This window comes from Thalassophryne amazonica, chromosome 6 (genome assembly GCF_902500255.1).
Source record: "Thalassophryne amazonica chromosome 6, fThaAma1.1, whole genome shotgun sequence".
Lineage (NCBI taxonomy): Eukaryota > Metazoa > Chordata > Actinopteri > Batrachoidiformes > Batrachoididae > Thalassophryne > Thalassophryne amazonica.
Genome location: NC_047108.1, coordinates 78,534,279 through 79,670,685, shown reverse-complemented (window position 1 = coordinate 79,670,685; position 1,136,407 = coordinate 78,534,279). Strand labels below are relative to the sequence as shown.

The 1,136,407-nt window shown below is 42.4% G+C and overlaps 8 protein-coding genes and 3 long non-coding RNA genes across 14 annotated transcripts; 5 read left to right on the top strand and 6 right to left on the bottom strand.

Moving 5' to 3' along the window:
- Positions 1-25,297: 25,297 nt before the first annotated feature.
- On the top strand, positions 25,298-74,659 carry si:ch211-117c9.2 (solute carrier family 26 member 6). Its single transcript, XM_034172573.1, has 19 exons — positions 25,298-25,527; positions 59,447-59,586; positions 59,851-59,961; positions 60,099-60,271; positions 60,377-60,541; positions 63,057-63,209; positions 63,398-63,480; positions 64,467-64,614; positions 69,285-69,398; positions 69,502-69,579; positions 69,684-69,779; positions 70,909-71,015; positions 71,091-71,160; positions 71,340-71,432; positions 71,529-71,639; positions 71,727-72,086; positions 72,218-72,272; positions 74,130-74,260; positions 74,352-74,659. Exons 1-19 carry the CDS (start codon positions 25,385-25,387, stop codon positions 74,376-74,378), a joined length of 2,358 nt encoding a protein of 785 aa, XP_034028464.1. The 5' UTR covers positions 25,298-25,384; the 3' UTR covers positions 74,379-74,659.
- A 9,625-nt stretch (positions 74,660-84,284) lies between these two features.
- On the bottom strand, positions 84,285-161,355 carry si:ch211-117c9.5 (sodium- and chloride-dependent creatine transporter 1). Its single transcript, XM_034172574.1, has 14 exons — positions 160,819-161,355; positions 159,178-159,474; positions 137,124-137,255; positions 136,686-137,022; positions 127,489-127,621; positions 121,860-121,994; positions 121,606-121,709; positions 97,367-97,491; positions 97,127-97,239; positions 88,045-88,185; positions 87,549-87,651; positions 87,357-87,457; positions 87,105-87,275; positions 84,285-85,001 (listed from the first exon to the last, which is right to left on the bottom strand). Exons 1-14 carry the CDS (start codon positions 160,847-160,849, stop codon positions 84,873-84,875), a joined length of 2,052 nt encoding a protein of 683 aa, XP_034028465.1. The 5' UTR covers positions 160,850-161,355; the 3' UTR covers positions 84,285-84,872.
- LOC117512485 lies at positions 139,217-149,887 on the bottom strand. Its single transcript, XR_004561304.1, has 3 exons — positions 149,814-149,887; positions 148,314-148,315; positions 139,217-139,229 (listed from the first exon to the last, which is right to left on the bottom strand). It is a non-coding gene; the product is annotated as an uncharacterized LOC117512485 (long non-coding RNA).
- Positions 161,356-211,076: 49,721 nt separating the features above from the next.
- On the bottom strand, positions 211,077-236,929 carry LOC117512481 (transmembrane prolyl 4-hydroxylase-like). Of its 2 annotated transcripts, XM_034172571.1 has the most exons (10): positions 236,489-236,929; positions 236,240-236,330; positions 235,183-235,264; positions 218,121-218,317; positions 217,881-217,971; positions 216,606-216,768; positions 215,889-216,074; positions 214,968-215,058; positions 214,637-214,760; positions 211,077-211,624 (listed from the first exon to the last, which is right to left on the bottom strand). In XM_034172571.1, the coding sequence occupies exons 1-10, from the start codon at positions 236,572-236,574 to the stop codon at positions 211,410-211,412; spliced, it is 1,326 nt and encodes a 441-aa protein (XP_034028462.1). In that variant the 5' UTR covers positions 236,575-236,929; the 3' UTR covers positions 211,077-211,409. The 2 variants fall into 2 exon arrangements, with proteins under 2 accessions (XP_034028462.1, XP_034028461.1); XM_034172570.1 differs by having other exon boundaries at positions 211,078-211,624; positions 236,240-236,929.
- LOC117512482 (secreted frizzled-related protein 2) lies at positions 223,790-235,146 on the top strand. Its single transcript, XM_034172572.1, has 4 exons — positions 223,790-224,373; positions 228,935-229,110; positions 229,187-229,273; positions 234,515-235,146. The coding sequence occupies exons 1-4, from the start codon at positions 223,883-223,885 to the stop codon at positions 234,832-234,834; spliced, it is 1,074 nt and encodes a 357-aa protein (XP_034028463.1). The 5' UTR covers positions 223,790-223,882; the 3' UTR covers positions 234,835-235,146.
- Positions 236,930-243,951: 7,022 nt separating the features above from the next.
- Positions 243,952-379,800, top strand: LOC117511477 (cyclin-dependent kinase 17-like). The gene is made up of 18 exons (XM_034171498.1): positions 243,952-244,273; positions 278,321-278,480; positions 286,603-286,767; positions 320,598-320,731; positions 333,640-333,765; positions 356,675-356,722; positions 356,828-356,936; positions 357,136-357,230; positions 357,348-357,410; positions 359,047-359,170; positions 362,441-362,561; positions 363,780-363,877; positions 363,960-364,065; positions 364,199-364,241; positions 366,729-366,819; positions 366,894-366,971; positions 373,117-373,238; positions 379,009-379,800. The coding sequence occupies exons 2-17, from the start codon at positions 278,351-278,353 to the stop codon at positions 373,218-373,220; spliced, it is 1,635 nt and encodes a 544-aa protein (XP_034027389.1). The 5' UTR covers positions 243,952-244,273; positions 278,321-278,350; the 3' UTR covers positions 373,221-373,238; positions 379,009-379,800.
- Positions 379,801-388,263: 8,463 nt separating this feature from the next.
- ddx20 (DEAD (Asp-Glu-Ala-Asp) box polypeptide 20) lies at positions 388,264-404,736 on the top strand. Of its 2 annotated transcripts, none has more exons than XM_034172568.1 (11): positions 388,264-388,546; positions 393,141-393,235; positions 393,416-393,584; positions 396,955-397,069; positions 397,210-397,352; positions 399,535-399,673; positions 399,832-399,890; positions 402,131-402,213; positions 402,330-402,435; positions 402,994-403,095; positions 403,528-404,736. In XM_034172568.1, exons 1-11 carry the CDS (start codon positions 388,264-388,266, stop codon positions 404,640-404,642), a joined length of 2,409 nt encoding a protein of 802 aa, XP_034028459.1. In that variant the 3' UTR covers positions 404,643-404,736. The 2 variants fall into 2 exon arrangements, with proteins under 2 accessions (XP_034028459.1, XP_034028458.1); XM_034172567.1 differs by having other exon boundaries at positions 403,525-404,736.
- Positions 404,737-407,391: 2,655 nt separating this feature from the next.
- LOC117512476 (neuropeptide FF receptor 1-like) lies at positions 407,392-411,484 on the top strand. Its single transcript, XM_034172566.1, has 2 exons — positions 407,392-408,702; positions 411,307-411,484. The coding sequence occupies exons 1-2, from the start codon at positions 407,761-407,763 to the stop codon at positions 411,463-411,465; spliced, it is 1,101 nt and encodes a 366-aa protein (XP_034028457.1). The 5' UTR covers positions 407,392-407,760; the 3' UTR covers positions 411,466-411,484.
- A 108-nt stretch (positions 411,485-411,592) lies between these two features.
- On the bottom strand, positions 411,593-897,931 carry kcnd3 (potassium voltage-gated channel, Shal-related subfamily, member 3). Of its 2 annotated transcripts, none has more exons than XM_034172565.1 (8): positions 897,622-897,931; positions 895,763-896,940; positions 532,596-532,764; positions 474,646-474,747; positions 423,652-423,684; positions 423,456-423,545; positions 418,830-419,089; positions 411,593-415,273 (listed from the first exon to the last, which is right to left on the bottom strand). In XM_034172565.1, the coding sequence occupies exons 2-8, from the start codon at positions 896,863-896,865 to the stop codon at positions 415,099-415,101; spliced, it is 1,932 nt and encodes a 643-aa protein (XP_034028456.1). In that variant the 5' UTR covers positions 896,866-896,940; positions 897,622-897,931; the 3' UTR covers positions 411,593-415,098. The 2 variants fall into 2 exon arrangements, with proteins under 2 accessions (XP_034028456.1, XP_034028455.1); XM_034172564.1 differs by having other exon boundaries at positions 895,763-896,942; positions 897,627-897,931.
- Positions 739,847-766,351, bottom strand: LOC117512478. The gene is made up of 5 exons (XR_004561302.1): positions 766,339-766,351; positions 765,555-765,557; positions 750,281-750,289; positions 740,117-740,125; positions 739,847-740,005 (listed from the first exon to the last, which is right to left on the bottom strand). It is a non-coding gene; the product is annotated as an uncharacterized LOC117512478 (long non-coding RNA).
- Positions 857,596-861,540, bottom strand: LOC117512479. The gene is made up of 3 exons (XR_004561303.1): positions 861,529-861,540; positions 858,438-858,442; positions 857,596-857,711 (listed from the first exon to the last, which is right to left on the bottom strand). It is a non-coding gene; the product is annotated as an uncharacterized LOC117512479 (long non-coding RNA).
- Positions 897,932-1,136,407: the final 238,476 nt, after the last annotated feature.

The following is a 1,136,407-nucleotide window of genomic DNA, read 5'->3' as shown; positions in this document are numbered from 1 at the left end:
TTTGTGTATGTTCTTTGTTAGTATTTTTAGTGTTTTTTATTGTTGTTGTTGTGTTGACTAACATGGACGCCTTTTTTCTGTTTTCTGTTTGCTGCAAGCCAAATCTACCTACGGATACAAATAAAGTTACCTGAACCTGAGGATATGTCATTCAAAGCGCATATTAAACAAATATGTAGGACTGCTTTTTTTGCATTTACGCAATATCTCTAAAATTAGAAAGGTCTTGTCTCAGAGTGATGCTGAAAAACTAATTCATGCATTTATTTCCTCTAGGCTGGACTATTGTAATTCATTATTATCAGGTTGTCCTAAACGTTCCCTGAAAAGCCTTCAGTTAATTCAAATGCTGCAGCTAGAGTACTAATGGGGACTAGAAGGAGAGAGCATATCTCACCCATATTGGCCTCTCTTCATTGGCTTCCTGTTAATTCTAGAATAGAATTTAAAATTCTTCTTCTTTCTTATAAGGTTTGAATAATCAGGTCCCATCTTATCTTAGGGACCTCATAGTACCATATCACCTCAATAGAGCGCTTCAGCTCTCAGACTGCAGGCTTACTTGTAGTTCCTAGGGTTTGTAAGAGTAGAATGGGAGGCAGAGCCTTCAGCTTTCAGGCTCCTCTCCTGTGGAACCAGCTCCCAATTCAGATCAGGGAGACAGACACCCTCTCTACTTTTAAGATTAGGCTTAAAACTTTCCTTTTTGCTAAAGCTTATAGTTAGGGCTGGATCAGGTGACCCTGAACCATCCCTTAGTTATGCTGCTATAGACTTAGACTGCTGGGGGGATTCCCATGATGCACTGAGTGTTTCTTTCTCTTTTTGCTCTGTATGCACCACTCTGCATTTATCATTAGTGATCGATCTCTGCTCTCTCCACAGCATGTCTTTTTCCTGGTTCTCTCCCTCAGCCCCAACCAGTCCCAGCAGAAGACTGCCCCTCCCTGAGCCTGGTTCTGCTGGAGGTTTCTTCCTGTTAAAAGGGAGTTTTTCCTTCCCACTGTCGCCAAGTGCTTGCTCACAGGGGGTCGTTTGACCGTTGGGGTTTTTACGTAATTATTGTATGGCCTTGCCTTACAATATAAAGCGCCTTGGGGCAACTGTTTGTTGTGATTTGGCGCTATATAAATAAAATTGATTGATTGATTGATTGATTGATTGATTGATCTTCATATTTCCCGGCCTCTTATCTTGTATCACATATTTTCTGGTCTAACATTCTTTGCATTTCCCAGCTTTTGTCTGTCATGTTCTGTCTGTCTCAGTTTTTGTCATTTCCTTCTCAGTCATTTCCTGCTGTATCACTCCTTGTCAATTTCACCCTTTTTTCTTGTCTTGTATTCTCTGCATTGACCCTTTACCTCTCAGTGTTTAGCACTCTCTGCTTCCCTCTAGTGACCCTTTATGTCCTCACAGTTCTTAGTCTGTCTTTACTTTACCTCCATCTAGTGCTCATTTTTGTCCCTACACATAATTATGCATTATCATTTACACCTTGGTTGGTCTGCACCTGTATCTGATGAGACATGCTAAAGTGACTCTGGCTTTTCTTCAGTGCAGGTCCATTGTCTCTGTTTGACTGTCTGTATATGCATGAAAGGTTTGCCCTTTGCAGCCTGAGTACTTCCTGTCCTGTCTTTTGGAATCCTGTTTTGAATCGTAAGAAAGACTTGTGTTGGAATCCTGTTTGAATCAGAAGAAAGATTTTTTGTTGAAATCCTGTTTTGAATCACAAGAAATACTTTTTGTTGGAATCCTGTTTTGATTGAGAAGACTGATATCTGTTTGAATATTATTCTGTATACCTGAAATACTATTGGATGAATTTGGTGGTTCATTTTTGAAATACACTCCAAGCAGCAAAGACATTCATTGGCTCTGCTTACTGTGTTTGGTACTCACTCTTTTATGTAAAGACTGTCTAGTGCACTCTCCTTTACAGGAAGGAGTCCCCAGTTCTGGTGAGCACTCGCCTGGAGCTTCTACCGGCAGTGCAGTGGCATTCCTCTGCGGCCCTCACCAGGATTTAGAAGAGGACTCCCGACTCCAAGTTTTGTTACCACATGACGTTCTTGACTGGTTTCTTTATCACTAATAAAACTGTGCTTTAACGCCACTCTCATTGCCTCGGGTGTCCTGCATAGGGGTTCCCCTCGTCCCTTGGTTCACCTCTTCCCGACCCTAACAAATATATTCCAAAATCCTAGAAGAAAAGTGAAACTTTCTACATCACACAGCAATACCACTAATTTATTTCATACATTAGTTGCTAAAAATGTTGAGAAAAAAGTCTGTAGTGGTTATGAACATCAAGTTTTCATAGGAAAATTGAAACAGGTCCACTGTTTTTGGACAATGTCACCAGCTAATATTGTCTCTGTACAACATTACAATGGAGTTTAAATTCAAAGTAAGTCCCTTCGGCTGTTCCCTTGTTTTCACTCGGGGTCGCCACAGCAGAGCCGAGGTGGATCTGCATGTTGGTTTGGCACAAGTTTTCACACCATATGCCCTTGCTGACTCAACTCCACCTTACATGGAGAAATGTTGCAGGGGTAGGTCTTTGAAGTTTAAATTAAAAAATAGAAATGTTCTTTTGCACATAATGATTAGAAATATTTCACATTAACATCTGAGGAATAACGGCCATTTAAAGCACTATGCACTCTTTTTCCAGTCACATAAGTGTCTTGATGGCTTCCCTCAATAGTCTCCTTCACGTACATTCCTCCTGTAAAGACTTTAGTGAACACCAGTGTAAATATTGTTGTTCATTCGGCTGCTCCCAGTTGTTGTTCGGGGTCGCCACAGCGGAAACAGCCCAATCCGCATTGGGAATTGGCACAAGTTTTACGTTGGATACCCTTCCTGACACAACTCCAGTTTTACCTGGAGAAACACACACAGCCGCTGGTGTTCCAAAGAGGTCTTCCATCCAAGTACTAACCAGATCCTGCCCTGCTTAGCTTCTGAGATCTGAAATTATACTGAAATTCAAGCATTATAATGTCGGTTTATTTTTGTAAAATGTTGCAAAATTACAGTATGTAAGTAAAGTGTATTTGTACAGCATCTTTCAAGATAAAATCACAAAGTGCTGAACAGGAATTTAAGAACACAGAAAAAAAATACAGAAAATAAAAACAGCAATAACATTAAACTAGTTAAAAGCAGGTCTGTACAAATACCTAGATCTTGAGCAGTGGTGGGCAAGGCTAACCACAAAGTTAGCTTCAATAACCATTAATCCACTAACTAATTAATCCACCACTAAAGTTAACTTTTATAAAGCTAAACTGATAAATCCCTAAAAGATTTCACAGAAGTTACAGATAAAAGCTAAACTGATAACTTTCACTATTGACTTCAGTACACTGGCAGCTACTGACACAACAACAAGTCAGCGCTTCTGTCTCAGATCAGCCTTCTCGCAGCAAAAGAGACCTGGTTACCAGAGAAAAAGGAGAGAAGAAAAAATGATCATTTATCTTTACAACATACAGGCCTGGAGTCATGCACAGGCAGACAGTTTTGACTTATGGTTATAATTTTAAACAAACTAGTTCCAGACAAGTTATTCAATTAACGTCAGGTCTGTCATTTTACAAAGTCAAAATATCAGCTATATGTTTTAGTTTTAAAGCAATGCACTAATTTAGAAGGTTTTAGCATTTAGACACACATGCCCCAATGCATCATGGGAACATTAGTTTCCTGACATCAGCAGTGGCTGGCTGGTCGGTATAACCATATGCTGAAATGTGTGGTGGGTTTTACATATAAATCTGTAATTGTAAATATGTCAATTTTTCAATTGGAAAAAAAATGCAAGTTGAAAACTGAAAATTCTGTTTGCTAAGTGATTCATCACTTTTAGCGAATGTGTGGCAGATGCTCTTGTTTATTTTGCCATGAACATTGGCACAGATTCCAGTGATATGACTTACTGAGGCCAGTGATATGGCAGCAGGGCTGTATGGTGTGAAGATAAATTATCTTTTTTTCCCTCCCTCCTCCGTTCTCTCTGGTTGTCAGCTCTCTTCTACCTGCAGAGAATAGAGCTCTATACCATTCATGGCTGTCTGTCTGCTACAAAACATTTAACAGGTAGGCAATAAAACCTTTGATTTCAGACGTTGCAAATGTTTTTAACTGTTAAGCTTTATTCACTATGCCCGCAAAAATATGTTAGCAGTCTAAAAGTTATCAGAACTAAATTTATCAGAAGCTAATTGGTCCGCTGATGGTTTTCAAAGTTATCTGGAAAGCTAATCTGCTAATGAAAACATTAGCTTTGATAATTAGTGGTTAGCAGAACTGTGCCCACCACTGGTCTTGAGCTTCTCTTTTAAAGTTACAACAGAGTCCACGGAATGTTGGTGTAGTGGCAGTGCATTCCACAGTTTGGGTGCCACAACCTGAAATGTACAGTCTCCTTAGGTCTTCAGCCTTGACCTTGGTACAACCAACAGGTTCTGGCCCGAGGACCTCAGAGACGTGCTTGTCACATACGGGTGCAAGAGTTCACTGGTATTTGACCGTGCAGAGTTCTAAAAGTCATCACCAATATTTTAAATTGCAGTCTGAACTGAACTGGGAGCCAATGCAAAGAGGACAGAATGGGTGTTACATGAGACCACTTAGAAGACCTTGTAAGGAGCCTTGCAGCCCCATTCTGGACTATTTGTAGGCGGTCCAGCGACGACTTACTGAGGCTAGGGAACAGCGAATTACAGTAATCAAAACCTGAAGAAATAAAAGCATCAATACTCTGTTCCAGCTCAGCTTGAGACACAATGTTTCTAAGGCGGGCAATGTTCCGATAATGAAAGAAACATGATTACAGCTCATTTTAATGAAGAGAACATATTTATCTGGGGCGAAACTCCATAGTGAATATTGTCTTTCCTAACTACAGGAGGAAACGCGTTTGCACATGCATGTGGTTTTGAGATTACCTGTGACCTATCTTATGTTAATATCCATAAGATTTCTTGTAAATCATTTCCAAATTTAACAAATGTTGGTCATAGCTCACCACAAGGGTGTGATCTTTTTCCCATCCTTTTTATTATGTATACAGACATGCAGGAGTTCTCAAGACAGCAGCTATCTGGTCAAAATTTCAGTGACACCGTACTGTTGTCCCTTCTCCACAGAGCTGAACAACTTTTTGGATTTAAATGTGTCCAAAGAAATGATCATTGACTTCAGATGTAACAGGGATGTGGCCAAGGAGTGTATTATACACAATGAAAAAGTAGAACTTGTCACATCATATAAGTATTTGGGTACTATTTTTGATGACAAGCAGAAGTTTGATGTAAACACAGACGCCATTGTGAAGCAGGGACAGCGGAGAATTTATTATTCTTTTTCTGTAAGGCCTGTCATCCTTTGTTGTTTCTTATCAGTCTTTTATTGAGTCTTCTGTGCTTTTCATTTATACTGGTTTCACAGCCTCTTAGTGAAAGACAGAAACAACCTGAACAATATTGTTAAAATCTGGTCAAAGATTATCAGAGTGAAACAAAGATATTTAAATACTTTCTGTAATCAACAGATCCTCCGGAAGGCTGAAAGTATCTTGTCTTTGTCAGGACATGTTCTGTCAGGGGAGTTTTCTCTGTTGCCTTCAGGACACTGCTATGCTTCACCAACTTGTAGAAGCAACCGTTTTTTAAAGTTGTTTAACGCTTCAGCGATTCAACTTTTAAATGCTCCGTAGGTCTGGTGTATTTTTAATTCTGGCTACCCGTTTTAATTTCTTCTTAAAGTTTATTTTTATTGTTCTTATATGCTGTTAAATGTTATTGTGGTGTTTACGGACTGCTCGAATGTAATTGCCCCTTGTGGGATTAATAAAGTTGTTTGATTGATAGCATCTGATCCCTTGAATTTCTTCCCCTCAGGTGTTGAAATTCTAAATTGTTTCCAGACAGCATGAATTTTGATCATACTGGCAATGTCATATTTGCCATATCTAAATGCTAAGGAATAAAATTATAGTGGTGCCAAAGAAAATTATTTTTAAATCTTAAAAATCCCAGTATACCTTACCTTTAACTCAGTGCCAACAATATCCCCATCAAAGTCAAAGACAATAGTGGTGCTGAATTTAGCTTTAATTGGTTAATATTTTATTTATTGTTAACAAAACAAAACAAATGTTTTATAATCCCAGCCTCATGTGCTTTTGGTACCTGCCCTCTTTAGTAAATTCTGCACTCAGAAGTACCTTTTAATTCTTGCTTTTACCCTGCCCCTATTAAAAGCTGGATGGAGGACTGAAATGTTTACTACTGTTCGGCTAGTTAGTTGGTACTTGACTTTATCAACACAAGTATATATTAGCAAAGTTTTGGAATATTTTAAGCTTAATTTGTCTTTTTTTTCTTATGGAAAAACACAAAACAAATTAAAGTGTAAATGACTTTAATTGGAAACTGCTCTTTCCACATTGTTTGCACTCTTTGTTTTAGTTATAGTTTTAGGTCTGCTTGGCCATCAAAGTGTTGATAAGTGAGACCAACACACAGGCATAGTTAATATGTGCTTAAATGTTTCCTGTTGTGTTCGTTGATCCATTGCTGTTAGTCATTTAAGTCACAAATAGCTTGTCCTCTAATCCATTCGTTTCTTTAAACCACATCATCACTATGACATTATTTTTCCAATCCTCAAAAGAAACCCTGTAAATAAGTATTGGTTAAGCATGTTCAGCAAGAGCACAATAATGTTCTTAAAAATAAAAGATTTTAAGGCCACAAAGAACAGTACTGAAAGACAGGATAGAGCTTCACTCTAAGAAATGAAATGCTGTAATTATTTAATCTAGTTATGTCACATTAAGGGGAAATTTAATGTATCATTAACATAATTTTTTTTTTTTTACAATTCTTTTAAACAATATGTTTAAATTTTCCCATTTAAACAACCACATTTTGTAGGACCAGTTTACATAACTCAATCAAGTAAATATAGGAACACCTGCTTTTGTGTGCTAATTAACAATTTTTAAAAATTACAAATAGGTTTTGAAAATGTTTAAAACAGCTTATCCCCATCTCCATGAAAATATAGGAAAAGATATGTACAATAAGTCCATGCATTCAGGTCCACCATGGTATAAAATAGATATTTACTTTCAAAGATGTTAAATGTAAAATTTGGACACGATCAGCATTTGTAGAATATCAACTGTATGTGTAACATGAAATATGTTAGTTGATTGACAGTGTAAAGGTACACTGTAGATGAACAGCACAAGAAGGGAAAGCCAGAAATGTCAGTCAGTTTAAGATCCCTGTTCCTATAGCAGGTAACATTTGGCCAATAATTTTGTTTGTTAAAGCTCTTAAAAAGAGCCTCAAGGGTGTGCACACTGTCCTTTAAAAGGCATCCGGCTTTGTTTTCAGTTGTAAATGTGTACTAACTCACTCTCATTCTGAAAATTCACAATTTCTTGACTGCTTGTGTTAAAAGCATTGAATGTATAAAGTTATCTTGGGTTTTTTGGGGTTAAAGACAAAGACATACAAATCTTTAAACTGTTCAGGTAGAAATCACATCATAGTGGATGTTGAATTCCTGGAATTCATTAATTATCATGCTCCACAAATACCAGACAGTGAGATAAATCATAATCAATAAAGGAAGCATTTTGACAAAGGCCCCATTAACCAATAACCAGTTCCATCAATATTAAATAAGTAATCTGATGGGCGCCCGTCAAAAGTGAGTGATGAATTTGTATTATTTGGTCACCTAGTTCAAGGGTAGGAGTCACAAAGTTTAAATGATTTGAAGTTGGAGTGATATACGAGGTCTGTTAGAAAAGTATCCGACCTTTTTATTTTTTTCAAAAACCATATGGATTTGAATCATGTGTGATTGCATCAGCCAAGCTTGAACCTTCATGCGCATGCGTGAGTTTTTTCACGCCTGTCGGTTGCATCATTCGTGAGCACTGGTCCTCCCCCCTTGTCGGATTTTCATTGTGAGGAAAACGTCTGAACGGCTGGAGAAGCGCTGCATCAAATTTTTCCAGGAACTGTGAGAGACAGCCAGGTGGACACCATTCGGAAAATTCAGATGGCTTTCAGGGACGATTTTATGGGCATCACACAGATTAAGGAGTGTTACAGCCGGTTTAAAGACGGCGCACAATGGCAGAGGACACACCGCGCTCCGAGCGGCGATCGACAGGCTGAAACGACCAGATCATTTCCAAACTGAATGCTGTGTTGATCCGGGACGTCGTCTGACTACCAGAGAAATGGCAGAAAAGGTGGACATCAGCACTTTTCCGGCACATTCCACTGTTAAAGGAGATTTTGTCATGAAAACAGGAGCGGAGGAATTCGCCACGGAGCCGCTAATGGCGCGGAACGAAAGCACCTCCGTGTTGGTCTCACAGGACATGTGACATGCCCAGATCTTCGACAATTTCTCGGATAATCACTCGACTGAAAAGCCACCCAAAGCCGTCTGAATCTTCCGAATGGTGGAAGAGCTGGGCATGTCCCATGAGACTTCCAACACGGAGGTGCTTTTTGTTCTGCGCCATTACGCGGCTCCGTCCTGACGCGCAAATTCTGCCGCACGTCTTTCATTACAAAATCTCCTGTAACAGTGTAATGTGCTGAAAAAGTGCTATGTCCACCTCTCTTGCCATTTCTCTGGTAGTCAGACGACATCCCGGATCAACACAGCCTTCACTTCGTTTCAGCCTGTCGATGGCCGCTCGAAGCGCGGCGCACCCTCAGCCGCTGTGGGCCGTCTTTAATCCAGTTGTAATGCTCCTTAATCTGTGTGATGCCCATAAGATCTTCACCGAAAGCCATATGAATTTTCCGAATGGTTTCCACCTGCCTGTCTCTCACACTTTCTGAAAAAATTTTGATGCAGCAAAGCGGCAGTCGCTCAGCCATTTTCCTGACAATAAAAATTCGCCGAGGGGGCTGGACCACTCCTCCCGCAAAGCGTGCTCACAGGCGAATGACGCAACCAACAGGCGTGAAAAAACTCACGCATGCGCACGAAGGTTCAAGCTTGGCTGATGCAATCACACGTGATTCAAATCCATATGGTTTTTGAAAAAAATAAAAAGGTCGGATACTTTTCTAATAGACCTCGTATTTATCACTTTTGCAAATGTGGAAAGTCTGTCAGGGGTGTTGCAAGAAACCCACAGTAACACTCTTGGTTCAGTGCTGAGATAAAATATTAGATATTTGAACATTTAATTATGTCAAGAAATGAACTAAAAAGAACACATATTTGCTTAGATTTTATATAAATATAACAAACTGGTGCTTTCTTTTTTAAAAAAATATGCAGCCCTTGGATAGGTGCATTATTCAGATGTACGCTGTTAAAACAAGCCTATACATGCCGTAAAACATAAATGGGGGATGGCAGTAACATGTCATTTGATTATGTATGTATGTTTGTTTGAAATTTATTCTATCTAAAGCCATGGTCACAACCTGCCATACTTGCACATGCGTGCAGTCTACTTGCAAAAACGTGGACTAAATTTGGAGATCCGTACGTCGTAAGTACTGCCTCAGTATGAATTTAGGAGCACGTAGACACGCCGTAGAGGTTTTAGTGCATGTAGAACTTTCGCTGTGGTCAGGCTGCGGATTCACCAGTAGTACAGATGACGCACGTTGTGAGTCTGCCTCAGTACGGATTCAAAGCAGCACATTTTCGTTCAGTTACTATTGAATTAACCAAATCTGTACGTAGGCAGTACGGATTACGGCACTCACCACATACTATGGAGGCCGACAGACTTGCATGCATGACGCAGCTTCTCACTTGAACTTGGACTTTATTTCCAAACGTCAGCAACACACACTCCACAGCTTCAGTCTGATAACTAGCTGTAACTTTTCGAGGCAAGTAAACACTTGTACAACTGACCAGTGCAGGCTGGACATGCTCATGCATCGCCCACGCCGAAAAACACCTGCCGCTCCAGTCCTGCTCATAAAAAAGAAAAGTGACCCCCCCCACACACACACTGCTTTATTGTCAGCTCTCTTTATCGTTACACTCCTAGAGACGTCCATTGAACGTACTCCCTCCCTCCTCTTGCTACTGCTTCCGTACGTTTTCACAAAAACGTAGTGGCCGTGGCATCCGCAGAAAACGTACGGTGAAAAAAAAACGCACGGTGGGTTGTGACCGGGGCTTTAGCAGGAGGTGGTAATGGTAGAAAATATTTTTTTTCAAATATGCTTACATCCACTTCAGAGATTGTGCATTGTGTAATTTGGGAGATATTCCATATAGGAAGTGGGTGTCTACCATGACAAAAAACCCACCCCATGCAAAAACGAAAACTGCAATATATACTGTAATTTTAACATCTTTCAAAATATTAGAATGTCATTGTTTTGACTTCATGGTTAGTTTTGATGAACCCTGCACTGAACACAACATTCAAGTTTATGATATATAATGCTCCTGACTTGGTAGTACTTGTTTTAGAGAAGTCACAAAAGTTACATAAGTACTGATATTATTACAGTGATCACGCAATTACACATGTAATTTCAAGTCACAGCATGGCAAGTTGTAGTAAATCAAGTGTCATGGCCAAGCCAAAAACAAGATCTCAGGCTAAAGAATTTGATAAAGCCTTTGACAATGGTTTATGTTTTTAAAGTTTTTGAAGAGCATGACCTCCTCCTACATTCTGTTATTCACACAGTGTTACTAAAATAAAACCTTTGTGAAATAATTGTGTTTATAAAGTTTTTGAACAGCATGGACAAACTTTACACATAGCAGAATAGCCAGATAATTGAAAATAGACCATACTTTGTTGCATTCAAGGGGTGGGGGGTTATTTTCAAGATATAGGATTAAGTTTGATGCCAAAATGCTGGTATTAATATTGTGAATCATTTCCCAAGTGGATGTATTGAAATTCTGACTTGTGATTTTACCACCTCCTGCTATCTTTCTTCTTTTTTCATGTGCATCAATGTGTTCATAGGGGCAGCAGGGTGGCTTCGTGGTTTGCACCACTGCCTCACATGTCATGGGTTCACTTTCCACCTGGTGGTTTCAGTGTGGCATTTGCATGTTCTTCCCATGTTCGCGTGGGTCAACCTGGGTGCTCCGGCTTCCTTTCACTTCCAAAAACATGCAGGTTAGGTGAACTGGAATCTTTAAATTGTCCGTTGGTGTGCGTGCAGGTGTGACTATGTTTGTGTGTTTATGTGGCCCTGTGATAGACTGGCATCCTGTCCAGGATGTATCCTGCCTTTTGCCCTCTGTCTGCAGGAATAGGCTGCAGTCCCCCATTGACCCTTAATTTACCTCAAGCAGGTATAGAAAAAAGAATGGATTTCTTGATTTCCACAGCAACATTTTGATCATCCATTGCCAAGAATCAAGCACCATATATCTGTCTCTGCAGTTTGCAGATGTGCTTGTGTGTACTTACGCTTTGAAAAAGGCAATCCTGTAAAATGCATTGAGTGAATAAAGAAAAACAAATTAGTTGATCCCATCCAGTTTGTTTCCTGACAACTCAAAAACAACAGCCGATCTCCAACTTATCCGTAAAAGGGAATACAACCCCTGGCAAAAATTATGGAATCACCGGCCTCGGAGGATGTTCATTCAGTTGTTTAATTTTGTAGAAAAAAAGCAGCTCACAGACATGACACAAAACTAAAGTCATTTCAAATGGCAACTTTCTGGCTTTAAGAAACACTATAAGAAATCAAGAGAAAAAGATTGTGGCAGTCAGTAACGGTTACTTTTTTAGACCAAGCAGAGGAAAAAAAAAATATGGAATCACTCAATTCTGAGGAAAAAATTATGGAATCACCCTGTAAATTTTCATCCCCCAAATTAACACCTGCATCAAATCAGATCTGCTCGTTGACATTGACCCTATGCCATGACATTGACCCTATGTGTCTTTTTGCAAGGAATGTTTTTGTAGTTTTTGCTCTATGGCAAGATGCATTATCATCTTGAAAAATGATTTCATCATCCCCAAACATCCTTTCAATTGTCCAAAATATCAACATAAACTTGTGCATTTATTGATGATGTAATGACAGCCATCTCCCCAGTGCCTTTACCTGACATGCAGCCCCATATCATCAATGACTGTGGAAATTTACATGTTCTCTTCAGGCAGTCATCTTTATAAATCTCATTGGAAAGGCACCAAACAAAAGTTCCAGCATCATCACCTTGCCCAATGAAGATTCGAGATTCATCACTGAATATGACTTTCATCCAGTGCTTTTCCTTAGCCCATTGTAACCTTGTTTTTTTCTGTTTAGGTGTTAATGATGCCTTTCATTTAGCTTTTCTGTATGTAAATCCCATTTCCTTTAGGCGGTTTCTTACAGTTCGGTCACAGACGTTGACTCCAGTTTCCTCCCATTCGTTCCTCATTTGTTTTGTTGTACATTTTTTGATTTTTGAGACATATTGCTTTAAGTTTTCTGTCTTGACGCTTTGTCTTCCTTGGTCTACCAGTATGTTTGCCTTTAACAACCTTCCCATGTTGTTTGTATTTGGTCCAGAGTTTAGACACAGCTGACTGTCAACAACCAACATCTTTTGCAACATTGCGTGATGATTTACTCTCTTTTAAGAGTTTGATAATCCTCTCCTTTGTTTCAGTTGACATATCTCATGTTGGAGCCATGATTCACGTCAGTCCACTTGGTGCAACAGCTCTCCAAGGTGTGTTCACTCCTTTTTAGATGCAGACTAACGAGCAGATCTGATATGATGCAGGTGTTAGTTTTGGGGATGAAAATTTACAGGGTGATTCCATAATTCTTTCCTCAGAATTGAGTGATTCTATATTTTTTTCCTCTGCTTGGTCTAAAAAAAGTAACCGTTACTGACTGCCACAATCTTTTTTTCTTGATTTCTTATAGTGTTTCTTAAAGCCAGAAAATTGCCATTTGAAATGACTTTAGTTTTGTGTCATGTCTGTGATCTGCTTTTTTCTACAAAATTAAACAACTGAATGAACATCCTCCGAGGCTGGTGATTCCATAATTTTTGCCAGGGGTTGTATAACAAGGACAAGCTGATTAAAAGCTGGTCAAATTTGATGAACCAGATCAATCGAAAAAGTGGATTTTGAATTCCTTGTGTCATATCCTATGGACCTGCCTGGCACCTGCTGAACACTGCCACCTACTGCGTTGTTAGTGGATGCTGGATGCCATGACATTCATACAAAATCCTTTTCATTGGGTTGTGTGGAGTTATAACATGGATTATTTGAGTTTTAGAACATAATCACTGTGAAACAATTCGAAAATTGAGAAAAACATGTTGTTGTGTGGGCCGCTGAAGAGGAGGTACTGCTGGCCCACCACCACCAGAGGGCGCCCTGCCTGGAGTGCGGGCTCCAGGCACCAGAGGGCGCTGCCACCGACGAAGGCTGCCAGGGTGACAGCTGTCACCCATTACTGGACACAGCTGACTGCACTCAGGACGGAGGTATATCAGCAGGACAGCGTCTCCACCTCAGTGCCGAGATATCGCCTTGAGCCTAAGGTAATCTTCTCTGCAGCTTCTTTAAGTATAATCCTATAATACTTGTTAAACCTTTCAGGACAGCTGACTACCGAAAGCCGAGTGATCGGATAAGTACTCACCTTCCTGCTTATTGTGACAAGAGGTGGAGGCGGCTTGCCCCTCTCATCTACTGGGTGCGGTCGCATCCCAACCTGTGTGTTTGTGTTCTTTCCCGCCAGCAGTACCGGATCCGACGAGCGAAGGCAGTGGCCACCTGGGAATTCGGGACTTGGCGGTTCCAGTACTTCTGGGTTTCGGTGGCAGAGGAAATCTGGGTGGTTCCGGTTCGACTAGGACGGACGTCTCCTACCTTCGGGCCTGCCCACAAGACACCAGCAGATTTCGGCTTACACCTCCAAATTGTGAATTATTGTATCAGTTGTGCTAATTTCACAACAGTAAAACTTGTTCTTACCTTTTTCCATTGTCCGTGGGGTCACAGCTCCCCCTACTGACGAAGCTAGGAATGCGTATCATTTGGTTCGGATTCGGAAGGGAGACGAATGGAAGACGGCATTTAACACCCCCTTAGGTCATTTTGAGTACCTGGTCATGCCGTTCGGTCTCACTAATGCTCCCGCGACCTTCCAAGCGTTGGTAAACGATGTCTTGCGGGACTTCCTGCACCGGTTCGTCTTCGTATATCTAGACGATATACTCATCTTTTCCCCGGATCCTGAGACTCATGTCCGGCATGTCCGTCAGGTCCTGCAGCGGTTGTTGGAGAACCGTCTGTTTGTGAAGGGCGAGAAGTGTGAGTTCCACCGCACTTCTTTGTCCTTCCTGGGGTTTATCATCTCCTCTAACTCCGTCGCCCCGGATCCGGCCAAGGTTGCGGCGGTGAGAGATTGGCCCCAACCCACTAGCCGTAGGAAGCTGCAACAGTTCCTCGGCTTCGCTAATTTCTACAGGAGGTTCATTAAGGGCTACAGTCAGGTAGTTAGCCCCCTGACAGCCCTGACCTCTCCAAAAGTTCCCTTCACCTGGTCGGACCGGTGCGAGGCCGCGTTCAAGGAGTTGAAACGGCGCTTCTCGTCTGCACCAGTTCTGGTGCAGCCCGATCCTAGCCGCCAGTTAGTGGTTGAAGTGGATGCCTCGGACTCAGGGATAGGAGCGGTGCTCTCCCAGAGCGGGAAGACCGATAAGGTCCTTCACCCGTGTGCCTATTTTTCTCGCAGGTTGACCCCCGCTGAACGGAATTATGACGTCGGCAATCGGGAACTCCTTGCTGTGAAAGAGGCCCTCGAAGAGTGGAGACATCTGTTGGAGGGAACAGCCGTGCCATTCACGGTTTTCACTGACCATCGGAACCTGGAGTACATCAGGACCGCTAAGCGTCTGAACCCCAGGCAAGCCCGCTGGTCATTGTTCTTTGGCCGTTTTGACTTCCGGATTACCTACCGCCCCGGGACCAAGAACCAGCGATCGGATGCATTGTCCCGGGTGCACGAAGAGGAGGTCAGAACGGAACCGTCGGATCCCCCGGATCCCATCATCCCGGAGTCCGCTATCGTGGCCGCCCTCACCTGGGACGTGGAGAAGACCGTCCGGGAGGCCCTGACCCGTGTCCCGGACCCCGGAAACGGACCAAAGAACAAACTATACATCCCACCAGAGGCCAGGGCCGCAGTCCTAGACTTCTGTCACGGTTCTAAGCTCTCCTGTCACCCAGGGGTGCGAAGGACCGTGGCAGTCGTCCGGCAACGCTTCTGGTGGGCATCCCTGGAGACCGACGTCCGGGACTACGTCCAGGCTTGTACCACCTGCGCCAGGGGCAAGGCCAATCACCAGAAGACCTCAGGGCAGCTACAGCCACTGCCCGTGCCTCATCGCCCCTGGTCCCACATCGGCCTGGACTTCGTCACGGGTCTCCCGCCGTCCCAGGGAAACACCGTCGTCTTCACGATAGTGGACCGTTTCTCCAAGGCGGCCCACTTCGTGGCCCTCCCGAAGCTCCCTACGGCCCAGGAGACAGCGGACCTCCTGGTCCACCACGTCGTCCGTCTGCATGGCATACCATCAGACATCGTCTCCGATCGCGGTCCCCAGTTCACCTCACATGTCTGGAGGAGCTTCTGCCGGGAACTGGGGGCCTCGGTCAGCCTTTCGTCCGGGTACCACCCCCAGACCAACGGGCAAGCAGAGCGGGCCAACCAAGAATTGGAGCAGACACTACGCTGTGTGACAGCCGCGCACCCGACGGCCTGGAGTACCCACCTGGCCTGGATCGAGTACGCCCACAACAGCCAAGTGTCATCAGCCACCGGCCTCTCCCCGTTTGAGGTGTGCTTGGGGTATCAGCCCCCCTTGTTTCCGGTGGTCGAGGGAGAGGTCGGTGTGCCCTCGGTCCAGGCCCACCTACGGAAGTGCCGTCGGGTGTGGCGTGCTGCCCGCTCTGCTTTGTTGAAGGCCCGGACGAGGGCGAAGAAACATGCAGACCGGCGACGGGCCCCGGCTCCCACGTATCGTCCTGGGCAGGAAGTGTGGTTGTCCACCAAGGACATTCCCCTTCAAGTGGACTCCCCCAAGCTCCAAGAACGATACATCGGTCCCTTCAAGGTCCTCAAAGTCATCAATCCCGCCGCAGTGAGGCTTCAGCTTCCGGCCTCACTGCGGATTCACCCAGTGTTTCACGTCTCCCGGATAAACCCCATCACACCTCACCCCTCTGCACCCCGGGTCCGGCACCACCTCCTGCCCGGATCATCGACGGGGAACCGGCTTGGACCGTGCGCCGGCTCCTCGATGTCCGTCGAATGGGCCGGGGTTTTCAGTACCTGGTGGACTGGGAGGGTACGGCCCCGAGGAGCGCTCCTGGGTGAAGAAGGGCTTCATCCTGGACCCGGCCCTCCTGGCCGACTTCTACCGACGCCATCCGGACAAGCCCGGTCGTGCGCCAGGAGGCGCCCGTTGAGGGGGGGGTCCTGTTGTGTGGGCCGCTGAAGAGGAGGTACTGCTGGCCCACCACCACCAGAGGGCGCCCTGCCTGGAGTGCGGGCTCCAGGCACCAGAGGGCGCTGCCACCGACGAAGGCTGCCAGGGTGACAGCTGTCACCCATTACTGGACACAGCTGACTGCACTCAGGACGGAGGTATATCAGCAGGACAGCGTCTCCACCTCAGTGCCGAGATATCGCCTTGAGCCTAAGGTAATCTTCTCTGCAGCTTCTTTAAGTATAATCCTATAATACTTGTTAAACCTTTCAGGACAGCTGACTACCGAAAGCCGAGTGATCGGATAAGTACTCACCTTCCTGCTTATTGTGACAAGAGGTGGAGGCGGCTTGCCCCTCTCATCTACTGGGTGCGGTCGCATCCCAACCTGTGTGTTTGTGTTCTTTCCCGCCAGCAGTACCGGATCCGACGAGCGAAGGCAGTGGCCACCTGGGAATTCGGGACTTGGCGGTTCCAGTACTTCTGGGTTTCGGTGGCAGAGGAAATCTGGGTGGTTCCGGTTCGACTAGGACGGACGTCTCCTACCTTCGGGCCTGCCCACAAGACACCAGCAGATTTCGGCTTACACCTCCAAATTGTGAATTATTGTATCAGTTGTGCTAATTTCACAACAGTAAAACTTGTTCTTACCTTTTTCCATTGTCCGTTCATTGCGCCCCCTGTTGTGGGTCCGTGTACCTACACTTTCACAACACATGTTTCAGCACAGATCAGAGAAGGTAATGTTATTTTCTGGTTATTTCACAATGATTATGTATTAAAACCCAAATAACATGGTCATATCTCCACAAAACCCTGTGGAAAGGATTTTGTATGAATATTGCTTTCTGTTTCTCTCAACATATGTGGTTGAAGTTACATGAAGCTTAAAAACAGGGTGTCAATTTCTTCCATTTCCAAAGCTGAGGTCTGGTGACCACCATGGTTATCACTGCTTGCACTTTACAAAAATGGTAAGCTTCAATAAAAAAGCAAAGATGCCAGAAAACAATGAACTAATTAAATTACCTAATTGAAATAGTGTGAAAGAATAAACAACTAAATTTATTATGTGACTACCCTCTGCTACTTAAAGTGAGTTACTTTCAGTGAACCATTGTTGCTCTGGGGGTTGATAAGGTTAGACCTTACTTGTGTGAAGTGTCAAGGGAACTCTGTTATGATTTGGCGCTATAAAAATGAAAATAAATTGAAATTGAATTGAACTTGGACAAGAACATCATCAATTCATCATTCATTTATTATTTTTGTGTTTGCTAGCTTTATGGAATTTGCCCTATTGACATATCCCATAATTCCTTGCGCGCCAAAGAGGTGCTGCAGTTAAAACAAGATGGAGAAACCACATGACGACAAATGCAAATGAACATTATACTACCAAAATGTAATTTTTTTCTGACTTTCATAAGAGCCCATTCACACAGTGCGAATTTGGTCAAAGTGCGTGTGAAGCAGGAATCGTATGCAAAATGTGGAAATTCGTAGCTTCCTTGAATGCCTCGAACACCTGTTGCTACAACTATTTGCACGCACTAGCGGTGTGGTGAGCCCAACGAACCCTCTCGCGGCAGGTGTCGGCCAAATTCCAGCTGACTGTCAAGGCGGAGCACAAACAGGGTGGACACAAATGCAAACTCACAGCAGGTGCGGTTTGAATTAGGTTTAATCACTGAAACAGGCAGGGGTTCAGTTTACAGAAGGTCCAGCAGCAGAGCAAAGGTACAGACGGACGCGAGGCTGAGGCTTGGTCGAAAAAACAGGCTGAGGTCACAATACACAGCGTGGTGGCAATCAAAGGCTGAGACAAAATCGTGGTCACGGACAAAGCAAAGTCAAATACCGGCAGGCTGAATTCAGGGCAAAACAAGGCAAGGTCGTGAGTGCTGGAAAGTGAAATCATTCAACAATTGAGCAAGAGACTGTGAGACTGTGAGGGCTTAAATAACTGGTGAAGTAATTAGTGCAACAAGACACAGGTCTTGGTGAAGGTTCTGGAAGGGGGCGTGACCAGGGAAGACAAAGGTAAGTGCAAGAGAGTGAAGGCCAGAAAACACAGTGGAGTGATGAAAGTAACAAAGACACGTGAGCAAGTGCAAGAGCGGGAGTGAGTGAAAATACAAAGCAGACAGAAACAAAGTGTGAGACAAAAACACAATACCTGGTGCAGTGATATGGAGTGTGAACATACTTGGAGAGGCATGAAGGAAACATTAAACTATGAACAAAGCTAAAACAGAATAATATATTAACCCAACCTGACAAAAGTATGTAAGTGGCAGAAAATAAGGAAATCAATGATCTAAAACAAAACTATAACCGGAGTGAGATGGATAAAAATATAAAAGTGAATGCAATAAACAATGGTGCGATGACAGCATCAACTAAGACTAAATAATGAACAAAATGACAACAAGTGACTACAAAATAGTGCAATAAATAAAAGGACTAAACTGATAAATAATAAATGGAACATAATCAGAGAAGATACTTGAAGATAAATAATGACCAATACCTGAAACAAAAGCAAAAATACAAAATACCAAAAATGTGATAAACCGAACTGTAGACCAAAGTGTAATACAAGAAATGAATTGAACAGAAACAAAGTAGGACTGGAGTGACTAAGTGAACATGAATGGCAAATACATGGATAACAGGAGCAAGACTGATGATGACATGAACCTGACGAGACAAGGATAAACACACCAAAGGCAGAAAATACAGACGTGGACACAAAGGCAGACTAATGGCAAATGGCCCTAAAGAGCCAGATTCTGACAGTACCCTCCCCCAAGGGACCGACACCGGCTGGCCCCAGAAGACCATGGACCCAGGCCGACAATGGGGGAGGGATGACAGAAAGGCTGGAGGGAACCAAAAACTGGCAACACAGGCCAGTAACCACAGAAATCGCTAACATGAGGACGACCAAGCACCAGGTGGTGGCCGAATGGGAAACCCGGCAGACAAGGAACTGTGAAGTCCGGGGGGTGAACACGAAGCAGACAAAAAGAAAAAGGCAAGGCCGGAGGCCGGCCACAGACCTCACCAGCAACAACCGGTGAGTCGGGGGGTCGGACCTGATGAGAATCCCGGCCCAAAGCCGTAGTAGAGGGGCAGTCAGGGGACTGGCCATGACAGGCTGTAGGATAAGGTGGTAAACCTGGGTCCACCGCAGGGCACAAAATGGCAGACTGACTAGCACTCCCGTGGAAAATAGACTTACAGAATGGCAGCAGGAACCAGGAAGAGAGCAACTTAGCAATAACGCAGAGGGAGCGAAAAATTTTCTCAAGAGCAGAATATGTGCAGTGCAAGGCTTGGTGTAACCATAAGGTAGCCAATGAAACCCCACAGACCCCTAAAAGCAGCTGGGGAATGAATAAACTGATAATGAATATGATCAACTGTACTTCTGAACATACAAAACACAAAACCTGAAATAACGAATAACCCCAAAAATAACCAATAAAGCAACCAACCAATGAACAAAACGAAAAACAAATGGTGAAACGAGCCAAGGACAAAACGAGTTTCATAAATGAACGGCAACAGGAAAGAAACCAACAAAATGGTAGACTATAATGGACAAGAGAAACCAATAACTTAACCTTATGACAACTAGGAGAGCAGAACCGTGTAACAAGGGAGTGGTGCACAGAAGAATAAAATGAAAGAAAACATTGACAAATCCTTAGAAAAGAAGTTTAGTAACAAACCAAAAAGAGACTGATAAAAACAGATAATGTCTTTCTGGCGAGTACAACAGGTAGATGGATACTTCAAAAGCCAGCATTAAACCAAAAGTCAAACAGTCAGTCCTACCCAAAGTGTTGTCTTCATTCCTCTTCTGGAAAGGTACTGACATTTCGGTGGAAGGTGGAAGAGCTGATGTGCACTATTTGTGAAGGGGCCCTAACATTTACGAGGTCTGTCCAAAAAGTATCGGACCATTGGCTGGGAAAAAAACTGGCTTACCTGGAGGGTTGGAAACCTAATCACCCTCGAAGTACTCTCCTTGGGACTCTACACACTTCTCCCAGCGTTTTCGCCACTGTTGGAAGCATTCCAAAAATGCCTTTTTCGGGATGGCGCGCAGCTCTGCCGTCGTCGCAGCCATAATGTCCTCTCTTGTCTCAAATCGGGTTCCTTTTAATGGTATTTTAAGTTTTGGGAAGAGCCAAAAGTCACAAGGGGCCATGTCAGGGGAGTAAGGTGCCTGTTGAACCACCGGAGTCTGGTTTTTGGTCAAATAAGTCTGAATTAAATGAGAGGAATGAGCTGGCGCGTTGTCATGGTGGAGGCGCCAATTTCCTCCGGCCCACAACTCCGGTCTCTTGCGCCGCACACTATCACGTAGACGACGGAGGACATCCCAGTAATACTCCTTTGTTACTGTTTGACCCTGTGGTGCGTACTCCTGGTGTACCACACCACGGGAGTGAAAGAAAAACAGTCAGCATTACCTTGATGTTGCTGCGCACTTGGCGCGCCTTCTTCGGTCTTGGCGACGTGGAATGCTTCCACTGTGACGACTGAAATTTGGTTTCCGGGTCGTACCCGTACACCCAGGACTCATCTCCGGTGATTATGGTGTCCATAAAGCTGGGATCAATGTCAATGGAGTCCAGCATGTCCTGTGAGACTTCCACATGGAGGTGCTTTTGCTCCGCCGTCAGCAACCCCGGCACGAACTTCGCCACCACTCGTTTCATGCCCAAATCGTCCGTTATAATGGAATGTGCCGAAGTCTTGCTAATGTCCACTTCCTCAGCAATTTCTCAGACAGTCAAGCGACGATCCCACATAACCACAGCGTGCACTTTGGAAACGATCTCGTCATTTCGGCTCATTGATGGCCGACCGGAGCGCGGCTCGCTCTCCACCATTACGCGCCCGTCTTTAAACCGGTTGTACCACTCCTTAATCCGTGTGCTGCTCATGGCTTCATCTCCGAAAGCCGTTTGGATTTTTCGAATCGTTTCTGCCTGGCTGTCGCCAAGTTTCTGGCAGAATTTAATGCAGTAACGCTGCTCCAAGCGTTCGGCCATTTTCTCACAAGAAAAAATCCGAAGAGGGGGGTGGAGCGCTCCTCCCACAAGCCATGCCCACAGGCGAATGACGTCACCGACAGACGTGGGGAAACTCACACATGCGCACGAGGGTTCAACTTTGGCTGATGCAGTCACACGTGATTCAAATCCATATGGTTTTTGCAAAAAATAAAAAGGACCTATAGTTTACGGACAGACCTCGTATAAGAGATTGCATGCATGAGACCCTGAACACTTGCTAAAACAAATACTCCAGATATTCTGTGTCTGCTACCTTCAACCTGTGTGGAACTTCACGAATGCAAACAGAATTTCAGATATCTTATATAAAGTGATGCCGGTAACGCGTTACTCTGACCACTTTTTTTAGTAACGAGTAATCTAACGCGTTAATCTTTCCAAATCAGTAATCAGATTAAAGTTACTTCTCCAAGTCACTGTGCGTTACTATTATTTTTCATTGTGGGTTGATAGCAGCATTAAACTTGGTCTGTGGGCAGGAGGTCGGGGTTCGACTCAACTGCCCGCTTTCAGCGAGCTGTGAGCTTTTCATCCACGGTTTTTTGCAGCTGCTCGACTCGTCCTCACCTCTTAAAACGCGGTGATCAGCACACCTGCACTGAGCTTTACAAAGACATTTTTATACTTTTTTCCCTCCTTTATTTAGAATTCTGAGCTGAGCCACTCTGTATCTGGTCGTTAAAAACAGCTGATCCTCCGCGACGTGTCAACAACTAACACTATTTTCCACTCAAATGCACCTAAACTCTCTTTCTGAGGACCACATGATGTGAAAACGCAATAAAACTTTCTTACATGTAAATCTGGTCCTGTTTTCTGCATAAATAAATGTTATCCATTCTTTGTGCTCAAACACCAAAGCAGGGGAGAATCCAGATGGAATGGGGGCGTGGGGCAAGGATGTGCCCCCCTCACAACACCCCTAGATTAAAGGTCCAGTTTTGAAGACGTTTTTTACTACAACTACTAATATTGCTTAAAATAATAATAATTCCGACAAGTAAAATGTTTAGAGAGAATTTAAATGTTAAAAAATGTTAGAATTTAATAGTTACATTTATAAACAATGTAGGTTTGAAATTGCAAGTTTTACTGTTACAGTGCTGTCAACAGTTAAATATGAGGTCAAGAAAGAGGTCTTTATTTTACTTTTTATAAAACAAGTATTTATTTTCATTGAAGTCAAGAAAGGGTGACTATAAAGTGAGTTTTGGCAAAACAGGTATCACTGTCATGTTGACGTGGGTTGTTGTCGGCAGCTGGGGAAAGTAACTAAAAAAGTAACTAGTAATCTAACTTAGTTACTTTTACAATTGAGTAATCAGTAAAGTAACTAAGTTACTTTTTCAAGGAGTAATCACTAATCAGTAATTGGATTACTTTTTCAAAGTAACTGTGGCAACACTGCTTATATATTATTCTGGAACAAACAGTGTTGTAAAGGACATGAAGGGGGGAGTTAAGAGAGCAAACTTCACTTTCCCATAGAATGACAAGAACAGGATGAGACTGTGGCTCAAGGCAATTCCCATTGTAAATAACAGTGAAGTCACTTGAGATTCCCACGTGTTTACATAATACAAACACAATAACAATGTCTAAAAACCTAGATAATATATTCACCAGAGTTTTAGGCACAATATACAAAGAGTTTTACCTTACGATGTTGATGTCAAACAGCTTGGGACTCCGGCAAGGGCAGTCACATCTCCTCCTCTCTCCTCTATCTCTGCTTCAACCTTCAAAGTCCCTACTTCACCAGACTGTGAATTCTTCAAACTATATTGGATTAACCATGGAATTGATCAGCTGGTCTCTGAACGCTATTGACACCATTTTTTCTACAAGAAGATCAGGACCGGGGGATCCTATCTGCCCAGATGGAACTTACCCTGCGGGCTATGTTCTTGACGCCTGGGAGTCGTGGCGTGTCACATGCTTTGTACCATTCTCTGTGGAGGACGTCGAGGATTTATTCATATTTGAATTCATAGTAGGAGGGCTGGTACTTATTAGCTTATGTGCTGCCCTGACCTACCTGAAGATTGGCAAGACAGCTGCCGCCAAAACCATGACCCCCCACTTGTCCGTCATGATTAATGAGTTGGGCAAGGCGATGCATTCTCAGACTGTGTTAACCCTTGAACTTAGACGCAAATTGGATAACATTTCAGAGCAAATGCGCACCTTGCAGGAGAAGGTGAAAATTTCAGAGACCAGAGAATATTCATAATTTGGGATCTGGTTTGTTCATGTGAAGCTGGAAAAGTGTTTTTCACTGGTCAACCACAAACACGGCATGCTTATCAGCCTTTCAAGGATAAAATGCCCCATTGTTTTCCTCCAGAAGAATCTCTACGGCCTTGGGGAACACTGACTGCCTCCTTATCTCTCTAACTCCAGTACAAGGACAGAAACTGACTCACACATGGACAAAAGCATGCTCCACTCCCCCCCCCAACCCACCTCCCCCTCATGCCCCATCACACACCCCATCCCGGCTACTACTCATGCCACCCCTTCTCCCCTCCGGGAGCTGAGCAGTTTTAACTGCGGCATGTCCCCGTTCCCCCCAAGATGACGGCGGCGCGACTCCTGTTGCAGCGGCTCCCCCCACACTCACAGCCTCAATTCGGAAAACGGACTACTTCAAGTTTAGTGCACATAAACAATGTCAAATGTATATGTGTTGTCTTAATTCTGATGTGTGCCATTATTACGGTAAACAAGTAATAATTGTGGATTAATTGCTGCATCTTTGTCTGTGGACATAATCTCGTTGTTGTTGCACTTGTAAGGACAATGACAATAAAGCTCATCCATCCAATGTCCTTGTGCAGCTGTTAAATTGCAGCGTTATCTGATCGTCTTGTTGTTGACTTCTTGTGGCGCTGATCACCTCTCTGAGATTTTGCACGATTTGCACAAGAATTGAAACCTCAATAAAAAATTATGTGGGATCCTGTTTGATTTAACGATGCATTTACCAGATGAATAAATCAGCCATAAGAGGTATTTTAAAGGGCTCAGACAGAGAGAGAAGAAAAATAATTGCAGGTCCCAACCAGCCACATTGATGCATGCAAGCCTACCTAGCATTCAGTTCCTTTCAGATTTGAAAAATGTATGTTTTCTTTTTGGGGGAAATCACACAAATATGGATTGGCATGAATCAGCCAGTTTGTGATTTTCCATAGGTGTTTTGTTACACACTGAAACTGTGTCTAAGTTGCAGTGTCACAAAGCATCAAGTTTTACCACTTGTCAGATTACAGTGTTTGCCAAAGCCTTTTGAGTGCAGTTTTCCCGAGGTTATCACTCCAGTTTAACATTCACAAACATCCATCCAACAACAGTCACGTACAAGCCCCCACCGCCACCCTCCAACACCTTCACACACCCTCACACACACACATTGGAAACACACACACTGGCTTGTACATGTTGCGTGAGACGTGTGAAGTGTTGTCTTATAAGGGCAGGGGAGAGTCACTCCCGCAGTCCAAAAATCAATCAGTACCAAAGACACAAGGAGCTGCCACTCATAAACATCACGATACAGTGTCTATGAGAGAGAGAGCGAGAGAGAGAGAAAGAAAGAAAGAGAGAGAGAGAGAGAGAGAGAGAGAGAGAGAGAGAGAGAGAGAGAGAGCGAGAGAGAGAGAGAGAGAGAGGAGAGAGAGAGTGGAATTGACTGTTTTCTTTCCAGAAAGCAGCATACAGGGACAGTGTTTCTACAGAGGGCTTGTGAGCGTGATCACTCAGACATGGAGAAGAGGGACAGTTCAGATCTTGCATATTTTGTGCAACGAGAAGTTCTGGATGAATTACGTCTGGATGAAGTGGCACAAAAAAGACCCACAAGCTGCACAGAGCCGACCATTTGTGAACAAGTGAAAGATTCTCTGAGGTAAAAAGCAGAAGCCAGGACACAGGAGTGACTCTGGTAAACACTCAGGTGCACAAACGCTTAACCAGATGAGGACTATTGTTATTATACATTTAGTTATAGTCTGAGGAGTACCTAAATGTGCAGCCAGCTTGAATGGATCCCAAAGCATAAGTATCAGACTTTTCATTAGACAGGAAGAGCAAAGTTCATATTTTATTCAGCCATAAACATAAACGCTGAGTGAATGCAGGTTGTATTTAAGAAATGCCTAACTGATGAGAAGAATGAATATTGGTATCAAACATGCAGATTATCAGCAGGGTTCTCATGTGTCCTTCAAAAGTCTTGAAAGGCATTGAATTTGTTCATCTAAAAATAAGGCTTTAATTGGTATTAAAATGTCTGGAGTCAGTCTTTCAAAAGTCATAAAAATGGCAAGACGCACGGTTGCCTCACAGTAAGAAGGTCGTGGGATCACGTCCCACCTGATCATTGCTGTGTGCTGGTTGCATCTTGTCCCTGTGTTTTAAGTGGGTTTGCTCTGGCTTCCTCCCACTTCCACAGATATGCAGGTTAGGTGAACTGGTGACTCTAGCTTGACCGTAGGTGGGAATGTTTTTGTCTGTCCATATGTGGACCTGAGACAATCTGGCGACCTGTCAAAGGTGTACCTCACCTCTTGTCCAATGACCGCTGGGATAAGCTCCATCTCCCTTGTGACTTGGAATAAGCGGGTGTAGAAAATGAATGAATATCTATTATTTTATTATTCAGTGATATACTATGCAAAGTGAGATAGCGGAACCAATGCCTCGCTTGTGTTTGTTGCTAGAATGTTCAGAGCAGAGACACATTCAACAAGCTAGATGCAACTTACATGATCACATGTGGAAGTGTAAATGTAATGAAAATGGACTTTTCAGAGATGATCTTGCATTGTGGCTTAAACCAAGAACCATGTTCTATGTTATGATTGTTGTGTGGGCCGCCAGAAGAGGAGGTACTGCTGGCCCACCACCAGAGGGCGCCCTGCCTGAAGTGCGGGCTTCAGGCACGAGAGGGCGCTGCCGCCTACAGGAACAGCCGAGGTGACAGCTGTCACTCAACTATGACAGCTGTCACCGATCAACTGCATCTCACCCTGGATAAAAGCAGGATGACACCTCCACCACATCGCCGAGATATCGACTTGAGACTTGACTGTGAGAGGTAATTTTCTCTGCCAGCAGTAAGTGATTCCAAGAGCTATTGTGTTTCAGCTGTCAACCAGAGGACCGGCGTGGGTCGCGACTGTTTCGTCCTACTTCCCGTCAGATAAGTGGTTAAACAGACGCTGCACGAGTGTGTGTTAAAGGTGGAGGTGGAATTCCCACCGTTATTGTTACGGGGTGTACACACACCCACACTTGACTGTCTTTGTTCTCCGCCAGCAGTACCAGATCCGACACGCTGAGACGGTGGCCACCTGGGGACTTCGGGACTTGGCGGCTCCAGTATCCTTCGGGTTCGGTGGCGGTGGAAATTGTGTGGTTCCGGTTCATCTCCAGACGGGCGTCTCCTATCGTCGAGCCTGCCCACACGACACCTTCATTAATTGACTTGTATTTATTCTGTAATCTGCTGTGTGTGGTTGTGACATTCACAACAGTAAAGTGTTCTAATTTAACTCCCTCAATTGTCCGTTCATTTACGCCCCCTGTTGTGGGTCCGTGTCACTACACTTTCCCAACAGGATATCTCGGCCAGCGTCATGGACTCTGAGGGGCATCACCCAGCTGTTGAACGACCAATGGGAGAGCAGGGAGCGCAGGCGTCTGCAGGAGGCGTGATTGGTGAGCTGCAGCACATCCTCACTGCCTTTACGGCTCGGTTGGATCAGATGACCGAGCAAAACATCCTCCTGAACCGCAGGGTGGAGGCTCTCTCCGCGCAGGTGGCGGCGAGCGCTCAGGGCGCTGCTGCAGCTCCTCCTCCTGCCGACCCTGTGCAGGATATGAATGTTCCAGTGGTTGTTCAACAACCCCTCCCACCATCCCCTGAAGCATACATAAGCCCTCCTGAGCCGTACGGAGGTTGTGTGGAGACGTGCGCGGACTTTCTCATGCAGTGTTCGCTCGTCTTTGCACAACGTCCCGTCATGTACGCGTCAGATGCTAGTAAAGTAGCTTATGTGATTAATCTGCTTCGGGGAGAGGCACGCGCTTGGGCTATGGTGCTTTGGGAGCAAAATTCACGGCTCCTTCACATGTACACTGGGTTTGTGAGGGAGTTCAAGACTGTGTTTGATCACCCTAACAGGGGAGAGACCGCTTCGACTGTGCTGCTGTCAATGACACAGGGACGCCGGAGCGCAGCCGCTTATGCAGTCGACTTCCACATCGCGGCTGCGAGGTCCGGCTGGAATAACGCTGCGCTCCGCGCCGCCTTCGTAAACGGACTGTCATCGGTCCTGAAGGAGCACCTGGTGGCCAAGGATGAACCGCGGGAATTAGATGGGCTTATCGATCTTGTTATACGATTAGACAATCGGTTGGAAGAACGCCGTCGGGAACGAGACGAAGGGCATGGCCGGGCACGCGCCGTCCCTCTTCCTTCCGGGTCTGAAAAAGGTCCGCCCTTCCCACGCTCCGTGGCCTCTACGCCCCGTGTGGCGACAGCTCCCCTTGCTGACGAAGCTATGGACACGAGCAGGGCCACATTCAGACCACCGAATAGACAGAGGAGGCTTCCCCGCGGGGCGTGTTTTGTTTGCGGCTCAATTGAGCACCAATTGAGTAATTGCCCGAACGGTTAAACACCAACGCCCGACCCTAGAAACTGGGCTTAGGGTGGGCCAAGAAATTCACGTGGGACACACACATTTCCACACGGCTCCCAGTTACAATCCTTAGCGGGGATTTAACCCTTCAGGCCCCAGCACTGGTAGACACAGGGTCAGAAGGGAATCTGCTAGACAGCAGATGGGCCAGGGAGGTAGGGCTCCCTCTGGTGGCGTTTCCTTCACCATTGCAGGTGCGAGCACTAGATGGCACCCTACTCCCTTTAATCACACACAGGACGCTACCAGTAACTCTGGTGGTGTCAGGGAATCATCGGGAGGAGATTGAGTTTTTTGTGACTCCCTCTACCTCCCGTGTGATTCTGGGGTTCCCCTGGATGTTAAAACACAATCCACGGATTGATTGGCCGTCCGGGGTGGTGGTACAGTGGAGCGAGACCTGCCATCGGGTGTGTTTGGGATCCTCGGTCCCTCCGGGTTCCCAGGCTAAGGAGCAGGTTAAAGTTCCCCCCAATCTATCGGTGGTGCCGGTTGAGTACCACGATCTTGCTGACGTTTTTAGCAAGGATCGGGCACTCACCCTTCTCCCGCACCGTCCGTACAATTGTGCCATCGATTTGATGCCAGGCGTGGAGTTCCCGTCCAGCAGGCTGTACAACCTCTCCCGACCTGAGCGCGAATCGATGGAGACCTACATCAGGGACTCCTTAGCTGCTGGGCTGATCCATAACTCCACCTCCCCGATGGGAGCAGGTTTCTTTTTTGTGGGCAAGAAAGATGGCAGTCTTCGTCCATGCATTGATTAGCGGGGGCTGAACGAGATCACAGTTCGCAACCGATACCCGTTGCCTTTGTTGGATTCGGTGTTCACCCCCTGCATGGAGCCAAAATATTCACAAAGCTGGATCTTAGGAACGCATATCACCTAGTTCGGGTCCGGAAGGGAGACGAATGGAAGACGGCATTCAACACCCCGTTAGGTCATTTTGAGTACCTGGTCATGCCGTTCGGCCTCACTAACGCCCCCGCGACGTTCCAAGCTTTGGTTAATGACGTCTTGCGGGACTTCCTGCACCGATTCGTCTTCGTATATCTGGACGATATACTCATTTTTTCTCCGGACCCTGAGACCCATGTACGGCATGTACGTCAGGTCCTGCAGCGGTTGTTGGAGAACCGGCTGTTTGTGAAGGGCGAGAAGTGTGAGTTTCACCGCACCTCTTTGTCCTTCCTGGGGTTTATCATCTCCTCCAACTCCGTCGCCCCGGATCCGGCCAAGGTCGCAGCGGTGAGAGACTGGCCCCAACCTACGAGCCGTAGGAAGCTGCAACAGTTCCTCGGCTTCGCAAATTTTTACAGGAGGTTCATCAAGGGGTATAGTCAGGTAGTTAGCCCCCTGACAGCCCTGACCTCACCAAAAGTTCCCTTCACCTGGTCGGATCGGTGCGATGCCGCGTTTAGGGAGTTGAAACAGCGCTTCTCGACTGCACCCGTCTTGGTGCAGCCCGATCCTAGTCACCAGTTTGTGGTCGAAGTGGACGCCTCTGACTCAGGGATAGGAGCCGTGCTATCCCAGAGCGGAGAGACCGATAAGGTTCTTCACCCGTGTGCCTATTTCTCCCGCAGGTTGACCCCAGCAGAGCAGAACTATGACGTGGGCAATCGAGAGCTCCTTGCGGTGAAAGAGGCTCTTGAGGAGTGGAGACACCTGCTGGAGGGAGCGTCAGTGCCTTTCACGGTTTTTACTGACCACCGGAACCTGGAGTATATCAGGACTGCCAAGCGACTGAACCCCAGGCAAGCCCGCTGCTCACTGTTTTTCGGCCGTTTTGACTTCCGGATCACTTACCGCCCCGGGACCAAAAACCAGAGGTCGGATGCCCTGTCCCGGGTGCACGAACATGAAGTCAAGACCGAGCTGTCGGATCCACCGGAACCCATCGTACCGGAGTCCACTATCGTGGCTACCCTTACCTGGGACGTGGAGAAGACCGTCCGGGAGGCCCTGGCACAGAGCCCGGATCCCGGAACAGGGCCGAGAAATAGACTATACGTCCCACCAGAAGCCAGGGCTGCCGTCCTGGACTTCTGTCATGGGTCCAAGCTCTCCTGCCACCCAGGGGTGTGTAGGACCGTGGCAGTGGTCCGGCAGCGCTTCTGGTGGGTGTCTCTGGAGGCTGACGTCCGGGCTTATATCCAGGCCTGCACCACCTGCGCCAGGGGCAAGGCGGACTACCAGAAGGCACAGGGACTCCTTCAGCTGCTTCCTGTGCCTCATCGCCCCTGGTCCCACATCGGTCTGGATTTCGTCACGGGCCTCCCGCCGTCCCGGGGGCACACCACCATCCTCACGATAGTGGACCGGTTCTCCAAGGCGGCCCACTTCGTGGCCCTCCCGAAGCTCCCATTGGCCCAGGAGACAGCGGATCTCCTGGTCCACCATGTCGTCCATCTGCATGGGATACCAACAGACATCGTTTCGGATCGCGGTCCCCAGTTCTCCTCGCAGGTGTGGAGAAGTTTCTGCCGGGAACTGGGGGCCACTGTGAGCCTCTCGTCTGGGTATCACCCTCAGACTAACGGACAGGCTGAACGGGCCAATCAAGAGTTGGAGCAGGCCCTGCGTTGTACAACATCCGCACACCCGACGGCTTGGAGTGAACACCTGGCCTGGATCGAGTACGCGCATAACAGCCAAGTGTCCTCTGCCACCGGCCTCTCCCCGTTTGAGGTGTGTCTGGGGTACCAACCCCCTTTGTTTCCTGTGGTGGAGGGAGAGGTCGGTGTGCCCTCGGTCCAGGCCCACCTGCGGAGATGCCGTCGGGTGTGGCGCACCACCGTTCGGCCTTGTTGAGGGCCCGGACGAGGGCAAAGGCCCATGCAGACCGTCGACGGTTCCCGGCCCCCGCATACCAGCCCGGGCAGGAGGTATGGCTATCTACGAGGGACATACCTCTCCAGGTGGCTTCCCTGAAATTGAAAGACCGCTATATAGGGCCGTTCCGTATCCTCAAGGTCCTCAGTCCCACCGCAGTGAGGCTCCAACTCCCGGCCTCACTGCGGATCCATCCAGTCTTTCATGTCTCCAGGTTGAAACCACATCACACCTCACCCCTCTGTGCACCCGGTCCGGCGCCGCCTCCTGCCCGTATCATCGACGGGGAGCCGGCTTGGACAGTACGCCGGCTCTTGGATGTCCGTCGAATGGGCCGGGGCTTTCAATATTTGGTGGACTGGGAAGGGTATGGACCCGAAGAACGCTCCTGGGTGAAGAGAAGCTTCATCCTGGACCCGGCCCTCCTGGTCGATTTTTACCGACGCCACCCGGACAAGCCTGGTCGGGCGCCAGGAGGCGCCCATTGAGGGGGGGGTCCTGTTGTGTGGGCCGCCAGAAGAGGAGGTACTGCTGGCCCACCACCAGAGGGCGCCCTGCCTGAAGTGCGGGCTTCAGGCACGAGAGGGCGCTGCCGCCTACAGGAACAGCCGAGGTGACAGCTGTCATAGTTGATGAGTGACAGCTGTCACCGATCATCTGCATCTCACCCTGGATAAAAGCAGGATGACACCTCCACCACATCGCCGAGATATCGACTTCTGTGAGAGGTAATTTTCTCTGCCAGCATTAAGTGATTCCAAGAGCTATTGTGTTGCAGCTGTCAACCAGAGGACCGGCGTGGGTCGCGACTGTTTCGTCCTACTTCCCGTCAGATAAGTGGTTAAACAGACGCTGCACGAGTGTGTGTTAAAGGTGGAGGTGGAATTCCCACCATTATTGTTACGGGGTGTACACACACCCACACTTGTTTGTCTTTGTTCTCCGCCAGCAGTACCAGATCCGACACGCTGAGACGGTGGCCACCTGGGGACTTCGGGACTTGGCGGCTCCAGTATCCTTCGGGTTCGGTGGCGGTGGAAATCGTGTGGTTCCGGTTCATCTCCAGACGGGCGTCTCCTATCGTCGAGCCTGCCCACACGACACCTTCATTAATTGACTTGTATTTATTCTGTAATCTGCTGTGTGTGGTTGTGACATTCACAACAGTAAAGTGTTCTAATTTAACTCCCTCAATTGTCCGTTCATTTACGCCCCCTGTTGTGGGTCCGTGTCACTACACTTTCCCAACAATGATAACCATTTGGGTGAATTTGTCCCTAATACTTGGCCATGCTGTGTTTTATTTTGTTCCCCTGTTTTTAGTTATTTTAATATTGGTCTTAAATTTCATTCCCACTGGCATTTTAAAAAGTCTAGCTGTAGGAACCCTGATCATGACAGAAGAACATAACTTGTAAAGGTCCTTTTAGAAATGAAGGCTATTCTAATATTTATTTGACGTGAGATTCTCAGTGAAATGCTGCATCGAAGAGAACAGAGACACATGGACTGTTAGCACAGGGGTGTACTGGATAACAGCATGTCTCTGTATGTAACCATTTTACAAGGCCAGCAGATAAAAATACAGCAGCTGTTAACAACACATGCATACACACACATGCCAAAGCGTTGGCTTTTTCAGATTCTTTTCTCCATTTAAAATGCTGACTTTTCATTTTTAAGTAAGTATTGGGTTACATTTTCTTTTCTTCAAACTATTTTTTTTTTTTTTTTTTTTACAATTTGTAATTTTTTATAATAAACAGCTACTGTGAGTGTTGTGTGATGTGGGGGCATAATTTTTTTTTTTTTGCTGGGAATACTGGCATTTATCTGGGATGTTGTTTAGCACTTATACTGTTCAGCGCTTGCATGGTTGTTGGGAAGGGTTGTGGAAACTAGAGGCTTCGTGGCCTTTGCTGGCAAAGGAAGGTTTATGTATAGAGATGCACACATACATATATATTTAAACATAATGAATAGTCTTAAAATAAATAAATAAAACACATTAGCACAGTGCAACAGTACCATGGTGAGTAATATATGTTAAGATAGTCACTAGCATGTTGCCCTTGGGGATCCACGGGCTCCAGATTGGATAGCGTTGATAAAATAGGTAGCTAACATTTTTTTAAAGGGTGGTAATAAATTAAGCAATGCTTGTATAATGACATGTGGGTCCAGAATTTTTTAGAACATTAGACCTCAACAATTTTTAGAAGAGGAACTCAGCCCTTTTATTTCTTGTTAATTAATTATGTAATTTTTAAATGTTGATTTACTGTCTTAATATATTTAGAAATTGTTTAGATCCTTGATATCATATACACACTATTATTATTATTACTGCTTCTATTTTGTCATTTGATTTTTAAATGGACCACAATTAAGTGTTTTTACTTTCTTGAGTTATCCATGTATTTTTAACGTATTTACAATTATGTTATGTACTTACATTGAACTTACTAAATAAAATCACGCACACACGCATTCATGCTTTTAATATGAAGATGATTTCCTGCCCCTTGCTGGAATGCCGTGAGTCCAGAATGTAATAAGTTCAGTGTTGTTAGCTGATATATCCATCTCCAAAAATACTAGTACTATAAGCATTACGTTTTGGCATTATTCATCCTTGATCCAAAATACATAAGCATACCAGATGGCAAATGTCAGCTCTCCACAGTTTCTCTGTGATTAAAGTTAAATGCACGCATGGAGAGCTTTTTGCCTTTGAGCTTTTTCTCTCTGTGCATGCACAGAGAGGCCACTTGGCTATTATAATATAGACTGCAAGAATTTATTTATAACGTGAAATGTACTTTAAACATGAGAAGAGTACTTTATATTGTTATATAACCTCAATTAAGGTTCCCTGCATATTCAGCATTTCTGGCTGAATTTCCATTTTCAGCTTTTTGCATATATACAACATAGCATATATTAATCATTCGAATGTAAAATTTTGTTTGTCGTCTTATATAAATCTACAATATCACTTTCTTGAAGCTCATTTCACATTTATAAATTCTATAATATGAAAAAAATGTATGTTTTTAAAAAACATGTATGCATATCAAAATGAATGAAAATATGAAGCCATGAGTGTTAGATAATTTAATTTGGGTGGTATCTTATCTGAGGCTGCATTGGGAAAAAATCTGAAGATCCTAAACCCCTAGCAACATGATCAAATTAGGGGAGAAAATGACCTTTTTTAGAGCCAGTGAAGAAAGGGCTTATGTTAAAACATTTATAATACATCACCTAACTGTGTTATCCTTCCAAAAATGTGCCTGTGAATAGGTGATAACCTTATAATTACTGTGTTAAGATGAATAATGTCTAACTTGCATATTTTCTGTAAGGCTCCAACAGTTTCACCAAGATGGTGCCTCTGCAACAGACGGGCTGCCAATCTGCTGCTTTTTAAGTTGTGGAGTGCGAGAGGAGGGACTCTGACCCTCATAAAATTGTGTTTTTAAGATCTGAACTCCTAGCTCTGAAAGAAAGGAAGGCTAGAGTAAGACACAACATTCCCAAGGAGTTGAGAAGAAGTTACAGAGGGACTCGTGCCGGTGCGAAGCGTAAGGTGAGAGCTATCGCTAAAAAAGAACAGAAGCGGCGCTATAAACCATCAGTCCGTCTGTGATTATGGGAAATGTAAATGCCTTAACAAACAAGGCAGATGAACTTTCTGTGCTGGTCAGATGCCAAAGGATTTACCGGGAGTGCTGTCTGATTATGCTGACAGAGACATGGCTAACCAACAGCATACCTGATGCTAATGTGGAGCTAACCGGCTTCTCCTTGGTGCACGCTGACAGAGACACTGTGGCGTGTGGGAAAAGTAAAGGGGGAGGCCTCATATTGTATATCAACAATAGGTGGTGTAACCCTGGACACTTTACTGTAAAAAAGATATTATGCTGCAGAGACTATGAGCTGTTAGCCATTAGCATCCGGCCATACTACTTACCTCGGAAGTTTACGCACATCCTGGCTGTCTGTGTTTACATTCCACCGAGAGCGCACATGGAAACAGCGGTGGAGGCAGTGGTCAGTGCAGTTGCAGAGCTCCAATCGCGGCATCCAGAGGCACTGGTGGTCATCTCAGGGGACTTTAATCATGTCACCCTGGATTCCTCGCTGCCAGTAATGCATCAGTATGTGGACTGTCCCACACGCGGCGACAATATTATTGATCTGTTGTATGTTAACGTTAAAGACACCTATCAGTCCACGCCCCTCCCTCCTCTTGGCAAATCGGATCACATCTTGATTTCCCTACAGCCTACGTATACAACTCTTGTGAAGAGGCAACCCGTAACAACACGGACTGTGAGGAGGTGGACACAGGAGGCGGAGGAAAAGCTCAGAGACTGTTTTGACAGCACTGACTGGTACATGCTGTTTGAACAGTATGGAGAGGACATTGAAGGAGTTACTCAGTGTCTGTCGGATTATGTGAGTTTCTGTATGGACATTGTTGTGCCCAACACAACAGTGAACTCTTTTGCAAATAATAAACCCTGGATCATAGGGGAGGTGAAGGAGGTTTTGAACAAAAAAAGAGAGCGTTCAAAACAAAGGATAAGAAGGAGATGAAAAGGGTGCAGAAGGAAGTGAAAGCCTGTTTAAAGACAGCTAAAATGAGTTACAAGGAGAAGGCTGAGGGGAAACTGAGAGAAAAAAAACATCAGAGAAGTGTGGGAAGGAATGAAAACAATAATGGTGCAAAAAGGTGGCTGGGTTGGTTGGGGAGAGTGTAGAGAGAGCTGCTGTGTTAAGTGTCGGACGCAGCTCGGAGAACCGACCAGCGTTTGAAGGACCCAGTATGAAATAAGCAGAGCACGGTACAAAGGCTAACTGAATTTAATACATAACAGTGATAATACAAAAAGATGCGGCCTGGCGTGGTGCGCTCCCAGCAGCGCTAACGGTCCAGAGCCAGAAGCTGTTTCGGACCCAAGGACCCCGCCGACACCCCCCAGGTGGCCGCAACAACCGAGTCTGTGAAAGAAGGAACCATTATGTGAGTCCACACTCTACACACAGAACACTTAAAGGTGTACAAACAGCAAACACTTCCTGGCTTGATTACTGATCAGCTTCCAACCTGCAGGCATGGAACATCCCGTTCACAAAACTCCACCGCAGTGGAAGCTGATACATGACTAACAAACAGCTCAATACAATAAGGTGTGAGGGACACCACATTTACTGACTGTATAACTGTTAGTCACAAAATCCAACGTACCTCAGGAAGTGTGCTGACGAGCGTGAGACCTCACCCCCTCCTCTTTCACAGACCGTGCATCAAACCTGGACATTCTCAGCGTCCGCTGCTGATGAGATGGCTCCCAAGACGACGATCTCACCCGTCTGGTCACAAGGTCGAGTCTCTGGCAAATACACACTGTGCACTCCAGTCTTAAATGCCAACATGCTCCAATCCATCCAGATGCACCTCAGCTGTGAGTCCTGACGAGTCGCAGGTGATCAGGGTGAGGTCCTGACAGCCTCAGCAACACAGCCACTCAGTCCCAAATGCACGCCACCTGGGAGGAAAACAAACAGACAAACAAACCGGCAGCCAGGCCCCCCCCAGCCATATAACAGTACCCCACCCTCACGGGAAGCCTCCCGGCGACCACACACACCTGGCCCAGGAGAAACACCCCCCTCCAGGGACCATGGCTGGAAACCGCGTCTGCGTTCGTCCTCCAACAGACTGGTTGAACTGGCTGCATCTTTGCCCTTGTTTGACAGTCTCAGCACAGGTGTGGCCAGGAGTTCCTACACCTGTGCGGTCAGCCTTTAACCAAACATGTGTGATTAGTCATAACACAAAACAACCAAAACACCCCCCCCCCGCCCCAGGGGACCGTCCCATCAAACCCCAGGGAAGGGGAGAAAAGAAAAACAACCCACATGTAAACTCACAAACAAAAATGCCAAAATACCCCCCCTCCTCCCCCCCAAACGACACGCAGGGACCAACACCCCCCAGAGGGCCACCCGCCAGCTCCAGGAGTAATAACCACGGCCGAGGTCCCTCTGGGATCCACCGTCACCCACGGGGGCTACCAGCGCCCCCCAGAGGACCACTCGTCAACCCCAGGAGACGCCTCCCCTCACGACCAATGGACCCAGCCCCGGCCGTCCACGGCTAGATGGACCCAACGCCTTTTCCCCCCCAGAGGACACCACAGTCAAACCCTGAGGGCGGAAACTGGGGGAGGGAAAACAAAAAAAAAACCCCAAACCCCCCCCCCCCTCCCCTCCCGGGTGCAGAGGCCACCTGGGAAACGCCCAGCACAACCTAACTGCACCCCTCCAGCAATGCCGACACTACGGCACACCCGGCTGGAGTCAGAGGAGAAGAGAGGGCACAACAAAAAACAAAGAGAAAAAACAACCCAAATACCACCCCATCACCCCCCAGGGGACCGCTCCATCTAACCCTGGGGATGTGAAACAAAAAGAAACAAAAGAAAAAAAAAAAACAGACCAACACACAGTTGTTTGGGTCCCCGTTTTTCTTCTTTTTTTTTTTTTTTGTTTTTGTTCTTGGTTAGCAAAGGCTACAGGGTCACACCCCCAGACAAATAGTGGACAACAAAAAAGAAAAACCCACACAAAAACCAACTCAAAAAACACCCACACAAAATGAACTAACACAAAACAAATCAGTGAGTTATACCGTCAAGCTCAACCAAATGGAACACACCTGTTCCTACTCCAGAGCTTGACGGTACCGTGATTCAGTCACCACAAGGGGGAACCAGAGTGCTAAAAATGAAAAAAACCCCTTGGGCGACAGAAAAAACAAACGAGCTGCTTTTGTGTGCGCAGCTGAGTGCAACACACAACCAAAATGTGCTCAACTAAATAACGCCGGAGCTGATACAACAGACGCAGTAGTTACCTTTCTCCGGGGAAACGGGGCTATGACTGTAACACAGGAAGCCCAGCGACCCGTGCTAACAGAGCTCCGCCGTGCGCGTGAACCCATTACAAACGCACTCTTGCAGCTCCCATTGACACCTCCCATCCGGTCGGAGTGTGACGCGAAGCCGTCGCCAGTCACACTCCACCACGATCCACGGATGAGGCACAACACAGGAACACGGCTGCAAGAGAGCACAAATTAGTATCCAGTAATGGGTCTCAAACACGCACCTTCCGGGCGGAGAGCCCCGCAACTGATCCGGATAACCACTGAACGTCTGCTGCCGCCTTCCCGGCGCGTTACCGTCTCTGCTAACGCTGGGTCCGTGATGTTTGGCCAGAGACTACTGTTAAGTGTCGGACGCAGCTCGGAGAACCGACCAGCGTTTGAAGGACCCAGTATGAAATAAGCAGAGCACGGTACAAAGGCTAACTGAATTTAATACATAACAGTGATAATACAAAAAGATGCGGCCTGGCGTGGTGCGCTCCCAGCAGCGCTAACGGTCCGGAGCCAGAAGCTGTTTCGGACCCAAGGACCCCGCCGACACCCCCCAGGTGGCCGCAACAACCGAGTCTGTGAAAGAAGGAACCATTATGTGAGTCCACACTCTACACACAGAACACTTAAAGGTGTACAAACAGCAAACACTTCCTGGCTTGATTACTGATCAGCTTCCAACCTGCAGGCATGGAACATCCCGTTCACAAAACTCCACCGCAGTGGAAGCTGATACATGACTAACAAACAGCTCAATACAATAAGGTGTGAGGGACACCACATTTACTGACTGTATAACTGTTAGTCACAAAATCCAACGTACCTCAGGAAGTGTGCTGACGAGCGTGAGACCTCACCCCCTCCTCTTTCACAGACCGTGCATCAAACCTGGACATTCTCAGCGTCCGCTGCTGATGAGATGGCTCCCAAGACGACGATCTCACCCGTCTGGTCACAAGGTCGAGTCTCTGGCAAATACACACTGTGCACTCCAGTCTTAAATGCCAACATGCTCCAATCCATCCAGATGCACCTCAGCTGTGAGTCCTGACGAGTCGCAGGTGATCAGGGTGAGGTCCTGACAGCCTCAGCAACACAGCCACTCAGTCCCAAATGCACGCCACCTGGAGGAAAACAAACAGACAAACAAACCGGCAGCCAGGCCCCCCCCAGCCATATAACATGCTGAACTGAACGCATTTTTCAACAGGTTCAGTGATGCCCCTGTTCTCCCTGTTTCCAATGCTAGCACTGTGTCCTCCCCACGACCAGTTCTCACATCCCTTCCTATGGGGGGTCCAGAGGCTGCTGGAGTCCCTCCATTGAGTTATCGTGAGGGACAAACATCTCCCACTACTCCTTCCCTCATGGGAGATAATTGCCCTCCACCTACTTCACACGCCCCCTCCCGTTCAGCTCTCCTTCACATCACAGAACATCAGGTGAGGAGGGAGCTGCAGAGGTTAAACATCAGGAAAGCAGCCGGTCCAGATAATGTGTGTCCCAGGCTGCTGAGAACTTGTGCAAACGAGCTTGGGAATCCTCTCCAGTATCTCTTCAACCTGAGCCTGCAGCTGGGACATGTCTTCTCCCTCTGGAAAACATCTTGTATTGTCCCACTACCTAAGGTCAGGCATCCCAGGGACAATAATGACTATTGCCCTGTAGCACTGACCTCTCATATAATGAAGACTTTGGAGAGGTTAGTGCTGCAGTTGCTAAAGCCACAGGTACAGCATGTCCAGGATCATCTCCAGTTTGCATACAGAGAGAGAGTGGGGGTGGAGGACGCTGTCCTCTACCTTCTCCATCGCACCCTCTCACACCTGGACAAAGGAGGCTGCACTGTGAGGGTGCTATTTTTTTATTTCTCCTGCGCTTTCAATACCATTCAGCCTCACTTGCTGCAGGAGAAGCTCATTGGAATGGCTGTGGAGCCACTCCTTGTGTCCTGGATCATGGACTATTTAAACAATAGGCCGCAGTAGTCCGCATGGGACAAAACATCTCCAGCACCCTGAGCTGCAGTGTGGGAGCTCCCCAGGGGACGGTACTCTCTCCTGTTCTATTCACACTGTATACATCTGACTTCCGCCATAACACCGCAATCTGCCACATGCAGAAGTTTTCAGATGATACAGCTATTGTGGCCTGCATCAGAGAGGGAGAGGAGAGAGAGTACAGGCAGTTGGTGGAGGATTTTGTGGCTTGATGCCAAAAGAACCAGCTCCAGCTGAATGTCCAGAAAATTAAGGAAATTATTCTGGACTTCAGAAAGAAATCTCCAATGCCTCAGCCGGTAAGCATAGAGGGAAGTGATGTGTAGATGGTACCATCTTATAAGTACCTGGGAGTGGTGTTGGACAAGAAGCTGGACTGGACAGCCAACACAGACCTTCTTTACAAGAAGAGTCAGTCTAGGCTGTACTTTCTCTGAAAGCTGGGCTTGCCTCTACTGGTGGTTGGCTCTCACTGCGGTATTGTATCACTTCCTGTTCCGGAGCACAGCGGTGTTTTGCTGTATCTGTTAGCTGTTTAATCTGCGCAGTTAGATTGATCTAGTTACCTAGATAACGATTTGTTTCACCGTGTAATCTTCACGTGCCTTAACTAAAGCACTCCCTCTGCTGAATCACCTCTAAATTATTTACACATTATTCACTTTGTGTGTTTTTAGGAATCCGCTAGCTTAGCGCAGCTACTAGCTCTTAGCCGGTTTAGCATGGCGGCTTCTCCTGTCTCTCCTGCACTTTTCTGCTCTGGGTGTGAAATGTTTAGTTATTCCTCGGCCTCCTTTAGCAGTAATGGTACTTGTAATAAGTGTAGCTTATTCGTAGCTTTGGAGGCCAGGCTGGGCAAATTGGAGACTCGGCTCCACACCGTGGAAAATTCTACAGCTAGCCGGACCAAGGTAGCTTAGCCGCCATTACTTTCCCTCTGGCAGATCCCGAGCAGCCGGGAAAGCAGGCCGACTGGGTGACTGTGAGGAGGAAGCGTAGTCCTAAACAGAAGCCCCATGTACACCGCCAACCCGTTCACATTTCTAACCATTTTTCCCCACTCAATGACACACCCGCCGAGGATCAAACTCTGGTTATTGGCGACTCTGTTTTGAGAAATGTGAAGTTAGCGACACCAGCAACAATAGTCAATTGTCTTCCGGGGGCCAGAGCAGGCGACATTGAAGGAAATTTGAAACTGCTGGCTAAGGCTAAGCGTAAATTTGGTAAGACTGTAATTCACGCTGGCAGTAATGACACCCGGTTACGCCAATCGGAGGTCACTAAAATTAACATTGAATCGGTGTGTAACTTTGCAAAAACAATGTCGGACTCTGTAGTTTTCTCTGGGCCCCTCCCCAATCGGACCGGGAGTGACATGTTTAGCCGCATGTTCTCCTTGAATTGCTGGCTGTCTGAGTGGTGTCCAAAAAATGAGGTGGGCTTCATAGATAATTGGCAAAGCTTCTGGGGAAAACCTGGTCTTGTTAGGAGAGACGGCATCCATCCCACTTTGGATGGAGCAGCTCTCATTTCTAGAAATCTGGCCAATTTTCTTAAATCCTCCAAACCGTGACTATCCAGGGTTGGGACCAGGAAGCAGAGTTGTAGTCTTACACACCTCTCTGCAGCTTCTCTCCCCCTGCCATCCCCTCATTACCCCATCCCCGTAGAGACGGTGCCTACTCCCAGACCACCAATAACCAGCAAAAATCTATTTAAGCATAAAAATTCAAAAAGAAAAAATAATATAGCACCTTCAACTGCACCACAGACTAAAACAGTTAAATGTGGTCTATTAAACATTAGGTCTCTCTCTTCTAAGTCCCTGTTAGTAAATGATATAATAATTGATCAACATATTGATTTATTCTGCCTTACAGAAACCTGGTTACAGCAGGATGAATATGTTAGTTTAAATGAGTCAACACCCCCGAGTCACACTAACTGCCAGAATGCTTGTAGCACGGGCCGAGGCGGAGGATTTGCAGCAATCTTCCATTCCAGCTTATTAATTAATCAAAAACCAAGACAGAGCTTTAATTCATTTGAAAGCCTGACTCTTAGTCTTGTCCATCCAAATTGGAAGTCCCAAAAACCAGTTTTATTTGTTATTATCTATCGTCCACCTGGTCGTTACTGTGAGTTTCTCTGTGAATTTTCAGACCTTTTGTCTGACTTAGTGCTTAGCTCAGATAAGATAATTATAGGGGGCGATTTTAACATCCACACAGATGCTGAGAATGACAGCCTCAACACTGCATTTAATCTATTATTAGACGCAGTTGGCTTTGCTCAAAATGTAGATGAGTCCACCCACCACTTTAATCATATCTTAGATCTTGTTCTGACTTATGGTATGGAAATTGAAGACTTAACAGTATTCCCTGAAAACTCCCTTCTGTCTGATCATTTCTTAATAACATTTACATTTACTCTGATGGACTACCCAGCAGTGGGGAATAAGTTTCATTACACTAGAAGTCTTTCAGAAAGCGCTGTAACTAGGTTTAAGGATATGATTCCTTCTTTATGTTCTCTAATGCCATATACCAACACAGTGCAGAGTAGCTACCTAAACTCTGTAAGTGAGATAGAGTATCTCGTCAATAGTTTTACATCCTCATTGAAGACAACTTTGGATGCTGTAGCTCCTCTGAAAAAGAGAGCTTTAAATCAGAAGTACCTGACTCCGTGGTATAACTCACAAACTCGCAGCTTAAAGCAGATAACCCGTAAGTTGGAGAGGCAATGGCGTCTCACTAATTTAGAAGATCTTCACTTAGCCTGGAAAAAGAGTCTGTTGCTCTATAAAAAAGCCCTCAATAAAGCTAGGACATCTTACTACTCATCACTAATTGAAGAAAATAAGAACAACCCCAGGTTTCTTTTCAGCACTGTAGCCAGGCTGACAAAGAGTCAGAGCTCTATTGAGCCGAGTATTCCTTTAACTTTAACTAGTAATGACTTCATGACTTTTTTTGCTAATAAAATTTTAACTATTAGAGAAAAAATTACTCATAACCATCCCAAAGACGTATCGTTATCTTTGGCTGCTTTCAGTGATGCCGGTATTTGGTTAGACTCTTTCTCTCAGATTGTTCTGTCTGAGTTATTTTCATTAGTTATGTCATCCAAACCATCAACATGTCTATTAGACCCCATTCCTACCAGGCTGCTCAAGGAAGCCCTGCCATTATTTAATGCTTCAATCTTAAATATGATCAATCTATCTTTATTAATTGGCTATGTACAACAGGCTTTTAAGGTGGCAGTAATTAAACCATTATTTAAAAAGCCATCACTTGACCCAGCTATCTTAGCTAATTATAGGCCAATCTCCAACCTTCCTTTTCTCTCAAAAATTCTTGAAAGGGTAGTTGTAAAACAGCTAACTGATCATCTGCAGAGGAATGGTCTATTTGAAGAGTTTCAGTCAGGTTTTAGACTTCATCATAGTACAGAAACAGCATTAGTGAATGTTACAAATGATCTTCTTATGGCCTCAGACAGTGGACTCATCTCTGTGCTTGTTCTGTTAGACCTCAGTGCTGCTTTTGATACTGTTGACCATAAAATTTTATTACAGAGATTAGAGCATGCCATAGGTATTAAAGGTACTGCGTTGCAGTGGTTTGAATCATATTTATCTAATAGATTACAATTTGTTCATGTAAATGGGGAATCTTCTTCACAGACTAAGTTTAATTATGGAGTTCCACGAGGTTCTGTGCTAGGACCAATTTTATTCACTTTATACATGCTTCCCTTAGGCAGTATTATTAGACGGCATTGCTTAAATTTTCATTGTTACGCAGATGATACCCAGCTTTATCTATCCATGAAGCCAGAGGACACACACCAATTAGCTAAACTGCAGGATTGTCTTACAGACATAAAGACATGGATGACCTCTAATTTCCTGCTTTTAAACTCAGATAAAACTGAAGTTATTGTACTTGGCCCCACAAATCTTAGAAACATGGTGTCTAACCAGATCCTTACTCTGGATGGCATTACCCTGACCTCTAGTAATACTGTGACAAATCTTGGAGTCATTTTTGATCAGGATATGTCATTCAAAGCGCATATTAAACAAATATGTAGGACTGCTTTTTTTGCATTTACGCAATATCTCTAAAATTAGAAAGGTCTTGTCTCAGAGTGATGCTGAAAAACTAATTCATGCATTTATTTCCTCTAGGCTGGACTATTGTAATTCATTATTATCAGGTTGTCCTAAAAGTTCCCTGAAAAGCCTTCAGTTAATTCAAAATGCTGCAGCTAGAGTACTAACGGGGACTAGAAGGAGAGAGCATATCTCACCTATATTGGCCTCTCTTCATTGGCTTCCTGTTAATTCTAGAATAGAATTTAAAATTCTTCTTCTTACTTATGTTTTGAATAATCAGGTCCCATCTTATCTTAGGGACCTCATAGTACCATATCACCCCAATAGAGCGCTTCGCTCTCAGACTGCAGGCTTACTTGTAGTTCCTAGGGTTTGTAAGAGTAGAATGGGAGGCAGAGCCTTCAGCTTTCAGGCTCCTCTCCTGTGGAACCAGCTCCCAATTCAGATCAGGGAGACAGACACCCTCTCTACTTTTAAGATTAGGCTTAAAACTTTCCTTTTTGCTAAAGCTTATAGTTAGGGCTGGATCAAGTGACCCTGAACCATCCCTTAGTTATGCTGCTATAGACTTAGACTGCTGGGGGGTTCCCATGATGCACTGAGTGTTTCTTTCTCTTTTTGCTCTGTATGCACCACTCTGCATTTAATCATTAGTGATTGATCTCTGCTCCCCTCCACAGCATGTCTTTTTCCTGGTTCTCTCCCTCAGCCCCAACCAGTCCCAGCAGAAGACTGCCCCTCCCTGAGCCTGGTTCTGCTGGAGGTTTCTTCCTGTTAAAAGGGAGTTTTTCCTTCCCACTGTCGCCAAGTGCTTGCTCACAGGGGGTCGTTTTGACCGTTGGGGTTTTTACGTAATTATTGTATGGCCTTGCCTTACAATATAAAGCGCCTTGGGGCAGCTGTTTGTTGTGATTTGGCGCTATATAAATAAAATTGATTGAATTGATTGATTGATTTAACATCTGCTCTAAACTGCTGTACGTTTTATCAGTCAGTGGTGGCGAGCGCTCTCCTCTATGCTGTGGTCTGTTGGTGCAGCACCAGTAAAAAGAACATCTCCCGCCTGAATAAGATCATTAAAAAGGCTAGGTCAGTGGTGGGACTGAAGCTGACTACAGTGGAAGATGTGGTTGAGCAGAGGACTCTGTCCCGGTTCAAGGCAATTATGAACAATGCCTCACACCCTCTACACGAGGCCTTCAGAGAGAGGAGGAGTATGTTCAGCAGCAGACTGCTGTCCCAGCGCTGCACCACAGACAGATTGAGGAAGTCCTTTGTGCCTTGTGCCATTAGATTGCACAATACTTATAGTCTGTTAGTTTTACAACTGATAGACTGTTTTTAATGTAATGTCATTGTATTTTAGTAATTTATTTGTTGTGTGACTGATGTTTTGTGAGCAGCAGGCCAAATGTAATTTCCTTCGGGATTAATAAAGTTTTTATCTATCTATTTTGGCTCATTTTGGACAAAAAGACTTTTTGTTTTTGTTTTTTACAAAGTGAAATATACTATGCATCCCAGAACTTAACTCATGCCATAATTACAAAAATTTGGATGTACAGTAGTGTTCAGAATAATAGTAGTGCTATGTGACTAAAAAGATTAATCCAGGTTTTGAGTATATTTCTTATTGTTACATGGGAAACAAGGTACCAGTAGATTCAGTAGATTTTCACAAATCCAACAAGACCAAGCATTCATGATATGCACACTCTTAAGGCTATGAAATTGGGCTATTAGTAAAAAAAAAAAGTAGAAAAAGGGGGTGTTCACAATAATAGTAGTGTGGCATTCAGTCAGTGAGTTCGTCAATTTTGTGGAACAAACAGGTGTGAATCAGGTGTCCCCTATTTAAGGATGAAGCCAGCACCTGTTGAACATGCTTTTCTCTTTGAAAGCCTGAGGAAAATGGGACGTTCAAGACATTGTTCAGAAGAACAGCGTAGTTTGATTAAAAAGTTGATTGGAGAGGGGAAAACTTATACGCAGGTGCAAAAAATTATAGGCTGTTCATCTACAATGATCTCCAATGCTTTAAAATGGAAAAAAAAAAAAAAATAGACACGTGGAAGAAAATGGAAAACAATCATCAAAATGGATAGAAGAATAACCAGAATGGCAAAGGCTCACCCATTGATCAGCTCCAGGATGATCAAAGACAGTCTGGAGTTACCTGTAAGTGCTGTGACAGTTACAAGACGCCTGTGTGAAGCTAATTTATTTGCAAGAATCCCCCGCAAAGTCCCTCTGTTAAATAAAAGACGTGCAGAAGAGGTTACAATTTGCCAAAGAACACATCAACTGGCCTAAAGAGAAATGGAGGAATATTTTGTGGACTGATGAGAGTAAAATTGTTCTTTTTGGGTCCAAGGGCCGCAGACAGTTTGTGAGACGACCCCCAAACTCTGACTTCAAGCCACAGTTCACAGTGAAGACAGTGAAGCATGGTGGTGCAAGCATCATGATATGGGCATGTTTCTTCTACTATGGTGTTGGGCCTATATATCGCATACCAGGTATCATGGATCAGTTTGGATATGTCAAAATACTTGAACAGGTCATGTTGCCTTATACTGAAGAGGACATGCCCTTGAAATGGGTGTTTCAACAAGGCAATGACCCCAAGCACACTCGTAAACAAGCAAAATCTTGGTTCCAAACCAACAAAATTAATGCTTCACAGATGTGAAGAAATCATGACAAACTGTGGTTATACAACTAAATACTAGTTTAGTGATTCACAGGATTGCTGAAAAAAGCAGTTTGAACATAATAGTTTTGAGTTTGTAGCGTCAACAGCAGATGCTACTATTATTGTGAACACCTCCTTTTCTACTTTTATTTACTAACAGCCCAATTTCATAGCCTTAAGAGTGTGCATATCATGAATGCTTGGTCTTGTTGGACTTGTGAGAATCTACTGAATCTACTGGTATCTTGTTTCCCATGTAACAATAAGAAATATACTCAAAACCTGGATTAATCTTTTCATTTACATAGCACTACTATTATTCTGAACACTATTGTAATTTAGCAAATGTTATAAAATTAAAGCCCCCTGAAAGTGGTAAAAATGTTAATTGTCACATAGATTTTTTAAGGGCAAAACTGTCAAGATCTATATTTCCTAAACTGTGAGGAATACTATGATTCCCATGGTAGGTAGAAACATATAGATCTGCAATTCAGAATTTTTGCAGCAAAATCAGGAGAGGTGACCTGATGTGGTTCCTGAAATTGAGGTAAATTGCATAGAATGACCCAAATAATCAGCTCTTCTTTCAAAGACGATCATCCCGGCCCTGCTGCAGGACAAGCTGTCTCAGCCTGGCGTGCCTGACTCCATCTGCAGGTGGATCACTGACTTCCTGTCCAACAGGAGGCAGCATGTGAAGCTGGGAGGGCAAGTCTTTGACAAGCGGTCCATCAGCACCAGATCCCCCCAAGGCTGCGTTCTTTGTCCTCTACTCTTCTCCCTGTACACCAACAGCTACACCTCCAGTCACCAGTCTATGAAGCTCCTGAATTTCGTGGACGACACAACCCTCATCTGACTCATCTCTGATGGGGACAAATCTGCCTACAGACATGAGATCGACCACCTGGTGTCCTGGTGCAGACAGAACAACCTGAAGCTCAACGCCCTCAAGACAGTGGAGATGGTTGTTGACTTCCAAAAGAACCCAACCCTGGCTGACCTCATCAGTCTCTCCAGTCACTATTGTGGAGTCCTTCCATTACCTGGGGATCACCATCACCCAGAACCTCAAGTGGGAGCTGAACGTCAGCTCTCTCATCAAGAGAGGACAATAGAGGATGTACTTTCTGCAGCAGTTTTAACCTGCTGAAAACAATGAACAATGAACTACACTGCCATCATTGAGTCCATCATCTCCTCCTCCATTACCGCCTGGTATGCTGCTGCCACTTCTAAGGACAGGAGCAGATTGCAACGTATCATCCATCATCCACACAGCAGAGAAAGTGATCAACTGCAATCTGCCATCCCTACAGGACCTGTACACCTCCAGGGTCCTGAGGCGGGCAAGGAGGATAGTGGCCGATCCCTCTCACCCAAGACACAAACTTTTGTCTCCCTCTCCCTTGGCAGACGGCTGAGGTCCATCAGGACCAAAACCTCAAGACAGAAAAACAGCTTCTTTCCATCCATAGCTAGACTAATAAATAATGCCAGAGACCCCCCCCCCCCCCCCCCCACTACCACACAGTACAGATTGGACATCCTTGCACTGAAAGGTCCTATACATCTGTACTAAAATCACCTGTTTTTGCACAGTCCCATTCCACTACATTATATTTAACAATTAATATATTATTGCCTATCTGACTCTTTTACTTATTACAGAAGTGTTTTTCTTTTCTTGTTCTTACTGTTTATGCACCAATAACACCAGATCAAATTCCTTGTATGTGAAAACGTACTTGCTGATAAATAAGATTCTGATTCTAATAATAAGTAACACCAAGACTATATACAAGATATACTTTCTCCCTGCTAAACTGAATTTACTTTAACAAAGAGAGTATGCCATATTTAGTTGTGTTGATCACACAGACACAGGGAGAGCGAGAATCACATTTAAGCACCAGCATTATAAGCACTGCAGCGCTTACCCACAAAATCAATATAACACAAACTGAATCTAAAGCTAACAGAATATTAAAGTAATAGAATATTCAGCTGTACTGCTGACTGCAGGCATGTGTCTGTTATGGATTTAAAAAAGTATGTCTTAACCATTTGCTAGCACCCACATAGTATGTATGTGGACTGGAAATGCATTTACTTTTATAGTGGTGGTCAGTTTGGTCACACTGTGTCCCTCACCATTTCCAAATGTGGTTTAGTCTAATGAATCACTACCGGACATATTAATTAATGCATTTTGGGTACATATACACCTGTATTTTTACGTATTTAAAAATGGTGTACTGTGTTTTGGGCTGGGGAGAGAATGGGCATTGTGGCTGCACAGAGTTAGTTGTTGGCACTTGTGGCGGTGGACAACTGTCTACTTTAAGGCTCTGGTGTCCTGAAGGTCTGGGACACCAAGGGGCTGTGCTGGTGGTATCTCTGGGACAGGAAGGATGTGGCGGCAGTTTCTCCTGTAGGTTTTCCCATCCGCTTGGACTATGTAGGAGCGTGGCTCCCTGCTCATCTCCTTCACAGTTCCAAGTTTGTCATAGCCTTTCAGCTGTCTGCATCCAGATCACTTGTCCCTCCATCAGTGGCTGTAGTGGGTAACTCGATTTGTCGTAGTGGCACTTTACAGTGAGACGTTTGTTGAGGAGTTGGGCGGTGACTTGCTTGACATTCTTAGTCATGGCCTTCAGCAGTTTAGTGCTCACTGGAATGGCTGCACAAGTTTGTCGAGACATAAGGCATTTGGCAGGAGAGTGTAATGTTGGGTTATGGGGAGTGTTTGTGAGGTTCAGGAGATTGAGGAAAATATCACATCCATCCCTGTGCAACTTCTCCATGAGCTGTTTGGCACTGCAGACTGCTCTTTCCATGAGTCTGTTTGAGTCCATTAGAGTGGGGAAATTCAGGGCTGCTTGTGGTATGAGTAAAATCCCATTGCTTAGCAAAGTCCTTGAAATGCTGACTGGTGTATTGCCTGGCATTTTCAGTGATGAGCATGTGCCGTGTGCCATGCACTGGAAAGTTTTTTTTTTAATTTGGAGATGGCCGCTGTTCAAACCAGCCAGAGTACAAATCCACAAGAACCTGATAATGGTTGCCATGTCACTCGTGAATGTCTACAGCCAGTGTGGACCAAGGCAGGGCTTGAACAGGGTGGAGCTGCAGGAGCTCTTTCCTCTGATGTGGCTTCATGCCAATGCACACTGCACATAAGAGCAACTTCTCCATGATGTTCTTTGACATTATAGGCCAGAAGATTACACTTCTAGCTCTACACTTGGTTGCCTCAATACCTGCATGGCCTTCATGCGTGATGTTGATGTACTCTTTGTGCAGGGATTGAGGGATGACTGCTTTGTGGCCTTTCAGGTTGATACCGTCCTCTGTTCTCAGTTCATCTCTGTAGGGAAAAACTGGCTGATAACCGTGTAGAGCTGGCTTTCTCTGGTGGGTCATCTGCATTGAATGACTGTCGTGAGGGTTTGTAGCACCTCATCTTTAGCTGTGTGTGTCCGGAGTTCCACCTTCCTGTAGACCAGGCTGAATTCATAGCTTTGCAGGCGAAGCAGCACTCTTTGGAGATGGGCAGGAGCGACATGGATGGGCATTTTCATGATGGTCACTAATGGCTGTTGGTCATTTTCCACAATTGTGGGTTTTCCGTACATCAGTCTTTGAACTTTGTGCAGGCAAACACAACAGCTGGAAGATCGTTTTCTATTTGAGCGTATTGTGTCTCAGTGTCCATGAGGACCTGCAATGCAAAGGCTACTGGTTTGCCATCTTGTAGGCATGCTGCTCCTAATCCATAACATGACACGTCACAGGTCAGTCTTACTGGTTTTTTACTATGCCAGCATGGGTGGGCTAGACAGGCACGACACTTCACTTTTTCCACATTTTGCTATGTTACAGCCTTATTCCAAAATGAAGTAAATTCATTTTTTTCCTCAAAATTCTACTCACAACACCCCATAATGACAACATGAAAAATGTTTTTGAAATTTTTGCAAATTTATTAAAAATAAAAACCTAAGAAATTACCTGTAAAAATGTATTCACACCCTTTGCTCAGTACTTCTTTGATGCATCTTTTGTTAGGCTTATTGGTTAGCAGAAGAGAGGACCAAAGGGAAACGCTCATCACCAAGCAGAAGACAGCATACAAGAAAAGTCCCTCTACCAAAACCTCCAGCAAACATAACAGTGACAGAAAATTGGCAGAAACGATAAAGAAAACAAAAGACACTCCATACAGACCCCATTCATGACACCTTTGGCAGCAATTACAGCCTCAAGACTTCTTGAATATGATGCCACAAGCTTGCACCTATCTTTGGGCAGTTTTGGCCATTCCTCTTTGCAGCACCTCTCAAGCTCCATCAGGTTGGATGGGGAGCATCGGTGGACATCCATTTTCACATCTGTCCATAGATGTTCAATCAGATTCAGGTCTGGGCTCTGGCTGGGCCACTCATGAACATTCATAGAGTTGTTGTGAAGCCACTCCTTTGATATCTTGGCTGTGTGCTTATTGTCATTGTCCTGCTGAAAGATGAACTGTCACCCCAGTCTGAGGTCTAGAGCGCTCTGGAGCAGGTTTTCATCCAGGATGTCTCTGAACATTGCTGCATTCATCTTTCCCTCATCCCTGACTAGTCTCCCAGTTCCTGAAAAACATCCTCACACCATGATGCTACCACCACCATGCTTGACTGTAGGGATGGTGCCTGGTTTCCTCCAAACATGATGCCTGGCATTCACACGAAAGAGTTCAATTTTTGTTTCATCAGACCTGAGAATTTTGGTTCTCATGGTTTGAGAGTCCACCGTGAAAAGCAGTTGAAGATGAGTGAGTGAGTTGTCTGAGAGTCCTTCAGTTGCCTTTTGGCAACCTCCAGGTGGGCTGCCATTACCTTTTATTAAGGAGTGGCTTCTGTCTGGCCACTCTACCATACAGGCCTCATTGACAGATTGCTGCAGAGATGGTTGTTCTTATGGAAGGTTCTCCTCCCTCCACAGAGAAATGCTGGAGCTCTGACAGAGTGACCATCAGGTTCCTTGTCACCTCCCTAAGGCCCATCTCCCCCGATCACTCAGTTTAGATGGGCAGCCAGCTCTAGGAAGAGTCTTGGTGGATCTGAACCTCTTCCATTTATGGATGATGGAGGCCACTGTGCTCACTGAGACCTTCAAAGTAGCAGAAATATTTCTGTACCCTTACACAGATTTGTGCCTCGAAACAACCCTGTCTTGGAAGTCTACAGAAAATTCCTTCATGCTTGGTTTGTGCTATGACATGCACTATCAACTGTTGGACATTATATGTAGACAGGTGTGTGCCTTTCCAAATCATGTCCAATCAACTGAATTTACCCCAGGTGGACTCCAATTAAGCTGTAGAAACATCTCAAGGATGATCAGTGGAAACAGGATGCACCTGAGCTCAATTTTGAGCTTCATGGCAAAGGCTGTGAATACTTATATACATGCAATTTCTCTCTTTTTTTTTTTTTTTTTTAGTAAACTTGCAAAAATCTCAAAAAACGTTTTTCACATTGTCATTATGGGGTATTGTGTGTAGAATTTTGAAGAAAGAAATGTATTTCATCCATTTTTGAATAAGGCTGTAACATAACAAAATGTGGAAAAAGTGAAGCGCTGTAAATACTTTCTGAATGCACTGTAATTGACGATGCCCCAGAAACACTGTAGTGAGGGTACTTCAGTGGGACTGGTGTGCCTTTTAATCACTACAGTTTTGGACGGATCTGCTTTCAGGCCTTCACTAGTGAAGATGTGGCCTACATTTTATAGCAGGATGAAGGTCCTGGGTCCTGATTGAAAAGACGTTCCCGCTAGCTTGGCTAATGGGGAATTCCCCTTTGGCTGACCTGGTAGAGGAATGGTTTTTAGTGGGAGCCGTCTGGGGTTCGATCCCACTGCTGTCCCAGCCACAAAGGTCCTACAGTCACAATTGGCATTGTCGGCAGGATGTGGGTAGTCACAGAACATGCTTAAATGCACTTGTGACTTCGGGACGAAGTCAAAAATGGTGGGGAGATATGTAGCAGGATGAAGGTCCTGGGTCCTGATTGAAAAGACGTTCCCGCTTGCTTGACTAACAGGGAATTCCCCTTTCGCTGACCTGGTAGAGGAATGGTCTTTAGTGCGAGCCGTCCGGGGCTCGATCCCACCGCCATCCCAGCCACAAAGGTCCTACAGTCACAATTGGCATTGTCGGCAGGATGTGGGTAGTCACAGAACATGCTTAAATGCACTTGTGACTTTGGGACGAAGTCAAAAATGGTGGGGAGATATGTAGCAGGATGAAGGTCCTGGGTCCTGTTTGAAAAGACATTCTGGCTAGCTTGGCTAACAGGGAATTCCCCTTTGGCTGACCTGGTAGAGGAATGGTCTTTAGTGCAAGCCGTCCGGGGCTCGATCCCACCGCTGTCCCGGCCACAAAGGTCCTATGGTCACAATTTGTTACCCAGTCGGTTGGTTCTGATAATACTTCCATCTGCTCCAGATGCACGCACTTCTGCAACATAGACAAAGGAAGGCTCTCTCAATGGCTTCTGGGCCAGCAATGTTGAGAAGGATATAAGCTTTAGTCTTTGCTGTTTTGTTGGACTGTGCAGCGGTAATAAAAATATCGTAATCCCTCTCAAAAACACACCAATGCTCAATGATATTTCCATAAAAAAACAAGGGGGTTGAGCCTGTGAAATCCCTCCGCCATTTCATTAGAAAATTTGTTTGTTTGTTGTTTGTTTGTTCTCTTGCTGGGCTTTTCTGCTTGGGTTGGTCTGTCTCTGTCTCTCTTGTCTCTCTCTTGGTTCTTGGTGATGGGTGTTTCTCTTTCTCTTTGGCCACACCCTGGTTCTGGTAATTTTCATGCCCACCTGTTCCTGATTTGCTGATTACCACCTGGGGTTATTTAAGCTCACTGGGTGTGTTTGCCCCTCGCCAGTTTGTTGTGCCTTGTGCCTTCATTCCAGCTCTGTACCTGCGTTCCATAGTCCTGCCTGCCTGTTTACGTGTACCTGACCTCCAGCCTGTTGGTTCAACCATGCCTGATTGCCTGATGTTTTCTGTACTGCTGCTTTTTCTGGACTGCTTACTTGTGTACCGACCTCTGCTACCAACCACAGTAAAACCTTTAAAAAAACCATAGATGTTTGTTTGAGCCGTGTATTTGTGCCCTGCATTTCCTGACCATCCAGCTTGACAGTGAGCATCTGCAACAGAGTAAAGCTGGAAGGAAAAAGTAAACTCCATCATTGAGCATTTTGACTGGCTAACATCACACAGTAAGGCAGCTCATGAATACTACATAATCATTTAACCAAATGATCTACAATAAAGCTAACTGAAACACAATTTAAAAGAGAACAGCAAGCTAACTGAACACATGAAGTCATCAACCAGCAAATTCCCTTAAATTCTGCACTGAATGATCTCACTGTAAACTTCCTGGTCTATCTGGACAGATCTAGCGGGTGCCATGAAGTCATTTGTAGGTTATGTAAATTTTTCATGTGCTTCGCTTAAGTAATATGCTCTCTACTGGCCAAAATGTGCAGCCAGCCTGCTCTGTGTAAGCCTGATCTGGTCAGATCTTAAAAGCTACGCTGTGTGGGACCTGGTTAGTACTTGAATGGAAGGTCTCTTTGGAACACCAGGGGCTGTTTGTGTTTCTCCAGGTAAAACTAGAGTTGTGTAAAACTTGTACCAAATACCAACGTAGAGCTGATTGTATCTGCTGTGGTGACCCCAAACAAATAGGAGCAGCCGAAGGGACAACAACATTGGTCAACATATCATTTTGCACTCACTGATCTATCAGAATTATATGTAAATCAGGTTACTGTTGCTATGGTGATCGTTTCCCTCACTGGGATTACACATGTGCCAACTTTGGTTAGTTTGAGTCCAACAACCTTGGAGAGACTGGCAAAAGTTTTGATGCACTAAAAGGCAATGCTCTTGATTGGCTGTACTATTGCAATGCACTTTATGTTGGAGTTTCCCAGTCTTCCCTTAGTCATCTTCAACTGGTTCAAAATGCTACAGCATGTCTATTAACTGACACGCGTAGACGTAACATATCACCCCAGATCTCTACACTCTGCATTGGCTTCCAGTTTGGGCTAGAATTGATTTTAAAATTCTTATGTTTGTTTTTAAAGCTCTGAATGGTTTGGCCCACCCTACTTAGCCGAGCTGCTGACACGTTGAGACCAAAACAGAGTTTTAAGATAGTCTAACCAGTGTGCACTAGAGGTTCAGAGGTCCAGACATTGCCACTGGGGAGACCGGGCGTTCTCTGTGGCCGCACCCACACTTTGGAACAAGACCCCCCCCCCCCCCCACCGGGATCCACACCATCACTGACCTGAATCTTTTAAAATCTAAATTAAAAAGCTTCCTTTTTAGAATGGCTTTTACACAACCAGCAACACTCTGACATTTTATTTGGTTCTTATCTGTAAATATTTTTGGACATATATTTTTATTGATGTCTGTTTTTAAATTTGCTTATTGTGTTATGGTTTTAAGTAATTCTCTATGTTCTTTTGACTGTGAAGGACTTTGGCCACCCTTTGGGCTGTGGAAAGGGGTATATAAATAAACTTTGATTGATTGATTGATTGTATCCCCTGCCAATACTTTGTTCGAGCGGATGTGGGATAATAAGTCTGTCTGGCCATAGCTGATAGTAAGACATTGTATTAATAACTGTAACAACCTGAAACCTAACTTTTAATGGTTTGCACTCCAGTACTTTAAAAATCTGTATTAGCAAAATATTTTATTTTGATTTGCATTTTGAAAATAAAGTCAACGTGCAAGAATAAAGTCAAAATGTCAAGAATAAAGTAAAAGCTTTCAGTCTAAGTGAAAAGCGTAAAGCAAAAGTATCAGGTTTGACGGGCTGGACACAAATGCAGGACACAGGTACACAGCTCAGTGGAGATAAGATGTTTACTCTGTAAACAGGCTGGGGTCGGTACACAGATAGGCAGTCCAAAAAGAGCAACAGTAACAAATACATCAGGCTAGGCGTGGTCGAGGTACACAGGCAGGTAGTCAAAAAACACGATTAGGCAAACGAAGCAAGGCAAGGAAATACACGAACAGAGCTGGAAAGAGGCCCACGGTGCTACAATCTGGCGAGGGAGTAAGGCACAATGGAGAGCTTAAATACACCCAGGTGATGAGGTGCAGGTAGAGAACAGGTGTGTGTGGAACACACCAGAAGGAGGGCGTGGCCAGACAGCGGGAAACACCCACCACCAAGAGCCAGCAGAGACAGACAGGAAAGACAGACCCAAACAGAACAAAAACCCCACAACAGAAAAAAACAAAAGTAACTGAAGAACACAGAGCCAAGAAATAAAAGCTGGCAAGACCCAAATCCTGACAAAAAGGATTTTTTTTTTTTTTTTAAACCTGTCTCGGACACCACATCTGCTATCTGATACAACACATCATTGCCATAAATTAACTCATCACCAGTAATTTTAATTTACACAACTGTATTTTCCAAATTTGTGTGGTTTCTCCTTCTGAACAGACACAGCTTTATTTGAAGCCGTAATACTAACACATTGTATTTATGTGCTAAAAATGAAATAATTTTTGTTTTTTGAGCTGATTCTGTAGTACAATTTCATCAATTCATCTACACAAAGCATTTTGTAGAGGCATCCCTATGTCCTTAAGGGCCCCTTCACACATGGTGCGAATTAGGTCGAATTGCACATGAAGTGCACATGAAGCAGGAATCGTGCGCAAAATGTGTAAAATCGTAGCGGCCTCCAACATCTCGAACACCTGTTGCTACAAATATTTGCACACACAGGGGCTGAAAGAAAGAGTGTGTGCTGTGAGAGCCCGTTGAACCCTCTCGCGGAAAGTGTCGGCCAAAATCCAGCTGACACACACGAACATCTAACACCACCCACATGGCATTTAGGAAATGTGTGGCTATTCGCACTGTTAACACGACAACAGTCAGCAGATGATCACGGTTGAGCTGCATGTGAAATTTGTCTAAGTGTCCCCATGAGTGTGGCTTTGCAAACAAACACAGTGACACGGTGTGTGCGCTGAACTGACAGGGGGTGTGTCTGCCCACAGGAGCAGCTGTGGAGATCTCTGGTTCTGGACGTCACAGCTGGAGAACACGTACTGTGTTTGGACGGACATGAAATAACAACTGTCCACTGTGACGCGCGTGTGTCTGCTTGCTGTCCTGACATGGATATGCATAAAAACATATATCACTGTTGCAATGGGCTGCAGCGAGCATGCATGGAGCACACATTGACAGGCTACCCCAGGTGAAATGGATCGTCAGATCATAACATGCAGCAGGTGATCTGAATGTCACGTCACCCACGTGAGCTCTGTTCCACATGATGCAGTGTCTGTCCTGCGGTGTGCTGTCCACAAGACATGTACGTTGGGCAGGACACGCGTGTAGGGCCGGCTGGATACGCCGCCAGCAGATGTGGACATGATGACTGCCCTGCTTCTCATTCATGTCATTTCACTACTGTACATCTGCAACCATGGGTCATCTACAGAGGATCAGATGGATCATACTTGTCCTGCTCGCTTGATAAGAGGGATTCGAGAAAATGCGGTGCTTTTATATGGTGTTTGGTTTTAATTTTTTTTTAAATACATCCATGTCCTTCTTGATATCAGGCATTTTCCCACACCATTCACAGGACAGCGATGTTAGCTCAGTGGTAAAGTTTCTGTCTGGTAATCAGAGCTTTTGGAAAGTGCAGGTTTGAATCCTGTGGGTGACATGTATTTTTTACATTTTTTTTTCAGCTGCTTGCACTGTGTGCCTGCCCGTCGGCTCCATGTTTGAGTGGTTCACTCATACGAGCTGTTCCGCCATGATATGCCCTGATTTGTACTTATTCTCACTATGTGTGAAGGGGACCTAAGATAAGATAAGATCAACTTTATTCTGAAGGAAATTATTTTGCCAAAGTACCGAAACAGTGAACAATGTTTGTTTGTTTGTTTTTTAACAATAAGTACAACAAATTTATGCGAAATGACTGGAAAACATTTGCACAAGATGACTGATTTATTCTCACAAGTTTTAAATGCCATTTATTCTTGAAATGGTATTGTAGTTTTATTTTCAACATTTCTATTTTATTCTCAGATTTGGAAATTTAAAGAAAAAAAATCTTGTTTTCATTTTTCTCCTCATTTTGGCCTTCATAGTCCTCCATAATATTTATAGCTTCCTGGTCTGTGATTTATATTTTAAGCCAAACCCGACCTTTCCATTAGGGGTCACTGATCCCATTAGGCTGTGTTTACATGGTGAATCTTTCACACAACTTTAGTCACTGGAAATATAGGTGAAACTACATTTCTGCAGAGTTGCATGGTGTAAAGTCCTCTGCATTGTACCTACTTGAAACTTATCTTAAATGAAAGTGCATCAGTTGCAAAATTCTCAATGTGATGAAACTATGTTCATGTTACAGCCAACCTGAGAATCAGAGCCATTTCTAAAACAACCATATATCAATCCGTGTTTCATACAAATGCCACAAAGTGCAAAAAAAAAAAGGAAAAAAAAGTGCTATTTATTGATTTCCCTTGAGTTAGAAGTAAACTGCACTCCCTGGAGGCTCATTTTATCAAGATCCTTGAACAGACTAGAAAGCATCCATTAGTCTCTCTTTTGAACAGTCTGTCCTTCACAGATGGACACTTAGCCATTACTCCAGATTACCATTACCAGAAAAAACAATGATACTCATCACAATTTACATGTATTGATATTATCCACTGAGAAAACAATACAAAATAAGATACAAAGTTAGTTAAAATGTCTTTTCTGATTTGCTATAAAACTATCAAGAAAATACAACAGATGAAAAATTACCTACCTAGTTAGCAAACTGAAATGTCTTGCATAGAGACTTTGATTATTTTTAATTGCTTTGTGTTACTGCCTAAGCACCTACAGCATGGTGGCTTAGTGGTTAGCAATCATGCCTCATAGCAAGACAGTCTTTGGTTCGCTGGTCCTTTCTGCATGGAGTTTGCATGTCCTTCTCATGTTTGCAATCATTCCCTCCGGGTGCTGCAACGTCCTACCACTGCCAAAGACATGCAGGTTAGTTGAATTGTTGAGTCTAAATTGACCAGTCCAGGGTGTAGCCCGCCTCTTGGCCAATGACTGCTTGGATAGGCTCCAGCCCCCACCCCCTATCCCCCGCCACTACACTTAAATGGAATAAGCGGGTATGGAAAATGGATGAACTGTCAAGGTACATGGAAATTATGTTCCCTACATCTTGTTGTATGAAAGTTTCAGAGTGTCAAGCCAGCCTTAGTAAACCAACATATCAATGTGGACAAAAACTAAAACCTCATCAGCAAAGGGCAATTGTGATGTGAAATTCTATTCTCTGTGATGTAAGTGTTGAACAATGAATACATTGTACCTCTGAAGTGCCTTTGGTTTGTTTGCAGGTGTTCAGTGCCGAGGCTGAAGCAGATGGTGCTGAGTATCATCCCCATTCTCTCCTGGCTACCTCACTACCCCATCAAGGAAAACGCCATTGGGGATCTGATCTCTGGCTGCAGTGTGGGCATCATGCACCTGCCACAAGGTTTGTTAGTGTGAATGTTTGCAACAGAGCGACCACATGGTTTATCAAAAAAAAAAAAAAAAATATATATATATATATATATATATATATATATATATATATATATATATATATATATATATATATATATATATATATATATATATATACACACACATCAAAAACATATCACAATAAACAAAGCTTCTCTTTCTTCCTGTTTTTTACATTAAAGTTTTGTTATGCATTTGAACAAGTATACTAATGGCTGTAACGTTTTTCCAGGCATGGCATATGCTCTTCTTGCTTCCTTACGCCCAGTGTTTGGCTTGTACACCTCCCTATACCCAGTGCTTGTCTACTTCATCTTCGGTACGTCCAGGCACATCTCTGTAGGTGAGAGACAAAGCATATGCACTACATGGGGAAATAATTACCAAAGGTGTTGTCAGCACTCACTACACGGTCTCTTTGTGCCTGAAAATGTGTGCACACATACTTTGTATAAGATGTAAATTTCTATCTGTGCACAGGTACATTTGCTGTTGTCAGCATCATGATCGGCAGTGTTACGGAGAGGCTTGCACCAGACGATGACTTCAGGAAAAATAGCACCAATGGAACAGGAATGGTGGACTTCGATGCACGGGATGCATTCAGAGTACAAATAGCATGCTCGCTTACGGTCCTAGCAGGAATTTTTCAGGTATGAGCTGCCTTTAGGAATTCAACAACCATAGCCAGCCTGTATCAAGGCATTGTCTGACTAATTTTTCTTTATGTACCGGTTCCTTTCTCTCCCATCCTGTAGATCCTGTTGGGTTTGGTGAGGTTTGGCTTTGTGGTAACCTACCTGTCAGAGCCCCTGGTCCGTGGCTACACCACAGGGTCAGCATGCCATGTAGCGACATCCCAACTCAAGTACCTGTTTGGGGTCACACCGGCTCGTTTCAGTGGGCCTCTCTCACTTATTTATGTGAGCTTGTCATTTAATAGATGGCACACATTTATACACAAGAAAATGGCTCAGAAGTTTGTATCGGTTCTGCAAAATTGCAGAGTAAAAGAACAGTAGGCCTACACTGTTAAATACGAGCTCAGAGAAAGTCATGCTGTGAAAGATCAGTAAAAATGAATTGAACTGACTGTAACGCTGCCTGAGCTAAATGTTATTATTGTTGAAAAAAAATATGATTATTGTGATTTACGTGGTCTTCTAACATTGTGGAGGTCTCAGGGCCATCAGCGACACTTTGCTGTTACTTAAGGTCTTCAGGATGGACATATTTTAAATAAGGGGTGTGTAAATGAAATTTTCCCTTTCATATGGCTAGCATACTGGTACGGTTTTGTTTTACGCTTTTTACTCTTTTAATTCATTTATTAGTAATTGGAGCAGGCCGCGGCCTCAACTTTACCTAAATTCTGGGTCTTTTAGTGAAGTTTAGGGCTAGTGGACGGCGATCACCTTAGTATTTCTCTGTTTTTCTTGTTGTTTAATGCTGGCAAATTATACAGTATTTTTTGTCTTTCTGATGCCTGATTCTGTTTTTCTCTCTGTTTAAGGTGCAGCTCCATCCAGAGATGGGAGTTGTATTTGTGTTGGCGATCCTCCTGTCCTGTGCGCCAATAGCATTTCTTGTATATTCGTCCGTGAATTGTTCTGTGAATTGTTCTGTAATTTATGTTTGTAGCATGGCCCAAGCAGAGGGTCACCCCTTTGAGTCTGGTCTGCTTGAGGTTTCTTCCTCAGAGTGAGTTTTTCCTTACCACTGTTGCTCTGGGGGTTGGTAAGGTTAGACCTTACCTGTGTGAAGCACTTTGAGGCAACTCTGTTGTGATTTGGCACTATATAAATGAAAATAAATTACTTAAACTTAAATGTGCCATCAGGAACCAAGAATCTGCAAGTTTTTATTTAAACTGGGTGTTTTCATTGGTACTGATCAGCAATACTTGCAATGTTCAAGCCTAAACTAAACTCTGCAGACTACTGGCCTTTCCTGGTGCACAGTTACCCTCATTCAAAAGTGTCTCTTTGGATGAACTCAATTCAATTATGTGCAGGATTTCCATCTAATAAATATATGTAGCCCTAACTCAAATAAAACACATCCATATAAGATAATGTAATTTAAATGAGTTGGGACTACATATATTTATTAAATAGAATCCAATCCAATGAGTCAGTTTTTTGAATGAAATGACTAATTGGATGAACTCAATTCAATTATGGGCAGGATTTCCACATAATAAATATATGTAGTCCCAACTAAATTAAATTAAATTATCTTGCATGGATGTGCTTTATTTGAGTTGCGGCTACATATACGAGGTCTATTAGAAACCGACCGTTTTATTTTTTTTAAAAACTATATGGATTTGATTCATATGTTTTTACGTCAGCCAAGCTTGAACCTTCGTGCTCATGCATGAGTTTTTCCACGCCTGTCGGTGACGTCATTCGCCTGTGAGCACGCCTTGTGGGAGGAGTGGTCCAGCCCCCTCGTCGGAATTCTTTTGTCTGAGAAGTTGCTAAGAGACTGGCGCTGTGCTTCATCAAAATTTTTTCCAAAACTGTGAGGCACATCCGAGTGGACACCATTCGACAAATTCAGCTGTTTTTCGGTGAAAATTTTAACGGCTGATGAGAGATTTTGAATGGTTTCTATCGTTGTAAGGACTTCCCACGGAGCGGGACGTCGCGCAGCGCTCCGAGGCGACGTCGTCCTCCTGTTTCAATCTGAAATTCTCCAAATTTAAGCCTCTGTTGACCCAGGACGTCGTGAGAGAACAGAGAACTTTCAGAAGAGGTCGGAATCAGCAGTTTATCCGGACATTCCACTGTTAAAGGAGATTTTTTTAATGAAAGACGTGCGGACGGATTGGCGCGCCCGCCACAGGAAAAACACCTCCGTGTTGATAACCATTTGTAAAATCCAGGCGGCTTTTGGTGGCTTTCAGTTGAGTGAGTATCTGAGAAATTGTTTAACAGCAGGGCGTGTTCCAACTTGTCCTTAAGGCTTCCAATGGTGTCGAATGGTGTCCACTCGGATGTGCCTCACAGTTTTGGAAAAAATTTTGATGAAGCACAGTGCCAGTCTCTCAGACAAAGGAATTCCGACGAGGGGGCTGGACCACTCCTCCCACAAGGCGTGCTCACAGGCGAATGACGTCACCGACAGGCGTGAAAAAACTCTCGCATGCCCACGAGGGTTCAAGCTTGGCTGATGTAATCACACGTGATTCAAATCCATATGGTTTTTTTAAAAAAATAATGTCGGATACGTTTCTAATAGACCTCGTATTTATTAAATAGAAATCCTGCACATAATTGAACTGAGTTCATCCAATGCATCAGTTTTTTGAGTGCAGCCCTGTTTTGCGCACTTTGTTGTTTTCTAACAATATGATGACTGATTTGGTCTCCATGCTTCCCCCTTTCCTTGTTCTCTGTTTGTCTCTTTTTCTCCTTGATTGTCTCTTCACAGACTGTGGTGAATATTTGCTCATTGCTACCTCAGACGCTGATACCAGAGCTGGTGGTCAGCCTGGTGGCACTCGCAGTTCTTATTGTGGTCAAAGAGTTAAATGCTTGTTACAGACATAAGCTGCCTCTGCCCATCCCTATAGAGCTTGTAGTTGTAAGTCATTTCTTTGTTGTTATGTTTAACTATCTTATGTAATAAGTGCTGCATGGTTAAACACATGCAATCTAATCTACAGTCCGGCAGGAGGCAAAGAAGTGATGGATGTGACATTGTTGACTGTTTTTGGCTTTTAAAAGGTTGTAATCTGGAGAAGGTACAAATTTGTAATTTGTCTTCAACAGGTCATAGCAGCAACCATCATCACTCATTTTTGTGAGCTTCCTTCTAAATACAACATAGACGTGGTTGGAGAGATACCCAGTGGGTAAGTTTATATTTGCCCTGCTCTTGAAGTATGTGATTGTGCACATTATGTTTAATCTGCTAAGAAGATTAAATATAATATTGTGTTCATCATTTTTTTATAATTTAGAACAGTGATTCCCAACCTTTTTTTTCCTGAGAGAACCCACCTATTTTACTCGAAGAAAGGCTGAGCCCCCAGTATGTTCAATTGTCTGCACACACACCGCAAAAGAATAATGTGATTCAATCCAATATTTTTTCTTTATTTCTATGGCACATATATAACTTCAATTATAGTATTTTCTCTGTGGCACATTGAAACGAAAATAATCTTTTTAATCACGATGGATTGTCCAATACTGATTCATTTTGACTTTATATATAACATGAGCACTTCTAATTTTTTTCTTTTTTTTTTTCTTTTTCTTTTTTCCTTTTTTCTTTTTCTCTTTTTTCCCTTTTTTTCTTTTTTCCTTTCTGTTATTTTTCTTTTTTCATTTTTTTTTTCATTTTTTTCCTTTTTTCCTTTTTTACCTTATTTTCTTTTTTCCCTTTTTTTTTCCTTTTTTTTTCTTTTTTTTCTGCTGAGCACTTCTAATTTTGACCAGCCTGTGAGCAGCCCTTTGACAACCCCCTAGTTGGGTCTTGAATCCCAGGTGTATACCACATTGGCATTTAGTTTTGGCTCGTAGCCCTCCATCCAGATCAATTCATGGCCCTTCAAAGTAAAATGTTTGGACTCCTCATATGTCTTGTTTTGAAGTTACATGTAGAAATTAGTTTGACCGTTTCTTTCAAGCCCACCAAGGCCATTGCTGCTTGACTCAACATTTCTGTCAAGCAAGACAAACCTTTACCCAGAAGCCTATTTTTTTAATTCCTGCATTTTCAAGATGTCTTATTACTTGTATCTTTAAGAAATATGTACACCACCCTAATTCACAGGTTGTACACAATAATGAAAATCTGAACCATTTATCTCTCCCTCTGTCATAATTACTGCAGGCTGAAGGCGCCTGTCGCTCCAGATGCAAGCATGTTTTCAAATGTGATAGGCGACGCGTTTGCCGTGGCTATTGTGGGCTACGCCGTCAACATTTCCCTGGGCAAAACGTTTGCCCTCAAACACGGCTACAAAGTTGACAGCAATCAGGTGAGGAACACACACACACACGTCCACATAGAGCTATGAGAACTATATTTGGAGTGGCAGCCCGATTAAATGTCACAATGTTGTATGTCTGAGTCACTATAACAAGTCAGACTTTGATCTAATATTAGACTTTACTCTGTGCTTAATTACAGTTGGTCAGCACTGTCACGCTGTTGAGGAAATGATATAAAAGGTTTTACATCTGTTCCTGGATCAACCTTTACTCCCCCCTTTGATCGAATCAATTCAGCTGTTCTACGGATGCAAATAACTGGACTGAACTGGGTCAGATTCAGAATGAAGCTGCTTACATTTGACAGACACACAAAACCCAGTTTACCGTACAAACCTTTGCATCTTGTATGACAGCAGGGTCACATTAATGGGGGGAAATAGAGGAATTTCTTTTTTAAATTTTGCATTACAAAAAAAGTCAAAATGTGGGGAATAAAGTCAGATTTTCTGTAGTAGAGTGCCAGGCACAAAAAGAAAGAAAGAAAGAAACAAAGAAAGAAAGAAAAACCAATCAGATCAGGTAGTGATGTGATGTCAGGCATCACCCCCAACTGTAACTTGATTATTGTCGCCACAGCGGATGAAAGCCCTGACACAACTCCAGTGTAACCTAGAGAAACACACACAGCCGCTGGTGTTCCAAAGAGGTCTCCCATCCAAGTACTAAGCAGGCCCTGCACTGCTTAGCTTCTGAGATCTGATGGGATCAGGCTGACACAGAGCAGATCAGCTGCATCATTTTAAGCCATGTGATACAACTTAATTTTTTTCTGAATGTGGCCCAAGGCCTCCATCATATTATTTGAACTGTCTTGTTGTTGTAGTTGTTGTTTTGCTTTGTTTGTGCTTTCTTTGTTTGTTTGTGTGTTGTTGTGTTTGTGTGTGTGTTTGGTAGTAAATACTCACAAAATAATGTTAAATTTGGTGACAAGTATGTGTTTCTAATAGAAAAGACACCATTTTTGTTTGTTTTTTTGTTTTTTTGTTTGTTTGTTTGTTTGTTTGTTTGTTTGTTTTTTGGAGAACCAGATAAAATGTTGGACCCAAGATATTTTAAACCTTTTTTCTAAACATTAAAAGCTTTTATCTTGTCAGAGATATGTGCTTGAATGAGTGCCCTTATTGTGCATACACAGTAAAATCACCAGTGTTAAACTAACACTGACAGTGTTAGTTTTACACTGGTGATTTTACTGTGTAATAGACATAATGAGGGTCAATGCAAGTCACAATTTATTCTGAGCTTTTTAGACACTCGGTATGTTTTCTCATTAAGAGCATAACAGCAGGAACAGAAATGACTGCTGCTATAATAGTTGTTGAAATAAATGTCTTCTCATATTGCACCAGAGCTATTATTCCAAGTGTTATGGGGCACCACTCAAATCATTTTTGTTTACTGGATCTTGTAAATCTGGATGATTTCCAAATCTACAGAAGAGGCTGAAATGTGATCATCTCAGCCTCTTGTGGAGGTTGACAGGGACGTGTGTCCAACCAGTCAATACACAGTGCAGCAACTGGATTTCAGTTTGGGAAAACCTGAGAGCGAAATGAGTTTTAGTGTATTGTATGTTAATTTTGCTCATACACAGTGCAGAACTGTGTCATTCTGTTCTGGTTGTCCACTATGCAAACTCATCACATGCAGATCTGCAACCTTCTACATTGACAATATTGTATTTTAAATGCACTTTGTTATCCATATTTGTGTTCTATCTGTCAACTAATTCAAAAAGTGCATCCCATCATAATCGTCCATATGGAATCAATAGTTATCAAAAAATAATGCTGATGATTTGAGAAATGTTACTGTATACTCCTGTAGTTACCTTAAGTTTACACATACTCAGGTCCATATATATTTGGACAGCAACAGCAGTTTTTTGTAATTTTGCCTCTGTACAACAACACAGTGGAGTCGAAGTGAAACAAATCAAAATGTGTTACACTGTAGACTTTCATCTTTAACTCAAGGTCAGGTCAGGAGAATGCACTGGTACCACACGAGTCAACAATGCATTCACCACGCTACAGAACCACCAAACAACAGATCCATCCTCACGTCTCAAAAGTAATTGTCTGTGTCCCACAGCCATGTGAAACGTGGGCTTGCCCTTGGCCGTCTCCGGCCACAGGGGTCTTCAACACTGAGCCACCTGCATGGTGGATCATGTCAACAGAGATGTGCCACATGGACAAAATGCTAAATGTTGTTGCTGATGTTCCCTCTTCATCTGAGTCATTCCAGCAGTACCCAAGTATCCAATGAAAAGATGGCGTAACAATTTAAGTCAAGGTGGTTAACAAAATTATTGAAAAATTATGACAAAATTACCACGAACGAAACACTATGTCTTGTCAATGCTGTTGGCTTCTGTGTAGCTATGACATTTGTGTCCACTAAAGATGTAATAAAATCATCAACATTTATTTATTTATTTGTCTGTCTTTTAGCAGGATTACGTTAAAACTACTGCATGGATTTCGACAAAATTTTCAGCACAGATAGATATTAGGCCATGGAAGACTACATTACACTTTGGGGGTGATCTGGATCTGGATCCGGAGTCTGGATCAAGATTTCACTTTATATAGGCTTTGAAGGATTATGTCAAAACTACTTCATGGATTCTCACCAAATTTGCACCACAGATAGATATTAGGGCATGGAAGACTCCACTGAATTTTGGAGGTGATCCGGATTAGGAGACGTCAGAAATCTCAGATTGCTGTTGTTTTCCCTGCAATTCGCAGAATAAGCATAGCCTTAATGGAGAAAGTAAGTGCGTCAATGAGACAGCGCAGATTTTCCATCAGTGGCATCACATAAACAACTGCACATTCAGTTTTGAAATTTGGGGTTCTGATAGATACATGTGAGGAAGCAAGCTTCACATTTTGGGCCAAAAGGATTTCTTTTAACATACATAAAGATCATAACACAAAATAAAAACAGACCAGCCTGTGAAGTTGCTAATGAAGGCTTGTTGCTCAGGGTTCTGGTGGCAACTAAGGCTGTTGTTCTTTAAATATATTCATAATTATTGCAATTTTTCTGAAGATAGCACATTGACATTGGTGGACAGTCAGGCTGCAAGAATACAACAGTAACCTTGAATGAAAATTAGTTTGACTTTTGGCCCAAATGCTTTCCACTACACATATACTCAACAAAAATATAAACGCAACACTTTTGGTTTTGCTCCCATTTTGTATGAGATTAACTCAACAATCTAAAACTTTTTCCACATACACAATATCACCATTTCCCTCAAATACTGTGCACAAACCAGTCTAAATCTGTGATAGTGAGCACTTCTCCTTTGTTGAGATAATCCATCCCACCTCACAGGTGTGCCATATCAAGATGCTGATTAGACACCATGATTAGTGCACAGGTGTGCCTTAGACTGTCCACAATAAAAGGCCACTCTGAAAGGTGCAGTTTTGTTTTATTGGGGGGGGATACCAGTCAGTATCTGGTGTGACCACCATTTGCCTCATGCAGTGCAACACATCTCCTTCGCATCATCTGTGAAGAGAACACCTCTCCAACGTGCCAAACGGCAGCGAATGTGAGCATTTGCCCACTCAAATCGGTTACGACGACAAACTGGAGTCAGGTCGAGACCCCGATGAGGACGACGAGCATGCAGATGAGCTTCCCTGAGACAGTTTATGACAGTTTGTGCAGAAATTCTTTGGTTATGCAAACCGATTGTTCCAGCAGCTGTCCGAGTGGCTGGTCTCAGATGATCTTGGAGGTGAACATGCTGGATGTGGAGGTCCTGGGCTGGTGTGGTTACACGTGGTCTGCGGTTGTGAGGCTGGTTGGATGTACTGCCAAATTCTCTGAAACGCCTTTGGAGACGGCTTATGGTAGAGAAATGAACATTCAATACACGAGCAACAGTTCTGGTTGACATTCCTGCTATCAGCATGCCAATTGCACGCTCCCTCAAATCTTGCGACATCTGTGGCATTGTGCTGTGTGATAAAACTGCACCTTTCAGAGTGGCCTTTTATTGTGGGCAGTCTAAGGCACACCTGTGCACTAATCATGGTGTCTAATCAGCATCTTGATATGGCACACCTGTGAGGTGGGATGGATTATCTCAGCAAAGGAGAAGTGCTCACTATCACAGATTTAGACTGGTTTCTGAACAATATTTGAGGGAAATGGTGATATTGTATATGTGGAAAAAGTTTTAGATCTTTGAGTTCATCTCATACAAAATGGGAGCAAAACCAAAAGTGTTGCGTTTATATTTTTGTTGAGTGTATTAAAACAAGCAGAAGTACCTTATTCAGTGCTACTACAGTCTTTGTGTGTCAAGTGACTGGGATCCTTCTACTGTGCACAGAGCTGGAAGCACTCAGCCTCTAAGTGCTGGCCTGCTACATCTTTAATGCCCAACAAGCGTTATGTAATCAAGTGTGACTTAAATACGCTTTGAACCGCATCCCACACAGTGGTGATATGTTGACACACCCATCAGTGAGTCACGCACTGTTATTGACCTGTAGGTTAAAGATGCCAGACATACAAAGATAAATTTTAACAACCCCATTAAATGCTATGTTATTCTGGCTCATATGTTGTTTCCTCATGTTAAGATGAGATTTATTTCCTTCTGTCTCTGTCTCCGCAGGAGCTGGTTGCTCTGGGGCTCAGTAACACAGTCGGTGGCTGCTTTCAGTGTTACGCAGTCACTTCCTCCTTGTCCCGCAGTCTTGTGCAGGAGAGCACAGGCGGGAAGACACAAGTAAACCCACAAACGTGCATCTGTGCACAAAGAATATATTTTTCTGCCTTTCTATGTTCAAGTTATGACCGTTTGCAGCTCATGTTTGTGTGCAATTGGGCAGGTTGCTGGCGTCATTTCATCCGTCATTGTGCTGATCACTGTTTTAAAAATTGGTGCATTCTTTGAAGATCTCCCAAAGGTAACATGGTTCCTTTATCTTGAGCATTTTCTTTGTGTGTGTCTCTCCTGGTCGGCGATTTAGTAAAGACTGTATTTTTTTAATCCATCTGCACTTCTTTTTAGGCTGTCCTATGCACAATTGTGTTTGTGAATTTGAAGGGAATGTTTCAGCAGTTCATGGATGTGCCGATGTTATGGAAAACCAACAAGGTTGATTTGGTATGACAAAATCCTATTTAAGAGTTTTCTAGTCATTTACTGTGCAAATATTAAAAGGGGGCATATTTTCCCCATTTTCAACAAGTTAATACATGTCACCAGGTGACTTAAAAGAAAATATTCATGTTTATAACATGTGCTCTGTTGATACTGAGGTGTTGCAACCTGAATTAGAATGGGTAAACAGAGAGTGCAACAACCAGGCCTTAAATATTTAATATTGCATCTTGCAAAATAATTATTCAGTGTTATCATAATATATGATTGTAAAATGCCTTGGGGCAAATTATGTTGTGATTTGGCGTCATATGAATAAATTGAATGGAATCGATGGCTCTGTGTGCTTTTGACATTTGGTCAAGTCTGTCTATGGACTGCATTTATATAGCGCTTTTCCATCTGCATCATACGCTCAAAGCACTTTACAATAACGCCTCATATTCACCCCGATGTGAGGCTGCTGCCGTGCAAGGCCCTCACTACACACCGGGAGCAACTAAGGGATTAAGGACCTTGCCCAAGGGCCCTTAGTGATTTTCCAGTCAGGCTGGGATTTGAACTGAGGATCCTCTGGTCTCAAGCCCAACACTTAACCACGAGACCGTCACCTCCTCTCCACAATCGCATCCAAAGAAATGGGACAACTTTATCCTGAACTTGCACACAATCCTTCCATCGTGCCACCATGTTTATTCCATACTGGGTCCAAACTGTTTTGAATTAAACCTAAGGGCAAAGGTCATATGACCTACAGAAAGGTGACACAGGACCTCATATTAGTGTGTAATAGTAACTATATGTGGGTATACCTGTAAGGGCCAAAACCCCCACATGCACTGTCCCTGTGTGCAAGTGTAATAAAGTGTGTCTTTAAGAAACAACACTTTTATGGGCCTGTTGTTTCAGTTGGAAAGGAGCTGCTCGGTGTGTATCAGAACAAGCAGACTCCGTGACATATATGATACAAGCCTCAAATGAGGAGTTTCTGGTCCAAACTGTGGTTATAGCGGGGTATTTTACATATCCAGACATACACTGGCAAGACTTTGAGGATGTTTAATGTAAAACTTGATTTAGCCACTTTAAACACTTGTTACCACACTGAGTCTGTGTTTGCACTGCCCTCTAGCTGGTGTGGCTGGTAACGTTCATGTCTACCATCCTGCTGAACCTGGACATGGGTCTGGCTGTCTCTGTTGGCTTTTCCATGCTCGCTGTCATCCTCAGAACACAACGGTAAGTGCAAAATGAAACACAATCATTTGGGTACGAATGTTGTTGCTTTAATTGTGTCTTTTAAACGCCTTCCAGGCCACACTACTCCATCCTTGGCCAAGTGGCCGGCACCGACCTGTATCTGGATAAAGAGACCTACAAGGAGGTAAGAGTGCATCATCCTCATTCTGTTCTCTGTGGATATATTTTGAGCATCTTTTGGCCATTAGGCAGTAGGAGAGCTCCATTTAGAGGAACAGCACCTCTGGGAAGTGAAAACTGCAAATGAGAGCAGAAAAGAGGTGTGTGTTTCTGAAGTCTGCAACTTGATATGTGTCCCTGCAGGCCAAAGAGATTCCAGGCATTAAAATCTTTCGATCATCAACGACTATCTACTATACCAATGCTGAGATGTTCCTGGAGGCTCTGCAGGAGAAAGTAAGCACGCACGCAAAGGCGGATGTGCGTCTGTGTGCAGGCTTGGTTTGCCTCATTTTCACTTTCCTCCTGTTTCACACGTCGTTCTTCGTGCAGAGTGGGATTGAAATGAGCAAACTGCTGACAGCAAAGAAGAAAGAAGATGCGAAGCTGAAGCATAAAGAGGAGAAAGAGAAAAAGAAAGCGAAAAAGGAGGCAAAGAAACAAGTGCGAACACAGTTTCTTCTAAAATCAAATCAGTCAGTCAGCAGGTTTCACGTGTTGTCACAAGTACTTGTTTTGTTTACCCCACAGATAAAAGAAAAGGACAGCCACCTGCCTGGACAGTTCTCTCAGAATGACTTGCAGATGAATGACTGGAACATGTCTGATGAGGTGGAGGAGGCGCACAGTCAGAAGAACAGCGTGATATTAAGTCTGACGGAAACACACAAAAACAGCTTCAGTCAAGGCCACGTCAACTGGGCTTATATGCACAATACAGCCGCCTCAGACTCAGACTCAGATACAGGTTACCATGGTGATAGCAGCATCAACCGGGTCACATATGATGAGGAGGTGGGAAAGGACACCGGACCAGATATACACAGCATCATCTTGGACATCTCGACAACCAGCTTTGTTGACACTGCCACTGTGAAAATCCTAACAAATGTATGTTTTGGTGGGATGGTGATACTGAAACGTCATCATCAGATGTTAAAATACTGAATGCTTGCTTTGGTAGCACAGAAATCTGCAAAGAAAACACAACACTCTAAATGTCTTTTTGAAATGTCTCGTAGATCTTCAGAGACTTTGGAGAGATTGATTTGGACATCTACCTGGCAGGCTGCCAAGGTGAGGAGACCATAAGAGATAACCGATGTGAACTTACTGTCCTCAATATGGGTTGAGGTCCCTGAAGATGAAGAGATTATACTAGTAGAGCTTCAAGGGATCATCATAATTTCCTCAACTAACGTCAACTAGTGCCTCAAAAACAATCGTGAAAGTTTATAGCCAACTGTAGGCAATGAGAGACTTCTGTGACATATGTACAGATATTTAAAACAAACTTTTCAAACCTAAATGCTGTTTATCACATTGGAATATTGTCTTTTCCCTCATCCATGTCATGCAGACTAATTACAGGAGGAAGTGTGTGTGCACGTGTGAGGTTTTGAGATCACCTGTGACCCATCTTATGTTAACATCAACAAGATTTCTTGTAACTCACTTCCAAATCCACCAAATGTTGGTCATAGCATCTGATCCCTTGAATTTCTCCCCCTCAGGGGTTGAAATTCTAAATTGTTTACAGACAGCATGAATTTTGATCATATTGGCAATATCATATTATGAATCCCTTATCTAAGTGCTGAGGATAAAATTATAGTGGTGCTAAACAAAATCATTTTTATGACTTAAATCTAAAAAAAAAAAAAAAAAATAGTGGCAGTATACCTTTAAGAAGTTGCTGAGAGACTGGCGCTTTGTTTGATCAAAATTTTTTCTAAACCTGAGGCACATCGAAGTGGACACGGTTCGAAAAATTAAGCTGGTTTTCGGTGAAAATTTTAACGGCTGATGAGAGATTTTGAGGTGATACTGTCGCTTTAAGGACTTCCCACGGAGCAGGATGTCGCGCAGCGCTCCCAGGCGCCGTCCTCAGCCTGTTTCAAGCTGAAAACCTCCACATTTCAGGCTCTATTGATCCAGGATGTCGTGAGAGAACAGAGAAGTTTCAGAAGAAGTCGGTTTCAGCATTTTATCTGGATATTCCACTGTGAAAGGAGATTTTTTTAATGAAAGACGTGCGGACGGGTCCACGCGTCGGGACGCAGCCGACAGGAAAAACACCTCCGTGTTGATAACCATTTGTAAAATCCAGGCGGCTTTTGATGGCTTTCAGTGGAGTATCTGAGAAATTGTTTAACAGCTGGACATGTTCCAACTTGTCCTTAAGGCTTCCAACAGAGGTGTTTTTCCTGTGGCGGAGCGTCGCGGTGGCTGCGAGCCGACGCTGCAATCCGTCCACACGTCTTTCATTAAAAAAATCTCCTTTAACAGTGGAATATCCGGATAAAATGCTGAAACCGACTTCTTCTGAAACTTCTCTGTTCTCTCACGACGTCCTGGATCAATAGAGCCTGAAATGTGGAGGTTTTCAGCTTGAAACAGGATGACGACGGCGCCTGGGAGCGCTGAGCGACGTCTCGCTCCGTGGGAAGTCCTTAAAGCGACAGTATCACCTCAAAATCTCTCATCAGCCGTTAAAATTTTCACTGAAAACCAGCTTAATTTTTCGAACCGTGTCCACTTCGATGTGTCTCACAGGTTTAGAAAAAATTTTGATGAAACAAAGCTCCAGTCTCTCAGCAACTTCTCAGACAAAGGAATTCCGACGAGGGGCTGGACGACTCCTCCCACAAGGAGTGCTCACAGGCAAATGACGTCACCGACAGGCGTGGAAAAACTCACGCATGTGCACGAGGGTTCAAGCATGTCTGACGTAAAAACATATGAATGAAATCCATATAGTTTTTGAAAAAAATAAAAAGGACCTATACTTTATTGACAGCCCTCGTATACTGACAAACAATGTATACTCCAGACACAAGTTTTTTTTCAAAAGAACTGAAGCTTGACTGTGTTAGTGTCATTGCTTTGTGACATTTCTCACTATCGATGTGTGTTTGTGCACTCAAATTTTAGGTTGTGTCATGGAACAGCTGGGAACAGCGGGTTTCTTCTCAGAGTCCATCCCAAAAAGTCGGGTGTTTGTCAGCATCCACGACGCAGTACTTCACATTCTGAAGACCATGAGGCAGAGGGACTGTGCACTGGTGAGCACATCACACAAGCCATTACTCATTTTTACTGTTACATACCCTGATACGTCATGTCGTCACCCATGAATGTCCCTCCTTCCTTTAGGACGTTCCCTGCATCACCCAGATGTGACCAGCAGGTGTCAGACTGATGCAGCACTCGCTAGAGTCCCTTTACACAGAGAGTAGCGACATGATGAACCAAAAAAAAAAAATGGTTACCCGACTCGTGCCATCTTGGGACCAAATTCGTGTTTGCTGTTAAGCTATCTACGTGTATATCCAGTTTTTAAATTTGATTTATTTATTCACTGAAAATGCCGGGTTGTTGTGAATTTGGATGCACAAGTAGACATAACAAGGGGTTCAATATGTATAGATTCCCTCCAGATCCTAACAGATGAAAAATTTGGGAAAATACAATCAGCCATGGAATCAACTTCATCTTCAAAGCTTTGTGAAGCAGGAAAATATAACAAAAATGTTGAAAACAGAAAAGGTTAGTTTACTGTGTGCATCGGCCAATAATAGTCTGTGTGTGGGTGTGTGTGAATGTGTGTGTGTCTTAATGTGTTATGTTTGTATGTATGAGTTTATTGCCTCGGAAACCTGTTAAATGTACTGTTTAAAGGATAAACAAAGGTGCATTTTTAAATCTCCTCCTATTCAGTTAATCAAAGTAGTTACATCATTTTAAGTTATAAGCCCTGCTTTGTTACATGTAATATGTTCAACTTCTATCCAGCCATCATGAGATAATCCAAATTATCATTGTTGCTTACAATATAATTACATTTATTCACAATCATCAACCTTCTCACTTTTTATTTACTGTTCAATTTTTCAAACAAACCAATATCCTTTTACAAGAAATCTATTGTGGCTTATACTCATATACCTACCTCTCCATACAATCTCAATAAACAAAAACAAAAATCAAATAATCCTAGTCAAGCCAGGAAAAAAATTACGTTCAAAGTAGTCCCTAACCTGTCCCAAGTTTGTGCAGTGGCATTGCGTTATGCATGCATAGTTAGAGTGCACTGTGTGAGCGTCACATCAGTAGTTCGGCACAGTTGGCCCCAAAATGGTGGCATATTCTCAGTTGCTGCTACTTTTTGTATAAAGGGACTCTAGCACTCCCATCGTCCTCCTCTTTCAAAGCCCTGCTGGCTGTTCTCTTGCTCGTGATTGGTCGTCCATCCCTCCTCCTTTTCCCTTTCAGTAGGGAAGAATGCACCACCTTGACATGGCTGCTGGTTGCTATAGCAACACAGGGAGCTGTTGCTGTGGCAACAGGCTTTTTATGATTTCGTTTAACAAAGTAGCCAGAGATACGTCACTGCAGTGCTTTGACTTGGCGTGACAGAAACAGAGGGGGTGGGGGCTGAGTGGGAGAATGTAACAGTGGACTAATAGGAGTCTGTATTTTTAGCCTGCGTAAGAACAAACTCGTGTGCATGTCTGCACGTGTTCTTGTCAGTCTGCATTGTGCTCTGTTTAGCCAGTCCACCTCTGCCGTCCTGATTATTTAAGCGGGGACAGACCCACAAGAAATCAATACGATGTAAATATTTGCCCCTGATGTGGCTGGGCCACAGTCCCCCTGGGAGGGGTTGATAATCCTGACATAGCAGCTCACTGGAGTCACTCGCACCTCTGTGGTGCGTTGTATTTACTTTCCGCATTCCCATGTGATGGTCTTCTCTAACATCGTGCTGAGCGCCCTTCTATTTCAGGCATCCAGCATCACAGCAACACTGTGGTTTGCACCTGCTACCACAAACCAAACACTGTATTGTAGTGTAGCGGGATAGATGACATGGTTACCGTAAATAGAATTTAGTGAGGAGTGTGATCATAGTGAGAAGAATTGATCTCTGCACTGACGTTCATGTCTCGGGGAACTCAGGCTGTTAAATTGAGAGACAGCTGGGTGGACCTTATGGAGCTGTGAGGTTGCTGGACAGAGAGGTGTTTGGGGATGCAGATACCTTTGCCCTAGAACAAAGTTCGCTTGTTCGCGTGCTTCTTGTCTTACTGCCGGTGACCACTTGATCAGTGATGTGCGGTGAGGTTGATGGTTGGTGAGGTACTGATTTCATCACAATCAGATTTACAAACATATGAACCCCACAGAGTATCTTATTCACCATTTGATTGGCAGCAGTTAACTGGTTATGTTTCAAATTTCATATCAACATTCTTTACACATACAAACTGTAGCACACAAAAAAGCACATTTAAAACGTTATTATGGATTTCCCTTTACTTATAAATGAAGTCCATGTGCCGCTCCTTCTGAACAAAAGCATTGATGGCTTGTTTGTAGAAGTCTTCCTTATCTTCCTTTAAAGTCTCTGTCTCAGTGGAGATCACTGCCAGGGAAGAAATCATCCTTCATCAGTCCTGTTCCGAATGTATGTTTTGAGCCTTTTCTGGCTTTGAATGTGAGCGGTCGACCACTCGTCTGTGATGACACTTCTTTGTAAATTCTTCAGGTCACAATACCCCATCTAAGACCAGACATTGTCACAAGTGGAGAAAAGAAGGCAGGAAAAGCAGAAAAGGGCAGTTTCTTGCTGGACATCCACACAGCCAAACTTTACATGTGTACTGCTCCATTTGAAAAAAGCAGGTCTTCTGTCACGTGTCTGAAGCAAACCTTTTAGCTCCGGCGTTGGTCGTCCTTTAGTTATTATCTCCTCCTTTGATTGAAATTGCAGTTTTGAAAATTGTTTCAGTTTGGATGTTTTTCTCCATTCTAAAACTAAAAGCCAGAGGAAAAAATAAATTGTAGCTGTCAGGGTTTGAGTTTTTGTTTGCTTGTCTGTCTTGTGTCTGCTCTGTTTTATTATTTTCATTGTTTTTCTGTGTGTTTATATTCTTGCTGGGTTTTTCTGCTTTGGTCTGTCTGTCTGTATCTCTCTTGTCTGTCCCTGGGTTCTTGGTGGTGGGTGTTTTTCTCTCTCTCTGGCCACGCTTTTGTTCTGGTGCTTTCCACGCACACCTGTTCCTCATTTGCAACTCATCACCTGGGATTATATAAACTCACTGGGTGTGTTTGTTCCTCACCAGATTGATGTGTCTTGTGCCTTCTCTCCAGCTGTTGTTCTCGTGTTCCATAGTCCTGCCTGCCACAGTGTGTTTTTCGAGCTCCTGCCCATTTTTCCGACCTCGCCAAAGCCTGATGATTTTTGTACTTCTTATGTGTATTTTGGATTGCCTTCCTGTGTACTGACCATTGCTTTCCACCTCACTAATGTTTTTGCCAACCAGAACTGTTTGTGTGAACCTCACATTTGTGTCCAAACATCCTTGACCAACCCACCTGTCAGTAGCTTGCTGTCACTTACTCTGCAGCTGAGGAGTTGCTGCAAGAAGAATCCCAGGGATCACTAGTGCCCCCTAACATGAGGCAGGAGAACTGCGTGTCTCACCTAGTGCCTTTTTGCAGCCGTTTTATGATCGCTCAGCACACGAAACATGTTACACACACATACAGCTGTTGATAAAAAACACTGTACATTATGCACATCAGCTAAACTATGGAATTGAAGTTGAGGATAAAATTTTAATAGCGACATACAGAGACACAGTAATACAGTCTCACTGCACAGCATGCCAACAGTTAGCCCAGTGACTGTGCAATCCACGGTGAGGCACAGCTGGCTGCTGCCTCACCACATGTCTCCTCTCAGTATTTGAACGGTACATGTGAAAAATCAGCAATTTTGAATAAAAAAAATCTAAAACTGGTGAAGTTAAATGGAAAATAACTTTATAGTACAAATCACTGGATAAATATAACCATTTAATTATTTTTTTCATTTTACATTCCTCACCTGCCTCCCCTGATCGCACGTCACGTCACTTGATGTATTTGGTACTAGGTGTTTTCAGAAGACCCTTAGGTACCACTGAAAAGAATTTGTGTCAAATGAGAGGTTACGTATGGAGACAATACTGAGGAGTATCACTTGCATTGTGAGGGAACATCAGCATCAGGAGGGCCATCAAGAGAGCACCCGTGTTTCACCTGGCTATGGAAGATAGATGGTTACTTTTGAGATGTGTGGATGGACCTGTTGTCTGCCTGAATAGTTGCTGTTCAGAGCCCGAGGCGTTCTGTACTGTGGTGGATACAGCAACGCACAGCACTATACCTCCACAGCGCTGACCTCTCTGGTAAGATAGAAGAAGTCCTACATGTAGAGGCCGTTTGACACCCATGACACCATTGCTTATTCCCAAATTCCATAGCGTGCTGCAAATGGAGAGTCTATGACTCCCCTTGGATGGGACACTAGTCCATTGTAGGTTACTTCTCCAGCTAAATCTGGTTTACAACTGGGTGTACTGGCTGAATGCAGATTGTCTTGTGTAAAGACACAGACAGGTAGTGTGAAGTGCAGAATTACAGTGAATCCCCAGTCTCTATATTCCAACTAGTAGTATAGTCCAACTCCTATCCCACAGAGCCACCTGCTCTGCATGGTAAGCTGAGCAATGAACAATAAAGGTGGATGATTTTTTTAAAATAAATATATCTTTGGAGGGCATTTCAGCTTTTATGATAAAGACAGTGGACAAAGACAGGAAGCACAGACAGATTCATGTGGCACACACCAAACCCCTCAGCCACAAGTGGCTCTGCATGGTGAATTTTCTGCAGGGGATTACAGCAGTGGTTAAATCGTTCTAGTACAAATTCAGTGATATCACCAGGCACATGTGTAACTCTTTGGTTGGTTCCGTTTTGCTCAGGGTTCTCACTATGGATCTGCATGTTGATTTTGCACAAGTTCCACTCTGCACTTCTAGCTACAACTCCAGATGTACAAGTAGATGGGCTGATGGGTGGATTTTGAACTTCGGACTGTCTTGCTGGGCGGAAATAGCACTGCCACTGTTCAACTGTGCCTCAAACCCATCAGCAATGTATGTTCCAAGTAATCAATCAATCAATCAACTTTTTTCTTGTATAGCGCCAAATCACAACAAACAGTTGCCCCAAGGCGCTCCACATTGCAAGGCAAGGCCATACAATAATTATGAAACACAGTCTACGTCTAAAGCAACATAACCAAGGGATGGTCCAGGGTCACCCGATCCAGCCCTAACTATAAGCCTTAGCGAAAAGGAAAGTTTTAAGCCTAATCTTAAAAGTAGAGAGGGTATCTGTCTCCCTGATCTGAATTGGGAGCTGGTTCCACAGGAGAGGAGCCTGAAAGCTGAAGGCTCTGCCTCCCATTCTACTCTTACAAACCCTAGGAACTACAAGTAAGCCCGCAGTCTGAGAGCGAAGCGCTCTAATGGGGTAATATGGTACTATGAGGTCCCTAAGATAAGATGGGACCTGATTATTCAAAACCTTATAAGTAAGAAGAAGAATTTTAAATTCTATTCTAGCATTAACAGGAAGCCAATGAAGGGAGGCCAACACGGGTGAGATATGCTCTCTCCTGCTAGTCCCCGTCAGTACTCTAGCTGCAGCATTCTGAACCAACTGAAGGCTTTTTAGGGAACTTTTAGGACAACCTGATAATAATGAATTACAATAGTCCAGCCTAGAGGAAACAAATGCATGAATTAGTTTTTCAGCATCACTCTGAGACAAGACCTTTCTGATTTTAGAGATATTGCGTAAATGCAAAAAGGCAGTCCTACATATTTGTTTAATATGCGCTTTGAATGACATATCCTGATCAAAAATAACTCCAAGATTTCTCACAGTATTACTAGATATGAAGTGCTGTTATCAAAGATGAATCAAGAATTAAGAGCCTTGATTGGTAATAATATTTTATTATGATTCACTGTTCTCAAATAAGACATTAACTTATAACTGAGATGCTAGAATTAATTTTAAATTCTTTTCTTCAGCATATGTGCAAGATTTTGAATGTAGTCTTATTTCATGCTGCAAAATGTGAGTTACAAAGAGAGAACTAAAAGAAATTTCCTTTAGTGCCTGGTTGTCAATTGTTTTTTTTGTTGTTGTTGTTCTTTTTTAAAGAATCCTCTAATTTCTAAAGTTTAGAATTATGTCAAATTCAGCGAAGTTGATTCTTTTAAAATGTCTAGGTTTTCTTTTTTTTATATCCCATCAAAAAAAGTTTGTCAGTTGGTCTATCCATTCACCAATCATGAAAACGCAGCTCATCCTAAACTGTTCGGTGGATTTCAGTGAAAGTTCACACTGTGAGCACACCATGTGGAGATGTGCATGAATGAGATTAAGTCTGGTCGTGTCTTCAATGTGAGATCAGTGGACTTTTGTTGTTGTTGTTGTTTTTGGGTTTTTTTGTCAATTACATTTACAGGGTCTGACCACTTTAATTAAACTGTTTCATCACAAAGTATTTACTATCATTTATATATAACACATGCAAGCAGCTAGTTAATATGATTATCATTTTGAGAGCTTGAGAGTTTTTTGATTTGTGTGTCTCTGTGTGTGAAAGACAGAGAGAGAGAGGATTGGATCAGAAATCTTTTTGTAAGTGCCTTTTTCAACGAGTTCATGTAAATAAAGAGACGTTAAAGAAAAACACAGCAGCCGCCATTATCGGGTCATTTATTGCTGATGTGGATTCAATCTCTTTTCCCTCCCCACAACTTTCCTTTACAATTCAACAATAAAGCTCCTTTCACTCAAGGTGTAAATACTGAACGCCATCCCTTCCCTGTGTTTTTTTTTAAACACTGATTCACAGACCCTACAATACACTGACTATTTAATTTACAACACGCAGCTGGAAGTGGGAACCCAGTGGACCTCATTCATGAAACAGATTTTTTTGGGGCGGGGGTCAACATTTTTTCTTTTAAAAATATTCGTTGTCAGAACACGTTGAGTTTGCTGGCTGCAGTGTCTTCTGGGTCACAAAACAAACAAAAGACTAACAATGAAAACTACCAGACATAATATTTTCAAGTGTAGGAAGTTTTTTTTATCATATTTTCCAAACAGTTTTTTATAAAGTAATACAGAAAAGATCACAACTTGTTTGACGTACAAAGCTCCAGTAAAATACTGTTTCTGGCACAACTGAAGAACATAAACTCCAGCTCACATTGATCTTTTTAAATAGATGGCACGTGCACACTTCAGAGTGGATCGTCCCTATTTCTGTCTCCTCTGTGCAAATCCACTGACACGTTTTTGTGAGGTTGTCACAAAATGTTAGATGCATCTGGATTTCTAATTTGAAATCACAGCGTGTGTGAGATACAGGAATTGTTTTCTACAGTACATGTAGAAATGTAGGTTTGTGTGCAATCCCTCCGCGTGTTAATCAAACCTGCCACTAATCTTTGTCAGGATTGTGGCGGTGATGGCAGAATGGAGGAGTAACCGTTCTCTGATAACTTTCTGTTATTTATTTGCTATGTTATTGCGATAATACGATGAGTACGATCAGTACTAGTCGTACTTATGCAGTGGTGGGCACAGATAACCAAAAAATTAACTTCGATAACAGATAATTAGATAACTGAAAAGTTATCTTCGATAAAGACAAAACAATAAACCACCCAAAAATGTATCGGAAGTTACAGATAACCGATAACAGATAAATTCCAATATTATCTCTGGCACATTTACAACTACTAGTAAAACAAATTTAATAGCTTCTAATAATATTAAAAATAACAACAGACCCAAACAATAAGACCACACTTTTTCCTTTCAAGTCTGCCCCAGCTGGAAGCTCGTTTACTACAGCACTCCAAGCACAGAAACACCCCGAGACCCAAACAACGAGACCACACTTTTTTCTTTCAACATTTGGCCCCTGCTGGAAGCTCTTGTTACGCCTTCCCAACACAGAGGCACCCTGAGAACAGCCGTAAAGCCAGCTCGCTATCAATGACAAAGCTCAGGTCATGTGCAGGTCTTGAAAAATAAAGTCATATTGAGTTATGGTGTTGATTTATAAATAACATTAATACCGATAGAATAACTCCATTAATGTCAATTCTGTCATTTGTACAAAGTTAAAATATAACATATATCTTTTAATGTTGAATAATGCAGTAATTCTGACGTTTTGTAACAAAGAGACAGATCGCAAAGGATTCTGGGTAAACGTGCCTCTGCTAAACACTGATTGGTTCAGTCATTCATTATGTAAACCAACACGTTAATGTGACGTCTGTCGTGTGTTGGTGTTTAAATGTGCTTTTGTAAAATATTCCATTTTTTTATTTGTATAAACAGGCATTTTTACGGAGCCCTGGAAGTGTCATCGCTTTTTTTTTTTTTTGCATGTGGAGAGAATGTGCGCAAACATGCGCACATTCTCTCCACATTCTCTCTTTACAACATTCATTTGATGTTGTAAAACGTGCTTTACAGTGTGCAAGATGATTTTTCATGCAGGAATTTTTTGAACCAAGTTTCAGGTTAATCGTGCGTCCTGCATCGTGTAGTGTTCATGGAGTATCAAGTTGCGGTCAACATCTGACGACCACCTCCTGATCGTCGATCGTATGGTCGAATGAGAATCAAACCTGTTTATACATATATATATATATATATATATATATATATATTATTGTGGTCGGCCGTCGTGAGGTTATCCTGCTGCTGAAAGCTACAAGCAGCATCCAACCGTTCGTACTGTGCCTGTGCAAACACTGCAGAGCTGTCTTGTAATAATGTTATTATTATTATTATTATTTTGCAGTTGTTTTGTTTTTAAACTTCATTTGTTAAAAAAAAAAGCCATTTGCAAAGCAAAAAAGTTGATTTGACAATCATCTGACATAACGGGGTCAAAATAAATAGAACACTGCCATCTACTGGTTCCCAGACACTGCCATGAACACTACTGGCCAGTAGATGCTAGATGGCAGTAGAGGCTTTCAAAACAAATTCTAGATAATCCCTGTCTGCTCACATTTAAAATGCGTGGAATTTAACAAACGCAATTAAAAAAAATCAACGTCTATAAACGCAGAGAATATATTCAAGAGAGTTTTAGGCACTAGAGTTTAATGCTGTTGTCCGTGGAGCCTAAACAGAGTGTCTGAAATGCATTTGTCCTGTTGTGATGTACTGAGATTACATCATCCTACCCAAAATGCACTGCGGGGCACAGCATGTGCTCACAAAACCTTAAAAATTAGCACATTACTTTAAAACTAAAACATATATCTGATATTTTTACTTTATGAAACTTCAGATATGACAGTAATTTTAAATAACTTATTAGTTTGGTTAAAATTTGAACCATAAGTTAAAAATGTATGCCTCTGGATGACTTAGGTCATATTGCCAGCATATCGGTATGATGTTAAAAGAATTTTTTTTTTTTTTTTTTTTTTCCTTTTGGGGCTGTTTGTCCTTTGTTTGCAGAGAATTGAGATGCTTTTTATACAAGCAGTTCTCTTCTGTTTGCAAAGGTTATAACTATGCGTCTGTTACAAAACTTTTAACAGGTGGGTGCTGAACTAATTTTAAAAATGCTTGTCGAGGACAAACGTTAATTGGAAGATATTTGGTCCGATAATGGTTTTTTAAGTTATCTAAAAAGATAATCCGATACTGAAAACATTATCTTCGATAATTATCTGTTATCGGATTATCGGAAGTGTGCCCACCACTGTACTTATGCCACCGATTCCAGCATTTACAAATGTACACTACTGATTCCTGCAGGCAGGGGTGCCACAAGGGATTCTGGGCGCTATGAAAAGACATCTTACTGGGCCACCCCACCCCCATATTATTTTGTCAGTATTATAATTGTATTAGGAGCCTCTTTGGGCCCCTATCAATCATGGGCCCCTAGAATCCTTCTCCTTATTCTCCCCTTTTCGGCACCTCTGCCTGTAGGTTCATTTGCATGTTACATTAGGTTAATTACAGGTTGTCTGGAATGTGCAAGCACTTAGTTCTGGTTTACTGAAGATTTGCATTCAAGTAAAAACCAATGCAAGAGTCCATTTCTTGAATCTGATGTTTGAGAGAAAAGCAAGAAAACATTCATGAATGAGGCCCACTGTCGTCTTTTTTTGTAACAAATGTAAGGTATTTTTTTACACATTTAATTAAGAGAATACAGTTGTCGGAGACACAATCTCCAAAAGTAATGTTGAGAAACACAGGAACACTAAGACCCATACCGTACAACGCATCCTCCAAAACTCAGCAGCAGCAGCAGAATCTCGTATCAGCAGCAGACATTAGGCCTTTCATTTAGAAAGTTTCATTAGAATCTTTCAGAGAATACTCATTTAGTAGATGACATGTATGACAGATTTGCATGAGGCTTATGGAACCCTGACAGAGAGGTGGGAACAGGGAAGATACCACAGCGACACAGGACCAGACAGGACAAGACAGCACAAAGACGGGAGCAGAACGAGAGGGCAGAGTCAGCGAGGTAGTTAGAAAAGCAGAGCGGAGGGAATATGAGCTTACTGTCACTGCGTGTGTGTGTGTGTGTATGTGTGTGTGTTTTAGATCCTCCGATTTAATCTTTGGTCCATTCATCTAGGGTGTTTCCTTAGGTTTGATAGTGTTGGATGTGTATCTATTCTGGGTTGTGTATCTTATTGGGCTAGTGTGATCTGCATGCACTTTCTAATTTGTTTGTAAATTTTTGACATTGGCCCATTAGATGACACTCTCAAAAAGCAGTGTAGTCTTGGTTCCTGCGGGGGGCAGCAGTTTGGCCTCGCTCTCTGGGGCCAGGTACTCCAGGTGGTGTCTGCCCAGTACCGGGGTGGTTAGGTACTGCCACCGCTACACAAAGAGACAGATAAAGAGATTGTAGGATGACAAGCAGTTTTATTAGAGAGGTACTTTAGGTTTAATTAATCATAACATCCTGACTGCCTTGAAAGCTAATGTGTCTTTCTGGACATGTTCTGAATTAGTTTTCCCATTATTGAAAGGAAGCACTTTGCTAGCCCTGTATCAGAGCATTATATTTTCTGGTGTTCCACAGGGATGTTGCTTTGACTCACTGCTGTTTTGTCTGGATTAGCTCCATGACAGCACAATGCTACTTTCCACAGTTGTGATGCTGACACACAGTTGTATGCTACTGCATCTAGTAAATAGGCCACCAACAACCAAACAGTATTCATCTATTTTATTTATAAGATAATTGTTAATAGGCCTGGAACAGAACACTATCTCTTGATCTCCAGCACCTTGACCTGGCCATCCCATTGGCAACAAAGATCTCAGTTTATGCGTATCAGCTATCTGATGCAGACTGCCAAAAGTTTCAAAGCTTTATTATTCACATTAATTAAATAAATAGATAAATAAATTACCATATTTTTGTAGCACGTCATGGGGTTTTTTTTTTACATGTTTTGGAGGCCCTGCAACTTATACTCCATTGTGACTTATATACCAAAAAATCACAAGTTTGTAATTAATAATAGCAATTTTATTAACTATTATATGGGACTTTACCAGGAATCAAATAATTAAACAAAATAAATGGCAATAATGAAAGTATACTACAAAAATGAACAAAAATCCCCAAATTAAAGAGCCAGTAATCCCGAAAAGACATACAGTGCAATTTATACTCCGTTATGACTTATATATGGGGTTTTCCTCTTCAAGAGGCATTTCTTGACAGGTGTGACTTATACTTTGGTGTAACCTATGGGCCTGAAAATATGGTACAATACTAAAATACCATTGCTTGACACCTAAAACAAAGAGTGAATTCATATTTAGGAAATTAGGGAGTTTGACATTATAGATAATACATAAAGCAACAGGCCGGGAAATGGCGCTACCCTAGAATCTGAACTAAGATTTACATCCAACATAAACAAGATAACAAAGCAATTATGCAAGAAATTAATTTGTTGTTTGAACAAATTGATGCTCTACAAATATTTGAGATATTTTATTATATACAACTTCTAAAGTACAAGATACTATATTTTGATGATCTATAGCACATGATCTGTGCACTGGGACATGTCCAACTCAATTTTGCTATTTACACACCCCATAATTTGAGTGAATTTGAGAGAACCGGGATGTGCTGGAAATTGACACTGTTATTTAGATATCAGAATCAAGTGAGTGGTTTACGGGTGCATTTATGGATTTGCAAGGGGACAGCAGCCACCAAAGATCCCTGAGGTGAAGCACTGAGGCAATAAGGTGATTTTTTTTTTCCTTTAATGCTGTGTGTAGTTTAACTATGTGTACAAGCATAATGCACTTGCATTATGAACCCACCTACTGTATGTAATGCATAAGTAAATATTACACAGTGTACTAAGTCCCTTTGGCTTCTCCCTTTTTTCATTCAGGGTCCCTACAGCAGATTCCAGATGGATCTGCATGTTGATTTGGCAGATGTTTTACGATGGATGGCCTTCCTGGCGCAATTCCACATTACATGGGGAACTGGAAGTAGTAGCCTTGAACCGGGCACCTTCTGCTCAAGAAACAAGCGCACTAACCACTTGGTCACCACCCTCACAACTAGATATCACACAATATAACTATATAACCAGAAATAGATTACACTCAACTTTAGAGCGGGTTTTTGAGGGGCTATGGTACACTTTCTTTCTGCTTCCACACAACAGCAATGCACCATCACTGTGCCTGACTACACCTTATTTTAAGACCAACATGCACATGGGTGCACAGATGAGCACAAGTCCAAAAATTATTTAAATTACATAAGCACTGGGCATAAAAATTGACTTGTGCATCTGTTGAGAACAAACAAAGACACCTGTGCTGAGTAATGTGATGCTTGATGAACATATCCAAGGAGATGTTCTCATACTGATTTAACAACAATTTCAACCAGAAACACACAAACTCAAAAGAATGTAATACATGCAATTAACCCACCTCACGCAGAGATCCTTTGCAGCGCAGTAGTTTATAAAGTACAGTTAGCGGGATACAGAGCATGGAGGAGAGGGCCAGCCCCCAGCCAAGCGCTTCACCCCACATGGGGTACGTGTAGACTGTGTTGTAGGTCAGGGGCTTGTAGTTCACCACATGAAACAGGAAGACGCCCTGTAGGCACACATTACTGTACATCAGCTGACTGAACTCCGGGAAGATACAACATCTTATAGTAATAGAAAAATCCCATACCGCACAGACTAAAGGTGTGATGTAGGACCAGCACCACTTCATGTAGGGGAGGGGCTGATAACCAATCATACGAGCCACATCATCCATGAACCGATCTGCACCTGGAAGATGTGATGTGAAGATATATTGAGATAATAGTGCTGATGGTGCAGCGGGAAAATAAGACACTTTGAACACAGAGTTGTATCTCACCATAAACCCATGCGATCACGACACACTCCCAGAAGGCCTGCCACAGCAAAGTGATGCCACTGGCTGAGTAGTTATCAAAGAGCTGGAAGACATACATCCCTCCCTAAGAGAAACAGAGAAAAAACAGTCATCATAATAACCAGTCTTTTAATGCATTATGTACAACCTATTCCTTGCCTTGTCTTGTTTGTTTATGTTTTCCTCCCAGTTTCATCCTTGTTCATTCTTGGTTTCTTGTGCTCATTAAAGCACAAGGTACCCCATCCATGTATTTTGTTCTGAAGACATAAAATGACATTAAAGTAATGCCCATTTTACTAAACGATCCTAAATAAACTTGGCTAAGTGATGCTGGCTGGCCGCCTATGTTCTGTTTGGCCTAATTTTTCACCCAGACCACTGTTAAAATGACAATTTGTTGGCCTCCAAATGACTGTGTATCCCACCTAACACTTAAACCTCCCACCAAACAAGGCCTAAAAGCACCACACTTTACCTCAGTGACCATGGACATGTCGATAAGAAAGCAGATGATGCAGCAGATGGCTGCCACCACCTCTCGCCGCAGGGAGCTCAGGGCAGATTTAGGCGGTAGCATGTCCATGATTCCTGTTATCAAACCCTCCACACCTACAAACTGTGGAAGCCAAACACAAGAAGGAATATTTCATCTCCTGTTGGACTGAGGTAAAGTAAGTAAGTGAAATACAAAACAGGAAATCCCAAATGCAAAATCCTGTCAAAAATAGGGAAACAGCAGATATAAAGTTAAAATACCAATCCAATGTTTCAACAGGGTCAGCAGCAACAGAAATATTGTGACTTTTCCCATGAGTGGGACATCAGACTTTGATAAAAGAAAACCACTGTGGAAATTACCAGATGAAGATGCATCGATGTAGGCATTTTGGTGTTTACAGGATGAGTAACATTAGAAGTATGGTGGATATGGATGCAGTGACCTTGACCAAAAAATATTAAGACCCCAGTGGTAATTCCCCCCAGTGGTAATTCTAGGTATAAGATAAATTGTGTACCAACCTCGTTGATTATGGTGTGTAAAACTTGCAAATGAAAGTGGTGTCACTGATAACGTTTTGGTATTTAGGTTAGATCTCCATGTTATTCTCGTCTTACTATTTATTTTCCACATATAACTATTATTCATCATGTTCTCTGGTTTTCTTTGCCACATTACATCATCTCTGCTGCTTTTACTTTGATGTCTCTTCTCTCCATGCATTGTTACTTTTTGTTTCTGGCCTTCTGGGTTCACGTGTCTCTCTAATCCCACATGTAATTGTTTGGTTGCCTTGATAACTGCTATCAGAATCTTCCCCTGTTGCCAGATTATCTAGGTTCATTCCCGCTCTCTCGCACTGTTTCTCCAGTGTTTTCTAGTGTTTCCCCATATGTTACAGACCCACACTGCGTTTCCTTAAGTTGCCTTTTGTTTCTGGATTTGGTCACCTAATAGGATGAAATTCTGTGCATTGACCTTCTGCTTGTGTTTTGGATAACCCGTCTGCTGTTCCCTCAGAAAGACTGTTGCCTGTGGGACTGATCACCAGTGTGCCTGATCTCAGCTTGTATAATGACCAAGTCTGTTGCCTGCTGATTTCCACCTATTGTAAATATTGCTTGTGTGGACAATAAACCTGTTTTTACCAGTTCTCTGTGTTGGGGCCTCTGCCTAGGCCATGATCAGTCAGCTATGTCTGAACCCACACCGCTATTTAAGTGGTGCAAAACATGAGTGCAAACTTTTGCACAGGGCACAAAGGGGTGGGATTTTAGTCATCTATTTAGTCATTGGCTTGTCATAAAACTACACTTACTCAAAATTATATTTCCTCTCTTTGAGAGAAAAACAAGGGCAGTTTTTACACCAATACCCTCCCTGACACATCTCATGGAGAATGGGCGTAAGTGGTCTTGAACCAGGAACTTTCTGCTTTAAAGGCAAGCTCACTAACTGCTAAGCCACCACACTTTGATTTAGAAATAAATTTTAAAAATATGTGCATGCGCTGTGGGGAGCTCAAGATATAAGTGAGGGAGCTCCAAGGAACACTGATATACATACAGTGCATCCAGAAAATACTTTTTCCACATTTTTTTTTAGGTTACAGCCTTATTCCAAAATGGATGAAATACTTTTTTTTCCTTCAAAATTCTACACACAGTACCCCATAATGACAATGTGAAAAAAGGGTTTTGTGGGGGTTTTTTTTTTAGATTTTTGCAAATTTATTAAAAATAAAAATTAAGAAATCACATGTACATAAGTATTCATAGCTGTTGTGCAATACTTTGTTGATGCACCTTTAGCAGAAATTCCAGTTTCAAGTCTTCTTGATTTATGAGACAGCAATGCCTCAAGGCACAAATCTGGGGAAGGGTACAGAAACATTTCTGCTGCTTTGAAGGTCCCACAGTGGCCTCCATCATCCGTAAATGGAAGATCAGATCCACCAGGACACTTCCTAGAGCTGGCCACCCTATCTAAACTGAGCAATCGGGGGAGAAGGGCCTTAGTCAGGGTGGTGACCAAGACCCTAATGGTCACTGTGTCAGAGCGCCAGCATTCCTCTGTGGAGAAAGGAGAACCTTCCAGAAGGACAACCATCTCTGCAGCAATCCAGAGTGACCAGACGGAAGCCACTCCTTAGTAAAAGGCACATGGCAGCCCACCTGGAGTGTGCCAAAAGGCACCTGAAGGACTCTTAGATCATGAGAAACAAAATTCTCTGGTATGATGAGACAAAGATTGAACTCTTTGGTGTGAATGTCAGATGTCATGTTTGGAGGAAATCAGGGTCTGGTTTGATAAAGCAGTCTAATCTTGTTTAGTCTAATAAACTCACTTTGTTGACTAATGTTTGGCATTAGCCATTGCTTAAAATGCTTAGTCATCTAAAGTTTCACGTTACCTGACTAAAGTTTTTAGCCTGGTACAGAGGAGGTTAATCTTATTTTAGTCAACAAAACTTTGGTGTCCTATCAAAAATGGCGACAATAATGTACTACCACTTGATGGAACACTCAAGAGCACCCCTACATCGCTCGTATTCCTGCAAAAGGAGAGATTCCTCCGCTTTTAGCCAGGGTTGCAGCAGACGATTGTCATGAGATGTGTTTGTGACAGTTTTCACATTAGCCACCAAGCGTCACTGATACTCTTAGCAGTGTTGTGTGCACAAAAAGGCACAAAAAGAACTGCTAGGCTAAGAGCTAAGCACGTTGTTCTGCAGTTTGCATGTGTCCGTAAATGTTAATAAAACCAGTTAATGAAACAAAGGCTGGATAGATCTTGACAAAGACCAATTCGGAAGTAAACAAAACTGTTGCACACTGGAGGCGTTTCTTGGCAACGGCACTTGCAAGGCCGTTTGGCCCATGAAAATCATTGACTAACATAAGACAACTAATGTACAACTTTAGCCATCAATGTGAAACAGTGATTAGATGGATAGTGTTGAGTAACTAACCGTAATCAATCATCAATCAATCAACTTTTTTCTTATATAGCGCCAAATCACAACAAACAGTTGCCCCAAGGCGCTCTATATTGTAAGGCAAGGCCATACAATAATTATGAAAAACCCCAACGGTCAAAACGACCCCCTATGAGCAAGCACTTGGCTACAGTGGGAAGGAAAAACTCCCTTTTAACAGGAAGAAACCTCCAGCAGAACCAGGCTCAGGGAGGGGCAGTCTTCTGCTGAGACTGGTTGGGGCTGAGGGAAAGAACCAGGAAAAAGACATGCTGTGAAGGGGGGCAGAGATCGATCACTAATGATTAAATGCAGAGTGATGCATACGGAGCAAAAAGAGAAAGAAACAGTGCATCATGGGAACCCCCCCACAGTCTACGTCTAAAGCAGCATAACCAAGGGATGGTCCAGGGTCACCTAATCCAGCCCTAACTATAAGCCTTAGCGAAAAGGAAAGTTTTAAGCCTAATCTTAAAAGTAGAGAGGGTATCTGTCTCCCTGATCTGAATTGGGAGCTGGTTCCACAGGAGAGGAGCCTGAAAGCTGAAGGCTCTGCCTCCCATTCTACTCTTACAAACCCTAGGAACTACAAGTAAGCCTGCAGTCTGAGAGCGAAGCGCTCTAATGGGGTAATATGGTACTACGAGGTCCCTAAGATAAGATGGGACCTGATTATTCAAAACCTTATAAGTAAGAAGAAGAATTTTAAATTCTATTCTAGAATTAACAGGAAGCCAATGAAGAGAGGCCAACACGGGTGAGATATGCTCTCTCCTGCTAGTCCCCGTCAGTACTCTAGCTGCAGCATTCTGAACCAACTGAAGGCTTTTTAGGGAACTTTTAGGACAACCTGATAATAATGAATTACAATAGTCCAGCCTAGAGGAAATAAATGCATGAATTAATTTTTCAGCATCACTCTGAGACAAGACCTTTCTGATTTTAGAGATATTGCGTAAATGCAAAAAGGCAGTCCTACATATTTGTTTAATATGCGCTTTGAATGACATATCCTCATCAAAAATGACTCCAAGATTTCTCACAGTATTACTAGAGATCAGGGAAATGCCATCCAGAGTAAGGATCTGGTTAGACACCATGCTTCTAAGATTTGTGGGGCCAAGTACAATAACTTCAGTTTTATCTGAGTTTAAAAGCAGGAAATTAGAGGTCATCCATGTCTTTATGTCTGTAAGACAATCCTGCAGTTTAGCTAATTGGTGTGTATCCTCTGGCTTCATGGATAGATAAAGCTGGGTATCATCTGCGTAACAATGAAAATTTAAGCAATACCGTCTAATAATACTGCCTAAGGGAAGCGTGTATAAAGTGAATAAAACTGGTCCTAGCACAGAACCTTGTGGAACTCCATAATTAACTTTAGTCTGTGAAGAAGATTCCCCATTTACATGAACAAACTGTAATCTATTAGACAAATATGATTCAAACCACCGCAGCGCAGTGCCTTTAATACCTATGACATGCTCTAATCTCTGTAATAAAATTTTATGGTCAACAGTATCAAAAGCAGCACTGAGGTCCAACAAAACAAGCACAGAGATAAGTCCACTGTCCGAAGCCATAAGAAGATCATTTGTAACCTTCACTAATGCTGTTTCTGTACTATGATGAATTCTAAAACCTGACTGAAACTCTTCAAATAGACCATTCCTCTGCAGGTGATCAGTTAGCTGTTTTACAACTACCCTCTCAAGAATCTTTGAGAGAAAAGGAAGGTTGGAGATTGGCCTATAATTAGCTAAGATAGCTGGGTGAAGTGATGGCTTTTTAAGTAATGGTTTAATTACTGCCACCTTAAAGGCCTGTGGTACATAACCAACTAACAAAGATAGATTGATCATATTTAAGATTGAAGCATTGAATAATGGTAGGACTTCCTTGAGCAGCCTGGCAGGAATGGGGTCTAATAAACATGTTGATGGTTTGGATGAAGTAACTAATGAAAATAACTCAGACAGAACAATCGGAGAGAAAGAGTCTAACCAAATACCGGCATCACTGAAAGCAGCCAAAGATAACGATACATCTTTGGGATGGTTATGAGTAATTTTTTCTCTAATAGTCAAAATTTTGTTAGCAAAGAAAGTCATGAAGTCATTACTAGTTAAAGTTAATGGAATACTCAGCTCAATAGAGCTCTGACTCTTTGTCAGCCTGGCTACAGTGCTGAAAAGAAACCTGGGGTTGTTCTTATTTTCTTCAATTAGTGATGAGTAGAAAGATGTCCTAGCTTTACGGAGGGCTTTTTTATAGAGCAACAAACTCTTTTTCCAGGCTAAGTGAAGATCTTCTAAATTAGTGAGACGCCATTTCCTCTCCAACTTACGGGTTATCTGCTTTAAGCTACGAGTTTGTGAGTTATACCACGGAGTCAGACACTTCTGATTTAAAGCTCTCTTTTTCAGAGGAGCTACAGCATCCAAGGTTGTCTTCAATGAGGATGTAAAACTATTGACGAGATACTCTAACTCCCTTACAGAGTTTAGGTAGCTACTCTGCTCTGTGTTGGTATATGACATTAGAGAACATAAAGAAGGAATCATATCCTTAAACCTAGTTGCAGCGCTTCTGAAAGACTTCTAGTGTATGAAACTTATTCCCCACTGCAGGGTAGTCCATCAGGGTAAATGTAAATGTTATTAAAAATGATCAGACAGAAGGGAGTTTTCAGGGAATACTGTTAAGTCTTCTATTTCCATACCATAAGTCAGAACAAGATCTAAGATATGATTAAAGTGGTGGGTGGACTCATTTACTTTTTGAGCAAAGCCAATAGAGTCTAATAATAGATTAAATGCAGTGTTGAGGCTGTCATTCTCAGCATCTGTGTGGATGTTAAAATCGCCCACTATAATTATCTTATCTGAGCTAAGCACTAAGTCAGACAAAAGGTCTGAAAATTCACAGAGAAACTCACAGTAACGACCAGGTGGACGATAGATAATAACACATAAAACTGGTTTTTGAGACTTCCAATTTGGATGGACAAGACTAAGAGACAAGCTTTCAAATGAATTAAAGCTCTGTCTGGGTTTTTGATTAATTAATAAGCTGAAATGAAAGATTGCTGCTAATCCTCCGCCCCGGCCCGTGCTACGAGCATTCTGACAGTTAGTGTGACTCGGGGGTGTTGACTCATTTAAACTAACATATTCATCCTGCTGTAACCAGGTTTCTGTTAGGCAGAATAAATCAATACGTTGATCAATTATTATATCATTTACCAACAGGGACTTAGAAGAGAGAGACCTAATGTTTAATAGACCACATTTAACTGTTTTAGTCTGTGGTGCAGTTGAAGGTGCTATATTATTTTTTCTTTTTGAATTTTTATGCTTAAATAGATTTTTGCTGGTTATTGGTGGTCTGGGAGCAGGCACCGTCTCCACAGGGATGGGGCAATGAGGGGACGGCAGGGGGAGAGAAGCTGCAGAGAGGTGTATAAGACCACAGCTCTGCCTCCTGGTCCCAACGCTAGACAGTCACAGTTTGGAGGATCCAAGAAAATTGGCCAGATTTCTAGAAATGAGAGCTGCTCCATCCAAAGTGGGATGGATGCCGTCTCTCCTAACAAGACCAGGTTTTCCCCAGAAGCTTTGCCAATTATCAATGAAGCCCACCTCATTTTTTGGACACCACTCAGACAGCCAGCAATTCAAGGAGAACATGTGGCTAAACATGTCACTCCCGGTCTGATTGGGGAGGGGACCAGAGAAAACAACAGAGTCCGACATTGTTTTTGCAAAGTTACACACCGATTTAATGTTAATTTTAGTGACCTCCGATTGGCGTAACCGAGTGTCATTACTGCCGACGTGAATTACAATCTTACCAAATTTACGCTTAGCCTTAGCCAGCAATTTCAAATGTCCTTCGATGTCACCTGCTCTGGCCCCCGGAAGACAACTGACAATGGTTGCTGGTGTCGCTAACTTCACATTTCTCAAAACAGAGTCGCCAATAACCAGAGTTTGATCCTCGGCGAGTGTATCATCGAGTGGGGAAAAACGGTTAGAGATGTGAACGGGTTGACGGTGTACACGGGGCTTCTGTTTAGGGCTACGCTTCCTCCTCACAGTCACCCAGTCAGCCTGCTTTCCCGACTGCCCGGGATCTGCCAGGGGGGAACTAACGGCGGCTAAGCTACGTTGGTCCGCACCGACTACAGGGGCCTGGCTAGCTGTAGAATTTTCCACGGTGCGGAGCCGAGTCTCCAATTCGCCCAGCCTGGCCTCCAAAGCTACGAATAAGCTGCACTTATTACAAGTACCGTTACTGCTAAAGGAGGCCGAGGAATAACTAAACATTTCACACCCAGAGCAGAAAAGTACGGGAGAGACAGGAGAAGCCGCCATGCTAAATCGGCTAAGAGCTAGTAGCTACGCAACCTAGCGGATTCCTAAAAACACACAAAGTGAATAATGTGTAAATAATCCAGAGGTGATTCAGCAGAAGGAGTGCCTTAATTAAGGCACCAAACAGGCCATGAAGCAGCACAGGCAACGCACGACAACAGCGAACGCACAACAACGGTGCCAAAACAAAACAAAAATCGACCAAACACGCTGTGGAGCAGCACAGGTAACGCACAACAACAGTGCTAAAAAAAAAAATAAAAAAAATAAAATAAAATAAAAACGAAAGCGTTAGCAAGCTAGTTAGCTTGCCAACGCTGATGAAAGTTAGCTGATAAAAGTGCTCCGTCGCGATGTTTTGACCGTTAGAGGTCTTCCTTAGGCGTTGGAGCACAGTAAAAAAGTTAAAAAAAAGTAAAAAGGTAAAAAAGTAAAAAAGTAAAAAAGTCTTGAAAAAGACTGTTAATTCAAGTCCAAAGCAGCAGGTAGCAGTCTCTGTGTAAACAGTCCCAACAAAGAGCCAAAATTCTGATGCAATCTCACTCCGAAGACCGACTAAGTAAGCTTAGTAGACTAAATGATTAGACTGCTTTATGAAATCGGGCCCAAGCACCACTTATCACGTAGCCAACACCATCCCTACAGTGAAGCATGGTGGTGGCAGCATCATGCTGTGGGGATGTTTTTCAGTGGCAGGAAATGGGAGACTAGTCAGGATTGAGGGAAAGATGAATGCAGCAATGTACAGAGACATCTTGGATGAAAACCTGCTCCAGAGCGCTCTTGACGTCAGACTGGTGTGATGGTTCATCTTTCAGCAGGACAATGACCCTAAGCACACAGCCAAGATATCAAAGGAGTGGCTTCAGGACAACTCTGTGAATGTCTTCGAGTGGCCCAGCCAGAGCCCAGACCTGAATTAAATTGAACATCTCTGGAGAGATCTGAAAATGGCTGCGCATCGATGCTCTCCATCCAACCTGATGGAGCTTGAAAGGTGCTGCAAAGAGGAATGGCCAAAACTGCCCAAAGATAGGTGCACCAAGCTTGTGGCATCATATTCAAGAAGACTTAAGGCTGTAATTGCTGCCAAAGGTGCTTCAAAGATTTCCACTAACATGCCACAGATGCGTCTTAATATTCTGTAAGCTCCCCTCCCTCCGCCTTATAGGTAAGGATCCCCCCCCTCCCCAATTTGCATTCTATAATGTGGGATACGTATAGGATAAGCACTCTTCTGACATGTTTCATTTTAGTGCAACATTTTCCAACCAATTCTCTTCAAATCAATTCTTATCACCAACATAAGTAAAGAACAAGTTTTTCCATCACATGCAGGAGAACATGAGAGATGTAGGGAGAAGAAATGATTAGAACACAGAGAAGGAGAAAGCCTGAATGGACTGGAGAACAAACAGATGTTCTCTGTGTGAATCAGACAGAAGCTCATTGAAAAATCATCGGGCTGCAAAACAATAGACGTAGGCACCGACTCAGACACACAGCAAGCAGGCTGCCGAGAAATACAACAATAAAGGGGATGCAAAGTGTGCAGACTGTGCAACACGTGTTAAAATATTAGGAAATCAAAGTGACAGCAAATACGGCATCATACTCGCACAGACTCTGCAAACTGCATTCAAATGTACTTTTCAAAATGGATATTAACACACACAGCAATGTGAAATGTGACTGGCACCATTACCTGGCTGTCGAGCCCGAGTATGAGCAACATAAAGAAGAAAAGCGCTGCCCACAGTGGCGCCAGAGGCATCAGCGTCACAGCCTTGGGGTAAGCTATAAAGGCCAGACCTGGACCTGCACATTAAGAGAAAGACTCAGAAGCACATCCAATCAGGTTCACACAACACTTCCTGTCAGTGCACGGGTCATTGATCCGGGTTTGACCTTCGCCAAGTCCGGGGGTGTCGCACTATGTTCTTACCACTCTCCGCTACCTTACTGATGTTCACGCCTTGCTCTGCAGCCATGAAGCCCAACACAGAGAAAACCACAAAACCAGCAAAGAAACTGGTTCCACTGTTAATGAGGGCCAGTACAAAGGCATCCCTGCAGAGAAACAGAGGAACCAGAAGAGACATGATGACAGTCTGAGCGTGATCAAAAGAGAGCACAGCGGCTGTGCCACATCATCTCAAAGTATCAGTCACAAAGAGAAAATGATACATTCACTAACAACAAAATACCTTAAGTCACTTCCATAACAATAGTTACTTTCTTATATATTAGCACAGGGCTAAAGAAATTTAACCTTAACTTTGATTATTGCTGGATCCTAACCAAAATCAAATCACTTCTTTCCATCCATAGTTCTTATGTACCTGGTTTGTTTGATCAGAATGAGATTACACTTTCATAAGAAATCCCAAAAACATATACAAACATATACTCAACAAAAACAGAAATGCAACACTTTTGTTTTTGCTCCCATTTTTTCATGCATTGAATTAAAAGATCTAAGACTGTTTTTCTATGCACACAAAAGGTTTATTTCTCTCAAACTTTGTTCACAAATGGGTTAAAATTTGTGTTAATGAGGATTTAACCTTTGTTAAGATATTGTTTTCAGTCTCTGGGGATGTGTATATGTCTTAAATCTTTTAGTTTTAAAATATAAGTGTTGCATTTTTTTGTTGTGTATAGCGAAATAGTGACTCTGGGAGCATCGTTAATTCAAAACATTTGATATGAGGGGTCTCAAAGAGCCAGACCAATATGAACATTTTGGGGGCTGATACTGTTACCTATATTTGACAGTAAAAAATACTGATATATCTGCCAGTGTATATACAAAAGTATTTCTTCCTAACATTTACAAAAATATTAGAACAAATATCCAAACATTAGCGTTATATCTAAATACAGCAGTCTAAAAAAGTGTTGGATTATTTTGTTCGAATATCAAACTGTTGTATGTCGTGCTGCTATCCTGTTGCCTTCACAAGACTGGCAGTCACCATGTTATATCGCTCAACATTTGCATAGACTTGTTGTCTATTTTGGCCCCACCTAGCTGATGGCATAGTGACCAATTTTTTTTCGTCACTGTAAAACATGCACTCTGATTGAAAATGAGTGGCAGGTGACTGCTTTGCCTATGCCTCTTGCAGCTTATGTGACCAAGGGGTGATGGGTATTCCAGCCATGCTTGACATCACTGTAAGTAATGCCACTGGACCACCCTCTGCTGGAAAACCTACGTAATAATACCATTTCCAACAGCCAAAGTGTTTTTCTGCTTAATTTATTCAGTGAAGTCACCATAAATCATGAGTTGTTATTATCAAAATGATATAAGTATGGGATTAGGGGCACAGCACACCAGTGGCTTCAAAGTTATATTGCAAACCATCAGCAATATGTACATATTAATGGGTTAAATTATGATTGTAGAGCGGTCATATGTGGAATCCTGCAAGGGTCCATTTTAGGGCCTTTGCTTTTTCTTTTATTAATGGCATTTGTGAATCATCGAAAATGTAAAAAAAATGTTGTTGGTTGCCGATGATACCAGTATATATCACTCAGGAAGTAATTTGTTGGAAATAACACGAAGAATAGGAGAAGAAATGATAAAAGTTAGAAATTGGTTTAATGAAAATAAGTTTTCTTTAAATTGGGATGAAACAAACTATATGATTTTTGGTCATCAGTGATGATGTGATAATGACCATTGATGGAGTTATTATTGAAAGAGTTAATGAATTTAAATTTCTTGGTGTTGGTTTATGAAAAATTTAATTGGAAAGCCCACACAGATTATATAAACAGGAAAGTTTGTAAAAGTATTGACATTTTATTTAAAGTAAAAGATTTGTTTGATTGTAATTCATTGCCTAAGCTGTGTTGCTCAATGATTCTCCCATACTTCAGTTATTGTACTGAAGTCTGCAGTAACACATATAGTAGTACCACTAAGTCCTTGTATTTGTTATACCCCCGTCACACATAGCCAGAATCACACAGAATGGAGTCAGAATGACAAATCGGCACACATCTGAAAAGTGTCCAGTTGCAGTTTGAAAACGTTCTGACAGCCACACAGTTGGTCAAAATCGGCTCGCGGCCCCGAGTGTGATGCATATGTTCAAAACCCTCCGGCCGCGTCGAGATGGGACACCTATTCGATGGAAGTCCATGTGTAATCTGAGCACCATCTGACCACAATTTACATATTCTGATGGCATCAAAACAGCATTTGAAACGATCTGGTCATGGATGATTGAGCTCTGAGATCGATCGGTCTCACAGCAAAGCCTGCCAACATGTTGTGCCATGTTTGTCCACCTCCACTGGACCCCGGCCAGATAGAGCAAAGGAAATGTTGTTATGTAATAACATGTATGTGACACTGTGCATGTGTCAGAGGCTCGGTGCAGCGCCCCGCAACACAGCTGAACGGGATGTCACCGTTGTAATGCACATATTATTACACGTACACCTCCTAACTCTGTAGCAAGTATGATGTGAAAATGTTTCCTCAGCCCATCACAACATAAATAAACATGCAACTTACCTCTGATACCCCACGTTCCACAGTGCAGCGTGAACAGCTGGTGAAGTCCCTTTCACCCGGCTGCACTGTGTGCTGGCAACGTCAATCATCTGAAAAATGCATAATCCACCGCTGGCATAAATAAATCCCATGTGAAGTGCCGTCCCGCACCGATAATCCAACTGCAGTTGTGTTAAGATGCGTATCAAATAAAAGGACAAAAAAAAAGAATTTTAAAAAAGAGAGAAGAAAAAGTCCACTGGCTGCATCTGAAGAATGTTGTGCACACGTGGGAAGTTGGCGCACTGCCAGCACAGTTCAGCAGCAGTTATGGAATCCAGCTGGACAAATAAAATCTAGCAATGCAAGTATATACTGATCACACACTTAAAGGGATTTTTCATGGACTGTACACAAGCAGGTGATCACTGACAGTTGTCAACCTTTTTGTGCGCACTCTCTGGATGGACAGCTCCTGTGCACGAGTGCACACGTGCACCCCATGTGTGCACGGACCGGCTGGCATAGCGTTTATGGACACACATACATGCAGCTGAGCGAACATTTCAGCCACACACTCGCACACTGCTTTGATCACCTGTTTTACGCACGCATGCATGAGCGGCTTGTTCAGCCATTGTGAACACACGCGTGCAACTGAGTGGACACTTCATCTGGCGGCTTGCCACACACTTTCATGCTGTTTGGATCACCTGTTCTACGCACGTACACAGGTGCACTCCGTCATGTGAGACACACACGCTCCTGCCAGCGCACCCTCCTCCTGATGAGAGGTCAGTTTAGCGATGGAAATGTGAGGACAATCGGAGATTTGATTGCATGGTTGAGTGAGTGGGTGAGTGACAGCTCCAATGTTGGTGCCATCTGACAGCAGTCTGTGTCATCTGACTGTTGTCTGTTGTTTGGGCTACATCCTGCGGTGTGCACGAAGCAGTCCGGATGCATTCTGACACGGCTGACCACGCCTCTTTTCCTCCCGACTGCGTCTGGATTATGACCGTATTTGCCGTGTCGGCCTGCTTCATGTGCATTCTTGCTATGTGTGACAGGGGCTTAAGCAAGGAATTTTGCCAGATGATGTCCAAAATTTATTTAGTCTTGTTCCACATGCTGTTTGCCCAAACCAGTCTCAAGGCAAGTCGTGATTCAGCAGCACGAAATATACATTAATCTATTGGTTTGTGATATTGTGATGAAAGGTGCCTCATTTTTGTCACGGCAGCACAAATTCATTCTAATTCATTCCGTGATGGCTGTACGAAATTAAAAGTGAAGTGGGAGTTAGGGGTGGTTATGGTTATGGTTAGGGTTGGGGGTAGGAGTAGGGTTAGTAATAGTGAGTTAAAAAAAAAGTCACGAAAATTTGACTCATTTCATCACAGGAGCACGAAAAAAAACAAACAAACATGAGACTGGGCTGTGTTTGCCATAGAAAAAAATATAATTTTTGGACTATGTTGACTATGTTTTGGACTATAAAACAGAAGTGTCCCTCTGTTTATGGAGTTAAACTTTGGAATGCATTGAATGAAGAAATAAATATTTTACAAATGTTTATGGATTCAAAATTATGTATAAAGATAAATTTATGAGAAAATACAGTAAGTTAGAAGAAAAGTGAATGTAACTGCTGAAATGTAAGACAATCATATTAATGTTAATGATATTTATTTGATGTTTGGTGACTTGACCAGGAAACGGTGTTGGGGTGGGAATCGAAGTAACAAATGAATTTCTTTTTTATTTTTATTTATTTATTGTTACAAGGAACAGAGAATACATATGAAAGCGTTTTAGGGCCATATTGATTTTTTTTTTATACTTCGAGAATAAAGTCGTAATATTATTATGATAAAGTCATAATTTTACGAGAAAAAACTCTAATCGTGAAGGAGGAACAAAAGCTTGATTCTGGAAATGAAACACTGACAGCGCACAAAACAGCCTCTGTCACTACTCTCTGTTTGCGCCGCATCAACATCAAACTTTTGCTTGTTCATAAACCCAAGTCTGAGGCACTGTTAACTACTTCTAAGGCTCTTTCCAAAAGAAAAACCTTCTAGAGCTGCTTCCACATGATAGTGTTAGCCTACGTTAGCTGTGTGTTGACCGGGAAACTTGTTTTTTCTCATAAAAATACGACTTTATTCTCGTAATATTATGACTTTATTCTTGAAGTCTTAAAATTATGACTTTCTTCTCATAATATTACGACTTTATTCTCGAAGTCTATTCTTGTAATATTATGACATTATTCTCAAAGTCTTAAAATTAAGACTTTCTTCTCATAATATTACTTTATTCTTGAAGTCTAAAAAAAAAATAATTCAGTGTGGCCCTAAAACGCCATTGTAAATACAAGACTGATCTTTCTTCTGTTCCTTTTTGTTCATGATAAATGTTAATGACATGAATATGAACAGTTGCTCTAAGCTCGTGAAGCAAAAGGTTTTATTTTGGCAGAAATGAAACCTTTTACTTCACCAGTAAGACTCTATTCGCAAACCTTCAGCCCGGGTGGCCAGATGTGACCTATTTTCTTACACTTTATTATTTCAGAGTAATCCTTCATTTTTGAGCAAAGCTGCAGAAACAGAGGATTTCATAATTAACATCTGTGCAGCTACATCACACTACAAGTAGCAGCATAAACACATTTTGTCCAGGCCCAGGAGAGAACTCTGGCACCTGATCCTAAATATCTCAGTTTCTAAAAAAGGAAGGCTGAGCTGGAATACAAGCAGAAATTTTGGAGTGGAGCAGCTTCCCTTATATACTGTAACACAACACAGTCAACACTGACAAGAGTAAAGACAGACTGAGATGGTAAATGGGAAATCAATAGTAATTTGTCTGGAAGCTGCTGTTGTCTCTGTGAATGGCAGGTAGAGAGCAGAGGGAGAGGAAATCATGTCAAGCTAAATGTCTGAGGGGTGGAAGGCTGTGACAGGAAAAGACCAGCTGACTGTTTCACAATGTTCACTCCTACTTGTATCTGTGGGGGAGAATGAACTCTCCATCCAGGCTGAAGGAAAACAACATTCCTGTTATCCTGCTCATGCTTCTGTTTAATCGTACAAGTCAACTATCCCTTCTGATGTCAAGAATGTTGAGATAAAGTCTACACTTCGGTTAACGAGTGCTGTACAATACTGTTACACCCACGCTCAGCAGAAAGCTCCACGCAGTCAACACCATCTATCAATCTGAAACTGGACTTTGACAAATTATTAGTGATTTAGATGATCAGGAGTGAGCAAGCGTTTGGTATGCAAAGAAAAAAAACCCAAGATGACAACATCACCACCCACAGAGTCCTACAAACTCATTTGGATGCAAGTTACCCTCAATTTAAAGCTGACAGTTTGCACAACGAGGTCAGGTCAGGGTGAGAAGGATGCTCCAGTGCTGCATGTGGCCCTTATACTACCTCAGAAAATTGTTTTCAACTACCAAAAGTATTACTCCATGAGCTCATACTCATATGCATTGCATGTTCATACTCACTGTTTAATTGATTAAATAAATAAATAAAAAAAAAAAAATAAAAAAAAAAAAACATTTTGTAGTGTGGACAATTACAGTTTTGATACACCTCAACAAATATTAAAGGAGTTCCTGTTCACTGTGAAACATTAACATGCCAGTGTTTATTTAGTTTGTTAGATCTGTGTTATTCCACTTTGAAGGGAGAGACCTTTGATATTTACTTGGGTCTATCAAACTGACCAAATTCAATGTCATCCAACCTCATCTTGTCAGCACAAATGGTTTTAATTTAATGGCAAATGCTTCACTTCCGCTGCCAGTCTTAAAATAATAACAATGATAATAATGATGATTGGTGATGAACAATATTATTATTCATGCAAAACAGAACTACGTATGATACACATGCACACACACACACATATACGAGGTCTGTTAGAAAACTATCAGACTTTTTTATTTTTTGCAAAAACTATATGGATTTGAATCACGTGTGATTGCATCAGCCAAGCTTGAACCTTCGTGCGCATGCGTTGAGTTTTTTCACGCCTGTCGGTTGCGTCATTCGCCTGTGAGCACGCCTTGTGGGAGGAGTGGTCCAGCCCCCTCGTCGGATTTTCATTATCAGGAAACGGGCTGATCGACTGCCGCTTTGCTTCATCAAAATTTTTTCAGAAAGTGTGAGAGACAGCCAAGTGGAAATCACACATATTAAGGACAATTACAACTGGATTAAAGACGGCCCACAGCGGCAGATGGCCACTGTGGGCCGTATGCGGGATCAATGCGGGATCCGCCATCAGCTTCGTGCCGAAGCCATCGGCATGAATTTCGCTGCAACTCTTTTCATGGCCAAATCTTCTGTCACAGTGGAATGTGCCGAAAAAGTGCTGATGTCCACCTCTTCCGCAATTTCTTGGATAGTCACACGACGGTCCCACATCACCACAGAGTTCACTTTGGAATGATCTGGTCATTTCAGCATGTTGATGGCCGCCCGGAGCGCGGCGCGCTCTCCACCGTTGTGCAGCCGTCTTTAAACCGGTTGTACCGCTCCTTAATCTGTGTGATGCCTATAGCATCGTCACCGAAAGCCGTCTGAATAATCCGAATGGTTTCCACCTGGCTATTGCCCAGTTTCTGGCAAAATTTGATGCAGTCGTGCTGCTCCAGTCGTTCCGCCATTTCCTTGCAAAGGAAAAATGAGAGACTCCACCCATCCTCACACAAAGGCTGCTTACAAGCAAATGACGCAATCGACAGGCGTGAAAAAATTCACGCATGCGCACGAAGGTTCAAGGTTGGCTCATGCAAGCACATGTGATTCAAATCCATCAGGTTTTTGAAAAATATAAAAAGGTCGGATACTTTTCTAACAGACCTCGTATATATATATATATATATATATATATATATATATATATATATATATATATATATATATACACCAGTAGAGATTGCATGATCACAATCTCCATGAGCAGAAAAATTCCGATCCAAATGTTGTCACCTAACTGAAGTTACATTATTGAGTTTGAAAACCAAAATTTTTGAAAATGCTCCATTTCACATGGTTGAAATACACAATGTTTGATGATGCAGAACCACAACACTATTTTAATTGCTGAATATAGCAAAATATGAGTATGACTTCCCAAATGATATTTTATTACATTTCTGATCAATGATGACTTTTTTTTCGAAGTATCAGTCTCTATTGTTGCAGTCTCTACTGGTAGAAGCTCTGATCCACATGGTGTCAAAGTATACTCAGAGTAAGTAAAGGCAAAAACACAGGAAATGTAATTGATCAATATCATGCATGCTTCAGATTGTGACTGTAATCTCTACTGGTAGCAACTCCGATCACAATCTCTACTGGTAGAATCCAGTTTCTACCATATCACCCTGTGACCCATTTGGTGCTGGAGCCTATCCCTGAATTCTTGAATTCTGTAGAGTGAAACGGATAAGAGTCGATGACTCCCCCTAGATGGGATGCCAATCCATCGCAGGTTACTTCCCCAGCAAAGGCCAATACCCATTTACAGCTGGGATAAGACAGAGTATGTGTCTTTTGTAAGGACACAGACAGGTAGCCAAGAACTGAAGCCAAGTCTACATATTAGTAGTCCAGACAACGGAACAGGCTCATAATTAATGTTGTTCTTTCTTAATAAGATCAGTCCAAATGGCTGCTTTGGAAAAGGTCTTGGCCCCTCCTCTTCTGTTCCAAACTCATAATGAAGACTACAAAACAAAATTCTGAGAGTACATGATATCGGCATCTGACTGTGAACAGTTAATCTGCACACTGTTCCATCTATTTCTGGATGAGTGTGTGTGTGTGTGCGTCACAGCCGAGGAAAATATTGACGGCAAGCTACTAATGAGGCTCCCCTAATTTTAGTATTACCTGCATGTATCATTACAGCAGTGGTGGAGATCTAGGACAAAATAATCTATCTGCATTGCCATTATGGAGCCAACTACCATATAAGGTTCTGAAAATATTTACATGTATCTGTCTGGCGGGAATAAACACATGAAGCAGTCAAAAACAGCAAAGCCCACTGCAGTTATCATCAGATTTGTACCGTTCCTCACTCAATGAGCACACTTATACTTTCATTTCTCAGATAAAGCTCCTGTATAATCACAATGGAAAAACTTCATGAAGATAGAATAGAGTTATTTGCATATCAGGGACTTAATGACTCTGCTGTGAATCTTTGCAACCAATGTGCTTCTATTCTGAGCAGGGCCTTACACTGTGAATGTTTGCACTGTGGTTGGGAAATTCTTGTGACTTCATGTGGTACTCTTCTTTAGAGAGTAATATATTAACAAATATATTCTGATGAAAATAATAGAGTATGAGAAGTCATTTAATTTCAGATGGAATGTATCCATACAATGTTTTGAAAAATAAGCCTTCCTACACCTTCAACACCTGATGTACTCATATGTTCTAATTTTCCCTGCAGGAGAGACTTTGGGTCCCTTCTTCCAGAGCAAGTGGATTTCCTAGTTTCCACATTCTTTAAATCACAAGTGCACTTGCACTCATTTGTGCACCAATGGGCATGTTGGTTTTAAAACAAGGTATTCTCATAAAGCATATGATATACCATTGTATGCAAAAGTTTGGGCACCCCTGATCATTTTCATGATGTTGGGAAAGTGTAGTGACACGGACCCACAGCAGGGGGCGCAAATGATCGGACAATGAAAGAGTCGAATATGAACACTTTACTGTTATGAAAGAGCACAACAAAAACACAGAGGATTACAGAATTTGAGCAAACAGTCAATCCACAAAGGTGACGTGTGGGCAGGCTCGACGATAGAAGACGACTGTCCTGAGAAGAACCGGAACCACCCGATTTCCTCCGCCACCGAACCTGGAGAATACTGGAGCCGCCAAGTTCCAAGTCCCCAGGTGGCCACCGTCTCCGAGTGTCGGATCTGGTACTGCTGGCGAGGAGCAAAAACAGTCATATGTGGGTGTGTGCACACCCAGTAACAACAATGGTGGGAATTCCACCTCCACCTCTAACACACACTTGTGCAGCTCCTGTCTAACCACTTATCTGGTTGGGGTGTGAAGCGAAGCCGTCGCTGATCAGACCAAACGCCAATCTCTCATATAGGGAACACCACAGGAAAGCGGCTGCAAAAAGAGTTCAGACTAAGACACAATTTAGTGTTAAGGCTGAGAATATTACCTTCACAGGTAGATGATATCTCAGCAACGAGGTGGAGATGACGTCCGGTTCTTATGGAGTGGAATGATGAAGTGTAGATGGATGACAGCTGTCATGAGATAATGAGTGACAGCTGTCACCCCCGGCTGTGTCCGTGGTGGCAGCGCCCTCTCATACCTCAAGCCCGCACTTCAGGCAGGGCGCCCTCTGGTGGTGGGCCAGCAGTACCTCCTCTTCTGGTGGCCCACACAACAGGACCCCCCCCCCCCCTCAACGGGCGCCTCCTGGCACCCGACCAGGCTTGTCCGGGTGACGGCGGTAGAAATCGGCCAGGAAGGCCGGGTCCAGGATGAAGCTCCTCTTTACCCAGGAGCGTTCTTGGGTCCATACCCATCCCAGTCCACCAAATACTGGAACCCCCGGCCCATTCGACGGACGTCCAGGAGCCGGCGCACTGTCCAAGCCGGTTCCCGTCGATGATCCGGGCAGGAGGCGGTGCCGGACCGGGACCACAGAGGGGTGAGGTGAGGTGTGGTTTAATCCGGGAGATATGAAAAACAGGGTGGATCCGCAGTGAAGCCGGGAGTTGGAGCTTCACTGCAGCAGGACTGAGGATTTTGATGATCTTGAAGGGTCCAATGTATCTGTCCATCAGTTTGGGGGAGTTCACCTGCAGGGGAATGTCCTTAGTTGATAACCACACCTCCTGCCTGGGCTGGTATGCAGGGGCCGGGGACTGCCGGCAGTCTGCATGGGTCTTAGCCCTCGTCCGGGCCTTCAACAAGGCAGAACGGGCGGTGCGCCACACCCGACGGCACCTCCGCAGGTGGGCCTGGACCGAGGGCACACCGACCTCCACCACGGGAAACAATGGGGGCTGGTACCCCAGGCACACCTCAAACGGGGAGAGGCCGGTGGCAGAAGACACTTGACTGTTGTGTGCATACTCGATCCAGGCCAGATGGTTACTCCAGGCCGTCGGGTGCGCGGATGTCACACAGCGGAGGGTCTGTTCCAACTCTTGGTTGGCCCGTTCTGCCTGTCTGTTCGTCTGTGGGTGGTACCCGGATGAGAGGCTCACTGTGGCCCCCAGTTCTCTGCAGAAACTCCTCCAGACCTGTGAGGAGAACTGAGGACCACGATCCGAGACAATGTCAGTTGGTATCCCATGCAGACGAACGACGTGGTGGACCAGGAGGTCAGCAGTCTCCTGGGCCGTTGGAAGCTTCGGGAGGGCCATGAAGTGGGCCGCCTTGGAGAATCGGTCCACTATCGTGAGGATGGTCGTCAGGCCCTGGAACGGCGGCAGGCCCCATGATGAAATCCAGGCAGATATGGGACCAGGGGCGATGAGGCACCGGGAGCGGCTGGAGAAGTCCTTGGGTCCTCTTATGGTCTGCCTTGCCCCTGACACAGGTGGTGCAGGCCTGGATATACTCCCGGATGTCGGCAACCATAGACGCCCACCAGAAGCGCTGCCGGACAACTGCCACGGTCCTTCGCACCCCTGGATGACAGGAGAGCTTGGAACCGTGACAGAAATCTAAGACAGCAGATCTGGCCTCTGGTGGTATGTACAGACGATTATTTGGTCCCGTTCCGGGGTCCGGGTTCTGTGCCAGGGCCTCCCGGACGGTCTTCTCCACGTCCCAGGTGAGGGTAGCCACGATAGCGGACTCCGGAATGATGGGCTCCGGTGGATCCGACAGCTCAGTTTTGACTTTGTCTTCGTGTACCCGGGACAAGGCATCTGATCTTTGGTTCTTGGTCCCGGGGCGATAGGTGATCCGGAAGTCAAAACGCCCGAAGAACAGTGACCAGCGGGCTTGCCTGGGGTTCAGCCGCTTGGCGGTCCTGATATACTCCAGGTTCCGATGGTCAGTGAAAACCGTGAACGGCACAGACGCTCCCTCCAACAGGTGTCTCCACTCCTCAAGAGCCTCTTTCACCGCAAGGAGTTCTCAGTTGCCGACGTCATAGTTCCGTTCAGCCGGGGTCAACCTGCGAGAAAAGTAGGCACACGGGTGAAGAACCTTATCGGTCTCTCCGCTCTGGGATAGCACGGCTCCTATCCCTGAGTCAGAGGCATCCACTTCAACCACAAACTGGTGGCCAGGGTCGGGCTGCACCAGAACTGGTGCAGTCGAGAACCGTCGTTTCAACTCCCTGAACGCGGCTTCGCACCGATCCGACCAGGTGAAGGGGACTTTTGGAGAGGTCAGGGCTGTCAGGGGGCTAACTACCTGACTGTAGCCCTTAATGAACCTCCTGTAGAAATTTGCAAAGCCGAGGAACTGTTGCAGCTTCCTACGGCTTGTTGGTTGGGGCCAATCTCTCACCGCCGCAACCTTGGCCGGATCAGGGGCGACGGAGTTGGAGGAAATGATAAACCCCAGGAAGGACAAAGAAGTACGGTGGAACTCGCACTTCTCGCCCTTCACAAACAAACGGTTCTCCAACAACCGCTGCAGGACCTGACGTACATGCTGGACATGAGTCTCAGGATCCGGAGAAAAGATGAGTATATCGTCCAGATATACGAAGACGAATCGGTGCAGGAAGTCCCGCAAGACGTCATTAACCAAAGCTTGGAATGTCCCGGGGGCGTTAGTGAGGCCGAACGGCATGACCAGGTACTCAAAATGACCTAACGGGGTGTTAAATGCCGTCTTCCACTCGTCTCCCTTCCGGATCCGAACCAGGTGGTATGCATTTCTAAGATCCAACTTGGTGAAGATTTTGGCTCCATGCAGGGGCGTGAACACTGAATCTAACAGGGGCAATGGGTATCGATTGCGAACCGTAATCTCATTCAGCCCCCTGTAATCAATGCATGGACGGAGTCCGCCGTCTTTCTTGCCCACAAAAAATAAACCTGCACCCATCGGGGAGGTGGAATTCCGGATCAGCCCGGCAGCTAATGAGTACCGGATGTAGGTCTCCATTGATTCGTGCTCAGATCGTGATAGATTGTACAGCCTGCTGGACGGAAACTCAACGCCTGGAATCAAATCAATGGCACAATCATACGGACGGTGCGGGGGAAGGGTGAGCGCCAGATCCTTGCTGAAGACGTCAGCAAGATCGTGGTACTCAACCGGCACTGCCGTCAGATTGGGAGAGACTTTGACCTCCTCCTTAGCCTGTAAACCGGGAGGAACCGAGGATCCTAAACACACCCGATGGCAGGTTTCCCTCCACTGAACCACCACCCCAGACGGCCAATCAATCCGGGGATTGTGTTTCAACATCCAAGGGAAGCCCAAAATCACGCGGGAGGTAGAAGGAGTCACAAAAACTCGATCTCCTCCCGATGATTTCCAGACACCACCAGAGTTACAGGTTGTGTCTTGTGCGTGATTAAAGGGAGAAGGGTGCCATCTAGTGCCCGCACCTGCAATGAAGAAGGGAGCGCCACCAGAGGGAGCCCTACCTCCCTAGCCCATCTGCTGTCTAACAGATTCCCTTCTGACCCTGTGTCCACCAGTGCTGGGGCTTGAAGGGTTAAATCCCCGCTCAGGATTGTAACTGGGAGTCGTGTGGAAATATGTGTATGCCCCAAGTGAATGTCTTGGCCCACCCTAAGCCCAGTTTCTAGGGGGCGGGCGTTGGTGTTTAACCGCTTGGGGCAGTCTCTCTGCAGATGCTCACTCGAGCCGCAGACAAAGCACTCCCCGCGGGCCAGCCTCCTCTGTCTGTTAGGTGGTCTAAATGTGGCCCTGCTCGTGTCCATAGCTTCGTCAGCAGGGGGAGCTGTAGCCACACGGAGCGGTGAGGCTGTGGAGCGTGGGGAGGGCGGAACCTTTTCGGACCCGGAAGGGAGAGGGATGGCGCGTGCCCGGCCACGTCCTTCATCTCGCTCCCGACGGCGTTCCTCTACCCGATTGTCTAACTGTATAACGAGATCAATAAGCCCATCTAGATCCCGCGGTTCTTCCTTGGCTACCAGGTGCTCCTTCAGGACCGACGACAGTCCGTTTATGAAGGCGGCGCGGAGCGCAACGTTATTCCAGCCGGACCTCGCAGTCGCGATGCGGAAGTCGACTGCATATTCGGCTGCGCTCCAGCGCCCCTGTCTCATAGACAGCAGCACAGTTGAAGCAGTCTCTCCTCTATTAGGGTGATCAAAAACCGTTTTGAACTCCCTCACAAACCCAGTATAAGTGGTAAGGCGCCGTGAATTTTGCTCCCAAAGCGCTGTAGCCCAAGCGCGTGCCTCACCACGAAGCAAGTTAATTACATAAGCCACCTTACTGGCGTCAGACGCGTACATGACGGGACGTTGTGCAAAGACGAGCGAACACTGCATAAGAAAGTCCGCGCACGTCTCCACACAACCTCTGTACAGCTCTGGGGGACTTATGTATGCTTCAGGGGATGGTGGGGGGGGTCGTTGAACGACCAGTGGAACATCTATATTCTGCACCGGGTCGGCAGGAGGAGGAGCTGCAGCAGCGCCCTGAGCGCGCGCTTCCACCTGCGCGGTGAGAGCCTCCATCCTGCGGTTAAGGATGACGTTTTGCTCGGTCATCAAATCCAACCGAGCGGTAAAGGCGGTGAGGATTTGCTGCAACTCACCAATCACGCCTCCTGCAGATGCCTGTGCACCCTGCTCTTCCCTTGGTTGTCCAACAGATGGTTGACGCCCCTCGGGATCCATGACGCTGGCCGAGATATCCTGTTGGGAAAGTGTAGTGACACGGACCCACAACGGGGCGCAAATGATCGGACAATGAAAGAGTCGAATATGAACACTTTACTGTTGTGAAAGAGCACAACAAAAACACAGAGGATTACAGAATTTGAGCAAACAGTCAATCCACAAAGGTGACGTGTGGGCAGGCTCGAGGATAGAAGACGTCTGTCCTGAGAAGAACTGGAACCACTCGATTTCCTCCGCCACCGAACCTGGAGAATACTGGAGCCGCCAAGTTCCGAGTCCCCAGGTGGCCACCGTCTCCGAGTGTCGGATCTGGTACTGCTGGCGAGGAGCAAAAACAGTCATATGTGGGTGGGTGCACACCCAGTAACAACAATGGTGGGAATTCCACCTCCACCTCTAACACACACTCGTGCAGCTCCTGTCTAACCACTTATCTGGTTGGGGTGTGAAGTGAAGCCGTCGCTGATCACACCAAACGCCAATCTCTCAGATAGGGAACACCCAGGAAAGCGGCTGCAAAAATAGTTCAGACTAAGACACAGTTTAGTGTTAAGGCTGAGAATATTACCTTCACAGGTAGATGATATCTCGGCAACGAGGTGGAGATGACGTCCGGTTTTTATGGAGTGGAATGATGAAGTGTAGATGGATGACAGCTGTCATGAGATAATGAGTGACAGCTGTCACCCTGGGCTGTGTCCGTGGCGGCAGCGCCCTCTTGTGCCTGAAGCCCGCACTTCAGGCAGGGCGCCCTCTGGTGGTGGGCCAGCAGTACCTCCTCTTCTGGCGGCCCACACAACAGGACCCCCCCCTCAACGGGCGCCTCCTGGCGCCCGACCAGGCTTGTCCGGGTGACGGCGGTAGAAATCGGCCAGGAGGGCCGGGTCCAGGATGAAGCTCCTCTTTACCCAGGAGCGTTCTTCGGGTCCATACCCCTCCCAGTCCACCAAATACTGGAACCCCTGGCCCATTCGACGGACGTCCAGGAGCCGGCGCACTGTCCAAGCCGGCTCCCCGTCGATGATCCGGGAAGGAAGCGGTGCCGGACCGGGAGCACAGAGGGGTGAGGTGAGGTGTGGTTTAATCCGTGAGACATGAAAAACAGGGTGGATCCGCAGTGAAGCCGGGAGTTGGAGCTTCACTGCAGCAGGACTGAGGATTTTGATAATCTTGAAGGGTCCAATGTATCTGTCCATCAGTTTGGGGGAGTCCACCTGCAGGGGAATGTCCTTAGTTGATAACCACACCTCCTGCCCAGGCTGGTATGCAGGGGCCAGGGACCGCCGGCGGTCTGCATGGGTCTTAGCCCTCGTCTGGGCCTTCAACAAGGCAGAACGGGCGGTGCGCCACACCCGACGGCACCTCCGCAGGTGGGCCTGGACCGAGGGCACACCGACCTCTCCCTCCACCACGGGAAACAACGGGGGCTGGTACCCCAGGCACACCTCAAACGGGGAGAGGCCGGTGGCAGAAGACACCTGACTGTTGTGTGCATACTCGATCCAGGCCAGATGGTTACTCCATCCATGGTCCATGGTATCTCCAACAACCGCTGCAGGACCTGACGTACATGCTGGACATGAGTCTCAGGATCCAGAGAAAAGATGAGTATATCGTCCAGATATACGAAGACGAATCGGTGCAGGAAGTCCCGCAAGACGTCATTAACTAAAGCTTGGAATGTCGCGGGGGCGTTAGTGAGGCCGAATGGCATGACCAGGTACTCAAAATGACCTAACGGGATGTTAAATGCCGTCTTCCACTCGTCTCCCTTCCGGATCCGAACCAGGTGGTATGCATTTCTAAGATCCAACTTGGTGAAGATTTTGGCTCCATGCAGGGGCGTGAACACTGAATCTAACAGGGGCAACGGTTATCGATTGCGAACCGTAATCTCATTCAGCCCCCTGTAATCAATGCATGGACGGAGTCCGCCGTCTTTCTTGCCCACAAAAAATAAACCTGCACCCATCGGGGAGGTGGAATTCCGGATCAGCCCGGCAGCTAATGAGTCCCGGATGTAGGTCTCCATTGATTCGCGCTCAGGTCGTGAGAGATTGTACAGCCTGCTGGACGGAAACTCAACGCCTGGAATCAAATCAATGGCACAATCATACGGACGGTGCGGGGGAAGGGTGAGCGCCAGATCCTTGCTGAAGACGTCAGCAAGATCGTGGTACTCAACCGGCACTGCCGTCAGATTGGGAGAGACTTTGACCTCCTCCTTAGCCTGTAAACCGGGAGGAACCGAGGATCCTAAACACACCCGATGGCAGGTTTCGCTCCACTGAACCACCACCCCAGACAGCCAATCAATCCGGGGATTGTGTTTCAACATCCAAGGGAAGCCCAAAATCACGCGGGAGGTAGAAGGAGTCACAAAAACTCGATCTCCTCCCGATGATTTCCAGACGCCACCAGAGTTACAGGTTGTGTCTTGTGCGTGATTAAAGGGAGAAGGGTGCCATCTAGTGCCCGCACCTGCAATGACGAAGGGAGCACCACCAGAGGGAGCCCTACCTCCCTAGCCCATCTGCTGTCTAGCAGATTCCCTTCTGACCCCGTGTCCACCAGTGCTGGGGCTTGAAGGGTTAAATCCCCGCTCAGGATTGTAACTGGGAGTCGTGTGGAAATATGTGTATGCCCCAAGTGAATGTCTTGGCCCACCCTAAGCCCAGTTTCTAGGGGTCGGGCGTTGGTGTTTAACCACTTGGGGCAGTCTCTCTGCAGATGCTCACTCGAGCCGCAGACAAAGCACTCCCCGTGGGCCAGCCTCCTCTGTCTGTTAGGTGGTCTAAATGTGGCCCTGCTTGTGTCCATAGCTTCGTCAGCAGGGGGAGCTGTAGCCACACGGAGCGTTGAGGCTGTGGAGTGTGGGGAGGGCAGAACCTTTTCGGACCCGGAAGGGAGAGGGACGGCGCGTGCCCGGCCACGTCCTTTGTCTCGCTCCCGACGGCGTTCCTCTAACCGATTGTCTAACCATATAATGAGATCAATAAGCCCATCTAGATCCCGCGGTTCTTCCTTGGCTACCAGGTGCTCCTTCAGGACCGACGACAGTCCGTTTATGAAGGCGGCGCGGAGCGGAACATTATTCCAGCCGGACCTCGCAGCCGCGATGCGGAAGTAGACTGCATATTCGGCTGTGCTCCGGCGCCCCTGTCTCATAGACAGCAGCACAGTTGAAGCAGTCTCTCCTCTATTAGGGTGATCAAAAAACGTTTTGAACTCCCTCACAAACCCAGTATAAGTGGTAAGGAGCCGTGAATTTTGCTCCCAAAGCGCTGTAGCCCAAGCGCGTGCCTCACCACGAAGCAAGTTAATTACATAAGCCACCTTACTGGCGTCAGACGCATACATGACGGGACGTTGTGCAAAGACGAGCGAACACTGCATAAGAAAGTCCGCGCACGTCTCCACACAACCTCCGTACGGCTCTGGGGGACTTATGTATGGTTCAGGGGATGGTGGGGGGGGGGTCGTTGAACGACCAGTGGAACGTCTATATTCTGCACCGGGTCGGCAGGAGGAGGAGCTGCAGCAGCGCCCTGAGCGCGCGTTTCCACCTGCGTGGTGAGAGCCTCCATCCTGCGGTTAAGGATGACGTTTTGCTCGGTCATCAAATCCAACCGAGCGGTAAAGGCGGTGAGGATTTGCTGCAACTCACCAATCACGCCTCCTGCAGATGCCTGTGCACCCTGCTCTTCCATTGGTTGTCCAACAGATGGTTGACGCCCCTCGGGATCCATGACGCTGGCCGAGATATCCTGTTGGGAAAGTGTAGTGACACGGACCCACAACGGGGCGCAAATGATCGGACAATGAAAGAGTCGAATATGAACACTTTACTGTTGTGAAAGAGCACAACAAAAACACAGAGGATTACAGAATTTGAGCAAACAGTCAATCCACAAAGGTGACGTGTGGGCAGGCTCGAGGATAGAAGACGTCTGTCCTGAGAAGAACCGGAACCACCCGATTTCCTCCGCCACCGAACCTGGAGAATACTGGAGCCGCCAAGTTCCGAGTCCCCAGGTGGCCACTGTCTCCGAGTGTCGGATCTGGTACTGCTGGCGAGGAGCAAAAACAGTCATATGTGGGTGCGTGCACACCCAGTAACAACAATGGTGGGAATTCCACCTCCACCTCTAACACACACTCGTGCAGCTCCTGTCTAACCACTTATCTGGTTGGGGTGTGAAGTGAAGCCGTCGCTGATCACACCAAACGCCAATCTCTCAGATAGGGAACACCACAGGAAAGCGGCTGCAAAAAGAGTTCAGACTAAGACACAGTTTAGTGTTAAGGCTGAGAATATTACCTTCACAGGTAGATGATATCTCGGCAACGAGGTGGAGATGACGTCCGGTTTTTATGGAGTGGAATGATGAAGTGTAGATGGATGACAGCTGTCATGAGATAATGAGTGACAGCTGTCACCCCCGGCTGTGTCCGTGGCGGCAGCGCCCTCTCGAAGCCCGCACTTCAGGCAGGGCGCCCTCTGGTGGTGGGCCAGCAGTACCTCCTCTTCTGGCGGCCCACACAACACATGATTTTCCTTTATAAATCACTGATTGTCTGGATCAGAAATTTCAGTTAAATATATCATATAGCAGATGAATACACTGATATTTGAGAAGTGAAATGAAGTTTATAGGATTTACAGAAAGTATGCAATAATTCTTGCCTATAATTGCAATAATAGGCAAGTGCATAAATTTGGGCATCGGAACAGAAAAAAAACATCAATATTTAGTAGATCCTCCTTTTGCAGAAATAACAGCCTCGAAATGCTTCCTATAGCTTCCAATGAGAGTCTGGATTCTGGTTGAAGGCATTTTGGATGATTCCTCTTTACAAAACATCTCAGGTTTGTTGGTTTCCGAGCATGGACAGCCTGCTTAAAATCACACCACAGATTTTCAATAATATTCAGGTCTGGGGACTGAAATGGCCATTCCAGAACATTGTATTTTGTTCTGCTGCATGAATGTCTTAGTAGATTTTGAGCAGTGTTTAAGGTCATTGTCTTGTTGAAAGATCCAGCCCCAGCGCAAATTCAGCTTTGTCACTGATTCATGAATTCTCAAGAATCTGCTGATACTGACTGTAATCCATGTGACCCTCAACTTTAACAAGATTCCCAGTACCTGCACTGGCCACACAGCCCCACAGCATGATGGAACCACCTCCAAATTTTACTGTAGGTAGCAAGTGTTTTTCTTGGAATGCTGTGTTCTTTATCAGCCATGCATACCACCCCTGGCTATGTCCAAATAATTCAGTTTTAGTTTCCGCAGTCCACACTTACTCTGTTTGTGGTGTGTACGCAGAAAAGGCTTCCTCTGCATTACAGCATCATACGGCATCTCTTTGTGCAAAGTGTGCTGTATAGTTGAACAATGCAGAGACACTATCTGCAGCAAGACCATGTTGTAGGTCTTTGGAACAGGTCTGTGGGTTGACTATGACTGTTCTCACCATCCATCGTTTCAGCTTATCTGAGATTTTTCTTGGCCTGCCACTTCAGGCCTTAACTAGTACTGTGCCTGCGGTTTTCCATTTCCTCACTATGTTGCTCACAGTGGAAACTGACAGCTGTAATGATTTATGATTTAATGATTAATGATTTTACCAATGATTTATAAAGGAAAGTAATGAAAATTATCAGGTGTGCCCAAACCTTTGCATACAACTGTAATGCAAGAAGTTAAGGATAATGTTTTGTGCATAATCCTATGAAATTCCATGCGCATACCGATGCTGTGCCCATATTGGTGGCATTTCATCAGACCTGACCAAAAGAAGATCAAGAATACAAGCAACAGAAATGAGGTGCCTCAGTAGGGCATCTGGGCTTACACTCAGGGACTAAAAGGGACTTGGAGTAGAGGTGTTGCTTGTTTGCATGGAAAGGAGCCAGTTGAGGTGGTGTGGGTATCTAGTGAGGATGCCCGCTGGTCATCTCCCTAGAGAGGTCTTCCAGGCACATCCAGCTAGGAGGAGGCCCTGAAAAAGACCCACGGCATGCTGGAGGGATCATATCTCCCTGCTGGCTTGGGAACACCTCAGGATCCCCCAGGAAGGGTTCGAGGACTTGGCTGAGGATAGGAAAGTGTGGGTTAAGATTGCATAGGTTGTGAACACTGCAATCCATACCCAGACCTGGATAACCAGTAGAAAATGGATGAAATTAAATGAAAATTAATGCCTATTCAGACACCCCTAACACAAGTGGGTTAATGATGCGATGTGTACTGTGCTTGTACACACAACAAAACTGATCTGACAACAAAAGTATGCCTTACTAAACTGCTTCAACTCAGGGAGGGTTTGTGACTGCTCTCTCTGCTCAAGTGTTTTAATGCTGCGTGCAGATCCGTGAACTCGCCAGCTGAGTCAGCTTTCTAAAATGCGGTGCGCCAGATTTCATCGCACTCTGGCTTTTACAGAGAATGAGAGATGATAATCTGATCGGTTTATTTCACATTACGCCCAAAACATGGTAATGATAGATTGACTAAATACAACCTTTTTGTGTCCTGCACCTTACTTTGGCCTCAGTTAATAATTAATTATTAACTTAATAATAACTAACTTGTTAATAATTTAATCTGGCTGCTGTACAAGTTTCTGTTAATCCTGATTAAACATGTTTCTTGGTCTTCTCACCTGGCAGTTACTCACACTTTATATCATTTCAAAAGGTACACGTCATGATGTGTCTCGTTCCCAATCGTTCTTCGACCATCAGTGGCGGTCCTAGAGTGATTTACTCCCCGGGCGAAACCCCCTGCGTGCGCCCCCCCCGCGCACACTAACGTGGCCACCACCTCCGCCCCACCACCCATGAAAACACTAATTTCGTCCAGAACACCCACAATCCCACAAATGAACTCACAACAGCTATTTTCAAGAACAAATTTCCGGTTTTAATGACTACTGCAATAACAAACACAAAGAAATTGGTACAGTCTAATGTGTCAACATCCATGGACTTATCTGCAATGATCATCTCAGAAGTTTGCAGGAGGCATCATAATTGTTTGCCACAGTGCTCACTATCCATGATGTGAAATTCCATCGAGTAGGAGCATTTCTGGGCAACCTTGAGCAGCCTGCAGACTCAAGAAAAGACATCCTCTTTGTGGATTTTGAGAAAAATGTGGCAAACCCAGAGAGTGATGCAAAAAAATATTCTGCACTCAGATAAGCTTCTAGCCCCCTGAGACAGAACCAGATTCAGTCTGTGTACAAAGCAATGCACAAACATTGCACTGGGGGCTATTGCTTTAACTCTGGCCTGCAAACCATTGAGAGCTGAAGCCATACAGCAGCCATGGCTTCATCGTTAAGGAAGACTATCAAATGGCTTCGCCAAAATCCGGTCCACAACATTCAAATTGTCTGCCATTATGTGCAGCTTGCTACCTAGCTAGCTCGCTAGCTGGGACTGGCGCGAGGCTAGTGTGAAGTTGTCCGCCTGTGAGTGCTTAGTGACGGTGGAGGAGCTCAGCAGCACCCGCTTCTCAGTAGGGACAGAAACTGTGATAGAAGTCAGAAAGAGTGATAGAAATCAGTCTCCAAACACAAGCAGCTACAAAAAACAAAACAAAAAAAAAACCACCAGAAATAGAAGCTCGATTTGTCACTAGTCGTTTTTAACAAAGAAAATGCCGCTAAGAAGATTAGGAAAGTCTCCGGTTCAACTCAGAACAGAATGAAAATTAAAAAAATACTCCCACGGATGTTTACACCAAAAGATCGCTGATTCGCTCATTTCGCTGTCAATCAAAAAGGGATTCAGCCTCAGACAGATCATCCAATCATTATGCAGAAGCTGAGGCCAGCCCACTGCCCCATAGACCCCCAGAGACGGTGAGCGTCCGATGGGCGGGACAAAGCCTAGCATTTATCCAATGACTCGTCTTGTTTCGCTGCAGTCTTTGCTTCGCTATTGAACTCTGTGGACGCTCAGCGTCCACACTGTTTAAAGCACTGTGAAGCTGCGGGAATGAGTGAGAGAGGAAAGCTACCATGGGACAGGGGGAAGGTGGGGGCGCCGCTCTGCCGTGACGTGACCACAACCCCCCCCCCCTTTTTCTTTTTTTTTCACCGTTTTTTTTTTCCACACGGTCCTGCCACCCCCCCCCCCGCGATGCCGCCCCGAGCAGCTGCCCGGTCGGACCGCCTCCAGGACCGCCCCTGTCGACCATCAACCTCCAGTCACCAGAATGTCTTTGCACTACTTACCTTGTCTCAAACCAATCCCATTACCTGTCATGTATCTATTTACATGTTAACATGGCATGACCAAATTTTGATTTTTTTTTTACCTTATTTTGGACTGATGTACCAATCCTGCTTTGTCTCCTTAATGCCGCGTTCACACCGGGCGCGACGCGAGTGACTGCAGCCACAGGTTGCCATGTAATCTCTATGTAAGGACGTGTTTTGGCGCCAAACCGTGCAGCGCGACGCGATGGAGGCGAGTGAAGCGACGAGAGTGAAGCAATTTAGAGCGTTTTGCGCATTTGCGGCGCGATATTGTGTCGCCTCACGTCGCGCTGCCCTCCTCCCCAAATTCAAAAATCTGAACTTTTTCGTCTCGTTGCGCCGCGATGACCAATCAGGGACTGAATATGTAGTGACGTGGAGATGTCTGGAGTTTGACTGAAGATGTGAACATGTCCTGTATCTGGTAGCAGCCTGTGAGCAGGACTTATGTCTCTTTTGTCCTTTATTTCACAATCATGACAGAGTTTTTGGAGCGAGCAGCAGCACCACAGCAGCGGGGAGCGGAGTTTCTTTTTATCTTTATTTTACGTGCGCGCGCGAATCGTTCTGGAGATTATTTTACTTATTAACTACACACCTGTATAAAGCAAATGGTGACTGGTTTCTAAACACAATTATGACAGAGTTTTTGGAGCGAGCAGCAGCCCTACTTGCAGCAGCGGGGAGCGGAGCTTTTTCCTTTTCTTTTTTTTTTGTACATGCGCGCGCAAGCGAATCGTCTGTAGAGAATATTTTATTAATTAACTACACAGATGTATAATAAAACAAATGGTGACTGGTTTCTAAACACAATTATGACAGAGTTTTTTGGGGGAAGAGCCAGCTGCAGCAAGCAGCGGAGTTTTTTTTTTTTTTTTTAATTGTTTACATGTGTGCGCGTGAATGGGACAGTTGATCCTCAAACTGGGTCGCGCAGAGGTGGAAGGACCGCTGAAAGCGGCCGTCACCCAGACACAGCTCCTGCAGCAAATAATGATACTCTCTGTATTGGGAGCTTTTCACAACAACTCGCTCCGTGTGATCAAGGTCCGTCATGTTAGCTTGACTGACAACCGGAGTCGGCGAGCGGAATGGAAGCTCCTCCTATTTGATGACGCACCGGGGCGAATTTTCACAGCGAACGTCCATCCAAGCAGAGCGACACACCGGGCAAAGGAGGCGCGTCCGTCGCCTGGCGACCCACGCGAATTTGTAGCGTCTGATCGCGCCCAGTGTGAATGCGGCATAATGATAACGTTCAGGAACTCCACTCTTTGTTACCTTAATTCCTGATTCTGCTTTGATGTCCACATCTATGGCTGGATGCCTGTATCTCTAAAGTCCACTTTAATGAAAAGCCTACTTCCACTGGAAATGCATTAGTCCTCTCACAGTATTCCAGTCTATGAATTCATGGAGTAATAAGCAGAGTCTCCTTGATGGTGTTTGTGCTGATGTTGGCCTCACTCCACACAGTGTGGTGTCTGATTTTATGTTGTGTTTAAACTCACTGGTAACAGTTGTTATGGAAGCGGTTGTAGCTGCCCAGTGCAGTCAGGGCACCCAGTCCGATGGCATACGAGAAGAAAATCTGAGTGCCAGCATCAATCCACACCTACCACAAAGGGAATTGCCTCAGTAATGTTTCACAGTCTCTTTAGTTTTTCCTGTAATTTCTCAATGTGTTAGTGAGCACCTCACTCACTACATTGCCACAGAGAAACGTGCACAGATAAGCATTTTCAGCCATATGCAGACGTTATACCTGTGCTTCTCCAAGTTTGGACCAGTCCGGCTTCAGATAGTACACAATCCCATCTAAAGCCCCCGGCAGAGTGACTCCATGGGCCAAAAGAACAACCAGAACCACGTAGGGGAACAGAGCTGTAAAGTAGACAACCTAAAGAAAGATGGGAAACAAAACAATTATAAGTAGACAATGATACAATATAGGGTTAAGTTGCAGCATAGCTGTCAAGATGAGGAGGTGACGTTTGCATGACATTGAGCAAAATTACACAGCAATGCTAATGCACATTTAAAACTCTTCACATCACTTAAAATATATTTAAAAAGATTCATTAAAAAGCTGATCTGCAAATTTAACTGTGGTTTGCCAGATATGGAAAAATGCGTCTGCCTAACTGCACGGACCTGGCGCCACGAGGGGACGTTTGGGGGCGACACCACCTCACATCATCAACCTAGCCCCTCGGATATGAGAGTTATCAAAAAATAAAAATAAAAAAGAAAGAAAAAGAAATACTGGAAACTATAGCAAAATATTAGTTATTCAATAATATCACGTATTTAACAAATAACTCAAATTAATTAACTAAAGTAATTCATTTTAAAACAAACGGATATGGCGTGTGTCTGTGTTCAAGCAATTTGATAGGTTGATGGTTGCGCTTGTCAGTGCGGCAGAGGGCAAGGATCCTGAGTCCAGTGATTATGGCAAGGTGGTCGAACTAAAGCATGCTCGATTTATTCAAGCAGTGTCAGAGCTGGAGTTCCTGGGATTCGTCAAGTCCACCAAGCAAAAGGCAGATCATGTAGCACGATTCACTTGGGAAGGGTGTTAAGATTTTGCACACGAGTGGAAAAAGCCTAGTGATCACAGACGCAGCATGCTGCATGAACGAAAGGCGAACTTAATAAGGCTGGCATTTGAGAATGACCTAACCAGGAAATTCAACAGAGAGTGGCGAGATGTCCTTCTCAGAAGATTCAACGCGGCATCCAACCTAAGGCTTCAACTCTTCTGAGGTAGGCTAGCATCCAGTTTCCACACAGAATTTTATGTTAAGATATGGACTGGGTAAGATAGAAGTTATGTATTGTTGTAAATACAGTGGTCCCTCCCTATAGCGCGGTTCACCTTTTGTGGCCTCGCAGTTTCACAGATTTTTTTAGTACAATTTTGCATGCTTTTTTTTTTTTTTTTTACAGCACATTGTGTTCTTAGTGTCTGTTTATAAGAATTTTCTCGCCCAGAAGAAAAAAGAGCGCCAACAACTACCCATAACTGTGTTCTTCACTCGGAAAAAGACACCTGCAGCGAGGCCTTCAGCGGAGCGGCGCCACGACGAAGAGGCGCGATCAAAGGACCTATGAAATACTGGTCAGTCACTATTAATAATTTCTTATGTGTCCAACCTCGTAGGTTGATCGTTAAAATTAAATTTGTTAGTTCTAAAAGCCATCATAATTATTTATAGGAAAACGTTCTATTTTTATTTCTCAAACAAATGTTTGGGCCTGAAAACAGGTTGGTCTTATTTTTCTACTAAGGTTTGAACTTTGAGAGTGTTTACACATGAGAGAAAAGTGAGAAAATGTTAATGCCTGTTTGAGAAAAGTGTATAAAGTGTGTAGTGAGGGGTTTTACAGCCTTAAAACGTCTATAATAATTGTAAGAAATAACGCTGTCTGCTTCGCGGATTTCGCCTATTGCGGGCTATTTTTAGAACGTAACTCCCGCGATAAACGAGGGACCACTGTATATCTACATGAAAGGTTTATCTTTGACCCATTGTGTGACTGTCATGCCCAATTACGCTGTGTTTGCGCTTGTGATGGAGGGCTGTATGTGGGGTTAATCTACTGTCTCGTGTCGTTTCTCAGATCAGTTGTTGGTTTGGTTTTGTGGTATGCAGGAGATCACTTGATCGAGGGTCTATACGTTCAAATAATAATTAAAAAAATACTGTCATCACTCTTTACTCTTACTCAGTCTCTTACAATGGTGTAGCCTAAATACACAAGCTTTCTAGGAGCGCACCCAATTCATTACGCACGCTCAGAGACATGTCACCTCCGGTGCGCACTGCACCTACTTGAGATGATGACTCAAGAAGGTGCAGCACAGAAAAGAGCTTTGGGAATGAGTTTTATTTGCTCATCTGGGCTCATCAGATTTGACAGAACAAGCCATGCAAAAGCTTCACCTCAGGGAGCTGTGGTGCATGACTGCAACTCCCGTAAATGTTCCACTTGTGGGCTTAGACCCTATGTGCAGATGTTGACTCACTTGTGTCTTAAAGGGAATTTTCAATTCAATTTATCTCATTTATATAGTGCCAAATCACAACAAAGTTGCCTCAAGGTGCTTCACACTAGTAAGGGCTAACTTTATCAACCCAAGAGCAAGCACACAGGCGACAGTGGTAAGGAAAGACTCTCTCTCGTGATTTGAGGAAGAAACCTCAAGCAGACCAGACATAAAGGGGTGACCCTCTGCTTGGCAGACAACTCTGCCCAAAAGACACCCATGACTAATTCCATGAAAAAGTACAACCCCTTTGTGCCCTGCGCCTTGCGTTACACTCACACCATGCATTGTGTAAAGATCAATATGGACTTTGACATGCCAAAATGCCAACTTTTCAACTGCATATGAGTCCCCTATGAGTTCAAATGAGAACTGTATGTCCCTGTTCATGAGAACATCATAATGCTCCACATTGTCCAGTTTTTGCTTGTTGCAGAAATCAACTCCAGCTGTCATGGGTCAGGTGTGGGAGCATGCGCTGGTGCTGTGTATCGCTACATCCACCATAATACATAACTGCCTTGGGTCCTGGATGGAAACCACCCAGGCAGACAAATGGTCCATTCCCACCTCTCAGAAGTAACAATCTATCTGCCACAACCATGGGATATATCACGTCTTTGGGTCCACAACCTTTGGGATCAAGAAATACCTGGTGAGAGCTCATGGAGCCATGAGGTCACTGGACAGAGGTCTCTGGTGATGCTAATATCTTTGCAGAAGTACAAAGGTGCCAGTCTTTAGGGTTTTGGTGCTTCTTATCTTGCTGAGTGGTTGTAACACTTATATGCTAACCAGTAGCATAAAGCAGTGAGTAGATTAGGATCCTTGGGTAACACTGGAATGACTTTGTGTTAAATGAATGGCTACTTAGACAGGCTAAGATGAGGAGTATCACTTCCATTGCAAGGGAACGTCAGCTATGACAACACTCACAACTGAATGAAATTTGATTAAATCTCCATCTGAAATGTAATGTACCGGTAATTAAGATGTTGCACCATGCTTCACTTTCAATGATTTTTAATTCAGAGGAAAACAATCCCACAGCAAGGAATAGTGGCAAAAATGTTGTTTTATTATCCCTTTGATTAAATAATTCCTTGCTTTGCAAATACTCAACCTTTAAGTAGTCACCTAATAGGATTGTCCTTTCATAGCCTACTTTGAAGAAAAGCTAGTTTGCCTCCAAATGAAGTTGGAGACTGAAAATATCTTGCAACAGCAGGAATTTTATGGCTAAGAAGGTATTCTTTGTTAGGTTATGCTGGGATAGTTTTCCCATGTTACCTTCGAGAACCACTGACTTGCATTTGCCTTAATCTAGATTCTAGATAACTTTGGACATAAAAGCCCCCTTCCAATTCTCAAATTTTACAGGGGGGAAGTTACTAATCGGCTTAGAGCTGGCGGACCGGCCCAATCGGCTTTATTATTTTTCTCCTTACTGTATGAGCTTTGCTCTGGAGTCACAAGTATGCAAACAAGCATCTTTCCACATTTTACAAAACAAGTACTCTTGTATTACACCAATTTATTAGAGCACACAATAATTTGGTGTATGCACCCTTTTCTTTGGTACCAGTGAATGGAAGATACCCCAAACACAGTACCACAATCAAGAACTGAGATTATAGTTGAACTGTTTTGCTGCACAAACATAAACAGAAAAAAATGAAAGAGCAACAACACATATTAACTGTGTTTGTATCAGACTAAGCACACATCCTCTCAAAGTAACAAAGCTCATTTTGGACTCCAAGTGAGGACAAAACATGCTGCAAACAGGGCTAAACCTTTGTGTGAAGCATGCAAATATTAGTGTGCATTCTGTGAACTCTTACTGTAACAAGTCTTGTCTGACATACAGTGATGTGAAAATGTTTATGTACCCTTGAGTGTAAAATGATGCCCTTTAAACGCACAGTGAAAAGTAATCTCTACATCATGAATTAAAACAAATAAAAATATAGAAGCCAAACTGATGGTGTGAATAAATAAGTACACCCTTCAGTATAACACATGTAAACCATCACTTTTACATTCAGTCTTCTTCAGAAAAGTCAGGGGATGGATACATGAACATTTCCAAGACATTGAAACCTGTGTGGAACAGACAGTTGTCAAGAACTAAAGGACTGTGCAAGAAGGAGATGAGTGAGGAAAGCCACCAAGACACCCAGACAACTCTGAGGTTGTTATGCGGTTCTGTGACTGTGACTGGAGAAATTGTGCACAGTGCAAGTTTTGCATTTTACTTCACCACTCATAGCGTCATAGTGGAGTCGAGCACAGATTATCCAATTGCAGGCAGAGAAGCTGATAACATCTTCAGAGTTGCCATGGGTGTTTGGTGGCTTCCCTCAATAGTCACCTTCTTGCACATTCACTCAACTATTGGGAACTGCCGCCTCTGGACAGATTTACCATACAGTACCATACTTACTGTTTGTAATTCTTAATAACTGAAGTAAATAAAGTCCAAGTGATTTGTAATTTTGTGACCCATCCGCACGTCTTTCATTAAAAAAATCTCCTTTAACAGTGGAATATCCGGATAAAATGCTGAAACCGACTTCTTCTGAAACTTCTCTGTTCTCTCACGACGTCCTGGATCAATAGAGCCTGAAATGTGGAGGTTTTCAGCTTGAAACAGGCTGACGACGGCGCCTGAGAGCGCTGAGCGACGTCTCGCTCCGTGGGAAGTCCTTAAAGCGACAGTATCACCTCAAAATCTCTCATCAGCCGTTAAAATTTTCACCGAAAACCAGCTTAATTTTTCGAACCGTGTCCACTTCGATGTGTCTTACAGGTTTAGAAAACATTTTGATCAAACAAAGTGCCAGTCTCTCAGCAACTTCTCAGACAAAGGAATTCCGACGAGGGGCTGGACGACTCCTCCCACGAGGAGTGCTCACAGGTGAATGACGTCACCGACAGGCGTGGAAAAACTCATGCATGCGCACGAGGGTTCAAGCATGTCTGACATAAAAACATATGAATGAAATCCATATAGTTTTTGAAAAAAATAAAAAGGACCTATACTTTATTGACAGCCCTCGTATGCACACCATCATTTTGGCTTTTAAATTTTTATTTGTGTTCATTCGTGATGTAGAGATTACTTTTCACTGTGAGTTTAAAAGGCATAATTTCAAAAATTTTTAATATGAAAAGCCATATTTTTTTGTTCTGTTTGTTGATGTCATAAAAAATTCTAACCCGTAACAGCTCAAGGGCACACAAACTGTTTCATATCACTATACACTACAAGCATAAAAAAAACAGACATTGGCATGCAACAGCTATAAGTTGTGGAGACAGAAAATAGATTAACTACCTTGCCAGTTGATTTAACGCCTTTCCACATGCAGAAGTAAACAATGACCCACGTGGCTATAAGACACAGCACCATCTCATAGCTGATGTCACCAGGCTCGTGGAGCCCACCAGACAGACGGAGCACTTTACGTCTAGAAAGAAGAACACAGCAGTGTAGCCATAAGCAAACAAAATGTACCTGCAGCCTAAACTAAGGTAGAAGGTCATTCATTAGCATGCACAGATGTTAAAGTCCAACAAGCTCCATCTTGGCAATGGAAATGCTACAGTGTGTAGGATTTATGGGAATTTATAAGCAGAAATGGTATAGCCTTTATAACCAGCTCCTCATTGGTGTATAATTAACTCCAACAGTGAATCAGTGTGTTGTCATAAGCTCGGAATGAGCCCTTCATACCTGCATGTGAACTTGCCCCTTCACGGAGACTGCCATGTTGCACTACCATGTAGGTACAGTAGCTCAAAAGTGATATACTTAGCCTGCGTTTTGCATTTGTGGCCAGAAGACTGGAAAAAAAGAAGAGGAGTCAGTGGTTGCTCCCCTGTACACCGTCTACTAGCTGCTACTGCAGCTAACAAGTTTGAGAACTCTTGTATTTCTGAAATGGAGGATCATACATATTGCTTATCACCAGAAAAAGGCAAGGGAGCATAACACATCGCAAAAAACATGAAGAGAAACAAAATCATGACCAGTGGCAGCATAATGCAATCTGGTATCTCACCACTCGATGACACTAAATCCTACACACTGTAGCTTTAAAAAATGTAAAGATACCCCTTTTTGCACAGCCACAAATGTGATGGTTTCTATTCCAGTTCAGATCAACCCTTGTTCCCAAATTTAGTAAAGATCAATTCATCTCACAATGAGTCATTAAATTAGATGAGTCATTTAGATGTTCTAAGTCTGCCCCATTATCTGACTACTCCAACTCTTCCAGACCAGACCCAACAAGCAAAGGTACTAATATTGGTAATATTAGCACAATTCCCATGGATAAAGCTACTGTAATCCAGTCAAAATAAAATACTTCAAATCTATATTTTAGTAAATGTATTAAATAAAAATATACTAAAATGTACTAAATTAAATAAGTAGACATCCAAATAACAGTAGCTAAGGATTTTAATTGGTTTTAGTGATACTATTTATGAAATATGTGTTGATAAATAAAATGTACTATACTATAATCACAGCCAATAAATTTGGCTATAATCTGTTGAATCATTAGTTTTTCATTAGAGCAGTAATTGGTAAAATACTGAGAAACATGTTTCAAGGTACTTCAAAATCTATATTATAATAGCCAAGTGGTGTGTGTGTGTGTGTGTGTGTGTGTGTGTGTGTGTGTGTGTGTGTGTGTGTGTGTGAGTAGGGGGAAGGCTTCGATCATGCAAAAACCGGGGAGAGCTGACATTTGCCATTTGGCATGCTTATGTATTTTGGGTCAAGGATGAACGCTGTGAAAGTGCAAAGTTGATAGGACAAATATTTTTGGAGAAATTACCAGTTTTAGCTAACTAACAAACAATGGGTGCTGTGTTGCAATGTGCCATGGGAGTTCAGGGTTTTGAGGTTGAAAATGTTGTTATTGTGGTTTATCTTCATTTAACAGTGTTGTTAGTGCTATTGTGTTTTTGTTGCTCTTACCATGAATGACTTAAGTTTCATGTTGGTATCATGAGTGAAGTGTGTAGTGGTTTTAATGTCTTCAGCCACTGTCTTTGTTTGTCAAATTCAAAGCGTGTGTGTGCGCGCGAGAGCGAGATTTTGATTAGGGACAAACAGAGCACAGCTGACATTGTATTTTGGGTCAAGAATGAACAGCAAAAAAGAAAGAGACCCGCACAGCCAGTCAGCTCCCAAGCAAACCTTTAATGCAGCACCAAAAGAAAGTGTGATGTTTCGGGCCTCACCCTTCCTCAGACATAATTATCATGTCAGGATGCACCTGTATATAAACGCACAATGATTAGAGTGATTAGAGTTCAAGAATGAACAGCGCCAAAATGGAACACTGATCAGACTAATAGTTTTGGAGAAGCTATGAAAATTGGCTAACCTTTCCAGCACAGGGCAGTAAATCAACTTTATATTAAAAGTGTGAGTGTAAGTGCATATAAGTGTAATGGATGACCCAAGAAAGTGAAAACACTTATTTCCATTGTGATCGATTTAAAAATCAAATGACAAAACAGAAGTAATAATAATAATAATAATAATAGTGTTTATATGATAACAACAAGCTAAATTTATAAATACATTAAGACAGTAAATTAACATACAAAATTACATAATTAACAGGAAATAAAAAGGTTGAGTTCCTCTTCTAAAAAGTGTTGAGGTCTAAGGTTCCAAAAACATTCTGGATTCACGCGCCATTCCTACTCATTGGTTAATTTATTACCACCCTTGAAAAAGGTCAGCTACCTATTTTATAAACAGTACCCAATCTAGAGGCTGTGGATCTTCACACACTAATTAAATATTTAATTCAGCTGCAGTTCATAATTGGTAAATGTTGCCATTGTATTGCAACACTGTGTCCTTATTTTAGTACATTTACAGTCTTTATATAATATGTATAATATGGGAGAAGACAAAAATTAAAAGGGTGGAAATGAGAGTAGTGACTCTAAATGTTGGTAGTATGACTGGTAAATGGAGAGAGCTGCCTGATATGATGGAGAGGAGAAAGGTAGACATACGAGACACACTCGTATTGTGTGTGCAGTAGACGAAGTGGAAGGGAAGTAAGAGTTGGAGCATCGGTGGTGGGTTCAAGTTGTTGTATCATGGTGAAGATAGGAAGAGAAATGGTGTTGGGGTAATTTTAAAGGAGTATGTCAAGTGTGTCCTGGAGGTTAAGCGAGTGTCTGACAAGGTGATGATTGTGAAGTTGGTAACTGAAGGGATGATGATGAATATTATCAATGCATATGCCCCACAGGTAGGCTGTGATATGAAGGAGAAATAAGAATTATGGAGTGAGTTAGATGAGGTGGTGGACAGTGTGCCCAAGCATGAAAGAGTGGTGATAGGAGCAGACTTCAATGGGCATGGAGGCAAAGGGAACAGAGGTGATGAGGAAGTAATGGGTAGATATGGTACCAAGGATAGGAATGTGGAAGGGCAGACAGTAGTTGATTTTGCAAAAAGGATGGAAATGGCTGTGGTGAACACCTGTTTTAGGAAAGGGGAAGAGCACAGGATGACGTACAGTAGTGTTCAGAATAATAGTAGTGTTATGTGACTAAAAAGATTAATCCAGGTTTTGAGTATATTTCTTATTGTTACATGGGAAACAAGGTACCAGTAGATTCAGTAGATTCTCACAAATCCAACAAGACCAAGCATTCATGATATGCACACTCTTAAGGCTATGAAATTGGGCTATTAGTAAAAAAAAAGGTAGAAAAGGGGGTGTTCTGACAATACTTCTGGAGAAGTATAGAGAAGGCCACAAAGAGTTACATTGTGTGTTTGGGGGCTTAGAAAAAGCTTATGACAGGGTGCCACGAGAAGAGTTGTGGTATTGTATGAGGAAGTCTGGAGTGGCAGAGAAGTATGTTAGGGTAGTACAGGACATGTACAAGAATAGTGTGACAACGGTGAGATGCACAGCAGGAATGACAGACTCAGTCAAGGTGGAGGTGGGATTACACCAAGGATCAGCTCTGAGTCCTTTCTTGTTCACAGTGGTGTTGGACAGGTTGACTGATGAGATCAAACAGGATTCTCCATGGACTATGATGTTTGCAGATGACATTGTGATCTGTAGTGAGAGTAGACAGCAAGTTGAGTCAAGCCTGGACAGGAGGAGACACAGGGGAATGAAAGTCAGTAGGAGCAAGACTGTGTACCAGAGGTGGGATGAAGTCATCATCAAGTCACTCTCAAGTCATGAATCAGCAAGTCCCAAGTCAAGTCTCAAGTCATAATGACCACCGATTGTTTGAAAGCTGACTTGAGACTTGACTTGGGACTTGCAGATTCATGACTTGAGAATGACTTGACAATGACTGTGTCCCACCTCTGCTGCGTACAGTTGTATGCAAAAGCTTGGGCACCCCTGGTGATTTCCATGATTTTCCTTGGTTATTTGGATCAGCAATTTCAGTTAAATATATCATATAGCAGACAAACACAGTGACATCTGAGAAGTGAAATGAAGTTTATAGGATTTAGAGAAAGTGTGCAATAATTCTTTAAACAAAATTAGGCAGGTGCATAAATTTGGGCACCCCAACAGAAAAAATACATCAATATTTAGTAGATTTTCCTTTTGCAGAAATAACAGCCTCTAAACGCTTCCTATATCTTCCAATGAGAGTGTGGATTCTGGTTGAAGGTATTTTGGACATTCTTCTTTGCAAAACATCTTAGGTTTGTTGGTTTCCGAGCATGGACAGCCCGCTTAAAATCACACCACAGATTTTCAATAATATTCAGGTCTGGGGACTGAGATGGCCATTCCAGAACATTGTACTTGTTCCTCTGCATGAATCCCTTAGTAGATTTTGACCAATGTTTAGGGTCGTTGTCTTGCTGAAACATCCAGCCCCAGCACAACTTCAACTTTGTCACGGATTCATGAACATTGTTCTCAAGAATCTGCGGATATTGACTGGAATCCATGTGACCCTCAACTTTAACAAGATTCCCAGTACCTGCACTGGCCACACAGCCACACAGCATGATGGAAGCAAGTGTTTTTCTTGGAATGCTGTGTTCTTTTTCAGCCATGCATACCACCCCTTGTTATGTCCAGATACCTTAAATTTAGTTTCATCATCAGTCCACAGCACCTTATTCCAAGCTGGCTTGACCAAATGTGCTTTAGCATACTTCAAGTGACTCTGTTTGTGGTGTGTACGCAGAAAAGGCTTCCTCTGCATTACAGCATCATACAGCATCTCTTTGTGCAAAGTGCACTGTATAGTTGAACGATGCACAGAGACACTATCTGCAGCAAGATCATGTTGTAGGTCTTTGGAGCAGGTCTGTGGGTTGACTATGACTGTTCTCACTATCCTTCCCTTCAGCTTATCTGAGATTTTTCTTGGCCTGCCACATTGGCCTTAACTAGTACTGTGCCTGTGGTCTTCCATTTCCTCACTATGTTCCTCACAGTGGAAACTGACAGATGAAATCTCTGAGATAGCTTTTTGTATCCTTTCCCTAAACCATGATATTGAACAATCTTTGTTTTCAGGTCATTTGAGAGTTGTTTAGAGGCTCACATGTTGCCACTCAGACACTTAGAAGATATGCAAAGAGGTGAAACATTTGCAAATGTCTGCCTTAAATACCCTTTCTCATGATTGGATTCACCTTTGTAAGGAGGTAAAGGGTCAATGAGCTTACCAAACCAATTTTGTGTTCCAATAATTAGTGTATTCAAATCAATAAAACGACAAGGATGTCCAAATTTATGCACCTGCCCAATTTTGTTTAAATAATTATTGCACACTTTTTCTAAATACTAGAAACTTCATTTCACTTCTCAAATAATCAGTGTGTTCATCTGCTATATGATATATTTAACTGAAATTTCTGATCCAGTCAGTGAATGATTTATAAATGAAAATCATGAAAATTATCAGGGGTGCCCAAACTTTTGCATACAACTGTATATGTGTGTGAACGAGAGGGAGCCCAGTGGAATGGTGCAGTTACAAGGAGTAGACGTGGTGAAAGTAGATGAGTTTAAATACTTGGGGTCAACTGTCCAAAGTAATGGAGAGTGTGGTAGAGAGGTGAAGAAGAGAATGCAGGCAGTGTGGAGTGGGGGGAGAAAGGTGGCAGGAGTGATTTGTGATCAAAGTATATCGGCAAGAGTGAAGGGGAAAGTTTACAAGACAGTAGTGAGACCAGCTATAATGTATGGCTTAGAGGCGGTGATATTAACAAAAAGACAGGACGCAGAGCTGGAGGTGGCAGAGCTGAAGATGTTGAGATTGTCTTTAAAACTTGTGGAGACCGATCCTTCAAAGCCACTGAGCCCCACCTTTGGAACGCACTTCCTTTAGACCTGCACTCTCTGGCCTCAGTGGATGCATTCGATAAGCACCTTAAAACTTCTTTGTTTCAGCAAGCATTCTAGTCCAAACTGACCCCGCGCTGTGTTGCTGCATTTTATATTATGTACTTGACTGTATGATCTTTTATATGTGTTCACCACTGTGAAGCACTTTGTGACTACTGTCTGTGAAAAGCGCTATACAAATAAAGTTTACTTACTTACATATCACAGGGACAGCACAGGTGGGACCGTTTGGAGACAAAGTCAGAGAGGTGAGAATGAGATGGTTTGGACATGTGCAGAGGAGGGACCTTGAGTATATAGGGAGAAGGATGCTGAGGATGCAGCCACCAGTCGGGAGGCGAAGAGGGAGGCCAAAGAGGAGGATTATGGATGTATTGAGGGAGGACATGCAGGTCGTTGGTGTGAGAGAGGAAGATACGGAGGACAGGGTGAGATGGAAATGACTGATCTGCTGTGGCGACCCCTAACGGGAGCAGCGGAAAGAAAAAGAATATAATGTGTCTGCTGTATAACTGACTTGGTGCAAGCTTGGTGTGAGGTGCAACGTTGAGGCATTGACATCACACCTAACGTTAGCATGAGATGAATGCATCCACTGTGAGGTGCGTGAGTTATAATGTGCTTAAAAGTACGTTTGTGGCAGCTGAGTGAGGGGAGCGCCTTAAAGCAGGGTTTCCACAATGGATTTAATTGTTCACCTCTTGAAAACTCACTGGTGTCACATAACACATTACAAAAGTGTGTCACATAGGGCAGTGTTATCAGGATAACATTAGCATGATAACTAGCTGAAGTCACATAACACGATGACATCACATACTGCAATGCTAATGGGCTAACATCAGCATGAGTGACACAACACAGCAACTGCCAATCAGAGTGAACAGGCAGCGTAACGTCATCTGGCTGTTCTCTCGAACAAATTGATTCAACATAGCAGAAAGCGAAATAGCTGTGTTTTTCACTCACTCATCTTCAGCCGCTGATCTGGGATCGGGTCACCCAGGCTTCCCTTTCCCGTGCCACATTGACCACCTCCAACTGGGGAATCCCAAGGCGTTCCCAGGCCAGTGTGGAGATATAATCTCTCCACCTATTCCTGTGCCTTCCTCCCAAATGGATGTGCTTGGAATACCTCCCTAGGGAGACACCCAGGGGGCATCCTTACCAGATGCTCAAACCATCTCAGCTGGCTCCTTTCAACGCGAAGGAGCAGCGGCTCTACTCCGAGCTCCCCACAGATGACCGAGTTTCTCACCTTATCTCTAAAGCCCAGGTTACACATAGACGGTTTTGTCGGCGAGTAGTACATAGACCGAAGTTCGTGGTAGTTCCGGCTGTTTTCGCGGTGGAAAGGGGTGGCGCGCACGTAAAAAAAAAAGAAAGAAAAAAGAAACTCCGCTCCCTGCTGCTGTTTGCTGCGGAGCTGCTCCTCGCTCTTTCCCCCAAAAAACTCTGCCATGATTGTGTTTAGAAGCCAGTCACCATTTGCTTTATTATACAGCTGTGTAGCTAATAAGCAAAATAATCTCCAGGACAATTCTCGCGCGCACGCACGTAAAATAAAAATAGAAAGAAACTCCGCTCCACGCTGCTGTGGTGCTGCTGCTCGCTCCAAAAACTCTGTCATGATTGTAAAATAAAGGACAAAAGAGACATAAGTCCTGCTCACAGGCTGCTACCAGATACAGGACATGTTCACATCTTCAAACTCCAGACATCTCCACGTCACTACATATTCAGTCCCTGATTGGTCATCGCGGCACGACGAGAACTGCGGCACTACAGGAAGCGGCAGGATGAAACGGCGATTAAAAAGTATCAAACGCCGTTGTTTGCATTGTCGCTGTCGTCACGGGAGGTCTCCGGGAGCGCTCCCGGAATTATTCGACATGTTGAATAATTTTTTCGACGATTCCCGGTAAAGCCGGAACTAAGCCACGCCCCCTAGTGCCGGCGTTAACAACGGCGTGTGATCCTTAAGACGGCCTAAAACTCTTCCGGGACGCTTCCGGGAGCTCTTACCGTCTGTGTGTAAACGGGGCTTAAGAGAGACACCAGCCACCCTCCTAAGGAAGCCTATTTTGGCTGGTTGTACCTGCAGTCTAGTCCTTTCGGTCATGACCCAACCTTTATGAGCATAGATAAGAACGAAGAATGACAGGTAGATCGAGAGCTTCACCTTTTAGCTTAGCTCTCTTTTTGTCACAACAGCACAGGAGATCAAATGCAATACCAAATGCTTCGGTGTCCCCTCACTCGTGAACAAGACACAAAGGTACCTGTTTCTCTTGTTTGTTCTCTTGTTTGGGCTACATATATTGATTAGATGGAAATCCTGCACATAATTTAATTGGGTTCATCCATTGAACCCTTTTTTTTTTGCGTGTTCCAGATTTGCTATTATTTCATCGCAGATGGCTAATTACATATTGATTTAGGAGGACTTTCTATTTGATTACAGCCCATCTTCTCAGGGTTCCTCATGTTGTTTTTGGAAAATGCACGTGTTGCTTGATTGCTCGACTAAGCGGCGCTTTAATTCGCTGTGAGAAGGGCACACCCTCGAAAAAGTTCTAATCAGGACTCTTGTCTCTTGTGACATACATGGGATTCTTTACCAAAATAAACAAAGCACATGGTTTGAGTGGAACTGAAGCTGGCCCCCAAGATCAACCTACCACCCCAACCCCCAGAATTTTACACCAAATTTACAGAGATCTCACAAAATGTTTCCTGGCGAGAGAAAAAAACACGGGAAACTGCGGACTTACTGCACATTTTCAGGGAATTTTACATGCCGCCTGAAAAACATAACACTGTAACTAAGTGTGGTTTTAGAGTTTTTTGTCAGACTAACTACCTAACTAACAAGTTAATTTTAAAGTTAAAATGAGTTCATTTTTTTCTCAGCCTTGTGAATATCAAATCCTGGAAAATGCTGCAGCAATTTTGCAAATGACAAAAGATCACCTGCAGATTGGTCACAGTAAGCCAGCATGACTGGAAACTCCCCGTGTGCCTGTCACGTTAACAAGTTCCAAAGTACAACATATTTATGATCTGTACTACTCCATAACATACGTGGAGTACGTGTATAATAAACTGCTCTGTGAGGATATTTTGACAAGGAGTGACCTACTCCCAAAACTCGATGACTGGGGAGCGCATGCCCTCGGCTTCCATGCAGCTGCCATTGAGAGAAAGCTGGGCCAAGGAGAGGTTAAAGGGTGAAGTGGAAGAGAGGAGACTGGTGGACGTGTCAGCAGATAATGGCACAGCTGGCTGGACAGCGCTGCGGTTTGGGCAGGTGCGGCGAAAGTCCTGTGTACAGTTAGCTGTGTTCCACGGATGTCCACAGGTGGCCCAGGGCAGCGGGTTAGCGAAGGAGTGGAAGAGGAAGTAGAGTCCCCACACCAGAATCATGATGTAGTAGGTGTTACAGAAAAACACAATAACCATAGAGGCCAGCCCCAAACCTGGTACAGAGGCAGAAGACAAGTTACGTTTGGACGCTATAAAAATGATCACATCAGAGGGAATTCAATCATATTATTTGGTCTGTGTGTAACGCAATTACCTTTGAAAAGAGGTGCAATGTTCCATGCTGAAACTCCTCCTTGCTTCATGAATTGTCCCAAAGCAACCTCCAGGAAGAAGACCGGGATGCCCCCAATGAAAACAAACAGCAAGTAAGGGATCAGGAAGACCCCTGGGAAAAATACAAAACATGTCATTCCCAGATGGGTCACTCAAATCATCTTATACTCTATACAAAAATCTAATCATCCAGTTGGTGACATAACAAGAAGCTGAGAACCAGTCTGCCACTCAGCTCTGGGTAAAATTTGGCACTGGATGACCTCATGAGCTTGGTACAGAACACCCAGTACTGAGTAGAAGCCTTGAAGCCAATAGTTGTGTCAACATTTTCATGTGCCTCACTTAAATATTGAAGTCTCAATGAGCCAAAATATTATTTTGCACTCACTGATCCCACGACCCAGTTTATATGGAAACCAGGTCAGTGTTGCTATGGTGACCGTTCCCCCCACTGGGACTATCTATGTGACAAGCTTGATTAGTTTTTGCCAAGAGGGTCTTGGAGATACGGTGTATCCAGAAAGTATTCACAGCACTTCACTTTTCCACATTTTATGTTACAGCCTTATTCCAAAATGGAGTAAATTCATTTTTTCCTCAAAATTCTACTCACAACAGCCCATAATGACAACATGACAAAAGTTTTTTTTTTTTTTTTTTTCTTTTTGCAAATTTGCAAAAAAGAAAAAAAAAATCACAGGCACTAAGTATTCAAACCCTTTGCTCAATACTTTGTTGATGCACCTTTGGCAGCAGTTACAGCCTTGAGGCTTCTTGAATATGATGTCACAAGCATGGTGCACCTATCTTTGGGCAGTTTTGCCCATTCCACTTTGCAGCATCTCTCAAGCTCCATCAAGTTGGATGGGGAGCGTCGGTGCACAGCTATTTCCAGATCTCTCCAGAGCTGTTCAATTGGATTCCAGTCGTCCTTCTGGAAGGTTTCCCTCCCTCCACAGAGGAATACTGGAGCTCTGACAGAGTGACCATCGGGTTCTTGGTCACCTCCCTGACTAAGCCCCTTCTCCCACAATTGCTCAGTTTAGATGGGCAGCCAGCTCTAGGAAGAGTCCTGTGGATCCAAACGTCTTCCATTTACAGATGATAGAGCCCACTGTACTCATAGGGACCTCCAAAGCAGCAGAAATGTTTCTGTACTCTTCCCCAGATTTGTTCCTTGATACAATCCTGTGTCTGAGGTCTACAGACAATTCCTTTGACTTCATGCTTGGTTTGTCCTCTGACATGCACTGTCAACTTTGGGACCTTATACGAGGTCTATTAGAAAAGTATCCGACCTTATTATTTTTTTCAAAAACCATATGGATTTGAATCACGTGTGATTACATCAGACATGCTTGAACCCTCGTGGGCATGCGAGAGTTTTTTCACGCCTGTCGGTTACGTCATTCGCCTGTGGGCAGTCTTTGAATGAGGAGTCGTCCACCCGCTCGTCGATTTTTTTCATTGTTTAGGAATGGCTCAGAGACTGTTGCTTTGTTTGATAAAAAATTTTTCAAAACTGTAAGGCACAACTGAGTGGACACCATTCAATAAATTCAGCTGGTTTTCGGTAAAAATTTTAACGGCTGATGAGAGATTTTGGTCTGGTAGTGTCGCTTTAAGGACGGTCCACGGCGCCTGACGGCGATCTGCGCTTCGAGGCGGCAGCGTCTCGCCGTTTCAAGTTGAAAACTTCCACATTTCAGGCTCTGTTGACCCAGGAAGTCGTCAGAGAACAGAGAACTTTCAGAAGAAGTCGGCATGAGGAGTTTATTCGGACATTCCATTGTTAACGGTCATTTTGTAATGAAAGAACGTGCGGGCAGAGTCGCATGTCGGGCTGGACCCGACCGCGGGGGGTCGCGGCAGGAAAAACACCTCCGTTGGAAATCTTAACGGGCAAGTTGGAACATGCCCAAGCTGTTAAACAATTTCTCAGTTACTCACTTGTTGAAAGCCATTAAAAGCCGCCTGAATTCTACAAATGGTTTTCAACACGGAGGTGTTTTTCCTGTCGCGGCGCACACAGATTTGCCGAGTCGTCACGGAAACGACTCGGCGAATTTGCACGTACGTCTTTCTTTAAAAAAATGTCCTTAAACAGTGGAATGTCCGCATAAATTCCTCATGCCGGCCTCTTCTGAATCTTCTCTGTTCTCTCACGATGTCCTGGGTGAATTAAGCCTTAAATTAGGATGTTTTCAGGTCGAAACAGGCCGACGACAGCGCCTGGAAGCGCTGCAGGACGTCCCGCTCCGTGGGAAGTCCTTACACCGACAGAAACACCCCATAATCTCGCATCAGCCGTTAAACTGATGAGCCGGAGCTCCCCCAGACCCCCCGCCTTTTTAAGCATTTTTCTTTATTTGCCTCTCACATACTTGGAAAATCTCCTCGCCATCTAACCATGTCCTTTAGGTCCTTCAGACTTTTTTCAGTAAAATTGTTCTTGGGAGAATGAGCATGACTAAAACCTTTTAGCTTCTGGGGGGGGGGGGGGGGGGGAGCTCCGCTCCCCCAGACTCCCCGCCTTTTTAAGCATTTTCCTTATTTTGCCTTTCAGCTTCTAGAGGGGCTCTGCCCCCCATACTCTACACCTTTCTAACCTTTTTTCTTTTTTTGCTTTTCAGCTGACCCCCCTAATGACAGCCCTCTTACCCCCTGCCACTTTAAGCCTTTTTTTTTAATGTGGATAGTGAGTCCCTTCAGCTGCTCCCTTGTTTTGCACTTGGGGTCACCACAGCAAATCCAAGGTGGATCTGCATGTTGAATTGGCACAGGTTTTACGCTGGATGCCCTTACTGACGCAACTCCACATTACATGGAGAAATGTGGCAGGGGTGCGATTTGAACCCGGAGCCTTCTGAACTGTAACCAAGCGCATTAACCACTCGGCCAAAATTAATATTCAAAATTTTCAGCTAGTTGACAATAGGGCTGTACAATATGGTTAAATTATCGTATCTCAATACTGTCAAATAAATTGTGATGTAAATGTCATATACATGCTGTCCATATTCTTGAGCCGCTTAGGTGGGTAGGGAGAGTTCCCATGGGATAAAAAAGATTTTCAACCTACCATCCCTGGTTCTCAAGACCAGGCACCTAAGTGGCTCTACTCTCTCTCTCTCTCTCTCTCTCTCTCTCTTTTTTTTAAAGATTTTTTTGGTGTACCTTATTAAACACTAGTAGAGTTCCACCTTAGATCTGAAATGTGTAATAGAAGATATACCTTACTGAATTTTCATATCAGTATGATATACGATATGACTATGATTTGACACAAAGTGCAGCAACAGTGAAAATTAAGCATTCTTAAACAAAACAGTTATAATACCACACTCATTTTGCATTCATCATAAGGTTGGGATACTGTGCCCTTCAAAAGTATTTGAACACTTGGAATTGCACACATTTTAATTTGTTTAACTGATTCCATCTGCTCAAAGTGATATTAATCAGTGAAATCACAGGGTGGAATCAGTGGCTCCAAAGAAAACCTACACCCTCTTGGCCCTTTCTGGAACAAGTTGCCCACCCCTGGTCTACATTAAAAGATGCTCCAATCATATAGAAAACTACACCACATTATTTGCCTGATCATAAAGATTCCAAAAAAGGTATAGTTTGGACAATCTGTGACTGAATGTTATAGCGTTATGAGGTAAAAGCAGCAAGAATGGTGACAAAGGTCAGTTTCAGTTTGTACAGGGGTCAAAAGTTAAAATTGCTCCATTAATTTTGCTCCAGCTGTATTTGTGCTGAATTTGATGCTTGTATCACCATTTGAAGGATTGTTTCAGTTATCTGCTGCACTTAAAAGACAACAGAACCAACTGCTGTCTGTTAAACATGTCTACATAAGCCAACCTGAATTAAAGGAGAAATGCTGCTTTTAACAACCTGGACCTCATTTCTGACATAAAATAAGGTTGTTTACTCATCAATATATGTTTGGTGTGACAAGACGTCCATAGTTCAAACGACATGTTCAGTTCAGATCTGGAGCAAACATTTTTCTTCTTCTACTAAGGTGGATTAGAACTTTTTGTGGTACACAGCACAAACTACTGGACAGGAGGAACCTAGCAGTCAATGTGACTCACTGATTTGAAAATGCAGCGCTTTCAACCAGACGTGTGGTGCCATGACATGTCAATCATCTGTATCCAGTCAGAATTCAGGGGAGTCCAGTGAAACCCCGGCCTCCGCTCTAGCTCCACCCATGCCAGGAAGTGTTTGACATTTGAATATTTCCTGTTTCACTGTGACTGCTAAACTGGCACTTCCTGTTTGAGTGTGAGCTTGTCACTGAGTTCCCACGAGATGGATAAGGTTACACTGGATAAGGTTGCGCCTCCTCTTTTAAGGCCATGCCTTCCCAAGGTGCAGTCGCCTTGGTTCAATGGTTACTTGCGTGACCTTAGGCAGAAGGCTCGAGGTTTGGAACGGAAATGGCGTAGTTCTAAATTAGAGGTGTTCCACCTTGCATGGCGTGATGCTGTCTTAGATTTTAAGCATGCACTACTGGCTACAAAGCATGCCTATTATTCTGATTTTATCAATAAAAACAAGCATAACTCAAAGTTTTTGTTTGAAACTGTAGCATTTCTCATTCATGGACAGCCACCTGTTATTCACTCTCCCTTTTCAGCACAGGACTTCTTGGACTATTTCAAGAAGAAAATTGAGGATATTAGGTTGAGCATATCTCAGCAGGCTTTGGTCCAACCACCGCATACTGCTATGAAGGTGGATGCACCCACTCAGGCATTACCCAGATTTACAGATTTTGATGGTATCTTGCTAGGTGCGCTGACGAAGCTTGTAACATCTACTAAAAGCACAACCTGTTTATTTGATCCTATACCAACAAAACTGTTTAAGGACCTGTGGCCCATTCTTGGGCCGACTGTGCTGGAAATTATAAATCTCTCATTAACTTCTGGATCTGTTCCTAAATGTTTCAAGTCTGCAGTGATTAAACCATTACTTAAGAAATCCAATCTCGACCCTAGTGTATTTAAAAATTACAGACCGATAGCAAATCTATCATTTTGTCCTAAAATCCTGGAAAAAGTGGTTTCGCGACAGCTCATGGACTAACTCACTGAGAATAATCTTTTTGAGCCACTGCAGTCTGCTTTTAGAAAATATCACTCCACAGAGACAGCACTTACTAAAGTAGTGAATGACCTTTTGCGAGCAATGGACTCAGATACCACTACAGTCTTGGTGCTGCTGGATCTTAGTGCTGCGTTTGATAATGTGGATCATCATATTTTACTCAATAGGCTGGAGAATCACTTTGGGATTACTGGAACTGCTCTTGCATGGTTGACGTCATACCTGTCCAGTTGTTCTTACTGTGTATTGTGTAATGGAACCTCCTCTGATCGTAGGGACATGATGTTTGGGGTTCTGCAGGGATCCGTTTTAGGCCCCCTGCTTTTTTCCCTTTATGTAGCACCCCTTGGGTATATACTGCGGTGCTTTGGGATTCCCTTTCATTGCTATGCTGATGACACTCAATTGTACATGCCAGTAACTGCTGGTAATCTCATTCACATAAAATCTTTGGAAGATTGCCTTGCATCAGTAAGAAGTTGGATGTTTAGTAACTTCCTACTTTTAAATTCTGATAAGACTGAAGTTATGGTTCTTGGTTCAGCAAGGTATCGGCATCAATTTGATCAGCTAGCACTTAGCTTAGGTTTGTATGTTATACATCATATGGATAAAGTGAGGAACCTTGGAGTAATTTTTGATCCTACGTTGTCCTTTGATCTCCATATCAGTGACATTACGAGGACTGCTTTCTTCCATTTGTGAAATATAGCGAAGATTCATCCCATCCTGTCTATGGCTGATGCAGAGACTTTGATTCATGCATTTGCCTCTTCTAGATTGGACTATTGTAATGCTCTATTTTCTGGCTTACCGCAGTCCAGGATTAGGGGTCTTCAACTGGTTTAAAATGCTGCTGCCAGACTTTTGACACAAAGCAGAACGTTTGACCACATTACGCCCGTTTTGGCGTCCCTGCACTGGCTTCAAGTTGCTGCAAGATCGGATTTTAAAGTACTGCTATTAGTTTATAAAATTGTTCATGGACTTGCACCTTCCTATCTGGCTGACCTGGTAAGCCCCTATATACCAGCTCGGGCCCTGTGTTCTCAGGGTGCAGGACTTCTATGTGTTCCCAGGGTGAATAAAAAGTCTGCCGGTCACAGCCGTGCCCCGGCTCTGTGGAACGATCTCCCGGCACACATTCGGCAGTCAGATACTGTGGAGACTTTTAAGTCACATTTAAAGACTCATTTGTTTTCCCTGTTTTATCATTAGTGTTATGATGTGTTCTTATTTTTGTATTCTTTTATGGTCGTCTTTTTATTGTGTTTTAAATTTTAAATTTTTTTAATTCAGTTTTTTTTTTATGTTGTGTGAAGGGCCTTGAGGCGATTTCATTGTGAATTGGCGCTATATAAATTAATAAATTTGGGAAATAATGGGATCTCGTCTCCTCCTGTGGGTTCACCACCTGCAGAGGGGGCCATGGGGGTCGGGTGCAGAGAGGATTGGGTGGCAGTAGAGGGTGGGTGGCCCGGCGGCCCGGTCCATGCTCACAGCCCCTGGCTGTTGGGACGTGGAATGTCACCTCGCTGGGGGGGAAGGAGCCTGAGCTTGTGCGGGAGGTTGAGACATACCGACTAGAGATAGTCGGGCTCACCTCCACTCACAGCTTGGGCTCTGGTACCCAACTCCTGGAGAGGGGCTGGACGCTTCATTTTTCTGGCATTGCCCACAGGGAGAGGCAGAGAGCTGGAGTCGCATTGCTTATTGCTCCCCAGCTCAGTCACCATGTGTTGGAGTTCATCCCTCTACTGAACGAGAGGGTCGCGTCCCTACGCCTTCAGGTCGGGGACAGGTCTCTCACCGTTGTCTCAGCCTATGGGTCGAGCGGCAGTGCAGAGTACCCGACCTTCTTGGAGTCCCTGGGAGGGGTACTAGATAGCGCTCCGACTGGGGACTCCATTGTTCTCCTGGGGGATTTCAACACCCACGTGAGCGGCGACAGTGAGACCTGGAGGGGGGTGATCGGGAAGCGCGGCCTTCCCGATCTGAACCTGAGTGGTGTTCAGTTGTTGGACTTCTGTGCTAGTCACAGTTTGTCCATCACGAACACCATGTTCGAGCACAAGGGTGTCCATAAGTGCACGTGGCACCAGGACACCCTGAGCCGGAAGTCGATGATCGACTTTGTAGTCGTATCATCTGATCTTCGGCCACGTGTCTCGGACACTCGAGTGAAGAGAGGGGCAGAGCTATCGACCGATCACCACCTGGTGGTGAGTTGGATCAGCTGGGAGGGGAGGAAGCCAGTCAGACTGGTGGAACGACTGGTGGAACCCTCTGTCAGCGAGGTCTTCAACTCCCACCTCCGAGAGAGCTTCTCCCAGATCCCGGGGGAGTTTGGAGACATGGAGTCCGAGTGGACCATGTTCTCCACCTCCATTGTTGATGCGGCCGCTCGTAGCTGTGGTCACAAGGTCTGTGGTGCCTGTCGCGGCGGCAATCCCCGAACCCGGTGGTGGACGCCGGAAGTAAGGGATGCCGTCAAGCTGAAGAAGGAGTCTGACTTATCTTTGTTGGTAGGTGGGACCCTGGAGGCAGCTGACAGGTACTGGCAGGCCAAGCGTGCCGCAGCCCGTGCAGTCGCAGAGGCAAAAACTCGGGTCTGGGAGGAGTTCGGGGAGGCCATGGAGGAGGACTATCGGTCGGCCTCAAAGAGATTCTGGCAAACCGTCCGATGCCTCAGGAGGCAGAAGCAGCTCTCCACCAGCACTGTTTACGGTGCGGGTGGGGAGCTGTTGACCCTGACTGGGGATGTTGTCGGGCGGTGAAAGGAATACTTCGAGGATCTCCTCAATCCCATCGTCACGTCTTCCGAAGAGGAAGCAGAGACTGGGAACTCAGAGGTGGACTCATCCATTACCCAGGCCGAAGTCACCGAGGTGGTTAGAAAGCTCCTCGGTGGCAAGGCTCTTGGGGTGGATGAAATCCGTCCTGAGTACTTTAAGTCTCTGGATGTTGTGGGACTGTCTTGGCTGACACGCCTCTGCAACATCGCGTGGCGATCGGGGACAGTGCCTCTGGATTGGCAGACCGGGGTGGTGGTCCCTCTGTTTAAGAAGGGGGACCGGAGGGTGTGTTCCAACTATAGGGGGATCACACTCCTCAGCCTCCCCGGTAAGGTCTATTCCAGAGTACTGGAGAGGAGAATTCAACCGATGGTCGAACCTCGGATTCAGGAGGAGCAGTGTGGTTTTCGTCTTGGTCGCGGCACACTGGACCAGCTCTACACGCTCCATCAGATGATCGAGGGTTCATGGGAGTTTGCCCAACAGGTCCACATGTGTTTTGTGGATCTGGAGAAGGCGTTCGACCGTGTTCCTCGGGGCACCCTGTGGAGGGTGCTCCGGGAGTACGGGGTCCGGGGTCCTTTGCTAAGGGCTATCCGGTCCCTGTACGACCGCAGCAGGAGCTTGGTTCGCATTGCCGGTAGTAAGTCAAACCTGTTTCCAGTGCACGTTGGCCTCCACCAGGGCTGCCCTTTGTCACCAGTTCTGTTCATTATTTTTATGGACAGAATTTCTAGGCGCAGCCAGGGTGTAGAGGGGGTCTGGTTTGGGAAGCACAGAATATCGTCTCTGCTGTTTGCGGACGATGTGGTTCTGTTGGCTTCGTCAAATCAGGACCTTCAGCGTGCACTGGGGCGGTTTGCAGCCAAGTGTGAAGCGTCCGGGATGAAAATCAGCACCTCCAAATCTGAGGCCATGGTTCTCGACCGGAAAAAGGTGCTTTGCCCTCTTCAGGTCGGTGGAGTGTCCTTGCCTCAAGTGGAGGAGTTTAAGTATCTCGGGGTCTTGTTCACGAGTGAGGGACGGATGGAGCATAACATCGATAGACGGATCGGTGCAGCATCTGCAGTGATGCGGTCGCTGTATCGGACCGTCGTGGTGAAGAGAGAGCTGAGTAGGGGGGCAAAACTCTCGATTTAACGATCGATCTACGTTCCGATCCTCACCTATGGTCATGAGATTTGGCTCATGACCGAAAGAACGAGATCACGAGTACAAGCGGCCAAGATGAGTTTCCTCCGCAGGGTGGCTGGGCGCTCCCTTAGAGATAGGGTGAGGAGCTCGGTCACTCGGGAGGAGCTTGGAGTCGAGCCGCTGCTCCTCCATGTGGAAAGGAGTCAGTTGAGGTGGCTCGGGCATCTTTTCCAGATGCCCCCTGGACGCCTCGCTGGAGAGGTGTTCCAGGCACGTCCCATTGGGAGGAGGACCCGGGGAAGACCCAGGACATGCAGGAGGGACTACATCTCTCGGTTGGCTTGGGAACGCCTTGGGGTTCCCCCGGAGGAGCTGGGCGAGGTGTGTGTGGATCGGGAGGTCTGGGCGGCTTTGCTTGAGCTGCTGCCCCCGCGACGCAACTCCGGATAAAGCGGAAGAAAATGGATGGATGGATGGATGGATGGATGGGATCTCGTCTGTCAATCCAGGAAGTGTTTGACATTTGAACATTTCCTGTTTTACTGTGGATTTGAAAATTGGCACTTCCTGTTTAGGACGCCCTGTACCATGAGTGAGCTTCGCACCACTGCATGCCACTGCGCGCCGCTGTGCGCCGCCTGCGATGCTTCGCTCATATTATTTTTAATAAATTTGTAAAAATCTTAAAAAAAAACTTTATGGGGTATTGTGTGAAGAATTTTGAGGAAAAATTATTTCATCCATTTTGGAATAAGGCTGTAACATAAAAAATGTGGAAAAAGTGAAGCATTTGTGAATACTTTCTGGATGCACTGTAAAACATGCACCCAAACTGTGTGCGCGTGTGTGTGTGTGTGCGCACGTGTGCACACATGCCACATTGTTTTCTTGTCCTTGAAAGTGAAACTTGCACAGAAAATAGCGAGATAAAACTTTGATAAATTAATATGCATTCTAACTATTTCATTGATCCTGCACCTGTACTCTGCACAATGTCAATAAATTTGAAAAGAATCTAATCTGATAGAAAAAAAAACATATTAGAGGAGTAAAACAATAGGTTGTGTTTAATAACTTAATCAAAAAGGGCACTCAAAGAACATGTATGTCAGCCAACCAACAGCAGAATTCAGGTTCTCATCTAGTGTGTCAACTGTAGTTATGTAAGACTGTGAAGAAAATTTAGGCATTTTTGATAAAAAAAAAAATGTAGTGTTTATTATACATGACAGAGCAGGCCACCTAAAGTAAATGATCACAAATCACATACAGTAAATGATGTTATTTTCCCCCTTTGGGCCTACTGCACTCTTTCATTCGACATCAACACAGCGGATCATCTTTCTCCATCTCAGATCTGATGTGCAGCTGCCATGGAACTGTGATTTTTATAAACCTTATGTTGATTTGGCACAAGGTTTATGTCGGATGCCTTTTCCTGACACAACAAGGAGAAACATCCTAATGTGCATGTTTTTTGACAGTGAAACCTCGCCTAATGCACCATTATAGTCAGAGCCAGTTGTGATCATAGGGTTTTGGACATGAGTGAGTGGGAGAGCGAGTTCATTAATCACTTGTGTCAACAATAACTCATAAACAATAAATGCTATCATCTTACAAGTCACCAAATTAAAAGATCATATAATGAGGATCAATCATTTTGTGTCTGGCGAGTTCTGATGCATTATATCAATCTAAAAAAGCAACTTTGCATTTTGCTTCTGTAATATTCCATAGATGTGTCTCCCACCTGCTGAATGGTTTGTAGATGCTGGATGAATGATGGAAAAATACAAACAGCTGTGGTTGAACTAACGTAATTTGACACCTGCTGAACCAGCCAGTTCTCACGTTTTTTCTCATGCCCCTGTCACAAAAAGTGCAGATTTTCATGACATGGCTTTTTATTTTGCTATTTATAATCATCCCCTTCTCCTAACTCTAACCATGCTGCAGTCAAGTGAAAGGTGGGCATCCCCTTGGCCTTTTCCAAATATACTTGCACCCTCAACATGGAGACACATGCATGCTGGATCATGCCCCAAGAAGTGTGGCGCGTGGGCAGAATTTTGTAGGTTGTGTTTTTGTCACTATGCAAGTGACACGCCTCACCTGAGTCTCCCAAAGAAACCACACATGTACCCAAGGATTCTCCAAAAGACCAAGTACAACATCCAGTCATCACATTAGGTCACTGGCAAGTGCCCATGTAAAACAACTATAAGACAGGAAGCACCAAGACCCTAAATACTTTGTACTCTTGCAAAAGGTATGAGTTGGCCAAACTCCTTTGTCCAGTGACCTTATTACTCCATGAGCTCTTCTCAGGCGTCTCAAAACCTCAAAGACAGAAAATCCAGAGACGTGAACGTCACTACTAAGACAAGTGAATCTGTCTACAAGTCCGACACTTTCACTGCAATTAGATACACTTCTAATGGCTAAGTCTAGAAGATCACTGAAACCTTGAATCTTCGTCTTGATGCAGAACAATCACAACCCAGAGAGGTTGATTCCTCACTGTGTCATGATTTGCCTTGGATCTGGGCTCATGTCCTGTTTTTGTGAGACTTTTGTCCTTGCTTTTCTGTCTATCATGATTTCAGTCACTGGTTATATGTATCTGGTCATTGTATTTTAGTCACTTGTTAAGTCTTGTTTTAGTTTTGTTCTAATTAGCTCTTTTCTGTGCATATTACTTTGTCATTGGTATTATGCTCTGTTTATTTTCTCATTTATTTTTTGGGTAGTCATTAGCTGTATTTTCTATTACACTGTTGCCACTTGTTTAGTCCCGTTCTAGTTTGGTCTCTGCTTTTATTTTCTTGTTGATCACTGTCTTATGTTGGTACTCTTTTCTTGTCTTTGATATTTACTTCTTCTCTGTGAAGTAGCAGGACCTTCGTGGCCGGGACGACGGTGGGGAATCGAACTCGGCTCGCACCAAAAGACCGTTCCTCTACCAGGTCAGCCAAAGGGGAACACCCCGTTAGCCAAGCTAGCGGGAACGTCTTTTCAATTGGGACCTGGGACTTTCATCCCGCTACATCTGCTTTAGGCATTTCAGTTTTTATCACAGTTGGTTGGGGGTTGATTTTCAGTCACTTTGAGTCAGCTTCTGTTAGTCACGCCCACCTGTCACTCCACTCCTGCCTCACCTCTGTCTTGTCTGACCACGCCCCTTCCAGCACATTCCCTGACACCTGTGTCTTGTTTTCCTAATTACTGCACCTGTTATTTAAGCCCCTCATTTTCTCTACTCCCTGCCAGTTTGTTGTGCTTCCTAGTTCACGTTCCAGACAGAAAATGTAGAAAATGAATGAATATATTCCTCCGGTTCACTGGCACTGTACTATTCATAGACTTTCTGCATGGGATCCCACAACATATTTGTACTCTTTTCTTTAAAATTCTTCTACCCTGTCATCAACTAAATGTAGCATAGTCCAAGAGTTACATAACAGCCAGCAACACATTTTCATATCAATTAGGTTCAGGGGTTAAACAAGTTGAATTGAAAATGTGGGTCAGAGAAGTTCATCATAAACACACTGTATGTCTGGATATATCAAAATACATTTTAACATCCTGAAAAAATGTCTTACCTCTGGACTGTCTAGCTTCTGGATAAATTCTGGTCCAGGTACTCCAGTTACTTTCATGATCTGAGTCAGCTGGTTCCAGCTCGTGTCCGTCATCCAGTTGGCCGAGACGATCAGTTTGTGCATCAGTGCGTCAGTTTTGTTGGTATTGGCACTTATTTTGTTACTTTGTCAAACACTTTATTTCCCATTATTGGTCTTCTGTTAATTTATTCATGCCTCATGGCTCTCAGTGTTTCTTTGTGGTGGGTTTGTTCCTTTTTGGCTTGCCTCTACTGGTGGTTGGCTCTCACTTGTATCACTTCCTGTTCCGGAGCACAGCGGTGTTTAGCTGTATCTGTTAGCTGTTTAATCTGCCTAGTTAGATTGATCTAGATAACTAGATAACGATTTGTTTCACAGTGTAATCTTCACGTGCCTTAACTAAAGCACTCCCTCTGCTGAATCACCTCTAAATTATTTACACATTATTCACTTTGTGTGTTTTAAGGAATCCGCTAGCTTAGCGCAGCTACTAGCTCTTAGCCGGTTTAGCATGGAGGCTTCTCCTGTCTCTCCCGCACTTTTCTGCTCTGGGTGTGAAATGTTTAGTTATTCCTCGGCCTCCTTTAGCAGTAATGGTACTTGTAATAAGTGTAGCTTATTAGTAGCTTTGGAGGCCAGGTTGGGCAAATTGGAGACTCGGCTCCGCACCTTGGAAATCCTACAGCTAGCCAGGCCCCTGTAGTTGGTGCGGACCAAGGTAGCTTAGCTGCCGTTAGCTGTCCCCCAGCAGATCCCGAGCAGCCGGGAAAGCAGGCCGGCTGGGTGACTGTGAGAAGGAAGTGTAGTCCTAAACAGAAGCCCCCTGTACACTACCAACCCGTTCACATTTCTAACCGTTTTTCCCCACTCGGCGACACACCCGCCGAGGATCAAACTCTGGGTATTGGCGACTCTGTTTTGAGAAATGTGAAGTTAGCGACACCAGCAACCATAGTCAATTGTCTTCCGGGGGCCAGAGTAGGCGACATTGAAGGAAATTTGAAACTGCTGGCTAAGGCTAAGCGTAAATTTGGTAAGATTGTAATTCACGTCGGCAGTAATGACACCCGGTTACGCCAATCGGAGGTCACTAAAATTAACATTGAATCGGTGTGTAACTTTGCAAAAACAATGTCGGACTCTGTAGTTTTCTCTGGGCCCCTCCCCAATCGGACCGGGAGTGACATGTTTAGCCGCATGTTCTCCTTAAATTGCTGGCTGTCTAAATGTTTTTTGTTGTTGTTACCTCATTATTTCTGATTACTGTTAAAAAACAGTTTAGAACCCTTGTAATTAAAATAGCTAAATAAATCAATAAATGGTTCTTTAGAAACCTTTCGTCTGTAAATTAAAACCACCTGTTATTTCAGATTATTTCATTTCTTGTTTAACACAAGGAACCTCAGACATTTATTTTTAGACAAAATAACATGGAATTTTGTACATCTTTTTTTAATTCTGGTAGATTATTTATATCTCATTTTAAACAGAAAAACAGACACTGTAAATAAATACTAATGTTTATTATAAATGCAACAGGAAATAATATAACAATGACTGCAGTGTGATTGTAAAGTAGGATTTCTCACCTGATGATGACTATATATATATATATATATATATATATATATATATATATATATATATATATATATATATATATATGTAATTTATACTGTACTGTAATTTATACAACTTGTAATTTTGCCAAAATATGTAATTGCCTTTAATGTTGCTATCAGGAAGGAGTCATTTCTAAAATATGAATTTGAGCACAATAAGTGGAGAGCTTCTACCTGTGCAAATGTCTTTTGACTTTGATTTTGTGGACATTTTTAATGATCCGTTCATTTATTGTTAAAATATAAAATGAAACAGCTTTTTAAAAAATAATAAAATAGTTGCTGTTCAAAGAGCTTTTATTTAGAAGCAGGTGATGTTCTGCTGGATTCTCTGGACCAGATGAAGGTCTCTTCTGCAGCTTTGAACTCTGGTGGTGTTACTAAAAAGCAGATATGTTTTCTTTCGACTGGACTTCGTGGTGTTCAGCTCATCAATGGAAGTTTGGTTGTCTGCACAGCAAATGTTCCTGATTGGGACAAATAAAAATATTTCTTTAAATATAAAGAAACACTAAACAGTTTATATATAAACAAGGGGGAAAACGGGGAAAAAAAAACGATGGAAAAAACGCCCGAAAAAATAAGTTATTTAAAGTTGAGCTTTTGTGGTGTCTGAAAAAAGCTGTAGCTTTATTTGGTAAAAATAAAAAGACTGAACCATTTAGAAATTAAAAGTGTTCAATCAGATGAACTGTGCTAAAAGGCTACGCTAACATTAGCCAATCATTAAACCTTCAAAGCAGTTCAGTAAACATCACGTTTTATTTTTACGTTATTCTCACCTCGATAAAGCTGCAGAACTAAACTCCGTTGGGCAAACTGGGACTTCGCATATATACAAAAAGTGGAAGATTTCGGACTGAGTGGGTCTGCTCCATCACCCCGGCTGCCTGCCTCGGTCTGCCCAGTGATGATGCCTGAAGGCCGGCTTCTCCGTGCGGTTTGGTCCGCTGTCTCGGTTCGATCGTCGGTCCTCCTCGTCCATCCTCCTCCTCGGTCGGCGTCACTCCGAAAAGTAGCTGAAAAAAAAAAAGCTTCTCCCAGCAGGGTGATGGGAGAATCGTTCTGCTGTTTTTTAAAGCTTTTTTTGTGGTTCAGGCCACCCAAATTCAAGATGGCGATCGCTGAACTTTTTCAGATTGTGGAAACAGCCAGAGTGTGATGTGGCAATCTCCGCCCCCCACTTTTTTTTTTTTTTGCCGCTTCCAAAGTGACGCGTCTGACGGATCCGACGGATCCCGATCCGTTGACGCATTGGTCTGACGGATTCAGTGTGAAAGGCCCTTTAGTCAAGCAAGTCAACACCTCACACTGTGACTCTGTTAGCACATTGTGCTATTCTGTGGTAGGTCTATCTGGTTTTACTACCCCCGAGAATTGTTTTGTAAGCTTCTTCATTTTTGCATCCATCAGTTAAATAATGTTCTGCCTCAGGCAATGCTTTTGCTTCTTCATTTCTTTTCCAGGGCCCTCGTAATATTTTGTTTTGTTGGTTTTCCCTTCCTGTATGTTCATTAGTTAAGCTAGTTTGTTCTTTGGGCCACTTCCTTACTTGTTTCCCACAAAGTGTGCGTCTTTTCATGAAACAGGTCAATCTCACACATCGTTATTTGGTTAGGAGACAGTGCAGGGACGCCAAAACGGGTGTAATGTGGTCAAACTTTCTACTTTGTGTCAAAAGTCTGGCAGCAGCATTTTGAACCAGTTGAAAACCCCTAATCCTGGACTGCAGTAAAGCAGAAAATACAGCATTACAATAGTCCAATTTAGAAGAGAGAAATGCATGAATCAAAGTCTTAGCATCAGCCAAAGACAGGATGGAATGAATCTTCGCTATATTTTGCAAATGGAAGAAAGCAGTCCTCGTAATGTCTCTAATGTGGAGGTCAAAAGACAACATAGGATCAAAAATTACCCCAAGATTCCTCACTTTATCCATATGATGTATAATACACAAACCTAAGCTAAGCGCTAGCTGATCAAATTGATGCCAATACCTCACTTGACCAAGAACCATCACTTCAGTCTTATCAGAATTTAAAAGTAGGAAGTTACTAGACATCCAACTTCTCAGTGATGCAAGGCAATCTTCCAAAGATTTTACATGAATGAGATTACCAGCAGTTATCGGCATGTACAATTGAGTGTCATCAGCATAGCAATGAAAGGCAATACCAAAATGCCGCAGTATATTCCCAAGGGGTGCTACATAAAGGGAAAAAAGCAGGGGGCCTAAAACGGATCCCTGCGGAACCTCAAACTTCATATCCCTAAGATCACAAGAAGTGCCACTGCACAACACACAGTAAGAACGACTAGACAGGTATGACGTCAACCATGCAAGGGCAGTTCCCATAATCCCAAACTAATTCTCCAGTCTGTCGAGTAAGATATGATGATCCACAGTATCAAACGCAGCACTAAAATCCAACAGCACCAAGACTGTAGTGATATCCAAGTCCACTGACCCCAAAATAACCCCACACTCTGGGGTTATTATGTTGGTTTTTGTTGTTTTTGCACACCTTTATTAAACGGATTCTTCCTTCATGCAGATCTTTTTCTAATCTTGCGATCTTCAATGGCCCTCATAAGGTTTTATTTTGTTGGTTTCTTTATTTTTTCTGTTCTGGTGTTATTTGGGTTTTGTACTCAGGGTTCTATGTCTGTTCGTGCTTTTCTCAGTTGCTCTGTTGGGTTCACTGTTGTTTACTGGTTGCTTTTTTGTTTCGCCAGTTGCCCCGATCTCAGTGCCCCGGTCTACGGCATGCTCCCTCTGCTCTCAGCTCTACATATAAGTTGTCTTGCCCCACCTGCCACTACTGTCTTGGTGAGGCTGGTAGCTGTAGTATGGCAGTTATGCCCAGTAATGACACAGATCCTTATCCTCCCTTAGGTCCTACCATGGTCCCCGTCCATTCACTCGGTTGGCCCCATGGTATACCCATGCACTCAGTTGGGCCTACTGGCTGTCCTCCTGACTTTGCCATGGACCTCTATGGTTGTACCGTTGTTGTACCGTTGGGTTGCTCAGCGGACCACATGACCGCTGCATGGTCTGGCCATCATCACAGCCACCCCATGCTCTCTGCTTTTCGCCATTCTCACATTCCCTTTGTCCTTTGCCTGTCACCTGGTTGCTCTCCTTACGTTTTTTTTTCCATTTTCTGTCTGCCATACGGCTACTTGCCCTGTGTGCCCTTCGGTGGGAGCAGCCCTCTGGGATTCCTGCCTGGCTCTTGGGGGGGCTCTTTTTTGAGATAAAGCCTTTTTACTCTCATGCCAGTCTCTGTGAGTTTTGCAATTGCATCCATCCACCTTCTGTGCCACGCCTATTCGGATCCTGACACACTGAGCTTCTCATGTGCTGCAATCAGGGCATCCATTAATTCCACAAAGATCACATGAAGTCAGTAAACATTTCGTCACTGAGAAAATGCATCTAAGTCACTGTTCTGCACAACCCAATAGTACAACGTCCTGTCCATGCAAGTGCTGAACAGTTGTTTTATGAAATGTTTCATGAAATATCAGCTTACATTTTTTAGTAATCCTGTTGACAAGTATACTACATATGCTGGTGAAAACACCTCAGTGGTTGTGATTCTAACTGGATGGATTCCAGCAATGTTCATCAGTAAAACAGGTGCCCATTATTACCTGCTGTCTTGACGTCCTGATGTACGAGTATTTAAATACAACACGACTCTTATTCATGTTTGTGGTTATACAGTACATGTGCTTCTCTTGGGGTCAAAACATCTGTTGATCATTAGATGCTCCTGTTAGAAATCAGCATCTCCAAAAGATCTTTTTGCTTTTCGATTTCTCGTGATCGTTGGGAGACGGACTACACAGCGACCGTTCATGTATTTTTATTTTTTTTTTATATGGTTGCCTGGGAGATTTAACTCTGTTAAATCTAATTGCAGCGATTTGGTCTGAATGATTTGAATGATAATGGAACGGGTAATGCCACCACAGTGCACAGATGGGAGAGAGTCACATGACGAGCTGTGTGACGCAGAGCGGAGAGAGCCGAGGAAGAAAGCAGTGAAAGATGGATAAATGACAAGACAATGCTTTGGTACTGAAAAGGCACGAGAAATTAAAAAAAAAGACAGAGCCGTTTTGATGAAGCAGCGCTATAAAAACACTATTAATTGACAGTCAGTGCCTCGTTCAGACCATCATTCTTTCTGTCATTCTCTCAGAGAGGCGGGCTGTAGCCTTATAAGGAAACATTCATGTGTCGATGAGAGAAAGGCGGAGGGGAGGAGAGGTCATGGAGAGAGAAAGAGGGAGACAGAGAGATGCAATAGGAGGTGTGAACGGAATGAACGGAGAAAGTGCTTGTGCTGACATAGCCCAAAATCTGGAGTGACTGTGTCCTTAACAGGCTTAAATAAATCCGCTTTAATTGTAACTGCAGCAGACACATCAAGTGTAACAGCTGACTTACAAAAAATAAATAAATAAACAAACAAGATTTGGAGAGCATTAATGCCATGCATGCACAGCTTTCCTTTGCGTGCAGGCCGCAGAGCTGGTGTTTGAAGCTCTTATCTGATACCACTGCTTTGTATCAAGGTGTTCCCAGGGATGGTCAAGGACGTGGAATTAGGCGCTGGAAGTAACCGACACGGACGGGCACAGTTGCAAACACAGATATCCGCATGAGTCCTGATCATAACCGGGGGAGTGAATGAGTAAGTGAGAGAGAGCGAGAGAGAGAGAGAGAGAGAGAGAGAGAGAGAGCACCTTTATGTGCCAGTGGCGAGCCGGGCAGGAGCATGGCGGGGTGGGGGGTGGCCAGTGTGAAGCAGGCCATTGTTATTCGAAACCAGAAGGTGGGTATCGCAGCCACAGGTCACAAGACACACAGAGGGAGGGCACCAGTGGAAGACACACACACACACACGCAGGCACATTTAGTTGAGTTTATGCACACACCATAAAGCATTACAAAGATAAGTGGAGGCCAAAGGTCAGTAATGGTGTTTATCACTGCACAAAGTCGACTTGAAGGATGCGAGGAAGGAAAGAAACAAAGTCATAACCTGACAGCAGGAAAACTGCGCAACAACTTGTATTATGTCTTCCTGTTAAGGTGCAGACAGTGACAATAAATAAACTACACAGTGGGAGGGGCATAGCTCTTCAGCTACGTGTTCACAACCACACACCCGCTGCTTTGTCTCCTTATTGCGTCCTTGTACAGTAAGTTCTCCAACCAACTGTGCCACACTGGTTTCACCCTGTTTGAATCAGACAAGACCTCAACACTCCCAATTTCAAGGCAAACAAGGTGTGGCTATAGCAGCACCACCAATTGTCCATTTAAAGCAAAAGAAAAAAAAAATTGTTTCTTCGCGATCTCAAGCCGCATTTTGTATTTGTTTGTATGGAATACATTTTGGAATATTTTTGACTGCAATCTTTAATATGCCACCTGATATTCTTTGGCTGAAAATGTGCCTCCTTTAATATGCCTCTTTTCACTTTTCAGGTGATGCCTCAATCTTCTGCTGGATTGCAAACAATGATTTGACACTGTGCAATATCCTTCCACTGCTGTGCTCAACATGAATAGTTGTGTGGTGGAATTCACTTTTGTACAGAAGAACTGTAAAACAGGATTATTGTAAAATTCAACAGTCAATGGGGCTTTTTAAAACATGAATAAAGTTAGTGTGTCAAAGTAAGCAAGGTATGCACCCTACGGAGCCCCAATTTGCCCTCAGCTGCTTGTGCTATTCTCTGGGTTGTCATGGCATCATGAGAGTCAGCCATTTTGAATTTGACATCTAAAAATAGTAACTGTCCATAATGGTGATTTAGTTCTGAATCCTATTTTTTTTTTAGTTTGATTGCTTTAAGCTTGTGGCTATATAGGCAATGTTGTTTGTGGCCAGGATGCCATAAGACTCCTATGAAAAGCTGTCTTTGCTAGCTTTACTAGCATTGTCTTTGTTAGCAGACTTCCTGTAGTAACAAAGGAGAAAAGGTGTTGGGAAAAGTGTCTATCACAGGTCAGTTACAATATTTTTGGCTATTAATAATGGTTTTACAACTTCACTCTTTTAGCATTTTACTGATATGACAGAAAGACCAAGCCAATGTGTTAGCAAGAAAAAATGCCTTTACAAAGGTAAACACCCACCACAGCCCAAATTAATCTTTGAAATTAGAAGAAATTTTAAAGAATTAAATGAAAAATTTACATACTTGCTTACTCTTTGGTGGGCTGTACTGTGATCCATCTTTGTTTTCTCTTTGGCTCACACTTTGCTACTTAACCCTTCTTTTTCTGCACAAACAACATTCTGGCAACTCAGAGAAGTACATTTTCCTTTGCTGTTATAAACTGTGATTGTGATAACTGATGATGATATCATTTTTTGGTCCCTGAACAGTGGCGGTGGTGGCTGTCGTTAGTTTGATTGCTAGGCCAACCTTAACAGATCCCGTAGATCAGCTCTAACTTCCTGGAGTAACAGAAAGCAGGACTTCAACGTGAAGTCCTGTTGTGCTTTGGAATGTATGAGCATCCCAGTCTTATACCATTTTGTGACGGTATCACAAAAAGTCAATGAATCTGCATGGTTAAAACTGCTAAGAATCAAGTTTTTTTTAAAGGTAAAGTAACTGATTTCACATCATTTGAAAGCTCTGGGCTTTAGTGTATAATTACACCAGCGTGAGCTAATGAATTCAAGGCTGTTGTCTTGGGTCTCTAAGACTTTATAAATGATTTGGATCAAACCTGGTAGTTGGGTGTCAGTGAAGGAAAGAGTGAATTTATGTCAAGAAAAATCATTTAAAAGTCAAGGTCACAGGCCAACGTCAAAATTTTGGTTGAATTCTTATATAAGGGGAATATTTAGAATAGCTATTTCAAAGTTAAAGGTACACCTACTATTAAAATACTAATACAAAGCCATATGTCATGCTTTTATTGAGCACATGGTTTTGACCTTGGGTGACCTTGAAAGGTGAAACTAAAGGTCATAACTGTTTAGCTCAAAGACTTTAGAGCTGATATGGATTAAACATTGTGGATGTGTGTTCGTCAAGGATAAAGTGGTTCAGCTTTGGACATAATTGATTAAAAGGTATACAGAACCAAATATTATGGTACCACTGAATAATAAAGAATGAATTTGCATGAATCTGAGCCAAACATATAAGGTTTCATGTAAATCACTTATGCTGCTAATGCAGTCACTCTGCTTTGTGTGCACCTGATCCTGTCAAATTTCAGAAGTGAACCCTAATTGGCTGGGAGACTGTTTGAGAAAACCCGGGACTGTGTGTGTTTCACCATGTACACAGAAAATCACCAGTGTTAAATTAACACTGACAGTGAACATATGGTCCCACTCTGGCCAGAGTGGAACAGTCTTAGTTTTACACTGGTGATTTTACAGTGTAGGAGTGCAGCTGTGTCAGGAAATGCAACTGGAGTAAAACCTGTGCTAAATTCCAATGTGGATCTGCACTGAACCCACTGCCGATCCTGAATGGTCAAGGACAGCCGAAAGCCAAGCAACGTTTCTATGGTGCTATGTTGCACTGCCTTGGATCTCTTTCTAGCCCTATAGGTAGAAAGAGATCTAGGCTTCTCAGCCACTTCAGAACACCTCACAAATCATCTAGTTTTAATGTCTGTGCATGATGGAGCCACTCAGACATCTAAAGTAACTCCATCTCCAGCTCACCTCCTCCATTTTTGTAGCACAGGTAAGGGAACCGCCACACGTTGCCCAAGCCCACAGCAAAACCCACACAGGACATGATGAAGTCCATCTGTCTGGTCCACGTTTCTCGCTCTACTGCTGGTAGTGCAACAGTCCCATTTCCAACCACAGTCCCATCCTGGGTTTGTGGTGGGCCTGCTCCTCTGCTGTCACCACAACCTGCACCGCCTCTGTGCAAAGAAACCAGAGGGCGAGCAGAACCTCCTCCCTCCTCCTCAGAGAGGGTCCCTGCCTCCATCTGGGGGAGATGGATGTCACCTGGGTGAGAAAAGGTCAGATGAGGAACTGTTATAGTCAAAGCATCGCTGGACTTTGTGCACAGTAGAGAGGACTAAATGAAACATAAGAGAGGACAGAAATCAGAATGTCCAAAACTCATTAAATATTAATAAGCATTTATAAAGCAGCAAGAGCTCCAATAAATTATTTGAAACCATTCAGCTCCAAAAATAACCATGTACAGTCAGCACTGGAGACAGATATGCCATAGTCTCATGGTATGACTTGGACTCAATGGAAAAGAGAGTCTGTGCATGTTCCATTCACTGAACCATCGCATCAGCAGTGCCACGTTTCACCAACAATCCACAAAAAGACTGACATATGTCGATGACTAGCATATTGCCGAATCAAACCTCCCTAGACTCATGGCTTCTGGGCTAAAGCCATGATGCCTCATACGCTCATTCTTCCCTCGTGTGTCTCAGACAGAATGATGAGTGCGCTGCGGCACAATATATCACAGCTACTTAATCTTTTACTGTCTCGAGTGTCAGTGTACAAAGAACTTTTTAAAAAATTATTATTACATGTCACGACCTGATGATTGCCATAGATGTGTGTTGGTGCGTGCTCCTCTGTTGTGCCAAAGCAGTTTCATCCAGATCAGAGCAGTTTGGGGGGGTGGGGGGGGTTGACATGTGATCACAGAGGACAGTGGGGACAGTGAGACCTGTCAGTGGAACAACTTAACAGTGCTGTGATGGATAACTATACACACACACACACACACACACACAGGATTAGAGAAGTGTCATCGCAGTAATGGGTTCAAAACATAAAAATAAATAATGGACTTAAATCTGGATGTGTGTCAGCTGTGTGAGCAGGCTGATGAGGATGAGTCATCCTTCCTGAGCCAAATGACTGATAACTGACTGCACCTAAAGACATTTTTTTCTTCAATTAGCTGTCTTTGATATGTCAGAATTTTATTATTTATTATTTTATTTTATTTACTTTTTATGCCCAAACTCCATTCAAAGCCAATTTGAAGTTAGGTAAAAGACACAAAAGAGCTACTTATGGCTTAAAGATAAGTGTCATGTATGTGTTATGTTCATTGGAGCACCACTCTCTTGCTTTTTGGAGAGGAAAAGCATTTCTTATTTTGACTATAAGTCATTATTTTATAGCTGCAAAAATGCCTTGTGTCCTGTTGGCTCAGCTGAAAATACAGCTATCTTTAGGTGCATGTCCGCTGGGGGTTACTGATGACAAATGGAGCCTGCAGAAGGTTATAGGAGCAGATCCCCAGCATGATGCCAAAGCACAAAGCAGTGTGTGTGTGTGTGTGGTACAGGGAGCTGATCTCACACTTACCTTGACTGTTCTCTTCCGACTCTGGTGACATGGTGTTGGGCAGCTGTTCAACAATAATTCAGATATTTGATTATTATTATTTTGTCAGGGCAGGTCTCTGTTAATTTTGGCTGGTGGACCCAGCAGGCTCAGAGGCGCAGACACAGAGATGCAGCCGGTGCGCAGCGCTGTTCTTATTTTTTTTTTTTTTTTTCCTTTTAAATTCCGCCTTTCTGAAATCTAAAAAAAAAATAAATAAATAAATCGCAGTTTTGTGATGATGATCAAGCCAAAGAGATTGATTTTGTTGTTGTTGTTTTATTTTCACAAAGCGCCGCGGTCAGTTCAGCAGTCCAGGGGGAGGAGGGGTTAGAAATTCAAAAGCAGTCGACGAAGCACTTGAAGGTAAGCCTGAAGAATCTCATGGATGACAGTTAGATGAAAAAGATGCTGCGCCTTACGGTGACGATGTTCAGATTTTCAACAGCCAAGTCAGAAGCCCATCAGCGCGACACGATTCCGTGGAACGAGCACGGAGAATTTGACCGTCCGCTGCGGCGTCCGTTAGCTATAAGTGTCGCTTCTCTCCCGCCCCCTCCCGCCACCCGGCACGCTGATTGGCTGCGGAAAGGCGAGCGCCGCGCGCACAGCATCAGCAGCAGCGGCAGCAGCGGCGCGCGCACAGCCGTCAGCCGGAGCCGCGGTCGCAAGGATGGAGTTATTGGTGCACTATGTACGTCCTTAACCTGAAAAATCACCAACACAACTGCAGACAAATGAGTGGTTTGTTTCTGCTTCATTGCTTGTTTTACTTATTTATTTTTAAGGTAGCATCACATGAAGCTAACCGTTTGGGCTAAACGTATGGGTTACAAAAGTGGTCTCAAAGAGGAGCCCTGTGGGCCGGTCATAACCGCAACATGTTTGTTTCACTATGGCGGAGTCACAGGAACAATTTTCTAAAGGTGTATGGGCTACAAAGTCAAAGTAATTTTTATTTATTTATTTTATTTAACCTTTATTTAGCCAGGTTAGTCCTATTGAGATTGAGACCTCTTTTGCAAGGGAGACCTGGACAATTCTTTTAAATGTGGGAGGAAACCGGTGCACCTGGAGGAAACCCACACAAACATGGTAGGAGGGAACATTCAAGCTCAACACAGAAAGGCCACAGTCAATCAATCAATCAATCAATTTTTTTATATAGCGCCAAATCACAACAAACAGTTGCCCCAAGGCGCTTTATATTGTAAGGCAAGGCCATACAATAATTATGTAAAACCCCAATGGTCAAAACGACCCCCTGTGAGCAAGCACTTGGCTACAGTGGGAAGGAAAAACTCCCTTTTAACAGGAAGAAACCTCCAGCAGAACCAGGCTCAGGGAGGGGCAGTCTTCTGCTGGGACTGGTTGGGGCTGAGGGAGAGAACCAGGAAAAAGACATGCTGTGGATGGGAGCAGAGATCGATCACTAATGATTAAATGCAGAGTGGTGCATACAGAGCAAAAAGAGAAAGAAACAGTGCATCATGGGAACCCCCCAGCAGTCTACGTCTATAGCAGCATAACTAAGGGATGGTTCAGGGTCACCTGATCCAGCCCTAACTATAAGCTTTAGCAAAAAAAGGAAAGTTTTAAGCCTAATCTTAAAAGTAGAGAGGGTGTCTGTCTCCCTGATCTGAATTGGGAGCTGGTTCCACAGGAGAGGAGCCTGAAAGCTGAAGGCTCTGCCTCCCATTCTACTCTTACAAACCCTAGGAACTACAAGTAAGCCTGCAGTCTGAGAGCGAAGCCCTCTATTGGGGTGATATGGTACTACGAGGTCCCTAAGATAAGATGGGACCTGATTATTCAAAACCTTATAAGTAAGAAGAAGAATTTTAAATTCTATTCTAGAATTAACAGGAAGCCAATGAAGAGAGGCCAATATGGGTGAGATATGCTCTCTCCTTCTAGTCCCCGTCAGTACGCTAGCTGCAGCATTTTGAATTAACTGAAGGCTTTTTAGGGAACTTTTAGGACAACCTGATAATAATGAATTACAATAGTCCAGCCTAGAGGAAATAAATGCATGAATTAGTTTTTCAGCATCACTCTGAGACAAGACCTTTCTGATTTTAGAGATATTGCGTAAATGCAAAAAAGCAGTCCTACATATTTGTTTAATATGCGCTTTGAATGACATATCCTGATCAAAAATGACTCCAAGATTTCTCACAGTATTACTAGAGGTCAGGGTAATGCCATCCAGAGTAAGGATCTGGTTAGACACCATGTTTCTAAGATTTGTGGGGCCAAGTACAATAACTTCAGTTTTATCTGAGTTTAAAAGCAGGAAATTAGAGGTCATCCATGTCTTTATGTCTGTAAGACAATCCTGCAGTTTAGCTAATTGGTGTGTGTCCTCTGGCTTCATGGATAGATAAAGCTGGGTATCATCTGCGTAACAATGAAAATTTAAGCAATACCGTCTAATAATACTGCCTAAGGGAAGCATGTATAAAGTGAATAAAATTGGTCCTAGCACAGAACCTTGTGAAACTCCATAATTAACTTTAGTCTGTGAAGAAGATTCCCCATTTACATGAACAAATTGTAATCTATTAGACAAATATGATTCAAACCACCGCAGCACAGTGCCTTTAATACCTATGGCATGCTCTAATCTCTGTAATAAAATTTTATGGTCAACAGTATCAAAAGCAGCACTGGGGTCTAACAGAACAAGCACAGAGATGAGTCCACTGTCCGAGGCCATAAGAAGATCATTTGTAACCTTCACTAATGCTGTTTCTGTACTATGATGAATTCTAAAACCTGACTGAAACTCTTCAAATAGACCATTCCTCTGCAGATGATCAGTTAGCTGTTTTACAACTACCCTTTCAAGAATTTTTGAGAGAAAAGGAAGGTTGGAGATTGGCCTATAATTAGCTAAGATAGCTGGGTCAAGTGATGGCTTTTTAAGTAATGGTTTAATTACTGCCACCTTAAAAGCCTGTGGTACATAGCCAACTAACAAAGATAGATTGATCATATTTAAGATCGAAGCATTAAATAATGGTAGGGCTTCCTTGAGCAGCCTGGTAGGAATGGGGTCTAATAAACATGTTGATGGTTTGGATGTGTAGAAGAATTTTTAGGTCCTTATTTGAACTATGATGAACTATCAAGTGTCCTGATCCGAACTGTATGTCCTCTGGTTGAACTAGCAGGTGTTCAACCCAAAAAAAAAGGGCTCTATTAGTCATTCAGTCTGTCAGGGGCTTTCCAAGGCCTTTAGGTGCTTTCCCGCAGGCCACGTGCAGGGGCCTCAGGCCAGCTGCACCTGTGGCTGAGGCCACGTGCGGGGGGGGCCTCAGGCCAGCTGCACCTGTGGCTGAAGGTCTTTTAAAAAAATCAGTTGTAAATCCTTCACGTTTTAATGGGAGCGTTTGTCACATTGAAATAATGGCCTAACACCTGCTTAGGGTTCACTAGAGGACGCTTCCAATAGAAAACCATGTCTTGGGAATGAAATAAATAAAAAAGTCGAAGGAGGAGCGATGCCCGCGGGTCTCCAATAAATAGATGAGCGCGGTTGTCACTTATTCAGTCTCTCTAGAGGACTCAGTTTGTCTAAGCTCTGTGTCGAAGGCTTAAATAAACTTAAAAACTCTGTGCATTTTATCTTGCTTAAGGCTGAATTATTCTAAAGTGTTGTGTCCTTTTCTAGCATATCACTTGCAATTAGTTTGTGTTATCTAAAAGACGACATCCCGAGAAGACTAAAGACGAGCCACGACAGAACTTGGCGAGCCAGCTTCAGGAGGGTCCAGGGGCATTCCGGCAGCCTGGGGCGGTCCAGCTCATCCCTCCAGACCGTAAATAACAGTGATCACGACTAAAAGGTAAGCAGAAACCTTTTATAACTTCTGCACGATCTGGAGGAGTGAGTCGGGATTTCCGCCCAAGTTGACAGGTGATATTTTTAATTGCCTCTTACCCAAAAGAACCTGGACTAAGAAAATTGATAAGAGACCAAAAAAAGATAAGATTGAAAATTATCAGGCCTTGTAGATAAAATGCTCAGAAGGTGTGTGTGTTCCCGGGAAAAAGAATGTCTGTGTGAGTGAAAGGTCAGGAATGTTCATGAACTCTGGTGCGGAAAAGAGTGCGTGGAGAATTAACCTGGATGCTTGGGGAATAATTGGTGTTGAAATTCGTTACTAACGTGCCGGCTGATAGCATGCGCTGTAGGGGTTAATTTAGGGGAGTATACTGACAAATAGATACAAGGTAATACATGGTTATTTAAAGAGTTTAACAGAGACTGAAGTGAAATAAGTGAGAAAAAGAGTTTAACAGAGAATACGCGCAGAGGAAGCACAAGATAAGCGCCTGAGGGGGCGCAGTAGAAATACCGTACGTGATAAAGAGATTTAAAGAGAAAAGTGCAAAGTAGCACAGCTGACAGTAAGTAAAAGAGCTCAATAAAGGACGTCATTTTTTAAGAAAAGAGAAAAACTATAAAAAAAATAAAAAAAATTAATGAAGAGTTAGTGCAGAATACATGAGAATTAATGAAGCAGAAAATAGTGCAGTAAGGCACCAAATACACGCTTGTGGGGCGTGGGAGAAGAATAAGTAATTAAGTACACAGTAATATGAGTTTTTTATAAGAAAAGAAAAAGAGAGTATTTTCAGTGCAAAGGCACATTAAGCTCACGACGAGCTCAGTAAGTGAAGAAAAAAGTAGAAGAAAGTGCAGAAAGGCACAGGATACGCACGCGAGGCGCGGTAAGGCGTAGAAATAAATGAAATATTGTATGCTCAGAGAGGAGCTGGTGAAAATAATATATTAAGCACAGGATACGCACGCGAGGCGCGGTAAGGCGTAGAAGTAAATGAAATATTGTACGCTCAAAGAGGGCTTGTAAAAAAAATAATATATGAAGTTGCTGGCAGCGCCGGAGAAGCTGTCTAACGTGAAGAAGAGATACATATTTAAACAGAACACATTGGTGTTAAGTGATTAAAAAGGTTTTTTAAAGCCGCGGAGTGAAAAGTGGCAGAAGTCTAGATAGAGATATATAGAAAGTTGTTTTTAATAATTTTTGTGTATAAAGCTTTTGAAGATTGGTGTGTGGGAGAGTGGAGAGTAATCGGGGAGTTGCAGGCAAAGCTGTGAGGGCTTGCAGGCTGGCTGACATACAAGATTAATGTGAAGAGTAGGTACGAGGAGATGGCGTTTAGACCCAACAGAAGGACTTGGGAGGTGCATGACAGGCAGAGAGGAAAGTGTGAAACAGAGACAGTGAAGAAAAAGACAGGAAAAGAGACTGCTATGTAAATACAGAGAAGGTAGATATTATTTCAAAGAAAGAAAACTAATAAACAAACATAGCAGAAAAAGACAAGAAGCAGAAAGGTAAAAAATTAGAAGGAAAATAGAAAGTCGGGAGCAAAGACATTAGGAAGTGTTAGGGTTGTAAGAGGAGTAAAGAAATAAAATTGGTTATAAATGAAAAGAGTTAAAGCTTAGATTAGAGTGAAAAAGCTGACAGACTGATCAATGCTTGGGACAGTCTTTGATGGGAGACTTAAGTGATGATGAAACAATACTCCCAGAACATTACTTGACTGACGGAGACATCGAAACCCAGGGAATCAGGACACATTTTTGGCTGGAAAGGACCTATTTTGACAGGGTAGGAGCAGAACATTGGCAGGACGAACAAGAGATCAATCAGAAATTATGGCAGATTACTAAGGTAATCAATCTGAAGCAAAAGAAAGAACAATTCCCTCTAATTAATTGGGAGCTGCTGATAAGACGTCTGTGGCATCAGGGTTTAACCCCGTGGCTGGAGCTGCTTTGTGCTGATCCTAATAAAGAACTTAGCATACCATACACTGCCAACCGATCCAGGTGAAGAACTGTTTCCTAGGTTGACTCTGACTGTCGTCCCAAGGAAGGTTCGGTGGGAAACAGGTAAATTTTCGTATTTAGTTAAAGAAAAAGAAGACGGGCATAACAGTTGGAAATTTAATCCTTTTAAGGGTTTAAAATACAAAACAGGTGTTACAGCCAGCAAGTTATTGGTCTGGATCAGGACAGCCCCTGAGGGACTACCAGAACACCATAGAAACACCTCACATAGCGTTTGTCAGGGTTACATGAGTAACTCTCAAGGTCAAGGTCGGGAAAGTACCCCGCTAGACTTAGTACTAAGAAAATATCCAGGAAAACGCACTAAGGCCAACCAATGTATGAGAAAGTGGCACAAAAGGTCACATGGGGGCAGACAATGGCCTTTGGAGGGATCATTTGATCCGGTGATGTGTGAAGCAGTTGCGGTAGAAATACAGAAAAAAGAAATTAAAGATCAGCAGAAGAACGTAAATAACAACAAAAAACGCACTGAAGAAAAAGAAGTTTTGGCCTTGTTCAAGCAGGAAGCACAGAGGCTACAGCAGAAGAGAGAAAAAATGACAGAGGAAAGATCCAAAGAGACTAAAGCCAGTGCACCGAGCTGGGAAGCAGAGCCACCCCCATATAAACGTCATGATATGGGAAAGACAGCTGGACAATTTGTATTAGGAACTCGTGAAGAGGACCAAGGCATGGATGTGGAGGGCAAATTCACACTGACACTAAAAGCTCGAGAGCCACAAGGAGACAGGTCCTCAGTCTGTCAAATGGATCATACAAGGTCTCCAAGTCCGAAAGTAAGTGGTCGCTCACCACGACCAGCAGGGGGGGCCACAAATAACAGTGACACGGAGGCAGACGAGGATAAAGAGAGAGACCTGAAGGCTCCGCCTGTACATCGAGGTCCACTGAAAACCGTCCCCTCCCACCATAAGTCAGCCGACTGGACCTTCACAGGCTATAGAGGCTCCTAAGAGTGGCACAAGAGCTTCTGTGACACACTGGATCTGGCCAGAAGAGATAATGAAGAACTAGCTGAGCAACTTCGGCTAGCGAAGGAAAGAATACAAAGACATAGGGACGCCGAGGAAAAAAGAATATTACAACAATCGACGCCCAATCAAGGGAATCACATTATAGAGCCACCCACCCGAAAAATTTCTGGTGAGATCATCATTGAGAGTGCAAAAGAGGCCCGACTCAGGCAAAGACAACAATGTGTAGCCAAAGACATAGCGGCTTTAGAACAGAATATAACCAACTGGATGGACTGCCTGGAACCAGTCAGTCGCACTCGATCTGGAAGACAGTATGGAGCCCGCACAGAAGAAGAGGAGGACAAAGACCTCATATGCCCACTGGTGGTCAGGAATGGTCATCATGTGTATACCCCATGGAGCTGGACAGACATGGTGGGGCTGGCCAACAGGCTGCCAGACATCACCCAAGGAGCTGGGAGATGGATAACTGACTTAGAAGAGGGCACTGCAGGGGTAACCTTGTCTTTAGGTGACATAAAAGCCTTGCTAATGCATGTCATGGGAAAACATGACACTGAAGAATTAGCAGGAAAGGTTGGACTAACACAGATGATGGGCACTAATCAACATGATGAAGTCCCCTTTAATCGCTATAGAAACTCCATGTGGGAAGGACTGAGAAGAAAGTACCCTGAGGTCTTGGATCCCTCTAAATTGGATGATGAGGAGTGGACACCTGAAGAGTGCCCAAAGAAGTTCCTGCACTGATTCCAGAAGAGATGGGCGGAGGAAACAGGAAATGCATGGAACCATTCTCCAGCAACTGAAATCCTGTTTAAAATAACTGTAAAAAAGGCTCTACCAGATGAGGTTCAGAAAGCCCTAGATGGAGTTGTGGGACTATCAAAAATGAATTGGGCTTTATACTCTGAGCATATTTGTCACCATCTTGAAATCTACAAGAAAGAAAAACAAAAAGAAGAAGATGCAGCAAAATCCCTGACGAAAAAATTGGTGCAGATGCAGTTGGGAGAGCTAACCAAAGTCAAGAAAGAAAAAACAAAGACCCAGGCACCAATGATGACCCCTGTTCCTTCTGAGCCGGCAAGCCTAGGCCCTACGGCAAACACTGCTGCCACCATACAGGCACCTGTGGTAACAGCCACACAGAGCCCCCAGGGAGCAGCAGGGAGCACTGCTGCAGGAGAAGTCTCAGCACCAGTGGAGCATCACTATCACTACCATAGCACTGGCACACCCGGAAATGGACCCACCTACAGTCATGGGTGGAGAGGAGAGTCACGGAACTTTCAAGGTCAAAGAGGAGGGTGGCGAAGAGGATCTCGCCAACCTTCATTTGGAAGCAGATTCCAGAACTCAGCTCCCAGGAACAGTCAAGCGGGACCGCCTATGGGACCAACACCCCCAATAGGGGATCAACCCTCTAATGAGTGCTGGAGCTGTGGACAACCTGGACATCGAATGAGAAATTGTCCGGCCCGGCCTTGGGTTGGACCCTCTGCCTATTGGCAATAGGGGGGCCTAGAGAAGACAGAGGGGGAAACAGTGGCATTGGCTATTTCGATGATACCTAAGGAAGAGCCAACCGTCACCGTTAATATACAAAACAGAGATTTCCCTTTCATGGTGGATACAGGGGCAACATACTCTTGCATAGGGAAAATGGGCGCTCATCTCCCCCTCTCTGGGTCTGTAATTAAGACCATCGGCTTCTCTGGGAAAACTCAAATAATACCTTTTACACTCCCACTTCCTGTAACGATTGCAGGAAAAACAATTGAAGCACCCCTGTTATACTCACAAAATACGCCTGTGAATTTGCTGGGAAGAGACATTTTATGTAAGCTACAAACCCAGATAGTGTGTACCCAACAAGGACTGCAAATACACTTTCCTGACGAAGCACTTGCCAACATTATGGTGCTTATGGACATGGAAAACAAGGTCCGACCGGTGCAACCCATGGTATACTGGCTGAAGTTACAACCAGAAAATTCAAATCTTCAACTGGAATGGGAAAAATGGAAGCTCTGGGCAGAACAACACTATGAAGCAGTATGTACACCTAGTTTACCTTTACATGTCACCCTGATGTTCGATGCCAAACAAGAACAAACTGACTATGCATGCTGCTGGGATGAATTGATGAATCAACGGCTGTTTCACATAACCACCACAGAAATTTATTTAGGCCCCCAAGGGGCCGCAGCTTCTGTCAAGCTAACTTCAGCTGAACAACAATGGTATCAAGTGCCGAATGCCACGCCTCATGTGACCCTTTTAGTCTCAGAAAAGTACGAATCCCATGACCTAGGTCCAATGGTAAAGACAGCCTCAGAAGTTGAAGAATTGCAAAACATGGAAAGTCAATCAATCAATCAATCAATCAATTTTTTTTATATAGCGCCAAATCACAACAAACAGTTGCCCCAAGGCGCTTTATATTGTAAGGCAAGGCCATACAATAATTATGTAAAACCCCAACGGTCAAAACGACCCCCTGTGAGCAAGCACTTGGCTACAGTGGGAAGGAAAAACTCCCTTTTAACAGGAAGAAACCTCCAGCAGAACCAGGCTCAGGGAGGGGCAGTCTTCTGCTGGGACTGGTTGGGGCTGAGGGAGAGAACCAGGAAAAAGACATGCTGTGGAGGGGAGCAGAGATCGATCACTAATGATTAAATGCAGAGTGGTGCATACAGAGCAAAAAGAGAAAGAAACAGTGCATCATGGGAACCCCCCAGCAGTCTACGTCTATAGCAGCATAACTAAGGGATGGTTCAGGGTCACCTGATCCAGCCCTAACTATAAGCTTTAGCAAAAAGGAAAGTTTTAAGCCTAATCTTAAAAGTAGAGAGGGTGTCTGTCTCCCTGATCTGAATTGGGAGCTGGTTCCACAGGAGAGGAGCCTGAAAGCTGAAGGCTCTGCCTCCCATTCTACTCTTACAAACCCTAGGAACTACAAGTAAGCCTGCAGTCTGAGAGCGAAGCGCTCTATTGGGGTGATATGGTACTACGAGGTCCCTAAGATAAGATGGGACCTGATTATTCAAAACCTTATAAGTAAGAAGAAGAATTTTAAATTCTATTCTAGAATTAACAGGAAGCCAATGAAGAGAGGCCAATATAGGTGAGATATGCTCTCTCCTTCTAGTCCCCGTCAGTACTCTAGCTGCAGCATTTTGAATTAACTGAAGGCTTTTTAGGGAACTTTTAGGACAACCTGATAATAATGAATTACAATAGTCCAGCCTAGAGGAAAGAGGAAGAGGAAAGTCCACAAGTACATCTGTCAAAAGACCAGCAGTTTGTACGAATTAACTTAAAAGTAAATGATGAGGCTATAGCTCAAAAAGTGGAGCTCAATCCTAGACCAGAGGGACAGATGGTGTTATCGGCCCAACAAGAGAAATTGTTAGAGCAAATACCACCAGTGGTGTGGTCCAAAAGCAAAACGGATGTAGGACTAGTAAAAACAGCCTTACCAGTAAAAATAAAAGTAAAACCGGGAGCAAAACTGCCTCACCAAAGGCAGTATCCATTAAAACCTCAGGCTATTGAAGGCATAAAACCAGTAATTAAGGGACTAATGGCAGCTGGAGTTTTAATAAAAACTGCAAGCCCATGCAATACTCCTATCTACCCTATCCCTAAAAACAATACCAAAGAGTATCGGCTGGTACATGATCTGCGTCCTATCAATGCAATAATAGAAATGGATGCACCTATAGTACCTGCTCCGCATACTATACTATCAAGCATCCCTGCTGGAGCAAAATGGTACACAGTAATCGATCTGTGTTCAGCCTATTTCAGTGTGCCTGTGCACCCAGACTCACAACATTTGTTTGCATTCACATTTCTGGGACAACAGCTAACGTATACACGGCTACCTCAGGGACTGAACCTGTCCCCAGCCATCTTTAACAAAGTCCTGGCTGAAGATTTACAACACCTTGACATACCCAGTACATTGGTGCAATATATGGATGATCTCCTTATTGCATCAGAGACTCAAGATCAGTGTGAAAAAGATTCATTAATTGTATTGCATGCATTGGCAGATGGAGGTCATAAAGTAAGTAAGGACAAATTGCAGTTCTGCAAACAACAAGTAGAATACTTGGGAAGACAGTTGTGTGGGACCACGCGATGTATAGCCCCAAGCCAAGTGGAGGCTATAATCAAGGCTCCCAAACCCCAAACAGTGGGACAGATGCTTTCATTCCTTGGGATGGCAGGGTACAGTCGGCCGTGGATTTGTGATTATGCTATAAAAACTGCACCTTTGCGTGCCATGATTAGAGCAGTGGGGCAAACAAGCAATGCAGCTCTCCTCGTCTGGACAGATGAGGCAACGGGAGCTTTTGAGGCCCTAAAAACAGACATGCAATCTGCTCCCGCGTTAGGTAACCCAGATTATGGGAAACCTTTCCATTTGTATGTTACTGAAAAAGCTGGTTATGCTTGTGTTGTACTAATGCAGGAAACAAATGAAGGAAAAGAACCATTGGCCTATTATAGTACAAAGCTTGACAACATTGAAACAGGATTGCCACCATGCTATCAGGGTCTAGCAGCAGCTGCCTTTGCATTTCAAAAAGCATCATCCATAATCATGGGACATGCAGTAACGTTGTACACGTCGCATCAGTTACATGCCCTGCTAACCAGTCAACGTTTTGTCTTAGCACAAGCTAGACGCACTGGATATGAAGTTGTGTTGTCCGCTCCAGAAATAACAATACAACATTGTCACACGGTGAATCCCGCCACCAAATTGACCACACCGTTAGATGGTACTCCACATAACTGTGTGGCAGAGACAGAGAAATTTTTGAGAGCCAGAGAACATTTGTATAATCACGCTATAGATGCAGATCTAACCCTGTTCGTGGACGGCTCATGCTTTCGGGATGCCGCGGGATTGCATGCAGGTATGGGGATTGTTAAACTAAACACGGATGGCGAGACCTTTGAATTACTGGAGTCCCAAGGAATTGATCAGCCTTGTTCAGCCCAACTGGCAGAAATCAAAGCCTTAACTATGGCTTGCCAGATAGCTAAAGATCAACGTGTTAATATCTACACAGACTCAGCCTACGCTTATGGCGTATGTCATGTACATGCAAACATTTGGAAACAAAGGGGATTCCTGAGAGCAGATGGCACCCCTGTCACTCATGGAGAAGCGATTTCCCAACTGTTACAAGCTCTCCAATTACCGTCTGAGGTAGCCATCATTAAATGTGCAGGTCATCAAAAGAATAATAACATCATAGCTCAAGGTAACAATCTAGCAGATGACGCAGCTCGCAAAGGAGCACAAGGGGAAAATATGTTTCCCCTGCTAACCATCCAAGATTGTGCCCCACTGGTTTCACTTGACGCACTGATAGTGGCTCAAAGTAGGGCCAGTGGAGAAGAAAAACGAATGTGGGTTAAACGAGGCGCTATTGAGACACGCAGTCAGGGGCCAGCGGACAAGCTGTGGCGCAGTAGTCATGGACATTTTGTGTTACCCACCAATTTATTACGACATGCAATCATTTGGGCCCACGGACCCGATCATTGTTCGCGAGTCCAAATTATGAACAAACTAAAAGCTGTCTGGTGGTCACCATATATGGCAGCTACAGTGGACCGTTTGTTGAATGAGTGTGAGGTATGTGCACAGTACAATGTCCGGAAATCATTCACAGCCCCTTTAGCCCACATTCCGGTCCCTGATGGGCCATTCAGACATCTTATGATGGATTTCATAGACATGGGAGCTGAAAACCGAGTTAAACGAATGAGATATGTTTTGGTAGTGATATGCAGATTCAGCCGATGGATTGAGGCAGTAGCCTCTGCAAATCAAGACCATAAAACGGTAGCCAAATTCTTGTGCCGAGATGTCTTTCCAAGATTTGGCATTCCAGATACTATCTCATCTGACAACGGTAGGGCTTTTGTAGCCAAGGTTACACAAGAAACATTCAAACAATTGGGTATCAAACAGAAGTTTGGGTGTGTTTATCACCCTCAATCAAATGGGGCGGTGGAACGGGCTAATGGCATTTTAAAGAACAAACTAGCAAAAATCATAGCAGACAGCAATGGCAAACTAACCTGGCTGGATGCGTTGCCGCTTGCTTTATTGTCAATGCGCTCACAAACTAACCGACTAACCCATTTGACACCATTTGAAGCTCTTACAGGTCGGCCGATGCCTATTCCATACCTGAGAGGACCCTACAAAGGACCATCGCTGGAGCAGCTACAAGACGAATGGCATAATTATCTGAGACAGTTAACCCAAATACACAAAACTATCTTTTTGCAGGTCAAAGGTGCTACAGAAGACAGAGAAGCAGAGATTCCACTCGAAAATCAGAGCATCCAGCCTGGTGATCTGGTTTACGTCAAGGTGTTCAAAAAGAAGTGGGACAGGCCCCGCCGAGAAGGTCCTTTTAAAGTTATTCTTGCCTCACGTACAGCAGTCAAAGTAGACGGTAAGGACACTTGGTTTCATTTAAACCACTGCTGTAGGGTTGGTGGCCCAGCGCCCCTGCGGCCTCGGCAAGCTCGTCTTGGCAGAGCCGCCGGGCCAAGGGGGGAAGCAAGAGAAGCCAGAGACCCTACAGCAGCACCAAGGGACGGCCACGCCTCCCTGCAGCCAGAAGAAGCACAGAGGGAAGGCCACGCCTCCCTGCAGCCAGGCGAACACCGGCCAAGGCGCTCACAGAGACTGACTGAACAAAGACGACGCACAGCTTCAGAGAGTAGTGGATCCCTGCCAGATAGAGCAGCGACAGACTCAGATGCAGACTCAGAAACAACTGGAGACGCAGGCCAACAGACAGACAGAAATACAGACCGACAGATAGACAGGCCACAGGAGACATCAGACTCGGACAGCAACTCAGTAGATTTACCGACAGAAGAACCGCAGGAAGTACAACCCAGACAAAGCACAGATACACCACACATCCCTAGTGACAGCTCATCTAGTGACGGCTCACTCAGTAGCACATCTAGTAGCACATCTCAACAGTCATCAGAGCAATGATTAAGGAATTATTCAAGGGATTGACAATACTACTGGTGGTCAGTATGGGAGAAAATAGACATCCAAAACATACAACGGACTGTGCCGTGGCCATGGCCGCAATAGCAGCTAAACAAGGCATTCTAAACACAGGAAAAACATATAATTTGGTATACATTAAATCAAAAGCCTACAAGAACATAGGAATACAGGGAAAGCTGGGGGATTACATATTAGGCGAAGCCATTAGCATCAAATGTGAAGAGGAGGGAACACTCAACATAGAGGTAATTTGTGATAAAGGAGGATGCAGGGAAACCAAGCAAGACGTAACTGTTACAGTACATGAAGCCACAAAATGGGTAAAAATCAAACCAAGGAAAAAGAGGACAATTAGAAGCCTAGAAACAAGCAGTCACTTAGGGAGATGGGATCCCAGTACAGACCTAGCCCGCACACAAGGGTTGAAGACCAATTTATTTTACCAATGGTTGAAATTTTCGGCTAGGCAGATCAGTGAAAAGCCTTGCATAGCCTGTCACCGGAAGGGTGTGATACCTCAGGCTAAACCCCTACCTGATATCAACAACTGTTATAGGAGCCCCCAACATAACTCAGACCAAGCAGAATGCTATACACAATGTGTTATGAAAATGGCAGTAGGTGATGAAAAATATGCTGCCGACAGTAAACTTTGTCCAGTGCCTCTAAGTACAGAAGGAACCGTTCCACCTATGATTAAAATAGAGAAAGGGATGATACACCCATTCTGTATAGCTAAAGGCTTAGTAGCACAATACATAAGCGATTGGCAGGTAGGGACGACCCAGCCAAAACACCACATACAGTGTATGCAAAAGCAGCAAGAATACAAACCGGCCAAAACAGCATGGAACATTACCGTCTGTCACACCCTGCCAGCAGCAGGCATACAGTGTGAACAAATACTTACTTATTTTTCTGCCTACTTCTGACTTCTACTTATTACATTTTCACACAAGTATCTGTACTTTCTATTCCTTACATTTTTAAAACAAAGCCTCGTTACTCTTGGCTTCAGCGCCGGTGGATGTGCGCTGACGCCTCAGCGCACATCCACCGGAAGCTCGAGGTACCAGCGCACATCCACCGGCGCGGCTTTACCGAGGTGCCAGCGCGGAGTTATCTGACCATGGGTCCGAAGAAGGCACTGACGGCGGAGGAGGGAGACGATATCAAGAAGTCCCTGGACTTTTTGTCTGAGGAAATCTCTGTTGTTAAAATGCAGCAGAAATCCATTATGGAGCTGGTGGAAGAAGTGAAGGCTCTCCGGATCCAGAATGCCGAGAAAGACCGGCATCTGGTGTACCTGGAGAACCGTGTTGCGGAGTTGGAACAGTACACAAGGATGAACGACGTTATTATTACAGGAATTCATATTAAACCTCGATCCTACGCACGGGCGGTGTCAGAAGACAGCGGAGGGGAGGCCAGCGAGCAGGAGGCCAGCTCAGTGGAACAACAGGTGGCTGACTTCCTGCAATCTAAAGGTATTCAAATGGACTGTAATAACATTGAAGCGTGCCATCCCCTGCCCAGGAGAGAGGATGGAGACAAGCGAGCTGTTATAATGAGGTTTGTCAACAGAAAACATAAAATGGCATTGTTAAAACAGGGACAGAAACTCAAAGGAACAAACGTATTCATCAATGAACATCTGACCAAAAGAAACGCAGACATCGTCAGGAAAGCTCGTCTCTTAAAAAAGCAGGGAAAAATTCAACAGACATGGACATCCAAATGCAAAACATTCATCAAACTGAACGGAACACCAGAACAAGCGAAGGTTATGGTAATCAGGAACATCGAGGAACTGGACAAATACGACCAATAAGGTATGAGGACACAAACACATCACAACACCATGACACAGACCAGAGGAACCTATTCATCTACTACATCATCTACATCTGGAGACAAGAAGGATATAACTCACAGGATTGCTGATCATGGAAAACTAGAACTGAGAACACTTAAATACACAGACCACAATGTACTGGACTTGGAGCACGATATAGACCCGGACAATAATTTCTTCTCAAATATTAATGACAGTTGTTGCTATTATACAGATGAACAGTTTAATCGGATCATTAAAACAGATAACAAATTATCAATAATCCATTTCAACAGCAGAAGTCTGTATGCAAACTTTGACAACATTAAAGAATATTTAAGTCAATTTAAAAAAATATTTAACATAATTGCTATATCAGAAACATGGATCAATGAAGATAAAGGAATGGATTTTGAACCAATCGAAGCAGTGGTTCACAGATTGAAGCAATGCTTCGACCTATTGTTTCGTTTATTCTTTCTTTCTTTTGCTTAATTTTCCCCCGCTAAAGAGCATACTTCTGTGAGTATTATTTACCTTTTCTATGTTAAACCGACCTGTTATGGTCTTCTGAAACAGTTGATAGATGTATTTTATAACTTAAAAACGGGAGCGACGCTAACGCGTTAGCATGTCTATGGCATTTTCAATGTTAAAAGTTAGCATGAAGCAGTTCCAGCTGTCTTCACGTTCGGGTGCATTTGTTTTCAAATTGTAATATTTCTTAAATTTATTTTTGTTTATATATTAATAATCTAATGATAATTATTATATACAATTTCAGAGAAAGAGACAAAAAGAACCTGAATAGAAACACAGAAAATAAAATATAAAAGCAACTAACAATGAACATACATACATACAGAAATAAGTGTTTCCTGTGAACACCTAGTGACTCTTACACCTCCATTTCATCCCTGTTTTATTTAAGTTTAATGACAGTTTGTTTCGGTCAAACCGTATTGTCAATGTGTTAATTTCTTCAGTGATTTACTCCAGAACTTTCTGCCAAACTAGAAAACTGCTGCATCCTAGTAAGAGGAGAATACTACTGGAATGAATCTGAATAAGGAAAGTTTTTTTTTTCTCACTAAATGGATGCTGCACTCACTACAGTTTATTGTCTGGAATAGTCCCAGATTGCATTTCAGAGCTTCTAGAATCGAAATATTTTCATGCAGGTGGTGTTGGGGGGTAATTTAGGGTTTTGGGTCTTGGGCCACATGTAGAACGAATCAGTTTTTAAATGAAGCTTTCAATTCATATAGTGGCATCTACCTTTTTTTTTTCTTTTTTTTTTTTTTAAGGTTACTTTATACTTTTATACTTTAAGTAGGTTTTGGAGCACATACTTTTTCACTTTTACTTGAGTAAAGAGGTCAAGTTGATACTTCAACTTTTACCAGAGTGTTTTTAAACTGCAGTATCTATACTTCTACTTAAGTAACAAATGTGTGTACTTTTGACACCACTGGACATGGGGCAGGAGAAGGAAGAAAGGGGTTGATGTTAGCCCTGATATCATGGATTTTATTGATAAAAAAGGACAAAAAGTTATCACAGTCTTCCTTAGACTGAATGACAGCAGCAGGAGATGCAGGTGGGACAATATCTCTGATTGTGTAAAATAAAACTTTGGATTCCGTCGGCTGTTAAAAATTAATTTAGAAAAATAGGCAGCCCTCACATCTTTCACCATGTTACAAAATTTAAAGCTCCTTTAAATGATGGAGGTGTCCTTGGACCTGGCACTGATGATTAAATGAATTAGCAGAGGTGGGACAAAGTCACTGTCAAGTCATTCTCAAGTCATGAATCGGTCAAGTCTCAAGTCAAGTCTCAAGTCAGCTTGGAAACAATTGGTGGTCATTATGACTTGAGAGTTGACTTGATAATTGAGACTTGCCGATTCATAACTTGAGAATGACTTGCTGGTGACTTCGTCCCACCTCTGCCAATTAGCTAAAATATTTACATCATCTGAAATTAAGATCTCATCAAGGTTAAAAGCAGCAAAAATTGCTGTTTTTAAGGGGAGATGATGGTCTAGTGGTTAAAGTGTTGGTCTTGAGACCAGAGGATCCTCAGTTCAAATCCCAGCCTGACTAGAAAATCACTAAGGGCCCTTGGCCAAGGTCCTTAATCCCTAGTTGCTCCCGGTGTGTAGTGAGTACCTTGTATGGCAGCACCCTCACATGTGAATGTGAGGCTTTGTTCACTGCTTTGAGCGTCTGATGCTATATAAATGCAGTCCATTTATTTAAATGCAGCTGCAGAAAGAGGATTAAAAAAAAGAGAACAAATCACATGTGGAGCAGATGGACAATCCAGATTAAGAGACAAATTAAAACGAACACACATGATCAGAAATAAAAATGTCCTCAGAATAAATAGTCAGTTTTTAGGCCAAGAATAAAAACAAGATCTAAGACATGCCTACCTTTATGTGTGTGGGGCCAGACACATGCTGGATCAGAAGATTCAAAGATTCCTGTTGTGAAGATGTAGGAACACGGACCCACAACAGGGGGCGTTAAATGAACGGGCAATGGATAAGCCAAACAGTAACAATTTAATGTTGTGAAGTGCACAATGGAATACAGACAAATACAGTTTTGGTACTACAAACAATTATATGTTGAGTGACGTGTGGGCAGGCTTGAGGATAGGAGACGTCCGTCCAGAATCGAGCCGGATCCCACACGGCCCTCACTGCCAACGGATCTGAAGAACACCGGAGCCGCCAAGTCCTGGATCCCCAGGTGGCCACCGTCTCCAGCTGTCAGACCTGGTACTGCTGGCAGAGAACAGAAACAGTATAGATGAGTGTGAGTTTGCACACTCAGTAATCCCACAGTCTGTGTTCTTTTGGGAGGGAGCACCTCCACCTCCAATCACACACTTCAAGCAGGGCGCCATCTGGTGGTGGTGGGCCAGCAGTACCTCCTCTTCAGCGGCCCACACAACAGGACCCCCCCCCCCCCCCCCAAGAAGTCGGCCAGGAGGGCCGGGTCCAGGATGAAGCTCCTCTTCACCCAGGAGCATTCTTTGGGTCCATACCCCTCCCAGTTCACCAAATACTGGAACCCCCGGCCCTTCCAATGGACGTCCAGGAGCCGGCGCACAGTCTAAGTCGGCTCCCCGTCAATGATCCGGGCAGGTGGCGGCGCCGATCCAGGGGCACAGAGGGGACAGGTGTGGCAGGGTTTGAGTCGTGACACGTGAAAAACCGGGTGTATCCGCAGTGAAGCTAAAGCTGCCAGCTTCACTGTGGCAGGACTGAGGACTTTTAGGATGGTGAAGGGTCCTATGAATCTGTCCTTACGTTTTTGGGATTCCACCTGCAGGGGGATGTCCTTTGTAGATAGCCAGACCGCCTGCCCGGGCTGATACGTAGGGGCCGGTGCACGCTGGCGGTCTGCATGGGCCTTAGCCCTCGTCCGGGCTTTGAGCAGGGCAGAGCGGGCAGTACGCCACACCCGACAGTACCTCCTCAGATGGGCCTGGACTGAGGGCACCCCGACCTCTCCCTCCACTAGCGGAAATAATGGGGGCTGGTACCCCAAACATACCTCGAATGGGGAGAGGCCAGTGGCAGAGGACACTTGGCTATTATGAGCATACTCGATCCAGGCCAGATGGTCACTCCAGGCCGTCGGGTGCGCGGAGGTCACGCAGCGGAGGGCCTGCTCCAATTCCTGATTCGTCCGCTCTGCCTGCCCGTTCGTCTGGGGGTGGTACCCGGACAAGAGACTTACGGTGGCCCCCAGTTCCCTGCAGAAACTCCTCCAGACCTGGGAGGAGAACTGAGGACCACGATCTGAGACAATGTCTGATGGAATCCCATGCAGACGCACGACATGGTGGACCAGGAGGTCTGCAGTCTCCTGGGCCGTCGGGAGCTTCGGGAGGGCCACGAAGTGGGCCGCCTTGGAGAACCGGTCCACTATAGTGAGGATGGTAGTCTTGCCCTGGGACGGCGGGAGGCCCGTGATGAAGTCCAGGCCGATGTGAGACCAGGGGCGATGAGGCACTGGCAGAGGCTGGAGGAGGCCTTGGGTCTTTTGGTGGTCCACTTTGCCCCTGGCGCAGGTGGTGCAGGCCTGGACGTACTCCCGGACGTCGGCTTCCAGAGACGGCCACCAGAAGCGCTACCTGACAACTGCCACGGTTCTTCACAACCCTGGGTGGCAGGAGAACTTGGAACTGTGACAGAAGTCCAGGACTGCAGCCCTGGCCTCTGGTGGGACGTACATTTTGCTCTTCGGTCCAGTCCCCGGGTCCGGGTTCCGTGTCAGGGCCTCCCGGACGGTCTTCTCCACGTCCCAGGTGAGGGTGGCCACGATAGTGGACTCGGGGATGATGGTTTCTGTTGGATCTGACAGCTCGGTCCTGACTTCCTCCTCGTGCACCCAGGACAGGGCGTCAGACCGTTGGTTCTTCGTCCCGGGGCGGTATGTGATCCGAAAGTCAAAACGCCCAAAGAACAGTGACCAGCGGGCTTGCCTGGGGTTCAGACGCTTGGCGGTCCAGATGTACTCCAGGTTCCGATGGTCTGTAAAACCGTGAATGGTACCGAAGCTCCTTCCAACAGGTGTCTCCACTCCTCCAGAGCCTCCTTCACCGCAAGAAGTTCCCGATTGCCGACGTCATAATTCCTTTCAGCCAGGGTCAACCTGCGGGAAAAATAGGCACATGGGTGGAGAACCTTGTCGGACTCCCCACTCTGGGATAGCACGGCTCCTATCCCTGAGTCAGAGGCGTCCACTTCAACTATAAACTGGCGATTTAGATCGGGCTGCACCAGAACTGGTGCAGTCAAGAACCGGTGTTTCAACTCCCTAAACGCGGCTTTGCACCGATCCGACCAGGTGAAGGGGACTTTAGTGGAGGACAGGGCTGTCAGGGGGCTAACTACCTGACTATAGCCCTTGATGAACCTCCGGTAAAAATGAGCAAAACCGAGGAACTGTTGTAGTTTCCTACGGTTTGTTGGTTGGGACCAATCTCTCACCGCCACCTTGGCCGGATCGGGTGCGACGGAGTTCGAGGAGATGATGAACCCCAGGAAGGACAAAGAAGTGCGGTGGAACTCGCACAACAGCCGGTTCTCCAACAACCGCTGCAGGATCTGATGTACATGCGTAACATGAGTCTCAGGATCCGGGGAAAAGATGAATATATCGTCTAGATATACGAAGACAAACCGATACAGGAAGTCCCGCAAGATATCATTAACCAAAGCTTGGAACGTCGCGGGAGCATTAGTGAGGCCGAACGGCATGACCAGGTACTCAAAGTGACCTAACGGGGTGTTAAATGCCGTCTTCCAGGTGGTACGCATTCCTAAGATCCAGTTTTGTGAAAATTTGGGCTCCATGCAGGGGCGTGAACACTGAATCTAACAGGGGCAGAGGGTATCGGTTGCGAACCGTGATCTCGTTCAGCCCCCTGTAATCAATGCATGGACGGAATCCACCGTCCTTTTTGCCCACAAAAAAGAAACCTGCACCCATCGGGGAGGTGGAGTTCTGGATCAGCCCAGCAGCTAATGAGTCCCGGATGTAGGTCTCCATTGATTCTCGCTCAGGACGTGAGAGGTTGTACAGCCTGCTGGACGGGTACTCAACGCCCGGGATCAAATCAATGGCACAATCGTACGGACGGTGTGGGGGAAGGGTGAGCGCCAGATCTTTGCTGAAAACATCAGCAAGATTGTGGTACTCACCTGGCACCGCCGTCAGATTGGGGGAGACTTTAACCTCCTCACTAGCTGTCACACCAGGCGGAACCGAGGAGCCGAGACATTCCCGGTGGCAGGTTTTGCTCCACTGAGCCACAACCTCAGACGGCCAATCAATCCAGGGATTGTGTTTTATCATCCAAGGATACCCCAATATCACACAGGAGGTAGAAGGTGTTACATAAAACACAATCTCCTCCCTGTGATTACCAGACACCACCAATGTCACTGGCTGTGTCTGGTGTGTGATTAATGGAAGAAGGGTGCCATCTAGTGCCCGTACCTTCAAAGGTGAAGGTAGAGCCACTAGAGGGAGTCCAACTTCCCTTGCCCATCTGCTGTCCAGCAAATTCCCCTCCGACCCCGTGTCCACCAGTGCTGGGGCGTGAAGGGTTAGATCCCCACTCAGGATCGTGACTGGGATGCGTGCAGATTTTCGGGGTCTCCCCGCGTGGGTATTGTGACCCACCCTTAGCCCAGTCTCTAAGGACGAGTGCTGCTGTATTGACCGTTTGGGGCATTTTTTCTGTGTGTGCTCGGTTGAGCTGCAGAGAAAACACTCCCCACAGACCAGCCTCCTTTGTCTCTGATCTGATCGCCTTTTGGCCCTGCTCGTTTCCATAGCAACGTCAGCAGGGGGAGCTGTCGTCACGTGGAGTACCCTGGCTGTGGAGCGTGGGGAAGACGGCTCCTTTTCGGACCCGGGAGGAAGAGGGACGGCTTGTGCCTGACCACGCCCTTCGTCTCGCTCCCGTCGGTGTTCTGTTAATCGGTTGTCTAAGGAGGAGGAGGTGCTGCAGCAGCGCCCTGAGCATGCGCTTCCACCTGGGCGGTGAGAGCCTCCATCCTCCGATTGAGAATAACGCTCTGCTCGGTGACTAAGTCCAACCGAGCAGTGAAAGCGGTTAAGATTTGCTGCAGCTCACCTAACATGCCTCCTGCTGACGCCTGTGCACCTCGCTCTTCCATTGGCTGTTCAAGCGATGGTTGACGCCCCTCGGGATCCATGACGCTGGCCGAGAAATCCTGTTGTGAAGATGTAGGAACACGGACCCACAACAGGGGGCGTTAAATGAATGGGCAATGGATAAGCCAAACAGTAACAATTTAATGTTGGGAAGTGCACAACGGAATACAGACAAATACAGTTTTGGTACTACAAACAATTATATGTTGAGTGACGTGTGGGCAGGCTTGAGGATAGGAGACGTCCGTCCAGAACCGAGACGGATCCCACACGGCCCTCACCGCCAACGGAATTGAAGAACACCGGAGCCGCCAAGTCCTGGATCCCCAGGTGGCCACCGTCTCCAGCTGTCAGACCTGGTACTGCTGGCAGAGAACAGAAACAGTATAGATGAGTGTGAGGTTGCACACTCAGTAATCCCACAGTCTGTGTTCTTTTGGGAGGGAGCACCTCCACCTCCAATCACACACTCGTGCAGCTCCTGTCTAACCACTTATCTGATTGGGGTGTGAAGCGAAGCCGTCGCTGATCACACCAAACGCCAATCCCACAGATAAGGCACCACTACAGGAAAACGGCTGCAAAAAGGTATCAGACTATAAGTCAGAGTTAAGTTTAGCAGAGAAATGACCTCTTCTGGTAGCTGATTTCTTGGCGGGGAGGTGGAGTTGCAGTCCGGTCTTTATGGTGGTGGTGATGTGATGTGGATGAGTGACAGCTGGTGCTGATGACGAGTGACAGCTGTCACTCCCGGTTGCTATGACGCCCTCTCATGCTTGAAGCCTGCACTTCAAGCAGGGTGCCATCTGGTGGTGGTGGGCCAGCAGTACCTCCTCTTCAGCGGCCCACACAACAATTCCATCAGAGTGATAAATTTAGCGGCAGATTTATCTGAAGCAGGACCGGTGGAGACGATCCACCACACCCCAGGTTCCGCGCGCCAGCAGCGGGCCGGCCATCGCAGACATGGGAGAGTCAGAAAACACCTGACGGAGACAGCACGTCCTCCCGTGATGATCCAGCGAGGAACAGCAGGTTGATCAAGAAGGAATGATGACATCTTCCCAAGACTCCACGTTTCCAGAACAGCCTCAGCCTCACTTGGACACCAGCTCTTCTCCCCCTCCTCCGTCTGCATCGACGGGAGCTGCTATAGCGCTGACTGGCACTAGCATCGCCGGCTAACATCACAAATGGAGGCCGCCGAAAGGGCACATCACCAAAAGATGAAAATGGAGCACCCTGACTCTCCATAGAAGCGTGGCTATTTAGCAGAGCCTGGTGGTCATACACCCAGCGAGCAGCAAGACCATTGTAGACCAGCAACAATGGTAACAACAGAAAAAACACAGCGGGTACACAAACAGCAATGACGGCAAAGCCAAACACAGGTGCCATCTTCTAATGTTTACATTCTTTCTAAACATTTTAGTTGCTGAAATTATTATTAGTATTACTATTATAAGTAGTATTAGTAATAGTATGAAAAAATGTTTTCAAAAATGAACCTTTAAAAAGTGCCTGTTGTGGCACACACACACACACACTCCTTTCCAGCTTGGATTCACCCCTGGCATGCTGTTTGAACAGAAGAATGGACAACATTATTTATGCAGAAAACATGACCAGACTGACAGGTAAGAAAGTTTTTATCAGCGTTTCTATGTCATGTCATCCTCAGAACTTGACCTGGGTGCATTTGGGTGGAAAAAAAAAACAATAGTATTTGCGCATCACGGATCAGCTGTTTTTAAGGAGGACACGCACAGAGACTTTTAAAGAAAAAAAAAAACGTAAAAATGTCTTTGTAAAACCATAGCTGTGAGCATCACCGCGCTTTGAGAGGCAACTCTTTTTCACCTCAGAGCTGAGCTGCACAGTGGATGCGGCTCTGTGCTCACAGCTCACTGAAAGTGGGCACATCAGACCTCCCCCTGCATATCATCAGGACACCTGTTTTTAAGCTGCGATCGACCCACAATACAAAAATAATAGTAACGCACAGTGACTCGGAAGTAACTTTAATCTGATTACTGTTTTGGAAAGATTAACGCGTTAGATTACTCGTTACTGAAAAAGAGGTCACAGAGTAACGAGTTACTTAGTAATCTAAGTAACTCGTTACCAGCATCACTGGTTATATTGTAGTCACTGGTTTTATTTTCTGTTCATTATTTTCTGTTTATCATACTTAGTCATGTGTTTAGTGCTGTTGTAGTTTCTTTCCAGCCTTTGTTTTTCTCAATTTTGTAATCATTAGTTGTATTATCTATTATTCTTTTGCCACATGTGAGTTCCATTCTAGTTTTGTCTTAGCCTTTATTTTCTTTTTGATCGCTTTTCAGTTCTTACATTTGTTCCTGGTTTAACTCCTCATTCCTTGGTGTTCGGTCTTCTTTATTTTATTCCTTATTTATTAGGTGTTGGGAAACCAGGTAATCTGTGACCTCGTTAGAGGACCCTGTCCTCTCTTCTGGTCCCTGCGTGTCCATTGATGCGAAAGAAGGTTACAAGAGTCCCACTTACGATTTAAATTGTCCTGGGAGATAGACCTCTTAAGAGGGAATTACTTGATCAATTTCTGTAATAAAGTAACAGAGTGAGTAAAATGAAATATACTGTGTACAGAATTCTGTAGGTCCGTCCTGAAGTCTTTCCCTAGTGTAGCCTTAGCAGGATCAGCAGCAGGAGAGATTACATCAGAAGAGACTGAAACTATCTTTCCCTGGACCTCTTTTATAGTCAAAAGAACACATCTGACTCCTCCTATACTAAACAATAAATCACACTAACTTAGGCGTTGTCCTGGTCTTCTTCCCATCTGCTTCGGGGCACGGTCCGCCCACATGCGCTGCGCAGTCTTTCTGCTTGACACGCACTGTCTCTATCTAACTCCAGGGTTTTTAACCTAATAAGGAGTTGTTTGACTCGATTCTAGCTGTTAGTGCAACACCTTTTCTGTAACAGAGCTACAGTGTGACATTTACTTGAACTTTTGCAATTGTCAGTAAACCCGCAGTTAACCAACAGTTTCACACCTTTCAAAATGGCATGACACCCTAACAACCGAAACTAGACATCCTGACAACAGTTTCTAACTACCCGCACATATGTCTGTTGCTTCATAATCTGCACAGCAACAAGCTCTATTAATAAATGAGTAAATGATCACTTCTAAGCAATAAAACACACTCATAAATGTGACAGTAATTATCCTTAGCTCAATAAAAGGTAATGCATGATAAAATGAGATAAATGGGAAAGAGCACAAATGGTTAATGCAACAATAAGTACATTAGGATATTTTGTTCCATAGGCATTGGGTTTTGTCTTTTGCTTTTGTCTTACTGCACACTCTTGTCTGGTGTTCAGGGTTTGGTATGGGTATGTCTTTTCCCTTTTGTTTGCCACATCCCCTTCTTGATTGTTCCCTTACACCTGTGTCTCGTTTCCTAATCACCTATTTATATTTAAGCTCTTTGTATTTTCCTCCTCGCTGCCAGTTTGTTGAATTTTCATTCGTGTTCTAGCCTTTTTCCACAGTCCTGTTTTGCCTTGTTCTACTGCTTGCCTGTATTTTATCCCTGCCTTGTTGTTGACCTTGATTTTTCTCTGCCACTGAGCTCCACCACGCCGTTTATTTTTGACTCCTGTTTGCTTCTTGGACCACGCCTCAGCCTCTCAACTGTCTGCTACCTCCACCTCGCTGCTTGAACACCTGTGTACCGATTCTCTGCTTGTCTTCTACATTAAACCTTTTTTCTTACTCTAGCTGCGTGTGAGTTTGCATTTGTGTCATACCCTGTTTGAGCCACGCCTCCACTGACAATTTTAACAACTTATGAATCCAAAAATGGTTGAAATCACTGCCAAAATATATAAAAATATAATGCAATGCTAAAATACCCTCAGCCATATATGAGCATTCTCTTCTTTATAATTTGCTGTTGTTTAATTGGTATCCCAGTACAAATATATACTGTATGTGGAGAGTGGAGAGAGGCTCAAGACCCGAACATTGCACCGTAATCTGTTATTGCTAGTGAAGAACTTACCTGTTAATATCTCATCCTGAAAAAGAAAAAACTGATAAGAAAAAGACCGTCACAAGATATAGAAGCATAAGATGAGCTAAACCGTAGTGACAATTCTGATAATGATTCCGAAGACTGTAATGCTGGAGGGTATATTGGTTAAGGGAAACTGTTGAACTAACAGAGAAAAGACCTTTTAATCTCAATGAGCAATCTGCTATTCAAGCTAGTCCGAATTGGAAAAAAGTTTCCTGCGATGAATTTGTCAATCTACGTATTTGTCCTGCGTTTGTTCATAGAATTTTGCAATGGTCAGCCAAACCGTGTGGCAAGTATAACCCAAACTTGTGCAACAGATGGTATTGTAATTTGCCAACTCTAATCATTATTACGTCTGCCAAGGCCATAATCAAATCATCATCATTTATTTATTTACTGTTTTATTTATTTGTCTGTCTGTATGTTACCTCAAAACTACTGCATGGATTTTGACAAAATTTTCACCACAGATCGATATTACGAGTGAAGTGACACGCAGCGACGTGAAGCTCACTCATGGTACACTGAGTCCCAAACAGGAAGTGCCAAATTTTGAGTCCACAGTGAAACAGGAAATGTCAAATGCCAAAGTAAGTAAGTAAGTAAGTAAGCTTTATTTATAAAGCGCCTTTCACAGACCAGGGTCACAAAGCGCTGCACATGGCATACAAAAATAATCTAAAAATAACATACGAAAACAATAAAATACAATATTAGGCTAAAAAGCTAACTTAAAGAAATGCGTCTTTAGTTGCCTTCTAAAAGTATCTATACAATCCAGAGAACGAAGGGCACAGGGAAGCTCATTCCAGAGGCTAGGCGCCACCACTTTAAAAGATCTGTCCCCGCGAGTTTTAAAACGGGTCCGAGGAACCATCAACAGGTTCTGATTGGACGACCTGAGGCTCCTGGAGGAAGCATAAGGCTGGATCAGGTCCCTGATGTACTCCGGTGCCTGTCCATGCAGAGCTCTAAAAGTCAATACCAGGATTTTGTAATGAATCCTGTAGGAGACAGGCAGCCAATGCAAAGTATTAAGAATAGGAGTAATATGGTCCCTCCTGCGGGTGCGGGTAAGCAGGCGCACAGCAGAATTTTGCACAACCTGCAGGCGGGCCAACTCCTTCTTATTCAGACAGGTGAAGAGACTGTTAATCCAAATGCGATGAGACGAACGCATGAACAATCATCTCAAGCTCTTTTAAAGTCACCATCTTACGGAGCTTAGAGATGTTCCGAATTTGGAAAAAAAACAGTTCTTAACCAGGTAATTTGTGTGCTGCTCCAAAGACATCCCTCCATCCAAAATGACACCCAGGTTATGCAAGCTGCTTTTGACCATGCAGCTTAGGCTACCGAGATGCTGCTTAATTCCAGGTACAGCACTATCTGGTGCTACAATCAGAGTCTCAGTCTTATTGGAATTTAACTGCAGACTGTTCTCAGTGAGCCATTCCTTAATTTTGGCCAAACAATTTGTGAGAGAGCAGAGTTTCTGTGGCTCAGTTGTCTTGAAAGAGCAGTACAGCTGCAGATCATTCGCATACAAATAATAGGACACATCACTGAACTGCTGGATCAGCTTGCTGAGAGGAAGGAGATACAACGAGAACAAAACAGGTCCCAAGACCAATCCCTGTGGCACACCCCACAGAAGATCTGCAGATTCCGACACTGCATTGCCCACCGTCACACTAAAAGTTCTACCAGTCAGGTAAGAGGTAAACCACTCTAAAACACAACCTGACATTCCAACCAAATCCCGCAATCTGTTTATCAGAATGCCATGGTCAACGGTATCAAACGCCGAAGACAGATCAAACAGAATCAGCACAGAACATTTGCCAGTGTCAGCTGACATCATCATGTCACTAGACACCTTCAACAGGGCTGTTTCAGTAGAATGAAACTCACGGTACCCAGATTGAAAAGTGTCATGGATGTTGTTAGCCTGCAAAAACGATCTCAATTGAGCACAGACTACCTTTTCCAAGACTTTGGCCAAGAAAGGGGTTTTAGATATTGGCCTAAAGTTCTTGAGCTCTGTAGAATCCAATCCAGCTTTCTTTAACTGTGGTTCCACAATGGCATGTTTAAAATAACAGGGAAACACACCACTCGACAAAGATATATTAAACATTTTAGCATTGTAGGGCCCGATGGAATCAAATACATTCACAAACAGTTTAAACGGAAGAACATCCAAAATACCAGAGGATGGCTTCACTTTATTCATGATGGTTGAGAAGTCCTCTACAGTAACAGGCTCAAATGAGGCCCAGCACTGAGTGGGAGGTTCCCAGTGCTGGGGACCATGGCATGGAGGCAGGTTGTCCTTTATAACTCTAACCTTATCAATAAAGAAATCCAGGAACTCCTCACAACTAGTTTTAGAGATAACAGGAGTGACGGCAGCAGGTGACACAAGAGAGCTGATTGTGTCAAAAAGCACTTTAGGATTTCTTTTATTGGAGGCAATCAGGCGATTAAAATAACTCATCCTGGCCTCCTCTATCATCTTATTTAAGGAAGATATTAAGTCTCTTAAATGTAGCCTGTGAACCTCCAGTTTTGTTGACTTCCATAGGCATTCAATATAGCGACATGTTCTCCTTAGAGTCATAATCCCATCATTTATCCAAGGGAAGAAACTTTCACGAGGAGCTTTATCAGCCTTGAGTGGTGCCACTTGATCCAAGATAGTGGCACAGTGGCTATTAAAGCTATTCATAAAACAATCAGTTTCAGTAAGATTATTAAAAAGTAAAGGGTTGAATTTATCACAGAAAAGCGTAGCTGTTGTCTCTGTGATAATTCTCCTTTCTGCCTTAGTAGAAACAGGTTGAGGCTCAGATGGCACCATCAAATCAAAGAAAATACAACAATGGTCACTCAGAAGAACATCCTCCACACATACATTGGTAATTTCCAGGCCCAGTGCAAAAACCAGATCCAACGTGTGACCCTTGTGAGTGGGACCTGACACATACTGTTTAAAATTAAAAGCCTCTGTCATAGTTATAAGCTCTCTTGCTGAAGTAGAAGAATCAACATCAATCTGGAAATTAAAATCACCCAAAATTAAGACCTTTTCCAATCTAATTATAGACGATAAAAAGTCAGTAAAAGCCTTAAGAAAAGCCCCAGCAGGGCCAGGAGGTCGATAGATCAAAATACTATAAAATTTATGTGAGGAACCAACTTCCATCATGAGCGCCTCAAAAGAGGGGGCGTGGCTCGTATCCGACAGTCTGCATGTGTACCGGTCCCGGTACACAGCAGCCAGTCCTCCCCCCGCACGACAGGGGCGGGACTTACCCACCGCTAAGCAACCCGCAGGACAGAGCTCATTTAAATGGATGCATTCATTTTCCCTCTGCCACGTTTCTGTGAGGAAAAGAAAGTCCAAGTTTTTCCTGACAAAAAGCTCATTAATGGAGAACGCTTTATTTGAAATAGAGCGCGCATTCAATAATCCAATCTGACTCAACAATGAGGCGGTAGTCGAGTCCGCTGAACACAGCGGGATAGGCTGCAGACATCTCCCACGGTCACGTGAGGCACCACTGTACCGGCGAAACCCACGCTGCTCCCGAGATGTAAACACGGAAAACAGGGACGGACCCAGGACCCAAGCGACTCGTCCATCGTGGACCCAGTGATGTCCAGGCTGAGTCCTGCAACACAGAGAAGTGTTGGGATGCATGAACAGGGCCGCACCGCCAGCCGTATGGCCCTGCAAGAGTGGAACTGGACAAAGCCACCTGTAGCTTCGGTATCCACGAGCCGCACACCACACTCCTCATCTGATCCGAACCTGGACACCCACTCTGCAGCCTCTTCTCCTCTTTTTCGGACTACCTGGACGTCGCCACATCAGGTATTCCCGGGAGGAGGGGGAACACACAAACGGAGGTGGGAAAGTTTGCTTGTAGCTATCCCAGTCCTGAAAGAGGCATTCCATTGTCTCTTTAATTTTAAAAAGAGAGTCGCGATCATAAATCTGTATTGCACTCACGCAATCGCTATACGTCAAAGCTGATATGACAGCACACACAATCAGGAAAATAACAGAAACACTTCCGGGATCAACACTTCCTGGATTGACAGATGAGATCTCATGGAATCTCAGGGGACTCCAGTGGCAAGCTCACACTGAAACAGCCACATTTTAAGTCCACAGTGAAACAGTACATGTCAAATGTTGAACATTTCCTGGCATGGGTGAAGCTGGGTTGCACTGGACTTCTCTGAAATCTGATTGGACACCCCAGGTGCCACCTGGTGTCACGACATGTCACAGCACCACACATCTGGTTGAAAAGAGCCATTTTCAAATTGGCGACACATATTGACTGCCAGGTTCCTCCTGTACAGTAGTTGGTGCTGTGTTTCATAAAAATGCTGTAATCCACCTTAGTAGAAGAAGAAAAATGTTTGAGCCAGTTTTGAATTTGAACATTTTGTCTGAACCACAGACTCCTAGTTATATTGGTGAGTAAACAGTTGTTTTCTAATGTGTAAAATGATCTTCCTTTAACTCAAACTGGTACCAAATCTCTACAACCTGGTATAAATTTAATTAAAAATATAAAATACAGCTTCCTGATGGAGTGGTGTAGAGGAGGTTTTTCTTAAAACAAAAACCTGAAAGTTAAGCTAATTTGGCCATATTGTGCAGCCCTACTAGTAGAGTAGCTGAGAAGTTAGAATCTGTATTTACATCAACATAAAAAAAAATGCTTACAGTGGCAGGGGGTTAAGTAAGAGGGCCATAGTTGGGGGGGTTAGGGTTAGATTTTTAGCCATGCTCCTCAGAAGCACTGACTGAAAAAAGTTTGAAGAACCTAATTTAGATGGTGGGGACTGTTTTCCAGGCATGTAAGATGCAAATAAAGGAAATGCTTAAAATGGCGGTGATTAAGATGGCAGTAGTTGGGGGGCTTAGCCCCCAGAAGCAGAAGATCTTTGCCATGATTATGCTCTCCAGAAGCATTTACTGAAAAAAAAAAGTCTGAAGGACCTAAATGACATGGTGAGATGCTGAAGAGCTTCGCTCGTTCATGTAGGGCATGGAAGACTCCACAGAATTTTGGAGGTGATCTGGATCCGGATTCTGGATCAAGCTTTCACTTTATATAGGCTTTGAAGGATTATGTCAAAACTACTTAACTGACTCTCACCAAATTTGCACCACAGATATTATGGCATGAAAGACCACTGAATTTTGGAGGTGATCCAGATGTGGATTCTGGATCAAAATTCTTTTCCTTGGCTGGCACCTGGGTTTGTGGCATCTTTGTTTGTTTTTTTCACAATGCCAGATAAGTTGAAGCAGAAAGTCACGTCTGCGGTCTTGTGTACATGATACAAAACAATCTTTGTTTTCAAATAGTGTTTGGTAAACACGGCAACGTTTCAAGTTTTATCTTTGTCCACACTAAAATTTTCAAATTGACCAAAAAAGCTGTAGTACATATGTCAGCCGTGTAGGTGAGTGAGTGAGTGAATGAGTGAGTGAGTCAATGTAAACATATAGAGGTGAGTATATCGATGATATACAGATAACACAATAAGTATAAACACTTATTTCCATTTTGGTCCTTGTGACAAGATAAAGGGGCTTGATTGATAGGTGGCACTGTATTTTGTGTGAGCGCAGGCACGTACGTTTTTACATCATTATTTGGACTTTCTATCGCTTAAAAACAACAGAGAGAGAAACAGAGAAAGAAGCTACACGCTAAAAACAAGAAAATATTAAATGATTCATTTTCCACATTCATTTTTGTTTGGCTGGTTGACCACCAAGGCTCTCACTGCGGTATTGTATCACTTCCTGTTCCGGAGCACAGCGGTGTTTTGCTGTATCTGTTAGCTGTTTAATCTGCGCAGTTAGATTGATCTAGTTACCTAGATAACGATTTGCTTCACAGTATAATCTTCACGTGCCGTAACTAAAGCACTCCGTCTGCTGAATCACCTCTAAATTATTTACACATTATTCACTTTGTGTGTTTTTTAGGAATCCGCTAGCTTAGCGCAGCTACTAGCTCTTAGCCGGTTTAGCATGGTGGCTTCTCTTGTCTCTCCCGCACTTTTCTGCTCTGGGTGTGAAATGTTTAGTTATTCCTCGGCCTCCTTTAGCAGTAATGGTACTTGTAATAAGTGTAGCTTATTCGTAGCTTTGGAGGCCAGGCTGGGCGAATTGGAGACTCGGCTCCGCACCGTGGAAAATTCTACAGCTAGCCAGGCCCCTGTAGTCGGTGCGGACCAAGGTAGCTTAGCCGCCGTTAGTTCCCTTCCAGCAGATCTCGAGCAGCCGGGAAAGCAGGCCGACTGGGTGACTGTGAGGAGGAAGCGTAGCCCTAAACAGAAGCCCCGTGTACACTGCCAACCCGTTCACATTTCTAACCATTTTTCCCCACTCGGCGACACACCCGCTGAGGATCAAACTCTGGTTATTGGCAACTCTGTTTTGAGAAATGTGAAGTTAGCGACACCAGCAACCATAGTCAATTGTCTTCCGAGGGCCAGAGCAGGCGACACTGAAGGAAATTTGAAACTGCTGGCTAAGGCTAAGCGTAAATTTGGTAAGACTGTAATTCACTTCGGCAGTAATGACACCCGGTTACGCCAATCGGAGGTCACTAAAATTAACATTGAATCGGTGTGTAACTTTGCAAAAACAATGTCGGACTCTGTAGTTTTCTCTGGGCCCCTCCCCAATCGGACCGGGAGTGACATGTTTAGCCGCATGTTCTCCCTGAATTGCTGGCTGTCTGAGTGGTGTCCAAAAAATGAGGTGGGCTTCATAGATAATTGGCAAAGCTTCTGGGGAAAACCTGGTCTTGTTAGGAGAGACGGCATCCATCCCACTTTGGATGGAGCAGCTCTCATTTCTAGAAATCTGGCCAATTTTCTTAAATCCTCCAAACCGTGACTATCCAGGGTTGGGACCAGGAAGCAGAGTTGTAGTCTTACACACCTCTCTGCAGCTTCTCGCCCCCTGCCATCCCCTCATTACCCCATCCCCGTAGAGACGGTGCCTGCTCCCAGACCACCAATAACCAGCAAAAATCTATTTAAGCATAAAAATTCAAAAAGAAAAAATAATATAGCACCTTCAACTGCACCACAGACTAAAACAGTTAAATGTGGTCTATTAAACATTAGGTCTCTCTCTTCTAAGTCCCTGTTAGTAAATGATATAATAATTGATCAACATATTGATTTATTCTGCCTTACAGAAACCTGGTTACAGCAGGATGAATATGTTAGTTTAAATGAGTCAACACCCCCGAGTCACACTAACTGCCAGAACGCTCGTAGCACAGGCTGAGGCGGAGGATTAGCAGCAATCTTCCATTCCAGCTTATTAATTAATCAAAAACCCAGACAGAGCTTTATTTCATTTGAAAGCTTGACTCTTAGTCTTGTCCATCCAAATTGGAAGTCCCAAAAACCAGTTTTATTTGTTATTATCTATCGTCCACCTGGTCATTACTGTGAGTTTCTCTGTGAATTTTCAGACCTTTTGTCTGACTTAGTGCTTAGCTCAGATAAGATAATTATAGTGGGCGATTTTAACATCCACACATATGCTGAGAATGACAGCCTCAACACTGCATTTAATCTATTATTAGACTCAATTGGCTTTGCTCAAAATGTAAATGAGTCCACCCACCACTTTAATCATATCTTAGATCTTGTTCTGACTTATGGTATGGAAATTGAAGACTTAACAGTATTCCCTGAAAACTCCCTTCTGTCTGATCATTTCTTAATAACATTTACTCTGATGGACTACCCAGCAGTGGGGAATAAGTTTCATTACACTAGAAGTCTTTCAGAAAGCGCTGTAACTAGGTTTAAGGATATGATTCCTTCTTTATGTTCTCCAATGTCATATACCAACACAGGGCAGAGTAGCTACCTAAACTCTGTGAGTGAGATAGATTATCTCATCAATAGTTTTATATCCTCATTGAGGACAACTTTGGATGCTGTAGCTCCTCTGAAAAAGAGAGCCTTAAATCAGAAGTGCCTGACTCCGTGGTATAACTCACAAACTCGCAGCTTAAAGCAGATAACCCGTAAGTTGGAGAGGAAATGGCGTCTCACTAATTTAGAAGATCTTCACTTAGCCTGGAAAAAGAGTCTGTTGCTCTATAAAAAAGCCCTCCGTAAAGCTAGGACATCTTACTACTCATCACTAATTGAAGAAAAGAAGAACAACCCCAGGTTTCTTTTCAGCACTGTAGCCAGGCTGACAAAGAGTCAGAGCTCTATTGAGCCGAGTATTCCTTTAACTTTAACTAGTAATGACTTCATGACTTTCTTTGCTAATAAAATTTTAACTATTAGAGAAAAAATTACTCATAACCATCCCAAAGACATATCGTTCTCTTTGGCTGCTTTCAGTGATGCCGGTATTTGGTTAGACTCTTTCTCTCCGATTGTTCTGTCTGAGTTATTTTCATTAGTTACTTCCTCCAAACCATCAACATGTCTATTAGACCCCATTCCTACCAGGCTGCTCAAGGAAGCCCTACCATTAATTAATGCTTCGATCTTAAATATGATCAGTCTGTCTTCATTAGTTGGCTATGTACCACAGACTTTTAAGGTGGCAGTAATTAAACCATTACTTAAAAAGCCATCACTTGACCCAGCTATCTTAGCTAATTATAGGCCAATCTCCAACCTTCCTTTTCTCTCAAAAATTCTTGAAAGGGTAGTTGTAAAACAGCTAACTGATCATCTGCAGAGGAATGGTCTATTTGAAGAGTTTCAGTCAGGGTTTAGAATTCATGATAGTACAGAAACAGCATTAGTGAAGGTTACAAATGATCTTCTTATGGCCTCAGACAGTGGACTCATCTCTGTGCTTGTTCTGTTAGACCTCAGTGCTGCTTTTGATACTGTTGACCATAAAATTTTATTACAGAGATTAGAGCATGCCATAGGTATTAAAGGCACTGCGCTGCGGTGGTTTGAATCATATTTATCTAATAGATTACAATTTGTTCATGTAAATGGGGAATCTTCTTCACAGACTAAGGTTAATTATGGAGTTCCACAAGGTTCTGTGCTAGGACCAATTTTATTCACTTTATACATGCTTCCCTTAGGCAGTATTATTAGACAGCATTGCTTAAATTTTCATTGTTACGCAGATGATACTCAGCTTTATCTATCCATGAAGCCAGAGGACACACACCAATTAGCTAAACTGCAGGATTGTCTTACAGACATAAAGACATGGATGACCTCTAATTTCCTGCTTTTAAACTCAGATAAAACTGAAGTTATTGTACTTGGCCCCACAAATCTTAGAAACATGGTGTCTAACCACATCCTTACTCTGGATGGCATTACCCTGACCTCTAGTAATACTGTGAGAAATCTTGAAGTCATTTTTGATCAGGATATGTCATTCAATGCGCATATTAAACAAATATGTAGGACTGCTTTTTTGCATTTGCGCAATATCTCTGAAATTAGAAAGGTCTTGTCTCAGAGTGATGCTGAAAAACTAATTCATGCATTTATTTCCTCTAGGCTGGACTATTGTAATTCATTATTATCAGGTTGTCCTAAAAGTTCCCTGAAAAGCCTTCAGTTAATTCAAAATGCTGCAGCTAGAGTACTGAAGGGGACTAGAAGAAGAGAGCATATCTCACCCATATTGGCCTCTCTTCATTGGCTTCCTGTTAATTCTAGAATAGAATTTAAAATTCTTCTTCTTACTTATAAGGTTTTGAATAATCAGGTCCCATCTTATCTTAGGGACCTCATAGTACCATATCACCCCAATAGAGCGCTTTGCTGTCAGACTGCAGGCTTACTTGTAGTTCCTAGGGTTTTCCTTCAGTTTTCAGGCTCCTCTCCTGTGGAACCAGCTCCCAATTCAGATCAGGGAGACAGACACCCTATCTACTTTTAAGATTAGGCTTAAAACTTTCCTTTTTGCTAAAGCTTATAGTTAGGGCTGGATCAGGTGACCCTGAACCATCCCTTCGTTATGCTGCTATAGACTTAGACTGCTGGGGGGTTCCCATGATGCACTGTTTCTTTCTCTTTTTGCTCTGTATGCACCACTCTGCATTTAATCATTAGTGATTGATCTCTGCTCTCTTCCACAGCATGTCTTTTTCCTGGTTCTCTCCCTCAGCCCCAACCAGTCCCAGCAGAAGACCGCCCCTCCCTGAGCCTGGTTCTGCTGGAGGTTTCTTCCTGTTAAAAGGGAGTTTTTCCTTCCCACTGTCGCCAAGTGCTTGCTCACAGGGGGTCGTTTTGACCGTTGGGGTTTTTCCATAATTATTGTATGGCCTTGCCTTACAATATAAAGCGCCTTGGGGCAGCTGTTTGTTGTGATTTGGCGCTATATAAATAAAATTGATTTGATTTTGATTTGATTTGACCCGTCACCTAGGACATGTTTGCCTTAAGAGACCCTACCAGGGGCACAAAGCCCCAGACAACATAGCTCGTAGGATCATCCGTGTACGCAAACTCCCCCACCACGATAAGGTGGCACTTTGAGGGCGAGCATATGAGCACTGTCTTCTTTATAATTTGCAGTTATCCCAGTGCAAAGTATAGATAGATAGATAGATAGATAGATAGATAGATAGATAGATAGATAGATAGATAGATAGATAGATAGATAGATAGATAGATAGATAGATAGATAGATAGATAGATAGATAGATAGATAGATAGATAGATAGATAGATAGATAGATAGATAGATAGATAGATAGATAGATAGATAGATAGATAGATAGATAGATAGATAATATATGTATTGTTATTTACATTATTGAGCTCCTGTTGTCTTACAGTTTGTACAGGTTCAATAAAGCCCCTCTGTCAATCAATCATAAACAATATTTACGTTTAATAGCCTTTGACAAGAGCAGAAGTTAGCTTTGAGCAGAGGTGGGATTAAGTCACCTTCAAGTCACTCTCAAGTCATGAATCAGCAAGTCCTAAGTCAAGTCTCAAGTCACAATGACCACCAATTGTTTGCAAGCTGACTTGAGATTTGACTTGGGACTTGCTGATTGATAACATGAGAATCAATTGACAGTGACTTCGCCCCACCTCTGTCTTTTAAATCAGTCTAGAGGCGTTATCAAGTTCCAAAAACAGCATTTTCAGTTTTCAAAGTGTTTATTTCTTGCATGACAAAGAAGTTATATTTACACACAAATGTGAAACGGAGTTTGCAGTTAGCTACCAGCCTGTGATGTCACCACGCTAACGTCTGCTAAATATCTTGTAAATCACTTCAGAGGTGCTATTAGGTTTCAAAAACACTGTTACTTCAGCTCTGCTCCCTCTTTTCCTACTTTCGCTATTTTTAATACTTTTTAATGTGCTTATTTGTTTTTATTTGCAGTGGGTGGTACCCTGTGCAAGTATGCACATGGGAAACCCACTTTTGGTACTTTTGTGATCATCCTTATGCTGCTTTCTGCACTTTTTGAGGCAGCGCGGGGAAATCCCTTTGTTTCCAGCTCTGGACGTCCCATTATTTATAGCCGGGATCAGCTGCTTGGACTAAGAGACTCGATCCACAGTAGGCCGGGTCCCCGCTATGCTGAGCACCCGGACATACCTTCAAACATTCAGAAGAAACGTAGGGGCTGCAGGGGTGGCCGAACAAAGCGGAGAAGGACTTATATTCCGTCTGTGGTCATGAGGAATGTAAGATCTCTCCGCAACAAGACCGAGGATCTATCAGCGCTAACCCGTTTCCAGAGGCTGTATAAAGACTGCAGTCTCATGTGCTTCACAGAGACGTGGTTGGATGAACATGTACCGGACTCTTTAATCAACATGGACGGCTTCACACTTATCCGCGCGGACAGGACGCTGGCGGAGAGCGGAAAAAAGAGAGGAGGGGGGCTCGCTGTTTATGTGAGTGAGAGATGGTGCAGCAGGACTCATATTCACATGAAGGAGCAGATCTGCTCCTCGGATGTGGAACTACTCGCGGTGAGCATGAGGCCATACTATCTCCCACGGGAGTTTGGAAGTGTGATCACGCTCTGCGCGTATATTCCTCCCTCTGTGGATGCTGCTGCTGCCTGTGAGCGGATCCACAGCACAGTCACACGGCTGCAGACACAACACCCACGCGCGCTCTTCCTCATCACCGGAGACTTTAATCACGCCTCCCTCTCTGCCACCCTCCCCACATTCACCCAGTACGTCACGTGTTAAACCAGGGACAGTAGACTACTGGACCCTTTTTATGCTAATGTGGAGGACGCTTACACCTCCACCCCCCTCCCCCCGCTGAGATGCTCTGATCACAACCTCGTCTATCTGCTCCCCCAATACACACCCAGGGTGAGAAGAGAGCCAGTGCAGAAAAGGTCAGTGAAACTCTGGACTGAAGAGGCCACTGAGAGGCTGAAGGACTGCTTCAGACACAGACAGACTGGAGCATGTTTCAAAACTCTTATGGTGACGACATCAACGGCCTGACCCAGTGTGTCACTGACTACATGAACTTCTGTGTGGAGAGCACTGTGCCTACCCGGAGGGTACGGTGCTTCCCCAACAACCACCCCTGGGTGACCCCAAGCTGAAGGCCCTGATGAACCAGAAGAAGAGGGCTTTCAACTTGGGAGACAGAGAGGAGCAGCATAGAGTCCAACAGGAGCTCCAGTAGAAGATCCGTGCAGCCAAGAAGGTGTATGGGGGGAAGATGGAGGAGCAGCTGGCCCGGAACAATGTCAGGGATGTGTGAAGAGGCCTCAAGACCGCCTCCGGATTTGGGCAGGGTGCCAGAAGGACTGCAGATGGGGATTCTCAGTTCGCAGAGGAGCTAAACGGTTACTTTAACCATTTTGGCTCCTCCACGCCTGCCCCTGGCCCTCCACATGTCTCCAGCAGCCAGCCCTCCAGTCCCTCTGACCCCCCACCTTCTACCCCCTGGTCACCTCCACTGCACCCCGGACCTCGTCCCTCCCCCCCATGACTGTATTCAGCACCAGCCCACCTCAACTCACACCCCAGCTCCCCCTCCCCCCCTCACTGTAACTCCGACTGAGGTGAGAAGCCAGCTCCTGCAGCTGAAGCAGAGGAAAGCAGCAGGACCTGATGGGATCTCCCCGAGGCTGTTGAGGACCTGTGCAGATGAGCTCTGTGAGGTCCTCAGCCACATTTTCAACATGAGCCTCAGCCTGGGGGTGGTCCCCACCCTGTGGAAGACCTCCTGTGTGGTCCTGGTTCCTAAAACGCCGCACACCAAGGAACCGGCCCATTACAGACCAGTTGCCCTGACCTCTCACCTCATGAAGACCATGGAACAGCTCGTCCTGTCTCACCTCTGCACCGTGGTGAGCGACACCCAGGACCCACTGCAGTTCGCCTACAGGCCCAACATCAGGGTAGATGACGCTGTCATCTACCTACTGCAATGAGTGCTCACCCACCTAGAGACAGGTGGGAGCGCTGTGAGAGTCATGTTCTTTGATCTCTCCAGCGCTTTTAACACTATCAGACCGGCACTGCTGCGGGGGAAGCTGGAAGAGGCAGGTGTGGCTGGACACCTCGCTGCCTGGACCATCAACTACCTCACTGACCGCCCGCAGTACATGCGGCTGCGCGGCTGTCAGTCTGAGGTGGTAAGGTGCAGCACCGGGGCTCCCCAGGGCACTGTCCTCTCGCCTTTCCTCATCACCCTCTACACCTCGGACTTTACCTACAACACAGACAGCTGCCAGCTCCAGAAGTTCTCTGATGACTCCATCATTGTGGGTCGCGTGTCTGAGGGGAATGAGCTGGAGTACCGGTCAGTCATCACATACTTCATGGACTGGTGTGAGCGCAATCACTTGTGTCTCAATACCAGTAAGACGAAGGAGATGGTGATCGACTTCAGGAGGAAACCACCACCTTACGCACCGGTGAACATCCAGGGGGAGGACATAAAGACTGTGGACAGTCTCAAATACCTGGATGTTCACCTCAACAGCAAACTGGACTGGACTCACAACATCGATGCCCTGTACAAAAAAGGTCAGCATCGCCTCCACCTCCTGAGGAGACTGAGATCCTTTGGAGTGAGCAGGCATCTGCTTAAGACCTTCTACGACTCTGTTGTAGCCTCTGCTCTCCTCTATGCTGTCGTCTGTTGGGCCCCGGGCATCACAGAGCGGGAGAGAAAGAGACTGAACAAGCTGGTCAGGAAGTCCAGCTCTGTCCTGGGCTGTCCTCTGGACTCTCTGGAGGAGGTGGCTGAGAGGAGAGTGTTAACCAAGCTCAAATCCATCATGAACAACTCCTCTCACCCTCTGCACCGGACTGTAGTGGAGCTGTCCAGCTCGTTCAGTGACAGTCTGAGGCACCCTCAGTGCAAGAAGGAACGATACAGCAGGTCGTTCCTCCCTGCCGCTGTCAGACTGTACAATAACACTGTGAAATAACCACAGGCAATAATATGTCCACAAATCACGTGCAATATTAATATGTCCACATATCATGTGCAATAACTCGTTTACAAATCCCAGCACTAATGTCACCTTACCACACCTAAACTCCATTTCACATATTGTAAATAAGATGCTCCTATCTCCTTTTGAATCCCAGTCATGTTTATATATGCATATGTATTATGTGTATATGTATAGGTATGTGTGTGCATATGGGTATGCGTGTATGGGTGTATATGTATGTGTGTATATATATATATATATATATATATATATATATATATATATATATATATATATACACGCACGTGTGTGTGCGTTTACATACATATTCTATTTCTACCTCATTTCTTATGTCTTGTACTGTTACAAGTATTATTATTATTGCTTATCTTGCACATGCTGTTTGATGAACATTTTCCTCTACTTGCACACACCTTGTGTTTTCCTAAGAGCTGACATAACATGTGAATTTCTCCTCTGTGAGATCAATAAAGTTTATCTTATCTTAAGCATTGAACATTTTTAGTCCTCTTAAGCAATACCGATTAGGCCAAAATTGGCTTAGGACTCATGGTCTATTAGCCACCTTGATTTTGATGATGCAGCTGTATTCTGCACCAAGTCTTTACAAGTCTACCATCAATAAGGGCTCATTCCTGTTGTCAGCAGACGAACAAGTCATTTCCAATGATAATTTGCCCTGTTTAGTGGCAGCAAGAACTGGCTTACCTTGAGATGTATATCTTGCTCCATTGCCTTTGATATAACACCTAAATAGATCCTTGTCTTTTGATTGGTGGTTTGTATGTCACATGATATTGTACCATTTGCAATTTTGGTTCCATATGTTTTGCACCATTGCACGCTGCGACCACCTTAATGTAAAAACACAACGGATTGCGTTTGGTTGGATGCACCAATCAAGCACTGATGAGCCACGCGCTTACACTAGCACTTTCGCTAGGGGTTTGTTTTGGTGACAGACGATGATTTGAATGAGCTTATTGATGGTGCTCATTCATCTAACACAAAAAAAAAAACAAATCCAGTACACCGTAAGCCCTCTGGAGGCATTTGCAGTATTCGCTGGGATGTCTCTAGCTGAAGTAGAACCGCTGTCAGATGAAGAACTCGAGAAATTTCTGTTGTGATTTTTCACTGGACTGAGGAAAGCAGATCGCAGTCTGTACACAAAAAAGTCAGCACATGGCAGCACGTACAGACTACATCGTCATTTTAAGACCATGAGAGATGTTGATATTACCAAAACTGACAAGTTTCATTTTAGACTGGTTTGCTATGTAAAGTTTGTGTTGGACTGTTTGGAACCTCTTGACCAGTGACGCACACCAAAATATAAGTCCCTTTTCTATTGTTTATAAATTAATAAAATATCAAATGACAAAGATTTATTTTAGTTGTTACATAAAACAAATTATGAAATAATATTAATTTGGTGAAAGATGAAATGTATAAATATACAAATAATGAATGTTTATGAGTTCAATGGTACGAATATTTCATGAGGTGAAAGCTGGAACATACCATTCAACGAGGCAAAGCCGAGTCAGTTAACTCAATCAAATCGTCATGTTGCTGTCCCGTGCGCGCGCCTACGCAACCGGCTCGGTCCAGCTGTACCTCTTCAGTACAGCAAAAAAAAAGTCACGTCAGAAATGGGTCCAGGTTTTCTTTCTCTTCCTGCTAATAGGCAGCACAGTGGATTTGTTTTGTGTGTGTGTGTGTGTGTGTTTGTATCTTACAAGAATTAGCAGTGTCAGTTAGCTCAATTATGTCTCAGGAGAGTTGTGTCCCGCGCGTGCACACACGCAACCTGGTCGGCGCTTGTGCGTGCGTGAACAACTAAAATAAGACTGTATACGTCCTCAGTGCAGCAAAAATAAATAAATAAATCACGTCAGAAATGAGTCCAGCTTTTGTTCTCTCTTCCTGCTAACATCCTCCAGCCAGCACAGTGGATTGGTTTTGTGTGTGCGTGTGCACGAGCATGCGTGTGCGTGCACGAGCGTGTACGCGTGCACGCGCTTGCGTGCGTGTGCACAAGGACGTGCACACGTGTGTATCACATTTGCGCATTTGCACGAGGTTGTGCACGTGAGAGTGCAATGGTACCAAACGTATGGAACCAAATTTGCACTCTAAATGGAACCAAGCCGCACTCTGAATGCAATGCAACACTAATGGGATGAATTAATCCATGTCATGTGACATACAAGCACCAATCAAATGACAAGAATCCACTCAGCTGTTATATAACATTTCATCATTCACCTCATGAAATACCATCATGATTTGTATAACATTATGTAGCTGTTCATGGTGTTTGTGTTCTTTTGTTTTTGTCCTGAGTGAAAGTTTAAACAAAAAGACGTCCATATCTCGTATAGTGTCCAGGTTGACAAGTCCCAGAGTACGCCATCAATACTATGTTTTTTCTTTCTTTATAATATAGATGAAAACAATGGACTGTCAATGACCATATACAACCCCTGGCAAAAATTATGGAATCACCGGCCTCGGAGGATGTTCATTCAGTTGTTTAATTTTGTAGAAAAAAAGCAGATCACAGACATGACACAAAACTAAAGTCATTTCAAATGGCAACTTTCTGGCTTTAAGAAACACTATAAGAAATCAAGAAAAAAAGATTGTGGCAGTCAGTAACGGTTACTTTTTTAGACCAAGCAGAGGAAAAAAATATGGAATCACTCAATTCTGAGGAAAAAATTATGGAATCACCCTGTAAATTTTCATCCCCCAAACTAACACCTGCATCATATCAGATCTGCTCGTTAGTCTGCATCTAAAAAGGAGTGATCACACCTTGGAGAGCTGTTGCACCAAGTGGACTGACATGAATCATGGCTCCAACACGAGAGATGTCAATTGAAACAAAGGAGAGGATTATCAAACTCTTAAAAGAGGGTAAATCATCACGCAATGTTGCAAAAGATGTTGGTTGTTCAGTCAGCTGTGTCTAAACTCTGGACCAAATACAAACAACATGGGAAGGTTGTTAAAGGCAAACATACTGGTAGACCAAGGAAGACATCAAAGCGTCAAGACAGAAAACTTAAAGCAATATGTCTCAAAAATCGAAAAATGCACAACAAAACAAATGAGGAACGAATGGGAGGAAACTGGAGTCAACGTCTGTGACCGAACTGTAAGAAACCGCCTAAAGGAAATGGGATTTACATACAGAAAAGCTAAACAAAAGCCATTATTAACACCTAAACAGAAAAAAACAAGGTTACAATGGGCTAAGGAAAAGCAATCATGGACTGTGGATGACTGGATGAAAGTCATATTCAGTGATGAATCTCGAATCTGCATTGGGCAAGGTGATGATGCTGGAACTTTTGTTTGGTGCCGTTCCAATGAGATTTATAAAGATGACTGCCTGAAGAGAACATGTAAATTTCCACAGTCATTGATGATATGGGGCTGCATGTCAGGTAAAGGCACTGGGGAGATGGCTGTCATGATTACATCATCAATAAATGCACAAGTTTACGTTGATATTTTGGACAATTGAAAGGATGTTTGGGGATGATGAAATCATTTTTCAAGATGATAATGCATCTTGCCATAGAGCAAAAACTGTGAAAACATTCCTCGCAAAAAGACACATAGGGTCAATGTCATGGCATAGGGTCAATGTCAATGAGCAGATCTGATTTGATGCAGGTGTTAGTTTGGGGGATGAAAATTTACAGGATGATTCCATAATTTATTCCTCAGAATTGAGTGATTCCATATTTTTTTCCTCTGCTTGGTCTAAAAACGTAACCGTTACTGACTGCCACAATCTTTTTTTCTTGATTTCTTATAGTGTTTCTTAAAGCCAGAAAGTTGCCATTTGAAATGACTTTAGTTTTGTGTCATGTCTGTGATCTGCTTTTTTTCTACAAAATTGAAACAACTGAATGAACATCATCCGAGGCCGGTGATTCCATAATTTTTGCCAGGGATTGTAGGTATTAATTTAAATCAAGGCACACTTATGCATCACTTAATAACAGCACAATGTGGTTGCATCAATTGGGAGGGAGGGGGAAGAAGACAAGAGGAGTACAAAAGCAGAAACGAGGACAGATCACAGCAAGGCGATGACTTTTATGGGAAACAGACCATAACTATGGTAATCTGCAGACTGCAACAAAAGGAGAGTCAGTGCTGTACCAGGTCTCATTGTTGTCCTTGATAAGGCCTCGATAAGGCTCATCACATCTGGGTCTGATTACATGTACTTTCTTTTCCAACATCTTTTTTTATTTTTTAAACTACTTACCACTCATCTTGATAAGGCCTTATCAGGAACAAGACCTGGTACAGGAAGGAGGTAAAACACCTACCTGACAGAGTGGTGTGCAGACAATGTCCTGATCCTCAATACCACCAAAACCAAGGAGGTCATCATAGACTTCAGGAGGACCAGAAGTCTCACAGCCCCCCACTACACATCAGCGGAGAAGAAGTGGAGAGGGTGGACTCAATCAGGTTCCTTGGCACCCACATCAACAAGGATCTGATGTGGACATTACACACCCACAACCTGGTGAAAAAAGCCCAGCAGAGGATGTTCTTTCCGAGGAAGCTAAAGCAGGCTGGTGTGGTTCCACAACTAATCAGGAACTTCGATAGATGCACCATTGAGAACATTCTCTGCAAGGGCTGCACAGTGTGGTACAGCAGCTTCATGACAGAGGACAGAAAAGATCTGTCTCAGGTGGTGAGGACAGCACAGAGGATTGTAGGAGCTGAGCTCTTGGACTTAGACTCTTGTGTGTTGAGCACTTGCAGAGGAAAGCACAGGCCATCTGCAAGTCAGCCACCCTGAACAGTCTGGTTGCTCTTCTGCCATCGGGGAAGTGGTACCGCACTATAAGGACCAAGACAAATAGGCTAAGGAACAGCTTTTTTCCCCAGAGCTGTAGCCTCCATCAGCCCACCCCGCCCCCCTCCTACAAACACAAACATTCAGTAATGGATATCAACATGTGCAATAAATAATATAGTCTGTTTACATATCTAAAACTATCCTATCTCACTAAGCATTAAGCACCTTAAAAAATTTATTAAGCACTTTTTTGTTGTTGGTATTTTGAGGTCTTGCCATCCTGCGGAGCTGTTCGTTTTTTTTTTTGTTGTTTTTTTTTTTAAAGCTGCTGCTGTGTTGGTTTTGTATATAGCTGTTTGGAAAGTGCCACCAGAATTTCATTGAAGAAACACAATGACAACAAACATCTATTGTGTTCTATTCTATTAAATATGAGGTCTGTTAGAAAAGTAACGGACCTTTTTATTTTTTTGCAAAAACCATATGAATTTGAATCATGTGTGACTGCATCAGCCAAGCTTGAACCTTTGTGCACATGCATGAGTTTTTTCACGCCTGTCGGTTGCGTCATTCGCCTGTGAGCATGGTTTGTGGGAGGAGTGGTCCAGCCCCCTCGGCAGATTTTCATTGTCAGGAAAATGGCTGAGCGACTGCCGCTTTGCTGCATCAAAATTTTTTCAGAAACTGTGAGAGACAGCCAGGTGGAAACCATTCGGAAAATTCAGATGGCTTTCGGTGAAGATTCAATGGGCATCACAGAGATTAAGGAGCATTACAACTGGATTAAAGGCGGCCCACAGCGGCTGAGGGCGCGCCGCGCTCCAAGCGGCCATCGACAGGCTGAAACGACCAGATCATTTCCAAAGTGAAGGCTGTGTTGATCCGGGACATCGTGTGACTACCAGAGAAATAGCAAGAGAGGTGGACATAGCACTTTTTCGGTACATTACACTGTTACAGGAGATTTTGTAATGAAAGACGTGCAGCGGAATTCATGCGTCAGGACGGAGCCGCGTAATGGTGCAGAACAAAAAGCACCTCCGTGTTGGCCATTAGCGGCTCTGTGGCAAATTCCTCCTCTCCTGTTTTCATGACAAAATCTCCTTTAACAGTGGAATGTGCCGGAAAAGTGCTGATGTCCACCTTTTCTGACATTTCTCTGGTAGTCAGACGACGTCCCGGATCAACACAGCATTCAGTTTGGAAATGATCTGGTCGTTTCAGCCTGTCGATTGCCGCTCGGAGCGCGGCGCACCCTCCGCCATTGTGCGCCGTCTTTAAACCGGCTGTAACATTCCTTAATCTGTGTGATGCCCATAAAATCGTCCCTGAAAGCCGTCTGAATTTTCCGAATGGTGTCCACCTGGCTGTCTCTCAGTTTCTGGAAAAATTTGATGAAGCGCTGCTCCAGCCGTTCAGACATTATCCTCACAATGAAAATCCGACGAGGGGGGAGGACCAGTGCTCAAAGCCTGCTCACAGGCGAATGACGCAACCGACAGGCGTGAAAAAACTCACACATGCGCACGAAGGTTCAAGATTGGCTGATGCAATCACACGTGATTCAAATCCATATGGTTTTTGCAAAAAATAAAAAGGTTGGATACTTTTCTAACAGACCTCGTAGAAAAATCATGTCTGTGTCATTGAGTGGTCAGAGAGCCAGGATGTACAGGATCCAGGGATTTTTGGCCCCATACAAATTACTGGGATACACCCAAATGATTTTGTCAGTATTAAAATTGTATTAGGGGCCTCTCTGGGCCGCTGTCAATCATGGGCCCCTAGAATCCTTCTCCTTATTTTCCCCTTTTCGGCACCCCTGACAGGATCCGCATTTTTTTTTTTTTTTGACTAGGCAAACATGTTAGATTTTAGACATCTCACAATACAAGACAATCTCAGTAATAACCAAACACCATGGTGCAAATATAATGGTAGTGGAGTTTTGAATTCTACAGAATTCACACCATAATGGACAAGCTCAGGTTTCAATGTTTACAGAAACTGCCATCAAATTTTTTAACATTGAGTGACATCTAGTGGTCAATATCAATATGAATAGAGTCTTCAGAATCAGACTTATAAGCCCAATAAAACTCCTCTTTATTTTGTAACACATATAGTAAAATACAGTACCATAAATAAAATGATAAAATAATAAAATACCTAGAATCAGTGCAACATCAAACTGTAATAAATATACATTCCACCAACTTAAATTACAATCATAAATAACACACAAAAAATAAATAATGACAGAGTGGTGAGGACAACAAACACAAATGTTCCAGTCTTACATACTTAGAAGTGAATTCTCACATCCACAAGTTAAGAATAGTGCTGTATTTGTTTTTGGTGGTGCAAGTTATAAAATTGCATTGATCATGATGAAAGTTATTAAAACTACAGTGTGTAGGATTTAGTGCCATCTCGTGGTGATGTTGCATTTTGTATTGTTCAGTCACCAGGCAAGATTTCCCTTCAAATTTCCATTTCTTGGGTGAAGGAGGCTCATGCTCCCTTTTCCTTTCTTGTGACAAGAAATACGTATGATTCTCCATTTTATAAAATGAGGGTTCACAAAGTTGTTACCCTGTACAAGCGTCAAGCAGACAGTTTAGGGGGGGGGGGGGGGGGTGTAACCACTGGTTAGTCTTCCTTTTCTTCAATCATCTGGCCATGCTACAAATTGTGGAAGGCAGAGTAAGTGTGTCCCTTCTAGGCTACTGTATTAATATGGCAGTGCAACATGGCCTCCATGAGGGGGCTCTGCTCCCATGTAGATTGTACATTGTAGGTAATTATACACCAATGAACAGATGGTTATGAATTTCTGCTAATAAAAACCTCTAAATCTCACACACCGCAGCTTTACATTATGGAAACTAAAGTGCAGAACATGACAGATGTGAATAATTTCTTTCAGGAATACACTGACATCACTCATAAACATGTTGCTGCGATTCCCAGTGGGGGCTGGTACCTTATATCACCCCCCCCCCACCCACACCCACACACACAGCAGTTAAAAGCAGTTGAAATGGGCTTCCTGACTGATCGGTTTGGGGGTGTAAGGCGGCAAGGAAAGAGACTGGCTACCCTTCCAAATCACACTGTGATCCAGGGCTGATCTTCGTACATTAATATATATATATATATATACACTCAACAAAAATATAAACGCAACACTTTTGGTTTTGCTCCCATTTTGTATGAGATGAACTCAAAGATCTAAATCTTTTTCCACATACACAATATCACCATTTCCCTCAAATATTGTTCACAAACCAGTCTAAATCTGTGATAGTGAGCACTTCTATTTTGCTGAGATAATCCATCCCACCTCACAGGTGTGCCATATCAAGATGCTGATTAGACACCATGATTAGTGCACAGGTGTGCCTTAGACTGCCCACAATAAAAGGCCACTCTGAAAGGTGCAGTTTTATCACACAGCACAATGCCACAGATGTCGCAAGATTTGAGGGAGCATGCAATTGGCGTGCTGACAGCAGGAATGTCAACCAGAGCTGTTGCTCGTGTATTGAATGTTCATTTCTCTACCATAAGCCGTCTCCAAAGGTGTTTCAGAGAATTTGGCAGTACATCCAACCAGCCTCACAACCGCAGACCATGTGTAACCACACCAATCCAGGACCTCCACATCCAGCACGTTCACCTCCAAGATCGTCTGAGACCAGCCACTCGGACAGCTGCTGAAACAATCGGTTTGCATAACCAAAGAATTTCTGCACAAATTGTCAGAAACCGTCTCAGGGAAGCTCATTTGCATGCTCGGCGTCCTCATCGGGGTCTCGAACTGACTCCAGTTCGTAGTCGCAACTTTGCACAGCCATTGAAGAGGAGTGGACCAACATTCCACAGGCCACAATTGACAACCTGATCAACTCTATGCGAAGGAGATGTGTTGCACTGCATGAGGCAAATGGTGGTCACACCAGATACTGACTGGTATCCCCCCCCAATAAAACAAAACTGCACCTTTCAGAGTGGCCTTTTATTGTGGACAGTCTAAGGCACACCTGTGCACTAATCATGGTGTCTAATCAGCATCTTGATATGGCACACCTGTGAGGTGGGTTGGATTATCTCAGCAAAGGAGAAGTGCTCACTATCACAGATTTAGCCTGGTTTGTGAACAATATTTGAGGGAAATGGTGATATTGTGTATGTGGAAAAAGTTTTAGATCTTTGAGTTCATCTCATACAAAATGGGAGCAAAACCAAAAGTGTTGCATTTATATTTTTGTTGAGTATATATATATATATATATATATATATATATAAACACCAGCCTATAATATAGGCTAATGAATAAACAGATATGGAAGGATTTTTCTATAAAGCATGATCTGACAGAGGAGTGTTCAATCATTTTTAAAAATTTAAAGTTATGTGAAGAATAAAGACAAACTGTGAGGTAGCCAAATGCATTTGCCTATCAAAATTCTGTAGTCAATTTCATAAACTTCTGATATTTCAAGTAAACGTGGCTAGTGAAACAGTGGTTTAAAAGACGTGACGTAAAAGACTGCAAATAAGCAAAATCTCTTTTTGAAGTAGCATTAGGTATTTTGAAAGTTGAGCCACACAGCTCACAAGCTTCGAACAGGCCAAGTCAAAAGTACGGTATCGTGATGTTAGTAAGACCTGGAGGCCTGGCTATAGGTCTTGATGGAGGTCACTGTGAGACAGAGGTTGGTAATGGTCCTCAACACCCGAGTTTACTTGATGCCTTTGTGAAACCAGTCGTTGGTACCGGGCTTGCTGCTGGTGGTCTGGGTCAACATTTACCCAGCTGTTGGCCACCCACTTAACCCCACGCCTCACTGGACAGTCTCCATGAAGAGAATACTCATCAAGCTCACCCATCCAACCTGAAGAAGCCAAAAACAATTACACTACAATGTTATCCCTCATGAGGTAAACCAGGAGGGTACAATGTGTTCACATGGGAGTGTGTTATGATGCATCTGAACATTTCATAATGTGCAAGAAGGAACACAGGGAGAGTGCATGACCTGCACCTGTGTGACTGACAGACTGCAGCAAATTACACTTGTGTGCTCAACTTTTAGATAAGTATTTTGATCTTATCATATCTTATCATTTCATCATTTTTCCAACTCCAAGCTACATACAGTATATAAAGTTGAATGCTTGCTGGAATTAAGCATTCTCAGGTGACATGTATTTGTGGAATATGGGAGGGTGTGGCCTAAAGTGATTAACACCATATTTTAAGGTGTGCATAATTATTAAGCAGCTGTTTTCCCCAGGTAAAATGGACCAAAAGAGATGAAACAGAAACTAAAACGTAAAATGCCTTTCAGAGGGATGCCAGATTCCTGAAATACAGTAGCTAAGCTACTGAGGCATGATCAATGAACAATCAAACGCTTTGATGCAAATGGTCAACAGGATCACAGGAAACGTGTGGAGAAGAAAATATGCAAATTAACTGCAAAGGATTTGAGAAGTATTAAACTCACTATCAGGAACCTATTATCCTCCACTGCCACCATCTTTCCTGAACTGCAACCTACCTGGAGTGTCTAGAAGTACAAGGTATTCAGTGCTCAGAGACAGGTAAGGAAGGCTGACAATGACCACCACTGAACAAGACTCTGATAGTGAAACAAACAATGGGCCAAGAAATATCTGAAGACAGATTTTGATGAAAAGATGAAATGAGAGTGAGTCTTGAAGGACCCAATGGATGGGCCCGTGGCTGGATTGCTAAAGGATGCACAGCACCACTTCAAGTCAGACAGCAGCAAGGTGGAGGAGAGATACTGGTATAGCCTGCAAATACTAAGGATGGGCTACTTGGACCCTTTCAGGCTGAAGAGGAGTTAAAATCAGATCCCAAACGTACTGACAATTTTTAGAAGATACTCTCAAGAGGTGGTACAGGAAAAAGTCTGCATCATTCAAGAAGGATGTGATTTTTATGCAGGACAGTGTTCCATCATCACTGCATAAAACTGTCTGGCTAGTCAGCAAAGGCATCAAAGATGGCAGAATAACATCATGGCCCCCTTCCTCACCTGACTTAAACCCCATTTGGAACTTGTGGGATCTTTTTAAATGTGAGCGTTATAGTTAGTGAAAAAGATACACCTCTTTGAACATTGTTTCTTATGGGAAAATTGGTTTTGGTTTAAGAACAACATTTAGGAACCAATTAAGTTGTAAAACCGAGGTTCCACTGTATTCTCAATATTATTATTAATATTATTCTCATCATCACTGTTTGTGAAACAATGTCTTTAAAATGTCTTCAAAAGTGAGCCTTTGCTTTAACAAGGGGGGGCTAGAGTACTTTCAACACCTCGTTCTGGCTCAGCCCGTGTACTGTCTGTGTAAACAGGAGTTACTTGCATGACTTTGATCTGCGCACTTGCACGCACTTCACCATGACAATCTCACCTACTGTGTCCCCAGTGTTCCCAGCTGGACACCGTGCTTTGTTCCGCTGGATGCTGTGCTTTGTGCGCTGGATGCTGTGTATGTAAAATAATTATTTCGTAGCGGATTAATCATTTTCTCTCAGAGTTTATTGTTGAAAACACCTCTAATTGCTAACAGAATCACAGAGGACCGTTTCATCTGCAGCTTTTTTCTTTCTCTCTTTCCTGCACTTCATGAGGTGGAGAACATATCTGAAACAGTCTAAATGGTATCTGTAATGTTTATATTGTAATAACTTGGGAAAACAGTTGCATGTTCATTCCTTCTTATAAGTAGCTGTAAAATTATGTTTATGATAGATTTAACATCTCGTTATAATCAATCAGATGAGCTGCACTCTGATGCGGTGCACTGACGCAATCACTCGCAGTGTTTTTAATGGTTTGCGCAATGTTCACATGAAGTTCACGTAATTAATGCATGATAGAGATTTTGAACATTTCAAAATTTTCTTTGCGCACTTGCACAAAGCCGCGCACAGTTTACAATGGTAAGCGACGCGTTTACTCTCCTACATTCCAACCACTTGTGTGTCTAACTGTACCCTTAACCAATTCCTCAAATGTTCACAATTAATCAGCTGACCCTGTCACAGAAGGTCAAAGCTGACGTGCACAATAGCAAGATGATATGTGACTTTCTTTCTCCTATTAATGTTTCATAGTACTGCAAAAATTTTAAATTACTAACTTATTTATTGTCAGACATGAACAAAATAAACAGGCTTTTCTTAATTTGAAAAGAATAATATTCTGGTCTATTTTTACTAAACCTTGGTTTGGGTGTTTTATTAACTTTTGTTAAATTTCTTGAGGACCGGACAGTGGTTTTCATGATACTTGTTTGCAGTTATTAAATATTATAACCAGCATACTGCCTCAGTAACCATGGCATAATAGTGGAACTAAGCCACTGATACATGCTGATGGTGCTCATGTACAAATTAAATACCTCAAAAATTTCACTCAATGGAATGACTGGAGCACAGACTTCTTAGATGGCCCATTAGCACACCTAACTGCACAGAAAGCTGTATTATTTCAGGTATTTATAATAAAATCTTTAGAAAGGACAAACACGGTCAGTTCACAAAAGCTAGCAGCCACTGCTAGTGGTCTCTGCCAATGGGGGTCTGAACACAGCAGGCAAGGGGATATACAACTCTGAAGGATCAGGCTCTGTGATTGGTTGAAATCTTCTTTTGCTTCCTGGCAGACATAGATTTACTTAGAGCTTCTTGGTACAGTTTTGAGTGACAAATTGTACCAGCGTACTTTAATATAACAATGAGTGCCTGGCACAAAAAATGCATTCGGGTGGCAGGTCTCCATCTGCCACTGGTAGCAGGGAGTAAATATTAGTATTATTTAATATTCTGTACAAAAATGAATATTGGAGATGTCTTCTGCATTTACCTCTGCCATCAGAGAGGTGGTTGTACCAGAACAGAGCTTTCCCTGGAGTAGGAGTCACTCTCAGGTTACCTCTGACACATGTTTCCCGAGTGTCCGTCAAATCAACTCCATCCTGGACCAGTGCCTAGACAATGACAAAATAAACAGCTGGCGTCTAATCATCTGTTTGGGCACTCTGTGCTCACTCAATAATTACAATAATTAAATTCTTTGTCATGGGTAAGGTCTGTCTGCAACCTATCAACAAGCAGGTGTCTGACATCATGTCAAAATTGGAACACAGAAAGAGGCTATCCTGGTTTATGATCAAATGCTGTGACATCACACTGACCTCCTCATCATAGGTACGATTGTCTGCCACAGGGAAGGTCATCTCCCCACCTTCCTCTACAGAGCTGAGGTAGAACATCACTGTAAGATACCTGGGATGGAAAATAGAAGAAAACAGCTCATTTCATGTACACGTGTGACTAACCGGATGACAGCAAATTTCAGTGCCCTTTTGTTGGTTGTCTTGGTTTTGTTTGTTTTCCTCTTGAACACAAAATCTACTGAGACATCCAAACATTTCTACAAAAAATAAATAAATAAATCAAATATGATACACATACTTTTCATTTCCTTTAATAAAATAACAATTTATCAAGTTTTAAAGGTCAGTTACAAATAAATAAAAGAAGGAAATTATAAAGCAGTGTTAGAGTGTGTTGGCATTAAGGCTCTTTGAGGCCCATTTAATCTCCGGCCTTGGTCTTAAGAAAAGTCAAGGCATTTTCATAATAATAATGACAAAAATAATGAATGTTGTTGATCATCACTTAACTATAAAATAACTGTTAAAAGCAGATTATTTTTTTCTTAGAAAAAAATACCACAGGACTTTTAAATCTTAACACTGGGAACAACTTTCCTTTTTGTTTACCTCAGGAGAATTACACTCACTGAGAGGAATGCTCTTTATTTGGTGAATGGCCTTCTCACTCTCACTCGCTCGCTTGCTCTCTCTATCTGACTGACAAACACACACACACTGGGGCTGTTGGGGATAAGTGACATAGATGGTAAAAATAAACAAACTTCAAATATACTAATGAATCTGTGTTTTACAAGAGGCATTAAAAGCAATGTAGAATTTACATAGACTGGTCAAATAAAGAGTCAGACTCAAACTTTTGAAGAAAATTAAAATGAGCTGTGTCAAAATTAATGATAGAATCAATTAAACCAAACAGAAAACACTGATCATACACACCTGCAGGGGACTTCTGTTAGGGCAGAAGTGTTTCCTGCCAGGCGGGTGTGTGCGCAGCACGTGTCTGGATGCTCAGAACTACTATCGTAGTGTGCGTTACTGAAGTCTCCGTGCTCATAGCGGATCACCTGAAGCTGCTCACTCAGCTCAACCAACGCAGTAGGCACCCGGGTCAGACTTTTTACTCTGGGGGAGAAGCATATTACCAACCAGACCGGCACTCAGAGGGAATTCCTCGGACAACACTTGAAGTGCTCTGATAGGTTAGGAACCCCCCCCCCTTTTTTTTTTAATTTTAAAAACATCCTGGATTCACCCCTATTTAGATCTGCTTCAAAATTGAACTTTAGATGTCTATTTAAATATTAATGAATTTTGCTGTACGTACTTTAACATTGCGAGATAAAGGTTTTCAACACTTTTAAGAATTTCTCAAGAGACAAGCCACAGATTTTTAAAAAAATAAAAATAAAATAAAATAAAAATCAGGCATTTGTAGATTGCTAATGTTTCAGAACAGGTGATATGTGGTGCAGATCATGATAACAGTACAGATTCTATGGATCAAATGAGCCACAAAATGAGAATGAGAATTCACTAAAGAAAAATGACCAAAGTCTCCAATTTAATCATAATTCTAGGAGGCCAAAAAAGATTCTGGCAAAACCATGTACATGCATCATGGAGCACATGCTGTAGCACGTGTATTAAATGTACCTGTTTCTGAGTGTTTGCAGGACATGGTGAGATCCTGGGCCCTGGTAAAGCCACGTGTGTCTGCTTCTCTGTTTGACCTGCTTCTGCAGCTTCTCACTGCGCTGCTTTCCGGGTTGTTGAGATACATCATACAGGCCCTGAAACTCCTCCAAAGTCAGCATGCCTGTCAGATATACAGGTAAACAAAACCTAAAACAACAATGTGCCTACCTCCCAAAAGCTTAGAAATCTCCTCCAGACTTTCAGTTTGGCACCATGATGCAGAAAAGACTATTTTACTCATGTCTTTAGCAATAACTGGCCACTCTTCTTTTTTCTTCATTCGTCCTATCTATGATGTTCCCCTCAAAATGACTGGATGGAATGTGGAAAATGGAATGTCTGGTTCTTGATTATTCTCCCTCTGGGACTGCGCCGCAGCTGTAACAATAGCTCTGGGGTGCCGAAGCAGGATCGGCTGGGAATGGTGGTGGGGAATAGCTAAAGAGGGAGGATAAGGGCTGGCGTGATAGAGCGGATCCAGGGGGAATGAAGGAAAGTGCTGCAGCATAATCAGTTTTTAATGAGATAGGATGACAGCACACCCAGACTAAGACCTGTACGTATATTGCCTGGCACAATGGTAGCAAACTAGTGTCAGCCCCCTTCTGGTTGTAGCATACAAAGGCTCGCACGCAACCACATCCACCAGTCATTCATTTACTCCAAGCAGTGAAAGACCTCATTAGGCAAAGGTGAAAAAGAAATCAAATCAAATTCTGCATCAAGATATCTGTACCAACACACAAGTCAAACAGATGTTAATGCCAATAAAAAAAATAAGCTACTATTCTGATTGAATCTCATTTTTTGTTTTCTGTCTTCTCTAATAAATGTTTTTTATTATGATCTAAATAACATTTAACTTTAATATGCCAGTTGAACGCCTTGTTGAATGGTATGTTCCAGCTTTCGCCTCATGAAATATTTGTACCATTGAACTCATAAACATTCATTATTTGTATACTAATGTAGTCATGTTGCAGCAATTTGTTTTCACTGTGACTTTAAAGTCCATCATTTTGAGATGTTTTAACATAAAGAAGCTGGAATACCTCTTTTTTAACATGGTGTCATAAAAAAATTTTAAGTGTAAAAGCTCAAGGGGTACAAACATTTTCTTAGCTCTGCACAGCACAACATACACTGACAGATGTTAGAATAGTAAAATAGTTCACAGCAGTTGCAGATGCTCTGACACCTATACAGAAACCAGAGGAAAACATGAACACAAACCTTTTGGGCAGGACTCTAGACCGGACAGAATGTGCCGTAAATTATCTGGATTCAACCAAGTCCCGTCTCGAGAACGCGAGTGACTCACAATCTAGAGGACAGAATATACAGAATTTTTTTCAACAAAATATCTGGCACATTCCAGCAATTACTCTTACAATAACATATGATTTTGTTTTTAATTGAAATTTTTATCCATAGTGCTGTCCTTCTGTATGATTACAAGGTTTTCACTGTCACCTCCTGTTTCTGCAGCAGCCCATCCTGATTTAAGTCCAGCAGACTGAAGATCTCCTCTGTGCTGAGTGAAAGTAGAGGCTGATTTGAGTCCTGTTGTTCTTGGCTTGCTGGTGTTATCTGGTGCTCTGTCAGGCCTTTGAGCTGAGCAAGCTGCACCACCACACGACACTCCTCCTCTGACAGAAAGCCAGGGATCTCTGAGAGAACACAAGAGAAAAGTGCTAAATGCTGAGATAGTAGAGAAGCTTGAATCTTCGACTGGACTGGGTTGCTTGACGCGAGGACGTTTCGCTTCAAATCGCAGAAGCTTCCTCGGCTAAAATTCTTGCTCTGGTGGTCTGACTTCTGTCTTGACTCTTGTAGAGAAGAATAATCAAGAAGTCACAAAAGCTGGAGTTTTTAAACCTAACCAGACCCCTCCTACCGAGAGGCAGACTGCTATAGGCTAGTGACTAAACAGTGAACAGCTGAACAGTGCTAAGCCTCCTCCTTCCAACATCACAGGAGTAGAACGGAAAGCTTTGTCAGCACTGCAAAAGGACCAAAGCATCCTTATCCTGCCAGCGGATAAAGGCAGATGCATGGTAGTCCTGAACACATCAGACTACGAAGCCAAGATCAACAACTTGCTCAGTGACTCCAATACATACGAACGTCTGAAGAGAGACCCTACGAGCGGCTATAAGAAGAAAATCATTAGCTACCTCCAAAACCTGGAGAAAGAGGGACTCATCGACAGGCAGACATACTACAGACTGTACCCTGGGGACGCCACTCCGTGCATCTAGGACTGCCCAAAATCCACAAACAGGACGTGCCACTCTGGCCTATTGTATGTAGCACAGATTCCATCATGTACAATTTGGCAAAGCACCTTAAGTGGATTTTGGCCCCTCTAGTGGGTAACTCAGACCACCATGTGGAGAACACACAAGATTTTGTGAACAAGATCAAGGACCTGCAGCTGGAGGCAGATGAAACAATCGTGTCATTTGATCTGACTTCGTTGTTCACCTGCATCCCCACCGCTGAGGCCGTCTCAGCTGTGAGGCAGAGACTGCTGGAGGATGTGTCTCTACTTGAAAGGACCAAACTCACACCAGACCACATCTGCCAACTCTTGGAGATCTGTCTTAACACCACGTATTTCCTGTTTAGGGGGAATTACTACAGGCAGATTCATGGTTGTGCGATGGGGTCTCCGGTATCCCCCATTGTGGCCAATCTGTACATGGCGAGTGGAGAAGACAGCCTTGACATCTTTCACGGGCATCTCTTCCAGTCACTGGTTCAGATATGTTGATGACACATGGGTTAAAATCAAGCAACAGGAAGTTGAGGACTTTACAGAACACATCAACTCGGTGGACGCCAATATCAAGTTCACACATGAGGATGCCAGAAACAACCATTTAGCCTTCTTGGACTGTGATGTTACGATTGGAGAGAACAGGCAGCTCCAGACAGGGGTTTACAGAAAACCAACTCACACTGACCAATATCTGCTCTTTGGCTCAAACCACCCCCTTGAACACAAGCTCGGGGTGATCAGGACGCTTCAACACAGAGCCCTACAGGTGCCCACAACTGCAGAGGGAAGGGCTAAAGAACAACAACTTGTCCGGAAATCCCTCACAGTATGTGGGTACCCACGATGGTCCCTGGACAAAGTGCAGAAGTCCCAGAGAACAAAGAGACCAGACAGACAGGAGACGGAGACAAGAAGAAGAGTGTCTCTCCCTTATTTAGCAGGAGTAGGGGAAAAACTACAGAGGATCTTCAGACAGCACAAAATCCCAGTTTACTTTAAACCGGTTAACACCTTGAGACAGAAATTAATTCACCCTAAGGACAGGATCCCTAGTTACAAACAGAGCAATGTAGTGTATTCTATCAGATGTCAGGAAAACTGTAACGAACACTACATAGGTGAGACTAAGCAACCTTTACACAAAAGGCTATACCAGCACCGCAGAGAGGGCACCAGTGGGCCTCAGTCTGCAGTTCATCTCCACCTTAAAGACACTAACCACACGTTTGAGGACAAGGAAGTTAAAATATTAGCCAGAGAGAAGAAATGGTTTGAGAGAGGGGTCAAGGAGGCATTCTTTGTGAAACGTTTGAAACCCAGCCTTAACCGGGGAGGGGGTCTGAGACACGCTTTATCCCCTGTTTACAATGGGGTACTCAAGTTAAAGCAGTTTCAGTCTTTTGTTCATGGTAATGAGTTATTCACGTCATCAGCAGAGTCGTCAAGGGAGCCATCAGGAGAGAGTCCGTCCCATCATTAGGAGGGACAGCTACCCTGTCATTAGGAGGGTGCTAACTAGAGCACAATAGGTGCTAATTAGAGCTATTGTTTAGTCACTAGCCTATAGCAGTCTGCCTCTCGGTAGGAGGGGTCTGGTTAGGTTGATTATTCTTCTCTACAAGAGTCAAGACAGAAGTCAGACAACCAGAGCAAGAATTTTAGCTGAGGAAGCTTCTGCGATTTGAAGCGAAACGTCCTCGCGTCAAGCAACCCAGTCCAGTCAAAGATTCAGGCTTCTCTACTATGGAAACCACCTGGACAACTGAGAGCCTACACAGAAACTAAATGCTGAGACACACAGCAGTCTAAATAAAGAACAGTATATATTCAGTGAAATGAAACGTTCATGTATCCATCCCTCAACTTGTCTAAAGAAAACCAGCAATAAAAGTGATGATTTGAATGAACAATAATCCTTATCTTTAGTCTGTCCTATTACTTATGGGCCCTTAAATGGGATGACTATACATACAAATGGCTGTGATTCCTCAATGGCAAATGCATTTTGGTTGAACCCCTTGTATTAAAGCTAAAAGTCTACACAACAAGCAGAGCTTGATTGTTTCATTTCAAATACACTGCAGCTGTGTACAGAGCCAAACTTACAAAAAGAAAAAAAAAAATGTGTTGCTGTCCAACTACTTATGGGTCTGAGTATATTTCACACAAGAAGCAGTGAGTGAGTAACAAACCTAAACAGATTAGAAAATCTCAGTCAACAGTGCCGTCTTGATCTGATGACCAAGTGGATTACTTTAGATTACAAACCCATTCTCTGTAAGGGTCAAATTCTGAAGACAGAGTGACATCAGCATGATGAGGATAAATTGACTCTGAAAGGGTCTAAAACGGTGATCACAAAATTCCTGCAATCTTACTTACTTTACATGTTATAAGAACATGGGAACGTGTCAAGTACTATATTTGTGAAAACTGTCAACAGTTAATTCAGCTGACATCAAAGATATAACATTAACTGAACTCATACCCTGTGTGCTGCTGCATGATCAGGTATTGTAATTGCTTGTGTGTGATAACAAAATAACTAAAAACAACAAAAAAGCTGGACAGATTTTCACCAAATTTGGTGGGAATATTACTTGGGTAAGTGTCTTCAAATTATCAACTTTTAGAACAGATTGGTTAAAGCAAAGGTCAAGCAAAACACAGCCCCCCCTCCCCCACAAAAAACATGTCTACTATACTACCTCTGCTACCAATGTGGCTAGAAATTTGGTCAAACACTCACTTTAATCAGTAAAATATTTGTGAATGTTTGGTATAAGTGACTTCATACCATTGGCTCAATGACTCCCCACCCCCTCAGACGGTGGAGTGGACACCTGCATGGACTCTCGTCAATTGTTGTTGTGTTGTGTTCTGTATTGTAAACCTTTTTGGTAGAATGGCCTAAGCAGTGGGACACCCCTCTGAGTCTGGTCTGCTTGAGGTTTCTTCCTGAATATCATCAGAGGGGGTTTTTCCTTACCACTGTCGCCTGTGTGCTTGCTCTAGGGGTTGGTAAGGTTAGACCTTAAGGCCCCCTGACACTTGCACGACTTGGATGCATGCACCTGCATGCACATCGTCATGACGATCCCACCCGCTGTGTTCCCAGCCGGATGCCGTGCTCTATTCCACTGGCTGCCACACATTGTGCGCTGGACACTGCATATATAAAATAATTATTTTGTAGCGGATTGTTTTCTCTGCAAGCTAGAAGCAGACACACAAGGTACGAGGTCTGTCAATAAAGTATAGGTCCTTTTTATTTTTTTCAAAAACTATATGGATTTCATTCATATGTTTTTACGTCAGACATGCTTGAACCCTCGTGCGCATGCGTGAGTTTTTCCACGCCTGTCGGTGACGTCATTCACCTTTGAGCACTCCTTGTGGGAGGAGTCGTCCAGCCCCTCGTCGGAATTCCTTTGTCTGAGAAGTTGCTGAGAGACTGGTGCTTTGTTTGATCAAAATTTTTTCTAAACCTGTGAGACACATCGAAGTGGACACGGTTCAAAAAATTAAGCTGGTTTTCGGTGAAAATTTTAACGGCTGATGAGAGATTTTGAGGTGATACTGTCGCTTTAAGGACTTCCCACGGAGCGAGACGTCGTGCAGCGCTCCCAGGCGCCGTCGTCAGCCTGTTTCAAGCTGAAAACCTCCACATTTCAGGCTCTATTGAGCCTGAAACAGAGAATTTGGTGTGAGAATTTAGAAACAATGAGGCTGAGACATGTTCCATTGTTATTAATATAATTTAAAAGTAGCGGAAACATAATTTGACATGCTAGCTATACAAGGAGAACAGATGAGTCTTTAGTCTGGGCTTGAATGAATCTACAGAATCAGACTGGTTTATCTCTGCAGGGAGATTCTTCCACAGGACAGATGCACAATCAGAGAAGGCTCTGTGGCCTGCTGACTTTTTTTGTTTCTACCAGAGCAAGTGCAACAAGAGTTGTAAAAGCTTAAATTAGTTAGCATGGTAGTGCAACAAATTTAGTATTTGATGTGGTCTCTCCTTTCTGCTTATTTGTCAACAATGTTCCAAGTCAGCAATCATCGTGATATTGTTTTATGCTTATTATCTGACTGGACTTTTGAGATGTGTCCCCAACAATTTTCTGGGTTAGCTGGAAATTGGCTGGCATCAGCATTATGAGATTATTTTATAATACTGGAAGCTTCACTGTGAAGCCTGAAATTTTTGTTTCACCGTTGCCTCAGGCTCTTTCCCAGCATGCCATTTCCCCTCTTAATAAAATGTTTCCGGCAGATTGGATGCCTGTACAGTAGATGCCTTGTTTGTCACCCGTGTCTTTCACACTGTACTCACTCAGTTAATCCCCATTGTCTAGTCCGGCCTCATTACTCTTGATAAAAGATATGAATGAAGAAGACTGAGGTTTGCTCTTCTCCCTCCCGCTGCTGCTCTCACTTTCTCCACCGGAAAGGAAGTGACCTGCTTGTCTGAACAGGAATCAGGTCACAGCTACACAGCAGGACAACACAAATTCTGTTTGTGCCCAGTGCACATGTGCTGACACAGTCACATGCAGTCCATCCGGAAGTTCTGAATATACAATTGGGCTATAATTTAGGGCAACCTGGGGTTAGTTGTGACTACACGAGTCTTCTGGTCATTACAAACAGTAAAGTGTTGAAAACCCAAATTTTTCACCTTAATTTTGTTATGTGTGATCAACCTCCATGCAGAAGTCTGATAATATTTCAAATGGACCTCCATGTCAGACACTTCAGTGTGTGCCCCACCCTGTATTGCTACTGCTCTCTACACCTCCCCTTAGCCATTCCTATGCAAATGTTTTCACCACCCACTATAAATACACCTATCCTGCTGTTTCCTCACACACCGTCACACAGTGGTCTTCATTACTCAACTCGCATTTCAGGTTTTCTCTCTCTTTTTTACAACTTCTGTCCCAGTATGACCACATGGCTTTGTCCTCATTTTACTTCTAGAAAATCCTACTATGCTGCTACCCTCTCATTTCTCCTGCTGCTTATTGGACCTAGCAGCACACAAGGGCTTCGTTCTGCTGCTTTAAGAGCTGAGCAGGAAGAGCGATTGAGGATTAGATCTGGGGCAATTGCTGACACCAAAACTGAAACTGGATATGACAATCGACATTCTTCTAGACTGGAAGTTGCCGTTCAAGAGGATGCTATTGCTCCAAGGTTTGGGACAAGTGTGAGAGAGCTGCACAGTTCCTCTCGTTGTGTCCCTATCCCGTTGGGCATGGCTTTATGCCAGCACATTGGATATGACACCATGAGGATGCCCAACCTGCTGGGCCATGATTCTTCTGCAGAGGCAATACAGCAGAGCAGCAGTTGGCTGCCGCTACTTGCCCGAGAATGCCATCCTGACGCCCGCATCTTCCTCTGTTCTCTCTTTGCACCTATCTGCCTTGACAGGTAAGAAATTTAAACAAAACTGTTTTGTTTTGTTTTTTCCTCTGAGGATAAACATAGCATGAATGCAGAGCTAGAGTTTCAGTGTGAAGTCATCTTTAGAATCAGAATCAAATTTATTGCCAAGTAAGTTTTCACATACAAGAAATTTGATCTGGTGTTGTAGGTGCATAAACAACAATTAAAAAAAAAAGAAGAGGAAAAAACACATCTGTAAGAGTCTTCTTAAAGAGTCAAATAGTCAAAACTATGTTGTAAAATAACAGATTGGAATGAAATCACTAACTATATTATAAGACATAACGCTAAAGTGAAATACTTCTTGGGTTCTTGTTTACAAAAGAAAACAAACATAGGTGGTAGATTTAAAATGGAACTTTTAATATGTTTGTCATCAAATAGGTTAAAAGAGCAGTCTGTGAAGATTCCTGACCAACAGATTACTGACACATCTAACAGCTACTAGGAACAGGAAGAACAAGATTAGCGCCCTTTCTAAAACTATGTTAATTGTTGCTAATCTCTTGGGACAAGGCCTAGCTTCTCACAGAAATAAAACCACTAAAACACAATACCCTGGTTTTTGTCATGTTGTAAATATAACACCTCTCACCTGGGACCACAAAATAAATAAAAAAATGAATGTCACCTATTAGGGTATGAGTGATTTCTAGCCATATCATGACACTATATGTATGTATGTATGTGTGTGTGTGTGTGTGTGTGTGTGTAAACCCAATTTATTTAATGATTTGAATGTAATTAGCTACCTGATTTACAAAGGTAAGGAGTGACGTCAGCTGGCTGCTCCAAAACAGCTTATTTCTGTATACAGTGAGATAATTAAGTATTTGATCCACTGTCGATTCCCACCTACAAAGAATGGAGAGGTCTGTAATTTTTATCGTAGGTACACTTCAACTGTGAGAGACAGAATCTTAAAAAAAAAATAAAAAATCAGAAAATCACATTGTATGATTTTTAAATAATTAATTTGCATTTTATTGCATGAAATAAGTATTTGATACAATACAAAAACAGACATTAATATTTGGTACAGAAACATTTCTCTGCAGTTACAGAGCTCAGATGTTTCCTGTAGTTCTTGTCCAAGATTGCACACTGCATCAGGGATTTTGGCCCACTCCTCCCCACAGATCTTCACCAGATCTTTCAGGTTTCGAGTTTCAGCTCCCTGCAAAGATTTTGAGTTCAGGTCTGGAGACTGTCTAGGCCACTCCAGGACCTTAAAATGCTTCTTACGGAGTCCCTCCTTAGTTGGCCTGGCTGTGTGATTCGGGTCACTGTCATGCTGGAAGACCCAGCCATGACCCATCGTCAATGCTCTCACTGAGGGATGGAGGCTGTTTGTCAAAATCTCACGATACATGACCCCATCCATCCTCCCTTCAATACAATGCAGTCCTCCTATCCCCTTTTCAGAAAAGCACACCCAAAAATGATTTTTCCACCCCCATGCTTCACGGTTGGGATGGTGTTCTTGGGGTTACTCTCATCCTCCAAACACGGCGAGTGGAGTTGATACCAAAACGTTTGATTTTGGTCTCATCTGACCACATGACCTTCTCCCATGCCTCCTATGGATCATCCATCTAGTCATTGGTGAACTTCAATCAGACCTGGACATGTGCTGGCTTGAGCAGGGGGACCTTGTATGTCCTGCAGGATTTTAAACCATGACAGCGTGGTGTGCTACTAATGTAATCATTGTGACTGTGGTTCCAGCTCTCTTCAGGTCATTCACCAGGTTCTCCTGTGTAGTTCTTTCATGTAGTCCACAAGGCAAGAACTTGCATGGAGCCCCAGACCGAGGAAGACTGACAGTCATCTTGTGTTTCTTCCATTTTCTAATAATTGCGCCTACGGTTGTTGTCTTCTCACCAAGCTGCTTGCCTGCTGTCCTGTAGCCCATCCCAGCCTTGTGCAGGTCTACAATTTTGTCCCTGGTGTCCTTAGACAGCTCTTTGGTCTTGGCCATGGTGGATAGGTTGGAGTGTGATTGATTGAGTGTGTGGACAGGTGTCTTTTATACAGGTAACAAGTTCAAACAGGTGTAATTAATACAGGTAAAGAGTGCAGCATAGGGGGGGCTTCTTAAAGAAAAACTAACAGGTCTGTGAGAGCCAGAATTCTTCCTGGTTGGTAGGTGATCAAATACTTATTTCATGCAATAAAAGGCATATTAATTATTTAAAAACCATACAATGTGATTTTTAGATTCTGTGTCACAGTTGAAGTGTTCCTATGATAAAAATTAAAGACCTCTACATTCTTTGTATGAGGGAAAACTTGCAAAATCAAGAGTGGATCAAATACATATTTGCCTCACGGTAAATATGTCTCTCAAATATTTTTAAAAAGTCAGTGAGAAATAATCATTCCTAAATATAAAAATGCTGTTTTTGAAACCACATAACACCTCTGAAGTGATTTACAAGACATCTTACTGATGTTAGCATGCACACTCTGCAAACACGCATGACGCAAAGTCAAAAGACAATTTCTGGTAAATTCAAAACTTTAAAAAGAAAAGAAAATGTTCATCATTCCACCCCCCGCCCCCCACGTAAACATTAAAACATTAAAATGCTCTGTAATTTTCTAATACAAAAACAAAAACCTACATTATAATGCTTGGATTTCGATAGAAGCTACATTTTGTCAGTTTTGTGAAATTTGAAAGGCCATACAGCTTTAAGTTAAATTAATGGATGCAAATGCAAAGCACCTCTTTATCCAGATACTCAGCACTCAAATAGCTGTATATTTTATTGATTTATCATTCATGCGCATCATTTTGCATCTTAGTAATGTGCACACAGCAGAATGCACATGCATTCAGACCATGTATGCCATCCCACATACAGCTTTGAGTCTGTGAGGGATGAGGCACATCTGTCTCATGCACGCAGGTGCCGGACTGTGGCTGCCCACTGCTCCTGGTGGTTGGACTGTGTCTCACTGTAATTAGAATGAGTTAAATGCAGAGATCAAATTTCATTGTATGTATTCATCAATGTACAATAACAATAAATGCCCTCAATTGAATGGGAAAGTCAATCAATCAATTCAATCAATTTTATTTATATAGCGCCAAATCACAACAAACAGTTGCCCCAAGGCGCTTTATATTGTAAGGCAAGGCCATAACAATAATTATGTAAAAACCCCAACGGTCAAAATGACCCCCTGTGAGCAAGCACTTGGCGACAGTGGGAAGGAAAAACTCCCTTTTAACAGGAAGAAACCTCCAGAACCAGGCTCAGGGAGGGGCAGTCTTCTGCTGGGACTGGTTGGGGCTGACGGAGAGAACCAGGAAAAAGACATGCTGTGGAGGGGAGCAGAGATCAATCACTAATGATTAAATGCAGAGTGGTGCATACAGAGCAAAAAGAGAAAGAAACACTCAGTGCATCATGGGAACCCCCCAGCAGTCTAAGTCTATAGCAGCATAACTAAGGGATGGTTCAGGGTCACCTGATCGAGCCCTAACTATAAGCTTTAGCAAAAAGGAAAGTTTTAAGCCTAATCTTTAAAGTAGAGAGGGTGTCTGTCTCCCTGATCTGAATTGGGAGCTGGTTCCACAGGAGAGGAGCCTGAAAGCTGAAGGCTCTGCCTCCCATTCTACTCTTACAAACCCTAGGAACTACAAGTAAGCCTGCAGTCTGAGAGCGAAGCGCTCTATTGGGGTGATATGGTACTATGAGGTCCCTAAGATAAGATGGGACCTGATTATTCAAAACCTTATAAGTAAGAAGAAGAATTTTAAATTCTATTCTAGAATTAACAGGAAGCCAATGAAGAGAGGCCAATATGGGTGAGATATGCTCTCTCCTTCTAGTCCCCATTAGTACTCTAGCTGCAGCATTTTTAATTAACTGAAGGCTTTTCAGGGAACTTTTAGGACAACCTGATAATAATGAATTACAATAGTCCAGCCTAGAGGAAATAAATGCATGAATTAGTTTTTCAGCATCACTCTGAGACAAGACCTTTTTAATTTTAGATATTGCTCAAATGCAAAAAAGCAGTCCTACATATTTGCTTAATATGCGCATTGAAGGACATATCCTGATCAAAAATGACTCCAAGATTTCTCACAGTATTACTAGAGGTCAGGGTAATGCCATCCAGAGTAAGGATGTGGTTAGACACCATGTTTCTAAGATTTGTGGGGCCAAGTACAATAACTTCAGTTTTATCTGAGTTTAAAAGTAGGAAATTAGAGGTCATCCATGTCTTTATGTCTGTAAGACAATCCTGCAGTTTAGCTAATTGGTGTGTGTCCTCTGGCTTCATGGTGAGTGTGTTGGAAAGTGTGTCCAAACTTTTAACTAGGTAGTGTATATACATATATTATATATTGCTTTTATGTATAGGTATATACACACACACACACACACACACACATATTGCTTTTGTTTATTTATTTATTTTGTAGCCTGAATGCACCGTTAGGACTGCCAAACAGTTTTGTTGTACTCTGCAATGGTAATAAAGGAATTTTGATTCTGATCCAATTCCCCCATCCTCCCTTTAACAGGTTCATATCACCCTGCAGGAGTTTATGTGAATCTGTTCGGGACAGCTGCGCACCAATCATGGGTTGCTATGGCTACCCCTGGCCAGATATCCTGCGTTGTGACCAGTATCCTGCAGACCATTTCATGTGTATCTCTTCCATCACCAATGTCACTGTTCACACAGTAGGACATAGAGGTAAGAATATCACTGTCGATGTACATGTCAGATTTTAATGCACTCAGCAAGCCAGTTTATGACTTCTCTGTTCCAGTGCCTCAGGCAAGCTGCCAGGATTGTGAGCTGGAAAGGACATCATCTTTAAAAGATATGCTGGAAACATTTTGTAGGAGTGATTTTGGTAGGTATCAATATTCTTACCCCCTGAATGGTCTAATCCTTGAATATATACTTATTAAACAAGGAACAGTGGCCTTAGTGGCCAACAGGACCCTGCCATTAGCATCAAAGCTGCTAGCTTAACTACTGCACACTTTCTCTGAGGTAAGACTAGCATGCAGCTAGTGTGAGACAGTCCCTACAGGACATGCACAGGCATAACAGAGTCAGCCAGTGAATTGGTGAATGAGTGATGGGGCTGCAAAAGTTCTGTCAATTAATGTCATTGAAGTGAAATTTTGTGTTCTGATAGATACAGGTGAAGACCAGTGAACCTCCTATTTTGTACCATATTGGCATCTTTTCACATCATAATTAGCCATTATTCTTTTGTATGCAAGTCCCTTCAGTTTCTTCCTTGTTTCACTCGGGGTTGCCACAGCAAATCCGAGGTGGATCTTCGTGGTGATTTTGACAAGTTTTATGCCAGCTACCGTTCCTGATGCACCTCCACATTACACGGAGTATGGACAGGGGTGGTCTTTAACCAAGAACCTTCCACACTAAAAACAAGCACATTTAACCGATTAGCCATCACCCCTACCTGCAGCAATTATTATTTTGTATTCCCATTTAAATATCAATGTTGGCACAGTGGGACATGCCTGGGCTGGTTCAGGCAGGCATCTTTAAAGAATAGATTGTACATAAACTGGACAAACCCTCAATAACTTCACCCATAGGTTTTCTGAAAAGTGGTTTTGAAGCTCAAATGGGCCGACTCTGGGAGTCTTCATCCTGGTGCTGCTTAACTCCACGTAACTCTCGGCAAGAAAAGAGGTGGAGCACGGGCAAGACCAGCATGACCTAGGTGGGACCAATGAAGCCTGAATGCAGGCCCATCTTGGAGTTTCCAAACAATCCAAAGCTGACAGGCTAACTTTTGTTGTGGCATTTGAGTACCTCATATTTTTGCAAACTAGGTGGTGGGTTTCATAATGAAGGGATTAGGTAGTTTATAACATAGTATGACCAACATACACCAGCAGCTCATGCTGCAGCTGCGCTCTGATCGCTTCCTCTGTCTTTTCTGATGAAATAATGCTGAATTCATGTGGAAATGATTGTTGTTCAAAAGCTTCAGATATCTGTCGCTGAGATAGATGATGATTGGAGTGGAGTTTTAAGCAGAAACAAGGTGATAATCGGTGAACCACGGCTGACGCTATGAAATGATGCATGCACAGTGAAGACAGGGCGGACCAATTTTTAGGGGGGACCGTTCGGTTGGTGACACCGGTTTTTCTACAGAGCTGTAATCATGTTTAATTCTTCTCTAAAGATCGGGATTTTAAAACAAGGGTCTGTAGGGAATTACTCACTTTCAGTGACCCATATTTCAATGCAGCCCTACGTCATTTTTAAAAGAACACATCACAAAGTTCCCAAACCCATCCTTAAACACAATACTAGATTTCTCGGGTCCCCATCATGATGCTTACATTTTTCTTCCAAAATATTAAGAGCAGCTGACTGAGAAAATCAACCATAGGGGCCCAAAACATGGAAAGTGGCATCTCACGGATTTTAATGAAACTGGCTGTGTGAACAGTACTTGGCTAGTGTAAAACTTACCCAAAATATTTGGCCATAATATTAAGTGGTTGTCATGGTAACCAATTGTGGTTTTTTTTTAAGGCAAATGCGCCTCCAAGTCAGCAAGATGATATGACCAAAAATGACATTTTTGAGTACATAGAAAACACTTTTTAAACAATGTTTTAACACTTGTTTGTGAAGTAGCATAACTCTCCTTGGTGTTTTAAACATACTGTGTCTTTTGAACAGAAATTTGGGAAATTATGAATTGAAAAAAACAAAACAAAAACAAGTCCTATGTGGAGCTATTGAATTAGTTAAAAACATGCTTCACTAAAAATTAAATTGTCGGCGATCGGACCTAATCTGTGACCTCATATTTGGTAGATATTGAGAAAAATAGTGTATCTTCCCATGCCTGTTAAAAAATTCAATTGCATCTGATGGAAAATGCACCAATAGGGGGTCCGAAACTTGTGAATTTACTGCCATTTTCAGTGTGATATTTGTCGTTCAAACGGTTCAAGCAAACTTTAACCGCCGTGTGTTTTGATGATCTTTCCTGGTGGTTGAACAACAACAGCATGTGCACAACTGTCAGATCAGCTCGAAGTGAAAATAGGACAGAGTAAGTATTTTTTGTGGTTTTTTAATTGTTTTGATCAGTACTGTATTGGCAAGTTTCATAATTTTTTTTCATTTATATTTTTATTTTATTTTCATGACATATACATCAGATATAAATTACCAAACACAAAACAGAACAAAAAAAAAAGAAAGAAAAAGAAAGGGGAAAAAACCCATCATTTATAAAAATACATGTCTTATTGGCTCCCATTTACAATTATTTGACACAGAATCTTGTTTGTAATGTTCTTGGATAAATAGTAATAGGCTCTGCATACTGATTACCCGTTGACAACATTTTGTGTTGTAAATCTATTTTTTTATGATAATAAATAAAAGATTGATTAGTTCCAAGTGTTCTCCACTAATTATTCCTAGCATTACATTGCATTTATTCATATATGGTCTTATATATGGTAAAACCTTTGTACAAAATCTTTCCATAGGTCATTTACATGTATACACTCATAGAATAGATGTTACATAGTTTCAATGTGGCTTCCACAGAAGTAGCATGTGTCTAACTGTTTTTTGCCATATTTCACTAGTATTTCATTAGTCACGATAGCTCTGTGCAAAAATTTATATTGGAAGGATCTCAGTTGGCTATTTTCAGTACAGGATCTCAACTTTGTAAAACAGTTTCCAGTGATCTTCACTTACTACAATTTTTAGTTCCCTGGACCATTTATCAACTCTAGAATGGCTTGCATTTCTGGCATTAATTATATTCCAATATACAATTCATAATTTATACACCAGGAGGAGATCAGTGCAAACAATGCTGCCCCCTCTGCTGTATACTGTTTGATGTAATCAACACTGGACCCTGTCCAGGCTGCTGACTGTATGGCTGCAGGAGCAGAAGGTGGACTGCCGTCACTTGTGGAGAGTGTTACCAACGCTCTACAGTAATGTTCACCCTGCCAGAGTCTACACGTTGCGCTCTGTTTTGATTGTACATTGTGTCATGGACCCTGTGTCCAGTTGTCACTCTGTGTGTATGATATATATTGTTGCAGCACCAGCTTCTTTTCCTTACCAAGTCTGTGTCACCTGGTGGTGGTGACTTGTCCTTGACTGTGTGTTATTGTGACCTACATTTGGTTGTAGTGACTTGCAAGTGTCCATTTGTCAATAGTTTGTAGTTACATGTGAGTTATCAGTTATGACTTGGTATTATTGACTAGTGTATGTTAATTTAAAGCTTGTGGTTCTCACATTTTGGGAGATTGTTTCAAGAATTTCACTACTTCAGTTTCTTCAAAATTGGCTGTTGGGCAAAATATGGTTACATCTATAGGACACGTATCAGCATTGAAGTAAAACTGCAATAACTTTTTAGTGTGTTTTTATACTCTCCAGGGATTACTATTTACATCAGATATGATGGCAGGATGATTGGATTGTCCTCACATTCTATGAGATTATGTGAAGTTAACCATTTTCACCGTTTTTTGTCAAATTTCTGTTCCATGGTAATAAAATGAAATTTATATGACACACATGGGCATTGGAAGACAATTGCTATAACTTTTTTAAAAATGTGTTATCATGGTCTACAGGGGTCACTCTATAAATGACATGATAAGATGATAGGTTGATCCTCACATTCTGAAAGATCACATTTGCTCAAATTTCCATTTTAGCCAAATATGGTGAGATGTATATGACACATATTGGGATTGAAACAAAATTGCAATAACTTTTTAATATGCTATCATGGTCTACAGGGGTCACTCTATAAATGACATATGATGATAAAATGATAGGTTGATCCTCACGTTCTGGAAGATCATATCAAAATAGCCATTTACACTGTTTCTTCAAAATTTACCAATACTTGAATCTGGGCGAAGACTGAATTGTTCACAAATTTTCCCTTGGTCCGATGAAATTGGATTTATTCCCATAAATGTGTAGCTCACGAATCTATCTTTCATATTTATGTTAGCGAAATGGCCTACCATGGTCCGAACACTGGCAGTCGCGCAAGGAAAGTTGACAATATTTTGAATTTTTCAAACTTGTAAAATTTGAATAGAGGTCACAAATATTTTCTTTTCACTTTACGGGCATGTATGTATGTTGCACCTCATTTGAAAATATACAGCATGCACATTTCAGGGATGTGTACCATTCATGTATAGGTCTAGGAAATCTTTTTCTAATTTGCACATGAAAAGTGCTGAAAATGCGACCATCTGAGTGGCCACAATGGCTAATTAAGCCCCTTTTTCAGCATAGCTCATTTCCATGGCAACCAAATTAAATTTTTCAAAAATACTTTGGAAAATGCTATTTTTCACCTAAATAAGCATGTGTGAAGAGCTTTGTCAAGATCCGCCAAGCCCGACTTTCCACCCCATTGCTGATTTTCTCAGTCAGCTGCTCTTAACATGAAAAGTATACTGATACACATTTGTACAGAACCACTGTCCCCGTATGATCAGTCCTGTGTGATTTGTACATACGAGACACTACACGACCAAGCTAATTACAAAACTTGATGTTTTATATGAATTAGTAAGATTTCATGGATGGGATGTTCACTGAATTGCAAATGATAGTGCACAGACATAATACTCGTAATATGTGGCACCATATTCCACCTCAGTTAGGCAGGCTACACGCTCACCACAATGCAATGAAACCACTGCAGTGGAATTCCTTCAAGATGTCCTTTTTTTTTTTTTTTTCAACAGAAAGGTGGTATGTGAAAGACTGTAGTGGCTATTCAGATTTTTGGGGCATTACTGATTTATCTATGCAGGTTCCTGGCCACAGATAACTCAGTCAGGACAGACTGCATGTTAAAAAAAAATGCCAGGTGGCAAAAAATGGCAGGTTCACCAGTCCTCACTTTTTTCTATCAGAACCCCAAGTTTCAGAGCTGAATATCTGGCGCTTTGTAGAACATTAATGATGCAAATTTTGCTCACAGACCCCCTTTTAAAAAATTGTAAAAAAGAAAAGTAAAAAGCAGAGAAGACTTATGACATCAAGCATGCCTCATGGTTATCTGTTGCCTTTTCAGTTGTGAAACTACGTCTAACACGGCTCAAGTACAGTCCAGTAAGTCTGTCCCAGTTCTCCCTGGCTGCCAAACTGACTGTTCTGAAGCATGGACCACTGCTCGGTGGGGAGATCCGCTCTCGTGTAGAGCTGTGGCTGGAGAGGGATGCCACCTGTGTTAAGAACATTACACGGCACCACCAACAAGGGGGCACCTTTCTGGTGACAGGAACAGTGCAGGGTGAGCGCCTGGTGGTTAACAAAGCTTACATCTGGCAAAGAAGTGACAAGAACCTAATGGCTGCAGCACGAAGATGGAAACACCACCGATGCAGGCGCTAGGATTATGTCTGACAATACAAATATTAAGACTGAGACTTGAGAAAAATGTTCAATGGCTGTGATTAGCAAAGCATGAAAATAACATTTAAATTTTGATAACATAGGCTTGGTAAAATCTTTTAATTTCCTGTTATGACACTATGAGAAAAAGCAATCACAGAAACCATCAACTACCATCGTGGCTCTTGGGCAATGGATGGCAAAGAAAAGGTAAATGCTTCTGGAAAATGTATATATCTGTGAATTGTAAGTAAATACTACTGAACTATATTTGTATGGTTATGACAAAAAATAAAATTTATGTTTGAAACCCTAGTTATTCCAGAAAAGTGCATACTTATTACTTACCAAACAGAAGAGGTTTCAGGCTGAGCGTCTTCATCTCGTGTGTTCTGTCGGTCATGAGTGACACCAGCTGAACATGTCCTACCTACAGATTAGAGAAAATACAACTCTTGCTCTAGGGTCCAAATGTACGGACAGTCAAGCAACAACGCCAAGACACATTAAATGCAGGTGCAATTAAAGTGCTTATTAAGAAATAAGTAAGATTTTGTTTCTTTGTTCACAGACATTCCAATGACTGACATGTTTTCAACTTAGGTTATTCATTATTACTACTATTATTATTATTATGGGTGGTTCACATTAATGATTCTTTCTAAATGTCTTGTATCCAGTCTGATCAGCCTCACAATCACCTAATACAATAACAAATGGCATTTTCACACTACTTAAGATCACATCTGGGTTATTCCATGCCAACTCAACTGTGGGTTCCCAGGTCACCCCTTCAGATTTTGCTAGACAAATTCTCAAATGTAGATCCATATGATATTACTCACCATGCAAAAGATTAGCTTTCAATTCCAAAATTTCACTTTTTTCATATTCAGGAGCTTATCAATTGGAAACCAAACCATATAGGAAGGTGATACTACAGATTTTTTTTTATAAAAGACTCCAGAGAATCAGACTGTTTTATCTAAGCAGGCAGACTGTTCCACAGAACAGGCATATGGTAAGAGGAAGCTCTGATGCTTGCTGACTTCTTTTTAACCTTTGGAACACAGAAATCCTGCCTCCTGAGAATGCAGAGCACGGGCTGCTACACAAGATTTAATTAGATCAGCCAGATAGGGAAGCCCTAGTCCATGGAAGATTTTGTGAGTTAATAACAAAACCATAAAATCTGACCTTGCACAGACAGGAAGTCAGTGAAGGGAGACCAAAATTGGGATATTATCAAACTTGTATCAAAATGTAACGAAGGTGACAGAAAGCATTCTGAGTGATTTATCTAACGTGTAGATCGAAGGACAGATCAACCCAAGGTTTGAAGTTCAAGGTTGGCATTAGGCGAAAAACTACTGATCATCACACTAAAAGTATGCAGTTTTCTCACCCGTATCCCCTCAATTCGAGGGAGATTGAAGCTGTGAATGTAATCGTCTGATGAGGGTGAGGCGGGGTGAGGCAGAGGACTCACACCCTCACTGACAGGTGCAGAAGAGACGTCAACACTAACCAGATCCCCGGGGCCGTTGTTGTAATGCACGTAGAGCAACAGGGCGATCACATTTAGGATGTAAACATGGAAAAAGACCATAACCACGACGAAATACGCCCTGGAGCACACATTCGTCCTCTCTACGTGTAGTCTGCTCGACCGATACGGGGAAACGTAGGGTAATGAGGATGACTTGTCGGTGAAGCTGGATTCTTCCTGCTCCATGACATTTTCGTGCTCGTCTTCCATATTCAAATCCATAGGCAGACAAGTAAGTAACCACAGATTATATGGCAATTTGTTGTGTTTATCTGCTCGGCGCACTTTGCGTTGCTGACGTTTCGCTAGCTAGCTAGCTTCGGGCTAACGCCATCACAAACCTGATGTTTTTTCGGCAAAAAGCAGCGCTGACATCATTCTTGCGTTCGCCCAAATAAACTGGGTATCTCCACACAAAAAATGAGGTGTGTCGGCAGTCTATTTCTAAGTAAATATCTCATCATTAATACAAACGACACCGGGTTAGCGGAATGATTTATGCGCTGCCCCTGACAACCTGCTTCACAACGAGCCAACGACGATACAGGAGCAGCAGCTTCACCTCCCACAGTAAACCGTTAGCGCCCTCTGCCGGTCCACCAGGGACTGCTTTTCTGCCTATGAGCAAAGCAATGTGGACGTCATTATGAACATGCAATGTATTTATGGTTATAACAACATATAACTATTATAATTATTATCAATATTATCATTAGGCACGCAGTCATGCACCAAGTACTGCTGTTTCGTTAATGCGTTGCAAACCTACGGACATTTAATGAAGCTTCAATTTAGTTGGTTAATCCAAAACATCAAAATGCGTAATAAAATCATTTAAAATAAAGCACTGTTATCTCTGTACAGGATGAGCATGTTACACGTTTAATTGATAATTTTTCCCTTTTTAAAATTGATTTATGTATTTACACCTTCCATACATACACAACAGTGTAGAGATTATTATGCCACATATTTAAGTTTACTTTAAAAACTTTATAAGAAGTTACATGCACATGCAGTTGTAATATAATGCAGCACTTTCAGTTGAATTAATACATCCAGAAATTTAAACAAATAAATAATACGAAACATCCAGAAAGATTTCCACATCGGAGTCAGGATTTTGTGTTTATATTAAATATTGAGTGGATTTTTTTCACATGGTTAAATATTTTATAGTTAAAGTTTATAGTTAAAGTTTATTCCACTTTTTTAGCCATAATGCAACAAATATATTCTAAATTTTAGAACATAATCAATCGTTCCCAGTAATAAAGCACATCATCCCACAAAGTTGAAAAAAAATCTATTTTTTATTCATCCAGTTAAATAAATTAATAAACACACCGAGAGACAACACGGACTAAAAAATATACAATCACTTTCTCTTGATATTATTTTAAACTTCAGCGCCTGCTTTGGTTAACCACACGGTGGCGGTACAGACCATTACACCTGTCCTTCAACTTTTTTCCCGTCCATCAACGCTGGGATCCAGATGGTTCTAAAGAAACAATTATTTTGTGTTAACTGTCCTCTTTCAAGTGGCTATCAAATATGAATGCACTTTGTATTCTATTAAAGCAAAGGCTATGTAAAGTTCCCCCCTTTTTTTTAAGAAAACACAGTTAATAATTAATAGGTTACTAAAGGTTATAGGTTACTAAAAGTAATTAAATTAACCACATCAGCTAAGCACCTAACTCTAACCTTGGAATTTCAAGTTAAGTCAGACATTTCTGTCTGTGCATGTAGAAACTACCAAGTTATAAAGCTGATTTTTGCTGCATGTTGCATTCCTCCAAGCAATAATGTAAATACCTTGAAAACAGGACGTCATGGCTGAATTTTGACCATGAGCAACATAAAACAGGCAAAGTACAGAGTACCCTACAAAGTACCCTGCACTGACTGTAGTCATTCCATAAGTTATGCAACTTTCAGTTACTTTTTTCATTGTTACTGAAATATTTCTTATGAATCAAAACACTGAGATCATAGTTCATTCAATTACAATTTTCTATTATTATTATTATTATTATTATTATTATTATTATTATTATTATTATTATTTTGACACATGTCCTTTTGATATGGATGTGGTAGCAACATTCCAATGTAAGAGTGCTGCAAAAGTTTGGAAATGCTCCAGACAGTGTCAGAATGTGTTCTATTCTCTGCCACGTTGAAAGGTTGAACGTCACACCAACAGCTGGAACAAGGCTCTGAACCTGATGTCTCAGCTGCCTAGCAACCTTTATCTTATATGGGTTTAATCAAATGTTTGGAAATTTGACATCTGTTCCACACAATATATAATCCCAGACAAACTCTGACCCTCCTCCCCACCGCTCCTGCATCTGACTGCCATTTCTGGAAGGTCGCTGCATGCTTCTGGTGTCAGAGCGAGGCTCAAAACCTGATGCCTTGGAAGCCAAGCAACCATGCAATTATATCTTAAATGGTTTAGGGTTAGGGTTTAATTTTTGTGGAAATACATTTTAAAAAATGTTTGGAAATTTGAACAGTAGTTCCACTTCTGGACCATGGGGAAGGAGTAGGGTTAGGTTATGGTTAAGGTTAGTAATAGTGAGTTTAAAAAAAACCATCACAAAAATTTGAATCATTTCATGACAGGAGGACGAAAAATAATTGTGAGACTGGGCTGGGCAAAGCGCATGCTCCCGAACTTGACTTGCACGCTATATCATCATCATCATCAATTTTATTTATATAGCGCCAAATCACAACAAACAGTTGCCCCAAGGCGCTTCATATTGTAAGGCAAAGCCATACAATAATTACGGAAAAACCCCAACGGTCAAAACGACCCCCTGTGAGCAAGCACTTGGCGACAGTGGGAAGGAAAAACTCCCTTTTAACAGGAAGAAACCTCCAGCAGAACCAGGCTCAGGGAGGGGCAGTCTTCTGCTGGGACTGGTTGGGGCTGAGGGAGAGAACCAGGAAAAAGACATGCTGTGGAGGGGAGCAGAGATCGATCACTAATGATTAAATGCAGAGTGGTGCATACAGAGCAAAAAGAGAAAGAAACACTCAGTGCATCATGGGAACCCCCCAGCAGTCTAAGTCTATAGCAGCATAACTAAGGGATGGCTCAGGGTCACCTGATCCAGCCCTAACTATAAGCTTTAGCAAAAAGGAAAGTTTTAAGCCTAATCTTAAAAGTAGAGAGGGTGTCTGTCTCCCTGATCCGAACTGGGAGCTGGTTCCAGAGGAGAGGAGCCTGAAAGCTGTAGGCTCTGCCTCCCATTCTACTCTTACAAACCCTAGGAACTACAAGTAAGCCTGCAGTCTGACAGCGAAGCGCTCTATTGGGGTGATATGTCACCCTGTCAGTACTCTAGCTGCAGCATTTTGAATTAACTGAAGGCTTTTCAGGGAACTTTTAGGACAACCTGATAATAATGAATTACAATAGTCCAGCCTAGAGGAAATAAATGCATGAATTAGTTTTTCAGCATCACTCTGAGACAAGACCTTTCTAATTTTAGAGATATTGCGCAAATGCAAAAAAGCAGTCCTACATATTTGTTTAATATGCGCTTTGAATGACATATCCTGATCAAAAATGACTCCAAGATTTCTCACAGTATTACTAGAGGTCAGGGTAATGCCATCCAGAGTAAGGATCTGCTTAGACACCATGTTTCTAAGATTTGTGGGGCCAAGTACAATAACTTCAGTTTTATCTGAGTTTAAAAGCAGGAAATTAGAGGTCATCCATGTCTTTATGTCTGTAAGACAATCCTGCAGTTTAGCTAATTGGTGTGTGTCCTCTGGCTTCATGGATAGATAAAGCTGAGTATCATCTGCGTAACAATGAAAATTTAAGCAATGCTGTCTAATAATACTGCCTAAGGGAAGCATGTGTAAAGTGAATAAAATTGGTCCTAGCACAGAACCTTGTGGAACTCCATAATTAACCTTAGTCTGTGAAGAAGATTCCCCATTTACATGAACAAATTGTAATCTATTAGATAAATATGATTCAAACCACCGCAGCACAGTGCCTTTAATACCTATGGCATGCTCTAATCTCTGTAATAAAATTTTATGGTCAACAGTATCAAAAGCAGCACTGAGGTCTAACAGAACAAGCACAGAGATGAGTCCACTGTCTGAGGCCATAAGAAGATCATTTGTAACCTTCACTAATGCTGTTTCTGTACTATGATGAATTCTAAACCCTGACGGAAACTCTTCAAATAGACCATTCCTCTGCAGATGACCAGTTAGTTCTTTTACAACTACCCTTTCAAGAATTTTTGAGAGAAAAGGAAGGTTGGAGATTGGCCTATAATTAGCTAAGATAGCTGGGTCAAGTGATGGCTTTGATGATGATGATGATGATGAATACTTTATTGAGCAAGTTAAAAACATTTATACATTGCACACATTCATCTTTGAAAATCCCTACATTACTCAAAGGGAGTAGAATGAAGTAAAACTTATATTTTCTACCCCCTTTCACATGTTTTATTTTCGACTACACAAACAAGAATAAATAAAAAAAGTTTGAGATCATATATACCTATATAAATACACACCTTGCATTATACATAAACATGTATTTACATAAATACACTACCTCTATACACAAATACCCTTGCATACACCAATACACACACTAGATTCAGTGAGATTTGACAATATAACAGTTTTAACCCACATACATGCACCCATGGGCACCCAAGCCCATGCATGCATGCACGCACATTTACCTATATTCCATTTAAGTAATGGTTTAATTACTGCCACCTTAAAAGCCTGTGGTACATAGCCAACTAATAAAGACAGATTGATCATATTTAAGATCGAAGCATTAATTAATGGTAGGGCTTCCTTGAGCAGCCTGGTAGGAATGGGGTCTAATAGACATGTTGATGGTTTGGAGGAAGTAACTAATGAAAATAACTCAGACAGAACAATCGGAGAGAAAGAGTCTAACCAAATACCGGCATCACTGAAAGCAGCCAAAGAGAACGATATGTCTTTGGGATGGTTATGAGTCATTTTTTCTCTAATAGTTAAAATTTTATTAGCAAAGAAAGTCATGAAGTCATTACTAGTTAAAGTTAAAGGAATACTCGGCTCAATAGAGCTCTGACTCTTTGTCAGCCTGGCTACAGTGCTGAAAAGAAACCTGGGGTTGTTCTTATTTTCTTCAATTAGTGATGAGTAGTAAGATGTCCTAGCTTTACGGAGGGCTTTTTTATAGAGCAACAGACTCTTTTTCCAGGCTAAGTGAAGATCTTCTAAATTAGTGAGACGCCATTTCCTCTCCAACTTACGGGTTATCTGCTTTAAGCTGCGAGTTTGTGAGTTATACCACGGAGTCAGGCACTTCTGATTTAAGGCTCTCTTTTTCAGAGGAGCTACAGCATCCAAAGTTGTCCTCAATGAGGATATAAAACTATTGACGAGATAATCTATCTCACTCACAGAGTTTAGGTAGCTACTCTGCCCTGTGTTGGTATATGACATTGGAGAACATAAAGAAGGAATCATATCCTTAAACCTAGTTACAGCGCTTTCTGAAAGACTTCTACTGTAATGAAACTTATTCCCCACTGCTGGGTAGTCCATCAGAGTAAATGTAAATGTTATTAAGAAATGATCAGACAGAAGGGGGTTTTCAGGGAATACTGTTAAGTCTTCAATTTCCATACCATAAGTCAGAACAAGATCTAAGGTATGATTAATGATTAAAGTGGTGGGTGGACTCATTTACATTTTGAGCAAAGCCAATCGAGTCTAACAATAGTTTAAATGCAGTGTTGAGGCTGTCATTCTCAGCATCTGTGTGGATGTTAAAATCGCCCACTATAATTATCTTATCTGAGCTAAGCACTAAGTCAGACAAAAGGTCCGAAAATTCACAGAGAAACTCACAGTAACGACCAGGTGGACGATAGATAACAACAAATAAAACTGTTTTTTGGAACTTCCAATTTGGATGGACAAGACTAAGAGACAAGCTTTCAAATTAATTAAAGCTCTGTCTGGGTTTTTGATTAATTAATAAGCTGGAGTGGAATATTGCTGCTAATCCTCCGCCTCGGCCCGTGCTACGAGCGTTCTGGCAGTTAGTGTGACTCGGGGGTGTTGACTCATTTAAACTAACATATTCATCCTGCTGTAACCAGGTTTCTGTAAGGCAGAATAAATCAATATTTGATCAATTATTATATAATTTACTAACAGGGACTTAGAAGAGAGAGATCTAATGTTTAATAGACCACATTTAACTGTTTTAGTCTGTGGTGCAGTTGAGGGTGCTATATTATTTTTCTTTTTGAATTTTTATGCTTAAATAGATTTTTGCTGGTTATTGGTGGTCTGGGAGCAGGCACCGTCTCTATGGGGATGGGGTAATGAGGGGATGGCAGGGGGAGAGAAGCTGCAGAGAGGTGTGTAAGACTACAACTCTGCTTCCTGGTCCCAACCCTGGATAGTCACGGTTTGGAGGATTTAAGAATATTGGCCAGATTTCTAGAAATGAGAGCTGCTCCATCCAAAGTGGGATGGATGCCGTCTCTCCTAACAAGACCAGGTTTTCCCCAGAAGCTTTGCCAATTACCTATGAAGCCCACCTCATTTTTTGGACACCACTCAGACAGCCAGCAATTCAAGGAGAACATGCGGCTAAACATGTCACTCCTGGTCCGATTGGGGAGGGGCCCAGAGAAAACTACAGAGTCCGACATTGTTTTTGCAAAGTTACACACCGATTCAATGTTAATTTTAGCGACCTCCGATTGGCGTAACCGGGTGTCATTACTGCCGACGTGAATTACAATCTTACCAAATTTACGCTTCGCCTTAGCCAGCAGTTTCAAATTTCCTTCGATGTCGCCTGCTCTGGCCCCCGGAAGACAATTGACTATGGTTGCTGGTGTCGCTAACTTCACATTTCTCAAAACAGAGTCGCCAATAACCAGAGTTTGATCCTCGGCGGGTGTGTCGCTGAGTGGGGAAAAATGGTTAGAGTTGTGAACGGGTTGGCGGTGTACAGGGGGCTTCTGTTTAGGACTACGCTTCCTCCTCACAGTCACCCAGTCGGCCTGCTTTCCCGGCTGCTCGGGATCTGCCGGGGGGGAACTAATGGTGGCTAAGCTACCTTGGTCCGCACCGACTACAGGGGCCTGGCTAGCTGTAGGATTTTCCAAGGTGCAGAGCCGAGTCTCCAATTCGCCCAGCCTGGCCTCCAAAGCTACGAATAAGCTATATCTACATTTGTGCCAACCAAGTCCGACAGTATTACCAGCGCAGCGAATTATGAGACTCAGAAAATAACAAGAAATGGCAACCATATTCAGCTTTAAAAAATAAAGATGCATTTTACACAATATGACCCCTTTAATCAACCCCTTTATTTAACAGGGATGCATTTCTTGGCTGTGTGCTGGCGGAGGCATGCGCACAGAGTGCTCATCTGGTTAAAATAGACCAATAATAAATTGTGCTGAGTGAGATGTGTTTGTGCGGGTGCAGCCGGGGCCCCTGTCAAGCATTGATGCGGCTCTGCGCACACACACACGCGCGCACACACACACCCCTTGCGATATTTTCCGGGATCACGCCACACTGCTTCTACTTGAGATACACACACACACACACACACACACACACACGGCGGCAGCGACATGGATGATCATCACCGGACGGGACGATGCTGTTTCTATATGTAGAACGAACAAAGCGCCACCGATGCCTGTAGTCAGCCTGCAGGACGCCGCGCACGCGCCGTGGGACCCCGACAGAAGTGTGATCTGCGGATTTTAAGGCCAAGGAGTTGAAGAACTTGTCGCAGTGGATCCGTCCCGGTGGGAAGTGGAACAATAGTCCCGCAACAGAAAACGCGAGCAGGTCAGTCGTGCCGCGATTGTGTTTGTGCGTGTGATCAGGCTTTCAACAAAACAACCACACAACAAGCGTGTCCGATCACCTGACTTCACCGCCGCTCGCATTGATTATTCATTTATTTGTTTGTGGAGCCGGTTAAATGACTGTGGGGCTTTGATCAAACTGTCCCATCAAGAATGTCACCGTGAACCGAAGCAATAATATCAGAGTTATACATTTAAACCGGTAAAAACGGCGAGAATGGCGAGTTTTGCGGTGTTCGAGAAGTTAAAGTGACGGTATTAAAGAAGAGGCATCCTGGTTCGGACGTCATAAACTACGTAAAGCCGCTGTTATGACTGTCTGAGAGTTTGTTTATTTTTTGAAATTCTTCTACTTTTTCCGAAGTCCGCCAGGTTATTGAAACTTTTCTTTCCCTCGTCTCTCTCTCCTCCCCCCGGATACTTGAGTCAGGAAAACACGGGGAGAAGAACTGAGCGGAAAAAACGTGAAAGGCCTGGAAGGTAAAGGAATCCGAGCCAAACAGACTGATCCACCGTCTGTTTCCCAACAAGGTGTCTGTGGGCTGTTTCTCTGCAGCAGGTCCAGGACAGGTTTAAAAATAAAAACATCAAAATATTACAAACAAGAAAGCTTTACATTTGCATAGTTACATACGCTAGATATATAAATAAGTTTATCCCATCAGGTGTGTGAACACATAACTCCAAAACAATGCTGTCATCTTGTAAATTATCAGATTAAGAGCACACATAATGAGGACAGAGTCTTTCAAAAACAACTTTATTTTACTATTTTTGTTTTTTTAATAATCCATAAATGGGAGTAGTTAGGAACTGAGGGATTGATGATGGATTAGGAGCAGGTGCAGTTGTCAGTGAGACAGACCTTTTCCTGTTCCTTCTTGATGTCACCACAGCAGATCCAGTGTAGAAGAGCATGTCGATTTAACACACGTTTTATGCCAGATGTCCTTCCTGATATATCTGCAGATGAACAAGGAGAAATGTGCATTGTTGGCCTTGAATTTGTAACCTTCTTATCGGAAGGCAAGCCTGCTTGCACAGTGCACTCTAAAAAAGGAACTGCTGTCTCAACAAGAAAAATTGATGTAACAATTTGCATAGATTTTTTTTTTTTACAGTTATTTCAACTTTGAACTGAATTAATGTCACAAGATGTCTCTAGTTAACTTAAAAAAAACTATGCAGATTGTTACATCACTTTTTCTCATTGAGACAGCAGTTCATTTTTTAGAGTGTGGTTATATTCTAAAACCCAAATAACTTGGTCACATGTCCACATTATATGAATTTAGCTGCAAAAGAAAAAAGTACACAGTGAATGGGGTTTGTAAGAGAGAGTGTTTCTGTCAAGAAAAGCAGAGAAATAATTTAATTTCTGGTTTAGTTACTTTGTAAAACTCAATCAACATTGTCAAAAGCACACTTCCTTTTCTCTTTCTTTCTTCACATATGTGTGGTTTTAAAGTTGTCATTTGAAATGGGCTTCTTTGTCAGTTTCTTTCATTGTCAAAGCCTATAGTAGATCTGGTGGACATCAAGGCTGTTTAAATATATTAGTTACAGTTACTTATTTTAATATGTAACTGTAACTAATATATTAATATTAATTAATATGTTGTTGGGTGATTTGCACTCTTATCTGATGGACAGAAGGTCCTGGGTTCAAGCCCACCTGTGCCCATTCACCTTATACATCTGGTGTTGCATCAGAAAGGATTAGAAATGGTCCCAATTCCAAATCAAGATGCAGATTCACATCAGATTTGCTGTGGTCATCTCGAGAGAATGGGAACAGCCAAATAAAGTGTATCACATATTTTCTGTACTTCCATCCCTCTTGCTTGTGCATGTGTCATGGGTCAACACAGGTCAGAGCTGTACTACATAAGGGTTGTTGTTTCAGTATTGTATGTTACATATCTGACACCATCGTAAGAAGCCACTCCACCACACCAATTGCCACTCCTTTGGTACACTGACCATTAGAGCAATCAAGGAGAGCAAAAACAGACATATCCACCAACAACTTCTGGCCTCTTCTGCGTTTGCAGACCTAAGAAAGCACAGTCACTACAATACCAAGTTTTCATAGCTCCCTTGACAGCAGTGAAACTGGTTCTTCTTGCTGAGAGAAAGGATGTTCCAGGTGCCCATATGCATGAGTTATCTTAGGTTTGTACCTGGGCGCCACTGTGCAATGGATGACTCCATTCGCTATTTTGAGGCTTCAATTCTCACGCAAGTCTTGCAAAATCTCGGAGAGGTGGCTGCACTGCAAGATGTCAACAACATGGTGAACTACTACAGGACGCTCTGATAATGCTTCAGTTTAACCGCTGCACACTGACAATGGCATCAACATTGCAAAGTAAAACTCTTTGTATATTGTGCCTAAAATTCTCATGAATATATTATCTAGGTTTTTAGATGATGTTATTGTGTTTGTATCAGGTAAACACGCAAGAATCTCAAGTTGTTTCTCCGTTATTTACAATGGGAATTGCCTTGAGCCACAATCTCATCCTGTTCTTGTCATTGTGGTGGAAAGGGAAGTTTGCTCTGTTAACTCCCCACTTTTGGTGGTATTTCTTTGGGCATGACCAAGCTCTCAGGTTCTAAGGTATTATAAGATCTCATGTATTAAAGACCCCAGCAACTGGACAAGACAGTAAACCTGTCAACTGCTTGCTGCAGATAGATCATTATTTTCAGGAGATTGGGTTGCATTAGACTCAGGACAGATCTGTAAGTGGTGTGAATGCACCAACATGATGCACCAACGCTTCCTTGGATAGCTGGCCTGACCGTATTATATGTGGCATTGACTGACAGAACTGCTGGTGAGGCAGTATCAGCTGTGAATAGAACCAGGACAACTCCAATCCTACCCTATCCCATAAAAGAGAAGTTCATTGAAAAAGACATTCCTAGTCATATTAAAACATCTACATTATAATAGCCAAGTGGCCTTTGTGTGCATGCGTCTGTATGGCTTCCATCATGGAGAAACTGGGGAGAAGTGACATTTGCTGTTTGGTATACTTATGTATTTTGTGTCAAGGATGAATGCTGCAAAAATGGAAAGTTGATAGGACTAATATTTTTGGAGAAATTAGTTATGTTAACTAACAACAGTGAATAATGGATGTTGTCCTGCAATGCTCCATGGGAGTGTGGGGTTTTGGGATTTCAAATGTTGTGATGGTGGTTTATGTTAGTTTAACAGTGTTATTCATTTATTGTGTTTTTTTGTAGTTCAGTTGGTTTAGTCAGGTTAGATAAGTGTCATGTTGCCGTTACCATGAGTGAATTAAGTGTCATGTTGCCATTACCATGAGCGAAAAGTGTACTTCTTCCACCTCTCTTTGTGAGTATATAAAAATAAAAGTGCCTGCTTGTGGCAGAATGCAGGCAGGTGTGCTTATAACTTTGTTTATGGACAAACTGCGAGAGCTGATGTTTAGCATTTGATATGATTATGTATTCTGAGTAAAGGATGAACATTGATAAGATGGATATTTTTGGAGAAACTGGATATTAGCTAACAACACTGAGCAATGGATGTTGATAATTACATTCTGGACTTGTACGCCATTCCAGCAGCGGGTGGTAAATATAGTAAAAGCGTACGTGATTCTATTTGGTAAGTTCAGTGTAAGTACATAATGTAATTGTAAATACGTTAAAAATACATGGATGACACAAGAAAGTGAAAACACGTATTTCCATTGCGGTCCATTTAAAAATCAAATGACTCTGAATGAATCTATGTCTGTGGCTTATGCTGAGACCCTGATTCATGTGTTTGTCTTTTCTAGATTGGACTACTGCAATGTTCTGTTTTCTGGTTTACCGCAGTCCAGCATTAGGGGTCTGCAATTGGTTCAAAATGCTGCTGCCAGACGTTTGACACGAAGCAGAAAGTTTGACCACATTACACCCATTTTGGCATCTCTTAACTGGCTTCCTGTCCCTGTGAGATCAGATTTCAAGGTTCTGCTACTAACCTAGAAAATTGTTCATAGACTTGCACCTCCCTACTTAGTTGAATTAGTTGAATTAACTAATTAAACCCTATGTACCAGCCCGGGCTGTGCGTTCTCAGGGTGCAGGACAACTTTGTGTCCCTAGGGTGAATAAGAAGTCTGCGGGTCACAGAGCTTTCTCTTATCGTGCCCCTGTTCTGTGGAATGATCTCCCTGCATCAGTAAAACAGTCAGGTTCTGTAGAGACTTTCAAGTCCAGACTTAAGACACCACTTATTTTCCCTTTCATATGGCTAGCATACTGGCATAGTATGTTACTATGCTTTTTACCCTTTTAAATCAATTTTATTAGCAAACAGAGCGTGCCGCGGCCTCAACTTTATCTAAAGTCTGGGTCTTTTTTTTTAAGCTTAGGGCTACATCACGTTAGTGTTTCTTCTGTTTACCTTGTTGCTTAATGCTGACAAATAATACTGTATTTGTTGTCTTTCTGATGGCTGATTTTGTTGGTGGCGTCTACTTCTGTAACCCTCCCGTCCTGTGCACCATAAAATTTCCTGTATATTCATTTTGTAAATTGTTTTGTCAATTGTGTCGGTAGCATGGCCCAAGCAGAGAGTCACCCACTTGAGTCTGGTCTGCTTGAAGTTTCTTCCTCCAGTCATCAGAAGGAGTTTTTCCTTATCACTGTCACCTGTGTGCTTGCCTTGGGGGAAATTTTTTATGTTAATTTACTGTCATTAAGACAGTAAATTAACATAAAAAAATGATGTAATTAGCAGGGAAAAAAAGGTTGATTTTTTTCCTCTAAAAACTGTTGAGGTCTAAGATTCTAAAAACATTCTGGACTCGCACACCATTCCAACTCATTATAGAAACTTTGCATAATTTATTACCACCCTTGAAAAATGTCAGCTACCTATATTATAAATACTACCCAATCTAGACCCCATGGATCCCCACGGGCAACACGGTAGTTAAACCACCTTGACACTTGCACGAATTTGTTCCTTGCACTGCTGAGCAATTTGTCGTGCCATTGCAACCCCCTTTGTCCCGCTGGACACCGCACTTTGTCCCGTTTGATGCCACATTATATAAAATAATCATTTCATAGCCGATGATGCATTTGCTGTCAGAACTTGGCTGATGAAACCATCTCTCATTGCTCCCAGAATCACAGAGAAATTATCTGCAACTGCAGCTTCTCTCGTGTGCATCATACGATGGAGAATGCATTTGGAATCATTTCAAAGGTCATTATTTATAATATTTATATTGTAATGGACTGGTAAAACAGTTGCATTGTCATTCCTTCTTATATGTTAGATAATGTATCTGTAAAATTATGTTTATTATAGATGTAACATCTTTTTAGATGTGCTGCAGCAATGAGACGCATTGACTCGCAGTGACACACAGTGTTTTCTAATGCGTTGCACAATGTTTATGTCTAGTTCCCAAAATTAATGCGTATCAGAAGTTTTAAACATTTCAAAATTTTCTTTGCGTACCGGCACGCAGTCGTGCACAGCTCACATACAGTTTACAATGAGTTTGCTCACTGGCACTTCAGATTGTGTGCCACTGCAGGAATCAGATTCATGCAAGTGTCAAGGCACCTTTAGCAATAAACCCTCTGAGTGTTATATATTTTTTTTAAGATTACATATAGTTATATATCTTAATTAGTCTACGTTTCCTGACCTGAACAAGAGCTAGAAGTCTCTGTTGCACATGTAATAGTTGGTTCTTAATGTTGGTTTGGTAAGCTTTTGTATTTAAAAACAACATCCACAATAACAATGCAGAAAGCATTATTACAATGTAACTACATTATATAACCACAATCATGCTGAGTTACATGGTTTGGATAACGTACATTCATCCTCATTTGTGACAGAAACCTGTGTATGATGTTCACTGATGGCAAACTTTAAGCCACAAACACAAAACAATTAAAGCCTGAAGCAGAAACACACCTGCCATTGCGGTAAATGACGCACAACTCTCTGATTGTGGTATGTGCAGGTTATTAATAATGCACACCTGGTAAAGTCCCTCCCACACACTGACTGCAGTGTCACAGTAACAGTGCAATTCTGCAGGAAATCTGCAATGTAAAAGGTCATATCATCATGAATCCTGAAATTGTTTGTTTGATTGTTTCTTTTAAACAAAGGATTCCTATGAATGTTCTTTGTGTCATGGTATTTGTTCATTTTGGTCATTATTCATTGTTACTAACTTGCATTTTAGTTCTTACATTTTAAAATAGCAGTAACAAAACTGGCGGTTAAATGGGTCTATGCCATGCCAAACAGTGATAAAACAAATCAAAATGGTCACATTTAGGACTCTGAAGAAAATTCTTTCTTGATATAAATTTTTTTTGTTGTGTAAAGAAATTAATATATCTCATCATTTTGTCATGATTCAAATTTCTGAAAGTAAACTTCAGTCATTTTGCCATAAGTCTTTAGATATACTGGAGCCTTGGGTGTATGGTATTATGTTAAACACTGGTGTCCTTGGTAGCAGTTTTCATTCACAGTACCTTCCTTCTGCCATTAATGGCTGGGGCCATATGTATAAAAGGTGTGCATGCAAAAAAGGTGCATTATGCCTTTTCAACACATAAAATGGTATTTACATATAAAACAACCATGTGTGATGAAAATATGTTGAAGATCTTTTGTATACTTTTGTTGATTGTGGGTGCTAAAAACACAGCAACCACAGAGGAATTGCCCTCGTGTTCATCCTTGGGAAACTCTTCATGAGAGTACCGATAGAGCGAGCTGCCCCAACTTTCAGAGCTCAACAACATCCCCAACAAGCAGGATTCATGCCCAACAGATTGATGATAGACTACATCACTGATGCTTCTCTTCTGTTTGAGAAGGATAGAGAGTTCCAGAAGGACAGAATTATTTTGAGATTTTAAGGCAGCCTTTTACTACATTGACTGACCAAGTCTCTGGAAAGCACTGCGAGCCTTTGGTGTCCTCCAAAAGCTCATACATCTCTTCACTGGCTTGAATGACAATGCTGAGAGATGTGTGTGGCTAACTGTCGACCAAGATCTGGACTTGTTCTCCATCAACAGCAGAGTTTGCTATCAGGTCTGGTTGACAGGTTACGCTGGATGTAAATGCAGAACTCTGACAACAAGCTCTGTAAGTAAAATCAGTTTACTGAAGCAGTAAGCGGAGTCAGGTACACAATGAGGCAGTCCAACAAGAGTAACAAAACCAAAAACATCAGACAAAAAGCGTGGTCGAGAATACAGGCAGGTAATCATAACACGTGAGGCAAGCAGGTCGAGAATACAAAAACAGAGCTGGAGAGAAGGCACTAGGTGCATCAATCTGGCGAAGGAGCAATGCAAAAGGAGGAGTTTATATACACCCAGGTGATGAGGTGCAGATTGAAAGCAGGTGTGCGTGGAACGCTCCAGAAAGAGGTGTGGTCAGAGAGGGAAACACCCACCACCAAGAGCCAGCAGAGACAGACAAGAGAGAAAGGGACAGACAGACCAAAACAGGAAAAACCCCAGCAAGAGACTAAACAAAACAGAAAGTAACTGAACAAGTGAATCAAAGCAAAGAAATAAAAGCAGACAGAACCCAAATCCTGACATTTGCCAAGGCTGTGTCGCTGCTCCTGAATTATTCAGTGTCATCATAGGCCACCTTATGAACTCTGTGTCTTCTATGATTTCTGGGATCACCGTGACTGCTTTCTGTCTGACCTCAAGTACACATGACACACCCTTGTTTATCACATAGGGCCAGCACATCATCAGCTCCTTCATTGCTTTCTCAGAAGAGGCCAGAAAGCTTGGGCTTCATGTCAGTTTTACAAAAATGAGGCTTCTTTACATTGGTGAAGGCCACATGCCCCAGTCCATGTCAAGGGTCAAGAGGTTGAGTTTGTTGAGTCTTTTGTCTATCTTATTTCAGCATTGATTTCAACCAAAGAAATGTTGACTGAGGTAATCCATCGCCCACCCTGGCCACAGTGGTCTTGAGATCTCTCTGGAAGCCAGTGTGGCATCATCACAGTATGAGTTTCCAGGTGAAGCTCCGAGCCTACAATGCCTCTGTTCTGTCTGTGCTGTTGTACAGAGCAGAGACTTGGCCTCTGCCAAAGTCTTGTGGCTCGGCGGCTTTGTGTAAGGCTCTTTGTTCCATTGAAAACATTCAATGAACTGAACACATACATATACACACACTCAAACACAGTAACACATACTTCAGCCTCTTGCCCAGCGTTGGCTCCGGCGATTTGTGCAGCTTTGTTGCCTCTGACCCAGTCATCCCACTGCCAAAATATTTAACTTCAGTCTAAACGCTGCAGGTTGGCAAAGACCTGGAGGGGCTCTAAGTACCTACTGGCTTGGCGTTGTCAAAAAGCAGAGGTAGAAAATTCAGATTTTAAAAGTCTTAACACATATTTATCCCATTCACACAGTAAATCATCTGATTCTAATTAGTTTAGCTCTTTTGGCAGGTAGATCAGCGTGAATTCCTCCGCACATCTTTCATTACAAAATCTCCTGTAACAGTGGAATGTGCCACCAAAGTGTTGATGTCAACCTCTTCTGCAATTTCTGTGGTAGTCAGACGATGTCCCGGATCAACACAGCCTTCACTTTGGAAATGATCTGGTCGTTTCAGCCTGTCGATGGCTGCTCGGAGCGCGGCGCGCCCTCCACCGCTGTGGGCCGTCTTAAATCCGGTTGTAATGCTCCTTAATCTGTGTGACGCCCAGAGTATCCTCACCGAAAGCCGTCTGAATCTTCCGAATGGTTTCCACCTGGCTGTCTCTTACAGTTTCTGGAAAAATTTGATTCAGCGCTGCTGCAGTCGCTTAGCCATTTCCCTAACAATGAAAATCCGACGAGGGGGTTGGACCAGTGCTCACTCAAAGCCTGCCCACAGGCGAACGACGCAACCGACAGGCGTGAAAAAACTCACGCATGTGCACGAAGGTTCAAGCTTGGCTGATGCAATCACACATGATTCAAATCCATATAGTTTTTAAAAAAAAATAAAGGTTGGATAGTTTTCTAACAGACCTCGTATGAGGAAGGGTACAGAAACATTTCTGTTGCTTGAAGATCCCAATGAGCACAGTTGCCTCCATCATCTTTGAATGGAAGAAGTTTGGATCCACCAGGACTCTTCCTAGAGCTGGCTGTTGCCTAAACTGAGTGATCGGGGGGGAAGGGCCTTAAGCCCAGGTCACACGGCACTAACGAAGGACACCGAAGACAAAACGAAACAAGAAATTTGGACTTATGTTGACTTTCAGAGACATCATTTAACCGTCGTCCAGCTTCATTCCTGCAGCTGGCGCTTCGTCAGAATTTTCAAACTGTTGAAAAATGTGAACGAATTCTGACGACAACCTCAATTCGTCTGTATTCTGTTTTGCTTTCTGTCTTGATGGTTCCTCATCATTTGTGTAGTTCCCATACCGTCAGCATTCCATTTGATTGTCGTCCAATTTCGTCCACCTCCCAAGTCACATGTTTTAAATGCATGCATGTTTTAAAACATTGACGATATCTGAACGGATCAATAACTAAAGCTCAGATGAGCTGGACGTGACTCATCCATGTGTGGGACGAAAAGCAACATTGTCATACAGAAACAATAGAGGCAAGAATGTTTTATCAACTACTTTAACTACGTTGTATTCATGCACATTCCAGCCAGAGACGGCTGGAACATCCATGACGTTCCAGCTGTTGTTGCTATGAGTCAAGACAATCAGATCTCGCACCTGCAGGTGCTGTGGACAGCAATGGAGTGGAGCACCCTGTTCATCAGACCACAGGCTGGTGCTCGGTCTGGTACCCGCTGTCAAGTCACGTCATCATGTATGTTTCATTTTGATTTTGTTTAAAGCACCAAGGTCACCGTTCACTTCGCTTTTCCTTTTGTTAGTTTTGGTTTTGTTTCTTTCTTTTATGCGCTTTGGACTCGCAGGCTTTTCGGTGATGGGAGAAGTGCCGGCTCATTCATCCACTTTTTCTCAACGATTTGTGACTTTTTCCTTCGTTCAGCTATCGTTGTGTGCCGTGTGACCGGGGCCTTAGACAGGGACGCGACTAAGAACCCGATGGTCACACTGTCAGAGCTCCAGCATTCCTCTGTGGAGAGAAGAGAACCTTCCTGAAGGACAACCATCTCTACAGAAATAGACCAATCAGGCCTGTATGGTAGAGTGGCCAGACAGAAGCCACTCCTTAGTAAAAGGCACATGGCATGGCACAAGATATTCCATTTTGGAATAAGGCTGTAACAAAATATGGACAAAGAGAAGTGTTGTGAATACTTTCCGGATGCACTGTATTTTCAGAGTAGTCCCTGTTGTGTGACAGCACAGTGGCACAAACAGCAAGAATGCTTATCTCCCAAATGAAAATAATCCCATGCTCAAGGCTGTGTAAGACCTATTCACCTTATCCAGCTGGATTTGTGTCAGAGAAACCAGATCATGTGGATCCAATGCCAGACCCCCTGTGGTGGTCCAGAACAAATGGGATTCAATATAGAATAAGTAACAACTGCATTTAAATCCTACAGAAATAATGCATTTGATCAGAAAATGCTGTTGGATTTACTAGTTTAAAATGTCATTTTTTTTAAATAAATTACAACAGCTTTATACCATAACATTTACAGGTTGTTCTATGGAGGTATTTATGTATTTTACTGTCCTTTTTATAGAATTATTATGGCAAATACAGGTGCCATGTTTTTACTATAAAAACAACAGATTTTTTTATTTTAAAGTGTGTGAGCAGAGCGATGCTGAGGATGAGATGAGCCACTGGCTTAAAACGAGAATGGGGCTCTTTTATTTGTCTGTATGCATTTTGGATCTGTAGTTGGGTAGATTTGTGCATTACTCATTCATCCTCGGGCCGCTGTGCCAAGTGATGTTCCGAGTGCCACTGACCACCTCTTTCACTCTGTCACACTGTGTATGTGTGCAGGCATGCGTGTGATTCGTATGCCACTGATGTGCAGGGAACGCTAGTTTGCAACAGAAAGGACAAAAAGTAAGACAATAGCTGCCTGAAGCAAATTTGATATTTTCAGCAACTGCTTTTGCGTTCCCATCTGTTGTGATTAATTTGATCTGCAGCCTGTGCTTTGTGTGTACTGCATGTGGTTGCAGTCGGGTCTGGACTAATGCATTATATTGCTGCCTCAAGTGGTGTAATTGGCAGAACAGTCCCAAAGGCATGCTGGGAAGGATGACACGCTGCAGTCCTGCGTAGCATCTCAAACACGGGAAGTCTGAGGATGGCAGAAGTTTTGATGTCATCATCTGTGTGTGACTGTGTGGACACAGAGGGAGTAGTACAGTGTCAGGGGGAGCTAAAGAAAGAGATGCGAGTTGTGAATTCTCAGCTCCTGTCTTTATGTCTTTTTTCTTCAACACCCGAAACTGCAGTTCCAGCCTAGGACTGTAACCTAGCAACCCAAATGGTGTGTGTTTTCAATAAATCAGACTGTCTTTCCACTCAGGGGTGTGTCATAGCTCGGCTCTTCACCTCACCTCCATGGTAGCACCTCTGAGCCCCAACCACACACACACACACACACACACACACACACACACACACACACACACACACACACACACACACACACACACACACACACACACACACAGAAAGGGAAAATGATGTGGGATGTTTTATGGCTTTCACTTCTCACCATTTTTTAACCTTTGTTCTGTGTTTGTTTTTATTGCACAGTGTAATAAAACATTAATAAAACAAGTTATTGATCCATGAAGCTGCTTTATCAATAGTGACCTGCGTAACTTTCGAAAACAACAGCAACTGGAAGAGTACACATTAGAGTGTGTAGCTCTCCCAAGGCCCAAAGCAACCCATCTTGTAACGGTAATGTCAAGTCTGGGAGCATGAGCTGGTGTTCTGCTTCATCGAATGAACAATATCACAGAATCACCTTGGCTCCCAGGCAGATAACCAGTATATCCCCACCCTCTACTGGTGGTTGGCTCTCACTGCGGTATTGTATCACTTCCTGTTCCGGAGCACAGCGGTGTTTTGCTGTATCTGTTAGCTGTTTAATCTGCGCAGTTAGATTGATCTAGTTACCTAGATAACGATTTGCTTCACAGTATAATCTTCACGTGCCTTAACTAAAGCACTCCCTCTGCTGAATCACCTCTAAATTATTTACACATTATTCACTTTGTGTGTTTTTAGGAATCCGCTAGCTTAGCGCAGCTACTAGCTCTTAGCCGGTTTAGCATGGCGGCTTCTCCTGTCTCTCCCGCACTTTTCTGCTCTGGGTGTGAAATGTTTAGTTATTCCTCTGCCTCCTTTAGCAGTAATGGTACTTGTAATAAGTGTAGCTTATTCGTAGCTTTGAAGGCCAGGCTGGGCGAATTGGAGACTCGGCTCTGCACCGTGGAAAATTCTACAGCTAGTCAGGCCCCTGTAGTCGGTGCGGACCAAGGTAGCTTAGCCGCCGTTAGTTTCCCTCTGGCAGATCCCGAGCAGCCGGGAAAGCAGGCCGACTGGGTGACTGTGAGGAGGAAGCGTAGCCCTAAACAGAAGCCCCGTGTACACCGCCAACCCGTTCACATTTCTAACCATTTTTCCCCACACGGCGACACACCCGCCGAGGATCAAACTCTGGTTATTGGCGACTCTATTTTGAGAAATGTGAAGTTAGTGACACCAGCAACCATAGTCAATTGTCTTCCGGGGCCAGAGCAGGCGACATTGAAGGAAATTTGAAACTGCTGGCTAAGGCTAAGCGTAAATTTGGTAAGATTGTAATTCGCGTCGGACTCTGTAGTTTTCTCTGGGCCCCTCCCCAATCGGACCGGGAGTGACATGTTTAGCCGCATGTTCTACTTGAATTGCTGGCTGTCTGAGTGGTGTCCAAAAAATGAGGTGGGCTTCATAGATAATTGGCAAAGCTTCTGGGGAAAACCTGGTCTTGTTAGGAGAGACGGCATCCATCCCACTTTGGATGGAGCAGCTCTCATTTCTAGAAATCTGGCCAATTTTCTTAAACCCTCCAAACCGTGACTATCCAGGGTTGGGACCAGGAAGCAGAGTTGTAGTCTTACACACCTCTCTGCAGCTTCTCTCCCCCTGCCATCCTCTCATTACCCCATCTCCGTAGAGACGGTGCCTGCTCCCAGACCACCAATAACCAGCAAAAATCTATTTAAGCATAAAAATTCAAAAAGAAAAAATAATATAGCACCTTCAACTGCACCACAGACTAAAACAGTTAAATGTGGTCTATTAAACATTAGGTCTCTCTCTTCTAAGTCCCTGTCAGTAAATGATATAATAATTGATCAACATATTGATTTATTCTGCCTTACAGAAACCTGGTTACAGCAGGATGAATATGTTAGTTTAAATGAGTCAACACCCCCGAGTCACACTAACTGCCAGAACGCTCGTAGCACGGGCCGAGGCGGAGGATTAGCAGCAATCTTCCATTCCAGCTTATTAATTAATCAAAAACCCAGACAGAGCTTTAATTCATTTGAAAGCTTGACTCTTAGTCTTGTCCATCCAAATTGGAAGTCCCAAAAACCAGTTTTATTTGTTGTTATCTATCGTCCTCCTGGTCGTTACTGTGAGTTTCTCTGTGAATTTTCAGACCTTTTGTCTGACTTAGTGCTTAGCTCAGATAAGATAATTATAGTGGGCGATTTTAACATCCACACAGATGCTGAGAATGACAGCCTCAACACTGCATTTAATCTATTATTAGACTCAATTGGCTTTGCTCAAAATGTGAATGAGTCCACCCACCACTTTAATCATATCTTAGATCTTGTTCTGACTTATGGTATGGAAATTGAAGACTTAACAGTATTCCCTGAAAACTCCCTTTTGTCTGATCATTTCTTAATAACATTTACATTTACTCTGATGGACTACCCAGCAGTGGGGAATAAGTTTCATTACACTAGAAGTCTTTCAGAAAGCGCTGTAACTAGGTTTAACGATATGATTCCTTCTTTATGTTCTCTAATGCCATATACCAACACAGTGCAGAGTAGCTACCTAAACTCTGTGAGTGAGATAGATTATCTCATCAGCAGCTTTACATCCTCATTGAAGACAACTTTGGATGCTGTAGCTCCTCTGAAAAAGAGAGCTTTAAATCAGAAGTGCCTGACTCTGTGGTATAACTCACAAACTCGCAGCTTAAAGCAGATAACCCGTAAGTTGGAGAGGAAATGGCGTCTCACTAATTTAGAAGATCTTCACTTAGCCTGGAAAAAGAGTCTGTTGCTCTATAAAAAAGCCCTCCATAAAGCTAGGACATCTTTCTACTCATCACTAATTGAAGAAAATAAGAACAACCCCAGGTTTCTTTTCAGCACTGTAGCCAGGCTGACAAAGAGTCAGAGCTCTATTGAGCCGAGTATTCCTTTAACTAGTAATGACTTCATGACTTTCTTTGCTAATAAAATTTTAACTATTAGAGAAAAAATTACTCATAACCATCCCAAAGACATATCGTTATCTTTGGCTGCTTTCAGTGATGCTGGTATTTGGTTAGACTCTTTCTCTCAGATTGTTCTGTCTGAGTTATTTTCATTAGTTACTTCATCCAAACCATCAACATGTCTATTAGACCCCATTCCTACCAGGCTGCTCAAGGAAGTCCTACCATTATTTAATGCTTCAATCTTAAATATGATCAATCTATCTTTATTAGTTGGCTATGTACCACAGGCTTTTAAGGTGGCAGTAATTAAACCATTACTTAAAAAGCCATCACTTGACCCAGCTATCTTAGCTAATTATAGGCCAATCTCCAACCTTCCTTTTCTCTCAAAAATTCTTGAAAGGGTAGTTGTAAAACAGCTAACTGATCATCTGCAGAGGAATGGTCTATTTGAAGAGTTTCAGTCAGGTTTTAGAATTCATCATAGTACAGAAACAGCATTAGTGAAGGTGACAAATGATCTTCTTATGGCCTCAGACAGTGGACTCATCTCTGTGCTTGTTCTGTTAGACCTCAGTGCTGCTTTTGATACTGTTGACCATAAAATTTTATTACAGAGATTAGAGCATGCCATAGGTATTAAAGGCACTGCGCTGCGGTGGTTTGAATCATATTTATCTAATAGATTACAATTTGTTCATGTAAATGGGGAATCTTCTTCACAGACTAAGGTTAATTATGGATTTCCACAAGGTTCTGTGCTAGGACCAATTTTATTCACTTTATACATGCTTCCCTTAGGCAGTATTATTAGACGGCATTGCTTAAATTTTCATTGTTACGCAGATGATACCCAGCTTTATCTATCCATGAAGCCAGAGGACACACACCAATTAGCTAAACTGCAGGATTGTCTTACAGACATAAAGACATGGATGACCTCTAATTTCCTGCTTTTAAACTCAGATAAAACTGAAGTTATTGTACTTGGCCCCACAAATCTTAGAAACATGGTGTCTAACCAGATCCTTACTCTGGATGGCATTACCCTGACCTCTAGTAATACTGTGAGAAATCTTGGAGTCATTTTTGATCAGGATATGTCATTCAAAGCGCATATTAAACAAATATGTAGGACTGCTTTTTTGCATTTACGCAATATCTCTAAAATCAGAAAGGTCTTGTCTCAGAGTGATGCTGAAAAACTAATTCATGCATTTATTTTCTCTAGGCTGGTCTATTGTAATTCATTATTATCAGGTTGTCCTAAAAGTTCCCTGAAAAGCCTTCAGTTAATTCAAAATGCTGCAGCTAGAGTACTAACGGCGAATAGAAGGAGAGAGCATATCTCACCCATATTGGCCTCTCTTCATTGGCTTCCTGTTAATTCTAGAATAGAATTTAAAATTCTTCTTCTTACTTATAAGGTTTTGAATAATCAGGTCCCATCTCATAGTACCATATCACCCCAATAGAGCGCTTCGCTCTCAGACTGCAGGCTTACTTGTAGTTCCTAGGGTTTGTAAGAGTAGAATGGGAGGCAGAGCCTTCAGCTTTCAGGCTCCTCTCCTGTGGAACCAGCTCCCAATTCAGATCAGGAAGACAGACACCCTCTCTACTTTAAGATTAGGCTTAAAACTTTTCTTTTTGCTAAAGCTTATAGTTAGGGCTGGATCAGGTGACCCTGAACCATCCCTTAGTTATGCTGCTATAGACTTAGACTGCTGGGGGGTTCCCATGATGAACTGAGTGTTTCTTTCTCTTTTTGCTCTGTATGCACCACTCTGCATTTAATCATTAGTGATTGATCTCTGCTCCCCTCCACAGCATGTCTTTTTCCTGGTTCTCTCCCTCAGCCCCAACCAGTCCCAGCAGAAGACTGCCCCTCCCTGAGCCTGGTTCTGCTGGAGGTTTCTTCCTGTTAAAAGGGAGTTTTTCCTTCCCACTGTCGCCAAGTGCTTGCTCACAGGGGGTCGTTTTGACCGTTGGGGTTTTTACGTAATTATTGTATGGCCTTGCCTTACAATATAAAGCGCCTTGGGGCAACTATTGTGATTTGGCACTATATAAATAAAATTGATTGATTGATTGACCTCTCGTACCCAAGAATCCTCTGAAGACACCAAGTAACAAAGACGTCTTAAGCCTCCTTAGATCACTGGTTAGCATCCAAGTCTCACAACCACGCGGTAAGACAAGAAACACCAGGACCCTAAAGACCTGGACCTTCGTTCTCCTATGGAGATATCAGCATCACAAAACACCTCTGTCCAGTAACTTCATGACTCCATAAGCTCTTTCCAGGCATCTTTGGATCTCAAAGAGCGAGGACCCAGAGACATGATTGTCACTGCTGAGATAAGTGAATGTCTCTGTAAGTTCAATACATTCACTGCACGCTGATGCACTACCAGTCAAAAGTTTGGACACACTTTCCCAGTTGAATAGGAAAGTGTGTCCAAATGTTTGACTGGTATGCTACACTTCTGATAGCTGAATCCATAAAGTAAATGAAAGCTTTGATTTTGGCGTTAGTCCTGGACAATCGCAAACCCAGATACTCCGATTCCTCACTCAACTTTTCAAGTCTGGCAGTCTAATCAGTGGGTTTATTGATTCCGCAAAGGTCACAACATTATCCACAAAGTCAAGGTCGGTAAACATTTTGTCACAGGAAAAAAGCCTAATTGCTGTTAGTCAATACTATTTAAGTGGGGGCAGAACACCTAGGGCATCAGCAGGGGGTGGCAGGTGAAGACACCTGCCATTGCTCCACCACCAAGAGATGTACTGGGGTTAAAGGAGCGAAACATCGGTGACTGGTGGTCCCCAGCTGATGACCCGTTCCTGCCCATAGGTGTATGGGGGAGCACACTTGCATAGAGTGCACTGGTGGAGGTGCGTCAGGCAGTAATGCCCAGCAGGTATTCCAACAGCCTGTATCTTCAAATGTTCAGTTCAACCCGACATTTCAGTTACTTTTGTGAAAATTGTTTTACTTGTAAACAGTCCTACCCCACAATGTTTAAAAAGTTATTTTTAAATTTCCTGTCTGTACCTTTTAACTGGATCTTCCAAACTAAATCAATACAATTTTAAAAATGTACGGTTTAACGCAGCGAAGAGGCTTACTGTTCTGCAAATTACTGAACTAATTTTTTTTTTAAGTAAGTTTTTACTTAAGTAAGTTGAAGTAAGTAAGGTTTAAGTAAGTTTGGCTAAAATTTCCTTAACAATTTTGTCATAAAAGCACCAAATTTGGCACACAAATTCCAAATTAACTAATGGTTATTTTCAGATGTCGAGGCATCCTGGAGCTGTCCTCTAATGACCTACAGGGGTCAATGAAGAATTACACAGAGGTCAAAATTTAAAAATGTTCCAATCATATTGAAAGGTATACAGTATTATTTGTCTGATCATAAAGATTCCAAAAAGATAGTTGTATGAGTTAAGAGGGTTTTAAAAAGCGATACTTTGCACCATGTGCCATAGGTATCGTGTTACGGGTAACATAGAATCATAGAATCCAATGGACGTTGACCTTGTTTGACCTTTACTTTGGAGACCAATCATTCAACATGGTCAGAACTATTGCATTTATTTTTCACATTAGCTCAGCTAATAATTTGCATCACCTTTTACCAAAATTGGAGCAACTTTAGCATTTGGCCCCAGTACAAACTGAAATTGACCTTTTGTCACCATTTTTGCTGTTTTTACCCCATAACTCCATAACATTCAGTCATAGATAGCCCAAACTATACCTTTTTGGAATTTTTATGATCAGACAAATAATATGGTACACCTTCCAATATGATTGGAACATTTTTAAATTTTAACCCCTGTGTAATTCTTAATTGACTCCTGTAGGTCATTAGAGGTCAGCTCCTGAAGGCCTCAACATCTGAAAATAAACGTTAGTTAATTTGAAATATATGTGCCAAATCTGGTGCTTTTATGGCAAAATGAACAATGGGTTACCATGCCGCCCTACTAATGGAGATATCCATTGGAAAACAATGCCTCTTTAGCAGAGGTATGAACAAAAAAAAGTTTAAGGAGTAAGAGCAGTCTGTGACATTTACGGTGCTTTCATTGGCTGTTGTATGATTTGTGTATCAGGTTTGTGGTCAGCTGTCTGGAGTGTGACCTGGGCATGCTGCAGTCCAGAGCCACATCTCTCATCCCACTCACTGGTGTGTGTCTGCCAAGTTCTTCACACTGCCACGTCCATGTGCACCAGACAAGATCCAACATCCAGTGCACATTTATAGCCCTTCATCCATCCTGAATCTCCTTTTCATGAGCTCACTAACACAGCCATGCTGGACACATATTACTTTGAATGAGAAATTTTGTGTTGAATTTACTGAGCACTGTCACTGTCGAATCAGATTAGAATCAGCCTGATCAAAGCATTTTTTGATTGATCTATAATATATATAGTAAGTCCTTTTGGCTGCTCCCTTGTTTTTGCACTTGTTTGTCACCACAGCAGATCCAAGGTGGATTTGCATGTTGATTTGGCACAACAAGTTTGAACCGGGAACCTTCTGCACTGAAACCAAGTGCGCTAACCACTTGGCCACCACCCCTGCTATACAGTAGTATCATATAAATTAAATCTATCACCATATAAGTGCACGTTCTTTCTGCTTTGCTGTATAATCACAGTGCCGCAGGCCCGAATGAGTCATGGCTGCTGCTTCAATATACACAGAGCCACAGTGCATGATTTAAAAGCAATTTAAGCAAAAAATAAAGCAATTTTTCTTTTGCTTTAAATATGCAACAAGTCTGTGTCACTCACACAGATCATCAACAGTGTGCATAAGTCTTGCTCTGTTTTATGAGTGCAAAACAATAACAGGCAGCTCTCAGTGCTGCCACAGTGAAAGTCTTAAATGCATAGGCAGTGATTTAAACAAAAATAAACAAGCTTTTCTTGTTGTGGCCGATTTGCTCCCATTTACAGCGACAGCCAGAGGGGTGGGTGCTGGCTGAAAGCCCCCAACCCTATTAAAGTAAAGGCAGAGTCAAGGTAAAGATATTTTTACACAATAACAGCAGTTGTTGCCACTACTACTACTGTAACAACAATAAGATTGAATGTATTTTAACACCGAACATGTTGTTCATTCCCGATTATTGAGTGCCCTAGTTTTACCATTATAATTCTGCAGTACGAGTAAGATAATAAATGAAAAATCTGACATAATTTTTAAAAAATTAATAAATGAAGGGGGGTTGCTAGGTGGCAGGTGCTGCCTGCAGGGGAGCACTGGCTCCTGGTCCCGGTATGAGTCTGGACTACTCTGCTGGATGTGGGCTGGGGCACCGTGCCCGGGCAGTGGAGTGTAGACTGTGTGCATGCATGGCTTTCCCTGCCTCTGGCTCTCCTTCCGAGTCTGGGGGGCTGTCTTTCTTCCTCTGATTCCTTGGTTGCCCCGGCCACCCTCAGGCCTCGTCTCACGCCTTCCTTGGGTTGGGGGATTGCCCTGCATGGTGGTTCATCTCTGACTGCCTGGCTGCCTAATCCCCCTGTTTTGGTTTCTCTCCTTGAAGCTTCTGATGCTCCTCCAGGACTGTCTGCTGCATTCCCACGTCATGGTTGCCCTGGTACCTGCCTTGGGTCTGGCAGTGGGTCGCGGGTTCCACTGGGATCGGGGCATGGGACCTGCCTCCTGGACCATGCTTCCGCCTTCCGCCAGCCGTGTGGGGTTTGGCCTCATATGTCATGCCCTCTTAATGCACTTCACTAGCTTAGTACTTGCACACACATAATAATACAATAACATGCTTTTGGAGGGCGGTATGCATTTTCAGAGGCCCGAGGCTTTCAGAGGCTATTAGTTGCCATTGCGGGCGACTGGCAGTGAACGGAGGGACGCAGAAAATGCATGCCGCACGACAACAGCATGTTATTTGCATTATTATCACCTTTTACTGAGATACACAACACGTAACGCGTACATAAAAAGCTGTCTCACTTAACTTCTGCCGCCTGGCGCACGCTGCTGTTGAAATTCAGCAGTGTGTCCTCATCAAGCTGGTTGCTTTAGCTGCTGTTCATTGTTGACCTATCCATGAGAAAATCATCCAGAATATCCATATTGGGACCAAAACACACTTCTCCCCTTTTAATCTTTTCCTCTGCGGACAGTTCTTGGGCTGCTCGCGCGCGCTATATCATTTGTTTACGCACAGCGGGCGGGTATAGCCAGATACCGTCGACGTAAATCTACGATACCGGCCTAGGAACGCCCCGGTAAAGTGATAATAATATTGAGTATTAAGTAGCACATTATAGGGTTCATTTAGGTTTGGGGTCAGGTGTTGGTTTTGCAGGGCAGATTGGCGCAAATTGGATTGTCAGGCTTACTTATGCACTGGAGCACCAAGAGCATTCTGCTTGTAGACTTAAAAAGGGAATGCACAAATGTACAAGTACATGGTCAGTATCACATTTGATGGAGCAGCTATCGTGTCCTGACTGACACATAAACATTGGAGATGCACTACATCACATTTGAAGGTATACCACATTTCTTCAGCTCTATGAAGCCAACATAGGCATATTGTAGCAGTCCCCTTTGTTTCTCAAATGGCATGCATGGCATGAAACCTGATTTTTCTAGTGTGTCATAGCATCTTGTTGCAGTTATAATTATTGTTAGTTGTATTTATTAATTTATTTATAGCAGAAAATGCTAACTTTTTTATCATATTGTTTATATACATTTGTGAAGACTTTATTTGAATATTGTGGAACAGAATTATAGCAGTGCCAACAAAGTGTACTTTCTCTTACTTTACTATATATATATATATATATATATATATATATATATATATATATATATATATATATACACACACATACAGTGAGGAAAATAAGTATTTGAACACCCTGCGATTTTGTTTCCCACTTAGAAATCATGGAGGGGTCTGAAATTTTCATCGTAGGTGCATGTCCACTGTGAGAGACATAATCTAAAAAAAAAAAAATCCGGAAATCACAATGTATGATTTTTTTTTTTTTTGTATAATTTATTTGCATGTTACTGCTGCAAATAAGTATTTCAACACATGCCAATCAGCAAAAATTCTGACCCTCAAAGACCTGTTAGTCCGCCTCTAAAAAGTCTACCTCCACTTATTATTCCAAATTAGAAGCACCTATTTGAGGTCGTTAGCTGCATAAAGACACCTGTCCACCCCACACAATCAGTAAGACTCCAACTACTAACATTGCTAAGTCAAAAAGCTGTCCAAAGACACCAGAGACAAAACTGTAGACCTCCACAAGGCTGGAAAGGGCTACGGGGCAACTGCCAAGCAGCTTGGTGAAAAAAGATCAACTGTTGGAGCAATTATTAGAAAATGGAAGAAGCTAAACATGACTGTCAATCTTCCTCGGACTGGGGCTCCATGCCGGATCCCACTTGGTGGCGTATCAATGATCCAAAGAAAGGTGAGGAATCAGCCCAGAACTGCACGGGAGGAGCTGGTCAATGACCTGAAGAGAGCTGGCACCACTGTTTCCAAGGTTACTGAGGGTAATACACTAAGACGTCATAGTTTAAAATCATGCATGGCACGGAAGGTTCCCCTGCTTAAATCAACACACGTCCAGGCCCGTCTTAAGTTTGCACATGACCATTTGGATGATCCAGAGGAGTCATGGGAGAAAGTTATGTGGTCAGATGAGACCAAAATAGAACTTTTTGGTCTTAATTCCACTCGCCGTGTTTGGAGGAAGAAGAATGCTGAGTACCATCCCAAAAACACCGTCCCTACTGTGAAGCATGGGGGTTGAAGGATCATGCTTTGGGGGTGTTTTTCTGCACATGGGACAGGACGACTGCACTGTATTAAGGAGAGGATGACCGGGGCCATGTATTGCGAGATTTTGGGGAACAACCTCCTTCCCTCAGTTAGAGCATTGAAGATGGGTCTTGGATGGGTCTTCCAACATGACAATGACCCGAAGCACACAGCCAGGATAACCAAGGAGTGGCTCTGTAAGAAGCATATCAAGGTTCTGGAGTGGCCTAGCTGGTCTCCAGACCTAAACCCAATAGAAAATCTTTGGAGGGAGCTGAAACTCTGTGTTTCTCAGCGACAGCCCAGTAACCTGGCTGATCTAGAGAAGATCTGTGTGGAGGAATGGACCAAAGTCCCTGCTGCAGTGTGTGCAAACCTGGTGAAAAACTACAGGAAATGTTTGACCTCTGTAATTGCAAACAGAGGCTACTGTACCAAATATTAACATTGATTTTCACAGGTGTTCAAATACTTATTTGCAGCAGTAACATACAAATAAATTATTAAAAATCATACATTGTGATTTCCGGATTTTTTTTTTTTTTTTGATTATGTCTCTCACAGTGGACATGCACCTAAGATGAAAATGTCAGACCCCTCCATGATTTCTAAGTGGGAGAACTTGCAAAATCACAGGGTGTTCAAATACTTATTTTCCTCACTGTGTATATATATATATATATATATATATATATATATATATATATATATATATAAAATATGCAATGGTGACTATCAATCACATTTACATTGTGTATGAGTACATACAGTGAAATATTAAACTTGAAAATCTTGGAAATGCATGATAAATCTAAAAGTACAGGTACCTTAAAAAACTCTTAAAAGCCGCGGGGCCGGGGGGGCAAACTTACTTGGAATAAGTTGGAAGTAACTCCTGCAAATGCATTTTAACTTTTCTGTAAAACAGCTGCTTATCTTGTGAGGTTCCAAGAGACAGACTCAATCATAATTTATCAAAACATTAATTAAATTGTGGACTTCAACAATGCAATATAGAGTGATACCCTGAAGTGTTTCTTTCTAAGAGCTACTTTGTAATGAGATTCCCACTGCATTAATGTTTATGCTAATTCAAGGGAGATTAGGTGCATGCTGTGAAATTAGTCATTATTGCGTGTCCTCGTGTGTATGTGCATTCGTGCATGTGTGGAAGAGTATGTGTTACTGGTTATGTGGGTATGTATTTGTCTGGCTAACAAGAATTGTGTTTTATTATCTTCTTGTTCCACATAATGTAAGGAGCTCATTCCTTAAAAGTCATACAGCAGGGTTGCAGGAAGAAAACCCGTTCACCTTGTCCGACAAGGCTTGGTGAAGTCTGGAAAGCACATGCAAATGAGGGGGGAGGAAGAATCCCACTTAAATGACAATCCGTGGGATGTAGATGATATGAAATGAATAAGATGTAGCTCTTTGTTCCCTTTATTATTATATTGTGTCTTATAGAAACATCTTGGGCTGAGGTGCAAATCACATCCAGCCAGTCTCATGGAAATGTCAGTGGAAACGTTGTTAGCAATGAATACTGGCCTAAGCACATCTTGCAGTGAAAAAAGCCAGTTGTCCTGAGTGAGGATTGCTTAGTTTGAGTCCCCCTTGTGCATTGTGTGTCTCAAAATGGCCTGAAAGACCAAGAGCCTGAAAGGATGAATGGCTTTTGTTGAACCCTGCAAGGTTGGACACAAAGACACTGGGTGCCATGTGTGTTTGTGTGCATGTTTTTGTCCTGGTGCGCGTCAGCTCTCGAATTCCTATGTGAAGATTTTTTTGTTTGTTTTAATCTTTTAGTTCATTCTATTTTGGTTTTTGAATTGTTTTGTGTGAAGCAGCTTGAGGTGATTCTGTTGTGATTTGGCACTATATAAAACGCATAAATTGAAAATTTAAATTGATAGACAGAGGAGCACAAATGTAAAATGGAGACAGAAATATTCTTTCATAGCTGCCTTCTCTAGACCCGTGAAATGTTGACGCACACATGCTGTACTTACACTTGACATGCGTCGAGCATTAGTGGTTTATTGGTACGCGGTTTCAAAGTTCCACACTTCCAAAACTGCCAAGATTTCCTGCTTCAAGGTACAGCAGCAATAAATAACCTGATGTCATCTACTGATCCTTCTTTGAGGTTTTTGTAAATAAAACGTGCGTCATGGCTGAAAGTGTGTGGGAATATGACTTTTAAAATAAAATGCTGGGGGGGGGGGAATTGGGAGCCGGTTCAAGATGTTTAAATCCATCAGAATTGTATGCGTCAAACATTGTCAATTCATCTTACACTGGTATACAAATATTTAGAAGTTGCCTCTTTAGAAATAAGATGTGCTATTTATTATGGATTTTGTCATGTTGAATATGACAATAACAATGGCTAATTGGCTACTCTTTCCGAGATACAGTAGTGTTCAGAATAATAGTAGTGCTATGTGACTAAAAAGATTAATCCAGGTTTTGAGTATATTTCTTATTGTTACATGGGAAACAAGGTACCAGTAGATTCAGTAGAGTCTGACAAATCCAACAAGACCAAGCATTCATGATATGCACACTCTTAAGGCTATGAAATTAGTCTATTAGTAAAAAAAAAAAGTAGAAAAGTGGGTGTTCACAATAATAGTAGTGTGGCATTCAGTCAGTGAGTTTGTCAATTTTGTGGAACAAACAGGTGTGAATGAGGTGTCCCCTATTTAAGGATGAAGCCAGCACCTGTTGAACATGCTTTTCTCTTTGAAAGCCTGAGGAAAATGGGACGTTCAAGACATTGTTCAGAAGAACAGCGTAGTTTGATTAAAAAGTTGATTGGAGAGGGGAAAACTTATACGCAGGTGCAAAAAAGTATAGGCTGTTCATCTACAATGATCTCCAATGTTTTCAAATGGACAAAAAAACCAGAGATGCATGGAAGAAAATGGAAAACAACCATCAAAATGGATAGAAGAATAACCAGAATGGCAAAGGTTTACCCATTGATCAGCTCCAGGATGATCAAAAACAGTCTGGAGTTACCTGTAAGTGCTGTGACAGTTAGAAGACGCCTGTGTGAAGCTAATTTATGTGCAAGAATCCCCCGCAAAGTCCCTCTGTTAAATAAAAGACATGTGCAGAAGAGGTTACAATTTGCCAAAGAACATATGATTCTCTTCATTGGCTTCCTGTTAATTCTAGAATAGAATTTAAAATTCTTCTTCTTACTTATAAGGTTTTGAATAATCAGGTCCCATCTTATCTTAGGGACCTCGTAGTACCATATTACCCCAATAGAGCGCTTCGCTCTCAGACTGCAGGCTTACTTGTAGTTCCTAGGGTTTGTAAGAGTAGAATGGGAGGCAGAGCCTTCAGCTTTCAGGCTCCTCTCCTGTGGAACCAGCTCCCAATTCAGATCAGGGAGACAGACACCCTCTCTACTTTTAAGATTAGGCTTAAAACTTTCCTTTTTGCTAAAGCTTATAGTTAGGGCTGGATCAGGTGACCCTGAACCATCCCTTAGTTATGCTGCTATAGACGTAGACTGCTGGGGGGTTCCCATGATGCACTGTTTCTTTTTCTTTTTGCTCTGTATGCACCACTCTGCATTTAATCATTAGTGATCGATCTCTGCTCCCCTCCACAGCATGTCTTTTTCCTGGTTCTCTCCCTCAGCCCCAACCAGTCCCAGCAGAAGACTGCCCCTCCCTGAGCCTGGTTCTGCTGGAGGTTTCTTCCTGTTAAAAGGGAGTTTTTCCTTCCCACTGTAGCCAAGTGCTTGCTCACAGGGGGTCGTTTTGACCGTTGGGGTTTTACATAATTATTGTATGGCCTTGCCTTACAATATAAAGCGCCTTGGGGCAACTGTTTGTTGTGATTTGGCGCTATATAAAAAAAATTGATTGATTGATTGATTGATATGGGCATGTTTCTCCTACTATGGTGTTGGGCCTGTATATCGCATACCAGGTATCATGGATCAGTTTGGATATGTCACAATACTTGAAGAGGTCATGTTGCCTTTTGCTGAAGAGGACATGCCCTTGAAATGGGTGTTTCAACAAGACAGTGACCCCAAGCACACTAGTAAACGAGCAAAATCTTGGTTCCAAACCAACAAAATTAATGTTTTGGAGTGGCCTGCCCAACCCCCGGACCTAAATCCAATTGAGAACTTGTGGGGTGACATCAAAACAGCTGTTTCTGAAGCAAAACCAAGAAATGTGAATGAATTGTGGAATGTTGTTAAAGAATCTTGGAGTGGAATAACAGCTGAAAGGTGTCACAAGTTGAATGTGAAGAAATCATGAAAAACTGTGGTTATACAACTAAATACTAATTTAGTGATTCACAGGATTGCTAAAAAAAGCAGTTTGAACATAATAGTTTTGAGTTTGTAGCGTCAACAGCAGATGCTACTATTATTGTGAACACCCCTTTTTCTACTTTTTTTTACTAATAGCCCAATTTCATAGCCTTAAGAGTGTGCATATCATGAATGCTTGGTCTTGTTGGATTTGTGAGAATCTACTGAATCTACTGGTACCTTGTTTCCCATGTAACAATAAGAAATATACTCAAAACCTGGATTAAACGTTTTAGTCACATAGCACTACTATTATTCTGAACACTACTGTATATAAGGTTTTAAATTTTGCATCTACGTAATTATATTGTGTTGGAGTTTTCATGAAAAATCATAAACATAGGTCTTTTTTATGTTTCTCTGACTGTTTATATAATTTTTTTACCTGTTCTCTTTTTGTCACACTTTAAAAATCAGCAAAAAGGTTATATATTAATCCCTTCATAGCACCGTAGTAGCATTTCTTAAAACTACAGCCAATCAACAATTTCAAACAACATTTTCATTCTCAGTGGCCCACAATTAGTAAAGTTTGAGTATCTTTATTTCAGAAGCATGTGTTGGGCTTGAGTCCAGAAGATCATGGGTTCAAATCCCTGCCTGACTGGAAAATCACTAAGGGCCCTTGGGCATGGCCTTTAATCCCCTATTGCTCCCGGTGTGTAGTGAGCGCCTTGTATGGCAGCACCCTGACATCGGGGTGAATGTGAGGCATAATTGTAAAGCGCTTTGAGCGTCTGATGCAGATGGAAAAGCGCTATATAAATGCAGTCCATTTACCATTTACCATTCGGAAGTTAAAGTCTTAACAGGAAATTATGTCACATCTGAGTTAAATGTGTCCCAGTTTCCACATAACACCACAAGTCTCCAAGAAAGCTTAAAGTATATAGAGCTACAAAACAAATATGCAGTCCACCAGACACCACATGGAAGAGGACAGATGGTGTTTAAGGTTTGTTAGCTTTTCAGTTTACTCTTCAGTTTGTTCATAGCGGTGTAGCCAGACATTGTTGTGAGCAGCATATAGTAGATTGGCCAGTTAGCATTATACGGTGTTTCAGGCTTTAAAACACTGGAGCAACACATCCAAAGACAGCAGTAGGAGAGTACTGTATGTGTGACATATTAAATCGGACATCAAAAAGAGAGCACTAAAAAAACAACATAAAATCAAACAAATAACAAACAAAAGTTTTGAGAAAAAAACTGTAGCTTCCCGACTGTCAGTGTCGCAAGCAGCCATGTTGGATTGTGAATTCAGGTTATGTGATATTTGAAACAAGTTGATGAGATGGAATTATGATGTTGGGGCATGCCAATTTAACCTTCCTTCTCATAACTGGGGAATTATGATCTCAGATTGCAGCTGGAATGCACCACTGGTCACCTTGCATGGTAATTTTTTTCAGAACTGGCTACTTCAGACAGATTTACCATACAGCAAGGTGTCATTAATGGCCCTGTCACACCTTGACGATTTAGCCAGTGTATGCTGGTGTATTAAAATGCACAGAATATGCTGGCGCACATCTAATAAGTTATGGGTAACTTTTGTATAAGATAAGAGCATGTTGAAGCATGCTAATACTTCGTACTACAGCAAGTTTGTCCAAACTTTTTTGGCATGCACAATGCTCATAGTCCTGTATACATGGGCCATAAGTTGTAGGTAAGTTATTCGATAGCTGACACATGTTTAATGTAAGTTACTCATAACATGAAATACAGTGGTCCCTCGCTATAACGCGGTTCACCTTTCGTGGCCTCGCAGTTTCGCAGATTTTTTTAGTCCAACTTTGCATCTTTTTTTTTTTTTTTACAGTGCATTGTGTTCTGCGTCCTCATCAAGCAGGCCAGTCGCGGCACCGCGAAGGGAGAGCACACACATTGTGTTCTGCGTGTCTGTTTATAAGAATCTTCTCGCCCAGAAGAAAAAAGAGCGCCAACAACTACCCATAACTGTGTTCTTCACTCGGAAAGACACCTGCACAGAGGTGTCACTAAGTGGAAAAACACGCGACAGCGGAGCGGCGCCAGGAAGAAGAGGCGCGATCAAAGGAACTGTGAAATACTGGTCAGTCACTATTAATAATTTCTTATGTGTCCAGCCTCGTAGGTTGATCGTTAAAATTAAATTCGTTAGTTCTAAAAGCCATCATAATTATTTATAGGAAAATGTTCTATTTTTATTTCTCAAACAAATGTTTGGGCCTGAAAACAGGTTGGTCTTATTTTTCTACTAAGGTTTGAACTTTGAGAGTGTTTACACAGGAGAGAAAAGTGAGAAAATGTTAATGCCTGTTTGAGAAAAGTGTATAAAGTGTGTAGTGAGAGGGGTTTTACAGCCTTAAAACGTCTATAATAATTTTAAAAAATAACGCTGACTACTTCGCGGATTTCGCCTATTGCGGGTTTAGAACGTAACTTCCGCGATAAACAAGGGACCACTGTATGTCCATTGATGCTGTCCATTGATTAGCTCAAAGCTGCAGTCCTCATGCAAACACGGTTTCAAATATTAAAACCATTCACACACAGAGTAAATATAAAGTCTTAATCTTACCTGCTCATTTCAGTTGGATTCATCATCACAGCCTGACGAAAACTGGAAAACTACATCTGAAAATACGTATTTAGTTCCTTGTTGTGGCTAAAGAAGCATAGCGTTTTAAAAGCAGTCCTTCTGTGTTTTGCTTCTCAGCCTGAACCAGAGAATGCTGGTGTTTGGGGTTTTTTTTCCCACAACAAGAAAATTAACTTATTTTAAAATTTGAAAGAGTCAAAGCACCTCATTCAGCCAGCTCTTCAGCATTCTGTGCGCAATGAAAATAAATTTCATGACCCGCCAAGAGAAACATAAAATTTAATTTGATTAAAAAAAAAGTTGAAATTACTCTGTTTGGCCTCCATGTGAAGAGAGCGAGGCCATGCAAAAGCATACGTGTGCCCGATGACGTGCATGTCAACATCCACATGCTCCGCCTACCAGACAACAGGGTTCTGCCGGCGGTGGAAATGCAAGCCAAGCCAGACATAACTATTCTGACCCGTAACATACTGTGCAGTATTGACCCGGACCACCAGTGGAAATGGGCTGATATGCTGACTAAATCATCATGGCGTGACAGCTGCATGACTTATTCAACGTAGCCAGCATGTTTGCCAAATTTTTCATAAGTCAGCATATGCTGGCTAAATCATTGAGATCTGACAGGCCTATAAGTAGAATTGTGAATGAAAAAAGTAATAGTTGCACACGTTTTCTTATGATTGCAGCAGACACGTGAACGCACAGCTCCTCTATTTCTCCACTCACAACTGCTGGAATGTAACTCTGACTCTGCGTCAAGATTTATACAGTTATTACTTCACAAACAATTCGCCATGACATTGAATCTGTAAATTATGTAAACTTTAATTTGCAATTAATCTGAGGTAACTGTGATCCGTGACGCCACTAAAACTTAGTCACATTTTTGTAAGGTAGCATGACAGATGGGACATCTGTGGTCGCTACTGAAACCCCCGATACAGTGTAACGCTTCACGATAATTCATTTCAGCATCATCATCATCAAGATGGATGCATGCACAATACTCGCATTATGAGATGTACAATATCAAGCAAAGCAGATTAAATCAAACATGTCACACAACAACTTTTTTGTTGCTTCATTTAAAACAACAACAATGCATGGTTCTCATCTTCCATGACTAATCTACAAGACAGGTCTGAGTGATATAACACAGAGGTTTTTCAGGGATTTTTTTTTTTTTCTGGATCTTTTTCTTCTTTCCGCTAGTAAGCAACATGCAGGTGCTGCTTGTCGACACAACTGCAGGCTCTCACAAATTTGTGGTGCCTGTCTTTGCCTGTTTGTATTAAAATGTATTGAAGGAGGTTACTGCTAAACTGACCTAATATGACCTGGGCCTGTTACTAGGTATGATGGCGTTTTAGGACCACATTGAGTTTTTTCTTCTTTTTTTAGACTTTGAGAATAAAGTCATAATATTACGAGAATAAAGTCATAATTTTATTAGAAAACGCTTGTAATATTATGAGAATAAAGTCAGAATTTTATGAAAATAAAGTTGTAATTTTATGAGAAAAACTCATAATATTACAAGAATAAAGTCATAATATTACGAGAATAAACTTGTGATATTATGAGCATAAACTTGTAATTTTACGAGAATGAAGACGTAATTTTATGAGGAAAAACTCTGCATAATATGCAGGGCTTTTATTGTGAAATATCAGAACGGAAGAACCACTTTTCCTTTGTCTTGCATTTGACGACCAAAGCACTTCTCCCATGCAGCACAGCTTCATTTACACTTTCATCAGAAATGGTGTTGAAAAATAGAATAAGAAGAAGATAAGAATAAGAATCCCGAAGGAAATTATTTAAAATGAGCTAAATTGAAGAAAAACACAGAAATGGCTGCAAAGAAAAAACTACTTCCAACTGTATGGAATTAGTTAAGTTATAGGAAGGTTGATGAATTAATTTGGTGAGCATTCCTTGCAAAATCTTTGCAAAAATAAAACAAAAAACAATTCCATTTTGTATTTTGTGCAATGTAATCCCCAACAAAAATCACCCTAGTCATTCAAGAATGAATCATTCTTTCCAAATAAAGCTGCTGACATTAGATATGTTAAAATGACTTTTTTCACATATATCATAGGAAAGAAAATAAATATCAGTTTTTTTCCAGTATCATACAGCACTAATACAGTACCATACTATATTTCTTAATGATTTGTGTAAATAAAGTGTAAGCCATTCAGTGACTTGGAAATGCCTGTATACCCATCCTCTGACTTACATTAAAAAATAAAGATCACTGTCCAAACACTGATGGACCTGACTAACAAAAAAAATTCACACAGTGAGTCATTAAGTGCTGGAGTGGATCCAGATAGATGAGTAGAGCAACAAAAAAATTGTAAGATTGGGCCTTAAGCCCCTTTCAGACTGAGCCTGCATAGAGTTCCATTGTGCTGTGTATCTACTATGCAGGAATTACGCAACTCTACGTTGGCCCAGTGTGAAAGGGGCTTTAGTGGTGCAGTCGACTCTTGTGAGTACGCTTCTAGTTTTAGCATAGATTACCTTATAATTCTGTAACCATATATATTTGATGGCAGTCTGTCCTCAGTTGTGTCACCGGCTTACCTCGGACAACGTGTTATCAGACATGCTGGAGATGTTGAATCACCTACAGCTCTGTGTATGAAGAGTTTTATGCTTGAGCCACTTGTACAACCCCAATTCCAATGAAGTTGGGACATTGTGTAAAATGTAAATAAAAACAGGATACAATGATTTGCAAATCCTCTTAAACCTATATTCAATTGAATACACCACAAAGACAAGATATTTAATGTTCAAACTGATAAACTTTATTGGTTGGGCAAATATTTACTCATTTTGAAATGGATGCCTGCAACACGTTTCAAAAAAGCTGGGATAGTGGTATGTTTACCTCTGTGTTACATCACCTTTCCTTCTAACAACACTCAATAAGCGTTTGGGAACTAAGGACACTAATTGTTGAAGCTTTGTAGGTGGAATTCTTTCCCATTCTTGCTTGATGTACGACTTCAGATATTTAACAGTCCGGGGTCTCTGTTGTCGTATTTTGCGCTTCATAATGCACCACACATTTTCAATGGGTGACATGTCTGGACTGCAGGCAGGCCAGTCTAGTACCCGCACTCTTTTACTACGAAGCCACGCTGTTGTAACACGTGCAGAATCTGGCTTGGCACTGTCTTGCTGAAATAAGCAGGGACATCCCTGAAAAAAGACGTTGCTTGGATGGCAGCATGTGTTGCTCCAAAACCTGGATGTACCTTTCAGCATTGATGGTGCCATCAAAGATATGTAAGTTGCTCATGCCATGGGCACAAACACACCCCCAGACCATCACGGATGCTGACTTTTGAACTTTGCGCTGGTAAAAATCTGGATAGACTTTTTCCTTTTTTGTCCGGAGGACACAACATCCATGATTTCCAAAAACAATTTGAAATGTGTACTCATCAGACCACAGCACACTTTTCCACTTTGCGTCTGTCCATTTCAAATGAGTTCGGGCCCAGAGAAGGCGGCAGCGTTTCTGGATATTGTTGATGTATGACTTTCGCTTTGCATGGTTGAGTTTTAACTTGCACTTGTAGATTTATCGACGAACTGTGTTAACTGACAATGGTTTTCTGAAGTGTTCCTGAGCCCACGCAATAAGATCCTTTACACAATGATGTTGGTTTTTAATGCAGTGCCACCTGAGGGATCAAAGGTCACGGCCATTCAATGTTGGTTTTTCAGCCTTGCCGCTTATGTGTAGAACGTTTTCCAGATTCTCTGAATCTTCTGATTATATCTGATTATATTTTGGACTGTAGATGATAGAATCCCTAAATTTCTTGCAGTTGAATGAGAAACATTGTTCTTAAACTGTTGGACTATTTTTTCACGCAGTTCTTCACAAAGTGGTGATACTTGCCCAATCTTTGCTTGTGAACGGCTGAGCCTTTTGGGGATGCTCCTTTTATACCCAATCATGACACTCACCTGTTTCTAATTAACCTGTTCACCTGTGGAATGTTCCAGATAGGTGTTCTTTGAGCATTCATCCATTTTCCCAGTCTTTTGTTGCCCCTGTCCCAGCTTTTTTGAAATGTGTTGTAGGCATCCATTTCAAAATGAGAAGATATTTGCACAAAAACAAAAAAAAAAGCTATCAGTTTGAACATTAAATATCTTGTCTTTGTGGTGTATTCAGTTGAATATAGGTTGAAGAGGATTATCATTATATTGTTTTTATTTACATTTCACACAACATCCCAACTTCAATGGAATTGGGGTTGTACACACTGAGACGTTTTAGGATATTTGAGTACGATAGACACTGAAATTGATCTACCAGTTGTTTTTTTTGTTTGTTTTTTTTGCTTGATGGAACAGTTAGCCAGTGGAATACATGCCAGTCACAGATCATCTGGGAGAGCTTCTCCTGGAGCTGCATATTCATCAGTTTACTTTTTTGTTTTTAACTTTGTTGCAGGCTTCTTTCTGTCTCTCTGGGGTTTGTCTCTCTCCCTCGTCTGTCTTTCATTTTGTTATGTTTGTGCACGGGATACATAACAATGAGAGCACACACTGCGTAGGCAAACACAATCACCGAGAGCCAAAAGAACTGTAGAAAATAATGCTCCAAGACCAACACGGCTGGTGCCAGTGATGCTGATAAGAGCAGCAGAGACATTGATGGTGATGATGGATTTGAAAGTGGTTCTGATGATGACTCTAATACTCATGATGATGATGATGGAGGTGGTTGTTTCTCCCTCAGGCCTGGGGGCCCTGGTGGTGTGTTGAGGAGATGGACAGGATGAAGATTATCAAGCGGCGGCTGTCCATGTCTCTACGCAGTGCCCGCCCTGTCGACGACTCTCTGTCTGAACTGGCAGAACAGATGGCCTTGGATGAGTCATCCACAGCCAGGGACAATGGTGAGACACGTGGATAAAGTGCACTTACACCGGATGTAAAGGCCGCCAACATAGTGCCATACAGGGCTGACAGTCTGCAGGCTTTTATTCCTGACATCCTTTGCAGGCGAGATTCAGCATTAAATTGAATTCCTCCACTCTGCTGTCGGGTGAGTGGATGGAATGCAAACATGTAGACTGTCGGCTTGTGATTAGTCATCTTGGATTGGTAGACCATAACACAGGCACCTCAGCAGGTATCATCACACACGTACAGAAGAAAGATCCTAATTCAGACATTACGAGATGATGAAGGAGCGTCCTGAAATTCATGTGCACACATGTGTAACACTCATACTGTACTGTGACTATTGAGCTAAAAAGAAAACAGTAAAGAGGAAGTAAGAAGGCAGCAAAAGCCACTATGATGAAGACTAATTATGGCACCTCCTTAACCTTATTGAGTATGAAACTGATTCATCTGACAACAACATCTGTTATGACAGAGGTTTACCACACAGCAGCAGGAAAACTCATCTAAAGAAGCAGTTTGTCATATGCTCCATTAGTTTAAGATCTCAGCAGTGTATCTGGAGGTTTTTCAAAATATGAAGCAGCATTAAGTGTTGCAGTGTTTACGTAGGAAATGATGTGTGGGTGGAGGCAGTTCAGCAGAGAATGGGCTTTATATTTCCCTGAAATGCATAAATTGATGTTACATCATTCCTTGTGGCTTCTGTTTTAACATTATGAATATCTACCTATCTGTTTGTCTGTCTGCTTGTCTAACATCCATCTATGGTAGGTGCAGTACACTGTAGGCATACGGTGGATGTCCTTCCTGTCACATCTCCATTTGTACATGGAGAAATGCGTGCGCAGCTCCTGGTGTTTCTCAGTTGTCTCCTTGCACAATACTACTGTATTGTCCAGATTTTGACTGGATCAGGTGTGCACAGAGCAGCATGACTATGAAGTTGAGTGACAATAAGGAAAAACTTTTGACCTGGGCCTGTTACTAGGTACGACGGCGTTTTAGGACCACATTAAGTTTTTTCTTCTTTTGTTTTTAGACTTCGAGAATAAAGTCATAATATTACGAGAATAAAGTCGTAATTTTATTAGAAAAACACTTGTAATATTTTGAGAATAAAGTCATAATTTTATGAAAATAAAGTTGTAATTTTATGAGAAAACTCATAATATTACAAGAATAAAGTCATAATATTACAAGAATAAACTTGTAATATTATGAGCATAAACTTGTAATTTTACGAGAATGAAGACGTAATTTTATGAGAGAAAAAATCTGCATTTCAGAATGAGATCTGTGGAGTGCTTTAAGTTGTACTTCAGTATAGGTTTTACAAATAAGGAAATACCATCTGCACCACATTATCATTAGTATCAGAACTTTGAAAAGAATATGCAAGAAAATTTGTCTGTTTCGGAAGAGGAACCAAACGGACTTCGCCAGTACTTCCGGCAATTAGTAGCTCCCAAAATCGCCTCTTTCGTGAAGGAGGAGATGGCTGGAATGCTGGAACTGGCAGTCTGTAAGATTATTGCTTCTCATATAAATATGTCTTTATTCTTTTAATATTATGACTTTATTCTCATAATATTAGGAGTTATTTTGCCATAAAATTACAACTTTATTCTTGTAATATTTTGACTTTATTCTCGTATATTATGAGTTTTTTTTCTCATAAAATTACAACTTTATTTTTGTAATATTTTGACTTTATTCTCGTATATTATGAGTTTTTTTTTTTCTCATAAAATTGTGACTTTATTCTCGTAATATTATGACTTTATTCTCCAATTCTAAAAAAAAAAACTCAATGTGGCCCTAAAACGCTGTTGTAACTAGCGATGGGAATTTATAAGATTTTTATCAATGTCACTGTCAACTCTACAGATGTTTTCAGCATCAATGCAGCTGTTTCCATGGATGTTTGAGACATAGTTTGATGTCATGATATTATATCTGAAATTATGACACATGAGCTTGCAACACGGAACTTTTGGAAAAACACTGACATTACTAATGTCTGGTGCATACAATTCCAATGGATTAAAAAAATTTGGAATTACTTCTCAAGTGGAACATTGTCTCAGTTCCCATCCCTCCCTGTGACTATAACTTTTAATATATTATTTCTCAAAACAAAAACAAAAAAATCACTTTGTCTTTGACTGACCCTCAGTCACTTCAGCAAGCTTGTTCCAAATCGGATTAAAAAGTCTTTAAGTAATTTTGTTCACACACACGCACGGACAGACAGACAAACACACAGGACTGTACCCCTGCATGCGCGACCATACGCTGGTGTTTCTGGCTCGTGTGAGGTCTCCGTTTCAGTCACAAAAACATGCAAGGATTATCACCCCACTGCAGCCTACTGTAAGTTTGTAATGACGTACATTACCTGCAGGGAGCACACTTAGTATTTGCACATAAGCTTTTGGATGAAATTACATTTGTAGAGGCCTGTATTAATGTGCAATATCTCACCTGTGACAGAATTTCACAAATTTATGAATGCACCAAACACAGAAAGGCTGCAAACATACACACGTAGCTCAGTCACAAGAGCTGTGCTAAACTTAAACATCTCCTCCTCATCCTCACCAGTGTGAACACCAGTAACTGTGAATGTTCCAGTCATATTCGTGCAGGTGGTTGTTGATATTAATATACACCAGAACTGAATGGGAATGTACACAGTGGTGTTGTTCCATGCATATTTACTGGAACGAAATGTACAAATGGAAAAAAACAAAACAGAAAAAGCTGTCATTCAAAGAAACTGTGTGTGCCATCTGCTGGGCATTCAGCAGGACTGCACGTCCCACTGTGGACAAACCAAGAGACCCCACCTGAGTCATTGTATCTCTGTGTGTGTGTTTGTTTTGTGTGCTATTTTTGTGCCACACAGAAACCAGGTCAGAACAGACCAAAAGCAGGTTACCTCTGTTTTAACTGTCTCTGAGATAAAGAAAGAGAGGAAACAACCGAGCTTTCTGTTTTTCTTTTTATGCTGTCTGCGTTACAGCTTCAAGGGAGTATCATGTTTGTTCTTCACTGTTGCTGCTTGCCGTTATCCCACAAGGCCACAACATCCATCCAGCACTCTGATTAATTTCACCCTCCTGTATCGCTCTTCTCTCTTCTATTTCGGTCTCCTCCTTTAGTCTTCTCTAATGGCTCTGACCATGTCGGTTCATTTCCAGAGAGTGCAGTGAGTATGGAAGTGATGCAGAGGATGAGGACAGAGACACATTAAAGTTTAACCACTACGCCACATCTTGTAATTACCATCTTTTGTCCTTTCCTCCTTGTTGTCATACTTATAAATGTGCTAAGTAGTAGCAGCGTGGGTGACTGCGCTGACCTCGGGTCTGTCCTGCCGCTGCAGAGATTTGCGGAGTCATATGAACATTTCAAGTAAAGTCCTCATGGAAATGCTCAGCCTCGCTGATTGGAGATCACAGGGGAATTTAGGAGGCACATCCGAGGAATCAGTGGGTTTCTGTGGAAGAAAGAAGGGATTCGCTAATGCTAAAGAAAGTGGAAATAAAATGCGGCAAGTGTGATAAGAATGACAAAGAAGAGCAACAACTATAACAATTTGGTTTGTTCGTGCCTTTAGTTTCCTGAGCAGCGGTTCATCAATAACGTGTCCGTCCCCTCCAACATTACTTTTTTCATTCGGTTCTTCCCTTCTCTGTTTTGTGGTGTGTGTTTACTTGGAGTGTAAAAAAAATCACCAATACGAGGTCTGTTAGAAAACTATCCGACCTTTTTATTTTTTGCAAAAGCTATATGGATTTGAATCATGTGCGCTTGCATCAGCCAAGCTTGAACCTTCGTGCGCATGCGTGAGTTTTTTCACGCCTGTCGGTTGCGTCATTCGCCTGTGAGCATGCTTTGAGTGAGCAGTGGTCCACCCCTCTCATCGGATTTTCATTGTGACGAAAATGTCTGAACGATTTGGAGCTTTGCAAATTTTTCCAGAAACTGAGAGACAGCCAGGTGGAAACCATTCGGAAGATTCAGACGGCTTTCAGGGACGATTCTATGGGGATCATACAGATTAAGGAGTGTTACAACCGGTTTAAAGACGGCGCACAATGGCGGAGGGCGTGCCGCGCTCCGAGCGGCGATCAACAGGCTGAAATGACCAGATCATTTCCAAAGTGAACGCTGTGTTGATCCGGGACGTCGTCTGACTACCAGAGAAATGGCAGAAGATGTGGACATAGCACTTTTTTGGCACATTCTACTGTTACAGGAGTTTTTGTCATGAAAAGACATGCAGAGGAATTTGCGTGTTGGGACGGAGCCGCTAATGGCGGAGAACAAAAAGCAACGCCGTGATGAAGCCTCACAGGACATGTTGTGGCATGTCCAGCTCGTCCACAATTTCTCGGATAGTCACACGACTGAAAAGCCACCGAAAGCCGTCTGAATCTTCTGAATGGTGCAAGAGCTGGGCATGTTACAAGATGTCCTGTGAGACCAACATGGAGGTGCTTTTGTCCCGCGCTATTAGCGGCTTCGTGGCGAATTCCTCCGCTCCTCTTTCCATGACAAAAACTCCTGTAACAGTGGAATGTGCCGAAAAAGTGCTATGTCCACCTCTTCTGCCATTTCTCTGGTAGTCATACGATGTCCCAGATCAACACAGCGTTCACTTTGGAAATGATCTGGTCGTTTCAGCCTGTCGATCACCGCTCAGAGCGCGGCGCGCCCTCCGCCATTGTGCGCCGTCTTTAAACCGGTTGTAACACTCCTTAATCTGTGTGATCCCCATAGAATCGTCCCTGAAAGCCGTCTGAATCTTCCGAATGGTTTCCACCTGGCTGTCTCTCACAGTTTCTGGAAAAATTCGATGCAGCAAAGCTCCAAATTGTTCAGACATTTTCCTCGCAATGAAAATCCGACGAGGGGGGTGGACCACTGCTTACTCAAAGCGTGCTCACAGGCGAATGACGCAACCGACAGGCGTGAAAAAACCCACGCATGTGCACGAAGGTTCAACCTTGGCTGATGCAAGCACACATGATTCAAATCCATATAGTTTTTGCAAAAAATAAAAAGGTCGGATAGTTTTCTAACAGACCTCATATAATCGGGTATCGACTGTAAATTAAAAGATACAACTACATCGATACATGGACCCCTGAACCTGTTGAATGTTGCCATGAGCCGGTTCAATGGCTCCATTTTAACTTTATGAATCAGTTGAATTAAACTGTTACACTGATACATCTCCGTCTTCACACTCTCATAAAAGATCAGATGTTGGCGTGAGGCTCTTGTGAGACTGGTCACAGGAACACTAACTTTGCCTGCAAGGTAAAACCAAAATCAGCATGTACAATTATGGCAGTATAGCAGGTTTGTACCAGTTTGAACTTTACGCCCAGTTCATACTTTATTAATGCTGTCATGTTTGTTCAGAACAGGGAAGTTATGCTTTGCTAATTATGCTATGCTAACAACAGCTGGCTTCCTCTACGCTTTCTGCTACTGTGTGTGGTGCAGCACCAATGTGCTGCAGTACAGTAGTACAAACCTGAAGAAGGTCCCTGGTTCTTCAAGAAATATGTTACTTGAAGATACAGTGCTTCCCCAAAGTATTCACAGCACTTCACTTTTTTACAGCCTTATATCAAAATAGATGAAAATACTTTCTCTTTTTTTCTAAATTTTTGCAAATTTCAGCTCTCTCCAGAGATGTTCAATCGGATTCAGGTTTGGGCTCTGGCTGGACCACTCAAGGACATTCACAGAGTTGTCCTGAAGCCACTCCTTTGATATCTTGGTTGTGTCTTAGGGTCACCGTCCTCCTGAAAGATCAACCGTCACCCCAGTTTAGGTCAAGCGAGCTCTGAACAGGTTTTCATCCAGGTTGTCTCTGTACATTGCTGTATTTATCTTTCCCTCAATCCTGACTGGTCTTCCAGTTCCTGCCACTGAAAAAATCTCCACAGCATGATGCTGCCACCACCATGCTTCACTGTAGGGATTGGTGCCTAGTTTCCTCCAAACATGACGCCTAGCATTCACGTCAAAGAGTTCAATCTTTGTCTCATCAGACCAGAGAATTTTGTTTCTTATGGTCTGAGAGTCCATCAGGTGCCTTTTGGCAAACTCCAGGACATTTTTACTAAGGAGTGGTGTCTGTCTGGCCACTCTATCATACAGACATGATTTCTAGATTGCTGCAGACATTGTTGTCCTTCTGGAAGGTTCTCCTCTCTCCACAGAGGAATGCTGGAGCTCTGACAGAGTGACCATCAGGTTCTTGCTCACTAAGGCCCTTCTCCACCGATCGCTCATTTTAGATGGGCGGCCAGCTCTAGGAAAAGTCCTGGTGGATCTGAACTTCTTCCATTTACAGATGATGGAGTGCTCATTGGGACCTTCAAAGCAGCAGAAATGTTTCTGTACCCTGCCCCAGATTTGTGCCTCTAGACCAGGGGTGGCCAAGTTCGGTCCTCAAGAGCCACATTCCTGACACTCTTAGTTGTCTCCCTGCTCCAACACACCTGAATCCAATGAAAGGCTCATTAAAAGTCTGCTAACGAGTCTTTCATTGGATTCAGGTGTGTTGGAGCAGGGAGACAACTAAGAGTGTCAGGAATGTGGCTCTCGAGGACCGAACTTGGCCACCCCTGCTCTAGACAATCCTGTCTTGGAGGTCTACAGACAATTCCTTTGACTTCATGCTTGGTTTGTGCTCTGACATGCATTGTCAACTGTGGGACCTTATATGTAGGCAGGTGCCAAATCATGTCCAATCAATTTTATTTTCATTCATATAGTGCTAAATCACAACAGAGTTGCCTCAAGGCGCTTCACACAAGTAAGGTCTAACCTTACCCACCCCTAGAGCAAGCACACAGGTGATAGCACTAAGGAAAAACTCTGTCTAATGATTTCAGGAAGAAACCTCAAGCAGACCAGACTTGTAATTCTTGGGCAATGCTACCGACACAATTCACAAAATGAATATACAGGAAAGTTTGGGCACCCCGTGCCAGTGCACAGGGCAGGATGCTTGCAGAAGAAGACACCACCGCCCATCTCTGGATGGAGCCGCACCTCAAACAGAGAGAAAAAACAGAATGAGGCATCAGAAAAACAACAAATACAGTATCATTTTTCAGCATTAAACAACAAGAAAAACAGAAGAAATACCCAAGTGATCCCTGGCCACTATCCCTAAGCTTCACTAAAAAACCCAGACTTTAGATAAAGTTGAGTAATCAACTGAATTTACCCCAGGTGGACTCCAGCTAAGCTGTAGAAACATTTCAAGGATGATCAGTAAAAACAGAATGCACCTGAACATGTGATTTCTTAGTCGTTATTTTTTTTTTATAAAGTTTCAACAATAATTAATAAAAAAAAAAAAACATCCATTTTGGAATAAAGCTGTAACATAACAAACTGTGGAAAAAGTGAAGCGCTGTGAATACTTTCCAGGTGCACTGTAAACAGTGTCACTTTTGGCTTATTATAATTTATCATGGAAAATGAATGTTTACAGTAAGGAAAGAATGGTGTTGGACTGCATCATATTCCACTGAATCAAAACATTTCAACAATAAAAAATGATATTGGATGGTTTTATAAGGCAGTATTAGTATTAGTATTTACTGATTTTCCTGTGCATGCCTCCTTTTTAGATTTTCTGTTTTTCCTGGTCACTCTACATTTTCCCACTGTGCACGTTTTCCTCCTGGTGTAGCTCTTCCTGGATGTATTTACAGCTGTGTCCTAGGACATAACTATAGCAGCTGGATACATTCCCACTCTTTTATCTGTCACAACTGCATATATTACTGCTACAGCATTTTCTGCTGCCTTTCTGTCTTTTCTGAGTGTGACCTTGTGTGTCATCTCTTTGCCTTTCCCTGCTTCCCTTCTTTCTCTTCTTGCTTTTTCCTCTTTGTGACCTCTTCCTCTCTCTTCTGCCACTTTTACACCAACCTTATCTCATTCTGAGGTTGCTTTCATTTCTTTTATTTTCCCCCTTTCCCCTCTTTCTTGCCTTCTTTGGCACTTGTCTTTTCTCTTTTGATTCCCCTCCCCTTCCTGGCTGTCTGTCTGCATCATATGTCTCAGAGCCCATGGTGGTGTGCGCTGCGCACCCTCCCGCCTCCCACAGTGCTCCCTCCTTCCTGCGTCAGTATGCTGGTCATTTGGGTCGCACCGCGCTGCGCAGAGAACTAGGTGGGGGGCTGGACAGAGACAGAGCCTACCTGAGTCTGCATAGGACTGGATCCCTGGGTATACACACACACACTGATGCATGCACAGATATGTTTACTGACCATGTACCTGTGCACACTAAGTGAAGGATTTTATTACAAAATGTTGCATATCATAATCAAAGCACATTTGAGTCATGTGACCTTCTTTGCCAATGATCTAAGTAGTGTCTCTAGGTCTGGATTCAATACCTATGCATGGGACTGTGGCTTTCCACTGCCCCTAGTGGCTGGATTGTGTCTGTCATTAGGATGGGTTAAATGTCGATGGTTATTATAAATACAGACTATCTTTAAAAAGTCACTCTGCTTTTAAAGGATGCATAGTAGGTCGCTCAGTGGTAAGAGTTCGACTGTCACCTGACAGTTATGGTCCAGTTGTGTGTCCTTGGACTAGACACTTCATCGACATTGTCCCCTCCGATGAGTACCACTTTTGGCTGAGGAAGTAACCTGCGATGGACTAGTGTCTTGTTCAGGGTTAGTGATAGACTTCACTTTATTCAGAAAAGCACTGGACCATGGGCCTCAGGACCTGCATTTATTTCTTCTGAAAAGATGCTTTGGTGTATATGGTAACTGCACTGCTGTGCTAATGCTGTTCATTTATTTGGTCAGTAGTCCAACATTTATTCATTCATTCATTCATTTTCTGAGGCAGGGCATGCCCTGGACAGGAACTAGTCTGTCACAAGACCACATATAGACAGACAAACACATTCACATAAGTATGCTCAATTTAGAGTCACCTGTTCACTAATTCACATCTTTGGATGTGGGAGGAAACCAGCACACCTGGAGGCAACCCATGCAAACACGGGGAGAACATGCAAAATCCACACAGAAAGGCCACAAGTGGGAATCAATCCCTTCTTGCTGTGAGGCAACAGTGCTAACCACTAACCCACTGTGCCGCCCCAGTGGTCTAACAATGATAGGTAATAATTTTTCCGGGCAAAGTTGGAATTTTTTTTTCTAAAAGCTGAAAATTGCTCGATGGTATCCTTTTATCATCATCGACCTTATAGTAAAGGTCCCCATTAGGAGATTAACTAATATTAACTGAAAATTGGTTTTAAAGTAATACATACATCTTATACATGGACCCTTAAATCGATCTAAATGTACAGTGACTCGGTTGATGAATCGATTTTAATGTTATGAATTGACTGAATTAATCTTATTTTGCTTCTGCAAACTTGTAAATGATCAAAGGTCAGTGTGACGCCTCATGACACTGTTCACCCACAGTGTTTAACTTTGCAAGGTAAAATCAAAATCAACATACGAGGGCTGTCAATAAAGTAATGGTCCTTTTTATTTTTTTCAAAAACTATATGGATTTCATTCATATGTTTTTACGTCAGACATGCTTGAACCCTCGTGCGCATGCGTGAGTTTTTCCACGCCTGTCGGTGACGTCATTCGCCTGTGAGCACTCCTTGTGGGAGGAGTCGTCCAGCCCCTCGTCGGAATTCCTTTGTCTGAGAAGTTGCTGAGAGACTGGCGCGTTGTTTGATCAAAATTTTTTCTAAACCTGTGAGACACATCGAAGTGGACACGGTTCGAAAAATTAAGCTGGTTTTCAGTGAAAATTTTAACGGCTGATGAGAGATTTTGAGGTGATACTGTCGCTTTAAGGACTTTCACGGTGCGAGACGTCGCGCAGCGCTCTCAGGCGGCGTCATCAGCCTGTTCAAGCTGAAAACCTCCACATTTCAGGCTCTATTGATCCAGGACGTCGTGAGAGAACAGAGAAGTTTCAGAAGAAGTCGGTTTCAGCATTTTATCCGGATATTCCACTGTTAAAGGAGATTTTTTTAATGAAAGACGTGCGGACGGATCCGCGCGTCAGGACGCAGCCGACGCGGTGCGGCGGCACAGGAAAAACACCTCTGTTGAAAGCCTTAAGGACGAGTTGGAACATGTCCTGCCTGTTAAACAATTTCTCATATACTCACTCCACTGAAAGCCATCAAAAGCCGCCTGGATTTTACACATGGTTATCAACACGGAGGTGTTTTTCCTGTGCCGCCGCACCGTGTCGGCTGCGTCCCGACGCGCGGATCCGTCCGCACGTCTTTCATTAAAAGGTTTTCAGCTTGAACAGGCTGATGACGCCGCCTGAGAGCGCTGCGCGACGTCTCGCACCGTGAAAAGTCCTTAAAGCGACAGTATCACCTCAAAATCTCTCATCAGCCGTTAAAATTTTCACTGAAAACCAGCTTAATTTTTCGAACCGTGTCCACTTCGATGTGTCTCACAGGTTTAGAAAAAATTTTGATCAAACAACGCGCCAGTCTCTCAGCAACTTCTCAGACAAAGGAATTCCGACGAGGGGCTGGACGACTCCTCCCACAAGGAGTGCTCACAGGCGAATGACGTCACCGACAGGCGTGGAAAAACTCACGCATGCGCACGAGGGTTCAAGCATGTCTGACGTAAAAACATATGAATGAAATCCATATAGTTTTAGAAAAAAATTAAAAGGACCGTTACTTTATTGACAGCCCTCGTAGTGGTAGTGTTAGGCGGTATCACGGACAAATGTACCTGTATGAACTTTACATTTGGTTTGCAATTTGTTAATACAGTCATCCTGGTTTGGAATGGGAAAGTTGTATGCTATGCTAACAACAGATGGCTTCTTTCTTCTGGGCTTCTTCTATGTTGCACTTTATGCTACTGTATGTGGTGCTGCCCTCAGTGGTGAATAAAAGGCGAGCAGGGACAGCGGCATTGTGTTCTGACATAGTAGAAAAAACCCGAAGAAGGTGTAGTTTTCATAAAACATGTTTTTGAATGTAAGCAATGCCACTTTTGACTTACTGTAATTTATCATGGAAAATGAACATCTACATTAAGCAAAGAATTGTATCGGATTTCATCGTACCACATCAAATAAAATCATTTCACAATAAAAAATATCACTGAATTATATCATAGTCCATGCATCTACATGTTATTGTTTTATAGGTGCACACTCCTAGTCCACATGTATCCTCATTGAGCTTTTCATGTCTTTAATGGCAAAGAGAGTCAAGGTTAACTGAATTGTGATTTGGTGGTACTCTGATATGAGGTGTTGGTTGGATTTGCAGATTTCCAGATTGGCTCAGGATTTTGCCTTTCTGATGAATCTGACTTGTCATCATCAACTGAAAATCAACAAAACTGAAAATGCAAATAATAAACCGGCATGTAAGAGCAGAACCTAATACTTTATAAAAGGGGTCACCAACCCTGTTTGTGTGGACATATTTTTTTTAAGTCTGCCTGCTGCAACTACAAATGATATGTTGAGGTTGGTATCTCCTTTCTCTTGATTGGCTTTACACACCTGAATTGGTTAATTAGCAGTGGGTGAAGCAGGAAGAGTTGGAAACAATGAAGAAACAATGATCTCCAGGAAAAGGGTTATTGAGCCTTGCTTTATACTTGCAACCCCCCAAGTTTGAAAGGTTGGGTAGAATTTCCAGTCTGGATTGTAAAGCATCATGTTTTAAGATTGTTCTGTTTTTCATAGTTCAGTAAAAATCACAGTAATTAAAGGCTGTGAGATAATTCAGCATTATGTCAACCTATTGTGATGTCATAAATTAGCTTCTGACATCTTGATTTCACGGTATTGTGTTTATTTATTTTCAAGACAATGTTCCAAAGCATCATGTGACTGTTTCCTCAAAAATAATAAATAATGCAATTGTAAATTAAATAATACAACTGGAGAACATACCCCATAAATATCTAAACAGCATCAGAAAAAACACACAGATTGAAAGCTTAACAGCTAACGACTGGACCATCTGTTAGCAAGTTCTTCATGGAAATGGAAATGAAGCAGCTTTCCTATTCAGGCAATACATATATACAACCCCTGGCAAAAATTATGGAATCACCGGCCTCAGAGGATGTTCATTCAGTTGTTTAATTTTGTAGAAAAAAAGCAGATCACAGACATGACACAAAACTAAAGTCATTTCAAATGGCAACTTTCTGGCTTTAAGAAACACTATAAGAAATCAAGAAAAAAAGATTGTGGCAGTCAGTAATGGTTACTTTTTTAGACCAAGCGGAGGAAAAAAATATGGAATCACTCCATTCTGAGGAAAAAATTATGGAATCACTCTGTAAATTTTCTGTGATTCCATAATTTTTGCCAGGGGTTGTGTATATATATAATTAACCTCGCTTGCTCGGTCTGAATGGAATTATCAGGCCGAGGTGTAAGTATGGGCCAAGTGTTAGCGAGGTCCATGTGTAAAACACAGAGGTCTGGATCTGTTTGTACGTAGGGACGTGTTTGTATATTTTCACTGAGTTTAAAAATCATTTTTACAGCCATTATTGGCTGTCCTTTTTGCATTTATTCCAAATCTGTGGCGATAAACCTCTAATGACCTCAATTCTATGCACATGCTCAAACACCCACATGCACACACATTCACTTTTAACTCCTATCTGTCTGCCTCATGGAATGAAACATGTGGGCCGTCCATGGCTAGAGTCCAGTAATCCCATTTTGCGCTGTGGCAAGGCTTATGTCATGAGCAATGGGATGGAGTAAGAAAGAGAAAGTCAGAGAGGTAGAGAGGGAGTAGATCTGGAATCCTGGATATTAGACATTGGCTTAGGAAGAAATGGAGTTCAGACGATGAGAGGGAAGTGTAAAGAGTGTTTGTTCCACAATGAGTCCTTCAGAAGTAATTTTAGCTTTATGCTGTAGATCCCCATGTTTCCCCTGAATCCTTGGCTGAATGACCCACATAGACCATGACCAGTCTCTTTGTATTTATTGAACTCTGATTGTGAAGTGCGCTCGTGGATCACCTTAAACATCGCTGCCATCCTACACATCTGGCATAGAACCGATGGATAAAACTTGACTGTCCCTTTTCAGGGAAATAGAGTGGCACTCAGAAAGCATTAACCTCTACCAGGGTAATCCTGGTTACCACCATTGTTACTGTTAACCATTGACAGAGGAGAGCAGACACAATTCTCTTTTCTGGTTAGAGATTATAATAATGGAAGAACATTTAAAAATGTACAGTAAGTCCCTTCGGCTGCTCCCTTGTTTTCACTCTGCGTTGGTGGATCTACATGTTGATTTTGGCACACCTTTTTTTGCCAGATTCCTTTCCAGATGCAACTCCACATTCCATGTAATGTTAAATAAAGAAGAAGATACAAAGAGATGATTTTGAGGCAAACCCAGATTGTCACCAGAATTTTATAAATTTGTTGGCTGTTTCCACTGTTTCTCAAAAATTTTGGTAAATTTTTGTCGATCTTGTGTACAAAAGCAGACAGACAGTGGGTGGAACACATAACCTCTGTGGCCTCCATTGGCTGGCTGCAGTAGTAACAGCATCATTAGGACACTGATGAAAATACAGCAAACATAATCAAATCTACAGTAAATCTACGGTAATATACGGTGCATCCAGAAAGAATTCACAGCGCTTCACTTTTTCCTGGATGAATTGTATTATTTAGTGCTGGGGTGATATAATTTATGGTAGATGTCTGAATATGCATTTTAAAGAAAATTTCATGTGCCTACAACATACATGTTAATTTCCACATACAGTAGTGTTCAGAATAATAGTAGTGCTATGTGACTAAAAAGATTAATCCAAAATTGAGTATATTTCTTATTGTTACATGGGAAACAAAGTACCAGTAGATTCAGTAGATTCTCACAAATTCAATAAGACCACGCATTCATGATATGCACACTCTTAAGGCTATGAAATTTGGCTATTAGTAAAAAAAGTAGAAAAGGGGGTGTCTTGTTGAAACACCCACTTCAAGGGCATGTCCTCTTCAGCATAAGGCAACATGACCTCTTCAAGTATTTTGACATATCCAAACTGATCCATGATACCTGGTATGCAATATATAGGCCCAACACCATAGTAGGAGAAACATGCCCATATCATGATGCTTGCACCACCATGCTTCACTGTCTTCACTGTGAACTGTGGCTTGAATTCAGAGTTTGGGGGTCATCTCACAAACTGTCTGCGGCCCTTGGACCTAAAAAGAACAATTTTACTCTCATCAGTCCACAAAATATTCATATTTTTGTCCATTTTAAAGCATTGGAGATCATTGTAGATGAACAGCCTATAATTTTTTGCGCCTGCGTATACGTTTTCCCCTCTCCAATCAACATTTTAATCAAACTACGCTGTTCTTCGGAACAATGTCTTGAACGTCCCATTTTCCTCAGGCTTTCAAAGAGAAAAGCATGTTCAACAGGTGCTGGCTTCATCCTTACATAGGGGACACCTGATTCACACCTGTTTGTTCCACAAAATTGACGAACTCACTGACTGAATGCCACACTACTATTATTGTGAACACCCCCTTTTCTACTTTTTTTTACTAATAGCCCAATTTCATAGCCTTAAGAGTGTGCATATCATGAATGCTTGGTCTTGTTGGATTTGTGAGAATCTACTGAATCTACTGGTACCTTGTTTCCCATGTAACAATAAGAAATATACTCAAAACCTGGATTAATCTTTTTAGTCACATAGCATTACTATTATTCTGCACACTACTGTACATGATTTGTTTATGTCGCATGGTGGATTAGTGGTTAGCACTGTTGCCTCACAGAAAGAAAGTTGTGGGATCACTTCCCACCCTTTCTGTGTGGAGTTTGCATATCCTCCCTGTGCCTGCATGGGTTCCCACCGGGTGCTTTGGCTTCTTCCCAAAGACATGCAGGCTAGGTGAATTTGAAACTTTAAATTGGCCGTAGGTGTGTGATTGTGTTTGTTTGTCTATATGTGGCCCTGTGACAGACTGGCCTCCTGTCCAGGGTGTACCCCCCCTTGTGGGGCCGGCTGATAAGAGGGATTCAGTAAAATGCGGTGTTTTTATAAGGTGTGTGGTTTTATTTTTTTTTTTTTTTAAATACGTCCATGTCCTTCTTCAGAGCTTTTGTAAATTGTTCTTCTTCAATCAGAGCTTTTGTAAATTGCAGGTTCGAATCCCGTGGGTGGCATGTATTTTTCTTTTTTTTTTTTTTTTTTCATAGCAGCTGCACGATATGGTTACACATGCTCCAGCTGCTCGCAGTGTGTCTCCGCTGCAACAGTGTCGTGTACGAAACCATCACAGTGGCATCGTTCACGCCTGCCCTTCAGCTCGATGTTTTCATGGTTTGCTCATACGAGCTGTTCCGCCGTGATTCGCACTGATTTGTACTTATTCATACTATGTGTGAAGGGGGCCCTTAATGAAGACTTTGTGATGTAACCATGACATCACTCATACCATTTCATTACAGTTAATTTGCTGATTTGTATGAGCTTTGCATAATCTCTCTGGTCCTGCAGGGTGCTGAGATAAGAATCAGAATCAGAAGAAGTTTATTGCCATTGCCAGTGAACAGGATTCACAGACTAGGAATTTGCTTTGGTACAATGGTGCAACATTAAGAAGAGATAAAATGCTAAGATAAAATATAACATATAACATAACATACGGAGTTCATGAGTCTAACGGCAGAGGGGAAGAAACTGTTCTTATGGCGGCAGGTTCTGGTCCGGATGGACCGTAGCCTCCTGCCCGAGGGGAGTGGTTTGAACAGACCGTGTGCAGGGTGAGAAGGGTCAGCTGTGATCCGACCTGCTCGGCCCAGAGTCCTGGAGACATGTAGGTCGTGGAGACATGGAAGGCTACAGCCGATCACCTTCTCAGCAGAGGCCACAATGCGCTGCAGTCTGTGTCTGTCCCTGGCTGTAGCCCCGGCGTACCACACCGTGATGGAGGAGCAGAGGATGGACTCGATGATGGCCGTGTAGAACTGCACCATCAGCTGGACAGGCAGCTTGGCCTTCTTCAGCTGCCGCAGGAAGTACATCCTCTGCTGGGCCTTCTTGATGAGGGAGCTGATGGTTGACTCCCACTTGAGGTCCTGGGTGATGGTGGTGCAGAGGAAGCGGTGACAGACCACAGTGGTGATGGGGCTGTTGGTGAGTTCGAGGGAGGGCGGGGGGGCTGTGGCTTTCCTGAAGTCCACGATCATCTCCACTGTTTTCTGGGCGTTGAGCTCCAAGTTGTTGCTGCTGCACCAGGTCACCAGCCGGTCCACCTCCCTCCTGTAGGCAGACTCATCCCCATCCGAAATGAGTCTGATGAGGGTGGTGTCGTCCGCAAACTTGATGAGCTTTACAGAGTCGTGGCTGGAGGTGCAGCAGTTAGTGTACAGGGAGAAGAGCAGAGGGGAAAGGACACCGCCCTGTGGAGATCCTGTGCTGAGAACCCGAGTGTTCGAGACATTTTTTCCCAGCCTCACACGCTGACTCCGGTCCATCAGGAAGTCTGTGATCCACCTGCAGGTGGAGTTGGGCACGTGGAGCAGAGAAAGCTTGTCCTGGAGCAAAGCTGGAAGGATGGTGTTGAATGCAGAGCTGAAGTCCACAAACAGGATCCTAGCGTAGGTTCCTGGGGAGTCCAGGTGCTGCAGGATGGAGTGCAGGGCCAGGTTTATGGCGTCATCTACAGACCTGTTGGCTCTGTAGGCAAACTGCAGGGGGTCCAGGAGGGGGTCGGTGATGGACTTCAGGTGGGATAAAACCAGGCGTTCGAAGGTCTTCATGACTACAGACGTGAGAGCCACAGGCCTGTAGTCATTAAGTCCAGTGATGCGTGGTTTCTTGGGGACTGGAACTATGATTGAGGACTTGAAACAGACTGGAACATGGCATGACTCCAGGGAGGTGTTGAAGATCCCCGTGAAAACTGGGGCCAGCTCATCAGCGCAGTGTCTCAGGGTGGCAGGAGAGACACAGTCTGGGCCCGGGGCCTTACGTGGATTCAGCCTTTTGAAATGTCTCCTCACGTCCTCCTCTTGGACCGAGAGAGCAACGGGGGGGTGGGGAGGGCAGCAGTGAGAGGGGGGAGGTCCAGAGTGTTTGAATATCCAGTTGTGTGGGGGGTGGGGAAGTGTGAGTCCTTGTCTTCAAACCATGAATAGAAGACGTTCAGGTCGTTGGCCAGCTTGAGGTCATCAACAGAAGGAGGTGCTTTGGGCTTGTAGTTGGTGATCTCTTTCAACCCCCTCCACACAGAGGCCGAGTCGTTGGCGGAGAACCTTTGCTGCAGACGTGAACTGTACATGGATTTAGCCTTTGCCACCTCCTTGCTAAATCTGTACTTTAAGCATGAAAATGTGGTTTTATGCCACGCTTAGGAGTAACTAGACATTGATTTCATTATGTGAACTTGAGTAAAACACTAACGTATGTGTGGTGGAGTTTGAATCAGGATCTGGAATCCTTGTGATTGTGTTATTAAAACACAGAGAAGGCATTTGAAGTGCTCAGAGGCACGCTGCAGGTGTCTTTTCTGGTTGTCTTGCTGACTCACTGTCTGCCACTCAGCACTCAGAACACGTCGCACCCTTTAATAGCGCGACATGATGATGCAATCTCACTCTCCTACTGCACTAAAGAGATTACCTCCCCTTTCACATGTGTATCTGGTTATTTGCAGGATGTGTACGTTAGGCGGGAGTGGCAAATGGTCAGAGTGATCTGTTGCTTACTGGGCCTCTTATTATTTTTCCTCACATCTGCCTCTGTATGTTTCCTGTGTGAATATAAAACATGTCTGCACAGACGATCTACAGTCCTGCCACCTCGAAATCTTATGTGTAGGATTTAAAATATGTTCAGAAATAAATGCAGATGACAACATTTTGTATAATTAGAATATCTATCTATAAAGCAAGAAGTGTGTGTGTGTGTGTGTGTGTGTGTGTGTGTGTGTGTGTGTGTGTGTGTGTGTGTGTGTGTGTGTGTGTGTGTGTGTGTGTGTGTGTGTGTGTGTGTGTGTGTGTGTGTGTGTGTCGCATATCTGTCTGACTGTCAGATTGACCTTAGCTTTCAGATATGGCTTGTGCATCCTTTATTATGAAATTTTTTGAGATTAATTTTCAAAACCTTTATTTTGAAACCTTTATTTTGATTAGTATTGTAACATTCGTACTTCCAAGATGGTGTGGCTCGCTGATGTTACTGGTAGCAAAGTTAAACAACATCAGATAGTTCGTGTTGCTCGCACCGTTTCACAATAAACTATTATTTAACACCAGGATCCCAGCAAATACTTTTACTGTGAAAGGCATTCTGTCAGTGTTCCTTGCGAAAGAATTTAACTTGACAAGACTGAGACAAAATTTCCCATTATTTGTACAACTTTTCAGTGAGTACACAAGCTGAATAGAATATTATATTTTCCTATAATTTTACAGCATTTCATTAAGTAGCTGAATAAAATCTTATATTTGCTGTGAGTTAAAGTTTAACTAAACTGTATTCAGGAGGTGGGGTACTGATTTGCTGTTTCAGATATTCGAAATGTTCTATTTAATTTTGTCTGACTCTCTTCCAATAACCTGTTTAATAGGAATGCTTTTATTTTCATATAATTGATAATAAAATTGATTTTTAAAAAACAATATGAAATACTGTATTCAAATAATAATATAACATAAGTACACCTCTTTGTACATCCCACCTTTAAACACAGCCTCTTACGACCATCCATGAAAAATCTACTTAAGCTCCCAATTTTTGACAGGAATACAAACTTCCTACGGGCACTGCAGTAGTTTAATAAAATGTCCAAAACTATTGAATGTGGGTTGCTCAGAGTAGATGTGCACTGATCAGGTCACTAATCACTTGGTTATGACACCCACATCGGTCGCACTGAGAGCTGTGTTCAGAACATTCATAAACGTTTGCAAAACCCACGACTGCTGTGATTGGTCAGAATCACAAAAATTTGGTGCTTACTTGAACGCACCATCAGACTGAGATCTACACGTCACACCAGCGCGTTACACTTCATGTTGCTCCACACATGCACACAGTTGCACCTCCATGTTTTCAGTATTATAGACGTGCTAACACTTAGCAGCTAATGTGGATTATTACAGTGATGAAAAAATAACCCGGCCGCAAATGGGATGAGAGACGGAATGCGGCGCATCAATCAGGATGTGTTTGTTCTTGTGTCCTGGACGCCTTGGTTAAATAAAAGGCATGTTTTGCACACACGGCACGCTGGGTATTGCATCACTTGAATTTCTTATTTAAACATTTCAGTCTCTCTTCTTCTTTCTTTCACAGTTAAATGGAATTTATACAAGTTTTCCCGCGAAATTGCAAGCTGTTTTCCTGGATATTCCTGGATATTCCCAAATATCTGGTTTTTCATCTGAATTTGATAGAATTTTTCAGGAATGTGAGCCCTCCTGGCCAGATCGCTCTTAGAAAAGAGATTTTTAATCTCAACGATGCCTTTCTGGTAAAATAAAGGATTTGATTGATTGATTGAGGAGATAGAAACCAGTCCTCCATGTATGAATGATTTTTCACTTGGAAAATTTTCAAAATACGAGGTATCTTATAAAACTAACTGGCAGTTTTATAAAAAAAACTATATGGATTTGATTGACATGCGATTACACCAATCATGCTTGAACCCTCGTGCGCATGCGTGAGTTTTTTCACCCGTGTCGGTGACGTCATTTCCCTGTGGGCAGGCCTTGAGTGAGATGTGGTCCCGCCCTCTCGGCTGAATTCCTTTGTTTCACACACTGCTCGAGACGGCGCGCATTGCTTTATCAAACTTTTTTCTGGACCTGTGAGGAATATCTGAGTGGACACTATTCAAGAAATTCAGCTGGTTTTCGGTGAAAAGGTTAACGGCTGATGAGAGATTATGGGGTGTTTCTGTCAGTGTAAGGACTTCCCACGGAGCGGGACATCCTGCAGCGCTTCCAGGCGCCGTTGTCGGCCTGTTTCGACCTGAAAACATCCTAATTTAAGGCTTAATTCACCCAGGACGTCGTGAGAGAACAGAGAAGATTCAGAAGAGGCTGGCATGAGGACTTTATTCCGACATTCCACTGTTTAAGGACATTTTGTAATGAAAGACGTGAGCGCAAATTCGCTGAGTCGTTTCCGTGATGACTCGGCGAATCTGTGTGGTCCACGACAGGAAAAACACCTCCGTGTTGAAAACTGTTTGTAAAATTCAGGCGGCTTTTGATGGCTTTCAACAAGTGAGTAACTGAGAAATTGTTTAACAGCTTGGGCATGTTCCAACTTGCCCGTTAAGGTTTCCAACGGAGGTGTTTTTCCTGTCGCGACCCCCCGCGGTCGGGTCCGGCCCGACATGCGACTCTGCCCGCACATTCTTTCATTACAAAATGTCCGTTAACAATGGAATGTCCGAATAAACTCCTCATGCCGACTTCTTCTGAAAGTTCTCTGTTCTCTGACGACTTACTGGGTCAACAGAGCCTGAAATGTGGAAGTTTTCAACTTGAAACGGCGAGACGCTGCCGCCTCGAAGCGCAGATCACCGTCAGGCACCATGGGCCGTCCTTACGGCGACACTACCAGACCAAAATCTCTCATCAGCTGTTAAAATTTTTGCAGAAAACCAGCTGAATTTATAGAATGGTGTCCACTCAGTTGTGCCTTACAGTTTTGAAAAAAGTTTGATCAAACAAAGCAGCAGTCTCTGAGCCATTCCTAAACAATGAAAAAATCGACGAGAGGGTGGGCCACTCCTCACTCAAAGACTGCCCACAGGCGAATGACGTAACCGACAGGCGTGAAAAATCTCTCGCATGCCCACGAGGGTTCAAGCATGTCTGATGTAATCACACGTGATTCAAATCCATATGGTTTTTGAAAAAAATAATAAGGTCGGATACTTTTCTAATAGACCTCGTACAGCAAGATTTCATTTTATTGGCAATAGATTCTCTTGTTGCATTCCAGTTATAATTGGAAGTTGGGATTTATCAGTTATCCCCCTTTCCCCAAGTAGGCTTTCCATGTCCTCAACTCAGTCGAACACCACATTCCTCAAGTTAATAATTCAACATAGCTGCTGTCATCATCAACTGTAGTGAAGTTGGGACGTTGTGTAAAATGTAAATAAAAACAGAATACAATGATTTGCAAATCCTCTTCAACCTATATTCAATTGAATACACCACATAGACAAGATATTTAATGTTCAAACTGATAAATTCTATTGTTTTTGTGCAAATATCCACTCATTTTGAAATGGATGCCTGCAACACATTTCAAAAAAGCTGGGACAGTGGTATATTTACCACTGTGTTACATCACCTTTCCTAACAACACTCAATAAGCGTTTGAGAACTGAGGACACTAATTGTTTAAGCTTTGTAGGTGGAATACTTTCTCATTCTTGCTTGATGTACAACTTCAGACTTCAACAGTCCGGGGTCTCCATTGTTGTATTTTGCGCTTCATAATGTGCCACACATTTTCAGTGGGCCAGTCTAGTACCCGCACTCTTTTACTATGAAATCACGCTGTTGTGACATGTGCAGAATGTGGCTTGCCATTGCTGAAATAAGCAGGGACGTCCCTGAAAAAGACGTTGCTTGGATGGCAGCATGTGTTGCTCCAAAACCTGGATGTACCTTTCAGAATTGATGGTGCCATCACAGATGTATAAGTTGCCCATGCCATGGGCACTAACACACCCCCATACCATCACAGATGCAGGCTTTTGAACTTTGCGCTCGTAACAATCTGAATGGTCTTTTTCCTCTTTTGTCCGGAGGACACGACGTCCATGATTTCCAAAAACAATTTGAAATGTGGACTCATCAGACCACAGCACACTTTTCCACTTTGCGTCTGTCCATTTCAAAAGAGCTTGGGCCCAGTGAAGGCAGCGGCGTTTCTGGATGTTGTTGATGTATGGCTTTCACTTTGCATGGTGGAGTTTTAACTTGCACTTGTAGATCAATCAATCAATCAATCAATTTTTTTATATAGCGCCAAATCACAACAAACAGTTGCCCCAAGGCGCTTTATATTGTAAGGCAAGGCCATACAATAATTATGTAAAACCCCAACGGTCAAAATGACCCCCTGTGAGCAAGCACTTGGCTACAGTGGGAAGGAAAAACTCCCTCCCAGGAAGAAACCTCCAGCAGAACCAGGCTCAGGGAGGGGCAGTCTTCTGCTGGGACTGGTTGGGGCTGAGGGAGAGAACCAGGAAAAAGACATGCTGTGGAGGGGAGCAGAGATCGATCACTAATGATTAAATGCAGAGTGGTGCATACAGAGAAAAAAGAGAAAGAAACAGTGCATCATGGGAACCCCCCAGCAGTCTACGTCTATAGCAGCATAACTAAGGGATGGTTCAGGGTCACCTGATCCAGTCCTAACTATAAGCTTTAGCAAAAAGGAAAGTTTTAAGCCTAATCTTAAAAGTAGAGAGGGTGTCTGTCTCCCTGATCTGAATTGGGAGCTGGTTCCACAGGAGAGGAGCCTGAAAGCTGAAGGCTCTGCCTCCCATTCTACTCTTACAAACCCTAGGAACTACAAGTAAGCCTGCAGTCTGAGAGCGAAGCACTCTATTGGGGTGATATGGTGCTACGAGGTCCCTAAGATAAGATGGGACCTGATTATTCAAAACCTTATAAGTAAGAAGAAGAATTTTAAATTCTATTCTAGAATTAACAGGAAGCCAATGAAGAGAGGCCAATATGGGTGAGATATGCTCTCTCCTTCTAGTCCCCGTCAGTACTCTAGCTGCAGCATTTTGAATTAACTGAAGGCTTTTAATGCAGTGCCACCTGAGGGATCGAAGGTCATGGGCATTCAGTGTTGGTCTCTGGCCTTCCCGCTTACGTGTAGAAAGTTCTCCAGATTCTCTGAATCTTCTGATTATATTATTTTCTGTAGATGATGGAATCCCTAAATTCCTTGCAGTTAAACATTGAGAAACATTGTTCTTAAACTGTTGGACTATTTTTTTCACACAGTTGTTCACAAAGTGGTGATCCTCACCCCCTTTGCTTGGGGATGTTCCTTTATACCCAATCATGACACTCCCCTGTTTCCAATTTGGTGTTCTTTGAGCATTCCTTTCCCAGTGTTTTGTTACCCCGTCCCAACGTTTTTGAAATGTGTTGCAGACATCCATTTCAACATGAGCAAATATTTGCACAAAAACAAAAAAATCAGTTTGAACATTAAATATCTTGTCTCTGTGGTGTATTCAGTTGAATATAGGTTGAAGAGGATTTGCAAATCATTCTGTTCTGTTTTTATTTACATTTTACACAACGTCCCAACTTCATTGGAATTGGGGTTGTAGATGTTACTAACAACTAATCAATAAGGAATTGGATCGATAAGCGGAATCGATAATGCTGTCGTTATCGATAAAATCTTATCAATACTCATCCCTAGGTGTTATTCCCAGTTGCAGTTTATGACTTCCATGCTAAATGGAACACAGTATTTCTGTTTACTTTGGATATATCTGTGACGATGTTTGTAGTTTTGTTTGGCTTGATTGACTGACTGACTGATAACCCGCCATGAAATTCAGCCAATTTGATAGAAAATCTGCCCGGGGACAGTACTGTTGATGTATTTGACTCGACTCAACTTTCATGACATAGATTTTACTGTTAAAAAATATTAAGTCATGTGACCCACACTATTAAACAACAACAAAATAAAGTACTTTGGTATAGTAAAATTTGAATGCAAATAAAATGTGTACTCAACACAGCTATTGGCACACTGCTGTGAATTCACAGTAAAGCATGACTTTCACAGTTTTTGTTAAGTGACAGGATGGATACATGGACATAGGGAGTGGGTTGTGATAGAATATCTTCACACTGCATTAATTGCTGTGTGCATCCAGCGCAACCTTCCAACACCATCATCTGTCTGATTTACTCCGGAGAACATGTAGTCCTTTTATAATATGTAGTCCTTTTATGTAGTTTCTAAAAGTGCTGCAGTGAACAGATACGAATCAAAAATCAATTTGAAATTGATATGACTACATCGACACACAGACCCTAAATCAGTCTGTGAACCGGTCGGTGGCTCAATTTTTAACATTATAAATCAGTTGAATTAATCTCATTTCACTGCTGCTTCTGCGTCTTCAAACTCTTGAAAAAGTTCAAAAGTCAGTGCAAAGCTCTCGCGAGACTGTTCATAGGATTCTTTAACTTTGAGAAGTAAAAACCAAATTAATGTCTGATAACATTTGAATACACCTGTTTGAACATTATGTTCAGTTCACAATTTGCAAACACCGTCATACCAGTTCACAACGGGAAAATCGTGCTGTGCTAACAACTGCTGGCTTATTTTTGCACTTTTTGCTACCCTATGTGATGCTGCCCCCAGTGGTGAACAATACATGATCAGAGGCAGCCCCAGTGTGCTGCAGCACAGTAGCAAAATCCTGGAAAAGATCCATGATTTCTCACAGAATATGCTATTTGAAGGAAATCAATGTCACTTTTGGCTTATTCTAATTTATCATGGAAAATAATAATTGTGTAGGATTGCGTTGTATCACATCCAATCCAATAATAAAAAGCGTTGTTGCTGAATTGTATCATAGCTCAGCTACCCAGATGCATATCATATTGTTTCATAAGGGAGTGGTGCACACCCATATTAGTTCATCGTGTGTGTGTGTGTGTGTGTGTGTGTGTGTGTGTGTGTGTGTGTGTGTGTGTGTGTGTGTGTGTGTGTGTGTGTGTGTGTGTGTGTGTGTGTGTGTGTGTGTGTGTGTGTGTCTTCACGGCTTGCTGTTCTACAGCTTGAGGGTGAAGGCAGATGCTAAGTTGTAAGAATGCTGAAGATTTTCATGCCTATAGAAAGGCAGGCGGGAGGGAGTGATCCATTTGGGACTGGTACATATGGGGGCTGCTGTTTGAAGAAGGCACTCTAGTCCCAGTAATTGAATAATACGATTCCTTAGATGGAGATAAAAGGTTTAGAGGTAATTACTGCAGTCTATATTATCCCTCTCTGCCTCTCAGCCATGTGAGTGTGTTCCACGAGGGTGTTGTTTCTGCTTGATTTTCATTTTTTCTGCAGGCAGACAACAGCATTTCTGTTAAAGTATTTGATGAAAGCTAAATATTTTCACCTGGAGCTCAAATGTGAAGGCATTAAACAAGTTGTCGTGTGTAAGAGACCCTGAAGCAAGTGAAAAGCTCTGTGGTGGTGGCAGAGGAATAGGACAGAAATCTTTGATGTATACAGTCACAGTTATGAATATAGAGGGACAGGAAGACAGTGATGGGTGGAGAGTGGAGTGGAAGAGCTTTTGTCCTTGACTTTTTTTGCATAACCGTGAAGCTCAAGGATGCAGCTCTCTCTGCCAATATGTGTCTGACAAAGGACTGTCACTGGCCATTGTGCTGTCCGTGAGCACAATGAAAGAATCATGGATAATGTGCATGACATTGGTAATACTGATTGAAATTCACCTCTCATATCCATGTAGACCTGGCTTTAAAAAATGTCTCTCATCCAGATTGTATCTGATATTATTTTGTCCTGTTTACATTTACATCTGGTATTAACCCTCTGAAATCCATGGCCGCAGTGGCGTGTCTAAGTGTTCTTTTTGTTATGTTTCTATCAGTAGATCAGTGATGGAATGTCACAGAGACTTCATTTGACCACTTCCTGAAACTACAAATTCTCATCTGTAAAATAGACCTCTGGATGCCGGAGAAGGTCACTTGGACTGTCTCTTCTCTCTGCCCGCTGAGAGAGTCTGCACTCAGCCACAGTGTCTATTAGTGGAATATCCTCACTTAAACTCACCAGTAAAGGCTCATGAACTCTAAAAGAATGGTTCTGTTGTTTAGTTTTACAGACAAAGGAGAAACATGTGGAGGGAATTCTTCTCTTATGTGCAGCAATTTTTTTTTAATTTCAAGGAGGCAATGGAGATGTTTTTTTTTTTTTTTGGCATCAGTTTTCATCACAAGTTGATGTTATTTATCCCAAAAACAAATCTATCACACGAGCAGCAGACAAACAAGCGACAAAATTTTACAATTATACTGTTTTTGGAATGTTCCAGATCTCTCCACAGATGCTTCTCCACACAAAGATATGAATCCGTCATTCCAGATTTATGCACTCTGGGACCCGTTTTCAAAAAGTTCCGTTTGGTCGAAACACCAATACGACACAAAACGTTTGGGGACCTTCTCATACCTATGTAAGAGACACCAATTTTGGGGGATTTTATTTGTGGAACACTGCACTCAGCCACACATTTTGGGAAGAGGGACATGTTACAATCAAGTCAAGTCTTAGAACACTCCTCTTGTGTTGCATATCGCTGCATCCACCACACCACAGTATTGTCCTGGGTCTTGAATGGCAACTTCCCAGGCAGGCAACTGAATCATTGTCACCTCTCACATGTCACCACCCACTTGTCACAGCCAAGTTAAACATGGGCATCTCTTTGACCTTGTCCGACCACTGGAGTCTCCTCAACACTGAGGCACCTATAAGTTGGATCGTGTGCAGAGAAAGGAGCCAAATGGCCAAAATGTCACATTTGATGCTTTATCATAGTGCATTTGATTTTTGTATGTGGACTGCAAATTTCCACTGACAATGATGTTTACTGATAACAGTGCACCTCTGGAGGAGGTTTGGCTGATAAGATCACACTCAAAGCATTTTGAGCACATTCATGTTGTTGTGTTTTAATGCTTGGCTTTGTCCTTAAGTAGGCCCATTTTTTTCCAGGCCCTGGCCTTGGTTTTGTTTCATTTTTTTAACATGTCTTGGCCTTCATTTTGATGTTTGATGTTTTTGTTCCTTGGTCGTGCTGTTGGATGCTTTGACTGTGTCCTTGAGGGTTCAAAGTTGCAGTCATCTCAAGAAAATTCTCGGCATTTTCAAGGCATATGGAATTGTACTGTTGTTAATACAGTTTGGTTGCCCAAACAACCTTCTGCATTATACGGTGCTACATTTTGCTAGAAACAAGTAATGCTCTTGAAATCAGTGAAGCCGGTAACACGTTACTCTAATTTGACAGTTTTTTCAGTAATGAGTAATCTAACGTGTTAATCTTTCTAAATCAGTAATCAGATTAAAGTTACTTCTTTGAGTCCCTGTGCGTTACTATTATATTTGTATTGTGGGTCGACTGCAGCTTGAAAACAGGTGTCCTGACATGATGCAGGGAAGGTCTGAATTTCCCACTTTCTATGAGCTGCGAACACAGAGCCGCATCCACTGTGCAGCACAGCTCTGAGTTGAAAAACAGATGTCTCTCAAAAAGCAGTGACGCTCAGAGCTTTTTTCTTTAAAACTCTGTGCCACTCCATGTGTGTCCTCTTTAAAAACAGCTGATCTGCGACGCACAAATATTAACACTTACTTTTCCACCCAAATGCACCCAAGTCTCTTTCTGAGGACGACATGATGTAAAAACACTGATACAAACTTTCTTACCTGTCAATCTGGTTACGTTTTCTGCATAAATAAACATTATGAATTCTTCCTGCTCAAACAGCAAGCCAGGGGTGAATCCATGCGGGAAGAGAGTGGGGGGGGGTATGCTCCCCACTACGGCCCTAGATTAAAGGTCCACTTTTGAAGGCACTTTTTTCATACTATTACTAATACTACTTAATAATAATAATAATTTCAACAACTAAAAGGTTTAGAAAGAATTTAAATGTTAGAAAAAATATGAGAAAGAATTTAATAGTTACATTTATAAACAATGTAGGTTAGAAACTGTAAGTTTTACAGTAACAGTGCTGTTTAAATATGAGGTCAAGAAAGGTTTCTTTATTTTATTTTTCTTAAACAAGCATTTATGTTCATTGAAGTCAAGAAAGGGTGACTATAAAGTGGGTATTGGCAAAACGGGTTATTATTTTCATGTTGAGGTGGCGGCGGGGGTGGGGGGAGGTGGCGGCAGCTGCTGAAAGTAAGTAAAAAGTAACTAGTAATTTAAATTTGTTACTTTTAAAACTGAGTAATCGGTAAAGTAACTAAGTTACTTTTTCAAAGCATAATCAGTAATTGGATTACTTTTTCAAAGTAACTGGCAACACTGCTTGAAATTAACTTCATAATATACATTTTGCCTAGAAGTCCATGTTTTTTCTTTCTTTCATGTATGACCTCCCATCATTATCTCTCCCCCCCCCACCACCACCACCACCACGACCACAATGGGCACATTTGCACCTATACTTTCAGATGATTAAGCACGATCCAATTGCACTCCAGTTGTGCACTCCAAAAGCAAATGTTGTGCAGGTGAAGTCAAAAAGGGATGTAATTTAAGAAAATTTTGAGCACATTGGTGTTCAGATTTACAGTAAATGCTTATCAATTATTCAAATTTTTTATTGTATAATTCAGCTATTGGTGTATATGGCCGCATGCTTAAGTTAGTAGTGCTGTATTTCAGTGTGTTATTGACATAGGGTGTGTGAAACTCTCTGCATGTGTGTGTTTCATTAGTTAATGCTTATGACAACTTGATTATTGACATGAAGGGAGAGGTGAGGTTTTATCTCACAGCTGTCAAAAACATTTGAGGAACAGTGCTTGGAAGTGTTAGTGCTAATAATATGTATAAAGTTAATGTGATCCTATGTCTTATTAACATTTTCTTGGCAGATGTCCGCCGCGTTCTGTCCAGTGTTCAATAATGAATTAATTTACATTTTGAAGAACAGAGAAAGTAAACACATTGTTGGCAGTAAATGTAATAAACTCATCCTGAAATCTTGTGAAAGTGACCTATCTCGTATTCATGTGTGATATACAGCGATACATAATGCTCAAGCCTGTCTGCGGGCAATAAACGAATAGGAAAATATATGTCTTGATTATAGCAATAATTGTCTCATTCCTTGTATTGGGGTAGCATTTATTTCTTGTGCATAATGCATACCTGTAGGATTTATAGAACTGGGGTGGGAGGGGCATGTATTACACACCAATAATTATAGTAAGCATGGACTGAAATCTCATTGTCGCAGGAAGCCAACAGTTTGCCTGTGCAACTTTTAGTCACTATATTCAAATAAATGTGGACAGCCATCAGATTCATTATGGTCCATTTCACAGTGACTTTGCTCTTCACCTCTTGGCTGTCTTTTGAGCTATTGGTCATTGTGATTATTGGACTGTATGGTTGCTTAACTGAAATAATTCTGTCAATGCATATTTGTCAGTTCTTTGTTGTGCTTTTATTTAGTTATTGACCAAAACAGATGGTCACCCCACTGATTCGAGTCTGCTTGACTCGAATTATGATCAATTACAATAGAATTATAATCGTATAATTGGGAAAGGCCTGAAGGAATTTCTCCTTATCACTGTTGCCAGTGTGATTGTTCAGGGTGTAGGTAAGGCTTGATCTTCTTCTTGTTGCACCTGGAGTGTCTTATGTTGATTTAGCGCCTTAATCAATCATTTAACCTTCAACTGCTTGAGTGGGGTCATTTATGGCCCCAGCCAAATACTTGTATGTACCATTGTGATATTTTTAATCAGAAAAAATATGTCCTACCATGAGTGTGTCAGTCTGCATCTCATACAGGATTTTTCTTTATCCTTTTTTATTTTTTAAATAAAAATATATTTTTATTCATTTACTTTTACAGGAATTGTGAATGAGGGAAGAATATTGAAAGTTATGTGGGATCACCCCGAAAAGATATGCATGTATTTGTTTGCTTGTTTGTTTGTTTGTTGCTGTTGTTGTTTTTGTTTATTACATATATAACATATACTCTACTCTACTCTAGTCTACTCTTCTATTGTACTCTCTTTTTTTTGGATATTTAGATATACCTTAGTATACACTAGTAGATTTCTACTTTAGAATTGGAATATATTATAGAAGACATACCTTACTGAATTTTCATATAACATTTTAGAAAATCTGTCATAGATAAAGTAGTCTGGATAGATCTGATATACACAAATACGGCCATTAAAAAATTCTAAACTATAATGGTGTCATAAATGACCCCACTCTTGTCGTTTGAGTTGCTAAAATAGCATGGTCGCATGAGGGTTCAAAAAACATATTTCCATTGACTGAGGTAAGTATGTACATCTGTAACTCGAGGTTTTAAATGTTGGCATTCACCTTTAATTTGCAATATAGTCCTGCAAATATTAAACTTTATGGGCCTGCCGGTCACCCCTACTGTGCCATATCCACCAAAGCAGACGGTCTTCATGATTAATGTTCATTCTACAGGTTACACATGCCTCGTGTGAACATTCTAAAAGAGATGTTTGGTGTGTTAGAAATTGTTGTGCATACGTGCTGGTTTTGCAGGTTAGCACAGTTGGTGTGTGTGTGTGTGTACGGATGCATATATAGAGGAGAGTGTCTGCGTGCATGACCAGAGAATGAATAATGGCCTGGAGTTGTTCCTGTGGAGAAATGGCGAATGTTAGAGAGGAAGCCAGGACGCCTGAAGTGCCACTCAAAATCTTTAGAGGGTGATAAGGATGTAGAACCAGAAAGCTGAAGTCCATGCAGCAGTAAAGTGCAAGAAAGACACCGATCAGGCAAAAAAAAAAAAAAAATGTTGTCATTTTACTGAAAACAATGAAAGCAAGAGTCAGCATGTCTCTGGATCCAGACAGCGATCAGAAGAGAGGGGGACAGAAAGATGGAGACAGGAGGGGTGGGAGAGGAACTGCTATCACATGTGAGGGAGGAAAGCAAGGTGGAAGGAGGGAGCAAGATGACTAACAATATTCAAAGCACTGATAGGGGCGCCAGAGGCAAGGAGGGACTAATCTAGAGAGGGGAGTGGAAAGAGGGAGAGTGAGACGGAGAGAGAGAAGCCAGCACAACAGTGTGTACAGAGTGGAGGAGTGAAGACGAGGGAGGGCAAAGGAAAGACTTCTGACAGAGATGGAGGAAAACCTCAGCAGGAAGAAACAAGCACCTGCTGGAAACTGACAAAAGTATCTTGGGAGAAGTCAGAGCCGAAGTGGTCAAGGAATTTAACACCAGGCAGGTGAAAGTGGGGTTTTTTTTCTTCATGGAATGAAGCTGTAAGTTTGCACTTGCTCTCTGGTGCGAGTGACTCACTATAGAAGGAGGCACCTGTTATTCCATGACAGGGTGGAAGAGTGATGCACCCGCCTCACACCCTATGACGGCTGGGATAGGCTCCAGCCCCCTGCGACCCGTTCTTGGATAAGCAGGTGAAGATGAGTGAGTGAGGGTGGAACAGTTTTTGCCGCGTGGCACAGTGACTACCTCCACAGTGTGTGACCTTCCTCATTCGACAGGCTGGGTTGGACTGCGGATAGGCCGAGGAGAAAGAGAGGAATCGAGTTTGAGAGAGGGAGAGGGATTGTCTTACTGGAAAACTGAGAGCGTGTTAAAGTGGAGTAGCAGCCGAGGGAGTTGTTGCATTGTGATTAGTGTGTCTGAGCAGTCCGTACTGCCCTCCCAATGCAAGAACCTCATCCTCACTGCGTGGAACTCTCCTGGAGGTGCACCCTGAAGATTGTGTGTTTGGATGTGAGGGTCTAACTTGTGCAGGCCAGACCTTTTGACCAAACACCAAGACTAGCTGTGTCTCAACACTTTGAGAAGTCTGAGATTTTATTTTTCTCTCTTTTTGAAATGACTTTATTTTATTTTACTTTTTAAAATCCACTTTGGACTGTCGTGCTTTAACTATTTTGGAGCAATGGATGCATCAGGGAAACCCCAAGGGTGCTCTCACCCTCCTCCCAGGGTGGAAGACCCCAGAATAGGGGAGGCTAGAATGGTGGAGGCTGTGAGATTGGGGGAGAGAGACATCCCATTGAGGCTGTCACCTTTCCGCATGCTTCGAGTTTTGGACACATGTCATCCTCCAGGAAGCCGTATTGGTGAGTCTTACCGCTGACATCTTCATCAATGTGTTCAGTTTCGTATTCATGTCATAAAAAGGGGCTTAAACTCAGTTTCCTGTGATGTCTTATCCTTCTTATGTCTTATTATTTATTATATTATATATACCTTTTTCTTGAGCTGCTTGGGTGGGTAGGGAGAGTTCCCATGGATAAAAAAAGCTTTTTAACTTACCATCCCTGGTTCTCAAGACCAGGCACCTAAGTGGCTCTACTCTACTCTACTCTTTTCTACTCTCCTATTTTCCTTTTCCTTTTTAGATATTTAGATATACCTTTGTATACTGGCATAGTTCCACCTTAGAATAGGAATATAATATATAAGATATACCTTACTGAATTTTCATGCACAATGTTGCTTTTGGTTTTGTATGAATGTCAGGATTTCGAGCACTAACAGAATGATTTTGTAGGCAACTCAACAAACTCATAGAGGTTCAGAACAATTGTGCTGTCTTAGCAGTATCTTTCCATGTATAATGGTTTTGAATATACAGTATAAGATTTAATTGTCCAGAACAGTAAAATCATATTATAAAATGTACTGCAACTATCTTATATGTGACAAAAAGATACATTTTTACCTCTGACAAGGAAATGATGTATTCAGTGCTGTTTGTCTCGTAGCAGGATTACACAAAAACTACTGAACTGATTTCCTTAAAACTTGGTGTAAGGGTAGAGTAGGGGGAAGCCATTACCGTTTGGAGTGGATCTGATTAAGGGGTCAGATACAGAATCCCCCATCCCCCACTTCTGAATGGTGTACCAGCTTTGGGTCTGTCAAGATTTAAGTTATAAAAATGATTTTCTTTATTTCAATTTCATTTCAATTTTCACTTTATTTTCATTTATATAGCGCCAGATCACAACAGAGTTGCCTCAAGGCGCTTCACACAAGTAAGGTCTAACCTTACTAACCCCCAGAGCAACAGTGGTAAGGAAAAACTCCCTCTGAGGAAGAAACCTCAAGCAGACCAGACTCAAAGGGGTGACCCTCTGCTTGGGCCATGCTACAGACACAAATTACAGAACAATTCACAAAACGAATATACAGGCAATGCTGTTGGTGCACAGGACAGGAGGGTTGCCAGCACAAGTACAACTCCCATCTCTGGATGGAGCTGCACCTTAAACAGAGAGAAAAAAACAGAATCAGGCATCAGAAAGAAAAAGAAATACTGTATAATTTGCCAGCATTAATCAACAAGGAAAAACAGAAGAAATACTAAGGCATGGTGACATCTGCTGGCTGCTCTCTCAAATAAAATAATCCAACATGGAGAAAAACGCTCCGAAAGACCTTATTTCTGTATGAATCAATATGTTTCACATATATTTTGTAAACATTAGCGAGAAATAAACATTTCCAAATAGAAAATGCTGTTTTTGTAACCAGGCAACACCTCTGAAGTGATTTACAAGACATCTTACAGATGTTAGCATGCACACCGCATGTACATGCATCATGTGAGCTCAAAAATAACCTGGTCATTCCAAAACCTCATGCATGTGCACATGTATGTCATCCTGACAGGGGAAAAGGAAAATAAAATATTCATGATGGAATTTCCCCCCCAGCTAAATACTATGTTCTCTTCATTAAAATGAGCTGTAATTTTGCATTTTGCAACAGATTTAAAAAATAAACCAACATTATAATGCTTGTATTTCAGTAGAAACTAAATTTGTAGTCAGTGTTGTGAAATTTGAAAAGCTGTACAGCTTTAAATATTGTGATAGGGCTTTTTTCAACATTTTTTGTGAATTTGTCAAGAGACAATGCACAATTTTTTATTTATCTATTATTTATTTATTTATTACCAAAATGAAGATCTGATTGAAAAAGTGCTGTACCTTGTAAATGTTAACAAAAGAGGGGGAAAAAATCCTGGATCCGCCACCTTAATTGGTTCCACTCCAACGGGTAACACTTCAATTTCAATAAAATCAGTTCAGTGGTTTTTTTTGTTGTTTGCATAATCCTGCTAACAGTCAAACAGCACTGATATCATAATCTTCTTGCTGAAGGCAAAGGACAGAGAGTGGTAATGTCTAAGAACACGTGAGATTTTGTTTGTTGGCGGAAGTATCCGTTCTCTTGAGTGTCATTCTAGTTGTTAATGGGCTCTTTTATAGAACCTGCTACTCCTATGACTTTGAATATCTCCCGCTAGTAGTAATAATATCCAGATATGTGTTTCTCTGGCTGGTTTGATGCAGTTAGTTGTCTTACGGCACTCTCTTTTGGGATCCCATGGATGCCTGAAAAAAATGAAGCGTCATCGAGGTTCTTCTGTTGAATATTTTATGAAATTGCATGTCAGCACAGTGACTGCAGCATCTTTATGCATGAGGCTCACGCTACAGTTCTACAATAATACGCTGTCCTTCGTTTTTCTAATGCAGTCACAAAACACTAAAAGAAACCAGAGTTAGCTCTGTGATACAACCAGTATAAGTTAGTATAACAGGAGATGAGGCGTTAGATGTGGGCAGTAAATTAAAATTCTCAAGTCACACCCTCGGGCAAGTCTGTGGGCGATAGTTTTTTGATAAAGAACAAAAAAAAGGAGTTAAAGAAGAGCTGCTGAAGTGAATCTTTCACTTCCTTTAATGCCCTTAACATTCTTTCATCTGGCTTTTCAGTCATGTTCAGTGGCACTGCTAACATGTGCCTGAGGTGGACTTCCAGTCAAGTCAAAGATGGTCCTAAAATCAGCTCACTCACTGTTCCACACACATTATCAGAGAGTCAGCACTATCTAGGCCAGCCCGGCTGCACACAGCCAGGTCAAGGTAACTCGTGACATGTACAGCCTCATCTTCCTGTGCTGTGGAAATAAAGCAGAAACAAGATGGGGGGGGAAGATCCTGTGTGTCTTCAGTCACTGCAGTAGGTGGTCCACTTGTTTTACCGATGCTGTTTAGGGTTTTGACAACTACCATGGTGTTATGTTGTTCTTGGAGCCAAAGTGGTAGAATTTTCTACCCAGATCAGTCATCCTGTTTGATCCACCCCCATCTGCCTGAATGTTAAATTAAAACAGACAAGATCAACAGTGTCTCCAAAAGTAAGGAGCACCTGTCATGCAAGAGAAGTGCTGGAGACTCACTGATGTCTGAGTTTCTTCCACTGTGGAAACATCCCAGATCAGTTTCTTTGAGTGTGGTGTTAGTTAGCTTGAGTTTAATGTTTCACCGTCAGGGCTGCAAGTGTTGATTCCTAATCCAGCTACTGGCTGCTCAGTTTTCTGGTCAAGATATACAGTGTACAAGGTAGGGGTGTAACAATTAACCGATATGACTTGAAAGTCTATTTTTAAACTACATCAATACACAAACCCCTGAATCGATCTATAAATGTGCCATGAACTGATCAATGGCTTGATTTTAAGGTTAAAAATTGGATGAATTAACGTTGTTGTTTGTGTTGTGCGATTAGTGTCTTCAAACTTTTGTAAAAGTTCAAAAGTCAGATCAAGGCTCTTGGGAGACTGGTTTTTGTGACGTGTCTGATAATGCTAAGCAGTATACAGTGCATCTGGAAAGTATATTCACTGCAATTCACTTTTTCCACATTTTGTTATGTTACAGCCTTATGGGCTATTAATCACGCGGTGCGCACAGTGTGAAAGGCCCATTATTCCAAAATGAAGTAAATACATTTTTTCCCTTTTAGAATTCCCTTTAGAACTTTGAGGAAATTTCAGTCATATGGAATAAGGCTGCAACATAAAAAAAAATGTGGAAAAACTGCAATGCTGTGAATACTTTCTGAATGCACTCTACACCCTTAATATTCTGAAACAGAATATATATGTTGTTTGATATTATAAACGTAAATTAAAAAAAAGAAGAAATCACCATTTATGTATGGAAGTAACCACTGAGCGGACAGTGCAACTGTCCAAATGGCACAAGGTGAAATGTACGTATATCGCAAGGTTCTGTCCAGCATTCTTTGTGTTTTTTTATGTCAGCTATTAATATGGATTATTACTGCACATAAAGTGTTTTTGTATCTGTCCTGCCAGAGACAATTAAATGTTAATTTATGCTAAAACGTGCTATGCAGATTAATATTTACACATCATAATCGTGTTTAGAGACACAAAAAGGTCCCTTGAAGGATAATTAATGGCTCATTGGAAAAATCTGAAGTGTCAGTGTGTTTACGTTTATATGGCTAGTTTCATGCGTCTGTCATAATTGCAACGATTTTTCCATTGTGTCCTACACTAGAGATGAACCAGTAGATGTTTTGTTGTTCTCCCCTCAAAATCCAACCTCTCGTCAGTGTCGTGACGTTTGGGTAACAGATCAAGTAGGGGATTGCCTGTTGAGGTGAAATACAGTGGGGACCTTGTGTGCCTTGTGGCTGCAATGGTAACCATGAAGGCCCAACAGGAACCCTGAACAAGACCACAAAGGGGGCTCTGGCAAAACAAGGTTCTCAATGGTGGATGAGGTTGTGTAGGCGATGGTTTGTAACCAAGCGGCTGTGAAGGTGGTTGAAGGGTGTAGAAGGTCCTCAGATTCCAATCATCTATGGTTTCTCAGCCATTGGATCAGGCTAAAGATCTGTCAAGAACCATGTGCTTGTCAGCGCTCAACAACATTCCCATGCTAAACAAACTCACGCACAGTCATCTGTGGTTCGACCCTGGATGTAGAATTCCACCATCCTGTCCAGGTATTGACCAAAAAATCTTCCTCTCCACAGAGGGATTGCCGCGATGAGGACTTTTATTTCATTTAATAGTTGTCTTCAGTTAGTTTTGTTTGCATATCATTGAGCATTGATTGGTACAACAGTTGCAGGGATTATCTCAGAGTTTTGGAAATGTCCAAAAAATGTTGCTAAACCACAAACTATTAATGAATTCTTTAATTGCTAAATAATATCCCCAATCTCTCTGTTCAGTGATGTTTGGCTGTTTGTTTTTGTCATCATCTTGTTACTTAGATTTTGCTGCCTGAGCTAAGACAGTGAGCGAGGAGCTGTGACTTTTTATTTATTGACAGTCATCACCTGCTAACCTGCTCTGACTGCTAACGTGAAACTTGCTATGATCACCGGCGCTCACTGTCAGTTGTTGACACACACATAGACCCACACATAACGCACAAATAAGTAATACAAATAATAAATGTTTCATCTTTTTTCTATTTCAAGCAATTTCCTCACAGCAACTTGCTTTTTTTCTAATGCTAACCTTGACAAAATGACACAGGCACAAATGGCCTAGAATGAGCCTTGGGTCATGTTATCTCATTCAATGGCTGATCAACAGTTCACTACATTAAACAGCTTTAAACAGCTCCTCAGTCAGGATCCATCCATCAATTTGCACATCAGCTGAGGTGTCAGAGTCGCTCGAGGGACTTATTTTTCTTCTCCACTTTCCTACTCCAAAGCTCTTAATCTTCCCCATCTTCCTGCATATGGCCATGTTTAACATGTTGCTGTTGTTACTAACCTTTTGATTATTTGAACATTTGTTTCCTCAAACATTCTCTCGTTCCATCTGCTAGAGTGACAAACTCATACTGACTGTACATGACCCAGACCTGAGAGTTCACTCTAGACAACCCAAAGAGACACTCTTTGACCCTCCCCCTTCCACTTATGCACATCATTGGAGGCGTCAGTCGTGTCTGGTTCATTAATCAGATGAATTCTGGGGCAATACAGTTGTGGAGGAGTGGCAGGCAGAGACGGGAAGGCTCCCATTGCATAAAGGGTGATATTGATTTTTGACCTCATCATTTTACTGATGGCGTTTTGCACTCACACAGCCAACACCCCTGTGTGAATGGTGGTGTAAGCTATTATTTGGGATTGGTGTGCGTTTATGGCTTTCATAGAGGAAGTAATAAAAAATTTAAGATTATCCTTCAGAGTGCTATTTGCAACATAAAGTAATCACCTGCAGATATTGTTTTGTTGTGTTTCTAAATTAAATACATGTCAAAATAATATTGTCCTGTACAACTGCAGTTGTCACTCTTTCAGTGAAGCTCAATTGGGTCCTTGGGACATTTTGATGGCACCTGGGTGTCTCAACGGGAATATAATATATACATGCAAATAATACAGTCCTAAAACTAGTTTAAATCCCTCTGTACATAGTGTGGGGTCTCCAACCGCTCCAACTAAGTTGACATTCTATCACAAAACTCATTATTTATACATTACATATACTCAACAAAAATATAAACGCAACACTTTTGGTTTTGCTCCCATTTTGTATGAGATGAACTCAAAGATCTAAAACTTTTTCCACATACACAATATCACCATTTCCCTCAAATATTGTTCACAAACCAGTCTAAATCTGTGATAGTGAGCACTTCTCCTTTGCTGAGATAATCCATCCCACCTCACAGGTGTGCCATATCAAGATGCTGATTAGACACCATGATTAGTGCACAGGTGTGCCTTAGACTGCCCACAATAAAAGGCCACTCTGAAAGGTGCAGTTTTGTTTTATTGGGGGGGGGGGATACTAGTCAGTATCTGGTGTGACCACCATTTGCCTCATGCAGTGCAACACATCTCCTTCGCATAGAGTTGATCAGGTTGTCAATTTTGGCCTGTGGAATGTTGGTCCACTCCTCTTCAATGGCTGTGCAAAGTTGCTGGATATTGGCAGGAACTGGTACGCGCTGTCGTATACGCCGGTCCAGGGCATCCCAAACATGCTCAATGGGTGACATGTCCGGTGAGTATGCCGGCCATGCAAGAACTGGGACATTTTCAGCTTCCAAGAATTGTGTACAGATCCTTGCAACATGGGGCCGTGCATTATCCTGCTGCAACATGAGGTGATGTTCTTGGATGTATGGCACAACAATGGGCCTCAGGATCTCGTCACAGTATCTCTGTGCATTCAAAATGCCATCAATAAAATGCACCTGTGTTCTTTGTCCATAACAGACGCCTGCCCATACCATAACCCCACCGCCACCATGGGCCACTCGATCCACAACATTGACATCAGAAAACCGCTCACCCACACGACGCCACACACGCTGTCTGCCATCTGCCCTGGACATTGTGAACCGGGATTCATCCATGAAGAGAACACCTCTCCAACGTGCCAAACACCAGCGAATGTGAGCATTTGCCCACTCAAGTCGGTTACGACGACGAACTGGAGTCAGGTCGAGACTCCGATGAGGACGACGAGCATGCAGATGAGCTTCCCTGAGACGGTTTCTGACAGTTTGCGCAGAAATTCTTTGCTTATGCAAACCGATTGTTTCAGCAGCTGTCCGAGTGGCTGGTCTCAGACAATCTTGGAAGTGAACATGCTGGATGTGGAGGTCCTGGGCTGGTGTGGTTACACGTGGTCTGCGGTTGTGAGGCTGGTTGGATGTACTGCCAAATCCTCTGAAACGCCTTTGGAGACGGCTTATGGTAGAGAAATGAACATTCAATACACGAGCAACAGCTCTGGTTGACATTCCTGCTGTCAGCATGCCAATTGCACGCTCCCTCAAATCTTGCGACATCTGTGGCATTGTGCTGTGTGATAAAACTGCACCTTTCAGAGTGGCCTTTTATTGTGGGCAGTCTAAGGCACACCTGTGCACTAATCATGGTGTCTAATCAGCATCTTGATATGGCACACCTGTGAGGTGAGATGGATTATCTCAGCAAAGGAGAAGTGCTCACTATCACAGATTTAGACTGGTTTGTGAACAGTATTTGAGGGAAATGGTGATATTGTGTATGTGGAAAAAGTTTTAGATCTTTGAGTTCATCTCATACAAAATGGGAGCAAAACCAAAAGTGTTGCGTTTATATTTTTGTTGAGTACATTGAACTCCAAAGTAAGCACCCCAGGGCAAACATGACATAATTCTGGTGTAAAACCAGCATAAACATGTTTGTGCATAGTGAAGAATCAGCTATAGCCATGAGCTATATTGAAATTCTATCTGCAAATTGCCAATTTAATCATTAAATATCTGGGGGAAGCTCAAGCATTTCACTAACATTTAAGGCGTAGCAATTGCAACAGTGTGATGTCAGATGAAATCAATATTCCTTTCAAAGGATCCTGTCATCTGGTTTTTTGTGTATGTGTGTGTGTATATATACACACACACACACACACATATATATATATATATATATATATATATATATATATATATGTATATATATATATACGAGGTCTGTTAGAAAAGTATCCGACCTTATTATTTTTTTTCAAAAACCATATGGATTTGAATCACGTGTGATTGCGTCAGCCAAGCTTGAACCCTTGTGCGCATGCATGAGTTTTTTCATGCCTGTCGGTTGCTTCATTCGCCTGTGTGCAGGCTTTGAGTGAGGTGTGGTCCACCCCTCTCGTCTGTTTTTTATTGTGAATAAATGTCTGAACGATTTGGATCTTTGCTGCATCAATTTTTTTCCAGAAACTGTGAGAGACCTCCAGGTGGACACCATTCGAAAAATTAATATGGCTTTCAGGGACGATTTTATGGGGATTAAACAGATTACGGGGTGTTACTGCCCCTTTAAGGAAGGCCCACAACAGCGCCGATGGACAGGCTGACACCCCGCACAAACAACCAGATCATTTCCAACGTGAAAGCTTTGTTGATCCGGGACCTCGTCTGACTTTCACAAAAAGGCAGAAGATGTGGACATCAGCACTTTTTCCGGCACATTCCACCGTTACAGGAGTTTTTTTTCATGGAAAAAGAAGCCGAGGGATGCGCCACCGTGCCGCTCTTGATGCGGCACAAAACCACCTCGGTGTTGGTCTCTCAGGACGGCTTTCAGACGGATTCCGGTTGCTTTTCTGTCGTGTGCATATCTGAGAAATTGAGCTTGAGCTGGACAAGCCCCAACATGTCCTGTGAGGCTTCATCACGGCGTTTCTTTGCGCCGAGCGGCTGCACCACAACGCGCCGAACTCCTCCGCACCTCTGTCTTAATGTGCCGGAAAAAGTGCTGATGTCCACATCTTTTCAGAATTCCTGTGCTAGTCAGAGGACATACCAGATCAAGACAGCGTCCAGTTTAGAAATGAACATCACATTTCACTGTTACAGGAGTTTTTGTCATGGAAAGAGGAACAAAGGCGGAGGAATTCCGCGCGTCGCGGCGGAGCTGCATGGTGAAAAGAAACGCCGTGATGAAGCCTCACAGGACATGTTCTGGCATGTTCAGCTCATGCACAATCACAATCGGATATTCACACGACTGGAAAGCAACTGGAATCCGTCTGAAATCCACCTTTAAGCCGACCTGTGAGACCAACACCGAGGTGGTTTTGTCCCGCGTAATGAACGGCTCCGTGGCGCGTCCCTCGGCTTCTTTTTCCATGAAAAAAAAACTCCTGTAACGGTGGAATGTGCCGGAAAAAGTGCTGATGTCCACATCTTCTGCCTTTTTGTGAAAGTCAGACGAGGTCCCGGATCAACAAAGCTTTCACGTTGGAAATGATCTGGTTGTTTGTGCGGGGTGTCAGCCTGTCCATCGGCGCTGGGAGCGCGCTGCGCTCTCAGCAGTTGTGGGCCGTCCTTAAAGGGGCAATAACACCCCGTAATCTGTTTAATCCCCATAAAATCGTCCCTGAAAGCCATATTAATTTTTCGAACGGTGTCCACCTGGAGGTCTCTTACAGTTTCTGGAAAAAAATTGATGCAGCAAAGATCCAAATCGTTCAGACATTTATTCGCAATAAAAAATAGACGAGAGGGGTAGACCACACGTCACTCAAAGCCTGCTCACAGGTGAATGAAGCAACCAACAGGCATGAAAAAACTCACGCATGCGCACGAGGGTTCAAGCTTGACTGACGCAATGACACGTGATTCAAATCCATATGGTTTTTGAAAAAAATAATAAGGTCGGATACTTTTCTAACAGACCTATATATATAGGACCTTCATGCACATGAGAAACAAATAGTAGTAACCAGGATTGAACCACTGACCTTTTGGTTAATGGACAACTGGCTCTTCAGGCACTGTGATGCAACGGAGTTATCTTTGATGAGAAATGTTTTTGTCCTTATATGTGTTGTAGGTATTGTCCATGAGAATGTGAAGATGGGTTCAGATGGGGAGAGCGATCAGGCATCTGGAACGTCTTCCGATGAAGTCCAAAGTCCAGTCAGGGTTCGAATGAGAAACAACCATCATCGACGCATATCTACTGAGGTACTGAAATACAGCTGTGCACCTGTCTCAGAGAAGCATACCTGATTTACTCATAAATAAAAAATAAAGCCCATTTGGCCACAATATTGTTCTCTAAATTACCTTGGGGTTTTCAGGAGTCAGTTGAACACAAGCATCCTATTTACAGTGCTGTGAAAATGTTTGTGACTGAGCTTTTACACATTTTAATTTGTTTATGGCATCAAATAATAATACTTTAGGCTTCATTATGGTGCAATTTATCAAATTATGGCATTTATATTCTTACTGAAAAGAAATCTAAATATCACATAAATTCAGTAAAAAAGCAAAACAGTGGTGTGTACAAATATGCCCCCACAGCCAGTTTTGACCTAATCAGTACCACCTAAGGTCACTAAACAACATTTACCATTCACTCACTATTATTCTTGTTATTCCTCCATAACTCCATAACATTGGGTTTTAGATAGTCCAAACTGTACCTTTTTTGGGTATTTATAATCAGACAAAAATGTGGTGCATTTTTTAATGTGATTGGAGCATTTTTATATTTTGACCTCTGTGTAATCCTTCAACCCCTTACTAAGTTATAGCTGCCAAATTGGAATTGCTATTATACATTTTTCTGGAGACCAGGGTATACTGAGACTGGGTTGTAAATGTTGCTAAGTGGTATTGAAAGTCTGTTTGGCATATGGACTATAAATCATAATGGTTACAGGGAATTTTCTGTAGACAAGTCAGAGGATGGACACTTGGACATTTCCAAGTCACAAATTATGTCTTGGACTTCCGTATCCATTATGAAACCAAGCAGTATGTTGTTCAGTGGTAAATTTGTCTGGAGTAGACGTTTGTCAAAAACTGAGTGACTGTGAGTGAAGGAGACTAGTGAGGAGAGCCAATAGACCCATGACAACTCCGACAGAGTTATCTAGGCTTCTGTGGCTGTGTACATTTATATACTAGCTACATGGTGGAGTGACACAGAGAAGTACTTTAATAAAAAGATGTTAGATTTTAGCAAATTTGCCAGAAGGCACATGGGACATTGTTTATCTTGTTCGACTCCACCAGCAAAAGATTTTCCAGTCCCAATCATCGAAGTCCTTGAGCGTCATTCAGCACGTTGTTGTATGTTTGAAGGAGATGGGGAGTGACGAGCACAGTGTTAGTACAGGAAATGCCCCTGGAGACACACACACGCTGGTGCCTCTGAGTGCTGTGGAAATCAGTGGAAGTTACTAATTTAGACCATGTTTATCACAGAGAGTGTGTGCTGGGAGGGGCCCGGGTAAGGGTTACTGGGGGTGGGGGGGCCGGGGCACGGGAGCAGGGGTGGGGGGGCTTAATGAAGTAGCTGAACACGTGTGGGTGAGAGTAATTACAGATGTAAGAATAATTACTGGGATGGCAGTGACATGAAATTCAGAGGAATGAGGTTCACTAGATGATAAGAAAGATGAGAGAGAAGCAGTGACGGAGGACAGAAAGGCAATCTTTCCTTTCAGCTGCACCCCCCCCATTCACCCCTTCCCCCATCTGCCTTTCTCCCCTCAGGAATCTGTCTGTTCATCTCTCCTCCACTCCTGTTTTTCTCCTCCTCCTCCTCCAAGCATGTGGATGGCACTCAAACACAGTGCCAACCTCTCTCTCTTTTTCTCTGTTTCATGTGTGTGTGTGTTGCTTGTGTGTGTGTGTTTGTGTCAGGTCAGAGAGTGAAAAAAGCGTGTGTGTGATTTTTATAGAAAGACACATTTAAGGAGGACAATGAGGGAGCTACTGGAGCTGTTCTGCATTGTGAGTATGTGGGCACGTGCGTGTGTTTTTGTGCGGCTCTCCACTCACTCCGTATCATTGGACAAGAGGAAATCTGTCTCTCTTTTTTCACCTTGTGCCCGTCTTTGCCCTTTCGTGAGAGCTTACGGATTACCCGTGTGCGACGATGCTCGTCAGTGTCGAGTGGCGTTGTGAATCCTGTCAAATAGAAAGTGCACTTGAAGAAGTGTTTGGGCATTTTTAGAGTGCTTTGCTGCTGTCACGTCGCTGTTGTTGTTTCAAATGTGCATTTCTACTTTGCGACTACTAAATGGAAAAAAATTAATGTAGATTCCGAATCACTGAGGGTAAATATTGTAGGTCTTGTACGTGTACATGTGTGTACTTCTGTCATAACGGGCACACACAGTGTGCAGATGGTAGCATGATGTTTTCAGGGTTGTGCACAATATTGCTGTTATCATAATGTTGTAACACTTCCGTGTTTTTAACCTTTGAGTTTACATAAACCCGTAAATCCCCCTGCCTTTTGTTTTCAGCCAAAGAAACATTTTCTGTGTCCGCACATATGTTTACATGTAAACAAACACGTTACCTTCACACTGTCAACACTGGCGATAAATACCACAGGGATGCTGGGTATGCTGGGTCAGCCCCAGCTGCTACAGAGACAACATCCGAATAGGCATCTTGTCATCAGGCTTGTTTTGTATAGATGACCTATAGGTCTGATGCATTATGGGATAAGGAGTTCCTATTAAATGACATAGCAGCAATGACAAGGCAGTGAAAGTCATTCTTACTGTTGTGTAGTTTGGTCATAAATGTTCAGTACATAGTTACCGATTACTGTCTAAATCACATCCGAGGAAAATGTCCCACAGGACCGTTCCTGATGGGTTCCAAATAAGTTTTGTGAGCATAGGAACAGCACGGTGTTGATTTTTTTTTTTTTTTTTCACAGGATGATGGCAAGATGTGGGTCCTGCACTGCAAAAAAGGGATGTCTAAAAACAAGATAAACACCCTAAATCTGAGCGAAAAGGTACTCAAAACAAGCGAAATGATCTATTCATGCAGCAAGATAATTCCACTTGACAAGATTCTTTAATTAAAATTGTTAAATGTAGAAATAAGCATGTTGAACACTTAAAATAAGAAATTAACTCTTAAAACAAGATAAATTATAGTATCTAACACTTCTAAATCTAAGTTGTTGTTTTTTTTTTTGTAAGTACCAAAAAATTTGCAGTGTGAAAATTAGAGTTGAACCAGTGTCTTAGATGGGGTGAGAGTGTCAGTCAGGCTATCGTGATTAAGAAAGGTACTCGTCAGGGAGGCCTATCCTCACCCTTCATCTTCAGTTTTCTATATCAGGACCTTGTGCAGGAACTGTCAGATATGCACTGTGGTATCTCCATTGGTGACACTACCTACAACCTGTGTTGTTACGTGGACAATTTGCTCCTCTGTAGTTTGACCGTCTCTGGGCTGCAGAAGCGGATCGCTATTTTAATCGACACGGACTTCGCTTTAATCCGACGAAAACTACATGTGTGACATTTGGGAGAAGGCGTTTTTCACAACGGAGGTGGACACTCGGTGGTATCCAGCTCACTGAAAATTCTGAAGTGAAGCACCTTGGTGTCATCCTTGCAAACGATACGCGCAGCCACGCTGAAGCTAGGATCCAAGCAGCTCGTAGAGCATTTTACTGTCTGCAGGGCGCAGGTCTCTGTGTCAATGGCTGTAACCCTGGTACCATTACCTGTATTTATTCTGCAGCTCTTCGTCCTGTGTTGACATACGGTCTTGAGTGTATATACCAGGGTAAAACCGTAATGAATCAGCTCGAGGTTACCCAGGCAAAATTTCTTAAATCTGCTTTAGGTGTTAAGTCATATTGTAAAAATGTTCCACTGCTTCAGGCTCTAAACATAGATCGGGTTCACACTTATGTTGAGATGCAACAGCTTTCTCTGTTTAAGTCTATGTTTTTATCATCTTCACGTACTCATGTTTTATGTAAATATCTTCTCACTCGCGTTTTTAAAGGTGAAAACTCTAGTCAAAAGAATTTGGTGTCTGCTGTTATTCAAACATGTAATAAGTACAATATATTGCTGGCCAGATATCTTTGTGAGAACTCATACAAAGGTGTATGTAAACGTACATTACATTTGAGATCAGAGTGTGGTATCTCGGACAGTGTCAAGTATTTTTTGTTTACTAGTCACGATATAGCAATGGTCAATAATCTTTTGTCTCCATTCTAGTTCAGATCATCTCTATTTTGTTATTACCATGTTGTTGTCTTGTAATGTTTTTATCATGTGTTTTTATGTCTCCATTGGAGGTTTAATAAAATCATATCATATTAATGGGAGCTTTGACTTAAATTTAATATAACATGACTTAATTCTTGTGATCATTCCTCAGGTGGTAGAAAACCGGTTCAAAGGTACAACCCTAATTCCAATGAAGTTGGGACGTTGTGTAAAATGTAAATAAAAAGAGAATACACACACACACACACACACACACACACACACACACACACACACACACACACACACACACACACACACACACACACTCATCTTCAACCGCTTAGTCCAATGAAGGGTCGCAGGAGGCTGGAGCCTATCCCAGCAGGCATAGAGCGTGAGGCGAGGTACACCCAGGACAGGATGCTAGTCTGTCACAGGGCCACAAACAGACAAGCAAACACATTCACACCCACTCGCACGCGTACGGACAATTTAAATATTCCAGTCCACCTAACCCGCATGTCTTTGGATGTGGGAGGAAACCGGAGCACCCGGAGGAAACCCAAGCAACATGGGGAGAACATGCAAACTCTACACAGAAAGGCCACAGGTGGGAATTGAAGCCATGATCTTCTCGCTGTGAGGCAACAGTGCTACCCACTAAGCCACCGTGCTGCCCACACAGAATACAATGATTTGCAAATCCTCTTCAACCTATATTCAAATGAATACACCACAAAGACAAGATATTTAATGTTCAGACTGATAAACTTTATTGTTTATGTGCAAATATTTGCTCATTTTGAAATAGATGCCTGCAACACGTTTCAAAAAAGCTGTGTTACATCACCTTTCCTTCTGACAACACTCAATAAGCGTTTGGGAACTGAGGACACTAATTGTTGAAGCTTTGTAGGTGGAATTCTTTCCCATTCTTGCTTGATGTACGACTTCAGTTGTTCAACAGTTCTGTTGTCGTATTTTGCGCTTTATAATGCTCCACACATTTTCAATGGGCGACAGGTCTGAACTGCAGGCAGGCCTGTCTAGTACCCGCACTTTTTTACTACGAAGCCACGCTGTTGTAACATGTACAGAATGTGGCTTGGCATTGTCTTGCTGAAATAAGCAGGGACGTCCCTGAAAAAGACGTTGCTTGGATGGCTGCTTGTGTTGCTGCAAAACCTGGATGTACCTTTCAGCATTGATGGTGCCATCACAGATGTGTAAGTTGCCCATGCCATGGGCACTAACACCCCTAAAACCATCACAGATGCTGGATTTTGAACTTTGCGCTGGTAACAATCTGGATGGTCTTTTTCCTCTTTTGTCCAGAGGACATGACGTCCATGATTTCCAAAAACAATTTGAGATGTGGACTTATCAGACCACAGCACACTTTTCCACTTTGCGTCTGTCCATTTCAAATAAGCTCGGTCCCAGAGAAGGTGGCAGCCATTCTGGATGTTGCTCATGTATGGCTTTCACTTTACATGGTAGAGTTTTAACTTGCACTTGTAGATGTAGCGACGAACTGTGTTAACTGACAATGGTTTTCTGAAGTGTTCCTGAGCTCACACGGTAAGATCCTTTACACAGTGATATTGGTTTTTAATGCAGTGCCGCCTGAGGGATCGAAGGTCACGGGCATTCAGTGTTGGTTTTCTGCCTTGCCACTTACATGTAGAAAGTTCTCCAGATTCTCTGAATCTTCTGATTATATTATGGATGGTAGATGATGGAATCCCTGAATTCCTTGCAAGTGAACATTGAGAAACATTGTCTTTAAACTGTTGGACTATTTTTTTCACGCAGTTGTTCACAAAGTGATGTTCCTTGCCCCATCTTTGCTTGTGAAAGGCTGAGCCTTTAGGTGTTCTTTGAGCATTCATCAACTTTCCCAGTCTTTTGTCGCCCCGTCACAACTTTTTTGAAATGTGTTGCAGGCATCCATTTCAAAATGAGCAAATATTTGCACAAAAACATTTTTTTCCTTTCAGCACCTTAAAGACTTTTTGCACTTATTTCTGTGCTGCACCAGTTATTTCTTCTTTTTTACAAATTGGGCCTGCCTGGTTGCACCAGATTTGTTTGTGCTGTGCAGAAGTGCGGTGAAGTTTTTGTTTTTGCATTAAATATCTTGTCTTTGTGGTGTATTCAATTGAATATAGGTTGAAGAAGATTAGCAAATCATTGTATTCTTTTTTTATTTACATTTTACACAACGTCCAAACTCCATTGGAATTGGAGGTGTATTTGTTTGACACCTGACAGAGTTCTGATGTTAAATCACTGGATATCCACTGGATATCTTGTAGAACACCAAATATTTTTACACCCCCATGCAGAAAATAATGTACGCTGAAGTTTAGAAGGACATAGCCTCAGGTATGAGAGTCATATTCCAAGCAGTGGTGGCTACAGGTGTGCAACATTTCAGTGCATGTTACTGTGACATTCTGTTTGTCTACAATAGAATCCATTAGTATTACACATAATTTTAATACATTAATACTACCACCCCATTTTCTCCATGTGACAATTATGCATATCATATCCAACGATTTATTTTCTGTGGTGACATTATCTGCTATATCGTCACCTTCCTAAAATAATGGCCTAAGTTATGTTTTGGAAAATATGACTTAGGCCTTTATTTTTAGAAGGTGACGATATGTAATGTGAAAATTACAGGTTTGCAACTTTCCAAAAGACTGGTTACTTTGATCCTGCTTTCATGATGTTTCCCCAAAAGTTGGTTGGATTTTTAAAGTTATTTTTAAAGAAGGCAGATTCCACCAGGTTCAAGGGATTTTCTAAAATTTACCAACTTCTACTGTGAAATTTTAATTTAATTTAATTTACTACATCTATATTGCGCCAAATCACAACAAAGTTGCCTCAAGGCGCTTCACACAAGTAAGGTCTAACCTTACCAACCCCCAGAGCAAGCACACAGGTAACAGTGGTAAGGAAAAACTCCCTCTGAGGAAGAAACCTCAAGCAGACCAGACTCAAAGGGATGACCCTCTGCTTGGGTCACCCCTTTGAGTGAACTGAGTTCAGAAGATAAATATACTAGTCCTTTCAAATGGTCTAGTGGAAATGTCAAGAGATGTGCATGAAGAAATGCAAATATTGCAGGCTTACGTAATACAACAATTTCTCCACTTGTTTTTCAAGTCAGTGAAATATGAGGTATAGTGGCACGAATTGGTCAGAAACCTATTCTATTGGTCCCAGTGTCTACCAGTGTTTGATAAAATGTTTCGAATGGTGTTTTAAAAGTTTTAATGTTATCTTGAACAGTCATTACATTTTGGAGATGTCACAAAGCCCGAGTGTTGTGCATAATAGACAGACAAAATATGAAATACAGTACTATATCCACATCCAAAACTAAGCTGTCTTCAATTAAGTTGTCAAGAGTGTCAGTGGGACAAAGAATAAGACTTTGTGTGAAGGCAATAAGTAATGCTCTTATTGCTTGCACACTTATTATTAAATTGACTGCAAATTAAGTAATTAGAGAGAAATAATTAAGTTATTCAGTAGCAGAAATGAGTCATTTAAGAGCACTCATTAATTTCGAAGCATAAATGAGTTGTCTCTTTGACGCAAGAAAACTTGAAGTGAAAAGTGTTGATGAAAGACCTCATAGGTTAGCATACTGAACAACTGCTGAGCATGTCTGTGATGCTCACAATGAACTGTGCAGCTTAGCATAGTTTATATTCCCATAAATGATTTACATAAAAATATATATCAATTCACAAACAATCATTCATACACACACACACATACACACACACATACACAAAGCCAATTTTTGGCCTATTTAAACCACACCTAAGAATGGAAAATGTCACGAAGATTAAACAACAGTTTAAAATTTTTCAACAGTAAGTAACAGTAATTTTCATTATCTGTTAATCTGCTAATTCTTTTATGATAATGGATTACTCAATTACTAAAGGATCTTTTATTTTATAAATTCTTAAAAACAGAACAAAAATCACACTAGTTTCCCAGTTTTATCCAATTTATAAGTCCAAAAACAAAATGCAGTATATTTAGTTGACAGTAATGTAGAACAGATTAAAAAAAATACAAATAGTCACATTAGAGAAACTGTGTTCCATCAGAAATGGTTAGATTCATCGTAAATGATCAGTATGATTAATTAATCATTGAAATGGTTGTGTTATATTTTGTCAGTCTCGCTAAGTATTAGGCTCAATGGTTTAGCACTAATCACATAATAATAAGGTCTGTACAGGCCCCGAGGTGCATTGGTGCCCACACTTAACCTGACATACCATAGCATAAGGAGAGAGAGTTTACAACTCCTCTAGATAAGGACACATGACTGAGAATCAAATGCTGGTGCACATGTTGGTTGTTAAACTCCTATTCAACTTTACGCTAATCACAAAAATAGTTAGAACAAGGTCAGGAATTGGAGGGTGTTCAGTTTGGTCACATCAGGATTGCTGCGGGAGTACGGGGTACCGCATCCATGATCCAATCTCTATACGTCCAAAGTAGGAGCTGTGTCTGTGTTCTCAGCATTACATCAGATGTGTATCTGGTGACTGTTGGACTGCTCCAGGACTGGCCCCTTGTCACCAGTACTGTTCGTAATGTTCATGGAAAGAATTTCAAGGAGTACTCAGGGACTGGAGGGTGTCCAGTTTGGTGACTTGAGAATTACATCTCTGCTTTTTGCGGATGATGCAGTCTATTGGGTTCATCAGCTAATGACCTCTCATGTGCACTGGGCAGGTTTGAGGCAGAGTGTAAAGTGACTGGGATGAGGGTCATCACCTCCAAATCTGGGACCATGTTCCTCTTTTGGCAAAGGGTGCATTGTTTCCTCTGGGTCAGGGGAGACTTATTACTCCAAGTGGAGGAGTTTGAGTATCTCTGGGTCTTGTTCACAAGTGAAATTAAGATGGCCTGTAAGACAATAGATGGATTGGGGCTGTGGACACTGTACTACACCATTATTGTGAAGAAAAAGCTGAGCCAGAAGGTGAGCAGCCAGTGATCCCCTGGGCCGTTTTGATCACCCTCTGCAGCGCTCTCCTGTCTGCTGCTGAGCACCCCCCGTACCACACTGTGATGTAGTACTGTGATGGTGGCTCTATAGAACAACACCAGCAGCTTCTCCGCCAGATTGTTTCTCCTGAGCACCCTCAGGAAGTGGAGTCGCTGCTGGGCTTTCTTCACCACCACTGTGGTGTTGGCAGTCCAGGAGAGGCTGTCAGAGAGCTGCACTCCCAGGAACCTGATGGAGCTGACCCTTTCCACACAGTCCCCTTGGATGTAGAGCGGGGCTGGGTCAGCCCTGTTCTTTCTGAAGTCCAGGATTATTTCTTTTTTTTTTGTGGTGTTCAGCGGCAGGTTGTTAGCTGAACAACAGATTTACCAGTTGATCTATGCTTCTGTCCTCACCTATGGTCATGAGATTTGGATAATGACCGAAAGAATAAGGTTGTGGATTCAAGTGGCAGGAAATAGATTCCTCCATCATGTATCTGGGTTTACATTCATACCCTTGTCACACATAGCCGGAATCACACAAAATGGCGTCGGAATTATGAATCCGCGCACATCTGAAAAGTGTCAGATTTCAATTCCAGAATGCTCTGACAGCCATCTGCGGAGGTCAACACAGTTGGTCAAAATCGGCTGGCAGCCCTGAGTGTGATGCACATGTTCAAAACCCTCCGGGCGCCCTTGAGATGGGACACGTATCCGACAGTGGTCCATGTGTAATCTGACGACCATCTGACTGCAATTTACATATTCCAATGGTGGCAAAACGGGATCCGAAACTGTTTGAGTGCATATGAGGGAACCTTGAGATGGATCTGGCACTGCACAGCCTGCTGGTATGACCTGCACATGCCATGTATAAAAAAAATCTCACAGTGGTAGAAGTGAAAATTCCCTCTAGTCAGTCGCTCCAGGAACTTGCAATGCCAGAATTTCAACAGTTAATTTAACAATAATTCAACCAATACCTCTCTATATCTGTATTTATAGACAGAGAAATGTGCATCTTGTTTTGTTTTGAGACTAATGAAGTTTTTAGATTCACTTCCACTTGTCCTATTAACAATTTTCCAGGAACTTGCAATGCCATAATTTCAACAATTAATTTAACAAATAATTCAACCAATATATCTGTATAGCTCTATAGATAGATAGATACATAGATAGATGTTGAATTAATTGTTGAAATTCTGACATCAAAACTTCCTGGAGGAACTGACTCCTTAAGATTTTTTGAAATCTTAAGAAATCTCAAGATTTCAAGAAATTTAAAATGAAGCCTTGAAACTATCTGACAAAACTCATTTTGAGCTTTATTATACTAGTATTATGAAGTGTTGCATCTTTTACAAACACAGTAGATTAAAAATCATATCATGAGGCAAAAAAAATGGTTTCCAAGACTTTCACTTAGCAAGATAATTAAGTCCTGATACCTTAATGAAATTTTGCTTTTTCAGTGATTGTGTTGTATATTAAGTGTAAATAAATATTCCATCCATCTTCTAAACTTGCTTATTCCAGTCAAAGATCACGGGGGGCTGGGGCCTATCCCAGTGGTAAATGGAGTTGGGGCACACAGTGGACAGGCTGCCAGTCTAGTGCGCAGGGTCAACACACAGACAAAACGACACATTTAACATACCTACGAGGTCTGTTAGAAAAGTATCCAACCTTTTTTTTTTCTTCCAAAAACCATATGGATTTGAATTACGTGTGATTGCGTCAGCCAAGCTTGAACCCTCGTGCGCATGCGTGAGTTTTTTCATGCCTGTCGGTTGCTTCATTCGCCTGTGTGCAGGCTTTGAGTGAGGTGTGGTCTACCCCTCTCGTCTATTTTTTTATTGCGAATAAATGTCTGAACGATTTGGATCTTTGCTGCATCAATTTTTTTCCAGAAACTGTAAGAGACCTCCAGGTGGACACCGTTCGAAAAATTAATATGGCTTTCAGGGACGATTTTATGGGGATTAAACAGATTACGGGGTGTTACTGCCCCTTTAAGGACGGCCCACAACTGCTGAGAGCGCAGCGCGCTCCCAGCGCCGATGGACAGGCTGACACCCCGCACAAACATCCAGATCATTTCCAACGTGAAAGCTTTGTTGATCCGGGACTGCTCTTGACCTCGTCTGACTTTCACAAAAAGGCAGAAGATGTGGACGTCAGCACTTTTTCTGGCACATTCCACCGTTACAGGAGGTTTTTTTTTCATGGAAAAAGAAGCCGAGGGATGCGCCACGGTGCCGTTCATTACGCGGGACAAAACCACCTCGGTGTTGGTCTCATAGGTCGGCTTAAAGGTGGATTTCAGACGGATTCCGGTTGCTTTCCAGTCGTGTGAATATCCGATTGTGATTGTGCATGAGCTGAACATGCCAGAACATGTCCTGTGAGGCTTCATCACGGCGTTTCTTTTTGCCATGCAGCTCCGCCGCGACGCGCGGAATTCCTCCGCCTTTGTTCCTCTTTCCATGACAAAAACTCCTGTAACAGTGAAATGTGCCGTTCATTTCTAAACTGGACGCTGTCTTGATCCGGTATGTCCTCTGACTAGCACAGGAATTCTGAAAAGACGTGGACATCAGCACTTTTTCCGGCACATTCCACCGTTACAGGAGTTTTTTTTTCATGGAAAAAGAAGCCGAGGGACGCGCCACCGTGCCGCTCTTGACGCGGCACAAAACCACCTCGGTGTTGGTCTCTCAGGACGGCTTTCAGACGGATTCTGGTTGCTTTTCTGTCGTGTGAATATCCGAGAAATTGAGCTTGAGCTGGACAAGCCCCAACATGTCCTGTGATGCTTCATCACGGCGTTTCTTTGCGCTGAGTGGCTGCACCACGACGCGCCGAACTCCTCCGCACGTCTGTCTTAATGTGCCGGAAAAAGTGCTGATGTGCAGGGTGTCAGCCTGTCCATCTGCGCTGGGAGCGCGCTGCGCTCTCAGCAGTTGTGGGCCGTCCTTAAAGGGGCAATAACACCCCGTAATCTGTTTAATCCCCCAAAAATCGTCCCTGAAAGCCATATTAATTTTTCGAACGGTGTCCACCTGGCGGTCTCTTACAGTTTCTGGAAAAAAATTGATGCAGCAAAGATCCAAATCATTCAGACATTTATTCGCAATAAAAAATAGACGAGAGGGGTAGACCATACCTCACTCAAAGCCTGCTCACAGGCGAATGAAGCAACCGACAGGCATGAAAAACTCACGCATGTGCACGAGGGTTCAAGCTTGGCTGACCCAATCACACTTGATTCAAATCCATATGGTTTTTGAAAAAAATAATAAGGTCGGATACTTTTCTAACAGACCTCGTACAGTCAATTTAGAGTCAGTAATTCACCTAACCTGCATGTCTTTGGAGGGAACCCTTGCAGACACAGGATTATGTCGGAAGTGAACCTGGGACTTTCTCACTCCCAGGCAACAGTGCTAACAACTAAACCACCATGTTGCACATTATTCGATATTTTGACTAGAAATTACACAAATATGATTCGTAATATGTTTTTGCACTGAGAATTATCCACAGTAAGATCTATCATACTTTACACCAAAGCATTGCATCATATCATTGTTGTGACTGTGTAATTTTCTTTTAATTGAAACATTACACCATCTTAAAAAGAGCTGAAATAGCTAGTTTATTGGTTTGAATTCTAATAAAGACCATCATGTTCAAACAATGAATGTACAATTCAGTGGATGCTCAGTTTGTACGTGTGGAATCTCCCGGCTTAGAAATAATTAGATTTCAGTATGTTGGAATAACTCGTTTCTCTGTCTCCTTGAATCCCCTCTGTCCCTGTTTCAGGACATAAACAAGCGTTTGTCTCTGCCAGCTGATATCAGGTTACCAGAGGGTTACTTGGAGAAGTTTGCCATGAACAGCCCACCTTTTGACAAACCCATGAGCCGCAGGCTGCGACGTGCTTCACTGGTCAGTACTCGGTGTGAGATTGGATATCTGCGTTGTGTGTTTGAGGCAGCTGAATGTGCACTGCTGTCAGCCCATCTGGGTGCGTCACGCTCTTTTGATGTGGCTTTGTTTCGAAAACAAAAGTAATATGAACTTGCAGTGCCATTGTTGAGTAATAAAATGGTTGACTAATGCTATTATATCCACTGCGTGCACAAACATCGACACAAACTCACACTGCAAGCACACAAACCAATTTTAAGCACACAAACCAATTCTGAGCGCACGCAGAGTTATACTACAGTGCTTTCAGTGGCTCAGTAGGGGGATGAATGATGAATTTTGTATTATGTATCCAGGCCAAGAGCATTATGGGTATGAATGTGAGGGTGGGAAAGACAGAATGGGAGGAAGCGCGGAGGAGGAGGACAGGGAGCTGTAGGCACATATTTATGAATATGGATGTGTTTTTTTAATTTTTGCTGTTTTTTTAATTTCTTTTTTTTTTTTGGCTTGTGGTTTTGCTTTTGAAGCACTCCTGATGTTTTGCCTACTATTTTATTTTTAGTCACACTTTAGATGCTTCCTATTTTACCCCTGAGACCGAAAAGATATTGGTATCAGATCCACATCTGTCTGTCCATTCATCTTTTCCTTCTTATTCATTTGGTACAAATCATGTTAAGCAGTCATCTTCAGATGGTCCGGATACGTTTTAATCCAGTTAGCATCAAAGCTTATTGATTTGGGGATCAACAGGTAGATGATAGAATGTTTTTTAAAATTAAGAGTGCAGTAACTTTAGTTTTACACAGCAATATTGTGACTAAACTTGGTAAACATGTTATATGGGCCAACACCAAGAACACTGTTGGTTTTGGTTTTACAAGATCAAAGGTCAGGATCAATTGAAGTGTTTTTGTTTTTAACACCAAAATTACTTGTGAGTTTGATCATATCTGCTGTATATATATATATATATATGATTGTTACCAAACTGCTTGTCCCTGCAGGCCAAGATGAGGATATACACTCAGCGGCCACTTTATTAAGTACATGTGTTCAATTGCTTGTTAACACAAATAGCTAATCAGCCAATCACATGGCAGCAACTCAGTGCATTTAGGCATCTAGACATGGTGAAGATGACTTGCTGAAGTTCAAACTGAGCATCAGAATGGGGAAGAAAAGGGATTTAAGTGACTTTGAATGACATGGTTTTGACATGGCTGTTGGTGCCAGACGGGCTAGTCTGGCAACCATCTCTAGAGTTTACAAAGAATGGTCTTCACTGTACAGAGAAGATATCCAGTGAGCGACAGTTGTGTGGACGAAAATGCCTTGTGGATGACAGAGGTTAGAGAAGAATGGGCAGACTGAATGGGTGACTGCATGAAGCTATCATGTCAATATGGACCAACACCTTGTTCAATCTGTTCCACAAAGAATTAAGGCAGTTCTGAAGGCAAAAGGGGATCAACCCGATTACAGCAAGGTGTATCTAATAAAGTGGCCGTTGAGTGTAGAATCGCCCTCGATCTTTGCATTTGTGCATCTCTTCCTTTTTGCAAATTTATTAAAAATAAAATACTAAGAAATCACATGCACATAAGTATTCACAGCCTTTGTCATGAAGCTCAAAATTGAGCTCAGGTGCATCCTGTTTCCACTGATCCTCCTTGAGTGGTTTCTACAGCTTAATTGGAGTCCACCTGAAGTAAATTAAGTTGATCGGACATGATTTGGAAAGACACACACCTGTCTGTATATAAGGTCACACAGTTGACAGTGCATGTCAGAGTACAAACCAAGCATGAAGTAAAAGGAATTGCCTTTTACCTCATACTTGGTACCTCTGAGACAGGATTGTCTCGAGGCACAAATCTGGGGAAGAGTACTGAAACATTTCTGCTGCTTGGAAGGTCCCAATGAGCACAGTGGCGTCCATCATCCATAAAAAGAAGAAGTCCAGATCCACTAGAACTCTTCCTAGAGCTGGCCAGCAGTGTCCTCTTGACCTCAGACTGGGGCGACAGTTCATCTTTTAGCAGGACAATGACCCAAAGCACACAGCCAAGATATCAAAGGAGTGGCTTCAGGACAACTCTGTGAATATCCTTGAGTGGCCCAGCCAGAACCCAGACCTGAATCCAGTTGAACCTCTCTGGAGAGATCTGAAAATGGCTGTGCAACGACACTCCCCATCCAACCTGATGGAGCTTGGAGGTGCTACAAAGAGGAATGAATGGGCAAACTGCCCAAAGAATGAGGCATTTTGGAATGAGGCTGTAACATAACAAAATGTGGACAACGTGAAGCACTGTGAATACTTATCATTTGCACCGTACCGGTATTTTAAGAGGTAATGGTTTGCACTGTGATACCTATTCTTATTTGTACCATCAGCTATGTTTTTTCTTTATAGACACTTTGTAATTATTTTATTTAGGACTAGGCATTGTGTTATCTAGATAGTTCCCTCAGGGGGTGCATTTCAGACTCTGCTCTGCTCAGTCATATGACACCACTTTATGTTCTTAGATAACAACCTGGGATGAGGTAAAGCAAAAGGTTGCCATGTTTTTCCCTTTCTCTCATCTTTTTAGAATCTATATACTATATTTAAATCATTTGGATTTAGCAGTAATTTTCTTCAGTGAATTAAAAGTAAAGCAGAAAATCACTGAAAGGCTGTGAGAAATCCTATTAATCTGTAATTATTGCAGACAGTCGCTGAGTCACATACCTCCGACTTTTTACTTCAAGCAATTTAAAGACATTCCGTTTCTGCAGGATTCCCACAAAGATGAAAGGAAAAGCTTTTTGTAGACTGATTTGCATCGTCGAATAGAGGTTTTATATTGGAGTGAGGAAAGAGAAAAGTTCAAATATAGATCTTTGCAGCTTTAAGTGACTGGCAGAAATGTTCTGATAGGGTTGCGTCTGTGAGTGGAGTATGTATATAATGATGTAATGGATATGAATTTTTCAGTGGGAGTGTCCAGCTGCTTTGCCGCAGCTCACTTCTGACTTGGGTTACGCACTTTGCAATGAGGGAGAAAGCACACAAGAAAGAGAAACGGATGACGAGAGGGAATGAGGAAATGGAAAGGTGTATGTGGACGTATTTAACAAGTGATAAGAAAAGGAGGGAAATGGCTAGTGAGTGGGAAGCGAAACTCACCCAGGATTCAGACTCCACAGGGGACAGAGGACTATGAAAAAAGCTTTTCTTACATCTTAGCTACCGTGCTGAAGTTTCAGAGCCTATGTTAGGAAGCTCCACACCCTCAGATAGGTTCATATAAAATCGTGTTTTAAGGACACTTTCCAGACAGATGAATTCCAACAAACTCAAAAATGGATTCTTAAATTGCCTCCTCACACCTGTACAAACCCTGTCTTCCATGCACATGGTGCACTGAAAATGTAATTGGTACTTTTTCACCCAATGAATTTATTTATTTATTTATTTGTAATCCCAGCATTTATGGTGTTCAAGTTGCAAGTTCACTGGTGCTCATTTCTGCACTTATGGGTGTGTTGGTCTAAAAATGAGATGTGGTCAGGCACGGTATATGTGGATTGCTTCATGTGGCAGTATTGACCAATAAAATGTGTCCAAAAGTCAATGGCAGTTTTTCTGCTATGTACAGGGTGAAGTATTCAGATACAGCTTACATGGCTGGTTCATGAAGTGCATCCACTGTGCTTGTACATTATATAGCAGGATGCTCATTAGCACATCAGTGCAACTGACTTGAACATAAAAATTATCAACCAAACTAAAGTGCACATGGCCACACCGATGTATCAGCTTGAATCACAGTGCACAGTTTTTATCTTACCATTAAAGGTGCTACTGATGGTACGCCTGAGTGTGAGCGCTCATGAGGACTTTGTTGTTCCGTTCATTCAAGGAATTTACATGCGAGGTCCTTCTTAATGGCCAAGCTGAATCAGCTGCATCATATGTGCATGGTACATGGCTCCACTTTGTTGCGTGTCGTGGACACACGTGCTGTTGTGAGGCATTTCTTCATTCAGTTATTATTTGTTTTGTTCTCCCTACATCTTAAGTGATTTTCCTCCCTCTCAGTGAACCTGTGTTCTCTGGTTCGGTTCTTTAACACAGAGCAGTCATGCAGTTTCATTGCATTTATTTTCTGACAATGCACGGCACAATGTGCAGGTGTCTCTTTAATTGCCTTTTGGTTTGATACACTCTTGTTATACTTGGTTTTCTCTGTCTTGTCTTTTTCCTAGTCTCCTCTTGATTGTGACTCTTTATTGTAGTTCACTGTCATAATTTCCTCTTGTACTGTTCCTTCCGAGTTTTAAATCTCTGAGCTCATATGCTTGTACGCTTCCGCCATTGATGGACTAGTGTCCTTTATAAGGCATTTCTTTTCATGTGTCCCCTGCCCGGTTGTCATGATTCCATGACAGTTTCTTGTGCAGTGAATATATTTAGTGTTACAGTTATTATTGTCATTGACTTCTGCTATATACTTTGACCTCTTGGTTTTGCCTAATGTCTGAAGAACACTGTTGCCATTGTGATGCTGACCTTTTTCCTTGAATATTGTTTATGTATCTACTTCTGTGTCCTTTGAAACACTGCTGCCAGATACTAGCCTTAATGTGTATCGAACCACTGCCTGTACCCCATTCTGTCTAGCCCCTATCGGATCTGGACTTTGCTTTCTCTGACTCATTATCTGTGCATGACCCAAGCTTGTTCCTGACTGTAATAAACACTGTTAAAATCCGACCATGTTGTCATTCGCTGTGAGGTTGTGCTCCGTGACACATGCGCTACGGCTTCCAACGTTTTGTGGTGCTTTGACACAGAGTTTTGCATTGTCCATGTGTCTCTTGCCTTGTGTGTGTGCTTCTGCACACACACTTTATGCTTGCTGATTTGTGTTCTTGTTAAAAAACAAACCTCTCACTTCCAAGATCATATCTCAACAGCAGTGTGCTAGCACCTGAGGAGAAGATTTGTATTGAAAAAGAAACCTACAAAAAGATGTAGCCTGCCATGGATTTTATCTCATTGCCATTGCTACAGCTCAACACTTCATAAGACTCTGTCGTACTTTGTCATATGTAATGACTGCATGGGTTATATCAGTGGCTCAGTAACATTTTTTTTTAAGTTATCACAGAAGAGAATTAGAGGCTGGTAGAGACAGTCCAATGTTAATATCATTAGTGGATGGCTGCAAGAAAATCCATGCAGAATTATACAAATGGCAAGAGACAGACGTCTGGCGAAAAACATGTACGCCAACGATCAAAATGGTTAAAGGCAGAGAGAGCTAAATTAGGAAAAAGTAGTGTTTGCAATGTCACATTACAGTTGTACAAGTATTGTCACCATGGATATGCATTTATTTTATTAAATTTTTTTGCTATTATTATTAAGCACACTCATTAAATATGACTAAGAAGGATCAGAAAAATGTTATCAACTCAAATGTTCCCGAATTAATTCAACTCTATTTCTACATCCATATCTATACTTGGATCTGTGCTGCACCTGAATGGGTTCTATTCCAGGAACAGTACAGACAAATTCACTGATAACAGGTTCACTATTTTTTGAGTGACTATTTAAGGTGCAACCATTAATTGATTAGTAATTGACTGTAAAATTCATCAACAACTATTTTGATAATTAATTTATTGTTTTTAGTCTTTTTACCCAAATTCTCTGATTTCACCTTCTTCAATGGGAATCATTTTATTTAACTGGTTTCTTTATTCCTATCTAGCACTAAACTGAATGTCTCTGGGTTGTGGCCAAAACAAGTCATTTGTTGGCATCATCTTGGAATCTGGAAAATACTGTCTGGCATTTTTAACCCTTTTCTTTACATTTTATGTACCAAACAACTAATAAATTAATTGAGAAAATGATCCCTTGATTATTTGAATATGACAATATTGATTAGTTGCAGCCCGAGTAACTACTCTAGTTACTAAACAAACAACAAAGAAAGCAGCAAACAGCTGCAGGTGAAAGCTTAACCTCCTCTGGGGAGGTAAAGACGACATTATTGTTGTGAAAGTGTGAGAGCACGGACCCACAACAGGGGGCGCAAATGAACGGACAATGGATAAAGCCAAATACAACACTTACTGTTGTGAAAGTGCACAACAACAACAGATTACAATATTAGATAAACTCAAATACAAAATGTCATGTGGGCAGGCTCGAAGATAGGAGACGTCAGTCCGAAGTCGAACCGGAACCACACGATTTCCTCCGCCACCGAACTCCGGGAATACTGGAGCCGCCAAGTCCCGAACTCCCAGGTGGCCACTGCCTCCGCGTGTCGGATCTGGTACTGCTGGCGATGAGCAAACACAGTTAGAAGTGGGTGCGTGTGCACCCAGCAACACGTATGGTGGGAAACCACCTCCACCTCTCGTCGAAAAAAGGAACAGAATAAATGCTGTCCAATTCACACAAGCAACAGTTATTCAAAAATACAGTCAGCTGAGAAGTTACCTCTTTGGTAGAGCGATATCTCGGCAATGAGGTGGAGATGCCGTCTTGCTGATATACCACTGTCAATCCGATGATTGATGACAGCTGTCGCTGGTGATAAGTGACAGCTGTCACCCCGGCTGCTCCTGTGAGGCGGCAGCGCCCTCTGGTGCCTGGAGCCCGCACTCCAGGCAGGGCGCCCTCTGGTGTTGGTGGGCCAGCAGTACCTCCTCTTCAGCGGCCCACACAACAATTATGTTTCTGAGCACATGAGTACCGAGGCTTTTGGTTGTCTGTGTTCTTGTCATTTGTTACCGTACATTTGAACATGTGTTAGGCGTCACATCACAGATGCTTACATTTAATACCGTGCATTATGAGCTTCCAGTGTAACTGAAGTGAAGTTGCTCAGTATCACTTTCCCCCCTCTGGCTGCTGCCCATTGAAAATCAATTATTCACAGCAGTCCAATGACATTCAGTCTTCCATGGTGCTGAGGAGGGAGGTTTCATTTTACCATAAGATACAACACAGATGTGACACACGGTGATCACCTTCCCCTGCCCTAGTCACCCTTAAGTGAGGGGTGTGTCGTGCCCTTTCTGTCTTTTATATGTAGAAATAATGATTGTATAATTATTATGCTAGAGGTGTAACTTTATACAACTGTAATACTAAAACAAAAAACACCTGTTTTGCCAAACAGTGCAAAATAAAAATGTTTTTTAACCACTAAAACATTATTTAATCAATATTACTCAGTGTCCTAGTTTTGCTACTACAATCTTGCACAAAGTTGAATTGATGGACCACATAAGAAAATATGTCTACACATGGGCACAATTTGGTGGGGGATAGGGGGACATGTCCCCCCCACCTTTTCAACCAGGGGGGACAGAATATGGTATGTCCCCCCACCTTCTGACATACAGTGAGGAAAATAAGTATTTGAACACCCTGCGGTTTTGAAAGTTCTCCCACTTAGAAATCAGGGGTCTGACAGTTAGAGGGGTCTGAAATTTTCATCTTAGGTGCATGTCCACTGTGAGAGACATAATCTAAAAAATAAAATCTGGAAATCACAATGTATGATTTTTTTTAATAATTTATTTGTGTGTTACTGCTCCAAATAAGTATTTGAACACCTGTGAAAATCAATGTTAATATTTGGTACAGTAGCCTTTGTTTGCAATTACAGAGGTCAAACATTTCCTGTAGTTTTTCACCAGGTTTGCACACACTGCAGCAGGGATTTTGGTCCACTCCTCCATACAGATCTTCTCTACATCTTTCAGGTTTCGAGTTTCAGCTCCCTCCAAAGATTTTCTATTGAGTTCAGGTCTGGAGACTGGCCAGGCCACTCCAGGACCTTGAAATGCTTCTTACGGAGCCCCTCCTTAGTTGCGCTGGATGTGTGTTTGGTGTCATTGTCATGCTGGAAGACCCAGCCATGACCCATCTTCAATGCTTTTACTGATGGAAGGAGGTTGTTTGCCAAAATCTCGCAATACATGACCCCATCCATCCTCCCTTCAATACAGTACAGTCGTCCTGTCCCCTTTGCAGAAGAGCACCCACAGACTATGATGTTTCCACCCCCATGCTTCATGGTTGGGATGGTTTTCTTGGGGTTGTTCTCATCCTCTAAACATGGTAAGTGGAGTTGATTCCAAAAAGCTCTATTCTGGTCTCATCTGACCACATGTCCTTCTCCCTTGCCTCTTCTGGATCATCCAGATGGTCACTGGTGAACTTCAAACGGGCCTGGGCATGTGCTGGCTTGAGCAGGGGGACCTTGCTGCCCTGCAGGATTTTAAGCCATGACAGCATCATGTGTTACTAATGTAATCTTTGTGACTGTGGTCCCAGCTCTCTTCAGGTCATTGACCAGGTCCTCCTATGTAGTTCTGAGCTTTCTCAGAATCATCCTTACCCCACAAAGTGAGATCTTGCATGAAATCCCAGACCGAGGGAGATTGAGAGTCATCTTGTGTTTCTTCCACTTTCTAATAAATAATCATAACAGTTGTTGTCTTCTACCAAGCTGCTTGCCTGTTGTCCTGTAGTCCATCCCAGTCTTGTGCAGGTCTACAGTTTTGTCCCTGGTGTCCTTAGACAGCTCTTTGGTCTTGGCTATGGTGGACAGGTTGGAGTGTGATTGATTGAGTCTGTGAACAGGTGTCTTTTATACAGGTAACAAGTTCAAACAGGTGCAGTTAATACAGGTAAAGAGTGCAGAATAAGAGGGTTTCTTAAAGAAAAATTAACAGGTCTGTGAGAGCCAGAATTCTTGCTGGTTGGTAGGTGTTCAAATATTTATTTGCATCAGTAACATACAAATACATTATTAAAAAAAAATCATACATTGTGATTTCTGGACTTTTTGGGTTTTTTTTTTGTTTTGTTTTGTTTTTAGATTATGTCTCTCACAGTGGATATGCACCTAAGATGAAAATTTCAGATCCCTCCATGAGTTCTAAGTGGGAGAACATGCAAAACCGCAGGGTGTTCAAATACTTATTTTCCTCACTGTATATGTGTGTACTTGAAACATGCTATGCCAATCTTATGTGCAAAACCATGTCAGAATAGTATCTTTGTTTCTGCAAGTTTGTATTTTTAGCAGCATTGACTTGTTTGTCACATTTGGAACTTTCTGGGACTTCATTTGTGTTATGTGTCGGACGCAGCCCGGAGAACCGACCAGCGTTTGAAGGACCCAGTATAAAATAAGCAGAGCACGGTACAAAGGATAACAGAGTTTAATAAACATAACAGTGAAGTGATACGAAAACAACAAAAGAGTGCGCGGTCTGGCGTGGTGGATTGCGGTGCGCTCCCAGCAGCGCTAACGGTCCGGAGCCAGAAAACTGTTTGGACCCAAGGACCCCGCCGACACCCCCCAGGTGGCCGCGACAAACCGAGTCTCAGGAAAGAAGAAATCATTATGTGAGTCCACACTCAACACACAGAGAGACCACTCAAAGGTGTACAAACAGCAAACACTTCCTGGCTTAATTGCAAATCAGCTTCCCACCCTGCAGGCATAGAACACCCCGTTCACAAAACTCCACTGCAGTGGAAGCTGATTTAAACGACTAACATACAGCTCAATATAATAAGGTGTGAGGGACACCACATTTACTGACTGTATAAATGTTAGTCACAAAACCAAACGTACCTCAGGAAGTGTGCTGACGAGCGTGAGACCTCACCCCTTCCTCTTTCACAGACCATGCATCAAACCTGGACGTTCTCTGCATCCACTGATGGGAGATGGCTCTAGAGACGACGATCTCACCCGTCTGGTCACAAGGTCGAGTCTCTGGCAAATACACACTGTGTACTCCAGTCTTAAATGCCACCATGTTCCAATCCATGTAGATGCACCACAGCTGTGAGTCCTGACGAGCCGCAGGTGATCAGGGTGAGGTCCTGATATCTCAGCCACACAGCCACTCAGTCCCAAATGCGCACCACCTGGGAGGAAAACCAAAAGACAGAAACAAAAGACACACAAAAGCCAGCCAGGCACGCCAGCCACAACAATTTGCCCAGATTTGAAACCTAAAATAGTTGCCTCTAGGGACTAGTGTCTACACATAAGTATCAATGGACCATATGCTAATTTGCTAAATTCTGAAAGTTAGAAAAGGAAATCAGAAAAGCTATCTGGGACCTCAGAAAGCCCATCTGCAATTATTACTTGATCTCCAAAATCAGTCTATGCAAACGAAATTATGTTCAGTATGAGTGTTGTCATTAGTGCCACTTCGAAAATTAAATTCATGATAAGTAATTTATCCTAAACTTATGATCTGTTGTTTTTTCAAACTTATGCAAAAACAAATCTTGAGGAAAAAAAGTACAGTATGCGATAGTTAATAATTATTAAGAGCCTGTTCTTTCATATTTATGAATACATTTTACCACATTGCAGTTGTTTTTTAATGAGAACTCAACCTATCATTCTTTTTGAGTTCTACACATGTGGTGATACCTTATTTACACCAGGATGTTAATAAAATCAATGCTGGCTATTCTCAGAATAAAGTACTTATATCCACAGTTTCAAATTGCATAAGTCAAATGGTGTCCACTTATGGTCTTCTCAAAACATTAAAATTACTGTTCTGGATGCTCAGAATGCATCTGAGCTTATCTAGAAACCGTTGGCTTCTGGGGGCCTACAGTGGCCCCCAGACCCCCAGCCTATGGGCTTCGGCCCTGCGGGCCTCTCACTTTGTTCCCCCCAATTTCTACTTCTGTGTTGCGCCCTTGTGTCTACATAAGGTTTATAAAGAAATAAAACATTAAGGAGCAGCTTGGATTGGAAAGTGGAGCTTTTTCTTAGTGCAAAAAAAAAAAAACCTTGATCAGGCCATCCCTAATACTAATGTTACAGCTACACCATTTGTACTTTATTTGCCCAAATTAGTCAGTGGAGAAACTTACTGTTTTATTGTAGCTTCATTAGATGTGTTATTAAGCAAGGTGATGGTCTGATCACTAGACCATCTAGTAGCCTGACCGGAAAATCACTAAGGGCCCTTGGGCAAGGTCCTTAATCCTCTAGTTGCTCCCGGCATGTGGTGAGCGTCTTGTATGGCATCACCCTGAAATCGGGATGACTGTGAGACATTACTGTAAAGCGCCTTGAGCGTCTGATGCAGATGGAAAAAGCGCTGTATAAATGCAGTCCATATCCCTAGTTGCAAATTTCACATTTCCGTTTAATGCAGCATGAAGTTGAAACTTTGCAGATGCATTTTCTTCTTCATATTGTCCTTCATGTCTCACAAAGGAGACTCACTATATTTGCCGCGTAGTCCTTCCAAAATACTTTGCCAGCAATAAAATTAGTTGTAATTTTTGCAAAATACCACACAAATAAAGGTACTTTATGGCAAGTAGATTTCAACACAAAGAAAATGGGTTCAATTTTAGGAAAAATCAAAAGGAACTACACCTTTAAACATGTACATTCCTTAAGTTTGCTGTCAGTGTACAAATCTGTCTGTACAGATGCAGGAGAATAGACATTTTTCTTGGTTTTATGTTTCTTTAATTTTGCCAGTAGAGCTCGGTTTGGCACAGTTCTGCTGAGTAAGCTCAATGGAGCACTGGGAATGAAATGAAGCCATTGCTTTTGAAAGCATATGCTGGCGCACATACCCTCAGACAAAACATGAGGCTCCACAGTTCAGTGTGCAGAGAGGTGGACATTTAATAATATTACATTAATATTTATTTATTGGAATGGGGAGGTGGTGATAGTATATACAGTATGAGTGTGTTTTCATGTATGTGTGCATTTGTGCATTGTGAATTTCTCCACTGTGAGATCAATAAAGTCTTATCTTATTTGTGTGTGGCTTATGAGGATGCACAGCTCCTGACAGCCGCCGTCACAAACAGACAGGGTAGCTGCATGTTTGTGCGACGGCTCGACTTATAATTGTGGCTTCAACATGAACCTTATCACAAATTTTGTCTTTCCACAATGTACATAACTCCCCTTTTTCAGTATCTGTTTTTTAATTAAATATTTTGAATTATTACAGAATATCAGATACCAAAGTTCAGATGCAAAATATAGACAAATTGATGTTTTAAATGTGAGAATCCTTTGTAATGACGTGTGTAATTGCAATCTGCGCAAACCCACGCAAATTCAGTGATTCGGTGCTTTATTGTGGCCGATCTTATTCTGGTGTTGGCTTTTAGGCATGGATTTAAACACATCACATGCTTCATCAGCTAACTTGGTCACTGGAGAAACCCCGCCCTCATGCACAACAAACATGTGCATAGCTGAGCATGTCCTAGTACTGGCCTGCCATTCATAGCATGCCACAACAGGAGAGAAATGGACAGGAACAGAGAGAGATATCCAGTACACGAGCAAAATTACAGCCGCAAAAGTCTCAACAAAGGAGGAGAAATAAATGAGGGAACATGAAAGTGGGAGAAACAAACTGACAGCCCTGTGGGCACCACAGCTTGACATGGCTACAACCATCTATAATTCATGACCTGTAAACCCAGGGCAACATGCATTATGCATCCTCACAATTATTAACTGAATTAGAGATTAATTTACTATGCAAGGACAGCTGTGAACTATACCAACTGGTTTAGAGATTTAGAAATATGTAATTCCTGTAACCCCCAATCAGAAAAAGTTGGCATGATATAGAAAAGGGAGAAATAAATGAGAGAAAAAGCAGTGATTCTTACATTTACTTTGACATCACTGACACTTCTGTGATGGAACCATTAATGCAGAAAAGTATATTGAGATTTTAGAGCAATTTAAAACAAAAATTAAAAATGCAACAACGATGACCCCATACTGTTGCACAAGCATGGGGCATAATAACACCTGAAACGCTTTATTGCTTGGTGTCCTCGTTGCCAAAAGTGAGAAGCAGTGGTCACAGTACAAAGTGCTAAATGCTTTACCATCCCACATTTTTGGGATGTGTTGTGGACTTCAGATGCAGAAATTGATGCATATTAACAGACTAAATCAAGTCAACCACACAAAACATAAAATATTGTTTGTTCGTTCTGTTGGCAATGAAACAAAAGCCAAAGTTAATGTCAGGATTAGTCAGAGGTGTCAAGTAACGAAGTACAAATACTTCGTTACTGTACTTAAGTACACTTTTTAGGTATCTATACTTTACTCCATTACTTATTTTTCTGCCTACTTCTGACTTCTACTTATTACATTTTCACACAAGTATCTGTACTTTCTATTCCTTACATTTTTAAAACAAAGCCTCGTTACTCTTGGCTTCAGCGCCGGTGGATGTGCGCTGACGCCTCAGAGCACATCCACCGGAAGCTCGAGGTACCAGCGCACATTCACCGGCGCGGCTTTACCGAGGTGCCAGCGCGGAGTTATCTGACCATGGGTCCGAAGAAGGCACTGACGGCGGAGGAGGGAGACGATATCAAGAAGTCCCTGGACTTTTTGTCTGAGGAAATCTCTGTTGTTAAAATGCAGCAGAAATCCATTATGGAGCTGGTGGAAGAAGTGAAGGCTCTCCGGATCCAGAATGCCGAGAAAGACCGGCATCTGGTGTACCTGGAGAACCGTGTTGCGGAGTTGGGAACAGTACACAAGGATGAACGACGTTATTATTACAGGAATTTCATATTACAACCCGATCCTACGCACGGGCGGTGTCAGAAGACAGCGGAGGGGAGGCCAGCGAGCAGGAGGCCAGCTCAGTGGAACAACAGGTGGCTGACTTCCTGCAATCTAAAGGTATTCAAATGGACTGTAATAACATTGAAGCGTGCCATCCCCTGCCCAGGAGAGAGGATGGAGACAAGCGAGCTGTTATAATGAGGTTTGTCAACAGAAAACATAAAATGGCATTGTTAAAACAGGGACGGAAACTCAAAGGAACAAACGTATTCATCAATGAACATCTGACACAAAAGAAACGCAGACATCGTCAGGAAAGCTCGTCTCTTAAAAAAGCAGGGAAAATTCAACAGACATGGACATCCAAATGCAAAACATTCATCAAACTGAATGGAACACCAGAACAAGCGAAGGTTATGGTAATCAGGAACATCGAGGAACTGGACAAATACGACCAATAAGGTATGAGGACACAAACACATCACAACACCAGACACAGACCAGAGGAACCTATTCATCTACTACATCATCTACATTGGAGACAAGAAGGATATAACTCACAGGATTGCTGATCATGGAAAAGTAGAACTGAGAACATTTAAATACACAGACCACAATGTACTGGACTTGGAGCACGATATAGACCCGGACAATAATTTCTTCTCAAATATTAATGACAGTTGTTGCTATTATACAGATGAACAGTTTAATCGGATCATTAAAACAGATAACAAATTATCAATAATCCATTTCAACAGCAGAAGTCTGTATGCAAACTTTAACAACATTAAAGAATATTTAAGTCAATTTAAAAAAATATTTAACATAATTGCTATATCAGAAACATGGATCAATGAAGATAAAGGAATGGATTTTGAACCAATCGAAGCAGTGGTTCACAGATTGAAGCAATGTTTCGACCTATTGTTTCGTTTATTCTTCTTCTTTTGCTTAATTTTCCCCCGCTAAAGAGCATACTTCTGTGAGTATTATTTACCTTTTCTATGTTAAACCGACCTGTTATGGTCTTCTGAAACAGTTGATAGATGTATTTTGTAACTTAAAAACGGGAGCGACGCTAACGCGTTAGCATGTCTATGGCATTTTCAATGTTAAAAGTTAGCATGAAGCAGTTCCAGCTGTCTTCACGTTCGGGTGCATTTGTTTTCAAATTGTAATATTTCTTAAATTTATTTTTGTTTATATATTAATAATCTAATGATAATTATTATATACAATTTCAGAGAAAGAGACAAAAAGAACCTGAATAGAAACACAACAGAAAATAAAATATAAAAGCAACTAACAATGAACATACATACATACAGAAATAAGTGTTTCCTGTGAACACCTAGTGACTCTTACACCTCCATTTCATCCCTGTTTTATTTAAGTTTAATGACAGTTTGTTTCGGTCAAACCGTATTGTCAATGTGTTAATTTCTTCAGTGATTTACTCCAGAACTTTCTGCCAAACTAGAAAACTGCTGCATCCTAGTAAGAGGAGAATACTACTGGAATGAATCTGAATAAGGAAAGTTTTTTTTTTTTTTCTCACTAAATGGATGCTGCACTCACTACAGTTTATTGTCTGGAATAGTCCCAGATTGCATTTCAGAGCTTCTAGAATCGAAACATTTTCGTGCAGGTGGTGTTGGGGGGTAATTTAGGGTTTTGGGTCTTGGGCCACATGTAGAACGAATCAGTTTTTAAATGAAGCTTTCAATTCATATAGTGGCATCTACCTTTTTTTTTTCTCTTTTTTTTTTAAGGTTACTTTATGCTTTTATACTTTAAGTAGGTTTTGGAGCACATACTTTTTCACTTTTACTTGAGTAAAGAGGTCAAGTTGATACTTCCACTTTTACCAGAGTGTTTTTAAACTGCAGTATCTATACTTCTACTTAAGTAACAAATGTGTGTACTTTTGACACCACTGGGATTAGTGCAGGGTTTTTTGTTTTGGTTTGTTTTTTTTGTATTTTCAACATCATCCCAGCATTTTCTGATTTGTGTTTGTCTTAATGGGTTTGGTGTAAACAACATCAAGCTACGACTTGACATGGAATGCAGGCCCATAAAGGTGATGTCATATAGAACAGGACTCAACAGAGAGTCTACAAACTGGGAAATGCATCTCCTGAGGCAAATATCCTGGAGCACTTATGGTGGTGATGGGAAAATAATCAGTGGCTGGTGATCGGTCTGAAAGGCAGACTGGCAATATCAGAAGGTTATTTGAAGAGCAGCATCCAGCAGCCAATTGATTCATGGATGCAGAGCAAAGTTTAATTTGCCGTAAGTACTAATGATGAAGTTGCGAATGAGCAGTCTGACAGCTTGGTAGAATGGAAGTGATAGAAAATCATGGAGTCATAAAGAAAGCTGAAAACACCACAAAAGTAACAGTCAGTTATGCCAATTTCTTTATCCTGACCCATTGTCTGCAACACTGAATTGTTTCTGAAGTTAGTTTCAACTTAATATGTTTTTTGTTGTGATGGTTGTTTCTAAAGACAAAAATAAGCGGCAAAAAAATAGCCCAAACAAGGAACAACCAAATAGAATGTCCTATGCAGCAAAGCTGCTGTAGAAGAAGTACTATACAGTCCTTGGCATCTATCAGACCGGTACTTACCTGGTTACCAGGTATAGAATGTTCAGTGCCAAAAACATATCTTCGGAAAAACCACTTTGAGATGGGCTGAGGCACCCACCCGACATGGAGTGACATACATTTGCCTTCTCCTCCCTTGTCTGATATTTAATTCCAATGTGTACAATCAATCAATCAATCAATTTTTTTATATAGCGCCAAATCACAACAAACAGTTGCCCCAAGGTGCTTTATATTGTAAGGCAAGGCCATACAATAATTATGTAAAACCCCAACGGTCAAAACGACCCCCTGTGAGCAAGCACTTGGCTACAGTGGGAAGGAAAAACTCCCTTTTAACAGGAAGAAACCTCCAGCAGAACCAGGCTCAGGGAGGGGCAGTCTTCTGCTGGGACTGGTTGGGGGCTGAGGGAGAGAACCAGGAAAAAGACATGCTGTGGAGGGGAGCAGAGATCGATCACTAATGATTAAATGCAGAGTGGTGCATACAGAGTAAAAAGAGAAGAAACAGTGCATCATGGGAACCCCCCAGCAGTCTACGTCTATAGCAGCATAACTAAGGGATGGTTCAGGGTCACCTGATCCAGCCCTAACTATAAGCTTTAGCAAAAAGGAAAGTTTTAAGCCTAATCTTAAAAGTAGAGAGGGTGTCTGTCTCCCTGATCTGAATTGGGAGCTGGTTCACAGGAGAGGAGCCTGAAAGCTGAAGGCTCTGCCTCCCATTCTACTCTTACAAACCCTAGGAACTACAAGTAAGCCTGCAGTCTGAGAGCGAAGCGCTCTATTGGGGTGATATGGTACTACGAGGTCCCTAAGATAAGATGGGACCTGATTATTCAAAACCTTATAAGTAAGAAGAAGAATTTTAAATTCTATTCTAGAATTAACAGGAAGCCAATGAAGAGAGGCCAATATGGGTGAGATATGCTCTCTCCTTCTAGTCCCTGTCAGTACTCTAGCTGCAGCATTTTGAATTAACTGAAGGGTTTTTAGGGAACTTTTAGGACAACCTGATAATAATGAATTACAATAGTCCAGCCTAGAGGAAATAAATGCATGAATTAGTTTTTCAGCATCACTCTGAGACAAGACCTTTCTGATTTTAGAGATATTTCGTAAATGCAAAAAAAGCAGTCCTACATATTTGTTTAATATGCGCTTTGAATGACATATCCTGATCAAAAATGACTCCAAGATTTCTGACAGTATTACTAGAGGTCAGGGTAATGCCATCCAGAGTAAGGATCTGGTTAGACACCATGTTTCTAAGATTTGTGGGGCCAAGTACAATAACTTCAGTTTTATCTGAGTTTAAAAGCAGGAAATTAGAGGTCATCCATGTCTTTATGTCTGTAAGACAATCCTGCAGTTTAGCTAATTGGTGTGTGTCCTCTGCTTCATGGATAGATAAAGCTGGGTCATCTGCATAACAATGAAAATTTAAGCACTACCGTCTAATAATACTGCCTAAGGGAAGCATGTATAAAGTGAATAAAATTGGTCCTAGCACAGAACCTTGTGGAACTCCAATAATTAACTTTAGTCTGTGAAGAAGATTCCCCATTTACATGAACAAATTGTAATCTATTAGACAAATATGATTCAAACCACCGCAGCGCAGTGCCTTTAATACTATGGCATGCTCTAATCTCTGTAATAAAATTTTATGGTCAACAGTATCAAAAGCAGGCACTGAGGTTCTAACAGAACAAGCACAGAGATGAGTCCACTGTCCGAGGCCATAAGAAGATCATTTGTAACCTTCACTAATGCTGTTGCTGTACTATGATGAATTCTAAAACCTGACTGAAACTCTTCAAATAGACCCTTCCTCTGCAGATGATCAGTTAGCTGTTTTACAACTACCCTTTCCAGAATTTTTGAGAGCAAAGGAGGTTGGAGATTGGCCTATAATTAGCTAAGATAGCTGGGTCAAGTGAGGGCTTTTTTAGTAATGGTTTAATACTGCCACCTTAAAAGCCTGTGGTACATAGCCAACTAACAAAGATAGATGATCATATTTAAGATCGAAGCATTAAATAATGGTAGGGCTTCCTTGAGCAGCCTGGTAGGAATGGGGTCTAATAACATGTTGATGGTTGGATTGAATTAACTAATGAAAATAACTCAGACAGAACAATCGGAGAGAAAGAGTCTAACCAAATACCGGCATCACTGAAAGCAGCCAAAGATAACGATACGTCTTTGGGATGGTTATGAGTAATTTTTTCTCTAATAGTTAAAATTTTATTAGCAAAGAAAGTCATGAAGTCATTACTAGTTAAAGTTAATGGAATACTCAGCTCAATAGAGCTCTGACTCTTTGTCAGCCTGGCTACAGTGCTGAAAAGAAACCTGGGGTTGTTCTTATTTTCTTCAATTAGTGATGAGTAGAAAGATGTCCTAGCTTTACGGAGGGCTTTTTTATAGAGCAACAGACTCTTTTTCCAGGCTAAGTGAAGATCTTCTAAATTAGTGAGACGCCATTTCCTCTCCAACTTACGGGTTATCTGCTTTAAGCTACGAGTTTGTGAGTTATACCACGGAGTCAGGCACTTCTGATTTAAAGCTCTCTTTTTTAGAGGAGCTACAGCATCCAAAGTTGTCTTCAATGAGGATGTAAAACTATTGACGAGATACTCTATCTCACTTACAGAGTTTAGGTAGCTACTCTGCACTGTGTTGGTATATGGCATTAGAGAACATAAAGAAGGAATCATAAGAGGTCATGCAAGCAAAACAACCCAACCTACAGCGTTAAACACAAACAAACGTAAACCAAACAGTTGTCAGTCACAATTTCTCCATCTAAAATAACACAAGTTTCTCATATATTGGTGACAGGCTGCAGTGAATGTTTCTGTGGTAGATATGACCTTGGTTCTTGGTGTAAAATATTAACACAATATTAGCAATTATGAAGATGTGTAGTTAATGGGTAAGTTGAGGGATTTTTATATAACTTTAGTGATATTATTCCCGTTACATTTTACATACTGTTATCAAACCTCTGATGTCAATAGTACTTTGACATGCTCACCTTTGACAGTTGCTTCATATGTGAGAAATTACATTAACCCTTGGAGTCGTCTGACACGTCTCCGCGTCAGAGTCACATGACAGAATTAGGCGGACGTAACATCTAATTCACTCCACTCTTGAGTTTCCGTTTGAATGTGTGTTGAAAGTGCACATTTCAAACTATATACCAGTTTTTAAATTTTGATTGGCCTAGTATAACTTGAATTATGAATAATTTTTTACACCATGCTTTTTCATGAATATTATTGTCATTTTTGTTGCACGTTTTTGTAGAAACCCGCAGCAACTGTCATTTCCTTGTCTAACTGCAAGAGAGGCGGGGGTGAAAAAACACGACTTCCCCTTTATTATTGGTGGAACAACGCACAATCTAAACCAATCAAAAAGTCACCAACTCCACATGTGGTTGATCACAGACCCCACATGGGGTTGCTTGTGCAGTGCGCCTCGTGCAATATGCGCACAAACAGGAGTTTCTTCCTCCTTCTCTCCTCTCTGCCTGTAGCAACTACAAATAAAAAAAAAAGAAACACAAATTTCTCTTTGTCATTGGTGGAAATTGCACAGTCTAAACCAATACAAAATGATCACCAATCCACATAATTTGGTTGCTGAGGGAAGGAAAATTGTGGGTGTTTTTGGCGCGGAGAGAGGAAAGCAGACAGCCATCACACAGTTTTGATATTTGAGGGATTTGTAATATTTGGCGTGTTTGGAGAGTGCAGTTAGTCTGTTGTGGAGTGTATTTAGCATGTGTGGTTAGTGTGTAGAATTCTTAAAAAAAAAAAAACAACCAAAAAAACCACAAGCTCAAAATAGCACTGAAATAATGCTAGCTAACGTTGGTATGTTGGTGCCAATACAGTAAATAAAGAAATATGGCCAGCTAGGCACATATTTTTAAATATACTCATTTCCAAGTCTTAGAAGATATTTCTGGTCAGTTTGTTTACTGCTGATCTTGCACATGGGTCGCAATGTGTGAGCGACTACTGCTCACAATATCACTACCACAGAAACGTCCTGTGAAGATTCAATGTATGAAGAGTCCCTATGGAAAATACGAACTTTAACAGCAGTATATGCTGTAAGTAATCACAAAATGCGACTTTAATATTGACACAGTGCAAGTAGAAAATTTAGGAAAATGTGGTTTGACTTTATTTTATGCTCTTTGCAACATGGCATTTTTTGGGATGCTGGAATCTGTTCATGGATGGTTGACTAAGAATAAAGTATGATTACATCTTGGTAAAACTGGATCGATCTTATTTGCATTAAAAAAAATGTAATAAATACACTCGGCTCCAACAAAGTTAAATGTGCTGAAAATGCCATTGAATCAGAAGCAACGTATCTAGGTGAACATTTGATATTAGTACCAAATGGTTGTATCTGTCTTGATTCAATGCAGTTTGGACGATTGTTGTTCAGCGTGACATAGTGGTCTCTACAAAAAGTTTACAACAGAATACACGTTATACAGAACAAAATCATGAAGTATTTGCTGAATGCTCCTCCCAGAGCAGTTTATTTCAGTAGCTTTGTTTCCTGTGGTATAACTTGATCACATGTATAACATTCTCACTCGTATCACTCTTGAGTATTTTAAATGTGAATTTTCTTGCGTTGTATCCAGAGTAAAGGAATGTGGAAAGCATACTAAGACTGGTGCTTGGAATGGTGAGTCTCAGTCAGTAGAGCAAAGTCAACCCAGGATTGTTTTTATAAAACAAGTAACGCAAATTAAAGGGGCCATTTTTAATCCTTGATCTGATTGTGTTTCTCAAAATGTTTTCCTTAGTTTGGCATTTTTAGTTTGTTATTATTCATTCACTCACTCACTCACTCATTCATTTTCTATACCTGCTTACTCCAATCAAGGGTCACAGCAGAAGTCACAGGGCGCAAGGCAGAGTACACCTTGGACAGGACAACGCCAGTCTGTCACAGCTCTTAAGTAAGGATTAAACAACTCGCAGCCGTGCATTATACGGTTTGAATGCATGGTGTTACTCCGCGAAGTGCATTAAAACCGTATAATGCACGGCTTCAAGTTGTTTAATCCGCTTATACCATGGTCCCACACAGTGAGCTAACACACAAATATTTATTTAAGTTAACAGAATTTGATAAAAATGCGTAAGTATTTGGGACTATTTTATGCCAGTCTCAAGATATTTGCCTCCGATGCGCTTACCGAGTCTGTGGGTTCGGTAAGCACCGCAGTGGGCCACTCACACCGCCCCCTTCACACCGCCCCCGTCTCTGCTGTGTGAAGCTGCGGCCAACTCTGGCAATAGGTCCAGAGACTACGCTCGCTGTTTTGATGCAGAGCACTCTGGCAGCCCGCAAGGATAGACTTCTTGCATAAAAATCCACAGCGACGCAGGGTCTTGGTATACCGCAGCCGCAGAGCTCCGTGGCCACTGAGAGAGGTTCTCTTCTTCTTTCCTGTCTTCAATCTTGTCCAGTTCATCCGATGATCTTTACGCCGTTGTTACGCCTTCTTGTCTGCTCTCCTCCTCTTCACATTCCTCAAACGTTTTATTTTGGCCAAAAATATTAAAATTCACTTGGAAATCCATGTTTTATCACGTTTCTGTCATTCACCTGTCAAAACACAGCTGATCTATGCCAACTGATTGGCATGTTGCTATGGTGACAACCAGAGCGGAGTGATTATAACAGTGACTTAACTCGCCGAACTACGTGTGCGTATACACAAAAATAATGCACGCCAGTTAGACATGGAATTCTCACTGACCATGATATAATTATTATTAAATTGTATTTGTTTATGATTTATTTTCCACTCATCACTCATCTTCAACCGCTTTTCCAGGTTCGGGTCGCTTTATTTTCCACTTTTGTTATTTGTTGTATTTATTTGAATGTTTAGTCTTATTTAACCTGTATTTCATTAACCTTTATTTAACCAGATAAGAAAACCCACTGAGATCAAGACCTCTTTTGCAGGGGGGATCTGGCCAATCGTGTGTGTGTGTGTGCGCATACTCATTGTATTGAGGGTGTATTATTTATTTTATTGCAATAACTGTATTTTATTTATACTTTGCACTATCCATGATAATTATTTGTATTTCTATTTAATGAGGGTACTTCAAAAGGTTCTCACCCAGAAAACAGCACAAGAGAACGTTTGTTCTTGCATTATTTTCAACACAATCTTCCTTAATCTTCCAATCTTAACTTCAGTGTACTTGGTCCACCGATGTTTAAACTTCATTTTCCTTTCACGGAAGGTCACATGTTGAACCTATAGATACTTTGCTTTCCGAATGAGTCTGAGAACCTTTTTCAAGTACCTTTGTACATGTATGAATTTATACAGAATAAATACATATCATACCATCCTATCTGGTAATACATCAGTGCACACACAAAACACAGCATATCGATGCTTTGGTGACCAACTGGTCTGTCAATGCCGCTGGTTAATTGTGTCCAAAGAGTCCTGTCCTACAGTAGCAGATTCAAGATTGATGTGGCTCAAATATGGAATGCTTCAGAGGCCACATTCAAATGGAAAATAATGCACATCAGTAACACTATGAACACCATGAACTGTCGTCTTTCCACACGGTAGTCCGAAAATTGGCTTGGGAAACTTGAGACCTACATCAAACTGGACAACTAGGGGGAGGTGAGCTCATAGCAACAAAGTGCATCTATAAAAAAATGTTTTCAAATGTTTATTGTTTACTTCACAAATACATTTGTGCACTTTTGCTACAGGGGACTACGCTACTGTGTTCAGGGGCGAAGCAAGTTAACAGACAATTTGGTGGCTTTAAAGGAAATTCGACTTGAGCACGAGGAGGGCGCTCCTTGCACAGCTATCCGTGAAGGTACAGATGTGCTGTTACTGCATCTGCGAAGTGACAGAAGAGCTGTCAAGAAACATGCACAGTTTTTGACAGTGTCACAGTTACGATGTTTCCAGTTTTTAGTGTCTTGCAGCTCCCTGAGCTGAAGTATGAGCGGATTTACTTCCCTCACAGGTTGTCTGAATTTGACTGACAGAGTCTGATGTTTGTCTTTTCCTAGTGTCTCTGCTGAAAGACTTGAAGCACGCCAATATTGTCACCCTCCATGATATTATCCACACTGACAAGTGCCTGACTCTGGTGTTTGAGTACCTGGTGAGTGTCTGTGTTGTGTGTGCATATTTGTGACTGTTTGTCTCATGTGCCATGAAAAGGTGTGTCATCCTCATGTAACCTTCCTTCCATCCTCTCTTCTTTGTCACTTCCCATCAGGAAAAAGACCTTAAACAGTATATGGATGACTGCGGAAACATCATGAGCGTTCACAATGTCAAGGTAATTTATTTACTGTATGTTTTTCATCACCCATTTATTTGTCATCTTTCATATTTTTAGAATTTAACAGTCCTTATGTTGTGCACCACACCTGAGGGCTTCCTCTGTAAATCCACTGTTTTGTGCTACATGTTGCTTTGGGCTAGCTGTCTGATGTCCATCTGATGAATTCTTTTGATCAAAGTCACATAACACGTGTAATGTCGTCCCTGCCTCCAATGCCTCGTACACCTGTTGCTACAACTATTTGCGCACACAAGTGCCTGAAAAACAAAGTGTGTGCTGTGCAAATCCATCGCACCCTCTCGCGGCAGGTGTCGGCCAAATTCCAGGTGACACGCACGAACATCTAACAGCTCGCATGGCACTGTGAAAATGTGTGGCCAGTTGCACTCTTGGCACGATAACAAACTGCAGACAATCACTTTCATACTCGCAGAGAAATTTGTCTAAGTTCCTCACGAATGTGGCTTTGGTCTGTGCGCTGAGATGACAGGAGCTGTGTCCTCCCACTGAAGCGGCTGTGGAAATCTGTGGATCTGGACATCCCAGCTGGACACCACATACTGTGTTTGGACAGTTTGGTTTTTATGTTTTTATTTATACCACATACGTTGTGTGATGTGGTTCCACAGGTACCAGCTGTTTTTTGTTTTGTTTTTTTAATTTATACCACATAAGCTGCGCGCCATGTGCTGCACCTCGCACTGTTCCTGCTCGAAAGACACCGGTGCATGCATGAACTCTCGCACTGGGTTCGTGCACCCCTGCCCATCGGTGCAATGTTTCGTGGTGCACTAATTTTGAACTGTTTCGCGCTGTTTCACTGTGATCGACCAGACATCGACCAACCTTTGCACTATGTGTGAAGGGGCCCTAAGTAATCGTACAGACTCCAGTGTGCTACTGTGTGCTACTCTGGTTGGTCTCCGTCTCTTCCGCATACGGAAAAGGAGGCAGGCACACAGCAGCAAGTTCCTCTATTTCATTGGCTGGAGAGCGTTGCACATCTGACTGGCTCATTTTGACATAAGACAGGCCAGTTCCTGCCTCCTTCTTTTGCTACTGTACTCATTTATTTTCGCCGCATAAAATTCTTTTCAGAAATAGTTTTCAGCTCAAGTGTTAAGTATTTTTTCACTGACACAGAAAATTAAAGCTGAACAGCAAAAAAAAAAAAAAATTAATAATTGTCCCAACTAGCTGTGTCACGCCACTTCCGGGCAAATTTTTGCCCGGAAGTGGCGTGACTTTGCTGCTGCGTGACTGCCTGCTTTTCCATGTGCGCAGATGGGGCAGGGACCGGCCACATGTGCTTCTGAGTTCCTGTCCATTACTAAACTCGCCCCCAGGGAAACGCTATGTTGCAAAATGAGTTACACATACAAGATAAATGGTCCCACTTACATTCCGGTCCAACTTACACTCTGGAAAATATGAGTGCTGCCACGCGCATCTGGTGACTGCAAGGGGTCTATTAAGGGTCACATGACCTAAAAAATTACACCTTTGAATTGCAGCATGTAAACTTTGTATTGCTTTTCATTATTTTTATTTTTTTCAGCTGAAACAAAGAAATAGATAGATTAGTTGATATACTCATTATTTCTCTCTTTCTCTCTGTCTTTCACTGCAGATTTTTCTGTTCCAGTTGCTGCGAGGTTTGGCATACTGCCACAAAAGGAAGGTCCTCCACAGAGACCTCAAACCCCAGAACCTGCTCATTAATGAAAAGGGAGAACTTAAACTAGCAGACTTTGGTATGCCATTGCTATTTTCACTGGATTCACATCATCAGTCTGCTTTGCTGTCTGACATCTTAATATAATAGACTGATTCATCAGGTTAATGTGGTCAGTTTGGAGCATGTTTATATTTTTTTCCTCATTCAAGCTGCTCTTATACCTGGCTGAGTTTTGTCTCCTTTTGTGTCATAATTTGCTGAGCTAGACCTCAGCACACCTAGTCCAACTGACCCACAGCGGGTCCTGCCTTGTGATGTTTGGCACTGAGTCCTCCTCGGCAAACACACCACGAGAAAAGTCGTGTTTCTTTCTGGAGCTCAGTGGACTCCACCTACCTCAGCTCGGGATGGCACAGTAAAGGTGGGGGGCATACTCCGTCCTCAACTCCTGACATCTCCCAGTGTGTCTTTCTGGACTTTCTGTAAAAAATTGAATGCTGATAAGTAGTGAGCTTGCACCAAGTGAAACACAAGATGGTCAAGGTGGCCTGGAGTCCACAGACCTTCTGAAAATATCAAACATGATCACAATAGACTCACGTTTAAGCAAATTTTCCGAAGTTGTGCTGCCCCGTGCCCAGCAGCATGCTGACTCCCCCTGAGACACACCAGCCACTGCTCGGGAGAACTCGGCACCAAACTCAGAAAGATGTAAGAGTTGCTTAAAAGGCTATCGTTCCCATAAATTGTTCTGAGCAAAAGAAAATAAGAAGGTATTAGCACTTGCAAAAATGAATCCTGAACTAAACTGGATGAAGAAATAACAACAAAAAGAAGATACTTGTTCACATAAGATGTATCTGTGATAATAACTTTGTGTTTTGTAGCTTTCATTTATATTTCTGAAGATGATTTTATATAATGTATGGGTAATATGTGGCCAAGTGCTTAGTGCACTTGTGTTCAAAACAGAAAGTTCTCAATTCAAGACTACCAGTGCCCATTCACAATGTAATGTGGGGTTGCAGAAAAGGAGGAGCTTACTATTTTATATGATGTCTGATAAATTGCAGAGAATTTTAAATATAAGGGTGATTCTTAGACTACGGGCACTTATTATGTCCTTTGATCATATTGTATGAAAAACAGAAAAAAGTGGAAATTTCACACTTTTATAGTTATCTTTACAATGAAAGTGTGTTAAGAAATTTGTTCTAGTAGTCTATGATGACTTTTTCACCTTTTTTCAGCATCATTATATGCAAATATTGCCGTTTTGTGCTTGTCCCACACCCAGACTTTTGATCTTCAATGATAAAAATGAATGGTAAAGAAACGTTTTTTCTAATGTTTTAAAATATCTCTGAATAAAATATCAGTAAAATAATCAAAACCTAATTGGGGTATTCAATGTCATACAACTGTTGTGATTTTTTTTAAACAAAATGTAGTTGCCCCACACTATTGCCGTAATTTCCACCACAACACTGTAATGTCCCTTTAAACAGTTTGTATGAAAGATTGTTTGGGTAGTTTCTGTGGAGATAAACAGTGACATCAGAGCACATGTATATATAGCGCCAAATCACAACAAACAGTCGCCCCAAGGCGCTTTATATTGTAAGGCAGTGGTGTGGTGGAAATTACATTTACAAGGCCAATAGTGCCCGTAGTTAAAGAATCACCCATGTTGATATTTATATTCCAAAGCCTCAATAGTGACCTCTAGTGGTCGTACTGCCTCTTAGACCCACCAGAAACCAACATGGCTTGAACCAGAGTTCTCTGTAAATTACAGGCAACATGGACCACAAAGTGATGTGAAATCAGCACACCTTGCTAGTACTGGGTTGGACCCCCTTTTGCCTTCAGAACTGCCTTAATTCTTCATGGCATAGATTCAACAAGGTGTTGGAAACAGTCCTCAGAGATGTTTGTCCATATTGACATGACGGCATCACGGAGTCACCCATTCAACCAGTCTGTCCATTCTCCTCTGACCGCTGACATCAGCAAAGCATTTTTGTCCACACAGCTGCTGCTCACTGGATATCTTCTCTTTTTTCAGACCATTCTCTGTAAACCCTAGAGATGTTTGTGTGTGAAAATCTCAGTATATCAGCAATTTCTGAAATATTCAGACCAGCCAACAACCATGCCACGTTCAAAGTTACTCAAACCCCTTTCTTCCCCATTCTGATACTCAGCTTCAACTTCAGAACATCGTATTCACCACGTCTCAATGCCTAAATGCATTGAGTTGCTGCCATGTGTTTGGCTGATTTGCTATTTGTGTTAACAAGCAATTCTAATCCAGTCACATTTTTCTGCAAATCTGATTGGTTAATCATGGGAGATTTCAGACTGTATAATATTGGGGTAATGGTGGCAAAATATTCGACTGTTTCACATTTGGATGTATTGCTCCGCACCCTGACCACTGTTGGAGTGACACTACCTCACAGTAAGCCTCGCCGACTGAATTACCTACAGAAAAATAAACCGTGCAAACCATGGAATTGGATTAGAATGGGAATAACCCCCTTGTGTATGATGATTTGCGGACGTTCATGCTGGTTATACGGTCGCAAATCGAGCTTTACCAGTGATGCCTTACTGTGGCTCCGAGCCTGAGCACAGTGTGTAAAAACTTTTAATCACGGAAATTACTCCGGTCCCACATGCGAGGGGTTTTTAATGGAAATCCATTGCAGTCGAACAGGACATTTTATCCGATGTGAGCGAAAGATCCCTTGTGCAAAATCCATTATATACTTTATTAAATGGTATACAATACAAAAACATTGGGACTTTTTTGTCCGGTGACTGCGAATATCCGGTTTATACGATGATGGTTTCGGTGAATTTACTGTACATGGGACTGAACAATAAATTTACCTCTCAAAACTTTGACAGTGAAGTCACTTCCATCCCTCACAGCTGACTTTGTTTTCCAAAATTTTTCTTTTGTTCGGCTCTGAAGGGAATTTGTACATCTTGAAGCCCTTGTTCTGTCTATTTGTGCATCCAAATGCACAGCAACCCGGCATTTTCAGCAAATAAATAAATAAAATAGCTAATAGATTAATAGCGAACGCCATTTTGGAACCAAGATGGCACCACGAGTCACGTGACCTTTTTTTTTTTTTTTTTTTTTGACTCGTCATGTCGCCACTCTCTCTATCACTTTTGGTTATACTTATTAATCACTGACCATTTTTTTCATTTTTGTCCTGTGCCTATAGAAAAACAAAAAAAACAAGAATGAGTAATATTAAATGAAAAATACTACAAATAAAAGGCAGTTCTCCTGATTAATTGTTGTTTTTGTTGTATTTAAACTCAGGTTTAGCACGAGCCAAGTCTGTTCCTACTAAGACCTACTCAAATGAAGTGGTGACGTTATGGTACCGACCACCAGATGTGCTTCTGGGCTCCACAGAATATTCTACACCCATTGACATGTGGTGAGAAAACACACAATCTGCATTTCCCCTCCTGCTCATCTCTCTTCATCTGCTGCATCTTCTCTCCCAATGGCCATTTCTCCACTTCTCAGATTTCCTCCAAGCTTATTGCTGCTGCCGTTCTGAAACACTTCGCTATCTAGATTCAGATTGCTGACAGTGAGTTTGGAGAAAAGTATTAATTTAGGACTGCTTTCATGTTCTATGTAAAGTCAAGGAGTGTACTTTTACATTTTTAATAATTTTGTAAATATTAGTGGGTTATTTTGAGCTGGTGAGATTTTTTTTAAACCTTGTTCTTCCAAAATTACAGTGTTTTACATTTACAGCAGTAATCATATGCTCTCTGTTATATCATGGCTTGAACTGTAATTAGACCTGCAAGTTTTGCACTGGTGTAATTACACTAAAATCACTTTTTCTAATTACTTCATGACAGTGACATTTAGAACAGTTTTGTCAGCTCACGCTGATGCCATTGCAGTCAAAAATTCTGACTAGGAATCTCCCTGTCCGTACGTCTGTCTATCCACGTGTCCTCTGTGCTCAACAACTCCAAAACCGTTCGGTGGATTTCAATGAAACGTCACACAGTGATAGCACACCATGTGGAGATATTTAGTTATGAACATCAGCAAATTTTTAGTATCTTGTTTCTACACTGAGCTAGATGCAGCAAAAACTCCATGGAGGCCTTAAAAAATGCTGAAACAGCTAACTCCACGGCTTCTTGACCATCCCACAGAGATGAAGCAACCACTTTATGGAACGCGTCAGCCCCCTGTGACGCAGTTACTCGTACTATTTTCACACATTTCCGCAGTGCGAAGTCAGTCAGCGTGGTGGCATTCTTGAAACTCAAATCCCAGCATTGTCTTGCAGCTTATCAGCTGGACAGATTTGGCTATAAATTGGAATTCACCCGTTCACACTTTGTATGAGAACCTGATGGGAATGTAGTCAACTTCCGTTTTAGAATTATGTTGCATAAAATTAAAATGCAGGCATTCAGAGCAGTTAATACTTAAGAAAATTCCTCTTCTTTCCATATAAAGTGTCTTTTGAATTTGGCACAAACCATAGTGTTGCATTTTAAATTATTGGTGACACAAAAAGTAATTACATTTATGTGGTAATATTACATTCACTCTGTTGTTCATCATTTGACTGTTGTGATTTTTTTTTTTTTCCCTCCGCTCTTTCTGGCTCTTGGTCAAGGGGCGTGGGCTGTATCTTTTATGAAATGATCACAGGCAGACCTCTGTTTCCTGGATCCACTGTGGAGGATGAACTTCACCTCATATTTCGCATCCTTGGTGAGACACCATTTGCGTTCTCTTATGATTTTCTCATGTGTGTTTCCACTGCATTATATTAAGTGATCTATTTCATGTTTAGGTACGCCTACAGAAGAGACGTGGCCAGGTATCACTACCAGTGAAGAGTTTAAAACGTACAGTTTCCCCCGATACCACGCAGAGCCTCTTGTCAACCACGCCCCTAGGTGTGTAAGGTTTAGTGCATGTGCACATTTAATGACTCATATTAGCTGTAATAACCTGGATGACCCATTTTCAGAAGGCACTGAAGCATGTCCACCTCTTCTGCTTGACCACATCTCTGTCTTTTCCACACAGGATAGATAACGATGGTCATGACTTGCTCTCAGTTCTCCTACAGGTAAAACACATTGTCCTGTTCAGAAGACTTTTGTGATCATACAGGTTTGAATGAAAAAAGCCACAAACTTATGACTCTTTATTAGTACATAGGTGAAAAATGTTTTTAACCGTGTCTCAAAATTCAGAAAATAGAACCTTTTTAATTACTGAAATCCTGTCTTTTTAATGAGACATATTTACAGTATATGTGTCAGTAAGTACTGCCTGATGATGAGAATCTTTGATCCAAAAACTGTACTGTCCAAGAAGCCTGTCCACACTTCTTGTCTTAATAAACACTTGTTTTCTTTGTTTTTGGTCAAAGAAAAATTGTATATTAGTGAAACTCAGGAAATCCAGATGTCTTACGTTTTACTGAAGGTTTATGGCGTCACAGAACAGAAGAGAAAGTCCACAGACAATGTGGATGCCACCCTTAATCCATCCCTAGCAGTGGTTGTTTATCACCTTTCTGCAGAAAATAGATTTAGTCACCAGGGTCATATACCACGGCAATAGAAACTACTCAGTTGTTCCACGCAGCAGCCTAATCTTTGACCCTAAGATATGGGTCAACCTGTTCCTCGCTGTCCTTAAAAACTCTCTTCAGCACAGAAGGAAAATTCTTTCATAAATCATGTGAAATAGATGTGCAATTATATTATGGGCTCTATCTTGACATTTTATAGTGCAGAGTCGAAAGCACAAAAATCAAGTGCTTCTGGGGAATGTTCAGCTCCACTTTTCCATGTAGATGTTGCGTAATCTTAGCGCAAATAAGGTGCATAAGGGTTGTATTAAGTCAATTAATCACAGGTGTGTTTTGGGCATAAAATGAAGTACACCCATCAGAATGTCACCTGTCACTGCCTTTAAGAGTCGTATTGCTGCAATTTGGTATGACAGCACGGTGGCCAGTTGGCTAGTGCACTTGATTTCAAAACAGAAGGTTCCTGGTTCCATTTTCCATGTCTTCTGGAGTTGCGCCAAGAAAGGCCAAAAAACCTCCACATGCAGAAATGGGTATTTCCTGGAACATTATCTATCTAGGGAGGAACAATGGTTAAGCGGTTATCATTGTTGCCTCAAAGCAAGATGGTTTTGTGATTGTGATAGCTTCATGCCTGGTTCTTTATGCATGGGTTCCCTCTGGGTGCTCCGGTGTCCAGACCGAATGGTCCCCTCTAAAAATTGGACCACCCTGACTTCACTGAGCAGGTGTCATTAGCCACGGTTCACGGATTATCACCTCGTTTCTGCTTAAAACTGCACTCCAGTCATCATCTGTCTCAGAGACAGATATCTGAAGCTTTTGTACAACAATCATTTCCGCATAAATTCAGCATTACTTCATCATTACTTCATCATAATAGATGTAGGAAGCGATCAGAGTGCTGTGGCTACACGAGCTGCTAGCTTATGCGTTTGCTGCGTGTCGGTCATTTCAAAGCGTCACTGAGTTTCGCCTTGTTTCTGCTTAAAACAGCCTCGTTTCTGCTTAAAACTGACTTTAGAATTATTTATGAGGTTTTACCTTGTCATCTGATGGTTAGTAATCCCATTATCCATTTGATTACTTTGGGTGAAGAGACTCTGTCTTAGATGAGTGGCTTAGCTCCGAAATGACGCATGCTCAGTGGAGGCAGGGCGGACCAATTTTCAGGGGCGGACCATTCGGTCTGCAACACCAGCTTCCTCCTACATCCAAAGGTTTTGTAAATTGGAAACTTTAAATTGACCGTAGGTGTGAATAGAGACAGGCTCCATCACCCCCGTGACCCTTAATTGGATTAAGTGGGTATAGAAAATAAATGAATGAATTATCTATCTATTCACATAATTTCACTCAAATTTGTTCATTACCAGTGAAAATATTGCCTTTTTGGCAGGGTGTTACAGCATATATTGTCGCAGAGCATATATTGTCTCTGCCAACATTCATGGCACATTTTGTCAGAGCATAATGTCACCGGTACATATCGTCGCCAGCGACAATATGCCAACAATCAAGGCACATATTGTTGCCTGTCTTCAGAGTAAGAAGTAAAATTTAGAGATGATGCCGATTATGGCGATGATGATAACAGCGGCAGTGCCGTATTCTGCGCTGGGCTGTTCCCTCTTCACTGAATATATTGAGTATGATGCAAGTTGTTTGGTGTAAGCACCATAGAGATGATAATTATTTTCTTGGAACAGTCCTTTGAGTGACTGCAGTGTACTGTACGTGTAGCAGGATTAATATGTAATGCTCTGTTTTTCTGCCCTCACACTGCAGCATCTATTGGAGGCTGTGTTACTGTCAATCTCATGCTTTTGTTTTCAGCCTCATCATGAAAATGATCACATTTCTACACTGCAGTGCATTGTATCACAATGCACTCTCACAGTTGTAATTTAAAAAAAAACAACCTGCTTTTAAAATGATAAATGTCTCTAATGACTTAGAACATACTAATTCTGCTGCTTATCTGTTTTTTTCCCACCTTTGTCTCTGTCTATCTAGTTTGAGGCTAAGAAACGTGTGTCAGCTGACGACGCTCTCAGGCACTCATACTTCAGAAGTCTGGGGGAGCAGGTTCAAACACTAGCTGACAGTAAGCACATTACCACATTGTGTGCATTCAGTAAATGCACAACTGGAGTCTCATCAGCCTGCTTTCTTTTTCAGCTGCATCCATCTTTTCTGTAAAAGGCATTCAGCTGCAGAAAGATCCAGGGAAGAGATCCTCAGTTTATCCAGAGACGAGTAAGTTCCCCATTTAGAAACATGAGTCAGAAAATGAGGAATTCTGAGTGAATTAGAGCGTCGTCACCAAAGTCGCCGTGACATGTATCAAGCAGTGCGCACCTGCCCATTTCTGGCGTACGCCTGACGTGATCTTGATAAATGCGGCGGGTGGAAACAATCGTAATTATAATAAACACGCCCATAAATATTCAGACTCCGCTTCAGACACACCCTCATTTTACGACATGGAAGCCGGGAAGACGGCAATGAAAAAGAACTCCACCAATCACGACGCGTGTCAATAGAGCATCAAAAGCGGCTGTCGTATCAATTGTTTTGTAGTATATAATCAATAAAGTGTTACAGTGGTCCCTCATTAATCGCTGGAGTTACGTTCTAAAAAATAGCCCGTATTATGCGAAATTGCGACGTAGTCAGCTTTATTTTTTACAATTATTATAGACATTTCAAAGCTGTAAAACCCCTCACATACACAGTTTTATACACTTTCTCAATCAGGCATGAACATTTTCATCACTTTTCTCTCGTGTGTAAACACTACTCTCAAGTTCAAACCTTAGTAGGAAAATAATACCAAACTGTTTTCAGGCCCAAACATTGTTTGAGAAATAAAATAGAACGTTTTCCTATAAATAATTATGATGGCATTTAGAACTAATGAATTAATTTTAACGATCAACGAACGAGGTCGGGACACATAAGAAATTATTAATAGTGACTCACCAGTATTTCCCAGATCGGGCCTCTGCGTCCTGGCGCTGCGCCTTTTCCCACTCACATCCGCTGCAGCAGGTGTTTGTTTCCGTGTGACAACACAGTTATGAGTAGTTGTTGGCGCTCTTTTCTCTTCTGGGCAACAAGATTCTTATAAACAGATACGCAGAACACAGAACACTGTAAAAAAAAAAAAAAAAAGGCATGCAAAATTGGACTAAATACTCCGCGAGACTCCGAGGCCACGACAGGTGAACGGCGTTATAGCGAGGGACCACTGTATTCTCTTTTCACATGTCAATAATTCTTGACATATGGATATTTGCTCGCTCAATTAATAAGACACGCCTAATCTGTCAGATTTCTTTATTTTTTTAATGTATTTCTGTATTTATTTTATTGTGACAACCGAATGGAGACGACAAAACCTGGTTGCAGCACGGCCGAATTAAGGGAATGACGAAACTACAGTTGTTATTATCAATTTCATAGTCTAAAACGATCACACCACATGAAGTTAAGCTCAGCGCTGCTCTGGCTCCAGGCTCGAAGTCTGGAGAAAAAGGCGAGCAGCGCTGTCTTTGCAGTCAGCGCTGTGACCACGGATCGTGCTCCATAACAATCCCGCAAAGGCGGGATTTGTATTGATTATTATGTAGTATAATCAGGAAAGTGTTATTTATGTAACATATGCATTGATTTGTATAATGGCACTGTTTATCATGTTGATCATCTTCATTTTTATGTGGATTCCAGCGCTGATTCATTTTGGTGTATAATTTACGCCACCTCTCGACCTGGTGTATATTTTCAGCGCAGTGTACGCCAACGACCACATATATAAATGCCAAGTAGCGCAGCCGTTTTGGCGTACACCCCATATACACTCAAATATCGCTGTACGCAACGTTGATACATGAGGCCCACTGTGTCTTGGGGTGTTTTTACAAATGTGGACACATGCAGACTAAATCTATTAAATTAAAGTTATTAGAGGGCTGACGTGTACCCTGAACACTCTCCACACTATGATATAAAAGTACAAGTAAATATACTGTCATGGTCTGTGATGGTGTTTGTTCAGTATGTATAACTTAATGTGTGACGCCTGTGTGGCTTTATTATGAAGTCATTTATACAACCCCCAATTCCAGTAAAGTTGGGACGTTGTGTAAAATGTAAATAAAACAGAATACAATGATTTGCAAATCCTCTTCAACCTATATTCAATTGAATACACCACAAATACAAGATATTTAATGTTCAAACTGATAAACTTTTTTGTTTTTGTGCAAATATTTGCTCATTTTGAAATGGATGCCTGCAACATGTTTCAAAAAAGCTGGGGCAGGGGCAACAACAGACTGGGAAAGTAGATGAATGTTCAAAGAACACGTTTGGAACATTCCACAGGTGAACAGGTTAATTGGACACAGGTGAGTGTCATGATTGGGTACAAAAGGAGCATCCTCAAAAGGCTCAGCCGTACACAAGCAAAGATGGGGTGAGGATCACCACTTTGTGAACAACTGCGTGAAAAAAAATAATCCGTTTAAACAGTTTTAAGCTTGGGTCCCACCGAATAATAAGCCATGAATAATGAGCCATGCATGGGTGTGTCAGCGATTATTCGAAGAATGACCCACGTTTTCATCTATCACGTATCCACTATGAAGGTGCCTCTATGTGCCTCTCTGTACCCTGCATGTGCCACGTAGCAGCCTCTAGTTTTTATTTACATTTCACACAAAGTCCCAACTTCATTGGAATTGGGGTTGTACCAATCAATCACAAATATTTTAGACCAGGTTTTTCCTTGACCTTGACTTTCAATTAAACTATACCAAAATCTAATCACATCTAGATAACTATCCAAGTAATATTCCCAACATGTTTGATCTATCGAGGGTTCTTGGTTGTTGAGATACACAATAAATGAATTATAAAATGTTTTTAGACCATGGTTTCTTTGACGGAGCTACTTCATAACCTAATCACCTCTAGATAAGTATCCAAATAATATTCCCACCAAGTTTTATCTATCTAGGGTTCTTGGTTGAAGAGGTATAAATAAATAAAAAATACAGTGCATCTGGAAAGTATTCACAGCATTTCACTCTTTCCACATTTTGATATGTTACAGCCTTATTGTAAAATGGATGAAATTAATTGTTTCCCTCAAAATTCTACACATAATACCCCATAATAACAATGTGAAAATGTTTTTATTTTAGGGTTTTGCAAATTCATTAACATCAAGAGCAATCAGAGATGTATATTAAGTTGCATTGCATTGTGTGTATGTTGTCATCATCAATTTTCATAGAGTAATATGTGACAATCATGAGACTCAAGTGAATGATAATAAAAGGTGAATGCATGTCATGTCACTGCAATGCTCTAGCATGCCGTACCCAGCAGGTACATTTTAATTGAAAAAATGCGTGCTTTAAGTGGCACATGGCGCCTGCTGGCCCCTTTGGGTTGTAAGTCCACCCTAGCTAGCCGCTACTACGTAGTAAGTAAAGTGTGATGCTTGCTCCAGTGAGCTGGTCGTTATGTAATAAAGCTGACTGTGTGTGTGTGTGTGTGTCGACTTCTTAATCACTGTGGCTGTGCATAGCGAACACACACACACACACACACACACACACACACACACACACACACACACACACACACACACACACACACACAACACACACACACAACCCAGGGCAACTAAGGAGGGGCTCCGTAAGAAGCATTTCAAGGTCCTGGAGTGGCCTGGCCAGTCTTCAGACCTGAACTCAATAGAAAATCTTTGGACGGGGCTGAAACTCCAAACCTGAAAGATTTGGAGAAGATCTATATGAAGGAGTGGACCAAAATCCCTGCTGCAGTTTGTGCAAACCTGGTGAAAAACTACAGGAAACATTTGACCTCTGTAATTGCAAACAAAGGCTACTGTACCAAATATTAACATTGATTTTCACAGGTGTTCAAATACTTATTTGCAGCAGTAACACACAAATAAATTATTAAAAAATCATACATTGTGATTTCCGGATTTGTTTTTTTAGATTATGTCTCTTACAGACATGCACCTAAGATGAAAATTTCAGACCCCTCCATGATTTCCGAGTGGGAGAACTTGCAAAATCGCAGGGTGTTCAAATACTTATTTTCCTCACTGTATGTGTGTGTGTGTGTGTGTGTGTGTGTGTCTTTCATACCGTTGACCTTTGACAAAGCTGCTCCAAAATCTAATCACCTCTCGGCATCTCTCCAAGTAATATTCCCACTGAGTTTGAAAGAAATCTGTCCAGCCGTTTGTGAGTTTTCTTGTCCAGTCACACACATGCCAGTGAAAATAATACGCCTGCTATCAGTGCTTCCCCGATGCACAGGGTAACTATGCAACAAAAAATTCCATTAAAACTCAACCTGATATTATAAAATCAGACTGCTTTGCCTTCTACATTAACCCACTTTTTGGAGTTAAACATTTTGAGTTTTTAGATGCTTTACTGTTTAAACATACTTTTGACTAAACAAATATAATCTCTTAAATTTTGTACATACTCAACAAAAATATAAACGCAACACTTTTGGTTTTGCTCCCATTTTGTATGAGATGAACTCAAAGATCTAAAACTTTTTCCACATACACAATATCACCATTTCCCTCAAATATTGTTGACAAACCAGTCTAAATCTGTAATAGTGAGCACTTCTCCTTTGCCGAGATAATCCATCCCACCTCACAGGTGTACCATATTAAGATGCTGATTAAACACCATGATTAGTGCACAGGTGTGCCTTAGACTGCCCACAATAAAAGGCCACTCTGAAAGGTGCAGTTTTGTTTTTTTGGGGGGGGATACCAGTCAGTATCTGGTGTGACCACCATTTGCCTCATGCAGTGCAACACATCTCCTTCACATAGAGTTGATCAGGTTGTCAATTGTGGCCTGTGGAATGTTGGTCCACTCCTCCTCAATGGCTGTGCGAAGTTGCTGGATATTGGCAGGAACTGGTACATGCTGTCGTATACGCCGGTCCAGAGCATCCCAAACATGCTCAATGGGTGACATGTCCGGTGAGTATGCCGGCCATGCAAGAACTGGGACATTTTCAGCTTCCAAGAATTGTGTACAGATCCTTGCAACATGGGGCCGTGCATTATCCTGCTGCAACATGAGGTGATGTTCTTGGATGTATGGCACAACAATGGGCCTCAGGATCACGTCACGGTATCTCTGTGCATTCAAAATGCCATCAATAAAATGCACCTGTGTTCTTCGTCCATAACAGACGCCTGCCCATACCATAACCCCACCACCACCATGGGCCACTCGATCCACAACATTGACATCAGAAAACCGCTCACCCACACGACGCCACACACGCTGTCTGCCATCTGCCCTGAACAGTGTGAACCGGGATTCATCTGTGAAGAGAACACCTCTCCAATGTGCCAAACGCCAGCGAATGTGAGCATTTGCCCACTCAAGTCGGTTACGACAACGAACTGGAGTCAGGTCGAGACCCCGATGAGGACGACGAGCATGCAGATGAGCTTCCCTGAGACAGTTTCTGACAGTTTGTGCAGAAATTCTTTGGTTATGCAAACTGATTGTTTCAGCAGCTGTCCGAGTGGCTGGTCTCAGACGATCTTGGAGGTGAACATGCTGGATGTGGAGGTCCTGGGCTGGTGTGGTTACACGTGGTCTGCGGTTGTGAGGCTGGTTGGATGTACTGCCAAATTCTCTGAAACGCCTTTGGAGACGGCTTATGGTAGAGAAATGAACATTCAATACACGAGCAACAGCTCTGGTTGACATTCCTGCTGTCAGCATGCCAATTACACGCTCCCTCAAATCTTGCGACATCTGTGGCATTGTGCTGTGTGATAAAACTGCACCTTTCAGAGTGGCCTTTTATTGTGGGCAGTCTAAGGCACACCTGTGCACTAATCATGGTGTCTAATCAGCATCTTGATATGGCACACCTGTGAGGTGGGATGGATTATCTCAGCAAAGGAGAAGTGCTCACTATCACAGATTTAGACTGGTTTGTGAACAATATTTGAGGGAAATGGTGATATTGTGTATGTGGAAAAAGTTTTAGATCTTTGAGTTCATCTCATACAAAATGGGAGCAAAACCAAAAGTGTTGCGTTTATATTTTTGTTGAGTGTACATCCATACATCAAACATGTGTGCTTAACATGTACTTCAGTGTGTTTCTGTCATAGTCCTGCTGTGTGTGTGTGCGTTTTTTTTTGTCTTTCTGCTTCCGCTGCCTTGTTCTGATAAATGATTACTTCTCTTCTCCATGCTGTCTTCCTCTGTGATGTTCACCTTCTCCTTAATCCTTTCTGTTTCCCTTTTGTGCCCTAATCCCAACTCCTCCAAATTACCTTGACCTCCCCAAACCTATAAAGCAGTGATGCATAAGCTAGGCTCCGCCCCTTCGCAGTACTTCCAGAGAGATGCAGCCAATCCCAGGGCTCAGAGTCACACTCTCTCTTCCACTTCCACGGGCTGAGTGGCCCGTACCATTCTGGTAAATACATTCTTTGGTTTCTCTTCTCCCTTCTCCTCTTTCTACTCATCTATTTGTCTCTGCCTCTTCTTCTCTTCTGTCCATCTGCAGTCTTTCTTCATTGCAGTCCATATGTGTGGCTATTTTCAGGTTCATGTCTGTATGTCTTGTCCCGTCTTATACCTGAAACAAATGAGCATCATGTTTCCTATCCTTGTTTTTATTTGGTCTTCTTTTCATCGTATTTACCTATGAATTCATTATTCATTCATATTTTATCTGTTTCCCCCTCAGTGTTCTTGCTCTTGCTGGTTTTCTGTCACTTTCCACACCCTACATCCACATGCATCATCTCAGTTTTCTGTAAACTTAATACCCTTTTTCAGATCTACTCCCACTCTTTATGTCAGGAATAAAGGAGGAAACCGAGTATACACATAACACCCCCTCAGCCTTTAAAATCAGGGGGGTTAAGGACTTTTTACAAAAGTTACAGTAATACTGCAGCAAAGCAAATCACAAACACATACTGGTTAATTATGTGAAGATCAATTATTTTCTGGGAGTTAATATGGGCTTCCTTTCTTGTTTAAATCTCTATGGTCTTAATAGTCAGATTTTTGTAAATTAGACTGTACACATGCTTTTGGTTCTATGAGTTTGCTGAAGAGGTCTCCTCAAGACGAATCTGAGTTGTAGAGACCAACAGTTGTGCTCGAGAAGCCACTTAAATGTATGAATTATTCCAGTAAGTCATTCAGGAGCTTGAATTCTACTGATTTATAATGGGGTTGGGATGACTTGTTTACTGATTAACTCATACTCTATGTAATTCAGATAGTATGACGTTCCTACAATTTAAATTATTAAGGGCCCCTTCACACATAACACAAAAGATGCAGAGACCAGAAACAAATCCGCGAACATGAAATGGGGAACCACAAAACATTTCACCTGCTGTCATGAGGGACACATGGTCACACAGGCGTGCACAACACACCGGCAATGGTTTCGTGCATGCGCATGAGCGTGCACGAACACAGTGCGAGCAGCTGGAACATGTTGCACCACATCACGTCTCTGTTGTGGAGAAAAAAGTAAAAATCACACACCATTCTAAACGCCGCATTTTATTGAATCCCTCGTATTGAGTGGACAATACAAGTATGAACTGTAGATGACCCATGGTCACAGACGTACAGTCATGAAATGACATGAATGAAGCAGTGAGCTCTCATTATGTCTTATTATGTTTAGCCGGGTATATAGATATACTCAACAAAAATATAAACGCAACACTTTTGGTTTTTCTCCCATTTTGTATGAGATGAACTCAAAGATCTAAAACTTTTTCCACATACACAATATCACCATTTCCCTCAAATATTGTTCACAAACCAGTCTAAATCTGTGATAGTGAGCACTTCTCCTTTGCTGAGATAATTCATCCCACCTCATAGGTGTGCCATATCAAGATGCTGATTAGACACCATGATTAGTGCACAGGTGTGCCTTAGACTGCCCACAATAAAAGGCCACTCTGAAAGGTGCAGTTTTATCACACAGCACAATGCCACAGATGTCGCAAGATTTGAGTGTGCAGTTGGCATGCTGACAGCAGGAATGTCAACCAGAGCTGTTGCTCGTGTATTGAATGTTCATTTCTCTACCATAAGCCGTCTCCAAAGGCGTTTCAGAGAATTTGGCAGTGCATCCAACCAGCCTCACAACCGCAGACCACGTGTAACCACACCAGCCCAGGACCTCCATATCCAGCATGTTCACCTCCAAGATCGTCTGAGACCAGCCACTCGGACAGCTACTGAAACAATCGGTTTGCATAACCAAAGAATTTCTGCACAAACTGTCAGAAACCGTCTCAGGGAAGCTCATCTGCATGCTCGTCGTCCTCATCGGGGTCTCAACCTGACTCCAGTTCGTCGTCGTAACCGACTTGAGTGGGCAAATGCTCACATTCGCTGGCGTTTGGCACATTGGAGAGGTGTTCTCTTCACGGATGAATCCCGGTTCACACTGTTCAGGGCAGATGGCAGACAGCATGTGTGGCGTCGTGTGGGTGAGCGGTTTTCTGATGTCAATGTTGTGGATCGAGTGGCCCATGGTGGCGGTGGGGTTATGGTGTGGGCAGGCGTCTGTTATGGACGAAGAACACAGGTGCATTTTATTGATGGCATTTTGAATGCACAGAGATACCGTGACGAGATCCTGAGGCCCATTGTTGTGCCATACATCCAAGAACATCACCTCATGTTGCAGCAGGATAATGCACGGCCCCATGTTGCAAGGATCTGTACACAATTCTTGGAAGCTGAAAATGTCCCAGTTCTTGCATGGCCGGCATACTTACCGGACATGTCACCCATTGAGCATGTTTGGGATGCTCTGGACCGGCGTATAAGACAGCGTGTACCAGTTCCTGCCAATATCCAGCAACTTCACACAGCCATTGAAGAGGAGTGGACCAACATTCCACAGGCCACAATTGACAACCTGATCAACTCTATGCGAAGGAGATGTGTTGCACTGCATGAGGCAAATGGTGGTCACACCAAATACTGACTGGTATCCCACCCCAATAAAACAAAACTGCACCTTTCAGAGTGGCCTTTATTGTGGGCAGTCTAAGGCACACCTGTGCACTAATCATGGTGTCTAATCAGCATCTTGGTATGGCACACCTGTGAGGTGGGATGGATTATCTCAGCAAAGGAGAAGTGCTCACTATCACAGATTTAGACTGGTTTGTGAACAATATTTGAGGAAATGGTGATATTGTGTATGTGGAAAAAGTTTTAGATCTTTGAGTTCATCTCATACAAAATGGGAGCAAAACCAAAAGTGTTGCGTTTATATTTTGTTGAGTGTAGATAGATAGATAAGAACTTTATTAATCCCGAAGGAAATTGCATTTGGCCTGCTGCTCATAAAACATCAATCATACAACAAATAAATAACTAAAATAGATGACAAAATACAATAACATTACATTAAAAACAGTCAGTCAGTTGTAAAAACTGACAGACTATAAAATTATACAAAACATAAAAAGACACAAGACTCTCTTGCTAGATCAGAGTGTTTGTGCATCTAATGGCAACGCGGCACAAAGGACGTCCTCAGTCTGTCTGTGGTGCAGCGCTGGGACAGCAGTTGCCGCTGAACACACTCCTCCTCTCTCTGAAGGCCTCGTATAGAGGGTGTGAGGCATTGTCATAATTGCCTTGAACCGGGACAGAGTCCTCTATATTATAATTATATAAATAAATTAATACAATCACTGGACACTAACAGATGAGATATTGGTATAATTAGTGAAAATCACTGGGTTGATATAAAAAATAAATAAAAGGGGACCCAATACAGAACCCTGCAGTTAAATATCCCTGGTTAAACAAAAAAAATTAAATGCCAGCTCGAAAGTGATCATCTGCTCACTATTTTCGTGCTGACAGCGTGACCGGCACCACAGTTGCCAAGCGAGCGGTGTTGGATGTTCGTGTGTCAACTAGAATTTGGCTGACACCTGCCGCGAGAGGGATTGAATGAACTCTCACAGAGCACTCTGTCTTTCAGCCGCTGGTGTGTGTGAATAATTGTAGCAACAGGTGTACAAGGCATTGGAGGCAGCTCTGATTTGTCACGAATGGCATGCAATTCCTCCTTTGTGCGCTAGTCGGATTCAGTCATGTTATGTGTGAAGGGGCCCTAACAAATTATGTTTCAGATAGCTTTTTAAGGTATTGTTACGGCTTCAATGTTAAATTTACTGCTTAACCGTTGTGGTAGACGTACAATGCCTCTGACGTGAACAAAGGTTACTTTTATTTCCAAAAACAAGAGATCCCCAAAACTGTTAGTTTCAGTTTGTTTCCAGCAAATAATCTGTTGTGGAGACTAAGGATCAATAGGAGACCATAGTCTCGTTTGAACCCTCCATGATATTGCGGGATTTGACCACTTACGGGGGACCTCCATTTAATATATACAAGTATATACACACTTCACACGGATAAATGGTGTACGGTATTGTTTTCGGCTGCAATCACCGAAGCAGTCGTGAATAGTATTTTTTTTTTTCGGTTCCCGGTGGAGAAGAAAAAGCGAGGAGGTGGGAGACGTCATGTCGACAAGTGTTAGCCTACACAGCTAACCAGAGTAGCTCCATTCTCTCATCTGTAAAATCACCTCAACACGTTTGTGCCCCCGATCATAAACAAACCCCAACACATGTCCACTTTCCCACTGCATCGTCACTTTTTCTTTGCATTTTCACTTTGATTGCGTGTAATTTGCCCCAAAACCCATTGAAAATGGCGTGGTTTGTACCCCGGAAGTAGAGAAATTACGTCATATGCGTCATATTTTACCCCTTTAGCGCCCGCCCCCAAACGAGACTGCACTGCCCTATTTCAGTTTCCAGGAAGGAGGCTGAGAATCTGTTGCTCATGTGTGAGGAATCAAAAGTCATTTCCTAGAAATGATCCTGTGTCTTTTTAAATTAAAGTCCATTTAGAGTTTGACTGCTTTGAGTTAATGTTCATCAACTCATAACTTTTATTGACTGTCCCAACCTTAATGTCTGGAATCTTCCATGCTGTTTAAAATGTCATTCATCTTGGTGTATGTAACCTGTTAGCCCACTCAAAATCTGATGTCGTGACTTAAAACTGAAACGAATCAATAATTTATGTAGTGTTTTTACTTGCAATATTTTCCAGTTTACATGTCACACTAGTCATATCTGTCCACAAATATTTGGGGAAAAACATGTATCTCACATCGACCAATAAGTCAGTTTATTTTAAATACAGGGCTGCTGCTTCTTGCAATAAAAAGCTTCTTGCAATAAAAAGCTATATTACTTAATTGTGCACATTATTATTAACAGCCAAATTAGCAAGCAGAAGCTATGGTGTTAATGAATGTCACTGTACGAGGCACAGAATGTGCAGAGTAGTGCAAAGGTTACTCCCTATAATTATTCAAGAGCATTAGAAGGTACTTCCCTCTCTTCCTTCAAGAGCGTGGTCTTTTAGTTTGAGAGCATGCTTTATTAAATTCATTCATTTTCTAATACCCAGCACATCTTCCTGATGTAGATCCTTTTTTTTTTACTTCATTTGGCATCACCCTTGATATATGTTGGTTTTAAATATGTTACAAGCCATCCAAACGAAAGCATGACAGATTATAGGGAACTAAATTAGAATTGCTAAGTGACTTAAGACATATATCATTTGTTAAAACAGACTGTGTGCATTGAACTTGAATATGTTAGCTGTGGTGTAAACGTATGCCCACAACTTTTTACGTAGCAAATAATAAAGCTGTTTTGTCCAGACGTTAGCTGAGGAAGAACTGTAGAAAGAAGGTGCCGAAGGATGGCAAGTTTTTTTTATTATTTTCCTTTGCAGTCCTGTTTAGGTTTCTCCAGAGGGAGATGTAACCTTTTGTAGAGTCTGTAAGTGAGAGTTTTTCTGGGTTCAGTGTAGTGTGCCTTTGATAGTGTGTTCTAAAAAGGATTTTCCTTCTCAGTGTTGACATGAGTGTGTTTTCTTGCTGTTTGTCACTACTGGTAAGTATATATTAATATCAGTGCCTTCATGTTGCAGTATTACAGTGTTTGAACACCTGAACTAAATGTTACATTCTCTATGTATCACAGTGTTGTATGTTGTTGGCATGGAGTGCAGTCTGTGGGTGTGGTGTGGTGTCCAAATTCAATCAAACTGCATGGTGACATCTCCCTCTCTGTCTGTCTGTCTCTCAGCCCAGGGGAAGAGCAGGAGGCAGAGTGTGTTATTTTAGCATTGGCGGGGTCACCGAGGTGAGGAGGACTGTGATACGCGATGCTACCCCATCAGACATAACACAAATCGAACCCTGCCACAAACAATGAAGGAGTCACGCACACGCATGGAAACACAACCACACACAAGGAAGGCCAACGAATTCCTATTTGGCTGTAGGGGGGAAAAAAAAGGCAACTTATCCCCAAAGACAGAAAAATATAAAAACGAGAGAACTGCGAGGAGATGAAAGGAAGACACGAGAGTTCAAGACTCTGTGCTGCTGCTGCTACTACTGTTGCTGTCCAGGAGAGGGCAGCATTTCTTCTTTGGGATTGAAGAAAAGTTGCTTGTTTCAGCGAGACTTGCAGAAGGGAGTTTGTGCCTGAAGAGTGAAAATGAATATAAAGGCAGAGAGAGGGAGAAAAATGCCATCATGCACTCTTAACTTTTTTTATTTTTGTTTTCTGGATGTGCATAAGAAACTGAGCTGTGAAAGTCTGCTTTTTCATAACACACCTCAGCCTGAACCCTAAACACCCTCACCAAACATCTCTGCCTTTTATGACATCATAAAAAGCAGATACACACAAAAGCATTCCTTCTTTCTCTGTTGAAATGTACAGAGATCACCTTTAGCACCTTATTGTCCGCTAGGGGTCAGGGTAGTTGTGTCATTCAGACACTCACTGTTAAAACTGAAGAACACAATACAAAACCTGGATAAAGGACAACTGTATTCCCCTTAGCCAATGGAATTGGACATTTTTCACTCTAATTAATTATTCTGTGCACAGCTGCAGACTTGTATCACATGCTGTAAAGAACACTGCACTCCAAAATGATTATGTTTTATTACGAACAGAGGTGAAAGTTTATTATTTGTCACTCCTGTCTTCTTTGCCTTGACTCAGAAGGTGTTGATTTATTGTGTAATGTAAAGGTGTTAATATTCCAATGTCCTCTTTACACCTAACTTGACCCTTTTGATCACCAGCTCCCATCCTGTCCCACCCACCCCCACATGCATTAATTTTACTGTTTTTGTTATTAAAAAAAAAAATCTGTATATATATGATTATAGTTTTTACTTGTCAAAAGTGATGGTAATTCCAGGATAGTGTTCTCAGTCTTTTTTGTGTTCTTTTTGGAACAGTTCTCCACTTACTGGGGACGTGTTGCACATTCCTTGAGCTCAGGACTTATTGCTTGTGTAGTTTTTTTGTTTTTTTCTGCGGATGCTGTGGGACACAGCCGAAATTGCGCAATCCCTTTGTTGTTCAGTCTCCATGTGAAGAATTTTCAGCATCAACCTGTCAATCTTCTGTTAATTTGACTGTCACATTGCGGTTTAGACACGTGGCCCGTGTCTTTAGTGGTCATCACTTTAAGCACGTTTGTGCAATTACGACATTCAGGTGGTATGTGAAATAGCTGGTGCTGGATACGGGTGCAAAGAAAAGAATCACATTCTACTGATTTAAATTTTTAAAAGTATCTTTTTTTTAAATTTTGTATTAATTTCCACATTGACCTCATGGCCCATCACCATGATTATAATAACTTTTAGCGTGGGATTTTGCATCAAATATTATGAAGGTACTGATATTTGTCCTGTATGTGGGAGCTTTTAAACAGAATTGAAAACACTCAAACACACTTACTGTTGCAAGCTGCCAAAAACAACAGCACCAAAGCTTTATAAAAACTTCCAAGCACCACGTGATCAAGCACACAACTGTTTCACACACAAATCAGTCATGTTGACAAGTACTATATCTGTCAGGTTCAGCAGCTGTAGAATAGACTCTCCTGTTTCTGAGACACGGACATCGGATCATTTTTTTCCAGTCTTGTTCGTGAAGTAATCCAGCGTCTGTGCCTGTCTGAAGGACTACTTACAGGTGTGCTCAAAGGTTTACATACCGTGGCAGAATTTTTTATTTTTGGCCATTTTTCAGAGAATACGAATAATGCAAAAACTTTTTTTTCTGCTCATGTTTAGTGGTTGTGTGAAGCCATTTATTTTCAAACAACTTGTTTACTCTTTTAAATCATAATGATAACAGAACTAGCCAAATGACCCTAATCAGAAGTTCACATACTCCAGTTCTTAATATTGTGTATTGTCCCCTTTAACATCAATGACACCATGGAGTCTTTTGTGGTAGTTGTGGATGAGGCTCTTTATTTACCCTGACGGTAAAGCAGCCCATTCTTCTTGGCAAAAAGCCTCCAGTTCCTCTAAATTTCTGGGCTGTCTTGCATGAACTGCATATTTTAGATCTCCCCAGAGTGGCAGGAAACTGAGATGGCCACTCCAGAACTTTCACTTTATTCTGCTGTAGCCAATGACAGGTTGACTGGGCCTTGTGTTTTGGATTGTTGTCTTGTTGGAACATCCAAGTTTGTCCCATGTGCAGCTTCCGGGCTGATGAGTCAAAATGTTCCTCCAGTATGTTATGATAACATGGTGCATTCATCCTGCCATCAATTTTGACCAAGTTTCCCGTGGCTTTGTAGCTCACACATCCCCAAAACATCAGTGATCCACTTCTGTACTTCACAGTAGGAATAGTGTGCCTTTCATCATAGGCCTTGTTGACTCCTCTCCAAATATAACATTTATGGTTGTGGCCAAAAAGTTAAATTTTTGTCTCATCACTCCAAATGAATTTGTTCTCTGTGCTGTTTGACGTATTGTAAGCAGGATACTTTGTGGCATTTGTGTAGTAATGACTTTCTTCTGGCAACTCGACCATGCAGCCCATTTTTCTTCAAGTACCTCCTTATTGTGCATCTTAACACAACCACACCACTTTTTCTTCAGAGAGTCTTGGATTTCAGCTGAAGTTATTTGTGGGTTTTTCTTTGCATCCCAAACAATTTTCCTGGCAATTGCTGAAATTTTTGTTGGTCTACCTGACTGTGGTTTGGTTCCAGTAGAATCCCTCATTTTCCACTTCGTATTTAGAGTTCGAACACTGCTGACTGGCATTCTCAGTCCCTCTGATATCTTTTTGTATCCCTTTCCTGTTTTATACAGTTCAATTACCTTTTCTTTGACAATTGTTTTGCTTTCCCTATGACTCAGAAACCAGAAACACCAGTGTAGCACTGGATGAAAGATGCAAGGGTCTGTCAGGAGCCCAAAACCTCACTGACCTTTTATACACACACTGATTACAAGCAAACAGATCACAGGTGAGGATGGTTACCTTTTGTCCCCATTCAAACCCATTTGTGTCAACTTGTGTGCATGGTATAAGGCCAAAATCACTGGTGTATGTAAACCTTTGATCAGGGTCATTTGGTTAGTTTCTATTGTCATTGTGATTTAAAAAGTAAACACATTAGTTTGACAATAAATGGCTTCACACAACCACTAACCATGAGTGGGGAAAAAAGTTTTGTGTTGTCATTCATATTCTCTGAAAACGGGCAAAAACAAAATCAAAAATTCTGCCAGGGTATGTAAACTTTTGAACACAACTGTATATACCCAGAGTGTGACCGTATGTAGCATGTACATAGATAATCCCTCACTGTATATATTAAAGTGTACTGGTTTGATACGGCTACTCACATTAGAGCTTGATGCTTATCTGTACTGAAAGTCAGAGCAATATTTCTGTAACCATTAAAAGGCCAAGATGAGAGGGTCACTATGATGCTGTAGAAATTATCAAGGTGGTTCAACTTAAAAATTTATGTTCAATTGCTGCCTTAAAAATGTGAGTAAACTCAACTTTGAAATAAGTTTTGTTTCTGCACAAATAGTGAAGTTGAAACAAATCTTAAGCGCTATAGTGTCCACATGTTCCCATTATTTTCCAGTTAGCACACGGCATCCCAAGCCGCAAAAAGGGATGGAGCTGAAACTGGCAGTGACCTTGCCACTGGTGACACCTATTCACGGGACGGAAAATTTCACTGCCTGCTTGCCGCGGTGAGCTTGTTATCATATCGGGTACAGATCTGCATCAGTGTTTGGTATAAGTCTAATCCCTTCAGCTTGCAGCAGGGTTCCAAGGAGGTTGCAGAAGGCGCGATTAAGTTGCTGCAAGCTTGCCGATGACCAAGTTGGTTTCCCGATGACTTCTATCAGCATCAAAATTTTGAACAGTCCAAAATTTGGTTCCCAATTGTCCATCTAATCCCGATAGTCCAGATAGTGTCCGGAGTACTCAAGGATGACCATGTGTGCTTGCAGATGGGTTGCGGTGGGGTTCGCGATTATGCCGTGAGTTTGCCGTTTGCAGTTTTTTCTATCAGGAACCCAACCGTAACCGACCCGAATGCATGTGGACAGGAGGTTTAACCTAGCCTTTTGCGATAAAACAAAATTTATTTTGAAGTTGAGTTTATGCACATTTTTAAGGCTGCAATTGATCTTAAATTTTTATGTAAAGCAGAGCAGGTAGCTCAGTGGATAAGGAACTGGCCTAACAATATGTTGACGTGGGTTTGAATCCTGCTGGTGCTACCTGTCTGTGGCCTTGGACAAGGTGTTTAATTTGCAATGTGTCAGTCCACCCAGTTGTAAATGGGTACCAGGCTTTCCTGGGAAGTAACATGTGATGGATTGGTGTCACCTCCAGGGATGTTGTGGACTCTTGTCTGTTTCATGCCACGGAAAGATAAGTAACAGCCAGATGGCAGTTACTTTCTTTTATGTAGAACTACCTGAGTCATTTTTACAGTGTATTGAAGCTGTTTGTCTTGTTTGTTTTGTTTTTGTGTTTTGTTTTGTTTTTTTGTTGTTTTTTATGAGCAAGAGGAAGATGACTGTGAAAGATCAAACTGTGAGACTAAACTGAAGGCAGCATTTGAACTCTTTTAACATGCTGGATCCAAAAAGCTGGAGTGTGATATGACATAATGGTGCAGAGGAATATTTAACACACTTGATTATTTTGATTTTTACTAAATGAAAGCCATAAAAGTCACAGTGAGATGACAAAGGCCTGTTTGTTTGTGTGTGAGGAGTGTGTACCATGTTTGAATTTAAAAGCAACGGGGATATATACACCTAATAAAATGTAAAAATCACACAATGATTTATTTGTTGTTGTATTTAATGGTAAGGCATATTGGTATGTACATTTATGTGCTCTTTGAGTATGATTATAAGCCATTGGCTTATTCCTTCATTTAAAGTGATTAGATTGAGTGGGAAAAAAAATAAGGGATCAGCCAAAGGGATTTACTACATTAATTTGATAATCCTCACCAGCAGGCTGTGTATTTGATGGTGCGTTCCATGTGTATTTGGAGGTTGGAATTTACCAGTTACACCCACCAGGAATGCCTCTTGATGTCAGAATTCCAATTCAACTCGTACGAACCCCACATACTCAGAGTTCACAATCCAGGGTGGCTGCTAAGAGCATCAGCAGTAGTGAAAGCTGTAGTTTTTACACTTTTTATTTATTTATTTATTTTTAGCTCGTGTGTCTTATTTTATGTCCATTTTAATAACTCATACAGGACAGCATGCCCGTATATAGAGGGGGTTCAACCGAACCCCCCCCCCCCCCCCGAGAATTCTGCTGATTTTTTTCTGATTTGGATATCAACGTTATGTATTTTCTTTTCATTGATAATAAGCAACAAGCACTAACTGTTACACAGCTATTATCACACACCGTCAAGTTTCAATTTCCTCTGCCAGAGTAATCCCTTAAGTGATGAAAGGGGAAACTGCTAGATAAACTTTTCCCATGGGGGCTGAGAAGTTTTGCTCCCTGGTCCCTATCCTCCTCTGATATCAAACAGATTAGTAGGCTTGTAAATACCCATGTAGACACACAATTACACTTGTCTGGTTTGTAAAAACATGTTTGTACAAGTATAAGCTGAGAAATAAAGGGAGCTTCTCCTTCCTGTTGCAAATACTGTAAAGGTGCAAATATTCGCTTGGTATTTATTATGCAAATTTCGCGAGTTAAACAAGGTCACCAAATTAAATACCGCTATTTTAATACATAACGTACATATATGTAGATATTCATAATGTAAACGTGAATATTAATACTGCTAAATACGAGGTCTGTTAGAAAACTATCCAACCTTTTTATTTTTTGCAAAAACTATATGGATTTGAATCGTGCGCTTGCATCAGCCAAGCTTGAACCTTCGTGTGCATGCGTGAGTTTTTTCACGCCTGTCGGCTGCATCATTCGCAACTGACAGACAGGTATAAAGTTTGCATTAATGTTATCTTGGTTCTTCCTGGGTGGTTCTTATGGCAACTGATCCAATCCCAAGCAAGGACTATTTGTATATAAAAATGTATTTCCTAAAATCATACATTTTGGGTTTCAAATGAAATTTATGTAGCTTTTTACCCCTTGAAATCCTCAAAAAGCTTCTGCTTCGGGGGGCTTCGCCCCCCTGAGCCCCCCACAAGGGCGTTGCCCCTCGACCCCACCTGGGGCCCTGCAGCCCACTGGACCCCCAACTCAAGGATTTGAACCCCCCCTTTCACATTCCTATATACGGCTCTGGGACAGTACTGTCCTACTGGTGTATGTAAACATGTTGCTAGGGTACTTTAATGTATGCAATACTCCACAATGTGTTGTTTATAAACTGGTGCCGCTAATACTGGCTAACCCACGAGATGTTGCTAACAACAACAACTTCCCCAGTTGCTCAGTTTGGATGAGCGGCCTGCTCTGGGAAGAGTCCTGGTGGATCTGAATTTCTTCCATTTACAGATGATGGAGGCCACTGTGCTCATTAGGACCTTCAAAGCAGCAGAAATGTTTCTGTACCCTTCCTCAGATTTGTGCCTCAAGGCAATCCTGTCTTGAAGGTCTACAGACATTCTCTTGGACTTCATGTGTGATTTGTGCTCTGACATGTGCTGTCAACTGTGGGACATTATACGTAGACAGGTGTCTGCCTTTCCAAATTATGTCCGATCAACTGAATTTACCCCAGATGGACTCCAATTAAGCTGTAGAAACATCTCAAGGATGAGCAATGGAAATAGGATGCGGAGCTGAGCTTCATGGCCACGGCTGTGAGTGCTTAAGTAAATGTGATTTATTAGTTTTTTTTAATAAATTTTCAAAAATCTAAAAAAGCAAAACAACTTTTTCACATTGTCATTATGGGGCATTGTGTGTAGAATTTTGAGGAACAGCATGAATTTCATCTCTTTAGGAATAAGGCTGTTAACATATCAAAATGTGGAAAAAGTGAGCACGGTGAATATTTTCTGGAAACACTGTATGAATGTAATCCCTCGACCCATCAGAACCATCAGCCGAACCTCGTGATGGAGTTCATCAGCTGTTTTCTCATTTAACATTCAAAAGGTTTTACAGGCAACTTTAAAGATGTGAGCCCTCTCCCTCCTTTTATTTTGCCTCATTTTGAACAGAGGGATAAACAAACAGCAGCTCACCAGAAGATTACTTTGGTTAGTATAGCTTTCGGCTGGAGTATTTCTGGATGATGTTCCAAAGCAGTGTCGTTGTCTGCTGCATTTGTTGTGATGCCATTGCCTGCCTGTGCAGTCAGGCTTCCTTTCACCGCAGGATGCATCAGATTATGTCAGACGTGTCCACATGAACTTAGATCTTCTTGTTGAACTGTTTCACTACAGGGTCTTGTTAGGGGGACCTCTTAGGCTCCCACCTCGGTGACTCTTTCTTTAACTGTGAACTCTTCACTGCTGAAGATCATGTCCATTATATGATGACTTGTTCCTCTTCGGCCTAATTTTTGGGTTTCCAGTCCTGCATGCCCTGTGTGACCTCAAACACAGCTGATGGTAGACAGTGTGCAACCTAAGCGCTGTCCCGCTTGTGTCAGCGGCAGCGCGTGCTGCACCTTGACATCCCATCCAAGAGCATCATAAACAAGATTGGTGACAAGGGGCAGCCCTGGCGAAGTCCAATACCCTCTGGAAACAGGTCTGATGCACACAGCTTCTACTTTGGTCATATATGATAAGATCAACTTTATCTCAACTTTATTTATCCTGAAGGAAATTATTTTGCCAGAGTACCGAAACAGTAAACAATGTTTTTTTTTGTTTTTTTTTTTTACAATAAGAACAACAAATTTATGCAAAATGCCTGTATAGTGGCCAGCTCACACTTTACAGCAGTATCAGTAACCCATCCCCCCCCCCCCCCCCCCACACACACACACACCACAACAGGTTACCTCAAGGGACCCGGTTGCAGGCCTTTTCCAAGCATACAGAACACATGTAGACTGGTTGGTCATGCTCCGAAGACCCTTCTAATATCCTTGAGAGGGTAGTTTGCCAATCCAGAGGTACTGTTCCTGGTGTCCATGCCACATTGTACAAGTGTGTCAGCCATGACAGCCCAACATCCAGAGACTTCAGCATCTCGGGACGAATCTCGCCCTCCTCCTCCGACTTGCCACTAAGGAGTTTTTTGACTACTTTTGTGACTTGTGCTTGGGTGGTGGTACCAGATCCACGTGAGTCTTCTGTCCCTGCCTCCTCAATGGAGGGCATGTCAGTCAGGTTTAGTCAATCCTCAAAGCATTCTTTTCATTGCCTGACAATCATCAACTTTTAACCAATTTATACTCATTATATGTCATATTAAGATTACAGTATTTTTGTAGTTCAACTTGATGACACTAGGTTTTTGTGATAAAGTGAGAGAAGATAGAGAATTGGTATAAGCAGTAGGCCAGTTATGATATGCTTGGATGGAGATGTGCTGTCAGATAAAATCTTAGTTGTGACTGTCTTGTTGTCAGGACATATGTGCAAATGCTATTCTTGCTTATGTCGCAGATCTATGCAGGAGAAAAGATGTGGGGGAGTACATGATTATGGCAGATGTGAATAAAGTGGTGGTGACGTCAATTATGTGAGGTCATTAAGTTATCTGTTGGAGTGGCAAACCCACGTTGGCTCCATTGTTGTCAGTAGCTATCTTTTAACTTAGCCTTTTCTGTCTTTATTTTAGGCTATACAGCCTGTTGACAGTTTGGACCTGTCAAACTGGGACATCATATCTGTCACAGCTATAACTGGCACAGGGCAAGTACGGACTACACTGATTTCCAGCCTTGAGACTTGGGGCATGGACAACTTCCTGGTGAACCCTGTTCCATCAGTTGTCTTCTGGTATCAGGCTTTGATTTATTTACAGCTGAAGTGATCACCTGTTGAATAAAAGTCAGTGTGATATCAGCAAATACATATCTGGCCATTTGAGCGACTGAGAGAAGAAATGTCCCTCCCAGTCAATAGAGGGCGCACTGCGGCAGCTTTTCAAACGGTACTTGTTCCGCTTTGTACCCACTCGGGAATAGTCAACATGGCGGCTTCCGTGAGGAAAGCTGCACACGATATTGATACGAGAAAGCGGACTGACGACGTTCTGTTGTCCGAGGGGATAGACTTTAATTCGCTGCTGCTGTCTCAGCCCGTGCTGGATGGACTGTCCGCCGCAGGCTTCCAGAAACCTTCCCCCATCCAGCTAAAAGCGATCCCGCTGGGTCGCTGTGGACTCGGTGAGTTAGTAAAACTGCGTGGGACTCCCCACATACGTGGATATGGACTGTGAGACCGTGCGTGGATGTGTATAGGACAGAAAAATAAGTTAAACCTGTTGACGGTCCAGTCACGCGTTACTGTCCGCAGTGCACGTGAACAGAGGTGATCCCAGGACGGTTTGCTAACATGTTGCCAGTTCCGCTTGTTTTCTCTATACACGTAACAACACCGTTCATGTGCGGTTTTCACAATTATTTGGGTGTCTTGCTCAGGCCTAAGTATCTGATTTGTATCTTATTTTTGCCCTCTAACCCAAATCTGTATATTAGACAGATATGGTTGCTTGTTTCTGGAAATCTGGCAACGTACAAAGTCAGTTCAAATCAGAAATGAGGCAGTAATCTGTTCATTGCTGCTAATGCTCCGCCATGACGCATACCTAGTGAAGGCACGGGGTGCTCAGTCTAGGAGAGTACTGAGTCTCTGACACCGACAGTCATAGGGCGTGAGGCGGGGTATACCCTGGACAGGATGCCAGTCTATCGCAGGGCTACATATGGACGGACTAATGCATCCACATTCACACCTGCCGTTAATTTAGAATCAAAAATTCACCGAACATGCATGTTTTTAGAAGTGGGAAGAAGCCGGAGCACTCGCATGGAACCCTTACTAATATGGGGAGACCGTGCAGAATGGATCCCATGACCTTCTTGCTGAGAGGCAACAGTGCTAACCACTAAGCCACAATGTCACCACCTTTTGAAGTGATGATCTTAATCACTTTCTGTGGTTCCAAAACACTTCTATCATCCTATGTTTTAACTTTACCACAATAATTTAATACTTGGGGTGGGTCTTTAGCAAAAATGTTTTTTAAATCTGTTGTGCTGGCTCAAAAGTCACTACCACTTGTGTCACATTTTTCAGTGGGTCACACCTTTAAGTCTCAAACATACTTTAATTTAAAACCTAACTTTAACCCTTAGCCTAACTCTTAGCCTTAAACATATCCCCAAACCCTACCCATACCGTCTGACATGGCTACGCTTCATATGAGTAGAATTAGGAATAGCCGCTTTGAATGGGAAAGGATCACTGATTTGCAGATTTTTTGATAATCTATAACTTTGACAGTTATTTTTTGTTTCAGTCAAAACGTAAGATAACTTATTTTGCAACAATGTATCCAGACGCAATTTCCATGTGCATTTTCTTTTATTGCTGCTGCTTTTGATTTTGTTAAGCAAAATCAAAAGACAACGGCGTCAGAGGTTTACTGTTTGTTTGTTTGCCCGAGAGAGCACAATCTGTGCAGAAAGCCCTGTTTCTGAGACATTCATGAACGTGTTTTAGATTATAGGTTATGATTTGACTTTAGGCAGTCTATGACATTCTATTGAGTTTATCTGAAGTTTTGAAGTTATTAAGGAGAGACAGACAGACTTGGCCATTCCAATAACCTCTTTTCACTTCATGGTGAAGCTAACTGATCTGTCAGCCCTTTCTGTGGCAGACGTAATAAAAAAAGCTAAGGCTGCCAAACAAAACCATAAAAATAATCCTGATTCAAATTAAGGTAAATAAAGTTACATAAATCTAGATTTTGTTTAAATTATTATGAAGAAAAACCTTCAATAATGATACTAAATCTTTAGCAACCCTAAAGTTACACTGAGAAATTAATATGCACACAAATCTTGATACAAGATATGTATTTAATTATTAATAATTGTAATTTTTACATAAATGTGTATGTAATTTAAGAAGGCAAGAAAATTAATAAAAAATTGAATTTGTTTAATTAAACAATGTTATTTTCCATGATGGGCATAACACCTACAATAATAGCTGGTTTGTTAATTTACAGAAAATAACTGTATTTACAGTGTTGTATCCAATTAAACTAAAAGAAAAACAAAAAACCTACGTTCCAAAATTTGTTATTTTCAGTTACATTGTGATTGAAGGTTTCTCTTGCACTAGAATTTACGTACACTGTAATGCAACCCATGGCAATAATTATGGAATCACCGGCCTCGGAGGATGTTTATTCAGTTGTTTAATTTTGTAGAAAAAAAGCAGCTCACAGACATGACACAAAACTAAAGTCATTTCAAATGGCAACTTTCTGGCTTTAAGAAACACTATAAGAAATCAGGAAAAAAAAATTGTGGCAGTCAGTAACGGTTACTTTTATTAGACCAAGCAGAGGGAAAAAAAATAAATGGAATCACTCAATTCTGAGGAATAAATTATGGAATCACCCTGTAAATTTTCATCCCCAAAACTAACACCTGCATCAAATCAGATCTGCTCGTTATTCTGCATCTAAAAAGGAGTGATCACACCTTGGAGAGCTGTTGCACCAAGTGGACTGACATGAATCATGGCTCCAACATGAGAGATGTCAATTGAAACAAAGGAAGACATCAAACTGTCAAGACAGAAAACTTAAAGCAATATGTCTCAAAAATCGAACAAAACGAAACTGCCTAAAGGAAATGGGATTTACATACAGAAAAGCTAAACAAAAGCCATCATTAGCACCTAAACAGAAAAAACAAGGTTACAATGGGCTAAGGAAAAGCAATCGTGGACTGTGGATGACTGGATGAAAGTCATACTCAGTGATGAATCTCGAATCTGCATTGGGCAAGGTGATGATGCTAGAACTTTTGTTTGGTGCCGTTCCAATGAGATTTATAAAGATGACTGCCTGAAGAGAACATGTAAATTTCCACAGTCATTGATGATATGGGGCTGCATGTCAGGTAAAGGCACTGGGGAGATGGCTGTCATTACATCATCAATAAATGCACAGGTTTACGTTGATATTTTGGACACTTTTCTTATCCCATCAATTGAAAGGATGTTTGGGGATGATGAAATCATTTTTCAAGATAATGCATCTTGCCATAGAGCAAAAACTGAAAACATTCCTTGCAAAAAGACACATAGGGTCAATGTCATGGCCTGCAAATAGTCCGGATCTTAATCCAATTGAAAATCTTTGGAAGTTGAGGAAAACGGTCCATGACAAGGCTCCAACCTGCAAAACTGATCTGGCAACAGCAATCAGAGAAAGTTGGAGCCAGATTGATGAAGACTGTTTGTCACTCATTAAGTCCATGCCTCAGAGACTGCAAGCTGTTATAAAAGCCAGAGGTGGTGCAGCGTTCTTTTGTTTTTCATGATTCCATAATTTTTTCCTCAGAATTGAGTGATTCCTTATTCTTTTCTCTCTGCTTGGTCTAAAAAAGTAACCGTTACTGACTGCTACAAAATTAAACAAATGAATGAACATCCTCCGAGGCCGATGATTCCATAATTTTTGCCAGGGGTTGTAAATAAATAAAAATCACAATATAAGTGAAAATAAATTTTGGACAGTCTGTTTTTTTTTTTTCCTTAAATATGTATTATGAGTGTGTGTATGTACACAAGATCTCCCTATATGGGGCTATTATTGTAGCAAAAGTATTTGCAGATGCGTATTTTGATCTCTGTGTGTGTGTAAGCAGATCCACAAATGCATATAGCAATCTATGTGTGCGTATTTTGATCTGTGTGTGTGTGTGTGTAAACACATCCACAAATGCGTAAAAAAATCTGTACGCGTGTATCCGTGTGTTTGTGAAAATTGGGCCATTCAGTTGAATGTGTTCTTACACGACTTTTGCTACAGTTCTGCCGCGTTAGATCTGTAAGTGTGTGTGTGTGTGTGTGTGTGTGTGTGTGTGTGTGTGTGTGTAGAGACGTGTCTGTGTGTGTAGAGACGTGTCTGTGTGTGTAGAGACGTGTCTGTGTGTGTAGAGACGTGTCTGTGTGTGTAGAGACGTGTCTGTGTGTGTAGAGACGTGTCTGTGTGTGTAGAGACGTGTCTGTGTGTGTAGAGACGTGTCTGTGTGCCTCCACCAGAGGGTGCAAGCACCAATGACATCGCTCATCGCTGTCGTTTTAAGCCTGGCTGGTCCCTCGAAGAGATCAAAATACACATTTGCAAATACTTTTCCTGCAATAATGACCCCATAAATGTCCAAAAGACAAATGTCGGGCTGGAAAAGATGAGACAGTTTTCCAAGTCAACGATGCAACAGTGTGTCGTTTATGTTGGGCACACAGCATAAAAACACTTTGTTTCCGCCCCTGAGACCATTCACCAATCACAGACGGAGACTCGCACAGTACATATTTGCACTGTGCATGTTTGCATTTTTGTTATGAATTAATGTAGCTAATTAACTTCCCATGTGGCTAATTGAAATTGCCACCAATTACGCACAGTGGCTAACAGTTTTTGAACCCCAGAGAGAAGTGCGTGTGTGTGTTTGTGTCTATATATATATATATATTTCCTCCTCAGGAGTTTTAGTTTATTTTCATCTTGTGAATTTTGTCTCCTGCAGCTGTGAAGCATTGAGTGATTAATCACGACAGGGTTAAAGTAAACACCTGTGTTTCTTTAGACAGTTTGGATGTAAACACTTGATTTGAGGCTGTGAATTTTAAGCAGCAATATTGCACCCACTTTATTTCCGACAATTGTGGAGGCCAACACTGTGATTATGATTGATTGTGCTGCTGAGTGTTGTACATCTGTTGTTTCAGATTTGATCGTCCAAGCCAAGTCTGGCACGGGGAAGACATGCGTGTTTTGCACGATCGCACTGGACTCTCTCGTCCTGGAGAATCTCGCAACTCAGGTGAGCTTGTTTTCTCAGGAAAATTCTGCCTTCGAGATTAGTAAGCTGAGTTGAACTTTTATAATGGTATAAAACAAGCTTTTACTCTTTGTTGCAAAGGTACTTAATTCATAGTCAGTGCAGCCTTCTTGTGTATTGCAAGAAAATTTGCTTAGTTGAATATGTTTGTGCTTTTTGCAGGTTTTAGTGCTGGCTCCTACACGTGAGATAGCAGTGCAGATCCACTCGGTAGTGATGGCCATAGGCTGTGCCATGGAGGGCCTGGAATGCCACGTTTTCATCGGGGGCAGGCCTGTGAGTCAGGACAAGCCTCATCTGAAGAAGTGTCATATCGCTGTGGGCTCACCTGGTATTTAATTTACCATCCAACAATTATTCAATTCAATTCATTATCGGGTGTCTCTGTTAAGGTGTAAATTAGAAATACATGTATTCCTGTTTGATGTGCCTTAATATTAGACATATTTACTTCGAAGGGGGGCTAAGAAGTGAGTGTTGTATTGTGAAAGGACTGTTTTGTTAATGCAAAGCAAGCCAGTGTGACATTTGATACAACGGAGGACAACGAATAAAGAAGTTGTAACTGATCCGTCCATTCATTTGGTTTCACAAGGGAATTAAGTTGCAGTTTCTTTATGTTGATGTTTCTTTAATATGGTCATATTGAGCACTCATATCTACCTTTTGTAGGTATCTTTTAAAGCTGTGTCTATAGAAATTCATCTGTTATTATAAAGAAAATTTATGCCTGAAACAGCTGGATATAGATTCCTGTGACATTTGCTGTAGAAGTCCACATGTGGACTTTTGTTTTTCTTTGAGACATGCATACTGATCAACACGGCCACAAGTCTGTGCAAGCAGTGAAATTACCCTTCTCTATTTTTTTTCTCCCACTAGATGTGATACTAGCGCTTTTTTATGGTAAATGGACTGCATTTATATACCGCTTTTCCATCTGTATCAGACGCTCAAAGCGCTTTACAATAATGCCTCACATTCACCCCGATGTCAGGGTGCTGCCATACAAGGCGCTCACTACACACCGGGAGCAATAGGGGATTAAAGGCCTTGCCCAAGGGACCTTAGTGATTTTCCAGTCAGGCGGGGATTGGAACCCATGATCTTCTGGACTCAAGCCCAACACCTTAACCACTAGACTATCACCTTATGAAGAAAACAGTGCTTCCCTTCTGAGCCACTTCTTCCCAACCCTTCATCCCTGCTCTGCATAGAGCAGAAGGAAAGCCAGCCAGTTGGCGCCTTTTAACATGCTTAACAGCGCTCCATCTGGGAAAAGCCCAACATACAGTGCAACTGGAAAGTATTCATAGGGCTTCAGTTTTTCCACATTTATGTTACAACCTTATTCCAAAATGGATGAGATTCATTTTTTTTTCCTCAAAATTTTACATACCCCATAATGACAATATAAAAAAGTTTGGGAGATTTTTTTCAGATTTATTAAAAATAATTAACTAAAAAATCACATGTACATAAGTATTCACAGTCTTTGCCATGGAGCTCAAAATTGAGCTCAGGTGCATCATGTTTCCACTGATCATCCTTGAGATGTTTTTACAGCTTAAGTGGAGTCCATCTGGGGTAAATTCAGTTGATTGGACATGATTTGGAAAAGCAGAGGAATTGTCTTTAGACCTCCGAGACAGGATTGTTGTGAGGCACAAATCTAGGGGAGTGGACAGAAACATTTCTGCTGCTTTGAAGCTCCCAATGAGCACAGTGACCTCCATCTGTGAATGGAAGAAGTTTGGATCCACCAGGACTCTTCTTAGAGCTAGCTACATGTCTAAACTGAGCAATTGGGGGAGAAGGACCTTAGTCATGGAGGTGACCAAGAACCCGATGGTTACTCTGTCAGAGCTCTAGCATTCTTTTGTGGAGAGAGGAGAACCTTCCAGAAGGACAACCATCTGTACAGCAATCGGCCAATCAGGCCTGTAGGGTAGAGTGGCCAGACGGAAGTCACTCCTAAGTAAAATGCACATGGCAGCCCACCTGGAGTTTGCCAAAAGGCACCTGAAGGACTCTCAGACCATGAGAAACAAAATTCTCTCATCTGATGAGACAAAGATTGAACTCTTTGGGTGAATGCCAGGCGTCATGTTTGAAGGAAACGATGCATCATCCCTACAGTGAAGCATGGTGGCGGCGGCTTCATGCTGTGGGGATGTTTTTCAGCGGCAGGAACTGGGAGACTAGTCAGGATTGAAGGAAAGATTAATGCAGCAATGTACAGAGGCATCCTGGATGAAAACCTGCTCAAGAGCATTCTTGACCTCAGACTGGGGCGACGGTTCATCTTTCAACAGGACAATGACCCAAAGCACACAGCCAAGATATCAGGACAATTCTGTGAATGTCCTTGAGTGGCCCAGCCAGAGCCCAGACCTAAAAATGAGACCTAAAAATGGCTGTGCAGCAACACTCCCCATCCATCCTGATGGATGGGGAGTGTGCTGCAAAGAGGAATGAATAGGCAAAACTGCCCAAAGATAGGTGCATCAAGCTTGTGGCATCATATTCAAGAAGATATAAAGCTGTCATTGTTGCCAAAGGTACATCAACAAAGTATTGAGCAAAGGGTGTAATACTTATGTACGTGTGATTTCTTTTGTATTATTATTATTATTTTTTAATGAATTTGAAAAAAATAAAAACTTTTCATGTTGTCATTATGGGGTCTTGTGAGTAGTAATTTTTGAGGGAAATTTTTTTCTTCAACATTTTGGAATAAGGCTGTAACATAATAAAATGTGGAAGAAGTGAAGCGCTGTGAATACTTTCTGGATGTACCATATGTGGATTGTGGTCCACACGTCATTGTTCTGAGCTGTTTTTAGTCTGGTGTTTTTCTTTTTGTTTTGTTTTTTTTAATAGATGTCTGGAAAGTAGTTATTGTCCACCATTTTGGAGGGGGGGTAAATGAAAGGTATCAGAGTGGCTTATTGTTTCTTGTTTCTTCTTCTGTCCATTAGACAGATTGGCTCTCAGCGGTTAGTGTAGTTGTTTCCAAAACAGAAAGTTCCTGGTTCAAGACTGTCTGTGTCTATTCTCCACGTACTGTGGAGTTGCGTCACGAAGAGCAGTCGGGATAAAACTTGTGCCAAATCAACATACAAAGCCATGTCATATCTGCTGTGGCGACCCCAAGTGAAAAAGGACGAGGCCAAAAGAACTTTTATCCTGTAGAACTTTTCTACAGATCTTTTTCTTTTAAGCAATCATCACCATATGTTTGCATCACTGTCTCAGGGTGTAAATGGCTCTTAAATGTAGCGGTGTAAATCCTGGCTTTTACTCCTGTGCTACTGCACAACAAATGCAGTGATTAACAACGCCTTAACAAGAACGGCAACAACAAAAACGTCTACCAAGTGTTTAAACTGACCTGGAGCAGCTGTGTGGTCATCATTAGTAATTGATTATATCTGAGAGGAAATGTTTTTGGTTCTTCTCTTGCCTTTTTCTTTCTTTCGTTTGGCAGGGAATAAGATGTGAGGAAATGATGCAAGTGGTGGAAACGGGAGGAAATTAGGCAGTAGGCGTTTCACTCACTGAGCTCTGTGTGTGTGTGTGTGTGTGTGTGTATATATATATATATATATATATATATATATATATATATATATATATATACACACACACTAATGCTGTAATTTGTGTTGTAACTGTGTTTGCGGTTCTTAATTCTTCAGGTCGGATCAAGCAGCTGATTGAGTTGGGCATGTTGTCCACATCCAGCATCAGGTTGTTTGTTCTGGATGAGGCTGATAAGCTGTTGGAGGAGGGAAGCTTCCAGGAGCAGATTAAGTAAGAAACATCCACAGTGATACACATTTAATTTTAGTCCTGTGCTGTGATTACAGATTAATATGGCTCATTTCTAAATTAACCGCTTGCTGATATTGCACACGTGACCTGTGTGCACCTCTGACCTTGTAATTCTGCAGCTGGATCTTCTCCTCTCTGCCTGTGAGCAAACAGATGCTTGCACTTTCTGCCACCTACCCAGAATCCCTTGCACAGCACCTTACTCGTTACATGAGAGAGCCCACCTTTGTCAGACTGAATCCCAGTGATATGGGCCTTAAAGGTGAGACACCTGTTCACAGTCAGACATGCTGCAGCTCCTCTGTCAGTGTTCCTGCAGAAGTAGCTGGAAATACTTTGAATGCCAGAAATACTCGTACACTTAAAAAAAAAAAAACAAGCAGACCTACACCAAGGTCTGACACTTCTCTGTTATCTTCCTTTTGTCTCTTTCTCTTTTTCTTTATTGGAGCGTTGCACCTTTGATCTCGAACTTGGATCATGATTGCTGACCTTTGATCCTGATCAGAAATCATCTGTCTTCGTACAAATCCTTGTTATCAGTTGATAATGTGCATATTGTAATATGAATAAATGATTGAATAAGTTTTATTCAGCACACACACAAACAAAATACCAACGTAAAAATCTCTTACTAACAAAACAACTCAATAACTCAAACGATTTCCCAAATTCTATTGTACAAGATTGGCACATTTTGGCAGAGTTATAGCCCTTTATTAATAAACCTAGACACTGCCAGTTTTATGAGTTCATGCCTGCATTCTGAAATCAACTCCTCTCACATTTTTAGGAGGAAATTTGACATACTTGCTACAATTCCTTGAAATGTTATCAGACTGTAGCAAGCACTTCTAACAAAGTAGCATTTTCCAGTGGGGGATATTGTGCTCTCAGAGAACTCTTGTTGTACATGTAGCCACACTTGCAGAAGGAATGAACAAGCACAGCATGATAGTTTCCAAATAAATGTTTGATTTCAACAGTACCATTATTTCATGACGTTCCAGCTTTACGCTCCATTGAAATAATGTAAAAACATTCATTATTTGTTTTATATAACAGCTAAAATAGATCCTTGTCATTTGATATATTAATTTATAAACAACTGAAAAGCGACTTGCATTTTGGTGTTCGTCACTGGTGCTTTGACATCAACAGTCCAACACACAGTTTAAATAGGAGTCCAAAATTGTTCTCAGTCAACTTGGAAAAAGTTAATAATTCTGATGATGTATTCTGTGATGCCTTGCATTGACATCGTGTTATTCCAAAAAAAAAAAAAAAAAAAACTTCCTCAGTATAGCGAAAAGTTATGTCAGAAATTTGTCCAGCTTTTCATCTTAACCTCTTCATGTCTCAAAAACAAACTCAGCCATGTTTAGCTAAACGCTGCCCCAGTAGTATGTGAGTGGTCGGGGTTCACAGCGTGCAATGCTACAAAACATATGGAACCAAATTTGCACGGTAAATGCAACGCAACACAAATGGGATGACTAATCCATATCACGTGCCATACAAAGCACCAATCAAATGTCAAGGATCAACTCAGCTGTTACAATTGGTAATAACGTTGTAAGAATGAATTTCACACATGTGATCATGCACGTTAAGAAATGAGTTATACATTGTGAGAACATGGCAGGGACATCATCAGGATGAATTATGGACTTAAAAATGGTACATTTTTTACCATTCTGATGATGTCCCCACTGTTCATTGAAATGTTCAGGACACAGTGCGTTCTTCGCCGTCTTCTTCGGAGCGTTACAGAGTACGATAAAAGGTTGATCTTCCCCAGTTGGTGCAAATGACTACACACAAACACTGCAAAAGAATAAAGTTATCCCTGCCACCACCCTTTTTGTCTTTGGTTCATTTGTTTAATTACGTTTTGATTATCCATGAAGTGAGTTATTGTCAATCAGTCAATCAATCAATTTTTTTATATAGCGCCAAATCACAACAAACAGTTGCCCCAAGGCGCTTTATATTGTAAGGCAAGGTCATACAATAATTATGTAAAACCCCAACGGTCAAAACGACCCCCTGTGAGCAAGCACTTGGCTACAGTGGGAAGGAAAAACTCCCTTTTAACAGGAAGAAACCTCCAGCAGAACCAGGCTCAGGGAGGGGCAGTCTTCTGCTGGGACTGGTTGGGGCTGAGGGAGACTTTATTGTGACTTTATCTAATGTGCTTTTCTAATTTTAACAACCTTAAAGAAGACATCTCATGGCCCACCTGTGACCTCAGTTTGGGAACTAGGGATATTACAGATGAACACACTTCTAAAAATAATTTTATTTGTACTGCCATTTTCTTTGTGCAGTGGCAGATTTGTGTACATTTTATTAAATTACTTTTTTAAATTATTTTTTATTATTCTCAGAGTTTGTTCCCTGTAAATAATTTCCTGCTTTTGTCCTTGTACACCGCCTGCCAGGTTTGAAGCAGTTTTACAAGCTCGTGCAGTCCCATGCGTTGCCTCATAAGATTTTTGAGGAGAAGGTGCAGCACTTACTGGAGCTCTTCAGTAAAATACCGTTCAACCAAGCCCTGGTGTTTTCCAACCTGCACACACGGTAACGTCTGAGTCTGCTCTCTGCAGCTGTCACCTTTACTTTACGGACCACAGCAGCCGTGCTGCTGTTGCTTAATTTCTGCTGCTGGTCATATAATGATTGTAAATATAGATGATGCATGTTGCTGAAGTGTTTCTTCCATGATGTTGCTCTCACAGGGCTCAGCACCTGGCAGATGTCTTGTCCTCAAAAGGTTTACCTTCTGCTTATATTTCAGGTGAGACATACTGGAAAAGCAGTTATGAGTGTGGTTGTAATGATGAAGACAGGCAAATTAACATGAAAAAAGACAGTTTGGAAAAATTTTTAAAGTAGAGAAGCTTGAATCTTCGACTGGACTGGGTTGCTTGATGCGAGGACGTTTCGCTTCAAATCGCAGAAGCTAAAATTCTTGCTCTGGTGGTCTGACTTCTGTCTTGACTCTTGTAGAGAAGAATAATCAAGAAGTCACAAAAGCTGGAGTTTTAAACCTAACCAGACCCCTTCTACCGAGAGGCAGACTGCTATAGGCTAGTGACTAAACAATAGCTCTAATTAGCACCTATTGTGCTCTAGTTAGCACCCTCCTAATGACAGGCCAGCTGTCCCTCTCCTGATGGCTCCCTTGACGACTGCTGATGACGTGAATGACTCATTACCATGAACAAAAGACTGAAACTGCTTTGATCTGAGTACCCCATTGTAAACAGGGGATAAAGCGTGTCTCAGACCCCCTCCCCGGTTAAGGCTGGGTTTCAAACGTTTCACAAGGAATGCCTCCTTGACCCCTCTCTCAAACCATTTCTTCTCTGTGGCTAATATTTTAACTTCCTTGTCCTCAAACGTGTGGTTAGTGTCTTTAAGGTGGAGATGAACTGCAGACTGAGGTCCACTGGCGCCCTCTCTGCGGTGCTGGTATAACCTTTTGTGTAAAGGTTGCATAGTCTCACCTATGTAGTGTTCGTTACAGTTTTCCTGACATCTCATAGAATACACTACATTGCTCTGTTTGTAACTAGGGATCCTGTCCTTAGGGTGAACTAATTTCTGTCTCAAGGTGCTAACCAGTTTAAAGTAAACTGGGATTTTGTGCTGTCTGAAGATCCTCTGTAGTTTTTCCCCTACTCCTGCTAAATAAGGGAGAGACACTCCTCTTCTTCTTGTCTCTGTCTCTCCTGTCTATCTGGTCTCTTTGTTCTCTGGGACTTCTGCACTTTGTCCAGGGACCATCGTGGGTACCCACATAGTGTGAGGGCTTTCTGGACAAGTTGTTCTTTAGCCCTTCCCTCTGCAGTTGTGGGCACCTGTAGGGCTCTGTGTTGAAGTGTCCTGATTACCCCGAGCTTGTGTTCAAGGGGGTGGTTTGAGCCAACGAGCAGATATTGGTCAGTGTGAGTTGGTTTTCTGTAAACCCCTGTCTGGAGCTGCCTGTTCTCTCCAATCGTAACATCACAGTCCAAGAGTAATTCTTGGACTGTGATGTTACGATTGGAGATCCCTAGTTACAAACAGAGCAATGTAGTGTATTCTATCAGATGTCAGGAAAACTGTAACAAACACTACATAGGTGAGACTAAGCAACCTTTACACAAAAGGCTATACCAGCACCGCAGAGAGGGCGCCAGTGAACCTCAGTCTGCAGTTCATCTCCACCTTAAAGACACTAACCACACGTTTGAGGACAAGGAAGTTAAAATATTAGCCAGAGAGAAGAAATGGTTTGAGAGAGGGGTCAAGGAGGCATTCTTTGTGAAACGTTTGAAACCCAGCCTTAACCGGAGAGGGGGTCTGAGACACGCTTTATCCCCTGTTTACAATGGGGTACTCAAATCAAAGCAGCTTCATTCTTTTGTTCATGGTAATGAGTCATTCACGTCGTCAGCAGAGTCGTCAAGGGAGTCATCAGGAGAGGGACAGCTGCCCTGTCATTAGGAGGGTGCTAACTAGAGCACAATAGGTGCTAATTAGAGCCATTGTTTAGTCACTAGCCTATAGCAGTCTGCCTCTCGGTAGGAGGGGTCTGGTTAGGTTTAAAACTCCAGCTTTTGTGACTTTTTGATTATTCTTCTCTACAAGAGTCAAGACAGAAGTCAGACCACCAGAGCAAGAATTTTAGCTGAGGAAGCTTCTGCGATTTGAAGCGAAACGTCCTCGCGTCAAGCAACCCAGTCCAGTCGAAGATTCAAGCTTCTCTACTATGGAAACCACCTGGACAACTGAGAGCCTACACAGAATTTTTTTTTAAACATTTTTACAAACCCCCCCAAAAAACCAATTCTTTTTTCCACAGTTTGGATAATTTAGTAGATCAGACCCCACATCTTTCGCTTTCAACATTTTATTTATTTAATTATAGTTTAATGAAACCTTATAAATTTGGGGTGGAATTGCTGTAGTGAGCTGCACCTTGCAGTGTGTTTTTGATTTCTGTGGACATGGTCTGATTTAGTGTGTGTATGTGTGTGTGTGTCTATACAGGTGGTTTGAGTCAGGACCAGAGACTGGAGGCTATGTCCAAACTGAAGCAGTACCAGTGTAGGGTGCTCATCTCCACTGACCTGGTCAGCTATGTTTCCTCTCTCACAATAAGTCGGCTTTCACTTCCATACGTGTGTCCTGGTCTTGTAAAGAGTTCTGTTCACCTTCATTTCAGCGTCTGTTCTTTGTTCTCTGTCAGACTTCCAGAGGTATAGATGCGGAGAAAGTGAACCTGGTGATAAACCTGGATGTGCCACAGGACTGGGAGACGTACATGCACAGAATTGGACGGGCCGGACGTTTTGGTAAGTTACTACTAATTGTTTTGTCAGAGTTGTGCATTTAGGTGTAATTAGTGACTTGATGGCACTTTGGGCTCATAAGAACTTGAGTAGCCTGGCCAGAAAATTGTTTGCTTTTCATAATCCTGGTTTCAGCCTCAGGTCATGGTCTACTATCAGCAACTATACTGTTTATATTTCTTAGTGATTGGTGTAAATGAAGTCTAAGACATACATCTGTCATCATGTCATGTGTCCATCATCTGACATACCTCAAGAAAACTGTCTTTAAAAGTGAGTTACTATAAAACCTTCAAAGGGTGCCAATTACTGTAACAGGTACGTGCCCCCTCCCCCCAACTGTCTGAAAGCATATTTGTTCTTGTTTAGTGCTTCTGAGCATATTTAAAAATCGAGTGGGCATGCCAATAACTATTGACAAGGACTGTAAATAATCACCGTTCCAAGAAGAATGTAGGGTTTCATTTACCTGCCGTCATACATGGATGCAAAGCTTCCAAAATTTCTGGCCCATTATCTTGTTATTGCAGTGAGTGCTCATTGGTTTGTTCTTGTTTATAGGCACTCAGGGGCTGGCTGTGACCTACTGTTGCCATGGTGAAGAGGAGAACAAGATGATGGCCATCGCTCAAAAATGCGGCCTGACTTTGTCTGTTTTGCCATGTGAGTCCCACCCATATGTCAGTGTTTCATGTGTATGTTGTGTTGCTTGTTTTACATCCAGCTGTTATGGACACATTATGACGGATGCTCACATCTGTCTGCCCGATCACGCTGTCCTGACTGTAACTCTGCAACAATAGATTTTTAAACTGTTCATGTTTACTACACAAATATGACGTGCAATACATGAGCTGGTTGCATTTTAAGAGAGTTATGTCCATAAATTTGCATATTAAGATGAAGTATTTTGCTTGTTAACTCTGTAACTTGCTAACGTGGTATGTAAACAGTCTTTTATAGGGATGGAGGCATCAAAGTTTTGCACACCATTTTATATGCTAGTCTCATGGAATCCTACGTACATGGCTAGAATTATAAGTTGAGTTTGGAGTATTTTCTGTCTCATAATACTAAAAATTTTTTTTATAGCAGTCCTAGAGCCTGCATTGATGGATGAGCCATGTGACTGGGATGTCTGCACCAAACCGGCTACGTTGTGCATCTTTCCTGAGCGAGTCTCCAAGACCGTAAAGAACAAGCGTTCAAAAACAGAAGGTGAACGAGCTTTTGGGAGCGACGGAACAAAAAAACCCATGAAGAAAAGCCATTCATCCGTCAGACCACATGGTGAAGATCCTCCTCGGCCTTCGGCACTGAACCCTGACACCTCTGTGGCCCAAACTCGAAAAGAGCTGCAAGACGCTCTGCCGAAGATTCCTCCACTCAGCTCCTTCAAGAGCTGCAGGTCTGAGTTCATGACCTTTGAGGAGGCTGAGCGTGACTTTCACAGCTTCATTTCCACAGGGCTGGGGAGGTCAGTGGAGGTCATCAGGCAGTTCAGAGGTCAAGAGGACAGCAGTGTGAGTGATCTGAATGGAGACAGGGAGTTAGTCACGCTTGACGATGAGGGAGCTCATGTTACAAATGGTGAACGTTGGAAGGGTAACATTTCACCTCCAAGTATGTCTTCTGGTTCTTCAAGCTCCCACTCTGAAGTGGAGGAGGTACAGAGTGAGGAGATACCAGACCAGAACAGAGGAGGTGAATACCCAGAATCCACCTTGCGTCAGATGGAGGCTGAACCAAAAGCAGATCCACCAAGCTCTGACCCTTGTACACCTGACCCAAAAACAAGTCACCAACCTCCCAGTGCCCCCATCGGACGAGCGCCACCTCAGCCTGTAAAGAAAGGATTGGCGACAAACGATAAATCAAACAAACAAGCCAGTCAGAGGCCTCGAGTACAGAGCAGCAGGAATAAGTTGAGGAAGATGAACGTAGACGCTGGCAAACATAGACAAAACGGGCCTGAAAGAACTGCAAGAGAGCAAACAAAGGAAACAGACGGAGATCAAGATGAAGAGGAGGAGGAGGGGTGGAACACTGACACCTACTGGAGAGCCTGCTACAGAGCATGGAATAGCTACTATGCGTCCACGGCCCCTGTTCAGCCTCACGATTACCAAAGCTACTACAGCGTAGTTCACAACTGGATGGCAGCGTATCGTATGAATGCCGTGTACGTGGAAGAACTCATGAAGCACTGATGTTTCTGTACTTTATTCAGATTTATAATGCTGCTTTCTTTTTTGTTAAATACCTGGATGTCTGCAAACAATCACAGCATTAAATGCAGATTCTGATTTGTTGAGCCTTAATTACTACTACGTTTTTTACACATCTGGTTTGTAACTCACACTTTGACTATACAGTCAAAGTGTGTAGCGGAGCCAGTGATGCCAAAAAGCGTTATTTTTACACAGCTAAAAAATGGTTTGTTTAGATTTCTGGTTTATACACTCACACATCAGCCTGCCTGAATGATGTGATCAGGCTCACTTTTTGTCATTCTATTCAACATGACCTCTGGCTTCTATTAGGTCATTTTGTTTACAGGATGTTCAGACTTATGTCAGCTCAGGGGCATTCACCTCACATTACGCATTTGTGTGTACCTGGTCAGGTAGAGCACAGATGAACAGTCAAGTTGGCCTGTTGTTAATACAGTACGTTTAAATTTCCTTGGCTCATTTCTGAGCCATGCTGGCTCCTCCCTCAATGTTCAGTGACCACATGATGCTAATTGTTAGTGCTGCTGCTTGTCCTCTTGCTTCAAACTGAGAACAAAATTTGATTCAGATTGTCCTAATATTTCATTGGTCAATGATCTACTTTATTGCTAAGGCGCATTATGGGTCTGGTGGTTTGATGCCGACAAAAAACAAGTAGATCAAGTATCGTAATTTAAAGAAAAAAGGTCAGATCAGGCTTGTATTGCATATCTGAGTCATGTTTTTTGGGCTATGTATACTGTCTTAGAGAGACGAAAGACTCTAAAAGACAGTATACATAGTCCAAAAAACATGACTCAGATATGCAATACAAGCCTGATCTGACCTTTTTTCAGGGGTGGTGGCCAAGTGGCTAATGAGCTTGGTTTCAGTGCAGAAGGTTCCGAGTTCCAATCCCACCCCTGCCACATTTCTCCATGCAATGTGGAGTTGCGTCAGGAAGGGCATCCGGTGTAAAACCTGTGCCAATTCATGCAGATCCACCTTGGATTTTCTGTCACGACCCCGAGTGCAAAAACAAGGGAGCAGCCGAAGGGATTTATTTACTATACTGTCTTTTAGAGGAGTAGAATATTTATTCCACAGGTTGTGTAGATGCTTTACTGGATGGCTGTTAGCAAAATACACACAGGCAAATACGTTAATGGATTAGCTGTTTAAAGACACAGACAAAGGTATCTGTATTGACAGATACTGAGGGTTCCAATATCTACTGGACATGAAAAAGTGGTATGGTGCCATCCAACTGAGAAGTGGCTCCCATTACAATAAAAACAAGCTCAACAGTCTTGTTTTGTTTAGCTGATGTTGGCAGCAGTTGGTGATGACACATTTTGACATCAAAGCAGTGGCAGTTTAACATTAAGAATGTGACCGGTCCAAACGTTAGCAGGTTGACATGCTAAACCGTTAAAAGGTTTACGCATTACAGACGTGTCATTAACTCCCTTTAGAGCCGCTCAACTGTGCACATCTACAATCATGACTTACATTTTTTGGATCCTGAAGCATGTACACTCAATAAGAAGGGGAGGGGGAGTGCTGTGAAGAATGTACACATTTTTATAATTTTGAAACTATTCATTCGACAAGACTGTTCCGCTTCACAGGCTTCTCTGAATGTGGCTGATGTGCAGCCTTCTTTCCTGTGAAAACAAAGAATATGCAACATGTATCCTTCGTGGCCCAAACAAACCCATGAGCCATTGTGTGATGATCCACCACCCCAGAAAGTAATATTATACTTATATATTTAATATATATATATATACTTAGTATATACTTAATATACTTATTACATAAGTAATATTTATAAGTACAGTATAGAAGTAGTAAAAAATAAACTACAGGTTACATTAGGTTGTCACATGCAGCTGTCGGGTTGTCATTGACGGGGTAAAAGCCAATGATGCAATAGCAAAACGCTTCATGGGCTGGACCATCCCATTTCAGAATTGTTTGTTCCAGGCTCTGTGGTCTCTGAAGTCTTCGTAGGGTGCTCCTGAAGCTGCCATTCTGGATCCACTTGATTGAGCACAAGTTACACAGGATATGACTCCAGATGTACATGTTCAGGGCCAGGTTATACCTTTGAACCTGGGACCTTCTTGTTAGGAAGCAGCAGAACTGCTGCCCCACCGTGCTCACTCATGTAAACATATTTATGTTTACATGAGAGCACGGTGTCTTGAATAAAAAAACAAAAAAAACATTTATAGCCTGCTACTGGTGAAGCATGCATGCCCGTCGTCGCATATATGCTACAATCTGACTCAAATATGCAACTTACCAAATTGACCTGTATGCCTGTTGTCGCAAATTTGCAACATACCATCATTATTATTATAACATAACATAAAGTAATTACCAGAATACCCAATATTACTATCTAGTTTTTGTGCAAAAGTGAAATTAATAATCTCAACATTATTTACCATCTACTTAAAGGCAAAAACACACAAAACATTTTTTTATATACAGCTATATAAATTCGGGCGTTAAGGGGTTAATTGTCATTAAAAATATATAATTCTGCAAGAGAGCAATTATGTTTTGTGGCAGAAGGCACAGCTGAAGCTCTGTTTAATCAGAAGACACTGAACTGTGAATTCCAATAATGTGATTAAGATTGAGCAGTTTGTTTTTTAGTCCTGCCTAAAAGAATATATACCAGCAACAAATTACTTTATTTCATAAATGGACTTGAAGTAAAATTGGTTCTTTCATTTGCAGGCTGTGTGCTGGTGTTCTTTTCACACTGACACATCCACACAGTGCTGCAAGATTCAAACCTCAGGCGAAATCTCTAAATGTTGCAACTCTAGCTGGGGTTTACGAAATTCACCGGCCATTAATTTAAGCCAGTGTTTATTTGGAGGTGAAGAAGAACAAATCAGCAGTCTGCTCTCATCACCAGGGTGCAGCAAGGTCAGACAAGTTCACACACTCCTGATTAGAGGCTAATCACTCGGTGCTGCTGCTCAGCCAATCAGTGCTGGGCACGACAAAATGCAAAAGCTCTCAAAATCAAACCAAGAGTGGACAGTGTCGGAGGAAACATCAAAAGCAGGTAAAGCTACAACTACTGAGTGAAATGAAGCTGCAGTCTGAAGCCCAGGTGGAGACTCTGTTTTTGATGTTTAACTGCATCCTTTTAACGTTGACCTTCATCTTTGGGTTACTGTGGAACGTATGGGTGTGTTGGGTTGTCTTCAAAACAAAAAGTCTCCAGACTTGCAACAATGCTCTCCTTGTCAATCTGGCCATCGCAGATTTGATGAAGTGTTGTGTGGACGCACCGCTGCTGCTCTTCTCTTTTGTGCGTTATGGCAAGGACAGGCCAGGGTCGGTGCCTTTGTGCTCCCTGCAGCAGTTCACCTACGCCCTCTGCAGCTGCGTCCAGCTGCTCACTCTGGTCAGCATCAGCGTGGAGCGCTTCCAAACCATCGCGTTCCCTTTCCAAAAGGACGGGACAAAAGCCAGGATTCGCTTTTGGATCTTGTCCATCTGGGCGTGTGGCCTCATTTTGGCCGTGGTGTCTCTGACTCTGTCCAAGCAAGCTCTTTTTTACATGCTGTGCAGTTGGCATGTGAGGGACCACCGTGAGTATTTGGATCCATTTGGGCCTTATGTGCTGGTGCCGCTGTGGGGACTGTCTCTGACTGTGATCACTGTCCACTACGTGAGAATATTCAAAGTCATCAGGCACCACAGAAAAAAGGTTTTCAATCAAGGAGTGCAGCTGAGGCCCATGGGGGGCGAACACGGTGGCTGGGCAGGTGTTCCTGCTTCGGCACCGCGGACAGCTCCTCTGCCTGCTGTGGCTGACGCTGGTGCTTCCTGTGCTGATGCTCCTTCAGAGATTGTGGGGGCAGTGTGCCTTCTGTGCCCTGGCGCCAGAGAGAGGAGCAGGAAACATCTGGAAGGGAAAGTGGCCCAGCGTTTTGGGTACCTAATCATGGCTTTCACCCTTTTCTGGGTACCCATGGTGGTTATTTTGTTGATGAATATCATCTCGTCGCATGATACGCATGAAGTGAGTGTTTCACTTTACTTTTTCATAAACATTTCAGAATCGTTAAAACAAAAATAAATACTTTAAAATGAAGTTTAAGGGCCCTATGTAGGCCAGCTATAGTGCAATGCATTTTGAGATGTGTCCAACTGTACTTCTCGAACTATATAGTGTGCAATCTGAGCACAAAGTAAGGTGCATGGCACAAAGAGGTTGCATGTACTCAATTGTATGTGTGTGTTTGGACATGATGTTAAATAACATTGTTATCCATCATTCCCTTGTGTGCATGTGAGTTGTGTGTTGTGAACCCAGGGCACTGCTCTTTAGACTCAGTAGGTGGCAGAAGTGAGAGATTTTCTGGCAAGGAAACTGATCACAGCCAAAGTGTGCAGCTTTTTTTTTTTTTTTTTTACAAGCGCAGCATCTACCAGAGGTGACACAGTTCTGTGCCTTGTTCCTGCAACATCTTCACCTCCATCTACATCCACCTGATCTTCTCTGAGGGCCCTGCTGTATTGGTGTTCCTGCCTGTAAACTATGAAAATGATACAAAAATGAGTTTTTAAATGTACTTTTCCCATTAGTTTTAACTTTTTTCTTTTTAGTTTGATGGGTAAAGAGGTGGAATACGAGTGTACACTCACCCTGAACCCAGCTATTTAAAGCAAAAATAATGCACTATACCTGTGCTCGAAGTTGCACATTTGTGCTGGTCTATGGTACAAATTTTCTGCTGCCTCATGATAGCAATGCACCTAACCACACCTCATTTTAAGACCAGCATGCTCAAAGATAAGCACAAGTACTCCCGCTATGTCAACAATGTGGGTGCTGGCACTGGAAATGACAGCTGTGCTGGCTGGAAACTAGCGATGATGCTATTGCTGAGCACTGGTTTGAACCAGATGCAAGATAGGGCCATAAAAGCTTTAAAATAGCAGTTCAAGGCTTCATCTTTCCTTCAGCAAAGGACAAAATCCGAGGGGTGATTGAAAAGTTTTGAGCCTGACCCAGAAAAAGTAGGGTGTGGTTTTCCATCTTTTGCATTAGAGAAACCAACATGTCTCTTGAGAATATATGAAATTTAGACTCACTGGGTGCAATGTTGTAGACAATATTTCAGTGAAGTGAGTCGTGGTGTGGCAGACTGGTAAAGTGGACAAGACTGGTGGGCGTGCCATGATTCATTATCTCACAAAAAAAGGGAAGGTCTCTGAAGGAGCTCCATGATGACGTGTAATACATTCATATATATATATATATATATATATATATATATATATGCACTCTCCTGTAGGATTATGATCTTGTATATATTTGGTACCTATACTTTCTTGTAACTGTATTATTTTATACTTCTGTTTTTAATTTAGCTATCTGTTTGCACTAAAAAGGAGAATCTCTCTAATCTCAATGTACATTTTGTATAATGACAATAAAGGGCAGCTGAGTTGTATAATGACATTAGGTGAGAATGCCCCAACGTATGCTACAGTTAAATGCTGGTCAGCTGAATTCAAGAGGAGCAAAACAAGCGTTGAATATGGAGCAACATCAGGAAGATCCAGAACTGCCAGCTCAACCAATATGAACCAGAAGATCCATCATATGGACCTCGCCGACAGAAGAGGAAGTGAGTGTCACAAAGCCAGTAGTGTAGGCATGTCCCAGGAGAGAGTTCACTCTGTTCTGACAGAAGAACTGTGAATTACAAAGCATTTCAGCACGATGGGTCCCAAGGCTTGTCATAGTCGATCAGAAATGCATGAGGTTCCAGATCTACAGGGAGAATCTACAGCATTTTGAAGCAGATCTGGAGAACATCATATGATGCTTCGAGACCATGGACAAGACCTGGACCCATCACTTTGAAACACAGTCCAAACAATGGAAATATTGGTTCTCCCCCACCAAAGAAAACCCAAACTGTCTCGTCTGCTGGAATGGTCATGGCGACTGTCTTCTGGGATGCTGAGGGCATCATAATGGTGGACTGTCTCCAGATGGGACACAGCATCAATGGGGCCTATTATGCTTTCCTTTTGTGACAGCTGCGGGAGAAAATAAAGTAGAAGTGGTGTGGAATGCTCCAACAAGTTGTTCTGCTTCACCAGGACAATGCTCCAGTCAACACGTCAGTCACTGCAGTGTCTGCCATTCATGAATGTGGCTTTGAACTTGTTTGGCACCCTCCTTATCCCCCTGATTTGGCTCCTTCAGACTTCCATCTGTTTCTAAACATGAAAAGGCATCTTGCTGAAGCTTCCTTGAGCTCCAGGAAAAGACCTTCTATAGAGTATGGTATTAAGGCACTGCAGTGACGCTGGAAAAAACATTTGGACTTACACTGGAGATTATGGTGAAAAATAAAGCATTCCATTAATTCAGTTATGGTTTCTTCTTGTTCAGGCACAAAACCTTTCACCCCTCATATTAGAAACAACTCAAGACACAAAGCAGAACCATAAGCAAATAAACTACAATGTTACCAGTAAAAGCTGACCATTTTTAGTAATGTTTTACGTTCTTTCACTGTTTGTGTTGTTGCCACCCAAGAAAACTGTTGAGTGTATACTGTGTGTCATCACACACTACAGTTTGTGCCTCCTACGTTTCCCACAGCTGCTGACCGAGCTGGAGACTTCAGCCGTCGTACTGAGCTGTGTGCAGGCTGCGGTCGATCCCCTCATCTACACTTTAGTCATGAGACCGTTTCGCTCTGAACTCGCCAAGATGATGTCCTGCCTCGCCAGGTGTCCTGTCAAACTGAGGAGGATGTGAATGTTCCTCACTGGACCAAACGAAGTGGACACTTTGAAAAAGGAAGTCACTGCTTTTGATTACACACTTCCACAGCAAGGCTAGAAATGTAAAAAAAAAAAAAAAAAAAAAAAAGTCCACAGGTTGGTTATTTGTGGCAGATACAGATGTTTTATCAGGCGTTTCACAGTCGGGACACCAGACAAAGTCATAAATAATATCCAACACCTGACAAGATACACACAGCAGTAGTCTCAATGACGTGTGGCATAGGAGGGTAAAGCAAAGAGTGAGAGAAAAACTGACCGAGAGAAAAAGACGAGCTAAAGAGTACAGAACAGAGACAAACACAATCACAGATCTGTTTTTGTTGGTAAAGAAAAATGCAATTGTTTGACATGTTGAGCAAAAAGATGCTTATAATACAAATTCAAACTGTCATTCAAAGTGCAGCTGACACTAAATAACAGTTTCCCAAAAGCACCTTAAAGCTAAAATGGTTCCAAACCAACAGCCTTGGCCTTAAAGGGACGTCTTTATGATTGTTGAAGCAAAACATCCCCGCAAGTCTGTTTTTAGCCTAGTGGATTTGTTTTACTTTGGAAATGGTGACTGCTGCCATGAATGTTAAAAACGATGATTTAAAGCTACAGTGTGTATGATTTAATGTCACGTTATGGTGATGTGAAGGGTTCAGTGTAAGCTAATCAAAAACCCAATGATTCAATGTTGGTGGTAATTATATACTAATGAACAGATGGTTATGAATGCTGTATTCTATATTTGCTAATAAACACCACTAAATCCAACACGGTAGCTTTTTTTGGATGGGGTGGGGGTGCTATTTTGTGCTTGAATAATTGTGAAGTGCTGCTTTAAGATGCTTTGGGAAACTGGGCTCTGTCTTGAAACAGGCACGCAGGGGACAAATGCCATTTTATCAACGTCTTAGCAAGACAAAACACAAACTGGACTTCTGTTACCCATGTTACCACCGTTGTTGTAGTTTAAGTCTAAAAGACCGACTTGATGCTGTGATGATTAAACCATAATTAAACGTATTTAACCTCATTTTTAAAATGACACTTAGAATTTATGCCTGTATTTTTTTTTCCTAGTCCAGTTAAATTAGCACACAGCTAAACTAAACACTAACACTGGATCTAGGCTTTTGTCACCATGTACAGTACTAAGATAACCAGCAATAGTACTAGGCCACTACTAGGAAAACAGAGGTAAAATACATCCTGCTCCAAGTCTAGGTTTTTGATGTTCTTTGGGCTGGTACTTTACCGTAGGATCAGAGAGAACTAATACACAACAGAGGAGACTAACAGAGTCTTTGATACGTTTTTCTCAGTTTCTAATTGAGCAGTTTGATTACATCAGCAGAATATTTACTACAGAAACTGCAGTACTGCTTGTGACTGAATGCCGTTGGCTGAAAAAGACGATGTGCTGATGTTTAGGTTCCATCTGCATGTTCCTAATCAGCTGTTGTTTAACTGGCATCATGAGATATTCCAAAGTCCCGTCTGTGTAGCTGTTGGATTTGGAATGACATTCAAGATGAAACAGACATACTGTGAGGTTAGCAGAGCTGAAAGGTCAGCGTTCAGGGGTACAAAGGTCAACTCCGATGACAGCAAATGCTAAAGTTACACCACCAGGCTGTGAGTTGAGAGAACAGACAGATTGGAGATTTGCGGATAGTTCGGAGTAGATAGTGCGGCCTCTTGTCCAACAGGCTTCCCTGCCTGCTTCAAATGAAAAGAAATTAGATCCTTTGAAACACAGAGAAAGACAAAGAATTACAAACACCAAGTTTCCTAAGCACAAAGAGTACACATACGCAACAACTTTGGAAAAAGGCCGCCGAGTTTGGAGAAGAAGAAAATGCTCGACAGCTATAAAGATTACCGAAAGCATACTGTTCACACAGAAGGTCGGGATGCAACGGGACGACGACGAGAGAGAAGAGCATGAGGGAGGAAGCGAGAGGGCGAGAACGAGAGGACAGCGTTACTGGTTCTGCCAAATGATAGCCAAATATTACAAAATATCCTATTAACAATATACACAAAGAATCCGGGCTAACGTCAAATTTGTGTCAGAAATTCTCAGTGAATGCCTTGTGCTTTTAATTAAATGTGGTGTTCTGAGTTCAGGTCAGGTCTGGAAGCATGCACTGCTACCTCATGTTGCCTCATCCATCACCTTAGAGAATCACCTTGAGTCCTGAATGGCAACTACCCAGGCAGACAACCAGTGCATCTATAAAGGAACTATCTATATGCTGCAGCCAGGTGGAGCGTGGGGGTGACCTTGGCCTTCTCCAGTCACTGCAGTCCTCAACACGCTGGACTGCGCTCAAAGAAACAGGCTGCATGACCAAAGGTGGCGCTCCCTCACAATGTAAGTAATACTTCTCATCTGAATCTCCCTAAGTAACCGCTCATTTAACACAAAGCCATTCCAGCGGTACTCAAAGATCCTCCGGAGACACCTAAAGACCAAAGACATCTAGTCATCACATTAGGTCGCATCCAAGCCTCACAGCCACACAGTAAGACCGGAAGCCCCAGGACCCACAAGACTATTGGCGTCACCAAACATCTCTGTCCGATGACCTCATAATTTTACAAACACAAGAGGTCAAAGTCAGTTTCTTTCACGTCTGCAGGCTCTAAGCGCCAAAAGGAAGAGAGCAGGCAGAAAACCTAGGAACAGAAAACAAAAGCAATTTCTTTCCCTCCACGCCGGTTAAACAGGCACATGTCATGTAAAAAGGCTTGCAACTGAGAATTTTGGACAGAAATGTGTACAGGGAACCCTTCATAGTGGCAGATAGTCAAATATACCTCATAATGAGCCTAAGAGACTTCCAGAAGAACTGAAACTCAAGTTTTCAATCAATGGACAAAAACACACAGAAACAGGCACAGTATCCTATAACCACACCACAATTCCTTTAGCTAGAAAAATAAAATAAAATTAAATAAAAAATCAGATACTCCCATTCAGATTAACTTCCACCACAAACACACCTATTGGATTTCACAAAGGGGATCTGGGATCTGGTGGCGTGTTTCAAGCGGCGGAACCAAAAGTGACGATGGGCATGATGAGTCCGTGGGAAATGTTTTGGGATCATGTTGAATTTTATTATTTTTTTGTTGCCCTCCCATTTGATTTCTGTCAGTCTTCAGTTCACAGCTCCTGTTCAAAAATCCACGAGGGTCAAACTGAAGCCAAAATCATAAAAAGGTGCTTTTGTGCACAGTGACACTTATTCTGGGAACTCGTCCGACACTTTGGAGGCACTCTACAACACACCTGATTCTAACCCACTCTCCAGGCACGTTTTACTCACTCTCTCTCTCTCTCTCTCTCTCTCTCTCTCTCTCTCACACACACACACACACAAACACACACACAAGCGGCTAACACCAACACAATGGATCTAAAATCCATCCTCCAACTGAGTCAGGAGTCCAAGTCACTACAGTACATGACCAGCAGAGGTCAGGCTTCACCACAGCCAGACGAGGACTCTGACCACCTTCTCGTGATTCCCAGTCCTCCTCCGTCCCTCAGTCTGTCTTACTGAGTCTTAAATCTGTCTGTCTGTGCAACACGCCTGCACTCCAGTCTTCACAGTGCAGACACCTTGACGACGTTTTGGTGTGCGAGGCCTGCGGGCAGATGGGCGTCGCCCTCGGGGGTCGTCACCGGCGGTGTTGGGATGCTGATGATTGCTGTGGTGATCTGGCTGCTCTGGCAGTTGAGAGGAGCCGGCTCGTCCATGCGCATGTTGAGACTGGAGCGGCTGCAGGAGCAGAAGAAAGAAGACTTCAGCTGCTGCACCTTCAGGCGTTGAGCAGATGGATTTAAAACTGGATACTTGTTTATGTTCCAAACAGCTTCAGGGGTCAAATATATAAACAATGTGATCATCCCACAAAACATGCATATTTTGACAAACAAACACACACACACACACACACACACACACACACACACACACACACACACACACACACACACACACACACACACACACACACACACACACACACACACACACACACACACACGCACACACACAGAGAAATATGTAAATTTGGGGTGGCAATGTGCAAGAGCAGACATCAAAGCAGTGTGAATGAAACGAGAAGAAACACTTTTACTGTCTTATTCTAATCGAGTGTGTCTGATTTGTTAAACTACATAACAAACCACTCCAGTAGAGATCAAATTAACAGGATGAATTTAATAACTATTATTTCTTCTTATCACTCATGTTTAATCTGCTTTGGTGTGAAGCACTTTGTAAACTTGGATATGAGCACTTTAAATAGTTCTGACATTTTAGCTGATGAGCTGAAATGTCAATGTAGATGATCACTTACTGTGATTAAGTTCTGAATTAATGATCATCTAAACCTTTTTACATAATGACTGTGAGGAACACCGGTATCTTGCTAATGACATCATGGAAGCTGGGAAAAGTTTCAGCCATGGCCCACAATGCACGTAACCTGCAATGAAGTTAACCTTTATTAAAAAAAAAAGAAGAAAAAACTGACGTCATCAGAGCAGACAGGGTTTGCATACAATATGCTCACACACAGCCTGTTAAAAACACTCCCCTGCATTAAAGCTACAGTGTGTAGGCTTTAGTGTCACCTAGTAGTGAGGCTACAGATTGCATTATGCCATCTTCAATCACGTTTGTTTCCTTTCATGGTTTTTCTTTTTTTTAGCAACAATGATTCAAACTGTATCATTCAAAGTGCAGCTGACAGGAAACAGCCTGGGCCTGACTTCCCAAAAAGCAGCTTAACCCTCAAGCAACCAAGATATTTTACAAAATAAGGCCCAGTTCAAACTGGGGTTTGCAATCCAGCTCATGCCAGATTCAATCTGGATTGCTTTCAAGACGGACAGCGTTCAGACCTGGCTTTCAAATTTGGCACACATGCGTCCAAACTCAAGCCAAATTCAAGCTGTGTGCACATGTGTGTGTATGGGTGTTGCTGCTTGCCATAGTGACAAGGACAACCTGGCTGTGTTTTATCTTTACCAAGGAGGAATAACGGACAGTTTGTTGGATTATTTAAGTGCAGAGGGCCACTTGGCTTTAAACAGGTAAACCTGAATTTGTGTGAATCTATATTATAACAGCCAAGTGGCCTCTGTGTGCGTATGTGTTTGTGTATATGGCTTTGATCACAGAGAAACTGGGGAGAGCTGACATTTGCCGTTTGGTATGTTTATGTATTTTTGGTCAAGGATGAATGCTGTGAAAACGGAAAGTTGACAGGACAAATATTTTTGGAGAAATTAGCAATTTAAGCTAACCAGTAAACAATGGATTTTGTGCTGCAATGCATCATGGGAGTTTGGGGTTTTAAATGTTGTTATTCTGGTTCATATTAGTTTAACAGTCTTGTTAGTATTATTGATTTTTTCTCTTTTTGTAGTTCAATTGCTTTAGTCTGTGTAGTTAAGTGTCATGTTGTTGTTACCATTAGTGAAAAGTGTATTGCTTTTGATGTCTTCCACCACTGTCTCTGTTTGTGCATGTCTAAAAATAGAAGCACCTGCTTGCGGCGGAATGCGGAAAAGACAAAAGGCTCTCTGTGCGTGTGTATAACTTTGATCACGGACAAATACATGGATGACACAAGAAAGGGAAACTTGGATAGCAATAGCAATTATTATTGCTATTATTATAATAATTTTGTGTATATAATAACAATAACCTAAACAATTTAGAAATACATTAAGACCGTAAATTAACATTACAAAATTACATAATTAACAGGAAATAAAAGGGCTGAGTTCTTCTTCCAAAAACTGTTGAGGTCTAAGGTTCTAAAACCATTCTGGACTCACACGCCATTCCAACTCATTATAGAAACTCTGCACAATTTATTACCACCCTTGAAAAATGTCAGCTACCTATTTTATAAACACTAACCAATCTAGAGCTTGTGGATCCCCACGGGCAACATGCTAGTAAATTTATAACCTCTCAAAAAGTTAACTTTTGAAGCTCACATCATCAACCTGCAGTCTGTCCCTGCAGATGACATAAATACTGCTGTAATGGCCGCTGTGACGGTTTTCTGATGCCAACATCTGAATCAGCTGTGTGTGTTTCCGTGTTTCTGTGTGGCGATAAGGCCTCACAGAGAAAGAAGGTTATTTGCTTTACTAAGAGCTTTACTGGAGAAGAAAGTGAGGGCGCTTGGACATAGTTTGATGTCAAGGTCACAAGCTAGATTGATTCAATCTGTATTTGTGTTCAGACCGTGGCAAGTCCCAAATCCATCTCAAATCCGACTCAAGCCACCTCCAAGCTGTGGAAATGGCGACTGCACTGCTTCACAACATAAAGCCAGCACCATGGGTGCTAAAAACGATGATTTCAAGTTACACTATAAAGTGCCATCTAGTGGTGAGGTCACAGATTACATTATGCCTTCATGTTTCCACTTATTTGGTAAGATTCATGCTCCATGGTGCATGAACATAGTTCTTTCGGTCATGACTCAACCGTCATGACCATAAGTGAAAGTAGGAAAGACGATTGACCAGTATATCAAGAGCTTCGCCTTTTGGCTCAGCATCCTTTTTATCACAACAGTACGGTAGAGTGAATGCAAGACCATCCCTGCTGCACCGATTCCTCGGCCAATCTCATGCTCTATTATCTACTTACTCGTGAACACAACTCAGAGGTAGTCAAACTCCTTCACTTGGGGCAAGACCTCATTCCCTATCCGGAATAGGCAATATCAGAATCAGAATATCCTCTATCTGAAACACTACGTTTGTACAGTAAATGACTGCAACCACTGAGTTCAAGTTATTCACATAGTTTAGGAGTAAATTAGCACTTCATCAGTTGTCATTAGTTACATGATGGCTAATTAGTCTAGTGCTGGCTGTTGCCTGCAAGCTCTGCTCATTGTGACATAATTTTCAGTGGACCACGGCCATATTTTCAGCCTCGGCTTCCAAATGCAAATAATATGAACTAATGAGGAAAGAGAGAGAGAAAATAAACACATTTTTGTTCAACAAATATCACAGTCATATTCACACGCTGTTAGGAGCAGTTTGACAGAATGTGACCAAAATGCTACAAAGGGTGATTGAGAAGTTTTGAGCCTGACCCAGAAAAAGTAAGGCGTGGTTCTCTATCTTTTGCATTCTGAGAAAACATTTCTCAACATTGCACTCAGTGAATCAAAACTTCACACATTCTTGAGATATGTTGGTTTCTTAGAATAAAACCCTCTACTTTTTCTGGTTCGGGTTCAAAACTTCTCAATCACCCCTCGTATGTGTAGTACTGGGTGTCCTGGGCTCACCTGGTGCTCAGGTGCTGAATGTGGATGGTGCTGAGCTCCTGTAAGCCTTGTTGGTGTGTGTGTGGGCGTGCCAAAGGATGCATGTGTGCTGTGGCACTGGAGTTGGGTAAAGGGGCGTGTCGCTTCTTGCTTCGCCGAGTGCAGCATGTGCCCGTTAAGCCATCTTGGCTGGAGAGGGAGGGGCTACGAGATGTGTAATTCTGTAGCCCCGCCTCCAGGTAGCTTTGTTGGTAATAGTGCTCATCCACAAACTCATGGTTCTAAAAGGAAAAGCAGAGGAAGAGAGAAAAGTCACAAAAAAGACAAGACATTTACAACATTTAAATTTACGAGAACAAAAGGTGCAGCAGGCTGCAGGGAGGACGTGTCTTTCTTTCTCTTTATTTGGTAAACAGAGCTTGATTGAGAACTGAATGATTTAGGACTATTGGTCTTCACGTGGCTTATTTTTGTAAATATGCAGAGTAAAGCATGAGAGACCACGTGCATGTGCAAATGTGCACCAAATCTCCCAAAGGCAGGAACAACAATACAGGTTTTAAGGGCACTGTAACATCTTTCTATTTTAATGCAGCACACAGTACATGCAATGAAGAAAGCAAATTATGTTAGTTTTTTTCTTTAAAATGAGATTTGACACTTGATAGTTTTGTCTTTATTGAAATCAAAAAATACTTAATTTTATGTGGGGAATGTTTGGACATTTCCTATTTGATTTTCTGTTGACACAGTATGGAAGAAAACACACACACACACACACACACACACACACACACACACACACACACACACACACACACACACACACACACACACACACACACACACACACACACACACACACACACACACACAGAGTACTATAGCTTTGTTCGACTATAAATTTTGTCTGAATCAATAGTGTCATCATCTTGTCGTCTGTCCTTCCAAATGCATGATGACGTAAACACTTTATCCCTTGAATGGGCTATGAAATGTCCACTTTGATGTCATCTTAAGCTGGACAAGAAGCCTATTGAAGATTGGTCACACTGACCTGCTTTTTTGGGGGAAGAAATAGATCAACACAGTCAGTAATGATATAAATGCAACATCCCCTGAATAGGCCAAGACATCATTATCAATTTGCTGTCAGTGATGCATCCTGGGATGGACCAAAGGCCTGCTGAAGACTGGTGACCATTACCTCTTTTTTTGCCATTGTAGTCATGCCAGTGGCACATACAGAGAAGAAGCCTATTAAAGATTAGTGGCTTTAAGCTTCACAGCTTAAGGAGCTCGGAGTCGAGCCGCTGCTCCTCCATGTCGAAAGGAGCCCGCTGAGGTGGCTCGGGAATCTTTTCCAGATGCCCCCTGGACGACTCGCTGGAGAGGTGTTCCGGGCACGTTCCATCAGGAGGAGGCCCCGGGGAAGACCCAGGACACGCTGGAGGGACTATGTCTCTCGGCTGGCTTGGGAACGCCTCGGGGTTCCCCTGGAGTTGCTGGGGGAGGTGTGTGTGGATCGGGAGGTCTGGGGGGCTTTGCTTGAGCTGCTGCCTCCACGACCCGGGCTCCAGATAAAGCAGAAGAAAATGGATGGATGGGTGGATGGGCCTTAAGCTTCTTTTTTCTGGGAACACGGGTCATTATTCATTCACCAGTCACGTGTACTTCACATCAGTGTTCTCAGTGCTGAAACATCGTATGTTTATCTGATACAGTGATATCAATGTGAGTGATTTGTGAATGCACATAAAAACACATGAGAAATGCTAACATTAGAGTCCCTTAATTCAGAGAGGAGCGGCATGGCGAGTCAGGAAAAAAAAAAAAACGGTCAAATGACTCGTGGTACCATCTTGGTTCCAAAATAGCATTCGCTGTTAATCTATCTGCATATAAATCCAACTATTTTATTTATTTATTTGCTCAAAATCCCGGGTTGCTGTGCATTTGGATGCACAAATAGACACAACAAGGGCTTCAAGATGTACAGATTCCCTTCAGATCCGAACAGAAGAAAAATTTGGGAAAATAAAGTCAGCCGTGGGGGATGGAAGTGACTTCATCGTCAAAGCTTTGCGAGGTAAATTTATTGTTCAGTCCCATGTGCAGTAAAACTCAACTCAACCGTCATTGTATAAACCAGATATTCGCAGTCACCACACAAAAAAGTCCCAAAGTTTTTTTTGTTTTCCAGGTCTGGGCGGCTTTGCTTGAGCTGCTGCCCCCGCGACCCGACTCTGGATAAAGCGGAAGAAAATGGATGGATGGATGGATGGATGTAATAAACACCGTATATAATGGATTTTGTCAAACGGATTTTTCGCTCACATCGGATAAAATGTCCCATTCGACCGCAATGTATTTCTATTAAAAACCCCTCACATATGCGACCGGAGTCACTTCCGTGATTAAAGGACCGACCTGCAGCCTGACATGCACCTGTTAAATCAGACGCAAAAGGCTGTGATTTGACACTTTTCTGCTTTTACTTCTTCGTCTGCCATCATATTATAATAGTTTTTGCAGTGCACTGATTACATTTCAGGATCGCATACATTTCACCAAAAAGTCCACAAATTTACAACAGAGTCAGAAAAAGTACACCTTACTTTTGATTTGGAGGTGACAATTGTAGAAAGAAAAGCTTGTTGAGGGTCCAGAATAAAACATAATCCAGAGAAGGACAACGGTAAAACTGTTACGCACGTCACTGCATGACACAGAGTTACAGAGCTGCAGAAGTGTAAATCCAGCTTTAAATCAATTAAATAAATCAACATTAATTGTAAATTCATTTTTTATTATCTATTATTTATTACCTCCGCCAAGGAGGTTATGTTTTCGGTTGCATCCGTTTGTTGGTTGGTTTGTTAGCAGGATTACTCAAAAAATCCTCAACGGATTTCAATGAAATTTTTACCAGAGGTGTAGCTTGGCCTAACTTAGAAGTCATTAAATGTTGGTAACGATCTGGAACACGATCCAGATCCAGTAATTTTTTAAGGATTCTTTATCATTGCAGGATAGGGCCAATTTCCATATTTTTGCAGACGGGTCACAAAGGCTGAACAAAAATTAAGTTATGACACAACAATAATTTAGCATTTGTTTCTCCTCATTGAATAAACTTATTAGAAAATTAAAAAAAAACTTTTGTAGTTCATGCAGTTTCTCTTTATAAATACATTTGCTGAAGATCTAAGGGTTTAACCACTGAATCTGAAACATGATGGTAGATGCGTAAAATGACGTGGAATAAGTCTCTTTGCCAAAGGGTATTCCATGTGACGTCAGTGACCCTATGGCCTTGGCGGAGTGCTTCTAGTTTTGATAGTACCTATACCTGGATGTGTTGCGGTATGTGGTTAAATAATTAAAAAAACATTGAAAACATAAAAGTTTAATTCAGTATTTCAGCATAGTTGGCCCCAAAATGGTGCCATGTTGAGTGGCGTCGAGTTAACGCTACTCTCTGAATAAAGGGCACCCCCCCCCCCACACACACACACATTTTTTACTATATGGTGAACGTGTTGTGTGATGGAGCATGCTGAGTGGATCTTTAAATGACTGACAGATTGAAGTGACTTATTTCTGGAAAAATACCTCAAACGTACATCCATTCACCAAAATCCATCAAACTGAATTACATAATCCAACCAAATGATTTGTTTTGTTGTTGCCTGAAGAAACCAACCCCCAATCATCGGTGGTGATAAATTAAGCCAACAAGCAAGTCACTCACCATAGACCCCCCCCCCCCCCCCCCACCCGCCCCATATTAAATTATCCAACTTTATAAAAGAAATAAACATTTATAGCCTGGTATAAAAATGGTTTTGTTCTATGTACCTATTTCTTGCTACAAGACAACTGCATTTTGGGTGAATTATTTTACAACTCATCTGACCTAAAATTTAAATTTAAGAATAATGGAAGTGAATCAGAGCCCTGTTAGCAGTAGCTGCTAGCTGCTGTGTCCTCCAACCAGTTGCATTGACTGTTTATCCTTTATTTATTCAGCATAGTATGTGCTTTAATTTGCACTAATTAGCAGGTAGGTTGGTAACATTAGGTCTACTTAGGTTACTACATTAGGCTACCAAGGCAATGTTTAGTACTTGCTCCCGAATCAAACAGTTGAACCAAACTTAACCTGTTAGCCTCAGCTTAGCTTAGCGTCAACCTACAGGTGACGCCATGGACGGTTTGATCAGCATATATACAGTCTACAGCAGAAACATGTCTGTCATGCAAATGAACCTGTTTTGATGTTTTTGAGGCAGGAACTGATGGGCATGAAATGGTTTGATTGCGTCATAAAGGAGTCATAAACTATCACAGTATAATGATCTGCACGTCCCCTGCACATAAAACCTTGTCACACCCAGGGTACAGTGATCCTTAAAAACCACCACGGGCCTCAAGGTCTACATAGGACTTTTTCTTCTCTTATTGTGAACCACAAATCGACCAAAATGTATTGATGAAAGCACAATGAGCTTTTTTAACGCTTATTTATCTTAGTTTTTAAATCTTACACAACTGTTCTCTTTTTTGAATGATAAAGGATTCAATAAAGAATGATGTTATTCTGTGTCGTCACATGACTAAGGTAAAATGAGGACGTGCACTCACGGTGGTTTTCTCCAAACAGTGCAGCAGGTGGTGGTGCTGGCTCTCTAACAGCGACGTGGACTTACTTAACTGCTGCTCCTCTTCAGAACTCTGAAATCACAAACACACATGTGCACACAGTGAGCGTTCTGCTCCTTTCTGTCAGGAAGCCACTAATCAGATGTGGGAGATGTGTGGCTGGCTGCTGTCTCAGTACCTGATATGAAAGGTTCATCTTGTATGGAAGTTGCTTCAGATGGAGAAGGAGACAAAAGCAGACAGACAGGTAGAGTTTTACTGATGTTCACAGCACAGTACTGAGAACAGGCAGCTGTCCACGGCCGCGCCGCTCAGACACGGAGAACAGAGCCAGTCTGACCCCGAAGGGCACGGCTGCCAACATCAGTGGAGCCAGTGCATTGATCTGCAGTGGGAGGGAGACTTCTGGCACGGCTCCCTGTACGCTGTGTCTACGATTCATAGAAAAATTCCACCACAACATTTTACCGCCATCTCTCTGAGCGCGCACACTGGTTACACGTGACTCGTTAATGACTTGTTTTATTCCTCAGTGTTGGTGCCGTTGCCTGTTGATGCACTTATTTGTGTATTTGTGTGTGTGTGTGTGTGTGTGTGTGTGTGGGTGGGTGGATGGGGTGGGGGTGCTATTTGCAGTCCTGCGCTGTAAATGATGCTCATTTCTGAGCAGAAGCGAGGAGAGACAGATATTTACTTAGCAACAAAATATCAGTGTGGCAAAGAAAATCCTATTTATGACTGAACTGGTAAAAATATATCAAAGGGGGCGGCATTTTTAAAGCAAAAATAGCACAGACAACTGTGGTATGTTTAAAATTAAACCACAACCACATTTAACTGTGAAAATATTTTTTCCCATAACCCCATGAACTCTTTATTTAGCTCCATTTGAAATTTCAGACTCTTATTTTGAATGATGTTTACAAAAAGATCATAATATCGAAGATCTTTCCAAAACATGACCATGAGTGAGACAAAGAATACCACCGATGTGCTTGTCAGAGCTGCAGCAGTGATTCTCAGATCCAGATGTTCTATGAGTTGCATCAGTATTTCCCAGAAGAACTTCTAGTTGCTGTTTATAAATACAAACCTTAAAAATGCACACAATCCTGAAGGCTACACAACATCAATGAAAAGAAAGTGGAACATTGAGTGCAGATGATTTGTTGAAGCAATTTTGTGTTTGTTAAGTGGTTGGCAGGTGCTGGAAGTGGAAGCGTCTTTGCTGAGGGGGTATATTCCTGCATTGATGACTCAGTTTGTTCCAGCCAACACCGCTCACCTGTGTTCAGGCTGCTCATCTGCAGCCGACACAGCAGTAAATCACAGATGTTTAGGTTATTTCTTACCTTTTATATACATAAGACTGAAACCCTATATCAGCAGTTTATATGGAGGCAGGTCTGGCTGTCCATCCACATGGTCACCACACTGTGCAGATCAACAACGGTGTGTAGCAACACAACACACTGCGACCTCTGTGTAGTGTGCTATGTATTTATTTTTATTACCACCACAAAAGAAATTTGTTTCTTTACCCCAGTACATTGTAAATTATATTTGTGATGTTTTACAATTGCTATTTTTCAACAAAATGGCAAAATATGGTTATCAATGGAAAGCTCAGCTTCTTTGGAACAAAATGAACCCAAACACATCATTTCCTTATGGACTAATCCTGAACAAAATTCAACAAAAGCACAAGCTAGTCAGCTAAAACATTCCTTGATTTCCAATGACAAAACTTAAAATTTGAAATAATACATACATACATAAAACACACACACACAAACACACACAGCGGATAAAATACAAGTATTGAACACATCGCCAACCCAAATAATGATAAATGGACTGCATTAACATAGAGCTTTTCCATCTGCATCAGACGCTCAAAGGGCTTTACAAATACAGTTGTATGCAAAAGTTTGCCCCCTCCGATAATTTTCATGATTTTCCTTTATAAATCATTGGTTGTCTGGATCAGAAATTTCAGTTAAATATATCATATAGCAGACGAATATACTGATATTTGAGAAGTGAAATTAAGTATCTAGTATTTACAGAAAGTGTGCAATAATTATTGAAACAAAATTAGGCAGGTGCATAAATATGGGCACCCTTGTCATTTTATTGATTTGAATACATTTAGCACTAATTATTGGAACACAAAATTGGTTTGGTAAGCTCATTGACTCTTAACATCCTTTCACAGGTGAATCCAATCATGAGAAAGGATATTTAAGGTGGCCATTTGCAAATGTTTCCCCTCTTTGCATCTCTTCTAATGAGTGGCAACATGGGAGCCTCTAAACAACTTCCAAATGACCTGAAAACAAAGACTGTTCAACATCATGGTTTAGGCGAAGGATACAAAAAGCTATCTCAGAGATTTCAGCTGTCAGTTTCCACTGTGAGGAACATAGTGAGGAAATGGAAGACCACAGGCACAGTACTAGTTAAGGCCTGAAGTGGCAGGCCAAGAAAAATCTCAGATAAGCTGAAGCGAAGGATGGTGAGAACAGTCATAGTCAACCCACAGACCTGCTCCAAAGACCTACAACATGGTCTTGCTGCAGATAGTGTCTCTGTGCATCGTTCAACTATACAGCACACTTTGCACAAAGAGATGCTGCATGATGCTGTAATGCAGAGGAAGCCTTTTCTGCGTACACGCCACAAACAGAGTCACTTGAGGTATGCTAAAGCACATTTGGACAAGCCAGCTTCATTTTGAAATAAGGTGCTCTGGACTGATGAAACTAAAACTGAGTAATTTGGACATAACAAGGGGCGGTATGCATGGCTGAAAAAGAACACAGCATTCCAAGAAAAACGCTTCCTACCTACAGTAAAATTTTGAGGTGGTTCCATCATGCTGTGTGGCTGTGTGGTCAGTGCAGGTCCTGGGAATCTTGTTAAAGGTGAGGGTCACATGGATTCCAGTCAATATCAGCAGATTCTTGAGAACAATGTTCATGAATCAGTGACAAAGGTGAAGTTGCGTCGGGGCTGGATCTTTCAACAAGACAATGACCCTAAACACTGCTCAAAATCTACTAAGGCATTCATGCAGAGGAACAAGTACGATGTTCTGGAATGGCCAGCTTAGTCCCCAGACCTGAATATTATTGAAAATCTGTGGTGTGATTTTAAGCATGCTGCCCATGCTCGGAAACCAACAAACCTGAGATGTTTTGTAAAGAAGAATGGTCCAAAATAACTCAAAATGCTAGAATCCAGACTCTCACTGGAAGTGTTTAGAGGCTGTTATTTCTGCAAAAGGAGCATCTACTAAATATTGATATATTTTTTCTGTTGGGGTGCCCGAATTTATGCACCTGCCCAATTTTGTTTAAAGAATTATTGTTCACTTTCTGTACATCCTATAAACTTCATTTCACTTCTCAAATATCAGTGTGTTCATCTGCCATATGATAAATTTAACTGAAATTGCTGATCCAAACAACCAGTGATTTATAAAGGAAAATCATGGAAATCATCAGGCGTGTCCAAAGTTTTACATACAACTGTAATGCCTCACATGCACCCCAGTGTGAGGCTGCTGCCATACAAGGTATTCACTACACACCGGGTGCAACTAGTGGATTAAGTACCTTGCCCAAGAGCCCTTAGTGATTTTCCGGTAGGCTGGGATTTGAACCGAGGATTCTCTGGTCTCAAGCCCAATGCTTTATCACTAGACCATCACCTCCCCTATAATCCATAATCCATACATGCAACAAAACCAAAACAAAAATAAGTACAGAGATGATGTTATGTGTAAATAATGTGAAATGACTCAGGGAAAAATATTAAACACACTTACTAAAATTTATTTAATACAAAAGCCTTTGTTGGTAATGACAGCTTCAAGACACCACCTTTATATAGAAACTAATCTCATGCATGGCCCATTCTTCCCCACAGTCTTCAAATCTTGAAGGTCCCGTGGACCTCTTCTGTAAACTATGATCTTTAGTTCTTTAGTTTAGCTTTTCTGTTGGATTCAAGTCAGGTGATCAGCTGGGCCATTCTAGCAGCTTTACTTTCAGTCTCTGAAACAACTGAGTTTTCTTGGCTGTGCGTTTGGGATCATTGTCTTGCTAAATTGTCCACCCTCATTTCATCTTCATCACCCTGGTAGATGGCAGTAGATCTTATTTATTTTTTTTTTTATTTTTTTTTAATCAAGAATGTCTCATATTCTGAAAAACAGTCCCACACCATGATGCTCCCATGCTGTTTTTGGGTGATGTGCAGTTTCATTTAATCTCCAAACACGGTGTATATCATGGAATCCAAAGAGTTCAATTTTGGTTTCATCTGATCAGACTATATTCTCCTAGTATTTCAGAGGCTTGTCTCAATGTTGCCCAGCAAATCTTAAATGAGAATCAACATGCTTTTTCTTCAGCGATGGAGTCTTGCATGGTGAGTGAGCCATACATACATACCATGGTGGCTGAGTGTGTTACTTACTGTTTTCTTTTAAACAATTGTACGTGCTAATTCCAGGTCTTCCTGAAGCAGTTCTGTGCTCTTGGGCAACTCTTCTGATAATTCTTATTTGTTCTCTGTGAGAAATTGTGAAGCATACTTGGTCATGGCCAGTTTATGGTGAAATTATATTCTTTCCACTTTCATTTTATGGCTTATCATGGCAGGTTGAGTGAATTACCTATGAATTTCTTTGAAACAATTGTACCTGTAAATTCCAGGTTTTTCTGAAGCTCTCCACAAGTGGCTCTTGGACAGCTCTTCTGATAATTCTGATCGTGGACTGACATTCTTTCCACTTTCAAATTATGGCCCCCAAAGTGCTCACTGACAGATTCAGAAGTTTAGAAATCCTTCTGTAACCAAAACCATCGGTTTGCAACAATAAGGCTGTGAAGATCTTGAGAAAGCTCTGACAGTCCTTCAGGTGCCTTTTGGGAAACTCCAGGTGGGCTGCCATGTGCCTTTTACTAAGGAGTGGGTTCCGTCTGGCCACTCTACCATACAGGTCTGATTGGTGGATTGCTGCAAAGATGCTTGTTCTTCTGAAAGGTTCTCCTCTCTCCACAGAGGAACGCTGGAGCTCTGACAGAGTGGCCATTGCGTTCTTGGTCACCTCCCTGACTAAAGCCCTTCTCCCCAATTGCTCAGTTTAGACAGGCAACCAGCTCTAGTAGATCCAAGCTTCTTTCCATTTACGGATGATGGAGGGCACTGCTTTCAATGACACTGTCATTATGGGGTATTGTGTGAAGAATCTAAAGGAAAATATTTAAATAAATAATTAATGTGGAAAAAGTGAAGTGCTGTGAATACTTTCCAGATGCACCGTATGTATGTATCTTGCATTTAATATTGATGGGGCTATACACCTGAAGACAAAGAGAAGACGAGTCTATCAGTTCAGAGTTCATGGCAAGCCTCAGGAACGTACGTCAACATATAAATTTGAAGCATTTTTGGACGATGCATTAAGAGATATATTCGTTTGTGGTGTGCACAGTAATGCTTTGAAGGACCACATGTTAAATTCCACACACACGAAGGACTTTTGCTGGTGGAAGCTTATGAGATGGGCTTGGTGCACAAAGTTGCAAAACAAAATGCAAAGCAGTGGCCGCAAAAGTCCATGAAAACCAACACAGATTTCCAAAAAACTGTTCCCAAGAAAGAGGAAAGTGGAAAATCATGCTACAGTCATATAACAGTTTAAGGATATGGAATGTCGCTGCTGTAAGAAAAAAGCGTGTCGTGCACGTGAAGTGGAATAACGGGAAAAGAAAAGCACTAAACAGGGAAAGAAAGGTGCCAAACAGCCAAAGTGGAACCACCATCTGATGACAACGAAGCAGCAGTATGATGATCGGGATCGGGAGGAGACACATGAGAAGCCATGTGCAATGGTCGATGCTCTGACAGATCAGGAGTCACATGATACACCGCACACAGTGGTCAACACTCCGACAGCTTCAAAAGAGGAGGTGGATGATCAGCAGCATCAATTATCTGAAACAGCCAAGGTCACATCCAAACCAGACAGTGATGTGAAAAATGGAGGTTAAACACAAGGGTTTGAAACTGTTTGAAATAGAAGCTGGTGGTACAATTAATCCTTATTATGTTTCTGTGAAAATGAATGGTAAATTAATGAAAATGGAGGTTGATACAGGATCAGCTGTCTCATTGATATCCGAAGCCCTGTATAAATGCAGTTTTAAAAATGTTAAACTTGTACAAACCAGTTGTGATTTAAGAACATACAGTCAACAAGCACTGGAGGTTAAAGGGCTCCTTCAAGTTTTGGTAAAATGCAAGGGTAACCGGTCAAAAAGTGAACCTTATTTGTTGTGAAAGCAAATGGTCAAGCTTTAATGGGAAGGGACTGGATTGAAAGGATTGGATTGGTTTTTTGTAAACCGAGTGGCATGCGAGAGTGTAGAAGAGCTTTGTGGGAGATATCCAGAGGTGTTCAAACCTAGCCTGGGAAAAGTGAAAGACATCAAAGCTAAACTACATGTTTAGTTAAACTAAACATGTAGCTAAACTACATGTTTAGCTTTGATGCACCAGGGGCCATTCCCAAATTTTGTAAACCTCGCCCTATGCCTTATACACTAAAAGATGCAGTAGAAGCACAGTTAAGTAAAATGGAAACCGAAGGGGATATTACACCTGTTAGCGATAGTGAATGGGCTGTACCCTTGGTAAATATACCGAAGGTGGATAAGGATCTGTGGGGTGCGTAGTTCCATTCTAGTTTCTATCCAGCTGTTGTTTTCCATTGTGTAATCATTAGTTGTATTTTTTTATTATCACTTTTGCTACATGTGAGTTCTGTTCCAGTTTTGTCTTAGCATCTATTTTCTTGTTGGTCCCTTTTAGTTCTTACTTTTGTTTCTTGGATTAATTCCTCATTCCTTGGTGTTGGGTCTTCTTTATTTTATTTCTTATTTATTAGGCTTTGGGTTTTGTTCATCTTTAAATTTAAAGATCTGAAAATTTAAATGCCTCAACACTGCATTTAATCTATTATTAGACTCTATTGGCTTTGCTCAAAAAGTAAATGAGTCCACCCACCACTTTAATCATATCTTAGATCTTGTTCTGACTTATGGTATGGAAATAGAAGACTTAACAGTATTCCCTGAAAACTCCCTTCTGTCTGATCATTTCTTAATAACATTTACATTTACTTTGATGGACTACCCAGCAGTGGGGAATAAGTTTCATTACACTAGAAGTCTTTCAGAAAGCGCTGTAACTAGGTTTAAGGATATGATTCCTTCTTTATGTTCTCTAATGCCATATACCAACACAGTGCAGAGTAGCTACCTAAACTCTGTAAGTGAGATAGAGTATCTCATCAATAGTTTTACATCCTCATTGAAGACAACTTTGGATGCTGTAGCTCCTCTAAAAAAGAGAGCTTTAAATCAGAAGTGCCTGACTCCGTGGTATAACTCACAAACTTGTAGCTTAAAGCAGATAACCCGTAAGTTGGAGAGGAAATGGCGTCTCACTAATTTAGAAGATCTTCACTTAGCCTGGAAAAAGAGTCTGTTGCTCTATAAAAAAGCCCTCCGTAAAGCTAGGACATCTTTCTACTCATCACTAATTGAAGAAAATAAGAACAACCCCAGGTTTCTTTTCAGCACTGTAGCCAGGCTGACAAAGAGTCAGAGCTCTATTGAGCTGAGTATTCCATTAACTTTAACTAGTAATGACTTCATGACTTTCTTTGCTAACAAAATTTTAACTATTAGAGAAAAAATTACTCATAACCATCCCAAAGACGTATCGTTATCTTTGGCTGCTTTCAGTGATGCCGGTATTTGGTTAGACTCTTTCTCTCCGATTGTTCTGTCTGAGTTATTTTCATTAGTTACTTCCTCCAAACCATCAACATGTTTATTAGACCCCATTCCTACCAGGCTGCTCAAGGAAGCCCTACCATTATTTAATGCTTCGATCTTAAATATGATCAATCTATCTTTGTTAGTTGGCTATGTACCACAGGCTTTTAAGGTGGCAGTAATTAAACCATTACTTAAAAAGCCATCACTTGACCCAGCTATCTTAGCTAATTATAGGCCAATCTCCAACCTTCCTTTTCTCTCAAAAATTCTTGAAAGGGTAGTTGTAAAACAGCTAACTGATCATCTGCAGAGGAATGGTCTATTTGAAGAGTTTCAGTCAGGTTTTAGAATTCATCATAGTACAGAAACAGCATTAGTGAAGGTTACAAATGATCTTCTTATGGCCTCGGACAGTGGACTCATCTCTGTGCTTGTTCTGTTAGACCTCAGTGCTGCTTTTGATACTGTTGACCATAAAATTTTATTACAGAGATTAGAGCATGCCATAGGTATTAAAGGCACTACGCTGCGGTGGTTTGAATCATATTTGTCTAATAGATTACAATTTGTTCATGTAAATGGGGAATCTTCTTCACAGACTAAAGTTAATTATGGAGTTCCATAAGGTTCTGTGCTAGGACCAATTTTATTCACTTTATACATGCTTCCCTTAGGCAGTATTATTAGATGGTATTGCTTAAATTTTCATTGTTACGCAGATGATACCCAGCTTTATCTATCCATGAAGCCAGAGGACACACACCAATTAGCTAAACTGCAGGATTGTCTTACAGACATAAAGCCATGGATGACCTCTAATTTCCTGCTTTTAAACTCAGATAAAACTGAAGTTATTGTACTTGGCCCCACAAATCTTAGAAACATGGTGTCTAACCAGATCCTTACTCTGGATGGCATTACCCTGACCTCTAGTAATACTGCGAGAAATCTTGGAGTCATTTTTGATCAGGATATGTCATTCAAAGCGCATATTAAACAAATATGTAGGACTGCTTTTTAGCATTTACGCAATATCTCTAAAATCAGAAAGGTCTTGTCTCAGAGTGATGCTGAAAAACTAATTCATGCATTTAGTTCCTCTAGGCTGGACTATTGTAATTCATTATTATCAGGTTGTCCTAAAAGTTCCCTAAAAAGCCTTCAGTTAATTCAAAATGCTGCAGCTAGAGTACTGACGGGGACTAGAAGGAGAGAGCATATCTCACCCATATTGGCCTCTCTTCATTGGCTTCCTGTTAATTCTAGAATAGAATTTAAAATTCTTCTTCTTACTTATAAGGTTTTGAATAATCAGGTCCCATCTTATCTTAGGGACCTCGTAGTACCATATCACCCCAATAGAGCGCTTCGCTCTCAGACTGCAGGCTTACTTGTAGTTCCTAGGGTTTGTAAGAGTAGAATGGGAGGCAGAGCCTTCAGCTTTCAGGCTCCTCTCCTGTGGAATCAGCTCCCAATTCAGATCAGGGAGACAGACACCCTCTCTACTTTTAAGATTAGGCTTAAAACTTTCCTTTTTGCTAAAGCTTATAGTTAGGGCTGGATCAGGTGACCCTGAACCATCCCTTAGTTATGCTGCTATAGATGTAGACTGCCTGGGGGTTCCCATGATGCACTGTTTCTTTCTCTTTTTGCTCTGTATGCACCACTCTGCATTTAATCATTAGTGATCGATCTCTGCTCCCCTCCACAGCATGTCTTTTTCCTGGTTCTCTCCCTCAGCCCCAACCAGTCCCAGCAGAAGACTGCCCCTCCCTGAGCCTGGTTCTGCTGGAGGTTTCTTCCTGTTAAAAGGGAGTTTTTCCTTCCCACTGTAGCCAAGTGCTTGCTCACAGGGGGTCGTTTTGACCGTTGGGGTTTTACATAATTATTGTATGGCCTTGCCTTACAATATAAAGCGCCTTGGGGCAACTGTTTGTTGTGATTTGGCGCTATATAAAAAAATTGATTGATTGATTTTTTGTTTTGGTATTTTGTTTAGACCACTGTGGTTTTAGGTTCATGTTTTAGTTGGGTCCTCTTCACTTTGCTTTTATCTTACTGCACTCTCTTGTCTGATGTTCAGGGTTTGGTATGGATGTGTCTTGTCCCTTCTGTTTGCCACACCCCCTTCCAGATTCTTCTCCCACACCTGTGTCTTGTTCTCCTAATCACCTCCTTCCCCATTTAAAGCCTTTGTGTTCGCTACCTCTCTGCCAGTTCATCACACATTTTTGTCATCATCCCAGCCTTGTTTTGTCCTTGCTTGTTTTTGACCTCAACTCTGTCTTGCCTCTGAACTCCTCCACACCATGTACGTGAACTCTGCTTGTTTTTGGACCACGCCTCAGCACCACGTCTGCGTGTACCTCCGCCTTGCTGACAGATACACTGTGTACCAAATCTTGTGCCTGATTACCAGATAAAGCTTTTTTTTTTTTTTATAACTCTAACATGTTTCTCTGTGAATCTGCACATGCATCCTACCACCTTCTGTGCCATGCCACCTCGAATCAGGACTGCTTGTCATGGTTCGAGGTGGTTTTGGCACTTCCCAGCCACTGTACCAGAGGCCTCCAGTGGATTGTTTTGTTGTGACACTCTTCCAAGCTTTACACGGTTGTATACGTTTCTTTTATTTCTGTTTAGCACTCTCCTGGCTGTTAAGTGTATCTACTCTGAATCTTATTTAACTACAGTGCTGGTTAGCATTCGCTAGTGGTTGGCATTTGCTAGCTAGGTTGACTCACCCCCCCACCATTACTTTTATAGCTGTGTTTTTTTTTTTTACCTGTTTAATACTTCTGTTTGTCAGTGTAACTGCTGTGAATTTTAGGTAATTATTTTACTCCCGTGTAAATCTTAGGAGTGGTTAGCATTTTCGGTAGCGGTTAGGTTGCGTTAGTTAATTCGACCCCCCCCCCCCCCCTTTCTTGAAAACCTCTGTTAGCTTTTTAGTGTAACTGTTGTGAATTTTAGCTTAGTACTTTACTCTTGTGTTAATCTTAGGAGTGTTTTACTCTTAGGAGGGTTTTTTGTCTTTTTTTTACTGTTCTTACAAGTCTAATACTGCTGCTACTTTTTCAGTGTAATAGCTCGTGCTTGCTTGGCTGTACTCTTGAATTTCCTAGTGCACAAAGTACACTACTTTACACCCTCCGTAAATCCTGTGTGATGTTGGAAGATAGGGTGGCTCTTTTAGAGAGCCGTGTCCGTAAGTTAGAACAGTTTCTTAGCTCAGTGGAGTTACATGTTACAGGCACTCCAGATGAGGTTAGTGTTGGGCCGGCTAGCATGCCCATTAGCATCAGCCTAGAAACACTGGCTGTGGAGGATGGCTTTCAGACTGTGGCTAGGCGGAAGAAGCTCTGTAGGGCTTGGTGCCCGGTTGTGGTACCCCGATAACAGTCGCCACTGTGAACTGTGAATTGGTTCTCCCCCTTGGATTTGCCTGATGTGAATTCTCTGAGCCCACGAGTGACTTCCATTCCTGTCTCCAAGCCGAAACACCGGACTTTAGTGATAGGGGATTCTATCACCCACAAAGTCAGGTTACAGACTCCGGCTGACATTAAATGTATTCCTGGAACCAGAGCTCCCGACACTGCCTCCAATCTTAGGGTGCTGACGCTGCAGAAGGGAAGACAGACTAAGGAACGTGACATGAGATATAGTCACATAGTTATTCACATCAGCACCAATGATGTCAGGATGAAGCACTCAGAGCTCACAAAAATGGATATAGAGAGGACTTGTGACCTTGCCAGAAAGATGTGTAGGCATCGATTAATAGTCTCTGGTCCCCTCCCGGGTTAATGATGAGGCGTTTAGCAGGCTGACATCATTAAATAGGTGGCTGGTGCAATTTTGTAGACAGCAAGGCTTTAGCTTTATTGATAACTGGCCTTCGTTCTGGGGCCGCTGTGGCTTGCTGATGCCAGACAGCCTCCACCCAACTGGGGCAAGCGCCGCCATCTTGTCTGCGAACATAGCTATAGCTCTACAGGAAGTGTAAAATTAGGAATTTACAGCAGGTCACGGAGCAGGTGATTAGAGATCCTGCAAGGCTTATGAGAAATGTGGGTGTGGAATCCATTAGCTTAGTGGGGAAGTTAGTGCAGAAAATCCACTATGGTGAGAGTGCAGTTTATCTGCCAGGGAGGGAAATTCAACAAGTTGAGACTGTGGCCTGGTGCTTCTGTAGACGTGTCCATAAAAATCATAGAGGGATATGCTTTGCAAACTTAATACCCGTTACTACATTGGATGATGCTGAAATTGAGCATGGCCCAATGGTTGTTCCAGCAATATCAAAGATTTTGTGTCTGCTACCTACAACTCGCGTGGAATGTCTCAAACCTAAACCTACTTCTCGGCATCTTATATATGCTACTCTGGAACCACCCCTAAACCCAAACAGTCCAACAGTCAACCCCACTGAGGTCCTTAGTCTGGGTCTCATTAACATAAGATCAGTATCCTCAAAATCATTGTTGGTTAATGATCTAATTATTGATCATCATTTAGATATGATTGGGTTATGTGAAACCTGGCTTAAATCTACAGTTGTAGTCCCCTTAAATGAGGCCTGCCTACCAGCCTATACACTCAATCACGTCCCTCGTGATGCAAAGCAAGGCAGGGGTGTTGCTCTTCTTTATAAATCTAGGTTTAGCATATTAGCTGTTGGGGGTCACAAAAACAACTTCTTTGAGCATCTGATTCTCCACTTTGCTCAGGGTATTACACATTGCCAAGGTCAGAAGAATAAAAATCAGCCATATTACTTTGTTATAGGTATTGTTATATATATTTGTTATTGTTATAGGCCTCCTGGCCCATATTCTGAATTCTTAGATGAATTTGGTGTGTTCATCTCTAACCTGTCAACTAGTGCAGATAACATTCTGATCACTGGTGACTTTAACGTTCATATAAATAAGCCTTCTGATCCCTTCTGCAAATCATTTATGGAAATTGTGGATGCATTAGGATTTTGGCAATGCATTCGAGACTCAACGCACATTAGTGGAAATACCCTGGATTTGGTTCTCGCACGTGGTATTGCTGTCACAAATAATGACATCATACCTCTTACATCAGTGGTCTTTGATCACTCACTTATTAAGTTTACAGTTTCACTGCCGTGTTTTGTGGAACAACAACCTTATTTATCACTATGGTGATGCATCAATTCCTCAACTAAGACTGAACTCGAAGCTAGTTGCTTGATGTCTTAGCTTCACATTTGGCAAATACCCAATCAGTAGACAGTCTTGTGGATAGTTTAAACAGTGCTCAAAACTGCACTTGACATGATTGTGCCACATGTGTTAAAACTGCAAAACACAGTCACCTTGGCTCAGTGATTACCTGCGTGACCTCAAGCATAAGGCTAGAGGTCTAGAACGGAAATGGCATAGTTCAAAATTAGAAGTATTCCACCTTGCGTGACGTAATGCTATCTTAGACTATAAGCATGCATTACTGGCTACAAAGCGCACCTATTACTCTGATTTGATCAACAAAAACAAGCATAACTCAAAGGTCTTGCTCAACACGGTGGCAACACTTATTCATGGATAACCACCTGTAGTTCCCTCTCATTTTACAGCACAAGATTTCCTGGATTACTTTGAGAAGAAAATAGAAGACATTAGGTTAAGCATATCCCAGCATGCCTTAACCCAGCCACTACACCATATTATTGAGGTGGGTGCCATTACTGAGGTATTACCTAGATTTACAGAATTTTAGAGAATCTCTCTAGGCATGCTGCCAAAACTCGTAACGTTAACAAAAAGCACTTATTTGATCCTATACCAACAAAACTGTTAAAGGACCTATGGCCCACTCTTGGGCTAAATGTAGTGGAAATTATTAATGTTTCTTTAACTTCTGGATCTGTTCCCAAATGTTTCAAATCTGCAGTGATTAAACCATTACTTAAGAAACCTAATCTTGACCCTAGTGTACTGAAAAACTATTGGCCAATATCAAGTCTATCATTTTGCTCTAAATTTCTGGGAAAAGTGGTTTCATGGCAGCTCATGGACTATCTTAATGAGAATAATCTCTTTGAGCCACTGCAGTCTACTTTAAGAAAATATTCCACAGAGACGGCTCTCACTAAAGTGGTAAATGATCTTCTGCTTGCAATGGATTCGGACACCACTGTGGTTCTTGTGCTGTTAGATCTCAGTGCTGCATTTGATACCATGGATCACCATATTGTACTTTATAGGCTGGAAAATCATTTTGGGATGACTGGAAGTGCCCTTGCATGGTTGACGTCATACTTGACCAGTTGCTCTCACTGTGTTCTGTACAGTAACACTACCTCTAACCTTAGTGACATAAAATTTGAGGTTTCACAGGGGTCCGTCTTAGGCCCCCTACTTTTCTCCCTTTATATAGCACCCCTTGGGCACATATTGTGGCACTTTGGGATTACCTGTCACTGCTATGCTGATGATACTCAGTTATACATGTCGATAACTGCCGGTCATCTCATCCACATAAAATCCTTAGAAGATTGCCTTGCATCAGTGAGAAGCTGGATGTCTAGAAACTGTCTACTTTTAAACTCTGACAAGACAGAAATAAGGATTCTTGGTCCAGTGAGACATCAGCATCAATTTGAACAGTTAATGCTTAGCCTAGGCTCATGTGTCACACATCACATGGACAAAGTGAGGAACCTTGGGGTAATTTTTGATCCTACGCTGTCCTTTGGCCTCCACATTAGAAATATTACAAGGACTGCTTTCTTCCACTTGCGAAATATAGCGAAGATTCATCCCATCCTGTCTATGGCTGATGCTGAGACCTTGATCCATGCGTTTATCTCTTCTAGACTGGACTACTGCAATGTTTTATTTTCTGGTTTACCATAGTCCAGCATTAGGGGTCTGCGATTAGTTCAAAATGCTGCTGCCAGACTTTTGACACGAAGCAGAAAGTTTGACCAAATTACACCCATTTTGGCATCCCTTCACTGGCTTCCTGTCCCAGTGAGATCAGATTTTAAGGTTCTGCTACTACTCTATAAAATTGTTCACGGACTGACACCTCCCCACCTGACCTAATTAAACCTTACGTACCGGCCCGGGTTTTGCGTTCTCAGGGTGCAGGACTACATTGTGTCCCTAGGCTTGAATAAGAAGTCTGAAGGTCACAGAGCTTTCTCTTATCATGCCCCTGTTCTGTGGAATGATCTCCCTGCGTCAACAAAACAGTCAGATTCTGTGGAGACTTTCAAGTCCAGACTTAAGATGCACTTATTTTCCCTTTCATATGGCTAGCATACTGGCGTAGGACAATTCTATGCTTTTCACTCTTAATTCATTTTATTAATGAATAAAATTCATTAAAAAATGAGGTGGGCTTCATAGATAATTGGCAAAGCTTCTGAGGAAAACCTGGTCTTGTTAGGAGAGACGGCATCCATCCCACCTTGGATGGAGCAGCTCTCATTTCTAGAAATCTGGCCAATTTTCTTAAATCCTCCAAACCGTGACTATCCAGGGTTGGGACCAGGAAGCAGAGTTGTAGTCTTACACACCTCTCTGCAACTTCTCTCCCCCTGCCATCCCCTCATTACCCCATCCCCGTAGAGACGGTGCCTGCTCCCAGACCACCAATAACCAGTAAAAATCTATTTAAGCATAAAAATTCAAAAAGAAAAAATAATATAGCACCTTCAACTGCACCACAGACTAAAACAGTTAAATGTGGTCTATTAAACATTAGGTCTCTCTCTTCTAAGTCCCTGTTAGTAAATGATATAATAATTGATCAACATATTGATTTATTCTGCCTTACAGAAACCTGGATACAGCAGGATGAATATGTTAGTTTAAATGAGTCAACACCCCCGAGTCACACTAACTGCCAGAACGCTCGTAGCACGGGCCGAGGGGGAGGATTAACAGCAATCTTCCATTCCAGCTTATTAATTAATCCAAAACCCAGACAGAGCTTTAATTCATTTGAAAGCTTGACTCTTAGTCTTGTCCATCCAAATTGGAAGTCCCAAAAACCAGTTTTATTTGTTATTATCTATCGTCCACCTGGTTGTTACTGTGAGTTTCTCTGTGAATTTTCAGACCTTTTGTCTGACTTAGTGCTTAGGTCAGATAAGATAATTATAGTGGGCGATTTTAACATCCACACAGATGCTGAGAATGACAGCCTCAACACTGCATTTAATCTATTATTAGACTCAGTTGGCTTTGCTCAAAATGTAAATGAGTCCACCCACCACTTTAATCATATCTTAGATCTTGTTCTGACTTATGGTATGGAAATTGAAGACTTAACAGTATTCCCTGAAAACTCCCTTCTGTCTGATCATTTCTTAATAACATTTACATTTACTCTGATGGACTACCCAGCAGTGGGGAATAAGTTTCATTACACTAGAAGTCTTTCAGAAAGCGCTGTAACTAGGTTTAAGGATATGATTCCTTCTTTATGTTCTCTAATGCCATATACCAACACAGTGCAGAGTAGCTACCTAAACTCTGTGAGTGAGATAGAGTATCTCGTCAATAGTTTTACATCCTCATTGAAGACAACTTTGGATGCTGTAGCTCCTCTGAAAAAGAGAGCTTTAAATCAGAAGTGCCTGACTCCGTGGTATAACTCACAAACTCACAGCTTAAAGCAGATAGCCCGTAAGTTGGAGAGGAAATGGCGTCTCACTAATTTAGAAGATCTTCACTTAGCCTGGAAAAAGAGTCTGTTGCTCTATAAAAAAGCCCTCCGTAAAGCTAGGACATCTTACTACTCATCACTAATTGAAGAAAATAAGAACAACCCCAGGTTTCTTTTCAGCACTGTAGCCAGGCTGACAAAGAGTCAGAGCTCTATTGAGCTGAGTATTCCTTTAACTTTAACTAGTAATGACTTCATGACTTTCTTTGCTAATAAAATTTTAACTATTAGTGAAAAAATTACTCATAACCATCCCAAAGACATATCGTTATCTTTGGCTGCTTTCAGTGATGCCGGTATTTGGTTAGACTCTTTCTCTCCGATTGTTCTGTCTGAGTTATTTTCATTAGTTACTTCCTCCAAAGCATCAACATGTCTATTAGACCCCATTCCTACCAGGCTGCTCAAGGAAGCCCTACCATTAATTAATGCTTCGATCTTAAATATGATCAGTCTATCTTTATTAGTTGGCTATGTACCATAGGCTTTTAAGGTGGCAGTAATTAAACCATTACTTAAAAAGCCATCACTTGACCCAGCTATCTTAGCTAATTATAGGCCAATCTCCAAACTTCCTTTTCTCTCAAAAATTCTTGAAAGGGTAGTTGTAAAACAGCTAACTGATCATCTGCAGAGGAATGGTCTATTTGAAGAGTTTCAGTCAGGTTTTAGAATTCATCATAGTAGAGAAACAGCATTAATGAAGGTTACAAATTATCTTCTTATGGCCTCAGACAGTGGACTCATCTCTGTGCTTGTTCTGTTAGACCTCAGTGCTGCTTTTGATACTGTTGACCATAAAATTTTATTACAGAGATTACAGCATGCCATATGTATTAAAGGCACTGCACTGTGGTGGTTTGAATCATATTTATCTAATAGATTACAATTTGTTCATGTAAATTGGGAATCTTCTTCACAGACTAAGGTTAATTATGGAGTTCCACAAGGTTCTGTGCTAGGACCAATTTTATTCACTTTATACATGTTTCCCTTAGGCAGTATTATTAGACAGCATTGCTTAAATTTTCATTGTTACGCAGATGATACCCAGCTTTATCTATCCATGAAGCCAGAGGACACACACCAATTAGCTAAACTGCAGGATTGTCTTACAGACATAAAGACATGGATGACCTCTAATTTCCTGCTTTTAAACTCAGATAAAACTGAAGTTATTGTACTTGGCCCCACAAATCTTAGAAACATGTTGTCTAACCAGATCCTTACTCTGGATGGCATTACCCTGACCTCTAGTAATACTGTGAGAAATCTTGGAGTCATTTTTGATCAGGATATGTCATTCAATGCGCATATTAAACAAATATGTAGGACTGCTTTTTTGCATTTGCGCAATATCTCTAAAATTAGAAAGGTCTTGTCTCAGAGTGATGCTGAAAAACTAATTCATGCATTTATTTTCTCTAGGCTGGACTATTGTAATTCATTATTATCAGGTTGTCCTAAAAGTTCCCTGAAAAGCCTTAAGTTAATTCAAAATGCTGATGCAAGAATAGAATTTAAAATTCTTCTTCTTACTTATAAGGTTTTGAATAATCAGGTCCCATCTTATCTTAGGGACCTCATAGTACCATATCACCCCAATAGAGCGCTTCGCTCTCAGACTGCAGGCTTACTTGTAGTTTCTAGGGTTTGTAAGAGTAGAATGGGAGGCAGAGCCTTCAGCTTTCAGGCTCCTCTCCTAGTGGAACCAGCTCCCAATTCAGATCAGGGAGACAGACACCCTCTCTACTTTTAAGATTAGGCTTAAAACTTTCCTTTTTGCTAAAGCTTATAGTTAGGGCTGGATCAGGTGACCCTGAACCATCCCTTAGTTATGCTGCTATAGACTTAGACTGCTGGGGGGTTCCCATGATGCACTGAGTGTTTCTTTCTCTTTTTGCTCTGTATGCACCACTCTGCATTTAATCATTAGTGATTGATCTCTGCTCCCCTCCACAGCATGTCTTTTTCCTGGTTCTCTCCCTCAGCCCCAACCAGTCCCAGCAGAAGACTGCCCCTCCCTGAGCCTGGTTCTGCTGGAGGTTTCTTCCTGTTAAAAGAGAGTTTTTCCTTCCCACTGTCGCCAAGTGCTTGCTCACAGGGGGTCGTTTTGACCGTTGGGGTTTTTCCGTAATTATTGTATGGCCTTGCCTTACAATATAAAGCACCTTGGGGCAACTGTTTGTTGTGATTTGGCGCTATATAAATAAAATTGATTTGATTTGGAAACGGAGCTGGCCACGGCCTCAACTTTACCTAAATTCTGGGTCTTTTAGTGAAGCTCAGGGCAAGTGGCCAGCAATCACCTTAGTATTTCCTATTTTTTCTTGTTGTTTAATGCTGACAAATTATACTGTATTTCTTGTCTTTCTGATGCTTGATTCTGTTTTTTGTTCTCTCTGTTTAATGTGCAGCTCCATCCAGAGATGGGTGTGGTAATTGTGCTGGAGACCCTCCTGTCCTGTGCACCAACAGCTTTTCCTGTATATTTGTTCTGTGAATTATTCTGTAATTTATGTCTGTAATATGGCCCAAGCAGAGGGTCACCCCTTTGAGTCTGGTCTGCTTGAGGTTTCTTCCTCAGAGGGACTTTTTCCTTACCAATGTTGCTCTGGGGGTTAGTAAGGTTAGACCTTACTTGTGTGAAGCGTCTTAAGGCAACTCTGTTGTGATTTGGCCCTATATAAGTGAAAATAAATTGAAATTGAAAAAGAATAGGTTAGAAACTACAGGGGAAGGAAGAAATGAATGAATGAATGAATGAGTTTATTCGGCACACAATTCAACAACAAAAACAAAAAAACTCATAACAAAGCAACTTTACAAAAGTCCTGCATGGCCGTAAGGGTGAGGGCAGAAGCAGAGCTTATAAATACCCACCCCTTATACTAAAAAATAGCAAACATATACACACAAACAAAATTTCATAAACACATATCTACACAATCACACACACACACACACACACACACATACATATATATATATATATATATATATACACACACACACACACACACACACACAGATACACATATATACATACACAGATATATACACATATACATACATACGCACATACAAATACCAAAAAGAAAAAAACGTGCAAACTTAGTCAATGAACTCAAATTTTCAAAATATAACCAGAAAATACTGGCACACAACACACAAACCTGAAAGTAATAACAAATCAACAGACCTAAGTCTTCAACTATAGCATGCAATTTTGTTATTCTTGTAATGTCTTTTAAAGCCTACTAACATACCAAGTACTTTAATGTTGTCGGGACAGTTGTTCCAGATGTTAACACCTTTGACAGATACACAATGACTTTTTGCAGTAGTTTGGATCCTTGATTTTTCAAACAATAAAATTCCTCTCAAATTATAACTGGTGTCCCTCAGTTTAAACAGATCCTGGACACGTAGTGGCAGCAGTTTATTTTTAACTTTATACATAATTTGTATTGTAAGGTAATCAACCAAGTCCCAGAATTTTAGAATATGCAAACAGGCAAACAATGGATTCGTTGGCTCACAATGTGATTTGTTACAAATAATTCTTACAGCTTTCTTTTGCAACAAAAATACTGGATTAGTATTAGTTTTATATGTATTTCCCCATACCTCAATACAGTAGGTCATGTATGGAACAAGCAATGAGTGATATAAAATAGTTAATGAGTGTTGGGAAATGAAATCTTGTGCTTTATACAGAATTGCAGTGGCTTTTGACATTTTGGATTTAACAAAATTAATATGCGTTTTCCAGCTCAGTTTATCATCAATAACAACACCAAGAAATTTTGTATCAGTTACAGTTTCAATTTCTATATCATTTAATAATAAATTTCTGCAGGAAATCCTGGACTTGTTTCCAAATATAATACACTTTGTCTTACCAAAGTGGAGCGATAATTTGTTTGAATCAAACCATTGTTTAAACTTCTGTAGTTCCTTCTCCATCATGTCCAAGGCCTGTCCCAAGTGATCCCCACTACAAAACACTGTCGTGTCATCAGCAAACAAAACACAACTGACAGACTTGGAAACCAAACATATGTCATTAATATACAGAAGAAACAACGGCTCCAGAACTGAACCCTGGGGCACCCCACAAGTAATTTTCATGAGTTCAGATTTTGCCCCACCAATATGTACACACTGATATCTATTGTATAAATAGCTAACTATCCAATCATATGCCAATCCCCTGATACCATACCACTGTAGTTTGCCCAATAGCACAGTGTGGTCTACAGTATCAAATGCTTTCTGTAAATAAAAAAAACCAACAGTATATTGCTTATTTTCAATTGCATTTGTAATCTGTTCAACCAAATCAATTACAGCCAGTGAAGTAGTGCGATTTTTTCTAAAACCATATTGCTGTTCACTAAGTATGTGATGTTTATGAAATCATATAACCTCTTTAAAAATACCTTTTCCAAAATTTTGGAAAACTGTGGCAGTGAGATTGGTCTATAATTTGAGAAGACATGTTTGTCTCCAGATTTAAACAGCGGTATCACTTTAGCCAATTTCATTCTGAAAGGAAATTTCCCAGTCATTAGTGACAGGTTACAAATATACGTAAAGGGTCTAACAATAAAATCAATAATATTTTTATTCAAAGACATATCAAAACTATCACTATCAATTGATCTCTTCCCCTTGAAGTTATGAACAATATCAGTTATTTCATATTCATCAGTTTCTTTAATGAACACTGAATCCTGAATTTTATTAATTGTTTTACAGTAATCCAAAGAACGCAGTCCAGAAGACACAATCGAATCAGCTAAATTTTTACCCACATTTACAAAGTAATGTTTAAAATTATCTGCTATAGCTTTATTTTCCTTAACAACTGTACCAGTACTTGTGTAAAAAAAAAGGGCAGGATATTCTTTAACACCTTTGCTCTTATTTATGACTTCATTTAAAATCTTCCAAGTACCCTTAATGTTTGTTTTATTTTTTTCCAATAAATCACTATAATACTGCCTATAAATGGGTGAATGGTGAAATTTCCCAAGTTTTAGATTTGGTTATGTACCTGGCGTCGGTAAACTGAAATTGCATAAAATGAAATGTGAATCAATTATTGGAACAAAAGAGAAAGAATGTGAATCCTGATGTTATAAATGATTTTGATGATCATCATTTTGTTGTTGACATTGAAAAGAATGATGCAGGAAATGAGTCAAAGTACATTTCAGATGAAGCGATACCCACTGGTCCTCAAAATGATCAGAGGGATATTCCTCAGGTTCTTGTGAAAATGGGCCAAGCTGTGGACAATCCTGGGTTAGGGTTACACAGCATCTGGAACGTCCAAGGAGAAATATGCATCCTCCACAATGCTTGGATTTGTTACAAAACAAACAAAACAAAAAAAAACAAAAAAAAAAAAAACAAAAAAAAGTGCAATTTGATAGTGTGTAAAGAACTGCACAATTAATATAAAAATAAAAATAAAATAAAAAGTGCAGTTAAAAATCTACAGGGGAGGACTTTCATGTCTGGAACATTCTATGACTGTAGTAACTAAGGTTTCCTGCAGGGGTGCAAGGTGCATATAAAAGGCTCTGACTCATTCGCAGTCACTCGCAGATGTAGAGTGTAATGAGAGAGACGACACGGTTGTTTTCTTTTCAATGCTGTAAATAAATGTGCTATAGTTCCAGTGAAGCATCATCGTTTCTTCAAGCTTACAAAATGAAACTGAGTGGTACACAACTGTTGTGTGTGGTTTATCACAGAGAGATATATTTCATTTTAGAGTGGTTTTGGATGGACAGACAGAGTGACCACATTTTTATATCACAACCCCTGGCAAAAATTATGGAATCACCGGCCTCGGAGGATGTTCATTCAGTTTAATTTTGTAGAAAAAAAGCAGATCACAGACATGACACAAAACTAAAGTCATTTCAAATGGCAACTTTCTGGCTTTAAGAAACACTATAAGAAATCAAGAAAAAAAAATTGTGGCAGTCAGTAACGGTTACTTTTTTAGACCAAGCAGAGGGAAAAATATGGACTCACTCAATTCTGAGGAATAAATTATGGAATCACCCTGTAAATTTTCATCCCCAAAACTAACACCTGCATCAAATCAGATCTGCTCATTAGTCTGCATCTAAAAAGGAGTGATCACACCTTGGAGAGCTGTTGCACCAAGTGGACTGACATGAATCATGGCTCCAACACGAGAGATGTCAATTGAAACAAAGGAGAGGATTATCAAACTCTTAAAAGAGGGTAAATCATCACGCAATGTTGCAAAAGATGTTGGTTGTTCACAGTCAGGTGTGTCTAAACTCTGGACCAAATACAAACAACACGGGAAGGTTGTTAAAGGCAAACATACTGGTAGACTATGGAAGACATCAAAGCGTCAAGACAGAAAACTTAAAGCAATATGTCTCAAAAATCGAAAATGCACAACAAAACAAATGAGGAACGAATGGGAGGAAACTGGAGTCAACGTCTGTGACCGAACTGTAAGAAACCACCTAAAGGAAATGGGATTTACATACAGAAAAGCTAAACGAAAGCCATCATTAACACCTAAACAGAAAAAAACAAGGTTACAATGGGCTAAGGAAAAGCAATCGTGGACTGTGGATGACTGGATGAAAGTCATATTCAGTGATGAATCTCGAATCTGCATTGGGCAAGGTGATGATGCTGGAACTTTTGTTTGGTGCCGTTCCAATGAGATTTATAAAGATGACTGCCTGAAGAGAACATGTAAATTTCCACAGTCATTGATGATATGGGGCTGCATATCAGGTAAAGGCACTGGGGAGATGGCTATCATTAAATCATCAATAAATGCACAAGTTTACGTTGATATTTTGGACACTTTTCTTATCCCATCAATTGAAAGGATGTTTGGGGATGATGAAATCATTTTTCAAGATGATAATGCATCTTGCCATAGAGCAAAAACTGTGAAAACATTCTTTGCAAAAAGACACACAGGGTCAATGTCATGGCCTGCAAATTGTCCGGATCTTAATCCAATTGAAAATCGTTGGTGGAAGTTGAAGAAAATGGTCTATGACAAGGCTCCAACCTGCAAAGCTGATCTGGCAACAGCAATCAGAGAAAGTTGGAGCCAAATTGATGAAGAGTACTGTTTGCCACTCATTAAGTCCGTGCCTCAGAGACTGCAAGCTGTTATAAAAGCCAGAGGTGGTGCAACAAAATACTAGTGATGTGTTGGAGCGTTCTTTTGTTTTTCATGATTCCATAATTTTCCTCAGAATTGAGTGATTCCATTTTTTTTCCCCCTCTGCTTGGTCTAAAAAAGTAACCGTTACTGACTGCCACAATTTTTTTTCCTGATTTCTTATAGTGTTTCTTAAAGCCAGAAAGTTGCCATTTGAAATGACTTTAGTTTTGTGTCATGTCTGTGATCTGCTTTTTTCTACAAAATTAAACAACTGAATGAACATCCTCCGAGGCCGGTGATTCCATAATTTTTGCCAGGGTTTGTATATACTTTTTAGATTTGAAGACTGGGGATTTGAGTGCCCCTTCAATCCCCACAGGTGTGACATAAAGGTGCAGAGAAAGATGAATTTTCAGCATTGTACAATTATCACCCTAGTGAGTGCCATTCCAGTAGTAAATGGGTTCCATAAAACAGTTAATATTTAACATTTTAATTATCTTCATGCGAGTTTTTGCACGGCTGGTTTCAGAATTTAGCAGTAACTCTGTGAATGCACAACAAGCATGGGAAGTTTTATTTGTGTTCAGTGTGTGTGATAAGTTTCAAGTCTGAACTGGCAAAATTAGTGCAACACAGAACCTAAAAAATATTAATTAAAAAACAAACAAACAAAAACAAAACAGAAAATTAAGCTCCATTTAGTATGTGGCCAGATGGTGCAGGTGACTACTTATAAATTTAAATACTTGGCTTCACAAGAAAAACAGTGCAACACTGATAATTATGCACCAAACCCCAACCAGTTTACTCACTGAGGGGTTTATGTAAGATATTTTTGTTTTTACTTTGCTATATTTGCTAATGAAATCATTAAAGTGGTGCTATAATAGGAAACATGTAATCACACCCAAATTTAAATGAACTGTATTAGTCCTAATCAATTATGTAGACCACAATGACTGAAATGCAAATCTAGTACAACACCCTCCTTGGTGGAACATTCACCAATTCTGCTGTGATGGTTTTTCTGCTGCCCAACATGAGAAAGCAGCTTACTGTTGACTGGATGTCCACTGGCAAGTTACAAACAAGTACAGGACAAAACAAACATGCAACCATCAGGAAAGTTCACAGTCTAATGTCTGCTCAAAGTTTTGAGCATACATGCAACTTTCCAACAGATTTGCAAAACATAAGCTGGCATCAGCTGACAAAAAACAAAAAAACAGATTGAATTAAGGATTTGAACGTGACAAAAACAAACAGAAACTGGTGAGTTATTTGTGATTTATTTATTTTTACTTGTGATAAATCCAACATGTTACTGAAATGGACATTACGATGAAAGGAATATTGGCTGTGCTCTTGCATCAACCCACTCTGACACATGAATACAGCATTATATGGTGTGCCCAAGTTATATAACTTGTGGGAACTGCTGAGGTCCAACCTCTATCTAGGAGAGTTGTTCTGGAGTTGAGGTTGTGTGAGTAATCTGATTGATTGCCTACTCCGGATAGGGAATGAGGTCTTCATGCAAGTGAAGAAGTTCAAGTACCTCGGGTCTTGTTCACAAGTGAGGGTACAATGGAGCGTGAGATTGGCTGGAGAATCAGTGCAGCAGGGACAATATTACATTCGCTCTACCGTGTGACGAAAAGGGAGCTGAGCCAAAAGGAGAAACTTTCAATCCACTGGTCAATCTTCTTTCCTAGTCACCTATGGTCATGAGGTTTGGGTCATGACTGAAAGAACTAGATTGCAGGTACAAGTGAAATGGGTTTCCTCAGGATTAGGGATGGGTATCGAGAACCGGTTCTTTTCAAGAATCGTTAAGAAATTATTCGATCCACCGACATTGATAGCCTTTTTGCTTTATGATTCCCTTATCGGCCCTTCAGAGCCGTTGTTTTTGATGGTGTTTTTCTGGAAAATGATTTCTCTATGTTGACTGCAGACATTGCAGCGGGTCTGTAATCAACCGCTTCTGTAACAGCTCTGCTTTGAAGCTTGAACCAATGAAGCAGTGCTCGGACCCAGTGCTTTGTTGCTTCTCTGCTTCACCCCTCTCAAAGCCATTCAAAGATGTCAGTCATGAGTCACTGTTGTGTGGATTAAAGTCACTAATTGGGACTCTTGTCTTGTTGCAGGCAAGAAATGACAATCGTCCTCCATTCTACTTGCACAGCTTCAAAACGCTGCGCCACTCTCTGCAGAGTCAAGTTAGAGTCCAGCCAGAGCAAAGAGGTTTTATATATGAGAACTAGAGGCCGCAGTCGCACTGAGCCATGTCCTGGCAAGGAGGCATGGTCACCATTTTAATTCCGGGCAACTTGGTGATTTGCGCCCATAGACGCTAAATTAGTCTTGTCAAGAAACAGGTGGAATATGGTGGAAAGCTGCACATGTTGGCAAAGCCACAAATGGAGGAAGAAGGGAGACAACATGTCCAAGTGGATATGGTTATTCTTGTCACTTTGTCCGTGACATTTGGTCAATAAACAGGTGTATACTGCCTGCCATGCCTGTGTCATCCAAGGACACGGACCATTAACTCTTCACTTATGTCTAGTTGAAAATTTCCCCTGCTAGACTGATGTCTAGTTAAAATACTTGTTGTTAGTGATTAAAATTGTTCAACAAGACTGACAATTTTTTTTTTAATTTGCACCTTAGAATAACCAAGCTGCTGCTCGTAGATTATAATGACCGGCACTGTGCCACACCCACAACAGAGATGTGCACCCACACTACTGACTTCATGAATGAAACTCGGTCAATAAAAGATAATTGTGTAAAAATATAATATAGCCTATATATAAATGTACTGTAATGGTTTTAGGAGCTGCGCTGCGCTGAATACAGTAGCAGCTCAGATCAGCAGCGCAGCTTGAACAGATCAGATCCGTGCAGCTTTCAGCACTAATATTTGGGAATGTGTTAAATACTTTCCTTAGATAATTTAATGTAAATTAATTTTACTGGCTCGATATCCAGGTCAGAACCGCATTTTAAAACGTATTTTGCGAGCGTTTTCTGAGTGTGTTCAGTCGCGAATCCACATTGAAAATGCATTAACATCCGGGCACTTCGTCAATATTTTGCCCGGTTAGGAGGTGTCATGTCGCTGTCCATGAAGGGACATTCACGTTTAGTAGACAGCATTGGGAGTGCGGACTCTAGTTCTCATATACTGTATAACCTCTTTGGGCCAGAATTAATAACTTCAAAGTGAATCACCATTTCAAATCAAATGACTTTCCAAACGTTGTAATACAAACAAACTACAATCGACTAAAACATTTTTTCCTCCCAAAATGACACGTCCTGCGTTCTTTATGAATAACACTGATGGTGATGTGCAGCGCAGCCGGCTCAGCTCAGCTCAAAGGCTGGAGTGACATTTGGAGTGACATTTATGTCATTCATATCTGAAAGGAAATGCTTTTGACAAAAACTACAGATTTTGTTTATTTATATTTATGTCCAGAGATCAAGGATCCACCATGTAGATTTAATTTTAGTCCAGAGATAAAGGATCCATATTTATTTTCTTTAAGACTCAATAAAATGTTGTTGACATAAAAAACCTGCAAAGCCTACTTTTAGTACATAGAAACTTCACAAGAGGTATTGATAAGGGAATCTATAAGGAATCGGATCAATAAGCAGAACTGATAATGGCATCGATAGATAAAATCTTAGTGTCTCCCTTAAGGGCCTTTCAGATAGAACTTGTTATTGGCTTCAAATAATGTGTCCTTTTGCATCTGAAGCATTGGAAGTGTTCATTGTGTCGGTTGCGTCAGACACTTCGTGGGTATTGAACGCGTTGAATTTGGCAAGGGGGGCAGAGATTGCTACGTCACAATGGCTTTTTTTCACAGCTCGAAAAAGCTGAGCAATTGCCTTCATGGATTTGCATCTTTTAGAACCACAAAAAAGCTTAAAAAACAGCAGGAGAACGAGTCTCCCATCACACTGACTTTTCGGAGTGACGGCAAGGAGAGGGAGAATTGATGAGTTGTAGGATCGATCAAACAGCGACAGCATGCAGAGCTGCATGGAGGAGCCGGAGTTCAGGCCTCATTCTGGGGTAGAGCGAGACACCACAACCAGGGTGATGGAGCAGACCCGCTCAATCCAAAATTTCTCACTTTTGGATATATACAAACACCCAGTTTGAGCAACAGAGCTTAGTTCTGCAAATTTGTCTGAGGTGAGAATAATTTAAACATAAAACGTGATGTTACGGCACTGCTGAAGGTTTACTGCTCAGCTAGCTTAGCCTTTTAGTTGCAGAATCACAGTCGAGCTGAGTGAATGTTTTAATTTGTAAAAAACTCAACTTTAAATAACTTTTAAAGATTTTTTTTTGGGGGGGGGGGGTACGTTTTTTCTTTTTCACTGTTTAGTGTTTCTTTATATTTTAAGATGTTTTTTATTTGTCCCACAAACAGGAACATTTGCTGTGCAGACAACCTAAATATAGACACACTTCAAAAACTTCTAGTGATGAGCTGAACACCAAAACCTGAAGTCCAGTCAAAAGAAAACCTCTCTGCTCTTCAAAATGGGAGAAAAGTGTCTTCAAAAAGGTGATGGTCTAGTGGTTAAGGTGTTGGGCTTGAGACCAGAAGATCCTCGGTTCAAATCCCCGCCTAACTGGAAAATCACTAAGGACCTTAATCCCCTATTGCTCCCGGTGTGTAGTGAGTGCCATGTATGGCAGCACCCTGACATTGGGGTGAATGTGAGGCATAACTGTAAAGCGCTTTGAGCGTCTGATGCAGATGGAAAAGCGCTATATAAATGCAGTCCATTTACCATTCACCATTTCACCAGACATCGAAGCTGCAAAGGAGACTTTCATATTGGTTAAGTGTCCTGAGAGTCCAGCAAACCAACACCTGCTTCTAAATAAAACAAAGGCTCTTTAAACAGCAACAACTTTATTATTTTTAAAAAGCTGTTTCATTTTATATTTTAACATTAACTGAATGGATCATTAAACATGTCCATGAAGACAAAGTTCAGTCAAAGGTATTTGCAAAGGTAGAACCCCTGCCTCTATTGTGTACATTCACAATCACTAGTCAAATTCATATTTTAGAAATTACTCTGTCCTGATCACAACATTAAGGGCCCCTTCACACATAACATGACTGAAGCCGACTGGCGCATGAAGGAGGAATCGCATTCCACTTGTGAAAAATCTAGCTGCCTCGAACACCTCGTATAGCTGTCACCACAACCATTCGTGCACAACACATGCAGGCTGCATTCATGTACTGCTCACTCCTGTGTGCTGTTTTTCAGGCTATCTGATCACACAGATGTACTTCTTAGATTTTTCAGTTATATCAGTGACAACACTTATAAGCGTGCACAAAGCTGAGACTCCAGCAGACTGGTTTTAACAGGCTGTGTTCATGATGAATGTGCAGGCACACTAAAAGCCCTGTCACATCTTGATGATTTAGCCAGCGTATGCCAACCGTATTAAAAAACACTGGCATAAATTTAATAAGTTAAGGGTAAGGTGAAGCTCACTGAAACACGCTAAAGCTCGCTGATGTACGTCCTGATAAGCTGAGCTCCTCAAAAAATTTTGGGCATGCTGAAAATTTTCAATGCATGCAGTGTGTGACTCATACTCATACGCACATGCTGGAAATAACTTGCAGGTAAGTTATGTGATTGTTGGCAGACGTTTCTTGTAATTTACTCCTAAGTCTGAATCCGTCCATTAAAGCAGGCCACTGACTGGCTGAAAGCCGCGGACCATATGCAGAACGACTGTTTCATTCACACACAGAAAAATATAAAGTCTGACCTGTTCATTTCAGTCCAATGTGCCATCACACACGGACATGAATCCACATAAAGCTCCAGATTTTTGAAAATGACCTCAGAAAATCCTTTAATTCATGGCTGGAAACGCAGCGTTTTATAGCAAGTTCCTCTGTGTTTTTTTCTGCTCCAGGTGTGTTTCTCATGTTGGTGCTGCACTCTGAACACACAGAAGCACTGTAGTGATTTAAATTTTTAAAGCGCCGTCACTGTGGTGTGATCATCAGATGACCTGATCAATCGATCAGGGTGATCACACCTGATTAATGCACTGTTTAAACATTTAAAGTGCCGTGGCTGTTGGTGACCACCACGCTGACAGACCACATCGACAGATCACACAGCACTTCATTCAGATCACACCTGATCGCGGTTGACTGGTGCTTTAAACATTTAAATCATCACAGCATTTCATTATTCAGGTCTGTGATGACCTGATCAGGTCTGCTGATCAGGAAGTAGCCGCTCGGCGCTTTCAACATTTAAAGAACAGCCCTCCATTCATTCATGGCAGCGTTTCCCACAGCCAGTCCACTTATCAGCATTCTCTACACAATGAAACTGGTTCACCAAGATAAATAATGAAAATAAAAAAATAAAATAATGTTAAATTACTCTGTTTCTGACACACACCACATGGTGCAGTAACAACCAGAACCACTGGGATGAAACTTTGCTGTCGGCAGACGCTAGTTAATCATCAAGGTGTGACAGCTGCATTAATTTATTAGCGTGTGCCAGTGTTTTTAATATGGCAGGCATACGCTGGTTAAATTGTCAAGGCGTGATAGGGCCTTAAGTCTTCTCACAGTGGAGAGTGGCTGCTGCTTTTACCGTGACTGCATCAAAATGAAACTGTTATCCCTTACAAATGAGTCATGATAACACAACACCACACTTATGTAAACTTTGCAATTACTCTGTGGCTCAGTTCTTAATGTTAGCAGCTACATTCGATTGAAGCCCGCTAGGGACGTACGACATGTCCTTTAAAATATAGAAAGATGGAAATGACGCATGCCGCGACCGAGCACCAAAATCTCAAAGAATGAAAGTATGTCTCTGTACCTCAAGAATTTCAATTTCTATTCTGCCATTTTCTTCATAAAGTTCTCCCTGTTCACTATCACAGGGGCCACAGCATTGTTGTTAGCCTCCAATCTGGTCGATCCCACGGCAGACAGCGTTTAGAGTTAGTTGTGCACTGGCCTCAGCCTCTGTGACGCTTGGCGACAGTGTCCCCCCCTCCCCGGACAGACCGGCGATGGCAGCTCTCTGCACTTTGGGATGGTTTCCTGGCTGCTGCTGCTCCTTGACTACACGGGCTGTGGTCACCGCCAAAGGCAAAACAAAACATGCACCGATTGTCCTCTGATCATCGGGCTTGTGTAACGCTTGTGTTTTGCCATGTTTGTGTTGTCTAGATGTAAACTGGATAAAATAAAGAGCTGAAGTTGTTTATGTGAAGTTTCCTCACAAAAATGGGTTTGTGTGTGGTCATATTCATACCAAGTCTCACACTAAAACATTGCGAGATGACGGTACTCAGTATAGCGGTGCTGCGACAGCAGTACAGCGGCATGTCGCCGTATTCCTTTGTCTGGGGAGAACCCTGGGTCCCCTGCTGAAGCTGTTGCCCCCGTGACCCGATCCTGGATAAGCAGCTGAAGATGAGATAAGATGAACTGCTGAGGTAGTATAAGCAGCAAATGGACACACAGCTAACGTGAGGAAAACGAACACACACCCACACACCCACACACACACACAGGTGCAGGTAAAAACTTTACATCTTTGTCACAGACCATATTATATACTTAATGTTAGTATATAAATATGTTTTATGTGATTGTGCAAAAATCAAAGTGGTGTGGTTTGTGCTTTCTAAAGCATTTTTGCAAACACTGCAACTCTGGGTCTCTCAAGTCAGCCGCTAAAGCTTTAAATTACTCACAAAAGTAACTTGGTTTGTCAGACTTTTTGTGCATGCGAATGCTATTCAAAACCCCTTGCTGACAGTTCAAACAGACTGAACAAATATATGAGCACAATTTTAAGCAATATTGCAGCGTTTGCAGTATATTGGCCCTTAGAACAATATCCATATGAATTCTATCCCTTACGTAGCCTCAGCTTCACTGTAAGTGCCGGTGCCATTCTGTTGTTTTTGAGAACGGAGACAGACGAGACACTGGTTTGTGCTTTGTGCTGTCAGCCTCAGGCCTTTAAAGACTCGTGAAGTACAACGAAACAGACTTGAATTGTGTTTGCACTTCCTGCTGCATTGCCCGAAGGTGGTTCATCAACTGGGCTGAGAGATGCTCCCGTTCAGATGTGCTGTAGTCGCTCAGAAGGGGCCCCGCGCACGTCCGAATAACGGCTAATTAAAGGAGCAAAAAGCGAGGCCTGCATCGATTATTGGCCCACTCTGAAATCCTAAAATCCTTCTGACCAACAGGCAAACATAAGGCCTTCTGCGACGTCAGGTAAAAGCATTACAAATGTTTGCTGCCATGTGGCATCGGATAGAGTTAATCCTGTGCAAAACCTTGAAGAGGACACCAGTGAATCACGGTGGTGTCTGTGGTACAGAGGTTGGTCTTACCGTGAGCTCCAGCACTTCGTTGAACAGGCCGTTGCGCTTGCTGTGGAGGAAGGCACTGGAGCTGCCCGTCTTCGATATCGTATCCTGGCCAAGCGGGCCTTTCTGCAAACAGGAAGAAATCACAGACACCCATCTGTCAGTCAGCACCACAACCTACTTCAAAATTGAACCACAGGCATCGTTCTGACACATCCCACGGATTTGACTTTGCAGAAACACTGACATGGTTGATATTTCAGTTATGATCTTATAGATCAAAACATGTGCTGCTGAAACATTCCCTCTGATCATCTCCGGTGAATTCACTGTGGCCTCCTGTGATACTTATGAAAGATTTATGGTGACTACATGAGAATATATTCCTTGGGGTAAATATCTGCTGGAGAGGCAGGTAGGAGGAGTGCAGGCAAATCCTCTATGAATTAACTACTTAAAGTGTCATGCTGTATTCAAAATATAGGCTGTTTTGTGTTGTTATGATGGGAATTGGGCAAGCTCTAGTTCCTGAAACAAATGCATCACTTTGTTTTGACAAACATATTAAGGAAAGTGTCCGAAGCCTATAATGTGGTACTTTCCACCGTTAAGCCTCAATGTTAGTGTCGGCTTGAAACATGTCTAACTAATCCCTTTATAGCATGCCGAGTGCACAGGCCGTGCTCAGCTCCCTCTCGGAGGCAGACGGCAACAAAGACATACAAGCGGAAGAGCATGAATTGAATGAAGAGACAGAATGTACTCCAGTCCCCGGAGTGATTTCTCTTCTTCTGAATTATGTGTAAGCACAACTGTATGGAAATATGGGTCTCAGTTAGCTCTGAACTTTCCTGAACAAGCTGCTTTAAGGAATAGTGTAATTCAAGTCGCACCCGCCGATTTTCCCGTCAAAGTTCTGAGAGTTGGGTGACAGGCCAGGTGCAGCTACAAAATGTGTAAAAAATAGAATAAAGGGTTCACTCAAGTAATGGGAGCATAAAAGAGCTCCTTTAGTCATATTCCCATCCTACGCTGGGGGGTGTATGTGGAGGTAGTGTCAAATCAGTGGCTTATGCACACATTTGTCATTGACACAGCTACATTTAACATACATATACATATGATCCATGAACATCAGAAATACCCTAACACAGTAAGACAACAGTAATTTATGGTAATTCAAGCTCTCCTGAGTTTAATTTAGACCGTGGTCGCTGACGTTCTGTGGCCTCATGGTGTGATTCCGGTGTCGCTGACCGATTGGTTCCCCCCTAAAAAGGGTCCACCCTGCCTACACTGCGCATGCGTCATTTGCGACCACAGCAGCTCATCTGAGACAGAGTCTTTACACTCAAAGCATTCAAATTAATTATGTGATTATTAACCATCAGATGACAAGGTAAAACTTCTTAAATCATTATAAGTCAGCTTTAAGCAGAAATGAGGCAAAAATCTGTGGTGCTTTTAATGAGGGAGGTGCAGTAATTGCACATGTAGCTGCGGTGCTCTGATCGCTCCTCTGTCTTTTATGATGAAGTAATGCTGAATTTATGTGGAAATGATTGTTGTCCAGAAGCTTCAGATATCGTCGCTGAGATAGTGATAACTGGAGTGCAGTTTTAAGCAGAAACAAGGTGATAATCCGTGAACGCGGCTGATGATGCATGCGCAATGAAGGCAGGGTGGACCAATTTTTATGGGGGACTGTTCGGTTCGCGACACAGGAAACTAAAGGGAGCCAGAGAAGCTCAACAACACAAGCACACTTCTGCCGTCTAGTCTAAACTCTCTTTGACTCTCTTTAAATTGTCTCCCTTCTTCTCTGCTGACTTCATGTTTTGGTTTAGTTTCTAACCACCCCCTTTGGCTCATCCACATGTTTACTTGCTCTTTTTTGTGCCTTTGCACTCTCATTCTGCTGGCACAGCATCCTCACCGGTCTTTAGAAGAACCTTTCCTGACTTTCTGGCATTGTATTCAACCACTGGCATTATTCCCTGGGGTCCCTAGGATAGCTGTGATTAGCTGGCAGGAAGTGCAGAGGTGATGGCAGGGTGTTAGGAGATGTCCTGTTAGATTGGAGCTACATTTGCAGTTCTGAACGATTCCCGCAGCTTTTGGGATGGTGACGCTTGCGTCTATGGCACCTCTGTGCTTTGAGACCAACAGAAGAGCTAGAATTGCTGCTGAAGCATCACATAGTCCTCAGGAGTGTGTCAGACTGCCATATTCCTCACAAAGATTCCTCAGAGATATTTTGTTCTGTAGCATGGGCAGAGGCAGAAATTTGTCAAAGAATGTAGGGCTTTCAATATAAGGTGTAAGACATCAGAAACTGACATCCAGTGTTGTAATGTAACAAAGTTGACATACTTCGTTACTGTACTTAAGTAGAATTTTGACGTATTTCTGGCGACTTTCAGTTTTACTCCACTACATTTCCTCAATAAAATGTATACTTTTACGCCGATACATTTCCCTTAACCATTTTTGTTACTCGTTACTACAATATATAAGTAGAAGAAATTTGATTGGGCAATGCCTCTTTGCAGAGGTGAAAGTAAGCCGGAGCGCAGCAGACTGTCCTCTTCAACCGGTGCGCAGGGTCTTTCACCCCTGCAGCATCAAGTATTGTGTTTGACATAAAACACGTTTAAAAGACAAAAAAATAAAAGACTGAAGGTTGAATCTATGCCTGCTGAGGAAAAGGCGACTGTGGAGGGTGAAAACCATCTGCGCTTTGGACTCCAAATGCGCACAGGCTGACACACACACACACACCACACACAACACACACACACACACACACACACACACAACACACACACACACACACACACACACACACACACACACCACACACACAACAGATCGGCTCAGGCTGGAGTCCAGCGCAAGATCGGAGTAACACACACACGTAAGGGGAAAACTTCAGTACACAAAAACTGACCGCCGTGTCTGTTTCGATAAACAGTGTGTAAAAGCAGCGCGCATTTTGGATTCCAGAGTACAAAGAGCACTCTGTTTGGTTGCTTTGCAGTGGTTGGTGGTAGTGACTCTTGAAAAGTTCTTGTTTTATTTAAACTTTCAGCTATAAATGACTGTTCTGTTTGACAAGAGCCAGGCTTTTGTGTTTAACAGAAAAGTGTGGGGAGTCTTCCAGGAAAATGACTGCGTATTGAGAAAAAGAACGGCAGCTTTCTTTACGGCTATATACGAGGTCTATTAGAAAAGTATCCGACCTTATTATTTTTTTCAAAAACCATATGGATTTGAATCACGTGTGATTACATCAGACATGCTTGAACCCTCGTGGGCATGCAAGAGTTTTTTCACGCCTGTCGGTTACGTCATTCGCCTGTGGGCAGTCTTTGAGTGAGGAGTCGTCCACCCGCTCGTCGATTTTTTTCATTGTTTAGGAATGGCTCAGAGACTTTGCTTTGTTTGATAAAAATTTTTTCAAAACTGTAAGGCACAACTGAGTGGACACCATTCAATAAATTCAGCTGGTTTTCGGTAAAATTTTAACGGCTGATGAGAGATTTTGGTCTGGTAGTGTCGCTTTAAGGACGGTCCACGGCGCCTGACGGCGATCTGCGCTTCGAGGCGGCAGCGTCTCGCCGTTTCAAGTTGAAAACTTCCACATTTCAGGCTCTGTTGACGCAGTAAGTCGTCAGAGAACAGAGAACTTTCAGAGAAGTCGGCATGAGGAGTTTATTAGGGACATTCCATTGTTAACGGTCATTTGTAATGAAGAACGTGCGGGCAGAGTAGCATGTCGGTGGACCCGACCGCGGGGGGGTCGGCCGGCAGGAAAAACACCTCCGTTGGAAATCTTAACGGGCAAGTTGGACATGCCCAAGCTGTTAAACATTTCTCAGTTACTCACTGTTGAAAGCCATTAAAGCCGCCTGAATTCTACAAATGGTTTTCAACACGGAGGTGTTTTTCCTATCGCGGCGCACACAGATTTGCCGAGTCGTCATTCTTGAAAGGGTAGTTGTAAAACAGCTAACTGATCATCTGCAGAGGAATGGTCTATTTGAGATTTCAGTCAGGTTTTAGAATTCATCATAGTAGAGAAACAGCATTAATGAAGGTTACAAATTATCTTCTTATGGCCTCAGACAGTGGACTCATCTCTGTGCTTGTTCTGTTAGACCTCAGTGCTGCTTTTGATACTGTTGACCATAAAATTTTATTACAGAGATTAGAGCATGCCATAGGTATTAAAGGCACTGCGCTGGTGGTTTGAATCATATTTATCTAATAGATTACAATTTGTTCATGTAAATGGGGATCTTCTTCACAGACTAAGGTTAATTATGGAGTTCCACAAGGTTCTGTGCTAGGACCAATTTTATTCACTTTATACATGTTTCCCTTAGGCAGTATTATTAGACAGCATTGCTTAAATTTTCATTGTTACGCAGATGATACCCAGCTTTATCTATCCATGAAGCCAGAGGACACACACCAATTAGCTAAACTGCAGGATTGTCTTACAGACATAAAGACATGGATGACCTCTAATTTCCTGCTTTAAACTCAGATAAAACTGAAGTTATTGTACTTGGCCCCACAAATCTTAGAAACATGGTGTCTAACCAGATCCTTACTCTGGATGGCATTACCCTGACCTCTAGTAATACTGTGAGAAATCTTGGAGTCATTTTTGATCAGGATATGTCATTCAATGCGCTATTAAACAAATATGTAGGACTGCTTTTTTGCATTTGCGCAATATCTCTAAAATTAGAAAGGTCTTGTCTCAGAGTGATGCTGAAAAACTAATTTGCATTTATTTCCTCTAGGCTGGACTATTGTAATTCATTATCAGGTTGTCCTAAAAGTTCCCTGAAAAGCCTTCAGTTAATTCAAAATGCTGATGCAAGAATAGAATTTAAAATTCTTCTTCTTACTTATAAGGTTTGAATAATCAGGTCCCATCTTATCTTAGGGACCTCATAGTACCATATCACCCCAATAGAGCGCTTCGCTCTCAGACTGCAGGCTTACTTGTAGTTCCTAGGGTTTGTAAGAGTAGAATGGGAGGCAGAGCCTTCAGCTTTCAGGCTCCTCTCCTGTGGAACCAGCTCCCAATTCAGATCAGGGAGACAGACACCCTCTCTACTTTTAAGATTAGGCTTAAAACTTTCCTTTTTGCTAAAGCTTATAGTTAGGGCTGGATCAGGTGACCCTGAACCATCCCTTAGTTATGCTGCTATAGACTTAGACTGCTGGGGGGTTCCCATGATGCACTGAGTGTTTCTTTCTCTTTTTGCTCTGTATGCACCACTCTGCATTTAATCATTAGTGATTGATCTCTGCTCCCCTCCACAGCATGTCTTTTTCCTGGTTCTCTCCCTCAGCCCCAACCAGTCCCAGCAGAAGACTGCCCCTCCCTGAGCCTGGTTCTGCTGGAGGTTTCTTCCTGTTAAAAGGGAGTTTTTCCTTCCCACTGTCGCCAAGTGCTTGCTCACAGGGGGTCGTTTTGACCGTTGGGGTTTTCCGTAATTATTGTATGGCCTTGCCTTACAATATAAAGCGCCTTGGGGCAACTGTTTGTTGTGATTTGGCGCTATATAAATAAAATTGATTGATTGGAAACGGAGCTGGCCACGGCCTCAACTTTACCTAAATTCTGGGTCTTTTAGTGAAGCTCAGGGCAAGTGGCCAGCAATCACCTTAGTATTTCCTTTTTTCTTGTTGTTTAATGCTGACAAATTATACTGTATTTCTTGTCTTTCTGATGCTTGATTCTGTTTTTTTCTCTCTGTTTAATGTGCAGCTCCATCCAGAGATGGGTGTGGTAATTGTGCTGGAGACCCTCCTGTCCTGTGCACCAACAGCTTTTCCTGTATATTTGTTCTGTGAATTATTCTGTAATTTATGTCTGTAATATGGCCCAAGCAGAGGGTCACCCCTTTGAGTCTGGTCTGCTTGAGGTTTCTTCCTCAGAGGGACTTTTTCCTTACCAATGTTGCTCTGGGGGTTAGTAAGGTTAGACCTTACTTGTGTGAAGCGTCTTAAGGCAACTCTGTTGTGATTTGGCCCTATATAAGTGAAAATAAATTGAAATTGAAAAAGAATAGGTTAGAAACTACAGGGGAAGGAAGAAATGAATGAATGAATGAATGAGTTTATTCGGCACACAATTCAACAACAAAAAAAAAAAACTCATAACAAAGCAACTTTACAAAAGTCCTGCATGGCCGTAAGGGTGAGGGCAGAAGCAGAGCTTATAAATACCCACCCCTTATACTAAAAAATAGCAAAATATACACAAACAAAATTTCATAAACACTATCTACACAATCACACACACACACACACACACATACATATATATATATATATATACACACACACACACACACACACACAGATACACATATACATACACAGATATATACACATACATACATACGCACATACAAATACCAAAAAGAAAAAAACGTGCAAACTTAGTCAATGAACTCAAATTTTCAAAATATAACCAGAAAATACTGGCACACAACACACAAACCTGAAAGTAATAACAAATCAACAGACCTAAGTCTTCAACTATAGCATGCAATTTTTATTCTTGTAATGTCTTTTAAAGCCTACTAACATACCAAGTACTTTAATGTTGTCGGGACAGTTGTTCCAGATGTTAACACCTTTGACAGATACACAATGACTTTTTGCAGTAGTTTGGATCCTTGATTTTTCAAACAATAAAATTCCTCTCAAATTATAACTGGTGTCCCTCAGTTTAAACAGATCCTGGACACGTAGTGGCAGCAGTTTATTTTTAACTTTATACATAATTTGTATTGTAAGGTAATCAACCAAGTCCCAGAATTTAGAATATGCAAACAGGCAAACAATGGATTCGTTGGCTCACAATGTGATTTGTTACAAATAATTCTTACAGCTTTCTTTTGCAACAAAAATACTGGATTAGTATTAGTTTTATATGTATTTCCCCATACCTCAATACAGTAGGTCATGTATGGAACAAGCAATGAGTGATATAAAATAGTTAATGAGTGTTGGGAAATGAAATCTTGTGCTTTATACAGAATTGCAGTGGCTTTTGACATTTTGGATTTAACAAAATTAATATGCGTTTTCCAGCTCAGTTTATCATCAATAACAACACCAAGAAATTTTGTATCAGTTACAGTTTCAATTTCTATATCATTTAATAATAAATTTCTGCAGGAAATCCTGGACTTGTTTCCAAATATAATACACTTTGTCTTACCAAAGTGGAGCGATAATTTGTTTGAATCAAACCATTGTTTAAACTTCTGTAGTTCCTTCTCCATCATGTCCAAGGCCTGTCCCAAGTGATCCCCACTACAAAACACTGTCGTGTCATCAGCAAACAAAACACAACTGACAGACTTGGAAACCAAACATATGTCATTAATACAGAAGAAACAACGGCTCCAGAACTGAACCCTGGGGCACCCCACAAGTAATTTTCATGAGTTCAGATTTTGCCCCACCAATATGTACACACTGATATCTATTGTATAAATAGCTAACTATCCAATCATATGCCAATCCCCTGATACCATACCACTGTAGTTTGCCCAATAGCACAGTGTGGTCTACAGTATCAAATGCTTTCTGTAAATAAAAAAAACCAACAGTATATTGCTTATTTTCAATTGCATTTGTAATCTGTTCAACCAAATCAATTACAGCCAGTGAAGTAGTGCGATTTTTTCTAAAACCATATTGCTGTTCACTAAGTATGTGATGTTTATGAAATCATATAACCTCTTTAAAAATACCTTTTCCAAAATTTTGGAAAACTGTGGCAGTGAGATTGGTCTATAATTTGAGAAGACATGTTTGTCTCCAGATTTAAACAGCGGTATCACTTTAGCCAATTTCATTCTGAAGGAAATTTCCCAGTCATTAGTGACAGGTTACAAATATACGTAAAGGGTCTAACAATAAAATCAATAATATTTTTATTCAAAGACATATCAAAACTATCACTATCAATTGATCTCTTCCCCTTGAAGTTATGAACAATATCAGTTATTTCATATTCATCAGTTTCTTTAATGAACACTGAATCCTGAATTTTATTAATTGTTTTACAGTAATCCAAAGAACGCAGTCCAGAAGACACAATCGAATCAGCTAAATTTTTACCCACATTTACAAAGTAATGTTTAAAATTATCTGCTATAGCTTTATTTTCCTTAACAACTGTACCAGTACTTGTGTAAAAAAAAAGGGCAGGATATTCTTTAACACCTTTGCTCTTATTTATGACTTCATTTAAAATCTTCCAAGTACCCTTAATGTTTGTTTTATTTTTTTCCAATAAATCACTATAATACTGCCTATAAATGGGTGAATGGTGAAATTTCCCAAGTTTTAGATTTGGTTATGTACCTGGCGTCGGTAAACTGAAATTGAAAATGAAATGTGAATCAATTATTGGAACAAAAGAGAAAGAATGTGAATCCTGATGTTATAAATGATTTTGATGATCATCATTTTGTTGTTGACATTGAAAAGAATGATGCAGGAAATGAGTCAAAGTACATTTCAGATGAAGCGATACCCACTGGTCCTCAAAATGATCAGAGGGATATTCCTCAGGTTCTTGTGAAAATGGGCCAAGCTGTGGACAATCCTGGGTTAGGGTTACACAGCATCTGGAACGTCCAAGGAGAAATATGCATCCTCCACAATGCTTGGATTTGTTACAAAAAAAAAAAAAAAACAAAAAAAAAAAAAAAAAAAAAAGTGCAATTTGATAGTGTGTAAAGAACTGCACAATTAATATAAAAATAAAAATAAAATAAAAGTGCAGTTAAAAATCTACAGGGGAGGACTTTCATGTCGGAACATTCTATGACTGTAGTACTAAGGTTTCCTGCAGGGGTGCAAGGTGCATATAAAAGGCTCTGACTCATTCGCAGTCACTCGCAGATGTAGAGTGTAATGAGAGAGACGACACGGTTGTTTTCTTTTCAATGCTGTAAATAAATGTGCTATAGTTCCAGTGAAGCATCATCGTTTCTTCAAGCTTACAAATGAAACTGAGTGGTACACAACTGTTTGTGTGTGGTTATCACAGAGAGATATATTTCATTTTAGAGTGGTTTTGGATGGACAGACAGAGTGACCACATTTTTATATCACACCCTGGCAAAAATTATGGAATCACCGGCCTCGGAGGATGTTCATTCAGTTTAATTTTGTAGAAAAAAAGCAGCAGATCACAGACATGACACAAACTAAAGTCATTTCAAATGGCAACTTTCTGGCTTTAAGAAACACTATAAGAAATCAAGAAAAAAAAATTGTGGCAGTCAGTAACGGTTACTTTTTAGACCAAGCAGAGGGAAAAATATGGACTCACTCAATTCTGAGGAATAAATTATGGAATCACCCTGTAAATTTTCATCCCCAAAACTAACACCTGCATCAAATCAGATCTGCTCATTAGTCTGCATCTAAAAAGGAGTGATCACACCTTGGAGAGCTGTTGCACCAAGTGGACTGACATGAATCATGGCTCCAACACGAGAGATGTCAATTGAAACAAAGGAGAGGATTATCAACTCTTAAAAGAGGGTAAATCATCACGCAATGTTGCAAAGATGTTGGTTGTTCACAGTCAGGTGTGTCTAAACTCTGGACCAAATACAAACAACACGGAAGGTTGTTAAAGGCAAACATACTGGTAGACTTTGGAAGACATCAAAGCGTCAAGACAGAAAACTTAAAGCAATATGTCTCAAAAATCGAAATGCACAACAAAACAAATGAGGAACGAATGGGAGGAAACTGGAGTCAACGTCTGTGACCGAACTGTAAGAAACCGCCTAAAGGAAATGGGATTTACATACAGAAAAGCTAAACGAAAGCCATCATTAACACCTAAACAGAAAAAAACAAGGTTACAATGGGCTAAGGAAAAGCAATCGTGGACTGTGGATGACTGGATGAAAGTCTATTCAGTGATGAATCTCGAATCTGCATTGGGCAAGGTGATGATGCTGGAACTTTTGTTTGGTGCCGTTCCAATGAGATTTATAAGATGACTGCCTGAAGAGAACATGTAAATTTCCACAGTCATTGATGATATGGGGCTGCATATCAGGTAAAGGCACTGGGGAGATGGCTATCATTAAATCATCAATAAATGCACAAGTTTACGTTGATATTTTGGACACTTTTCTTATCCCATCAATTGAAAGGATGTTTGGGGATGATGAAATCATTTTTCAAGATGATAATGCATCTTGCCATAGAGCAAAAACTGTGAAAACATTCTTTGCAAAAAGACACACAGGGTCAATGTCATGGCCTGCAAATTGTCCGGATCTTAATCCCATTGAAAATCGTTGGTGGAAGTTGAAGAAAATGGTCTATGACAAGGCTCCAACCTGCAAAGCTGATCTGGCAACAGCAATCAGAGAAAGTTGGAGCCAAATTGATGAAGAGTACTGTTGCCACTCATTAAGTCCGTGCCTCAGAGACTGCAAGCTGTTATAAAAGCCAGAGGTGGTGCAACAAAATACTAGTGATGTGTTGGAGCGTTCTTTGTTTTTCATGATTCCATAATTTTCCTCAGAATTGAGTGATTCCATTTTTTTTTCCCCCTCTGCTTGGTCTAAAAAAGTAACCGTTACTGACTGCCACAATTTTTTTTCCTGATTTCTTATAGTGTTTCTTAAAGCCAGAAAGTTGCCATTTGAAATGACTTTAGTTTTGTGTCATGTCTGTGATCTGCTTTTTTCTACAAAATTAAACAACTGAATGAACATCCTCCGAGGCCGGTGATTCCATATTTTTGCCAGGGTTTGTATATACTTTTTAGATTTGAAGACTGGGGATTTGAGTGCCCCTTCAATCCCCACAGGTGTGACATAAAGGTGCAGAGAAAGATGAATTTTCAGCATTGTACAATTATCACCCTAGTGAGTGCCATTCCAGTAGTAAATGGGTTCCATAAAACAGTTAATATTTAACATTTTAATTATCTTCATGCGAGTTTTTGCACGGCTGGTTTCAGAATTTAGCAGTAACTCTGTGAATGCACAACAAGCATGGGAAGTTTTATTGTGTTCAGTGTGTGTGATAAGTTTCAAGTCTGAACTGGCAAAATTAGTGCAACACAGAACCTAAAAAATATTAATTAAAAAACAAACAAACAAAAACAAAACAGAAAATTAAGCTCCATTTAGTATGTGGCCAGATGGTGCAGGTGACTACTTATAAATTTAAATACTTGGCTTCACAAGAAAAACAGTGCAACACTGATAATTATGCACCAAACCCCAACCAGTTTACTCACTGAGGGGTTTATGTAAGATATTTTTGTTTTTACTTTGCTATATTTGCTAATGAAATCATTAAAGTGGTGCTATAATAGGAAACATGTAATCACACCCAAATTTAAATGAACTGTATTAGTCCTAATCAATTATGTAGACCACAATGACTGAAATGCAAATCTAGTACAACACCCTCCTTGGTGGAACATTCACCAATTCTGCTGTGATGGTTTTTCTGCTGCCCAACATGAGAAAGCAGCTTACTGTTGACTGGATGTCCACTGGCAAGTTACAAACAAGTACAGGACAAAACAAACATGCAACCATCAGGAAAGTTCACAGTCTAATGTCTGCTCAAAGTTTTGAGCATACATGCAACTTTCCAACAGATTTGCAAAACATAAGCTGGCATCAGCTGACAAAAAACAAAAAAACAGATTGAATTAAGGATTTGAACGTGACAAAAACAAACAGAAACTGGTGAGTTATTTGTGATTTATTTATTTTTACTTGTGATAAATCCAACATGTTACTGAAATGGACATTACGATGAAAGGAATATTGGCTGTGCTCTTGCATCAACCCACTCTGACACATGAATACAGCATTATATGGTGTGCCCAAGTTATATAACTTGTGGGAACTGCTGAGGTCCAACCTCTATCTAGGAGAGTTGTTCTGGAGTTGAGGTTGTGTGAGTAATCTGATTGATTGCCTACTCCGGATAGGGAATGAGGTCTTCATGCAAGTGAAGAAGTTCAAGTACCTCGGGTCTTGTTCACAAGTGAGGGTACAATGGAGCGTGAGATTGGCTGGAGAATCAGTGCAGCAGGGACAATATTACATTCGCTCTACCGTGTGACGAAAAGGGAGCTGAGCCAAAAGGAGAAACTTTCAATCCACTGGTCAATCTTCTTTCCTAGTCACCTATGGTCATGAGGTTTGGGTCATGACTGAAAGAACTAGATTGCAGGTACAAGTGAAATGGGTTTCCTCAGGATTAGGGATGGGTATCGAGAACCGGTTCTTTTCAAGAATCGTTAAGAAATTATTCGATCCACCGACATTGATAGCCTTTTTGCTTTATGATTCCCTTATCGGCCCTTCAGAGCCGTTGTTTTTGATGGTGTTTTTCTGGAAAATGATTTCTCTATGTTGACTGCAGACATTGCAGCGGGTCTGTAATCAACCGCTTCTGTAACAGCTCTGCTTTGAAGCTTGAACCAATGAAGCAGTGCTCGGACCCAGTGCTTTGTTGCTTCTCTGCTTCACCCCTCTCAAAGCCATTCAAAGATGTCAGTCATGAGTCACTGTTGTGTGGATTAAAGTCACTAATTGGGACTCTTGTCTTGTTGCAGGCAAGAAATGACAATCGTCCTCCATTCTACTTGCACAGCTCAAAACGCTGCGCCACTCTCTGCAGAGTCAAGTTAGAGTCCAGCCAGAGCAAAGAGGTTTTATATATGAGAACTAGAGGCCGCAGTCGCACTGAGCCATGTCCTGGCAAGGAGGCATGGTCACCATTTTAATTCCGGGCAACTTGGTGATTTGCGCCCATAGACGCTAAATTAGTCTTGTCAAGAAACAGGTGGAATATGGTGGAAAGCTGCACATGTTGGCAAAGCCACAAATGGAGGAAGAAGGGAGACAACATGTCCAAGTGGATATGGTTATTCTTGTCACTTTGTCCGTGACATTTGGTCAATAAACAGGTGTATACTGCCTGCCATGCCTGTGTCATCCAAGGACACGGACCATTAACTCTTCACTTATGTCTAGTTGAAAATTTCCCCTGCTAGACTGATGTCTAGTTAAAATACTTGTTGTTAGTGATTAAAATTGTTCAACAAGACTGACAATTTTTTTTTTAATTTGCACCTTAGAATAACCAAGCTGCTGCTCGTAGATTATAATGACCGGCACTGTGCCACACCCACAACAGAGATGTGCACCCACACTACTGACTTCATGAATGAAACTCGGTCAATAAAAGATAATTGTGTAAAAATATAATATAGCCTATATATAAATGTACTGTAATGGTTTTAGGAGCTGCGCTGCGCTGAATACAGTAGCAGCTCAGATCAGCAGCGCAGCTTGAACAGATCAGATCCGTGCAGCTTTCAGCACTAATATTTGGGAATGTGTTAAATACTTTCCTTAGATAATTTAATGTAAATTAATTTTACTGGCTCGATATCCAGGTCAGAACCGCATTTTAAAACGTATTTTGCGAGCGTTTTCTGAGTGTGTTCAGTCGCGAATCCACATTGAAAATGCATTAACATCCGGGCACTTCGTCAATATTTTGCCCGGTTAGGAGGTGTCATGTCGCTGTCCATGAAGGGACATTCACGTTTAGTAGACAGCATTGGGAGTGCGGACTCTAGTTCTCATATACTGTATAACCTCTTTGGGCCAGAATTAATAACTTCAAAGTGAATCACCATTTCAAATCAAATGACTTTCCAAACGTTGTAATACAAACAAACTACAATCGACTAAAACATTTTTTCCTCCCAAAATGACACGTCCTGCGTTCTTTATGAATAACACTGATGGTGATGTGCAGCGCAGCCGGCTCAGCTCAGCTCAAAGGCTGGAGTGACATTTGGAGTGACATTTATGTCATTCATATCTGAAAGGAAATGCTTTTGACAAAAACTACAGATTTTGTTTATTTATATTTATGTCCAGAGATCAAGGATCCACCATGTAGATTTAATTTTAGTCCAGAGATAAAGGATCCATATTTATTTTCTTTAAGACTCAATAAAATGTTGTTGACATAAAAAACCTGCAAAGCCTACTTTTAGTACATAGAAACTTCACAAGAGGTATTGATAAGGGAATCTATAAGGAATCGGATCAATAAGCAGAACTGATAATGGCATCGATAGATAAAATCTTAGTGTCTCCCTTAAGGGCCTTTCAGATAGAACTTGTTATTGGCTTCAAATAATGTGTCCTTTTGCATCTGAAGCATTGGAAGTGTTCATTGTGTCGGTTGCGTCAGACACTTCGTGGGTATTGAACGCGTTGAATTTGGCAAGGGGGGCAGAGATTGCTACGTCACAATGGCTTTTTTTCACAGCTCGAAAAAGCTGAGCAATTGCCTTCATGGATTTGCATCTTTTAGAACCACAAAAAAGCTTAAAAAACAGCAGGAGAACGAGTCTCCCATCACACTGACTTTTCGGAGTGACGGCAAGGAGAGGGAGAATTGATGAGTTGTAGGATCGATCAAACAGCGACAGCATGCAGAGCTGCATGGAGGAGCCGGAGTTCAGGCCTCATTCTGGGGTAGAGCGAGACACCACAACCAGGGTGATGGAGCAGACCCGCTCAATCCAAAATTTCTCACTTTTGGATATATACAAACACCCAGTTTGAGCAACAGAGCTTAGTTCTGCAAATTTGTCTGAGGTGAGAATAATTTAAACATAAAACGTGATGTTACGGCACTGCTGAAGGTTTACTGCTCAGCTAGCTTAGCCTTTTAGTTGCAGAATCACAGTCGAGCTGAGTGAATGTTTTAATTTGTAAAAAACTCAACTTTAAATAACTTTTAAAGATTTTTTTTTTGGGGGGGGGGGGTACGTTTTTTCTTTTTCACTGTTTAGTGTTTCTTTATATTTTAAGATGTTTTTTTTTGTCCCACAAACAGGAACATTTGCTGTGCAGACAACCTAAATATAGACACACTTCAAAAACTTCTAGTGATGAGCTGAACACCAAAACCTGAAGTCCAGTCAAAAGAAAACCTCTCTGCTCTTCAAAATGGGAGAAAAGTGTCTTCAAAAAGGTGATGGTCTAGTGGTTAAGGTGTTGGGCTTGAGACCAGAAGATCCTCGGTTCAAATCCCCGCCTAACTGGAAAATCACTAAGGACCTTAATCCCCTATTGCTCCCGGTGTGTAGTGAGTGCCATGTATGGCAGCACCCTGACATTGGGGTGAATGTGAGGCATAACTGTAAAGCGCTTTGAGCGTCTGATGCAGATGGAAAAGCGCTATATAAATGCAGTCCATTTACCATTCACCATTTCACCAGACATCGAAGCTGCAAAGGAGACTTTCATATTGGTTAAGTGTCCTGAGAGTCCAGCAAACCAACACCTGCTTCTAAATAAAACAAAGGCTCTTTAAACAGCAACAACTTTATTATTTTTAAAAAGCTGTTTCATTTTATATTTTAACATTAACTGAATGGATCATTAAACATGTCCATGAAGACAAAGTTCAGTCAAAAGGTATTTGCAAAGGTAGAACCCCTGCCTCTATTGTGTACATTCACAATCACTAGTCAAATTCATATTTTAGAAATTACTCTGTCCTGATCACAACATTAAGGGCCCCTTCACACATAACATGACTGAAGCCGACTGGCGCATGAAGGAGGAATCGCATTCCACTTGTGAAAAATCTAGCTGCCTCGAACACCTCGTATAGCTGTCACCACAACCATTCGTGCACAACACATGCAGGCTGCATTCATGTACTGCTCACTCCTGTGTGCTGTTTTTCAGGCTATCTGATCACACAGATGTACTTCTTAGATTTTTCAGTTATATCAGTGACAACACTTATAAGCGTGCACAAAGCTGAGACTCCAGCAGACTGGTTTTAACAGGCTGTGTTCATGATGAATGTGCAGGCACACTAAAAGCCCTGTCACATCTTGATGATTTAGCCAGCGTATGCCAACCGTATTAAAAAACACTGGCATAAATTTAATAAGTTAAGGGTAAGGTGAAGCTCACTGAAACACGCTAAAGCTCGCTGATGTACGTCCTGATAAGCTGAGCTCCTCAAAAAATTTTGGGCATGCTGAAAATTTTCAATGCATGCAGTGTGTGACTCATACTCATACGCACATGCTGGAAATAACTTGCAGGTAAGTTATGTGATTGTTGGCAGACGTTTCTTGTAATTTACTCCTAAGTCTGAATCCGTCCATTAAAGCAGGCCACTGACTGGCTGAAAGCCGCGGACCATATGCAGAACGACTGTTTCATTCACACACAGAAAAATATAAAGTCTGACCTGTTCATTTCAGTCCAATGTGCCATCACACACGGACATGAATCCACATAAAGCTCCAGATTTTTGAAAATGACCTCAGAAAATCCTTTAATTCATGGCTGGAAACGCAGCGTTTTATAGCAAGTTCCTCTGTGTTTTTTTCTGCTCCAGGTGTGTTTCTCATGTTGGTGCTGCACTCTGAACACACAGAAGCACTGTAGTGATTTAAATTTTTAAAGCGCCGTCACTGTGGTGTGATCATCAGATGACCTGATCAATCGATCAGGGTGATCACACCTGATTAATGCACTGTTTAAACATTTAAAGTGCCGTGGCTGTTGGTGACCACCACGCTGACAGACCACATCGACAGATCACACAGCACTTCATTCAGATCACACCTGATCGCGGTTGACTGGTGCTTTAAACATTTAAATCATCACAGCATTTCATTATTCAGGTCTGTGATGACCTGATCAGGTCTGCTGATCAGGAAGTAGCCGCTCGGCGCTTTCAACATTTAAAGAAACAGCCCTCCATTCATTCATGGCAGCGTTTCCCACAGCCAGTCCACTTATCAGCATTCTCTACACAATGAAACTGGTTCACCAAGATAAATAATGAAAATAAAAAAATAAAATAATGTTAAATTACTCTGTTTCTGACACACACCACATGGTGCAGTAACAACCAGAACCACTGGGATGAAACTTTGCTGTCGGCAGACGCTAGTTAATCATCAAGGTGTGACAGCTGCATTAATTTATTAGCGTGTGCCAGTGTTTTTAATATGGCAGGCATACGCTGGTTAAATTGTCAAGGCGTGATAGGGCCTTAAGTCTTCTCACAGTGGAGAGTGGCTGCTGCTTTTACCGTGACTGCATCAAAATGAACTGTTATCCCTTACAAATGAGTCATGATAACACAACACCACACTTATGTAAACTTTGCAATTACTCTGTGGCTCAGTTCTTAATGTTAGCAGCTACATTCGATTGAAGCCCGCTAGGGACGTACGACATGTCCTTTAAAATATAGAAAGATGGAAATGACGCATGCCGCGACCGAGCACCAAAATCTCAAAGAATGAAAGTATGTCTCTGTACCTCAAGAATTTCAATTTCTATTCTGCCATTTTCTTCATAAAGTTCTCCCTGTTCACTATCACAGGGGCCACAGCATTGTTGTTAGCCTCCAATCTGGTCGATCCCACGGCAGACAGCGTTTAGAGTTAGTTGTGCACTGGCCTCAGCCTCTGTGACGCTTGGCGACAGTGTCCCCCCCTCCCCGGACAGACCGGCGATGGCAGCTCTCTGCACTTTGGGATGGTTTCCTGGCTGCTGCTGCTCCTTGACTACACGGGCTGTGGTCACCGCCAAAGGCAAAACAAAACATGCACCGATTGTCCTCTGATCATCGGGCTTTGTGTAACGCTTGTGTTTTGCCATGTTTGTGTTGTCTAGATGTAAACTGGATAAAATAAAGAGCTGAAGTTGTTTATGTGAAGTTTCCTCACAAAAATGGGTTTGTGTGTGGTCATATTCATACCAAGTCTCACACTAAAACATTGCGAGATGACGGTACTCAGTATAGCGGTGCTGCGACAGCAGTACAGCGGCATGTCGCCGTTATTCCTTTGTCTGGGGAGAACCCTGGGTCCCCTGCTGAAGCTGTTGCCCCCGTGACCCGATCCTGGATAAGCAGCTGAAGATGAGATAAGATGAACTGCTGAGGTAGTATAAGCAGCAAATGGACACACAGCTAACGTGAGGAAAACGAACACACACCCACACACCCACACACACACACAGGTGCAGGTAAAAACTTTACATCTTTGTCACAGACCATATTATATACTTAATGTTAGTATATAAATATGTTTTATGTGATTGTGCAAAAATCAAAGTGGTGTGGTTGTGCTTTCTAAAGCATTTTTGCAAACACTGCAACTCTGGGTCTCTCAAGTCAGCCGCTAAAGCTTTAAATTACTCACAAAAGTAACTTGGTTTGTCAGACTTTTTGTGCATGCGAATGCTATTCAAAACCCCTTGCTGACAGTTCAAACAGACTGAACAAATATATGAGCACAATTTTAAGCAATATTGCAGCGTTTGCAGTATATTGGCCCTTAGAACAATATCCATATGAATTCTATCCCTTACGTAGCCTCAGCTTCACTGTAAGTGCCGGTGCCATTCTGTTGTTTTTGAGAACGGAGACAGACGAGACACTGGTTTGTGCTTTGTGCTGTCAGCCTCAGGCCTTTAAAGACTCGTGAAGTACAACGAAACAGACTTGAATTGTGTTTGCACTTCCTGCTGCATTGCCCGAAGGTGGTTCATCAACTGGGCTGAGAGATGCTCCCGTTCAGATGTGCTGTAGTCGCTCAGAAGGGGCCCCGCGCACGTCCGAATAACGGCTAATTAAAGGAGCAAAAAGCGAGGCCTGCATCGATTATTGGCCCACTCTGAAATCCTAAAATCCTTCTGACCAACAGGCAAACATAAGGCCTTCTGCGACGTCAGGTAAAAGCATTACAAATGTTTGCTGCCATGTGGCATCGGATAGAGTTAATCCTGTGCAAAACCTTGAAGAGACACCAGTGAATCACGGTGGTGTCTGTGGTACAGAGGTTGGTCTTACCGTGAGCTCCAGCACTTCGTTGAACAGGCCGTTGCGCTTGCTGTGGAGGAAGGCACTGGAGCTGCCCGTCTTCGATATTCGTATCCTGGCCAAGCGGGCTTTCTGCAAACAGGAAGAAATCACAGACACCATCTGTCAGTCAGCACCACAACCTACTTCAAATTGAACCACAGGCATCGTTCTGACACATCCCACGGATTTGACTTGCAGAACACTGACATGGTTGATATTTCAGTTATGATCTTATAGATCAAAACATGTGCTGCTGAAACATTCCCTCTGATCATCTCCGGTGAATTCACTGTGGCCTCCTGTGATACTTATGAAAGATTTATGGTGACTACATGAGAATATATTCCTTGGGGTAAATATCTGCTGGAGAGGCAGGTAGGAGGAGTGCAGGCAAATCCTCTATGAATTAACTACTTAAAGTGTCATGCTGTATTCAAAATATAGGCTGTTTTGTGTTGTTATGATGGGAATTGGGCAAGCTCTAGTTCCTGAACAAATGCATCACTTTGTTTTGACAAACATATTAAGGAAGTGTCCGAGCCTATAATGTGGTACATTTCCACCGTTAAGCCTCTCAATGTTAGTGTCGGCTTGAAACATGTCTAACTAATCCCTTTATAGCATGCCGAGTGCACAGGCCGTGCTCAGCTCCCTCCTCGGAGGCAGACGGCAACAAAGACATACAAGCGGAAGAGCATGAATTGAATGAAGAGAACAGAATGTACTCCAGTCCCCGGAGTGATTTCTTCTTCTTCTGAATTATGTGTAAGCACAACTGTATGGAAATATGGGTCTCAGTTAGCTCTGAACTTTCCTGAACAAGCTGCTTTAAGGAGATAGTGTAATTCAAGTCGCACCCGCCGATTTCCCGTCAAAGTCTGAGAGTTGGGTGACAGGCCAGGTGCAGCTACAAAATGTGTAAAAAATAGAATAAAGGGTTCACTCAAGTAAATGGGAGCATAAAAAGAGCTCCTTTAGTCATATTCCCATCCTACGCTGGGGGGTGTATGTGGATGTAGTTGTCAAATCAGTGGCTTATGCACACATTTGTCATTGACACAGCTACATTTACATACATATACATATGATCCATGAACAATCAGAAATACCTAACACAGTAAGACAACAGTAATTTATGGTAATTCAAGCTCTCCTGAGTTTAATTTAGACCGTGGTCGCTGACGTTCTGTGGCCTCATGGTGTGATTCCGGTGTCGCTGACCGATTGGTTCCCCCCTAAAAATGGGTCCACCCTGCCTACACTGCGCATGCGTCATTTGCGACCACAGCAGCTCATCTGAGACAGAGTCTTTACACTCAAAGCATTCAAATTAATTAATGTGATTATTAACCATCAGATGACAAGGTAAAACTTCTTAAATCATTATAAAGTCAGCTTTAAGCAGAAATGAGGCAAAAATCTGTGGTGCTTTTAAATGAGGGAGGTGCAGTAATTGCAACATGTAGCTGCGGTGCTCTGATCGCTTCCTCTGTCTTTTATGATGAAGTAATGCTGAATTTATGTGGAAATGATTGTTGTCCAGAAGCTTCAGATATCTGTCGCTGAGATAGTGATAACTGGAGTGCAGTTTTAAGCAGAAACAAGGTGATAATCCGTGAACCGCGGCTGATGATGCATGCGCAATGAAGGCAGGGTGGACCAATTTTTATGGGGGGACTGTTCGGTTCGCGACACAGGAAACTAAAGGGAGCCAGAGAAGCTCAACAACACAAGCACACTTCTGCCGTCTAGTCTAAACTCTCTTTGACTCTCTTTAAATTGTCTCCCTTCTTCTCTGCTGACTTCATGTTTTGGTTTAGTTTCTAACCACCCCCTTTGGTCTCATCCACATGTTTACTTGCTCTTTTTTGTGCCTTTGCACTCTCATATTTCTGCTGGCACAGCATCCTCACCGGTCTTTAGAAGAACCTTTCCTGACTTTCTGGCATTGTATTCAACCACTGGCATTATTCCCTGGGGTCCCTAGGGATAGCTGTGATTAGCTGGCAGGAAGTGCAGAGGTGATGGCAGGGATGTTAGGAGATGTCCTGTTAGATTGGAGCTACATTTGCAGTTCTGAACGATTCCCGCAGCTTTTGGGATGGTGACGCTTGCGTCTATGGCACCTCTGTGCTTTGAGACCAACAGAATGAGCTAGAATTGCTGCTGAAGCATCACATAGTCCTCAGGAGTGTGTCAGACTGCCATATTCCTCACAAAGATTCCTCAGAGATATTTTGTTCTGTAGCATGGGCAGAGGCAGAAATTTGTCAAAGAATGTAGGGCTTTCAATATAAGGTGTAAGACATCAGAAACTGACATCCAGTGTTGTAATGTAACAAAGTTGACATACTTCGTTACTGTACTTAAGTAGAATTTTGACGTATTTCTGGCGACTTTCAGTTTTACTCCACTACATTTCCTCAATAAAATGTATACTTTTACGCCGATACATTTCCCTTAACCATTTTTGTTACTCGTTACTACAATATATAAGTAGAAGAAATTTGATTGGGCAATGCCTCTTTGCAGAGGTGAAAGTAAGCCGGAGCGCAGCAGACTGTCCTCTTCAACCGGTGCGCAGGGTCTTTCACCCCTGCAGCATCAAGTATTGTGTTTGACATAAAACACGTTTAAAAGACAAAAAAATAAAAGACTGAAGGTTGAATCTATGCCCTGCTGAGGAAAAGGCGACTGTGGAGGGTGAAAACCATCTGCGCTTTGGACTCCAAATGCGCACAGGCTGACACACACACACACACACACACACACACACACACACACACACACACACACACACACACACACACACACACACACACACACACACACACACACACACACACACACACACAGATCGGCTCAGGCTGGAGTCCAGCGCAAGATCGGAGTTAACACACACACGTAAGGGGAAAACTTCAGTACCAACAAAACTGACCGCCGTGTCTGTTTCGATAAACAGTGTGTAAAAGCAGCGCTGCATTTTGGATTCCAGAGTACAAAGAGCACTCTGTTTGGTTGCTTTGCAGTGGTTGGTGGTAGTGACTCTTGAAAAGTTCTTGTTTTATTTAAACTTTCAGCTATAAATGACTGTTCTGTTTGACAAGAGCCAGGCTTTTGTGTTTAACAGAAAAGTGTGTGGGAGTCTTCCAGGAAAATGACTGCGTATTGAGAAAAAGAACGGCAGCTTTCTTTACGGCTATATACGAGGTCTATTAGAAAAGTATCCGACCTTATTATTTTTTTCAAAAACCATATGGATTTGAATCACGTGTGATTACATCAGACATGCTTGAACCCTCGTGGGCATGCAAGAGTTTTTTCACGCCTGTCGGTTACGTCATTCGCCTGTGGGCAGTCTTTGAGTGAGGAGTCGTCCACCCGCTCGTCGATTTTTTTCATTGTTTAGGAATGGCTCAGAGACTGTTGCTTTGTTTGATAAAAATTTTTTCAAAACTGTAAGGCACAACTGAGTGGACACCATTCAATAAATTCAGCTGGTTTTCGGTAAAAATTTTAACGGCTGATGAGAGATTTTGGTCTGGTAGTGTCGCTTTAAGGACGGTCCACGGCGCCTGACGGCGATCTGCGCTTCGAGGCGGCAGCGTCTCGCCGTTTCAAGTTGAAAACTTCCATATTTCAGGCTCTGTTGACGCAGTAAGTCGTCAGAGAACAGAGAACTTTCAGAAGAAGTCGGCATGAGGAGTTTATTCGGACATTCCATTGTTAACGGTCATTTTGTAATGAAAGAACGTGCGGGCAGAGTCGCATGTCGGGCTGGACCCGACCGCGGGGGGTCGCGGCAGGAAAAACACCTCCGTTGGAAATCTTAACGGGCAAGTTGGAACATGCCCAAGCTGTTAAACAATTTCTCAGTTACTCACTTGTTGAAAGCCATTAAAAGCCGCCTGAATTCTACAAATGGTTTTCAACACGGAGGTGTTTTTCCTATCGCGGCGCACACAGATTTGCCGAGTCGTCACGGAAACGACTCGGCGAATTTGCGCGTACGTCTTTCATTAAAAAAATGTCAAACAGTGGAATGTCCGCATAAATTCCTCATGCCGGCCTCTTCTGAATCTTCTCTGTTCTCTCACGATGTCCTGGGTGAATTAAGCCTTAAATTAGGATGTTTTCAGGTCGAAACAGGCCGACGACAGCGCCTGGAAGCGCTGCAGGACGTCCCGCTCCGTGGGAAGTCCTTACACCGAAAGAAACACCCCATAATCTCTCATCAGCCGTTAAACTTTTCACAGAAAACCATCTTAATTTCTCGAATAGTGTCCACTCGGATATTCCTCACAGGTCCAGAAAAAATTTTGATAAAGCAACGCGCGCCGTCTTGAGCAGCGTGTGAAACAAAGGAATTCAGCCGAGAGGGCGGGACCACATCTCACTCAAGGCCTGCCCACAGGGAAATGACGTCACCGACACGCGTGAAAAAACTCACGCATGCGCACGAGGGTTCAAGCATGATTGGTGTAATCGCATGTCATTCAAATCCATATAGTTAAAAAAAAAAATAAAAGGGTCGGTTTATTATCTAAGAGACCTCGTACATCCACCTGTTGCTCACTCACTCATCCCGTCACCAACACTGCTCCGCCAGAAGCGGATTCAGCGTGTTATAAGGACTGAGGCCCCCTCCTGGTTTCTCCAGACTCCACACTGGCTTTCTTTTCGTGTTGCTGTTGCCCTCTCCACTCATTCTGAATTTTACTTTAACTCAATACTTTTACTTAAAGTACATTTTATGAGAAATTTACTTTTGATCCTTAACTACAGTAAATGTCAGAAACTTAAAACTTTTACTCAAGTAATATTTTAAAAGTTGACTTTAACTTTTACCAAAGTAATTTTATACTAAGATACTTGTACTCAAGAATCACTTTAAGGTACTTTATACAAGACTGCTGATGTCTATAAAATTTGAAGCCAGTCAACATAACAGAAGTCAGACATCCCCTCCCCCGGTAATTCAACTCCTCCTCCGTGCTGTAATGTGATTTCTGTGTCAGACACACAGGCACAAACCCTCAACCCACAAATTGCGGGTGGCAATTTCACCTCTTACTACCGACTACTTCACTGCATACTCATGCACGACAGAAAAAACAATCAGTGCTTTGATAAATCCTTCATATTTAATGAGGTAACATGATCTCCTTTTTATTTTTCCATACTAGGGCCTCCACACCACACTGCTCAATCACTGCACCAGCTTCCACACACCTACAGCCCATTACCTCAAATCAGGCCTTCAGTATAAAAAGGCAAAAGCCCCTTCTGGCATTTCATGAATGTCAAATTGTTTTGTGCCTTGTCAATGAGCCAAAACTTTCATATCCTGCATACCTGTTTCTTTAAGTTTTTTTTCAAACTTCTTATCTGTATATATCACTTTAGTAGGTGTCACAGATAACTCATAGCATCAAGAATATATACAATTTTTAATATGGAAGTAGCAATTCACTGTCCCCTCTGTTTTCCATAAATGAATGGGGCGATACACAAAACCAATATCCAATAAATGGTAGTGACAACAACTGACAAAAGTGCAAAACAATAATGGGTTTACCAGGAGAATATAATGATTTTCAGGCAAAGTATTAAAAAACAGCAAAATAAATGCATTTTACATACAAGTAAGTGGAGCAATAGTAAGAAACAAACAAACAAACAAACAAACAAAAAAAGACAAATATGTATAGATTCTATCAATCTACAAATATTTATCAGAAAATCAAAGGAAACAAAACAAAATAAATAAAAAAATAAAAAATAAAAAAAACATCCCACAAAGGTTTGGACATAATTTATATACCATGTTGTTCCAGATATAAGACAGTGTTTTCTGTTGGAATAATATAAAAATTGTAAAAATTGGGTCATATTCAAGGTCCAGACATTTACATATCACATACAACTGTAACAGTAGGTGGCACCAAATACCCATGAAACAATAGTGCCCCCCAGGACTGAGATCCATGCCTCTAGTGCTGCATGCCCTCAACAGATTATGGCTCAAACACTGAGTAAGTTAACCAGCAATGTGATATGTTACACCCCTATTCCATAGGGTGACGTTCTATCACGATCACCCATGATCCAAAAAAATTGCAAAAATGGGATGAAACAGCTTACTCAATCTTGTCTCTTAACAGGCTGGTTTATAATGTGCAGACCTGCTAATTCATCAGAAAATGAAAGCAAGGAGCTGTGCCCAGCTGCCCCCTCGACCAGAACCCCAACAAACACTGCTTTTGTTTCAAATTTTTACCCCAAAGGAGCACAATCAAACACGTTTCAGCTGTACTCATTACAACTACACCAATAAGGGCCCCTTCACACATAGTGCGAATGTGGTTGAACTGCGCATGAAGCAGGAATCGTATGCAAAACCTGTAAAATCGTAGCTGCTACCAACGCCTCGTACACCTGTTGCTACAACTATTTGCGCACACCAGCGGCTGAAAGACAGAGCATGCGCTGTGGGAGCCCATTTGAACCCTCTCATGGCAGGTGTCGGCCAAATTCCAGCTGAAACACAAACATCTAACACCGCTCGCTTGGCACTTAGAAAATGTGTGGCCTGTCGCACTGTCATCACGAAAAAAGTCAGCAGACAATCACTGTCGAGCTAGATGTGAAATTTGTCCAAGTGTCCCATGACTGTGGAGTTGCAAAAAGCCACGCATGTGTCTCGCACGTGTATGCGTGTGTCACCAACCCCCTCCCCCCAACACATCTGGCGTGCCATTAAGTTAATGGTTCCAGGGCTAATGCCAATTCCTCCTTCTTCGCCAATGTCGGGATGTGCTGGGACATTCCTGGTTTTTAAGTGGCACACAGTTCACAATCTGAATATTTATCTCTTCAGTAACTGCACACCAGGAAAGGATCAATTTCAAACTGTTGTTTAATTTTCTCATAAAACATTACATATTGTGTCACTTTTTTTTTTTCAATTTATTTTCATTTATATAGCGCCAAATCACAACAAAGTTGCCTCAAGACACTTCACAAAAGTAAGGTCTAACCTTACTAACCCCCAGAGTAACAATGGTAAGGAAAAACTCCCTCTGAGGAAGAAACCTCAAGCAGACAAGACTCAAAGGGGTGACCCTCTGCTTGGGCCATAATACAGACACTAATTACAGAATAATTCACAAAACAAATACACAAGGAAAGCTGTTGGTGCACAGGATAGGAGAGTTTTCAGCACAAATACCACACCCATCTCTGCATGAAGCTGCACCTTAAACAGAGAGAAAAAAAACTGAATCACGCACCAGAAAGACAAGAAATACAGTATAATTTACCAGCATTAAACAACAAGAAAAACAGGATACTAAGGTGATCACTGGCCACTAGCCCTAAGCTTCACTAAAAGACCCAGAATTTAGGTAAAGTTGAGGCCACGGCATGCTCTGTTTCCTAATAAAATTAATTTAAAGAATAAAAAGCACAGAACTATACTATGCCAGTTTGCTAGCTATACAAAAGGGAAAATAAGTGCGTCTTAAGTCTGGACTTGAAAGTCTCCACAGAATCTGACCGTTTTATTGATGCGGAGAGATCATTCCACAGAACAGGGGCACAATAAGAGAAAGCTCTATGACCCGCAGACTTCTTATTCACCCTAGGCACACAAAGTAGTCCTGCACCGTGAGAACGCAAAGCCTGGGCTGGTACGTAAGGTTTAACTAGGTCAGCTAAGTAGAGAGGTGCCAGTCCATGAACAATTTTATAGACAAGTAGCAGAACCTTAAAATCTGATCTCACTGGGACAGGAAGCCAGTGAAGAGATGCCAAAATGTGTGTAATGTGGTCAAACTTTCTGCTTTGTGTCAAAAGTCTGGCTGCAGCATTTTGAACCAATTGGAGAGCCCTAATGCTGGACTGCGGTAAACCAAAAAATAGAACATTGCAGTAGTCCAATCTAAAAGAGATAAACACATGGATCAGGGTCTCCGCATCCGCCATAGAAAGGATGGGACGATTCTTCGCTATATTTCGCAGGTGGAAGAAAGCAGTCTTTGTAATATTTCTAATATGGAGGTCAAAGGACAATGTAGGATCAAAAATTACACCAAGGTTCCTCACTTTGTCAGTGTGATGTATGACACACAAGCCTAGGCTAAGCGTTAACTGGTCAAATTGATGCCAATGTTTCACCAAGAACCATCATTTCAGTCTTATCAGAATTTAAAAGTAGGAAGTTTCTAGACATCCAACTTCTCATTGATGCAAGGCAATCTTCTAAGGATTTTATGTTAATGAGACTGAGATGAGCAGTTATCGGCACGTATAACTGAGTATCATCAGCATAGCAGTGAAAGGTAATCCCAAAACGCCGCAATATGTGCCCAAGGGGTGCTATATAAAGGGAGAAAGCAGGAGGCCTAATACGGACCCCTGTGGAACCGAAAATTTCATGTCACTAAGGTTAGAGGTAGTGTACCTCTACAGAACACAATGATAAATAAATAAATTAAATATTTAATTAAATAAATGCATGAATTAGTTTTTCAGCATCACTCTGAGACAAGACCTTTCTAATTTTAGAGATATTGCGCAAATGTAAAAAAGCAGTCCTACATGTTTGCTTTATATGTGCATTGAAGGACATATCCTGATCAAAAATGACTCCAAGATTTCTCACAGTATTACTAGAGGTCAGGGTAATGCCATCCAGAGTAAGGATCTGGTTAGACACCATGTTTCTAAGATTTGTGGGGCCAAGTACAATAACTTCAGTTTTATCTGAATTTAAAAGCAGGAAATTAGAGGTCATCCATGTCTTTATGTCTGTAAGACATTCCTGGAGTTTAACTAATTGGTGTGTGTCCTCTGGCTTCATGGATAGATAAAGCTGGGTATCATCTGCGTAACAATGAAAATTTAAGCAATGCTGTCTAATAATACTGCCTAAGGGAAGCATGTATAAAGTGAATAAAATTGGTCCTAGCACAGAACCTTGTGGAACTCCATAATTAACCTTAGTCTGTGAAGAAGACTCCCCATTTACAGGAACAAATTGTAATCTATTAGATAAATATGATTCAAACCACCGCAGCGCAGTGCCTTTAATACCTATGGCATGCTCTAATCTCTGTAATAAAATTTATGGTCAACAGTATCAAAAGCAGCACTGAGGTCTAACAGGACAAGCACAGAGATGACTCCACTGTCTGAGGCCATAAGAAGATCATTTGTAACCTTTACTAATGCTGTTTCTGTACTATGATGAATTCTGAAACCTGACTGAAACTCTTCAAATAGACCATTCCTCTGTAGATGATCAGTTAGCTGTTTTACAACTACCCTTTCAAGAATTTTTCAGAGAAAAGGAAGGTTGGAGATTGGCCTATAATTAGCTAAGATAGCTGGGTCAAGTGATGGCTTTTTAAGTAATGGTTTAATTACTGCCACCTTAAAAACCTGTGGTACATAGCCAACTAATAAAGATAGACTGATCATGTTTAAGATCGAAGCATTAATTAATGGTAGGGCTTCTTTGAGCAGCCTGGTAGGAATGGGGTCTAATAGACATGTTGATGGTTTGGAGGAAGTGACTAATGAAAATAACTCAGAACAATCGGAGAGAAAGAGTCTAACCAAATACCAGCATTACTGAAAGCAGCCAAAGATAACGATATGTCTTTGGGATGGTTCTGAGTAATTTTTTCTCTAATAGTTAAAATTTTATTAGCAAAGAAAGTCATGAAGTCATTACTAGTTAAAGTTAAAGGAATACTCGGCTCAATAGAGCTCTGACTCTTTGTAAGCCTGGCTACAGTGCTGAAAAGAAACCTGGGGTTGTTCTTATTTTCTTCAATTAGTGATGAGTAGTAAGATGTCCTAGCTTTACGGAGGGCTTTTTTATAGAGCAACAGACTCTTTTTCCAGGCTAAGTGAAGATCTTCTAAATTAGTGAGACGCCATTTCCTCTCCAACTTACGGGTTATCTGCTTTAAGCTGCGAGTTTGTGAGTTATACCACGGAGTCAGGCACTTCTGATTTAAGGCTCTCTTTTTCAGAGGAGCTACAGCATCCAAAGTTGTGCTCAATGAGGATGTAAAACTACTGACGAGATAATCTATCTCACTCACAGAGTTTAGGTAGCTACTCTGCACTGTGTTGGTATATGGCATTGGAGAACATAACAAAGAAGGAATCATATCCTTAAACCTAGTTACAGCGCTTTCCAAAAGACTTCTACTGTAAAGAAACTTATTCCCCACTGCTGGGTAGTCCATTAAAGTAAATGTAAATGTTATTAAGAAATGATCAGACAGAAGGGGGTTTTCAGGGAATACTGTTAAGTCTTCAATTTCCATACCATAAGTCAAAACAAGATCTAAAGTATGATTAAAGTGGTGGGTGGACTCATTTACAGTTTGAGCAAAGCCAATTGAGTCTAATAATAGATTAAATGCAGTGTTGAGGCTGTCATTCTCAGCATCTATGTGGATGTTAAAATCGCCCACTATAATTATCTTATCTGAGCTAAGCACTAAGTCAGAAAAAAGGTCTGAAAATTCACAGAGAAACTCCCAGTAATGACCAGGTGGACGATAGATAACAACAAATAAAACTGGTTTTTGGGACTTCCAATTTGGATGGACAAGACTAAGAGTCAAGCTTTCAAATGAATTAAAGCTCTGTTTGGGTTTTTGATTAATTAATAAGCTGGAGTGGAAGATTGCTGCTAATCCTCCCCCTCGGCCCGTGCTACAAGCATTCTGGCAGTTAGTGTGGCTCGGGGGTGCTGACTCATTTAAACTAACATATTCATCCTGCTGTAACCAGGTTTCTGTAAGGCAGAATAAATCAATATGTTGATCAATTATTATATCATTTACTAACAGGGACTTAGAAGAGAGAGACCTAATGTTTAATAGACCACATTTAACTGTTTTAGTCTGTGGTGCAGTTGAAGGTGCTATATTATTTTTTTCTTTTTGAATTTTTATGCTTAAATAGATTTTTACTGGTTGTTGGTGGTCTGGGAGCAGGCACCGTCTCTACGGGGATGGGGTATTGGGGGATGGCAGGGGGAGAGAAGCTGCAGAGAGGTGTGTAAGACTACAACTCTGCTTCCTGGTCCCAACCCTGGGTAGTCACGGTTTGGAGGGTTTAATAAAATTGGCCAGATTTCTAGAAATGAGAGCTGCTCCATCCAAAGTGGGATGGATGCCGTCTCTCCTAACAAGACCAGGTTTTCCCCCAGAAGCTTTGCCAATTAGCTTTGCCAAGCTTTGCTTGCTTGCCTCTACTGGTGGTTGGCTCTCACTGCGGTATTGTATCACTTCCTGTTCCGGAGCACAGTGGTGTTTTTCTGTATCTGTTAGCTGTTTAATCTGCGCAGTTAGATTGATCTAGTTATCTAGATTACGATTTGTTTCCCAGTGTAATCTTTACGTGCCTTAACTAAAGCACTCCTTCTGCTGAATCACCTCTAAATTATTTACACATTATTCACTTTGCGTGTTTTTAGGAATCCGCTAGCTTAGCGTAGCTACTAGCTCTTAGCCGATTTAGCATGGCGGCTTCTCCTGTCTCTCCCGCACTTTTCTGCTCTGGGTGTGAAATGTTTAGTTATTCCTCGGCCTCCTTTAGCAGTAATGGTACTTGTAATAAGTGTAGCTTATTCGTAGCTTTGGAGGCCAGGCTGGGCGAATTGGAGACTCGGCTCCGCACCGTGGAAAATTCTACAGCTAGCCAGGCCCCTGTAGTCGGTGCGGACCAAGGTAGCTTAGCCGCCGTTAGTTCCCCCCTGGCAGATCCCGAGCAGCCGGGAAAGCAGGCTGACTGGGTGACTGTGAGGAGGAAGCGTAGCCCTAAACAGAAGCCCCGTGTACACCGCCAACCCGTTCACATCTCTAAACCGTTTTTCCCCACTCGACGACACACCCGCCGAGGATCAAACTCTGGTTATTGGCGACTCTGTTTTGAGAAATGTGAAGTTAGCGACACCAGCAACCATAGTCAATTGTCTTCCGGGGGCCAGAGCAGGCGACATTGAAGGAAATTTGAAACTGCTGGTTAAGGCTAAGCGTAAATTTGGTAAGATTGTAATTCACGTCGGCAGTAATGACACCCGGTTACGCCAATCGGAGGTCACTAAAATTAACATTAAATCGGTGTGTAACTTTGCAAAAACAATGTCGGACTCTGTAGTTTTCTCTGGGCCCCTCCCCAATCAGACCGGGAGTGACATGTTTAGCCGCATGTTCTCCTTGAATTGCTGGCTGTCTGAGTGGTGTCCAAAAAATGAGGTGGGCTTCATAGATAATTGGCAAAGCTTCTGGGAAAACCTGGTCTTGTTAGGAGAGACGGCATCCATCCCACTTTGGATGGAGCAGCTCTCATTTCTAGAAATCTGGCTAATTTTCTTAAATCCTCCAAACCGTGACTATCCAGGGTTGGGACCAGGAAGCAGAGTTGTAGTCTTACACACCTCTCTGCAGCTTCTCTCCCCCTGCCATCCCCTCATTACCCCATCCCCGTAGAGACGGTGCCTGCTCCCAGACTACCAATAACCAGCAAAAATCTATTTAAGCATAAAAATTCAAAAAGAAAAAATAATATAGCACCTTCAACTGCACCACAGACTAAAACAGTTAAATGTGGTCTATTAAACATTAGGTCTCTCTCTTCTAAGTCCCTGTTGGTAAATGATATAATAATTGATCAACATATTGATTTATTCTGCCTAACAGAAACCTGGTTACAGCAGGATGAATATGTTAGTTTAAATGAGTCAACACCCCCGAGTCACACTAACTGTCAGAATGCTCGTAGCACGGGCCGGGGCGGTGGATTAGCAGCAATCTTCCATTCCAGCTTATTAATTAATCAAAAACCCAGACAGAGCTTTAATTCATTTGAAAGCTTGTCTCTTAGTCTTGTCCATCCAAATTGGAAGTCCCAAAAACCAGTTTTATTTGTTATTATCTATCGTCCACCTGGTCGTTACTGTGAGTTTCTCTGTGAATTTTCAGACCTTTTGTCTGACTTAGTGCTTAGCTCAGATAAGATAATTATAGTGGGCGATTTTAACATCCACACAGATGCTGAGAATGACAGTCTTAACACTGCATTTAATCTATTATTAGACTCTATTGGCTTTGCTCAAACAGTAAATGAGTCCACCCACCACTTTAATCATATCTTAGATCTTGTTCTGACTTATGGTATGGAAATAGAAGACTTAACAGTATTCCCTGAAAACTCCCTTCTGTCTGATCATTTTTTAATAACATTTACATTTACTCTGATGGACTACCCAGCAGTAGGGAATAAGTTTCATTACACTAGAAGTCTTTCAGAAAGCGCTGTAACTAGGTTTAAGGATATGATTCCTTCTTTATGTTCTCTAATGCCATATAACAACACAGTGCAGAGTAGCTACCTAAACTCTGTAAGGGAGATAGAGTATCTCGTCAATAGTTTTACATCCTCATTGAAGACAGCTTTGGATGCTGTAGCTCCTCTGAAAAAGAGAGCTTTAAATCAGAAGTGTCTGACTCCATGGTATAACTCTCAAACTCGTAGCTTAAAGCAGATAACCCGTAGTTGGAGAGGAAATGGCGTCTCACTAATTTAGAAGATCTTCACTTAGCCTGGAAAAAGAGTCTGTTGCTCTATAAAAAAGCCCTCCGTAAAGCTAGGACATCTTTCTACTCATCACTAATTGAAGAAAATAAGAACAACCCCAGGTTTCTTTTCAGCACTGTAGCCAGGCTGACAAAGAGTCAGAGCTCTATTGAGCTGAGTATTCCATTAACTTTAACTAGTAATGAGTTCATGACTTTCTTTGCTAACAAAATTTTAACTATTAGAGAAAAAATTACTCATAACCATCCCAAAGACGTATCGTTATCTTTGGCTGCTTTCAGTGATGCCGGTATTTGGTTAGACTCTTTCTCTCCGATTGTTCTGTCTGAGTTATTTTCATTAGTTACTTCATCCAAACCATCATCATGTTTATTAGACCCCATTCCTACCAGGCTGCTCAAGGAAGCCCTACCATTATTTAATGCTTCGATCTTAAATATGATCAATCTATCTTTGTTAGTTGGCTATGTACCACAGGCTTTTAAGGTGGCAGTAATTAAACCATTACTTAAAAAGCCATCACTTGACCCAGCTATCTTAGCTAATTATAGGCCAATCTCCAACCTTCCTTTTCTCTCAAAAATTCTTGAAAGGGTAGTTGTAAAACAGCTAACTGATCATCTGCAGAGGAATGGTCTATTTGAAGAGTTTCAGTCAGGTTTTAGAATTCATCATAGTACAGAAACAGCATTAGTGAAGGTTACAAATGATCTTCTTATGGCCTCAGACAGTGGACTCATCTCTGTGCTTGTTCTGTTAGACCTCAGTGCTGCTTTTGATACTGTTGACCATAAAATTTTATTACAGAGATTAGAGCATGCCATAGGTATTAAAGGCACTGCGCTGCGGTGGTTTGAATCATATTTGTCTAATAGATTACAATTTGTTCATGTAAATGGGGAATCTTCTTCACAGACTAAAGTTAATTATGGAGTTCCACAAGGTTCTGTGCTAGGACCAATTTTATTCACTTTATATATGCTTCCCTTAGGCAGTATTATTAGACGGTATTGCTTAAATTTTCATTGTTACGCAGATGATACCCAGCTTTATCTATCCATGAAGCCAGACGACACACACCAATTAGCTAAACTGCAGGATTGTCTTACAGACATAAAGACATGGATGACCTCTAATTTCCTGCTTTTAAACTCAGATAAAACTGAAGTTATTGTACTTGGCCCCACAAATCTTAGAAACATGGTGTCTAACCAGATCCTTGCTGTGGATGGCATTACCCTGACCTCTAGTAATACTGTGAGAAATCTTGGAGTCATTTTTGATCAGGATATGTCATTCAAAGCGCATATTAAACAAATATGTAGGACTGCTTTTTTGCATTTACGCAATATCTCTAAAATCAGAAAGGTCTTGTCTCAGAGTGATGCTGAAAAACTAATTCATGCATTTATTTCCTCTAGGCTGGACTATTGTAATTCATTATTATCAGGTTGTCCTAAAAGTTCCCTAAAAAGCCTTCAGTTAATTCAAAATGCTGCAGCTAGAGTGCTGACGGGGACTAGAAGGAGAGAGCATATCTCACCCATATTGGCCTCTCTTCATTGGCTTCCTGTTAATTCTAGAATAGAATTTAAAATTCTTCTTCTTACTTATAAGGTTTTGAATAATCAGGTCCCATCTTATCTTAGGGACCTCGTAGTACCATATCACCCCAATAGAGCGCTTCGCTCTCAGACTGCAGGCTTACTTGTAGTTCCTAGGGTTTGTAAGAGTAGAATGGGAGGCAGAGCCTTCAGCTTTCAGGCTCCTCTCCTGTGGAACCAGCTCCCAATTCAGATCAGGGAGACAGACACCCTCTCTACTTTTAAGATTAGGCTTAAAACTTTCCTTTTTGCTAAAGCTTATAGTTAGGGCTGGATCAGGTGACCCTGAACCATCCCTTAGTTATGCTGCTATAGACGTAGACTGCTGGGGGGTTCCCATGATGCACTGTTTCTTTCTCTTTTTGCTCTGTATGCACCACTCTGCATTTAATCATTAGTGATCGATCTCTGCTCCCCTCCACAGCATGTCTTTTTCCTGGTTCTCTCCCTCAGCCCCAACCAGTCCCAGCAGAAGACTGCCCCTCCCTGAGCCTGGTTCTGCTGGAGGTTTCTTCCTGTTAAAAGGGAGTTTTTCCTTCCCACTGTAGCCAAGTGCTTGCTCACAGGGGGTCGTTTTGACCGTTGGGGTTTTACATCATTATTGTATGGCCTTGCCTTACAATATAAAGCGCCTTGGGGCAACTGTTTGTTGTGATTTGGCGCTATATAAAAAAAAAATTGAATTGAAATTGAATTGAATTATCTATGAAGCCCACCTCATTTTTTGGACACCACTCAGACAGCCAGCAATTCAAGGAGAACATGCGGCTAAACATGTCACTCTGCTAGCGAAAATGCTAGCCACTCCTAAAATTTACAAAGGAGTAAAATAATGACGTAAAATTCACAGCAGTTACACTGAAAAACTAAGAGAAGTATTAAACAGGTGAAAAATTAACAGCTATAAAAGTAACGTCGGGGGGTCAACCTAGCTAGCGAAAGTTAATCACTAGTGAAAGCTAATTGCTAGCAAATGCTAACCGTTAGCGAATACTAACCGCTAGCGATTCACAACAGGACTGTAGTTAAATAAGATTTGGAGTAGGTGTACCTAACAACCAGAAGAGTACTAAACAGAAATAAGAGAAACGTACGAGGGCTGTCAATAAAGTATAGGTCCTTTTTATTTTTTCAAAAACTATATGGATTTCATTCATATGTTTTTACGTCAGACATGCTTGAACCCTTGTGCGCATGAGTGAGTTTTTCCACGCCTGTCGGTGACGTCATTCGCCTGTGAGCACTTCTTGTGGGAGGAGTCGTCCAGCCCCTCGTCGGAATTCCTTTGTCTGAGAAGTTGCTGAGAGACTGGCGCTTTGTTTGATCAAAATTTTTTCTAAACCTGTGAGGCACATCGAAGTGGACACGGTTCGAAAAATTTAGCTTGTTTTCTGTGAAAATTTTAACGGCTGATGAGAGATTTTGAGGTGATACTGTCGCTTTAAGGACTTCCCACGGAGCTGGACGTCGCGCAGCGCTCCCAGACGCCATCGTCAGCCTGTTTCAAGCTGAAAACCTCCACATTTCAGGCTCTATTGATCCAGGACGTCGTGAGAGAACAGAGAAGTTTCAGAAGAAGTCGGTTTCAGCATTTTATCCAGATATTCCACTGTTAAAGGAGATTTTTGTTAATGAAAGACGTGCAGAAGGATTGCAGCGTCGGCTCGCAGCCGCCGCGACGCTCCGCCACAGGAAAAACACCTCCGTGTTGATAACCATTTGTAAAATCCAGGCGGCTTTTGATGACTTTCAGTGGAGTGAGTATCTGAGAAATTGTTTAACAGCTGGGCATGTTCCAACTTGTCCTTAAGGCTTCCAACAGAGGTGTTTTTCCTGTGGCGGAGCGTCGTGGCGGCTGCGAGCCGACGCTGCAATCCGTCCGCACGTCTTTCATTAAAAAATCTCCTTTAACAGTGGAATATCCGGATAAAATGCTGAAACCGACTTCTTCTGAAACTTCTCTGTTCTCTCATGACGTCCTGGATCAATAGAGCCTGAAATGTGGAGGTTTTCAGCTTGAAACAGGATGACGACGGCGCCTGGGAACGCTGCGCGACGTCCAGCTCCATGGGAAGTCCTTAAAGCGACAGTATCACCTCAAAATCTCTTATCAGCCGTTAAAATTTTCACCGAAAACCAGCTGAATTTTTCGAACCATATCCACTTCGATGTGCCTCACAGGTTTAGAAAAAATTTTGATCAAACAAAGCGCCAGTCTCTCAGCAACTTCTCAGACAAAGGAATTCCGACGAGGGGCTGGACGACTCCTCCCACAAGGAGTGCTCACAGGCGAATGACGTCACCGACAGGCGTGGAAAAACTCACGCATGTGCACAAGGGTTCAAGCATGTCTGACGTAAAAACATATGAATGAAATCCATATAGTATTTGAAAAAAATAAAAAGGACCTATACTTTATTGACAGACCTCGAATGAAATCCATATAGTATTTGAAAAAAATAAAAAGGACCTATACTTTATTGACAGACCTCGTATACAACCGTGTAAAGCTTGAAAGAGCATCACAAACAAACATTCCACTGGAAGCCACCTACACTTTATGTTTAATGCAGTGCCAGAATGAAGTGTAGCCATCTACACCCAGGGAAGCAAATTGGTTTTACATAATAAACTGCTTAAAGGGTCATGAAAAGGTGACACAGTTTGATAATTCATAACTTTACTCTGGACTTTCAGGCCTTTTGTGTATGTGTGGATGAAAGATTTGTGAAAACCTCATATGATTGCATTTGCAAATAGAGGCATCCATAATCAAATGAAATTAATTGTTTAGTCTCTTCTGCTGTTTTTATAAACTACTTACAGAAAAGTTAACTTTTGAGAAAATGTAATATCTTATATTAATTCAAACTAACATAAATAACCACTGACTTTTTAATGAGCTAAACTGTTTACACAGACCAGGAGTCACCACTCTGACTGCAGTTTATGGCATTTTCAAGACTTGCAAATGAACACAGTGATACATCTTCTCGCAGTAACCATGTTTGTCTAAGCTCAGACACAGCAGCCCCATGCACAATAGAGAACAACTAAGCAGTGATTCATTTAGAAATTTTCCCAAGTGACAGGATTAATCTTACAAAGATGAATTTGTTGGTGACAGCTGCCATTACACCTGGTAAAAATTCACCATAGCTGAACAAATTTTTTCAATGCTTGTTAATATGTCATTATTACTGTTAGCTGGTTTTAAGTGGTGGTTATTATGGTGTAATTATTAGTTGTCAATTAGAAATGATTGTAAATTAGAAATGAGAGACAATTATGCTCTTCTAAGATCCCTCAAGTGGGTTCCAATAGAAGTTAAAATACCCTTGGCTGTATGAGCATTGTCTTGTAGTTGTTTAACTGGTATTACACACACATATATAATTATACATTTATTGTTATTTACATTAACCATTAAGATCCTATAGTCTTATTACAATTCATACATGTTCAATCAAGCCTCTCTATTTTGTCACATGATAATTTCACAAGGACCATAATAGAAATAAGTGTTTATGCTTTATTATGTTTTCCGTATGTCAGTGATATATTCACCTCTGTATGATTATACTGATGTTGAAGAATAAACTCAATCAATCAATCAATCAATCAATCACAAACAATATCTTATTTACCTTTTAACAGCGTCTGCAAGCGGGCGTGCGCATACAAAGTCTGTTAGAAAACTATCTGACCTTTTTATTTTTTGCAAAAACCATATGGATTTGAATCAAGTGTGATTGCATCAACCAAGCTTGAATCTTCATGCGCATGCGTGAGTTTTTTCACGCCTGTCGGTTCCGTCATTCGCCTGTGAGCAGGCTTTGAGTGAGCACTGGTCCTCCCCCATCGTCGGATTTTCATTGTGAGGAAAATGTCTGAACGGCTGGAGCAGCAATGCATCAAATTTTTCCAGAAACTATGAGAGACAGCCAGGTGGACACCATTCGGAAAATTCAGATCACTTTCAGGGACGATTTTATGGGAATCACACAGACTAAGGAGTGTTACAGCCGGTTTAAAGATGGAGCACAATGGCGGAGGGCGCGCAACGCTCCGAGCGGCAATCGACAGGCTGAAACGACCAGATCATTTCCAAACTGAATGCTGTGTTGATCCGGGACGTCGTATGACTACCAGAGAAATGGCAGAAAAGGTGGACACAGCACTTTTCTGGCACATTCCACTGTTAAAGGAGATTTTGTCATGAAAACAGGAGCGGAGGAATTCGCCACGGAGCCGCTAATGGCGCGGAACAAAAGCACCTCCGTGTTGGTCTCACAGGACATGTGAAATGCCCAGATCTTCGACAATTTCTCGGATACTCACTCGACTGAAAAGCCACCCAAAGCCGTCTGAATCTTCCAAATGGTGGAAGAGCTGGGCATGTCCCGTGAGACTTCCAACACGGAGGTGCTTTTTGTTCTGCACCATTATGCGGCTCCGTCCTGACACGCGAATTCCGCCGCACGTCTTTCATTACAAAATCTCCTGTGACAATGTAATGTGCCGAAAAAATGCTATGTCCACCTCTCTTGCCATTTCTCTGGTAGTCAGACGACGTCCCGGATCAACACAGCATTCACTTTGGAAATGATCTGGTCGTTTCAGCCTGTCGATGGCCGCTCGAAGTGCGGCGCGCCCTCAGCCGCTGTGGGCCGTCTTTAATGCGGTTGTAATGCTCCTTAATCTGCGTGATGCCCATAAGATCTTCACCAAAAGCCATCTGAATTTTCCGAATGGTTTCCACCTGGCTGTCTCTCACAGTTTCTGAAAAAATTTTGATGCAGCAAAGCGGCAGTCGCTCTGCCATTTTCCTGACAATGAAAATCCGCAGAGGGGGCTTGACCACTCCTCCCACAAAGCGTGCTCACAGGCGAATGACGCAACCGACAGGCGTGAAAAAACTCACGCATGCGCACGAAGGTTCAAGCTTGGCTGATGCAATCACACGTGTATTAAATCCATATGGTTTTTGCAAAAAATAAAAAGGTCGGATAGTTTTCTAACAGACCTCGTATATGAGCTTTTGAAAAGAACAGAAGTTACCTTTGACCGCATGTGATGCAAACGCACGCTGATGTCTGCGAAATGTCTTGTAAATCACTCCAGAGGTGTTATCAGGTTAGAAAAACAGCATTTTCAGTTTTAGAAGTGTTTATTTCTCACAAGCTTTTACATAATATATGAGAAACGTTATATTTACACAGAAACGCAGTAGCCAGCCAGTGACATCACAGTACCTCTCTCATCTGATTGTCTGTCACCCCCCCAACACACAGACAAAAAAAATTAGCGGATTTGTATGATTCATAGCATGAAAACAGGAAGCATAATGTGAACTTTGGACCTCTTAAAATTGGTTTAGGTTAGCCATCTTTAAACTTGTCCGAGGTCTGTGTCCCAAGAATGTTCCGTGTGAATTTGAAGACCTTGGCAGTAATAGGACTGGACTTAAAATGAGCACAGGCAGACGGACAGACAGACGCAAAACCTTTAATATTTTGACGGCGTCGGGTAAAAAAATCCTACTGATAGCTACAGTGCGACTGATTTGGTGCATCGTATCTTCCAGCTTTACTTCTACCCTCCTCAGTACCATTATCATAGTTCTGCGTATGGTCAGGATTACAGATTCAAGTAATTTAATTTAATTTAATTAGCTTATAATGCGCCAAATCACAGCAAAAGCTGTCTCAAGGCACCTTACATAAAACAAGTCAACATAAAATTGAATAAATAATTAAAAATGAATAAAAAATTCAAATACATAAATAAAAACAGAAGTAAAAGAATAAAACAAATAAAAATAAAAACTATCCATAAGAAAGAGAATAAAAATAGGTTTTGAGTCTTGACTTAAAAATGTCCACAGACTCAGACTGCCTCACAGTCACAGGAAGACTGTTCCACAGGGTGGGTGCACGATACGAAAAGGCTCTCTGACCTGCTGACTTCTTCTTCACCCTGGGAACACAGAGAAGTCCCGCATCCTGTGACCGCAAAGCCTGGGCCGGCACGTAGAGTTCCACCAGATCACCCAGATAAGATGGCGCCAGTCCATGAACAACCTTATTGTTGTGAAGGTGTAGTGACACGGACCCACAACAGGGGGCGGTAATGAACGGACAATGGATGAGCCAAAAAGTAACAATTTAATATTGTGAATTGCACAACGGAATACAGACAATTGCAGTTGAGGAGTACAGTCAATCATACACAAGGTGACGTGTGGGCAGGCTCGAGGATAGAAGACGTCTGTCCAGAGAAGAGCCGGATCCCACACGGCTTCCACTGCCAACGGATCTGAAGAACACCGGAGCCGCCAAGTCCTGGGTCCCAGGTGGCCACCGTCTCCAGCTGTCAGACCAGGTACTGCTGGCAGAAACAGAAACAGTTAATGGTGGGTGTGTGAAGATACACCCAGTAATTGTTCCCTGAGTTGTTCCTCCGGGAGGGAGAACCTCCACCTCCAGATACAATATCACCCGTGCAGCTCCTGTTTGTCTCCTTCATGGATGGAGTGAGAGACGAAGTCCGTCGTCCTCTCACTGTCCGCCAATGCAGCCTTTAATAGACCTCGCAGGAACACGGCTGCACACAGACCACTGTTAAGGTACAATAATAATCACCGCAGAGAAAAATTACCTTGTTCGGTAGCTGATTTCTCGGCGAGGAGGTGGAGTTGCAGTCCGGCCTTTAAAGTGATGGTGATGAGTGACAGCTGGTGCTGATAAGTGACAGCTGTCACTTCCAGCGGCTCCGACGCCCTCTCGTGCTTGGAGCCCACACTCCAAGCAGGGCGCCATCTGGTGGTGGTGGGCAAGCAGTACCTCCTCTCCAGCGGCCCACACAACAGGACCCCCCCCTCAACGGGCGCCTCCTGGCGCCCGACCAGGCTTGTCCGGGTGACGGGTGTAGAAGTCGGCCAGGAGGGCCGGGTCCAGGATGAAGCTCCTCTTCACCCAGGAGCGGTCTTCAGGTCCATAACCCTCCCAGTCCACCAGATACTGGAAACCCCGACCCTTTTGACAGACGTCCAGGAGCCGGCGTACTGTCCAGGTGGGCTCCCCGTCGATGATCCGGGCAGGAGGCGGCGCCGGTCCAGGGGCACACAGTGGTGAGGCATGGCAGGGCTTGAGTCTGGACACATGGAAAACGGGGTGTATCCGCAGTGAAGCTGGTAGCTTCAGCTTCACTGCGGCCGGACTGAGGACTTTGAGTATGGTGAATGGTCCTATGTACCTGTCCTTAAGTTTCTGGGATTCCACCTGCAGGGGGATGTCCTTCGTGGATAGCCAAACCTCCTGCCCGGGCTGGTATGCAGGGGCCGGGGAACGCCGGCGGTCTGCATGGGCCTTAGCCCTCGTCCGGGCTCTGAGCAGGGCAGAGTGGGCAGTACGCCACACCCGATGGCACTTCCTCAGTTGGGCCTGGACCGAGGGCACCCCGACCTCTCCCTCCACAAGCGGAAACAATGGGGGCTGGTACCCCAAACATACTTCAAATGGGGAGAGGCCGGTGGCAGATGAAACTTGGCTATTATGAGCATACTCGATCCAGGCCAGATGGTCACTCCAGGCCGTTGGGTGCGCGGAGGTCACGCAGCGGAGGGCCTGCTCCAATTCCTGGTTCGCCCGCTCTGCCTGTCCGTTCGTCTGGGGGTGGTACCCGGACGTGAGACTTACGGTGGCCCCCAGTTCCCTGCAGAAACTCCTCCAGACCTGGGAGGAGAACTGAGGACCACGGTCTGAGACAATGTCCGATGGAATCCCATGCAGACGCACGACGTGGTGGACCAGGAGGTCTGCAGTCTCCTTGGCCGTAGAGAGCTTCGGGAGGGCCACGAAGTGGACCGCCTTGGAGAACCGGTCCACTACCGTGAGGATGGTAGTCATGCCCTGGGACGGCGGGAGGCCCGTGACAAAGCCCAGGCCGATGTGAGACCAGGGGTGATGAGGCACGGGCAGAGGCTGGAGTAGGTCTTGGGTCCTGTGATGGTCGGCTTTGCCCCTGGCGCAGGTGGTGCAGGTCTGGACGTACTCCTGGACGTCGGCTTCCAGAGACGCCCACCAGAAGCGCTGCCGGACCACTGCTACGGTTCTTCGCACCCCTGGGTGGCAGGAGAGTTTAGAACCATGACAGAAGTCAAGGACTGCAGCCCTGGCTTCTGGTGGGACGTACATCTTGTTCTTGGGTCCAGTCCCCTGGGTCCGGGTTCCGTGTCAGGGCCTCCCGGATGGTCTTCTCCACGTCCCAGGTAAGGGTGGCCACGACAGTGGACTTGGGGATGATGGTTTCCGTTGGGTCTGACAGCTCGGTCCTGACTTCCTCCTCGTGCACCCGGGACAGGGCGTCAGACCGTTGGTTCTTCGTCCCGGGGCGGTATGTGATCTGAAAGTCAAAACGCCCAAAGAACAGTGACCAGCGGGCTTGCCTGGGGTTCAGACGCTTGGCGGTCCGGATGTACTCCAGGTTCCGATGGTCCGTGAAAACCGTGAACGGTACCGTAGCTCCCTCCAACAGGTGTCTCCACTCCTCTAGAGCCTCCTTCACCGCAAGAAGTTCCCGATTGCCGAAGTCATAATTCCTTTCAGCCGGGGTCAACCTGCGGGAGAAATAGGCACAAGGGTGGAGAACCTTGTCGGACTCCCCGCTCTGGGATAGCACGGCTCCTATCCCTGAGTCAGTGGCGTCCACTTCAACTATAAACTGGCGATTTGGATCGGGCTGCGAGAACCGGCGTTTCAACTCCCTAAATGCGGCTTTGCACGGATCTGACCAGGTGAAGGGGACTTTAGTGGAGGTCAGGGCTGTCAGGGGGCTAACTACCTGACTGTAACCCCTGATGAACCTCCGGTAGAAATTTGCAAAACCGAGGAACTGTTGCAATAGAGGAACTTATGTCAATAACAAAACCTTAAAATCTGCTCTCACAGAGAGGGAGCCAGTGCAAAGATGCCAAAATGGGTGTGATATGTTCAGACCTTCTGCTACGTGTCAGAAGTCTGGCGGCAGCGTTCTGAACCAGCTGAAGACCCCTAATGCTGGACTGTGGTAACCCTGAAAATAGAACATTACAATAATCTAGTCTAGAAGAAACAAAAGCATGAATCAGGGTCTCAGCATCAGCCATGGACAGGATGGGGCAGATCCTCGCTCTATTTCTCAGATGGAAAAAAGCAGTCCTAGTAACATCCCCGATGTGGAGGTCAAAAGACAATGTGGGATCAAAAATTACCCCAAGGTTCCTCATTTTGTCTGTATGATGTATGACACAGGAACCCAGGCTGAGCGCCAGCTGGTCAAACTGATACCGATGTCTTGCTGGACCAAGAACCATCATTTCAGTCTTATCAAAGTTTAAAAGTAGGAAGTTACTAGACATCCAACTTCTCACTGATAGAAGACAGTCCTCCAGGGATTTTATCGGAGTGAGATTGGCATGTACAACTGAGTATCATCAGCATAACAATGAAAGGCAATCCCAAAACTCCGCAGTATACACCCAAGGGGTGCCACATACAGGGAGAAAAGCAAGGGGCCTAAAACAGATCCCTGTGGAACCCCAAATCTCATGTCAGCAAGGTCAGAAGTAGTGCCATTATACAAGACACACTGAGAACGACTGGACAGATATGACGTCAACCAGGCAAGGGCACTTCCAGTAATCCCCCAAAAATTCTCCAACCTATTGAGCAAAATATGATGATCCACGGTATCAAACGCAGCACTGAGATCTAACAGAATGATAGATTTGATATCGGCCTGTAATTTTTCAATACACTAGGGTCAAGATTAGATTTCTTAAGTAATGGTTTAATCACTGCTGATTTAAAACATTTCGGAACAGATCCAGAGGTTAATGACAGATTAATAATTTCCAGCATGGTCGGCCCAAGAGTGGGCCACAGGTCCTTAAACAATTTTGTTGGTATGGGATCAAATAAACAGGTTGTGCTTTTTGTAGACGCCACAAGTTTCGTCAGCACACCCAATGAAATACTATTAAATTCTGTCAATCTAGGTAACACCTCAATGGTAGCGCCCAACTCCATAGCAGGTTTTAATGGCTGGGCTGAGGCGTGCTGAGATATGCTCAGCCTAATATCTTCTATTTTCTTCTCAAAATAATCCAAGAAATCCTGTGCTGAAAAGGGAGAACGACTAACAGGTGGCTGCCCATGAATAAGAAATGCGACCGTGTCAAAGAAAACTTTGAGTTATGTTTGTTTTTACTGACCAACTCAGAGTAATAGGTCCGCTTCGTGGCCAGTAGTGCATGCTTATAATCTAAAATAGCATCCCGCCACACAAGGCGGAACACCTCTAATTTGGAATAACGCCATTTCCGTTCCAAACCTCTAGCCTTCTGCCTGAGGTCACGCAAATAATCATTGAACCAAGGTGACTGTGCCTTAGGAGGGCGTGACCCTAAAAGAGGAGGCACAATCTTATCAAGTGTAGTTTTAAGCATTAAATTTAGACTATCCGCGAGGCTGTCCACTGATTTAGCATTCTCCAGATTCAAAGCTAAAATATCAGGTAGTCTGGCCTCAAGTTCAGTCATAGTTGAGGGTTTAATACGATGCTGCAGTAGTAGACAAGGTTGTTGTTCCACTAAACGTGGCAGCGTAAATGTAAACCTGATAAGTGAATGGTCAGAGACTATAGATGCGAGAGGCAAAATGTCAATATTTGTGACAGCAAACCCACGTGCAAGAACCAGATCCAGGGTATTTCCACTAATGTGTGTCGGGTCCTGAATGCATTGCTGGAATCCTAAAGCATCCACAATATGCATAAATGATTTGCTAAGGGGAATAGAGGGCTTATTTATATGAATGTTAAAGTCACCAATAATCAAATTGTTATCTGCACTAGTTGACAAACTAGAGATGAACGTACCAAATTCATCTAAGAAGTCAGAATATGGGCCAGGGGGCCTATAAACAGTGACAAAATAACATAGCTGAGCTCCAGTTTTATGACAAGTAATTCTGTTCTCTGCAAATATGATCCCAGAAAATAACTTCTGTTCCATCCCAGCCCAGTCTCACGTTTTGTGTTTCGTGCGCCCATCACGAAATGAGTCAAATTTTCGTGACAGCGTTTTTTTTTAAACTCACTATTGCTAACCCTACTCCTACCCCCAACCCTAACCTTAACCATAACCTAATCTTACTCCTTTCCCCCAACCTAACCATAACCACCAGACCCCCCGCTTCACTTTTAATTTCGTGCAGCCATCACAGAATGAATTAGAATGAATTTGTGCTGCCGTGACGAAAATGAGGCACTTTTCTTCACAATATCACGAATCAATAGATTAATATATATTTTTGTGTTGCTGAATCACGACTTGTGGTGAGACCAAGTTTTCCTTCCACATACTGGTGTAATGTGGCAGAAGGTAAACCATAGGCTGCTTCGTTTATGTGAGAGGACAATGGAAAATTCAGCCACCACTGATGGCGACAGAGGCAGTCGTAGACCATGACTGTTTGTGCAGTCAAAATTAAAATCACTTCTATTTTTTATGCCTGCCGCAGGGACAAGGACAAACCAGATTATGGACTAATCCAGTATATTTTTGCTGCCAAATTTTAAAACGTCAGTGGGAGCGTACCCTTTCATGCAGGGGGTTCGTGTCATTCCTTTTCCACATGCAGTGAGGGAGAAGTGGGTCATCGCTATCCCTGAGAAATAATTATCCCAGGTTCTAGTAAGAGGTCATTCATTTTGTACCTGCTACATGAGAAAAACTGGATTCACTGTGTGGTTTCATTGCTAATGATCTGAAGATGCCGTTTACATGAGATTTGTTTTTGAGCTCTTCACCGTAAAACGCAGTCTGCCATATTGAGTTAAGTCTTCATGTTTTGAAAAGCATGTCTCTTGCAATTGTGTTACACAATAGAATGCAATTTTGAAAAACAATAACTGTGTCATGGATTAGTTTTCTGGTGTATTGATTCTGATCTCTGGGTTCTTCTGTTTTTACTGTTATAGCCCACATATTATGTTTCTTCTGGTTTCATTGCTTTTTAGTGATTCTCGTCGGTGATAACTTATGTTTGGGATTCCAAGTGATTCTCTTCCATGTTAGTTACTAGTGGTGCAATGGATCATAGTGGATTCATAGTCTGCACACCTTCTCAATGGTTTGCAACAGGTCAACTAAGGATTACCATATTTTCCTGAGTATAGTATGTAAGTCTCACCTGTCAAAAAATGCCTCTATAAGAGGAAAAAAAACCTTCATATGTAAGTCACACCAGACTACTGTATAAGTTGCATTTACCATTTCATGCAAGAAGAAGCAAAATAAATAAATAAATAAATAAATAAAATAAAATAAAAAATAAATTATCACAGCATTATTTATTTAGATATAAGGTACAGACGGCATTTTGGAGCACAGCTACATTCAAAAAACCCAACATTGGTGACTATTAGATGAACCTGTGTAACGTAGTTTCTATGTCAAAAAACGCCTCTATAAGAGGAAAAAAACCTTCATATGTAAGTCACACCAGACTACTGTATAGGTTGCATTTACCATTTGATGCAAGCAGAAGCACAATAAATAAATAAATAAAATAAAATAAAATAAAAAATAAATTATCACAGCATTACTTATTTAGATATAAGGTACAGACGGCATTTTGGAGCACAGCTACATTCAAAAAACCCAACATTGGTGACTATTAGATGAACCTGTCTAACATGTAGTTTCTATGGTATAAAATCAAGTTTATGGTTTGACACTTTCAAATCATGTATCTTTAACATAACAGGCAACAACTTAAAAATTTACTGGACTAATTTATTTATGTGAACACAACCTAACTGCAATGAGTTAAAATTGCAAGTCACCTCAGACCAGTAGGAGACATGACATGATGCACAGATGGTTGGACATTGAAATTTTACACTTGTGCTTGTTGTATTTTCACAGCAACATGTTTTCAAGCAATTGCTAGAAAGTCAGTTTTGTATTTTCTGGTAAAGTAAGTCCAACAAATCCAGCATGGTTTGTGTTTTCTTTTCCAAACTTGACACCAGGTGGGGTATATTGGTTTACTTATGTTTAAATTGCTGAATATATAAATACAGTGTCAAAAATATCTTATTTTCGGAATAAATACTATTATGTTCATTTTCATATGATAAAAAGGTAACCTAAAACATTTCAACTGAACTTTGCTTTGTCGGATCAGTACAATTTAGTCACTTAACTGTACTATTTTAAAAAGTAGTTGCAATGACCCTATTAAATTAAGTAACTCATAATCATATCAAACAAGCTTATCAGTGTGTTACATTTACCCATACAAATCTAGTTGGTCTGAACCATTGTAATTAAATAACAGTAATGCAAATTAATTATGTTGACCCAACAAATTTACATTTAGGTCACTCAACAAAATTGTTTCTGGCAAAGTTAATGCATTTTACTGGGGTGGAAATACTTTCCATAATTTTATTATGTTCACTAAACAGGTTTTTTTTTTTTTTTTAGTGTAACAAAATAATTCATGCCACTGTAGTAAGTCCCTTTGGCTGCTACCTTGTTTTCACTCAGGGTCACCACAGCAGATCTGAGGTGGATCTGCATGCTGATTTGGCACAAATTTTATGCCGGATACCCTTCTTGACACACCTCCCCATTACATGGAGAAATGGGCAGGAGTGGGGTTTGAACTGGGAACTTTTCACACTGAAACCAAGCGCACTAATTAATTAGATTAGACAGAACTTTATTAATGCCTTGGGAAGGCTCAGTCAGGTAAATTGAGGTAATGTCACTGTACTAGGAACAAAACACAATTAAACTACTTTTTTAACCTACTGAACAGATGATCATATATGAAGTGAATGTGCAATGCAATGACATGCTGGCAAAGTCTTTTGTATTGCATTTATACATGATAATAAACTCACCATTGATTTTCTTCTTGTTCTTAAAAGAGTTGTCCTTGTAGTTTCAAATAAGGTTTCTTCCATATACAATAAAAAACAATGGTCCATCTCTTAAAGTGTGGTATTCCAGTTAAAAATAATATTTCTGAAGAACAAAGAACATTTTTTTTCCCTTTCTCCTTCTTCCTCCTCCTTGACACTGTGTTTTAGTAAGGCAAGAAGAAGAAGATGGCCTCTGTTAATATATTAGTGTTTGGGCCACCTGTGTTTCATGATCGGATGACAGACTGGATTTTATTTGAGTCTCCAAATGTTGGGAATTTTCTGCGTTGCCATGTAATAACACTATGTAACAAATTTTTATTTTTGTTTTGTTCCTGGGTACACAGTGTGTTTTCCTAACCTGTTATGCCTTAAATAAATAGAAAATAGCTGTTATTCCACAGAAACTTTGCTTCTGTGATCAGGACAATGATATTTTGAAATTTGTCTGTTTTCAAGAATATTCTCGATTCGCCTTCACTACTACTGAGTAGTCTTCCAGAATATTCTTGAACTGCTAGAACTGTCCAGAATTTTCTAGAAGTTTCCAGAATTATCTAGAAATTTCAAGAAACTTTTAGAACTTTCTAGAATGTAAAAAAAAAATTAAATCAAAGTTTGTGCTGAATGTAGTTATTTTTTCATACAACCCTGGCAAAAATTATGGAATCACCGGCCTCGGAGGATGTTCATTCAGTTGTTTAATTTTGTAGAAAAAAAGCAGATCACAGACATGACACAAAACTAAAGTCATTTCAAATGGCAACTTTCTGGCTTTAAGAAACACTATAAGAAATCAGGAAAAAAAAAAATTGTGGCAGTCAGTAACGGTTACTTTTTTAGACCAAGCAGAGGGAAAAAAATATGGAATCACTCAATTCTGAGGAAAAAATTATGGAATCATGAAAAACAAAAGAACGCGCCAACACATCAACAGTATTTTGTTGCACCACATCTGGCTTTTATAACAGCTTGCAGTCTCTGAGGCATGGAATTAATGAGTGACAAACAGTACTCTTCTGGCTCCAACTTTCTCTGATTGCTGTTGCCAGATCAGCTTTGCAGGTTGGAGCCTTGTCATGGACCATTTTCTTCAACTTCCACTACCAAAGTGGAAGTTGAAGAAGTAGTAGTAATTGTGGTCACTTTGGTAGTGACCACAATTGGTGTACGCAAAATGGGTACAGAATCTTTGCATTTTTTGTCAATGCGACATTGTTGTCCACAGGCCAGCATTTTGAATGTTTCCACAAATTCAGATTTCAATTCCAATTCTTCAAACCAAAGAATCAATTTGTCTTGACAGTCATTAAAAGGAAAATTGTCATTGTTTTGGTTAAGACTGCCCCATAATCCAATGCCCTGCATGAGAGGTTGTATCAGCATGGTCTTGCCAGTGCTCGGTGGGCCCTTTAACACTAAGCAATTGACTCTGCCTGATGCTTTTTGTAACAACTTTAAACAATAAACTCCAAATTCCAATGGAGTGATGCCCTGGTGCATCAGCACTAATTTGATGGGATTGCAGTGAGTTTCATTCTGACTTTCTGGTGGAAATAGTTTCATGAGCACATCTAAGGCACAACTGCGATTTCCAGCATTACGTGCCATGCGTAAAATGATGTCAATTTTTTGAGAGCCCAGACTAGCAACGTCCAAATATTCGCTTGTTTTTTTGATCATCAATTCGCTTTCATCAAAGCAATATTCTGAACAGCAAAATTGTTGCAAAGTTTCCATTTTAGTGGCAATTTTCGATAATTTTAAATTGTTACTCACCTCAGCTGGATTCAGTACATGATATGGAATGGACAAGTCAGGACCATCAGACAGTGGTCTGAGCGTGTTGCTTGGTAGTGTTTTCTGTAAAGTATTATCACCAGACGTTTCGGCATAGATGTAGCAATTTTCTCCCTCTGCCACTTGAAAAAAATGTGGCTTGGTCAACATGTAGTTGTTAACAAAGTTGTACATGTTAACTGGTTGTCAGGCCAGGCATCCGTTGGCATTCCTCTTGGTGAGATGTTGTACTCCAAAATCATGAATGTTTTCCAACCAGTTGACAATGGTGTCGTAATGGCAGCTGCGTCTGAAATCATTTTTTATTGTATGAAAAATGACTATGACATTGCAAGCCATGACATTGACCCTATGTGTCTTTTTGCAAAGAATGTTTTCACAGTTTTTGCTCTATGGCAAGATGCATTATCATCTTGAAAAATGATTTCATCATCCCCAAACATCCTTTCAATTGATGGGATAAGAAAAGTGTCCAACATATCAACGTAAACTTGTGCATTTATTGATGATGTAATGACAGCCATCTCCCCAGTGCCTTTACCTGGCATGCAGCCCCATATCATCAATGACTGTGGAAATTTACATGTTCTCTTCAGGCAGTCATCTTTATAAATCTCATTGGAATGGGACCAAACAAAAGTTCCAGCATCATGACCTTGCCCAATGCAGATTCGAGATTCATCAATTAATATGACTTTCATCCAGTCATCCACAGTCCACGATTGCTTTTCCTTAGCCCATTGTAACCTTGTTTTTTTCTGTTTAGGTGCTAATGATGGCTTTCGTTTAGCTTTTCTGTATGTAAATCCCATTTCCTTTAGGCGGTTTCTTACAGTTCGGTCACAGATGTTGACTCCAGTTTCCTCCATTTTCCTCCCATTCGTTCCTCATTTATTTTGTTGTGCATTTTCAATTTTTGAGACATATTGCTTTAAGTTTTCTGTCTTGACGCTTTGATGTCTTCCTTGGTCTACCAGTATGTTTGCCTTTAACAACCTTCCCATGTTGTTTGTATTTGGTCCAGAGTTTAGACACAGGTGACTGTGAACAACCAACATCTTTTGCAACATTGCGTGATGATTTACCCTCTTTTAAGAGTTTGATAATCCTCTCCTTTGTTTCAATTGACATCTCTCGTGTTGGAGCCATGAGTCATGTCAGTCCACTTGGTGCAACAGCTCTCCAAGGTGTGATCACTCCTTTTTAGATGCAGATTAACGAGCAGATCTGATTTGATGCAGGTGTTAGTTTTGGGGATGAAAATTTACAGGGTAATTCCATAATTTATTCCTCAGAATTGAGTGATTCCATATTTTTTTCCCTCGGCTTGGTCTAAAAAAGTAACCGTTATTGACTGCCAAAAATTTTTTTCTTGATTTCTTATAGTGTTTCTTAAAGCCAGAAAGTTGCCATTTGAAATGACTTTAGTTTTGTGTCATGTCTGTGATCTGCTTTTTTTCTACAAAATTAAACAACTGAATGAACATCCTCTGAGGCCGGTGATTCCATAATTTTTGCCAGGGGTTGTAGACTTTAGACATAAGCAGTTGAAATATAACACTTAGAAGCCAGGAACAAAAATTGTGTTACATAGTGATTAATGATGGATTAACACACAGACTTTAAATGTAGAGTAATGCTGCGTTCACACCGGGCGTGACCAGACGTCACAAATTCGCGGGGGTCGCATGGCAACGGACGCGCCACCATCGCCCGGTGTGTCGCTCTGCTTTTGCTGCAAAAATTCGCCCCGGTGCGCCATCAAATAGGAGGAGGTTCCATTCCGCTCGCCGGCTCCGGTTGTCAGTCAAGATAACATGATGGACCTTGATCACATGGAGCGAGTTGTTGGAAAACTGACAAACGTCATGACACGTTCCCAATTCGGGGAGTATCATTATTTGCTGCAGGAGCTGCGTCTGGATGACGGCCGCTTTCAGCGGTCCTTCCGCCTCTGCGGGACCCAGTTTGAGGACCTCCTGTCCCGTTCACGCGCACACATGTAAACAATAAAAAAAAAAAAAAAAAAAAAAAGAAACTCCGCTGCTTGCTGCGGGGCTGCAGCTCGCTCTTCCCCAAAAAACTCTGTCATAATTATGTTTAGAAACCAGTCACCATTTGTTTTATTATACATCTGTGTAGTTAATAAATAAAATAATCTTCACAGATAATTCACTCGCGCGTGCACGTAAAAAAGGATAGAAAGAAACTCCGCTCCCCCTCTTGCGGGGCTGCTGCTCGCTCCAAAAACTCTGTCATAATTGTGTTTAGAAACCAGTCACCATTTGTTTTATCATACATCTGTGTAGTTAATAAGTAGCTAAAATAATCTCCATGGACAATTCGCTCGCGCGCACACGTAAAGTGAAAAGAGAAAGAAACTCCACTCCCCCTGCTGTGGGGCTGCTGCTCGCTCCAAAAACTCTGTCATAATTGTGTTTAGAAACCAGTCACCATTTGTTTTATTATACATCTGTGTAGTTAATAAGTAGATAAATAATCTCCTTGGACGATTCGCTCGCGCGTGCGCACGTAAGATGAAGTGAGAAAGAAACTCCGCTCCTCCTGCTGTGGGGCTGCTGCTTGCTCCAAAAACTCTGTCATAATTGTGAAATAAAGGACAAAAGAGACATAAGTCCTGCTCTCAGGCTGCTACCAGAGACAGGACATGTTCACATCTTCAGTCAAACTCCAGACATCTCCACGTCACTACATATTCAGTCCCTGATTGGTCATCACGGCGTGACAAGACGAAAAAGTTCCGATTTTTCAACTTGGGGAGAAGGGCAACGCAGCGTGACATGATGCAATATCGCGCCACAAATGCGCCAATCACTCAAAATCGCTTCATTCGCGTCCATCGCGTCGCGCTGCGTGACTTGGCACCAAAACGCGTCGTTCCATAGGGATTACATGGCAACCTGTCGCTGCTGTCGCTCGCATCGCGCCCAGTGTGAATGCTGCATAAGAGTTATTGTTTGTGTCCTGTCTTTCTGCTGTGCGCCTCAGCAACACAGGAATACATGTTCATTTACACAGTTGTTTGTGTCATTCAACAGGATGCTTTGCTGTTTGATAGACATTTATTTATATTTATTTGCTTGAAATAAGGGGACAATCCACCATTTTCTGACAGAGGACGATGGTTTCAGATTAGGAGGTGCTGATTCTCATCCCATTCACTTCACACTCGGCCTCAAACCTGCTCAGTGTGCATTGGAGGTCACTGTCTACCACATCATACTAAAAAACCAGAGACGCAACACTGAGGTCACCAAACTGGCCATCCTCTGGTCCCTGACTGCCCTTTGAAATCCCATCCAGGAATATCATGCACAGGATTGGTGACAAGGGGCAGCCCTGACAGAGTCCAGCACCTACCAGAAACAGATCTGATGTAATGGCAAGAATGTGGACACAGCTACTACTCTGGTCATGAAGAGACCTGATCGGACATTGCAGCGAATCCAGTACCGCAGGGGTTTTCAAAGTGTGGGAGAGAGAGCTCCCCCTCAGAGAACAAATAGAAGCTGCCCCCACCCCCCCATGATACACATACACACAATTTCAATATCTCTGTGTGTTTCTTTTTATTCTTTTATACATTTTAAATGTATTTATCCATTTTTAAGGAACTGTCTATGCATGACAAATAATAAAGGATGGGTATTGATAAGATTTTACCAATATTGATGCCATTATCAATTCCGCAAATCGATCTAATTCCTTATTGATTCCCTTATCAATACCGCTTGTGAATTTTCTGTGTACTAAACGTAGGCTTGACAGTTTTGCTATATCAGTAACATTTTACTGAATCTTAAAGTAAATAAATATGAAATTGGTCACTGGATCCTTGATCTCTGGACATAAATAAAAATAAACAAAATCTGTAGTTTTTCTCAAAAGCATTTCCTTTCAGACATTAATGGTACAAATTTAACTCCATACCTCTGAGCTGAGCTCTTGCAAATGGCTGTGCTACACGTCAGGACGTCTCATTTTGGGAGGAAAAAAATATTTTAGTCTGTTGTCTCTGTTACATTTGGAAAGAGGTGTCATTTGATTTAAAAGACGATTCGCTTTGAAGTTATTAATTCCGACCGGACTCTGTCTCGGTAGAGAGCGGCACAGTGTTTGGAGCGGTACAAATGGAACGCAGGACAATTCTCGTTTCTTTTTCGCAACAAGACAGGAATCCTGGTTAATGACTTTAATCTGCACAAAAGTAACTCATGACTGACATTTTTAAATGGCTTTGAGAGGGGTTAAGAAGTGGACTTGCCACTTCTGAAAAGCTGTGAAGCAATGAACCAACGAATCAGTGGATCGGCTCACTGCTTCATTGTTTCAAGATTCAAAGTAGAGCCGTTACAGAAGTGGTTCATTACAGACTCGTTGCAGGGTCTGTAATAAACGTAAAGAAATAATCATTTTCCCGATAAAACACCCTCAAAAACAACGGCGCTCTGAAGGACCAATAAGGTACTTGTTAAGTAAAAGCTATTGATGTTGGTGGATCGAATCATTTCTTAACAATTCTTGAAAAGAACCGGTTCATGATACCCATCACTCATGCCCCCATGAAGAACTCTGGTGCTCCTTGGGGGGGCACCTCAGAGTTTGAAAACTACTGCAGTACCCCATATTCCCACACCCCTCCCGTATACCCCGATGGAGCCTGGTCATTCGCCTTTTCCAAGTCCACAAAACACATGTAGACTGGCTGGCCATACTCCCAAGAACCCTCTAATATTCTTGCAAGGGTAAAGAGCTGGTCCACTGTTCCAAGAACAGTATATAACCCACATTGCTCCTAATGAATGTGAGGTTATCACCAGTTGTGTCATTACAAATTGCACACCCTAGACTCGAGCAAAGCTGATTGCATTGTATCTGTACTTTACAACATTGTATTCCACTGTGGGAGTGAGGGAAGTTCTTCAATTCTGAACATTTAGGTATAATTAATTTTGTTGAATTAAAAGAGAAATGACCACAATTAGATTTTGGCATACAGCTGTAAAAGTTGACTTCGATTGCCTTCCAGCCCACACTGTTTTATTGCACGACATCTTTTGCTCTTTGTCTGATTCTCCTTGAGACCTCGCTCTCTTTTGGGTTTGCTATTTGGAATTCATGATATATTCTGAGGGGGATATTAAGGATAACCCTGCAGATTGTGCACTTTGTTTCAGAACAAAGATCACCTACTATCACTTCATTGTGCAAAAGCAGGTGAGGACTTAAGCTTAAATTCATCTCACTGTTGAACAAAAGCATTGACAGTGAAACCTACAGCAGAGTCAGAATAGAGAATACACTGGAAGTCTGCACCTCTGCAGCGTATGGAGTCTTGCCATGAGCAGCAACTGGTGGCATCATCATGTATCTTCCCTCTGCGAAGAGAGACAGAGTGGGGCTGTCGCTTCACCACCACCCAGATGGATGGCTAATTGTATTGGGAGACAAGAACAGCTAACAATTAGAGCTGAAAGAAGACGGATGTGGCTGGGGGGAAGAGAAGGGTGTGGGAAAGCATGTAAGGATAAAGAGAAGATGACATGAAAAGAACAGATGAGGGGTCAGGAAATTCTGAGAGACTAAGGCTGCACCTCGCTCCTCAATAAGAACCCCTCCTCAACCTCCTCTCATCATTTAACAGCCGTGAAAAGCAATCTCCAGTAGCCATTTTATTTTACCCACAGTTAAACACATCCCTAGCCTCAGAAATGATCTGAGGAAGAATGGATTTTTCTGTGAAATACAACCAGTTGCAGGCAATAAATGTTCTTCAAACGACATTTAGCAATAGAAAATGGCCACTGACATATGCTAAGTGGTTGCCTTAATGGCTAGAAAGGTCACATGTCATTAAGGTTATGAGCATTAACGAATGCTACATGGATTGTGGTGGGTAGTAATGGGCTACTGAAAGATATGGCAGAGCTGATTAATTCTTGGATGGGGTGGGACAGTAAAGATCACAGTTGTCATTAGCAGTGAAAGAGTGGGCCCCACAATGGTAATGGCTCTACAATATACTCTCTACTCTGGTTCAACTGCTTCATGTGATATACGATCACTTCGCAAAATTAATACGGGCATTCCTGCCTTGTATATTCCCCAAGGTTTAATTCTGTGCCCATTTCAACTGTTCCAGACTGGTTGGAACTGAAATATCAATAAGTGTTCTGACAAAAAGTGTTGCTATCTGTATTTTGCTGATACAACAAAAAATTAAAAAACTTATGGGACTCAGGGCTTATACAGGACATAAATGCTTCAGCTGAGCTCATTTTAACAATCTAATTCACATTTCTAACCACTCACAACTTATTGACGACCTTCCCCTTTTTCATCAATATGTTTCACATTAATTGTGATTAAATTTTTAACCCAAATGTTGCTGAATAAAATGAAGACTGTATTATACAAGTAGTAAAAATAATATTAAACTGAACAGTCGTATCAGTAACATTTGGTTGTTGTGTGTGCTCATATATTATCTATCAATTAGGAAGCTGAATATAAAATTAAATCAGCAGAGTTTGAGTATTCATTCCACACAAAACTAAACTCATCTGTATTTTATCTTTTTTCTTGGGTCTGGGGTTTGTTCCAGCTGACCTGCACAGCAGAACACCTCCGTATGATAGGCCAGACCTAAACCAGTAAGCTGGCCCTGAACACAGCTGAGAGCGCTCCCCCAAGTGACATTGACATTGCATACATAATGCACTTGGCACAGTCCAGACTGCATAGTGTGATTTCACCCTAAATGAACAATGCCACTACTGCCAATTTAAACACCTGTTGTTTGTGGTGCACCTTTTTTAACTTCCGACTCAATTCTGACACATGACTACAAACAAATATGCTGGGGTGCATCTGGAAAAACTGCTTCACGGTGTATCTGTGTGAGTCTGGGTGTGTTGTCCTATGCATACAGCAGGAGCAAGAACGTATTACCGCAAACACACATTTCATGGCTACCACTGAGATGTTACCTAGATTTACAGATTTTGATAGTATCTCGCTAGGCGCACTGACGAAACTCGTGATGTCAACAAAAAGTACAAGCTGCTTATTTGATCCCATACCAACAAAACTGTTTAAGGATTCAGCTCATTCTTGGGCAACTGTGCTGGAAATTATAAATCTCTCATTAACGTCTGGATCTGTTCCTAAATGTTTCAAATCTGCAGTGATTAAACCATTACTTAGGGCCCCTTCACACAGTGCGAATTTGGTTGAATTGTGCATTATGTGCACATGAAGCAGAAATTGTATGCAAACCATGTAATTTCGTAGCTGCTTCCAGTGCCTCGTACACCTGTTGCTACAACTATTTGCACACACCAGCAGTTGAAAGACAGAGTGTGCGCTGTGCAAGCCCATAGAACCCTCTCACGAGAGGTGTCGGCCAAATTCCAGGTGACACGCATGAACATATAACACTGCTCGCATTGCACTTAGAAAACGTGTGGCCAGTCTCACTCTTGGCACGATAACAGTCTGCAGACTGTCATTGTCGTGCTGCCAGTGAAATTTGTCTAGGTGCCCCACGTGTGTGGCTTTGCAAACACACACACTGACACGTTGGTGTGTGTGTCCTACACTGACAGGAGGTGTAGCTGCCAAAAGAAGCAGCTGTGGGGATCTATGGATCTGGACATCCCAGATGGACAACACCTACTGTGTTTGGACAGACATGGCCTAACAACTGTCCACTGTGACGCACGTGTCTGCTTGCTGTACTTACATGGACATAAATAAAAACATATTTTGGCGTGGCGACAAGCAAGCACGTGCACGGAACAGACATTGACAGCCTGCCAGGTTGAAATGGACCGTCACATCACAACACGCAGCAGGGGATCTGACCATCATGTCACCCATGTGAGCTCTGCTCTACATGATGCAGTGTCTGTGCTGCGGTGCGCCATCCACAAGACATGCATATCGGGCAGAACACGCACAGGGCTGGCTGGATGCACTGGACCATGGACATGAGAGGAGCGAACTGCTTCAGCATTCATGTCATTTCATGACTGGATGTCTGTGATCATGGGTCATCTACAGAGGAACAGACGGATCATATTTGTATTGTCCGCTTTACAATGGGGTGTGTGATTGTATTTTTTTCTAAATACGTAAATGTCCTGATTTAATGTCCTTCCTGATATCTGGCAGTTTTCTGCAGCATTCATAGGTCAGTGATCATAGGTCAGTGGTAAAGTTTCTGACCGGCAATCAGAGCTTTTGGTGCGGGTTCGATTCCTGTGGGTGGCATGTAAATTTTTTTTTTAAATTTCACAGCAGCTGGAAAAGGTGCAGCTCATGGACCTTTTCCAGAATTTTAGTAAACATGGTAAACATACCACTGTTCCAGCTTTTTTTGAAATGTCTTGCAGGCATCCATTTCAAAATGAGCAAATATTTGCACAAAAACAATAAAGTTTATAAGTTTGAACACTAAATATCTTGTCTTTGTAGTGTATTCAATTGAATATAGGTTGAAGAGGGTTTGCAAATCATTGTATTCTGTTTTTATTTGCATTTTACACAACTTTCCAACTTCATTGGAATTGGGGTTGTACAATAACACTACCGCTTTTCTTAGGGACATGAAGTTTGGGGTTCCGCAGGGATCTGTTTTAGGCCCCCTGCTCTTTTCCCTTTATGTAGCACCGCTTGGGAATATACTGCGGCGTTTTGGGATTGCCTTTCATTGCTATGCTGATGATACTCAACTGTACATGCCGATAACTGCTGGTAATCTTACTCACATAAAATCTTCAGAAAATAGCCTTGCATCAGTGAGAAGTTAGATGTCTAGTAACTTCCTAATTTTAAACTCTGATAAGACTGAAATGATGGTTCTTGGTACGGCGAGGCATCGGCATCAATTTGACCAGCTGGCCTTTAGCTTGGGTTTGTGTGTTATACATCATACGGACAAAGTGAGGAATCTTGGGGTAATTTTTGATCCTACGTTGTCTTTTGACCTCCACATTTGAGACATTACAAGGAATGCTTTCTTCCATTTGCGAAATGTAGTGAAGATTCATCCCATCCTGTCTATGGCTGATGCTGAGACTTTGATTCATGCATTTGTTTCTTCAAGATCTGACTATTGTAATGCTCTATTTTCTGGTTTGCTGCAGTCCAACATTAGGGGTCTTCAACTGGTTCAAAATGCTGCTGCCAGACTTTTGACTTGAGGCAGAAAGTTTGATCACATTACACCCATTCTGGCATCTCTTCACTGGCTTCCTGTCACCACAAGATTGGATTTTAAGGTTCTGTTATTAGCTTTTAAAATTGTTCATGAGCTTGCACCTCCCTATGTGGATCACTTGGCCAAGCCCTACGTACCGGCTCGGGCCCTGTCCTCACAGGGTACAGGATTTTTGTGTGTTCCCAGAGTGAATAAAAAGACTGCTGGTCACAGAGCTTTCTCCTGCTGTGCCCCAGCTCTGTGGAATGATCTCCTGGCACATATATGGCAGTCGGATAATGTGGAGACTTTTAAATCGAGACTGAAACCCCATTTGTTTTCCTTGTTTTATCATTAGTTTTATTATTATGTGTTTTTATTATTGTGCTTTATGTTTTGTCTTTTTAATGTTTTAATTTTTTTTTATTCAGTTTTTTTTCTCTGTTTTAGGTATTGTGTTGGGTAAAGCGCCTTGAGGCGATCTCATCGTGAGTTGGCGGTATAGAAATTAATAAATTTGAATTTGAAATTTGAAACATGTCCTCTGTCATCTTCAACAAAAAGCACCATGGTTCAGCACCATCACCAGCTCCTGCAGATGTATATCAGTTAAGTGACTATTATACCACAATCATGTGAGTTTCTGAAAAAAATCTTATGCTGTTCATTCAGCTGCTCAGGTTTTTTTTTTTTTTTTTTTTTTTCTGGGTCACCACAGTTGATACAGCCAGATCTGCATTGGTATTTGGCACAAGTTTTACAAAAGATGCGACTGCAACTTTTGTTTTCAACAAACCATATTTTTGAGGTTGCAGGGACGAATCTCAGTCTTATCGCTGTGTGACTGGGGGCTTTAATGTTCATCTTCAAATACACCTTTTTATTCACTTTAACCACCAAACACGTTGCCTTATGCAACAATTTCCTTGTAGTCCTGTCTAATATCTTCATACCTCTAATTCTATTTTGTCAACCTTTTTTCCTCTTATACTTGCCTGCACTTCCTCATTAGACCACCACGTCTCCTTGTCCTCCTTCCTCTGTCCAGATGTCACACCAAGTATTTTCTTAGCTGTCTTCCTCACTACTTCTGCAGAAATGTTCCAGTCACCATGCACATCTTCACCACCACCCACTGCCTGTCTAACCTCCTCCCTGAATTTGACACAACAGTCTTTCTCCTTCAATTTCTACCTGATCCTTTTTTCATTCCTTGCTCTCTTCCTCTTCTTCATTTTCAAATTCATCCTACAAGCCGTTGAAGAAACAGTTGCAACTCATTTTTAACTGTGTTGTAAATTCTAATCCAGTTTCTAATTCTTACTGCTAATGGCATTACTGACTTTAATAACTATTTATGCTCACATAAAAATTCTGTGAGATGATATAAAAGGTGTTATGTTCTGTTATAAATAACTGGAAATGAAAACTCATACTTTAAAGTGTTATATTCATGGTTTGCTCTCAAACCTGTTGTGTGGGCCGCCAGAAGAGGAGGTACTGCTGGCCCACCACCAGAGGGCGCCCTGCCTGAAGTGCGGGCTTCAGGCACGAGAGGGCGCTGCCGCCACGGACACAGCCGGGAGTGACAGCTGTCACTCATTATTTCCTGACAGCTGTCACTCATTCTTCATCATCTCACTCCATAAAACCCAGACGTCATCTCCACCTCATCGCCGAGATATCGTACTTCTATGGAGGTAATATTCTCTGCCAGCATTAAGTGATTCCAAGAGCAGCTGTCAACCAGAGGACCGGCGTGGGTCGCGACTGTTTCATCCTACGTTCCGTCAGATAAGTGGTTAAACAGACGCTGCACGAGTGTGTGTTAAAGGTGGAGGTGGCATTCCCACCGTTGTTGTTACGGGGTGTACACACACCCACACTTGACTGTCTTTGCTCTTCGCCAGCAGTACCAGATCCGACAGTCAGGGACGGTGATCACCTGGGAATTCGGGACTTGGCGGCTCCAGTATTCACCAGGTTCGGTGGCAGCGGAAATCGTGTGGTTCCGGCTCTTCTCAGGACAGACGTCTTCTATCCTCGAGCCTGCCCACACGTCACCTTTGTGGATTGACTGTTATCAGATTCTGAGATTGTCTGTATATTCGTTGTGCACCTTCACAACATTAAATTGTTACTTTTTTGGCTCATCTATTGACCGTTCATTTGCGCCCCCTGTTGTGGGTCCGTGTCACTACACTTTCACAACAAAACCCAAATATCTTCAATGTTTAGAAAAGCAGAAATTTAGTTAAATTGGGATATAAACTTCAACAAATTTCCACAATATTACAATAAAAATGTACAACATTCTGGGCAGGCTTCGGCTACACAAGTTAACGGGGAGGTGATGGTCTAGTGGTTAAGTGTTGGGCTTGAGACCAGAGGATCCTTTTTCAAATCCCAGCCTGACCAGAAAATCACTAAGAGCCCTTGGGTAAGGTCCTTAATCCCCTAGTTGCTCCCGGTGTGTAGTGAGTACCTTGTATGGCAGCACCCTCACATCGGGGTGAATGTGAGGCATTATTGTAAAGCGCTTTGAGCGTTTGATGTAGATGGAAAAACGCTATATAAATGCAGTCCATTTACCATTTAAATTTTGAATGATCTTGTTGAGCAATTCCATCCACATGAAGGTTATTACCTCCATCAAGGATGGCCTGTTGTTGTCTTAGCTTGTTACCTTCTTTTTATCTTTCTGGCTGTGTATGAACCAGAGAATTCACAAACCTATGAATTTAGTACAAAGAAACAAATTAAATTTTGAGGATTTTCATCTGTGTCTGGAACCAGGATTTATTTTCTTAGATTTTTTAGATTTTTCTTAGATTGCTATAAGATTGAGCAGGTAGCTCTGTGGGATAAGGAGATGAACTACCAATATGTAGACAGGTCAAGCCACCTGTCTGTGTCACTGGATAAGAGCTCATCTGCATCGACACCCAGCTGTAAATGACCTCTGACCTTGGCTGTGGAGTACCCTATGATGGACTGGCATCTCGTTGTTGACTCCCATGTGCATCACACTATGGAATTCAGGGATAAATACTAGCACCAATAAGCCTCAAGATCTTTACAGGATTTACTACTTCTTACTTCTTTAAGACTGTGAGCTAGGGGATGTTTTGCACAGTCTGTGGAGAGATGGTTGGTGCTGGTCAGCTGTTGCACGGTGCCAGCCATCTAGGCCATGATGGACAATTAGTCTACTGACAGTTTTCTTTTTGGAATTGGAGTGAAGCAGGGATTCCCTCAGATACTTCAGAATGTGGAAGCGTATGAACAGCTCAAAGAGAATATCACTGAAAAGCCCTCAGAGACAAACCACTCAGTTACTGTCTTTCATTTTGGTCATAAATTCAGACGTGCCTCATTACACTTCATTTGTCCATCTCTGTCTGTACCCTGGCAGTGAACCCGTTTGGGCCTTGGTGAATATGTGCTGCGAGTGCCCTTCTAGTAAGTGATGGTACCTCAAACACAGCAGATACGCTAAAATATTAATTTACAAACCTATCATCAACCTTGGCATTTAGACAGATAACAACAGCTCTCTCTAAAGGATCAAGGCAGTGAGGTGGAATATCATTAAGTTGCCAATGATAAGGTGTTTGACACAATGCGGTACATAACTCTTAATATATGAAGGTGTCACCAAGCACTGATTAATGAAGCCAGTGCTCAAGCTTCAGTTTTAGAGGCATAATTATTTGTTGGTGGTGATGGTTGCATCACTGCACCATTCGGTGGCTCAGTGGAAAATACACATGAAGGTTGGACAGACCAAGGTTAGGTCTGTACTGACAGGAATTATGGTGGAAGCAAAGACAGATTCATGCACTCACACAGACAGGTGCGTGCACACACACACACACACACACACACACACACACACACACACACACACACACACACACACACACACACACACACACACACACACACACACACACACACACACACACACACACACACACACACACACACACCCTCCTTTCAGCCAGCACCTCATCAGGGTGATGGCTATTTCAGGAAAGAACACAGCATTAGGACATATTTTGCCTCAAGCTCTCCTGCATTTCTTCTCTCCCCCTGCTTCCTTTGCTTCCTCCTTCCCTCTGGCCTTGTTTGTCACCATTCCTCTTGTTGCTCTTTTTTGTTTTGGTGTGAAAATATACTTTTCTTCTTTTCCACCCTGTTTTCAATTGAGATAATTTCCCAGCCTCCTCGACTCTCTGTCTGTGCTCCTGGGTACATGGATTTGTTACATCAAAATCTTTCTTGGCAGACAAGGTGACAGTTTAAGACTGGACAGTGAGCAAGCCAACTGCCAAAATACAGGCTTAATCTACAACCAGTGCAGGTACTGAGAAGGGTGACAATAATCACACAGACAGTGGATGATAAAATGAGCTACACAGTGGGTGTGGAGCTTTCCAAGCTCCCTCAACAGCTTGTGTAGTCATGAGGTCACTGGACAGAGGTGTTTGGCAATACTGATAACTTTGCAGGTAACACCAGGTTCACGTCTTTGTGGTTCTGGTGTTACCTGTCTTGCTGTATGGTTGTGAGACTTGGATGCGAAGCAATAACCTCAGGCTACAAGTGGATGTCTTTGGTACTCTGTCTCTTCGGAGGATCCTTGGGTTCCACTGGAATGACTTTGTAACAAATGAGTGGCTACTATGTGACGCATTTCTCTGTACATGATCCAGCATGCAGGTACCTGAGTGTTGAGTACTGCAGCAGCTGGAGAAGGCCAAAGGGACGCCCACGTTTCACCTGGCTGTGGCAGATAGTAGACGGTTATTTTGTAGAGGTGGGAATGGACTGGTTGTCTGCCTGGGTGGTTGCTATCCAGGACTCAGGGTGGTTCCATGGTGTTACAGATGCGGCGAAGTGCAGTACCAGGGCATGCTGCCAGACAGTGGGTGCAAATACATTTGGGGTATTTCCGAGCTCATTTTGCATTTTAAGTGGCAGAAAATATGTGTGCAAAGCTGAACACTGTACCCAAAAATGTTGGACTTAATGTGTTCAATTATTAATGGGTGTATTATAGTCTTAATATGATATCAACCAATTAGAGTGGCAACTGTCCTTACCTTTAAACTGGAGTGCACACAGTGTCATGGTTTCAACGAAGCCGACAACAGTGAAACGAGAGCTTTTGTACAATGAGTTTCTTTTATTTATTCTCCTGTTGCTTTTTGTTTTACTTTTCTCTATAGTGGCCATAATACATCTGTCAGTGCATCAACTTCAGATCCTGAATGGCAACCGCTCAAGCAGACAATTGGTCCATCACTACTTCTTGAATATAATCATCTATCTGTCACAGTCAGGTGAAATGTGGGAGCCCCATTGGCCTTCTTCAGCTGCTGGGTTCCTGAACACTGTGGCACCTGCATGTTGAATCATGTGCCATATGGCTAAAATTTCATAGCTGGTGTTCCCTCACAATCTAATACCCCGTCACACTAGAGCATGAATTCCACGAACGTTGTATGAATTGACATTGTAACGACATTCATGCAATTCATGCTTGCATTCGAAATGCACTCGAATGCCTCGTACAGCATTCCTACAGCAGTTGGCACATTCGTGAGTCGGTCATGCTGGAAAACATCCGAATGGCGGTGGAGTCAGTCCTACAGCATTCTTACTGATGTAGGAATGGACATTCAAATGTCAGTCATGTAATTTGACCTGCAGTTGAACCGCACTCAGGCTGCAGTCAAACTGTATTCGAGCCGCATTTGAATTCCTCGGACAGCATCAGTGTGGCACTTAGGGAAATATGCCAAATTGGCACGGCCAGCACAAATGTAGAGAACAAGCACAGTACTGTTGTGCTGCATGTTGGCACATCCCAACATGAACATTGCGCAATCACACCAAATACACCATCTTGATGTGCTGATGCACACTGTGCCATTATAACACGACAGTATAGATGAATTCTCTGACACATGAGGTGGACTGACAATGGATGTGTGATTACATGCTCATTCTGGATGCGTCAGTGCGCCTCTATGACGTGTTGATGCACACTGCGGCCATGTGGACGGGGTCAAACAGCCATGATAATATAGATGAATTCACTGACACATGAAGTGGACTGACAATGGATGTGCGATTACATGCTCATTCTGGATGTTATACCGCAATCACAGGTGCTGTGTCAGCGAGTCAGTGCATCTCAGAGGTGGCTGACTGGGCTGTCATTGTGACGCTGAGCATCATGTGCCATGTTTGACTGTGACATAAATCAAGTTTAAAAGACAAGAAAATAAAAAATGACAGGTTGAATCTGCGCCTGGAAGAGAAGACTGTAAAGGGTGAAAATTGGGGCCATCTGCGCTCTGGACTCCAAACACGCACACAGTGACGCACACACACATGCAAGGATTGGTCCCCGCTGGAGTTGAAGGAACTATCAGAGTTTACACAGACACTTAAGGGGAAAATTTCACTACTGACAAAACTGACTGGTGTGGCTTTTTTGTTGTATTTATTTTATTTGACTTTTTTGCGGAGAAGCGCTGCATAAAAGCAGCGCCGCGTTTTGGATTCGAGAGTGCAAAGAGCACTGTGTTTGGTTGCTTTGCAGTGGTTGGTGGTAGTGATGCTTACAAAGTGTGTTTTTTTCCTTAAATGTGGCACAACTGTGTAGCTATAAATGACTGTGCTTCATCCTTCCCTGTTGGCTAGTCGGATATGTGCGCCAAATGTGACCAGCAGTTTTACCAGCTCCAGGTTCCCGTCAATGATGGACTGGTGGAGCATCATCTGTCCTTCTGGGATGGAGTTGATGTTGAATTTGCAGTTTGTCATGTTCTGCAGCAAAAAGTGCACCTCCTTGGTGTTGCCTTTCTTCATCGCTTCTTGGAAACCCCTCTGCGACGTGGGACATGTCGACATGTCCGCCTGGCTCATGATTGCAGCTCGACTGGAAGGTGTTGGACACAGCGATAAACAGGTGGGTTAAGAGCAGCCTTTAATATCTTTAATATGATGTGAGTGTGACACCCAGTAGTGTGACACGGCAGGTCTTCAAAAAAGCAGACCACAGCGCTCGCTCTGCTATGCTCGCCCTGCTATGCTCCCCCTACCCCCGCACTTGTTTTCCACCCAGACCTCAGCTGCCAGCATTGTGGGGTTTTGTGCTGTGTTGTTTTTATTCCTTGTCTGTTTTATTTTATTCTTTTTTTTTTGTGGGGGAAGTTTTATGTCTGCATTCGACCTGGACTCTGGATAGCTGACCTGGATTCGGGTGCTGCTGCACTAAAAAACTGTGCGAATCATTTGAGCTGGCTTTGAATCACATTCTGCGTATTCTGTACGGTAGTCTTCCCGTCAACACTGGGAACTGGAAAAAACTGCTTCTGTGATAGCTGCCAAAAACAGAACAGTACACCATTTCTCTGTTACAACCCCAATTCCAATGAAGTTGGAACATTGTGTAAAATGTAACTAAAACAGAATACAATGATTTGTAAATCCTCTGCAACCTATATTCAGTTGAATACACCACAGAGACAAGATATTTAATGTTCAGACTGATAAACGTTATTGTTTTTGTGCAATTATTTGCTCATTTTGAAATGGATGCCTGCAATACATTTAAAAAAAAGTTGGGACAGGGTAAGAAAAGACTGGGAAAGTTGATGAATGCTCAAAGAACATCTGTTTGGCGAGGATCACCACTTTGTGAACAACTGCATGAAAAAATGGTCCAACAGTTTAAGAACAATGTGCCTCAACGTTCAATTGCAAGGAATTTAGGGATTCCATCATCTACAGTCCATAATATAATCAGAAGATTCAGAGAATCTGGAGAACTTTCTACACGTAAGCGGCAAGGCTGAAAGCTAACACTGAATGCCCGTGACCGATCCCTCAGGTGGCACTGCATGAAAAACTGACATCATTGTGTAAAAGATCTTAGCGTGTGGGCTCAGGACACCAGAAAACCACTGTCAATTAACACAGTTCGTCACTACATTTACAAGTGCAAATTAAAACTCTTCCATGCAAAGCGAAAGCCATACATCAACAACAGAAACGCTTCCGCTTTCTCTGGCCTGAGCTCATTTGAAATGGACAGACGCAAAGTGGAAAAGTGTGCTGTGGTCTGATGAGTCTTCATTTCAAGTTGTTTTTGGAAATCATGGACGTTGTGTCTTCTGGACAAAAGAGGAAAAATACCATCCAGATTGTTACCAGCACAAAGTTCAAAAGCCAGCATCTGTGATGGTATGGGGGTGTGTTTGTGCCCATGGCATGGGCAACTTACACATCTGTGATGGCACCATCAATGCTGAAAGGTACATCCAGGTTTTGGAGCAACACATGCTGCCATCCAAGCAACATCTTTTTCAGGTCCCTGCTTATTTCAGCAAAACAATGCCAAGCCGCATTCTGTATGTGTTACAACAGCGTGGCTTCATTGTAAAAGAGTGCAGGTACTAGACTGGCCTGCCTGCAGTCCAGACCTGTCACCCATTGAAGATGTGTGGTGCATTATGAAGCGCAAAATACAACAACGGAGACCCCGGACTGTTGAACAACTGAAGTCGCACATCAAGCAAGAATGGGAACGAATTCCACCTATAAAGCTTCAACAATTTGTGTCCTCAGTTCCCAAACGCTTATTGAGTGTTGTTAGAAGGAAAGGTGATGTAACACAGTGGTAAACATACCACTGTCCCAGCTTTTTTGAAACATGTTGCAGGCATCCATTTCAAAATGAGCAAATATTTGCACAAAAACAATAAAGTTTATCAGTTTGAACATTAAATACCTTGTCTTTGTGGTGTATTCAACTGAATATAGGTTGAAGACAATTTGCAAATCATTGTATTCTGTTTTTATTTACATTTTAGACAAGGTCCCAACTTCATTGGAATTGGGATTGTTGAAGTAATTTTGTGTTTGTGCAGACTGTCCCTGGAAGTGGTCAAATCCCGCGACACCATGCAGGGGTCCAAACAAGACTGTGTTAAGATGAAACAAGAATGTGTTTGTTTGTCTATATGTGGCGCTGTGACAGTCTGGTGTCCTGTCCAGGGTGTACCCTGCCTCACGCCCTGGGATAGGCTCCAGCCCCCTGTGACCTTTAATTGGGGTAATCAGTTGAAGATGAGTGAGTGAGTGATGTGCCATCCCATGTTTAAGACTTTAGCATCTAGTGCTTTTGTTTGGGAGATGAACACCTTATTTTTGAATAAGTGGAAAAGGAAGAGGAAGACAAGAAGAATACACTCTCATAAAAAAGTGTCTGCCACCTGAACAGTAACATGGTGATATCTATATGATGGCAATAAAGTCTGTCAGGCTTGTCCTCAAGCTATGACTACCAGCCCAGTTCTGTTTCCTCACCAGCTGATGCCACAGCTTAATTTGGCCCATGGACACATCATGACTGATCTAATCAATTCGTTGGGTGTCCTATGACTATGGCTCTAAGGGTTGACATATTTAAAGGTATGTAGGCAATCATTTTTTAAACCTTTTTTGGTTATATAACTTGAAATATGGTTTACACCTCAATACCACCCAATTAATTAAATGCTTTGACAGCAAAATAAAAAATAATGCTCACCCGTGGAAGCCGCAGGGCTGTAACTGTTAAGCCAATCTCCTATTGCAGATTTTTGACTCCAGTTTGTTCCCAGATTCCAAAAATAAATAAATCAGGCCTGATTTATTAAAATTAGTAGGCAAAATTTTGTGTTTCCTACTTCTTCTTCTTTGTCTTTCGGCTGTTCCCGTTAGGGGTCGCCACAGCAGATCAATCGTTTCCATCTCACCCTGTCCTCTGTATCTTCCTCTGTCACACCAACCACCTGCATGTCCTCTCTCAGCACATCCATGAACCTCCTCTTTGGTCTCCCTCTTCTCCTCCTGCCTGGTGGCTCCATCCTCAGCATCCTTCTCCCTATATACCCTGGGTCCCTCCTCTGCACATGTCCAAACCATCTCAATCTCGCCTCTCTGACTTTGTCTCCAAACTGTCCCACCTGACCTGTCCCTCTGATATGTTCATTCCTAATCTTGTCCATTCTTGTCACTCCCAAAGAGAATCTCAACATCTTCAGCTCTGCCACCTCCAGCTCTGCCTCCTGTCTTTTTGTTAGTGCCACTGTCTCTAAACCATACAACATAGCTGGTCTCACTACTGTTTTGCAAACTTTCCCCTTCACTCTTGCTGATATTCTTCGGTCACAAATCACTCCTGCCACCTTTCTCCACCCACTCCACCCTGCCTGCACTCTCTTCTTCACCTCTCTACCACACTCACCATTACTTTGAACAGTTGACCCCAAATATTTAAACTCATCTACTTTCACCACTTCTACTCCTTGTAACTGTACTATTCCACTGGGCTCCCTCTCATTCACACACATGTACTCAGTCTTGCTTCTACTGACTTTCATTCCCCTTCTCTCCAAAGCATATCTCCACTTCTCCAGACTAGACTCAACTTGCTCTCTACTCTCACTACAGATCACAATGTCATCTGCAAACATCATAGTCCATGGGGACTCCTGTCTGATCTCATCTGTCAACCTGTCCATCACCACTGCAAACAAGAAAGGACTCAGAGCTGATCCTTGGTGTAATCCCACCTCCACCTTGAATGAGTCTGTCATTCCGACTGCGCATCTCACCGCTGTCACACTATTCTTGTACATGTCCTGCACTACCCTAACATACTTCTCTGCCACTCCAGACTTCCTCATACAATGCCACAACTCTTCTCTTGACACCCTATCATAAGCTTTTTCTAAGTCCACAAACACACAATGTAACCCTTTCTGTCCTTCTCTGTACTTTTCCAACAGTATTCTCAGAGCAAACATTGCATCTGTAGTGCTCTTTCTCAGCATGAAACCTAGCTTCTACTACTCTTTCCCATAACTTCATGCTGTGGCTGATCAGCTTTATGCCTCTGTAGTTACTGCAGCTCTGCACATCACCCTTGTTCTTGAAAATAGGAACCAGCACACTTCGTCTCCACTCCTCAGGCATGCTCTCACTTTCCAAGATTTTATTAAACAATCTGGTTAGAAACTCTACTGCCATCTCTCCTAGACATTTCCATGCCTCCATTGGAATGTCATCTGGACCAACTGCCTTTCCACTCTTCATCCTCTTCATAGCAGCCCTCACTTTTTCCTTGCTAATCTCTTTTACTTCCTGATTTACTCTCACCACATCATCCAGCCTTTTCTCTCACTCATTTTCTTTATTCATCAACTCTTCAAAATATTCCCTCCACCTTCTCAGCACACACTCCTCACTTGTCAGCACATTACCATGTGCATCTTTTACCACCCTAACCTGCTGCACATCCTTTCCAGCTCTGTCCCTTTGTCTGGCCAATCGGTACAAGTCCTTTTCTCCTTCCTTACTATTCAACTTCTTGTACAGCTCGCAATATGCCTTTTCCTTTGCTTTTGCCACTTCTCTTCTCGCCTTATGCCGTATCTCCTTGTACTCCTGTCTACTTTCTTCATCTCTCCGACTATCCCAAAACTTTTTTGCCAACCTCTTTCTCCTTATGCTTTCCTGGACCTCTTCATTCCACCACCAAGTCTCCTTGTCTTCCTTCCACTGTCCAGATGTCATACCCAGTACTGCCCTAGCTGTCTCCCTCACCACATCTGCAGTACTTTTCCAGTTGTCCAAAATTGCTTCCCCTCCAACTAGTGCTTCTCTCACCTGCTCGCTAAATTTCACACAACAGTCTTCCTCCTTCAGCTTCCACCATCTGATCCTTTGTTGAGCTCTCACTCTCTTCTTCTTCTTTACCTCTAAAGTCATCCTACAAACAACCATCCTATGCTGTCTAGTGACACTCTCTCCTGCTACCACCTTACAGTCTGTGATTTCTTTTAGCTTGCATCTCCTATAAAGAATGTAGTCCACCTGTGTGCACCTTCCTCCACTCTTATATGTTACCCTGTGCTCCTCCCTTTTCTTAAAGTAGGTATTCACCACAGCCATTTCCATCCTTTTTGCAAAATCAACTACCATCTGTCCTTCCCCATTCCTATCTTTGATACCATATCTACCCATTACTTCCTCATCACCTCTGTTCCCTTCACCAACATGCCCATTGAAGTCTGCTCCTATCACTACTCTTTCATGCTTGGGCACACTCTCCACCACCTCATCTAACACACTCCAGAAATCTTCTTTCTCCTTCATCTCACAACCAACCTGTGGGGCATGTGCACTGATGATATTCATCATCACCCCTTCAATTTCCAACTTCACACTCATCACCCTGTCAGACACTCGCTTAACCTCCAACACACTTTTAACATACTCTTCCTTTAAAATTACCCCAACACCATTTCTCTTCCTGTCCTCACCATGGTACAACAACTTGTACCCACTGCCGATGCTCCTGCTCTTACGTCCCTTCCACTTGGTCTCTTTCACACACAATATGTCTACCTTTCTCCTCTCCATCATATCAGCCAGCTCTCTCCCTTTACCAGTCATACTACCAACATTCAAAGTCCCCACTCTCATTTCCACCCTTCTAGTTTTCTTCTTCTCCCCCTGTTCGTGGCAACGTTTTCCTCCTCTTCTTCGTCATCTTCGCCCAGCAGTAGCCCAATTTCCACCGGCACCCCGTTGGGCAATAGCACCGGTGGCGGACGTTGTTAACCTGGGCTGCGACCGATCCGGTATGGGAATTCGATTCTGAGTCTGCATAGTTGGGTTGGCTTGTTTTACGCCGGATGCCCTTCCTGACGCAACCCTCCTCATTTATCCGGGCTTGGGACCAGCACTCAGAATGTACTGGCTGCACACCCCATGTGGCTGAGTTTTGTGTTTCCTACTATTATTACTGAATTACCGAGTACGGATAAGAGGCAGTAGTGTGGTGGCCAAGTGATTAATGTGTTTGTTTCAAGAGTGGAAGGTTGCCAGTTCAAGACCACCCCTACCCATTCTGCAGGTAATGTCCAGTTGCGTCAGAAAGAGGAGAACCTCTGCCAAATCAGCATGCGGGTATCTGCTATGGTCACCCAAATGAAAAATGGAGAAACCGAAAAAACTTATTTACCCAAGTATGGATAAAACACAAGTGCTTTGCGCTGCAGAATACTCCTTCATACAGTCTACGCGGTACTACTTTGGTTATTTCCACACTATTCCACAGATCTCCCGCAGTTATTACCAGTTTTCCACAAAAATAAAATGTATCTGTTAACATCTCAAAACTGTCTTCTTTTGAAGTGCATGACTTTCCATCGGGTATTTCTATGGGATTTACGCTTTAGATTTATTCACTGCAGACCACTATGTTCATTATTACTGGTCAATTGTCACTCAATATACAAAAGTGAAGCATCGTGTGTTTCGGACTTGATGCTCCAGTTTCTTCTAATATGCCATCTCATTGGTGTTGCTTTTCAAAGGTGAGGACAGCTTAAGAACCATAAATGTGCCAAGTGACGTCATGGTGGCTGTATTTCTACTGGACAGGTAAGCTAATCATGCTGGTACTATGTTGGTAAATTGAATGGAATCAGTACTTGATGTAGGTTATTTTCGTATTTTGTAGTTATGGGAAGAACATATCTAGTTATTTGTACCTGTAAGCAGGCAATACATGTTCTTGTGCTTTGGAAGCATGGCTTTCAAAGGAGGTCTGAAGGAAGGGGCATTGGACGATTTGACTCTGTATTTTCAAAATTTTGCTTCCTGTTACTAGTTTTTCTAGGATCTCCAACCATACCTTGAATAAAAAGAGAAGATGATCTTCTTGACCACTTTTAAAAATCTGAAAGCCCTATCTATCACCCTGGATCCAACTAGATCTTTCTTCAAATTTACTTTACATTCAGTTTCAAAAAGCCTGATACTTTGTTTCCTACGAGTACTGCACCTGTCATAAACAAGTTATGTGTGGTTAATACATTGCTCAAAAAACAATGCAGCAGTAAGTGCCCTAGATCCAGGTGATTTAATGAACCAAACCACTTCAAGGAGCTCAGAAAAGTGACTTTAAGAAAAGCAACTCCCGAGACCTTTAAACCAGAACAAATACAGTAAATCATTCCAATATGTTCCTGTTAACTCTTAATTAGCTGCTGTGTATTTGTGGCAATTCTGACTCCTCACACTCACTCATCCTTCCGCTCCATGTGGGTCAGGATGTGTTCTCAATAAAGCCTGATTTTGGCCGCATTTGGAAGATTTTTAAAATATGTTAATGTCCACAGCCTAGATATTTTTAGTCATTTTCTAATTTCTAATTTTCTAATAAAAGGGTGAAAAGACAGAGGGCATCATACAATTATTTATGTTAACTGAATTTCATTGATAAAACTGGTGCTGTATATCTTCACTTGCACACAGGCACATATGTGAAGGAAGACATCTATCATGTCAGACTTTAATTCAAGTTTATTTATGAAATACAAAACTATACATCAGGTCATGTCAACCACACATGTCACTTTATCCATCACACCCTGATGGCAATCAACCAGGCAGTCCATTCCCACCTCTTGAAAGTAACCATTTATCTGCTGCAACCAGGTAAACCATGGGCATCCATTTGGCCTTCTGCAGCCACTGGGGTCCTCAAAACCGAGGACCCCAGTTATACTCCTTATTTTAGTCTCCTCAGTAACTGTTCAATTTCATTCAATTAAATTATTTATACAGCACCAAGTCACAACACAAGTTGACCCAAGGTGCTTCGAAAGGGTAAAGTATCACCTTAGCCACCCTCCTGAGCAAGTGCATAGCAACAGTGGTAAGAAAAAAACTCAGTTGGGTGTTTTTTGATTGTGAAAAGAGACCTCAAGCAGACCAGACTCAGATGATGACCATCTGCCATTGCCACAGTGCCAATAAAAAAATAAACTAGAGACATTCATCACGAAATGCCCCACGTGCATTTCGTGATGCACACGGGCATTATTTTCCATGCAAAGTGCCGTAATATGTACTTGTATGGGGTGGGTATTTGGTTGAAGCCTTATGTGTGTGAAATCTTGGAGTCATTTTTGATCAGGATATGTCATTCAAAGCGCATATTAAACAAATATGTAGGACTGCTTTTTTGCATTTGCGCAATATCTCTAAAATTAGAAAGGTCTTGTCTCAGAGTGATGCTGAAAAACTAATTCATGCATTTATTTCCTCTAGGCTGGACTATTGTAATTCATTATTATCAGGTTGTCCTAAAAGTTCCCTGAAAAGCCTTCAGTTAATTCAAAATGCTGCAGCTAGAGTACTGACAGGGACTAGAAGGACAGAGCATATCTCACCCATACTGGCCTCTCTTCATTGGCTTCCTGTTAATTCTAGAATAGAATTTAAAATTCTTCTTCTTACTTATAAGGTTTTGAATAATCAGGTCCCATCTTATCTTAGGGACCTCATAGTACCATATCACCCCAATAGAGCGCTTCGCTCTCAAACTGCAGGCTTACTTGTAGTTCCTAGGGTTTGTAAAAGTAGAATGGGAGGCAGAGCCTTCAGCTTTCAGGCTCCTCTCCTGTGGAACCAGCTCCCAATTCGGATCAGGGAGACAGACACCCTCTCTACTTTTAAGATTAGGCTTAAAACTTTCCTTTTTGCTAAAGCTTATAGTTAGGGCTGGATCAGGTGACCCTGAACCATCCCTTAGTTATGCTGCTATAGACTTAGACTGCTGGGGGATTCCCATGATGCACTGAGTGTTTCTTTCTCTTTTTGCTCTGTATGCACCACTCTGCATTTAATCATTAGTGATTGATCTCTGCTCTCTTCCACAGCATGTCTTTTTCCTGATTCTCTCCCCTCAGCCCCAACCAGTCCCAGCAGAAGACTGCTCCTCCCTGAGCCTGGTTCTGCTGGAGGTTTCTTCCTGTTAAAAGGGAGTTTTCCTTCCCACTGTCACCATTGGGGTTTTGCGTAATTATTGTATGGCTTTGCCTTACAATATAAAGCGCCTTGGGGCAACTGTTTGTTGTGATTTGGCGCTATATAAATAAAATTGATTTGATTTGATGTGTTTGATGTAAACTGATCCATATAATGAAAAAATTGGAGATTGGCATAATATTTATTTAGAGGGTGTGACAAACAGTGACCATAAAAAGTCGGTCACGGTCACCAGCCTTCTAAACAAATGCAACCACTGGTGACCTTGAAATAGAGGTCAAGGTCACCGGCCTTCGAACTCATGCGAAGTACTCCTCCAAGGCATGTACCCACCAAGTATGAAGTTTCTACGAGCAAAAGGTGCCGAGCTACGTTGTGGCAAACAATTTGACAGTTGTGACCATTGGTGACCTTGAAAAGTAGGCCAAGGTCACTGGCCTTCGAACCCATGCGAAGTACTCCTCTAAGGCATGTACCCACCAAATATGAAGTTTCTGCGAGCAATAGGTGCCGGGCTACTTTGCGGCAAAGGATTTGACAGTTGTGACCACTGGTGACCTTGAAAAGTAGGTCAAGGTCATGGGCCTTCGAACACATGCAAAGTACTCCTCCAAAGCATGTACCCACCAAGTATGAAGTTTCTGTGAGCAATAGGTGCCGAGCTACGTTGCGGCGAATGAATTGCGGCCGGACAGACGGACGGACAGACAGACGGACAGACGAACCGATGGATGGACGGACGGACAACCCAGAAGTGCCGCGAGGCATAATTAATGAAAGAATAAATCAAATATATAAAGCACAACAAGGAATTGTAGAACACGAAAGCCAGAGATGGTGGAAGTAAGTGTCCAGGTACTTATAAATTCTTGTGGTCATAACGACCAAAACAGTCCAAATAATCAAGCAGTAAAGATCACAGATTCATGTAGTGGGATCATTACGGTCAATCAAAAAGTTAAAAAACCAACAAAACCCAGTGATGATTACAAGTCCTCCAGATTCTACATTAATTCATTGCAGGTCATGGCCCCCAACCATCTCCTGTTCCCAGTCCTAATCCAGTGACGGTAAATTCAATCTTCATGGTCTCATACCACACATGCAAAAAAACTACATACCCTGGTAGAGGAGACTGAGAACCATTCATCTGACACAAAGTCATTACAGAGATAGCTAAGAATCCCCTGAGGTGACCTAGTACCAAAAAATCTAGTCATCGCCTCCATTATAATATTATAAGTCGCCTCATAGTGTTACATGATTACAGTCTCAACCTTGCCAACCCCACAATCAAGCCTACAAAATCCCTACAGAAGAAACCTCCAGCAGAACAGACTCTGTGGGGTGGTCATCTATCCATCTCCAGACATTCTAACAACACACAACCAAAAGCCCAGAACAATACTGATGGAACAGACAATACAGCTCATTGCTTGTATTGCTGGAATAACTGAATAAAGAACACCAAAATGGAAATCAGAGCCTCAGACGAACAGAATGGGTTAGTGGGTTAATGTGCATATTGATGGCAGATCTCAGCCATTGAGATAGAAGAATAACACATATTAATATTTCTTATGCTGTCTATATGTCACTATTCATGTGTACACTCCTGCTGCTGTTTGTATGCACTGTCATTGTGACAACAAATCAAAGTGTCATCAACACCATTAGTCTCAGTGAGGATCTGAAACCTGTGGATTCTCTTCTCTGGGTAACAGAGATATCTGAGCTGCAGCTCTGAGAGTTCACACCTCTGAGGTGCAGTTTATAGGATAAAAAACTATGTTTACCTGCATTTTCTGTGCCCGCCGTTTGTCTGCTCTCTGGTTCTGATGATAGATGCGACTAAAGTTGGACACAATGACAGGGACAGGGAGGGCGATTACCAGAACCCCACTCAGGGAGCAGATTGAACCAAAGATCTTCCCCGCAATTGTCTTCGGAACCATGTCTCCATACCTACAATGGATGACAGGGAGAACAAAAACATTAACATTCCTTGTTCCACTTTATTAAAATCTTGATGCAGTCCCTAATGCAGGGATTAAAGCAATAAATAGATCAATAAAAACAAAACAAAACAAAAAATCTTCTGACTGAAACTTCAGGATAAATCCACTTTAAGGGGATAGCTTTTCTAGAGCTTTTAGTTAATTCAATACCAATTAAAATCTCAATGTTAGGCCTGTAGCCAGGATCTGAAATAGGGGGAGGGGTGTGTTTTTGGTGAAAGTGGACTTTTTGACAGCAGGGGGTATGGGTGCCACTCAAGGCCCCTAGAAAATTTGGGTTATTGATGTCCAGGTATGCATTCTGGACGGTTTTTCTAAACCCGATTCCCTTCAATTTAGTTGTTGTACTGCTTAATGTGTATTTGTATTTTCTTTGTACATTTTATCCAAAATTGATATCACAACCTACAAGTTACTAATCAGAAGCGCTGTAATAGTTTCATGTTTTTGGCTTCCCTTTTCCTAACTGACCTAGAATTCCACACACACCCTGTAATACTGAACTTAGACATTACATTTAAAAAAGATTTTTTTTTTTCTCATCCCACTTTAGTCATGCACAAATGTTAAATTCATTCATTCATCTTCTACCGCTTAGTCCAATTAAGGGTCGTGGGGGGCTGGAGCCTGTCCCAGCAGTCATAGAGCGCGAGGTGGGGTACACCCAGGACAGGACGCTATTCTGTCGCAGGGCCACATACAGACAAACAAGCACAGACACACCCACACACACACCTACGGACAATTTAAAGACTCCAATCCACCCGCATGTCTTTGGATGCGGGAGGAAACCAGAGCACCTGGAGGAAACCCACGCACACACGGGGAGAACATGCAAACTCCACACAGAAAGGCCACGGGAATTGAACCCACAACCTTCTCGCTGTGAGGCAACAGTGCTAACCATTAAGCCACCGTGCTGACTAAATGTTAAATTAACTAAACTTATTTTTATATGGTTCATCAATTAAACTTAGTCCAGAACTATACTAAAACTTAGGCCCAGAGTAGTACTGATTTAAACATTTTAGTTGTTAAAATTATCATTATTATAAGTAGTAGTATGAAAAATGTCATCAAAACTGGACCTTTATTCAAGGGATGTTGTGGAGGGCACCCCTCTGCCCCCCACAACATCCTCTTTCCATCTGGATGTGCTCTTGTTTGTAGTCTCAGCAGGAACAATCAAGAATTTGTGTATTTATACGTGGAAAGCGTGACCTGATTGAGAGGTAAGAAGGTTTTACTTGCGCATTTATGTCCTGTCATCCTCAGAAAGACATTTTAGAAAAATAACCAACAACAACAAAAAAACTTTAGTGTTTGTTGTTATGCGTCGCGGGTCTGAAGTTGTCTTTTTAGTTGAACCACAGCAAGGACACTCACAGAGACACTCAGAGCAGACTTTGAAAGAAAAGAACATTTAAAAATATGTTTGTAAAATTCTGTCGTTTCCTCGCTGTGTGCTGAGAGACATCCTCACTCAAGCACATCGCCCTCTCCCCTTCCTCCTGCAGAAAGAACACGACTCTGCCAGGAGAAAAAAAATAAAAAGAGAGACGTTATACTAAAAATCTATTTTTGAATGTTTTGAAAGCGGTAAATTTATGTATTGCATGCAGCCTTGATTCTGCTTCAGAACAGTGTCAGCAAGAAACCTGCCTTTTGGCAGACCAATTGACGGAAATCCGTCGTAGTGATGGAGAACTTTAATCCCTGCTAATGTCAGGCACAGTGAAACAGAAGCCATTCATTTCACACAGGCTTCTCCAATTCACACTCAGCTACGGACGTTCAACCCGGTCAACCTTTGTCCATTTATAAGTTTGATGACGGACATGTATTATTTTTCGGACCACGTATCCCTCAGTACCAAAGAACTTGTCCTGCACAATCTGTCCCATCCAAAGAGGAGACTCCTGTCAGTGACTGACACAGTAAACTACTGAGCCATTCACTGAGGACAGAAGCTATTAACCTTAAGAAAGGAGGACACACTCAACAGCAGAGACACTCCACAAAAGTCATTTAACTCAATTTAGTCTGCAATATTTGGAAGTCAAAAGTGATCTTGTATGAAGTTCAGAAAAGAAACAATATAAATGCGATAAAATCCAAGAGCTGAAACAGCACAGCTTAAGTTGGAAATGCAACCTTTATTTCTAATAGTGTTCATTTTTTATTCATGAGTTAAAAAGTGCAGGTAATTTGTTTTTGTTTGCTGCGAAACAAGCCTTTCTATAGTTTGTAAGAAGTAATGCCAAGTCCGAACACAAATAAACTTTATATAAGTAGTCCTTAAACTTGGACCATTATATATACTATTATGTAAATATAGTTTTCTATGAAGACAGTACTTGGGAAATAAATGTTTATTTTCATGCATATAAACTGGAATAGTGGCCTTCCTGCATCACCAAAAAAATGAAGTTGGACAAAGAAAAAAAAAAAACTGCATCAGAAAGTGCACTTGAAAATGACCTTAGAATTATACTCAACAAAAATATAAACGCAACACTTTTGGTTTTGCTCCCATTTTGTATGAGATGAACTCAAAGATCTAAAACTTTTTCCACATACACAATATCACCATTTCCCTCAAATATTGTTCACAAACCAGTCGAAATCTGTGATAGTGAGCACTTCTCCTTTGCTAAGATAATCCATCCCACCTCACAGGTGTGCCATACCAAGATGCTGATTAGACACCATGATTAGTGCACAGGTGTGCCTTAGACTGCCCACAATAAAAGGCCACTCTGAAAGGTGCAGTTTTGTTTTATTGGGGGGGGTACCAGTCAGTATCTGGTGTGACCACCATTTGCCTCATGCAGTGCAACACATCTCCTTCGCATCATCCGTGAAGAGAACACCTCTCCAATGTGCCAAACGCCAGCGAATGTGAGCATTTGCCCACTCAAGTTGATTACGACGACGAACTGGAGTCAGGTCAAGACCCCAATGAGGACGACGAGCATGCAGATGAGCTTCCCAGAGACGGTTTCTGAGAGTTTTGCAGAAATTCTTTGGTTATGCAAACTGATTGTTCCAGCAGCTGTCCGAGTGGCTGGTCTCAGACGATCTTGGAGGTGAACATGCTGGATGTGGAGGTCCTGGGCTGGTGTGGTTACACGTGGTCTGCGGTTGTGAGGCTGGTTGGATGTACTGCCAAATTCTCTGAAACGACTTTGGAGACGGCTTATGGTAGAGACATGAACATTCAACACACGAGCAACAGCTCTGGTTGACATTCCTGCTGTCAGCATGCCAATTGCACGCTCTCTCAAATCTTGCGACATCTGTGGCATTGTGCTGTGTGATAAAACTGCACATTTCAGAGTGGCCTTTTATTGTGGGCAGTCTAAGGCACACCTGTGCACTAATCATGGTGTCTAATCAGCATCTTGGTATGGCACACCTGTGAGGTGGGATGGATTATCTCAGCAAAGGAGAAGTGCTCACTATTACAGATTTAGACTGGTTTGTGAACAATATTTGAGGGAAATGGTGATATTGTGTATATGGAAAAAGTTTTAGATCTTTGAGTTCATCTCATACAAAATGGGAGCAAAACCAAAAGTGTTGCGTTTATATTTTTGTTGAGTGTACATACGTATAACCAATTTGAGATAGTCATCAAATTTACTTCAGAGTTGGTCAGAGTTATAGTTAGAGCTGTAAAAGATCAAACCAAAAAGTCCAGTGCTGTAAAGTGAAGCCAACACGGAAGTGCGAAATGTTGCAGTTCCCTGAATGGTCGCGAGTCCATGTTACAATCACCAACTTTATAGCAGAAATACATGCTTATAGCCAGGTACAAATTTTTTTTTTTTTGGTTTCTATGTTTTTTTTTTTCTTATTCATGACAACTGTACAAGCAGCTACTATTCATATAACTCTTCACTTTAAGATATTTAAGTTACCCTTAACTGTTCACAACATTACGTTATGAACAATTAGGGGTATTCACCCTAAGAGACAGCTGTGCTCTGGTGAGAGTGCCAAAAGGAATCCAGACTCCAGGGCCCTGCTAGCAGTGTTTGCTACCTTCTGTGGACTTGACTTGTGTCTGTTCTTTCTGAGGATTTTCTTACAAATATTATGGCTTGCTATGTGCTTAACTGTACAAAGGAACAATCCCATCAGTCTGTGCTCCAGCATTTCAATTGAGGGAAGAGTCAGTATTACTTAATTTGTATGCTAGTACAGTTAGCTCTGTTAGCACTAATTAGAAGGTGGATTGGAAACTTTAAATAGTGCATAGGTTTGTGTTTGGGTGTCAATGTGTTTGTTTGTCTATATGTGGCCCTGCGACAGAGTGGCGTCCTGTCCAGGGGATACCCCACCTCATGCCCTATGAGCATATTCTGGTATATCTTCAGAACAAAGAATGTTTTTCTTTCTTTCTTGCTGTGGAAATGAATGTATTTTCGTTTGTGCCGTAACAAAACACACACAGACATGAACATCTGTTCATCTGCGCTGTAACTGCGCTCGCATGCACACAGAGTTCCTGTGCATTTTTACAGTGCAGTTCTTTGTGTCATGAGGCACTCCTTGCTGTTTGATAAATATATTATTCATATTTATTTGCTTGAAGTGAGCATGACTTCTAATTATATTTTAACTGGAGCCGACATGAGGAAAAGCTCAAAACAGTAACTTTATGACGTGACTCAGTTTTAAATGCGTGCTGAAAGTAATTAAGTACTGCTTGGAAGTTTCCACCTCTCTTATTTTTTAAAATGAAAAGGCAGTTTAATGGTGTCTCTCTCATTTCAACTGTAAAGAAAGCTCATGGTCGTGAATCATGATTTTGTTTTTTCCACATATACAGTAGTGTTCAGAATAATAGTAGTGTTATGTGACTAAAAAGATTAATCCAGGTTTTGAGTATATTTCTTATTGTTACATGGGAAACAAGGTATCAGTAGATGCAGTAGATTCTCACAAATCCAACAAGACCAAGCATTCATGATATGCACACTCTTAAGGCTATGAAATTGGGCTATTGGTAAAAAAAAAGTAGAAAAAGGGGGTGTTCACAATAATAGTACCATCTGCTGTTGACGCTACAAACTCAAAACTATTATGTTCAAACTGCTTTTTTAGCAATCCTGTGAATCACTAAACTAGTATTTAGTTGTATAACCACAGTTTTTCATGATTTCTTCACATCTGGGAGGCATTCATTTTGTTGGTTTGGAACCAAGATTTTGCTCATTTACTAGTGTGCTTGGGGTCATTGTCTTGTTGAAGCACCCATTTGAAGGGCATGTCCTCGTCAGCATAAGGCAACATAACCTCTTCAAGTATTCTGACATATCCAAACTGATCCATGATACCTGGTATGCAATATATAGGCCCAACACCATAGTAGGAGATACATGCCCATATCATGATGCTTGCACCTCCATGCTTCACTGTCTTCACTGTGAACTGTGGCTTGAATTCAGAGTTTGGGGGTCGTCTCACAAACTGTCTGCGGCCCTTGGACCCAAAAAAGAACAATTTTACTCTCATCAGTCCACAAAATATTCCTCCATTTCTCTTTAGGCCAGTTGATGTGTTTTTTGGCAAATTGTAACTTCTTCTGCACATGTCTTTTATTTAACAGAGGGACTTTGCGGGGGATTCTTGCAAATAAATTAGCTTCACACAGGTGTCTTCTAAGTGTCACAGCACTTACAGGTAACTCCAGACTGTCTTTGATCATCCTGGAGCTGATCAATGGGTGAGCCTTTGCCATTCTGGTTATTCTTCTATCCATTTTGATGGTTGTTTTCCATTTTCTTCCACGCGTCTCTGTTTTTTTTGTCCATTTTAAAGCACTGGAGATCATTGTAGATGAACAGCCTATAATTTTTTTGCACCTCCGTATAAGTTTTCCCCTCCCTAATCAACTTTTTAATCAAACTACGCTGTTCTTCTGAACAATGTCTTGAACGTCCTGTTTTCCTCAGGCTTTCAAAGAGAAAAGCATGTTCAACAGGTGCTGGCTTCATCCTTGAATAGGGGACACCTGATTCACACCTGTTTGTTCCACAAAATTGACAAACTCACTGACTGAATGCCACACTACTATTATTGTGAACACCCCCTTTTCTACTTTTTTAATAATAGCCAAATTCCATAGCCTTAAGAGTGTGCATATCATGAATGCTTGGTCTTGTTGGATTTGTGAGAATCTACTGAATCTACTGGTACCTTGTTTCCCATGTAACAATAAGAAATATACTCAAAACCTGGATTAATCTTTTTAGTCACATAGCACTACTATTATTCTGAACACTACTGTAAGTCGCACCGGACTAGAAGTCGCAGGACCTCTCAAACTAGTAAAAAAAAACGCAACTTATACTCCGGAAAGTACGGTACATACAGTAGCATTAATTGAGAGAGGCAGAGAGCTGCAGTCATGCACGGGAGTTTATCCTCTCTCTAACCATGTGACAGTGTAAATGTAAACTTTCTTTTTTCATTAAATGCTTATGAATTGGATTACATCTTCTCATTCATATTGAATAAAGTTACTAACTCTGTGTTGTTCTCTTTTTTTTTTTTATGTACCTTCAATGTTACACCCTCACGTCAGACTGCCTTTAATATTTTGTCAATTTTACATTTGTTTGATTGTGCATCTCATAAAACACTCTGTAAGGAATTAAAATTATCATGGCAGCATTGCTATGCTGCAAATATCCCATCCATGGAATCTTACACTAATTCATATAAAATGTCAACTTTTTGTAATTAGCTTCTCATATTTTCTCCTGCTAACGGTGGTAGTAAACTCACATGCACAGACCATGCTTTTAAAAATAAATGCGTCACTGACGTGGGCTGTACTGAAATATGAATCACTGGAAGCGGTATAATATTACATTTTACATGGGGACAAAAAAGTAAACAGGATGCTGCTGTTTTGCTCCCATTGCCATCTTGAGAAATCCCACAGGGATGCTTACACTATAGAGTGCTTCAGCATCGCAGCAGTACTGCTGTGATAAGCCACTTTTAATTTGCAGAGTTTGCAGAGCACCATGTTGTTTGGTCTATCCTTAAAATACCCCTATACTACAGAAGTGCATGGGCAAGGTTCCTCCGCTTCAGCTGCTTCAGAGTCCATGTTCTGACTACACACGGCCATACTATGATGCCTTGATGCATATTACATAAATCTACATATTTGCATAACGGATTACGTCGATGCACTGCCACAGGCCTAATCAACACCTACAATGTTTGTACAATAGTGGCCAAAGAAAAAACATTCTTGCTGGTTTGCAGTTCATTAATTTTTGACAAAATTGTCAGAGAATTTGTTGTTGTATAGTAATGTAGCAACATCCCCAAGTGTTGCACCCTTGTACCAACACGGGTCAGTTCAACTAAACACTATGATGACACACTGTGTTTTGATCATGGATATTAATAATACAAAAGAGAAAGCAGAGAAGTGGTCCTCTCATGCATCTTTAATGGGCAGTAAATCAAACCGGCCCTGACCTTCGTCCCTTAGAGGGCCCACGGTCAAGCATTAGCCCACCTGGTTTATGAAGAAAGTTCATTAAGTACCCACCCAAAATGAAATTAAATTACAAGGAAGACATTTAATGAATGAGAAAAGGACACAAACACGTGAGTTATTTGAGATTTATTTTTTATTTGTGATGAAATCAACCCTCGGTGCTCTAATGAGTGAATACGGTATTACTGCTTTTGAACACACGCGCATGAGTAAAACACAGTTTATAGACTTTAATGCACATGTATTGCAGCACACATACAAAAAAGTATCAAATTTATAAATACAAAGCTTTACAAATACAGTGTCAGTATTCCTGTTTTATTCTGGCTCCCATTCATGTGCAATATTATGCCGCGTTCACATCGCACGACACGAGACGCCACAAATTCACGTCTCTTGCCTAGTGATGGACGCGCCACCGTCGCTTGGTGTGTCGCTCTGCTTTCGCTGCAAAAATTTGCCCCAATGCATCATCAAATAGGAGGAGCTTCCATTCTGCTTGCCGTCAAGTCAACATGGCAAACCTTGATCATGCGGAGCGAGTTGCTGTGCTCTTTTTGTTGTGGAAAGCTGACAAACGGCGCCATCCCTGGGTTCACAACATCCTCATGAGACGTTCCCAATTCGGGGAGTTTCATTATTTGGTGCAGGAGCTGCGTCTGGATGACAGCCGCTTTCAGCGGTACTTCCACCTCTCCAAGACCCAGTTTGAGGACCTCCTGTCCCGTTCGCGCGCGCACATGTGAACAATAAAAAAAACCCCAAACAAACTGGCAGCCGCTGCAGTTCCTCGCTCTCCTCTCCAACTCTGTCATAATTGTGTTATAAACCAGTCACCATTTGTTTTATTATACATCTGTATAATTAATAAAATTATCTCATGGACAATTCGTTCACGCGCGCACATGAAAAAAAAAACTGGCTGCTGCCGCTGCTGCTCGCTCTCCCCTCAAACTCTGTCATAATTGTGTTATAAACCAGTCACCATTTGTTTTATTATACATTATACATCTGTGTAGTTAATAGGGCTGCAACAAACGATTATTTGGATCATCGATGAATCTGATGGGGTTTCGACACAATTAATCGATTAATCGGATTAGCGGAGAATTTTTTTAAAATGTGTCAGAGAAACAATTTTTCTCTCCTTCCATCATTTTATTTAACAACAGAACATTATTTGAAAACTTAAAATACTTGAAAATCAAAAAATTGTCAAATGTCCCTTGGCTGTTGAAATATAAAATAATAAAGAATAAAACAGTTTATAATAAAGAACAAAAATAATTATTTCAAATGACATTGCTTTATCAAAGTGCTGAGTTGCCATAAAACAACATTGAAACATAATGTTATAAAATATATGGTGAAAAAAGAGGTATTTTTGTTGCTGCATATGAGCAATTAGCATAACCAATTAACCATAAAACCTAAACCAAAAACTGTAGCCTGACTCATTATATCTGCAACATTCTCTGTATAACTTGTAAACTATGTGGTCATTTCACAATGACACATGTGACTCATCCCACATATTTTTACTCTCTTTCACTCACACACTTCAGAAAGATTGCATTGCAATGCAAAAATGTTAGCATGTCAACATGCTCCTGGCTCTGACTGGCTCTTCTCCTCGAGGCTATGTTGCCAACCGCAGAGAACCGCCCGTCAGATGAAAAATCACATTATAACCCAACGGGGCGCCATCAGGGTTGAGGTGGTTAAGGCAGAGGTGTGCATGCGCAATGCACTGCAAAGAAGCGTGTGGAATTGTTTACGGTTTCTTTCTCTTTCTCCGCTTCTCCCACGTGGTTGCCCTGAATGCAAAGGGACAGCATTTGAGAGACTTTGACAACATTAATAAAAAACTGTCGGTGCTGTTACTGTTCTTTCTTTTTCTTTTTCTCTCACGCTCTGCCCCTCGCCTCATTGCTCTGAGCCTGACTAGATCTAACCATCAGGCTTCATGTCACTGCCTGGCTTGTCATACTGAGACGTTATGACTGCTTACACAAAAAATAAACAAACATTTGTTAACTTGCCCAGACACTGAGCTCTCCCCTTCCTCGTTGATGACTCCGATATGCTTTCGTTTGAGATGCTGCATCATTACCATCGTACTCCCGTGCCATGCGAGGTCCGACTTGCAAATGTTGCAGTTAACAAATGTCTTTGCGTTGTTTAACGTAAAGTGCTCCCACACTTTTGAAGTCTTGACTTTCTTCTGTCTACTTGCTTCTGCCATATTCTAAGTGTGTAGTTCTTCTATGAAACAGCGTCTGATCTGCTCTGTGCACTGGTCGCTACTGGTGTCAGAAGCGGCCAGTAGCTTCTGACACCATAATCGCTCGACACAACCAATCGATGACGCAATGCGTTGCCAACACCTGTTGTCATCAAATTTTATCGATTTTATCGATTCGTTGTTGCAGCCCTAGTAGTTAATAAATAGAATAATCTTCACGGATGATTCTTCGTGCGTGCACGTGAAAAAACAACTGGCTGCTGCCGCTGCTGTGGTGCTGCTGCTCGCTCTCCCCTCAAACTCTGTCATAATTGTGAAATAAAGGACAAAAGGGACGTAAGTCCTGCTCACAGGCTGGCTGTAAGAGACACGACATGTCCACATCAAGTATAAACTCCAGACATCTCCACATCACTACCTATGCAGTCCCTGATTGGTCATCGTGACACAACAAGATGAAAAAGTTCAGATTTTTCAACTTGGGGAGGAGGGTAACGCAATGCGATATCGCGCCACAAACGTGCCAATCGCTCAAAATCGCTTCATTTGCATTGCTTCATTCGTGTCCATCGCGTCACATTGCGTTGCTTGAACTTTTGTGGCGCCACAACACGTCCTTCCATAGGGATTACATGGCAGCCTGTTGCGGCCGTCGCTCGCATGTCGTCTGGTGTGAACGCGGCATTACACACACACACACACACACACACACTTCAACAACTTACTCAATTAAGAGCCACGGGGGATGGGGGGAGCTGGAGCCTATTCCAGCAGGGCGTGAGGCGGGGGTACACACTGGATTGTACTCCAGTCTGTCACAGCACCACATACAGACAAACAAACACATTTACACCCACACGCACACCTACGGACAATTTAAAGTTTCCAATCACCTAACCTGCATGTCTTTGGATGTGGGAGGAAGCCAGAGCACCCGGACGGAACCCATGCAGACACGGGGAGAACATGCAAACTCCACACGGAAAGGCCACAGGTGGCAATCGATCCCGTGACCTTTTTACTGTGAGGCAATAGTGCTAACCACTAACCCATACCAACTTTAAAAAAAAAGGTGACATCACTGATGAAATAAAGAAAAAAAAGGTTAGAAGAAATCCTATCACGCTGCAGAAGTCCATGCAAGGTGATGCAGATCTTCAAACACACACCTAAAGTGCTCTTCCATCCGGTCTGACAGATCCAAGAAAACAGCTCAGGATGTTATTTGAGGATAGCACAACATTCTGCTTCGAAGTTGTACTCATGATTATACTTTTCTCATCTAACAAAGTACTTCTGTCACAGTCTGTTGGAGGTAACAAAAACAAAACGGTAAAATGCACAAGTGCAGGCATACACACTACCACAAACACCAATTCCGTTCATTTTGTGGAAGCAGATGAAATAGGAGATGGAACCTCAAACTCATTAGTTAGATTTTGGAGGGAGGAAAAAAAAGCTAAATATAAAGCCATTTAACTGAAGGGTGGTTTTTACATCAACATCAGCAGCACCGCCCATACACAGTGAACCAGCAGTCCACGGTCATAACTGAGAGTGTACTTACAGGGACCATTCATCGTCCTGTCCAAGAACTTTAATGGACCTTTCTACCCCAATTAGGTAATAACAATCCCATCAGTGGTACAAAGTCCATATTGCTACAAAACATTTTATCTCCTCCCCTCTTCAGAAGATGTTTCCATTAGGAGGAATGAAAAGCTAATCATATTCATCTGCAAGCCGTCTTTAATGGGATGCTATCAGATTGCCTGATAGAGGCCTTTCTCTGCTAATACTACAGTGAATTTGCTGCTGCCACTGAGTCAAGCCAGCTCGTCTCTGAAGATACGATCTGAGGCGTTATGCATGGCACAGACATAAAGCTGGGCTTGGGCACATTAAAGAAAGAGAAAACAGTAATGGGTGTGTGCCTGTGTGTGTGGATGTACACAATCTGTGACGTAAAATCTCATCTTGCTGCCTGGTTTAAAGTTGGAGGGATAGTCAGTGAACAGAAGTGCACCAGAAGAAATGATGATCTTAACAAAATGTCTTTGACTCCACATCTCTCATCTTGCTGCCCATCAAACTATGACTACATGTGCCATAAAGTTGCCTCTCCAGTTGCGTACATAGGTTTACATACACCTTGGCAAAAACTTTAAAACTCAATTTTCCCTACTGCACATGTATTTCCTTTTATTGAACAATACGAGGTCTGTTAGAAAAGTATCGTACCTTTTTTTTTTTTCAAAAACTATATGGATTTGATTCATATGTTTTTATGTCAGCCAAGCTTGAACCTTCGTGCGCATGCGTGAGTTTTTCCACGCCTGTCGGTTGCGTCATTTGCCTGTGGGCAGGCTTTGAGTGAGCACTGGTCCACCCCTCTCATCGTTGTTTCATTGCGAGGAAATGGAGGAATGATTTGGGCTTTTTTCCATCAGAATTTTTTCAGAAACTGTTAGAGACAGGCAGCTGGAAACCATTCAAAAAATTTATCTGGCTTTCGGTGAAAATTTTACGGGCTTCACAGAGAATAAGGAGTGTTACTAAAGCTTTAAGGACGACCCACAATGGCACATGGCACGCCGCGCTCCGAGCCGCCATCGAGAGGCAGAAACCACCAGATCATTTCTAAACGGATCGCTGTGTGGAGCCGGGACCGTCGTGTGCAATTTCTCTGGTTATCACAAGAGCTGGACATCAGCCATTTTCTGGCTTTTAACAAGAGATTTTGTCATGGAAAGCTGCGTGGAGGCTTCGCGCGTCACGACCGATTCGCTGATGAAGCGAGACAAAGGAACACCTCCGTTTCGGAGTGTTAGAGGACAAGTTGGGACAAGCCCAGCTCTCCACAATTTCTCTTATACTCACTCGACTGGTAAGCACTGAAAGCCGAGATAGGCATGTCCCAACTTGTCCTTTAACACAAAAATTCTGATGGAATAAAAGCCCAAATCATTCTGCCATTTCCTCGCAATGAAACAACGACGAGAGGGGTGGACCAGTGCTCACTCAAAGTCTGCCCACATGCGAATGACGCAACCGACAGGCGTGGAAAAACTCACGCATGCGCACGAAGGTTCAAGCTTAGCTGACGTAAAAACATATGAATCAAATCCATATAGTTTTTGAAAAAATAAAAAGCTATGATACTTTTCTAACAGACCTCGTATGTGTGAGACCTCGTATGTGTGTTAAATCAGTTAGAATGTGTACTTTATTTCCGCATAATGTATTGGAAAAAATACTCCAAAGATTTATTTTAGTTTTTATTATTATGTCAGATTTTGAGTGGGTCATTAGTTTACAGTTTAGTGGGATGCATGACTGAGCAGTTACAGCATTCAACTATGGTGCAGAAGGTCACTGGGATGGGAAACCCCACTCACATGAGTCACTAGAAAAGTGTGATCCCAGTAGCGAATGGGAGCCTGACTCTCACTAGAGTTGGGGAAGATGAAGGAGGCAAAGGGAGACAAGATGGGCACCACCCTTCATATGATGCGCCCTAGAAATGGTGGGACTCTTAACATTCACTGCCCATTTGGTCATCAGGCTATGGGGCTGCCTTACCTTACCACCAGTTTACATACATGCAGATGAATGACTCTTCAAACAGCATAGAAATTTCCAGAAATTGATGGGATAATTGAAAAACCAGTGCCTTTTTATTTTAAGAAGAGTAAACCCTATATAGCTTTGTGACCCACTGATGCCAGTTTTTATCCAGGGATACTGTAGCATGCAGCAGTTCAGAGTTTGCGACTCCCCCTGGATGGGAGGCCAGTCTGGCAGGTTACTTCCCCAGCCAAACAGTGGTATCCATTTTATAGCTGAGAGTACTGGGACAATGCCGATTAAGGTCTTGCCCAACATAGGCAGGTAGGTCACTGGCAATCAAACCCAGATATACTAGGCCAACTCCTACCCCACTCAGATGCTCAAACAAGGATTTTTTTCTTGCTTTTAATAGTGACAAAAAAATAAATAAATAAAAATAAAGCAAGGCTTCCAGAGAGCTATTTCAATCTCCACTTCAGGTTCCTCCTTAGAAACATCTCAAGACAATGCAGTCTCACTCCAAAGTCGTCACATTTTGACACAAATAGCTCATTTTGATTGTCACTGATTGACATCTGTGACAAGTTGGGTACTCACAATAACCCTAACCAAAACATTGAGGAATTTTCTCTGATAACGCAGAAGTGAAGCAGATAGTTCAGTGCACTGTCAGAGAGAAATGATGCAGCTGTCCAATGATGCAATGGAGGCCCACAGTGACATAAGGGCACTGACCGAGCTTGAAAATGTGACATCTTGGAAGTGAGAATATGTGACACAAAAAGATTCATGGTACATGCAACTGTACCTTCTAATATACAATGATATAAGAAGCTTGTGGCTATCAAGAGGAGGCCGAAATTGACACTCAGACAGCGACAAATAAAGGTTTACCAGAAATTCAGAGTCATTATTAAGGAACAATTGAAGGAGTTGAATGTATCAAACACAAAATGTGACAGTTACTCATTCATAGGTTTTTACACATCATTCCATCAGTTTCTAGAATCTTTTGACATGTTTCATGCTGTCTGAAGAATCATTGATCTTGGTGTATGTAAACTACGGTCTTAACAAACACTGTAGAACAAAATGGAAGACAAGCATTTGGGGAAAACTAACTGCAAGGTTTTCGCCTCGGTTTATGTAAATTTATGTCTGTAACTAAACTATTTACACAACTTCTCACACACTTAAAAAGCATGGAGTGCACTCACAGTCACACAAAGAAACATGAAAACAGCCAGCTCAGGTCACAGCTGTCAAATCCCATAGCAGGAAGGATCTCTCAGGGTTATATTAATAAAAACTGGGCAGGATAAATGGGGTGTTACGGGGTTGGCCTGAGTCCTCTTGTGAGGGGTTGTATGATGGATAATCTTAAAAGAGAAGGTCTGTGGACTGACAGGTCCAGTAATTTATGATGATGGTAGGTTGTGTTATGACAGCTCAGGATATCAGAGCTCATGATTATAAATATCAACTGGCATACAGACAAAATATGAAAGAAACAAGAAGCATTCATAACCATGAGACAAAACACTGCTTATTCATAATGAATAACATGTCAAAAAACATTTCTGCATAGAAATGTGAGATTATTCTGAGTCATCAAATATATTCGTATCCTGAGGGACTCATGGACTCCTTGCCAACAATATGCATCATGTGACTGTCATATTTGCGTCATGTGACTGTCACAGACCTCTGCAGACTTTTTAAAACAGCTTTTTATGTTAAAACTGGGCGTGCAAATGATCACTATTTTTCTTAGTAATGGATTATTGTGGATTGTTTCCTGGATTAATTGATTAGATGTTTGGTTTAGAGTGTCATAAAATAGTGGAAAAACAATGAGTGTTTCCCAAAGCCCAAAATTATGTTCTCAAACGTCTTGTTTTGTCCACAGCCCAAAGGCATTCATCTTATTGTCAGAGAGGAATAAAGAAACGAGCAAATACGCACGCACGCACACACACACACACACACAAATTATTATTTTTATAAATTCATATATTCATATAGAAGCTGAATTCAGAGATTTTGTGAATAACAAAGGACTCCAAGATTCTTATTCAATTATCAAAATGTTCGTGAGTCATTTAATAATCATTGAAAAACAAAAAAGTAAGTCAGGGAAGTCTAAGGAGAGTCTTAGACCCTCATCTGTTTCTTGCTACTGTATCCAGGGATCAGCCTGATGGGTCTCAGCATTCAGATTTACTTCATTACATTGTCTTTCTGCAGTCATGTGGCACAAATGATGATGATGATGATGATGATGATGATGATGATGGATCCATGGCAGGGTGTTTTTCATTAGTCTACCTATTTATCTCCAAATCTAGTTTTGCTTTATATTTTATTGAGCATATACTCTTTTTTTGGCACAAAAGAAAACATGCATTTTCAATTGTTGGGTTTCCATTACAGATTTGTGTAAAACTAGAATGATATTGTCAGAATGTTGACAAAAGACAGTGTTGAAAACTGTGAAATGACACTGCTGGGTAAGTATCATTCAAGCAAGGCTCTAGCAAGAACTGTAATTCCAAGTCATGGCCATCTAATACTGCTGTAATTTTATCTTTTAGAACATTTAACAAGTTCTCTGTCTGTTACATTGTCCCCATGTAGTGTCCCATGTGTTTGGAATGTCATATGACTATTTCTGTACATCATGTGATCCATTGCAGTGTTTGTGAAATAAGGCATTTTAGAATAATTTGAAAAACCACCTCGTGAGTATAAAAAAGTTTTTGCGATATTTGAGATTTGATTTAAATACACATTTCCTTTAAGCATATTTTAAATTGGACACTTCTCCCTGTGTAATTTGAAGGGTAAAGAAACCCCGCCTAATGTTTACTGATATGTTCAGGACAGTTGACAGACAAGACACTGGAGGAAGAGGAAAGACAGGGGTAGAAATGAAACATTGAGGGTTGGGTTTCCATTTACAGACCAAATCCCACGTGACTGTTCTGCAGTTTTTCTCAGTTCCCTTCATATATTGTCTCAGTGATTCTGTTTGGACCGCAGTCCCTTGCAGTAGAGTGGCACCAGAGGGACTGAAACCACCTACAGGAAGAGAGGACATGCTGGTGTTGATTATTCTGTGATAATGAGTGGGACAGAAAGTTTTTTTAAAATGTTATGTGCGATGTGCATGTGTCTGTGCACTTCAAAACAGTTGGACATTGTTAAAAGTGTTTATTTTATTCTATTACAACATACTGTATTACAGTTGAATGCAAATAAGGAACACAAGTTCACAGTACTGACATTCATTTGAGGGTAACCAGTGAAGGAAGTACAACACTTTATACATGGTCCACATTTTTAAGGGACCGAATGCATTGGGGCAATTAGCTGCTGAAATGTTTCAAATATAGGTGTGTTATTCCCTCATTAATTCAGTGACAAATCAGCAGTAAAATGCCCAGAGTGGAATTCAAGTGTGACACATTTTGTAGTTTAGCTAAATCAATCATTAAGAAATGGAAAGACTTTTATTATGTTATGTGTCGACGCGAGTTGAGGAGCGGACCTGCGTCAGACAGAACCCAGCGCTAAAAATAACCAGAAAGCGGTTCCAACAACAGAAACAATTTATTTTTCACCTGTGCATAATAATGTGTACAAAACTAAAAGAACGTCCTTCTGGTGGAGTGACTGTTGGCACGCTCTTAAGCGCCCAAAAGGATAGAAGCCCGGCGTTCCTGGACCCACTACCACCAGACAAACACCCCCCAGGTGGACACGACAAACTGACTCTCTGTGAAGCAAAGAAGAGGTGAGGTAAGTCAGCAGTTACAACAATATCTTTCAAAAGACACACGCTATCAGCAACACATTCAGGTCTGTATTTTTTAACTTTATGCAAATGAGCAGCTTCTCACAACAGGTGGAGGATCACTTATCCGCACGCCACAGCAGTGAGAAGCAAACTGCACAATTCTCATCACAATTCCAGTATACTGCGTAACAAAACACCAAGTTACTATCAACAATTAGTCGAACACTTAATCACCTTTAATGTGTGCTGACAGCAAGTGTCCTCACCCTTCCTTGCTTCACGGGCTCGATGTGTCAAACCCAGGCGCGGTCCTCAGCGTCTCACAAATGGACATCACAAGGTCGAGTTCCCGGCAGTTCTGCTTGAAACCGATTCGCTGATGAAGCGAGACAAAGGAACACCTCCGTTTCAGAGTGTTAGAGGACAAGTTGGGACATGTCCAGCTCTCCACAAGTTCTTTTATACTCACTCGACTGGTAAGCACTGAAAACCGAGATAGACATGTCCCAACTTGTCCTCTAACACTCCGAAACGGAGGTGTTCCTTTGTCTCGCTTCATCAGCGAATCGGTCGTGACGCGCGAAGCCTCCGCGCAGCTTTCCATGACAAAATCTCTTGTTAAAAGTGAAATCTGCTGGAAAATGGCTGATGTCCAGGTCTTGTGATAACCAGAGAAAGAGCACACGACGGTCTCGTATCCACAGAGCCATCAGCTTAGAAATGATCCAGTGGTTTGTGCTGCGTCGTCGCAGCTCGCAGCGCGGCGCACCGACAGTCCTTTAAAGGGGTCCTTAAACCTGTAGTTAAAGTCCTTATTCTCTGTGAAGCCCGTAAAATTGTCACTGAAAGCCAGATAAGTTTTTCGAATGGTTTCCAGGTGCCAGTCTCTAACAGCTTCTGAAAAAATTCTGATGGAAAAAAAGTCCTTTTCATTCCGCCATTTCCAGACAATGAAAATCCGACGAGGGGGCGGGACCACTCCTTCCACAAGGCGTGCTCACAGGCGAATGACGTCACCGACAGGCGTGGAAAAACTCACGCATGCGCACGAGGGTTCAAGCATGTCTGACGTAAAAATATATGAATGAAATCTATAGTTTTTGAAAAAAATAAAAAGGTACGATACTTTATGGACAGACCTCATATCTTTCATTTCTTCAGTAGCTGAACCAACAAAAGCAGTCACTAGGTGAATTGGGATTGAACCAGACTCCTCATGCAGTTGGATATCATGACAGGAGGAGTTCAAAACATTAATGAGTTTAAGGAACAAAACCCTGTATGCAAGCTGACAGGCACAGCAGGAATGAAGCATCCACATTCAGCTCTCGCTGTAGCAGCAAGCAGCAGGAGATGGCAGCACCAGGTATTTAGATTCATTCTTTCCATGCGTCTCCATGAGAATGTTAGTTAGGGAGCTAATGCGTGTTTGGTTTCCAGTGAAATAAAAGGTGGGTATAAGGTTACAAGTTGCACACTGTGGGGTTAAATAAAAATGCACATTTATAAAGCAATATAATACTTAAAGCACTACACTGAAAAAAGTGAAACAGTGCACTTCATTCAAAGTACTTATTTACATTGGTCTAATGGAAAATTGTGGTTTCCAGTTTAAATCTGCTGGAATCACTTTACAAAATCATAAATATACTTTGTGACAAACTAAAAAAAATTAGCTGTAACAAATTACATCAATTTTTTTAAGTTGATCCAAAGTATCACTTTTTTCAGATGCAGTGTAAGATTATGGTCAAGGGATGATGTATCTGCAGAAGTGGGTTGGAATAATCTGTTATACAAGAACGATTACAGGTAATGTTCTTTATGCTTCATGCATTCAATATATGATAACATTATGGTGCTGATGGCATACTGCTGAGGACCTGTGGAAAATATCCCCAGAAAACTTAAAAGTCCAGTCTTTTTTTCCCTTTTGTACTTTGACATCAACTCTCAAATAATTGAAACTATCAACACAATACAAACAAATCAGCATTTTGTGTGATTGTAACTGATCATCGTCAAAAATATGACTTAAAAGATCAATCATGTTTGGTGATTTTGTTGTAAATCTTTCCTGGCGAGCACGGTGTCGTGTGTGAACAAGATAAAAAAAAACCTAGCTGGATGGATTTTCATCAAATATGGTGGGAATATTGCTTGAGCAGATATCTCACGATGATTAAGATTTGGAGAGGACTGGACAAAGGTCAACAAAAACATGGTAGAAAAATCATATTTTCTGCTATATCTCCCCGCAACTAACAGGGCTACACAAATTATTTAAAGTTTATATGATCAGCAAAATGTTTGTGAACGACTGGTATAAGTGGTGTCATAAAAGGAAGTTGTTTTCTTAAAAATCTCACTCTCTTTGAGATTGCCATGGTCCCTGCTCATAAATAAATTTGGTTTAGGATTGAGAGAATAATAAATACATGAATTTGTGTTACCTTTCAACAAAATGTTGGAGGATTCTAAGACACAAATTAACACACAACATACTTTTGTAAATGCGTTGTGTTGTGTTTCCCCCCTTTGGTGGCGCAAACTCACTCCAAGCAGGTACTCTACCCACGAGGCTAAAACCCATAGGCTGTAGCATCACTCCCAAATGCAAAAATATGCTCTGGGGACAGAGCATATTTGTCATAACATATGCACAACAAGGGCCAGACACATAAACAAAACACGCTGCTGCAGTCATTCCGTCTTTTTTCCTTGAAATGAAAATCCGCTGAGCGCACAGCACACGTCCCACACAATGTGCACGAAGGTTCAAGGTTTGCTCATGCAAGCACACGTGATTCAAATCCATCAGATTTTTGAAAAAAATAAAAAGGTCCGAACTTTTCTAACAGACCTCGTAAGTACATTCGTAGACTATACTTTAGCGTTGTGCTGTAGACCACACAGCCATAGCTAAAACCTTTAAAGAAAACAAATCAGGGCTTAAAGAGTAAAAGAAAATTACTCTGTAAACAAGAGAGATTCAGAAAGATCACAGAAATGACTAAAGAGGTTTACAGTACATACTAAATTCAAACCAGACACTAATGATGCAACATTAAAAGGTTGAAGGTTTCACAGCTATTTCTTCCCAAGTTTAAAATGGACAATTTAAAAGATTTGAGGTTGAGTCAGGGAACATGTGTTCTACTTGTATGCAGTTGCTGAAATCAATATTTAAAAAAAATGTATTGAGAAAGTCAATGAAAAGAAGTTGGTCTTGTCAATAAGGGTGTTTTCACACTTACCTTATTTTCTGGAGTATAAGTCACACTGGTCCAAAACTGTGTCCTCAAGAGAAAGAAAACCTCATAAGTCACACCGGAGTACAAGCTGGATTTATTACGGACTGGTGGGCCCGCTTTGCGAGTAGTTTCCCCCTCTGGATGGGAACAGTGCTCTTTTTGTGGCTCTTCCCAGCTACACACCGGCCGGGACCCCGTAATAAGAGGACTGACTGTTTTATTTGAGTCTCTTTCCAGAGCGGAGGCAGCTGTTTGGGACTTTTCCTCTTCCTTGTTTAATAATTAAAGGTGGATTATCACTCTGACTTTTTGAGTCCAGTGCTGATCTCTGTTGGATTATTTTTCTAATTTCCCAAAGTGACAGAGTAGTCCAATTTCCCAAAGTGACAGAGTGGTCCAATGCAAACTTACAGTGAGTTCAGTTTTAAATCAGCTCACAGACATTTATCTGTTCGCAATGAACGTTTGTTGATTGTGCCGTGACAATGCACACACACGGACATGAACGTCTGTTCCTGTGTTTTTATGGTGCAGTTCTTTGTGTCATTAGACATTCTGTACTGTTTTATTCATATATATTTGCTTGAAGTGAGCATGACTGCTAACTAACTGTATTTTATCTGGAATCCAACATGAGGAAAAGCTCAAAATAGTAACAACATCACAACTGCTCGTTTAAAGAATGCTTTAAGTGTGACCCGACTCAGTTTGGACTTTTCAGTTTGGGCCAAACCAAAATAGCAGATGTAAACGTTGCTTCAGACCAAGAAATCAAAATGAAGTCTGACCAAAAATAGGTGATCTTGCCCTGGATCAAACTCAAGCATGGTTCATTTAATTTGTAGAGTGAAAACACTCTTTGGATGGTTTGGACTAATGGAGCAATTACAGGAAGTTGAAGCAGGTTATCACCACTCATTAAACAGTTGACAAAGAAAAGAACAGATAGTAATTTAATTCGTTGAAAGATACAGAATTTTGGCATTTTGCACTGCATTACATTAAAACGGGAGCCTCTGGCTCTGTTGCTTAAAATTTTAACTTTTTGTGAGGTTTTGCCTTAATTCCTCTCAGTAATAACACACATAAAACATACTCATGTTTATTGATTAAAACTGGGTGACTCTACACTTTAACACACCATCTCTCACTGCCTGTCTTTCCTCCTCATTAAAGATAAAACATCTGTTAGTCTTTGTTGCTGTGGCAGGTGCAAAAGTTGAAGATTTTTAACTTTTGATAACAAGTGCCATCAAGTGCTGCTGGTAAAAAAAATAAATAATACCATAACAGTAATAGTGTAGTTGTAATGAAAGGAATTTGTTTATTAATTTTTCTCCAATCGAATGGAACATTTGTTCAAGACGTCAGATTCATGCATGGCCACACACCAATCAATATCAAGTACACAGGGATGCAGCCTACACAGATGATGACATTACAATCAAAGTCACAAAAAGTTCTTTACTGCAAATGCAACATTGCAGTGTGAAACCAAAGTAACTGGACCAAACGTGTACAATCATGAGCCTTGATTCAGCCGCTGTTCTGGACTTTCAGGTGTGAAAACGCCATTAATGATCTTTTGGCAGTGCAGGGAGAGATGAAAAATGTGCAGGTTAGGGATCCCAGAGGAACAGGATTGGGAACCACTGCATTAGAACTTCAATAACGTTCAATCTCCCTCGAGGCAGCTCAACACAGACATAAACTCTGATTGTGATCTTGATCTTCTTAGGGCGCGGATAATCCTGAACTTACAAAATTAATTACTTAAGGAGCGTCCATATTAAAAACCCAAGAAGTCTGAAAGTGGTTGCTGTGTCTGAGAGCTGGTATGTCTCATTTAGAGACAAACATGAGACAACAATGTTACTTCAGTAGAACAGCAAGACCAAAGCAGGTATGAAATAGTCAGATTGAAGACTTTCAACTCTGAAATGACTTTGTATTTTTAACAAGCACATTACAAAAGACAAATGATTTTCAAGGTTTGCAGTAAAACTGATAGTTGGGGTGGAGCAGACAGTATATGTGACAAAATATCAGAAACATGTTCACTTCTGACAGGAAGCATAAAATAGTAATGGTACAAAAGGCTGAACCAAAACAAATGTGGAGAGATTTGATAAGAGATTTGATTTGATATCTATTATAGAACAATCACAACACAATATGTAAATGTGTTTTATACAAATAACGTTTTATAAAGTTATTCATTAACATTTGAGAAATTAACAATGAAATTGTTTTGATTTGATTTTGCATAGTTCTTTGAAGCACAACTAATTGGCTGTACCATATTTCATAATGTTTTTTGATACACATAATTGGTAAATTACATAAACATATTGCATTCACTGGATGAAAAAAATTTGACCGCTGATCTCGTAATTACGAGAAAAGATCTCATAATTGTGAGAAACGATCTCGTAATTACGACTTCAGGATCTCGTAATTACGAGAAAAGATCTCATAATTATGAAAAAAGATTTCATAGTTACAAATTTTTTTTCATCCAATGAATGCAATACTCTTCCATAGTAAATGGACTGCGTTTACAAGGTCTATTAGAAAAGTATCCGACGTTATTATTTTTTTCAAAAACCATATGGATGTGAATCACGTGTGATTACATCAGACATGCTTGAACTCTCGTGGGCATGCGAGAGATTTTTCACGCCTGTCGGTTACGTCATTCGCCTGTGGGCAGTCTTTGAGTGAGGAGTGGCCCACCCTCTCTTCGATTTTTTCATTGTTTAGGAATGGCTCAGAGACTGCTGCTTTGTTTGATCAAATTTTTTTCAAAACTGTAAGGCACAACTGAGTGGACACCATTCGATAAATTCAGCTGGTTTTCGGTAAAAATTTTAACGGATGATGAGAGATTTTGGTCTGGTAGTGTCGCCGTAAGGACGGCCCACAGCGCCTGACGGCGATCTGCGCTTCGAGGAGGCAGCGTCTCGCCGTTTCAAGTTGAAACTTCCACATTTCAGGCTCTGTTGACCCAGGAACTTGTCAGAGAACAGAGAACTTTCAGAAGAAGTCGGCATGAGGAGTTTATTCGGACATTCCATTGTTAACGGACATTTTGTAATGAAAGAACGTGCGGGCAGAGTCGCATGTCAGGCTGGACCCGACTGCGGGGGGTCGCAACAGGAAAAACACCTCCGTTGGAAACCTTAACGGGCAAGTTGGAACATGCCCAAGCTGTTAAACAATTTCTCAGTTACTCACTTGTTGAAAGCCATCAAAAGCCGCCTGAATTTTACAAATGGTTTTCAACACGGAGGTGTTTTTCCTGTCGCGGCGCACACAGATTTGCCGAGTCGTCACGGAAACGACTCGGCGAATTTGCGCGCACGTCTTTCATTACAAAATGTCCTTAAACAGTCGAATGTCCGCATAAAGTCCTCATGCCGGCCTCTTCTGAATCTTCTCTGTTCTCTCACGACGTCCTGGGTGAATTAAGCCTTAAATTAGGATGTTTTCAGGTCGAAACAGGCCGACGACGGCGCCTGGAAGCGCTGCATGACGTCCCGCTGCGTGGGAAGTCCTTACACCGACAGAAACACCCCATAATCTCTCATCAGCCTTTAAACTTTTCACCGAAAACCAGCTTAATTTCTCGAATAGTGTCCACTCGGATATTCCTCACAGGTCCAGAAAAATTTTTGATAAAGCAACGCGCGCCGTCTTGAGCAGCGTGTGAAACAAAGGAATTCAGCCGAGAGGGCGGGACCACATCTCACTCAAGGCCTGCCCACAGGGAAATGACGTCACCGATGCGTGAAAAAACTCACGCATGCGCACGAGGGTTCAAGCATGATTGGTGTAATCGCACGTCATTCAAATCCATATAGTTAAAAAAAAAATAAAAGACACAAAAGCGCTTTTCAATTATGCCTCACATTCACACAGACACACTCACACACCGATGTCAGGGTGCTGATATGCAAGGCAGTCACTACACACCGGGAGCAACTTGGGGATTAAGGACCTTGCCCAAGGGCCCTTAGTGATTTTCCAGTCAGGCTGGGATTTGAACTGAGGATCCTCTGCTCTGAAGCCCAACACTTAATCACTAGACCATCACCTCCCCACATAATTTTTTGATGCAAATAGTCTTACCGTACCACATCAATTGCGATTGCAATAATGCGATTGCATTGCAATTATCATGGCAGTATTCTGGGTGTATTATGAATGCATTGCACACGTGTTGCGCGTGCATGGCATCTGCATTGCAGTCATAAAAGAAGCGCACTAAGGCCATCGGCATCACAATTCACACCAACAATACAGGCTCTGGAGCAATAGCTGGATTCGGACAAGCTGACTGGAGTAAACAAGCAGTGAACAGGGCGAGTGGTGACATCAGCGGATCACATCAGAGCGCAGCTCGTCTGAACGATTATAACAAAAAGTTAAATCTGTTATAAACATAGGAATAAATACTGTAACAGCTGCAGACAAGAAGGAGAAAACACGCAACTGTTTTATCAAGCCTTGACAATGTAAACAAGTCAAATAATTACCTTTTTAGATGGCTCAAAATGCTTTCTGCAGCTTGTTAGCCGTTCACACGCGCAGCTTCCTCTGTGATTCAGAAGGTGATTAGAGTCGTTTTCAACAGCCAATTTGCACAATAAAATGATTAATCTGCCACAAAATAATTATTTTATATACGCAACATCCAGCGCAGAGCGCGTGGTAGCTGGCAGAACAAAGAACGGCATCCAGCTGTGTACACAGCGCTGATTTGCATATGATTTGCATCCGCCGCAAATCAGATGCAAAGCAGACGTAATAAAAACGCTTTATTCGTGGCCAATCTGTATGCAGTCACTACAACTTATTTTAGTTCGTGATGTGGACATGATGGGCACACAAAATATCCATTTTACACACTGTCCCAGTCCTCTGTCAAGCCGCAAATCCCTGTCAGTTGCGGATATCAGCAGATGACGGCGAATATACAGCGCACAGATTGAGTATGTTTGTGTATGTATTGAGTATGTATGGAGTATGTCAGTAAGATGTTATTCGCAGCCAAAAGTTTGTGCAGCTCAAAAATCCTGGCAACGAAAAAACGTGCCTCTGCGATAATTACGGATGTGTGTGGATGTTGGCCGACTCATACAAGCATGTTTCACCATATTGCGGATGTTAAGCGAATATGAACCAATTTTGTGCGCAGTCCATACGCAAATCCTCCTAACGCCAGTGGGACCGGGCCCTTAGGTCAGTAGTAAGCTTCCAAGTCTAAGAATCACACAACAAGACAGGAAACACCAGGACTCTACATGCTCAGTCTTGATTCAACATACAGGTGAGCCTCATTAACTCACACACGTGTAAAGCCTGGGTCCCACCAAATAATGAAGGATGAATAATAAGCCACACAGCATGTTTTCTTTGCTACGAGAGGGTTTCTTCAACTATCATGGGACAATAGTGGCTCTGAGTGGCTCTTAGAGACATTATCTTCAGTTAACGAGGCTCATCTCTGAGCGTGGTGCTAATTTCAAGATGTTCAAAATTTAGCAACAACAGTGTGGGGCAGTTTGTGTAGGAGTTACTGCAACTTAGAGGCATGTGCTTTGTGCTTAGGAGGCTGCTAAAAGCCCATTGCCTGGAAGCTACGCAGGACCTGAGAGGCTATTTTTTGAGCAGCTTCCCTCTTGCGCACACAATTCCACCTGCTCTGTGTGCTGGACGCTGTATAGAAAATAATTATTCTGTAGCGGATTAATCATTTTCTACTAAACCTTGGATGCTGAAAACTCCTCTAATCGCTTCTGGAATCACAGAGTACTGTTTCATCTGGATGCTTTTTTCCTGTATTTCCTGCTCCATGTGTAATGTATTTTGACCAGCGTAAGGTAACTATTTTTAATGTTTTTATAGCTTGATAAAACAGTTCCTAGCTGTAAAAGTATGTCTATAGTTGATTTAATAGCTTGTTAATGGATCAAATGAGCTCCGCTGTGCATGCACTGAGGCAATGACTCATCACGATCCAAAGGAGCATTCAGGCAGAGTGGTTTTTCAGTCAACAATGGACGAACACAAAGTTAAAATTTGTATGACTGCGAGAAAGTGGATGTGTGTTTAAAGCCGCGGAAGAAATAACTCCAGTGAAGCCACTAAAAGCAGCGCAGAGCTGTGCAGCAACACAGAAGGAGAACACACAAAAGACCAATTTTGTAGATATAACACAAAGTTAAAAGTTGTATCACGGTGACTTGTAAGCTGCGGAAGAAATAAAGACTTTTTTTTTAAAGTGATCCACAGATGTATGTAATTAAAGTGGTGCCGTTCTGCATTTTGTGTATGCAGAACGCCACCGCATGCAAAAGAGCGATCTTGCAGAAATAAAGGGATGAACATAAAGTTAAAAGTGGGATCATGACTGTGTTTAAAGCCAGGGAGAAAAAAAATAAAGCCAGCAAGCCACGGATGGAAAGGAAGCCAGTGAGAAGAAGCACAGAAGCGGCAAAAGAGCGATTTTGCAGAAATAAATGGATGAACACAAAGTTAAAAGTGGGATCACGGTGTGTGCTTAAAGCCACAGAAGAAATAAAGCCAGTGAGCCGTGGAGCCAGTGAGGAGCACAGAGGTGGCTGTCCAGGAACCCTCAGTTCTGTTCCAGCTGGTCTGTTGCATTACAGGTGGACAGCAGCCTGGCGCACAATGCACAACTGCGGGACTGTACTGGAGCGTTTATTTTTGGACTGCATTTAAAAAATGTGGCATCTTTAAATGCTGCTGTGAATTGAAAACCCACACTTTAAAGGGACCATGTGTGGGAGAGCTGGAGGTTTGGACCAAACCCATGCCTAAACGTGAGCATGGCATTATCATGACACTACGTGGCTTAGCATGGCTGATGCGAGCCATTCAAGGTTCTAATGACAGGTCGGTCGTGGCTCACTAGAGGCTGCTACGTGGCACAATGCGGATACAGAGAGGCACATAGAGGCACCTTAGCAGCGGATACATGATAGATGAAAATGTGGGTCATTCTTTGAATAATCGCTGACACACCCATGCGTGGCTCATTATTCATGGCTTATTATTCGGTGGGACCCAGGCTTTAAGGGCCTTTCACATTGAACACTTCAGCCCAATGCTTTAATGCTTCCCAATGCGTCGTAAAGCCAGGCAGATGCGTTTCCAATGCGTCGTGATGTCAGACGCGTTGCTTCGGAAGCGGCAAGGGAGCGGAGATTGCGGCTACGTCACACTCTGGCTGTTTCCACAGCCTGAAAAAAGTTCAGCGATCGCTATCTTGAATTTGCGTTGCCTGAACCACAAAAAAGCTTTAAAAAACAGCAGTAGAACGATTCTCCCATCACCCTGCTGGGAGAAGCCGGCCTTCAGGCATCATCCCTGGGCAGACCAAGGCAGGCAGCCGGGGGGGATGGAGCAAACCCACTCAGTCCGAAATCTCCCACTTTTTGGATATATGTGAAGTCCAGTTTGCCCAACGGAGTTTAGTTCTGCAGCTTTTTCGAGGTGAGAATAATATTAAAATAAAACGTGACATTTGCACTGCTGTGAAAGTTTAATGATCGGCTAACATTAGCATAGCCTTTTAGCACAGTTGATCTGACTGAACGCTTTAATTTGTAAATGGTTCAGTCTTTTTTATTTTTACCAAATAAGCTACAGCTTTTTTCAGACACCACAAAAACTCAACTTTAAATAACTTTTTCCCATCATTTTTTTTTCTTTTTTATATGTATAAACTGTTTAGTGTTTGTTTATATTTAAAGAAATATTTATTTGTCCCAATCAGGAGCATTTGCTGTGCAGACAACCAAACTTCCATTGATGAGCTGAACACCATGAAGTCCAATTGAAAGAAAACATCTCTGCTCTTCAGCAACACCACCAGAGTTCAAAGCTGCAGAAGAGACCTTCATCTGGTCCCAAGAATCCAGCATAAAATCATCTGCTTCTAAATAAAAGGCTGTTTCAACAGCAACTATTTTATTATTTTTTAAAAAGCTGTTTCATTTTATATTTTAACAATAAATGAACGGATCATTAAAAATGTCCACGACAAAGTCAAGACATTTGCACAAGTAGCTCTCCACTTACTGTGCTCAAACTCATATTTTAGAAATGACTCCTTCCTGATAACAGCATTAAAGGCAATTGCATATTTTGACGGAATTACAAGTTGAAATGACTATATTAAAAAAAAATTCATCATGAGGTTTGTCACAGAAATCCTACTTTACAATCACACTGCAGTCATTGTTAAATTATTTCCTGTTGCATTTATAATAAACATTTGTATTTATTTAGTGTCTGTTTTTCTGGTTGAAATGAAATATAAATAATCTACCAGACTTAAAAAAAGTACAAGTTTCCATGTTATTTTATTTGTCTAAAAATAAATGTCCAAGGTTCTGTTGTGTGGGCCGCTGAAGAGGAGGTACTGCTGGCCCACCACCACCAGTCAGCGCCCTGCTTGGAGTGCGGGCTTCAAGCATGAGAGGGCGCCGAGACAGAGAGTGACAGTTGTCACTCATTTACACCAGCTGTCACCAATCACCAACTTCCCTACAAAAGCCGGATTATTACTCCACCTCCTCGCCGAGAAATCAACTACCGTCGAAGGTAATTCTCTGCTGTGATTAAGTGTTATTCCTGAGGATTCAGTGTTTTTGGATTGGCGTGCAGTGAGAGTCTGCGACGTCTTCGCCTCTCACTCCATCCAAGGAGCCACTGTCAGGAGCTGCACGGGTGACTTTGTATCGGAGGTGGAGGTTTTCCCTCCTCGAAGATCTGTAGGTGAAGGATTACTGGGTGTGTGGATACACACTCACCATTAACTGTTTTTCATCTTCTGCCAGCAGTACCAGGGTCTGCAACAGAAGACGATGACCACCTGGGGACTCAGGACTTGGCGGCTCCGGTGTTCTTCAGGCCGTTGGTGGTGGAAGCTGTGTGGGTCCCGGCTCTCCGATCGCCAGAGGTCTCCTATCTTCGAGCCTGCCCGCATGTCACCTTGTGTTTAATTGGCATTATCTTTGTCTGTATCCAGTTGTGCGTTTCACAACATTAAATTGTTACTCTTTGTCTTATCCATTGTCCGTTCATTTGCGCCCCCTGTTGCGGGTCTGTGTTACGACACCTTCCCAACAGGTTCCTTATGTTAAACAAGAAATTATCTAATCTGAAATAACAGGTGGTTTTAAATTTACAGATGAAAGGTTTCTAAATAACCATTTATTGATTTATTTAGCTATTTTAATTACAAGTGTTCTAAACTTTTTTTTTAACAGTAATCAGAAATTTTGAGGTAACAACAACAAAAAACATTTCCAATGCTTTTTCTTCAGAAAACTGCTCTATAAATGAGCAGTCCTGTCACACGTTAATGTTTTGTACAGATCAGTGGTTTCTGCACCAATCCATTTTGTATAGATCAGTGGTTTCTGCACCAATCTGTTTTGTATAGATCAGTGGTTTCTGCCACTAGTCTTCCGTGTTTTGGCCCGACACGTCATTCCTATTGGACAACGCGAAGGTACGTCACAGCTCAGAGTGTTGAAAGTTGGATTGGATTGAACTTTGACCGCGTCAGCTTGCTAACAAGCGGCAATACGCGCTCCTGTCAGACGATGCGACGCTTCTGACGCGTCAAAAAAGCAACACATCTCATTGAAAATAATGCATTTTAGACCGATTTTTGACACGTCTGACGCATTCAGTGTGAAAGGCCTTTAAGTCACGATTCAGCTTTACTCGTGATTGATTTGTAAACCCTGAAAATTTAGAATACAATATAAAAGTCCATTTTAATTTGACTGTTTTTGGGAGAGGTGGGCGCGAATATAAATATGCTCTCTCCACATGTCATATAATTTCCTTCACAGCCAATTTTATAAAGAATCCCACAGGAATACCTTCGACTGTACCCAATGTATTACGTGACATTGTGACAAAAAGAGGAATAACTTTGATACTGCAGCTGCAGGCCAACATTTGTCTTTCAGCATTAGGTACTTAAAGGTTTTAGAGCCAAAACAGAAAGTCTGATTCTAATTGGCTTGAGGGTCTGTGTTATTTTCAACTTTGGAGTTGTGTTCTAATCACCATGTAAAATTAACACAGTAGTGAGGTGAAAGTATAAGCCAACAGCTACATACTGATTAAGCTACACACCATTATGCCAGCCTGATGATTCTAATTAAAAAGTATATTATGCCAGGATATAAAGATACAGTTTTGTTTTGTATCTACCCTCCAGGCCCTGGAGTCCAAAATGAAAAGTTTTTTTATTGTTAATATAGCTAATGTAACTTGAAAAGTACTGTTCAAGCAGGCATTAAGGCTTGAAGTATCTTTCAGGGTATTGGCTGACTGGAATTCTCAACAAGACAGAGTATCTAAGCTTCAACTATGACAGGTACCATACATAACCTAAAGTGGGTTCCCCTGAAGCATCTTTTGTGCATGTCAACGCAGATATATATTTCCATAATATTCCTGCATCAACTGGAGAGGGAAAACAACCACACTGGAAAATTATGAAATTAAATCCTGGTCCGACTCTCTAAAGACAATTAACCATAAATTCGTAAATTGCTCCTGGCGATCAGTGTAGCAACATGCCAACAGTGTGTGAATGTGAGTGTAAGTCACTTTGGATAAATGGCTGCTGAATTTAATGTAATGGACATCTTAATCCTTCAGGCACACGTAAATACACATGATGTGAATATGACAGTTAAAATAAGTATTCTGAGCAAAGCTCCCACAATGATCTTTATCAATATGATATCATTATTCAATCGATATGCTTACATTTTTAGTTTGTGACACCTCCACAGTGTTTTCAAAGCACAAATGTAAAAAAGGTGTATAAAATGTTTAAAACACATGAAGCAAATTCAACTGGGGCATGCTCAAACGCACACTGCTATCTAGACAGGGCTCGACATCAGGGCCCACTCAACACTGGCAAGTGAATGGTGCTATTGAACTAGTGAACTCTGCCCCTACATTGCCTAATGTGCCAGCTAGAGAATGTGAGTGGTGTGGCGCTCATTGCTCATGGAGCTGAAGTCTTCCTCCGCTCCACTGATCTCAACACTGACTTACGGTCTCCTCCTCCAGCTGAGGGGAAAGCTGTCTGCAGTGTCAGCAGTAGCACCTCTGGGACTCCTGTTTTTGTGCCCCTTACAGATTTGTCTCGACAGCCTGGGCCGCGATCTGCAGTGTGCAGTGTGGAATCACAGACTGGTGAGGGGTAACTGGAGCCCTTGGGAGAGGCTTCAGCGCATCAATGTGCTAGAGCTGAGGGCTGTCCAGCGAGTTGTAATATAATTTTCCCCTGCCTTGGAGGGGCAACATATGCTTGTTCGGTTGGACTAGCCATCAGCAGTCTACAATATAAACCATCAAGGGGGCACCAGGTTTGTTCATTCCCTGAGGGAAGACCAGAAGATCCTTCAGTGGGCTTTGTCTCATTTGCAGAGTCTCAGGGCTGTGCATCTGCTGCGTGTGCAAAACTGTGCTGCAGATTTGCTCTCACCACAAAAACTGCCACCGGGCGAGTGGTGACTGAACCTGGATGTGGTTCAGATGTCCAAGAGGTCTTATGTTCTCCACCGTTTGAGCCACTGGGGGGGGGGTGACCTAAGATGGTTGTCTGTTAAGACTGCATTCCTCCTTACAATTTTATCCGCAAAGCATGTTGATGAGTTCCATGCTTTGTCAATCACTGAGAACGGTGTGCTGTGGAATTCTGATGGGTCAGGGGTTACTCTATGACCTAACCCTTCCTTTCTACCAAAGCAAGGTTTGGATTTTCATGTATTCCAGCCTGTTACCTTGGCTATCTTTGCCCCACAATCTGATGCAGAGACTAATTCTAGTCTGTTGTGACCTGTTCATGCACTTAGATGTTACACTGAATTGACAGCTGAATTCTACAGAAGTGATGCTCTGTTTGTCTGCTATGGGGGGCTCACGAAGGGCTGTGCCTTGTCCAAAACAAAGTGTTGCATTGGACTGTTGAGGCTATATTGCAAGCTTACAGGATCGGCAACCGGCAACCCCTTCCAGTGAGATGCCATTCAACCTGGGGCATATCCACTTCCTGGGCTGCCCTGAGAGGTGTTCTACTGTGCTGCAGTGACGTGGGCTTTCTCCTGTACTTTCGCCACTTCTACAGAGTTAATGTGGTGCTCCTTACCCTGTGATGATGGCTCTATTATCGGCCTCTTCAAACTGCAAATGATGCTCGGTATGTGCAGATTTCTTGTGATCTAGTTGGTATGAGGTGATCCAGGTGCTAAGCACCATTCTCTGGTGGTCAGGAGGAATGAAATAGAAAGAGAGTTACATATGTAACTACGGTTCTATGAATTCCAGATGACTGCCAGTGTTGGTTCTCACTCAGAGTCTAGGCGACAGACTCCAAAAGAACCGGATGCTGGGTGACACAGTTTTATATAATGTTGCCTGACATCACCCAGGTCACGTCCACTAACGTGACTTTGTTGGTATAAGATTTCGACCTCTATGTATGCGCATGTTGGATAATCCAGGTGCTAAGCACCGTGCTCTAGCGTCGTTCGGAATTCATAGAACCGTAGTTACATATGTAACTCTCGTTTTCATTGAGAGCCTGTATACATGCTGGCTATGCTTTTGAATAGATTGGTGAGGATTCTACGAATTCTCAGGATTTTACAGAGAGCTGTCGGTACTGGCAACGTGTAACTGCTGAGCATGCACAGTCTTCAGTGGCATTTAAAGTAACACGTCATCTGCTGTTTCCTCTTTTATCATGGTTCTCCCTTTTTTCTTCAATTTTATCGTGGATTTGAAGTTTCTGAACAACGTGATGCTTTTCAGCCTGTCACACAAATGGCGTATGCGTGGAAAGTTAGTGGCATATAAGGGGAGAACGTGTGACAAGTGGATTTCAGTGGTGAGTGTTTTGAACATGTTCAAAACATTTGCCACACACTGGTGTGTGGCAAATGTTTGACTGGTGTGTGACAGCAATTGTGTGGCGTTACGTGACATGTTTGTTAAGTCCTGACATGTTTGTGGTGGATATTGGCGACAGAAGGTGTGTGCATGGCATTCAGAGTCACATGACTCTGAATGCCATGCACACACTTTCTGTGTGAGAGGAGCTTAAAGCATGAAGGGCCAAGACAGTGCAGGTTTTCCTGGCTACCTATCACTTCAGTAGGTGATTTCACAGATGATCAAGACTTTAAGTTCAGGAGAGGAGCTCAACAGTTAACCCTATAAAGCCCACCCTGTGACATAATTGTCAGAAAATTCTAATTTTTTGAAACAAGAGTCTTTATTGGACCTTTTAACAAACCCACCAAAAAAAAAGAAAAGAAAAAAAAAAACCTTTTTGCATATATGAGTTTTTATTTGTATCATATTTGCTACATCGGGCGTTCTAGCATAAAACATCCAGTTTCCAGTTTAAATCCAGAGCAAACATAACATTTCAAACCTATAAAATGCTGCATTTTCTTAGGGAAATTACTGTGGATCACTTGTTTCAGGCAGCCATTATGAATGTCTCATCTGAAGGCCATCTGATGCATAGGATACTGACATCTGGTGGTTTGTCTGTGCACTACAAGTATCTCATTGTATATGATGGGTTTTTTGGGGAGAAAATATCACACTGATAAAGCAGACATCTCAGAAAATCCTGTATCAAATATGATACACTTGGCGTTATAAGGTTAAACCAGCCTTAAAGTGATCAGTTGCAATGAAACTGCACCGTCTTGACCCTCGTTACTCTCCCCTGATCTAATGTGATTAAAACAAGGCTCAATCTTGATGCAGAAATTTTTTTTTATTCCTTGTATTGGATAATAAAATATGGTAAACCCTGATTCTAAATACTGAATACTCAAGTTAAAGATTCAAAGCAGATATTTTTTAGAGTCTATGAAAGCAATCAGTGACGTCATTAAGCAGCGTGAGTACACTTACATTCCAGGATGCTGGTGTGTAATGGCAAGGGACTCTTCTACAAGCCTAGTTCATTTGTACTGGAGCATGCATGTGTATGTGGCCCTCTTTGTAATTAGCGATTACCAGACTGCTATCAACAGAACGCTTCAGTGATTCCACTTTCAAGACTAACCATGAAGTGCAAACACAATTACCAGAAGAGAAGGAGCATAACAACATTTAAATATGAATTACATCTGAGATGGGATAAGTCCCAAAGCTACAGACTGGCTCTGTAATTCCTCATTCATAGGGAATGTACTTCCATTAACACATCTGTGTATGTCTTGTGTATGGTTATATGTTAATTTTTGTACAAGCGAGTGTTGTTATGCATGAACTTTGATTATATCATTATCTTGAGAAGAGCTAAAACATTCTCTTCTCAAACATTTGAGGACTTATACAAGTAGATGTATGATGAAAAGCACTACACTAGAGTACAGTACAAAGTGTGTCCATGTGGCAGAGGAGAGAAGAAGAAAGGTTGAGGAACAAGCACGCCATTATATTGATGGGTGGTTCAATTAAACAGCTAACAAGAAGCAACTGTGTTAGTTTGAAATGTGAACTTCTGCTGAAATGCTTGTGTTCTGTAACTGGCCCAGTGTCAGATGTGAGACCAGAAATCATAATATATACATTTTTTTCACATACAGTAGCTATAGCGGACTGCACCTTCAAATAGTATAAACAATTCCAGAAAATTCCAGAAATTGATCAAGACATATAAATTAATTGAACACAGGTACTGCCAAACCTACAAACTGCACCACTCCAACATTTCATGCATTCTAAAATGCATATTACAGTCAGCACAAAAGGGTGGTTAAAGGAAGAATGAAGACAACAGTTACAAAATCTGTCCAAGAACAGGTACCCAGGGTTTCCCCCAGAGCTGGAGAATCGGCGCAACAGGGGCGGTGTTACATTCGCTCTTCCGTACTGTTGTGACGAAAAGGGAGCTGAGGCAAAAGGCGAAGCTCTCGATCAACTGGTCAATCTTCATTCCTACTCTCACTTATGGTCATGAGGGTTGGGTCATGACCGAAAGAACTTGATCGTCGGTAAAAGAGGCCGAAATGGGCTTCCTTAGAAGGGTGGCTGGTGTCTTCCTTAGAGATAGGGTGAGAAGTTCAGTCATCCGTGGGGAGCTCGGAGTACAGCCAATGCTCCTTCGTGTTGAAAGGAGCCAGCTGAGGTGGTTCGGGAACCTGGTAAGGATGCCAGGCACATCTGCCTGGAAGGAAACACCAGGGAAGATCCAGGACTAGGTGGAGTGATTATATCTCCACACTGGCCTGGGAACGCTGCGGGAACCCCCAGTCAGAGGTGGTCAATGTGGCATGGGACAGGGAAGTCTGGGGTCCCCTGCTAGAGCTGTTGCCCCTGCGACCCAATCTCAGATAAGCAGTTGAAGATGAGTGAGTGAGTGAGCGCTAGTGGCCGGCGATCACCTTATTATTTCTTCTACTGTTCTTGTTGCTTAATGTATTTGTTGTCTTTCTGATGCTTGATTTTGTTTGTTTTTCCTCTGTATTTCAGGTGCAGCTCCATCCAGAGATGGGAGTGGATGTCTTCTTCTGCACCCCTCCAGTTTTTCAAATCAATATCTGACTTCTACGAGCATGTTAAATGTTTTTCATATTTACCGCCATATGAATATTTCCCACCTATGTGACAGAAAAAAAACACTTGAATAATGTCAACTGACAACAACTTACATCTAAAACATATAATATGATAAAAGACTTACCGGGATTGTTAGCACTCCTGCATAAACAATGATTTAAAAAAGTTGTGGTCCTTTTGGTTGAACCAGGCCCATTTGAATTTATTCCCGATGAACTTTAAATCCTCTCCCTGAAGTAGAACAATGTTTCAATTAATTTCTTTGTCGTTTCAACACGACTCAGAGTTCACTGTAAAATCTGTAACGCCGTCTCTCTTTTGCTGCTGTGTGGATGAGCAGCACCGTGTCAGTCTCGGATCAGGACGTGAAAACGTGACACATAATATCCTCTGTGGCATTTAATGAGAGCCGTTTTACAAAAACAAACATCATGAAACTAGACCATAGACTAAATCTGACGTGGACCAGGAAAAGAAAAATAACCCGGCAACGTTTGCCAAGGAAATAAAAACCCGGTTTTCTAGGTATACCTGGAAAGCTCCCATCACTGACTTGTTTACCCCGTGTTTGTGTGTGTGGGTTTCCTCTGGGTGGTCCATGTTCCTCCCACCTCCAAAGACATATAGGTTAGGTGAATTGGTGACTTTAAGTTGACCGTAGGTGTAAATGCATTTGTCTGTCTGTATGTGACTGGCGGTCTGTCAAGGGTTTATCTCATCTAATGACCATTGTGATAGGCACCAGCCCCTGTGATCCTGAAGTGGAATAAGCAGGTTTAGCAACAGTTGTTAGACAGTTGTTTAGGAGGACATACGAAAGAGCTTTTTTTCATGATTTTTGACAAAATGACAATGACATCTTTGCTACTTAAATCCTGGAGGAACTTCAACATTATGAAAAAGAAAAATGGGCAAAACTGAAGCACTGACATGAACACACATAGGTGTCACACAGTTTGGATAATGTTTCAGAAAGTAGTGAAGCTGAATAATGCCAAAGTGGAACAGCTTCATGCTTCACAGGGGTAGAGAAATCCACTGGTCCGATGTCATAGACCAGTAAATTTTGACCTATGTTTAGTAGATATTTTTCCCTGCTAGACTGATGTCTAGTTAAAAATCTTTTCGGTCTTGTGATTAAAAGTGTTCTACAAGTCCGACTATTTTTTTTTTTCAAACTTGTGCCTTAAATAACTAAGCCATTCGGAGATTACAACAGAGTTTTGGATAGCGAGCTGTCCAGCCTTCATTTGGATGGTCAATTTTCATAAAAGATGGCTGAAAAAGCCGTGGGCGACTTGCTGAAAGCCATCTAAAATGCGGAGTTTTTCGAAGGAGCTGTCTGTGTGTGCGCGGAGCTGCTGAGACACCTGGTGTTCACACAAGCAGGGACAGTGTGAGGGGCTGAATGGAGCAGGTCTCAATGCGCAGGTTCTCAGATTAAGCAGGTGAGAACTCTGAACTTTAATAAGCTTTTATTTTTTTAAAGTATTTATTTTAGATTGTGAGTTAATGTAGTTGTTTTATGTTTAAGCACAAAATGTTACCGAGGAGGAGAAAAAAAAAAAAACAGGATAAATTCCATCACCACACTAAAATGAATTCCAGTCAGAATAAAAATACAAGCTGCTAATTTACATTATTTTTCAAAGTTATTAGGCTGCAGCTATAGGTTTTATTTATTTCAAAGTTACCTCTTATTTTATTTGTATTTGAAAAAAATAGGGACAGTACGTTCACAGTAGCACAGTACATTCACATAAAAGCAGAGGATCATGTAAAAAAATGTTTATAACTACATGCATTCAACACAAAATGAAAACGTTCTATCATGCTATAGATTTACAAATACAATATTGACTGAACATGTGCATAATATGGTGATTAATGCTACGCTGAGGCTCGCCGTCTGAGGCTCTGAGCTTCCAAATACCCAGGGCCACTACCTTGGACCAGGAGGACCAGTAACAAAATTAGTGCTACTGGTCCGTACCAGTAGGCTCAAAAAATATTTCTCTAACCCTGCTTCATATAAACTGTATTCAGGTGTGTATAGTATCACAGACTAAGTACAAAGCAATTAACAACAGCTTAACATAGTACCTATGGTCATGAAGACATAATGGGATATGGCAGAAAGGTTGAATAAGTACAGCATATCATCAATAACAACGTTGTCATTGTTGGGTATTTTCTCCTTTTCCAAACATTCTTAAAACCTTGATAAGACAAACAGAGTCAAGAAACACCAGTGAGACAGAAAGTCAAATTTAGCTCGCGAGGAGTGCAGACAGTCCGTACACGTAGTACCACTGAGAGCACTGAGGACTGCTGCGCATGCTCACTCTTTTTATTAGGAGAAAGCCCTACCCACATTGTGAAACTTGTCCTAAGGGTGGGGGGAAGAACAGCGCATGACAAGTTTCTTCAAGTAAAACAAACACATACGTCAATAAGTGCAGCTGCGTGGAAAAACAGTTTCTTTCCTTTAATCTTATCATCGAAGGTCAGCACATCCCGTTCTTGCAGGCTCGTCTGTTGCACTTATCATCTGTTCTGCATCTGCTTGGAATGTTCCTGTACTCGCACAGCACAAGGTCGTAAATTCACAACTGTCAAAACAACCTCCAGTTCTTCACTCCCAGTTCAGACTGACCCCAGCATGCTAAAACAAAGTTGAATAACAAGTACATTCTCAGGGTTACTTTTAAGACAGGTGCATAACAGCACAATAACAGAACAAAGACAAAGGTACAAATGTTTAACAGTGATAAACATATATATAAAATCTTTAACATTTCCCTCCTGTTTATCACCTGTTAAACATATATAGCAGTTATCACCTAGCTTAGCACTTCTTTTGCGAGATTTTCACTAAGAGGTTCATCATGGTATGTTCTACAGGCTTACACCCCAGAGGTCATGTCATCATTGTCATCATCATCGGTGTCTGGGTCGTTATACTTGGTTTGGTCAGGGAAAAGTTCATGAACTCCTTGCTCCCAGTCATCATTGTGGTCATCTTCATCCTCGTCATTGTCCTCGGCTTCAGATCCAAGGAGAGGGTATGTAGCTGAAGTGGGCATTCCTGGCCCTATTGCTGTTGTGATCATTCGATTAATAAGTCCACGTATACACGGAATACAACAACATCCACACAATGTCAGAATCGCAGCAAACACTGCTATAGACACTAATAGTGAAGAAAGACCTCCATTTTCCCAACCCTTCCAGCCACCAATCCCAGCCTTCGGTGTTTACTCCACTGTGCTCCTTCATCTTCCTGTTCAACGTCCTCAGACCGTCGATGGCTTGAGTGAGGCTGCCATCTGCAGCTGTGTTGTTGGGAATGAATGTGCAGCATTGTTCTCCGAACATGGCACAAACACCTCCTTTCTCTGCCAACAACATATCCAGAGCAATACGGTTCTGGAAGGCCATAAGGGACGTGGCTTCTAACTGTGAATGGACAGCCTTAAATCCTTCCTCAGTCCAATTTCCTAATTTCTGCACATTGTAGTGGATGTAGTTTATTCTGTCTACGTTCTTATTAATTGAACACCACCAACAGATGGAGGATTCGAATCCAGCTGCTATTTGATCAGCCAGTTTATACTCGTCAGGCACTCCTCTGGGGACTCCTATCGCATCAATATATGTTGGATCTCCCACTCCTTTCCAATCTCTTTTTACTCTATGTCTGGTTATGCCTTTCTGCCAGTCTTCAGGAACGAGAGAGGCTGTATATGTCATGACTTCTTCAGGTGTCATGGGTATAGCTTTAACCGGTAACAATAATGATATTAATGCACAATAACCTGACACATTTCTTGGCAGTCTGTCAAAGAGTCTGTTATCACCACACCACCACCATACATCACTCCTACTGACAGGTTTGAATGTGGAATTACTATGGACCACATTCTTACACCAGGCAGTGTGGTTTAAGCTACCCAAAGTCTTACTTGTCCCTGTCAAGTTTACACATGTATGGTTAGCATGCCCAACTTTGCTTGAAAATAAAGGTTTAATCTTAGTCAATTTGGTCAATGGATAGATCTTGTCCCACTTAGAACAATTGTTGTTTGCTGCAATGTATGTCTGTGTCATTACAGTCAACAGACAGTTGTTTAAGATAGAATTTTCTGCTAAACAACATAATTCACTGCCAGGTGGAACTCTGACCTTTGAACCAGTGACCTTAGCCACTTATATGACTGACCTTTTCCTGACCTTGGTAGTGCAATTCCAGAATCCACCAATGTATGTTTGTCAAGTTTGGGTCAAGTCAGATTGAAAATCAAATTGTTTGACCTTGATTGTTTGATTGTGCCCCTGTTCTGTGGAATGATCTCCCTGCGTCAATAAAACAGTCAGATTCTGTGGAGACTTTCAAGTCCAGACTTAAGATGCACTTATTTTCCCTTTCGTATGGCTAGCATACTGGTATAGTATGTTACTATGCTTTTTACTCTTTTAATTCATTTTATTAGTAAACGGAGTGTGCCACAGCCTCAACTTTACATAATATTTGGGTCTTTTAGTGAAGCTTAGGGCTAGTGGCCGGTGATCAGCTTAGTATTTCTTCTGTTTTTCTTGTTGCTTAATGTGACAAATTATACTGTATTTGTGTTTCTGATGCTTGATTCTGCATTTTTCAACATTTCCTGTATATTCGTTTTGTGAACTGTTTTGTAATTTATGACTGTATCATGGCCCAAGCAGAGGGTCACCCCTTTGAGTCTGGTCTGCTTGAAATTTTTTCCTCAGGTGTTTTTCTTACCACTGTTGCTCTGGGGCTTAGTAAGGTTAGACCTTACTTGTGTGAAGCACTTGAGGCAACTCTGTTGTGATTTGGCGCTATATAAATGAAAATAAATTGAAACTGAAATTGACCTTGTGCCCCATAACCTTGACCTTTGCCAAAGTAAACCCTGTAAGTGCAATTCTGGGGTCAACCTTTATCTACATACCAAAATGACAGATAGACATAAACTTGATCTTGACACCAAAGATGGAACTAAATGTGACCTTGGCTGGGCAATTCCACAACCCACTGTGTTACAAGCTTGCTGGAAATCAGACTAAAAATAAAAAATTAGACCTTTGACCACAATGACCTTGACCTTTGTTAAAACAAAGTTTTAAAAAAAAAAGAAGAAAAGTCAGCCTTCATCCACATGCCAAGTTGGCTGGGAAAGAAGAAGAGGAACAAACAGACTTAAATTATATGATTCTTATTTGAGCCGTTACCTTTCTGATCTCATTTCTTGAGAGATTTTAATATATCATTCCACTTCCCTTCAGCACTTTCCTTACCCTCCATGTGCTTGACCTTGACTGAGATCAGTGCTGAGAAATGAAAAGAAGAAAGGCTTTCCACAGACATAAAGCTGGAGCAGAGAGGAAACAAAAAAGAAAGGTCATATCCTGAAAGTTCAAAGGTGATTTTTTACTCTGCAATGAGCCCACAATCATAGCAGCAAAGCGACCGGCAGGTTAGTCCCAGTACTGATGTCACACAGCGATAAAAGACAGCTAAGAACATACACCAGAAATGACTTAAAAGAAAAGGGAAAAGAAGGAAATGTTCATGTGAAAAAGAGAGTACAGTGACAAGGAAACAAATAAAAGGCAAGGGGCCCCACTGTGGGATTTGAGGGTGACCTGGGGAGAGACAGAGACCAAATGAGACACAGCGAGGGAAGGTAAATTGATCGGAAGAGGACAGAGAATAGTAGAGCATGTTTCAGGCTGTCAGATCTAGTCTGCCTCCCATTCAGGTCTCAACCATTGCATTTGTTTAACTTGATCAGACCACTTCCTTCACTTGCAAGGTGTAGACATCTTCATTCAGGTTTGTGTGATTTGGAATACGTTTATAAAACTATGACAGCGTAGTGAATGGGAATTTGTGTACCACAGTTCCTTCTTTATCTGCTGGTCAACTCAGTGAAAACGATCCAGACTCTCTCAAAATCGATTGATTATAGTGGGCTGGCCAATAGATTAATAATTTTTCCATGTTGTGGTGTTTTGTGTGCTCTGAATGCGGATAAACAAAGAAATTTAACAAAGGCTTCCTTGAGCTGTGACACAGCTGCCATTCTCTGAACCTGAACTATGATGGTGGCGTGCAGTGGTGCAGCAGCTCCTTGGGCTCCTGTTAATGGTGCAAGCGTGAAGATTGTAGCTAGTGTAAGCAAGTCTCAGACATAAGCTGTGCAACATTTGATCCATGCCAGTCTACAACAGGCTTTAGCGGCTATGAGGAAAACATAAGCGCAGTGCTGCACGGAGAAGCAGGAGCAGAGGTGACAGCTAAACCAAAAGCTAATTTGACAAGAAGGTGACTAGTGAGGGAAGCCATTAACAACACCCATGGTCACCCATGGGAGATTCAAGCCTAGATTTGATCCATTTCCTTGTATGAAAATCCTTCTGTCCTCCACAGTAGCAAATTGTTTGTATTTCTTAGTAATTGATGTAAATGAGGTCCAAGACATATTCTCAGTGTCTTAGAAATGTTTATGTGTCCATCCTGACATGTCAAAAGAAAACTGATTGTAAACCTGCTAATTTGTATTGACAATAATCCCTTTAATATTGATAATCAAAAGTTACTTATGGCTGCTAGACATAGAGGAATCGTACTTAAAAATGCCTGTAATTTCTAAATATTTTGTTAACCATTTCATTTAAAGATGAAATTCTTCATTTCAAATACATCTTTATTGTTTCATTCCAACCCCACTGTGGTGGAGCACAGAGCCAAAATAAAAAGTGTCATTACATACACAATGACTGTGCAGAACTGTTCTGTGATCTACAGTATCTGCACAGAGGTAGAACAATTTTAATATTTAAATTTTACTAACTTCATTATTTGCTTCAGGAATCATGTTAATCAGAGATGCCTGCCAGCCCTCCCCCAAGTGCAGAAAGCATGAGACGCCCTCACTGAGTTACACAACACCATCAGCCTTCTCTAAAACAAACAACCAGACCCACTGCTGATTGTTGCAGCTGTCTTGAATCCAAATCCAATGCACTAAGCATTGCACCAAACTTTCATCATCCTTATTCCAAAATGGATGAAATTAATTTTTTCCTCAAAATTCTACACACAACACCCCATATAATGACAATGTGCTGCTGTCTAAGTGTTTTATTTTTTTTATAAATTTGCAAAAACAAAACAAAACAAAACTTTTTTTCATGTTGTCATTATGGGGTGTTGTAAGTAGAATTTTGAGGGAAAAATTAATTTACTCCATTTTGGAATAATGCTGTAACATAACAAAATGTGGAAAAAATGAAGCACTGTGAATACTTTCCGCATGCACTTTAACTTTATTATATGCTTTATTTAACCAAGTAACGTCTTATTGAGATTAAAATCTGCATTACAAGAGAGACCTGGCTAAGAAAGCAGCATAACAATAATTACAACATAAAGTAAGTCCTTTTGGCTGCTCCTCTGTTTTCACTTGGGGCCGCCACAGCAAATCTGAGTTGGACCTGCATGGTGAATTGGCACATTTGACGCTGGATGTCCTTCCTGATGAAACTCCACATTACATGGAGAAATATGGCAGGGGTGGGGTTTGAACCAGGAGCCTTCCTCACAAAAACCAAGTGCACTAGCCATTTGGCCACCACCCCTGCCCAACAATAACTACAACATACATAATACAAACAAAAACCATCATACACCATAAAAGAATTAAAAAAAATCAAGTTAAGACTGTGGGGAAAATCAGGGGTTATTTGCAAGGGAGCACGTTTATTTACAATTTGACTAAAAGTATTGTAAAACTAATCAATAATGAGATATATCTTGCTTCAGTAAAAGTCCCAAAAATCACGAAAAAAGCTTGATCATAGAAATGGTTAAAATGTTGTTTTAAAATACTTTGAGGCCTTGACTGTAGGGCTGCAGCAATCGATTATTTTTTTAATCGAGTATTCTATCGATTATTCTGGTGATTAATTGAGTAATCGGATAAAAAGTACTTTTGTGTACTTGACATTTTGCTGAAATGGCGATGGGATGTGGCTTTCTGTTCTGTTCCCCCCCCAACTTGTAAAATGTAACCATTTTGAGTTTTTTTTTAACTGGATCCCTACGTGATTTTTTTTTTTATCCCTGTTTCTGTGATTCAGCAGATGCATTTCAGCATTGTTTTTCTGGGGACATTACAGCACCACACACAGGCCTAGCATATGTACTACAATGTTTAAACGAAGCTTCAAGGCACAGAATTACTTCAATCATTTTTTTGTAATCGAATTATTCGGGTAATCGTTTCAGCCCTACTTGACTGTAGCTATGGCACAATGATCACTCAGGTCATTATCAAAAACACCAATATGTGAGAACTGATATGGAACGTGTGTTAAAAATAAGTCAAAATTTTTCTGGAAATTTTGCATTACATGAGCTGATCAGTCAACTAGTTGTGTAAAATTAAATGAGTCACTTTTAGATTTAAAATCATCAGAAATGAAGGACAGCCAGTCCCAGCTCTCTGATTAAATAAATTTTCGCCCAAAGTAAAACTATGACACTTAAGGCATCTAAAAACAGAGACTAACTTGTAAATTTCTGGAGTTCTTCTTGAATTTCTTTGAAGATGTACTGTCAGTACATGACAACACTAAAATATATGCAGATGATCAGTAAATATCCAAATAACTGTAAAGCCTGATTCAGTTCAATCTCACTATCTTGTTAATGACCTGAGATCGCCTCAAAAAATTATGCAGTTTTGACAAAAATGACATGATGAAATTTTAAACTTAAAAATTATCATATATTTTACATTTATCATTAAATATTACATATTTGTCATCTTTTCATTCTTTGAAAGTAGAGCTACAATGAATAATTGATTATTAAATGGATATTAATGATAATCAACAACAACTTTGATTGCATTCATTTTGAGACAATCATTTAGAGTCTATTTATTTTAATCCAAATGATCTGATTTCAGATTCTTAAATGTGAACACTTTGTGACTCTTTGACAAGTTAATTTACTCTTATTTGACAGTAAACTGAATATCACTGGATTGTTGACAAAATAAGACATTTGAAGGCATTAATCTTGGGATCCAGGAAACAATGATTGATATTTTTTCATCATTTTATGGACCAAACAATAAATCTATTAATTTATATTTATATATGGTTAATTTTCCCATTTAACTGATTATGACATTTGCAATTTTGAAGCCCTATTTGAATATTATAGCCTCAGTAAATCTACAGATAAAACCTTTGTAGAGTACTGCATGTTTAAAGCCATGTTTAAAGCCATTTAAAGTGATGGTGTCTGTGTTACTGTACACTGAAACACATAAATTATATACAGTATTTTATGGCATTTACGTCACAGGTTTTTTTTAATCTAGTTTGGGAGGTCCTTTGACTTATACACCACTGTGACTTATATACTGAAATAGCACAGGTTACTTATTAATAATAATTATAATAACTATTTATATAGGTAATCCCCAATGAATCAAAGCAGCAACCAAAATAAACTCAAATGACAAAAGAATAAACACCAGTAATAACTTCATGCTCTGCTTCCCTGGGTTTTGATTGTAATTACTAAAAGGTTGGCTTTTAAGGTAGGACATAAACTGTTGATGATTATGGAGGGACAGGTATGAAACGAGCCTGGTAGAGGGATATTTTTGAAAAGGTCATATAGGTAGGTGTCTTGGCTCTGGATTATTAGTGTGGCTCTCTGTACATGGTCAATACTAATATGGAGTTGAAATCAACGTAGGAATTGATGAGTGGCTTGAAAGGCTCAATAAAATATAAAATATCTTCAATAACCTTTATGGATATGGCACATGGTGAATATTTACTGAAATTGAATGATGCATGTAGCAGGAGTAGTTCAAGGAATTATGGACTACAGCTGTCTGAACGACATCATCACAAGAGCTCATTTGACTTTGTTGGCTGGATGAGTATAAAGAATAAAGTAACTTCATTCAACAGTTAGCTGGTCGTAATAGAAAACAAAGAAAAATGATAACCATGCCTGCGTCACCCTGACGCTGCATCATTCTACAGCATGGAATGCTTGGAAACAATAGACTTTTTAATTTCAATTTTAATTTTTTCTTTTTACATACATTGTAGTATGTATACTATTTGTTGACATACACAGGAATGATTCATTCATTCAAGCCCTACGTATCCTAAATTAGAAATCATTTGCTTAATTTGACTTAGCTGTTTCTGTGATGATTTCAAATTTGTACTGAAAGAGCCAGAAATGCCCCAGCATGGAAACTCCTGACGTCACTCATGTTTACATTATGATTCAGTAGGTGTGGGAAGACTGGTGGGAAGACCTGAGAACAAATCAGCCAATTACCAGATATTATACTGAAGTTGCAAAACTGAGAGACAATCTGTCATTCATTCATTCATTTTCTAGATCCGCTCACTCCAATTAAGGGTCAGAGGGGTCTGGAGCCTATCCTAGCAGTCACACGGCGAGTGGCTGGGTAGACCCTGGACAGGACTCCAGTCTATCGCAAGGCCAAATATACACAGACAAACTCATTCACACCTATGGTCAATTTAAAGTGTCCAATTCATCTGACCCACATGTTGGAAGTGGGAGGAAGCCAGAGCACCCAGAGGGAACCCACGCAAACACAGGGAGAACATGCAAACTCCACACAGAAAAGCCACAGGTGGGAAAGCGTTCCTAGAACTTTCTTGCTGTCAGACAACAGTGCTAACTACTAAGCCACAGTGCTGCTTGAGACAGTATGTTAAGATGATAACCGGACGTTTGATGACTCCATAACTCTTTCACTTCAAATGGAGATGGATTTGCAAGTTTGCTGATAACATCTCATCAGACAACCTAACTGGCTGATCTGTATTACCTCAATTTCCACATGTGTGTAACCTGAGATAAAAATTAAACTGTAACTATGTAGGAAAATCACAAATTAAAGAGAAATTAAACAGAAAATGTGACACTTATACTCTGGAAAATATGGTCTATGGACACCAAAATATCAGTATCTCGTAGATTACTAACAATCAAGATTAATCTTGAAAAAAATGTCAGTTGCCCTTGTCATGTACACACATAAGCACAAATTTAAACACTGTGATTGGGCATTAATTTCCATTTGTAAAATGAAATTAACCTTCTTAGCAACTAACAAACACAAACCTGGTTTCATTTTTAATACTGAAATCCCTGTGTTTGCTTTGTTTTATTTCTGCTGTGATTATAATGAGTATGGAAGTTCAATGAGTTTTGTCTCATTTGTTGAAGTTGTCTCTCAGCTTTCCCTTATCACCATTTCCAATGTTGTCACCATGCATTACTTTTATATGTTCCTTTTCCTGTACAGTAAGTTGTCTCTGTACATGAGATTCACAAAACTCAGTGGTCTCACACACTGTAAAAATGATCAAGGTGATTCAACTTAAAAACTTAAGTTGGCTGCCTTAAAAACATAAGTAAATTCAAATCACACTGTTAAGTTATATTGACACAATTTAATTTACATTTCACTGAACTGGCTTACCAACTCAATAAGTTAAGGTGAAATTTCATAACTCATGATGTTAAATGGAAGTAAATTATAGAAACAAGTTATAGTAACTAACTGAGTTCATAATTTTTTAACAGTGCAACTGTCCTGTATTTGCAGAGAATTTCTTCTTCTGCTAGTTGATGCCTCAGTTCAATACCAGCATGCCAATAAACAGCCAAATGTGCCAACTATCTCAACACAATGCTCTTGAGTGATTGACTAAAGTATCGAACTATGGAACTTTTACCCAAAAGGAGAATGCCTTTAATTAAGCTCTGGTCCAGTGTTCCCACTTGCTGTCCCATGTGATTCCACAAATTAAGCAATTTTGTGTCTTAATACTGTAGCCCATTGCAAATGTTGATTAAACTGCTGTTTGCTGGATTAATTACAGATCTTAAGGAGTTCTTACATCTTACTGACTTTGGCGCTGGATTTTCCCCAAGCAGAACCTGGCTGCAGCTCATGTGTGTCTTAAGGGGAGGTCAGCATGTTGCTTGGCACAGACCAGCAGTACTTGGGAAGCATTAATTAAACTTTTGAATAAGTTCAAAATTTTCTGGCGCTCGGATGTACTCCCACTTGCCTTGTGCTTGACAAGGTGCATGTCAGCTAGGGATGGGGGGGGAAATTGATTCTTAAATGCATCATGAAGCGGACATGAGATGATTCCGACTCAATTCACAAAGGTCAAACATCTATTTTCTAAATGTTAACTGCAGGGGTGGGTAGGAATGCAGTTGCTGGCCAGCGTTATGTTCTTTATCTAAACTTGGATTTCAACTTTTATTCGAGTCATTTTTTTCTTAGGACAGCAATGTATTTTTTTTTTTTTAAGTTTTTATTTAAGAATTTCACACATTTTACTTTGTTTATGCCATTTCAAATACAAGAAATGCACACACACACACACACATATATATATATATATATATATATATATATATATATATATATATATATATAAAGAATAAAAATTTCTAAAATTATCTTCCTCAAACTCAAACTGAAAGCAAATATCTAAAACTTGAAAATACCTGTAAATAATAATCAGTTTTATTGCCAGTTTTCTTCAGACAAGTCAGGGGATGGAAGGATGAACATTTTCAAGTCACTGAATATGTCTTGGACTTTATTTACATCAATTATGAATAAATACAAAAGTTTCTTTCACCAAAACATCAAATCTAGGCTTTCATCTCAGATGTACTTTCTGGTAAATTGTAAGTGAACTTTCAGGTCTTCTTTTTAATTATTAGAAGATTTTATATTTTAATTAATTTATAACAAGTTGTAGACATTTGCTTTCAGTTTGAATTTAAGGAAGCTAACTTCAGATGTATTTATTTATTTATTTGTATTTGAAATGACATAAACAAATTAAAATGTGAAATACCAAGTGTTCCAATACTTTTGAGTACAGTTGTGAAACACTCAGTGGCATGTGTATTTTTAAGTGAAATGCATCGTCCTGGTGTCACTCAGAGAGCAAAATTAAGAGGTTATTTAAATATAAGTCCTTCAGAGAGCAAAATTAAGAGGTTACACAGGTTTTATACAGAACAAAGGGGGAGTAAATTAGCTGTATTTCTTTCAGCGTCTTCACATTATATCTCATAATCATGAATCAGCTGCTGTCTGCTCATTTCATTCATTAAAATCACCGAAGAAACATGTTGATATAAGACAACCCCTATTAAAGGAGAAATGCAGCTTTTAACAACCTGGACCTCATTTCTGACATAAAATACGGTTGGTTACTCACCGATATAACTTTGGAGTCTGTGGTTCAGACAATGCGTTTAGAATCAAATCTCAAACATTTTTCTTCTTCTACTAAGGTTGATTAGAACCTCTTGTGGTACACAAAAAGAACCCTAACCCTGACCCTAACTACTGTACAGGAGAGACCTAGCAGTTAATGCGAGTCACCGATTTCAAAATGCAGCTCTTTTCAATTGGACGTGCGGTGCTGTGACATGTCAATCATCTGTGTCCAATCAGATTTCAGGGGAGTCCAGCGCAACCCTGCTAGGAAGTGTTTGACATTTGATATTTCCTGTTTCACTATGGACTCAAAATTTGGCACTTCCTGTTTCAGTCTGAACTTGCAACTGAGTTCCTGTGAGAACCCATGAGATCTCGTCTCATGGGATCCAGGAAGTTTTCAACATTGGACATTGCCTGTTTCACTGTGGACTCAAAATTTGGCACTTCCTGTTTGGGTCTCCCTGTACCATGAAGCTCGTAATATGTGTTTACACTGTGTGCATTTATCTCAGTGAACCAAAAGTGCAATTTAAAGGAAATGCACATGCACAAGATGAGAACAGCTGTTACATACCATGTTGCTGGCTTTTACCTGTTTTAATTATTCTGACAAGTACAAAGTGTATTATTGCAGCCCAGCCACTGTGCATGTGCTTGTGCATTGTGATAAAATGCACTTAAGTGATTTAACTTTTACCTGGCTGAAGTGGGAATAATCAAAACACCAGAGCTGGTCATCATTCATGAGCCCACACACAGGTGGTGGAAGCGGAGGAGTGGGGGGGAGAGACAACCGCCTTGGGTTTTAGAATTTAAAATCAGTGAATGAGAGCCACACAGGTGCAAACATGACTGAGTTGATAAAGAATCTATTGGAATTAAATTCATTATGGATCACTATAAATACATTCCTTCAAAAAGTAAAAGGTGACTCATCTTTTTCCCCATTCAACCAGTGAATGGGAAAAAAGATGAGTCAAGATGCATCAGTAATTGTTTTATAATCCAATCACAGCCTTCTGAATCATAATCTAATTGAATGAGGTGCCTCAAGGATCCCGCCTTTAATGATTTTTTAATGTCAGTTTTCATGCTATACGCAGAGAGACATCACTTGGAGATATCAGGACTCGAGGACAGTTAGTGCACACCACCTTTCCCATGCCATCCCAAGCTGAGTGTAGGTGGGCTGAGTTGAGGTGGCTGGGAGTCTATTGAGGTCAGGAAAAATATGACCTTTATGACTTTTGCAATGTAGTGTCTCTGTTTGAAAGGACTTGGCACCAAATGTAACTAGGCAGGAGCTGTTCTAGGACAATCAGAGAAGGTTTGCTGGTGCTGAATGGACCAGACACAACCAGAGCAGCTTCAATGTATGGGATTTTGTGTCATCTAGTGGTGATGTTGCAGACTGCATTATGGTATCACTGGTCACCATTTTGTTTCCCTTCATATTTTCATTTCTTTGGCAACAGTGACTTATGCTTGGTTGGATTCTCTTGTGATAAGAAGGAGTCAATGACTATCGGCCTGGCCAATTATTGGCACCAATATTCAGCATTTTTGCGGCTATCGGTATCGGCCATTTATATATGATTATTTGTAAACAGCGAACTTTAGTGCAAAATGCTCATTAAATCAGCAATTTAACAGAGCAATTTAATGATCATAAACGGTCATCTTTAGTGCACAGCCTCACAGTGAAACAGGAAAATGTGGAAAAACTATGATCCATTCAGGCTTTATCCTTTGGAGAGGAGGTTTATTGTTGTGTGGGGCGCCAGAAGAGGAGGTACTGCTGGCCCACCACCAGAGGGCGCCCTGTCTGGAGTGCGGGCTCCAGGCACCAGAGGGCGCAGCCGCCTCACAGGAGCAGCCAGGGTGACAGCTGTCACGCATCACCTGCAACAGCTGTTACCAATCATCTGATCGGCAGGAGTATATCAGCAGGACGACGTCTCCACCTCTTTGCCGAGATATCGTTCTACCTGGAAGGTAATATTCTCAGCTGACTGCTTGACAGTAACCTTTTGTGATTTTTGTGAGTGACAGCAGACTTTTTCTCCAACGAGAGGTAGAGGTAGCTTCCCTGCCGTGCAGGTTGCTGGGTGCAGACGCGCCCACGTTTAATTGTGTTTTTGTTCCTCGCCAGCAGTACCAGGTCCGACACGCGGAGGCAGTGGCCACCTGGGAGTTCGGGACTTGGCGGCTCCAGTATTCCCGGGGTCTGGTGGCGGAGGAAATCGTGTGGTTCCGGTTCTGCTTTGGACAGGCGTCTCCTATCTTCGAGCCTGCCCACACGACACCTTTGTGAATTGACTCTGGTCTATTGTTGTAATCTGTTGTATTTGTTGTGCACATTCACAACAGTAAAGTGTTGTTATTTGACCTGCTCCATTGTCCGTTCATTTGCGCCCCCTGTTGTGGGTCCGTGTACCTACACTTTCCCAACAGGATATCTCGGCCAACGTCATGGATCCCGAGGGGCGTCAACCGGCTGTTGAACGGCCAATGGAAGAACAGGGCGCACAGGCGTCCGCAGGAGGAATGATCGGTGAGTTGCAGCGGATCCTCACCGCTTTCACGGCTCGGTTGGATTTAATAACCGAGCAGAACGTCCTCCTTAACCGCAGGGTGGAGGCTCTCGCCGCGCAGGTGGAGGCGCGCCCTCAGGGCGCTGCTGCGGCTCTCCCTCCTGTCGACCCTGTGCGTAACAGTGACGTTCCACAGGTCGTTCAACGACCCCCCCCACCTTCCCCTGAAGCATACATAAGCCGTCCAGAGCCGTACGGAGGTTGTGTGGAGACGTGCGCGGACTTCCTTATGCAGTGTTCGCTCGTCTTCGCACAACGTCCTGTCATGTACGCGACTGATGCTAGCAAGATAGCTTATGTAATAAACCTGCTTCACGGTGAGGCACGCGCTTGGGCTACAGCGCTCTGGGAGCAGAATTCACGGCTCCTTCAGACATATGATGGGTTTGTGAGGGAGTTCAGAACAGTGTTCGATCACCCAAATAGAGGAGAGACCGCTTCAGCCGTGCTGCTGTCAATGAGACAGGGGCGCCGGAGCGCAGCTGCCTATGCAGTCAACTTCCGCATCGCGGCTGTGAGGTCCGGCTGGAATAGCACTGCCCTCCGCGCCGCCTTTGTAAACGGACTGTCATTGGTTCTAAAGGAGCACCTAGTGGCTAAGGACGAACCGCGGGATTTAGATGGGCTTATTGATCTCGTCATACGATTAGACAATCGGTTAGAAGAACGCCGTCGGGAACGAGACGAAGGGCGTGGCCGGGCATGCGCCGTCCCTCTCCCTTCCGGTTCCGACCACGTTCCGCCCTCCCCACGCTCCACGGCCCCTGCGCTCTGTGTGGTTACAGCTCCCCCTGCTGACGAAGCTATGGACACGAGCAGGGCCACATTTAGGGCACCAGATAGACAGAGGAGGCTGGCCCGCGGAGCGTGTTTTGTTTGTGGCTCGATAGAGCATCAGGTAAGAGACTGCCCCGAGCGGTTAAACACCAACGCCCCCCCCTAGAAACTGGGCTAGGGGTGGGCCGAGACATTCACGTGGGACACACCCACATTGCCACACGACTCCCAGTTACAATCCTTTATGAGGATTTAACCCTGAAGGCCCCAGCACTGGTGGACACGGGCTCTGAAGGGAATCTGTTAGACAGCAGATGGGCCAGGGAGATAGGGCTCCCTCTGGTGGCGCTTACCTCGCCTGTGCAGGTGCGGGCACTAGATGGCTCCCTACTCCCTCCAATCACGCATAAGACACCACCTGTAACTCTGGTGGTGTCAGGAAATCACCGGGAGGAGATCGAGTTTTTTGTGACTCCTGCTACCTCCCGTGTGATTTTAGGGTTCCCCTGGATGTTAAAACACAATCCCCGGATCAATTGGCCATCCGGGGTAGTGGTTCAGTGGAGCGAGACCTGCCATCGGGTATGTTTAAGTTCCTCGGTTCCTCCCGGTTCCCAGGCTAAGGAGGAGGTCAGAGTCCCGCCCAATCTAGGGACGGTGCCGGTGGAGTACCACGACCTTGTAGATGTGTTCAGTAAGGATCTGGCGCTCACCCTTCCCCCCCACCGTCCGTACGATTGTGCCATTGATTTGGTTCCAGGCGGTGAGTTCACGTCCAGCAGCGTCCAGTACAACCTCTCACGACCTGAGCACGAATCAATGGAGACCTACATCCGGGACTCTTTAGCTGCCGGGTTGATCCGGAATTCCACCTCCCCGATGGGTGCAGGTTTCTTTTTTGTGGGTAAAAAAGACGGCGGACTTCGTCCATGCATTGATTATAGGGGACTGAACGAAATCACGGTTCGTAATCGATACCCGTTGCCCCTGTTGGATTCAGTGTTCACGCCCCTGCATGGAGCCCGAATATTCACTAAGCTAGATCTTAGAAATGCGTATCACCTGGTTCGGATCCGGAAGGGAGACGAGTGGAAGACGGCATTTAACACCCCCTTAGGTCACTTTGAGTACCTGGTCATGCCGTTCGGCCTCACAAACGCCCCCGCGATGTTCCAAGCTTTGGTTAATGATGTCTTGCGGGATTTCCTGCACCGATTCGTCTTCGTATATCTAGACGATATACTCATCTTTTCTCCGTATCCTGAGACTCATGTCCGGCATGTACGTCAGGTCCTGCAGCGGTTGTTGGAGAACCGGCTGTTTGTGAAGGGCGAGAAGTGTGAGTTCCACCGCACATCTTTGTCCTTCCTGGGGTTTATCATCTCCCCCAACTCCGTTGCTCCTGATCCGGCCAAGGTTGCGGCGGTGAGAGACTGGCCCCAACCCACTAGCCGTAGGAAGCTGCAACAGTTCCTCGGCTTTGCTAATTTCTACAGGAGGTTCATTAAGGGCTACAGTCAGGTAGTTAGCCCCCTGACAGCCCTGACCTCACCAAAAGTCCCCTTCACCTGGTCGGATCGTTGCGATGCCGCGTTCAAGGAGTTGAAACGGCGCTTCTCGTCTGCACCCGTTCTGGTGCAGCCCGATCCTAGTCGCCAGTTAGTGGTTGAAGTGGACGCCTCGGACTCAGGGATAGGAGCTGTGCTTTCCCAGAGCGGGAAGACCGATAAGGTCCTTCACCCGTGTGCCTATTTTTCCCGCAGGTTGACCCCGGCCGAATGGAATTATGACGTCGGCAATCGAGAACTCCTTGCGGTGAAAGAGGCTCTTGAAGAGTGGAGACATCTGTTGGAGGGAACGTCCGTGCCATTCACGGTTTTCACTGACCACCGGAACCTGGAGTATATCAGGACCGCCAAGCGGCTGAACCCCAGGCAAGCCTGCTGGTCACTGTTCTTCGGCCGTTTTGACTTCCAGATCACCTACCGTCCCGGGACCAAAAACCAGAGATCGGATGCCTTGTCCCAGGTACATGAAGATGAAGTCAAAACGGAGTTGTCGGATCCACCGGAACCCATCATCCCGGAGTCTACTATCGTGGCCACCCTCACCTGGGACGTAGAGAGAACCGTCCGGGAGGCCCTGGCACGAAGCCCGGACCCCGGAACTGGGCCGAACAACAGACTCTACGTCCCACCAGAAGCTAGGGCTGCAGTCTTGGACTTCTGTCACGGCTCTAAGCTCTCCTGTCATCCAGGGGTGCGAAGAACCGTGGCAGTTGTCCGGCAGCGCTTCTGGTGGGTGTCCCTAGAGGCCGATGTCCGGGATTATATACAGGCCTGCACCACCTGCGCCAGGGGCAAGGCTGACCATCGCAGGGCTTCGGGACTGCTCCAGCCGCTGCCCGTGCCCCAACGCCCCTGGTCCCACATCAGCCTGGATTTTGTCATGGGCCTCCCGCCGTCCCAGGGCAACACCACCATCCTCACGATAGTGGACCGATTCTCCAAGGCGGCCCACTTCGTGGCCCTCCCGAAGCTCCCGACGGCCCAGGAGACAGCGGACCTCCTGGTTCACCACGTCGTCCGGCTGCATGGGATCCCAACAGACATCGTCTCCGATCGCGGTCCCCAGTTCTCCTCGCACGTCTGGAGGAGCTTCTGCCGGGAACTGGGGGCCACGGTGAGTCTCTCATCCGGGTATCATTCCCAGACCAACGGGCAAGCAGAACGGGCCAATCAGGAGATGGAGCAGGCCCTGCGTTGCGTGACAGCCGCGCACCCGGCGGCCTGGAGTACCCATCTGGCCTGGATCGAGTATGCCCATAACAGCCAGGTGTCGTCAGCCACCGGCCTCTCCCCTTTCGAGGTATGTCTGGGGTACCAACCTCCTTTGTTTCCGGTGGTTGAGGGAGAGGTCGGTGTGCCCTCGGTCCAGGCCCACCTACGGAAGTGCCGTCGGGTGTGGCGTGCCGCCCGTTCTGCCTTGCTGAGGGCCCGGATGAGGACGAAGGCCCATGCAGACCGTCGGCAGACCCCGGCCCCTACGTACCGGCCAGGGCAGGCAGTGTGGTTGTCTACCAAGGACATACCCCTTCAAGTGGACTCCCCTAAACTGCAGGACCGGTATATCGGTCCGTTCAAGATCATCAAGGTCATCAGTCCAGCCGCAGTGAGGCTTCAGCTTCCGGCCTCACTGCGGATCCATCCCATTTTCCACGTGTCCCGGATCAAGCCCCATCACACCTCACCCCTCTGTACTCCAGGAGGCGCCCGTTGAGGGGGGGGTCCTGTTGTGTGGGCCGCCAGAAGAGGAGGTACTGCTGGCCCACCACCAGAGGGCGCCCTGTCTGGAGTGCGGGCTCCAGGCACCAGACGGCGCAGCCGCCTCACAGGAGAAGCCAGGGTGACAGCTGTCACGCATCACCTGCAACAGCTGTTACCAATCATCTGATCGGCAGGAGTATATCAGCAGGACGACGTCTCCACCTCTTTGCCGAGATATCGTTCTACCTGGAAGGTAATACTCTCAGCTGACTGCTTGACAGTAACCTTTTGTGATTTTTGTGAGTGACAGCAGACTTTTTCTCCAACGAGAGGTGGAGGTAGCTTCCCTGCCGTGCAGGTTGCTGGGTGCAGACGCGCCCACGTTTAATTGTGTTTTTGTTCCTCGCCAGCAGTACCAGGTCCGACACGCGGAGGCAGTGGCCACCTGGGAGTTCGGGACTTGGCGGCTCCAGTATTCCCGGGGTCTGGTGGCGGAGGAAATCGTGTGGTTCCGGTTCTGCTTTGGACAGGCGTCTCCTATCTTCGAGCCTGCCCACACGACACCTTTGTGAATTGACTCTGGTCTATTGTTGTAATCTGTTGTATTTGTTGTGCACATTCACAACAGTAAAGTGTTGTTATTTGACCTGCTCCATTGTCCGTTCATTTGCGCCCCCTGTTGTGGGTCCGTGTACCTACACTTTCCCAACAGTTTATAATGAAATCAGTCCAAAAGAGGTTATGTTGTTTTAAAAAAGTAATGCTGTGTGTAGCTTTTATGTAGTGAGGCAGAGCGCGCCATCAGGCAATTTATAGCACTGTGTGTCGTTTTGAAGAAGGGAGCAAATGCTATGTCCATCAAATATAAATGTGTTTTTAACATTTTAACCATTATTTATGACCTATGCATAGCATAAAATGATATGAATTAATAAAAATCTGAAATTTGCATCATTTAAGTTAAATTGCCTCATGTTGTGGCTCATACAGTAGATTACAAAACATTATAAATCTTACTTTAATTTATTCTGCTTCACACTGATCAATTGATGTGTGAGAAGTACCCATATTGAGCAAACAGCCCCTTACTTCAGGCACTGAGGGGCTATTAGCCCAAAACACTCTTTTAAAATATGAATCGCTGATTTCTGGTTTATAGAGAAGTCCTGCTCACAACACTACTTGATGTGTTAGAGAAGTTCAGTCTGTTAGTGCTGAAGCCTGCTCTCCCACAAGCTGGCAGAGAAGAAGGCAGCAGTGTGCACAGTAGAGCTGTGTTGGTTGTACTGATTTATTTGTTGATTTGTTCAACTTCATAATAATGTATTTATAGCTCCTTGCAGTTTTTGTGTAAAGGTTATGTTGAAAGGTTCCGTTAATTAAACATATGCCTCAAATATCTGCATTGGGCTCCAAACCTTTCTGATAATCAGTATTGGCCCTTAAAAATCCATATTGGTCAACCTCTAGTGATAAGCAATATGTATGATCTCCCCTTTCACAAAAGTTAGGGTTCTTAGCCGTATTAGCCTGTATTAGCAACCAGTAGACAGCTTATAGGGTTTACAACCACTGATTCCTCTCCTTTTTTCTTCAGTCTTCCACCTGTGGTGCAAAATGTGAAAGGTGGATTAAGAATCCCTCTTTTGGGCTACTGTATCAACATGTCAACATGCAGGGGGACCTGCCCAATAGCTATGAAGGTCTCATTTTCATCTTATAAAGATACTTCAGTTTAGGGCTGAAACGATTAGTGAAGTAACTTGAATAATTTGATTACAAAAAATGTTTGATGCAAATTCTGTGCCAGGCCAGTGTGTAGTGCTGCAACGTCCCCAGAAAAAAACAAAACAAAACAGAAGACTAGAGCATAACAGCTAATCAAATTAGCAACGATAGCTACACCTTTCCAACACAACACACAGTAAAAAAGTCTTTTAAGAGAAAGACAGCCCACACTGATCATCTGAAATAGACCTACTGCGCATTTAAAGCAAAGCAATACGTTTGTCTATTTTTAAAAAACACATGGTCTGCTCTACGTAGGGAGTGACTATTCGCCCGGTGGCCGGCTGCTGTCTCTCTGCCTGGTGTGAAGGGAGCTCCTCACACAGCTACAGCTCAGTCTCCGGCCACTTTGACAAACAGTTTCCGAAAGAAGATCCTCTCAGCAAAAGTCCACTCTTTCTTCTGTGTTTTGCTCATACTTGCCCTGAGTGTTTCGCTTTTTAATTTTTGCTTTTTTGGGCAACACACAACGCTTCACAAACACTGTAACTTAAATAAAATAAAATAAAAAAACTGACTGCGAGGCTTGCATATTCAACCTCCAACTGAAATGCATCTGCTAAATCGCAGAGAAAGGGGGATAAAAAAAATCACGCAGGGATCCTGTCCACCAATATAAAAAAAACTTAAAAATGGTTAATAAAACAAAACAGAAAGACACATCCCATTGCCATTTCAGCAAAATGTCAAGACTTTGGCGCAGTGACATTGTGCCACTGCTTAGTAGGGAGAGCCCTGGACTATCGATGATGTTTAAAAACGCAAAAGTACTTTTTATCTGATTACTCGATTAATCGCCAGAATAATCGATAGAATACTCAATTACTAAAATAATCGATAGCTGCAGCCCTACTTCAGGTCCTTGTTGCAAGTAATCGCACACTAATGAACAAGTGGTTACGAATGCTTATTCTGTTAACAAACACCTAAATCCTACACACTGTAGCTTTAAGAAAGATAAGTAAATTGGTAGCAAGGAAAAAAGTACATGTTGTTCATTTCCTCAGGTAGTTGTCAAGTTATTGGTGATCCCGCCATAAAAACTGACTATAAGCACTAATGGCTTGTTCTTATATTCATTTCTTTGATGCTGCCTGTTGTCTTGGGCACGTCAGGAGCTCTGCAACAACAAGCAGCATTCAGAGTGCCATGTCAGTGCAGTTAAAAGGGTTACATTAATATGAACAACAGGTTACATTAAAGCAGAGTTACAGTGCCCATTAGTGTTAAAAGACATCTGTAGTAGCAGTGCTGGCCCACTTAGCATTTAACACTAATGTAGCTGAACAGGGTTGAACATTCAGCCCATTTTGGTTTATGTCCAATTCATACTCAACTGGCTTCTAAAAGCTACAATTTTGCAGCCCATTTTCAGCAATCTGTACAACTCCACACTGCTGAACTAAAAACTGTCAGAGAAAATGCTCATACCTCAGCCCATCACTAAAATTCGATAACAGACTCACAATCTGCTACTCATCCCTCCTTGGATCATACATTTCTATGAAATTGGTTATCAGTAGCATAGAATATTGAGTAAAACTGCAGCACGAGCTTATCACACACTCGTATTGCCACTGCAAATGCAGCTTGTCTCATGAGCACTATGGCAGCATTGACTCTACTGATCTATGCCCGAATCTGATGGTCTGCCACTCAATACAGCTGACAAAAGCTGGCTGGTGCCTTGAAATACGCTTAAGGCTTGTCAACGCACTGTCCATTCTGAGCATTTCAGATAACCTCCCCTTGACATGTCTATTTGCGCGCCAATGAAAGAAAAAATGGTCAACAGGGTAAAAGTGGAATGGGAAAATTTTGGCTTTGATCTGCAGCCTGTAAAATACTGTGCATATGAAGTGCAGGCATCAAAAGACTGTAGAAGCAGTTGTCCTGCCTTTGGAACTAGTTAACTGCATCAATCAGCCCATCAGCACAAATCAGTGTTTCCTGGTGAAAAACTGGATATGTATGGGAGTGGGGAAAAAAGTAGGCTGCAGAAGAAAGTAGGGCACCGCTGAGACTCAGGAGAGGTGTCTCCAGCCCAGTATCCTGTCCTATTTCACTGTCTAGTGAGACTGGCGTGTGTGCACATGTGATTGGACAGAGGGAGCACCCTGGGAAGTTTTGGGAAACCTTAGAATGTAGATTGATAATAGGTGAGCACTGGGGAGGCTACCTGTGAGAGAGTGGAGGCTCTGTGGCAGGACTCTTTGCCGAGCTAGAACAGACGTGTAGATGCACCCCTTCCCTCCCCGACCCCCCACCAATGCCCGCCCCCAGGGTATTGACCACATGTCAGACAGTGTGTGCACTGTGCATGTATACTGGAAGAACAGCTCTGGGCTTATCGGAATTTGTCACCTGTGTGTGTGTATGTGTGTGTGTGCACTAACTGGGCAGATGACTCACAACAGGAAAGAGAACTGAAAAAAAGGCAGCACAGACAGGTGGGAGAAGAGCGTATGTATTTTTGTTGGGCTGTGTGGTGCACGAAATACGTTGTCGAATGTCACTGTAAATATAGGCTGTACGCTTTCGCAGCAAAAACAATGAACCATATATAGCGCACACATACTCGGCTCCCACGCTTGAGCTCACGCATAAACCCACCCGCTGCACACGTACACAGTACGCTTTGTTTACGGTACTACGGCTGACATAATTCATCTACCCAGCCCCAATTGCACGGCTCGGGAGCTTTTCCAGCACATCACTAATTCATCCCTGGCATTTTCCTTTGCTAAATATGGACAGCCTTTGAACTGACTGACAAGCAGTGCCTTTCGTGACGGGCCAAGTAAGCCTACAGGGGCTCATCCCACTGCAGCCCTACCCGCTGCTCACCAGCCTTCCTTGTTATATCAGAATGGAGAGGTTGAAGGAGGAATTGTGCTTAGCTATTTGATGTTTGACCACCTCATCCTCACGGCGTCGCTACTGGCAGCACATAGTCTGGTGGGTGCGGTTGTAGAGGTTGTGAGGCTCACATTTTCTGTGACAATTAAGGTGATCTTCTATCCTGACATGCAACGAGGACTCAGGTTGTGTTACGCTAATGCTGTACGCAGCATCCTGCAGACTGGAGCTGCAACCACCCTGCAAGACCTTTTTCCCCTCTAATCTGATGCAATCACAGACTTGGCAGTTTACATTTATTGACTGAATCTATAGTGATTTTCAATCTCTGTTGTATGCACACTGAATAGTCTTCTGGAAGAACAAACAACCATGAGAATGACATTTATCGTGATACTGTGACACCTACACAAATACTGTTAGTGATTTTGAATAAAGATCCATAAATGTTAACGCATATATCTTTGTGGGAAAAAAGAAAGAAAAAAGAAACATATCACGGGGTGATTTCTACCCAGTGCAAGCACAAAATATATGGGTTTCTCTGACAGTAATGATGTCAGTTATGCTATGCAGGAAGAAATATTAGCTGGTTGATAATTAATTCCTCTGGATCATCTCTCCAGCCCTTATGGTTGTGAAGATAATGCCAAAAAAACTGTTTTCTGTCAGTTATGCAATTTCCTAATGTTTTTATGCTATTAACATAACATCACTCATGCTGTTTATTGTTTTGCAAATGATTTACTGGTTAACATAAGCTTTACAGTGCCTCCAGAAAGTATTCACAGTGCTACACTTTTTACATTTTGTTGTTAGGGCCGGACCCAGCGCCACGAGGGGGCGTTTCTGGGCGACGCCCCCTCATGTCATCAACCTCGCCCCCTCGGATGTGAGAGTTATCAAAATAAAAATAAAAAAAGAAAGAAAAACAAAAATACTGGAAAATATAGCGCCTCACAGTTTTGCGGATTTTTTTAGTCCAATTTTGCATGCTTTTTTTTTTTTACAGCGCAATGTGTGCTCTGCGTCCTCATCAAGCAAGCCGGTGTTCTGTCGAGATGACGGGACACCTGTTGCGGCACTGCGAAGGGAGAGTATGTGCATTGTGTTCTGCATGTCTGTTTATAAGAATCTTCTCGGCCAGAAGAAAAAAGAGCACCAACAACTACGCATAACTGTTCTTCACTCAGACAAAGACACCTGCAGCGAGGTGTGACTCAGTGGAAAAAGACACGGCGCCACGACGAAGAGGTGCAATCAGAGGAACTGTGAAATACTGGTCAGTCACTATTAATAATTTCTTATGTGTCCAACCTCGCAGGTTGATCGTTAAAATTAAATTCGTTAGTTCTAAAAGCCATCATAATTATTTATAGGAAAACGTTCTATTTTTATTTCTAAAACAAATGTTTGGGCCTGAAAACAGGTTGGTCTTATTTTTCTACTAAGGTTTGAACTTTGAGAGTGTTTATACAAGACAGAAAAGTGAGAAAATATTAATGCCTGTTTGAGAAAAGTGTATAAAGTGTGTAGTGAGGGTTTATACAGCCTTAAAACGTCTATAATAATTGTAAAAAATAACGCTGACTATTTCGCAGATTTAGCCTATTACGGGCTATTTTTAGAACGTAACTCCCACGCTAAACGAGGGACCACTGTATATCTACATGAAAGGTTTATCTTTGACCCGTTGTGTGACTGTCATGCCCAACTGCGCTGTGTTTGCGCTTGTGATGGAAGGCTATATGTGGAGTTAATCTACTGTCTCATGTCGTTTCTCAGATCAGTTGGTTTGGTTTTGTGGTATGCAGGAGATCACTTGACCGAGGGTCTATACGTTCAAATAATAATTAAAAATACTGTCATCACTCTTTACTCTTACTCAGTCAGTCTCTTACAACGGTGTAGCCTAAATACACAAGCTTTCTTGGAGCGCACCCAATTCATTACGCACCCAATTCATTACGCACGCTCAGAGGCACGTCCACCCCGGTGCGCTTTTTTTTAGGGGTGGGGGGGGGGTGGTGGGCATGACCCCGCCCCCTGTGATAAACTCATCGCCCCCTTAATATTTTATTTCTGGCGCCGGGCCTGGTTAGGGCCTTAATCCAAAATGGATGAAATTAATTTTTTTCCCTAAAAATTCTACACATACTACCCCATAATGACAATGCGAAAAAAGCAATCTTGCGTGCCAGTGAGTAATGGTGTCATAAACTGTTGTAAACCGTGCGTGGCTACAATGATCAGTACTCTGTAAAGTAATGTGGGTGATATTTAGAGGGTCTGAGATACACTAATTTTGGCTGAAAATTACAATTTTGGTGAAAATCAGATGAATTTTATCATGTGCACAAAAATGTGTGATGGATAAATTGACGCACACACTGACAAAGTACATCTCTGTATTCACTTCTGGCCTTATGGCCATTAATGCCCCTTAGCACATAGAGCAAATTATGTCAATTTAATCAATTCCATTTAATCATCTTATAATGTACCAAATAAATATAAACTATTCATAAAGACAAGAAAAATGGGTTTTAAGTCTTGATTTAAAAATGTCCACGGACTCTGACTGCCTCACGGTTGCAGGAAGACTGTTCTACGGGGTGGGTGCATGATGAGAAAAAGCTCTTTGGCCCGCTGACTTCTTCTTCATCTTGGGAACACAGAGAACACCGCAAAGCCCGGGCCGGCACATAAGGTTCCACCAGATCAGCCAGATAAGATGCCGCCAGTCCATGAACAACTTTATAAGTCAATAACAAAATCTTAAAATCTGCTCTCACAGAGACAGGGAGCCAGTGTAAAGATGCCAAAATGGGTGTGATATGTTCAGACCTTCTGCTACTTGTCAAAAGTCTGGCGGCAGCGTTCTGAACCAGCTGAAGACCCCTAATGCTGGACTGTGGTAACCCTGAAAATAGAACATTACAATAATCTAGTCTTGAAGAAACAAAAGCATGAATCAGGGTCTCAGCATCAGCCACAGACAGGATGGGGTGGATCCTCACTATATTTCGCAGATGGAAAAAAGCAGTCCTAGTAACATCCCTGATGTGGAGGTCAAAGGACAACATGGGATCAAAAATTACCCCAAGGTTCCTCACTTTGGCCGTATGATGTATGATACACGAACCCAGGCCGAGTGCCGGCTGGTCAAACTAATGCCAATGTCTCACTGGACCAAGAACCATCATTGGTCCAGCAACCATCTCTGATAAGAACCAGTCTTATCAGAGTTTAAAAGTAGGAAGTTACTTGACATCCAGCTTCTCACTGATAGAAGACAGACCTCCAGGGATTTTATGGGAATGAGATTTACCGCAGTTATCGGCATGTACAACTGAGTATCTTCAGCATAACAATGAAAGGCAAGCCCAAAACTCCAGTCGAACTGCGCATTAAGTGCACATTAAGTATGCATGAAGCAGGAATCATATGCAAACCATGTAATTTCGTAGCTGCTTCCAACGCCTTGTACACCTGTTGCTACAACTATTTGCGCAGACCAGTGGCTGACAGACAGAGTGTGCACTGTGCGAGCCCATCGAACCCTCTCGCCACATGTGTTGGCCAAATTCCAGGTGACACGCATCAACATCTAACAACGCTCGAATGGCACTTAGAAAATATGTAGCCATTCGCATTCTTGGCACGACAACAGTCTGCAGACAATCATTGTTGTACTGGCAGTGAAATTTGTCTAAGTGCCCAACGAGTGTGGCTTTGGTGTGTGTGCTAAAAACTGACAAGAGGTGTGGCCGCCCACTGAAACAACTGTGGAGATCTGTCATTCTGGACATCCCGGCTGGACAGTACTGTGTTTGGACAGACATGGACTAACAACTGACCACTGTGACCCACGTGTGTCTGTTTGCTGTCATCAAGTGGACATAAATAAAAACATATATCACTGTGGCGACGGGCTGCAATGAGCGAGCGTGCACACATGGCGCACACATGGACAGGCTGCCCCCAGGTTGAAACTTACCATCAGACCATAACACGCAGCAGGCGATCTGACTGTCACGTCATCCACAGCGGCCCTTAGCATGGAGCATCACCTAACACCACCCCAGTTTGAGCTAAAGATTGTGCTATAAGTTTTGATGCAGGGTCATTTAACATTATAATAATAAAAATATTGAAAATCATCTTTCTATTACCCAAATTTGAGTTGAAAAATCTACTGCCTGTCCATTGTCCAAACAGCGAGCGCACCAACGGGTGAGGTCCTCTCATTTATTGTGGCACAGAGGTGTGTTTGAGCTCCTCTGCGCTTATATTATATGTATTGATTCTGTCTGATTGTGTCCTGAGTGACCTGAGAGTGAGAGAGTGAAAGAGAGCAAATGGTGGGTCGGGGGAGGTGCGGAGAAGAGGGCGCGCTACATGAAGGCACTATTCAATTTTAATTTCAGAGAGGTCAGTTTTACTTCAAGGTCAAGTGTAAAAATAACCTTCAAAGGAAAAGTGAGATGAAAAGCAGACTGGAGAGATGGTGGAGATCAGCAAGGAGCAACAAAAAGCAACACTGAAAGCTGATGGGCCAATATGAAGAGGACAGTACATTAAGATGATGCAGAAGCCAATCAGTAACCATGGCGATGAAGGAAGAAGGAAGGAAGTGTGCTGTTTTTACATAAATAAGCTTTCAGATCAGAGATGGTGGTGCCTTTTTACTCACACATTATTGAAGTGCGGCAGACACGCAGGCAGGCGCTCGTATGAATGGCTGCAAACAAACCGCTCTGCACACTCACAATCCCACATTTACTGGAGTCTGTAGATGACATGACGTTTGAGTGTTGTCATAGAATCAGTTCCACCGGATGGAAGAAAGAAGAATTCAGGCATCACAAGTAATTTCCCTCGCACTTCAGCGCTAATGCCACTGATACTAATCTATCAAACAGCCATCACTAATGCTCCCCAGACTCAATCTATCAGGTGAGGGTTGTACGCAACTTTCATTCCCCTTTCACACACGCAGACACACGTTGTTAACATTCATAAAAGTTTACTAGGCATGGCCAGCAAAATATTTCTTTTGGATAATTATTCCTTAAGAACATTTTTGTAATTCTTTTTGTTTCAACGACCTTTCTGGTGGATTATACACTGCGCACAATTTGATTTTTGGTTTTCAGTCTTTTGAAATTTGATATTTATCAGGTATTTGTCAAATCCTAGTTTATATCATGTTGATGCAAATCCATTCGATAGCACAGTTTTATCTAAATGGCAGAGGAAGTAAGACCGATAGGCTCTTAGGTGTATTGATCTATGACCCCCACCCCCTGGTCAGGATGCCAGTCCATAGGTTACTGCTCCAGTCAAGAACGGCATCCATTTACAGCTGCATGTATTGGGACAATGCAAATAAAGTGCTCTGTCAAAGGGCACAAGCAAGCAGCATGAGCAGGAATCCAACTCTTTACCCTGCTTGCTCAGTGAAAATAAATCAATAAACAAACAAAAAAATAAGAATCAATGAAAAAGGACAAAATTCATGTTACTGGTGAAATGTCACAATAGCAGATTGCATGAGTACTCTTAGGTCAAGGTGTCCACTATTTCAACACTGTGGAACGAAAGTACTGGTACAACCAGCACAAAAGGCCTGACCACTAGGGGAGTAATGGCACATGTACTTATACCAAAATTCTCTGGTGTGGGCCTTATGGTTCAGCAAGCATGTGTACGAAACAAATGTAGCCATTGTACTTGCAGAACTTTTTACAGGGTGCAGAACTTACTTAGTAACTCTGCATTTTCCTCCGAGCAACTTTAGCAAAGGACTGGATGGTATGCGTGCACTGTTATTGTCATGTCAGCAGCTCTCTGGGAACCATCACCTTATCATGGTGAAGAGGTTTATGTGCCCCTACGAACCTCAGAGCTACGTTAACTGGAGTCTTCGTGCTCCTGGTCGGGTCTCCCATGATAAACTGGTTTCAGCGAGGGACCAGACTAACAATGGTTCACAATGACTCCATGAAAACATGAGGAAGAAGAAATGTAACGTGGCCCAGAGCAAGCCGGGGCCCCCATCTGGAGCCAGGCCTGGACAGAGGGCCCGTGAGTAAATGCATAGTGGCCACAGAGCCTGGTGAGGCACAGCCAAAAAAGGCAAGGTGGACTTTCCATCTCCACCCCGTGGGCTCACCACCCATAGGGGATTCGCTGGGGTCAGGCACGCTGTCCGCTGGGTGAGAGTAAAAGTCGAGGGTCCGGGCAGCAGAGACTAGCTCTGGGGGCGTGGAACATCATCTCACTGTAGGGGAAGGAGCCAGAGCTTGTGCAGGAGGTAGAGCACTACCACTTAGATCTGGTGGGCCTCGCCTCCACGCACAGCCTCAGCTCCAGAACCATTCTCCTTGACAGGGGTTGGGCCTTATTCTTCTCTGGAGTTGCCCAGGGTATGAGGAGGCAGGAGGGTGTGGGCATACTCACGAGTCCCTGGCTGAGCGCTGCTATGTTGGAGTTTACCCCAGTAGATGACAGGGTTGCTTCCCTGCGCCTGGGCTCTGACTTTTGTTTGAGCATATGCACTGAACAGCTGTTCAGAGTATTCAGCCTTCTTGGAGTCCTTGAATAGAGTCTTGTGTTGGGCTCCAGTGAGGGACTCCATTGTTCTGTTGGGGGACTTCAACACACGCATGGACAAGGACAGAGACACCTGGAGAGGCATGACTGGGAGGAACAGCCTCTTTGATCTAAAACTAAGCAGTCATTTGTTACTGGACTTCTGTGCTTGTCACCGTTCATAACAAACAGCATGTTTGAACAAAAGGATGCTCATAAGTGTACATGGTACCAGAGCACTATAGGCTGAATGACAATGACTGATTTTGTGACTGCATCATCTGATCTGAGGTCACATGTTCTGGACACTCGGGTTAAGAGAGGGGCAGTGCTGTCAACTGATCACCATCTGGTGGTGAGTTGGATCAGATGGTGGGGGGGGGGGGGGGGGGGGAACTTTAGACACACCTGGTAAGCCCAAACGGATAGTGTGGGTGAACTGGGAACGTCTGGAGAAGGTCACTGTACTACAGATCTTCAACTTACACCTCCGACAGAGCTTTTCTGGCATCTTTTATTGCATGGCAGCAGCCTCACATTGGGGTGAATGTGAGGCATTAATGTGTAAAGCGCTTTGAGCATCTGATGCAGATGGAAAAGCGCTATATAAATGCAGTCCATTTACCATTTATCCCTCTGGAGGTTGGGGGCATTGAATCAGAACTGGCAACATTCAAAGTTTCCATTGCTGAAGCTGCAGCGAGGAGCTGTGGCCTGAAGGTCTTAGGTGCTTCAAGGGGTGGCAACCCTCGAGCACCATGGTGGACATAGGTGGTCAGGGAAGCTGTCTGACTAAAGAAGTCCTTCCAGGATATACAACCCCTGGCAAAAATTATGGAATCACCGGCCTCGGAGGATGTTCATTTAGTTGTTTAATTTTGTAGAAAAAAAGCAGATCATAGACATGACACAAAACTAAAGTCATTTCAAATGGCAACTTTCTGGCTTTAAGAAACACTATAAGAAATCAGGAAAACAAATTGTGGCAGTCAGTAACGGTTACTTTTTTAGACCAAGCAGAGGGAAAAAAAATATGGAATCACTCAATTCTGAGGAAAAAATTATGGAATCATGAAAAACAAAAGAATGCTCCAAAACATCACTAGTATTTTGTTGCACCACCTCTGGGTTTTATAACAGCTTGCAGTCTCTGAGGCATGGACTTAATGAATGACAAACAGTACTCTTCATCAATCTGGCTCCAACTTTCTCTGATTGCTATCGCCAGATCAGCTTTACGGGTTGGAGCCTTGTCATGGACCATTTTCTTCAACTTCCACCAAAGATTTTCAATTGGATTAAGATCCGGACTATTTGCAGGCCATGACATTGACCCTATGTGTCTTTTTGCAAGGAATGTTTTCACAGTTTTTGCTCTATGGCAAGATGCATTATCATCTTGAAAAATGATTTCATCATCCCCAAACATCCTTTCAATTGATGGGATAAGAAAAGTGTCCAAAATATCAACGTAAACTTGTGCATTTATTGATGATGTAATGACAGCCATCTCCCCAGTGCCTTTACCTGACATGCAGCCCCATATCATCAATGACTGTGGAAATTTACACGTTCTCTTCAGGCAGTCATCTTTAGAAATCTCATTGGAACGGCACCAAACAAAGTTTCCAGCATCATCACCTTGCCCAATGCAGATTTGAGATTCATCACTGAATATGACTTTCATCCAGTCACCCACAGTCCACGATTGCTTTTCCTTAGCCCATTGTAACCTTGTTTTTTTTTCTGTTTAGGTGTTAATGGTGGCTTTCGTTTAGCTTTTCTGTATGTAAATCCCATTTCCTTTAGGCGGTTTCTTACAGTTCGGTCACAGATGTTGACTCCAGTTTCCTCCCATTCGTTCCTCATTTGTTTTGTTGTGCATTTTCGATTTTTGAGACATATTGCTTTAAGTTTTCTGTCTTGACACTTTGATGTCTTCCTTGGTCTACCAGTATGTTTGCCTTTAACAACCTTCCCATGTTTGTATTTGGTCCAGAATTTAGACACAGCTGACTGTGAACAACCAACATATTTTGCAACATTGCGTGATGATTTACCCTCTTTTAAGATTTTGATAATCCTCTCCTTTGTTTCAATTGACATCTCTCGTGTTGGAGCCATGATTCATGTCAGTCCACTTGGTGCAACAGTTCTCCAAGGTGTGATCATGCCTTTTTAGATGCAGACTAACAAGTAGATCTGATTTGATGCAGGTGTTAGTTTTGGGGATGAAAATTTACAGGGTGATTCCATAATTTTTTCCTCAGAATTGAGTGAGTCCATATTTTTTTCCCTCTGCTTGGTCTAAAAAAGTAACCGTTACTGACTGCCACAATTATTTTTCCTGATTTCTTATAGTGTTTCTTAAAGCCAGAATGTTGCCATTTGAAATGACTTTAGTTTTGTGTCATGCCTGCGATGGAAAACGAGGAACCACCCAAGCTGTCTACAGTAAAGATGGGACTCTGTTGACTCTGTTGACTCCTGCACTAGACTGGAGCACCCTCTATAGGAGGGGCAGAGCTGAAAGCTGGTGGGGAATCATCATCAATTTCCTCGTGGAAGTCACTGAGGTAGTCAAACAATTCTGCAGTGGAAAAACCCTGGGGATTGATGAGATCTGTGAAGAAATGTTGAAGGCTCTGGGTGTGGAGGGACTGTCTTGGATGAGACATCTCTTCAACATTGTGTTAAGGTCTAGGACAGTGCCTAATGAGTGGCAAACTGGGGCGGTGGTCCCTATATTTAAAAAAGGGGACCAGAGAGTGTGTGCCAATTACAGGGGCATCACACTACTCAGCCTCCCTGGTTAGATCTACTCCAGCGTGCTGGAAAGGAGGGTTCCGCTAATAGTCGAACCTCGGATTGAAGAGGAACAATGCAGGTTCCATCCTGGTCATGGAACAATGGACCAATTCTTCACTGTCACAAGGATCCTGGAGGAAGCCTGGGAGTATGTCCATCCACTCTACATGTGTTTTGTGGACTTGGAGAAGGCATATGATCAAGTACCCCAGGAGATACTGTGGGAGGTGCTGAGGGAGTATGGAGTGAGGGGGTCCCTTCTTGGGGGTATCCAATCTCTGTACTCACAAAGCGAGAGTTGTGTTCGGGTTCTTGGCAGTACACTGGACTCGTTTCCGGGAGAGGGTTGGCCTCCCCCAGGGCTGTGCCTTGTCACCAATCCTGTTTGTGATATTCATGGACAGGATATCAAGGCCTAGTTGGGGGGGTCTTTAGTTTTGTGGTTTCATGGTCTCATCACTGCTTTTTGCAGCTGATGTGGTCCTTTTGGTCTCATCAGCCTGTCACCTCCAGCACCCACAGGGTTGGTTTGCAGCCGAGTGTGAAGCAGCTGGGATGAGGATCAGCACCTAAAAAACTGAGGCCATGGTTATCAGCAGGAAACCAATGGATTGGCTACTCCAGGTAGAGAATGAAGTCTTGCCCCAAGTGAAGGAGTTCAAGCAACTCGGGGTCTTGTTCACGAGTGAGGGGAGAATGGAGTGTGATGTCTCCCTTAGAAATAAGGTGAGACATTTGGCTATCCATGAGGAGCTTGGAGTAGAGCCGTTGCTCCTTCATGTTGAAAGGAGCCACCTGAGGTGGTTCAAGCATCTGGTTAGGATGCCCCCGTGTGCCTCCCTAGGGAGGTGTTCCAGGTACGTCCATCTGGGAGGAGACCCTGAGGAAGACCCAGGATTAGGTGGAGATTTTATATCTCCACACTGGCCTGGGAACGCCTCGGTATCCTCCAGTCAGAGTTGGTTAATGTAGCACGGGAAATGGAAGTTTGGTGCCCCCTACTGGAGCTTGTTGTCCCGTGACCAAATCCCGGGGAAGCGGTTGAAGATGAGTGAGTGACACTGGATGGTGTTTCTTCAGCTCATGTGCACAGATCAGCCTCTGCTGTTTGGGAATTCAATTTAATTTATTTTATTTATATAGCTCCAAATCACAACAAAGCCGCCTGAAGACGCTTCACACAAGTAAACACTGGAAACACTGCTGTTCATCATTTAATTATTATGGCGATGGACAAAGACCTGTGGCTCAGACACAACCTTTTTACTGTCACTGCCTATGTGTCGTCAGGTATGTAGCTGTCAGCAAAGTCATGCATATTTGGAGATTTCGAAATACATTTACACTGAATTTGAAGCAGAACTGTAATTGGAACTGGAAACAAAAATCAGATGGACAAAAAAAATCACAATATTAGAATGTGAACAACATTTTGAACAAGAACACCTTTTTTCTCATTAAAAACAGTTTGAAATGGTGAGACACAAGAAACACTCCTTGGATGTCAAAACTGAAGTAATTATCATTATTGCTTTAAAACTGTAAATTATTTATGAGTAAAGAACTATGAGTTCACACAACTTCTGTACAGAGAACTTCTGTACTTATGTATATCCAGAAGTACAAGAAGCTCCTATGTGTGAGGTAAAATCAATAGTACTTCTTTAACAGGTCAAACAGAAGTGAAGGAGACCCAGAAAACAAAGTAGTAACTTGCATAACTTTCCACACCTTAATCAACTATCCTCCTCCACCCCGCTGCCCAGCAGCTAAGTTAGCTTCAGTTGGAATGTCATTGCTCAATCATGGAATACAAATTCAGATTTAATGAACTGTAAGACAACTGAATGCTCTGAATTATAGTCGTCACGTAACTGTGTTTGTGGGGTTTAAATGAAGGCAAGCAAACAACATTAACTGCAAGATCACAAAGTGAAACAAAATATCATGTGTCATATGGCCTCAGAATAGCATTGACTGACTTGTCTTGACAATATCTAGCATATGGTCGAAAGCACATTTGTGATGTGTCAAATGCACTTTGCAATTCAAACAATGGGTTGGACTTGGTCTCTTAATTAATAATGGATGTGGGTTGAGTGTAACATGAATTACACCAACCATATTGTCATCTGTCTTTGTCATTATGAGTCTGTGCTTGAACCTGGCACATTGTTTTTGAAATGGCACACCCAGTAGGTGACAGAAGTGAGAGGATTTCTAGTGAGGGAATGGACTTGCACGTAAAGCACCAAACCACTTGGCAGATTACTGACAGAAGCAGTAATGCCCACAGCTCCCGAAGGTGAATAAAATGAGCGCCTTGTTTCAGCAACACCTTTTCCCCCTCTATCTCCAACCACCATATCTCATTTTAAGACAAGCATGCCCATGAGTGTACATATAAGTTCAAATTCACTTGCTGTCTATCATTGGGCTCAGCGTTAAAATGACAACTGCATTGATTGGAAACTAGCAATTACACTTGCATGTTGCTTTATGCCACACATAAAGCCAGCAATACACTACATGATTATGCAATACAAATGTGTGTTACACCAGGATTGTACAGAAATGTATAGAGCGACTGTATTACAATAGTGCATGCTGATGAAATCAGACTACAATGCAGTAATTCGAACAGGTTCAAAACTCCTGAGATACAATTGGTGGTGTATCTCCTGTATTACACCATAACAAATGTTGCATGGTGTTCACACGTTACATATGTGAGACCAGAACAGCACACTCACCTCTGGCAAAGTCCACCACATTTCTGTAAATAATTTGTGTGATGTAGAAATGTATATTTCTGTGGAGTGCTGCAGGGTTCTCTTCTTGGCCCTATTCTATTTTTATTGTACATGTTGCCTTTCGGGTTGGATCATAGTCAAGCACAATCTGTCCGTTCACTGGTACGCAGATGATATGCAAATCTATTCCTATGAGGACTAATGGAAGCAATGCACCGAAGTCATTATTTGATTGAGTTTGCGATAAAGCAGCAGCTGTCACAAAATTTCCTTTACCTGAATTACAATAAAACTGAGACTATCGTGTTTGGACATTTGTGCATGACAAATGTTGGACCCTTAGACTTTGGTGTTCTGGACAATTATTTAAAACCACCTGTTCAGAATTGATAAGGAGTGATATCTGACAGCTGAGGTTTGATCAAGAGATAAACTCTGTTGTCAAAGCAAGTTTTTTCAGCTTGGTCTTCTGGCTAAAATAAAGCCCTTCCTCATAAAACATGATCTTTAGATGGCCATTCATGCTTTATCAGATCCAGACTTGATTACGGTAATGCACTTTATCAATCAATCAATCAATCAATTTTTTTATATAGCGCCAAATCACAACAAACAGTTGCCCCAAGGCGCTTTATATTGTAAGGCAAGGCCATACAATAATTATGTAAAACCCCAACGGTCAAAACGACCCCCTGTGAGCAAGCACTTGGCTACAGTGGGAAGGAAAAACTCCCTTTTAACAGGAAGAAACCTCCAGCAGAACCAGGCTCAGGGAGGGGCAGTCTTCTGCTGGGACTGGTTGGGGCTGAGGGAGAGAACCAGGAAAAAGACATGCTGTGGAGGGGAGCAGAGATCGATCACTAATGATTAAATGCAGAGTGGTGCATACAGAGCAAAAAGAGAAAGAAACAGTGCATCATGGGAACCCCCCAGCAGTCTATGTCTATAGCAGCATAACTAAGGGATGGTTCAGGGTCACCTGATCCAGCCCTAACTATAAGCTTTAGCAAAAAGGAAAGTTTTAAGCCTAATCTTAAAAGTAGAGAGGGTGTCTGTCTCCCTGATCTGAATTGGGAGCTGGTTCCACAGGAGAGGAGCCTGAAAGCTGAAGGCTCTGCCTCCCATTCTACTCTTACAAACCCTAGGAACTACAAGTAAGCCTGCAGTCTGAGAGCGAAGCGCTCTATTGGGGTGATATGGTACTACGAGGTCCCTAAGATAAGATGGGACCTGATTATTCAAAACCTTATAAGTAAGAAGAAGAATTTTAAATTCTATTCTAGAATTAACAGGAAGCCAATGAAGAGAGGCCAATATGGGTGAGATATGCTCTCTCCTTCTAGTCCCCGTCAGTACTCTAGCTGCAGCATTTTGAATTAACTGAAGGCTTTTTAGGGAACTTTTAGGACAACCTGATAATAATGAATTACAATAGTCCAGCCTAGAGGAAATAAATGCATGAATTAGTTTTTCAGCATCACTCTGAGACAAGACCTTTCTGATTTTAGAGATATTGCGTAAATGCAAAAAAGCAGTCCTACATATTTGTTTAATATGTGCTCTGAATGACATATCCTGATCAAAAATGACTCCAAGATTTCTCACAGTATTACTAGAGGTCAGGGTAATGCCATCCAGAGTAAGGATCTGGTTAGACACCATGTTTCTAAGATTTGTGGGGCCAAGTACAATAACTTCAGTTTTATCTGAGTTTAAAAGCAGGAAATTAGAGGTCATCCATGTCTTTATGTCTGTAAGACAATCCTGCAGTTTAGCTAATTGGTGTGTGTCCTCTGGCTTCATGGATAGATAAAGCTGGGTATCATCTGCGTAACAATGAAAATTTAAGCAATACCGTCTAATAATACTGCCTAAGGGAAGCATGTATAAAGTGAATAAAATTGGTCCTAGCACAGAACCTTGTGGAACTCCATAATTAACTTTAGTCTGTGAAGAAGATTCCCCATTTACATGAACAAATTGTAATCTATTAGACAAATATGATTCAAACCACCGCAGCGCAGTGCCTTTAATACCTATGGCATGCTCTAATCTCTATAATAAAATTTTATGGTCAACAGTATCAAAAGCAGCACTGAGGTCTAACAGAACAAGCACAGAGATGAGTCCACTGTCCGAGGCCATAAGAAGATCATTTGTAACCTTCACTAATGCTGTTTCTGTACTATGATGAATTCTAAAACCTGACTGAAACTCTTCAAATAGACCATTCCTCTGCAGATGATCAGTTAGCTGTTTTACAACTACCCTTTCAAGAATTTTTGAGAGAAAACGAAGGTTGGAGATTGGCCTATAATTAGCTAAGATAGCTCGGTCAAGTGATGGCTTTTTAAGTAATGGTTTAATTACTGCCACCTTAAAAGCCTGTGGTACATAGCCAACTAACAAAGATAGATTGATCATATTTAAGATCGAAGCATTAAATAATGGTAGGGCTTCCTTGAGCAGCCTGGTAGGAATGGGGTCTAATAAACATGTTGATGGTTTGGATGAAGTAACTAATGAAAATAACTCAGACAGAACAATCGGAGAGAAAGAGTCTAACCAAATACCGGCATCACTGAAAGCAGCCAAAGATAACGATACGTCTTTGGGATGGTTATGAGTAATTTTTTCTCTAATAGTTAAAATTTTGTTAGCAAAGAAAGTCATGAAGTCATTACTAGTTAAAGTTAATGGAATACTCAGCTCAATAGAGCTCTGACTCTTTGTCAGCCTGGCTACAGTGCTGAAAAGAAACCTGGGGTTGTTCTTATTTTCTTCAATTAGTGATGAGTAGAAAGATGTCCTAGCTTTACGGAGGGCTTTTTTATAGAGCAACAGACTCTTTTTCCAGGCTAAGTGAAGATCTTCTAAATTAGTGAGACGCCATTTCCTCTCCAACTTACGGGTTATCTGCTTTAAGCTACGAGTTTGTGAGTTATACCACAGAGTCAGGCACTTCTGATTTAAAGCTCTTTTTTAGAGGCGCTACAGCATCCAAAGTTGTCTTCAATGAGGATGTAAAACTATTGACGAGATACTCTATCTCACTTACAGAGTTTAGGTAGCTACTCTGCACTGTGTTGGTATATGGCATTAGAGAACATAAAGAAGGAATCATATCCTTAGACCTAGTTACAGCACTTTCTGAAAGACTTCTAGTGTAATGAAACTTATTCCCCACTGCTGGGTAGTCCATCAGAGTAAATGTAAATGTTATTAAGAAATGATCAGACAGAAGGGAGTTTTCAGGGAATACTGTTAAGTCTTCAATTTCCATACCATAAGTCAGAACAAGATCTAAGATATGATTAAAGTGGTGGGTGGACTCATTTACTTTTTGAGCAAAGCCAATAGAGTCTAATAATAGATTAAATGCAGTGTTGAGGCTGTCATTCACAGCATCTGTGTGGATGTTAAAATCGCCCACTATAATTATCTTATCTGAGCTAAGCACTAAGTCAGACAAAAGGTCTGAAAATTCACAGAGAAACTCACAGTAACGACCAGGTGGACGATAGATAATAACAAATAAAACTGGTTTTTGGGACTTCCAATTTGGATGGACAAGACTAAGAGTCAAGCTTTCAAATGAATTAAAGCTCTGTCTGGGTTTTTGATTAATTAATAAGCTGGAATGGAAGATTGCTGCTAATCCTCCGCCCCGGCCCGTGCTACGAGCATTCTGACAGTTAGTGTGACTCGGGGGTGTTGACTCATTTAAACTAACATATTCATCCTGCTGTAACCAGGTTTCTGTAAGGCAGAATAAATCAATATGTTGATCAATTACTATATCATTTACCAACAGGGACTTAGAAGAGAGAGACCTAATGTTTAATAGACCACATTTAACTGTTTTAGTCTGTGGTGCAGTTGAAGGTGCTATATTATTTTTTCTTTTTGAATTTTTATGCTTAAATAGATTTTTGCTGGTTATTGGTAGTCTGGGAGCAGGCACCGTCTCTACGGGGATAGGGTAATGAGGGGATGGCAGGGGGAGAGAAGCTGCAGAGAGGTGTGTAAGACTACAACTCTGCTTCCTGGTCCCAACCCTGGATAGTCACGGTTTGGAGGATTTAAGAAAATTGGCCAGATTTCTAGAAATGAGAGCTGCTCCATCCAAAGTGGGATGGATGCCGTCTCTCCTAACAAGACCAGGTTTTCCCCAGAAGCTTTGCCAATTATCTATGAAGCCCACCTCATTTTTTGGACACCACTCAGACAGCCAGCAATTCAAGGAGAACATGCGGCTAAACATGTCACTCCTGGTCCGATTGGGGAGGGGCCCAGAGAAAACTACAGAGTCCGACATTGTTTTTGCAAAGTTACACACCGATTTAATGTTAATTTTAGTGACCTCCGATTGGCGTAACCGGGTGTCATTACTGCCGACGTGAATTACAATCTTACCAAATTTACGCTTAGCCTTAGCCAGCAGTTTCAAATTTCCTTTAATGTCGCCTGCTCTGGCCCCCGGAAGACAATTGACTATGGTTGCTGGTGTCGCTAACTTCACATTTCGCAAAACAGAGTCGCCAATAACCAGAGTTTGATCCTCGGCGGGTGTGTCGCCGAGTGGGGAAAAACGGTTAGAGATGTGAACGGGTTGGCGGTGTACACGGGGCTTCTGTTTAGGGCTACGCTTCCTCCTCACAGTCACCCAGTCAGCCTGCTTTCCCGGCTGCTCGGGATCTGCCAGGGGGTAACTAACGGCGGCTAAGCTACCTTGGTCTGCACCGACTACAGGGCCCTGGCTAGCTGTAGAATTTTCCACGGTGCGGAGCCGAGTCTCTAATTCGCCCAGCCTGGCCTCCAAAGCTACGAATAAGCTACACTTATTACAAGTACCGTTACTGCTAAAGGAGGCCAAGGAATAACTAAACATTTCACACCCAGAGCAGAAAAGTGCGGGAGAGACAGGAGAAGCCGGCATGCTAAATCGGCTAAGAGCTAGTAGCTACGTTAAGCTAGCGGATTCCTAAAAACACGCAAAGTGAATAATGTGTAAATAATTTAGAGGTGATTCAGCAGAAGGAGTGCTTTAGTTAAGGCACGTAAAGATTACACTGGGAAACAAATCGTAATCTAGATAACTAGATCAATCTAACTGCGCAGATTAAACAGCTAACAGATACAGAAAAACACCGCTGTGCTCCGGAACAGGAAGTGATACAATACCGCAGTGAGAGCCAACCACCAGTAGAGGTATGCTGGTGTTAACCAGTCTTTTCTTGCACACATCCAGCTTTTGCAATGGATGTGCTGCAAAATGCTGCTGCTCGTCTTTTAACAAACACTTCCAGACGTGAGCATATTACACTTGTACTTCACTTACTTGACTGGGTTCCAGTTAATTTTGGAATCGATTTTAATCAGTTTTGCAATTGTTTTTATAGCTGTCCATGGCCTTGCCCATCTTACATGTCTGAAATTTGAATTCTACACACTTACAGTAAGGCATTGGGCTCATCTGGTCAACTTTATTTAGAAGTCCTGAGATCAAAATATAAACTTTGGGGTGATTGGGGTTTTGCAGTAGCTGGCCCCATTCTTTTGAACACGCTACCCCTGATTTATGCACCATGTCTGACCTAGCACTTTTTAAATCAAAGCTCAAGATTTGTTTATTTAAAATAGCTTTTAATACCGAGTGGTACTGTGATATGTTTTGCTTTCATAAATTGTACAGTACATTTGCTTTTAATCTCTTGAATTTTATTTCCTGATTTTACAATAAAGCACTTTGGTCACCTTTTGGCTGCTGTAAAGGGTTATAGAAATAAATGCTGATTGATAGATTATTGTTTAAATTCTACCCGAGAGCAGCCAAAAGAAAAAAAAACGTGCGTTTAAAGACCAAACATCCAAGGTGCACACATGAAACCCTGGAGAAGCTGTAGAAGAGAGAAAAAAAAAAATCTTATTCCCTGCACACCACACAGGCTAATTAATTCTCAATTTAAAGAATTCATACACACTCGATAAGCAATTAATTTGGCAGGGCATACAAGATAATCCATTCATATATCTGCATGATGTTTCTCTCCAAGCAAACACAATGTATTTTCTGCCCAATAAATGTATTTTCGTGTTTGTTAGTCTCCACATAAACGCCCGATAATGTCTCTCAGCTAGTGTTATTTTCTATGTCTGTGTCTCTGTGTACACTCAACTGGCACAGTGCAGATGTTTATCGTGTGCTGAAAGTAATCCGACAGGGGAAAGAATTACATCTTTTGCACAGACAGTAGCCTTTTGAGTGCTGAATAAAACATGCGTTGTTACATATTTATTTCTCTTTCACTCAAGTTCTGCATCAAGTACAGATGGGACCACTTGTGCAGCGCAGCTCCTGCTCCACCTTTACAGATAAAGGAGCACACCATAATGTGTATACTGTATTGTGCAATTCATCTGCAGTATTTTCCTGCATTGCACTAATAAGGCACAATCACATAATATCACTGTGTATTGTGTGGCTGGCTTTAGACAGAACCCCAAAATTTTGAACACTTGTTTGTCAGATTATGAGTTAATGATGAAAGTTTGAAAAATGTATTACCTTTAATAGACTGCTTATTTGCTTACTTGATCTAATGATTGCCTCGTAGCTGGCTCTATGTGCATCTAAAGGAACTGCATTAACCTCTCCCACTCTGTCAGCAGACGAGCGTCTCCATCACCCTCGTTTTAAGATGTATTCTGTATTAAGCATTTCCTTCTTTGGCTCGGATCCCTGCTTTGCTTTTGGCCAAACAATCTCTCTCTCTCTCTCTCTCGCTCTCTCTCACACTCACACACTCCCATGTGTTCTCACTCCGCAAGATCTGACACTTAACACTTAACTCTGCCAGGTTAAGTTTATGTTTTTAAAGCACTGTGATTACCACATGGATAAATTTCAGACTACGCATGGGGTACCTTGCAATTAGATCCAGAAATATTTGTACATCAGCAAACATCTTGTGATGTTATTGCATTGTACAGTAGTAAAAGACATAATTTATTTAAGTTGAACATAGAGATTTTCAGCTTTAATATCAAGATACATATGTCAAAAGAAGGGTTTCGTGACTATGGCATTTTTATTACGCAGCCTTCACTTTTTAAGATGTATGCTACTCCCAAATTATTCCAATTTCAAAATTATTTCATTTCATTGATCTCACTGAGATACTTCAGATCAGTAAGTGTGCACCTTGTGTTCCTTCATGTCAGCTGAGCTTTGGAAAAAGAAAGTCTCTTTCCGGTGGTGGTGGTGTTCAGGAGGGCCTATTCCTGAAAGTGCTACATAAATGAAGTTAATATTTTTATCCTCTTAGCAGACAATGTAGACATCTTCTTTATTCTGAAAAAAGTTTGACGTTATAAACCCAGGTCTGCTTTGTTTTATTTATTTATTTATGTAACCATTTATAATTTTGACAAAGGCAATTTTTTCACCAGTGTGGTTCACATTGCAATAAAAAAGAATATTAATACGTATGTCCCTTTGGAGCTTGCTAACACTATATGAAGTGTCATTCTTGCGCTTATGAGACTCATGAACAGACCAGATGGCCAAAGAGAGGGTGATTGCGTTTCCCCTTCCTTACTCTCCATCTCCCCAAATCTTTTTTTTAATTGATAGGTACAACTGAACATTTGCATATATGTATGGACCTACACGTATGCATATGAAAATTGTGTCTGCAGAGGCTGTCAAATAGGATTAAAAAAGTTACTTGGATGTGCTGATGTGTGTCCTAAAAATAAATAAATCAGCAAAAGTAGAAGGGGCTTGACATAAGTAAACCTGTAATAAATTTATGTGAGTAACAGATGTTGAGAGATACTATACATATCAATTCAATCAATCAACTTTTTTTCTTATATAGCGCCAAATCACAACAAACAGTTGCCCCAAGGCGCTCCATATTGTAAGGCAAGGCCATACAATAATTATGAAAAACCCCAACGGTCAAACATATGCAAACTTTTTAATTTTCTATCATTATCTATGATTCCATTATACAGGAAGAGTTTTTACATCTTGTCCCACCTGGATCAGGAGCATGTGCAGACCACCTTCCTCCTCTCTACTGCTCCCCCTGCCCTACTCTCTGGCCTCTCCAGCTGGTTGTGCCACCCTCCTGCGCTCCTCACTTCTGTATTTGCACCTAGGCAGCTGGTGTGCGAGCCAATTCTTGTACTCCTCCCTCCCCACGCATCTCTTGATCAAGTTGGAATGAACAAGTCTTTCCTCTAAATGGGCTGTTCATCATCATTCCTCGATCTTGGAAACTTTCAAACATATGAATGTACTCTGAGGAAAATTCACTTTACTTTTGTAAAGACAGTTGAAAAAGCTAAGAAAGCATAGTCGCTGTCCACACACAGGTTTCAAATCCTGTACTGTTTAAATATAAGACAGCTTCTTGGGGGCTTGCATATTTTAACATTACACTCCCACACTGCAGTTCTTTGCTGCTTGAGAGTTGTTTGATGACTCAAGTATATCTATCATCATGAGCTTACGGGATGCATTGCAACTTCTTCTCAGTTGATGGTTAATTCACAAAACTTTTGAGGTGCTGTCTTTTCAGGACAATTACCATCTTCCTCAATCCTGGGAGGGACCCTTGTTTCATGAATATTTGGTGCCACCTACTGTTGTGGATATATATATGACATAAAAGTCCAGACCCTGTACATAAATAACTCCAATTTTTTCAGTTGCACTTCCAAGAAATAAACACCAAATCATCTTATATTTGGAATACTATGGTACAGTAAATTCAGAATGTATTCACAGCGCTTCACTTTATCCACAATTTGTTGTTACAGCCTTATACCAAAATGGATTAAATTCATGTTTTCCTCAAAATTCTATACACAATAACCCCAAAACGATAATCTCAAAAAAGGTTTTTTTTTTGTTTTTTGTTTTTTTTTTAGATTTTTGCAAAATTATTCAAAGTAAAAAAAAAAAAAAAGAAATCAAAAGTATGCAAGTACAGCCTTTGCCATCCTGTTTCCACTGATCACCCATGAGATGTTTCCACAGGTTAAATGGAGTCCACCTGGGGTAAATTCAACTGATTGGACATGATTTGGAAAGACACACATCATTCTACATATAAGGTCCCATAGTTGACAGTACATGTCAGAGCACAAACCAAGCATGAAGTCAAAGGAATTGTCTGTAGACCTCAGACAGGATTATCTAAAGGCACAAATCTGGGGAAGGGTACTGAAACATTTCTGTTGCTTTGAAGGTCCCAATGGTCACAGTGGCCTCAATCATCCATAAATGGAAGACGTTTGGCTCCATCAAGACTCTTCCTAGAGCTTGCCACCCATCTAAACTAAGTGATGGGGGAGAAGGGCCTTAGTCAGGGAGGTGACCAAGAACCCAATAGCCAGTCTGTCAGAGCTCCAGCATTCCTCTGTGGAGAGAGGAGAACCTTCCATAAGGACAACCATCTCTGTAGCAATCCACCAATCAGGCCTGTATGGTAGAGTGGCCAGGCAGAAGCCACTCCTCAGTAAAAGGCACATAGCAGATAGCCTGGAGTTTGCCAAAAGGCACCTGAAGGACTTGCAGACCATGACAAATAAAATTATCTAGTCTGTTGAGACAAAGCTTGAACTCAGTTCAGCAGAAGGACCTGGGAGAGTCAGGATTGAGGGAAAGATGAATACAGCAATGTCAGAGATTTCCTGGATAAAAACCTGCTCCAGAGCGACCTTGACCTAAGACTGGGGCAATGGTTCATCTTTCAGGAGGTCAGTGATCCTCACACAGGCAAGATATCAAAGGAGTGGCTTCAGGGCAACTCTGTGAACGTCCTTGAGTGGTGCAGCCAGAGCCCAGACATGAATCCGATTGAACATCTCTGGAGAGATCTGAAAATGGCTGTGCACCAACAGTCCCCATCCAGCCTGATGGAGCTTGAGAGGTACTGCAAAGAGGAATGGGCAAAACTGCCCAAAAATAGGTGCCCCAAACTTGTGGCATCATATTCAAGAAGACTTGAGGCTGTAATTGCTGCCAAAGGTGCATTAACAAAGTATTGAGCTGACAGGTGGTTCTGTCTGGAGACAAATGCAAGACTCAAATAGGCAGCTCTGGTTGAAGCAAGACTTTAGTGAGGTGGGAAGCACAGGTCGGTACACGGGGAGGCAGTCCAAAAAACACAGCAAAATTACAATAAACATCAGGCTTAAGCAAGGTGGGAGTAAACAGGCTGGAGGTCGAGAACACGCTGAAGCAGACAGGACTATGGACACGAGAACCAAAAGCTGGACTGAAGGCAAAGGGTGCATCAATCTGGCGAAGAAGCAGAGCAACATGAGCAATATATATTTCTAGGTAATGAGCAGCAGGTGTGCGCAGAAGGCTGCTCCAACAAGTAGAGCTGTGCAGATCGTAGAAATCTGCTGGGCTGGTGAAGAGTCAGAATCTCACATAGATAAGCAGGTGCGAAGCTGTGGATGGAGCAGAAAACAAACAGGAGAAGTTTGCATTGGATCCTGTATTGCACTGGCAGCCAGTGGAGAGAGCGCAGAACAGGTGTGATATGGTGATGTTTACGAGAATTTGTGAGGAGCCGGGCAGCAGCATTCTGTACCAGTTGCAATCTGTGTAAAGATGTTTGACTGAGTACAATATACAAAGCATTGCAGTAGTCCAAGCGTGAGCTGATGAATGCGTGGATTGCTTTCTCCAGGTCACAACAACTGAAGAAGGGTTTCACTCTTGTGAGAATGCGGAGCTGAAAGAAGCTTGTCTTAACAACAGAGTCAATGTGTTTATGGAGATTTAGGCCAGTGTCCAAGTGAACTCCCAAGTTTCTGATTACGGTGTTATGGTAAGGAAGTGAGTGACCGTTTGAGACAGCGGCAAGTGGGCTTGTGGTGCCAAATAGACAGAATTCTGTTTTGGATTCATTTAGACTCAGGAAATTCTGTGTGAGCCAGTGCTTGATGTCATCCATACAGGTGTTGATGGTCTGAAATGCATCTGGAGAATCTGGTGAGACTGGTAGATAGATCTGAAGATCATCGGCGTACATATGAAAAGACACATTATGGCTAGAGATGATTGAACCCAGAGGCAGCATGTAAAGAGAGAACAGAACTGGGCCCAAAATGGAGCCTTGCGGGACACCAGAAGACAGTCGGGATGTAGAAGAGGAGTGGCCATTGATGAAAACAGAGAAGTGCCTGTCCGTTAAATAAGACTTGAACCACTGCAGCACGGGACCCTGAAAGCCCACCTGCTGGGCTAGACGGTTCAGGAGGATGGAGTGGTCCACTGTATCAAATGCTGTAGTGAGATCAAGCATTACCAACAGTACAGGTTTCTTTGAGTCCAGGGACAACAGGATGTCATTTTGGACTCTCAACAGTGCGGACTCAGTACTGTGGCATGTACGAAAACCTGACTAAAATTGATCAAAAATCTGATTCTGGTCCAGAAAAGACAGTAACTGATTAAAAACAAGCTTCTTTAGAATTTTGGAGAGAAAAGCCAAGTGGGACACTGGTCTGAAGTTTGACAGTACTCCTGGATCAAGGTTTGGTTGTTTAAGCAGCGGTCTGACCACAGCCTGTTTGAAAACGGCCGGAACAGTCCCAGATCATAGGCAGTTGTTGAAAAATAAAAGAAGCCTTGGTCCCACTGTGTAAAAAATTTGTTTCAGCATCTTTGGTGGAATTATGTCCAGGGGACAGGTGGTAGGTCTCAACTTCTGAACAACCTACGAGAGCTGAGAGAGAGACACTGGCACAAACTCTTTGAGGACACTGGAACTGGACACAACAGAGGGAGGTGAGCTTGACAAAGTAGGGATATGGTGGTTTGGTTTTATACTTTGTCTGACAGATGCCACTTTGTCCACGAAGAATTGAAGAAAGTCTTCACAAGTTGACATGGTTGCATTATTGAAATTTTCATCTGTAGGATTTACGACGGACTGAATTGTATTGAATAATGCACGGGGACGGTTGCAGCTGGTAGAGATTATGTTGGAAAGATATTTGCACTTTGCCTCCTTTACTGCATGTTGGTAATCAAATCAAATCAAATCAATTTTATTTATATAGTGCCAAATCACAACAAACAGTTGCCCCAAGGCGCTTTATACTGTAAGGCAAGGCCATACAATAATTACAGAAAAACCCCAATGGTGAAAACGACCCCCTGTGAGCAAGCACCTGGCGACAGTGGGAAGGAAAAACTCCCTTTTAACAGGAAGAAACCTCCAGCAGAACCAGGCTCAGGGAGGGGCAGTCTTCTGCTGGGACTGGTTGGGGTTGAGGGAGAGAACCAGGAAAAAAACATGCTGTGGAGGGGAGCAGAGATCAATCACTAATGATTAAATGCAGAGTGGTGCATACAGAGCAAAAAGAGAAGGAAACACTCAGTGCATCATGGGAACCCCGAACAGTCTAAGTCTATAGCAGCATAACTAAGGGATGGTTCAGGGTCACCTGATCCAGCCCTAACTATAAGCTTTAGCAAAAAGGAAAGTTTTAAGCCTAATCTTAAAAGTAGAGAGGGTGCCTGTCTCCCTGATCTGAATTGGGAGCTGGTTCCACAGGAGAGGAGCCTGAAAGCTGAAGGCTCTGCCTCCCATTCTACTCTTACAAACCCTAGGAACTACAAGTAAGCCTGCAGTCTGAGAGCGAAGCGCTCTATTGGGGTGATATGGTACTATGAGGTCCCTAAGATAAGATGGGACCTGATTATTCAAAACCTTATAAGTAAGAAGAAGAATTTTAAATTCTATTCTACAATTAACAGGAGGCCAGTGAAGAGAGGCCAATATGGGTGAGATATGCTCTCTCCTTCTAGTCCCTGTCAGTACTCTAGCTGCAGCATTTTGAATTAACTGAAGGCGTTTCAGGGAACTTTTAGGACAACCTGATAATAATGAATTACAATAGTCCAGCCTAGATGAAATAAATGCATGAATTAGTTTTTCAGCATCACTCTGAGACAAGACCTTTCTAATTTTAGAGATATTGCGCAAATGCAAAAAAGCAGTCCTACATATTTGTTTAATATGCGCTTTGAATGACATATCCTGATCAAAAGTGACTCCAAGATTTCTCACAGTATTAGTAGAGGTCAGGGTAATGCCATCCAGAGTAAGGATCTGGTTAGACACCATGTTTCTAAGATTTGTGGGGCCAAGTACAAAAACTTCAGTTTTATCTGAGTTTGAAAGCAGGAAATTAGAGGTCATCCATGTCTTTATGTCTGTAAGACAATCCTGCAGTTTAGCTAATTGGTGTGTGTCCTCTGGCTTCATGGATAGATAAAGTTGGGTATCATCTGCGTAACAATGAAAATTTAAGCAATGCTGTCTAATAATACTGCCTAAGGGAAACATGTATAAAGTGAATAAAATTGGTCCTAGCACAGAACCTTGTGGAACTCCATAATTAACCAGTCTGTGAAGAAGATTCCCCATTTACATGAACAAATTGTAATCTATTAGATAAATATGATTCAAACCACCACAGCGCAGTGCCTTTAATACCTATGGCATGCTCTAATCTCTGTAATAAAAGTTTATGGTCAACAGTATCAAAAGCAGCACTGAGGTCTAACAGAACAAGCACAGAGATGAGTCCAATGTCCGAGGCCATAAGAAGATCATTTGTAACCTTCACTAATGCTGTTTCTGTACTATGATGAATTCTAAAACCTGACTGAAACTCTTCAAATACACCATTCCTCTGCAGATGATCAGTTAGCTGTTTTACAACTACCCTTTCAAGAATTTCTGAGAGAAAAGGAAGGTTGGAGATTGGCCTATAATTAGCTAAGATAGCTATCAGAGAAGATAGAGGAGGAGTCCCTAAGCATCTCCAGTGATACATGCAGTCTGTCTTTTTTCCACCTGCATTCAGCCTGCCTACAACGCCTCCGCAGAGCCCGGGTGGTGTCATTCAACCAGGGGTCTGGTGTAGGTTTGGTGGATTTAAATTTGACAGGCGCAATGGTGTCCAGAATTCCAGAACAAGTGGAATAGAATGAGGCAAGGAATTTGTCCGGGGATTGGGAAGTTGGTTCAACATGTATATTGGAGTTCAGAAAGGCTGCAATGAATTTTTTAACTGTGTCTGAAGTGATGGTACGGCGGCCACAGGCAGGGGCAAGCGTTTTAGTTGCTGGGGGACAGACAGTGAAATTAAATATAATGGGAAAATGGTCAGAGATACAGGTGTCACATATTTCAGAGACAGACAATGGGAGACCGTAGGAGATAACTAGGTCCAATGTATGGCCGCGCTGATGTGTGGGAGCATTTACAAACTGAGTCAGATCTAAAGAGGCCAAAAGGCTTTTAAACTCATTTGTCAGCTGACTGGAAGGACAACAGACATGAATGTTAAAGTCCCCACAAATGAAAAAACTGTCATAAATTGGTATTATTTCTGACAGAAAATCTGACATTTCAGAGATGAAATCCTTGTTGTATTTGGGAGGACGATAAACTACAGCATCCAGTATGGGACGTGCCAGTTGAAGCAGAAATGATTGCACTTCAAAACTACTGTAGACTTTAGAGGGAATGGGCCGAGAGCTAGTAGCAAGCCCGCCTCCACGGCTCGTTGTATGGGGCGCACTCAGGAAAGAGTAACCAGAGGGGAGGAGCTCAGAGAAAGCATTGTTGTCACCTGGCTTTAGCCAGGTCTCCGTGAGTATGAACAGATCCAATTTCTGGGAGGAAATGAAGTCATTTAAGACAAACGTCTTGTTCATGATTGAGCGGGCGAAGATTCTCCTGCACACAGCCCCGGCGCTGAGTCCTTGTTTGCCGGCAAGATGGAGGCGGATACTCGGCGCTGGGAATGACCATCCGGAGCCATCGCCAGCGGCATCTGGAGCGGCATAGACCAAAACCGCCGTGCTCCGTGGACATCACTGTTTGGCAGTCAAGATGTTTCCCTCCAGAGAAGGCCAGGTAGGTTTTAATCCTGACATGTAATCCCCCTCTCCTTCCACATCTACGCTTCTTGCTGCGAGGCCTGCGAGGCAACATACAAGCAGGACGCCTCAGGTAGAGAGGTACAGAAGCTAGGAGTGGTGGTGGAGGTAACTTTGATTGTCCGTTTTTAGTACAGCCAGGCAAACAGTTCAAGGTATCACATATTTTCAGCAGTGTCAGGCGATCATACACAATCAGACATGATATATTGTGTAGGACAAGCAAAACAAAACCCAGAATCAAAAGTAAGTCTAGCAGACGAGGACGGCGAACCAAACACAGCGGCGGCATCTTGAAAGGGGAAAAAACTTGAGTAGTAGTTTGGATTTTTAATAAATTTACAAAACAAATTGACTTGCTGTCATTACGGGGTGTTGTGAGTAGATTTTAGAGGGGAAACATTAATTTACTTCATTCTGGAATTAGGCTGTAACATAACAAAATGTGAAACAAAATGAAACATTATGAATACTTTCTGGATCCACTGCACATATTTCCAGACACACATACATACACACTATGCACACTGAGTAAAAGAACAACGGTACAGTTAGATATTCATGGTCTGACATTCCTTTCACTGAGCACTGTATGTTGAGGCCAATCGTTCTGTCAAAACATTTCAGCACCGCTGGGTAAGAAACATACAGCTCCGAGACCTGACTGTGCAAGGCTTACACATTTACAGCCACAGAGAAAACCTGACACTTGCACTGCTGCTGTCTGCTTCTGAAATATGTCTGTCCAAAGACAAAGCAGTACAATGTAAATCTGCAAGGGCTTAGTTACTGTCGCTGTGTTGAGAGAAGAGACAGCAGCATGGAATCACTATCAACTTTACTACACCCAGTTATACACGTTCTGCCTGAAAAAATAAAAATAAACCTAGCACACAACTGCACAGGGCCAGTCATGTGAACCTTAAAAGAGGTTTTGAAGAGATAATCCACTAATCGGAGGGTGCCAGGATAAAATAAATTATTTCTCACATTCCACTTACTTAGAGATCCTCCCAGTAATTGGAGTCAAATAATAATAAATAGTAATAGTAAAAATAAATAGTAAAATAATAAATTCATTATTATTTGTTGTGTGGGTCGCTGAAGAGGAGGTACTGCTGGCCCACCACCACCAGAGGGCACCCTGCCTGGAGTGCGGGCTCCAGGCACCAGAGGGCGCTGCCACCTCACAGGAGCAGCCGGGGTGACAGCTGTCACCTACGACAGCTGTTACCAATCATCTGATCCGCAGCGGTATATCTGCAAGACGTCATCTCCACTTCTTTGCACGAGATATCGCTCTACCGAGGAGGTAACGTATCCAGCCAATCATATTGTCTTTTGACCATAAATACTTTTTTGCCTTCACGCAGAGAGTGAGTAGAACAGCAGGAGACTGTATTGGACCCCTTTTGGATAAGTACTCACATTCCTGCACTAACAGTGTTTTCTTGACGAGAGGTGGAGGTGGTTTTTCCGCCATACGTGTTGCTGGGTGCAGGCGCACCCACATCTGACTGTTTCTGTTCCTCGCCAGCAGTACCAGATCCGACAAGCGGAGGCAGTGGCCACCTGGGAGTTCGGGACTTGGCGGCTCCAGTATTCCCGGGGTTCGGTGGCGGAGGAAATCGTGTGGTTCCGGTTCTGCTTGGGACAGACGTCTCCTATCTTCGAGCCTGCCCACATGACACCTTTGTGATTCGACTTTATTGTCTATTGTTGTAATTGGTTGTGTTTGTTGTGCTTATTTCACAACAGTAAAAGTGCTATTTGACTTCCTCCATTGTCCGTTCATTTGCGCCCCCTGTTGTGGGTCCGTGTACCTACACTTTCCCAACAGGATATCTCAGCCATGTCATGGATCCCGAGGGGCGTCAACCGGCTGTTGAACGGCCAATGGAAAAACAGGGCGCACAGGCGTCCGCAGGAGGAATGATCGGTGAGTTGCAGCGAATCCTCACCGCTTTCACGGCTCGGTTGGATCTAATGACAGAGCAGAACGTCCTCCTTAACTGCAGGGTGGAGGCTCTCGCCGCGCAGGTGGAAGCGCGCCCTCAGGGCGCTGCTGCGGCTCTCCCTCCTGTCGACCCTGTGCGCAACAGTGACGTTCCACAGGTCGTTCAACGACCCCTCCCACCTTCCCCGGAAGCATACATAAGCCCTCCAGAGCCGTACGGAGGTTGTGTGGAGACGTGCGCGGACTTTCTTATGCAGTGTTCGCTCGTCGTCGCACAACGCCCCGTCATGTACGCGACTGATGCCAGCAAAATAGCTTATGTGATAAATCTGCTTCGCGGTGAGGCACGCGCTTGGGCTACAGCGCTCTGGGAGCAAAATGCACGGCTCCTTCAGACATATGATGGGTTTGTGAGGGAGTTCAGAACAGTGTTCGATCACCCAAATAGAGGAGAGACCGCTTCAGCCGTGCTGCTGTCAATGAGACAGGGGCGCCGGAGCGCAGCTGCTTATGCAGTCGACTTCCGCATCGCGGCTGCGAGGTCCGGCTGGAATAGCACTGCCCTCCGCGCCGCCTTTGTAAACGGACTGTCATTGGTCCTAAAGGAGCACCTGGTGGCTAAGGACGAACCGCGGGATTTAGATGGGCTTATTGATCTCGTTATACGATTAGACAATCGGTTAGAAGAACGCCATCGGGAACGAGACGAAGGGCGTGGCTGGGCACGCGCCGTCCCTCTCCCTTCCGGCTCCGACCGAGCTCCGCCCTCCCAACGCTCCACAGCCCCTATGCTCCGTGTGGTTACAGCTCCCCCTGCTGATGAAGCTATGGACACGAGCAGGGCCACATTTAGACCCCCGGATAGACAGAGGAGGCTGGTCCGCGGAGCGTGCTTTGTTTGTGGCTCGATAGAGCATCAGGTGAGGGACTGCCCCGAGCGGTTAAACACCAACGCCCGCCCCTAGAAACTGGGCTAGGGGTGGGCCAAGACATTCACGTGGGACACACCCATATTGCCACACGACTCCCGGTTACAATCCTTTATGAGGATTTAACCCTTCAGGCCCCAGCACTGGTGGACACGGGCTCTGAAGGGAATTTGCTAGACAGCAAATGGGCCAGGGAGGCAGGGCTCCCTCTGGTGGCACTTACTTCTCCTGTGCAAGTACGGGCACTAGATGGCTCCCTACTCCCTTTAATCACACATAAGACACCTCCAGTAACTCTGGTGGTGTCAGGGAACCACCAGGAGGAGATCGAGTTTTTTGTGACTCCTGCCACCTCCCGCGTGGTTCTCGGGTTCCCCTGGATGTTAAAACACAATCCCCGGATCGATTGGCCGTCCGGGGTAGTGGTTCAGTGGAGCGAGACCTGCCATCGGGTATGTTTAGGTTCCTCGGTTCCTCCCGGTTCCCAGGCTAAGGAGGAGGTCAAAGTCCCGCCCAATCTCGGGACAGTGCCGGTGGAGTACCATGACCTTGTGGACGTGTTCAGCAAGGACCTGGCGCTCACCCTTCCCCCGCACCGCCCGTACGATTGTGCCATTGATTTGGTTCCAGGCGTTGAGTTTCCGTCCAGCAGGCTGTACAACCTCTCACGACCTGAGCACGAATCAATGGAGACCTACATCCGGGACTCATTAGCTGCCGGGTTGATTCGGAATTCCACCTCCCCGATGGGTGCAGGTTTCTTTTTTGTGGGGAAAAAGGATGGCGGACTACGTCCATGCATTGATTACAGGGGGCTGAACGAAATCACGGTTCGTAACCGATACCCATTGCCCTTGTTGGATTCAGTGTTCACGCCCCTGCATGGAGCCCAAATGTTCACTAAGCTAGATCTTAGAAATGCGTATCACCTGGTTCGGATCCGGAAGGGAGACGAGTGGAAGACGGCATTTAACACCCCCTTAGGTCACTTTGAGTACCTGGTCATGCCGTTCGGTCTTACAAATGCCCCCGCGATGTTCCAAGCATTGGTTAATGATGTCTTGCGGGATTTCCTGCACCGATTCGTCTTCGTATATCTGGACGATATACTCATCTTTTCTCCGGATCCTGAGACCCATGTCCGGCATGTACGTCAGGTCCTGCAGCGGTTGTTGGAGAACCGGCTGTTTGTGAAGGGCGAGAAGTGAGAGTTCCACCGCACTTCTTTGTCCTTCCTGGGGTTTATCATCTCCCCTAACTCCGTCGCTCCTGATCCGGCCAAGGTCGCGGCGGTGAGAGACTGGCCCCAACCCACCAGCCGTAGGAAGCTGCAACAGTTCCTCGGCTTTGCTAATTTCTACAGGAGGTTCATTAAGGGCTACAGTCAGGTAGTTAGCCCCCTGACAGCCCTGACCTCACCAAAAGTCCCCTTCACCTGGTCGGATCGTTGCAATGCCGCGTTCAAGGAGTTGAAACGGCGCTTCTCGTCTGCACCCGTTCTGGTGCAGCCCGATCCTAGTCGCCAGTTAGTGGTTGAAGTGGACGCCTCGGACTCAGGGATAGGAGCTGTGCTTTCCCAGAGCGGGAAGACCGATAAGGTCCTTCACCCATGTGCCTATTTTTCCCGCAGGTTGACCCCGGCTGAACGGAACTATGACGTCGGCAATCGAGAACTCCTTGCGGTGAAAGAGGCTCTTGAAGAGTGGAGACATCTGTTGGAGGGAACGTCCGTGCCATTCACGGTTTTCACTGACCACCGGAACCTGGAGTATATCAGGACCGCCAAGCGACTGAACCCCAGGCAAGCCCGCTGGTCACTGTTCTTCGGCCATTTTGACTTCCGGATCACCTACCGTCCCGGGACCAAAAACCAGAGATCAGATGCCTTGTCCAGGGTACATGAAGATGAAGTCAAAGCGGAGTTGTTGGATCCACCGGAACCCATCATCCCGGAGTCCACTATCGTGGCCACCCTCACCTGGGACGTAGAGAGAACCGTCCGGGAGGCCCTGGCACGAAGCCCGGACCCTGGAACTGGGCCGAAGAACAGACTCTACGTCCCACCAGAGGCTAGGGCTGCAGTCCTAGACTTCTGTCACGGCTCCAAGCTCTCCTGTCATCCAGGGGTGCGAAGAACCGTGGCAGTTGTCCGGCAGCGCTTCTGGTGGGCGTCCCTAGAGGCCGACGTCCGGGATTATATCCAGGCCTGCACCACCTGCGCCAGGGGCAAGGCTGATCATCGCAGGGCTTCGGGACTGCTCCAGCCGCTGCCCGTGCCTCATCGCCCCTGGTCCCACATCGGCCTGGATTTTGTCACGGGCCTCCCGCCGTCCCAGGGCAACACCACCATCCTCACGATAGTGGACCGATTCTCCAAGGCGGCCCACTTCGTGGCCCTCCCGAAGCTCCCGACGGCCCAGGAGACAGCGGACCTCCTGGTCCACCACGTCGTCCGGCTGCATGGGATTCCAACAGACATCGTCTCCGATCGCGGTCCCCAGTTCTCCTCGCAAGTCTGGAGGAGCTTCTGCCGGGAACTGGGGGCCACGGTGAGTCTCTCATCCGGGTATCATCCCCAGACCAACGGGCAAGCAGAACGGGCCAATCAGGAAGTGGAACAGGCCCTGCGTTGCGTGACGGCCGCGCACCCGGCGGCCTCGAGTACCCATTTGGCCTGGATCGAGCATGCCCATAACAGCCAGGTGTCGTCAGCCACCGGCCTCTCCCCTTTTGAGGTGTGTCTGGGGTACCAGCCTCCTTTGTTTCTGGTGGTTGAGGGAGAGGTCGGTGTGCCCTCGGTCCAGGCCCACCTGCGGAAGTGCCGTCGGGTGTGGCGTGCCGCCCGTTCTGCTTTGCTGAGGGCCCGGATGAGGACGAAAGCCCATGCAGACCGTCGGCGGACCCCGGCTCCTACGTATCGGCCAGGGCAGGAGGTGTGGTTGTCAACAAAGGACATTCCCCTCCAAGTGGTCTCACCTAAACTGCAGGATAGGTACATCGGTCCATTTAAAATACTCAAGGTCATCAGTCCAGCCGCGGTGAGGCTTCAGCTTCCGGCCTCACTGCGGATCCATCCCGTTTTCCATGTGTCCCGGATTAAGCCACATCACACCTCACCCCTCTGTACTCCGGGTCCGGCACCACCTCCTGCCTGGATCATCGATGGCGAGCCGGCTCTTAGATGTCCGTAGGATGGGCCGGGGCTTCCAGTATTTGGTGGACTGGGAGGGGTACGGCCCCGAAGAACGCTCCTGGGTGAAGAAGAGCTTCATCCTGGACCCGGCCCTCCTGGCCGATTTCTACCGCCGCCACCCGGACAAGCCTGGTCGGGCGCCAGGAGGCGCCCGTTGAGGGGGGGGTCCTGTTGTGTGGGTCGCTGAAGAGGAGGTACTGCTGGCCCACCACCACCAGAGGGCACCCTGCCTGGAGTGCGGGCTCCAGGCACCAGAAGGCGCTGCCACCTCACAGGAGCAGCCGGGGTGACAGCTGTCACCTACGACAGCTGTTACCAATCATCTGATCCGCAGCGGTATATCTTCAAGACGTCATCTCCACTTCTTTGCCGAGATATCGCTCTACCGAGGAGGTAACGTATCCAGCCAATCATATTGTCTTTTGACCATAAATACTTTTTTGCCTTCACGCAGAGAGTGAGTAGAACAGCAGGAGACTGTATTGGACCCCTTTTGGATAAGTACTCACATTCCTGCACTAACAGTGTTTTCTTGACGAGAGGTGGAGGTGGTTTTTCCACCATATGTGTTGCTGGGTGCAGGCGCACCCACATCTGACTGTTTCTGTTCCTCGCCAGCAGTACCAGATCCGACAAGCGGAGGCAGTGGCCACCTGGGAGTTCGGGACTTGGCGGCTCCAGTATTCCCGGGGTTCGGTGGCGGAGGAAATCGTGTGGTTCCGGTTCTGCTTGGGACAGACGTCTCCTATCTTCGAGCCTGCCCACATGACACCTTTGTGATTCGACTTTATTGTCTATTGTTGTAATCGGTTGTGTTTGTTGTGCTTATTTCACAACAGTAAAAGTGCTATTTGACTTCCTCCATTGTCCGTTCATTTGCGCCCCCTGTTGTGGGTCCGTGTACCTACACTTTCCCAACAATTATTATCTTGAATTTCACATTTCCAGAGCAAAAATGTTTAAGAAAAATCAGGCAAATGAATCAAACAGTAACTCCAGGCCCCTCAGCAAATTAAGGCCAAAATCTATTCTCTAGCCTCTGTTTTTACTGAGAAACAGCAGTGGACCATTTCACCTGGTCAGAGGTCAACACGTATTTTTTGCTCATTTTCGGGAGAAATGTTTCACTGCTGAGCAATTTAAAGCCAACACTTGTTGCCTAGGTGTAGTGGTGAGAGAGATCACAATAGTGGAAGAATTCTGGCCATTATCAGGGTAAGGATCGTATCTCACTGGGCTGTGACTGACGGAGAGTAGGTGGAGATGCAACACAACCAAACACGAATGAGTGTCAAATTCCCAGATGGTATACCTCACTGAAGTTGTGCAAATGACACGTGAGTGCATGTCGTTCAAATGTCAGCCGTATTTCGCACGGACTCATGGCAAAGATATCTGCATTCATGTCACATGAGTCTGCTTGAATGTCACGGGGCACTCTTGTGAATATCAACCACAACCTTTGCAGCTACAAGGATGGGCTGATTTGCACACTAATGCTGTGCGGCACTCCCACAGATGTCTCCCAGTGGTGGGCGACATCTACCCGAAAAGTTAGCTTTGATAGCCGCTAATCTGCTAACTGAAAAGTTAACTTTTATAACGCTAAACCGATAAACTGCTAAAAAATTTACTGGAAGTTACAGCTAACTGCTAACCACTAACTTTTAGTACTGATTCGGTACACTGTCAGCTACTGATAAGCCAACTTCGAGTTTAAACACCGCAGAGGCTTCTGAGTGAATTCAAAGGCGATCACAAACCCAAAATGAACAACACAGATGGTGGCAGAAGACATCAAACGCAAGGCAGTTTTCACTCATGGTCACAATATAACTCTTCATCAAGCTAACACTTGAACTATAAAAACACAACATATCAATAACACTAACACTGCTAAACCAATATCTACTACAATAACAACAATAATAATAATAATAATAAAAAAAACCCTGAACTCCCATAATCAATAAATGTTTTTTAAAAAATCATGTGAAGTATGGGAGCCCACACCAGTGCTGCCTATTGCCACAGCCATCAATATGGAACCATTCCAGCTCCTGGATGGCAACCACCCAGGCAGACAACCAATCCATCCACACCTCTTGAAAAAAATCTGCTGCAGCAAAGTGAAACATAGTAGCCCCATTGGCAGGAGAAACATGCCAGATGTCCAAAATGTAGAAGATGCTACGTCACAAGGCAAGTGATATTCCTCACCTGTTACTGTCTCTTGGAGGAAAATGATCACAGATGATGAATACTGCAGCACAGCATGAAAAAAAAAAAAAATCCAACAGTTTGCAATTATCGGCTGTGCAACATGTTAGTTTGGTGACCTCGTGCAAAACAGGGCTGACGATTACGCTTTTGGAAAAAGTACAGCTTGATACTATTCTCCTTAGTAAACATTCGGAGTTGAGCTGATAGTTTTTCCATTTCAAGACTGTCAGCCTGAGAGCAGTTGTGGAGTGTGTGTGTGTGTGTGTCTACAAGCCTATTTCCAGATTAGCATGTCTTGTAATGTAATTTGATTTAAGCAGAAGACCGCATGTGTCGAACGCAGAACACAGACAACAGCCTTTGGTCAAATTTGAATGAGTTAGCCTTCTTGCTACGCAGCTGGGGGTAGACCTCAGGGGGTTTGCCTTAAAGTGCGTTTACACATAACCAAGATGCGTTACGAATGTCATTTTTCTGTCATTTGTGACACATTTCTGACATTCCTAATGTGACTTAACGCATCTGAATATGTTTCTTAATAGTGCGTGTTGGTGCGTGATATTCTTGATATTCGTGGAGCATGTTTTTGCCTGTCAAAAAATCTTCCACGAATGTCACACCACCCTCATTTAATCTCACGTCGTGGAGGTTGCAACTGAGCGTACTGATCCGTCTTGATAAGTATTGATCCTTAATAGAACGTGACAACGTTTGTAGTGGTTCCTGTGATGGTTCTTGGAGCCCAAACTGTTACACGTTATCACGAAGTGACACGGAAACTGTCAAGTTTTGACATGACTTGTAACGCGGCGTCAAATTTCACTGCGCGCCACGGCGAATCAGTTTTCTGTCACGTGCGCACAATTAAACTCGGCTCCAAATGTCGTTCCACAGTTCCTGCTGAAGCTCCTCAGGACGCTCCTGCAGGTGTTCCGCCTGCTGTTGTAACCGATGAGCAGGAGAACGAGTCTGAGCAACCACAGGAGCGAGAGGAGACTCACGTGCAACCAGACATCTCTGCACCTCCTCCAGTCCGGCGGAGGAAGAAGCGTGCGCACAATTAAACCCTGCTGCACCGCATTCAGTTTGATTGCTGACACCAAGTCGGCTAAAAGTCTAATTTCAGTGCTTTTTTCAGTGGTGTTCCACCTGCTGCATGTGCCTGATGTTTGGGAAAATGGGCGAGATGAGAGCCACATGAAGCCACACATTTGGCTCTGTCCGTCTCTTCCTCCTCCTCTCTGCGCCACTCCATGGCACAGAGCCCAGCTACGCATGCAGTCACAAAGTTCTTCTGACAAACTGGAGCAATCTGAATTCGGCTGGATGAATATGGACGTGTGTGTGGAGACAATTCACCTCGTTCACAATGTGACAGAACTTGATGCGCTGTTAGCGTGCAACAATGAGGAACACTATTCTTGACCGTGCGTAATGGTTCCAGATAATTCTCCAGCAACACGTGCCATTAATTGTAATGCGTGGTAACAGGTTGCAGCAGTTCCTGAGGACACCTGACGCCTCTGCCCCGAATCATCAAAAATGTGTACTTCGTGGCATTCGTGACTTGTCGTCGTTATGTGTAAATGCAGCATTACTTCTGAAATTAGTATTCTAATATGGACAAACACAGAGTGAGCCATTCTCACTGAGTAGGGATTAAAGTTAATAGTTACATGTGAAATATTTTTCCTCTCTGCGAAACATGGACAAAAAAAAAAAAAAAAAAAAGAAGAACAACAAGACTAATGCCTCACATTCAAGTAGTAATGCATATCTGTACCGGTGCCCAAAAAATTGGTCCGCCCTGCCTCCACTGCGCATGCATCATTTCAGAGCTGAGCAGCACATCTGAGACAGAGTCTCTTCACCCAAAGCGATCAAATAGGTTAATGGGATTATTAACCATCAGATGACAAGGTGAAACCTATTAAATCATTCTAAAGTCAGTTTTAAGCAGAAAACAGGCTTTTCCAAGCAGAAACGAGGCAATACTCTGACGCTTTGAAATGACTGATGCGCAGTGAATGCATCAGCTAGCAACTCGTAGCCGCGGCACTCTGATCACTCCCTCCATCTTTTATGATGAAATAATGTTGAATTTATGTGGAAATGATTGTTGTACAAAAGCATCAGATATCTGTCATTGAGACAGATATCTGAAGTAAAACTGGAGTGCAGTTTTAAGTAGAAACGAGGCGATAATCTGTGAACCGCGGCTAATGATGCATGCGCAGTGAAGGCAGGTGGACTGATTTTTAGGGGGGACCATTCGGTCGGTGACACGGGCAGTGTCGCTTTAACCAAAAGCCATGTGTGTGGTGGGACAGGATGAAGCTCCATTGTTTAGTTCCACACAATTACATTCACAGCTGCCCAGACCGCATCAGGTCTGCCACAGCTAAGAGCTGGTCTACATGTTAAACAACATTTAACCCCCTTCCAAAAACACCAATAATAATCTGAAATGTAATCAACTTACTGCGAATGCTCACGCTCATGCAACAGAGCAAGTCACCACATCCATAAATGAGTCAACACCCCCGAGTCACACTAACTGTCAGAATGCTCGTAGCACGGGCCGGGGTGGAGGATTAGCAGCAATCTTCCATTCCAGCTTATTAATTAATCCAAAACCCAGACAGAGCTTTAATTCATTTGAAAGCTTGTCTCTTAGTCTTGTCCATCCAAATTGGAAGTCCCAAAAACCAGTTTTATTTGTTATTATCTATCGTCCACCTGGTCGTTACTGTGAGTTTCTCTGTGAATTTTCAGACCTTTTGTCTGACTTAGTGCTTAGCTCAGATAAGATAATTATAGTGGGCGATTTTAACATCCACACAGATGCTGAGAATGACAGCCTCAACACTGCATTTAATCTATTATTAGACTCTATTGGCTTTGCTCAAAAAGTAAATGAGTCCACCCACCACTTTAATCATATCTTAGATCTTGTTCTGACTTATGGTATGGAAATAGAAGACTTAACAGTATTCCCTGAAAACTCCCTTCTGTCTGATCATTTCTTAATAACATTTACATTTACTCTGATGGACTACCCAGCAGTGGGGAATAAGTTTCATTACACTAGAAGTCTTTCAGAAAGTGCTGTAACTAGGTTTAAGGATATGATTCCTTCTTTATGTTCTCTAATGCCATATACCAACACAGTGCAGAGTAGCTACCTAAACTCTGTAAGGGAGATAGAGTATCTCGTCAATAGTTTTACATCCTCATTGAAGACAACTTTGGATGCTGTAGCTCCTCTGAAAAAGAGAGCTTTAAATCAGAAGTGTCTGACTCCGTGGTATAACTCACAAACTCGTAGCTTAAAGCAGATAACCCGTAAGTTGGAGAGGAAATGGCGTCTCACTAATTTAGAAGATCTTCACTTAGCCTGGAAAAAGAGTCTGTTGCTCTATAAAAAAAGCCCTCCGTAAAGCTAGGACATCTTTCTACTCATCACTAATTGAAGAAAATAAGAACAACCCCAGGTTTCTTTTCAGCACTGTAGCCAGGCTGACAAAGAGTCAGAGCTCTATTGAGCTGAGTATTCCATTAACTTTAACTAGTAATGACTTCATGACTTTCTTTGCTAACAAAATTTTAACTATTAGAGAAAAAATTACTCATAACCATTGAAAGGGTAGTTGTAAAACAGCTAACTGATCATCTGCAGAGGAATGGTCTATTTGAAGAGTTTCAGTCAGGTTTTAGAATTCATCATAGTACAGAAACAGCATTAGTGAAGGTTACAAATGATCTTCTTATGGCCTCGGACAGTGGACTCATCTCTGTGCTTGTTCTGTTAGACCTCAGTGCTGCTTTTGATACTGTTGACCATAAAATTTTATTACAGAGATTAGAGCATGCCATAGGTATTAAAGGCACTGCGCTGCGGTGGTTTGAATCATATTTGTCTAATAGATTACAATTTGTTCATGTAAATGGGGAATCTTCTTCACAGACTAAAGTTAATTATGGAGTTCCACAAGGTTCTGTGCTAGGACCAATTTTATTCACTTTATACATGCTTCCCTTAGGCAGTATTATTAGACGGTATTGCTTAAATTTTCATTGTTACGCAGATGATACCCAGCTTTATCTATCCATGAAGCCAGAGGACACACACCAATTAGCTAAACTGCAGGATTGTCTTACAGACATAAAGACATGGATGACCTCTAATTTCCTGCTTTTAAACTCAGATAAAACTGAAGTTATTGTACTTGGCCCCACAAATCTTAGAAACATGGTGTCTAACCAGATCCTTACTCTGGATGGCATTACCCTGACCTCTAGTAATACTGTGAGAAATCTTGGAGTCATTTTTGATCAGGATATGTCATTCAAAGCGCATATTAAACAAATATGTAGGACTGCTTTTTTGCATTTACGCAATATCTCTAAAATCAGAAAGGTCTTGTCTCAGAGTGATGCTGAAAAAACTAATTCATGCATTTATTTCCTCTAGGCTGGACTATTGTAATTCATTATTATCAGGTTGTCCTAAAAGTTCCCTAAAAAGCCTTCAGTTAATTCAAAATGCTGCAGCTAGAGTACTGACGGGGACTAGAAGGAGAGAGCATATCTCACCCATATTGGCCTCTCTTCATTGGCTTCCTGTTAATTGTAGAATAGAATTTAAAATTCTTCTTCTTACTTATAAGGTTTTGAATAATCAGGTCCCATCTTATCTTAGGGACCTCGTAGTACCATATCACCCCAATAGAGCGCTTCGCTCTCAGACTGCAGGCTTACTTGTAGTTCCTAGGGTTTGTAAGAGTAGAATGGGAGGCAGAGCCTTCAGCTTTCAGGCTCCTCTCCTGTGGAACCAGCTCCCAATTCAGATCAGGGAGACAGACACCCTCTCTACTTTTAAGATTAGGCTTAAAACTTTCCTTTTTGCTAAAGCTTATAGTTAGGGCTGGATCAGGTGACCCTGAACCATCCCTTAGTTATGCTGCTATAGACGTAGACTGCTGGGGGGTTCCCATGATGCACTGTTTCTTTCTCTTTTTGCTCTGTATGCACCACTCTGCATTTAATCATTAGTGATCGATCTCTGCTCCCCTCCACAGCATGTCTTTTTCCTGGTTCTCTCCCTCAGCCCCAACCAGTCCCAGCAGAAGACTGCCCCTCCCTGAGCCTGGTTCTGCTGGAGGTTTCTTCCTGTTAAAAGGGAGTTTTCCTTCCCACTGTAGCCAAGTGCTTGCTCACAGGGGGTCGTTTTGACTGTTGGGGTTTTACATAATTATTGTATGGCCTTGCCTTACAATATAAAGCGCCTTGGGGCAACTGTTTGTTGTGATTTGGCGCTATATAAAAAAAATTGATTGATTGATTGATTGATCCAAAGCAGTGGCCAGTTATGTGTGGATAAAAGGATCTGCTGCTTTTGTTGATCATTACAAATATTGTGTGGTTTTTAATGACAAATTGGAATTGGAGTGGACATATAAACACATTATGAATGAGCTGAATCCATGTTTATACTGCCTGAGGAAGCTCCAGTCAGGTAGGGCCACTGCTGAGAAGAATTTTTCTTTCTCCCCATTATGTGCAGTGTGTGGAAGAACAAAAAACAAGAATGGACAGCTATAGTAGATTATCTCAAAAATGCAGCAGACCGGTGATTCTGACAGAGCAGACTGTGGATTCATTCTATGACAGTTTGTTGAAAATATTCTGCAGGATTATGATGGACATCTGGACATTGTGAACTGTGTTACTGAATGTAGTGCCAAACTGCCTTTGTGCCACAGGGAATCAGACCAGAGTGTGGAGATGGGGTTTATGGACCTGACAAGCAGGCCAACACATCAATCCTATGTTAAACATTGTCCCCCAAAACCTGATCACAGTATGCATCCACCTGCCACTTTATTCGGGACACCTTGATATCACAACGTTGGACTCACTTCTGCTTTCAGACTGCCTGAACTGCATTAAGTCATTGTGGCAGAAGTGCTGGAAATGTTCCCCAGAGATTTTGGTCCATATTGATTAAATAACATCATGTACGTAGTTGCCACACCACGACACCATTATCAGCACCTTGAACTGTTGATACTAGTCAAGACAGAGCCATGATTTCTTGCTGTTTACCCAACACTCAGACTCTACCATCTGAGCGTCATACCAATGTGGGTATGCCTTGGCTTTTTCCAGCCACTGGGGTTCTAAACACTGAGGCACCTGTGTGCTAGATCTTCCAGAGAGAAGGGGAGAGAATGGCCAAAATGTTGTAGTTAATGTTTTCTAACAATACAAATGATATTCTTCATCTGACTGTAATGAAGTAACCACTCGTTTGGCCAGCAGTACCCAAAGATTCTGTTCACATTAGGTCACTGGTTAATGTCCATGTCTCACAACCATACAGCAATACAGGAGCCACCAGGAATCCAAACACTTGGAAAGAAGTGACCAGTGGGCCGTATAATCCCCTTTTACACCATATATACACCTCACTGAAGCAGGACAATCTGGTGTGGGAATGTTCTTTTCATCCCCTCTTTTCACTTGCAGTTAACAGTAGAACATCAGACCACACACACACACACACGCACACACACACACACACACACACACACACACACATATACAAACCCCAATTCCAATGAAGTTGGGACGTTGTGTAAATATGAATAAAAACAGAATATAATGATTTGCAAATCCTTTTCAAGCTATGTTCAATTGAACACACCACAAAGACAAGATATTTAATGTTCAAAGTGATAAACTTTATTGTTTTGTGCAAATATTTGCTCATTTTGAAATGGATGCCTGCAACATGTTTCAAAAAAGCTGGGACAGTGGTATGTTTACCATTGTGTTACATCACCTTTCCTTCTAACAACACTCAATAAGTGTTTAGGAACTGAGGACACTAATTGTTGAAGCTTTGTAGGTGGAATTCTTTCCCATTCTTGCTTGATGTACGGCCTGGGATCTCCGATGTCATATTTTGTGCTTCATAATGCACCACACATTTTCGATGGGCGACAGGTCTGGACTGCAGACAGGCCGGTCTAGTCCCCGCACTCTTTTACTACAAAGCCACACTGTTGTAACATGTGCAGAATGTGGCTTGGCATTGTCTTGCTGAAATAAGCAGGGACGTCCCTGAAAAAGACGTTGCTTGGATGGCAGCACATGTTGCTCCAAAACCTGGATGTACCTTTCAGGATTGACGGTGCCATGACAGATGTATAAGTTGTCCATGCCATGGGCACTTACACACCCCGTACCATCACAGATGCTGGCTTTTGAACTTTGCGCTGGTAACAATCTGGATGGTCTTTTTCCTCTTTGTCCGGAGGACACGACATCCATGATTTACAAAAACAATTTGAAATGTAGACTCATCAGACCACAGCACACTTTTCCACTTTGCGTCTGTCCATTTCAAATGAGCTCACTTCTGCATTTCTGGATTTTGTTGATGTATGGCTTTCGCTTTGCATGGTAGAGTTTTAACTTGCACTTGTAGATGTAGCAACAAACTGTGTTAACTAACAATGGTTTTCTGAAGTCTTCCTGAGTCCACACGGTAAGATCCTTTACACAATGATGTCGGTTTTTAATGCAGTGCTGCCTGAGGGATCAAAGGTCACGAGCATTTGATGTTGCTTTTCGGCTTCGCTGCTTATGTGTAGAAAGTTCTCCGGATTCTCTGAAACGTCTGATTATATTATGGACTGTAGATGATGGAATCCTTAAATTCTTTGCAACTGAACATTGAGAAACATTGTTCTTAAACTGATGGACAATTTTTTCATGCAGTTGTTCACAAAGTGGTGATCCTCGCCCCATCTTTGCTTGTGAACGGGTGAGACTTTTGGGGATGCTCCTTTTATACCAACCATGACACTCACAATTTGTGTCCTCAGTTCCCAAATGCTTATTGAGTGTTGTTAGAAGGAAAGTTGATATACCACAGTGGGAAACATACCACTGTCCCAGCTTTTTTTGAAATGTGTTGCAGGCTTTCTTTTCAAAATGAGCAAATATTTGCACAAAAACAATAAAGTTTATCAGTTTGAACATTAAATATCTTGTATTTGTGGTGTATTCAATTGAATATAGGTTGAAGAGGATTTGCAAATCATTGTATTCTGTTTTTATTTACATTTCACACAACATCCCAACTTCATCCCAACTTTCCTTCCCACTGTAGCCAAGTGCTTGCTCACAGGGGGTTGTTTTGACCGTTGGGGTTTTACATGATTATTGTATGGCCTTGCCTTACAATATAAAGCGCCTTGGGGCAACTGTTGTTGTGATTTGGCGCTATATAAAAAAATTGATTGAATTGATTGAATTCATTGGAATTGGGTTATATATATATATATATATATATATATATATATATATATATATATATATATATATATATATATATATATATATATATATATATATATATATATATATACACACTCAACAAAAATATAAACGCAACACTTTTGGTTTTGCTTCCATTTTGTATGAGATGAACTCAAAGATCTAAAACTTTTCCACATACACAATATCACCATTTCCCTCAAATATTCTTCACAAACCAGTCTAAATCTGTGATAGTGAGCACTTCTCCTTTGCTGAGATAATCCATCCCACCTCACAGGTCTGCCATACCAAGATGCTGATTAGACACCATGATTAGTGCACAGGTGTGCCTTAGACTGGCTACAATAAAAGGCCACTCTGAAAGGTGCAGTTTTATCACACAGCACAATGCCACAGATGTTGCAAGATTTGAGGGAGCGTGCAATTGGCATGCTGACAGCAGGAATGTCAACCAGAGCTGTTGCTCATGTATTGAATGTTCATTTCTCTACCATAAGCCGTCTCCAAAGGCGTTTCAGAGAATTTGGCAGTACATCCAACCAGCCTCACAACCGCAGACCACGTGTAACCACACCAGCCCAGGACCTCCACATCCAGCATGTACACCTCCAAGAGCGTCTGAGACCAGCCACTCGGACAGCTGCTGAAACAATCGGTTTGCATAACCAAAGAATTTCTGCACAAACTGTCAGAAACCGTCTCAGGGAAGCTCATCTGCATGCTCGTCGTCCTCATCGGGGTCTCGACCTGACTCCAGTTCGTCGTCGTAACCGACTTGAGTGGGCTCACATTCGCTGGCGTTTGGCACGTTGGAGAGGTGTTCTCTTCACAGATGAATCCCGGTTCACACTGTCCAGGGCAGATGGCAGACAGCGTGTGTGGCGTCGTGTGGGTGAGCGGTTTTTTGATGTCAGCGTTGTGGATCGAGTGGCCCATTATGGCGGTGGGGTTATGGTACGGGCAGGCGTCTGTTATGGATGAAGAACACAGGTGCATTTTATTGATGGCATTTTGAATGCACAGAGATACCGTGACGAGATCCTGAGGCCCATTGTTGTGCCATACATCCAAGAACATCACCTCATGTTGCAGCAGGATAATGCACGGCCCCATGTTGCAAGGATCTGTACACAATTCTTGGAAGCTGAAAATGTCCCAGTTCTTGCATGGCCGGCATACTCATGTCACCCACTGAGCATGTTTGGGATGCTCTGGACCGGCGTATACGACAGCGTGTACCAGTTCCTGCCAATATCCAGCAACTTCGCACAGCCATTGAAGAGGAGTGGACCACATTCCACAGGCCACAATTGACAACCTGATCAACTCTATGCGAAGGAGATGTGTTGCACTGCATGAGGCAAATGGTGGTCACACCAGATACTGACTGGTATCCCCCCCAATAAAACAAAACTGCACCTTTCAGAGTGGCCTTTTATTGTGGACAGTCTAAGGCACACCTGTGCACTAATCATGGTGTCTAATCAGCATGTTGGTATGGCACACCTGTGAGGTGGGATGGATTATCTCAGCAAAGGAGAAGTGCTCACTATCACAGATTTAGACTGGTTTGTGAACAATATTTGAGGGAAATGGTGATATTGTGTATGTGGAAAAAGTTTTAGATCTTTGAGTTCATCTCATACAAAATGGGAGCAAAACCAAAAGTGTTGTGTTTATATTTTGTGAGTTATATATACGAGGTCTCTTAGATAATAAACCGACCCTTTTATTTTTTTTTTAACTATATGGATTTGAATGACATGCGATTACACCAATCATGCTTGAACCCTCGTGCGCATGCGTGAGTTTTTTCACGCGTGTCGGTGACATCATTTCCCTGTGGGCAGGCCTTGAGTGAGATGTGGTCCCGCCCTCTCAGCTGAATTCCTTTGTTTCACACGCTGCTCGAGACGGCGCGCGTTGCTTTATCAAAATTTTTTCTGGACCTGTGAGGAATATCCGAGTGGACACTATTCGAGAAATTAAGCTGGTTTTCTGTGAAAAGTTTAACGGCTGATGAGAGATTATGGGGTGTTTCTGTCAGTGTAAGGACTTCCCACGGAGCGGGACGTCCTGCAGCGCTTCCAGGCCCTGTCGTCGGCCTGTTTCGAGCTGAAAACATCCTAATTTAAGGCTTAATTCACCCAGGACATCGTGAGAGAACAGAGAAGATTCAGAAGAGGCCGGCATGAGGAATTTATGCGGACATTCCACTGTTTAAGGACATTTTTTTAATGAAAGACATACGCGCAAATTCGCCGAGTCGTTTCCGTGACGACTCGGCAAATCTGTGTGCGCCGCGACAGGAAAAACACCTCCGTGTTGAAAACCATTTGTAGAATTCAGGCGGCTTTTAATGGCTTTCAACAAGTGAGTAACTGAGAAATTGCTTAACAGCTTGGGCATGTTCCAACTTGCCCGTTAAGATTTCCAACGGAGGTGTTTTTCCTGCCGCGACCCCCCGCGGTCGGGTCCAGCCCGACCATGCGACTCTGCCCGCACATTCTTTCATTACAAATGACCGTTAACAATGGAATGTCCGAATAAACTCCTCATGCCGACTTCTTCTGAAAGTTCTCTGTTCTCTGACGATCTTACTGCGTCAACAGAGCCTGAAATGTGGAAGTTTTCAACTTGAAACGGCGAGACGCTGCCGCCTCGAAGCGCAGATCGCCGTCAGGCGCCGTGGACCGTCCTTAAAGCGACGCTACCAGACCAAAATCTCTCATCAGCCGTTAAAATTTTTACCGAAAACCAGCTGAATTTATTGAATGGTGTCCACTCAGTTGTGCCTTACAGTTTTGAAAAAATTTTTTATCAAACAAAGCAACAGTCTCTGAGCCATTCCTAAACAATGAAAAAAAATCGACGAGCGGGTGGACGACTCCTCACTCAAAGACTGCCCACAGGCGAATGACGTAACCGACAGGCGTGAAAAAACTCTCGCATGCCCACGAGGGTTCAAGCATGTCTGATGTAATCACACGTGATTCAATCCATATGGTTTTTGAAAAAAATAATAAGGTCGGATACTTTTCTAATAGACCTCGTATATATATATATATATATATATATATATATATATATATATATATATATATTATATATAGCATCAAATATTCTGTAAATCCGTGGCTGACTACTCAGTAGTACTGCTTGAATAATTACTTCAAATAAAAGTAAACCTGCACTGAATGATTTGTGTTCTCCTAACATTACAATGTTCCTCAAGAGGAGAAGTGAAATAGCCATTTGGCAATATGATACACTAAATTATGGAACTGAAAGTACAACTGATCAGTTCCACTAACTAGAACTATCCTTTTCTGATTCCAGTTTGTTATTTCTAATTTCACTTCTGATTCTACTTTTTTTTTTCTCTCCTCAATTCAGTATCACTTCAGCTCAGAATTATCCAATTTCTAATGGTTTGGTTTGTCCAGACAGTGCTCAAATTATGATGTCCTATTAGTCCGGGGACCATGATAATAGCTCCCGAGTTACAAAACATGGTGTCTGGGACAACTTTGGGACAATAGAAAAAAATATCAAAGCAAATTTAGAAATAGGTGTTATATGCATCAGTTGACCACATATGGGAATGTAAAAATTACTTTATTACCTGAATAAAAATAAAAATAAAATATTAGCAGTGAAAATGCAACAGGTTTTGAACTGCCCTTAATCTCTGCCATGATGTTGCTATCAAAGGTGTTACACTGTATGTGGTACTTGTCACCAATCTGAGACCTGCCCTCATGCCAAATCCAGCCAAACAGACACTGCAGCTCACAGAATCTAATGGGTCACCAAATATGGTATATCACCTGCTAATAAAGCCGTGTAAACTAAGCAAACTTCCAAAAATGCTTTAATGGCTGGCAAAAATGGCGCGCAAGTGAGATAGAGAGACAGGGGGAGAGGAATCAGATGAATGTACAAGATGTTTGTTTAAATAAAAATAAGATGGTGTTTCAAAACTTTCATGGTGGACCAGAGTGAGTCAGTGAAGTGATGCAAGTTACTGAAACAAGGTTATTAAACTATATTTATTATGTAAAATAAATAAATAAATGAATAAAAGCAAGCACTTCAATTTGGGTCAATGGTGGTTATGTCACAGACAACAGAAAGTAGAATTCGGGACAGTTGCGGGACAATGAATAAAAAAGTCAATTTTGAGTCCTTGATCCAGATGGTGATTGGTGGATTGTGGAGATTAAAAGCAATGCACTTTCCATGTTTCAAATGGCTGGACTTTCCCTTCCTTGTTTGTGCAATATGAATCGTTAAACCATAAGACAGCATAAACTCAATACCTCCATCAGCTTCAGGGTTGTATGAATCTGAAGCTCTTGCCCACTGACTGATGCCCTTTGGGAAAGGGGGGAAAACACAGCAGAGAATCAGATGTGATGACACTGGTGAGCATCAGCTTCCTTTCTGTGCTCTCTCCTTACCGCCAATGAATGGACCTTGGATTTTCACGCTCTGATAAACAATTAACTGAGGCAAAATGTGGTGCTCCCGAGGCTTCAATGACTCCTGGGTCATTTAATTTGTTCCGCCTTCAACCTGTACTCCCTGCAGCATAGTTTTAGGCAATAAATGGGTTAAGGATGCGAACGCCTTACTCACCAACCTAAACCTTTTGTGGACTGAGAAGAAACATAAACTAAAATATATTTTGAACTCTTGCAGGACTCTTAAGCAGCGCAACAAAAACACCTTGTTAAATTCAGAGATTTGATGGAGGAAAAAAATTTGGAGCCTAACTTTTGAAGCTCTTGGACATGTCTTGCCATCAGTGCTGTAGTCCCATTCTTGAATGGGCTATTTTCATAGAAAAACAATCTCCTGTTAGCAACAGCAGAGATTTGTCATTTATGCAAGTTTTTGTCATGTAGTATGTGCATATTTGCTTCCACTTGTTTCAATACACCCTCTAAAATCACATAAGAACTATGAAGCAAGATCAGGGAGTCCCCTCAGAATTTTTTCAATGCACTGGGTCACCCAAAAACATGAAGCATATTCCACATTTTAGTCATTAGGGACAGAATATGAATTTGTTTGACCTACTCCACCATTCTTGTCAGAACAAAGCAGCCAGATCAACAAGTAAACACAAATGATATGTACCAATGATTGATATATCATGTTTGTAGGGCTACTTCCGTCACAATGCAGTCCCACAAAGTAACAGTTTGTTTAACTGAAAGGCATTCCAGTGGTTCCTAAAGATCCTCTGAAGAGAAGTAGTACCAAACACATCCAGCAAGTAACTGAGACTAAATTCTGTTCAGAATAATCACTAAAAGCACTTTTCCGAACACAGAGAGCAGTGGAATACCCCTGGAGTTGTTGCATTCCAGGCAATCACCCTTTTCTTTCTATACTTCCTTCTTCCAGTCTTTAGGGAAAATACCTATTTTCCAGATTGAAAGTGACTGATTGCATTGCCGGGAGAACAGCATCTTCACCTGCCTGGAAAAGTTCAACTCCAATACAGCAGCTCTCTGTAAGTTTGCTCACCCTCAGCTGAAATGTCACTAACATTTGGTGGTTCGCAGCTGGTTGGAGAATCAGCCACAAGAATCCTGGCACTGGAGATGGCTCATGCAACAGCAGGAGGATCAGCCTTATGGCCCAGTCACATGGCACGTAACGAACGGCAACGAAGCCCAAACCAAACAAGAAATCTGGACTTTCACTGACTTTCGTTGGCATTGTTTAACCTTCGCCCAGCTTCATTCCTGCAGCTGGCGCTTCGTCAGGATTTTTTTAAACTGTTGAAAAATTTGAACGAAGGGCAACGAAAACCTCAATTCGTCCATATTTCGTTTTGCTGTCATTCTAGTTTTGTAACGTTAGCGTTTAGTTTGACTTCTGAATGTTTTCATACAATGCAGAAGCCGGTTTGTGAGTGCTGCTAACGCTGCGTTCAGTACCGTCAGAAATTACAGGGCAAACTCTGTCTATTTGTTGTTGATTTTTTTTTATTTGGGTGTGGGGTCAGCTTCACTGGGCTCAGGTACCTTATATTGGCCAGAAGTAATCTTTTGTGTGGATACAATTAATGATTTTGCCACAAGCAACTGATGAATCTGAAACAACAAAAAAGTTGTGTAATTTCCTACAGTACTTGAATGCAGCGTCAATGACAGCAGCAGCTCCTGCGTGTGCTTATTATTTTTTTTATTAAATATAACAATATGAGTGTAGGAATGACAATCCAGCCCTTATGTACATGTGGCAACAGGTAGATGATTCAAATGATTATATAAAGAGCTGTTCTGGAAGGCAGAATTCATGTTGTGAATCAGCTGAAGCTGGTGGAATAACCGTACACAGAGAGTCAATGCGCAGTGGACTGATCAATTCACTGCTCTGATATATTCAATCATCTTTACACTTATATTTATTCCCCCTTTTGACAGTTTTCTGTTATAAATCAATATATATGGCTTAGTAATATAGTACAGTGATAGATCAGCACCACGGCACACCAGAGTTTCAATCAATCAATCAATCAATTTTTTTTATATAGCGCCAAATCACAACAAACAGTTGCCCCAAGGCGCTTTATATTGTAAGGCAAGGCCATACAATAATTATGTAAAACCCCAACGGTCAAAACGACCCCCTGTGAGCAAGCACTTGGCTACAGTGGGAAGGAAAAACTCCCTTTTAACAGGAAGTTTAAAAAAAAAAAAGCGTGCAGCATGTCATCAGACAGTGAGGATTCTGATGATGAAGGTGGTGATCCCTCTTTTGTTTTGAATGAGGGACCAGAGTAGGTGGTCCCACCGACGTGCACGCAGATCTCCACAGCTTCTATTTGCAGTTTCTCCAGGACTCAGATGATATGAGCTCCATCCCAGCGCAGAGTCCTGGAACTCAAAGATGCAGACACACACTGCTCCAGCTGTGGCTCCAGGCACGTTTCGTTTACAGCGTCGAGATCAACGTTAGCTTCAGTTTTGTTTAATTCCTCTTGTGTCCCTTTTGCACTCTTGCTTCGCAGGCTATTCGGTGACTTTTTTACTTTTTTCCCCTTCATTCAGGAATCGTCGTGTGCCGTGTGGCTGGGCCATTACACATCTGCTCAAAGTTGCAAGACCAATGTGACAGTACAGGAGACACATCTGTTAGCACTTAACTGTCATTTGCCATGACTGCGGTGGAACCAGATTTAGGTTTAGAGGAATAAAAAGCTTTGCCTCCTCAGCAATCACGCAGAGAGTCACTAGATCAAATGATGAGTCACCTGATCACAGATTCAGCTAAGAAACACCTCCTTGTTCATTCTCAGGGTTATCATAACACCCGGGAATTTCAATGAGGCCATGCGCTTCAGCGACATGATATTCAGCGTGTGATCAGATATGAAGCACTTCATCTGATGGACACTGACAACTCCAACACAATCCCCAGCAACTTTCAGGGCCTGGTTGCAGAAAATAACTTCCACATTCCAGTCAGATCACCAGTTGTTAACTTGAAAAACACCTGAGGGAAGTTTTTCTTGCCACTGTTGCCAATATGTTTGCTCATAGTGTGGGTAAGGTTAGACCATACCCTTGTGAAGCACCTTGTGGTGACATATGTTGTAATTTGGCGGAATATAAATGAATTAAATTGAATTGTGCCGATGTCTGAAAGTTCTCAAGTCAGACTGCATGCCAACTCCAGCAAAAGAATAAGAATAAGAAACAACTTTATTAATCCCAAAGGAAATTATTTTGCCAGAGTGCTGAAACAGTAAACATTGCCTTTCTTTTTTATTTTCACATCTATATGCAAAATGACTAAAGACATTTGCACAAGATGTTTGACACTGGGAGGAGGCCCCGGGGAAGACCCAGGACACGCTGGAGGGACTACATCTCTCGGCTGGCTTGGGAACGCCTTGGGGTTCCCCCGGAGGAGCTGGGGGAGGTGTGTGTGGATCGGGAGGTCTGGGCGGCTTTGCTTGAGCTGCTGCCCCCGCGACCCGACTCCGGATAAAGCGGAAGAAAATGGATGGATGGATGGATCTCAAAGTAGCTGAAATCTCTTATCGTTATGTGTTCATCCTGCAGAAGGGGAAAGAGTTAAACAGTCTGACTGCCACAGGTAGGAAAGACCTCATGTGGTGTTCTGTGATGACAGGACATCAGTCTGACATGCAGGGGATGGAAGGTGTTGTCCTGGATGGTGAGCAGTTTTCTCGACATCTTTCTCTCCAACACCTCCACCACAGACTTCAGCTCCAACTCCAGGACAGAGCCAGCTCTCCTGATGAGCTTGTTGAGTCTGTTTCTGTCAGCTGCCTTCAGCCTGCTGCCCCAGCACACTACAGCGTAGAAGATGACACTGGAGACCACTGAATGATAAAACATCTGCAACATATTTCTGCAGACATTGAAATATCTGAGCCTCCTGAGTAAGTACAGTCGGGTCTGACCTTTCTAATACACAGCATCTGTGTTTACAGTCCAGTTCAGTTTGTTGTCTTTGTGGACACCCAAGTACTTGTAGTCCACAATGTCCACCTCAGTTCCATTAATGATCACTGGTTTCGGATGGGTGTTTCATCTTCTGAAGTCCACCACCAGCTCCTTCATCTTAGATACATTGAGCTGCAGTTGTTTAGTCTACACCACTCTATAAACCTGCCCACCACACTCCTGCACTCAGCCTCTTGGTCACTGCCGATGCAGCCCACAATGGCAGAGTCGTCCGAAAGCTTCTGCAGGTGGCAGGACTGTGACCTAAACCTGAAGTCTGAGGTGTAGAGTGTGAACAGGAAGGGAGACAGGACTGTTCACTGTGGTGCCCCCTTGCTGCTCCTGATGGTGTTGGACTTAATGTCCCATAACCTCACATATCGTGGGCAGCCTGTGAGGTAGTTGGTAATCCAGGCCACCAGTGGAGCCTCCACCTTCATGTCACGTAGCTTATCACTGAGCAAGTCAGGCCAGATGGTGTTGAACACACTGGAGATGTCGAAAAACATGATTCTCACAGTGCTGCCTGCCTTCTCCAGGTGAAAATAAGCTCTATGCAGCATGAAGATGATGGCATCCTTCACTCAGCTGTTGGGCTGGTACACAAACTGCAGGATCTGATCTTGAAGCCTGGCCAGATTTAATCTTGGACATGGACTAAACGACGGTCTGTAAGACTCAAGGAAGCCACAACAAGTAATTCACAAACTGGGCACGTCTCTCGACCCTACAGTTTTTCAGAAGTCTTCAGTGTTTTCTCATGACAACATGACCTAAACACTACAAGTGGTACCGCAATACTGTGCATTGTTGTGCTGCTCTGTACAATGAAACCAGGATCCAGGAACTCTCCTGTGGTTTTGTATTTTCAAGACACGAGGCCCCAAACAGCTTTCCTCCATCCCCTTCATAATATGTGCCAACCATCATCTGTTGGAATGCAGCAGCAGAGTGACTCAAGTGGAGGTTACAAAAAAAGGTCTTCTTGTTGGGTCTTTTTTTTGCAAACAAACCACTCAATTTTTTGTGCACTGTCACAGTACAGTATGATAATGTCACTTTATGCAGCATATAGTTACTCCATTAGGTAGCAATATCAAGTATGATGAAAACCATCCAGCTTCTACCTTCGACTCAAATATTCTTGGAGCAGGTTTTGACAGCACACATCACTACATCCACCACACCACAAATTCAAAGTATTTATACACCTTACCCAACCCATGAACAACTGAACTGGCAAAAGTGGAAAGGAAAAACTAGCCTCAGTCATTTTTTGGATTATTGGAAGAAACCTCAAGCAGACCAGACTCGGTGAGGTGACCATCTGCTTTGGCCATACAAGCAAAAACAAAATTAGGTCAAGTTAAGTCTGAGAGCATACACTGGTGCTGTGCTTTGCTGCCTCCACAACACCATGGAATTGACTTGGGTCCTGGATGGCGACCACCCAGGCAAACAAACATTCCATTCCACACATCTCAAAAAGAACCATCTATCTGCTGCAGCCAGGTGAAATGTGGGTATCCCCTTCCCTTCCCAAGCTATTGGGGTCCTCCAGATTCAGGCACCTGCATGCTGCATCATGCACAGAGAAATAGGCCACATGGCCAAAATGTCCAAGCTGATGCTTCCTCACAGTGCAAGTGATACTCGTCATCTCAGTCTGTTTTAGGAAGAGCTCATTTAATACAAAGTCATTCCAGCGGTAGCCAAGGATCCTCTGAAGAGACCTAGTACCACAGATATTCAGTCGTCACCTGAGGACACTGGTTAGAATCCAAGTCTCATAACCATACAGCAAGACAGGCAGCACAGGATGCTAAACACTTAGACCTTCATTCTACTGCACAGCTATCAGCATCACCAAACACCTCTGTTCTGTGACCTCATGACTAGGGATGGGTATTGATAAGATTTTATCGATATCAATGCCATTATCGATTCTGCTTATCGATCCGATTCCTTATCGATTCCCTTATTGATACCTCGTGAATTTTTTACTAAAAGTAGGCTTTACAGGTTTTCTATGTATTTCCTTGAGTCTTAAAGTAAATAAATATGAAGTTAGTCACTGTATCCTTGATCTCTGGACATAAATAAAAATAAACAAAACTGTGTTTCGTTTTGAAGTTATTAATTCAGACTGGATTCTACCGTTGTATCTTGACTTGTCAGAGAGCCGCGCAACGTTTGGAGCTGTGTGAACAGAACGGAGGACGATTCTCGTTTCTTTCTCGCAACGAGACAGGAGTCCCAGTTAGTAACTTTAATCCGCACAAAAGTGAATCACAACTCATATTCAGGGATGAAACTGGTGGAAAAAAAAAAAGCTGAAACCCAAAATTACCCCCCCAACACCACCTGCACGAAAATTCTAGAAGCTCTGAAATGCAATCTGGGACTATTCCAGACGATAAACTGGAGTATCCATTTAGGTGAGAAAAAAAAAATACAACTTTCCTTATTCAAAGTCATTCCAGTAGTATTCTGCTCTTACTAGGATGCAGCAGTTTTCTAGCTTTGCAGATAGTTCTGGAAGAAATCACTGAAGAAATTAACAAATTGAAAATATGGTTTGACCGAAACAAACTGTCATTAAACTTAAATAAGACAAGGATGAAATGGAGGTGTGAGAGTCACTAGGTGTTCACAGGAAACACTTATTTATTTCTGTATGTATTTATTTATGTTCATTGTTAGTTGCTATTATATATTTTCTGTTGTGTTTCTATTCAGGTTCTTTTTGTCTCTTCTCTAAAATTGTATATAATAATCATTAGATTATTAAAATATATGCAAAAATAAATTTAAGGAATATTACAATTTGAAAACAAATGCACACGAATATGATGACGGCTGCAATTGCTAAATGCTAACATTTAACATTTAAAATGCCATAGACATGCTAACGCGTTAGCATCGCTCTCGTTTTTAAGTTATAAAATACATCTATCAACTTTTCAGAAGACCATAACAGGTCGGTTTAACATAGAAAAGGTAAATAATACTCACAGACGTATGCTCTTTAGGGTTTTAGCGGGGGAAAATTAAGCGAAAGAAAGAAATAAACGAAGCAATCGATCAAAGCATTGCTTCAATCTGCGAACCACTGCTTTGATTGGTTCAAGGTTCAAAGCAAAGCCGTGCTGCAGAAAAGTTGATTAAGGACCCGCTGCAGGGTCTGTAATCAATGTAGAGAAATTATCATTTTCCTGACAAACACCCGCCAAAACAACGGCCACTCTGAAGGACCGATAACAGAATCGTTAAGCACAAATCTTATTGATGTCGGTGGATCGAATCATTTCTTAACGATACCCGAAAGGAACGGGTTCTCAATACACATCCCTACTCATGACTCCATAAGCTCTTCCCAGGAACCACCCAGTCACATGTACTTTGTCACTGCCAAAGTAGGCGAATGTCTCTACAAGTTCAACACTTTCCCTCCATACAAATACACTTCTGATTGCTAAGTCCAGGAAGTCATTAAAAGTCTGACTCTTAATTTTGATCCAAGACAATCTCAAAACCAGACAATCTGATTCCTCACTCAGCTGCTGCAATCATAATCCAAAAAGACCCCAGTACCGTCTGCGAAGTCAAGGTCAGTAAACTTTTCCTCACCAGCAATAGCACCAGTCACTGGTTTCCATAACCCTACGTAACACCCAGTCCATGCAAACACTGAACAGCGAGCCAGAACACATCACTGATGAAAATGTTTTCTCTGAAGAAAACAAAGAACCTCCGCCTCCACTCTGCACAGCACTCAGTATCTGTGTAAAAGCTGGATATGATGTCCAGTAGGTTCTAGGGGATCCTATGAATTCTCAGGCTTTCCAAGAGAAGATAACACAACAATGAAATACAAATTGACAAATGAAAACAAAACCATCTTGAATCCTGGATGGCAGCTATCCAGGCAGACAACTGGTTCATCTCCACCTCATGAAAGTAACTGTCTATTTTATGCTTTGTAAGAAAATATCAATATATCCATGCACTTACCTCGGGAGTGTGGAGATACAAAGAACAACTTTTCTGTATAAAAGTCACCACCTTATCAGAACACAGAACACCAGAAGATAGTTTGCAAGAGAAAAAAAATTGTTTCAGTGCAAGTATTTAAGAGTTTTATTATGATGAAATTAAGGGACACTGCCTGACTGAGTGCAAAAAGAAAGGTGTGCATCAACTCCAAACTCAGCCATATATTCCTGTCTCTGCTCCTCATCTGCCCCCAAATTATACAGTTTCTATTCTGTGCTAGACCAAGCCTTTCCACAAAGATGTCTGGGAAATGGTTAATTAGTTTTTGAGTACTCCCGCAAACAAACGCAACCTCTTTGGCAGACAAAGACGAAGCAGAAAGTAATATATAACAGGATGAGTAAAAAAAAAACCCAAAGCAAAATGACAAAGCAAGACTGAATATAAGCAACACAGCAAGAAATGGAGCAGTTGTGCAGCAAGAAAGCAATAATAGAGAACTGGGGAGCTAAATCCAGCATGCAGGGTGAGCTCCAGTGAGCCAGAGCAAATGAGTGTTTAAACAAGTGTTGTGACTCCTACGCGACCCACGCTGCATATCGAACTGCATCAGTACACAGCAGAACAGGTCCAGTGGGTCATCACAAGCAACAGCAACAGCAGCTGAGAATAGCCATGTAAGGCTTTGTTGACTGTCAGCGTGCTGCTCGGACTCTAAAGCAGCCAGAAATGTGGTGCTACATGTGGAGCTACAGGAACTGATAGGAGGTGTGTGGGGTGTAGGCAGGCTAGTGGCAGAATGAGCAGAATCAAACAGAACAGGGTAATAAGAAGGAGGATGGCTCAATCGTGCTACAGGCGAAGTGATTTTGGTAGAGGTAAGGCATGTCCTCACGTGGAAATATATAAAACATCTTTCGCCTTTGTGCCCAGATGCAGTGGCTGGACACAGCGCACCTCCTCCATGCCCTTGTTGATTTCAGGCATTTTTCTGCACCAATTATGGGCCAGCGATAGTAGCACAGTGGCCATGGGTCATTTACGGAGGAACAGAATGGATCATACTTGTATTGCTCGCTTGATAAATGCGGTGTTTTTATATGGTGTGTGAGTTTAATTTATTTTTGTAATACTTCCATGTCCTTCCTGATATGAGGCAGATTCCCGTAGCTTTGAAAGAATAGCTCTGTAGCTCAGTAGTAAAGTCTCTGACTGACAATCAAAGCTTTTGGATGGCACGGGATCCCGTTCAGTGCGGGTTCGCGTCCCCGTGTGCACAAAACTGTTGCAGCAGGTATTTTTTATTTTGTATTTACTTTTTCTTCACGCAGCTGCTCGCACTGTGTTCCCGCATGCACGAACTGTCGCAGAGACAGTTGGTGCGATGTTTTTGTGGTTCGCTCATATGCTGAGCTGTTACACCCTGAGTAGCCCTGAGTTGTACATATTCATACTATGTGTGAAGAGGCCCTAAAACATGACCCAGAGTGAAAAAGGGAGAAGCTGAAGAAAGTTATTTTGCTGTCATTACTGAATTAGTGATACCAAAAACATATTATAATTGTAAAATCGAAGCTGTTTGTAGAAGAGTGATTTTTAAAATGACCACCTGTCTGTGATGAACTACACAAAAAAGGAACTATTACTTCTGCATGGTTTTCAGAGTCACAACATCATTATTCTTTCCTCCATTTATCTGCTCCATATGTCATCACACTGCATCAAACATGATGCATTTTCCTTGGCTTAGGGCCCCTTCACACATAGTGTGAAGTTTGGATGGTGTTTGGACGAAAACGGCAAAACAGTGTGAAACAGTTCGAAATTACCGCACCACAAAACATTGCGCCGATGGGCAGGCGTGTATGAACCCGGTGCGAGAGTTCGTGCACACGCAGGTGTCTTTCAGGCAGGGACACACAGTGCCAGGTGCGACACATTGCGCCGCTTATGTAGAGGAAATATAAAAAAAACATCCGGTGAGACCTGTGGGACCACATTGTGCCACTTGTGTGGAATATAAAAAAAAAATAAAACCAGTCGGTACCTGTGGGACCACATCATGTTGCTGATGTGGAAGAAAAAAAAACAACAAAAACATACGACCCACGGGGCGCGAACCTCCGCCGTCCAAAAGCTTTGATTGTCAGTGAGAGACTTCACCACTGAGATAGGAGCTGTTCTTTGAAAGCTACGGGAATCTGCCTCATATCAGGAAGGACAAGGAGTATTATAAAAATAAATTAAAATCACACACCATGTAAAAACACCGCATTTATCAAGCGAGCAATACAAGTATGATCTGTTCTGTTCCTCTGTAAATGACCCATGGTCACTGACATGCAGTCATGAAATGACATGAATGAGAAGCAGTTCACTCGTCTCATTCATGTCCACATCTGCTGGCGTGTCTCCAACCGGTCCCGCGCGCGTGTATTATGAACGACGTGCCGCAGGACACCGCGTCATGTGGAACAGAGCTCACGTGGGTGACGTTACAGTGAGATTGCGTGCTGCGTGTTCTGATCTGATGGCCTGTTTCAACCTGGGAAGCTGCCTGTCCATGTGTGCGCCGTACGCTCGTTCACTGCAGCACGTCGCCATAGTGATATATGTTTTTATTTATGTCCACTTGATAACAGCAAACAGACACACATGCGTCACAGTGGGCATTTGTTTGTCCATGTCTGTCCAAACACAGTACATGGTGTCCTGCTGGGATGTCCAGATCCACAGATTTCCACAGCCGCTTCAGTGGGAGGACACACCTCCTGTCATCTCAGCGCACAGACCAAAGCCACACTCGTGTGGGACTTTGACAAATTTCTCTGTGAGTACGAAAATGATTGTCTGCAGTCTGTTATCATGCCAAGAGTGCGACTGGCCACACATTTTCCAAGTGCCATGCGAGCGGTGTTAGATGTTCGTGCATGTCACCTGGAATTTGGCCGGCACCTGCCCTGAGAGGGTGCGATGGGTTCGCACAGCGCACATTTTGTCTTTCAGGCACTTGTTTGTGCAAATACAACCCTGGCAATAATTATGGAATCACCGGCCTCAGAGGATGTTCATTCAGTTGTTTAATTTTGTAGAAAAAAGCAGATCACAGACATGACGCAAAACTAAAGTCATTTCAAATGGCAACTTTGCGGCTTTAAGAAACACTATAAGAAATCAAGAAAAAAAATTGTGGCAGTCAGTAACGGTTACTTTTTAGACCAAGCAGAGGGAAAAAAAATATGGACTCTCTCAATTCTGAGGAATAAATTATGGAATCACCCTGTAAATTTTCATCCCCAAAACTAACACCTGCATCAAATCAGATCTGCTCGTTAGTCTGCATCTAAAAAGGAGTGATCACACCTTGGAGAGCTGTTGCACCAAGTGGACTGACATGAATCATGGCTCCAACACGAGAGATGTCAATTGAAACAAAGGAGAGGATTATCAAACTCTTAAAAGAGGGTAAATCATCACGCAATGTTGCAAAAGATGTTGGTTGTTCACAGTCAGCTGTGTCTAAACTCTGGACCAAATACAAACAACATGAGAAGGTTGTTAAAGGCAAACATACTGGTAGACCAAGGAAGACATCAAAGCGTCAAGACAGAAAACGTAAAGCAATATGTCTCAAAAATTGAAAAACAAATGAGGAACGAATGGGAGGAAACTGGAGTCAACGTCTGTGACCAAATTGTAAGAAACCGCCTAAAGGAAATGGGATTTACATACAGAAAAGCTAAACGAAAGCCATCATTAACACCTAAACAGAAAAAAAAACAAGGTTACAATGGGCTAAGGAAAAGCAATCGTGGACTGTGGATGACTGGATGAAAGTCATATTCAGTGATGAATCTCGAATCTGCATTGGGCAAGGTGATGATGCTGGAACTTTTATTTGGTGCTGTTCCAATGAGATTCATAAAGATGACTGCCTGAAGAGAACATGTAAATTTCTACAGTCATTGATGATATGGGGCTACATGTCAGATAAAGGCACTGGGGAGATGGCTGTCATTACATCATCAATAAATGCACAAGTTTACGTTGACATTTTGGACACTTTTCTTATCCCATCAATTGAAAGGATGTTTGGGGATGATGAAATCATTTTTCAAGATGATAATGTATCTTGCCATAGAGAAAAAACTGTGAAAACATTCCTTGCAAAAAGACACATAGGGTCAATGTCATGGCCTGCAAATAGTCCGGATCTTAATCCAGTTGAAAATCTTTGGTGGAAGTTGAAGAAAATGGTCCATGACAAGGCTCCAACCTGCAAAGCTGATCTGGCAACAGCAATCAGAGAAAGTTGGAGCCAGATTGATGAAGAGTACTGTTTGTCACTCATTAAGTCCATGCCTCAGAGACTGCAAGCTGTTATAAAAGCCAGAGGTGGTGCAACAAAATACTAGTGATGTGTTGGAGCGTTTTTGTTTTTCATGATTCCATAATTTTTTCATCAGAATTGAGTGATTCCATATTTTCTTCCCTCTGCTTGGTATAAAAAAGTAACCGTTACTGACTGCCACAATTTTTTTCCTGATTTCTTATAGTGTTTCTTAAAGCCAGAAAGTTGCCATTTGAAATGACTTTAGTTTTGTGTCATGTCTGTGATCTGCTTTTTTTCTACAAAATTAAACAACTGAATGAACATCCTCCAAGGCCGGTGATTCCATAATTTTTGCCAGGGGTTGTAGTTGTAGCAACAGGTGTACAAGGTGTTGGAGGCAGGGATGACATTACATGGTTTGCACACGATTCCTGCGTCATGCGCACTAAGTGTGAAGGGGCCCTTAAACATTTACAGCGCAATTTGTAGCCCCTAAAGCCAGAAAAAAGATGAAATGCAGTAAATAATTCATCCTCATTTTTTTACTTGGCCACACTGAGTGTGGTTCAGCTCCACTTCATGGCTTGGGGCCTTTTCCAGTTTTTCTACAGATAAAGTTCTGTGTAATGCCTTACAACCATTTTGACGCAACATAAATATTACATGAAATACAAAGACAGAAATATGGGAATTTGTACAGAGGCATGACTGTGTGCACATCATGTTGAATATGTCCATATCTATAGCAGAGTGGATGGTTGCGTTATAGCAAGTAGATCTCTGGTTCATCTGCTCCTTTCTGTGGGGAATTTGCATGTTCTCCCCCTCCAGGCGTTCTCCCAACTCCGAAGACATACAGGTTCGGTTAATTAGTGACTTTAAATAGTCTGTAGGTGTGAATGTGTTTGTCTGTGTGTGTTGTCCAATGACTGCTGAGATAGGCTCCAGCCCCCATGACACTTAACAGGACTAAGCAGGTTCGGAAAAGGAAGGAAGCAGTGGTAGAGATGCTCAGGCTCAAATGGAAAATCCATCCATCCATTCATTTTCTCAACTCACTTAGTCCTGTTAAAGCTCAAATACTAAGCTCAAATATAAAAAAAAACAAGCAAAATATAGTAATAATAACAATAAGAGGAAAAAGATCAATAATGGTGAAAATTGGAAAAACCCTTTTCTATTTTTTAAGGCAGCTTCAGATGGGAGGGTACGATTAATATTATTCCAATGGCTCAGGATTGTGGTTTACATTCAAACAGGAGAGGCCGTGTGTTGACACACCATAACTTCCAGGCTAAGTCTCACAAAGCCTCTCATTTCCGAGGACTTCACCTTATCTTGAAGCTGCAGCCCTTAATGTAACAGGGATTTGATCCCTTATTCCTTAATCTTAGGAAGAAATGCAAGAAAGGCTTCAAAAGTGTTAGCAGAGCTGTGTTTTTGACTATCTTGGATATACGAGGTCTGTCCATAAAGTATAGGTCCTTTTTATTTTTTTCAAAAACTATATGGATTTCATTCATATGTTTTTACGTCAGACATGCTTGAACCCTCGTGCGCATGCGTGAGTTTTTCCACGCCTGTCGGTGACGTCATTCGCCTGTGAGCACTCCTTGTGGGAGGAGTCGTCCAGCCCCTCGTCGGAATTCCTTTGTCTGAGAAGTTGCTGAGAGACTGGCGCTTTGTTTGATCAAAATTTTTTCTAAACCTGTGAGACACATCGAAGTGGACATGGTTCGAAAAATTAAGCTGGTTTTCAGTGAAAATTTTAACGGCTGATGAGAGATTTTGAGGTGACACTGTCGCTTTAAGGACTTCCCACAGTGCGAGACGTCTCACAGCGCTCTCAGGCGGCGTCATCAGCCTGTTTCAAGCTGAAAACCTCCACATTTCAGGCTCTATTGATCCAGGACGTCGTGAGAGAACAGAGAAGTTTCAGAAGAAGTCGTTTCAGCATTTTATCCGGATATTCCACTGTTAAAGGAGATTTTTTTAATGAAAGACGTGCGGACGGGTCCGCGCGTCGGCTCGCAGCCGCCGCGACGCTCCGCCACAGGAAAAACACCTCTGTTGGAAGCCTTAAGGACAAGTTGGAACATGTCCAGCTGTTAAACAATTTCTCATATACTCACTCCACTGAAAGCCATCAAAAGCCGCCTGGATTTTACAAATGGTTATCAACACGGAGGTGTTTTTCCTGTGCCGCCGCTCCGTGCCGGCTGCGTCCTGACGCGCGGACCCGTCCGCACGTCTTTCATTTCACAGGCGAATGACGTCACCGACAGGCGTGGAAAAACTCACGCATGCGCACGAGGGTTCATGCATGTCTGACGTAAAAACATATGAATGAAATCCATATAGTTTTTGAAAAAAATAAAAGGACCTATACTTTATGGACAGCCCTCGTATGCTGTGTACAGCATATATCCAAGACTTGATCCATAGGCACGGATCAAGTAGTAGCATTTTAATTATTGATGTCATGTGTGAAAACAATTCAGAAACCATTTCCACAAAGTTTGCTCTGACAATTTACGGATGTGCTTACGACTTAGTAACAGTTTGTAAGGATACTTTCTGTAATATCACACAAGTTATTCATGTTTACCTGTTTAAAACCAGGTGACTCGCTACACTCTACACCAGTGATTCTCAACCGGGGTGCCGCGGCACCCTAGGGTGCCGTGATCGATCGTCAGGGGTGCCGTGGGCAATTATCAAATATCACCATTATCGGGTGTATGTGCTGTAATAGTGTGGCAGATGGTGTAATGCTCTTTTATTCCAGTAGATGGCAGCAAAGCGTGCGGTAGCGCTGAGCCGTGTGCCGACAAGGAGGCATGATCGCCATTTTAATTCCAGGCAAGTTAGTGTGCATAGAAGTTCACTTAGTCTCGTCAAGAAACAGCTGGAATATGCCGGAAAGCTGCGCATGTTGGCAAAGTCACAAACGGAGAAACAAGGGAGACAATATTTCCTTCCATAAGTAAGTGGTTTTGGTTCTTCTTGTCACTTTGTCCGTGATATTTGGATGATAAACAGCTGTATGTCTCCTGCCGTACCTGTGTCGCCTGATGACACGGATCATTAATTTCACTTATATCTAGTTGATATTTTCCACTGCTAGACCAATGTCTAGTTAAAATTCTTGTCGTTGGTGGCTAAAAATTGTTCGGCAAGACTGGGGAGTTTTTTTTTTTTTGCACCTTAAAATAATGAGATTAATGACCCGCGCTGTGCTGCCACACACACAGAGATGTGCGCACACACACACCGCTGACTTCATGAATGAAACTCGGTCAATAAAGGATAATTGTGTAAAAATATAATATATATAAATGTATTGTAATGGTTTTAGGAGCTGCGCTGCGTTGAACACAGCAGCAGCAGCTCAGCCGAGCAGCGTAGCTTGACAGCGCAGATCCATGTAACTTTCAACACTAATATTTGTGAATGTGTGGGTGTCAGAGTAAGTTTAATACTTTCCTGACATAATTTAATGTAATTTAATTTTACTGGCTCGATATCCAGGACAAAATGGCATTTTAACACGTATTTTGCGAGCATTTTTCTGAGTGTGTTCAGTCGCGAATCTCCATTGAAAATGCATTAACACCCGGGTACTTCGTCAATATTTTGCCCGGTTAGGAGACGTCATGTCGCTGTCCATGAAGGGACGTTTTCGTTTAGTGTGCAGCATTGGGACTGCGCTCTCTAGTTCTCATATACAGCTCCATGACTATAGTATACTATGTTACGTCATATCTGTACCGCACATGTTGCTAACGTGCTAACGCACCGTGTAGAGACAGTCGAGTTAGTGGTGCGTGACACGTGACACATGACAGTGGTGTGCCGCAGGATTTTGTAAATATAAAAAGGGTGCCGCGGCTCAAAAAAGGTTGAAAATCACTGCTTTACACTACACTAACAACATGTGGTTTGCCTTTGTCTGTCACTGTGGGAAGTGGCAATAAGTAAATATTTGCCTGACAGCCAGAGGGAGGCGCAATTTTCCATTACAACCTGTCAATGAAACATAATGGAACATCTAGTTTTCCAACTGCCGTTTACAGCCAACATGGAATGCAGAATTAATGGGCATGACACTCCCCCTTCTCAGCTCCTTATGCAGCCTGTGAATTTCTACCAAATCTTGCAGTTACGACTCCTCGGGAAGATACTCAGAGTGCCAAATGAAACATCTCCTCATATGATCACTGGCAACTAGGAAATGTAGCACTAAAAATAACAAAATAATAATAATAACCCAAAACCAGGGGTCGAAATACATTTTTAACCTACTTGAACCGGTGCTAGTAACAAAAAAATTACTTGCACCAAAAAAAAGTTACCTGCACAACCAAAAGTCAGTCTTATATCAACCTTAAAACTCCTCCTCTGATGTGTCAGACTCTTCCTCTCTGGGGAGAGTTTGAGGGGAGAGCAGCATCAGCAGCAAACGTACCAAACCCGGGAGAGGTCACTTAAAGTGATATTTTTTTTGTATAAACGTGCGCACGTTTTTCTGGCCATGATAATTCGTGCGGACGTTAGTGGCCGTGATAATTCGTGCACACGTTTTCCTTTAATTCAGCCACTGAATTAATAAAATGTGCGCACGTTTTCCTTTAACTGAGCCCTCGAATTCTAATAAAACGTGCGCACGTTTTCCTTTAATTGAGCCCTCGAATTCTAATAAACATGCGCACGTTTTCCTTTAATTGAGCCCTCGAATTCTAATAAAACATGCGCACGTTTTCCTTTAATTGAGCCCTCGAATTCTAATAAAACATGCACACGTTTTCCTTTAATTGAGCCCTTGAATTAATAAAACGTGCGCACGTTTTCCTTTAATTGAGCCCTCGAATGAATAAAACGTGCGCACGTTTTCCTTTAATTGAGCCCTCGAATGAATAAAACGTGCGCACGTTTTCCTTTAATTGAGCCCTCAAATTATAACAAAATGTGCGCACGTTTTCCTTTCGTTCAAAATGATATGACCTAAAACTGTCATCCTCCGACGGGGTAGACGCTTCACCCTCAGCATCCTTTGTAATGTGCTTAAACTGCAGATGATGCCACGCTGGGTAGCCAGAGTTCTCTATATGTCCTTGTGCATCCAAACCAGGATGATATACCCTGACGACATCCATTTCTAATAAACTTGCACACAATATAATAAAACGTGCGCACAATATAATAAAATGAGTACACAATATAATAAAACGTGCACATTCTCTCCACATGCAAAACATTTTGCAATGACACTTCCAGGGTTCCACAGTTTACATGTATGCGCGCGAACGGGACAGGAAGTCCTCAAACTGGAGCTCCTGCAACTGCAGTTTATTTGCTGCAGCAGCAAATAATGAAACTTCCCGAATTGGTAACGTCTCATGAGGATGTTGTGAACCCAGGGACGGCGCCGCTGGTGACATTTGTCAGCTTTCCACAACAAATAGAGCACAGCAACTCGCTCCGTGTGTGAGAGTCATAAAACACAGGGAAGATGAAGACATCACACTGGAAATTGTTTTTTACTTATTTATTCCTTTACTGGTTCATACTACTGGTGCTTATAGTTGATAAAACTTGGATAAAGTTACTTGCACCAATGCTAGTGCAGTATAAAATTATGTGCACCGCTCGAATAATACGTGCACAAACTAGCACATGCACGTACTATTTCGACCCCTGAAAACACTACAGGGACATTCCTTTACCTGGAGCTGTACGTCTTCGAACAGCATTGTGTTTCAAGACTATTTGGGACTATAAGCCACAAACAGAGGCTTGCTTCTAACTTCAGTAGTATGGCATAAAAGTGTGTTGCCTGAAAACTAGTTGCTGCAGAGACAGCATCCCTCAGTTATCCCTTTGTTACTGTGCATAATCACCTGTACTTCTACTGTGTCAATGCACTGTCAAAACATAGCTTCAATATATCACATATATAGGACACCGTCAGTCTTTTATGTTCATGCATGATACCTGAAATGAGACCAGACCCAAAGATGCCTACACGTGGCCTTTGAAGTAAGAACAAAGAGAATTTTTGCTCTCACTACTGATGCATTTCTCTCTGCTTTTCTTTTCTCATTCTCACTTCCTTTAGTTGTTCCCCTAAACAGAACACCCTTTAATCACCTATGCTTTTTCAACTTGTGCTTCCCAAGAAAAAGTAGTGATCATGATTCATAACTCATCAGTTTCTTGCTCTTCTCTCAATTTAAAGTATAGTTAGGGTTGAAACTGAAAGTAAGGAAGTCTTTCTTTTATAAGTTTTGCCATGTATGGGTGTGGAAGGAAAGATCGGGACAAGCAGACAGCAATGTCAGATATGACATCCATATTGCAAAGTGGATTGGATTCTGCAGACAAAAACATAACAACAGACACGGGAGCAAGCAGAATATGCACAGGAAGAACAACACAAGCAGATAATAGGCCAAATCACACCTTTGCAGACATGATGTTCACACCAGGAGAGGTGCTAACATACTGACCTCTTTTAAGACCTGAGGAGTCACTCCTGTGCAGGGAGCTATTTATAGCCTTTCATTATCAGATAGTTAACCCACAACGCCCTCATATCTCACAAAGAATATGTTTCCAATGGGACACCTGTGCCCTGAGTACACAATGCTTTGCAAGCATGCATATTCATGAATTTACATGCATGAGCTGTGAAAGTTAAGACACCTTGGCACGAATTTGATCCCTGCACTGCTGCACAATTTTTCACTCTCTCACTTTTTCATTTATTCACTTCTGATCCGATCCCAATACCTGAATTTGGATCTGCCGATACCGATGCAATTCTGATACCAGTTTGTTTGACCTGTTTGCTTTAATATTATTATTACTATTATTGTTGTTGTTACATGAGGATATTTTGTATTCCCAGTTATACAGCTTCATGATCAAATCAAATCAAATCAATTTTATTTATATAGCGCAAAATCACAACAAACAGTTGCCCCAAGGCGCTTTACATTGTAAGGCAAAGCCATACAATAATTACGGAAAAACCCCAACGGTCAAAACGACCCCCTGTGAGCAAGCACTTGGAGACAGTGGGACGGAAAAACTCCTTTTTTAACAGGAAGAAACCTCCAGCAGAACCAGGCTCAGGGAGGGGCAGTCTTCTGCTGGGACTGGTTGGGGCTGAGGGAGAGAACCAGGAAAAAGACATGCTGTGGAGGGGAGCAGAGATCAATGACTAATGATTAAATGCAGAGTGGTGCATACAGAGCAAAAAGAGAAAGAAACACTCAGTGCATCATGGGAACCCCCCAGCAGTCTAAGTCTATAGCAGCATAACTATGGGATGGTTCAGGGTCACCTGATCCAGCCCTAACTATAAGCTTTAGCAAAAAGGAAAGTTTTAAGCCTAATCTTAAAAGTATAGAGGGTGTCTGTCTCCCTGATCCAAATTGGGAGCTGGTTCCACAGGAGAGGAGCCTGAAAGCTGAAGGCTCTGCCTCCCATTCTACTCTTACAAACCCTAGGAACTACAAGTAAGCCTGCAGTCAGAGCGAAGCGCTCTATTGGGGTGATATGGTACTATGAGGTCCCTAACATAAGATGGGACCTGATTATTCTAAACCTTATAAGTAAGAAGAAGAATTTTAAATTCTATTCTAGAATTAACAGGAAGCCAATGAAGAGAGGCCAATATGGGTGAGATATGCTCTCTCCTTCTAGTCCCTGTCAGTACTCTAGCTGCAGCATTTTGAATTAACTGAAGGCTTTTTAGGGAACTTTTAGGACAACCTGATAATAATGAATTACAATAGTCCAGCCTAGAGGAAATAAATGCATGAATTAGTTTTTCAGCATCACTCTGAGACAAGACCTTTCTGATTTTAGAGATATTGCGTAAATGCAAAAAAGCAGTCCTACATATTTGTTTAATATGCGCTTTGAATGACATATCCTGATCAAAAATGACTCCAAGATTTCTCACAGTATTACTAGAGGTCAGGGTAATGCCATCAACAGTAAGGATCTGGTTAGACACCATGTTTCTAAGATTTGTGGAGCCAAGTACAATAACTTCAGTTTTATCTGAGTTTAAAAGCAGGAAATTAGAGGTCATCCATGTCTTTATGTCTGTAAGACAATCCTGCAGTTTAGCTAATTGGTGTGTGTCCTCTGGCTTCATGGATAGATAAAGCTGGGTATCATCTGCGTAACAATGAAAATTTAAGCAATACCGTCTAATAATACTGCCTAAGGGAAGCATGTATAAAGTGAATAAAATTGGTCCTAGCACAGAACCTTGTGGAACTCCATAATTAACTTTAGTCTGTGAAGAAGATTCCCATTTACATGAACAAATTGTAATCTATTAGATAAATATTATTCAAACCACCGCAGCACAGTGCCTTTAATACCTATGGCATGCTCTAATCTCTGTAATAAAATGTTATGGTCAACAGTATCAAAAGCAGCACTGAGGTCTAACAGAACAAGCACAGAGATGAGTCCACTGTCTGAAGCCATAAGAAGATCATTTGTAACCTTCACTAATGCTGTTTCTGTACTATGATGAATTCTAAAGCCTGACTGAAACCCTTCAAATAGACCATTCCTCTGCAGATGATCAGTTAGCTGTTTTACAACTACCCTTTCAAGAATTTTTTGAGAGAAAAGGAAGGTTGGAGATTGGCCTATAATTAGCTAAGATAGCTGGGTCAAGTGATGGCTTTTTAAGTAATGGTTTAATTACTGCCACCTTAAAAACCTGTGGTACATAGCCAACTAATAAAGATAGATTGATCATATTAAGATCGAAGCATTAATTAAGGTAGGGCTTCCTTGAGCAGCCTGGTAGGAATGGGGTCTAATAGACATGTTGAGGGTTTGGAGGAAGTAACTAATGAAAATAACTCAGACAGAGCAATCGGAGAGAAAGAGTCTAACCAAATACCGGCATCACTGAAAGCAGCCAAAGATAACGATATGTCTTTGGGATGGTTATGAGTAATTTTTTCTCTAATAGTTAAAATTTTATTAGCAAAGAAAGTCATGAAGTCATTACTAGTTAAAGTTAAAGGAATACTCGGCTCAATAGAGCTCTGACTCTTTCTCAGCCTGGCTACAGTGCTGAAAAGAAACCTGGGTTGTTCTTATTTTCTTCAATTAGTGATGAGTAGTAAGATGTCCTAGCTTACAGAGGGCTTTTTATAGAGCAACAGACTCCCTCTCCAGGCTAAGTGAAGATCTTCTAAATTAGTGAGACGCCATTTCCTCTCCACGTACGGGTTATCTGCTTTAAGCTGAGAGTTTGTGAGTTATACACGGAGTCAGCACTTCTGATTTAAGGCTCTCTTTTCAGAGGAGCTACAGCATCCAAAGTTGTCCTCAATGAGGATGTAACACTATTGACGAGATAATCTATCTCACTCACAGAGTTTAGGTAGCTACTCTGCCCTGTGTTGGTATATGGCATTGGAGAACATAAAGAAGGAATCATATCCTTAAACCTAGTTACAGCGCTTTCTGAAAGACTTCTACTGTAATGAAACTTAATCCCCACTACTGGGTAGTCCATCAGAGTAAATGTAAATGTTATTAAGAAATGATCAGACAGAAGGGGGTTTTCAGCGAAGACTGTTAAGTCTTCTATTTCCATACCATAAGTCAGAACAAGATCTAAGGTATGATTAAAGTGGTGGGTGGACTCATTTACATTTTCAGCAAAGCCAATTGAGTCTAACAATAGATTAAATGCAGTGTTGAGACTGTCATTCTCAGCATCTGTGTGGATGTTAAAATCGCCCAGTATAATTATCTTATCTGAGCTAAGCACTAAGTCAGACAAAAGGTCCGAAAATTCACAGAGAAACTCACAGTAACGACCAGGTGGACGATAGATACCAACAAATAAAACTGGTTTTTGGGACTTCCAATTTGGATGGACAAGACTAAGAGTCAATCTTTCAAATGAATTAAAGCTCTGTCTGGGTTTTTTGGTTAATTAATAAGCTGGAGTGGAAGATTGCTGCTAATCCTCCGCCTCGGCCCGTGCTACGAGCGTTCTGGCAGTTAGTGTGACTCAGGGGTGTTGACTCATTTAAACTAACATATTCATCCTGCTGTAACCAGGTTTCTGTAAGGCAGAATAAATCAATATGTTGATCAATTATTATATCATTTACTAACAGGGACTTAGAAGAGAGAGATCTAATGTTTAATAGACCACATTTAACCGTTCTGGTATGTGGTGCAGTTGAAGGTGCTATATTATTTTTTTCTTTTTGAATTTTTATGCTTAAATAGATTTTTGCTGGTTATTGGTGGTCTGGGAGCAGGCACCGTCTCTACGGGGATGGGGTAATGAGGGGATGGCAGGGGAAGAGAAGCTGCAGAGAGGTGTGTAAGACTACAACTCTGCTTCCTGGTCCCAACCCTGGATAGTCACGGTTTGGAGGATTTAAGAAAATTGGCCAGATTTCTAGAAATGAGAGCTGCTCCATCCAAAGTGGGATGGATGCCGTCTCTCCTAACAAGACCAGGTTTTCCCCAGAATCTTTGCCAATTATCTATGAAGCCCACCTCATTTTTTGGACACCACTCAGATAGCCAGTAATTCAAGGAGAACATGCGGCTAAACATGTCACTCCCGGTCCGATTGGGGAGGGGCCCAGAGAAAACTACAGAGTCCGACATTGTTTTTGCAAAGTTACACACCGATTAAATATTAATTTTAGTGACCTCCGATTGGCGTAACCGGGTGTCATTACTGCCGACGTGAATTACAATCTTACCAAATTTACACTTAGCCTTAGCCAGTTGTTTCAAATTTCCTTCAATGTTGCCTGCTCTGGCCCACAGAAGACAACTGACTATGGTTGCTGGTGATGCTAACTTCACATTTCTCAAAACAGAGTCGCCAATAACCAGAGTTTGTTCCTTGTCGGGTGTGTCGCCGAGTGGGGAAAAACGGTTAGAGATGTGAACGGGTTGGCGGTGTACACGGGGAACTAATGGCGGCTAAGCTACCTTGGTCCGCACCTGGCTAGCTGTAGGATTTTCCAAGGTGCGGAGCTGAGTCTCCAATTCGCCCAGCCTGGCCTCCAAGGCTACGAATAAGCTACACTTATTACAAGTACCATTACTGCTAAAGGAGGCCGAGGAATAACTAAACATCTCACACCCAGAGCAGAAAAGTGCAGGAGAGACAGGAGAAGCCGCCATGCTAAACCGGCTAAGAGCCAGTAGCTGTGCTAAGCTAGCGGATTCCTAAAAACACACAAAGTGAAAAATGTGTAAATAATTTAGAGGTGATTCAGCAGAGTGAGTGCTTTAGTTAAGGCACGGGAAGATTACACTGTGAAACAAATCGTTATCTAGTTAACTAGATCAATCTAACTGCGCAGATTAAACAGCTAACAGATACAGCAAAACACTGCTGTGCTCCGGAACAGGAAGTGATACAATACCGCAGTGAGAGCCAACCACCAGTAGAGGCAGAGACCAACCAAGAGAGAGAGCTAATGTTTAATAAACCACATTTAACTGTTTTAGTCTGTGGTGCAGTTGAAGGTGCTATATTATTTTTTTCTTTTTGAATTTTTATGTTTAAATAGATTTTTACTGGTTGTTGGTGGTCTGGGAACAGGCACCGTCTCTACGGGAATGGGGTATTGGGGGGATGGCAGGGGGAGAGAAGCTGCAGAGAGATGTGTAACACTATAACTCTGCTTCCTGGTCCCAACCCTGGATAGTCACGGTTAGGAGGGTTTAATAAAATTGGCCAGATTTCTAGAAATGAGAGCTGCTCCATCCAAAGTGGGATGGATGCCGTCTCTCCTAACAAGACCAGGTTTTCCCCAGAAGCTTTGCCAATTATCTATGAAGCCCAACTCATTTTTTAGACACCACTCAGACAGCCAGCAATTCAAGGAGAACATGCGGCTAAACATGTCACTCCCGGTCCGATTGGGGAGGGGCCCAGAGAAAACTACAGAGTCTGACATTGTTTTTGCAAAGTTACACACCGATTCAATGTTAATTTTAGTGACCTCCGATTGGCGTAACCGGGTGTCATTACTGCCGACGTGAATTACAATATTACCAAATTTACGCTTAGCCTTAGCCAGCAGTTTCAAATTTCCTTCAATGTCGCCTGCTCTGGCCCCCGGAAGACATTTGACTATGGTTGCTGGTGTCGCTAACTTCACATTTCTCAAAAGAGAGTCGTCAATAACCAGAGGTTGTTCCTCGGCGGGTGATGAAGTGTTTAGAGGAGGGTTTTCTTAAAAAGAAGACCTGAAGGTTCAGCTACAATTTGCTAGAATGTACATTTAAGATGCAAGCCTAGATTTGATGTTTTGATGAAAGAATTAAGTTCTTTTATTTATTTTTCTAGACTTTAGAGATAAAAGACAGCTCTCTCTCTATCTATCTATCTATCTATCTCCCTCTCTGTCTGTCTCTCAATTCAATTTTAATGGAGCTTTATTGACATGAGAAACATGCCTACATCGTAAAAGCAAGTGTTAGAGTAAAAATTAAAAATGAAGTCTAGGGCTGCAGCTGTCGATTATTTTAGTAATCGAGCATTCTATCGATTATTCTGGAGATTAATTGAGTAATCAGATAAAAACTACTTTTGCATTTTAAAACATTAACAGTCCAGGGCTCTTCCTAAGCAATGGCACAGTGTCGCTGCGTCATCACGGAGACTGGCAAATTTAGTGTATCCCTTTCTGTTTTCCAGGGTAATTATTTATTTTTTCACATTTTTATAAGTTTTGGATCTTTCCTGGCATCAGAAGCTCAGCTAAAGTCGGGCCAAAGTCTTGACATTTTGCTGAAATGGCAATGGGATGTGGCTTTCTGTTTTTTTGCTATCCCCAACTTGTAAAAATTAATCATTTTATTTATTTATTTAAGGTTGGTGGACTGGGTCCCTGCTTGAATTTCTTGTTAATGTTCTTTCTCTGCGATTCAGCCAATGCATTTCATTTTCAGCTGGAGTTTGAACATGTAAGCCTCGCAGTCACTGTTTTTTTTATTATTATTATTATTTTATTTGAGTTACTGTGTTTGTGAAGTATTGTGTGTTGCCCAAAAAGCGGAAATTAAAGCGAAACACTCACTGCGAGTCTAAGCAAAACACAGAAGAAAGAGTGGACTTCTTCCAGAGACTGTTTGTCAGTGTGGCCAGGACGGAGCTGTGCGAGGGCAGTGCTGAGCACCTCACAACGGGCAGACAGAGGCAACCACCAGCCCCGCACGTAGAGCGGCCAGCGGACGAAACTGTGTTTAAAAAAAAAAAAACACTGCTTTGCTTTAAATGCACAGTAAGATATTTCAGATGATCAGTGTGGACCGTCTTTTTCCTAAAATGCTTTATTTCACTCTGTTTGTCGCATTGGAAAGGTGTAGCTTTTGTGCTAATTTGATTAGCGCTTGCTCTAGTCCAGGAGTGGGCAATCATGTGCCATGAAGAGCCGAAACACTGCAGGTTTTCCTTTCTACCAATCACCTCAGCAGGTGATTTCATTAAAGATCAGGTGTCTCAGCAGGTGATTTCATTGACTATCAATCAGTCAATTCAATCAATTTTTTTATATAGCGCCAAATCACAACAAACAGTTGCCCCAAGGCGCTTTATATTGTAAGGCAAGGCCATACAATAATTATGTAAAACCCCAACGGTCAAAACGACCCCCTGTGAGCAAGCACTTGGCTACAGTGGGAAGGAAAAACTCCCTTTTAACTGGAAGAAACCTCCAGCAGAACCAGGCTCAGGGAGGGGCAGTCTTCTGCTGGGACTGGTTGGGGCTGAGGGAGAGAACCAGGAAAAAGACATGCTGTGGAGGGGAGCAGAGATCAATCACTAATGATTAAATGCAGAGTGGTGCATACAGAGCAAAAAGAGAAAGAAACAGTGCATCATGGGAACCCCCCAGCAGTCTACGTCTATAGCAGCATAACTAAGGGATGGTTCAGGGTCACCTGATCCAGCCCTAACTATAAGCTTTAGCAAAAAGGAAAGTTTTAAGCCTAATCTTTAGTGCCTAGTGCTTTAGTTAAGGCACGTAAAGATTACACTGGGAAACAAATCGTAATCTAGATAACTAGATCAATCTAACTGCGCAGATTAAACAGCTAACAGATACAGAAAAACACCGCTGTGCTCCGGAACAGGAAGTGATACAATACCGCAGTGACAGCCAACCACCAGTAGAGGCAAGCAAGAGGATCCAACCAAGGATTAGGTGTTTATGTTCAGAGGAGAAGCTCATCAGCAACCCACCTGCTGAGGTGACTGGTTGCAATGAAAACCTGCACTGTCTTGGCCCTCGTTGCCCACCCCTGCTCTAGTCTTCTGTTTATTTTTCTGGGGACATTACAGTGCCACACACAGGCCTGGCCTATGTACTACAACATTAAACGAAGCTTTGAGGCACAGAATTTGCCTCAAACATTTTTTGGAATCGAATTATTCAAATTACTCGACTAATCGTTTCAGCCCTAATTAAGTCCTCTCTCTCCCTCTGTCTCTCTCTCACTCACTCGCTCGCTGTTTTCCTGCTAAAAGCAAACTTTGAACTTTTTGGAAACACAAAGCCTTTCAAATGTAAAATAGACTGTAAATTTCTAAATGTATCATCAGCTACGCGCACACTAGGAACTCTGGATTAATACTTAAGGATTTTGATGGAGTTTTTATTCCCATTTAGCGGATGGAAACTCTGTTCAGCTGTGCTCTACTATGCCCTGAGCTGTGATTTCATACCATTTCACAGCTTCAGGAAGCTAAAATGCCTGACTTTTCAGCACACATTTTCTGCAACAATTCAGTTCATTTTTTGGAAATTTGTCCCCGGCAGCACAGCCAATTTGAACCCGAGAGCTGGGACAAAATTTGCCGTCACACGTGGCTAGAACACTTCAGAAACCTCCCCCTCCCTTCCTCACGCTCAGCAGCAAACCGCAGAGAGCCAGCAACACTTGAGAGGTTTTACAGACATGACTCCTCTCCAGTATCAGAAAGTGCATGTTGCATCAGAAATTTCTGATATTTTAATTATGTTGGTATCGTAAGCCGATTCCGATACTGGATCGGATCAGCCCCATCCACAGTGCCAAAGCATCCTGCTTTGTCCCGCCGGACACCGCACTTTGTCCCGCTTGACATCACATTATATGACATAATTATTTCATAGCTGATGATGCATTTGCTATCAGAACTTGGCTGATAAAACCATTCCTGCATCACTCCCATAATCACAGCGAAATAATCTACAGCTACAGGTTGTCTCGTACGCATCATGTGGTGAACGCGTTTGGAATCTTGTCTCAAATGTAATTATTTCTAACATATGTGTGCTTGCTCAGGTGGATTGGAAACTTCAGATCTTCCTCATGTGAAGGACCTTGAAGCAACGTTGTTGTGATCTGGCATTATATAAATACGAGGGCTGTCCATAAAGTATAGGTCCTTTTTATTTTTTTCAAAAACTATATGGATTTCATTCATATGTTTTTACGTCAGGCATGCATGAACCCTCGTGCGCATGCGTGAGTTTTTCCACGCCTGTCGGTGACGTCATTCACCTGTGAGCACTCCTTGTGGGAGGAGTCGTCCAGCCCCTCATCGGAATTCCTTTGTCTGAGAAGTTGCTGAGAGACTGGCGCTTTGTTTGATCAAAATTTTTTCTAAACCTGTGAGACACATCGAAGTGGACATGGTTCGAAAAATTAAGCTGGTTTTCAGTGAAAATTTTAACGGCTGATGAGAGATTTTGAGGTGACACTGTCGCTTTAAGGACTTCCCATGGTGCGAGACGTCGCGCTGCGCTCTCAGGCGGCGTCATCAGCCTGTTTCAAGCTGAAAACCTCCACATTTCAGGCTCTATTGATCCAAGACGTCGTGAGACAACAGAGAAGTTTCAGAAGAAGTCGGTTTCAGCATTTTATCCAGATATTCCACTGTTAAAGGAGATTTTTTTAATGAAAGACATGCGGACGGGTCCGCGCGTCGGGACGCAGCCGTGTTGATAACCATTTGTAAAATCCAGGCGGCTTTTGATGGCTTTCAGTGGAGTGAGTATATGAGAAATTGTTTAACAGCTGGACATGTTCCAACTTGTCCTTAATGTTGGGAAAGTGTAAGTACACGGACCCACAACAGGGGGCGCAAATGAACGGACAATGGAATAGGTCAAATAACACACTTTACTGTTGTGAATACGCACAACAAGGACAACAGATCACAATAAAGGGACAAAGTCAAATTCACACAGGTGTCGTGTGGGCAGGCTCGAAGATAGGAGACACCTCTCCAAAGTAGAACCGGAACCACACGGTTTCCTCCGCCACCAGACCCCGGGAATACTGGAGCCGTAAAGTCCCGAACTCCCAGGTGGCCACTGCCTCCGCGTGTCGGACCTGGTACTGCTGGCGAGGAATAAAGAACAGTTAAAAGAGGGCGAGTTCGCACCCAGGAATCTGAACGACAGGTAAGCTACCTCCACCTCTCGTTGGGAAGTTCTCTCAGAGTAATGCACAAGTTACAAGGTCACTGTTAATCAGCTAGCAGAGTACGTTACCTTCTCGGTAGAAACGATATCTCGGCAAAGAGGTGGAGACGTCATCCTGCTGATGTACTCCTGCCGATCAGATGATTGGTAACAGCTGTTGCGGGTGATGCGTGACAGCTGTCACCCTGGCTGCTCCTGTGAGGCGGCTGCGCCCTCTGGTGCCTGGAGCCCGCACTCCAGACAGGGCGCCCTCTGGTGGTGGGCCAGCAGTACCTCCTCTTCTGGCGGCCCACACAACAGGACCCCCCCCTCAAAGGGGCGCCTCCTGGCGCCCGACCAGGCTTGTCCGGGTGGCGGCGGTAGAAATCGGCCAGGAGGGCCGGGTCCAGGATGAAGCTCCTCTTCACCCAGGAGCGTTCTTCAGGTCCGTACCCCTCCCAGTCCACCAAATACTGGAAGCCCCGGCCCATCCGACGGACATCTAAGAGCCGGCGCACAGTCCAAGCCGGCTCGCCATCGATGATCCGGGCAGGAGGTGGTGCCGGACCGGGAGTACAGAGGGGTGAGGTGTGATGGGGCTTGATCCGGGACACGTGAAAAACGGGATGGATCCGCAGTGAGGCTGGAAGCTGAAGCCTCACTGCGGCTGGACTGATGACCTTGATGATTTTGAACGGACCGATATACCGGTCCTGCAGTTTAGGGGAGTCCACTTGAAGGGGTATGTCCTTGGTAGACAACCACACTGCCTGCCCTGGCCGGTACGTAGGGGCCGGGGTTCGCCGACGGTCTGCATGGGCCTTCGTCCTCATCCGGGCCCTCAGCAAGGCAGAACGGGCGGCGCGCCACACCCGACGGCACTTCCGTAGGTGGGCCTGGACCGAGGGCACACCGACCTCTCCCTCAACCACCGGAAACAAAGGAGGTTGGTACCCCAGAAATACCTCGAAAGGGGAGAGGCCGGTGGCTGACGACACCTGGCTGTTATGGGCATATTCGATCCAGGCCAGATGGGTACTCCAGGCCGCCGGGTGCGCAGCTGTCACGCAACGCAGGGCCTGCTCCATCTCCTGATTGGCCCGTTCTGCTTGCCCGTTGGTCTGGGGATGATACCCGGATGAGAGACTCACCGTGGCCCCCAGTTCCCGGCAGAAGCTCCTCCAGACGTGCGAGGAGAAGTGGGGACCGCGATCGGAGATGATGTCTGTTGGGATCCCATGCAGCCGGACGACGTGGTGAACCAGGGGCGATGGGGCACGGGCAGCGGCTGGAGCAGTCCCGAAGCCCTGCGATGGTCAGCCTTGCCCCTGGCGCAGGTGGTGCAGGCCTGGATATAATCCCGGACGTCGGCCTCTAGGGACGCCCACCAGAAGCGCTGCCGGACAACTGCCACGGTTCTTCGCACCCCTGGATGACAGGAGAGCTTAGAGCCGTGACAGAAGTCCAGGACTGCAGCCCTAGCTTCTGGTGGGACGTAGAGTCTGTTCTTCGGCCCAGTTCCGGGGTAAGGGCTTCGTGCCAGGGCCTCCCGGACGGTTCTCTCTACGTCCCAGGTGAGGGTGGCCACGATAGTGGACTCCGGGATGATGGGTTCCGGTGGATCCGACAACTCCGTTTTGACTTCATCTTCATGTACCCGGGACAAGGCATCCGATCTCTGGTTGTTGGTCCCGGGACGGTAGGTGATCCGGAAGTCAAAACGGCCGAAGAACAGTGACCAGCGGGCTTGCCTGGGGTTCAGCCACTTGGCGGTCCTGATATACTCCAGGTTCCGGTGGTCAGTGAAAACCGTGAATGGCACGGACGTTCCCTCCAACAGATGTCTCCACTCTTCAAGAGCCTCTTTCACCACAAGGAGTTCTCGATTGCCGACGTCATAATTCCGTTCGGCCGGGGTCAACCTGCGGGAAAAATAGGCACACGGGTGAAGGACCTTATCGGTCTTCCCGCTCTGGGAAAGCACAGCTCCTATCCCTGAGTCCGAGGCGTCCACTTCAACCACTAACTGGCGACTAGGATCGGGCTGCACCAGAACAGGTGCCGACGAGAAGCGCCGTTTCAACTCCTTGAACGCGGCATCGCAACGATCCGACCAGGTGAAGGGGACTTTTGGTGAGGTCAGGGCTGTCAGGGGGCTAACTACCTGACTGTAGCCCTTAATGAACCTCCTGTAGAAATTAGCAAAGCCGAGGAACTGTTGCAGCTTCCTACGGCTAGTGGGTTGGGGCCAGTCTCTCACCGCCGCAACCTTGGCCGGATCAGGAGCGACGGAGTTGGGGGAGATGATAAACCCCAGGAAGGACAAAGATGTGCGGTGGAATTCACACTTCTCGCCCTTCACAAACAGCCGGTTCTCCAACAACCGCTGCAGGACCTGACGTACATGCCGGACATGAGTCTCAGGATACGGAGAAAAGATGAGTATATCGTCTAGATATACGAAGACAAATCGGTGCAGGAAATCCCGCAAGACATCATTAACCAAAGCTTGGAACGTCGCGGGGGCGTTTGTGAGGCCAAACAGCATGACCAGGTACTCAAAGTGACCTAAGGGGGTGTTAAATGCCATCTTCCACTCGTCTCCCTTCCGGATCCGAACCAGGTGATACGCATTTCTAAGATCTAGCTTAGTGAATATTCGGGCTCCATGCAGGGGCGTGAACACTGAATCCAATAGGGGCAGCGGGTATCGATTACGAACCGTGATTTCGTTCAGTCCCCTATAATCAATGCATGGACGAAGTCCGCCGTCTTTTTTACCCACAAAAAAGAAACCTGCACCCATCGGGGAGGTGGAATTCCGGATCAACCCGGCGGCTAAAGAGTCCCGGATGTAGGTCTCCATTGATTCGCGCTCAGGTCGTGAGAGGTTGTACAGCCTGCTGGACGGGAACTCAACGCCTGGAACCAAATCAATGGCACAATCGTACGGACGGTGGGGGGGAAGGGTGAGCGCCAGATCCTTACTGAACACATCTACAAGGTCATGGCACTCCACCGGCACCGTCCCCAGATTGGGCGGGAGTCTGACCTCCTCCTTAGCCTGGGAACCGGGAGGAACTGAGGAACCTAAACATACCCGATGGCAGGTCTCGCTCCACTGAACCACTACCCCGGACGGCCAATCGATCCGGGGATTGTGTTTTAACATCCAGGGGAACCCTAAAATCACACGGGAGGTAGTAGGAGTTACAAAAAACTCGATCTCCTCCCGGTGATTTCCTGACACCACCAGAGTTACTGGTGGTGTCTTATGTGTGATTGGTGGGAGTAGGGAGCCATCTAGTGCCCGCACCTGCACAGGCGAGGTAAGCGCCACCAGAGGGAGCCCTATCTCCCTGGCCCATCTGCTGTCTAACAGATTCCCTTCAGAGCCCGTGTCCACCAGTGCTGGGGCCTTCAGGGTTAAATCCTCATAAAGGATTGTCACTGGGAGTCGTGTGGCAATATGGGTATGTCCCACGTGAATGTTTTGGCCCACCCCTAACCCAGTGTCTAGGGGCGGGTGTTGGTGTTTTAACCGCTCGGGGCAGTCCCTTACTTGATGCTCTATTGAGCCACAAACAAAGCACGCTCCGCGGGCCAGCCTCCTCTGTCTATCTGGTGCCCTAAATTTGGCCCTGCTCGTGTCCATAGCTTCATCAGCAGGGGGAGCTGTCACCACACGGAGCGTAGAGGCCGTGGAGCGTGGGAAGGGCGGAACTCGGTCGGAACCGGAAGGGAGAGGGACGGCGCGTGCCCGGCCACGCCCTTCGTCTCGTTCCCGACGGCGTTCTTCTAACCGATTGTCTAATCGTATAACGAGATCAGTAAGCCCGTCTAAATCCCGCGGTTCGTCCTTGGCCACCAGGAGCTCCTTCAGGACCAACGACAGTCCATTTACGAAGGCGGCGCAGAGGGCAGTGTTATTCCAGCCGGACCTCGCAGCCGCGATGCGGAAGTCGGCTGCATAAACAGCTGCGCTCCGGCGCCCCTGTCTCATTGACAGCAGCACGGCTGAAGCGGTCTCTCCTCTATTTGGATGATCGAACACTGTTCTGAACTCCCTCACAAACCCATCATATGTCAGAAGAAGCCGTGAATTTTGCTCCCAGAGCGCTGTAGCCCAAGCGCGTGCCTTGCCGCGAAGCAGATTAATTACATAAGCTATCTTACTAGCATCAGTCGCGTACATGACGGGACGTTGTGCGAAGACGAGCGAACACTGCATAAGAAAGTCTGCGCACGTCTCCACACAACCCCCGTACGGCTCTGGAGGGCTTATGTATGCTTCAGGGGAAGGTGGGAGGGGTCGTTGAACGACCTGTGGAACGTCACTGTTGCGCACAGGATCAACAAGAGGGAGAGCCGCAGCAGCGCCCTGAGGGCGCACCTCCACCTGCGCGGCGAGAGCCTCCACCCTGCGGTTAAGGAGGACGTTCTGCTCGGTCATTAGATCCAACCGAGCCGTAAAAGCGGTGAGGATTCGCTGCAACTCACCGACCATTCCTCCTGCAGACGCCTGTGCGCCCTGCTCTTCCATTGGCCGTTCAACAGCCGGCTGACGCCCCTCGGGATCCATGACGTTGGCCGAGATATCCTGTTGGGAAAGTGTAAGTACACGGACCCACAACAGGGGGCGCAAATGAATGGACAATGGAATAGGTCAAATAACACACTTTACTGTTGTGAATACGCACAACAAGGGCAACAGATCACAATAAAGGGACAAAGTCAAATTCACACAGGTGTCGTGTGGGCAGGCTCGAAGATAGGAGATACCTCTCCAAAGTAGAACCGGAACCACACGGTTTCCTCCGCCACCAGACCCCGGGAATACTGGAGCCGCCAAGTCCCGAACTCCCAGGTGGCCACTGCCTCCGCGTGTCGGACCTGGTACTGCTGGCGAGGAATAAAGAACAGTTAAAAGAGGGCGCGTTCGCACCCAGGAATCCGAACGACAGGTAAGCTACCTCCACCTCTCGTTGGGAAGTTCTCTCAGAGTAATGCACAAGTTACAAAGATCACTGTTAATCAGCTAGCAGAGTACGTTACCTTCTCGGTAGAAACGATATCTCAGCAAAGAGGTGGAGACGTCGTCCTGCTGATGTACTCCTGCCGATCAGATGATTGGTAACAGCTGTTGCGGGTGATGCGTGACAGCTGTCACCCTGGCTGCTCCTGTGAGGCGGCTGCGCCCTCTGGTGCCTGGAGCCCGCACTCCAGACAGGGCGCCCTCTGGTGGTGGGCCAGCAGTACCTCCTCTTCTGGCGGCCCACACAACACTTAAGGCTTCCAACAGAGGTGTTTTTCCTGTGGCGGAGCGTCGCGGCGGCTGCGAGCCGACGCGCGGACCCGTCCGCACGTCTTTCATTAAAAAAATATCCTTTAACAGTGGAATATCCGGATAAAATGCTGAAACCGACTTCTTCTGAAACTTCTCTGTTCTCTCACGACGTCCTGGATCAATAGAGCCTGAAATGTGGAGGTTTTCAGCTTGAAACAGGCTGATGACGCCGCCTGAGAGCGCTGTGCGACGTCTCGCACTGTGGGAAGTCCTTAAAGCGACAGTGTCACCTCAAAATCTCTCATCAGCCGTTAAAATTTTCACTGAAAACCAGCTTAATTTTTCGAACCATGTCCACTTCGATGTGTCTCACAGGTTTAGAAAAAATTTTGATCAAACAAAGCGCCAGTCTCTCAGCAACTTCTCAGACAAAGGAATTCCGACGAGGGGCTGGACGACTCCTCCCACAAGGAGTGCTCACAGGCGAATGACGTCACCGACAGGCGTGGAAAAACTCACGCATGCGCACGAGGGTTCAAGCATGTCTGACGTAAAAATATATGAATGAAATCCATATAGTTTTTGAAAAAAATAAAAAGGACCTATACTTTATGGACATACCTCGTAAAATAAACTGAAATTGAATGGACGATTACTGGACTTAAATAAATGATAAAACAGTATTTTAGTATTTTTGTTGTGGTTGTAATTGTTGAAAAATAAACATTTTGTCATATTTCAGCTTCATTTCTTGCTGTATTTAAAGAAAACCAGACTCAACCACACCCCTACTATGCAGAGCTATGTCTCACCACGAATCTATAGACTGGGGTTCGATTCCAAGCTTGTACTTCAGGCGACAGTCTGAGTGCTTGGAAAAGAAACTTCCTCTGCATTGTCCCAGTGCACCCAGCTATAAATGTGTACCAGCCTTGGCTGGGGAAGGAACCTCCAATGGACTAGTGGCCCATCCAGAGTGGATCATAGACTCTTATCCATTTCATGCTTCGGTATCTGGTTATAAGAACTGGCCTGAGGGGCTCAGGGCCTGTAGAGGACTTTTAACTCATACAAAACTGGGAGTGTCCGCACAAAAATTTTACTGTTCACTTTTCTGTCATCTCCTCATTGAAAACAATGAAACATCCAGTTTACAGTCTGCCACACATTGCCAATATGTGATTGCCCCATTGCTTATGATGATAAATATTTCACACCTCGCACCTGACTCAAATAATTCACCAATGTGACTAAACCACAGATTAATGGAAAATAAATAAACAACACAAGTACAGTTCATCATATTCCACCTCTCTGTCCATGTGTGCTTCTATGTATGTCTTTAAGGAACTGCTGACATCCTGTCACATTTATATTAAATTATGTCCAAGACTGAAGTTTTGATAAGCTCTAATAGAACACTGTCAGAAAATAAAGCATTATCACAACAATAGCCAAAAGCAACAAAATCATTTTTCCATTTAATGCTACTAATATTTTTTGTTAAGTGGCAAGAAACATCTGCATTGACCTTTGACCCCAATGGGACTAGTTTGGCAGAATAATTAAGACAATATAGCCAGTTCAAAAAAAATGCTTCAGGCTATTTCTGATCTTGCTGGGATGAAAGTTTTTCTGGTTTAAGCTTTTTTTCAAGCCATCTGTTCATCCTTGTGAATACACCAGATGATGTAAAGGACTTTGACAAACACTTGTATTGTGAAGATAAATCACAACTGTGTGAATTCGAAGCACGCCAAGATGTTTGTCACATTCCTCACAACCCATACTGCTGTCAACTCCTTGCTTAATAATGCATTTATCTCTCCTCCAGACACCGCTGCCTCCTTGCCTTCATTCTCCACTCATCCTGCCCCGTGAGGGGTAAGTGCCTGTGGGCACACACAGTTCTGTTCTCGCCATCCCACATGGCATCTCAGTGCTCTTTGTCTGCATTTCTCAAAGCAAAAATCCAGTCCTTCCTGCTATTCTTCCTCATTCTCTTTGTGTCTTCAAACTGCACTAACAAGATAATAGAGAGCAGAGATATATGACCTTGACTTGCGTGAAAAGAACTAAAGAGAGGTGCGCATGCAAGCGCGTACTGACAGCATGCACGTCTAGTGTGAGCAAACATGTTATCTTATCAAATCACTTCCTATCCAACTGTGTCTTTTCAGTGTCCTATCAAGGACACTTCTTTTCATAAAGATGTGGGAGATTGCAAAATGAGGATGTGAAGGATGTCATGAGGGTAAAATATGTCACTTTTTCTTTATAAACATTTTTATTCAAGGAGAATGCTAATATTTGTTGAAGATTTGTGTTTATTGCTGAAGTTACTTTAAGAATTTCAGGTATTTTTAATCCACGCTTTTTTAAATTTGTAAAAATATATCTCTATTGCATCTCAATTTTCTGTCCTGACCAAAGGCGGAACCAAGTAATTCAATTTTAATTCATATTATATATACATATATTCTCTTTGACCAAGACATCAAATCTAGGCGTTAATCTCAGATGTACTCATTAGCAGGCTTTTAATGAGCCTTTCATTGGATTTAGGTGCGTTGGAGCAGGGAGACAACTAAGAGTGTCAGGAAGGTAGATCTCGAGGACCGAACTTGGGCACCTCTTATATATATCATCTTGGCTTTTATATTTTTAATTAATTCATATCATGTTTTATAGATTTTCTTAGCGTTAGATCATTTTAGAAATTTTTATATTCAGAAGCCTGATTTATTTTTTGTATTTGAAATTTGAATAAACAAATTATTATGTTTGAAATACCAAGGGGCCGAAGACTTTTGCAAGGCACTATACTGTATATACATATATAGTGTATTTGTGATACGTACTCTACTAAATGAAAACACAGCGTCCAGTGATCAATGTAGCCACCCTTCTTTCAAGTGCCGTCATGAGCCTTCCAGCCATGGAGTCTAACAGGCACTTTCTTGATCTGTTGATGATCATCTTTTTGGACAGCAGCAACCACAGTCTCACAAATGTTCATAGAGGTGTACTGTTTTCCCTCACAGTAAATCACATGTTTAAGAAGGTACCACAAATTCTCAATGCTGTTCAAAGACAGGTGAGGAATGGGGCCATGTCATTATTCTACTGTTTTTGAGGACTATGAAGTCTAAAGACTCTTTGGATGGGTAAAGTATTCTTTGAGTTGCACATTTGAGAACTTACCAAGAATGTGTTTCTTGGCCTATATTATGACAGATGTACACACACTGAGCTGTGTGTTTATTTCATTGAGAAGTGCTCAATGCAATGTTTTATTTTCTGATGTGTCACATATTATTAGATGTCTTCAAATGGTCCAAATGCAGCTGCTTCAGTTTTAACCAAAACAAAGCCATTTGACCAAATCACCTTTGGATTGGCCTGGCATCACTGGCTCTGTGTGCATCTGTATGCATGAGATGAAACTTCAAGGTTTTGTTATTATCATATAAAATATAGAATGGTATGGCACACTCTTTTTTCAAGAACTCGTGGAACAGCATGCATCTCCCTGTATTTTACACTCCCGGGCTGCAGGCTTATTACTCTGTTCCAAAGGTGGAGAAAAATTCAACAGGCTGCAGGGATTTCTCTTTTCATGCTCCATTTTATGGAATAATTTGCTTGCTGAGAACAGACTGCCACATTCCACAGAATCTGTAAAACCAAGACTTAAAACTCATTTATTCTCGCTAAGTTATAGTTAGTTACACATTTAAAGTATTAAAGTTTTGCCAAGCATAAAAAAACACAATCTAGAAGCTATGGCTCAGTTTCTCAAAATGCAAAACACACAACTGAATAAATAAATAAATAAATAAATAAATAAATAAATAAGTAAATAAGAGGTTTATGTCTTTTCCGCATTCTGTCGCGAGCAGGTGCTTCTATTTTTTAGACACAAACAGAGACAGTGACGGAATACATCAAACGCAATACACATTTCACTCATGGTACTGGCATGGCAGCATAACACTTAAGTCACTCATGGCAACAGCAACATGACACTTAACTAAACTGACTAAACTACTGAACTACAAAAACAATAAATCAATAACACTAACAAAACTGTTAAAATAACATGATCCACAACATTTAAAACCCCAAAATGTCCAACTCCCATGGTGCCATGCAGCACAATACCAATTGTTTACTGGTTCGCTAAAATCGCTAATGTCTCAAAAAATATTTGTCCGATCGACATTCCATGTTTGCAGCGTTCATCCTTGACCCAAAATACATAAGCATACCAAACAGACACTCAAACTTTGACACTCAATAAGGGCCCCTTTACACATAACACAGTTGAAGCCGACTAGCGCAGGAAGGAGGAATTGCATGTGTTTTGTGAAAAAGCGGACTCACCTCTAACGCTTCATACACCTGTCGCTACAATTATTCGCGCACACCAGTGGCTGAAAGACAGAGAGTGTCCTGTAAGAGCCCATTTGATCCCTCTCACAGCTGGTGTTGGCCAAATTCTAGGTGACACACGCAAACATCCAACACTGCTCACTGCACACTTAGAAAATGTGGTGCCAGTCGTGCTTGTTAGCACAAAAATAGCGAGCAGACGACCACTTTTGAACTGGTTATGAAATGTGTCTAAGTGCCTTCACGAGTGTGGCACTGGAAAGCAACACACATGTGGCATGCCAGTGTGTCGGCTCTCTCCGCAATACATGGCGTGCATGTGAATCACCCGTGTGTTGCAAACTCCCTAACATGTGGCATGCGTGTGTTTCGTGCTTCCCGCTGCCCCACCCTCCACCTCCGCCACACATGTGGCACATGGCAACCCAGGAGAAGTTATGTGCACAATTTCTCCAATCACAGCCACATAAGCCCATAACGTCTCCTGGGTTGTCTGGGTGTCTTGGTGGCTTTCCTCACACTTCTCTTTCTTGCACAGTCACTCAGTTTTTGAGAACTGTCTACTCCATGCGGATTTACCATAAAGGGCCATACTCTTTGTATTTCTTTGCAATTAATGTAAATAAAGTCCAAGACATATTCAGTGGCAGTTTTACCATCAGAGAGCCTCGTACAAAACTACCACAAAAGACTCCAAGCTGTCACTGATGTTAAAGGGGCAATACACAGTATTAAGAACAGGGGTAGGCAAACTTTGGATCAGGGTCATTTGGGTAGTTCTCTTGTCATTTTGATTTAAAAAGAGGAAACACAGTTCGACAATAAATGGCTTCACCCAACCACTAACCATGAGTCACAAAAAAGTTTTTGTGTTGTCATTCATATTCTCTTAAAAATGGCCAAAAATGCGAACATTTTGCCAGGGCATGTAAACTTTTGAGCACAACTGTATATAGGATGTCTCAAAAAATTTAATCAAAAGTATGAATACCAGGAAATGGTTTTACTGGGAAATAATGTTTTTCTCATTTCAAGAACCATTTTTGGGGTGACCAGTAGCAAGTTGATTTTCAGATCTCATTGCTCTGGCAGGGGCGTAGACATGGAGGAGCTCAGATAAATACTGGGGGGCTAGGCCATTAAGAGCTTTAAAAACAAAGAATACAATTTTAAAATCAATTCTAAAAGTAACTGGAAGCCAGTGCAGCGAGGCCAGGACAGGAGATACATGGTCCCGCTTGCATTTGCCAGTAAGGAGACGGGCAGCCGTATTTTGTACCAGCTGCAGGCGGTGCAAAAGTGAGTGGTCCAGGCCAAAATACAATGAGTTACAGTAATCCAAATGTGTGTTAATAAAAGCATGGATAGAAGCATGGGAAGGGGAAGACGTGCTCAGATGTGACTGCATGAGTGAGTGAGTGAGTGACCGCACCGATGCCGGCATGGACGCATATGGCGTGAGACCGGTCCATACGTTGGTTGTACTCCGATGTCCAATACCGGCAGGTCCAGTGCAAAGGAAGGACATGGAGCTGGCTCCCACTCTGGTCCCGTGCTTGCCATCCAGACATTTGGAAATTGAGCAAACTTCAGCATCTTTTAGGGCTGTGGGCAGCCAGCCATGCCCTCTGTCCTATCAGCTCACAGATGAGAGATGCCTTGCCTGCAGGGGGGGGGGGGGGGGGGACGACAGCACACACACACAGAGGTGTTGGGGGAGCGTGCGAAACACACGCGCATGTGTTGTGGGGGGAGCCGACACTCTGGCCGACACTCTGGCATGCCACATGCGCACTCAGCAACTTCACAGTCGTGGGGCACTTAGACAAATTTCACATCCAGCTTGACAGTGATTGTCTGCAGACTGTTTTCGTAATAATAGTACAAATGGCCACACATTTTATAAGCGCCATGAGAGCGGTGTTAGACATTCGTGCATGTCAGTTGGAATTTGGCCGACACCTGCAGCGAGAGGGTTTGATGAGCTCGCACAGCGCACACTCTGTCTTTCAGCTGCTGGTGTCCGCAAATAGTTGTAGTAACAGGTGTACGAGGCAGCTGCGATTTTACACGTTTTGCACACGATTCCTGCTTCATGCGCACTTTATGCACAAATCAACCCAATTCGCACTATGTGTGAAGGGGCCCTTATGGCTGTCTGACAGCAGTCTGTGTCTTCTAACTGTTGCCTAAATATGCTTTGGATGCGATCGTGCAGGTGTGGACAAGGTAGTCTAGATAGGATCCACCCACAGTTTACACGCCTCTTTCCCTCCCGACTGTGTCCAGATTATGGCCATTTTTGCCATGCCGGGCTCATTCCTGCACATTCTTGCTATGTGTGATGGGGCTTCAAGGTCAGAACTAACCCACATTACTTAAAGACAATATGAATTAAACATGGTGCAAGGGTTGGGCGTTAGTCTAGGACAAAGTGGATCAGTGTTGGAAATGACTGATCAAATGTCAAGCATATCTATATTATGGTATCACTGAATCACAAAAAAAATCAATTGATTCTGTGTCAAACATGGAAGCTGTTCCAGTCTTAAACTGTGTACTGTAAGGGTCTTCAACCCCATTTCCACAGGGTGCCATTCTATTATGATTTCCTACAATCCAAAAAAATGCAAATACGGGATGAGGCTAACAGGCTATCTTATAAAGTGCAGACTTGGCAACCTGCCAGAAAATAAAAGTAAGGAGTTAGACCTGGCTGCATGCTCAGCCAGAACCACAGCAAAAACTGCTTCTGCTTGAAATTTTTACCCCAATGGAGCACAATCAAGTTTCAAACTGTATTCATTACAAATACCCCATTTAGAAATGTGCAAATGTGACTGAATCGGATAAGACTATGACCACCTGGATGTTACCGCACAACGATGTTGCAAATCGGGATTAAATTTTTGAACAGTTCGAAAATTTGCCCAGATTAGAAAACTGGTGCTGATGATGGCCGTGATTGCTACGTATATCAAGTTTGTTCAAGATTGACAAAGACAAAGAAGTTACTATGATGCTTCAAAACATGCCCCAACTTGTTGTTCGGAATGAAACGGGAAGGAATGGCGCTATGGAATAGCCCCTTTAATTTTTTTTTAGAATTAAGCAGTCCAATTCGTGAGCCGATGGATCCACTGTATGCCTGTTTACATATTCTAAAGTTCTGGGACTTGGTTGAGTACATCACATGTATAAAGTTAAAAAATAAAGTATTGCTACAACATGTCCAGGATCTGTTTAAACTGAGGAATTTTATTTTTGGGGAAATTAAGCATCTGAACTCCTTCAAAAAGTCATTGTGTTTCTGTTAAAGGTATTAACATCTGGAATAACTGTCCTGACAATATGAAAGTACTTGGTATTTGGTAGGCTTTAAAAGGCATTACAAGAATAATAAGATTGCTTGCTATAGTTTGAAGACTTAGGTTTGATTTGATGATTTGATGCAGGTGTTAATTTGGGGGATGAAAATTTACAGGGTGATTCCATAATTTTTTCCTCAGAATTGAGTGATTCCATATTTTTTTCCTCTGCTTGGTCTAAAAAAGTAACCATTACTGACTGCCACAATCTTTTTTTCTTGATTTCTTATAGTGTTTCTTAAAGCCAGAAGGTTGCCATTTGAAATTACTTTAGTTTTGTGTCATGTCTGTGATCTGCTTTTTTCTACAAAATTAAACAACTGAATGAACATCCTCCGAGGCCGGTGATTCCATAATTTTTGCCAGGGGTTGTATATACCTATGTATGTGTATGTGTGTATACTGTATACTGTATATATATATATATATATATATATATATATATATATATATATATATATATATATATATATATATATATGTGTGTGTGTGTGTGTGCATGTGTGTGTATATGTTTATGTGTAGATATGTATTCATGAAATTGTGTTTATGTGTGCATGCATGTATATATGTGTGTATACATTTCTTATTTTTATAGTATAAGGTGTGGGTATTTACGAGGTCTGTCAAAGTATAGGTCCTTTTTATTTTTTTCAAAAACTATATGGATTTCATTCATATGTTTTTACGTCAGACATGCTTGAACCCTCGTGCGCATGCGTGAGTTTTTCCACGCCTGTCGGTGACGTCATTCGCCTGTGAGCACTCCTTGTGGGAGGAGTCGTCCAGCCCCTCGTCGGAATTCCTTTGAGAAGTTGCTGAGAGACTGGTGCTTTGTTTGATCAAAATTTTTTCTAAACCTGTGAGACACATCGAAGTGGACATGGTTCGAAAAATTAAGCTGGGTTTCGGTGAAAATTTTAACGGCTGATGAGACATTTTGAGGTGATACTGTCGCTTTAAGGACTTCCCACGGTGCGAGACGTCGTGCAGCGCTCTCAGGTGCCGTCGTCAGCTTGTTTCAAGCTGAAAACCTCCACATTTCAGGCTCTATTGATCCAGGACGTCGTGAGAGAACAGAGAAGTTTCAGAAGAAGTCGGTTTCAGCATTTTATCTGGATATTCCACTGTTAAAGGAGATTTTTTAATGAAAGACGTGCGGACGGATTGCAGCGTCGGCTCGCAGCCGCTGCGACGCTCCGCCACTGGAAAAACACCTCTGTTGGAAGCCTTAAGGACAAGTTGGAACATGTCCAGCTGTTAAACAATTTCTCATATACTCACTCCACTGAAAGCCATCAAAAGCCGCCGGATTTTACAAATGGTTATCAACACGGAGGTGTTTTTCCTGTGCCGCTGCACCGCGCCAGGTGTGTCCCGACGCGCGGACCCGTCCGCACGTCTTTCATTAAAAAAATCTCCTTTAACAGTGGAATATCCGGATAAAATGCTGAAACCGACTTCTTCTGAAACTTCTCTGTTCTCTCACGACGTCCTGGATCAATAGAGCCTGAAATGTGGAGGTTTTCAGCTTGAAACAGGATGACGACGGCGCCTGGGACCACTGCGCGACGTCTCGCACTGTGGGAAGTCCTTAAAGCGACAGTATCACCTCAAAATCTCTCATCAGCCGTTAAAATTTTCACCGAAAACCAGCTTAATTTTTCGAACCGTGTCCACTTCGATGTGCCTCACAGGTTTAGAAAAAATTTTGATCAAACAAAGCGCCAGTCTCTCAGCAACTTCTCAGACAAAGGAATTCCGACGAGGGGCTGGACGACTCCTCCCACAAGGAGTGCTCACAGGCGAATGACGTCACCGACAGGCGTGGAAAAACTCACGCATGCGCACGAGGGTTCAAGCATGTCTGACGTAAAAACATATGAATGAAATCCATATAGTTTTTGAAAAAAATAAAAAGGACCTATACTTTATTGACAGCCCTCGTATAAGCTTTGCTTCTGCCCTCACCCTTTCGGTCACACGGGTTCATTGTAGAGTTGTTTTGTTGTGAGTTTTTTGTTATTGTTGAATTGTGTGCTGAAGAAATTCATTCATTCATTCAATAACCAGTTAAATTGTACAGGGGAAAAGGGGGGGATTCATTTATGGCTTCATGTTTACTCTGATGGACTGTGCAACACAGGAAATCTGTGGAAGTTGTTTTGATGATGTAAAAAAATTTATAGCTGCAAATGGCTTCCTCTGAGGGTAAGATAAAAAAAAACACTTGCAACTACATATGAACTCAGAAATAATGTAAAGGACAGGGGTATTTTAAAGATAAAAGAATTTTAATGCTGCACTACAAATGAAAATATTCTTCTACATTAATTACTCATTAAACTTGCATGGCAATTGCTCCAATCATTTGGGGTCTGGATGTCATTGAATTAGTATGATGTAGGCACTACCTATTCCCTTTTTCTAAATTACAGATACTATTTTGACAAGATCGTTTTTTAAAATCAAAACGTTTGTATGTGCATTGGAGAAAAATCATACCTTGTGCTATGCTGTGAAAAGTACAGCTATGAATTATGCAAAAGACGAATAAGAAAAGAGAGGGAGATACACAACAAGCACCCCAAAATACATGCGCTCGCACACACACACACACACACACACACACACACACACACACACACACACACACACACACACACACACACACACACACACACACACACACACACACACACACACACACACACACACACACACACACACACCTTTTCCAAACCCAATTAGGCTCTGTGTGTCTGTTTGATCCATTACACTGCATGGCTGCAAAACCAAACACATACAAAAGAGGCACTCTGAAGATTACATAACCCAGCATAATGTGAATACCTCTCTTCACTCTCACCCTTCTTTCACCTCCACTTTTTGTCTTTGCTCTTGTTTATTCCCTCAAATCAGATAGGGTCATTGCAAGTACACGCTTGATTATTTGATGATTTTTGAAAACATTCATCCTGAAAAAACCAACAACAAAAAACAAAACAAAAAGTTAAGGACAGTAGTCAAACAGTAAAACAAACTGGGGGAAAAAAGATAAATAATTTTCTTGGATCATTAAATATGAAATATAGTCCAATATATTAAAACAGTGAGTCAGGAAGATGTGGAGATACATCCGCCTCAGCCTCCGGCTCCCTCTGACTTACGCCACAGGCAGTATTTTCTGACACCATGTCAGATTTAACTACTTTTTTGACCAATGTATTTTTTTGTTTTTGCTCCCAAGCAAAGATTTTCCAGTTGTTGTAGCACAAGAGTTGAAACAGAGATGACCAACTATGATTTTTAGAAACTCTGGATGGGAAGAGAGAACTGACTCCAGGTGAGAACTGGTTCCAAATGTTTCAGTCCAATGGATTCATATGCTCCAAACATTAACAGTTCACCTTATCAGTACTTTCATGTTATTCTCACATTTATGCATTTCAAAAATGTACAGTGTGCTGGTAACAATCTGGATGGTATTTTTCCTTTTTTGTCCAGAGGACACGATGTCCATGATTTCCAAAAACAATATGAAATGTGGACTCATCAGACCACAGCACACATTTCCACTTTGCGTCTGTCCATTTCAAATGAGCTCGGGCCAAGAGGATGCGGCAGCGTTTCTGGATGTTGTTGATGTATGACTTTCACTTTGCATGGCAAAGTTTTAACTTGCACTTCTAGATGTAGCGACGAACTGTGTTAACTGACAATGGTTTTCTGAAGAGTTCCTGAGCCCACGTGGTAAGATCTTTTACACAACGATTTTTAATGCAGTGCTGCCTGAGGGATCGAAGGTCACGGGCATTCAATGTTGGTTTTCGGCCTTGTCGAAAACCAAAGTTCTCCAGATTCTCTGAATTTTCTGAATATATTATGGACTGCAAATGATGGAATCCCTAAATTCCTTGCAATTGAATGTTGAGAAACATTGTTCTTAAACTGTTGGACTATTTTTCATGCAGTTGTTCACAAAGTGGTGATCCTCACCCTATCTTTCCTTGTGAGCGGCTGAGCCTTTTATACCCAATCGTGAGTGTCCTTAGTTCCCAAACACTTACTGAGTGTTGTTAGCAGGAAAGGTGATGTAACACAGTGGTAAGCATACCATTGTCCCAGCTTTTTTGAAACGTGTTACAGGCATCCATTTCAAAATGAGCAAATATTTGCACAAAAACAATAAAGTTGATCAGTTTGAACATTAAATATCTTGTCTTTGTGGTGTATTCAATTGAATATAGGTTGAAGAGGATCTGTAAATCGCTGTATTCTGTTTTTTTTTTCCTCTCCAGGAACCATCACCTTGTCGTGGTGGAGAGGTTTGTGTGCCGCTATTAACCTGAGAGCTGTGTTGTCTGGAGCCTTGTACTCCTGGTAGGGTCTCCCATGGCAAATTAGTCTCAGCTGAGAGACCAGACTAAGAATGGTTCACAAGACACCACGAAAGAACGAGGCAGAGGAAACATGACCCGGCCCGGAGGAAGCCCAGGACCCTCATCTGGAGCCAGGCCTGGATGTAGGGCCCGTCAGTGAGCGCCTGGTAGCTGGGCTTGCCACGGAGCCCAGTCGTGCACAGCCAGATAAAGCAATGTGGACTTTCCATCTCCACCCTGTGGGCTCACCACCTACAATGAAAAACGCAGGTGTCAGGTGCGCTGTCTCTTGGGTGGCAGTGAAAGTCGAGGGCCTCGAAGGACCAGACCCAGGTGGCAGGGGCTAGCTATGGGGGTGTGGAATGTCACCTCGCTGTGGGGGAAGGAGCCGGAGTTTGTGCGGGACCGATACCAGATCTGGTGGATAGTAGAGAAGCTTGAATCTTCGACTGGACTGAGTTGCTTGACGTGAGGACGTTTCGCTTCAAATCACAGAAGCTTCCTCAGCTAAAATTCTTGCTCTGGTAGTCTGACTTCTGTCTTGACTCTTTTAGAGAAGAATAAACCAGAAGCCAACAAAAGCTGGAGTTTTTTAACCTAATCAGACCCCACCTACCGAGAGGCTGACTGCTATAGGCTAGTGACTAAACAACAGCTCTAATTAGCACCTATTGTGCTCTAGTTAGCACTCTCCTAATGACAGGACGGAAGCCTCCCCTGATGGCTCCCTTGACGACTCTCTCCTGATGACGTGAATGACTCATTACCATGAACAAAAGACTGAAACTGCTTTGACCTGAGTACCACATTGTAAACAGGGGATAAAGCGTGCGGCAACTCGAACACCATGGTGGACACCAGTGGTCAGGGAAGCCATCCAACTGAAGAAGGAGTCCTTCCGGGATATGTTATCTCGGAGGACTCCAGAGGCAGTTGCAAGGCACCGACAGGCCCGAAGGGCAGCAGCCACAGCTGTGGGGGAGGCAAAGCAGTGGGTGTGGGAGGAGTTTGAGAAACCACGGAGGACTTTCAGTCGGCACCAAGGTACCTCTGGCGGACCGAGAGGCACCTCAGGAGTGGAAAACAGGGAACCGTCCAAGCAGTATACAGTAAGGATGGGACTCTGTTGACCTCAACTGAGGATGTAATCCAGCATTGGAAGGAACACTTTGAGGAACTCCTGCATCAGACCAGAGCGCCCTCTATAGTAGGGGCAGAACTGGAAGCTGATGGAGGATATTCATCAATTTCTATGGTGGAAGTCACTGAGGTAGTCAAAAAACTCCGGAGTGGCAAGGCCCCGGGAGTTGAAGAGATCCATCCAGAAATGCTGAATGCTCTCGGTGTGGAGAGATTGTCTTGGATGAGACATTGTGTTGAGGTCTGGGACAGTGCCTAAGGAGTGGCAAACTGGGGTGGTGGTCCCCATATTTAAAAAGGGGGACCAGAGAGTGTGTGCCAACTACAGGAGCATCACACTACTCAGCCTCCCTGGTAAAGTCTACTCCAGGGTGCTGGAAAGGAGGGTTCGGCCGATAGTCGAACGTCTGATTGAAGAGGAACAATGCGGGTTCCGTCCTCTCTGTGGAACAACCAACCAGCTCTTTATTCTCACAAGGATTCTGCAGGGTACCTGGGAGTATGCCCACCCAGTCTACATGTGTTTTGTGGACTTGGAGAGGGTGTATGATCAGGTACCCCAGGAGATACTGTGGGAGGTGCTGCGGGAGTATGGAGCGAGGGGGTCCCTTCTCAGGGCCATCCAATCTCTGTACTCGCAAAGCGAGAGCTGTGTCCGGGTGCTCGGTAGTAAGTCGGACTCGTTTCTGGTGGAGGCTGGCCTCCGCTAGGACTGTGCCTTGTAACCAATCCTGTTTGTGATATTCATGGACAGGATATCGAGGCGTAGTCGGGGGAATAGGGTTTCTGGTTTGTGGGCTCAGGCTCTCATCACTGCTTTTTGCAGATGATGTGGTCCTGTTGGCTTCATCGGCCGGTGACCTCCAAGACTCACTGGAGCAGTTCGCAGCCGAGTCTGAAGCGGCTGGGATGAGGATCAGCACCTCTAAATCTGAAGCCATGGTTCTCAGCAGGAAACCGATGGATTGCCTACTCTGGGTAGGGAATATGGCCTTGCCCCAAGTGAAGGAGTTCAAGTACCTCGGGGTCTTGTTCATGAGTGAGGGGACAATGGAGCGTGAGATTGGTCAGAGAATCGGCGCAGTAGGGGCAGTATTGCATTCGCTCTGCCATACTGTTGTGACGAAAAGGGAGCTGACCTAAAAGGCGAAGCTCTCGAACTACTGGTCAAAAGACCGAAAGAACTAGATCGCGGGTACAAGCAGCCAAAATGGGCTTCCTCAGGAGGGTGGCTGGTGTCTTCCTCAGAGATAGGGTGAGAAGTTCGGTCATCCATGAAGGCGCGGAGTAGAGTCGCTGCTCCTTCGCGTTGAAAGGAGCCAGCTGAGGTAGTACGGGCATCTGGTAAGGATGCCTCCTGGGCGCCTCCCAAGGGAGGTGTTCCAGGCACGACCATCTGGAAGGAGCCTCAGGGAAGACCCAGGACTACGTGGAGAGATTATATCTACACACTGGCCTGGGAATGCCTCAGGATCCACCAGACAGGGGTGGTCAATGTGGCACGGGAAAGGGAAGTCTGGGGTCCCCTGCTGGAGCTGTTGCCCCTGCGACCCGAACCCGGAAAAGCGGTTGAAGATGAGTGAGAGTGAGTGAGTGTATTCTGTTTTTATTCACATTTTACATAACGTCCCAACTTCATTGGAATTGGGGTTGTAATAAGCTAAATCAATTCTGCGTATTAGTGGCATTGATGAATAAAATCATATCAATTCTATATCATATCAATAAGGCTAGCTGTTCTCCAACATCTGTGACACCATCTCAAGCTCTAACAACACTGAAAAGGTAAGTTTCAGACAGACCCTAAACATCAGAGGCATCATTTGTATTTTTTATCAATACCGGTACACATAGCATATTGTTACTCCCATTTACACAAATTGACCAATGAAATAATTTTTAATGTAGGCAGAAAAACTGTAAACACTGCGCCATTTGTGACCTCAGCACTATCATGGACTGATGCACCAGGAACATTAGGAGAAATGGCCAAAAAAAAAAAAAAATCAAAAATCATACTCAGAATAGTGCAATTTATTACACTCTGAAAGGAGAACATGGCCATTACCTTTGGGTGCTTTTGCAGGTATACACCTGTGTTTCATACAGAAATATTGGTCTGTGACCTTTCTATATTTGTGGCCTTAAGCCCAGTACACCTGACTGTACAGTCCCATTCTGTATGGTAATATTGTCTTCATCCACTCTTTTCTGTAATCTCATTGTTTTGGTGTTTCTTTTCTCTACCACATTTACATGCCCTCTACTGGAAACTACACAAATTAATATGCTCATTAAACTCAACAAAACCACCAAACAATGATGTGACATTTGAGTGATGTCAGTGAGACAAACTTTTATTAAATGCAGCATCAGAAACATCTTTACTGTGTGCAGCCTCCATTGTTTTGACACTAAAATACTTTTGTGAAGCTTGGTGTAAAATACACACACACACACACACACATATATATATATATATATATAGTGCAAAACCTGGGATCAATAATTGTGCCATTAATTTTTTTCAGCTTCTATGCTTCTTTTTATGAGCATTTACATAATAAAAGTTAAGGTAAATAGCTGGCTTTTTGTATTTATAAAATAAGAACTTTAAAAATAATGCAATGCTAAAATACCCTCGCACATACAGTGAGGAAAATAAGTGTTTGAAAACCCTGCAATTCTCCCACTTAGAAATCATGGAGGGGTCTGAAATTTTCCTTAGGTGAGAAACATAATCTAAAAATAAATAAATAAATAAATCTGGAAATAATGTATGATTTTTTATAATTTATTTGTATGTTACTGCTGCAAATAAGTATTTCAACACCTGTGAAAATCAATGTTAATATTTGGTACAGTAGCCTTTGTTTGCAATTACAGAGGTCAAACGTTTCCTGTAGTTTTTCACCAGGTTTGCACACACTGCAGCAGGGATTTTGGTCCACTCCTCCATACAGATCTTCTCCAAATCTTTCAGGTTTGGAGTTTCCCTCCAAAGATTTTCTATTGAGTTCAGGTCTGGAGACTGGCCAGGCCACTCCAGGACCTTGAAACGCTTCTTACGGAGCCCCTCCTTAGTTACCCTGGCTGTGTGTTTGTGGTGATTGTCATGCTGGAAGACCCAGCCATGACCCATCTTCAATGCTCTTACTGAGGGAAGGAGGTTGTTTGCCAAAATCTCGCAATACATGACCCCATCCATCCTCCCTTCAATACGGTGCAATCGTCCTGTCCCCTTTGCAGAAGAGCACCCCCAGAGTAAGATGTTTCCACCCCCATGCATCACGGTTGGGATGGTTTTCTTGGGGTTGTTCTCATCCTCTAAACATGTCAAGTGGAGTTGATTCCAAAAAGCTCTATTCTGGTCTTATCTGACCAATGACCTTCTCCCATGTCTCTTCTGGATCATCCAGATGGTCACTGGTGAACTTCAAAAAGGCCTGGACATGTGCTGGCTTGGGACCTTGCTGCCCTGCAGGATTTAAAACCATGACAGCATCATGTGTTACTAATGTAATCTTTGTGACTGTGGTCCCAGTTATCTTCAGATCATTGACCAGGTCCTCCTGTGTAGTTCTGAGCTTTCTCAGAATCATCCTTAACCCACAAAGTGAGATCTTGCATGGAATCCCAGACCGAGGGAGATTGACAGTCATCTTGCGTTTCTTTCACTTTCTAATAATCATAACAGTTGTTGTCTTCTACCAGGCTGCTTGCCTGTTGTCCTGTAGTCCACCCCAGCCTTGTGCAGGTCTACAGTTTTGTCCCTGGTGTCCTTAGACAGCTCTTTAGTCTTGGCTATGGTGGACAGGTTGGAGTGTGATTGATTGTGTGTGTGAACAGGTGTTTTTTATACAGGTAACAAGATCAAACAGGTGCAATTAATACAGGTAAAGAGTGCAGAATAAGAGGGCTTCTTAAAGAAAAATTAACAGGTCTGTGTGAGCCAGAATTCTTGTTGGTTGGTAGGTGTTCAAATACTCATTTGCAGCAGTAACATACAAATAAATTATTAAAAACATCATACATTGTGATTTCTGGATTTTCTTTTTTAGATTATGTCTCTCACAGTGGACATGCACCTAAGATGAAAATTTCAGACCCCTCCATGATTTCTAAGTGGGAGAACTTGCAAAATCGCAGGGTGTTCAAATACTTATTTTCCTCACTGTATAAGCATTGTCTTCTTTATAATTTGCAGTTGTTTAATTGGTATCCCAGTGCAAAGTATTTGTGTATACATACATATATAGAATTATCCATTTATTTTTATTTAGAATTAATGATTAAGATTCTATTTTCTTATGTACAATTTGTACATGTTCAATAAAGCTCCTTAGTCAATCAATCCTAAACAATATTTACCTTTTAACAGTGTCTGCAGGAGGGTGTGCGTGTGTGCATACATGAGTTTTTGACAAGACCGGTGTAACAGTATATCTTCCTCTTTGTATTCTGAAGTGACTGACTCCTTTTTTGTGTAAATTCTCTCAATTCACCTCTATAATTTCTTCCCTGCTCATGTATTATTTGATCTTCCCACTGATGATTGATTAGAGGGTAAGATATCCTGACCTGGATATCTTCCCCTCACCCCTACAAAACAAGTCTGCTGTAGCATTACCACCCATTTCATGCTACCCAGATTAATACACAGATGAAACAGTCAAAAACAACATTGAAACTGTATGTCTGTATTCCTGCCTTGAAATATTTGTAATAAATATTTGGGGTATGTCCACGTGTTTCATCTGGGACCATAAAGTTTAAAGGTTGCTCTATCCTGACTGGGCCTTAACAAGGTTTGGGTTAATCAGTGCTGCCTGTAGGAATGTTGCCTTTCAGTGGTGGGGGCTAGATTTCTAGGGTTAGGGGAAGATATCCGAGGGGGTGGGGCATACTGTAACACCAGAAGTTAGCTTTGAGTTAGTGGAACTTCGTGTGCACGATGGCGTCCGTGTAATGTCTTGTAAATCAATTTAGAGGTGTTATCAGGTTACAAAAACAGCGTTTTCAGTTTTATGGTCTTTATGGTCCCAGATGAAGTGTTTTGTTCTAGACCAGCCTGTTACAACATCATCCTAACATCTGTGAAATGTCTTGTAAATCATTTCAAAGCAGTGCTTTCAGTTTTAGAAGTGTTTATTTCTCGCTAGCTTTTACAGAATATATGACAAAGAGGTTATATTTAGACACAAATGAAACAGAGTTTGCAGCTAGCTAGACCAGCCACTGATGTCACGGTGCTGCTTTACTCGGCTTGACTGTCACGCCCGATCAGAGCCTGATTGGACATGACAAGTTAAAGCACAGACCTGTCAATGTAAGATATAATAGGTAACAATTTGTATCAGAGCAAAAATCAAGCCTTGAGGTCAATGAATTTGCCCACATATAATAGAGACAGGATTGTACTGAAGCAACTTATAACTGGGTGCCAACATTTTAACTTTTGATGCTGACTTATATAATGTCATATTTACCTCAAATAATATTCTTTATGATAACCAAGGCAATCCAGTTATAAATCATGATAAAGAAGATGTAAGTGTCATCAAAGTGTCATGTGGAGCCCTGCCAGACAGGATGGAGATTATTAGTGTCACACAGGCCGTCTCTTGTGATGCCCTTTCTCATTCTACAACAGTAGAGTTGAATTTCCATGAATCTTATTGTCTTTATCTGAACAGATTGATAACCATTTAGAGAGTCTCATTTTGTTTCTCCTGAACCTGCCCCACTCCTCGCTTCTACCTCTCATTTTCCCAGTACGCCAGCTGATGAATACAAACTGCTGATATCCATCTTTTCCTCATGCGGTCTCTGTGAATTCACATCAAAGCCAGTCAGACAGTCATAAATTGTATTTTAACAAGAGGCACATAAGAAGATAAACAGTCACGAAAGGAGAGATGACTTTAGTGATTTTAGTACATTTGTTTGGTCTTTAATGTGATACTGACAAACAGGTAGAGAAAAAGCAAACTCAGAATTCAGTATCTCTGATAAGGGAGACATTATAATAGCAATTCATACCAGTCATCACTGTTATGACAGCTCCTGCAAAGCATTTTGAGTAAAAAGGTTGCCATGTGCTAACACATAAAAATCTCACATTGCCAAATAGCATCCAGTAATGTAGCAGAACTGCTCTCTCTACAGCTGGCTAACACCTGGAAGAGGGTGTGTCTGCATTTGGATTCACATATAAAAACATATACTGATCTTTTGATTGAAGGGACTAAGATTGCAGTACTCACAATGTGATGGCAAAATGAATTTGTCCATGTTTCCAGCAGTAGCTGAATCTCAGTAACGAACTTGTGCATTAAGTTAAGCTTTAGATTTGGTTTTGACAAGGAAGTAAGTGCAGTCAAAGGAATATATGTCTTATGCGTAGCCAAGGGTGGGCCTGGATGGGCCTGGGCCCGCCCACTTGTCAGCCAGGCCTGCCCCATCCAATGAGAAGGCTGAGTCGACACTCAACAGTCACCTGTTGTTGCCTCATTGTATTCCTATGATATGGTATTGCATTAGCACTGAGCAACAATAAATTTTGGAAAAAACATCTGGTTCATCTTCTGTGATTTTTATTAATTCATTTTCAGAGTACAGTGGTCCCTCGCTATAACACGGTTCACCTTTCACGGCCTCGCAGTTTCACGGATTTTTTTAGAGCAATTTTGCATGCTTTTTTTTTAACAGCGCATTGTGTTCTGCGTCCTTATCAGGCGGGCCGTTCGCTGCACCGGTCGGCATCACCACGATTGCTCTCACTGCCTCCGATGCGCTTTCTGTGGGCTCATTAAATGCCGCAGCGGGCCAATCACACAGCCACCCTCCTGTCTGCTGTGCGGAATTGCGCCAAATCTGGGAACAGATCCAGAGACTACGCCCGCTGTTTTGATTCGGATGTTGATCGCAGCCACAGAGCTCCGTGACCACAGAGAGAGGACTTGGATTCTTTGCGGGTCCCGCATCCGTACCTCCGGAGGCAGTGAGCGAAGGGAGAGCCGCAAATTGTGTTCTGCGTGTGTCGGTTTCTAATCTTCTCACACAGAAGAAAAAAGAGAGAGTTTACACAGGAGAGAAAAGTGAGAAAATGTTAATGCCTGTTTGAGAAAAGTGTGTAGTGAGGGGTTTTACAGCCATAAAACATCTATAATAATTAACAAAAAATAACGCTGACTACTTTGTGGATTTTGTTTATCGCGGGTTATTTTTGAACGTAACTCCCGCGATAAACGAGGGACCACATTTTTCCTCAAATAAATAGTCTTTTGCGGGCCCTCATCACAATGCCAATAACAACATGCACTGTCGAACAGCTGTTTTCTACTGTTAATCGGATAAAAACGTCCACCAGAACATCCATGTTGACTCACAGACTGAATGCACTCTCCGTGCTTTCCCTTGAAAGAGAACTGACCGAATTGTTGGACTATGATGACGTGATAAGAGAGTTCAACAAAAAACCCCGTCGTCTCCTGCTGTAGCATTAAAAGAATTCATCAAATGTAAGTGTGAGACCATTAACCCCTTAATGCCTGAATTTATATAGCTGTATATAAAAAAATGTTTTGTGTGTGTTTTTGCCTTTAAGTAGATGGTAAATAATGTTGAGATTATTAATTTCACTTTTACACAAAAACTAGATAGTAATATTGGGTATTCTGGTAATGACTATGTTATAATGTTATAATAATAATGATGGTATGTTGCAAATTTGCGACAACGGGCATACAGGTCAATTTGGTAAGTTGCATATTTGAGTCAGAGATTGTAGCATATATGCGATTACTTTTTTCTTCTAAATAGGCCTAATTGGTAATATTATATTGCAACTGCCACAAATGGTGTCCGTTCTGATGGTTTTTAATTTGGCCGCCGAGCCATGGTTTCCATTGTTTATCAATTTCATAATTGGGCCGCCGAGCCAACCTGTTTTCATGTTGCGGATATATTTTGAATTTTTATTTTAAAGGACTTTACATGACTAAGCGTTGCGTTGCTGATTGCATTGTCCATGGGGTGCTTGTGTCTGACACTTTGTGTATGTGTAACTGCACACAGCATCTGTGCAGTTGGCTGTGATGTGTTCATCATTAAACTTGGAATTCATTTTTGAAACAATGCCTTATTTAAATACCTACTGACATTTTGAGTTTAGGCCAAGTCAAGTAGGCTGCCAGACTTGCACTGAATGTGTGTGTGTGTGTGTGTGTGTGTGTGTGTGGTGCTGCAAGCACTGCAGCTTGCATTATCCATGAAGAGTACTTGTGTCTGACGTGTCGCGTCTGTGTGCTCACTTTGCCAGTGCTGTAGGCTAAGTGATAATGTTGCTTGCGATGTCCAAACGAGGCATACTTTTTCAAACGGTGAATTATAATACCTACACCTTACCCTCAACCCCAAAGGTTGGGCCCGTCTGATTTTTTCTGGGCCCACCCGTTTTATGATTTCTGCCTACGCCCCTGATCTATGTCAAGTAACTGACCATTTGTAGCAAATGGTTGTGCAGTTACATTTGGAAGAAATCACTGTGCTCTCTGAATGGCGTTCTCTTTTAATGATCTCTCAGAGTCCAAGTGGGACTAAGAATTCTGCCAAGAGAGCTACAAACCTAAAGTTAGCTAAACACGTGAACAGTCTGTCTTGGAACAACCATACTAGTGCTTGAATTACTTCAAGAGGAGGTTGGAAGGGTTTCTGTAGCTTCTGCTGCAGCACTTATAGCCAGCAGTAAAAGCAAAAATTACACTGAACAAAAATATAAATGCAACACTTTTGTTTTTGTTCCCATTTTTCATAAGCTGAACTCAAAGATCTAAAACAATTTCGATATGCACAAAAGACCTATTTCACAAATGTTCACAAAACTAAATCTGTGTTAGCGAGCACAGGTGTGCCTTAGGCTGGCCACTATTAACGGCCACTCTGAAATGTTCAGTTTTATCACACAGCACAATAAGATTTTTGGAGGTTTGCTGGCTACTCTGTGGCCAGAACAGATTTGTATTATTGACAGTCTTATAATAGATAGTCCTAGATTGTTATTCAGTAGTATGGCAAATTTATTTGAAGCGTTCCAGTTGCTCCTTTTTTGGGGGGGGGGGGGGGGGGGGGGGGCAGCAATTTTTAGATTTCTTTCAAACAGGATAGAGGATATTAGGAGTAAAATATCCCAGACTTCGTCAGGTGTGTTTGGAATCTCTTCAGAATATCAAGGGTATAGAGCAGGGGTGGCCAAGTTCAGTCCTCAAGAGCCACCTTCCTGACCTCTGCTAACGAGTCTTTCATTGGATTCAGGTGTGTTGGAGCAGGGAGACAACTAAGAGTGTCAGGAAGGTGGCTCTCGAGGACCGAACTTGGCCACCCCTGGTATAGAGGTTGTGAGTCTAGCCATAAAAGTTATTTTGTTGACGTGTTTAAGGAAACTTAAAACTCACCTTATTTCTCTACTATTTAGTTATACTGCTATTTTTTAAGGACACTGAAACATGTAATTACACAGCTTTATAAATAAAGATATTATTATTATTATTAAACACACAACAAATAGAATAATACCTTAAAAATAAGTACCACAATTTTTTTTTTTACAAATTTTACAGTAGGAATTATAATTATGCAAAACAAGTTAAATTAATCCATCTGATTTAAAAATCTTTAACAGCTTTCCTCCCGCCTTGTGGCTGCTCTGCTGTATTTTTGGATCACCACAGTGGGTCATCTATCTCACCTCTCCTAAGAGCATTAAACCAGGGTGAAACTCTGATATTTGTGGTCAGCAACTGAATTTGTTGAAGTTTTTATGGTAGATGCCACTAAGGAGAATGAACCTAATGTGCATGTTTTGATGAAGTTATTCATACAGAAGATATCCAAAGTCCACACAGAAAATAAAAAGGTTTTAGAATTAAATCCAAGATCTTCTTGCTGTTTGGCAAGACATATAATATTTGGGCAGATACTGGCCAAAATATAAGATGTGGCAGATTATTATAAGAAGCCCCATTAAAAAAAAAAAAAAAAAAAAACCTGTTTTACAAAAATACTTTTTGAATACCAAATTTTGCATTTAAAAAGAAAACCCTTTTAGGTGAAAATAATGCACATTGAAGCTAGGTATGGGTACCGACCGAATTCCGTCGGTACTACAGGGTATGTGTTCACGTAAAATCAAACTGTACCATGTTTTGGTACTTAAACGCACCATTATGCTTGAGAGAGTGGGAGAGTGGACAATTTTACATGCTGAACATGAACGCAGCACACACAGCATAATGGCGTCAGAAGTGACAGCAGCTGGTTCAAAAACAAAGCAGCATGGCTGAAAGAAAGCGCTTAAAGTGCTCCACTTTTCTAAATGTGATGCACATTATGTTCGCTACAATATTTGTGACACAAAATGTAAAGCCAGCGGTGGAAATACATCTAATCTGAGGAAGCACCTGGTTAAGCACAAGATATTTCTCAACGCTGAAGAGAGCACAATTTCTGGCTGCCTGCGAGTAGGGTTGCGTACTGAGAACCGGTTCTTTCGGGTATCGTTAAGAACTGATTCCATCCACCAATATCAATGGCCTTTTTGCTTAATGTCTCCCTTATTGGTCAGAGCGGGCGTTGTTTTTGAGGGTGTTTGTCTAGAAAATGTTAATTTCTCTACGTTGATTACAGACCCTGCAGCAGCTCTGCAATCAACTGCGTCTGCAGCACGACTCCACTTTGAAGCATGAACCTATGAAGCAGTGCTTCGATCTGCTGGCTCATTGGTTCTTTGATTCACTGCTCTTCAGAAACAGCAAGTCCGCTTCTTAACCCTTCTCAAAGCCATTAAAATATGTCAATCATGAGTCACTTTTGTGTGGACTCTTGTCTTGTTGCAATCAAGAAATGAGAATCGTCCTGTTTCGTTGGCACAGCTCCAAACGCTGCGCGGCTCTCTGCCAAGACAGAGTCCGGTCGGAATTAGTAACTTCAAAACGAATTGCCGCTTCAAATAAAATGACACCTCTTTCCAAATGCTGTAATATGGACAATAAACTACAATCGATTAAAACGTTTTTCTTTTCCCCTCCCAAAATGAGACATCCTGCATTCTTTATGAATTACATCCTGACGTGCAGCGCAGCCAGCTGCAAGAGCTCAGCTCAGATGTATGGAAAGACATTCATGCCATTAATGTCTGAAAGGAAATGCTTTTGACAAAAACTACAGATTTTGTTTATTTCTATTTATTAGAACAAGAGCTAATTTCTATAAAGGCCTTATTTTTCGAGTTTGTTCAACAGGCACTACATCTAAGGTCTGACTTGACAGAATGGTAGAATGGACCTTCAGGAACAACGCCAGGTAGTATGTACAAGCAAATTGTGGTATCAGTAATTTTCTACAGGTCATTGTATAAAAGAGGGGTCAGCGGTGCCTATTTTTCCAACTGTGATCGCGAGTTTAGAAAACTATTCATATCTCTGTCAATAATTGACCAATTCCTATAATTTTGGTATCAATGTGTTCATCATTAAATTTACTAACTGATAGAACCTTCTGATTTTATGTAGAGGTGACTGTGACCAGAATATTGCAGCTTATTACAGACAGCGCCATTACTTGGAAGACGCTATGTAAAAATAGTCACAATCTTTAATAAAAATGGCTGTAGAAAAGAAAATGACTGTGCTAACTAAATACGCCCAGTATCACCCAAAGGTGCAATGTTTTAAGGAAAACATAAGACCAGATACAGCTTCCTATGTGGGTAGTTGATAAAATAGTGAGCATTTCACACATAACACCCTTTTGGTGATTTTTGCAGTATGCTGGGCAAATGGCAGAGTACTGCAGATAATACCAGATAAAGACTTGTCTGGTGATTTCCATGCATTCAGTGCTTGTAACTATTTATAAGCATGTGTTATTGATTACCCTATAGCATTGAGCCAGCAGGTGAATCCAATAACCACACTCAAAACCACCATACATCCCTATGATTTTGAGCAGCAGGACCAAGGCAGAAAATCCTCTTTTCTCCAGGAAAACATTGGTAAGAGTCTTCCCTGATGCTCCATTTTAATAATTACAGTACCCAGTAAAATAAACACTGTCATTTTAGAGATTTAATATCATTCAAATAAGGCAAATCGTGATCAGGTGTTCAGTATTGCTATAATAAATGTACAATAGATTTGCATGCCTTTATGCATTAGGGTTAAGCCACTTTCATGATTATAACTTTTATTATCTATTTCACATTTTGCAGACACGATGTCTGGTGAGGTGATGATGAGCTACCCAGTTCCATTCTCTTACCTGTAAAGCGAAGGAAGCTTACAAACTTTGAGCAGTGCGTTATCTGCCAGAGATCTACTAGGGAACCTCTGAGAAAACCACGTGAGGCCTCCCTAAAGACTTTCAATTCTGCCCTAGAGTTACGTGAAGATGATGTCTTTGACCGCCTGCAAGCAGACCTGGACCAGCTTGCCGAGCTACCCATTCCCTTTGCGGAACTGGGAAGAAGAAGGCTTTCACCATGATTAGCAGGTCTGAAGAGCACCAGCAGAGTGTATCACAGCTGGGGAAAGATGTCACAGTGTCTGAGGATACAGTATCAGGATGTGAAGCATTTGTATGCAGCCTCTACACCAAGGACAGAAAAGCTGGTAGGAAAGTCAATGATGTCAGATACTGGCTTTTTTGTCAGCGGGGCCAGAGAAATGAGGGCCTGCCTCCAACATCAGACAGTCTTCTGCAGCACATCAAGCGAGCCAATTATCAGGCACTGGTATGGAGGCAAGCACTGGTGCCTGTGCAAGACGTGCCACCATCTGAGGACCATGGCTGGATCTTGGCAGATGACTCCCTGACGCCTGTGCTGATGACCAAAGAACCAGCACCCCTTGGACTGGTGGAGATCACAATATGCAAATGCAGGAAGTCTTTGTGCAGCAGAAGGGACTGCACATGCAAGAAAAATGAACTTTCCTGCACTGAAGCCTGTGGATGTATGGCTGGGGAAGACTGTAAGAATCCGAGGACTCTGGCACCACTAATTGTTGAGGATGAAGATGACGAAGATGATGACTGAACTTAAGGGACGATCTGAGCTATTCACTACATAGCCTTTCATGTTAACACACAGAGACCTTGCTGGAACAGCTTGTTAAAGGTGTGAATCGTAAAGCAACAAAGGTGAACTTGACATTGTAAAATGTAACAGCGGATTTATAACCATTGTTCAGTTAGCTAAGTATCTGGTTTCTGTGTGTACTGTGACTCTGAGTGCATAAAAAAACTATCAAAAGGTATGATTTCGCATGTGTAAAATAACTTTAGTGTCATGAAAATATAACAGACAATCAAAAGGTAAGATGTCATTTAAATGCCCTCTGTCCTAGCCGAGTTGGCTCAAAAGTCAGGAAAATCATGAACATCGTATAGGTAGTAAAATAAATGCAACTCTGTCAAATTTTCACCTAGGAAACCATAATTGGTGTTAATGTTTTCATAAAACAATGCAAGTTCAGTTAATACTAGGCTCGTGTGGCTAAAACACTTAGTTTCTTTTCTATATAAAGTCTTATTAAATTTATTACTATTTTTCCAGAGCGTCTTCAATATTATGCCGCTGTCTGTAATAAGCTGCAATATTCTGGTCACAGTCACCTCTACATAAAATCAGAAGGTTCTAACAGTTAGTAAATTTAATAATAAACACACTGATACCAAAATTATGAGAAATGGTCCATTATTGATAGAGACATGGCTAGTTTTCTAAACTCACAATCACAGTTGGAAAAACAAGTGCCACTGACTCCTCTTTTATAAAATGGCCTGTAGAAAATTACTGATACCACGATTTGCTTGTACATACTACCTGACATTGTTCCTGAAGATCCATTCTACCATTCTGTCAAGTCAGACCTTAGATGTAGGGCCTGTTGAACGAATCCATTTTGGGGGGGGTCCCTGCTCCTGTACTATATGTTAGAGATCAAGGATCCACCATGTAGAGTTTATTATGTAGTTTAAGGATCCAGTGACCAATTTCATATTTATTTACTTTAAGACTCAATAAAATGTTGTCGACATAGAAAACCTGCAAAGCCTACTTTTAGTACACAGAAAATTCACAAGTGGTATTGATAAGGGAACAGATAAGGAATCTGCTTGATAAACGGAATTGATAATGGTACCGATATCGATAAAATCTTATCAATACCCATCCGTATCTGCGAGTCAAATCAGCTCCTGAATTCGGCACCGCTAGCGACTCATCATCTGCAGCCAGCATCGCTGGAGAAGATACGCTAACAACCACTTCATCATCATCACCTGCTGCCAGTAAGAAATGCCACAGCGTAGTGTTTAGATGATGTTAGCATGTTTGGAGCGGGCTTGACTATTGCCCGAAAAAGTTGATATGCTTGTGTTCTTGAAAAAAAACTGCACAAGGAATGATGAAACACTACAGTAAATGTACTTCATTGCAAAAAAGTTTGCCTCACTTTTATTTTTTAATTTGTTGCACTTTAATTTATAAAAAGTACACTTTTATTTATTTTTAGTCTATCCCCTTTTGGTTGTAATTTGTGCATTTTAAAGAAAAACACTGCTTAGGTGTAGTTAAGAGTCTCTATGTTCAAGAAATTTGTGAAACAATTGCCTTGTTACAAGACAAACAATTTCATGTTGTTTTGACATATTTGTTAAAGTTTATATTATCAGAAATAAATCTGTTAAATGGCAATTTTTTTAGATTTTACTTCAAACGCAACGCATAAAAATACAGAAAATTGATACCGTTGCGTACCGGTATCGATTTCCAGGTACCGGGTATCGGTTCAAATGTGAAAGATAGCCATCCCTAATTGACTCACACTGAAAGAAAAAAAAAAAAAAACAGTTGAGATTCCATAAAAGAGTAATAAAGTGGTAGAAAGTGCAATAAAGTGATGGAACCCAGTGCAAATTGGCTGACCTTGCCATGTCTATTTGTCACTGGCTCACCACTTGTATAATGACATAAAATCAACAATATACTCCCAGGAATTTTCATATGGGCAAATGTCCAAAACATCCTCACAGATGCTCTAAAGCAGGGGTAGGCAACCTGTTCCAGAAAGAGCCATGAGGGTGCAGGTTTTCTTTGCAGCCACTGACTCCACCAGGTGATTTCACTGATTAACTGATTCCATCTGCTGATTAACTGATTCCATCTGCTTAAAATCACCTGGTGGAGTCAGTGGCTGCAAAGAAAACCTGCACCCTCATGGCTCTTTCTGGAACAGGTTGCCTACCCCTGCTCTAAAGGGATGAGGGAGATTTTAAAACACTTGAAAATATATTTAACTGTTTCAGTGGTGAAAAACAACAGCCCCTGTTAATGGAGTCTGCTGAAACTGTCTGGCTGCAGAATGTAGAGAAAGTGCCGCACCAGTTTTCCCTGTTTTGATGCAGAAGCAAAATGCCCGACGTGACGTGATCACTAATAAGATACTGCTTCCCTCTTTATAAGTCTTCTAATACAGTTTGAGCAGTTAAAAAAATAATAATAACAATAAGATTGTTATGATCTGTGAGGTACTGAACCCAAAAATGTAAACAGTGACCAAACAGGAGTAGCAAATGGTTTATTTACCATGGGACCAGATGAATCAAGAACATGAAGCACAGTGAGTCCAAAACTGGGGAACAGCCCAAAATGATCAGAAACACGGTTGGAGAATAGCAGCAGGATGGAGAAAGGGTAAAACAATTCTACTAACACTGAACAACAACCAGGAACAGAACCAGGCAAACCAGAATAATCCAGCAACAAAGGCAGAAGAGTGACAAACTTAAACAGTGGCATGTAACAAGATGACAAACAACAGGTGAGGTGATTGTAATAAGAAACAGCTGTGAGGTACAACAAGTGACAAGGCCATGCCTACAAACACACAACTGACTGACAGTTCCTGTGTGTGTGAATTTTACTTGGCACATCTACAATTTTATTCTTTAGCATTTAAATAAGGGGTCCATAATATTATATTGCCAATATGATCAAAATTTGTGTTGTCTTGAAATAATTTAGCAATCAGACACCATGACATACATTTGGTAGTGACGTCAAAGCAGCATGACGTCAGCTGGCTCCTTGCTTGAATAAATTAAATCTGGATGGCAGAGAACACACAAAGCAGCTTATTTCTGTATAAATGTAATGTGTTTCTCATATATTTTGTAACCATTTTGCAACAGATAACACCTCTGAAGTGATGTACAAGACATCTTATAGCGTGCATGCCCCGGGAATGCACATTAAGCAAGTGGATCAGTTCAAAGATAATCTCAAAACCTCACACATGTGCACTTGCACTTCATCCTGCAGTTGATGTGTATGATGGTGTTAGAAGGAAAATACAATATTGTGTGTGGAATTCCCCCCAGATGAATATATTCTCAATTAAAATGAGCTGTAATTTTGCTACATCTTACAAAAGTAAACCTAGATAAAAATGCGTGGATTTCTGTACAAATTAAACTTTTCAATTTTGTGAAATTTAAAAGGCAGTACAGGTTTAAAATGCAGACCAGTGTGAACTGTATAGTTGCGGATGCATGTCATGTAAACGTTGACTCTGTGATTATAAGATGCTCCAATATTTTTCAGATATATTTTTTGAGAATAACATGTCTTATACAACCCCTGGCAAAAATTATGGAATCACCGGCCTTGGAGGATGTTCATTCAGTTGTTTAATTTTGTAGAAAAAAGCAGATCACAGACATGACACAAAACTAAAGTAATTTCAAATGGCAACTTTCTGGCTTTAAGAAACACTATACGAAATCAGGAAAAAAAAATTGTGGCAGTCAGTAACGGTTACTTTTTTAGACCAAGCAGAGGGAAAAAATATGGAATCACTCAATTCTGACGAAAAAATTATGGAATCATGAAAAACAAAAGAACGCTCCAACACATCACTAGTATTTTGTTGCACCACCTCTGGCTTTTATAACAGCTTGCAGTCTCTGAGGCATGGACTTAATGAGTGACAAACAGTACTCTTCATCAATCTGGCTCCAACTTTCTCTGATTGCTGTTGCCAGATCAGCTTTGCAGGTTGGAGCCTTGTCATGGACCATTTTCTTCAACTTCCACCAAAGATTTTCAATTGGATTAAGATCCGGACTATTTGCAGGCCATGACATTGATCCTATGTGTCTTTTTGCAAGGAATGTTTTCACAGTTTTTGCTCTATGGCAAGATGCATTATCATCTTGAAAAATGATTTCATCATCCCCAAACATCCTTTCAATTGATGGGATAAGAAAAGTGTCCAAAATATCAACGTAAACTTGTGCATTTATTGATGATGTAATGACAGCCATCTCCCCAGTGCCTTTACCTGACATGCAGCCCCATATCATCAATGACTGTGGAAATTTACATGTTCTCTTCAGGCAATCATCTTTATAAATCTCATTGGAATTCAATCAATTCAATTCAATCAATTTTTTTATATAGCGCCAAATCACAACAAACAGTTGGAATGGCACCAAACAAAAGTTCCAGCATCATCACCTTGCCCAATGCAGATTCGAGATTCATCACTGAATATGACTTTCATCCATTCATCCAGTCACCCACAGTCCACAATTGCTTTTCCTTAGCCCATTCTAACCTTGTTTTTTCTGTTTAGGTGTTAATGATGGCTTTCTATAGCTTTTCTGTATGTAAATCTCATTTCCTTTAGGCGGTTTCTTACAGTTCGGTCACAGACGTTGACTCCAGTTTCCTCCCATTCGTTCCTCATTTGTTTTGTTGTGCATTTTCGATTTTTGAGACATATTGCTTTAAGTTTTCTGTCTTGACGCTTTGATGTCTTCCTTGGTCTACCAGTGTGTTTGCCTTTAACAACCCTCCCAGGTTGTTTGTATTTGGTCCAGAGTTTAGACACAGCTGATTGTGAACAACCAACATCTTTTGCAACATTGCGTGATGATTTACCCTCTTTTAAGAGTTTGATAATCCTCTCCTTTGTTTCAATTGACATCTCTCGTGTTGGAGCCATGATTCATGTCAGTCCACTTGGTGCAACAGCTCTCCAAGGTGTGATCACTCCTTTTTAGATGCAGACTAACGAGCAGATCTTATTTGATGCAGGTGTTAGTTTTGGGGATGAAAATTTACAGGGTGATTCCATAATTTATTCCTCAGAATTGAGTGAGTCCATATTTTTTTCCCTCTGCTTGGTCTAAAAAAGTAACCGTTACTGACTGCCACAATTTTTTTTCTGATTTCTTATAGTGTTTCTTAAAGCCAGAAAGTTGCCATTTGAAATGACTTTAGTTTTGTGTCATGTCTGTGATCTGCTTTTTTTCTACAAAATTAAACAACTGAATGAACATCCTCCGAGGCCAGTGATTCCATAATTTTTGCCAGGGGTTGTATTCCTGCCAGTATGGTAGTAACCACTGTTCAACAATGAAGGAAAAAAAAAACCCTTGACACAATTACAGACATTTTTACATTAAGTATGTTTATTGTATGCCCTTTTTTAATTATGAAAAATAACAACTATAAAATAGTTCCACATAGCTGTGACATGCAAACATGTTTTTTGTTAAATTCATGCATGTGCAGAAGAGCACAATTCAGGAAGGTATCACTAGTCTGAAGGTTCACCAGTTCAGTTGTCTATGCATTTACTCCAAATTAAGCCAAACATGGCAATTCACAAAGTCACCGGTGAAGGTTGGATAAGTCAATCAATCAATCAATCAACTTTTTTCTTATATAGCGCCAAATCACAACAAACAGTTGCCCCAAGGTGCTCCATATTGTAAGGCAAGGCCATACAATAATTATGAAAAACCCCAACGGTCAAAACGACCCCCTATGAGCAAGCACTTGGCCACAGTGGGAAGGAAAAACTCCCTTTTAACAGGAAGAAACCTCCAGCAGAACCAGGCTCAGGGAGGGGCAGTCTTCTGCTGAGACTGGTTGGGGCTGAGGGAAAGAACCAGGAAAAAGACATGCCGAGAAGGGGGGCAGAGATCGATCACTAATGATTAAATGCAGAGTGATGCATACGGAGCAAAAAGAGAAAGAAACAGTGCATCATGGGAACCCCCCACAGTCTACGTCTAAAGCAACATAACCAAGGGATGGTCCAGGGTCACCCGATCCAGCCCTAACTATAAGCCTTAGCGAAAAGGAAAGTTTTAAGCCTAATCTTAAAAGTAGAGAGGGTATCTGTCTCCCTGATCTGAATTGGGAGCTGGTTCCACAGGAGAGGAGCCTGAAAGCTGAAGGCTCTGCCTCCCATTCTACTCTTACAAACCCTAGGAACTACAAGTAAGCCCGCAGTCTGAGAGCGAAGTGCTCTAATGGGGTAATATGGTACTACGAGGTCCCTAAGATAAGATGGGACCTGATTATTCAAAACCTTATAAGTAAGAAGAAGAATTTTAAATTCTATTCTAGAATTAACAGGAAGCCAATGAAGAGAGGCCAACACGGGTGAGATATGCTCTCTCCTGCTAGTCCCCGTCAGTACTCTAGCTGCAGCATTCTGAACCAACTGAAGGCTTTTTAGGGAACTTTTAGGACAACCTGATAATAATGAATTACAATAGTCCAGCCTAGAGGAAATAAATGCATGAATTAGTTTTTCAGCATCACTCTGAGACAAGACCTTTCTGATTTTAGAGATATTGCGTAAATGCAAAAAGGCAGTCCTACATATTTGTTTAATATGCACTTTGAATGACATATCCTGATCAAAAATGACTCCAAGATTTCTCACAGTATTACTAGAGATCAGGGAAATGCCATCCAGAGTAACGATCTGGTTAGACACCATGCTTCTAAGATTTGTGGGGCCAAGTACAATAACTTCAGTTTTATCTGAGTTTAAAAGCAGGAAATTAGAGGTCATCCATGTCTTTATGTCTGTAAGACAATCCTGCAGTTTAGCTAATTGGTGTGTATCCTCTGGCTTCATGGATAGATAAAGCTGGGTATCATCTGCGTAACAATGAAAATTTAAGCAATACCGTCTAATAATACTGCCTAAGGGAAGCATGTATAAAGTGAATAAAATTGGTCCTAGCACAGAACCTTGTGGAACTCCATAATTAACTTTAGTCTGTGAAGAAGATTCCCCATTTACATGAACAAACTGTAATCTATTAGACAAATATGATTCAAACCACCGCAGCGCAGTGCCTTTAATACCTATGACATGCTCTAATCTCTGTAATAAAATTTTATGGTCAACAGTATCAAAAGCAGCACTGAGGTCCAACAGAACAAGCACAGAGATGAGTCCACTGTCCGAAGCCATAAGAAGATCATTTGTAACCTTCACTAATGCTGTTTCTGTACTATGATGAATTCTAAAACCTGACTGAAACTCTTCAAATAGACCATTCCTCTGCAGGTGATCAGTTAGCTGTTTTACAACTACCCTCTCAAGAATCTTTGAGAGAAAAGGAAGGTTGGAGATTGGCCTATAATTAGCTAAGATAGCTGGGTCAAGTGATGGCTTTTTAAGTAATGGTTTAATTACTGCCACCTTAAAGGCCTGTGGTACATAACCAACTAACAAAGATAGATTGATCATATTTAAGATTGAAGCATTAAATAATGGTAGGACTTCCTTGAGCAGCCTGGCAGGAATGGGGTCTAATAAACATGTTGATGGTTTGGATGAAGTAACTAATGAAAATAACTCAGACAGAACAATCGGAGAGAAAGAGTCTAACCAAATACCGGCATCACTGAAAGCAGCCAAAGATAACGATACATCTTTGGGATGGTTATGAGTAATTTTTTCTCTAATAGTCAAAATTTTGTTAGCAAAGAAAGTCATGAAGTCATTACTAGTTAAAGTTAATGGAATACTCAGCTCAATAGAGCTCTGACTCTTTGTCAGCCTGGCTACAGTGCTGAAAAGAAACCTGGGGTTGTTCTTATTTTCTTCAATTAGTGATGAGTAGAAAGATGTCCTAGCTTTATGGAGGGCTTTTTTTTATAGAGCAACAAACTCTTTTTCCAGGCTAAGTGAAGATCTTCTAAATTAGTGAGACGCCATTTCCTCTCCAGCTTACGGGTTATCTGCTTTAAGCTACGAGTTTGTGAGTTATACCACGGAGTCAGACACTTCTGATTTAAAGCTCTCTTTTTCAGAGGAGCTACAGCATCCAAAGTTGTCTTCAATGAGGATGTAAAACTATTGACGAGATACTCTAACTCCCTTACAGAGTTTAGGTAACTACTCTGCTCTGTGTTGGTATATGACATTAGAGAACATAAAGAAGGAATCATATCCTTAAACCTAGTTACAGCGCTTTCTGAAAGACTTCTAGTGTAATGAAACTTATTCCCCACAGCAGGGTAGTCCATCAGGGTAAATGTAAATGTTATTAAAAAATGATCAGACAGAAGGGAGTTTTCAGGGAATACTGTTAAGTCTTCTATTTCCATACCATAAGTCAGAACAAGATCTAAAATATGATTAAAGTGGTGGGTGGACTCATTTACTTTTTGAGCAAAGCCGATAGAGTCTAATAATAGATTAAATGCAGTGTTGAGGCTGTCATTCTCAGCATCTGTGTGGATGTTAAAATCGCCCACTATAATTATCTTATCTGAGCTAAGCACTAAGTCAGACAAAAGGTCTGAAAATTCACAGAGAAACTCACAGTAACGACCAGGTGGACGATAGATAATAACAAATAAAACTGGTTTTTGGGACTTCCAATTTGGATGGACAAGACTAAGAGACAAGCTTTCAAATGAATTAAAGCTCTGTCTAGGTTTTTGATTAATTAATAAGCTGGAATGGAAGATTGCTGCTAATCCTCCGCCCCGGCCCGTGCTACGAGCATTCTGACAGTTAGTGTGACTCGGGGGTGTTGACTCATTTAAACTAACATATTCATCCTGCTGTAACCAGGTTTCTGTTAGGCAGAATAAATCAATACGTTGATCAATTATTATATCATTTACCAACAGGGACTTAGAAGAGAGAGACCTAATGTTTAATAGACCACATTTAACTGTTTTAGTCTGTGGTGCAATTGAAGGTGCTATATTATTTTTTCTTTTTGAATTTTTATGCTTAAATAGATTTTTGCTGGTTATTGGTGGTCTGGGAGCAGGCACCGTCTCTACGGGGATGGGGTAATGAGGGGATGGCAGGGGGAGAGAAGCTGCAGAGAGGTGTATAAGACCACAGCTCTGCCTCCTGGTCCCAACGCTAGACAGTCACAGTTTGGAGGATCCAAAAAAATTGGCCAGATTTCTAGAAATGAGAGCTGCTCCCTCTAAAGTGGGATGGATGCCGTCTCTCCTAACAAGACCAGGTTTTCCCCAGAAGCTTTGCCAATTATCAATGAAGCCCACCTCATTTTTTGGACACCACTCAGACAGCCAGCAATTCAAGGAGAACATGCGGCTAAACATGTCACTCCCGGTCTGATTGGGGAGGGGCCCAGAGAAAACAACAGAGTCCGACATTGTTTTTGCAAAGTTACACACCGATTTAATGTTAATTTTAGTGACCTCCGATTGGCGTAACCGAGTGTCATTACTGCCGACGTGAATTACAATCTTACCAAATTTACGCTTAGCCTTAGCCAGCAATATCAAATGTCCTTCGATGTCGCCTGCTCTGGCCCCCGGAAGACAATTGACAATGGTTGCTGGTGTCGCTAACTTCACATTTCTCAAAACAGAGTCGCCAATAACCAGAGTTTGATCCTCGGCGAGTGTATCGTCGAGTGGGGAAAAACGGTTAGAGATGTGAACGGGTTGACGGTGTACACGGGGTTTCTGTTTAGGGCTACGCTTCCTTCCTCACAGTCACCCAGTCAGCCTGCTTTCCCAACTGCACGGGATCTGCCAGGGGGGAACTAACGGCGGCTAAGCTACCTTGGTCCGCACTGACTACAGGGGCCTGGCTAGCTGTAGAATTTTCCACGGTGCGGAGCCGAGCCTCCAATTCGCCCAGCCTGGCCTCCAAAGCTACGAATAAGCTGCACTTATTACAAGTACCGTTACTGCTAAAGGAGGCCGAGGAATAACTAAACATTTCACACCCAGAGCAGAAAAGTACGGGAGAGACAGGAGAAGCCGCCATGCTAAACCGGCTAAGAGCTAGTAGCTGCGCTAAGCTAGCGGATTCCCAAAAACACACAAAGTGAATAATGTGCAAATAATCCAGAGGTGATTCAGCAGAAGGAGTGCCCCAATCAAGGCACCAAACAGGCCATGAAGCAGCACAGGCAACGCACGACAACAGCGAACGCACGACAACGGTGCTAAAATAAAATAAAAATAAAAAAAATTAAAAAATAAAAACGAAAGCGTTAGCAAGCTAGTTAGCTTGCCAATGCTAATGAAAGTTAGCTGATAAAAGTGCTCCGTTGCGTTGTTTCGACCGTTAGAGGTCTTCCTTAGGCGTTGGAGCACAGTAAAAAAAGTAAAAAAAAAGTAAAAAGGTAAAAAAGTAAAAAAGTCTTGAAAAAGACTGTTAGTTCAAGTCCAAAGCAGCAGGTAGCAGTCTCTGTGTAAACAGTCCCAACAGAGAGCCAAAATTCTGATGCAATCTCACTCCGAAGACCAAGTCAGCAAAGTCCATGACCGTATATCAAGTGTTTTGTTTTTTTTTTTAATTAAAGTATCATTCACTCTTGCATCACAGATTAAACATCTTTTTTATTGAAACAAAAAGCACATGTAAGTATACAGCTAGTATTGCAGCCTACTGAAACTTGGCATCAAAATATATTCATTTATTGACCCAAACCTTCAGACTAATGGGATGTTCCCCACAATTCTATTTCCGGACACTGCAGCCATTGCAGTTTAAAGTCTTAATTAACAGCTTGGGGGACTAAGTGATAATAGAAATGGAACGAAGCTACATCCTGCCAACATTCTGCTTTTACTGTGGATGCATGGGGTGCTGCTGCACCCATTGGATTGGGGTAATTGCAGTATTTGTCAGCTGCTCCATTAGTGAGCATGTTATTTCCACACAAGTTATTCTAATGTGCTTGTATGGCACAAATAAACCATGAATGCAAACTACTTCACAGATTTCACTGTAAACAAGACTGAAGTCCTTCAAATGAGGTAGAAAGAAAATAAAAATAAGAGCCTCTGATTAATGGTGCCAGTGTCTGGACATGACAAGAACTTAAATATTGGATACAAGAGACTCAGACACAAGTAGAAAGACACACTTACATGGACAATCACATCAGCTCATGCATGGGCAACCCCATGTGTATTCGAATAAATAGAAACATCCCTCTCAGCTGTTCTATTTTTACACACTGCTGGCTAATTACAGTGTTTCCTATCCATCCATGTGAATACGATAAACCACACATGGCTGAGGAAGTACATAAATAGAGACAGGTACATGCACAGACACAAAGAGACCTACACATGTACATACAAAGACATCCAGCCACACAAACACAGGGGACTATTAGTATTTAGCATTGCAAAACTGTTATAGGAAGCTCCACGGGCATGCACTGTTACTTGGTTCTGCTTGGAGTTGCTACTTTGTTGGTGCCAAATCCATTTTATTACAGTTCAGGTCAATACAGGTCAGACATTTACATACATATGAGGTCTGTGAGAAAAGTATCCAACCTTTTTATTTTATGCAAAAAATACATGGATTTGATTCATATGTTTTTACGTCAGCCATGCTTGAACCTTCGTGCGCATGCGTGAGTTTTTTCACTCCTGTCGGTTGCATCATTCACCTGTGGGCAGGCTTTGAGTGAGCACTGGTCCACCCCTCTCGTCATTTTTTCATTGCGAGGAAATGGCGGAATGACTTGGGCTTTGTTCCATCAGAATTTTTTCAGAAACTGTTAGAGACAGGCAGCTGGAAACCATTCGGAAAATTCATTTGGCTTTCGGTGAAAATTTTATGGGCTTCACAGAGATTAAGGAGTGTTACTACCGCTTTAAGGACTGTCGACAATGGCGCACGGCGCGGCGCGCTCCGAGCTGCGATCGACAGGCAGAAACCACCATTTCATTTCTAAATGGATGGCCGTATGGATCCCGGACCATCGTGTGCAATTTCTCTGCTTATCACAAGAGCTGGACATCAACCATTTTCCGACAGATTTCACTTTTAACAAGAGACTTTGTCATGGAAAGCCGCGCGGAGGCTTCGCGCGTCATGACGGAGCCGCTGATGGAGCGAGACAAAGAACACCTCCGTTTTGGAGTGTCAGAGGACAAGTTGGGACATGCCCAGCTCTCCCCAATTTCTCTTATACTCACTCGACTGATAAGCCACTGAAAGCCGAGATAGGCATGAATGGTTTCCAGCTGCCTGTCTCTAACAGTTTCTGAAAAAATTGTGATGGAACAAAGCCCAAATCATTCCGCCATTTCCTCACAATGAAAAAAAACGATGAGAGGGGTGGACCAGTGCTCACTCAAAGCCTGCCCACAGGCGAATGACGCAACCGACAGGAGTGAAAAAACTCACGCATGCGCACGAAGGTTCAAGCTTGGCTGACGTAAAAACATATGAATCAAATCCATATATTTTTTGTATAAAATAGAAAGGTCGGATACTTTTCTCACAGACCTCGTACATCATGGCCATGAATGTCATGGTCATTTTGAGCTTTTAATGATGTCTGTGAACTGTTCTTTGCCAGGGTGGAATGAGTGAACAGCATACATCATTAATAACTTGAAAAAACAAGAACTGGGTGCACAAGTTTGAATTTATGTTGGATATTCTCTAATTCAGGGATTTTCAAAGTGTGGGAGAATGAGCCCCCCAGAGAACAAATGAAAAGCTGCACCCCACCCGCCCCCGACATCTTTGTTTATTTCTTTTTATTCTTTTACACGTTAAACACATTTTAAATATATTTGTGTTTTTAAGGAAATGTCTATAAATTGATACATTTTACAGCCTATGTAAAAATTTTAAACATATTGTTAAAGAACTTTCTAGTCTTTCACACATTTTACACCCTTTTCAAACATTTTAAACATTTAAAAAAAACTTTCTATTCTTCTATTTTACCTTTAGTTATATTTTAAACATCTTTTTAATATTTAAACATCTCTGTGTGTTTTTAAAGGTCTTTGACATAACTAACACATTTTAACAATAATATTAATTATGCTTTCATGCATATTTAGTCTCACATCTAGTCTCACCTCTTGTTTAGTGTAAGCAATGAGTCTGTCTTTGATGCGCACAGGCAGCTGATGCAGGGATACACTGTGGAGAGGAGCAACGAAGATCATCCTCTACTTTCTTCTTTTTTTGGTTGCGCCAAACTCTGTCTTCTCACTGGTAGATTTACGCACTGTTTATCCATTTTGCTCCTGGCATGTTAGGTAACAATGTTTTCTTTTCCTTTTCCCCTTCTTCTTTGATTGGTTAACAGTGTTTACAGTTATTTTTTTGTGCCCCCCTGTAGAACTCTGGTGCGCCCCAGGGGGAGCACGCCTCACAGAATGAAAACCACTGCTCTAATCCACACAGGATATCTGCACAAACTTTGTTCCACTATTCAGGAAAATGTGAGGTGCACAAGAGTGTGCACAGTCTATGTACACTCCAACAGGCTGCTGGATGGGCTGCTATATGAAACCCTACCACTTGATGTTCTCAAAACCGCCTTCAATGTTATTGAATGCCCTTTTAAAATATCTAATAACTTAGGTGACATGACAACTTGAAGTCATAGATAAAGCTATGTGAATAGCTTAAAATAGGCAAAAGGAAGTGTTTTAGCTAGAATTACAAAACTTCAGCTCTCCCCATGGTACTGTCAATGAGCATTTAGCATTTACATTTTGCACAGTATTATATCAGAACAGGAAGTTAAGCCCTGGTCTCACAGAATAATGAAAGAACGAATAATGAGCAACGTAGCATGTTTTTGGTACAAGTTGAGTTATTCAAAAAATGTGGGAGAATAGTGGCTCTTAGAGGCAGAATATTTGGCTAATGGGGCTCACCTCTGAGTGTGGCGCTAATTTCGAGAAGTTCAAAATTTAGCAAAAACAGCGTGGGGCAGTTTGTGTATGAGGTACTACGAAAGTAAACAAGGATGTTAGAGGCATGTTAGTGGTGAGTACAAAGCTGTTAGAAGCACATTATCCAAGTACTTGGCGGCTACAAGGACAGGACAGGCCATTTTGGCTCCGCACTCTCGCGCACTTCGTTGTGACAATCCCACCTCTAATCGCTTCCGGGATCACAGAGGACCATTTCAGCTGGAGCTTTCTCTCTCTCTCTCTCTCGTGTGCTTCATGAGGTGGAGAACGTATTTGAAACAGACTAAAAGGTAATTACTTGTAATGTTCATATTGTACTGGCTTGGTAAAACAGTTTCATGTTCATTCCTTCTGATGAGCAGCTGTAAAAGTATGTTTATGATAGATTTAACACCTCATTATAATCGATCAGATGAGCTGTGCTGTGATGTGGTGCACTGATGCAATCACTCGCATGCAGTGTTTTTGAATTGTTTGCGCAATGTTCATATACATGGCTCATTATTCCAATAATCACTGAAATTTCTGACAAATCCATGTGGCTCATTATTCATGGCTTTGTTATTTGGTGGGACCAGGGCTTTACCAAGTGAGGTACATTGCCCTGGATGCTGTGATTCTGTGTATTCAATAAATCCAGGTCAACACAGCTTAACAGGTGGAGGAAGGTGGAAAAGTGAAAGCATGTTCTCAAATAATGGTTGAGCTAATAGAATTAATAAATGGAATAGTTTTGAATATGTTGAATGTTTGGTCTCCAAAGTAAAGGTCAAACAAGGTCAACGTCCATTGGATTCTATGACATGTGACATATGTTACCCGTAACATAACTAAGCATGATACATGGCCCAAATGATTCCTTTTTAAAACCCTGCTAACTCAACTAATAATTTGCATATTTTTTTTTTAATAAAACTGGAGCAACTTTAACTTTTGACACCTGTACAAACTCAAACTGACCTTTGTCACCATTTTGCTGTTTTTACCCCATAACTCCTGATCATTCAATCATAGCCAGTCCAAACTATACCTTTTTGGAATCGTTACAATCAGACAAATAATGTGGTGTACTTTTCAAAATTATTTGAATATTTTTAATTTTGACCCCTGTGTAATTCTTCAATTGACCCGTACCTGGCCGCTTATTGAAAATCCAAGTGGCCAGTCATTTTTTTTCAAAAGAGTAATGTATAAGGAGTATTTGTGCCACCTTTGGTGTTTGTATCACCATTTGCACGATTTTGCTCTAAATATTCTCTTAGCTGCTGCACTACTGAACTGAGACAGAGCCCATATGTTGAACATATTTTGTGAATGGTCCAACAGTAGGTTTTCTTGGTGCATTCTAGTCCTTGGCAGTACACAGCTAATTTGACTTTCAGTTGTTATTGGTAAATTATGAGTTTGAATAGACCTATCTATGACATCTGAGGGTGCAATGGGCCAGTTTTGGGAAGTGGGTGGAGAAAAGTCTGATTCAGATTTGCTAGAGGTACAACCTGAAGAGAGACTGAAGTAAGAGTGAGAAAAAAAAATACAATGAATGCCTTGAAGCATCAGGGTTCTAGCTAGGATAAAATTTTAGCGTAGTGGTAATGTCTTACTTTTGAAAAATTAAGCTAAAAATTGGCCATTCTAGGGGTACCCAGAGTGGGCAATCTCATTCTGGGTTAGCCAGTACATGGCCCTCAGTGAGGCAGTGGGAGTCCGTGGACATTTTTAAGTCAAGACTTAAAACCTATTTTTATTCTCTTTCTTATGAGCAGCTTCTATTTTATGTTTTATTCTTTTACTTCTGTTTTTAATTAGGTATTTGAATTTTTATTTATTTATTTTTTTATGTTGAACTGTTCTGTGTGAGGCAACTTGAGATGGCTTTTGTTGTAATTTGGTGCTTTATAAGCTAATTAAATTGAAACTGAACAACATTTTATTGAGTCTTAAAGTAAATAAATATGAAATTGGTCACTGGATCCTTAAACTCTGGACATAATAAACTCTACATGGTGGATCCTTGATCTCAGGACATAAACAGAAATAAAATGTTAGTTTTTGTCAAAAGCATTTCCTTTCAGACATTATTATTGGCATGAATGTCTTTACATATCTGAGCTGAGCTCTTACAGCTCGCTGCGCTCCACATCAGATCCATAACGAATGCAGGACATCTCATTTTGGGAGGAAAAAACTTTTTAGTCGACTGTAGTAAATTTTCTTTATGGCAACATTTGTAAGAGGTGTCATTTTATTTAAAGCAGCAATTCGTTTTGAAGTTATTAATTCCGAGTGGACTCTGTCTCAGCAGAGAGCCGTGCAGCGTTTGAAGCTATACAAATGGAACAGAGGACAATTCTCGTTTGTTGACTGCAACAAGAGTCCCAGTTAGTGACTTTAATCCACAGAAAAGTGACTCATGATATTTTAATGGGTTTCAGAGGGGTTAAGAAGCGGACTTACCGCTTCTGAAGAGCAGCGAATCAAAGAACCACGAGCCACTGAATCAAAGCATTGCTTCAATGATTCACGCTTCAAACTGGAGTCGCGCTGCAGAAACAGCTGATTACAGATGCTGTATTGAAAATAAGTGTAATGGTCCAAAATAAGCATAACAGTCCAAAATGCACTAGCTAGAACCCTGGGCATGTACTGTAACAACTTTACAGTACTTATTAACTTCAGGAAAAATTTACATATTATTAGGTACTTAAACTGGGGTTAAGGCATCTTTGAAAAATGTCTGTTGAGGTAGGGAGAGAGCGAAGATTATCAAAGACAAGAAAATCACAGAGCTGGAAATATAAAGACTTGAAACCCACAGATACTCCATCTGGAATCACCATGGTTACCGTTCCCCCAGAGTAAATCAACTGACACTCTGTGTGTGTGTGTCTGTGTGTGTGTGCATGCACGCGTGTGCCTTTACGTACATGTGCTCCTGTCAGCAGACTGATGGGGCGAGACAGAATTTAATCTCGGCAGATTAAGTGTGTCTGTGTTGACCATAAGATTCCCATAAATGACAGCACTGAATCGTAATCAAACAGGATTTATAGTATTAGCACACTAATGGCAATATGTGGAAAGCTCTGGCAGAAAGGGAACAATCGGAACACAACGCGAGCGAAATCAGTTTTGAAGAGAGTGAGCCAACCAAAGGGTGGACAAGAGAGTCTTAGGAGAATAAGAGGGAGACACAGAAACAGAAATGAGACGCACAGTGCATGATTTAATTCAAAGCGCTATAAATATCCCAAGGCCTGACAGTTTCAACATAGAGACCTACCAAATGTCTTTCGGGGGTCTTCCACTTGATGTGCCTGATGTTTAAACATGCACCAATTTATCTGTTTCTCCTTCTCTTTCTCACTGTTTCTCATCTTCTTGTGTATCTCTCACTCCTTCCTCTTGTCCCCCCCTTCCCGCCTCACATACACACACATACCGGTGAAGTTCCCATACCACCCAAGCTATATATGTACCAGGAGGGAATGAAAGTCACATTTCAAAAGCAGGACTTTCATCAGCTGTCAGGAAGAGGAATGATCACACAGACAGACTTGGCACCCAGTATGATGTCAAAACCCAGCCACTTATAGCTCACTCTGACACCCGGTACCAATCTCCTGCCACTCAAAACACATCTGTCACTTTCTGTGACATTGAAACACAAATTCGGCAAGAGATGTGGCAACAGGTCTATTACATACAGTAATGCTAGAGTCTAGCAAGACCAATAAGATGACCTTCTTGGTCAATGACAACAAATGGTGAACTATAACTGCTTCGCATTCAGTCTATGTTGCTACGGTTGTGCATATGGTATTTGCAATGCATTTATGTAGTTTTACCCGTATTCAGAAAGAAAACAATGTTGGAACAATCTCAAGTCACGTCTGAGGACCTGTTCTTGCCATGTCCACCACATGACATCTGCTTGGGACTCCGGCAAGGGCAGTCGCATCTCCTCCTCTCTCCTCTATCTCTGCTCCAACCTTCAAAGTCCCTACTTCACCAGGCTGTGAATTCTTCAAACTATATTGGATTAATCATGGAATTGATCAGCTGGTCTCTGAATGCTATTGACACCATCTCTACAAGAAGATCAGGGCCAGGTCTACCCTGCATGCCCGGATGGAACTTACCCTGCGGGCTATGTTCTCGCCGTTGGGGAGACATGGCATGTCGCATGCTTTGCGCCTTTCTCTGTGGAGGATATCGAGGATTTATTCATATTTGGATTCATAGTAGGAGGGCTGGTGCTTATTGGCTTATGTGCTGCCCTGACCTACCGGAAGATTGGCAAGATGGCTGCCGCCAAAACCATGACCCCTCGCTTGTCCATCATGATTAATGAGTTGGGCAAGGCGATGCATTCTCAGACTGCATTAACCCTTGAACTCAGACGCAAATTGGATAACATCTCGGAGCAAATGCGCGCCTTGCAGGAGAAGGTGAAGATTTCAGAGGCCGGGGAATTTTTCATAATTGGGATTTGGTTTGTTCATGTGAAGGTGGAAAAGTGTTTTTCACTGCTCAACCACAAACACGGCAGGCTTATCAGCCTCTCAAGGATAAATGCCCATTGTTTTTCCTCCAGAAGAATTTCTACGGCCTTGGAAAGATTGGCTGCCTCCTTATCTCTCATATTCCAGTACACAAGGACAGACAGACTCACACATGGACAAAGACTGAAAAATGCTTTCCCTTCTACCTCACCTCCTGTCCCCCATCACACACCCCATCTCGGCCATCGCTCAAGCCACCCCTTTCCCCTCCGGGGGCTGCGCGGTTTTAGCTGCAGCAGGTCCCCATTCCCCCAAGCTAGCGGCGGTGCGACTCCTGTTGCACACACTCACATTGCCTCAATTTGGAAAACGGACTGTTTCAAGTTTAGTGCACATAAACAATGTCAAATATATATGTGTTTTCTTAATTCTGATGTGTGCCATTATTACGGTAAACAAGTAATAATTGTGGATTAATTGCTGTTTGTCTGTGGAAATGTGAGTGTGGACGTAATTGCGTTGTTGTTGCACTTGTAATGATAATAACAATAAATCTCATCCATCCATCCATCCATGACAAAACCACTCCTGGTCCTGGTTGGCAACCACCCAGGCAGACAACTGATCTATCACCACCTCTCAGGGGTCACTGCTGTAAGGCAGTGCTCACCTCGAAAATAACATCCGGTACAGCTTTAATCACACCTGTTATTTGTCTGATTGACTCCACCAGGAGGCTTTTCTCCCTCCTGGCAGCCGCCTTGCTTTGCGTACACCTGATCCCGTCAGATGTCATAAGTGCAGCAGATTAGGTCATGATTAGCACTTGAGTGGGAGACCACTTAGCTGCATCAGGAAGGTCATCTGGAGTAAACGTGCCAAATCCCAATGTAGATCTGTACTGGATCCACTGCAGAAACCGTGAACAACAGGGGGCAGCTGAGACACAGACAACAACATCCTTCTTCCCTCTGAACTGCCTGCTTGTCTTGTTTGGTTGCTTATGGTTGTATTACTATTTAGATTATGTGCATAATGCTTTGACTTTTGCTAATGGTGTGTACTCGTGCATGAAAATGTGTAGTACAGTGGGTATTTTGGGGGTACAGGAAAAAATTATGTCAACGGGCCAAGTTTAATGCTGTATTTTACCCACAATGCAAAAACAATAGTAAAGCCCCGTTACACATAGACGGTAAGAGCTCCCGGAAGCGTCCCGGAAGAGTTTTGGCCGTCTTAAAGGATAAACACGCCGTTGTTACTGCCAGCACGAGGGGGCGTGGCTTAGTTCCGGCTTTACCGGGAATCGTCGAAAAAATTATTCAACATGTCGAATAATTCCGGGAGCGCTCCCGGAGAATTCGCGTGACGATGGAGACAATGCGAACAACAGCGTTTGATACTTTTTAATCGCCGTTTCATCCTGCCCCTTCCTGTAGTGCCGCAGTTTACACCACCGTAATTGGCGGCCGGCGTTGTATCCCTAACCAACGGCATGTAAAACGGTGATAGAGCCCACATCGGCGTCCTCAAAGGCGTTTTAAACCGGCGACAGAGGCAGACAAAACAGCGGTGCTAGCGGACAGTACGCCATTTCTAAATGCCCACCTCCCGGTTAACGGCGTCCCAAACTGCCGATAGCGGCGGTCAATATAAAAACGCTAGCGCGCTGCATGCAGGCCTCTCACTCATGGCCAGCTCCAGATATTTTTGCAGAGAAGCTCCAGTATGCCTCCTAAAAGAAAACTGGCAGCGGCAAGGACTTACCAAGAGGTCTGGTTCAGAAGTAGAGGGGAGAGGCCTGTGGGTGGAGGACGAGGCAACAAATTGAGGAGGGAAAGGAAGGAGAATAAAAGGCTGAGTATGATCTCCCTCCACCTGCAGTGACAGCTGCTTCAGCCTATTATACTCGGGGGCGGTGCCTATATGCAAAAGTTCCTGAGTAACGCAGGATTTGCCTGGATAAATCCAGCGGTACACAGGGCATTATCAACGGCAGCAGAACCCGCCGTTCTCGCGCGCGTCTAACCTGAGATTGTAAAGGATAGAACTGGATATTAACCCCCGTTGCCTGACGTGTGCCGAATGCTACGGCGTCAAAACGCCGCTTTATTTGGCAGATTTAACGCGTTTTATCCGCGTATTTGTGGCTAGTACGCGCTCAAAACGCTGATGAAATGCTTCCGCCCCTTTCCACCGCGGAAAACAGCCGCAACTACCGCGAACTTCGGTCTACGTACTACCCGCCGACAAACCGTCTATGTGTAACTGGGCTTAACACACAGTGACTTGGAGAAGTAACTTTAATCTGATTACTGAATTGGAAAGATTAATGCATTAGATTACTCCTTATTGAAAAAAGCAGTCAGATTAGAGTAGCACATTAACGAAAATCACTGGTCAAGGCACAGAACAACTGAATTAGCTGAAACAATAAATTTAAATTAAAAGACTCACATGATTCCAATAACTCAGAAATGAACTGAAAAAAAAATTCAAGAAGAATAAAAATGACATAAATAAATACGTAACAGTGGTCAACACTTTAGCGATGAACAAATTTCACAACAAAATACAATACATCCAGAAAAAAAAACTCACTAAAATAAAAAGGGGTTTTTATGAGTTTACTTGAGAAATACTATTACAATCAATCACATAGTTTAAACTTTGCAGTGCAGTGCTGTAGTTCAAATAATTCTCAAGTCCGACTTTCCCCCTTTGATATCAATGAAAGATGGGACAATCAGGCTGTCCACTCGTAAAAAAGGACAGAAACATTAAATGTCAAGGTTTGTGGATTTTTTTCCTTCCTTCTTATCTCTGAAAAAAGATTTCAGTCTACAATATGGTTTGATGCCACCTTCAACTATTCTGTTTGTTTCAATTCTTTGCTTTGTGAAATTTTGCATGAATATTTGATTTGCAGGGCTGCCCGACCACTTCTCATAGCAGACAAAAAAATGTTCACATGGAACAAGGAATTTTTTTATCTGCATGCAATGCCGATGCATGTGACAAAAGCAGGAAGCAGCACAACAAGTCTCCCAAATGTGTTTTTCCGCATCTCCGCGCTTCATAGAAGTGACAGAAAACTATTTTTCTGACAGCGCACAGTGTGAATAGTGACAGGAGTCAGTGCATATTTTGAACATGTCCAGATAGCTCTGTGACTGATTTGAACCCTGCTTCACTTGTAGAAGCCCATTTTCAATGACTGTTGAGCAAAATATGCATTAAGTTTTAAAAATGTTCAAATATCACAGAATGTAGTTAATATGTTTCTTGTTAATGATTTATTTCAACCACCCTACACACAATTTACAAAACGACCAATCCCTAATGATAACCTAAAATATATAAAATTTCAATAGGAACAGTTATTTGTTTGTTCCATACAGACATATAAACAATCACACAAAGACATCAAACAATCACACAATCCTGACCTTTCTCATCGGCAGCCGGGTTACGACCCAGGAACTAGGAACTAACTTTAAAGAAGTAAGAGCCAGAGAAGTATTTGCTTCCATTACAAAAAAACAAACAAACAAAAAAAAACCCTTTATTTCCCTCTTAAAAAAAAAGACCAAGTGGTTAGTGCACTTGCTTCCAGACTGGATGGTTCCTGGTTCCAGGCCACTCCTGCCTGTTCTCCATGTAATGTGGAGTTGCATCAGAAAGGCCATCTAGTGCAAAAAAAAAAAAAAAAGTGCCAAATCAACATGCGGATACATCTCAGATCTGTTGTGGTGACCCTGAGTGAAAAAAGGGAGAAGCTGATGGGACTTCCTTTTAAAAGAAATAAGACAGGCCTGTCGATGGAACAAACAGCAGAATGCTACAGAATAAAGGAGGGACACAGCGGTTGTCCATCTCTGTCACAGGACAGCCTACTTGATTTGCCAACAATAGGCCTTGCCATTACTCACTAAAGCCCAGCAGTAACACTTCTACACAACCTCCTCCCTTGTTCCATCTCTACTTGTACCAATCCATCTCTCCAAGCTGTATGTATGCAGAACTGCTAAGTACTTGCAGAGGTGTGGGAATAAAGTTGGCCCACATGCTCAGATATACAACAGAGTTGGAGTCAGATGATCAAAAATGTGGGAACAGCAGTAAAAGCACAAGATCACAGTGTGAAGAAATCGTGTATGTTGAATGATCTGGACAAAGTCTTTCTGAAGATATGAACAACCAACTACAATTATTGAGACTGTGACAATTTTTATCATTTTGCTTCTGGGCGCCACCACAAAAGAGGTGAAATTAAACAATCAAAATGTGCTTGTAGTGTTGATTTTTCAGCTTTAATTCAAGCTGCTTCAAGATATTGTATTATGTAAGAAACTACAGCCATTGTTATACATGCTCCTATTTTTCAAGGACATACTTAATGGGACAAACTACATATAGTGATTACTGCTAAAACAAATCATCCATTTTTTCAGCCAATGTTATTTGGAATGAATGAACATGAATTTTCACATCAATGAAAATGTCTTGGACTTCATTTACAACAATCAGGAAGAAAGACAAACAATATGGTACTCTATGGTAAATCTGTCTGGTATATAGGCAGTTTCCCAAAACTGAATGTTAGTGTAAGAGGGAGACTCATGAAATCAAAGCAGTTGTTGGTGGGGGATGACTTAGTTGTGAGTTTAGGTGAACAGAGCATGTTAAAAGCAGACAGCCTCTGTTCACCCAAGGCTTGACACACGTTGAGGCAGAGGCATTGAAATATTAAGTGTCATAAATTTAGTTATTACTACTGTTACCCTGATAATACAGACATCCTCATCTTTTTGAAAAATAATTTGTAGTGATAAACTCAAGGGTGATTTATTTTCTTCCTTTCTTTTAAGTACACTTTATGATTTTTTTTTTGTTGTTTAGTATAAAAATTAGGTTCTTTGTCTCCTCTGTTTGTGCTTAACCGAAAAAGAACTGTGATCCAATCCAAACAATGTGACGTGTATTACAATACAATATATTAGAGACCCCATTTACCCTGCCTCCTCCCCTCTCCCCACAAAGTACCAATTGATTATCCCTGCACTGAAAGGTACTGTACATCTGCATGCCTTTGCACAGCCCCATTCCACGATCTTTTATTTATTTGACAGTGAACATAGTTTTGCCCATTTGTCTATTTGTCTCCTTTACTTCTTACATACACATTTTTTCCTTTTCTTTTTATTGATGTTTATGCACCAATGACATCAGATCAAATTCATTGTATGTGAGAACAATTTCATGCCTCCTTAAATAAGAGAGAACAAGAAGAAGAGGAAGAGGAAGCGGAAGAGGTAGAATACTACTGCAGTTCTCATGCCGAACAAGATGAAACCAGGCTCAAAAGGAGGCTGGTAATAAGGTTTAGTCCACCAACATGGTGCAGCTGATAAGCACAAACGCCAATAATCCAAACAAATATTAGCTCAGGTTTTGGAAGTGTGTTTTCATGCACAATGCATGAAAACACAGTCATGTTTGTGCACACTTCCTGGAACATTTTGTTAATAGCATTTGTAAATAAAAAGGGTAAACACACAAAGAAACAAGAAAAGATCACCGAGACACATTTTGTACATGTACATACACAGTTTATAGACTAAACCCTAATGAGATGTATTTGTGACACACTTTTGACATCTATATTTGGAACATTGGTATTAGTTATGGAGCAATGGACCTAATTATCTTTTGTTTAAATTGACCAGGCAGCTTTGAACACTAAGCCCCTACAAACAGACTGCAGCTCCATAACTGTGCATTTCTCATGTCCCTTTATCTTGTGGATTTTATTTCACTTCTGACTTCAATCACTCTACATCTTTGTCATTTTTCTTCATTTCACAACAAGTCATCTGTTGATAGTGACATCAGGCCTCATCATAGCATCAGTACTCTATATTTAGGCCAAAACTGTAATACACTGTTGACAGCACATCATAACACAAGAGCCTTTACTGTGCACTCAAGTATTATGCACAACTGCCTGCAGATAAACAAACTGGAAAACAAACACGGGTATGCACAGAAAGGGGGAAAAAGGAGCAAAAACACAATTTGTTAGACTTAATTACTTTCTTCCATAACTGTTATCACAAGGCAAATTAAATTTGTTGGCATTTAGCTACAGAGTTGGTATTGAAGCCTTTGTGGTCAACACCCTCTGGAACAACGTCTTGATAGCAATCTTCTCCACCTGGGTGTACAGATGGTGCAAACCTGATAATTCCATCATAGATCCCCAGAAGAAAAAATTAATACTCCACAGAGTTGTCATCAATAGAATTGCACCATAAGGGTCAATACTTTACAGGAACAAAGAGCAGAAGCCTGGATGCAAACACACACATGCTGCACTGTAGTGTTAAAAAAAGTTTGTCAAAAATACTATTTTAACTATTTTAAATAAATCAGATCAAATAAAATGAAATATTTATAATAAAGAAAATATTTCTAACAAAAATCAAGACTTGCTGAAATCTTGACAAACAAGCATTTGTCCACTTTAATGAAAAAATTACCTTAATGGAACAAAGCTTGTGCAATCTTATATATAAAATAGATTTTCAGTTAGTGTTAATGCGCATGCTTTCCCATGCAGTACAGCACACCAAACAGAAAAGGCGAGGGGCCTCATGTACAAACGTGACATAAGTTCGTCTTCATGTTAACATCCAGATGTGTCAAAAGTGAAATGACAGTGGAAATGTGCACTGCTCCATACCAGATTCATGGCCGGCATACGCACACTTCGTCAGCTATTGTTCCTTTGGCGACACTTAGAGGTGCAGCTGGGAAATTGTTAATAATGTGAAAACAGGAAGTCATCAGGTGATGTGCATGTATATAGTTTATTTGTTTCATTGTCCCGAATGAAAGCCAGTGTGGGCACATTTGGTCATGTGTGCATTCAAATATGTTTTTTATTTATTTATAATTATTTTTATTTGTTTTGTGATTTGTCACAAATTGTTTTTGGGGGTGTTTGTGAGGAAAATGATAATTTCTCTACATTGATTACAGACCCTGCAGTGGGTCTGTAATCAACTTTTCTGCAGCGTGGCTTTGCTTTGAACCTTGAACCAATCAAAGCAGTGATTCACAGATAGAAGCAGTGCTTCGAATTGCTGCTTCATTGATTCATTGTTTTATTTCGCTTCATCTTAATTTTTCCCTGCTAAAAAGTCACTAACTGGGACTTCTGTCTTGTTGTGAGAAAAAAATGAGAATCATCCTCCGCTCTGTTCACACAGCTCCAAACACGGCGCGACTCTGTTGAGTCAAGTTAGAACGATAGAGTCCAGTCGGAATTAATAAATTCAAAGCTAAACACGTTTAAATCAAATGACACCTCTTTCTGAATCTTGTAACACAAACAAATTGCAATCGATCAAATCGTTTTTTTTTCCTCCCAAAATGAGACATCCTGCGCTGACGTGCAGCAGCAGGCTGAGCTCAGCTCAGAGGTACGGAGTGACTTTCGTGCCAAAATGTCTGAAAGGAAATGCTTTTGACAAAAACTACAGATTTTGTTTATTTTTATTTATGTCCAGAGATCAAGGATACAGTGACCAATTTCATATTTATTTACTTTAAGACTGTTGTGTGGGCCGCTGAAGAGGAGGTACTGCTGGCCCACCACCAGAGGGCGCCCTGCCTGAAGTGCGGGCTTCAGGCACGAGAGGGCGCTGGAGCAACCGGGAGTGACAGCTGTCACTCATCAACAAGCACCAGCTGTCACTCATCATCACCATCACCTTAAAAGCCGGGCAGCAACTCCACCTCCCTGCCGAGATATCATCTACTACTTAGGTAATATTCTCTGCTGTATCCAAACTGTGACTTACGTCTGATCTGTTTTGCAGCGGTTTTTCCTGTGGTGCACTCTGCTGGGTTGGCGTGCATTGAGAGAAGCGACGTCTTCGCCTCTCACTCCATCCAGATAAGTGGTAACAGGAGCTGCTAGTGTGTTCCTACTTCAGGAGGTGGAGGTGCTCCCTCCCGGAGGAACTGTATCTGTGTGTGAGGATTTACTGGGTGTGTATCCACACACCCACCATTAACTGTCTCTGCCTCCTGCCAGCAGTACCAGGTCTGACAGCTGGAGACGGTGGCCACCTGGAGATTCAGGACTCGTCGGCTCCGGTGTTCTTCAGATCCGTTGGCAGTGGAAGCCGTGTGGGACCCGGCTCTTCTCTGGACGGATGTCTTCTATCCTCGAGCCTGCCCACACGTCACTTTTCGTATAATTGACTATCATTCTCAAACTGCATTTGTCTGTATTCCGTTGTGCACAATTTGCAACATTAAATTGTTATATTTTGTCTTATCCATTGTCCGTTCAATTACGCCCTCTGTTGTGGGTCCGTGTCACTGCACTTTGCCAACAGGATATCTCGGCCAACGTCATGGATCCCGAGGGGCGTCAACCATCGAGTGAACCACCAATGGAAAAGCAGGGTGCACAGTTGCCAGCAGGAGGCGTATTAGGTGAGCTGCAGCAAATCTTAACCGCCTTCACTGCTCGGTTGGACTTGGTGACCGAGCAGAATGTTATTCTCAATTGGAGGATGGAGGCTCTCACCGCCCAGGTGGAAGCGCGCACGCAAGGCGCTGCTGCAGCACCTCCTCCTGCTGTTCAGGCGCCGAATACAGATATTCCACTGGTCGTTCAACGAACCCCCCCACCGTCCCCTGAAGCATACATAAGCCCTCCAGAGCCGTACGGAGGTTGTGTAGAGACGTGCACAGACTTCTTGATGTAGTGTTCGCTCGTCTTTGCACAGTGTCCCGTTATGTACGCGTTAGACTCCAGCCGGGTGGCTTATGTTATTAATCTGCTTCGAGGTGAGGCATGCGCCTGGGCTACGGCGCTCTGGGAGCAGAATGCACGGCTCCTAACGATATATACTGAGTTTGTGAAGGAGTTCAGACTGGTGTTCGATCACCCACATAGAGGCGAGACCGCTTCGAGTGTGCTGCTGTCTATGAGACAGGGGCGTCGGAGTGCAGGCGAGTATGCAGTCGCCTTCCACATCGCGGCAGCGAGGGCCGGCTGGCATACTGTTGCACTCCGCGCCGCCTCTATAAACGGACTGTCTCTGGTCCTTAAGGAGCACCTGGTGGCTAAGGACGAGCCGCGGGATTTAGACGGGCTTATCAACCTGGTAGTACGGTTAGACAACCGATTAGCAGAACGTCGACGGGAGCGGGGCGAAGGGCGTGGTCAGGCACGAGCCGTCCCTCTTCCTTCCGGGTCCGAAAGGGAGCCGTCTTCCCCACGCTCCACAGCCAGAGGGCTCCGTGTGGCAACAGCTCCCCCTGCTGACGTTGTTAAGGAAACAAGCAGGGCCAAAATCAGATCAGATGACAGATTGAGGATGCTGGCCCGCGGGGAGTGTTTTCTCTGCAGCTCAAAAGAGCATATACAGAAAAACTGCCCCAAACGGCCAAAACGACAACACTCGCCCTTAGAGACTGGGCTATGGGTGGGTCATAACACGCACAAGGGGTGCGCACGTAAATCTGCACGACTCCCAGTTACGATCCTGAGTGGGGATCTAACCCTTCATGCCCCAGCACTGGTGGACAAGGGGTCGGAAGGGAATCTGCTGGACAGCAGATGGGCAAAGGAAGTAGGGCTCCCTCTAGTGGCCCTACCTTCACCATTGAAGGTACGGGCACTAGATGGCACCCTTATCCCATTAATCACACACCAGACACAGCCTGTAACATTGGTTGTGTCTGGGAATCACAGGGAGGAGATTGTGTTTTATGTAACACCTTCTACCTCCCGAGTGATTTTGGGATTTCCATGGATGGTAAAGCACAATCCCCGGATAGATTGGCCGTCTGGGGGTGTGACGCAGTGGAGCAAAACCTGCCACCGGGAATGTTTAAGATCCTCGGTCCCACCCGGTGTGACAGCTAATGAGGAGGTTAAAGTTCCCCCAATCTGACGTCGGTGCCGGAGGAGTACCACGATCTTGCTGACGTCTTCAGCAAAGATCTGGCACTCAGTCTCCCCCTGCACCGGCCATAAGATTGCACCATTGATTTTATCCCGGGCGTTGAGTACCCGTCCAGCAGGCTGTACAACCTCTTACGTCCAGAGCGCGAATCAATGGAGACCTACATCCGGGACTCTTTAGCTGCCGGGTTGATCCGGAACTCCACCTCCCCGATGGGTGCAGCTTTCTTTTTTGTGGGCAAGAAAGACGGCGGACTCCGTCCATGCATCGATTACAGAGGGCTGAACGAAATTACGGTTCGCAACCGATACCCGTTACATCTGTTTGATTCGGTGTTCACGCCCCTGCATGGAGCCCAAATATTCACTAAATTGGATCTTAGGAATGCTTACGACCTGGTTCAGATCCGGAAGGGAGACGAGTGGAAGACGGCATTTAACACCCCCTTAGGTCACTTTGAGTACCTGGTCATGCCGTTCGGCCTCACCAATGCGCCCGCGACGTTCCAAGCCTTGGTTAATGACGTCTTGCGGGACTTCCCGCATCGGTTCGTCTTCGTATATCTGGACGATATACTCGTCTTTTCCCCGGATCCTGAGACCCATGTCCAGCATGTACGTCAGGTCCTGCAGCGGTTGTTGGAAAAACGGCTGTTTGTGAAGGGCGAGAAGTGCGAGTTCCACCGCACTTCTTTGTCCTTCCTGGGGTTCATAATCTCCTCCAACTCCGTCGCCCCTGATCCGGCCAAGGTTGCGGCGGTGAGAGACTGGCCCCAACCAACAAGCCGTAGAAAGCTGCAACAGTTCCTCGGCTTTGCAAACTTCTACAGGAGGTTTATTAAGGATTACAGTCAGGTGGTTAGTCTCTTGACAGCCCTGACCTCCTCCAAAGTCCCCTTCACCTGGTCGGATCGGTGCGAAGCCGCGTTTAGGGAGTTGAAACGCCGGTTCTCGACTGCGCTAGTCCTGGTGCAGCCCGATCCTAACTGCCAGTTTGTTGTTGAAGTGGATGCCTCTGACTCAGGGATAGGAGCCGTGCTGTCCCAGAGCAGGGAGTCCGATAAGGTCCTCCACCCCTGTGCCTATTTTTCCTGCAGGTTGACCCCCGCTGAGCGAAACTATGACGTGGGCAATCGAGAACTCCTTGCGGTGAAAGAGGCTCTTGAGGAGTGGAGACACCTGTTGGAGGGAGCTGCGGTTCCATTCACGGTTTTCACGGACCATCGGAACCTGGAGTACATCTGGACCGCCAAGCGTCTGAATCCCAGGCAAGCCCGCTGGTCACTGTTCTTCGGGCGTTTTGACTTCCAAATCACCTACCGCCCCGGGACCAAGAACCAAAGATCTGACGCCTTGTCCCGGGTTCACGAAGAGGAAGTCAAAGCCGAGCTGTCAGATCCCACGGAAACCATCATCCCCGAGTCCACTGTCGTGGCCACCCTCACCTGGGATGTGGAGAAGACCGTCCGGGAGGCCCTGGCACGGAACCCGGACCCGGGAACTGGCACGAAGGACAAGTTATACGTTCCACCAGAAGCCAGAGCTGCAGTCTTGGACTTCTGTCACGGTTCCAAGCTCTCCTGTCACCCAGGGGTGCGAAGGACCGTGGCAGTGGTCCGGCAGCGCTTCTGGTGGGCGTCTATGGAAGCCGACATCCGGGAGTACGTCCAGGCCTGCACCACCTGCGCCAGGGGAAAAGCTGACCACCAACGGGCACAGGGACTCCTCTAGCCATTACCTGTGCCTCACCGCCCCTGGTCCCACATCGGCCTGGACTTCATCACGGGCCTCCCGCCGTCCCAGGGCATGACCACCATCTTCACGATAGTGGACCGGTTCTCCAAGGCGGCTCCCTTCGTGGCCCTCCCGAAGCTCCCGACGGCCCAGGAGACAGCAGACCTCCTGGTCCACCATGTCGTATGTCTGCATGGGATTCCATCTGACGTTGTCACCGACCATGGTCCCCAGTTCTCCTCGCAAGTCTGGAGGAGTTTCTGTAAGGAACTCGGGCCACCGTAAGCCTCTCGTCCGGGTAACATCCCCAGACGAACGGACAGGCAGAGTGGACCAACCAGGATTTGGAGCAGGCTCTCCGCTGCGTGACCTCCGTGCACCCGACGGCCTGGAGCAACCATCTGGCCTGGATCGAGTACGCTCACAATAGCCAAGTTTCATCTGCCACCGGCCTCTCCCCATTTGAGGTATGTTTGGGGTACCAGCCCCCATTGTTTCCAATCGTGGAGGGAGAGGTCGGGGTGCCCTCGGTCCAGGCCCACCTCAGGAGGTGCCGTCGGGTGTGCTACAGTATCAGCTGGGCCAACTCGCTTTCTGTGCCTCCTAATGGAGGCACTCAGGAAAACTGGGATCTAAAGTAAGTCAGTGGAGCATGGAAGACACACACACACACACACACACACACACACACACACACACACACACACACACACACACACACACACACACACACACACACACACACACACACACGTTGCACTATCTTTGAGATGAGCAACTTTCTGGGTCAAAGTAAGGCAGCAAATTTTCCAAGACAGGATAAGGTTTGTAAGACAGAACCTTGTTATGACTGAACAATATTCTATTCGGCACAGTGAGCACAGAGGACATCCCACTGTACATCAGACATCAATGTAAACTCTTTTAAAATGATATGAAAGAGTATATGTGCTGAAGTGCATGATACTGTGTGGAAGATTTCCGGAAATACTGAATTATTTTACGCCACAGAGAATACCACCTGCCTCTTTTTTTTCTTCAGCTAAAAAAAAAAATCATTTTGAAAATGTGTGGATAAGGTTGACAATGCCAGTTATGCTGGCACATTTTACTGTATATTTGATTCTTTCCCAGCGTAAATTCACTTAGTCATCTCACAACGGATATAATAGTGTTGAAACAAAGAGAACAATGTTTGGCAAAAAGCTGTGACTTTGTCATTCCCTGCAGCATAGCTTTCACAAAGGGAAATTGAGGAGTGATGATATACAATTCTTGCCTTGGAGTCAGAGGTTGTAGATGGATGCTGAGGTGGAAATGAAGGATATTAAAACGTAAGTCAGCAGTATATGAGTACAGGGGTATATGTAGCACACTGTGAAATATTGAGATGTATAACTGAAGCTGGCCACTCCCTACAAGCTGATACATTGTATTCATGCAGTACCGTATCAGCTGAAGGCAGAAATGAATTCCTGCCTGTATCCACGCAGTGAAGCGTGAGCACGAGATGCACAGGTTTTCCCATCTGTGGCCGAAGCAGTACTACGCTGTCGGAGCGAAATCAAAACAATTCTACTGTGCGTAGGAAAAATACAATTATTTCCCATATTTTATAACTTCAAGAGTACATGATATGCGTCTGTGCTGCGTCAAATTGCTAAGTGCACACAGTGATTTGAGATAGAAAATTACACCCTGTGTGAAAGACGTTATTATTGGCCATTTATGTGGATAACAAAAAACACTCGCGCTCGTAAATGCAGTTGTGTGAAAGTTGTGTTTCTGTGCGATCACGGCAAAATGCACATTCATAACATGTCATTGTGTAGTGTGTGTCCAGCGTACAAGCAGGAAGCATGAAAGCATTTACAATCTTACAGATATTTTATGGAAATATTGTTTTTAATAAATGTAATGATGAATGGATGATCATGTGACTGGCCAGCGTAACAAGTTCATTGGTTGTAAGCAATGAACAAAACTACAAAAAAATACATGTTTATTAGTTTACTTGATATGCAACCTTTTCAACAGTTAGGTAAACTCATGTTTCACTATATGTTCTTGAAACATCTTTTGGCACAACTGGAGTTACTGCCAAACGAAACTTTTGTGGCCTGAACACACCATGACTGTAACTGATTGTAAGATGATTGATGACTGTAAGATGACCCAACCCACTGTCCATTAACTGAAGAGTTAGTGGTTTGATTCACCATTGTGTGTAAAATGTCCTTGAGCAAGAGAAAGACGATGACTTCTAAGGTGTTACATGGATGACTGTGAGGCAACATCACACAGTGCATGGAAGAACTCCTTTCAAAAACATTCTTTTGCTTGATCTGGCACAATATAAAAGTAGAAATCAGTTAAAAATTAGAATAAAATTAACTAAGAATGACAATATTAACTAACAAGTAACATTTACTGATTAAAAATAAAACAGCATACCCAGTTAAATGTACTCAGGACATTAGCCTTGGAAAGTAACTTTTTTCTAGTGTATTTATTTGGGATTATCATCAAACTATATTCAGCAAAGCAAAAGAAATATTGTGCACAATCAGAGTATTTAATAAAATATCCAAAGTCATCAAACAACAACAAACACTTTAGTGCAGTGAAATTAATAAAAATTAAAAAAAAAAAAAAAAAAAATTACAAAAAAAAAAAAGGCTGAATATTTCCAGTTTCTTCTCCACAATGGTGCAGACAAGGGAGCTGTCTGAGAGAATCATACATTATTTTATTTAAAAAGACAAAACAAACAAACAAAAAACATGCTACAAGGTAATGAGAAAAAATCTGGACTTCCCTGTTTCAGCAGTTCATAATGTTATTAAGAAAGAAGTTTGACAACCATTTAATGTGAAGATGATTCCAGGATGCAGCACTAATAAAAATAAACTTAGTTGGCGAAGTCTGCAAAGGACAGTGTATGCTGGGGAGAAAACACCATAAGCTTCAGGCTGACCTGAAGCAATCTGAAGTGATGGTTTCAGCCTGAACCATAAACTGCATACTAAAAACAAATCCTACTCCATGGCCTTCACCCATGGAAGACATCACTATCAAACAAAAGGTGCAAAAGCAACATTAATGTTTGCAAGAACTTTCACTGATAAGCCAAAATCTATGCAGTAATGTTCTGTGGACAAATTAAACCAAAGTAGAGCATCTTCAGAATGCAGCAACAAAACGAAGCCCATAAGGAAAAGAAAAGCATTCTGAGAGAAAACCATATTGGAGGTTCTATTACACTTGGGGGGGGGCTGCTTTGCTACCTCTGCTACTGGAAGCATTGAGTATATGAATCAGGCATGTTGGAGTAAAATGTGTTGCTGAGTGTCGGAACATTAGGTTTGAGGTGAAGGTCTGCAGGATAACAACACAAAGCACATGCCCAACAGCACAAAAGAATGGCTGAAAAGGAAATGATGGACTATTTTAAATAGGCCAGCAATGAGACCTGGCCTAAAACCCTCTGAAAACCTTTGAAGATAGCTGGCATGTGCCATTACTAAAATGACTCCTGCAAACATAAAGAGCCTGAAGGCAGAGTAATGCAAAACTGGCAGAAAGTACTAGAAGACAGGTGCAAGAAGCTGATAGATGGGTCAGCCAAGGACAAAGTGATTTGATTTTGATAAGTGCTTCACCACGGATGCCTTAGCATGAAGTGGATGAGAGTCTACGACTCCCCTTGGACAGACTGCTCGTCGACTGCAGATCTGTTCCCTAGCCAAAGCTGCCACCCATTTACAGATGGGTAGACTGTGAAGAAGTAGATCAAGTGTCCAAGGATACAGATAGGTAGCCTGAAGCAAACACCTGGCACACTTGTCGATAGATTGGTAGTCTAACCTCTGCCACCCAGATCCACCTGCGCTGTGAAGGTTATTGGCCAAGGTCAAAATTTTGGCTTAAATTTTATATAAACAATAGTTAGACTGCACATTTCAAGGAATTAAAACTCCACCAGTCATTAAACACACTTATGGTAAGTATTAAACACTAATATGAGATCATGTATCACCTTTCTATTGGTTACATGACCTTTGACCTTAGGTAACCACAATACTTCAAATGCAAGATTAGAACAGTTGGACTCAAAAAGTGTTTAAGCCAATATAAATTAAACATGGTTCAATTTTGGGTAGAAATGTTCAAACAGAAGGGCCACGTGGAATAATCACTAAAACAACAAGAGTGTTCTGAGAGAACAATATCCTCCATTGACAAATGCTGCTTTGGTATAAGTGCTTGTTACATTCTGCCAGCATTTCAAGGACTTTTGTCCTAAATATGTGAGGAGTTGATTTTAGGATGTAGAAACAAACTCATGAAACTGGCAGTGTCTAGGTTTGTTAATCAAGATCCATAATGGTGGTAATATGAGCCCAGCTTGAATTATATTAAAATATGGGTATTACCAGCTTGTACTAAGTTTCCTCTAATTCCTACTAAAAATGTGAGCAGAGTTGATTTCAGAATGCAGCCACCAACTTATGGACCTGACAGTGTCTGGGTTTGTTAATCAAGGGCCATAACACTGCCAAAATGTGTCAATCTTGTACAATATTACAATATGTATATGATCAACCTTTTACAAGGATATGTACCAAGTAACATGAAATTCCATCTCAAAGTGTGATAGGAGTTGATTTCAGAATGCAAGCACCCAAGCATGAAACTGATGGAGTCCAGATTTATTAATCAAGGGCTGTAACTCTGGCAAAATGGGCCCAACTCCAATGATATTATAATATGCACAATACCAACCTATAACAAGGACAACTATAACAAGTTAATGGAATACTCAGCTCAATAGAGTCAGAGCTCTATTGAGCTGAGTATTCCATTAACTTTAACTAGTAATGACTTCATGACTTTGTTTGCTAACAAAATTTTAACTATTAGAGAAAAAATTACTCATAACCATCCCAAAGACGTATCGTTATCTTTGGCTGCTTTCAGTGATGCCAGTATTTGGTTAGACTCTTTCTCTCCGATTGTTCTGTCTGAGTTATTTTCATTAGTTACTTCATCCAAACCATCAACATGTCTATTAGACCCCATTCCTACCAGGCAGCTCAAGGAAGCCCTACCATTATTTAATGCTTCGATCTTAAATATGATCAATCTATCTTTGTTAGTTGGCTATGTACCACAGGCTTTTAAGGTGGCAGTAATTAAACCATTACTTAAAAGCCCATCACTTGACCCAGCTATCTTAGCTAATTATAGGCCAATCTCCAACCTTCCTTTTCTCTCAAAAATTCTTGAAAGGGTAGTTGTAAAACAGCTAACTGATCATCTGCAGAGGAATGGTCTATTTGAAGAGTTTCAGTCAGGTTTTAGAATTCATCATAGTACAGAAACAGCATTAGTGAAGGTTACAAATGATCTTCTTATGGCCTCGGACAGTGGACTCATCTCTGTGCTTGTTCCGTTAGACCTCAGTGCTGCTTTTGATACTGTTGACCATAAAATTTATTACAGAGATTAGAGCATGCCATAGGTATTAAAGGCACTGCGCTGCGGTGGTTTGAATCAATTTGTCTAATAGATTACAATTTGTTCATGTAAATGGGGAATCTTCTTCACAGACTAAAGTTAATTATGGAGTTCCACAAGGTTCTGTGCTAGGACCAATTTTATTCACTTTACAAATGCTTCCCTTAGGCAGTATTATTAGACAGCATTGCTTAAATTTTCATTGTTACGCAGATGATACTCAGCTTTATCTATCCATGAAGCCAGAGGACACACACCAATTAGCTAAACTGCAGGATTGTCTTACAGACATAAAGACATGGATGACCTCTAATTTCCTGCTTTTAAACTCAGATAAAACTGAAGTTATTGTACTTGGTCCCACAAATCTTAGAAACATGGTGTCTAACCAGATCCTTACTCTGGATGGCATTACCCTGACCTCTAGTAATACTGTGAGAAATCTTGGAGTCATTTTTGATCAGGATATGTCATTCAAAGCGCATATTAAACACATATGTAGGACTGCTTTTTTGCATTTATGCAATATCTCTAAAATTAGAAAGGTCTTGTCTCAGAGTGATGCTGAAAAACTAATTCATGCATTTATTTCCTCTAGGCTGGACTATTGTAATTCATTATTATCAGTTGTCCTAAAAGTTCCCTAAAAAGCCTTCAGTTAATTCAAAATGCTGCAGCTAGGTACTACAGGGACTAGAAGGAGAGAGCACATCTCACCCATATTGGCCTCTCTTCATTGGCTTCCTGTTAATTCTAGAATAGAATTTAAAATTCTTCTTCTTACTTATAAGGTTTTGAATAATCAGGTCCCATCTTATCTTAGGGACCTCGTAGTACCATATCACCCCAATAGAGCGCTTCGCTCCTCAGACTGCAGGCTTACTTGTAGTTCCTAGGGTTTGTAAGAGTAGAATGGGAGGCAGAGCCTTCAGCTTTCAGGCTCCTCTCCTGTGGAACCAGCTCCCAATTCAGATCAGGGAGACAGACACCCTCTCTACTTTTAAGATTAGGCTTAAAACTTTCCTTTTTGCTAAAGCTTATAGTTAGGGCTGGATCAGGTGACCCTGAACCATCCCTAGTTATGCTGCTATAGACGTAGACTGCTGGGGGGTTCCCCATGATGCACTGTTTCTTCTCTTTTTGCTCTGTATGCACCACTCTGCATTTAATCATTAGTGATCGATCTCTGCTCCCCTCCACAGCATGTCTTTTTCCTGGTTCTCTCCCTCAGCCCCAACCAGTCCCAGCAGAAGACTGCCCCTCCCTGAGCCTGGTTCTGCTGGAGGTTTCTTCCTGTTAAAAGGGAGTTTTTCCTTCCCACTGTAGCCAAGTGCTTGCTCACAGGGGGCCGTTTTGACGTTGGGGGTTTTACATAATTATTGTATGGCCTTGCCTTACAATATAAAGTGCCTTGGGGCAACTGTTTGTTGTGATTTGGCGCTATATAAAAAAAAAATTGATTGATTGATTGATTGACTTGTACCAAGTTTCATGAAATTCCACCTAAAAGTGTGAGAGGAGTTGATTTCAGAACACTTCTACCCTTTTTGGAATGTACAGACAGACAGATGGACGGATGACCACTGCCACGACATAATCCCCCTTCAGGCCTTCAGCCAGTGGTGGATAAAAAGGAACCAATTTGCATGAATCACTGTCAAACATGTACACATGCAGTTGTTACACTTAGAGCTCTAGGTTTCAAGAGAATTATCCTACAAAAACTTGCGTAAATGGACTGCATTTATATAGCGCTTTTCCATCTGCATCAGCCGCTCAAAGAGTTTTACACACTAATGCCTCACATTCACCCTGATGTGAGGGTGCTGCCATACAAGGTACTCACTACATACCAGGAGCACCTAGGGGATTAAGGACCTTACCCAAGGGCCCTTAGTGATTTTCCCATCAGGCTGGGATTTGAACCGAGGATCCTCTGGTCTCAAGCCAAATGCTTGAACCACTAGACCATACCGCCTACAAAAACTTGTATGACATTGTAGCTGCATAACAAAGGTGAAAATAATTCACTCAAAAAACTAAAGTGTGATGAAAATGCATTATGAGGACATCTGTCCAAATTTAAACCCAAATCCTCTTTCAGCAGAAAATCTCAAGAGGAAAAGACACAAGTGCAAAGGGCAATCTGAAACAACATTCCCCAATGGATTTACTATTTCTTTAAACATGTTGGAAAAAATGAAGGTTACTTAGTGCTATTTCAGAGATGATTCCCTGCACCATAAGCTTTTCTGGTCCCGAGTGACCTTTGAATTATGGATTTGAAATCTTCTGTAGTCACAAAAATAACAAAGCATTATGCATGTGTGTGTGTGTGTGTGTGTGTGTGTATGCATTATGAGAGCTCAGTGCATCAGCATGTTGTGACAGTTCCCACCGCTGTTAGCTGCCTATTTAATTTGTGTACATGCAAATAAAGCAGAAATGAAGATTCCTTTGTGAGTTATATGAGAATGTTAAACTGCCACACACAGGACCACAGCCACAGCTGGACTTATAGATGCCAGGATGCCACACATACAGACACAACAGCCTCCAGGGGGCCATTTGCCAGTTGTTTGATTTAGGTCAATACGTGGACAAAGCAGAGCATAATCAGCAGACTCCAGAGACAGATCAGGAGGTCACTCGGGAACCCCAGAAGGTCGCAAAGCACGCTCGGACAAACAGTCGCACACACTGTATTTTTCCAACAACCGACAGCAACAATGAAGTCCTGCTCTACGTTGCTGCCTTACAACAGGCTTCTGATGAATCTCTGTTTCCTTATTTGCTTCTATGACAGGAAGAGTGATGCTGCCTCGCTGCCTGCTGCTCCATTGTGCATATCCCATACTACCAGGCCGTCATGCAGCTCTTATCCTGCTTGCCAGTGAAACACACCATTTTTGTCATTGCATTTCTGTGGAAATTGAGGTGAGAGTTCAATGGTTTGTTGTTACCATCAAACACAGCAGCAATGCACAAGGCCAACACCTGGCAAAGATCTGATGTCAGCCTCAGCACTGACAATAATGATCACTGTGATCGTTCAGTGGTTGGGTTAATGCAGGTTAAATTATCAACATTACGAAGAAGGAAGCCTGACTAATAACTCTGCTTCTCTGAATTACCAATCTCACAAATGAAGTGGGGTTGAGCTGCAGCAGGATGCTCACTCCAGGCATGTGCGCACAATTAAACCCTGCTGCACGACATTCAGTTTCATTGCTGCAGTATGCTGAAGAAGGACAGTGATGCCAAGTCGGCTAAAAGTTTCGTTCCAGTGCTCCTCAGCGCGCTCCTGCAAGTGTTCCACCTACTGCATGTGCCTGATGTTTGGGAAAATGCACGAAAAGAGAGTCACGTGGAGCCATACATCTGGCTCTCTCCGTCTCCTCCTCCTCTCTGTGCTACTCCATGGAACAGAGCCATGGAGCCAAGTTCTTCTGATGTGGATTTTGAGGAGCAAACTGGAGCGATCTGAATTGTTCGGCAACTGACAGTTGGATGAATATGGGGGTGTGTGTGGAGACAATTTGCCTCATTCACAACGTGACAAAACTTAATGATGCGCTATTGCAAGTGACAGCGCGCAATAGCATGGAACAATATTCTTGGCCGTGTGTAATGGTTCCTGATAATTCTCCAGCAACACATGCCATTAATCGTAATGCGTGGTAACAGGTTGCAGCAGTTCCTGAGGACACCTGAGGCCTCTGTCCCGAATCATCACATTCGTGATCAGTGGCCAACAATATATACTTCGCGGCATTCATGACTTGTCATCGTTATGTGCAAATGCAGCATTATGAAGGATGGGGCACAGGTAGCATCTGTTTCGGAGGCAACTGCGATAACCACTTGTGCCACTATGCAGTAGGATCAGAAACATTCAAATATTGGCTTGTATATTACCATTGTACTGAGAAATAATTCTAAGGCACAACTTACAAGGTGTTGGGCCTGTCTCCAGGCCAGTCCGCATTGAAGGAATTAACTACTCAAGAGAGGACTAGGACCAGGTGTGGAGTGCACCGGTGACGGAAAGACCGGGACACAAGACAGACACACATAGGAACTGACACACACAAAGTGACACAAACCTCAAAAGATCCACGGGGGTGAGTGGAAACTAAAACATATCATAATAATAAACAAGCTGAAAGGAGAACTACAAAATAACCAGATAAGAAAAGTAACATGGAACTCAAAGATGTAACTGAGTGCAAACAGAGAAACCACACAATTGACAGGCATGGACACAGGACTAAAACAAACTGACAATTAACACAGGGACACAGACAGGGGACAGATCACAAAGATAACTAACAGAAAGACACAGACAGGGGCAAACCACAACAATAAAATATTTTATTATTAAGAATTCAGTATACTCTAGTTCTGACTGTAAAATGTTACATTACGCACCAACAATAGTTTACTTAATGAGCTTTAAAGCCACATCAATGGGTTTTGAACAAATATTACCTTTAAAAATGTTTCAAATACTTCTACTGTACATCAATGTCAAACTAAAACTAGATGTGGATTTATAAATGGAACTGGTGTTTGGACAAATAATATGAAGATATGTCTCTGGCCTCTGATAACCCCAAAGAACATGCAGTATAGAGTTGAACTCCTCCAGGTGGACGAGTCGGTGTTGTCCTGGCATTGCAAACAATCATGAGCAGGCAGGCTTCACACCCAAGAAGTCAACCATCAATTGCATCCTAGCTCTGTAAGTGCTCACTGAAGACAAGCGTGATCATCTGCAGTGCTTCTTTGCAGGCAATGTTGATTTCACCAAACCTTGAATCTTGAAAATTCATGGATCCACGCTAGGTTTCAGCACATCATAGTCAGCCTATACACAGGTACTGTGTGTGTCTTGTGGAATGGGGACAGCGTTTAATGTTTTTCCAGTGAATTCTGGTGTTTGTCAAGGATGTGTTCTGGCTCCTACTTTGTTCAGTACTTGCACAGACTGTGCATTTGTTAGGGTTGTAGAGTCCAGCAACTTATGTGCTTGTCCCAAAAAAGAAAGGTTTTTGCTGACCTTGACGCTGCAGACATCAAGGCCAGGAATCAGCACATTGATTCTACAAAGGTCATAGCATAGTATGAGCTTTGTGGAATCAATGTCCTGATTCCAGCACTTAATAAGCTGAATGAGGATGTAAAGTGTCTGCGTTAATGATTGTTCTGGATCAACACTATGATCCAGGCTTTCAATGACTTCCTGGACACAACTATCAGAGTTGTAGCTGTATGTGTTGAAAGTGTTAAACTTGTCATGATATTAATTTACTTTGGCAGTGATATGTACCTCTCTGGTCCTTGGCCTTTGAGATTGAGAGATGTCTAGAAAGAGCTTTTGACATCATGATGTCACTAGACAAAGGTGTTTGGCAATCCTGATTCTCTTGCAGGAGAATGAACGCCCAACTCTTAAGGGCCCTGATGCTTCATGTCTTACTGTTTAGTTGAGGCATTCACAATAGCCAGTCACCAAGTCATACCAAGTAAATGACTGGATGTCTTCAATACGAGGTCTCTCCAGAGGATTCTTGGGCACCGCTGGGATGACTTTGTGTCAGATGAAGAGTAATTTAGGGAGCCTCAGATGAGGACTATTGTTTGCACTGTGATAGAAAGACAGCTCTAACACTATGGACTAATTGCATGGCTTTCTGGGCAATATGGCCCAGTGCTGAGGACCCCATCAATTGGAAAAAGGCAAGGAAAAGCCTGGGTATCACTTGACTGTAGCATGTACATGTTTATTTTCAGGATGTGAGTGTGGAGAGGGTGTCTTCATTTTGGTTGCCGCCAAAAGAGTGGTCCAGTAGTATGGTGGTTGTGATGATGCGTGACACTAACATTTGCTCCAAGACCTGACCTGACTTGGCTTAGTCTCTTGGAAGTGCATTACATATGGTATTTCCCTTTCCCTTTCCCTTGCACACACATTTACAGTACATCAATATGCACAAAGATGCATGCGCAGATGCACTATTATGACATCATAAAATTTTACGCTAATACCTATGTTAATGAAGTCCATTGACACCCCACCACTTGTTAAGCTCATTGCACTCACATTGGCAGTGTTGTGGGAGTGACGAGCTCCCAGCTCCTTTCTTACCTCCTGCACTCTTGTTTCCTCTCTCTTAATTTCCTTTCTGTCCATCTCCAGTCTCTGACTTACTGTCAATGTGCCAGTCACACTACATCATTAACCATCTTCAGCTGTACAGTCTACACCCCAAATGTAGAGGAAGAAGGCTTTTATGTGTGGTCGTGGCTGATGGGCGGTCTAATTCTGTATTAATGGAGGCACTGCAGCTCCATTGCTTATTAAAAATGAATGGAAACAAGCTCTCTGCACTGATAATTACATGTACACCCTCTTACCTTGGTAGAGTTGACCCTGTGTAATACTGACAAGAGTGAGCACTCACAAAGACACGTGCAGGGAGAGGCAAGCAGAGATGAGCACGTCATCAAAAGCACTGAAAAACAGAAGATCATCAGCATAGAGCAACTGTACAACAAACAAAGGTATACAAATAATAGTGGGCTTTCTGGAGTGACAGACACTGCAGAGGGATTCACGAAAAGCCAATGAGAGACAAAAAGTCTTTCGGGGTCTCATAAAGACCAAATATCAGCTAACTCAATAAACAAGAGGCCTCCCTAACACAAGGCATAATTCTCATAGTGATAGGAACACATGAGGAATAAGGGAATATAGTGTTACTGAAGGTCAAGGTTCAGTTCAAGCTACACCAAATGGGGGGGTGGAGGTTAATGATGGCTGCCTCAGTGCTTATAAAATGGCTAAAAGGGCAGTATTGTTATGCTAAAGCTGACAGGTAATTAACAAAAATGGTTAATTAATTCTAATGAAGGAGATGCAGACAAATGAGGCAGAAATATGCAATGATGACAGCAAGACAGGAAGCAAGATTATGAATGGCCGAAAGTGTTTTGACGACCGTGTCAGGGCTGGCTGGTATGCAGCACACAACAGCAAGCGTTCAGCCGTGCAAATATGACTGTTCAATTACAGCTAATTTATGTTTACATAGGAAAAGCGGAAAGAAACCTTAACAGGGCCAAACAGCCTCCAAGCCAAAGCTATTAGGTAAAGCAGTCTTTTTTTCATTGAACAACTAGAATATTAAAATGCAGCCACTCTCAGGACCCTCTGTTTAAACTATCATTCACATTAGAGGCATAGACACAGTGATAAATTGCCTTGGGATGACGGGAGATTGTTCCTGATTCTCTCTGCTCGCGCACCGCACATGACACACTTCCATCCAAGCAGGACTGTTCACTGGCTCAAAATGCTGAGCTATGAGTTTTGCTGAATCACAATTAAAACAGGCAAACTGCTCAAAGCTTGCAAATAAATCACTCTAACAAAAGCACTTGGACTTACTGTTGCTCATGCACCCATAGTCATAACAAACAGAGTGATCCATCATCTATGAATGAGCAATAAACATCGTTATCTTGATATTGCACTTAAGGGAGTCTGGTTTGGCTTGTGGACTGCAGCAATTACTGTGTACTATGGATGCAGACAATGAAATTTTCCTATAGATGACTGGGTTCAAGACTGAAAAGTATTGCTGCTCTTTAAAGTTAGTAAATACTTGTAAGACATCAGAGATCATAAAATGTTTCAAAGGATAACAACGTCTTCCACCAACCATTAAGGAATTGCTATGGAGATGTGTTCCAAATAAGGAAGAAACTTAAGTATCTTGTGTGTTCTCATATATACCAGCTATTCTGTAAAGTCCTTCCCATCTAGGACTGTCATGTTAATTAATATATCAACCAATTGTATGATATACAAACACAGTGTCGATAATTTTGACTGAGCTCACCACTGCCTATTGGGTATGCACTAGGCGTGGAATGGAACACTTTGTCTGACTTTTCTGGAATCCCTTCACTGGTTTCCGGTCTCCTTGAGATCGGATTTTAAGGTGTTACTATTGGCCTATAAAATTGTTCACGGACTGGCGCCCCCCCTATCTGGCCAGCCTGGTTGAGTCCTATGTGCCGGCAAGGGCACTGCGTTCACAGGGTGCGGGATTATTGTGTGTCCCGAAGGTGAAGAAAAGGTCAGCGGGTTACAGAGCTTTTTATCACCGCGCCCCAGCTCTGTGGAATGATCTGACTGCGCTAATATGACAGTCGGACTCTGTGGAGACTTTTAACCCTTTACCTACTGAGGCTATAAATGGACGATTGGTTATAATTTTTTATTATAGCAATAAAATTAAGAAATAATGTTCTATGTTTGTGTGCTTTGGTACCCTTTTCCAAGAGTACCTGAATTTCAATTATATTACACCTGATTAATTATTTATACACATTATTTGTACGTTTTAGCATTTAAAATGAGAAAAAACACAAAAACGAACTTGATTTTTTTTTCAGTTTTTTAGTGAAAAATGATTATGTAAAGGAAGTTTGGATTTCACATTTTTAACAGGAAGCTGTATGTGTTTACAATCAAAATAATTAATTTTCTGTGTCTAGAACTCAGAAACAGTGTAGAAACAGTGCAAAAGTAAACATTTTACAAGGCGAAAATATTCAAAAAGTAACCAATTTTAAAGTGCAGAACCAAGCAATATGAATAACAACAAACAAAGTGCAAAACTATATATAAATATATCAATTATTATCTGTATTATTAAAATGTGCAATAAATCACTCATTTGAACACTCATTTTGTGCAAAATTATACAATATGAATAAAACAATAGTGTCAAACTATATACAAACATATAACCAAGAATCAAAATTAGATCTAAACTACATCATTCCATTGTCAGTGTGGTACTGTTTGCAACAGTTTCTGTCTGGCTGAAGACAGAGGCCAATTTTACAAAGTTTGCACATCCAGCAGGTTGACCTCTTGCAAACCTTGCAAGAACGCCGCCCCTTTGTGGATCGCTGGCAAGTTGTGTTTCCACTGCTTGTTGGCACCGGGCAGTGGCTTGTGGCTGATGGAGCCATCACACCCACACAAACACGCACACACACCTTCACAAATGACACTAATACCCTGCCTTTTCCTCAAAAATTACTACATTTATGTTTGCTATCTGTCTCTGTACTTTTCTGTCAATTTTGCGCTCTTTTTCATAATTTTCCCTCGTTTCAAAAGTCACCGAACGCACTTTACCATAATATATGCAACATATAGCATACTGTTGGAAAGCACGGGTTCTTGGCTTGCTGTCAGTGTTGAAATTTTTCAGATTGAGGGCTTACATGAGAATTTACGGTAATGAGAATCAGCGGCGCACTAGTGTGAAACTTCTGTGTTTTTCCTCTGCGTGATGACGTCACGGGCTTATGTTTACCATAATACGCCATATATCATTGGAAAGCCCTTGCTGTTAGCTTAACAATGCACTTTGAATCATTCGGATTGGACAAACTATGGTGGAGATACGGTAAAAAAAATACGCATATGGAAAATATGGCGTGGGCGCCATCACCGTAGATAAAGGGTTAAAGCCAGATTGAAGACACATCTGTTCTCCTTGTTTTATCATTAGTATTTTATATGATTGTGTGTCTTTTTTTAATTTGTTTCATTTTACTTCTTCTACCTTTTATGGTTAAATTTTTTTTTACTGTGTTTTAGTCTTATTTCATTTTATTCTGCTTTTAAATGTTTGTGAAGCGCCTTGAGGCGATTACTCGTGATTTGGCGCTATATAAATTAATAAATTATATATTATTATTATTTGTCCTGAAGCCACGCCTTTGACATCTTGCCTGTGTGCTTAGGGTCATTGTCCTGCTGAAAGATGAACCCTCGTCCCAGTCTGAGGTCAAGAGCGCTCACAATTCTGCACAAATCAGTTTCTGTCACAATATGGTTTAAATTAGTGGTGGGTGATATGACCTAAAAATAACATCACAATATATTTTTCACTTTTTGGACGGTGACTGTATTACATCATGGAATTACAGATTTTGCATTAGATGACCTCTTTAATAATTATCTAACTTCAGCAAAAGTTTAACCCTTACTCTTTTTATTTTTTAAATTTACTCCTTCAAAGTTGGAATCCATGTGAAAAATGCATTGAATCAACAGGTGTTTGATTCATGGGTACATGGAAGGATTAAAAAAGAAAAGAAAAAAGATTAATGCCCACACAGACCACTTCTGCCTGTGGCTCTGATTATAACCTCAGCAGCATGTCAGATCAGAGCTGTGCCAAAATAGATATTGATCTCAAAAGTAATGGATATTTGGCATTATTTTCATTATTTGTCTTTTATTTTTCCTTAGTCTACACAAAAAATATTGGTCTGACGTGTTCTGAATTAGCAAGTTGTTGATGGTATTGCACAACCAATATTTGGGCACATTGGGAGCCCCTGTGCACAGCCATTTTCAGATATCTCCAGAGATCTTCCATTGGATTCAGGTCTGCACCTGTCTGACCCACTCAAGGACATTCACAGAGTTGTCCTGAAGCCACTCCTTTGACATCTTGGCTGTGTGCTTAGGGTCATTGTCCTGCTGAAAGATGAACCCTTGTCCCAGTCTGAGGTCAAGAGTGCTCTGAAGCAGGATTTCATCCATGATGTCTGTATATTGCTGCAGTCATCTTTCCCTTAATCCTGACTAGTCTCCCAGTTCCTGCCACTGAAAAACATCTCCACAGTATGATGCTGCACCACCATGCTTCAATGTAGGGATGGTGCCTGGTTTCCTCCAAACATGACACCTGGCATTCACACCACTGAGTTTGATCTTTATCACATCAAACCAGAGAATTTTGTTTCTCATGGTCTGAGAGTCCTTCAGGTGCATTTTGGCAAACTCCAGGTGGGCTGCCATGTGGCTTTTACTAAGGCGTATGTAACCCGGTTTATATTTATACCCGCTTCACGTTAAGCGAACTACATTTCCCATGAGCCTTTGCGACCCTACCCGGAAGTCCGGAGTGCTCTAGTGAATAAATACACAGTAGTAGCCGCCGGCCGGCTAGGTGCGTGGGGAATACTGGAATGCTGAGAAGCTACAGGTATGCGCTTATTTCAAGCCAAACGTTTAACATTAATGCTTCGAACGCGGATCCTAAATGTTGTGCTCCTCAACTCGTAGGTGTTCATGTGTGGAACCGCTACCATCACCCTTTTGATTTTTTTTTATGAATGGGATCGGTGTGTTGTTTCCACTTATGCTATTATGCTTACGAGCATGTTGTTTTAAAACAAGTATAGAGTTTCTGATGTATCACTTGTTATTGTGTAATATACAAATACGTACTCTGTTACAAATTCTGTACCACTATTATGTGTTTTGTTGCGGTGCAGTTAGCCGGTTTAGCTGCTACTGTTATGTCATTGATCGATCGCTTATACATGCATGTTTTTACACAGGCCAGGTATCACTGAGGGCGTGTAACTGCCAGAAAGAGCCAGTCTGCACGGGGCCTGTGTGTGCGCCCTCCACTGTGAGACCACTGGAACTAAGGGTGCTAGTAGGAGGTCTTGCGGCCATTTGTTCTCCTTCTCTGTTGTGCTGTTGCGCGTTCCCACCACCTCCAATGCGCTGGACTACGGTGGGCCTTTGGGTCCCGGTTCAATTTAGTGTTGAGGAGAACACTTTCCCCAACCATGGACTTTTTAGTAGTAGACTCTCAAGGGCAGAGTGTCGGAGTGTATTGCTCATTTCCTCATGAACTTTTAATCTGAACTTTAGACCTGAGGTCATTTATTTTGAAGTGCACTATTCTGTAAATATTGTAGATGTAAACATCCTGTTGTAAATATCCCCGACCACTAAAAGATATTTGGGCTGCACCGCACACTGTTGTGTTTATTTGGGCACTGTTTTATTATTTTCCTCCTGAGAGACGAACCAATATACAATTGCACTTGCATATGAACATAATCATATACACTTTATTTAAATCTAAAGCCTTGCAAGTGTTACACGTAGCTTTCGTCTGGCCACTCTACCATACAGGCCTGTAATGAATATGGCCTCAGACGTACTCACATAAACATCAAACTTACATTAATGTTTTCCCTTCCCAAAGAACTCTTTCTAAACCTTTCAAAGGCCTGGGTCTGTTGTGGCTGGCGTGTCTGGCTGGCTTTTGTTGGTCTTCTGTTTCTGTCTTTTGGTTTTCCTTCCAGGTGGTGCGCATTTGGGACTGAGTGGCTGAGTTACCAGGACCTCACCCTGATCACCTGAGGCTGATCAGGTGCGGCTCGTCAGGACTCACAGCTGTGGTGCATCTACACGGATTGGAACATGGTGGCATTTAAGTCTGGAGTACACAGTGTGTATTTGCCAGAGACTCGACCTTGTGACCAGACGGGTGAGATCGTTGTCTCGAGAGCCATCTCATCATCAGTGGATGCAGAGAACGTCCAGGTTTGATGCATGGTCTGTGAAAGAGGAGAGGGTGAGGTCTCACGCTCGTCAGCACACTTCCTGAGGTACGTTTGGTTTTGTGACTAACATTTGTACAGTCAGTAAATGTGGTGTCCCTCACACCTTATTATATTGAGCTGTTATGTTAGTCGTTTTAATCAGCTTCCACTGCAGTGAGTTTGTGAACAGGGTGTTCCATGCCTGCAGGGTGGGAAGCTGATTAGTAATTAAGCCAGGAAGTGTTTGCTGTTTGTACACCTTTGAGCGGTCTCTCTGTGTGTGGAGTGTGGACTCACATGATGATTTCTTCATTCACAGACTCGGTTTGTCGCGGCCACCTGGGGGGTGTCGGCGGGGTCCTTGGGTCCGAACTGGTTCTGGCTCCGGACCGTTAGTGCTGCTGGGAGCGCACCGTAATCCACCACGCCAGACCGCGCACTCTTTTGTTATATTTATCACATCACTGTTATGTTTATTAAACTCTGTTATCCTTTGTACCGTGCTCTGCTTATTTTATACTGGGTCCTTCAAACGCTGGTCGGTTCTCCGGGCTGCGTCCAACACATAACAGGGTCCTCATGTACAAAGACTTGCATGGATTTCCTACTGAAACATGGTGTACTCCAAAACCCAGAAACTGGCATAAGCACAAAAATATTCAGATGTATCAAAGTGTGCGTAGGCATGGATCCACACAAATCCCGTTTGTACATCCCACTGAACGTGGAACTGAGCGCACATGCACACGCACCACACTCTTCCCTGGCCATACCCTCATTTAAATATGCAAATACATGTAAATAGGACCTATGAGCAGGGATTCCTCACAGTGTCACCTCAGACAACATGAACACAGAAAAGAAATCATACTGAGTGTGAGCTATAGATGACTGGGAATGACGTAGAGACATGCAGGGACAGTTTATTTACCCTGTTACATGGAATACATGGTAAAAGATTGATTAATGTTGTTTAAGTTAACTTTCCTGTGTGTAAAACAGGTGGTGCCCCACATTTGAGGAATTAAATCTCATATATAATTACATATCATCTTAAAGCTAGGGTAGGTAACTCTGTTCAGAAACACTTTTTGTTATATTGGGTGAAATGGTCCATCTATCCTAACAGTAGTCAATACATTATACATTCAGAAAAAGAAACAAAAAAGAAATCAGACGTTTGTAGCAGCTGTAGGGTCGATAAAACTCCAACCAGTATAAGCCCCGCGGTGCGCTCTCAAAGAAACAAACAGATGCCTTTATGTCTAGTTCTTCCTGCTTGCGTCACCAGGCTCAATGCCTGTCTGTCCCTCCCTCCTCCGCGCGTGTACACTCATCTTGTTTCACCAAAGAAGTTCAGTTCGGTACAATGGCAGAGGGAATACAGCCAAAACCACCACTTCCATCGTAACGTTTAATGGCTCACCCCAATATAATTCAAAAGAAAAGAAAGCCGGAGGCAGAAAAGGAAGAAAAAGGCTTGGGATAAAGCAAGAGGTCAGATGAGAGTCAACATCGGTGCAGCATTTTCTCAGTGGAAACAACTGAGGCATCTGAAGGGCTTGAAAAGTGACACACAGGTTGCTCTCTTTCCGTTGGACAGGTAACTACACTCAACAAACAACAACAAAAATATAAACGCAACACTTTGGTTTTGCTCCCATTTTGTATGAGATGAACTCAAAGATCTAAAACTTTTTCCACATACACAATATCACCATTTACCTCAAATAGTGTTCACAAACCAGTCTAAATCTGTGATAGTGAGCACTTCTCCTTTGCTGAGATAATCCATCCCACCTCACAGGTGTGCCATACCAAGATGCTAATTAGACACCATGATAAGTGCACAGGTGTGCCTTAGACTGCCCACAATAAAAGGCCACCCTGAAAGGTGCAGTTTTGTTTTATTGGGGGGGATACCAGTCAGTATCTGGTGTGACCACATATGCCTCATGCAGTACAACACATCTCCTTCGGATAGAGTTGATCAGGTTGTCAATTGTGGCCTGTGGAATGTTGGTCCACTCCTCTTCAATGGCTGTGCGAAGTTGCTGGATATTGTCAGGAACTGGTACACGTTGTCGTATACGCCGGTCCAGAGCATCCCAAACATGCTCAATGGGTGACATGTCCGGTGAGTAATTGTGTACAGATCCTTGCAACATGGAGCCGTGCATTATCCTGCTGCAACATGAGGTGATGTTCTGGGATGTATGGCACAACAATGGGCCTCAGGATCTCGTCACGGTATCTCTGTACATTCAAAATGCCATCAATAAAATGCACCTGTGTTCTTCGTCCATAACAGACGCCTGCCCATACCATAACCCCACCGCCACCATGGGCCACTCGATCCACAACACTGACATCAGAAAACCGCTCAACCACACGACGCCACACACGTTGTCTGCCATCTGCCCTGGACAGTGTGAACCGGGATTCATCTGTGAAGAGAACACCTCTCCAACGTGCCAAACGCCAGCGAATGTGAGCATTTGCCTACTCAAGTCGGTTACGACGACGAACTGGAGTCAGGTCGAGACCCCGATGAGGACGACGAGCATGCAGATGAGCTTCCCTGAGACGGTTTCTGACAGTTTGTGCAGAAATTCTTTGGTTATGCAAACTGATTGTTTCAGCAGCTGTCCGAGTGGCTGGTCTCAGACGATCTTGGAGGTGAACATGCTGGATGTGAAGGTCCTGGGCTGGTGTGGTTACACATGGTCTGCGGTTGTGAGGGTGGTTGGATGTACTGCCAAATTCTCTGAAACGCCTTTGGAGACGGCTTATGGTAGAGAAATGAACATTCAATACACGAGCAACAGCTCTGGTTGACATTCCTGCTGTCAGCATGCCAATTGCACACTCCCTCAAATCTTGCGACATCTGTGGCATTGTGCTGTGTGATAAAACTGCACCTTTCAGAGTGGCCTTTTATTGTGGGCAGTCTAAGGCACACCTGTGCACTAATCATGGTGTCTAATCAGCATCTTGATATGGCACACCTGTGAGGTGGGATGGATTATCTCAGCAAAGGAGAAGTGCTCACTATCACAGATTTAGACTGGTTTGTGAACAATATTTGAGGGAAATGGTGATATTGTGTATGTGGAAAAAGTTTTAGATCTTTGAGTTCATCTCATACAAAATGGGAGCAAAACCAAAAGTGTTGTGTTTATATTTTTGTTGAGTGTACTTTTGCTTCGGGGGGATTTGTTCATATAAGATTTGCCAACTTGGCTACTTTTGTTGCGCCTATTAGCCCAACAGCTAACATTAGCTTCTTTGTATGTTATTTTTAGCCATGACAAAGATCCATCTACCTCGACACCGTCAAAACACAAATTGATGAGACCCGCTCCCCCAACTGTTTCAACTATTGTGTCTGAGTCTCTGTCCGACCAGTGAGTTCAACTTGCTGCTGTTGCTGCTATGAATATGAATATGAATTTGAGAGTTCATCAAACACAAAAAGTACACAACATGCTAGCTTGAAAGCTGAATATGCAGCCTCCGGGGCTGCAGAGACATAACGTTACTATTGTATTTTTAAAAAGAAAACATTACAATAATACAGTTTACTTACAGGTGAACAAGACATGAGGTAGTTTGGTCAATGCTGAAATGGCTAAGTTGGCTCTCCTCTGCCTCGCTGAGTCCCACAGTCAGATGTGCGTCAAGTTTGTGGGGCATGGCTTTGAACGGAGCACTGGCGGGGTAGGGGGGAGAGGGTGAAACTTCGAGAAGGTGCTACTTTCAAATCTTCCTAGCTCTCTTGCTAGCTCTCCAAGACTACCTACTCTAGCTTTAACTCATATTTTATTACATAAATTTATTGTGAGCATGTAGGTGATTTCCAGAATTAAAAATATTAATAATATGATGCATGACTCATCCTGGTACCCCATAAGGAGGACATTTCAATATCAAAGACTAATAATTATACATATCTTTAATCATTACATTTATGGTGCTGCCATGTGTGGCCAAATTATTAATGTTTAGATTAATGTTTAATCACTACAGGCCTGACTGGCTGATTGCTGCAGAGATGGTTGTCCTTCTGGAAGGTTCTCATCTCTCCACAGAGGAATGCTGGAGCTCTGACAGAGTGACTATCGGGTTCTTGGTCACCTCACTGACAAAGGCCCCTCTCCCCCAATCACTTAGACAGGCGGACAGCTCTAGGAAGAGTCCTGGTGGATCTGGACATCTTCCATTTATGGATGATTGAGGCCACTGTACTCATTGGGACCTTCAAAGCAGCAGAAACATTTTTGTACCCTTCCCTAGATTTGTGCATCAAGACAATCCTGTCTGGGAGGTCTACAGGCAATTCCTTTGACATCATTCTTGGTTTGTTCTCCGATATGTACAGTCAACTATGGAACCTTATATGTAGACAGGTGTGTGTCTTTCCAAATCATGTCCAATCAACTGAATTTACCCCAGGTAGACTCCAACTGAACTGCAGAAACATCTCAAGAATGATCAGTGGAAACAGGAGGCACCTGAGCTCAATTTAGAGTTTTATGGCAAAAGCTATGAATACTTATGTACATGTGATCTCTTAGTTTTTCATTTTTAATAAATTTGTAAAAATCTAAAAAAAAAAACAAAAAAAAAACTTTTTTCACATTGTCATTATGGGGTATTGTTTGTAAAATGTAGAGGATAAAATGAATTTCGTCCATTTTGGAATAAGGCTGTAACATAACGAAATGTGGAAAATGTGAAGCGAATACTTTCTGGATGCACTGTAAATGCAGTCCATTTAGTAGACACACATTTGTTTACACAAGGAAGTCACTTAATAAACAGCAGGGGTTTCACTGCCGAGATTTAGGTGTAGGGTCAAAACTGAATGAACAGAAAAAAAAAAGAAATTACATATATGCTGGCACTTTTCTAGCAATTTCTGGTGGCAGTCTTCCCTTGTGCTGGACTGTAACTGTGGACTGGCCTCAGTTCGCTCCAGCACACGCACACACATGTACATACACGAAGCGACAGTGAATGTATTACTCAAGGCTAATAGTTGTTTTCCTGATGACTATGTAAATCCAGCCAGAAGGTTTTGAAGAATAAGTCCAAATGGGCTTGTTTCAAAGCTGCGCTCTGCAGCTCCCATGCAGGAACATTTGGGTTTAATCTGAATGAGAGATGTGACCCATTTAAAGGAAATGAGCTGGGTTGTCAACTTTGTTTGAGCTCCCTTTACTTATTTAATTGCTTTTTTTTTAAATAAAATAAATGAATAAAATAAAACCACATAACTAAAACAAAAATAAAATGGATTCTCAGGCTCTGTAAAACATAAAAATAAATAAAACTGCTTTTCAAGCAACATGGTGGCCAAGTGTGAATGCACTTGCTTTCATGGTTCCTGGTTCAAGACCATTCCATCAGGCATAAAACTTGTGCCAAATCAACATGTACATGCATACTGGATCCACTGTGGTGACTCAGGGCAAAACAAACAAACAAACAAACAAAACAAGGTCGAAGCCAAAAAAAAACAACTTATTTTGGAACATGTCACTTGTATTGTGAGGGAACATTAGCTACAACATTTTGGCCACAAGGCTCATTTCTCTGTGCGTGATCCAGTATGTGGTGCCTCAGTGTTGAGTACCACAGTGGTCAGAGAAGGCAAAAGGGGGCGCTCACGTTTCACTGAGCTGTGTCAGACAGATGGCTACTTTTGAGAAGTGGAGATGGACTGGTTGTCTGCATGTTGCCTGCCATGCACAACCAATGGATCCTTCTTTGCTCTTTCAAATGCTGAACTTTCATCTTTGGTGGCATAAAATAATTTGAAAATAACAATTATATTGCTTAAGGATGACAACTAAATAGATCCTTGTCATTTAACTGGTGGATGGTATGTCACGTGGCACTGATTATTTGTCCCATTGTACAGAAAAAAACTGAATGACTGACATTTTATCAAGCTACTTGGTTCTATTTAATGTGCATTTTGGCTCTACATTTCACTGCATTGACCAAATCAACTACCTGTTCATAAAAATGAAACCATGATACGAGAAAGCTAAATCCAGTACACAATAACCCCATCAGAAGCTTATACAGTCTTCTCTGGGACATCTGCAGCGGGCGTAGAGGCTCTGGCAGATGAAGAATTGGACAAGTTCCGATTGCGATTTTTCACTGAACTGAGGAAAGTAGATGTGTGCTTCTACACACACCACTTCGATCCTCACAGCTCCAGCTCTAACTGAGCTTAGCGATGTGTTAGTGGCTCACTTGCTGGGTGCAGTGAACTGCTATGCTGACACTGAGCCGTCTCTGCCTCCTCTTTGCTTTTGCGTTCCTACTCTGAGAAGAAACACCTGTCTAATTTTAAGTAAAACATCAAATGATGCTGATCTATTTAGGTCTCACATGAAACAAATAATTTATGTTTTCAATTTATGTAACTGAAAAAACAAAACAAAACTGAATTTCTTGAGTGAATGGAACGTTCCATCTTTCAACTCAAAATTTACCACTGGACTCAAACATTTATTATTTGCATATGATTGCAATTATTTCTTGGAAAATATATTGTCTAAAAAATAGTTATCATCCTGACAAAACTATTTTTACCAAAGGCCAGGCTAAGAACTTCATCCTTTTTCTGCCTCTTGAGAGCACAAATGCTAGGGCTGAGAAATAATACATTTGCTTTTCCAAAAATCCACCTGCACTGCATAATTTCACTGATGCCTTTACAATTTGGCACCTGTGCTTAGGCTGAACTTTCCTTGATCAATTTGATTTTGTGAAGTCAAAGAAAAAAATACAAAATGTGATCAATAAGAAAGAGATCTGTTTAATGTTTGAACTAATGTGGAGAAAACGAGAACAGTCAGTTCAGACCATGACTGCAGCTTAAATGTTGTGAGGAAGTGCATAATGCACACACAATGTTTATTTTGTGAGGAAAAAACAACTTAACATAAAGAAACAGACTGTAGAATATTGCCCCACCGTATAGGCAGTATTTTAAGAATTATTTTGCATGTACTTGATTATGGTGATGTCATGTGTATGTGGCTCAACAGTGTACATGTGTGTTTCATGTCAGTGTACCATTGTGCTCTGAGATTCATCACTGCCTGTAGCCACCTCACCTACCACTGTGAGTTGTATGCTAATGCTGGCATGCCTTCTTTGAATGTAAGACAATATACTTGCATGACTCTGGTTTACAAGACTCTTATTGGGTTGGTTCCGACTTATTTATCTAATTTACTTCTGAGATCTGAAAGCCTTTATCCTTTGTGCTCAAATGACGTGTTGTGCTTTTGTGTACCTCGTGTTCGCACTAAAACAGAAATGAAAGCTTTCAGTTTTTCTGCTCCCTCTGCTTGGAATGTCCTGAACTGAAACTGTCGGGGTTGATTTCTCTGAACAATTTCTGTTCTGTTTAAAAAAAAGAGAGAGAGAGAATGCAAATCTTTCAAACAGTGCCTGTGTTTGTTGCCTGACTTATACATTGTTACTATGACCAAAATGATTGTGTTTTTTTTTTTTTTTTTGTAAATTACTTGCATTTATCTATTTTAATGGTTATCTTGATGTTGTTCATTTGTTTATTATGATGTGTGCTGCTGCCTTTTCTTGGCCAGGTCACCCTTGCAAAAGAAGTTTTGATCTCAATGGGATTTTTATCTGGTTAAATAAAGGTTAATATTATGATACCAAAACAGTAGTTTTAAGTTGCGGAAAACATACATTTCAAGGCTGCATAATGTGTCTCTAATTCAGCAAAACATTGAGTTACAAAAATGACTACTGTCTTAAGTGCAACCAAAGCACTCCAGTTCACGTATGCTTATTTTCATTTCATCTTTGCAGAACAGTAATGGCTTTTCTCTACAGGACTGAAAACATAATGAAAGAAAAGATGATGCATTCTCGATTGCAAAATGACCTGATCCAATTTTCATCGCAAGAGCTTGAAAACCAACGGAAGAATTCATATTGCAAATGGAAAGTCTTTAATTCAGAATGACAGTTGTTTCAGGGCTGTGAAATGAAAACTGTGAAATCCAAGGAAAATTTGCAGCGGGTCTGGCACAGGAGCCAGGGTTTATGGTTTGCAGGGCCCCAGAAACCAAATTAAATTTGTATCTAATGATACATTTTCAGCATCTCTGGGAAGAAAAAATCTCAAAAGAAGCACATATTTAAATGATCCTAGATTCAACTTTTCATGCGAATTGTCAAGGATAATGTTGAAATAACAGGATATGACATGAAAGTAGGACCTGGATTAATTTTCCTTTTAATTGTAAACCAAAATATGCATTAACTCAGAACAATTAAACTACGTGATATTCAAGAAGACTGAAAAGACTGTTAAAGCATTTCAAAAACCACAGCTAAAGCTTGTAGAATATTTTGAAAATCATGGTAAAATATCAACAACATACCGTATAAGTAAAAAAGTCACATATATTCTTGTGTAAATTCCTGTAAATCCAAGTCACAACGTCTTTTTTTTTTACAATGAAAGAAAGTCTACATGAAATAAAAAAGTCACATAGTCTTGTCTGAAATCCTGTTTGAACAGCACAATGTTCATTTTCCAAAGACAAAAAAAAGAAAAAAAAAATTCTTACCGTGTTCCTTCAGGGAAAAAGACGCAGTGAGCTTTTCCCATTTCTTTTATCTGTGATCATGACGACGAACTTTAAATTCAACCCAACGCCATTTCCACGGATTCTTATCCTTATTAAACTTTTTCAAACTGTTTTTCTCGCCATCTTCCCTCTCTCCAACGTCGCTCTGTGACACAGACATGCCGCAAAATTCTTTTTAAAAACTTCATGGCTCTTAAAGTATATGATGTCCGCATGTTACATTTAGCTTAGAGCAGCCACACAGCATCGCCGTAGCAACCAACCAGTCCCGCTGTTGCAACAGTCACGCTTTGAGAGTCATTTATCTCCGCTGACTTCCGCGGATCCGAGCACACAGATTTGTATATGTTATACAGATCAGTGTCCGCGGACTTATAAAACTTGCATGATGTCATAAAAAAAGAACACTTTGCGATAGGAATTTTAAAAACTCAGTGACGATCACGATTACAGTGGAACACTAACAACTCCCCCCGTGATGAAATCTGCAGAATTCCTTGGTTTTTCATAGCTCTATTGTTTAGCATGTACCTTGTTCCGTCATTTCAACAGCGCAAAAGCCAGAACGTGGCTAAACAGGCATTCATTTTTTCCATGTGACAAAAAGGCTCCCAAAACATGAAGGACATGACTCAAGAAATGTAGAAAAATGCACACACACACACACACACACACACACACACACACACACACACACACACACACACACACACCACACACACACACACACACACACACACACAGAGGCACAGAAATACACCAAAGCACTGACCAACAATGCTTTCCACAAAGGGAAAAGAATGGAATCCAAAATGGACCAAAAGTTGGCTGTGTAATCCCTGAAGCTGAGGGGATAATGTGTTGATTTGTGCGCATGTGACTGTGTAATCTTGTGTATGTGCGTATGTGTACGCACATCAGCAAGTGAGAGAGATGACTGTCCAGCTGCTACTTTCCAACGCACGACCACAGGCGACAAATTCTGGACAATATGTCATATTCATTATTCCACAGGCATGAATACCAAAGAGAAAGGAGAGAGAGAATGATGCAGACAGGCAGCCAGCTGCCATAACAAGCTCTATTTACCCAATCGTGCAATCTGTTAGCAGTGACAGATTAGCCCACATCACTGCACCCAACATTAGTCTGTGACAGCACGTGCTTTGCACTGCTACCCTCTCGCTCGGCCTCCCTCTCTCACTCTCTTATAGCAGTTTCACAGCTTCCCAGGAGTCCAAACAGTTACAGTTTTCCTCTGGAAAGGCTGAATATTACCTCTGATAGGGAAGATAAGCAAACAGGTACCGCAACTGAAAAGAGGAATTGCGCAAGGTTGGAGCGGGTCCTGACTTGCGTAACCCTCCTCTAAACTGTGCTTTATTTAGGCTTTAAAGAAGCAAACCATAAACAACAGTCCTTAAGCCAATTTACAGTATGTACCCAGACATGTTTAATGAAACAAAACATTTAGATGAACCTCCCTGGAGTCACTGGGTTGGAAACACTGAGTCAAAGTGTTACTTCTCATTTATTCACAGCTCCCACATAAGGCACAAAACAACACACAGGCACACACATTAGGAATAAAAGCACAGGAAAAGCCAGCCACTTGTAGCCTCCCCCAGCCTCCACCCCACCCATGCTTTATCTTGATGACATCATGTTACAACAACTCACATTTTTACTTTTATTTCACATTTTCATCCATCCCAAGTGCTAATTGCAGGTGCTGAAAAATGAAGTCGATGTGGAAGTGCCAAGTCTTGCAGTAAATTAAATGGCCACCTGAGGCAATTCACGCCCCATAGAACCCATGTTAAAATGTCCAACTTTACAGGAGAAAATAAACAAGTTTACATGCTCGTGGTCAGTGCACTTGGTTTCAGTGTGAAAGGTTCAAACGCCACCCCTGCCGGGGTTGCGTCAGGAAGGGCATCCGGTGTAAGACTTGTGCCAATTCATCCACCTTGGATTTGCTGTGGTGACCCTAAATGCAAACAAGGGAGCAGCTGAAGGGACTTACATGCTCATATAATAACACTTTTGGGCTGTACAGTCAGTTTCCCCATTCATCCCAACTGTACAGCAGCCAAATTTTAATACAACTAATCCTTTTAAGATATTTTAAACCACCAAGTTATGAATAATAAGGGGAGTGGCCACTGTGAGTGACAGCTTGTGGCCATGCTAGCAGCGGCTGTTAGTTGCTGTTTGTCATTTCCGAACATTTTATTTCAAATATCGAAGATCACATGGTTTGTTGTGCAGTTAGTTAACTGTTGTTTTTTTTTTTTTTAAACACGACCATCTAAGAAATCTATACTTCAGTATTTCTGTTGTGTGAAATTTTAATATTTGTAGATTAGCATAGTTAGCATTAGCAGGTATTGAGAGCTTGGTCATGTTACATCACAATTACTCTGAGGCATTATGCAGGTACCTGGAACCAAACCATCTCTTATGACAGGGGTGGGCAACTTGTTCCAGAAAGGGCCAAGAGGGTGGAGGTTTTCTTTGCAGCCACTGATTCCACCAGGTGATTTCACTGATTAATATCACTTTGAGCAGATGGAATCAGTTAATCAGTGAAATCACCTGGTGGAGTCAGTAGCTGCAAAGAAAACCTGTACCCTCTTGACCCTTTATGGAACAAGTTGTCCACCCCTGTCTTATGAAGACCACTTCCAAGTCTTCAAAATTTATGCATTAATAAAACAACCAAACAAAGATTAGCCTGTTAGCTTTAGCTTGTTTGGTACCTCCAAGGTGCGGGGTGTGTTTAGGCTTCATTCATCCCAAGTTCCACCTGTTTAGGTATTTACGCGCTGGCTGAGTCAGGCACTGCCTAGATGGCAACATTTGGAACAGCCTCATTTCACTTTCAAACCAGCTCTTGAGAAAACCTATGGGTGATGTCATCGAGGGTTTCTCCACTTTATATACAGCCTGTGGGCAAACACTCCCTTGAGTTTATCCTTTTTCCTCTTCTTTTTTGTCCTCCTGCCTCTCCTGTCTACTGAAACAATTCTTCTTTACTCCCAACATATTTTCTGACCTGAGAGACAACCACATCTACCTTGCTCATTATGCATCCTTGCATGAGACCGGGCTCTCCTCCTTTGTTCTGACTTTCTCCCAGTGTGAACAAATCCTCCCCTCTCCTGTACCCCGCCGTTAGAGTCAGTGGCTGAGCCCTCCCAGGGAAGTGTCGGGTCTGCTGTCCATCTGTCGGGGCTACAGTTGCCAGGAGCACACATACTGTAAGTGACGACTCCAATGTTCACTGAACCTACAAAATAACTGCACTGTAAAAATGGATAGGATTACTGTAGCACACACACAAAAGAGAAATTTGTTCTAGGGCTTTAAATATTCTAAAAAATAACAACCAGCATGAAGACAGTGAAAAATTCAGCCTACTAAATGAGCTTCTTAAATATTCACACTGGTGCACTCACCCCACATGGGAGCCGAGTCAAAGAAATACAAAATAAAGGTGCCAAAATATGGCTGAAATTAGAAGTGGGCATAAATTGCTTAAAGAAGTAGCAATATTGAAGTGTGTTTGTGGGTGTGTGCGTGTGAGACGTGGGTGTTGAGCATGTGTTGGAATGCTGTGCTTTGCCAGGGAGCCCACTGTGCGAGCGCAGTCATCTAATCTAAGATCAAGCATCCTTGGACACCTCCTTACTGGCATCCACTGGGAAGAGAATGGAAAGCTGGAATCAAGCTCCATCCATCCACATCGCTCATTCCCTCCCTTCCTCATAACACTTCTCTCCCGTGTCTCTATCTAATCTACCTCTTCAATACCTGATCAGGCCTTCATTTCTCAAGGTACACCATAGGGGTCTGCATCCCTCCCTAATAAAATGATACGATACATATTTAGATTCGTGGGGCACGAATCGATTCAATGAGATTCGGTGCAATACGATGCAATCCGATACAATCTTTGTTTAATGTCGCCATTAATTTTCCATTAGAAATTAGAATAAAGCAAAACTGGCATTGCTTATCTTCAAGTACATTCTTCATGAAAACCAGGGACCTTCTTCACATTTTTCCAGCATAGAACAACCTCAGAAGAAGAATCCAGCTGTTGTTAGCATACCATAAGCATAGCATAACTTTTTTGTTCTGAACTTGGGTGACAGTATAATAAATTGGAATGGGCTATTCCCATTTAATCCCGAATAGCAAATCGGGTGCGTTTTGAATCATCATAGTAACTTCTCGATGCGTCTTGAACAAACTTGGTATATGTTGTAGTTACGGCTATCATAGGCACCAGATTTAAAACTGAATGTTTGAAATGTTCAACATTTGAACCCAATTCTCAAACTCCCTGACAATACGAGTAACTTCTGGGTATTTGTAGTCTTAAGAGCTTCAATCATATTTGAAACTTCTTTAAAGGGGGCATTCGTAGTGACTATGGCTTGAAACATGTTTCACTGTGCTCCATCTGGGACAAAATTTGAAGCTGAAGCGCCCTGATGAACATTTGTTGTGGCATTTTGTTCAAAGCTGAACAGCTCAATCATGTCTGGCAGAGGGTGTAAGGGTAGAGGAAGCACGCCTGGAGCTGCTAGTATGGGGAGGATTAAGCCATTCATCCCATTTTTGCACTAGGTGATAGTGGGCATTCATAGTAGAATGGTGCTCTGTGGAAACAGCCCTGTAAGCAAAACGTGCACTTATCCATTATACCACCTACCACTATCGGACATGTTGATTTAGTTTTACCTTACAGTTACATGTTCCTGTGATCAAGTCTCAGGAGAGCGCTTGCACCAACTTCTGAATGTTTGAGAACATTTGAAGACATGGACGAAGTAGTAGGAACAAAGTTAAATCAACCAATTCATAATGTTAAACTCAAGCCATCAACCATTTTTGGATCGATGAATGAGTCTGTGAATGGATGCATCTGTCCGTATCTTTTACTTTAAAATGGAGTTTTCATTTGTATTGGTTAATTGTTGTACCCCATTACACCATTCTTCGGATAAGTACAGCTGAAAATTTCATGTATTCTTTTTAAGAAATACATTCTAACTGCTGGATACAGACTGTTTGTTAAGTAACAGAATATTTTGTCACCACTGGGGGCAGCACCACATAGAACAGCAGAAAGTGCAACATAGAAAAACCTCAGAAGAAGAAGGCTGCCTGTTGTTAGCATAGCATCAATAGCACAGTATGGCTTTCCAATTCAGAACAGATATAATAGTATAAACAAACTGTCACCCGAATGTGCATTTGAAATGGGTACACAGTGGCCTGTTCACTTCTGCTGGGTACAACCCCAAGTCCAATGAAGTTAGGGACGTGTGTGAAACGTAAATAAAAAACAGAATAGAATGATGTTGGCAAATACTCTTCACCAATAGTCAATTGAATACTCCACAAAGGACAAGACAAGTTAATGCTAAGACTGATAGACTTTTTTGTTTTTGTGCAAATATTTGCTCATTTTGAAATGGATGCATGCAACACATTTCAAAAAAGCTGTGAACAGGGGCGACAAAAGACTGGGAAAGTTGAATGCCTCAAAGAACACCTGTTTGGGAACATTTCCCAGGTTGAACAGGTTAATTGGAAACAGGTGAGTGTCATGACTTGGTATAAAAGGAGCATCCCCCAAAAAGAGCTCAGCCATTCACAAGCAAAGATGTGTCGAGGATCACCACTTTGTCAACAACTGGGTGAAAAAATAGTCCAACAGTTTAAGAACAATGTTTCTCAACGTTCAATTGCAAGGAATTTAGGGATTCCATCATCTACGGTCCATGATATAAACAGAAGATTCAGAGAATCTGGAGAACTTTCTACACATAAGTGGCAAGGCCGAAAACCAACACTGAATGCCCGTGACCTTTGATCCCTCAGGCGGCACTGCATTAAAAACAGACATCATTACATAAAGGATCTTACCGCGTGGGCTCAGGAATACTTCAGAAAACCATTGTCAGTTAACACAGTTCGTCGCTGCATCTACAAGTGCAAGTTAAAGCTCTACCATCCAAAGCGAAAGCCATACATCAACAACATCCAGAAATGCCGCCGCCTTCTCTGGGCCCGAGCTCATTTGAAATGGACAGACACAAAGTGGAAAAGTGTGCTGTGGTCTGATGAGTCCACATTTAAAATTGTTTTTGGGAATCATGGACGTCATGTCCTCCGGACAAAAGAGGAAAAAGACCATCCAGATTGTTACCAGCGCAAAGTTCAAAAGCCAGCATCTGTGATGGTATGTGGGTGAGTTAGTGCCAATGGCATGGGCAACTTACACATCTGTGATGGCACCATCAATGCTGAAAGGTACATCCAGGTTTTGGAGCAACACATGCTGCCATCCAAGCAACGTCTTTTTCAGGGACGTCCCTGCTTATTTCAGCAAGACAATGCCAAGCCACATTCTGCACCTGTTACAACAGCGTGGCTTCGTAGTAAAAGAGTGCGGGTACTAGACTGGCCTGCTTGCAGTCCAGACCTGTCGCCCATTGAAAATGTGTGGGGCATTATGAAGCACAAAATACGACAACAGAGACCCCCTGTTGAACAACTTAAGTTGTACATCAAGCAAGAATGGGAAAGAATTACACCTACAAACCTTCAACAATTAATGTCCTCAGTTCCTAAAAGCTTATTCAATCAATCAATCAACTTTTTTCTTGTATAGCGCCAAATCACAACAAACAGTTGCCCCAAGGCGCTCCACATTGCAAGGCAAGGCCATACAATAATTATGAAACACAGTCTACGTCTAAAGCAACATAACCAAGGGATGGTCCAGGGTCACCCGATCCAGCCCTAACTATAAGCCTTAGCGAAAAGGAAAGTTTTAAGCCTAATCTTAAAAGTAGAGAGGGTATCTGTCTCCCTGATCTGAATTGGGAGCTGGTTCCACAGGAGAGGAGCCTGAAAGCTGAAGGCTCTGCCTCCCATTCTACTCTTACAAACCCTAGGAACTACAAGTAAGCCCGCAGTCTGAGAGCGAAGCGCTCTAATGGGGTAATATGGTACTATGAGGTCCCTAAGATAAGATGGGACCTGATTATTCAAAACCTTATAAGTAAGAAGAAGAATTTTAAATTCTATTCTAGCATTAACAGGAAGCCAATGAAGGGAGGCCAACACGGGTGAGATATGCTCTCTCCTGCTAGTCCCCGTCAGTACTCTAGCTGCAGCATTCTGAACCAACTGAAGGCTTTTTAGGGAACTTTTAGGACAACCTGATAATAATGAATTACAATAGTCCAGCCTAGAGGAAACAAATGCATGAATTAGTTTTTCAGCATCACTCTGAGACAAGACCTTTCTGATTTTAGAGATATTGCGTAAATGCAAAAAGGCAGTCCTACATATTTGTTTAATATGCGCTTTGAATGACATATCCTGATCAAAAATAACTCCAAGATTTCTCACAGTATTACTAGAGATCAGGGAAATGCCATCCAGAGTAACGATCTGGTTAGACACCATGCTTCTAAGATTTGTGGGGCCAAGTACAATAACTTCAGTTTTATCTGAGTTTAAAAGCAGGAAATTAGAGGTCATCCATGTCTTTATGTCTGTAAGACAATCCTGCAGTTTAGCTAATTGGTGCGTATCCTCTGGCTTCATGGATAGATAAAGCTGGGTATCATCTGCGTAACAATGAAAATTTAAGCAATACCGTCTAATATTATTGAGTGTTGTTAGAAGGAAAGGTGATGTAACAGTGGTAAACATACCACTGTCCCAGCTTTTTTGAAACATGTTGCAGGCATCCATTTCAAAATGAGCAAATATTTGTGCAAAAACAATAAAGTTTATCAGTTTGAACATTAAATATCTTGTCTTTGTGGTGTATTCAATTGAATATAGGTTGAAGAGGATTTGCAAATCATTGTATTCTGTTTTTATTTACATTTTACACAACGTCCCAACTTCATTGGAATTGGTGTTGTACTATGTTTCATTTGTCTACTGTCCATGTAATTACATTATAAACAGATACCATAATATTACAAACAGAAAAACAATCTGTGTACCTGTGTTTAATCTCCTCTCTGGCCCCTGCACAGAAATGCATCCATCTGTGAGATCAGGTACAGAGAAAATGCATCGCGTCCCAGTGATGGTTCATGAATCAGATGAGTTGCCATTATAATGTACTGCATTTATAGAGCACTTTTTATCTGAATCAGATGCTCAAAGCACTTTATAATGATGCCTCGCATTCACCCATTCACACAGACCCAATCAGACACCGATGTCAGGGTACTGCCATGCAAGGCAAGGCACTCACAACACTCTGAGAGCAACCTGTGGAATTAAGGACCTTGCCCAAGGGCCCTTAGGAATTTTCCAATCAGAATGGGGTTTGAACTGATCCTCTGGTCTCAAGCCCAACACTTAAGCAGGTTCCTGGCAGACGGATGAGGTTATTTTCTGGTTGCTCCAAGGTTCGAGACAATGAGTCTGATCCGGAGGCCAGCTCAGCTCTCCAATGAGTAAGCCATAGCTACTAGCGATGTTCTTGCTGTTCTCAACCAAAGGCACGCTATTCATCCCTCTGAGGACAAGAGGGCAGGTTGGAAATGACACAGAATGATTAATGGATGCTGATTTGAAGAGTGTTACACGAGATCAGGTTTAATGCTTTTCTTTCTTTTTCACATATTTCATAATGTGGCTGTGTGTGAATGCACTGTTTTGGTTTTCATTCCTTATCTGTCTATTCCTCTCTTATCTGACTGAGGCAGACTGGTGATTTCCTAAATTAATTCACAATCGGTTCTTCATTTTTCTACCTTCTTTATCCTTCTTTGCCATTAACTCTGTCAAGGATGTTTTGTTTATGCCAATTTTTATCAGGACTAGACAAAAAACAACTACATCAAATTTTGATTAAGTTGTTGAATTAACTTTATTTAATGATAAAAAATCTACACATATCCGTACAGAGCCAGATTGGGGTGGTGCCAGGAAATGGCTAAAGATTTTTGAATATTACAAGGCACACTGAGCGTTACTACCAGCAGCATTTTAGTTCATTCATTTGATAGCAGAATTGCCAAAATCTAATGAACAGATTCTCACAAAACGGCAAACAGTACTGGCCAGAGCTGATACAAAAACCATTATATTCCAGATCAAGGGTCGAACTGAGGAAATTATTAACATTTTGACGTAAGGCTCTCACAAGTACCCTTGTCAATGTGATTAGTCTTCATGCTTTTTTTTCATTTTCTGCGCTGCTCTTTTCAAGCAGCTCAGCATCAGAGTCATGAATAGCTTTGTTAGCCACAGGCATGTCAGATGACAGCGTCGACTCTCCTCCTACTCCCACCCCACCTCCTCCATCATTAGCACACACAAACACCTGCAACTTCCCACTCAGAGTCTGACTAAGACTCGACACATGCACACCCACATGTGCATGCAAGCAATGCAGAATCAGGCAGACATCGATTGTGTACATAAAACTTATTTCTATTATATCATCTAATTCCCCCACTCAGATCAGATGTCTGCAGTTTATTGATGGGGGGAGCAAAATAAAAGCAGAGATTTAGAGTCGGGAATTCGATTTACTTTTCCATGTCTGAGCTCTCAGCGGGACAGAGTGCCACAGGGGACCGATGAATAAGGGATGTGGAAAGAGTCAGGAGAATTGCAGACGGGTACACAATGATGCTTCTGTTTCACTCAAACGCAAACTGAAATAGCCTGCTTACATGTGATAAGAGGTCAGCTGTACATTAAGTTAGGAGAGCTGTGCTGTGAATGGGCTGCATTTCTTTAGCCATTTTCCAACTGCTCAGAGTGCTTTACAATGATGCCTCACATTCCCCCAGTCATGTTGGCATGCTGCCATGCAAGGTGGTCAACTGCAGGAACAATATGGAGATTAAGGACCTTGCCCAAGGGGCCTTATTGAGTTTCCTCCCTGACTGAGAAATGAGCAGAGGGTACTCGGCTCATTTAACCTATAGACCATAACACCCCCCCCCCCCCCCCCAACAAGCTATAATGGCCTCACATGAGTAGGGATGGGTATCGAAAACCAGTTCTTTTTAAGAATCATGAAGAAATGATTCGATCCACTGACATCAATAGCCTTTTTGCTTAACAATTCCCTTATCGGTTCTTCAGTTTACATTAGGCCAGAGTGGCCGTTGTTTTTGAGGCTGTTTATCGGGAAAATAATCATTTCTCTATGTTGATTACAGACCCCCTGCTTCTGCAGTGGCTCTGCGTGAAGCTTGAAGTAAAAAAGCAGCGCTGCGACCTGCTGGTTCTCTGCTTCACTGCTTTTTAGAAGCGGCAGGTCCGCAATTCCTTCATTAACCCCTCTGAAAGTCATTTAAAGATGTCAATCGTGAGTCACCTTTGTGGAACTGGGACTCTTGTCTTGTTGCGGCCAAGAAACGAGAATCGTCCTCTGTTCCGTTCCTGGTTTGTGGGACTAACTGCACAGCTCCAAGGGCTGCACAGCTCTCTACCAGGTAAAGTTGGAAAGACAGATTTTGGTCTGAATTAACAACTTCAAAGCGATGTTTCTGTGTAGGCTCTCAGTTGTCCAGGTGGTTTCCATAGTAGAGAAGCTTGAATCTTCGACTGGACTGGGTTGCTTGACGTGATTCAAGCTTCTGTGATTTGAAGTGAAACGTCTTCACGTCAAGCAACTCAGTTCAGTCGAAGATTCAAGCTTCTCTACAACTTCAAAGCGAATCGCCATTTTAAATCAAATGATACCTCTTTCCAAACATTGTAATACAGCCAACAAACTACAACCATCCAAAACCAAAATGAGACATCTTCCATTCATTATGAATTACATTGATGTTAATGTGCAAAGCAGCCGGCTGCAAGAGCACAGCTCAGAGGCTATGGAGTTAAATTTGTCTCAATATCTGAAAGGAAATGCTTTGGACAAAAACTACAGATTTTGTTTCTTTCTATTTATGTCCAGAGATCTAGGATCCAGTGACCACTTTCCTATTTATTTACTTTAAAGGAGACCTGCATTGAAAAAAATGCAGTCAGATTTTTTGAACAAAAATGACTTACATTTACACATGAGATCCTTCTGAATGCAGTAAAGTAAATCTGCAAGACGAGATCTGTCATTCAACGGATAAATCTTCATTTGAAAATGACAAATTTACAGCTAACATTTAGCCCTCCGCAAATTGTCCCTCTCATCATGGACGCTGCCGAGACGTCACGGACAAGACCCTCTCCCAGCATGCATTGCGCCAATTGTAATTTGTGGATTTACGTCAGTTTGCATCTGCACCTTTTTCTTGTCTTATATGGAAGGATCTACTTTTTTTAAAACTTCATATTGTCTTGCGGCACGTTTGGTGAGTACACATTTCTTTTATTTGTGCTTGAAAATTATTTTGGGGGACTTTTTCATACGGCCGTTTGACTGAGTGGCGTCGCATTGAAAATCTACTGTCTTTCGCCTCCGGTACCGTCACGGGGTATGGAGGCAGGACCTGCAAAGAATCCAAGTCATTAAAAAGTTATAAACCTCTCTCAGCGGCCACGGAGCTCTGCAGCTCCGATTACCGAGACGTGCGGCGCTGCGGAAAGTCTGTTCTTGCAGCAACAGGTGTTACCGGCCGCTCGCATCAAAACAGCGAGTGTATTCTCTGGACTTGTGCCAAGTTGGCTGCACCTCCATTCAGTAGAGAGGGACGTGGTGCCGGCTGCACAACAGACACGGGCGATGTGAGTGGCCCGCTTCTGCGTTTACCAAGCACGACTCGGTAAGCGCAGCAGAGGCAGAAAGCGAGGCGTCGGTGAAGAACGGCGCCCGCTGTCGATGTCATTGCTGATCTGAGCACACAGATCTGTATCTCACATTCATTGCAGCTTACTTTTGGATGTTGAAACCAGGACGTGTATAAGTAACATTATTAACAGATAAAATCAATTTCAATGCGGGATCGGACTGAAGGCGGGAGCGCGTCGTCTTGTCCCTGATGTCATGGAAATGATACGGCTGTACAAACAGTTTTCACAGAGGGCTAAATTTTAGCTGCAAATTTGTCATTTTTAAACGAAGATTTCTCCGCTGAATTACAAATTTGGGCTTACAGATTTACTTTACTGCATTCACAAGGGTCTTATAAATACATATCAGCTATTTCTTTCTGAAATCTGACCACATTTATTTCAATGCAGGTCTACTTTAAGACTCAATAAAATGCTGTTGACATAGAAAACCTGTAAAGCTGACTTTTAGTCACAGAAAATTCACGAGGTATTGATAAAAGAATCGGATCAATAAGCGAAATCGATAATGGCATTGATGTCGATAAGATCATATCAGTACCCATCCCTACACATGAGCGTAGGTGATGAGTAATGTCCTTAGCTGTGGAAAGTCTTAGGTTCTGGAGATGGACTGTGTCCTAGTTTTTGGATTGCAATTGGGATGGTTTAAAAGCAGTTGTTTTGTACGTACCATACCATGAGATTAAAGGAGCTTCTACATCCACAACTTTATAGTGCTTTATTTAATGTGTTTCAAATCACTACTGGTTTCAAGTGCTGCAGTGTCAGTTGAAATCTCTGCCATCTATTTCAACCTTTTCCTTTGGTCATTCAAGTTCCATCAAGGATGTTTGCAGGCAAGACTGTTCAGCCACTGAGCTATTTTTAGGGAATAAGCTCTCTTGGCAGATGCTTCAACAGTGCTCAGACTTTCGATGCACAGATCCCCAAAAGAAAAGACATTTCCTGCCATGAACCACATGCACGTTCAGGTGCAGATTAATGTTGTATCCAGTAAATACAATTTGGAATTAAGTGTCTTGCTCAAGGACATTTTAACACACAAAGAGAAGTAACCTTGATTTGATCCCCTGAGCCTTCATTTAATGTACAACCCAGCCTACCTAGTAAGTTAGGGGACTGTTAGATGTATCACACTGACTCAATATATTAAAAAATAGGCTGTTTGCATCAAGTTAAAGGATTTAGCCAATGTTGGCCAAAATGTGACACCGTCTGTGAATACACTGAATTATGAAACAATACCAATAAAAACAGTTAAAAGCAGCGATGTAATTTGAAAGACAGAACATAGATATCGGTTGGAAAATAGAAGACAGAAAGCGATGAACTGCAGTGTGTGTCTATGTCAGTTTATCCGTGTGTCCATCCATTGGCCCCTGAGGAATGAACTGCTGTCAGTGCTGATGCTGAGACGACATCCACCTGAGGGCTCGGCTGGCCAATCTTATTCACATGAACTACTTCAAAAGAGTAACAAAATGATGCCGTTTGCAGTGGGACAAGACCTGAGAGAACAAATACAGTCTGAGATCATGTACAAAGAGGAGAAATGGGAATTATGGAGAGCGAGTGAGACGTTTTGGTAAAAGACACAATGATGGTCCAATTAATTAGATGAACAGAACACTGCATCATTAAACTGATAGGGTACGAGCATCCAACTCTGCGCGATCATCCCATAATCTAATCTTTAGAAGCATGTTTTTCAACCCGCTCTGACTCTTTTTACATAATCAGAACTACTTGACCTACCATCTCATTCTGTGCCTCCTCACTTACACAACTCTCACACCTACGACACTCTGCATCTTTTATGTTGAGGAATCAGGGAACACAGCAATGCAATAAACAAAAAAGAGGGCTTTGAAACACTAACGTCCACGTAAATGGCTGCCTGTGCGCTACTTATTACTAATGAGTATCAGCAGACTTTATGAGTAATGGCATTCAGTCTATGCACAGCTCTGTGAGATTGTATTACATTAAAATTAAGTATTACACGTGGTCTCACATTCCACAGCTGATGCGAAGCAGCCTTTATATTAAATGCAGTGTCATAAGAAGATATCTTTAGATACAAAATGATCCAAATTAGTTATTTTTTCACATGTTCACAATACTTAGGCTATGTTAATGGTCTATGGGTTGAAGATACTGCTTCCTATCTTATGGCACAGTCTACATTGCACAGTGCCATTGCTTTTTGGGTGTGATCGGCTTCAAATTATTGTTCATGTGGAATCTGAGTGCAAAATAGTGTGCAGAGCGCAAGCAGTTTGGATAAAGTCTCCTATTTAATCAAAGGTGTTGTGGGCATAACATAAATTAACCAATCATACAGTTATCTGTTTAAGTCACAAGTGCACCATGTACTGTGCGTTACTCTTGAGATGGCAAAGTCAAAAAGTGAGCGATGTTCTGGTGAGGACATGATACAGCATGAACATTCGCGTAGCGTGCATGTGGAGCAATCAAGAAAAAGACATGGACAACAAAAAACCATCTAGTCATCAAAAACACTGGAAGCCATACCAAGTGTAGCCACTGCTGTGCAACCTAGATTAAAACTTGTTCTATCTAGGCAAAGGTGTCAAGAACCGGTTCTTTTCGGGTATCGTTAAGAAATGATTTGATCCACTGACATCAATAACCTTTTTGCTTAACGATTCCCTTATCAGTCCTTCAGAGTGGCCATTGTTTTTGGGGATGTTTGTCAGGACAATGATAATTTCTCTACATTGATTACAGACCCTACAGCAGGTCTGTAATCAACTTTTCTGCAGCGCGGCTTTGCTTTGAACCTTGAACCAATCGAAGCAGTGATTCGCAGATAGAAGCAGTGCTTCGAATTGCTGCTTCGTTGATTCATTGTTTTATTTCGCTTTATCTTAATTTTTCCCCACTAAAATCCTAAAAAGCATGTCTGTGAGTAATATTTACCTTTTTTATGTTAAACCAACCTGTTATTGTCTTCTGAAACAGTTGATAGATGTATTTTATAACTTAAAACGGGACCGATGCTAACACATTAGCATGTCTATGGCGTTTTCAATGTTAAAGGTAGCATTAAGCTGTTTGCATCTCAGCACATTTGTGTGCATTTGTTTTCTGTATAATAATTAATGGCTCAGCGTTCGTTGTCGTAAAAGAGTTAAATTGTAATTTTTTTAATTTATTTTTATTCATATATTAATAATAATAGCAAAAACAACAATAATAGTAATAATAACTCATAATACCTAATAATGCTACCATACAATTTTAGAGAAAGAGACAAAAAGAACCTGATTAAAAACACAACAGAAAAGATAAAACCAACTAACAATGAAAATAAATGAATAAATATAGAAATAAATAACTGTTTCCTGTGAACACCTAGTGACTCTTACACCTCAACTTCATTCCTGTTTTATTTAAGTTTAATGACAATTTCTTTCGGTCAAACCATATTTTCAATTTGTTCATTTCTTCAGTGATTTCCTCCAGAACTATCTGTCAAGCTAGAAAACTGCTGCATCCTAGTAAGAGCAGAATACTACTGGAATGAATTTAGCGAAACGCTGTTTAAATCAAATGACACTTCTTTCCAAAAGTTGTAATACAAACAAACTACAATCAATCAAAATGTTTTTTCCTCCCAAAATGAGACGTCCTGCGCTGACTTGCAGCAGCCGGCTGAGCTCAGCTCAGAGGTACGGAGAGACATTCATACCAAAATATCTGAAAGGAAATGCGTTTCACAAAAACTACAGATTTTATTTATTTTTATTTATGTCCAGAGATCAAGGATCCAGTGACCAATTTAAAATGCTGTTGACATAGAAAACCTGTAAAGCCTACTTTTAGTACACAGAAAATTCACAAGAGGTATTGATAAGGGAATCGATAAGGAATCGGATCGATAAGCAGAATCGCTAATCAAATTTAAATCAAATCAAATTTATTTATTTATATAGCAACAAATCACGGCTAGTTGCCTCAAGGCGCTTCACAAACATCATTAAAAAGCAACATAAAATGAATTAAGAACACAAAACACAATAAAAAATTTAAAACATAAATAAATAAAAGGAATAAAATTAATAAAAAAGAAATAAAAGAAGACACATAATCATGTAAAATACTAATGATAAAACAGGGAAAACAAGTGTGTCTTCAGTCTGGCTTTAAAAGTCTCCACAGAGCCCTACTGTCAGATCTGTGCAGGCAGATCATTCCACAGAACTGGGGCGCGGTAAGAGAAAGCGCTGTAACCCGCTGACTTTTTCTTCACCTTAGGGACACACAATTGGCCTGCGCCCTGTGAACGCAGAGCCCGAGCCGGCACGTAGGTCTCAACCAGGCCGGCCAAGTAGGGGGGACCCAGTCCGTGAACAATTTTATAGGTCAATAATAATATTTTAAAATCAGATCTCAGAGAGACCGGAAGCCAGGGAAGGAATGCCAGAACCGGCATGATATGGTCAAACCTTCTGCTTCATGTCAAAAGTCTGGCAGCAGCATTTTGAACCAGTTGAAGACCCCTGATGCTGTACTGCGGTAAACCAGAAAACAAAGCATTACAATAATCCAATCTGGAAGAAATAAAAGCATGAATGATACTGGCATCGATATCGATAAAATCTTATCAATACCCATCCCTAATCCACTCCTGAGTGTGAAGATTCAGTTTCAGCATTGCAGAATGTCTTCCACACACACACTCATAAATGAATGGAAAGACAAGCTCCTTAGGAAACTCCACCCTGAGACACATCATCTGCTCTGATACAGACATGGGGGGCTTGATATACAAAAGGCTACCGTGTGCAAAAACGTGCAGACACCACTGCACTCGCAAATACACCTGCATGCTGATTTAGTAACTGTGCACAATGAGGACTGTATCTGTCAAATGGACAAAACAGCATGCATTGTCAATGCATTGTCAATATATTGCGTTTGGCTTTATGATATGCAATTTGGAGTTTGTCCACATGAGTGTGCAAAAGTTTGGGGAGGGAACATACAAATAAGTGAGGCTTGCACAGACACAATGATTTTGCCAAGATCAAAATGAAATTTATTTAACAGGTGTTGGTAGCATATGTATTTTGTGACTTTGAAACCTTCGTGTTAATTTATTGTGCTTGACAGGTTGCTGTTCCAGCAGCGCTGAGACAGCTGCCTCTTCGCACACTGAATTAAAAAGCAAAAACAAAAATCAATCATTGGAAACAACAGACATATTTAAAGATTTTGATGGGTTATGCCTTGTTTATTTCTTTCAGACTAGCACAATGCCTGCGGGGATCCATGGGATCTAGATTGGGTAGTGTTTATAAAATAGGTAGCTGGCATTTTTCAAAGGTGGTAATAAATTATGCAAAGTTTATATAATGAGTTAGAATGGGGTGTGAGTCCACAATGTTTTAAGAACTGTTTTAGAAATTTAGAAATTGTTTAGGTTCCTGTTGTCATATACAGACTATTGCTATTATTATTATTATTATCATTATTATAATTTTTATTTTATTATTAATTCTATTTTGGCATTTGATTTTTAAATGGACCACAATGGAAATAAGCCCTTTCACTTTCTTGTGCCATCCATGTATTTTTACTGTATTTACAATTATATTACGTACTTACATACTTACAGAGCTTTTTGTCTTTTCTTCATTCTGCTGCAAGCAGGTGCTTTTATTTTTACACACCCACAAACAGAGACGGTGGCGGAAGACATCAAATGCAGTACAGTTCTCACTCATGGTAACGGCAAAATGACACTTAACTCACGCATGGTAACAGCAACAAGACACTTAACTAAACTGACTCAACCAATTGAACTACACAAACACAATAAATCAACAACACTAACACTGTTAAACTAACATAAACCACAATAACATTTAAAATGCCAAAACCATGACCTCCCATGGTGCACTGCAGCACAACATCCATTGTTTACTGCTGCTAGCTAATATCACTAATTTCTCCAAAAATATTAGTCCTATCAACTTTCCATTTTCGCAGCATTCATCCTTGACCCAAAATACATAAGCATACCAAACAGCAAATGTCAGTTCTCCCCAGTTTCTCCATAATCGAAGCCATGCACATACATGCGTGCATGCATACATGCACACAGAGGCCACTTGGCTATTATAATATAGATGTCTACATACGTAACAGGTGGATTAGAGTACATTTTGGTGTACCTCATGATAACTACCATCAATGTGACACACAAATAAACATACACGTGCACATCTCAGGGTCTGTGTAGGATGATGCACATGCAGTTGTGTGTGTGTTTACAAAAAACTGTATGCACAGAGCAGTGCATTCTGCTAGCACACATACAGCTGTCTGTGTTATCCACTACTTCAAACAACTACCAACTTTGTGCATGCAAGACACTTATCCCTCACAGACTCCGAGTCGGTACGCCCTGTGTGTTTTTCTGCTGTGCACTCTACTATGCACATAGACTGCACAGTGACAGCTGTGTGCTGCGCCGGCAGAATACATCAAAATTATTCACCAGTTTTCTTAAATTCTTAAAGAGCAAATCAATCTGTTTTTTAAAACTGTCAGCGCATAAACACACGCAGCACGGGGTGCATACCTGGAAGTGAATGTAGTCAAGATCTACCATTATCAGAAGACAACAGAAAGGGTCACAGCAAGAAATTATTTAAAAGATGCTCATGTCTAGAATTGAGGCAATCCTCATTATACTGGCAGTGGTGGATACAAAGAACAGTTTACCAGAGGATGTATAACAGCGCAGAGGTAATCAGTTTTAAAAATAGATTTGACAAACACTGGAGAAATAATAATCATAACTATAACATAGACAGCATTAGACAGACAATAAAATATACTGCTATTCGAGTACTAAGTTGTCTTCCATGTGTATTAGGTTTGGAAAAAGAAGTGCCTCACACCTGCATCCAGTAACTTAAGTGGCTGATTTTATTTCACACTTACAGCCATCAGCACAAGCAAAATCCTGATTTACATGCAGCTGTCTGTGTCACATTACAGCTCGCTATCAATTGCACATTTATTCTGAGTAAATTATCTGCAAAACTGTCACCACCTCACACGCAAACATTGTCAACGCAATTTAGCACTTGTTATCTATGATCTTAGAAAATCAGGCATGGGTTTTTCTTATGTGTTAAGGTTGAAGTGGCATGGAAGGCATATCTGAATATTACAAATACTCCAACAATATATTACATTATATTGCTGTAAACAGAAAAAAAAAAAAACTCTTGCAGGTCCATGGTGACTTTCTGCTTCCACATGGTCACAATTCACCTGCACTGCAGCTCATTTTTACACCAACACGCCCAGATGGAGGTGCACAAATGGACTTGTGCCATTTTGCACTGGTTGGAAGACTGGGCAAGGTGGCTGAAATGATATATTTCCTATCTGAATCTAGGGCCGGTGGATGTTCTTCTTTCTTTCTCATTATTCTGTTGTCCACTCGTATTATCCAGCAAACGGAAAAAAAGAAGAAAGACATTCTCACCAAAAGCTCAGATCTTTTATTACCATACTGTATCACACAATCCATTCCCAGCCCTCCCACCCTTCTTTCCACATTTAATTCCTGGATAACACCATTTTTTTGTTAAGGACAGGGAACAGAGGACAGGGTGAGACGGAGAGAGATGATCTGCTGAAAAAAGAACAAGATCATTTCTTGTATCTCTTCAACCACCCTGATTGAAAACATCCTGAAAATAACTTGTTGCTGTCCATCTGCTTCATCAAGGGCTTATAGAAGGGGAGGAGGGGTTAAGAAGGTGAACTTTGACTCTTGTCAATCTGAAGAAATCTGTCAGCAGATTGTCTGCAGCCACTCCTCTGAAAACAAGGCCCTTCCAAATAACAGTTCCGTGACAGCCCTAGATGAATCAACAACACAGTTCTTCAGTCTGGACCACCAGTAAAGGCAAAAGAGACAGGTTGCACAAGCTGTCCGTGGGTCATTATACAACCCCTGGCAAAAATTATGGAATCACCGGCCTTGGAGGATGTTCATTCAGTTGTTTAACTTTGTAGAAAAAAAGCAGATCACAGACATGACACAAAACTAAAGTCGTTTCAAATGGCAACTTTCTGGCTTTAAGAAACACTATAAGAAATCAGGAAAAAAAAATTGTGGCAGTCATTAACGGTTACTTTTTTAGACCAAGCAGAGGGAAAAAAATATGGAATCACTCAATTCTGAGGAAAAAATTATGGAATCATGAAAAACAAAAGAACGCTCCAACACATCACTAGTATTTTGTTGCACCACCTCTGGCTTTTATAACAGCTTGCAGTCTCTGAGGCATGGACTTAATGAGTGACAAACAGTACTCTTCATCAATCTGGCTCCAACTTTCTCTGATTGCTGTTGCCAGATCAGCTTTGCAGGTGGGAGCCTTGTCATGGACCATTTTCTTCATCTTCCAAAGATTTTCAATTGGATTAAGATCCAGACTATTTGCAGGCCATGACATTGAGCCTATGTGTCTTTTTGCAAGGAATGTTTTCACAGTTTTTGCTCTATGGCAAGATGCATTATCATCTTGAAAAATGATTTCATCATCCCCAAACATCCTTTCAATTGATGGGATAAGAAAAGTGTCCAAAATATCAACGTAAACTTGTGCATTTATTGATGATGTAATGACAGCCATCTCATCTCCCCAGTGCCTTTACCTGACATGCAGCCCCATATCATCAATGACTGTGGAAATTTACATGTTCTCTTCAGGCAGTCATCTTTATAAATCTCATTGGAACGGCACCAAACAAAAGTTCCAGCATTATCACCTTGCCCAATGCAGATTCGAGATTCATCACTGAATATGACTTTCAGCCAGTCATCCACAGTCCACGATTGCATTTCCTTAGGCATTGTAACCTTGTTTTTTCTGTTTAGGCGTTAATGATGGCTTTCGTTTAGCTTTTCTATATGTAAATCCCATTTCCTTTAGGCGGTTTCTTACAGTTCGGTCACAGACGTTGATTCCAGTTTCCTCCCATTCGTTCCTCATTTGTTTTGTTGTGCATTTTCGATTTTTGAGACATATTGCTTTAAGTTTCTGTCTTGACACTTTGATGTCTTCCTTGGTCTACCAGTATGTTTGCCTTTAACAACTTTCCCATGTTGTTTGTATTTGGTCCAGAGTTTAGACACAGCTGACTGTGAACAACCAACATCTTTTGCAACATTGCGTGATGATTTACCCTCTTTAAGAGTTTGATAATCCTCTCCTTTGTTTCAATTGCCATCTCTCGTTTTGGAGCCATGATTCATGTCAGTCCACTTGGTGCAACAGCTCTCCAAGGTGTGATCACTCCTTTTTAGATGCAGACTAACGAGCAGATCTGATTTGATGCAGGTGTTTGTTTTGGGGATGAAAATTTACAGGGTGATTCCATAATTTATTCCTCAGAATTGAGAGAGTCCATATTTTTTTTCCTCTGCTTGGTCTAAAAAAGTAGCCGTTACTGCCACAATTATTTTTCCTGATTTCTTATAGTGTTTCTTAAAGCCAGAAAGTTGCCATTTGAAATGACTTTAGTTTTGTGTCATATCTGTGATCTGCTTTTTTCTACAAAATTAAACAACTGAATGAATATCCTCCGAGGCCGGTGATTCTGTAATTTTTGCCAGGGGTTGTATAGCCTGGTATACTTGGTCTACCCCTTCATCTTTCTTTGTCTTTTTAAAAAAATATTCTTTTGTATCCAAGGGCCCTCTGACCCTCATATGTTTTTGGTAAATAAATCAGGGGTCTTTTGAAGAGTAATGTGAGAAGTGAACAAAAGCAGAACGAATGAAACAGCAGGTGTGAAAAGAATGAGGATAAGTTAACTGAACCGCTGATAACGGTCTGAAACCAGACTGAATGAGCTGGCAGAAAACAGACAGGTGAAATGAACCAAGGAGATTAGAGAGGACATTTGTTAAAGCCAAAGAGGCAGAGTATTGTTGCGTTCACGACAGAGTGTGTAGTGTGCTTGCAAAAGTGTTGGCAGTTGCATTGAATGGGTGTAGTTGTGCAATGTCCTTGGCGCTAAAGGTGCTCCTTTGAGATTTCAAATAAAAGTCCAAATACAAAGCGGATCTAGACAATGCAGTATTCTGCGATTTGACATAACTGTTAATATAGTACACAAGCATTGATATATATATATACATATATATATATATATGCAGATCCACATAAAAACAAACAAAGTCATTTACACTCAAACTCACACCTACGGTTAATTTAGTGTCCAATTCACCTAACCTGCATGTCTTTGGAAGTGGCAGACAGCCAGAGCATCTGACGGGAACTCATGCAAGGGGAGAACATGCAACATTCACACAGAAAGGAGTAGGTGGGAAGCGATCCCAGGACTTTCTTGCTGTGAGGCTACAGTGCTCACCACTAAGCCACCATGCTGCCCTACAGACATATACACACACACACACACACACACACACACACACACACACACACACACACACACACACACACACACACACACACACACACACACACACACATATATATACGAGGTCTGTGAGAAAAGTATACGACCTTTTTATTTTCTGCAAAAAATATATGGATTTGATTCATATGTTTTTACGTCAGCCAAGCTTGAACCTTCGTGCGCATGCGTGAGTTTTTTCACACCTGTCGGTTGCGTCATTCGCCTGTGGGCAAGCTTTTCGCCTGTTTCAGCCTGTCAATCGCCGCTCAGAGCGCGGTGCGCCCTCCGCCATTGTGCGCCGTCTTTAAACTGGTTGTAACACTCAATCTGTGTGATCCCCATGGAATCGTCCCTGAAAGCCGTCTGAATCTTCCGAATGGTTTCCACCTGGCTGTGTCTCACAGTTTCTGGAAAAATTTGATGCAGCAAAGGTCCAAATCGTTCAGACATTTTCCTCACAATAAAAATCCGACAACGGGGCTGGACCACTGCTCACTTAAAGCGTGCTCACAGGCGAATGACGCAACCGACAGGCGTGAAAAAACTCACGCATGCGCACGAAGGTTCAAGCTTGGCTGATGCAAGCGCACATGATTCAAATTCATATAGTTTTTGCAAAAAATAAAAAGGTCGGATAGTTTTCTAACAGACCTCGTACCTTCTGTCTTGCAAGAATAAATTGCATGTACGAGGGCTGTCAATAAAGTATAGGTCCTTTTTATTTTTTTCAAAAACTATATGGATTTCATTTATATGTTTTTACGTCAGACATGCTTGAACCCTCGTGCGCATGCGTGAGTTTTTCCACACCTGTCGGTGACGTCATTCGCCTGTGAGCACTCCTTGTGGGAGGAGTCGTCCAGCCCCTCGTCGGAATTCCTTTGTCTGAGAATTTGCTGAGAGACTGGCGCTTTGTTTGATCAAATTTTTTTCTAAACCTGTGAGACACATCGAAGTGGAGACGGTTCGAAAAATTAAGCTGGTTTTCGGTGAAAATTTTAACAGCTGATGAGAGATTTTGAGGTGATACTGTCGCTTTAAGGACTTCCCACGGAGCGAGACGTCGCGCAGCGGTCCCAGGCGCCGTCGTCAGCCTGTTTCAAGCTGAAAACCTCCACATTTGAGGCTCTATTGATCCAGGACGTCGTGAGAGAACAGAGAAGTTTCAGAAGAAGTCGGTTTCAGCATTTTATCCGGATATTCCACTGTTAAAGGAGATTTTTTTAATGAAAGACATGCGGACGGGTCCGCGCGTCGGGACGCAGCCGGTGCGGTGCGGCGGTACAGGAAAAACACCTCCGTGTTGATAACCATTTGTAAAATCCAGGCGGCTTTTGATGGCTTTCAGTGGAGTGAGTATATGAGAAATTGTTTAACAGCTGGACATGTTCCAACTTGTCCTTAAGGCTTCCAACGGAGGTGTTTTTCCTGTGGCGGAGCGTCGCGGCGGCTGCGAGCCGACGCTGCAATCCGCCCGCACGTCTTTCATTAAAAAAATCTCCTTTAACAGTGGAATATCCGGATAAAATGCTGAAACCGACTTCTTCTGAAACTTCTCTGTTCTCTCACGACGTCCTGGATCAATAGAGCCTGAAATGTGGAGGTTTTCAGCTTGAAACAGGCTGACGACGGCACCTGAGAGCGCTGCGCGACGTCTCGCACCGTGGGAAGTCCTTAAAGCGACAGTATCACCTCAAAATCTCTCATCAGCTGTTAAAATTTTCACTGAAAACCAGCTTAATTTTTCGAACCGTGTCCACTTCGATGTGTCTCACAGGTTTAGAAAAAATTTTGATCAAACAAAGCGCCAGTCTCTCAGCAACTTCTCAGACAAAGGAATTCCGACGAGGGGCTGGATGACTCCTCCCACAAGGAGTGCTCACAGGAGAATGACGTCACCGACAGGCGTGGAAAAACTCACGCATGCGCACGAGGGTTCAAGCATGTCTGACGTAAAAACATATGAATGAAATCCATATAGTTTTTGAAAAAAATAAAAAGGACCTATACTTTATTGACAGACCTCGTATGTGTATTAATGTACATAAATGGTTCTGCCAGTGTGGCATTTACCATTGCTATATATACAGACAGGGGGAGAAAAAAAAGGCAGCACAGTGGCTTAGTTGCCTGTTCTACCTTTGAACAGCCGGTGCGGTTGATTGGGAATTAGCTCCTTATTCAGAAGGTGCGCATGTGTGTATTCAATCTGCTGTAAAATATTTTATTATTATTACATGTGCACACTGTCTGTCTGTGTGGATACGTACATTATAATGCAAATCATTTTGATCTTACTTGGCTCAGATGTGGTTAAATGGTTGAACGTCAACCAAAAACAAAATGAACTGATTTTAATAAAAATTTTTAGAGGAACTGGTTAAAGTCACAGAGCAAGGTCAAATTTTTTGTCCCTCACCAACATACACCATGTGGTCCGACCCAAACAAAAGAGGTAATGTAACTGAAATTGCTGAAAAAGGTGGTAATGATTCTGAAAGAAAAGTCCAGTGGAGTCCATGCATCCAAAGTCAGGGCTGGTTTGGTGGCAAAAGGCGGACGCATCACTCATGTCAGACGCAGTTGTTGCCCTCTCTTGGTGCCCATTCTTGTTGGTAATTTTTCTTTGGTTTCATGTTGTGAAGTGAATAGAAATACAAAGTAAGTCATTTTTCATCTTCCTCAGTTCCACATGTATTAAATTAATTAATTCTCCATGAATTTGGTGTCGAAACAAATAAAAAAAAGGTGCAATATTAATAGCCACAAACCACCATGCATCAAACATGCACAATCGGGAGCACACAACTAAAATGTAAATGCACATTTTTCTCCTTAGAAGTCACACAGGGGACTGATTGTCCCAAATGGTTCGAGTTCAATTACAGTCGTCTTTAATGAGCTGTATTAATCTTAAAATGTTTTTCTTTTACTGGTGCATTGTTTCATTAATCATTGCAATTCTTACAAAAGCAGAAGAAGAAAAATAAACATTTAAGGCAGATCTTGTGCATATTGTTACTAATGTGTATATATTATACTGAACGTACCCACACCCTCAATATCATGTGTATGTGTGCATTATAGCACAGGACTTCTTCCTTACTTTCCATGACAGTGCACTCCTCGTTTGTCCCTTCCTGTCCTAGCTGCTGATGAATAATAGATGGTGGCAGTACAGTAAGAATGTATCAGTCAGAGCTGTGACAGATGAATGCTTCATGTAGGCATTCTTTGGTTATGTGAAAGTCTGAGGGACAGTGCATCCAAAAAGTATCCACAGAGCTTTACTTTTTCCACATTTTGTTATGTTATATCCTTATACCAAAATGGATGAAATTAATATTTTCCTTAAAATTCTACACACAGTACCCCATAATGACAATGTGAAAAAAACACTTTTGGGATTTTTGCAAATATGTGAAAAATAAAATCTAAGGGCCCCTTCACACAAAGCATGGATAAGTAGCAATCAGAGCAAATCACAGTGAAAGAGCCCAACTGTGCGAACCCTAAAAACATTGAGCCGATGTCAGGAGGGACACACGGTCAGGCAGGCATGAAAGTTTCCAGTGCAGCAGTTTCATGCATGTGCACGAACACAGTGTGAGCAGCTGGAGCATGTGGAACCACATCGTGCTGCTGATGTGGAGAAAAAAAACCCAGCTGGAATGTGTGGAACCACATCGCACCACTGCTGTGGAGATAAAAAATAAATAAAAACCAGCTGGAAAGTGTTGAACCACATTGTGCTGCTGTGGAAATAAAAAAAAAACTAAACACCATAAAAAACACCGCAATGTCCAATATTTAATCCCTCTTATCGAGTGGACAATACAAGTATGATCCCTCTGTGCCTCTGCATGTGACCCATGGTCATAGACGTACAGTCATGAAATGACATGAATGAAGCAGTGTGCTCTCATATCTTATTATGTCGAGCTGGGTATATAAATAGTTACTACACTGATAAATTAGATATTGGTGTATAATTAGTGAAAATCACTAATCATTATATTTATTATTTATTGATATAAATAATAAATATAAGGGGACCCAAAACAGAACCCTGCTGTTAAATAACCCTATTTAAATAAAAAAAATTTGCAAATTTTGCAATTCACAAAAGCTCTGATTAACAGACATTACCATTGCGCTACAATCGTTGTCTATTACAGGAGCATAAAATGCCTAAAATCACAAGGAGATAAACGTATTTTTTAAAAAAAAGAGAAATTAGACGATGCATATGAAGAGGACATTTTTGTTGTCTTTAATTACGGTGAAAAACCCGCCATAATAACTGTCAAAACGGTGTTTGTTACAGCATATTTTGGTGATACATGACTGAAAGTGGCGTACTTGTCGCACTGCTGGCTTGTCATAGTCCTGCAGCGCACTGCTCACATGACACGCGTGTCCTGTCAGACAGACGTGACATTCAGATTGCCTGCTAAGTGTCCACATGATCTGACAGTCCGTTTCACCTGGGACAGCCTGTCAAAGTGTGTACTGTGCACGTGCTGCAGCTCATTGCAAAAGCAATATATATTTTATGTATTTCCATGTGATGAAAGTAAGCACACATACGCGCACGTCGTGGTGGACAGTTGTAAAGTCAGGTCCGTTAGAACACCGTGTTCTACAGCTCTGACGTCCAGGACCGGAGATCTCAACAGCTGCTGCTGTTGGCAGCCAGCCACGCCCCCTGTCCGTTCAGCGCAAAGAACAAAGTGTCACTCTCTGTTGCTGTGTTACGTGATCATTTTGTTTTTAGTTATTTTGGCATGTAATTGTGTATGTACAGTAGTTATTGTAGTAATTATTTCTATACCTGTCCTGGCTGTGGTCTCTGTGTTTTTAATGTGGCACGTCATGTGCACTGAGCCGTCATTTCCAGCTGTCAGTGAGTCTCTGGCCAGCGATCAGCTGACAGGCGCCTCACTGTGCTGTGTGTGATCTGGCAGGGCACTCCCCATCTGTATATACATATCAGCAATTCATGCAAGTGTGCTCCCCCTGTATGCCACAAGTGTTGCGCGGGGGGGGGGGGGGGTGCGAAACACATGCATGCCACATGTGTTGTGGGGGAGGAGCAACACGCGTGATATACAGGCATGGCACGTGTTGGGGGGAGCTGACACTCTTGGACACCACATGTGTGGTGCTTGGCAACTCCACAGTCATGGGGGCACTTTGACAAATTCCACAGCCAGCTCGAAAGTGGTTGCGTTCTCACTATTTTCGTGCTGATTGCGTGAATGGCACCACATTTTCTGAGTATCCAGCAAGCAGTGTTGGATGTTTGTGTGTGTCACCTGGAATTTGGCCAAACACCTGCCGCAAGAGGGATCGAATGGGCTCTCAGAGGGCACTGTCTGTCTTTCGGCCGCTGGTGTGCGCAATGAGTTGTAGCGAAAGGTGTACGAGGCATTAGAGGCAGCTCCAACTTTTCACAACTGACATGCAATTCCTCCTTCATGCGCTAGTCCGCTTCAAACGTGTTATGTGTGAAGGGGCCCTAAGAAATCACATGTACATAAGTATTCACAGGCTTTACCATGAAGTTCAAAATTGAGCTCAGGTGCATCCTGTTTCCACTGATCATCCTTGCGATGTTTCTACAGCCTAATTGGAGTCCACCTGGGGTAAATTCAGTTGATTGGACATGATTTGGAAAGACACACACTTGTCTACATAACAGCTGACAGTGCATGTCAGAGCACAAACCAAGCATGAAGTCAAAGGAATTGTCTGTAAAACTCAGAGACAGGATTGTCTCTGAGAACTCTGAAATCTGGAGAAGGGTACAGAAACATTTCTGCTGCTTAGAAAGTCCCAATAAGCACAGTGGCCATGTCATCCATAAATGGAAAAGGTTTGGATCTGCCAGGACTTTTCCCAGAGTTGGCCACCCATCTAAAGTGAGCGACCGGGGAGAAGTTACTCAGCCAGAGCCCACACCTGAATCTGATTAAATATCTCTGGGGAGATCTGAAAATTGCTGTGCACCGACACTCCTCATTCAACCTGATAGAGCTTGAGAGGTGCTGCAAAAAAGGAATGGGCAAAACTGCCCAAAGATGGGTGTGCCAATTGGCATCTTCCCTGTTTTCAGAAGGCCCACTTGTCAGAAAAATATGTCTTTTGGGGGATTCCATCAGAAGGGGTAGTCAGAAGGCCCAGTAGTCAGAAAATATGTCTTTTGAGGGATTCCATCAGAAGGCCCAGTAGTCAGAAGGCCTGGAAGTCAGAAAATGTGTCTTTTGGGGGCACTCCATACTTTTTTTAACAATTTACAGTAATAATGTTATACAAAGGGTGTTACAGGATATGTTTTGTTGGCTAATGGTTTTATGGTTTGTTTTTAGACTTCTGTGCAGTTCCTCTGCTTGCAATGTTGAAATAAGTACATGTTCATTTGCATGCTGTTCATTCAGGCTGGTGTTTATTTTTATTTTTTTTAGTTTTTATTTTTGAATTACATTTTAAATAAAGCTGAAGACATTTTCTACTTTTCACTGTTACTGTTCAGAGGTTTTTCTACTGAAAGCCAGCTGATTTTCTAACTACTGGGCCTTCTGACTAAATGGCTTTCTGACTAGTGGACTTTCTGACTAATAGCCTATCTGACCCAGTGGGTCTTCTGACTAACGGCCCTTCTGAAAATAAGGTGTACACCGTGCCACTCTTGTGGCATCATATTCAAGAAAACCTGAGGCTGCATCAACAAAGTACTGAGCAAAGGGTGTGAATACTTATGAACATGTGATTTCATAGTTATTATTTTTAATAAATTTGCAAAAATAAAAAAAAATCATGTCATTATGGGGTGTTGTGAGTAGAAAGTAGAAGTAGCAAAATGAATTTACTCCATTTTGGTGTAAGGCTGTAACATAATAAAATGTGGAAAAAGTGAAGCGCTGTGAATAATTTCCGGATGCATGGTATCTTATACCCATTTGCTGTTTACAATAAAAATGGCAGTTCATCAATGCCCTGTGCATGATTTATATTCTTCCCACATAGTTCCACTTTACCTCCTTCTCCTCTATTAACTACACACATATCTCCCTCCATTCTCACCTCAGGTCCCTAATGCAGCGATATCAACTGATAAGCATCTTTAACACTCCATTCATCTGTGGTCATGGTCTTTAAACTAAATCTCCAATATAAAGGTTGACATATTTTTCATACTGAAAAAAAAAAAAAAATGCCATTGCTCCACGTTTGCAGAAAAAAAAAAAAATATATTACTTATTGCAAAAGAGGAAGATGGTTATAGATGTATGAATGTGTCATACAGGGAAGACTCATGGAGGTAACTGACCACTGCAATCAGCAGTGACCAGCAGAATTGGGAGACATGCACACAAAAATGCATAAGTACATATACTTTTGTATAAAAACACATGAAAGACAATGGTTTATAATTGGCTGTGATACTGTGATTTCAGAGTCTTGTTGTATTTTGAAAGTTTTCTATCCCTTTCTTCTTTTCATTTCAGTTTCTGTCTACTTCCCACACCTGCTCCTCATTCTGCTGATTGACCCTACTCTTGCGTCTGCTCTTCTCTCGTGTTTCCCAACGAATTGAAGCTCACTTTTCTTGTCTTCTCGTGCCAGATCGTCTTTTGTTACTTGCTGTGCATAGCTCTCTCGTTTCCTGGTGCTTTTCTGGTGTGGTCCATTTTTGCTCTCTGTGATTTTTGGACGTCCTCATGAACAATATTCCTGCTAAAACTGATTTCTGGAGTCTGAATGTTTTTCCTGTTGCTCGTTTTGCCATTTTGCATCACCCCGTGGAAACTTTTGCCTAAGTGGACTCGTGCTTGTGTACCAAACCTGAGGCTCCGTCAAGACCTTGCCTTTTTACCAATGCACGTCCGTCCTTAATTTCTCTGCAGTGGAGTCCCAGTGAATTACACAAAACAAAAATAGTGATGTCAGAAGTAATGGACCTCACATAAAAACATACCAGGACAAACCTGACAGACTTTTTCACTATAATTGGACAGTGCTTGACCAAAAAAAAAGTACAGAGTTTTGGACGTACTGCAGCCGGTTAAGGTCTTTTCTATTAAGGCAGGTAAACAGGCTGTTACAGTAATCCAATCATGAGGAGATGAAGGCGTGGATGATTGTCTCCAGCTCATAGCAAGATACCACCTGTCGCAGCTTGGCAATATTCCGCAAGTGAAAAAAAAAAAAATTCTAATTAATTTATTACAATGCTCAAAAAGAGACATTACTTCATCAAAGATAACTCAGAGATTCCTCAGACTTGTCTTAACTGACGAGCCCAGGTCACCCAGCTGCTGCTTGATACTGGGAATGGCATCATCAGGGGCAACAAGTGTCTCAGTTTTCTCAGAGTTCAATTGAAGACTATTTCCATTCAGCCACTGCTTCACCTGTGACAGGCAGTTCATTAAAGAGTTCAGTTTTCCAAGTTCCGTAGTTTTAAAAGAGCAATATAGTTGTATGTCATCAGCATACAGATGATAGGACACATCACTGAAACGCTGAATTATCTGCCCAAGGGGAAAAATATATAAAAGAAACAAGAGTGGCCCAGGCACCAAGCCTTGTGGTACACCACACTGCAGGTGAGCTGACTCAGACCTAGCATGATTTACTGAAACACTAAAACTCCTGTTTATCAAATAGGAGGTAAACCATTTCAGCACAGAGCCCAACATCCCCACCAGATCTCGCAGCCTATTCAATCAATCAATCAATTTTTTTATATAGCACCAAATCACAACAAACAGTTGCCCCAAGGCGCTTTATATTGTAAGGCAAGGCCATACAATAATTATGTAAAACCCCAACGGTCAAAACGACACCCTGTGAGCAAGCACTTGGCTACAGTGGGAAGGAAAAACTCCCTTTTAACAGGAAGAAACCTCCAGCAGAACCAGGCTCAGGGAGGGGCAGTCTTCTGCTGGGACTGGTTGGGGCTGAGGGAGAGAACCAGGAAAAAGACATGCTGTGGAGGGGAGCAGAGCAAAAAGAGAAAGAAACAGTGCATCATGGGAACCCCCCAGCAGTCTACGTCTATAGCAGCATAACTAAGGGATGGTTCAGGGTCACCTGATCCAGCCCTAACTATAAGCTTTAGCAAAAAGGAAAGTTTTAAGCCTAATCTTAAAAGTAGAGAGGGTGTCTGTCTCCCTGATCTGAATTGGGAGCTGGTTCCACAGGAGAGGAGCCTGAAAGCTGAAGGCTCTGCCTCCCATTCTACTCTTACAAACCCTAGGAACTACAAGTAAGCCTGCAGTCTGAGAGCGAAGCGCTCTATTGGGGTGATATGGTACTACGAGGTCCCTAAGATAAGATGGGACCTGATTATTCAAAACCTTATAAGTAAGAAGAAGAATTTTAAATTCTATTCTAGAATTAACAGGAAGCCAATGAAGAGAGGCCAATATGGGTGAGATATGCTCTGACCATGATGGTGTGGTTGACCGTGTCAAAGGCAGAGGACAGGTCTAAGAGGACCATCACAGTACACCTCCCAGCGTCAGCAGACATCATGATGTCACTAGACACTCTTAACAGTGCAGTCTCAGTAGAGTGGTGTTTCCGAAAACCTGACTGGAATTTGTCATAGATGTTATGTGTCTCAAGGAAGGATGTCAGTTGTTTGGCTACCAGTTTTTCCAGTAATTTAGGTAAAAAGGGAAGCTTACATACTGGGCGGTAGCTTTTATACTCTGCTTGGTCCATGTTAGGCTTCTTGAGTCTTCTTGAGTTCTTGAGTCGATCACCGCATGTTTGAAGTGGGCGGGAAATACACCAGATGAAAGGGAAAAATTGAACAATTCAGTGACCCATGGGCCAATATAGTCAAGAATATTAAGGAGAAGTTTAGAAGGGATAATGTTGACCGAGCTAAAGGTCAGCCTCATTTTGGATGACAATGCCACAATGTCTTCCAGATGCACAGGGTCGAAGGTTGACCACATCTGTGCAGGTGGCTCCCTCTGAATAGGGCCGGAAAATGAAGGCCAGTTTATTTGGTCTTTTATATCCTGCACTTTCACAATAAAGAAAGTTAAAAAATCATTGCTATCAGCTTCAGAGAGCACAGGGGCAGGAGGAGCAGTGTTAGACACTAAAGAATTTAGTGTCAAATAACACTTTCGGGTTTCCCTTATTTGTTGTTATTAATTGTTGAAAGTGTTTAAATCTGGCCTCTTTATAGACTAATTTAAAGACAACATAAGGTCTTTAAGATGCAACCTATGGACCTGGAGCTTAGTGGATTTCCACAGCCGTTCAATTTTACGGCACGTCCTTCTTAAACTCCGGATGCTGTCATTTATCCAAGGGCAGGTGTATTCGTGGGTAGCACAACTTTGTCCAAGATTGTAGCACAATGACAATTAAAACAGTTCAAGAAGCTGTCCACATCTGTGCAGTGTTCAAAAACGTAAGAATCGAACAAGGCACAGAATCTGCCTGCTGTTGTCTCTGTGATGATTCTTCGTTCGGCCTGTTTACGGACAGGTCGAGGCTCAGAAAGAACAGAAAGATCAAAGAAAATGCCACTATGATCACTCATGTGGACATCCTCAACACATACGTTTGTAACGTGTAGGCCTAGTGAGTACACTTGATCGAGTGTATGTCCCTTTAATTGGGTGGGGCCTAATACATGTTGTCTAAAATCGTGGATTTCCATAGTCTTTAAAAATTCTGCTGCTGGGGTAGACGAAGTGTCTTCAAGGTGCAGGTTAAAATCACCAAGAACTAAAAGTCTCTCGAGATTAATAAGAGATGATAAAAAGCTGTTAAATTCTGTGATAAAAGTGCTTGTAAAACCAGGGGGACGATAAATTAAAATTACACAAAAACTGTTTGAGGAACCGACCTTAATCATTTGTGATTCAAACGAGGAGAATTGTTCACAGTCAATCATTCTGCATGTGTGAAACACAGCAACTAGACCTCCGCCTCTTTGACCGGGGCGGGGCTTCCCAAGAGCACTGCAGCCCACAGGGCACAGTTCATTCAGGTGAAAGACTTCTCCATCTTTCTGCCAAGTCTCTGTAATGCCGCGTTCACACCGGGCGCGACGCGAGTGACTGCAGCCACAGGTTGCCATGTAATCCCTATGTAAGGACGCGTTTTGGTGCCAAACCGCGCAGCGCGACGTGATGGACGTGAGTGAAGCGATTTTGAGCGTTTTGCAAGTTTATGGTGCGATATTGCGTCGTGTCACATCGCATTGCCCTCCTCCCCAAGTTCAAAAATCTGAACTTTTTCGTCTCGTCGCGCTGCGATGACCAATCAGGAACTGAATATGTAGTGACATGGAGATGTCTGGAGTTTGACTGAAGATGTGAACATGTCCTGTATCTGGTAGCAGCCTGTGAGCAGGACTTATGTCTCTTTTGTCCTTTATTTCACAATCATGACAGAGTTTTTGGAGCGAACAGCAGCACCACAGCAGCAGGGAGCGGAGTTTCTTTTTCTTTTACCGCGCGCGCAAATCGTCTTGGAGATTATTTTACTTATTAACTACACAGCTGTATAATAACGCAAATGGTGACTGGTTTCTAAACACAATTATGACAGTTTTTGGCGTGAGCAGCAGCCCTACTTGCAGCAGCGGGAGCGGAGCTTTTTCCTTTTCTTTTGTCTTTTACGTGCGCGCGCGAATCGTCCTGGATATTATTTTACTTATTAACTACACAGCTGTATAATAAAGCAAATGGTGACTGGTTTCTAAACACAATTATTTTGGGGGAAGAGCGAGCTGCAGCAAGCAGCGGAGTTTCTTTCTTTTTTCTTTTTTTTTATTATTTACATGTGCGCACGCGAACGGGACAGTTGATCCTCAAACTGGGTCCCGCAGAGGTGGAACGACCGCTGAAAGCGGCCATCACCCAGACACAGCTCCTGGAGCAAATAATGATACTCTCTGTATTGGGAGCTTTCCACAGCAACTCGCTCCGTGTGATCAAGGTCCGTCATGTTAGCTTGACTGACAACCGGAGCCGACAAGCGGAATGGAAGCTCCTCCTATTTGATGACGCACCCGGGGGGGGGGGCAAATTTTCGCAGCGATAAGTCCACCCAAGCAGAGCGACACACCGGGCGAGGAGGCCGCGTCTGTCCGCCTGGCGACCCACGCGAATTTGTAGCGTCAGATCGCGTCCGGTGTGACGCGGTATAAGGAACATAAAATACGCTTTCCCTGGTGAAGAGCTCATTAAGTACAGAAGTTTTATTTGTGATTGCTTTAGCAAACACATTCGACATGATGTTGGTGTCGGCTCCGGCTCGGTAAAGCGCAGTGGATTGGGTCGCAGCCAGTTCCCACGGTCACGTGACACCCAGCTGTTACGCCAGGTCAGCTGTTGTTGGTGACCAGCGTCGGAGACCTAGATGGATCTTGTCGCGAGTAGTAGTCCACCCTGCCTCCAGCACTGTTGCAGGGCTATGTTATTGGCCCTGGGCGCGGCAGCGGTGAAGGTCACGACATTATCTGCGCACCCCTGAAGAGGAACAATCCGCAGCCACCTGTGGCCTCGATGAATGGGAAGCGAAGAGGAGAAGCCGGCCAAGACGCGCACTACTCCTTGAGGCTTAAACTGGACCTCAGCCCTGCTAGCCTCGTCTCTTGCCCTCTTTCCCAGGACCACCTGGAGCCCTCAACAGAAACAGGTATTCTGAGGGAGTAGGCCAGCACCCCGAATGGATAGGGGGCGAACAAGTTTGTATTGTAGGCTTTCCCAGGTGTTAGATAATCGGCCCGGCGCTACCATTGACTCTTTGATGTTGAAAAGAGCATTTTTGGATCATAACCCGCGGGCTGAATAGGCACGATCACATGGAACAAGGGCGAGCAGAACGGCATACAGTGTCAACGAATTAACACAAGAAATTGGCAAAAAAGCAGACGAGCAGCGGCCGGGCCGATACACAGGCGCATCTTGGTATGCTGTATTATCATGTTAGCTATACTATCATGTTAGCTGTATCATAGTAGCTGTATTGGAGGTAGTAGAGCTGTACATAGTAGCTTACATAGCTTACATAGTAGCTGTAAAGGGATATGACACCCTAACTTAGGTAAAATGATATAAATATCAAAATATACATACAGTATAGTAAGTTTGAAAGTGGTTTTAATTATTATCACTGAGAATATAAAATTTGTACAGTTTGTCAAAAGTGTGTTTCCTTGGAAAGCACATCTGGTAGCGTTCCATCAGCAGTCACGTGATGCCGTGGCATCACAGCGTGTAGAGTCCCGTCTTTTGTCTGGTCGATTAACAACAGGAACAGATTGGACCTCAGCATGGACAGTGATGAGACTCAAAACTTTTCTGACTCCTCTTCAAGTGTGGATATTTCTGACTCAGATTCCTGAGGATATCGCAGAAGTGATTAGACCCTACAGATTGGAGCTGTATCTTTCGGGACGAAACTTCAAACCAGGAGCATTCTGACAGCGATAATAATGCCGAACGGTGCTTAGGTCGGAGCGAAGCAGAGGGAAGAGAGTGCCAATTCCGATGGATTTGAAAGGCTGCAGAATATGGAATGGTAAGGTAGGCTTTGATTTTTGTTGCTGCTGTTTATAACACTCTAATTATAGCATTTTCGATTCGAGCGTCTGTTTACTGCCTTTGTTACTGTTCCAGAGCCGTGATAGTGTAGCTATTACTTGTGGACCACCGTCATTACCTTCGGGTTTTTGCTGTTTTCGAGTGCCTGTCATTGCATTCATCCGTGTTTAGTTACGTTATTTTCACGAAAGAATAGGAAATAAACGGCGAAAGTTTCGAAAAAGATCGCCGAAAACAACACTGAACATGCCGCCGCAGTGTTTACATGCCGCCGTCATGTTTACATGCCGCCGCCGTGTTTACATGCCGCCGGCCGCCGTGTTTACATGCTGCCGTCATGTTTACATGCCACCGCCGTGTTTACTACGCAAGTTCCTTGACCATTTCAAGATTATTGTGAACATATTATTTGGGGTTGACATTTTATGTGTTCCTGTGAGCGGTGCGAGAACATGGAGACGGTAGAGGAAAGAGGGTCTGCTGTTGGAAGCAAATGCGTGTGTGCGAGCGGAGGGAGCGGCAGCCTGACATTTTGTGCATCCACAACACTGCGGCTTTCTATCATCTGCTGGTCTTGAAAAGGCTAAACACCTTTCGCACTTGTGTTTGTGCAACATGCTGCGACACACTGGTCAGCATATCGACAAACAAGTCCCTGAGAGCTCTGTCTTAATCAAAGTTCTCTGCCGCTATAAAAAAGTGTAAACAACGGCCGCCAGGCGTGCAACAGCCGATACGGTCTACACGTAGTGACGTATTTTAGGCTTTGTGCCTCAGCGGGAAGCTGGTCACGGGACGTGCACATTTTTCAGTGGTGGGAGTTCAAATCTTATATCTAACGGGAGGAAAATGCACCAAGTAAAATGCACAAAATTGGACCATTTTTCTAGGAAAATGGTCCAATTTTGGTCCCCCAGACCCCCAACTCAATATTGCTCCCCCAACTTTAAAAAGGTTCTGACTCCAGGTGTGATCTAAGGTATACATGATTAGACCTGGTTTGACTACGCATTAGAAATTTGGTGTTTGCGTTAATAAAAAAGAACATAACGGGGGGGGGGGTCTTCAATATGGCTAGTACGTAGGGGCCAGAATTTGGTGCTACGCCCCTGGGCACAAACCCTGTATCATCCACCAGACCACTCTTGTTTTAAATAAGGATATTTACTTGATGGAAGTTGTACATCTCCATGAATCATTCTGTCTTGTTATGAAATGGTTATAGTGCACTGAACAAAATAGCAGAATCTCAAAAATCAACGTTTATTCAGAAATTTGTTCATTAGCAACCTTTAATAGATTTGGCTGCAAAACCAGGTATCTCCACCTTCACTTTTTTGCAAAACTCAGTAAGTCCATCACTTTAATGTACGCTAATGCTGCATTTACTCATAGGCAGTACGCATTATGAATGTCATATTTGTGTCATTCTTGGCGCATTCCTAACATTCTTAATGTGACTTAACGCATTTGAATACGTTTCTTAATAGTGCGTGTTGGTGCATGATATTTTGTGATTTTCATGGAGCATGTTTTTGGCTGTCAAAAATCTTCCACGAATATCATGCACCACCCTCATTTTCGCCTCATGTCGTGGAGGTTGCAACTGAGCGTTGCTGATCCCTCTTGATTAGTGATGATCTTAATAGAGCGTGACAGCGTTCTTCTCTGACTTGCCCACAATTAAACCCTTCTGCACCGCATTCAGCTGCACTGCTGCAGTATGCTGAAGGACAGTGACGCCAAGTCGGCGAAAAGTTTCGTTCCAGTGCTCCTCGGCATACTCCTGCAGGTGTTCCACCTGCTGCTGCACCTGATGTTTGGGAAACATGCACAAGACTACACATCTGGCTCTCTCTGCCTCCTCCCCCCACTCTGCGCCACTCCATGGCACAGAGCCCAACTAAGCATGTAGTCACAAAGTTCTTCTAGGTGTGGATTTAAAGGAGCAAACTGGAGTGATCTGAATTGTTCATCAGCTGATGGATGAATATGGGTGTGTGTGTGTGTGGAGACAATTCGCCTCATTCACAATGTGACAGAACTTAACAATGCGCTGTTACACGCAATAGTGCGCGACAGCATAGAACATTATTCTTGACCGTGCGTAATGGTTCCTGATAATGCTCCACCAACATGTTCCATTAATAATAACACGTGGTAACAGGTTGCAGCAGTTCCTGAGGACACCTGACGCCTCTGCCTCAAATCATCACATTCGTGATCAGCAGCCAAGAATGTATACTTTGTGGCATTTATGACGTGCCGTCGTTATGTGTAAATGCAGCATCAGAGAAGCTCTTGTGGGCGCTGCAACCTTTTCTGTCATGTAACCGAGATACATGCCAGTGAGTGGTGCGCTGTTCACTATGTGGTTTCGCACACAAACTGGGATGGCGCTTACAAGGTTCTGCATACAAACCGCATCTTGACTTACATTTACCATAGAATTTATGGGGTGTTGCAGCAGAATTGATTGTTATCGGATATGAGCCGCGGTAAGCTTTCACCTTTGTAATGGTTATCTCATTTTCCGTGGGCATGGCATTTACGGGGTTTTGCACCGGAACTCTTCAAATGTAATCAGATTAAAGTCATATCTAAACACAGTCTGGATATGAGACACATTTTAGGCCGGGCGGAAATATAATCAGATTAAAGCCACATCTAATAGACCCTTTACACTTAACATGAAGTTGGGCGAGAAAGAAGCAGGACCAGCTGAAAAAATGCAAAAACGAAATGGGAACCGCAAAACATTCCACCTGCTGTCGGGAGGGACACATGGTCGGAGAGGTGTGAACGATACCACGGTGTGTGGTTTTGTGCACGTTCGTGTGCGTGCTATGATCACAGTGTGAACACCTGGAAGTGTGACACACATTTCAATACTGCTCTGGGGTAAAAAAAACGCACACACACAACACACACACACCAAAACCCCCCCCCCACCAAAAAAAAAACCACAATTGTGTGTTCAGCCAGCCCCGCGTGTACAGCAAGCAGCGCGCCAAAGAACACTGCGTCATTTGGACTATAGCTGGCGTGGGTGACATGGCAATCAGATCGCCAGGTGAGTGTACACAAGGCACAGCCTGCTGTTGCACGCGGCTTGACGCGGTCACTCCAGCCCTTTGATCTTGTCTGTACGTAATTGTCAGCATGTCATAAGGGCATGAGAGCCTGCCCACACATGTGCATTGCGTGGAGTGTTGTTTATGTGTGCTGTCACAACAACCACCCAGATGCATGCTGTGATGGACAGCGATCGCACTCCAGCCACCAACAATGTTGGAGAATGGCATGAGGGCAACACACTCCTCACGACATCTGTGTTTTGGGGGGGGTGGACACACTTGCATACCACATGTGTTGCGGGGGGGGGGGGTACATTTGCATGACATAGGTGTGACCGACTACGGCCGAGAGTGGGTTAACCGGCCACTCGCCCAGCATTCAACGATTTTCGGGCGCTGGTGTGAAGGCTGTCTTGATTGCGTCATTCAACCTCAGTTCAACATGGGTGATGATTTTGTGCAGCTGCTCGGCCACGGCACGATATGTCTGACCTACGTACGACATGTTGTTCAAATGCTGTGAACAAGATCAGATGGCACTGCAACCTCATCTTGCCCGCCGTTTTGAATGGGTTTCTGGCACCAAGCAGCACTCAAATATCGAGTGCATGTGCCGTGCTTGAATGAATGTTGCGACTGCGTACCAGGTGCTCGAGTGCGGGTCCAATTTCCTTAACTCCTTCGTGCGCCATTCTGCATCAATCTGTTATGTGTGAAGGGGCCCTAAACACAGTCTGTATATGAGATTTTAGGCCAGGTGTAAATATAATCACATTAAAGTCATATCCAAACACAGTTGGGGGAGGTGATGGTCTAGTGGTTAAAGCTCTGGGCTTGAGACCAGAGGATCCTCAGTTCAAATCCCAGCCTGACCGGAAAATCACTAAGGGCCCTTGGGCAAGTCCTTAATCCCCTAGTTGCTCCCAGTGTGTAGTGAATACCTTGTATGGCAGCACCCTCACACTGGGGTGAATGTGAGGCAATTATTTGTTCAGATGCTTTGAGCGTCTGATGCAGACGGAAAAGTGCTATATAAATGCAGTCCATTTACAGTCTGGATATGAGACACGTTTTTAGGCCAGGTGTAATGTAATCAGATTAAAGTCATATCTATATAGTCTGGATATGAGACAAATTTTGGGCCAGGTGTAATTAATCAGATTAAAGTCATATCTATACAGTCTGGATATGAGACAAATTTTGGGCCAGGTGTAAATGTAATCAGATTAAAGTCATATCTATACAGTCTGGATATGAGACACATTTTAGGCCAGGCGTAAATGTAATCAGATTAAAGTCATATCTATACAGTCTGGATATGAGACAAATTTTGGGCCAGGTGTAAATGTAATCAGATTAAAGTCATATCTATATAGTCTGGATATGAGACAAATTTTGGGCCAGGTGTAAATGTAATCAGATTAAAGTCATATCTATACAGTCTGGACATGAGACACATTTTAGGCCAGGCGTAATGCGGCCTAAGAGCTGGTTAAAGAGTTAACAGCTATAACTACTTCTCTTCCATAAACACAATACATGACAGGAGAATGAATGCAATAAACGTATGCACTGCTCAGTTAGTTAAACTTTGTACAAACTGAGTCAAATTGAGTCACTGTCTATAAACCAGACACACAGGGTAACATAAAAAAGACTGTTTCACTTCTCTTCGTTCTTAAAGAGCAAATACTACACACTCCAAAGAGAATGTTAGAGAGAAGCAAACTGCTAGGAACAACGTTTTATCAGATCGCCTCACTAATTAAGCACATACAGCTGTGGATACAAGAAAAACATGTGCCAGAAATAGATGGGTGATAACAGCAAAGCAGATGGAGGCCACAGTTTTTGAACAAATGGCTCAGAATACAAGAAAATTGAGGAGTGTGGTCTTTACACAACCGCTGATCCTTTTAGGTGGGAATGTCTGCAGTTGGAGCTCTGAACATGAAATGTATGTGTCATGTACTCAGCATAACTCCCATTTACAACCTAAGATCACCACAGGAACCAAAATGGCAAAGGAACAGACAATACCCTCCTACAACCCTCCTACAACCCCCCACACCACCCGTCATACCTAATCATCGTGTGTCCCTTTATATATAAGCATTTATCTGCATATGTGGTAACGTGTGAACACAAAGTTGTTTTTTTTACTGCAACGCTGTGCATACATGAACGCAATCGGGAGGAGACAGAAGAGGGATGTGTTGAGAAAAGGAAAGATGGTGGGAGGAAGGGAGGTGGCTGAGAGGGAAGGATGCATGAAGAAGTGAGGAGAGTTTCATTTTAGCCTGAATGTTGTGATAATATGCCAATAGGTGTTCAAACTGCAGCGCACCACGAGCTTCAGGAGGCGATGCAGACTCTGTACAGTCTGCCTTTAACTGTCCTCTGTGAAATTATTACTTTGTATCATGTCATAAAATGCATTTTCCGTACAGATAAACCACTGTGATAAACACAATCCCAGTTCTTTTTTTTAAGATGAGTATTAGATGAATATCGCTCACAATACTTTTTTTCCCTGCATGAAAGCAAACTGAGCAAAATGAACTTGTTGAAATTAAACGGCATGAACCACTGAAGCAACAGTTTAAAACAAAATAATGAGGGAATGAAATTGGGATTATTTTCCCTAAAGATGTTCAATCACATTATAATCCCAAAATGATGGCGCTTTGGAAGAAAAGACGCAGTTACATACACTATGAGATGGATTATCGGTGGACCAATATCAAAACATCCCAACAGTAACAGATTCTTCAACAATCTGTAAAACAGCATTCTAAACATTGAAACCTACTCCAGAGGCTGGATGCTCTGAGTGATTGCATAGACAAGGTCAGATGTACTGCGTTCAAATTACCACATAAACTAAGTTGATGCGTCCCTTTCTGAGATCTATCATTTTTTGTAACGCCACAGTACAGGAGTCACCGGTACTTATTGGATTATACGGCTATCGCATCAATCATCCTGTGCTGTGACTAGCCTCCACTTACTAAAGTATTTATCTGATCATCCTCTCATAAATTGCCTGACGAATTTCATCATCCTCTGACTTTGGTCTAATCCTAATTGCATCTGTCTCCAATAGAGACTATCTGTCTATCTCAATCTGTCTGAAGGGAACTACAAACTAACAGCAAAAGCCAACTTGACAAAGATAAAGATTCAACAGTTTCCATTTTCAAGTATGCTTCCTTTCGTAATTTTTGCCAAAATATGGGCATAAGGTATTGCGAAGTTTTTGCGTCCATCCATCTGTCCATCTATCTGTTCGTCTCTCTGTGCTCAGAATACGCCCAGTCCTATTACTGCCAGGGTCTTCAAATTCACAGGCAACATTCTTGGGACGCAAAACTTGGACAACTTCAAAAATGGCTAACCTTGACCTATTTTAAGAGGTCAAAAGGTCACATTATGTTTCATATTTTTATGCTCATACAGCTGAGGATATTTTATCACTGTATTATATTTCAAATCTACTTTTAAAATATATGGTGCACACAGAGCCATGTTTTATACTGGTGTTTGTGTAACATCTACAACTTGTCTGTCAGAACCATAGGACACGACTCTGGACCCAGATGTGCAAAATTATATCATCATAACATTTATTTATTGTCCAGAATATGTGTAATACCTTGATTATAGACATTAGTTGAGAATAATTTAATAAAAACACCAAATTCGTACACTTTCGTAGATGACTGTCTTTACTTTTGCATGACATGAATGACCCACGTGGCGAATGCATTGGATGTAATTATTAGTTCATGCAATCACCGCCATTTAAAGGATGTAGAATACACATCTCTTTATACATACAGCTTCACTGTACATGTGGTTGCATAATGTTATTTTCTCAGAATCTGAGCATCATTTAGCAGGTCAAGCAGCTTCTTATATTGTCTGCTATTTGGATACACTGGGGTTATAGATAATATACATTAACTTAATTTCACCCTTTAATAAATTATTCTATTGTCTGTAAGACAGGAGAAACCTTATATTCATTAATTCCTGCAAATGTATTAATGTATTCAGTGTTTTTATTAAATTATTCTCAAACTATTACACCATCAAATCCAGGGACCTATCATCTGTCTGTTAAATCTCACACTCACGAATTGCCTAGATACAAAACCTTTTTTAATTTCCAAAAAACAGACACCTGCTCTGAAAGTAACACATGGTTGTTATAGAGAAAATGTAAATGATCACATATGAAGATGTTAATTCATCCACAGACCTGTGAACTGCAAACGATCTCTCTTCATTGAGTATGGCCTTTGCCTGTTTTTCAAAAGAGGGAAGTCCTAAATAGACCTTTAGGCCAACTGGTGTCGCTGTTTACCCCTGAATCTGTAAGGTGAAGCGAATAAGAGTCCACAACTCCCCCTGTTGGTGTTTTGGAAGACTTGTTATTTCTTCTATATCAGATGGAGCACATAAGAAAAGGAATCAATCATATTCAAAAAAGTAGGAATAGCACACCAGGATAGAAAGAAAATTAGATTTAAATGATATGAAACAAACCTTTTCCACACTCCTTGAGAAATAATGTAATATTCGAGAGCAGAAATACAAGTCTTGCATTCCAGAGAGATATTTTTAGGCCAGTACACCAATGTGTAGTGTGACCCATACAACACCTTATTTCTGTGAAGGAAAAACCTGGAGTAAATGTGCAGAATCTGCAGAAAAATCTATTGTTCACTTGTCTCACTGTATAAACAACATAACTACACATACAACGTATACGCCACACACACACACCACACACACATACAGAGTAATACACACTTGTAGTCTCTTTAGCAGCCATCTGTGAAAAGCTTTGGCGAGTGCCTTGGTATTAGTCTGCATGTCCATGGGACACGGCCCCAATCTGTTATTGTTTCCCAGCATGAATTCTGAACAAAACACAAATCAGTGACCTCATGGCTGGAGACTGGAGATCAGGCCAAGTTTACTGCTAAAGGCTGCTCTACAGGGAAAGGAAATACACACACAGAAACACTTTTGCTCCTTAGCAGTAACATTTTTGGTAACCCACACCCTTGCCGCTTCTTTTCCTTTTCTTTGCTACCTCACAGCCAGATTATTTCACTGAACAAGTCCAGTGGAGCATTTTCCCCTTTGACTCTCTTCTTCGGTCATCTTTCTCTCTCCTTTTCTCTCCTAAACTCTTATTCCCTTTACATAAGAAACGGTTACAACATTCACATCTACAATAATGAAAAACAATTGAGTGCTGCTTCTGATATGTGGCATTTCTCACAAGAAGATATGTCACGTAGGATTAATCTACTGGCATGTTCAGATTACAAATTAATTATGAAGAGTAGTGGGATGGGACATTTGGTTACATTTTAATCACAATGGAGCAGTTTAATATAGTTTTGCCTGTAGTGGAGATTTATTTTTGTGACACAACAAGAATAGTCCTGTGTCTGAACAGTGGTGATTGGTGCTGTGGTGAGGGGTCATCCAATTCACAGCCGCGTCCAGGTCCAACATGCAGCTGAGCAAGGACAACCAACTACCACTCCTGTCAAGGGAGCTTGCAAAACTCCACCATGCAGGGGCAGCACTCGCTCAGGTCCATAGATATAAAGTTCCCATATTTTGGTGAATGCATACACCTAATTTTTATCTACACATTCCAAAGCTCCAAAAGTGAAATACAGAGGGAGTGGCAGTTGCTGTGGTGGACCGGCTGCTTTCCCATGGTATACTATCTGTCCTGTAAATGCATCTATGATGAAGCTCAAAATTAGACCATGTTGACATTAACAAGACTCAGTCTGGAGCAGCTGAAATGTTGCACATCAGCACTGTCATGACATCAGTTATCTTACACATATGCAAATAATATATTACTCCCATATTACGAACCTAAAAATTTAATTATAATTTTGTTTTTTGTGGGGGGTTTTTTTTGTTTGTTTTTGTTGCTCAGGGTCGACCCAGGAGATTCTACTCACGTAGACCCACACTGTGATTTTGGCGTTCCTGACACAATTCCATTTCTAAGGTGGAAAACATGCTCACAGGTCCTGGTGTATGTGAGCAGTCTCCCAGCAAAGTACAAATCACAACCTACTTTCCTTCAATTTTGAGTCCTTATAGGCGCAGATGTGCTTACAGTGGCATGGCTATGGCAATTCAATTAGTAAATTAAACAAAGAAAATATGGATCTATGCACAGTTTCCTCTGGAAACCGGCAGCAAAAACAAGCAGAGCCAAAGACAACCATTTGACTTGATTAATTCAACTGCTCTGTGGGACATCCTGAGAATGTGTGTTATCCCCATTAAACTGCTATTAATCCAAACTGGTCTACACACAGATACCTGCAAGTGCCGTGTAGAGTGGATGCTGAGTGTCTGACGTCTTCCCAGTAAATTCTGTGGTTCATCAATGATGTGTTCTGTCTCCTACTCTGTTTAATGCTTACATGAACTGGGTACTGGGTAAGGTTTTGGACCAGTGGTTTGATGTAACATTTTGTCATAACTGTTCAGATGTGTTGCGCTGTGGCAGTGAGACACACTGACACGCAGTGACACACAGTGTTTTCTAATAGGTTGCGCAATGTTCACGACTAGTTCACAAAATTAAGGCATGCCAGATGTTTTGAACATTTCGAAATTTTCTTTGCGCACTGGCATGTAGCCGCACACAGCTCACGCACAGTTTACAACAGTTTCCAAGGAGTTTACTCATTGGCACGCCAGATTGTGTGCCAGTGCAGGGATCAAATTCGTGCAAGGGTCAAGGCACCTTTATGAGGTATCTAGACAGAAGTGTTTGGTGATGCTGACTTTCAGGAGAATGCAGATCCAAGGTTCTGGGATACTGGTACTTCCTATCTTACTGAATGGTTGAGAGACCTGAATGCTAACCAATGTCCTACAGTGTAGACTGGATGTCTTTGGTATTCGATCTCTCCAGAGAATCCTTGGGTACCACTGAAATGACTGTGTCAAATGAACAATTACGGATTTTGGACACTCGGATGAAGAGTATTATTTGCATTGTGAGGAAAAGTCAGCTACAACTCTACGGCCATGTGGCACGCTTCTGTTTACATGTTCCAGCACACAGGTCTCTCACTGGAAAAATCCAAAGAAATCGACAAGTGTCACCTGGCTAAAGCATGTAGATGACTACCTTTGAAAGGTGAGAATGATCTGCCTTTGGTGGATGCTAACTACACCCAAGGTGGGTCTGTAGCATGGTAGCTGTGGCAACATGTGGTGCAACTACTTGTTTCCAGACATGACCAGTCCCAGAAAATGAGAAATGTCCATTTTAATCAACAGAGGGAGAGAAAGAGAGAGAGAGAAAGAGAGAGGTAGCTATTCCCATATTCCATGACTAAATTTTATTTGCAAGAACTTATTAATGAAAGTACGCTGTTCTTCTGAACAGTGCCTGGAATAACCCATTTTACTCAGGTTTTCAGAGAAATGCAAGACAACCAGCATGTACATTTGCTGCCTTTGTCCTTAAGTGTCACAGAAAGAAAAAGGCAGACACTGCAATTTTTTTGAATAGTCTAATATTCATTTTTCTTCACCTTCTGTAAAGTAATAACAAATTTGATTAGATTTTTTCATGTCTGATTTGGAAGGCAGTGTTCCCAATGCATTTGTGTGTATGGAAATAAAAGCTATTACAAGGATTGTGATCTTTATGCACTTTTTGGAACACACTGCTATTATTTAGATCACAACTGTACAGATACACACAAATGCAAAAAACAAAACAAAACAACAATAAGCAGTGATAAAGAACATCAACATATCAATATATACATACATACACATATACATACAGGTGAACCCCCTTAACTCACATATGCGTAACTCATGTTTTGGCTTTAAGCCCCTTTCACATCAGGCCTGCTTCGAGTTGCTTCATGAGGCGTCATGACGACGGCACGTTGATGCAACCTAGTGCCGAGTTGATGCAGCTCAACGCCACAACACCGTGAGTGACGCAAAGGGCGACGTGAAACCGACGACAAAAATTAAACATGTTTCATTTTTCTGCATCGAGCACTGGACGCAGAAAGGAAGTAGTTTTCTAGCGAGTTGAGGCAACATAACGCTACTTAACATGTCTGGATGCCACCCAATGCCAATTTATGATTCTTGCTGTGCTCCATTGTTGCTGAGCTATAAATCACGCAGGATTGTTAAACTTTTTAGACCAATGCAGTAAAACTATACTGCTCAAACAGCACACATGACCAAGAAAAAAATGCTCATTACAGCCTGTGGCTGCAGGTAGCTCCTCACTCACCTCAAGTTCTGTCACAACTGTGTTAACTAAAGTCCATTCTGCTCACAGACTGACTGCCAGTGACAGGACATGTGCACATCCAGTATACTCCTCATGGAGGACATCTCCTCCACGCCCACTCACAGACTGTTGGCTGCAGCTCTCCGGTCACAGAAAAAATGATAAACTTCAACAGAAATCAGAGCGCACATCTACAGCGCTACACAGGAAGAAATATCACTAGAGCCCACACCTGTTCATTCTACTGGTGCAGACATTCCTGTGTTGTCATGACAACGCATGAAGCAACTAGAAGCAGGCCCGATGGGAAAGGGCTTTACTCATGGTCGATTTGTGGACCCTGAAAATTTAGACTACTGGATGTTTTTGGTTATCCTCATTAACTCATGGTTTCAGATAACTTGTGGTTCGATTTATGGACCCCAACTTGCACGAGTGAACAAGGTTCACCTGCATACCAATAGATCTACATATATATATATACACTCAACAAAAATATAAACGCAACACTTTTGGTTTTGCTCCCATTTTGTATGAGATGAACTCAAAGATCTAAAACTTTTCCACATACACAATATCACCATTTCCCTCAAATATTGTTCACAAACCAGTCTAAATCTGTGATAGTGAGCACTTCTCCTTTGCTGAGATAATCCATCCCACCTCACAGGTGTGCCATACCAAGATGCTGATTAGACACCATGATTAGTGCACAGGTGTGCCTTAGACTGCCCACAATAAAAGGCCACTCTGAAAGGTGCAGTTTTATCACACAGCACAACGCCACAGATGTCGCAAGATTTGAGGGAGCATGCAGTTGGCATGCTGACAGCAGGAATGTCAACCAGAGCTGTTGCTCGTGTATTGAACGTTCATGTCTCTACCATAAGCCGTCTCCAAAGTCGTTTCAGAGAATTTGTCAGTACATCCAACCAGCCTCACAACCACAGACCACGTGTAACCACACCAGCCCAGGACCTCCACATCCAGCATGTTCACCTCCAAGATCGTCTGAGACCAGCCACTCGGACAGCTGCCGAAACAATCGGTTTGCATAACCAAAGAATTTCTGCACAAACTGTCAGAAACCGTCTCACGGAAGCTCATCTGCATGCTCGGCGTCCTCATCGGTGTCTCGACCTGACTCCAGTTCGTCGTCGTAACCGACTTGAGTGGGCAAATGCTCACATTCCCTGGCATTTGGCACGTTGGAGAGGTGTTCTCTTCACGGATGATGCGAAGGAGATGTGTTGCACTGCATGAGGCAAATGGTGGTCACACCAGATACTGACTGGTATCCCCCCGCCCCAATAAAACAAAACTGCACCTTTCAGAGTGGCCTTTTATTGTGGGCAGTCTAAGGCACACCTGTGCACTAATCATGGTGTCTAATCAGCATCTTGGTATGGCACACCTGTGAGGTGGGATGGATTATCTCAGCAAAGGAGAAGTGCTCACTATCACAGATTTCGACTGGTTTGTGAACAATATTTGAGGGAAATGGTGATATTGTGTATGTGGAAAAAGTTTTAGATCTTTGAGTTCATCTCATACAAAATGGGAGCAAAACCAAAAGTGTTGCGTTTATATTTTTGTTGAGTATATATATTATACACACACAAACAGTGCAAAGGTTTTAGGCATCCCCAACTTATAATAAAAGTCATGGTTGATGCCCCTCCACCTACTTTTTTACTGACATGTCAACACAAAATCAGTTCCAACCAAAATAAATATGTGAGCTATATTTTATTCCACAATACTACCACTACCACTACTACTACTAATAATAATATAATAATAACAATAATAATAATGATGATAATAATAATACTTTCTTTGTAGGTGTAATGGCCACGATGTGGCTTAGTGATTAGCACTGTTGCCTCACAGCAAGAAGGTCATGGCATTGATTCCAACCTGTGGCCTTTCTGTGTGGAGTTTGCATGTTCTCCCCATGTTTGCATGGGTTCCTTCCGGGTCCTCCAACTTCCTCCCACATCCAAAGACATGCGGGTTAGATGGGTTGGAAACTTTGTCTGTAGGTGTGAATGTGTTGGTTTGTCTCTATGTGGCTGTGCAACAGACTGCCATCCTGTCCAGGGTGTACCACGCTTCACACTGTATGACTGCTGGGATAGGCTCCCCATGAACTTAACTGGAGCAAGCAGTTGAAGATGAGTGAGTGTAGTGGCCAGTAGAAAACCACACAAACACAGTTGCAAATGCTTATGCAATGTTAAAATAATTGTAAACCCCTATGACTCATACATAGTCATAGTTTTTGAGGTCCTGCTACTTATATATATATATATATATATATATATAAAATCCCACATAAACAGAACTCAATTTCAATATTGATTATCAGTAAAGTTGAAATTCATCACACATTTAATTTATTCATGAATATTTATCAGTTTTTCATAATTTTTAACGTTTTTATGATGCTTTAAATGTGCCAAAAACATTTGCACAGTAGGGGCAATTGAGAAGCTTTGAACCTGACCCATAAAAAGTAGAGTATGGTTATCCATCTTTTGCATTCTGAGAAACAATGGGTGTCAGGGACTATAAAGGACTTCTTCCATAATAATTATATGACTATTGTATAACTCAAACATTTCCTAATTATCAACAACAGAAATTATGTGTTTTGAGTCTAAATTTTAAAGGTTTAAAGGACTGTCCAGTGTCTACTTGTTCATATGAGGTCTATTATAAAAGTATCGGACATTTTTATTTTTTGCAAAAACCTGATGGATTTGAATCACGTGTGCTTGCATGAGCAAACCTTGAACCTTCGTGCGCATGCGTGAACTTTTTCACGCCTGTTGAGTGCATCATTTTCTGGTAAGCAGCCTTTGTGTGGGACGTGTGCTGTCCGCTCGGCGGATTTTCATTTCAAGGAAAAAGACGGAACGATTGGAGCAGCACTGCATGAATTTCGCCATAAACTGGGCGACAGCCAGGTGGAAACCATTCGGATGATTCAGACGGCTTTCGGTGACTTTTCAGTCGTGTGACTATCTGAGAAATGGTGGAAGAGGTGGGCATGTCACAGCATGTCCTGTGAGACTTCAACACGAAGGCGCTTTTGTGCCACCTTCACCAGCAGCATCAGCCACTCTTTTCATGGCCAAATGTTCTGTCACAGTGGAATGTACCGAAAAAGTGCTGATGTCCACCTCTTCCGCAATTTCTCGGATAGTTACACTACGGTCCCGCATCACCACAGCGTTCACTTTGGAAATGATCTAGTCGTTTCAGCATGTTGATGGCCGACCGGAGCGTGGCTCGCTCTCCACCGCTGTGCGGACGTCTTTAAACCGGTTGTACTGCTCCTTAATATGTGTGATGTCCATAGCATCGTCACCGAAAGCCGTCTGAATCATCCGAATGGTTTCCACCTGGCTGTCAGCCAGTTTCGGGCAAAATTTGATGCGGCGCTGCTCTAGTCGTTCCGTCTTTTTCCTTGAAATGAAAATCCGCCGAGCGCACAACAGACGTCCCACACAAAGTCTGCTTGCCAGGAAATGACGCAATCGACAGGCGTGAAAAAGTTCACGCATGCGCATGAAGGTTCAAGGTTTGCTCATGCAAGCACACGTGATTCAAATCCATCAGGTTTTTGCAAAAAATAAAAAGGTCCGATACTTTTCTAACAGACCTCGTATACAATATTCTAAATATGTTTTATTGCTCTGTCACTGTACTGTAGTTACATTTTCTGTGTTACTATGTTAAAATGTGAAATACTACAAAAAGTTTCCAGCTGTTTTTCCTATACATACATATTGTATGTCCATGTGTGATACTAGGTTAGGAGTGGGGAAAAACGGGCAGCGACTTTTCTCGTATCAGTAATCACCAACATGTTCTACACTCATGCGGCACGCAAATGAACTTATACAAGGAAAGCCACCGTTGCAACACATACAGATTAAATTTACTGTGGATAGGACAGACAACCAAACAAAGTAAAAAGAAGGCTAACATTTTATGTTCAAGCAAAATACAAGCTTTTCTCAATATGTTTATTATAAGGCTGGAGAAAAGAAACAGGTAACAGAAATGAAAGTGTGATTCACAATCCAACCTCCTCTAATTATAGCATCTTACACTTCATCTGCATTTGTGAAAAGTCACAATTCGCCTAAGGTACAGCTACAGCCCAAACACAGAGACAATATTACCACACACTTCAAAGTGCATTTTCTGTTTTCTACCCCACTTCATGTAAGATGAGCTTCCAACTTGAACAGTGAGCACATTCTTCTACTGGACTGAAATCATGTGCCTTTTACTGACTGTATTTCCTCACTCTCTGCTGTTATGTGGGAATGCATCATGGGACTGTTTTTTGTATGAAATGTCATTGTGTGTTTCCTCCCCATTCCAGACCCACGGACCTATCTTAATAGTGGACAAAAAGAATGGAGTCGCTCAGCTGATGCAAATTCATTTGGGATGCACCTGAGTGCATGTTGCTATTTAAGCAGCAGGAAATGCCCATGCTATTTCTGCATGGGTGCATTGTAGTCCAAACATGAAATCAACCAGTCAGAGTGGCATCTGTCTTTCTGTTTAAGCTAGAGTGCATCAGGCACATAGTGGTGTGGTACTGAGGAAGTGGATTTCTGGCACGTTAAGGGAATGTCACAATACACAGTGGACAAACGCCACCAAAGCTCTCTGAGATGAAGCAGTGCAGGGTTCTAGCCACAGTGGGTGTAGCGCCGGGCGGCACCGCTCAGTACTGCAAATTTCAACACGGCTATTAGGTGCAAATTGGCTGTGTCGCCTGGCATGGATTTTCAAAAAATGAACTGAAATTCACATTCCTGGCCATTATATGATGAATCTGCATCACATCAGAAAGCATTGAAAATGTCTAGCATTGCTAGAGACACAGATGTGAAATTATGGGATAGCGTAGCCTCTAAAATTAGATGTGTTTGAGTTTGGTATGATAGCATCACTGATCACAAAAGAACAACTTCACACACTGATTCTGTTCACCTTCAGCTGGAACATGAGATGTCTCAACATGTGGGTGAAATGTTAAGCAAACCAAAGGAAATCAGTAGAAACAGCATGGCAAAAGCTTTCCAGTGCCTGTACATTTTAGCCAAAATTAACATCCCCCACACAACAAACGTGTACAAATCTGGGTGACTCACGGCGGAACAGCTCATATGAGTGAACCACAAAAACATTGAGCCGACAGGCAGGCGTGCACGATCCCGGTGAGACGGTGTCGTGCGAGCAGCTGGTACGAGGTGCATCACATCGTGTTGCTAATGTGGAGGAAAATAAAATAAAAACCAGCTGTGTAAGTAGTGAATATCACTGGGATGATATAAATAATACATAAAAAGGGATGCACTACAGAAGCCCACGGTTAATTAAAAAGAAACAATGCCACTCACAGGATTCAAACCTGTAAGCTATGATTACCAGATGTGAAAATTTGCCACTGCGCTAATCAGAGTGGAAAAATGCCTGAAATCAACAAGGACATGAGGAGGTGCACTGTGTGCGGCCACTGCAGCCCGGTGGAAAAGGCGAAAGATGTTTTATATATTTCCATGTGAGGACAGCAGGCAGAGACACGTGCCTCATGGAGGAATGTTGTATGTTCATGTCCTTCCAAACACAGAACGTGTTCTCAAGCCGGGACATCCAGGAGCAGAGATCTTTACAGCCACAGCTGTGAGCGGACACGCTCCCCTGTCTGTTCAGTGCCCAGACCAACGTGTCACTCTCTGTGTTATGTGGTCATTCAGTTTCATTATTTGTTATGTAATTGCATATGTAGTACTGGATTGTATATGTTTTTAATAAGTGTACATGCATGCTGTAGATCAGGTATGCTGCAAAATGTGTAATATAGCTTAGAGTATAAGGGTTTAGAAGTAGAGGTAGAATTTTTGGATGAACACTACTTCTAACTGCTTACCTAACTCTTACGAGGGGCGGGTTGAGAGGTTTTGAGCCTGACCCAGAAAAGTAGGGTGTGGTTCTCCATCTATTGTATTCTGACAATCCAACATTTCTCAACATAGCACCCAGTGAGTCAAAATTTTGCACACTCGAACACTGTTGGTTTCTTCTCAATCACGCCTCATATCTATGGGTCCAAGTAGTTGTCTGTCCTCGGCAATGGCCACACCCCAGTAAAGCACATTGGCTTGCAGGCTAACCTAGCGCAGCACACAGAGTGATTCTCTGTGGTAGAGTTTGCTTTGCTCTTTTATCAGTGCATGAAGCCTGGAAACATCTTTCAAATCTAAAATTTGAGCCTGTGTTCCTCAAGAACCCATCCTTGGTCCACTATTCTTTTCTATAGCAACATTACTAGAAATGCAGTGTTTGATCACTCTTGCTGTTTTACACAGTTGTATGCATCTACAAATTTTTGCACAACTAAACAAAGACTAATTTGAAGAACTCCTAGGTCCTAAAAACTTGAGGCATGGCATTTAATCAGTTAAGTGTTACTATCATTTAGATTTATGATGATTAACTGATTATTAATCAACTATTAAATTAATTTAGAACTATGTGAAAGGATAATTTACATGAAAGTTTACGTGATACGTGAAAATTTATTTGATCATTTACGCAATTTACGTGAAAATTTACGTGTTTACGTGATATTTTATGTGAAAGGATGATTCATTTACAACTAGTGAAAGGATTAAAGTTGCAGGCAGATACAGAAAAGTGGTCCACACATTCATTTCAAGCAGGTTATGCTAATCCTCTCTCTTAGTGATTTACCTGAACAATCACATGGCTGCAACTCCTTTTTTTAAAGCAGCAGCCAGACACCTTCCAAATATATGTAAACACCACCTTAAATCACTTTATTGGCTCTTTATGTCAACTTTCTTCTGCTGTTCGTACAAAAAGCACCTAATGGCCTGGATCTTCCATCCATCCATTTTCTTCCGCTTTATCCGGAGTCGGGTCGCGTGGGCAGCAGCTCAAGCAAAGCCGCCCAGACCTCCCGATCCACACACACCTCCTCCAGCTCCTCCGGGGGAACCCCAAGGCGTTCCCAAGCCAGCCGAGAGATGTAGTCCCTCCAGCGTGTCCTGGGTCTTCCCCAGGGCCTCCTCCCAGTGGGACGTGCCCGGAACACCTCTCCAGCAAGGCGTCCAGGGGGCATCCGCAAAAGATGCCCGAGCCACCTCAACTGACTCCTTTTGACGTGGAGAAGCAGCGGCTCGACTCCGAGCTCCTCCCGAGTGACCGAGCTCCTCACCCTATCTCTAAGGGAGCGCCCAGCCACCCTGCGGAGGAAACTCATCTCGGCCGCTTGTACTCGCGATCTCGTTCTTTCGGTCATGAGCCAAATCTCATGACCATAGGCGAGGATCGGAACGTAGATCGATCGGTAAATCGAGAGCTTTGCCACCCTACTCAGCTCTCTCTTCACCACAACGGTCCGATACAGCGACCGCATCACTGCAGACACTGCACCCATCCGTCTATCGAGCTCACGCTCCATCCGTCCCTCACTCGTGAACAAGACCCCGGGATACTTAAACTCCTCCACTTGAGGCAAGGACACTCCACCGACCTGAAGAGGACAAAGCACCTTTTTCCGGTTGAGAACCATGGCCTCGGATTTGGAGGTGCTGATTTTCATCAATGGACGCTTCACACTCGGCTGCAAACTGCCCCAGTGCACACTGAAGGTCCTGATTTGACGAAGCCAACAGAACCACATCGTCCGCAAACAGCAGAGACGAGATTCTGTGGTTCCCAAACCAGACCCCCTCTACACCCTGGCTGCGCCTAGAAATTCTGTCCATAAAAATAATGAACAGAACCGGAGACAAAGGGCAGCCCTGGCGGAGGCCAACACTCTCGGAGCACTCCCCACATGGGTGCGCCGAGAGACACGGTCGAATGCCTTCTCCAGATCCACAAAACACATGTGGACTGGTTGGGCAAACTCCCATGAACCCTCAAGCACCCGATGGAGCGTGTATAGCTGGTCCAGTGTGCCGAGACCAGGACGAAAACCACACTGCTCCTCCTGAATCCGAGGTTCGACCATCAGTCGACTTCTCCTCTCCAGTACTCTGGAATAGAGGCTGAGGAGTGTGATCCCCCTATAGTTGGAACACACCCTCCGGTCCCCCTTCTTAAACAGAGGGACCACCACCCCGGTCTGCCAATCCAGAGGCACTGTCCCCAATCGCCACGCGATGTTGCAGAGGCGTGTCAGCCAAGACAGCCCACAACATCCAGAGACTTAAGGTACTCAGGACGGATTTCATCCACCCCAGGAGCCTTGCCACTGAGGAGCTTTCTAACCACCTCGGTGACTTCGGCCTGGGTAATGGATGAGTCCGCGGGCCTGGATCTTCAATAATGTATATTACTGACATGTTTCACTGAATGTATTTCGATCAAGACTCTCAGGTCAACTGGTCGTGATTTTTTTTTTTTTTTATTGTGCATTTTGGAAGAGCAGCATATCAGGGTATTGTTTCCACTGGTGTGTGTGTGTGTGCGCGCGCGTGCGCCCTGCATGTGTTTGTGTGGGCAAGATAACCGAAAAACATCTGGATGGATTTCCTTCAAACATGGTGGGGATATTACTTGGACAGATACCAAGAGATGGTCAGATTTTGGGTAGTTTGGTCAAAGGTCATGGAGAACAGGGTCTGAAAAACACCTTTTCTGTATAGCTCAACAACCAAGAGCACATCAGTTCTGCTGTCTCTGTCCATGAGCCACCTGGCAGCTGCAATGCTTGAAATGTATCTGGGACACTCCTCTCATGCAGGCACTGTGCAAACTGTAAGCAGTTAACCCAGACACGGAAGTGAAAATCAACACACTTGACAGCTTTCATGCACCTGCAATGCAAGTAGTGTGAAAGAGGTCTTGGTCAGTCAGGGTCCAGATGGTCTAATGTCAACACCAGAACTGCCTCTTGTGAGTGACCACTTGCATTGCACTGTATCATAAAGCCAGTCCAATGGGTTGCATGTGTACACCTTCTGTCCGAGTGCACTGGGCTGTATGAAAGTACACATAACTGCTTTCTTACTGTATGTTCTGGCTTTTGAAATTAATTTTGGAACTTTTTTTCTGGTGGACAGGTTGCAATGGTGTTTGGATTATGTTAGTTTCTGATATTTTTTGTCGGGTTTATTATGCTGTTTGTCTATCAAATTTATTGCATCTTTCTGTAAAATTTTCAATGAAGCACTTCTTTTGCATGATGGTAAAGTTGTTAAAGTGGAGGGTTTGTGACCAGAGGATCATCTGTTCAAATCCCTGTCAAACGGCAACATCACAAAAGCTAGTGGGCAAGGTCTTTGACCCCCAAGTTGCTCCCGGTATGCAGTCAGGTGCCTTGCTTGTAAGCATTCGGATATCAGTGTGAATGTGAGGCATCACTATAAAGTGCTTTGAGAATGAAAGCTCTATATAAATGCAATCCATTTATATAATTTTAACAACAGCACTTTGACGTGCTTCATGTCCCACATCATTTTTGTTCATAATGACCTGCAGCTTTACGTTTCTTCTTATTCACTGTGCTTGGGCAATTACAATGCTGTGTGTACCACATCCCCAAAGCTGCTGATGAATAATGACTCTGATAAATTAACTGTAATATAGTTTGGATTGAATGGTTGTTTTGCCTGTGCATTGCAGCAATGCAGGCACTGCAATGCAAGTTACTGTGCATGAAAGAAAGACTGATGTAAAGCTTTTGAAAGCCACAGTTTCCACAGCATCAATGTTATGTTGTGGGTGGAGAAAAAAAAATCACACAAAAGGGAAGAGACAAAGAGATGGAGGGAGAGAAACGAGGAAAATGCAACATCTAACAAAATAAACCTGGCCATTCACTACACGATGATGGCGATACGAATGTATGTTTTACCACGATAGCATAGAAACACAATTTGCATTGAAAGGAAAACACTGATTCCCGCCTTTATTTCATCTATGGAGATCGATTATTGCAATGTTCTGTTACGGATTGCCACATACCAGCACTGGGGGATTCAAATGGTTCAGAATGCTCCAACAAGAGTCTTTAACCTGGAGAAGAAAGTTTGACCATATTACTCTGGCAGCGGTCTTCCTTCACTGGCTCCCTGTCCACGCCAGCTCTGACTTTTAAGTACTATTATTAGTATTATTGACATATAAAATTCTTCATGGACAAATAGCTTCATACTTTGCTGGTTTACTTACCCCTGTGTACCAACCGGTGCTGTTGCTCACTCTGGATCCAGGACTGTTGTGTTTTCAAATGAAAAAAGGGAGAAGTAGAAGGGAATTACTTCAATCAAAACATACATTGTGTAGTATTATATAGACTATACAGCAAGAGAGCACCGAAACACATACAGGACTGCACACATGCGCGTATTCAGATACATTTACACTTGAGCAAAACAGGAGAACCAAAAATAAATACATATAATGAGGCACTCAACTTGGAGCGAAAGTCCACTGGACTTCCTAAAGATTTTGTTGTGAGGCGGAGATGTATGTTTCTGTGGTTCAAACCCCAAAAAAGAGGAAATTAAATAATATTATTACCCCCCCACCCCCACCATCATTTGTGTCAATAAATACATTTCTTGGGTTTTGTTATTTTCACATAAACACCTAATCCTAATCTCCTACTCATGCTTCACTGTGCGAAAACAGGTACACACCATAATGGTGTGTGCTGTGTTTCTGAGGTTCTTCATGGTACTGGCAAATTGTATCATTGTGTAGCAAATGGCTGGTTTAAAATGAAAAAAAAAAAGATCTTCAATACAGTCACACAGTTTTTAAGATTACACTGTAATCTCATCACTCTGTATGTAAACACTGCTGATAGAACAACCACTGATTTATTTAATGCTATGACCGCCAACCTATAATATGTAGGTAACAAATAAATGGTTACTGGATTTCCCAGTTCAGTTTCTAAATTGGTAAAAGACTTCACAGAAAGAAAGCAGAACTACTTGTAGACCTATATGCCCATCAGTATGCAAGACTCAAGAGTACTATTCATATGGTACCAAGGTGATGGAATCTGATCACCTCAAAAGCTCAAATGGTTTTCCCTGATGGGTATTCAATATAATATGTTACTTGCAGCAAAGCAATAATTCTGATGGTTCCTTAGCTTGGGAAGTGTTGCTAACGTTGCTGCCTTTGGAAGTGTTGCTAACGCTGCATATTACCTACAAACTGGATGCCTTCTGATTCAGCTTTGGGCAGGTCATGATGGATCGTTAATCCAATGCTAATAAGAATAAAACATACTGTGGACTGTCTTCTGTGAAAATAAGGCTACTAAAAATGATTGGAGGAGAACTTGTGAGTGCAGTGGACCATAGCCTTCCTCCTTACAAAGCAGAGGTCAAAGACAGTTTACTCAGGAGAGGGGTTTTTGAAACTGAATTAATATTTCCAGCAGTCAACCTCTGAAGGCAGAAAGCTTACCGAGATGTATTAATGGTGTTAGGCCATGCTTTGACCTTTATGCGATTTCTCATCGTCTGGAGCTTGTGTTATTGTCAACTGGCACCAATAATCCCCAAAGACGCCAGGATAAAAAATTTGATTCTTACATTTCTGAAGGAGATGTCCTGTATTCATTTATGAAGTGTCGACAGAGGCTGGCAAAAGATTAAGAGCAGTCTCTAATTCTGGTTTGCAAAAAAGCGAGTAGCAGATGTTTTATGAGCAAAGGGGAAAAATGTTCAATTGTGAAATGCTGTGACAAGAAATCCATATTGTAGTAAGATCACCTTCAGATAAGCCTGTCAAGAACAAGCGGGGAGGAAGTGAAAGAGCAGATACACCCTCCACCACACACACACACGCGCACACACACGTATACTGTATATCAGGGCTGTGAAATGATGGAACTTACATGTTTGTTTATTTTTTTACTCTTGTGCATTTTTTAACAAATAAATATTCCAGTGTGACCCAGTCTGCGTTTGGGTCTCCAGATGACTAACTTTTGTAAAGGTTTGGTCAGAGGTCACGGTCAGGAAAAACATACACATTTACCACAATATCTGTGCTACCAATGTGGCTATAGATGTTATCAAAATTCATAATGATCCGTAAAACCAAGTGGCCAACTGGTAAAAGTAAGTTCATGGTGACGTGACAAAAGTTGTCTTTGTATGAGGTCATCACTGGGCAATTCCATGAGACTGTCGTGTTTGTGCTGTGAACTAGCTCTGGCAGAGAATTATGGTTTCTTCACTATTTCTTCATCCTACTGAGAATAAGAAGTCTCTGGGAGGGCTAGATCACAGCGGGACCATTGAAAGCAGTAACAACCGTGACCTTCTCATTAAATTGCCCTACTGGACTACATGTGTACCTCAAAGCTAACCGCATGCATTGCTGACAACACGTAGTTGTATACATACTTTATAATACAAACATATGTCTCGCTGTGCCGAGCATGCAGGTAATGCATCAAACCTCAGATGCCTTTCATTGCTTTTGCTATACTAGATAATCATCATAGAATAAAATCTCAAAATATACTAGAGACATTAGTCATGAAATGCCCCGCGCGCAGTACTATTTTTCATGTAAAGTGCAGTAATATGTACATGTGTGGGGTAGGTATTTGGATGAACCCTCATGTGTTTGATGTAAACTGGGATACACAGTGGAAAAATTGGAGATTGACATTACATTTATTTAGAGGATGTGGCCAACAGTCAATCAATCAATCAACTTTTTTTTATATAGCGCCAAATCACAACAAACAGTTGCCCCAAGGCGCTTTATATTGTAAGGCAAGGCCATACAATAATTATGAAAAACCCCAACGGTCAAAACGACCCCCTGTGAGCAAGCACTTGGCTACAGTGGGAAGGAAAAACTCCCTTTTAACAGGAAGAAACCTCCAGCAGAACCAGGCTCAGGGAGGGGCAGTCTTCTGCTGAGACTGGTTGGGGCTGAGGGAAAGAACCAGGAAAAAGACATGCTGTGGAAGGGGGCAGAGATCGATCACTAATGATTAAATGCGGAGTGATGCATACAGAGCAAAAAGAGAAAGAAACAGTGCATCATGGGAACCCCCCCACAGTCTACGTCTAAAGCAGCATAACCAAGGGATAGTCCAGGGTCACCTGATCCAGCCCTAACTATAAGCCTTAGCGAAAAGGAAAGTTTTAAGCCTAATCTTAAAAGTAGAGAGGGTATCTGTCTCCCTGATCTGAATTGGGAGCTGGTTCCACAGGAGAGGAGCCTGAAAGCTGAAGGCTCTGCCTCCCATTCTACTCTTACAAACCCTAGGAACTACAAGTAAGCCTGCAGTCTGAGAGCGAAGCGCTCTAATGGGGTAATATGGTACTACGAGGTCCCTAAGATAAGATGGGACCTGATTATTCAAAACCTTATAAGTAAGAAGAAGAATTTTAAATTCTATTCTAGAATTAACAGGAAGCCAATGAAGAGAGGCCAACACGGGTGAGATATGCTCTCTCCTGCTAGTCCCCGTCAGTACTCTAGCTGCAGCATTTTGAATTAACTGAAGGCTTTTTAGGGAACTTTTAGGACAACCTGATAATAATGAATTACAATAGTCCAGCCTAGAGGAAATAAATGCATGAATTAGTTTTTCAGCATCACTCTGAGACAAGACCTTTCTGATATTAGAGATATTGCGTAAATGCAAAAAGGCAGTCCTACATATTTGTTTAATATGCGCTTTGAATGACATATCCTGATCAAAAATGACTCCAAGATTTCTCACAGTATTACTAGAGGTCAGGGAAATGCCATCCAGAGTAAAGATCTGGTTAGAGACCATGCTTCTAAGATTTGTGGGGCCAAGTACAATAACTTCAGTTTTATCTGAGTTTAAAAGCAGGAAATTAGAGGTCATCCATGTCTTTATGTCTGTAAGACAATCCTGCAGTTTAGCTAATTGGCGTGTGTCCTCTGGTTTCATGGATAGATAAAGCTGGGTATCATCTGCGTAACAATGAAAATTTAAGCAATACCGTCTAATAATACTGCCTAAGGGAAGCATGTATAAAGTGAATAAAATTGGTCCTAGCACAGAACCTTGTGGAACTCCATAATTAACTTTAGTCTGTGAAGAAGATTCCCCATTTACATGAACAAACTGTAATCTATTAGACAAATATGATTCAAACCACCGCAGCGCAGTGCCCTTAATACCTATGACATGCTCTAATCTCTGTAATAAAATTTTATGGTCAACAGTATCAAAAGCAGCACTGAGGTCCAACAGAACAAGCACAGAGATAAGTCCACTGTCCGAAGCCATAAGAAGATCATTTGTAACCTTCACTAATGCTGTTTCTGTACTATGATGAATTCTAAAACCTGACTGAACCTCTTCAAATAGACCATTCCTCTGCAGGTGATCAGTTAGCTGTTTTACAACTACCCTCTCAAGAATCTTTGAGAGAAAAGGAAGGTTGGAGATTGGCCTATAATTAGCTAAGATAGCTGGGTCAAGTGATGGCTTTTTAAGTAATGGTTTAATTACTGCCACCTTAAAAGCCTGTGGTACATAGCCAACTAACAAAGATAAGTTGATCATATTTAAGATTGAAGCATTAAATAATGGTAGGACTTCCTTGAGCAGCCTGGCAGGAATGGGGTCTAATAAACATGTTGATGGTTTGGATGAAGTAACTAATGAAAATAACTCAGACAGAACAATCAGAGAGAAAGAGTCTAACCAAATACCGGCATCACTGAAAGCAGCCAAAGATAACGATACATCTTTGGGATGATTATGAGTAATTTTTTCTCTAATAGTCAAAATTTTGTTAGCAAAGAAAGTCATGAAGTCATTACTAGTTAAAGTTAATGGAATACTCAGCTCAATAGAGCTCTGACTCTTTGTCAGCCTGGCTACAGTGCTGAAAAGAAACCTGGGGTTGTTCTTATTTTCTTCAATTAGTGATGAGTAGAAAGATGTCCTAGCTTTACGGAGGGCTTTTTTATAGAGCAACAAACTCTTTTTCCAGGCTAAGTGAAGATCTTCTAAATTAGTGAGATGCCATTTCCTCTCCAACTTACGGGTTATCTGCTTTAAGCTACGAGTTTGTGAGTTATACCACGGAGTCAGACACTTCTGATTTAAAGCTCTCTTTTTCAGAGGAGCTACAGCATCCAAAGTTGTCTTCAATGAGGATGTAAACCATTGACGAGATACTCTAACTCCCTTACAGAGTTTAGGTAGCTACTCTGCTCTGTGTTGGTATATGAGAACATAAAGAAGGAATCAAGAAGGAATCATAGCCTTAAACCTAGTTACAGCGCTTTCTGAAAGACTTCTAGTGTAATGAAACTTATTCCCCACTGCAGGGTAGTCCATCAGGGTAAATGTAAATGTTATTAAAAAATGATCAGACAGAAGGGAGTTTTCAGGGAATACTGTTAAGTCTTCTATTTCCATACCATAAGTCAAAACAAGATCTAAGATATGATTAAAGTGGTGGGTGGACTCATTTACTTTTTGAGCAAAGCCAATAGAGTCTAATAATAGATTAAATGCAGTGTTGAGGCTGTCATTCTCAGCATCTGTGTGGATGTTAAAATCGCCCACTATAAGTATCTTATCTGAGCTAAGCACTAAGTCAGACAGAAGGTCTGAAAATTCACAGAGAAACTCACAGTAACGACCAGGTGGACGATAGATAATAACAAATAAACTGGTTTTTGGGACTTCCAATTTGGATGGAAAAGACTAAGAGACAAGCTTTCAAATGAATTAAAGCTCTGTCTAGGTTTTTGATTAATTAATAAGCTGGAATGGAAGATTGCTGCTAATCCTCCGCCCCGGCCCGTACTACGAGCATTCTGACAGTTAGTGTGACTCGGGGGTGTTGACTCATTTAAACTAACATATTCATCCTGCTGTAACCAGGTTTCTGTTAGGCAGAATAAATCTATACGTTGATCAATTATTATATCATTTACCAACAGGGACTTAGAAGAGAGAGATCTAATGTTTAATAGACCACATTTAACTGTTTTAGTCTGTGGTGCAGTTGAAGGTGCTATATTATTTTTTCTTTTGAATTTTTTTGCTTTAATAGATTTTTGCTGGTTATTGGTGGTCTGGGAGCAGGCACCGTCTCTACGGGGATGGGGTAATAAGGGGATGGCAGGGGGAGAGAAGCTGCAGAGAGGTGTATAAGACCACAGCTCTGCCTCCTGGTCCCAACGCTAGACAGTCACAGTTTAGAGGATCCAAGAAAATTGGCCAGATTTCTAGAAATGAGAGCTGCTCCATCTAAAGTGGGATGGATGCCGTCTCTACTAACAAGACCAGGTTTTCCCCAGAAGCTTTGCCAATTATCTATGAAGCCCACCTCATTTTTTGGACACCACTCAGACAGCCAGCAATTCAAGGAGAACATGCGGCTAAACATGTCACTCCCGGTCCGATTGGGGAGGGGCCCAGAGAAGACAACAGAGTCCGACATTGTTTTTGCAAAGTTACACACCGATTTAATGTTAATTTTAGTGACCTCCGATTGGCGTAACCAGGTGTCATTACTGCCGACGTGAATTACAATCTTACCAAATTTACGCTTAGCCTTAGCCAGCAATTTCAAATGTCCTTCGATGTCGCCTGCTCTGGCCCCCGGAAGACAATTGACTATGGTTGCTGGTGTCGCTAACTTCACATTTCTCAAAACAGAGTCACCAATAACCAGAGTTTGATCCTCGGCGAGTGTATCGTCGAGTGGGGAAAAACGGTTAGAGATGTGAACGGGTTGACGGTGTACACGGGGCTTCTGTCTAGGGCCACGTTTCCTCCTCACAGTCACCCAGTCAGCCTGCCTTCCCGACTGCCCGGGATCTGCCAGGGGGGAACCAACGGCGGCCAAGCTACCTTGGTCCGCACCGACCACAGGGGCCTGGCTAGCTGCAGAATTTTCCACGGTGCGGAGCCGAGTCTCCAATTCGCCCAGCCTGGCCTCCAAAGCTACGAATAAGCTGCACTTATTACAAGTACCATTACTGCTAAAGGAGGCCGAGGAACAACTAAACATTTCACACCCAGAGCAGAAAAGTGCGGGAGAGACAGGAGAAGCCGCCATGCTAAATCGGCTAACAGCCAGCAGCTACGCAACCTAGCGGATTCCTAAAAACACGCAAAGTGAACAATGTATAAATAATTTAGAGGTGATTCAGCAGAAGGAGTGCTTTAGTTAAGGCACCAGACAGGCCATGAAGCAGCACAAGTAACGCACGACAACAGTGGTAAAAAATAAAATAAAAATCCACTGGACAGGCTGTGGAGCAGCACAGGCAACGCACGACAACAGAGCCAAAAAAAATAAAATAAAAATCCACTAGACAGGCTGTGGAGCAGCACAGGTAACGCACGACAACAGTGGTAAAAAATAAAATAAAAATCCACTGGACAGGCTGTGGAGCAGCGCAGGTAACGCACGACAACAGTGGTAAAAAATAAAATAAAAATCCACTGGACAGGCTGTGGAGCAGCACAGGTAACGCACGACAACAGTGCTAAAAAATAAAATAAAAATCCACTAGACAGGCTGTGGAGCAGCACAGGTAATGCACGACAATGGTGCTAAAAAATAAAATAAAAATCCACTAGACAGACAGGCTGTGGAGCAGCACAGGTAACGCACGACAACAGCGCTAAAAAATAAAATCAAAATCCACTGAACAGGCTGTGGAGCAGCACAGGTAATGCACGACAACAGTGCTAAAAAATAAAATAAAAATCCACTAGACAGGCTGTGGAGCAGCACAGGTAACGCACGACAACAGCGCCAAAAAAAATTAAATAAAAATCCACTGGACAGGCTGTGGAGCAGCACAGGTAACGCACGACAACAGTGGTAAAAAATAAAATAAAAATCCACTAGACAGGCTGTGGAGCAGCACAGGTAACGCACGACAACAGCGCCAAAAAAAATTAAATAAAAATCCACTGGACAGGCTGTGGAGCAGCACAGGTAACGCACGACAACAGCGCTAAAAAATAAAATCAAAATCCACTGAACAGGCTGTGGAGCAGCACAGGTAACGCACGACAACAGCGCTAAAAAATAAAATCAAAATCCACTGAACAGGCTGTGGAGCAGCACAGGTAACGCACGACAACAGCACCAAAAAAAATAAAATAAATAAAATAAAAATCCACTGGACAGGCTGTGGAGCAGCACAGGTAACGCACGACAACAGTGGTAAAAAATAAAATAAAAATCCACTGGACAGGCTGTGGAGCAGCACAGGTAACGCACGACAACAGTGGTAAAAAATAAAATAAACAATCCACTGGACAGGCTGTGGAGCAGCACAGGTAACGCACGACAACAGCGCCAAAAAAATAAAAATAAAAATCCACCAGACAGGCTGCAGAGCAGCACAGGTAACGCACGACAACAGTGCTAAAATAAAATAAAAAACCACTAGACAGGCTGTGGAGCAGCACAGGTAACGCACGACAACAGCGCCAAAAAAATAAAAATAAAAATCCACCAGACAGGCTGCAGAGCAGCACAGGTAACGCACGACAACGGTGCTAAAATAAAAAAAAAAAAAACACTAGACAGGCTGTGGAGCAGCATGACAACAGTGCTAAAAAAATAAAATAAAAATAAAAACAAAAGCGTTAGCAAGCTAGTTAGCTTGCCAACGTTGATGAAAGTTAGCTGATAAAAGTGCTCCGTCGCGATGTTTCGACCGTTAGAGGTCTTCTTTAGGCGTTGGAGCACGGTGAAAAAGTAAAAAAAAGTAAAAAAGTCTTGAAAAAGACTGTTAATTCAAAGAACTCAAACAGCTCAGTTCAAACAGCTAACAGATACAGCAGAACACCGCTGTGCTCCGGAACAGTGACCATAAAAAGTCGGTAGCCTTCAAACAAATGCAACTATTGGTAATTTTTTAAAAGTAGGTCAAGGTCACCGGCCTTTGAACCCATGCAAAGTACTCCTCCAATGCATGTAGCCACCAAATATGAAGTTTTTGCAAGCAATAGGTGTCGAGGCACATTGCAGCGAACAAATTTCAGGCGAAGGATTTGAGAATTGGTGACCTTGAAAAGTAGGTCAAGGCCACCAACCTTCTAACCCATGCGAAGTACTCCTCCAAGGCATGTACCCATCAAATATGAAGTTTCTGTGAACAATAGGTGCTGAGCTATGTTGCGGCAAAGGATCTGGCAGCTGTGACCACTGGTGACCTTGGGAAGTAGGTCAAGGTCACCGGCCTTCAAACCCATGCGAAGTACTCCTCCAAAGCATGTGCCCACCAAATATGAAGTTTCTGCGAGCAATAGGTGCCAAGCTATGTCGCGGCGAACAAATTGCGGCTGGACAGACGGAAAGACGGAAGGATGGATGGACGGACAACCCGGATGCTATATGCCCCGCCTTGCGGTGCGGGGCATGAAAAGAAAGACAAAAGTGTCAATGGTTTGGAGAAAATGCATGATGCATGAATGTTGACTACCTGTTCTGAGACCTCAATTGCAAATCTGCAAAGATTGATCAGAATCATTCAGAAAATGTTTATCACATTCCCTACAGCAGAGGTCTTCAACTCATTCCAGAAAAGGCAGAGAGGGTGCAGGTTTTCATTGCAACCATCCACTCTACCAGGTGTTTCACTGATTAACTGATTCCATGTGCTCAAAGTGATGTTAATCAGAGAAATCACCTAATGGGTTGGGTGGTTGCAAAGAAAACCTGCACCCTCTCGGGCCTTTCTGGAATGAGTTGAAGACCTCTGCCCTACAGGGAAAGACGTGACTTAGTTCTAAAACTAAGCCTATATATGAAGGACTATCATTCCCATTCATTTCAGCCCTCATTATCCACTCAGTAGAGTGTGTCGGCACAGTGGACACAGTAAAGTCCAATCCAAAGCTGTTTACACTGCAGTGTTTGCTCAAAACCAACGTACGTATATCAAGGAGTCCGCCACTAGAACTACAAAAATGTTTCAACAAATCAGTTCTCATTTATTCTGTGTAAATCAAAGGAGTTGTGTGTACAATACCTGAGGACAAATCCGTACAAACAGCTGAGTATTCATTGTTTTTTAATAAGTAAAATATAAATAACATTTAGAACAGGAGAGACTAAAACCAAAGACCAAGGAAAGCAACCCCATATGCTGAGATGTAAGACATAAGAGGCTGTAAATCATCTGAAAATTGCTAAGACAGCAGGCACTGACAAAATAAAAGCAAAGATGCTAAATAATGGTTGACAGGAAATGACTGATATCTATGTGCAGTCAAATCGGCTAAAGTGGTAAATGGCCCACACAATGGACTCATACCCTAATTACCACACTGCCAACAAATACTGTAAACATTTGCTAAAGTGTGGAAAATACTGTACTACAGTTATGTCTATAAGTATTTGGACAATGACAATTTTTGTAAATTTACCTCTACACTTGTGTAATGGCATTGAAATAAAACAAAGATGTGGTTGTCACGCAGATATTTAGTTTTAAATCAACCAATCATTTACAAATTACAGCCTTTTGTAGACAAAGTCACTTTCAATCACCCGTAATAAAATGGATAAATTAAAAGTACTGCAATTTTCCATTTGTTCTTGAATCAATCAAAGCAAATCAGCTCAGTCAGCTGTTGACTAGCTGAACACACCAGATCTCCTGTGATTAGTGGACCAGGACTGGGAAATAACTGCTATAGATGAGTCAGGGGATGGATACACAATCATTTTGTATACTGGACTTCAATTATCAGTTACGAGGTATATTAGAAAAGTATCCAACCTTATTATTTTTTTCAAAAACCATATGGATTTGATTCATATGTTTTTACGTCAGCCAAGCTTGAACCTTCGTACGCATGCGTGAGTTTTTCCATGCCTGTCGGTTGCGTCATTTGCCTGTGAGCACGCCTTGTGGGAGGAGTAGTCCAGCCCCCTCGTCGGATTTTCATTGTCTGGAAATGGCGGAATGATTTGGGCTTTTTTTTCCATCAGAATTTTTTCAGAAACTGTTAGAGACAAGCAGCTGGAAACCATTCGAAAAATTTATCTGGCTTTCGGTGAAAATTTTACGGGCTTCACAGAGAATAAGGAGTGTTACTACAGCTTTAAGGATGGCCCAAAATGGCGCACGGCGCGGTGCTCTCCGAGCCGCCATTGAGAGGCAGAAAACACCACATCATTTCTAAACGGATGGCTGTGTGGAGCTGGGACCGTCGTGTGCAATTTCTCTGGTTATCTCAAGAGCTGGACATCAGCCATTTTCTGGCAGATTTCACTTTTAACAAGAGATTTTGTCATGGAAAGCCGCGCAGAGGCTTCACGCGTCATGACCGATTCGCTGATCGAGCGAGACAAAGGAACACCTCCGTTTCGGAGTGTTAGAGGACAAGTTGGGACATGCCTATCTCGGCTTTCAATGCTTACCAGCCCAGTGAGTATAAGAGAAATTGTGGAGAGCTGGGCATGTCCCAACTTGTCCCCTGGCACTCCGAAACAGAGGTGTTCCTTTGTCTCGCTCGATCAGCAAATTTTTTGAATGGTTTCCAGCTGCCTGTCTCTAACAGTTTCTGAAAAAATTCTGATGGAAAAAAAAGCCCAAATCATTCCGCCATTTCCTGACGATGAAAATCCGACGAGGGGGCTGGACCACTCCTCCCACAAGGCATGCTCACAGGCGAATGACGCAACCGACAGGCGTGGAAAAACTCACGCATGTGCACGAAGGTTCAAGCTTGGCTGACGTAAAAACATATGAATCAAATCCATGTGGTTTTTGAAAAAAATAATAAGGTCGGATACTTTTCTAATAGACCTCGTATACAGAAATACAAACATAATGGTACTGTGTGGTAAATTTGTCTAGAGCAGGCAGAAAAAAAAGACTGAGACATAAGGGAGAACATGCAAACTCCACACAGAAAGGAATTGGGCATTGGTAGACTCAAACTCCAGACCTTCTTGCTGTGAGGCAAGAAGGTATCACCACTGTGCCAAAACTGACTGAGATCAATTGAGTGCCAGAGATATCAGAATCAACGTCAGAGAAAATAAACATTAGCAATTAATTTTGTTTTAATTTAATCACATTTTATTTATTAAGAAAATAAAAAACAAACAAACAGAAAAGCCAATCACAATCCCAGCATCATGTCCTTTTGGTGTCTGCCTTCATTGATGAATTCTATGCGTAGAAATGTCCTCAATTCTTGCTTCCACCCTGCACCTTTTAAAAACTGACTGGAACACTGTGGTGGAGCAGCATAGCAAAGAACTTTCTTAAAAAGAAAATGAGAAATTTTAGCTGGCTTGGCAGAAGGCATATGGGAGACTCTAATGTCATGTGATTTTTTTTTTTTTTTTATTAAAATGCTTCTCTGTTATAGTTCACCATGAAGCAAAAACAAAACTTGCATTTCTTTTGTGGCTTCTGCATAATCCGTTTTCATTTGCACAATTCATTTTCACTACCTGCAACAGCTAAGTTACACTTGGGTGTTCCCTTGTCTTTTTCCATTTTTCCATTTTCATTTGTAAAGCACTTTGAGCATCTGATGCAGATGGAAAAGCGCTATATACGAGGTCTGTGAGAAAAGTATCTGACCTTATTATTTTTTTAAAAAAACATATGGATTTGAATCACGTGTGATTACATCAGCCAAGCTTGAACCCTCGTGGGCATGCGAGAGTATTATCACGCCTGTCGGTGACGTCATTCACCTGTGAGCAGGCCTTGTGGAAGGAGTGGTCCAGCCCCCTCGTCGGAATTCCTTTGTCTGAGAAGTTGCTGAGAGACTGGCGCTGTGCTTGATCAAAATTTTTTCAAAAACTGTGAGGCACATCCGAGTGGACATCATTCGAGAAATTCAGCTGGTTTTTGGTGTAAATTTTAACGGCTGATGAGAGATTTTGGATTGTTTCTATCGCTGTAAGGACTTCCCACGGAGCGGGATGTCGCGCAGCGCTCCGAGGCGACGTCGTCATCCTGTTTCAAGCTGAAAACCTCCAAATTTAAGCCTCTGTTGACCCAGGACGTCGTGAGAGAACAGAGAACTTTCAGAAAAGGTCAGAATCAGCAGTTTATCCGGACATTCCACTGTTAAAGGAGATTTTTTTAATGAAAGACGTGCGGACGGATTGGAGCGTCGGTTCGCAGCGCCACAGGAAAAACACCTCCGTTGGAAGCCTTAAGGACAAGTTGGAACATGCCCTGCTGTTAAACAATTTCTCAGATACTCACTCAACTGAAAGCCACCAAAAGCTGCCTGGATTTTACAAATGGTTATCAACAAAGAGGTGTTTTTCCTGTGGCCGCAAGGGGAACTTGTAACGTGGCAGTGAAGCCAGCTGACTGCTGGTAAAATTAAAAAATAATGATAACTGGAGGATGAGTGTGCTGTCAGAGCACTATAAAAACTAGAGCACCGCGCTCGTACAGCGCAAACCTCCACCAACACTACTTTTCAATTCCACAAAATTTTACCTTGGAAAAAATTTTCAAGGTCAAAGTCCTGTTAGAAGTGGCTTTTAAACAAGATAAATTAGATGTGATCAAATGTCAAGAGTATGTATTTAGTTCATACACTTGGATTGAAGTTTTTTTGAGGTGTTGTAAGGTTTTCTCCCAACTTCTTTGGTTTATGAATTCTTTTTCAGATATTTTCACAGAACACTGGTTATCTCTGCCATCTCTGTCATTGCTTTTTGGCACTTGGTCTCCGACTGATAACCGAAAGATAGAGAAACAGGCATAAAATTGGAACCTCCATCCAATTTTGGTGGTGTTCGAGGAATGCCTCAAACCAACCTCGGAGTCCTCAGGGGTAGGAACATGCACACCAAGTTTCAGCTTCATTGGTTTAGTGGTTTCTGAGAAGAAGATGTTTAAAGTGACAACTGGAAAAGTGGGTGTAGTCACACTCCAGGGGTCATATCAAGGCCAAAATGGAAAATTTTGCAAATCCCATCAGATATGTTTTTTGGGCTTGCTGATTGCTGCCCATGTAGCAAATTTCAGCTCTGTTGCTGCATAAATGACTGACCAAAGGCTATATGGGATTTTGAAGATGGTCACCATGGCATGCATATATGAAATCGGATCAGAACACCTCGAACAAACTTTGGTGTCGTCATGCGGAGGAACATGCACACCAAGTTTCAGCTTCATTGGTCCAGCAGTTTTGGAGAAGAAGCTGTTTATACACGCTGCACAGACGACCAACAGCATAATCACGTTGGACCTACAGTCAAGGTGAGCTATAAAGGTGCAACTTGTACTCCAGTGCAACTTATACATGGGTTTTTCCTCTTCAAGAGGCATTTCTTAACAGGTGTAACTTGAAAACTGGAAAATACAGTACTTAGGTCAGATGAATGTGGGTATGTACGTTTGTTTGTAAGTATACATGTCTGTATGTCTGGATTTCCCCATGCAAGTCCAATTCCCAAATCCCACTCCAAACATCAAAGGCAGCATGAAATTCATGGAAGTCAGTCTAGCTCTAAGTTCAAGGAGAAAGGACTTAAGGTCAGAAATCAAGAGCAATCAAGAGCAATATTCAGTCAGCTCAAAGGCAAGTCATCAATCAAGATGAGTAAAAAGGATTAGATCAAGGATTAGTGAGCAGGATTAAAGGTCAACTATCAAGATCAAGTATTAGTGAGCAGTATTAAAGGTCAGCAACCAAGATCAAAACTCAGTCAGCAGGATTGCAGGTCAATTCTCAAAATAAAAGCTCACTGAGAATGGATTAAAGGTCAGCCTCAAGGTCGCAGGGCTGAATTTGAAGGAGCCTATTCAGCTGTGGCCAGTTATTTGTTATACGCTGGCTGCTTGCGAGTGGAAATCCATGATATTTTCATTTACTCTGCAGTGATGGAAACCTAATAAGAACTTCATACTTTGTAAAACACAAACCTTACAGGTAAAGTCCAACAGACCTATTATGTACAAATCTGGATTGTCATTGGCAAAGCAATCTCAAATGTCTGAGAATGTCACACCTGGGCAATGCCTAAATATACTGCTAGTGTGTGTGTGTGTGTGTGTGTGTGTGTGTGTGTGTGTGTGTGTGTGTGTGTGTGTGTGTGTGTGTGTGTGTGTGTGTGTGTGTGTGTGTGTGTGACATAGCTATGACAGTTTAGCTGTGTGGTGTGTTTCTCTGGTCATGATCCTGCACACAGGTGCCTCAGTAATGAGCATCTCAGCAATTCTCCCTACTGCATGTAGAAAAATCAACACAGAATGCATTACTTCACAAACATGCAGTTTTTTTCCCAGACAGTCAACTTTTCAGTCCAATTATGTACAATGCTTGATGTTACGTTTAATTTTTACACATTTTCAAGAAAGCCACGCAAGTTTCTTCGATTTTGCCAGAGTATGGCCATGAAGGCTTTACAGAGGAAGCGACATGGGGTTAATGATCTCAACAGGCTAGCTGCTGAGTGTGGACACGGGACTTTGAAGCTGTTAGCACAGCTAGCTGTTAGCAAAGTCTGTGCTTAAAGGCACAGTGACAGTGGCTGGACAAATGAAAGAATCAAAAGACGCAAAGATGATGATGGCAATCGGATGTTTAATGACCGTCATGTGGAACTTGTGGATTTTGAAATATCAAAGTTTAGGAAGCCATGTGAAGCAAGAAGCAGTGTTGGAAAGCAGAAGGTTATATTCTCCGCGATTGCTGTGTACACTTCAGCTGAAGTGAAATCAGCAGGATGTGATTGTGTTGCAAGGTATGTATTTATTATTTGTTACTTAGGATGTCCAGTTTGGTTTACACTTATTAGATGTATTTTAACACTGGCTGTGCCAGTCAGAGTGCAACCAGAAGAATAATCTGAAATTTTACTTAATTTAGGTGATCTCTGACCTCAAGCAAAACCCTGAAGTTCACGGTCACACGCTTAGCCCAGGTAATGGCTTATGGGCAACACCAATTACTGTGTCCGTGCCAAATTTGGAGGCAAAATTTGAAAAAACTGCAACCAGGAAAGTTGTTTAGTTGAATTTGATCTTGTGTTTGACCTTGCTGTGACCTTGACATTTGACCTTGATCCTTTTGTCTGCTGAAAGGTACCTTCCTAGGGTTGCTATATGTGAAGTTGCACAATTCTGTGATGTAAACTGTGTGCAGTGGCTTACATGAAACCCTTAAAAACCAAATGACATCATAACTTAAAACCTTTGCTATATTCTGGATCCTCTCATCAAGCCCTTTAATTTGGTGTATTATACGACGTTTTACTGTAATCTGAAGTTTGACCTATAGGTGACCTTTGACCTCAAGCGAAACCCTGAAGGTCAAGGTCAATCGCTTATCCCAGACCTATCACTATGTCCATGCCAAATTTGGAGGCAAAATTTCAATTATTGACAGTAAATTGCTTCAAAATAAGGAAATTAATAGTAATAATCCCCATACAGTGGTGTAGATGCGACTATACAGTATATGGAGTAGGCAGAATTCAAAAAGGCCAAGGACACACCCATGGTTCACCTGGCTGCAGCAAAGAGATGGCTACTTTCAAGAGATGGGAATGGACCAGTTGTTTGCCTGGAGGAACCAGGACTGTTCCTTGGTGTGGTGAAGGCAGTGGTATTTAGACCTAAATATCAACAGGAAGATGAACCTTTGGATCCTCAAACACACTATAGTCACATCAAAATTACTTTTCATCAATTATCAAAAAACTGATACTCATCCAAAGACATGCAGTAGGTCCACCTTATGCTGCAAATTAAAGATGACTCAGTTGAATGCAGTGGGTTTGACTTTACTATGCGTCAGCAGTCATCAGCTGTCTGGACTGCAACTAAACACAGTGGAAACTGATAATGAGTGCCTCATTTCAGGCTTCTCACTGAGAGCCCGCTGGTAATTGAGTAGGAGAAGCAGGCACGTGCAGTGGACTTAGAAGGACCATAGCTTCAAGGCAATCAGCTGTGAATGAGAGCAAATGAGAGAGTATAAAATAATCGCACATCTGACATACGTATATTTTGCTTCACCTTGAGCATCACTCCAATTACTTGTGCCCATGTTTGTTGTGATGATGTTATTTAGGACACACTTTTTTTTGACAGTGCAGCATTTGCATACATGACACATCAATGATGAAAGTGGCAAAACAAAGAACATGCTTGAAACACCAAAAGTGTTCTGTCAATTACCCTTCACAGTCACACTGACCACAACAAACTCCGCCTTGGCTGACAGGTGGCCAGGTAAATGCATTCTGTACAAGCTTGAAAGCTTAGGCACTCAATATTGCTTTCCACAAAACAGGCAGCCATCCAGATCTCTGCATGAACAGAGAGTAAAATACACAGCAACAAAAAAACAGCACAACCTGAGTGAGGATATAGTGGAGCTGAAAAGATTACTTCAGTGGCAGATTTTGGAAGGGAGATTGCAATGCAGTACTGACATAGTGACCTCAAACACAAAAACACAACCAGCAGGTATCAGCTCCACAAGCTGGCACATTCTTTTTAGCTTGTATGATCTGATTTTATTCTTTCATCACCACAAACATGATTTTTTCAGTAAATGACCAAATTCACAATTTCCAAATGTTAATTTTCAGCAAAAAAAAAAAAAAAAGATTAAACAAATGCTATTGATTGATTTAAAAAATATTAAAGCACAGCAGCGCATGAAAGAATGTAACAGATTTTTTTCAGATTAAGAAACACATTATATCGTAGGTTTATAGCTTAATGCCTGATTCCACAACCAACATTCATTCATTCACAATTTTTTTGCCGTGTATACAGGTCCGGGTCATGGGGGTAGCAGACCATGCAGATCACTCCACACTTCCCTATCCTCAGCCAAATCCTCTAACTCTTGCTGAGGGATCCAGCGTGTCCTGGGTCTTTTCCAGGGCCACCTCCTAGTTGGACATGCCTGGAAGACCTCTCTAGGGAGATGACCAGTGAGCATCCTCAACAGATGCCCAAACCACCTCAGCTGGCTCCTTTCAATGCAAAGAATCAGGGGCTCTACTACTCTGTCCCTGAGTGTAAGCCAGATAGCTGAAGGAGGAACCTCATTTCTGCCACTTGCAGCAACAACCTTGTTCTATCACTCATTACCCAAAGCACATGACCATAGGTGAGGATAGGAATGTAAATCGGATGGTAAATCCAAGAGCCTCATCTTATGGCAACCGTCTGGTACAGCGTCTGCAGGACCTCAGGTGAAGCCCCAATCCGTCTGTCGAGCTCACACTGCATCTTACCCTGACTTGTGAACAAGAATAGCTCTTGGACTCTGGTGAGGCGGTCGCATCTCATCCTCTGTCCTCACGCTTCCTCTATCTCTGCTCAACCTTCAAAGTCCCTACTCAACCGGGCTGTGAATTCTTCAAACTATATTGGATTAACCATGGAATTGATCAGATGGTCTCTGAAACCTATTGACACCATTTCTCAACAAGGAAATCAGGGCTGGGGGACCCTGCGTGCCCAGATGGAACCTACTCTGCGGGCTATGTTCTCAATGCCTGGGAGAAATGGCGTGTTGCATGCTTGGACCACTCTCTGTTTAGTACGTTGAACATTTATTTATATTTGGTTTTATCATAGGAGGTCTGGCACTTATTGGTTTATGTGCTGCACTGACATACTGGAGAACTGGCAAGACGGCTGCTACCAGAACCACGACCCCTCACCTATCTGTCATGATTAATGAGTTGGGCAAGGCAATACATTCTCAGACTGCGTTAACACTTGAACTCAGATGCAAGTTGGATAACATCTCAGAGCAAATGTACGCCTTGCAAAGGAAGATGTCGGAGACCAGGGAATACTCATACATTGGATTGTGGTGGTTAGAGAAGCTGCAAATGTGCTTTCTCTGCTCAACCCTAAACATGGCAGGCTTACCAGCCTCCGAAGGTCAAAAGGCCCCGCTGTTTTCCTCCAAAAGAATTTCTACGGCCTTAGTGAACCATTCGGCTGCCCTCTTATCTTCTGCCCTCCCCAACAGTCAGACGTTGTCAAGGCAACTCCAGACATTATGCACACACTGCCAGAAACTGATACAAACTCATTTGACTGATACAAACTCATCTCATCTGCACTCATGATGCACGCCCATCCACCCCCCACCCCACCTCCACCCTGCCGCTCCCCCGAGCTCACGGCTGCGCGGGACACTGCTACATCCCCCACATTCATATTGCCTCAATTCGGATGACGGGCTGTCTTAAAGTACAGCGTACATAAACAATCAAATGTATATGTATTGGTGTTCTAATTTTGATGTGTGCCATTATTATGTTCAACTTGTAATAATTATGGATTTATTGTATTTTTGTCTGAGGTGATTGCGTGGGAAGAAATTTTGTTGCACTTGTTTAATGACAATAAATTTATCTATCTATCTATCTATCTATCTAAGAGCACAAGCTACTTGAACTCCTCCACTTGGGGCAATAACTCTTGCCTGATCCAGAGGGCACAACCCACCCTTTTTTGACCCGAGTACCATGGTATCAGATTTGGAAGTGCTGATCCTCATCCCATTTGCTTCACACGTGGCCTCAAAACCTGCCCAGTGCACATCACTGGTCACTGTCTGATGAAGCCAACAGAACCACATCATCCACAAAAAGCAAAGATGTAATTCTGAGGTCACCAAAGTCCCTCTCTCTGGTCCCTGACTACACCTTGAAATCCCATGCATGGAAATCATGAACACAACTGATGACAAGGGGCAGCCATGGTGGTGTCTAACATCCACTGGGAACAAGTCTGATGTGATGCAGAGAATGTGGACACAACACCTACTTTGGTCGTACAGAGACTGGATTGTGCAGTGCAGCAGCCCTAGTAACCCATTTGAAGGATTACGTGAAAACTACTTCAGGGATTCTCACCAAATTTTCAACACAGATACATATTACGCCAGGGAAAACTCAAATAAATCTTGGAGGTGATACGGATGCGGATCCAAATCCACATTCTGGATCAAGATTCACTTCATATGGTTTTTGAAGGATTACATCAAAATTACTTCACGGATCCTCACCAAATTTGCACAATAGATACTTATTAGGCACAGAAAACTCCACTGACGTTTGGAGGTGATCCAGAGCCACATCCAGATTCTGGATCAAGATTCACTTTATACAGACTTTGAAAGATTACTTCAAAACTACTTCACAAATTCTCACCAAATTTGCACCACAGATAGATATTAGGGCATGGAAGACAGTGATGGTTCTATACTGAATTACTCTCTGGGAAAGACCCCCTCTGAGCGCCCCCCCCCCCCCCCCCGAAAAACCCCACAAAATTTTGCACAAACAGCCATTTTTTTAAATTATTTTATTATTAATATTTTGGAAGTGCCCCTGAAATTGTAATTGAAATTGACATCATTACTCTAAGACAAAACATTAATGAATTGTAAATTTGAATAAACACGCCCTTACATGCTAAATGTCTGTCATTAGACACTTTATTAATCTGTCTTTCAGGGAGGAACAATTAGCTCTTTTATTAAGGTGCATATTTGACTCAACATTTAGCTAAATACTGAACTTGATGTTTGTAAATATTAGGCTAAATGTCTAAATATTTAGCATTAACTAATCTGCTAAAGTTTTAGGTATGACAGAAATTTGATAATATATTATTTGCCTTTTTTTCTAAACTAAATTGTTATGACAACCCCAATTCCAATGAAGTTGGGATATTGTGTGAAATGTAAATAACAGAATCCAATGATTTGGAAATCCTCTTCAACCTATATTCAATTGAATACACCACAAAGACAAGATATTTAATGTTCAAACTGATAAACTTTACTGTTTTTGTGTAAATATTTGCTCATTTTGAAATGGATGCCTGCAACACATTTCAAAAAAGTTGGGACGGGGCAACAAAAGACTGGGAAAGTTGATGAATGCTCAAAGAACACCTGTTTGGAAACAGGTGAGTGTCATGATTGGGTATAAAAGGAGTATCTCCAAAAGGCTCAGCCGTTCACAAGCAAAGAGGGGGCGAGGATCACCACTTTGTGACAACTGTGTGAAAAAATAGTTTAAGAACAATGTTTCTCAATGTTCATTTGCAAGGAATTTAGGGATTCCATCATCTACAGTCCATAATATAATCAGAAAATTCAGAGAATCTGGAGAACTTTCTACACGTAAGCAGCAAAGCTGAAAACTAACACTGAACGCCTGTGACCTTTGATCCCTCAGGCGGCACTGCATTAAAAACCGACATCGTTGTGGAAAGGATCTTACTGCGTTGGCTCAGGAACACTTCAGAAAACCATTGTCAGTTAACACAGTTCGTCGCTACATCTACAAGTGCAAGTTAAACTCTACCATGCAAAACAAAAGCCATACATCAATAACATCCAGAAACGGCATCGCCTTCTCTGGGTCCGAGCTCATTTGAAATGGACAGACGCAAAGTGAAAAAGTGTGCTGTGGTCTGATGAGTCCACATTTCAAATTGTTTTTGGAAATCATGGACGTCGTGTCCTCCGGACAAAAGAGGGATAAGACCATCCAGATTGTTACCAGTGCAAAGTTCAAAAGCCAGCATCTGTGATGTCCTCTCCAGTGACATTCAAACCCGTTCTTCCACCTTGTCTGTCTACTTTCAAAGGCTGCCTGCCTCATTTGCTGGATGATCCGCAGACCACACGGGAGGAGAGCTCCTGTCCTCGGGTTTCATGCCGCACACTGAGAGGATTTGGCTGTACCCAGCTCAGGATGTAGCCGAATCCTCTCAGTGTGCGGCAAGCCATTTCACACAATTCAGAAATGTGCAGGAACTATAAGCCTGAATTTATAATATCATGAATGAGATGTGCGTTATTTGGAAGAAGGTCAAGGTTTAACTGACTTCAGCCCACTAACCCCCCGCCTCTTCCCTTCCATTACGAAGAGGTGAACTGTCCCCCGCACTCCCCTCCCCTTTCTTTCACCAACTCATTCCTCCTGTGCACACTCAGCAAGCACCTCCTGTAGCTGCCGGCAGGAGGCGCCAATTTTACACACAGTGACAAGAAAACCATTTTGTGGTGGAGATGATTTTTTTTTTAAGTGCTCAAGCCCACGGTGCCGCCCTCCTATAATGCCGGCCCGTCGCCCGTATTAAAAACCACCACTGTTGGAAGACTCCCCTGAATTTTGGAGGTGATCCAGAAATGGATTGGCGGAGGTCAGAAATCTCTGATTGCTCTTGTTTATTAATGTATAGATGAGTGGCAAATTAAAGAACAGCAACCTAACATTAACTGTTTTAGTAAAGTTTTGATTGATTCCACAAGTCTCTGGAACTTTACTGAAAGGACGGATCACCATTCTTCGAAAATATATTTGCTCATTTCGTGCTCTGATGATGGTGGTGTACAGTGTTCTGTAATGTTACTCCAACATCCCCAGTAGGCGTTCAAATGAGTTCAGATCTGGTGACTGTGAAGGATAGAGGATATGATTCACATAACTTTCATACACATCAAACCACTTAGTGACCGCTCAGGCCCGGTGGACGGGGCAATTGTTGTTTTCTTCACTCACATATTTTGGATTTTCCTTCAATTTGTCACCTGTCTGTATCTTTCCTACTCTGTTTGTGTGATTAAACTGTCCTTCAGTCCATCTGCTGTGTGCAATACATACTGCGTACACCTTGTAAGTGCTGGTGGTGCAAGAAAGAAATTTCCCTTGAGAGAAAAACCAAGTATATTCTTATCTTAAAAACCCATGAGATAAAGAAAGCTGGAATCACAACTTAGTTAAAGTTTTGGGATTGTGTCATTTAAAACAGCTGATGATAGCATTTTAAAATTTTCTACCCAGAGCATTCAGCAGTCACTGACCCCATTAACTGTTAATTATGTCACACTGTTCAGTTATTAATCAGTTATTCATTCAGATTTAAAGATACATTTTAGATTTGTGATATACTCTTGTACACAGAGGTGAAAGATCACCACTCAACTACCCAGATGATTATGTCTTCAGTCCTGTGTGATATGGACAAAAAAAAAATCTCAAGCTTTTTTGTGACTTACAACAACAAAATTTCAAAGTTTTTTTTCTAAAATGTGTTTGTATATGTCTTAGTAGTAGTAGGCAGTAGGTCTTAGTAGTAGTAGGTTGCTTACTAATGACATTAATGGATGCAATGTTTAGGGAAACGGCTCTTAATTATTTCCTTAAAACTTGAGCATCAAAGTAAAAACAATAGATAAACAATCGCAATTGTATTACTTTGATCATATAAAGTTTGTTGATTATGTTGTGCAGGCACCTTCTCTGATTTAGGGTTTTATTGGGTAGTTGAGCTTTTCATATTCCTTCCTGTGGTTACTACACAGGCGGTGAACAAAGTTAATTGCTGAGCTACTGGTAATGGCAACAAGTGTCAGACAGATTTTGCATGTTGCTGTCTTTTGAGCAACATCTATCTTTTCAGATTTAAACCACCTCCACAAGTGAGGTTGCAGTGAATCATATTACAAAAGGATGGTATGGGTTAATAGCCCCTCAGTGCCTGAAGTAAAGGGCCATTTTCTCCATATGATGGCATATATAATATATAGACAATAATGGGCCTCTATGAAGCTGAAAAAATAAATAATTCAAGATTTGTAATGCTTTTTTTTAGTTTTTAAGATGCATGGGTGTTACATGTGGTTGTTTAATAGGGCAGTCCTTTAAAAATCAAATCACACATTTCTTTCTATACAGAATCACTTATTATGTCTTAAGCTGTGTCAGGCCTGATTCTGAAATCTTGTTTACAGCAGGAATATGTCTGTAAAAACTGTGGGACCTTGGAAATGTATAATATCAAACCTCAAACACATGAAAATGTAAAAGGAAGATTAAAACTGGTTCTCCATAATATGACCCTTTTAATATGTTTCCCTGCAAATTTACATTCTAACAAATATTTGATTGTTTAACAATTCATTAGGCATCAGTGAGCTTCCATGAGCTTCAACTAACAAGCTCTTTGAACTGTGGAGTTTTGCTCTGAAACAGCAAACAAGAAACACTTTTAGACTTATTTTTAACATCCAGATCCATCTCTGATCAGCTGTGGTGATCCCAAGTGAAAAAAGGGAGAAGCCACAGGGACTTATTATTTCAGTCACACTTAAATATTGTCTCCACATGAAAATGGCTTGAAACTAATGTGTGACCTCGAGGAAAAAGTGTTTGACAGCTCCTGCGTGTTGCATGCAGGAGAGGAGAAGAAAAAAAATTTTTTTCAATGCATTATTTTAATAATTAATGTGTCAATGATGCGGACCGCACAAAAATATAAATCACTGGAATGATCCAAATCTAGTGATTAAAGCCCCTTTCACACCAGGCCAACGTAGAGTTGCGTAATAAAGGATATTAACTGAGCAAGCGAGGTTAATAATTTGTTTATTACATAGGTGTTGTTAAGGATGGGTATTGATAAGATTTTATCAATATCAATGCCATTATCGATTCTGGTTATCGATCCGATTCCTTAGCGATTCCCTTAGCGATACCTCTTGTGAATTTTCTGTGTACTAAAAGTAGGTTTTACAGGTTTTCTAAGTATTTTAGTGAGTCTTAAAGTAAATAAATATGAATTGGTCACTGGATCCTTGATCTTTGGACATAAATAAAAATAAACAAAATCTGTAGGTTTGTCAAAAGCATTTCCTTTCAGACATTTTGGCATGAATGTTTCTCCATACCTCTGAGCTGAACTCAGTAGGCTGCTGCACATCAGCGCAGGACGTCTTATTTTGGGAGGAAAAAAACATTTTGATCGATTGCAGTTTGTATTACAACATTTGGAAAGAGGTGTCATTTGATTTAAACAGTGTTTCGCTTTGAAGTTTTTAATTCCGACTGGACTCTATTGTTCTAACTTGACTCGGCAGAGAGCCGCGCAGCATCTGGAGCTGTGTGAACAGAACGGAGGACGATTCTCGTTTCTTTCTTGCAACAAGACAGGAGTCCCAGTTAGTGACTTTAATCCACACAAAAGTGACTCACGATTGACATATTAAGGGATGAAAAACAAACCACACCACCTGCACAAAAATGTTTTAATTCTAGAAGCTCTGAAATGCAATCTGGGACTATTCCAGACTATAAACTGTAGTGAGTGCAGCATCCATTTAAGTGAGAAAAAAAAAAAACAACTTTCCTTATTCAAATTCATTCCAGTAGTATTCTGTTCTTACTAGGATGCAGCAGTTTTCTAGCTTGGCAGATAGTTCTGGAGGAAATCAATGAAGAAATTAACAAATTGAAAATATGGTTTGACCGAAACAAATTGTCATTAAACTTAAATAAAACAGGGATGAAGTGGAGGTGTAAGAGTCACTAGGTGTTCACACGAAATTATTTATTTCTATATTCATTCATTTATTTATTTATTTATGTTCATTGTTAGTTGGTTTTATAGTTTCTGTTGTGTTTTTAATCAGGTTCTTTTTGTCTCTTTCTCTAAAACTGTATTGTAGAATTATTAGTTATTATTACTATTATTGTTGTTGTTGCTATTATTATTATTATTATTATTATTATTAATGTATAAACAAAAATAAATTTCAAAATATTACAATTTGTAATACATTTGATTCTTTTATGACAACAGGCCATTATTATACAGAAAACAAATGCACACAATTGTGCTGACAGCTAACTTTAACATTGAAAATCCCATACACATGCTAACACGTTAGCATCGGTCCTGTTTTTAAGTTATAAAATACATCAATTGTTTCAGAAGACCATAACAGGTCAATTTCACATAAAAAAGGTAAATATAACTCACAGACATATGCTCTGTAGGGTTTTAGCGTGGGAAAATTAAGATAAAGCGAAATAAAACAAATAATCAACGAAGCAGTAGGTCGAAGCACTGCTTCGATCTGTGAATCACTGCTCGATTGGTTCAAGGTTCAAAGCAAAGCCGCACTGCAGAAAAGTTGATTACAGATGCGGTACAGGGTCTGTAATCAATGTAGAGAAATGACATCTTCCTGACAAACACCCCAAAAACAACGGCCACTCTGAAGGACCGATAAGGGAATTGTTAAGGTTATTGATGTCGGTGGATCGAATCATTTCTTAATGATACCTGAAAGGAACCAGTTCTCGATACCCATCCCTAGGTGTTATATATATAAACATGCAAACTTACAGTATCGCCTGAATATGCTGCTGATGGTGTTGGGCTCATTCGCTTTCTTCACCTCCATGAAGAACTTGCTAACAGATGGTCCTGGTCAGTAGCTGGTTTCAATTTGTGTGTTTTATCCAATGCTGTTTTGATATTTATGGCGTACATTCATGTCTGACTTCGTTTTTCTAATCGTGTTTTTAGCTTCCTTGTTTGTAACAAAAATACGCGTTGTAGGCCGACTGTCATGGAAACCGGTCCGGATATGGGAAAATATCTGACCGGTAATCAGCCAAGCATCGTGCATGTAGCGTCACAGCCATATAATGCTGCATACCGACTACGCCGAGCTAATTCAGCCCTACGCCGAGTTTATGGAGCCCTACATGTCAACAAGCTGAGGGACGCAAAGGCAGGGCTCGCAAAATTTCAAAATCCCTAGTAGCCCTTCGGGCAGGCACTCTTCAGGTTTTGGTAGCCCGAAATGAAATGAACTGGCCCATTTTTGTTTTTAATGTTTTAATGCAAGTGATAACACATTTAACCTAATTAACATTTTTGGAATGTTTATTAACACAGAACAAGAACAAGAAAATGGATTATTCTGGCAAATTAGAAAATGCCAGTTGTTGAAGGAACAGTCTCATCTTCAGACATTTCCTCTTGTGCCACAGTCTCCTCTTCTCTGCTCAGTTTTTCCTGTTTTGTGTACAATATGTCTTGTGCCCTTTGTGCTCAACATCCAGAAATGCTGTCTCAGGACAAAAGGATTCCACTGATTTCCCATTTATGGAGATGTGCATAAGGTCATTCAGTGTTTCAGCCTGGAGACTTGTGCGGTATACTGTTTTCACACGGTTCATGCAAGAAAATCCTCTCTCAAAAAATGGCTGTTGATGGACTTAGTGTCAGCATTAACTTCACTAGCAACAACACATGGGACAGGTTTTCAGGATTCGCAGATAAGAGATCTTTGTACAAGGTGTCTAGTTTGCTACCACGGTGTGCTGAAAGCCACATTTTTAGATCCATCCATTCTTCTGGAAGTTTGCCTTTTTCCTCCTCATTTAGCAAAGTGTCAAAATGTTTGACAAGACAGTCCACCTCTTCATCCCCAAAAGTTGACAGCTCGTCTTGAGCTGGGAAGAGTAGAAGGGTCAAAAACTTGGAAGCAAGACAAGGGTCTTTGAGAAAGATTTTTAAATCTGTTGTCCATGTACTTAACTGTGTTGTCAATAATCTTCAGGAACAGTGTACTAATGGCACTTTTTAAATCTGTTGTCCATGTACTTAACTGTGTTGTCAATAATCTTCAGGAACAGTGTACTAATGGCACTTGTGTCCTTGTCTTCACATCGCCCCCAACAGGTCGCTGGCTTTTTGTGAGTTTTGTTCCACTGTAAGAAATACTCTCATCATCATTTACTGTGAGTTTGGTGTCCAGGAATTTTTGAAATTCACCTGTCTTGGTTTTAAGGCTGATTAGGCGTGATGTTGTGCTCTCGACTAACTGATTTGTTCCCATAATGCTCAGTTTGTCATGCTGCATTTCAGTGCTGCATTTGGAAAGGATTGTGCTGTAATCTAACATAAAATGCAGAAATCTAACAAATCTCTCACTTTTCATCTCCTGCACAATCCCCTTTGCTTTTGCAGCATCTTCTTCTGGTGTAACACCACTTCCTCCTGACATGTTTTCCAAATGGGTAACTGTTTGAGTGTAGTTTTTTCCACAGCCGTTAGACATCTCAGCCTGCTTGGCAGCCACCGGGTGCTTTTTAGGCCACTAAAATGTGCCAGTTTTTCATTGAGTATTTCACTTATTTCAGTCAGTTCCCTTCTCTTTTTTGGCGAATAATAATACATCTTAAAGATGCTTTTGAGTGTGTCTTCAAATTCTGCTAGGTACTCGCAATCTTTAATGCTGCCCAGCACTGCCAGCTCTAATTTATGTGCAACACAATGTATAGTAATGACATGAGGTGCCCTTTCTTTGAGCTGCCCAGCTACTCCAGTTTTTTCTCCAATCATTACAGCAGCACCATCAAAATTGGCACAGACCACTTTTTTTTTTCCCAAATGTCTGCACTGATGCCTACATGGTCCACAGCTTCATCAATGGCTTCTAGAACCCCTGCAGCATTTGAGCTTCTGACTGTGGCATTTCATTGTAGGTAGATATGTCACCATTTCCCTTTACATATCTAACATGAACCAGCTGCTGTTCAATAACCCCAGCATCTGTGCTCCCATCTGCGAGCACAGTCAAAAACCTGCTGTCTTTGATATCTTTTGAATCTGGTCTCTAGAGGTTTCTGCTATAGCCCTAATACGTAAAATCTCTGCAGGCATGGTCACCGTGGTAAGTAGAACCTACATCTATGCCATTTGCTTTTTGAAGTTTGCAAAGACTGCCAAATTTTTCCATTGGCAATTCACTTTTTGCAACATAAAATGCTGTTCTAAAAAGTCTAGTCATTATATCCTGCTGTGCTTTGTTCATGTGTTGTATGGTTTTTGCAATTGGTGTCTCTTCTGGGAATAAAGCTGCAGACTGGGCACTAATGCACTTCTTATGTATGTGAGTTGTCATGGGTTCTGATGGGGTCTTTCCTTAAATTACTAGTACCAAGTACAAAATCATTGTTGGAGTCAGAAATTGTAGGGAACTGACGACACACTTGACAGAACATTGTTTTGTTCACCTTATCATATTCCAGCCAAGGGAATTCCTTAGTCCATGAAACCACAAATGTGCTCTTTCTTTTTGCTTCATAGTCTGATTTTTCAGAACTCTTTTTTGGGCTGGCTTGTCGCTCTGTTCCTGTGGAGGCTGGCTGCTCTGACGCTGAACTGGCCTGGTCCTGTGTGGTTGCCTGCTCATCTGTGCTGGACTGTCCCTCTTTCTCTGCCCCCTCTTCATTCTGACTTGTGTTTTTTGGCTGCACAGAACTAAAATATCGACGTAAATCCATCTGTGTTCAAAAAAGAATAAATGAATTAAATAAATAAACAATTGTTTCGCACATGTGCGTTTTTTTTTTTTTTTTTTTACTTTATTAACCTACGATCAAAAGACGTCTATATTGGCGAGTGTTTGCGATGCTTCAATTCTGACTAGTAGCGTGGTGACTGCAGACTAAACCAGCAACTGTTTTGCTTCCTATTCTTCTCACTTCATCGTACTCGGTGCTTCGTGAACATGCGGCTGGCTCGTGTGTGCGGCGTGTGAGAAAGCGGGCGGGAGAGAGAGAGAGCGCGAGCGCCTGGCTGCGCACGTAACACACAGAAGGACGGCGCCGTCTCCTCTCATCCTCAGCCAGCCAAGATATCGGGTATATTTTTAGGTAGCCCATCAGGCAGGGGGTGTAAAAGTTTAGTAGCCCGAGTGAAAAAGTACATAGCCCCGGGACGTCGGGCTAGTGATTTTGCGAGCCCTGAAAGGGACACAAAGGGGTCCACGAAATGAACTTAAACGTTTAACTTTAACGTTTAATTTTTTCGCAGACTTTTGGTGTAGAGCATAGACACAGTGTCCCATGCAAGTCTACACAACACAACGCTACTGTTTGTAAATCTACACAACACTGCGCTACTGTACAACATGCCTCCACAATTGTACACAACACTACACCATGGCAAAAAAATCTTTTTTCGGTTTCTTATCAATGCATACCTGCATATCATCCCGCTGAACTTTGCTAGAAGTGAAGCGTCAAAACCACAGAAGAAGAAGCGGGCCGCCCAAGCTTTGACATTCACTAACTCCTCATGGACAGATCGCCAGCAACAGGACATGTCCACGTCCACTCCTCACGGATGGCTCGCCAGTTAGAGGACATGTCCATGTCCACTCACAGACGGGTCCTGCGCAATTGTTGGCTGCAGCTCCGTGGTGCTTTCACCTCCCAAAGTTCTCTCACAATTGTGGCAGATTAAATAAAGTCCATTAACACCTGCTTACTGACCGATAGCCATCGAGAGGACATGTCCACGTTCACTATAACTCCTCACAGACTGATCGCCAGTGAGAGGGCATGTCCATGTCCACTCTCATGGACAAATTGCACTCGCCATTGGCAGCTGCAGCTCTGCAGCACTTCCACCTCCTCAAGCTGGCACATTAAATAAAGTCCATTAACTCCTGCTCATGGACCAATCGCCAGTGAGAGGACATATCCATGTCCACTTACTCCTCACGGACTATCGTGCCTGCGATTGCCGGCTGCAGCTTTCTTTCACCTCCTGAAGTTCTCTCACGATTGTGGCATGTAAAATAAAGACCATCCTGCTCACGGACCAATTGCCAGCGAGAGGACATGTCCACTATCCACTCCTCATGGATGGATCACGCACGTGATCGCCACCTGCAGCTCCAGCATGCTTTGACCTCCTCAAGTTCCCTCAACATTGTGGCACATTAAATAAAGTCCATTAACTCCTGGAAATAATGTATTCTGGTGTTTTCTAATGTATCAAATTCATCTGCATGTCCAGGCAGTCTGTAAAAACAGCATCACAAAGCCAAGCTTCTCCCCGTGTGCCCAAGGTTTTTTTTTCTTTCCTCTGCGTGCACCTTACGCAGCCATTTGTGTACTAGATACAGTAGACTACAAGGTTGGAGGTCTGCATGCTGTCTCAGTTTTCCACTTATCTTTTTTTAAGCCTAAGTCATGCTAAGTGCAAACTCATCTTTGCTGCTCGTAAGAGATCATGTAACTGTGAATCTCTGCTTTGCTATAATGTTGCCAGATACAACTGCTGATTTCCAGTAAAAAGGCTAATTAAAAACTATCTTCAAACCTGCACTGATGCAAGCAAAAGCTTGATAATGTTTATACGACGTCTGTGAGAAAAGTATCGTACCTTTTTATTTTTTTCAAAAAATATATGGATTTGATTCATATGTTTTTACGTCAGCCAAGCTTGAACCTTCGTGCGCATGCGTGAGTTTTTCCATGCCTATCGGTTGCATCATTCGCCTGTGAGCACGCCTTGTGGGAGGAGTGGTCCAGCCCCCTCGTCGGATTTTCATTGTCAGGAAATGGCGGAATGATTTGGGCTTTTTTTCCCATCAGAATTTTTTCAGAAACTGTTAGAGACAAGCAGCTGGAAACCATTCGAGAAATTTATTTGGCTTTCGGTGAAAATTTTACGGGCTTCACAGAGAATAAGGACTGTTACTACAGCTTTAAGGACGCCCCACAATGGCGCACGCCGCGCTCCGAGCTGCCATCGAGAGGCAGAAAACACCACATCATTTCTAAACAGATCACTGTGTGGAGCTGGGACCATCGTGAGCAATTTCTCTGATTATCACAAGAGCTGGACATCAGCTATTTTCCGGCAGATTTCACTTTTAACAAGAGATTTTGTCATGGAAAGCCGCGCGGAGGCTTCGCGCATCAGGACCGATTGCCTGATCGAGCGAGACAAAGGAACACCTCCTTTTCGGAGTGCCAGGGGACAAGTTGGGACATGCCTATCTCGGCTTTCAATGCTTACCAGCCCAGTGAGTATAAGAGAAATTGTGGAGAGCTGGGCATGTCCCAACTTGTCCCCTGGCACTCTGAAACGGAGGTGTTCCTTTGTCTTGCTCGATCAGCGAATCGAGAACCGGTTCCTTTCTGGTATCGTTAAGAAATGATTTGATCCACCGACATCAATAAGCTTTGTGCTTAACGATTCTGTTATCGGTCCTTCAGAGTGGCCGTTGTTTTGGTGGGTGTTTGTCAGGAAAATGATGATTTCTCAACATTGATTACAGACCCTGCAGCGGGTCCTTAATCAACTTTTCTGCAGCGCAGCTTTGCTTTGAACCTTGAACCAATCAAAGCGTGGTTCGCAGATTGAAGCAATGCTTCGGTCGATTGCTTCGTTTATTTCTTTCTTTCGCTTAATTTCCCCCGCTAAAACCCTAAAGAGCATACGTCTGTGAGTATGATTTACCTTTTCTATGTTAAACCAACCTGTTATGGTCTTCTGAAACAGTTGTTTTATAACTTAAAAACGGGAGCGATGCTAATGCGTTAGCATGTCTATGGCATTTTCAATGTTAAAAGTTAGCATTTAGCAATTGCAGCTGTCATCACGTTCGGGTGCATTTGTTTTCAAATTGTAATATTCCTTAAATTTATTTTTGCTTATATATTAATAATCTAATGATTATTATATACAATTTTAGAGAAAGAGACAAAAAGAACCTGAATAGAAACACAACAGAAAATATATAATAGCAATTAACAATGAACATAAATAAATAAATACATACAGAAATAAGTGTTTCCTGTGAACACCTAGTGACTCTCACACCTCCATTTCATCCCTGTCTTATTTAAGTTTAATGACAGTTTGTTTCGGTCAAACCATATTTTCAATTTAATTTCATCAGTGATTTCCTGCAGAACTATCTGCCAAACTAGAAAACTGCTGCATCCTAGTAAGAGCAGAATACTACTGGAATGAATCTGAATAAGTTGTATTTTTTTTTCTTCACTAAATGGATGCTGCACTCACTGCAGTTTATTGTCTGGAATAGTCCCAGATTGCATTTCAGAGCTTCTAGAATTGAAACATTTTTATGCAGGTGGTGTTGGGGGCTAATTTTGGGTTTCAGCTTTTTTTGTTTTTCACCACTTTCATCCCTGAATATGAGTTGTGATTAGGGATGGGTATCGAGAACCTGTTCCTTTCGGGTATTGTTAAGAAATGATTCGATCCACCGACATCAATAAGCTTTGTGCTTACCGATTCTGTTATCGGTCCTTCAGAGTGGCCGTTGTTTTGGCGGGTGTTTGTCAGAAAAATGATCATTTCTCTACATTGATTACAGACCCTGCAGCGGGTCCTTAATCAACTTTTCTGCAGCGCGGCTTTGCTTTGAACCTTGAACCAATCGAAGCGTGGTTCGCAGATTGAAGCAATGCTTCGGTCGATTGCTTCATTTATTTATTTCTTTCGCTTAATTTTCCCCCGCTAAAACCCTAAAAAGCATACGTCTATGAGTATTATTTACCTTTTTCATGTTAAACCGACCTGTTATGGTCTTCTGAAACAGTTGATAGATGTATTTTATAACTTAAAAATGGGAGCGATGCTAACACATTAGCATGTCTATGGCATTTTCAATGTTAAAAGTTAGCATTTAGCAATTGCAGCCACCATCACGTTCGGGTGCATTTGTTTTCAAATTGTAATATTCCTTAAATTTATTTTTGCTTATATATTAATAATCTAATGATTATTATATACAATTTTAGAGAAAGAGACAAAAAGAACCTGAATAGAAACAACAGAAAATATATAATAGCAATTAACAATGAACATAAATAAATAAATACATACAGAAATAAGTGTTTCCTGTGAACACCTAGTGACTCTTACACCTCCATTTCATCCCTGTCTTATTTAAGTTTAATGAAAGTTTGTTTCGGTCAAACCATATTTTCAATTTGTTAATTTCTTCAGTGATTTCCTCCAGAACTATCTGCCAAACTAGAAAACTGCTGCATCCTAGTAAGAGCAGAATACTACTGAAATGAATCCGAATAAGGAAAGTTGTATTTTTTTTTTTTTTCTCACCTAAATGGATGCTGCACTCACTGCAGTTTATTGTCTGGAATAGTCCCAGATTGCATTTCAGAGCTTCTAGAATTGAAACATTTTCGTGCAGGTGGTGTTGGGGGGTAATTTTGGGTTTCAGCTTTTTTTGTTTTTCACCACTTTCATCCCTGAATATGAGTTGTGATTCACTTTTGTGCGGATTAAAGTTACTAACTGGGACTCCTGTCTCGTTGCGAGAAAGAAACGAGAATCATCCTCTGTTCTGTTCACACAGCTCCAAACGTTGCGCGGCTCTCTGAGTCAAGATAGAACGATACAATTCAGTCTGAATTAATAACTTCAAAACGAAACACAGTTTTGTTTATTTTTATTTATGTCCAGAGATCAAGGATACAGTGACTAATCTCATATTTATTTACTTTAAGACTCAAGGAAATACATAGAAAACCTGTAAAGCCTACTTTTAGTACAAAATTCACGAGGTATCGATAAGGAATCGGATCGATAAGCAGAATCGATAATGGCATCGCTATCGATAAAACCTTATCAATACCCATCCCTAGTCCTGACGCGTGAAGCCTCCGCGCGGCTTTCCATGACAAAATCTCTTGTTAAAAGTGAAATCTGCCGGAAAATGGCTGATGTCCAGCTCTTGTAATAACCAGAGAAATTGCTCACGACGGTCCCAGCTCCACACAGCAATCCATTTAGAAATGATGTGGTGTTTTCTGCCTCTCGATGGCGGCTCGGAGCGCAGCGCGCCGTGCGCCATTGTGGGGCGTCCTTAAAGCTGTAGTAACACTCCTTATTCTCTGTGAAGCCCGTAAAATTTTCACCGAAAGCCAGATAAATTTTTCGAATGGTTTCCAGCTGCCTGTCTCTAACAGTTTCTGAAAAAATTCTGATGGAAAAAAAGCCTAAATCATTCCGCCATTTCCTGACAATGAAAATCCGACGAGGGGGCTGGACCACTCCTCCCACAAGGCGTGCTCACAGGCGAATGACGCAACCGACAGGCGTGGAAAAATTCACGCATGCGCACGAAGGTTCAAGCTTGGCTGACGTAAAAACATATGAATCAAATCCATATAGTTTTTGAAAAAAATAAAAAGGTACGATACTTTTCTCACAGACCTCTTATAACATTGTTTATATAACATTCATGTTATTTGTATGTTTCTGTTCTTTCGGATTTGTGTGTGTGCCGAATAAATCCATTCATTCATTCATTCATTCATTCATAATGTTGGACTATACATCATGAAAACAACAGTCATGATATTATTGTAATCAATATGTATGCCACACCCCTAGTTTCCAGACAGACCTGAAAACACTGATCACTGCTGTGTGCTGAGAAATTGAAGCCTAAACGTGACTTCAGTGATTCTGTGAATTGTCCCAACTCAGCAGCAGTGAGCATATACATGTGGAGGCATGCAATACTAAAGGAATGTGCACTATTGCCAAACATAAAAATATATGCCTTCACTGTAGCCAACAAACAAACATGTTGTGAACACTTCAATATGGGCATGCACCCACATATGCAGTCAAGCACTCCAGGACAGAACATTACAGGGAGGAAAAATGCATAAATAACAGAAGGAAAGCAGAGAAGGGTAGGGGGAAGTAGAATGTGGGTTAAGTAGTGACACAGAAATAAGAGCATCTATTGTTACAATAATGGCTCTGTAAGGCTGCAAAGCTCATTACATAATCCAAAACAAAAGTGGCTGGATGGACTATAGATCTTTAGATCCATTTTGCTCGTGGTGCAAAAATTATGCCTGAGAAGGCACCAAAAAAAGGGTAATGTTTTCACCAATATGCTCTGTAGCCATGTTAGGACAATTCAAAAACAGTTTGTTAAGACTCGGCTTGTTTTACATGTTGGCAACATTTTAAGCACTCTGACATAGTTGCTGCATTATGCTCATTATAACTATAAAGCTATAAAAACTGACTGCCCTGTGAAAGCTAGATGGGTGAGAGAGATCCAGCAAATGAATGCATCTGGCAAAGGCTCCAGTCTCAGCGTGCATCTAGTATTAAGGCAATTACCACACATGTAAATAAATAAATGACTAAAGCAAAATGTACACAGAAGACCGCTTCCTTCTAAATCATCACAATGATTTCATTCGTGAATATGACCACAAGGGTAGAACCAAACAAAACAAAAAACAAGAACTGACCTAGATTTTCCTTGCTTCCAGTCATCTCAGTAGGTCTTATATAAATAGCCATTATAACTATTATTATTAATAACAAGTGTGTAATTTTTCGGTATACGAGGGCTGTCAATAAAGTAACGGTCCTTTTTATTTTTTTCAAAAACTATATGGATTTCATTCATATGTTTTTACGTCAGACATGCTTGAACCCTCGTGCGCATGCGTGAGTTTTTCCACGCCTGTCGGTGACGTCATTCGCCTGTGAGCACTCCTTGTGGGAGGAGTCGTCCAGCCCCTCGTCGGAATTCCTTTGTCTGAGAAGTTGCTGAGAGACTGGCGCGTTGTTTGATCAAAATTTTTTCTAAACCTGTGAGACACATCGAAGTGGACACGGTTCGAAAAATTAAGCTGGTTTTCAGTGAAAATTTTAACGGCTGATGAGAGATTTTGAGGTGATTCTGTCGCTTTAAGGACTTTTCACGGTGCGAGACGTCGCTCAGCGCTCTCAGGCGGCGTCATCAGCCTGTTCAAGCTGAAAACCTCCACATTTCAGGCTCTATTGATCCAGGACGTCGTGAGAGAACAGAGAAGTTTCAGAAGAAGTCGGTTTCAGCATTTTATCCGGATATTCCACTGTTAAAGGAGATTTTTTTAATGAAAGACGTGCGGACGGATCCGCGCGTCGGGACGCAGCCGACGCGGTGCGGCGGCACAGGAAAAACACCTCCGTGTTGATAACCATTTGTAAAATCCAGGCGGCTTTTGATGGCTTTCAGTGGAGTGAGTATATGAGAAATTGTTTAACAGGCAGGACATGTTCCAACTTGTCCTTAAGGCTTTCAACAGAGGTGTTTTTCCTGTGGCGGAGCGTCGCGGCGGCTGCGTCCCGACGCGCGGACCCGTCCACACGTCTTTCATTAAAAAAATCTCCTTTAACAGTGGAATATCTGGATAAAATGCTGAAACCGACTTCTTCTGAAACTTCTCTGTTCTCTCACGACGTCCTGGATCAATAGAGCCTGAAATGTGGAGGTTTTCAGCTTGAAACAGGCTGACGATGGCGGCTGAGAGCGCTGCGTGATGTCTCGCACCGTGAAAAGTCCTTAAAGCGACAGTATCACCTCAAAATCTCTCATCAGCTGTTAAAATTTTCACTGAAAACCAGCTTAATTTTTCGAACCGTGTCCACTTCGATGTGTCTCACAGGTTTAGAAAAAATTTTGATCAAACAACGCGCCAGTCTCTCAGCAACTTCTCAGACAAAGGAATTCCGACGAGGGGCTGGAGGACTCCTCCCACAAGGAGTGCTCACAGGCGAATGACGTCACCGACAGGCATGGAAAAACTCACGCATGCGCACGAGGGTTCAAGCATGTCTGACGTAAAAACATATGAATGAAATCCATATAGTTTTTGAAAAAAATAAAAAGGACCGTTACTTTATTGACAGCCCTCGTATAAGTTGCACCGGAGTATAAGTTGCAGGACTTCCCAAACTAGTAAAAATCTTGTCAGTGTCACAATCTGTTAATAATGAAACCCTGAACCAAATTCCAGCCAAAATACTAAAGCGTTGTTTCCACCGAGGAGTCTGGGTTGGTACTGCATGGTATGGTTCGGAACGATTAAGCATGACTTGGCTTGCATTTCCACTGCCAGCAGTACTTTTGTTTTGGAGGTGGAGCATGGTAGATTTTAACATACATGTCATTTAGATGAGCATCGTGGCGTCATATTCTTGTTCCTCCACAATGATCACCAGGAAAGTCTGCACTTCCTCGTTTGACCAAGCTTGGCTTCTTTTCGTTGTGTGGATATTTAAAATGCTCTATTCTTGACAAGATTGTTGCTATGAGCCAATCAATGGAGAGCAGTGGGTTAGCTCCTCCTTTTTGGTACCGTTCCATTATTTTGATACCCCAAGCAAAGGGTGACAAAAAGTGGTATGGTATGGGTCGGTTATTTTGGTACCCATCCCTGAATCCGAATGTGGAAATGCACAAAATAGTGACCCGAACCACTTGGTGGAAACAAGGCTTAAGTGTCTAACTGCATAGCAGCCAACTAACTATACTATTACTATGTAGTGTGGCTAAAAACAGCGCAAACAGGCTCACAGACTCTGACCCAGGGCCATAGTGTATTCACTTGAATACACTATGAAAATGCATTCAAGTCACACTCTAAAGTGAAAATACATACAGTGGCATTTCTATGCTGTCAGCTTCTATGTTGCCTCTTCTCTTGTACTACTGGTCCAGGCAATAATAGGAGTCTGTGAGCTGGGCATGAGGGAAAAACGTAGAGCATACCGAGCTTCACCCTGAGGCACACAGAGGACGAACACAGAGAGAGTGTGAGCAGACACAAAGGGAGAGACAGGTCCAGTGGGAGGTCAAAGGTATGATTAAAAAGAAACTAACTTAAAGCAAAAAGTTACAGTAGACTGAACTGGAGTGTCTTGATATACTCATATAGCTACTTTACAAACACTAAGATAAAAGGAAAAGATTATACACACCGTAATAAATGATTATGCATAATGTTAAACCAAGATTTCCCTCGTTAGTATGCCCATACTGCCCCACATACTATGTCCACAATGGCAGAATTGTTTTTAATGGATAATCTCCAATATCCAAGATTTATTATCCATTATTATCCATTTTTCCATCCATCTAATATTGGAAGACGGTATTCTCCTCACATCTCTGAGTGGTGGTAAGGAACAGTAATCAATCAGTAATTCATGACAAACTCTGATATACCATGTTATATTACAAAGCCTCTGTGGGCCCTTAATCATATTTTACAGTTTGCAGAGTTCATTGGAATGCTTCCAAATACCCGCTGCACTGTAACCTTTATTGAGTGTTTGTTATTCTCAAAACATTAAGCCAAAAAGAAAAAAAATGCTGAAAGTAAGTCTGTGAACATTGATACAGTACAGCCTGAATAGAGTATCTTACACATGTTTACTCCATTCAGATCTGTTGTCATTTATATTGTTGTGGACGTGGCACAGTGGCTTAGTGGTTAGCACTGTTGCCTCACACCAACAAGATTCTAGGTTCGCTTCCCATCTGGGGACTTTCTGTGTGGAGTTTGCATGTTCTTCCCATGTTTGTGGGGGCTGTCTCCGGATGCTCTGGCTTCCTCCCACATTCGAAGACATGCAGGTTAGTTGAAGTGGAAACTTTAAATTGAACATAGGTGTGTGTGTGTGCGGGTGTGAATGTTTGTTTGTCTATATGTGGCTCTGAGATATACTAGCATCCTGTCCAGGGTGTACCCTATCTCACGTCCTATGACTGCTGGAATAGGCTCCAGCTCCCTGTGTTTCTTATTTGGAGTAAGCAGGTATAGAAAATGAGTGAGAGTGAGTGAGTGACAGTGGCAGGTGTCAGCATTTGTATGAGTGTCCAACAGCATGATTGTGTTTGCAATAGTGAAGTTGACACTAATAACATACATAGAAGAATTTCAAGAATTGCACAACAGGAACTTAGTTTTCTATCAAGGAGTTTTTAAATTAAAGTGCAGCTATTATGGTCAACCAAATAATAGAGCTAATGCTAGCAATGTTTATCAATGGGAGCAAAGCCCAAAAATGTATTGTGCCATCAACAGTTCTGGGGAAAAGATCTGCACAGAACAATGCAGTGTGAAAAATGCAAAAGCATGACAGTGTGAACACAGACTCAGTCTCCGTGGGCAGTAGTGATGGGCAAACATGTTTGAAATGTAAGGACTGTATCAATGCTGCATTAAAAGTCTTCAGTTCTAAGTCTGGGTTGCTGTGCAGGAAAATCCTTATGCATGTTATTGTGCATATACATCAGTGATGAATCTGGCAATAAGTCCTCTGGGAATATCACCGACAAACACAAACCCACAAATGAAAGGTATCAGATCAGATGGCTGATGTATACTATGTGAGCTCTACACACCACAATATAAATGTACAATTAAATACACATACAGTATATATTTCAGTTCAATTTCAATTTCTTTTCATTTATATAGCCAAATCACAACAAAGTTGCCTCAAGGCGCTTCACACAAGTAAGGTCTAACTTTACCAACCCCCAGAGCAAGCACACCAGTGACAACGGTCAGGAAAAACTCCCTTTGATGATTTGAGGAAGAAACCTCAAGCAGACCAGACTCAAAGGGGTGACCCTCTACTTGGGCTATGCTACCAACACAATTTACAAAACGAATATACAGGAAATTTTGGGCGTCCATGCCGGTGCACAGGACAGGAGGCTTGCAGAACAAGACATCACCCCCATGTCTGGATGGAGCCGCATCTCAAACAGAGAGAAAAAACTGAATCAGGCATCAGAAAAACAACACATACAGAATAATTTGCAACATGAAAAACAGAAGAAATACTAAGGTGATCCCCGGCCACTAGCCCTAAGCATCACTAAAACAACCAGACTTTAGATAAAGCTGAGGCCACGGGCTGCTCTCTTTACTAATAAATGAATTTAAAAGGGTAAAAATCATAGTAACATACTATGCCAGTATGCTAGCCATACAAAAGGGAAAATACGTGCGTCTTAAGTCTGGACATGAAAGTCTCTACAGACCCACAGACCTTTTATTCACCCTAGGGACACAAACTAGTCCTGCACCCTGAGAACAGAGAGCCCCGTCCGTACGTAGGGTTTAAGCATGTCAGCTAAGTAGGGAGGTGCTAGTCCGTGAATCATTTTATAAGTTAGAAAGACAACCTTAAAATCTGATCTCACAGGGAAAATGTGTGGCGCATTATGAAGCGCAAAATATGACAACGGAGACTCCGGACTGTTGAATAACTGAAGTCGTACATCAAACAAGAATGGGAAAGAATTCCACCTACAAAGCTTCAATAATTAGTGTCTTCAGTTCTCAAATGCTTACTGGTTTTCACAAACACTTTTGGTGCAACACAGACACATCTTCAGTGACGTACCCTGGGGTCATTGGGTGTTTCGGGTCTGTCAACATCATACACCCTCGCCCAGGCGACCCAGCCAGGGGTGATCAGGCCCTGGCTTGTGTCTGAGTAGCTTAATGGTCCACGGATCACCCCGTTTGATCCAGAGCCATCTTGACACCTTTTCTGCCGCATCAGTGATGTTTGTAATGGCTCTTCTGCAATGCAGTCCCTTCACTCCCAACATCTTGAGTGCTCTGATGAGTGACTGGCCAACGAATCCTCTGCAGCTGACCTCAATGGGGCTGCATTGAGTCCTCCATCCCCTGCTTCGGCATTCGCTTGCCAACTCCTCGTACTTGGCCCTCTTCCTCTCAAAGGCCTCCTCCATCCGGTCTTCCCAGGGAACAGTCAACTCCAGCAGGACCACTTGCCTTGTTGTTTCTGACACCAAGACTATGTCCGGCCTGAGCGTGGTCACTGCAATGTTTTCTGGGAATTTAAGCTGTCTCCCGAGGTCAACCTTCAGCTGCCAGTCCCGTACTGTTGCCAGCAGCCCTCCTGTTGGTCTTAGGCTCTGCCGTGGTTTCTCCCCGGCTTTTACAAAGGTGACAGAATACCCTGCTGGTTGCTGATGCCTGCTGCTAGAGATCCCTGTGCTGATGACCTCTGCAATAACCTTCGGCACCTGGTCATGTCGCCAATGGTAGCGCCCATCTCCCAGTGCTCTTGGGCAAGAGCTCAAGATGTGCTCCAGTGAACCTCCTCCCTGGCAGAGTGGGCACAGTGGAGTGTCTGCCAGGCCCCAGTGGAAGAGGTTAGATGGACTGGGGAGAACATCGTAGACCGACTGAACTAGGAACTTTATCCGATGTGGTTCAGCCTTCCACAGCTCTGTCCATGATATCTTCCGGTCTGCTGTCTGCTCCCATTGGGTCCATGCCCCCTGTTGCTGCATGGCTACTGTCCTACTGTAGCGGGTCTCCTCCACCCCTTCTCGGACCTCATCCAGGATCAACTGGTGTCTTTCCTTCCCCTGGGCTTTGCTGTACTGTGGTCTTGGGTTACTCCCAAGCCCTGCCCAACCGGATGCCACTGCTCCCACCAGCTCCCTGTGTCGCAGCCTTGATTCTGCCTGCTGGACTGCCTCATGAGCACTCCACTTCCTACCAGTTCTTACTCCAATGCCAGCTGAGGAGACTTTGCTGTCACTGGAGTCTCTATACAGTAGCACCTCTCTTACTCGGGTAACCATAAACTCCACGGTTAAACTACTAAGAGGTAGTTTCAACTTGTTCTTCCTCCCATACAAGGTGATGCTACTTAGGATTCGGGGTAGGCCCAACCACTTCCGCAGGAAATAGTGTTGTTAGAAGGAAATTATTGAGTGTTGTTAGAAGGAAAGGTGATGTAACACAGTGATAAACATAACCCTGTCCCAGCTTTTTTGAAACGTGTTGCAGGCATCCATTTCAAAATGAGCAAATATTTGCATAAAAACAATAAAGTTTATCAGTTTGAACATTAAATATCTTGTCTTTGTGGTGTATTCAATTGAATATAGGTAGAAGAGGATTTGCAAATCATTGTATTCTGTTTTTATTTACATTTTACACAACGTCACAACTTCATTGGAATTGGAGTTGTAGATTTGATATTGGCCTATATTTTTTCAATACACTAGGCTCAAGATTAGATTTCTTAAGTAATAGTTTAATCACTGCAGATATGAAACATTTAGGAACAGATCCAGAAGTTAATGAGAGATTAATAATTTCCAGCACAGTCGGCCCAAGAGAGGGCCATAGGTCCTTAAATAGTTTTGTTGGTATAGGATCAAATAAGCAGATTGTGCATTTTGTCGATGTTATGAGTTTCGTCAGCACGCCTACTGAGACACTATCAAATTTTATAAATGTAGGTAATACCTCAGTGATGGCACCCACCTCAAGCTAGCGCAGGCTAACCACTAAGAAAATGCTAACCACTCCAAAAATTCACAATAAGAGAAATTTATTATAATCAGATCAATATATGCTTAGATCTTTCTTAATTACTGAGATATACATATGTGTTTTTTGGACCATATTTCCTTGATCTTTGACCAAACTATTTCAAAATCTAATCAATTCTACATATCTATCCAAGTAATATTCCCATGAGGTTGAAGGAAATCCACCCAGCCATATTTAAGATATCTTGTCCAGACACATCAGTGAAAACAACAGCCTGGTATCACCACTTCACTGGTGCATAAATGGGAAAATTGACTCTATGAAAGGAAAATGTAAATTATTGGTGGTGATGCATACCTTCTGGTTATATTTAACTTTACTTCATGCTTGTTTATTGAAGAAGAAATGTCCCCATGTGTATGATCCAGCCCAGTATCACGTTTTTTTCTCGTCCTCCCATCACGAAATGAGTGAAATTTTCGTGACAGGTTTTTTTTTTAACTCACCATTACTAACCCTACTCCTACCCCCAACCTTAACCTTAACCATAACCTAATCCTACTCCTTCCCCCCACCCTAACCATAACCACCCCGACCACCCCCCCCCACCACCACCCTGCTTCACTTTTAATTTTGTGCAGCCATCACGGAATGAATTAGAATTAATCTGTTCTGCCATGATAAAAATGAGGCGCTTTTTGTCACAATACCACAAACCAATAGATTAATGTATATTTCGTGCTGCTGAATCACTACTTGCCATGAGACCAGGTTGATATGATCACGCACAGATGTGCATAATGGAGTGTGTATGGGACATCACTCTGCACAGAGGGAGCACAGCACGACCACACGCTCATATGCTGGCAAATAAAACAAACATAAAAAATAAACAATTTTCAATTTCAGACATTTAATTCTTGTTTCATCCATGGTATTTTAGCAAAGTGGAAATGATTATGATACATTCTGTCTGTGGAATGCACAGAGAACTGTGCACAAAACATCACAAATACCACATCTTGAAAAAAATGACAGATTGACTGATATATGCTTCGGATCTGCTCTATAGCTCTGTTGACTGTGGAAATATACTGAAAAAATGCATTTTGTGACTATATTTTTGTTGACCTTGGCCTTTGACTGATCATCTGTAAAAGTCGATCATTTGGATACACCCACCCACAAAGCATAAATACCAAGTTTAGTGAAAGTCGCCTAAACAATTACCAAGTTATTTTGTACACAGACAAGCACACAAATGATTATAATACCTTGTGCTAATAACGGTGCACAGTGCAAAAAATGAGTTTATTTCCGTTTGTAGTGAATCTCAGAGAACTGGAGTGAAGTGAAAACACTCAGATTATTTGCATTAAATATTCCTATATTTAATTCAAAATAATCAGAAACTTGAATGGGTTAACCATGTTTCTTGTTGCACCTCCAGTAGCCATGACAAAGAACTATGAATCATTTGCCTTTAAGATTCTACAGTTTTTTGCAAACTGTCATGTAATTTATGACACCAAATATGTCTCTCAGCTATCTCACTAGTAATCCTGACCACCACTAAGAAAAGGTTAAGAATAGACTGGAAAATTCATGGAAAAATTATATCCTCAAATGGTGTCATAAATCCAGGCGCTATTAGCTCGATGACATCACATTTACCATACAGTACATGCAAGCACGTTAACCAAACATTACTTATATTCCAGGAACATGAAATAATGACCTCCACTATGCACTCTACTGTAAAAATCAATCACTTATTTGTACTGATAATTGAGTTTTCAAGTTGTTGGTTCCACAATACTTAGTCCATATATCTGCACTTGGTGACCTGTGAAAGAGGTGAAAATACATGTAGATGATCAGATTACTGTGCACGCAGGCATGCACGCACACAAACAGAGAAAGAGTTATGGGCACAAATGAACTCAAGCTGGCACTCCCATATTACCCATAAACCTCTGCCACAGACTGTATGGGAAAGAGAAGATTGTATTGATCTTCAAAGTGCTGTGACCAAAATAAACTCATCTTTGATGAAATTGTTATTCATACTTGAGTCTGCAATGATAGTATTTATCAATACTTCAACTGGAAAGGCCTACTGAATCCACGAGGCTGACAGGATTAGAAGAGTTGCCATGTTTTATGACTTGTAAGCTTTTATTTTCAAACCAACATACAGTATGATCCAATTTACAATATAACTACATTTTTAATGTGCCATAAATGTGAGGTATAGTTAAGAGATGTACTAGCGGTGATTTTGGCTTCTGAAGTACACATGAAACTGGTCTCCAAAATATTTTGTCAAGTTTATACTGTATTACAACACCCACTATCCAGTGAAAACACAGCATTCTGATATACTGTATGTCACGTGGAAATGTTCACATATTTGCCTGCCTACATTATGACTTAACAAGGACAGTGCATCCATCAGGGGAAAGATCAGGTTTTATTATCCACTGACCAATACAGCATCGAAATTGTCTTGTTGCCTGCCTGTTCACAGCTTTTCAAGACACCATATACCCGTTTCTACTGCATACTTTATTTTCATGCAGTTGACATATAACAAGAATATTAAAATTAAAAACATTAAAGGTTTTCTGCCTGCTTTATGCAAATTAATGTTAATTTTAACACAACATCAATGTGACTCAATAGCTCAACACTGGCAAGAACTCTTGTTTACATTATTGGTTCCAATTTTCATCAATTTACAAGTAATAAATGTGTAATTAGTATGCATTACACTTAATATTATATTATTATGTACATGCATAGTGTACAATGTTACGTATTATCTGCTCAATATATGCTGTACAGTTGATGTTTGTTGTATTTTATATGGATGTGAAAAAAACCCTGAAAATCTTCTTGCAATGACAAACACAAATGATATTTATAACTTAGGTTGAGAAAAATTAATGTGTTAGTTGTTGGTTGTTAACAGTTGGTTAGGTTTGTGCTCCAGTAATCTTCTGCAAAGCTGGGTGGGATTGTGCCAGCTCCCTGTACCACATTACTGCTGGAACTGTTAAATTAATGAATTTACTCTACTATTACTACATTCATTTCAAAACGCTAATCAACAATAGTGTCATGAGATATGAATTGTTGATTACAAATCCTAGATTGATCAGACTGTCATTCTTCACAGCTGAAACTGACTTTTTTCTCCACTCGTAATAGAACAAAAGCAATGAAATAAAACACTGTTTCTGTTTGAACCCTTAGCAGAAATGTTAACCATGAACACATGATTACTTCTCAGCTGGAGGTTAGTATCTGCCCCTTGAATGATCAGACTGCCCTCTCTAGTTCTTATATAGAGCTCCGTGGCAACACTGATTTCTGGTGGCATTCTCCAATGCAACTTCTGCCAATCACAACACAGAGTGCCACAGAGTGCCACATGATTTGCAAGACATTACAGTATTGTTATAGTAGTAAATTTCAATTTCAATTTATTTTCCTTTATATAGCGCCAAATCACAACACAGTTGCCTCAAAGCGCTTCACACAGGTAAGGTCTAACCTTACCAACCCCCAGAGCAATAGTGGTAAGGAAAAACTCCCTCTGAGGAAGAAACCTCAAGCAGACCATACTCAAAGGGGTGACCCTCTGCTTGGGCCATGCTACAAACAAAAATTACAGAAATAATTCACAAAACAATTCATGGACGAATATACAAGAATTGCTGTTGGTGCACAGGACAGGAGGGTCGCCATCACAAACACAACTCACCTCTCTGGATGGAGCTGCACCATAAACAGAGAAAAAACGGAATCAGGCATCAGAAAGACAAAAAGTACTGTATAATTTGACAGCATTAATCAACAAGATAAACAGAAGAAATACTAAGGTGATCGCCGGCCACTAGCCCTAAGCTTCACTAAAAGACCCAGAATTTAGGTGAAGTTGAGGCCGCGGCCTGCTCCAATTACTAATAACATGAATTAAAAGAGTAAAAAGCGTAAAGCAAAACTGTACCAGTATGCTAGATATATGAAAGGGAAAATAAATGCATCTTAAGTCTGGATTTGAAAGTCTCCACAGAATCTGATTGTTTTATTGACGCAGAGAGACCATTCCACAGAACAGGGGCACGATAAGAGAAAGCTCTGTGACCCGCAGACTTCTTATTCACCCTAGGGACACAAAGTAGTCCTGCACCCTGAGAACGTAAAGCCCGGGCCGGTACGTAAGGTTTAATTAGGTCAGCTAGGTAGGGAGGTGCCAGTCCATGAATAATTTTATAGGTTAGTAGCAGAACCTTAAAATCTGATCTCACTGGGACAGGAAGCCAGTAAAGAGACGCCAAAATGGGTGTAATGTGGTCGAACTTTCTGCTTCGTGTCAAAAGTATGGCTGCAGCATTTTGAACCAATTGGAGAGCCCTAATGCTAGACTGCGGTAAACCAGAAAATAGAACACTGCAGTAGTCCAATCTAGAAGAGATGAATGAATGGATCAGGGTCTCAGCATCAGCCATAGACAGGATGGGACGAATCTTCACTATATTTTGCAGGTGGAAGAAAGCAGTCCTAGTAATATTTCTAATATGGAGGCCAAAGGACAACGAAGGATCAAAAATTACCCCAAGGTTCCTCACTCTGTCAGTGTGATGTATGACACACAAGCCTAGGCTGAGTGTTAACTGGTCAAATTGATGCCGATGTCTCACTGGACCAAGAACCATCATTTCAGTCTTTTCAGAGTTTAAAAGTAAGAAGTTTCTAGACATCCAACTTCTCACTGCTGCAAGGCAATCTTCTAAGGATTTTATGTGAACGAGATTACCAGCAGTTATCGGCATGTATAACTGAGTATCATCTGCATAGCAGTGAAAGGTAATCCCAAAACGTCGCAATATGTGCCCAAGAGGTGCTATATAAAGGAAGAAAAGTAGGGGGCCTAAGACAGACCCCTGAGGAACCCCAAATTTCATGTCACTAAGGTTAGAGGTAGTGTTACTGTACAAAACACAGTGAGAACGACTGGTCAAGTATGACGTCAGCCATGCAAGGGCACTCCCAGTAATCCCAAAATGATTTTCCAGCCTATCAAGTAGAATATGATGATCCACTGTATCAAATGCAGCACTGAGATCTAACAGCAGCAGAACTATAGTGGTGTCCGAGTCCATTGTAAGCAGAAGATCATTCACCACTTTAGTGAGAGCTGTCTCTGTGGAATGATTATGTTTATGATATTTTCTAAAAGCAGACTGCAGTGGCTCAAAGAGATTATTCTCAGTAAGATAGTCTACGAGCTGTCGCGACACCACTTTTTCCAGAATTTTAAAACAAAATGATAGATTTGATATCGGCCGATAGTTTTTCAATACACTAGGGTCAAGATTAGGTTTCTTAAGTAATGGTTTAATCACTGCAGATTTGAAACATTTAGGAACAGATCCAGAAGTTAAAGAAAGATTAATAATTTCCAGCACAATCGGCCCAAGAGTGGGCCACAGGTCCTTAGCAGTAAACATGTATCCTTCTCCTTTGTGTACTATGCTGGTCAAAGAATTCTGGCAGACACCCTTGTTGGTGAGGCTGAGACTAAGGGCACCTGATTTCATTCGCCCAACAAGTTGTTGCACAAGAAAAAAAAACTTGTGTCATCAGCTTTTCATTTTTTGCTTTCTAAACATAACACCAACATGAAGCCACTCATAATGGCAGGATCCAGGAAATGCTGAAAGAAGGTGTTGTATCACTTTTTAGTTTTGGGCAGCCCACTGTGGTGGAACATGAGTGTGGCAGAGAGACTGACTTCACCCCTGTGCCTGTTGCAATCCAGCACAGCCTCCTGAACAGAAGCACACTTGGAACACCAGAAACCACAACTGTCATTTGTCTTCCTTTTGACTGTTTCCAACAAAATCCTATGAAATATGGAAGACATTATCACTTCTCAAGTGCTTCACTTTCAAGAAAAGCAGCCCATCATTCCTTATCCACCAGGTAGTTCCCTTCTCTGCTCTCCTTGACATGTCATTTTCTACAGCGTCAAAGTCTTTCCTCTTTGTTCTTATAGTTCAACAAGCACTTGATGGCACTTTGGTCAAGTCACTGAAAATATGAGGAATTCAGTACAATGCGTCCACATAGAGCCTATGTTCTGTAATAAGATGAGGAAAGTCCAACAGTGACATTACATTGGCATAACTAAATCCTTTGCAAACATGAAACTTTTGTTACCCAGTTTTGTGGGTTTCCCACACAAGTACTGCTTTAACAGAATGAGGCCTTGTGAGGCAAATATGTTTTTATCAATAGTAATGTGCCTACATAGTTGATAAAATCGCTTACAAATCAGCAGTTCATCATAAAGGTGCTTGATCTTGAAGAGGAGGTCAGATTGCAGCCTTCACAGTAACATTCTGAGTAGACTAATGGGCACAGAAAGCAGAAGGCTGAGCACCAAGAGCAGCATGATGCAGCGATGCATTCCAATATCTTTTAGGCACTTTGTGAATGACTAACAACAAGTTACACATTTATCTGTGCACTGGTTAAGTGAAGAATAAGAAAATGAATAATTACAATTGAAAAATGTCATATTGTCTTTCATTTGTCATCATGTACATTACAATGGCAGTTTGTTTTTTCAGAATATCTGTAGGAATGAAGAACAATGAATCAGACATTTTTAATAGTTTCTAATTTTATGCAATGATGCTCTTGCAAAAAAACTAATCACTGGCATTAAGGTCTGTCTATCTTGTGTGTATCATCCAGCAACTTAAATGCTTTTGATGTAGAAAACAACGATCAAATGTAATGACTTCAAATGTCAATAGAACAAATCATGTAAATCAGCAATATCCACTGGGAAGAAACTTAGCTACATCTTGCTGTTTTTTGCTATGTTACCTGTCCCAAGCATAAATGACTCAAGTGATCATTTCACCGTTACATCTGTCCCCAAACATCCAGTGCCGGAGGCAAGTACACTCTGTTAGTGGATGTTACCGTGCAGCAGCATATGATTCGGCACTCAAGGTTAGAATGTGAATCTCCGATGTAGAACAAGGGTGTCATTGTCTTATGATGGAAGTGTACAACAATTAATTAAAACCTCATTAAGCATGCACAACTGAGCATGCACAACTGAATTTTTTTTTTCCTTTGTCATTGACAAGTAGGCAGCGATGGAGTCTATAGGATGTACCAAAATCACTGTGTGCCACCAGTGATTGAGGACACAGACAGATACTGGGTACTTCACATTTTTGCTTGGTTTTCTCAGCAGTTTCAGGATCCCAAAGATGAATGGCCAGGAATCTGTCAGACATAACAGATGAGAGGAATGGAAATTTATACACCTTTCTGTGCTCCAATAAGAATATAAATCCAGTAGTTTGAGAAGTTCCATGTAAATGACCATAGCAAAACAGCCAAACATTTCCAATAGAATGAGTGGTGATCATTTATATGTTTCTCCCTGAGCCAGTTTTTATTTTCTATGATGCTGTGGAGAACATTGCTCCTGAAAAGCATCCAATAAAGCTCAAATGCTAAATGTGACTGGCCTAGGATAAATTCTGGCCCAACATTAGGTCTGCGTTCAAAGTTGGGCGGCTGTGGTTAGTTCTCCTCAACTGATACAATGTGCCGAATACCAGTAGCATCCTCCACATCAGCCTCCTCTCCTTTTCCTTGTGACCTTCCTTGGCACAGGTTGAGGGCAAGTGCGTGCGTGCGACTCTCCTGCATTATTTCTGCCTTTTAAAGAGGCTGAATATTTCATATGGAAATAATCAGTTGCACTGGTTGACACAAACTGAGCTAAAATGAGAAGACAACATTTCTAAAAGCTAGTTCTATGATTGAATTGCAGGACTATAACTGTAGCCCTATTTAAAAAACAAACAAACACAGTAAAGCTGTATAGAACTGCAATAACAAAAATAAATGAATAACTAAAAAAATAAAAACATAGTATGACTATATAAAACTACAGTAACTCTAAAAACACACCAGAGACAAAAACCAGAATGTTCAAAAATACATCTCATAATTTAGAAGAAATAATAAATAGCCAAACTAGGCCTGTCATGATAACAAATTTTGCTGGAAGATATATTGCCTCAGAAAATACTGTGATAATCGATAATATTGCAATATATATACCCACACTTGTAATAGCTTTCTCTTCTGTTATGCAAAACACTCAGACTGTCAGACTGGGCAAAATGTTTCTACATCGGAGCTGTGGAATTAGGCTTTGAAAGAAAGTCCACGTACGAGTCAAAACTTTCTGGCTTTCGAAACTTTCTGCAGTCGATTCAGCTGGCTGTGGTGTGAGTCGCTGAATGTAAAGGGTGATATATTGAGGCCAGCAAAATGATCATGTTTATCTTAATATATATTATATATATATATATATATATATATATATATATATATATATATATATATATATATATATATATATATATATATATAATATATATATTTATCTTAATATATACGAGGGCTGTCAATAAAGTAACGGTCCTTTTTATTTTTTTCAAAAACTATATGGATTTCATTCATATGTTTTTACGTCAGACATGCTTGAACCCTCGTGCGCATGCGTGAGTTTTTCCACGCCTGTCGGTGACGTCATTCACCTGTGAGCACTCCTTGTGGGAGGAGTCGTCCAGCCCCTCGTCGGAATTCCTTTGTCTGAGAAGTTGCTGAGAGACTGGCGCGTTGTTTGATCAAAATTTTTTCTAAACCTGTGAGACACATCGAAGTGGACACGGTTCGAAAAATTAAGCTGGTTTTCAGTGAAAATGTTAACAGCTGATGAGAGATTTTGAGGTGATTCTGTCGCTTTAAGGACTTTTCACGGTGCGAGACGTCGCTCAGCGCTCTCAGGACATGTTCCAACTTGTCCTTAAGGCTTTCAACAGAGGTGTTTTTCCTGTGGCGGAGCGTCGCGGCGGCTGCGTCCCGACGCGCGGACCCGTCCGCACGTCTTTCATTAAAAAAATCTCCTTTAACAGTGGAATATCCGGATAAAATGCTGAAACCGACTTCTTCTGAAACTTCTCTGTACTCTCACGACGTCCTGGATCAATAGAGCCTGAAATGTGGAGGTTCTCAGCTTGAACAGGCTGATGACGCCGCCTGAGAGCGCTGCGCGACGTCTCGCACCGTGAAAAGTCCTTAAAGCGACAGAATCACCTCAAAATCTCTCATCAGCCGTTAAAATTTTCACTGAAAACCAGCTTAATTTTTCGAACCGTGTCCACTTCGATGTGTCTCACAGGTATAGAAAAAATTTTGATCAAACAACGCGCCAGTCTCTCAGCAACTTCTCAGACAAAGGAATTCCGACAAGGGGCTGGACGACTCCTCCCACAAGGAGTGCTCACAGGCGAATGACGTCACCGACAGGCATGGAAAAACTCACGCATGCGCACGAGGGTTCAAGCATGTCTGACGTAAAAACTTTTGAATGAAATCCATATAGTTTTTGAAAAAAATAAAAAGGACCGTAACTTTATTGACAGCCCTCGTATAATAAAGGGTAAGTCGACATATCAGTAATCACTACATGCCTAAGCCGAACTCTTTAAGACATTACCAATGACTCAATTAAATGATGAACAGTAAATTCAAACACCAAACAAAACAGTAACATAAAACCAACCTTTATCGACTCAGTCACTCTTGCTGAAGATGTATCCAATGCCACAGGAGCTAATATTTTATATACTGTACGTCTATCGCCACGAGTCAATCAATCAATCAACTTTTTTCTTGTATAGCGCCAAATCACAACAAACAGTTGCCCCAAGGCGCTCCACATTGCAAGCAAGGCATACAATAATTATGAAACACAGTCTACGTCTAAAGCAACATAACCAAGGGATGGTCCAGGGTCACCCGATCCAGCCCTAACTATAAGCCTTAGCGAAAAGGAAAGTTTTAAGCCTAATCTTAAAAGTAGAGAGGGTATCTGTCTCCCTGATCTGAATTGGGAGCTGGTTCCACAGGAGAGGAGCCTGAAAGCTGAAGGCTCTGCCTCCCATTCTTCTCTTACAAACCCTAGGAACTACAAGTAAGCCCGCAGTCTGAGAGCGAAGCGCTCTAATGGGGTAATATGGTACTACGAGGTCCCTAAGATAAGATGGGACCTGATTATTCAAAACCTTATAAGTAAGAAGAAGAATTTTAAATTCTATTCTAGCATTAACAGGAAGCCAATGAAGGGAGGCCAACACGGGTGAGATATGCTCTCTCCTGCTAGTCCCCGTCAGTACTCTAGCTGCAGCATTCTGAACCAACTGAAGGCTTTTTTAGGGAACTTTTAGGACAACCTGATAATAATGAATTACAATAGTCCAGCCTAGAGGAAACAAATGCATGAATTAGTTTTTCAGCATCACTCTGAGACAAGACCTTTCTGATTTTAGAGATATTGCGTAAATGCAAAAAGGCAGTCCTACATATTTGTTTAATATGCGCTTTGAATGACATATCCTGATCAAAAATAACTCCAAGATTTCTCACAGTATTACTAGAGATCAGGGAAATGCCATCCAGAGTAACGATCTGGTTAGACACCATGCTTCTAAGATTTGTGGGCCAAGTACAATAACTTCAGTTTTATCTGAGTTTAAAAGCAGGAAATTAGAGGTCATCCATGTCTTTATGTCTGTAAGACAATCCTGCAGTTTAGCTAATTGGTGCGTATCCTCTGGCTTCATGGATAGATAAGCTGGGTATCATCTGCGTAACAATGAAAATTTAAGCAATACCGTCTAATAATACTGCCCAAGGGAAGCATGTATAAAGTGAATAAAATTGGTCCTAGCACAGAACCTTGTGGAACTCCATAATTAACTTAGTCTGTGAAGAAGATTCCCCATTTACATGAACAAACTGTAATCTATTAGACAAATATGATTCAACCACCGCAGCGCAATGCCTTTAATACCTATGACATGCTCTAATCTCTGTAATAAAATTTTATGGTCAACAGTATCAAACAGCAGCACTGAGGTCCAACAGAACAAGCACAGAGATAAGTCCACTGTCCGAAGCCATAAGAAGATCATTAGTAACCTTCACTAATGCTGTTTCTGTACTATGATGAATTCTAAACCTGACTGAAACTCTTCAATAGACCATTCCTCTGCAGGTGATCAGTTAGCTGTTTTACAACTACCCTCTCAAGAATCTTTGAGAGAAAAGGAAGGTTGGAGATTGGCCTATAATTAGCTAAGATAGCTGGGTCAAGTGATCTCTTGAGAAGTACCTGTTATAAAACACTGCAAATACAATGAACAGTGTGCCTCGGATCACTCCAGTTTTAAAGGGTTAAATAAAGGTCCAGACATTTCTACATCTGCCTCACAACACAGAGTGTCTCTTCTTTCCTAAACAGTGATATAATGGTTTAAAATGCAGGTTCAACTAAATTGTTAATCTAAATGCCATTATCATTCAAAGGTCGAATTCAATTTGTTAACAACCAAGGGAACAAAATCCGTCACAGGTCCTATTGCCTAAATGTCTGTGATTTAACTAAAGCCTCCCCGTAGTGTGCCTGTAAACCCACCCTTCATTTGCAGGATCTGAGCTAAGCCTTTTAGCCATGCTGTAGAGGAGGTGCAGGGCTCTCACGATGGCACTGTTGATGGCTGGTTAAACCTTTTTCTGTGTGTGTGTGTGTGTGTGGTGTTGTGTGTGTGTGTGTGTGTGTGTGTGTGTGTGTGTGTGTGGTGTGTGTGTGTGTGTGTGTGTGTGTGCATGCGCACGCAGATGGTAACAAGCATTCACACAAGCTCCACTATTCATTTGCAGACCTTTCATCTTTTTATTTTGTTGAAACTAAAATCATTTTATATATCACATTATGCCCAGAATTTCCAACTCCAGTTTAATTTGAAATTCAACAGCTAGATGTTCAATTCTTGCTTTGATTTCAGTTTGCTTGTGATTCAACAAACTTCCATTTTACAGTACAAAATAAGAGTTTCACTTTAAAATGTTGTTGACTCATTATGGATTTATTTTCAGTCTGGATTATTGTCAACTGAACGACACTCGCATAAAATCACACCAGGCAAGGTGGCCTGCTGAAAAGGCACATACATCCTCTGTATGTGCTCTACTTGTACTCATAATAATATGTAATAAAACACAATGCATCCATACATTGTGGGGATACTCATGAGTCACCAGCTGACTGCCGCTACGTTGGAGTTCACCCCGGTAGATGAGAGGGTCGCCTCCCTGTGCCTTTGGATGGTGGGGGAAAAACTTTTACTGTTGTTTGTATGTATGCACCAAACATCAGTTTGCAGTATTCGTCCTGAATGGAGTCCTGTATGGGGCTCTGGTGGGGGACTCCACTGTTCTGCTGGGAGATTTCAACACACATGTGGGCAATGACAGAAACACCTGGAGAGGAGTGAGTGGGAGGAATGGCCTCCTCGATCTAAACCCGACTGGTCATTTGTTATTGGACTTCTGGGCTAGTCAAGGACTGTCCATAATGAACATCTTGTTCGAACATAAGGATGCTCATAAATGTACATCGTACCAGAGCACCCTTGGCCGAAGATCGATGATCGATTTTGTGATTGTATCATCTGATCTGAGGCTGTATGTTCTGGACACTTAGGTGAAGAGAGGGGCAGAGCTGTCAACTGATCACCATGTGGTGGTGAGTTGGATCAGAGGGTGGGGGAGGACTTTGGACAGACCTGGTAAGCCCCAAACAGATAGTGCGGGAGAAACTGGGAATGTCTGGAGGAGCCCATTGTCTGACAGATCTTCAACTCACACCACCAAGCGGAGCTTTTCTAGCATCCCTGTGAAGGTTGGGGGCACTGAACCAGAATGGGCAATGTTCAAAGCTTCCATTGCTGAAGCTGCAGTGGGGAGCTGTGGCCTGAAGGTCTTAGGTGCCTCAAGGGGTGGCAACCCTCGAACACTGGTGGTCAGGCAAGCCGTCCAACTGAAGAAGGAGTCCTTCTGGGATATGTCATCTCAGAAGACTCCGGAGGGCAGTTGCAAGGTACAGACAGGCCCAAAGGGCAGCAGCCTCTGCTGTGGGGGAGGCAAAGCAGTGGGTGTGAGAGGAGTTCAGAGCAACCATGGAGAAGGAATTTCGGCCGGCACCAAGGTGCTTCTGGTGGACCGTGACGCACCATTCACGCTGTCTACAGTAAGGATGGGACTCTGCTGAACTCAACTGAGGATGTAATCGGCCGCTGGAAGGAACACTTTGAGGAACTCCTGCATCAGCGTCCTCAATAGTTGGGGCAAAGGGCTAATGGAGGATTTTCATTAATTTCCCTGGTGGAAGTCACTGAGGTAGTCAAACAACTTCTCAATGGCAGTGGGGGTTGATGAGATCCATCCAGAAATGCTCAAGGCTCTGAGTGTGGAAGGACTGTCTTGGATGAGATGTCTCTTCAACAATGGGACAATGCCTAAGGAGTGGCAAACTGGGGTGCTAGTACCCACATTTAAAAAGGTGGACAAGAGAGTGTTTGCCAATTACAGATGCATTACACTACTCAGGCTCCCTGGTAAAGTCTATTTCAGGGTGCTGGAAAGGAGGGTTCGGCCAATAGTCAAACCTGTGACTGAAGAGGAACAATGCAGGTTCCATCCTGGTCGTGGAACAACTGACCAGCTCTTCACTCTCACAAGGATCCTGGAGGGTGGGAGTATGCCCATCCAGTCTACATGTGTTTTGTGGACTTGGAGAAGGCGTATGATCGGGTACCCCAGGAGATCCTGTGGGAGGTGCTGTGGGAGTATGGAGTGAGGGGGTCCATCCGATCTCTGTACTCACAAAGCGAGAGCTGTGTTCGGGTGCTCTGCAGTAAGTTGGACTTCTTTCTGGTGGGTGTTGGCCTCTGCCAGCGCTGCAACTTGTCGCCAATCCTGTTTGTAATATTCATGGACAAAATATCGAGGCATAGTCGAGGGGAGGAGGGTTTCCAGGGTTTCAGAACCACATCTATTCCTTACGCACAAATCACAATAAAGACAAATATTGAACTCAAATAGATTAAATACTTGCAAGGGTTTCAAACCAGAATTCTTTTTTTAATAAGTCGGTTTATTTCGATCAGAATCAATTAACATTTCCAATTTTGTGTTCCACATTAAAATTAGAGTTTCAAGTCAGTAAACTGTTTGAAACTAAATGATATACTGATTAATTACATTTAATGCAAAGCTGTCTCTCTTTGGAAAAACGCCTATTATTATCGGCTATATTTTTACACTTTCAACTAGGTTATGCTGGACAAATTGATTAGCCTAACTGCAGGTACAGACTCACTGCCAGCATTATTTCTCTTTACATGTTCAATCCAATCCAATCCACTTATTTATATAGCACATTTAACAACAAAAATGTTCCAAAGTGCTGCACACACAATAGAATCACGATAGATAAAACCCCAATAGTCAAGAAATAAATTAAAAATAAGAAAATTAACAATAAAAATAACTAAAATGTGCAAGAAAAATAAATAAATACATATAGCATACAAAAGATAAAACCAATAAAATCTAACAAAATAAAAACAAAACCAATAAAACAGAGGACCACACAACTCATGCAGTGTTAAAAACCAGAGAATAAAAGTGGGTCTTCTTCATGTTAGCCTGTTCAACAATAACTGATGAAGCTGGTGTCTACGGTCATCATTTATAAAGCACATAGTACAATATTTACCTCCTCTGCTTTTAAACAGAGAGACAACACCACCTTTTACTTTCATCGACTGTCTGTAGTAAATTTGTCTCTTACATTCAAAGACAGTCATAACATTCAGAAGACAGAAAGTAAACTCAGAATGAAGAATATTTTAGTTTGTACTCAAAGAACAACAACAAAAACAAGTTACTAACTGGTGTCCAATATTTCAAATAAATGTTTCTGTTCCAGAACATTAACAAATACAAAGTTTATGTTTGGTATTTGCTCCGAATGATACATGAATTGTTTCTGCTTTTCATTTTCATTCCAAGTGGTTGCTTGCAACAAACACAGTAACAGTAGAATGAGAGTAAAAAATAAAAATAAAAAAGTAAATAATTTTAATGATCCACTGCCAACAGCCCAAAAGTTGTCATAACAGTTTTGGGCCCCATCTTAACAATTTATGGTGCCCTACCTAAGGTACGTTGAGAAGTGCATTTGGGGTGTGTCTAACTAATTTCTGCCATTTACACAGTGGAATATTACTACACCATAGGGTGCAACGTGGTGGTATTCATTCTCTTCATTCATGGGCATGTTTTTGGGCATAACTTAAAATAAATCAATGCGTCATCTGTCATCTCTTTTAAGACATGGATAATGTCATAAAATGGATTAATGTAAGAGGTTTTCTGGCAAATTAACAGATGTGCATCAACAATTAGATGAAACTACAGGACAGCAGATAAAGTATCCTGGAGTGAAGCAATGAAGCAGTCAAGATAAGTTTTGTATTTTACATTTGTGTTTACTTTTATTTTGTGGAATGGGTGTTTCCAATTTTGTTACCAGCAGAGTCAACATGTGTCACAAACCCACTTATATAAGACTCATCTAAACATTGCACCCTATTAATGCCCAAACAACTCTGCACTGAACTTTAGACCCACCAGGTTTTTGGTGATTAATGATGTAATAAACATCCTCACAACACTGTGCTCGACCCCGCCTGATTTTGAGACCAACACATCCACAAATGAGCAAAATTCTACTTGGGTCGGGAGGAGAAAACAAAACAAAAAAAATTAGATTCTTAAATGCATCACAATGCGGGCATAGAACAGGCATAGATTCTGAATTGATTCACACCTGCCAAAAATAATTTTTTAAAAATTTATTGGCAGGGGAAGAATGCAGGTGGCTACTGTTAATAAGCACTTTCCATTCCTTTTCACATACCTGTATTTCTACTTTTTCTCATCTTTTCTTTTCTGAGTCAGCAATGTACTTTTTATTAAAGTAGATTTTCCATATGACTTTGTTACAGCCACTTAGATACAATCTTGAGGACACAGACAGCTGCAGCAGCTGAAAGATGAATGCTGCATTCTGTGATGAAAGCGAGCAACCACCTGTTTTTGGACTATGATAAATCCAATACACCACAGTAAAAGAAATGCCTAGCGACAAATTCTGGCTACATCTAAACACAGTTGTTACTTCAAAATCTAGTAAACTAAACCATTAAATGACAGTGTTTGGTGCACCTCGAAATAAAATCTCTGCTTTTAAAAATCTTCCACCCTCTGCAAATATGGAGCTAAATCAAGGCCAAACGTTTTGTAATCTGACAATAAAAAAAGATTGAAAAAATAAATTTTGAAACTGAAAATTAAAGTTTTGTAATCTGAAAATAAAAAAGATTGAAAAAATAAATTTTGAAACTGAAAATTCAATGTTTGTTCTTGAATTTTCTAATCATTTAAAAAGTATTACCAAAAAAAAAATAAGTGTAAGATATATACGAGGTCTGTCCGTAAAGTATAGGTCCTTTTTATTTTTTTCAAAAACTATATGGATTTCATTCATATGTTTTTACGTCAGACATGCTTGAACCCTCGTGCACATGCGTGAGTTTTTCCACGCCTGTCGGTGACGTCATTTGCCTGTGAGCACTCCTTGTGGGAGGAGTCGTCCAGCCCCTCGTCGGAATTCCTTTGTCTGAGAAGTTGCTGAGAGACTGGCGCTTTGTTTGATCAAAATTTTTTCTAAACCTGTGAGACACATCGAAGTGGACATGGTTCGAAAAATTAAGCTGGTCTTCAGTGAAAATTTTAACAGCTGATGAGAGATTTTGAGGTGATACTGTCGCTTTAAGGACTTTTCACGGTGCGAGACGTCGTGCAGCGCTCTCAGGCGGCGTCATCAGCCTGTTTCAAGCTTAAAACCTCCACATTTCAGGCTCTATTGATCCAGGACGTCGTGAGAGAACAGAGAAGTTTCAGAAGAAGTCGGTTTCAGCATTTTATCCGGATATTCCACTGTTAAAGGAGATTTTTTTAATGAAAGACATGCGGGCGGATTGCAGCGTCGGCTCGCAGCCGCCGCGACGCTCCGCCACAGGAAAAACACCTCTGTTGGAAGCCTTGAGGACACGTTGGAACATCTCCAGCTGATAAACAATTTCTCATATACTCACTCCACTGAAAGCCATCAAAAGCCAACTGGATTTTACAAATGGTTATCAACACGGAGGTGTTTTTGCTGTGCCGCCGCGCCGCGTCGGCTGCGTCCCAACGCACGGACCCGTCCGCACGTCTTTCATTAAAAAAATCTCCTTTAACAGTGGAATATACAAGTAATTCTAGACCACTCTTGGTCATTTTTGATGTTTAAAAACTGGAAAATATGCAAAACTGTAAAGTTTATACCTAAAAAACCGATGTGTCCCAAATGCACACAAGACCATGAACGCAGCGCAGCATCGCCGCATGAAAATGAGGCAGGTCGCTCATTTTACAGGCTGCAGTGAAGTGTTACGAGCATTCTAAGTGACACACAGAGAGACCTGGCCAGCAGATCTGAAGGAAGCTTTAATATGGCCACAACCAAGCAGACCGCCCGTAAATCCAAATCCAAAGCTGCCCGGACGAGCGCTCCAGCTACCGGTGGTGTGAAGAAGCCTCGCCGTTACAGGTGTGGCACTGAGAGAGATCCGCTGCTACCAGAAATCCACCGAGCTGCTGATCCACAAGCTGCCCTTCCAGCACCTGGTGAGAGAAATCACTCAGGACTTCAAGACCGACCTCCGCTTTCAGAGCTCCGCTGTGATGCTCTGCAGAAGGCCGACGAGGCTGACCTGGTCGGCAGCTTGTGGATCAGCAGCTCGGTGGATTTCTGGTAGCGGTGGATCTCTCTCAGCGCCTCAGTGCCGGGCCTGTAACGGTGAGGCTTCTAAACACCACCATTAGCCAGAGCGCTCTTCCGGGCGGCTTTGGATTTACGGGCGGTCAACTTTGTTACATCGTCATTAAATCACTATCTGGTACAACATACAGATCCACTGAACCAACTGCTACACATCAAGCAGGGAGACAACTAAGAGTGTCAGGAATGTGGCTCTCGAGGGCCGAACTTGGCCACCCCTGGTTTAAAGCCTCGTAATAAGCTTTCATTCTCTCTATTTTCTTTCATGCGCCAGCCACGTAGTAAATAAACGATGAGACGGGAGCAGAGTTATTATCTATCAAAGTACCCACGTTTCCTGAAAGCAACATCATGTGAGGACTGATTGCTCTGCTGTCACTCACAATTCCACGCCCCTCTCAATCGAAGCCACGCCCTCCCACGCCAGAACGGGGCCAAAAGTTTGAAACTAAAAAAATAAGATCTGAAAGTGAAAAAAGATCTGAAGGTGAAAAAAGAAATATGAATGAAAATAAATTATTTGATCAAAAAATTACAAAGCTGAATCAAAAATTTATTTAAACTGAAAAATATATATCTTACACTTATTTTTATTTTGATAATACTTTTGAAATTATTATAACATTCAAGAACAAACACTGAATTTTCAGTTTCAAAATTTATTTTTTCAATCTTTTTTTTTATTTTCAGATTACAAAACTTTAATTTTCAATTTCAAAATTTATTTTTTCAATCTTTTTTATTTTCAGATTACAAAACTTTTGGCCTTGATTTAGCTCAATATGCAAACACTGAAATCCACTGAAAGCAGACTGATATTCTGTTTTATAAAGGGCAAAGAAAAAAATCCAAGGAGATTATCGGCCTGTATCATGGCTGCCATTTATGGTTGATCACCTAAAGTTGTCTTGACCATGATTTTTATTTTAACATGAGTTGTAGCACACTGTGCTGGAGCTAGGGCTGCACAATACTGGGAAAAAACTGACATTGCGATTTTTTTTTTTTTTTTTTTTTGTGATTTCTTAATTTTTTATTTTTAATCCATTTGCAAAAATTTAAAAATAACTTTTTTCATGTTTTCATTATGGGGTATTGTGAGTAGAATTTTGAGGGCAAAAAATGAATTTACTCGATTTTGTAATAAGGCTGTAACATAAAATGTGGGAAAAGTGAAACACAGTGAATACTTTCTGGATGCACTATATATTGCAAAATATGAAAATCTTGCATCATTTTTCAGGATACACTGAAAATGACTGGAAACCCTGTAGTACATATGGCAGGCCTGTATGTGGCGCTGTAAAACCTCCGCTATGGAAGCATTTTGTAGAGGTTCCACAAAAAGATGGAGAAGATGGGAGCATATGCATTAGCGGTGCTAGTCAAGGCAGCAGAAGAAGATACAACTTTCAAAAGTGGCACACTGAGCAAAAATTTAACGCAATGCTAAAATACAACCTGCCGTATGAGCATAGTGTTACTATCAATCAATCAATCAAAAACAATATTCACATTTTAATGGCATCTGCAGTAGGCTTTGCGTGTGCATTTACATGAGCTATTGACAAGAGCGAAAGTTATGCAAATCAATGAATATTTGTAGATCACCCTCTCTGCAATTGCAGGTAAAATTTAACTTAATAGGAAGTTAGCTTTGAGTTATAAATTACTACAGAGGTGTTATTAGGGTCCAAAAACAGCATTTTCAGTTTTATAAGTGTTTATTTCTTGCTATCTTTTACATAATATATGACAAAGAGGTTATATTTACACACAAATGAAACAGAGTTTACAGCTAGCTACCAGCCTGTGATGTCACCATGCTAACATAAGCTAAATGTTTTGTAAATCCTTCCAGAGGCATTATCAGGTTACAAAAATAGCAATTTCAGTTTTAGAGGTGTTAATTTCTTGCTAGTTTTTACATAATATATGAGAAAGGTGATATTTCTAACCAAAAATGAAGTAAAGTTAGCAGCTAGAGACACAAGGAAGTAATGTCACCACGTTAACGTCTGTGAGATCATACCATAAAAATCAGAGCAGAATGTGACCTTTTAACTTCTTAAAATACCTCTTAGAATAGGTCCAGGTCTGTGTCCTAAGAATGTTCCCTGTGAATTTGAAGACTCTGGCGGTAATAGGACTGGACCTATGATGAGCAAAGACAGATGGAGGGATGGAGGGCGGACGAAAAGCCTTCACAACACTCGATGTCCATATTTCATGGCCTCAGGTAATAAAGCTTTTAAGAGAAAGAGGGTCTGCAGTGATCATCTGAAATTATTGTCTATTTAAAACAAAGCAGTATGTTTGTGTATTTTTTAAATATAATGCTAAAAAATACACTCGGCCGTATGAGCATTGTGTTTACTTTGCAGTTGTTTAATTATTACGATCCTATTAATGTCTTACATACAATTTCTACATGTTAAAATCGAATCTTCATTTGTTTAAGTTGTGCAAATCAAGGAATATTTGTAGATCACCCTCTGTGCATTTGCCGAGACAAATTTTTCCTCCATAGGAAGTTAGCTTTGAGTTAGAGGAAGTTAGCGTGAAAGCTAATGTCCACAAAATGTCTTGTAAATGACTCCAGAGGTGTCATCAGGTTACAAAAACAGCAATTTCCATTTTAGAAGTGTTTATTTCTCACAAGCTTTTAATATAACAGAAATTAAGCTGTTAGCAAGTAGCTACACCAGGAAGTGACATCCCCATGCTAACCTTGGCAAAGTGTCTTGTAAATAAGTTCAGTGTCGCTATTAGGTTCCAAAAATAGCGTTTTCAGTTTTAGAAGTGTTTATTTCTATCTAGCTTTTACATAATGCATACAAAACATGTATATAAACACACAAAACAAAGCAGTTTTGAAGAGACCAGCAACTGACATCACACTACATCTCTACTCTGATTGGCTGTCATCTGTGTTACTCAAAAACAAAACGGATCAGCGTGAAACAGAATGTGACTTTTTAACCTCTTAAAATACATCAAGGTTAGCCATCTTTGAACTTGTCCAAGGTCTGTGTCCCAAGAATGTTCCCTGTGAATTTCAAGTCTGGCAGTAAGAGGACTGGACTTATGCTGAGCACAGACAGACGGATGGACGAAAAGCCTTCACAATACCTGATGGCCATATTTGATGGCCTCGGGTAAAAGCACATCACTGTGTGCTAATCAACTGGCTGGTCTGCAACTCCCAGATGAAGCCAAAGGACATGCACTTTAAGTGAATCATATTTAACTATTAAAAATGCCTTTATTTGGATTCAATCAGAGTCTTGATCAACAGGGTGAACAGTGGCTTTATCAATGCGGCTTTTGCTCATTGTAGCTGCACTCACAGCCCACAGGCTATGTTCACATTCACATGCAGCCTGTCCGCTGACTGGACTTCACCGACTGCCTGCGCTTACAATCCGGAAAGCTCGGAAACTTTTAACAACTAAAAATAAATAATTCCCAGGGAAATCAATGCAGCAGCAAAAGGCTAGACCAGTGGTCCAAAACTATTGACTACAGCAGCAGGTGATTTCACTGATGAACTCATCTCACCTGCTCCAAGTGATGTTAATCAGTGAAATCACCTGGTGGAGTCAAAGAAAACCTGCACCCTCTCGGCCCTTTCTGGAGTAGTTTGGACACCACTGGGCTAGACCATTTCAAAATGGCAAACTGAGTAAAGAAAGTCTTTTATTCTGACCTGTTTCATCCTTTCAACTGGATTTAACATCACAGCCCACGGAAAACCGTTATCAACAGAAGACGTCCTTGTTTTGGAAGATGCCATTTGGAAATACTTAAATTCCTTATCTTGGAAATTCCTTGTGAATAAACATAGTGGTTTTGAAGAAGTCCATCTGTGTTATAATATGGTGCTCCAGGTGCGTTGTTTTAACCACCGAAAACAAGATAAGTTGTCTTTTTTCAATTGAGAACGTGACTGATACATGCAGCACAGTGAGGGAGAAAATGCATGTCACAAACTCGCACTACCAAGATCCTTTATTCAAGTGCCACATCGCAAGTTCCCGCAATGTAACAATCGCACACATGCACATCACAATGCCAATGTTCAAATGATACATCACACAGCCCAAGTTGGAAAGTATTGTGCACGCACTTCATCCTATTGAACCCAAAGTGCAATTAAAAGGAAAATACTTGTGAACAAGATGAGAAAAGATGTGCCATTTTTCTCAGATTTTTTAAGTGTCAGCAAATCAGCAGAGCAATAAAGCTTTGCTATTATCACAACATGCATACCTGTTTTAATTATTCTGACACAAGTACAAAGTACATTGTACAAGCCTGTGTGCATGTGCCTGTGCACTGCAATTAGATGCACATACAGTGACCCTCCAAAAGTACTGGAACACTCTGTATATCACACATTTTAATTTGTTTATGCCATTTCAAATACAAAAAATACAAAAATGAAAATTTCTAAAATTATCGTCATTAAATTCAAAGTGAAAGCAAACCTGTAAAACTTGATATATACTAATTTAAAAACATAAACGCCAGGATGATGGTTTAAATAAGTAATATTGTTGTGTGTTGGGGGGGGTTTGGCTGGGCATTTTGGTGTTCTTTTCTTTTCTTTGCTCTCCAGGTGGTATGCAAACTGATTTATTGTCTGTGGAGAAGGTGCTGGCAGAAGAGTCCTTCACCCTCATCAACGTGATGTGCAGCACCTGTGGATGGTGCTCACGTGCAACCTTAAAGACTTTCAGCTGAAGCAGATAATGAGATGGCGTTCTGCATTTAAGTCATGTGTGATTCAAGCAGAATTGCCGGGAACTCGACCTTGTGATGTTCGTTTGTGAGACGCTGAGGACCGCGCCTGGGTTTGACACATCGTGCCTGTGAAGGAGGACGTGTGAGGGACGCATGCTGTCAGCACACATCAGAGGTAATTGATTGTCTGAATAATTGTTAACAGTAACTTGGTATTTTGTTACGCAGTATATTTGAACATTGATGAGAATTGTGTAGCTCGCTTCTCACTGCCATGGCATGCGGACTGATGATCCTCCACCTGTTGTGAGAAGCTGCTCATTTACATAAAGCTTAAATTCAGACCTGAATGTGTTGCTGATAGTGTGTGCCTTTGAAGGATATTAGTTGTAGCTGCTGACTTACCTCACCTTTTCTATCCTTCGCAGAGTCGGTTTGTTGTGTCCACCTGGGGGGTGTTTGGCGGTGAACGTGGATCCAGAAGCGCCGGGCTTCGATCCTTTTGGGCGCTGGAGAGCGTGCCGTCCTTCACTCTGCCAGACTGACGCAGTTTCCGTTTTTACACTTTGTATTGCACAGAAGGAGGAAAAATAAAATTGTTTTGTTATTGGAACCGCTTTCTGGTTGTTTTAGCGCTGGGTTCCGTCAGACGCAGGTCCGCTCCTCAACCCGCGTCGACACATAACAAATATAATGCTTTTTATGTAAGTAATCAGTTTTATTGCCAGTTTTCTTCAGACAAGTCAGAACATGGATACATGAACATTTACAAGTCATTGAACATGATTTGGATTTTTATTTACATCAACTATAAAGTATGGCACTCTATGGTAAATATGCATGGTGTAGATAGTTCTCAAAAACTGAGTGACTGTGCAAGAAGAAGAAGAAAACCACCAAGACACCCAGACAACCCAGAAGAAGTTATAGGCTTCTCTCGCCAGATTGAAGAAACTGTGCATAGTGCATGTTTTTTGCATTTTGTATCACCAGTGATACAGCTTTATGATGAATTGGTATAGAGGAAGATTTTATTAAAAAGAAGACCTGAAAGTTCAGCTATAATTTGCCAGAAGGTACATCTGAGATGCAAGCCTAGATTTGATGTTTTGGTGAAAGACTGACAAATTCAGGATATGAATCTTCAGTAAAATTTCATAACGATATATGAAAATGGGCTCCAGGCTGTTCACAAACAAACAGGGACGGAAACATGACCCAACTTTGTTGGCTGAGGTAATAATCACCAACATCATTCAATGCAGAAATGACTTGTAATGCTAAAACCTTCCTTGTTTACAACATGGTTTAATGCTATATGTGTATAAGGGGAGGTGATGGTCTAGTGGTTAAGGTGTTGGTCTTGAGTCCAGAAGATCATGGGTTCAAATCCCCGCCTGACTGGAAAATCACTAAGGGCCCTTGGGCAAGGCCTTTAATCCCCTATTGCTCCCGGTGTGTAGTGAGCGCCTTGTATGGCAGCACCCTGACATCGGGGTGAATGTGAGGCATAACTGTAAAGCGCTTTGAGCGTCTGAATCAGATGGAAAAGCGCTATATAAATGCAGTCCATTCAAATGCAGTCCATATATGCCATATATTATGAACCTCTATGCCAGGGGTGGCCAAGTTCAATCCAATGAAAGACTCGTTAGCAGACTTTTAATGAGCCTTTCATTGGATTCAGGTGTGTTGGAGGAGGGAGACAACTAAGAGTGTCAGGAATGTGGCTCTCAAGGACCGAACGTGGCCACCCCTGCTCTATGCAGTATTTTCCATAACATGATCCACAGAGCTTTGGATGCTTTTGCATTTTTATGAAGCTCTGGTTAAAAGCCACCCAAATTTAATCAACAGCAGCACCACCAGCAAGAGAATGCAGGTGTCACAAATGTTTTGACAAAGGAATGAGTCACAATTACTGAAAATCTTCATTATTAACAATGTGCTTTCATGGAATGAACACCATGTTGTCAACCTTCATGTGCCATTGTCTGTGTCAATCATCTTGTCACAGCCAAACTGTATTACTTTGAGTGCCACCAAACTCTATGCAGAAACCCAGAAATTTAACTCAAAAATTAAAGAGCAGAACAAAGGAAGCCAAAAAAGGCATAGGAACAGAACAAAAGGAAGCAAGTATGTGCAGCAACATGACCACAGAAATGGGTTTAGATGGACTGGGAGAAAGTAGAGAATGGCATCAAAGTGTTCTACCATTTTGATTGCTAATGCTGTGTTTACACATAGACAGGCTGCGTTATGAATGTCATATTTTCGTTATTCTTGGCACATTCCTGACATTGTTAACGTTACTTAACGCAACTGAATAGGTTTCTTAATAGTGTGTGTTGGTGCGTGATAGTCTTGATATTCGTGATTTTCTTGGAGCATGTTTTTGGCTGTCAAAAAATCTTCCAGGAATGTCATACACCACCCTCATTTCGCCTCATGTCGTGGAGGTCGTAACTGAGCATGTTGATCCGTCTTAATAGAGTGTGACAGCATTCTTCTCTGACGTGCGCACAATTAAAGGCTGCTGCACTGCATTCATTTTCATTGCCCTGTATGCTGAAGAAGGACAGTGACGCCAAGTCGGCTAAAAGTCTCGTTCCAATGCTCATCAGCGCACTGCTGCAGGTGTTCCACATGCTGCTGCTGCGCCTGATGTTTGGGAAACGAGCGAGACGAGAACCACGTGGAGCCACACATTTGGCTCTATCCGTCACCTCCTCCTCTCTGCGCCACTCCATGGCACACAGCCCAACTAAGCATGCAATCACAAAGTTCTTCTGCTGAGAATTAATCTAGATTTTGAGCAGCAAACTGGAGCAATCTGAATTGTTCAGCAGTTGATGGTAGGATGAATATGGGTGTGTGTATGTGGAAACAATTCACCTCATTCACAACGTGACAGAACGTAATGATGCGCTGTTACGCGCACAACAGTGTTGTTATGTGTAAATGCAGCATAACAATTAAGTAAGTTTTAAAAAATGGTTGGTCCTGGTGGAAACTTGTTCCTATGAAGCCACTTTAAAACTACATTTCAAAGGTTTTCAGTGTCTGATTTTCATCTCAGTTTTGAAGTACAGTTAAACAGCTCTTACACCCGGTCAGGTTTGGCATCAAGTTTTCCCGAGCAGTTCCTCCACATGGCTCATGTTTGTCACTCAGTGGGAGGTCTGTATGCTGCTCAGCACAGATCAGCACTAGTTGGATAAATTTTCAGGAGTTCAGTTGGACTCCCACCTGGAGGATACTCCCTCATTGGCTCTGGCACTCTTAGATGTTGGTCGCTCTTGCCCTGATGTTGTGAGATCAGGTAGGGTATTTGGGCTCAGTCTGTTGTTGGTACTATAGATCTGTGTCCTATATCACATGTTTACAGGGCTGGTTCCTTCAGGCAGTTATGCGCTCTCTTTTGCTCGAAGTGGGTGCATTCAGTCCCAGGTTTAGCAAATATTAATGAACAAGAAGCCTGACTGTGATCTTCTTTGTATGAATATAAGTAGATGCTGTTGAATGACCTGGTGAACAAAATCAGAACAGTTGTTTTAACTGAAGTGAACTAAAAGAACTGTGCCCCATCAAAGAATCATCAGATTCGGGTGTGCACATAAATGATCTTCATGGAAAACACAGAGGGAAGTGCTTTTACTACAATCTGTTGTCATCACTGTCTTCCTGAGAAGTGCTTTCCTTCGTATTCAGCTGCAAATCATTTAATTTTAGCACACACCAGCACTGTGAGCACCAGTTATGTGCATGTCTGGTTAGGTCCTTCACTAATATCTAATCCAAGTCCTTTAACGTTAAGAATGTTAAATGAAACTGATGGCATAAATTTATAGAATATTTTAAGTATTTCTTGTTTACCTGCTGAAAAATGTAGAAGCTTCATCCAAGCACACTGAGTCAAGTCAATGGGACTTGTTTTGCTTCTTGAGGATGTTTCACACTTCATCCCGAAAAGGTGATCAAGTCGAGCAGCTTCATCTTTTCTTTCATCAGTGATGGGGTTAAACCCTTTCACTCTCTGCTCTGACAGAAAACCCACAATCTCTGATCACCATAAAGATGTTTTGCATTCAGTGATGAATCAAACCTCTTATGCCATTTTTTGCTATGACTATCAGTTACATTTGTAAAAACTAGTCAGACTCTGCTCTGGTCAATGTGACATGACATCTGCCTTTTCCTTTCAAAACACAAACACGCTGAAAAAGCCCTTCCATAAATCTGTCTGTTCTTCCACCATGACTCTGCTCACACAGTTTCAACTCTACACTGTAACAGCAGTGCGGCATCAAGCTGTGCATGACAGATGGAATGTCCAATGCAAACACACAAAGATTCAAAAAGGAACACAAAACCAAAACCCAATCCCTTGGAAAAACACCACTATCAATTGGACTGAGAATCGTACACCCCAGAGCCAAACTATTTTCTGCAGAAGCTCAGCTTTATTTGATGAAATATTTTCAATAAACTCCACTGTGATCAGCATGGCTGCTTTTTTGTTTTTGTTTTTAAAGGAAAATGATGTGACTGTCTGAAAGGATAATATCTATTTATCATTATCAATGAATAATATTCCACATCAGCCACTCTTTTAGGTTTAGCACTTCTGGACCTAGCAAAATATGAGGTCTGTCCAAAAAGTATCAGACCTTTTTATTTTTTGCAAAAACCATATGGATTTGAATCACGTGTGATTGCATCAGCCAAGCTTGAACCTTCGTGCGCATGCGTGAGTTTTTTCACGCCTGTCGGTTGCGTCATTCGCCTGTGAGCAGGCTTTGTGTGAGCAGTGGTCCACCCCTCTCATCGGATTTTTATTGCGAATAAATGTCTGAATGATTTGGAGCTTTGCTGCATCAAATTTTTCCAGAAACTGTGAGAGACCTCCAGGTGGACACCATTCGGAAAATTTAGATGGCTTTCAGCGACGACTTTATGGGGATTACACAGATTAAGGAGTGTTTGAAGTTGCAGGTCATGGCAAATTTTCTGCCCGGCTCTCTGGTTCAAATTGTCTGTTCATCGAGCAGGGATTTTCAGAAAAATTAACTGAATTGTTGCTGAAAATGTGTGCTGAAAAATTAGCTGCTTCAACCTCCTGAGGATGTGAAATGCCAGCTAAGAGTGCAGCTGAGGAGGACAGCCGAACAGAGATTCTGTCTGCTAAAAGGGAAAAAATATCCATTAAAATACTTGAGTATTAATCCAGAGTTTGTCATGTGAGCATCGCTGGTGACACATTTAGAAATTTACAGTTTATTTTATAGTTGAAAGGCTTCGTGTATCTAAAGTTACAAGTTTGTTCAGCAGGAAAACAGCGAGAGAGAGAGGACTTAATTTTTACTCTGAACAATTACTTTGACAATGAAAACATGTCTCCCATGTCAATAAAGCTCCACTGAAACTGATAATTGAGAAGGAGAGACAGGCAGAGACAGACAGACAGAGGTAGAGACAGACAGAGAGGACTTAATTTTTACTCTTAACACTTGCTTTGACAATGTAATGTTTCCCATGTCAATAATGCTCCTTTGAAATTGAGAAAGAGAGAGAGAGAGAGAGACACAGACAGAGCGAGTGCTGTCTTCTATCTTTCAGGCTATAAAAGTCCATAAAAATAAATGTACTCAGTTCTTTCACCAAAACATCAAATCTAGGCTTTCATCTTACAACCCCAATTCCAATGAAGTTGGGACATTGTGTGAAATGTACAACCCCAATTCCAATGAAGTTGGGACGTTGTGTAAAATGTAAATAAAAACAGAATATAATTTGCAAATCCTCTTCAACCTATATTCAATACACCACAAAGACAATATATTTAATGTTCAAACTGATAAACTTTACTGTTTTTGTACAAATATTTGCTCAGTTTGAAGTGGATGCCTGCAACACGTTTCAAAAAAGCTGGGATAGTGGTATGTTTACCACTGTGTTACATCACCTCTCCTTCTAACAACACTCAATAAGCGTTAAGGAACTGAGGACACTAATGGTGAGTGTCATGATTGGGTATAAAAGGAGCATCCCCAAAAGGCTCAGCCGTTCGCAAGCAAAGATGGGGCGAGGATCACCACTTTGTGAACAACTGCGTGAATAAATAGTCCAACAGTTTAAGAACAATGTTTCTCAATGTTCAATTGCAAGGAATTTAGGGATTCCATCATCTACAGTCCATAATGTAATCAGAAGATTCTGAGAATCTGGAGAACTTTCTACACGTAAGCAGCAAGGTCGAAAACCAACATTGAATGCCCGTGAACTCCGGTCCCTCAGACGGCACTGCATTAAAAACCGACATCATTGTGTAAAGGATCTTACTGCCTGGCTCAGGAACACTTCAGAAAAGCACTGTCAGTTAACACAGTTCGTCGCTACATCTACAAGTGCAAGTTAAAACTCTACCATGCACACCACCATACATCAACAACATCCAGAAATGCCACTGCCTTCTCTGGGCACGAGCTCATTTGAAATGGACAGATGCTAAGTGGAAAAGTATGCTGTGGTCTGATGAGTCCACATTTCAAACTGTTCTTGGAAATCATGGACTCATGTCCTCTGGACAAAAGAGGAAAAAGACCATCCAGATTGTTACAAGCACAAAGTTCAAAAAGCCAGCATCTGTGATGGTATGGAGGTGTGTTAGTGCCCATGATATGGGCAACTTACACGTCTGTGATGGTACCATCAATGCTGAAAGGTACATCCAGGTTTTGGAGCAACGTCTTTTTCAGGGACGTCCCTGCTTATTTCAGCAAGACAATGCCAAGCCACATTCTGCACGTGTTACAACAGTGTGGCTTCGTAGTAAAAGAGTGCGGGTATAGATACGAGGTCTGTTAGAAAAGTATCGGACCTTTTTATTTTTTCAAAAACCTGATGGATTTGAATCACGTGTGCTTGCATGAGCCAACCTTGAACCTTCGTGCGCATGCGTGAATTTTTTCACACCTGTCGATTGCGTCATTTGCTTGTAAGCTGCCTTTGTGTGAGGATGGGTGTAGTCTCGTCATTTTTTTCTTTGCAAGGAAATGGCGTAATGACTGGAGCAGCGCGACTGCATCAAATTTTGCCAGAAACTTGGCAACAGCCAGGTGGAAGCCATTCGGATTATTCACACGGCTTTCGGTGACGATCACACAGATTAAGGAGCGGTACACCCAGTTTAAAGACGGCCGCACAATGGTGGAGAGCGGCCGTTGACCAGATCATTCCAAAGTGAACGCTGTGGTGATGTGGGACCGTCGTGTGACTATCTGAGAAATTGCGGAAGAGGTGGACATCAGCACTTTCTCGGCACATTCCACTATGACAAAAGATTTTGCCATGAAAAGAGTTGCAGCGAAATTCATGCCGATGGCTTGGGCACGAAGTTGATGGCGGAACAAAAGCGCCACCGTGTTGAAGTCTCACAGGACTTGTTGTGACATGCTCACCTCTTCCACCATTCGGAAGATTCAGACGGCTTTCGGTGGCTTTTCAGTCCTGTGACTATCCGAGAAATTGTTGAAGAGGATGAGCATGTCACAACATGTCCTGTGAGACTTCAACATGGTGGCGCTTTTGTTCCTGGCAACAGGTCCAGAAACTACGCTCACTGTTTTGATGCGGAGCACTCCGGCAGCCCGCAAGGATAGAACTGTTCTCTTCTTCTTTCCTGTCTTCAATCTTGTCCAGTTCGTCCGATGTTAAATCTTTACGCCGTTGCTTTTGCTGTTCTTCTTGTTTACTCTCCTCCTCTTTCCGTTCCTCAAATGTTTTATTTTAGCCAAAAATATTAAAATTCACTTGGAAATCCATGTTTTATCATGTTTCTCTCATTCACCTGTCAAAATACAGCTGATCAGCGCCAACTGATTTACGCACTGCTATGGTGATGACCAGAGCGGAGTGATTATAACAGTGACTTAACTCGCCGAACTACGTGTGCGTATACACAAAAATAATGCACACCAGTTAGACATGGAATTCTCACTGACCATGATATATATATGTGTGAGGCTGGTTGGATGTACTGCCAAATTCTCTGAAACGCCTTTGGAGACGGCTTATGGTAGAGAAATGAACATTCAATACACGAGCAACAGCTCTGGTTGACATTCCTGCTGTCAGCATGCCAATTGCACGCTCCCTCAAATCTTGCGACATCTGTGGCATTGTGCTGTGTGATAAAACTGCACCTTTCAGAGTGGCCTTTTATTGTGGACAGTCTAAGGCACACCTGTGCACTAATCATGGTGTCTAATCAGCATCTTGGTATGGCACACCTGTGAGGTGGGATGGATTATCTCAGCAAAGGAGAAGTGCTCACTATCACAGATTTAGACTGGTTTGTGATCAATATTTGAGGGAAATGGTGATATTGTGTATGTGGAAAAAGTTTTAGATCTTTGAGTTCATCTCATACAAAATGGGAGCAAAACCAAAAGTGTTGCGTTTATATTTTTGTTGAGTGTATATATATATATATATATATATATATATATATATATATATATATATATATAGAATGATGTCATTATTGCAACAGTGCAACAGGTCTAACAGCAATATTAGAGTAGAAAAAAAAAAATCACAATATTTAGCGGGACTTACCCTTCTGTCACCATGGCAATTGGAATTACAGTTCTTGTGAGAGCCTCGCTGGAATACATCCGCGTTCCATCACTCAGCGGAAACGCTGTAATTTTGCTTCTTTTTTCAACATTTGGAAAATATTGTTTAACTTTTGTTCAAATCTGAAACATAAACCCAGCTAATGCCATTGTGATCATGACTTAACACACTGTGCTTGTTATGAGGTTGCACCAGAAAATAAATAAATTATAGACCCCACAATTGGACGTGCCCCAATTTGAGGTGCACATAGACATGAACATCTGCACAACATTTCTCAACACACCTCATTTTTCCAAATGCAGCACAAACATTACAGGTAAAGCATATAAGTTATCAGTAAATTAAACATAAGTGTGCAGATGATGTGACTGTCTCTTTGAGAAGAACAAAGCTGAACACAATCCCAAGAGAGTCCTGAGGCCCTTACGTAGAAGACAAGAAGTCAAGCAAACCGTTGTCTGTGGGAGCTGCCTTTCATTAGATTTAACCAGGTGAGCACAAATGGATGCACAGCACAGAGACAGGATACTTTTCCTTAGATTTCAAAGTGACCTAATGAAGGAAAGTGAGGCAAAACAGAGCTTGTACTTGTGAATTCATCTAACGAAACTGGGCTTACTTCATGAATTATTTGTGTGAACAACGAGCTTACCGTACTGCCACACAATCCACACCAAAAGTCTTACATGGCACCCAAACACTATATGTCTCTAAGGTCAGTGTGTGTGTGTGTGTGTTTATGGCGTGAAGCGAATGTATGTACCAGAATGTCGGGTAGGTTTACATTTGTCAGGAGATGCAGCGGGCCATCGTTAGTCACACTGACACACACTTGTGGGCCCTGTGTTATTGATGAGGCCAAGATCAGTAACTTAACCTGCACACATACGAACATACACACCTTCCTTTTCCACAAGCCTAAAAAGCAGCAGGAGACTAGTTTAGCATGTCAGCTCTCAGTCTACTGGGAAGAGCTTTGTAAAAATGTGAGAGGGCTCACGTGGAAGGCAATATTAGCTGCTGGGTGCACACGCAATTAATGGGCAACTAAGCAAAGAATGCGATTTTCCTCACAGCTAGGTGGATACTCATCTGTTCACAGACCAAACAACCAATCCAGAAGCAAACATCTGCTCAACACCAGATCTTCTTGGCTGGTTATGAATGGAGGAGCACAATGACGGGGTGCCAACAGTATCACAGCAATGAGCTCACAGCCATTTATGGCCTCCATGACTCTGACATTTAGCAGGATGCTGTAATTTGTCAGCCTCGCCAGTCTGACTCACACATCCACAAAAGGGGATGCTGATAAACCACATCACCATTACGCCTAATAGTACCGTTTCAGAGAACTCTGCACACAAGCAAACATTGAAAAAATTAATGACACATGATTACACGTGGTTCCACTCACCACCATAAACAGAAGGAGGAAATATATGAAGACATAAAAGTGAAGATAAACAGATGGGGAGAGTGACTGCTCTCACAAATCCATGAAAATAAAAATCATAAAATGTTGTGAGACTCAAATTCATAAATTTTAATGAGAAATAACAACAACAATCCTTAGACTGGAGGTTAATGATGTACTGTGTGCGAAATAGAAATATCCTTACATTTTTATATTTTTATTTATTTTTTGGCCGTAGATAATAATTTTTAAGACTGTGTTTCAATAGCAAACATTAGAATAACAATAGAGGTATGTCTCTAAAGGCTGTCCACACTCTGCAGTCTTTTTTGTCCATTTGTTCACATTTTCTGAAAGCTTATGCATACACACGAAATGATGTGGCTGTGTAATAGTTCAAGTGAGACATGACCCAAATGGACACACAGAAAACATTTAAAAGTGGCAGAATATCTTAATAAGAGTTTCCTGAATATAATCATATTGTGAAGCATTTAAATAGTGAAACACAACCTACGTTTATGTCTCTTTTGAAGTAGAGATTATTGCAACCTCTTTTTCCAGCGCCATATTTGATGTCAGAAACTTCTGCAGTGCCCTCAAGTGGATGTTTTACTTAGTATCGGCTTGGGATTATCTGTGCCAATATTCAGCTTTTTTTGGGATATTGATATTGGCTATTTATAGTGGCCAATATGCCAGTTTATTTTTGCAGTACTGGATGTAGCGACTCACTCGTCACCAAGTTCCACCTTCATGTGTACATATTTTAAAAAACAGATCATCAGTCAGTGACTTTAGTGTTTCGTGCTGTGAACAGCAGTTGAGAGCGTCTTTCCTCTGCAGTGCACAGCTGAAAGCAGCGTCTCTCTCCCACTGCAGGTCTCTGTGACGAGTTTCAGTTAAGTCACAGAATCTGAATCCTTCATTAAATTATCCAGAGCTCCTCCTGTGTCCGTACCTGCTGTTACATTCAGAAATTAACAGTTTATTTTACAGATTAAAGACTTTGTATTTCCAAAATGAAGACAAAGAAGAGACAGCCTGTGATCCTGGCTTTGAGCTAAACAAGGAGAGAGGGGAGGGGCTTCACTCATTTTCACATGAAATCAAAAGTTAATTGTTTTCATTGAACTATTTAAAAACTGTACAAACTGTTTAGAAATGATCACATGATTGCTTGTGTGAACAGCAGACTTTAACAGTAAATGCTGGTTAAAGCAGCAAACAATCATAAACGATCATCTTCGGTACACAGTGTCATGTTTATGAAACATGAAAGTGTAAAATCTATGATTCAGAAAGTTTTTCATCCAGGTTTTACCCTTAAAAAAGGTTGAACAATGAAAATCAGTCCAGGTTCGGCTCTTGTTCAAAATAAGACAATTATTTAAAGGGGTTATGTAGGGCACCGCAGTCTTGTTTGAGGGCAGGCAGTAAAGGGGTATTTCTTTACTTCTGGGGGAAAACCATGGCATTTTCAATGGGTTTTTGGACAAATTACACGCAAACAAAGTGAAAATGCAAAGAAAAAGTGATGACGCAGTGGGAAAGTGGGTATGTGTTGCGGTTTGTTTATGACCCTGAGCACAAACAAGTCGAGGCGGTTATGCAGGCGAGAGAACGGACCTACTCTGGTCAGCTGTGTAGACTAACACCAACACGACATCTCCCATTTCCTTTGTCTTCTCTTCACTGGGAACTGAAAAAATAAAACCCTTTTCACGACTGCTTCGATGATTACAACCGAAAACAAAACAGTATGCCATTTATCCGTGTGAAGTTATGCTGTGTGTATACTGCACAACGGCAGCGGAGGTCCCCATAAGTGGTCAAATCCCGTGATATCAGGCAGGGTTCAAACGAGACTGCAGTGCCCTATTGTTTAAAAATAAATAAAATAAAAAAGCAATCCCACTCAAAAATGTTGAAGAAAAATTTTTTTGGAAGAAGTAGTTTTCTTAACATGAAATAACTGAAATATGAAATATGCATAATATTTAAGTTAAACTGCTTGAAGTTGTGGCTCTTACAGTCGATTACAAAACATTAAAAATCTTAAATTACTTTCATTCATTCCACTTCACACAGGCCCACTGGTGTGCGAGAAAGGCCCAACATATGGAGCTAATGCCCCCTGACTTCAGGCACTGAGGGGGCCCTATAACTCTTTTAAAATATGAATCGTTGCTTTCTGGTTTTGAACAAAATCCCGGTCACAGTACCACTTGATATGTTAGCTGTCACAAGTTCAGCCTGTCTGTGCTGAAGGCTGCTATCAAACAGACTGGCATAGAAGATAGAAGTGTGCAGATTGGAGCTGTGTCTAGTTTATTTATTTATTTGTTCATTTACTCAACTTCATAATGTTAGTTGTAGCTCTGTGTACTTTTTGTGTGACGGTCACATTGAAAGGTTCAGTGAATTAAACATATGCTTCAAAACATTTAAAGAAAGATATCTGTTAAGAGTGTATTATACTAAAATTTGACACATTTTACTGCAGGCAAATATCAGCCTGAAATATCGGTATCGGCCATCCAAACTTTATCGATAATCGTATCGGCATCGACCCTTAAAAATCCATATCATCAACCTCTAGTGACAGTTATACTGTTTGGAATAGCACAAATATTTACATGCATAAGTGGGGCATAAAATGAGCCTGAAATCAGAACAAATAGACTGAGCTGATCTGCTCTGATTAGTTCAGGGACAAATGGAAAATGTGCAGTACACCAGGTGCAGTAGAACAACAACTACAGCACCAAGACGACAGCCGATATGTGTGTGGTTTTTTTTTTATGAGAACAGCTATCTAGGCCTGTTGCTCTGTGATTTCAAATAACTGAAACACTCTTTTTCCTCGTTTGATGAACAGCATCAGAGTGTGAAAAACTTTATTTTCAAGGCCAGCAATGACAATGACTGCCAGAGCACATCTCTCAGCATGTGAATTATGGTTTCAAATGATTCTGGCAGATTTAAAGGACGACATAATGCTAAAAGGACTATGTCTGTATGATCTATACAAAGCAAATTTTATATATTTTTCCTGATTCCGTAATAACCGCCCTCATTTACCAGTGATGTGTAAAGGACAGTCAGTGGTGCACCACTTAATGGGAGAACATCCCTGATTTGTCCTTGTCCCCTAGCCATGTGGAATAACGGTGCACAAAAATGAAGGTTTTCTTCGCCATTCCATTTGTAGCAGAGAGGATGAGATTATCAGAGAAAATACCACCAGATCAGACGTGCAGGTGGAACAATATCATCAGCTCCAGATTCAGTTCAATACACATTTTGTATCGGCACATATAATTTCATCCGTTAGATTTTATAACGACTGTGTTGGAGACATCAGTTTAGTTTTCTACTCCAGGCTTGAACCTTGTGATGTGTGAGAAACAACTACAGCACAACAGTAGAAAGTGTAACACACCTATTGTATAGCCTGAGCGCAATCGTGGCACTTCGCTAGAAAACCTCCTGGTGATGTCACAGCAGGTACGACATTACAGGCTCCCCAATGCATTTTTCCCCATTTCAATACACTGTTCCATATTATGAACCTCATCTTTTGCAAGAACCAACATTTTTTTGCTAGTTTCCATATAGTACTTCTTCATAATATGTAAAGTTTGTGAGACATGTCAGGAGGGCACTGACTTCCAGCACAGTTGTCAGCTTTTCTTTTTTTTGGCATCACATTTCAAGCTGAATCATAGTCAAACATTTACTCAGCCATAACCCACACACACAATTGCAACACGTGTGCACACACAGAGCTCAGAACTACATAAGAGACGTCTGCTCTTACCCAAGCGTTGTCATAGTAACGATGGTGTACCAGAAGGAGGCCGGGATGCTGGTGAATTTGCTGGAGGTTGAACCCTTCTCTGCGTAGAACATGACGGTAGCAAAGATAATTATGGCCATAGTGAGGGAAAAGAGCAGGAAGCCCAGCTCCGAGGCACAGCTCTTCAGCGTGTAGCCCAGAATACGCAGGCCTTGTGAGTGACGGGAGAACTTAAAGATACGGAACACACGGAAAACACGCAGCGTCACAAAAGCGCCGCTCACGTCCTCATTGTCAGTCATCACCAGGCCGATGTAGTAGGGTAATATGGCCACCACATCAATGATGCTCATGACAGATCTCATGAAACGATAGCGGTTGGGTGCCGCAAACAAACGCATCATGTACTCCACTGTGAAGATCATGACGCAGGCTGTGTCCATACAGAAAAAGGCCACAGTGTAGCGTTCGCCACATGGCACTTCCTTCTGATTGGGGGAAGAGCCACAGGGCACTGTCTCCACCACGTTGGTGATGACAGATATGGCGATGAAGAAGCCAGTGACGTAGTAGAAGACAAGAGCCATGGTGGAAGTGTGGGGGTTCTCAAAAGCCCTCCACATGGTCTCCCTGAAGGTCATGTTTGGCAGCTTGCTGTCCTTGTTGTCCTCCTGATCATCCATCAGACGCTCTGCATTCTCCCTCCTCCTGTCTTTGTACTCTTCATAGCAGCAGTCACCGATGATCTCCGGGACAATGCCAAAGAACGCCAGCTCCTCATCATAGGAGGAGATGCATTCATAACGTGGGTAGTGGAGCTTGCCTGTGCGGTAGAAGTTAAGCACGCTACGGAACACATCAGGGTCACGGTCAAAGAAGTATTCTTTGGTCTCCTCATTGTAGAAGAACTCCTTCTCTGAGCTCCCAAGTAGGGTGTCTGGATAACGGTCCAGAGTGTTCCTCCAGGTCTGGAAGCGCCGTCCACTCACATTAAGAACAATGAGCTCATCCTGCCGCTTGTTCTTCTCAGTGGGCGCCACTGGCATGGGCAAATTGGCCACGGGCATCCAGCCAATGGCTGCTGCCCGGGCAAAGGGAAGCCATGCCGCTACTCCCGCCGCCATGTTGTGTCCAGCCTGGGGTGCAGGGGGGGACAAGTCCAGCACCTTCACAACCAGCTTGACTTCAGCTCATGCACTCTCTGAAGGACAAGAGAAAATCACAAACACAAGCAGTGGAGGAGTGTTGATTTCAACGACACGAAGAGAGAATTAAAAGAACATTTATAGGCATATTTTGAGAGGTAACACGTGAACAGAAAGTACGGTAGAAAGCAACAAGTCAAACACAATCATATTAGAGTATAATACAAGTTTAGCTCAGAGGGAAAAATGCACCAAAAAAAGGCTGAGAAAGCAAAGAATACAGTTCTAATGGGAAACAGAATTTAATATAACGCTTAGCACGAGAAATTCCGCATAGAAAATATACTTCTATCTGAAAGAGTAAACTTTAATAAGATCAAAGAGACATCCTGCAACTTCCAGTAAGTCTCACCTTTCTGATAATTAAGGTTCTATTCTCACATCCTACCTACTGAGTTAACTTAAAAAAAGAAGACTTCTCAGCAATTCAACACATTTTATAGTTAAACACCCACGAAAACAACAAAAAATTGGGCAGTATGTTGTGAAACAAATAACCCGTAAGAACATTAACCTGTTGAAGTCCAGAAGCTTCTGTTTCACACCAGATTTATTTAAAAAAAAACAGTCATTACTATTTAAAACATTATAGCAGTTAATAAGCATCCTATTAACTCAGAATATGAAGGTTTTTTTCACAATATAAACAGCTACCAACTAAGACTTCAAATTGAACTCACCGATTCCAACTCCTCCATCCAAACAAACACAAGCTGCTTAATTCTTCTTCTTCGGCAGTTTTCTTGCCAAACGCGTCTGTGGAGAGAGAAGGAAAGACGAAAAACATGTAAAGAAATGAGTTATTTACTTAAGAAAAGCGGAGGCGTGGGAGTGAAGGCGGAAGAGCTCAGCCGCTGTAACCGAGGCTCCATCGTGCGAAGAATGAGGAGAGGAGGAGGACTCCGCCGCCGAGCACATCGCCTCCTTCACCGTCCACCTTTTTAGCTGGAGGGAGGTGAAGAGACGGAGGAGGAGCGCTCTCTATCTCTCCCCCTCTCTCACTCGCTCATTTCTGTCTCTCTCTTTCCGCGAAGATGAAAGCTGCGTTTATAGAAAAAAAAAACCCTTCAGTGGGACTCAGAAGACTCCTACTCACTGTCAGCATCCTCACGGAATATTACCGACAACTACACTGGTACTCAGCGGGAGTGTATGCCTCCGCCAAGGCTGAGTTTGCCACGATCTGTGTGGGTTATACAGTATGAGGTAGAGGTGGGCGATACCGGGATTTTGGTATTGATCCGATACCAAGTAAATACAGGCCCAGTATCGCTGATATCAATACTGATACCGATACTTTTTCATATTTAACCTTCATAGATCCAAAGGATCCAAAAGACCTAGGATAGAATTTCACCAAACATTGTACGTGACAACAAAATACTTTATTATCACAATCAACATTTTTGTTTAAAAAAATATCACTCAACACAACTTAAAACAAAATCTCCTGAGGTAGAGGGCTGACGAACCACAATACAAAGGTGCGCTACTCCGTGTTGTGTGACACAGCGCAGCGCTGCTCTTACAGAGAGAGAGTAGACTTTAATGAATCTCCATGCGCAGCAGTCAGTGCGTGCGGGAGAGAAAAAAGTTTGAGTATCGATCTTTTTACACGAGGATCATTCAATAGCAATACCAGTGTTGGTATCGATATTAGGATCGATCCGCCCACCTCTAGTATGAGGATCATACTAGAGGTCAAGATATAAACACTGGGGTGATCATGCTTTCGCGGTAGCTGGCCCCAGACTGTGGAATGAGCTACCTCTTGAGTTACGTACTATTCCTGACCTAGCACTTTTTAAATCTAAGTTAAAGACTTATTTATTTAAACTGGCTTTTAACACTTAGTGGGGAGGTGACATGTTCTGTTATTTTTATGTTCTTTTTTATGTGTTGTTTTAAAATTTTATTCTCTATGTGTTTTATTTTTGTGAATTTGTGTTTTTAATGTTAAGCACTTTGGACACCAGTCGGTGCTGTAAGGTGCTTTATAAATAAATGTTGATTGATGTTGATTGATCAAAAGCAAGGCTGTAATAGGAAAAGTGACCAAATTACATGTATTTGTATTGAGCTCGGCGATGTTTTCATCAGCCAGAAATGGCCACCAGGGGGCGCTCGGTGTAAAATCCGCAGCAATCCGTGTTTCACAGTTGGTTAATTTCAGCAGAGTTCCGGTGTCAGGAGCTCAGCACTCCCAGTGTAAACACATCTCGTGAAGTATAGACAATAAGACAACATCGGGGCACAGCAGAAGCAGAAGTCCATCATAGGTGCTACACCTCCTCTAGATAACCCTTTTAACTTGAGAGCGTATAATCATAATAATCGCCCGTGAACTTGCTAAATGAATGCCATCCACATCCTCGCTTTGACATTGTTTATATTTTACAAGCGTTGTGAGACAGCAGAACTCTGCTGGCCCCGCAGTGCATTCTGGGAAGCGCTGAAACACCAAATACCCCTATTCTGCAGAACTCCATTCCTTCCCGTTTCATCCCGAATTGCAAATCGGGGCATGTTTTGAAGCATCACAGTAACTTCTTGATCCATCTTTTGTCAATCTTGAACAAACTTGGTATATGCAGTAGTCAGCGCCAGTTTTGAAATTTTTGAGCTGTTCAAAAATTTCATACCAATTCACCAATATACAAATAATGAATGTTTATGAGTTCAATGGTAATGCGAGCTGAATGGAACACGCCATCTTTCACCGAAAGAAATATTGTTTCCATTGAACAAATGAAAAAAGTTCATTATTATATAACTGCTAAAACAGATCCTTGTCATTTGATATTTTATTAATTTATAAACAAGAGAAAAGGGATTTACATTTTGGTGTGCGTCACTGGTCCTTTGACGTCAGCAGGTTCCAAACAGTCCAACAAATAGAGCACAATGGCAAATGGGATGAATGATTAATATCATGTGACATACAAACCACCAATGAAATGACAAGGATCTATTTTGGCATCATTACATGCTCACTTCCGGCTGTTTGTAGTGTTAACAGCTTCAATCATGTTCAGATATCTTTAAATGGGGTGGTACTTGTGAGGACTTGTTTCACTGTGTTCCAGCAGGGTAAAAAGTTGAAGTAAAAGCAGTTTGTTGCGGTTCTGGCTGAGGACACAGCTGGGCGAGAAAAGAAAAAAGTGGCCAATAAAAGGCCACTCTGAAAGGTGCAGTTTTATCACACAGCACAATGCCACAGATGTCGCAAGATTTGAGGGAGCGTGCAATTGGCATGCTGACAGCAGGAATGTCAACCAGAGCTGTTGCTCGTGTATTGAATGTTCATTTCTCTACCATAAGCCGTCTCCAAAGGCGTTTCAGAGAATTTGGCAGTACATTCAACCAGCCACACAACTGCAGACCACGTGTAACCACACCAGCCCAGGACCTCCACATCCAGCATGTACACCTCCAAGATCGTCTGAGACCAGCCACTCGGACAGCTGCTGGAACAATCAGTTTGCATAACCAAAGAATTTCTGCACAAACTGTCAGAAACCGTCTCAGGGAAGCTCATCTGCATGCTCATCGTCCTCATTGGGGTCTCGACCTGACTCCAGTTCGTCGTCGTAACCGACTTGAGTGGGCAAATGCTCACATTCGCTGGCGTTTGGCACGTTGGAGAGGTGTTCTCTTCACGGATGATGTGAAGGAGATGTGTTGCACTACATGAGGCAAATGGTGGTCACACCAGATACTGACTGGTATCTCCCCCAATAAAACAAAACTGCACCTTTCAGAGTGGCCTTTTATTGTGGGCAGTCTAAGGCACACCTGTGCACTAATCATGGTGTCTAATCAGCATCTTGATATGGCACACCTGTGAGGTGGGATGGATTATCTCAGCAAAGGAGAAGTGCTCACTATCACAGATTTCGACTGGTTTGTGAACAATATTTGAGGGAAATGGTGATATTGTGTATGTGGAAAAAGTTTTAGATCTTTGAGTTCATCTCATACAAAATGGGAGCAAAACCAAAAGTGTTGCGTTTATATTTTTGTTGAGTGTAATTCCGAGCGGACTCTGTCTCAGCAGAGAGCCGCGCAGCGTTTGAAGCACGGAACAGAGGATGATTCTCGTTTCTCGACTGCAACAAGACAAGAGTCCCAGTTAGTGACTTTAATACACACAAAAGTGACTCATGATATTTTAATGGCTTTCAGAGGGGTTAAGAAGCGGACTTACTGCTTCTGAAGAGCAGCGAGTCAAAGAGCCACGAGCCATTGAATCAAAGCATTGCTTCGATTTAGGCTTCAACCTGGAGTCGCGCTGCAGAAATGGTTGATTACAGATGCTGTATTCAAAATCATAATGGCCCAAAATAAGCGTAACGGTCCAAAATTATAGCGTAACAGGCCGTAACGCAAGTTTGCGCTAGCTAGAACCCTGTATATATATATAAAACACTGCTAACACTCTCTCACACGCACAATCCATCACCTGCCATTGGATGACAGTAATCAATGTATTTAAAGATTATGGTGTAGAACAACCTGGTCTCACAGCAAGTCATGACTCAGCAGCACAAAATAGACATTAATCTATTGGTTTGTGATATTGTGATGAAAAGCGCCTCATTTTCATCACAGCTGCACAAATTCATTCTAATTCATCCAGTGATGGCTGCATGAAATTATAAGTGAAGCAGCGGGGTCGGGTGGTTATGGTTAGGGTGGGGGGAAAGAGTAAGATTAGGTTATGGTTAAGGTTAGGATCGGGGGTAGGAGTAGGGTTAGGAATAGTGAGTTTAAAAAACCCTGTTGCAAAAATTTGACTCATTTCGTCCGTCACAGGAGCATGAAACTGGACTGTGTCGAACCGCTATAAGCTGTTTAGGCTGCTTGTTAGATTGTGGTATTACTTCTCTTTTAGGCTATATAGGAGCATGTCCAATGTGTTTGAACCAAATGCTTTCAAACTCTCTGTTTGTTGAAGCTGTTGAAGCTTGATGAGCCTGCAAGACCAGCTTCGAATCAAAGCATCGAACACTTCAGAGTGCTTCAGCTGCAATCTTTGCTTTACATTATGTGATATTCTACCTTGACAGCTAACGTTCTCAATCAATAACGTTAGTTTACAGTCAGCTTCTCCAAACTTCAAAGCATGGTTCGCACTGATCTTTGCTTCAAATGATGTTGCGTGATTATCTCAAAAGCACACAGGTCAAATAAGAGAAAAGTAGCTGGCAGTTGAACTTGGAATACAAAAAATGCAGTAGTGGTCGATGGCAAAACAATAATTTTTCTGGTTATTACGCCAGAGTGACAGCAGGTGAGTGAAACTCCTAAGCTGGGCATGATTGATTCCACTGTCTAACAAAATTAAATAGAAAAACAAAGGATCTTCCTTCACCAGAATAGATCAAATTAAGAAGTTAAGAAAATCCTCCTCTATACCACTTCATTATGAAGCTGTATAAATGGTGATACAAAATGCAAAGCTTGCACAAAGCAAGCCTATAGCTTCTTATGGGTTGTCTGGGTGTCTTGGTGGCTTTCCTCACTCTTCTCCCTCTTGCACAGTCACTCAGTTTTGAGAACTGTCCAAGCAATCTCCAAGCAGATTCACCATAAAGTGCCATACTGTTTGTATTTTTTTGTAACTGCTGTAAATAAAGTCCAAGACATATTCAGTGGCAGCTTTACCATCAGAGAGCCTCATCCACAGCTACCACAAAAGACTCCAAGCTGTCATTGATGTTAAAGGGGGCAACACATGGTATTAAGAACATGGGTATATAAACCCCTGTATGTAAAAAGAGTAAACACAGTTGATTGACAATAAATGGCTTCACCCAACCACTAACCATGAGTGAAAAAAAAAGTTTAGCGTTATCATTCATATTCTGTGATAAATGGCCAAAAAAATAAAGAAATAAATAAAATATATAGACGTTTGAGCACAGCTGTGTGTGTGTGTGTATATATATATATATATATATATATATATATATATATATATATATATATATATATATTGGTCTTCAGAAGACTTTTTCTAAAAACTGTCTTCAAAAGAATGGAGGGGTGTTGTAATCATGGTGGTATTATATTCAGAACAATATGGTATTATCAATGATACTGCTGCTCGTGGAAATCCAAAATGGGATGCCATGCTTAATTCATTACATCCTTTGTGTTCTGAAATGCAAGACAGCTCTGGTTCTTCAAGGTAGCTCTTAAACCAGTGAAAGGTAAGTCAAGCAGACCTAATACAAGTGGTGTTAGATACAATGGAATATGTGAATTAGGGAAAACTGAGTTTGAATGTTTATGTTCACAACTGAGTGCAAAATCAATTCTAATTACATGTTTTTTCCTGTATTTAAATGTTTAAATCTTTCAGTTTATAGTATAGCACATTATGCTATGACCTTGAGTTTCCTGTCTTCATGTGTCTACGTCATTGCGCGTGAAAGTGTCACAGCCACTTATCATTCCACTCACACGTTGCATTCAAGTCCATTTGGAAATCTTTAGACCCTGAGCTGATTCTATCATTTTATATTTTTATATCATCTGCATAGTGGTATAGCAAAGATTCTACAGGGCTTGTGTGGCTGTTGATGTAACTGACAAAAAAATTGTTCTTAACACTGATCCTTGAGGTACTCCAAATGTCACTTATATGCATTCAGAGTTGTATCTCTTTGTGATTTGCCAGTTGGGGACACTTGTGATCAACACAGACAGCGTTACGCCAGAATAAAATACCTTTGACAGAAGTTCTATTCAGCACAAAGCACACATAAAACATTTTCAGTGAGAGTGCATGACCTCTACCAAACTTGACAGAATTTAATCATCCAGGCTAAAAGCAAAGATAAAAGTGGACAGAAAATATTATTAAATTGTATTTCATCCTGCAGAATGTGAGCTACAGTATCTGCACTCTACATCTTTGATTTTGTCTGTTTGCATTCATTTCTGTGAACTGGTGTGACTACTGAGCCTGGCTTTCATCTCATCATGTTGGTTTACACTTGAAAGCAAAGACAGCAAAACAAACGAGTTCCAGTGGAAAAGCTATCGTAGCAATCACTGTCAGCAGTGAAGAGAAACTGTGCAGAGGTGCAGCATACAGTATATACTCAGTAGCCTGACCATGTAGTGAAAAACCTGAAGGTTGTCCTGGCCTAGGTTTTATAAAAAGAAAAAGAGATTAGAGAGCAGCAGATACTGCTTCCATTATTATAATTCATAGTAGCGCGTTGCCCGTGGGAATCCATGGGCTCTAGATTGGGTAGTGTGTATAAAATAGATAGCTGGCAATTTTCAAGGGTGGTAATAAATTATGCAAAGTTTCAATGGTGGAGTCCAGAATGTTTTTAGAACCTTAGACCACAACAGTTTTTAGAAGAAGAAATCAACCTTTTTATTTCCTGTTAATTATGTCATTTTAAATGTTAATTTACTCTCTTAATGCATTTATAAATTGTTTAGGTTCTTGTTCTCATATACACACTATTATTATCATCATCATCATTATGATTCTTTTATTATTACTTCTGTTTCATCATTTGATTCTGAAATGGCCCACAATGGAAATAAATGTTTTCACTTTCTTGTGTCATCCATCTATTTTTTGAAATACAATTATATTATGTACTTACAGTGAACTTACGAAATAAAATTATGCATACTTTCAATGCATAGATAATTTAGCAACCCCTGCTGGAATGACGTGTGAGTCCAGAATGTAATTATCAATGGCCAATGTTCAGTGTTGTTAGTTTGCAACTGTAGTTTCTCTAAAAATTTTAGTCCTATCAACGTTCCGTTTTGGTGTTGTTCTTCCTTGATCCAATATACATAAGCATACCAAATGGCAAATGTCAGTTCTCCCCAGTTTGTCCATAACTGATGTTGTACACACATGCGCAGAGCTTTTGTCTTTTCTGTATTCTGCCGTAAACAGGTGCTTTTATTTCTACACAACCACAAATAGAGACTGCGGCAAAGTACATCACACATTACAGTTCCCACTCATGGTAACAGCAACATGACACAACTAAACTGACTAAACCAATTGAACTACAAAAAAAAAAAATTAATCAATAACACTAAAAACACTGTTAAACTAACATGAACTACAATAACAACATTTTAAACCCCCAAAACCCTGAACTCCCTTCGTGCATTGCAGCACAACATCCATTGTTAGATAATATCACAGATTTCTCCCAAAATATTAGTCCTATCAACTTTCCATTTTTGCAGCATTCATCCTTGATCTAAACTACATAAGCATACCAAACAGCAAATATCAGCTCTCCCCAGTTTCTTTGTGATCAATATTGGCTATTATAATATAGATGAGTCTTTCTTGTTAGTCAATCAGACTTCAACTGAACGGAACGGCCATCAATGAAAAACCTGCTAATTGGGAAGAAAATCATTTTTTGGCTGAACAAGGCATACATATTCACACGCAGACATTTATATTTACTGAGAAAGTGTCAATGTCTGCACATTATTAAATGCTTTGAAAGACAATATGCAACCTTAATTGAGGCAACAGGGATTCTGTCCATCCCACTGACAACTGATCCACTGGAATATCAACTGACTCAGGCCAAACAGTTCATGTACAGACTACAAGCCATTTATCAAATCATGGTTGTGGTCATGCATAATCTGAATATTAAAAAAAATACAAATTGCCATTGCCGAATTTTTTGTTTAATGACTTCATCATCCTGTCTGTCCACACACACACACACACACACACACACATATGGTAAATGGACTGTATTTATATAGCTCTTTTCCACCTGCATCAGAAGCTCAAAGCGCTTTACTATTATGCCTCACATTCACCCATTCTTTTTTTTTTTTTACATTTACATTTAACCTTTATTTAACCAGATAGATTCCTGTTCATAGTCAGTGCAATATGTTTTTATGTTTTTAAACTATTTATTACCCTTAACTCACGAGCCGAAGCACTTTCAATTTCGTTGTGACTTTGTAAAAAGTAACAATGACAGTAAAGACTATTTATAAGAAAACCTCTTTCACAGGGGGCGTCTGGCCAAGAAGGCAACAACACACACCAACAGGCAAAACAATAATAAAACAATAATAAAAACAACACATCCACCATAAAATACAACACAATCAGCTAACCTATGGACACGATTATTTTAAAGAACAATGCAAACTCTGACACAATAAAACTCATGGTCTAAGACAGGGTTTAAAGGACATGTTGCACCAAAATCATAACAATTTAGATTTAGGCTGTTATTGACCATCCGATGATCCACCGGGATTACTTTGTGCACTTCCCTGACCGGTTTCAAAGTATACAGCATTCGCAACAAGCAAAGTACTCGTGAGTACTCAGGTGTTTCCAAGTGACGTCATAACTAGAAGCGTCCCAGTGTGCGCTTCAATGGAATGTAGCTAATAACATTAAGAATGGAGGCACAGATTAATTCCTAAGTTTACACATGTGTGATGCTGTGTTATGATGACTTGTTTTTAAGTAACAATTTAATTTTGCTGCAGTCACGGTAAAAGCTGTGGCTCCAAGAAAGTTTCTGTGGACCTGTAGCCACGAGTCATAAACACAGCCTGTCAATAACAATCTCTGCTTCAGGATCAGTTTTGTGCATGATTAATTATGAGTGTTGTTATCAATAAAATCTAAAAAAATACATCAGCAAGCGTCTCATCAGCTGCACAGCGCAGGCGCGCATGCATGCACACACACTCCAGCTCCAAATTTACACTCTCTCAAAGTAAAAAAAATAAATAAAAAATAGAAATAGAAAATAGCCACAAAACACAAAAGGGGTAAAATACTGAACATGCCAGACTCACCATCGTGTTATGGATTAATTTCCAAATGTAAACTTCACCCGCTCAAAGAAGCGTGTGTGTGCATGAGATCGTTACAGCTGCAGCTCTTCCTCTCTCTCGATTGTGGCATGTAAAATAACGTCTATAAACTCCTGGAAATAATGTATTCTGACTTTTTCCAATGTAACAAATCCATCTCCGTGTCCAGACAATTTGTTAAACACTGTCAGATGTCCTGACGTCCATGTACACAGCTTCAGTAAACCAGCATCCACACAAATAGCGCTTAACCACACTTTAGGCTCCAAAATCTGACGCTCTGAAAAAGTTAAGCATTTCGCGGTGAAGCGTGTCGTCTCCTCTCTGTAAATACGAGCCATCACATTCAAACAGCAGCTCAGAAGCTTCATTTTCGGATGGAGCTGGTTTGTTTCCCTCTGTCTGTCAGTCACTGGGATGTTTCTGTTTTGCTAATAAGGATGTCACACACTGAAAAATGCCGAGAATTGGCAGGTGAGACGGTTTCCAGACATGCACCTGCTAATGCTCAGAGTGAGAGGAATAAAATACATCAGAGATCACTAATTATTAGCACATGTGTGCAGAGACACTTACAGTCCTGAGTACTTTTATGTTGTCTGACCAACTGGGATGTTAAAATGTGAGACATGTCCTTTAAAATATACACATTGTCCAAAAGATTTCCGTTGGTTTTCTAATAGTGATCGGAAAGGTGTCAGTGAAACCAGCCCAGGCAGTTTCAGTTCCGTTTGGAGGGCATTCTAAGAAAAAGGGGAGGCAAAACTAAAAGCTTTCTTTCCTTTGTCCCTTCGAACACGGGGAACAGAAAAAGACAAAGCGTCATTCGAACCTAAGGCATAGCAGCTTACAGTTCTCTGCAGAAAAGTGTACAGATAAGTCTGAACCAGCTCAACAAGTGCCTTAAATACCAAAGTCATCCAGTGCGTGATACCTTGCTTCCAAAAAGGACATGCCAGCCTTGGCATAGAGTTCACAGTGATGGGTAAGGCGGCTACTACCAGTGATAAATCTGACAGCGCAATGATACACTGTAGACAAAGACTGCAAACACATGCTGGAAGCACATAAATACACATCACCTTAGTCCAATACAGACATGAAAGTAGCATTTATCAAATGCTTCCGGGCTTTGAGGGAGAAACAGGACTTGTTTCTATAGAGGAACCCAAGTTTCACCCTCAATTTAGAAATCACATGTCTAATATGAGCTTTGAAGGAGAGCTCTGCATCCTCAATTAAACCCAGATACTTATAATTAGTGACCAGTTCAAGAGCTTGACCTTGGACATTTGAATGAATGATAAAAGCATTATTTTAGGTTTCTCAACATTTAAGACAAATTTCAGTTTCCACAGGTGAAACTGGATGACATCGAAGGCTAACTGCAAAAATTCAAATGCCTGAGTTATTGAGCAACAAAAAATTATTGTGTTGTCAGCATAAAAATGGGAAATTCAAAATTCAAATTTATTAATTTATATAGCGCCAATTCACGACGAACTCGTCTAAAGGCGCTTCACACAACATAAAACAACAACAAAAAAACTGAATTAAAAATTTAAAACACAATAAAAAGATGACCATAAAAGAATACAACAATAAAAACACATCATTCAATTCAAGGATTCAAAGGATTCAAAAGGAGTTTATTGTCATATGCACATAGGAACATGTTCCCTGCACAATGAAATGTGTTTACTGCATTTTTACCCATCCTAATTGCCAGTTAGGAGCAGAGATCGCCTTTTTTGGCGCCCCTGGACCCAGGTCACGAGCAGGGCTGAGCAAACCGTGACCGGCCTCATGACACACTTACCAAACAACACACATAAGCCGGTCCGGTACATGAACACATATAAAAGCACACACAAGGAAAGAATTGGGAAAAGAAAAACCTCCATTGCTGCTGTGTTGAACTCACGCAGCACCACTGGAGAGCAAAAAAAACCCATAGCACAGAAAAACAGTCATAACAAAAAACAAATTATAACAGATGACAGACGACAGCCGAGACATGGATGTGTCCAGTGTCCAGACAGACAGCCCGGAAGGCCGCCCATGAGGCGCCATCGACAGGCCTTATCTGTCCATCCTGGGGGGGGGATCCCAGTCCTGAATCAGTCCACCAGAGTCTCAAGGTCCCACAGTCAACTTCTCAGGACTGGGAATGGAGGGGGGGGAGGGGGGGAGACGAAGAGGCGGGGGAGACGAGGAGCGAGGCTATCAGGAGTGTTCCTCGGGGGGAGGATTTTATCCCAGCGGCCTTGAAGGACAGCTGGTGTTTGGAAACCAAATAGATATCCAGATTAACAGACGCCTGGCAGATTCCACAGTCTGAAACTTCAGAGTGGCTCCCAAATACATCTGAATAGAGGAGATGTGGTCTTACTGACGATCAAAGCGGTTTTCCAGTGCAGCCATTCTCCCCGAGATGGATTCCAACGTGCGGTTGACACCTGCCGACTGAGCTGACACTGCCCTTCCAATCGAATCAATCATGTGGGGCAGCCTGGACGGGTCAATTAATGCCACCTCCACCTTCTTAATTTTCCAGTAAACCAGTGCTATGGCCGCCCCACACAGCAGAAACCCGGTCACCACAGCTCCAAAAAGGAAACATCTTCAGCGTCCTCCACAGACAACGTGTACAGGCACATGACTTGCCACCTCCGCCAGCTGTCCATCACGTAACCCGCCACATGTGTCCCGGCAGGACAGGTCGGGTCCTCTGCTCCAGAGTGTCTTGTGGAAAAAATAGTATCAATTGCATTCAGAGACCACTTGATCAGATCCATGTTGCCATTTTCCAGAGGAGCAGGCCTGGCAGCCTCACAGACAAAACACACTACATTAGCAGGAAAGTTGGGGAGGGAGGAGGAGAGAAAAATGCGACCGTCCCGATCGAGAGCAAGAAGGCAAAAAAAAAAAAAAAAAAAATCATAACACTAATGATAAAACAGGGAAAACAAATGAGTCTTTAAACGTGACTTAAAAGTCTCCACAGTATCAGACTGCCGAATGTGTGCCGGGAGATCATTCCACAGAGCTGGAGCATGGTAGGAGAAAGCTCTGTGACGGCAGACTTTTTATTCACCCTGGGAACACACAGAAGTCCTGCACCCTGAGAACGCAGGGCCCGAGCCGGTACACAGGGGCTTACCAGGTCAGCCAGATAGGGAGGTGCAAGTCCATGAACAATTTTATAAACTAATAACAGTACTTTAAAATCTGATCTTGCAGAAACTGGAAGCCAGTGCAGGGACGCCAAAATGGGCGTAATGTGGTCAAACTTTCTGCTTTATGTCAAAAGTCTGGCAGCAGCATTTTGAACCAGTTGAAGACCCCTAATCCTGGACTGCGGTAAGCCAGAAAATAGAGCATTACAGTAGTCCAATCTAGAAGAGACAAATGCGTGAATCAAAGTCTCAGCATCAGCCATAGACAGGATGGGACGAATCTTCACTATATTTCGCAAATGGAAGAAAGCAGTCCTCGTAATGTCTCTAATGTGGAGATCAAAGGACAAGGGAAGAAGCATTTAATAAATTTACACACGTCATTTATGTAAATTGTGAATACATTGGGTCCTAAAACTGAACCTTGAGGTACACCTTTTGTGACTTCTAATGTAGGAAGGAGGAACTAACTCAAGCCATGTGAACACATTGCGTCCTACCCACCAGATAATCTGCAAACCAAGCAACAGCTTGATTGGAAATAGCTTTCCTCAAAAGAAATTCAAGCAAGAGACTGTGATCCACAGTGTCAAAAGCCTTTTCAGATCAAGAAACAAGGCAACACAAAACTTCCTCGAGTCTAATGCTTCAAACACGTCATGTAAAACTTTTAAGGCTGCAGTAGCAGTGCTGTCATGCTTCCTGAAGCCCGACTGAAAAGGGTTTAAAATGTTTAATTCCAAATATTCCTTCAATTGATCACAAACAAGCTTTTAAAGCACTTTCGCCAAAATACATAATTTTGAGCTAGGCCTATAGTTGTAGAGTAGAGTAGAAAAGAGTAGAGTAGAGCCACTTGCATGCACATGCAATGATAAGATATCCCACATACTATGTACAAGTGGCACAATTATCTTAAAACAGGAAACACTGGCTCTGATGGCATCTTAAAAAGTAAACTTTTTGTGAGGTTATAAATAATTCTTTTTTATATATGGCTGAGTGGATCCTTGTCATTTGATTGGTGCTTTGTATGTCACATGACATGGATTATTCGTCCCATTTGTGTTGCATTGCACTTAGAGTGCAAAATTTGGTTCCATACGTGTGGTACCATTGCACTCTGCCCACACACACACACACACACACACACACACACACACACACACACACACACACACACACACACACACACACACACACACACACACACACACACACCTACACACCTGCGCACATACACACGCACAATTGTGCACAAAATTGGTTCATATTCGCTTAACATCTGCAATATGCGTGAAACATGCTTGTATGAGTCAGCCGACATCCGCACATGTTTTCCGGCATGTTTTTCTGTTGCCAGGATTTTTGAGCTGCACAAAATTTTGGCTGCGGATGACATCCGCCTTACATACTCCATACATACACAATACATACTCAATCTATGCGCTGTATATTCACCGTCATCTGCTGATATCAGCAACTGACACGGATTTGCGGCTTGGCAGCGGACTGGGACAGTGTGTAAAATGCCCATCATGTCCACATCACAAACTAAAATAAGTTGTAGCGACTGCATACATTGGCCACGAATAACGCATTTTTATTATGTCTGCTTTGCATCTGATTTGCAGCGGATGCAAATCAGATGCGCTGTGTTCACAGCTGGACGCCGTTCTTTGTTCTACCGGCTGCGACGCGCTCTGCGCTGGATGCTGCGTGTATAAAATAATTATTTCGTGGCGGATTAATCATTTTATTCTGTTGTGAAAGTGTAGTGACATGGACCCACAACAGGGGGCGCAAATGAACGGCCAATAGATGAGCCAAAAGGTAACAATTTAATGTTGTGAAATGTGCACAATGAACATACAGACAATCTCAGAATATAATTACAGTCAATCCACAAGGTGACGTGTGGGCAGGCTCGAGGATAGAAGACGTCTGTCCTGAGAAGAGCCGGAACCACACGATTTCCGCCGCCACAGAACCTGGTGAATACTGGAGCCGCCAAGTCCCGAATTCCCAGGTGATCACCGTCCCCGACTGTCGGATCTGGTACTGCTGGCGAGAACAAAGACAGTCAAGTGTGGGTGTGTGTACACCCAGTAACAACAGCGGTGGGAATGCCACCTCCACCTCTCACTCAATACGTGCTGCAGCGATCCCTCAGAGGAAAAAGAGTGCCGTCCTGCACAGCCTCCACAAACTAAGGACCGGTACTCCTGCAAACACTCACAATAGAAAGATTTAGAAAATACCAAAAAGGCTGAGGATATTACCTCCAATGAAGTATGATATCTCGGCAACGAGGTGGAGATGACGTCTGGTCTTTATGGAGTGAGATGACGTTGAGTAGATGGGTGACAGCTGTCAAGAGGTAATGAGTAACAGCTGTCACCCCCGGCTGCGTCCATGGTGGCAGCGCCCTCTCGTGCCTGAAGCCCGCACTTCAGGCAGGGCGCCCTCTGATGGTGGGCCAGCAGTACCTCCTCTTCTGGCGGCCCACACACAACAGGACCCCCCCCTCAACGGGCGCCTCCTGGCGCCCGACCCGGCTTGTTGGGGTGTCGACGGTAGAAGTCGGCCAGGAGGGCCGGATCCAGGATGAAGCTCCTCTTCACCCAGGAGCGTTCTTCGGGTCCATACCCCTCCCAGTCCACCAAGTACTGGAACCCCCGGCCCATCCGACGGACGTCCAGGAGCCGGCGCACCGTCCAAGCCGGCTCCCCGTCGATGATCCGAGCAGGAGGCGGCGCCGGTCTGGGAGCACAGAGGGGTGAGGTGTGGTGAGGTTTGATGCGTGACACATGGAAAACCGGATGGATCCGCAGTGAAGCCGGGAGTTGGAGCTTCACTGCGGCAGGACTGAGGACTTTGAGGATTTTGAAGGGGCCAATGTACCTGTCCTGAAGTTTCGGGGAGTCCACCTGGAGGGGGATGTCCTTCGTGGAAAGCCACACCTCCTGCCCGGGCTGGTAAGCAGGGGCCGGGGATCGCCGGCGGTCTGCATGGGTCTTCGCCCTCGTCCGGGCCTTCAACAAGGCAGAATGGGCGGAGCGCCACACCCGACGGCACTTCCGCAGGTGGGCCTGGACCGAGGGCACACCGACCTCTCCCTCTACCACGGGAAACAATGGGGGCTGATACCCCAAACACACTTCAAATGGGGAGAGGCCGGTGGCAGAAGACACCTGGCTGTTATGCGCATACTCGATCCAGGCCAGATGGTTACTCCAGGCCGTCGGGTGCGCAGATGTGATGCAGCGGAGGGTCTGTTCCAGTTCCTGGTTGGCCCGCTCTGCCTGTCCATTCGTCTGTGGATGGTACCCGGACGAGAGGCTCACGGTGGCCCCCAGTTCCCTGCAGAAGCTCCTCCAGACGTGTGAGGAGAACCGGGGACCACGATCAGAGACGATGTCGGAGGGTATCCCATGCAGACAGACGACGTGGTGGACCAGGAGGTCTGCTGTCTCCTGGGCTGTTGGGAGCTTCGGGAGGGCCACGAAGTGGGCCGCCTTGGAGAATCGGTCCACTATCGTGAAGATGGTGGTGTTGCCCTGGGATGGCGGGAGGCCCGTGACGAAATCCAGGCCGATGTGGGACCAGGGGCGATGAGGCACCGGCAGCGGTTGGAGGAGTCCTTGGGCCTTCTTATGTACTGCCTTGCCCCTGGCACAGGTGGTGCAGGCCTGGATATATTCCCGGACGTCGGCCTCCATAGACGCCCACCAGAAGCGCTGCTGGACAACTGCCACGGTCCTTCGCACCCCTGGATGACAGGAGAGCTTGGAACCGTGACAGAAGTCCAAGACTGCAGCTCTGGCCTCTGGTGGGACGTACAGATGGTTCTTCGGACCGGTTCCGGGGTCCGGGCTCCGTGCCAGGGCCTCCCGGATGGTCTTCTCCACGTCCCAGGTGAGGGTGGCCACGATAGTGGACTCCGGAATGATGGGCACCGGTGGATCCGACAGCACCGTTTTGACTTCGTCTTCGTGTACCCGGGACAAGGCATCCGATCTCTGGTTCTTGGTCCCGGGGCGATAGGTGATCCGGAAGTCAAAACGTCCGAAGAACAGTGACCAGCGGGCTTGCCTGGGGTTCAGCCGCTTGGCGGTCCTGATATACTCCAGGTTCCGATGGTCAGTGAAAACCGTGAATGGCACAGACGCTCCCTCCAACAGGTGTCTCCACTCCTCAAGAGCCTCTTTCACTGCAAGGAGTTCTCGATTGCCGACGTCATAGTTCCGTTCAGCCGGGGTCAACCTGCGTGAAAAGTAGGCACACGGGTGAAGAACCTTATCGGTCTCTCCGCTCTGGGATAGCACGGCTCCTATCCCTGAGTCAGAGGCGTCCACTTCAACCACGAACTGGCGGCTAGGGTCGGGCTGCACCAAAACTGGCGCAGTAGAGAACCGTCGTTTCAACTCCTTGAACGCGGCTTCGCACCGATCCGACCAGGTGAAAGGGACTTTTGGAGAGGTCAGGGCTGTCAGGGGGCTAACTACCTGACTGTAGCCCTTAATGAACCTCCTATAGAAATTAGCAAAGCCGAGGAACTGTTGCAGCTTCCTACGGCTTGTTGGTTGGGGCCAATCTCTCACCGCCGCAACCTTGGCCGGATCAGGGGCGACGGAGTTAGAGGAGATGATAAACCCCAGGAAGGACAAAGACGTGCGGTGAAACTCGCACTTCTCGCCCTTCACAAACAGTCGGTTCTCTAATAACCGCTGCAGGACCTGATGTACATGCTGGACATGGGTCTCAGGATCCGGAGAAAAGATGAGAATATCGTCCAGATATACGAAGACGAATCGGTGCAGGAAGTCCCGCAAGACGTCGTTAACCAAGGCTTGGAACGTCGTGGGGGCGTTGGTGAGGCCGAACGGCATGACCAGGTACTCAAAGTGACCTAACGGAGTGTTAAATGCCGTCTTCCATTCGTCTCCCTTCCAGATCCGAACCAGGTGATACGCATTTCTAAGATCCAGCTTAGTAAAGATTTTGGCTCCATGCAGGGGGGTGAACACGGAATCCAACAATGGCAACGGGTATCGGTTGCGAACCGTAATCTCATTCAGCCCCCTGTAATCAATGCATGGACGGAGTCCGCCATCTTTCTTGCCCACAAAAAAGAAACCTGCCCCCATCGGGGAGGTGGAGTTCCGGATCAGCCCGGCAGCTAATGAGTCCCGAATGTAGGTCTCCATTGATTCGCGCTCAGGTCGTGAGAGGTTGTACAGCCTGCTGGACGGGAACTCAGCGCCTGGAACCAAATCAATGGCACAATCGTACGGACGGTGCGGGGGAAGGGTGAGTGCCAGATCCTTGCTGAAGATGTCAGCAAGATCGTGGTACTCAACCGGCACTGCCGTCAGATTGGGAGGGACTTTGACCTCCTCCTTAGTCTGTAAACCGGAAGGAATCGAGGATCCTAAACACACCCGATGGCAGGTCGTAACAGCACATCGTTAAGTTCTGTCATATTGTGAACGAGGTGAATTGTCTCCACACACACACACACCCATATTCATCCAACCAAATTCAGGTCGCTCCAGTTTTTCAGAAGAACTTTGTGACTGCATGCGTAGTTGGGCTCTGTGCCATGGAGTGGCGCAGAGAGGAGGAGGAGGACAGAGCCAGATGTGTGGCTTTATGCGTGTCTCGTCTGGCGCATTTTCCCAAACATCAGGCACATGCAGCAGGTGGAGCACCTGTAGGAGCACACTGAAGAGCACTGAAATGAGACTTTTAGCCGACTTGGTGTCAACAATTAAACTGAATGCAGAACCAAATGTCGTTCCGCAGGAACCGTGGAACGACATTTGGAGCCAAGTTTAATTGTGCGCACGTGACAGAAAACTGATTCATTGTGGCGCGCAGTGAAATGTGACGCCGCGTTACAAGTCGTGTCAAAACTTTACAGTTTCCGTGTCACTTCGTAATAACGCGTGACCGTTTGGGCTCCAAGAACCATCACAGGCACCACTACGAATGCTGTCACGTTCTATTAAGGATCAATACTCATCAAGACGGATCAATACGCTCAGCTGCGACCTCCACGACGTGAGACGAAATGAGGGTGGTGTGTGACATTCGTGGAAGATTTTTTCACAGGCAAAAACATGCTCCACGAATATCAAGAATATCACGCACCAACATGCACTATTAAGAAACCTATTCAGATGCATTAAGTCACATTAAGAATGTCAGGAATGTGTCACGAATGACAGAAAAATGACATTCGTAACGCGTCTTGGTTATGTGTAAATGCAGCATTAACACCCTCCCCAAGTGAATCGTGCTGCATGATCTGCCTTTTGCTTGGTGGACTTGACGAATCCCAGGAACTCCAGCTCTGACACTGCTTGAATAAATCGAGCATGCTTTAGTTCGTCCACCTTGCCATAATCGCTGGACTCAGGATCCTTGCCCTCTGCCACACTGACAAGCGCAACCCTCAACCTATCAAATCGCTTAACACAGACACATGCCATATCCGTTTGTTTTAAAATTAATTACTTTAGTTAATTAATTTTGTTTGTTAAATACGTGATATTATTGAATAACTAATTTTGCTATATTTTCCAGTATTTCTTTTTCTTTTTTCTTTTTCTTTTTGATAACTCTCGTTCCATTAGGCAGTGGTGGGCAGAGCTAACCAAAAAGTTAGCTTCAATAACTGCTAATCTGCTAACTGAAAAGTTAATTTTTATCAGACTAAACTGATAAACCACTAAAACATTTTGCAGAAGTGACAGCTAACCACAAGTATTGACTCAGTACACTGCTGGCTGCTGATAAGCCAGTTTCGAGTTTAAGCACTGCCGAGACTTCTGAGTAAAATCAAAGGCAATCACAAACACAAAACGAACAATGAGCCAGAGCTTCTGTCTTTATGCACCCTGCCTGCTGCTGTAAGGAAGTGTCATTTACTTTCCACATGCAATGACACAGGTGTGTGGCAGGGGACATGAAAAGAAAATGAGAACAGCGGCCTCCATCATCCCTAAATGGAAGTTGGGATCCACCACAGGACTCTTCCTACAACTGGTCGTCCATCTAAACTGAGTGACTGGGGAGAAGGGGCTGATTCAGGGAGGTGACCAAGAACCTAATGGCCACTCTGTCAGAGCTCCAGTATTCCTCTGTGGAGAGAGGACATCCTTCCAGAAAGACAACCATTGCTGCAGCAATCCACTAATCAGATCTGTATGGTAGAGTGGCTACACGGAAGCCACTCCTCAGTAAAAGGCACATGGCAGCCCGACTGGAGTTTGTCAAAAGTCATCTGAAGGACTCTCAGACAGTGAGAAACAAATTTCTCTGGTCTGATGAGACAAAGATTGAACTATTTGGTGTGAATGCCACGTGTCATGTTTGGAGGATACCAGGCACTACTCATCACCTAGCCAAGACCATCCCTACAGTGAAACATGGTGGTGGCAGCATCATGCTGTGATGTTTTTCAGCCGCAGTAACTGGGGATGAGTCAGGATTGAGGGAAAGATGAATGCAGCAATGTGCAGAGACATCCTGGATAAAAACCTGCTCAAAACCACTCTTGACCTCAAACTGGGGGGTGGGGGCTGGTTCATTTTTTAACAGGATGATGATCCTAAGCACACAGCCAGGATATCAAAGGAGTGACTTCAGGACAACTCAGTGAATGTCCTTGAGTAGCCCAGCCAGAACCCAGACCTTAATCCCATTGAACATCTCTGGAGAGATCTGAAAAGGGCTGTGCACTGATGCTCCCCATCCAAACTGATGGAGCTTGAGAGGTGCTGCAAAGAGGAATGGGCAAAACTGTCCAAAGATAGGTGTGCCTAGAGTCCCTTGATTGAGTGCAACGACATGACCAGTCAAAAAAAAAAAAAAAAAAAAAAAAAAGTCACGTGGCTCATGGCGCCATCTTGGTTACAAAATAGCGTTCATTGATAATCTGTCTGCATGTAATTCCAGCTCTTTTATTCATTTATTTGCTGAAAATGTCAGGTTGTTGTGCATTTGGAGGCACAAATAGACACAACAAGGGCTTCAAGGTGCACATGTACAGTAAAACTCACCTAAATCGTCATCATATAAGCGAGGTATTCGCAGGCACCGCACAAAAAATTCCTAATTTTTTTTGTTTTGTTTTGTATTGTTTTCCATGTAATAAACACTGTGTATAACAGGTTTTGTATAGCAGATTTGGTATAATGGATTTGTCATTCACATAATACGGATAAAATGTCCCGTCTGATCACAATGTATTTCCATTAAAAACCGCGAGCAGCCTGGACGTGCAAAGTAACACGAGTAGAGCGCTCTGACACTCACCAATTTGAGGAAAGTGGGACTGGAGTCATTTCCATGATTAAAACACTGTCCGTTTATTTTTTTTCACACCAAGCTCAGACTCTGACCTGCAGCCTGACGTGCACCTGTTAAATCAGACACAAAAGGCTGTGATTTGACACTTTTCTGCTTTCACTGCTTTATTTTTACTGCTTCATATTTTAATCTGCACGCTGATTACAAATGGATCAGAAAAGTCTGCACATTTACAGCACAAAGTCGATAAAAGAGGAAATTGTACAGCTTACCATTGAGTTGGAGTTGATGATTGTAGAAAGAAAAGCTTGTTGAGTGTCAAATTAATCCATAATAAAGCATAATCCAGAGATGGAGAACCTTAAAACTGTCACGCATGTCATTGCATGACACGGAGTTACAGAGCTGCAGAAGTGTAAATCAGGCTTTAAATTAATGAAATAAGTAATCATAAATTGTAAATTTGTGTAAATTTGACAGCTTAACTATTTTTATATTTAATTTGATAGTACCTGTACCTGGATGTGTTGCTGTATGTGGTTAAATGATGCAGTTGGAACAAAAATGGCGCCATGTTCTAAGTTGACATTACTCTTCTCAGTCAAGTGACTCTAGGTGCACCAAGCTTGTGGCATCATATTCAAGAATACTTGAGGCTGTAATTGCTGCCAAAGGTGCATCAACAAAGTATTGAGCAAATGGTGTGAATATGTATGTACTGTTATGGATAAGACGCGGAGTGAGGAGCAGTCCAGTATCTGACTGAACCCAGCATGAAATAATCAGAAGCAGTTCCAAAAAGAAAACACATTTATTTTTCTCCCCTTTGTGCTATACATAAAATACTAATTAATTAAAGTTCTGGTGAGGTGAAAAGGCGGCGCGCTCTCTCAGCGTCTCAACAGTCGGAGTCCGAACGTTCAGGACTCAGGAGTTCCGCCGACACCCCCCCCCAGGTGACTTTTTCCCAGAACTGTACTCTCTGAGGAACAGAGATGAGATTATTCAACACTATTACTACGAAATATTGTTTGGAGGCAAACTTATCAGCTACACGTTTAGGTCTGAATTCCAACTTAATTCAAGGAGGCTGCTGCTCACAGCTAGTGGAGGATCATCATCCTCACGGCAGTGGCGTGCGGAGCACGCCAAACACTTTCCACCAATAATTACTTATAGCTGCGTATAAGACGCCAATTTACATTCACGGATAAACTTTTCAGAATATTCACCTCTGCCGTGTGCTGACAACGTTTGTCTCTCACCCTCGTCCTCCTTCACAGGCGCGATGTCAGACTCTGAAATGGCCCTCAGCGTCCCCACACGGTCGTCACAAGCTCGTATTCTCCGGAAATCTTATCCAACTCACTGCTGGTTTAAATGTAGTTCTTCATCACTACATTGGTACCAGCTGGAAGTCCTCAGATCTGCACGTGAACATCACAGGTGTCGTGGATTGTCCTGATAGTGTTATGTGTCGGACGCAGCTCGGAGAACCGACCAGCGTTTGAAGGACCCAGTATGAAATAAGCAGAGCACGGTACAAAGGCTAACTGAATTTAATACATAACAGTGAAAATATAATAACAGAAAGGTGCGGTCTGGCGTGGTGCACTCCCAGCAGCGCTAACGGTCCGGAGCCAGAAGCTGTTTCGGACCCGAGGACCCCGCCGACACCCCCCAGGTGGCCGCAACAACCGAGTCTGTGAAAGAAGGAACCATTATGTGAGTCCACACTCTACACACAGAACACTTAAAGGTGTACAAACAGCAAACACTTCCTGGCTTGATTGCTGATCAGCTTCCCAACCTGCAGGCATGGAACATCCAGTTCACAAAACTCCACCGCAGTGGAAGCTGATACATGACTAACAAACAGCTCAATACAATAAGGTGTGAGGGACACCACATTTACTGACTGTATAACTGTTAGTCACAAAATCTAACGTACCTCAGGAAGTGTGCTGACGAGCGTGAGACCTCACCCCCTCCTCTTTCACAGACTGTGCATCAAACCTGGACGTTCTCAGCATCCGCTGTTGATGAGATGGCTCCCAAGACGACGATCTCACCCGTCTGGTCACAAGGTCGAGTCTCTGGCAAATACACACTGTGCACTCCAGTCTTAAATGCCAACATGTTCCACTCCATCCAGATGCACCACAGCTGTGAGTCCTGACGAGTCGCAGGTGATCAGGGTGAGGTCCTGACAGCCTCAGCAACACAGCCACTCAGTCCCAAATGCACGCCACCTGGGAGGAAAACCAAAAAACAGAAACAAACCGGCAGCCAGGCCCCCCCCAGCCATATAACAGTACCCCACCCTCACGGGAAGCCTCCCGGCGACCACACACACCTGGCCCAGGAGAAACACCCCCCTCCAGGGACCATGGCTGGAAACCGCGTCTGCGTTCATCCTCCAACAGACTGGTTGAACTGGCTGCATCTTTGCCCCTGTCTCCGACAGTCTCTTAGCACAGGTGTGGCCAGGAGTTCTTACACCTGTGCGGTCAGCCTTTATCCAAACATGTGTGATTAGTCATAAAACAAAACAACCAAAACACCCCCCCCTCCCCAGGGGACCGTCCCATCAAACCCCAGGGAAGGGGAGAAAGGAAAAACAACCCAAACCCAAGCCTACAAACAAAAATACTAAAACACCCCCCCCCCCCCCCCCCGAGGACCGTTCCATCAAACCCTAGGGAAGGGGAGAAAAGAAAAACCCAAACTTGAGCTCACAAACACAAATGCCAAAATACCCCCCCCCCCCCCCCCCCCCAGAGGACCGTTCCATCAAACCCCAGGGAAGGGGAGAAAAGAAAAACCCAAACTCGAGCTCACAAACAAAAATGCCAAAATACCCCCCCTCCTCCCCCCAAACGACACGTAGAGACCAACACCCCCCAGAGGGCCACCCGCCAGCTCCAGGAGTAATAACCACGGCCGAGGTCCCTCTGGGATCCAACGTCACCCACGGGGACTACCAGCGCCTCCCAGAGGACCACTCGTCAACCCCAGGAGACGCCTCCCCTCATGACCAATGGACCCAGCCTCGGCCGTCCACGGCTAGATGGACCCAACGCCCTTTCCCCCCCAGAGGACACCAGTCAAACCCTGAGGGCGGAAACTGGGGGGGGGAAAACAAAAAGACACCCCAAACCCCCCCCCCTCCCCTCCCGGGTGCAGAGGCTACCTGGGAAACGCCCAGCACAACCTAACTGCACCCCTCCAGCAATGCCGACACTACGGCACACCCGGCTGGAGTCAGAGGAGAAGAGAGGGCATAACAAAAAACAAAGAGAAAAAACAACCCAAGTACCACCCCATCACCCCCCAGGGGACCGTTCCATCTAACCCTGGGGATGTGAAACAAAAAGAAATAAAAGAAAAACAAACAGACCAACACACAGTCGTTTGGGTCCTTTTTTTTTTGTTCTTGTTTTTTTTTGTTCTTTGTCAAACAGGCTGCAGGGTCACAACCCCAGACAAATAGTGAACAACAAAAAATAAAATCCCACACAAAAACCAACTCAAACAACACCCACACAAAATGAACTAACACAAAACAAATCAGTGAGTTATACCGTCAAGCTCAACCAAATGGAACACACCTGTTCCTACTCAAGAGCTTGACGGTAACGTGATTCAGTCACCACAAGGGGGAACCAGAGTGCAAAAAATGAAAAAACCCCTTTGGCGACAGAAAAAACAAACGAGCTGCTCTTATGTGCGCAGCTGAGTGCAACACACAACCAAAATGTGCTCAACTAAATAACGCCGGAGCTGATACAACAGACGCAGTAGTTACCTTTGTCCGGGGAAACGGGGCTACGACTGTAACACAGGAAGCCCAGCGACCCGTGCTAACAGAGCTCCGCCGTGCGCGTGAACCCATTACAAACGCACTCTTGCAGCTCCCGTTTAAACCTCTTATCCGGTCGGAGTGTGACGCAAAGCCGTCGCCAGTCACACTCCACCACGACCCACGGATAAGGCACAACACAGGAACACGGCTGCAAGAGAGCACAAATCAGTATCCAGTAATGGGTCTCAAACACGCACCTTCCGGGCGGAGAGCCCCGCAACTGATCCGGATAACCACTGAACGTCTGCTGCCGCCTTCCCGGCGCGTTACCGTCTCTGCTACCGCTGGGTCCGTGATGTTTGGCCAGAGACTACTGTTATGTGTCGGACGCAGCTCTGAGAACCGACCAGCGTTTGAAGGACCCAGTATGAAATAAGCAGAGCACGGTACAAAGGCTAACTGAATTTAATACATAACAGTGAAAATATAATAACAGAAAGGTGCGGTCTGGCGTGGTGCGCTCCCAGCAGCGCTAACGGTCCGGAGCCAGAAGCTGTTTCGGACCCAAGGACCCCGCCGACACCCCCCAGGTGGCCGCAACAACCGAGTCTGTGAAAGAAGGAACCATTATGTGAGTCCACACTCTACACACAGAACACTTAAAGGTGTACAAACAGCAAACACTTCCTGGCTTGATTGCTGATCAGCTTCCCAACCTGCAGGCATGGAACATCCAGTTCACAAAACTCCACCGCAGTGGAAGCTGATACATGACTAACAAACAGCTCAATACAATAAGGTGTGAGGGACACCACATTTACTGACTGTATAACTGTTAGTCACAAAATCTAACGTACCTCAGGAAGTGTGCTGACGAGCGAGAGACCTCACCCCCTCCTCTTTCACAGACTGTGCATCAAACCTGGACGTTCTCAGCATCCGCTGTTGATGAGATGGCTCCCAAGACGACGATCTCACCCGTCTGGTCACAAGGTCGAGTCTCTGGCAAATACACACTGTGCACTCCAGTCTTAAATGCCAACATGTTCCACTCCATCCAGATGCACCACAGCTGTGAGTCCTGACGAGTCGCAGGTGATCAGGGTGAGGTCCTGACAGCCTCAGCAACACAGCCACTCAGTCCCAAATGCACGCCACCTGGGAGGAAAACCAAAAAACAGAAACAAACCGGCAGCCAGGCCCCCCCCAGCCATATAACAGATAGAGAGCCGCACGAGAATGCAACAGGTGCAGCCAATCATCGTAACAGAGGAGAGAGACTCTTCTGCAGCACATTTTCCTCAGAGAACAGCCCCAAATCACCCGGGAAGGAAAATAAACACAAAACAACTCAACCTTGTCCAGCCAAACCCCCCCCCCCCCAACACACAACATATACATGTGATTTCTTAGTTTTTTATTTTTCATAAATTTTCCACAAAAAAAAATACTTTTTTATGTTGTCATTATGGGGTGTTGTGAGTAGAATTTCAAGGGAAATAATTTTGGAATAAGGCTGTAACATAACAAAATGGGAAAAGGGAAGTGCTGAGAATACTTTCTGGATGTACTCATAAGTTAAATATCAATGTGTTTTTTTGTGGCTGATTGTTGAGCATATGAAACCGGGCCAGTTGAGACTGACGCCCACACACACAGACACACACCATAGCTCACTCACCTTCAACCGTTTATTCCGATAAAGGGCCGTGGGGGGAAGTCGGGGGGCTGGAGCCTATCTCAGCAGTCATAGAGCGTGACGCAGGGTACACTCTGGACAGGACGCCAGTCTGTAGCAGGGCCAAATATAGATAGACAAACACAGTCACACCCGCACGCACACGTACACACAATTTAAACTTTCCAATTCACCTAACTTGCATGTCTTTGGATGTGGGAGGAAGCCAAAGCACCTGAAAGGAACCCACGCAGATAACATGCAAACTCCACACAGACAGGCCACAAGTGGGAATTGATCACATGACCTTCATGCTGTGAAGCAACAGCCCTAACCACTAAGCCACCATGCTGCCCACAGTACAGGTGCTGGTGAATAATACATTAAAATAATCAATACTGTGTTCAGTAGTGTGGGGTGTCTAGACGGTCTTAGTAAAAACCCATCACGTGTAAACTTGAACTGGTTGTCAACACACTTATTTACAATGTTCAGTTCAAATTTGGTTGAAAATCAGAAATATTTAGTTCTAGTTATCATAGGCACAAAAATCAGTACTATATATAGAAAAGTGGGTGGTCCTTAAAAGGTCTTGGTGACACTTGGCTGTGGCAAAAATTTGGTGAAAATCCAATAAATTTTGTTCAAGTTATCATGGGCACAAGAAAGTGTGACTCCTGTATGGTCACATAATTAAATGTAATGACTAAATGCTCATAGACCACTATATCAAATCCAAATACTTGCTGTGGAATTATATTTGCTGTGATATTATGGGTATCATCATACACCCCCCCCCCCCCCCCCCACCCACACACACACACACACAAAACAAATGGTAGTATTTATTTCTGTTTGTGCAATGAACTGTCGAGTAGTATTCAAGGTCATAAGGTCTTTACACTCTCCTTGTCTTGTTCTTCTTTCTCTGTGACTCATCTCTAATGCTTCTTAAGTGAGATTAATAGAGTGAGCAATTCTCATTCCAGTGGCTCCAGTGCATCCAATTATGGAACATACGCGGTCAAACACAGTAAATATCATGGATCACACAGAATCACTTTGTAGATATTTGGCAAAGAAAGTTAATCAGATAGAAGAAGAAACACAGGAGAAACAGAACACATCCCTTTGATCGTGTCTGACAATTTTTTCCAGTCTGCGTCATCAGTACATCTTCTGCATAGTGAAGTAGCAACTGAGTGTTTCTGCCAAAAGAATCCTTTTTCAACTGCTTCTCAAGGCTGGCTGTTCCCTCCCCCTTATAATTAATAGGTAAACTTGGGAATTTTCTTGGATGTTTACCTAAGTACCTGGAACTACAATACATGTAATGGTGATGATGAGCAGAAATCACTGAAAGCTAATAAGGCTGCACGCCACAAATCAGGCCAAGTCTGCATGGTAGAACAGTTGCTGTTTATTTATCTTTTATAAGCAAATTCATCAAGGAAAGGAGAATAAAAGGATAGTGAAGAATATATTGTGTTATTTGAATGTGTTCCAAAATATGCATTAACCATTTGTGCTTCTTTCTCTATTTAGAATCAGTTTACTGTTTTATTCTTTATTGAGCTAAGAATATATTGTGTTATTTGAGTGTGTTCAATGGTTCGAAGTGATCATTTACATTTTAATAGAGCTTCTTGCTGTAGAGAGATACATTATTCATATGCACATGATGATTAACAAATATTAGTGCTCATTAAACATGTAATCAATAGCTAAGGTTAATCATGCAATATCCAAATGTTTAAATACTTTTTGAGTTACATGTTTGAATCCTGTGGAACTGTGTATTGTGTCAACCAAAATAAAGGTATGTTATGTTTATGATTACATTTGCTCTTGTTCTAAGATTTGCTATTGCTCAAATATTAGTTCAGTTTCTTAGCAAGCTGTTATGAAGATATGTTACTTATATAATCATTTTCAAAAATTGTTGTAAATGTGATGTGTCCCTGTTTCAGAGAGGCTCTGAAGATATACTCAACAAAAATATAAACGCAACACTTTTGGATTTGCTCCCATTTTGTATGAGATGAACTCAAAGATCTAAAACTTTTTCCACGTACACAATATCACCATTTCTCTCAAATATTGTTCACAAACCAGTCGAAATCTGTGATAGTGAGCATTTCTCCTTTGCTGAGATAATCCATCCCACCTCACAAGTGTGCCATATCAAGATGCTGATTAGACACCATGATTAGTGCACAGGTGTGCCTTAGACTGCCCACAATAAAAGGCCACTCTGAAAGGTGCAGTTTTGTTTTACTGGGGGGGAATACCAGTCAGTATCTGGTGTGACCACCATATGCCTCATGCAGTGCAACACATCTCCTTCGCATCATCTGTGAAGAGAACGCCAGCGAATGTGAGCATTTGCCCACTCAAGTCGGTTACGACGACGAACTGGAGTCAGGTCGAGACCCCGATGAGGACGACGAGCATGCAGATGAGCTTCCCTGAGACGGTTTCTGACAGTTTGTGCAGAAATTCTTTGGTTATGCAAACCGATTGTTTCAGCAGCTGTCCGAGTGGCTGGTCTCAGACGATCTTGGAGGTGAACATGCTGGATGTGGAGGTCCTGGGCTGGTGTGGTTACACGTGGTCTGCGGTTGTGAAGCTGGTTGGATGTACTGCCAAATTCTCTGAAACGCCTTTGGAGACGGCTTATGGTAGAGAAATGAACATTCAATACACGAGCAACAGCTCTGGTTGACATTCCTGCTGTCAGCATGCCAATTGCACGCTCCCTCAAATCTTGCGACATCTGTGGCATTGTGCTGTGTGATAAAACTGCTCCTTTCAGAGTGGCCTTTTATTGTGGGCAGTCTAAGGCACACCTGTGCACTAATCATGGTGTCTAATCAGCATCTTGATATGGCACACCTGTGAGGTGGGATGGATTATCTCAGCAAAGGAGAAGTGCTCACTATCACAGATTTAGACTGGTTTGTGAACAATATTTGAGGGAAATGGTGATATTGTGTATGTGGAAAAAGTTTTAGATCTTTGAGTTCATCTCATACAAAATGGGAGCAAAACCAAAAGTGTTGCGTTTATATTTTTGTTGAGTATATATTGAGAAATATCTGTATGTTGCAAACAGCATATGGAACAGGATGCCAGTGCTGACCACAAACCGTCAGAGAAGAAGATTAAACTTGATACACGGGTATGATTAGACCTGTTTGTCAGAAGGTTCTGCAATTTTGAAAAGTGCAAACATTCTTGTGGTATAACCGCGTGATGTGACTTGCTGATAGTTTTACAATTAGCTGTTTTTGCCCAAAAACAATTTCTTATCGGTTCAAGAACAGGTGTCACCTTAGGAGGAAAGAGGAAGAAAGAAGACTTCACGGCACGTGTGGGCAGGACCATGCCACGAAGTAGAAGGATCAAGACCACTCAGATGAAGGACAACACCCAAGATTAGCATAAAAGCATTGTATTAACATAGGGTATAAATACAAAGCCAGCCCACTGTTCGGGGTTCCTCCTTGCCTTCAGCTTGCTGGAACACCAGACTTCTGGTTGGAAGCTTTCAGCTCCTGGGACCTTCAGAACGTCTGGGTATGGTTTTGTTTATCTCACTCGTTCTGTAAAACTTAAATTCTGTCAAATTCTGTGACATTTAAATTCTGTTTAATAAATCTCTGAGTTGTGGTCTTGCCCTCAGAGTAATTGTGTCCAAACTTAAATAGGTGGTCAAAACCTTCTTTCAAATCAAGGGACACGCGGGATAAGAGACACAGGGGAGAGTGAGGTCACTGGAGACCCCTAAATTATCCCAAGAATAGCATGGAGTAGAATAATAATATTCTGAGCTTTCATTGTACTTGCTTAAATTGCTGGAACCACGCTGAGCTCAAACATACTCTTGCGAAAAAGAAATGTATCCATATTTATGCACAGTATACCTCTTTTCAACTAAAAATAAGTGAATATACTTTCAATTTACTTGTTATGTACTAGATTATGCTAAAAGCATACTTTATTTATACTGATAGGTACACCAAGAAATCTCTATACTTGGTGTACACTGAAAAGTATGCAGAAAAATCTCAGTATACTTGATGCATATCAACAAATATACAGAATAATCAAAGTGTACCTGGCATGTACTGACAAGTATACTTATTGCTATAAAGACCAAGTATCTTCAAGTGAATGAATGATTGAATGAATGAATGAATTAATTTATTCGGCACACACACATACTTAAAAAAATCTCGTAAAATAAAAAACTCATAAACAGTTTCCCAGTTCTGTGCGGCCGAAAGGGTGTGGGTAGAAGCAAAACCTTATAAACACTCATGTCATGGTCCACCTTGGTTCCTGCCTTGTCTGGCCCTGTGTTCGCTCTGTTTCCCTCCAGGTGGCGCGCAAGCGGAGCTGAGCACCCTGAAACCACACCTGCAGCTCATTTCCACCTCATCAAGAGCTGCTGTATTTAAAGCGTGGTGATGCAACTCATCTTTGCCAGAGACTCAGCTTTCTATTCAGCCGTCAAACTATAATCAGCAGTCATACAGCAAACAAGTATATTGTTTTTATAAAGTCTTTTTAAGCCAACTAAAGTACCAGATAATGTAATGCTATCAAACAGTTATTTCAAATGTTTACACCTTTTATGGAAACACAATGATTTTTTTTACAGTAGTTCAGGTCTTTAATTTATCAAGTACTAATGTTCCTCTCAAATTACAGCTGGACCCCCCCATTTTAAACAGATCCTGGACATGTTGAGTCAAAAGTTTATTTTTAACTTTGTACATGATTTGTATCATGATATAATCAACCAAGTCCCAGAATTTCAAAATGTGTAAACAGACAAATAGTGGGTTTGTTGGCTCACAATATGGTTTATTACTGATAACTCTTATAGCTTTGTTTTGTAATAAAAATACTGGATTTGTATTTGTTTTATGTGTTTCCACAAACCTCGATGCAATAGGTCATATATGGGACAAGTAATGAATGATATAATGTACCTAACAAATGTTGGAAGAGGAAGGCTTGTGCTTTACAGAATTGTGATGGCCTTTGAGATTTTAGATTTAACATAATTAGTTTTCCAGCTTAATTTATCGTCAATAAAAACTCCAAGAAATTTGGTTTCAGTTACAATTTCAATTTCAGCATCATTTAGTATTAAATTTCTACTTACATTTCTGGGCTTATTTCTGAATATAATATACTTTGTTTAACAAGATGAAGTGATAATTTATTTGAAGCAAACTATTGTTTGAAATTCACTAGTTCCCTCTCCAACAAGTGACACATGAATGTGTTGTAAAGGTCAACGTCTTGGTCTAGGAGTTGGCGAAGTGGGCTTATAACCAGGGGGCCCTTGGGTCAAATCCCAGTCAGATTGTATAGTCCTTAAATTCCCTTGATATAGTGGTATTTCATATACTTCAAACTGGGCTGCAAGTATGTAAGTACAATACCTATAAGGTTGTTTGTACTGTAAAAAATACAACTAGTCCTGCACTACTTTCACAATTAAAGCGTGTTTACAAGTATAATTTTATAAACTCAACAATGGGCTGTTTTAGTTCCAAGAATTATTGAAATATTACACTTACAAGTATATTATAAAGTTTACTTAGGAAGTAAAATTTAGATTTACTTTTAATCAAACCTTAAAGACACTTTTTGGTAAGGGTATAAAAGATTGCTGGCCCTGCATTAGACTAGCATCCTATCTAGGGTGTACCCTACCTCCCACTGTGTGACTGCTGGAATAAGCTTCAGAAGACCCATGAATGGAGTAAGCGGCAGAGGTGAGACAAAGTCACCATCAAGTCACTCTCAAGCAGTGGTGGGCACAGTTCCGCTAACCATCAAAGATAATGTTTTCATTATCTGATTAGCTTTTCAGATAACTTTGAAAGCCATCATCGGATCAATTATCTTCCGATAAGTTTTAGTGTGATAATTTTGAGACCGCTAACATTTCTGCAGATGTAGCTTTTCATAGTAGATGTGCAGTTTTATCCTCTGCAAACAGAGAAGAGCTGGTTGCAGAAGAAACCACTCTATCCTCTCCAGGCAAGGAAGAACTGGTCACACAAACAAAAAAAGAAAACTCATTTCTTTTGACCCCCATACTGATACATTGGCAATATCACCCAAGTCATCCAGAGGCATACAGTTTAACTTATGGTTAAAATTTTAACCAAACTAATTTTGGACATGTTATTTAAATTAACATCATGTCTGAAGTTTTGTAAAGTGAAAATATCAGATATATGTTTTAGTTTTAAAGTACTGCACTAATTTTGAAGGTTTTAGTGTGGACATGCTGTGTCCAGGTGCATTATGGGTACAGTCACGACAGGAGAAATGCATTTGAGATGCTCCGATCAGGCTCGACACAGACAACAGCATTAAACTCTTTGTATATTGTGCCTAAACTCTTGTGAATATATTCTCTGAGTTTATAGACGTTGTTATTGTGTTTATGTAAAAATGCCAGAAGAAGAAGAAGCCCTTCTGAGCAGATCAGAGTGATCTCAACACACCACACACGGCAGGAATATCTGATAAGATTATATTTAGCATCATCACGATTGTCGGGGCGTCCTTAAGATTGTCGGAAGGGGAAGATCAGGTCAGATATCGGCCTAATTATCTTGCCATGTGAACCAAGCTTGATATTATGATGCCTCACGGAGCGACAGATTGATTGAGTCGTTGTTATGATGCCGCACAGAGCCGCTAACCGATCGGATGTTATAACACCACACGGAGTGACTGATCGATGCGTTATTGAAACCGTACCACAAAGTTCAAAGACCAAAATACCAACATTCTGGGTGCAATGAACATGTTTTCACTATTATTTGATTTCTTTGTGCGATTGACATCATTATTCAAGCATTCAAAAGGTGATTCCTTTCACCACACAATTCCAACCACACATGAGAAAATTTTTTGACAGTTCTTGTTATTGAAAGAAACCTCGTCTCCCCGGATAGAGTTGTGATGTCATCACATGTGTGCTTAGGCACTGTCTAGTGGGATCTTGAAATTTTCTTTCTTTTTTTTTAATACAAATGAAAAAAAATGACATTTTACAAAAGTACATTTATTTGTAAACACCAACACGTTTGTGTTGGTGTTTACATAGAATGAATGAATCAACTAATCAGTATGAGCAGAGGCTTAGTTACCCATAATCCCTTTGGGCATCTATGTGTTAATGTTCAAATCTTAAGAATTAGTGCATTATTTTAAAATTAACAGATATGTGTTATATATCACTTTGTACATTTTAAGAGTTTACATTAATGTAGTTATTCTATCCGGAATAATTTTATTTTTACAGCAAAACCATAATTCAAACCTTTCCATTTCAAGACCTCTGCCTCATCATGGGCTTTCCTACAATAGGTGGCAGAGTGCACAAAGACAAGCGCTGGCTCATTTGCTGTTTGGGTTTGTGATCGCCTTTGATTCTCTTAGAAGCTTTGGCGGTGGTTAAACTTAAAATCAGCTTCTTAGTAGCTAAGAGCATATAGGAGGCAAAACTGAAAGTTACTGGTTATCTGTAGCTTCCGATAAGTTTTTAGGCAGTTTATCGGTAGTGTTCAAAAACATAACTTTTCAGTTAGCTGATTACCAGTTATTGAAGCTAACTTTTTGGTTCGCTGTGCCCACCACTGCTCTCAAGTCATGAATCAGCAAATCCCAAGTCAAGTCTCAAGTCATAATTACCACCAAATGTTTGCAAGCTGACTTGAGACTTGACTTGAGCCTTGCAGATTGATGACTTGAGAATGACTTGACAGTGACTTCGCCCCACTGCTGAAGCAGGTATAGAAAACTAATGAATGAATAAAAAAAGACTGTGTGCAATCACATTCAAACTTACAGCTATTTCAGTCACATTGATTTAAATTGCATATCTTCACACTGTGAGAGAAAATCCACATTAATATAGTTATTTCTTCCCCCAGTTCTTTCTGTAATACTGCCCCTTACAAAGTACAAACTCAAACTATTCTACACTTTTAAATTTAATAAAAGTCACAGCAAAAATAATCAGGCCTGGGCCCTGCAAGAACTTGTCTTACAGACAAGACCTGCTCTTACAGAACCCCGGACAATGGATACAAGCAGTTTTTATACAGGATTACATATGCATCAATCAATCAATCAATTTTTTTTATATAGCGCCAAATCACAACAAACAGTTGCCCCAAGGCGCTTTATATTGTAAGGCAAGGCCATACAATAATTATGTAAAACCCCAACGGTCAAAACGACCCCCTGTGAGCAAGCACTTGGCTACAGTGGGAAGGAAAAACTCCCTTTTAACAGGAAGAAACCTCCAGCAGAACCAGGCTCAGGGAGGGGCAGTCTTCTGCTGGGACTGGTTGGGGCTGAGGGAGAGAACCAGGAAAAAGACATGCTGTGGAGAGGAGCAGAGATCGATCACTAATGATTAAATGCAGAGTGGTGCATACAGAGCAAAAAGAGAAAGAAACAGTGCAAGAGAAAGAAACAGTGCATGACAGAGGAGGACGTTATTTCGCAAAATCCTTCTCTTGTTGGCCCCCGTGGGCATTCAAGGGAGGTCTGTCCCCATGCCCAAGGCCTGCGCAATAATGGGAGACATATGATTTATAATTGCTAACTCTCTTTATCCTAAGTGGTACAAACTGGTTTAATCCGGTTCTACATGCACATACCAAGAGAGAAAGTGAGAATAAGAATGAAACTAAGAGTATAATCCTAAATAAAATAACTACCTTAATACCAAAACAAGTACAGAAAACAAATTTTTTAAAAAACATAATTGAACACAGAAATATATCTAACAACAAAGAAAGAACATGTCAACTTCACACACAAAGGCTGCAGATCAGCAGTGATCACATTCATACGTTGCATCACCATCTTGCGCCAACAATAAATACATTTCTGTAGCGGCTTTTCCATGTGATGCTGATGCACATTACATTTACCCCTTTTCTACCAACACAAAATAGGTGCTAACCCTGGGCTGGTGCCAGCATTCCTGCACAGTTGGTTCAACTTATGAACCTTCCAAGAAAGGGTTTAGTTTTCCAGTTGTGACGCTAGTGAGAAGCACAACAACAACAACATCGGTGGCCAGCATAGCCTGTGCAGTGATGGCTAGCTACTGTCTAGCTAGCTATCTGTCTAGCTAGCTGTTTTTCAGCCAAACCAATCAAGCATAACTACTAATTTCTCACAATGTGGAACTCTTTAATGTTAATGTTATAAATGTAATATTGATGTGATGGACAGCTACCTATTGCTTGAGTAAAGTTGACCAACAGCTTGCTAGCTTTTAAGATACCTATCAATTTATATTCTATTTATAACAGTGATGTTATGAATGTCAAATGCAACATCACTGCTAAGCCTATGGACGTAATGCTGATGTAGTTAATTGGTTACTATGCTTTTTTGGGTACCCTTACAAAAAGTAGTTTATCCAAGTTAAACAAACAAAAAACCAAGTGAGTGTAGTTTCAGTTTACTTATATGTACTTATGAGATATATAGTTAACAAATTACACTTCAAGTATACTTAGTTCATAATAAATAAATCACTGATTGCAAACTTGAAGTTCATGGTCTGGGGATTGGGGGTGGTGGTGGTTTGTGACCACAGTCCTTGATTCAAATCCCGATCAGAATGGAAAGTCATTAAAGTCCCTGGGTAAGTCTACATTCATAGCTAGAAAGTGTGTTACAAGTGAACAGCTACTAGCTATATGTTCATGTGCACTGTAAAATTAAACTAGTTTTGTCCTTTTATGTACTAAAAAGTAGGCCAATTTAGTTCAAAAAGTATTACTATAATTACAAATATACTATAAAATATATTTAGGAAATAAATGTGAGGTTTACATAAGCTTATTTAATAATGTAAATTGTAAGTACACTTTTTTGGTAAGTGTAACATTATATGACCATGACTATCAGTTGTTTTCTGCATTACGAGGTGTCCTTTGATCACATTTGCTGCGATGGAATCATATCGGTCCAAGTAGTGTGCCAATCTCACCCCATGTCCCTATGATTGCCAATGTTAGGGGCCAGTGTTTTTCAAGCCCAACAAGGAGTTGGTGCCAAATTGAAATCAGTGTTCTTGTCAAACAACCTTTGGCTGCTGAAACATGAAGAACAGATATAGTAGTTATTGGCCATAATAGTTATTGGCCTTGAACCAGCCCTTAAACTGTCTTGTCAGAAAAGGGGGTAATATGTCTCACAATCAATCATTCACACACACTTGTCAGGATGCTGCCATGTAAGCACACAAATACATACCAGGGTCTTGATCAGTGGCATCTTTGGGATTTTTTCCAGTGTCAGTGGTGAATACCACCAAGGATCCCTTGGTCAGGAGCCCACCTCTCTAACCTCCAGGCAACCAACATCCCTGAATGCACTGACATTGAACTGAGAAATGCTTCCCCAGGAAATAATATAGTGGTCTGTAAGGTATGGAGAGATGAAAGATAAATCTACAGTTACTGCAAATCAGCAGAAAATGTACATGATAGCTTTTAGATTTGAGTTACTTTATGCAGTAAATTGTACTCATTCAGTTCATTTCAATTAATTTATACACAATCAAATCACAACATACGTCACCTCAAGGCATGTCACACAAACACACACACAATGTTCATTGACCTGTTTTGTCAATATTGTTATATTTTACAACAAAGTCAATCAATCAATCAATCAACTTTTTTCTTGTATAGCGCCAAATCACAACAAACAGTTGCCCCAAGGCGCTCCACATTGCAAGGCAAGGCCATACAATAATTATGAAACACAGTCTACGTCTAAAGCAACATAACCAAGGGATGGTCCAGGGTCACCCGATCCAGCCCTAACTATAAGCCTTAGCGAAAAGGAAAGTTTTAAGCCTAATCTTAAAAGTAGAGAGGGTATCTGTCTCCCTGACAAATCGATCACTAATGATTAAATGCAGAGTGGTGCATACAGAGCAAAAAGAGAAAGAAACAGTGCATCATGGGAACCCCCCAGCAGTCTACGTCTATAGCAGCATAACTAAGGGATGGTTCAGGGTCACCTGATCCAGCCCTAACTATAAGCTTTAGCAAAAAGGAAAGTTTTAAGCCTAATCTTAAAAGTAGAGAGGGTGTCTGTCTCCCTGATCTGAATTGGGAGCTGGTTCCACAGGAGAGGAGCCTGAAAGCTGAAGGCTCTGCCTCCCATTCTACTCTTACAAACCCTAGGAACTACAAGTAAGCCTGCAGTCTGAGAGCGAAGCGCTCTATTGGGGTGATATGGTACTACGAGGTCCCTAAGATAAGATGGGACCTGATTATTCAAAACCTTATAAGTAAGAAGAAGAATTTTAAATTCTATTCTAGAATTAACAGGAAGCCAATGAAGAGAGGCCAATATGGGTGAGATATGCTCTCTCCTTCTAGTCCCCGTCAGCACTCTAGCTGCAGCATTATGAATTAACTGAAGGCTTTTTAGGGAACTTTTTGGACAACCTGATAATAATGAATTACAATAGTCCAGCCTAGAGGAAATAAATGCATGAATTAGTTTTTCAGCATCACTCTGAGACAAGACCTTTCTGATTTTAGAGATATTGCGTAAATGCAAAAAAGCAGTCCTACATATTTGTTTAATATGCGCTTTGAATGACATATCCTGATCAAAAATGACTCCAAGATTTCTCACAGTATTACTAGAGGTCAGGGTAATGCCATCCAGAGTAAGGATCTGGTTAGACACCATGTTTCTAAGATTTGTGGGGCCAAGTACAATAACTTCAGTTTTATCTGAGTTTAAAAGCAGGAAATTAGAGGTCATCCATGTCTTTATGTCTGTAAGACAATCCTGCAGTTTAGCTAATTGGTGTGTGTCCTCTGGCTTCATGGATAGATAAAGCTGGGTATCATCTGCGTAACAATGAAAATTTAAGCAATACCGTCTAATAATACTGCCTAAGGGAAGCATGTATAAAGTGAATAAAATTGGTCCTAGCACAGAACCTTGTGGAACTCCATAATTAACTTTAGTCTGTGAAGAAGATTCCCCATTTACATGAACAAATTGTAATCTATTAGACAAATATGATTCAAACCACCGCAGCGCAGTGCCTTTAATACATATGGCATGCTCTAATCTCTGTAATAAAATTTTATGGTCAACAGTATCAAAAGCAGCACTGAGGTCTAACAGAACAAGCACAGAGATGAGTCCACTGTCCGAGGCCATAAGAAGATCATTTGTAACCTTCACTAATGCTGTTTCTGTACTATGATGAATTCTAAAACCTGACTGAAACTCTTCAAATAGACCATTCCTCTGCAGATGATCAGTTAGCTGTTTTACAACTACCCTTTCAAGAATTTTTGAGAGAAAAGGAAGGTTGGAGATTGGCCTATAATTAGCTAAGATAGCTGGGCCAAGTGATGGCTTTTTAAGTAATGGTTTAATTACTGCCACCTTAAAAGCCTGTGGTACATAGCCAACTAACAAAGATAGATTGATCATATTTAAGATCGAAGCATTAAATAATGGTAGGGCTTCCTTGAGCAGCCTGGTAGGAATGGGGTCTAATAAACATGTTGATGGTTTGGATGAAGTAACTAATGAAAATAACTCAGACAGAACAATCGGAGAGAAAGAGTCTAACCAAATACCGGCATCACTGAAAGCAGCCAAAGATAACGATACGTCTTTGGGATGGTTATGAGTAATTTTTTCTCTAATAGTTAAAATTTTGTTAGCAAAGAAAGTCATGAAGTCATTACTAGTTAAAGTTAATGGAATACTCAGCTCAATAGAGCTCTGACTCTTTGTCAGCCTGGCTACAGTGCTGAAAAGAAACCTGGGGTTGTTCTTATTTTCTTCAATTAGTGATGAGTAGAAAGATGTCCTAGCTTTACGGAGGGCTTTTTTATAGAGCAACAGACTCTTTTTCCAGGCTAAGTGAAGATCTTCTAAATTAGTGAGACGCCATTTCCTCTCCAACTTACGGGTTATCTGCTTTAAGCTACGAGTTTGTGAGTTATACCACTGAGTCAGGCACTTCTGATTTAAAGCTCTCTTTTTTAGAGGAGCTACAGCATCCAAAGTTGTCTTCAATGAGGATGTAAAACTATTGACGAGATACTCTATCTCACTTACAGAGTTTAGGTAGCTACTCTGCACTGTGTTGGTATATGGCATTAGGGAACATAAAGAAGGAATCATATCCTTAAACCTAGTTACAGCGCTTTCTGAAAGACTTCTAGTGTAATGAAACTTATTCCCCACTGCTGGGTAGTCCATCAGAGTAAATGTAAATGTTATTAAGAAATGATCAGACAGAAGGGAGTTTTCAGGGAATACTGTTAAGTCTTCTATTTCCATACCATAAGTCAGAACAAGATCTAAGATATGATTAAAGTGGTGGGTGGACTCATTTACTTTTTGAGCAAAGCCAATAGAGTCTAATAATAGATTAAATGCAGTGTTGAGGCTGTCATTCTCAGCATCTGTGTGGATGTTAAAATCGCCCACTATAATTATCTTATCTGAGCTAAGCACTAAGTCAGACAAAAGGTCTGAAAATTCACAGAGAAACTCACAGTAACGACCAGGTGGACGATAGATAATAACAAATAAAACTGGTTTTTGGGACTTCCAATTTGGATGGACAAGACTAAGAGTCAAGCTTTCAAATGAATTAAAGCTCTGTCTGGGTTTTTGATTAATTAATAAGCTGGAATGGAAGATTGCTGCTAATCCTCCTCCCCGGCCCGTGCTACGAGCATTCTGACAGTTAGTGTGACTCGGGGGTGTTGACTCATTTAAACTAACATATTCATCCTGCTGGAACCAGGTTTCTGTAAGGCAGAATAAATCAATATGTTGATCAATTATTATATCATTTACCAACAGGGACTTAGAAGAGAGAGACCTAATGTTTAATAGACCACATTTAAACTACACTATAGTATATAGTGTAGTGTATAGTGACTACATTTTGTAGTCACTATATGCATATTTTTAACGTCCTGATTTATTTTCTTACTGATCTGAATCAGTGTATGCAATCCACTATTGACGGTGGGATGTTCATCGTCAGCCGCTGGTGGTGTTAGCTCCCCTGCTAGCACCGCTGAAGTTGAAGGCCTCGCAGCTACTAGGCTGCTACTATCCATAGGCAGGGTTCTGCCACAGGTCGCTGGCGGGGCTAGCTCCCCCGCTAGCACCGCTGATGAAGTTGAAGGCCTCGCGACTGCTAGACTGTTGTTAACCATGGGCAGGGTCCTGTCCAGGTCCGCTGGTGGCGTCAGCTCCCCCACCAACACCGCCGATGGAGTCGAAGGTCTTGCGACCGCTAAGCTATTATTAGCCGCGGGTGGAGTCCCGTCCAGAGCCACTGGTAGCGTCAGCTCCCCCACTAGCGCCACTGAAGTGGCCAAAACCCTCGCGACTGGTGGGTTGTTGTTAGCCGTCGATGACATCCCATCACGAACCACTGACGGTGTTAGCTCCCCTGCCAACACTGCTAGGGAAGTTGGAGGCCTCACAACTGCTGGGCTGTTGTTAGCCGTGGGCGGGGTTCCATCACAGGTCGCTGATGGTGTTAGCTCTCCTGCTAGCACCGGCGATGAAGTTAAAGGCCTCACAACTACTAAGCTGTTATTAGCCGCGGGCAGGATCCCATCAAAGGCCGCTGGTGGTGTCGGATCCCCTGCTAGCGCCACTAGAATGGTTGAAAGCCTTGTGACTGGTGGATTGTTGTTTGCCGTCAGTGACGTCCCATCACAGGTCGCTGGTGGCATTAGCTCCCCTGCTAGCTCCACTGATGAAGTTGAAGGCCTCGCGACTGCTAGGCTGTTGTTGGCCGCAGGCAGGGTCCCGTCAAAGGCTGCTAGCGGTGTTTGCTCCCCTGATAGCACCGCCGGAGAAGTTAAAGACCTTGTGACTACTAGGCTGCTATTAACCGCAGGCGCAGCCCCATCTGGAGCCGTTGGACCGCTACTAGTTGGTGTTAACACTGGTAATAGGACCCACTCAAGCACTTGGTGTGTCCCGAAAGCTGTTGGTCCTCTGCTGCAAACCAAGCGCATGTCCACACAATGACTGATCCCATGCTTAACCAGGTCCACCGCTTCATCAGTATGATGTACTGGACCAGGACACCGGTGAACGTCCCCAGACAGCAAGAGAAACATGACTGCTAAAAATGCGTAGCTCCGCTGTGACTTGGATGTAATCCCGGAGCGCTTTGTTGTTCGGCTACTGAGTTGCGACTGAACAAGAATGTTAGTTAGGACAAATCTCCCAAATCCAAAGTGCTTGCCTGGCTGAGCAAACCTACTCACACCATATCCATCTAAAATCAGGCTAGTGTCGGTACAATAAAAAAACATTTGTCAGCAGTGCAAAACCAAAAAAGCTATCGCTATACCTGCCACACCTGGTGCCGCCATCTTTGATCATACTCCTCTCTCATGTCCAGTCAACTGAATTTACTTACATTACATTAAAGCGTTGGCGTTGGCTGACGCGTATAAAGCGTGCAATGTGAAAGGCCCATGACTCACCAACCTCAAACAGCCATTCAAGGAACTCCAAATTTTGGCACTTCCATGTCAGCTTTATTTTCCAGGACCAAAGGTTGCTGCTTGATTACTATATCCAGCAAGTCGATAAAGATGCTTCATTTCAGGAAACTGATGTGTACCATTCCATGTCAGCCAAAGGGTCCCTTGGCTAACATTCACTTCAGATATTTATGAAGATTGCCACCAACCATACTTATTCTACACTTAATTTCCATATCTATGTTATGCAGCCAATTAGCATGTTTTTCCCACAATTATCAATACCAAGACTGATGTATTCTGTTCACACGGCACATCGTTACTGCGATAATGAAAATGAGCCAGATGAGAGCAGGAGGCCTGAGCTCAAACACTAGTTTGGCCAGGGGTAATGCTCTGTTCTCTTAATTAGGCTCCTGCAAATCCCCATCGGTCCTGACGGCAAAGTTTGACACAACAAGCTGTAATTGCTAACATGCTCAGATGTGATAAAATATATTTACCACAGGATAAGGGGATTAGTATGCACTCGGTGTGCAGATGTGAACCTCAGGGTTATCCAGTGGTAACAGGAAATGTTTGTGAGCAAGTTACTGCAGAGACTGGGTTGTACATGGTGAGTTAACTTATTCATCATTGATAACATGTTGAGCCACGTGTCTGTGATGAGACTGGTGCAGTATCTCAAATTAAATTCATAAAGAGAATTCCTGAATTACAGATTAGCAGAATGTAATTTGAAATAGACTGGAACCATACATCCTCCCATATCCCTCATGATCTTGAATAATGACTTCAATTTCAAAGGTAAGTGTTGAACTACTTAATTAACACATTTTGGTTAGTGCAGCTTTTTGAAATTGGACTAATAAGTCAGTACTGTGCAGTGGCTATCCACCATACCTTTCAGCCAGTATCCCTGCACTCTAAGGCCTGTAACGAAAAAACAGTTCTATTGTAGCCTGCACAGCGATGGTATAAATAGAATTGTTCTCCACTGAACTGCACTGACCCGGACACACCTGAGACATTTCTCCGCCAATCTACGGACAGAGCACATCAAACATGGAGACGTGGGAAAACTGGTTACATGCAGTGGTAACATGCAATGGTCCCGTTTTCTATTTTTATTTTCTGTTTCTTTATGCTTAGTTGTGCTGTTAGAAGTAAACAGACTGCATTTCTGTAGTGCATTTGCATTTATTGCAGATGCGCAAAACACTTTAGAATGATGCCTCACACACACACACACACACACTCACACACACGCAAGGTACTCAACTGCACATTGGCAGTAATTTTCCTAGGGACATTTGTGATTTTCCAATCTGACAGGGATTTGAATTAAGGCTCAATTGATACAGGACCAAACAGTGGGAAAGACAACGTGACAAACAATGGACCAATTTAATTTTTTTATTTAATTTAACCTTTATTTAACCAGGTTTGTCCCATTAAGATTGAGAGGTCTTTTGCAAGGGAGACCTGGACAATTCTAAGGGCCCCTTCACACATAGTTCGAATGTGTTCGAATTGCACATGAATTGTCTATGAAGCAGGAACTGTATGCAATACGCAACACAGTCTCAGGACAAGTTGTGATTCAGCAGCACAAAATACACATTAATCTATTGGTTTGTGATATTGTGAACATTAATCTATTGGTTTGTGATATTGTGACAAAAAGCGCCTCATTTTCGTCACTACAGCACAAATTCATTCTAATACATTCCGTGATGGCTGCACGGGAGCATAAAAAAAACATGAGACTGGGCTGGCAATACATGTAAAATCAAAGCTGCCTCTAACGCCTCGTACACCTATTGCTAAAACTATTTGCGCACACCAGCGGCCGAAAGACAGAGTGTGCCCTGTGAAAGCCCATTCGATCCCATGTCACCAAAATCCAGGTGATACACACCAACATCAAACACTGCTCGTTTGGCACTTAGAAAATGTGTCCATTTGCACTGTCTTCACAAAAACAGTCAGCAGATGATCATTCGAGCTGGATGTGAAATTTGTCTAAGTGCCCCCACGACTGTGGAGTTGCACACAGCAACACACATGTAGTGCATATGTCTCGCACGTGTGCGTGTCTACCCATAGCAGCTGCTGTTATGATCTGTGCTCCTGGACGTCCCGGCTGTAGAACATGTACTGTGTATTGACGGACATGCGCGTGTGTGTGCTTGCTGTCCTCACGTGGAAATACATAAAAACATATATCACTTATGCGATGGGCTGGAGAGCGTGCACAGTGCGCACATTGACAGGCTCTCCCAGCTGGAACGGACCATCAGTTCATGTGGACATGCAGCAGGTGATCTGAATGTCACGTCTGTCTGACAGGACACGCATGTCCTGTGGGAGACACACCACAGGACCATATAACAAGCAAACAGCGTGACAAATGTACCACTTTCAGTCACGTATCAGCAGAAATACAACGTAACAAACGCTGCTTGGTCAGTTGTCACGGCGCTTTTTTCTCTTTTTTAAAAAAAAATACATTTACCTGCTTGTTGATTTTAGCCATTTCACGCTCCTCTTATAAGACAGTGATTGTAGAGCAGCGGTAAAGTTTCCATCTGGTAATCAGAGCTTGCAAGTTCGAATCCCATGAGTGGCATTTATTTTTTATTTAACCAGGGTTATTTAACCGCTGGGTTTGTATTGCATCCCCTTTTATTTATTATTTATATCAACCCAGTGATACTCAAAGAAATGAAACATGCATATTGCTGGAATTAAATAACTATTTCATGTTAAATTTATTAAATGTTGTCATGTTCAAAGATTAAATCAAGTCAGTTTTGTTGAAATAACCTTACAGTATTGGTTTTTAGGATTATTAGACCTGATTGGGTTGGATTTATGTGATACCGTTGATTAAACTGCATTAAGGTTGTCTCAATGCGCTCTCCGTATTTTCTTGCACACGGTCAGTAAGGCAGAGGGGGGAAGCACCGCACCGGCCATTTTGTTGAACTCCAGTGCACCTTTCGGCTAGATTCATATCACGCAACGGTTTTTTTGGTTGTCTGTTACTTTTTAATCCATCATCATCGATCTATTGCCTAGTAAGTTCCATATATTTTTTACAATATCGAATGAAACAGTGCATGTTCTACATTAGGCAAGGTACATTTGTATGTAATTTTGGTTTTATGGCCAGTGGCGGATTGTGGCTATGAGAGGACTAGCCTAAGACTGTACAGATGATTTATTAAACAAAAGTCGTTTGGCAACCTAAATAACATCACCGTTGGCTGTACAAAACGAGGGTAAGAACACTACAGAAAGGTTTGTTGTAGATTAATAAATGAAGAGTCATGCAGAGTCTGACACGAAATTGGTTTGCGCTGACTCGATGTTAATGTCCATGCTTTGCGAATATCTCCTCCAAGGCTTTATTTTTAAGCTGTCATCGGGCTGAATGCACACGTGTCCGTCACAGATTTTTGTTTGCATGATAACTTTTGTAATGGTGAGCGGATTTTTACCTTTAACCCCCGGTAAAACTCACGGGAGGCTACGTGAACCGATTAGCGTTTGGAAGCCAACATTGCCTGACGAGATGGCCACGGAGGCTTCAGAATCACCACTTTGATGACAAGTTTTAGCTTGAGACCTGTAATTGACTACTGATTTGTAATATCTATTGGGAAATAGCTGTGTTGGATACATAATACTCCAATGTGTAATTTGTCAAAAAAATAAACTAGTGAAGATAATCTGGCCACTTTAACTGGGGCAAGGACATGGTTATGTTGCTTTTTGGCTGTAGATTTCCACATTCTGAGCTTGCATTATAAGTGTACTGTCATTTTATGTAGTGTGTTTAAAATTGGCATTAATTTTGAATTTCATTTTTCCAGCTCATAATGGATACAAAGACTGTGGCTTTAATAGTGAGTTTTTTGTTTTTTTTCTTTGGGGGGGGAAGGGTAGGGGGGCATAGACTGAGAAAACCGGTTCCTTCAATTTTCTAAAAAGTGAAATGTTGTTCATTTCTGTATTTTTTCTTTTTTTTTCTTTTAGGTTCTAAATGTGCAAGCAGTGCACTGAAACTGTATCTACAACGTACCAATTACTTAAACATTACAAATTAAATCACGGTCATTTTGGTCAGGGCCACTCATATCCATGCACGTACTATGATTGCCCGTGTTCATTTAAAACATGGAGTGCTCTGAAAACTCATTTGAGTAGGTATCATGTCAATGTTTCATGTGAAGCAAGTACAGAGGTTGTAACATTTACACGTGTTTTGTGTCCAGGAAGTGTCCTATCATCTAGTGCACAGTACTTTACTCATATCAATAATTATTTGAAAAACTATGAAACTGTCAGTTGTATGTTTCGAAATTGTTCATTTCAAAGTAACATTTACAGTAGTGTTCAGAATAATAGTAGTGCTATGTGACTAAAAAGATTAATCCAGGTTTTGAGCATATTTCTTATTGTTACATGGGAAACAAGGTACCAGTAGATTCAGTAGATTCTCACAAATCCAACAAGACCAAGCATTCATGATATGCACACTCTTAAGGCTATGAAATTGGGCTATTAGTAAAAAAAAGCAGAAAAGGGGGTGTTCACAATAATAGTAACATCTGCTGTTGATGCTACAAACTCAAAACTATTATGTTCATACTGCTTTTTTAGCAATCCTGTGAATCACTAAACTAGTATTTAGTTGTATAACCACAGTTTTTCATGATTTCTTCACATCTGCGAGGCATGGAGTCAACCAACTTGTGGCACCTATCAGCTGTTATTCCACTCCAAGATTCTTTAACAACATTCCACAATTCATTCACATTTCTTGGTTTTGCTTTAGAAACAGCTTTTTTGATGTCACCCCACAAGTTCTCAATTGAATTTAGGTCAGGGGATTGGGCAGGCCACTCCAAAACATTAATTTTGTTGGTTTGGAACCAAGATTTTGCTGGTTTACTAGTGTGCTTGGGGTCATTGTCTTGTTGGAACACTCATTTCAAGGGCATGTTCTCTTCAGCATAAGGCAACCTGACCTCTTCAAGTATTTTGACATATCCAAACTGATCCATGATACCTGGTATGCGATATATAGGCCCAACACCATAGTAGGAGAAACATGCCCATATCATAATGCTTGCACCACCATGCTTCACTGTCTTCACTGTGAACTGTGGCTTGAATTCAGAGTTTGGGGGTCGTCTCACAAACTGTCTGCGGCCCTTGGACCCAAAAAGAACAATTTTACTCTCATCAGTCCACAAAATATTCCTCCATTTCTCTTTCGGCCAGTTGTTGTGTTCTTTAGCAAATTGTAACCTCTTCTGCACATATCTTTTATTTAACAAAGGGACTTTGCAGGGGATTCTTGCAAATAAATTAGCTTCACACAGGCGTCTTCTGTCACAGCACTTATAGGTAACTCCAGACTGTCTTTGATCAAACTGGAGCTGATCAATGGGTGAGCCTTTGCCATTCTGGTTATTCTTCTATCCATTTTGATGGTTGTTTTCCATTTTCTTCCACGCGTCTCTGGTTTTTTGTCCATTTTAAAGCATTGGAGATCATTGTAGATGAACAGCCTATAATTTTTTGCACCTGCGTATAAGTTTTCCCCTCTCCAATCAACTTTTTAATCAAACTACACTGTTCTTCTGAACAATGTCTTTAATGTCCCATTTTCCTCAGGCTTTCAAAGAGAAAAGCATGTTCAACAGGTGCTGGCTTCATCCTTAAATAGGGGACACCAGATTCACACCTGTTTGTTTCACAAAATTAACGAACTCACTGACTGAATGCCACACTGCTATTATTGTGAACACCTCCTTTTCTACTTTTTTTTACTAATAGACCAATTTCATAGCCTTAAGAGTGTGCATATCATGAATGCTTGGTCTTGTTGGATTTGTGAGACTCTACTGAATCTACTGGTACCTTGTTTCCCATGTAACAATAAGAAATATACTCAAAACCTGGATTAATCTTTTTAGTCACATACCAGTACTATTATTCTGAACACTACTGTATGCTACCTTCAAATCTCACAAGAATAGGAAACATGCCACTTGCACAGTAAAAGACTTTGAGGATCAAGTGGTGAAAGTTACTAAAACAAGTGAACAATCTGAAGAACTTGACCAGCAATTTGATGAAGTTGTTAGTAATATTGCAGAACCAGGTCCTAGTCAAGGTTTTATTGAGTCAGATATAGGTAATCAGAACCTACAAGACACACTTATTCAGAAATTGGCATCTGTTCTTCTGAAATTGGAGATTTACTCACATGTACCAAGTTCAGCAATTGAAGAGCTCCTTGCAGAGCTCCCCCCCCCCCCTCCCCAGAGGACCGTTCCATCAAACCCCGGGAAGGGGAGAAAAGAAAAACAACCCAAACTTAAGCTTGCAAATAAAAACACTAACACCACCCCCCCCTCCCCCCGACGACATGTAGGGACCAACACCCCCCAGAGGACATCCCGCCAGCTCCAGGAGTAATAACCACAGCCGAGGTCCCTCTGGGATCCAAAGTCACCCACGGGGACTCCCAGCGCCTCCCAGAGGACCGCTCCATCAACCCCAGGAGACGCCTCCCCTCATGACCAACGGACCCAGCCCCGGCCGTCTATGGCTAGATGGACCCACAGCCCTTTCCCCCCCAGAGGACACCACAGTCACACCCTGAGGGCAGAAACTGGGGGGAAAAACAAAAGGAAAAAAAAAAACATACAAACAAAACAACCCCAACCCTACCCCCTCGGTGCAGTGGAAACTGGAAGCACGTCCAGCGTCACCAACCATGACTATACCCCAGAAGTCAACCGGGAGGAGTGGAACAGCGGTTATGGCAGACGGCACAAAACGGCGCCACCCCTCCGACTTCCAAACCAGCCACCAGCTGCGGGTATATCCCACTGCCCCAAACCTCAGCCACGCCGATGGCAGACGGCTCAAAGGCGCGCTGAAGCCGGAGGTGGAACAGGGAATCAACAAAACAAAAAAAAAACAACACCCCGAACCCCCCCCCCCTCCCAGGTGCAGAGGTTACCTGGGAAACGCCCAGCACAACCAAAGTGCACCACTCCAGCAACGCCGACACGTACGGCTCACACGGCTGGAGCCAGAGGAGAAGAGGAGGCATAACAAAAAAAAAAAAAAAAAGAAAAAAGAAAAAACAACCCAATTACCCCCCCCATCACCCCCCAGAGGACCGTCCCATCAAACCCTGGGAGGTGAAACCAAAAGAAATAAAAAGAAAGACTAACAGACTAACATAAAGTGACTTGGGTCCTTGTTTATGCTCCAGACAGACTGCAGGGTCACGACCCCAGACACTAATAGTGTAAAAAATCCCACACAAAAACCAACTCAAAAAACACCCACAAAAAATGAACCAACACAAAACTAGTAAGTGATTTATACCGTCAAGCTCAAACAAATGGAACACACCTGTTCCACCTTAAGAGCTATGACGGTAATGTGACTCAGTCACCAACAGAGGGAGCCAAAGTGCTGAAAATAAAAACCCCTTTGGTGACAGAGAAAACAACATGCTGCTTTTCCTGTGCACAGCTATGTGTAAACACACAACCAAAAATGTGCTTCAAATAAATTACGTCGGAGCTGATACAACAGACGCAGTAGTTATCTTCACCCGGGGAAACGGGGCTACAACTGTAACACAGGAAGCTCAGGTACCCGTGCCACAGAGCTCCGCCGTGCGCGTTCACCCATTACAGACACACTCTTGCAGCTCCCGTTTAAACCTCTTATCCGGTCGGAGCGTGACGCGAAGCCGTCGCCAGTCACACTCCACCACGACCCACGGATAAGGCAACAAACACAGGAACACGGCTGCAAGAGAGCTCAAATCAGTATTCAATAATGGGTTCTCAAACACGCACCATCCGGGCGGAGAGCACCCGCAACTGATCCGGATAACTTCTGAACATCTGCTGCCGCCTTCCCGGCGCGGCACCGTCTCTGCTACCGCTGGGTCCGTGATGTTTGGCCAGAGACTACTGTTATGTGTTGGACGCAGCCCGGAGAACCGACCAGCGTTTGACAGGACCCAGTATAAAATAAGCAGAGCATGGTACAAAGGATAACAAAATTTAATTACATAACAGTGATGTGAAAAATACAACAAATGAGTGCGCGGTCTGACGTGGTGGAATTGCGGTGTGCTCCCATGCATCAAACCTGGACGTTCTCTGCATCCACTGATGATGAGATGGCTCTCGAGACGACGATCTCACCCATCTGGTCACAAGGTCGAGTCTCTGGCAAATACACACTGTGTACTCCAGACTTAAATGCCACCATGCTCCAATCCGTGTAGATGCACCACAGCTGTGAGTCCTGACGAGCTGCACTTGATCAGCCTCAGGTGATCAGGGTGAGGTCCTGAAAACTCAGCCACACAGCCACTCAGTCCTAAACGCGTACCACCTGGAAGGAAAAACAAAAGACAGCACAGAAGACAGAAACAAAAGGCAGCCAGGCCCCCCCAGCCATACAACAGTTTCCATACAAGTGGGGGGATAAGACTAATCGCCCTCACATGTTACCCCAAGCATTCCAAAGGAAAAAAGTATAGGTGGCAATGCCCATGAAAATTGGTGCTTCCTAAGATTGCTTCCTTTGATGGCCGGTACTCTAGTTCCTATTGATGGACCAGCGTGGCAGGTGATTTTGACTTTAAAGGACATTGTGGAGTTAGTTGTTGCTCCTATTCACAGTGCAGAGACAGTGGAATATTTGGAGAGCAAAATCTCAGAGCACAGAAAGCTTTATCAGGAGGTGTTTCCTAGCCAAAACCTGTTGCCAAAACATCATTTTCTGGAGCATTATCCAGAGCTGATTAGATGTTATGGTCCTTTTGTTGCGCTGTGGACCATGCGGTTCGAAGCCAAGCATAGCTTTTTTAAGCAGACTGTGTGGCATACAAAGAACTTCCGAAATGTGACTTTGTCATTGGCCAGAAAACATCAGCTAATAATTTTTTTGCTAATAATGTTTTTCAGCATTTCAGACAATGGAAATTTTCAGACAATTTCAGACAAAGGAATTTTTGCACAATTCAGATTCACTCAGTCAAGGTTGATGAAATAAAACATTCTGATGTCAGACTGATGTGCTCTTCTTTCTGAGTGGATAAAACCTGTAAACTAATAAATCCCCTGTTTTAGGTAAATAACATAAAATGTAAAACAGTAAACTATTTACTATATATTACTACTATAATAATAGGCTGTACATTAGTATTAACCAAACTGTTACTCTGGCTTCCTCAATAGTTCAATAGTCGAGTATTTCAAAGACTCATCACTTACATTCCATTCAGTCTTTATTTTCAATACCCACTTACTCTAATCAAAGGTCAATGGGGGGTTAACTCTATCCCAGCAGTCGTAGGGCAAGGGGCAGGGCACACCCTGGACAGGACACCAGTTTGTCGCTGTTGTTGGTATTGTGTAAGCAGGTTTTAGCACTGAGAGCTGTGTTCTTCACCAGAACTGCTAACAGGAATGGCTATAGTTATGTAATACAATTGAAAAAAGCGCCAAGTCGTTCCTTCTTGGAACTGTGATCCAATGACTGGAATTCACACTGCATGCCAAAATGACAAAAAACAAACAAACAAAAAAAGAAAACAAAGGGACTCCTTATTGCATTTGATTTCTATGTCAGTCATTATTCAACAGACCTCTGCATCAATTCTGTCCATATCTGCATCTCCTATTTTATTAATTTTTAGCCAAAATGACTGTTATATGGATGTTGTTAAAAAACACACCAAATTATAATATGGACAACTCCATTTGATCCTAGATAATCAATCAATCAATCAACTTTTTTCTTGTATAGCGCCAAATCACAACAAACAGTTGCCCCAAGGCGCTCCACATTGCAAGGCAAGGCCATACAATAATTATGAAACACAGTCTACGTCTAAAGCAACATAACCAAGGGATGGTCCTGGGTCACCCGATCCAGCCCTAACTATAAGCCTTAGCGAAAAGGAAAGTTTTAAGCCTAATCTTAAAAGTAGAGAGGGTATCTGTCTCCCTGATCTGAATTGGGAGCTGGTTCCACAGGAGAGGAGCCTGAAAGCTGAAGGCTCTGCCTCCCATTCTACTCTTACAAACCCTAGGAACTACAAGTAAGCCCGCAGTCTGAGAGCGAAGCGCTCTAATGGGGTAATATGGTACTACGAGGTCACTAAGATAAGATGGGACCTGATTATTCAAAACCTTATAAGTAAGAAGAAGAATTTTAAATTCTATTCTAGCATTAACAGGAAGCCAATGAAGGGAGGCCAACACGGGTGAAATAAAAAATATGGTTGGTTTATGTTAAAACTGAATAAATACTTTAATAACAAACAAAAAGAGTAAAACCTGTATTTTATTTTTTTTTCATCTTTGTAATTATTGCTTTGGGTAGAGGCCCTTTAAAATCTCCGATACACCCCTGGCATGGCCCAATTAATATTTTCTTTACATTGACATCTATTTATGATTTGTGTATAAGTCACAGCAAATAGAAACGTCTAGTGCGTGCATGTATGCGTACACACACACACACACACAACAACAACAACAACAACAACAAAATATAGAAAAAACATTAAGACTGAAGGAGAGAGTGCACTGCTTATATTTTGCCAGAAATGTAGAGGCAACAGCAAGGCAATGTGAGTTCGTATCTTCAGAGTGGGGCAAGTGGAATGTGATGGATGGAGTCTGACACTGGCATTGTCCTCTCCATTAAAAGTGTAAGAATGACTCGGAATGTTTACACTGAAATAGTATCATTTTTCCTGGCTGGCATTCCCAAAAGAATTTGTTTTGTTGGCTTTAATGTATTCATTAGTCCACATATCACTCCTGGCAGGATTATGTTCTGCCATATTAGGTATGTATTCAAGAATGAGTCATGCATATGCATCATGAAAATAGCAACCCTGATGCACAAAATAAAGAGCCAAAACTATATCGTGTAAACAAACCTCCACAGACAAAGGCACACGCCTCCACACACATTTTAAGAATTCATTTATATCCACTGGGTTGTACACGACCTCACAAAAAAACATGGTTGCACGTACACAGACGCCTTTTAGCTGCTGCCATTTTTAAAGCTGGTGTCACCATGGTTACTGCATAGGCTTCGGCCTCATCCCCATCTCACTACCTGAAAGTGACAGTGTGATCAGCACCAAGCCTCTCGCCATCATCCCACACCATTACTCTGTCTGCTGCTATCCTTAACGATCATCACGTCTGTCTCCAAGACCACAAAAGGACAGCCAGTTCTCCCAGAGTTACATTTCATCTTGTCAGTCACTCCTCACATTGCCAGACTGGTGAGTGAATACAACCCCAGGGTGACAGCAGGTTGTAAGGGATTTTTCTTTTCTTTTTTTTTTTTTTTTTTGTCTCCTCCTTATTTGTGTGGTGCTTTGTGACTGTGTCCCGACGGACCATCTTGTTTTTAAGCCTGCATGTGTGACAGAGGTTATGGCAGCAGCACTATTTTTGGGTCTTTCATTTTTTTGTTGGGTCTTGCAAGCCTTTGGGTTGATGCACAGCAAATTGGAGATTAAAGGGAAGGTCAAAAAAGGTGAATAATAAGTGAAAGGAACAAACTTAAAATTTAAAAAATGAGACAACAACACATGACAACCTTCAAATTTTAGAAAGGGGTGATTGAAAAGAGTTTAAATACACACAGAAATCTCCTGAGATGTGCAGTCTGAGGAAAACGAGTTATCTACATCTGTCCATCATTCATATGTCAAAACAAAACTGATTCCTCTTTTTTGAGAAAACACAAAATATATGTTTTTCAAGCTGTATGAGAAACCCAGTATTTAAAGCTACAGTGTGTAAGATTTAGTGCCTCTAGTGGTGAGGTTGCAGAATGCATTATACCAATGGCCATCATAATTTTGTTTTCCTTAACATTTCGTTTCTTTGGTGATGGGAATTCATGCTCCCTTACCTTCTCTTGTACAATGAATATGGATGACCCCTCATTAAAAAAAAAAAAAAATGAGGGTTCTCAAACCCGTTAGCCTACATTCTCAATAGTAGACACTGTATGGGGGAGCAATCACTGATTCCTCTGTTTTTCTTCAGTCTTCTGACAATGCTGAAAAATGTGTAATAAATATGTCACATTTGGGCTAAGGTATCAACATGTTGGAGCAACATGACAGCCATCCATGAGAAGGCCCACCCCCATTTAAATATGAAGGGCTCACTCTAAGTGAATTGAAATATATTGACTTGTTATTGTAGGTAATTATACATTTATGAACAAAGAGATATGAATGCTATATTACATTTCCACTAATAAACACATGTAAATTCTACAGACTGTAGAACTTAAAAAATAATCTAATTTAAGGGCCATTAAACACTGTGGTGCAAAGATAAGGGTCCATAACTTCATTTTTCATTCCATTTATATAGCGCCAAATCACAACAAGGTTGCTTCAAGGTGCTTCACACAAGTAAGGCGTAACCTTACCAACTCCTAGAGCAAGCACACAGGCAACAGTTGTAAGGAAAAACTCCCTCTGATGATTTGAGGAAGAAACCTCAAGCAGACCGTGGTACCCAGACAATTGACAAAACAAATATACAGGAAATTTTGGGAGTCTCTGGAAGCTGCTGTGAAACCACCTTTTCCAGAATTTTAGAGCAAAATGATAGATTTCATATCGGCCTATAGTTTTTCAAAATACTAGGGTCAAGATTAGATTTCTTAAGTAATGGTTTAATCACTACTGATTTGAAACATTCAGGAACAGATCAGGAGGCTAATGAGAGATTAATAATTTCTAGCACAGTCGGCCCAAGAGTGGGCCACAGGTCCTTAAACAGGTTTGTTGGTATAGGATCATATAAGCAGGTTGTGCTTTTGTAGACGTTACGGTTTTCATCAGCATGCCTAGTGAGATACTGTCAAATTCTGTAAATCTAGGTAATACCTCAGTGATGGCGCCCACCTCAACAGCAGGGTGAAGTGGCTGGGTTAAGGTATGCTGGAATATGTTTAACCTGATGTCATCTATTTTCTTCTAGAAGTAATCCAAAAAATCTTGTGCTGTAAAAGGAGAGCGACTTATAGGTGGTTGTCCATGTATAAGTGTTGTCACCGTGTTGAACAAGAACTTTGAGTTATGCTTGTTTTTGTTGATCAGATCAGAGTAATAGGTCCACTTTGTAGCCAGTACTGCACGCTTATAGTCTAAGATAGCATCACGCCATGCAAGGTGGAACACTTCTAATTTTGAACTATGCCATTTTCATTCTAGAGATCTAGCCTTATGCTTGAGGTCACGCAAGTAATCATTGAACCAAGGTGGCGCAATCATATCAAGTGTAGTTTTGAGCGCTGAGCTTAAACTATCTACTAGACTGTCTCCTGACTGGGCATTTTCCAAACATGAAGCTAAGATATCAGGCAGTCTAGCATCAAGTTCATTTATAGTTGAGGAGTTGATGTGTTGCTGCAATGATAAATAACGTTGTTGTTCCACTAAACATGGCAGCGAAACTGTAAACCTAATAAGTGAGTGATCAGAGACCACTGATTCAAGAGGCATGATGTCAATATTTGTGACAGCAGTACCACATGCGAGAACGAAATCCAGGGTATTTCTACTCATGTGTCAAATCCTGACTGCATTGCTGGAATCTTAATGCATCCACAATTTTCAAAAATGATTTGGAGGGGGGATCAGAAGGCCTTTTCATATTAATGTTGAAGTCACCTATAATAACTCAGCCACATGGGGTGTGCAGCCAGTACATTCTGAGTGCCGGTCCCAAGCCCGGATAAATGAGGAGGGTTGCGTCAGGAAGGGCATCTGGTGTAAAACAAACCAACCCAACTATGCAGACTCAGAATCGAATTCCCATACCGGATCGGTCGCGGCCCGGGTTAACAACGTCCGCCACCGGTGCTATTGCCCAACAGGGTGCCGGTGGAAATTGGGCTACTGCTGGGCAAAGACGACGAAGAAGAGGAGGAAAACGTTGCCACGAACAGCGGGAGAAGAAGAAAACTAGAAGGGTGGAAATGAGAGTGGGGACTTTGAATGTTGGTAGTATGACTGGTAAAGGGAGAGAGCTGGCTGATATGATGGAGAGGAGAAAGGTAGACATATTGTGTGTGCAAGAGACCAAGTGGAAGGGAAATAAGAGCAGGAGCATCGGCGGTGGGTACAAGTTGTTGTACCATGGTGAAGACAGGAAGAGAAATGGTGGGGTCATTTTAAAGGAAGAGTATGTTAAAAGTGTGTTGGAGGTTAAGCGAGTGTCTGACAGAGTGATGAGTGTGAAGTTGGAAATTGAAGGGGTGATGATGAATATCATCAGTGCATATGCCCCACAGGTTGGTTGTGAGATGAAGGAGAAAGAAGATTTCTGGAGTGTGTTAGATGAGGTGGTGGAGAGTGTGCCCAAGCATGAAAGAGTGGTGATAGGAGCAGACTTTAATGGGCATGTTGGTGAAGGGAACAGAGGTGAAGAGGAAGTAATGGGTAGATATGGTATCAAGGATAGGAATGGGGAAGGACAGATGGTAGTTGATTTTGCAAAAAGGATGGAAATGGCTGTGGGGAATACCTACTTTAAGAAAAGGGAGGAGTACAGGGTAAACATATAAGAGTGGAGGAAGGTGAAGTAGAAGCAAGACTGAGTACATGTGTGTGAATGGGAGGGAGCCCAGTGGAATAGTGCAGTTACAAGGAGTAGAAGTGGTGAAAGTAGATGAGTTTAAATATTTGGGGTCAACTGTTCAAAGTAATGGAGAGTGTGGTAGAGAGGTGAAGAAGAGAGTGCAGGCAGGGTGGAGTGGGTGGAGAAAGGTGGCAGGAGTGATTTGTGACCGAAGAATATCAGCAAGGGTGAAGGGGAAAGTTTACAAAACAGTAGTGAGACCAGCTATGTTGTATGGTTTAGAGACGGTGCACTAACAAAAAGACAGGAGGCGGAGCTAGAGGTGACAGAGCTGAAGATGTTGAGATTCTCTTTGGGAGTGACAAGAATGGACAAGATTAGGAATGAACATATCAGAGGGACAGCTCAGGTGGGACGGTTTGGAGACAAAGTCAGAGAGGCGAGATTGAGATGGTTTGGACATGTGCAGAGGAGGGACCCAGTGTATATAGGGAGAAGGATGCTGAGGATGGCGCCAACAGGCAGGAGGAGAAGAGGGAGACCAAAGAGGAGGTTCATGGATGTGCTGAGAGAGGACATGCAGGTGGTTGGTGTGACAGAGGAAGATACAGAGGACAGGGTGAGATGGAAACGACTGATCTGCTGTGGGGACCCCTAACGGGAACAGCCAAAAGACAAAGAAGAAGAAGAAGTTGAAGTCACTTATAATCAGAATGTTATCTGCACTAGCTGACACGTTAGAGATGAATTCATTTAAGCATTCAGAGTATGGGCCAGGGGGCCTACATACAGTGATACAGTGATACTGTATACTGAGTCTGTACATACAGACAAAGTAAGATGCCTGATTTTTATTCTTCGGACATTGGCAATACATAGCATCATGGGCAGAGCTGAGAATCAGATGTTCAAACAAGTTATATTTGTGACCCCCAACAGCTAATAGACTAAACCTAGATTTATAAATAAGAGCAACACCCCTGCCTTGCTTCGCATCACGAGAGAGGTGACTAAATGTGTACAGCGGTGGGCAGGCCTCATTTAAGGGGAGGACAGCTGTAGGTTTAAGCCAGGTTTCACATAACCCAATCATATCTAAGTGATGATCCATAATTAGATCATTAATCAGCAGTGATTTTGAGGACAGTGATCTTATGTTAATGTGACCCAGACTAAGGACCTCAGTGGGGTTGACAGTTTGACTGTTTGCATTTAGGGGTAGTTCCATCCTTGGTTCTCAAGATCAGGCACCTAAGTGGCTCTACTCTACTCTTTTCTACTCTTCTATTTTACTCTTCCTTTTTAGATATTTAGATATACCTTAGTATACTAGCATAGTTCCACCTTAGAATTGGAATATAAATGTAAGATATACCTTACTGAATTTTCATATACAAGATGCCTGGAAGTAGGTTTAGGTTTGACACATTCCATGCGGATTGTAGGTAGCAGACACAAAATATTTGATATTGCTGGAACACCCAGCGGGCCATCCTCAGTTTCAACATCATCCAATGTAGTAATGGGTATTAAGTTTGCAAAGCATGTCCCTCTATGCTTCCGCAGACGTGTCCATAAAACCTTGGTAGTCATGATGTAGAACCTATAGAAATGAGTTCTGTCTGTGTTTAGTCCATCCATACATCTGTCCAAGGCCTTTACCACACAATTACTTAACACAAAACTGTCACAGATTTGGGATATTTTGAATATGAGTTCATATCACAAACCTCTTTAAGTTCAAAGTGTGCACACAAAGGTGTGTCAGGAAAGATATGGTATAAAAACAACAACAAAAAAGATAAATCCATAAATCAATGTGTGGAGCCATCTGGCAACCTTTAGCGAACAAGCGCAACAAAAACAGCTGGGAGAGGAAGGGGAAGAATAGCAGTGCAACCACCGAGGAAAGCAGCAGCATGAGAATTTACTCACATTGCAATCTTAACTGTAGATTTGTTTGTTAGTTTTATCCCTTGAATTTTAATTCATTGCAAATGAGGGACATTAAATATAGTTAAGTATACTTTTAGAAAAAGAAATTCTGCAGACCAAATGTTTTTATACAGAAAATGCTTTTATTTTAAAATACTGCTCATAAAAGTGCATTTTATATGCAAGGGTGGTGACAAAGTGGTTAGTGTACTTGGTTTCAGTGCAGAAGGCTCCTTGTTCAAACACCACCCCTGCCCCATTTCTCCATGTAATGTGTAATGTGCAGGAAGGGCATCTGATGTAAAACTTATGCTAAATCTGCCTGCAGATCCACCTTGGGGCTGCATGTTGTGTGAAAACCATGGAGCAGCCAAAGGGACTTTTTTGTTTATATGCAGCCACTCTTTTTTTTTTTTTTTTCTAAACAAAATGCTGGCACACAAGATAGGACCCAGATAAGGACCAAGAGAGGTTTTTCTGCATCTTACCATTTTTCAGACTTATTTTTGGGCTTGCCATGTTGCATTACACCCTTTTACTTCATAGTTCTTGGCTGCTTGACACTTGTTTGATGATTCTGCTCTATTTATCACCATTAGCTTAACGTTTGCAACCACCTACTACTCCTTAGTTGATGGTTTACTTACTTGAAGTCTGAACTGCACTCTTTTCAGGATAATCACTTTGTCATTCAGCACAATATGCTAGTTAAAGGTGTGGGTTGCTTCAGTCCTGGCAGGCATACTTGTTTCATGGGTATTTGGTGCCAGCTACTGTTTTGGATGAATATGATCTGTAAAAGCCTTGATCTTGATGATAAGACTATCCCATTTTTTTCAAATGTACTTCCATTAAAATTTATGTGTTATGTGTCGACGCGGGTTGAGGAGCGGACCTGCGTCAGACGGAACCCAGTGCTACAAATAAGCAGAAAAACGGTTCCAAAAACAATATATTTAATTCACCCACTAGTGCATAAAAAGTGTAAAAAACAGAAATAGCGTCCTTCTGGTGGAGTGAAGGCTGGCACGCTCTCCAGCGCCCAAAAGGATCGAAGCCCGGCACTCCTGGACCCACTACCACCGCCAAACACCCCCCAGGTGGACACAACAAACCGACTCTCTGCGAAGCATAGAAGAGGTGAGGTAAGTTAGCAGTTACAACTAATATCCTTCAAAAGACACACACTATCAGCAACACATACAGGTCTGTATTTTAAGCTTTATGCAAATAAGCAGCTTCTCACAACAGGTGGAGGACCACTTGTCCGCATGCCACAGCAGTGAGAAGCGAGCTGCACAATCCTCATCACAATTCAAGTTTACTGCGTAACAAAATACCAAGTTACTATCAACAATTAGTCAAACACTTAATCACCTTTGATGTGTGCTGACAGCATGTGTCCCTCACCCTTCCTTGCTTCACGGGCTCGATGTGTCAAACCCAGGCGCGGTCCTCAGCGTCTCACAAATGAACATCACAAGGTCGAGTTCCCGGCAGTTCTGCTTGAATCACACATGACTTAAATGCAGAACGCCATCCAATTATCTGCTTCAGCTGAAAGTCTTTAAGGTTGCATGTGAGCACCATTCACAGGTGCTACACATGATGTTGATGAGGGTGAAGGATTCTTCAGCCAGCACCTTCTCCACAGACAAATCAGTTCTCATGCCGCCTGGAGAGCAAAGAAAAGAAAAGAACACCAAAATATCCAGCCCCACCCCCCAACACACAACAGTACCCCCCCTTTAATGGGAAGCCTCCCGGCGACCGAACAAACCAGGCCCGAGAACAGCACCTCCCTCCGGGGTCCTCGTCAGGAAGCAGACAGCACCACGCTCCCAAGGTCCACCACAGACAGCAGGACAGGGCACCGCAGCTGGAAGGCCGGCTGGCATCAACAAAAGCCCCAAAACATTCCCCAGTACAATCACACAAGAAAAAACACAAAACCCACCCAAAACCTCCCCAGGGGACCGTCCCATCAAACCCCGGGAAGAAAAGAAAAACTCCCAAACGCAAAAACCCAACACAGCCCCACAAACACAATACAAACATAAATGCATAAAAGAAAAATAACAAACAACCACCCCAGAACGACCTGCAGAGCCCAACCCCCCCCCCCCCCCCAGAAGGCCTTTACCGCCAGTTCCAGGAGGAACAGCCAGAACCAGAATCCCACACAGGTCCCCAGGTATACATGGAGCAAACGGCACCCCCCAGAGGACCGTACCATCAACCCCAGGAGGTACCCTCCCCACAACCCCGGAACCCCAGACCCGGCCACACTTGGCTAGTTGGCCCCAAGCCCATTCCCCCCCAGAGGACCATCCCATCAACCCTGGAGGTGGAACCCGGAAGGAAACAGAACAAAATCAAAACTCAACCCCCGGAGGACTACCAAAAACAACCCCGGGGGGATATAAAACGACCGTAAACCCTGTTACCCTCCCCGGCACCCCGAAAGACCCCAGGTCCCTCCCAGAGCCCCTCGGCGGCTCAATCTTGGCGAACGGCTCAAACATTAAGCCGGGGAAGGGAACAGGAAAAACTAACCCAGCCCCAACCCCAAGGCGCAGCGGAGAACGGGAAAGACGTCCGGTGCCCCAACTTGACCATACCCCAGCCTCTCAGGAGGGGTGGAACTACCGAAATGGCGAACGGCAACAGATCGGCCCACCCCTCCGACTGAGGTGTGTCTCTGCTGCACCACACCCCGGCAACACCAATGACGAACGGTACAAAGGCTCACCGAGGCTGGAGTGGAACCGGGCCCTAACCAAACCAAGAAAAACGCCCCTGACCCCCCCCCCTAGGTGCAGAGGTCTTCTGAGAATGCTCAGCATGACCAACCTGCACCACCCCACAACCCACAAGACAAACGGTCTTGGGGCAAGTGAGGTTGGGGTTAGGATGTAGGGAAATAAAAAACAACAAAATAAAACGACCCAACAACCCCAAACAGAAAATACCTAAAAACACAGAAAAATTAACAATTAAGTGAGCCCAGACGGGCTTCTAACCGCCTAACATGCACTCCACCAGACACGCCTCTGACTCACCAAACAAATTATAACCCCTATTTAAAGAAAACAAAACATTAACCCGTACTAGATTTTTTTTTTTTTTTTTTTTTTTATGTGTGTTATTTTGCCTGTCCCGGAACACCTGGAGATACGTCACCATTATTTTTCTTGACGTTTCTATGTCGGGGCAATACAGTAATCTCTGCTCGTCCGAGCTGCATGGGCTCGTCAACAGGAGGAGCCAGTGGTCCCGTCGGAGGAGCCTCAGTGGGGCGAAGAAGAGGCGGCCCAGATCTGTGTCGGGGAAAGCCCCGAGATGAAAAAACCCGCTCTGATGGGCGTCCTCTCTCACATACACGCTCCTTCATCCGATTATCTAGACGAATCACCAACGATATTAGCTCATCTAAATCGTTTGGCTCATCACGGACTGCCGGCTTGTCTTTTAATGACTCATTTAACCCATCTACAAACATTCCTCGTAAAGCTGCGGCGTTCCAACCTGACTGAGCAGAAACCATAGAACATTGCATCAAAAACAAAGCACAGGCTTCAACGTCTCCCGCATAAGGCTCCGGACGACAAACAATCAGTTCGGACGCTGAATCTCTGGGAGACGGAGTTATCTGCACCAGTATCGATGGTGCCACAGCTGGAGCAGCAGGAAGCGGAACGGCTTGCGCTGCGAGCTCCGTAACACGGGCGTCTGTTTGTTTAATTTGGTTTGCGAGAAGCTGTAATTGCTCCCATATTTTCTCCAAGTGTTCTAGAACTTTTTCGGCAAAAGGAACCGCCTCTGTCGCTGGGTCCATTATGGAATGGCCGGGAACTACTGTTATGTGTCGATGCGGGTTGAGGAGCGGACCTGCGTCAGACGGAACCCAGCGCTACAAATAACCAGAAAAGCGGTTCCAAAAACAATATATTTAATTCACCCACTAGTGCATAAAAAGTGTAAAAAAACAGAAATAGCGTCCTTCTGGTGGAGTGAAGGCTGGCACGCTCTCCAGCGCCCAAAAGGATCGAAGCCCGGCGCTCCTGGACCCACTACCACCACCAAACACTCCCCAGGTGGACACGACAAACCGAGTCTCTGCGAAGAATAGAAGAGGTGAGGTAAGTTAGCAGTTACAACTAATATCCTTCAAAAGACACACACTATCAGCAACACATACAGGTCTGTATTTTAAGCTTTATGCAAATGAGCAGCTTCTCACAACAGGTGGAGGACCACTTGTCCGCATGCCACAGCAGTGAGAAGCGAGCTGCACAATCCTCATCACAATTCAAGTTTACTGCGTAACAAAATACCAAGTTACTATCAACAATTAGTCAAACACTTAATCACCTTTGATGTGTGCTGACAGCATGTGTCCCTCACCCTTTCTTGCTTCACGGGCTCGATGTGTCAAACCCAGGCGCGGTCCTCAGCGTCTCACAAACGAACATCACAAGGTCGAGTTCCTGGCAGTTCTGCTTGAATCACACATGACTTAAATGCAGAACGCCATCCAATTATCTGCTTCAGCTGAAAGTCTTTAAGGTTGCATGTGAGCACCATTCACAGGTGCTGCACATGATGTTGATGAGGGTGAAGGATTCTTCAGCCAGCACCTTCTCCACAGACAAATCAGTTCACATGCCGCCTGGAGAGCAAAGAAAAGAAAAGAACACCAAAATATCCAGCCCCACCCCCCAACACACAACATTATGCATATATTCAGAACAATGGAGTAACAACAATACAAAGTATATATGTAACACTAACTTCAAATTTTTATGCTCTAATATCTTGCTATTTTCAGGTATATTTACTTAAACATTTTGAGATAATCAGTTACCTTGTTCAGTTTTACAGAATAATGTAGAAAATTGGTTTCAAAATTAATTATTAAAAAAACAAGTACACTTTTAAACATTAAAAGTCATTACAGCAGGAACTTCATTGAAGGAATTTCTTTTGATCCATTAAGGAATGGGTCAGTTTCACCCATACTGGATATCTACAGTCACTTTATATAGTGTTAAAACAAATAAGAGAGATGAGTAGAACACTTGCAGCTTCAAAGTGGAGATGAGTCTCGGCACAATATACTGTAAGACGCGGGCAACCACAGGCCTCTGCTAAAATGAAACCAACACAAAATATACACGCAGTTCAGCACACATCAAACAGGCCAAATATACTGAATACATATTCAATTTAATCCCACATCATGACCTCCTTTCCTATTTTTCTGGTAAAGGTGATTTTCATGTTTTATAGTCATATTTATTTATTTATTTTTCTTTTAATGTACCATGGTGGGATACGGCTGAATTGTGAGAGAAATGATATTTGGCAAAGCTTCTGGGGAAAACCTGGTCTTGTTAGGAGAGACGGCATCCATCCCACTTTGGATGGAGCAGCTCTCATTTCTAGAAATCTGGCTAATTTTCTTAAATCCTCCAAACCGTGACTATCCAGGGTTGGGACCAGGAAGCAGAGTTGTAGTCTTACACACCTCTCTGCAGCTTCTCTCCCCCTGCCATCCCCTCATTACCCCATCCCCGTAGAGACGGTGCCTGCTCCCAGACTACCAATAACCAGCAAAAATCTATTTAAGCATAAAAATTCAAAAAGAAAAAATAATATAGCACCTTCAACTGCACCACAGACTAAAACAGTTAAATGTGGTCTATTAAACATTAGGTCTCTCTCTTCTAAGTCCCTGTTGGTAAATGATATAATAATTGATCAACATATTGATTTATTCTGCCTAACAGAAACCTGGTTACAGCAGGATGAATATGTTAGTTTAAATGAGTCAACACCCCCGAGTCACACTAACTGTCAGAATGCTCGTAGCACGGGCCGGGGCGGTGGATTAGCAGCAATCTTCCATTCCAGCTTATTAATTAATCAAAAACCCAGACAGAGCTTTAATTCATTTGAAAGCTTGTCTCTTAGTCTTGTCCATCCAAATTGGAAGTCCCAAAAACCAGCTTTATTTGTTATTATCTATCGTCCACCTGGTCGTTACTGTGAGTTTCTCTGTGAATTTTCAGACCTTTTGTCTGACTTAGTGCTTAGCTCAGATAAGATAATTATAGTGGGCGATTTTAACATCCACACAGATGCTGAGAATGACAGCCTCAACACTGCATTTAATCTATTATTAGACTCTATTGGCTTTGCTCAAAAAGTAAATGAGTCCACCCACCACTTTAATCATATCTTAGATCTTGTTCTGACTTATGGTATGGAAATAGAAGACTTAACAGTATTCCCTGAAAACTCCCTTCTGTCTGATCATTTCTTAATAACATTTACATTTACTCTGATGGACTACCCAGCAGTGGGGAATAAGTTTCATTACACTAGAAGTCTTTCAGAAAGCGCTGTAACTAGGTTTAAGGATATGATTCCTTCTTTATGTTCCCTAATGCCATATACCAACACAGTGCAGAGTAGCTACCTAAACTCTGTAAGTGAGATAGAGTATCTCGTCAATAGTTTTACATCCTCATTGAAGACAACTTTGGATGCTGTAGCTCCTCTAAAAAAGAGAGCTTTAAATCAGAAGTGCCTGACTCAGTGGTATAACTCACAAACTCGTAGCTTAAAGCAGATAACCCGTAAGTTGGAGAGGAAATGGCGTCTCACTAATTTAGAAGATCTTCACTTAGCCTGGAAAAAGAGTCTGTTGCTCTATAAAAAAGCCCTCCGTAAAGCTAGGACATCTTTCTACTCATCACTAATTGAAGAAAATAAGAACAACCCCAGGTTTCTTTTCAGCACTGTAGCCAGGCTGACAAAGAGTCAGAGCTCTATTGAGCTGAGTATTCCATTAACTTTAACTAGTAATGACTTCATGACTTTCTTTGCTAACAAAATTTTAACTATTAGAGAAAAAATTACTCATAACCATCCCAAAGACATATCGTTATCTTTGGCTGCTTTCAGTGATGCCGGGTATTTGGTTAGACTCTTTCTCTCCGATTGTTCTGTCTGAGTTATTTTCATTAGTTACTTCATCCAAACCATCAACATGTTTATTAGACCCCATTCCTACCAGGCTGCTCAAGGAAGCCCTACCATTATTTAATGCTTCGATCTTAAATATGATCAATCTATCTTTGTTAGTTGGCTATGTACCACAGGCTTTTAAGGTGGCAGTAATTAAACCATTACTTAAAAAGCCATCACTTGACCCAGCTATCTTAGCTAATTATAGGCCAATCTCCAACCTTCCTTTTCTCTCAAAATTCTTGAAAGGGTAGTTGTAAAACAGCTAACTGATCATCTGCAGAGGAATGGTCTATTTGAAGAGTTTCAGTCAGGTTTTAGAATTCATCATAGTACAGAAACAGCATTAGTGAAGGTTACAAATGATCTTCTTATGGCCTCGGACAGTGGACTCATCTCTGTGCTTGTTCTGTTAGACCTCAGTGCTGCTTTTGATACTGTTGACCATAAAATTTTATTACAGAGATTAGAGCATGCCATATGTATTAAGGCACTGCGCTGCGGTGGTTTGAATCATATTTGTCTAATAGATTACAATTTGTTCATGTAAATGGGGAATCTTCTTCACAGACTAAAGTTAATTATGGAGTTCCACAAGGTTCTGTGCTAGGACCAATTTTATTCACTTTATACATGCTTCCCTTAGGCAGTATTATTAGACGGTATTGCTTAAATTTTCATTGTTACGCAGATGATACCCAGCTTTATCTATCCATGAAGCCAGAGGACACACACCAATTAGCTAAACTGCAGGATTGTCTTACAGACATAAAGACATGGATGACCTCTAATTTCCTGTCTTTAAACTCAGATAAAACTGAAGTTATTGTACTTGGCCCCACAAATCTTAGAAACATGGTGTCTAACCAGATCCTTACTCTGGATGGCATTACCCTGACCTCTAGTAATACTGTGAGAAATCTTGGAGTCATTTTTGATCAGGATATGTCATTCAAAGCGCATATTAAACAAATATGTAGGACTGCTTTTTTTGCATTTACGCAATATCTCTAAAATCAGAAAGGTCTTGTCTCAGAGTGATGCTGAAAAACTAATTCATGCATTTATTTCCTCTAGGCTGGACTATTGTAATTCATTATTATCAGGTTGTCCTAAAAGTTCCCTAAAAAGCCTTCAGTTAATTCAAAATGCTGCAGCTAGAGTGCTGACGGGGACTAGAAGGAGAGAGCATATCTCACCCATATTGGCCTCTCTTCATTGGCTTCCTGTTAATTCTAGAATAGAATTTAAAATTCTTCTTCTTACTTATAAGGTTTTGAATAATCAGGTCCCATCTTATCTTAGGGACCTCGTAGTACCATATCACCCCAATAGAGCGCTTCGCTCTCAGACTGCAGGCTTACTTGTAGTTCCTAGGGTTTGTAAGAGTAGAATGGGAGGCAGAGCCTTCAGCTTTCAGGCTCCTCTCCTGTGGAACCAGCTCCCAATTCAGATCAGGGAGACAGACACCCTCTCTACTTTTAAGATTAGGCTTAAAACTTTCCTTTTTGCTAAAGCTTATAGTTAGGGCTGGATCAGGTGACCCTGAACCATCCCTTAGTTATGCTGCTATAGACGTAGACTGCTGGGGGGTTCCCATGATGCACTGTTTCTTTCTCTTTTTGCTCTGTATGCACCACTCTGCATTTAATCATTAGTGATCTCTGCTCCCCTCCACAGCATGTCTTTTTCCTGGTTCTCTCCCTCAGCCCCAACCAGTCCCAGCAGAAGACTGCCCCTCCCTGAGCCTGGTTCTGCTGGAGGTTTCTTCCTGTTAAAAGGGAGTTTTTCCTTCCCACTGTAGCCAAGTGCTTGCTCACAGGGGGTCGTTTTGACCGTTGGGGTTTTACATAATTATTGTATAGCCTTGCCTTACAATATAAAGCGCCTTGGGACAACTGTTTGTTGTGATTTGGCGCTATATAAAAAAATTGATTGATTGATTGATTGACAAAACAGAAAGCAACAAAGTTATTTCAAACTGTTAATCATGCCATGGTTTTATGGGATCGAAAGTTAAAACCAAAGGGCATATTTGGGCACATAAATATTAGAAGCATATTTTCAAAAGCGGAACAGCTTCAACATCTTCTGTCGGACTCAAATTTAGACTATCTGTGTCTCTCTGAAACCTCACTCCCCCTTAAGTCACATAATAGTACCTGGATACAAAATATATAGAAACGATAGATTAAATTGCAAAGGTGGAGGGGTTATGATAAATGTCAAAGAATATTTGCAATGTGAACAACTGGATTTACCCAACAACAATTTAGAGTGTATTGGTGTAAAATTTACATTATCATCTGAAATGTACACTCAAAAAAAAATATAAACGCAACACTTTTGGTTTTGCTCCCATTTTGTATGAGATGAACTCAAAGATCTAAAACTTTTTCCACATACACAATATCACCATTTCCCTCAAATATTGTTCACAAACCAGTCTAAATCTGTGATAGTGAGCACTTCTCCTTTGCTGAGATAATCTATCCCACCTCACAGGTGTACCATATCAAGATGCTGATTAGACACCATGATTAGTGCACAGGTGTACCTTAGACTGTCCACAATAAAAGGCCACTCTGAAAGGTGCAGTTTTGTTTTATTGGGGGGGATACCAGTCAGTATCTGGTGTGACCACCATTTGCCTCATGCAGTGCAACACATCTCTTTCACATAGAGTTGATCAGGTTGTCAATTGTGGCCTGTGGAATGTTGGTCCACTCCTCTTCAATGGCTGTGCGAAGTTGCTGGATATTGGCAGGAAATGGTACACGCTGTCGTATACGCCGGTCCAGAGCATCCCAAACATGACCGGTGAGTATGCCGGCCATGCAAGAACTGGGATATTTTCAGCTTCCAAGAATTGTGTACAGATCCTTGCAACATGGGGCCGTGCATTATCCTGCTGCAACATGAGGTGATGTTCTTGGATGTATGGCACAACAATGGGCCTCAGGATTTCATCACGGTATCTCTGTGCATTCAAAATGCCATCAATAAAATGCACCTGTGTTCTTCGTCCATAACAGACGCCTGCCCATACCATAACCCCACCGCCACCATGGGCCACTCGATCCACAACATTGACATCAGAAAACTGCTCACCCACACGACGCCACACATGCTGTCTGCCATCTGCCCTGAACAGTGTGAACCTGGATTCATCCGTGAAGACAACACCTCTCCAATGTGCCAAACGCCAGCGAATGTGAGCATTTGCCCACTCAAGTCGGTTACGACGACGAACTGGAGTCAGGTCGAGACCCCGATGAGGACGACGAGCATGCAGATGAGCTTCCCTGAGATGGTTTCTGACAGTTTGTGCAGAAATTCTTTGGTTATGCAAACTGATTGTTTCTGCAGCTGTCCGAGTGGCTGGTCTCAGACGATCTTGGAGGTGTACATGCTGGATGTGGAGGTCCTGGGCTGGTGTGGTTACAAGTGGTCTGCGGTTGTGAGGCTGGTTGGATGCACTGCCAAATTCTCTGAAACGCCTTTGGAGACGGCTTATGGTAGAGAAATGAACATTCAATACACGAGCAACAGCTCTGGTTGACATTCCTACTGTCAGCATGCCAATTGCATGCTCCCTCAAATCTTGCGACATCTGTGGCATTGTGCTGTGTGACAAAAACTGCACCTTTCAGAGTGGCCTTTTATTGTGGACAGTCTAAGGCACACCTGTGCACTAATCATGGTGTCTAATCAGAATCTTGATATGGCACACCTGTGAGGTGGGATGGATTATCTCAGCAAAGGAGAAGTGCTCACTATCACAGATTTAGACTAGTTTGTGAACAATATTTGAGGGAAATGGTGATATTGTGTATGTGGAAAAAGTTTTAGATCTTTGAGTTCATCTCATACAAATATATATATATATATATATACCTCGTGTATATATATATATATATATATACACGAGGTCTGTTAGAAAAGTATCCGACCTTTTTATTTTTTTATTTTTATTTTATTTTTTTCAAAAACCTGATGGATTTGAATCACGTGTGCTTGCATGAGCCAACCTTGAACCTTCGTGCGCATGCGTGAATTTTTTCACGCCTGGTGATTGCGTTATTTTGTAAGCAGCCTTTGTGTGAGGATGGGTGGAGTCTCTCGTTGGATTTGCTGTATCTCTAATCAGAAGCAGATGGTCCACAAGGTAGTCATCAACATCAACCAACAGGAAACATCAAAGTCATTTAAAGTTGTTGAAGTGTTGAAGTCTCACAGGACATGCGGGACTCCGAAAAATGATGCCCACCTCTTCCACCATCGAAGATTCAGACGGCTTTCGGTGGCTTTTCAGCCGTGTGACTATCTGAAAAATTGTGGAAGAGCTGGGCATGTCACAGCATGTCCTGTGAGGCTTCAACACGGTGGCACTTTTGCTCCGTCGGCAGCTTCATGCCGAAGCCATTGGCATGCATTTCGCTGCAACTCTTTTCATGGCCATATTTTCTGTCACAGTGGAAAGTGCCGAAAAAGTGCTGATGTCCACCTCTTATGCAATTTCTCGGACAGTCACAGGACGGTCCCGCATCACCACAGCGTTCACTTTGGAAATGATCTGGTCATTTCAGCGTATTGATGGCCAACCGGAGCGTGGCTCGCTCTCGTTGTGCGGACATCTTTAAACCGGTTGTACCACTCCTTAATCTGTGTGATGCCCATAGGATTGTCACCAAAAGCCGTCTGAACAATCCGAATGATTTCCACCTGGCTGTCGCCCAGTTTCTGGCAAAATTTGATGCAGTCACGCTGCTCCAGTCATTCCACCATTTTCCTTGCAAAGAAAATCTGATGAGAGACTACGCCCATCCCGCGGTGCGATCCCGCAGACACGGTAAGCGCATCAGAGACAAAACATAAATTAGTCCCAAATACTCACACATTTTTATCAAGTTCTGTCAACTTAAATAAATATTTGTGTGTTAGCTCACTGTGTGGGACCATGGTATAAGCGGATTAAACAACTTGAAGCCGTGCATTATACGGTTTGAATGCACTTCACGTCGTGATGTTTTAGACTCCGCGTTATTCATTCAAACCGTATAATGCACGGCTTCGAGTTGTTTAATCCTTATATATATATATATATATATATATATATATATATATATATATATATATATATATATATATATATATATATATATATATATATAATATATATGATGGACAGGCTTTGGGGCTGGTCCTGCTAACAATATTGGGTTGCACTGAACTTGGTTTGCGTTGAACTTGAATCCTGCCATCGGAAGAAGGCAGAGGCAGAGCCTACCCACAACATCAAACAGGGACCAACTGGAGGCAGTGTGGCAGAGTAGGGTGTGCTCCAGGCCAGCAACAGGGCCTCTTGGTAAATGACCGCAATCAGCAGAAAGGTAAGTCAGGATTGACAACTTTAAATGACTTTGATGTTTCCTATTGGTTGATGTTGATGACTACCTTCTGGACCATCTGCTTCTGATTAGAGATACAGCAAATCTGAATAAAAGCTTGAAGTCTGAGTCTTCCTGGTAGAACTTGTGCTACACTAGTTTTTTGTTTTTTTCTCAAAAGTGTCATCTCCTGGGCTATGAAAAGTTATGAGAAATAGGTATGATGTTACCTGCAGAACTGCTCTCACAAGAAACTGAAAATTAAAAAGCCATAGTCCACAAATCCATATAAAGATATGGCAAATGCATACGTACGAGGTCCGTTAGAAAAGTAACGGACCTTTTTATTTTTTGCAAAAACCATATGGATTTGAATCACATGTGACTGCATCAGCCAAGCTTGAACCTTCGTGCAAGTTTTTTCACGCCTGTCGGTTGTGTCATTCGCCTGTGAGCACGGTTTGTGGGAGGAGTGGTCCAGCCCCCTCGACGGATTTTCATTGTCAGGAAAATGGCCGAGTGACTGCTGCTTTGCTGCATCAAAATGTTTTCAGAAACTGTGAGAGACAGCCAGGTGGAACCATTGGAAAAATTCAGATGGCTTTCGGTGAAGAGCTTATGGGCATCACATTGATTAAGGAGCATTACAACCGGATTAAAGACGGCCCACAGTGGCTGAGGGTGCGCCACGCTCCGAGCGGCCATCGACAGGCTGAAACGACCAGATCATTTCCAAAGTGAAGGCTGTGTTGATCCGGGACATCATGTGACTACCAGAGAAATGGCAAGAGAGGTGGACATAGCACTTTTTTGGCACATTACACTGTTACAGGAGATTTTGTAATGAAAGACGTGTGGCTCTGTGGCGAATTCCTCCGCTCCTGTTTTCATGACAAAATCTCCTTTAACAGTGGAATGTGCCGGAAAAGTGCTGATGTCCACCTTTTCTGCCATTTCTCTGGTCAAACGACATCCCAGATCAACACAGCATTCAGTTTGGAAATGATCCGGTCGTTTCAGACTGTCGATCGTCGCTCGGAGCACGGTGCGTGGCACGCCCTCAGCTGCTGTGGGCCGTCTTTAATCCGGTTGTAATGCTCCTTAATCTCTGTGATGCCCATAAGATCTTCACCAAAAGCCATCTGAATTTTCCGAATGGTTTCCACCTGGCTGTCTCTCACAGTTTCTGGAAAAATTTGATGCAGCGCTGCTCCAGCCATTCAGACATTTTCCTCACAATGAAAATCCACCAAGGGGGGAGGACCAGTGCTCACTCAAAGCCTGCCCACAGGCAAATGACGCAATGGACAGGCGTGAAAAAACTCACACATGCGCACGAAGGTTCAAGCTTGGCTGATGCAATCACACGTGATTCAAATCCATAAGGTTATTGCAAAAAATAAAAAGGTCCAATACTTTTCTAACAGACCTCGTAACAATGTAAATGTATTTATGTTGTACAACATACAGCTCTTTTGTAATTTGTGAAATATTAAAAAAAAAAATCTGTATGTGAACTGGACTGTTGTGAGTATTATCTCTTGTCTTCTTTTATTCTTCAACTATTGTGGCAAAGCACTGAATCAGCAACAACGGAAATCCCAGAATGCTTGGAAGTGACGTGTCAATTGTAAGGCCTCCCTGGTATGTGGTAACATGGCTTCAGAAGAGCCTCCTAAATGCAATACGCTCCTGTCTGTTTTCAGTTTTAAGCTTGAAGTGCTTTTTCAGCAAGAACACGACAGGTCGGTAAACCAAAACATATCCCACCAAGAAAATGAGATCGTGTCTCATTTAGGATAGATTCATCTACTTTGAGTCCAGGAATTCCTATTACTAAATTACTCAGGGCCACTGGGTGGAAAGCAGCACCAAGGAACTTTTAAGAGGCTTTTGACGTCATAGATGTTAGTTTTCTGTGTATTTTTCTTTCATTGAACTGGATTTATTGTGCAAAGGGTCCAAACTTTATTAAAGTAGTGACTGTGCTTACAAATGATTCTTATTTTAGATCATTTCTGTCATTTCTCATCAGGCTACAGAAGGGAAATGGAGCTACAGTTCCGCCATTCATTTCACTGTTCAAATTAGATGTTAAATAAGTTTATACAAAGTTGTAAATTATACAATGGATGTCATAAATTATAAAATAGATGTTAAGCTGCAAGGCTGCCCATCAGTCAGGCAGTGTGAAAGCAGTGAATGAACAAAATTCATAATAAGGTCACAGCTAACTGGTTTCATACTGGTTAATAATAAAGAGGAACATTTTGCAAAGAGCATTAACAGATACCAAGTGCCATATGTATGGATCAGTTGAGCACAAGGAAAAGTCCATCCATCCATCCATCCATTTTCTTCCGCTTTATCCGGAGTCGGGTCGCGGGGGGCAGCAGCTCAAGCAAAGCCGCCCAGACCTTCCGATCCACACACACCTCCCCCAGCTACTCCACGGGAACCCCAAGGCGTTCCCAAGCCAGCCGAGAGATGTAGTCCCTCTAGCATATCCTGGGTCTTCCCTGGGGCCTCCTCCCAATGGGATGTGCCCGGAACACCTCTCCAGCGAGGCGTCCAGGGTGCATCCGGAAAAGATGCCCGAGCCACCTCAACTGACTCCTTTCGATGTGGAGGAGCAGCGGCTCGACCCCACTATCTTCACATTAGCATTGCCTCAATGAACAAGCCTTTTTTGTGGGTGCAAATGCAATAAAGCTGGGTGAGGAAAAGAAAGGAGCAGAGGAGATGAGTCCATCAGACTGAAAGAGGAGTATATTACAATAAAAGGTGTGCAGTTATTACCAGAAGATTAGGAAAAATAAAAAGGAGATACATAAGCATGACACAGGGCATGAAGATGCAAGGAAATGGAAAAGATGACCCGTGAATTACTCATAACATTGGTGGGGATTCTGTCAATTATAACCATAGACTGTAGCATAGCACAGAGGTTCAAGCTCAAATACAGTGCATCCGGATTCCTGGTATTCAGTCTTTGGCGTGAATGTCACGCGTCATATTTGGAGGAAACCAGGCACCATCCCTACAGTGAAGCATGGTGGTGGCAGCATCATGCTGTGGGGATGTTTTTTGGTGGCAGGAACTGAGAGCCTAGTCAGGATTTAGGGAAAGATGAGTGTAGCAACACACAGAGACATCCTGGATGAAAACCTACCCCAGAGTGCTCTTGACCTCAGACTGGGGCGACAGTTCATCTTTCAGCAGGACAGTGAGCCTAAGCTCACAGATATCAAAGGAGTGACTTCAGGACAACTCTGTGAATGTCCTTGAGTGGCCCAGCCAGAGTTCATCTTTCAGCAGGACAGTGACCCTAAGCTCACAGATATCAAAGGAGTGACTTCAGGACAACTCTGTGAATGTCCTTGAGTGGCCCAGCCAGAGCCCAGAACTGAATCCGATTGAACATCTCTGGAGAGATCTGAAAATGGCTGTGCACCAACGCTCCCCATCGAATCTGATGGAGCTTGAGAGGTGCTGCAAAGAGGAATGGACAGAACGGTCCAAAGATAGGTGTGCCAAGCTTGTGGCATTAAAATCAAGATGACGTGAGGCTGTAATTGCTGCCAAAGGTACATCAACAAAGTATTGAGCAAAGGGTGTGAATACTTACGTGATTTCTTAGTTTCTTATTGTTAATAAATTTGCAAAAATTACAAAATAAAACTTTTTTCATGTTGTCATTATGGGGTGTTGTGAGTAGAATTTTGAGGGAAAAAAATGAATTTATTCCATTTTGGAATAAGGCTGTAACATAATAAAATGTGGAAAAAGTGAAGCGCTCTGAGTGCTACCCCGTGGCACTGTAGGGCAGCTCCAGTCCATCATGGCAGTACCTGACTCCACTTAACTCCATTCAGCTCATAAAGATGTACATGGGCAAGACTCGTCCTCACTGGCTTGTCCATGCAGCCACCATTTCTTAGTTACCAAGCAACTTAAGGGTAACATGCTCATTTCTTCTTTTATTGACATATATTTTTCTCAACAAGGCAGTGATTTTCATAACGGGTGGCTTGAGTGCAGGTCTTAAAGCATATGACCACCATATTGGCTCAGTAACTGGTGCACCATCAGCAGAGCTAATGTCACCAAGCAGCCACCTGCTAATTCGTGCTAACCTGGTGCTAACAGTCCTTTATAGGTCCTGAGGCCTGTTGGTGCCAATCTCCTGATTCCATAGCATCAAGCAGATGAGAGTCTACTACTCCCCCTGGATGGGACACCAGTCTGACACAAGTTAATTCCCCACCTGAGGCGAATACACATTTACAGCTGGGTGGGCTGAGAAAGGTAGTACATGTGGGATTTGGACCCACATTGGCAGGCCAGCTCCATATCCACTCAGCTATATGCTCTCTACTACAAGTGCTAACAGTACAGCAATAAAATGTCACTCAATGAAAATACTGGAGCACAAATTTCTTAGACTTGGTCTGTTGGTACAACTGATGGCACACAAAGCTGTGCCATTTCAGATAGTTGTAATAAAATGCTCAGAAAGGACAAACAGTCAAGTATACAGCAGCTAGTAGGCTCTGCTCGTGGGGCCCTGACTCATCTCACCGGCACTCAACACCTGCCACTGAAAAGCACCATGTTTTACAAATCTGGGCTGAAGCAAAGTCAAAACAAAGCCCAATATGCAGGGAGCAGAGAGACAAAAAGGTAGTTGCCAAAACCACAGTGATTTAATAAGCAGAATGTGAACCAAGAATCCAATGAGATGACGTGCCAGGATGTGAATACAAAAGAGTCCAATTAAGGAACAGTGCAGAGAACTAACAGGATGCACAAAGGAAAAACAAAACTAACAACAGAAGAATAAACAGCTGGAGACTATAAACATGAAATACTCACGGAGACGGCAACAGTGAGACCAACATAAACATGTAACACTTCATTAAAAGACCAGCAAGGTAACAAGGACAAAGATGTGGCTTAAAAGCCTACTGAACTAATGAACACAGGTGTGAGGAATCAGTGAGGGCAGGAACAACAGAGACACGTAATGAACTCAAGGAACAGGAGGTGACTAAAAAAATAAAACCTAATCATGAAACAAATCCTGTGACATAAAATCAAAATACAACATCAAGTACACAAAATTAAAAAACAACCATGGAACTCAAGTGTCAGTGCATCAAAAGAAAAACTGACATGGGGCTAAAAATAAACAAGGCAGTCAGAACATAAACAACAAGGACTAAACAATAATCCAAAACTAAATCAAAGAATACATACAGTAAAGGAACATGGAACTGAAATGGGAAATAGAGTGTAACATGGAAAAGGACAATACAGACAGCGGACTGATCACAAAGACAAATACAAATGACCGACACAGAGGGGAGTGAATACAACAGAGTACAAACACACACACATAAGGCACAGACATGAACCACATACATGACAGGGAACCACACAGATGATAGACAGCGGAGGACACACACACACCTACTGAAAACCAAAGGGCCACAGGTAGAAGACAATAACATAACCGTATCCACAGAAAAGGATGGAGGACTGAATACAAACCCAAAAAAAGGAAAGGCACAGACATCAGACAGACACACACACACAACCATGCCTATAATTATGCATATTTTATAGTTTAAAACAGCTCAAACTGATGATTTGTAACCCCCCAACCCCACCTTCCCTGTACAGTCATTATTAATGGACAAACTACTTAGAGAGAGTAAAACTGTTTTTGTAACAAACTATTTACATATTTGTTTCTGCTGTAAAGTTGGAGATTTTAATAATATGTAGTTCTAAGGGGAGTGAAGGGCCTTTCACACCGGATGCTTTGGAAGCATCAGAAGCATCACAAATCGGTCTAAAAGCATAATTTTCACTGAGACGCATTGCTGTTTAGAGGCGTCAGAAGCGTTGCGTCAAAAGCTGAGCTAAACCAACGCTTCTGACAGGAGTGCGCATTGCCGCTTGTCGACAAGCTAACGCAGTCAAAGGTCAACCCAATCCAACTTTCGCTGCTCTGAACTGTGACTTAGCTTTGCGCTGTCCAATAGGAATGACATGTCGGGCAAAAACACAGAAGACTAGTGGTAGAAACCACTGATCTCTTCAAAACAGATCAGTGCAGAAACCACTGATCTATACAAAACAGAAACCTGTCACAGGACTGCTCATTTATAGAGCAGTTTTCTGAAGAAAAATCCTTGCAAATGTTTTTTTTTTAAACCTCAAAATTTCTGATTCCTGTAAAAAAAAAAGTTTAGAACACTTGTAATTAAGATAGCAAATAAATAAAAGGTTCTTTGGAAACCTTTCTTCATCTGTAAATTAAAACCACCTGTTATTTCAGATTAGATAATTTCTTGTTTAACATAAGGAACCTTGGACATTTATTTTTAGACAAATAAAATAGCATGGCAATTTGTACTTTTTTTAAGTCTGGTAGATTATTTATATCTTATTTCAACCAGAAAAACACACTGTAAATAAATACAAATGTGTATTATAAATGCAACAGGAGATGATTTAAGAATGACTGCAGTGTGATTGTAAAGTAGGATTTCTGTGACATAAACCTCTGATGAAATATTTTTAATTAAGTCATTTTAACTTGTAATTATATCAGAATATGTGATTGCCTTTAATGTTGTGATCAGGACAGAGTCATTTCTAAAATATGAATTTGACTAGTGATTGTGAATGTTTTAAAATTGTTCATTATAAGTGGAGAGCTTCTACCTGTGCAAATAAATGTCTTTTGACTTAACTTTGATTTCGTGGACATTTTTAATGATCCATTCATTTATTGTTAAAATATAAAATGAAACTTGATGATGAAGCAGGTGATGTTATGCTGGATTCTCGGGACCAGATTAAGGTCTCATCTGCAGCTTTGACCTCTGGTGTTGTTGAAGACACTTTTCTCCCATTTTGAAGAGCAGAGATGTTTTCTTCCAACTGGACATCATGATGTTCAGCTCATCAATGGAAGTTTTTGAAACACATCTGTATTTAGGTTGTCTGCACAGCAAATGTTCCTGATCGGGACAAATAAAAAATATTTCTTAAAATATAAAGAAACGCTACTGTTTATATATATATATATATATATATATATATATATATATATATATATATATATATATATATATATATATATATATATATATATATATATATATATACATACACACACACACACACACACACACACACACACACACACACACACACACACACACACACACACACACACCTGTTGCCTGCGGGGATCCACGGGCTCTTGATTGGTTAGTGTTTATAAAATAGGTAGCTAATACTTTTTTCAAAGGTGGTAATAAATTATGCAAAGTTTCCATAATGCTGGAGTCAGTGGCTGCAAAGAAAACCTGCACCCTCTTGGCCCTTTCTGGAATACTTTGGACACCACTGGTTTAGCATTTTGTATCTAAACCATATCTTGACACAAATGCACTTGCGCTGTAATTATAGGCATGACACACTGTGTTCATTTGACACACACCTCATGAAGGCTGTTCCCATTATATCTAAATATGGCAAAGTTAGGAAAACACACTGTACCAAGGAACAAAACAAAAATAAAAATTTGTTACATAGTGTTATCTAAGGTAGTGAAAAGGTCATCAAATTAATAAAAAAAAAGGCAGCCCTTTCACCCCAAACATAGATAACTTTTCAAAATGAAAGGCACAGTGTTACCAGTTGAAAGGCAATCAGATAATGCATGATATAAGTATGTTTCAGACTATGGTGACATCATTTCGTGACATTTTGTGTTGTCTTTATTATGCCATGAAATGAAAAATGATTAGGATATTGACATACAGTACTAGGGGAGCTATGACCACTACCTTTGCACCCCCCCCCCTCCCCAGGACTAAACCAAACCAACTTTTTTAGGTTCCTTAGATGACCCCAAAACACAACCAGGATGTTCCCAAAAATAAAAAAAAAACTGGCCTCAAGCCAGTTATCCAAGTTGGTGTCCAAGATGGCCACCAAAATAGGGTTTTCTCACTAAAATACCTTTAAACAACATACAAACAACTTCCTACTATGTATTTTAATGATAAGGGTCTATAGGCAGCCATTTTGGACGCCATTTTGAATCTTAAACCCATGAATGAATTTAGCTTAGGCACAAATGAGTTTGTTGTGACCTGCAATGGTCTTCCCATTGAATCTCTGTAATATTTAAGTTGTTTATATGTTGCTTAAAGGTGTTTTAGTGAAAAACCCCATTTTGGTGGCCATCTTGGATAACTGGCTTGAGGCCAGTTTTTATTTTTGGGAAATCCTGATTGTGTTTTGGAGGTCATCTAAGAAACCTAAAAAAGTTGGTTTGGTTTAGTTCGGGGGGCGGGGGTGTGTGCAAAGGTTGTGGTCGTAGCTCCCCTAGTACAGTAAGCATTGTTTCATATCTCATCCCTATTGGTTGTGAAGACATCCAGGAAAATGTGTTTTTTTTGGACAATGGTGACATTATTTCATCGAAGCTTGGTGGCCAAGTGTTTAGTGCACTTCTCTCCAGAGAAGAAGGTTCCCACTTCCATCCCTGTAATGTGGTGTTGCATCAGAATGGGATGGAATGGCATCAAAGTTGTTCCAAATAAACATGCAGATCCAAGTTGTGTCTACTGTGGTGATCCAAGGTGGAAAAGGGAGAAGCTGTTATGTGATTATAAGTTATTTACTGATTGTTATGAAACTTTACAATGTCTCGCTAGCCCTATTGGTTATAGAGATAGCCTGGAAAAAAAAATGTGTGTGTGTGTGTGTGCGTGTGTTTTAACTATATTTTTGATAACCATAACTTCGGCCTTTGACCAGTCTGCTTTAACAGTTAATCTTGGAGATACCCACCCAAGAAATATTCCTTACAAATTTAGTGAAAGTCTGTTGGCTGGTTTCTGAGTTATTTTATACACATACAAAAACACATGAGCAAATATAACAACCTGCACTCCCACTAGTGCACAGTGTAACAATGCGTCATTCAATTTCAATTTCAATTTCTTTTCATTTATATAGCACCAAATCACAGAGTTGCCTGAAAGCACGTCACACAGGTAAGGTCTAACCTTACCAACCCCCAGAGCAACAGTGGTAAGGAAAAACTCCCCCTGAGGAAGAAACCTCAAGAAGACCAGACTCAAAGGGGTGACCCTCTGCTTGGGCCATGCTACAAACATAAATTACAGAACAAGTCACAGAACAATTCACGGACGAATATACAAGAAATGCTATTGGCGCACAGGACAGGAGGATCGCCAACACGAATACAACTCCCATCTCTGGATGGAGCTGCACCTTAAACAGAGAGAAAAAACAGAATCAGGCATCAGAAAGACAAAAAATACTGTATAATTTGCCAGCATTAAACAACAAGAAAAACAGAGAAATACTAAGGTGATCACCGGCCACTAGCCCTAAACTTCACTAAAAGACCCAGAATTTAGGTAAAGTTGAGACCGCAGTCCACTCCAATTGCTAATAAATGAATTATAAGAGTAAAAAGCGTAAAACAAAACTGTACCAGTATGCTAGCCATATGAAAGGGAAAATAAGTGCGTCTTAAGTCTGGACTTGAAAATCTCCACAGAATCTGACTGTTTTATTGACGCAGGGAGATCATTCCACAGAACAGGGGCACAATAAGAGAAAGCTCTGTGACCCGCAGACTTCTTATTCACCTTAGGGACACAAAGTAGTCCTGCACCCTGAGAACGTAAAGCCCGGGCCGGTATGTAAGGTTTAATTAGGTCAGCTAGGTAGGGAGATGCCAGTTCATGAATAATTTTATAGGTTAGTAGCAGAACCTTAAAATCTGATCTCACTGGGACAGGAAGCCAATGAAGGGATGCCAAAATGGGTGTAATGTGGTTGTACTTCCTGCTTCATGTCAAACGTCTGGCTGCAGCATTTTGAACCAATTGGAGACCCCTAATGCTAGACTGCGGTAAACCAGAAAATAGAACATTGCAGTAGTCCAATCTAGAACTCAGCCACATGGGGTGTGCAGCCAGTACATTCTGAGTGCCGGTCCCAAGCCCGGATAAATGAGGAGGGTTGCGTCAGGAAGGGCATCCGGCGTAAAACAAGCCAACCCAACTATGCAGACTCAGAATCGAATTCCCATATCGGATCGGTCGCGGCCCGGGTTAACAACGTCCGCCACCGGTGCTATTGCCCAACAGGGTGCCGGTGGAAATTGGGCTACTGCTGGGCGAAGACGACGAAGAAGAGGAGGAAAACGTTGCCACGAACAGCGGGAGAAGAGGAAAACTAGAAGGGTGGAAATGAGAGTGGGGACTTTGAATGTTGGTAGTATGACTGGTAAAGGGAGAGAGCTGGCTGATATGATGGAGAGGAGAAAGGTAGACATATTGTGTGTGCAAGAGACCAAGTGGAAGGGAAGTAAGAGCAGGAATATCGGCGGTGGGTACAAGTTGTACCATGGTGAGGACAGGAGGAGAAATGGTGGGGTCATTTTAAAGGAAGAGTATGTTAAAAGTGTGTTGGAGGTTAAGCGAGTGTCTGACAGGGTGATGAGTGTGAAGTTGGAAATTGAAGGGGTGATGATGAATATCATCAGTGCATATGCCCCACAGGTAGGTTGTGAGATGAAGGAGAAAGAAGATTTCTGGAGTGTATTAGATGAGGTGGTGGAGAGTGTGCCCAAGCATGAAAGAGTGGTGATAGGAGCAGATTTCAATGGGCATGTTGGTGAAGGGAACAGAGGTGATGAGGAAGTAATGGGTAGATATGGTATCAAGGATAGGAATGGGGAAGGACAGATGGTAGTTGATTTTGCAAAAAGGATGGAAATGGCTGTGGTGAATACCTACTTTAAGAAAAGGGAGGAGCACAGGGTAACATATAAGAGTGGAGGAAGGTGCACACAGGTGGACTACATTCTTTATAGGAGATTCAAGCTAAAAGAAATCACAGACTGTAAGGTGGTAGCAGGAGAGAGTGTCACTAGACAGCATAGGATGGTTGTTTGTAGGATGACTTTAGAGGTAAAGAAGAAGAAGAGAGTGAGAGCTCAACAAAGGATCAGATGGTGGAAGCTGAAGGAGGAAGACTGTTGTGTGAAATTTAGCGAGCAGGTGAGAGAAGCACTAGTTGGAGGGGAAGCAGTTTTGGACAACTGGAAAAGTACTGCAGATGTGGTGAGGGAGACAGCTAGGGCAGTACTGGGTATGACATCTGGACAGTGGAAGGAAGACAAGGAGACTTGGTGGTGGAATGAAGAGGTCCAGGAAAGCATAAGGAGAAAGAGGTTGGCGAAAAAGTTTTGGGATAGTCGGAGAGATGAAGAAAGTAGACAGGAGTACAAGGAGATGCGGCGTAAGGCGAGAAGAGAAGTGGCAAAAGCAAAGGAAAAGGCATACTGCGAGCTGTACAAGAAGTTGAATAGTAAGGAAGGAGAAAAGGACTTGTACTGATTGGCCAGACAAAGGGACAGAGCTGGAAAGGAGGTGCAGCAGGTTAGGGTGGTAAAAGATGCACATGGTAATGTGCTGACAAGTGAGGAGTGTGTGCTGAGAAGGTGGAGGGAATACTTTGAAGAGTTGATGAATAAAGAAAATGAGCGAGAGAAAAGGCTGGATGATGTGGCGAGAGTAAATCAGGAAGTAAAAGAGATTAGCAAGGAAGAAGTGAGGGCTGCTATGAAGAGGATGAACAGTGGAAAGGCAGTTGGTCCAGATGACATTCCAATGGAGGCATGGAAATGTCTAGGAGAGATGGCAGTAGAGTTTCTAACCAGATTGTTTAATAAAATCTTGGAAAGTGAGAGGATGCCTGAGGAGTGGAGACGAAGTGTGCTGGTTCCTATTTTCAAGAACAAGGGTGATGTGCAGAGCTGCAGTAACTACAGAGGCATAAAGCTGATCAGCCACAGCATGAAGTTATGGGAAAGAGTAGTAGAAGCTAGGCTTAGAAAACAGGTGAAGATCTGTGAGCAGCAATATGGTTTCATGCCGAGAAAGAGCACTACAGATGCAATGTTTGCTCTGAGAATACTGTTGGAAAATTACAGAGAAGGACAGAAAGCGTTACATTGTGTGTTTGTGGACTTAGAAAAAGCTTATGATAGGGTGCCAAGAGAAGAGTTGTGGCATTGTATGAGGAAGTCTGGAGTGGCAGAGAAGTATGTTAGGGTAGTGCAGGACATGTACAAGAATAGTGTGACAGCGGTGAGATGCGCAGTCGGAATGACAGACTCATTCAAGGTGGAGGTGGGATTACACCAAGGATCAGCTCTGAGTCCTTTCTTGTTTGCAGTGGTGATGGACAGGTTGACAGATGAGATCAGACAGGAGTCCCCATGGACTATGATGTTTGCAGATGACATTGTGATCTGTAGTGAGAGTAGAGAGCAAGTTGAGTCTAGTCTGGAGAAGTGGAGATATGCTTTGGAGAGAAGGGGAATGAAAGTCAGTAGAAGCAAGACTGAGTACATGTGTGTGAACGAGAGGGAGCCCAGTGGAATAGTACAGTTACAAGGAGTAGAAGTGGTGAAAGTAGATGAGTTTAAATATTTGGGGTCAACTGTTCAAAGTAATGGAGAGTGTGGTAGAGAGGTGAAGAAGAGAGTGCAGGCAGGGTGGAGTGGGTGGAGAAAGGTGGCAGGAGTGATTTGTGACCGAAGAATATCAGCAAGAGTGAAGGGGAAAGTTTACAAAACAGTAGTGAGACCAGCTATGTTGTATGCTTTAGAGACAGTGGCACTAACAAAAAGACAGGAGGCAGAGCTGGAGGTGGCAGAGCTGAAGATGTTGAGATTCTCTTTGGGAGTGACAATAATGGACAAGATTAGGAATGAACATATCAGAGGGACAGCTCAGGTGGGACGGTTTGGAGACAAAGTCAGAGAGGCGAGATTGAGATGGTTTGGACATGTGCAGAGGAGGGACCCAGGGTATATAGGGAGAAGGATGCTGAGGATGGAGCCACTAGGCAGGATGAGAAGAGGGAGACCAAAGAGGAGGTTCATGGATGTGCTGAGAGAGGACATGCAGGTGGTTGGTGTGACAGAGGAAGATACAGAGGACAGGGTGAGATGGAAACGATTGATCTGCTGTGGCGAGCCCTAACGGGAACAGCCGAAAGACAAAGAAGAAGAAGAACCAGTAGTCCAATCTAGAAGAGATAAATGCACGGATCAGGGTCTCAGCATGAGCCATAGACAGTATGGGATGAATCTTCGCTATATTTCGCAGGTGGAAGAAAGCAGTCCTAGTCATATTTCTAATGTGGAGGCCAAAGGACAACGAAGGATCAAAAATTACCCCAAGGTTCCCCACCTTGTCAGTGTAATGTATGACACACGAGCCGAGGCTGAGCGTTAACTGGTCAAATTGATGCCGATGTCTCAAATTCTGTAAGTCTAGGTAATACCTCAGTAGTGGCACCCACCTCAATAGCAGGGTGTAGTGGCTGGGTTAAGGCATGCTGGGATATGTTTAACCTGATGTCTTCTATTTTCTTCCCAAAGTAATCCAGGAAATCTTGTGCTGTAAAAGGAGAGCGAACTACAGGTGGTTGTCCATGCATAACTGTTGCCACCGTGTCGAACAAGAACTTTGAGTTATGCTTGTTTTTGTTGATCAAATCAGAGTAGTAGGTCCACTTTGTAGCCAATAATGCATGCTTATAGTCTAAGATAGCATCACGCCACACAAGGTGAAATACTTCTAATTTTGAACGACGCCATTTCCGTTCTAGACCTCTTGCTTTATGCTTGTGGTCATGCAGATAACCATTGAACCAAGGTGACTGTGATTTGGGGGAGCGCGATTTTAACACAGGTGGTGAAATCATGTCGAGTGTAGTTTTGAGCACTGAGTTTAAACTGTCCACAAGTCTGTCTACTGACTGGGTGTCAAATGTGAAGCTAAGATATCAGGAAGTCTAGCTTCGAGTTCAGTCTTAGTTGAGGAGTTGATGCATCACCGTAATGATATATAAGGTTGTTGTTCCACTAAATACGGCAGCGAAACTGTAAACTTAATAAGTGAGTGATTAGACATCACTGATGTAAGAGGCATGATGTCAATATTCGTGACAGCAATACCACGTGCGAGAACCAGATCCAGGGTATTTCCACTAATGTGCGTTGAACCCCGAATGCATTGCCGAAATCCTAATGCATCCACAATTTCCATAAATGATTTGCAGAGGGGATCAGAAGGCTTATTTATATGAATGTTAAAGTCACCAATGATCAGAATGTTATCTGCACTAGTTGACAAATTAGAGATGAACACACCAAATTCATCTAAGAATTCAGAACATGGGCCAGGAGGCCTTTAGGTTCACACCTAAACTCCGGCAGCTCCGTCAGCAGAAAGAGGTGGCTTTCAGAGAAGGAGACAGAGACACCTATAGAGGTGCAAAGTACAGATTTAGCAAGGAGGTGGCAAAGGCTAAATCCATGTACAGTTCACGTCTGCAGCAAAGGTTACTCGGCCTCTGTGTGGAGGGGGTTGAAAGAGATCACCAGCTACAAGCCCAAAGCACCTCGTTCTATTGACGACCTGAAGCTGGCCAACGACCTGAACATCTTCTATTCACACTTTGAAGACAAGGACTCACACCTCCCCACTCCCCACACAACTGCATATTCAAACACCCTGGACCTCCCCCCTCTCACCACTGCCCTCCCCCTTCCCCCCGTTGCCCTCTCCGTCCAAGAGGAGGACATGAGAAGACATTTCAAAAGGCTGAATCCACGTAAAGCCCCAGGCCCAGACTGTGTCTCTCCTGCCACCCTGAGACACTGTGCTGATGAGCTGGCCCTAGTCTTCACGGGGATCTTCAACACCTCCCTGGAGTCATGCCATGTTCCAGCCTGCTTCAAGTCCTCCATTATAGTTCCAGTCCCCAAGAAACCACGCATCACTGGACTTAATGACTACAGGCCTGTGGCTCTCACGTCTGTAGTCATGAAGACCTTCGAACGCCTGGTTTTATCCCACCTGAAGTCCATCACCGACCCCCTCCTGGACCCCCTGCAGTTTGCCTACAGAGCCAACAGGTCTGTAGACGACGCCATAAACCTGGCCCTGCACTCCATCCTGCAGCACCTGGACTCCCCAGGAACCTACGCCAGGATCCTGTTTGTGGACTTCAGCTCTGCATTCAACACCATCCTTCCGGCTTTGCTCCAGGACAAGCTTTCTCTGCTCCACGTGCCCGAATCCACCTGCAGGTGGATCACAGACTTCCTGACGGAATGGAGTCAGCATGTGAGGCTGGGAAAGAATGTCTCGAACACTCGGGCTCTCAGCACAGGATCTCCACAGGGCTGTGTCCTTTCCCCTCTGCTCTTCTCCCTGTACACTAACTGCTGCACCTCCAGCCATGACTCCGTAAAGCTCATCAAGTTTGCGGATGACACCACCCTCATCGGACGCATTTCGGATGGGGTTGAGGCTGCCTACAGGAGGGAGGTGGACCGGCTGGTGACCTGGTGTAGCAGGAACAACTTGGTGCTCAATGCCCAGAAAACAGTGGAGATGATCGTGGACTTCAGGAAAGCCACAGCCCCCCGCCCTCCCTCACCCTCACCAACAGCCCCATCACCACTGTGGACTGTCACCGCTTCCTCGGCACCACCATCACCCAGGACCTCAAGTGGGAGTCAACAATCAGCTCCCTCATCAAGAAGGCCCAGCAGAGGATATACTTCCTGCGGCAGCTGAAGAAGGCCAAGCTGCCTGTCCAGCTGATGGTGCAGTTCTACACGGCCATCATCGAGTCCATCCTCTGCTCCTCCATCACGGTGTGGTACGCCAGGGCCACAGCTAGGGACAGACACAGACTGCAGCACATTGTAGCCTTCCATCTCTCCACGACCTGCACGTCTCCAGGACTCTGGGCCGAGCAGGTCGGATCACAGCCGACCCTTCGCACCCTGCACACAGTCTATTCAAACCACTCCCCTCAGGCAGGAGGCTACGGTCCATCCGGACCAGAACCTCCCGCCATAAGAACAGTTTCTTCCCCTCTGCTGTTAGACTCATGAACTCCTCATAACTCAGTCACCTTAATCTTAACTCTGTCACTTTATCATTTTATCATGGGTCACTTTAGACAGTGTACTTTGGTTTTAATTGCACTCCTCCCACTGCACTGTTTTTTTCTGTTTCTCTTTCTTTCTGTTTTTCTGTTGCACACAGCCTTTCATATTTCATTTCATATGTCATTTTTTTTATCTTATATTTTGTCTTATTTTGGCACATATTGTATATTTTATCTTAGCATTTTATATTGCTCTCTGTTTAATGTTGCACCATTATATCGAAGCAAATTCCTAGTCTGTGAATCCTGTTCATTGGCAATGGCAATAAACTTCTTCTGATTCTGATTCTGATATACAGTGACAAAGTAATACGACTGATTTTTATTCTTCTGACCTTGGCAATGTGTAATATCCTGAGCAGAGCGGAGAATCAGATGCTCAAACGAGTTATATTTGTAACCCCCAACAGCTAATAAGCTAAACCTAGATTTATAAATAAGAGCAACACCCCCGCCTTGCTTCGCATCACGAGGGACGTGACTAAATGTATATGCTGGTGGGCAGGCCTCATTTAAGGGGAGGACAGCTGTAGGTTTAAGCCAGGTTTCACATAGCCCAATCATATCTAAGTGATGATCAATAATTAGATCATTGATCAACAATGATTTTGAGGATAGTGATCTTATGTTAATGAGACCCAGTCTAAGGACCTCAGTGGGATTGACAGTTGAACTGTTTGGGTTTAGGTGTGGTTCCAGAGTCACATATATAAGATGCCTAGAAGTAGGTTTAGGTTTGAGACATTCCACGCACGTTGTAAGTAGCAGACACGAAATCTTTGCTATTGCTGGAACAACCACTGGGCCATCCTCAATTTCAACATCATCCAGTACAGTAATGGGTATTAAGTTTGGAAAGCATATCCCTCTATGTCATCATTATTTGACCATATTGAGAGAGACTTGCATTCGGAAGGACTCTCAACCACGACATTTGGGACACATGCACATTAGGCTTAATGATATTTGCCATCCAGTAGACTGGTGCTAATCCTGGGAACTGCATGCATGTTGGTTTTTATGTAATCCTCATGTTCTAGTGTCATTTCCTTGATATATTTAGGGAAAACAGTGGTTGGAGATTGTGTTCTACCATAATTATTACCAGTGATGTGCACTCATCTGTTTAAAATAGCCATCTGGAAAACAGCAACCAGGTCTGTGCAGTCAGGTGACAATAAAATGCTGATAAGATGGAGTCTGAACATGGCCAATTTGGCAATTACATGCAATCTGTATGTAATCTGCTCGAAGGTATTTAGTTTGGCTGCTTCTGGATCTCTTTGTCAGTCCTCTTGTCCTGTCCCCTCTTTGGGGGACAGCACAAGAGTGTGTGGTAAGCATGTGGCTGAGATGAGTGCTATGAGTAACAAAATCATAAGAGCAAACTGGATGTGCTCTAGTTTCCATAATGCACCTTTCTGGACATCCTAGGTTTGTCCACATTCTTCTCCTTCTTCTTCTGTGATACAGAACAATGGCCAGGGTGGCCGTAAGATCCTCATTTTCTTCAGCAAGCAAATTTTGAATAGTCTCGAGGTGACGTGGGGGAAAAAAAAAAGTGGAAACTAGAGCACATCCAGTTTGCTCTTATGATTTTGTTACTCATAGCACTCATCTCAGCCACATGCTTACCACATTCTCACTATGTCTGTCATATACTTATCAATACGGAGTCACACACTCCACTTTATCATGCAGTCTTGCACTCTATCTTGTGTCCACGTAAACGTCAGTCAGAAAAACAGCTCTCCAGCTAAAAATGTCTGTGTTCATGCTGAATTTCAGCACCATGGACAGTGGCTGGCACATAGGTTGCCATTCACAACCTATGCAGAGCCAAATAGATTGACAGCTGCTGCAAAAGTCTGCCCGTGACACACGTGTACCATGTCAGGCGTTACTACGTCTTTCTTACGTTCTTACTGCATATTTACAATTTGTTCCATACATTATGGAAACATGGCTGAGTGTGACAGGGGTGTTAAGTTCTGTGAATGGGTTTAATGAAGTGTGCCACACTGGGCCACAGAGTGCTGGTGCAGTGGTGAGCTGTAGCTGGCCAGCTGACAGTGTCAGGACCATGGACAGCTCCGGAGTATGTCTCATTGCAGTGAGAAGCTTCTTGTCAGTGCTGCTGCAGCGGTGCCACTGTCCAACTGCTTCTACAATAACGCACTGAGAATTAGAGTAATGGCAATGACGAGCAGAGGTTTTCACCCGGGTGAAGAGTAGCTACAAATTGGCCAGTATATATATATATATATATATATATATATATATATATATATATATATATATATATATATATATATATATATATATATATGCACACTCCAATGCAGTAGGTCAGAGAAAATCCATGACGCAGATAGCTGGTACATGGATGATTTATGTGTAGTAGCAGGTTTGGCTGATGTTTGAGCTGATTCACGCATGCCAATATAACTCACTGGCCACTTTATTAGGTACACCTATTCAATTGCATTTGAGCACAAATAGCAAATCAGCCAATCACATAATGGCAACTCAATGCATTTAGGCATCTAGTGGTGAAGACGACTTGCTGAAGTTCAAACTAAGCATCAGAATGAGGAAGAAAGGGGATTTAAGTGACTTTGAATGTGACTTTGGTACCAGAGAATGGTCCAAAAAAGAGAATATATCTTCTGAGCAGCAGTTGTGTGAATGAAAATGCCTTGTTGGTAACAGAGGTCAGAGGAGAATGGGCAGACTGGTTGAATGGGCAACTGGTTGATGATATCATGTCAATATGGACCAACATCTCTGAGGAATGTTATCAATACCTTGTTGAATTAAGGCAGTTCTGAAGGCAAAAGGAGGTACAAGCAAGGTGTACCTAATAAAGTGGCCGTGTGAGTGTATGTATGGTTTGTGGCCAGTAGCAGACCGACTTTAATGAGCACTTGGACCAAATTAATTAGGCAGTGAGTATATCGTTTACCACCACAGGAGTATGATTAAGCCACTATCCATTAATTTACATATGACGACTCAAGTCTTAATATGACAAGATGCTTCAGCTTCACAATGTGTACAAGACCCAGTGGTCTAATGTCACGTAACAAAAAACTTGAGTGGAAATAAACCCTTTCACAGGTTAAAGGGATGGAGAGGCATGAAAGAAATACACTGCATATATAAAACAGAAGATGTAACAAAGGTTGCTCAGCATCTCTGCATCCCACAAATAGAACGTCAAACTTCATTTGGAAAAAAAATAATAATTCAGCAATTAATCAGACATGCGGACACAGCAGATATATGCTCCGAAACTCCGTTTTACTGGAAATCAATAACGGAGCCCATCTGAGCAGAAACGGCGGTTTTCTCCGAGGCCGATTTCACCTGGGCTGTCATAACGTGGTGATCTGGCCTTGCTATGTTTGTCAAAACAGAGAGACAGAGAGCCAAAGGGAAGGAGAGAAAGAGAGAGATATGTAGAAGAGGAGGATGTGTGTTTAGGCTGCAGCTGAACGCCAGTCGATCAAACACATTATCCCACAGTTGCTGCATGCTGCTAGTTTCCTCTTCTCTTTTAGGTGAAGTAATTGATTGACTGAAGTGGCAGACTTTTTCCTCTTACACGTTTTTTCATATGTCTTTTGGGGGTGATGTGTGAGTGTATGTGTGTGTTGTTGTTGTTACTGTCTTGCCCAAATACACTTCAGGGGGATCACCTGGCGATGGTACCCACAGCCCACTCTGGTTAATAGTCAGTGTTACTGAAGTGAAGTGCACTGTGAACCTACTGTATCACTGATTTTTGTATTAGTCTAATTCCTCGATTCTGAACCTAGAAGCCAGGCTGCTCTGTGAATGTTTGATCCTGTCAGATCTCAGAAGCCAAGCAGGTGTAGGTCCTAATTGGTACTTAGATTGGGGTCCTCTTTGGAAGATGTCTTTGGAAAACTAAGGGCTGCTTGTGTTTCACCCACTGAAACTAGAGATGTGTCAGTATGAGCATTCGGCATTAAAGGGGAACAGAACCCCCCCCCCCCCGATTATTTATAGCATGAATAAACACACAAAAAATGCATTCTTTGGATGGTTCAAGAAACAATAAAGACCATAACACATGTACAGAAAACTTTGTTTTAGTCGTGGTCTGAGAGGCTTTGACATCGACCAGCTGCTGTTATGTGCCGACGCGGGTTGAGGAGCGGACCTGCGTCTGACTGAACCCAGCGCTAAATAACCAGAAAGCGGTTCCAAAAAACAAAACAATTTTATTATCCCCCTCTTGTGCAAAACTCGGTGTACAACATAAAGTGCGTTTGTCTGGCGGAGTGAAGGACGGCGCGCTCTCCAGCGCCCAAAGGGATCAAAGCCCGGCGCTTCTGGACTCACATTCACCGCCAAACACCCCCCAGGTGGACACGACAAACTGACTCTGTGAAGGATAGAAGAGGTGAGGTAAGTCAACAGCTACAACTAATATCCTTCAAAGGCACACACTATCAGCAACACATTCAGGTCTGAATTTAAGCTTTATGTAAATGAGCAGCTTCTCACAACAGGTGGAGGATCATCTGTCCGCACGCCACGCCGTGAGAATTGAGCTGCACAACTCTCATCAATATTCACATATACTGCGTAACAAAATACCAAATTACTGTTAACACTTATTCAGACAATCAATCACCTCTGATGTGTGCTGACAGCATGTGTCCCTCACCCGTCCTCCTTCACAGGCATGATGTGTCAAACACAGGCGCGGTCCTCAGCATTTCACAAACGAACGTCACAAGGTCAAGTTCCCGGCAATTCTGCTTGAATCACTCATGGCTTAAATGCAGAATGCCATCTCATTATCTGCTTCAGCTGAAAGTCTTTAAGTTTGCACGTGAGCATCATCCACAGGTGCTGCAAATCATACTGATGAGGGTGAAGGACTCTTCTGCCAGCACCTTCTCCACAGACAAAAACCAGTTTGCATACCACCTGGAGAGCAAAGAAAAGAAAACAACACAAAAACATCCAGCCAAACCCCCCAACACACAACAGCTGCACCATTTTTGCAGGTCAGGCGGGTATAACATCACTGGTTTGGGAGGAAGATGAGCCTCGTTTTGAGATTCCCTGCCAGAGGCACCAACAAAGAGGTTATATATGACTACTAGAGTCTAGACTCCCAATGCTGCCCGCTAAACGCAAACATCCCTTCACGGACAGCGACATGACGCCTCCTAACCAGGCAAAGTATTGACGAAGTTCCTGGATGTTAATGCATTTTCAGTGGGGGATTCGCGACTGAACACACTTAGAAAAACACTAGCAAAATATGTGTTAAAATGCCATTCTGACCTGGATATCGAACCAGTAAAATTAACATTAAATCATGTCAGGAAAGTATTAAACTTACTCAGACACCCACACATTTCAAAATATTAGTGTTGAAAGTTACATGGATCTGCACTGTTAAGCTGCGCTGCTGGGCTGAACTGAGCTGCTGCTGCTGTTTTCAGCGCAGCTCCTGAAACCATTACAAAACACACACACACACACACACACACACACACACACACACACACATATATATATATATATATATATATATATATATATATATATATATATATATATATATATATATATATATATATATATATATATATATATATATATATATATACGAGGTCTATTAGAAAAGTATCCGACCTTATTATTTTTTTCAAAAACCATATGGATTTGAATCACGTGTGATTACATCAGACATGCTTGAACCCTCATGGGCATGCAAGAGTTTTTTCACGCCTGTCGTTTACGTCATTCGCCTGTGGGCAGTCTTTGAGTGAGGAGTTGCCCACCCTCTCGTCGATTTTTTCATTGTTTAGGAATGGCTCAGAGACTGCTGCTTTGTTTGATCAAAATTTTTTCAAAACTGTAAGGCACAACTGAGTGGACACCATTCGATAAATTCAGCTGGTTTTCGATAAAAAATTTTAACGGCTGATGAGAGATTTTGGTCTGGTAGTGTCGCCGTAAGGATGGCCCACGGCGCCTGACGGCGATCTGCGCTTCGAGGCAGCAGCGTCTCGCGGTTTCAAGTTGAAAACTTCCACATTTCAGGCTCTGTTGACCCAGGAAGTCGTCAGAGAACAGAGAACTTTCAGAAGAAGTCGGCATGAGGAGTTTATTCGGACATTCCATTGTTAACGGACATTTTGTAATGAAAGAACGTGCGGGCAGAGTCGCATGTCGGGCCGAACCCGACCGCGGGGAGTCGCAACAGGAAAAACACCTCCGCTGGAAACCTTAACGGGCAAGTCGGAACATGCCCAAGCTGTTAAACAATTTCTCCGTTACTCACTTGTTGAAAGCCATCAAAAGCCGCCTGAATTTTACAAATGGTTTTCAACACGGAGGTATTTTTCCTGTCGCGGCGCACATAGAATTTGCGTGCACGTCTTTCATTACAAAATGTCCTTAAACAGTCGAATGTCCACAGAAAGTCCTCATGCCGGCCTCTTCTGAATCTTCTCTGTTCTCTCACGACATCCTGGGTGAATTAAGCCTTAAATTAGGATGTTTTCAGGTCGAAACAGGCAGATGACGGCACCTGGAAGCGCTGCGCGACTTCCCGCTCCGTGGGAAGTCCTTACAGCGACAGAAACACCCCATAATCTCTCATCAGCCGTTAAACTTTTCACCGAAAACCAGCTTAATTTCTCGAATAGTGTCCACTCGGATATTCCTCACAGGTCCAGAAAAAATTTTGATAAAGCAACGCGCGCTGTCTCGAGCAGCGTGTGAAACAAAGGAATTCAGCCGAGAGGGCGGGACCACATCTCACTCAAGGCCTGCCCACAGGGAAATGACTTCACCGACACACGTGAAAAAACTCATGCATGCGCACGAGGGTTCAAGCATGATTGGTGTAATCGCACGTCATTCAAATCCATATAGTTTTTTTAAAAAATTAAACGGTAGGACACAGTGAGGAAAATAAATATTTGAACACCCTGCGATTTTGCAAGTTCTCCCACTTACAAATCATGGAGGGGTCTGAAATTTTCATCTTAGGTGCATGTCCACTGTGAGAGACATAATCAAAAAAAAAAAAAAAAAAATCCGGAAATCACAATGTATTATTTTTTAAATAATTTATTTGTATGTTACTGCTGCAAATAAGTATTTCAACACCTGTGAAAATCAATGTTAATATTTGGTATAGTATTTGTTTACAATTACAGAGGTCAAATGTTTCCTGTAGTTTTTCACCAGGTTTGTACACTGCAGCAGGATTTTGGTCCACTCCTCCATACAGATCTTCTCCAAATCTTTCAGGTTTGGAGTTTCAGCTCCCTCCAAAGATTTTCTATTGCGTTCAGGTCTGGAGAATGGCCAGGCCACTACAGGACCTTGAAATGCTTCTTACGGAGCCCCTCCTTAGTTGCCCTGGCTGTGTGTTTGGGGTCATTGTCATGCTGGAAGACCCAGCCATGACCCATCTTCAATGCTCTTACTGAGGGAAGGAGGTTGTTTGCCAAAATCTTGCAATACATGACCCCATCCATCCTCCCTTCAATACGGTGCAGTCGTCCTGTCCCCTTTGCAGAAGAGTACCCCCAAAGTATGATCCCTCCTAACGATGGGACTAACGCCTGTCCTGATGATGTGAATGACTCATTACCATAAACAAAAGACTGAAATTGCTTTGATCTGAGTACCCCATTGTGAACAGGGGACAAAGCGTGTCTCAGACCCCCTCCCCGGTTAAGGCTGGTTTTCAACTGTTTCACATAGAATGCCTCCTTCACCCCTTTCTCAAACCATTTCTTCTCTCTGGCTAAGATTTTAACTTCCTTGTCCTCAATGGTCCCATCGTTAGGAGGGACAGCTACCCTGTCATTAGGAGGGTGCTAACTAGATCACAACAGGTGCTAATTAAAGCAATTGTTAATCACTAGCCAATAGCAGTCTGCCTCTCGGTAGGAGGCATCTGGTTAGGTTTAAAACTACAGCTTTTGTGGCTTCTGTTTGTTCTTCTTGACAAGGGTCAGAGAGAAGTCAGACTACCAGAGCAAGTATTTTAGCTGAGGAAGGTAATGTCCTCGCGTCAAGCAACCCAGCCCAGTTGAAGATTCAAGCTTCTCTGCTATGGAAACCATCTGGACAACTGAGAGCCTACACAGAAACATCTGTCATTTTGGGCGACTGGGCATAGACATCGGGCCTCTGAAAATGCGTACCGCCCTCCAAAAGCATGTTATTGTGTTATTATCGAAGCACCGGTATAAGACTTTCAGTACTCACTATTCTCATCCCCATATATCAGTGCTGGATATGGCAAGCTGCTGTCTGCTGCTTTGTGCAGCAGCTCTGAGTGCTTTAAAACAGCATTGTCTCACTGTGTGGCAATGCAGTGAACCAGAGCAGCACACCTGTATTGAGTTTGAGAAACACATTTACGCTTTGCTCTCTTTCAAAGTCTGTACATGTCATCTGGCTGTGCATGGACATAAAAGCATGGACAAAACTGCTATTACTCCTACTACTACTAATAATCATATTTTTAACAATTCAAATGTTTAATCAGTAATACTCTGTGCCTTAGTTGAATTCAATTTCAATTCAATTTAGTTATATAGCACCAAAACACAACAACACTGCCTGGAGGCACCTCACAAGGGTCAGGTCTCACCTTACCAACCCATGAGCAAGCACACAGGCAACAGTGGAAAGAAAAAAAAAAAAATTCCCTCTGGCATTTCTGAGGAGAAAACCACAAGTAGACCAGACTCAGAGGGGTGACACAGTACTTGGGCTATTCTAACAGTGATAAAGTTTTTACAAAAATTCAAGAAAAAACAGAAACATTTGCATCATTCTGCACATCACCTCTTCCACCTGCTGCCCTCCAGGAGGAGATACAGGTCCATCCGTGCCAGAACCACCAGACTGGTCAACAGCCTCTACCGGCAGGCACTGAGGTTATTAAATGAGCTACCACCCTCCTCTTGCCCCCCCATCCATCTTCACACACTATATTCCACCACGACAGTAACTGTGAACTAGGTCTTGCATTGCTGCATGCTTCACACAGCATCCCACTCACCTCCGTCTACTGGTTTCCTGCTTTGGTTATTCAGTTGGTTGGTTGGTTAGTCAGTTATTAAATTGCATATAGTCCATCTCAGAGCAGAGTCTCTAGTTTCAGCCTCTAATTCTTGAATTCTTCTGATTGTGACAAATGTCACACGCTAAAAGCAAGTTATACTACAATTCTGCACTTGGTGGAATGGATGAGTCATATAAAAGTATATTTCTTTTACGGAACTGTTCTGTATAACTAAAGTGGGAAGTGAAGCTATTTTTTTCTTCTTTACACATTAAACATCACAGCTTAAGCATTAAAAAGATGGTTTACACAGCAACACCACACACTGTAATTTCTGCATGCATTTATAGGACATGTTGCACTGAAATCATAATAATTTAGATTTTGGATGTAAGTGGCCATCCGACAATCCACCGGGTGTTGTGAAAGTGTAGGAACACGGACCCACAACAGGGGGCGCAATGAACGGACAATGGAGGAAGATAAATAACAAGGTTTACTATTGTGAAACAAGCACAATAAGTACAACAATCACAATTTGGGGTCGAATTTGCTGGTGTCGTGTGGGCAGGCTCGAAGGTAGGAGACGCCCGTCTCAGTCGAACCGGAACCACCCCGATCTCCTCTGCCACCGAACCCTGGAAATACTGGAACCGCCAAGTCCCGAATTCCCAGGTGGCCACTGCCTCCGCTCGTCGGATCCGGTACTGCTGGCAGGAGAGAGCAACAACACACAGGTGTGATGCGACAGCACCCAGTAACGAAGAGGGGAGAAGCCGCCTCCACCTCTTGTCAATGCACAACAGGAAGGTGAGTACTTATCCAAGCAATATAGCTTTTAGCAGTCAACAATCCTGAAAAGGTTTAACAAATGATTAGCTGGTTAATCAGAATAAGAATGCAGAGATACTACCTCAGTCTTAGGCGATATCTCGGCACTGAGGTGGAGACACCGTCCTCCTGATATACCTTGGTGCCGAGTAGAAACAGCTGTGTCCAATAATGGGTGACAGCTGTCACCCTGGCTGCTCATCTCAGGTGGCGATGCCCTCTGGTGCCTGGAGCCCGCACTCCAGGCAGGGCGCCCTCTGGTGGTGGTGGGCCAGCAGTACCTCCTCTTCAGCGGCCCACACAACACCGGGATTACTTTGTGCACTGCCGTGACCGGTTTCAAAGTATACGGCATTCCCAGCAAACAGCAACAGAAACTTTCGAAAACAAAGTACTCATGCGTACCCGAGTGTTTCCGACAGATGACGTAGTTACTAGAAGTGTCCCAGCATGCGCTTCAATGAGCTGAGGCACAGATTAATTCCAAAGTTTACACAAGTATGATGTTATGTTGTGATGATTCGTTTTTAAGTGATAACTGTTCATTTTGATGCAGTCATGGTAAAAGCAGCAGCTGTGAGAAGGTTTTGTGCACCTGCAGCAATTAGTCATGAACGCAGCCTGTAAAAAAACGCTTATAAGTGTTGTTTATAACTGTAAAAAATCTAATAAATATATATATGTGTCATCACATGTCCATTGTCAATAAACAGCTGACATGCGGGTTAAAACAGCGTAACAGCCGTTTTAACCCGCATGTCAGCTGTTGTTTTAATTAAGGGATTATTCAACATTAATTCTCTTTGAAGTGTGTTGTCTCCTCTGTAAATCTGAGCTACTGTTTTCAAAGAAAAGCTCCAAAGCTTCATTATCAGACAGAACCACATTCGTTTTGCTCTGTCTATCTCTGCCTGGGATGTTTCTGTTTTGCTCTTAACTACGTCACATGCAGAGAAATGCCGAGAATAGCCGAGTGAGACGTTTTCTGGAAATGCACCTGTTTCCTCACTTTGGGAGAGGAATAAACACATCAGAAACCACTAATTATGAGCGCATGTGCGCAGAGAGATTTACAATCATGAGTACTTTGATGTTGTGTTGCTAACTGGGATGTTGAAACACATGCGACGTGTCCTTTAAATAAAATTTATATCAGTAGTATTAAGCACATAAATGTATAGATATTGTGGTACTGTACTTGTCAAGTATCTGACACATAGTGTATATAGTATTGTTTTGAGAAACACTATAGAGCCTTAGATGGTACTTACGGTAAACAGAGGCCCTGACAAAAGAATTCCTCATGGAGAGCAGTTAGTTTTTTCTTGGACTGATGAGTCATGTCTTTGAGCATTACTGTTTTTATTGACATTATTTCATTGACCCCCAGCATCCTCATTTTTCCCCCATGCCCTCTCTTGCATACATTTCTCTCCTTTCTTGATTCACCACTTTCCAATGAATTGCCTTGCTGCATTTTCACGCTTCATTTCTTCTTTTAATTCAAGCGTCCCTGTCTGCCTTCTTCCTTGGCATTGATTTTTTTATATGCTACATTGTGATGACTGGCTCTCCCCTTTATCTGCTCTCCAAATCCCTCATCAACTGCCGTCCCATTTCACCAATACATCTGTGTCCTTCCCACATCCTCATCTTCTCATCATCCTTTCATCCTCCATTCACCTAAAGCGGAGGTAAATGATAAATGGGGGTGGGGTTGTCCTGGGTAGCTCAGAGACAGCATTCAAATACCTCTGGTTGAATTTTTTATCCATGGCCTTCATTAGTTCTCTGGGCTGTATAAACAGTGATAACTGTGATGTTGGCAAGAGATGTAATGGCATGAAAATTACAATTCATGATTATGATGACCAAAATTATCCAGCTTATCTGTATTAATGTGTTACTGTCACAATATGTTCAAAATTTTCAAAATGCACTGATACAGAAACTGAAATAGTTTCACCAAGACCTCCAACACAGGATTGTCTTGAGGCACTAATCTAGGGAAGGGTACAGAAACATTTCTGCTGCTTTGAATGTCTCAATGAGTATAGTGGCCTCCATCATACATAAATGGAAGATGTTCGGATCCAACAGGGGTCTTCCTAGAGCTGGCCACCCGTCTAAACTGAGTGATCGGAGGAGAAGGGCCTTAATCAGGGAGGTGATCAAGAACCTGATGGTCAATTTGTCAAAGCGCCAGCATTCCTCTATGGAGAGAGGAGAACCTTCCAGAAGGACAACCATCTCTGTAGCAATCCACCAATCAGGCCACTCCTTAGTAAAAGGTGCATGGCAGCCTGCCTTGAGTTTGCCAAAAGGCATGTGAAAGACTCTCAGACCATGAGAAACAAAATTCTCTGGTCTGTTGTAAGGCTAAGGGTAAATTTGGTAAGATTGTAATTCACGTCGGCAGTAATGACACCTGGTTACGCCAATCGGAGGTCACTAAAATTAATATTGAATCGGTGTGTAACTTTGCAAAAACAATGTCGGACTCTGTAGTTTTCTCTGGGCCCCTCCCCAATCGGACCGGGAGTGACATGTTTAGCCGCATGTTCTCCCTGAATTGCTGGCTGTCTGAGTGGTGTCCAAAAATTGAGGTGGGCTTCATAGATAATTGGCAAAGCTTCTGGGGAAAACCTGGTCTTGTTAGGAGAGACGGCATCCATCCCACTTTGGATGGAGCAGCTCTCATCTCTAGAAATCTGGCCAATTTTATTAAACCCTCCAAATCGTGACAATCCAGGGTTGGGACCAGGGAGCAGAGTTGTAGTCTTACACACCTCTCTGCAGCTTCTCTCCCCCTGCCATCCCCCCAATACCCCATCCCCGTAGAGACGGTGCCTGCTCCCAGACCACCAATAACCAGCAAAAATCTATTTAAGCATAAAAATTCAAAAAGAAAAAATAATATAGCACCTTCAACTGCACCACAGACTAAAACAGTTAAATGTGGTCTATTAAACATTAGGTCTCTCTCTTCTAAGTCCCTGTTAGTAAATGATATAATAATTGATCAACATATTGATTTATTCTGCCTTACAGAAACCTGGTTACAGCAGGATGAATATGTTAGTTTAAATGAGTCAACACCCCCGAGTCACACTAATTGTCAAAATGCTCGAAGCACGGGTCAAAGAGGAGGAGTAGCAGCAATCTTCCACTTCAGCTTATTAATTAATCAAAGACCCAGACAGAGCTTTAATTCATTTGAAAGCTTGACTCTTAGTCTTGTCCATCCAAATTGGAAGTCTCAAAAAACAGTTTTATTTGTTATTACCTATCGTCCACCTGGTCGTTACTGTGAGTTTCTTTTCAGACCTTTTGTCTGACTTAGTGCTTAGCTCAGATAAGATAATTATAGTGGGTGATTTTAACATCCACATAGATGCTGAGAATGACAGCCTCAACACTGCATTTAATCTATTATTAGACTCAGTTGGCTTCGCTCAAAATGTAAATGAGCCCACCCACCACCTTAGCCACACTTTAGATCTTGTTCTGACATATGGCATAGAAATTGAAGACTTAACAGTATTCCCTGAAAACCCCTTTTTGTCTGATAATTTCTTAATAACATTTACATTTACTTTAATGGACTACCCAGCAGTGGGGAATAAGTTTCATTACTGTAGAAGTCTTTCTGAAAGCGCTGTAACTAGGTTTATGGATATGATTCCTTCTTTGTTATGTTCTTCAATGCCACACAGTGCAGAGTAGCTACCTAAACTCTGTGAGTGAGATAGATTATCTCGTCAATAGCTTTACATCCTCATTGAGCACAACTTTGGATGCTGTAGCTCCTCTGAAAAAGAGAGCCTTAAATCAGAAGTGCCTGACTCCGTGGTTTAACCCACAAACTTGCAGCTTAAAGCAGATAACCCGTAAGCTGGAGAGGAAATGGCGTCTCACTAATTTAGAAGATCTTCATTTAGCCTGGAAAAAGAGTCTGTTGCTCTATAAAAAAGCCCTCCGTAAAGCTAGGACATCTTACTATTCATCACTAATTGAAGAAAATAAGAACAACCCCAGGTTTCTTTTCAGCACTGTAGCCAGGCTGACAAAGAGTCAGAGCTTTATTGAGCCAAGTATTCCTTTAACTTTAACTAGTAATGACTTCATGACTTTCTTTGCAAATAAAATTTTAACTATTAGAGAAAAAAATTATTCATAACCATCCCAAAGACATATCTTTATGTTCGACTGCTTTCAGTAATGCTGGTATTTGGTTAGACTCTTTCTCTCCGATTGTTCTGTCTGTACTGTTGACCATAAAATTTTTATTACAGAGATTAGAGCATGCCATAGGTATTAAAGGCACTGCCCTGCAGTGGTTTGAATCATATTAATCTAATAGATTACAATTTGTTCATGTAAATGGGGAGTCTTCTTCACAGACTAAGGTTAATTATGGAGTTCCACAAAGTTCTGTGCTAGGACCGATTTTATTCACTTTATACATTCTTCCCTTAGGCAGTATTATTAGAAAGCATTGCTTAAATTTTCATTGTTACGCAGATGATACCCAGCTTTATCTATCCATGAAGCCAGAGGACACACCAATTAGTTAAACTGCAGGAATGTCTTTCAGACATAAAGACATGGATGATCTCTAATTTCCTGCTTTTAAATTCAGATAAAACTGAAGTTATTGTACTTGGCCACACAAATCTTAGAAACATGATGTCTAACCAGATCCTTACTCTGGATGGCATTACCCTGACCTCCAGTAATACTGTGAGAAATTTTGGAGTCATTTTTGATCAGGATATGTCCTTCAATGTGCATATTAAGCAAATATGTAGGACTGCTTTTTTGCATTTGCGCAATATCTCTAAAATTAGAAAGGTCTTGTCTCAGAGTGATGCTGAAAAGCTAATTCATGCATTTATTTCTTCTAGGCTGGACTACTGTAATTCATTATTATCAGGTTGTCCTAAAAGTTCCCTGAAAAGCCTTCAGTTAATTCAAAATGCTGCAGCTACAGTACTGACAGGGACTAGAAGGAGAGAGCATATTTTACCCATATTGGCTTCTCTTCATTGGCTCCCTGTTAATTCCAGAATAGAATTTAAAATTCTTCTTCTTACTTATAAGGTTTTGAATAATCAGGTCCCATCTTATCTTAGGGACCTCATAGTACCATATCACCCCAATAGAGCGCTTCGCTCTCAGACTGCAGGCTTACTTGTAGTTCCTAGGGTTTGTAAGAGTAGAATGGGAGGCAGAGCCTTCAGCTTTCAGGCTCCTCTCCTGTGGAACCAGCTCCCAATTCAGATTAGGGAGACAGACACCCTCTCTACTTTTAAGATTAAGCTTAAAACTTTCCTTTTTGAAAAAGCTTATAGTTAGGGCTGGATCAGGTGACCCTGAACCATCCATTAGTTATGCTGCTATAGACTTAGACTGCTGGGGGGTTTCCCATGATGCACCCAGTGTTTCTTTTTATTCACCTCTTTTTGCTCTGTATGCACCACTCTGCTTTTAACCATTGGTGACTGATCTCTGCTGTCTTCCACGGCATGTCTCAGCCCCAACCAGTCCCAGCAGAAGACTGTCCCTCCCTGAGCCTGGTTCTGCTGGAGGTTTCTTCCTGTTAAAAGGGAGTTTTCCTTCCCACTGTCGCCAAGTGCTTGCTCATAGGGGGTCGTTTTGACCATTGGGGTTTTTCTGTAATTGTTGTATGGCTTTTGTCTTACAATATAAAGCGCCTTAGGGTGACTGTTTGCTGTGATTTGGCGCTATATAAATAAAATTGATTTTGATTTGTTGAAACAAAGATTGAAATCTTTGGCGTGAATGCCAGGCATCATGTTTGGAGAAAACCAGGGAACATCCCTACAGTGAAGCATGGTGGTGGCAGCATCATGCTGTGGGGATGTTTTTCAGTTTTTTTTTTTTTCTCAGTTTTTTCAGGATGTTTTTCAGCAGGAACTGGGAGACTAGTCAGGATTGAGGGAAGGATTGCAGCAATGCACAGAGACATTCTGGATGAAAACCTGCTCCAGAGCGCTCTTGACCTTAGACTGGGGTGATGATTCATCTTTCAGCAGAACAATGACCCTAAACACACAGCCAAGATATTAAAGGAGTGGCTTCAGGACCACTCTGTGAATTTCCTTGAGAGACCCAGCCAGAGCCCTGAATCTAATTAAACATCTCCGGAGAGATCTGAAAAAGTCTGTGCACTGACGCTCTCCATCCAACCTGATGGAGCTTGAGAAGGATCTTCAAAGAGGAATGGGAAAAAGTTCCCAAAGATAACAATAATTTAAAAAAAAAAAACTATTTTCATCTTTCTATTATGGGGTGTTATGAGTAGAATTTGAGGGAAAAATTGAATTTACTCCATTTTGGAATAAGGCTGTAACATAACAAAATGGGGAAAAAGTGAAGAGCTGTGAATATTTTCTGGATGCATTGCAATGGATGCATCAGATGAGGAGGGAATACTATGTGGCTTTGTTCACTCACTTTTCATCAAGGTGAGCAACCAGACCCATTTTTAATGCAAATGTTGTTGAGTGGAGACTGTATTATCCAAGTAGTAATAATACTATTACTCGTAAGCGTCAAACTGAACAGCTGCCCACGGTGAGGTGACCTCTGAGTTCCATGCATACTGTGCCCCTGTCCAACTGAACCATGCCCCAGACTACCTCTGCAAGTCAAGCCAGACATGGTTAAGCACATTGTGGCCCATAGTACTCACACAAGTCAAAGAAACTGGGCTTTGGTTGTACACTGTGTTCAGGCACAATCCAGAGTGTCGAGTGTGAGTACACCCTAAGATACTTGTGGGAAATAAGAACAAAACCTTCCACATCCAAAGGGTCATGTGTAGAGACTTTGGGACTTATATACGCTATACTGTGTTTGTCCTTAGGCACAATTTATTGTTTTGTATTTTTTTTAACTTCCTTTTAAAAGGAACTGCTCATATGTGTTTATTGCCCGGGTTGTTCTCAAGAATTATTGCTGCTCGCTTTGATTTCAGCTGAATAAGTAGCTTGTGAGCCCTGTTCTGAACCCAATCTCTGTTTGGCTGAGCATATAGGAGCAAATTTCAATGTACTGATGGCAGACATTTATGGGGTCATACGCAGAGCTCAGTCTGTTATCACAGAACATCAGTGACTATAATTTAACTGTTATTGAGAAAGTGTTGGCCTCAAGGTTAGAGAAGCAGGCATGAGAACAGAGGGTCACGGGTTTGATTCCCCGAACAGACAGTAAAATATGGGTGGGGAAGGGGTAAGAACAGTGCTTATCTCACTCTCAGTATCAGTACTATCCCCAAGTTGGCCCTAGTGTGTGCAGCTGAACGGTTTGAGGAGCAGCAGCTCGACATTAGTTTGTGTGTGTGTGTGTGTGTGTGTGTGTGTGTGTGTGTGTGTGTGTGTGTGTGTGTGTGTGTGTGTGTGTGTGTGTGGAACTGAATGTAGCATTTCTATCACATAGAAAATCATTTACTGCAACATTTATTTATTTTCAAGATTTATTTATTTTTAGCAGACATTCCTTTTCAGTAGTCAGTGGACTGTTTTAAAGATTGATCATTTTTAAACAAAAGTATTTGAAATGAAAAAACCTGCAAAGGTTTTAGACAAACTACAACCCCACATCAGAAATAGTTGGGACAACATGGAACCCCCCCCACCCCACCCCACCACCCAAAATGCAGTGATCCTTACATTTACTTTGTCTTCTATTTCATTGCAGACCAAATAAATTACACTTTTCATTTTGTGTGGTCAGCTTCATCCGTTCCTGCATTTAAAGCACTACCAGGAAGTGAGAGATGGCCACAGGGATCACAAGCAAGCTATGCCACAAGAGGGGGAACCTAACCAGGAGTGAAACAGCCTAGAGAGAATGATATATAGAACACAGGCCCCCAGTCTGAATGCCAGACAGGACACGAAACCCCAAAGAGAAAATAGGCAGACGCCCCTTCCGGAACCACACACGAAGGCATGAGCTTTAGCCCCCCCCCCCCCACACACACACAAAACCACATGTGTACCCCTCAGTGTTGAGCCCCAGCCCCCTTTCCACCGCAACTGCCGGCACCAGGTATGCCCCGATTCTAGCCATATGGGAAACAACCCGTACCATTCAAAGGACCCCAACATCACCAATGCCCCCCACCACCCCACCCAGAGGAACCAAAGTGACAGCAGCCCCACCAAGTAACACTCATCAGTGTCCCACACCTGCACCACTGCACAGGGAGGTGGTAGCAGCAGCCAGAGACACCAGACCCAGGGTCCCTGGGTGCCCCAAACCCTTGCTCATAGATAGGTATAAAGTCCAACCCCTGCCCCTCTTCCCCATAGAGCAGCTTTTCCTGATTTTTAAGGTGTAGGGCACAACAAATGTGCTCATAACCTTTCCACAGCATTGCTAAAAATGTCACAGCTTCACATGACATTGGGATTCATGACTCATGACGTCATTATTCCCTAACTTTTTTTGCTTGAATGGAACCTTCAGGCAGCATTAAAAATGTGGGCACCTTGAATTCATTCACAGTAATTGTTCAAGTCTTATCTGTGTGAAGGGTGCAGCCAGTCAGAGCATGATAAAGGACAGAGACAAGTGAAGGACATCACTTTATATTCGCGCAATTTCATGATAAGAAAATCATTCTGCAAAGCACAGGAGAGTGACACTGAGCTCCGCCGTACTGGTGAATGTTAAATATGAGATGAGATGAGAGAAATGATGGTTGGCATCAAAAATACATCAGCAAAGTGATTCATTTCCACACAAGGAGAATTTATTAAAAGCAGCGCTAAGAGGTGACACTGGGGGCTTTAATAAAATCAAGCTTGCAGTTAGTTAGTGAGCACATACTGAAACATTTTACCATTAAAGTCGAACATCAAATGCTGCCCACTACTGCTGGTCACTCTAATTACCGCTTTGCGTATCTCTATCTCTTGACAGACTTGGAAAATGTCAGTTACCACCTCATGTAATTAGTTTTAACACAAATACAGAGGGGAATCAAGATTAATTAACTCAAGTGAATTATTCTTCTAAAAAGCAATCATTTGTATTTGATGCACAGCTGTACTGTTCAGCTGCTGCTGGTGTAGAATTTACAGCTGCTGGCGTGACGCTGAATGAAGATGACATTTAAGCATTATGTTCTAATTTTAGACAGATTATGTAATGATTAAAAGCAACAAGGGTGCGTAATATAATTACACTGTGTAGTTGTAACTGCACACGTATTTATGCCAGACTTCAGGAAAACAGACAAGTGAGTAGCCTCTGTCCAGTTAGTGCCATCAAAAGCAAGGAGCTTTGTGAATGGCTGATGTCATCAGCTGCTTCACACAGAAGAAATGTCTTTGTGCCATTCCAACAGCTCACATTTTTTTTTATGTTACTTCCTTATTCCAAAATAGAGTAAATTAATTTTTCCCTCAAATTCTACTCACAACACCCCATAATAACAACATGAAAACTTTTTTTTATTTTTGCAAATGCATTAAAAAATAAAACAAACAAACAAAAAACACACTAAATCACATGTACATAAGTATTCACACCCTTTGCTCAATAATTTGTTGATGCACCTTTGGCAGCAATTACAGCCTCAAGTCTTGCCCATTCCTCTTTGCAGCACCTCTCAAGCTCCATCAGGTTGGATGGGGAGTGTTGGTGCACAGCCATTTTCAGATATCTCCAGAGATGTTCAAACAGATTCAGGTCTGGGCTCTGGCTGGACCACTCCAGGACATTCACAGAGTTGTCCAGAAGACACTCCATGAATATCTTGGCTGTGTGCTTGGTTTCTTTGTTACGCTGAAAGACCCCACTCTGAGGTCAAGAGCTCTTTGGAGCAGGTTTTCATCCAGGATGTCTCTGTACATTGCGGCATTCATCTTTCCCTCAATCCTGACTAGTCTCCCAGTTCCTGCCACTAATAAACATCCTCACAGCATGATGCTGCCACCACCATACTTCAGTCTAGGGTTGGTGCCTGCTGTCCTCCAAACATGATGCCTGGCATTCACACCAAAAGAGTTCAATCTTTGTCTCATCAGAGCAGAGAATTTTGTTTCTCATAGTCTGAGAGTCCTTCAGTTGCCTTTTTGGCAAACTCCAAGACAGCAAAATTGGAGTGACATTTACATTGAGGATGTTGATCAATCTTACGAATTATTCATTTCTATTATTTCCAATTTATATGACAGACATTGCCCTTGTGTGTTAAAAAATGGAAAAAAGCTAAGCAAAGATAAACCTTGGATCACTTAGGGACTTCTGAATGCATGTAAAAAAAAATTTGTTTTTTTGTATAAGCAGTTTTTAAAATCTAGAACAATTGAAGCTGAGATAAGATATAAGTCATATAAAAACAAACATACATTATGCAATCATGTAAAAAGCAGTATTATAGTGATTTATTGGAAAAAAATAAAACAAATATAAAGGGTACTTGGAGGTTGTTAAATCAATCAATCAATCAATCAATCAATCAATTTTTTATATAGCGAGAAATCACAACAAACAGTTGCCCCAAGGCGCTTTATATTGTAAGGCAAGGCCATACAATAATTATGTAAAACCCCAACGTGTTATGTGTCGGACGCAGGACGGAGAACCGACCAGCGTTTGAAGGACCCAGTATGAAATAAGCAGAGCACGGTACAAAGGATAACTGAATTTAATAACATAACAGTGATGTGATAAATACAAACAAATGAGTGCGCGGTCTGGTGAGGTGGTAATACGGTGCGCTCCAGGCAGCACAAACGGTCCGGAGCCAGAAATAGTTCGGACCCAAGGACCCCGCCGACACCCCCCAGGTGGCCGCGACAAACCGAGTCTGTGAAAGAAGAAACCATCATGTGAGTCCACACTCCACACACAGAGAGACCACTCAAAGGTGTACATAAACAGCAAACACTTCCTGGCTTAATCACTAATCAGCTTCCCACCCTGCAGGCATGGAACACCCAGTTCAATTCTCAACTGCAGTGGAAGCTGATTAAACGACTAACATAACAGCTCAATATAATAAGGTGTGAGGGACACCACATTTACTGACTGTACTAATGTTAGTCACAAAACCTAACGTACCTCAGGAAGTGTTTTGACGGGCGTGAGACCTCACCCCCTCCTCTTTCACAGACCATGGCATCAAACCTGGACGGTCTCTGCATCCATAATGATGAGATGGCTCTCAAGACGACGATCTCACCCGTCTGGTCACAAGGTCGAGTCTCTGGCAAATACACACTGTGTACTCCAGACTTAAATGCCACCATGCCCCAATCCATAGAGATGCACCACAGCTGTGAGTCCTGACAAGCTGCACATGATCAGCCTCAGGTGATCAGGGTGAGGTCCTAATAACTCAGCCACACAGCCACTCAGTCCTAAACGCATGCCACCTGGAAGGAAAAACAAAAGACAGAAACAGAAGACAGCCAGGCACCCCCAGCCATACAACACAACGGTCAAAACGACCCCCTGTGAGCAAGCACTTGGCTACAGTGGGAAGGAAAAACTCCCTTTTAACAGGAAGAAACCTCCAGCAGAACCAGGCTCAGGGAGGGGCAGTCTTCTGCTGGGACTGGTTGGGGCTGAGGGAGAGAACCAGGAAAAAGACATGCTGTGGAGAGGAGCAGAGATCGATCACTAATGATTAAATGCAGAGTGGTGCGTACAGAGCAAAAAGAGAAAGAAACAGTGCATCATGGGAACCCCCCAGCAGTCTACGTCTATAGCAGCAAAACTAAGGGATGGTTCAGGGTCACCTGATCCAGCCCTAACTATAAGCTTTAGCAAAAAGGAAAGTTTTAAGCCTAATCTTAAAAGTAGAGAGGGTGTCTGTCTCCCTGATCTGAATTGGGAGCTGGTTCCACAGGAGAGGAGCCTGAAAGCTGAAGGCTCTGCCTCCCATTCTACTCTTACAAACCCTAGGAACTACAAGTAAGCCTGCAGTCTGAGAGCGAAGCGCTCTATTGGGGTGATATGGTACTACGAGGTCCCTAAGATAAGATGGGACCTGATTATTCAAAACCTTATAAGTAAGAAGAAGAATTTTAAATTCTATTCTAGAATTAACAGGAAGCCAATGAAGAGAGACCAATATGGGTGAGATATGCTCTCTCCTTCTAGTCCCCGTCAGTACTCTAGCTGCAGCATTTTGAATTAACTGAAGGCTTTTTAGGGAACTTTTAGGACAACCTGATAATAATGAATTACAATAGTCCAGCCTAGAGGAAATAAATGCATGAATTAGTTTTTCAGCATCACTCTGAGACAAGACCTTTCTGATTTTAGAGATATTGCGTAAATGCAAAAAAGCAGTCCTACATATTTGTTTAATATGCGCTTTGAATGACATATCCTGATCAAAAATGACTCCAAGATTTCTCACAGTATTACTAGAGGTCAGGGTAATGCCATCCAGAGTAAGGATCTGGTTAGACACCATGTTTCTAAGATTTGTGGGGCCAAGTACAATAACTTCAGTTTTATCTGAGTTTAAAAGCAGGAAATTAGAGGTCATCCATGTCTTTATGTCTGTAAGACAATCCTGCAGTTTAGCTAATTGGTGTGTGTCCTCTGGCTTCATGGATAGATAAAGCTGGGTATCATCTGCGTAACAATGAAAATTTAAGCAATACCGTCAAATAATACTGCCTAAGGGAAGCATGTATAAAGTGAATAAAATTGGTCCTAGCACAGAACCTTGAGGAACTCCATAATTAACTTTAGTCTGTGAAGAAGATTCCCCATTTACATGAACAAATTGTAATCTATTAGACAAATATGATTCAAACCACCGCAGCGCAGTGCCTTTAATACCTATGGCATGCTCTAATCTCTGTAATAAAATTTTATGGTCAACAGTATCAAAAGCAGCACTGAGGTCTAACAGAACAAGCACAGAGATGAGTCCACTGTCCGAGGCCATAAGAAGATCATTTGTAACCTTCACTAATGCTGTTTCTGTACTATGATGAATTCTAAAACCTGACTGAAACTCTTCAAATAGACCATTCCTCTGCAGATGATCAGTTAGCTGTTTTACAACTACCCTTTCAAGAATTTTTGAGAGAAAAGGAAGGTTGGAGATTGGCCTATAATTAGCTAAGATAGCTGGGTCAAGTGATGGCTTTTTAAGTAATGGTTTAATTACTGCCACCTTAAAAGCCTGTGGTACATAGCCAACTAACAAAGATAGATTGATCATATTTAAGATCAAAGCATTAAATAATGGTAGGGCTTCCTTGAGCAGCCTGGTAGGAATGGGGTCTAATAAACATGTTGATGGTTTGGATGAAGTAACTAATGAAAATAACTCAGACAGAACAATCGGAGAGAAAGAGTCTAACCAAATACCGGCATCACTGAAAGCAGCCAAAGATAACGATACGTCTTTGGGATGGTTATGAGTAATTTTTTCTCTAATAGTTAAAATTTTGTTAGCAAAGAAAGTCATGAAGTCATTACTAGTTAAAGTTAATGGAATACTCAGCTCAATAGAGCTCTGACTCTTTGTCAGCCTGGCTACAGTGCTGAAAAGAAACCTGGGGTTGTTCTTATTTTCTTCAATTAGTGATAAGTAGAAAGATGTCCTAGCTTTACGGAGGGCTTTTTTTATAGAGCAACAGACTCTTTTTCCAGGCTAAGTGAAGATCTTCTAAATTAGTGAGATGCCATTTCCTCTCCAACTTACGGGTTATCTGCTTTAAGCTACGAGTTTGTGAGTTATACCATGGAGTCAGGCACTTCTGATTTAAAGCTCTCTTTTTTAGAGGAGCTACAGCATCCAAAGTTGTCTTCAATGAGGATGTAAAACTATTGACGAGATACTCTATCTCACTTACAGAGTTTAGGTAGCTACTCTGCACTGTGTTGGTATATGGCATTAGAGAACATAAAGAAGGAATCATATCCTTAAACCTAGTTACAGCGCTTTCTGAAAGACTTCTAGTGTAATGAAACTTATTCCCCACTGCTGGGTAGTCCATCAGAGTAAATGTAAATGTTATTAAGAAATGATCAGACAGAAGGGAGTTTTCAGGGAATACTGTTAAGTCTTCTATTTCCATACCATAAGTCAGAACAAGATCTAAGATATGATTAAAGTGGTGGGTGGACTCATTTACTTTTTGAGCAAAGCCAATAGAGTCTAATAATAGATTAAATGCAGTGTTGAGGCTGAGAGATGAGAGATGTCTGTAATTTTCATCATAGGTACACTTCAACTATGAGAGACAAAATGAGAAAAAAAAATCCAGAAAATCACATTGTATGATTTTTAAAGAATTTACTTGTAAATTGTGATGGAAAACAAGTATTTGGTCACACACAAACAAGCAAGATTTCTGGCTCTCACAGACCTGTAACTACTTCTTGAAGAAGCTCTTCTGTCCTCCACCTGTTACCTGTATTAATGGCACCTGTTTAAACTTGTTATCTGTATAAAAGACACCTGTCCACAGCCTCAAAGAGTCAGACTCCAACTTCAACCATGGCCAAGACCAAAGAGCTGTCGAAGGACACCGGGATGACAATTGTAGATGTGCACCAGGCTGGGAAGAGTGAGTCTACAATAGGCAAGCAGGTTGGTGTGAATAAATCAACTGTGGGAGCAATTGTAAGAAAATGGAAGACATACAAGACCATTGACAATCTCCCTTGATCTGGGGCTCCATGCAAGATCTCATCCAGTGGGGTCAAAATGATCATGAGAACGGTGAGCAAAAATCCCAGAACTACACAGAGGGACCTGATGAATGACCTGCAGAGAGCTGGGACCAAAGTAACAAAGGCTACAAATGCTGAGTTGCATCCCAAGAACACCATACCTACTGTGAAGCATGGGGGTGGAAACATCATGCTTTGGGGCTGTTTTTCTGCAAAGGGGACAGGACGACTGATCTGTCTGTCATTTGTCTGTGATCTGTCTGTCTCTCATAGTTGAAGTGTACCTATGATAAAAATTACAGACCTCTCTCATCTTTCTAAGTAGGAGAACTTGCATAGTCAAGAGCTGACTAAATACTTTTTGGCTCTACTGTAGATATGGAGATGACTGTAGCAGACTTCTGGCAGGTGGGGATGACTGCTTGGGCCAGGGTGAGATTAAAAATCCTACAAAAGACGCCAGACAGCTTGTGGGCACATACTCTGAGCACTTGCCAGGTACTCCGTCTGAACCAGCAGCCTTACTGGGGTTCAATGCCAGGAGCACACGCCTCACATTGTGCTCCCCTACAGTAAGGGGGAGGGGGGCTGGAACCTGGTGGGGGTAAGGGCAGGGTTGGAGTGGATTAATGTTGCTACTGTGAATCAAATCAAGCAAAGAAGCAGTTGTGCTCCTCTGTCAGTAACACGCTCAGGTCTCCTGAAGTTACATGACAGCCTCTGAAACTGCTGATGCTCTGTAGACCCTGCCATGGCATTCAGCAGGCAAGAGGGCACTGTGCTAGTATTATCATCCGGTCAGATGTAAACAACGGGGACGATCATGACTGTTAACTTTCTCGGGAGAAAATAAGGCTGACATCTAACAGACATGTACTCTATGTCGGGGGAACGGTGCTTCTCGAGGATCATGTCATTGTTGCGCCAATCCTCATGCATGTAAATACAAATATAAACCACCCACCTCTTCTCTTACCGGAGTCCTCAGTCCGAACCAAACGGTGCAGAGAGCGGCCAGTTAGCTGCACGCTAGCATTGGGGATCCTCGGGTTAACCCAGGTCTCCATGATGATTAGGACACAGCAGTTTCTAACATTGTAATTTCCCATAACTTGTATTTCCAGGTCATCTGTTTTGTGAGTGATGGATCTGGTGTTGGTGAGATACAGGCTCGACAGAGGTGACTTGTGTGGGTGGTTCCTTAGCCTTAGCAGTAGCCTGAACCTGCAGCCCAGCTTTTGCATCCTCTCCCTCTTCCACCTGTGCTGCCTTCCAAACCTGATAACAATCCATGGGGAATCCAGTGGTCTCACTAGTTCATCTGAGATGTTGTGGTTGTAGTGAATTTCTCTTGAAACTGCCACTTTGTCAGTAGCCGATGTCTACAAGGTCCTGGCACGTGTAGTGATGGATTGCCGAAGTGAATGCACGTAGGATCCACAAACAAAAATAAAATACAAAAGAGAGTACGGAAGGGGAGATCTGTAAGCCGCTGCATCTGAGAACGCTGCCAGCATGATCCTCAAGAAACACAAATCATACTGCAGTGTGTATACGGGACCTACATTATGAACATGCATTTTGGTGTGATCAGACCACAATGTAGCATTTCCATATTTCCCGTATTACATCATAATGAGCATTGTGTCATGTTACAAAAGGTATTTTTAGGAGTAAAAGTTGCCTTTATTTTATTTATTTATTTACTAGTTTTGGAAGGCCTGTGACTTATACTCTGGTGTGACTCATATATTGAAAAATCACACCTTAATAATAATAGTAATAATAATAATAATAATAATAATAATAATAATAATAATAATAATAATAATAATAACAAAAGCTATTCATATAGGGCTTTTGGTTTTCTCAGGAATCAAAGCACTAAGCAAAATAAGCTCCAATAATAAAAAAATATGTTGTAACTAGAAGTACTCGGAGATCGCAAACCTCCGCCAAGGCCATAGGGCCACTGACATCACATGGAATACCCTTTGGCAAAGAGACTTATCCCATGTTGTTTCACGCATCTACCGTCATGTTTCAGATTCAGTGGTTAACCATCTGGGGTCCGAGGGCATTTTTTGGACAGATCACTCACCTGGCATAAATGTTTTATTATTGCTGTTAACAGCTCTTCCTGCATCCCACAATCAAGTTTTATGTCTCTTTTTTTCAGGACAACCTGTACTTTCAAAATATATATATGCTATAGTTGTGTTTTCTAAGTGTAATAAAGGTTTATAATCAGAAATAAGAAAGGAAAAAGTAAAGTGGAAAATAATTTTCCACACACATTTATTCAAAACACACAGCAAACTATAATAAACTAGTAACACATCACTCCTAAAAACAATCTTTGGTGTGTCACGTGAGGTGAATCTGCCCTACGATTGCATTTTGGAAAACCATGTGACGGTGAACCAATTCCGATTGGACACTCACATTGCTCACGTTATCACACAGCTTCTATGAGGAGTACAAAGATGGTGGACGGTGGCTCAAAGGTTCGCGGAGTTAACTTTTCAGCAAAAAAACAAGTTCCTATCTCATATCATTAAAAAGTTATTTAGAATTTAGTAAAGCTTGGTCTCAGCCGTCGTATATGACGGCGTCAGCCCCAGAGGGTTAAAGCCTTAGATCTTCAGCAAATGTATTTATAAAGAGAAACTGCATGAACTATACAAGTTTTTTTTTTAATTTTCTATTAAGTTTATTCAATGAGGAGAAACAAATGCTAAATTATTGTTGTGTCGTAACTTCAGCCTTTGTGACCCGTCTTCATGAAGTTAGATGCAAAAATGTTCAAATTGGCCCTATCCTGCAATAATGATAAAGAATCCTTAAAAAATTACTGGATTGGGATCGTGTTCCGGATCATTAGCAAAATTGAATGACTTCTAAGGTAGGCCAAGATACACCCCTGGTAAAAATTTCATTGAAATCTGTTGAGGATTTTTTGAGTAATCCTGCTAACCAAACAACCAACAAACAAACAGACACGACCAAAAACATAATGTAATAAAACATCCCCATAATAATAAAAACTAAACCACAGCAATTCACAAAAACCCAAATTTAAGCGTGGATTAAAAAAATCTAATGGACTCCCCCTCCCTAGATGACCACCTTATTGTGGTGGAGGGGTGTGTGTGCACCAGTGACCTTGGGAGATATGTTGTCTGGAGCATTAGCTCCTGGTAAAGCCACCCTTTCAATTCAATTTCAATTTATTTTCATTTATATAGCACCAAATCACAACAAAGTTGCCTCAAGCCGCTTCACACAAGGAAGGTCTAACCTTACCAAGCCCTGGAGCAAGCACACAGGTGACAGTGGTAAGGAAAAAACTCCCTCTAATGATTTAAGGAAGAAACCTCAAGCAGACCAGACTCAAAGGGGTGACCCTGTGCTTGGGCCATGCTATGGACACAATAGACAACACAGGATATTACACAGGAAATTTTAGGAGATTTTGTGAGTCCATGCTGGTGCATAAGAGTGGAGGCCTGCAGAAGAAAAACACCCACTCCCATCTCTGGATGGAGCCACACCTTAAACAGTGAGGAAAAAAAACAAAACAAAACAGAATGAGCCGGCAGAAAGACAACAAATACAAGATAATTTATCAGCATTTAGCAACAAGAAAAACAGAAGAAATACTAATGTGATCGCCGGCCACGAACCCTAAGCTTCACTAAAAGACCCAGACTTTAGATAAAGTTGAGGCTGTGGCCCGCTCCGTTTGGTAATAAATTGCATTTAAAAGGGTAGAAAGCATAGTACTATACTATGTCTGTATGCTAGCCATATGAAAGGGAAAATAAGTGCTTCTTAAGTCCGGACTTGAAAGTCTTAACAGAATCTGACTGGTTTATTGATGCAGGGAGATCATTCCACAAAGCAGGTGCACGATAAGAGAAAGCTCTGTGACCCGCACACTTTTTATTCACCCTAGGGACACAAAGCAGTCTTGCACCCTGAGAACGCAGAGCCCGGGCTGGTACGTAGGGTTTAAGTAGGTCAGCTAAGTAGGCTGGACCTCCTCTGTGGTCCATGAATAGTTTTATAGGTTAGTAATAGAACCTTAAAATCTGATCTCACTGGGACAGGAAGCCAGTGAAGAGATGGCAAAATGGGTGTAATGTGGTCAAACTTTCTGCTTCCTGTCAAAAGTCTGGCAGCAGCATTTTGAACCAATTGGAGACCCCTAATGCTGGACTGTGGTAAACCAGACAATAAAACATTGCAGTAGTCCAATCTAGAAGAAACAAATGCATGAATCAGGGTATCAGCATCAGCCATAGACAGGATGGGACCAATTTTCGCTATATTTTGCAGTGGCAAATCCTCATAATATCTCTATTGTGTAGGTCAAAGGACAATGTAGGATTGAAAATTACCCCAAGGTTCCTCCCTTTGTCAGTGTGATTTATGACACATGAGCCTAGGCTGAGTGTTAGCTGGTCAAATTTATGCCAATGTCTCACTGGACCAAGAACCATCATTTCAATCTTGACATCCAGCTTTTCACTAATGCAAGGCAATCTTCTAAGAATTTTATCTGGATGAGATTACCAGCAACTGAGTATCATCATCATAGCAATGAAAGGTAATCCCAAAATGCTGCAATATGTGCCCAAGGGGTGTTATGTAAAGGGAGAAAAGCAGGGGGCCTAAGACAGACCCCTGTGGATCCCCAAATTTCATGTCACCAAGGTTAGAGGTAGTGTTATTGTACAAAACACAGTGATAACGACTGGTCAGGTATGATGTCAACCATGCAAGGGCATTCCCAGTAATCCTAAAATGATTCTCCAGCTTATCACATGCTGCCATCCAAGCAAAGCCTTTTTCAGCATCCCTGCTTATTTCAGCAAGACAATGCCAAGCCACATTCTGGTGTTACAACAGCCTGGTTTCGTAGTAAGAGTGCTGGTACTAGACTGGCCTGCCTGCAGTCCAGACCTGTCCCCCATTGAAAATGTGTGGCACAGTATGAAGTGCAAAATATGATAACGGAAATCCCGGACTACATCAAGCAAGAATGGGAAAGAATTCCACCTACAAAGCTTCAACAATTACTGTCCTCAGTTCCAAAATGCTTATTGAGTGTTGTTAGAAGGAAAGGTGATGTAACACAGTGGTAAACATACCACTGTCCCAACTTTTCTGAAATGTAATAATAATAATAATAATAATAATAATAATTTATTAATTTATATAGCGCCAAATCACGAGTAATCGCCTCAAAGCGCTTCACAAACATTTAAAAGCAGAATAAAATGAAATAAGATTAAAACACAATAAAAAAATTTAACCATAAAAAGGTAAAATAAAAAAAAGACACAAGTTTAGACATAAGTTTATCAGTTTGAACATTAAATATCTTGTCTTTGTGGTGTATTCAACTGAATATAGGTTGAAGAGGATTTGCAAATCATTGTATTCTGTTTTTCTTTACATTTTACACAGTGTCCCAACTTGGAATTGGGGTTGTAATATATCCATAATTTCCATAAATAATTTGCAGAGGGGATCAGACGGCTTATTTATATGAATGTTGAAGTCACTAATAATCAGAATGTTATCTGCAGTAGTTGACAAGTTACAGATAAACTCACCAAAATCATCTAGGAATTCAGAGTATGGGCCAGGGGGCCTATATACAGTGACAAAGTAATACTGTTGATTTTTATTGTTGTGATCTTGGCAATACGTAGCATCGTGGGCAGAGCGGAGAATCAGATGTTCAAAAGAATTATATTTATGACCCCCAAAAGCATTCATGAGGAGCAATGCGGGTTCAGTCCTGATCGGGGGACCAGCTCTTTACCCTTGCAAGGATATTGGAGTGGTCTTGGGAGTACATGCGTTTGTAGACTTGGAAAGGGCATATGACCAGGATACCCCAAGGGGTATCCTGTGGGGGGTGCTGCGGGAGTATGGGGTGCCGGACACGCTGTAATGTACGAGCCGGTCTCTATATGACCAAAGTAGGACCTGTGTCCGCATTCTTGGCATTATATCAGATCTGTTTCCGGTGGGAGTTGGACTCCACAGGGCTGCCCCTTGTTTCCAATCAAGGGGCAGTCAGCAACTCGACAGTGTCCAGTTTGGTGACCTGAGAGTTGCATCTCTCTTTTTTGCAGATGATGTGGTTCCATGAGGCGGTGACCTCCGATGTGCATTAAGGTCACATGTGAAATGGCTGGGATGAAAATCAATACCTCCAAATCTGAGACCATACCATGATCCTCTGTCAAAAAATGGTAGATTGTCCCCTCTGGGTCAGGGGAGAGTTAATGCCCTAAGTGGAGGAGCTTATGTGTCTTGGGGTCTGACTGGGGGTAAATTGGAGCGGGAGATCGATAAAAGGATTGGGGTGGCATCTGAAATTTTATGGACGTTGTACTGGTCCGTTTTGGTATAGAAGGAGCTGAACCGCAAGGCAAGGCTCTCAATTTACTAGTCAATTTATGCTCTTATCCTCACCTATGCTCATGAGCTTTGGATAATCACTGAAAGAACAAGATTGTGTGTTACATCTGGACACCAGGAAACAGGTTTTGTTGAACCCCAAAAAGGAGGTAGCCAGCACTCCAGAATAGAATGCAAAAATCAAAGTGCTTTAATTAGCAATAGTGAACATATAATCTAAAACTTTAGAGGCAATGTGAACAAACAGTGAAGGACCCAGGTGTGACGTACAACAACAACAAAAACACCACGGAGGGAGATTAGACCATAAATACTTGCAACTGGGAGTAACAAGAAGTCGATACAAACTGGAAACGCTTAAAAAGAACAGAACTGATGAACCACAGGTGTGAAGGAAAAACCGGAGGGAGTCACAAATCAAATGCATCTGAGTAACAAAGTGCACATAAAAAAACATAACCTGATAATAACTAAAGACCAATCAACTACTATGAGACAATCAGATTTAACTGAGACACAATCAGACAAAAACAGGGGGCAAGGAATAAACTGATATCCACTGGGAACTGACGGACATCGATGGGACACATCACAAAACACAGATGATAATCACTGGACATCTGACAAAACAGACACCGACAGAGGTAGTGTGCTACACCCACACATAAGGGACCACCAGAAAGACATATGCACACACACAGTACATGGGACGGACGAAGGCAGCCATACTCCAGGACGGACACTGACACAATGCAGGGGACACATACAGTCGTACACACAGGTGATCGTGCAGACAGAGATACATACTGGAAACGTTCACGCACACGCGTCGAGCTCACATAAGAAGGAGGGGGCGTGCCTACCACACAGAGCAAAGGCAGGGGAAACAGACACGCACGGGGGACAGATACGTGGCCAGTGCACAAAAACGTACACACACCTAGACAACACAAGATGGTAGGTGAACACACACAAGAAGGACACTGAAGCACCTGCCAAAACACACACACCAAGACAGGACAGCCACAAGACACGGCATAAAAACACATTAAAATCTCCTGAACAGACGGCCCCCATGACATCGTGGATACAACCATCAGAAATGAGATTCTTCCATCGGGCATCTGGACTTACACTTCTGGACAATGCGAGAAGCTCTATTATCTGGGACGGACTCGGAGTAGAGATGCTACTTGTTCGCATTGACAGGAGCCAGATGAGGTGGTTTGGGCATCTGGTGATGATGCTCTCTGGTCGTCTCCCTAAGGAGGTCTTCCAGGCACCTCCAACTGGGACGAGGCTCTGGGGAGGACCCAAGACATGCTGGAGAAATTATATTTCCCAGCTGGCTTGGGAACGTCTTGGGATACCCCAGGAAGAATTACAGGACTTGCCAGAGGATAGGGATGTGTGGGATGCGCTGCTTGTTTTGATGCTGCCGTAACCCGGACCCAGATAAGCAGCTGAAAATGAATGAATGAATCAAAGGGACTCATGTTTTTATTGGTGTTTCCAGTGCTGCAGACCAGCAGTTCATGTCCATTTGACGACTGTCAAAACTGGGTCAAACAACATCCAGTATGCTGTCCAACAGACATTTATTTGCCCATCTTGCTTATTTTTGGAACTAAAAGTCCTGAAGTTAAGTAAAGTAAATAAGTTCTTAAGTTAAGAAACAGCACAGACTATGGTGTGCACATGTGCAATTGAGTTCCTGTTCATTTCTAAACTCGCCCCCAGTGAAACCCTGTGTTACACAGTGGGTGTGACCTATGCTGTGGAAATGATGTAGATGCTATTACAAGCAAAAGACACATAGAGGGCTGCACAGGTGCGGTAAAAAATATGATGCACTCATCTGTGGGCAAAATCCACCAGACTTCCATAAAGACTTTGTTTGAGGAGGAGATCCCCGTTTCTGTGGTTGATGTTCAGTTGGCCGTGCCAATATTATTATCTTTCAATCAGAGAGGACAACGCCTGTATACAGTTGGTACTGGTGTACCCTTTATTAATGCACTCCCCCCTTCCGGTCCCCCCCAGATTACCGTACAAAGGTTCCCCCTTAGTATACCTAACTCTACATCCCCCTTTCTGACCAGGAGATGCTGTTCATGAGAAGACAGAATAAACATAAAGCTCTTACTGATGTTAAGATTCTCAACAAAAAGTTATTCACTTCCTCTGACTGTTTTACCTTAAATCATTACTCAAACATAACCCATTTAAATTGCATTAACTTCCATCTATCTCATTTAAGTAACCCTTTTACTGAAAATATCCTTAACCTGCTGCTATTAACAGTATTGTAACATCTATTTCAAATGTCAAAAATGGTCCTCACCATAACAGTAAACATTCTTTAACTCTTTTTGCAACCATATAAATCTGAATTAAACCTTAATGGGTTAACAGTAAACCCATTCGACATTAACAAGTGGTTACATAAACACTTTTTGTTTTTCCAGATCTTTTTCTTTTTTTTTTCTTTTTTTTTTTCTTTTTTTACCCAAACCTCCAGTCTATTTGCAAACGTAGTCCTTCAGGTACACTGGAGGTTCCCTCACTCAGGTGGCAACACGTCTCCCTGTAGGAAGCGTCTGCTGACCAGAATCACTCCCGGATGCTGGTGTGGCAGGTGTGTGCACGCCTGCTGGTGTGTCTTCTCCCTGTGTGTCTGGCTGTAGGATGGTGGGAGATGGTGGTGCTGTAGGGGTGGGAGACAGATGGTACCGGTTCCGTCACAGAGTGCCCCTTGGTGTCTCAATCATGTAGGACCTTGGCGTGCCCGCATGAGACACCACAGTGCCCCTCTCCAGGATGTCTTTGACCGAGATGTGGTCACCTTCCTGCAGGGGTGGCATGTTGTGTGCTCTGTGGCAACGATCGTAGTTCTCTTTTTGTTTCATTTTGTATCTGAGTTCGGTTCTCCTCAGATTGTCCATGTCAGTCCAGCCTGGTTTAAGCTGGGATGGGATGACAGGGACAGGCGTTCGAATTTTTCTGACCATGAGGAGCTCGGCTGGACTGTGTCCGTTTACAAGAGGAGCAGCGCGGTAGGGCATGAGAGCAAGGTAAGGATCCCTCGCTTTCTTTAGGAGAGCTTTGATTGTCCTTACGGCCCACTCCGCCTCCCCGTTGCTCTGAGAGAAGTGGGGACTGGACGTCACATGGTCGAAGCCCCACTCCTGTGCGAATCTCCTGAAGTGCTCCGATGCGAATTGTGGCCCATTGTCTGAGCGCACCACGTCTGGTATGCCATGACGTACGAAGATGGATTTGAAGTGCTCGATCACAGCCTCAGATGTGATGTGGGTGAGTTTGGCTACTTCAAAAAATCTTGAAAGATAATCCACAATGACCAGGTAATGTTTGTCGCTATCAGTCTGAAACAGGTCTGCACCGACAGTGGACCATGGTCTTACCGGAAAGTCTGTGGGTTGCAGCGTTTCCCTGAAGTTGACTCTCTCACGGCTGCATGTGTCACAGCTCTCAATCAGTTGTGTCAGGTCTTTATTGAGGCCTGGCCACCAAACTAACTGCTTGGCCCTCTCCTTACATTTTGTGAGTCCCAGGTGGCCCTCGTGCAGTTTCTGGAGCATGTCTGCTCTAAGCGATGCTGGGATTACTATTCTACAGCCATAGAGTAGCAGACCGTCATGAACTGTCAGCTCACCTGAGAAGGGCAGATAGGGCTGGAATGCTGGTTGGATGGAGAATTTATCCGGCCAGCCCTCCTTGCAGTATGTTTTCATTGTGTGGAGAAGAGTGTCTTTGTCCTTATGTGTCTGTATTTCTTTCAGTCTCTTTTCTGTTGCAGGTAGATTTGCAATGACAGAGTTCACATACAAATTCATCTCTTCCTCCTGCAGTCCATCAGCTGTGCTACCGACTGGTGCTCTTGAGAGCACATCAGCGGTGGCGATGCTCTTGCCTGGCACATGTGAGATGGTGTAAGAGAATCTCATGAGCCGCATACGTAGGCGCTGTATGCGAGGTGGCAGTTCGTCCAGACTCTTTGAGCCTATCAAGGGAACCAAGGGCTTGTGGTCAGTCTCTACATGGAACTCTTTCCCAATCAGGAACTCAGCAAACCTCTCGCAGGCCCATGTTGTAGCCAAGGCTTCGTTTTCAATTTGAGCGTACCGCTGTTCGGTGTTGCTCAGCGCTCTTGAAGCGTACACTACCGGCTTCCAGTTTGTTCCGCTTTTCCGCTGTAGAAGTACGCTCCCCAAGCCATAAGACAAGCGTCTCAGCATTCGGGTCATATAGGGCAAGACCCGGTGGTGTTGTGAGCTCTTCTTTAATTTTGTCGAAGGCTTGTTGCTGCTGGGGCCCCCAGGCCCACATGTTGGATTTCCTCAACAGGTCTCGGAGGGGATGCGTCTTCTCAGCTAGGTGAGGCAGGAATTTACCCAGGTGGTTGGTCATCCCCAGAAGGCGCCTAACCTCACTGACGTTGCTGGGCTCTGCCATGGCTTTCACAGCGCTCACCTTGTTGGGGTCGGCGCTAACTCCAGAGGCCTCAATGACTTGCCCCAGGAACTTTATCCTGTTCTTTGAGAACTCACACTTGTCATTGAGTGTCACTCCAGCCTCCTGCAGTCGCATCAATGCCTTCTTCAGCCTCTCGTCGTGCTCTGTCTGCGTCGCTCCCCAGATGAGCGCATCATCCATCTGACACAGAACCCCTTCCAGTCCTTCCAGGATGCGAGACATGCGCTTTTGGAAGTGTTCTGGGGAAGACGAGATCCCAAAACACAGGCGATTGTAGCAATATCGCCCAAACGGTGTGATGAACGTGGTGAGGAGAGAGGACTCTTCGGAAAGCGGAATCTGCCAGAATCCTGATTTGGCGTCGAGTTTTGAGAAAACCCTGGCACCGGCCAGCTGTCCTAATGTGTGTTCGACGGACGGCAAAGGATGTTTCTCCCTCATCACTGACTTGTTCAGCTCTGTGAGGTCTGTGCAGATTCTGACCTTTCCTGTGCTCTTGGGCACCATGACCATGGGTGCACACCATGCTGTTGGCTCCTCCACCTTCGAAATCACTCCTTGCTGCTCCATACGACTCAGCTCCTCTTTGACCTTTGGCATGAGAGGGAGTGATATGTGATGTGGCGTAGAGAGGGAAAAAGGCTTTGCACCTGGCTTCAGTACAATGGTGTACTCCCCCTCCATTTTCCCTAGCCCAGAGAAAAGCATTGGGAACTCGTTTTTCGCAGTCTCTGTGCTGTCTAGGCTGATGTTGTTCACTCTGGTGACCAGCTGAAGTGTCATGGCAGCTGCTCCACTGAGGAGTGGTGTGCGAAGTCCTTCCACGACATACACCTCCTCACGTGTGCTTTTCTTGCCGTTGCTGAGGGTGGCTGTGAATTTTCCTTTCAGCTTTAATGGTATCCCTCCTGGTCCATAGAGGATCTTTGTTGCTCTGGCCAGCTTGCTGAACTGACCCTGGACGTACAATTGTTCTGGGACTGCTGTAACGTCAGCTCCAGTGTCTATTTTAAACACTGCTTTGTGGTTGTCCACTTTCACTTCAGTCATCCATGGGTTGGCCCCTGCATCCACGGACACAGAGCCTAGAAACGCGACGTCCTCGTCGCTGTACTCATCGCAGTACTCAGCCACTGCTGCTACATTCACCGCTTGTCTCTTTTTTGTTTTGCACACTCGAGCGTAATGTCCTTTCTTTTTGCATTGGTTGCACACTGCGTCTCTCGCTGGACATTGCTGCGGATGATGCCCTCGAGAGTCTCCGCATCTCGTGCATTGTGCATTTTTATCCTGACCATGACTGGTCTTTTGAAATGGCGGTTTGGTCTTTTGTTGCTCCTTCCTGGCGCTGGCACTGTGTGATTGCACATTGTCCACCTGTGTGTTGCATGCTTCTGCTTTAAAGTTCGTATTCAGCATTATAAGCTGCTTTTTGACGCTTTCACTTTGCTGTGCTTTTTCAATTGCAGTGTCCATCGTTAATTTAGAGTCCAATTGCAATTGTTCTGACAATTTTTTGTCTCTCAGGCCCACGACAAGACGATCTCTCACCATTTCATCGTGCAGAGCGCCGTATCCGCAGTGTTCTGCGAGGCAATGCAGTGCGGTGTAAAAGCTGTCTACAGACTCACCAACTTCTTGTATTCTCATATGGAATCTGGCCCTCTCAATTATTACATTCCTGCGAGCTACGAAGTGTCCGTCCAATTTGTCTACAACTGTGTCATATTTTGTTGATTGTGCAGGCGTTAAGTGCAGGGAAAGTAAGATGTCCTCCGCTTCTTCCCCCATCGAGTATATTAAAGCATTCACCTGATTCACCTCATCTTCTTCCCCTAGTCCAGAAGCAATGCGGAATCTTTCAAATTTTTTGATCCATTTCCTCCAGTCTTCGGGCTTGAACGAAAACTTCTCGGGAGGAGAAACCCGGTAGTTAGCCATGCTGCCGCCGTGTCAGGCATGCTAACTCGTTTAGCATAGAGGGTTCACTTGACCTTGTTGGTGTGATCAACTCGCGTCGAAAGTGCACTCCAAAACAGCACGCTCTACCTATCTAAACACTGGTACACTAAAACTTTTTAATCATAATAAACATCCGACTTAACTTCTGACACCATGTTCAGTTGGCCGTGCCAATATTATTATCTTTCAATCAGAGAGGACAACGCCTGTATACAGTTGGTACTGGTGTACCCTTTATTAATGCACTTCCCCCTTCCGGTCCCCCCCAGGTTACCGTACAAAGGTTCCCCCTTAGTATACCTAACTCTACAGTTGAAACACCAAATAAGCCCAGCCGAAATAATGTAAAAAAAACAACAAAAAAAACTGCAAAACTTTAAAATAACCAACTTCCAGGGTGTGCATGGGTGTGTTGAAGTAGTCAAATATGACAAAATAGAAAAAAGTTTGTGTCAGAAGTCAATGCAAGTCTTTTTCACGATTTGTTTAATTTGTGTGCATGAAGTAAATGCTTCAATAATTTTGACTGCATATGTGGCCTTTGGAATAGGTGACACACATGATGCAACTTTCTCTCTGCACAAATATCTATTCTGTGCTCAATAAATGTATTTCCTTTTATTATTAACCTTTAAACACTCAGTAATGTTGCACGCAGGGTGGTATTTTATATCTCTTTTGCGCACTTGGCAAGCTGGCACAACACAGACATGCACACAAAGTCATCAAATGTTGGAAATACATGTATCGTTTCCACACACCCTGCAATGGAAAGAATATTACTATTTCTCACACAACAGAGCACTGCAATAGCCACCGATGGGTGAATCTGTACATGCTGCAGATATGACGCAGCTCCCGCTCATCCTTTGCTGTGCAGACAGTGGCGGAACCATAATGTGTGTGCTGTGATCTGTACATGCTCTGAAATAGGCTTGTGCATTACGCTGATATGGTACTGTGTTACGCTGATGAGGCACATGTGCATCAGTGGCCACCTTTAGTGAGTTACTACAGTTCCGACAGTAGTAAAAAATCTTTGGTCTATTGGCCTTAAGTGTGGTTCTGTGCAGACAGGTGAAGCCGTCAAGCAGTGATCACAGCTGACCTCTTTCCCCAGGGCAGCGGGACACAGTGGCGAATGACGGTGGTCTGTGGCTCAACCAGCTGCATCAGGAGTTGGTGCCCGGTATAGAGTTGGCTCCAACCACGTTGTGAGGCCTCTGGGTGAATGATCTTACAGCCAGGTGGAAGCCAGGAAAAGAGTGCTGAATACCTGCAGAGACATTTTTTCACCTAAATGACATCACAGGCAAGTCCTGTAAACTTAAGGGAATTGTGCTGGCTCTTGTTCAGTGGGATCCCAGAATTTGACTTCAAGCCAAAAGTCAAATGTTGGTGGTGAGGGCATTTTTTGTGGACCTATCATAAAATTATAATCAATTTCTGAGTTTTACATGGTGACTTCTAACACATGACCTCATCCAACAATACGAAGCTGAGATGTTTGGTATATCTTCTTCAGGGTGCAGATGTCTCCCTGTGGATCAAGAAGTGTGTGCCTGTGTTTGTACAACCCCTGGCAAAAATTATGGAATCACCGGCCTCAGAGGATGTTCATCCAGTTGTTTAATTTTGTAGAAAAAAAGCAGATCACAGACATGACACAAAACTAAAGTCATTTCAAATGGCAACTTTCTGGCTTTAAGAAACACTATAAGAAATCAAGAAAAAAAGATTGTGGCAGTCAGTAACGGTTACTTTTTTAGACCAAGCAGAGGAAAAAAATATGGAATCACTCAATTCTGAGGAATAAATTATGGAATCACCCTGTAAATTTTCATCCCCAAAATTAACACCTGCATCAAATCAGATCTGCTCCTTAGTCTGCATCTAAAAAGGAGTGATCACACCTTGGAGAGCTGTTGCACCAAGTGGACTGACATGAATCATGGCTCCAACACAAGAGATGTCAATTGAAACAAAGGAGAGGATTATCAAACTCTTAAAAGAGGGTAAATCATCACGCAATGTTGCAAAAGATGTTGGTTGTTCAGTCAGCTGTGTCTAAACTCTGGACCAAATACAAACAACATGGGAAGGTTGTTAAAGGCAAACATACTGGTAGACTAAGGAAGACATCAAAGTGTCAAGACAGAAAACTTAAAGCAATATGTCTCAAAAATCGAAAAATGCACAACAAAACAAATGAGGAACGAATGGGAGGAAACTGGAGTCAACGTCTGTCACCGAACTGTAAGAAACCGCCTAAAGGAAATGGGATTTACATACAGAAAAGCTAAACGAAAGCCATCATTAACACCTAAATAGAAAAAAACAAGGTTACAATGGGCTAAGGAAAAGCAATCGTGGACTGTGGATGACTGGATGAAAGTCATATTCAGTGATGAATCTCGAATCTGCATTGGGCAAGGTGATGATGCTGGAACTTTTGTTTGGTGCCGTTCCAATGGGATTGACTGCCTGAAGAGAACATGTAAATTTCCACAGTCATTGATGATATGGGGCTGCATGTCAGGTAAAGGCACTGGGGAGATGGCTGTCATTACATCATCAATAAATGCACAAGTTTACGTTGATATTTTGGACAATTGAAAGGATGTTTGGGGATGATGAAATCATTTTTCAAGATGATAATACATCTTGCCATAGAGCAAAAACTGTGAAAACATTCCTTGCAAAAAGACACATAGGGTCAATGTCATGGCATAGGGTCAATGTCAACGAGCAGATGTGATTTGATGCAGGTGTTAGTTTTGGGGATGAAAATTTACAGGGTGATTCCATAATTTTTTCCTCAGAATTGAGTGATTCCATATTTTTTTCCTCTGCTTGGTCTAAAAAAGTAACAGTTCCTGACTGCCACAATCTTTTTTGTTGATTTCTTATAGTGTTTCTTAAAGCCAGAAAGTTGCCATTTGAAATGACTTTAGTTTTGTGTCATGTCTGTGATCTGCTTTTTTTCTACAAAATTAAACAACTGGATGAACATCCTCAGAGGCCGGTGATTCCATAATTTTTGCCAGGGGTTGTACATGTTCAAGAGTACCAGGGTGGAACTGCATGGTGCTGTAGAGACTAACATAAATGCACAATGCTGTCCAGGACCTGAGGCTATGTTGTGAAAGGTCACAAGTGTGTTGTGTGTTTTCAAAGGTCTTTGCCTGTATTTTGGCAAAGAATTAGTAATTACAAAAGCCCCTAAAATCTGAAATATTAACACATCATAACATTACTTGAAGCAGTGATGTATATTTGAACACTGCATTTTATTATATGTCCTTTGCATATTATCTATCTCGAGTGAGTTGCTCAGGTGACACAGTGGCTTAGTGGTTAGCACTGTTGCCTCACAACAAGGATGTTGCAGCATCGTGTCCAACCTGGCCCGTTCAGTTTGGACTGCACAGCAAAAATCACCAGTGTTAAATTAACACTGCCAGTGTACATATGGTCCTACACTCACCCAGTGTGGGGCCATATGTACACTGTCAGTGTTAATTTTGCACTGGTAATTTTGCTGTGTTTGTTCCTGTGTGTTCCCTCCTTTGTGCTTCAGCTTCCTCCGACTTCCAAAGACATGCAGGTTAGGTAAATTGATGACTCTAAGTTGATCGTACACAGTAAAATCACCAATGTAAGGGCCCTGTCCCACTGGCGTTTAGAAGGATTTGTGTATGGATTGCGCACAAAATTGACCCATATTCGCCAAACATCCGCAATATCTGTGTAACATGCCTGTATGAGTCGGCCGTCATCCGAACACGCCTGTGATCATCCGCAGAGGCATGCATGTCTGCAGCCAGGATTTTTGCACTGTTCAGTAATCTGGATGCGGACGACATCCGCCTTATATACTCCATATATACTTAATTCATACACAATACATACTCACTCTATGCGCTGTATATCTGCCGTTAACCGCTGATATCCGCAACTGACGGGGATTTGCGGCTTGGCAGTGGACTGGGACAGTGTGTAAAACAGATATATATTGTGCCCATCATGTCCACATCACAAACTAAAATATGTTGTAGTGAATGCATACAAATTGACCATGAATAAAGTGTTTTTTTTACATCTGCTTAGCAGCTGATTTGCGGACAATCTGTGAATGCATAACAAACACGTCACGTAAACCCAAAGTACTATATGTGGCAGAAAGAGACATACCTGCCAATCAGTGCCAGTCCGGCTGTGTAAATCCACAAAGACATAGCTGCTGCAGTCGTGTCTCCTCCAGGACTTTTATTTAACACCAACAAAAGGAAGAGTTGCTGTTTACCCACAACTCACTCACAAGAAAAAACAAAACAAAACAAAAAAAAACACCGTCTCACACCCCAAGCGGCTTCCCCCCCTCCCGCTCCCCAAACTCATGAACAGTTAACCCTCGCATGACAACTTGTCCAAGTCCAGCAAATGCTCCAGAGCCTGTATTGTTGGTGTGAATAGTGATGCTGACGGCCCGAGTGCGCTTATTTTATGACCACAATGCAGATGCTGTGCACGCTCAACACGTGCACTATGCATTCATAATACACCCGTAACACTGCCGTGATAATCTCAATGTGTCGGATCAGTTTCCTCACTACATGCATTACATAATTTTAAATTGAATTGAATTGAATTTATTTATTTATCCGGCACACAGCTGAGCAACAACAAAGGCAATAACAAAACATAAAAGAAACAACGTTCGAAAACCCGTGTGGCCGAAAGGGTGAAGGCAGAAGCAAAGCTTATAAGCACCCTCCCCCTTATTGTTGTGGGCTGGGGTATTTGGCTGGCTTTGTTTTTGTTTTCTGTTTCTTCCAGCAGGTGGTATGCATTCAGGACTGAGTGGCTGAGCATTAGGACCTCACCCTGAACACCTGAGGCTTGTTTTCACGTGCAGGTCATCAGGGCTCACAGCTGTGGTGTATTCTGTCTTGATCAGAGATTGCTGCATTTAAACCTTGAATGCACAGTGTGTGATTGCCAGAGACTCGACCTTGTGAGCAGATGTGTGAGATCGACGTCAGGAGAACAATCTCGCCATTACAGACGCAGAGACCGCTCCAGGTTTGACGCCACAGTCTGTGAAGGAGGATTGGGTGAGGTCTCACGCTCTTCAGCACACTTCCTGAGGTAGTTTGGTTTTGGTGACTTTTATGAAGTAATGACAGTGGATTTGGTGTCCCTCACACCTTGTGTTATTGAGCTGTCACGTTATGCTAATTGTCTAATCAGCTTCTGCTGCAGTGGAGATTTGAACTGAGTTGTTCCGTGCCTGCAGGGTGAGAAGCTGATATATATTTAAGCCAGGAAGTGTTTGCTGATTGTGTGCACCTTTTGAGCTGTGTCTCTCTGGGTGGAGAGTGTTGGACTCACCTCATGTTTTCTTTCTTCACCGACTCGGTTTGTTGCGGCCACCTGGGGGGTGTCGGCGGGGTCCCTGGGTCCGAACTGCTGTGGCTCCGGACCGTTTGCGCTGCTGAGAGCGCGCCGTGTTTTCACCTCACCAGACCGCGGACATTTTTGGTTGTTTATCACTGCACTCATTATGATTATTAAATTCTGTTATCTTTTGAACCGTGCTCTGCTTATTTCATGCTGGGTCCTGTCAAACGCTGGGTCGGTGCTCCGACCGCGTCCGACACATAACACTTATACCATTAAAAATAAAGAATGTAATATATACATATACACACATACATACATATATACATATACATACACACCTACACATATGGTCATAATAGCTGTACAAGAGAGAAAAGAAAAGGAAAAAAGTGCATAAACAATTTAGAAAAGAGTGAACAGAAAAGAGTGAACAGTGACAAAATGTAAACCTAATCCTTCAACCTATAACGGGTAAATATATTCTTTTTGTAAAGCCTTTTAAAACCAACCAATGTACCAAGTATTTTAATATTATCAGGACAATTATTCCAAATATTAACACCCCTGACGGAAACACAATGACTTTTAACAGTAGTACGGATCTTCAATTTCTCAAATAATAATATTCCTCTCAAACTGTAGCTGGAGTCTCTCATTTTAAACAGATTCTGGACATGTAGAGGCAAAAGCTTATTTTTAACTTTATACATAATCTGTATTGTAATATAATCAACCAAGTCCCAGAATTTTAAAATTTGCAGACAAGCAAATAACGAATTTGTTGGCTCTCGATATGGTTTATTACTGATAATTCTTATAGGTTTCTTTTGCAACAGAAAAACTGGTTTAGTATTAGTTCTGTATGTATTTCCCCAAACCTTGACACAATATGTCATATATGGAACAAGTCATGCATGATATAAAGTGGTCAATGCAATGGGTGAGGAAGTCCTGAGCTTTGTGCAGAATTGCAATGGCTTTTGACATTTTAGTTTTAACATAGTTAATATGTGTTTTCCAGCTTAATCTATCATCAATATGAACACCAAGAAATTTTGTATCTGTTACAATTTCAATATCATGTAGTAATAGTTTTTTGCTTAAATTCCTGGACTTATTCCCAAATATCATACACTTAGGTTTACCAAAATGGAGCGATAATTTATTTAAATCAAGCCATTTTTTAAATTTATGTAATTCATTCTCCATCTTGTCCAGGAGCTGTCCCAAATGATGCCCACTACAAAACACAGTCGTATCGTCTGCAAATAAAATACAACTTACATACTTAGAAACCAAACATATATCATTAATATACAAAAGGAACAACAGTGGCCCAAGGACTGAATGCTGGGGCACCCCACAAGTAATCTTCAAAAACTCAGAATTTGTCCCACCAAAGTGGACACACTGATACCTACTGTCTAAGTAGCTCGCTATCCAGTCATGTGCCAATCCCCTGATACCATACTTCTGTAATTTGTCCAATAGCAAGGTATGATCTATAGTATCAAATGCTTTCTGTAAATAAAAAAAAACCCTACAATATATTGCTTATTTTCAATCGCGTTGGTAATTTGTTCAACGAAATCCATCACAGCCAACAAAGTAGTGCGATTCTTTCTAAAACCATATTGCTGCTCATTAAGGATATGATAACCGTGATTGTTCATCATATATTCACTATATATTATTAATATATCTGTAATTCATACTGGGACATTTGTCATTTTTGGCCATTTTTGTTGCGGACGACAACAAACGCCCGCAATTTGTATACTAAATTCATGCGCAATTAATCCTCTCCCCAGTGGGACAGGGCCCTGAAACGTACACTGACAGTGTTAAATTAACACTGCCGGTGTGCATGTGGTCCTACTCTGGCCAGAGCGGGACCATATGTACACTGGCAGTGGGACTTTTTCACACAGTTTGAACACTGCGGCTTAAGCAATGATGTGGCTAATTTATGATTTTTAGAGGCTTTCTCATAAGTTGAAATACATCAATTGATGCTGTCTACTGACTGGTTGAAAACTGCGGTCCTCATGTGGCGGAAATTTACACACAGAGTAAATATAGAGTATTACCTGTTCTTTTTAGTGGATTCATCATCACATCCTGAAGAAAAATGATCCACATAAAGCCACATGATTTTGGAAAACGACATCTGAAAATGCTTTAATTCCTTCTCGTGGCTGAAGAAAAGTCCCTCTCATGCACTTTGTGCCACAGTTGCTCTGTCAAATCAGTCAGCGGAGCCTTCTCTTTCCCTCTACATCTGCCCCCCTCCCTCCCCACTGGGTCTCTGTCTTTGTGCCACAAGCTTCAATAATGTCTCATTTACCACAGATACCAGGTGATCCTGGATGCACGTGATGAAATCATCTCATGATCCACAAAGAACAAAAAAGAAAAGGAAAATTACTCAGTTCTCCGTGAGGAGCGGAGAAGCCGCGCGACACCGTGCATGCACTGGATGACGTGCTCGTCAATATTTACGTGTAACACCTTCAGGAAAAAAAAGCATTTACGGTACGTATTTAATTAAAAGTTAAAAATCTTTCTAACATCTTACTGTGTAAATATCTCATGATACAACATGAAGACCTGCGGCTTATAGACAAGTGCAGCCTATTTATGTACAGTAGTCTGGAAATTACAGTAAATGATTATAGTCAGTTTTATTTTTATAGCCTAAAACCACAAAACTGCCTCACAACTTTATGTTAAAAATCATGGTATTATTAATAAAGAATAAAATAATGACCAAAGTGATGATTAGGTGACAGAAGAAGAAGCTGGAGATGGGCTGAAGATGTATGAGAGTAAGATTTGGAAAAAAGACCAGAAGAGAAAAATGAACAGGAGTGTAAAAGCATTAAAAAAAAATTAAAACAGTATTTACTCAACCAATAATTTGCATCACTTTTTTTTTTTTTTTTACCAAAATTAGAGCATCTTTAACTTTTGACCCCTGTGCAAACAGAAATTGACCTTTGTCACCATTCTTGCTGTTTTTACTCCATAACATTCAGTCACAGATTGTCCAAACTATATCTTTTTGGAATCTTTGTTATCAGACAAATAATATGGTGTAGTTTTTAATATGGCTGGAGCATCTTTTAATTTTGATCCTTATGTAAATGTTCAACTGACCCCTACCTGGCTGCCTATTGAAAATTCAAGTGGCCAATCCAGTTTTTCAAGAGTAATGTCTAAGGAGTATTTTTTGCCAATTTTGGTGCTTCTATCATCATTTGCAGGATTGTTTCAGTTACCTGCTACACTATAATAAGAGAAACTGGTGGAGCCTGCTGACTTTTTAGAATCACAACTTTTTTGGAATGCAAAGTAAGCCTGCATTTTGAGAACACACAACATGAGAGGGGACATAAGGCTTTAAAAGATGAAAGGACACTTTACAATGCAGTATTTTACATGCTGGAGCAGTAGACTGTTTATCACAGCTGATCTGCTCTGTGTCAGCCTGATCCCGTCACATCTCAGAAACTAAGCAGTGTGGGACCTGGTTAGTACTTCTTTGGAACACTAGCAGCTGTGTGCGTGTTTCTCCAAGTTACACTGGAGTTGCGTCAGGAAGGGAATCTGGCGTAAAACGTGTGCCAAATATCAATGCGAGTCTGGCTGTATCCACTGTGGCGACCCTGAGCAAAAAGGGGAGCAGCTGAATGGACAACAACAACAAGCAGTAGACGATTTGGCATAGGAGTTGAACTAGCAACAGTTAAACCAGGCTTTGATTTCAGGTGTGTGTGCTTGTGCTCCAGGCTACCTATGTGTGTCTATGGATAATTCAGTCCATCTGCATTGTCCCAGTCCATGCAGGTGTAAATGGATACTGGTTTTAGCTCAGGGAGGAACCTTTGTAACTAGCTGTCAAGCTCATGATCTCCAAGGATAATAGCTTCATGTCTACTGGTGAAATGATTCTGTAAAATTGTAATCGCATGACACATAATTTGATCCCCAGATCACCACAATCAATGTCAGTAGCAAAAGTGAAAGAGAAGTGTTTCTGATAAAAGACAGCGTGATGTTCTGTAAAAACAACAACAACAAAAACAACGACGACAAAAAAACAACATATTTTCTGTGTTGACTGAATATACCATAAGCTGAGTTGCTCCCACTCGCTAGAAAAAGAAAGAAAGAAAAAAAATCTACATGCAAACAGAAAGGTGAAAGAAGAGCATGATGAATGACAAATCCTCAGGACATTTTTCTGGAAAATAGGAACAGAATGACATCTAATCCCTGAAATGGAATTAATACTTCCATTTTTTTTTTATTACAAATGACTGAAGTTACTGTCATTGTGTGATAATCCTTAAAACACTATTGACCTAATTTGAAGCCACTGCTGGGAAACTTTTAAGTTTTTTAGTCTCTATTTGTTCCTTATTCCTCTTCAGAGCAATATTGTGTTTTCATACAGTTTGCTCTGTTGTATGGCAGATGATAAAGCACCGAGTTAGAATGCCTTTGTGTATAAATGCCTTTAATGTCTTTCCCTTCCAGGCTTAGATTACTTTACCACCCTTTAGACCTTCAGACAAAATGTTATTACCATTCAGTTTTTGGCTTGACTCCTTTGAGGGAGCTGCTCCTGGCCAGCTTGTAAAGATACTGATGGCTCAGGGGGCCACAGAGAGAATAAACCATCAACACAACAGCCTGCGTCTGGAAGAATGCAGGAGGCCGCAATCAAGCCATGATAATGGTGACAAGTTCAGGTGAGGAATGGAATCCAACCTGATCAAGTACTTCATTATGTGGAGCAGTGAAACTGACACCAACGTGTGAGGTCAGTTCTTTCACCCTGGGATGGAACACAGCTTTCCTTGCCATAACACTGCTGCAGTAAACCTCTGCTAGGGTACATTCACGTGCTGTAAGGTGTGTGTGTGCAAGTATTTGTTGAACAACATCATTTTTAATGTCTTTAATGTCTTTAAATGCTTAAAATGAACAGTGGTGGGCACAGCTAACTGAAAAGTTAGCTTTGATAACCATTAATCCGCTAACTGCAACATTAACTTTTTAACGCTAAACCAATAAACTGCTAAAAAATATTTAGTGGATGTTACCGCTAACTTTTAGTATTGACTCAGTTGTGACCACATCGGATTACACTGTTTACTACTGATAAACCAGTTTCGAGTTTAAGGGCCCCTTCACGCATTTTTCTCTCAAAAATTCTTGAAAGGGTAGTTGTAAAACAGCTAACTGATCATCTGCAGAGGAATGGTCTATTTGAAGTGTTTCAGTCAGGTTTTAGAATTCATCATAGTACAGAAACAGCATTAGTGAAGGTTACAAATGATCTTCTTATGGCCTCGGACAGTGGACTCATCTCTGTGCTTGTTCTGTTAGACCTCAGTGCTGCTTTTGATACTGTTGACCATAAAATTTTATTACAGAGATTAGAGCATGCCATAGGTATTAAAGGCACTGCGCTGCGGTGGTTTGAATCATATTTGTCTAATAGATTACAATTTGTTCATGTAAATGGGGAATCTTCTTCACAGACTAAAGTTAATTATGGAGTTCCACAAGGTTCTGTGCTAGGACCAATTTTATTCACTTTATACATGCTTCCCTTAGGCAGTATTATTAGACGGTATTGCTTAAATTTTCATTGTTACGCAGATGATACCCAGCTTTATCTATCCATGAAGCCAGAGGACACACACCAATTAGCTAAACTGCAGGATTGTCTTACAGACATAAAGACATGGATGACCTCTAATTTCCTGCTTTTAAACTCGGATAAAACTGAAGTTATTGTACTTGGCCCCACAAATCTTAGAAACATGGTGTCTAACCAGATCCTTACTCTGGATGGCATTACCCTGACCTCTAGTAATACTGTGAGAAATCTTGGAGTCATTTTTGATCAGGATATGTCATTCAAAGCGCATATTAAACAAATATGTAGGACTGCTTTTTTGCATTTACACAATATCTCTAAAATCAGAAAGGTCTTGTCTCAGAGTGATGCTGAAAAACTAATTCATGCATTTATTTCCTCTAGGCTGGACTATTGTAATTCATTATTATCAGGTTTTCCTAAAAGTTCCCTAAAAAGCCTTCAGTTAATTCAAAATGCTGCAGCTAGAGTACTGACGGGGACTAGAAGGAGAGAGCATATCTCACCCATATTGGCCTCTCTTCATTGGCTTCCTGTTAATTCTAGAATAGAATTTAAAATTCTTCTTCTTACTTATAAGGTTTTGAATAATCAGGTCCCATCTTATCTTAGGGACCTCGTAGTACCATATCACCCCAATAGAGCGCTTCGCTCTCAGACTGCAGGCTTACTTGTAGTTCCTAGGGTTTGTAAGAGTAGAATGGGAGGCAGAGCCTTCAGCTTTCAGGCTCCTCTCCTGTGGAACCAGCTCCCAATTCAGATCAGGGAGACGGACACCCTCTCTACTTTTAAGATTAGGCTTAAAACTTTCCTTTTTGCTAAAGCTTATAGTTAGGGCTGGATCAGGTGACCCTGAACCATCCCTTAGTTATGCTGCTATAGACGTAGACTGCTGGGGGTTCCCATGATGCACTGTTTCTTTCTCTTTTTGCTCTGTATGCACCACTCTGCATTTAATCATTAGTGATCGATCTCTGCTCCCCTCCACAGCATGTCTTTTTCCTGGTTCTCTCAGCCCCAACCAGTCCCAGCAGAAGACTGCCCCTCCCTGAGCCTGGTTCTGCTGGAGGTTTCTTCCTGTTAAAAGGGAGTTTTTCCTTCCCACTGTAGCCAAGTGCTTGCTCACAGGGGGTCGTTTTGACCATTGGGGTTTTACATAATTATTGTATGGCCTTGCCTTACAATATAAAGCGCCTTGGGGCAACTGTTTGTTGTGATTTGGCGCTATATAAAAAAATTGATTGATTGATTGATAACACAATTGAGGCAGAATGTCGCACAAAGGAGGAGTCAAATGGCACTTGTGGGAAATCGGAGTTGCACATGAACGCCTCATACAGCAGTCGCCACATTCATTCGGTCATGGCACATGCACTCTATATTCACCTGCTGCTCGCACTGAAAATCCATTCAAACAGCGGGCATGATGAGATCACACTGCCATGTGATCATGTTCAGAGCATTTGAATGGCATATCATATGCAAGTTGGACATATCGTGCCGTGGCTGAGCAGCTGCACGAAATCATCGTCCATGTCGAACCATGGCTGAATGACCCCATTGAGGCAGTTTTCACAGCGGTGGCCGAAAACTGTTAAATGCCATGCGAGTGGCCAGTTGACTCACTCTCTGCCAGAGTCCAGGTGCCACCCACGAACATCCCACACCACTCGCGGGGGAACTTAGAAAAGGCGGGGCTATTCGCGCAGCCGGCATGAGAGTAGATGGCAGGTGACCACATTCGACCTGGCTGTGCGAATGGCCCCACAATGTCTAAGTGCCCCACACGTGTGCTGTTACCAAGCCGGAGTGCGATCGCTGTCTAGCACAGCTTGCATCTGGACAGCTCTCAGGTCCAGTTCGAACAGCTGACCACGCTGTACTTGCAACTCAGCTGGAAGACACATATTGTGTCATGAACAACAATAACACTTCACCATAACACAATAACACATGAATAACACTCCACACAATGCACAAGTGTGGGCAGGCTCTCATGCTCTCATGACATGCTGATAATTACATACAGACAAGATCACATGGGGATCGGCCAGCCACGTCTGAGCAGGGTAATGAACCTTCCACCACGTAAACTGGAGTCCACCTGACAGACAGGAAGAGTGGAAAATATATAAAACGCGGGGAAAGGTGTGAACTCATTTATGTGTGATCGCTTTGCACATGGACACATGGCGCCTCTTAGCTGATCGCCACCAGCGAGTCACTGTCAGCTGGGAATGACAGTGACTCAGAGCACATGACGCATTAAATTAAAATACAGAGAACACAGCCAGGACAATTACATAAATAAATACTACAATAACTACATACATAATTACATAACAAATACATAAAATAAATAATCACAGAACAAAGGAACAGATCTTGACACTTTGTTCTGTGAGCTGATCGCAAAAAAAGTGGGCGTGTCCGCACCAGCTGCTGCTGTTGGGATCTGTGGAGTCGTGCAGGAGTGCAGGATATGAACTTACAACACTCCAAGGTGAGGCGTGTGCATGGGCATGCTGTCCTCAGGTGGAAATACATAAAAACACATTTCACCTTTGCAACAGGCTGAATGACCGCGTCACAGCGCACATCGACAGGCTGTGCCAGGTGAAAAGCTCCGTGTGATCATGTGTACACTCAGCTGGCGATCTGAATGTCACATCACCCACGTCAGCTATCGTCCACATGACGTGGTGTCCTTTGGCACGCCACTCGCCGGACACATTGGGCCAGCCGGACATGCGGTGCCAGCAGATTTGGACATGATAAGAGCACACTGCTTCATTCATGTCATTTCATGACTTGACATCTATGACCATGAGTCATATACAGAGGAACAGAAGGATCATACTTGTATTGTCCTCTTGATAAGAGGGATGAAATATTAGAAACTGCTGTGTTTTTTTTGGAGTGTGTGTTTTTTTCTCCACAGAAGCGGCGCGATGTGGTGTCATACGTTCTAGGTACTCGCACTGTGTTCGTGCACGTGCACAAGTGTGCACAAAACCATCGCTGCAGTATCGCGCACGCCTGTCCGACCGTGTGTCCCTCCCGACAGCAGGTGGAATGTTTTGTGGTTCCTTATTTTGTTTGTTTTTCATGGTTTTTCGGCCGGTTTGTGCTTCTTTTGCCCAACTTCGTGTTATGTGTGAATGGGCCATAAGTATATTCAGGATCATAAACGCAAAACAAATGCACAAATATAAATAAATAAAAAATAAAACCCCAAACACTGTCATTATCTTTATCAAAAGCAGTAAATCACAGTAGTCACAGTTTATCTCTGTATTATATTTTATTTATTATATTTATTTATTATATATATGTGTTCTGTTACAGGAACGGCTCGCCCGTGTTGCGTTCAACGCGACTGGTAAAATCTACACCTTACCCATTACGTTGAGCTTCTCCACCAAACAAAAACCCACGCAAGTTTTGCCTTTACATAAAAATACAGCAATAAGTGTCTTTTCTCTTTAAAAAGTAAAGAATTGCATGTACACGCTGACTTTAAAGCAGACACAGCAATTATGAAATTACACCACGGGAGCACATCTCGACAGAACACTGTCCTGACTGTTGCAGACACACAACAGACAGGAACTAACATGTATGATTTTAGGGTTTACAAACGTTTTTGACTGTTAAACTTTGCTCAGTTTACCAGCAAAAAAAGTTAGTGGACTGACAGTTAGCGGAACTAAATTTAGCGGAAGCTAATTATCCTCAGATTCTGCAGTGTGAAATGGATGGGTGTTTATCACACCCCATGGGCAGGATGCTAGTCCATTGCAGGTTACTTCACTGACCAAGATATAACTTGCTTTTAAACATATGTAGTGTGAACCAGACCGGAACATGTGCATCCAGAAGAACCCTTTGAGATTTATTCTTCATGATGTGTATGATCATGTTAGCTGCTTTATGTTGGTGACATTCTGGCAGGATCCAGGATATTTTGGTCCTTCAAAACATACTTGATTGGTTGTCACATATTTTAACATTTTCAAACCAACACAGGTTAAACATGGTGGAAGAGTTGCGTGTTTGTAAAGGGTGAGGTTTGGACAGAAGTGATCAAATGTCAAGGCGACACAGGACAGTAAATTATGGCATCACTGAATTACATTGAATTCATTTGAATACATCTGTCTCAGACACATAACATGCGGGTGTTGCGTCCTCTGAGTTCTGATTGGAGTCTCTTGGACTGATCCTTTTACTCAACAGTTATCTTCAATTTTATATTGTCCATTCTGGGTTTTATGGCCATTTTATGTTGTACTAGGTCATTTTAGGATTATTACTGATGCATTTATTTTATCTGCTACTTTTTGGCACACCGCCCCTCTGTTTTGGCAGCTTACCTATTATGCAAATCATCTCATTAAATTCCTCAGTGAATTATCACATTTCAAAATAACAACTTGCATTCCAGCAAGGCAATATTTAATCTATGAATGTGCATATTTTTTGACATGTGATTTATTCCAGATGTTAAAATGAGTCACAATAATATTTCAATTAAATCAATTAAAATGCTGTTTTCCCCGAAGAAAGCAAGTGTTTTGATAAGTATTCAATCATTCTTTGGGATGCTGGGATGACTTTTTTTTTTTTTTTTACTTCAAGAGAGAATAATCAGATTGCAGAGGCACAGGATTTGCCAGGCCGAGTAGAAACATCAAAGACTGAGGTGATGGCCTTCGGCTTTCCAAGGGACATAAAGGTTGGACCCAAGCTCGAGGTGATAGAGGATTTCTAGAACTTGTGGTCATGGGTCAGTAGCATTGCGGCAGATAACAAGATTAGTAAATGGCAAGCTTGGAGCGCATGAAACATTACAGACCTTGAAGTCAACACCGCCAAGGAAAGCCAAACTGTGGGTGTTCAAAGCGAATATTGAGACAGTGCTCCCCTATGGGTCAGAGGTTTGTGCAATGACCAGCAATTGAGAGAGGATGTTAGCAGGTTACGACAATCAACTTTGCAGTGCTCTCAACATCCACTAGTGGACTGATGCAAGGAAAAAAAAATGGATCTAAACCCACCATTCCTGAAAAGGACCCTTAGAGGAAGAAAGCAACAGAAAAGAAGGTTTTAGGAGGAGGAGGTATTGCAGGTGACACTGTAATGTTTCACCTCAGGGAGCCATGGTGGATGACTGTCGCTATTGCATATGTGCATTGATGCTTTGAACAATGAAATTATCTTGCCAGAAAGCCTCTCACTTCTGAGTTTGCCATGGAATAGGAATGCATCAGTGGCTAGTCCAACTATCTCTAAAACACAAAAACGGGTAACACGCTGATTGCTTTACTTCATGTTACCCCAAAAACACACCCATGACTAATTAAGAGATGAAGTACAGCCCCTTTATGCCCTACACCTTATGCTGTGCTCAGATTATGCACTGTGTAAATAGCAAAAATGAATAAGAAATAACAATAAAATAAATAAATATGTAAAAAACAAATTTGGATACACCCCACATGCACTTGCTCTATGGACTTTAGGCATCAATCATCAAGACTTAACCCTAAATGCCAGATAACCTTCAAAGGGGTTTACGTAGATGTAGAGAATTTACATTTAACAAATTCCTGCAGGCTACGTCCTATGCAATATATTCTACACTGAAGGAAAACTTTAAAATGCATGTTTTCTGATGTGATCTGTGAGAGTACTTTAACATAATTATGTCTCTGAAACACCTTGCAGGATTACTGGCACCATGGGGAAATGTAAATCTGTGATATTTTCTTTATCAATAAATGTCAAGTTTATATGAAAAAAGAGCATTGCCATGGGACATAAAATGAATTTCTATGTTAAGTCATGAATATTTCATTTTGGTTAGTCCCTTTGAATATCTAATTAAATCACCCTGTCCCTGGGGTAATATACACAATGATTCCTGCAATTAATTTGATACTTTAAGGCAATAAACTGCTAATCTAGGGGAAACAAACCCAAACCAAACCAAAACAATAGCAACAAACCATTCGTGATCAACACTTATGTTTGAATATTTCCTGTAAGATGTAAGCTAGTCAAGAAAGTTAAAAAGGCTGCTGGTAGATTTTAATGCACCACATTCATATGACAGAAGGCATGAATAAAATATAAAGGCATGAACATGGGTCAAGACAGCGGAAAATGTGTGTGCAGTGTGCTCATAAAATGTAAATATTGCTAAGACGGACATTTTGCTGCCTTCTTCAGAGTGCCAGGACTTCTTAAGCTCAATCACGTCAGCCCGCAGTTTGAATATAAACTGTAAATAATTGATATTGTCAATCTCAGATGCGGGTGATGCTAAATAAGTCGAGGTTTAAAGGGGACAGATGTGATGGAAAACGATGACATTAAAACTGTATAATTGAAGTAAGAGTTAATGAGAATGTCATATGTTTCTGAAAAAAAGAAACTCCATCCAGCTTGAAAGGCTGAGATGCAAGGAGCAGCTGAGCTTTAAAGTTGTCATGAGTAACGATGAAAAGAATAAAATTCACCATTTCAGAAAGTGTCAAAATATTTCTGTTTCAAATGCCGTCTGTATGAGTGTTAAATATTGCAACAAAGTATAATCAAATTCACATCTAAAAGCAATGAAACTGATGTTATTATCGTGCGCAGCAGTGCACGTGGCCATGTGACACACAGCACAGCTCACATTCAATTTTGGTCATTTTATTGATTACCTTTAAAGCACATCTGGGGTTAACTCCAAGTTATAGTTTAGATGAGGTTTTTTTTTAATCTGCCAATGACATGAGATGAAACTGAATGGGACTGGGCCTTCTCACTGAGCCACAGATCAAAATGATGCATTTCATATGATATGATAAAAGAAGTTAAACATGATATTTTGTGCATATTTCTTTCTTTTATATTTTTTATTAGGATGGCGCACTGGCGCTGTTGCACTGGGATTTTTTTTTTTATCTGTTGTGCTGGTGTGAGAATGCTGCTGGCTGCTGATTCCACCTTCAGTGGGACATGCTGAATATACTATGCTGGGTGTTCCACAGCTGTCAGCTTTTCCATCATGGACATGACAGCCGCCCGGACAGCGATGGGACTGCACTGCGGCCACCGTTCGAGCCTTCACCACCTCATTCACTGTCATTTGGCCGCTGGTGTGAAGGCTACCTCGATTGTGACCTTCAGCCAGGGTTTGACCTAGCCGATGATTTTGTGTAGCTCCTCATCCACAGCACGGTAAGTCCCACCTGCGTTCAACATGTTGTGTGAATGTTGCGATCTGATGGCAGTACGATCTCATCTTGCCTGCCGTTCAAATGAGTTTCTGGTGTGGGTGAAACGCGAATGTAGAGTGCATGTACTGTGCCCAATTAGATGTGGCAGCTGCTGTACAAGGCGTTCGAGTGCAGTTCCGATTTTTCACCAATGCCATTCGAATCCTCCTTCGTGCACCATTTGGCCTCATTCATGTTATGTGTGAAGGGACCATTAATATTATTCTCACAGACGGTCTTTTCCTGGAGCTTAAAGAAGTCATCCACTGTAGATTGACATCATTATCAGTATTATAATAAGTTCCAGCAAGATGCTTTTGCATTTTGAAAATGGACTGAAGTCTGAAGGAGCCAAATCAGGAGAAAAGATGTTGGTGCAGAACAGGTTCAAAGCCACATTCATGAATGGCAGCCATTGTGATGACTGATGTGTTGACCAGAGCATTGTCCTGTTGTTGAAGCATTCCAAACCTCAGCACCCAAGAAGACAGAGGCAGATTAGACAGCTTTGGCTTTCTTTGGCTAGGAGAACACACTTTTTCATTGGTTTGACTGTTGTTTGGACTTCGGTTTGAAGTGATGCACCTAGGTTTCGTCAAAGAACCGGTGCATGAAGTTATCTGGAGCTGCCTTAAAAACCTTAAGATCCTCCTTGGACATCTGGATTCTTGTGCATTTCTGATTGGCCATGCGACCCATTATGCTGAAAGTTGATTTTCTGGATCATATCAATTGAAGTGGCAATTCAGGGTCTTCCTGAACTTGCTCCCTTTTCAACACTTGCCCCCTCTTGAATTTGGCTGACCAGCATTTAATGTCATTACCATGTTGTCATGGACCTCCTTTAGAGATATTCCCTTTTTCTTGAGATACTGAATCACAGCATGCCTATTTTACCAATCTGACATACCACGACTCACTTCACTGAAATATTATGTCTGCAACATTGCACGCAGTGAGTGAGTCAGTCAAAAGTCTCAAGAGAAATGTTGGCTTCTCTAATGCAAAAGATGGAGAAACACACCCTACTTTTTCTGGGTCGGGCTCAAAACTTTTCAATCACCCCTCGTCCAATATAAACAAATTTTTGTGCATTATTTTCTTGTATTTTTTTACTCTGAACATTTCATGAGAATAGGCTGCCCTGAGAACACAAGGAAGGAAAGTTTCACATTTTTCAACTCTTCTCATTAAAACATTATTGAGCGCTCAACTAATCTTATGAAAGAACAATTTTTTTCCTACAAATTTCAGGAAGGAAAGACTCAGAGTGAACTAATTGGCTATCTTAGATCTCTACAAGGTCTCAAACCTTTTTCCAAACCTCAAAATTATACAGAAGTATTTTGTGAAAAAGAAGGTGACATATTTCAGATACGGTTTGTCAGAAGGCACAAGGGTCACGTTTCCAGTCCCTCATGCAGAAACTCTAAATTTAGAGGCAGCATGATACTCCCCATGTAATGATATATATTGTAATATAAACATATAGACCTACATGCAACATGTAGAAAGATAAAATTTTTGTGAAATGTTTATTTTTGTAAAAGGTATCATCGACAAATAATTTAAATGCCGATTTCTAAAACAAGTATTTTCAGAATATCTACAACATGAAATATTAAAATATTTATGGTGGGGGGGGTCACAAATTAACATTTAAAAAGGCTTCAAAAATACTACACACTCAAGCAATTTCTGAGCCACATCTATGTGAAAAACTAAAAATAAACAAATAAATAACTTTTCCAAAACTTTTTTCCATTCACAGCTGCATTCCAGACTTCAGATAATTCCAACACATTTAAAATCTTTGCTCAGCATTCATTAAAAAGCAGACCAGCAACCCTTTTTCTTCTTCCTCATTCTCCTCTGCTGAAGTCAAAGAGCCTGCCTTATCACGCCTCTATATGCAAAAACCACATGAATATTCTCTTTTTTTGGTCTCTTGTGTGCAATGCGCACACAAAGTGCTGCACAATGCAGCTGACAAGTGTTCGATCTAACTGGGTTTATCAGGTCACTGTTTAACACCGGAGCCAACAGGAAGTCTCAGGATCTGACCCACATGCAGTTCAAGTGTTGTAACTCTGTGTAAAGAACCCTCATTAATATGAATCTGGGCATACAAATACAGACACTGACATGCAAAAAGACACACACAGTGCACGATCCCTCGGTCCACGGAAAGCTCTATTTCTCTCACATGAACTCTTCTTGTTTTCATCCTGCAGATTTGGCCTATTGGCTCATTTTGAAAGGAGGCTGTTAAAGTGTCCTTGACAGCAGGGACACTTGTAGCATTTGCAGGCGCTGCCTCCTATTTTCAGTTGACACATTCACACTCACACATCACCTATGAAAGCATGACTGCAAGTCATTGCACTGATTGTTCTGCAATGTTCCAGACAATTGTGCTGGAAAGAAAGAGGTGAGTTGTGATGATAGAAGCCGTAATGATTTCTACAGTACAAATATTAGAAAAGAGAGAGACAGGGGAAGAGATCAAAAAGGCTTTATGTTTTAAATAATTCCACAGAATAGGAAGAATTTCAGCAAGTTTGATTGAAGAGAATGTTAAAAAATGTGACATAATAGTGTGAAAAATGCAGTCAGGATTAATGTGGATTATATGACTGTAGATGAGTGGGATTTAAGTCTGCTTCTTTTTTTTTTACAGCATTGACAAAATAGCTTTTACCACAAGGGCCCATCAAAAAGTTCAGAGAGAAGGAATCACTTAATAATAATAAAAGGCTTCAGGGGATTAATATATGGCAATACGTTTAGCAAAAAAGGCTTCACTAACACGCCACAATGATGTGGTAAAGGAAAGAGAAGGGCTTTAAGGAGATTTAAGAACAAAGAAGGAACCAGCCAATTTTTTTTGTTCCTATGCTGTGCTTTCACTATGTCGGAAGGTCCAACCCCCAAGCAGATTTTTGTTCTGGCTGTCTGGTTTTAATGTTAATAAGAGCTACAGTTTGAAGCAGTTTGAGTGATAATCAGGATTCTTTATAGGTATTTCTGCAAAACTAAAAGTGAATTTTTCTTCTGCATTCAATCATGAAAAAATGTCATAGCACTGGCACTTGGACACCATGTGAGGACATGAGTTGGGTAAAGTACCATCATCGTGGCAATCCCTCTGTGGTCGATTCCTGAACGGGATGGTGAAATTCTAAATCCAGGGTCGATCTAGAAATACCTGCGCGCTGTTTTATTTAAAGTAGAAATGTTGTTACATACCGACAAACACATGGTCCTTCACAGATCCTTAGCCTGGTCTGATGGCTGGGACATCCCAGACAATCAGAGTCCGAGGAACTCCTGCAGTCTTCATCTGCTGTTGGGTTTAAAGCCATCACCTCCTCCGCCTGATCCGCCGTTGAAGACTTCTTGTTTCACCAGAACTCAGCAATCTTGTGTTCAAGGTTCCTGCTGGGCGTTCACGATTACCGTGGGAGCCATAAGGCCCCCACTGTATTTCACCCCAACAGACAAAAAACCCTACTTAATTAGAGGGGTTGGATTTTGACACCTGGATAAAATACCAACATAGTTTCTGACCCTGCGTCAAATACTGCATGTTTGTTTAAGGTCAACCTCACTGGGCATTATTATCTCCAAAGTGGAGGTAAAAATCAGCCAGTCAGCCAGAAAGATGCTCCAAAATGACATTTTAATGACCTTTGGTGCAGCTGTAGACTTTGGGTTAAGGAAGAGTTCCTGTGTGGATTCAGATCATTGAACAAATCTTGCCTTTGATCTTTCATCCTGATTAATCTGACCCTGTGTTTGACATCTTATAACACTAATCCAGATCAAGGATTCTCTCTTTGATCCTTCATCTTTGAGATTTGATCTTTCATGCTGATTCATTTTATTATGATTCTGCCCTTGATCCTTCATCTGTGATCTTTGATCCTAATTTCTTAGTGCTTGCCGTTAGGATTGCTGATTGCTTCATTAATCAGGATTAAAAGGTCAGAATCTGTCCCTTGAGTCTGCTTCCTTCAATAATGTTTGCAATCTCGAAGGAAAACAAACAGATAAATTGTGGCAAAAACAACCTCCTGGGCAAGGCTCAAAGTTAAAAGATCAGTGAACAGGATCAAAAATAACTGTTCTAGACAAAACATTATGGTCAATGCTCAGGGTCAAAGATTGGTCACTGGGAAAATAGATCAGCCGTCAGGATCAATAATCAGGTCTATAGCTGAGAGATGACAATTAAAGGCCAGCTGATCAGGATTAGATGACTGTAAAATTAATATATTGATAAATTAGATCAAAGGAAAATGTTAACATAAGTCAAAACAGAGGACTATTTATCCTTATCAGAGGCATAGGCTGTTCTAATTTTTTGTGTACTGATAAACAAAGGTAAGCTGACCTTGATCTCATGATGAAACCTATAAAACAGAACATCCAAGGTCTTTTTTGCTCCACTACAGACCCTCATCACAGTGATTGATGCATTCATCATCTATGAGGTGAGAATAAGTGTTGGCTCTACAGGGATCATGATTATTGATTCTCTTTGAAAGAGAGATTACTCAGGAAGAAGCCTGATGTAGTCTGTGTGTTTTCAGTGTGAGACCCACATGCAGATGCATTTGGGGTCCAGATGATTAGGTTTGGCTCTGATTGAGGACTCTTTTGAATTGATATGTTAGTACAAACCTCTTCAATGCTCCTTTGAGAACAACACTCAAGTGAAAAGCTGCTTCAAACAAAAATGAGGCTGTTTAAATGATGTGGCTGTGAATGAGATGAAAGCAATAAATAAACTTAGTAAACTTGATTGTTGTTTTGTTTTTTTCTTGGTCTTACTGAGTGGGGGTTACTGTGAATTCTGATTCCTTAAAGAACTGAAAATATTTTCAACTTGTGTGAACCATACTCATATTTACTACTATTTTAAAATGTTTAAAGCTACAGTGTCTAGGATTTAGGGGTGTTTCTTAGCATAAATGAAATATAACAGTCATTACATCTGTTCATGTACTCATGTACTATAATTATCTGCAATAACACATCAATGTGTTTTCATAAGCTTCAAATGTTCCCATCATATCTACTAGGGAACGGGCCCCCTTATGGAGGCCATCATGTTCCACCGCCGTGTTGCTACACACTCTACAAAGTAATTCAGTGGCTTTGTATATATCACAGTAAGAAACAGTGATACTGACTTAATAAAATCTCTGAAACACATTCAATTGCTTGTTTGAGTTGGACATACCAAATGAAATGCCTAAACATTTAACAGCTAATTCTATCTTAACTTTACATTTAATATTTGAGTTTATTTCAATGAAATAATTTAGCATTTGCTTAACAAATTATATTGTTTGGTAAATTTCATTCAGAATATTTGAAAAGGACTAATATACTTAATGTTTTTACTTAGATTTACCAAGATCATCAAGTATATTTAAATAATTTCACAGCTTTTTAATTTACTCAATAAAAAAGAAAAAAAGAAAAAGAGTAAAACACAGTAACAGTTTTCAGAGTGCAATCACCCAAAAGGGACAAACTCACTCGGTCTTTCATATTTTGCATTGCGGCTGGAAGACTGAAGAAAAACAAAACAAAACAGATATTTCCCTGTATGTTGTCTGCTGGCTCCCAGTGCAAACTAACTAGTTTGACAACCCTCATTTTTGTAAAATGGAAGATCTCACATATTGCTTTTAACAAGAGAAGGCAAGGGAGCATGAATCCCAGTCACCAAGGAAGTGAAAATATGAAGGGAAATAATGCAATTGTTTATAGAAAAGCAGTCTGCATCATCACCAGTAGATAACACTAAATCCTACACACTGTAGCTTTAATACATTCTCAAATATTACACATGACCTCTGTCGCCTATACCTTTCTTTACGGGCACTTAGAGTGACAGTTCTCTCCATCACTTTGATATGAGTTCGCAGGGTGTGTCCATAAGGAATGCTGACTGCTCTCCTCCACCTAGATTACTGACACCAGTTTGGTGGGACTGCACTGTTTAATTCAGACCATTCTCTCTCGGGAGGCTGAGGGTCATTGTGGGATCAAAGCACTAGTTTTCAATTATGTTGGCCCCAAGATGCTGTCGTCTGCAGTTGGATATGGGGTAAGTGGAAGATGTATCTGTCACCGTGCAGCTTGTCCCAGGTCTCCTAACACTCAGCTAGCCCAATAATGTCAGCTATGAGCAAATATTGACCCACAAAGACCGTCTGCAGGTAAAAGGTCTGAAGCAGAATGTTCAGCACTGAGACAAGGACTCATGAATCTTTTTTCTTATTAAGAAAAGAAACTGTTAAAGAAAGAGATGAGGCCACCACCTTCAGAACAAATACACAAGAATTAAATCAACAGATGCTCATGGCTCATTACATTATGTTTTTGCCTGTTAAATCTCAGGATTTTTAGGACAGCCTATTCATATTTTACAGTCCTACCACTATGAACTGCACATAGTTTGCAAGTATGCACACTATGTCTGCATTTGTGTGTGTCAAAGTAATAAATGCTTGTCAAAGTAATAAATGATAAACTGTACATCATAGACACTTAGTACAATAGGTACCTAATAAGGAGTAGACGCATATCGGCAAGTGATTCGATTTTAGGATTGGTTGGTACACACATTCGAACATTAATGAAGTTGAAGTGATATTTTTTCTTTTGAACATGGCAGCTTTTCAAAAATATGTTCCACATTCTTTTATGTACACTGCAGGTACCCTCTGGGATGCAGAAGAACCAATTAGATCTATTAGGCTGCCACCCGCTCTGTTTACTGATAAACAGAGTCACAGCCTCAACTTTATCTAAAGTCTGGATCTTTTAGTAAAGCTTAGGGCTAGTGGCCCACCTTAGTGATCACCTGAGTATTTCTTCTCTTTTTCGTTTACTTAATGCTGAAAAATTATACTGTATTTGTTGTCTTTCTGCCGCCTGATTCTGTTTTTTTTCTCTCTGTTTGAGGTGTGGCTCCATCCAGAAGTGGGAGTGGGTGTCTTCTTCTGCAGGCCTCCCTTCTTGGACACCAGCATGGACTCCCAAAATTTCCTGTATATTTCTATTGTTAAATGTGTTGGTAGCATGGCCCAAGCAGAGGATCACCCCTTTGAGTCTGGTCTGCTTGAGGTTTCTTCCTCAAATCATCAGAGGGAGTTTTTCCTTACCACTGTCACCTATGTGCTTGCTCTAGGGTAGGGGTGGGCAATCATGTGCCATAAAGGGCCGAGACACTGCAGCTTTTCCGTGCAACCAATCGCCTCAGCAGGTGATTTCATTAATGATCAGGTGTCTCAGCAGGTGATTTCATTGACAACCAGGTGTTTATGTTCAGAGCAGAAGCTCATCAGCAACCCACCTGCTGAGGTGATTGGTTACATGGAAAACCTGCAGTGTCTCGGCCCTCGATGCCCACCCCTGCTCTAAGGGTTGGTAAGGTTAGACCTTACTTGGGTGAAGCGCCTTGAGGCAGCTTTGTTGTGATCTGGCGCTATATAAATGAAATAAATTGAACTGAAATGAGATTTTCAGGTATATATGGACTGTATGGAATGGTATCCCCAAAAAATTACTGATCATCAAAGCCAGCCTATTCACAATTAGTCAAGTCAGGGTTGGGGATTAGCAACTACAAGTACATACAGTAAGTTGCTAAGGTTGCTTGTACGAGGGCTGTCCATAAAGTATAGGTCCTTTTTATTTTTTTCAAAAACTATATGGATTTCATTCATATGTTTTTACGTCAGACATGCTTGAACCCTCGTGCGCATGCGTGAGTTTTTCCACGCCTGTCGGTGACGTCATTCGCCTGTGAGCACTCCTTGTGGGAGGAGTCGTCCAGCCTCTCGTCGGAATTCCTTTGTCTGAGAAGTTGCTGAGAGACTGGCGCTTTGTTTGATCAAAATTTTTTCTAAACCTGTGAGACACATCGAAGTGGACACGGTTCGAAAAATTAAGCTGGTTTTCGGTGAAAATTTTAACGGCTGATGAGAGATTTTGAGGTGATACTGTCGCTTTAAGGACTTCCCACGGAGCGAGACGTCGCGCAGCGCTCTCAGGCGCCGTCGTCAGCCTGTTTCAAGCTGAAAACCTCCACATTTCAGGCTCTATTGATCCAGGACGTCGTGAGAGAACAGAGAAGTTTCAGAAGAAGTCGGTTTCAGCATTTTATCTGGATATTCCACTGTTAAAGGAGATTTTTTTTAATGAAAGACGTGCGGACGGGTCCGCGTGTCGGGACGCAGCCGGTGCGGTGCGGCGGCACAGGAAAAACACCTCCGTGTTGATAACCATTTGTAAAATCCAGGCGGCTTTTGATGGCTTTCAGTGGAGTGAGTATATGAGAAATTGTTTAACAGGCAGGACATGTTCCAACTTGTCCTTAAGGCTTCCAACGGAGGTGTTTTTCCTGTGGTGGAGTGTCGCGGCGGCTGCGAGCCGACGCTGCAATCCGTCCGCACGTCTTTCATTAAAAAAATCTCCTTTAACAGTGGAATATCCGGATAAAATGTTGAAACCGACTTCTTCTGAAACTTCTCTGTTCTCTCACGACGTCCTGGATCAATAGAGCCTGAAATGTGGAGGTTTTTAGCTTGAAACAGGCTGACGACGGCGCCTGAGAGTGCTGCACGACGTCTCGCTCTGTGGGAAGTCCTTAAAGCGACAGTATCGCCTTAAAATCTCTCATCAGCCATTAAAATTTTCACTGAAAACCAGCTTAATTTTTCGAACCGTGTCCACTTCGATGTGTCTCACAGGTTTAGAAAAAATTTTGATCAAACAAAGCGCCAGTCTCTCAGCAACTTCTCATACAAAGGAATTCCGATGAGGGGCTGGACGACTCCTCCCACAAGGAGTGCTCACAGGCGAATGACGTCACTGACAGGCATGGAAAAACTCACGCATGCGCACGAGGGTTCAAGCATGTCTGACGTAAAAACATATGAATGAAATCCATATAGTTTTTGAAAAAAATAAAAAGGACCGTTACTTTATGGACAGCCCTCGTACCTTATATGTAGACAGGTGTGTTCCTTTCCAAATCATGCCCAATCAACTGAAGTTACCCCAGTTGGAATCCAGTTAAGTTGTAGAAACATCTCAAGGATGATCAGTGGAAACAGAATGCACCTGAGCTCAATTTTGAGCTTCAAGGCTGTGAATACTTATGCACCGTACATGTGATTTCTTAGGTTTTTGTATGTTTGTTTCATTTTTGATAAATTTGCAAGAAATTGAAAAAAAAAATTTTCACATTGTCATTATGAGGTATTGTGTGCAGAATTTGAGGAAAAACTGTATTTACTCCATTTTGGAATGCGCAGGCTTCCTCCCATTTCCAAAGAATGGGAATTTTGGAATTGGCCTTATATGTGTGTGTGCGAATGTGAATGAGTTTGCCTGTTTATATGTTACCTTGCAATAGACTGGCATCCCCTTTTGCTGCTTCATGCCCAGTGAACGCTGGGATTGGCTCCAAATTGATTAGAGTAAGCAGGTGGAGAAAATAAATGAATTTCACAGAAATGATGCTCCTTGTGTCTGAGATATGCTTGTTTGGTCTGAAGAAGAGTGAATTTTATCATTCAAAATTCCATTTTCACTATTCATTGCCTTAGGGAGGAGCAGCTCGTCTGCTCTGTGTAAGCCTGATCCCATCAGATCTCAGAAGGTGCGCAATGTGGGGCCTGATTAGTACTTGGATGGGAGACCTCTTCACAACACCAGGGGTCTGTGTGTGTGTTCCTCCAGGTAAAACTGGAGTTACATCAGGAAGGGCATCCAGCGTAAAACTTGTGCCAAATACTAATACCAAATACATGGCTGTATCCACTGTGGCAACCTTGAACAAATGGGAGCAGCTGAAAGGACATCAACATTGTCTAAGAGAAGAAGTAAGTCCAAAATAGGCCCAGATGCTTCCATATTATGAAGTGGCTAAGACTCTACGACTTCCCCAGACAGAATGCCAGTTTCTACCCCTCCCAAGACTGGCACCCATTTTCAGCTGGGTGGACTGGGACAACACAGATGAAGCATGGTGTCCAACAACAAAGACAGATAATGTAACCGGGAAACATACCCAGGTCTATATATCGGTAGTCCAATATAACTCTTGCAATGGTAGCTTGGTAGCTCTTGAAATGCTGAGTTTGTCACCAGCATGTGAAATAACTTTTTCATAGGAACATAAAGTTTCCAAAACCTTAGAGACAAAAATGTCATTGCCAAAACCTTGCGCTATGATACGCATGTCTTGTGCATGTGTAACTCAAAGCCATTCCACAAACTCGACTAATAGATTCGGTGTTCAATCTGGGAGTGAATAGTCTTTTATCCACCTGGTCAGTGTTATCATGCTTTCCGTTATGCCCTCCTTTATCTGTTCTCTTCATCACATTTCTGCCAACCAGATCGATAATTAGCCAGGATCTGTTTCAATAGTTGACTTTTTACAAACAATGAAACATTTTCTAGTATCCAGACTGCACACTCACATCACCATACAGTACATGTAAGATGATAACATCCACATCACACAGAATTAGATATTCAACACATAATTAATCAGAAAGCCCAGTGTTTTCGTAACTTGTGTGGCCCTTCTCTTTTGTGTTGATAATTAGCCTGTATTCTCATCTTCCTCTCTGTTTGTAAGAACCTGGTCAAATAAAAGCAGGGTCAGAATGACTCAAAAGACATGTGGGTGCACTTACATACATGTATTGTAATAGGTACACATGCACTGAAGATAATACAGTTTGACCAGCTAACACTTAACCGAGGCTTGTTGCCCTTATACCTCCACATTAGGGATATTATGAGGACTGCTTTCTTCCACTTGCAAAATATAGTGAAGATTCGTCCCATCCTGTCTATGGCTGATGCAGAGACCCTGATTCATGCTCTTGTTTCTTCTAGAATGGACTACTGCAGTGTTTTAATTTCTGGTTTACTGTGGTCCAGCATTAGGGATCTCCAGTTGGTTCAAAACACTGCTGCCAGACTCTTGACAGGAAGCAGAAAGTTGGACCACATTACACCCATTTTGGTGTCACTTCACTGGCTTCCTGTCCCTGTGAGATCAAATTTTAAGGTTCTGCTATTAACCTATAAAATTATTCATGGACTAGCACTTCCCTACTTATCTGACCTAGACCAGCCGCATGTATTGGCCCGTGGTCTGCGTTCTCAGGGTGGAAGAATACTTTATGTCCCTTGGGTGAATAAAAGGTCTGCAGGTCACAGAGTTTTCTCTTATTGTGCCCCTGTTCTGTGGAATGATCTCCCTGCATCAATAAAACAGTCAGATTCTGTAGACACTTTCAAGTCCAGACTTACGATGCATTTATTCTCCCTTTTGTATGGCTAGCATACAAAAGTATGGTACTATGATTTCTACTCTTAAATAAATTTTATTAGTAAACAGAGCACGTCTCGGCCTCCAGACTTTATCTACAGTCTGGGTCTGTTAGTGAAGCTTAACGGCCCCTTCACACATAACACAATTGAAGCCGACTGGTACACGAAGGAGGAATTCCATGCCATTTGTGAAAACTCGGTGCCGCCTCAAACGCCTCGTACAGCTGTCACCACAACCATTCGGGCACACCAGCAGCCAAAAGACAGCAAGTGCCTTGGCGAGTGCCCATTCGACCCCCTGTTAGCAGGCGTCGGCCAAATTTCCAGGTTCTACACATGAACATCAAACACAGCTTGCTGGACACTTAGAAAAGGCGGGGCTATTCACACTCCCAGCACGATAGTAGAGTGCAGATGACCACATTCAAGCTGTCTGTGTTGTGCTGCCTTTGTTTTCCGCACCTTGCTGCTGGATCTGCTTCACTCCCCCTCCCTTCCTGTGTCTGCTGGAGCCACCTGTGGAACTGATTGAATTCACCTGTTCACACTCATCAACCTCCTGTACAAATATTGCTTCTCTTCACACTGTCAGACGCCGGAAACTACAGTTGCCTCCAGGTTTCTTCAGCCTCGTCAGCAGTTTTTCATCCCATGTTTTGACATTGTAAACTAACTCTGTCTCTTGCGTCCTCAGTGCTCCTGGTTCCATCAACTTAACTGAGCCACCTGGTCCTGTTCTGAGCTGGTTCAGGACAATCTGTGTTTAGGTGTGACGTTCCGGCCTCCCGTGTGCTCCAGCAGTCTCTCCTTCCTCCAGTGCCTGGCTTCCTGGTTTAAACTATTACCTTACATATCAATAAATCATTATTTTTTTGTACTTTGGCCTGTTTCCTGCATTTTGGGTCCAACTAACTGTGCTGTGGGTTTATCCCTAACAGTCTGTGAAAATTGGTCTAAGTGCTACATGCCATTACCAAGCAACACACATGGGTGTGACTGTGGTGAACTCCCCCCAACACATGTGGTGTGCAACTTTCTTCCACAGCTTTCCACCTGTATTTTATGTAGCTAGAGAGGGAAATATTTCTGTTGTACGCTACATCTAGTGGAGGTATTGCTGTATGAGTTAATCAGCAAACAACAAATTGATACAATTGTCTTGCTTAATGTATTTACTGTATGGGCCGCTTTAATCAATATATATATATATAAAAATGCCCCTCCTGAGAAATTTTTCAGGAGCCGTCAGTGGTGGTAGGTGAATTATGAAGTCTATTTTATTTCCATATAAAGGTATTTTAAATAACAGTTACAAGATTTATTTACACAACTTGGAAAATTAGCACATCAACATGCAGCTCCAAACAGGAGCCGCTGTGATGCCCCGAGTGAAAGAAAGCAGCCACAAAAAGAACATTTATGTAAGTAGCATTTCAAATCAGGGTTCATCCAGTCACCACTGTGCAGAGCCGCTCTGCAGCAATCGTACAATCGTAGAATGTGGAGAGAAAACAAAAATCTCTTTACAAGTGAATACTGGCTGAAAATATTTATGCCGATACCTGCCTCAGGTATTTTTGTACGAGCCTGCACTCAGTTGAAATGAGTTTATGCATTCCCTCAGAGTGTTAATGCAGATTAAAAAAATAGAGCGAAGCAGGTTGGAGACAAAATTCAGCAATTGCAACAGCCGGCAGAGGACTCCGATCTCAATCTGCTTCCAGCGGCTGCACGCTCCTCTATAAAGGAACGCTTGCAGCACTGCCTGGCCAGCTCCATATGCTGCCTTTGATCCTTTAGTAACTCGTCAAACACACAAACACAAACTGCACATGATGAAAAGTGTTGCAGCATGACGTGGATGTGAACAGTCATCACATCGGTGTTTTTTTTGTTGTTGTTGTTGATCAAAAACCATATTTATTCATACTATTTGTGGAATAGGGCTCGACCACACTGACTCGCTCAGTAGAATTTCTTCCATTCAAATTCAGCTCTTTGGACTATCTGTTCGTGTGATGATTCACTGATCAAACTTGTAACCGTCAAGCGTCACCGCCTCCATAATAATGTTTTCATCACTGCCTTTGCTGTCACCATAACGCTCTTTGATATGATCATCACCCATCCATAACTGAACATCACACATTCACAGCGCCGACCAACGTCACAGTCCACTGACTGAGATTTATCATCAGGGAGGCCATGGTTATGACACCATTATTTAGAAATTGACCTCAGTTACAAGTTACACTGACTTCCTGCATGTTGAATGTGCACATAACAGCGCGCACCAACTCTTCATGTGTCTGTTGTTTAGTGGTGTAACAGATGGCGGTAAATCTGTTCTGGGGTTGTCATTGTTTTAAAGTACTTGTGAAGTGTATAATGAATGGGTGTTGCGAAGGAAAATGTGAAACAATGAATTCATTCAAGAAAGTTTCAGATTGGTGAGTGTATCAGCACGTAAAATTTCAAAACTACCACTCAGCCAGTAAATGATGGTATGATGCTAAAAAAGTGACGATATCACTTATTACCTGCTGCAGTGGCAACATTTCAAAAAATTTACATAAGAAGTGTGAAGAAATGGAGAATGCTTAGGTCTGGGTGTATTTGCTGGTGCCATGTTTCGCCGAATTCACCACACTGCAGAACCGCCTTGGGTCCTGGATAGCAATCACCCAGGCAAACAATTGGTCCATCCCCACCTCTGGAAAGCAGTAGTTTTTCTGCTGCAGACAGGTGACATGTGGATGTACCCTTGGCTGCTGGGGTCATCACCACTGAGGGCCAAATTTTAAGGAAAGAAGAAGACCCAAGTCCATTGTCAGCTGTGGGATACCGATCCTTATCCCATAATTCCGGAGCATGAAGCAGATAAGAGTCTATGACTCCCCCTGGACGGGATACAAGCACAACATATGTCCCTTCTCTAGCCAAGGCTGGCACCCATTTACAGCTGGATGGACTGGGACAATGCAGATGAAATATCTTCTCATAGAACACATGGCTCACTCTCTGTTGCTTTGTTCTGTGATTTTAATGTTATGTTTGTATTATTACGTGTTTGACGACACGCTCCACAAGCCATTTGTGTGTGTGTGGGGGGTGGCACAGTTACACCCATGTGTGTTTCTAAGTGACGCCACACTTGTGTTGCGCTTTGAGAATTTTCACAGACAGGTCGAATGTGGTCGCCTGCTGTCTACTATCGTACCAGGTGCGCAAATAGCCCCGCTTTTTCCAAGTGTGCAACGAGTGGTGTTAGATTTTGGTGTGTGGCAACTGGAATTCGGCCAACACCTGCCGAGAAGGAGATCGAATGAGCATGCATACGGCATTGGCTGTCTTTTGGCCGCTTGTGTGCGCAAATGTTGTGGCGGCAGTTGTACAAGGCATTTGAGGCAGCTCCGATTTTTCACGAATGACACGCAATTCCTCCTCCGTGTGCTAGTTGGCTTCAGTCATGTTATGTGTGAAGGGGCTCTTACATTTGTCAGCTCTAACTTCAGTGGTATTTCACAGCTTTAAATAAAATAATGATCAAAGGCTGTCTGATGCGACGCTGTGTGATCTTTGTTGTTATTTCCCATGAGTGCTGCTTTAACATGCCTTAGTATGCAGTAAGTTCTCAAGGGGGTATTGCATCAGCTGGAAATGCCTATCACGATATTTGATTTGAAAGATATCCGTATCATTTGAATCATTTCAAATTCTCAGCTTTACTGCCGAGTACAGGCTGTGTTTTAACAACAGAGACTCGATAATCTTGCACCTTTCCTCCTCCTGCCTGCCAACCCCAGATGCCTTAAACGTACAGTCATAGGCCTGTGCATTGGCCTACAGTTCCATGAGAGACATGAAATGCCTGAAGTTCATTAGAGATGTAATAGTTGACCTTTCTGACCAGGTTTGGATACGACTTGCAGATGTGAAGATCAGCTCCTTACGCAGAAGCTCCTGGTGGTTTAGTGTGTCGTCGTTCGGATGGACGTGAAACGTCACGCATTTTGCGGGTCTGTTCTCTGATGGAGAGGTGCTAAAACTGACCATTTATCCTCCCTGGCAGGATCACTCAGCGAATATGATGAACAACCCGGGGTTAGCTGCCATGCTTCCATCCCTTCTTGTAAATAGCTAACGCTCTGATTCATTTGACAAGCATGATTTTGTATCTCACAGCGCAAACCACCCTGTCACCTCCTTCACTGTTTTCTGCTTAATGTGTGAAAAGGGGAGGGGATGGCATTTGTCTACCGCCAAAATGAAGGTTAATCTTTGTCCCTGGGTACATGCTTTGATTCCTGCACCGAGGAGATCACCTTGTGTAAGGTCATATCCAGAAGTGTGAGCCTCTCTGCAAATGAGCATCCAAAAGGGTTTGATCATGAAGACTGATGAGGAAACAGAGATTTCATCTGTTACATACGCTATTGCCTGTTTTATCTCATTTCTTCATATAAGACACAGTCACGGTCTCGGTGTCTGAAATGTTTTTTTTTTTTACAAGATCCTGATAACCTACGTACCTGTGTTGTTTAAGATAATAATGCAATATGAAAGTATATATGGTATTTTATATGAGGATCATATCGTCACACTAGTAGAAGCTCATACCTCTGCCAAGACTCCACAATTCCCTTTCATCCAATCTTTAGGTCACTGGGGGGAGGGGGGGGAGCACACCTATTCATTATCATTATCCAGATCTAAACCACAGCACAACTATGGACAGACGATTACAGGCTTCTGACCACTCACTTTTGATCCTGTTTGTTAAACTTACATCCTCATTGCTTACTCATCTTTGATCCTGGTAATTCATCTTCCCCCTTCTTTAATCCTGATGTGGAATTTAAATCATGATTGCTCATTTTTTCCTTATTATTCCTGATTACGCCACTGAACCTGATCATTCAGCTTTGATTTTTATCTTTAATCCTGATTGGTGAACTTCAGTCCTGATTGCAGAACTTTGATCGTGATCAACGATCTGTGAAATTAAACACAGATTTCTAATCCTGTTTGCTGATCTTTGATCTTGAATTGTCATCATCAAGCTTTAATCATGTCTGAAATGTTTGATCTTCATTGATGACCTTAGACCTTGAATACTAAGCTTTCTTTTTACAATGTCATCATGATAAAGGAATAAGAAGGATCAAAGATGATCTAGAACCTCACCAAAGTCCTTCATATACCAAGGCTTGTCTCGCAACCAACTTTTACTGAAATCCAATGATGACCAGAGAATACAACAAAAACATAACCTCTGATGGAAGTAATGCATCAGGAAATGTATCATGTAATAAACCTGGTGTATGCACTGATGAATATAATGATGGTAACACTGTGACATAGTCATGTAAAAGATATTTTTCATGAATACCTAATCCCCGTTGAGTTATTGGAGCAGTCGGATACACACGAGTGTCTTTCAGGTCTGAGCTCACTTCTCAGACACAGAACATGTAGTAACATTGGACACTTAGCTGGGATTAATCACTGCATTAGCCGTTCTAGTGGACCTGAGTATGACGTAGAGTCACAGAGTCAGATTTTTCCCTTTCTGCTGAGGCTGACAGGCACCTTGACTGACCTCTTGCATACATGGTGGCAGCCAATGGGATCCATGTGTGGGAAACTGTCAACATAATAGTCAGCCCTGAAGACAATAATGTCCTGTTACATGTCAGTCTGTGGAAAAGAAAGCATTTCTTCAACATGGGGTGAGTGAACAAATGTAATTGCTATTTAACAATTGCTATTGCAGCGTCGGCTCGCAGCCACCGCGACGCTCCGCCACAGGAAAAACACCTCTGTTGGAAGCCTTAAGGACAAGTTGGAACATGTCCAGCTGTTAAACAATTTCTCATATACTCACTCCACTGAAAGCCATCAAAAGCCGCCTGGATTTTACAAATGGTTATCAACACGGAGGTGTTTTTCCTGTGTCGCCGCACCGCGCCGGCTGCGTCCCGACGCGCGGACCCGTCCGCACGTCTTTCATTAAAAAATCTCCTTTAACAGTGGAATATCCGGATAAAATGCTGAAACCGACTTCTTCTGAAACTTCTCTGTTCTCTCACGACGTCCTGGATCAACAGAGCCTGAAATGTGGAGGTTTTCAGCTTGAAACAGGCTGACGACGGCGCCTGGGACCGCTGCGCGACGTCCCGTTCCGTGGGAAGTCCTTAAAGCGACAGTATCACCTCAAAATCTCTCATCAGCCATTAAAATTTTCACCGAAAACCAGCTTAATTTTTCGAACAGTGTCCACTTCGATGTGTCTCACAGGTTTAGAAAAAATTTTGATCAAACAAAGCGCCAGTCTCTCAGCAACTTCTCAGACAAAGGAATTCCGACGAGGGGCTGGATGACTCCTCCCACAAGGAGTGCTCACAGGCGAATGACGTCACCGACAGGCGTGGAAAAACTCACGCATGCGCACGAGGGTTCAAGCATGTCTGACGTAAAAACATATGAATGAAATCCATATAGTTTTTGAAAAAATAAAAAAGACCTACACTTTATTGACAGACCTCGTATTTTATTTGACTCACTCACTGCATTGACTGTTTAAATTGTATAAAGCATAAAACTTCATTTATCACTGTCTTGGCAAATATGTGAAAGTGGGAATAATATGTCACAGGTATTACTTTGGCCAAATGTGCACTTTACATTCTGTATTCGATTCCTCGGTCCGATTAAGTTACAGAAGTAATATTTCTCCCACCATCTATCATCTTTTGTTAAATAATTTACTCTGGTCAAATTAGAATGTATGTATCGACTTTGAATTAAACATGAGCAGTAATTTGAGCAGGAAATGAAACCTGATTTGCAAAGGTACGTAGCGACATCCAAATGTACCACTAAATGACTCGCCAAAGCAGATTTGAGAAATAGCTGTAAAAACACATGAAATATGCATGTTAGTGGAGATATTATTAGATCACAGATGTTTCATTCAGTCTACACAAAGCTGACCATGAGAGAACTAACTTAACTTAGTGTTAGATAACCAACTGACAGAAGGAAAAGTATAGATGCAGCCGTACGGGTGGAAACTGAAGGTATGTGTCTAAAAGCTATGGTACCTGTGTTTGATCCAGCAGTGCTCTGACAGATTTATGTTCAATCCTTTTAAAGTAACAGCAACAGCTGATTTTAATCATCAGTATTTGGGTGTTTTCACTCCCAGAGCAAAAGTCATGCAAAGGTTCATGTTTCACCTGTTTGGTTCCACACTCTAATCTTGTGCCAGCACTAAATAACTTTCCACAACAAATTTACTCCCTGTCATCATCTCTGTCCTTGACTGGACTGTAGACCTGTGTGCATCTGATGTTGGCTTGTTTTCAGTTTGGTGGGTAGTTCTACTTTTTCACTGCTTTACTTTCACTTTCCAGATGTTGTCCTCATTTATACTACTTTCTGTCTGATTGATTGTTACACCTTCTGTTTTTACCCAAGGCCAAAATATGGCCTTGCGAAGAAGACCTTGTGTCCATCCGTCTGCCTGTGCTCATCATGAGTCCAGTTCTATGACTGCCAGGGTCTTCAAATTCACAGGGAGCATTCTTGGGACAGAGACATTGGACAAGTTCAAAGATGGCTAACCTTGACCTATCCTAAGGGGTTAAATGGTCACATTCTTTCTGCACATTCTTTCATTGATTGCATTTTCATACAGCCAAGGGTATTTTACCATTGTTATATTTTTCTTCTACCGCTCTTTAAAGTGTGACACTAACCTGCCTCAATTTTTTTGTAATCTGCTCAAAAGTCCAAATGATCAAGAAAGTGTTTTCACATTGCAAATAAACCAAACCTTGGTTCATTTTGATCTGGACTGAGACCACCTCTTTTGGCCGGACATTGGTCTGAGGCAGCATTCACATCTGCTAATTTGGTTCGCAAAAAACTGAAAAGTCCAAAGGTCTGGTCCAAATAAGGTAGGTGTGAAAGCACCCTCAACTACAGTCTGGATGAACGTCCCCTTCAAGTACAGTTTCAAGCTAATTGTAAGTCCTCTATAGGGCCAGAGAAGCTATGAGTGCTGGTGCCAAGTGGATGAAAGTGTAAACCTTTCCCAGGATGGGACGTGAGTTCGATGCAAATTACCTCCCCAGCTGGTTGAACTGAGACTTGTGGATGAAGAGTCTTATGCAAGTGTAACAGAGACTGTGGGTTTTCATTCCACTTGCTCGTTGTGTGGTTTTCACTAAGTTCATGGCTCAAGAGCGCCCTCTCTCTCGTCCGGCTATATAAACCTGGTAGGCAGTGGTACCGCCTCATCAGTGTATGAGAGAGATGCTCAAGGTGAGTTGCAGAGCACAACACTGTTAGGTATTTCTTCTGTTTTATTTCACAGTTGGTATGATATGAAGTTGTAACTGAGCTGAAAAATCTTTTAGTGGTGTTCATATCATTTACAAGTGTGTATATCTTTGTAACATATATTCAACCACCTGCTTACCTCCACACTAACTTGTGTTGTAGTGTGTTGTGTGAGTGAGACACCGGGTGACCAGTTTTCTGTTTGTTCAGTGTATGAGAGAGATGTTCAAGAATAAAAAAAACAGAATCTGAAGCAAGCCTCCTGATCTTCAATAAAATCACACAACACAGAGTGGAGGGGTTTACTGAACCAGCCCAGCTGCATCAAGTGGAGTTGAGCGCGGTTACACAAGCACACGGACATGTACCCTGAGCAGGAATTCAACCCCTAGCTACATCTAATCAGGTCCTTGTCCTGCTTGCTGTGAGCACTAAACAAAAATGAGGTGAAACAGGAGGATTCAAATGCAGGATATGATGCAGGTTACCGGACTATATATTCCAAATCGCCACATCTGGTAACTTCTCTTGGGCAACAGCACATTATTTCTCACACTAAAAACCTTTTTGAAAACTGAGTAGAATATGTTGTGATTGGAATGATTTGAGTAAACATTGAATTATGCAGAGAAAATGCTTCCAAAATGGTCATCAATACTCATTATATGTGAAAGTGGAGATTATTGAATTATGTCAACAAAAAGAAAGAGAAAGAAAGCATTTTTGTTTTTGCTTTTTGTGGATCTGATCCATGCAAATCCTGGACATTTGGTTGGTCTGTGTCGAAAGGAGGCCAAAAAATGATGTCTTTGGTGACCACTGACAAAAGGGCTCATTTCAAGCTATGTTTAATTTCAAACCCACACACATGTTGAAAGAGAAAAAATTAAGAAGTGTGTGTACTTTGACTGGATTCAAACAAAATCCTTTCGACGGGGCTGTGTTATCTGAGTTATCTGTACATTCTGTAGCGTGTTGCCCGTGGGGATCCACGGGCTCTAGATTAGGTAGTGTTTTTAAAAAAGGTAGCTGACATTCTTAAAGGGTGGTAATAAATTATGCAAAGTTTGTATAATAATTTGGAATGGCGTGTGAGTCCAGAATGGAATATAATGACCCTGCAGTGAATTTGTGTTATAATGTTTTATCTGTGTTTATTGGCTGTCTGGTGCATCATATGTGTAGGGGGCTAAGGCAGGTATGTGATTGAAGGAGCTGGGGCTGTGGGGAGCATGTGTGTGAAACTGGGATGTTTTTGTGTGCGTGTGTGTGCAGAGTTGAGAGCGTTGCTGCGTTATAACCAATTTATGCTCCAGAATAAAGAGTGTGTTTTGCTGATTTTCCATCACCACTCTTAGCTTCATAGTGGAGTAGACTGAAGGATATTCCTCTATACCACTTCATCATGAAGCTGTATAACTGGTGTATATATATATATATATATATATATATATATATATATACACACACACACGAGGTCTATTAGATAAGAAACCGACACTTTTATTTTTTTTTAACTATATGGATTTGAATGACGTGCGATTACACCAATCATGCTTGAACACTCGTGCACATGCGTGAGTTTTTTCACGCGTGTCGGTGTCGTCATTTCCCTGTGGGCAGGCCTTGAGTGAGATGTGGTCCCGCCCTCTCAGCTGAATTCCTTTGTTTCACACGCTGCTCGAGACGGCGCGCGTTGCTTTATCAAAATTTTTTCTGGACCTGTGAGGAATATCCGAGTGGACACTATTCAAGAAATTCAGCTGGTTTTCGGTGAAAAGTTTAATGGCTGATGAGAGATTATGGGGTGCTTCTGTCGGTGTAAGGACTTCCCACGGAGCAGGACGTCGCGCAGCGCTTCCAGGCGCCGTCGTCGGCCTGTTTCGAGCTGAAAACATCCTAATTTAAGGCTTAATTCACCCAGGACGTAGTGAGAGAACAGAGAAGATTCAGAAGAGGCCGGCATGAGGACTTTATGCGGACATTCCACTGTTTAAGGACATTTTTTAATGAAAGACGTGCGCGCAAATACGCCGAGTCGTTTCCGTGACGACTCGGCGAATTTGTGTGCGCCGCGACAGGAAAAACACCTCCGTGTTGAAAACCATTTGTAAAATTCAGGCAGCTTTTGATGGCTTTCAACAAGTGAGTAACTGAGAAATTGTTTAACAGCTTGGGCATGTTCCAACTTGCCCGTTAAGGTTTCCAATGGAGGTGTTTTTCCTGTCGCGACCCCCCGCGGTCGGGTCCGGCCCGACAAGCGACTCTGCCTGCACGTTCTTTCATTACAAAATGTCCGTTAACAATGGAATGTCTGAATAAACTCCTCATGCCGACTTCTTCTGAAAGTTCTCTGTTCTCTGACGACTTACTGGGTCAACAGAGCCTGAAATGTGGAAGTTTTCAACTTGAAACGGCGAGATGCTGCCTCCTCGAAGCGCAGATCGCCGTCAGGCACCGTGGGCTGTCCTTAAAGCGACACTACCAGACCAAAATCTCTCATCAGCCGTTAAAAGTTTTACCAAAAACCAGCTGAATTTATCGAATGGTGTCCACTCAGTTGTGCCTTACAGTTTTGAAAAAATTTTGATCAAACAAAGCAGCAGTCTCTGAGCAGTTCCTAAACAATGAAAAAATCGACGAGAGGGTGGGCGACTCCTCACTCAAAGACTGTCCACAGGCGAATGACGTAACCGACAGGTGTGAAAAAACTCTCGCATGCCCACGAGGGTTCAAGCATGTCTGATGTAATCACACGTGATTCAAATCCATATGGTTTTTGAAAAAAAATAATAAGGTCGGATACTTATATATACTTATATATATATATATATATATATATATATATATGAAATGGGACAGTGCATATTAATGAACAGTTACATGTAATATGCTGGATTAAAGCAAGATGCTAATTTCCATCCATAGTCCTAGTAACATAAAAACAGACTAAGACCACACAACATACCACAATCATGACAGAAAAAACAGTTAAAACAAAATGCACATACAGATATTTACAATTCAAAGTAACAATAATTGATACATAATTAGCTGAGGAACAATACAAATACAAAGCTTGCACTGTGCACAGTTTCTCCAGTCAGAGCCACATAAGCCTATAACATCTTCTGGGTTGTCCAGGTGTCTTGGTGGCTTTCCTCACTCTTCTCCTTCTTGCAGTCTCTCCATTTTTGAGAACCGTCTACTCCATGCAGATTTACCATAGAGTGCCAAACTGTTTGTATTTCTTTGTAATTGATGTAAATAAACTCCAAGACATATTCAGTGGCAGCTTCACCATCAGACAGCCTCGTCCACAACGACCACAAAAGACTCCAAGGTGTCATTAATGTTCAAGGGGGGCAATACACGGTATTAAGAACAGGGGTATGTAAACGTTTGATTAGGGTCATTTAGGTGGTTTCTGTCAGTGGTGGGCACAGCTAACGCTTCGATAACCGCTAATCCGCTAACTGAAAAGTTAACTTCTATAACACTAAATCAATAAACTGCTAAAGTTACAAATAACCGCAAACTTTTAGTATTGACACTGTACACTGTCAGCTACTGATAAGCCAGTTTCAAAGTTTAAGCACCGCAGGAGCTTTTGAGTCAATTCAAAGGTGATCACAAACCCAAAACAAACAACGAGGCAAAGCTTTTTTCTTTCTGCACCCTGCCCACTGCTCTCAATCACTGACCCCTGTCAAAATGCATAGAACGCTGCCATCTACTGGATGGGAGTGTGAATAGACCAACATATTTGCGAATATGAAATGCAGTTTTGCACTCAGAATGTCTCAATATTGCGTAAGTGAGCAAAGCAATGAATGCGTGTGATTGGTGATCCACAAATGCTGAATCACACTTCACAAACAGAATTTTCAGTTTTGCAAATTGCTTTTTTTTTTACAAATGAAAAAATGACATGTTTAATAATACACATTTATTTGTAAATATGTAATTTTTTTCATTTGTGAAAAAAGGCATTTGCAAAACTGAAAATTCTGTTTGTGAAGTGTGATTCAACACAATGAATAGTGACCAAGATCACATGTTGGTCGCTGTTCACACTCTCATCCAGTAGATGGTAGTGTTCTATGCCTTTTGACTTGGGGGGGGCAAGTGATTGAGTGAAGACTCATTTCCCATAATGCCTTTTGCCATGTGTGTCAGTTGATGCTCAAACCTTCAGAATTAGCACATTACTTTAAAAGATATGTGCAATATTTTCACTTTGTAAAAATGACAGTTGCCATTAATGTCGCTAAACTTTCCGGAATTGGTTTTATTTATAAATGAAACCATGAGTGAAAGGGCCTTGCTTTTTATGTCTCCTGCCACTATCTATGTTTTTGTATGTGAAGAGTAAAAAACACTCCTGCCCCATTCTGCTGGGGGAGGGCTGAGTTCTTCACAGCGGTCTGACTGTTGCAAAACACACAACAGACAGGAACCAATATGTATGATTTTAGGATTTACAAGTGTTTTTGATGTTAATCTTTACTCACTATACCTGCAAAAGATGTTAGCAGAACTTAAATTAGCATAAGCTAATTGGTGATGGGTTACAAAGATAGCTGAAAAGCTAATCCGCTAATGACAAAGTTAGCTTTGCTAATTAGTGGTTAGCGGAACTGTGACCACCACTGCTTTCTGTTGTCATTATGATTTAAAAAGAGTAAACACAGTTGTTTGACAATAAATGGCTTCACCCAACCACTAACTGAGTGAGAAAAAAGTTTTTGTGTTATCATTCATATTCTTTGAAAAATAGTAAGTAAGTCCCTTCGGCTGCTCCCTTGTTTGCACTCAGGGTCGCCACAGCAAATCCAAGGTGGATCTGCATGTTGAATTGGCACAGGTTTTATGCTGGATGCCCTTCCTGACGCAACTCCACATTACATAGAGAAATGTGGCAGGGGTGGTATTTGAACCCAGAACCTTCTGAACTGAAACCAAGTGCATTAGCCACTTGGCCACCACCATTCTTTGAAAAATAGTAAAAAAAAAAAATAACTGTAAACACACACACACACACACACACACACATATATATATATATATATATATATATATATACGAGGTCTGTGAGAAAAGAATCCGACCTTTTTATTTTATGCAAAAAATATATGAATTTGATTCATATGTTTTTACGTCAGCCAAGCGTGAACCTTCGTGCGCATGCGTGAGTTTTTCCACGCCTGTCAGTTGCGTCATTCGCCTGTGGGCAGGCTTTGAATGAGCACTGGTCCACCCCTCTCGTCGTTGTTTCATTGCGAGGAAATGGCGGAATGATTTGGGCTTTTTTTCCATCAGAATTTTTTCAGAAACTGTTCGAAAAATTTATCTGGCTTTCTGTGAAAATTTTACGGGCTTCACAGAGAATAAGGAGTGATACTACAGCTTTAAGGACTGCCCACAATGGTGTGCCGCGCTCCGAGCCGCCATCAAGAGGCAGAAACCACCACATCATTTCTAAACGGATTGCTGTGTGGAGCCAGGACCGTCATGTGCAATTTCTCTGATTATCACAAGAGCTGGACATCAGCCATTTTCCGGCAGATTTCACTTTTAACAAGAGATTTTGTCATGGAAAGCCGAGCGGAGGCTTCGCGCGTCACGACGGAGCCGCTGATGGAGCGAGACAAAGGAACACCTCCGTTTCGGAGTGTTAAAAGACAAGTTGGGACATGCCTGTCTCGGCTTTCAGTGCTTACCAGTCAAGTGAGTATAAGAAAAATTGTGGAGAGCTGGGCTCAAATCCATATATTTTTTGCATAAAATAAAAAGGTCGGATTCTTTTCTCACAGACCTCGTGTATATATATATATATTGGTCTCACAGGACGGCTTTCAGGTGGATTTGAGACGGCTGTCGGTTGCTTTTCAGTCGTTCAGTTCAGTTCAGGCGATTGACGCAACCGACAGGCGTGAAAAAAACTCACGCATGCGCACGAAGGTTCAAGCTTGGCTGATGCTGATGATCACTTTTCTAACAGACCTCGTATATATATATATATATATATATATATATATATATATATATATATATATATATATATATATATATATATATATATATATATATATAGTGAGGAAAATAAGTATTTGAACACCCTGCAATTTTGCAAGTTCTCCCACTTAGAAATCATGGAGGGGTCTGAAATTTTCATCTTAGGTGCATGTCCACTGTGAGAGACATAATCTAAAAAAAAAAAAAAAATCTGGAAATCACAATGTATGATTTTTTTAATAATTTCTTTTTATGTTACTGCTGCAAATAAGTATTTGAACACCTGTGAAAATCAATGTTAATATTTGGTACAGTAGCCTTTGTTTGCAATTACAGAGGTCAAACGTTTCCTGTAGTTTTTCACCAGGTTTTCACACACTGCAGCAGGGACTTTAGTCCACTTGTCCATACAGATCTTCTCCAAATCTTTCAGGTTTGGAGTTTCAGCTCCCTCCAACGATTTTCTATTGAGTTCAGGTCTGGAGACTGGCCAGGCCACTCCAGGACCTTGAAATGCTTCTTATGGAGCCCCTCCTTAGTTGCCCTGGCTGTGTTTGGGGTCATTGTCATGTTGGAAGACCCAGCCATGACCTATCTTCAGTGCTCTTACTGAGGGAAGGAGGTTGTTTGCCAAAATCTCGCAATCCATGACCCCATCCATCCTCCCTTCAATACGGTGCAGTCGTTTTGTCCCATTTGCAGAAGAGCACCCCCAGAGTATGATGTTTCCACCCCCATACTTCATGGTTGGGATGGTTTTCTTGGGGTTGTTCTCATCCTCTAAACATGGTAAGTGGAGTTGATTCCAAAAAGCTCTATTATGGTCTCATCTGACCACATGACCTTCTCCCATGCCTCCTCTAGATCATCCAGATGCTCACTGGTGAACTTCAAATGGGCCTGGACATGTGCTGGCTTGAGCAGGGGACCTTGCTGCCCTGCAGGATTTTAAACCATGACAGCATCATGTGTTACTAATGTAATCTTTGTGACTGTGGTCCCAGCTCTCTTCAGGTCATTGACCAGGTCCTCCTGTGTAGTTCTGACCTTTCTCAGAATCATCCTTAACCCACAAAGTGAGATCTTGCATGGAATCCCAGACCGAGGGAGATTGACAGTCATCTTGTGTTTCTTCCACTTTCTAATAAATAATCATAACAGTTGTTGTCTTCTACCAAGCTGTTTGCCTGTTGTCCTGTAGACCATCCCAGCCTTGTGCAGGTCTACAGTTTTGTCCCTGGTGTCCTTAGACAGCTCTTTGGTCTTGCTATGGTGGACAGGTTGGAGTGTGATTGATTGAGTGTATGAACAGGTGTCTTTTATACAGGTAACAAGGTCAAACAGGTGCAATTAATACAGGTAAAGAGTGCAGAATAAGAGGGCTTCTTAAAGAAAAATTAACGTACATATATAAGTACATATGCATATAAATAAACATGATTGGGATTGAAAAGCAGATAAGAGCATCTTATTTACAATATGTAAAGTGGAATTGAGATGTGATAAATCAAAATCAAATCAAATCAATTTTATTTATATAGCGCCAAATCACAACAAACAGTTGCCCCAAGGCGCCTTATATTGTAAGGCAAGGCCATACAATGATTATGGAAAAACACCAACGGTCAAAACGACCCCCTGTGAACAAGCACTTGGCAACAGTGAGAAGGAAAAACTCCCTTTTAACAGGAAGAAACCTCCAGCAGAACCAGGCTCAGGGAGGGGCAGTCTTCTGCTGGGACTGGTTGGGGCTGAGGGAGAGAACCAGGAAAAAGACATGCTGTAGAGGGGAGCAGAGATCAATCACTAATGATTAAATGCAGAGTGGTGCATACAGAGCAAAAAGAGAAAGAAACACTCAGTGCATCATGGGAACCCCCCAGCAGTCTAAGTCTATAGCAGCATAACTAAGGGATGGTTCAGTGTTGTGTGGGCCGCCAGAAGAGGAGGTACTGCTGGCCCACCACCAGAGGGCGCCCTGTCTGGAGTGCGGGCTCCAGGCACCAGAGGGCACAGCCGCCTCACAGGAGCAGCCAGGGTGACAGCTGTCACGCATCACCTGCAACAGCTGTTACCAATCATCTGATCAGCAGGGGTACATCAGCAGGACGACGTCTCTACCTCTTTGCCGAGATATCGTTCTACCTGGAAGGTAACATTCTCAGCTAACTGTGTGACAGTAACCTTTTGTGACTTTTGTGCGTTGTATAACAGACTCCTTTTCCAACAAGAGGTGGAGGTAGTTTTCCTGCCGTGCGGATTGCTGGGTGCAAACGCGCCCACATTTAATTGTTTCTTTGTTCCTCGCCAGCAGTACCAGGTCCGACATGCGGAGGCAGTGGCCACCTGGGAATTCGGGACTTGGCGGCTCCAGTATTCCCGGGGTCTGGTGGCGGAGGAAATCGTGTGGTTCCGGTTCTGCTTTGGACAGACGTCTCCTATCTTCGAGCCTGCCCACACGACACCTTTTGTGATTTGGCTTTTGTCCATTGTTGTAATCTGTTGTATTTGTTGTGCCCATTCACAACAGTAAAGTGTTGTTATTTGACTTCCTCCATTGTCCGTTCATTTGCGCCCCCTGTTGTGGGTCCGTGTACCTACACTTTCCCAACAGGATATCTCGGCCAACGTCATGGACCCCGTGGGGCATCAACCGGCTGTTGAACGGCCAATGGAAGAGCAGGGCGCACAGGCGTCTGCAGGAGGAATGATTGGTGAGTTGCAGCGAATCCTCACCGCTTTTACGGCTCGGCTGGATCTGATGACCGAGCAGAACGTCCTCCTTAACCGCAGGGTGGAGGCTCTCTCCGCGCAGGTGGAAGTGCGCCCTCCGGGCGCTGCTGCGGCTCCCCCTCCTGTCGATCCTGTGCGCAACAGTGACGTTCCACAGGTCGTTCAACGACCCCTCCCACCTTCCCCTGAAGCATACATAAGCCCTCCAGAGCCGTACGGGGGTTGTGTGGAGACATGCGCGGACTTTCTTATGCAGTGTTCGCTCGTCTTCGCACAACGTCCCGTCATGTACGCGACTGATGCTAGTAAGATAGCTTATGTAATTAATCTGCTTCGCGGCAAGGCACGCGCTTGGGCTACAGCGCTTTGGGAGCAAAATTCATGGCTCCTTCTGATATATGATGGGTTTGTGAGGGAGTTCAGAACAGTGTTCGATCACCCAAATAGAGGAGAGACCGCTTCAGCCGTGCTGCTGTCAATGAGACAGGGGCGCCGGAGCGCAGCTGCTTATGCAGTCGACTTGCGCATCGCGGCTGCGAGGTCCGGCTGGAATAACACTGCCCTCCGTGCCGCCTTCGTAAACGGACTGTCGTTGGTCCTGAAGGAGCTCCTGGTGGCCAAGGACGAACCGCGGGATTTAGACGGGCTTATTGATCTCGTTATACGATTAGACAATCGGTTAGAAGAAGCCGTCGGGAACGAGACGAAGGGCGTGGCCGGGCACGCGCCGTCCCTCTCCCTTCCGGTTTCGACCGAGTTCCGCCCTCCCCACGCTCCACGGCCTCTACGCTCCGTGTGGTTACAGCTCCCCCTGCTGATGAAGCTATGGACACGAGCAGGGCCACATTTAGGGCACCAGATAGACAGAGGAGGCTGGCCCGCGGAGCGTGCTTTGTTTGTGGCTCAATAGAGCATCAAGTGAGGGACTGCCCCGAGCGGTTAAAACACCAACGCCCACCCCTAGAAACTGGGTTAGGGGTGGGTGAAAACATTCACGTGGGACATACCCATATTGCCACATGACTCCCAGTTACAATCCTTTATGAGGATTTAACCATGAAGGCCCCAGCACTGGTGGACATGGGCTCTGAAGGGAATCTGTTAGACAGCAGATGGGCCAGGGAGGTAGGGCTCCCTCTGGTGGCGCTTACCTCGCCTGTGCAGGTGCGGGCACTAGATGGCTCCCTACTCCCTTTAATCACACATAAGACACCACCAGTAACTCTGGTGGTGTCAGGAAATCACCGGGAGGAGATCGAGTTTTTTGTGACTCCTGCCACCTCCCGTGTGATTCTCGGTTTCCCTTGGATGTTAAAACACAATCCCCGGATCGATTGGCCGTCCGGGGTAGTGGTTCAGTGGAGCGAGACCTGCCATCGGGTATGTTTAGGTTCCTCGGTTCCTCCCGGTTCCCAGGCTAAGGAGGAGGTCAGAGTCCCGCCCAATCTAGGGACGGTGCCGGTGGAGTACCATGACCTGGTGGATGTGTTCAGTAAGGATCTGGCGCTCACCCTTCCCCCCCACCGTCTGTACGATTGTGCCATTGATTTGGTTCCAGGCGTTGAGTTCCCGTCCAGCAGGCTGTACAACCTCTCACGACCTGTGCGCGAATCAATGGAGACCTACATCCGGGACTCTTTAGCCGCCGGGTTGATCCGGAATTCCACCTCCCCGATGGGTGCAGGTTTCTTTTTTGTGGGTAAAAAAGACGGCGGACTTCGTCCATGCATTGATTATAGGGGGCTGAACGAAATCACGGTTCGTAATCGATACCCGTTGCCCTTGTTGGATTCAGTGTTCACGCCCCTGCATGGCGCCCAAATATTCACTAAGCTAGATCTTAGAAATGCGTATCACCTGGTTCGGATCCGGAAGAGAGACGAGTGGAAGACGGCATTTAACACCCCCTTAGGTCACTTTGAGTACCTGGTCATGCCGTTCGGTCTCACAAACGCCCCCGCGACGTTCCAAGTATTAGTTAATGATGTCTTGCGGGATTTCCTGCACCGATTCGTCTTCGTATATCTAGACGATATACTCATCTTTTCTCCGGATCCTGAGACTCATGTCCGGCATGTACGTCAGGTCCTGCAGCGGTTGTTGGAGAACCGGCTGTTTGTGAAGGGCGAGAAGTGTGAGTTTCACCGCACATCTTTGTCCTTCCTGGGGTTTATCATCTCCCCCAACTCCGTCGCTCCTGATCCGGCCAAGGTTGCGGCGGTGAGAGACTGGCCCCAACCCACTAGCCGTAGGAAGCTGCAACAGTTCCTCGGCTTTGCAAATTTCTACAGGAGGTTCATTAAGGGCTGCAGTCAGGTAGTTAGCCCCCTGACAGCTCTGACCTCACCAAAAGTCCCCTTCACCTGGTCGGATCGTTGCGATGCCGCGTTCAAGGAGTTGAAACGGCGCTTCTCGTCTGCACCCGTTCTGGTGCGGCCCGATCCTACTCGCCCGTTAGTGGTTGAAGTGGACGCCTCGGACTCAGGGATAGGAGCTGTGCTTTCCCAGAGCGGGAAGACTGATAAGGTCCTTCACCCGTGTGCCTATTTTTCCCGCAGGTTGACCCCGGCCGAACGGAACTATGACGTCGGCAATCGAGAACTCCTTGCGGTGAAAGAGGCTCTTGAAGAGTGGAGACATCTGTTGGAGGGAACGTCCGTGCCATTCACGGTTTTCACTGACCACCGGAACCTGGAGTATATCAGGACTGCCAAGCGGCTGAACCCCAGGCAAGCCCGCTGGTCACTGTTCTTCGGCCATTTTGACTTCCGGATCACCTACCGTCCCGGGACCAAGAACCAGAGATCGGATGCCTTGTCCCGGGTACATGAAGATGAAGTCAAAGCGGAGTTGTCGGATCCACCGGAACCCATCATCCCGGAGTCCACTATCGTGGCCACCCTCACCTGGGACGTAGAGAGAACCGTCCGGGAGGCCCTGGAACGAAGCCCGCACCCCGGAACTGGGCCGAAGAACAAACTATACGTCCCACCAGAAGCTAGGGCTGCAGTCCTGGACTTCTGTCACGGCTCCAAGCTCTCCTGTCATCCAGGGGTGCGAAGAACCGTGGCAGTTGTCCGGCAGCGCTTCTGGTGGGCGTCCCTAGAAGCCGACGTCCGGGATTATATCCAGGCCTGCACCACCTGCACCAGGGGCAAGGCTGACCATCGCAGGGCATCAGGTTTACTCCAGCCGCTGCCTGTGCCTCATCGCCCCTGGTCCCACATCGGCCTGGATTTTGTCACGGGCCTCCCGCCGTCCCAGGGTAACACCACCATCCTCACGATAGTGGACCGATTCTCCAAGGCGGCCCACTTCGTGGCCCTCCCGAAGCTCCCAACAGCCCAGGAGACAGCGGACCTCCTGGTCCACCACGTCGTCCGGCTGCATGGGATTCCAACAGACATCGTCTCCGATCGTGGTCCCCAGTTCTCCTCGCAAGTCTGGAGGAGCTTCTGCCGGGAACTGGGGGCCACGGTGAGTCTCTCGTCCGGGTACCACCCTCAGACCAACGGGCAAGCAGAACGGGTAAACCAGGAGGTGGAACAGGCCTTTCGCTGCGTGACTGCCACGCACCCGGCGGCCTGGAGTACCCATTTGGCCTGGATCGAGTATGCCCATAACAGCCAGGTGTCTTCAGCCACCGGCCTCTCCCCTTTTGAGGTATGTCTGGGGTATCAGCCCCCGTTGTTTCCGGTGGTTGAGGGAGAGGTCGGTGTGCCCTCGGTCCAGGCCCACCTGCGGAAGTGCCGTCGGGTGTGGCGTGCCGCCCGTTCTGCTTTGCTAAAGGCCCGGACGAGGGCAAAAGCCCATGCAGATCCGTCGGCGGACCCCGGCCCTTGCGTATCGACCAGGGCAGGAGGTGTGGTTATCCACAAAGGACATTCCCCTCAAAGTGGACTCCCCCAAGCTACAGGACCGATACATCGCCCCATTCAAGATCCTTAAGGTCATCAGTCCAGCCGCAGTGAGGCTTCAGCTTCCGGCCTCACTGCGGATCCATCCTGTGTTTCATGTGTCCCGGGTTAAACCACATCACACCTCACCCCTCTGTACTCCGGGTCTGGCACCGCCTCCTGCCCGGATAATCGATGGCGAGCCGGCTTGGACTGTACGCCGGCTTTTGGATGTCCGTAGGATGGGCCGGGGCTTCCAGTATTTGGTGGACTGGGAGCGGTACGGTCCCGAAGAACGCTCCTGGGTGAAGAGGAGCTTCATCCTGGACCGGGCCCTCCTGGCCGATTTCTACCGCCGCCACCCGGACAAGCCTGGTCGGGCGCCAGGAGGCGCCCGTTGAGGGGGGGGTCCTGTTGTGTGGCCCACCACCAGAGGGCGCCCTGTCTGGAGTGCGGGCTCCAGGCACCAGAGGGCGCAGCCGCCTCACAGGAGCAGCCAGGGTGACAGCTGTCACGCATCATCTGCAACAGCTGTTACCAATCATCTGATCAGCAGGGGTACATCAGCAGGACGACGTCTCCACCTCTTTGCTGAGATATCGTTCTACCTGGAAGGTAACATTCTCAGCTAACTGTGTGACAGTAACCTTTTGTGACTTTTGTGCGTTGTATAACAGACTCCTTTTCCAACAAGAGGTGGAGGTAGTTTTCCTGCCGTGCGGATTGCTGGGTGCAAACGCGCCCACATTTAATTGTTTCTTTGTTCCTCGCCAGCAGTACCAGGTCCGACACGCGGAGGCAGTGGCCACCTGGGAATTCGGGACTTGGCGGCTCCAGTATTCCCGGGGTCTGGTGGTGGAGGAAATCGTGTGGTTCCGGTTCTGCTTTGGACAGACGTCTCCTATCTTCGAGCCTGCCCACATGACACCTTTTGTGATTTGGCTTTTGTCCATTGTTGTAATCTGTTGTATTTGTTGTGCCCATTCACAACAGTAAAGTGTTGTTATTTGACTTCCTCCATTGTCCGTTCATTTGCGCCCCCTGTTGTGGGTCCGTGTACCTACACTTTCCCAACAGTTCAGGGTCACCTGATCCAGCCCTAACTATAAGCTTTAGCAAAAAGGAAAGTTTTAAGCCTAATCTTAAAAGTAGAGAGGGTGTCTGTCTCCCTGATCTGAATTGGGAGCTGGTTCCACAGGAGAGGAGCCTGAAAGCTGAAAGCTCTGCTTCCCATTCTACTCTTACAAACCCTAGGAACTACAAGTAAGCCTGCAGTCTGAGAGCGAAGCACTCTATTGGGGGGATATGGTACTATGAGGTCCCTAAGATAAGATGGGACCTGATTATTCAAAACCTTATAAGTAAGAAGAAGAATTTTAAATTCTATTCTAGAATTAACAGGAAGCCAATGAAGAGAGGCCAATATGGGTGAGATATGCTCTCTCCTTCTAGTCCCTGTCAGTACTCTAGCTGCAGCATTTTGAATTAACTGAAGGCTTTTCAGGGAACGTTTAGGACAACCTGATAATAATGAATTACAATAGTCCAGCCTAGAGGAAATAAATGCATGAATTAGTTTTTCAGCATCACTCTGAGACAAGACCTTTCTAATTTTAGAGATATTGCGCAAATGCAAAAAAGCAGTCCTACATATTTGTTTAATATGCGCATTGAATGACATATCCTGATCAAAAATGACTCCAAGATTTCTCACAGTATTACTAGAGGTCAGGGTAATGCCATCCAGAGTAAGGATCTGGTTAGACACCATGTTTCTAAGATTTGTGGGGCCAAGTACAATAACTTCAGTTTTATCTGAGCTTAAAAGCAGGAAATTAGAGGTCATCCATGTCTTTATGTCTGTAAGACAATCCTGCAGTTTAGCTAATTGGTGTGTGTCCTCTGGCTTCATGGATAGATAAAGCTGGGTATCATCTGTGTAACAATGAAAATTTAAGCAATGCCGTCTAATAATACTGCCTAAGGGAAACATGTATAAAGTGAATAAAATTGGTCCTAGCACAGAACCTTGTGGAACTCCATAATTAACCTTAGTCTGTGAAGAAGATTCCCCATTTACATGAACAAATTGTAATCTATTAGAAAAATATGATTCAAACCACCGCAGCGCAGTGCCTTTAATACCTATGGCATGCTCTAATCTCTGTAATAAAATTTTATGGTCAACAGTATCAAAAGCAGCACTGAGGTCTAACAGAACAAGCACCATAGGCCATAAGAAGATCATTTGTAACCTTCACTAATGCTATTTCTGTACTATGATGAAATCTAAAACCTGACTGAAACTCTTCAAATAGACCATTCCTCTGCAGATGATCAGTTAGCTGTTTTACAACTACCCTTTCAAGAATTTTTGAGAGAAAAGGAAGGTTGGAGATTGGACTATAATTAGCTAAGATAGCTGGGTCAAGTGATGGCTTTTTAAGTAATGGTTTAATTACTGCCACCTTAAAAGCCTGTGGTACATAGCCAACTAATAAAGATAGACTGATCATATTTAAGATCGAAGCATTACTTAATGGTAGGGCTTCCTTGAGCAGCCTGGTAGGAATGGGGTCTAATAGACATGGGGTCTAATAGACATAGACATGGCCTCTACTGGTGGTTGGCTCTCACTGCGGTATTGTATCACTTCCTGTTCCGGAGCACAGTGGTGTTTTGCTGTATCTGTTAGCTGTTTAATCTGCGCAGTTAGATTGATCTAGTTAACTAGACGATTTGTTTATTAGACCCCATTCCTACCAGGCTGCTCAAGGAAGCCCTACCATTAATTAATGCTTCGATCTTAAATATGATCAATCTATCTTTATTAGTTGGCTATGTACCACAGGCTTTTAAGATGGCAGTAATTAAACCATTACTTAAAAAGCCATCACTTGACCCAGCTATCTTAGCTAATTATAGGCCAATCTCCACCCTTCCTTTTCTCTCAAAAATTCTTGAAAGGGTAGTTGTAAAACAGCTAACTGATCATCTGCAGAGGAATGGTCTATTTGAAGAGTTTCAGTCAGGTTTTAGAATTCATCATAGTACAGAAACAGCATTAGTGAAGGTTACAAATGATCTTCTTATGGCCTCAGACAGTGGATTCATCTCTGTGCTTGTTCTGTTAGACCTCAGTGCTGCTTTTGATACTGTTGACCATAAAATTTTATTACAGAGATTAGAGCATGCCATAGGTATTAAAGGCACTGCGCTGCGGTGGTTTGAATCATATTTATGTAATAGATTACAATTTGTTCATGTAAATGGGGAATCTTCTTCACAGACTAAAGTTAATTATGGAGTTCCACAAGGTTCTGTGCTAGGACCAATTTTATTCACTTTATACATGCTTCCCTTAGGCAGTATTATTAGACGGCATTGCTTAAATTTTCATTGTTACGCAGATGATACCCAGCTTTATCTATCCATGAAGCCAGAGGACACACACCAATTAGCTAAACTGCAGGATTGTCTTACAGACATAAAGACATGGATGACCTCTAATTTCCTGCTTTTAAACTCAGATAAAACTGAAGTTATTGTACTTGGCCCCACAAATCTTAGAAACATGGTGTCTAACCAGATCCTTACTCTGGATGGCATTACCCTGACGTCTAGTAATACTGTGAGAAATCTTGGAGTCATTTTTTATTAGGATATGTCATTCAATGCGCATATTAAACAAATATGTAGGACTGCTTTTTTTGCATTTACGCAATATCTTTAAAATTAGAAAGGTCTTGTCTCAGAGTGATGCTGAAAAACTAATTCATGCATTTATTTCCTCTAGGCTGGACTATTGTAATTCATTATTATCAGGTTGTCCTAAAAGTTCCCTGAAAAGCCTTCAGTTAATTCAAAATGCTGCAGCTAGAGTACTAACAGGGACTACAACCCCTGGCAAAAATTATGGAATCACCGGCCGCAGAGGATGTTCATTCAGTTGTTTAATTTTGTAGAAAAAAAGCAGATCACAGACATGACACAAAACTAAAGTCATTTCAAATGGCAACTTTCTGGCTTTAAGAAAGACTATAAGAAATCAAGAAAAAAAGATTGTGGCAGTCAGTAACGGTTACTTTTTTAGACCAAGCAGAGGAAAAAAATATGGAATCACTCAATTCTGAGGAAAAAATTATGGAATCACCCTGTAAATTTTCATCCCCCAAATTAACACCTGCATCATATCAGATCTGCTCGTTAGTCTGCATCTAAAAAGGAGTGAACACACCTTGGAGAGCTGTTGCACCAAGTGGACTGACATGAATCATGGCTCCAACACGAGAGATGTCAATTGAAACAAAGGAGAGGGTTATCAAACTCTTAAAAGAGAGTAAATCATCACGCAATGTTGCAAAAGATGTTGGTTGTTCACAGTCAGCTGTGTCTAAACTCTGGAACAAATGCAAACAACATAGGAAGGTTGTTAAAGGCAAACATACTGGTAGACCATGGAAGACATCAAAGCGTCAAGACAGAAAACTTAAAGCAATATGTCTCAAAAATCGAAAAATGTACAACAAAACAAATGAGGAACGAATGGGAGGAGACTGGAGTCAACGTCTGTGACCGAACTGTAAGAAACCGCCTAAAGGAAATGGGATTTACATACAGAAAAGCTAAACGAAAGGCATCATTAACACCTAAACAGAAAAAAACAAGGTTACAATGGGCTAAGGAAAAGCAATTGTGGACTGTGGATGACTGGATGAAAGTCATATTCAGTGATGAATCTCGAATCTGCATTGGGCAAGGTGATGATGCTGGAACTTTTGTTTGGTGCCTTTCCAATGAGATTTATAAAGATGACTGTGTTAAAGATTTTATATATATATATATTTTTATCACTGTTAAACATTTGTACCTTTGTCTTCTTTCTTATGAAAACGTTATTGTGCTGTTTTGCACCAGTCTTAAGATAACCCTGAGAATGCACATATTATTCAACTTCGTTTTAGCATGCTGGGGTCAGTCTGAACTGGGAGTAAAGAACTGGAGGTTATTTTGACCGTTGTGAATTTATGGCCTTGTGATATGTGATGCTTAGTGTGAAGAACAGGACACTCTAGGCAGATGCAGAACAGATGATAAGTGCAACAAACGAACGGGATGTGCTGACCTTCGACGATAAGATTAAAGGAAATAAACTGTTTTTCCTTACAGCTGCACTTATTGACGTATGTGTTTATGTCACGGGAAGAAACTTGTCTTGCGTTGTCCCCCCCACCCTTAGGACAAGTTTTATGATGTGGTTAGGGCTTCTCCAATAAAAGAGCAGGAGCGCAGGCCAGACTTTAGTGTAGCTTTGGTGTACAGCCTGACTGAACTCCTCGCGAGATAAATTTGACTTTCTGTCTCACTGGTGGTTCTTGACTCTGTTTGTCTTGTTAAAGGTTTTAAGAATGTTTGGAGGAGAAAATACCCAACATTGACTGGGGGCTACGTCCGGGATCTCAACAATACCGGAGGTGTCCGGCGGGGGTCGTCAAGTCCAGACAAAAATCCTTGGCCAAGGTCCGATCGATTGATCGTGTCTGCAATTGTCGACCGCCGTTGGCATCGTCTGGTTGACGAGATTTTCCCGAAGAAGACAGACAGGAAGTCGAGTCAGTGAGTAAAATTTCTTTGTAACAGTACTGAGTGAGTGGTGATCAGATCACATAAACAGTTAAATTCCGCAAGCGATGATACAGAATCGTCTGTTAATGAAACACAGTTAAACTCTGTAAGGAGGTCGGACTCCTCTACGATGGCGAGGAACGCACGTAGTTAAATTCCGAAGGAGGGTGCGGACTCCTCTGTTTATATACGCGTACCGGTAGGGGATAAAAGTGTGATCACATAAACAGTTAAACTCCGTAAACGATGGCGTGGAATCGTCTGTTAATGTAAAGCAGTTAAACTCCGCGAGGAGGGCGGACTCCTCTACGGTTGCGAGGGACGCACGTAGTGAAATTCCGGAAGGAGGGTACGGACTCCTCTGTTTTAATACGAAGTAATACCGGTTTTTGAGAATAAAAGTGTGAGAGTGTAATACTTTGGACAACGTAAGTGACAAACGTGTGTGTGGAAGCGAAGGCAAGTGATTCCGCCTCCTACGGGGAGGTGAAAGGAATCAACCACACGACGGCAAATTAATTGTCACGTCCAAAGAAAGTGAAAACTTCAGATTTAGAACACCCTAGGTGTGCCCCCGTCTGAAGTCCAAATTATAACAAGGGATAATAAAAATGGGGGGTAAGACGTCTAAAAATAAGGGAAATTTATCAACTGATGACTGGAAATTTATGGAAGCAAAAATCCAAAAGCAACAAAGAAATTGGAGACCTGGATAAATAAACATGACTTTGACGGACGACTGAACCTGACTAGTATTCAGAAGTTGAAGGAAAGGTTAGAAAAGGAACATAAAGGTGATGAATCATATTTATGTAATAGATTACAATTTGTTCATGTAAATGGGGAATCTTCTTCACAGACTAAAGTTAATTATGGAGTTCCACAAGGTTCTGTGCTAGGACCAATTTTATTCACTTTATACATGCTTCCCTTAGGCAGTATTATTAGACAGCATTGCTTAAATTTTCATTGTTACGCAGATGATACCCAGCTTTATCTATCCATGAAGCCAGAGGACACACACCAATTAGCTAAACTGCAGGATTGTCTTACAGACATAAAGACATGGATGACCTCTAATTTCCTGCTTTTAAACTCAGATAAAACTGAAGTTATTGTACTTGGCCCCACAAATCTTAGAAACATGGTGTCTAACCAGATCCTTACTCTGGATGGCATTACCCTGACGTCTAGTAATACTGTGAGAAATCTTGGAGTCATTTTTTATTAGGATATGTCATTCAATGCGCATATTAAACAAATATGTAGGACTGCTTTTTTTGCATTTACGCAATATCTTTAAAATTAGAAAGGTCTTGTCTCAGAGTGATGCTGAAAAACTAATTCATGCATTTATTTCCTCTAGGCTGGACTATTGTAATTCATTATTATCAGGTTGTCCTAAAAGTTCCCTGAAAAGCCTTCAGTTAATTCAAAATGCTGCAGCTAGAGTACTAACAGGGACTACAACCCCTGGCAAAAATTATGGAATCACCGGCCGCAGAGGATGTTCATTCAGTTGTTTAATTTTGTAGAAAAAAAGCAGATCACAGACATGACACAAAACTAAAGTCATTTCAAATGGCAACTTTCTGGCTTTAAGAAAGACTATAAGAAATCAAGAAAAAAAGATTGTGGCAGTCAGTAACGGTTACTTTTTTAGACCAAGCAGAGGAAAAAAATATGGAATCACTCAATTCTGAGGAAAAAATTATGGAATCACCCTGTAAATTTTCATCCCCCAAATTAACACCTGCATCATATCAGATCTGCTCGTTAGTCTGCATCTAAAAAGGAGTGAACACACCTTGGAGAGCTGTTGCACCAAGTGGACTGACATGAATCATGGCTCCAACACGAGAGATGTCAATTGAAACAAAGGAGAGGGTTATCAAACTCTTAAAAGAGAGTAAATCATCACGCAATGTTGCAAAAGATGTTGGTTGTTCACAGTCAGCTGTGTCTAAACTCTGGACCAAATACAAACAACATAGGAAGGTTGTTAAAGGCAAACATACTGGTAGACCATGGAAGACATCAAAGCGTCAAGACAGAAAACTTAAAGCAATATGTCTCAAAAATCGAAAAATGTACAACAAAACAAATGAGGAACGAATGGGAGGAGACTGGAGTCAACGTCTGTGACCGAACTGTAAGAAACCGCCTAAAGGAAATGGGATTTACATACAGAAAAGCTAAACGAAAGGCATCATTAACACCTAAACAGAAAAAAACAAGGTTACAATGGGCTAAGGAAAAGCAATTGTGGACTGTGGATGACTGGATGAAAGTCATATTCAGTGATGAATCTCGAATCTGCATTGGGCAAGGTGATGATGCTGGAACTTTTGTTTGGTGCCTTTCCAATGAGATTTATAAAGATGACTGTGTTAAAGATTTTATATATATATATATTTTTATCACTGTTAAACATTTGTACCTTTGTCTTCTTTCTTATGAAAACGTTATTGTGCTGTTTTGCACCAGTCTTAAGATAACCCTGAGAATGCACATATTATTCAACTTCGTTTTAGCATGCTGGGGTCAGTCTGAACTGGGAGTAAAGAACTGGAGGTTATTTTGACCGTTGTGAATTTATGGCCTTGTGATATGTGATGCTTAGTGTGAAGAACAGGACACTCTAGGCAGATGCAGAACAGATGATAAGTGCAACAAACGAACGGGATGTGCTGACCTTCGACGATAAGATTAAAGGAAAGAAACTGTTTTTCCTTACAGCTGCACTTATTGACGTATGTGTTTATGTCACGGGAAGAAACTTGTCTTGCGTTGTCCCCCCCACCCTTAGGACAAGTTTTATGATGTGGTTAGGGCTTCTCCAATAAAAGAGCAGGAGCGCAGGCCAGACTTTAGTGTAGCTTTGGTGTACAGCCTGACTGAACTCCTCGCGAGATAAATTTGACTTTCTGTCTCACTGGTGGTTCTTGACTCTGTTTGTCTTGTTAAAGGTTTTAAGAATGTTTGGAGGAGAAAATACCCAACATTGACTGGGGGCTACGTCCGGGATCTCAACAATACCGGAGGTGTCCGGCGGGGGTCGTCAAGTCCAGACAAAAATCCTTGGCCAAGGTCCGATCGATTGATCGTGTCTGCAATTGTCGACCGCCGTTGGCATCGTCTGGTTGACGAGATTTTCCCGAAGAAGACAGAGAGGAAGTCGAGTCAGTGAGTAAAATTTCTTTGTAACAGTACTGAGTGAGTGGTGATCAGATCACATAAACAGTTAAATTCCGCAAGCGATGATACAGAATCGTCTGTTAATGAAACACAGTTAAACTCTGTAAGGAGGTCGGACTCCTCTACGATGGCGAGGAACGCACGTAGTTAAATTCCGAAGGAGGGTGCGGACTCCTCTGTTTATATACGCGTACCGGTAGGGGATAAAAGTGTGATCATATAAACAGTTAAACTCCGTAAACGATGGCGTGGAATCGTCTGTTAATGTAAAGCAGTTAAACTCCGCGAGGAGGGCGGACTCCTCTACGGTTGCGAGGGACGCACGTAGTGAAATTCCGGAAGGAGGGTACGGACTCCTCTGTTTTAATACGAAGTAATACCGGTTTTTGAGAATAAAAGTGTGAGAGTGTAATACTTTGGACAACGTAAGTGACAAACGTGTGTGTGGAAGCGAAGGCAAGTGATTCCGCTTCCTACGGGGAGGTGAAAGGAATCAACCACACGACGGCAAATTAATTGTCACGTCCAAAGAAAGTGAAAACTTCAGATTTAGAACACCCTAGGTGTGCCCCCGTCTGAAGTCCAAATTATAACAAGGGATAATAAAAATGGGGGGTAAGACGTCTAAAAATAAGGGAAATTTATCAACTGACGACTGGAAATTTATGGAAGCAAAAATCCAAAAGCAACAAAGAAATTGGAGACCTGGATAAATAAACATGACTTTGACGGACGACTGAACCTGACTAGTATTCAGAAGTTGAAGGAAAGGTTAGAAAAGGAACATAAAGGTGATGAGAAAAAAAAAAAAAAAAAAAACAGCAATAGGGGCAGATTTAGTGGCGTTTTGGGAGGAGGAAGCAGAGAAAAGGAGACTAGAAAAAATGAGGAAAAAGAAAGGAGTAGGGAAAGCAGAGGAAGATGTAATAGTACAACAAGAACCACAAGAACCTCAGAAACAGGCGGCAGGACCGTCTGGAAAATCATTATATCCTCAGGTAGAGGACGAACCACAGCATTATGACTTAGCAGTAGGACCAAAAATAAATTATACTGAAATTACCAGGACAGCTCAGAAAGAAGGAGAGCCATGGACAGAGTTTAGATGCAGATTTGAGAGTGTATTTAAGGTCCACGGTGGCATAATGCCAGGAACACCAGTGTATGAACAACAATTGAAAAACGCTCTGATCCAGCAATCCAACAAGGATATAAAAGCTTGGATACAGAAACATTGGATTGGACTGCCAACAGGCACATTGGAAGAAACACACACCCACTGTTGTCATGCAGAAGAAGTCTTAAAGCAGAAAAAGACAGGTAACAGCGACAAAGGAGTGTATGTAGCACAAGGAGATGATGAAATATATTACCAACAGGGTAACTTAAGACAGCAGAAGAAGTGGAAACGCCCCCAAAAGCCATGGCAGAACAGACAAGGTGGACAGCCACAACGTCAAGGACCATGGCAACCGCAACAGCAGCACAGACAGGGAGGGCCACCACGTGGTCCCCTGATTTGTTGGAACTGTGGAAGAGAGGGACACATGTCTAGAAATTGTTCGAATCCACCTGCTGATGGCACAGCAGGAAGAATTCCACAACGGAATAATCCTCCACAACCACAGTATCCACAATGACTAGATTCCATAATCCATGGCACCACTTCAGACAGCGAATCTGAGTGCGATATGGATTTATGTGCCTTACTGGGAAATCCAGTACCAAAACCGGAAGTGACTTTGTTAGTAAATGGACAACCGGTGATATTTCTTTGTGACACAGGAGCATGTAGAACCACATGTAATAACAACATACCTGTCCATAAACTAAGCAACGAAACCTTCAGGGTTCGCTCTGCAAATGGACAAACATCAGACGTCCCTATTACTAAACCCATAACCTTGGAAGATCCGTTTGGAATGGCGTGTACAATGCCATTGTTGAACATACCACAGTGTCCCGTAAATCTGCTAGGACGAGACGGATTGACTGCATTGGGCTTGTCCATAATTGTGGAACAAGGGAAATTAGTTGTTAAGCGCACAGGAGGTGTTAACATGGTGAGAGAAGAAAGCGATGACCCCACATTCCACTATTACTATACATTTGACATTTCTGAAGAAGATGCTGCAGGATGGGGTAAAGATGTCGTTTTGCAAGCAACAGCCCTACTAAAACATCCTGAACAAAAGATGTCACCACTTGACCTGCATGTCACAATGTGGCATAAAGATCCTCCAGGTCCGGATGGTGACTATGAAAACAAATTGAAAGACATTTCACCTGTGAAGCTGACAATGACAGATTTGATTCATGATGGCAACTCAACAGCTGTCATAACAGTGACAGGTGCCACTGAAGATGTTTTAAAATTGAGATTCACAGGTATGCCATTACATGTGTCACTTTGTAAACCATATTTGACAGAATGGCAAGATTTGGGACTGATAGTCATGACAGCTTTGTCAGCCACTGATTGGAGCAGAGTTGGACCACGAACGGAGTTCAGCCCATCAACTAAATTGTATAAAGTCCCAGTTAATGTCTCATTAGTGCTGACAGCCGGAACACATATTGATGTGTCCACTTCACAATCCTGAGTGTTTCAGTTGAGTCCTGAAGAGGATGATCTTCTTTCTTCAGTACCATCAGGATTGTGGACAACAGGTCCTTCAGACGTAGGACTGATTAAAAATGACCAAAAACAGAATACAGACCATGTGTAAGACAGTATCCATTGAAACCTGATGCAATTGAAGGAATTAGGCCAGTAATAGAGGATTTGTTAACAGCAGGAGTAATAGTGCCATGCCCAGATTCACCATGTAACACACCCATATTTCCTGTAAAAAAGGCTCCGCCCTCAGTGAGGTGGAGAATGATTCAAGATCTGCAGGCAGTAAATGCTGCTGTGATTAAAAGAGCACCATGTGTTCCAGATCCACACACCTTGTTAAATTCGCTGAGACCAAATTCTAATAGTTTCTCAGTAATTGACATAAGTAATGCATTTTTCTCTGTGCCAGTACACCCAGATAGTCAATTCTGGTTTGCTTTTACCTTTAAAGGACAACGATATACATTTACCAGATTACCGCAGGGTTACGCAGAGAGTCCAACTATTTATTCTCAAGTCATGTCAGCATGTTTAGCCAATTTCGTTCCACCGGCAGATAGCCAACTATTAGTGTATGTTGATGACATTTTGATTGCCTCTGACACACGAGAAAACTGCATAACTGACACAGTAGCATTATTATGTTTCTTATTTAATAATGGCCACAAAGTGAGTAAAAACAAAGTTCAGTTGTGTAGGAATAAAGTAAAAATATTTAGGACATGAATTATCAGCCACAGGGCGTACTATCCTGTCTGACAGGAAGGAAGCGATTTTATATGCTCCGAAACCACAAACTAAAAGACAGATGATGTCATTTCTTGGACTGACTAATTACTGCAGGGCATGGATTCCCTGCTATGCAGAATTGACTAGTCCACTTTCTGATTTGATGTACAAAGATGATATTTCAATGTCAACTGTGTTGGAATGGAACAAAGAAGCTGAGGAAGCTTTTGTAAAAGTAAAACAAACGTTAGTGTCATCTACAGTTTTGACACGACCAGATTATAGTAAACCATTTACTCAAACAGTGGATTGTAAAAATAATTTCATGACAAGTGTCTTAGTACAGTCACATGGTACAAAATTACGACCAGTGGCTTACTATTCTTCCAAATTGGATACAGTAGCAAGTGCATTGCCTCACTGCGTGCGAGCTGTAATTGCAGCCTCTATGGCTGTTCAAAGTAGCAGTAATGTTGTTCTATTCCATCAGCTGACATTGAAAGTTCCACATGCAGTTTCTGCACTCCTGTTGCAGACAAACATGAGCTTTTTGTCCCCAGCAAGACATCTTTCGTGCATGTCCTTGCTATTATCACAACCACACCTTACGGTAGAGCGATGTACAACATTGAATCCATCCACATTGATACCTTTGCCTGAGGATGGTGAGCCGCACAATTGTCTTGATGTAGCAACTGTCTGTATGAAGGCCCATGTTGATCTTTTGGATACGCCCATCCCACACAGTACAATTGTGTATGTGGATGGATCCTCCACTAAAAATGCTTATGGACAAACACAATCTGGATATGCTGTTGTCATCATTCTCAGCGCAAGCAGCTGAATTAGTAGCTCTAACTGCAGCTTGTCATTTATTTAAAGGAAAGGCTGTAACAATCTATACAGACAGCCAGTACGCTTTCAGCACAGTGCATGTGTTTGCGAAACTGTGGGAAGAGCGTGGAATGGTGACATCATCTGGAAAGCCGGTGACTCATGCCACTCTCCTAACTGCACTACTGAAAGCTGTGAAATTGCCTAAACAAATTGCTATATGCAAATGTGCGGCTCACACCAAAGGCTCTGATATAGTTTCACAAGGAAATGATTTTGCTGACAGAGCTGCGAAGGCGGCGGCAGCAGCAGCTTCTTCTATTTTGTTGTACAGGAAACCACTCCAGATTTGCACTTAGGTCACATACTGCTTGCTGAGATGCAACAGCAGGCACCTGAGAAAGAAAGGCAGATGTGGTTACACAAAGGAGCTACATTCGCAAATGATTTGTACTTATGACCACAAAAGAAACCCATATTGCCAAAAAATATGTTTAAATGGGCAGCTATTATGAGCCATGGCGTGACGCATGTCTCATCAGGGGGTATGATATCGCAATTGCAATCTATTTTTTGTCTTTATGGGTTCGATGCATATGCAAAACAGCATGACATGTGCAAAACACAACTCACAAGGCAATTTGAGACCCCAAAGAGGCAAATTTCCAACACCACAATATCCCTTTCAAGTGATTCATATGGATTATATACAGCTGAGTAAACATGAAGGAAAATAATTTTGTTTAGTCATAATTGATGCGTTCTCAAAATGGGTAGAATTGTTCCCCACAAAACATGCAGATGCACTTACAGTGGCAAAAGCATTGTGCAAAGACATCATTCCACGATTTGGAATACCAGAAACAGTCTATTCAGATAATGGAGCGCATTTTGTTAATACAATAGTGCAATACGTAGGAGAAGCGCTACAGATTAATCTCAAAAATCATTGTGCTTATCATCCACAAAGTGCCGGATTAGTGGAAAGGATGAATGGAACAGTAAAAAACAGACTTAGGAAGACAATGGAGGAAACAGGCAGACCATGGACACATTGTGTAGATTTGGTAAAAATGTATATAAACATAACTAGTACCATGGGGTTGACACCGTATGAAACATTGTTTGGCAGAAAATACCGATTGCCATATTATGGGCAAATTTGGGATGTACCTGAGGAAGCCAATTTGGCAGATTACATGAGGAAGATGTTAGAAAGACAACGAGGGAGAGTTTCAAACACTGATGATCCCATTTCTCCACAGGATGACCCTAAAGTGGTACCTGGAGACTGGGTGTTGATAAGAAGCATCAAGAGAAAACACTGGCATTCACCTAAATGGGAAGGGCCCTATCAAGTACTACTCACAACACCCACAGCCTTGAAAATTGGGGAAAGAAGTACATGGATTAATTTAACTCACTGTAAGAAAGTCATTTCTGCAGACACAGACAAACAGTAAGAACAGTAGGATAAGACTAGTAATAGTGTGTGAGCTTGGTGTTAAGATCCAGGTTAGACACGAAAGCTAGCAGAAGACATTAAGAAACCACTGTTCTGAACATAGGTGTGCTGTAGTGTGTAGAAATGGCAAAAGAAAAAAAATGAAAAGAACGAGGGTTCCTGGACCCCATGGACAGTATCCATTGACCAAATTGACTAAGATTAAACCTTTATTTTCAAGCAAAGTTGGGCATGCTAACCATACATGTGTAAACTTGACAGGGACAAGTAAGACTTTGGGTAGCTTAAACCACACTGCCTGGTGTAAGGATGTGGTCCATAGTACTCCCACATTCAAACCTGTCAGTAGGAGTGACGTATGGTGGTGGTGTGGCGACAACAGAATTTTTGACAGACTGCCAAGAAATGTGTCAGGTTATTGTGCATTTATATCATTATTGTTACCAGTTAAAGCCATGCCCATGACACCTGAAGAAGTCATGACATACGCAGCCTCTCTTATTCCTGAAGACTGGCAGAAAGGCATAGCCAGACATAGAGTAAAAAGAGATTGGAAAGGAGTGGAAGATCCAACATATATTGATGCGATAGGAGTCCCCAGAGGAGTGCCTGACGAGTATAAACTGGCTGATCAAATAGCAGCTGGATTCGAATCCTCCATCTGTTGGTGGTGTTCAATTAATAAGAACGTAGACAGAATAAACTACATCCACTACAATGTGCAGAAATTAGGAAATTGGACTGAGGAAGGATTTAAGGCTGTCCATTCACAGTTAGAAGCCACGTCCCTTATGGCCTTCCAGAACCGTATTGCTCTGGATATGTTGTTGGAAAAAGGAGGTGTTTGTGCCATGTTCGGAGAACAATGCTGCACATTCATTCCCAACAACACAGCTGCAGATGGCAGCCTCACTCAAGCCATCGACGGTCTGAGGACGTTGAACAGGAAGATGAAAGAGCACAGTGGAGTAAACACCGAAGGCTGGGATTGGTGGCTGGAAGGGATGGGAAAATGGAGGTCTTTGATTTCTTCACTATTAGTGTCTATAGCAGTATTTGCTGCGATTCTAACATTGTGTGGATGTTGTTGTATTCCATGTCTTCGAGGCCTTGTAAATAGAATGATAACCACAGCAATAGGTCCAGGACCAGGAGGGGGACCAGCTTCATATCCACTCCTGGGGCAAAACGACGACGAGGAGGAAGAGGGCTCTCATGACCTGTACCCAGACCAATGGAAGTATGATGACCCAGACACCGATGATGATGACAATGATGACATAACCTCTGGGGTGTAAGCCTGTAGAACATACCATGATGAACCTCTTAGTGAAAATCTCAAAAGAAGTGCTGAGCTAGGTGATGCCTACTATATGTTTAACAAGTGATAACAGGAGGGAAATGTTAAAGATTTTATATATATTTTTTTTTTTATCACTGTTAAACATTTGTACCTTTGTCTTCTTTCTTATGAAAACGTTATTGTGCTGTTTTGCACCAGTCTTAAGATAACCCTGAGAATGCACATATTATTCAACTTCGTTTTAGCATGCTGGGGTCAGTCTGAACTGGGAGTAAAGAACTGGAGGTTATTTTGACCGTTGTGAATTTATGGCCTTGTGATATGTGATGCTTAGTGTGAAGAACAGGACACTCTAGGCAGATGCAGAACAGATGATAAGTGCAACAAACGAACGGGATGTGCTGACCTTCGACAATAAGATTAAAGGAAAGAAACTGTTTTTCCTTACAGCTGCACTTATTGACGTATGTGTTTATGTCACGGGAAGAAACTTGTCTTGCGTTGTCTCCCCCACCCTTAGGACAAGTTTTATGATGTGGTTAGGGCTTCTCCAATAAAAGAGCAGGAGCGCAGGCCAGACTTTAGTGTAGCTTTGGTGTACAGCCTGACTGCACTCTTCGCGAGATAAATTTGACTTTCTGTCTCACTGGTGGTTCTTGACTCTGTTTGTCTTGTTAAAGGTTTTAAGAATGTTTGGAGGAGAAAATACCCAACAGACTGCCTGAAGAGAACATATAAATTTCCACAGTCATTGATGATATGGGGCTGTATGTCAGGTAAAGGCACTGGGGAGATGGCTGTCATTACATCATCAATAAATGCACAAGTTTATGTTGATATTTTGGAGACTTTTCTGATGTTTAAGGATGATGATAATGCATCTTGCCATAGAGCAAAAACTGCAAAAACATTCCTTGCAAAAAGACACATAGGGTCAATGTCATGGCATAGGGTCAATGTCAATGAGCATATCTGATTTGATGCAGGTGTTAATTTGGGGGATGAAAATTTACAGGTTGATTCCATAATTTTTTCCTCAGAATTGAGTGATTCCATATTTTTTTCCTCTGCTTGGTCTAAAAAAGTAACCGTTACTGACTGCCACAATCTTTTTTTCCTTGATTTCTTATAGTGTTTCTTAAAGCCAGAAAGTTGCCATTTGAAATGACTTTAGTTTTGTGTCATGTCTGTGATCTGCTTTTTTTCTACAAAATTAAACAACTGAATGAACATCCTCTGAGGCCGGTGATTCCATAATTTTTGCCAGGGGTTGTAGAAGGAGAGAGCATATCTCACCCATATTGGCCTCTCTTCATTGGCTTCCTGTTAATTCTAGAATAGAATTTAAAATTCTTCTTCTTACTTATAAGGTTTTGAATAATCAGGTCCCATCTTATCTTAGGGACCTCGTAGTACCATATCACCCCAGTAGAGCGCTTCGCTCTCAGACTGCAGGCTTACTTGTAGTTCCTAGGGTTTGTAAGAGTAGAATGGGAGGCAGAGCCTTCAGCTTTCAGGCTCCTCTCCTGTGGAACCAGCTCCCAATTCAGATCAGGGAGACAGACACCCTCTCTACTTTTAAGATTAGGCTTAAAACTTTCCTTTTTGCTAAAGCTTATAGTTAGGGCTGGATCAGGTGACCCTGAACCATCCCTTAGTTATGCTGCTATAGACGTAGACTGCTGGGGGGTTCCCATGATGCACTGTTTCTTTCTCTTTTTGCTCTGTATGCACCACTCTGCATTTAATCATTAGTGATTGATCTCTGCTCCCCTCCACAGCATGTCTTTTTCCTGGTTCTCTCCCTCAGCCCCAACCAGTCCCAGCAGAAGACTGCCCCTCCCTGAGCCTGGTTCTGCTGGAGGTTTCTTCCTGTTAAAAGGGAGTTTTTCCTTCCCACTGTAGCCAAGTGCTTGCTCACAGGGGGTCGTTTTGACCGTTGGGGTTTTACATAATTATTGTATGGCCTTGCCTTACAATATAAAGCGCCTTGGGGCAACTGTTTGTTGTGATTTGGCGCTATATAAAAAAATTGATTGATTGATTGATTGATTGGCGTCCTGTTAATTCTAGAATAGAATTTAAAATTCTTCAGAAGACAGCGGAGGGGAGGCCAACGAGCAGGAGGCCAGCTCAGTGGAACAACAGGTGGCTGACTTCCTGCAATCTAAAGGTATTCAAATGGACTGTAATAACATTGAAGCGTGCCACCCCCTGCCCAGGAGAGAGGATGGAGACAAGCGAGCAGTTATAATGAGGTTTGTCAACAGAAAACATAAAATGGCATTGTTAAAACAGGGACGGAAACTTAAAGGAACAAACGTATTCATCAATGAACATCTGACCAAAAGAAACGCAGACATCGCCAGGAAAGCTCGTTTCTTAAAAAAGCAGGGAAAAATTCAACAGACATGGACATCCAACTGCAAAACATTTATCAAATTGAATGGAACACCAGAACAAGCGAAGGTTATGGTAATCAGGAACATCGAGGATCTGGACAAATATGACCAATAAGGTATGAGGACACAAACACATCACAACACCATGACACAGACCAGAGGAACCTATTCATCTACTACCTATTCATCTACATCTGGAGACAAGAAGGATATAACTCAAAGGATTGCTGATCATGGAAAAGTAGAACTGAGAACATTTAAATACACAGACCACAATGTACTGGACTTGGAGCACGATATAGACCCGGACAATAATTTCTTCTCAAATATCAATGACAGTTGTTGCTATTATACAGATGAACAGTTTAATCGGATCATTAAAACGGATAACAAATTATCAATAATCCATTTCAACAGCAGAAGTCTATATGCAAACTTTAACAACATTAAAGAATATTTAAGTCAATTTAAAAAAATATTTAACATAATTGCTATATCAGAAACATGGATCAATGAAGATAAAGGAATGGATTTTGAACTGGATGGATATGAATTTAATTGTGTAAACAGAAAGAATAAGAGTGGAGGAGGAGTGGCTGTGTATGTGGATAAGAACATGGATTATAAAATAGTAGACAATATGACAACTGTGATTGATAACTTATTAGAATGTATAACTATTGAAATATGTGAAGAAAAAAGCAAAAATGTATTAGTCAGCTGTATATATAGAGCACCAGGATCTAGTATTGAAACATTCACTGACTGTATGGAAAAAACGTTCTCAAAAACTAATCAAAAAACTGTGTTCATTTGTGGTGACTTAAATATTGATCTGCTCAATCCAAATAAGCATAAAATAACAGATGAATTTATCAGTATAATGTACAGTATGAGTTTATGTCCAAAAATCACCAGGCCAAGCAGAATTACATCTCATAGTGCCACCTTAATTGATAATATATTCAGCAATGATATTGAGAATAACACTGAGAGTGGATTATTAATCAGTGACATTAGTGATCATCTACCAGTTTTCATCGTTTATAATAGAAACCATTGGCGGAATCAGCCAGAGGAGAAAATAAAATACAGGCGAGTGCGGACAGAGGAAAACATGAACACACTAAAGAAGGATTTACAGGAGCAAAACTGGGAAAAGGTATACAGTGAAAGTGATGTTGATAGTGCATATGAAACTTTTTTACAAATATTTACATCATTATATGATAAAAAATTGTCCAATTAAACAAGACTACAGAAAACAAAAAATCCAAGCTCGACCATGGATGACGAAAGGGTTACGAAATGCATGTAATAAGAAAAATACACTGTATAGAGAATTCATAAAACTAAAGACTAAAGAGGCAGAAAATAGATATAAGAAATACAAAAATAGATTAACTAATATTATACGGGTATGTAGGAAGGAATATTATAGTAACATATTATATAATAACAAAAACAATATTAAAGGAATATGGGATATATTAAATAGCATTATCAAAAATGGTAATAAAAAACAGAGTTACCCTCAGTATTTCATTGATAATAATGTCAAGAAGGAAAATAAGGATGAGGTAGTCAACGGTTTTAATAATTTTTTTGTAAATATTGGACCAAGCTTGGCAGAAAAAAATCCAGATTCCCAACCTGAGGATTGGGATAATAATCTCATAGAAAGAAATCCCTGTTCAATGTTCCTCACAGCAGTGGATGGAAAAGAAATTATAGACATTGTGAATAATTGTAAATATAAAACATCTACCGATTTAAATGAAATTGATATGGTGGTCGTAAAACAGGTCATTGAATGGATTGTAGAACCATTAACATACATCTGTAACTTATCATTTCAAACCGGTAAATTTCCCAATCAAATGAAAATAGCTAAGGTTGTGCCGCTGTATAAGACTGGGGATAGACACCACTTCACAAATTATAGACCTGTTTCTTTGCTTCCACAATTTTCCAAATTATTAGAAAAGTTATTCAATAATAGATTAGACAAATTCATAAATAAACATAAATTACTTACTGATAGTCAATATGGATTCAGAGCACATAGTTCAACATCACTTGCATTAATAGAATCAGTTGAGGAGATTACAAACGCCATAGACCACAAATTACATTCAGTTGGAATATTTATAGACTTTAAAAAGGCTTTTGATACAATCAATCATGACATATTAATCAGTAAACTTGAACAGTATGGGATTAGGGGGTTGGTGTTGCACTGGGTGAGAAGCTACTTAAGTAACAGAAAACAGTTTGTGAAGTTGGGGGAATATACATCATCATGCTTGGACAATGCTTGTGGCGTCCCACAGGGGTCAGTATTGGGTCCAAAACTGTTTCTAATTTATATAAATGATATTGTCAATGTTTCCAAAATATTAAAATTAGTATTATTTGCAGATGACACAAGCATTTTTTGTTCAGGGGGGGATTTGCAGGAGTTACTGAGGAGGATCAGTATAGAAATGGGAAAATTGAAAATATGGTTTGACAGAAACAAATGATCATTAAACTTAAGTAAAACAAAATACATGTTATTTGGCTATTGTAATACAGACATACAGGTTCAGTTACAAGTCGAGGGGGTAGATATTGAAAGGGTACATGAAAATAAGTTTCTGGGGGTGATAATAGATGATAAGATAAACTGGAAGACTCATATAAAACATATACAAAGTAAACTGTCAAGAAGCATTTCAGTTCTAAACAAAGCGAAACATATTCTGGACCACAACTCACTCCGCATTCTTTACTGCTCACTGGTTTTACCATATTTACAGTACTGTGCAGAGGTATGGGGTAATACTTATAAAGGTACAACACAATCACTATCAGTAATGCAGAAAAGAGCTATAAGAATTATTCATAATACTGGCTATAGAGATCATACAAATCCACTATTTTTACAATCCAAATTCTTAAAATTCACAGACTTGGTTCATTTTCAAACAGTACAAATTGTGTATAAAGCAATAAACAATTTACTTCCAGCAAATATTAAAAATATGTTTTTTAACAGATCAGGGGATTACAGTCTGAGGGGGAAATTTAATTTAAAGCATCAGTGGGCACGAACAACATTAAAAGGTTTCTGTATTTCTGTCTGTGGGGTGAGGATGTGGAACAGATTGGGAGTGGGGCTCAAGCAATGTCCAAGCATGAACCAGTTCAAACTGTTGTGTGGGCCGCTGAAGAGGAGGTACTGCTGGCCCACCACCACCAGAGGGCGCCCTGCTTGGAGTGCGGGCTCCAAGCACGAGAGGGCGCCAGACCCAGAGGAAGTGACAGCTGTCACTCATCACACCAGCTGTCACTCATCTACACCAGTACTTAAGCCGGACTGCAACTCCACCTCCCCGCCGAGAAATCGACTACCGAGAGGTATTTTCTCTGCTATCTGACACTTTGTGTGTACTAAACCAGATCTCTCTTGCAGCCTTATTCTTGTGGACGTTGCCTTATCCGGGACTTCGGCGTGTGGCATGACGACGACGACTGCGCCACACTCTCTGAACAGATAAGTGGTTAGACAAGAGCTGCACGAGTGTGTGATTCGGAGGTGGAGGTTCTCCTCCTGACTGTGTACAGACTGTAGACCACTGAGTGTAAGGACTTACACTCATTCATCTTGTCTCTGCTTTTTGCCAGCAGTACCAGGTTCGACAGCCGAAGACAGAGGTCACCTGGGGACTCGGGACTTGGCGGCTCCGGTGTTCTTCAGACCGTTGGTGGTGGAGGCCGTGTGGGACGCGGCCTCTCTCTCGTCGGGGTCTTCTATCTTCGAGCCTGCCCACACGTCACCTGGTGTTAATTGACTTTACAAATTCTGTGTGTTACGTTGTGTGTTGTCACAACATTAAATTGTTACCTTTTGGCTTACTCATTGTCCGTTCATTTGCGCCCCCTGTTGTGGGTCCATGCTACGACACCTTCCCAACACAAACAGCGGTACAAAAATATGGTTTTTTCTAGGTATAGGGAGGAGGAAGGGTAATGAGGGTTAGGGTGTTTTTGTTTTTTGCTTCGGCTTGTAAATATATAGTATTTTGTATGTAAGTAGGTATGTGTAGGTGTATATTTATGTTTGTGTATATGTATGTGTATATATATGTATATGTGTATATGTGTATGTATGTTGATATGTATGTATATATATATATATATATATATATATATATATATATATATATATATATATATATATATATATATATCGGTTTAGGTGTGTAGGAATCTATGTGTATATGTGGCAAAGGGTATTACTGGTTGTGGGGAAGAAGGGGTAGGGATAAATAAGCTGATGCTTCACCCTACCCCTTTTCGGACATGTTGGGTACACAGTAGGAACTTTTTTGTTGTTGTCTTTACTGATCTATCTTGTAATTGTTGTTGTATCAAATGTTCGAAATAAACAGTTTTCATTCATTCATTCATTCATTCATTCATTCTTCTTACTTACAAGGTTTTGAATAATCAGGTGCCATCTTATAATAGGGACCTCATAGTACCATATCACCCCAATAGAGCACTTTGCTCTCAGACTGCAGGCTTACTTGTAGTTCCTAGGGTTTGTAAGAGTAGAATGGGAGGCAGAGCCTTCAGCTTTCAGGCTCCTCTCCTGTGGAACCAGCTCCCAATTCAGATCAGGGAGACAGACACCCTCTCTACTTTTAAGATTAGGCTTAAAACTTAAGACTTAGACTGCTGGGGGGTTCCCATGATGCACTGAGTGTTTCTTTCTCTTTTTACTCTGTTTGCACCACTCTGCATTTAATCATTAGTGATTGATCTCTGCTCCCCTCCACAGCATGTCTTTTTCCTGGTTCTCTCCCTCAGCCCCAACCAGTCCCAGCAGAGGACTGCTCCTCCCTGAGCCTGGTTCTGCTGGAGGTTTCTTCCTGTTAAAAGGGAGTTTTTCCTTCCCACTGTGGCCAAGTGCTTGCTCACAGGGGGTCGTTTTGACCGTTGGGGTTTTTACGTAATTACTGTATGGCCTTGCCTTAAAATATAAAGCACCTTGGGGCAACTGTTTGTTGTGATTTGGCGCTATATAAATAAAATTGATTTGATTTGATTTGATGTTGATGGTCTGGAGGAAGTAACTAATGAAAATAACTCAGACAGAACAATCGGAGAAAAAGAGTCTAACCAAATACCGGCATCATTGAAAGCAGCCAAAGATAACGATACGTCTTTGGGATGGTTATGAGTAATTTTTTCTCTAATAGTTCAAATTTTATCAGCAAAGAAAGTCATGAAGTCATTACTAGTTAAAGTTAAAGGAATACTCGGCTCAATAGAGCTCTGACTCTTTGTCAGCCTGGCTACAGTGCTGAAAAGAAACCTGGGGTTGTTCTTATTTTCTTCAATTAGTGATGAGTAGTAAGATGTCCTAGCTTTATGGAGGGCTTTTTTATAGAGCAACAGACTCTTTTTCCAGGCTAAGTGACGATCTTCTAAATTAGTGAGACGCCGTTTCCTCTCCAACTTATGGGTTATCTGCTTTAAGCTGCGAGTTTGTGAGTTATACCACGGAGTCAGGCACTTCTGATTTAAGGCTCTCTTTTTCAGAGGAGCTACAGCATCCAAAGTTGTCTTCAATGAGGATGTAAAATTATTGACGAGATACTCTATCTCACTTACTGAGTTTAGGTAGCTACTTAGGTATATGGCATTAGAGAACATAAAGAAGGAATCATATCCTTAAACCTAGTTACAGCGCTTTCTGAAAGACTTCTAGTGTAATGAAACTTATTCCCCACTGCTGGGTAGTCCATCAGAGTAAATGTAAATGTTATTAAGAAATGATCAGACAGAAGTGAGTTTTCAGGGAATACTGTAAAGTCTTCAATTTCCATACCATAAGTCAGAACAAGATCTAAGATATGATTAAAGTGGTGGGTGGACTCATTTACATTTTGAGCAAAGCCAGTTGAGTCTAATAATAGATTAATTAATAAGCTGGAATGGAAGATTGCTGCTCATCCTCTGCCTCGGCCCGTGCTACGAGCGTTCTGGCAGTTAGTGTGACTCGGGGGTGTTGACTCATTTAAACTAACATATTCATCCTGCTGTAACCAGGTTTCTGTAAGGCAGAATAAATCAATATGTTGATCAATTATTATATCATTTACTAACAGGGACTTAGAAGAGAGAGATCTAATGTTTAATAGACCACATTTAACTGTTTTAGTCTGTGGTGCAGTTGAAGGTGCTATACTATTTTTTCTTTTTGAATTTTTATGCTTAAATAGATTTTTACTGGTTATTGGTGGTCTGGGAGCAGGCACCGTCTCTACAGGGATGGGGTAATGAGGGGATGGCAGGGGGAGAGAAGCTGCAGAGAGGTCTGTAAGACTACAACTCTGCTTCCTGGTCCCAACCCTGGATAGTCTCGGTTTGGAGGGTTTAAGAAAATTGGCCAGATTTCTAGAAATGAGAGCTGCTCCATCCAAAGTGGGATGGATGCCGTCTCTCCTAACAAGACCAGGTTTTCCCCAGAAGCTTTGCCAATTATCTATGAAGCCCACCTCATTTTTTGGACACCACTGAGACAGCCAGCAATTCAGGGAGAACATGCGGCTAAACATGTCACTCCCGGTCAGATTGGGGAGGGGCCCAGAGAAAACTACAGAGTCCGACATTGTTTTTGCAAAGTTACACACCGATTCAATGTTAATTTTAGTGACCTCCGATTGGCGTAACCGGGTGTCATTACTGCCGACGTGAATTACAATCTTACCAAATTTACGCTTAGCCTTAGCCAGCAGTTTCAAATTTCCTTCAATGTCGCCTGCTCTGGCCCCCGGAAGACAATTGACTATGGTTGCTGGTGTCGCTAACTTCACATTTCTCAAAACAGAGTTGCCAATAACCAGAGTTTGATCCTCGGCGGGTGTTTCGCCGAGTGGGGAAAAACGGTTAGAAATGTGAACGGGTTGGTGGTGTACACGGGGCTTCTGTTTAGGACTACGCTTCCTCCTCACAGTCACCCAGTCGGCCTGCTGTCCCGGCCGCTCGGGATCTGCCGGGGGGGAACTAATGGCGGCTAAGCTACCTTGGTCCGCACCGACTACAGCGGCCTGGCTAGCTGTAGGATTTTCCAAGGTGCGGAGCCGAGTCTCCAATTCACCCAGCCTGGCCTCCAAAGCTACGAATAAGCTACACTTATTACAAGTACCATTACTGCTAAAGGAGGCCGAGGAATAACTAAACATTTCACACACAGAGCAGAAAAGTGCGGGAGAGACAGGAGAAGCCGCCATGCTAAACCGGCTAAGAGCTAGTAGCTGTGCTAAGCTAACGGATTCCTAAAAACACACGAAGTGAATAATGTGTAAATAATTTAGAGGTGATTCAGCAGAGGGAGTGCTTTAGTTAAGGCACGTGAAGATTACACTGTGAAACAAATCGTTATCTAGTTATCTAGATCAATCTAACTGCGCAGATTAAACAGCTAACAGATACAGCAAAACACTGCTGTGGTCCGGAACAGGAAGTGATACAATACCGCAGTGAGAGCCAACCACCAATAGGTGACATGTATACTTTATATTGTATGGCCTTGCCTTACAATATAAAGCGCCTTGGGGCAACTGTTTGTTGTGATTTGGTGCTATATAAATAAAATTGATTGATTGATTGATTGACGTTAGTACAGGGATTTGTAAACGAGTTGTTATTGCATGTGATTGTAGACATATTATTGCATGTGGTTATTTCACAGTGTTATTGTACAGTCTGACAGCAGCAGGGAGGAATGACCTGCGATATCGTTCCTTCTTGCACTGAGGGTGCCTCAGCCTGTCAGTGAACGAGCTGGTCAGCTCCACTACAGTCCGGTGCAGAGGGTGAGAGGAGTTGTTCATGATGGATTTGAACTTGGCTAACACCCTCCTCTCAGCCACCTCCTCCAGAGAGTCCAGAGGACAGCCCAGGACAGAGCTGGACTTCCTGACCAGCTCATTCAGTCTCTTTCTCTCCCACTCTGTGCTGCCTAGGGCCCAACAGACGACAGCATAGAGGAGAGCAGAGGCTGCAACAGAGTCATAGAAGGTCTTAAGCAGAGGCCTGCTCACTCCAAAGGATCTCAGTCTCCTCAGGAGGTGGAGGCGACTCTGTCCCTTCTTGTACAGGGCGTCAGTGTTGTGAGTCCAGTCCAGTTTGCTTTGAGGTGAAAAAAAAAAAAAAAAAAAAAAAAAAAAATATATATATATATATATATATATATATATATATATATATATATACACACACACACACCATGCACATTAGGCAGGCTGATTCTCTCTCTGCTTTTAAATCTTCTCTTAAAAGACATTTCTTCTCTATGGCTTTTAACGCAGTTTGACACGTTTTTTTTTTTTCTTTTTTCTTTTTAGTGTTTCTGCTTGTAGCTGTGGTTTATTTATTTGTTTTTACTTGCCTGTTCTTGTTGTGTACAGCGCTTTGGTTGTTGGTATTCATTTTAAAGTGCTTTATAAATAAATTGAGATTGAGACACACACACACACACACACACACACACACACACACACACACACAGTGGACAAATTTAATTGTTTAATATACAAAAGTAAAATAATGTGGGAAATAATTACTCATAAGGAATATGTTCATACAAACTATTCAGCCTTAGACCATGTGTATTTTTTGGGTGCAGTGGGGGTGGGGGGTTAAGTAGTTAATATTGGCCATGGTTTGTGCCTCTTTTCACAAGCAATGCCTGCCACAGCTGTGCGGAGAATTTTTAATAAGCTGATTTTCAGTCAGGACGAGAAGAAAACAGATTCACAGCATTGTCTAATTGACAGGAATAAAATATTAGTAGCACAACGTGTATCAAAGGGTTATACTGTAATATAAAGCAGTGTTATTAGTGCCATCGACCCTCTTACCAACTGTCAGAAGAAGGAAGGAAAACAGCAGAGATTCTTGCAATGATAAGCTCAGGGCATGTTACATGGAATTTATCAAGTCTCAATCGAGATCATAACCAAACTATGCTTTCACATCACAGTGCAGTTGTTGACTGAAGGACTGGCCCATAACATATTATTTGAACTGTTTGCCTCACACCCCCACAAGCTGCAGCCAGTGGAGAATGTTCTGTTGACTCTTTAGTTGTATCTGCCTCAAAGGCTTTGCTCCATATATAGAAGGTACTTATAAATATTTAAAACTCCACACTGGAGTTTTATTGGGTCAGGTCAGAGCTGGGAGTAACGTCCACCACATTAGGAACAATTTTGAGTCCAATTTTGGCAACCACTCAGGCATACAAGCCGTCCATCCCCACCTCATACATCTCATCTCATCTTAGTCTCCCTAAGTAACTGTTTGACACAAAGTCATTCCAGTGGTCCTCGAGGATTCTCCAAAGACATCCAGTTACCTTAAGTCACTGCTTAGCCGCAGAGGTTTCAAACCGGTTCCAGAAAGGGCTGAGAGGGTGGAGGTTTTCTGTGCAACCACCCACTCCAGCAGGTGATTTAACTGATTAACATCACTTTGAGTAGGTTAAATCAGTTAATCAGTGAAATCACCTGTTGGAGTGGGTGGTTGCACAGAAAACCTGCACCCTCTCGGTCCTTTCTGGAACCGGTTTGAGACCTCAAAAGCCACACAGTAAGACAGGAAGCAGTCCGTGGGGTCATAGATACGGCACAACATGGCGCCAGGCAATGCTCCCAGACTTGACTCGATATTCATATTACAAGTGATCCTGCTGAGTTGAGTAACTGCATACTCTCATGCACAATAAAGCACTGACAACCAGAAAATAAAGTGTTCGAACAAAAGCCTCAGTTTTAAGACTTTTGAAGTAACCATGTCATTGTCTAATATTTTCAAAAGGTTTTATTGCTTATCTTGAAATGTAAGTCTCATTTAATTTAATGGAAAGAGATTGCCACATTGTTCCAAATATAAGTTGACCCTGATTATAAGGGTCAACTTATAATCCATCCTTTTCCATAATTTTCAAGATATACTTTGGGAGAGGGCAGCACGGTGACTTAGTGGTTGGCACTGTTGCCTCACAGCACGAAGGTCATGGGTTCAATTCCTGCCTGTGGCCTTTCTGTGTGGAGTTTGCATGTTCTCTCCGTGTTTGCGTAACTTTCCTCCGGGTGCTCCAGTTTCCTCCCACATCCAAAGACATGCGGGTCAGGTGGATTGGACTCTTTAAATTGTCCGTAGGTGTGCATGTGTTTGTTTGTCTGTTTGTGGCCCTGTGACAGACTGGCGTCCTGTCCTGGGTGTGCCTGCCTCGCGCTCTATGACTGCTGGGATAGGCTCTAGCCCCCTGCAACCCTTGATTGGATGAAGCGGTTGAAGATGAGTGGGTGTGTACTTTGGGAAAAAAGATTTTCTTAAGACTGTTGGGCAGTATGTCCCATGGCCATATTCTCGGTCTGTTTGATAACTTCATATCTCCTCTGGAACGCCATGTTGCATACTGTTCTTTTGCTTACCACGCTACACACACAAAACACAGTTTTACTTTTACACATACCATTTCAGATAATACAATGCGAGCAGTCACCACATATAAATGTCAAATGCAACATTTTTCAACCAATCACATAACTTTACTGATCCACGCTGAGGGCAAAGGCCCGCCCATCTGGGTGCGGAGTGTGGAGTCGAGGGCAGGCGGAAGAGGCAGGGACACGCTGTGTGTGTAGCTTGCAAGTTGTTGTAGCAATTCTCTGTTTAGTGAAGGCATTATCTTTGAATTCATCTAAAATTGAAGTCCATTTCCTGTCAGATTTTGAGTCTTTTGAGTTCGCTTCCCACATTAAACTACCGGGAAAACCGTGGAAATCCCCTTCAAGACCAATTGTTCTTTTAAATAAATAAATGGTTTTATTTGGAAATAGTGGAGGTAAAAGCACATTTTATGGCCAATCCCTCAATTTTCAACCATGTACTGACAAAACATGGTAAGCTTTTCTGACTTATTTTTTTTTTTGGGGGGGGGGGGGGGGGGACTTGCCAGCTTCTAACATTACACTCTCCCAACACATTCCTTGGCTGCTTGAGAAATTGTTTCATGATTTTCCTGCATTTATAACCATTACCTTAAAGTTTGCATCATAACTTCTCCTTAGTTGCTGATTAACTTGCCACATTTTTGATCCATGTTCTCTTTGCATGTACGATCACTCTATCTCACCATTATTCAGTATTGTAAGCTTGTTAGAGGGATGGGTCACTTGAGTATAAACCCTGAATATAAGACAACCATATTTATTTCCACATATTTAAAAAAAAAACAAAAAAACAAAAAATCAATTCAAATCAAATCAATTTTATTTATATAGCGCCAAATCACAACAAACAGTTGCCCCAAGGCGCCTTATATTGTAAGGCAAGGCCATACAATAATTACAGAAAAACCCCAACGGTCAAAACAACTTTCTGTGAGCAAGCACGTGGCAACAGTGGGAAGGAAAAACTCCCTTTTAACAGGAAGAAACCTCCAGCAGAACCAGGCTGAGGGAGGGGCAGTCTTCTGCTGGGACTGGTTGGGTCTGAGGGAGAGAACCAGGAAAAAGACATGCTGTGGAGGGGAGCAGAGATCAGTCACTAATGATTAAATGCAGAGTGGTGCATACAGAGCAAAAAGAGAAAGAAACACTCAGTGCATCATGGGAACCCCCCAGCAGTCTAAGTCTATAGCAGCATAACTAAGGGATGGTTCAAGGTCACCTGATCCAGCCCTAACTATAAGCTTTAGCAAAAAGGAAAGTTTTAAGCCTAATCTTAAAAGTAGAGAGGGTGTCTGTCTCCCTGATCCGAACTGGGAGCTGGTTCCACAGGAGAGGAGCCTGAAAGCTGAAGGCTCTGCCTCCCATTCTACTCTTACAAAAAACAAAAAACAAAACAAAAAACCCCATCATCTTATATTTGGAACACCATGGTAATATATAACATAAATAAGATATTTCTATATACGTGTTTAGCCCTTTAGTATATAATCACTACAAGCAATCACTGAGAAACCCATTTAATTATGAGCTTTACTTTTAAATACAAATACATCCAGTGCCTTGTTTTCAAGCTTTTAAATGGCAATACATTTTACAACTGACACACTGAGAAGTAAAATTTCAGATCTTGTTGATGAATTCCAAAACCCTGCAGTTGGATGAAATATATGTATCTTAAATTTTTATGTCTGCAGCAGCCATGACAAATGAAAAACTCTAATCATATGTCTCCAAACTCTAAGAGCCATGAATCATTCTGCAAGGACATATTAATACCTCATTAATCTTATGAGGAACATTATATATCTGCAATTAGAACACTCAGGCTGCAGCACAAGCCTCATGGTATATTCAAATTGTTTAGTGAATATTAAAGAGCAGTTGTGAATAAAGATCTAAATGTAAGGGAGGGAAAAATGATTCCCACATGAGAATTATACACCATAATAACAGAGAGAGCCTTAACATCACACTGACTGTGTTTGATGTGAAAGATGCTGAAATTCTGCCAGATATCACAATGTGGAGAATATTCATTAGGCTATTTATAGATGATGCTGCTGTATGGGGTTGTGGTCATTAAGTTTGATTCTTTATGCAGAATACAGCATCAGTCTCACAGAGGCTCCCTTACAAAGATGAATAAATCTTTTTGGGGGGGGTTTAATCTGAGAAACAAAGAGAGAAATTGACCACTTATGCACTCTGGCTGATTATCTGGCATATTTGCAGTTCTGATGGCAGAAGTGTGTGTTTTTGGTGATAAAGGAGGAGATATTCCTTGGAGAAAATGGGCGTGTTCAGCAGCAAGTAATTATAATCTGGCAATGTGACAATTTTTGAATAATTGTGTCTGCAACATGAAGCCGAGACAGGCGCATTGTAATCTACTGATGCTATTGTTGATGTCCTTGGGTCCCTTTATATCCATTTCCATGTCGCACAAAATGATTCATTCATCAGTTTGTTAACACTCCTCAGTGTTATTAAGCAAACTTCACCAGGTATGACCTGGAGCTGATTCCTTCAGAATAAATGTTTCTGCATCATTTAATGTTGGTGTCATCATGTCACCATCAAGGGTGTGCCCACCTGTGTTTATCTTAAAAAGTCCCCATGAGGATCACGATCTTTTAATTTGTAGCTCTTTTAATTTGGTTTCTTCCACAATGACGTTCACAGGAAGTATTTGGATGAAACATCTGCACTGATTGTGTTTAGAAAGTGTTGCTCAGACATAGAGGGTAACAGATACCATGTGATTAGGGTAAAAAAAAAGAAAAGTAACTTTTCAGTTCTATCTATCAGGAAATTTGCTAGATAGATGGTTTTCATAAACATGGGAAATACTTTCCACATGTTATGCGGATAAACATGACAGATTTCTCAGCACTCTGCTGTTGAGTAAACCAGACTGAAAAACAGACTGTCTGCAGGCTGCAAATGTCCCCAAACCAGAGCTCTGTGGAGTGGAAACCACAAGGTTTTTGAAAATGCTTCAGCTGTTTGATAACTGGAGTTACATATTACATCCACCAAGGATGTATTAAAATCATCTGCGTTTATTTATTTGTCTGTCTGTCTGTCTGTCTGTTAGCAGGATTACATCAAAACTACTGCACGGATTTTGACAAAAGTTTCACCACATATACATACTATGCCATGGAAGAAACCATGAAATTTTGGAGGTAATCTGGATCCGGATCAAGTTTCACTTTATATAGGGTTTGAAGGATTACTGTTAGCAGGATCACGTCAAAACTATTGCATGAATTTTGAGGAAATTTTTAACACAGATAGATATTAGGCCATGTACAGTAGTGTTCAGAATAATAGTAGTGCTATGTGACTAAAAAGATTAATCCATGTATATTTCTTATTGTTACATGGGAAACAAGGAACCAGTAGATTCAGTAGATTCTCACAAATCCAACAAGACCAAGCATTCATGATATGCACACTCTTAAGGCTAAGAAATTGGGCTATTAGTAAAAAAGTAGAAAAGGGGGTGTTCACAATAATAGTAGCATCTGCTGTTGATGCTACAAACTCAAAACTATTATGTTCAAACTGCTTTTTTCAGCAATCCTGTGAATCACTAAACTAGTATTTAGTTGTATAACCATAGTTTTTCATGATTTCTTCACATCTGTGAGGCATTAATTTTGTTGGTTTGGAACCAAGATTTTGATCATTTACTAGTGTGCTTGGGGTCATTGTCTTGTTGAAACACCCATTTCAAGGGCATGTCCTCTTCAGCATAAGGCAACATGACCTCTTCAAGTATTTTGACATATCCAAACTGATCCATGATACCTGGTATGCGATAAATAGGCCCAACACCATAGTAGGAGAAACATGCCCATATCATGATGCTTGCACCACCATGCTTCACTGTCTTCACTGTGAACTGTGGCTTGAATTCAGAGTTTGGGGGTCGTCTCACAAACTGTCTGTGGCCCTTGGACCCAAAAAGAACAATTTTACTCTCATCAGTCCACAAAATATTCCTCCATTTCTCTTTAGGCCAGTTGATGTGTTCTTTGGCAAATTGTAACCTCTTCTGCACGTGTTTTATTTAACAGAGGGACTTTGCGGGGGATTCTTACAAATAAATTAGCTTCACACAGCCGTCTTGTAACTGTCACAGCACGTACAGGTAACTCCAGACTGTCTTTGATCATCCTGGAGCTGATCAGTGGGTGAGCCTTTGCCATTCTGGTTATTCTTCTATCCATTTTGGTGGTTGTTTTCCATTTTCTTCCACGCATCTCTGGTTTTTTGTCCATTTTAAAGCATTGGAGATCATTGTAGATGAACAGCCTATAATTTTTTGCACCTGTGTATACGTTTCCCCCTCTCCAATCATCTTTTTAATCAAACTACGCTGTTCTTCTGAACAATGTCTTGAACGTCCGATTTTCCTCAGGCTTTCAAAGAGAAAAGCATGTTCAACAGGTGCTGGCTTCATCCTTACATAGGGACACCTGATTCACACCAGTTTGTTCCACAAAACTGATGAACTCACTGACTGAATGCCAAACTCCTATTATTGTGAACACCCCCTTTTCTACTTTTTTTTACTAATAGCCCAATTTCATAGCCTTAAGAGTGTGCATATCATGAATGCTTGGTCTTGTTGGATTTGTGAGAATCTACTGAATCTACTGGTACTTTGTTTCCCATGTAACAATAAGAAATATACTCAAAACCTGGATTAATCTTTTTAGTCACATAGCACTACTATTATTCTGAACACTACTGTAAGACTCCATTCAATTTTGGAGGTGATCCGGATCTGGACTCTGGATCAAGTTTGACTTTATATAGGCTTTGAAAGATTATGTCAAAACTACTTCACGGATTCTCACCACATTTGCACCACAGATAAATATTAGGGCATGGAAGACTCCACTAAATTTTGGAGGTGATCTAGATCTGGGTTGGTGGACGTCAGAAACCTGATTGCTCTTCTTAATGTTGTTTTTTTTAAATTGGGTACTTATTTCCTGATAATGTTTATGGTCAGCTCCATTTTGTATTCCTATTATGTACTATTGCACACTGCTGTGTGCAGAGTGCACATATTCAGTGAACCATATGAAACCACATTTGAGTATTGCACTCTTAAAATACCACAAATGTTCCTGCACTCGATGAACTCGACTTAAGACCTACTTTTACGTGGTCTAAAGTGAAAACGATTTCTTCTGAAGGACAGTGTGAGCACAGCAGCTTTCTTCCTGACCACACCTTATTTTCAAATAAAGATAAGATAGAGATAAGAAAAGCCTTTAGTCATCCCTCAATGGGGAAATTTCAGTGTCACATCACAGCATTGAACAGTAGGAATAGAAGGGCATGCAATAAAACAGACAAGTATCTCTTAAAAAACAAGAACTAAAAAAAAGCACTGAGTGCCGGGTAACGCTAAGGCTACCATTGTTCAGTTCAATGCTGCACTGCCGGGATGATATACACTGTGGGTGTTGGGAAAGTGAAGTACACGGACCCACGCCAGGGGGCGTGAATGAACTGCCAATAGGATGTCCAAATAAATAATTTATTCTGCAAAAATGTGCACACACAACCAAATATGGTTTTACTCTGTCAATCCCAAAACACAGTGACGCATGGGCAGGCCTGAGGGTAGGAGACGCCTATCCAGAGAAGAGCCGGGACCCACGATGTTCCACCGCCAACGGAGACCTGCAACACATCAGAGCCGCCAAGTCCTGAATCCCCAGGTGGCCACCGCTCCAGCTGTCAGGTCCGGTACTGCTGGCAGGAACAAACACAGGTTAATGGTGGGTGTGTGTACACCCAGCAAACAGTCAGCAAAATACAGTTCCTTCCTGGAGGGAAAACCTCCACTTCCAGATAGCAGGAACACAGAGTACGTGCAGTGCCTTATGTACTACTTAGAAAGTCAGAAGTGAAGAGTGGAGACGCTAACTCCTCCAACTTCCACAAACTCGGCTACAAGCTGCAAGTATACAGAAGGTTAACGACTGCAAAAAGCTCAGAAGCAAAAACGTGTGCGTACGGCACAAAACGGCTGAGTTGTTTACCTGTCAGGTAAGCTGATAACTCAGCAGAGTTATGGTGTCCTTCCCAGGCTTTTATGGAGGTGACGTGATGATGACTGATGAGTGACAGCTGAAGCTCCGGTGCACCTGGTGATCACACCGGGCCACTGCGCCCTCTGGTGCCTGAAACCCGATAACAGGCAGGGCGCCCTCTGGTGGTGAGCCAGCAGTACCTCCTCTTCGGGCGGCCCACACAGCAGTCGGGATGTAAAAGTGATCAGATAAAGTGAGTTCAGCATGAAATGTATGATAAGTTACTCTGATATTTACAATATGGACAGGTTAAAATATAGTAGGTAAAGTGACTTATGTCTGCACCATAAGTTAAATTATTGCACCTAATAAATACAGCAGGTAATGACATGATTATTGTCCTGGTTGCTATGGTTACCACAGTACTAGCATTGTTCATTGTACAGTCTGAATAAATAATAAATAAACAAACAGTCTGTTGTTCGGTGCAGACTGTTAGACGGTGTTAATAAAATACCCATGGGTGCAGATATAGGCACAAGGGCATTTGGTATTATCAGAAATTAGTGACCAGATCATGCAAATAATATTTACCTAGCTTCTATAAATGTTGGATGGAAGCTAGCCATCTAGCTAACTTGTGTTGAGTTGCGAAGTTCATCCAGTGTAAAAGCTGTGCCACATCAACATGCAGATACATACTGTGGTGACTCCAAGGGAAAAGCCAAAAGAGGTTTGTTCTACCTACTGTGATATATAGATACTCCACTAACCTGCATTTGCTGCATGGTTTCTCAGTCACCTTCAGCATCTGCTCAGATATGCATTTGTGTGCATGAACACGTGACCACATTTGCACATGTGCAGTAGTCTGTATGTGTTGTAACCACAAATGGAAATCTAATCATAAGAGGTGCTAGACCTTTTTGCAACATGTCGTCCCATTTCTTTGTAAATGCTTAGATATAAAAGTACAGGAAAGGTGAAATTGAATTTGCCTCTATTCATGCACCTATTTTTTGTGTTAGACCAAAGCTTGTGGAGAAAACCCTGGATGAATCATTAAATCAGTGAAAGACATTTTCACACGTGCTTGCAGAACAAAACGGAATGGAAAATGCATCAGTGTGTCCGTGAACCTCCAACATGTTACACAGTATACGTCACTTATGTTTTTTTGTGGCGCAGTGGTGACAGCTCAAGAGTAAACATTAAGTTTTGCAATGTTAAATTAACACTGCAGCACCTCCATATGGGTAGCATTTAAAATTAAATTTTTAAATTAAAACTATTTTATCACAGTGTAAACTCCATCAGTGTTGATACTGGTTTACCACTCTGAGTTGATTTGATACAGTGCATCCAGAAAGTATTCACAGTGCTTCACTTTTTCCACATTTTATTATGTTGTAACCTTATTTCACTCTCCGTGAACCATCACCTTATCATGGTGGAGAGGTTTGTGTGCCGCTATGAACCTGAGAGCTGTGTTGTCTGGAGTCTTTGTGCTCCTTGTAGGGTCTCCCATGGCAAATTGGTCTCAGGTGAGAGGACAGACTAATGGTTCACAAGACACTATGACAGAATGACGCAGAGGAAATGTGACCCAGCCCAGAGGAAGCCCAGGGCCCTTGTCTGAAGTCAGGCCTGGATGAATGGCCCGTCAGCAAGTTCCTGGCCACCAGGCACTTGCTGACGGTCACAGCCCAAAAAGGCAACGTGGACCTTCCATCTCCACCCGCTGGGCTCACCACCCGCAGGGGGGAACTGCTGGTGTCAGGTGCGCTGTCCCATGGGTGGCAGTGAAATCCGAGGGCCTCGGCAGACCAGACCCGGGTGGCAGGGGCTAGCTCTGGGGGTGTGGAACGAGTGTGTGGGAGGGGGACCCATACCAGATAGGTCTGGTGGTCCTCGCCTTCACGCACAGCCTTGGCTCCAAAACCACTCTACTTGATAGGGGTTGGAACTTATTCTTCTCTGGAGATACCCAGGGTGTGAGGATATTCACGAGTCACCGGCTAAGCGCCGCTACGTTGGAGTTTACCCCGGTAGGTGAGAGGGTTGCCTCCCTGCACCTTCAGGTGGCTGGGGGGAAACTCTGACTGTTGTTTGTGTGTATGCACCGAACAGCAGTTTGGAGTATTTGGCCTTCTTGGAGTCCCTGAATGGAGTCCTGTGTGGGGCTCTGGTGGGGGACTCCATTGTTCTGCTGGGAGACTTCAACGCACAATTGGGCAATGACAGAGACATCTGGAGAGGCGTGATTGGAGGAACGGCCTCCTCAGTCTAAACCTGAGTAGTCTTTCATTGTGGACAGTCCGTGACTACCACAGAAGTCCAATAACAAACACAGTGTTCGAACATAAGGACGCTCATGAGTGTACACGGTACCAGAGTGTCCAAAGCCGAAGGTTGATGATCGATTTTGTGATTGTATCATCTGATCTGAGGCCACATGTTCTGGACACTCAGGTGAAGAGAGGGACAGAGCTGTCAACTGATCACCATCTGGTGATGAGTTGGATCAGAGAGTGTTAGCTTCATCAGCCTGTGACCTCCAGCACTCAGTGGGTCAGTTTGCAACTGAGGCCATGGTTCTCAGCAGGAAACTGATGAAGTGCCTATTTCTGGTAGGAAATGAGGTCTTGCCCCAAGTGAAGCAGTTCAAATTCTTGTTGTTGACAAGTTCTGGCTCTTGTTGATGAGTGAGGGAACAATGGAGCATAAATTGGGCTGGTGAATCTGGGCAGCAGGTGCAATATTGCATTCATTCTACCGTGCTGTTGTGATGAAAAGGGAATTGTCCCAGAAGGCGAAGCTGTTGCTCTACTGGTCAGTCTTTGTTCCTATTTTCACCTATGGTCATGAGGGTTGGCTCATGACCGAAAGAACTAGATGGGGTGTACAAGTGACCGAAATGGTTTCCTCAGGAGGGTGGCTGATGTCTCTTTAAGAGATAAGGTGAGAAGCTCGGTCATCCATGAGGAGGTTGGAGTAAAGCTGCTGCTCCTTCACATTGAAAGTAGTCAGCTGAGGTGGGTCGGGCATCTGGTAAAGATGCCACCTGGGCGCCTCCCTAGGAAGGTGTTTCAGGCACATCCATCTGGGAGGAGACCCCGGGGAAGACCCAGGACAAGGTGGAGAAATTATATCTCCACACTGAGAGATATGGGAGCGCCTCAGTAACCACCAATGAGAGGTGATTAATGTGGCCTGGGAAAGGGAAGTTTGGGGTCAACTGCTGGAGCTGTTGCACCCGCAACTCAATCGAGGATTGAGTGAGTTCTCTGTACATTGCTGTATTCATTTTTACCTCAGTCCTGACTAGTCTCCCAGTTCCTGCTGATGAAAGACATCCCTGAAGCATGATGCTGCCATCACCATGGTTCACTGTAGGGATGGTGCCTGGTGTCATCCAAACATGACATCTGGAATTCATGCCAAACAATCCCATCTTTGTCTCATCAGACAAGAGAATTTTGTTTCTCATGGTCTGAGAGCCCATTAGGTGCGTTTTGGCAAACACCAGGTGGGCTACCATGTGCCTTCCACTATGGAGTGGCTTCTGTCTGGTCAATTTACCATACAGGCCTAATTTGGGGATTGCTGCAGAGATGGTTGTGTTGGGAAAATGAAATACACGGACCCACACCAGGGGGCGTAAATGAACGGCCAATAGAGAAACCAATAAATACAATTTATTGCTGCAAAGGTGCATAAACAGGTCAAAATATGCTTTTAGTTTGTCAATGTCAATATAACCAAAGATGATGCAAAGATGATTTATGTAACACCTGAAGGTGTTACATAAAACACAATCTCCTCCCTGTGATTACCAGAGACAACCAAGGTTAAAGGCTGTGTCTGGTGTGTGATTACTGGGAGGAGAGTGCCATCTAGTGCCCGCACCTTCAATGGTGAAGGAACGGCCACCAGAGGGAGCCCTACCTCCTTAGCCCATCTACTGTCCAGTAGATTCCCTTCTGACCCCGTGTCAATAAGTGCTGGGGCATCAAGGGTTAAATCCCCACAGAGGATCGTGACTGGGAGTTGCGCGCATTTGCGTGGGACACCCATGTCGTTTGTATGACTCACTCTGAACCCAGTCTCTAAGGTTGAGTCTTGTTGTTTGACCGCCTGGGGCCCCTGATTCTGCACATGCTCATTCGAGCTGCAGTAAACACACTCTCCACGTGACAGTCTCCCTTGTTTCCTCTCTCTCAATTTGGCCCTGCTCGTTTCCATAGCAACGTCAGCAGGGGGAGCTGGTGTCATGTGGAGAGCCCTGGCCTTGGAGCGGGGAGAGGGCAGGGCTGCTTCGGACCTGGAAGGGGGAGGGACAGCGTCCACCCGGCCACGTCCTTCGTCTCGCTCCCGTCGATGTTCGGCTAATCGATTGTCTAATCGTATCACCAGATCTATCAGCCCATCTAAATCCCGCGGTTGATCTTTCACCACCAGGTGCTCCTTTAGGGCCGGAGACAGCCCCTTTACAAATGCGGCGTGGAGAGCTACCGAATTCCAGCCGGCCCTCGCTGCTGCAACGTGGAAGGCGACTGCATATTTGGCTGCGCTACGGCGCCCCTGTCGGATTGACAGTAGCACATTAGAAGCAGATTCGCCTCTGTAGGGATGATCAAACACCTGTTGAAACTCCCTGATAAACTCAGTGTACGTTGACAGGAGCCGTGAGTTCTGCTCCCAGAGTGCCGTAGCCCAGGCACGTGCCTTGCCCCGAAGCAAATTAATCACATAAGCCACCCGGCTGTGGTCTGATGCGTACATCACGGGGCGTTGCGAAAAAAACGAGCGCGCACTGCATCAAGAAATCCATGCACGTTTCGACACAACCCCCGTACGGTTCCGGGGGGCTAATGTAAGCTTCAGGCGACGGGGGGGAGACCTTTGAACTACCACTGGATCTTCCTTATCGAGTGCCAGGCCCGCAGGAGGAGTGGCTGCAGCCACGCCTGACGCGCACGCCTCCACCAGAGCGGTGAGAGCCTCCATCCTACGGGTGAGGTGCATATCCTGCTCGGTTAACAGATCCAAGCGAGCAATAAAGTTGGTGAGAATGTGCTGCAGCTCACCCAACTCACCTCCTGGTGGAGCCTGCGCACCTTGCATTTCCATTGGTGGTTCAAATGGTGGAAAAACGCCCCTCGGAGTCCATGATGTGGCCGAGTTATCCTGTTGGGAAAGTGAAATGCACAGACCCACACCAGGGGGCATAAATGAATGGTCAATAGAAAATCCAATAAATACAATTTATTGCTGCAAAGGTGCATAAACAGGTCAAATATGCTTTTAGTCTGTCAATGTCAATACGAGGTCTGTCCATAAAGTATCGTACCTTTTTATTTTTTTTAAACTATATGGTTTGATTCATATGTTTTCACGTCAGACAAGCTTGAACCCTTGTGCGCATGCGTGAGTTTTTCCACGCCTGTCGGTGACATCATTCGCCTGTGAGCACGCCTTGTGGAAGGAGTGGTCCTGCCCCGTCGTCGGATTTTCATTGTCTGGAAATGGCGGAATGATTTGGGGTTTTTTTTTCCCATCAGAATTTTTTCAGAAGCTGTTAGAGACTGGCACCTGGAAACTATTCGAAACATTTATCTGGTTTTCAGTGAAACTTGTCCTCTAGCACTCCGAAATGGAGGTGTTCCTTTGTCTCACTTCATCAGCCAATCGGTCGTGACGCACGAAGCCTCCGCGCGGCTTTCCATGACAAAATCTCTTGTTAAAAGTGAAATCTGCCGGAAAATGGCTGATGTCCAGCTCTTGTGATAACCAGAGAAAGAGCACACGACGGTCTCGTATCCACAGAGCCATCAGCTCAGAAATGGTCCGGTGGCTTGTGCCATGTCATCGCAGCTCGGAGCGCGGCACGCTGAGCATCCTTAAAGGGGTCCTTAAAGGGGTCCTTAAAGCTGTACTACCAGACCTTATTCTCTGTGAAGCCCGTAAAATTTTCACCGAAAGCCAGATAAATTTTTCGAATAGTTTCCAGGTGCCAGTCTCTAACAGCTTCTGAAAAAATTCTGATGGAAAAAAACCCCAAATCATTCCGTCATTTCCAGACAATGAAAATCCGACGACGGGGCAGGACCACTCCTTCCACAAGGCGTGCTCACAGGCGAATGACGTCACCGACAGGCGTGGGAAAACTCACGCATGCGCACAAGGGTTCAAGCTTGTCTGACGTGAAAACATATGAATCAAATCCATATAGTTAAAAAAAAAAAAAAAAGGTACGATACGTTATGGACAGACCTCGTATAACCAAAGATGATGCGTGGGCAGGCCCGAGGGTAGGAGACGCCTAACCAGAGAAGAGCCGGGACCAACGATGTTTCACCGCCAACGGAGACCTGCAACACACCGGAGCCGCCAAGTCCTGAGTCCCTAGGTGGCCACCGCTTCCAGCTGTCAGATCCGGTACTGCTGGCAGGAAAAGAGACTGGTTACAGGGTGGGTGTGTGAACACCCAGCAAACAAGTCAGCAGAGAAATACAGTTCCTTTCTGGGGGAAAACCTCCACCTCCAAACATAGGAACACAGAGTATGTGCGGTGCCTTATGTATCACTTAATCAAGTCTGAAGTGAGGAGTGAGGACGCCAACTCCTCCAACTTCCACAAACTCGGCTACAAGCTGCAAGTGTACAAAAAGGTTAACGACTGCAAAAAGCACTGCTGCAAAAACGTGTGCGTACGGCACAGAACGGCTGAGTTGGTTTACCTTGAGGGTATACTGATAACTCGGCAGAGTTCTGATGTCTCTCCCAGGCTTTTATGGGTGGTGGTGATGAATGATGAATGACAGCTGTCAGCTCCAGGCTCCTGGTGGACTTCCTGTGGCAACTGCGCCGTCTGGTGCCTGAAACCCGACAACAGGTAGGACACCCTCTGGTGGTGAGCCAGCAGTACCTCCTCTTCGGGCAGCCCACACAACAGGTTGTCTTTCTGGAAGGCTCTGCTCTCTCCACAGAGGAATGCTGGGCTCTAGCAGAGTGGCCATCGGGTTTTTGGTCACCTCCATAACTAAGGCCATTCTCTTCTGATCACTCAGTTTAGATGGGTGGCCAGCTCTAGGATGAGTCCTGGTGGATCCCAATATCTTCTGTTTATGGGTGATGGGGGCCACTGTGCTCATTAGGACCTTCCAAGTGGCAGAAATGTTTCTATACCCTTCCCCAGATTTGTGCCTCAAGACAATCCTGTCTCAGAAGTCTACAGACAATTCCTTTGACTTCCTGCTTGGTTTGTGCTCTGACATGCACTGTCAACTGTGGGACCTTATATGTAGACAGGTGTGTGCCTTTCCAAATCATGTCCAATCAACTGAATTTACCCCAAGTGGACTCCAATTAAGCTGCAGAAACAGGATGGCACCTAGGCTCAATTTGGAGTTTCATGGTAAAGGCTGTGAGGAAAATCAGTAACTGATCCAATGTCGATTTTGCCACCTACAAAGAATGGAGAGGTCTGTAATTTTTATTGTACATACACTATGAGAGACAGAATCTCAAAAATAATTAAGAAATCACATTGTATGATGTTTAAATAATTAATTTGTATTTTATTGCATGAAATAAGTATTTGATCACCTACCAACCAGCAACAATTCTAGCTCTCACACACCTGTTAGCGGGACGGTGGCTTTGTGGTTCGCACTGTTGCCTCACAGCAAGAACGTCATGGGTTTGATTCACAACTGCGGCCATTCTGTGTGGAGTTTGCATCTTCTTGTGTTTGCGTGGGTTTCCTCCAGGTGCTCCAGTTTCCTCCAACATTTAAAGAAATGCAGGTTAGATGAATTGGAATTTTTGTACAGGTCTCCCTTGCAAAAGAGGTCTCAATCTGAATGGGACTAACCTGGTTAAATAAAGATTTAATTAAAATTATGCACTCATTACTTGTATTATTTGCACCTGTTCGAACTCATTTCCTGTATAAAAGACACCTATCCACCATGGCCAAGACCAAAGAGCTGTCTAAGGACACCAGGGACAAAATTGTAGATGCACAGGGCTGGGATGGACTACAGGATAACAGGCAAGAAGCTTGGTGAGATGGAATCAACTGTTGGCATAATTATTAGAAAATGAAAAAACACAAGATAACTGTCAGTCTTCCTCGGTCTGGGGCTCCATGCAAGAGCTCACCTGCTGGGGAAAGGATGATTCTGAGAAACCCCAGAACTCCACGGGAGGACCGGGTCAATGACCTGAAAACAGCTGGGACCACAATCACAAAGATTACATTAGCAACACAGTACGCGGTCATGGTTTAAAATCCTGCAGGGCAGCAAGGTCCCCCTGCTCAAGCAAGCACATGTCCAGGCCCGTTTAAAGTTCCCATGTGACCAGATGGATGAACCAGAGGAGGCATGGGAGAAGGTCATGTGGTCAGATGAGACCAAAATAGAGTATTTTGTTGACAACTCCACTTGCTGTGTTTAGAGGATGAGAACAACCCCAAGAACACAGTCCCAACCGTGAAGCAAGGGGGTGGAAACATCATTTTTGGGGCCTCCTTTCTGCAAAGGGGACATGACGACTGCACCGTACTGAAGGAGGATGGATGGGGTCACGTATTGCGAGATTTTGGCAAACAACCTTCCCTCAGTAAGAGCATTGAAGATGGGCTGTGTCTGGGCTGGGTCTTCCAGCATAACAGTGACCTGAAGCACACAGCTGGGCAATTATGGAGTGGCTCTGTAAGATTCATTTCAACGTCCTGGAGTGGCTTCGTCAATCTCCAGACCTGAACTCAATGGAAAACCTTTGGAACGAGCTGAAACTCCTTTAGAACAAGCTGAACTCAAAACCTGAAAGATCTGGAAAAGGTCTATATGAAGGAGTGCACCAAAATCCCTGATGCAGTGTGTCCAAACTGGTCAAGAACTACATGTAATGTCTGACCTCTGTAATTGCAAACAAAGGTTTCTGTACCAAATATTAAGGTCAGTTTTTCTATTGTATCAAATACTTTTTTCATGCAATAAACTGCAAATTATTTAAAAAATCATACAATATGATTTTCTGGATTTTGTTTTTAGATTCTGTCTCTCACAGTTGTAGTGTCCATACAATAAAAATTAGACATCTCCATTCTTGCAAACTTGCAGAATTGACATTGGATCAAATACATTTTTATTTTTTTTATTTTTGCAAATTTATATATATATATATATAAAATCATAGTTATTATATGGTATTGTGTGTAGAATTTTTAGGAAAAAAAAATTTAATCCATTTTGGAATAAGGCTGTAAAATAAAATAAAAATGTGGAAAAAGTATAGTGCTGTGAATACTTTCTGGATGCGCCATGCAACAATGATTGATTTAACACTTGGCAGTGTTAATTTAACACTGGAAAATATATTGCTTTCGATATTGCTTTCTTTCAAGAACCTTGAGTGCCGGTGTTCTGTCCAGATGAGGTGCGTCGTTGAGATGAGGTTCCTTGCGTAACTGCACATGTGTGCGCTGAAAAAATTACTTGACAAAGTTCGCTTATTTTGATGGGCATGTAAATGTCTAAATTGTTCATACAAACGTATGTATAAAATCTACTCACTATAAAATGATAAGTACTTTTAACCTAGCTTATTTCGACAGGCAAAAAATACATATATACTCAACAAAAATATAAATGCAACACTTTTGGTTTTGCTCCTATTTTGTATGAGATGAACTCAAAGATCTAAAACTTTTTCCACATACACAATATCACCATTTCCCTCAAATATTGTTCACAAACCAGTCTAAATCTGTGATAGTGAGCACTTCTCCTTTGCTGAGATAATCCATCCCACCTCACAGGTGTGCCATATCAAGATGCTGATTAGACACCATGATTAGTGCACAGGTGTGCCTTAGACTGCCCACAATAAAAGGCCACTCTGAAAGGTGCAGTTTTGTTTTATTGAGGGGGGATACCAGTCAGTATCTGGTGTGACCACCATTTGCCTCATGCAGTGCAACACATCTCCTTGGCATCATCTGTGAAGAGAACACCTCTCCAACGTGCCAAACGCCAGTGAATGTGAGCATTTACCCACTCAAGTCGGTTATGGCGATGAACTGGAGTCAGGTCGAGACCCCGATGAGGACGACGAGCATGCAGATGAGCTTCCCTGAGTTTGTGCAGAAATTCTTTGGTTATGCAAACCGACTGTTTCAGCAGCTGTCCGAGTGGCTGGTCTCAGACGATCTTGGAGGTGAACATGCTGGATGTGGAGGTCCTGGGCTGGTGTGGTTACACGTGGTCTGCGGTTGTGAGGCTGGTTGGATGTACTGCCAAATTCTCTGAAACGCCTTTGGAGACGGCTTATGGTAGAGAAATGAACATTCAATACACGAGCAACAGCTCTGGTTGACATTCCTGCTGTCAGCATGCCAATTGCACGCTCCCTCAAATCTTGTGACATCTATGGCATTGTGCTGTGTGATAAAACTGCACCTTTCAGAGTGGCCTTTTATTGTGGACAGTCTAAGGCACACCTGTGCACTAATCATGGTGTCTAATCAGCATCTTAGTATGGCACACCTGTGAGGTGGGATGGATTATCTCAGCAAAGGAGAAGTGCTCACTATCACAGATTTAGACTGGTTTGTGAACAATATTTGAGGGAAATGGTGATATTGTGTATGTGGAAAAAGTTTTAGATCTTTGAGTTCATCTCATACAAAATGGGAGCAAAAACAAAAGTGTTGCGTTTATATTTTTGTTGAGTGTACATACATTTATGCTCCTAAAGTAAAATGCAGAAAATGTTTTACTTACTAGGCTATAAATACACTGAATACAATTAATAAAAAAACACTAAAAAAAAAAAGACGGAAAAAACAACAACAAAAAAATGCGCATGCAGAGTTGCATGTCGAGCGAGTCACATCTTCTCCACATGTGCAGTTGTGCGAGGCACCTCATCTTGACGGGTGACTGTTGTGTGGGCCGCCAGAAGAGGAGGTACTGCTGGCCCACCACCAGTGGGCGCCCTGCCTGAAGTGCGGGCTTCAGGCACGAGAGGGCGCTGCCGCCACGGACACAGCCGGGGGTGACAGCTGTCACTCATTATCTCTTGACAGCTGTCACCCATCTACTCTACATCATCTCACTCCATAAAGACCAGACGTCATCTCCACCTTGTTGCCGAGATATCGTACTTCAATGGAGGTAACTTTCTCTGCCTGTAGTAATTGATTCTAAGAGCTATTGTTTTGCAGCTGTCAACCAGAGGACCGGCGTGGGTCGCGACTGTTTCGTCCTACGTCCGTCAGACAAGTGGTTAAACAGACGCTGCACGAGTGTGTGTTAGAGGTGGAGGTGGCATTCCCACCACCCACACTTGACTGTCTTTGTTCTTCGCCAGCAGTACCAGATCCGACAGTCGGGGACGGTGATCACCTGGGAATTCGGGACTTGGCAGCTCCAGTATTCACCAGGTTCAGTGGCGGCGGAAATAGTGTGGTTCCGGCTCTTCTCAGGACAGACGTCTTCTATCCTCGAGCCTGCCCACACATCACCTTTGTGGATTGACTGTTATCATATTCTGTGATTGTCTGTGTATTCGTTGTGCACCTTCACAACATTAAATTGTTACTTTTTGGCTCATCTATTGACCGTTCATTTGCGCCCCCTGTTGTGGGTCCGTGTCACTACACTTTCACAACAGGATATCTCGGCCAGCGTCATGGATCCCGAGGGGCGTCATCCATCTGTTGGACAGCCAATGGAAGAGCAGGGTGCACAGGCGTCTGCAGGAGGCGTGCTCGGTGAGTTGCAGCAAATCCTCACCGCCTTTACCGCTCGGCTGGATTTGATGTCCGAGCAAAACGTCATCCTTAATCGCAGGATGGAGGCTCTCACCGCACAGGTGGAAGCGCGCGATCAGAGTGCTGCTGCGGCTCCTCCTTCTGCCGACCCGGTGCCGGGTATTAACATTCCACTGGTCGTTCAACAAACCCCCCCACCATCCCCTGAAGCATACATAAGTCCCCCTGAGCCGTACGGGGGTTGTGTGGAGACGTGCATGGACTTTCTGATGCAGTGTTCGCTCGTCTTTGCACAACGACCCGTGATGTACGCGTCTGACGCCAGCAAGGTGGCTTATGTTGTTAATTTGCTTCGGGGTAAGGCACGCGCCTGGGCTACGGCGCTCTGGGAACAGAACTCACGGTTATCAGTATACACTGGGTTTGTGGGGGAGTTCAGAACAGTGTTTGATCACCCTAACAGAGGAGAGACCGCTTCAACAATGCTGCTGTCAATGCGACAGGGGCGCCGGTGCGCAGCCGAATATGCAGTCGACTTCCGCATCACGGCTGCGAGGTCCGGCTGGAATAACGTTGCGCTCCGCGCCGCCTTCATAAACGGACTGTCATCGGTCCTGAAGGAGCATCTGGTAGCTAAGGAGGAACTGCGGGATTTAGATGGGCTTATCGATCTCGTTATACGGTTAGACAATCGGTTGGAGGAACGCCGTCGGGAGCGAGGCAAAGGACGTGGCCGGATACGCGCCGTCCCTCTCCCTTCCGGGTTCGAAAAGGGGCCGCCCTCCCCACGCTCCACAGCCGCAGCGCTCCGTGGGCAACAGCTCCCCCTGCTGACGTTGTTAGGGAAACGCGCAGGGCCAAAATGAGGAGGCTGGTCCGCGGGGAGTGTTTTCTCTGCAGCTCTAAGGAGCACATACAGAAAAACTGCCCCAAACGGCCACAACAACAACCGCCCTCAGAGACTGGGCTAAGGGGGGGTCAAAACATTCACGTGGGACACACACAGATTGCCACATGACTCCCAGTTACAATCCTGAGCGGGGATTTAACCCTTCAAGCCCCAGCACTGGTGGACACGGGGTCAGAAGGGAATTTTCTAGACAGCAGATGGGCAAGGGAGGTAGGGCTCCCTCTGGTGGCGCTTCCTTCGCCATTGCAGGTGCAGGCACTAGATGGCACCCTCCTCCCTTTAATCACACACAAGACACAACCAGTAACTCTGGTGGTGTCTGGAAACCATCGGGAGGAGATTGAGTTTTTTGTAACTCCTTCTACCTCCCATGTGATTTTGGGCTTCCCATGGATGTTGAAGCACAATCCCCGGATTGATTGGCCGTCTGGGGTGGTGGTTCAGTGGAGCGAAACCTGCCATCGGGTGTGTTTAGGATCCTCGGTTCCTCCCGGTTTACAGGCTAAGGAGGAGGTCAAAGTCCCTCCCAATCTGATGGCAGTGCCGGTTGAGTACCACGATCTTGCTGACGTCTTCAGCAAGGATCTGGCACTCACCCTTCCCCCGCACCGTCCGTACGATTGTGCCATTGATTTGGTTCCAGGCGCTGAGTTCCCGTCCAGCAGGTTGTACAACCTCTCACGACCTGAGCGCGAATCAATGGAGACCTACATCCAGGACTCATTAGCTGCCGGGCTGATCCAGAACTCCACCTCCCCGATGGGGGCAGGTTTCTTCTTTGTGGGCAAGAAAGATGGCGGACTCCGTCCATGCATTGATTACAGGGGGCTGAATGAGATTACGGTTCGCAACCGATACCCGTTGCCATTGTTGGATTCCGTGTTCACCCCCCTGCATGGAGCTAAAATCTTTACTAAGCTGGATCTTAGAAATGCGTATCACCTGGTTCGGATCCGGAAGGGAGACGAATGGAAGACGGCATTTAACACCCCGTTAGGTCACTTTGAGTACCTGGTCATGCCGTTCGGCCTCACCAACGCCCCCGCGACGTTCCAAGCCTTGGTTAACGACGTCTTGCGGGACTTCCTGCACCGATTCGTCTTCGTATATCTGGACGATATTCTCATATTTTCTCCGGATCCTGAGACCCATGTCCAGCATGTACGTCAGGTCCTGCAGCGGTTGTTAGAGAACCGACTGTTTGTGAAGGGCGAGAAGTGCGAGTTTCACCGCACGTCTTTGTCCTTCCTGGGGTTTATCATCTCCTCTAACTCCGTCACCCCTGATCCGGCCAAGGTTGCGGCGGTGAGAGATTGGCCCCAACCAACAAGCCGTAGGAAGCTGCAACAGTTCCTCGGCTTCGCTAATTTCTATAGGAGGTTCATTAAGGGCTACAGTCAGGTAGTTACCCCCCTGACAGCCCTGACCTCTCCAAAAGTCTCCTTCACCTGGTCGGATCGGTGCGAAGCCGCGTTCAAGGAGTTGAAACGACGGTTCTCTACTGCGCCAGTTTTGGTGCAGCCCGACCCTAGCCGCCAGTTCGTGGTTGAAGTGGACGCCTCTGACTCAGGGATAGGAGCCGTGCTATCCCAGAGCGGAGAGACTGATAAGGTTCTTCACCCGTGTGCCTACTTTTCACGCAGGTTGACCCCGGCTGAACGGAACTATGACGTCGGCAATCGAGAACTCCTTGCAGTGAAAGAGGCTCTTGAGGAGTGGAGACACCTGTTGGAGGGAGCGTCTGTGCCGTTCACGGTTTTCACTGACCATCGGAACCTGGAGTATATCAGGACCGCCAAGCGGCTGAACCGCAGGCAAGCCCGCTGGTCACTGTTCTTCGGGCGTTTTGACTTCCAGATCACCTATCGCCCTGGGACCAAGAACCAGAGGTCAGATGCCTTGTCCCGGGTACACGAAGAGGAGGTCAAAACTGCACTGTCGGATCCACCGGAGCCCATCCTGCCTGAGTCCACTATTGTGGCCACCCTCACCTGGGACATGGAGAAGATCATCCGGGAGGCCCTGGCACGGAGCCCGGACCCCGGAACTGGTCCAAAGAACCGTTTGTACGTCCCACCAGAGGCCAGAGCTGCAGTCTTGGACTTCTGTCATGGTTCCAAGCTCTCCTGTCATCCAGGGGTGCGAAGGACCGTGGCAGTTGTCCGGCAGCGCTTCTGGTGGGCGTCTATGGAGGCTGACGTCCAGGAGTACATCCAGGCCTGCACCACCTGTGCCAGGGGCAAGGCAGACCATAAAAGGTCCCAAGGACTTCTCCAGCCGCTACCTGTGCCTCATCGCCCCTGGTCCCACATCGGCCTGGATTTCGTCACGGGCCTCCCGCCGTCCCAGGGCAACACCACCATCTTCACGATAGTGGACCAATTCTCCAAGGCAGCCCACTTCGTGGCCCTCCCGAAGCTCCCAACAGCCCAGGAGACAGCAGACCTCCTGGTCCACCACATCGTCCGTCTGCATGGGATACCCACCGACATCATCTCTGATCGTGGTCCCCAGTTCTCCTCACACGTCTGGAGGAGCTTCTGCCGGGAACTGGGGGCTACTGTGAGCCTCTCGTCCGGGTATCACCCGCAGACCAATGGACAGGCAGAACGGGCCAATCAGGAATTGGAGCAAGCTCTGCGCTGTGTGAAGTCCGCACACCCGACGGCCTGGAGTAAACATCTGGCCTGGATCGAGTATGCGCATAACAGCCAGGTGTCCTCTGCCACCGGCCTCTCCCCATTTGAGGTGTGTTTGGGGTATCAGCCCCCGTTGTTTCCCGTGGTGGAGGGAGAGGTCGGTGTGCCCTCGGTCCAGGCCCACCTGCGGAAGTGCCGTCGGGTGTGGCGCTCCACCCGTTCTGCCTTGTTGAAGGCCCGGACCTGGGCGAAGACCCATGCAGACCGCCGACGATACCCGGCCCCTGCTTACCAGCCCGGGCAGGAGGTGTGGCTATCCACGAAGGACATCCCCCTCCAGGTGGACTCCCTGAAACTTAAGGACAGATATATTGGACCATTCAAGATCCTCAAAGTCCTCAGTCCTGCCGCAGTGAAGCTCCAACTCCCGGCTTCACTGCGGATCCACCCGGTTTTTCACGTTTCAAGGATCAAACCTCACCACACCTCACCCCTCTGTGCTCCCGGACTGGCGCCGCCTGCTGCTCGGATCATCGACGGGGAGCCGGCTTGGACGGTGTGCCGGCTCCTGGACGTCCATCGGATGGGCCAGGGGTTCCAGTACTTGGTGGAGTGGGAGGGGTATGGACCCGAAGAACACTCCTGGCTGAAGAGGAGCTTCATCCTGGATCCGGCCCTCCTGGCCGACTTCTACCACCGTCACCCGAACAAGCCTGGTCGGGCGCCAGGAGGCACCCGTTGAGGGGGGGGTCCTGTTGTGTGGGCCGCCAGAAGAGGAGGTACTGCTGGCCCACCACCACTGGGCACCCTGCCTGAAGTGCGGGCTTCGGGCACGAGAGGGCGCTGCCGCCACGGACACAGCCGGGGGTGACAGCTGTCACTCATTATCTCTTGACAGCTGTCACCCATCTACTCTACATCATCTCACTCCATAAAGACCAGACGTCATCTCCACCTTGTTGCCGAGATATCGTACTTCAATGGAGGTAACTTTCTCTGCCTGTAGTAATTGATTCTAAGAGCTATTGTTTTGCAGCTGTCAACCAGAGGACCGGCGTGGGTCGCGACTGTTTCGTCCTACGTCCGTCAGATAAGTGGTTAAACAGACGCTGCACGAGTGTGTGTTAGAGGTGGAGGTGGCATTCCCACCACCCACACTTGACTGTCTTTGTTCTTCGCCAGCAGTACCAGATCCGACAGTCGGGGACGGTGATCACCTGGGAATTCGGGACTTGGCAGCTCCAGTATTCACCAGGTTCGGTGGCGGCGGAAATCGTGTGGTTCCGGCTCTTCTCAGGACAGACGTCTTCTATCCTTGAGCCTGCCCACACGTCACCTTTGTGGATTGACTGTTATCATATTCTGTGATTGTCTGTGTATTCGTTGTGCACCTTCACAACATTAAATTGTTACTTTTTGGCTCATCTATTGACCGTTCATTTGCGCCCCCTGTTGTGGGTCCGTGTCACTACACTTTCACAACAGGTGACGTCTTCAAGTCCGGGGTAGAACGATGTGCGCATGCATGCGCAGTAGCGCGTTCACCTCATCTCGACGTTTACATCATCTCGACGGGACACCGGCTGCCGTGGGAGATGAAACGTGATCTTCAGCCATTAATCCACTCACTGAAAAGTTAACTAATAAACGGCTAAAACATTCAACTCAACTAACTGAACCGAAACCCAAATCCACTCATGAAAATATTAAGTTCACTAAATAGGTATTTGCTAATTCGCTGAACTGTCGCCAGCACTGGTGACAAAAACCAAAGACTGTCATCAATCATAGTTCCAAAATTTCCACTTCATAATTACAGACTGCAGTGCATCAAGAACACCAGTGAAGTGGATAAGCTTGAAATCGTATTTTATGCTAAAATTTTACACACTGACTACATTTTTTTAACACTAAACTTCAATAAATAATAAATAAACAAACATACAAAATGTTAATACTTAGAGGGAGGTCCCAAAACGCTTTCCATCATTTTTTATTTTTTGTAAAGAAATAATTCTGAAGTGTACTAGTTCCCATCATGCAATGTGAAAAGGTTGGACCTTTTTCAGGTGGACTTAAAATCAGCTCCCAAAACCTGCTGCCAGTCTTTAGAAGATAGTGATTTTCTCCTTGATGTTGTGGTTTTGGCTCATCAGAAAAGTAGGAAAATAAAATGAATAAATAAATAAAAATCCAACCATTTATGTATAACCAACCAAGTGGATGTGAAGGGACTGTGAAATCATCACTTCACATGTGTAAAAAGAGACATGCAAAATTTAGCATATAATTCTTAATTATTGATTATATAACATGTAAAGGGCAAAAATTGATATTTACATCAGCAGGCCTGGTTAATGTGATTAACATGAAAATGGTAAAGACTATCTGTGGCCTCATGCTGAAAGACACAGACAACAATATTTTCTAAGAAAAATAATCAAGTGATCATCAAGGACACATACTGTACCAAACTGCAATAGGTGGATTGTGTGTCATAAATTTTTGGGGGGGATTCCAAACACAGCAGTTTCCATAAGGGAAACCACTGCTTCATGCTTTTTGTACACTGTCTGCAGCCAGAGTCTTGAAGAAAATCACAGCAGTGAAGACAAAATAGGACTGAGACACCACCGTTCACTGCCAAGAACACTGGCAGTGCAACAGATCCCTGACTGGACTTTTAGGGCTGTATCATGCTTGTGAATATTCATAGGGTTCTGGATACATTCCCAACACTTAGAGCACAATAGTCAGGAACATTTTCATAGATATTCTACTGGCTCTTAGGCTCTCAGAAAACACTGGTAGCATTTTATTTATTGCTAGAAAAAGTCATCTTATGAGCTCTAACTCACTGACCGTTACAAAAAAAACTGAATGCAAATACTGGAGCTGTCAATCAAATCGGCCTCCAAGGACTCATCTGTACACTCTGGAGAAATTAAACCATGATCCTTACGATCCATCAATACAGGCACCTAATGAATTTGTCATTTTATTGAAGAGTGACTGTATAACATTTAAATCATCAATGATTTTGATTTAATGTACAGTCAGGTCTATAAGTATTTGGACAGTGATGCAGTTTGTGTAATTTTGCCTTGGTGCACCACAGAGATGGAATCATCCAATGTTATAGATTGAATGTGCAAAGCATAAGTCCATTCTCCGCTATCAGCTTGGGGGGGAAACGAGGGTGATTCTCCTTTCAAAACATGAAACAAACATTTCTGGAAGAAAAAAACTGAAATTCTCAATATTCAAATTAATTTTGAAATTCAAACTTTCCTCATTTCCACCATTTGTAATGATCACTAAATATTTTGGTACAACTCCAATTCCAATGGAGTTGGGATGTTGTGTAAAATGTAAATAAAAACAGAATACAATGATTTGCAAATCCTCTTCAACCTATATTCAATTGAATACACCACAAATACAAGATATTTAATGTTCAAACTGATAGACTATTGTTTTTGTGCAAATATTTGCTCATTTTGCAACATCTTTCAAAAAAGCTGGGACAGTGGTATGTTTACCACTGTGTTCCATCACCTTTCCTTCTAACAACACTCAATAAGCATTTGGGAACTGAGGACACTAATTGTTGAAGCTTTGTGGGTGGAATTCTTTCCCTTTCTTGCTTGATGTACGACTTCAGTTGTTCAAAAGTCCAGGGTCTCCATTGTCGTATTTTGCACTTCATAATGTGCCACACATTTCAATGGGTGACAGGTCTGGACTACAGGCAGGCCAGTCTAGTACCTGCACTCTTTTACTATGAAGCCACGCTGTTGTAACACGTGCAGCATGTGGATTGGCACTGTCTTGCTGAAATAAGCAGGGACGTCCCTGAAAAAGACGTTGCTTGGATGGCAGCATGTGTTGCTCCAAAACATGGATGAACCTTTCAGCATTGATGGTGCCATCACAGATGTGTAAGTTGCCCATGCCATGGGCACTAACACAACCCCATACCATCACAGATGCTGGCTTTTGAACGTTGCGCTGGTAACAATCTGGATGGTCCTTTTCCTCTTTTGTCCAGAGGAAACAACGTCCATAATTTCCAAAAACAATTTGAAACGTGGACTCACCAGACCACAGCACACTTTTCCACTTTGCCTTTGTCCATTTCAAATTAGCTCGAGGTCAGAGAATGTGGCGGCGTTTCTGGATGTTGTTGATGACAGAGTTTTAACTTGCACTTGTAGATGTAGCAACAAACCGTGTTAACTGACAATGGTTTTCTTTAGTGTTCTTGAGCCCACGCGGTAAGATCCTTTACACAATGATATTGGTTTTTAATGCAGTGCCACCTGAGGCATCGAAGATCACGGGCATTCAATGTTGGTTTTCGACCTTGCTGCTTACACATAGAAAGTTCTCCAGATTCTCTGAATCTTCTGATTATATTATGGACTGTAGATGATGGAATCCCTAAATTCCTTGCAATTGAACATTGAGAAACATTGTTCTTAAACTATTGGACTATTTTTTTCACGCAGTTAGAATTTTAACTTGCACTTGTAGATGTAGCAACAAACCGTGTTAACTGACAATGGTTTTCTTTAGTGTTCCTGAGCCCACGCGGTAATATCCTTTATACAATGATATTGGTTTTTAATGCAGTGCCACCTGAGGCATCGAAGATCACGGGCATTCAGTGTTGGTTTTCGACCTTGCTGCTTACACGTAGAAAGTTCTCCAGATTCTCTGAATCTTCTGATTATATTATGGACTGTAGATGATGGAATCCCTAAATTCCTTGCAATTGAACATTGAGAAACATTGTTCTTAAACTGTTGGACTATTTTTTTCATGGAGTTGTGGTGATCCTAAAGTGGTGATCCTCGCCCCATCTTTGCTTATGAATGGCTGAGCCTTTTGAGGATGCTCCTTTTATACCCAATCATGACACTCACCTTTTTCAAATTAGGTGAGTATTCATCAACTTTCCCAGTCTTTTGTTGCCCCTTCCCAACTTTTTTGAAATGTGTTGCAGGCATCCATTTCAAAATGAGCAAATATTTGCACAAAAACAACAAAGTCTATCAGTTTGAACATTAAATATCTTGTCTTTGTGGTGTATTCAGTTGAATATAGGTTGAAGAGGATTTTCAAATCATTATATTTTGTTTTTATTACATTTTAGACAACATCCCAACTTTATTGGAATTGGGGTTGTACTTTCCACACTATTTCACGATAAAATTGCACTTAGTCCAACACAAATTTGTGAAGTTACACCAAAGCACATGAAACTGAGTTATTTGTCATAATTACACAGCAAAAACATGAGTAAACCTTGTAACCTCAGTCAGCTTTTTTACAACATAGCTTTCTTACAATGACACAGTATTAAACTTACTTGGTATTTAGTGCATATTCCATCCAAAACACATTTGTCTTCCTCTGACAATGTTATGTAAAAGTTATAACTTCAGATTAAATGTGGCATTTCTTTCGGTGACCTGGCAAAACAGGATGTCCTGCATGCAGCTTTCACAGAAAAACTTGTACACTTAAGTGGCCTTATGCACAAACCGGTAATCTGTCAAATGTTTTGTGTTCTCCACTATGGATTACCTTATTGTTCTGATTGCTTGATTTGTTGATCATTGCCGCACTGACCACCTTAAGCCTTTGCTGTTATTGTACATAGGTTTTATGTTATTTTTACTTTATTATTATTGTTTATTTATTTAATTTATGTTTACCTTAGCATATAGTGATTTCTTGATCATTGCCGCACTGACCACCTTAAGCCTTTGCTGTTATTGTACATAGGTTTTATGTTATTTTTACTTTATTATTATTGTTTATTTATTTATGTTTACCTTAGCATATAGTGAGTTAAAATTTTATGGAACAAAACTGAAACCTGTGAAACTGTTTCATTGTACCATGTTACGTGACTAGAATGACAAAATTGAGTCTGACTGAGTCTTGTCATGTCTGAGTTATCCATAAGTTCAGTCATGTCTACATATAGTGCAGCAGATAACTGAAACAATCATGCAAATGGTGATAAAAGCATCAAATTCGGCTGAAATGCTCCTTAAACACTCCTCTTTTGAAAAAACTGATTGGCCACTTGACTTTTCAATCGGTGGTCAGGTAGGGGTGAATTGAAGAATTACACAGGAGTCAAAATTAAAAGATGCTCCAATCATATTGAAAAATATTCCACATTATTTGCCTGATTATAAAGATTCCAAAAAGGTATAGTTTGGACTATCTGTGACTGAATTCTATGGAGTTACGGGATAAAAAACAGAAAGAATGGTGACAAAGGTCAGTTTCATTTTGTACAGGGGTCAAAAGTTAAAGTTGCTCCAATTTTGGTAAAAAGTGATGCAAATTATTGGTTGCGCTAATAGGATTAATAAATGACAGTGTTGAATGCTTGGTCTCCAAAGTAAAGGTCAAACAAGGTCTACGTCTATTGGATGTGACATATGTTAACCCGTAATGTGATAAGTAAGGATGATACATGGTCCAAACTATTCCTTTTTAAAACCGTGTTAACTCAACTAGTAATTTGCATCACTTTTTACCAAAATTGGAGCAACTTTAACTTTTGACCCCTGTACAAACCGACACTGACCTTTGTCACCATTCTTGCTGTTTTAATGCCATAACTCCATCGAATTCAGTTACAGACTGTCCAAACCATGCCTTTTTGGAATCTCTGTGATCAGGCAAGTAATGTGGCATAGGTTTCAATATGATTGGAGCATCTTTTAATTTTGACTCCTGTGTAATTCTTCAATTCACCTCTACATGAACGCCAACTGAAAATTCAAGTGGCCAATCGGTTTTTTCAAAAGAGGATTGTCTGAGGAGTATTTCTGCCAAATTTGATGCTTTTATCACTATTTACAGGATTCCGCTCTAAATATTCTCTTATCTGCTGCACGAGTAACCTACATGGAGCATTATTAGTATGAGACATGGTGCAAACTATACTTTTTAAAACCCTATTAACCAGTAACTTGCATCACTTTTTACCAAAATTACAGCAACTTTAAATTTTGGCCCCTGTACTAACTGAAATTGACCTTTGTCACCATTCTTGCTGTCGTCCAAAATATACCTTTTTGGAATCTGTTTGACAAATAATGTGGTATAGTTTCTGATATGATTGGAGCATCGTTTAATTTTGACCCCTGTGTAATTGTTCAACTGACCCATAACTGGCTGCCTATTGAAAATTCAAGTGACCAAAGCTTTTTTTTTTTCCAATGAGTAAATGTGTAAGGAGCATTTATGTCAAATTTGGTGCTTCTATCACCATTTGCAGGATTCCTCTGTAAATATTCTGTTATCTGCAGCATTAACATTGCTGGTTACTAGTGCAGGCTAATAACTTTGAGAACCCTAATTTAAATGAAGGTTCATAATATGGCTTATCACGAAAGAAGGAAAGGGAGCATGAATCCCCCTCACCAAAAAAAAAAGCTTGAATGTGAAGAGAAACAATATTGAGTCATGAAACAACACGACACGACATGCGTATAATGTATCTTGCAACTTAACCACTAGATGATCCTCCTACATACTAGCTTTAAAACAGATTTGTATTTTAAGTACACAGAAACAAAGAGTCAGTATAAAATACACAACCCACCTCATTCACTTTTTGTGAACATTTGTGTGTTCCATTAAACAGATATCCATAATCATGCATTCCATTGTTTTGGCATAGAGGTTTGTTTTCACTGAGTTTAAATGGCATAATACTTGAAATTTTAATAACAGTGAAGCCTGATTTAAAAAAAAACCCTTGATATCATAAACAAATTAAAATGTGTAAAGGCTCATGAGGTCATAAACCTTTTCAAAACACTGTCACAGTAACGTGTTGCAACATGTACTTCCTATCAAGTACCCACAATGTAACTTTACACTCATTAGCAGGACTGAGATATAGTAGTTTCCGAAGGATCATGTGCACCCATTAATATGCAGATTAATATCAGTCCCTGGAAATATAATGAGCTCATCTACCTCCTATATACACTCAACAAAAATATAAACGCAACACTTTTGGTTTTGCTCCCATTTTGTATGAGATGAACTCAAAGATCTAAAACAAATATTGTTCACAAACCAGTCTAAATCTGTGATAGTGAGCACTTCTCCTTTGCTGAGATAATCCATCCCACCTCACAGGTGTGCCATACCAAGATGTTGATTAGACACCATGATTAGTGCACAGGTGTGCCTTAGACTGCCCACAATAAAAGGCCACCCTGAAAGGTGCAGTTTTGTTTTATTGGGGGGGGATACCAGTCAGTATCTGGTGTGACCACCATTCGCCTCATGCAGTGCAACACATCTCCTTCACATAGAGTTGATCAGGTTGTCACTTGTGGCCTGTGGAATGTTGGTCCACTCCTCCTCAATGGCTGTGTGAAGTTGCTGGATATTGGCAGGAACTGGTACACGCTGTCGTATACGCCGGTCCAGAGCATCCCAAACATGCTCAATGGGTGACATGTCCGGTGAGTATGCCTGCCATGCAAGAACTGGGACATTTTCACCTTCCAAGAATTGTGTACAGATCCTTGCAACATGGGGCCGTGCATTATCCTGCTGCAACATGAGGTGATGTTCTTGGATGTATGGCACAACAATGGGCCTCAGGATCTCATCACGGTATCTCTGTGCATTCAAAATGCCATCAATAAAATGCACCTGTGTTCTTCGTCCATAACAGACGCCTGCCCATACCATAACCCCATCGCCACCATGGGCCACTCCATCCACAACACTGACATCAGAAAACCGCTCACCCACACGACGCCACACACTCTGTCTACCATCTGCCCTGAACAGTGTGAACCGGGATTCATCCGTGAAGAGAACACCTCTCCAACGTGCCAAACGCCAGCGAATGTGAGCATTTGACCACTCAAATCGGTTACGACGACGAACTGGAGTCAGGTCGAGACCCCGATGAGGACGACGAGCATACAGATGAGCTTCCCTGAGATGGTTTCTGACAGTTTGTGCAGAAATTCTTTGGTTATGCAAACCGATTGTTTCAGCAGCTGTCCGAGTGGCTGGTCTCAGACGATCTTGGAGGTGAACATGCTGGATGTGGAGGTCCTGGGCTGGTGTGGTTACACGTGGTCTGTGGTTGTGAGGCTGGTTGGATGTACTGCCAAATTCTCTGAAACGCCTTTGGAGACGGCTTATGGTAGAGAAATGAACATTCAATACACGAGCAACAGCTCTGGTTGACATTCCTGCTGTCAGTATGCCAATTGCATGCTCCCTCAAATCTTGCGACATCTGTGGCATTGTGCTGTGTGATAAAACTGCACCTTTCAGAGTGGCCTTTTATTGTGGGCAGTCTAAGGCACACCTGTGCACTAATCATGGTGTCTAATCAGCATCTTGATATGGCACACCTGTGAGGTGGGATGGATTATCTCAGCAAAGAAGTGCTCACTATCACAGATTTAGACTGGTTTGTGAACAATATTTGAGGGAAATGGTGATATTGTGTATGTGGAAAACGTTTTAGATCTTTGAGTTCATCTCATACAAAATGGGAGCAAAACCAAAAGTGTTGCATTTATATTTTTGTTGAGTGTATAATGTGCCTTACTTGTAAGCCTGTGTCAATCAGCACATATATGGGTAAAGCTCCATCTTAAGAATGTCACATAAGCTCAGCAAATTCATTCAAATTTTTGTGGGGGCTGAACAGTGGTCCCCATAACAGCTTAGCTTTGGACATAAAAAAAAAAATTATGACCTGCCTATTTCCTCAGTATTAATTGATTAACTGCACCTGACATCCTCTAGTTACCAAAAGCTGCTACAAATGTGAATGCCGTTAGAGTCTAACAGACAAGCTCAGATAACAGGCTAACCTCAGTTTCAGAGGTTATTAAATCACATTTTGGGGGTTGAGCACTGGTTCTCATAATTGTTTTGCATTGGTGTAGGCATGAAACATTATGACCCACTTATTTCCTCATTAATCATCTTCTTTTGGCTACTCCCATTAGGGGTCGCCACAGCAGATCAATCGTTTCCATCTCACCCTGTCCTCTGTATCTTCCTCTCTGTCACACCAACCACCTGCATGTCCTCCATCAGCACATCCATGAACCTGCTCTTTGGCCTCTCTCTTCTCCTCCTGCCTGGTGTCTCCAGCCTCAGCATCCTTCTGCCTATATACTCTAGGTCCCTCCTCTGCACATGTCCACACCATCTCAATGTCACCTCTATGACTTTGTCTCCAAACCCTGACAACTGAGCTGTCCCTCTGATATGTTCAGTCCAAATCCTGTCCATTCTCGTCACTCCCAAAGAGAATCGCAACATCATCAGATCTACCTCCTGTCTTTTTTTAGTGCCACAGTCTTCAAGCCGTACAATATAGCTGGTCTCACTTTCCCGTTCACGCTAGCAGATATTCTTCTGTCACAAATCACTCCTGCCACCTTTCTCCACCCACTCCTCCCTGCCTACACGCTGTTTTTCACCTCTTTACCACACTCTCCATTACGTTGGACAGTTGACCCCAAGTATTTAAACTCATCTATTTTCACCACCTCGACTCCTTGTAACCGCGTACTCAGTTTTGCTCTATTGACTTTCATTCCCCTGCCCTCCAGAGCATATCCCACCTTCGTAGACTCACTGCTCTCCACAGATCACAATGTCATCTGCAAACATCATAGTCCATGGGGACTCCTGTCTGATCTCATCCGTCAACCTGTCCAGCACCACTGCAAACAAGAAAGGACTCAGAACTGATCCTTGGTGTAATCCCACCTTCACCATGAATGAGCCTGTCATTCCTACTCCTTATCTCACTGCTATCACACTATCCTTGTACATGTCCTGCAGTACACTCATACTTCTCTGCCACTCCAGACTTCCTCATACAATTCCACACCTCTTCTCTTAGCACCCTACCATAAGCTTTCTCTAAATCCATAAACACACAATGTAACTCCTTCTGACCTTCTATATACTATTCCATTAATATTCTCAGAGAAACATTGCATCTGTAGTGCTCTTTCTCAGCATGAAAGCATATTGCTCCTCACAGATCTTCACCTGTTTTCTAAGCCTAGCTTTGACAACTCTTTCCCATAACTTCATGCTGTGGCTGATCAACTTTATCCCTCTGTAGTTACTGATTTTATAAAACAATCTGGTTAGAAACTCCACTGCCATCAATCAATCAATCAACATTTATTTATAAAGCGCTTTACAGCACTGACTGGTGTCCAAAGTGCTTAACATTAAAAACACAAATTTACAAAAATAAAACACATATAAATTAAAATTTTAAAACAACATAAAAAAGAACATAAAAATAACAGAACGTCACCTCCCCACTAAGTGTTAAAAGCCAGTTTAAATAAATAAGTCTTTAACTTAGATTTAAAAAGTGCTAGGTCAGGAATAGTACGTAACTACGCCATCTCTCCTAGATATTTCCATGCCTCCACTGGAATGTCATCTGGACCAACTGCCTTTCCACTCTTCATCCTCTTCATACCTGCCCTCACTTTATCCTTACTAATCTCTTGTACTTCCTGATGTACTCTCACCACATCATCCAGCTCCTCAAAATATCCCCTCCACCTTTTCAGCACACTCTCCTCGCTTGTCAGCACATTACCATGTGTATCTTTTACCACCCTAACCTGCTGCACATGCTTTCCAGCTCTGTCCCATTGTCTGGCCAATCGGTACAAGTCCTTTTCTCCTTCCTTACTATTCAACGTCTTCCACAGCTCACAATATGCCTTTTCCTTAGCTTTTGCTACATCTGAGGGCTTGCATGGCAGCTGTAGCCAGCAGCCTCTGACCAACCGCAGCAACAACACATGAGCTGTTACTCCAAGTGGTCACGCCTCTAAAGTGTTTGGATAACCGTGCTTTACATTCAAAGCTGATGAGTATAATCATTGTTTCCCACAAAAATGACAGCACCCATGACCAGTATTGACATTCTTTTTCAAGCAGTTCATTCACTGACTGATATAATATAGCCACTGTGTTTATTCTTTGTTATTTTTTAGCATTATCCTTTCAAAGCAATGGGCATTTCTGCTAGTACGTGTGATATATATTGATCTGGAGTCGCCATGTTCAAGCAATGTGTCTTCAAACACAAAGACTCAAGCATGATGACATAATGACAAACAGCATTGACAGACCTGTAAAACATCTGTGCATGTGACAGCTTTGTCGTGGGCTTGTTATGAATGCTTCAGGGATTTCTAGTGAAAGCAGAGACAGAGAGTGATGAATGTCTGCTTTGTGAAGCCAAGTTGGCAATGTATGTTGAAAAGCAAATGGAATTTTATCCTTTTCTGACTTGTATACAGTATACAATTACCTGATTCAAAACTGCATTGTCTGATATAACCTGCAGATAGCAATGGTGCCCAAATGGTATTCTGCTAGAGGCCTTTAGAATGAATAAATCATGAGAGGCAAATGCTTGTCACACCAGAATTTCCATCCAAAGCAATTAACTGATATGAAAAATGAACTCCACAGGAGTCATTTGACTGAACTCCCATGAAAACTCAGAAAATACTGAGGGCCCCATCACACCCTCAGTACAAATTGCACAGTGCTTTGCAAGTGTTGTTGGTTTCCAACCAGCACAATACAGTACAGCTGTCATGAGTAGGGAAGCTGGCTATAGAGACCAAAACTGATTTTTTTATTTATTGATTTTTTCTTAAGGGTGTAAACATGTTTATTTCTGCTGTACACTTGGAGATCTTTGCATCTGTGGGCAATGACTTGCTCCAAGATTTGTAATTTCGACATTGGCTTCATGCCACAGCATCTAAGGTTGTGTCGCTATGGCCATGTTGGTCTTAAAATAAGATATGGTCAGGTGCAGTGGTGGTGCAATACTATCATGAAGCAACAGAATGTGAGTGTGGCATAGACACACAAAATCCTGGTCCAAAGGTGAGTGTAGAGTTTTTCTCTTATTTACAGCACAATATTCAGACACGCCTTACACAGGCAGGTTCCTACATGTGCACACAGGGAGATACATCAATACTCACATTCCTTTACTTCACTCATACAAAACCAAACTGATGAAAGGCCAACACTGGTGGCTCACATTAATTGTGGTCAGATATCATCATCAAAGCAGCTTCTACACTTTTTTCAAGTTGAGTGCAATAATCATTGTGGCATGTGTTTGTGTATATGCTAATCTTTGACTTTGCTGATCATGTTTTGCATTACCACAAACCATACTTAATTATCACCACACACACACACACACACACACACACACACACACACACACACACACACACACACACACACACACACACACACACACACACACACACACACACAAGGAAGCAGTGTGGTTATTCATAAGACAGCAGTCAACTAAAATAAAATATGCAAATACTAATTTGAAAATATATGACTTTAGATGTCTTGCACTATGGTTGAGTTTTTGTTATAAATAATGCGATATTACCAAAAGGAATGGAGAGTGT

Excerpts from the sequence above, each read along its gene's own strand:
- si:ch211-117c9.2 (XM_034172573.1), top strand. The coding sequence starts at position 25,385 with ATGGAGAAGAGGGACAGTTCAGATCTTGCATATTTTGTGCAACGAGAA. Across the intron at positions 59,587-59,850 it reads CATCATGCACCTGCCACAAG|GCATGGCATATGCTCTTCTT; the intron begins GTTTGTTAGTGT and ends ACGTTTTTCCAG. Across the intron at positions 69,399-69,501 it reads GCACAGGCGGGAAGACACAA|GTTGCTGGCGTCATTTCATC; the intron begins GTAAACCCACAA and ends GCAATTGGGCAG.
- si:ch211-117c9.5 (XM_034172574.1), bottom strand. The coding sequence starts at position 160,849 with ATGTCACCAGAGTCGGAAGAGAACAGTCAAG. Across the intron at positions 137,256-159,177 it reads GTGCTACAAAAATGGAGGAG|GGGTCTTCCTGATCCCTTAC; the intron begins GTGAGCTGGAGA and ends TATTTTTCCCAG. Across the intron at positions 137,023-137,123 it reads CATTGCACCTCTTTTCAAAG|GTTTGGGGCTGGCCTCTATG; the intron begins GTAATTGCGTTA and ends CCTCTGTACCAG.
- LOC117512482 (XM_034172572.1), top strand. The coding sequence starts at position 223,883 with ATGACCACATGGCTTTGTCCTCATTTTACTTCTAGAAAATCCTACTAT. Across the intron at positions 224,374-228,934 it reads GCACCTATCTGCCTTGACAG|GTTCATATCACCCTGCAGGA; the intron begins GTAAGAAATTTA and ends TCCCTTTAACAG. Across the intron at positions 229,111-229,186 it reads TCACACAGTAGGACATAGAG|TGCCTCAGGCAAGCTGCCAG; the intron begins GTAAGAATATCA and ends TCTCTGTTCCAG.
- LOC117512481 (XM_034172570.1), bottom strand. The coding sequence starts at position 236,605 with ATGGATTTGAATATGGAAGACGAGCACGAAAATGTCATGGAGCAGGAA. Across the intron at positions 216,769-217,880 it reads TCTAGAGTCCTGCCCAAAAG|GCATGCTGACTTTGGAGGAG; the intron begins GTTTGTGTTCAT and ends TATATCTGACAG. Across the intron at positions 215,059-215,888 it reads CTAACAGAAGTCCCCTGCAG|GTATCTTACAGTGATGTTCT; the intron begins GTGTGTATGATC and ends TTTCCATCCCAG.
- LOC117511477 (XM_034171498.1), top strand. The coding sequence starts at position 278,351 with ATGGACAGGATGAAGATTATCAAGCGGCGGCTGTCCATGTCTCTACGC. Across the intron at positions 362,562-363,779 it reads TCTACACCCATTGACATGTG|GGGCGTGGGCTGTATCTTTT; the intron begins GTGAGAAAACAC and ends CTCTTGGTCAAG. Across the intron at positions 366,820-366,893 it reads GGTTCAAACACTAGCTGACA|CTGCATCCATCTTTTCTGTA; the intron begins GTAAGCACATTA and ends TTTCTTTTTCAG.
- ddx20 (XM_034172567.1), top strand. The coding sequence starts at position 388,264 with ATGTCCCTCCCAGTCAATAGAGGGCGCACTGCGGCAGCTTTTCAAACG. Across the intron at positions 393,236-393,415 it reads TGGAGAATCTCGCAACTCAG|GTTTTAGTGCTGGCTCCTAC; the intron begins GTGAGCTTGTTT and ends TGCTTTTTGCAG. Across the intron at positions 397,070-397,209 it reads AGCTTCCAGGAGCAGATTAA|CTGGATCTTCTCCTCTCTGC; the intron begins GTAAGAAACATC and ends GTAATTCTGCAG.
- LOC117512476 (XM_034172566.1), top strand. The coding sequence starts at position 407,761 with ATGAAGCTGCAGTCTGAAGCCCAGGTGGAGACTCTGTTTTTGATGTTT. Across the intron at positions 408,703-411,306 it reads CGTCGCATGATACGCATGAA|CTGCTGACCGAGCTGGAGAC; the intron begins GTGAGTGTTTCA and ends CGTTTCCCACAG.
- kcnd3 (XM_034172565.1), bottom strand. The coding sequence starts at position 896,865 with ATGGCGGCGGGAGTAGCGGCATGGCTTCCCTTTGCCCGGGCAGCAGCC. Across the intron at positions 423,546-423,651 it reads AGATGAACCTTTCATATCAG|AGTTCTGAAGAGGAGCAGCA; the intron begins GTACTGAGACAG and ends TTGTGATTTCAG. Across the intron at positions 415,274-418,829 it reads ATTCAGCACCTGAGCACCAG|CCGCTCCAGTCTCAACATGC; the intron begins GTGAGCCCAGGA and ends CTGCTCCTGCAG.